The sequence below is a fragment of the Melozone crissalis genome, unplaced genomic scaffold, assembly GCF_028551555.1.
Source record: "Melozone crissalis strain CALT ecotype California unplaced genomic scaffold, PUWL_Pcris_2 ptg000019l_1, whole genome shotgun sequence".
Lineage (NCBI taxonomy): Eukaryota > Metazoa > Chordata > Aves > Passeriformes > Passerellidae > Melozone > Melozone crissalis.
In genome coordinates, this window is record NW_026535797.1 from 26,880,313 (window position 1) to 28,033,745 (window position 1,153,433).

Consider the following 1,153,433-nt stretch of genomic DNA (forward strand, 5'->3'; position numbering starts at 1 on the left):
TAAATTATTAACCTTCAAATCTGTGCCTGCTGCACCCACAGGGCAGCACCATTACAAAGATACAGAGAACAGGTCCTTGCACCTGGAGGGGTAGCAGATGTTCTGAGCCAGGAGGATGGCAGAGAACCACTGCCCCATCACTTGGGAGCGATCACACCCATGAAGGATGACCTCAATTCCTGCACACCAAGTCACTTCTCTGCAAGCCAGGATCTCACTGCAGGTCAGGCTATAACCCTGTTGCTTGTTTTGTCTCATGTTTGCTTCAGTTCCTTCCTGATAATGGTCTTAATATGTAAACAAATATAATGCTTAGGTCACATCCAGTTACTTGTGAGAAAAGCACATTTCTATGTGAAACATGGCACATGAAATATTCACACATTGACATGTGTTACAGCAGGATGCACACAATTTGGAAATAAAAGCAGCAGGAAGGAACAGAGGGAAGTTGCTAAGTTTTTTTCAGTCTTCAGTCCAGACCTTGTGATTTCATCTTCCTGGAGAAGTGACTGCTACAGCAAGGACAGGTTTTCCCTTAGAATTAGCAAAATCTCTCCCTGCCTGGCCCCATACATTGCTGTCACTGCTCTCAGGCAGCAGTGTCTACCACAGGTCAGGAAGGGCACTTCTGTGCTTCTCTATGTTCTTCCATTAAGCATAAAATAGGGGCATCAGGAGAGGGGTGCAAATCCAGCCAGTGATAAAGAGATGCAAATTCACAGCCTCGAATAACAAGGCCTTCTAAAATCCTGGAGAGATTTTTCCTCTATTTTTAGGTGGTATTGGAACAAATCCATAAAAGCTTTACATTTAATGCTCTGCAAGACACACTGAACTTTGGGCTGATCATCTCATCATTCACACTGCAAGATGATCTAGCAGTCCTGCATTCCCACTTCTTTTTTCAGTTGGAGCATCATTCTACTTCACTTTATTCTTTAAAATGCCAGAGCACATCGCCCTGCAAGACAGAAAGAAGAAACAAAGTTAATGAAAGCAACAAAACTAAAAGCAGCACCACCAGCAAAGCAAAATCAGTAAGAAAACTACATGCAACCTCCACAGCCTTTTTAAAAAAAAATATTATTAGAATGTGGTGACAGAGGTAGCTCTTGACAGCAGCTCTTGGCTAGTGGCTTTTCTTTTAATGCTAATTCAAAATACAAAAAAAAAAAAAATTAGGCCTGACACCCAGTGATGACAACCCAAACAGAAATTCTTAAAAATTAACCTGATCTCTCTGAAGGACAAGTTCATGAAAATATTCCATTTTGATGGGAACAGACTATGATTCACAGAGCTATTTTGCAAAGGTTGAAGAGGAATGGATGATTGTAGGCTCTTTTTTACTGTACATTTGCGCTGTGTCCCCCAGTACCCACCATTTGTTCTACATACCACAAATACCCTGCTGCTAAAGCCAAGGTATTTCAGCCTTTAAACTGTAGGAAAAACTTCCATGTGCAGCACTGGACCAGGAAGGTCTGTGACATTTTCTGGCAGTGTAATGAGAGTCTGTTAGAGCACTCAGTATTTTCTTTCCTTTCTTTTCTCTTCCTTTCCTTTAAGCTAACATCCTTTTCCTGTGCCTGAGGGAGAAGGCAGTTGATAAAAGCCGAGTTCCTGTTCACAGATAAGTTTAGAAGGCAGGCAAGCTCAGAAGTTCCTTGAATAAGCTATATTCCTACCACCTCATTTTCCCCCCTGTCAGAGACGTGTGAGCCCCACACAGGAACCAGGCTCACATTGTTCAACAGCCACGGACGTTTCCACAGTGGCTGGGAGGGCCGAGAGCTCTTTCCGCTCTTTGTTACGATTTTTTTTTTAATTTTTCCTTCTTTCTTCCAACTTTCCAGTTAAAGAATATTGCCGGGGCATTTCTGAAGTAATTCAGGCTGAGCTTCAGAGGAAAGAACAAGAGACAGGTGTAACTGAGGGGGGGGGGGAAGAAGGCCAGGATGCTGGTGAAGCTTTTGCTGGTTTGTAGCACGGCAGGACTGGCAAGGCTGGTGGAACACTCAGGCCGTCATGGAGATCGTGATGGTTCCGTGCACAGCTTCAAGCCACGAGTGCATGAGAGCTCTGCACACCCCCAGAGAGCTCCTCTGCCACGCCAAGAAGGTTACTGGGAGGCAGAAGGGCTCAGGGAGGACACTCGAGATTACCCTTCAAGTGTGATCTCCTCACATCAGGAAGAGAGAGAGGATTTGGAAGCTGCGAGCCCACGGCCCCAAAACGGGTAAGTACCCAGCATGTCTATCTTACACATACCAGGAGTGCAATCCTCTCTGATACTTTTATAATCTGTTTTCATCAGAAGCTTCTCATCAAAATACATTAGATTTTGGGAACCAATATATATCCAAACAAGAGTGGTTGAAATGCTTTAACCACACAAACAGAAAGCTGAATTGCCTGGGGAGGATGAACCCATAGATGGGACCAGCTCTTTGCTTAATCTGAGACAGCAGAATGGGGTTAGGGGTGTGCATACACCTGGCAGAGGTGAAGCTTCCCAGTTCTGCCAGAAACCAAAACACTACCTCTGGCAAAGCAGAACTGGAGGAAGTTAATTTACTGACTGTTTCTTATCATGAACCGATGCTGATTATTTCTGCTGAGCGTGGCAAACTTTGCCCATTAGCAGAATGTGCCTGCCTGCAGACTTGGGCCTTGGAAATGGAGAGAGAAAGGTAATGGCAGGATGTTAGCAAAATAAAAATAGTGAGGAGTAAATATAACAAAGTAAGGAATAATGAATAAGCATTAAAATTACTACAAATTTCACACCCCCACCCCCTTCCAAAGATTTCCATGCCAGCAAAATTATTTTCATGGTAATCTGCAGCAGAAGAGCAGCCATTCTGAGAGTAAAAGGCATGTACTTCACTAGAAATATTCCCAAACCCTATGATTTGTGTAAGTTTTACAGGGCACGTAAGTAGGTCTCTAAATGTTTAAAATAGATGAAAACCAAGCAGGACAGTGAATGAATCTTTTATAGCCTTGATGGATGGGTACAGCAGAGCCCTGTTCAGGAGAGCTGAAACAGCAGCACACTTAGTGCTGTTCACAGCTCAGTGCTTTAGGATGCCCTGGTATTTTTCCCTTTAAATGCTCTTGAGGAAAGGTAAAAAGTGAGATGGAAAGAGACTATAGAACCTTGCTCATGTCATGCTTCCCTTTCATGCAAACTGAAGTATGCAATCTTGTTTCTAATCTCATCTACATGTAAAATTAAGGCCTCCCTTCTGCATGTAACATGGTGAGTGTATGAAAACCTTGCTGTCTTTCACAATACACCTTCCCAAAAATCTGTACCTCCCCCCAATAGCCCCAAGGCACTTCCTAAAGCCTGCAAGGCTTCCTGATGGGTTGTGTCTGATAATGATGTGCTCTGTTAACTAACCAACTCCTGGTTAATGCAGCTCATGGTCAAAGGAAGGAAACAAGGCCCAAGGGGCACTCTGGGCTTCCAAATTACTCCGCAAGGTGATAATCATCTGACTGTGGTTGAAATGCTGAAAACATTCTGAAAACTCCCAGTACTATGAAAATTCAGTGCTGTGAAAAGGTCAGCATTACAGGTCAGCAAGATGCTGCAATATACTGTCCTAATCAGGATTTCTTCCTTGGCTCTGTAGCTCTGTTCAGCACCAGCTTGTCTAATTCAGCTCAATACCAGCTATGACTCATCCTGATTTCCTCCCAAGGAGAGAAATACTTCCTTCTTTTATGGAGATAGTTGGATAATGAGTCAAATCATAACATTCTTCCCAATTATAAAGCTATGGGGATGACTACAGACAACTCAAATCCAGCCTGGCAGTAGCTTTAAGGTATTTGCTGTTTTGTAGAGCTGTCACGCTTACAGCACACACAAGGCCAGGCAGCTGCTAGGTCTTAGGAAAGAAATTGAAGACTTTGAGAGGAATTATATCTAAAGTAAAAGGAGAGAGGGTGAATAAGAAGGGACAACACAATTCCTCTTCTAACCACACAACAAATTCTAAAATGGTTGAAACAACACATCTTCAGAGCACGAAGTCCTTTCGTGCCTGTCAGCTGCTGTGGCTGTAGTACCATGCTAGGCACAGACAAGATGCTGTCATGAATCTGGTATTTCCTCCCTACAAGTGTGACACATTCCCTGGAAAAAAACCATCATCAAAAAATTTGGTTTATATCTCTCAGGAGGAGAACAATAAGAAAAGCATCAGGAGTTAAATAGGAATTGAGAGATAGAGGGAAAGAAAGACATGCCATAAAAAGGTGTGACAGACATGCCAAAAAAAGGGTCCAGGATGGTGGAGAATAGTTTTCTACCAAAATGATGTCTTACATCTAGTTTGCTTTTGAAATAAGAAAATACCTTTTTTGCAGAACTAGGAAACAAACAGTCTATAGTAACTTGGTCTTTGTGACAATGCTTTGACTCTCATTATTTAAAAAAATAAAAGCAATATGCATTTTGTTCAACCATTTCTTATTTTCCCTTTGTATTAGGAATAGTGGTAGTTACAAAATATTCTTACATTTCAAAGAAATGTAGAGCATCACTTTACATACTGCAGTTATTTGAATAATTGAGACCATCATGACTAAGTAGTGCAAGGTATTAATCAGAATCCTCTGGTTTCTGTTTCAACATGTGAGATGAAATGACTCATTAGATCCCAGTCAAATACTTGGATATGTTATTTTGCTAATTCCTCTAAGAACAATAAGATTTCTCATGAAAGAGCTTTAAAATATAAACCAGTAAGAAGTATCTCAGCTGTTGCTTCTATCTGAACAAACAGAAGAAGCTCTGCATGTTCAACTGGACAGGTGTCTGTATGTGTACAAAATCAAAACTACCAAAGTTTCCAAAGGAAATCAAGTTTTATATTGCCTTTCTCCCCAGCAGCTGTGTGGTTTGACTTCAGCTATTTTATTCTATTGCTGAGGTAAATGGATCCACATGTACCCAAAACTTTCAGCAGAATTAAAAAGGGAAATTAAGGGACCTGTACATCAGGAACAGTCAGGCTCACAACTCAGATTTCATGCACTTAGTGCCGTATTTCATTAAAGAAACCAAGACAAATGAAGCATGTAAAAGGCACATGCAGCTCCAGCAGCAAAGCCCAAAGCTGCCTGTACCCTCAGTTAGCCTGACCTGTCTGTCAAGCAACACTGTAAATCAGATCCCTTAAGCATTCCAGGCTAAAAATAATCTTAGGAAAAAGCAGAGGTTATTTTTAACCTTCCCCCTCAGTAACAACACTGACAGAGCCAGTTCCCAGGTGGATGGCTCACCCTGTAAGGGAGAAATGGACGGTGGTGCTGGAATGGGAAGGAGCACAGAACTACTTTGGCTTTCCCATCTATCCAAAGTCTCACAGAACTTCTGCTTCCAGAAGTGTAATCATTGCCAAGTGGACCCTGCTCTGGTTTTGCCCTGCAGCTGGGCAGGTTCATTTTTCCTTCTTTCTTTTTAATCCACAAACACACAGTGTCCTCTCCTGGGATTTTTTTTACAACATACCCACAAAAAAATGGAAAAACAAAAGTAAAGTGTCTCCAAACTCTACCACCTGACCTATTAAACAGGAAATGCAGAAATCTTCAGCTTAAGTATATCCTTAATTTCACTAATATATTTTGAGTTTTGGACACACAGTTCTGTGCAGTCACCCTTGATTAGAGGAAGGTTTCCTGATGTCAGCCAGGTGTGTTATCGCTCTCATCTCTTACTCTCATTCCACATCAAGGAGCCACAAAGAATCAGGTCTGTTCTCGTGACTACCCAGTGTGTCAAAACATGTAACTATCCTCCCAAGTGTACACAAGCAGAGAAAACCCAAATAATTTATTCTAAGGAAAGGCAGTGTTCAATCTTAATAGCTTATTATTTTTTGTCTGCTTTTACAGGAAGAATCCATTAATTTAATTAAGACTGGTTCCACACTGACTCATTTATTTCTTCAAAACAAGGCAGGGACTTTTGTAGGAAGCTTATAGGCTACTGAAATTTCCCACCAAAGGGGCACAGAGTATACACTTGAAATAAAACAGTTTGGATGAAGTGCAGCTACAAGTGATCTTTAGCCCCTGACATCCTGAAAGCAGTGGAACAGCCATTGAGTGCTCAACAATAGCTTTGGCAGTGCCAAGTGCATCAACAGAAGCAAAGCTTTCCTATCAAAGTTTGGCACTTGGCTCCTTTCAGGACGTCAGGAAATTCTCCAATATTTGGCTGTCATTGAATGGCTCAGCTGCAGGTGGAACAATCCCCATTGGCCTGCTTGATGCAAATGACACTGCTCCATTCCACACAGTGCAGGAGTTACTGAACCCTCTGTGCCCACGGGATTGATTTGTTTCATAGCTCATTACTGCAAGCTGCAGCAATTAATTTATTCAGTAGATAGCAAGGGAGTTCCTGTTTCAGCATCATAACCACAGAATCACTGTCAGTGCTATCACCACCTGGAGTCAACACCTTCCTGCTTGTGCAGCGATCAGTGGGCAGCCCTGAACAAACCTCCCCTGGTGCCCCACACACAGTGAGCACACTGCCTGCACCCTGAGCATGTGCCAGTGGGAAGCTTGGCTTCCCAAGCAGTTCTGACTCCCTGGCATCAGCACAGGTGTGCCAAAAGGTGGCCACTGGCTGCAATTCCTGCTTCCACATGAGGTCTGACAAAGGAGTGATCAGGCTGTACTAGGGGTGAACTTAAGTCTGCAGGAATCAAAGGATAAAATCCAAGTGTAAGCTACCCTCTCAATGGGCTGTAGAGCTTCCACTGAGGAGGGATAATAGAAATGAGGTAATGGCTCATCTGTGGATGCTCTTGAAGAGGAAAATCCTCTTGCATTTACTCCTCTGGAATTGTTTGTACAACAGTTGGATTTGGCTCAAAATCAGTTCCCAGTCAAGCCTACTGTTCCTGGAACTCTTGCTCCCAGTTCAGGATTGCATTTGCTCTGAAAGTCCTCACTGCTCTGTGGTTTTAGGATGTTCTGCAGGACAGCACTACCCCAACTGATAACAGTCTAACTGCTGGAATACACACTGCATTCAGCCTGGGTTACTCAGGACTCTGGAAGATTTCCAGCACTGCATGGAAACCACATGTTTGAAACTACCATTGCCACTCTTTTCAGTCCAGTTTGTTAAGATGAACTGCAAAGCAATCTGCTCTCACCCCAGTGAAAACGAGGGTGTTTCATGGGATGAGAGATATGGGGAGATACCAGACCCTGCCTGAGGGGAAGTTCTACTCCCTTTGGGAGTTTTCCTGAAGGAAAGGAGAAATATGAGAGTTTCTGCAGCCTGATTCTAACACAGGGCTGCTGGCTGCCTGGGAAGAGCTAGAGAATTCACTGACAGACCACCAGGCATCAGTGGCACACCATGCTGCTTTGGAAACCCAGTGCCTTCTCCAACAGCTGAACATTTTCTGGATTCCATAAAATAGAAAAAGATACATCTGTCTCAATACTGACATGCACAGTCTTAGTTTAGATTAATTTAAATGTGGTACTTTGTTTATTAAGGCTGCTTTTTCTTGTCAGTGAGAAATTTGCACTGAGGGAAAACCCAACGACAGCTAAAGCCTAATTCTTTTGGCTTCAATTGGTATAAATCAGAAGTAATTCTGTACAACTCAGTGGAAAATCACTTGTTTAAAGAGAAATAAAGCCTTCTACTACCTTCCTATAGCACAGTAAGCAGGAATTACTGCTTATCTGGTGCCTTTTTGCTGTATAGGAAAATGTTATGGTCTTGAAAAGTTTTGCACACTGTGAGTAGTAGGTGCAGGCATGGCTAGGCAGGAGTTTTCAAAGTAATTATAGACACTGGCTTCCTTGAGAATGGAAACCTGAGGAAACTGACGGTGAAGGACAACTCAGTTGGACCAGTACAGCCAAAGGAACAACAAAACTTATGAAAAACATCCCAACATCCTGAATTCCTGAAGCTTTTATTCAGGCAAAAATTCCACTGACCTAGGAAACATCTAAAATTAAGCACTGCAGTGCCAATCAAGAGAACATGTAGCAAAGAGAACTAAAGTGTGTCAGTGCCTCACTGAGCTGGGGAGCATTACTCACACTCACTGACACACTGCAATTGTCTGTATGAAGGAAAGGCTACCCCGCATTCATCTGAGCAGAGTCAATTACTGCAGAGCAGCCATCTAAGCTTTTCTCCTGGATCTGTGGGTTTTATTTTGTTTCCTATGATGTAAGGTGGCCCAGCCAAACCCTAGAATCAGAGAAAGAACTGCCCCCATTTTGCTATGTTTCAATAGATCCCATGTAAGAAAAAAATAATTTTCGTATCAGTTTCTAAATACCTGAAAGATTCAAATTAAAAGAGCCTGAGCTAACCTACATTTGTTGAATCTTATTTAAATACAGAATGCTTTGTCATCAGATATATTTAACCTCAGACATAAGAATACAGTTGCCTCAGAATTAGGCAGAAGTGAATAGATGCATGTGAAGACTCTATTTAGTAAGATTCATAATTAGAATGAAGTCTAGGGAAAAAAAAACCCAACACACAACACCACAGGCTAGCAAAGAAAACTATTAAAACACTTTTTCCTGGTTTAAAAAAATCAGGGATTAATTTCTTTGCAATGTGGACCAGGAAAAGCCATTGAACAAATGAAACATTTGCAGCCCTGAATTTGCTAGGGTTCCCTCAAGAGCTGCTCTAACTTTTAGCATTGTGATAAATGTTAATGTTCACCAAATTACAGGGAAGGCTTTTCTGCTCTCCTCACATGAGCAGCTTCTCTCTGTCCCTCTCTCTTCCTGGCAGCAGAAGTTTGCACCAAAGGAAACTGCATTAAAGAGAATAAAAGCAGAGGGTGTTAAGTTGGTTACATATTCAGTGAATGAAGCGACATAGTTAAAAACAGGAGAATAAATGCAGCAGCAGAACACAAAGCTGCTGTGTTCCAGAAACCAGCTCAAGAAAGAAAGTGCTATTTGTGAAGGAGCAGCTCTTTGAAATTTCACAGCTTGATTCAGAGCCTTTGGAGCCAGAGAAGTCCTGCATGCCTCACTGAACTTTAGATCAAGCCCTTCTCAGTCTTTTACATTGCTGCACTTAACATTAAAGAATGACGTGGTTTCCCTCAAGGTTAATCCTGTTAAGGAGTATTTTTAGTTACAGATAGCAAGGTTTCCCTAAAGGAAGCATTTGACAAGTTGTGCAAAAAAATACTGCAATAGAGGTTTCATCTTTGGGCACATGCATCTATTTGGCAGCTCATTACAGGCCTTATCTACTTACCTGAGGAAAGAATAAACTCTGATAAGTTTTATGGAGCTCAAAACCTCTGAAAGTTTGTGTGATTAAAACCACAACATGGTATTACATAGCCCTTCAGCTCCACAAATAAACCTTTAAGATCAAGTGAGAGAGAACCAGTGAATATATAGTCAAGAGAACTGGACATGAAGAACTGTGGCAAGCATTAAAGGATGTTTTGATTGAGAGTCCATCATATTCCCCTCTTTTTCCCCCTCATCTTATTCATTCTGCAGAACACTAGCCCAAAGCAGGCATCAAGTTGGGATCAACCACTGATTCAATTTCTGATAAAACATAACAGCTTTCTACAATTGGGAAGATCACCAAGTACCTCCAACACTTTAACATGTTTTGAAAAGCAATCCTTGTGTTTTCTGTCCTGTTTGTGCAAATCCACCTGTGCAATACAGCAAAAGCACTCACAGTCCCACAGTGCCTCATTGTTGCTCACACAGATTGGTGCATGTGCACATTTGGCTTTGCTCTATGTGGCTGACATGATTCCAAGGACTTTGTAGGAAGGACTTGGATATGGTGGGAAAAAAAGAAAACAGTCCAGATGATGATTCACTGGGTGTGGATTGTTTTCATTAGGAAAGAACAAAACCCTGAAGCCAAAGAATCCTGTTTTAAAAGGAGGTTTCCACACTGAATGCAGACTCCTGCCTGGATCTGGCAGGCATCCTGCTGGCAGGGGCAGGGATCCTGCACCTAGCAACGACACCAGAGAGCTCCAGCACCAGTGCCTGGGCACTTCACTTCCCCAGGAAAAAGTGGAGAGGATTTGAGGGGGGAGAGCTTCTTCCAGCTATGCCTTGCCAAGTGCATGAGACAGGACAGCCCAAAAACAACCACAAACCCTGTTCTAGAGTTATTTGACACCAAATACCAGAAAAGTGCCACAGCTGTTAAAGCCTGGAAACAGTAAACCTGGTAAACTTAGGCATACGTTGGAGGCAGATGTCACCAGAGCACATGTGCTGGTCTGCTGGATTTTACTGAGTGGTTTTATACTCTGACACAAGCAGTGTTTGACTCTGGAAGAGTAATCACTAAAAATTTGAGGATTTGTCTTTCAGTTCAGTCCTGTAAGAATCAAAACACCCATTGATCATGGGTCCAAAATTTCCCCCAGTCACTTGTAAAGGCCTCAAAGCTACAACTCAGGCAAGTTGTTTTGGCTGCAAATCACAACAAAGGCAGCAGCCTCCTTTCCTGTCCTGCTTTCCCAGCACTGCAGCCTTTGCCAGATTCCTGCCCTTGCTTCTAACAGATGAAGAGTTTTGCTTGCATGAGTGCTTGCTGAAATCTTAATCACATTTTCCTTAAGAAACAGGGGAACAAAACAGGCTATGGCCCAGCAAGCCTGGTGAACTGTTCCCAGCTAGCCCAGGCTGTTTGCCCTTCCATCCTGATGTTTTCAGCTTCCTTCCCTTCTCCTGGCTGCTACAGTGCCAGCTTCTGCTTTCGTGCAGGACTCGGTTCCCCATTGTTACACCAACTCCCTGAGAGAGGCAAACCTTTTCCATATATGCTGATAGTTGGAGATTTGGTTCCTGTATTCCCATTTAAATATACACTGCCTAAAGTTCAGCTGTTTCCATTAGAGTTATTACTCGTCACTTCCTGCCCCTTCTGGTCTTGGATTTAACCATCAAACTTCAGCCAACATTCCACTGCCAAGTCTTGACTTTAAAGGAAGAAGCTCACCTACACTCTGGGATTAATAAGTGCCTATGTAATTCTGACTTGGAAAATTAATCAGACTATTAAAACTCACTTGGTCCTTGCTAGAAACATAAAACTAAAACAACCCTTTTCCCTCCCAAAATTATTTTCCTGCAGGTGATGGGAGAAATTATTTTGAAGTTAGCCTACTTCATAAAATCCAATCAATTACTATATTATGTTGAAGAAGTAATACTTAGGAAGATATTATTAAAGGAGTTAATGGTTTTTCAGAAGCAGTCTGCCTCAACCTGATGAGTCAGTCATATGGCATCTGAAATGGCAACATGCCTAGAAAGGCCATTTGACATTTAAAGTGACATTAACCCACAGGTTATCATGGGCTGGAAATTTCTCCTGCAAAATGAAAGGACTGGAAATGGAACTAATGCATCAAAGTTCAGACAATCAGCCCAGATGCAGATGCAGATAAACATCTCAAATGAAAACAAATGACCGACCTGGGAGTGGAGGGACAAGGTAGAGAGTATTTTCCACTTTCCTCATCATACAGCTGGGAAAAAATACAAAAGTAAAAATAAAGGCCTTTCTGCATTTCACTTTTTCTTGGCACTGTTACAGCCAGAGAGACTTAGAGACCTACTTCAAACTCTTTTCCCACGTTTTTCCTCCTCTAGGAACTGGTGCTCCTTCACGCAGTCCCGCCTGGTCACATACATAGAAGCCTGCATGAAGGAGAAGTACATTGTCAACTCCCAACAGCCCTGCCCCAACGGAGCCCCCGACTGCCAGAAGATCATGTGAGTGTCCTAAATAAAACCAGTGAGGAAAACAGTATTTTCTCTGGAGTATCTAAAAGATGTTTTCAACAGTACTGAAGCCTCATCATTATTTCTAGGGGAGTTTAAAACAAATTTCTATCTTCCTTGGTAACTGTTTTGGAATAATGTGTTTAATAATAAAATGGTCTCCACACCTCATCAGAATACTACAGCATTCAGGATCAGTCCAAACTTGATTGCAAAGGACTCTATTACAATAAATCTAATGCCCAGACCCTTCCTCTCCAGGTACAGGACAGCTCTGAAGCCAGTCTACCAAGTGAAACAGAAGACTTTGAAGTCTTTGCAGTGGAAATGCTGCCCTGGATTTATTGGCAAGGACTGTGAACAGCGTGGTAAGCAAAGCTGGAGAGCAAGTATAGGAATGGATGACTAAATGCCAGGCACAATGGCAAGAAATGAATCTGCCTAATTTTTCTCCTTTTTTTAGAATTGATGCCTTGTGTTTTCAGTCTGCGATGTCCCAAATCACTGATACTTTGAGACAAGAGCAGTCATAATTAGCTGTAATTAATAGTTAAATAGCATTAGCTACTTATTCTTCTCTTAATAGCACCTTCGTATGGAGAAAGGTATTAATTTGCTGGAAAGCCTGTCAGATGTCCATCTTAGACAAGTCCATCTAGGAATGCCTAATTCCAGGTAGAAACAGGTGACATCAGAAAGCAACACCAGTATGTGAAATGCTCCTATGGTCAGTTCACAGGATGAAATCATCTGAGCTGGAAATCACAAGATGTCCAGGTTCAGAGGAGAGAGCAGCCTTCACTCTGCAGTCTGCATTGCTCCTCCCTCTGCTTACCCTGGCTCCTCTACAGGGAGCAGCTCCACAGCACAGGCAGGAGCAGTGCCCAGACTGTAACCTCCAGGAAAGCTCCAGGAACAGCCTTTAGAGTGAACTACTGTAACCCATTGCACTGCTGAATAAAGCAGTGGGGGCAGCAGGTTGAGGGAGGGGACTTTGCCCCTCTACTCTGTCCTCCTGAGACTCCACCACGAGTCCTGCATCCAGCTCTGGGGTCCCCACCTTAAGGACATGGACCTGTTGGAGTGAGTCCAGGAGCACCTCTGCTATGGACACAGGCTGAGAGAGCTGGGGCTGCTCAGCCTGGGGGAGAAAAGGCTCCAATGAGACCTCAGAGCACCCTCCAGTACCTAATGGGGCTACAAGAGAGATGGAGAGGGACTTTTCACAAGGGCATGTAGTGGTAAGACCAGGGGAAAATCGCTCCAAACTGAAATAGGGCAGGTTTAGTTTAGGTATTAGGAATAAATACTTTGCTGTGAGGGTGGTGAGGCACTGGAACAGGTCTCCCAGAGAAGCTGTGGGTGCCCCATCTTTGGAAGTGCTCAAAGCCAGGTTGGATGGGTCTCTGAGAAGCATGGTCTAGTGGGAGGTTCCCTGCCACGGTGAGGAGGTGGGAACTAGATGGTTTTTAAGGCCCCTTCCAACACAAACCATGCTATGATCTGTGCAGCTGCTAATAGAGAGAGGGGAGACAGTGTGGTTTAAAAACTGAATGGGGGTTAAAAATGGCATTGGCAAGATTTAGCAAATAATACTCAAAAAGCAGAATTTGAACAGATTTAAGAATTCAAATAGATTTAAGAATTTAAATAGAATTAAGGAAATTTAAATGGATAAAAGGTAATTCCCTCTAGCAATTAAGTCAACCATAAAAATAAAGGCAAACATATGTCTGAAAATTTTTCCACAATCTACATCTAACTCACCTAGAGATTCCACTGATAAAAATCTCTGGAGGTTTAGCTTTACTTCACAGATAGCTTTCATTTGTGGTTTGATCTCTTGGTGAATCTCACACATAATGTTGGAAAGATATTTCCAAATGCAGTGCAACTATTTTAGCCTCTCTGTTGTGACACTCATAGACCAAAACCAGCTCCTCCATCAATATCTTCTCATTTGTACAGCATCATTCACTGCTGCTGCCACCAGAATGCTCAGGTAACTGTGGAACAAGGAAGAGGAATTTGCAGATCTTTAGATGGGGCCCCCAGAAAAGAAAAAAGCCCTATTTATTTGCAATAGACTAATTTCTTATGAGCAAAGCTTGGCATGAGTTAAAAATCCCTACACTACACTGCATAGCATTGCCATGTATGCAATGTTGCTTGCCAGTGCAAGGAAAGGAAGTTTTCCAGAGAAGGTGTTCTTTCCTCATGAAACTTGTCTCCATACCTTTTACACAACACATGAAACTCCTGTGTGGCCTGCTAAACTGCAGTAGTTTCTGCATCTAAAACATTTTCACAGCTGTATCATATCTCAATTGCAGATCCTAATTTTATTCTGCTGCCAGGAACTGAAACTGAAGGACAAGAAGAGGAGTTCTCAAACCAGAGTATGTGCTTGAAGTTATTTTGTTTGTTATCCTTTTACCTCTCAGTCACTGATCAGGAGAGAAAGAAAGATTTGAAGCTGTAATTTTAAAGTGATAAGCTATGGACAAACTTTCTAGTGAAAGCATTCTCTGGAAAAGCTTTGAAACAATACATTAATTGACATAAATGAGGGCTTTTGCTATAACACTCTGAATGTTCACAACAAAGCATCCCAAAGTTTCAAAGCTGTCTGGTGAACAGTGGATGCCAGCTGGTGCAGAGCCTTACCCCTTTCAGTGGCATGGATGTTAACCTCTTGCTCTGCAGTGGGTTCACAGGACAGCCCACCATGCTCACAAAAATCTACCAGAAAAACAATCCACTGAAAATGCTATTTTAGAACAGCCCCTCAGTGGCTCTGAGATTACAATTACAAGGTACTGTAGATTTTTATCTCAGGCACTTCACCCTACCAGTGTAAACAGCACGAAGGACCCTCCCTTACCACCTGGGAAGTGGTGTGGCCTGCAGTGTTATTAAGTGCCTTTCAGAAATTAGCTTCAGGGAAGTATTGCACACTTTGAAATCTACAGCTGAAATTCACAAGTATTTATTTAGAAAAACATCCAGTTAAAGGGCCCCTCCATGAGTCAGCTCTGACACACACTGTGCTCCTGAATCCTCAGTGGAATGTCTCAATTGCTCTTTCATCCCATCCCCTCCTTTTATTCTAGGCTGTTAAACCTTGCCATCCTTTCAGTCAGTGGCTTGAAAAGAATTAGTATTCCAAAACATTTTTATGGCATAGGGAGATTTCTAATTAAGAACATTTTATTGTCATCATGGCTGTTGTAGCTGAAGTTCTCTGCAAATATTTGAATATATTAGGTTTCCAACACTGCTGGAAAAAATCCTTGCAGATAAACTGCAATTTAAGGTGCCAGAAATCTAACAGACTCCCTAAATGTCAGTGCAAAATTTTCAGAATGAAAACCAGACAGGTGCTCTCAGAGGTCTTGCATGAATACCTGTCACCTGGTCGCTGCACCCTGTTGCATGACTTTGTTTTTCTAATCTTGTGACTAGTGTCAACATCAGTGGATTCAAGAGAAATGTTCGAAGTCATTCAAAATCATGAGGCTTTACTGGATGATCTTCAAAGTGATATTCATCAAGCAGCCAGCACCTTAGGTGACTTACAGAGACTATTTGAGAACAACGGTACAAGCATGGTGTTAGAAGTGAACGAGAGCAATTCAGGTGAGAGGTCTGATGCAGAACTATCAGCCCATGACAGGCCCTATGAAACCACACAAATCAGAAAGAAAATGCAAAAGCAAAAATACCCTGATATTCCTTGGTCTGCTGGTTGCTTCTACAGAGAGAAAAAATGGGTGCAATCCCAATAAAAATGAATGAACCAAAGAGTAACTCAAAATGGGAAATTAAGGAAAGGCACTGTTCAGAATATGCCTTAATCACAGAATAAAGAGGCTGCTTATATTTAAAATTTGTTAACCTTACTGTTTTGCTTCTATGGCTTCTTCTCTTCTCTGGGGATGCAGAGTTTGGATCTGTTCTTTTTCCATACTCATGCTATATACTCTGATGTATGGAATAACACACTGGTGTTTCATGAAAAAATGAAATATTCCATCTCTGGAACACTGTTTCTGCCATATAAAGGAGAAGGGAAAAAGGAGCTGCTGAATTTAACCTACTATAGGGAGCCACTGGCTTGCAGAAACATTTTCTAATGATTCAGACTATACAGTACTCAGTGAACTTCAAGGCACTCAAGTTTGAACATTAAAGTTAGAAACTGAGCCTTAGTATAATTCTCATACAGTCCAGATACCTCAAGTTATTTACTCCTCACCTGGAATATTCAGCTGTTAAGATGCTGTATAACCTTGTGGGGTTGAAAGCATGAGAAAAAGAACATTATGACAACAGTCAAAAAAGGAAGAGCCCACTAAGAACTGTTGAGAAAATGGACAGTTATGGCCACTGGAAAAACCACCTGTCCACAGGTTTCAAAAAACATAATTTTTAATATATAAATGGGGAAGTCAATACAAATCTAAGTTATTTTCTGCACACTCTTAGACACCATGTGCTTCATACTAATTTTGATTTAACAATAGGCTATTTTTGCAATTGTTGAAATTTATCATTAGGTCAGATTCTGGGGAGTAAGACAGCAGCTACTATAGAAAAATGAACACTTGAGTTAACCTGTCTAGACTGTGTTTTAAAAGCAGAATTTAAATTTAATTTTTTTTTCAACTGTATTAACAGATCACCAGGAAAGGCTTCTGCAGCAAATTTTGTTTCCTCATGTGGAGAATTTTCTAAGGAAACATTTTAACCCAATGTGGGCAAGCTTCAACAAAAGTTTACAGAACCTCTCCAACATAGTAAGAAATCTGTCCTATGATGTGGAAGCCAACAAGAAAAGCATAGAAAGATTCCAAGAAAGCACTGTGCCCAAGAAGGAATTCCAGGAGCTGGGAACTAAATTTGAGTCAAAAGTCCAAGAGAACATAGTGAAAGTTGATGAGGCGAAAAGAGATGTAGAGAACAAAGTGCACATGCAGCAGGCTGATATTCACCATAATCTCAGCATGCTCAAGGCAGATACTGACACAAGACTCAAGAAGCTTCATAAGATACAGCAGTCCCATTTCTTAGCAATGAACAACAGCATAGCAAACATGAAACAAGAGCAAAACCTTCTGGAAAATAAACTGGAAGCTTTGAAAAAAAATTTAACAGAACTGTCTTTACATCATAGTCCCAAAGATGAAAACAGCCAGTTAACCATCAGACATATGAATGAAATGCTGTCAGGACATGCCAAGCAGCTTAAAGAACTTTACATGGAGTCAGATGTGGCCTTTCAGAATATTGCAGTTTTAGAGAGGTGGTTTAAGGAGTTAAAGAAGAACATCTCAAAGTATAGGCCAGAAGATCTTACAATAACTTTGGCTGAGAAATCAGTTATTATGGAAGAAAACAATGCAGCAATGGAAAGGCAGATAGCAGAGCTCAACTACACTCTGTCAAACCTTCAGGAAAACTATTCAGATCTGCTGCGCTACATGGAGGAATGCAATTGCCAGAGAGTATCTGCTGACACTGATGTGCTGGAGGAAGATCCAAGGAATAGCACTTATTCCCTTGAAGATACCCAGCCAAAGGATATGAAGCACCTGGAGTCAGTTTTCAGAGATTTCTTCAAGAGTGAAATTGAAGAGCTCTCCTCAGCTATTCCGTCCATCCATCTGTCTCTTAACCTCTGTCAAGAAGAGAACAGACAGCTTCAGTCACAGGTTATGGCTTTTTCAGAAGACATGGGCTTGCTGAAGAAGAAAGATGAAGCAATTCATCGACAAATCAAGTATCTCAACAGCTCTTTTAGCTCTCTTTTGAAAGATGCAATGCGGCACGAAGAAGCACTGGAGGCTCTACTGAGACACGAATTTCTGGATGTCTTTTTTGAAGATGATTTCAGTAGCCTAATACCATCAGTATTTCAGCTGCAAGAATCTCTCAGACACTTTTCAGATAAACTACAAGAACAAAATGTGACTTTAGAATCTCTTAAGAAGAGATTTCATCCCTTGGAGAGAGGTCACCAGAATCATCATGATGCTCACATGTCCCCTAAGCACCCTGAGGAGGAAACACAAACCTCCTCTACTCTACACGAAGCCAGCAGCCAACACAGCATCAGAGAACACATGGAACCTAACTATGAGGCTGCCAAAGATGACTCCTTGGAGAGCTCAGCTTACAATGACATCATGACTCTGAAGAATGATATCAAACATCTGAGCCTGGCAGTCAAGAGGCACGAATCCAGAGGTGACATAAGTCTCTGCTGCAATCATACAATAGCAAATGCAATTGAGCCACTCAACGTTTCTGTAGAAAGTCTCTCTGCAGATTTAGCAACCATCAAGCAGAATCTGGAGGAACATCTGGTGACTTTCAAAAAACTATTTGGAAGTAATGAAGAATTAGGTGCCTCAAATATAAGTCTGGATGTTACAAAGATTCAGTCAATGTTGCAGAAAAAAGGGAGAAGGCAACAGAAAGGTCAAGACAAGCAAAGAGACAAGAAAAGGTCTGAGAAGCACAGAGAAAATACACAAGCAATAAGTGGAAGAAATACAGTGCAGACAGAATTTGTGGAAAAAGGTGTGTTCTTTTCTTTGACTTGCTCATGTACAGGTCTAGCTTCTTTCTAGGCTCTGATGCAAGTTCCACACACAAAGCATATTAGTATTAGTTATAAGAGCTATCAGGTACCTTTTGGGATGCTGGAGGGAGAAATTCTGACATTACTTACATCCACTCCCTCCACCAGTTTAAGTAGAGAAAAAAAAAGCAGTTTGCATGAGAACCAAGCTGATATTCTGCTACATTTTGGTTAAGGCAAATAAAATTACACCCCCCACAGCTGCTAGGAAATTGGTCTTGAACTAATTCACCTTCAGGTGCTTAGAAGACAAATTTTGTTTGTAGATGCTCATGTAAATGCAGTAGCAGTCTTCTCTTTGGAAGCTGATGTGGAATGCTTCTTTTTCCCTGTTACTTTGTTACTTGGCTCTGGAAGGAGTGTACTCAACGCACCAAATCCTTCTCATGACAGACAGACGCATTAAATGAGCTGCTATAATTTGCACAAGTGGAACAGGCAGGACTGACCAGAGAGCACATACTCCCTCTTTTACAACCAAGCTTCAGAGACAAGTTTTCAGCTTATACTTCACTGGGACTGGCCAGTTCCCTTTCCCTGTAAGCATGTGACCATAAGCACCTGGTAATTACAACCACCACAGCTTTAACATTGGCTTTTATGATTGCAGGCCTCGCTATGGACAAATAACAGAGCAAAAATCAGCCCCTTTAGGCAGCTGTGCTGCAAAACTGTAGTTAAGACTGAATAAGCAGAGAACATATTCTTAACCGATTTATTTTTGGGACAGTAAAAGAGTGCTATATTTTTCCCCCTGTGTGGTCCCAGTGTTATACTTTTCTAAGAGTTCCAGGGAGTCGTTTGATCTACTCCAGTGCACATAACCATTTCCAGTGCCTAGCTTTGCAAAGCATACAAAAATCAGGCCTGATAGGGATTCACCTTATCTCCCATCCTGATGATCCTGGGGAGAGAAGAGCGCTCACTCACTGCTAAATCCTGTTCCTCTTTCTTTTTCAGACTCATTGGTGGCATTCCACGTGGGATTCTCAGAAAGAAAGGACAAAGAAAAAACTGTGAGGTTTAACGAAACATACCTCAATTATGGAAACAGCTATTTCTCTGAACATGGCCACTTTAAAGCACCACACAAAGGCGTCTACCTGTTGTTCATCTCTGTGGAGTTCAGCTCAGGACCAGCACTAGGACAACTCTCCTTCAGCCGTGGGTACAAAAGAACTCTCTCAAGCAGTCAGAGGAAAACCCCACATGGAAACACCGTGACTACTTTTGCTATAGCAGAAATGGAGAAGGGGGAGACAGTGTGCTTTGAATTGCTGCACGGCTCTGTAGTGAAGCGAAGCCCACCTGGGACAACTATGGGTGGATTCCTAATATCTAAAACTTGAATAGTGACATTTACGTTCTATTAATCTCCTTCCATAGATGCAATGGATGCATTCACTATTGCTTCATCTGTGATGTATTCAATGCTACTGCATGTGTTTAAACATAGCACTACCCTAGTTTTGTCTTCATGCTTCTTTTCTGGAAGTGTTTGGCTTTTGATTAGTTGCTTATGAGCAGCAATGGGATTTTCTTTCAAGTAAAAAGCTAATGGTTTGGACTCCAGATGTATCAGCACACACACTCCCAAATCCTTCCAATGTGAAGACTGCACATAAATGTTTTGTGGGACTTTCTTCACTTTTAACACAAACTTCTCCGTTCCCTGGGCAAAAGAATATCCTCCCATGACAAATAACCAAAATCAGTGACAAGGAAAAGATTTTAGGTAGAATTGCACATTCTCATGTTATGTGGATGGTACCTTACAACCCATAAGCCAGGGCAATTTTACCTTCTAGTTCTCTGTGGACCAGAGACTATCTTGGAAACTTCACTCCAGTGTTTCAGTCTGTGCACAACAGGAACACTAGAAGAGAGCCATCAAACCCAGTAAAATTCACTCTATTGCCAGTATTTGCAAGCAAGATCTCCTAAATGGTCCACTCTTTGTTTCTCGGCCTGTGATATATGTCAGCAACACTGCAAAAATTTAAAGCATTGTTAAGATGAGTTACATTTACATTTAGAGACTAGGAAAATGTCAACAATATTTTAGAAGCATTGTTGCTTCTAAATAAAATGCAGTTTATTTCTAAAGTTAATCCTGGAGATTTATTTAATGAATTCAGCCCAGAGTTCAGTATTTAGTAAATATTTTAAAAGCAAGCAAGCAAAACCAAATTTAAAAGGCAAGCTCATTGGTCTGTTGTCACTGCTGAATATAAATTTGTAATTAGAGTAAATCAAAAAGTAGGACTTCTGAAATGTAGAGGGCTTTTTATTTCCAAAACTTTAAAATCACCATGCCTGGTCATGTCTTAAACTTTTTTCTGTCAAATAAAACTTCCCAAAAACTTTCACTCTAAAGATGTTCAAGTATTGTGGTATTTTTATCTATCCTAATATCTTACATAGCAATATTAAAACAATTAAATTTGCCAAAATGAAATGCACTTTGAAATTTTCAGTATTTTTGATGAACATACAAATTCTTATTATGTAAATTGCACCCTTTTAAGGTAGCATTTTTTAACAAATCTATTTTGCTGTTAAGAATTTCCCCACCTACCTGTATTCTAAGCAATACTAACCTCTCATTCATTGTTAAAAACCCCCAACACATCGGTACCAACACACAATGCACTTAAAGCAACAGTTTGACAAGCAGACAATACCTATCTTCTGAAATAAAGCTACAAAGCAGTTTCAGCTGACTTTCTGAGAAGATTGTTTTCTCTATCCTGAAAAATCTAAGAAAACTATCAAGAAGAAATGCTCCTTAACTCCTCCTGGCCAATGCTGATTTCCACAGGAGATGCACAGGCCAGGTGTTCCTGTTTTTCTAGCAGGGAGCCATGGCTCACACTGCTCTGCTGCAGTGAGCACAAAGTGCCTGCAAACTCAGTGTCATTTTCTGTCCCACTTTTGCTCAAAATATCTGAGGGACGAAAGAAGAATAAAACTGAAGGGGTGAAATGAAGGAAACCATCAAATTGTAAGGTTAGGTTCTGTCAGTACAAAGCTCCCATCCAGGGGTGACCTGGCTGGGTTTTTACCAGTGTTCCTCCAATTCCTGATTTTGTGGTGGCACCATTCTGCAGAGCCAGGCCAAGCGTGCTGCCTAGGTCAGGGTGGTTCAAGGAACACCTCCTCTTCTGCACACCAATTCTGTACCTACAGCAAAGTTCCACAAACACGCACCACTAGGGAATATGTGTATATTACATAGGGGGGATAGGATATACATATATGTATTTCAGAACACTTTGTTTTCAAAGCTCTGACAGAAAGCTTCAACTGGAATGAAAACCACTTGGAAGTGGACACAAGAGGTAGCAGAGAGCATTGCAGTTCATCCAGTCAGGTTTTGTGTCCTTCCTTGAGCTTACCAGAGTACTTTTGTTGAAAAATATTCCAGATGAGTTCAGAGAACATTGACTCCAGAGTGAACAAAATGTTAAATTAAAGATGTTTTTGTATTCTAAAATATGTGCTTAACTTAGCTACTTGCACATACAAAGAAGACAAACTGCACTGGAAGACTAATTTTTATGGGGCAAAAAATTAACGAAAGACAATGGGATAGATCACTCTGTGGGCAGCATAAGCCAGGAAGACCAACTTCCTTCTCAAGCAACAACAGAACAATGATTATAATCTACTGGGCTGTGGTTTTGTTTGTTCAAAGCAATAAACCAGCTTTTAAATAAGCCTCCATCTAAACCACTCCTGCATTTTTCTGGTGGGATGGTTGTTTGGGCTTTTTTGTTAGATCAACATAGCCACACCACTATGACCTGTATTTTTAGGCAAGCAAGAAAAATCTATTTAATGAAGATAATTTAAAATACAGCTATTGGTTGGCTCAGTGGATTTAGCAGAATTTCCAAACATGAAAAACAACCTGAAGCTGACCATAGGCCCTGGGAAGAGCTGTCTGTAAGAGGCTCAGTTTCCCTCACAGCACACTGACTACAGTAATGTGCCTGATGGCCAGGCAGCAATAGGCACAGAAACATATGCTCACTCCAGGATACAGATATATGTAATGTTAATCTGACACTCATATTCAAAAATAAAAGCTTCCAACAGATTTTAGTACTTCCTAGAAACCTGCCAGAAAACATTGCCACTGCTTCAAGTTTCTGTATTTCCAGATCAAACCACTAAGCTTTGTAATAAGGTAGAAAGCTGTGCATCTTAGTGCCTTCATGGAATTATTTTGTTACTGATCTGCTGCTTTATGAATGTCAGTATCTTACAGTACATTTTGAAATTAAAGTCTCCTAATGTTTTTTTTCCTTTTCCATTATTAAGACAATCTCCTTACTGTACTCCAAATTCAAGTACTGACTGTATCAAAAATAAGCAATTTTGCTTTCTGTAGATCCAGCAATGCCTGAATTCTTCAGGTAATACCCACATCAAGCCAGAGTCTGAGGCCCATGGTGGTCTCCTCATGAAGCAGACTCAGGAGGTGGTCAGCCCACAGCAGTGGTCCTTTCCCAGCTCAGATTCATACTGACATACTTTCCCAGCTGATACTCATCTACTGCATTACCATCAGTGAGAAACACCAAAGTGGTGTTCTGGGGAAAGGTGAAGATGAAATGCAGAAGGAATTACGGAAATTAATAGAATTATATCTGATCCTTTCTGAATTTAGTGATACTTCTGCTATTTCTATAAAAGCTTGTGGTTCAGTTTGCTAATTACTCAGAGGGCTTTTTGGTATGCCTACAAAACATCCATGTGCAGTGTTTACACATTTCACTGAAATGTTTCACATTTCACACATTACTGCTGTTTCACCTCTTAGATATTGATGCCAACTCATCAGTAACATTTTGCATAGTGGTCAAACCCATCCATTTATAATGGAGACCATTTTGGTATTTATTGCTAGCAGGCAGTAGAACTTCTTTTCAAGTCTCAAAACTCCCCAATTTATTTTCCAAATCCTTTCTTTAGGACACAGCCCCACCGTGTGGCCGTTCCATGGACAGAAAAGCTGCTCATTAGAGCACGGACAGGTGCAAACACTTACCCACAATTTTCCTTATGTTCTCCTGCAACTCTAACATGAAATCCCAGTTTTAAATCCAACCATGACCACTGCAACCAGTGAAGACATTCCATTCCAAAACAGCCACAACCATAGGAAAAAAGGTTTGCTTTGCCAAGATACTAATTTAAGGAGACCAAATCTTTGTGCAGTCTAATTTCCTGGTATTATGTGTTAAGGACAGGAAAGTTGAAACTACATTGCTGATCTTTCCACAGCACTTTCCAGAACTATACTGCAAGAATTTAACACTTGATTGTAGGGGGAAAACAAACCAAGGCTTATAATTATAATATATTGGTAACAGTTTTTATGATGTTCAGATATAAAACCTTTCTAGCTACTGTAAAAAATATTTATTTAAATCTAAGATCGCTCCTGATTAAATGCAAAAAGAACAGAAACCAATCTTACTTCTTTCTCCTTGTAAACTAAAGGTAGACTCTATGGAGAGTAGAAGCCAATACATTTCTGCAATGAGAAAACAAATTCTGACACTCTCTTCATGGTTCTCACAGGTGAGATATCCTGTTGACTGGTCTTCATTTGCTTGAATCATAAAAACCAGAGCAAATTTAGCAGGATATACAGAAGCATCTGCATATTTTTGCAATAAGCAGTACATACACATATTAAACTCAAATATCTTAATTTGGATACTATTACACAAAAAGAAGGTTGTACATGAAGGGAACAAAAAGCAGCGACAAAATTCGCCATCCCTTTACTTTTCCTGTTTTTACCTGGGAAGCTTGAGGCAAATTTATATGGATGAAACCAACATGTAGGGAACCTGCATGTGTTCAAATAAAAGTATTATTTGATTTTGACCTGTATTTGGCTTTGATGTAACACAGGGATAAAAATCAGGAGAAGGAAACACTGTTTTTTACTGTTGCACCCAAATTTAAATATTGTGCAAGGAATAAAGAGCGTGAACTTAGCACCAAATAATTTTCAGTATCACTGAACAATAAAAGTAATAATTACCAACTTATTCAGAGACTGTGGGGGAAAAAGCCATAAACGAGGTATGAAAAAGTAGGGAATTATTTAGTTACAGTATTAGGATTTCCAAGTCATTACATTTTTAAGGCAAAATCTTATAGTAACAAAACACATTACTAATGTGTACTAAAATAAGGTTATTTACTTAAAAATGATACATTGGACATAATCTGTGTACAGAACAAGCAATTCATGGTAAACTCAATAAGGCACCTTCTAAAGCAGATGCTGTACAAAATACATTAGTGTGTTACATTTTTAAAGTAGTATTCTACACTTCTGGCATATAACACACACAAGAGTGTGACCATTTGTCTTGTTCCACTCTTCTTTCATATTTTATTTACATCTTCTCCAGGTTAACTACAATGTTATTTATTTTTCTTGTATACAATATAGTACATTTCATTTTGGGCATGTCATGTCGGAGCACAAATGTCACTACATGATGTGGGCTTCTATAATTGCATTAAACAGTAAAACATCACAAAGCAACAATTACATTAGATTTGTCAAAAAACCAGAAGTAATGTGCCCTCTACTTCTGCTGTACAACCAAGGCTGAGCACCATGGTTCCATAAGGACTGGGCTGTGCAACACTGCCAGCTGCTTTTAGACATCACCCCTACTTGGAATAAAGGATAAAGATTTAACTCAGAGGCACTGTCAGGAGAGGGAGCAAAGGCTAAATCATTCTAACATTTCACAGAAGATGAGCATGTAACTTCCCTTTAAAAATATCTGCAATAGCAAAAGAATGTTTATTAACTTTATATCTCTGCTCTTCAAACACTTTTAGACCATTAAAATACAGTCTGTTAAGACAGAGTAGTTGAATTGTATCCAAATTATTTGTTTTTTAAACACATTCAAATGGTCATTTAGATCAAGATCTAAAATTTGAGTCTAGACTATTATGGAGGTAAGTTAAAATATTAATTTTACATTTCATTCAAGACCTCAAAAAAGGCTAATAAAGAAAACAATTCATAAGAAATTATGGATATTGGGAAAACTGTTTCTTGAGGAAAAATTATATTAAGTAAAATTGAGAATAAACTCAGAATGTAAGCCAAATTTTCTCTATAGGAATACCACATTTCTGGTGGAATTTACAAGTTAACCAGGAACATAAAAACGTTCCTTTTAGGTGCTGTAACAAATGAAGTGACTCCAATTATCTCCATATAAAATCACATGGAACAGGTTCAATAAACATAAAAATCCCTCCATTTGAGTGTTTAAGAACTTCCAAGGCACAGTCTTGGTATTCTCAAGATATTTTCCACACAGTTGATTTTTGTATTTAAAGAAAAACAACCCAAAATCAACCAAACAAAAAAACCAACCACATTTGCCAGTTTTGGAGGGTATTTTTTCAAATGACAAATGCTTAAAATTTTGACCTCCAAAAATGAGATTAATCATAGTCCAACAGAAGAATCTCATTACCCTCTCTGAACTTAAAGGCTTCCTCTGAACACTACAGGATTGCATAAAGCAACTGCTTACCTTTGGAGTCTGCATTACTTATACTTAGTTAAGTAAAAATTAATGGGCTGGCTTAGAGCACATTTTTCCCCCCAAATGATTAAGTATCAGTATAGACATTCTTTAGTGTTAATGTTTTGTTGAGCATCAGAATCAAGGCAGCTGCTGTTCAGCACAGCAAGAACTACACATGCATGATACACTTGAGTATGAACAGAGTAATTGAAGTGCTGATAAATTAGGTTTAAGGCAAAAAAGATTTTTTCCCTCTCAAAAAATCATCTTTGCAGCAGTAGGCTCCCTCTATGTTAAAGTAAACTTGAAAATCAATTTAGGTCCTAAGGTGTCTAACCATCCTATTGCTGCCTCACAATACTTAACAATGGAAAAGAAAATAAGTGAAAATTTACAAATTATTGAAATTCATATTTCCAAAAGGGGCTTCCTGAAGAGCTAGAAAAAATTAACTAAAAAAATTCACAAAAATATGTTTACGGCAAATGATGATGTGGCAAATTCTAAAAGAAATGACACAATATTCTACACAGAATGGGGTTAATTTAGACAGATCTTCATGCTCTGAAAGTTTAAGCTAGCAGGGTACCTACATAAACATTTTTTTCCTTCTTATTGATAAAAATTCTAGGGAAGGAAAAACAAAAGCTTATCCCTTACTTTTTTTGGCTTACACCAAAAATTTTCCAGCTACCTGTGCAAAAATTATGTGCGAAGACATGATTAACAATTTCAAAATCATCATAAATTTCTTGGCAATGGACGGAGAAACTTTTTTTTAAGAGCCCTTTATCATGAGGATTGTGGCACAATATCATAAATCTCTTGCTGTTTTCAAATAAGTTAAAGTTGACATACCTATGAACTTCTCAGCCAGAATACATATTAATACTTAAAGGCATTACTAAACAAAAGTAATGACTTTATTTAAAAAAAAAAAAGTCCCTTGAAATAGCTAGCTTTCTATAAAATATGTAGAACTGTTAAATAAAGTCTGTACATCACAATAGAAAATAAAAATACTGCAATCTTTTGCCTGACCATTTACATTATGGGAACTACAGGATTAAAACAAAAAGGTAACATGCTAAAAGGTTGTAATTGTACACAAATCACATTACTTCTGTGTTACATTGCTTTGCATCAGTTGTAATTTCAAGGGAAATTTAAACACATCAAAACATTCTCTATGTAAATATTTTAAGACAACAAATAATCTGGCATAAATCAATCTGAAGTTTTAACACTTTCATCAATTCTGGTATTCTGAACTTTTTTCTTCAAATCTCAACTATGGCGTGTGTGTGTGCATATATCTAATTGTACAGATGCACCTAGGACTAGGTATTTATTGTTTTTTTTTACTAAAGCACAAAACACACTGTATAAATAATTTCCCTTTTTAAAGTTATCTAGAACAAGATTTACAGTACAAAATTATAGGCACTTAAATTATCAAATAGACTCAATGGTTCCAATACTGTGTGTTCAATCTTCAGACGATTCATGCTTTGAAGCTTCAACTTGAGTTATGGTACTATTTTCTAACTTCCAAGTAGAAGTGCCAAAGGAGTTATAAATCAATAATTCTACTTTACAGTAACCTCATGGAGGGTTCTGGCTTCTATACACCTTGTGTGGGTCAATGGTGAAAAGGGGGGAACTTCAGTTTCTCATGCAGGTTTAACAGTTGGCACAATAAAAACAAGTTTTACAATTGTGCTAACTTATTGTATCTTCATGATTTAATTTCAATGCTATTCCTCCCAAACTCAACTAGAACTTGCAACACCCACTGATCTACCTTGTCTCAAATCTTGACTTCCACTAAGTGGCCCACAGATGTGGCCTCCTGTGTCTACATCAGAGCAACCCAGCTCCAAATCTTCTGCACGCTGTGGATCTGATCTTCAACAGTTCACGTACTCACTTCTCCTGGTCTTGACCCTTTACTGCTTTCTCTGATCTTCAGAGTACCCAGAGCTTCCTGCCTTCCCTCGTTTGTGTCTGTAGACCAGACTTGCTCTCAAGCCTTTAAAAACTCACCTTCTGCCTAGTTTTGTCAAATGATGAAAGAGCACATGGTAGAGCTGACAAATCCCTTCCTTCATGGGAAGACATTCAGAGCCTGACAGACACCTATCAGAGTCCCAATACAGCAGGAAAGCAAAACACATCACCATCAGTCTTTCTGCTAAGATGTAAAGTATTCTATGGCAAAAATGCTGGTTGCATGTGGCACTGTGAAAAAAATATGACATATATCAGGGATCCAATTATGAAGCTCTCTCTAGACTGCAAGTGAGATGACCAAAGCAGCCTACATCTCTAGAAGAGATTGTTTTAAGCTCCTTACAGATTCAGGTAGCCATTTCTTAATTACTTAATGGTTCACATTTTTGCAGTTCTCCTTGAGACCAAATAAAAAACAGAAAAAAAATTAAAACTGAGATTTCTGAAGATAACTTAATGGCAAAAGATTCAGTAGCTCTGAATTGTGGAGCCACAAAATGCATGGAGCCCTGACCATAAAACTTCGTTCATTTAAATGGTTTCTTATATATTCCAAATGACAGCAAAATAATCCTGGCACACACATAAAGGCATAAAGAACTGTTAAATTGAGTAGTATCACAAACAGATTAATAACCTACAGGCTGTTTCACCAGAACTTGGTATGGATTGACTAGATTTTATCAGGTAGAAGGCAAAAAAAAAAGCTTATATTCTCCATCTCTGTTGAATCCATATAGCTTGTTAGGCTTTCACAGAAAGCACTGTAATCTGAACATTCAATTCAGTACCCAGAGTTTTACTGGAGACTCACTAAGTATGACTGAAGTCTCAATGCAGCTCAAACCAAAACAAAACGTGTATTTTCTCAAGGCTGTCCATATATGTAGCACGTAGTGTATAGAGGCTCTCAGCATCATGGTCTATGAAGTACTGAAAGATTTCATTAGCAGCCTGTAGAAGTGTGCTGAGAAAATATACTGAATCTCAGTTATTTCCTCTTCTCTGTTTCTATCTTCCTCACCCACGTTTGAGTGAAAAGATCTAGGGAGTCCAGCTTTGCTCTCCAAAGTCAATTTCCTATGTCAAATCTTTACATCTTGTGATTCCACCATCTTGGCAAGTGTCTTCTTGATCCTCAAGGCAGTGAGCCTTGAGGCAGGATTATGAGCCCAGCACTCAGACATCAACTTCAATATTGCTCTTAAACACTGCAGAAAAAACAAAGAAAAAACAAAGGCATGCTATTGAAATAACTGTTACATCCAAAGTTATAATTCTGCTTCGCTGTCAAGCTCAAATTATAGAACTTTCAAGTTCAAAAACATGCAACTTCCAAATTTGCTGCAAAATTGTTGGTAGAAAACTATTATAAAGAGATCTACTGAAGGAAAAAACCCCAAAACACCCCAAACCCAACATCCACATGCCAATCTTTCTTATCCCACCCCCTCACTGCCTAGTATTATGGTAGCTGGGACTAGTGGAAATGTTGATTTTCCCAATGATGCATTACCAGAACTTCAAGAATAGTCATACAAATATGGCAGCAATAAACAGAAATATCTCTACATATATGGCTGCAAAACCACAGAGAATTCTTTCAGGGAAAATGAAGGTGGGACAAAAGTTCTTTCAGCAGTCAAAAAAAAAAAAAAAGGTTAAAACTGGGAATTCATAGTCAGGGACTTGGGGAAGAATGGATATGACATATTTAATTTGCTATGTGAAATAGTTATGTCTTTTTTACTGTGTTCAAGCTGTGGCCCTTTAAAAACATATAAATGAGAGTATTTTAGTTTTATCCCTAACTGTCCTGGGATGTAACAGTAAAAAAGGAAAAAAGGGAAGAGGAATTCCACGAAGGAACTGCTTTACCTTTCATGAAATATCTTATGCCGCAAACCAATAAGCTATATCTATTAAGACTAATAAAATGAATTAAAAAATGATTTAAGTTTTAGCTCCAATTAAACTCTGAATATATCCCACTAGCTAAAATACATGATCTCAAGTAGAGCAGCATTCATATACTTGCATGCTGCTTAAGGTTATCTTCCCCTCAGACTACTGAAAAGATACATTTAAAAGTACAGTATTTTGAATTGATCTCAAGCATGTCTTTCTCCTATTACTGCTATGAGGTTTTCAAAGTACCAGAATATGGGAATGCAGTCCTACTTTACAACATTTTAGTATTTATTAAACTAAAATGCCAGCCCATATTAATGAACAATTTTTCTCTGAGCACACTCACTTCATCGCTGTTCCACCTGTTCGATACCACTGGGCGCAGGCGTTTGACACACACCACTTCTCTCATGTCCTCATAGGATGGATCATTTGGCACCATGTCATAATATGGCAACTGGTACTCTTCAACAATACCTGGAGATCATTGTGAAAGATGAAGAACAATTAAAATAAATAAATATATATCTCTACTCTTGGATTTCTTTAGCTAGGAACAAAAACTAACTTTCTGCCATGCTGTTTTACTGCGGTAAAAATCTGAAAATTTCACTACAACAATAATTTAGCATAAAAGCTCCAATATTATGATTATTAACTTTAGTAGCTGTGATAATTCCCTGTAATGCCTTTGATTTGATACCAAATGTTAGCTTTAGCTTTTTCTAATTTACTTCATGCTACAAAGAAGCACATAGATATATATATAAGATGGAAGAATACAGGTGAAGATGCATAAGGATACAAAACAAGAGTAAAAGAGAAGCCAGGATGAGTCACAAAAATATTTGTCAGACTATTACTACTGCTTTTAAAGAATACAGGCCTAATGACACAGCAAGCTAATTATATTATTTCCTGGTGAAGCATTGCTAAAGTGAGGGAAGGGCCTGGTAGATTTTACACAGAATATTAAAAAGTTTACCTCCTGTGACACAGCGCCGAGCCATTTCCCAGATGATCAGCCCAAAACTGTAGATGTCAGCCATGATGTATGGCTGGAAATGGTTTTTATTCAGGCTTTCATCCAGGACTTCTGGAGCCATGTAACGTTTTGTTCCCACTCTGGTGTTCAAGGGAACATCAACTTCATTGGTGTCACTAGATGAAAACATTAGCAAGTTACTGAACTGTGGACTGTTACAAGGTATGAAATCCTGTATGGCACAGCCACTAAAAAGACAATTCTCTATCTCCATAGAACTTAAACTAATAAAAGTATTTAATATTATTAAAGCATGACATCTTCAATTAAGTTTCAACAACCTATATGCTGTTCAAATTTTCTATGAAGAATTTACATTATTGCAATTACTATGAAAGGCTAGTTTTGAATAAAAAAGTTAGTGTCCATTTCCTCTACAAAACTTTTATTTTCCATAAGGGTATTTTCATTGTTTCTTAACAACCTATTTTTATTGTTATGTTTACCAGCTTTCAAGAACTACATTTTACCCTCAAAACTGGAAAAAAAACCCTGAAAGCAAACAACCAAATTATTCCATGTGCCTTTTCAAACTGGGTATCTGACACATTAAATAAAAAAATGGCATTAAAGTTTTCCCATGACAGAGGATTTGTTACCTGTTAAACTTGACTGCAAGACCCAAGTCCGCAATGCAGCAGGTTCCATTTTTCTTTATCAAGATGTTTTTACTCTTCAGGTCCCTGTGTGCAATTGCAGGCTTGCCTTGTGTCCCATAGATTTCTGTGTGCAGGTGGCACAGGCCACATGCAGCAGAATAGGCCAGTTTGAGCAGAGCCCTGTTGTCCAGAGTAGTGCACTTCAGAAAATCATACAATGATCCATTTTCATGGTAATCCGTGATCAAGTAAAGCTGTGTCCAGGAGCCAGTGCCTTTAATATCTGCTGCTATGAAACCTATGAAATGTATAAACAAAGTTACTATTTATTTGTACATAAAATTTTTGTGTAGTAGATTTAGTGCTAATTCCTAAAGCTGTATTTTCTTGTACTGTAGCAGAAAATACATGTTGTCCTTATGAAAACTAATCATGTAGAACCTCTGATTCTAACTGTATGTGAGGTTACCAGTCCAGCCTTCCAGCAAAGAGACTGCAGACATATTTCCAACCAAAAGCAGCAAAATTCTACACTTTGAGTAACATTTCATTAGAGCATAATAAGGGAATAATCCATCTGGTGATTCCACAGAAGACCCCTCAAGCCACCCAGTAAGAGCTCCTCCTGCACCCTGCAGCGGCCGAGCAATGTTCTGATGCCTTACCGAGGATGTTTTCGTGTCTCATGAGAACAGTTTGGTAAATCTCTGTTTCTCTGAACCAGCTGGCTTCTTCTGTGGTGAAAAACACTTTGACTGCCACTTTTTCACCCCTCCATTTGCCCATCCACACTTCACCATATCGTCCTTTTCCAACTTGCCTCACCATCTGAATTTGTTTGGCAATAGTGCGCTGAACCTAAGAAGAAAAAAAAGAAATTTGGACTCATTATTGCTGCCTCCAAGGTATTAAAAAAACCCAAAATAATTTAAGTAATTTCAACTTCTAACTGAAGGGGTATGTTCTCTTGCACTTTATTTCTGATTTATAAATAGTCATCTGTCTCACTGGCTGATTGTTATGCCAGTATTATATAGAATGGTGAATGAACAAAATTATGAATAATTATCACAAAACGTTTGAGTTGGAAAGGACCCTAAAGGTCATCTACTTCCAACTCCTCTGTCATGGGTGGGGACACCTTCCACTAGAACAGGTTGCTTAAATCCCCATCCAGACTGGACTTGAACACTGCCAGGGATGGAGCATTCACAGCTTCTGTTCCAGTGCCTCAACATTCTCAGTGAAGAATTTCTTCCTAATATCCCATCTAAACCTACTCTCAGTTTAAAGCCATTTCCCCTTGTCCTGTGTCTACAAGTCCCTCTCTGGATTTTCTATTTTAATGGTCAGTTGATACTAAGAAAGAAAATCTCTGAGTTCACTCAATTTGATACCTATATTAGCCATTTCTTGTATTTTTATCCTAATAGCTGTAGGCTCTAAGGTTTCTTTGAATTCTGCTGATGCCAAAAGATTTTTTTAACATATCTGACACTTAATTTTAATTAACTATGTGAAGATGGGCATTAGACACGTTCAGTTTGTACTTCACTGTCATCATAATGGCATATAAAATAATTAGCATTTTGTATGAACAAACAGCTTTGTTCTAGGCATTAGATCCAAACCAAACTTTGTATGTGACGGAGAGAAATTCAGTGAAGAAAAATCTCAAGTGTATGACTAACCAACAGTGGTAGTCCTGATCCACTCCCAGAACTCTGTGACTGGTCAATAAGGTCTTTTAATGACTCCCCAGCTGGAATAAATGCTTCATCTTGTTCCAGGTCACGATTATAACAGTGCCTCTTTGCCATCGACTTACAGTAATGTCTGCAAAAGTAACACAAGTTAAGCTGAACTCCAAAGCACTCAAAATATGTAACAAACTGATCTAGGAAAGGAGTTATTTAAATATCCACACTTTCTCAAAAGAAAGAACAGAGAAGCAGATGTTACTGTATTTTTTCTTTTCCTGAAATGTAACTTATATAGCTTTCTAATGTTAAGAAGCTTTTGTAATGCATGTACAGGTTTGTCCGCTGATTATCAGTGAGGGGGAAACCCACCATTTTTAATACTCAACTCTCAGCCACAGTTACCAGCACAACATTGCTGATTTTGGGTTAAATGAACAGACAGAACCTTGAACCACAGCAGCTGAGGCTGACACAAGCCTTGGAAACTTCTAGAACAGTGACCACTTCCAGCACAGGGCTGGTGCTAACAGAAGCACTGAATGAACTGCCTTAGCTCAGCTAGACAATTACTTAGTTTTGAAACTCAGCAGAACATCTCAGAAGCAGATGAAATTTAGCTATTGAAAGTGACTGAAGACCCAAAAGCATAATGGCCACGATGATACTCCTGTTTACCAGCTGCTTTAGCATTGAAGTTGTGTAGCTTGCAAAACTGTAAATACTTTGTACCCAGAGGAAAGGATCAAACTCACTTAAATTCTCTGCTGTGAACATTTCATTTTACCTAGTGATGGAAACTGCTACCCACAGAAATGTGAAATTAGGTTATAACTGTTTCCAATCTACATATGATTATAACTGAGTACATTAGCAAAATAACTGTTCTGTTTACGCTGATTTGCAAAACTAAAAATGTTTCCAGTAAAAGAAAGTGCTTTCTTACTTGTAACAAAAGCAGCTAAGTAAGATGACCATGACAATTATGCAGACTGCCATAGAAATCAACACTGCCATCCAACGAATGCTGCCATCAAAAAGTCCATCTATTTGACAAAAAAAGAAAAAAAAGGAAGAAAAAATAGAAAGAAAAAAAAGAGAGTTTCCAAAGTCTATTAATTAAACATATATTGTAAACAGTTTATTTAGGTATGGTTTCATATATTGTATATCAAAGTAAGTATTTATACCACAAAAGCAAAGATAAATTCATTTGGATGACAAAAAAAAATTCAGCTTGAGATTTTGGAGTTGTTGGTTTTGGTTGAGTCTTGCTAGCTTGTTAGAAAAGAAATAAAGGATTTAGAGCAGTAAGATTCTAAGAAGATATAAACCAACAGTTAGACCAGTACAACTTGCCTAGCAATGAATGAGTAAGCACATGAAAACAAACTATTTTCACTGGGAACAACAGAAAGAAGAGAATGAATTTGCAATGAAGAGATGTTAATAAGGTCTGAATAGGTTTTTTTATGATGGCATTCATAATGGTAAAAGCACAGCAGAGATTAAGAAAAACATTTTAAAAAGAGATCAGATGTGGAAACAATAAAAACAGAAGATCACATGCAGTCAAGAAATGAACGCACTAAGAACAAGAACAAAAATGCCATGAGTGACTGATTGAGGAAAAGATTAACTTGAAAGTGGCAAAAAAGGAAAACTGAAAACAGAAAATCAAGAGAAGCACAGATCTTCATATAAAAATTACTGAGTAAGGCAAAATCCAGATTTGTGCAATACTGTAATTACATTTTCCCTTATTTGTATTGTTGATCAAGAACAGAACCTCCACAGCACTCCTTGGCAGTGTGAACATAAGGAGGTGTTTACCTGTACTATCAAGAGGGGGCAATGTTGGTTGCAAATCCTGATTGCAGAAATCAGTGCGGCAGCACTCAATCGTTCGGCGCAGCTGTGCTTTAGGTGAGTCCTGTTGAAGGAGAATTTAATGAACACTCAGATTTTAAAGCTAAAACAGGGACAGGAGATACTACAGCTACAACACAGCACAGACCAAAAGTGTAAGCTATTTTATTTAAAAGGACATCAACCACACCATTTAATGTGTGAGATCACTCTGCAGTGGCAGACAGACAGCATCTAATCTCTGAGCCTACATTTCATCTTGCATTTTTTTATATTTCATGAGATGTTTTTCAATTGTTGCACAGAAATAGATGGCTTCTACTTAAGTTGCTATTTCATACATGGGAAAAGTCTTACACTTAGTCAAAACCAGTTAACCATGTACCAGTTAACCAATACCAGTTAACGATATTTATTTAACCAGTTACATAAATACTGCTCTTAGACCAAAAAAAAGGAGTGGCATAAAAATGAAATAAAAGTATGGCACTGGTATAAATCTCATTTTTTCACCTTGCACTGGAAGTCTGAACCTTCATATTTCATGCAGCCAGAAGCAAGTGTGGGTTCTCCATGTTCATCCTCCTCAATGATAGCAAAGCAATGCCCATTAGTTCTGCAAGAAACACATCACGTGTGCTTTACCAGCATGTTTGTCAATTAATATTCAGCATTAGTTGACCACGAACCCATTAAGAATTCCAGAATGAAAACTTCTAGAAAAATTCTTTAATACAGGGGTTACCATCTAATTTGAGAATAAAAGACCTCCACAATATTCTCAAATAGAACACTACATGAATGCCTTCTCCCAAATATTCATTAATTCTCTCAACACAGATACTAAGGAAAACAAATTTAGAATTAATTTTGTTTGCCAAAAATCTATTTACACTCATTCAAAGAAATGCAGATGTGGAAAGCATTATGCCATAAGGTACCCTGCACGTAGACACTGTGTGTTTTTAACTAATAGCTTTATTATCAGCATAATGGCCTATCAGTTGCTAGGTCAGACAAAAATTAGTAAGGCATATACAGACTCCACACACTAGAGGGCAATAAAAACCAATAAAAAATACCAAGAGGCTTGAAAGACAAAACACTGGAACATTTTCTCAGTTTAAAACTGTTTGTAAGTTACTGCCTGTGTTTATATTTAAAAAGACAGCAGTGTTTATTCTACCTCCTTGGGTTCCACAGAAACTGCCAAGTGACACCTTAGAGAAACTGAAACCTATGTTAAAGTGAAGACTCAAAGTACAGGAGCAAGTAATATGTTTTCAACTGTGTATATTAATTCCTAAGGTAGAAAACAGAAGAGCCTTGAACATGGAATTGCAAATGGAGAGGGAAAAAAAAAAGAAAAACAAGGACGTTCCAGAACATGAAAAAACCCACGTTAAGCAAGCACATAACCTATGCATGAGTCTGTCAGGATTCTTATACCTATCAAAGATAAAACTTCCTTCCTGTCTCTCATGTCCACAGGTTTTTCTTTCTTTTCTCCTGCCTTTCTTTCATAGTCTGTAACTACTGAACATGTAACAAGAAGAATTCTCAGTAAATGTTGTTTACACTATCTTTTTGACTACTAGGTGAAGAAATAAGCAAACAGGTGGTCATGTCAGAAGGCTTAAATTTGGGTCACTTAATACTCCCCCAGCTATAAAATACCACAGGGTTACTTAAAACCTCTGTCCTTCAAAGCAGTTGCTAGGCTTAAAATGACCAGTTGTAAATTGTTCTAAGGTGTGGTGAAAACAGAGATGACCACGGCTTTTAGCACTCACAGAACGTAATCAATTATGGTCAGATCACCTCAGAGAACCTTGGTCAGCCTCCAGAAGTAGTTTGCTCTCTCAAAATCCAAAATTATATTCTTCAAAGACACTCTCTATGCTGAATGCAACACTTACATGCATGTGTTGTTAATAGCATCATCTGGACAATGTCCTGAGCAGTAGCATTTAAGAAAAGGTAAGGTGTCCTCTGGAGCAAGTGTTACTCCATTTGCTTGTTTCTTTTGGTCAGAATTTGTCTTCATTCCTGTACCATGAAGCATGCTGTCTGGCTTTTGACCTGGACAGAAAAAATACAACAAAAAAAAGTTTGCATTTCTTTGACAACTGCTCAAGAGTTTTATAGACAAAACATGACAACAACAGTTTTATTTATAACTCAAGTATACAAGGCAATCTCCTCCCCCAAGATTATAGTAGAAATCTGAGTTAATAATTTTATTTAGAAATACCCAGCTGACATATTTTGTACCTTAACAGCAGATCTTCTAACCATATATAATCAATATAAACAGAAATATATTTTCTATTTTCAAGGTAGGGCAGGAAAGCAGTGGTGTAACTGGTTAGAATTTTCTGAAGAAAGTTTCTCTCATTCATGTGTTCAGAAAACCAAAATGCTGACGGCTTGATAACCACAACAAGAATAATTTTATGCATGACTGAACATACTTAATATGCAATTTTCTAATTTTCTGAAGTAATTTTTTATAGATTCACAGTCTCATGGAAGAGCAGTAATAACTCCAAAATCTCTTGGTTTTTTTGATCTCTGTATGCATTAGTACTTCAAAACACAGCTAAAGTAAATCTTGTTTGCAAATTAAATTTCAGTAAATGACACTAACATCCATCCAAACGAGCTTTCACAGAATAGAAACAGAGCTGCATCATGTTCCAAGTAGCCCTCAGTTTCTCAGCAGTAGCAGAGTTAAACATCATTCTTTCTTGATCATATTATTCAAGGGGTTTTGTGAATCTAGGCATCCAGAAGAAAACATCCGTTTTCTTCTTAGTGAAGAACATCCAGAACAAAAATTATGAACACTGTCTGCCTCATTGGGAATATGCTATGTGACTACTGTATCAGATGAGAACATCTTTACCCATCTCCTTCAGCTTTATCATACAGAATTTTAATATCTTTCTGTCCACCACCTTGGCTCTAAATCCTCAAGGTATGAATCAAATACAGAGAGAAGAGCTGTGAGCAAATTATCACTTGCACAAATTACAGCAAGGTTCTGTGTGAGAACCCTGTTCTCAGTGTTGGCAAGATAAGCCAGCAGCCAGTCAGGGCCAGCAGAAGCTTTTACAAATTCAGTTATTCATAAATAAGTCACAATAGGTCACAATAAAAATTTCAGTTTTTCTAAGGAAAAGAAATCTGACCAGGAAACTCAAAGTGTCTTCAAACAGATTCTTTGGCTTCCTGTCAAACCTAGCAAACATGAATTGCAGAGTGATGAGAACATTAGTGTCCTCTTGTACCTTGCTTGAAATATGTGCAGAAAAACTTGATTAAAACCTCGTGCAGACAGAGCCCTCTGCACCACTCTGCTGTAACATCCATTGTGCCATTCAGATAAGTGCCAATTAAACACTTGTGAAATTTGATCCTACTGCACTGAAAATAGCAGACTTGCAGATTTCCTCATCTGGTTAATAAAGTACACCTAGTGCACTGTCCAATGCAGCAAAGTAATGCAACTGTGCTTCTTCTGGATACAACTAAGAGACTATCCTGAGAAATACACCATTTACCCAAACACTGATGTCACAGAGCAGTGCTTTTTTTAATATGTAGTCTTCAAAGAGTATTTCAGTAATGCCCAAGTTAAATAGTCCTGATCTATTCACAAGAATACAGACTGTTCACAAGAAACAAGATCCAGTGCTAGAGTAACAGTAGGTTACCTAGTTGTTTCTGATTTAACCAAGAGGAATCCTGCACAACTGAAACAGCTCCTCCATCCACCCCCCTCTCTTCCTACATATTTCTTCCCAGCATAAATTGAAAGGTAATTTTAATATTTTGCTAGAGACATTACAAAACATTCAGTATTCACATTTAAGAGATCCTTACCTGCTCAGAGAACAGGTAATTCTACTTAATATTTAAAGCAAAAGCCACTGTACAAAAGCATATGTACAAATACTGTCTTTCTGATTTTGTTGAATGAATACAATATCTTTCACAATTGGTGTTATAAATCTCTCTTATCTTCAGGAACACTCCACATGTTAAAAATCTTTATGGTACTTTATGATCAGTGTCTTACAGTCACTCATCCATTTTCCTACCCTCATCATTCATCAAAAACATTGCACTGAAGGCAATGTTTTTTCAGTTTATTAGATGAGCAATTCAAGGAACCCTTAAAGCATGGCTTCTCCTAGCTCAGAACAGAAAGAACAACATTTTTGTGCATGTCTGACATCTTTTAAAGCAGTATAATTCTCTGTAAACTAACACTGAAGCATGACTACAGGTATACCAACCTTTTATACTAAAAGTGACATGAAATACATTTTCCCTCTTCATTTATTAAGATGGACTGCATTACAAGATTTATGAAAAGCACATCCCACATAAAATCCAAAACAGATAACTGTGTTCTCAAAGAAATAGCATCTTTGTATTTTGTTCAGTTTCTATAGGCAAAGATTTTTTATTCAAAGCAAGAACAGACTACAATTTCATTATTTTTGTAATGTAAAACTCCGCATTAGCCTGCTTTCATCTTACAGGTAATACCTGAACTGCACAAAGAAAGGAGGGGGGAAAAAATCATTTCACTCTTGCATTTTTACTTCCTAAGACTGTAAGCAGAACTCTTCTTAGACAGAAGTTTGAGTACCCAGGGAAGAGAACAGGAAAATTCTGAGGAAGTTTGGGATTACTTCACGAAAGAGTTTTTAATTGCCTCCACCCAGGATACCTAACTGTATCCTTTACTGCAGTACTGCAATTCATCCTCAGCACTTCAAGACTCATTAGTGCCCATCTGAAAGCTGCCAGGTATGGGGATGAGAGCCAAGCATGGAAAGACTTGGCTTCCATCCATCTGGGATGTTAAGAGGGCAAAGGAAGGCCCTGAACTCACAGGATGCTTCATTGCTGTTCTTCCTGGTCAATAAATACTGAGTAAATGAACAAAAGAGAACTAAGGATAGGCCTAAAGAACATCTTGCTCCAAGGTTTATGTCCCCACCCCCAGAGGTCCGCTCTCAGACATTCACACCACTGCATCTTCCCCTGGGAACAGGACAGGCAAAGGGAGGATCATGTTTTAGGATCTTGTGACACTACACTACTTGATGATGCAATTAATCTCTTCTTTTCCATGACACTTGCAGTTGTCACTCTGCAGTACAGCTAACAAACATACATACACAAATCTCACATAACCTTCAAAGGTGAAGGTGCAGTGTATTGTGCACTGAAACACAGCACCCAGAGACCTCAGGCACAGCAAAGCCTCCTTTCCACTATTTCCTAACCTCCACCTGCAAACTGAACAGAGCTCATGAGGCAAAACATTACACATGATCAATAAATGAGCTATGACACACTGGTGAGATTGTTCAAGATCCTAGATCACTTCCAGCCTGTTTATCCAGCCTTGAGAACGACAGTATCTTAGACTTCTAAACATACAAACTGCTCTGTAATGTGCATTTTACTGCATTACAAAGTTACAACATTCAACAAAACATCAGAGTAAGGGTGGAACATTCTCCTGACTTCACTGCAGTGTAAGACACGAATGAGAAGAAAGCTGATGGGACTTCAAGTTCTGATTTTGTCTTCTACTCTGCCCCATGATACACTGCATGCATTGTAGATTTCTACAAGTGTGAACAACTGTTACAGACAGGACAACACTTAAATGGTTTTCTGTTTAAAATTAAACTTCATATTAATAAAATAAATAAAAATTTCAAAAGCTAATAATAAAACAAATTGTTAAAACAGAACAACACCTTACAATGTATCATATCCAGCCTTTGATCAAAAATATAAATTATTCAAAGTACTGCTTCTTCCAGTCACAGAAAATAACTTAAGACTATAAAATGTATTTCAAAGAAGCACAGGATATTAAAAATCTCACCAGGTTAGAAATTTAAGTCTACTTGAAAGCACGCTTCAAATATTAATATTAACATGGATAAATCTTAAAAATGTACAGTGCGTGACACTGCAGTGTTACTAATCACTAAAACCCGAGTTAACCTGCTTGCAACTCAATGCCAGGATACAGATATCATTTCATTAAGTCTTCTGATCTAAGAAAAGATTTGTGTGACCCATAAAAACCAGCTCTATGAAATGCAGAGACAGCAGTTAGTGTAAGAAGACAAATACAAAAGCCAAATGATGCCTACAATTTTTTACTTACTTGTATGCTCTCTTTCTCCACAAAGGAAGGTCCAATATGGCCTACAGCAGTCAGGTTGTTTGATAGCTTTCTGAGTTCATAATACAGGTGGTGCACATAAAAACATTTCTATTGCAGACTACATTATCCTTTAAAGGGATTTGTCCTAGCAGAAGTACAGTGCTAGAGGCATTTCTTTCTAGCTACTCTGATCCATGCTTGTAAACTCCAAGAAATTCAATATACAAGTAAGAAGAATCTTAGTCAGAAGAGCCCCTTCACCTGCCTCCCTGCTGGTGCTGATGCCACTGGGCTCTTTCCATCAAAGATGAAAGTTGTACCAGAGCTCTTTATGTTAGACATGTCTTCCTTATGAAAAAGGCATACCTTGACATTTTTATGTGGTAGCTCTAAATTACTTTTTCTTGCTTTAAAATGCAGATACAGCAAAATCCCCCACTCTAGTAAGCACATTTCAACTTCCTGCCTATCACAAACTTTCATAATGATTTAACATGTTCTGTTATGTGAATTAAACCTCAGTACAACTGACACAGCTTGAATACAATACTGGCACTTGCTCTTCAAAGACAAAATATTTTTTTTTAAATCAGAAAAATTGTATGAGTGCAAAAAAAGTATCTTCAATGCTTCTCCAAACTCTGTGTCTGGCATTGTAACCATAGTTCTCCCTATAGTGCTTTCTTATATATCAAGGCTGTGATCTCCAAAGACCAGGCATGTTAGAGGTAGCTCCATCTAGCAGAACTGGTTCCTAAAAATCACAGCATGTTCCCAGACTACAGAGGTTTAAAACCTTTCTCCTGTCCTTCCAGCTCTCCCAGGAGCTACATCAGTGCTCAACATAGGCAGGCAGCCCCTGCCTGCTCTGCTTCCCAGCCTGCAGTCCTCAGCCGCTGCTCCCACTTCCCTTCCCCAGAAGTCACTTCTGAAGACTGCTCTGTTCTTACACACTCAATATAAAAGCCAGAGACTTGAAAATTTGTGCATTTTTCTTAAAAAGCACACTGCATCCTAACTTAAATTAAAAGGGTTTTTAAAGAATAAAGTTACTTAAAACTAAATGCAAAATTTTAATAAAGAAATAGATCAACTTTAAATAATTCCTTGAAGAATTTTAATCAGACAAATTTATAAGAAAATGGTGCCTGCCCATATTTTAAAGACAGATGCAGCCATTAATTGGGAAAATCACCAATAAACAGAACTAGTGTTTTCAAATAATGGATCAGCTACTGACAACTGCAATTTCCTTTGATAGATTTTAGAATTTTGTTTCAGATTAGTTTATACATTCAAATTCAGTTAACTACTTCACCTGAAATTGAGAAAGTGCATAAAGTTTTTAAAATATATCTTAATATATACCTTATCTATATAAAGTATTTGAATAAAAGTAATTAGAGCAGTGAACTAAAATCAACAGGTTTTTTTTAGTTCACTAACAGTGGCAACTTTAAATCCACTTTAATATTTAACATTTAATATTAATTCTAATTATTTTTAAATTTGACTTTTAATATATCTTTATGCATATCAAGTGGCATTAATACATTTTTAGTCAACTAATTTACAAGGATTAAAATACTGGTCTTCTGTGGTGTCTCTGAAGAATGCATAAATGTGTGATGAACCACATGGGAAGTAAATTGCCAGCAATGAAGAACCAAATTTATGAGAACATGTTTAAGTAGATGTTAAGCACTTTATTACTGTTACATATATTGATCAGGCATGCTCATCAATGCACTACAACAACAAAGAAATACTCTACTTGGAAGTAAAAGTGGTTCTCTGCATGAAAACCCTGCACTTCTGGGAAGACAAAACCTGTTTAGTGCAGCCACAACACAGTGGCTGAAGCCCAAGACCTCTTGTCTTAGATCAGGAAAAGGAGGTGGATGAAGATGCAGAGCAAGTCATAGACTTAAAGCTACTGCAAAAGTCTTCCACAGCAAGAAAGGAAATACAAAATGTTTTAATTGAAGAGGTTGCTATTAAATCAGGCCATCTGCAACCCAGGCTTATTTCTGACTACTTCTCAAAGTAAGTGAAGAAGTCCCAAAGCTATCAAGATACAACCCAAAGGGTAACCACTGGGTCCCTGTGCTGCATAGTACCAACCTGAGACACTGCAGCTATTCAGCAGTAATGTCATGGAACTGCCTCTGGTTTCTGCTGTTACTGTAAGAATATTTTCACAGTAATCAACACATGCAGACACTTGCTTTTTCAAGTTACCTGTTAAGGAATCTGGTATGTATGTATACATGTAGCTATACAGACACATTTGCTTTTATCATTCTCTCAGGTCTTGGTAAGCTCTGAAATTCCTAACATTCTGAAGAAGCCTCCAAAAACACCCCAAGAGAGCAAACCATTAACCTGGATGCCAGACACTGAAAGTACACACACTGGTTTCTACTTTATCTGCTTTTTTCTTCCTTTTTCTGTAAATCACACAAATTCTCTTCAATTCTTCCTAATGAATCTTTTTCTCTGTTGATTGCTTTATGATGCATTTTTCTAACACCCTGCATATATTTTCCTTGTTGAAACTACTTTTTCAATGGTTTAAGCTTTTCACTTTAGATAGTCTCTTTCCTATAAAAATTTCAAAAGCTTTATGACTATGATCTTAATTCTTTCCTCCCCCATGAATCTAGGGAAAAGCAGAGAGACTTGACTGTTTTTTTCCTCACCACCCCTGGAAACCAAGCATATTTTGTACATTTGAAGAAAAGCCCTTAGGCAACTTGCAAAGAACTAACAACATTTCAATAAGCTCAACTTTTCCATGGCTTTCAGAACTCCCTCAGTATTGATTTGAAAGTCAGGAAAATTTCTAAGATAAAGAAATTTCTTCTTTTGAAGCTGAAAAATAATTTTCAGTCTTTAAACTTAATTTATCTATATTACTTACTGTAAGTTATGAACTGTTATTAATCACTATGATCATGGAAGGAATTAACGTAATGTAATTTTAAGCCACTAGAAGACTTGAATATTTGTATTATTATTTCTATTTGAATCTAGAGAGGAAAAAAACTTCTTCAGTTGCTATTGCTTATTATTAAAATGCTAAATATTGGCAAACGCAGAGGAGTAACCATGACTTCAGCAAAAAGAACAAAGCATATTACTCCCAGCCTCCTCAGGGGAACAAGGGAAGAAGCTGGTCTCCACCAGAAGCAGCAAGACTGCTTGAATACAAATAGAAGAAGCTCCACAGCAAAACATTATGTCTTAGTATTTTAGAGCAGAAGAGATCTCTGGAAGTCACCTGGTATCACTACCTGGTCAAAGCAGGACCAACTTCTCCAGCAGACCAGGTTGTTCAGTCATTGCAGTAAAGTTCCGACTACCTCTAAGGATGAATATTGCACTACTTCCCCAGGCAGCCTGTTGTAATACTTAACCACATTCAGTCAAAATTTCTTTCCTAATTTCTCAATGAAATTTCCTTCAGTTTATTCCCATAACCTAATCTAAGCACCTTACAGCTACCTGCAAATATTTGTAAATCTATTACAGACTGCAAGTATACCCCAAACTGGGCTATTTCTGTCCAGGCAGATGTATCAAGCTCAGGCTTTGAAGAGACAGCTCTGCCATATCCTTTAATCTAATACTGCAGATTCACACCAGAAACAAAACAAAAAGATCAGCATTTGGGTACTTACCAGGCTTCCTCCTCTCTCCATTTTAATGGGTTCATTGAATTGTTATTCTTGAAAGTAAATAACTCACACAATATCTCAAAATCAAGCGCTAAGCAGTAATTGATCTAAGTATGGAATGAGAATATAAACCCTTTTATACTCGAGTATTTAAATGGCAGTACCAAATTAGTTTTCTCTATTTTCTGAAAATATCTGGAAAGCTCTGTGTACTTAAACACAGGAGGAGTGCACAGCTGGGACAGCAAACACTCTTACACAGACATCCAACCAGGGATGTATATTTTCAATTCAACCCAATTTGACAGAGGAGTTAAAGTTCTAATGATAACTGGATCTCCAGTTTTTTGATAACCGGTGTATGGAAAGACAACAGACATACAAGTATCTTCACTAACTGAAAACAAGGGTATCTGTGAGTAGTCCATGGCCTCACCTTGGCCCATCAAGTGGGCACAACAAGTTAATTTAGATTAGTTAAGACACACTACCTCTAGGCTGCTGGGGGCATCAAAAAGCATGGGGAAATGCACACTGCAAGTTCTTCAGTGGGTCAAGTTAAAGGGAATCAAATATTCACACACAGAGGGAACTGAAATTCACAAAGTCAAGCCTTCACTTCTGCTGCTCATCCAACTTGCTCTGTCACGTACTAGGCATTTCTGGTATTGTTTCTTTTTAAGTATTTGCTAAAATAGACCTAATCTATACTACAATGAATGACCACTAGAATGTCCTCCTTTTTAGGGAAGCATCCACATGGCACATCAGGCCAGTCAAGTCACCTGTCTGCAAAACAAACTCCAAAAGAAAAAAATCCAACTTCAACCACTGTAAAACGCACAACTCTGCTACAAATCAGAAAGATAAACTTATTTCAACTAGCTGATATTTACCTTGAACATGGAGAATGATAAGCAGATAGGCTCCAAGCAATTGCTCATGAACTCTCAATCGAGTCATTGTTCACTTTTAATCCTTCCTGTGCAGGGCTACTGGCCCCTCTGCGTGACAAATGCTAAGCTCAGTGAAGCCTAATACAGGATTCAGCGCTTGACTGCAAGGATGCTCCTGGGGCTTTTCCACCTTTGTTTCCTGGAAAATACAATAAAACAAAATGTTTTAAAACTTCATGTATTTGTGAAACAAGAAAAAACCCTCAAGATGGTCATCATGCTGAGCATAACCAACAAACCCAACCAAAAAACTCCATGTGTTTATTAACATTAGTATCTGAAAACATTAGCTATGTTTACTATCTAACTGAATAACAGGGTTCTTCTGAAATATAAACTTTTGGTAACAACCCACAGGGATGTTTTCATATTCCTATTAAAAATATTAGATATGTCAACTCACTGGTCACAGAGGTATAATTTTAGACTTGCATATAGTTGTTAGAGGCAGTATTCAACAGATTTAACATGTAAATCTGTTTGAAAACTATTTTCTTTACAGAAATGAAATATTCTTTAAATTATTTCCCATAAAAATGAAATGCAAGTGGTGACTTCCCATAATACTGGGGGGGAAGCAATAACACCATGTTAGGCCACTTGTTGAAAACTGCTGGTAGAGAAGCTTTATTGCAAAAAATCCCCAGCCTCTCTGCTGGATGAAAACCAAACTTGCATTAAATTTAACAGTTAGTTTGGTTACCTAATATACTTATCTTGTTACTTTTTTCTCCTAGAAGAGTACTGCAGAAAAAAGACAACACTAACTGCAATTCAAAATCATGACATCCTGGATTCCCAAGCTGTGTGCAAATTACACTACCGTATGTACATGCCACATGCCATTTGCTCCACAAATAAAACATAATTCTGCTCTTGTGCAGTGGGTGAACATTCAGCTAGGACAGCCAAACTGAGTAAGAAGTCACTTTTTTCAGATTGCAGTAGTTGCGGTCACGTTCTGCTCACAGAACTTTTCAATGGCGGTGCATGAGGGGAACGTAATTGGGCCTCAAAGGACTAAAAAGCAGCTTGAACACCTCAATAGTTCCTTGCAACAAAAGCGAAGCTGCACAAAGGGGAACAGAGCCCTGATTTTGCCTCTCCTCGGCCTCGTTTCAGTGGGGTTGACCCCCCTGACCCCTGTCAGCCTGGCGCTGCTCATGAATGCCAGGACGGGCGTTCGCTCGGGGATGGGCAGCAATTACTGTTGGTGGCCGCTTCCAGCATCAATAACTCAATCTGTGTGTCGGCGAGACCCAAGAACTTTTCATTTTAATGAGTCTGCGGAGGCATTTAACATGGAGGCAAATTAGCGGCTGAGCCGGGAGGTGTCCGTCACTTCCAATTTCAGCGGGCGCGGTGCCGCCCCGACCCCTGGCCTACTTTTCACACGTCTCTGACTTCTCCCTAATGCAGCCACAAAGAGGGAGCCAGGCACCCCCAGCCCCACGGCAGCCATGGGCCTGGGCAGGATTATTGCCAGGCTGCGGTGGGACGGACTCAGAATCGCGCACTGCGCAAACCAACGGAGCACCAGGAACTTCAGAGTAAACTTCCTGGCCGGGCAGGGGGAAAAGCAGTGTAACAGCAAAAATATTCACTCTTTAGTGTCCCTATGCCACAACACCAATTCTGACAGTTACTTGGTATGTCCTTCTAGCTATAAAACATCAGGCCAGCGACCTAAGTGCATAAGTATTAATGCTCGATTCTGTGTTTCAACGGCAATGAACTTCCAATCCTCAATAAAACATGTGGAATTTGAAAACTGCCAACAGCTTTATGCAGCAATAACAACAAAGGCTTTATTTATGGTATTCTATCAAGAAAAACCAAATAAATCTTAGTAATAGTCTGTTTAACGTATTTTAAAAATAATTTCTGTTTTGTCCAGTTTCAGAAAAAACATATATTTGCAGTGCTGTACATAGCAAGAGTGTAAGTGTTTAAAATTTGGTGATCTTCCCCCCCCAGTTCACCAGAGGGCACACCGGCACAGGAACATGCATTTGCCCCTGTACCACACAGCCTGCTACAAAACAAAAAAAAAAGAAAAAAATTGAAGAAATTAACCATTTCAATGCAACTCACTCCAATTTCATGGTAATTTTTGTTCAGTGACACACTCTAAGATAGTTTCCAGAAATGCTGTCCAAGTCTATTTAAGAAAAGAATGTTCTCCACCGGTATTTTGTACTTGAATCTTCCTTCCCTTTTCACATATACACATACATAAAATATAATATTGTCTATAAAACCATGCAATAAAAATCAAAGAGAACAAATTCTAATTCCCCATTTTAAAACAAAAAATACCCTTCCAGACTCCTATTAAAGAGGAAGACTAAGAACCCTGGCTAAGGCACAAAACTGAAAGAGCAACAGCTGCAATTTCTCCAAAACCTGCCTGATATAACAGTTTAGAATGACACAACCAAATAACCCCTTCAAATATATTAAAGCTGCAATTAACACTTGGAATGCTACTCTGCCAACAGAATGATGCTGAAGAAATTAAAATCCATAAGCCAATCAAGTGATTTTAAAGCTCTCAATCTCTTTTCTACTGTAGCCACGAAGTGTTCAACTACAATCCACTAAAAAGTAATTTATTCATCAATGGTAACACCTGATTTTCCTGCACTGTATTTTATTATCCTTCTTAGTAATCGTTTATTGAAGAAAATGCTTTTATTATTAAACTGTGGGTTTTTTCTGAACTGGAACTCAGCAGTGAATTCACAGCACTATCACAGCAGTCCAGCCCAATGTTCTGTATGACTCCAAATATATAAAGCTGAAGTGTGCAAGATCTCTCACATGGCCCAAACCAACTCTGAAAGCATGGAGTTCAGTGGTAACTGTTCTTTAGATGTGGCTATGTAATATTTTTAACAACATGATCCCCAAACCAAACGAGCTGTGCTCTTCCAAATTTCAATAAAGAATGATAGTGGTGAATGTAACAACAAAGATAGTATTGTATAAGGGGAACACATGAAAAAATGTCAATCTTAGACTTCACAAGAATTAGAACATACAATCCACTTCAACAGACAAAACATTTCAAACCATTTGCAGCAGTACATGTAACACCAAGTTAAAGAATTTAAACACAACAAAACTAAAACTTACTAAATAGTTCTCTGATGTGTAACTGGGGCAAGAAGCAACTTAGGTAACTGTAAGCATATTACCTCAATCACAGGGACTGTTTTGAACAGGACTTGGAGATGAACAGAATGCCAGAGATAAACTGAACTGTCATTCTAAATCAGTGTGCAACAACAGCTTCCCTGGAAGAATATGAAAAAACCTGATATGGTGCCACAAAGAAAATTACTCATTTGGATCAAGAAAAGAGGGATTATAAGAACAGTTAAGAATTCACTACAGGGCAGACAAGTAGTTTCAAGAACAGAGATTAGTAGCCTAGTTCAAATGGCATCTGAGGACCTTGATTCTTGATTCAGCTTGACTGAAGAATATTCACCCTTTTCATTAATGAAGTAGGCACAGAAAGCAAAAACTTAAAAAAAATTGCTGACAAACAAATTGTCAGTTCAGCTGAGTGCTGTCTTTATGCAGGAAGATCTGGATCATGTGAAGAACTAAAGTAACAAATGGAATGAAGTACAACAGCATGAAATTGGAAAAGTCACGCGTATTGGGAATTTCTGCTTCACACAGACTAGAAGCTCACACATAAGAGATAGCTATGTCCAAGGACACCAACTGATTACAGAACATCAGACACATCCATGTGATGTGGCTGGGAGAAAGACACAAACACAACTCTAGTTAGGAAAATTTCTCAGGGAAAACAGCAAGACATGAATATCACAAAGATAATATGATTGATAAATTCAACACCCATCTAAAAGGATACTATCTGAAGGAAAGAGAGACATTAGGAGATAAAAAGAAAAGAAAATAGTACAATTAAGACAGTTAAAATTGATGGGTAAACAACTACACTTTGACAACATAACAGGAATAAACACAATGAAAGACAGACAGCTGTTCAATCTTAAGAAAATTACTGGTTCAACAATGAGCCATGGATTAGCCATTAAAATTCATTTGGATCAGAAATTAGAAGACAATTCCTAACCACTGGTTAGAAGGGTGTAGGGCAGATTTTCAGACTAAATAAGAGTCCAAAAACTTAATTAGCCTTTATTTCTCAAAGGACACCATCTCATGTAGCTACAGGTGTCAGGACAGGAACAGACTGATCTGGGACTACATTTCATTATTAATACAAAAAGGGCTATAGTTGGCTTCAGTTTATCCAAAGTCAAACAGTCAAATTTAATCAAGCCCCATAACAAGAAGAAAGTTTCAGTCTGTGTACTGTGTAATTCTGTCAAATACTTGTACAAAACTTACTTTTTAAATGTGTTTTTATTATTCTATTGCAAGGCATGCTTACACAAACTGTTGAAAAGTGTCACAATGAAATACTCGAACTACCTATGCTTGAGTGCTGTCAAATATGTTAAATTAAACAGGCAAGGTAAATCCACCCTCAAAATCTGTCAAGAAATCGTATAGCTGATGGAGAAGCCTGCTGGTTATTGCAAGCCTGATGACTACATGGCCATCAACAAAAACAACTTCATGTAAGGCCCTATTTAGGCACTAATCTGTTCAAGCTCACAGAAATAATTCCCTTGAACTGTGGATTGTGTAAGAATTATTTAAAACTATTCCTGACTGCATAAATTTAAAAGCCAAGAGACTGTGTAAATTATACAAGTCCTTTCTCCTTCTAGAAACTAAAGTGAAATCTGAAATGCTAAACGAAGCTCAATTGTGTGTATTATATACTTCTCAAAGGAATGAAAAAAGAAATCTTGGTTCTCTCTGTAGTACATATAGAATCATGTGTTTACAACATGTGCACTGCAACACATTTGCTCATTCAAAAAACACAAGACCCTAACAACAGGTTTTTTGCAGTAGGGGAGCTCAGAGTCTTAGAAAAGAACTTCTTATTTCTAATCAGTGGGAAAAGCCACCAAAATCCATCTTGGACAGTCAAACAGATATCTCCTGAAACAAAGATTTCCCACTGCCAGTAAATATAAAATCATGACAGAATTTAGAAGGCAAAATACTAAATTATGATGTATCTGTCTGTTTCATAAACAAAATTGTTAACTGTGAAGAAATGCAACCTAGCAGCTTTCTACCATGCCCAGCAAAATTGGGTAATTGGGGATGCCACTCACTGCACTCCTGAATGCCCATCTTACTGTTACTCTGGGCTTCCAATTAACTTACTGCTATAAAGTTTCTTCAATTAAATTAACTGCAATGACATTCAGCAAAATTGTCTTCCCACTACAATCAGGTATTCAGACATATCCTAATGTGTTACAAACACGACACATTCTTTTATTTGAACATATTCAGAGAAAATGTCACTACAGAATTTTTATTGACCTTAACCCATTTCCCTCTTTTCTCAACTCCTTCACTTTGGAAGTGATTAGGTGGCTTAGAGCTTCTGCCCTTAGGACAATTAGCAAATGGACACCCATGTTCTTTCTACAGTGACATCAACAACTTCTATTCTACCCAGAAGCTATCCTTCTCACGTTTCTATAATCTATTTATCATTTTTGCTAGTTCCTTATTCTCATACCAGTCAATGTGAACACGGAGAAAAGTCTCCCCATGTAATGCATTCCATCTCTAAATTTAGTAACTACAAATAGGGAATCATAACTTAAACCTTTTAGATCTCATTCATAAGAAACATACTTTTGTTCACCAAACATAAGCGGCAAGGGAAAAGAAATCATCAAAACCGTTAGAAATTTTACATGTTACTAATAAAAATATTTTGGTCATACTATACTGCCTACAAGACTTATCACACATTTTCGTTCTGAGTTTTGATAATTTGACACAAATAATATACCTGGGCTGAGGAAAGGAAAAAGCTGGGCCTCAATCCTGAATATGTTAATATGTTTGCTCACATTTTTTAAAAGTGGACAAAAGACACTAAAATAAGTGTGCCAGTGCCTTCAAAATTACAAATGCCTTCATAGAAAGTTTATAATGTGTAACAAGACTTTTAGCACTATTAAGACTGATGAATGTTATTACAACCTTAAAATATTTCTCTTTTTTTTTGTAATTTAAGGACAGTTATTCATTAATCTAGGTTAAAAAGACCAAAAAACCCAGATCCAGAAATTGACAGGGTAACCATTTATTTTACTTAACTCCCACGATCATGCCTTGCTTCTGCTACAGCTATAATCTCTGCCCAACCTAGAAGAAGAAATTCACAACTTCTTTATGTCTCCAAAGTGAAAGTGATTATGCAACTCACGGAACTCACAAAGAAGAGTTCTGCAGAAACTGGGTTTTTGTTTGGTGCTCAAAGAGCACATTTTTCATTTCTCGATGCCTAAGGAAAACAGCCTGTATTTTTGGTCGCTGACTTTAATCAATCCGAAAGCACGCTGGACAAACCGCTGCTTTGCCGTGTGTCGGTGCCATCGGTGCGTCCCGGCAGAGGAGGGACGGGCCGGGGCCAGGGCACCTCCCTGTCCTTCCCTGCCGTGCCCTGCCCAGGCCGGCCCGCAGCCCCGGCTCCCGGCGCGCCTCACGGCCCGGCCCGGCCCGAGCGCTTCGCCCACAGGAGGGAGGTGTAAGCTCATTTCCCAGCAGGGCACCTTGCTAAAGCCGGCCTCTCTCACGCACAGCCTTTAGAAAATGTGGCTGCTATTAAAAAGACACATCACTTGAATTTCAATTTTTGGTACAAAGGAGAAGAAAACAGCAGCAACAAAGCGGAGACAACTCAACACGGAGTTTGGGAGTTAGCTTTTTTTAACGTGAAAAAAAGCAAGACTATAAACTACTTCTCTCCCTCCTGCCCTCGCCTCCTCCAGCCCCAACTCTGGTTTTCTAGGTAGTAAGGTTTTTCCAAGCGCGCTGGCCCGCCGCCAGCTCCATAAAGCGAGCGGGAGGCGCTCCCCCCGCGGCCCCTCCCGGCAGCCCAAGGCGCCCGGCCTGACATGCTTTTCAAGGCGTGCTAGACTGCAGCGCAGACTTTCTGGCTCCACTTCCATTGTTTGCACGGCTGCTTTGCTCCTTATCCAGAGCCTGGATTAGCATAAGAATACTGTCTTCCCCCTCTGCAAGCCAGCTCCCCTCTAGAAGACCTCCACCCCTTAAGAATAAACATAGGGTTGGGTTTCTTTTTTTTAGGGGGTTTCTCTTTAAATCCCTTTTTCCTATTCAGGACTTGTAGAAACCAATAAAATAAATAAAACGCTAAACAAGCGAGGCTGACAAGGCTCAGAAAGGCCCGATTGCATAGATTAGTAATTACCAAGGTCAAAGGAGTCAACACCTGATAATACACGGAGCCCTCACTCCCCACACTCACACTAGGGACATCAAAGTTATTAATGGATATGCTTTCCATATGGAGCTGAAAATAAATAAATTTAGGAAGGGGTAACAGAAAGGAGGTTTAAATCCCCCTTCCTTTTAATTTACACCTGGAAGACAGAGTTTCAAATTTCTGAAAACAGACAGGAAACATTACTTATGAAGACAACCCTCAGCCAAAAATACAAACCAACCCCTCTGAACTGCAAGTGGTGATGCCTTTACACAGGGGAATCTGCCTGCTTACACATCTGCAAACCCTTTTCCTCTGGTATGTGACAAAGGGACTGTGGTGTCCCTTTTAGAGCAAGTGACGTGATCTAGTATTAAAAAAGGCCGACAGAAGAGCGTTTCACAAGGATTGAACTGCTTGCCCTCACAACGCCTCAAACTGTCGACATGGACATATTTTTTTGTTCTGCTACTCAGCATCCAGGTGAATTCATGTGTCGTTTCATGAATAAGATAAAAACACACTTGTAAATATTACTTCATAAGCAAGCAATGTAATTTTTAAATCATCAAATTCTGCACTCCCCACTGCAGTGGGTGAGAGATGAGCTTTCTTTGACAGTATTTGCTCGACACATACAAACAGCAGACAAGACTAGCAAGTTCAACATCATCAAGATTTGCTAATACAAAACACTGCTATGCAAGGTAAGCCTTAATCCTCACTTTCCTCACCTGCTTGCCATGCCCATGGAGGCACTGTACTCAGCTGAGAGGAGAAACTCCCAAATTCCCTGTCTAGCTGTTCCCACAAATCACTGTCAATAACACACAGATATCCTCAAAGGAATGGTCTCCATCAGATTTCCAAAGAGGCATTTTAATAGCTGGATGGGGAAAATAAGTGAAATTGTAGGTGCTGCTTGTTTATCCTCCTCAAAACTGCTCTGGCAGGGAGAAGTTATTTTTTAGGTGTTCTTACTACAGAAACAAAATTTTAGATAAATGTAATTTGCAAATTACCTTTCTCTATTAAGTTTGTTCTTTGTGTTAGTTATATTACCCTTAAAATTGCAACCTTTCTGATTCTTTGGAATTTTAATGAATAGTTGACTAACTTTTGTCATCTGTGACCCTTCACTTCACCCTAGAAACTCATGTTGGGGATGTTTTTATGAGATTACAAACTCCAGGCACAGAACACGAGCAGGTTACCACCTTCACAGCGAGGGCAAAAGAAGTGAGCAAGTATTATCAGTGGCAAGTTTAGAATAGCCTAAACTAGAATCATTCATTATCTTACATAGAACCTGCAGTTTTCAGATAGTCTCAGTATCAGAGTGATAAATGCTTATGTGTAAAGTGTGACATGCTCACCTACAGAGTTACCTCACACATAGTGGATATATTAAACTACATTGCTATATTAGGAAAGTGCTTACACAGGACAGATAATGTATAATTAATTATATGCTGCATTCAGCATCATTTTCATCTGCAACATTTAATTTCAATGTGACATATGTAAGAAAGTATTATTGCTCTGGGAAAATTTTCCAGGACTCCAAATGTATGTGTCTGAGTGCTATCTCACCCTGTCAGTGCTCTGCAAGCCTTGCTGAGATAAAAACAGATTTTAATGCAAACTTTAAGTTAAACTCTAAGTGCACTGTAGATCCGCTTGGTTAAATAACAGAAACAACATAGCATGCACATGCACACAAATACTCCTCTTAAGTTCTTAAGTCTGAACAATGTACTTTCATCAAATATACCTTCAAAGATATTTCCAAACCCAAATACAGTAATCTCTCAATAGGTAGACAAAAACAGAGTTCAAAGGTAATGTTTACCTCAACAGTTTTAATCCTCTGTTTCCCTGCACTGAAGTGCTAAAGCAATACTGTTAATTTTTTTTCACACAAAATTCAAAAGCAAACAAGAGCTTTCTGATCATGAGATTAATAAGATTAAAAATCATCCATTTGTAATCTACCAACTACAGCAGTTCATTTCTCAGTGCAAAAAGGTTATTTTAAATGCACTGTGAAACATTTTTCATCAACTGTTATGCAGTAGAGCTCAGGACTGCAAGAAATCAACATATAGGGTAGAAATTTGGTTTGGTTTTAGACTAAGTGAAGTTCACATTCAACTAATAAAATCTGTGATTTTTTTTCATTCAATCTTTGCTTTTCTTTCCATATTGTAAGAAAGCACCTGGACTAAGACACAAAGAAACTAAAAAGGCACAGAGATTATATTCCTTCTATGAATTTCACTTGATTTCCTGCTTTTCTCTTTGACCATCACAGCATACGACTCAAACTGCCCATACTCAGTATTACAGGGATGACTTGGACACTAATTTTTATTGCAAACATTTCCCCCACTCTCCCATAATCCTTAAACTGGAAGGTATCTCCTCTGATGTCTCAACAGCTCCTTAAGCTAAAAATCTTCAAAGCAAAGCCATGTTCCTCCTAAGTCATGTCTTTGGCAATTCAATTATTTCCCAGTGTTAAGATCACATTCTTAAAACTGTCTCATTCTGCCTTTTCTTATGTTACTTCTGTCAATATTGTTATTCCATCTAAGGGTGATTTATTCCTTCCACATCTTCACTATCAAAAACTTCTTTCTTTCAGGATTCTTTAGCTTACATGAATCACCTCTAATGGGACGGAATTAAGGCTGATTCAAATTAAATCTGTGAAGGAAAAATTGAGGTTACAGGAAAACCACAGATTCCATAACGGGAAACAATTTTTGTTGCTAGTTGAAGAGAATACAGAATTATTTTTGGCAGAGAGAAAGGGGACAGAAAAGCCATCACTACTGAACCTTCTCTATTAAGCACTATATAGTATCTTGTAATCCTCTACCACATCCTAAGTATTTTTCCATTTCCCTTTTTTCTTTTGAGATTTTTCACACATTTGAGTTAAGCACCATACTGAAACCAAACCAGCAGATGAAAGACTGCAGTAATTTATTGGGTCAGTGTGACCAGGTTTTGGTAGCAGGGGGCTAAAGGGGTGGCTTCTGTGAGAAGCTGCCAGAGGCTTGTCCAGCCAATGCCAGCTGGCTCCAGGATGGACCCACTGCTGACCAAGGCTGAGCCCATCAGGAATGATAATAATGCTGCTAAGATAACATATTCGAGAATGAAAAACAGTTATTGCACAGATGTGCCTGCAGCCAGAGAAGAGAGGAGGGAGAATATGTGAGAAAAACAACTGTGCAGACACCAAGGTCAGTGCAGAAGGAGGGGCAGGAGGTGCTCCAGGTGCCAGAGAAGATTCCCCTGCAGCCTGTGGTACACTGTGGTGAGGCAGCTGTGCCCCTGCAGCCCACAGAGGCACCATGGGGATGCAGAGATCCACCTGCAGCCCGTGGAGGAGCCCACACCAGAGCAGGTGGACGTCTCTGAACCCACGGGAAACCTGGGCTGGAGAGGGTCCTGGCAGGGACCTGCACACTGCAGGTTTACTGGCAGGACTTGTGACCCCATGGAGGACTCCCATCAGAGTGTGCCTGAAGGGCTGCACCCCAGGGAACTGACCCAACTGCAGCAGTCTGTGCAGCAGGGAATATCCAGAGTCATGCATATCCAACAGCTGCACTAAGCAGCAGCAGCAGGAACGTGGGATGAACTGACCACAAGCCCCATTTCCCCACTTCCCTTCACTGCTGGAGAGGGGAGGGAGGGCCCAGGAAGGAGGGAGGAGTAGGAAGAAGGTGCTTTTAAGATTTCTACTTGTTGCTCACCTCTGATTTTGTTAGTAAGACATTCAATTAATATCCCCAAATTGAGTATGTTTTGCCTGTGATGGTAATCAGTGAGTGACCTCTCCTGGTCTTTATCTCCACCCATGGAGAGGGGAGTGATAGAGTGGCTTTGGTAGATGCCTGTGCAAATTTTAAACACTAATAAAGCAAACTTTTTTCCCCCTTGCCCATTAGAAAAGTCTTATTAATTCAGAGATTGGTAGTATCAGCAAACATGAAATTTACTGAGGGGGAGGGGAAACCGAGTAGATTGCAAGTGTACATTTGCAAATTCCAAAACAACTCAAAGGGCACGGAACTTCAAGACACCTGTATAAATATCCCTTTTCTCATACAAAGACTTCAGGGACTCTCCTCTGCACAGGCAGACGCCTTATCACTTCACTTTCATCCCACTGAAAGCCTGGGACTGAACTGTTTCTGTAAAAAACGTTCATATGCTTTACCTGCCAACTGAAACAAATAATTGTTTTTCAAACACCAGCAACTTGAATGAGCATGTTTGAACGAGAACAGGAATTTCAGATCTTAGAACAACAAAATGTGTTTGAAGTCTGGTGAAGTGTAGCCATTTGGGAACCCCTCTGCACATCTACATCGTGGAAATTCTCCTAACAGATGTGACTACTGACCCCTCTACCATTACTCTAAACAGATTCAGATTTTTACTCAAGATACCCTGAAATTCCTATACTGTGCTGTAAACTCAAAACATACATATTATAAGGACACGATAAAAATATCCTTTCTTGACATAGACTTGGCTATGGCACACCAAGTAATTTTTTTAAAGGAGGGTACATACATCTGGTTTAGAAATAAGAAAATTACAATGTTTCTATCACAGTGTCTTTATAGGCATTAAAGATATTATAAAAAGACTTATCTAAATCAGTCTTAGATTTTGATAAACTAATAAGTTAAGCTGCTATTTTAAAATATATTTGAAATTGATCCCTAGAATTATTTAAATTAAATTCTGTATCAACTGAAACATTTTAGAAACACTTCACCTAACATTTCATGAAACTTACTGTACCTTTACAACCTTGGAACCTCTGGAGAAGGACATTCTTGACTTTTCAACCTAGTTTAGAGGAACCTACTCCACAACTAACTACTTAGGACTGCTTCAAAATACTGCCATCAGAAAGAGTCATTTATCTGCTTTGTTTTGGCTCAAAGGGAAAAAAGGAAAGAAAACAATTCTTGAAAGCAAAATTAATCCCTCCCTGTATTAATGTCCAGTTGAAAACGACATTTTACTATTCCTAATCTAAACACTAAATAGAATTTAAGCAAAAAAAGGCAATCTGGTATGTTTCTAATTACATATCCCAGTTACAATCATCTGGTTGCAAAATATATTCCTATCAACATAAACATCTTCAGACTGCATTGCAAATGCATTCCTTGTATGCTTTTCTCACTGTAAGATCTTAAATTGTTCTCTATCCTACCCCATAAAATTCCCATCCTCAGATACAGAAATAAAATAGACAATTTAGTTTCCTTTTACTGCACAGGAACTTGTCTAGATTTATTTGAATTCTGTTGTCCTTGACACTTTTGAGAGGAGCTCCTGAGCCAAAGAGAGCCAACATAAAAATGCAGGGATTCTCAGCAGTTTAATCTGACCTTGCTGAGCCCGATAGTCTTGACCTAGCAATAGGAAGGCTCTTGTTTTGTGTGGTCTGAGGTCAGGATGATGAGACTACTGGAACAAGCTGGGATAAGCCAGGGGCAATGGCAGTAAGGAAAGCCCTGTTAGGAGGACACTGCAGAACAGAGCAGCCCCAGAGTGGAACCACTGGCACTTCCTGTTTTGATCAACTGATTCACAAGATGACACGGATGTCTGGTTCCTCCACTCCTGGAAAATGCTTTGAGCACACTGACCTGTATTTCCCACTTGTGGTTTGAGCCTCAAGTGGCTCAGCCTGTTTGTTATGGAATTAACTCCTAGCAAATAGTTTGCCACCAAGGAAATTCAATGGCAGCTAACCCAACCTTATAAAATAATTGTTTCCTAACAGAACAGAGAGGATCTTAGGTAGCCTTGATGATTAATAAGAAAATCATTGCAGGAATACCATTTCACCACTGGCATCCTTCATTCTGAAGCACCTGGAATGTGTTTCTGGCTATTGAATGAACAAGCTCCATCACATTAAGATGTTCCTACCACTACTGGTTTGGAGGACACAGGAACAACTCTAGGGACAGAAGAAGCTGAAAAGTAGGAAGTTATTACTAAACTGTCAACTAAAGTTGAGGTTAGAGGTCTTTAACGTCCTTCTAACTCGTGCCTTGCTGCAGGCAAGGCAAAGTAAGGGAGTATTTGACATTTTAATGGGAGGTGCTGGAAGTCATCCAAGTCCAGTTTTCAACATCCCAAAGAAAATAAAGTAATCATGCAACCAAAACCTTTCTATTAACTGAAGAGACAATACCATATGGGACATCAGTTGCAGAAGGGAATTGAGCACACATAACCCTACTGATTACATGTAATACACTAATCAGAATTTCTCCAGCTGCATTGCACTAGAAATGCACAAATTCACAGGTGTAATTAAAACAGAGCTATTTACTCTACTGAGTCAGAGGAAAGAAAATTTTACACTGAATCAAAAAATAAAGTAGAATTAGCAAAAGTACAATGAAAGGTTTTATTACAGAGATCCTGTATTAAAGAAAGATAAAATAAACTATCTTGAGAACTGCCAGACATTTGATACTCTCCACTGAACCCTAAAATGGAAGAGACAACCAAATAAATTTAATCCCAGTTTCTCTCTGTAAACCAATCAGGAGCTACCAAATAAACTATCAGGCAGCAGTTTTAAATGCAAACAAAAGACACCTTTTATATATAACAAATATTTAAAACTAAACCACTCACCTTTACTGTTTTTTGTAGGTGTCTGAATTCATAAATGGGCTCAAAGACATACCTGAAAGCAGGTCAGGCAATGAAATACAATACTGCTGATCTGACTCAGGAAGCACATAAAATGTCTGATCAACACCTGGGCAGTGTACCCTGCTCACATCTGGTATTTATAGTATTTCCCTCTTTTGGCACTCATGATCAATGTTTTTCTTTTGTCTTTGTCCCTTTGCTATTGAAATTCAGCTGTAAAAGGTATGAAGACAAGAGGCAGGATATGGGAGCAGGAATAATTAGCACAAGGACTTGTTTTTATTTGGTTCTGATAAGCTCCCCTCTTCTTGCCATTTGTGTGCTTGTGGATCTAGAAGCCCATAATCTCTGGCAAAAAGAGAACCAACTGTGTGAAGATAGAGAAATTTTGTGGTGGAGTGGTGTTGTAATTTTATTTTTTCCCAGATCAGCTGTTTACATAAAGGGAAAGCAAAAAACAACCTCCCTCTTCAACTGCTTCTAGTACTACTTGTCTTTTTTAAAGACAGTGGACTAGAAAGCAGAAAAAGTAACTTGTGAAGGTGGTTGGGGGTGTGTGTTTTATGTTTCCCTTTTCAAAACAGTATTGTGCCCAGTTTTCAACCCAACTACTTATGCTTATGCCCTACCACTGGACACTGTGTAAAGCTTTTTCCCAGTCATATCAGCAAAATAAGAAACTAAACTAATAATCAACTAAAGCATTAGTAGTATTCACGACTAAGCAGATTCTACCAAACAAAATTTGCCTGATATCCTAACTCTTCTCCAATGTGCCTTTGCACAACAGATGTCTCTGTAGTTGAGGCTGAGTTGTCTTTTTTCATAACTGAGATACAGACAGAGATTAGATCAAACAGGTGTTTTAAGATGGTATTAAAGACTGTCACTAGCATAAAAAAGATGGCTCTGAAATGTTTTATAAGATATGGTGGCTGCTTATCATGCTTTTTATCCCTGAAATACTCAAAATAAAATTTTGCATGCGTTAACCTTACCTCCAAATTAGGAAACTGAATGAAACTGTATTGTACTTCAAGCTTCCTCCAGACTGTTTTCATCTGTACTTCCACTTCATTAGTTCAAAGGTGGTATTATGGAAATGCATATTTCTACTGATCTGCAAAATACAGAGAGGATTTGATCAAAGAGATGGCTGAAGAAACCGTGCTGACAGTTTATGGTCTAGAATGTGAACTGCACATTGCAGATACCTGTATCTGGAATTACAAAAACCATCTCATGTGATGAGCTACTCCCAGCTAGAAACTTCCTAAGAGTCATGCATATCCAATAGCTGCACAGTTACAGCAGCTTACACAAAAAATAATTTAAAAATAATTTTACTGTTATCAGTAATTGCTCATATTAAAAATGAGCCAACAAAAACATTTCTATCCTTTAGCTGGAAAATACCTTTGAGATCATTGAGTCCAACCTATGACCTAACACCACCTTGTCTACTGGACCTGGCACTGAGTGCCACTTCCAGTCCTTTCTTAAAACACCTCCAGGCACAGTGACTCCACCACCTCTATGGGCAGTGCCATCCCCCTTTCTGGGAAGAACTTCTCCCTAACGTCCAAAGAAAGGATACATTGTTGGTGACACCCATGGAAAAAACAAGCCATTTACAATTCAATCTTTATTAGAAACACCAGAGAATCTGTAAGACTGCAGTTCCACACCAAATATCCACTGGTGTCACACCATTAGTTCCAGTGCACCAGAAACTGCAAGATACAAAGAAATAATTGATTGGTTTTTGTAGCTGTGCACGGGCATGATTTCTCCTGGGAACTGAAAAGCAAGCCAAGAATTTAGACAAAGGTACTGGCAGTCGGGTGGGTTTGATTTTTGGTTTAAGATTTTAAACTGCTGTACATCCCAGCATCAGAGGAAAGCCTGGCACAGGTTCTTACCCAGTTCTCTTAAGGATTGTGAGCCAGGCTGACTTGTGTCAAGTCCCAGCATTTTCAGATGCATTGCTGGTAGCTAAGATGGGCTTACCAGCTTTGTTACTTCGATTCCACAGTGAGCAGATGCCACCTATTGCCAACTCTTCCCATTTTATCAGTGTCACAATTTCTGAATGTTTTCATCATCTGAAGCTTTTGAGAAGATCCTACAAAAATTTTACCATTTAGAAGTTCCAGTCTTATGACTGTGATCATAACCTTGAAAATCACACAAAGGCTTGAACACCATCATTCCAGCTATACTGTTAAACAACATACAGCCACTCACACAGTGTAGAGATTGAATGACTTTTGAATATCAAGGCTAACAGGAGAGGTGCAAACAGAAAAACCATGTGTATGATTTCCAGCAGAGAGTTTCAGCATCCACTCTCCTCCTCTTTTCCTTCCTAAGCACCATAAAGACCTTTACATTATAAGAAGGTCAGAATACTTCTGTCTCCACATCCATTTATAAGCTCTGCTCCTCACACGCTGAGGTTTAATAGTCTTGGTAATAAATAATAAATTTGTGCTAAATGGTAACCCAAAACCATCCAGAATATCAGACAGCACCAATTCTTAAAGACAACTGTCTCCTCTGAGCAGACAAGCTGACACTTGACTTATTTCTTCCATGGTGAAATTGAAAGAACATTCCAGCCATGCAATTGTGTTTGTAGAGATTGTTTTTGCTTTTTAAAGTCAAGAATCTGTAAAATATACCTATCTCTTCTCCTCCCTCTAACAAAGGACCTCAAGTTCATCTTCTGATGGACTCCAAACGAACAACAAAAAAAGCAGTTGGTGTGCTTTCTGTTTTTACAACACCTCCAATCTCCCTGTATCTAGTACCTGATTAATATAAAGTCCACTTTGTATTATTTAATGAGTTTGCTTTGCAAGAGTAAAGACATTTCTGAACAATGCAGTTCAGGGTTTTTTTGTTTTGTTTTTAAAACCATGTCCTCCTTATATTTTTCCAAACTCCCAAACTGATGAAGTAACTGTTCAATTCTCTAAGTATTCATTGCCTTTCCTGATTCCAACCCCATGGATCAGATATCTAAGCTCTCTTACTAAACAATTTTATTTTGGTGAACTTCCTGCTCTGCACCACTCTAGGTATGTCTGTATTAGCATTTAATTCAAATGAGGACTGCACTTTTGAAGTCCATCTCCCAAACAAGCCTCTTTTCCTTGCTTTGCTTTACATTGCAAAGCAGTCATCAAGTACATGAACCAGATTTCTTTTGAATAAAATCAGATCAGAGAATGAGCTTCAGGTGTACATTGTACATGCTCCAACCACCAAGAGGAATTCAGCCACAGAATCAGACCAGGACCAGCTTGAAACAAAACTCCCACCACCTGTATAGCACTTATGCCAGGTTCTCAGCACCTGACAGGTCTGATCTTATTACACCACTCTGCTTGGTAATGTGGACACAGATTCTTTTATGACTTACTGTATTTTTGTGTCAGTTCCAGATTCATCTCTCCCCTTTTTAAAAGGAAAACTACAAAACCTCTGTCAGATATGGGACAGAAGTTAATGATAATTATTAAATTACAGGAGTGACCTCACAGTGTTACTATTTCTTCCACTTCTTCATCAGCATGAAATGCTACTTGAGAACATACTCAATTTTACAAAAATCAATTTACTTAAATATTTATTTTTATACACTTATCCAAACTGCTTAATTATTAATATAAAAGTTCTTCAAAATGTTTAGTACCATTCTTGATGGCATCTTCCAGAGAAGTGCCATCAAGTGCAAAATAAAACAAGTGAATATTTGCACAACTATACCTTCACTGTATTAGAATTTGCAAACCTACAGCAACTATAAGAGGCACAACTTCAAAAGTACAGAGCCTCCCAGTGCTTGTAACTAGTTACATATTAAATCCAGATTTATCTACAAATTGTTCTTAATGCCAAGATTAAATTTAAGATCTTTATATATTATCAACTGAAAAATATCAGCACTCAATTGGGAAAAGTAAAATCAGAATAACATGAACACACTAGCTACCTAGATAACCCAGAACACTGCAGATTTTCTGCCACTGGCAGGCCCCAGGGAACAGTGAGAATATCTGAAGTGAGTTGATTTAAAGCTCATTGAGGAGTGGGGGTGGTTCCCCTGCTAGCAGAGTGCAGGAAGCAGCAGCTCTGAGCAGGACAGACAGACCGCAGGGACTCGCAGCGGCAAAGCTCGAGTCAGTCTGACTCGCCTTGAGGAGCCAACTTACTCAGCCCGTGGATTCCTTTTTTCTTGTCTTACCACGTATCTCCAGTTACTGCTTCCCTTCTCAGCAGCTCCAGCTTCTTCAGTTCCAGGGCCACATCCAGCTCATTCCCTCACCTGTCTCTTTTGATGCCAAAAACTTTCCTGGCACTTGATTTCTCCTGCACTCTGTTCATTCCCACTCTGCTCCAACTGCCTCACCAGTTTCCAGGTGGATTACTTTATTCATCTTAAATTATCTTTCTTCCTGAAGGAGCCTGCTACTTGTTAAATGCAGTGTGTATTTAAGGAACAGAAGTTTGTAAGGTAACTTAAAGTAACATAAGAGTTAAACTATTTCAAGTGCAATTAAGTACATGATCATACAAGGACTGATTGGTACAGACAGGGTTAAATACTTGACCATTCACTCCAGCTTCCAGTTCCTTCTTTCCTGCTCTTTCACCTCCTCCAGCCATCCTCAGAGCACTTCTGCAGGGTGCCCACTCAGGTAAGCATACCTTTATTTCAATTTATCAAATAGAACTTGTTTTGGAGTTTCTGTAAATTCAAATCATGGCACAGACACATGCTTAGGTGATAGCAGACTCACAGATATCAGGAAAAAAAAAAGGTCAAAAGCATTCAGCATCTGAGACTTGGGGTGGGAGCAAAGGGGAAAAGGAGAAAACTGTGTGGTGCTTGCAACACATTTCTGTGAGCAGTGTCAGAGTTCATGGCCAGCTGACAGCTCTGGTAACCAGAGATGGGAGAGGTTTCAGAAACAGAATTATTCGTCCTCAGGTAAACCATAGCCCTAGACAATAGGCTTCTTGTTAGGAATCTATGCACAATGAAAATATGCTGCAGACCCATATGGTAGCCTGGAAGATGCTTCAGTTAACAATCTCATGACTGCCACTAGAAAATACAGCCACAATTCTTGCCATCTATTGCTTTTACAGGACTACTACTGCTCTGAAATATAAATTGAATTGCAAAGGGAAAGAAGCCATACCAAAGTTCCAAATTTTACTTCACAGTTCATGTCCAAATAGAAGAATTTATTAAGGAAACCCTTTCCAACAAGTTTACATGTGAGCTAAACCCCCACAGCATGCTGGGAAAAGCAAACATCATAGTGTATGGCAAATTTGGGGCTTGCTGGTTTTGTCTGTCAAACACTGAAGGTACATGAGCAAGAACATCTCCCTGAACAAACAGCCCTTCCAAATACAATGAGACCAATTAATGAAATGGAATAAACTGGCTGAACAAACACTTTGCAGTCCCTGGACACCATGTCTTCCAGGTAGCAAGAGGGGAAAATGAGAGCTTGAGACATGGCTCAAGCACATTTATTTGATCTTTGTGGAAAGGTAGTTCAAAATTGTTCAAAATCATGCTAGTAAAAATATACCTCCATGAAAGCTAATTTTAAAAATTACTTTTATACCTACCTTCCCTTAAGCTTTAATTAACAATCATTAAGTTATTCTTGCAAGGTATTAAAAATGCAAGGGATTATAAAACATTCAAGCACTTCATGTCTTACAGTTCTTCACATCTGTATTACACTGGTTTGGCCTTCCTATATATCTGGTCAAAACACTTCAATTAGTTCAGAATACCACTGATCTTTCCAGCACTTCCAGGTTGTTCTTGGAAAGCCTCGATTTTGTTGTTTTTATTGATTACTGCATGGATCCTTGACAGCAAAAAGCATTCTTAATCATTTGTGAGAATTTCAGAAATTCTACCAAGAAGCAATTTGAAGGAAATGAGATATCACACAAGACAGAAATAATACAGATTGAAACATCAACTGGGCCATTCCAGTACTAATCTAACCTGGCTGGTTGGTTGTGTAGGCAGGTGGAGTAATTAATGTGGGCTGCTGCCACTAATGGAATCAACTCCTGATTGACCTTGCAGTCTGACAGAAAATATAGGACCAATCTGTACAATTTAAAAAACCCCCAGAAACCTACAACTGTTTTTCCTTAAGTCAGATCACCCTCTTTTTTGAGGGAGAAGTTGTTCTCTATCTGAGCCATACAACCTTTTCCTTCCTGACTCTGTTTTTTATTTAATACATGTCTAGCTGGAAGTTCAATGGACCAGGCTTAGTACAGCAAAGGATTTTTTTGCAGAGCAGACAGCTCCTCTTGCCTACTCAAGAGGTATCAGAAGACTCCTCACATGATTTGTCCCCTTTTCATAGGAGGGGAGAATCTGTGCCCTAGAACAACCTGAGCTTTTCCTTCTGAGGCCTTACAACCATGCAAGCACACACAGACACAAGATACCCTGAAGAGGAAGCATCTGAAGGACCAACACACCATGTAGCAGCTAAGCAAGCACTCTCCCTGCCCTTGTTGCACATTTTTTTGTTTTCATCATCTTCAGTGCCTGTTGAGATAGAAGACAAAATGGTCTACACAACGAAGCTCCTGAAATATCATTGCCCCGGGCATAACCAGAAGTATGAGAGCACAAAAATTCCTGAGTAAGGTGGGACTGTGCAGTACCTGACAGAAAAAAAAGAATTTTCCAGAATGACACCAATGTGCATAAATTACAATACACCATATGTGGATGTGACAGCCTGGTCAGAGAGCAGGAAAATGGGATTTGTTTTCTCACAGTGGACTTGTGAGACTTTTTAGGGAGTTGTAGAGAAATAATGATAACTTGTTCGTATAAACAACCTGCAAGTGGTGTTTTCCTGTTCTGTTCTTCTGTTCTTCCCAAGGACTGTTTGTGAGAAATATGTTTTTGTTAATTATCTTATCAAGTAGAATGTGTGGAACCTATCTATAAAAAAAGAGAATTTTTGTATTTAAGCTGCTGTTGTGTAAACCATCCTGGTGAATTTGTGTGATTTCTTGCTCAGTGGTGACAACCATACTCTCCACAGCATCCAGTGGCACAAATAATTCATTATAGGGGCCATGAGAATCCAGGCACAAGGCTCATTCTGCCTCATCAGCAGGGCTAGGTAACTCCACCAGGTCTTTATTTTGCCCTGGCAGATGTAATTTTCCGTATCAGAAGGAGTCTAAGCCTCCTGATTTCTTAGAGGACATCTTCAGTGTTTTATTTTGGCATGCCTAGCTACATCATGTGTAGTCATCTGAAAGACTCCACAAGCTCCTGTGCTCCCAGGAACACTGCAGAATTCCACTCAGTCTTCTTAAATATTATTCACCGGTGAGCCAGCAGAAGCTGAAAAATCAGCTCACTCTCCAAACTTCAGAGGTAAAAGGAATCTGACAACAGCTTGCTGTTAAAAGTAAAGCAGCTACCCTCAATAGGAAACCCATCAGCCTGCAGCAGTGGTGACAAATCAAAGCCACCAGTTCATTCTGTGCTGAGAGGTGAAGTCAGAATTTGACTTGTCAAACTTTGTCAAGTAACAACTGGGCAAAGGCCTTTGCTGAGCAACTCCTTCTTTCATCACACCCCACAGCTCTCCAAGTATCCAAAACAACTGCTCTAACAAATATACTTGGTTTTCAAGAGGGATGTAAAACTCAACTGCTTTAGCACAAGTTTGGAGGTACCTGGCCCAAAGCTCCTCCACCCACAATCTCAGCCTCCTCTTGGGATACGGATGACAGAGTGGCCCCACAATTACAATTAACAGTCTTCTGCTGTGCCTGACATCCCTGAAAACATAAGGCTGCTTGTGACACCACTGACTTCATAAGTCTTCCTGAGTTGCAAAAAATTTTACCAAAAAACCCCTACCCCAGGCTCCATGCTGTGTTAAACCATGCCCACATTTCCCAAGCTGCAGAAGTCACTGGGGCACACCTGCCACCTGCCTGGTGGGGTGCCTGTGTGGAGGGAAGCACCAATTCACTTGGATCACCTGGCACAGACTGCAGGATGCACACAGACTGCAAGATGCACACTCTTATCCCAATGCTGATGCTGGGAATGCTGCCCAGAGTGCCATTTCTCCCTGACAAAAGAGCCAATGAAATTTAGCTTCTGCCTGTCCTGCAGGATATATTAGACCACACTCTGATAGGTGATCCTCTTCTCCCTCCCCCTAAGATTCCTGCGAAAGGTCAAGTATTTCTTCTGTTTGTGTGTTTTACAGAGTAATTCAAATGGGGAGAAACATTTTCAGGAACACTTCCATTAAAAAGATAAATAAATTCTGTTACAACTTTAGAATTCCATGGTTTTGCACACTGAGCAAACCACCTGAAAACTACACTACTGTTCTACCACACTGCCTTATACCTCTGTGTGTGTAGGATTGATATTTTCTTTCTTAAATTTAAATTTTACATCACAAATGTTTAAATTTTTAAGTAGTGTGGTGGGTTGACTCAGACTGGATGGCAGGTGCCCAAAGGCACTGTCACTGTCCTCCTCAACTAAACAGGGAGAAGAAATATAACAAAAGGCTTGTGGGCTGAGATAAAGACAGGGAGAGATCACTCACTGATTAATGTCATAGACAAAACAATTTCAACTTGGGAAATTAATCAAATTCAATCAAATTGAAATAGGATAACAAAAAATAAAACCAAACCTTAAAAACATGTTCCCTCCATCCTCCCCCTCTCTTTGGACTCAACTTTACTCCCAAAATCTTTACCTCCTCCCTGCATGAGGAACAGGGGGACAGGGAACGGGGACAGCGATCAGCTCATCAGGCACTGTCTCAACTGATCCTTCCTCCTCGGGGGAGTACTCCTCACACACTTCCACTGCTCCAGCATGAGCTTCCTGCCCTAGGAAACAGTTCCCCCTTGGCTAAACCAATGAGACTCCTTCCCACAGGCTGCAGTTCTGCATGAATTGCTGCAGTGTAGATTCCTTCCATGAGCTGCAGTCCCTTAGGAGAAGGCTGCTCCAGCACAGGTTCCTTCCACAGCATCACAAGGGCTGCCAGCAAACCTGCTCCAGCATGAGCTCCTCTGTCCATGGGGTCACAGCCTCCTTTGGGCATAAACCTGCTCCAGCATGGGGTTCTCCGTGGGCTGCAGGTGCAACTGTGCTCCGTCATGGACCTCCATGGGCTGCAGGGGCACAGCTGCCTCACCATGGGCTGCATGGCAATCTGCTCTGGCACTTGGAACACCTCCCATCCCTCCTTCTCCACTGAGCCTGGTGTCTGCAGAGTTCTTTTTCTTTCTCTGACATATTCTCCCTCCTCTCTGCAGGTCCACTTGCTATGCACAGGAACTCCTTCCCTTGCTCACAGAGGCACTGCCACCATCAGTGATGGGCTGAGGCCTGGCCAGTAGTGGGTCCCTCCTAGATCTGGCCAGCACTGTGTTCATTTAACATGGGGGAAGTTCCTGGCAGCTTCTCACAAGCGTCACCCCTGGAGCTGCAACAAAAACCTTGCCATGCAAACCAAATCCACACACACAAAACCATACTAAACACGGGTTGCAGGCTGGCTAACTTCTGACCAGAAACACAGGTCACAGGAACACGTAGATGGGAATGACAAAACCTTTCCAACAAGATCACTGCCTTCAGCAAAGCACTAGGAGCTATCAGCTCAACAGCTCTGAACACATGGAAGTGTGACAGATTCTATAAGGAATCAGGAGACACCTCAGACACCACTCCCACCACAGTAAGGTTAAAGGCCTTCACCATGAGCAGACCTATCAAGTATTTAAGTTTTTCTATAGGAAAGTACATGGATTACTCACTGACATTTAAGAGAACAATAACTCCCATGGAGGAACCTTTGGAGTCCACATTATATCCAGTCTCCTGCTTTCTTTAAATCACTAACTACAAAACACCACACAGGCATATAAAAATATTTCAAATTATTCTAGATAACTTGAGAATTCATTTGGACCACATGTAGTATCTAAAACTTCGATATTTGAGTATTTTCATAGATTCCTTTGGACAAAACTTCAGAAAGTCATAACCCCATAGTCTTTTAATGCACAATGTTACACATGGTTGTCTGCAGGAACGTTTGGCTTTCCACGATTAACTGAAGCTCCTGAAACAACAAGTCTTTGGCAGAGAAGATACACAACTAAATGCTTTACCCTTTTTTGTAATTCAGTGGTAAAACATCCCCACCTTTCTGTACATAAAGTGAAAGAATGCTTTATAATCCACATGACCATGTGAAATTACCTTGGTAACCTTTACTGTATTTCGTCTCAAGCAAACTGAACTTTCCTTCATCCGTTTACAGGTACTGTAAACTTCTGATACAATGAGACCAATTCATTATTCAGACAACTGAATATTATCCCCTGAAAACAAAAGTCCTCTTTTTTTGCAAAAGTGGTTACACACAAGAAAGCTATAATTATGGAATCAACTCTTTTAGTAAAATGTTTGTACTAGGGACTTGTTGAAGCATACTTGGTCTCTGAAATTTCTTTAAACATTGTTATTTCAGAAGAAAAAAAGCCAAATGGAAATTAGAATTGTGGAATATCCTGAGTTAGAAAGGACCCACAAGAAATCATAGAAGTCCAACTCCTGCACAGGACCACCCCAAGAGTCACACCATGTGCCCAAGGGCATTGTCCAAACGCTTCTTGAACTCAGCCAGCCTTGGAGCTATGACCCTGCCCTGGGAGCCTGTTCCCTGTCCCAACCACACTCTCTGGATGAAGAGCCTTTTCTAATATGCAACCTCAACCTGCCCTGGCACAACTCCAGGCCCCTCCCTTGGCTCCTGTCAGTGTCACACAGAGCAGAGATCAGTGCCTGCCCCTCCTCTGCCCCTCGGGTGGAAGCTGTGACTGCACTGAGGTCTGTCCTCAGCCTCCTCCTCTCCAGGCTGAACTGACCAAGGCACCTCAGCCTCTCCTCCCCTCAAGGCCCTTCCCCATCCTCATGGCCTCCCCTGGACACTCTCTAACAGCTTTCTATCTTTCTTGTATTGTGGACCCCAGAACTGCACACAGGACTTGAGACAAGGCTGCAGCAGGGCACAGGGACAATCCCATCCTCGACCAGTCAGTGATGGTGTGCCTGATGCACAATTAGAAGAAATTTCTCAAGTAATAAAACCAGCTGTATACTTGCTGAAGTATTCTTTACTCACCAGAATTTTAGAAGACATAAGCATAAAATAATTTCCATCCTTACCATTTGCATGATGATACAGCCCTTGATTTGCAAGTCTAAACTCAGGCCACCACGGCCTCAACATCTGCCCCAGCTGAGGTGAACAGGTTGGAGTAATAATACACAGCAAATAATTCACAAGAGTAATTCAGTGTAGACACTAAGGTGCTCAAAAGTCCTCAGCCATTTCAGCTATTAAGTCTAACAACTATTCATTCTGAATGCTAGAATGTTATACTGCCTCTAGTTCTTTGAATTATGAATGCTTTCAACTTGACCTAAGATTTCTAATGACAGATTTCTGAAATACTACATCCAGAATAGACCTGAAGGGCACAAACAAACACCAGGCAGCAAAACCCATGACCAGGTTCCTGGACATGCTGTACAGTTATGTAATATCTAATCTGGCCTCTTGCATTTCCTATTGATTTATGTATTTGGAAGCAATGGTGAAGAATTCATCACATCTCAAATTCTCTTAAAATGCACAGGAGTCCTGGTGCCCTCAACAAGGATTTGAAAGAAAACTAAGCTGCCTTTTTTCTCCCCCTTAGCAAAGCCACGATAAAAACTCATTGTGGTAAAAGGTGGTGACAGGCCACTTGCAGAGAACAATGCAGATCTCTTCTGGTTAACTGCCTGGGAACAGGTTCATTTTGTACAGCAACACCACCTTCCAAGAACAAACACTAAAGCAGAAGGGCTGTATCCTGAAAAAAAAAAAAAAAAGACTTGAAAAAGAATGGCTAAATTAAATCCACAGCTTCTTCAGCGTGGGAGAGATTTTTGTCAACCAAGCTCTAAAGGCACCAGAGGTGTCCCTGCTGAGAACTGTGCCACACCTGGTACCCTGCACACTCCTCCACCTGCTCTGACAAGGCTGACATGAGCTAACAAACCTGACAGCTGCTCTCCTTCAGACACATCTCCATTCTTTATTTTGGAAGTCAAGGCACCATCCCCCCAAGAGGGACCTGATGAGCACAGGTGATCCTTCACTGCTGTGCCTGTTAAAGACATCCCTTTTTACAGAGGTGAGCACAAAGCCTATGGAAGAAAGGGGAAAAGGGAGAAAAGAGGCATCATTTGATTTTTAGCCAATTAAGCACTCTTGGGCTTGGAGAAGACCCCTGAGATACAGCCACAGTTTTAATACATGCTTTATACCATGTATACACACCAAGTGAGAAGTTATTTTAGTCTTGGTATGTAGGGAAAGTAATTTAGACTTCAGTGTGTTCCAGAGTGGCTTGAAAAATAATATGAAAGCTTTTCCATCAACATTGAAAGACAGCATCAGAAAAACATGAGCAAGCATTCGTGGTAGTTATTGTTCAATCATGGTTTTGAAAAACTCATGCTTATTTTAGCTCTGGAAAGCTTGTCCTGCTGCAAGAAACTTAAGATACTTGACATTGTTGCTTTAATATGACTTCTAACAAAAAACCCCAACCAGCCAAAAAAACCCCAAACCCACAAAAAACAAAACCCTCTGACTCTAGCAGCTTTTTCTATTTACTGAAGACACAAGAGCCAGCAGCTGACATTTGAATCTCATCTAAATTCAAACAGGAAATACACTTTAAGGAGTTATCATCTGCAGACTGATGCACCCTTGATGCAGTGGATTCTCCCTTCTGAGAAGACTTCTAAATGCACAGGTAAGAGCATTTATGGCACACTGGGCTGGGAATTTGTGTTGCCTCCTTTTGCCCACGAACAGAGAACGTCCCAAGCACAATTACTCAAAGCTGAATACAACATCCACACTGCTCAGCCCAGCCAAGCAGAGCTCCCCATGTACAGGACCAGTTTGAGAACAGTGGAGACAAAGTTCCACTGCACAGAGCATGGACCAGCACAAGAAGGATTTTTTTATCTTTCCATCTTTGTCCCATTTGTAGCTAATTAATAATATTTTAACTCTTTTAAAAACCAAACTTTGAAAAAATATGAAAGCAGAACTATTTCAGCTGTTTAAATTAGTACACCATGTGATGTATATTTTTCAACAAAAAGCTAAAACAATTTTAACAGATACACTTTAAATTATTAATTACCCTAAGTATTTTTTTTTCTCCATTTTTCCTTTGGTGGGGAAAAAGGAAAATAGAGCATCTTTTTATGTTCCCTTAACTTTCCTACTCAAATAAGTGAATAAAATTCTTGTTTTAATCAAGGAATAATAAGAAAAGGAGTTTGAATAGAGCGGTAACCTCTGTCCCTCTCTACACTGAGAATCATCTGCATTCTATTAAACCATCAGGCCATTTATATGTTATCCAGGGTTAACATAGAAATAAAAGACCAGCAAAATATTTCACACTGGTAGCTTCTTTACTGGCTATGCTGAGGCTCTACATGAGTCTCAGCTCATTTAACCCTTCAGATGCATGATATCTATTTTATAAAAGTATACAGGCAACATTGCAGCAAAGTGTTTTTCCCTGCAGAGCAGCTGCCTCCTCCTCCTAAGCAATGTGGAGAACTGTTTATAAAATAGCAATCAATACTGTGAAATTGAGGGGAAGGCAGCAAAGATTTCCAAATAAGATTGCTGGGTTATCTTTTCTTAGAGATTTCTTTGTTTTTACCTTCTGTAACACAGACTACAGACACCACTGCTCAAAGACTGCAAGACAAGGGCCCAGCTGCAGAGAAACATCTTTTGGGCTCAAAAGGAATCCAGCCACATGTGGGTATATGCTCAAAAGAAATTTTTGAAAAAAAGTTCTTTTGAAAAAAGAAAGTTTTGTATATGACTTACAGACTTCACTAACAGGAGCCCTCCTTGAATATTTTCATCCTTTAAACAGGTAACAACAATGCAGCTGAAGTGTCACTCCTCAGGTAGGTCCTTTCAGCATAACATAATTTCCACTGAACCACAAAGCTACTGAGCTTCCCCACTCCTTGAAGACAGAAATTTCAGCCCACTAATGAACTGGAACTTCAGCATTCTCTGTTTGACAAGAATGCAAGACACTTGGAAGTGATGATAGATTTCAACACTAGATACTTTCCAAAAGTATTTACTGGAAATAGAAAAGAATCCCAGTTCAGGGCAGCAGCTTCCTTATTCAGGTAAAGAAAGGTGAAAAGCTGCCCAAGAGCAAACTGGAAGCAAACAACAAAAAAAGTCAGTTTTTCCTGAAGGGTTTTATAAAGGATGGATTAGTTATTTACATTTTATTTCTGTTTTTTTCTTTACAACAAGATGCATAAATTAAAACTACTATATATATAACATATAATTAAACAAGACTGCAAAAAGAAGATACATATATATGTACACATACACACTAGCATGACAACTTCTGCTTGTTCAAATCCAAAATGCAGTTGTTGGAACAAAATTGCAGGAAAAATGTACAGACTGGGGATTCAAAATGTGAAAGATTACATGCCTTACAAAGCCAAGGAGGAACAAGTTCAGTATTCCTATTTTTTAAAAATGTAAAAGAACATTAAAAAACGTATGTATGGAGTCTCTTTCTTATAAACCACAGAAACTTTGGAATGATGAAATGACCTTCCACCTTATTATAAGTAGCTTTGAAAATGACTAAAATTGAGACAGAATTACACAATCTGCAGCAGCAGGCTCTATTGATAGGAGCATCTTTCACAGAAACACACAGCTTTCCTTACTATCAGCCCTGAGCCAACAATGGGTCACTTCCTTGGCATTGCTTTAACAGAAAAGATTCTCTAAAATAAAGAATGTACCCCAGGTATGCCCCTGATTTATTCAAGTAGATGTGAGTGCAAGTCAGGAAACGCTTTCCAGCACACAAGGAAGACTGGAAAGTCTGACTTGGTTCTGCTGTCTCTAAAAGAGTTACAAGATAAAACAATAAAAGTTACTTAAGTAAGCAGAAATAAATGAGATTGTTTAAAAAGAAGCTCTGCTGAATAGAAGCAGTACTCTTGCACATTCCTTCTACCATTAGTATATTCTCAGAACGAAAATAGAACAAATATTTAAATATATTTAAACAGAACCACACAACAACTCAATAACAAGCTTACAGCTCAAAAACAGAACTTGAAAGATCTAAGCAGTGTAACTAAAGCTTAATCAGAGCAGCATGCAATCATATTCTGGCAGTCACTAGAGCAGATGCCTGCCACCACTGTAATGTAAGCATCTCCATAACCCAACTCCTCCTTATTTAGAAAGAATATCTGGGGTAAGGACAAAAAGAAAAGTTTGGAGTTGCAGGAAACACAGGAAAGGGTGAGTTTAAGATGCTGTCATGTATTTTGCTTGAGTATGTATATCTGGAAATCAGGTGAGACCCAGAAATTCTGAAGTTCTTTAAAATACAGGATGTGTCTCTAATAAACCAGAATATTGTATGATAATTCAGTGACCTGATTAAGCCAGTTCTGACTGTCAGACTTGCAAAACCCTGTGTAGATCAGACTATATGGGTCTTGACCTTTGCTAAAACCAGAGAAGGGAGTGGGGAAGTAGGGAGGAAACAATGATGTCAGGGGACATAGATATGTATGACCTAAGACAAAAACTCCTAACAGTGTCCTTGGACACTGCTAACTCCTGCCAAGGCTTGCAAAGGCATCCAATGGCCTTGGGATATTTTGTGTTTCCTGAGATAACTAGGGAGTGAGAAAAGGCAACCACACAACACGCATTCTTCAAAATACTGCTCAAAAAGCTTCAAAATTCAAGTGTTCAGAAATTCTCCTGATGAATTAAGAGCTTGCAGGCTTTCCTTGTCTGCATGCCCCCTCAGGGGGAAGGTTTGTCTCTCTGTCAACAGACCCTAATGCTTTGCAATTTGTACAATGACAGTATCAGTTCTATGCACAGAGTCCAGCAAACAGGTTTGGCAGAGGTGGGGGCTTCCTGGCTGGCCATAGGGGGTGTTTCCTTCTGCTAAATAAGCTGAAAGCTGCTCACAGTTCCTCTTTGTTAAAAGATGTGAAATATTTATAAGCTATCTTAAGAGGAACATTCTTAGATACTGCAAAATAGCAGCAGTTTGGATTTGTAATTCTTATCACACTACTTGTAACCCGAGCCCAGAACTGACAAACTGAAAACAGCCTCAGAATCCTGGATCCGCCTCCGGGAGGGAGAGGTCATGGAAAAAAAAATAAAAAAGGCATCTGATAATTTGAAAGCTGCATGATCAAGATGCTTTCAAAGATCCAGAATCTGTTGCACCAAATCCAGTGAGAACATGAGCAGGATGAGGCAATACCCTTCTGCTGACAGATGAGTTGACAGATGAGACTTTCAAAGGTGTATCAAGAAGAGCAGGAAGAACAAGAATTCACCCTCCATCAGCTTCAAAGGTCACAACAAAAAACCGTTTATCAGCAACGTACAGAGGAAGGTGTCTCGCAAAAATTAAATAGCTACCAATACTTATACATTCTATGCTTTGACTGGGATAAAGAGGAGGGAGATTGTTTAGAATAATCAAACAGGTAAGGAAAAGATGTGGACAAAGAACAGCTTTTTTTTTTAGCTACCGTTCATCTCCAGATGGAAGTTAAAATACCTCAGAACTCAGCCCACCTAAAACCCAAACAGCAAGGGAAGGACTCGGCCCAAAGCTCCTCAGCCTCACTGTGCTGCTTCAGGCACACACAAGAGAAAACCAAAGTGTCCACTGCATGTGAAGTGATGACAAACAATCTTTCCATCACTGCACAGAGTACATTTTTTTTACAGGTTTTCCAGCACCTGGATTATTTAAAAAATATTTTCTACATTAAAAAAATCCCTTAGATTTCACAATTTTTAAACTCCTTCGTCAACTGTAAATATTAGAAGTTTTCACATAGGCTATAATTGTGTATCTAAAGTTCAGTGTAGTTTGATGGGCTGCAAGCTCAGACTGTTCTCATGTTATGTTTTTATGAGAAATAATTGTGTCAAACACCAATCATACAGCAGCAGGATACACAACTACCATTGAAAAAGAGATAAAAAGCTCTCCAAGTCACTGTCAGCAAGTGAAACTGAAATAGTTTATGAAGAACCTAGGAAGTGCTAGATCTCTGCTACTGCAGTACTGCAAAACAGTGCACAATTATAACGGGAAGCTCCTTATAATCTATTCTTATCTTTATTACATTTATCTTACTTTATTTTATTCTTCTTAAAAAGGTTTCCTAAGATGCTACTATAATCAAATAAAATATCAAAACAGCCACTTTTAACATGAGAAATTTTTCCAGTACAGCTGTTACAAAGAATATATCCGTGGAGGAACCATTTTCACTTTTTTCTTTAGCTGAGTCTCTCCAAGATCACTGCTATTTTCTGATATTTATATTGTTATATTTTATAACGATATTAAAAGTGATCAAACCTACGGACATATGCAAAATCAAAGAAAAATACATGGAAGAAAGCCCAAAATTCCAAGAAAACTGGCTACTTTTTAAAAGACTGAGTTATTGCAATAGAGCACACAACAACACAAAAACACCTAGTGAAAAAAACACAGTTGTATTCCCTTGATAGTTTCTTGAGTTTTTGATGAAACTACAGCCATATTTGAGAAAGCTTTTCCAGTTCACAGATAACTTCTATTTCTCATTGATGCTGCAATAAATCCTAATTAAAAACAGTAACAAAAAGGAAAACATGAAATATGCAGTTTTAAATAATAGCCAAGAAAGACACCAAATGCTTGTATTTCCACCTTCTAGTGATGTTTGGAGGGGAAAAAGGCCTCAGAAGAGAAGTAAGAGGTGCAGAAGTGCTGCCAATACACAAAGTAAACAAATAAAGGAACGTGGGGACAAATGTTTCTGCAGGGCCTTTGTGACTGGGCAAGGGTGTTGGTTTTAAATGCGTGGTAGGTTCAGATAGATACCAAGAGGTTTTGTTTACCACCAGGCTGTGAAACACTGGCACAGGTGGCCGGGGAGGTGGTGGATGCCTCCTCATTCCTGGAAACATTCAGGGTCTGCATGGACACAGCTCTGAGCAGCCTGAGCTACTTGGACACGTCCCTGTTCACTGCAGGGATTTGGACAAGATGTTTTAGAGATCCCTTCCAACACAAACCATTCTGTGACTCCATGAATGTTCTCGTTTGGGCTTAATTTACAGTCACCATGTTAAAAGTAAACACAACTTGCCAGCTGCCACTAGTCCTTTGGAGCTATCTCCATACATTTATGTATGCACAGCACAGAAACTGTCATTTTCAAGCAATCAAAATTGAAGGAAGCAGCAAAAAGAAGACAGGATAAGAGATCTTAATGCCAGTACACAATTAATACATGAAAAAAATACAAAGAACCAGGGGAAAAGATTCTTGCCTTTAGTATTTGGGGAATTTTCTCTTGTTTAGTAATTTGCCTTAAGGCTTCTCATCCTCTACCAAGTTCCAGCATGGTTTATTTAACAATAAGGATTCTGTGGAGTTGAGTGGTAACATTCACATTTGATAACACTGCCAAGAAAAATCCAGTTGGAAAAATAACACAATTATTTGCTTGTAGAAGACTTGCAGAAGGCCAGAACACCAATACAAAACCAGTCACAGTTTATTACACATTATAACAGAAATGATACCATTGTCTTCTCTTGAGTTTGAAAACTTGACATGCATAAATTCATGCTGAAAAAAATTACTGTCAGTTTTCAATTATATCTATATAAAACCAGCTCCCTACCAGGGGACAACAAGCAATAGTTGCCCAGGCAACAGGGACTAGGTAACAGTTCTACCCAGAGCCATTTCCTACCCTGCATCACAAAAATAAGGAAGAGAACTACCCACAGGTCCCTTTGAAATAAACTCCCTCATTCTAAGCCAGACAATAGGATTGTAACACTTGCAGAAAATCAGGGGACTCACGAGAGGTACATTAAGAGTTACTCCTTTTCTGGCAAATTATTTGTGCAAACCACTGCCAAATCTAACACTGACAGAAAAAACACTTCAGAACTTCAACATTTTTTAAAGTCTTTCCATTGTTTCAAATATGCTCTTCAAACAAATAGCATTTAACATCCATTGCATTATGTTATCTTCCCCAGGTCACAAGCACCCATAATTTAAAAAAAAACATAGGTAGTAATTGCTTTAGCACAAGACTATGTACAGTTATTTCTGCTAATACAAATGCTAAGATTGAAAATAAAATAGGAGTCCAAATCTATTTGGACAATCAAGATGTCAGACTAAAAAAAAATTTGAAAATTAAAATGCTAGGCATCCACCCAATAGCTCCCACTGACAAAATATTCAGATTGAGATTTTCAGATAGCCTGTAGCACCAAACTATTTGGCAGCTCTGTTGGCTCAGCTCTCTGTCTAAAGTCAGATTTAAATCAGGGAATAGAAGACTACCACAAATGAGGGATAAACAGAAAGAACAGTCTACACATTTTTTCATTCCCCAACCTAGATCTTCAGAAAGCTAGAATGCAGGCCATCTGAAATAAACAAACCTTAGTTACAAGTAACTAATTTTAGAAGTGAATTTAAAAAAATTGCTAAATTTCCTTCTAAAGAAAGATCTACAGAAAAACCCCACAAATCTGACCCTAAAAAAAGAGCCAGCACTCAGTGCCACATCTGTCAGCTGAGTTCTTACCTCCTGTGACACAGAAGGGTGAATGCACACTGAAGTTCCAGTTTTCATTTTTGCCTTGATACACAATACAAATGAAAATTGAACCACTGAATCCAGATAAACCAACATGGCTGGTGTTACACAAGGTCAAGGAATTTTCACCCCAATCCTCCATTCACTAACTTTGACCCTATTAAGCTGGGTTAGAAATCAGGTGTGTTACAATCTACAAGAGCTCTGGAGAAAAACATGACCTCTTCATAGGAACTGTCGGCCCCACAGATCCCAGTTGCTGTCAGACAGAACCATCAACTCTCACAGGTTGGAAGAGAGCTCCCGAAGTTGCTCAGTCCAGCCCCATGGCCAATAAAAAGCCAAATTCAATTTTCAGTTGAGCTGCTCAGGGCTTGGACAAGGAATGTCCTGCACGTGTCCAGGAAAGGCCGTTCTGCAGCCTCTCACAGAGGTGTCCCAAGTACCTCACCATTCTAATTATTTTTTTTTTAATCCAGTAAGAAATTACCTTGCTGTAACTTGCAACTACTAATTTACCACCCTTACAACATGCACTCCTGGGAAGACTGTAGCTCCACCTTCTCTGAAGATAACAAACATCATTCCTCAGCCTTCTGCAGGCTGAGCAAACACAGCTGGTGCGTGGCAGCCCCTCTCCTGCAGGCCACACCATTGCATCAGTCTCCCTGTTGTACTGAGAACCCAGACCTGCACAACACTGAGCCAAACCCAAAAGGCTTTCAGCTTGATCCCACTGCTGTCCCACCAACTGCAGACTGTGTAACCTAAGCATGAAAGCCTTCAAACACCTGATAGGAGGGGTTTCATGCTGTTGATTGGGGGGTTTTTTGTTTATTTGGGGTTTTGATAGGTTGGATTTCTGAGATCAGGACAATGACTTAACCTGCTACATGGAATATCATAAAAATGGAAGGCACAGACCCACCCATTATCCCAGTGCCCTTTCAGACAGGTGAACAAATATCAGCTTCACAGCAAAACCAACAGCAGCCACAGAGCACATCCTGCATTCCCCAGGCCCTCACCTCCAACACCGTGTTCATTTAGTGCCAAAATCATTTTGTTGCTTGCCACGGCAGATTAAGGGAAGTGTTTTTATGAAGATCTATGCAAACATTCTGCAAGGTCAGCATGTGTGGGTGGAAGCAGGATAACTCAGATATGTGAGTTAACTTACAGTGACTCCAGCAGCTGTGCTCTTCTTCAGCTAAGGCAAGAAATTGGGTGCTGGTGATAGATTTTACCCAGAGCTGTGCATTGATTTGCCCTGGATCTCAACACAGGGCCTTTACCATCACAGACTACTGGCAGTTCCCAAATTGACAGAAATACCTAAGTAAAATACATTATATGTGCATTTATAGTTCTTTTCTCATTTCTAGACAATATACACACTGATCTCAGTATGAAAATGATGAAACTATTTGAACTGCACTGAAACCCATTACAGAGGCACAGACTGGAACAGAAACAAAAATGTGTGGTGGTTTTTTACATCAATTACCTTTATATATTCACAACAGCAGCTGCATCCACTGCATACTGCTTTGTGTGAATCAACTTTTTCTTTAAACCAACAACACATGCATTTTAAATTATAGAATGAGGAGCAGTAAATTGAGAAAACACTGAGAAGAATTTGGCAAAAGAGTACCTGAGGTGATGAAGTAATCTTTTTTTCCTATATGTAGTCTTAATAAGAAAAAGAGATTCAATGTCAATGCTTCATTTTTACTATTATTGTCAGATTTCATTGATCTTAGGGTAAACTGAATTTTAGCAGTAAGTTTATGTACAGATTTTAACCAGACAGGACTAGATTTCACATGTTGAGGCTGAAGCGAAGCAAAGTTCTCCAGCCTGTACCAGGGGCACTTCAGCTGAAAGAGACACAAAAGACTCCCTGCAGTGAAACAGAAAAAATCAGCTGGATCCCTTCAGTTTTGGGGAGCTCAGGGATGCAGCAGCAGCAACTCTCAGAAAGAATTTTCAAGAACAAGGTACTCTCCTCGAGTGTTTCATTTTAACTAAAACAACTGCAGAGGACTCTTCAATTCAGCGTGTGATGGCTTTTATTTGTGGGAGGAGGGAGGGGAATAAAAGGAATTCCTTTGACAAGAGAGCTGCACTGCAAACCACAACCAGGATCATTTTACTACTTTAGCTACAAAGAGATTACATGCCATGAAGAAAAATCCCATGATCTAACAGCTTTTACAAATAATACCACTCTGACCAGTTGCCAGAGAAGATATTTTTGCAGCTGATTTGCTTTGTGTATTTCACAGCATTTGATACACAGTATTCATCATTTAAGCTCTGATGAATGTGGTATGTCCTCATGTCCTTGCTGAGCCTTCCCACAGACAAAGCTTTACTCAGCTCTTGAACTAAATCTAAAGTCATTATTTATCTCATGTTTGTGATAATGTACTGCAGGTAGGGGAAAAAATTTCAACACTTATGGACTCCTGATTGGCAGAATGATTTACAACCTGAATTAAAAGTGGGGGGAAGAACACAACACCCCAAACAGCACAACAAAACATGCTCAGAGTTTCAAATTGAGATGTCCTGCTTAGTTTCTTTTACCTGAAAAGATTAATGCAGCCCCAAAGAAGAACACAAGACATGCTAATGACTCTGCAGGAACAGTGGGTACCAGCTGATGTTGCTGTAACAGCTACAATAAATATCCTACAAAACAATCTGTTCCGAAGTCAACTTGAAACTTTAAATACAAACTCAGCGCTATTATAACAAACCTTAATGATATTCTCCTGCAGGTTGTTTTTTTTAAATGGTGCAAACTTGAAGAAGTGTACACGAAGTACCTCACTATTGTTCTGCCGAGGAACAACTGAGTACTGCTGCATTGCAAACATGAAATGGAAATTGCACGATCTTTAAAACACATTACTTCAAATCGCTATTTTGTATCCATGGGAAGAGAAGGGAAAACAAGCAAAACACAAAAATCTACACCTCCACGAAAAAAAGCAAATATTTTACCTAGAATTTACATAATATTGTAAATACAGGTAACAACTTGAAAAATGAGACGGCAATAAGCGCATCAGATAATTAACCTTCTAGCTCTCAAGGAAATACATGAAGCACAATAGTCCGCTTCCAGAAAGTCCTTAAAACCACTGTTACAGCTAAGCAAAATTAAACAGCGCCACGAGGATTTCTGATCTCTAAAAATAGCTCAAAAGCCAGTTCTTTCCTAGTGAGTTGTTACGCTCACTGGGAGGCGAGGCAAAGCAAGGCCCGGCCGCTGCCGCGGTGGGAGCGCGGGCCGGGCGGTGCCGTGAGGGGCGGCGGGGCCGTGAGGGGCGGCGGGCGCGGGCCCCTCCCGGCGCTGGAATGCGGAGCCCGTAACCCGAGCCGCGCCGCCCCTCCTCCCGCACACACGGAGCCTCAAAATGGCATCCCGGCACGGCCTGCCCGAGAGCCGGGCTGCGCCAGCCTCTCCTGAAATGGGCAGGAAAAGGAAAAGGCTTTTCTCGGGGTCCGGCCGCGGCCCCTCGCTCCGGCAGCCGGGGAGAAGCAGCGCTGCCCGGCCATGCAGGTCTCCCTCCTTCGGGCACCTCTGCCGGGACTCAGAACTCACCCCAGCTGCACTACCCTTAGACACGAACCCGTCCCCGAAACACGAACCGGTTCCTTAGACACGAACCCGTCTCACTCAGAAACAAGGAACTCGTTAGAACAGCTCGTCCATTGCAAAGGCCTCGCACCTCAAAACCAATGCATTCATGTAGATGCAACGAGACAGATTTCTGGAATGATGTGAAATGTCCTTTTCTCAAATGAAAGGGACAATTTTGTTATGAATTAACTTAACTTTCCAAACTATAGGCATGTAGTTTATTTCAGATACAAAAACACTACAATGTCTTCAGTTTCACGTCAATTACGTACAAGCACAGAAATGCGTAAATTACCGCTCAAAAGAAGTGCGAGATAATCTTACAGATTAACCATCTCCATCTATTTTCTCTAGAAGCAAGTAGTTCTGTACCATGAAAAAAGGTTGTTGCAATTTGGAGTAAGTATTTTGCTGTAAACAAAACAGACAAGAATTTTACCATTGTGAAGATGCTGAATAAGATGCCATTATGCTACCAGATAGCAGAGACTTGGGAAAAAAAAAATAATTCCAGTGACAGCACACGTAAGGAGAGAAACAATACCCTGAAAAACATATTTCTAGTAACAGTGATTTTACTCATTAAGTACACTACCAAATGTTCTATCAGGAGCTGAGGAAAAAGCCCTCCACCTATCTCAGTCTTTCACCATCAGTGTGGAACCAGGGGCTCACACTGATCCCATGGGAGGTGCTTTGTACTTTCCTTGGCTGAGCTAAATCTGACACTGCAGAGGATGGGAATTCTGCAGCTCTACCAAGAACAGACCTTTGGTCACTGTACACTGGATGGAGTCCCTCTGTTCATGTAAAAAAATATCTCACCAGAGACAGGGTGCCAGAAACTCTTTGCTGTTACCAAGTTTTAGGCCTGGATCTTAAGTCAAAACCAGAAATTCAGAGCTCAATGACTTTTACACAGGATTCCTTCTCTCACATGGTTTCCCTCTATTGGTTCACAGCTACAAAATAGGAAAGAGTTCAAAATGCTAAGAGACATTGACCTAAAGCACTGTCTACATGGTAAAACCCTAAAATCTAGTGAGGAATGCCAAATACCACTACGATGAGAACTTCCAAAAGACTTCAAATCTGAAAAAAAAAATAACTAGAGTAGGGAGGTTGATGAAAATAATCACTCTTATTGATATACTAATACACCTATCAAAAATCCTCACTATCAATAAATGTTATTGCAGATCAAGGATCAGGAGCACTAACAACTAGCTACCTCTATAATTCTAGGCAAAGTAAGCATAGAATTGATTATTTTTTGTTATGTATGAGAACAAAAACCCTACTCAGGTGCCTTTGTTACAGAATATGAGCACTTTAAACAATTTTTTTGTTTACTGCAAACAGACTTATATTTGCAGGACCTCTTTTTACAGAAGGCAAAATACAGTCAATTTTGCTTCTGTGTATCATACGTGATAGCATTTTGTCTCTCAGATTATGTAAAACTCAGACTTTTAAATTTTTCCCCAAATGAATCTCTTCTATCTGTTAGCATTTTATTTCCAATTTGTAATTTCTATCAGATAATCAAAATTAGAAGCATTTTCTATTTTAACAAGAATTTCTCTATTTACCTAAGGTAACAGAAAATGTCATATATATAACAAATAAACAGCTATTTTTCTTTTAAAATATATTTAATAAAGCTTACACATTGGAATAAAATTTATTCAAATTGTTGGTTAGTAGTGGAAGAGCAAGTATGTTTACATATTAGAATTGAAGCTCAAAACACCATAACATGATTACCTGACAGCTATTAAATGCCCTGCAAGAAGTTATTAGTGTTGATTCTCTTTCAGAAGGCCAATATAACAGTTCCACCCTTAGCATCCTCCCTGTAGTTTTACTTTGTTGTGTCTTTTTTAACATAAACTTTCCCGTCACTCCCACAGGTCGTGTTTTGGTCTCAAGACCTATTATTGGGATATTTCACACAACAACTAAGTAGAAAGAAAATTAAGCCAGTGCTAAAACTACAAAGTAATCCTAAAGGTTTCAACAGGGGTTAAAGCCACTGTGCTAAAAATAAAAAGGTGTGTACATATGTTAGCAAGGATTCTGTTTTCCAAAAGAGCAGATAGAAAACACCACTGTGATGTTTTACAAGGACATTCACAAATACCTTCAAGTAATTCAGTTTCATGCCAGCAAAGATTACAAGCAGTCACTGTGGGAGGGAGAGGGAACCAAGCAGAAAAACAAAAACAAAACCAACCAAAAATCCAAACTCAAACTGCCATTGCAAATTAATTTTAGCAAATGAAAATTAGTGTCAGGAAATATATCTGCTTGTAACAGTTTTAATATTTCCACAGTGACGACAATCTTTGAAAACTACAGACCACATGTCACAGAAACATACAGACATGGTGAAACGGTGGTGAAGAGCAGACACAAAGATTACAGAAAGTATTGTTAGAAAGCACTTTGGAAGTGGAAAATGTCCTTTAACTTCTTTTTCTACTTCTCTTGGGTGCATGAGTAACACAGAGCCTGACAGGTGTCATTCAAAACAACATGTCCTTTTGAACACACTTGCCTGCCCTTGAGAAATGTGACCGTGAACATCACGAGCTTCTCTAGCAAGTGCCACTGTATTCACTGATCTCCAGCATACCATGGACAAGCGGTGCCACTGAGCTGTAGCTGAGTGCTGTGTGCCTGGCCAAAGGAAGCTGTGCCAGTCACTGCTTCCAGAAGAGAATCTTCTGAAAGATGTATCTAAATTAATGGTTTAAAGAAAGTTATTTTTAAAGTGTACTTTTAGAAACTTGCATTCTAAATGAAAATTAAAAACTCGACAGTATTGGCAAATTTCTTTGCACAAGACTAAAATATTTCCTAGTATATCTTCTAAAAGCACAAATTATGGATTATACTACTTCCTGATGAAGAGAAAACTCAGTGAGAAGAATAGCATTTGTCAAATCCAGTATTTTCAAAAAACAAGTGAATTTGCAACAAGCAGTTTAAGCAGAATCTGTTTTTCATTACAATGCAATGGGTTCTGTAGGTGGAGGAGTGTGGACTGCAGACACACTAATATATAAACATGTGGCTGCATCAGAACTCCTATGAGCTTGTCAGACATTTCAACGCTGTATTTTTAGATTATTCTCTCATACCAACTGCACTGCTGCAGTGCAGTGGCATTTAATTCCATTATGTTCATTGTCAAAAAGGTAATCCTCTGCTTCAACTACAGCAGTTCTTTGAAAAAACACATTTTTAGAGGCTGTATTTAGTTCTCAAATATCTTTTCCCAGTCATAGCCATGAGCCAGTTTAGTGTAATATAGAAAAGAGCACCCACATTTCACTTTCTAGATGCTATGTCACTTCATGCTCCTTTTGACCAACTCTGTAAAAATCTTTGGATTTGGGAATAGCACACCTGTTGTTATATCTGAGCCTGCTATATAAAGATTTTATTGTGCTTTCTCTCTGTTCTAATAAAGCCTAGGTTAATGAGGAGAACAGAAGAAAAAACTTGGCTCAATTGATCTACTCTGCCCTGGCAGTGATGCCAAACACACATCTATGGTATTTCTAGTTCTTAAAACTCAGGTGATTCTTTCATCTCAATTTTTTCTCTTCATTCAGGGGGGAAAAAAAAAATCATCACACATCAAACAAATGGCATTATGAGCAACAGACATAGGAAAGCCTGGTTTTCTACAGATTTGTTCTGTTTTGGTCTATATCTTTTTTCCCAGTGTAATTGCTCCAGCTCACCATGTATCCTGTATGATTTCACTCTCCCTGTCCCTCAGCAATAGATCCATTTCTCCACTCACACACATATTCCTCTAACCACAGTTCTCTCTCCCTTCCCTCCCACATCCTCTGGTGCCAAACAACATCTTGCTGGCTGGACAGTAATGTGCATATTGACCTCCCTCTTGCCAGGCAGAACAAGTTTACTGAACACTCCTGATCGTAACATCCTTCACCTCTGGGGACATCAGCACAGCTCAAGACCTTTGAAACAGAAACAGTGTGACTCCACTCCATAATCTGACTGGATATCTAATCTTCAAACCTGCTGATACATGAAGCTTGTCTTTGAAGTTTTAGGTATTAGCAGTTTGCCAAACTCCAAAACTTTACAGACTACATCAGAGGCAGAAATTTAACAGAACTACAAAACAAAGGAGTCAACTGCAAAAGAGCGAAGAGGAACGTGAGGATGGAAAGCAAAGATTCTGAACAACTCATTCTTGCTTTGTGAAGATATAGTCAATATACACTAAGAAGTTACACAGGATCACCAAAATTCAAGCTAATTAAAAGGGAAAAAACAAAAAAAAAGCACTCCAAACTGGGTAACACTCCCAAACAGACTTACCAACAAGCACGTTACACTACAACTAAACTGGGCCTGGAAGGGGCACTCTCGTTCTCTGTGCTAACAGTAACACTTGGTCTGCCCCTACAACCACAGCCAGACTGGCAAGAAGTGAAGCCTACATAAAAAAAATGTAAAAAGAAAGCAAAAAAGGGTAATGGGCTCTCAGCCAGTTTAGATTCCTGCAGCATCAGAGCAGTGCCAGCCAGTGCTGCTGCAAAGGAAAAGGGAAGGACGCAGCAGGGTGGTGTGAACAAGGAGTAGAACTGGCCCTTCGAGTGTACCCGGCTGCTTAGGCTGCTTATCTGCAGCACAGAACTGCCCTCTCCATCTGGCTGTTAATTATTCATCCAGCAGACATCAATGGAAGCCTACCTGGCTGCACTGCTCCAGTCCTTAGGAAATTATATGATCAATCTTTCCACACTAAGCAAAACAAACTACCTGAACAGAAAAGGTTTAAGATAAGGCAGATAGAAAAAAACATGTTACTTCACGTTTGATGGCAGTTTCGTTAAAGCAAACCTAACAAATGTGTCAGATGGGTGCCAGTGCAACATTTCAAAAAGCTGTAGGCGTTGCAGGCACTATGGAGTGCAGCAGCGAGAGCTGCCGTGCCTGCCTGTGTGTGGGGGTGATAAAGGCCTCCGAATCCCCGCCTGCTCTGCGGCAGATGTCTGCCCAGCACTCTGCCTGTCACACCGCCTGCTAGCAGCCAGCTGGGAGCTAAGGGAGAACAGAGTCCTCCCTGGCTCCATCCAGAAACCTGGGCAGCTCCTGACCTGAACTAGGCACATGTGACTGCACTACCGCCATTGGTGCACACATCCGTCAACAAATCCGTGCGATGGCAAATCTGCACAGCACTTTCATCCCCAGCCACGTATTCTGGCAGCAACTTCTCAACTGAAATATTTGCTGTGAGGAAGGAAAGAAACGCCCCATTTTGCCATCCTTGTAAACCTGCCATTCCCTTACACCATGGAGGAAAAAAAAGTAGTGGTGAAACACTATTCATCAGTTTCTTAATTTCATTTCAGGTTTGATAGATTACCATCACCATCTCTCTCTCCCACTGTTTCTCTTTCCTTAACTGAAAGGGCCCAAGTCTATTGAGTAGTTCATCCTTCCAGTACTGCTGGAAGAAGGCAAAATCAAACAGAACAAAAAATATTACCTTGTCATTTTAATGGGACTGTTGAAATTGTATTACCAAAAGAACATAACCTGTATGACCATATATAATGAACTTGTACAGCTGTATAATCACATTTTTAAAATACTTAACTGTATAGAATGCTGCTTCAAAATTGGCCTAAATTCATTTAAGCCTGTACTGATTGTAAGAAGGGAAGTGCTGGCCCTCCTCTCCTCTTACTCCACATAAGGTACCACAGTGAGCTGGAAATACTGAAAACCTAGGGGGTTTTATGTGGTTAGTTTTCAGTTAAATTAGCAAACAAATCTAACCTTTTACTTGGCCACAAGTACAAAAGTGACAGTGGAAACACAAAAAAGAGAAGAGAGGAAAAAAAAATTGAACACCATATGCAGATAGGTTCAATCTAAAGTAGGAGCTTCAAAACAAAGATCTCACCAAGTGTTAATACCTCATTTAGAGCCTGTTACTGCTTTTGCCTCTGTCTGAATTAAATTACATTGCACTTACTGTACCTCATCCAGTATTTTATCATCCAGGCATTCAATACTGCTCAGGCCAGTTTACAGTACCTGTATCAGCTACAAATTTCACCACACCATCCACTCCCCCCTCCACACTATTTCCAAGTCCACAGAATAAAACAGCCTTCATTGCTTGCTCCCAGTGAGGCTGTTACCACCTCTCTGCCCCAGGGGCACCTGCCCAGCTCTTCCTGGGAGCCCAGAACCAAGCAGGGCCTTCCAGATGTGTCTCACCAGTGCTGAAGTGTCTCACCAGATGAGCTGTGTGATGAGCAGACCAGCTGTGTCTCACCAGTGCTGAGCTGAAGGGCATCATCACCTCCCTGAGCCTGCCCACAACACTCCCCCTTGGACAGCCCAGGAGGCACCTCCCCAGGTGCAGAGCTTTGCACTTCCCTTTGTAGAGCTCCATGAGGTTCCCCTCTGCTCACTTCTCCAGTCCATCCAGGTCCCTGTGAGGGGCTGCACAACCACCTGGCCCACCAAAAACTCCTCCCAGTTCTGTATTGCCTACAAACTTCTGAGGGTGTGCTCTGTCCCATCATCCATGAGTGCTCACGTGGCTGCATGGTACTAGAAACCCAGCTTGGCCCCTGGGTCACACACTATGATTGGTCCCCAGCTGGACTCTGTGCTGCTGATCACAACTCTTTGAAACTGGTAGCTCTTCCAATTTTCAGTCTATCTCACTGTCCATTTGTACAGTTGTTTGTTGATGAGGATGTTATAAGTGACACTGCCACTGTCCTAATGAATTCAAGTTAAACAATATCCACTGCTTCCCACTCATTCCCTGAGAGAGCCTCCTGCAGGCACCTACCACCATCACCCATGCTGCCCTTGGTAGGCCTGACCCACACCTCTCAAGTGACTCCTCATTCACCCAAAAGGAAGAACTTCAGCAATCTCCATGGCAGTCTCACAACAAAAATCCCCACAAATGTGCATCCCTCACCACCTCAGCCATGTCAGCTGTCCCACCCCATCTCTGATCAAAACAAGATGTGATGCCATGGCACACAGACCTCCAGTTTCTCCTGTTTGTGCCCAGTCTTTTCCACAACATATGGAAAATAGTGAAATCCAAATAAAAGAATCAACTTAGGTTAAGTTTTAGAAACTTCTTACTGGCTACACTTTGAATAGCCTGAAACCTCATTTCAAACTATGACAAAGATGCTAGAGAGAAAAATCAACAGTGACAGTGGAGTAATAATGCATGGATGGAGAGATCTGGGAAGAGGTGCTTTGCAGTTATATACAGAGCAAGGAGATTGAGAGTTCTGTCACTCCTGTCCCAGGCTAGAAGAGAGCTCTGGGCTCCTCTCCAGGGCTCAAACCCAGCAAGCCTTTCTCACCATGCCCCTGCTCCTCTGCCCACACTCCCTGATCCCTGAACACAAAGCCCCACACCTGCTCTTTCAAATGCTCAGGAGACCCTGGGATCTGCATTGACAGCACACCCACAGCTTCTCTTCTCAATCAAAGTAACCCAAAGGAGATTTATTTTACCTTCAGTTGGTCTAAGTACACACAGTAAAAAATATCTTCCAGTAAACAATTACTTCTTCCAAAATTAGAAAGTTTGAAATCAAGATTCAAAATTGCTGAAAACTCTGACATATTTCTCTTACACAACCTCACACTTTTAAATTTTGGTAAAAATTCTTGGAAGCAAGAGTCCCTTTGCACAAAGCAAAGAAACCTTCTTAGGGTCTTTTATTAACTAATTCACCCTTCACATCAGCACTCAAACCAATGCTTGCTCAAAGACCAACTCTACCATGTATAATCTTAGCACTAACAGGTAACTCTGATGAATACCAACATTGCCAAAAAGTACAAAGACAAAAAAGAACACAAAAGAAAATGTAGAATTCCACATTTTTATAACCTGCTTAGTAGCTTAGAGAGACCTTTTCTAACAACAAATGTTTCATGTGCTATGGATCTGTACTGACATGGATTGAATGTGCCTTGAAGCCTCAGCTGGCTCCTGGCTGTTGGGATGTAGGAAGAAGCTTCCACAGAGTGGTTTAATTCCACAGTTGTCTGCTAGACTGTCCTATGTGCTGCTCTGGAGCACTGCTGCTGGCCACTGATGGGAGCAAAACACTTGAAGCATTTGGAACATTCTTTTCTCACTAGTGCACACTCCTTCCATACAGTTTTTAGTTGGCTACTTTTGCTGCAACCAACTTCTCCTCTGAAATTAAGTCAGCAGAAATTAAAAGATATTTATAAAGAACAACGAAGCAAAATCATAGAATTTCGTTGCAGCAAAAAACTACACACACTGCAGATGCTTTAGGACAAAGAAGGAAATTGTTACATCAACTCTTCCCTCCACCTCTATTCTCCAGGCTCCTAAGACTATTACTGACAGCATTAGAGAGATGTAAATATTATACAACAGCATTTGAAGCTTTGAGAAAAACTTGAGTAATGCCATTTCAGCAACGGAACCTCTGGCTAAGGAATGCACAGCTGCTGAGCAGATGTATAATTTCAGCATTTAGATTCCATTATTTCAAGGGGGATTTTTTTTCTTTACTCCATGTTTTCAGATTTTCTATTTCCATCTGGTTTTTGACCTCCTTCAGCTTAGTCCACTCTTCTCTGTTTTAGTTCATTACACCAAAATAATTTTCTAAATTAGAAACATCTCTACATTTAAAAACTTGTGAATTTAAAGAGAGGTGGGGGAGTGAAACAGGGCCAGGGACAGAACAAAACCAGACAGTTCAACAGAGGCTTGGGTTTGAATAAAAACTGTCCTGTCTGGATCAGGATTGATTTTGCAGTTCCTGGTCTAACCCAAATTGGCGAGCCTCTAGCTGCATTCCTTCCATGAAATTTTAAGAGCAGGAAACTGAAGAATATCAGCTATATGGGAATGTTTCTGGACTTTGCCAGAGCCCTCTGCCATAAACTTCTGAGTATAACAACACTCCAGGTTTTGATTCTTTTCAGAGTTAAGATTAATTATAGTTTTAAGTGTAAAAAAAGATTAATTCACCATGTACTAAAAGAGTTTTACAAAACATACAAAGATTAGTGCAAACCAGTAAGTGGTTGTCAAATCAATTCAGTAAAGTATTTATTATTATAATATTTTACTATATATAATTATATAATTATTTTTATACTATTATGCAAGAGTAGTAAAATATTTTAGAAATATATACTGAGACAGCATTGTTTCGAAAAATTTCTAATCATCTAAGTCAAGTAGAGGACTAGGGCATAGAGTATTGTCTGTCTTAAACTTCAGTCCACACTGCAAGATTTAAAGGTGAATTATCCCTGGTAGAACCACTGATCCAAATGTGACAGATTGGCCATAAAACCTATCCAGTTTTCCATTTAATTTTAGGCTTAGAATAATAATTTGCCTGGGTGGGGAAGGGCACAATCTTCAATCCTAACAAATGGCATACAAATAAAGTTATAAAAACACATCTATACTTTAAAACAAAGCCCCACATTTTTATTTGGTGGGATTTATTGTTTGCTTTGAGAGGAGACATTCAAACCAAGTTTAAAAAAAAAAACCTTTAAAGTGAAACTTCCCATATCTTCTATCATCAGGGACATTTCTGCTTAATACTTGGTACCACTACTGAATTTTTCATTACTGCTAAAATCCCTTCAACAGCCTGAACAGAAGACAGATTCAGTGCCCAAAACAGGGAGTGAGAAGAATGGCTGCACCTCGTTAGCTGGCAGCTCATCCCTGTGCTGTAATTAACTCTCAGTTGTCCAGAGCTGACAACTGCAAGGCCTGCTGCACAAACACTGAGAGGGAAACAGGAGGATTTCCAAAATCTTCTCCAAGCCATTCTGTTAAAGATAATTTTCTCTTCCACAAAGGACATGCAGCCAGGAAAAGCACATTTTACCCAGCTTTGTGGTCTCCTCACTCACATTTCCAGTCACTGAGGTTCTTCTGATAAATCCCTCTTTTTCTCGTGCTACTGCCCAAGCTCTTTCATTCCCAAATATAAAGGGACAAGTAGATGATACATTTTTCATATTCTCAGTATTTCATATATTCCATTATTCCTGCTGAACAGTTCCTCCTTCCTCCTGACCCTTCTGTTTAAGCTTCCTTTCCAAGCCCTCTATACCCCTGCAAAAACACATGGAACAGTTCCTCTGCCTGACTGCTACACTGTGAATTTCCAGCTGAACACAGGACAGGAAAAAGAATGATTAGTTTAGAAAATGTTATCTGAGCTTATTCACCACTTTCATATCCCTGATGTTCTGACTCTGAGCACACAATGTGCTCATTTGCACAAATCTCATGAGCAGAGTATCGATTCTCTGCATAAGTGAAATCTCTGATGACTTCAGTCCTCCAAAGTCATTTGAGCTCTGCCCACTGATTTCCAGTCAAATTTGGGATCCGGCTCTCACAGAGGAAGTACAAAGGCCTACAAATGGTTCTAGGTGGGATTTTTTTTTTTAATAACAAGAAAAGAAAGGCAAATTTAAATCATTTCAATGGCTGCAGCAGTGAAAAGGAAATCGCTTCCACAAACCAGATCTATTTCCTGGTATGTATCTTGTGAGACTTTGATATTTCTCTAACTTATCCCTGCTACATCTGCTTGTATTTATCAACCAAAGCATGGCAGTACTGACAGTTTTCTCCTTAAGATGGTGAACTCAGGGAATATAGACACAAAGAATTGCTAGTTGCTTCCACATTTTAATCTAATAAAGTTGACTGAAAGCACACTGCAAAAATTTACGTGCTATCAAATTTTTGTAACAAGCATTGCTGCTGTTATGATACATGGTGCAAATTAAGCTGCAATACTGCAGAGCTGAGTTAATAACACTAATATTTTCCCCTTTTAATGCAAACCAACTCATGACACATGAATTACATTTAAATGCACTACATTTTCCTCTGTATTTTGGGAAATCCTATTTTGAGGAAAAAACAAGAATAAGAGTGTTGTATTCATATTTCTCAAGTCCCATACTGTACCAAGCTGTTCTTCTCTGCAGCACAGTCCTTCATGCCTTCCCAAGAGCTCCTCCTGGGCTCTCGACCCACCCTATTTATTCCAGTTACCTTCACGAGCTACAGCTGCTGCCCAACCAAGGACTTTGCAGCTGTAGCTCGTTTGGAGCAACTTGGACCCACACAGATCTTACAGGGACTCTCTCCATAAGGACCCACTTATCTAATACATAGATCTTACAATACATAGATCTTAACAGGGACTCCCTCCATGTAAGAGCATTTAGCTGCATGTTGCAGGTACACATTCTGTGAATTGTTACTACACAGATTTTTGTCTAATCAAAATATTTTAAAACATTCAAAGTTCACACCTTCATGATACTCAGAGCACTTCCCCCTCCCCCACGAAGAGGCGCTGGTGACAGCTTGGTGGTGGCAGGGACAGCTCTATCAGGGCAATCACCTTCACTGTAACTACAGGTGTCACACTGGTGACACACCTGACCTTCAATAAGGCTTTCCTGTGGCTTTTCCTTTCCTCCTGCTTATACAGCCTATGCATATTATCACAGTTGTGAACCAGAGTTTATTTTCCTACCCTAACTCTTGTTTTGAATTTTGCTAACCAGACCGTCATTAAACAGTACTGAACCTAACCGTAGCAGCCAGAATTCAAATGAAATGGGATGGCAGCTACAAGGCACCCTTTAGAAAAATGGCAAGAAAAAACCTCTCTGGATTATAAATCTCAAACAGAGTGACTGTATTTCTCACACTGTTTGTGTACAGCTGAAACAATGGGGTCATAACCAGAAACCCATGCAAGGGTTTTGCACTACCACAAGATGAATGAAGTTCTTGGTCTTCTCAATATATCAAAAATATGTCATCCTAAAATGCTTCAGTGTCCAACCTGCTACAGTGAATTTCAAAATATATATTGCAGACTAGTGGCATAATTGCTTTGTTTTACTTTGGAGGGAAATGAACGTGAAATACACCTAATATGCTCTGTAAATACACCCAGCACAGTCCTGGGAAGCCAGTTCTTAACAAAGTCCATCCTGGCAAGTTGGCAGCTTGTCCCCTGATTTCCTGGTCAGTGGTAGGCTAGCTGTGTGTTTTATCAAGCTAAAGCTCCTGGGATTTACACACTGCAAATCAAATGTACTACATAGATGTTTCTGGACTAAATCCCTCACAGAACAGCTATTCCATAGATCTTCTCAATAAGAGCACCGAGATTGCTAAAATTATATTTTCTGTACTTAAGAAAAATGAGGCGACTGTTTCAAACTTTTACCCAGTTCCAAGTATCACCCAGCATGGTCTCCTTGTTATTCTTAAAGGACACTATGTAGCAGGTCAAGTTTTACATTCATTGTCAGTTTTAAACACTTTAAAGAGTAACTACTTGCTGCCAGAGAGCAGTGAACCCTCAACACTTTCACAGGAACCTTAAGCAGATTGCAAGAAAACAAGGCAGAAAGAAATCAGGCTTCCCCTTAAAGCACTGACCATCCTGGAGGGCACAAAAGCGACCACAGCAACTGGGGACCATCAGCACGGCTGTGGTGGGACAGCTACAGAGGGTTCTGCAGGTCCTGTCCAAGAAAGGAAAAACTGGAACCACTAAAGCAGCAGTGAAAGGAAAAACGTCTTGTGAGGCACACTCTGTGCCTGCCTCCAAGTCCTGCATTTTGGGAATACTAGCAAAGGAAACAAGGCTTCAAGTACTCCATCTGTACCCACATATGACTCTGATGAGATATACTTTTAAATTGCTGAGTTCCTTCTGTCATTTATTTACAGATGACAGAAATCCCAGGCACTGAAAATATGCCCTCACTTTAGTGAGGAAGCAAGAAATACTTTCCCAGGTATCCAGACAGGACAAATCTCCAACTGATGCTTGAAATAAACAAGGACAAACAAAATTTGTAAGTTTCTCTGTCACACACTGATTGGTCTCTTTCATTCATCTGTGTTTTCCAGCAATTGACCAAAGAAGCTACTGCAGCTCTGCATGTCAGACCTGGTATCCCGAAAAACTCACATATCATTTATACACTCCACCATACTCAGTATTTTTGATATGCATAACAATTCTCACGATCTTGCAGAGCAGTGTCCAAAACATTAGGATTTGGGGTCCCACACACTGGCTTTAAGAAAGTCTATGCTCTAGCTACAAACTGTTTTAGTAAACATGTCTTTCAATCAGTGAATTCCAAGTAACATGCTATTTCAGGCTTGCAGTTTCTGCTCTAACTTGAACAAAGGCTCAAACAGATAACATCCAGAGGTCCCTTTCAAAACGAAATTACTTCACAATTAGGGGAAGAAAATAATTCAGATCCAGCCACATAAACTCTCTGTTGCTGGAAGAGATCAGCCAGCAGGACATACTAAGGACTGGCAGCTGAATCTTGCAGGTGCATGAGAAGACCCTTCATAACATTTCAAACCACATCTCAGTGACTATCAGATTATACTTGTCTACATAAATACATATAAAATACACAGCCCCTCGCACACACCCCGTAGAAAATGTGGTGAACAACTTAAGAAAAGCTATAAAATAACGAGACCGAAGGCAAATACATTGTCAGCAAGAGTTTTATCCAGGCTGCTACAAATGCCACAACATGGAGTATTTCTAACTGTAGACTGGGTAAATTATCTGACTATGAATTGCTCTTATGTTTGTTAACTTTTTTATTCCAGGATTAGGTTCTACTAAAAATCAAACAAACCTTTCAATTTGGGAGTCTTCCTTATCTACAAAAGCAGCTTCTCTATCCCTGCAGGTAACAGGCCTGAACAATCCCTAGCATGCTAACTTGATAAAAGAATTTAAAGATAATTACTTCTAAGCAGAGAACAAAATACGTAAATTCGGAGGGCAATCAATTTACACTGGGAAAAATCGTCATACAACTTGACACAAAGTAACAGGCAACTGCTGAAAGGAAATGCCACAGCTTACTACCATTCCCTGCTGCTGAATTCACTCTTAATTTTACCAAAACAACATCGGAGTGTGGTTGATTGAAAGGTGGTAAAAAGCCATTTGTGCTTTTGAACCCTGTTCAATAGATTTTGTAATCAGTTATGAAAACCGCGTACATAATCGGCCCTCAACAGCACAATCATTCGCTACTAAGGTACGAGCGATTATTTGGGGTTACTATTTCTTCAATTTTGTTTTGTCTGACGTCGCTGAACGGCAAAAACCGATTTGGAAAGCCGGCGTCCAGCTTTGTTCTAAGCTCGCACAAAAGGAAGGCGAAGCACCTTATTCCTCGTACCCTTCCCACGACGACGGGCGCTGCCGCTCGCTCGGGCTGGGGCCGCTCGGCACCGGGCCCGGCATTACAACACTGGGGAGGGAGGGCAGGAGGGAGGGAGGGAGCGCACGGCCGGCCCTGCCCACGCAGGGACCCGCGGGCCCCGCGCAGCCCCCGCGGCGCCCACCCGGCCCGGCCCGGCCCGGCCCGGCGGGCAGCGCCCCCAGCGCCGCGGCGGGGCAGGGCTGCCGGCCCGGGGGCGCTCCCGGGGCCCCGAGCAGCCAGGCCGGGCCGGGCGGGCCGCCGCCGGAGCCCACCTTCGACGGCGCTGCCCGGGGCCGCCGCGGACCCCGCCGGACACCGCCCAGGCCGGGCCGCCCGACGGCGGGGAAGGGGCACGGCCGCGGCGGGAGCGCCCCGCGTCCCCCCGGCCGCAGAGGGAGCGGTGCAGGAGCGGCGCTGCCCGGGGCGCCCCGGCTGTCCCCGCCCGGCCGAGGCCTCCGCGGCGCGTCCCTCACTCACCGGCGGTGGGGGCTCCTCATCCTCGGCGCGGCGACGGCAGGCGAAGGGGGAGGGGGCCCGCTCCCCGCCGCGCTCCGCGGGCCGTTCCCGGGGCCCCGACGGCTCCGCTGAGACGGGGGCGAAGGCGGGTGCGTGTCGGGCGGGGGAGGGCGGGACGGCGCGGCGCGGGCTCGGCGCAGGCTCCGTGTCCCGGCAGGCGCTCCCGGCGCGTCCCTGCGGGGCGGGGCGGGAACGAGCCGGATTCCAATCACTGCAGCCGGGCGCGCGCGCGGCGGGGGCCCGCGGGGAGGCGGGAGCGCGCCCGCCGCCCCCGCCCGTCCGTCAGCACGTGCCGTGGGCGGGAGGGCTGGCGGGGCTCCCCGGCGAGAAAAGTTGGCCGGGAGGAACCAGCCGGGCCTGCTTTGCCTCCCCGGGAGCCCCTCCGCGGGCCGCAGCCTGGGCCGGCTTGTCGCTGGGCGCCCGGGCCCCGGCGTTATCCAGCCCCGCCGGCCCAGCAGCGCTTTCCCCGGGAAGAAGCTCCTGTAGGAAAGGGCAGGAAGCTGTGAGGGGAAAAGTTACCAAGCTGGTGTCATGGAAGCACCGCCGGCCTTGAAGAGGGTCGAGACACGAGAAAAGCAGCTGGGGCTGGATTTGGCTGCGGGGCCGGGAGGCTCCGTGCCGATGCTGGCGGGGTTGGGGCGGTGCAGAGCGGCCGAGCCGCCGGGATTCACGGGGGGTGTGGGTGCAGGGTCACGGTGACACCCCTGATGGGGGGTGTGGGTGCAGGGTCACAGTGACACCCCTGATGGGGGGTGTGGGTGCAGGGTCACGGTGACACCCCTGATGGGGGGTGTGGGTGCAGGGTCACGGTGACACCCCTGATGGGGGGTGTGGGTGCAGGGTCACGGTGACACCCCTGATGGGGGGTGTGGGTGCAGGGTCACAGTGACACCCCTGATGGGGGGTGTGGGTGCAGGGTCACGGTGACACCCCTGATGGGGGGTGTGGGTGCAGGGTGGCAGACACCCCTGATGGGGGGTGTGGGTGCAGGGTCACGGTGACACCCCTGATGGGGGGTGTGGGTGCAGGGTCACAGTGACACCCCTGATGGGGGGTGTGGGTGCAGGGTCACGGTGACACCCCTGATGGGGGGTGTGGGTGCAGGGTCACAGTGACACCCCTGATGGGGGGTGTGGGTGCAGGGTCACGGTGACACCCCTGATGGGGGTGTGGGTGCAGGGTCACGGTGACAGCCCTGATGGGGGTGTGGGTGCAGGGTGGCAGTGACACCCCTGATGGGGGTGTGGGTGCAGGGTCACGGTGACACCCCTGATGGGGGCTCAGCAGGGCTGCCTGGGGCTGGGCAGGGCAGCGGGCAGCCAGCGGTGGCAGCGGCGCAGAGGAAGATGAGGGACTCGTCTGGGCCTTTCAGCTCCGAGGAAGAATAGTTGTGAGAAGGCTGACGCTGCAGTGCCGCAGGAGGGATAGAGTTCTATTGCAAAGGACAGCATTGTTTGCTTTTTCCATTTACTGTATCTAAATACATATGCCCAGTTAGTTAGATTGGAATACATTATAACTTCTACAATGAGCTGCTCTGCTTGCCGATAAGGATGCTGAAGGCCATGATTTGCATTGTATTTCAAAGCTCCTTATCATTAGGACAAATTGGAAAAGCAATAATTTGTCTGTCTGCCTTCAAGTGAGCTCTCCAGAGCTGCAGTGACAGAGCTGCAGGGGAGGCAGCACAGCTCCCACCTGGGCTGCTGGTTTTAATCCTTCACTCCACAGTGTGACAGCAGTTGTGCTGCTGATGTCCCCTTGTTCTCACCTGTCCTGTCACTTGGTTACTCTGCACCAAGAACTTTGCACTCAAAGCCAGCTACAGGGGAAATGAAGATCACATGGATCGTACAGACCTATTCAGCAGTTTCCCTTTGCTGCACACCAAAACACTCTTTAGGCCTTCAGGACACACCAGTAATTGCTGGTGTGGAGATGGCTGCCCAGATAAACTGGATGCAGAGAATAACCAGCTGGGAAGCAATCTGGCTTATTGGTGCCAAATAGCCACATGTGCATATATTGTGGGAAACATGGGCTTGCTTATTTTGTTGACCTCTCCACAGTGCAGCTCCGTTTTTGCATGCTAATATCAGATAAGACTTGTAAATGTTGTGTACTCCAGAGCTGTCACCTCTGAATGTAAGATGAGAGCACTGGCTTTGCATTCTGGCTCACATGTGTTCTACCTACAGATTGTTAGATGAGTGCTTCACTTCTGTATTATCCTACACAGCAAAGCAAAAGAGGAAGTATAACTTCAAACCTGTCACCTTCACAGATTCCTTTAAAATGTAGGCAGGTAAAGGCACACCTAATAATTTTATGTGGCCAGATACCATGGTGATAGGCATTTAAAAGTGCAGATCTTGTCTTACTAGACTTTTAGAAAATTTTTTCCAATCAACATCATGCAGAAAAATCTGTCAGTGTCCAAAACAAAGCCAGCCTGCAAGAAAGACAAAATCACAGCTTCCATGCCAAGCAATACAGAACTCCTATGCTTATGTTTATAATTTCAAAGGAAAATATGAGTCTGCTGTTCTTCCACTCTGTGTACAATGAAATTATAGCAGCAGAAGAGACACTCAATATGGAAGAAGAATGCAACATGCGTGTGTGTGCTCCCAAACAGATCCAAAGCTGTTAGTGCTAGCATCCCTTCAGTAATCATGTGTGCTAATACAGCCCAGTGCTTGTCAGATGTTAGATATTGATTCCAATCCAGGATGCATGAACTTAGCAACAGCCACTAGCCTTGAAATGGATTTAACCCTTCTTGTGAAATGGATCAACTCTTTTCATCCAGTTCCTGGTGTGTAAATTTGTGCATTGCAGAAATTGCTGTCTCAGCCAGTACTTTTCAAGGCACTTGGGCATTGAAGAAACCCACAAGTCCCTGTCAGGTCAGGAACAGTGTTGCTGAGGATGAAGTTTGTATTGCTACGGCAAGTAGTGCCCATCTCTGCATAACTGAGTGCTATTAGCTCCTTGTCTTAGTCACAAAATATAGTTGGCAAAAATAACCTACATTATAATGATATTAGGACCGCAGGAGACCAGACTGCACCTTAATTTAAAGTGATGAATCATGATGACCTTAGAAAGTATTTAGATTGTGATGGATGTCTGATTAAACATCACATAGAAAATACTGATGTCTTTCAAAACAGTGCAGTACTTAGGTTTCAAATATCTCTACCAGGATAGGTAGAGAGACCTTTTTAAACCAGAAAGTGAACACTTTAGTTGATGAGTTCTCAGAAAGACACAGGGCTCCAGCAAGCTAGTTAGCAGCAGCAGTCTTACCTGGTAAGGATTTTAGGAATCTGCAAAAACTCAGACACACCAGGTTCAGTAACACAAAGTGTTTATTTTGTTAATTGAGTCACACTCAAAAAACACTGAAGTCTGAAAACCTGGAAATAAACATAAGTTTATTTGACATTTGGCCAAGATGAGATATGGAAGTCGAACATGTGATATAAAAGAAGCAGTTCAAAACTGACTGTCATGATGAAGACAGCTGTATTTTAAAAAAAAATAATAAAAGGATTGTCTTCCAGCTGCTTTCTTTGTTATTTCCTCTCCAGGAATTTCTTATTAGTTCTTGGAATCACTAGGGAACTGCAAACGTGAATATCAAAAGAACAAAGAGGTATATATAGGGAGAAGGTCAGCCATGTGATAGGACTTGATCTTTGCAGATCCTTCTTCCCTTCAGTCTCTGGAATTCAGATGTCTTAAATCTGTGGTCCAAATATACATTTGAGAACTGTTTGCAATTAGATGAGTATTTCTCTGTAACTGCTACAAAAATAAATATTCATGTTGCATATTAAAAGAATATTTTCCTTCAGCCAGGGACACAATTATTTCACTTAATATGACATGAATTTGGCTTTGTCTCTTTTGCAGAACTATTTTACTTGAAAGCATATTCTTTTGATTATAAATTTATTCAGCTGTTTGTTACTTACAAAAGTAATGGATTTTATTCATTTTTTTAAATGTAAGCAAAAATAATTCAATAAGGCAGAGTCAAATCTGTGAAGAAAGGTGTTTTTTAAAAATTTTTTGCTAGTAGATCACTGGTAGTAAAGAGGCAAGCCATGCCCAACCAGTCTGGTGTGGAACTGAGTCTGGGCCAGCATTGGAGAGCACTGTGGCAATAATGCAAGGAGTAACAGCTCAGAGTGCAGAGCATGGGCACAGGGAACAGGAGTGCTCCCACAGCTCAAGCACTTGGTGTGTTTGGGGTTACTTGGGTTCTGCAGGGGATTCTTCCTCAGCCTTGAGCAGGTGGCCGTGGGGGAGGGAGGACACAAAGGCTGTGCCTGTCCCCAGCAGGGGAGGGTGGGAGCTGATTCCTCACTGAACTGGGCTGTGGGGAGCTGATGCCCCTGCTGGGGCAAAGGGTGGCAGTAATGGGAGCACTCTGCTCTGGGAGACATCTTCCCAGCCAAGAACCAAACTTCCTGCTGCTTTTTCTGTTTCTTCTTCCTGTGCCTAGTTGAGCGGTACGATTTTGTTTTTCTATGGATTCACATTTACAAAGCCCTTGTTGCAGTCTTCTCACCAGGTTGTGTAATACACCCTGAGATAACTCTCCTTTTAAATACAAATTACTTTGTTTTCCTTAGAACCAGAGCATTAAATGTTGTATCACAGAAAAAGAAAATATTTGTAGGCTCAGCAGAGGCTTCACCAGGGTGCTTCACTCACATCAGTTTGTTTGGAGAATTAGTAATATGTTTTCCCCTAGATGCATGCACATAAAATCCCAAAAGTCTTCAGCTGCTCAGAGAAGATTAAATATTTCAATTGAAGTGCTGGTTTTAAAATTTATGTTCTGAATTATCAGTCAGTAGTGCCAAATGATCTACAAAGAAGTTTGAATTATACTCAGAGAGAAGCTGAATGTTTGTGTTCCTCCACCTTTTGTTACAAGAGGTATTTGTTTCTTTTACAAGTTGGAATAATCCTTAGATCCAAACCCACACTCTATTAACAGTTCCTCTGTTAAGCCTGATGCTCAGGCTTTGTCCAGAAACTGGAGCACTGCTGAAAGCAGAAATGTTTTTAAAACCTGCTGTCAAAAAAGGCAAATTCTTATCAATACAGAACATTTCTGTCTTGCTGTGTATAACAGCTTTGTGCTCAGGAGGCAAGGATTCAAGTGGATGTGTCTCTGGCAGCTGTAGGAGTGGGTACTGTAGAGATTTACAAAGATGGATATTTATGAGACTGAAAATGCTCTGTTTCTCCAAGCTTGTTAAAATGAAACAGATCTGATCCTCTACAAAAGAAATGAATGAAATTATTTCATCACTTCCTTATTTTTTCTCAGTCTAAACATATCTTTAAACATGAATAAATTGCTGTTAAATAAGAGCGAGTGCAGCAAAATAGTCTCATTCACTTCTTTTTTCATATTATAGTAAAATCAATATGGGACTACAAAATAATAAAAGGATATCCTTGTATTTCAGCTAAAATGTCTGAAAATATATGATGAAGTTAAAGGCATAGCAATGAAGCTTTTCTCTCTTAGTCTGTAAAGCACTTGAATATTAACTGGAACTTGAACAAGTTAAACTCATACAGCTAAAAGCAAATCCCAAAAAATAGTCTATGACTCCCTTTGCTTCCAATGAGAAATTGGCCTGTGTCTGCAAATCTCCTCATTTGGCAGCCACACCTAATACAATTTTAACTCTCACTGGCATCAGCAAAAAATTACCTGATTAGGGATGCAGGATTGGATCTGAGATAATAGCATATTAAAAATCCACCATGGATTCAAAAGCTACTAATGGAAATGAAATCCCTGAGAATATCAAACATTGCAAGCAGTGGGACAGTTTCCACTGCACATACTGAAATGCTAAACAATAGCAGCTCTTGCATGTGTGACCATCAGGAAACACAGCTGTGCTTCTTTGTGCTACAATGAATTACTTCCGTTGTATATAAAATTGAAAGTATTGGTACTCGGGGGCGGAAAAAGGATATCCTGATACACTGCTCCTATTTCCTTACCAAGGCCTATTACTGAATGCTGCACCATTAATTCACTCTCAATGAATTACCCAGCACAGAACAGATTGGGTGCTTAATTGTTATTCTAAAAGCTGCTTTTTCTTTGGATTTTCACTCTCCGACATTTTAATCTCATTTTACTACTTTTGCATCTGCCCTCTTTGATAGTAATTGTTCACTTGTAATTAGTTGCACTTAATAATGAAGGTCTAAAATAAACATTTACTTAACTATCTTTTGACTTAAAAATTGTTCTATTAATATTTTTTTAAGTTACAAGATCAGAGAAAGTACAATCTTTCTCACTGTCCTTTAAAGAAATGAACAAAATCATCTCAACTGAAGTATTTGTGGCCAGGTTCTCTGAAGCTGGCACACAGAGATTAATTTATACCTTTCTGTGCCAGTGAATATTCCTAAGCTGGAGGGGAATGAGGAGGATTGTTACCCAGAGTTAGGGAGGAGTAGCAACAACCCTCTGTTATGTGTTCTTTTTTTTTTTTTTTTTTTTTTTTTTTTTGAGAATTGCATAGAAGCAAGAACTGTTTGAGGTTGTACTAAATAGGCAAATATGGACCCTAAGGAAATACACTACCCTCAAAATTTAATATCTACTTTTTAATAACACTGACTCTTTCTTTTCAGAGAACTTCTAAACAGAGAGCAGCTTCTGGCACTCCTTAGGAAGTCAATGAAGTCTCCAACAGCCACCAGCTGTGTAAGTCCATAGAATGTGGATAATGTATTCTGTATTTGTCTATGAGAATTTAATTTCTCAGGTTTATCTCCTCTCCTAGAAGTCTGACAGTCCATCACCACCAGATTGTTTCCAATCCATTCTAGGATATCTAATACAAAGCTGAATAAGTTACATGTGGAAAACATGGAGTCCTTCAATGGGAGAATAAGTAAATTTCCCAAATGAGCTGAAAACTTGCAAGCTTGAATTCAGACTGGTGTCATGATGCAGTAACAGGAGAATAACAGCTCAGAAAAACTCCCATTCCAGAAACTGCTTTACATTCAAAAATGGCAGAAAATTGCCATCCACAAAACAGCCCTGTTGTCCTTTTGCTGCAGCAGCTGGCACTGGGAATACAATTTCAAGGCAAACTGTGCTCTGCCAAAATTTTATACCCACGCAGCTCAGATTCAGGTGTGCTCTGAGGCCACAGCTAGAACCAGAATCCCTGGCTGGCACGTTGGATTTCTTGCAAGGACTTTTTGGCCACAAGTAGATGCCGTGTAGTGTACATGCAATAAAGCAGAAAGTTTCAATTAGTGTCATCTGTGTTGTGCATCCACAGTAAATCTCAGGAAGTCTGGTGTTTGCAGGATGCAGTGGGCTGACTGCACTCACGTGAGCAGCAGAGCCCACTCTGTCACCTTTTACCCCACAGCTCACAGGCCTGGGAAAGGAACAGGAACTCTGCTCAGGCTTCTGCATGTGCATCAATCACAGGGACATTGACAATATCCTTGCCATCAGTAAGGGAAAAATTTGCAGGAAGAAAATCTGTCAAGGACTGTGCAGGGGACAGCTGAAGAATATTTTGTTGTGAAAATAATACCTGGTCTTTGTTTATAATGCACAAATAAAAGTTTTATTCCTGAAATCCTATTTTTTATATCAAGCCAGATTTTTGGAAAGTGTGCCCTTTTTTCTGCTCCCACATCTCCTGTGCTCCTGTTACTTCATAACGCAAAAATACCTAACAGATAACAAGGTCTCAAGGTGCACTCAGATTTGTGCATCATTCTTAAGCTACATATAAATAAATGACAACAATTTATGCTCAAATAATGCAGGTATGAAACACATCCACTTAAAGGAAATCAGAATCTCAGTTCTGAGTGTTTTAGTTCACATATATGTCCTATATATGCATATAGGAATGCTTGCATTAGTCAACATGAAGATTTCTTTAAATGAAACTAAACCTTGATCCCAGCATTATTCTCCTGTCTACATATGATTAAATCTTAAAATAATTTAAACACTGTAAATAATTATTTTGTTTTGAAATGAGATCTTTAATTAAGGCTCTAGATATTTGTTAAACCTCCTAAAAATCCAAAACATCCTCTTTAATGCACCATGAAAATAAAACAATCTAGAACAGCAAGTTTTCTGGCTTTAGTGTAGCAAGCAGCATTCATCCCACAAGCACTGGAAAAATCACCTTCACTCAATTCAAGATTGTATTTTTATCTATATCTTCTGATTAAAAGAAAAATAAGTACCTACTCTTTCAGTAACACTATGCACAGTAAAACTAAGTAGAAGCAGAAGAATTTCCATAACATCTTTGTCATAAATGAAAATAATCCAATTTCTTAAGTAGTAAGATTAGAAAATACTTTTGTAGTAGAGACAGATTTATTAATGATACCTTGTGCATACTAATTTATTAATCCCTAACAGTTATAATCTGGAAACTTTTAAAGGAAAAATGTTTTGTTCAAAAGTTTAGCTTTGTTAAAAAAATCCTTCTTGTCTTTATTACAGAAAAAATTCTTGTGACTCAGCCTGACAGTCCTTATTAGTACAACACACATTTGTTACTGTTTTCTTTTGATGTAATCTTCTTAAGAGGAGGAACAAATGTATTTTAACAGCTATCCAAGGGCATATTTCAGAGGCTCACAGCACAGAATTTATGCCTGAATATAGTCTGAATCTCATCCATAACTCCGATTTGCCTGGGAGAACAAAGCGTTTCATTGTGTATTCAATAATGGTTTCAGCAACCTTATTCACACATTCCTTCCTTTCTTAATCAGCACAAACTGTTTGAATTCAAGATGCATGATTGGGGTGGGAGGGGAAACAATGCCAAAGCCTATACTTTTCAAATCTCCATTTTCTTCAGAGCAATAATCTCTCTTAAAGAATGTCTGTTAAGAATCCCTTAATGCAACATTTGTCACACATTTTGCACCATGTCCTTTGCTAATGAACTTTGCTCTATTCCCCTTTTCCACCCTGTCAGCTGGCATGGTGCTCTGCTTATGCCTCTATTGCTTCCAGTTCCAACAACTGGGATCACAGTGCACAGTTTAGGAAGCACTGTCTTGTGCAAAGGTTAAAGATCAGAACAGACAATCTGAAAAACAGCAATTTTGATCTGATAAAATACTGCATACATTCTGGGCATTCATTTCAATTGCATTTCTTATGCACATTGTAAACAGAAATTGGGGCTGGGAAATAAAATCAAAAATGCACAAAGGTGTAATTCCTGACGCTGTACTTGGTAATGGCATCTAAATCCAAGTCTGTTCATTTATCATCTAACTTCTTAATTATGTTTAATATACTTAGTTGTATATCTAAAATGCCTGCATTTCTGAGGGGTGTGCAACTGGAATGCACAAAATGACTGTTTTTGTAAAAGACATTGTTATATGAAGTCATCCTTTTATTTGTACGTATTTCTTGGCACTAGAGCTCAATGAGGGTGTTCAAAACACCTTGTTTATTTTAAGTAACTTTTGCTAAGAAACAGTAGAACACCTACCTGAATTTATGCAGCCAAACTTTGTTTGCAGATGCATCAATGTAACTGAAGAGAGAATTTACCCACCCCTTACAAAGCTACTATAAACAGTATTTGTTGACACAATAAGGTCTGGAACTATACAGGTCTTGCTGAGTTACAACATGTACTGTTAGCAGACTGCATCTTTTAAGCATACTAATATTTGTTTAAAACAGCATTATTTTGTCAATAAAATATTCAAGACTGATATACAATAAAGTTGAAACCAATGGTTTTAATTTTTATTTTCAGGTCTGAAGTAGAGAGTACAAGCTTAGGTATGCCTTCTTAATGATAGTACATGGCTGAAAGCTGTCAGCTGCTCACATGGCATATTAATAAATGTACCCAAATCATAAAGCTTTAACTGGTTTTGCACATTGCTTTTATTACTAGACTGTTTTATTCATGTTGGCACAGATAATCCATGCAAGGTAATTACTCACATCTCATAAACCACCAGACATTCTGTTCTGAAATAACTAGGAACTCAGGAAAAAATATCTATCTAAAAGCAAGGGCACTTGTGGCATCAAGTCAACATGTCAAAATCTTATAAAACCTAGACTTCTAATATATGATCACTGCAGGCAATAAATCACTCAGTTTCAAATTCTGATATGTATAAATACTAAACAAATTAATATCCACTACCAGGAGATGAGTATTGCAAAAAAACCATTAGTGTGCCCAGCATTAGACACTAACGAACGTGTTCAGTGCTGTGGACATTCACATTATTAAACGTAAATACAAGTAATCTTCAGCCAAACATTTCACCCAAAGTACTGACCGCTGAAGGAGCAATGGAAAAATATTTTTCCTTGTTTTGAATTGGTTTTAGTGTTGAGAATTGTATAATGTGTGAATCCAATATAGTGAAAACTAATGAAAAAAAGTTCTAAGACTTGGTTTTTTTGTGCAGATAATAAAAGTAGCTTCATTTGGAAACATTTACTTTGCCCTGTTCTGCAAAAAGAACATCAAAAGAGAGAAAAGCATTAAAAAAAACTTTTGAATCTTTTGACTGCAAAGTTATTGAACACTTTTTAGTTAGACAAAAGACTGATATTTTTAATTGATCATTCAGAGGTACAGTATCTTTGTTTTATTGAGTAAAATCTCACATTAATTAGAATGAAAAGAAATATTCAGAAGAACTTAGGACTTATCTCAGACATCTCTTACAAGACATAAAAACATAATCAAGTACACATTATTCATCTTGCATATTTTTGTACATTATTTTCTATGATCATTAAAAGGCTGTATTTTGAATTTTAGAGATATATATTATTATATATATATGCATTTTTTCTTCTTCATATCACAAAGTGATGTAGCAGAAGAGTATCAGCAGTTATGTGGTATTCTACCCCTGTGAAAGTTAAAATGCTACATTATTATTCACAAATTCCTTGTTCAGATATGTGCAAAAATTATATCTTAATATAGATATCAAGGGCAGGTACGTGGATTCCCTATTTTTGGACCACATTATGAAGCAGCACAAGTCATAACAGGAAAGTTTTATAATATGATAATCCTCAGGGTATCTCTGTTCTACCCTCAGAGATATCGCTGTACCTCATATGTAAACTAGCTTTAATCTCACTTGCTCAGACACCAGCTGGAGTCAGGGCATGTGCTACAGTGCAGGTTCTCTGCCCAAGGAATTCTTCAGCACTCTCTCAAGCCAGTGCAGCTCCCACTGAAGTCTGTGCTGCTGCACTTTCACTGCTGCCACCCTGCAAGCCAGCTCAGCTCTGCTCACATTCACTGCATTCCCTCTCCTGCAGTCCAGACTTCAGTTGAACCAGATTGGATCCTTGCTCACCCCTCTGTACACATCCAAACCATCTCTCTGGGCTATGGGAGCTCCTTGTACCCTAATTTCATACTTGAAGCCCTCTCCCTGACCGCAGTGATCCTGCTGCCCCTACCCAGCCTCCCTGCCCACCCAACTCTGACATGCAGTGTGGAAGCTCACAGGGACATTGAGGGGAGGTGGAGGGGAGAATGCGACACACACAAATAAACACATGCAGATCAGAGGGGAAGGACCTCATGAAATTCTCCTGAAGTGTCCATCACAAGCCCTTCCCATGGAGCCTGACTCCCTATTCTGATGTTGCAGTCAGAGATTAGTCCCAGTCAGTGGCCAACACTGACACAAATCTGCCTAAAGAATCATTTCAATGCAGTCTCAGTATAGAGTATGCTGATGTGAATTCTCTCAAAGAAGAGATAACAATAAAAAGCATTTTGTTGAATGGCACTGAAAAATGAAAAGGAAATGTAGAATTTTCTCACTGTTGTGAATATGTATTTAATGAAGTCAAATAGAAGTGGAAAAAAATATTTAACTTCCATAATTACGATTTATTCCTCTGGAGAACATTATGAGCCAGATCATTGGATTTTGTAATCTATGGGACCATATTCACACCAGCCCAGCACCAACTGAAAACAGAAAATTTGCTTGCTGACAGAAAAAACCCCAAAACAAACAAACAAACAAGAAACAGGCTTTGCATATAATGTACTAGTGTTCTAGAATAATTCATGCATACAAAAATCTGACCCTTTAGCAACTCAGATCAGATCACTGCTAAGATCAGTGAAAACTAAGATACCTACTGAATAAATACAGGTCATACATGTCAAAACTGCCACAGGCAGTTCAGGTTGTTATTTTTGTCCAAGATGCAGACTGCCTGCAGCTAACTTAACACTTATTTTAGAGCTCCAAATTTCATTTATTCCTCCCCAAGCTTTAGATAGTTTTTCATCCCTTAAAAGACACACAAATGAAATGGCCATAACCCATGGGAGGGACAAGACAGACAATATTATGTAATTTTTTGCTACTCAGAACACAAGGTAAAATAGGTGCAGATGGCACCCGCATGTGGCCCACAGAAAGCATCCTCAGCCTCAGAAGTACTAATTCAAAACTGTCAGTACTGCAAGCTGTCAACACACACATCATAATTCTCACTTAAATGAGTTAATAAAGCTTGAATGGTGATCAGACTTTCCATCTTAACTCCATCAGACAGAACTGCTGTCTCCCATATAAAAGTCACTGATATTAGAAAATTCAAAAGTATTATCAGTACTATAAGTATTGCTTATTTGAAAAAAGAGTTTTATAAATAACTGTCTGAACAACTTGAAAGTTGTTCTCAAGCTATTAGGATAGATGACTGTATGGTTTTTAGAAAAGATGACTGTATGATAATCCTAATTGTTGGAACATAGCTACTGTTTTCCAATGGCAAATACTGCTACAATTCACGATGCACTGCATTTAAGGTAAGGAAAGGAATAAGGAGAATGTGCCTGCTGCCTTATGGATTTTTGATACACATTCATTTACTATAGGAAAAAAAAAAGCCTTTTTCCTATTTATGTGGGATAGAGGAGGGAATTTTTGCAAGCTATCTCCCACAACCTAGATGTGCTAGATGGATGTGTTTCTTTTGTGTTTACTATTGTGAAGGTCCAGATGTAGGTTCCTATCTCCCTCTGGTATCAGTGGGAATTAGAAACCAAAGCAAGATTGAATCTCTTTTTTTTTCCACAGGAGGAAAGGAAAACTGGTTTTGAATTAAAAGCTGGCCTTTCCAGTCAGCTGTATTCCATTCAATGTATGAGCAATTTGGAGAAAGCCAGTTGTTCTTTTCCATTACCATTTGAAAGTGAATTATCTTCTGTGCACCTAGAAGCCAAGTGCACCAACAAGGCTGACCCAACCATTTTATTTTCAAACTGTTATGGATGGTCACCTAGGCTTCCCAGCTACATATGGATTCAAGGCAGACTTGTTATTTGGAAAGAATCTAAAATATCTGATGCTAAGAGGTAGCAACAGATAGCGGAACAGCACTCACTTTTCCTAGAGGAAGCCCTAATCTATTTATTTCCCTTTGAAAGCTACGGCCTTTGGTTCTACAGATGACTGTACATATGGCACTTACTCATTCTTGCTGTGAAAGAAAATGACTTAATACAGAAGTATTTTTCCAGTTGTTTTTAAACACCAGTGTGTAGTCTAAGCAGTAAAACTGCTGTGGGTAGTTAACTTGAAACTATATTTGCACATTTCTTTTTATAATAATGTTTTTAGTTAATTTCAATATTTCCCCCAACTGTTGCTATAATAATGGACTAGTTCATGGTTTGACTGCTCATAGTTTTTGGTATGAACTTCACAAAAAGCACGTTCTGCATTTATGAAAGAGGATAAAGTTAAACTTGAGAAGTACCAATGTCTAGCTTTTACCAAGAGAAGTGCTAGCCATGGTTATCAACTTTATGATTGCCCAGTTAGTCATCTGTTTTACCCCAGCATTACTGACTACCAACTCTTCTTCTAAACATTGATGGCATGGGCATGCTTCTTGCACAGGGGCTTGTCCTTCTTGGAGTAGAATGGCTGACCTTCCAAATTCACATGGCACACCTAAAATTAATAATAAATGCAATCAGGAATAATTAAGGAAAAATAAAAGGGAGAAAGATGTGACTATCAGTTGTAAATGTATTGCTCTTCTGCCCATGGATTTTTTTGGTAGTCTTTAGGAGTCATGTATTGATTTGCTATTGATTTAACCCACTGAAAGAAATCAAGTTAGATCCTTAAAAAGATCCCCACTGTGAGAATTGCATATTAACAACACATAATAAAACTATCATTTCCACAGAAAATGTGGCAGCTAATATAAATGAACAAGCAAAAAAATAACATTAAATATTCAGAGAAAGTGTCTTTGTAGTAATCAATATTTATAAGTGATTAAGAGCTGTTAGCTCGTGAAGGAAACTTGTTTAGTATTCCTTTCTATGTTAAAATTTCCAAAATACTTCAGTTTTCACAAAACACTTTTTTATAAAGCTAGTTTAGCTTCAGATATTTATAAACATTTCTATACTTTCAACTAGTCTACCTAAATTTTAGACTTAAACAAACATTAGAAATTGTCGCTGTCAGTTTGGTGTGGCCCACATACTATTTTTAGCTAATTAGAGATTTTAGATATTATTACTTTAGGAATAATATGCTGCAGAGCTGCTCAGTGGTATTAGAACCAGATGAAAGTACTGTTTATCATATGGATTTTTCTGCTTTGTGTGCAGAGTGTGGGAATATGGCCACTCTCCAGAGCTATGTGCACACCACAGATTGATGAGTTTGACCAACTCCTATGCTAATTACTATTCATGCTCTCTAAACAGACTTCTTTTTGCAAGTTTCAACAAGCATTCAGCATGGAAATACAAACTTCACTGCTTTGTAAGTAAGATTATGGTTATACTGTTCAGTATGGTGTTAATTTATTTTCAGTCTTGCTCTATCTCTATTTGGCAAACACTGGAAAGAATAACAGCAATAGTGGTTTGTACTGGTGTATGTACTATCTAAAACTGGATGTTTTATTAGAAAACACTCACTTATGATGGTCAAATTCCATAATTCTAGTAAAAGTTATGGAGGAGAAGGAAAATTACTTCGATCCTTCTCCAAATGGAAGTAAAGAATGAAATTTCATCCCTCTGCATCCTTAAGCATATGTTAGCTATTACTGCTTTCAGGTTTTCTGATGTTACTGCACAATTTAGGAGTATAAAGGAATGAGATAGTACTTGATTTAGAACCTACAGCACAAATGAAGCAGGTGTCATGCCAAGTGTGTCCAAGAGCTTCAATGAATTTATCTCCAGCTTCAACAGGATAATCACAGCCATGACATTTTGTGCTGAACAAAGCAATGTAATCTAAAATAAAACAAAAAGCAAACTTAGAACAAACTCTTAACATAATCATATTAAGTCCAAAAGAAATAGAACTTTTCCAGACAATGAATGTTTTGATTGTTTTTGCTAAGTTTCCTACTACATTTACTGAAATACTCCCACTTATGCTTATTTTCTTTCATTATTTAAATACAAACTCAGTCCAGAACCCCCCATTATTATGACATTAATAATCAAAAATGTAGAAGAAGACATACAAAAAATCCATAGAATTTGAAGTTGTGTTGCTCACAATACTTTCAAATCAGCTTTAATATATGTGGAATGTATTCTTAGGACAAATATGGTTGTACAAGAGTCTAATGACAAGGGAATGTTATAAGTTTCCATGCCTGTATTAATGTTCTTTTTGCATAAAGACAGAACATTATGGAAACCCCATAGTGGCTGATTAATACATCTTAACTTTATCAAGTGTGATTTGGAAAGGTTTGACATTGAGAAATATTAGTGGAAATTCCGAAGGAATATGGAATCCATGAGAGGTATTTGATGTTCTGACAAAACCTCCAGTTTTAAAGGGTAGGAACCCAGTCAGTCATGCTGCATGGTTTTTTTCTTCACTAAGAGCTACTCGGACTTGTAAAATTTGAATTGCATAACCATAAGAAAGGAATCTCCAGAGAGAAGTAGGCCAGGACCTCACTGAATGCACAAGGGGAATACAGAGGGAATATACCACTTAAACCTTAACCTCCTTCCTGACTGTGTCAGGCAACTCATTTGCATGGCAAGTACCATTTTGGGAAAACATGGCCTTTCCCTTTCTTAGCTGGCAAGAAGCAGTTTGTTTGTTGCAGCAGCCAGGAAGCAAAATCTGCACCACCATGTGCTGCACATCTGTGCAGATCTATCCCTTCATAAGTGATGGCTGAACAATTCTAGGGTGAGGCAACAGCATCAGAGGTCACAGCTCCAGCAACTCAGAAGGATTGTGGGCAGCCCTAGAAGACTAATTTTTTATTTCTGGTGAGCAGCATCTACCAAGGAGGGGAGTGGAACAGGGGAAAATGTGTAGGGAAGGAAGTGCAAAGTATGATAATACATAAGGGAGAGAAGTGAGGGAAGGCATTGTGGACATTGAGGCAAAGACCAGTGCTCTGCCATTCTCTCATATAAACTGCAGAAAAATACAGACCCAAACACTTGTATATGTGGAAACAAAATCCATGCTGGATGGGGAACTGATATAATTTTGTTCCCCAGCTGCTATATTCTTACATGCTTCCATGAACATGAAGCACACAATTTCTGTGCAGAACTGTCCAGACTGCCATACCTTTCTCACAGTAGGGCTCCCCATCCTCCATGTGGAACAGGCTATTCCCAAATGGCTTTTTACAAGCAGCACAGACAAAGCAACTTGTGTGCCAAGTCTGTCTTAGGGCATGCATCACTTCCTGTAAAACAAACAAACAAACAAAAATCTCCAGCAGAATAGCCAGCCTTGCAACTTCCTCCTGGAGAACAAACACAGGGCAGAGATGCTCTAAATTCTTCCTTTCTATATCGGCCATTTCCCCTCCTCAAAAGAAAGAATTATGACAGAAATTTGGCTCCTTCTGGAAAGAGGAAATAGGACTGCAAGCTTTCTAGAACAATGTACTTGCCAAAGTGAAACAACATGGTTCAGCCAGCAGTTTGTATCAACATGCCCAGTCCCTGTTGCAGAAGGGATTCTGCACAAAGATTCTGATTATTTTCTCCATGACCAGTATGAACTCTTCAATGCAAGAGTATGAATTGTTAAATAAATTTCAAAGAGTAATTTTCTAAGACCAGGAATAAGTGGTCTAAGTCTGTTGTTTCAAAATAATCCAGATTCTGTAGTAATTTCTTTATGCTTCTTACAAGAGCAATTCACTAACTAATGTAAAAATCTAAAAGAAAAAAATAAAATAGGAAAGATTCTTTTAACTTACATGATTAGTAAAAATGAGTCTGCATGTCTGTTTCTAAGCCACATGTTTATCACAAAAAACCCCCAATTCTGTGCAACTGATGTTCTCCTCAACTGAGTACATCTAGGTTTTATCAGCTTCTTACTTCTGTGCAGTATGGAGAAATCTCTATTACTACTTCCTTCTTTTGTCATACAGAAGTCTTCCAAGTCCTGGAAGCTGCTGTACTGGGCTCTGGTGCACAGTTACCTGCTAATTTGTCAGTCTTATGTGTGGCCAGGATGATGTTGGACAGTGTATCTCTGTCCAACAGCCCAGATTTCAAAGGACCAGCTGCATAACTGCTGTGAATTAACTTTGTTAACTTCAGTGAAACAGCATTGATTTATACCAGCTGAGAATCTAGATCCTATTTTATGTTGTTTCCAATTATACACATAGACTCTGATTGTCTTTTAAAGATTGTTTTTAATGTCCACTGATTATGAGAAAATGGATTGAAGTCCTCTTCCATGCTTTCAATCCAGTGAATAGACAAAACAGTCTAATTTAGATTTGCCATATATCTCATTAGAGAATCACCATTTGAGATTCATTAACTTCTGTTACTGTTTGCAAAACAACTATTGCTGATAAATAGGTTTGGATCCATTTAGGAATCTCAGTGAGGTAAGACACAAAAATAACTTGAGAAATCTTATTAATATGAATAGAGGCAGCTGGCATCTTTGCTATTTTCCTGATGAAAATCCATAATGGGAAACTGATTTGTGCCAGCATTCATTAGGTAGGTTAAGTCAGCACTCTGCTATAAATTACTCCTTCTGCTGCAGTAGCAAACAAGACTTGGTTGGAGCCAGAGCTTCACCATCAATGTCTGATGCTACCACTCCTAATTGACAGTTGCAGAGAAGAGCATCTGTAATGCCAACATTTAGACAGATGTCAAAAGGTGACAGCTAAGCAGTGAAAAACCAGTGGGGGACTCCTTGCTTCTTCATTTGAGCCATACATTCACTACAACTGCATGCATAAACACACTGATAAAATTACTGATGGTACTCCAACCACACCACCATCTGAGGTATGTGGAGAGCAAATTAAATTGTACATTTACTTGTACATTAGTCCTTTAAGACAAAAGTGGCATGTATTTTTGGCTTTGTGGAATTCAGATCTTTGCAATTATTCTGTATTTTCTTAACTATAAGACACCAGCAGAATTCGTCCACAGCTGTGCTGCCAACTAACAGTGAGGTGAAACAAGAGCAATGGACCTCTTCCCATCATCGCTGATTTCTCTACTGAAATTTTGACTAAATCCTGTGTAAGAAACAAAAACCCAGTTCAAGTGTCTTACTATAAAGAAGAGAGAGATAAAACTAACATAGTGTGTATCAGAAAGTAAAAACCTATCCAAAAAGTATTACTAATTTTACACTCAGAGAGATGGTACCTGGATTACATATTCCATCCATGAGCTCAATAAGGTACAGAAATATCCAAGACTTCTGATGGAAAAAAATTATTATAAAAGAATATGTTTCTCATTATGAAATAATCAACAAGCTGGGGAATAAGTCTTAAAAGGATGAAATAATAAAACATCTGCATTCACTGCTTACAGTCTAAACTATTTCACTATTTCCAGGACCCAGGCAGTTGCAGGAAGGGTTACTGTTGTTCTCTTACCCCCATAATCTTAGTGTGGCATCTGGCACAGGTTGGTGCAAAGAACTGTTCGTAGCAGCGCTCACAGTACACACTGTTCTGCTCCTCCACAAAGCACATGTCAGCCAAGGATGTCTTGCAGTAAGCACAATTGAATTCTTCTGGGTGCCAAGAGCGACCCATGGCTACCAGGAAAGGACCTCTGGAAACAATCATAACTTATTTGTAATCTTGTTTAATCTTACTTGTATTGTGAAAAAAAAGTTGAATGGCTGACCCTGATTGCAAACCCACTTTCTCAGACACCATGAACACACGTAAAGAGCTACTTGAACCATGAAGTGCATATTAAAATAATCTGAATAGAAGTGGTCTTTTTCAAGACCATTACTCAAAACACGTTGGTTAAAACATTTCATTATTGTTTGATCTCATACACTGCATTTACGAACAACTGTTGGAAAAATCAATTGTTTTCATATCTGCATAGGTGTAAGTGGTCTTTGTAAGCAGAAGCAAAGACAAAAGGAAAAGGCCAAAGGCAACAGAAGACAATGCTACTATGTGAAAGCATGAAATAACAGGCAAATTTCCATCCTTACACACCCACACCTCACAACAACTCCTAAAGTCTCCTACCTTCTTTCTGTCTGACAGCACTGCATGCAGCATGTTCTAGAAATGTCAGACTATCAGGTGACAACTTGCTGTTTTGTTATGTGGAAGACATGTTAAATTCATTTTGGTGATTGACTCTGGTGATTGTAGTTAGATATAGTGATTATTACTGGAATATTTCCATTCCAGAATACATGAAGGGCAATAATCAACAGTTCCACATCACCAAACTAGCTCCTTTTAGCGGGGAAGACTGTCATTAAACATGGATTACTTAAAGTTGGAGAGCAGTGCACAGGCTAACAGTAGGCACTGGTCCAGCAGAATGAATTGGGAGAGAAGGGAGAGGCATGCTATGAATCACTGGTAATACAGTGTAGGCACTATCTTTCTCCAGACACAAAAGCAGCAATTACATTTGGCTGCTGTTCCAAAATGATGCCTTGTTCCGTTTCTCTCCACAATCCCCCCTCTGCTCCCAGGCCGCTGACTCTCCCAATGAAGTTGCACGAACCTCCTTCAAAGGGTTACCTTAGCACCAGCAACCTGTTTAAAATCAAGCAGGGATTTGTTGCAGCATCCAAGAGCCAAACAATTAGCATGTATAACGCTGCAGTGATAAAAAGTGAACCACACAACAACAAAATGAGCTCTGGAAATGTTAAATTAATGAGGCAGACAACAGACATCCCTGCTGGATAATTTAGCAGAGTCTTAGGCTCTGGAACTGTATATTAATGTACAATAACCAGTCTCTCTGATACTTTATTTTCTGCTTCATCCCTCTTCAAAGGCCCATGCCCTTACCGAATGATGCTGTTGCAGTGCCCGCAGAGAGGAGTTCGGCTGCTGGCTGGAAAACGCTCCGCCCTCTGCACTGTTCCCCGGGCTAAGGCAGGGGGCTGGGAAGGAGTTGAAACTGGAGACGGGTAAGCAGGAATTGTGGTAGGAGACAGCACCGGGGCACCCCTTGGAAGGATGTGCTTTGTGATGGTGGTGGTGGATTTTCCAGGTGCAAATTTCTGGGAAAAGGAGTCATCTGTTACCCAGGGGGGGCGACTCGCAGGCTCCGTGTTGGCAGGGGTGTAGGAATGAGCTGGTGCTGGTGCTGTTTGAAGTATTCCAAAAGAAACCAAGAAAGATTTTAAAGGCTTTTTCTTCTACTGTCAATACAGCAACACTTACCAAAGGGCACTCCATGACACAGATACAATAAAAGCTTTAGGTGATAGTAATTATGGCCTATCTCATTGTTGCTCATTTATTCTGGGTTGAAGTCAAGGATATCAGCACAATCACTGACTTCTCATACACATGCATTACAGAAATCATTGCCTCCTGGCTTTTACAGATTTTATGGAGACCACTGTCAAGATCATCTCTTCATTTTCTTGAAGGAATGGATATGACAATTGTGTGATAATGTCAAAGACTGCCATATACTCTGTTTAAGACAGGTTAAAAATATAAAAGCCAGATAATATAGTAAAGTTTTAGATAGAATTCCCCAGAATTTCAGTAAGTTATGCTTAACTTTTGATCTCATTATATTAATTAAAATAGTATGTTCTACAGATGTCACCGTTACGTATCATTTGGAGGTTTATTCCTAGGTTTTTGAAGAAAAACAAGCTCCCACAGGGAAAACAGAGAGCACTGGAAGCAATAGTGAGGGAGCCAGTTCAGCTCACATGAACAGCAAGATAAAGCCAACAGCACTTAGAGGAAGGCCAGACTTGTGGTTATGACTGATCTCAGTTCAGTTCTTGGCTCTGCCACAAACTTCCTGTATAACTCTGAGCAAAGCAGAGAGTGTTTGCGCCTCAGTTCCTGTGTGTAAACCAGAATATTATCCTTTCTCTCTTCCACCCTTTGACTAGCCCATAAAACCCTCAGTGCAGTCTGTCTCTGTTTGTGTGCACCAGACTCTAATCTTGGGTGGAGTTTTATCACATTAAAAGAAGCAGGAGCCAGGGCCTGCACATACTGACAAGTTTTCCCATTATCCTGCTCCTTTCAAAATGCCAGATCTTGCATTATGTAGAACTGAAGTTACTGCCCAAGAAGCAGCCTCACTTTGCCAAGTACAGGAGCACTAAAAGCAGTTTCCCTTTGCAAGGAAAACAAAGCAAATGATTGAAAAGAAGCTTGGAGAGCTGAAGTGTTTTGCCCAAATGAGAGAGCACAGGCTTGGGAACAGAAGCCAGTTCTCCAGAAGTCTGGGCAAACATTCCACACAGTATCCCAGCACCAAGAAAATCACAGCCAAATACAACTTGTACAGGTTTAAGGGGCTTGCAGGAAGAAATGTATTTCAGCCAAGAGGGTTCTGAAAGTAACATGGATCTTTCTGAATAATTAAGTGGTGAGAAGTTTGTGTTCGACTTAACACCGCTTCTTCAGCCCACACCCTGCCACATAATAATTTCCACTGATTATTGGCAATTTGCAAGTGCTTAAATTGCATATATATCAACGCACTGTGATCACCCTGGGATCTTTTTATTGAGGTCAGAGTTGAATCTAGTGCATTTTCTTGATAAAAATTTCTTATGGTACGACATCAGCAATGTTTCTGCTTCGTAAAACTGTATCCCACCTTAGCTTGAGGCTTCTTCTTTTTTTTTTAACTTGGAAATGGTAAACAGTATTTAAAGATTTCAGAACAGAGTTTATATGCAATCTCTTTAGATCCTGAGGCTCTTGCCATTTATGCATTATGGTATTAAGATAGGCAAAATTAGAAGTTAATATTTAATCTCTAATTGATGAGTTCATAAGGCTTCCACCTATGAGGCTAATTAAACAAGGTGACTTTCAGCTCACATAATTACATTCTCTCTACCTTCTACTTCTTTTCACTCCTCCTTTTCTATTTGCTGCAGTAAAATAAAGAAACAGAAAAAAGAGAAGCAAAATAAAACAACAAAATAGGATTTTTTTCCCAGCTACTAAAATAAAGTACCAGAGCAATTACTGCTAAATGACAATTGCTGGATGTTTGCATCTGCTCCAAGTTTTCTTTTCAGCTGTTAAAATTTAATTTTACAGGCCTGATTTATTACAATACATTTTCATCCTGTGAACAAGCTGCAATTACTATTGCTTCAAAATAGTATCACTGCAACATATTAGAAAGATTTCACTAACTCTGAGATTTTAGCAATTGTTATTAAAAGGGAATTATCTTATTTTCTTAGAAGTACATCCCTCCCTAAGCTTATATGAACAATTCTTTTGTCCTAGTAGCTACTGTCATACATATTCATTTTGAATGTTTATGTATTTCAAAAAGTCTTCCAACACTAGAGAAGAAGGAGAAAAAAGGGGTTGTTTGCTGCTAAAAAAGTATTAAGATTCAGTATATCAGAAAATATATTCTCAAAATACCAGTATTCTATGAGTTGAACATTAACTGTTAAAAAATGAATACTTCAAATCATTCAGCAAGTTAGCCTCTATCACCTTGTTTCTCTCAGCCCTCATGTTCTCTTAGAATAGGAGAGAATGAATGGCATTATTGTTGTCCTGAGAGAATGGCAGAAGAGATCTCTCTAACAGGAATAGGAACAAGCCAATTCCTTGCTTCTGGGAAAGCTGGAATTCTCCCTCTCAGCTCTTCATTTATGGCCTGTGGCTATTTTCTCTCCAGACAAAGGCACATTACCAAGACTGATGTAGTAAAGCAAAGATTTATAGAGTCTCAAATGCTTTGGTCACACAGACTTGCACTGTGAGAACATTTTTTCTTTTTTTTTCCCCTTTGTTAGTAGATGACATAAGTGTTACTCTTTATTATTATCAGTAACAAAATAAATTAATAACCACAACTGATATGGTTTGTTCTACACTTAGCGGCCACATCCTTGAATCTCAAAGTTTTCCCATATACTGTTACAGTACAGAGTAGATGGCAGAGCAGATGATGTTTTATAGGGAGACACTACTCTTATTTATGGGAACTAAAAATGAAATAATGGTGTGGAAGCTGCTGTTTTAGTATTGAAGGTGCTTAGGATTCGATATAAAGTTAATTCAGAACTGTGGGAATCTCTCTAGCAATTCCTCAAAGAGCAGGTCAGGCCTTTACACTTGACCGATTTTGCATACACAAGTAGGCCAGTTGGACGTAGGGATTTAAAAGGAAAGATCTGCTTTCTTGCATTTAGGCATCGTCTTACTTCGTGGTACAGAAGTGGAGCAGGAGCTGCTTGGGATACTGAAAGGCTATGCTGGGAATGCCTGCGGGAAAGGAATACCCAGGCATGTTCTGCCATCTAGTGGGCCTTGCTCAGAAGAGAAGCCTTTAAAACAGGGGTTAGCAAATCTAGGGAGAAGATTTCAGAGTTCCCAGCTTTCTCTACTGGAAAAAACAAAAGATCTTTAGCAGCAGAAAATTTCCTGAATTAGGTTAGGGAAAGTGCAGACTGCCTGATAAATCCCATCTGAGCCAGATACTCAACAAAGCAGTTTCATTTTGAGACTTGTTTCAGTTTGTTTGGGTTTTATTTTCAATCGGACATTAAAATAGCCTTGTAAACCCTCTCAGTGACTGATCAGGAGTCTCTGTATTGAATATATGAGCCTGTTGGTTGTTGTTTTAATCTGGAAGTTGCTGCCTCACATTTCCAAGGGAAGCCAGTCATTGGCAAAGTTGGATGAGGAAGTTTTCTAACTGTCCTAGTGGTTTGTTTCCAAGTACTATTGATTTTCCCATCTATGACAGCAAATGCTATTTCCTCCATTTCTTCCCAAGTGGCAATTGCCCATTTGCTCTGAAACTGTCTCTGAGGACAGCTCATGCTCCAAAACCACTCTGAAGTGCTACTACATCAAATATATAACACTTACATAGTACCAACACAAGAACCAAACATCTTCCCTGAAATCTCTGCCTGGAACCTCTCTTGTACCAGAGTCACTTCAGGATTCAATTATGAAGGCATTATAGAATCCTTTATTGGATAATTACAAACTCCTAAACAGTACAGGAGGACTTTTTCTTTCTCTGCCAACTATTTAAGCCTTTATTGAGAGGCAATGAGGCTCAAAAGCAGCAACATAAGGAATTGCAAAGGAACATCAGCAATGTAAGGAAGTGAAAAGAAGATGCCCAAACCAGGAGAAAACAAAAGCCTTTCCTCAATTCCAAGTAGAATTCAACAGCCAGCTTTGACTTTACCAGATCCAGCCAATAATTGGAAATAGCTGCAGATATATTTCTGTGGCAGGTTTGTATATTGAACTGGAGCTTATACTTCCCCAAATGAGCACAGGGCTTAACATCAGTCAGTGTATTTAGGAGATAATTTGACTTGCCAGAGTTTGCTTTCTTGTGCATGATAGAAATAAATCTGCTGTCATCATCTTTTTAAGTCAAAACCAATAGCATTTGCCTTGAGTGAGAACATGGTATACACTGGTGCACTTAACCAAAAGCAAGTGAGGAGGAGCTGAAGGTTTATTTACTTTGAGACCCTTAAATAGCTCATGAGAGCTCTGACTTGATTTTTTCTACCTTTATGTCTCAAATATAAGGATCAATTGATTTGTCTGTCTGCTTTATGTCTAACTAAAATTCCTACATTTGTTTAATTTCAGTAGATCCAGAAATAGAACATTACAGAAGACAGAGCTTAAGACTGTTAGAGTTGTTGGCCATTTCATGTTTACTTGACTGCAAAGATATAAATCAACTTTTAATTCTCTTACTAAGATCAGAAAAACCTTAATTTGAAACAGAACTGCCTTTAGACTTATATTGCTGTCTCATTTAATTCATTCAGTTTGAAGGTTCACATTTTGGTCATCAATGGTTTTAGAGGCTCAGTCCATTTGTAACACATTAATACCAAGGGAATTTAGATAATATCAAGGAGCATATTTTCCACATGAATGAATAACCAAATATATTCCTTAAGTTACTGCCTCTGGGAAATAGAATAGCATCATGAGGTGCTTAAATACTTCATTCTTTATTTCAAATATAAGCCTAAGTTTGAGAAATTAAATATATGGTCTTACCTATTTTGCAAATATAACCTACTCAAGCAAACTCCACTTATTTTACCACCTTCCTGAACTGTGCATTCTTTTTTTTTAGCCATTTTCTCAATTCTGTAGTGTCACTTGGCTCCTAATTGGATGCACTGTGTTATTTTTCAAATTTATTTCTTCTGAAAAATCAGGCTACATATTTTTTATTAGACTTTTCCCTTGCTTTTATTTTACCCTCTGTTTGTTTCACATTTTTATTCTGAAGTAGAATACAAATATAACTAATCCTCCATCTTTAGATAATCTGAGGCAAAACTAGCAGCATTTAGACCCACATGAATAAATACATTCTGGTATATCTGTGTACAAAATATGTGCTTTCTACATTTTCTTTTTCCAAAAGAAATGTGTGAGCATTTTTTTTTCCTGAATCTTTTCAGTACTTTGAGGGCTCCTTACCTGGCTGGTAGACAGAGGGCTTTATGCTGGCAGTAGTAACAACTCTCGTTTTTGAAGCAGCAGAAAGAGCAGGACTTTCACTGTAGCCTCCAGAAATTGGCATTGGTGTATATGACTGGGTTGTGTTTCTAAAAGCAAAATGGAGGTGTGAACAGCTTTATAAACAGCAAAAGTTACTGATCATGAAATAACAGAACTGGCAGCATCCAGAGCACTCCAAGAGAGAATGCTGGGAGATTCATCAGTCTTTGTCACTGCTAAGGAAGGCTGGGACAATTATTTGGAAAGAAAATTAGTCAAATAAGGATTTTAAGTAATGGCAAGTTTGAATGTAATGGCATCACAGAAAATAGCTTGCTGAGGGAATATGATAAATTTGAAACTCTCAGTAACAAGGGATCAGACTTCACAAAGCTGCATAAAAAGTTTGTGTTTTCAGCTCCTCTGCAAACAAAAAGGCCTGGTCTTGTCTAAGATAAATCAATGAGTTACATGTGGACTTAAAAATATACTTGTTCAGCATAATTACTGCTATTACAAATGCTAATTAGTGTTTACATACTGTTATAGTATTTTCAAAAATATTGAAGTAATATTTAAAAATTTTTCTGAAACTAACCCTTTTCCCTATTTAGACTGAAAACTTTACATTAATTTTCCTATTGTTCAGATTCATCCTTCAGAAGAAAACCATACAATATGCAATATTATGATGCATTTTCTTGCACTCCTAGAATAAAAACGTTTGCTCAGGATTCCAAACATCAGTAAGAAAGAGTTTCTCCTCTATCTTATGGCTTAGATGGTGATTTTCAGTTTGATTACAGTAACAGATTAAAAAATATGCCTCTTCTATCTGCCAGTTACTTGGGATGATTGTTTGTAGTGCCTGTGCTTCAGTAGCCTGACTGCTAAAAGAGCATCAGAGTCAAAGCAAGCAAGAGAGAATAAAGAAGTAAAAGGAAGGGAAGCAACAGATAATGAGATGTGTGCAGAAGGAAAAACCTACTCAACTACAGAACATCCTTCTCACTCACCCTGGAAAAAGTTTTGCTTGTTTTTTCCCTTCAGTGTGACTCCCCCTATGAAGTAGATCCCTATCTATTTGTGCTGACAGCTAATGAGTTATTTCCAAAGTGGGTTTGTCCAGAGGAAAACATTTGTCAGCATATGAAAAGAAGCATCCATCTTTCCCGGACTATTGGTCCATCTTTACTTTACTTTATTTAACAGTGGAAACAGATGCCATCTGGAGAAAAAACATTATAATCTCACATGGCAAACCTAGCAGATTTCATCCAGTACAGGTAAGAAACATTCTAAGGAATGGAAACTTTCAATTTTTAATTTTGAACAAAATAAACCTGTCCTCAATGTAGCTTTTTGCTGCTCTGACAGTGTTTCTACTATAGATTTAGTTTGCATAGCATTTCTGCCTCAGGCTAACTTATTTTGTCTATGTAGCAAGACCTAGTAACTTAGCTATTGCTACAGTGGCTGTAGCTAATTATTTCTGTACCTAGTCTAGGGCTTAGGCCTGCATTTGGGTCCACTGTACCACGAGTGAACACAACTCTCCAAGACAAACTATTTTACTGGGTTTGTATTCACTGTAAATTCTGTTGTGAACTTTGCTGTGCTTTGTAACTGCCAAAGCTGTCCTAAGCACTCTCAAACTTTCTGGGTTCCATTCCTACCATCTATTTCCTGATGAGACCTCCTGTGAGGTGCCTCAGAAGGCATTGTGCTCAGGGTCACTGGACAGAGGCCATTGCTGCTGCCATAGCACAGGGACACTTTGGCTTCACCCACAGCTTTCAAAATGCCATCAGCTAAACACCAGCTAAAGAATTGTCCTTGTTTTAAAATCTGATACTCAGGCTAAACTACACAGCTCATTGCCCAGTATTTACAATGTGGGTTAAAAGATTTTAAAATTATGTGTTGCACTGCCTGAATCTGAAAATGTCATCCAGTCAGGAAACTCTACTCCCAGATGCACAGATCCAATGGTTAGAAAGACTTATTTAAATCTCTCTTAGTGCAGAAAATAAACAAAGAAGTTCTGAACCAGATTAGTAATACTTAAACTGTCATGAAGAAAAATGGTAATTCAAAATTCAAGTGTTTCCCAAATATAATAGCATAGTAAAACCATACCACAGATTTCCTTGTGTTCAGGGAAATGAAGCTGAAAAAAAACCCAAAACAACACCCCCCTTCCCCCCACATTTATAGTACCACCAAAATCAAAGCAAAATTAAAAGAAGCACTGAATCCTTTTAACCCTTTTACATTATTATGATGCATATTAAATACAGTAAGAAAGATAAGAAAGCTTATCAAAGAGAAATAAAGTGTTATACTACATCATTAAGGGTTTAGTGAAAGAAAAGATTTATCAAAATTTCTGCTGAAGAAAAGGAAATGGCATGTGATTAAAAGAATCAAAATAAAAAAAGAAACAAGAAAGAAGGAAGTTAAGAAAGAATAAAAAGATGTTGTAAGCACCAAAGATGCTTTAATGGATCAAGAAGCACTGGCATCTCAAAAAGCAGTGAATGCAACCTCATTGAATTTATCTGTAGTAGTCAATGGCAGGTGACAGGCAGCAAATTAAATACTGGTTCTGAAAACTATTAGTTGTCAGAAAAAGAAAGAGTAAATATTTCTAAGCAGATCATTTTTATGTTAACGTTTCACTAGATGCCTACTAGTAGCAATAAACTGGTTTGTTAAGTGCTTTTAAGGTAGAATAGCTGCACAAAACAGTTTGATACCTCTGCTTTGACTGGTAGGTGATGGAGGTGGAAGAATGCCGGTTGAAACTAAAATGAGACAAAAGTGGTATTTGAAAAAACATACACAAAAAATTGGGATATCTTTCCCTACCATGAATTTCCTATGAGTAAGAAGAGCTCTTAAATGCTGAAGTAAACAACATGTGCATATTTATAATTACATGAGTATTACATTACATTTTGTTTTCTTATTTAAGCTGGGAATCACAGTGACACCTGACGAGTGATAACATAAGTCAATGAGCTGAGAGCTCCATAAATCACTCTTATCTGATCTTGCTATTTGATTGTGGAACTCCAATTATTTTTATGAGCAGAAAAAAATACAAGGGATTTTTCTCAGTGTCATGTTTACATTGCATCAAATCTGAAAAGCAAATCTTGAATGAACCAAAGGCCAAAGATCAGGGAAGTACCCCAGCCTGTGAGCAGCTTGGACAACCCCATGGAAAGGACAGGCTGGCATAGTTGAAGCAGAAACATCCACCCACCGTGTTCAACTTTTGTCTTGAAGAACCTTTCCATTGCTACAGTCTTAGGCAAACAGGTAGATTTTTTTTTTCCCCTTGGGGAAGCAGTGTAATTTCAGAACATAAATGAGTCATTTATGCAAATACAGGGAGTACTTGAAAGCCTGCACAATGTATGATCTGAGAAACGAGAGGATTCAGAATGAACAGAGCTCCTGCAGGGCTACAGAGCATCCATCCCACCCCACAGGGGCACAGCCCACATTTCCCAGAACCACCAGGAGTCTGCCTTATGCCAGTTATTTTCCTAACTTCTGGAGAAGATTTCTTCTTCCCTTTACCATGGACACAGTGCTTGGATAAAATCTCTGGATCGGAAGCTACACTTGGCTTTTAGAACCATAATTCTAACTCTTTCCATTGTTTCTCCTGGTTTTGTATTCCCAGAGTGCTGTTGCATGGAGCACCCTGCTTTAATTCTCTAGATGGAATAACCCATCCCTGAAGAGCTTCAAGCTTATTCAAAACTCTCCTGCTGTGCTTGCTTCTTTTGAGTAAGATTGTAAGTGGAACAGATAACAGTAAGTCAGATTTCACTGCAGATGTAAAAGAGTAACACAATCTGTTAAAGGTTAGTGATTTACTTCAAACATTCCTCTTCAGGAACATGATGAAGATTTCACTCATGTTAAGTGTTATGCATATGCTCACAAAAGCTAAGTCACTATAGAACAGGATCTTCTAAAATGTAAAATCAGATTTAAATAGTTAAGGATATTGATCAAGAAAGCCTCCCGCCTTTTCTTGGTGGATGTTTTTAAAGAATCTAAAAGGGAAAAAACCATCAAACACTGGAATAATGGTGATAAAATCTCAGCCTCATCTACCTGAGGACATCCCCATCCTGTAAAACAGTGGTGTAATTATTTTTTTTAAATAAAATTATATTAAATGCTCAATAATCTTCTGGTATATGTCAAGCTAAAACTGGATTTTTAAGTCTGTATTTTGGCATGCTAAAGCATTACTTGATTTCTAAATGAAAACTACCAGATGCCCAAAAATTTGATTTATAAATCAATTTAGAAGCCATTTTTAGTCCCTTACCTTTGAATACACAAGCTATAATACACAACACTTTTAAAAACATACATGGAAGAAATGCACCAAGATAAAGAAGCTACTCCAGATGCAAGACAGCCATCCAAAACCAACCAACCAACCAACCAGAGTTCACTTCTTGTACTTGATTATCAAGGAACCAAATTTCTATGGGTCCTACAAGTCTTTGATTTGCCCTCATGTGCCAGGACCTGCTGAAGCCAAGACAGTAACATTTGCCTGTTGGTAACGGGGAAGCAGATGACAGACCACACTTGTGTCATCCACTGACAAAGCAGCAGTGTATAAAGTTGATATGCTGTAGATCTTTTAAATGTGGCCAGGTGCCAGCAAGAGGTTTTAGGAATGTGATTAGAGCGTTTCTTTTGGAAATGGACAGATGTTTTTCATAGATTCACAGACTCTTTGATGTTGGAAGAGGCCTCAGGAAGAATCTGATCTAACCTGCTGAAAGCAAGGCCAGCTCTGAGGTCAGACCAGGTTGCTCCATGTTTTAGCCAGTGATGTTCTGAAAACTTTCAAGAGTGGAGACACAGCCTCCCCAGACAAGTCACTTCCTTTCAAAGGGGCAGGAAAAGTAGCAATGGTCCATGGCAATCTAATTCACTAATTTACTTTCTATTCAAATGCCTCAATATCTCAATGTCATCTTTCTTTTTATATTCTTTGAAATTTTGTTTCACACTGATTAGTCCATGTTGGTACATAACTAAAAATGAATTCATATGGTTTCAAGGCCTCACACTGCTTCCCTTCTCTCATTAAATGTATATAAAATTTAAGGGAAATGGAAGAAAGCTCAATCAAAAAACAGGATTACATTAGCACTAAGAAAGACATGCAAGTAGTGTCAGCAAGTACTGGTTATCTTTATACTAATTTATTAGCAGTTTATATGTAAATTATGCATAATTGTTGCTTAACTTGTCCCTGCTCATGAAAGTAGATAATCTTTAAGATCCCTCCCAGCCCAATCCGTTCTATGATTCCATGATTTCCAAGGCAGGAATGAAAACAAACTCTTAGGAAAGATTTCCATGGGTTCTAAGACGTAGATGGTGAAACATGAATAGATGTACTCTGTCTGGACAGAGTAGTCACCAAAGCTTCCATTTAGTTTCATCTTCTGACTGATTTCAATCTTCAGCTGAAAGAAACCCTAAAATCAAGTATTTTCTGTAGCTCAGGAAAAATAATAGGTTTTGCATGCCAGTGTTTAATCAAACTCAAATATGCACAGTTATTATTGCTTGGAAAGCAAGGAACCTTACCTGAGTAGAAGGGGCTTCTTGAAACTAAAGTTACAATTGGTGTACTCCACTCATCAGCAGTCAGTTTTATTTCTCATATTTTATCAGTTCCATACTGGGATTACTTCTCCTATGGAAGTCCCATGGCTGGAAACAGACATGTTCACATCCTAAAACTGAAAACTCTTCTGATGTTTTGTTCTGTAGCTATTTCATTTTTGCTTTGGTTTCAGTGATGTGAAGCCAATCAAACTGCTATTAAATAATTCCTGTGCCAAGCACTTAACTGTTCTGTGATTCTCTTGAGAAAGACCATTGTATTTCTTGCCTTTATTATACTCAAGCCCTCAAACTTGTGCCCTTTGTCAATTTTAAACATCACCTTTGGATAATTCCTAACTATTTTTTAATATAAAGATAAGACACACATGGATAATTACAATCTCAAATGTATTGCTGATTTAGTTTTTTATTATTTCTTAAGACTGTTCAAATTGTGTTCAAATGAGTCTTAAAATCACCTGCCTTTCTCTGTTAGTTGTCAAAGTGTTACAAAAGCAGTGAAAAGGCTTGGAAGTGAGGCAGTACAGCAGCATTCTCTAGTGATAAAAGATTCCTGCGATCCTGTGTTTTCACCAAGAAAAAAAAGGTCCATCATTCTCACCCAGTGTTTCTAGGCAAGTATTTTCATTTCAGGTTGGCAAAAGCAGCACAAACCAACCAAGTGAAATACCTCTGTTCCAAGAGGACCCCGTGGTCACATACCCTACATCTAAAATGTTGCTGTTTCCTAGCTGGGTTGTCATGCAGAAGATAAGGAAGATAAGGAATTTCTTTTAAACACATTGTGCTTTTTCTCTCCCAATTCAATCCCTTCAGAAACTGAAAACCTCATGTCAGAAAGCATAATACAAAATCAAAACAAATTAGGTGAAAAGAAGAGAGCTTTACAGATGTACCTAGACTGAGAAGAGATAGCAGATGAAATAGCGGAGGCTGCTAATGACATGTTCTTGGGCCCATGGAAAGGCTTAGGCTGGGAAAGAGAGCTGGGGGCTGCAAGAACTCTGCAGAAGACACATCAAAGCATGAAAGCATGAACAAAATGATTTAACAGGGACACAAATCATGGCATCAGAACCAAGCTCTGGCAAGATTCAGATACAGGAAAAGTGCTGCATGGTTACCAGGGACAGATTTTCTGTAGCACACATCTGCAGACTTACAGAATAGCACAACCAAGCACATTCCTGCAGAACTCAAGGCAAAATGCACACATTGTGGAAACATTTTAAAACCAGACTATCAATAATTAAAAAAGGCAGTATTACAGGACAGGACTTTTGTCAATGATACATGCTTTTATCTGAAAGATCTGAAGATGTTTGAGTCTAAATACAAGAGAAACATTTTACTGTGCCCAGTCCCAGACAGAAGATTGTCCTGTCAAAACCAGAAGTAATTGGAATGATTAGTTTAGTAGAGGCTTTTTTTTTTTTTTTTGGTCTGAAGCAGATACTAGGTACATTTTCTTCATGCTATGGTTTCAACTGAGGGATAAAAATTATTTAAACCTTATCATGATTTTATGTGGAAGTGCCTCTCAGGCCAGTTCTGAATTTGAGCATAAGACCTTTTTCAAACCTCCTTTGCTGTCTGGAATAAAACCACTGCATTCTGGTAGGTCATGGCTAGGTAAAAACTGACTAAAGTGAAAAACTAATTAGTTGGTATATACACATAATGCAAGTCAACTAGGAAAAATTAATTAACAAGTAGAGTCAAGAGAACATTTTCAATTCCATTTATACATACCTAAAACATGAAACCTCTGAGGTCTCAATTATAAGTGTTTTATATTACTGGACGTGCGTTTTTCCTTGGATTTTAAAAGCATGCTAAAATAGACATCTTTTCAGAATATTCATGTAGCAAACCCCAAAGATAAAAGAATATTATGTACCAAAAAACTCACTCTTACTATCTCCAAAATGACTGCAATGTGACAGCTGTAGAAATCCCACACATTTCCTCACAAGCTGTCTGACAGTTTTTCATATACAACTGTAACTCCCACTGTGCTACAAGTGTTAGGAATGCATCTCCTTGAAACTTACTTCAGCTCAAAGGCTAATTCTCATTAGGAAAAAAGATCAGATAAATCTAATAGAAATGAATGATTTAACTTACAGAGCAAGTCAATCATCAAGTGTCCACCATGTTTTACTGATATCTGCTGAGACACAGTAAGCTCAATCATGTGAGTAAATGACATCTTGTAATTTTCCATTTCTTGTCCTACTGCAGAAACACTATTAAAAGAATCTTCATTCACTGCAACTAAGATGAGGAGTTGTTTTGGTTTTATTATAAGTAGTATAAAAACATTTCCAATTTTAAGCCCAGACTCGCTTTCTGAAAATGAAGTTATTTTTAGGGCGGTTTTATTTTGCAAATTCTGTGCAAACATGAACAACATATCACAAAATTGGAAAAAAAACCACATCAAGAAAAAAACCTCACATTAAAAAAAAAACCACTAAAATACCCACCCCCCCAAAATATATAAAAGCATATAAACCAGGTTACAGCTTTTCATACTACATTCTTAAGCTAAGCATGTGTATGCAGCATTTCCAAAGCCAGAGGGGTACAACAATGGAGCATTACCTTTGGAAGGAGGATGAGAAAGCCTCTTGCACTACTGAGGTGGTGGCTGGTGCTGCCATCAGGCTGGCTGTGCTTGGAGCAGCAGGAGCAGGCTGAGGTGCTGAAGCATGTGGTGCAGGAGCAGCAGAACTGGGAGCCACCGGGGCATGCTCAACAGGGGTACTAATTAGAGTTCAATTAAATAAAACAAGAAGCGTCTTAAGAAGGCGTGCATTTACATGGAGAGCATAAAACCTACTATGTTTGAACCTGCAGCTGCAAACATAGTAGCTGGCTGGGTTACTGAGGGAAAAGCACAATTATGCAAAGAAAAAAAAAGACATTTGTTCAGCCTTTTCCATTGTGCAGTTCAGACTGCAATGCAGCGTTGTTCCTGCTTAACTGAAGTTTACCCCAGGTGTTAAAGAGCACTTCAGTCCTGCTCCCACTGATGCCAGTGGTAGGAAATGTGGCACCCAGGACTGAAATGGCTATGAAGAGCTGTCACAGTCTTGTGAGCTCATATAAATTCCATCAGATATATTGAAATGAATGATAATAATCTACTCTTTTATCCTGTGACCATTTAAGTAACCTGTTGAACTATTAATGTCTTCTATCACCGCCCTCAGATTTGAGAATTACTCATCTCTTAAAGACAGAAAAATGGAGCAAAATAAGCAGGTTTTTTTTTTTAAATCAGGGCATCACTGTACATAGCTGTCTTGTCCATGAGCAGTGGCCTAGAAACATAATGGATATATGTCTACTCGTTCAGACCTATGTCATAAGCATATTGTCACATCTCTGTGCTCTTACAAATTACTCCTATCAGGGTGATGGAATTCAGTGATTCTCTTGCTCAAGTTACAAAGATCCAAAATGCTCCTTCCTGAGCACACCAAGTATCAAATAACAAAAGAAATCTTACAGCTCCACAGCTGTTTCTTCAGCCAACCTTTGCCCTCTAACTCTCTCTCAGCTTTCTCTTCTAAGCAGAATTACCATCCATTGTGCAAATTATCTCATATTTTCTTTTGCTTCTCTCAGAAGCACTGATTTGCCAAATTATATTCCTCAGGACATAGAACAAGTGTTTAGTATTTCTGAATCTGGGATACCCCTTGTTCTCCAAGGGACTGTCCCATCTCCCCTGTCCTTCACCTCCTCTTCTAGAGTTCAACAGTCTACAGGATGGTGTCTTAATTCAGCTGAATATCTTGTTTGATTAGCTGAAACAGATTCTGGTTGTTATACCCACAAACCTCAAAGTTGAATGCAGCCCTCAACAAAAGCAGGAAATTGGTATTTTCTGCCTTATGGAGATTCAGCTACAATTATGCACATAATAAGGAAGTTCCTGAAAATAATCATCCAGTTTGCAGTTCTGACTTTTAAATCCTTACACCAGTTTCGCAAAAGTTCTTCCATAGTAATATGCATTTGAGAGTCAGATGATTTCTTCCATCCCGAAGCATTTAATGAATTAAATTCTTCCAATTAACTAGCAGACTACCAATTTCACAGCCTGTGTAACAGAGTAGCTGTGTATTATCCATCACAGCTAATCTGGTACTGAATTTCAACACTGTGAAATTTTCCCTGTGCACAGTGGGTACCAGAATTACCCAATTAAAAGCTGTGGAGTCACAGTTTTCATCTTACATACTTACATATCTTTGATTTGGCAAAGACGCAAGGATTGAAACTATGCTGCACATAAAAATGGAACTTAATGTATGTGTTGAAAACAAACACAAATTAGGATTTCACCCATTTTGTCTATCTGCACTGATGTGAAAGGGAATTTACTACAGATTTCAGAGGATTCAAGACTTCATACTCTGAAGAGAACAGTGAACTTAATTAATTGCAATTTAACTGTAACAATCTACAAAATAATCAAAATACATATTCAGTGATAAATACTGAAAAGAAAGTTAAAAAAAACTAATCCACATGTGTGGACATGGACCTGTGTGGAAACAGATTTGAGCAGAATGAACCCATATAAATAAGATAAAACCAAATATACTGGAGTACCTTTTAAGTTTAAAAGAAATACAAACAAATTTTATTTCTAACAAATGTTAGAGACTTGCTTACCTTCCTTCATGGTAGAATATGTTAATTATATTACATAATACATATTACATATATTACAAGGAATTGGAATAAATATAAATGAAGTGGATATAAACATAAAAATCAGAGTGGTTTGGTTATATAAATTATATGCAGTTGATAATATTCCCAAAACAGGATTATAGAAAGAGCTCAAGACTGACTTGACTGGTCATAATTTAGCAACTATAAATTTTATATAATTTTATCTAAATTGTCAAATACAAACTGTTTTTTCCCCTCCTCCTTTCCAGTTCTTCAGTCTGATTTTTTAATTTTAGTTATTCAAGAACAGAAGAATTTCAAGATTTGATAAATGTGAGTGCTGCTTTATAAAAAAGATAATCTAATGCAACAGCTTCATTATGATATATTATAGAGTATTTTTTGGTTGGTTGGTCGGTTTTTAAATACAATAATTTCATAGACATCAAATCTTTACAGTACTTTATATTTTAAAAGACATTGAAAAAATCAAACATCTTCATATTTGCGGTAACAAACATAAAAGTAAGTTAGGTGGATGAAAACAAACACACATCTCTTCTCAGCTGATTTTCACTCATGAAAAGGAACACAGATCAGTAGAGGTTAAGAAGATAATAATGGTTAACAACCATAATGAGAACACAGCAAGAAATGCACTCTAACATTTAAAATATAAGTATAATCTATACTTTTTTCTCTTGGTGAAGTCCTAAGTTCTGAGATTTTCTACCCCGATAACAAGGAGTGGATGATTAAAACAGCACTTAGTCTCCTTTATGTAATGCATGAAGGTTTTTGTGTTTCTAATCCTCCAACAGATCACTTGCAAAGAATCAAAAATATAGAAAACCAAAACTAAAACGGATATGAAAAAATATCTGTTATTGCATCATTTGTAGGAAAAAAGTGCCAGAGAAAATATTTAGAGAAAGCTGTAATGCATAAGGATTTAATATTTGAATATGGAAATGTTTGTGGAAACCACTGAAAACAGAAATATCAGCTGCTGCTTCTCTGCTGAAGATGCTTAATGGCTTGTCTCTGTTTTGTAGGTGTGATCCTATGAGAGCCACTGAAAATGTAACATCCACATGGAACCAGAAGCTGCCGGAATTGGAAGAACTGGAACCTTGGCCTTTGAGGCAATGGGCATTTCCATCTGAAGGAGTTAGAGGTTGTTATTCCAAACCATTGCAAAGCTCCAAACCGGGTCAGTGATGCAGTTACACGGCACAGTGTACCTTTGGTTACCGGATGAAGCAAGAGGGGCTTTCTGGCCAACACCGGCCTCCCCCTGGCTTGTACCTGCTCCAAGCCTCACAGAGCCCTTGGAGGCCACTGGCTGAGCATTGGCAGGGTTGGCATCCCTGCTGGATGACTTAGGAGGGTGCCAAATACTCGAGGTCACATACTGGGGTGCATGCGCGGTACCTGTAGGCCTGGGTGACAGAGATTACAAGGGTGTTTGTAAACGAGGCATTTCCTAGGTAATAGCAGGGGTTTGAGGAACACACAGAATTCCAGCCACAGATGGAGCTGGAGATCATAATTACAATGCAGATGAAGTAATCTTGATAGTTCATTGGTTAATTACTGCTTAAGACCAGGAAAGGCTTGACAAATTAAAAAAGGTACCTTGTGTTAAATCTGGAAATCATATTGCTATGAATATCAAAATAAGCAGAGCTGTGATGGTAATGGAGGTGGAGAAAGGCTGTGGTATGACAGATCACACAAGATTAAGGCAACATAGGAGGACAATAACACCAGTCATATATCAGAATTGTTCCTGGCAAAATAAAATAGTAATTAAAAGAAAAGGAGATTTCAGTGAAGCAGCTGCATAGTCCTATAAATAGTTTTAAACAAATGAAACTGCTGGTGAAATACTAACATGTGTTGCTTGTTCTTTACAATTTAATTTATATTCAGGATTCAAGGGGTTTATTTCCTTCTTTTCTAAATTATTAATTTAAAAATAAAAATAAAATTTCCCAACTGTTCAACTGACAGTTGTCATTACTTGTGTCATTATTAACAAATAATCTTGTACTCAGATATTAACTAGGCAACCTTCATTCAAATATAAGAAGTCTTAAAAAAACCCCAGAAATAAAAAGTGGTTGCATATCACTGAGGCAGGCATCAAAAACAAAGAGAAAAGCAGTAGCAAAAAATTCTTTTCATGACTAACTACTAAGAAGTCTTTCTTTGCTCCATTTAACAACTGGTCGGATTCACTCAAGAAATACCTGTGTATCAGTACTTGGGGGTTTAAAAAATTAGCTAATTGAAAACAACACATTTCTATACTCAACTGCAAAATGTTCTGAGATCCTTTGTGAGAAAACAACTTGACATGAAAGAACTTACAGAGGGACTGTTTTGAACCTCATAACTCCTTGAGTATCAATCAAGATCTGACATATAAATGTTCTTAAAAGATAATCTTATTTAGATTTTAAAAATGCCTTGAATAGTCTAGACAAAGTTTAAAATGGAAATTGTTCTTAAAACTATATCATAAACTGACAGTACTCCATTTTCAAGAATATTTGATTTAAAACTTCTTATTTTTCAGGTTTATAAGTTTTGAGAAACACAACCCCCACCTGTTCCACATCACAGTGCATGAGAAAGAAATGCCCAATGAACCCACTTAACTGATGCCTCTACTTTCATCATCTTCTCAAACAGTGTATAAATTTCATGTTTTTGAAGTAAGAACAATATGAAGGAAGTGGAGATACATTCTTAACAGGAAGTAAATCAAACACAGCAAACATTACCTGTTTTCTGATGCTGCTGCAAGGTTTTCCTTGTCTCTGTGAAAGGAGGGGATACAGTATGAAATAAATGCAATTGCCAGCGATGGCAAAAAAGCCCCACCCAAAACAACCAGGGAAGAAGAACATGGGTTGGGGAGAAATGTTTGGTTGCAAAAAGCATCCTAGAGTGGTTGCTCATAAATACAGCTGTGAGAAGCCTCTTCCGCTTTCCAGGTAAAACCACCAGATATACAAGTTTGCTGTATATCTCTTTTCACTTGCAAACAACTTTGTTGCAATAATAAAATAAAAGGAAAATTATAGGTTAAAAATGAGACATTGTATGTGTGTATACAATTTCAGGAAGAGTTTTGTCTTTAATAAGTTTCCTTTTAAAAAAGAATTCATTAATATTTCAGCAGAACATACTTGGATGCCAAATCCAGGCAGTAAAAACAATCAGAGCTGGGCAGTCTTCATGGACCTGATATTTTGAAGTGATAAGCAGTTAAATGGTTACCAAAGACTTACACAAAAAGGATTTCATATGCCTGGCATCATTTAAAAATTCTCTTCCCTACCCAAATACTACTTTTCTCAATCTAAATTGGATTAGAAACAATTCCTTCAACTGGAAATCATTCCTTCGTTGAGGTGAGGATTAAGTTAGCCTCAGTTTCACTGATGGAGAACTGGGCTGTTATTCTGTAAACACACATACACGCTTAAAAAATAACTGATCTGTTCAAATGCAAGCAATTGTTTATCTGTAAGAAGTTAAGACACAAGTAATTTCATAAAGAATAGAATTCATTAGCCTTAAACACCTAAGTTTGAAATCCAGTTAATTAAGTAATTGAGATAGTCTCACTAGTTAGCAATTTAATGGGTGATTGCATCCCTTCCTATTTAAGGAATTGTGCTGAAATTTCAACAGGTTTAAAGCTGAAATATGCCAAATGAGAACACTTTTCTTAAGTGGCATGTAAAATTACAAACCACAAAGTGAATGTCCTCATTTACGCAACTGAACCTTCTTTGTGAAGCATCCTTGGAAAACAAAAAAGGAATACATGCACTTCTTTACATGGATTTGCTGGGGTCCAATCATTAACTTACATTATCTTTGGAAGGCTGTTCTTAATATTTTCCACATTATTATCAGTATTGTGTTTATGTACTTATACATTTACATATAAATGTACAGTCACATATTCTTTCTTTAGTTCAGTTCCAAGAAAGCTATAAAAACCAAACCAGTTAAGATCAGCAAAGGCTTCGGCACAGGCATTCTCTACGAACTTTTAAAGCCTCTAACTAAATTGTAGCCCTAAAATATATTAATTGAAGCCAGATTTTGAAACCCAGAAGTTGGGAAATGCCCCTCAGATGTGTCTGTCTGAATAAGATGTTCCTGTGGTCAGAAGAGCCTGCCTTGAACAGAAATCCCCAACGAGGTCAATGGCTCACCACTCTGAAGCAATGAGAAACCAAACACTGTCCTTATGGTAACCAAGCTGTGAGTTCACTGCAATGCCAGCTATGAAACAAGGTGCAGGAGGATGGATTAGAGACTGTGCAGGTGTGGGAACTGTTAATTTACCAAGAGCCATAATCATGCAACAATGTTAGAGAACACAGTCAGGGCCTGGAAACAAAATACAGCACTATTTATCTCCAGTGTTGCCAAATGCTCTATGAGAAATTACAGCCAAGACCAAAAGGCAGGCAGCTGGGGTCAGGCTGAAGCAGTGCTAAGCCTCTGTTGTTACAATTAATCTGATCCTAACATTTCTGCTCCAATAGCTGTGGCTACACTGAACAAGGCAAAAAAAAAAGTCACTTGACTCAAGGTCACTTTGAGGTTGGTATTTCACAAAAGCTTTTTCCCCAAGTATACAATATTGGATAATGTTGAGTGACGATGGCAAGGGAGTTGTGAAGGTTAAAACAGAGAGAGAAGTATAGTAAAAATATTTCCACAGAATAAAACAAAGGAAAAGGCACAGAGTAAAGGGAAAAATGAGTTCAAAGGCATATAACGCTTATTCATGGTTTTGCTTCCAGGACCTATTTCTCTTCCCAGTCAATAGGAGTAATTCCCATTTGGCTACCAAGAAGAAAGGCTCAAGATCAGATGTGCCTCTGACTGGCAATACTTGCATTCTAAGGAACCAATGACTGGATTTCTGGCCTTTACAATCAAAACATTTTCTGCTAACTAAATGCAGAAATAACTTTACTTTTGAGCCAAATACATCCCTCAGGCAGGCTCAGTAAAGTCAATACCTTCACAACATGAAAGAATTTGGCTCAGAAAACTATGAGCTGTTTGTATCTCTGCCTACACAGGCTGCTGCACTAACTGACAGTAGTGGATAATAGTTTTGAGCTATCTGGGAGAGATTTAAAATTACTGTGGGAGATTTTTTTTTGTCTGCAGTTGTTTTTAGTCCCCACTGAAATAGCTTTTGATAGAAGGGCCTCAGTCAATGACTGTTCTGAGACAACAGTGCAACTCCCACAGGTTTCATTCAATTTTGGACCTGTATTTCAAACAAGATCTATTTAAGCACTATACTCTCTTCCCAATTCCACAGGTCATTATACAGTAGAAATTATGAAATGTTTTCTTCTCATAAAATATGCTACATGATATGGTGCTAAAGGCAGAGTGAAATGATAGAAATGGAGTCTTTTCCTCACACATCAACAAGAATTAGAATAGTTTGAGTAACAGAAATCAAAATTCATTTGCAAGCCAAACTTGTGTGTGCTATTGGACCTTAAAAGTAGCCTGGAGAATCTTCAGAATTTTCAGTAAATGAGTAGGTTAAATCTGAACTGTATGTATGGGACACTGGAATGCTTTCCCATTCTACTTTATTTTTGGGAACCAAATGCAAAAGATCCCCAAACACGTACATGTAGCAGGCAAGCTGAAATGTGGAGTTGGTGCACCTTCCATCTACCTTCTTCTTAGATAGTACAGATCTAGACTCTCTCTCTCTGGAAAAGCTCTGCTCTATTCCCCTAAAATATGGAGACAGAATCCTATGATGTGCAATGAAGACCTGGTGACATAAAAACATGAAGTGTCCTGAGGGTCCACATGGTCCTTCAACTACTCTTTCAGTACTGAAGCAGAAAGCAAATATTCTAATTGAGCTTTTTCTCTATACTCTCGTGGAGCAAGACTACTTCTAATTTTACAAATGAGAGACTAAAACTTAATAGATTTGTTCATGGTCTAAAAGAAAGTCCACAGCAGTGTAAAGAACTCAAATAAGCTCTCCCAAACCCCAGCTGATTATTTAAATTATCAGTTCACCCTCTTTAATCAGTTCACCCTCCTTTATTTTTAAAATAAATATATCTGTTCATTTAATCAGTATTTTACTGTATTGAGAACCTAATACAGTCTTCTACCAAGTCTGACAGATATACAATCTTTTTTCAAAGGGGATATAAACATACAGATTATTAGGGTCTATATTTATTGAAATCAAATGTTCTGTTTTTCTACTAGTGTAGTGTGGACTTGCAGGACTAATGAGACTTGTAACTTTCATCCTAGCATGTACTTATATTTATATAAGCATTTTTGCCTACAAATAAAATTTCTTTTTATGAAGTAAAACTAACAAAGTAATTTTAAAGACATTCTGATAGGGTGTCTAGGAGTAAAGTTGTGTGAAAGCTATTTTATAATTGCCTTCCAAACATTTTTTGTCTTGAAGGCATGAGACACTTACACTGTTGGAAACTGGACACTGAGCTAGGTTAACTGCTGCTCTGATCCACTGAGGCTATTTCTACCTTTCTGTATTTGCAGCTGAGAATTTTTCCATGGTCAGACGACTATTGAGGCTGCTTGCCTTTTCCCCCCATGCTATATTTCTGGTTTTTTAACAAAGACACCAGAAGACAAACAAAGAAATGACAGGCAGTTAGCTGGAGAGGACAGAAGATTACTATCATGCTGGTTTAGTTAACACTTCAGCTTGGGATCACAAAAAGGGGCAGAAGAGTGAGTCTCTCTTTTTCAGCCACTGTAGTTAAGAATGTGAGCAGCCCACGCCAAAACAATTGCAATATATCCTACTATGTTTGTTTTCCAAAACAGGGAAATTCTTTTCTTACAGGGGTTTCCTGGTTTGTGCAGATAGTGCCACAGAAGAGAAGAAGCATTGTCATAGATTCAGTGGAAAACAACCAGCAGCTCGTTCTCAACATAGTATGGAAGTCAATCAAAGCAGCTCACTAAAATCCAAGCCAATCCCTCCTATGAATGTATTTTAGTGGCATCTACAGGTTTGCTGTTAAGTCTAACAGTTACAGAATAAATGCAGCTGGACATACAGCAGCCTTAGTGTTGGGGAAAGGTACAGTAACTCTTGCCCAAGGTTTTCGGCATGTGAACTCCAATTTTAAATTTTACCTTATTGGTAAATACATCACTTTAGTAAGAACAAAGACTGCAAAATTCTGAGCATGTGTAGTAATTGGAGCTGGGATTTAATTCAGATAATTATTCCCTATCTTGGCCTTAAGTGTGCAATTCGATTTAATTAAATGTTTTCCTGTAGCTTTCTACAGCCCCACAGTATAAAGTGCAGGGATCTGCCACCAGGCACCTGAGCACAGGATCCAAACTCTCAGTCTGTGTTCCTGACCACTACAGACAAAACCAATGCACAACAAGTTTGGGTTTTGAATGCCAGGAAATTATTCCTCTCTCACTGAAAGTTCTTTCTTATCATGACTTCACTTTCCTCCAGGGAAGCTGAGGAAAGAACAAGAACTCAGAGGTTTCACTTTCAGGGGCTTGTTTTTTAGACCTACTTTTTAATTTGTGCACATTGACGATAAGAAAATTCATATTTCCTCTACATGGCATTAAACTAAGTTTGAAGCTGCCCCTGAAACCCCACAATGTGTCTGGGCTGTTCAGTTCCTGAATCAAACATCTAATTGATATGAATTAGAATGGCTGTCATTTTTTCAGAATATGGATTAAATTTTATTTCATAAACTCTCTCAAGGATTTTCTTACCTTCCCTCTCTCTCATTTGTAATCATATAAAATTCTGGGTCAGCTACAACAAAAATGCTTACATGGAAATGAGCTATTAGGAAGTTATTAGTATTTAGGGTAATTTTCCTGACATTAATGCAATTTAGAAGCAGAATAAAAGGAAGCAGTGCCAGTACTGGGCTCCAGCTCACCCTAAGCAAAGCTGTGAGCCAGGCTGATGATCCACAGACCCCAGCTGAGTGCCTCTGAGTTACTATTCTTGTTGGAAAATCTGCTGCATGTTAGAACTGCTTTTCCCTTTTTGGACTGAGCAGTCAGAGAGAAAGGCAGCACTGGTGTCTTGTTTAGCCACCTGCATCAGCTGAAGGATGCAAGTGAAAATTTTAAAGGTTGCACAGTAGAAATGAAAGTTAATGTTAATTTCTGATCATGCAAAAGTTACATGGTGGACAGGAACGTGCAGGAGACTGAAGTAGTAAAGATAAGATTTTACATATAGGTCAGTACATCCACACCCAAAGTTTAATTTCAGTTTTAACAGGCTCTGTTAGCTTATGCATTACTTTCTTTATGAACTGTTTTGAGAAAAGTTTAATGGTATTTTCTAATTGCATTTGGAGGCTTCACTCATTTATTTTTAAGTGGGTACATTGAAGTGGATACACTGTACCTTACACTGTCTTTGACCAATTTATTCTGCAGGGAACTGACTTGGAAGCAAGGGATTTACGATGCCCGAAAAAAATTTTTTCCCTGTAGAACTTCCAGGAATATTTAGAGGAAGAAAGACTTTATATTTGATCAATTTTGTCTCCTGATTTCACTCAAGATTCCATGAAGACAACTGAGTTATTTCACTGTTCCTATACTTTTGTCACTCTTCAGGTGTTAAAAGGTAAGTGGGGATTAGAAGATATTAAATTGATGTGCTTATTATTTTTTTATTATGTTCCTTAAGTGGGAAATGTACCTAGAGAAGTCTGCTTAATTCCACAAGCTGTTGTGGAAAGATGGGCCATGTCTTTCAAAAGTAGCAATTCTGGTAATTTGAGCAGCAGATAGGAGGTTTTTGGCAATTATCAGCAATGTTAATCATTGGAAATTTTGGCCAACCAAGGAAGGAAGTCAAGATGCCTTGGCGTGTCTTAATGGTGTCAGGTGGCTTTGATTAGCAGCCATAGAACACGGATGCTATTGTGCTTGAGAGCAAGTCTTAGTCAATCAATTTTCATGGATCCTGCAGAAATCTGTCAACTAAAGGCAAACTGGTTAAAGAAAGTAATTATCTGGTGATATCATGCACAATACCAAAATTCTGACTTTTTAACTTTGCAAACTCAAATTTGTGTAAGGATCCATTTAAGTTTCTGATAGATATAATGATAATCCCAGTCACTGAAGCTCATGGTAAACACAGTTAAAGAACCTACAACATCAACTCATCTCCTGTGGGAACCAGAGTGCACAAGTGAAAAATTGGTGTCACTTCTGCCCTGAGGAAGGCTTCAGAAAGCTCTGTGATGTGCAAGAGTTGGACCTTTCAAAAGTGATAAAGTGCTCCCAGAAATACTTGTTCCTTGCTCTGGAAGATATACTCCACCCAGTTGTGCATAATGAGAGAGAAACTGCAATAAAGTGACCTCTGTATTGCCTAGCAAAAACACACTGTCCTTCCTGTGCAGGCAGGCATGAGGAGAGGGAGGCAAGGGAAGGAGCCACAGAACCTTCCTCCTTTTGTCCTTCTGTCATGCATGAGAGGATCAGAGGTCAAGCTGTCACACCCAGTGTCCTAAAGCCACACTGCAGCCACGTCCCATCAGCACACACTGCATGCAGTCAGTGCCTCTGCTGCAAATTGGGCACTGCAGGAGCTCAGGGGGCTGCTGGAGCAGGAGGCAGGCAGCAGGATTCAGGAGACAGGTTAGTTTAGACCAAACAGCCTTGGAGCACAGCAGAAAAGGAGCATGTCCCTGTGCCATAACCAGACAAGCAGATTTACCTGGAAGGCCTTTTGGATTTGATTTCCTACTGGCATCAGCTTTGCTGAGTCTTCATTAAATGCTTATAACACTATGCTTTACTGGCAATATTGGGAAGGGCAGGGGACTATCCACATCCTGTGTTTTACTTTATTTTTGGCATGGAGGTTATTTAGAAGACTGTATTGTCACCAACCATTGTCCTCTGCTCAGCAGAGCCGTCACAGGTCAAAATGTATTCAGCATGGGACAGATACACCTGCCTATCATCAGTGCCAGTTTAAAGAATTACATGACTCATTGAGTCTTCAATCAGGAACCTATTTTAAGCCTCAGTGCCATTAATTGTGACTGATTTTCCTGTGTGGGACAGCAGACTTCTGCAAGTGCTCAGGAAACACTGGAAGATTGGATTGGTCACTCAGAAGCCACACAGAATGAGATAAGCCTGAACATACTAAAATATAATAGGCTAGGCTTGCCCTTTCACTAGAACAAAGCTACTGGGTTTTTTTTTCAAAGCTTTAATGCTTTTTTATCAGGCCCAGGTTTGTTCCTGTCACTAGCAATGATATACAGTACGTAGAGTGAGAAACCCAGGCCAATTTCTCTGCCTTACAGACAAAGTCTGCCTCCTCCTCAGGAAGCAAAAACAAGGCCTCTTCAGAGCTATACAAACAAAGACCCATAACATGAATTTTCTGGACTTGAAGATCACCATGACAACATAAAAGAAGATTTTTGAGGAGTAAGAGTTGAGGGATTACTAGTCTAAATACAAAAAAGAAATGACATAGAAATACTTGATTGATAGTTTTAACACAAAAAGTCCATCACTTGTGAGATTTTTTAAAAGGGATTGGACTAAGCAGTTGAAATATAGTGTAGTAAAAATCTTGCTGTAAGGATTAATGAAGGCACCTTCACAAAAGATCTTTAACATTGCAGCAGTTCTAAAAGCTGCCAGATATTCAAGATTTTTTTCCTTTTGCTTTTTTCCCTCATGTAACTGCATAAAGAATTGACATTCTGCAAGCTTGGAGAATGTTAGATTCCAATCCCATGATTACATGGTTTATATGCACTGAATTTATATCATTAAAATACCTTTCAAAATAACATTAAGTGTAAACATTGAGATATAATCTAGACATTTTCATTCTAAAACATGCACTAGAACTCTTGGAAATGACTAGTATCTGTATTATATTCATAAAACATTAAGGATGCACAATTGTTATTACCACAAAGAGACTATATTACTAATTCATGAAAACATTTAATTTGAAAATTAGAACTGGAAATTAGAACTGGAAGATAATTTTGCTTAGGTACATTTTATGTTTATGAAAAAAATCTTAATTGCCTATTGATATTTTAAATTCTATCAAAATTTCCCATATATAAGTAAAGTTCACACCAAAGGTTGCTCCTGGCAACAATCAGGAAAAGGTAAAATGTTGCTCTTATTTCATGCAGTAATACTGATTTACCATAGGTACTAATAAGATAGTGTGATCAGAATCTGTTTGTGTTTCCATAAAGAAAATATAAATGAATGTTGTGAATTAAGTAGCATGTCCTGAAGTGCTCTGGTATTCAGCTAGGAAAAGTGAAATGCATTTTAAAAGGAATTAGTGCTTATGTACTCTTAAGTAATACTGAAGAATAAGGTTTTTTTATATATGTATGATAATCCTTTAAACACATCAGTATTTGGCTGATTCATGCAAAATTCTCCACAAACAGTAGCGTTTCCTTATTTCTATAACACAGAAAAAAAATGGGAGTTTGAATGAACTTGGTTCTTGTACAAACTGCTGAGACAAATTTGGAAGCAGCAAAAAGTGTAATGGTTTCAATCTGATCTCATGCACTAATCCCTTTGATAGGAATTACTGCTACCAGATAAAGGTACCCAACTCAACTGCTTTGTCAGGTTTATTCCAATTCAGACAACTCACAAGTCAATAATAATTACAGCTAATAATGGAAAGCTTTTGGACCAAATTTTATATTTGGGAAAGAAAAGTTCTCCTTCTTTCAATAATCACTTTAAGCAGTTAAGTTTTAAAACAGAATAAAGTACTGTGTAAAATAGGCACAGAATTATTTTAGTTTTAAAACCTTTTATTTCAGATAAAGCATGCTGCTATATACAGAAAAAAATGTGAGTCAAAGCAAGAGCAATACAGAATGGGCAACATATTCCTTAAAACTTACAAGATGCTTTTAAAAGCTTCAGTGCACCAGCAGTATGATATATTCTTCTCACTCCTAAATCACCTCTAGCAAAATGTCATTTCCTTGCAGATCCTGAGCAACCTCAGCTACCTCTCTTCCATATAATGATAAATTAAAGTTTCCAACACAAAACTTACAGCAATGGTTTCAGTAAATGACTTTTGCCAGTATAATATCTTGAAATATAACTTCACATTGCTAATATCTTATTTCAAACAGCATCATTCAGCTATGCAAACTAAGTGTGTTATACATTTAGCAAAGTCTAGGCCAATCAGTTTTCCTTTTCAACTTTCTTTCTCCTACTTCATTATCTTTACATCAGTAAAACTCTGAAAATTTCATTATTTTCCTTCTAAAGAAATACTGTCAATAACTTCCCTCTCATTTTCTTCAAGAATTAAAGTCAAGAGACTACAATAGTGACATTTTGCTGTATACTGAAGTTTGAGATAATAAAGGAAAAAAAGCGAAGCTACTTTATCGTGAAGAACGTGTCCTGGGTCGTGCCATGATTTCACCCTTGGTGAGAGTGAATGGCTAACAGGCTAACAGCAGAAACCAAGTGCCTAGCAGCACACCTTTGCACGAGCGGCAGGCTCAGGCTCTAAGTCAGGCCAGCAGTTAATGTGTTACTGGGACTCTGTGTTTGCCCTCGGCCGGGGCAGTTTAGCTTTTAACATTAAGGAGCTGCGCGGACAGGCCGTGATGCCAGTTGCGCAATTTGGCAAAGCGTGGGCTGTTACGTTCCGTTTCAAACCTCTCCCTGTGGCATGAGGAAAGAGAGAGACAGAGACAGAGAGAGACACACATACACAGAAGAAAGAAAGGAGGGAGAAAGAAAGGGGTTAGGGACCATGGCTACCACTCCCCTGCCTTACAACTAGGGCAGTGGCAATTTATTTGGATTTTTTCCTCAGCTTTCAAATCAGCAAAGTGAAGGCTGGGTGATGCTTTTTGGACCATGTGTGAAAGGTTTTGCAGTGATTTATTTCTGAGAAGTAACTTGATATAACTTATTCTTTGACTTGTGCTTGGTATTACAGGGCTGCTTTTGCTACAAATGCAGTGTAATCCCATTGTTTTCCTCCCAGTAGTTTCTCTTGGCTTCTCCCTCCCTCTCACACAACTGAGGAGTCAGTGAAATTAACTCATACAAGTGCAAAATAAATGCAAATTATCTTCCATTCTCTAACACTTAGGTCAGCCCATATATAACCTGCTGTCCTTCCTGCAAGGACCACCAACCCCAGGTTTCAGCAGTACTTTTGTATAGCTTCCTCAGAATTAGTGAGTATTAGTGTAGACATTTTGCATAGATATTTCTGGTCATTTGTGTCACAAAGCAGAACAACAGGGGATTTTCAAAGCAGAGTCCTGTGAAGTATTGGCCACCTCCTGCAACCCCTGACTGCAGACTGGAGTGCTCGAGCCATGCTCAGCACCTCTCAGGATTTAATCTTTTCTAGATGCCTGGTAGCTTAAATTCAGCTTTTGTACTTAAAAAGGGGAAGAAGGAAGATGTGAGATGACAGCACAGTCAAGGAGAAGTATATCAAACAGAATGAAAATGTTCTCGTTATTTGCAAAACTTTTTGCAGTCATTGCAAACAAGGTCATTTTTTCCTCATTATTTACACTCAAAACACAAGACAATTAATTGTGTTAATGGAGTAGAACTTGAGAGTGAAACCAGCCAAACAGAAAGGAGCAGACTGGGCTGGTTTTACTCCTCAGGCTGAGGAAAGCACAAAACAATAAACAGAGTAAATGCCAACAAATTCACTGATATTTCTAAATCTTTTGAGCTTAGTAACACAGTGCCATGCAAGTAACAGTCCTAAAGGAGTCTTGATGTATGACTTCTCAATCTATTTTTTATGCTTTTAGGTAATTAAGAGATATAAAGTATTTCTAGCTGAAACTTTCTGATGGCATTTTTTTCAGCTAAACCAGAATATACTAGCTCCAGTGGGTCTGACATATAATTTAAGAACTCCCTTACTTTGGATATATTACCCCTCCATTCAAGGAAAAGGTATTCAGAAACATCTGTTTGGCTTGAAATGGATCCCACCTCTCCAGAAAATATTCCACAACAATCATCACACCAGCAATGAAAAGTTTTCATAGCAAGTTATGCTTTTATGTGTGCCTTCAAAATAGCAGCAGCATGAGCAAAGGACAGTCATACAACACACTCATTAATATTAACTGACAGGAATATTCTGCCACCCAAATTCCCAAGTTTATGGCTTTTTTGAATATATGTCATGAAGTTGGAAGCAGCAATCTAAAAGTGACTACTTTAATGTAAAACAGTTCTGCCAAAAATAAGCTACATCTTTCTTCCCTCCACTCCTAAGTGTTTGAAAGAAACCTGATCGCCATTCCATGCAATTCCTGCTGGCTACACTGAGGAGTTGACACAAAGAGACAAGAGAAAGCACTAGAGAGAGATTGCTCTCAGCCTGTCTGAGGCCACAGCAATGGATGGATGCCTGCACAGTCTGGGCCCTGCTGCCAAGTCCCCAGTGGAGTTTGTCCAATGTTTGAGGTGGGCATCAAGCAGCCAGAGGGTGCCAGCGCTGTCAGTGGGGTATGAAGGAGACCCCAGCTCATTCCTTGCACCAGAGCTTACACCAGTTGCACCGTCCCTGTGTAACTTCCTACACACGCTCCCTTTATGCCTCTACTACCAATGCACACCTTAAACCTGTTCAGCTGTGCCTAAACATTACCAGAAGCATCCTTGGGCAAGAAAAGAACAACCCAGTGATACCTAAAGACTGCAGAAAATGTGCAAAGCAGAGTGGATGTACTCATGTACTTGGAATTACACTGGACAGAATGTGCAATTTACATGTGTTGAAGTACTATCAGATAATTATTGCAACATATCTCATACCATGTAAAGTTTCCACTATTTTATATTTTCCAAAGCCACAGATTGGACCTAGAGAGATTATTTCTTTAAAACCACATATTACTCTCAGATATGAATGGGGCAATGTTAAGTTCAGCACAATGCTTTAAATCCCATCATAATAAGGATTTGGACGTGTGCTTTTACATCAAAACAGATAATACACAATACATGTAATGAGAATTAGGCTTGCATATTTGAGGGAAGAAATAAATCCCTGAGGGCTATAATGTCAAGCCTGATGTTCAGGCACCCAGCCATGAACTTGGATGAACTGCAGTGGAGGGCTTACAGCAAACACCAACAGAAAGCACTCTTGTATTCTCACAGGGAAGACAGCAGATTCTTTTTCACTGATTCAACATTTATAACCTGCGCTGTGATCAAAAGCTCAGAACCTTTAAAGAACCCACAGGGCAGTAAAATATAAAATAGAAAAAGAAGTGCACTGAGTACCAAACACATCACAAACCCAGCCGGTGGCTTAGAGCACCTAAAGTGAAACAGGGATTTGAAGTATGCAAACAGAAACTAAGGATTGCATGCAGAACGCTTCTGATTCAGCTGCAGTTTTTAAGCTCAACATAATAATATTTAATACATCTATTTCCTGGCTATGCAGGATAGTAATAAATCTTTAATTCCATATTATATCTCTGAACATATCCTCTTTTTCAGTGTTTTTGATACAGCATATGAAACAAATACATTTATCCATTAGCAAAAGCAGTCCTGTGCTTCCATACTCTACAAATTTAGCTCATACTTATTCCAAACAAAACATAAACCAATGATTATGGGTATGAATGGAAACAACTCCTTTACTGTATCTTTTAAGGAGAATCAAATGTCAATCAGAGGGTCATCCAAATAAATTGCTCACAGATTTCAGTGCTATCACATCATTACACATTTTTATCCACTTACATATTCAAGTAGTTACACAGGCCTTAGAACTCATCACATTCACACACCCAGTAAAGTACAGGAAAGTTGCATGAACAGAGAGCTTTCAGATTTGAACATACACTTCAAAAATTTTACACTGATTTTCCTAAAAACATGCTGATTTGTTATTCTTCTCATTCAAATGCCTCTCAATGACAGCATTGTAATTTTAGTGATTTTTAAGTAAATGTGTTAGAATATTTTGGGACAAAAATATAATAAAGGAAGTTCATATTAATGCCATTTTAAAACATTATTGGGTTATCAGGAAGGAGAAAGCTGTATTTTTCACAGGGATTTGCCTACCTTGACCTCCTCAGAGCTTCTTCGTCTGGATCTTGCACTGCAGGAAAAAATGTTTCAGTTAAAAAATAGAAACAAAGGAATTGGCTTTATAGTATTTAAAATTCTTTAGAAACTTATCAAAAGACTATCTAAAGGTGATTCACACTGACTTTGCAGCAGTGGATTTGTAAGAACATCATGAAGATAGCAGTTCCCTAGGGACAGGAAGGAGGATGTTAGGAGGAAGGTAGTGATTACAACTACTTTCCCATTCATTATTAGCAATGTTTCACAGCTGTAGGCAATGATTCTACAGAGAGGTCCTGCTGTTTTGTACAAAGCAGGAGAGACAGCAGCAGCACATTAATGGGGAAAGGGAATGCTAAATATTTCCTCCTGATGTGGGAAAAGGCCCTGACCTTCCTTCTCTCTACAACAGGAGCCACCTGTGAGCTTAGTACCAGGTAGCCACAAAACCATTTCCATAGACAACAAGGTTAAAGCTCTGTGATACTCATATCAGATCTAGGTTTAGATACCAGGGCTGATAGAGACATAGATTCCATACAAATGGTGATTAATTTTTTTTTTTTACCTCCAGAAGTCACTTCTATAAAAGACTGTTACAGAAGACATGACATGCTGTCCATTTTGTCTAAGAATGGACAGCTCTGTATGTCTAGGCTGCAGGAAACACAAAGATTGCACTGCAGAGAGTTGATTTCTAAGTAGAAATAACTGTGGGGTCCCAAATGCTTCTTTACTGTACAATCTGTTATACTTTTATGCTGAGGCCCCTGGCAAAAGAATTTTCTTCATAAAGCATAAGGTGAGATTGTTCACTATGATTTCTGAGTTCCCTCAAGTTACATGGAGGATCTTCACCTTCACTGACAACTACATGAACCTGGACATGAGTATTCCCTGAGTATCAGTGGCCAATACCAGGGCAGTGAGGAAAGACATCAATCTAAAATCAGGATGAGATGTTTTGTTATTCAACTTACTGTACTCAGTTCCAGTCATCTGGGCAAGGATACGGAAGGACTTGGACTGCAGGTTGGCAGAGCGACGGCTCCAGTCCTCACTGTCATCCTCAGGCTTGTTCTGGGTTTTAAGCACAGCCTGATACACTGGAGAGGCACTGTCTACGTGAGGATCCTTTATAGGGAGGGCACTGCAATTCAGAAAGGGAAATGTTGGAAGCAGCTCTCTGGTCACAGTATCTCACCCAGCCATCCCCTACATGGCTTTGAAACTATCACTTCTTAAAAAAATACATAGATAAATTTTTATGTTATGGCTCATTCTATCTCTGAAAGGGCCTGTTATCATTCAAATCCATTTGGAAATACCTGTTCATAATTCCTCAGCCAATGCTGAGGAATTATGAACAGGTACACAAGTGTGCAGTGGTTAGAATAATATGTGGAGAGTAGGCCAGGCAAAGCCATTTATTTCTCTGACCATTTTTGTTACATATTATTTCTTATATAAGCAACTTCACGTTGGTACTGTTTTATGTTTTCTTTAAATTACAGTGCTGGGCCAATGTACCTTAAGGTTGCAATTAGAAATAAACCCATATTTCAGTATAAAAATAATGAGGTAGACTTTTATAGCTTTTTCTAGAGATGATTCTTTTTCAAACTGAATTAAATTTCCATCCGCCATAGTGTGGATTCATTGTCTACTAAACATGTGAAGCACAGGAAGTCTAGACTTGCACTCAAGACTTGCATATATAAGTAGTATCTGAAATCTTTAATGACAGAATGTATCTCAGGATATTACAACATGCTTAATCATCTTGCAAAGTGATATATCCAGTTGTGCACACCTAAAATCAAAGCTACACAGGTCTGTAGCACAAGTGAGGTAACCTTGCTTTGATTTATGATGCAGGCTAGAAACAGGCTTAGTAACTTAATAGGTTTTGGTGGTATTTTTCCCCAGTGAAAATAACTTCTGCATAGCAGAATTAAATTTAACTATTAACAGAGCTGCAGAAATATACACTGAGGGAATGATGTGTGCTTGGAGTAACTTGGCTCCATGACTGCTCTAAATACAAGGTCTATTTTTGAAGCAAGTGATTTATTGTAACAGCTTTATGCTATTCCATAAAGAGCTTTGCAAGCAGCAAGCTCAACTTCATGAAAACTGAGAAACAGTTCTGTTTAAAGTTAAGGGCCATTTGGTCCAACAGTTGCTTCCTTGGTTCAGGCTCCAAGTTAGTGCTAAGATATCACTTTGCAGAGAAAATCTACAGAAAATCTGGGTCTGTGATTTGAAAGCCTGAGAGGACTCATGAAAAGCCAGGATGTCTGACATCCTACATAGACTGGGATGCAAATGTTACCAGGTAGTGCTTTAAATATCAGTACTTCCCAGCTGATACATTCCTCTTCTTCAGCACTGGGTAATATACACTGGTTTGATGGATTTACACGTAATACCATGCATTTATAACCCCCATATATGCAAACTTCTCACTTTCCTGAGGAGCCATCAAAGTACAAATCCCAGTTAAGTTTTTTTTGTGTGTTTCCACACACCAGTGGGGTGGAACACAGCTTAGGTTTAGAATTTAGAGAAAAACCTGAGTCTTCAGTTTAAGCTTTGCTACAAACCATACAAGTTATGTAAAAAAGTTCCTCAGTGTGAAAGATGGCCTGTAGGAGGAAGAAACATTTTTGAGCTCCTTTTTTAGCACGTGTTTCCTAGACCACAATCTTTACAATATCCAAACACTAGCAGATACAGAAGGCAGAATAAAGGGTTTTTTAATTTTGGGAAGGCTCTGCCATCAGTGACTTCCATCAGTGCTGCTGCTGTGTGCAGCAATAGAAAAAGTGGTACCATACCCTTCTTTAGGCGGAAGAGGGGTGAACAGTAGTTTTCCTCTTGTGGCCCATCACACATAGCTAAAGGGCTTGCTGAGGCAGGCAGGAAAGCACAGCAGTGAGTTCTGCCTTCTCCTGCCTTCTGCAGAAATAGTCTTTGCACGGCAAAGAGATTCTCTCTAATGCCAACAGTAAGTCACAGCAACGCCCTCGGGACTGTTCTGCTGCTTCTGACACTTGGCTATGCTGCAAGTTCTGTCACAGCAATGCTTCCCAAAAGGTGACCCTATTTTCAAGTCCCCAGAGCACTTCAGGGTGCTTCACACCCAGAACCTGGCTTGTAAGAATACCAGAAGTGACTGCCTGATGTGGGCCAACAGTTAACTTTATACCCCCACACTGATGACTTAATCTTGTAGAAGCTTAAAAACCTGCTGTATGGAACAGCAAATTTCCCAGCTGAACATCATTCTAGAGTGGATAATAAACCACTGGATAGACAGTGCTGCTGATTTCAACCACGGACCACTGTGGCAGCAATGGTGTGACAGCCACAGACAGTTCAAATTCCTCTCTTTATATGCTCTGGCTCAAATACTTTCTTCTTATATTATGACCTATGTACAAAAAAGTAGTTCAAAGGTTTATGTACAGATATGCCATTAACTCAAGCATTGTTAAAAACTAGATCTGGAGGCTGGACCACAAATTTCACAGTAGCAATGTGTGGCATTAATATGACATATTAATATCCTTATGGTAGATGATTAAGGCAGGAAATGGAGCTTGGTGAATTAACCTCCCCAGCAGAGTGAAACATGCTCATATAAATTGAACTAAATTAATGCAATACATTGGAGTATTTCCAACTCTGTCTTTAATTCAGCAGGCCTTTTTCTTTTTTTAAAAACATAATTATATTGTGGATGAATAACTAGGACATATAAGCCTCTCAGCATGGAAGTGTAAAATAGAGCACATCGCTGATTATGAGCATTTCATAAACCTAAATGTGACAGTTTATTCTTACAGACAGCCTAAAGATGCACATAACCATGTTAATACCACTGTTATACATCTTTGTAATTTAATTTCTTTCCATCTGGGTGTGGATGTGCAGAAATATCATGCATCTTTAAGCATATTACTTTAAATTGATGCTACTGGAAAAAAAAAACCTCATCCCAAATGGGTTAGAGCTGTTGGAGGTTTTTCATCTAGAGCCTAAGGTATTCTAGTAGGAGTCAATAAAAATTATTTTCCTTTTTCTTATCATCATTTAAGTCACACATTTTTACCATTAAAAAAACTTTAAAGACAGTTCAAGCTTCTCTGAAAAAGTAGCAATGGAGGAATTTTATTTTTTGGAGTTCATTATAAACTATGGTTTACTATGTGAATCACTCCCTGGAGTCATTATGCAGATTTAATTTCAGTAGATATTAAGTAAAAACTTAGGAACACTGCAGTGTTCTACCCCTGATGTAGACATACAACAAAATATTGTGACATCAGGTATTACACTGATTCCAGCTATTTTTAAAAAAGCCCTAAGTGGTAAAAACCCCACAACCCAACAAACAAAAGTTCACATAGACTGGTAAATAGCCAGCCAAGTTGACTTATTGCAGAGGACACACAGGATCTTAATTTGTACAGTCACATTATTGATTCTTCTACTTCAACTTTCAGATCTTATTCCCAATAAAGGTGCTGGATATATGCCTTTATACAACTTGTGAATTTGGCTAAAACTGCATAATGGAATTTAGAAGTGGTTTGACAGAAATGTACTCAAAACACACTGTCCACAAGGTTTTACTTCAGCCACCTAGCTCCTGGTTCTTGGTTTAGCAAGATCAATTAAAACAGAAAAACAAAGAGAAGAAAAATATATAAAGTCAGGGCATTTGAAATTTTCTACCTTTAAGTTTCAGCATGGAGTCTGAGTATCAATAACTCTGTCCTTCCCTTTATGTTTTCCATGGTGATCCAGTAAGTGTGGCTTATTTCTAAGTGACAAGAGTCTGAGTCTGATTTCATGAAGATAAAACATCACTGATTTCAAATGGTCAAACTAGAAAATGAGTTCCTATCTTAGGCCTGTCTGTCCGTCATCACTGATAAAATAAGTCAACTGTTTACAGCTGCTGTCTGCCCTTCAGATGTGCAGTCTGAGTGTGCTTATCGCCCTACAGACACTTGTGGACAAATGAAAAGGACTAAGGCTACTAATTAAGAACCAAGACCAAATTATAGGCTGATAACTGAGACAAAATGAATCAGCACACAATTTGGTCTGCTTTTATATTAAAAACTCCTCATACAAATACTTCCTCATTAAGCATAATCTTAACTCAGACTTGATTGACTAAGCAAGCTAAAGAACATTATGGTTTCTACTGCAAATTAAAGTTCAGAATATCACAGAGGAAACTAAAAGAAACTTACAAAATGAAAAGGATCCACATATGCAGCATTAACTTTATAATCACCTGATCATTTAAATAGGTAATTTTTTTAAACATTACTATTTGCATCATATAATGCTACAGCATGTAATAGAAAGTGCCAATGTATCATAAAATGTCTCCTATAATCCATGCCTACGAAGGATATGAACTCTTATAGAGAACACAAACGAACTTCTTTGTACTTCACTAATTGGAAACATGAGTCCACTCAACACCTGTGAGATTCACTGAGTCAAAGCCAGCTAAAGGCATTGCTTGTGATCCATCACGAGGGAGAGCTGTGATGAACAACAATATTGGTGCAAAAAGTTAACAGAAAAGAAAAATAATTATAAAAAAGAGAGAAAAATGGCCAGCAAAAGGGAGCACAAGCAAATACATAAACCATCCTCATTTTGAGTAAGTCTGCAACTAACATATGGAAAAGAAACTATGTTAAAGTGTGTTGCTATACCTGTATTTTGGTGTCATATCAAAGGAAGGCAATTTCTATTTTGGGCAGAAGTGCACTTGGTAGGAGAGAAACCTGGCTACATTCATGGCATATGTAATTTCAGTAAAGTTATTACAACTCTGGATAAGTTAATCAGGTAAGATTACCAGAAACATGCATTGGAAAAGCAAAGTTATTAAAGATCAGGGGATTTTGCCATAGTCCAAAGGATCTGTGTAAAACACATGTACTGTATGTAAACTGGGGATAGGGAAAATACAGCAAAACATTCCATTCTGAAGAATAAAACAGTAGCCAGTGCTAAATAAATATTTTGCATTCTTCACATCTCAATAAAAATTCCACCCCCCTTTTTTTTGTCCTTTCTGCGCTATGCATACAATAGTGACTATTATAAATCATGGCTGTCAGGAATGAATAGCCATCCAATATCATATACAGAGCATTAGATGTATTTTTGTGGGGTTTACCAGTTCTAGGAGGAATACCAAAACACTGGGTTAAATTAACGTACCCCTGACCACGGGAGGGGCTAGGAACTTTAAGGTCTCTTCCAACAACAAAGCATGCTATGATTTTCTAGTGATCCATCCTTTTAAATTCAAAACATGGAAGTGCTTTTGGACACTGTCTAGGATTGATACACATTTGTGTAATATACCTCAGGAAAAAAGAAAGAGTCCAGGAAGAGCAAATGTGTCATGCAGGTAGGGATGTTACAAGTACCATGCAGAGAAAGAGCATTCCACAGAAGGAAATAACCTTACCCAGCAAATTCTCCACCCTGGGCTTGTGCCTGGCCTGCAATTGCATCCATGATAGCATCCTGGGAATACATGCTGATCGGGGTGTTATACTGCGCGTGAATTATGGTAGCCTTGCCGCCAAGGCCCTTCACCTCAATGGGTTTGTGGGTAGACAGGGCAGAGTCCTTCAGGACATTGGGGTTGAAACGCTCCGTGAAGTCCGTGCTGGGTTATGCAAGAGTGAGGTTCCACAGGGAAGGAAGGGAGGGGAAGAAAGGAGAGAGGCGTGAAGTTAAGTGAGGGAAGCACCACCAAGACAGGAGTGTGCACGTCTGTTCATGGCATCTCACCACCAAAGCTTCTCATCAGGGAAGCACAGACAATGTAAGTACCAAGCCATAGCAAAAAGATGGCTGTGCTAATGGATGTCATTTTTGGATTGGCTTATGATGTATAAAAAGGAAAAAAAAAAGGTAAAATAGCTGTCACTGTATTAAAATATCACAAAAAATCTGTAAGCACTTGTGTGATACTTACATACACTAAAATTCTGTTGTTATATGCATATATACATTTAAGTGTATACAAACATGCTCATGTATATATGCATGTCCATGGGAAGTACATGCACAGAGCAGAGAATTCCCACTTTTTTTGTCATCCATTTGTGTTTTCAGAAGGGTCTTATAAAGGTCTAGAAAGTACAGGGAAGTGAAGGGATATCAGGTTTTCTATTATTTAGAAGGTTTCCATACTTCCTCTGTGTGTCATTAATCACAGTGAAATTTAGTACTTGTGCCTTTTGATCTTCAAGGCTTTCCTTACAGAGACTAAATCTTCCCAAAATCTCTCTACACCAGCCTGAAGTGCTGCTATAGCATGATAAAGGCTCAGTCCCAGATCAAAATATGCAACATTGCAACCAAGTGCAGTTGGAAGAGTTGCTGCCTTAGTTTCCAGTGACTCCATTTACAAGGCAAGATTTTATATTTGATGGACTGAGCCTCTAAAGCAAGCTAACTGAAGCTTCCATGACACCAGAATGAGTCAGTTTGCAGTCAGACTGCAGCCAAGGAGCAGCTGGTTTTCTTGTAGGGTTGAGCTATGCATAGTTCTAGTTCTGGAGCTAGAACTGAGCACTGCCCAGAGTTCCAATGACCAACATCATCCACTATGGTGGCTGCTCTTCAACCCTGTCCTGCCAGCAGCAGGAGGACACCAGCAGGAGAGACTTCATACACTCACCAAACTGGACAAAACTGGGAACTCCATCCTTTGTGAAATAACAGATATTTCATAAATGTTTCATTCAGAACTGAATCCAAAAGCTGGAAATAGATATTTTTCTCCCTGCAGAAGAACTGCTGAAGAATTCAGTTTGATTAGAACAATTTTCCTTTTCAGTTTAAGACATTAGACTGTAAGTTTATTGGCTAATATTGTTTTTCTCTTTACACACACAACAGTGTGTCTGTTTATCATGAGTAGGCCCAGAGGGTGAGAGTTAAAACTGAACCCTCAACCCAGCATGATGAAAAAAGGTAAACTCAAGTAAGGCTGGCAGCCATCTGACTTAATTATCTGAAGACTATTATAGGTGATAGGGGATTCCACTCTGTTTTCAGCCTTTTGTTTGGTGGGATGCCCTGACTGAGGATGGACAGAGAGAGATACAGTCACATATCACTGCAAATCCTTCATTGAACATCGACAGCCACATGCACAAGGACCAGAGACACACAGGAGCACATGCTGCATTACAGCCACAGCCTTCACTTGCACATGCCAACATCTTAAGGTAGGGAACTGAGAAGTGGCATTATGCATTCAAAAAAAGTGAAAATTATCCTTTTACCAAGACATTCTCACATTTAAAACACATCTCCCTTAACTATTCATCAACTCTGACAATTCTATAATTACAGTGACATCATCTCTGGAGGGGTGGTGGGCTGAGACATGCAGGTTGAGGTACTGAGCATGCACATGCCTGACTTCAACAGCATCTCTTTTCTGTGTAATACCCTAAACAATCGCATGATAATTACAGAAACACAGGTCCTCAAGATCTTGAATTTAGTGTTCTCTTTCTTTCACACTGTTGGAAGTACTAAAGAGATTCTAAACCCAAGATCTGAGAAGACTCTGCGAAGGAAAGGACAGAGATTAAATAAGGCACCTTTAAAGAATAATGTTCTAAGCAATTTGTTTCCACAGTCAGATACAGAAATCAAAGCTACTAATGTCAGAACAGCCTAAACTTCCCTCATGGTGGCAGCAGGAGTAATTTGGGCTTTCACTTGGGGTCTTTAAACAATTTTAGTGATGTCTTTCAAGAGGTTTTAGTCACACTACATACACCAAGGCAAAACTTCCAGTGAAGTTAACAGGATTCAAATAAAAAAATAACAGAAAAAAATACAGCTTGCCAACTGCTGAGTTCTTTTTCTAATTCTGGAAGCAAACAGAAGATATTTGTGCTTGTAAGGAGTGCTGGGCTCTGGGACAAAGTGGCAGAGGCAAGGCTGCAGAGACAGCACCTCTGCAAAATGAAAGGGATCTTTCTCCTAAGCTACAAAAGGATCAGAAAAGTAAATCCCAAAGCAAGTAAGATTACAAATACCCCTATAAAGTGACTTCTGCTTTCTAAGACAATCCTGTCAGAATAATTATTAATGTAAACTGGCTAGGATTTTTCACTCCAAAGGACTTACATCATCACACTCACACTTCACTGAAATCAACAGAGAATACAAGATCAATGTAAATTATATGCACTAAATATTATTTCAACTTTATGTATTCTACTACTCCTAACTTTGTACTGTCAGTTTAAAGTTGACATTTAACTATTGGAATTATTTATTGTATACTCAGTTTGACCCAGTCTCCAGCAATTTATAGACAACACTCAGGTCAGAGGCAAAAAGCAAGAGTTTAGAGACAATCCTCTGCCCCTAGAAAACTAAAGGTCAAAACTGAGCACTCTCTGAAGTCTCCTAAATAAAGCAGATCAATCACATTTTCAAGTCAATAGTTATTTCTTTTTTGGGCAATAGATTTATCAAGATAAATAATTTCATAGATTTTTTTTCCCATATCAGTATCTTACTCCAACCTAAATTTGAATTTCAGCAGACTTTAGAAATTAATTTAACACTGAAGCTAAAAGTACTTTACTAATAACACACCAAAAAAGGCTCAGATAATGCTCTCCAAACTCTGAGGGCATGAAGATCACTTAAAGATTCAAGAGAAGTTAAACCTGCCTGTAGAAGCACAACCACCTGAAAGCTTTTAGAAGAACTGGGCGGGCTCAGGTGGCAGCTCCATCACAGCATTAGAGCATCACCAAGAAATGCCAAGCGGGAGCACTGCTGGACAGCAGGGGCAGCGCAGGGCGCCTGCCACACCAAGCAGATGTTTACAAAAATACTTGCACTTGCAAGCAGACACAGCAGGAACACAGGGGATCATGCTACCCCAGAAAACACATCTTCACACACACAGCATCACACAAATATCTGGCACTACACAGAGGTGATACTAACTTGGCAGCGGTGTTGGTTATGACCTAGAAGAAGAGAAAGAGAACAAACAACATCAAAACCAGCCACACAGAAAACAGTCAATAGTTTGTAGAGTGTAAAGGGGAAAAGATATTTACAAAGGATTACTACAGCTCTTCTCAGACCATCTACAGATAAGAATAAAAAGAATAAAAAGTAAATGTATGCCTAAAAACCCCAACATGATTAAGAAAGGAAAAAATGCAGGGATTATAGTTGATCCACCAGGACTTAGTAGGGTACCATGGCATTTTGGCTGACTGGTGAACATGGTCTTATTGCTGTGCATCCTTAAAAGTACTACTACCAAAGTGAAGGGAGGAGGGAGCAGAGGGAAGAATGGAGGATTTTCAGAGTATATTCTCATCTGAAAATAGCAAATGAGTGGTAGAGACTATATTTTAATCTTAGATACTGAATATTCAGGGATAAAGTCTCTTCTCAGGCCACCCTCAGAGTTGGTTTTGGAAGACTGATTTTTAAGTCTTTTACATTTTGGAGAAGATCCAAAGAATATATTGGTAAATGTTTTAAAGCTAAAACTAAGGAAAATGCCTTTGTATATAACAAAGCATTTCCCTAGATATGACTGCACCTACATTATGCCAAGAGGCGTGTAAGCCATTTAACTTTGGAATAGTCATTCCTAATTTATTCCACATGAAACAAAGCAAGCCACACTTGCTGTATGTTTTTTGGGATATCCATATCAGTAGATTTTATTCCAACTGGTTCCATATAAGTGGAAAAAGGCATGAAAAAAAGGCATGTTCACACTCCATTCCTGCATCTCTGCATAAACCAGCGATGGTGCTTGCACAGTAATTCCAAAGCACCGTAACACAGGATAAAGCTGGGAGTGCAGAACAGAGTGTGCTCGCTCTGAACTACAGTGCTCTTCCAAATAACTCTCTGTGGTGGTTGCACAAATAGCAGTAATGAGCTGTGATATTTATTTTAACTGTTTTTCCCAAAGCTTAGAATATGCACATTCTGCTTCTTGGTTGAAGACTAGTTAATCCTATTTTGTGCAAAATAAAGAGGAAGAGATCCATGGTCAGTTAATAAACTTTTCTTTTTACTTGGCTGTATGGAATGCTGTTGACAGAACTGGGGACTGAGGGTTCCAACTTGCTGCTGTGACATTTCTGTGTCTGGGACTGATAGAAAATACTGGGCAGCAAAGCTACACTGTTAAAGAGTGACATTCCAAGCAGATTTGGCCCTTCCTGCTTTTTCCTTGCAGAACCTTTGATATCCTACCTATAATCCTTTTGCCTTGGCTCATCAAACAGCACTTTTCATGATCAAAAGCACTCTAATGGGCCAAAACTGCAGTAAAGGCTTTGCACTTCTGCATTTCCATGGTAAAGCAACCACAGATCACCCTCTGCAGCTACTGGTCAGATTCTCAGATTTGAAAATCTTCTTCTAGCTTTATAAACCCTACATTATGCCAAATGTTCTTACAGGAACTGCTAGAGATATATTAGGAACAAGCTGCAGCCTGTAAGCACATCAGTGATCGTATATCCATTTTAGGTGTATGTGAGACAGCTGGGCACTCATTTACAATGAAACCAAGTGTAATGGTATCATTTTCTGACTCATCCACACATCTACCATACATATAAAATAACATTTTCAAGGCAGAACTACCAAACCCCTAAAACACACCTTAATTAAAGGAACATAAAACTATGTCCAAAGAAAAGAAACATTATGTGCAAACACGAAGAACAGCTCAATAGTCACATCTCAGCAAAGATTTTTGAGATGTGAAGAGGCTGCTATAGCTTCCTTCAAAAACAGTAAAGCTTTGCTTCTCCTTATGTTTAAGATGTGATGAGAAAATTCCTCCCAGTTCAGAGTCACACACAATTTTAGTTTGGCTCTATATAGGGACATGTCTGGAACACCCAGCTTGCTGCTCACAGAGGTCACTCAGTAAGAGGCCAGTAACCCAAGCCACCTGGCACGTACTTGTGGGACAGGTATTTACTGCCCTTGACCTACAGTGTGAAAAATAACTTACACTGGAATGAAAAAGATGCACGTTACAAACTATGACTCACTGTTCATATTTATTCATACACTCCAGAGCTTTCAGCACATCATGTTCCACACTCCTATCAGGCTATCTTATTTTTCACCTTGGGTCAGAGTGATAAAGCTTTAATGTAAAGTGTATCAGAGAAACAGTTGCTTTGTTATTCTTCACAGATCAAGGAAGTAATCTCAAAATTAATTTCAGCTCCTTGATAGGATTTTCCAAAGGGTTTAGCTAAACCTGTAACAGCAATTCACACAATTAAGTTTAAATCATCTGGTGAAAAGGGCACAGAACTGAAACATACCTTAAGATCACTCCTCATGCTTGAGCTTTTTCGCAGCTTTTACCATACAGCTAAGTGCATGTTTGTGAAAGCACAATGAATTTCATTTTGGAGCACCACAATATCACAGCATTGTGATACTATGATGCTCCAAAACTGTTCCCAGTAAAGAGCAGAGCTGATTATTTAGTGCTCACAGTGCTTCCTTATTCCCATATATGCACCGTGAGATTGAGATTATCATGGATGCCACCAAGTCCCAAGATAGTTACAGGTTCCATGTTTTTTTCCACAGAGCAGGAGGCAAGATACTTCTTACTTCATGGATAACAGTCAAGTGGGAGTGGGAATGATAGCACTATTGAGCTCTGAATTTTCCCTGCATGTCAACAGAGATGTAGAGTTCTCTAAATCTCAGAGAAGTCACCAGACAAGACACATTTATTTAGTGCTTCTGGACTCTTTGATCTTTTCAGAATGTTCCTACACAGCAGGATAAGGGTTTTTTATTTTTTTATTTGTTCATCAGTGCTCCAGCTGGTAAAGGTATATAGCAGCTCCCTAAAATTTCATTCAAACTGAATAGAAAGGCTCTCACTGATTTTAGTGAGTGATGGATACAGCTGTATTGCAATTCTGATAACAAAACAGTCACAATGCTGAGCCATCCAAAATTCAGCCCCTTCACCCTCACCCCTGCACGTATTAAGGAGGATTATGAACATAGCAGAGAAAAAGACAGCAAGATATATACCCAGGAAACTCTGTATATTGAAATAAGACAATAATTGGTATTCTTCAGAAAACTGTAAATTAAGAGACAAGTATTCTGAGGTTTATTTTCCTGATCTTGCTTACTAACTGAAATTTTTTTTTAAAGGTAATTGCTTTACTTAATTATCAAGTATGAGAAGGGAGGATAGAATTTTCCCAGATAAGGTAATTAGGATTGTTAATGTTGAGTGCTCAAGAGAGTGGCAGTGAATCATCTAGAATTGCTTGAATCATTTAGAACAGGAGTATATGCTCTTTTAATAGGATGAAATATCCCTACTTTTCTACAACTTAAAACCTCTTGGTTTTATTTTCACAAAGAGCTGCTGCAAATGGATATAAAGTACTTGAAGATATGTAGTTGCTATCAGTGGATTGTCAGAATTTTCTGGTTTTCCTTATATAGTCAAGTCCCTAATGTCAAAATGTCAAAAAACCACTTTTCCCATATTCCTAACAAGAAATTTATCTTCATTAAAAAAAAACCCAAAAAACAACAACCTCAAAACCACAAATAAAGTAAAAAATTAGATTTGTTTGATGATTTATACATGAAGGCAAAAAAATTAGGAAAACCTGTTTCTCCCTACTTTTTCTCATGTACTGCAGTCCAAGCTCGTCACTTCACAAACCTACTAATAAAATAGATGACCTGCAATATAGGAACATGGAAAACCTTGACAGCATGGGATCAAACTACCTGGGCAGTACCTGGAGATCATTCCTTGTCATAGCAAAGTTAACATTAAAGCTAACAGATGCAAGACATTCTTCAAACCAGAGGATTCAAAATATTGCAGTTCTGACTCATTTTGCATAGGAAAGCCAACACCCAACGCAGGAATTACAGCAGGACACCCCAGTAGCTGGGTATGTCAGATTTGCTGGTCAAAGCCATTTCTCTCTAGCAAAGTACCAAAGATCAGGTGTGGTTTAGAGCAGCTGCTCTGATGTCTGACAGCAATACTTGGTTCCCTGAGACTCCATGCATTAGTTAGAACTGCTGAGTACCACAACCCTGAGATGATTACAGTCACTTCAGTCCTACTGTTCCCCCTCATGCTCTGCTGGCAATTGCCAATCCATGCTGCACATCACATACCAACAACCATTATTCTGTAATGGCCACGTGGGTATGTTTTGGGGCTACTGGAAAACTGAATTATTGATCCAGGCTTTAATAATGACTGCTAGACAAATGCACAATAGGGTAAGCACCATTACATTCACTGCTGAGCAAGTTCATTACTTATTGAAATAATTAAAGATGTTACCACGTTACCTACCCTCTAGGAAGTCCACCTTCCGAAGCCCTTCGGTTGAGACTCAATTTATGCATCTCAGCCATTTCCCTCAGGGTCTCTGCCGAGTAAAGGCCAATGGGGTTGTTATACTGCCTTGCAGGGCTCAGCTGGTGAGCGGGGCTACTGCCACCAGCCAAAGCAGGGCTTGCTTTGGAACCTAACGAGCCCTTGGCAGGTGAAATGTCAGGAGTCACAGACTGAGAGGACATGGAAGATCTAACTGTGGTAGTCTTTTGGTAGGAAGAGCTATTTGAAAGGCTGATCTCTTGCTGGTTGAGGTAGCCTGAAAAGGTTCCATTGGTTGCTAAAACACTACCCACAGGCCCAGTCGCCGTGTTAGTTAGAGGGCTGAAGGTTGGTCTGTTGCCATTGATTTCCCAAGCAGGTTCCTGTAGTAGCAAACATGCAGGCCAAGAAAAGAAAAAAAGAAAAGAGCAATCATAGAACACATGCAAAAATAACATATCTGCAATTAATGCTGTAAACATAGTCATAAACTAGCAATAAACAGATTGGGGCCAAAGCATTCAAACTTTCAGGGAAGATTTTCAACAAAGAAATGCATTGTTTCAAAATAAGGGAAGCAAAACCAACTCAGGCATTTTTTTACTAGGTTTTAGTTGAAATAAACAAATAAAGCTTAACATTAAGAGAGCATTTGCTACTAGTCAACCTCACAGCAATAATTTTATATTAAGGCAACACTGTCCATTAATTTCTAGGATAATTAAGAAATCTTAAAAAAACATATTGAGGTAAGAATAATTTTAGATCATGTATAACCATAGAAGCCAATGCCATTATTATAAAAACACAATGATTCTAAACCACACCATTCTGTTGTCTGTGAGTGCACTTGAGGTTATGGTAATGATGCACTGGTATCCTGGGCTCTGGTTCATGCTGATCAGGCCATGCAGCAGGGTTAGCAGAGACACCAACAGGACTCGAGAACTGCTCCACGGAGAGGCTGCTCCTATGCTGGTCATTCCTGCTTCATTTCCACTTGAGGGAATGTGTGCTTGAGAATGTAGATGTGTGCGTGATCCTACAATCCTGTCCCAGATAATATTCCTAACAGGGACAGCAGCAGGTATTGCCTTATCCAAAGGAATCTCCCCTACAATACCTATACCCATAGAAGTCTGTGCTGCTGCTCAGACTCAAAACGATCTACCAAAAACTCATCCTGGAAAAACACAGTCCAACACTTGAGTTTCATAAATGATTTCCTATAAATGCACCTTAGTGAAACCAAAATAAGAGGTGATATCAAAAAAAGAAAAATGCTCACAGTTAAGAGGCCCAGTAATGCTGGCTACTTGCTGCAGTCCAGCTCAGGGGACAGGGACAGGCAGGGGACATCAGCCTGAAGCAAGAATGGAGCCCACAATCTGGTCTCAGTGATAGCCAGTTCAAGAGCAGGTAGTGGCCTGAAGTGATGTTTTGCCTCATTCATTGGCAATGCAACCATCTTCTTTAACACCTTGCATGAAATACCGGTCTGAGAACAATTTGACCTCTGATTCTATGCTTTTGCTAGTATTGGTTATCAGTAATGAAATGTAATGTATCATCACTACATAAATGTAGTGTAATTTTGATACTATGGTTGACAAGAAAAATATTTTCATTGCCCTTTCAGATTTTTCTATATTGCATGTATAAATTTAGGGAGCATATATTTGAAAATAAAAATCAAGACAATATGCCTTGATTAATTAAAATTTATTGGGAAAAAACCCTAAAAGGTCTAAGGATATAAGTAATCATAACATTAAACACATTTAAGACATGTTGAATCAAAAATGTAAGGCAGATAAAATTAACTAAGATAATTTTTCTTAGTGATAAACAGGAAGAGATTTTAGCTGGCATTAATAGCTGCCTGAGGCTGTTGAAACAGATAATCCTAAAAGCATTTTCAGACCATGCCTTTTTAAATAAATACATTTGCAATACATACTTTGGTTATTATACCCTGACACTGAAAACAGCAAACAACAATCCCTTCCAGTGGTCTATTGAAAGCTTCTGGATATCATTAAATAAACAGGAAAAGGGGCTTCTCTCTAAAAATGTGTTCAAGAAGAGGCACAAATATGTTCAAAAATTAAGTAATCACTTGTGCAAACCATTTTTACATGCCAGCACAGAGGGACAAAACAATTATTAAATAAAAAATAAACACAGATGTAATAGAGAAGAAAAAGGATATGCTGGAGTTATATTAATTTGTTACCCTGAAAACTCTGTGGCTTTTAGTTAACTGTGGGTTTCTTCCTACACCCCAAAATAAAAGGACATGTAAGGAGAGCTGATTGTAAGAGCAGTTTGCACTGCTAATGAGAGAAATGCCACATATTTCCTTAGCTCTAATGCATTTTCATAGTCTTGGTGTTACTGGACAGTAACAATAGGCAAAAGGGAAATCGTAGGGCAGCCGTCAAACATTATGGCCGATGATTTTGCTCCGTTTTGGCACAAATGGAGTTCTGGTTTTACTCCTTAAACGATCTCTAGCTGGAATACCAGCATACTGGCAAATCAGTATTAGAATTCTTTAGAGCCCAGCAGTGCCAGGTTAGCAATCTCCATCTTGAGTTCATATTTTGGACAGTTTTAGGGCAGTTGTTTTCCTGTGTTGTGGGGGAAAAAATGGATGAAACAGGAAGTGTCTAAGGGTGAGGCTGTACTTCTAAATAATTACTGCCCCATCATCAGGATATTTAGCTCTTCCCTTTTGTGACTAACCAAAAAATCTCTGATTCAGTTTATTCCTGGGAGAATATTGTAGAATTATTTCTTGTCTCCAGTTCAGTGTCAAAATCAGATCTATGCAGAATTTCAGACTGAAGGGCAAATGTCTAGTACTGAGCAGCAACACTGAGCTTTCAGCATTGCATCACATGAAATGCAGCCAACAATAACAAACGCTCCCCTGTTCCCCATCTCTCATCCCATTCTGTTTCAGCGGCTGGAAAAGCAAGCTGACATTTCCAGCTCTGGGAGCCTGATGCTACCCTCGAGCCGACCAGGAGAGGAGGCTCTGACACTGAGCAATGGGCTTCCCTTCAGGAAGATGCGGGATCGTGCAGCAGTCCCTTACTGTGGGAGGAAAACTGCGTAACTCAGGGAATGAGCTGCAAACTGAGAAATGTAGAGGAGTCTCAAACCTTTTGAAATAGAAGGAAGCTAGGAATCAGCTCAATTTCCATTCTGAAATATTATTATTTGTTTATAAAAATCCAATTTCTATGAAAGGCAAATGTTCCTTCTTATGTATCAGGGAAGTGAGAAATAAATTTAGATTGGGAGATACAATACCAGGTTTTGCAGGTCCTCTTCCTTTGACAAATCATTCTCTATTTATCTATTGCTGTGACCCTACAGTCATTACTCACCTCTTGCACTTTGGGGAGAACAATTTTAACAGTATACCAGTGATTTTGACCACCCAACATGCTCAAGAAGCAATTGTTGCTTTAAATTTTTTAGAGGATAAAGGGAATGGAGGCACTATGGCACTGAATGACTCTCAACGACATGATCAAACTGCTTTTGGCTAAGCCAGCTTCTCCATCCTATACTCTACTTAAAAAGTCAGTCATCTCCATCTACTTTCTCTTAGACACATAGTCTCCCAAATTTGGCAGGAAACAAATCGTAAGTATGACAAGATGCTCACTGGGACTCCAAATAAATGTTGTCAGTAGTGTTTCACAGAAAGCACAACACACAGCCACATCATTAGAATCAACAAGGCTGTCAATACCTTCATGCAAATGAACAAATGTTAAAGCCATGCTTAGCCCTAAAACACCAGCTTGAATGTTTTCAACTGCACTGATCTGAATCTTCACTTGTGTTATGTCCCCTCTGAAGAGCTGCAGTCAATGAATTCATTGACTGGTTGATGGCTTAGTTTAAATCCTTAGACTCAAGCTTACTCTTACTGTTATCTGAATGCTTTCAACATTAACTACGCCCTTTCTTCCAGCTATGCCCCACCTGTGCAAAAGACTTCACTAAATCAAAAATATTTGACTAAAGTAAATGAAAATTGTTTCTAGTTTGAGATTTATGTCAGATATAGTGAAACTGGAAAGCAATCAAATAGTATTTCCAATAACAGCCCTACATACTGATGGTTGCAGAACCTGTATCATCTATAACATTGATCAGGTTTGTGAAAGAATGACTGATCTTTGTGAAAAAAGTATGCTTGTTTCCCTAAAAAAAAAATAAAACAAACAAACAAACAAAAAAGTGAACAGTGAAAGAAGTGCATGCTTGAAAATTAGTGGAAGCTGCAATCAGATCAGCAATAATGTACAAGAGGATTTATGGTTTTAACTAGACACTGAAGTTGCACATGCAGATTGTTTAGCTAATGTTGCCACACCTTAACCTTAACCAGAGAAGGGTGAGGAAAGCTTCTCATGATGTATGAGGATGACATTGTCACGACTGTCTTGTAATGCAGTCTTTTGCTGATTTTTAAAAATACCATCAAAATCATTTCATGTAAACCATCAGTCTAAACACTGTCAAGCAGAGGTGTGGAGGTGACTTCTGCCTGTGTGTCAGAGAATTCTTAATTTCTACAGTGATACTTGTTACTAGAAATAATAAAGGGACAAGCAAAGAAACCTTGGTTTTAAAGTGTATTTAGTGTAACACAGCTTACTGCCAAATCAGCATTACATTGCCTCTATCAGTAAAGTATCTTTATTCTGGATTTTGAGACTTCTCTGAGAGCTCAATGCCTTTTTTCCTTCCAAACAACTCCCAGAGAAGAATTCTTCTTCACTTAAAACTTGCTATTAGTGTACATAAGTGACACAAGTGTCACTCCTCTTGACCTGCAAAGGGTCCAGCAGTCTGATGTTACCTCTTCCCCTGGGTGAAAGATCTTCCTGAATACTGCAAGATAACCTGTTTCCCCCATACCTTCCCCTGGATGTCACCCTTTTCTCTAGAAAGGTTCCACTAATTCTCTTTTCCAGCCACTGGTACTGCCTGCAGCTGGCTCAGGAAAGGCTGCCTCCAGCAGCTCCTACAAACTTTTCCTGAGCACCTTGCACAGAATTCTCAAACTTAAGGCAGCAAGCTTCTGAAAATGGGTTGAGTCTTTTGATCCTCATCTCTCTCTGAAGGGCTAGAATAGGAAATGTAAAGTGTCTTTATGGCTTTCATGCCAAGGGGTCTTCTAGGACCTTCAAAAAATCCCTGCTGTGTGTAAAGTCAACTTTTCTATACAGTAGATAATTAAGGGAGAAAAGTATTTTCTGTGGTAAACGGCTTTGAAAACTTGTGTCAGCAATTTTAAAACTGACAATTGGCAAGGAATAAATGCACCTAAAATGCATCTAAAAGAGCAATGAAAGTCCAATATATAAGAGCTTTATGTGCCTATGAAGGAAGGAGACAAAATTTTCATACCTGTGCAGGTCTATAGAGCCCCAAAAGGCAGGTGTCCATCTCATGTTGGTGAATAACTCTGATGAGACACATCTACTCACTGCCTTGAACACTGACAGCATTCTGGGTGCACCTTCTGGGAAAATGAGAACTCCTTTCCCTTCCTGTCCCTGTTACTTTGCTGGTGCAGTCAAACACCAGTTTAACCAAAAGAATGATTCATGGCTTTTGGTCTAGGAATTTCACAGTACTGTTCAGTGACTATTCCAATCAGTTCCTCCACAATAACTTTTTATAACATCATGACATAAACAGAAACAACTCTGAGTAAGATTAATTCTTAATTTCATCTTCCCTTGCCAAAAAAGTTTACAAGATCCAATCTAAAAAAACAATTTCTGCCTCAACTAATAAATAGCCAGTCAGGTTAATTTAAAATTTCACAAAACAAAATTGAAGCAAATTATTCCCCCCAGGTGCATTCTCTTCTGCTGTTCTGAACCTATTTGCAGCAGCTTCAGGGATGATGTTACCATCTGTGCTCTGAATTTGGAAAGCACAGAGTTTATAAAAATTACTTAAAATTGATCTATGGATGTTGGAACTGTCAAAACCAGTAGAAAATCATCTAATTCCCCATGTATTTTGATCTTCAGTGTTTTTTATTTATATGCATGCTAGGGATGAAACTGGCACAGACAGCAGGGATAAGTTGCAGCAATGGAAACTTTAGCTCCTGTCCATTTATCTAATGAAATGCATCAGCAATACAAATGTCCTGCCCAGAGCCTGAGCCTAAGGATATATGCACCACCTTTCAGGTACCCCTGCTCCTCGGTGTCTCCAAAGATACAGAAGATGAGTTGCCAGGTACAGTCAGTGTTTATTCTAAAATGAACATTTATTTTATGAAACATGATGTGCTTTGACAATGGAAACCAAGCCATTAATTTCCTCTGCCACTTGCTGTTATTCATTAAATTGATTTATCCTCTTCATTTTTTATTCTCAAGTCTTCTGAATACTATGATAAGAACACTATAGGATGAAAGCTTTCAAATGCCCTCATGTCCTGTCTCCAAATCAGTGTCATTTCAGTTGCAGCCAGGATTTGGATAGATTGAGGCACAGTCTAGTGGTTCTCCCCAACAATCTACGAAAGCAAATCTGGATTTTTCAGAAGCTTTAGCAGCTTCCCGTTGCTAAGATGAAAACAGTTGCTCAGAATTGGCTAGACCAAATCACATCAGAGGATAGCTGGATGCTTTGGTCCTTCTAATCAGAAATTAGAAGAATACAGATCACTAATACATTGCCTTGCAGCAGTTTTGCTGCCTGTGCATTCATTCAACCTTTAATTATTTGGGGCAGGCAGAAGCTATTTCCTGCAATAGATGTTTACCTTCACCACAGCAGATAGAAAGGGCATTCACTCTGGCTGAGGAGAAATGTGTCACTTACCTTCTGATGGGGAATTACAGCCCTGGGAGAGTCAATTCTGGGAGCTGTGGTTGAAACTGGCACTGGACGTTTAGATCTGGGGATTAAAAAAAAAAAGAGAAAATAAAAGATATGTGCAATCTGCACTCCTATTTTTCACCTCTTATTTCAAGCCAAAAAGCTGCCACATCAGGACTGAAAGTTAAGCATAGTCTAGACTTTTTTCTGTGCTACATCCTCATTTACAAAGGTATTAAATGAGAGAAAAAGTTTGAGAAAGTTTCTCTGAATGATGAAAATTCACCAGTTATGGAAGCAACCTCTGACTTGGGAGATCATCTGTTTTCCAATACTTGTGACAAACTGCATTTTCATGGGAAAGTCAGATAAATTCAACTAGATAAATTCAAGTTTGGGCAGCACTCCGGAAAAAGAGACTTAGAGGTGTTTTAAAATGCAGAGGCTAAACTTTGGTGCTGAGGCATCTCAAGATAACTCCTCAAAATACTATTATTTAATAGCTTAAACTGTACAACTACAACTGCAATTACTTAAACCTCTCTTCAGGAAGAAACACGGCTTCATTCAGACAACTGAGTTTCACAACGAGCAGAACACTACTGAATTAGCCACTCCAGGTGCCTGTGTTTCACCTGTATTTCACAAACATGTGTCCTTGATAATTTAAAAAGCCCAAAAAATGCTTTGAAAACAAACAGTGTGCCCTTTCATTGGAATAACAAAGAAAGCACAGTGTCATCTGAAGCACTTCTACTGTCCCAGGTAAGTGAAGATGTAGTTGTGGGAGGTGTTGAGAATCTGCCTAGTGGTGGAAGTTCCCCTGAAAATATTCCAGTACATATGGGATCCCCAGAGAAAAGGAAACTAAAAACAGAAAGAGTCAAAAGAATCAGAGTTACACAAATAATATCCCATTTCCAATCTACAGATCAGGCTTATGCCTCAAATTCTAATATTTTAAAAGTACATTATAAAATTAGGACAGGTACAAAAATGAAATAAAAATACTTAAAAACTTACAAATCAAGTAGAATCAGCTAAGACATTTGAAATTGTTTGCTTTAGACAGGAGATGAAGAAGGGAAGACATTACAGAGGCTTAGAAAATAATGAATGGTAGAAAAAGGGAAATAAAAACTACTCTTGTGGACATTGAATGAAATTGAAAAGACAACACATATAAAATTGATAAAGGAAAACATCTTTTTCTGGAGAACTTGATTAACCTGAGGTGAAACTCATTGTTACAAGACATCATTGAGACTATGAGAAGAGCAGAGTATCAGAAAGGATCAAACAGTTACACTTAACAAGAAAAAGCCCCAAGAGCTGCTTTAGACTGGGCATAATAAGTAAATATACAGACTCTCATTTTTCACAGCACAGCTCAAAAGACCTTCTGTGTTAGGTTCATTATTTCCTTACTGAGGGCTGTGCTCACTTTCCTCTGAAATACTTACCAGGGGCATCTGTGAGAGAGGGAAAGCTGAGCTCCACAGGAACAGGGCTCATCCCCAGTGGCAATCCCTGCATTAGTACCCAGCCTCACACTGAGCTCTGGGTTTGACTTTAGCTGTTACACTTAACATTTTTTCCATAGCAGTAGTGAACATACAAAAAAAGACCACCTAGGAGAAAGGAGTAATCCTTACAAGAAGTGGAAGATTTCCACTTAGAACATAAGGAAATTTTGCTACTTTGAGAGCTGAAAACAAAGCTGATGTAACAGATCCCTACCTTACAAGCAGGTACTACAAAAATGAATGCAGTCTGAGGAAACAATGAAAAGTAGCATTTTGTTGAACAATGTGTAATTAACCTGTGAAATTCACTGACAAAGTATTCCTGAAACAATGGGCTAGAAAACTGTAATTCATACTCACAGCTGAAATATATCACAATATACTCCCAAGATATAATTATCTGAGAAACAGATACCTTCAGGTTCTAAGAATAAGAGCTACTCACTAACTGCCTAAACCAAACTTTCCTCAGGCAAGTTATCTTCCCTCAGGAATGAATGCCATACTCTTCCTCCAACCACTTCAGCTCAAAAAGAGAAATGATAAATCATATTTATGAGACATGCACATGTATCATGAAAGACAGCAAAAAAGAGAAAAAAATCAACTGCAGCTCATAACACAGGGTAGCTGAAAATTGACAGTGACAGTTTATGAACACACAAAGATTTAGGGGATGATTCTGCTCCTCTTTCCATTGCTGTAATTTCTGAGTACACCCAGTTATCTCTGTGAGGTGACATTGGTGGCCCTGGGCATACCATATAAAGTGTCCCCCTGCTCTGCTCACTGATGATGAATTTTAGTGCCAGATTTGCTCAGCACTGTAAATGTGGTTTGCCACGTACAGAGGTTGAGCAAACAACCACAGAGCATGTTTCATGCTTAACTGGAAAACAGTTGTATTGCAGCAAAAGAATTTATTTCCCAGACTATTCCATCACTTCTGATGTTTATAGTATGTTTAGTTTTTCCTCTCTCATTACCTGCCCACAGAAGATGATGCTAAAAAGGCGCATTTTTTTCCACATTAGTGATAAAATACATCCACAGTGTTAGCCAAGATTTGTATTTGACACCAACTTGGAGATTTCAAGATGTTACTTGAAAACGATGTTCCTACACAGCTCTGGCTTGGATGTTTATAGCTTTGATATTTAAAAAGAGAATAATGAGGCTTGCTAGATCTAGCAGAGGCTTGCACCAGAGAAAAGGGCAGAAGAGGTGAAATCAATTTGTGGAATGAAATTGTATGCACTTGCAGAATAAAGTGATTATTTACATAAGAGTCATTACTCCTCCAGGAAAAACATCTGCAAGTTCAGAACATTCATTTTTTCCTCCCTCTCTTGCAAGATGGATCAAATCCTGCAGCAACAGAAATTTGCTTCTCAAGTGATGATGGTGCTGTAGGGAACATATGTGTCCAGGTTTACATTTTAATCCACTGATTGCAAAATTATTTTATTCCAAACACTTGAGGGTGTACCTGCTCAGTAAGGCTATGAGAAGGGTGAAAGCCCAAATTTCACAATGATTGTGGTAATTTTAGATTTGATGTTGAAACTTTTTATCAAGTTTTTTTTCTTAGGCATTTAATTTGATTTCAACTTTTAGACATTTTCTTCTACATTTTCCAAGTTAAAGGTGGAAACAAAAATCTTATTTAAAAATGAAAACTTAAAATAGCTCCAAGATGATCAAATACATAATTCTGGTATTTTTCTAAACTCTTTTTATTTCCACAGATACATCTCTTTTCTCCCTCAGTGCTGGTTTTGTTTTTTAGTGAAGTTCAAAACCAAGATGGATGTAGCTTTGCAAAGCAGTTCAATTTTGATAGCACTGCTCAGATGACTGCCAGAATTTCTACTTGTTCCCACCTAAATGGGTCTTTAATTGAAGAGCACTTGACTTCAATCCTGGTATTTTTATACTCACAACAAAGGTTTATTATAAATCAACTGCACTGAGGAGTGCAACTGCTACCTAAGTCAACTGCCTGCCTAAGAAAAGGCTGCAAAGGAGTTCTGTGATGCACTATCAGTTTAAATTGCATCCTCAGGGGAGCACAACATTGTACTTGAAAAGAGGTGACAGGATCTAAGAGATAATAGCTCTTTTTCATCTTCATGGGGCTTTTCTTCTATTTCATATCTTCACCAGTCAATGTCTATCTTTACTAATTCTCAGGACAACTAAAATCAACATTTCTCTTTTACAGTATGCTTTTTCATTTGTCATTTTATGACACATGAGCACTTATTTACCACTTCTTGAATATCTTCATAATTGTATCCTAGTATTTCAACTTCTAGAAAATGAAAAGGCATCAAGTGCATGGAAAGGTAATAAAACTGATTAAATTAGAGTTAGAACTTTTCCATACTTCAGCTATCACCTAACTGAAATGGAGGTATTCTGGAGTGCAGCAGGTAAGCACAGAACAGGATGCAAAACAAAACATGTGGAACAGGGCTTCTGATATGTATATATATATATATATATATTCATACATATTCCCGAAAATTTGCTGGGAATGATGATGGGAGTGTCAGGAAGAGACAGAAAAAGATAAACTATTACTCATGATTTTCAAGTTGAGGTGTCCATTTTCTAAGTGCTAAGATATGAATGTGCCAGTTAAATTTTCAGCTAACCAGTGAATTAGGCAGCCAAACAAAAGCAGCTGCTTGTTTCTAAGTCTTGCACAGAAAATCTTGAATCCCATGATACCGTGGTGTAATTCCCTATGCCCTGCCTGGGACATCAGCAAGCACTCTTAGTGACTTCTCATTGTCACTCTTAGTGACTGCAATGAGAATCACAAAGACAAAGCCCTGAACATTTCACAGTACTTCAAATACAACTGTGATCACTCTGGGTCTAGGATCAGACCTACTTTCCCTCTCTCAGGGTATCATCTCAGCCTGCAATAAAATTGAAAAATACTTCTACCAGCACTTTTGCTCTTTATATATCAATGGCAAATGCAAATATTAGCATTTGGTTGGATGACTGATTCATTATTTCCCTGCATTACGCTGCACTCAGATGGCAAGCTGGGCAATTACACTTTCCAGACCTAATGTTCACACCCACAGTGCCCTAAGGGCAAAAGCTTGTTAGGCATAGAGGGCATCAGCCCAAAAGGGAGCAGCTGACCAATAAAAAAGCTGTTTGGAAGTATCTAATACCTATTTTCCCTTAGAAGGAATCTGAGTCAGAGGCAACTACAAACATTAAGGGATAGAAAGGGAAAGTGAAAAGGAAGAGGCTTTGGAGATTTTTGTAAAAGGGAGGAAAGAATGCGAACTGAAGCCAGTGTGTGAGAAGATAAGATTTTTCCAAGGCTCTCCTGATCTCTCTTTGACCCTCTCTACTTCTCTGGCATCTGCACAGTCCCTGTTGTATCCTCCTAACTCCTTCCCTGCTGTGGAAAATCCCTCCTTTCCTGAACCGCTCCACATTCTGCCCTCCAGCTTGTTCCCTCCTGAATGGAGCCACTGGCTGCCAATGCCTCCATCTGCTCTTAATTGACTTGGTACTGACCCTAAAATTCCTGCATCCCAGCAGCTTCTATGGCAAACAGGGAGGCTATCCAGTATCCCTGCAGCTCTGCCCTGGGGGTGACAGCTACCCACAGTGTACCAAGTAGGAATGCTGAGCACATGCCTGGCACTCATCCAATGCACACAGCAAGCTCCAAGGAGTGTGGACACCTTTAACCTCCAAGGAGTGCAGACACCTTTACTCAGGCAGGTTATTTCTCTGTCTCCTTCTTCCTGTCTTTGCACTGTTTTTAAACAATTTCCAAAAATTTCCTCTACATATCACTATTGAAAACTTGTGTAAGCCATAAAAAAATGTGGATTCCGACCAAGGAAATTTAAATTCATTACAAAACTTGTTTATGCTGTCATGGGTTGAATTTGTATGTAGATGTATATTGCCATTAACACTGTTGAAGACATACATTAATTTATATCAAATTTATGTGCAGCCCAGGGCAGACAAACCCACAATACTCTTGAAATATTCAGAAATACCTAAATTGTTAAGTATCATAACTAGGAAGCCACTACTCTCACATAAATTGGTTAATAGTAGAATTTGCATTGAGTAGTTATTGACAATGTCAGTTCAGAATCAAAAACAAGAGGCTGAAATGAGGTCAGATTTACCAGAGGGCTCAAGGCTTAATAGCATAAAAACTTCAGATACAGCAGTTCACTTGGAACTTAAAATTTGGCATATTTATTTATTATTAATGATTTAATTATTACACTGATAACTTATAATTATTGAGAGATGCTAAAAATATACTGAATGTAAACATATAAATAATAAAAAGATTTGTTCATTTAAGATCATCAGAAAAAATGTTCCCAGTGCTCAGCAGCAATGTGCTCTAGCAGCCACCAGCCAGGGACAGCACAGACACCAAGAGCTGTCCAACAGCCAGGCTAAACAGACCTTGGTTATCACTGCAAGAAACAATGGGTTGCCAATAATTAAGAGTTTGTTGGAGAAACAAAAAATTAGGGCAGGCAGCGTTTATAGGGCTTGATGGGCAAGAAACACCATGGTGAAAAGGATCCAAAGGAAACCAAAAAACTCACAGACACAAATAATGTTTACAAGACTTATCTAGTAAAGCTTCAGTATTTTACCTAATTAAAAAATTCCTCATTCCACTTCTAAAAAATACTTTTTCATCCATTCCAATTAGCTTTAAGTGTGTAATTTACATTTTTCCATGACTGTGCTCAAGCTAATCAGCATTAACAGGAAAAGGTCCCAGCCTGAACAGACTGTGACCTTGCTGGCTATTGTAACATTTGGGCTATCGTGTCTACTTGCTCCTTGCAGAGAGCAGGCAGGAACTGTTTGTCTGAAAGAATACAACTGCCATGTTTATTTACTAAGCTGGGTCAGCCCACTGACTTTGGTGAGATGGGTCCATGGTACCCATCTTAACCTTTCCATGGTGAGTGAAATATAATACGTGAAAGAATTCACATGGAGATTATCTTTAGGGAACCAGAAAATATTTCTCACATAAAACAATGAATTTTAAACTCACCTCTAAGCTGGTATTGGGGGAGGGGGGGGAAGTGATGTGCACTCTGAGAACAGTTCTAATCCCTAAGCAGAATCTTGCTGCGATGAAATCTTCACTGCCCTTTAAAGCCTTGGCATATATCCACAGTTTCCAGGCTCTTTTCTAAAACTAACAAGGACACTTTATGCAGTGAGTGTAAATAGCAATACACTAAATTAAACTGCTCATGTAAGGAATATATTTGTATTTATTCCAGTGACTGACATTGATACTTTATTTCATTTTCCACGGAAATAGCAGCACTAAATGTTACTACTCAGAGAGAGTAGCTCACAATCCTGTCCAAATGATAGCCTGACATCTGTAAACAAATCCTACTGTCCTCTCATATCTGCATATAGAGACAACTGTGCACACAATGGGAGTCACCTCTATTTCACACAGAGGGAGGGAGGACCAATTTCCTCAGTAATACAGCATGTCTTCCTTTACCCATTAGTGGGATGTTTTTTTAATACTTGAAGCACACAGAACCACCAGAAGGAAGGAAAAAACCTTGGCTATTGGTGGCAGATGACTTAGAAGTTCTACAGTCACAGGTGTAAGCAAAATAAGCTAACTAGTATGGCATGTCATATCCACCATTAGTGTTCTTTTTTCTACTGATCTGCTTAATATTTTGAATAGTCCAACTAGTTCAGACCATTCTTTCATCTATATTGTATATATAGTTCCAATTTACCCTGAGCTGGAACAAATATCATCTTTTAATTCTTCTGAGCATAAATACAGCCCTATTCTGGTTCTGATTTAAATGTGCCCATCAGCAGACCTAAAACATGCACAGAATTGGTTACTACACCCAGCATCAGACAAAAGAAAGCAGTTTACAATAACCACTGAGCTCCCCTTGCTTGCAGTTTGCTGTCACCACATGCTTTATTTATAGTAGGCCTGAAATAAATACTGCAGGATCAGCCATCTTTTGGTGCTGCACAAAAAAGGAAAGCTATTAAATATTTACCATAAGTCTCTCATAGCCTCGCCTCTGACACTTTCCCTTTCAGTAGAGAAAAGAATTATTTAGCTCACGATTTTCCAGCAAAAGACAGCCAATTGTGACTGTCTGAAAGCAAAGGGTAGCATCACTGGCATGCCCTGGGAGGGGGAAGTTTTGTCAATGTGCACCCTGCACAGAAGTCTCCACCTCCCCTGCTCCTCTCCAGCAGCACAGAGTGACGCCAAAGCGGAGCCTTAGAGTGACACAGGAATGTTTGTGCCAGCAGAATGAGGCACACTCATGTTACAGCACTTTCCAAAACTAAGCCAGTACATTTGGTGAATCCTTTCCAAGGAGGCTGATCACATTACTTGAGTTATGTTGTGGATGCTCCAGTGAAACATGTTGACAAATAAAGCTGCTCTCTTGTATTTACTGTGCATTTAAGAAAGAAACCCATTTGTATGAAAAAAATAGGCTTTGCATGCATTTTGTTTTTCACTGTGAACTGAATACTGCACAATCCAATGTTTATGGCCTAATATCTGTGGGACAGACAGACAATTAAAGATGAACTTTGACTGGCCTAGAAATAAAATGCCTGAGGGCAGCTGTGTAGCTCAAGTAACTGATTAGAAACTGATACTGAAAAATGACTGAGAACTGAACTCCAGGAGGTCACAAACAGACTAAAAGCAAAGCAATGTCTTTTTTCCACCCCAACCCAGGCCAATACAGAGTACGATCATAGCTTTCCACAGCATAGTCCAGCACAACCAGCACCAATCCTCCCAGTACACCTAGAGCAATGCAGGTTTCTAAGGAATAAGCTGTATCTATAGAGGTATGTAACACTTTAGAATATCAGTCTGGTTTCCCTGAGTGCCTCGTGGGAGTCTGCTGAGTAATAACGCACAGTGCCAAAGACACTTCTTTTCTTCTCCTCTCACTCCTGCTCTTGTCTTCAGCAAAAAAGAATTCACTTCCTAGCTGTATTTTGTCTTCTAAACTTAATGAAGCAGTGCTAGTCTGGAGGGTCCCAGACATGGCCACAGCACTGGATCACAGGTTCCTTTCTCCAGGCATGGTCCAAATACTTCAACTTCCCAGCACTTGCCTGTCTGCATCTTTTTGATTCTCAGAAGCAGCAAAGGGAGGCAGACTGCAGGATGCAGAGAAATCAGCAGCCAGACAATACAGCTCAAGCCACTAAGAAGTTCTGGCTGCCTGATCGAACCTCTGGCATAAATGGTGAGACTTCTAGTCTAATTTTGTGGGTTTATGTGAAAACATAGCATGATTGAGGTGATAAGAACAAATTAAAGAGGGAGTTTAGGGAAGGGAGTTGTCAGAAAACACTTGACATGCACAAATTCCTGAAGCCATGGCTGAATCATGGAGAACTCCACTCAGGCCAGCACTGAACATTCATGGAAGGTCTAGGTTAGTGTGCCTTGAACAGTGCAGGTGTTACTTGAATTAAAACTAAGTTCATAAAGGAAATCACAGAATCCCATTGTTTAGGCAGGCGAGTATGAATGGGGGCTCTTACCACTTCCTTTTTTTCTATGATTGATGCCTTGCAGTTGGATGTCCTGCACAAGTGCTGACACCATGTGCAGCTTTTTTTGACAGCCAAATTAAAACAAGAAGCAGTTCCCCACCCTGAAAAAAGCCTGCAGAGAACGAAGCGCTGTAATAAAAGTGAGAAGCAGCAAACACTGCCAGGTTATAAACAATGCTCATGAAACCTTCACGGCCACGACCGATAAAGGAAAAGGCCATTGCTCTAGAGAGCCAAGAAACATTAGGGAAAAAAAAAAAAGCTTTCTATCTTGCAGGATTTTCATCAAGATTTCACATTCCACTGCTTCTTCCATGGCCTTACAGATAAAACAAGCAAGATCAGTTCAACTTCCAGTGCTGCTACAGCGAAACCAAGCCACAGATTGCCTGCTAAGGCATTCCATGACCTTGAAACATTCTGTAGAGCCCTGTGACTACTTCACATACATGTCCAGTATCATCCCAATTTCGAGCTTAAGTTTTCCTATCACAACAGTCAATCTTGTAATGCACAGATGTGCCTTTTCCATTGGAAAGGATTTCCAAACTTTTATACAAATAGGATAAGTGAGCACTTCCAGCTCTGTGCTCTTTATGGCAACTAGGGCTGTTTTTCCATAGTAGTAGAACACTGCTCCAGTTTCATCGCTGCAAGCCATGTCTAAAAAAAGTCAAAGTGATCTCTTAGCTCAGTCATTTTCCTGGTAACCACGTCCCGGGAGATTTTGCCTCTCTTCTGTCTTGTTCTTATTTGGTTGAAAGTTACTGTCCCTTATCATTGCTACCTTCTTTTCATGCTATTCTTTTCACCAACCCAATATTTGTAAAATGCTTTGCTGAAAAAAGGATATTGCATTGTACATTTTGGGCAGGTGACTAAATCGATAATCTTTTTGCCCTTGGGTAAATGAACCCATTTGTGTCCAAGGAAAAGATTATTTTTTAAGGCAAGATTTATATAACTTCCTGAATATAGTGGAGATGCCTTTTGTTCAAGACATTGGATCCTTAATAAGGTTCTATGTGTACCTCAGTTGGTCAGTATCACTTGCTGCTAGGATTTAGCTTCTATAAATTCTGAACTGTGCAAAGTAAAGTAAGCTTAATACCTCTGAGCACAACTTTTTTGAACATCCTCATGTCATTTAAGAAAAAAAAAATGATTTAAAAAAAATACTTTTCAGTTTTTTTCACTGGGTTTTCCTAATGAGGCTGAACGGGTCACAAAGGCAAACTAATAGCTCACATCATAAAATAGCTGAAAAGAAGAGCCCATTAATTGTATAATTTCAGAGCAAAAACATCATCTGAAAAAAATTTCATTTGATAAAAAAAGCTGTTTTATCACCTATTTATTTTTACTAGTATTTCATTTTACTTTACGCCATTTTCCTTCTTTTCAAAATATCTACATCTATTACCTATGCAAACATATCTCAGTCTCTGGAACACTCCATTACTGCTTTCTTTGGTTGTTCTTTATCCATGTAACTCGAGTATTTGAATTATATATTATTGTTTTGGAACCAAGAGACAGGAACAGAGCCTTAAAAAAAACCAGAAGAAACAATATATAGAGATGAAAGCAATTAATAAAGGTACTTCCACTAGTTTCCTTTTTTTTTAATGATGTGGCCACTAGAATTGCTGGTGTTGTAATTTAGAGGTCAGCAAATAAAAAAAGCACAATGATTACTCAAATGAAATATCCCTAGCAGCACTTGATCAAAATTACTCTTTTAAGTAACTTGTCTCTGTGATATGTATTGGGATAATCTGGATTTGTTAGTCATGAATTTGGCAATCCTTCTGTGAATAAGAAAAGCTGTTGGTTTGTAGTTTTAAACCATTTAAACCTCTATGGCCAGGCCATAGCGGCTGACACTGCACAACTTTTTGGGTTCAATATTCAGGAAAATTAATACCAAATGTGGAACAGCCCAAAGCAAAATAAGAAATGTTTTCTCTCAATGTAAAAACACAAAGGTTCAACAGAAAATCAGACAGACATTCTGACAATCAGAAAGGATTTTTCCTAGCTTTTAAATAAAAAAAAAACCAGAACAATTTAAATCTTTGCCAAAAAAAAATCATAAATATATTTATAATAACACTCTAACTCCAAGTGAAGAAAAAAGAAGTTGGAGTGGGTGATAGGATGAGAATTCAACCACATGCATCAAGTTAGTGATTTTCTACTCTATCTGGAACACTCAAAGACAAACTTAAAGCCATGGGGGAAAATCAACCACATATTTTGCTTTATAGTACCCTGTCCTGTCTTTGAAACTACATCTAAACTCCTTATTCTTTAGCTATTAGTATGTTCCTGATATTGATTATATTTACTGCACATTCATATATGAGATTCTTTTCTCAGAAATTGTACTTCCACATTACAGTGTGCTTTCTGTACTTGTCTTTGCCTGCCCTGTACAAAAAATTATCTTCTTCACAATGCAATAAAATTAGCAGCTACTTTGCTTTCTATAATTATGGAGCTTTAAATATTAATGCATTTATTACAGAAACCCTCTGTGCAAGGTTATCTAACTTGAGAACAAATTTCCTTGAAAGTAACATTAACCAGCAGAAGTTAAAAAACCCATTAACTGCTTTCTTACTGGCAAGACAACTTTTATCACATCTCTGTGGTAAAACCTGCCCTCTCCACATTCTACTGCCTCCCTTCCCTGCACTTGGGCTACATCTTCCTTATTGGGTCAGATACTGAGCAGACTTTCAAACTCACAGGTGCCAGACCATTAGCACAAATTCTCATGAGGTCCCTCCCATGCACTTGTAACACTTGTTGTGTTTGTTGTCATTAGAACAGTTGTTCATAAATTAGCCAAACTAAACTGTGTTGCCCACATGAGAATAATCAAATAAACATCACTGTTGGATTCATTTAACAGAAGCTTGAATGGATATGGGACTACACCTGTATTCAATAGGCTAAATCCACACAGATACACTCAACCCAACCATTTGATTTCTGTATGAATCCATGCTGACTTCTACAAGAATCAGAGCAGATTTTGGCTTTTCATCTCATATCTGTGCCATGAGCACTTCAATTAAATCTAATAGACAGGGATAAAACACTTGCAACCTTCAGTCATAAGCTTCATAGGTTGTCCTTAGGAACACAACAAGTTTAAATTATTCCAACATACTTCTGCAGAGTGAGGCTCAGGTTGTGGCTGGCTGATTTGATCTTGTTCTGGGCCTCCAGGTGGGTCATGCTGTCAGTGTTGACTCCATCAATGGCCACGACAAGGTCCCCTGGGTTCATCTGTGACTGTGCTGCCTTGCTGCCAGGGGTGATCTGCGTGGAAAAAGACAAAAGTCTTAGTCTGACAAGTCATTCTGTATACAGAACAGTTGAAGAACTTGCCCAGAATTATAGTACAGAATAGATACAGCAAAAAATACACTAATAGATACAACAATATTTGTATCCATTATTGTATGGGTGAAAAATCAAAACTTATGGGAATTAAACAAATCAAAGTTAACTCACACTTCTGCAAAGGTCCAGGAGACCATCTACTTGTTGAGAGGTTAAGTCCAACGTAGTGGTTCCCTTACCACCTATTATCACTATCTCAAGGGGATAATTATCTCCATACAGCAGCAGTATATAGAAACATTACTCAGAAGCAGAAAATGTATGAACTACTATCCACTGCATGATTTTATTGTATTTTTCCTCCTAAAAGCCATTTTCCCCAAATTAATTTATTTTATTGAGGAGATGGAAAATGAATGCGTGTGAGCGGCCTTGGGCACACTTTGTTTCTTTAATAGCAGGCTTTAGAGGAAATTATTCTACTTAACCTTACCCATATACAACTGCAGCTCCATTACCAACACAAATTGCTACGTGCCTGTCTCACCAACCTGTTGGACCTGACACTCGAAAGACCAGCGTTCTCAGAAATAAGAAAACACAGTGCTGCAACCACAAACCTAACAACTGACACAACAGTCCAGAAGTTCTGTTTGTTCACTGTGGCAACACATTTTGTTGGCTCCACTCAGCTTGTGAACTGCACCTTCTCTGAATGGACAGCATCCTGACGTCAATTTTACACAGCCCTCTCAGCTTCTTTATGGATAACACCAGTACAGCACTAAACCAGGAAAGCCTTCACATACCTTCAGCCAGACAAATTTTAATGAACACACCAGAGGTGTCCTCTGCTTTCAGCATCCAGTACAGAAAGAGCATGGATATAAGCTATAGGTCTTTTTCCTTAGAAACTCACTTCCTTACATTCCTCACTAAAAATCACAAGGATAACCTAAAGTACTACAACAAAGGCTGCATTCAAAAATTCTGTTCCTTCAGTACAGCGAACATAAAATAAAGATGTGTTTGATTATGAGCCAAAAGTCCCCTGTGAATTCTGCAAGTCTGAAACCATAAAGTCAAATTCCTCGTCACTTAAAAATATATACATAGCAAAAAAAAAACCCTCCTTCCGAAACAATTCCCCAGACTGTTAGCTCATGTGCTTTACTGGCAAAGATGAATAAGCAAAAAAAGGAAAAAGCCCTTTCTTAACACGCTGTTAAAGGTGCTATTGAGGCCAGAAGTCCAACTGACAGTGTAGTCTGACAATGAGAGGTGTCAGTTTACCAGAACACTGGTTCTACTGTCAGAGTGCTCAAGCACACAGCACCCTGCATACTCAGACTATGCAAAAGTAAAGATTACTTTGGAATTAGGCACTCTAAGTAATTCCCAGAAATTATTTGACTGAAAGAGACAAGTTTTAATACCTTTTCATTTGAGATAGAAGCAAAGAGTTCTGTGTTTTCTGAGGGAAGGAAACAGATAAAATGCTCTTATGCAAGTAGAGTTGACTGATAATAGCAGTATTATTTCCCAAAGTATTTTCCTGGTGTTAAGGAATCGAGGGATGGGGAAAACATTTTGTGGTAGTTTCAAAGATAGAGCTCTATTCTGCAGTCTAATGCACCCTCACAAGAAAAAACAAAACAAAGCAAAACAAAACAACAAAAAAACCCAATACAACAAACCAAAACCAAAAGATTTGTGTTACAAGCATAGCTTTTCTAACCTGTTATACAAACATTAGTTTCTATGCATTTTATTGACTTGCATTGTGCCAAGTACACAGAATCCAGAAGCCCATAAAGAATATGGATTATTTGTACACCCACATGTACTTGTGCAGTTACTCAAAGATTCTTCCCTGCTCAGTCCCACAAATATGTTGAGAAACAGACTCTGCAATAGAATAAAAGGTAAAGAAAGGGCAGAAAGCAAACTAAAGCCGAACACAGACAAATGAGTCAGTAAGAGTTGAATTCACCAAGCAGGACACTTCTGCCTTTTTCAAATTATCCTTTTTAAAATAAATAATCTTCACACATTGCTTTTCTAAGACATTACTTTTAACCTCCTCATGAAACATACAAGTTCTTGCCACAGAATATTAACTGTGTGATGCTGGTTCCAAATCCTGGGACACACTCCCCCCCACATGTTTTTCTTGTTAACAACAAAGACTGTTTTTTTAATATCACCCCAGTTCCTGAAAGTCAAAGGTCTGCCCTAACTTGGGTATTCTTACTCAACACATCTACCTCTCCTTCCACTCCTCAGTGATGCCTCAAACAAAATAAACCCAGGGAAGCACACCTTCCAGAGGCAGGATAACACTCTACATCTGGGGCTAGTTTAAACACAGCTCTAACACAGTAGTTTCCCTCTCACTTGCTTTGACTTTTGCTTTTAGTAGCCTCACAGGTAAATGTTATACCTTGAAATAATGACACAGAAACTACAACCCTCCTAGAATTCGAGTCAATTCAGAGGGAGGTGATGGTTGTAATGAAAGACCGAATTTCACTTCTTCTAATGGGATATTTTCTCACTAATATTTTAGAAAATACACCCTAAATGAAAAAACATTCATCACAAGACTATTTCAAACATAAAAGTCCTCAGTAACTCTGAATTTGTGATTTACATGACTTGCTAACTTAGCAACACTTGTTTCTGAGGCAAGGAGCTCCAGGAGCACCATACTGTGAAAGAGAAGGAAAGTCTCAATCACAGCTCCATCAGTTGCTACTTAAAAAGGAAATTACAGGGTTTCAACTTCTTCAACTAAGTATAAGGGTAGCAAATTCTGTGTGGAATTCTTTCATACAATTCTATTTTTTTCAATTCCCATTTCAGGAGACAGCACTCTATTGATGTCACTTTACCTCTAAAAATCAGCTTATCCTTCCTTCACAGACAGCAAGAATCAAAAATTAGATCTAATTTATTGTATCTGCAATTCACACAAGAAGTAGGTATCAGGAAAGAATTACTTCTTCTCATGGTCTTCCCACCCGTTAAAAGCACACTAGATTCTTTGGTGCTGTAAACTTTTATATAGAAGGCATTATTAAAGACTGGATGCATAGTCTGAATGAAACATGAAAACCAAAGTACAAAATGACATGTATTTTAGTTAGAACCTGAGAGACATCTCTGTGAGTGCTCCAAGTGAAGGCACAGCATGCATTTCCAGCAGACATGAAGAGCAGCCAGTAATTGTTGTGAACAAAATACCAGTGTGCAGATGGAGATACAGGGCACACAGATCTGAAGTGTCAAGGCACATTCAAGACTATCTTGTTCCCATTTCTAAAGATCCAGCTGATAGGAATGGAATGCAAAGAGTTTATCTTTTATCTGTTGGTATTTTCCTTTGAAAACCCATCTCTGATCTGCTAAAACATTTACTACCATAAATCACAAACAGAGAAGAGGTCACTGTGTGAGCTTTCTAAAATCTTCAGCAAATATTTTCTATTTAAAAATATTTTTGAAAATATTTTTGAAGGACTAATGCTAATTAAACCTTAGAATTAGACTAGAAACCCAGATCTGTCTCCATAGCAAATTTTACTTTGCTCTTATCTCAGCCTCTCTTCTATTAACAGAAGTAACAAATTTAGAGAAATATACTACTGTCAAGGACAAATATGCATTTTCCAACTTGACTACCAATCTTTTTTTCCTAAAACAAATCTCTGGGCAAGTTCTAGACAGAATGATTTCAGAAAACCTTTGTAATAGTCTTAACTCACTTGCTCAGGATTACAATATAGCTCTCAGTTGCTGGGTGCTGCAAATGCTTTTATTTAATGCTACAGCAAAACATTCATCAGAGTTTCAGGGTACAGCTATTTCTGTCAATTGATTTACAAAATCCAATCCAGGGTAACACCAACAGATCAAATGTTAATAGTAGTTCTTTAGTGCCTCAAGCCCAAGCACAGATTTTATCTTGAAAAACCAAACATCTCATTGCTCTGGAAAAGCAGAGGAGTATGTGCTGCTTCAGAGACGTGAATTTTCAGCCCTCACAAGTTTCCTACAAGACAGACATCTGACTTCCAACATCCCCAGCTTAAAGCAAGTTGGCAGGCTGGAAGTATCACATGTTCCTTCCAGCACACGAGAGAGAATTCTTACTACGCTGTGTTGTGAGGGGATGGGTACACTGGGTGAATATATAGCACCACAGTGACAGCTGTGCCCTAAAAAACCCGTCTGCACTGGGCTCACAGTAAATACTGCTTAGCAGGAGCTCTGGGGGGCAGCCTACAAAGAGCAGCTGCTGCACCACCTTGAGAACTGCACATGCTGCCAGCCAAGCCCCCTCAACTCCACTCCAACGGGGAGAGATAGGGATCAGGCAGCATTTCAGTGGATGAGTGTTCAAATACTAATGAGAGTGCTTGTACAAACAGATGGACGGACACAGTTTTCCTACCCCCAAGGAACTCCTAATTTACAAGGCAGACAAAAATACATTGGAAGGCCTACACAAATGAGAAACTCTTAATATAGCCTGCAGCAGTAGCCAGGGCCTCTTCTTCCAGTACTTCAGCTATGCCTGACTCCATCCTGACATCAACCCCAAAACCAACAATTTATTTTTTCTGCTTCTCATTTAAGAACAACATACAACATTTCAGATAATGAGATATTCACCAGCATTGGAAATGTGCAAAAGCACAGAGAAAGAATATGCTCTCCTCTGAAATAGAAGAAATAATTAAAAGAAAATGTTCTGTTCCATAATCAGAAAATCAGAGACTACAATGTCTCAAGAAAATCTCAAAAAAAGGAAAAAAAGGATTGGCCAGAGACTAAGGAACAACATGTTTCCTCTATAGAGAAAAGAGCATTTAAATCTCTCACCATTACATTTATGCAAGCATTTTTTTGCACAGAAGATTCCAACAAACTCTCAGAGTCATTCTAAGTTCTGAGGCTCTAAGTGCCTGCAAAACTTCCTCTCTTTATACAGAGGAGCATAACCTGGTGAAAGGAGAGACATGCTTTGAGACCCCACTGCAGAACAGGTGCTGAATGCCCACACTGAATCCAGGTAGTTAAGAAGACATCTCTTCCTCACCCACCCAGTAAGAAAGTTAATTGAGGAAATTAATTTTATTCTTTCCTAAATGAGTCATTTGCCATCCCTCTCCCCGTAATAAAAGTGTAAGAGCAACAACGGGAAAATAGTGTTTTTCTTAGAAAACAGAAGGCAATTTTGGACAAGAAAAAATGCAAAGAAAATTAGTTAGACCCACTGGGATAAGTCATGAGGCAGGCAGAAATTCACCATTTCATTTGACATGTTGCCAGAAGGCACAAAACATAAACAAGGAAAGAAACTGCCTAGATAACCTTTACCATAGTGCAAGCTTCCTACAGCTTTTACACCTTTCTGTGCCAGATAGAAAAGCTGAGAAAGACCAATTAAATGTAAAGAAAGGACTTGAGAAACCTGAAACTAACTACCCTTGCACATATCACTAACCAAACCTAAGGAAAACTTTCATTTTGCAGCTACCATTTGCCTGAATGATATGCCTCATTGTTTTCAATTCACTATTGGGCTTTAATGGCTTTTTTTTGTTGTTGTTGTTGCTCTGCTTTCTGTGGAATTTCTTCTATTGCTTTGGTTTGGCTTTTTATTTTCGTTTTCCATAAGACAAGAAGAACTGCCTTAAATGAACACTCATAGCATGAGCAAAATATGCCACTGATACCCTGAAGAGATTCCATTTACACTAAACAGAGCTGCACTGGCAAGCTGCAAAGACATTCTGAAGTGGCCTCTCAGGCTCTGCTTCATCTGTAGCTAGGAAGAGAGATTACAATACATGTGAGAACACCCAAAATAGCTCTAATCTACCTCTCTCTGGTACCAGGAATCACAGCAGCACAGAGATTTTGTGGGATGAACAGTAAAGCACTTCCAACTCAGGACACCCTGTGCTGAAATGCGTACTCCCACAGCAGAAGGGCTGGGGGCACTCCAAGCAGCCAGCTTACCGCATTCTCAGGAGTGCCAAGCCAGGATGGACCAATGCCACCTTGAATAACACCAAAAACTTCCCTTACCCATAACATCACTCACAAGCCTGCTTTCCATGCACAATATATAATCTCTTCAAGGAAGAAGACAGACAGATGATAGCCCTTCCTGCCAAGCTAACTAGACTCAGGTGATGAAAATAAGCCAAATGTAAAAGACTTTCAGCTGTGAAATGAAAGGAAGCATATAAGCATGCTTAGGGAATTGCCCTAGGCAAGGCTTTGGGGGATGTTTTGAGAGGCAGTGTGAATACACCTGTTCCTATTTGCAAGATCATTTCATTCCCTGCCCCACCTCCACATTGTCTGATGGAAAAATTTCAAATCCTTTGTAAAACATAAAGAAAAAAAATTCCAGTATTGTGGACTTTGGAGATTAGCTTGTTAGAAGCATGACTGCTCTGTTACACCAACTATACAGATGACAGTAAAAGAGTGGATGTGGCTTTTTAATAGGATGTGTTGGTGTAACTAGAAGGTTACACAGCTCTTCATATCATGGGAAGTCATATGACTAACAATGATATCTCTTCTCCCAATCTTTATCCAAATGTATCTGTTGGGTGTATTCAGCCTGTTCTCAGCTAGCATCACACACTGTGCCAAGGTAGTGAGTGCTGTGTATCTCACAGGAATTACATGGAAGCAAAGAGGTGAGTCATATAATGACAAATGTTGATTGTTTTGTTACAACAGCTTTTGAGAACCAAGTGACTGAGTTCTTATTTGGTATCAAGGAGTTCAATAACCTGAATGCAAATCAAAACCAGGAATAAAGCTGAGGTACTGATTCTTAGTATTCTGGCAGCCCCCATGTGTGAGCTGATCTGTCAGCTTCCACAGGAGACGCCCTGCAGCAAATATACACACAGCTTCCAAGTGCCTGCAGGATCAGAAAAAGCCAAGTTTCTTTAAAGGTTCCCCATCCTCTTCCCTTATTCTCCTTTTCAAATTTGAATTCATTTTAAGGCAGTTGTATAAGGTGGGATGTTTTTCTGTGTTTCAAGCAGACAGATATCAGTCTTCAATATTGCCTGCTTCATTTCCAGCTTCTTGAATTCTACATTCTGTGCAGCTTTTTAACAAACTGAGGGATTTATGTCTTGCTATTGGCCACTATGGTAAGATCTTCTTTTTTCCAAGTTCATTCTGCTTAATGTATCTCATTGTATGTAACTAAGATCATGATGCTTTATAACTTTGAAGGGCTTTTGATTGGTTCTGCAACAATAAGGCCTGACTAAAAGGGCATTTGAGACAATACTGAGAGGCTTAGTTTGGCAGTTAGTGCCTTCAGCCACTTCTGATATTAAGCAACTTACAATAGCTTTGAGCAAGTCCTGAGGTTCTGGCACAGATATGACTGATGTATGTGTGGGTCTTCTGCTCCTGCATGCTTGTAAATTAGAGTACTTATTAAATAGATACAAGCTTACATTTAATTGTTCTTTGAATGCATTTCTTTGAGTTCTCTTTGTTTCTGGCCACCAGATTACCAGGGGAGTTCTTCTTCCCCTGCTCACTAAAATGCAAGCTGCCAGTTTGACACAGCAAACAGCAGTCCTGTCTCTAGCCCAGAAGTGTTTAGTACTGAGCTCTGTGCTTCACCTACAGAGGGTAGACCAGCATAGCACACACCAGCTGGCAGCTGTATGAAGGAAAATGAGATGTAACACATGTCCACAGTGACAGAGGTGCTGAGGCAGAACTAAATTTGCAGGAACCTCACTTGGTATCCTGCCCTTACTTTTGCATCTAAGGCTTTAGGAGGCCACAGTGCCCAACGTGAATCTGTTCCAAGTGGAGGGCCCAGCATTAAGCTGCCAGCATACAGCATCAATGCCTCCCTAAACACCTCCTTTATTCACAGGAATAACTGTTTTGTACCTGGAGCAGTCATCCAAGCTCTGTGAGAGAATAAACAAAAGCACAGGCTTCAAACTTCAGAGAATGAGGAATTCTTTTTAAGATCAAAGTGAATAAAACAGAGTAGAAGCAAAGTTCCCCTGAGAAAGTACAATGCCAATTTCTTCTGTAATAGGCTGTTTCACATTTAGTGCATAACATGACATCCCACCAGGCATCCCAGCAGGATCCCTGGAAATTTAAAGATGTAGCAAGTAAAACAAAATTTTAACACATTTAACAGGTACATAAACTTTTGGATGTTTCAGGAAGCTAGGAAATTGTAGAGATTGAAGATGTTTGTTGTACCTGTTAAAATGTAATTACTTAAACTGTTTTCCTAGTAGTGTTCAGTTGAACACAGAGAGGCCACTTCCCTTGGTAAGCCACAGGAACCATGTTTGTTTAAGAGGAAATAATCTGAACATATCGATATAATCTCAAATCTAAAAGGGAAATCATTTTATGTTGAAGATTGTTATGTTAAAGTAACATAACCTGAACACTTAAAAAGGAAGGATTTTGATTTTCCTTATTTTCGAAAATGAAAGCATCCCTGAGGAGGAATGTGGTTATTGCTGAGGACAAGGATTGAACTTCATTGATAGTATGATGATGTCAATGCTGGTTTTGAGCATTTTAACCTATTGAAGTATTGGGTACAGCAATTTACAAAGATTTCCCACTGAGAGCTTGCCTAGTATAAGAACACATATATCCACATGCTTTTATTTGATAAAGAACAAACCAGTGACATGGATGGTTCTGGAAAGTAAAAGCATCTCTCTAGGTGAATTTTACATCTATTAGTTTTAGAATCCTGTCTTCCATAAGTGCAGTATCTTCCTACACATTTTTCAGTGCCTTCAGAACACACAGCAGTATTATGTTGACAAGTTTTCAAAAAGAGATTTTCTGCGGGTTTTTTGCAAGTAGTATTTTTCATAATGCTTCAATAAAAAAATTTATGTCACTTTAGAAAGCCTTCCTGTTTACAGACAAAATAAAATAATAGAAATGAATTGTCGTAACATACTGTCTGCACTGTCTGTAGTTAAAGGTTATTTAAGGATGCAAAATATTAAAAAAAAAGTCAAATTACTAAGATGGAAGAAGTATCATTTGCTGCAAAAGACACACTAGTTTTTGGTTCAACTAATAATGTTTGTTTAATTTCTGGTCAAAAAGAAGTCAGATCAGTTGGCTGTGCTGTACACAAAAGCAACCTCAGCTGAGAGTCTTCTTTCTCCATAGAGTACTGCTTCATCAGCTCCCCTTCCCAGCCTGCACCATCTTCTAGGGAGAATTGGGAGTAAATATCTTTTACAAAACATTACACACACACAAAAAGACATTATGTTATGAAAACTTACCAAAAGTCTTCATTAAACACAATTACTGTTTATGAGCCAAATGTTTATGTACTAAAATATGGTTTAACAGCAATGTCCAATAAAGTTCAGAAGCCATAAGCAGTTTTAGAAGAAAGTCATTAAAGACATTAAAGACTTCAGCTGGTAAATATTTGCCTGTGGTGAATGGCTCTTCATTTAAAGTGATCTTGAATTGGAAGATCCAAACAATGCCATTCACCTCTATTGCACCATGTCTTCTATGTTTATGCCCAAGTTTCAGACTGAAACTTGATTCAAAAATTCCCAACTAGAAGAAGAGCTGTTCTTGGGGACATTTCATTCTAGAGAAGGGCAGGAGTCTCATCTCACAATTCTTAATTCAGCAGAATGCATGGAGCCTCAATTATCTTCGGATAAGGTACTGGCTTTGTATTTGTATTTTCTGCAGCCTTGTTTGTGCTGACCTGTTTTGAATTCCTCGTGGAGTTACCCAGCACAGGTGTGTGTGGAAGGGGATTCCAGCTAGCAAAGCCTATGACCATAAGTGGCACTTGAAAGAAGGTATTAAGGCAGGAAGAGAAGCCTGATCAGAGTTTCCTCTCCAGCTGGCATCCTGTTGTGGACAGCCCTTGCCCTTCTGTGCTGCTCACCCTCCTGATAGACAAGTGAGGCTTAGAAAGCTTTCAGTCTCATTGGGAATGCTAAGACATATCCCATCTTAAAACATTCTTCAACTTGATTTTGTGCTACATTCCAGAGACTCAATTGAAAACATCCATCATTTCAATTACAGAGAGCAAAGTGTCCACCCCATCAATTGTGAATGAGCTTTCTGCCAAACCAAAAGGCTCCTGCAAAAACCATCCTGCAGATCTGCCTGTGCTACTGATATTGCTCGTTAGTAACGCTTTCACCTGTTAACTTGGGGACCAACATTTCTGCCAATTCCTTTTTGGGTATTCTGCTTCTTTCCTGTTTTATCTCATCTAGATTTGGTGTTCATCACTTACTGGTGTAAGCAGCAACAAGACAGGGCAGTGTTTTTCTTCCAGAGCACATGTTTAAATGGAGTGTTTCAAGAAAGGCCTCGAAGATGCTGACCCCCAACTCTCACTCCTCTGTACATTCCTATTTCTTTCAGGTGACTACCTGTACTTGGAAACATCAAGTATTTCTACCAGTCTGGTAGCATGATCAATGCTTTAGGAAGTTAGTGTGAGTATTCCAAAATGGGTTAAACATTTGTATCTAATAAATCTTCTTAGGTAACAACAGTTAGGAGCATAAATTGAGTGAAAACCATCATTAGACTGCTTGGGATACTTAAGTAAGCTTCAGAGAGAAGAATATGCTTCTGATTCTTAGTTTAAGATATGCCTTCATGCTCAGTTCAGAGCATAGCTCCTTAAGGATCATTAGGCTGTGTAACTTATGCAGAAGTAACAGAATTAATCTGCAGGGTGCCTCACTTCCATTACAAAGTTGTACTTTTATCTTTCATTTCTTTAATGATAAGTGCAGACATTTTTCTCTGCAAGCAGAGGCTGTAATGAGCTCCATACCTAGTCACAATGAGTTTCTAAACTCTGCTTGTCCAAATTAGAAATTTTCCTCTCTTGTTCCAGAGTAAACATGGTAATTATGATAATCTGGTTGTGTATTTTGTTAAGGAATAAATGTTCACAGGACATCTATTTAAATCCATGGAAGGAATGCAATCAAGTTCAGAATTTGCCTTAACAGTATTTTCCTTGGCTACATTAGATACTGTCTTCTGCAATGGAGCATGTCAAAATAATTGGTTTGGAAGAGGCAGCAAGAAAGTTGTCATTTGACCAAGAAAGAATTTCAGAAGGTCTAAGGTACTATGCCTTTCTGTGTCCAGTTTGTCTTTTTCCCTTCATTTGGCACCAAACAAACTGCTGAACAATGAATTGTATAGATGAGAAAATATGACAGTTACTTTAATAGGGATTCCTGCTGCTAGTGAAACCATTATTTGCCTGATACAAATGAGGAATGAAAGGAACACAGAAAAAAATTTAACCCCTCCACTTTGATGTCAAATGAGGACTTAGTTAAACGGCAGGACAATGAGCTACATCACTGTATTTTGCCATCAAGCAAACATGTTTATGACTAAACTAAAGTGACATTTTGAACCGCATAAAGGAAAAACTTACTATAAAGCAGATTTCTGTATTCCCTAACACCAGCATGCAAATCTCAGATTCAGCCAGTACTATGACTGATGGAATTATGAAAGTTCTCTGTTCTAGGCAGTTACATTTACAGTGATATTTTTCAGAGCTGTACACCCACATGGAAACAAAGTCTGTAGGCATTTTTGAGTTTTAATATGTTGTCAGAGTTTGATCTTGGTCACCCTCTCTAGTTTCATTTTTTACCTGTTTTCTTTTTTTTTTATATTCTTCTTCCTCTTACAACATCTTGTTCAGTAACCTTGCTTAGTTTCATTAATCATGTTTGCAGAGAAAATATTTAAAAACTGTCAGTGCTGGAACTTTGATGGGATCAACATCAATGCTGTAACAACTGCAATGGCAGCAGAAAACATTTCTCCAAGTGAATATGCAGCTATTTAACAAACAGGAGGCTTTTACTTCAGACACCAGGAAGCGGAAATAAATGAAAATAAGGAATGCTTGGATGGTTATTGGACAGCTGGGAAGATTCCAGGGCAGACAAAAGTGCCAAATGGAGCCATATTAGTAATCTCTCTTTATCCTGGGATGGGTCTTCTATTTATAGAATTATAAAGCCCTTGAAGAAACTATAAGATTGCATATGTAAATGATACAGGAGCAACACATGCATTTTACATGAAACTGCCTAATAAAATCCAAAGATGCTCCCAAAATTTTAGCAGACGTGTTTTAAATAGTACCACATATTATGTCCATCTGGTTGTCTCAGCTGGTGACAGGCATTTTCTTCTGAATGGCCTTCCCCCCTGCATTTTTGTATCATTTTCAGGATTGAAAGAAATTCACCCTCTACCTTCTGCTCACACTTTTCATGTATCTCCTATATAAAATCCTCAGAAAAGACCTCCTTAATTTCAGATCATACCAGTCAATCTTCTGGGTCATATTCAGTCCAACAATTCATATGAAAGGAATTTCACACAGTTACCTCCTATTCTATGTCAAGAGAGGAAATATTTCATGTCATTATTCTTCAACAGCTATCCCAAGTAATAACTAGAAAAAGACTCATACTATTCTGTCTTGCATTAAGACTGAACTAATTTCATGAGGAATACTATGATGTTCATGCCTGAACATTCACTACTAGAAATAGCATTTTAAATGCAAAATTTTAATCAAACTGGAGAGACTCACAAGGCTGCAGAGGAAAATACAAGGCATAGACAGCAGCTGATATCAAAGCTATATGCATCAACCACTCAGGGAAAACATAAAAGCCTAGATTCACCTAGTGGTCTTTGACATGGGACACACCAGGAATTGGAGGAAATTCTCTGGTTTTAAACAGTGAGGTATCAAAGGTTCTTCCACATACTTGGAGTAACGGGGCCCAGACCTTCCCCGGCTCTGTACTTCAGGGTAATACAAGTATGGAAAATAAAGAGTCAGCATCTTTTACAGTGACAAAACAAGATGTCAAACAAGATTTTGGGCAAATGACACAGGAGACTGGTATAAACAAATCACCCAGGCATTTAAATAAGTTCCTTATAAAAATACAAACAGGAAAAGAAAAAAGAGAAGCTGAGACATAAGAGAAAGAGAAAACTTATTTTACAAGTTTCTTGCTATGTCAGAGAAGAACAAGATATTATCCACTTCAAAACATCTAAGATTATCTCATCTGCTGCTCTCTGTGAATACCACAGACAAACAGAATTGATATGAAAGCATGGATTTCAAGCTCCATGCTACTTTGCTCTGCAGTTAGGTAATACTTCTAGCATCTCTTGCAGCCTCTGTGAACAGATTTGCACTGATAGTGCAGAGGTAAAAGCTCCACAGACAATAAGGTGTTGGTCGAGTCTCTCTGAAGGCCCCTTATCCTTTTTTATCATGCATGACCCTGTAAGAATGTGCAATGCAATCATCCAGAAGGAGGAAAAGCACTAGGCTGTCAAGCTAAGCCTTTGCTGGCTGCAACTCAGATATGACACAAAGTCATGCCCATCTTATGTAAAAATTGATAAGAAGGCTGTGTGCTGTTTATGGTATATCAGTGTGTAATTAAAAAGCCTTGTGCCTATATCAGTGGGTACATTGATAATCAACTCTCAGGGGAAAAAACAAAACAAACCAAAGCAAAAAACCAGAATCGAGAACTGAAAGTGTGACTATCCATAGTGGTTAAATCCTTCTAAAGATGGAAGGACAAAGAACAGAATTACTCTAAGATTAGCAGCTTTTGAAACTGCTATATACAAGTACTTTCCCCAAGTAAGATGTGAATAAAGCTGCTGTAAAAGTTAGTGAGTCAAGGAGTCTCATGCAGGAAATTAATTCTATTGTGCACATTCTTCTTGTGACCTCAGCCTATTTGTTTTGCAGAACCAGAGAACTTTTTCTGTCCTGACACCACACTAGAAATTATACTTCAGTAGAGCAAAAATATTACGGTCCCAACTCCCCATTACTTTGCACAAATTTATTCTCTTCAGTGCAAATGCAAATATTTCAATTCCTCTGTTAATTGCTTTGCACTACAAATGCCTTCATAACTGTCAGGCAATGGTAAATCAGTGTGTTCATTTTCACCTCAGGCATGACATCAATGATTTTTTTTAAGTCACATTCAGAAAATATAACTTGAATTTACAATAACTTTTAAAAGCTCTTCTATTCCCTCTGTAGTTTTATGTTCATGTTGGTTTTATGAGTATGGAAGTAAAATTAAGACCAGCAGGCAGCCTGATGCTCCTGTCCCAAAAAGCAACCTCCCTGCTTTTCTTATCAAAGTAAGAACTTGTGAGTCCATTTCACCCTTACATCTGGGAACCCTCTCTAATGACTATGGCTAGGGCCAGAGCAAATACTTCACAAAAGAGACTCACATATAACTTGCCATTCTGCAAATCAATGTGTAACACTCCTTCCTCTTTGTATCACAGTCATCTTCTGCTCAGGTGTAGACACTCAAAGCACCTTTCACTGCTTTGCATCTTTGCAACTTTTGAATGACATATAAGCTTAAATCATAGAAATTAAAGTTTGAAGTTGCCTTTGATGGCAGAATGCAGCCAACCAGCCCATGTTAGTGGCAAAAAGTCAGAAAAATCCTCCACAGGATCAAAAGGATCTGTGTACATTTGTCTGTAGCTCAGTTAAGCATCTCTTTATAATGACAAACCTATGGAGCATAGAGATCCATCAGAAAAAAACCCAAAACAACATATAATGGATGTAGGAGAGACTGGATTTCAGAGCTGTACACTTATCTCAGTGGGAAGAAAGGATGACTACAGAATATTCTGAAGTAAACAGGAATCAATATTAAGAAATTTTTTTCCTTTCAAAACCTTTAACTCCCTTTTAGCTTTCCGTAATAAACAGAACAATCAACTGGAAAACATCATCCATGTGTAGATAGCACAGATGCTCAAATACAGTTACAATATGTTAATGTGCCAAAAACCTGATGAATCTGTATGTTTTTGCATAAGCTATAGACAAAGTATTTAGGAATGCATAGTGCATATATTTCCATAGTGGACAGTAATATTACAACACACCATTTTGCTAACCCGCCATCTAAACTCTGTTGGTGTTGATATTGGAAAAAGTTTATTTTTAATATAAATGTGTATCTTAAGCTATGATAGTATTTTGATAGATTGATGTTGCTGAAGCCTGACTTAAAAGTATATAGTACAACAGCACTTCACAATACATTGACTGTCCTAAGTATATTTTTAGAAGTGGAGTTTGCCACATAAATTGTTTTGCCTTGTTTAAAAGTAGTCCTCTAGGTGGCCTGTGCTCTTATAAACAGCCCTGTTCATGAAGGGCACTAATCCATATTATTACATGTACTAAATGCCAATTAATTCTCCCTTATGAGTTATGATAAATGATTATTTCAGGGTGGAGCTATACATTTTCCAAAGGGTCTTTATCACAGCTATGTTGACAGGACTTTAAGTATGGTGGTATGCTTAGTACTCCCCTGAAGTAGCTGAAGTATGTGCCACAGCAGGTGCCACAAGTAGAACATAGATTTGCTTTGACATTAAAACATAGGGTATAGAAAGAGTGTAGGCTTGTTTGATGGATTTATAAAAGCATATGTTGTGAATGGTTTGGAAAAGTGGAGCCTTCAGGGTACAGCATTAGAGTCAAAGCTAACTCAATTTGAAGAAATCCTGCCTTGTCATGGCAACAGTTCTCTGCACTTCATGATTGTCTGGGTATCTGTCATTAAAAAAACATTTTGCCACCTCTAAGGAAAAGCTCACTGAAATGTAACATTTTGGGGACATTAGGACCAAACTATTAAAACATGCTCTTTGAGCTTTAAGGGATACATTTCCACCAAAGAACTGTAAAAAGTATACTTGAATGTGTTTCACAAAATAGAAAACATGGTTTACATTTCTTTCCCATTTTTGACCATGCCCTCTTTGCAAAAATTTAAATCTTGAATTTTTGCACCAACTCCCAGTGTCACAGGATGTTGATAATCAAGGAAGTCCTAGCCCCTCAGGGACAACATGGCATAGAAGGTGACAGCTTTCACCAAAGGATCTCTCTGATCTATGACTTTATGTCTCCAGCCTAGAGTGACCATTTCAGTCCCACAAAGTAGGAGATGGGAAGCTCCTCCTCATTAGCCACAGCTAAACCTCTCTGCCAACACTCACTTCTTGCATCCATGAGAAGACATTTGCTCCTCTGCTTTCCACAATCAATGTGTAAGTGTCACTGTGGTTGTGACCTCGCCAATTTTTTCCCACAAAAATTTTTTCACGTTGCCTTGTACTTTTGGCCTTTGCAATGTCATTCTACAAAGACATTGATTATTCCTTTACTAATACTCCAATGATAGTATAGTAGTTAGCTTTCATTTTCTTCATCCATCTGCAAAATCAGTTTTTGCTTTCTGTACGAATTAAGGGCTCAGACAATTTGCAAAAATTAAGTAAAATATCTAACCAGTCTGCTTGATAGTCAGTTGATGGACTTGAGTGCCAAAACTGCAACTAAAATTAAAAATTTGCAAAAAATAATGGAATCATCCCAACCATAACTAGGAAAGCAGCCTAGGCAGTGCATACATTTCCTAGATTAGTCCTAAAATATTTACACAGCCATAAAACCTCATTCTCACTAGTAATTAAAAAAGCCAGAGCCAGATTCACAGATATTGAAAAAAAATTGCATTCTACAGTGGTCAGTCTCCTTAATAGAGTTATATTAGTTTATTCCAGCTAAAAAATTGCCCCTATCTTAGTGACTGTAGAATTTCTCTTACAGAGGAATTTTAACATTATGGTAAATAGTATGTTTTCCAAGTTATTTTTATACACAAATGATTGAGAATAGTGGAATTATCCTCCAACTCAGAAGGCTCTCTTGACGAACATTCCCCTGTAACTTCATAGAACCAGTGGAATTATACCAGGAATAAATCTGTTCCGGTATCTTCAGTTACTCTATTTGGAAACCAGTCATTTGCCTGACCTTCAGTGCAATGCTAAAAACAGAGTTTGTCTGTCATCAAGAGCCAGTGAGATTTCAGATAAAACAGAAGTCATGGCTCCTGCAATGAAATTCCAGGAGTGTCCATCAAAGGCTTGCCAACAATAGCATCTCACTCCATCAGGACTCTCATACTTTGATAAAACTAGGGCAGAGGGGGAAGAGGGGATTTGACATTGGGAGTTGGCCATGTCACAGCAGCTTAGGGCTCACTCTCAACTACACAAATTCAAAATAATTCTTTAATTCTAATTAATAATAATTCTATAATTATTAAAACTTTTATGAGGTGAATAGCTTAGGTTCTTTAAAGGTCCAGTAATTTCTCACTCGATTGACAATTTGCTTTTTGGGGTTTTTTAGTCAGCTGTGAGGTTTTTTTACTCCTCTGGGGGGACATTCCTTTCAGCTACCAGCACCACAATGTATTTGAAATAACATACAAAGCAACAAAAATTAATCAGTTCTGCTCTAAACATCAGAGTAAATATTGTGAGTAAGCAGTGAAGTGGAAGCAGAACTTCCTTGTTTAAATTACAGTAGATCAATCTTGTGTTCACTAGACTAAAAGGACTGTTATAGAAGGACAATTGCCAGGCAAGATTTCAAACTTCTTCCTTATGGTCCCATGCCAGTATATAGGCTTAAAGGGCTCTCTCTTCTGTCAAACTGGCACTTGTCTTGACATTACTTAACCCAAACTTAGACCTCAAAATACCATCCCAGTCCTAGAGAATATTGCCCAATGCTTTGATAGTGGGAGATGGCAATAGAAAAAATTACCAGTCATTTCCACATGCAGCTTAGCTATCCATCAGTACATACAATGCTTGCTAACCTCACTATCTTGGAATATATGCTTACATTTCTTCTATTTGCACAGTTTGTTCAGTCTTGTAGCTCCTCTGGTTTCTACTTAGAGGATATAAACAGTTATGTATATGTTGAGTCTATGGATAACAGTGGATTGGAATGAAGCCAACAAAAAGGATATCATATAACAGTCTTCTCCTCTCCCAAAATGGACAATGTATGTTTTAATCAAAAAAAAAAAAAAAAAAGTCCTGTCCTGGTCTCTCTCACTGGTCTTTGTAATGAAAATGAACCATACGAAAAACAGATCAGGGAAGCCCCAGAGGTAAAAATGGAAAGGAAAAAGAAAAAAGACTTCAAAACAATATCAAGGACCACAGAAGTGAAAGATATATTTTTAAATTAAGAGGATGTTAAAATTCATATTATCAATTTTTAAATGCAATTTATAGGCAGCTCTCCTTGAACATGAGGCCATGGCACTCTCTCTGTTACATTATCTGATTGAATTGAGCACTATCACAGTGCAACCTACTTGCACTACAAAGTGACACAAGTCACCCGAGGAAGGGAGAAAAGTGTTAAGAGGCACAACCAACCAATGGCTATTTGTCCTTGGAATGAAGCTGCACAAAAAGTAAAAAGATACCATCAAAACAGCCTGGATTTTACTTGTTCTGGTATCAAAGCAAGGTAAACTGGGCAAAAAATTAAGTAATGGTGTGACAAATGGCAGAGAAAAGATATGTATATAGATATATGTATATGTAATCAGGAATATCTGTTCATCCTGGGTGTCAAAGAAAAGCAAAAAAAGAAAAAGAGAGGGGTTTACTTAGGCCCTTAGCATCCAAAGATAAATACACAGGTTCCAGGCAGTAGACACTCAGTAGGGAAAATAGGGAGAACACCTTTTGTGTTCCAACTAAAAAAGAGCTCAAATAAAAATGAACTAAGGACATTTCAAATCACTGCCTTTTTCATCTGTTCTCAGTATTTGATATCTTTCTCCTAAAATATGCTTTTACTTGATTATTTGTTGTTGTTAACAGATAAACCTAGGAATCTGGAGATGTTAATTATTATGACTTTTCTCAATAAATAGATGAAAATATTCAAATAAATACTAAGAAACACTTAGATGTTTCAAATTCAACTCTTCAAGGAGGTCACCATCATCTCTTTTAAGGTGTTACAAGTTAGCCAGAAATAAGCTTCTCTCCCAACATACTGAGAAAATTAGTTTTTACTGAGTATCCCATTATTGTCATTGCTGCAATGGTGAGAAGGTATGAACAGCTTCAAAAGATGGCATGTACCCTTTATTAAAACAAACAAACAAACAAACAAACAAACAAAAACCCCACAAAAAACAACTTGGGCAATTTGGGGGCTTTTCTCAATAGCTCCTGATCCTTATTTTGCTATGGCAAAATTGTGTTGTCTGCAGTGGAAAAAGATAATATTTTAGAAAGTTTTTCTAAACATTTCACAGTATTAGTGTATCCAAGGGCAGTAGCACACTGGTGTGGCTGTATGGCACAAATAGTCTCAGACAGTAGCCAAGATGCCTTATGGGAAGACTGAAACTAAAGACTTGTGGCATCCAGGCCAGAACATTCACTGTGGATGTTCTAAAATTAAACCCCAGTGAGGAGAGTTTATTCCTACCTAAACCCTCTATCCATGCATTGAACCAAGAGGCTTAACAACCAGCTACATGGGGAGAGCTCTTCCCTGGCCTCCTAAGCTTGGAGATGGCTTTTAATATTGGAACCCAATCCAATCTCTGCAAAACCAGTGGAGGAGAATCAAGACTTAATGACTTAATATTGTTTACCAGCCCTCTTAACAAGACTTTCCTCAGATAAAACTAAAGGTCCAGCTAATAAGGCAAATAAGGGCTAAATTATAATAAAACTGCCTTGTACTGCTTTCTAGTCTATAAAGAGCTTTATTAAAACAAAATTTAGAGACCAAATTAAACATTTGAGCTAAATACTCAGAGTAGCAAGAAACAAAGACATCTACCCATATCATCAAATGGCATGAAACTCAAATCCAGCCTGGAATTCTTTCCCTATGAGAAAGATCAAGATTTCACACTGTACTTATAAAATGTAATACTGTACAAGAGAGTGTCCTGCCTCCTTTCCAGGTTGTCTTTAGGGCACACGAACTCCAGGGAATCGTGGGTGGAATGTATAAAAGATCTTACAGCAGCTGCTGGTACTGCATCTGTTCAAGGGATAAATAAAGCAGCTAGGTTCTAGTTTTGGTTTCATACACTGCCAGTCCCTTGACATGCATAGAAATTATATACCACCTCCTCATCTTGTCAATCACACTGCAAATATGTCTTCAATATTGTGGAAGGGATGATCACTTCTTTTTGCTGGGAAGGTTCCCACAAGCTGGGATAACCTCCATGATAAGTCACACACACTGGCAAAAACCTAAAGCACTTCATTTTCTTCCAGAGAGTAACCTGTGCATGTAAATTATCAATATTTAGACTTTTTCTCATTCTTCCTAGGAAAGAATTGGGTCTAGATAAAACCGATGTGAAATTAAAGCTGAACTAATTCTCTAATTATCTAGACCTTCAAAAAAGTTTATTCTGTTTTGTTTCCCTTCACCACCTCTTAATCCCCATGTTTTGGCATGTGGAATTTATGGAAATGTTCTCAGTTAGCAATTTTTATATGCATTTTAAAGAATATTAATGTGTTTTACTATCTATGCTCAGCATATTTTCTTCAAAGAAAAAGTTGGAGATTACTATCTAAGATGCCACTTTGCAGAGTGAGGAACCACTGCTATGAAGAAAATTAAGCACAGACATGTAGGGAAAGGGAATTGCTGCTGAGCAGGATAAATCCATCTTTTTGTGGAACATGGGATGTGTGGCTGTAAAAGGAGCAAAGTCTCTCCCAGGAATGTCAGTGAAGATGCACTCTACTGTCAACACAGAAGTGATATTGGTATTATTTGCGGCTTGGGCTCCTTCACAGAGGCTACAGAAGACTATTTAATGCAGCAACACATGCAATCAGAGAAACAGGAAACCCCCCAGCTTCACACAGAGCAGTCATGAACTTCCATGTGGCACCATATTTAGCCAGCTCCTTCCTGCACATTCCTGCTCTTCCCTTCATGGCTCTACAGGACATGATAACACCTTTTGGAGGGCCCAAGTCTTTCACTTCCCAAATGCAGTCTTCATCTTTTTGCTCCTCCACTCCAAGTGCACTTCATCTGAACAGCATTGAAAGCTGGAGCAAAGAAAGGATAGCACATGCTGGTGAGGCAGGACGTGGGAATAGAGCAAGGAAAGGAGGCAAGGGGAAGAGGCCACATAGGCATCCAAGGCATATGGAAGGAGGAGACAGCGGAGAACAATCTCACATGGAGTCAGGATTAATGCCAAGAGCCATCAGTACTTGCCCTTGCAGCTGGCTGCTACAGCTGAGGCACACAGCCCTTAAGGGTGGGACAAAGCCTCCCACAAAAGAGAGGGGAGTTTTGCCATTCCTCAGGGGTGAAACGGCCAAACAATTCAGGTACCTCAATAATCCGTTCACCCTTCCCATGAGGTGCCAACAGTCTGATACCTACAACTCTGTGCACTCAGCCTGAGCCACTGAGAACTACATGGCAAACCAGCACGTGTTTCAATTTTAGAAGTGTTGCCCTGAAAAGAAGCAGCATCAAGCTGTGGGCAACAAAACAGGGAAGAGATTGCTGTTCAGGTAGATGTGGTTTGCTGCTGTCCACACAGCTGATGATGCTTGTAGACTGCTGATCACTTCTTGTCATGAAGAAAGCACACATGTAATAGAGAGATCCTCATTCACCCACCCCATACAGTTGGCAGAAGGATTAAAGGATTTCATCTTGCAGAATTTGTTACTTAATTTAAGCAAAACAGTGAGATAAGAATCTTTTAGACAGGAAAGGACTTCAATGGTAGGTTAGGTTACAATTCTTGTAAAAAAAAAATCAGCATAAAGACTAGTAATTTTTTCCTTCAGTAATTAACCTTAGCAATTGCTCATGAAAAAAGCCATCTTACTTTGACTTTTTATTTTTTAAACACCTGCCACAGTACTAACTGCCCTTAGCCATTTTCAAACCCACTACGATTAGGTAAGGAGAGAATGCTGACATTCTCAAATAGAACAGGAAGGTCCCAGTGACCCCCAGGATCAAGGAAAGGCAGCCCAAATTCACCCTACTACCAGGGCACTCAAATTTGGCACTATGTACCAGAATCTGGGGTTACATGTAGTATTTTTGGAGTTTTGGATAAGATGTCCCATTCCAGAAGCTTGAGGTAAACGTAGCATTGGTTCCAATTCAAAATAGCTTCCTAAGTTACTGGATGCTTTAAATATAGCATGAGAGTCCCACAGAGGCTTCTCAAGAGTGTGCACGGCACCCCATCCAGGTATAGTAAGTACTACAATGCACTGCAAATATTTTTATTCATGTCACAAAGACTAATTGTCACTAATTCTGACTTCAAACTGAGAACTCATAAATTGTTTAAAGTAAGCATGTGCCCTTAAGCCTGTTACTTATAATAAGAATAAGGGTTTATGTCTGTATTAGGTATGGCTAAGCAAGAGTGGCATGGAGCCAAAATAGCCCAGGAGCTGGAATTTGGACTCTGAGTAAGGGAAAGGTGGGAATAGGGTGAGACCATGTGAAAGGCTGTGTTCCTCCTAATCCTCAGCTGCCATTGCTACAAATCAAGTGTATTTGGAAGGATTTTGGAGAAAGGTTAAAACCTATTTATGCACTGTGTCCAGGCACTGAACACCTGTGGCATGGATGATCACAACACCAGCTACGCACGTGGGAAGTGCAGAAAGTAACTCTACCCTTGTCAGGGGATTTGCATGCCTTTAAGACATTTGGCCCATTTCATCTTCCTAAAAGAAGAGCAAGATCTCATTGACGTTTTGGAAAATGGCTGCTAACCACCACTACCAAAGAGTCACCTTGTGGGAAGCCCATTCAAGATATTGTCTGGAGCCATTTGTAAGCTGAAAATTAATTTTTTGAGGTTACCTAATTACAGGTACTTTCTTCCCTCTATTTATTGTGTGCTTTTCTCCTGTAAATCTCTAAAAAGAACAGAAACAGCTTTACATTTAGGGAAATATTATATTCTTCATGGATCTGAAAACCAGAAGATTTTAGAACTGTCCCCAAAAGATACCCAACAGTAAGGTTGACCTAAACTTCAGGGCCAGCTTTATGTGATGAAGCTTTTATTTCTTTTAAGACCTGAGTTTTATGATAGTAGATAAATAAAATACTTTAAAAAAATGCAACATATTTTGACAGGTGATACCTGTCAGCTTTTAAATACACAATGTGACTTCTGGGTCAACACAATGTGACTAAACAGCACATTTATTGAAGTCCTTGTCCTCACTCTGTATCAGCAAAACCAAAATTCTTTATGAATTATTGAATGTCATTTATTAAATATCATAGCGTCCTTCTACCAAATTAGTATTTAGGAATTTAGACAACTGTAACAGAAAGCCAATTTGTCTATTTTGTTCTCAGGTAACCTTTTTATTAAGGCTTTAATTACACTAGTGCAAAAGAAACAGCCCTTTAACATGCTGTGCATAGAAACCATTCTTTTCCAATTAGCATTATTCATTTCTACCAGCACAGTACTGCTGACATTACCAGACAAGGTTTTAAATTAATTTATATCCTCAAAACTAGCAGTTGCAATTGTCAGCAGAAATTTGCCTCTTTCCTTTCCCTTTCTCAAGATCTTTTAACAGGGACTAATAATTTACCTAGCTAATCTTGCAACAAAAGTCAGTGGAAAGGAAGAGCATTATCTCAGGTTACACTGGACACTATTTAATGCTATATTATGCATTAAAATGGTGGCACCTCAGGCACCCACATGCAGACACTTCTAGTTACACACGAACTGGCTACATGAAATTGTCCTCTCAGTTAGCTGCAGCCCAAGATGAAAGCTAGAATATAGTGAAAACTCTTGCATTTTGTACACCATTTTCATACTTCCACATTGCTACTCAAGGTTGGTGTTAATTTGTATTTAAATACCCACGTTTTTGATAGTTATAGTATAACATACACTTTATGCTACTAATTAGATGACAAGATGGGAACTGCTGTTGCTAGTATAGAAAGTTAATGATAGCATATATGCAGAGCTAATTTCTCTTTGTATTCCAGTGACTGGAGAATATTTTGCAATAATGTATTCAGAATGGAGATAATGACAGAGTTATCTGCAGTGCTATTAAGACAGTCATTTACAGAGTTCAGACATCAGACACTAATAAAAAGTTTTATCTGAAAAAAGCTTATTGTGCATTTTAATTGTAAAGCACTAATAGTTCAGCAGCTTTAAATTCATAATTTAATGGTTACCTCCTGATGTTTAGTCATTCTAAAGGATCTGCAAGATTATTAACTTCAATAATAATTATGTAAATCTGAGGACTTCCTGAAATGCTACATCAACTATATTCTCATACAAGTAAACTCTAGGTCAAAGACTGAACAATGTGTCAGACCACTTTATCCAGCGGCCAGGGCACACTGTCAAATTTAAAACAAGTGAAAAAGGAGTATAACTAACTTGAGCTGTGAATCTGTTTCCTTATGTAAAGAAAATCCTTTCCTCCCTCCTCCATAAAACCACAAGAGCTGCTGTTATCCCCAGTTGTGAACTCAGTTTTTTACAAGTCTTGAGCCCTTGTTTCCCACAGCTAACACTATATGCCTCCTGTTCAAGGGAAGAGCTGCATTTCTCTTTCTTTTGCAGGAAAGAAAGCTGCAAAGTTACTTTATTAACTGAGCTGGCAATTGCACAGATGTTATTCAGCCCAGTTATTTCTTAGAATGAGCTCTTTTCACAGATAGTGCCACACAAGTATTGATGATTCAGCTACAATCCTACTCCAAATTAAAAAGCATTTAGGAGGTGAAATGAAGAAAGGGTTTCAAAACCATGGGATATGTATCTTGTATCTGAACAGTCAGAATACCAGGTTTAATGATTTAACACCATTTAAACCAGAACCTCAGCTATTACAGGCCATTACTCACATTTATCTGGCCTATATTCTACCAGGGTGTTATGTTTCTCCTGAAAGACAAAACAGATGGAATTGAAGAACACAGCCTTAAATAGATGATTTCTGCACAGCATCTGTGCAGAGCACATAATGCTCCTTATATACCCCTGACCTTCAGCAGTGGACTTAGTATTTAGTGATTACTTTAATCACACAAACAGATAAGAGGGGCTGCCTTGTGCTCTGAGTATCTACTTGATTTAAAGGAGAAATCATTTGACCAAGAGCTGCAGCTACCTACATGCTGTTCCTGAAAGTTATTTTGTCAAGTACAATACGTGCACTCAAATCCCATTGCGCTATCCTGCTACAGTTTAAATAAAATTATAATAAAAGCACTCTTCAACAAATAAACCTGAGTTTAAAGTTACAACAACAAACTTCATGGATTTTTCAGAATATTTTCTGCAAGGAAAGAAAACAAAAGCTTCTTACATCTAGCATGTAGTTTACCCAGAAGGGAAAAATAACCATCTTGCTCTGGAATGGCTTTGGATACAAAATTGGGTATTTGCTGAAATCAAACCTTCTCTTAAGTGTTAGTGGTTCTGGTGAAACATACATTGGGATTACTTCTCAGACCTGACACAGTATTTTTGATCAAGACAGAAAATGTTGTCTACCTCAGAATAATTAAGACCTTACCTCTTAGAGCACCTGCACAGCCATGTTTAAATCTCTGTTTTACTCAGAGCAGAGACCTGAACTGCCTCCTTGGTAAACTGGGATTTTTTGATCCCCAAGTTCCAGGACCCATTTCTCTGGTCTAACAGGTATCATTTAAATGGAAAGCAAATATAGAATTTGCTCCCTCTTTCCTTGTCTCAATAGACATGACACTTTTGTCTGATGAGACATGCAACCTTATCATACAAATGCCCTGTACACTGAACTGCCATTTATAGTACAGATGCTGTCTACTGGAACATCTCAAATAAACAATACCAAATCAGGAGGCTGAGGAGTTACTTGTAGGGCTCAGGCTCACAGAAACACAATCATTTCTGATGGAGCTGTAAATATAGCAGAGCTGGTTTGCAAATTAGTTTGAAAGCAAACATACCACATCAGATAACCAAGACTCTCCTAGGATACTGACATTGTTTGTATATATAATAAATAATTGCAGGTAATAAAACTCACAATGCTTTAACTTCAGATGAGGTGACTGTTACTCAAGAAGTAATCAACCAATTAAACAGATTATCATAAAGAAATGCTAATGCCCACAGAATAGTTGTTCTATCAAAAAAATAAATAGTAAAATTTCAGAGTGTTCTGAAAATCTAGTCTGGAAGTATTTAACCTTCCACTGACAAGAACTATTTTGAGTTAGACTGTAAGAAGGTTGGAAAAGTGTGAAACTGCTAAGGCATAAGAAATTACTACAGTGTGTCTAGGCATAATACATTCATTATATTAAAAGGTTCACTTCCTTAGAAGCTGACTCAGTCATTTGAACTTTAAAGAAAAAAGGAAACATCTCTACTGAGTAATGGTTAAAAAGGAAGACTCCTAGACTTCTGGAGCACATCAGACTTATCTGTTAGTTTTGTAGAATATCAACTATTATAAATACTAATCTATAGCTTTTGGCATAGTGAAGGACTTCTTATTTGGAGATAAGAAAAAGCAGTTGCAGCTTTATGACAGCTACTCAGCAGTCTGATTCACCAAAGGTGGATGCTTAGCAGGTGATGTGGTACCAGCACTTCAAGAGAACTTCCTAAATTGTTTCAGTTCACTCAATACAGGTGAACTGCATTTTTCTGATTACAGTTTATGTACAGCACCACGTGGCCATTCAAAGGACAGCTGCAGAATGCACAGAGCCTGACCTAGATCATCTGAGGCTTCCCCTCATTCAAGAATAGAAGAAAAAAAGTGAAGAGGGACTGCCTTCCCTCCTCAGCTGCCTGTTGTAAGGCACTGATAGGCAACAGCCCACAGGAAATGAATACTCTCACACAGCTCCTCTAAAGCAAAGGCAGCGACAGCCAGAGGTTGGCATATGTATGCTAGGGAGGGGAGGAGGGACAGGAAGCAATCAGCAAGAGATGCTGATAAAGGGAAAGAGCCTAACAACTCTGAGAAAAAAACCTTCCTGCTCCTGCAGAGACAAACTGAAAAATGCTAGACCAGGGTTTTCCCCCAGACTCAAAAAGCTGTTACAGGTTGCTTGTAGCAGAGTCAGTATACAGATCAGCTAATTTAATTCTTTTTGTAGCAGTGTGTGCTGTTTTCCCTCCCTGGACTTACATGTTCATCAGATTTCAACCTTTTCATCACTTAATCAAATAAAGTATTTATTGAATGTTTTTGTTTTGTTTAACCACTATCTCCTGTTTCAGGCTCTGGCTTTTGATTTGGAACCCAAGCAGCTAAAAAACCTCTCTATTAGGAAATACAAAACTGTATAGATTACCACAGTGATTTAGATAATATTTCCACTACCTCAGATAACAGCTGCTCCTTCACATCTTTCAGCTCATTGCATCAACTGCAAGCCAGCCTGTCTCACTAGAAAAGTTTATTGTTCAGAAACAAAGACTCAGAACTATATGAAGATGTTCTGTTATAGCATCCAACCATGTACAGTTGTATCATCTTAGGTAACATGGCAACTGAGCACTTAGATAATTAACTATGTCCAAAAGCCTTCTTACAGAGGATTAGGTCTACAAAATTAATGAATTCTCCTTGCTTCAAGCAGTAGGAGAAAATAAACAGCTTTGCTGCCCACATCAATTTGGAAAGACCAGATTTATGTATGTGATCATGCCACTGGTGACAGTGCTTAGCACTGCCAACAACCTGCAAGTCTCATTCATTTCAGCAGGGCTGACAGATGCTTAGCTTTATTAAGTCTGTCAATACTGTTTTCCTATGTCTGCTACCTGCTCATGACATCTCATGACAGAATTTGACATCTCATAACAGAATTTTTCTAGTGGGTAGGATGGTCTGCAGGGTGGGGACTGGAAAAATAGTTTACAGATGATTTCCCAATGCTATTGTTAAAGGAGTGTGAAAGCTGCAGAGCTTCACACTCTTCCCTATTTGTTTTTGTCTGCTGCTTTCTTGTTTCCATCCCCTATGTTAGTCAGGCATTTATTTTTAGATAAAGAACAGATAAGCAGAACAATCCATTTCAGGGGAACACATCTTCACCTGTCACCCAGCTGACTGACTGTGACTCCTGTGCGTTATGCTGCTAACTATTCAGCAATGAGCTGATCACCTGGGCCTACTTGAATGGAAGAAAATGCAGTGTCTGAGACACCATTTTAAAGATTTCTGTAGGAGTGAACTGTTATGCCAAACAGCACTGTGCAATTCCCTTCCTCATCCACTGTGTTAAGAATATTTTTCCTGAACAAAAGCATTAGCAATCCCACAATCCTGTATTGTGCTTTTCTCAGCAGGTTTCAAAGACCTTCAGGATTTCTCCCCTGCTCTCCAGGTAAAGTGTGAGGTGGGTGGGAATTGTATAGGGCTGGCTGACAGAGTGCAGCTCAACAGGCACCCACTTTATGTCTGTGCATGGGCACAATGGCACAATACTGGTGTCCTCTTCTGGGAGGGTGCTTGGAAATTCCTGGTCTAATACTACAGATGGGATGAACAACCCTGCTGTGTTTTTCTCAGGAGCTTAGAGGCAGTGCTCTTGCAGCATGACAGAAGAGCACAGAGCCTTCATGAAAAAGGAGGAATTCTTGTGTTCTCTGTGGCGCACCCACAGACAGTCTAATTAACTGGGGGCACTCAGAGCACAGTGAACATGTCTGCATGCAAACCCAGTCTGCAGGCTTAGAAGGACACTGTGCACATGCAGCCAAAAGGGCCATGGCACATCTGATACTAAAAGCAACTATAATACTCTTTAAGTTGAAGTTTTTGGAGTTTAGGACTCATCTTACACATAGAAACTCTAATCTCATCTCAGGGCAGCTGTGGATCAAAACCAGTCCATAAATAGGTGTACAGCATTCACTAGCAACATTTAGAGCTGTGTGCCCTCTCCAAGAAGGAGATTCTCCTCACAGTTATCTTCTCTCCTCTCCTCCCCACCAGGAATATCTTAAAATGTAAGTACATCTTCCCACCTCAATAAGACTGCAATTATGGCTGAGTTCATAGGTCAACTCACGACCGAAATTTCTGATCTGTTTAGAGATATATTTATGTGATAGATGACAAAGAAAAAAACCAGATTATCATCAAAAGTAATGTATTACACTATGTTGCAATCAAAAACATCACAAACAGCAGGCATAACTATCCCATCTCCCCCTGAAAGAGGCTATTGTAATTCCTGTATGTCTGCTTGTGCCCTCATAAGGCAGGCTCTAAATTCCAATCCCATCCCAAAGCTGTAGTCCCAGCTAAAAACTGGGCCTCGCTGGGAGGAGTTTAAAGACACTTAGCAGTGTTTTCTGACACTGCTACGGCTGAAAAAGCAGTCAGCTCAGTGAAGAGCTAATTCCTCCACACCTCTGGGAATTCAGCTGTTGCAGTTTCACTTCTGCTCCTCCCATGCTCTCAAAAGCCTCCTGAGAATCATACAGCCTTTGGGCATAGTGTTTACACTTCCACAGATTACAATCTGAGACAATGAGCTCTTTGGGAAACAATTGGCTTTTCATTGCTGATTGTGTCACATACACTGCAAGTGCTACAGCCCTGGCCCATGGCTGACAGACCCTAGGATGACTGAATGACTTATAAGAAAATAATCAACACCATTCAGTGCAGGCTGCAAAGTGTAATGAAAACACCTAAAAAGTAGGATGACACCTCTCTGCACTTACCTTGGGTGGGATAAGTAAAGAAATACCAACACTATTTGCAGGAGCAAAATTATTCTGAGTTTATGAAGGGAGTTTATTTTTGTAGATGGGGTGGTATTTTAGGTTGCCTTTTGCTTGTTTGCTTTTGATAAAACTGCCAGAGCAGCCTTCTTTGCAATTACTCTGCTACAAAAGGAGTTATGAAAAGTATGTCTTACCATCATAGTATTAGGGTAAACGTGGCTCTGTCTTCCAAGAAAGAGAATGTGCATAAGAACAAGGGAGATCAGATGATACAGTTTCACAGCATGAATATGAAACAGCATAGCTAAGATTTCAAAAGCTCACCAACTGACTTTGAATCACATTTGTGGCAGAGACATACATTTTGTGCCCACAACTTAACACACTGTATTTTTTCATTGTGAAAAAAACAACATAGTTTTAAAAGCAGTGTAGGTGGCTTTTTTATTACTATTTTTGAGTGGAGCGGACCTTTTATTTGCATTTTACTTGTTTGTCTGATTAAATCATTCTGGTATTTCTCTTACTGTTATGTAAGTAACCCCTCTTGTCACTGTACTGCAAAATAAGCCTTGTGCAGGTGATTTGTGGAGGAGCCAAGACCTCTCTAGAAAGATCTGAGCATTCTGGAGCACATTTGAGACTGTCAGAAACAAGAAAAGAAGAAGGGAGCTACCAGAAATCACACAGAACTGTCTTACAAAAGAAAAGTAGGTAAGGGAAGCACAAATTTCCTGAAAATTATTCAGTGTTAAAAATATTTAAGAACCGGAGCTAATTCAGGTAGTAGGAGTACTGAACTGCAACACCTTAAAATAATGCTTCAAAGAGAAGAGAAAAGAAAAAGGCAGCTAGAAGATACATGGCTGTAATTGACAGATACACCAAGTAATTAATTATTAAATTCATGCTGTTTGTCAGCTGCAAATGGAAGGCTTCTGCATAATTTAAGACAGTATTTTAAGTACTACAGAGCCTTCTGCTTGACATGTCTAATTTTTATCCAACTATTGCACCCCATCACAAGAGGGGACACATCCCTGTCTTTGTTCAGTTTTAACACCTGACTTCTCATACTTACAAGCAGTTACATGTTTATTTTATAGAAATATAATTCTATTTCCCATTCAGAATTGTTCTATTCCCTTCCCCCCAAATTGCACCAGTGAGGCCCCTACCAGCAGAAAGAGAGACAACACTGTACAGAATAGAACTGGAAGATTACTTAAAAGAGGCAGTATCACCATCCATACAAATATACCAACCAGAACTATCTTCCTGAAGCATTAGCAATGCCAGGTTGTACTTCAAACCGGCACATTTCTAGTTCACATTATATTGTCTTTATTCACACCTAGGTGCAAAGATCTTCAATTCTCCTAGGCCAGGTCAAAGTGTACACATGACTGCTATTTTCCAACCCAAACCAGCTCAACAAGGTTTTCTTGCACACTTACTCTGGAGATGGTCAAGGGCATGTTGAAGTCCTTGCCCCCTTGCAGTCGGAAGCCCCAGGGTCCAGGTCCGTTCAGAGTCACACTGTAAGCCATGTTGTACCACTTCCACAGGCAGCAACAGGGCACTGCAGGACAGAAGGATGGGCAGACAGAAAAAAGTGTGAAACAACAGACTGAGAACAGGGAAGGGTTTTACATAAATGAAAGCAATTCTCTCTCCGCCTTGCCTGCTCAGTCGTGCTCTGATAGCACCTAAGAATAGATGGGAGCTATAATGCAGATGCTGATATCCCAGCTGAGGAGGGCCCATAAAAGGTTTGTAACCAGACACCTACTATGCAAAGACTTCATGACTCACAGGTCTAATATAGTCCCCACGGAAGGGGACAGATCTTTCTAGGCTCCTCAAGCCCCTCATGCTGCTCAGTCACTTTATGGACAAAACACATGTTTTAATAAAACAAGCAAACAAAATCCCACTCTAAAATCTCAAACACCCAAGTCTTCACTAACCTGTTAACAACTACAAAGCCATTTTTAAATTCTGCTTCAGCAGAAAGCTATCTTGCACTGTGACATATAATACAAGCTCTTTCTATATAGATAGTCCCACATGTAACAGAAAAGGCACCAACCTTAACCTTCTGCAATGCTTTGTTAAACTGAAAAATGTACATACTACATGTATTTAGCATCACTGACAAAAAATCCCACAACTTCATGTTTGGCTCTTGGTTCCACAGCCCTTGCTTTCCCTAGGAAAAATTAACATTTATTTTTTCTGAACACAGAAAGATCATGGGACACCTCTAATCAGTATATAATTTCTGTGATAAAAGCACAGTTTCACTACATACTTGTTCCATCATTTTAATACAAGTCTTCTAAAGGTGTGACGCTTGAATTAAAGGCTAAGAATACAAATAGTCAGCTAATTGCTGCCTTGATTAATTCCTTGATTTTTTCATAGTGTACATTCCAGTTCTTAGGAGTTCCATAAAACTATAACCCTTGTTCAGTAATGCTGGATAGCATTTCTGCCCTGGATTGGAAATTGCTAAAATACAGAGGGCACGAGGATAGTGAAGAAGCTGTTGGCAGAACTACAGATACAAACAAAAAGTTTCTGCTCTCAGGGTAACGCTACAAACAGTAATTAACACTCACCCCTTTCAAGTCATCAATTTGTGCAGGACCTCCAGAACCCCTCTTCTGTATCTTTGCAGCATTTATCCTCCTCTATCCTCTGGTTAGAAAGAAATTGCCATTGTATTAAAAAGGGGGGGGGGGGGGGGGGAAATGTCCCTCAAACACGGGTTCTACTTTGATAATCAAAAAGACAAGCAAGCCCACACAATGCACTAGAGTGAGGCAGCTCAGCTTGAACATTGATCACCCTGCCAATACACCTACCTTAAACCATGACAAATATTTGATTACAAAACAGCAGAGAGCAAACACTACCAGGAACTCAGTCTTTGTCTAAAGAGATGGTCAATAATTTTTCAAAACCATGAAGCAATAGAAGTTCTTGTCTAGCATTCACAGTGCCAGAAAAGCCATTTGTACAAGGGAATAATTAATCTCTGCATAGGCACTAGACTAAACCATATGAACCTCTGTTTTAGCCAGAGGTCCACATTAAACCACAGCAATCCACACAGATTTAAATAAAAGTTGCACTAAGCCAGTGGAACTGGCCCCAACCAAAACGAAAGCAAATAGCAAGATAGAGCTTGAGAATAAAGCAGGGTTTTGATGTCTCACTATTACCTCAAAGATACATTTACATTCAGAGTATATATAACCTGTGCTCTGTGAGTCCAGAATCACTGATGTTTGGATAATTACTTTGAAGGGAGGCAAAATGGACTTGTTGGACTTAAAATGGCAGTTTCCTAGCCTGCCAGTTTATCTAGTTCTGATAATTTTTTTTGAGAGCCGCATGTACACACAAAGGTTTGAAGTCATATTTTCATTGTACTTTTACTTTTCCCAGGAATTCTTTCCTGTTTTTAGTGCCCTTTCTTGGCTCCATTTCAAGAGTTCAGGAGAACAGAATAAAAGCAGGAGTAAGATAAACATAGCAAGTCATTGCTTCACTACTAAAGACAGTATCACATAAATAAGTATTAGAATAAAGACCACAGTTTTACAGACTTAAAATTCTGTGCATGTTACCTTCCCATACCTAAATCTTCAGTTATTTGTGTCGATAACAGAAAAGGGGGGGGAAGCAAAACTCAGAACAGAATAAAACCACACAATAAACTGAAGAGAGCTAAGCACTGAGAAACAGAGAAGCTGTTTAATCAAACACTGTGTGCTTCTGTCCTACTTTCACATCTCTAACATGCCATTTTCTTATCAGGACATCTGAAAGGATGTGAGAGATCCTCCAGGCTGAGTGGTGAGCTAAGAAACGAGAGTGGGCATCGCATTCGGGTCTCTGTCATTTGAATGAAATGTTAAACTGAGGTCACTTGTTCCTACTCCTTTGGTTTCTGTCCATGTCTGCACGGATGTTCAGCATAGCTTGGCATTTTTAAAAGGAAAGTGTAGAGGATCTGCCAGTGTCTTGGCCAACATTCCCCTTCAACACACCAGGACCACAGCTCTTGCATGCAACTGCACTATCCCTATCAGGTGCGATTCAGAGAAAGAATATTCCAGAGTTTTCTCACTCTAAGCCTCTCTTAGTGTCTGTGTCCCCTCTGCCTGTCTGAAGAAAACTCTGCTCCTAATAAAGAAGCTCATGCTGTAGTCACAGGTCCATTTCGTAGGGATGCCCTTAGCACAGGTTTCACCTTCCACAGACTTTCAGTACAATCAGCCTCTGAATAACAAAGCTGGTGATTCACCCAGGTGGCTGTTTCAGCCCTGCCCTGTTTTCAAAGGTGAGACATCAGTGTAGCAGGTACAGTGTCGCCACAGCTACCAGCACAAACCTCGGCAAAACCTCCTGGGAAACCAGAGGCTGAAATCAACTGTGTGTTCAGAACTGTCAATTTCCTTCTTTTTCAGAGGAGTCTGATGTTTAGATTAGGTTTTAAGTTGCTTTACATAATTGCCTGCTAGTCTCTTTCAAAAATAATTTTTGTTTGCTCAGATTTTGTTTCTCATGGTGCGCCTTCTTCCCTACGTTCTCTGGCTACGTCAAAATCCATGACTTGCTTAAAGCTCCCTCCCTTCAGAGAGAAGCTATGCTGAGTGCTGAGTCAGATGAGGTCACTGATGTAAGGGGTGACATTTAAACAAAAAAACATATTCCAGGTGCAGGATGACATTTTCTCCACACATATCAAACCAGAGGATTTTCCAGAGCTCCCCAGGCAGCCCCCCTCCCGCCCCAGGCTATTCCCAGCTGACTGATGGGAACAGTTGTGAGGAAGCTGGATGGGCACCAGGCACAGGAGAGTGCCACCACCTCCAGCAAACGCCTCTGAGCCCGAGCAGAGCTGTCCTTGCCCGAGCCCAGCAGAGATGTTACAGCAGGGAAACAATTCACACGTGCTAGGAGACCGTGCCGTGCGTATTCCAGCGAGCAGGCTTCGGGACAGCCGCAGCTGCGGGCTCGGGAGCGCACACACGTGAAGTGAATGAAACAAAAGCCACTAGTGGCAAGGCTAAATTAAGGTGGAAGGAAACAAGTAATGGAAATTCCAATTGTGCAAGTTGCTACTACTTCACAAAGCTGGCCACATTAGTCAGGGGTTATATTTTAGCTCCTGTGGCACAGGGGAGACTTGAATTACTGTTACTGCAGCAGCAAGGTTGTATCATTTGGATCATCAAGGATTTCAGAAGCGCATTGCTTGAGAGCTTGACTTCTGAGCTGCAACAGACTATGAATCTCTGGCAAATAAAAAGATGCTTACAAGGTCATGGTTTCAACGTTTTATGTTTAGGCAAGTGGAAGATTTGTGCCGTGCATGAATAAACTATCATCTCCTCTTTAATAGAAAGATGTTCAACAAGATGGAGAGACTTTTCCTTAGGGAAAAAACCCAGTCGAACAAACCCAAACAAAAACCAATCAACAAAAAAACCCCCAAACAACAACAACAAAAAAAGCCAAAAAAAAAAAAACCCCAGGCAAAAAGATTGTCTTGCTTTCAGTCTCCCTCACCTGAGGGAGTGGCAGTACAAGAAGGCAGCATTAGGATTTATGACAAACACACCCTTTTTGTCCCATGGATTCCTGCACTGTCCCCAGGACAATCACTTATAATCCTTCAGATAAGTGGAAAAGTGAAGTAAATGGAGCCTTTGAAGAAACTACTCACTAAACACATGCATGAGGAAAACCCAAGCTTTGAACCAGCTGTTCAATACATGTAATCCTACAGTTTTCCAAAGTTTTGAATCAACCCAATGATAAGTACATTTCACATTAAATCAACAGCTGTACTTGGGGACTGATCTTCATTGCCATCCACAAGAGGAAATAGTACACACTTAGTATGTATTAGCCAAGCAATGCTAAGGAATTTGAAACTGACATATTAGAGATGAAAAAAAAAAAAATAGCTCTGAATTCCTACCTTGCCAGTGGCAAACTGCATATAAAATTAATTATCAAGAGCGAAGATATTTTTACCCACAAGTTCAATATTGCTTCCAAATTAAGACTATGCTGCAAAAGAGCTCATTGTGATCTCCTTCCCTTCACTGCTGAACTCTGAACTAAGTTGACCTAATCCTACTTGTACTTCATATACAGCTTTGTTTCACTTGTTGATTTAAAATCCTTCAATTCTCACAGACCTTAGGATTTCTGAGATCATTTTAGCCCCCTTACCAAGTTGTCCTAAGTCTTGATCTTTCTGAAGCCACTAAATTTTCTATCACACTTGGCTTCACCACATTCTGTATTGTCAATACCTTACTAAGACTGTGCTTTGTGGGTTCCAGAAAAAGCTGATAATGCTGGGGAGATATGCTAGAGCAATATAAAAAAATATTATCTTCTGTCTCTATAATATAATGCCTTCAGAAATGCAGCTCAAATGTTTCCTGTTTGGCTGTTTGCTGCTGCCAATATCTCTTTACCAATTAACCAACTTTGCTATCTACCCCTCCCTCTAGATCCTTCACCACGACTATTTCCATCTTTACAAAAAATAAAACCACCTGTATATCACACTTATTTTCCCCTGCTGCATGGCCTTTTTCTCCCTACACCAACCTCCTTTCACTACCATAAAAGATTTGGTATACAACACAGTTTAGTCAGAAATAAACTTTTAAAGATATTAAGATTTTTTTTGGTAAGTGTATTAAACTGGAAACCTGTGGAGAGACAGATTCACCATGAAAGGGAAGGGGAAGACACCTCTCTGGACTGTGAAGACTTAGGTGTATGTTAGGAAGTTCTTATCTTACCAGCTTTTCAGTCATTGTTTTTAAAGACACTTACTATACCATTAAATACTTAGGACTTCTATGGTATTTACCTTCCCATAATAAAAAAATTATTATATTAAGGTAAAGAACGCCTAAACATCCATTGTTTTAACCGTATTCTGTTTATAAACAAAACCACAGCACTTAGGTTACCCACTTTAGGTGAGAAAATGAGTCAACAGCAGCAAACTGGATTAAAACACAGTGCTCAATCTACAATTCATGTACTTGAGGCAGAAAAAGAAGTCTGCAAAATGTGATGCTTTCATTGTTGTTCTCCAGCTCTGTGGTGAAACCAGGAAAGTTTACAGTAATCCCATGACTAATGTAATCTGTGCCTTGATGGAGGTGAACGTAATTGACTATTTGGCCTCGGGAAAGAGAAAACAGCGAGGCTTTGCCTGCTGACGGCCCGAGGTCTGGCACAGCTGGGGGAGCGCACAACGAGCCTTACGAGAGGGATCCTGCGCCGTCAGTGTAATTTGGCCATCGCAGATTCCTCAGGGATCACCACAGCACGCTGATGTAGCGGCGCGCCTATAACCACACGGGTGCAAGATAACTAAGCAGCCTCCCAAAAGTTACTCTTCAGCCTCGCCTACTCCTGCCTTCCCAGTGAGGGCTCTGCGGGGTTTAATTTTCCACTACAGACACGCTGTAGTCGCGGCGCGACCCACCTTGCACCGCAGCGTCTCGCTCACCGGCACCTCCGGGCCGAGCGGCCGCCCCCCGCCGCCTCCGGCCGCGCAGCGCTGCCCGGGCCGCGCCGGGTGAGTCCCGGTCCCGGTTCCGCCCCCGCGGGAGCCGCGGCCGCCGCACCCACGGACATCGGCCCCGCAGCCAGGGGGCGGCCGCGACCGGGGCCGGGGCCGAGGGAAGCGCCGCGGCACCCGCCCGCCCCCGAGGCGAGGGAAGAGCCGCTGCCCCGCAGGTGGAGCCTTTAAAGCGCCCGGGCCGCCGGGAGCGCCGCGCCGAGGGAGGCGGCCGCTCCCCGTCCCGCCGTGAGGGGGCGCTGGGCGGGCCAGGCGCCGCGGGAGGGGATTTGCCTCAAGCGGTGGCGCAGGGAGCGATCCGCGAGAAGCCGCTGCCGGCGGTGTGTAAATATCCGAGTTTGGGCCGAGATCACCTCGGGGCCGCGGTGGCAGAGCGGGAAGGTTACACAGAGCTGTGGGGAGCGGTTCGGCCGAGCTGCGGGGCAGCAGGTATCCCGGGGGGCGGGCGTTCCGCGTCTGAGCCCTCAGGGAAGGATGCGAGGGATGAAATGGCGGCGGGAGCGGGGGGGCTGCGCCCGCGGGTGGGACCAGGAACGCTCTGGAAGGCGGCGAGGGCGGCCGGGAGGGGCTGCTGTCCTGCCCAAGTTCAGCAAAAGCTCCTGAGCCTTGTGCGTTAATGAATTGCGGGCTCGGAGCTCGCAGCCTTCAGCCCCCTTGCTCGCCGCCGGAACACGAGTGAGAACGGTGGTTTCGTTCACTGACCCCTAGGAAAAGTGCGGGCGAGGTTGTTTTCCCCCGCTGATTCACTGCTGCTGATCAGCAATGGTCGTTTTAGTTAAATGGAAAAGTTAAAACGATGTCCCGACAGAAGACAAAGGGTTTGGAAGACAAAAAATGCAGAAGGAACAATTTAATTGCCCACCGGGATAGTGATGTTGGTATGATTTCAGAGATTGAGCCTTGTGGTGCCTCCACATGGTCCTGCCGAGTGCTGTCAAGGACCAGGCAGCCCGCTCCATACGTCCCTCTATTCAGCAGTTCTGTTTGGTTTGCTTTTTTAGCTTTTTATATTATGCTCCCCAAAGTAGCCTGCAGAAAGTCAATGGTTTTCTCAGTGCAATGGCAGCGCCACTGCTTTATGAGTTTGTTCAAAATTTAAAAAAAAGAAAAGCCTGTTCCCCGCGCTGGCTCCGCAGAGGAGCGGCCGTGCCCGGTCAGCACCAGGGACAGGGCGGCGGCGCGGGCGGCACCGGGGCCGAGGCCCGCACTGAGGGGCCGAGAAGGCCGCGATAAACTCGGCATGGAATCGCTGAAATACACAGCCCGTTCGAGAAACTTCTCAGCTCCTGCCCGCTTAAAGGGTCGCAGTTCAGGTTTAGTGTTTCTTGTCGTATGGAACCTCAAGTCTCCTTACGCTTCAAGTCCAATGTACAGGATGCGTAGACAAGGCCAGGAAAAATTGATCTAAATTATTTCTATATTTATCTTTGGCCAAAATTCATATTTATATGGATTATGACTTAATAGCAGTTGCAAAAATATTCCACTGACAAGTTGGCTTAAATCCCCAATGGAAACATTTTTCATCTTGTGATGAGGTGAGCAACCTCATAAAGTACCATATTTGCTGATTTAGGCTGGAAAACATGATCCAGATGGTGGGAAATTATGTTTATTTCTTGATGTGCTGTTAGATTACCCCATTCTATGTGTGATAGAAAAAATCAGATTTAATGACTTTCTTGAAGGCCTGAGTCTTTCCCAGGCCTTCAAGAACCTGATTTTCTGTTCCCTGGTAAAAGTACCAGCAAGGATGACTGGGAAATGTCCAATAACCCAGTTCTGATGACTGGTGGATCAGTTTTGCTTCAGACTTTTGTTTTTGTTTGAAACAGAATGAAACACACAAGCTTGTATATTTCTCCATGTGTCACTCAGGACTGGGGATCTTGAAAGTATGGGAGCTCTGCCCGCTCAGCACTCTGAAAGAGGCTGCAGGCTTGTTCCCAGAAACTTGTGCCTGCCATTTGGAGGGACAAAATCCTCTATCTCATTTTTCTAGAAAGCACTAGTGGCAGTATTAATCTCATATTTTAAATGAAGTTTCAGAAATATGGCCTTGGAATAAGTTCCCTGAAATACCATTGGGGTCACCACTTATGAAAAGCTGAGCACTGAGACTGCACTGGCTGGGCCATCTTGTGCAAACAATCCTATTTGCTTTCTGGAAAGTAGCTTACTGATAGATTTAGCTGTCTGTTTTCCTCAGTGACTCACTCTGTGTGATTTGCTTTTGACCCATGAGTTTCCTTCCAGCCTGGTCAATTTCCTTCACTGGAGAATTCAGATAGTTCTGTCAAGGGCTAATTTTCTGCAAGTCTTTCTCCTGGTCTTTTATCCTTTCTTCTAATCACAATCTGATCTTCCAAACTGTTTTGTCAGCTGTTCAGCCTCAGATCAGTCTCAGAAACATTGTTTTTCTTGTAAATAGGCCCCTCATTTTCCATAAATTTCTGCAGTAGGGTTTCATAAGGTTTATCAGGTAAGCTGTCTGCAGAGTTTATTTGCAGTAATTTCAAACTGAAGGTGCAACCACCAGGGATGGAAATTTAAAAGAATGACTGCTACCCAACAAGGCTGGCCTCCTCAGGTACTGAGTGGCTCCTCACCAATGATGATGATTAGGGAAGTTATCAAGTAAAGTACAGACATTGCAGCACAAAGTATGGATGAGCTTTGTCTTGCAATAATGCTTTTGGCATCTCATCTCACTCCCTGCCCAGCTGAAGGGGTTCTGAGTTCAGAAATAAACTAGTGTTGAGTGTGCCTTTCTGAGAGCCCCTGCTGAGGAACAAGTATGGAAGAAGGTACTGCCTTTGGTTTGGATCGGCTGTGTAGGTGTTAATTCTGTGTGGCAACACTGATGTGACTGTTCAGACAGAAGTGCTGGCATTCAGAGGAGTGCAGATCTGGCCTGCACTTGCACTGTCATTTACCCAAGCTGTAACAGCTCCAATAAATGAGGCTGTTCCATTTGGGATTGCTTGGCAGTTCTGTTTTCCCAGTTCTTTGCACATGCTGTGTAAGGGGGCAGGAGACTCAGTGGTTTGTTCCTTCTGTCACTGGAAAATAAATGGGCAATTTTCAAAACAACTCACAGTTTTCAATTCCCTTCTGCCTAAAGACTAGGAGGAATTTCTTTAAAATTAGGACTTTAGATATGTCCAGTTAACAGTCTGATTTGTTTGGGATTGTGTTTTGGCATTGGCATAAAAAGCTGCCAAAGGAATCTAATACTTTGGATCTCCAAAATTATTTTCTTTTGCAGAAAATCTTAGGAACGTGTAGCAAACACAGCTCAGATGAGGATCATATTTTTAGTGACTTTAGTAATTTTATCCTTGTAAGATAGAGATTCATCATTCCTGTTTTCAGTCTTACCTTAGCAATATTGCAGGCTTCCTAATGTTGCCCACATATAAGAGCAAACAAAACAAACAAAATAATCAACATGTGAAGCTGTTGCATGCAGTTTAATAGAGTTGAGTTGCAATTCTAGTGTTGCTCAGACGTGAAAAAGAAGGCTCTCCACATGATAACCTCCTTGGACTGTTCCTATCATTTCCCTGGGCTATATTATTAGCATAACATTCCTGGTACAGGATTAAAACAGAGTTATGACAGTAGATAATTCAAGAGCAGTAGATAATTCAAGAGGGATTGTCAGCAGGATGATCCCCAGAAATGCTGCTTGACTTATAACCCTCACCACTTTCATGGTAAATTTGAGCTAATCTGGCCCCAAAATGTCAGCACAAATGTCTAGTGCACTGATTTTAGACAGAAGAAAAGCTGGAATTCTCTTAAAAATTAGTATTTTCAGTTAGTTTGGCTAAATAAATGTTGTCCTCTTAATTCTAACTCATTGTTAACTGTAAATACTCAGCTGTAAATGCAGGCTCTTTGTGTAAAGGGAAAGGTGAATCTCTTCCCACTTTTTTCCTTTGGTATTTCTCTGCATCTCTCCATTGAAGATTCATTAATCCATCATTGCATCTTTCTTAGAACAGGCACTTTTAATTTTCTGTTTGAGTATGCAGAAACTTCCTGAACTTGCCTTGCAGCACTCCAAGAGTAAATGATTTGACCTTTTACAGGGTAATCTTGGGTACTGTGCTAAATCAAATTGCCCAATGCACAGAAGGAGTTAAGGCCCTACTGTGACTCAGAACTATCTCTGATACTTACCACAAAGCAGGGTCAGCTGAGTAGCAGTCTTGTTCACTTTGATTACTTGGTGTCTTGAGCTGATGATTTTTTCAGTTGAGCCCATTGATTTATTGAAGCAGTTTTCAGTGGGATGTCTGAAAACTGGGATAAATTTTGCTGAGGAAACTGTGAGCTAAGTTTAACTTAGCTGCTGCTGGAGCCTGAGTGCTGGTATATGTTTTTCTTCTTTCTGGCATCTCAGTGCCCAGCCTTGAAGAAAGATCAAGACTATCTTGATGGCCAGGTGCTAAATATACAACTCACTAGACAGTAACTGAGCAATCAGCTCTGTCCTTGCACAGTGTTTTCAGACAGTAAGCAGAGCAAAGGACTAATAGAGAAAGGCACACCATCTCAACAAAACGTTCTAGACTGTATCTGTACAATCCCAATAAGTAAAATAAATTATTTTGTAGCTTTATTGGCAGTTTCAGTAATTCAAAGTTTGTTTAGGGCCAGCCAAGCTTTCCAGCTGAGTTTCAGTGAGCTCTGGGAGGACAAATGTAATACAAATTCAGGATCCTATTGTATAAGTAACCTGCTTCAATTCCCCCATTATTTAAAACAGTGCATGACTTAACAAGAATAGAACTCCCAGACAAGCCAACAGGGATGTCTTATTCTTTATTCCATTTCTATTATTTTGTTTTTCAGCCCTTTCCTTTTCATGCTGGATATAAGTTGTAGAGGGAAGAGAATGTAAGTTTCAGTGATGAGCTTTTTTCCTCTTATGAGCTCTTTCAAGTTTAGATCAAGTAAACTAGTAACAGTCAAATTTTACTGAAGTCAAATAATTCTGCTGGAACCAAGCCACTAGATCTTGGAAGGAGGAAGCAGAGAAAGACAAGTGCCTGCAAGTTAGTGACATGTTGAAACAGAAACGTTACAGGGTCCTCTTGACTTGTCAAATCAACCAACATTTTGAGTGTCCTGTGGTGTAACTCACTGTATATGTAATAGCTGTGAGTGTTGCATTTGGGACTTCCAAAGATTGTCAGTTGTTGAAGTTCAATTGAATGTCCCTTGGACCACCAGAATCCTTTTTCAAATTTCTGTATTCAGTCCTGAGATACAAAACTGGAGAATAAATACTAATATTGTGAAAATCTTAAGCAAGTTGTCACAAAGACACAAAGTCCTTAGTAGAGGATGTTGCTTTATTGCCACTGGACTTTTTGGTTTTTAACTGAAAGATTCAGAATTGATTTATGATCCTCATGAAGTTGTTTAATTACCATGATTTTCTGTTCAGAGAATTCCCCTTAAGTAGTGGATGAGAAACCAGTTCCCATCAGGATCCACCCTGTAAGGCTGAATTCTGGAAATCCTTCTGCTATTAGTCTTTACTGGTATCATGCCATCCCTGCTTGTATGGCTGTTCTGGTGACATCTGGCCTTGATCATCTTTTGGATAAAGAAATGCCCTGATCCTAAACCCCAAATCCTGGGTTTCCCAGAAATGGCTTCCAGTGACATTGGACAGTCAGCTGTGTTATTTTGAAAACTCCTGCAGTAATTTTATTTTTACAAGCTGGAATTCAGGCAGCTCACACTGCTGCTATGCTCATGAACTGCTCTGAGAATCTGTTGTCTTTGTACTGTGCCCCAGTGAAAATGGAGCAGGTTCAGCTGTGATGGGACTCTTTCAGGAAACAGCACAATGAAGGGAAACTGCAAAGTGCAGTTTGTAAAACATGCTGTGGCCTCCTTAGCCCTGACTCTGGAATCACAATGGTTTGGCTCCTGCATGTGAGGAAAATGAAGGATTCATTGAAAGCAGCAAGGAGAAATCTGACACAAGATGGTAACTCTGAGTCCCTTTTCTGGCCCACAAACAGAAAGAGAAGATGCCTGTTTGATATTACTGTTTTTCAACATTTTTGGATTCCCTGATTTATTTGCAGTTAATTTATTTTGATGCAGTGCTAATGGGTATTCTGAGTTGTGTTTTCTTATTTTCCTTCTTTTGCCTTTGGTCATAGTCTACCATCACAGTTTGGGGTAGAACAAGAATTTAAGTGGGTGTGATTTATTGAAATGGGGTTTCACATCATGTTTCATGAAATTTACATGGTTCTAATTTCTTCAGGTGAAAAAAACCTGATATCTACAGTGCCTAAAGAGAGCAGCTCTTTCTGTGTGAAACTTACTTCTCATCTCACTGAACATAATGATCCTGAACCTGAAAGGCTGGTGTGGCTTTTTCTTTTTCAGAGGAATGATTGTCAAAAGGAATCCATGCAGTGAACGTGATGAACCACCAATCTGCCTGATGCTACTACCCCAACTCTGTCCTTCATCAGATTAAGTTCTCTTCTTACTTCACTGAGCAGCAGCAGAAAGTGAGTTTTAACAAGTGCATCTGGAAAATAGCACTTTGAATAAGATCTATCAATACACATTAAGGGTTCTGCCATGTGCTTCTTTACTCAGAGGCTTCAGCTGAGGACAGCAGCATCAAAAGGATTTATATTTTTAAATCACAGTTGGAGGGTTATTATAAGCCCAGACTCCATCTGTTTACATGTTAAGGTAGAACCATAAATAGTTCCTTTAAAAGCCAGGAGGGAGGTGTGTTAATTAATGCTGGTTTTGCCACCTGAGGGCATTGGTGCTGCTTGGAAGGGGGTACTAGAAGTGTGAACTACTAAAAATGAGAAGAAGATGGTGATACTGCTGGGAGGGCTTGAGAGCAGGACTGCCCATGGAATGAGTGTCAAGGAATGCTCAACTGCAGAACCTGGCAGGTAGAGGAGCTGAATACTGACCAAGAGATCAGGGTTTGAAAGGAAAGTGGGGGGACAAACAGCTATTTCTTAGCAGCTTCATGGAAAGTGTAAGCAAGGGCCTTCCCTCTGGCCCTGTGGGTTAACTAGAGAACAGTTCACCTGTCCTTCATGAAAATGAGAAGAATCTCTAAGAGATATGGGCTGAGCTAAGCAGGATTTCTACAGTCTGCACAAGAGGGTGAAGGTGAGCAGTCACACTGGGAAAGAAATTGTAAGTTTAGATCTGAAACATTTTGTCAAAAAGAAAACCAATTTTTCTTTGTTTGTTTTTAAACCTCTCTTTCTTCTTCTCTTGTTTCTTTAAAGGTAAACTTGCATAACATATCTCATATAGACAAATAAGGGAAGAGGTATTACTGAAAACATTGTCATATGTTTTATTCTATGGTTATGTGTTTGTAACCATGACCAGTCTGGTGTATGTTAATACTGCTGGGACTCTGATGAGAACTGATTTCCTTGAAGCCACAGGTCAGCACTGGACAGTTACCCTAGAGATTCTGGCATGCTGTGATAGCAGCCGCATGCTCCAGCCATTAGAAATGCTTCTATAAGCTTTTAAGAGTATCGTCTTATTCTTGCCTTCTTTCCTTCCTTTCATGGTGAGCCTCACTTAATTCTTAACAGTTCTTGGAGTTCAATCTTTGATGAATTGTCCTATTTTAAATCCTTTTATATTAATGGAGCTCTTTTGTGCATGAAAGTAGAAATTGGTCCTGAAAGTGTAATTCATGTCTGGACAGGGCAGAAACAACTATCTGATGTTCAGAGCCAGCTAAACCATACAGTGTTCACTGATTTCCATTCTAGGCAACATTCAGGGAAGTTTGTGGAAATCTTGTTGATTTTGTAGTACTTCACCCAGTTTATGTTACCCTTGTTTCCTGGATGATGCTGCTGGTCAAAGATCTCCTTCTTCTGTGAACAATTTCTGCCCCATTAATAGAGAAGAAAACCCAAAAAATGGTCCTACCATCTTGACTTTGCTCACTTCAAGGGACAAACCTTTATATTTCATATAGGGCTTTTGATCAAAAACATGCACACAATTGCATGCTACATATTTTTCTTAGTTAGAACTTAACAATAAAATGCCTGATTCTATTTCACTCACGTTACCTGTAAATAACAACTGAAGTCTGTGTGGTAAGCATCTGTAAATTATTTCTGTTGAGAAAAAGAATGCCTATGCATCCTTTATTCCCTTCAGTAACAATCTGTGTCTTTCATATGTGATAGTGTAGTTTAGATGTTTTGATAACTGTACAGTAGAGGAAGAAAATGTGAATAAAATAAATGGGAAAAAATTCTGTTTCCAGTTGTGAATCTTGGAACAAACTGTAAAAGCTAGTTGAGAGTAGCCACGTGATGATGAAGAGCATATTTTCTCTATTTCAGGCAGAAATACTTAGATACGAGAAGATTAGGTAATTTTCCCAAGGTCACACAGGAAACATGGAAAAAAGAAAAAAATACAATCTTGAACTTCTGGTTCAAACTTGTATTTATTTTTTCAGGACTGTCATTCCTCCTCTTGGTAAGGGTTTGCTATATCAAAGTGTTTGCTGCTTTCTACATCAAATCAAATTCAAAACTCAGCTCACCTATCAGTATTAGCCTTGGCTTTAAAAAATCTGAAACTTAGAAAAAATATTTATGTAAAGTTCCATGGCATTAGCAGCAAATACTAGTCTGGAATAAATTTTTTAAAATTCACTAACTTTTAGTACTGACCTAACATACCCTTAACTCCTTCATTTTACTTGTGTGTCCTGAGGGGTTGTGTGTGTATTTATGCATATGACTAACTTTAGGCATCTGAAAAACGTAATAAGAAGCAGTTTCACCAGTTACACAGCAAAGGGTGCATCTGGGTGTGTTTAATACATTTTTGAAGTACTGAAGTTCTTGAGGGAAATGCTGTTACATTAGAGGTACAGTCACTTTCTTTGCAACCTTTCAGGCATGACACTGTGTGGAAGGGTGTAGATTTTCCTTTTTATTTTTCCAGTCAGTGGAAAACATTGCAGCAATTGTAACTATGCCCATACGTGTCCCACAGCCTTCAGGAAATGTTGCTCTACAGAACTTTACATTGGAGACTGTGTGCTATACAATGACATAGTCTCAGATTTTTGTGTCTGTTTCCAAACTATCTTCTTGTACACTTGTGGAAGTGTAAATGCTGAGGGAAATGAGCAATGGCTTTGCTTTTACATTGTGGGTAAAATCTGCCCCACAAAAATTCCCATTAGCAAGTTATTTACATAGGTATCATGTTTATTTTTGATGTGCATGATGAGCTTTACTCTCAGGTTATGTCTGGCACAGCTTAACCAGAGCTGCAGCTCTCTCTGCTCTACATCATACCTGAGGCTTGACTCAAGCCTGACCAAGTTACACATTCTACCTATCCTCCAAGTTACAGTCACCATCAGAAGACCTACTTAGGCCATTTTTGCTGTGCTTCTGAGTCATAGATCTGGTGGATTATGACTGAGTATGGACTGCAGTAAGCCAAATCAAAGTGGCTCTTTTTCCTACACTGATGTGACTCTTGCAGCATTTTCTTTGCTCTACAAGCTGGGTATACAGAATTCCAGTGTTATGTGTCCAGCAGAGCTTCCAGAACTGCTGTAACTAAAAAAAAGTGTTTTCCTACAAAACACAAATAAAATTTTATAATTGGTTTGTATCAGACTGTTAAGCTGGATTTGCTGTGGAGAAACTTTTCTGCCTTTATCAAGCTTACACTCATGATATGCTCATCAGTCTGTTCTCCTTAGAAGGGAAGTAAACAGGACAGCTCGTAAATCTTGTCAACTCTGAAGTTTGCATAAGTTTGAAAATGAGCATTTAGGTTATAAATTCGAGGGGGTAAAGGAGGCACAGTAATCATTTAGTGTACAGGATTGTGGCTCATGTCTAAAGTTGCTCAGAATGACACTAATAAGAATTTATTTACTTGTTTTAAGACTGCTTTTATATAAACCTCTTTATAAGCATTCCTATGACATTAGCAACTCCAAGGCTACAAACACAGGTGATTGAACAGAGATACTTGTTACCAGCCCCTGAAATACCATTGTGTGATACTAACACTGCATTGCAGATAAGGGCTCTCTTTCAGCAGTGTTTTCAGCAGCAGAGACAGATGGGTGCCCTCTCCGAGTTACTGGGACAGCAGTGCCTTTCACTGAGGGATCAGAGGATAAGGGGACTTCTTGGGATGGCCTGAGGAAAAAATGGCACCAAGAACCCTGAGGAAAATGGGCACAAGTGGGAATGGTGACTTACTCATGTTAGACCCTAAAGCTCTAGAAACACCCAAAAAAGCATTGGAGGTGTCTTGGTTTACTTCTGAATGTGAAGCTTGCTGTGGGTTTTGCACATGACTTCAGGGAAAATACTGTTTGCTATCCTGTCTTACTTGAGAATGTGTGAAATGTCAATGCTCAATGTCATATTCTATGATGACACTTTTTAGTTCAGCGGTGGGTGTAAAAAAAGTTTCCAAAAGCACGGAATGTAATCATAAGCTGGAAAACATGGGGAGTAAGACCCTGGTCGTATGTGAAAATTGGAAAGATTGGCAACGTGTGGCTGCTGCCCTATGCAGTCCTTCAGTCTTGGCTTGCAGCAGCCATTCATTACAGTGGCTCTTGGCACATCCTTCACAGGTCCAGCAGTAGTGACCCATTGCTCAGCAGTTTTGCAGAACTGCTTGAATGATCAGACCAAACAGTTTCTCTGGTGACCCAAGGCTGAGTTTGTGCCCCCATGAAGGGGCAGAGCCTGTGTGTTAGCTCCCAGCACCACTTGCCATTGCTTTTGCCAGCAGCCTGTTCAGTGAACAGCTGCTGGAGTACAAAAGGCCACAGGGAAGTGTCTCAGATTTGCCCTAGTCCTGTCACACTCCAAGTCACTGGAACATGTCCAAGTGCATGGTAAACTACAGGCGGTCTCTGCAGAACAGCTTGTACAGTTGACTTTAAGTGAAACGTGAATCATCTCAGTCCTAAATTATTTTAATCCAATCAGTCATCTGTGTTGAAGGGTGTAAAGAGACAGCAAAACCAAGAGAATGGCTGCCAAGTGGAGGATACAGGACACAAATAAATCTGCTAGGATGAGATGAAATATGAACTAATAATGATTTATTCCAAATGCCGCAGGGGTTACAGTGTGGAACCACTTGTAGAGATATTCAGATGAGATGAATTTTGTAGGCTTTCCCCTGGATGATTTTTATAGACATAGCAGAGGTGAAGGAAGGCAAAGCTGTTAGCTACACAGAGAGTACACACAAGGGTTTTGAAGTGCTCACAAACAATTTCTCCCTAATTAATATATGCTTTACAAGTGTCTTGTAAGTAGATGAGCATGAACAGCTGTAGTTCTTTTTATAGATACAAACTAATCTCTAATACATGTTGGAGTTGAAGGATACAGAGAACAACATGCTGGGGATTCGTAAAGCTCTTCTAGCCATGGAAGTATTCTTTTTATACCCTCTAAAAGTGGAAGGGAATGCAGAAGAGTGCAGAGTGCAGTCTTGAAGAGTACTGCTTGGAACAAAATCATGACTGGAGCAAAGGATCTAGCTATTAGTGACATGTATCATACACTCCTTGTTAACACATCAAACAGCACGTGTGAGTTAGACCTACTTTATTGACAGATTCAGTCTTTTGTGACCCATATGAAACAGGCAGCATTTGCTAATGTTTCTTCCCATCTTTCAGTAGTGTCAATGGCCTTCATGACCAAGAAAGAATTACATGTTTCGTGCTTTTAAATATTTTTTAAAAGCCTCAGCAATAAGTTGTAATAGAACCCCTTAGACCTGAGGAATATCTTTGAACATGTTTCCTGTTTGAAGATGTTTTCTATCTTCTTTCTCTTATTGCTAGCTGTATATATTATCAGTTTAATATTGTCCTCTGCTGGGTGACAATATCCTGTTGTGGTAGGTGAAGGGAGAGACTGTAACAGCTCCTTTCCATCTCTGATGACTATGATTTCATTTACATAAAAACACTGTGGATTTTGGACAGTGTGTTTCTTTTAGCAGTTTATTACCAGCCTGAATGCCTCACTTTTTTTCATGATTAACATTTTGTCTGCTGCAGAAGTCATATCACATTCATTTTTAGTTTTAATAACCTTCCTTTTAATAAACCACAGTTTGACCCAAGTTTCCAGTGGTTTACTTCAAAACAATGCTCTAGACCTTCTGGAACTCACTGATTTTTCCCCTCAAAATAATAAGTTAATTACATTTTTATTGATTTTATGGCTTTTTCTGATGTGATATAGGGAAGAATTGATTTACTTAGGACAAAAAATGCCTTGCTGGGTTCCCTCCATTATTGCAACCAAAGGAAAAACTGCTGGAGGGCCTATGGGGCAGAACTGTTTCAATAGTGCTTTGTGCCCTGTTCTTTCTGGCTCAGCCCCACTTTGGACTGAGTGCTATGAATTGCAAATGAATTTTGTTCACTTCTTCTTATGCACTAGGAGAGACACTAGGGAAAAGCAGAAAGTCACTAGTGATAGAACTCTTTCCCTTTCCTTTCAGAAGAAAGAAGTACAATCTCGTGGATTTAGTCACTGCGGAAGAAAACCCTCAGCTATACAAACACTGCTGTTTAGAGAAGGAGAAATGAAAATGCCAAAGTGGGAATGATGTGGATTGCATACATCTCTAGAACAACTATTTTTGGGGAACTAAACCTTCTCCTCCCTATATTTACTTTAGAAAAGCACATCAAAGAGTAAACCACTTTGAAGTATCAAAAAGCAGATGTATTGACTTACCCATAAGACATTTCAGTACAAACATTGCTTTGTATTCTGGATTCTTTTCATGAAACCTGCTAAAGGAAAGTCAGAAGGAATTTCATAATAATCTCCTATAGCTTTGTGGAAGTTAGCTGAGAATGGGTTAAAATCATCTCTTAAGCCACTGTTGGAAAAGAAGCTAATTATGGAAAGGGCCATAGTCTTTTCCTCAAGTGTTACTCCTTTCTCTTTCCCTGTCCCAGAAATTAAAGACATGAGACTTGAAATTACTGCTAAAGTGCATTGCCTTTCATTGGATTGTAGAAGAAAATGGGGGAAAATGTGTCATTAATGAGAGAAGGGGGCACTGACTGTGTAATTAAGTTTACATTTGGTTGAGAAACTTCACAATAATGAAGAAACCATCATCAGGAAGTAATGTACATTTCCCCCCAAATTTCTCAGCTTTAGCTCTGTAATAGCTTTGAAGTTAATACACCAAGTGAACAAAGCTCGTTTTGAATATTATACTTCCCTCTCAGGTTAATCCTAGGAGATTTCTAGGTGAGGTCTGTGCAGTGGTGGGAACGTATGTGAGCAGAGTACAATCCAAATGAAATTTGTTTTTTGTGAGCTGCATAAAGAAGAAATATTAAAATTACATTGTGTCTCAGATCAAGATCTGATCCACTGGAGAGAGTTCTGATGCTGAAAAGATCAGTCCTCATATTTTTATCCTTGCTTGTCTTGTGCTGTGTCTTTGTAGGAGCATTTCAGCCATTCTAGGAAGGTATTCTGGATTCAGCCAGTCCACAGCTGTTCCAGAGCTGTTGGCTAAGGTGATATTCTTGCACCATTCACTTAACTGCTGGACTTCTTGTTCTGCTTGTGACTGCTGGATTTAGGGTACAGGAAACCAGAGTTGTATCTAGAAGGCAGCTCTGCTCCTTGGACACTGCTGCATGTTATTGTAATACTGGGTATCTTGGCTGAAGATGGTCCCTGGTGAGACTCTCCTTTTCTTTGTCCAATACTGTTCAGGCTCTCTCTTTTCTAAAGGATGCAAAGATTTACAAGAAATGGACAACACAAGCATCTACAAAGAGATCCCATTGAATGATCTATTAAAAATGGCATATATTTAGCACTTTGCTACTCCCCATGGCTGACTGAAAATCAAACTTAAATGATGGAGGGAAAAGTAGATCTGAACATTATTTTAATATTTCATTAATAACTTATGAAAAAAATCCCACCTGTTAAACAAGCTAATGCACTAAAGGATTAAAGACTTTGCATCTGCTACTTAATGCTGGTCTACTTTGAAGAAGGACCAGGCTAATGACAGCACATTCAACTATGAACAGAAAGACTGTGAATATGCTCAGACAGCCTATGAATTCAATCAGGTAAAGAGTCTCTCTATACAGAGGAACTACTTAGGGTCATTGGGCAAGAGGTAATGTAAAATATAGTGTTAACAGCATGGATAATTTGAAGGGGGAAGCAAACTACATAATGAGTTAAAAATTGAGGGAAAGATTAACTAGCATTTTTTTTACAGTAAGCAGCATTAGCTGTCACTTGCACAGTACCAAAAATCAGTTAGGATGAGGCTCACAATAGCTCATATGTATCATTGCTAATAATAAAGAGACAATTTAAGCTGATTGTATTACACTGGGGTTAGTGCTGCCTTGTTTTCATCTGTCAGCTCTTTGCTTTTATTTCCATGTCTGCTGAGAATTAAGGCAAGTTGATTCACTTGTGAGAGATGTCAGATATTTTTACCCATATGCTGTAGCTGTGTTAGATGAAGAAGAAACAGACACTAATACAACAAACAACATCCTACTGAATAGTTGACATGGCATATTTCAAAAACTGACCTTGATTTCCTCCAACCTGCATGTTTTAGATGTTTGCTGCAATCCAAAACAGAGAACAATAAATAGTTAACTACATCACTTTGTACAGCAGTTCTTGCCACAGGACTAAGGCTGTCTCAGAGGTATGAGCCATCAGAATGGCTGTCTCAGCTTAGCATATACACCATTAATGTAAAGATGGCACAGAGTTAATGCTTCCATGTTCCACAAAGGAAATCACAGACCTTATTATAGGACTTACTAAATTCAAGAAAATATTCAGATTCCTTGAAGAAGCTGAACTTCAGAAGAATCCTGTAATACCTATGTTCAACTTCTGCTCAGTTTCAGCAGTGGTCTACCCTTTGTGGTTATGTTTTCTGCGTTGTTCTGGGAATATTGTGTAATTTTTGCATCTCAAAAACAACCTAATTTGTGCTCAGGGAGTGGGATTGTCATTAGTTTTTGTTGCCAAATATTAAAATAGCAGTTCTTACAGTAGGTGTAGCCATGTACTCTGTGGCATTCAGTTCCACCATCAATATGTCATCAGCATCTACAGCTGTCTGAAAAATGAACACAGATAAAACAGATGTAAATGGCATAAAGGTATGTCACAATGTAAGACATATGCAAAATGCATAGTGGAAAAAAGAGGACAGCAAAGGACTGACTGAAAAGCAGTGATATATTAAAGATAGCCTTGTTTTTTACATCTTACCATATTTGTTCATTTGCTAACAAATGGTGGGACAACCAAGATCAATCAAGTAATTTGGACAGCAAAAGACAAATATTACTAAATACACACTTAAAACCAAACACGAGACAACTCCCCATTCAGATTTTAAGTTCTCTAAAACAGCAGCAGAAATGCAATGAAGACAGCTGAATAATGAACCAGGGTGGGAATAAAAAGCTGATGACCTTTTACAGCCTGTAAGTCATTACTCATTGTGTTAACTCATAGGTTATCCGCATCTTCTTGGCAGGAACCTTCATGATTAATTATGGTACAAGGTGCAGATTTTTTAACTTGTCAGTTGTTAGAGAATTTAGGTATTACACAGTCTATTACCTTCCCACAGTTCCCAGAATCCTGGCTTGTCAGTTTGGCTCTTATGTCACTATTCTGAGTTGTGTCTTTATCTGTTTCGTAGGAAATTTGTCTTCTGGCAAGTCTGGAGAACATACTGGGAGTATCAGTTTCTGTTTCAGTACAGCCCTAAAATTAATACAGCAAAAACATTCACTCTAGGTCCTTTAGACTTTCATCCAGTTTGCCCCAGACAAACCTAGACAGAAATCATAAAAGAGACAGGCATTGTATAAAAGACATTTCACAAAAATTCTGCCATATATAATTTCATAAAATGTCTGCTTATAAGAAGTACAAATAAAACTATCAACTGTTTTGCATCTAAAATTTAGCTTACTTTTTTTTTCCTCCACAGGGTGCACTGCAAAATTTGAAAGAAAATAGTGTTTTGTTACAATCTATTGTTGAAACTTCTCTGATGCATCTTGTAGCTCCAAGGAGACAGTGTTGCCGCAGTACTGCCCACTTAGGAAGCACAGGTGTTTGGAGGAATTAGGGCCAAAGTTTCCAAAGTGGCTTGAGTAGAAGCAGAAACAAATAGAAGGAGATGTCTCAGGACTGCAGAATCAGTGCTTTATAAATATTTTTTTCAGTAAGGAGTCCTGGGTTTATAAACTTTGTTCCAATTAATGGGAAAACAAAGCCATGTTACTGAGGGAGTCTGTTGTTTTTTTAACAATCAAGATTTACAGTGTAAGCGATTCAATATAAAGACGTTCCTTTTCTATTAGCCAGTTTTAAAACCATCCACCTGACTTGGGGCTACCAGCCAGAAGTATTTCATTTTGATTGGACTGAGAAGTCAAAAGAACAGAGAGGGCAAAGAAATTGAAATGTCACTGTTAGAAACAACTGTCAGAATTCAGCGCTTGGCTGGACTAGATACAATTATTATCCTGACTGTGAAAAAAAATTGACAAGAAATTTTTTTCTTTTCAGTTATTTGGAAGCTTAGTTTGAAATTACTGCAATGAACAAACTAATATGCCTATTTAGTTAGCAATATAACTTTGAGTTACAGAGGGGAGCCTGGATGCCAAATACTTGCCCTGTTTTCAGCTGCTGTGTAAAACATTTGGTTCCACTTAGATTGGCAGCAGCAAGCTGTTGAGGTCTTCTGTGAGAAAGATTCTGTAATGGATTTACTGATTTGTCTAAATCTGATGATTAATATGTTTCCAAATACATCTCATTTTCAGAAAGCATTATCTATTTCATTACAACCTTGCTTTCACTAGAGAACTATTTTCTGACTAGCAGTTTCTTTTTTCTGCATCCAGATTGCAAATCTGTGGTGAGACAAGCACAACTTAAAAGTTGAGCTCTATGCTGCCTTTATTGTTACTTATAGGTAAGGCTTTATAAAGCCTTACCTATCAGTAACGCTTTACTTTCTAAAATTCCTGTTGTTCCATCTTTCCACTCTTCCTGCAGTGTCACCAACCATCAAGAAGAAAATTATCTACATTCTGCTTTTACACTTAGCCTTCTCTCTTTAATTTTGCTTTGTCCCTCCACTTTCTCTAGAGTTTTTATAACAAGCACCATAATTCATTTCATCTAAAGAATCTACCACTTGGAAGGACTCTATAGGAAGATGAATTGCTTTGCAATTAAAAATGGGTGTATGGGAAGTGTCTCCCTTACTGATTCACTGTCAGAGAGAGAAGACAGTCTCCTTTCTCCTTTCTGCAGCCCGCTTGTCTCAGAAGACTGGCTGGTTACGGTCGCTCGTCTGGAGGAGTGGTAACTGCTGGAGGATCGTGAGTCTTTAGGAGAAACCCTCAGTAGGGGTCCAAGGCAAGGAACATATGTTGCAATGGCTCTTCTAATGGATAAGAGGTAGAATCAGTCAGATTTTTTTCCTGTCAGCACAAAAATTCAATCATCGTAAACAATGCATTTATTCAGAGAGATGAACTAGTGCTGCATGGACTGCAAAATTACTGGGTACAAAAAGAGTTTTCCAGATATCAGATATCTCATATACAATCACCCTGCAAGATCACTTATTCACAGTGTTCTGCAGAACTCAAATTTATTGCTTGGCAGGGATAAGGGCATTAAAATATAACTTTGGAACTGAAGGGAGCTATTAAAACAAGGTTTTATCTGCTTTCAGCTTAATCAGGGCAAAAATAAAATTGTGTTCCTTTAAACTGAACCTCGCAGAAGTACTACATAATGAATTATTTTAATCTTCCCCTAAGCAGCTATTCTAGCTCCTCTTACACATCTGTTTGCTGGCTATCTGTAGAGTTGTACAGAATGTGCATTTATATTACTGTATTACTTTGCTCATATGAAGTGTTGGAAAACTCTGGCCTAGCTTTCCTGTTCCTTCCCCACAAAGATGTTCCTGCCCACCTGTTCTCTGTTCAATTCCTCAGTAGGTCTTTGTAGGTGGTGAAACAACAGCCTGTGACATTGCTGCCATCTGTCAAATCTCACTGTCTGCATCTGAACTTGGAGTGGCAATGACCCTTCATTTTACCTGTCGGAATTAATACTACCTGAAATATGAAAGCCTTGAGAAACATGAGGGGGATTCACAAAACAGGGAAGAAGTGGTTTGGCTCACTGTATTGCCTCTCTCACTGGCCTGGTCAATGTAACAAAGTGCTATTTGCAACTCTGCCCAATGTCTGCCTCTCATGAAGACAGTTAAAAATGTGTGGTGCTTTCCTTTGAGATGGAAAGGTTTCCATCTTTTATCATGCAATAGGTAAATACAGATCAGTATCCATAAACATCTTTAGCTACCATCTGCTCAGGAGTTTGTTCCAAGTGCAAATTCCACTGACATTTCTATGGCATTGAGGAGTGTTCCTGGGGAGGGCAAGGCTGAATTACAGAGTTAAAATGAGCAGGTGAAGGAGAGTTCAGGTACTAGACCTAAAAGTGACAAGTTTACTCTCAGATTTTCTTTGCTATATTAAACATAGCTTGTAAGAGTGAACTTACCTGTATTTGGGATGAGTGATGGCATAAATGATGGGGTTATGGATGACAGAAGCTTTGGCAATCACAGCTGGTATGGAGTTCATGAAAGGTGTTAGGACGTGGGAATACCTAGAGTAATGCAAACACATCATATATTTACTACTGAGTTCTGCATTGTATATGCAGTTATACAGTGGCAAGACAGACTTTAAGGCTCTAAAGAGAGTTAAAGAGGAGTTCTGTACCAAAACAGTGAGAGAACAAATTCTACATCACTTGCCTGTAAAGATCAACATCAGTCTAATTGGATTTCTGAGAAATATGATTTTCTTGGTGTTTCTCTGGCAGTACTTCACTATTATGACTCAGGATTGTGGTAATTCCCATGCTGTTTAACCTAGGGACAATGTCAGCCTTTTAAAAGGCCTTACCATCCTGGTCAGGATGTTTCTTATCATATTATGGGAATATATATGCTCTGTGATGAGGTGGAAATGGTTTGCCAATTGCAGTATAAGAACCATTTTGTCAGCTGCCTGTTGAGATGCCATTTCACCTCCTAAGGCTTTTCCCTGATAAAGATAAGGATGTTCTCTATGTGCAATATTTAACATGGTTTCTCCCGATCATTCTTTAAAAACATTGATTAGAGGTATAAATTGTCATATATTCTGGATAACACAGTGTGACCTTACTAGAATGGAGATTTTGACCCTGAGCTGAGACAATTCTTTGGTAAGGCTGATGGGGAGTTCGGCCAACAGAAACAAATAGTGGCAAAACCTTCTGTTTAAGCTAATAATTCCTGTGTTTAAACTAATAATTCCCAGAAAATGCAACCTGTAGACCGAAAATATTAGTGAGCATGACCGTGTGCTAGCTCACTATTCCACATTCAAAATATTTTCTAAAGGAATTAAGGTTCTTCCTTCCTTTTTCATATGTTGTTCCTCTGTCAGATGAATTGTCTTTAGTCCACGACTATAGCCCCAGACTCCACGTCTTCCTCCCATATGTAGCATGCTGAAAGATTTTATCTGAGTCCCTTGCAATAAAATTTCACAGAAGACATCCAGGCTTGCTTATTAGCCTGAAAAATCCCAGTAGGATTGCCTAAAAGACATAGCACAGAAATGGAAAAATCTGTGTGAAGCTATGTTGCTCCCAAGCTACCTTTATAAGGAAACTTCAAAAGTGCTAATTTCTAACATACTGCAGAATTACAGAATTGTTCATTTGTTCAGATTTTTGAGAATGTGAGACATGGAGCAGAAGTCAAGTTCAGCAGGTATTTGATCCTCCTAAGGCAGATGCTGAATTGTATGCAACAGCGCAACAGTTCTACATAGGCGTTTGCTGTAACACAAAAAAATAAATATACTTTTGTAGATTAAAGAAGTAGAGGGGGGGGGGGGGGGGAAGAGAATCAGCCCCTGGGAGGATCTTTTTGGAGTGCTTTACTTAGCATTTTGGTGCTAAATAAAGTTCAGATACTTCAAATATCCCAGCATAGAGAATGCATTCAGAAATCTTCAGCATGGCAGTTTGTTGCTAGTAATAATATTCTTGTTTTCTTTCTCTCTTGTTTTAAAAATTTTTAAAATCAAACTAAGAGAAAAATCAGTCAGCATGTGCCCCATTGGTTAAATATCAGTCCTAAATATTTGAATGTTTTGGACATGCTTCAGAGGTCAAACGTGACAAGTAGTTTTGACTTTCATCTTGTCTTTTACAGTTTCACATCTTTTGCTTTCACGGAATATTGCTTTGCTGATACATTTATAATTACCCAGCAAAAGCTATCAGAGCAACAACAGAGTATGGTGACCAGGAAATGACAAAAAACAAGATGACAATCAGTGCAATTTTGGCCATCTTCCACTCATTTTTCATCCTCTGATACTGTTTCTGGAACTCTCTATTCCCACGTTTGCATCCAAATGTCTGAATAGACCTAGGGAAAATAAACATACAACAGCAAAGGTAGGGAAGTGAGCAAATAGCTTCATGAAGTGGGACAACAATTACTCTTCTGCTACTTTAGGCTAAAACTCATGCACTTTTATTGCACATGAATGCAAGTACACGACCCATGCTTCCCAATGTGATGCACTTCAGTTGCACTCATCAATGGCAAAAGCCACATGTGCTTCAATGAAAAAAAAAAATAGCAGAGAAGTACCAAAAGACTTTCCACGTAAAGCAGCTATTCAAGCCAATTGAATGATGCTGAGTTAAAGACACTTAGAGGAGTCTTTGCTTCCCTGGGTCTGTTTTGCTACCTTGCTGTCACTTTGAACTTCTGAGCTAAGTGATCAGATCTATGACATGGGATCTATGGGACTGGTACCCACAGATCACACATGGAGTGGCAGGCTGCCCTTTACGTTTAAAGCAATAGCTTTTTGTTTCAGAGTCCTGCTATTAAATCTTTAATCGCCTTTTTAATTTAAATTTATAGTTCACTTCCATGTGTTTTTCTGTGAAATAGTTATTGATACACTGTCATTAGGTGTTTCTGAGAGCCCTTTTGTTTTTATTCTGGTTGGTTAATTTCTGTACTCTTTCCCATGTCATCAGATAATACACTGATAAGCTCAGGCCTCAATTCAAGAATAGCCCTTCTAAGAATCATGTCTTACCCTGTTGTCTATTAACAAAATTCTTGTTTGGTTTTCTGTTTCAGTTGTGCTTACAAAATAAATGTGAGGAACTAGTCCAAATTTTCTTCTGTTCTTTTTTCCTTTGTTTTAAGAAAACAAACAGTCACTTCAGCACAAGGATAAAAATTTAGGACTGTTGGCTACTTACTTGTTGGCCTTCTTGATAGCCTCAAAGATAGAGACATAGCTGTATATGATAGCAATCAAAGGAATGAAAAAGACAAAGCAGAAAAGCAGCATCGTGTAGGCACGGACTGATGGTGTGAAAGTCATGTAGTCCCAGGAGCAGGAAGTCAGCAAACCCTCAGGAACATAAGCACCTAGAAGGGAAGATGGGAGAAGTTGTAAACCATGAAGTGAATGTTATTCTGGGTGCAGAAGCTGGAGAAGATACTCAGAATAACATGGGATTTAGTCCTAGTCTCTGAAAGGGAAGAAGGGTTTACAGGGATAAACAATTCTTAATGTAAAGAACTTTTATATTTTCTTTTATTTTGTTTCCCTATTGTATTTATGCTTAACAGTCTAAGGCTTCAGAAAACTGAGTAATTTTGCTTCAGTCTTGAATATTGTTTGAAACTCATCATAGTAAAATGGAATCTCTTCCAATACTTATTTGGGTCTGGGACCAGACCTGCATTGTTTTTAAATATCTCCATTTCCTATCAAATTGCTTTCTTTCTAAGGAGTCAAACCAATTGCTCTAGGTATCACTTTTCTAAGCATGTGCAGATATGAGAAATTTACTGAGCAAAAGAGAAAGATTTATTGTGTAGACCAAATAATTTTGTCATGAAGTAAAGCTGAGGAGAAGTAAAAAAACCCCAAAAAACCCCAAACAAACAAACAAAAAAGACTCCCAAAAACAAACAAAAAACCCACCCAAAAACATACCTAATGTTTTGCCTGAAATAAATTGTATTATCTTTAAAGGAACTGTTTCAAACTGTTAAGTAAATAAATTGGCAACAGCAATGTTTTTTCACATTGGAATTTTAATTTTAACTATTTACGCTTATATTTTTCTGTTCCGCTCTTAAAAATATTGCACCAGATGTTCTCAAATGCATCTAATTACAGTGTGAAAGTTCATACTGTGGGCACTATTACAATCTAATTACAAGACAATAACACCCTTCAAGCAATTATTCCACCTTCTTCAACTGAACATCTATAATCTAAGGCTATATTATAATTTTGTTATTCTAACAGCTTCTCACTCAACTAAAGACTGCTTCTGTCAGTATTGCAGTTTGCCTGCTTAAGCATGCTTCATGTTTAGGGGGATCAGAATCACAATAATATGACAATAACAAAACTCTGCTGAAAGTCTGCTCAGTACCTGAGTTGGTTGTTGCATCTTTTACTAGTCAAACATGTCTATGTTCTCACCTCAGTTGGCAGACGCATTCTGGAATTAAGGAGCATAATGGTAGGTTGAGGTTTTGAGTGATGAGTTCATGCTAACTTAGTGACTGCAACTGGTGACTCTCAGGAAATAAACTAAATAGTAGTGAGGCAGATTCCAGTGAGGAAGAATAACAGAAACTTGCTTTGTCACAAATTCCAATGATCAAGATATGTATGAATGCTGTATTCCCATGTGTAACAAGCTGTATGAATGTTCCAATTCCCATGTGTAACATCCACATTTACAAAAGCATTTTACTTACTATTAAATGCCATGCTTATTGGAAGCCAGTGACAACACCAATGAGTGAATGGAGGATGTGGGCAACACCAAGAGCAATTTGTCCATCAAGAACAGAGTCAGGATTTACTGAAAATCTCCTGGCACAAATGCTCAGACTCTTATGTGAATGAAAATAATTAGATTGACACTGCTGTCTTAGACAGCACTGTTGGGGAGGAAAACTCATCAGAAATAACACAAATACATCTATTTAACTTATATATTGTTCAATTTGATTCAATAGAAGTAGACATGGGGTAACGAGCAGGCACATTCCTCATAAATTTTGGACATGAATTTATCTGCTGTCCTTTATGGAGCAAGTCATGTGCTTAAGGGAAAGTGCCACTGTCATATAATATACTGTAATGCCCACTGCATTCTTTTCTTTTGATTAGAGACCTTCAGTTTCAACATGTATTTCATCTCTTTTTTTTCAAATTGGTCTATTCAAGCCTACTCAATGAATTAATATGTGAGCTATTAATTCAACCCTCTTCTATACCTTTAACTGGTCTTTAATCCAAGACTATGAGGGCAAAAAAGTTTTATTCCAATTCACTTACTCCATCCAAAGAAGGGTGGGAGACTCCAAGCCAAAGAGTACAGCCAGACTCCTACCAGGATTATTAGGGCCTTCTTCTTTGACGTCACTCCAACAGAAGCCAGAGGTTTAGTGATGACAAAATATCTGTCCAAGGCAATCACCATCAAAGTGATCATAGATGTAATGCCAAAAAGAGCTCCGCAGAAGGCATACAGCTCACAGCCTTGCAATGAAGATGACAGAAGTAGCAGTGAAATTAATCTACCCATGCTAATTATTTCTAGGAGAGTTCAAGTCGGTGTTTCTAATGAACTAATGTCTTCTGGAATTTGTAAAGCAGTGAAAGTTGAGTTTTCCTGCAGTTATAATGCTACTTCAAAGCTGCTGTCTTGCTAATTACATTATCCATGGAGATAAACTTCACAGATTTTGTTTGCTTCAATTGCCGGAGACAGTGATACTTAACATATTTTCACTCATTGATTTCTGGTGTTTCTAGTGGGATAATTTCAGCAGTCCATTAATATCTCATTTAACTCCAGTTTTACTGCAGGTCCCATAGAGCAGCTGTTTTGCTTCACAATGGGACATAGTTACTTTGGTACTGTTCATATCTCAAGGGCAGCAAAGCTGAAGTAAATATGAATACATTAATGACTAATTTGGTTGAAGTAAATATTCAGTAAATATTCATTCATGTATGAATACATGAATGAGTGATTTTAATTGTTCAAACAACCTAATGATTAAAAGCAGTGGTTTGGATTAGTTTTAGCCTGTATGCAAATGAGCACTTAATGGAAGTAAAATAAAAATATGCTTTTGGTCATCAGAGATCAAAATAGCAATTTTTCTTCTGTGAGTTTCATTTCTGTCAGTACCTGTTCAAGAGGCAAAGACTAGTCTTCCTCTTACAACAGTTATATTGGAAGAATGAAAGCACCTTCATTCCACATTTTCTTACTACACAGAAAGTGTAAAACTTCTGTTGTGAAAAATCAGATTTTCCAGGCTTTCTTGCCTCAGCATGCCAGGTGCAAGTCCCAGAGCAGGTTATTTAAAAGGGCTTTTAAGCTGGTGTGCTGAGGGGGAGTGCTACTTTGTCAGAGGACTCTGACAGGAACTAAGTCATGAGGTGATTGGGGAAGAACACTGGCTGTGCCTCATGTTGCCAAGTGATGCCTTTGCATCTGTCTCATTAATGTAATTTTCCTCTCATGATAGCAGTGTATTTATTACACACAGACACAAGTATTCAAAGAAATGTTTGTGACAACACTGAAGCAATGTTGGGAAATGTTCTCAATATTGCAAGAGTACCTGAGGGTAGATAGATGAACTGCCACTAGGGTAAGAACAAACAGTGAGATCTTAGAAAGAATATATACAAACCTTTCTCACCAAAAATCCAGTGTTTGTAGAGGCTGCTGGTGAAAAAAACTGGAGACTGTGTAATGGACATCAGGAAGTCACTAATAGCTAGATTGATGATGAGTATGTTGGCTGGAGTCTGAAGGCTCCTACTCCTACAGAGATCAGAAGAAATGTTGCTAAACACTGCTGCACTGTTAATTATGCTGTTACTCCTTCCTGTGAGCTCCCAAATCCCAAGAAACACTCCATGGTAAGCTAAAGCAGAGTGCTTCTTGTTTCCCTCATGAGGGAACACAAGCAAGGCCCAGTTTTACACCCTTATGCTCCTGTGCATTTTACAGGATTGCTTTGATAAGCAGCTCAGTGATGGGGATAAATCACACTCTTCTTTCAATATTCTAACCAGTGTCCTGCATGTCCATGATTAGCAGGAAGTTGGAGTTGGTGTACAATATGGATGTCTGGATCTGGGCTGTGTTAAGCAGGAGAAGGGGCATGCATTTTCCACTGTTGGTAAGATCAACAGTGGCTTCCTAATAGAGGGATTAAGCAAACTCACTATGAACCACATCAAGCCCTTTGCTTTACATCAGTTCTTCTCTTTGACACTCATTTCACTTGCCCAGACTCTGTCTTTAAAGGAGCAATAAGCAGCCTTCAGTGTGTTCTGCCTGCTTTTGTTATTCATAATATTAAAGTACTATGCTTTAAAAGGTGCACATAACTCAACCAAGAGCTCTTCACTTTGGGGCTCAGTGTAACTACTTAGCTCCTTTTTCAATTTCGGTCTTAGGCATAATAGAAAAATAGGTGAATAAACTATGTTTTTTTGCACTGGTCCAGAACCAGTCACTAGGACCACCATCCCCTTTCTGTCAACTTAGGAGCAAGGAGGTATTATTAGTAGGTGCTTATGGGTTGTGTGTATTTGTTTGTAGTCTGCAAAGTCACTGAACACATTTCTGTTTCAGGCAGCTGGTCTCTTATGGTTTGTCATTACCTGAGGCTGCTTTGTAAGCACCTAAATGTTTTCTGAATTTTTGATGTAGTAATTACTTTGTTATCAGTATCCCTTTCTGTCTTCATATCACCTTCAAATGGAGACAAGCTGTGTCCTGAAGTGGAAGTGCCATAACTGGATTTCCTGTATGGGACCATCCAAAGAGCTAAGCTGGCTCATGTACTTCATCCTCACACATCTGATCTGCATGCCCACACCTTTTCTCTTCTTAAGGCCACGGCCATGCTCACTTAAGTATGCCATTCTACTCTGAATGAATGTGCTGAAACCTACCAGCAATAAATACAGGCTTGAGACCAAGACAGCTTCCATCTACACTCCAGTGATCTAAGTTAACACAGCCAAATGATCCTATAATTCGTTGCTGTTATTTTGGTTTATTACATTTGTGCCTAAAGACCAATCGTACATAGTAGTGCTCCAGTGTGATAAATCAGACACAGAATGAGGGGTGAACAGGAATGGTGAGCATATGACATTGTTGTCAGAGATCCAATTTCCCTCAGACAGAAAAGTTGGAATGTGGCTTTAGTTAAAAGGAAACAAGCCAAATGTTGGAAAATGTGAAAAAAAAGAGACATGGCCACTAATGAACAGCAGGGGGAGAAAGAAATGGATTAATAAGAAACAGGAGGAAAGAAACATCTAAAATAGAACAGATTTGTGAGGTACAGAGGTGCAAACCAGTACATCAGTTCAATGCAGACACAGTTAGCCAGTAGAAAAAAATTCACTGTAACATTTCTGCTTTGGCTGCATTTCTATAGCTTGGAATATCTGGGTGGCTCTTTGCAATCTTGCTAACAATTTTGCTATGGCTGTGGTTAACGGGAAGAAGTCAGAGGGAAATGGCAAGTTGCCACTCTTTTCCTACAGCATTGTCTCTGGTGCATTTTACACTGCCAGTCAAGAAGTCTGACAATATTCCTGGACTGTGTTTGCAGCACACAGGATACAGCTCAAGTTCATACATTTGAATATTTAAAAAGACATTCAAAAGAAATGTACCTGCAGAAAGCATAGAAGACCAGGAAATTACCCAGAGTTCCTGTAATCCCCACCATAAGGATGACAACTCCAATTGTATAATGGGCATGATCTGGGACATCCACTGTGGGAAAGGCACGAGGAACATCTTGCACGGTCATCTTCTGTGGAGCAAATAAGAGGGCATAGGTATATTGCCAAACTTTTCTGAACAAGCTGGCATGTGCTTCTCTAGAAGGGAAAATGGTCAAGAATGCAAAAAGGCAACAAGCAAAAAAAAGTCAGAATAAATTCAAATTCCATCTACTGTTGAATATTTTTGGGGCATAAATATGCCATCAGCACTGCAAAGGGCAAAGGTTGTATACTTACTGTTGATTTAGAATTTTGGGGAAGAAAAGCAACATATTCTCTCCCAAAAGAAAAATAAGGACATGAAGGAGAAAAAGAGACGGGAAGGGACTTGTCTCTTTTTGCATCTGATATCAGGTAATGCAGTATTTAACAAGAAGTAAGCTTCCTACAGATTTAATTTCAGGAAAGTTTCTGTGCTTGTGAAGAACAATTTCAGTTGTCCTCTGAAATCATGGACTAGACTTCTCCAACTAAGTAGAACTTTCTATGGATAAATAGGCATTTACTCCTTTAGCAGTATGGCCACTTCATTTTTCCCACTGAATAGCAGTGCAATTTGAGCTGCCCTCAAGAGCTGATTACCAAAAGCCTGGCAGCTTGAACAAGAGTCTTTTGGAAACTAAATTAAGGATCAGAAAAACTAAACCACAAATCCTTTCTACCTTATGCCTGGTTTCCACACCAGTTTTGTTTTTGGTCTGCCTGAATCAAGGTATTTTGCTCTCTGGGAAGTATTTAATAAACCACTTGATTGAAACATTTGTGTCTTAATCAGTTAATAATTCACAGCAGAATTCAGCAGCCAAATCTGAATATTGCAGTATTGGAAATGGGTATTTTTGGGCAATAGAGGTGGACATTACTTCTGAGTACATCTGTGAGGTCAGGCTGAGGTTCTTACAGGCAGTGTGGATTTAAAACCAGTGTGCCAGTAGCAAGAGGTGAACCCCAGGAGTGCCTGGAATTTTGGATGAGATTGCTTTGTGTGCTGAAGATCTGCTCACAGCAACCCTCAACCACCAGAGCACACTCCCTGGGTTTCTACATTAGCAGCAATGAAATGCTGGACAAATACTCTGATCTTAGAGAAAGGAAATGTAGTTCTGGCTGTTACTGTAATTGGAGCAAAATGTTAAGTTTGATACACTAACTGAATGACAGTGTCACAGCATTTATGGTTCAGGTTGCTGCAGCAAAGTGGAAGCTGGCATAACATCATTAACATCAATGGGCATTTTGCCCAGCTAGAAATTGCTGTGCTCAACATGCTGCCAGTAAACTGGCTAACAAAAATAATCCCATACTAATAGCAAGTGGATAGGGGGAGTCTGAGATAAAACTCTTTCAAGTAAATAAGATCAGGTGTTCTTTGGTTTGGGTTGGTTTTATTTCTCCTTAGTCTTGTGGCTAGAACATTTTAAACAGCTGTTCTGCAGAAAGTTAATTATGATTATTAGTGAAATGGAGATTTCTGAATGGAGATTTCTCATGCTTTTTTCCCTGTAGCTATCCATTTAATCAGAACTAGATCAATGTAATAGAAATGAAGCAACTAAAGGAGCTTGTTTTGGCTACGAAGAATAGATTAAAGTGGCTTTAATGTGAATTAAATTTGTGGGGCACTAAGGACAAGGAAAAATTTGAAAGATAAATATAAATACACAGAGAAATCGTAAGAGAGGCAAAATTAGTTAAGGGAAAATAGAAGACTTTAAAATCACTTATTCATTAATGAATCAAGTTCAGAGTCAATACAAGTGTCAAGTCTGAGAAAAAATAAAAGAATAATATTTATACTAGAGCAGTGCTAGGGCATAAATTATAAAACTACATATATGATCAGGAAAAGGTGTGTGGCAAAAGGAATAAATTCACATTTTAGTGTGGACTTCATATAGGCCTTGGATTTTTACCAGAGGATACAACTCTGCTGTTCTCTAAGAGATAAAAATAAATTATTTTTAAAAAAAGTAGTTTGACTATTTTCACTGAAAATACAATTATTATTTTTTACATCAAAGAAAGGTACTAGTTGATTGAGAAGGCATTAGATCAGGCCTAAGCACTTCAAATACATCACTAAGTTGCATACATACACACAGCTTCCACAGCAGAAGACAAAAAGATGTGCCTGTATCAAGTTCAGCCCTGTGTCTTCTGCAGGAATCAAAGACAAAGGGAGAAAAAGACAGTGCTTGGGAAAATCAGGTCAGCAGGATAATCAAGAAATCAGATAATTCCCAAAGCCTTTCTCTATTTAGTTTCTCCAGTGCATTAGCCCTGTTTATTCTGTCTTCTATTGTCATCACACAGTACAAGTACTTGGTTGTCAGGGGAGAATAAAAATCCCCCTGTTGCAATCCATATTGTAGCACTTGTCCTTTGAGAATACTCTGAACAGCTACCTCAGTTGCAGTGATAATACACAGCACTGTTACCTTGCATGTTTTCTGTTCAGCCTTCTTTCTATAAATACCTCATAATGAAGATATTTGGACTGGGACTGGCACTATTTAACATTTTGTTGGCAATATGGACAGTGGGATTGAGCGCACTCTCAGCAGCTTTGCTGATGACACCCAGCTGTGTGGCACAGTCAGAATGCTGGAGGGAAGAGATTCCATCCTGGAGAGGGACCTGGACAGGCTTGGGAGGTCACACCATGCAGAACTCATGACCTTCAACAAGGCCATGTGCAAGGTCCTCCGTGTGGGTCAGGACAATTCCAAGCACAAATACAGGCTGGGTGAAAAAGGGATTGGGAGCAGCCCTGGGGAGAGGGTCTTGGGGGTGTTCATAGGATCACAGAATGTTTTAGGTCAGAAAGGACCTTATAGATCCTCTAGTTCCAACACCCCTGCCATGGGCAGGGACACCTTCCACTATCCCAGGTCACTCAGAGCCCCATCCAGCCTGGCCTTGAACACTCCCGGGGATGGGGCATCCACAGCTTCTCTGGGCAATGTGTTCCAGAGCCTCACATCCTCACAGTAAGCAATTTCTTCCTGATATCTAATCCAAACCTGCACTCTTTCAGTTTGAGCACATTACCCCTTGTTCTACCACTATGTCCCTGTAAAATTTCCCCACTGAAATCTCTTGTAGTCTCTTCAGGTACTGGAAGGCTGTTCTAAGGTCTCCTTAAAGCTGTCTCTTCCCCAGGCTCAACAAATCTAACTATGTCAACCTTTAGTCAAGATTAAAAGCAGGTTTTATAACTATGTTTGGGTGTGTATGAAAACAGGCTTTTTGCTAGAGCTGTGAAAGAATTCATGTTTTGAATCTCTGAAGGCATATAATTTATTATTTATATACACTATAGTTTTGCAGAATCAATTTGAGAAGTGCCACACTGGTTCAAACAAGCATCCCTGACAAAACACCAGCCTTCCTTTAGCCAGGGCTGGGCATTTCCTAGCTACCAAACATGCATAATAAACAGTGATGTGGGAATTTAATTTTTAGAAGAGTCTTAATAATTGCTTGTACCCTAAAACAGTGTTATTGTCCATTGGAAAGGAAAATCTTAGTCCTCCATAAATTTTAATCCTCCATATATAGTTGTAATCCTTTGCTAAATCCTACTCTGTCATTTGCCTCAATAGATGCAGAGTCAAGCTATGGAGTTGCTCTGTGTCAGTGTGTTTCTTTCTGGCAGGTTTAAGTGTGTCCTTGTGGAAGCACTATAGGGAAGCAGCTAGGTTTAATGAAGTTTGCCTTCTTAAAATGCTCACTGTTTTCCCTAAAGAAATATTTGTCTAACACCTCCAACAAAACAGAATTATATTTTCAGTTGCCTTGCAATAAACTTGCCTGAGACTTACAAACTTGGGATGCTTTCTAGGAGTTTGGAGAAAAGCAAATGTTTTATAGATAAGTATGTCTAAATCCTTGCTGCAGCTCAACATGGAGCCTCACTATTCTATATTTATGACCTGCTGCCACAGCTGCTTGCAAAGGAGGCAGAATTCTTCCTTGAGGGACAATCTGAGGAACCAGCTTGCTTCTTTAGGAACAGACAGACTAAGGCTTGGTGCAAGCAGAGGAGGATTAAAAATTAATCAGCCATGGGGCAGATTCATTAAGGCACATAGGGCAGAACTTGTATTTCACTATAAAGTTTGTCAAAATGTTCCAAGACACTCATCTGAGGACAGTTGAAAGGATAAAGGAACTCCTTTGCAATCCAAACTAAAACCTTGATTCCTAAGTGATTTGTCTAGGTTACAAGGAAGTCTAGATCAGATATTAAACTCAGGAATATTTGATGCCTGTATCTGTTTTGTCTTGGGAATCCATTTATCGTACAGTTTCCTAAAAAGAATGTTTTCTAAATAGTTATTTCATAATTGATTAAATAAAAAACCCAAATGAACCAAACCAGTTAACTTCTGAATAGCTTCTAATTGAAGACACACCATTTTTGAAAGTCCAACACACATCCCCATAGCATGAGAAAAGTATTATACATATTTCTGTATAAGTGATAAAAGGACAACATTCCAAGAATAGAATTCAACTATTACTGAGAAAAAACATCTGGTCTTTTTCAGAGTGAGGAAATAAAATCATATCACTTAAGTGCTGTCCACTTGGAGATGTTTATTTCTGAAGTCCTACTGAGCTAACAATGATGATGGCAGGAGCAAGGCCATGCCAGCAAATATTCATAGTAAATAAAATCTGATATAGCCCACTCCTCACAGACGCACAATGGCAAGAGTATAAGATCAGGTTTAGTTATAACTACAGGGAAAAAAAAATCAGTCCTCATAAGGTCATTTGGACATTTGAGCATATTTCAGTTTCTGATTGATTGATTTGTATGACATCAGTTCTACAGCCAGGAGTAGAAAACACTATGTCAGACATTTTTTGCAGCTACTTCTGCCTGAATATGGCAGAAGGATTGTATCTAATTTGGTGTAAAACAAGACAACAAAAGGGGGAAGAAAAAAATAGGAGTGTTACGTGGTTGCTTTTATGAATTTGTCTAACTTCAAACTGTAGGCACTGGTTTTGTAGGAAGAATGTTACAATAGAAGAGAGCCCAGTTCCAAAACACTGCAAGTTTTGGCAGTCCAAAGTGAACTTTGGCAATGTAACAAGTTTCTTTGTTCCTAATTTTCCTACAAGTGCAGGTAAGGAAGCCACTCATTTACACAGTATGACTTACACAACCAGCGATAATGTTAGGCCTTTTACATTACAACAAATTACATAATTTAGCGAAACTATCTGACCAGAAACACTGTAATTTCCTGGGGTTCCTCATGTAGTGTTTGTACTGGCTACCTACAAGAGGCCTCAAACAACTGATAGCACTTCTTTTCCTTTCCAGGTCCTTTCTGTGATTTCTGAGCTTGCCTCTGTGGGCACTTGCCCTGTGATGACAGGCAGCACAGAGAGGAGTGTAATCCCCCTCAATTATGGTTTCAGCAGGGTGACGCTAACTGCTAAGCCCTCTTTCCAGTAGACAGCAGGGCTTTCCATAGATGATGCTTGCCCTGTTGAGCAATTTGGATAGCAGATTTTGTATCCTGTCTTCCGGATTTAATCTCAGCCACAAGCAGCACACGCTGCTTTCACTCCTGAAACTCTCTTAAGCCAGTCTTTGTGTCAAGTTAAAATGCAAAATTTTGGTGATACAGACACTTGACCTAGGGAAAGGGACAGCAAATGAGATTGTTCAGCAGAACATGGAAAAAATCAATTTTTAATTTTCCAGTGTAAATCACTGTATCCCCAGAATCCCTTTCCATTTTGCCATGCACTCTATAGTCCCTTTTCTCCCTCCCTGCTATGTTCTGCTATCCTTTCTCACATGTTATCCATTTCATTTAGTTTTTGAAGTGCCTTGGCTCAGGACACTTCCTTATTTATTTTTCTGTAATATACTTCAGATATCCAGGTTTTATTAAAAAATGGATTTTAAAAACCTGAAAAATTAGGTTGGTTTGTGTTTTCATTATAAAATTTTAAACAGACTTTAGCAAAAACAGCACATGAACAGAACCTGTAGTCCTACTAATATTCTAAGAGACAAAGCCACGAAGAGGACTTCTGAACTCCTTTGGTTCAGCCATGTGGGGTGGGATAGAAAAAATTTTTAGCAAACCCAAAAAATTCCATCCTGAAGTGTTATCACAACATATTCTCACTTTCACACTTGCAAGGAAAATGTCCTTCTCTTTAGTATATAAAAACTCAGAAAGAGCTTTGATAGGACTTACCTGAGAAAACCTTCCAAAAAACTTTCTTGGGTAATTGCACATAACTCTTTTAACATTTACATAAGCACTCCACTGCACTTACAGATTATTACAGAAATGATGGGGATTTCCGCCCTGAATAACAACACAAGAGAGCTTTGTGTTTGAACTGCTAAAAAGCACTTTAACGTACAAGAACATCTTGTTTTGATAGTTTGCAACATATTTGATGCACTTTGCCATTAGACATTCCTGCCTGTCTGTTGCCCATGCAACTCTGCTGAAAAACACTACTTATGCAGCCCTTTCTACATTAAATAAATAGTTAAGGAAAAAAAAAAAGTTTTAAAAGGTTTTGTTATGTCATTATTGCATTACAACATAAAACATGTACATGCTCCCTGTCTATATACAGTCCTATAAATGCCAGCCTTAGCAGAGATCTACATGCCACAGCTTTGAGTGACAGAAAACACTTACTGTTGGGGCTCTAGGAAGCAGATCCATCTGTGTGTAGGCATTGGCTTCTGAGTCATTCCATGCACTGAGGGACTCCACAGTTCTGGTGCTCTTGGTGTCCTCGGAGGGAAAACAGATCCCCTTCTGATTGGGCTGGTTATTCAGGTGAACAAAATCTAAGCAAAAACCAAGAAAGAAGAGCTGTTCTCTGAGTTTAAGTCAGCCACTTTACCTTTGTGTGTGTGAAGCAGGTTATTGGATTCTTTGGAATGGTGTGAGATCCAGTGCAGAGTTCCTCACTAGAGCTTCAGATTGCTTCAGTCCATCATCAGCTCGGCAAAGGGCAGCAGCAGCGGCTTCCATTTAAATACAGGAGAGGGCAGAGTCTGCACATGCCCAGTTTGCAGCTTGTTCCATCTGATTCCAGCTTCACTTCAATGACAGTATAGAACTGATGCTCACTTAAAAGTGCTGGTACCTGGTTTTTGCCTTTGACCAATTTATGTCTGAATTTTAATGCTATTCCCACACTATGTACAAAGACAAAGAAGTTAAAAGGTGGAGTTCAATCTGTCTTAAATATACAGCTCTTTTTCACCATATTGGTGAGTTAGTTTTTTTGCAGTCTGCTTTTAAAGACGATTCATGTGTACAGTTCTGCTGAAATTGTCAGAACTCAAATAGATTCTGATCTTCAACAATGTGCTTGTATGCACTTCTGTCTTGTAGAATTAAGGTCATGGTTGTTTGTTGGTCGACTTCTAAAAATAAACAAAACATAGGGATAAACCCTGACATCATCCTTTTCTGCTCTTTAGTTAAAAACCAAACCAAAACAAAAAAATCCTGTACAATACCTTAGGTAGAAAACATCCATCAGTTTCAAGAATTGCCTGCTTTCTTTTCAGTTGTGTTTAGGTCAAGTACACATAAATGGATTCTCATTCACAAAATCTGGCTTTACATTCCACTGGGCAAAGACATGAATTGCTGTATTCCCAGCTGAAGGCCCATTACTGTTGTAAAGTGAAGTTTAATTGCAACAGAGAATTAGGCACAGTGTGTGAAAAAGCTCTTCTAGCAGAGACTGCAGCCTAAGTATCACAGAGTTTAGGCCTTCCACCCACTGTCCAAATGACCCTTATGCAAGCTATTATCTTCACTGCAGCTGGTATTAAAAATAGATGGTGTGAACTGTTACTGGAAAGCCTTTGTGAGAAAGCTGTGTTAGTAATGGTGGGAACTGCATTCCCCAGCTCTGCACATGTACCTTTCCTTTAATGAACACCTGCAGTACCTAACCATAAACTGAAGGATTGCATTTCTTTGTGTGAATGGGAGCTGTGCCCCTAATGAAAGGCACTCACCTACAGTGTTGCAGTTTCCCTTGACAGTCATTTAAGGAGGGAAGCAATCCTTTTGTTAGCCATTTAAGGAGGGAAACAATCCTTGTTGCCACCAGGCCACTGAACATTAGCCAGCAGAGACACTTAGACTCTACAGGCTGTCAAACCATGACACCCTAAGAATAATTATTAGCAGGTCCATTGTGAAAGGCAGAGCGATTTCATTGAGTGTCCCTGCCCTCCAGTGTTGGTAGACACAATCAAGCCAGATTTAAACCAGCTGTAGCAGAACTGCACCCAGAGGTGGCTGATGCACTGACTAGTTTCACCTTTGCCAATGTCTGAGATTGTGTGGTCACTTTGTAGAGTGTGCTCTTCCCTTCTCTCTGGGTGACATCAGACACATGAATATCATGGCAATGTCGATGTGACATAAATGTACAAACTTCCAAAGACATCAATCTGAACTCCAAATCCACCCCTCTGTGCATGCACAGTGCTTGCACCCTGAGGATGCTGCAGCAAACAATGGTGTTGGACCCTTGGGGGACAGGACCTTTTTGGAAGATAATTTTGCATTTTACTACTAAATAGTCAGGAGATATCATTACAGAAAGCCACAATGTGAAACTGGCAAAGGCTTGTACTATCTTCAAAGGAAGCTTATTGAGGAGTAGAACAGAAAGTACAGAAGTGACTGATGTGCAGAGAAATGAGACAATGGTAGGTCTCCCATGTGTGAACTCTGTACTCAAAGGAGTTGCACAGTTACATCCTGATCTTGTCCAACTGATAAGACAAGTTTCAGATATGCAATCCTCAAGACAAGCATAAATACTGGATCACATGTGATCTTGGACTTGACATTCTCATTTTCATTGCTTAGATCCTCTTAGTTTTCTGCTTTATGTATTACTTCTGGACAATGCCAACACTCAATCTGTTTACATACAGCTTGTACATAAAGTTCTCCTTTTCCCTGGGTCACAAATGACATTTTTCTTCCTTCTTATTTCCTCTCATCTTAACAAGAAGTCACTGCACTGAAAATATTTCATTTCCAGTTAGTCTAGAAGCATTGACTTTTTTGGCATTTTTAGGGGACCCTGTAATATGTATAGCGGAGTAATCAAATAATAGAACAAATATATATTTTTTAAGTAAATTGGACATTATAGAAGCTGTCTTCCTGCTTCATTAGATTTGGTGTAATACATGCCTTTGCAGAAGGATTACTTTGATTAGTTCAGCAGCTCCTGAGAGCATATTATGAAAGAATATGCAGTATAAAGGAGAGAAAGAAAGTTTTCCCACTGGGAAGCAGATGCTAGTCCCAAAGAGGGCTGCTCATTTGGTACCCTTCCTTATCCACAGGACTCTGCTTCTCTGAATGCTAGGCTCTTGCAAGCTAGGGAAACTATTTCTGAAAATGGGATCTAACACTCAGATTTATGGCCAGTGGAGATGTTCTCATTTGATGGTAATTGTGTGATCCTTTATTATGGCAAATTGCTAGAGGCAATTCAGCTGCCCTGTTTTATGTGTGATGACTCTGCTTCCAGGGAAGGAGAGGAATCATCCTACAACTGTACAAGGTTTGAAGTATGAAATATCTCACTCTCTTGTCCCTAGGGCTCAGGAAGTTGGACAAAGACATGCAGCAATACACTCAGAAAACTTTTTTTCTCTCAGATTTTCTTTGCTTTATATGCAGCATTAAACCACAGAGAACAATTCTAAGTATTTTGTTGAGCAATAATTGTTTTTCTTTATAGTTAAGGCTACTTCACTTGAAGTTATTCAGAATATTAGACTTGTGGATCAGGAGGGAAATTTGACTTCTCTCTCTCCTTCCCTTGATTATTCTCTACCAAAAACTTACCTCTGTTGTATTTCTGGGAAGCCTAATGGAGAAAACATACCAGTTTATGACCCCAGGCACTTTCCAAAGGCATTAGTTCATTCTAAAGCTTTCCAACATTTCTGCCACAAGTTCTGTGTGTGAAACATGCAGAAAGTTCACCTGGCTTATGGCCCAGGTCTGAATTGCCCTCCAGTAACTTCTAGAGAAAGGAAAACCTTTCTAGCATTAATCTCTCAGAATTCTGTCACATTGAGCTATGGTGAGAACAGCCTTCCCACCTTGAGAGCCCTGCTTTCAGCTGGATGCCAGCTGCCTACCAAGCTACTCCATCCCTCCCCCTCTTCAGCAGGATGAGGAGGGAAGGAGAAAATTAGATAGAAAAAACCTGTGGCTCAAGATAATGGCAGTTTAATAAAACAAAAGCAAAGACTGTGTGTGGAAGCAGAGGAAAAGAAAATACTTATTGTCTGCTTCTCATCAGCCATCAGCAGGAGTTGGCCAGCCAATACCCAGGCAGCAGGGTCTTAGTAGGCACAGCAGTTATCACAGAAAACAAACCTTGTAATAACAAATGCCCCCTGCATCCTCCTTTCCTGGCTGAGCAGACATCATAATGACGTGGAATATCCCTTTGGTCAGCTGGATCTGCTCTCCTGGCCACAGCCCCTGCCAAGATCTTGCCCACCCCCAGCCCACAGGCAAGGGGGCAATGCTGGAGAGGCAGCATTGCTGCAGTGCCAGCACTGCTCAGGCAGAGCCAAAGCCCGGGCTGTGAGCAGCACCTTTCTGGGTACCAGCACAGCACAGGGAGGGCTGTGGTGCCAGAGTGAGCTCCAGCTCAGACAGACCCAGGGCAACCTCTTGCTGCTGATAATTTACTTCTGTTCACAGTTTTTTTATAAATTACAGGCAAAAATAGCAGAAAGACCACAGACTTGGGACCCTTCCAGGAAACTGAGAAAATTGTCTAACAGAAAAAGGGAAAGATAATGTCTGGATAAAATTTAATTAAAGTCCAAATGAGTATAAGATTTCTTTCTCAATGACGGGAAAAGAACTCATTTTCCTCTTCTTTGGCTGGGAGCTGTGGATGGAATTAGGTGCTAGCTCATCTCCAGGAATACAGAGTGCACTGCAAGAAGAGGTAATCTGCTGCCTGCAAGGTAAACAGACTGCTTTTGGGAAATGCTGGGAGACTTAAAAGACCAGGGGCATGGTCAGCTGGGCATTAATGACTTCGAGGCACCTTTACAAAAGCTCACCTGGGACTCTTTAAACTTTCTGAAAGATCACCTAAGTTTCCAAGGCTAGCATGTGGAAAGAGGAAGAGACTACTCAGAAATGGGAAAGGTAAAGTCACACTTTTCTTTGAGTGCAGACACAGGTCTGGGATTGGAGTTACTTTGTTTTATTCACAAAACAAAGTTGTTTGGTATTGTTAATAAGTTGAGTGATTGTATTTTTTTTACCCATTGTGCTGTGGGGAATGATAGCAACAATTCCTGAAAACATCTTGGGGAAGACAATTCTCAGTACTCAAAATATGCTCTGCTGGCCCTCTAGACATGCTAGGTAATCCTATAATGAGGATAAAGGGCAGAACTATCGATTTTTCATTTGAGTGTCCATTTATTTGCAGTATCTGCCTTTCAAAAGGCAAAATCACACTATAAAATCTGAGTCCAAAGCAGCCTTCCCCACACAGCTTCCCCTGGATAGTGTGAGCCCTGAGTATCTCCTTTGGCATTGCTTCTCAGTGGCTGCAACCTCTGAAAACATGTTTCTCTCAGAAAAAATTTTAGGGCCCTATTTTTGTACTGGTACCTGCAAGAAATATATCTGCTTAGATATGCAGGTGCAAACTGGTTGCTCGTTTTACACAGAACTCTGGTTTCAACCATCTGTGTTCTTTTTGCCTTTTAACAGCTAAGATCTGTCAGAGGGGAGCTCTCCCACTTCTTAGCTGTTCTCAGAGAGTGCACTGCAATTTTGGCACCCCAAACAAGACAGGGAGAGAACTGTGCAATATATATCTTCTGTGTGCTCTATTAATCATAAAAATTAAATTTAGTTCTTCGTGCCTGCAGCAACTTGGCAAGGGGACAGGCAGCAAGAAGACCCTTTGTAAATAAAATTGTTAAACTGAATACAAAGTTCTGTATGGCCTTTCATGGGAGCATACTCTTGGGACTCCTCAAAGATCAATAGATAAAATAGAAAACAGTAAATCAAATCAACATGGCTTCCATTGTGCTGAGAAGTGAATAATTCACCTCATGGGTAGTTCTGATTTTGTAGGGCAGCCAAGATCTATGGTGAACAGCAAAGGCACAAACTGTAGGGTGCAGCCAGCAAGCTCTAACTCTGGGCTGTTTAGCCCCACAGCAGGAGAGGAAGAGTCCCAGAGCTGGGCCAAGTACAGAAGGGCCAAACCAGAAAGGATGGTTTAGAAAAGTCCCTTCAAACACAAGATTTTTTCTAATACTTAGCAAAACCAAAATCTTTTCCACTGAGATGAAAAGATTCCATCAGTGATGTCTGCAACAGTCTGAATGTAGCCCTGTAAATGGCATTAGGCTGCAAGTCTATGGAAGGCACAATCCAGCAGCTTCCCTGCCTGAGTTCCCCCAGCTGTGTTTCCAGCTTCCTCTGGGGGTTCACGGCTTCAAGGGCAGCTGGCTTCAAAGGATCAGCCCACCTCCATCCCTCTTGTCCTTCCTCACAGAATCTGAACACAAAGGAGTTGCACAAAGAGTTCTCAAAACCAGCCAAGTTGGATTTGCAGTGCCTCCAAAAAAAGCCTCTTAACCCTGATTTGTGGAGGGAGCCCTCAGATTCATCCTTCCCTGTCTCCTATGGCTTAACCTCTTTGCAAACCCTTCTCCAAGGAACTCTGGTTAGCCAAACTCTTTTCAAACAGTTTCAGCTGGAAGCTTCCCTACTTCTAGTTCCCAAATAGGAGCTCTCACCTTCTCGCATGTGAATTAAAGCTGATTGTGCTGGTGCAGCTTAGTGCCTACTGTTGGCAGGGAAGAATCATATTTTAAAAACGATCGAACAGTTGCTGTATCATTGCAGAAAAAATGCCCCATCTTTTTGGCAAAAATTAGATACAAAACTTAAAGAAAGTTTCCCTTGTTACTCTGTTCCCCTTAATAAACCATGTCTCTGTCACATACAAGTCAGTCTGCAGTGGGCTGAAATGTGGGATCAGCATATGGTGGTGTCGAAGCTGCTTTGTAATTTTTACTGAAAAAAAATCTTTGCATTATGAAATATTTGCTCATGCAGAGATACAGCAGAATTGTGTGTTTCCCAGCTACTATACTATGCCAATAAGAGGAGGATTATTTACAGGGAAAGAGTGAGAAAGAAAATTGCAGAGAAATTGTATCAAGCATTTCCCCCCTACTGAAATGCTGGCTGCCACTAGAGGTGCACAGCAGTGCCAGGATTTGGTCAGCACTGGCAGAGAACTTGCACTGCTTACAGGGAGAACTACTGGTACTGTTTGGACTTTGATTGTTGGTTTTTTACTCCCATCTGCTTATGTGGCAGTTACTTATGAAATATACAGAATTCAGTGCCTTGAGCCTCTTGTGGGAGGGGCTGCAGAAATATCTTGCCAGGTAAGACAGTAATGGAGAGGACAGTAATGGAGAGAGATCTCTGATGAATAGACCAAGGAAAGATGAACACTATGAAGCAATTTTTATCCACACACAGCAATCAATATTTAAACCCTGGTATTTGAGAAATAATAGTTCATGATAACCAGAGGGTAAACAAAGTGGGATGTCACTTGGTATTAAAGAATTATCATTTTTCTCCTTAGATAATAGCACAATTATCCACAAATTACCTGCAGAGAATACATTTGCTGCCCTGATGGCTATACAATTACTTTTTCTGCCACACAAATCTTGTCTTACAACATCTCCGTGAAAGAAATCTTATCATTTCAAGAAATACCATCAGTGGTTATGTAGGTGAAAAAAGCAAACCACAATTGTCAAGTCACTGTTGGGAGGAAATTCTGTTGGTGCACTAATAAGCAGGCATCTCAAATCTCAGCAGCTCCTAGCCATTGCAATGCCCTGTTTTGCTGTTCTAGACTGCACTGTGCCCAGTGCTTTCAGAAACTGGAGCAGGATGAGAAGGAAGAAACAGACTATTCATTAACATCACTGAATTTTCAAAATCTTGTATTTGAATTGCTTCTGAAAAGAGTCTGTGAGCAAGTGAAAATTAAAATTGCTGGAGAATATTTCATCTGAGTCTGGAAGAAATTTCAGTGTTCTGAAAAGACAAAAGAGCCAGCAGTTGCCTGCACCAAATTCTGCTTCAGCTGCAAGTGTGTACAAGATTTGGGCAGGATTCTGTAATGGCCACTGAGAACAGAGACATTATGAGGAGTGTGTCCCTGCTGCAACTCAAAACTCTTCACACAAAGTCTGAAATCAAACAGAGCTAATGCTTAAGCTAGAGCAGAATGCAGTGCAGATGTACTATCAGAGGTTCTCAGTGTACAGAAGAACAAAGCCATATGTCTGTTTCTTTATAAACTCTTCTGCTAGGGCTGTCATTCAGCCTGTTATCACCGTGGACTCTGATTTCCCAAGTGTCCACACAGGGCCTCTAAATGAACACATTCTTCTTTGTTTAGCTCTGCAGTGTGGCCTTTATTAATACCTACTCTGCTAAATGCCTCCTCTGGATCTTCAGTGACTTCTCTTTCAGTTGCTATGACATCCAACCTTAATTAATGGAAAGTACAGGACAGTTATCACAAGTTTGCAGACAGGATGCAAGGTTGCAAGTGAGACTGTGTACAGCTGAGTCTAAGCCCTTTTCGTTTTGATCCTATCCTCTCCCAGCTCCCTTCTTTAACTGTTGCTGCCCTGTGTCCCCTTCTTTGACAACCCTCCATCCTTCTTTTCTCCCAAATCAGATAGATATTCAGGTTTTCACTTTAAAAAGCCTTGATAGATTCTCTATATCCAGCTAAGCTATCATCTTTCAGACAGCTCTGGCTTGCCAGCTCTCTCATCCTGTCAGCCAGTGATGCCCATTTCCATCATTCCTGAACAGTTTCCACCGTGCATGATTTGCTTGTCTCCATGCATTTCTGCGTGCTGGTGGCAGTAGCAAGAAGAGACATTGTCAATAGCTGGGCTGCAGGCACACACAGCCTGCTGGCCATGCTGACACCACTGATCTATAGTGTCTGATTATATCTGCCCCTCTCCTGCCTGTCCACCACCATTTCTGGTCTCTTTGTACTTTGATAACAAGTTCTTTGGAGCAGAGACTTGTTATTCCATGCTGGGATGGTGTTTTCACTTGCCAAACATTTCTAAGTATTAGAGCAATGCAAATGCAAATTACCATTTTCTGGTAATGCCATGAATTTGCTTAACAAATATACTCAGCTCAATTTTTTGGGTGAACTCATGAATAATTCAGTATGACTACAAGAAAATGTCAGTGTTCTGTTTTGGACAGCTAAAAATGGTTTTCAGAGTTTAAAAAGCAAAAGAGTAACCCTTCTGAATACATACAGACCTCAGAAGCAAACCTGTATGAAGTGATAAATACTGGCACCAGTCCTCACAAAGTCAAACTGCAGCTTCTTACTTTACTTTTATGATTCTGCCTACTCCCTTCAGAACTGGCATTCCTGCTCATGACTTGCAGATGATGTTGCAAACAAAAACATAATTGGGGGATAATTTTGCTGCACAGCAGACAAACATAGACAAGCATGTCACCTCTACTTACTGTAAGAAATTTTCACTGAAATAATATCCTGAAATTCATCTATGTGATAGGGAATGCTGGGCACTGCACTCTATCCGCTCTTTCCAGATGGCTAAAAACATGCTTGAAAAAAGAAAACACATGAACAACATCAAGCCTTGAGTATGGGTTTGAGTGCCCAGGATACTTGAGTGATTTTGCACACAACCTTCTTTACAAACTGAAAGGATGTCACCAGTAGGAAGTGACTGACCTCTCCCTGTGAAATAAACCAGTGGATTCATGATCATCAGATTTAGACAGGCCTTATCTCACTTCCAATGAATGACTCAGCCAGTTCATTTCCTAGGGAGAAAAATTAATGTGGTCTTTTCTAAGCAGAGTTTCAGTAATGAAACTTAAGACCACAGAACACCTCAACAAAAAAAAAATGGACGTTTAAGAGGCATTTCTCCCTGGTTACAAAAACATTTTTTATGTGTTTCTACCCCTTCTTGCAGCTTCAGTTACAAAATGTAATATAATTCTTATCCTCTCTTGTTCCCCCCACCAAAACAAAACTATCCAGCCAAAAAGTTAAGCCTTTGCCCTTAATGCACATACATTTTACTAAACAAATGCATTGCTGCTGCCTTTCACTCAAGAGGTGAAAATGCTACTTTCTAGTGTTCATTTATAATAACTAATAGTCAGAAAGAAGAGGCAAACAGAAATACAGTCACTTCTGTCTTCCTGAATTTAAATGAACTTGAAAATATCCTAACCATGCAATCAGGACAAACATTTGCTATTATATTCCTGACCATGGACATATTTAAAAGCCCACAAAGTCTTTGTTTTCAAATTCATTGACTGTGGTACGATTACTTTCTTGGATTTCTTTTTAGAGGGAGAGTGCAGGGCTGTTTATCTCTCAGTTCAGAGAGACACTTCCTTGGGCAGCAATCAGAACTTGTACTATTATTAGACAACTGCAGAGATCTGTCTGCTCTGGTATACTGCAAACAAGGCAACAGTGGTAATGGTTGCTTACTCCATGAACAAAAAAACCTCATAGCAGCACTCTTAAGTTCAATACCAAAGAAACTCAGACCTTTTTTCTGAGTATAATCAGCAGACCATTATGAGTCAGTCCAAAGGTGTGTCAAACCCCACATCCACTGACTGAAAGCAGCATGTCAGGAAAGAGTGCAAGAACACAGAGAGATTTCCCTAAAATACTCTTTCAGCCTCAAACAGCATGCAGCTCAGCACATCTGTGCTTCTCAATCCATATTTCAGTGATCTAACTCAAACATTGATGGGGCTTTTGTGGGTTTGTAAAAGGACTCAGGATATAGGTAGGAATGTAGTTTCAAGTTGTCAGTGCAAAAGTCTGGGAAAAGAAAGGCTGCAGTTGGAACCATGAAGTTATTTTGGTCCAAGCTAAATTGCTCTTTAGCTTGAGCACAAGCACAGAAATCTGAAAGCTAACACAGCCTCTCTTAGAAGGTTTTGTATAATTTAAACCACAGTCATAGTACAAAACCAGTTTTCAGCTCAGCTTAGCAACTCTCTTCATGACATGCAAGTGTCTTTCAAACGAGTTGCCAGAATGAACCAGCTGAGACCCAAGCTCTGTTTCCTTCCTTTCTTCTAATTATTGGGAGAGAAATTATTTCTCTTAAAATGAATTCTTGCTTCACCAGTTTTAACGAAACATGTTATTTTTTTTAATATCCCAGATAGTCTTATTAAAAGCTCAGCTTTTCAAGGTTTGATGATCAGAGCTGAGATTCACATTCCAGAGAAGTGCCTGCAACTGAAGCACCCAGACTACCTGAAGATTTAGGAACATGGTTTTTGTATAAGAATTAAGCCTAAGAATGGAGAGGTTGAATAGATCTAAAAATCTAACACAGTAATGCAATATAAACACGGGAATAGTTTCTAATCACTGCTGTTTCTCAGGCTTTTCTTGTACTTTTATGGTGCTTCTGTATTTCTTACCTCTACTTATTGAAATTACAGCAATAAAAGACTTCTTGTGATTCACAGACCATAGAAAAATAATGAAGGGGAGACTTCAGAGGGACTTCCCAACTACTCCACTGGGACCAGGCTCTTAATTTTTGGTAGCCAGTGGAGTTACGGATATATGAGAAACATTCACTCACAGGGAGATGAGTATTGTAGCCCTTTAATGATCATCTGTGCATGAGCATTTTGGAACCCTGGTTCTGGGACTTGGCCTATATACTGATTGTGAGGGCACTTGAGGTACTTTCTGAAAATACACATGTAGGAGTCAAAGATGCTGGTGATCTTTTGTGCAGGGTACTTACCTAACTAAACTCTGGGGAATAATTTGCAATTTGTTTTCTTATAATTAGAATTGCATGAGGCAGAAGGTTGACGCTGTTTAAATTCAGGATACAACTTATTTATATACCAAAAGATAGAAATTACTCAGCTTATTTAAATTAATTTAAATATTTTTCCTTCACAGGAAGGAAAACCTTTTTTAACCACCTGTCCCCAGCTGAGGAACTTTCTGCTCCATTTAAACATACTTCCCTCTGTCTCCTTGCAGAAAAATAATGGCTATTAGGTGACAGGTCTAACAGAAAAAAACCACCCAGACACATGCAACCAGGTACATTTGAAACTTCTGTAACTCTTACTTTACAATCACCTGCACTAACTTCTGTATGAAAGTCCTAAGTCTTAATTTACACAGGCATGTGATGTTTTTTGTTTGTGTCCCACAGGTGATGGAGGTGACACATTCTAAAAGATGAGAATTAACTTGAATGACTGAACCTCATGACATTTGATAACCTGATATTAAGTAGGATTTCCCCAAAATACTATTTAAGTACTTTAAAACCTCCTGACTTTGAAATATGGTGTAGATTATCAGTGCTAACAGCAAAATATGAAGTCAAATTATTATAGCTGTGCAACAGAAATAGTGAGGGACTTCAAAGGGCAGGTGATGAGCTATATAATCTATTAAAGAATAAGTCTCCAGGGACATAAGCCATCAGACAGCTGTAGAACAGTATGCAGAAAACAGCCAAAGATATATAGCTTGCACTGAACAGAGGTGCTGATGACTGAAGTTTAGGCATTTAACATATAAAGCAATTCAAAAGTGCAGACTAAATGATAGCTAGGAGAACAAATACAGTGTAATAAGTTACTAGTTAGAAAGATAAAAGGAGCCAAAGTTCATAGTCTTTGAATTCAAGAGATTGGAGAGCTGGATCTGGGTTTATGGGCCCTGATCACAAACCCAAAGTGCACTGTGTTGCCCTGGATGAATTGGGAGAAATCCAGCACCAAGTTATCCCATGGAGCTGGGAACTCCAGAGAATCTGGAACCTGGGAGTGGTGGGATAAGGAGCTGCTGCAATGGCTGAAGAGCCTGCACAGTGCCAGCAGCAGCCCTGGGGAGCACAGCAGCCATGGGCAGAGTCAGGCTCTGGAAGGAGCAGCACAAATGAAACATCACCCTGTTAACTTTGAAAACAACATTGCTGCACATGCATGAGTTTCTCATTTCTGTACTACTTCGTACTTTCCAAACTTAGTGCAAATTTCTCTTACAGAGAAGGTAGATAGAAAGCACTTAAGTAAGAAAAACCATAAGAAAGGGGACAGACAAGAGCAGAGGAAGGGAAGGAGTCAGCACAGAACTGACCAAAGCAAGCACTAAGATACCATTCATCAAACAGAGGTGCCAATCCTTTACTCTCTAGGAACAGAGATAAATCTACTTACAGCATTAATCAATAATGCCTGAAATCAATAATACATAGACTAATGGAACTGAAAAGTCATTAGTGGTGTGGGAGGCTGACTTACTAAAAGCAGCCTGCATGAACATTGACATTAGCTCTAGTCAGAGGGTGGACAATCTTGCCTGTGCAAAACCCAATATTATATCTTCAAGTGATAGGAAAAGCAGATTCTGATTTTTTTTTTTTTTTACAAGAAAAGAACTGTCAAAATAAGCCTCTTGATAGATCCCTTTCAATATTTTTTGCCTGGAGCTTCTAAACTAAAAATATCTTTGTTTCAAGAAGGTTATGAGAGGATATTCAGGGTTTTTTCAGGATACATCAGTAAAAAATAACTAATTGAACTATCTTTTGCTAAGGGGCAACAATTAAGAAACTTTTCATTAAAGCACTAACTAGCACGAGAAGCTAATATGGGAAGTAAGGAAATACATCTGTTATAAGTCTAATAAGTCAAGTCAAATGTATCTTGCATAAGGAATACTTATTGACATGAAATATTTTCATCTTACTAATGGTTCTGACATTTATGTGAGAGGATTACAAATTTGTACAGCAAGTCTGTCACAGGAATCATCCCTTCAAAAAAGAGACTCCTCTGAAGAGCAGTGGTACTTGGACAGGAATGGCCTTTGAATATCCAAAGCAGATGGAAAAATCTCTCGCAGGTTTTGCTCACCGAAAGACTGAAATTCCTGATAATGAATAGCACACAAAGAGAAACAGAAGAGGTATCTTTCTCATTGCCACCACCCACAAAGGAGGAAAACCAAAGCTAGTTTTATGGAGAAAATGAATTCTGAAATTCTGTATCAAATATTTTTTTAAAGCAACCAGCAGACCTTTAAGGCTTCCAAAATTTAATGCAAATGCTGATCATGTTACTGCCCTCCTCATTCTAAAGTTTTTTAGTAACTTCAGACCCCACTACTAGTTTTCTTCCCTTTGTTTTATGCCTCTGGTTCTTTCTTTTTGTGCCTTTTGTGTCACTTCCTTGAAAGGCAAGTTAAAAACTCAACTACCTGGAAATAGCAAATCAGGCTAAATCACAGGTAATGCTAATTCTATTAATAAAACTATTATCAGAAACTGGGCAAGTTTCCACATATAGATGAAAATGTATAAAATAAGATTGCAGAAGGTCTGTAAGAACCAGTGTGATAACATAACTGGGATTCCCTTAACCTCTATCAAACCTCATAATGCTATAAAGCTTATGGTAACTGAAACATGCTGAATCATGTTGATTTTAATTTTGTTTATGCATGTAGTAGATTAAGGCGTAACTAGTTTTAACAGCCCTTTTGTTGGCCATGAAAGTAAATATTAATATGCTCATTTCACTAATGAAACACATAACCTTGGCTAAACAAATGAAAAATTAGGAGCATTCCATCCCTGCAGGTCTGACCAGAGCCCACTGTGTTAGACTAAGGGACACTCTGGTAAAAGCAAAAATCTGATATGAGTTCTCAGTCACCCCAGACCATGTGGTAAATCCCATAATGGCAGACACTGGAGGGATTGAGATCTTTCAGGAGTTTGTACAGGAAGAGAAGAATAAATTTATATAGTATTGTACACACTGATCTACCAGTGCAGAAGATGTCATCCTAGGGGTTGGAGTCCGGCTGAGAAATGGAGTGTAACTGGAATAAATTAACAGTAAGATGGCCTCCTAACATTACACCCATTACTATTTAAATAGTGTTCTGTGAAAGCTTGATAGTTCAAGCAATAGCTCATTTTCCCACTTATGCTGTTCTTGTTCCACTAGAAATATTACCTCTGTGATCAGGTATTTCTTTTGTCACCTTGTTCACCTTACTCTGTCCTTCTCATCCCAATCTTTTTTCCTCCCACTCTTCATTCTTTCCATTTTCCCAAGCTGTAGCTCTCATTCATTCCATTCTCTTATTTACCTTTTTTTCATTTCACCATCTTTCAGTCTTTGAGGAAGAACAGGTAGTTTTGTAGGAAAATGGAAAAGCACAAAAGTAAGCCATTTTTCTTAACAGAGAACCATACCTGCAGTAAACTAATGTGGGATTGTTATTGCTTGGAACAACTCTGAGTTTCACATCAGCCAGTCCCACTCTGAGTCAAAGAGCTCTTTGCACACCCAGCAGGCTACCAAATACATAAACTTTTAAACAGACCTTTAAAAAGCTTTCACTCCAATATCTGGTGCAGACTTAGAGGCTTTTTTTTAGGTAATGAAGGAAGCCTCCTTTAAATAGAATGACATTACTTCATGATAAGATCAAAACATGAAAATGTTTTCACCCCCCCAGAGAAAATGCACACTACTGCATGTTGCTGCATATAATTCACTAGTTGAATTAATATAATTTGGAAAAGCCTATGCTTGTTCTAAAAAATAATCAACACATTAAAAGAAGTCCATTACCTGTACTACCAGAAATTCACTATATAGGAACTATTTTATACATACAGCTGTTTTGTGAAACAGATGTTCACCTGGTTATTTGTAAATTAGTTCAGGAACAGCATAATTCTGGTTTTAGAAGCTAGACAAGGAGGGTGGGAGTATTTTCTTTAAAACAATAGCATTAAGGTGAGCTTGGTGAACTACTTCAGGATCTGTTTTACAATCTAATTCATCTATTGAACAGTAAACAATGAAAGTAGGTTTTGTTCCTTCATTTGATTACATTGTTCCAGCAAACACAATCACAGAAAGATTAACTACCTTCTGAGATAAGACACAGGCCCCAGCCAGAGGCAGCTGTTAAAGTTTCATATCTGCTTCACGAGCAATTAACTGTGTCTAAGTAAGCAGAGTCTTATACAGAAGGGATGGGCAACAGGTCACTCTGCATGGAGGAAGAGAGCTAATTTTGATTTCTCTGGGTACAGTTTCATTTGAACAGCTATTGATTTTTAATTTAAAAGCATTGGCAAGGCACGATACTTTTACTTACAACCTATTTTATCACATGATAAAACTGCAGGGCCTTTTTTCCATCCCTTCTGCAGCAGGATACCCAGTGCATATTTGTTACATTATAAGAAACTTTTTTTTGGTAAGTGAAATGATAGCCCCAAGAAAGGCTTTCTGATATAATAGAGCAAAGTGTGTTTTAGCAAAGACCTCAAGTCTTTAGAAGGATCTCTTTCTTGGCTATCAGTTGTGATGAAAGACATAAAAGAGCCTTCTCTAAACACAGAAAAGTATTCTTCTCTGGCTGAACTTGTCTTGTACCTTAACAGAGCCTGTGGAGGTCCATGTTTCTCAAACTTCTCTCCCTTGTTTCTGCTTTGGTAGTAACATTTGATACAGTCTCAGTTGTACACCACTTGGTCTAAGCAATTCTCAGTGCTTGAAATGCAAGTTAAACCTTGACTTGTCTACTGTTTCTGAATATGATTAGTTTACGTTATCTATTATATTCTGATTAATCACTGAGTAAATCTCTAGTACATTCAATTTTAAGAGAAGCACTCTTTCTGTTACTTCAATCCACATGCTCTAGTGCAGCTGGAAATTGTTCAGATATTATAAAAAATATCGCATGATATTTATAGCCAGCTTATCAATTTGGTTATAGCAAGAGGAAAAAGCAGCACCAAAACAACTTAGTTATTGGAGAAAAGACTCAATATTCTGATAGCAATGATCAGGAGAGCTGGAACATAAAATATGTGGAAGATGAACCACCCAAAGGAACTCACTTTGTAAGGAAGTTCCTCAGTTGGGAGCTGCAGAACTGAACAGTCTGGGGCGCCAGAGAAGGACAGAGGACCATTGCTATAACCCACAGCAAATCAAATTTCTGCCCATAACATACTACAGTATTGTTCAATTTAATATGCAAATTTTAATTTGCAAAGACAGCAGCAGTTAGTCTGCAAAGGGTCCTGGGGCACTGCCACAAGACTGGAGCTATACAAGAGAGACCAATTAATCAAAAATTAAATTTGAACATGAACAGCCTTTCCTAAACAGGGCTTTGTTGCAATGGTGACTTTAGCTTAAACAGTAGAAAGAATTCTCAGTTGCATTTGCCAGAAGTAATTTTTACATGTAGTAAACATACAGAAGGCAACATAGATGAGTGGTTCCCACTTGGTATTTGTCACTTAGTATTATAAATTAAAAAGACTACTACACACTTCACGAACCCTGTTACCTTCATCTCAACCCTGAAATTCAGAGTTGTTGACTAACTCAGTGAAACCTTACTTCTGCCACTCTTGGGAAGTTGAAGGATCACAGGAAATGCTGAGAATTTTGGTTTGGTGCATACCAGCAGGGATGATAGTGTTTATTTACTTATCACTTAATATCAAATACTCATGCTTTAAGCTATTACAGAATTAATATTTTATCTCTAGAAAAAGGATTAACACCAATTTGTGCTGCATATAAGAATCACTGCAGTTTATACAACAGTAATTTCTAATGTGAATGAGAGCTTCATGGATATAAATAGAAGAATACTCTGCTAATACATTATTAAAAGAATTGAATATGAGGCTTTAAATGAAAATTGACTTAGTATGCCTAAAAAAAGCTGACTACAATAGCCTGAACTAGTTTTCAAAGTTCCCTAGGAGGAAGGATCACAGGATGAAGGTCTTTTCAAATAAAATGTTTTCAGACAGGGATCACCAGATGAAGTGTAATTGAATTAAGCCCATTCATAAAAGCCTTGTCAAGTTAGTACCACTCATTTACAAATATAAAAAACCAAAAGAAATACTCAAAGTGTGATTTTCAGTAAGCAAAGCCAGTGTAAAATGCTCTGTACCAGAAAACACTGAGGGCCAGCACTGAAAACCAGACAAAGCAGCACAACCAGGAGAACAGAGACCTCCACCAGCCAGGGTCCAGCCCCACTTTACCTGAAAAGTTACCAGGTCAGGAGAAAGCAGCTGGGAGTCAAAATCCTCAGACACACTCCCCAGGAGAACATTGGGAAATGACTTTGGGATAAGACTTGCTAAGGATAATGAGGACAAGACATCTCAGGGAGCAGCTCTATACTCAAGCTGAGAAGCCAGAACCAAAGAGCAAAAAGCCCCAGACACAGCAGGGCTAGAGCTGCAGCCCAGCAGCATTCCTGCAGAGGAAAAGGAAAGGGGCATCCAGGGCTGAGCTAAATAGAGCTCCTCATCAGGAGGGGTGGGTGGAGGCAACAGGTGAAGCTGGTCACGGCATTAGGGCCTGTCAGTTCCCACCAGGTTCTGAGAGTTTGAAAATACTCTTGCTCCCCTGAAAGCAGCTGGTTTACTAACATTTACAACTCTTCTTTTACCTTTTCTTGCCATACTGACCAAGGAAGAAAGTTAAAAAGAAAGCATCTCTTTCAAGATTAAAGTGTGATCGCACAAGCTTAAATTACATCCCCAAGTGTTTCTTGTGTTGCTTTGAAATTCACTATGGTTTCTCTTTAAGTTCCTGATGTGAATTATACTCAAGTGATTTTCAGCCTCTCTTTTGCTTTCTATAACTTTGGACTTTAACAAGCTGGCAGATCAGGTAGACATGAGGCTGTTCATGCTTCCCCTTCATTTTATCAACAGAGCAAATGAATGCTCTGAGTCAAGGAGAAAACAGAAGACATGTCAACCCTATTCAGTAAGCACCATGCAGAGGTGATAGTTTGGGCTGTGGAAGCAGAATGGAGATGTCACTACAACACTTCTTCTGGCAAGTTACTGCAGTTGAGCAGTACTTTTCAGTAATGTTGACTGCTCTAATTGTAGTGCTGCACTTTTTTCATGCCTTTTTTTACCACTTTTAGCTCCTCTGCATGGCAAAATAGCATATGGTAAAGGACACCAAAAATAATAATAACTAAGGAAAATATACAAGGATAATAGTCAAGAATCTGCAGCACCTTGTACTCTGGGATGTCCTGGTGTTAGGTACACAAAGATCCCTGGTATTGGGAAGGTACACATGTAGCATATTCTGCAAGACACTGTGGGATATTATTTAAAGGAGCAGCTGGAGGGAAGGAGAACTGGCCACATTGATTCAAAGCTGATAGTGTGGGGCTCCTACCATTTTCAGAACAGCACACCAAATTGATGCAAGTGAGCATAGGCAGAGAAAAATGTTTTGAGCTGTCACAGGGCTGTGAGGAATGTGATCACATGCTGTGTAGGCACAAGTTATGTGCAGAGCCAGCTGTGCCAATAATCACTTGAAAATTAAATTGTAAGAGCATTGGGGCCTGTGATATCTGTTTGAGACAGTATAATTCCTCAAATATATCCTAGGTCTGTGCAAATACAGTGTTTGCTTAGCTGTGAATTCTATGAAGGATTGTGTTGCATTTTTTTTCCTGCTTGAGATGAATGAAAACATGTCAGTCCTGAGTGACAAGGCTTTAATGACCCTAATTGACCTCATTTTACACTCCCACCCACACACTCTGCCTATTGGCCCAGGAGTGCTACTTAAACTCAGGTCTGAGCCTGTGGAGCTTTGGTGACTTATTTCTATGTGGTATAGCTTTTTTTTCTTAGTGCTGCTGCTGGTAATGCCTTATAGTTTACAGAACTCTGCTTCTTCTTATCTGCTGCTATTTAGGCTGTCCCTACGGTTTGGCATTTATATGATCTGTTGTCATACTGTATTTTAAGGTATGGTTTTTCCTTCCTGTGTAATGAGCCTGGTCAGAGAGCTGCGAATGAAGTGCAGCAAAAGTGAATACAGGGAGCTGATGGGGGCTGGGTATGAGTGATGATAATGCTCTCTTTTGGCTTCTTTAGATATCCCCATTAAATTGCTTGTAGTTTTCTTCCTAGTTGTTCTACAGAGAGGGTTTGGCTGCTTTTACTGCTTCAAAAGCAATTATAAGGCAATGTTTTAGTGAAGATTTCTACTGTATTTGGTGTTTGATGAATACCCTGTTGTTGAATCCCAGGAGTATAATACTGACAGGATAATCTGTGTGGCACAGGATTATTCTGTGAGCATTTTAACTTTATCTTATCTTACAAGTGTGAGAAGATAAATGTTTGTTGTGGTGCTCCATGGGTCAAACTGCAACTCAAATGTGACCACTCTGGTTGTATCAGCCAAGTCCTACTGTACTTTATGAGGAAGGCCTGCTATGCCAGATGCTCTTCCTATAAAGCAGGCAACTGAGAAAAGAGAAGCAATAGTATTCCCTTTCCCCCAGTGCCACATTCCTCACCACAGAGTGAGCTCTTTTTAGTGGGAAGCTGTAAAAGACTGCAAGGGGCAAGATGTTTCCATTCTAAGAGTGTCAAGAAAGGGGGTTTTCTCCCCTCTAAAACCCCACAGAAGAAAGGAAAAACAAAGGTAGGAAGGAAGTATCTCTTCCTTATAGCTCAGAAATTGGACATGAATTAAGAGTCATGTAAAGCTATTCAGAAAGTCCATACCAAAAAATAGAGACTGCCTGAGTCCTATGTTTGTCTAGAGGGCCTTACTGTCCTTGCTTGCACAGAAAACTATGTTATTCTGGAAAGAAGAAGGAAATTATTTCTGTATTATGGCTACTACTAAAGAGGAAGTCAGTAGTTGATTGTTTGTGGGTGTGAATTTGCTGAGGGGTGACCCAGCTGGAGGTAGGACTACATCTCTTGGTTACAGCTGCCTGGAGGGCTCTGATGCTGCAGCAGGCACAGCCTGGTCAGGTGGGAACTGTGGCAGCAGAAGCTGCCTCAGCAGCATTACTGTGCAGAACACCAGATGTTTATGGCATAGGGAACCTATTTTTTAACAATCAGAGATACTAATGATGGTCATCATAGGTGTTCTTATAGAAAATATTTAAAATTATTTGGTCAGCCCTGTCTGATTACCAGATACTCTAGAAAAGGCAAGGAAGGAAAAATATATCCTCTTAATGACAAATAAGAATCTGGTTTCAGTATAGGACTAATGTATCACTTATGTTTCTTTTCCATCAGTGTAGATGAGGACCCTGCCATTAGGCAGGAAAATCACTTTCCTTTTTCCCCCTAACTGCAGCAATTTTCACAGCCACCTTCTTACAAGTTGTCTGCAGTTTGTTGTTAAACCACTTTTGCCCCACAAGACACTGATTTTTTTAAAAACAATGTTCTGTATGCTTTTTATATGGTGTGTAATCTGTCATGGACATAGAAATTAATGTTCAACCTAAATCACCATTTTTTCCAGTATGTCTAGAGTACTTGACATGCTCTAGGCTAGTGTATCTCAAAGGATACTGCTTTGCACTCAGCCTCCATGCTGTTCTCTCCCTTCCACAGAGCCTTTCTTCAACCCTTTAAAGGCCTTGGTGTTTCCCTTGGGCCCCAATCTAGGAATGATCTCTTCGCCTGCTCTCAGAAAGATTTAAATTTTTCTGTGGTCCCTGGTGTAACACCAACAGCCCTTGGCAGAGCAGGACAAGGCTTCTCTTCTGATGCTTTCAGTCCCCAGTGCTCTCTGTGAATTAAAGTCTTGTGCTCTGTCATGACTGTTTCAGAGGGAACAGTCCTGCTCTCATGGGGAAAAAGATCATATGCAGGAGAGGTGCAGCTTCTTTCTCTGCTAGAACTTTAGGTTGCCATGTTGAAGTTTTATCCCAAGAAATAGAAAAGATAAACAATAAAATGCCTGGGAAGGAATAATAAGTTAGCTATGAACTTTGGCTAGGAGTTGTTTTTTTAAGTGTTTGGGGAAACTGAAGCTAAAAGTAAGCCTCCTGTTTTGATAGCTATTTTAATCTGAATGAAAAAGTTTTTGTGTGGAAAAAACCTTTAGATTCCTGCCTGAAATGCTCCCTAATTACTGATGCATTGTAAAATATCAAATAAATATTAAATATACATAGGCTTTTATATAAGGACAGACACTTGGAAACAGTGAGAGGGGTAATACTCTGGCACATCAAGGTTTGTTTACAGAGTAGCCCTTAGGTGCACTTGTACAACAAGCAGAGCCACTCAAACCTACTCAATAGAAATAGTTCTCACTGATATTTGGAGCTGTTATGGGTTTATGACAGGACCTACATGGACATTTTCCAAGCCACAAATTATATAACAGAAGAGGTTGGGAGCAAGCAGTGGATTTAGATATCCAAAGTCAGTATGACACAATGTACTGTTAATAAGTAATTGACTGTAAATGCAGCTCTCTACAAGAAGATTAACTGTGCTCTCTTTTGGAACATGATTACTTGAGTGAACTCCTCTCCTGAAAGAAAAATCAAATATTTGTGGGAGTCTTCTGGAGGTGAAAAAACCCCCTTTTTTTTGGATTAACATAGGAATGTGTTGTTATAAAATGTATATTTTTTTGTTAAGTATAAAGTAATGTTTGAGTAAGTTGCAGTTATCTGGTGATGAATACCTGAGGATTGTTGGCTGATGTGAAAGTGTAAGATTGACTTGAATTATTGGCTTGTATAAAGCAAAGAAATCTGATGGTGTGTGGTGCTGTGCATTGGGCCAGTCTTTTGCTGCTGGGGATTTGCCTGTGAGGACTAACAAAGCCTTTAGTCTAGTTTATTTATTCATTCACACTTGTGCTTGCTTCCCTTTAAAGGAACTGAACCCCAGTGCCTTAGAAAAACCTAAACTTTCTGCTGATTTAGCCAAATAGCACAGTTGTATCTAGCTGGATGAAAGCTAAGTACAGTGATGGAGACACAGCATGACTGCCTTTGTGTACCATCCTTTCTCCTCTCAAACATGTCAGAGAAGCCAAGGGGAAATGTAGAATTACGAAAGGAAGAGAACAAATGTGGTAAAGAGAGATGGATGTGGAATGCCAGAGGCACAGTGAGCAGGTGAAGCGGACTGAATGAAGAAAGGTGATGGGCAAGACTGCATGCTTTCTTTTTGTGTAAGAGTAATGCATTAGTGTGTGGTTTGCCAGTTTTCACTCCCTGTCTCCAGGATGGTTGCACCTATAACTGTGCAGGACTGACACTCAGCAAGATGCTCTGTGTCCTGTCTTCTGTAGCTGCTACCTGGCCAAGATAAATATGCTTGGCTGACCTGGAAGTCTGTAGAGCATGTCTGTAGTTGCTGTATTTGATAACTGGTGCTCTTGAACCTGTGCAAATGCAGATGGACTTTGTCATGCAGTCTGAGGAGTGTCTGTGCCAGCAGTGCTCTGAAGCCTCAAGTGAGACCACCTAATATCTGAGTGACAATCCTACCCCACACCAAGTCCCTGCAGTCCCTGCTTGCATCTTTTATAGCAAGTGACTGGCTGTTACACAGCCAGGTCTGACAGAAGGAACAGTAGATCTGTTGTTAAAGTACAGCAGGTGCCCAATTTCCTCAACCAGGCAAAATCAGGAGTATGCCTTACACAGTTCCTTGCAGGACTACATCACCTTTATGGTCAAATCATCAGAATTTTGAAAAGGCAAACCATTGCACATTGAAAGGTGAGCATGGATGGATAACCATCACGTGTTGCTCTGGACTTGCTGCTTTCACCAGTGTTTCTGTCTCTGGGAGTCTCTTTGCAGTATGTGAGAGCTTCTAGTTAACTAAATGTCACATTGTATTGTGCTGTGTGATGTGCTGGCCAACTCTGCAGTGGAGTGGGACCAGCCATGCCAATAGTGAAACTGTTCCCAGTGAAGTTCTATTTGCATTCCTTGTAAAGTGCTACTGCAGCCTCTGAAAGATTCAATTTCCTTTCTATTTTTGTATCATTTTCCAAGTCTGTAGTTAATATTGACTGACAGGGCCAGCTGAGAATCTTGGGATTTCCTATTACAGATAATTAAGGAAAATACTAATTCACGCACAGACAGATGCCTTGTTGTAAATTGCACTGCATGAATATCTTTGCCTTCACTGCTAATTCTGTTTCCTACTGATTACTGAATCTGACTCATTGTATAAGGTGCTAGGGGCATGCAGCAGGTTTCCAGCCAGGAGATGTGTAAAGAAAGCTTCAGAGAAGCTTGATCTTATGTCTTCTGAAGTGTTGTTTTTATGGGCCTGTTGTCTGAATAGTTCTGTACCTAAGATATATGACAGCTTATGTTTTATGCTTTCTTAATGGAGCTTGGAGAAGGACCTGGGAGAGGGAACTGCCTTCATCAAGGGCTTTTCCAGTTCACCTTATTTACTTCCAAGTTGGTGTTTGGTTTTATTTTAGGCTAAATTTAAGCTTCCTGTTTTGTTCAAAAGAGAGATTGCAGTCAGGGAGCAGTAATAATAGGCCGCTCTGCAACATAGGTGAGCTAGAAGCTGAGGATGACAGCAAGGCAGGTGTAGAAAGTGGCCTCACCAATGCCACAGGGAGTTGTACAGGAAGAGCAGAGAAGGCCCAGTGGCAGTCACAGCCATTGTGAGACAAGTCTAGCGCTGAGTTGTGTCAGGGTCTAATGAGAAAGATGAGTTGGGGTCCAGCAGGGCGCGTTAATAAACATGTAACCACGTATTTGAACAAGGGAGTAGATGGTGATAGAAGCACAAAGCTGTTCTCTTCAACATCTTGTGGAATAGATGTGTTTCCTGGGAGACTGGCTGCTTATATTGTTACTAAAAAGTTCTGATAGTAATCCCTGTTCTCTAGGAAGGAAGGTGCTGAAGTCTCCTGAGTCATAACTTGCCAACAAGCAGAATGGTAAATGTTGTTTGTAACATGTCGAAGTACAATGAAACATGAGTGGAGAGGAAGGAGATCTTTGCTTGTCTTGCACTTTTCTCAAGTGTCTCCTGCAGAGGGACATGAGATCCAGTTTGCTGGAGCCACACCAGTTTGCTCCCATCTGCCTACACTGGGTACCAGCAGGAGGGACCTTCTGGCAGTTCTGTCTTTTCCAGTCTTCAACCTGATGAAGAGGTACTTTCACTGTGCAGGCTCAGGCAACAAACACCTGCAGTACAGGTTTGGCCCCCAACTGAGTTAGCAGAGCTGCTACTTTCGTGAGGGGAAAGACTTTCCAGTTGGAAACAGACCAAACTTTGTCTGTCATCAAGGAACACACAAGTATGCCCTGGAGCAGGTCAGAACTTACTCTTCAGTGCTTCATCCAGATAAATTTTGAAGTTCTGTTTTTTCAATATCCAAGTTACTAATCTGAGGGTGCTTTAGACAAATCAATGTTGCTAGCAGGCATGGTTAACACTAACTTCCTTGTGCTGGGGAAAAAAATACATATTAGATTCCTGGAGTTCATCATGAAAGGTGGGAAATCAGTAGAAATAAACAGGACATAAGTTCAGTATTCTATGAATGTACTTGGTTGAGGTTGCTTTGTGTCCTAAAAGACAAGGATATTGCACAGCTCAGTAACTGGGTTTTGACAGACTCCATTGCAATACCTTCCTTTCTAGCTCTGTTGTGCCTCTGCTTTTATGTAATTTTATAAGTTCATGTCTCAGATAGTGAGCTCTGATTATGGTCATTGACATCTATTCAGTGAATAGTGAAAAATAGTGAAAGTGAACTGCTTTTTACTAAGTTTTGCTTCCAAGACTCTTAACCCCTAAGTGCTGGGACTTGCTATTAGCTAGTGGCAAAACAAAGGCAATCCACACACCTTCAAATTGCTACTAATTCCCTATATCCTTTCCCTTGGAATACTGCAAAAGCAATCTCTAGCCATGCACACTTATTCTACTGATCTGTGCTGAAACTTGTATTTTCTAGCCATGCACTGCCATCCTAACACACAGCATCAGTGCTACCCAGAATAGGGTATTCTGTGGGCTTTAGCTTAGGCTCTTAATATTAGAGAGCTGAAGTTAAAGTATTTTAATGTATAAGCATTAGTGTGTGTGTATATATGATGCCATTTTGAAAAAGCATATGACTCACTTGGCATTTACTAGCATATGGAGTTTATAATAGAATTATAAAATAGTCCTGCTGAGAAGGGGCCTCAGGAGTTCTCTCATTTAGCCTCCAGCTCAAGGCAGGGTCAGCTCAAAGGTCAGACCAACCTGTTCAGGGCTTTATCTAGGTAGGTTTGGAAACCTTTAAGAATGGGAACCGTGCACTCTCTGGGCACTTTGTTTCCCTGCCTGCAGAAGTTTTTCTGTACCTGCAGCTGGAATTTCTCTCAAGACCAGCACATGTTATTACAATTAAATTAATATTGCAAAACAAGGGTGTTGGATTGTAGTACAGGAGTAATGTCAGATGCAGAGCTGAAAATGAACATGGCCCACAAGGGGAATGCTGCTGATGGGGCCAGAGGCCAATGTCCGTCAGGTCTGTTCTAGTTGGGATCCAGGGGCCCTACTCGTGGCTCTTAATTGCACACGGAGCTCAATGTCTGTAAGTCAGCCAGAGTAGAGGCTGCTACAGAAAAAACAGTGCCATGCCACCAAAAGTACCCTGAAGTAAAAGAGGTGTTCATAAAAGTTAGATTTGATTAAATCTTCCATACCTTGTTTTCCTGAGGAGTTTGACACATTTTCCCCCCAGCAATCTAGGCATGATTCGTGTCTCTCTCTGCTGCTCATTTCTTTGTAGAGCAGCAAAACCAGCATGAAATTGATGTGATCTTCTTTCATTGCTGCCCAAAAGGTTCTGAATAGCAACCCTGGAACAGAGTGGGCTTGTTGACTTCATTCTGCAGCTGCATGAAAAATCTGCCTCTAAGCCTGCAGCTTCAAGAAGACAGCACAGCATCTGTTCACATAAAAGATAGCTTTGAGTTTGTCTTTCTTAAATAATGAGAAATTTAAACTACTGGGTTTGAATGGAAACTTGGAAACAGGTTACTTGGCTTCCCCCATTTGCCGAGGAAAGCTTTCCGCTTATCTTTGACAAAGGACTGGAAGAATTTTCTTCAATTTAATTTAAATATTTTTGCTCTGCATGTAGAGAAATTAACATCTAATTTATGAGAAACTTCAATTGTGTTATAATAATTATGTGAATCTTTGTTTAGTCAAGGTACAAAGTCTGATTTTTATGGGATGGTTCTTTCTGTATGTATCCTTTATATGCATTTGCTCATCACCATGATAGGTTCCTATCAGTTTGCCAACACTGTGCCCTTCACAGAAGTTATGGTTAACCCAGGGGCCAAATGCAGAGTGCGAGGGAGTAACATCTGGGCATCTGATTGTCATGGGATCATGCATAGTTCTGCTCTGATAAAGTTTAATGCATCATGTTTAAAACCAAAAAAAAAGGCATTCTCTGAGCAGATCTTGAATTTGCAAGATACTGCAATTTCTCTAATACCTTCCTATTGTAATTATATACACAGGTTTGTAAAGCCATTATTATGGACATGTTGTAAAATCAATATTGGACTATTGCTTAGCAGATTTATAGCTTGACTTCTAAAAATGTTTCTGCAGTTCCTTTATAAATTGTTGTCTTTATAGTCCAGCTTAGAAGTTTTGTTATTGAGTACTGGGAACAGCACTTAATTGGCAAGTATTCCACCATAAAACCAAGGTACCTTGCTCCTGTCTGTCTGCTTTCCAGTAAGCTATAACAATATTCCTGCCTGTGCAAATCTGGCTGATGTGTTCTATCAGAAGCAATTTTTCAGCTTACACTTTGGTACTAAAAACAAAAAAAAATTCAGTGAATTTTTTGTTCTGAGATGTCTGGGTTGATATCTTGAGATTGGATTTGTGTGGTGGATGTTCATTGCCAGGTGGCCTCACCATTCCATGATAGAGCATTTCTGTTGTCCTGGGACAGTTTCCACTGGAGGCTGTCAGACTTAACCAAAAGAGACTTTTGTACAGGAAGCTTCAGCTCCTCAAAGGAAGGATATGCAGGACAAAGAGGTAAAAAACTTCATGGCTTTGTTCAGCCATATCTGAAAGGACTTCATTGTTAGGAATGAAACCAAGACAATTCTAAGCCTGCCAGAGGTAGTAAGAGCAAATTTCCCTAATGCAGTGGGGATGGCTAGAGCTCCATCAGTGATGTTTATGGCCAGTTGTTTGGCAAGACTGTGGTTTGCAAACCTTGTACATGATATTTCCCTGTCACAGATTGTCTCAAGCAGAAATATTCACATCCATACACAGAGCTAGTTTACACAATGGAGCCCAGTGTAGAAGGGGAGATGAGTCTGGTGCCCAGAGCTGTAGCACTGCTTTTCCTTGCTGTGTTGTTTCTGCTTGTCCCAGCTGGCAGCTGAGGTGTCTCTGAGTGTACATCATGCATATTGCATCCATTTTCTGTGGGTAAAGCCTTGCATCATGTGAGGTTTTATTGAAATTCTGGTCCCACAACTCTCACTTAAGGAGTTTATTGGTTTTTATTCTCTTACAAATGCTGGCTAAAATGACATTCAGGAGTATCTGTATGACCTGCCAGACTAACACAGCTGTGACAAACCAGTTCAGCACTACAAACAGCAAGGAAGTGTCAGAAGCAAAGCCATGAGCTTCATCAGTTGATCTGCTCATGAGATCTTCATTTTTGGAATCTGTGCTAAAAGGAATGCACCTGAAAGTAAATTGAGAGGTATTGAATTATTTACTTGTTTACTATAGTTATATTAATGAAATCACTAAGAGTAAAATTGGAAATATGTCCAGTATAGTCCAGCAAGCCAAAAATCCACTGGCCTATCTTAATTACAGCTGCCAGTAGCAAAATGTAGGACTTGACAGTACCTTCAGAGTGTTAAAAATGCCGTTTCAAATAATTAAGAATCAGATGAAGTCAAAATCCAATTTTGAAAAATAAATACACTGTTTAATTAACACTAACACCTGATTGTGGTGTGGTTCATAGTCTGAGGTGCCAAAAAATTATTAGTGATCCTAAGGGCTGGTACATAAATTACTGCTGCTCCGTTTTCAAGAAATGTTTGGTAACTTCTTTGTTTACCAGTAGGTGTCACTGGAGTCCCGCAGAGAGCTGTTACTGCTTTAAAACATCCTCTCTGCTTAATCGAACCTTTATTTCATACAGGAACATTCAATATTTGTACATGATGACGTACATACACTAAAATGAAGAACTGTCAGCAATGCTCTCTCAACTGTTTTTTCCTGCCTTAGCTACTGATAACTGTTGGTGGATAATTCAATTATTTGAGAAAGATTCTGATTTTTTTTTTCCTCTACAGCATGACTGAATCTGGCCCAAGCTGATAATGACCAAAACCTTCTATTTTATACAAAGATGAAACCACTTAGCAGTGCTTGTGTGATTACTCAGCCCTTGCCCAATCTTGCATTTGGTGGTGGGAAGAAAATAGAAAATTAAGCCAAAAGACCTAAATACTTTGTTTCTTCCTTTTTTTGGGACCTGTGTTGAAAATTAGAGTCTGGGAACTGGTTGGGACAGGAAGGACCTGTCAGCCACAAAACAGCTCTCTGCAAGATTGAAAAAGCATTTAAGGAACAACATTTCTTACACTTTAAATTAAAGATTCAGCAGTGGTCTGATGAAGGCTTAGAATTGAGCTGAAGTAGAGCATGCAATGATTTTTTCCTTTTGAATGAACTGTCGTTCTTTTCTGTTGTGTGTTTGCTTGACAGCTGATCAGCAAAGGTATTTTGATTGTGATGAGCTTTCAAGTATGCTTAAGTATCTACCAGCTGAGAGGCACAAAAAGCACTAGGTAGACACTGGCATGCTGTTCAAGCCACTTGTTATCGTCACCAAAAGATAAAAGGAATTATGTTTTGTTTTCCCCAAGCCATGGTACAAGGCTTATTTTTTTATACGAACCGCTGGGGAGACATTTTGATTTAGTCAAAGCATCTTAGTTTGAGCCTAAACTCTTGCATCAGTAATTCCTCCAATTTCTTTCAAATGTTTACCAAAAAAACTGTGCCACACAATAAACATTTATCTCAGAATTTCAAGGTCACAGATCCAGCAGAGAAGTCTAGCATAAGGAGGCTGCCTGCAGGCTAGTGTATTATTAGAATAATAATGTGTTTTTGGACAGTAAATGCACTGCCTGCTCTGTTGCCCTTACATGTGGCTGATCCAGTAATGAGTCATTTCCGTGACACGTCTAAAGAAGCAGGCAATGCACAGATGTTTTCAGCCTTTTGTTATCATTAGCCACTTTCCTGAGTGTACTCTGCCACCACTCATTACCAGGCCCTCTACTCCATGCTGTGGTGTGGTCTTTGCTGTGCTGTGATTTCATGGGACATGGCTGCATTGCATGCAGGGAGCCTTTAGTGTGAACAGGTTTGCAAAACTGGCACAGTGTAAGGCCCTGGACACACCAGGGTCTTGTGCAACAGGCATTGCAGCTTTCTTGGTGGTGCTGCATTGTAGTCTGAGTAAAGGTGAAAGTAATTTGTTCAGAGCTCTATTCTGGGAGGAAGCTAATGAAATCACTAACTGATATTTTGTTGCCTCCTACATTCCCATGAGGAAATCTTAATTTGATTTTTTTTTCCAAGTTTCATTTTATCAGCTTAATTTGCTAGCTAGTCCATGAATTCTGTCATGATGTTCAGGGACATGTCCACTCAGACCTCATTAGTTACATCAGCTTTAATTCTCTGTGGATTTTCTTCTCCAGTTGTAGTTGATGTTGCCATCCTTTGTAGCATTGCTCACAATCCTCAATGGCCACATGTCCTGGTTCCAGTGCACTAACAAATTTGTTAATCTGATACTGCTGGCTTTAATGACTATAGAAGTGCTTACCTCTTTCTAAAAAGTAGAAGCAAGTACTTGGGCAATACAAAGGTGAAAGCAAAGCTCTTGTAAATTAAAACTCAAAAGGTAATGTTACAGGTTACAGCATCTCAATGTGACAGCCACATGCAAATCCAATAATCAAAACTAAGAGGACAAAGGAAGATAAAGTTTTGGTCACAAAGCTACTCTTTTTAAAAGATGAAGGAAGCAAAGCAGCAAAATAAGAAACAGAAATGGCTTCTCCCCTTTCGCTAGAGGAGGAATAGAGTAGGACAATGACAGCTGCACCAATGAGCTTGTTATAAGAACCAATTTCTTGATGGGTTCCCATGTTTTTCTTTCCCCAACAAGCACTATGTGGACACAGTTTGGTAGCTTTCCTTAAGGGCTGTTGCTATAAAGACAGACAGAAATTCAATAATAATGTGAAACAGAGAGATCTTAAAAGGAAGCCAAAAAAATTCAGGAAGAAGGAAAGATTGGTATTCAATCTGGTCATCCTACAGGGCTGTGAGAGATCTCAGGTATTTGAGAGAGACAGCACCCTTTTATTCCTTCTACAACAATGGGAACTTGCTTTGTTCAAAGCACGGAGGAACCTAGACTTTCCTTGTGGATTTTAAAGCAAGGCTGCGTCCTTACTGCAAATGCCTTTGTTTTTTTTTTTTCCTCCCAAAACATGTTGGCACATTGTAAAATTTTCGGTGGGAAACAGCACAGGTGGTTACTTTCTCAGCAGAGCTTGCTGGGAATATACTGCATAGCAGAATAAAGTTTTGACCTTGATGATCATAACAAGGTGAAAGCTACTTTGTGCTTTCCCACTAGTGTTTCACCACAGGTTTTTCCAGTAGACTTACAGGCTGATCACCTAGGGGAAAAAGCTGCACAGAAAACCACTGAGAATTTGGCTGTAGGTGAGTGACTGCTGTTGGTTCATCGAGTAAAACGAGTCTTTCCAGAGGCTCTGGCATTGCAGGGACCATGCTGCCTCTCACATGATTGCAACAGGTGGGTGTGCAGGCCAGAGAGGAGGTAGGAGGAGTAGCACAACTTTTTTGTCTGGGCCTGATTCAGTAATGCCATGATGCAGGGAACTTTTATTTTTTAAATCATGGACATCTCGCTCTTTGCTGCACTGATATAAGCATTCCTTTGGCCTGTCCAGCAGTGTTTGTTTTAACCTTTTGGTTATCAAACTTAATACCTTGGCATGACTTCTGCTATGAGGAGGCAGCTACTGAAAACTATGATCCAAAGCTATGTAAAGATCCCCTGTTTGAACACCTTTCAGTCCTTCTTCTAAGGGTTCAGTGTCAGAAATTAGCAGTTTTTCATTGGAAATAACTCACTAAGAAAAGCCAAATTCTTGACAGAAATTATACTTTGCTGTACACTGGGTTGCAGATCTCTCCTCTTTGCCTGCTGCTGTACTTTCTACTTTATGGTTTGCATGGCAAGGTTTTGGTAGCAGGAGTGGCTTCTGTGAGAGGCTGTCAGATGCTTCTCTTGTGTCCAATACAGCCCATCCAGCTGGCTCCAAGATGGACCCAGCACAAGCCCAGCAGTGATGGTGGTAGCACATCTGGGATAACAGAAATAAGAAAGGGAAGAAGAAAACTGCCCAACTGCAGCTGGAGAGGGGAATATCTGAGGGGGGAGGAGATAGAGAAAACTGGGAGCAAAGCTAAGCCCGGGAAGAGGGAGGATGTGGGGAAGGTCTTGCACAATTTTAGTTTTATTTCTCATTATCCTACTCTGACTTGGTTGGCAATAAATGTAACTAATCTTCCCAAGATGATTCTGTTTTGCCTGTGACAGCAACTGGTGAGTGATCTTTCCCTGCCCTTTTCTTGACCCATGAGCCTTTTGTTGTACTTTCTGTCCTCTACCTAGCTGAGGAGGGCAGTGACAGAGCAGCTTTGGTGGACACCTGGCATCCAGCTTGGGTCAGCCCACCACGTCTGCCCTGTGCAGCCACTGCAGCTCTCAATACAGCCCTGCCATTCCTGCTCAGCCTGTGCTGCTGCTGGGGCTGGGGCAGCTGCCCTTCCTCCAGCATGTTACTGGTGATACTAAAGCCTTAGTCACTATTTTAGGAGAAGTTGACTAAAGTATGGTAATTAGTTACTTCATGTGTCTCTTTACCCTCCTGTCACCTTTGCTGTGCAAATAGCAAGGGGGAAATTCTCACCCCAGTGAACTGAAATGGCAACGGCTGTGTGCTCTCACCCTGTGACATTTGAAGGACAGCGACAGGAGCACGGTGACTTTTGGCAAAGAAAAAACAAAAAGCACCAAAATGTTTAGCATTGTAAGTGGTGCTTGCTGGGACATGAAAGTACTGCAGCAGCTGTGAGTGCAGCAGGACATCCTCTTCACCCCCATCCCTTCCCACCTGGACAAGAGGCAAGGAAGGAAGCACTACAGGAAGTTGAGAGCTTGAAAGGCAAATGGTGACTAGGCTGAGAGGCTTTCAGTTGTGAGGAGGGCATTTTAGGCATGAGGAGCAATGGGGAGAGCTTTCCTATGAGCTACTGTTTGCTTCCTGGGTAGTGCTTCACAGAAAAAAGGGCAATAGATTATGAGCTTTTTCCCTTCTTGTGGGAAAAGGACTGGAGCAAGGGTGTATAATGGTGCCACTTCTTGTTCTTGATAGAAAGGATACCTACTGCTATGGTCCCTTTAAAACCTGTAGCCTCAGTCATGCTGCTGTTACTCTCAAATGCTGTTTTGTCCATGAGGCAGCACTGAGGAACCTTCCTGGCAGCTTTCTGGAAGGATGTGGCTGTCTTCATCTGCCCCAAGAATATCTGCTGCATGGGAAACCTTCTGTTTTCCTACTGCATTGCCTCCCTTTTATTTTGGGAGAAACTGATACAGTTTAAAATCTTTTAATGTTTTTGAAAAGCTCTGTACTAGGCTGCAGCTCATTTGGAAAATTCTGTGTTGCTCGCCCCACACAGGTCCTGGCACAGAACCTCAAGAGGAAAACTGACAGGGGTCCAGAGTGTATTAAGATATGATGTATCCAAATAACTGTTCTCTCCTGTTTATGTGCTCCTTCCTACTATGTTTTTATCTCTTTTATATCCATCTTTGATGCATTTGAACTGTGTTTTTTCAGGGCTAACTTTATAATAAGAAGCAAAGATGATAGTTTATTTGGGGGGATTTGGGGGGCAGGCAGTAATGGGAAGCTGTAGGATTCACTTTGGCTTTCTCAGAAAACTTTTAAGGTGGAAAAACTACTCTTTGAAAATGGCTGCATTATCTTCCACTGCTGTTCTCATGAAGACAAATGCCAAATGTTTCATGTACTGCTTTTTTGTGGAAGGATTTGTGTGGTTGGATTTGGGGATTTTTTGGTGTGAATGGAGATGGCAACCAACAGTAATATAATTTCACAAAAAGCATAAAATGCCTGTTAAATTCCACCCTCTGAGAATGAAACATATCTACTGCCAAACACAGATGAGATTTGGCTTTTATTTGCTCTGCCATGGTACTTGCATATTTGAGGTGAGCCAGATGCAAATGGAAATAGCAAAGCTTAATGTGTTAACTGCCAAGCTTAGTAAGATATAGGGTGTCAGATTTTCAAAGTACCACAGGTATGTTGGGGAAGTAAAACTAGCACATCTCTGCTCTTCTTGAACACAACAAGGTTTGTTTTGCCATCATCATCCTCGTAAAAGGCTTCACTTACAGGCTGGTACCCAGGGTAGGATAGACAGCACAAAAATGAGTTTAATTTATCCTCTGTTAGTCATGGGAAATTCCCTCCTGACCCTGAATCTGCAGTGGTTTGGATTACTCTGTGTGGGGTTTCTACAAAGACTGGAAATACAGCTGGAAATATGAAGCTAGCCCAGGGGTGTAAGGTGGGTAAGAACTTTCAAATACATCCAATTACTATCATTAGACTGCAAAATTCTCTCCATTACTGTATTAGTGACTTAGGTATCCCAGCTTTACATCAGAAATAGAGCTAATTTAATTTCAACTCTTCCAGCTTCATATCAAAATAGAAACTATTTCCTAATAGTGCCTTGGTGTTACTTCCTTACTCTGGCCACATTCTTCACTTTTTCTGGTTCTCAGGACAAACTTTTATGTTGTGAAGGACTTGTCAGAGCCCCAGTGTTTCAAGCTCTCACAGTTGTGTTTTCCTCTTTGTCTAACAGATCAGTCACCAAATAAGACTATGCAAACTCAAACAGGTTTAGCTATCCATTTTACTCTTAGAGTTTAAATGAGCTATTTAGTGGCTCTGATCAAGAATACTCTCAGGAGAACAATCTTCTCAGGTTTTGTAGTCAAATGACAGATTTTAAAGTCTGTAGCCTGTTTTTAATGGCTCTTCAGTAACTGAGTCAGGTGGTGAGATACAGGTGAGCTTGTATGGCTTGTCTGAAACACAACACAGACCTCAACCACATTCCAAATGGAACTTGAACTTCTCATTGCAAGGCCCTGTTGGTTTTATCTCCACTTTCTCCAGCAGTGCCAGTTGTATACTGGATTTAGAGAGCACATTCACAGCATGTTTGTGCTTCAGAAGTAATGCCTGAAAGCTCCAACACATCAGTAGAGATGAGGCAAAGACCAGATTTACTCAGAGGATCACTAAACAAAACCATAGTCTTGCATCTTATTTTGAGGCAGTGATTTTGCCTTTGGGTAAATATTAAATTAAGAAAAACCTAGAGGTATTGAGACAACTCTAACCTCTTCTGTGCTGTGAAATCAACCTCTTAATTAGTTCTGCATTTGGGACTTGTCTTGTAAAGCCTTGTAAAGCCTCAAACGATGGTTTGAGTGTAAGCATGTGATGTGAAACCATTTCAGACTCCAAGGTTGTAGAATTTCATTTTACTTTTCTGAGTTCCTCACTCCTCTGAAAAATTACCAAATTACATCTGTGTGATGTTGTTTAATGTTTTTATTGTCATGCATCCTTAGTTTTGTATCCCACAAGGATTTTATGAAATACTGCCTACAGAATATGAAACGTTGGATTTGGTGACTGTTTGATGTCCATATGTATTTGCTGCGTGACACAATCCTTGTGGAGCGTTTCTGCTCTCTGCACAGTGTGTATCATTAATTAAAGCCTCAAAGGTGTGCATAAATCTAAGGCGTGTGGGTGGCTGTAGCAGCTTGTGGAAGCGGCAGCATGTGAGAGCCGCAGTTTCAGACCTGCCCCGGTCGGTTCCGGGCGCTGTGTGCCGAGCATGTTTCCTGCCCGGAGCGGATGTGGCGGCCGGGCGCTCACTGTGAGTACAGCCAGGGCGGCACCGAGCGCAGGGGGCTCCGTGTCCTGCACGAGGCACCGCAAACTCCACATGGAGTGCCCGCAGGGCCGCTGCAGCGCTTGCTGCCTTGCCCAGCTCCCGGGCAGGGTTCTGACCCTCCCCGGCTCCAGCCGGGCTGGGCTGCCCGGGCCGCTCCCACACTCCTCGACGGGCGCCGGGACCCACCTGGGCCTGAGCGCCATCGGGGTGGGGCCGCTCGGGGCTGCCCGCGGCGGGCCCCGCTGGCCCCGCCTTCAGAGCCTCCGCGCGGGCCCGGGCAGAGGTGGCCGCGGGGAGGCGGCGGCTCCCGCCGGGTCGGGCCACCCCGTTCCGTCCCGGCTCGGGCCGTCCCGCCGCGGGGACCCGCCCGCCGGCTCCGGGGGCCGGACCCGGGCCCTGCGGGGCCCGCGCCCCGCCGCAAACTACAACTCCCGGCGGGCACCGCGCGGCAGGGCGCAGGCGCGGAGGCGGCGCGGGCGGCCGAGCGAGGCGCCCGGCGATTGGCCGCGGCGCCGGGGGGCGGGGCGAGCGCGGTGACGGCAGGAAGGAGCGGGGGCAAATGGCGGAGAGATGGTCCCGGGGCCCGTCCCGAGCGCGGCGATAATCCCGGCGCGGAGGAAGCGGCGCCGGAGGAGGCGGCGCCGGGGGCCCTGACGCCCGCGACACCCCGAGACGGTCCCGCTGCCGGAGGGGCGGAGGCGTCCCGCAGGCTGAGCGCCTTTCGCAGGCGGCGCTTCGGCGGCCCGAACCCGCGGCCGGAGCCACATCGGCCGGGCCCGCGCCCGGCACTCGCCGCCACCGCTGACGCCGAGGTGGGTGCCGGGTAAGGGGGCGGCGGGGGCCGCGGAGCGGGGCCGGGCCCGCACCCCGCGGGCAGCAGCCCCTCCGCGGCCCCCGGCGCTGTCCCGCCTGCAGGGGCGTGCGGGGCCGCCGCCCCCGGGCCCGCGCGAAGTTGCGGGGCGGGAGTTGGCCCGGGGGCGAAGCGCCGGCGGGGAGCGGCTCCGCGGGCCGGGCCGCGGCTGCCCCGGGCACTTGTGTAATGTGGGCCGGTGGTGCGGCGGGGCGGGGGAGGCGGCCGGGCGGGAGGGGAAATGACATCAGGGAGCGCTGGGGTGACCCGGTTCCGCTCGCACACCCCCCACCCCCCCCGCCGCAGGGGGAGGGAGGAAAAAAAGAAACTGTCACCGTGGGATTTCATCAGCTCCTTCTGCCTCCGTGCATTTAACCTATTTTTCTTTGCTTTGATTATGTAAGAGGAGCGGTGTAGAGAGGAGCGATGAGTAGGGGTGCCTGATGGGCTTCCTGGGGAATTACCGGGCTTTTTGTCTCCAGCTGCTCCGCCGAGTTAGCGCTGGGAAACGAGGGAGAACTGTGGTTTGGGGTTTTACGCCTCTTTACGTTGCTTGCCCCGCTCCAAATGGTGCGGCACAATGCAGGGAGGCATGGAGTGCAAACAGAAATTGAGCAAGTGTTTTATTTCCCTCTGAGTGAAAAATCAAGAGAAAATTGTAAGTAAAGAGTGAAAATCTTATTCTCTTGATGCTCTCGTGTAAGGAGGCACCTCTTGTTCTTAAATCTAAGATACAAGTTTATAGCATAAAGTATTTATATTTTCCAAATACTCATCTTTTAACCTATGCACATTTTATTGAGTATTAATTTGGGCTTTGATGTTTTTATTTAAAACTTCTTATGAGATGATCCTAATATTAAAATATACAAATATGAAAATGTGGTTTACTTTCTGAAAATTCAGTCCTCTTGACTACAGGAATCTTCTCTTTGGAACTGCAAGCCACAAGCCATAATTTAAATGTGTCATTATCTTTGCATAGGCTGGGAATGCAGTATCAAAAATACTTGAGTACTTCTTACAATGCTTATTATAACTAATACTTACTTGAGTCTGGAGGGTTTAGGGGAGAAAAATGTGCTAGTGGTGAGTGAAATGTTTTTTTTTCTTTCCTGTAAGTTGTTAGAAACTGAGATGTTAATAAATATTTTACTCTAGCTGCTACAGCTTAAAAACCTGGCTGTTCTGGTTTAAAATATTTTAGTTGCCATTACAAATATTAACTATCAGCAAAATAAAACTGGTAATTTAGATTTAGTTTGCTGTTTGCTTTCTAAACTATGTGTAGATAGAAACTAGAAAATTGGAGCTACCTGCAGGGGAGGAAAACAAGAAGTTTGGCAGTGATGTGAGTGGGGATTAGAGGAGATGGGGTTAAAGGGTGCTGTTTCCTAGGAGCAGGCAGGAGCCCTCTGAAGAGTGGGCTTTAGCAGCAGAGTTCTGCTCAGCAGATAAGCACCTGCCTTCACCTTCCCTCACCTGCGCCACAGGGAAAAAGCCTTTCCCAAAGTGGGTGTTCCTGTAGCTCTTCTGCATTGCATCACCATCCACCTGGTAAACTTCTGAGATTCAAATGTGATCATTTTAATTCATTTAATGTTTTCTCCATGGATTTTCTCCCCATGAATTGCTTGGTTCCTATGGTAAGTGAAGGTTGGCCTGGTCTAATAGAGGGAGACTATTATGGTGAGACAGTCTTGCTAGGATGAAGTGATAGAGGGACATTGCTGGAAAGCAGTCTGGCAGTTTTGGTACATGCAAAACTGACACTTCAGGTTGAGAAACTGAGTGTTGAGATGAAAACTAAAATAGGAAAGGCAGTATGTCACATATTTGGGGAATAATAATAAAAACAGTTGTATTTAACAAATAGATCATGGTAAGTCCCATAAAAATTATTTTAGCTGCTATTTTTCATATACTTTATATGAAGTTAGTTAACATTTCAGAAGTTAGATTTCTTTGATTCTGTAGCTTAAATAACTGTCTTTTTTAGCAGACTTTTTTCCAGTATGGAGAGGAGTTTCAGAGAGAAAGATGGACTTGATTAGATTCAAGCTGACTATAAAGATTTGCAATTTCCTATCCATGTTTGGGCCAAAAAGAGAGAAATAGTGGTTCACAAAACAGATATGAGGGTTTGGAGTTTGTGTTGTCATTTGTCCAGTAGTTGAAGTATTTGTTTTTGGGTAAAAATGTCCCAGGTGATCTGTCTTTGTTCTTGAGTTTAACAAAAGTAGAACAACACCACATGCAAGGACCTCTTAAATGTGTTCCTGTTTAATCTGTTACTTTTACCCTTCTGTTCTTCTGAGCAGGCAGTGGAGTGATTGTGCTTGTAAGAGCCAGTGAGCAGTAACAGTTCACAGGGGCTGCTAAAGGTGTCCTCCATGTTCTTAGAGGTGGATTGAGCAGTGTCTCTGTTCTGTCCCTCAGTGAATCAGATTTACTTGTGGGGATTGCTGTGCACCAGTCCTCACCACATCATGTTGCCAAGTAAAACACTTGTTAGATGAGTCTGAGTGTGAGAGATGAACATGGGATGGAGTTGTCATCATTGTGATTAATTATAGAACTTAAAATACATGTACAGCAATGTGAAATATTCTGACAGTTTTTGTGTTTAACTAGCAAGAGATTTTTTTATGCCATGCTGTGCTGTTGGACTCTAGGAGGGAGCTGCATGTTCAGATGTGGTGAAAATATTGCTGAGTTGTTTTATGAAAGTGCCTTCTATACTTGACATTATAAAATTAGAGCAAAGCAGTACCATTCTTAGAAGATTTTTCTTAAGGATTCATTGTGCCATTGGTTTATAAATGTGCAAGTAACTGAATTTCAATTTATTTTAGTGGGTGCTTAGTGCAGAAACTTTGCCCTAATGACAGTCACGTGTGAATGAGTGAGTGTAGAAAGCTGGTGATGGATCTGCTGCTTGTGTACCCTGTACATGCCTGGTGCTTGTAGGCCCAACAAAGGGTGGAAGTAACAATCATTTGTACTAGAGAGGTGATGAATTGATGTTTCTTCTTTCTTTCACAACAGAGAATATGAAACAGGAGCCAAAATGACATCCCGATTTGGCAAGACCTACAGCCGCAAAGGGGGAAATGGCAGTTCCAAGTTTGATGAAGTGTTTTCCAACAAACGGACCACCCTCAGTACAAAATGGGGAGAAACCACCTTCATGGCCAAATTAGGACAGAAGAGGCCCAGTGTCAAACCAGATATTTCTGAAGTTCCTAAGAAACCCAAAGTTGAAGATGAGGTAACAGAGGATCCATTTGGATTTGACAGTGATGAAGAATCTCTTCCTGTGTCTTCAAAGAATGTGTCACAGGCTAAAAGCTCCTCTCAGCTGGAACCTGGTGAAGCTGCTCAGTCTGAGGACTTCATTCCTCTACTTGAAGCAAACAGCAGAATTAATCAGCCAGACAGTGGAGAAAATATTGCCTCCAGCAAGTGCATACCTTTTGACAGTACTGTTCCTCTCTTGAAAGAAAAGAGCACAAGCAAAAGTGTGGAAGATGGAGAATGCAAGAGCAGCACTGCTAAACTTGTAACTGCAGGTTTGTTTGCTCAACTGTCCATATACCTCTGTTTTCCTCTGATTTTTGCTGACCTCCCTTTAGACTTTGTGTTTTCAAGGGATTTGTAAGTATTCTGATAAAGCTGTGGGGCAATTCTTAATTGTAAACAATTGTAGAGTATTCTCTATTTAACCAAAAGCACAAAGGAGCATTCTGCATTTTACATACTGCTCTGAGGTCTTGGATGCTTGTGTTGTCTGCAGATGGAGGTACAGTGCTTTAGCTTCAGGGCAGTATGTGAGTCCACTTAGTCCAGTTATTCCATAAAATGGAATAATAACATTCCACTTCTAAAATTGCTGAGTGCATTTGTGGTTTTTAAACACATATTTTGAGTAGTGATGGGTTAGTGGTAGTAGAATTTGGTGTGGGTACGTGTTCACAGCCATGAAGGTGCAGATACAGCTGAGGCCATGCTATGTTTTATTATTTGGGTGGAAGAGTAGTTTTCTGAACTTCAGCTGCACTAACATTTTCTGTTTGTAATTAGCACAACTATATCAGTGTGTACATAAAAAACTTCAGACCTGTGAGACTGCATTCTGTCAGATTTCCTTTTAGAGGTGTTCTTGGGCTTGGAGTGTTTGTAAGATAGCTTAATACTTTTCAGAGGGGAGTTTACAGGGCCCATGGAGCTGAACAGCACTGTAATTTTCTTCAAGTCACTCCTGGAAAATATTAGATGTTGTTACATCTCATGAGAGGTTTTTGTATAATGGGCTGATTAAACCACAGCTTCTGTAATTGGGTAGAAGATCACATTAGATGAACCTAGATGAAGATGACACCTACTGACTTGCTCTGGGTTATCAAAATCAATTTTAATGAGAAGAACTTATATAACTTTCATTTCTCAAATATAGTTAACCCAGAGATTAGAAATTTGAGTGAACTTGTTCAGTTGTTAATGCAGTAAACGAGAAGATACCGAACAGTAGAAGACAGCCACAGTTCAGTTATTTTTTATATATATGTTAGGGATCTAATTCAAGAAAACTCAGGAAATGCTGATTTGAGCTATAGTTTGAGTTACATTTGTAGGATGTTTAATTGTCTTTTGATCTTGATCTTTATTTTTGCTTCTAAAGCATTTCTTGCTTTCATATGATTTTCAGCAGCTGTCTTTAACTATGATTCATTCTCAGACTGGAAATAAAAATTAGGGGATTTTCAAGTTTGAATATTGTTTTCATAAGAAATTGAGTAAGTTCATCCCCCAGTATTTCTAAGGGGAAGAAACAGTGAGTTTGCTTGGTTTTAATGAGAGACTGTAGTAGAACAGGTTTTACAGTGAAATGGTTTCCTTGTAGACAGCCTCTGTCAGAACAGTATTTTTCAGGTTGAAAAAGAAAGTGAGAGAGCTATGGGGAGAAAATGTGATAGAGCTCTGAAAATTCATCATGTGTGAAAGGCCAGGAGGAACAGACTTGAGCAGTTTCATTGGTGCTTCCTGATTCCAGTCCTGTGGAAAATAATTAAATACAACATTTAGGACAGAAAAACTCACTTATTTAAATTCTAGAACTCCTTGCTAGACAATACTGTGTATATCATAAATATGCAGCTCTGACCAGGAGGAAGCTGATGAATCTTGGTGGGTAAGTCCTTCCAGCTTTTGAGTGTGGTGGTGGTCTGAATGCAGAGGGGGAGGTTACTGAAGGCACAGTTTACTGAAGGAGTTGTGTTCTGCAAGATTTTGTGAAGTATTTGTTACTGATTCTGGCAGTTCAGCCAGAAGTAGTGAAGGACAAGCTGTATCTTGATCTGATGGTTCTGTTCTTTCAGAGTCTCTTACATTCTGTTGACACCCAGTCAAATGAAGATAAAAACACTTTTCATATCTTTCTTCAGAAATGAAATTCAGCTGTGAATCAGCAGAGCATCCTCGGAGGGTCTTTGGTTTCCTTACCCTTATTTAAAGACTGCAGTCTTGGTGGTAGTGTTTCTTTTTGTCAGTTAGTGTAAGTAAAACTTGGCTTGTTTAAGCTGCTGTTATACTTGTGTGTAAACTGATCCAAAATAAATAAAAGTTGTCTCTGAGGACGTTGCTCAGCACACTGAGCAATTAGAGATAGTGGTGTATAGTCAGCCAGTGTAAATGTAGGAACTTCAAAGACTTCTTTGTTGTAGTGACTGTTCAGTAAAGTTTAATGGGGAGGCTCTTGCAAAACTACAGAGAGTTAATTTGATTGATTTGGGATAGGGTTCTGGAGGATGAAGGAGCTTGGCAGGAGTGTAATAGTGTATGTTCCTCAACTGCTTACATGTCCTTGTCCTCGCCATAATCATTTTCTCCTTCCTGGTGACTCTTGAACTCCACTAGATTCAACCAGATTTGTCCAAAGGGCTTAGAGATCCTTTGGACAACAAGCTTGGCTATTCCTGCTGAGCAAAGGAAGGGATGGGGGCTGGGAGGGAAAGCAGGCAGGTAGAAGAACATGAATATTCCCAGTGTAAGGAAGACTGCAATGTGAGCTCAGCCTTAACCCACACACAGCACTGTATCTCTGGGTGTGGGAAATGAGGCTGTGTTGGTACTGATGTTGAAGAAAGTGCTTGTTAATTTGTTTTAAAGTGCAGTTTGCTAGTCCTTCTCCTCATACTGCATAGACAGTGCATGAATAAAGGTTTCAGGACTCCCAGAGAGTATGAGCCATCATTGTGTCTTAGTTTTTAATATAGGTGAAGATAATGCTAGAAGTTAGACTGAGTTGAAAAATGTGACTTACCATGGCTATGCACAAACTGAGAGGTACAGTTAATTCTGCTCAGGTTGTATTATCCTGCCTCAGTGGCCATTTCTCTGGACATTAAAATAAAGGTGATGCAATTTTGTTAATTTTAGCTAATGTTTGGTATTAAAAAGCAGTTGATTGGGGGTTTGTTTTAGTAGTTGTGCAGCCATGTAACACAGTTGAGGATCTGTATCTTTTATTTAAAATGGTAGAACTTGCTGGTCTTTTTTTTTTTTTTTAATAGCCTTCAGCTAGTGCTTGTAACAATCTTATTTTAAAGGCTTTGAGGAGCTCTTAATGTGGAAAGCTTCTCATAATCTTACCCTAATGTTGCTTGATCAAGACTTAATACTGTCTGAAGAGTGTCTATGAGTAATCCTGTATGTAGCAGGTAATTTGCAGATAGGGGTTTAGGTGAATTTGAAACAATGAAAGACTGTTCAGTATTAATAGTTACTGTTAGGTCATCTTTGTGAAGGTAGGGAGAACTTGGTAGCTGGAAAGTAAGTTGTGTCTTTAGGAAAATATCACACTGGTAAGTCATATAGAGCAAAAATGCAGCTATTTAGAAAATGAAGCTTTTTGAAACAGTCTTACAATAAGGTGAGGTAAAAACCTTCAGAACAATATTTGGATTTTTGAAAGTCTGGTGGGATTTCTTTTTTTTTTTTTTAACTGTTAAGTTTATTCTGTAAGAAGTAAACCCAAATAGTATTTCATGCAAGCTTTGGTATAAAAACGTGGCCTTGCAGAGCAAAGTTTATAAGTTTGCTCTTTTAGAATATTTGTTAGCTTGTAGGTTGAATTAATGTAGTACAGTTTTTAATGAAAATGAATGTCAAAGTTTGATAAATTTTAGGAGTTGCTATGGCATTTCATAGTTATATTACTGTATCAGTATGTTTCACTTAGGACAGCTAGTTTGCCCACTCTGGCTATTTCAGCTTATGGAAATACTTCTGGCATTGTAGTGTGAGTTTGCATTTTGACTCTGGGTGCTGTGATGATCTGCTGGCTTTTGCTTTTGTGCGGTGCTGAGCTTTGTAACTCAGGCCTTCAGAGGGTCTGGCCAAGGGGTTGATACTCTCCATCAGAGAAGGCATTTGGGTTAAGAGATGTTTGTCATCTCTGCATACTTCATATTCTGGTTTATGGACTGAGAGTATATTCCTTTCCTGCATTAATTCTAAGGGAAAACAATTAGGTATTTAATCATGCATTAGGGGAGAAGTATTTTAATTGGGCATAGATTGTCTGGTTTGTTTTAGAGCCTGTGAATTTATTTCTTGAAAATGTGTTTTGCTTGCTGCGGAGAAATAGAATGGCTTAAAAATCTTTCCAGACTAGAGAATGGTGTAAGAATTGTGTCCCTTTCTCCTGTGTTGTAGTGTTAAGTATGGTTATTGTGTTGGCAGTGACCTTTGAGGAGGCTCTTTATGATTAAAAGAACAAATAATTTTCTTTCCCCTTAACATTTAGAGCAATAATGAAAACAGCAATTCCTCATCTTGTCATTTGCTCCTGTGTACTGGTACTCAAACAGGTTTTGCTCTGGCAGTAGTTTAGCTCTTGGTGCTATAAGACAGCATTTGTCTGTTGACTGCTGTCTCATTCTTTTGTTTTTCTAGATAGCTCTTAATGCCCTCCTTTGTCACTTGGGGCCAGTGCACTTACAGGTAGCAAATCAAAATGGCAAGTGTAGTTCCTAAGAACGTGTGCTCTGCAGGGCAGGAGCACAGGGATGTGCTCAGTGTGTCTTGGCCCAGGATGCACAATCTGGTTGTGGTTGGTGGCTGGAAAAGCACAGAGTGCAGAGAGTAAACTGCAGAAAATGGATGTCCTTGAGGAAGGAGATGGTTTAAGGCATCGAGTCTGTTCTGACATACTATCCTGGCAGTACCTTGGTGACTGTGCAAAGCCTCTGCATCCTGCTTGTGTGGGTGGGCAGCCCTATCTTTAGAGTGAAGTTTCGACTTCCCAAGTGCAGCTTTGTTACATAATTGCATTTGACCACCAGATTGTCAGGGTATTCCTTTCAAATTGTTTTTAAACTTCTGTTTTGTGTTTAACACTGACATGGACATGGAAAATAATAGTTAAGCCAGAGTAACATTTTACTTCCTCTGCAGAGTTTTTGAGAGTAATATTTACTTTGTGAGAAAGAATTTCAGTTTAGTCATTTTCCATCCAAAAATGGAGCAGAGCTGGGGGAACCTGAATGAGGCCTGAGCATTTGGCCGTCTTAGGAGACAGCTGGCAGCAGCCATGATTAAAAAGAACTGCAGCTGTGCTCTGGTTGGGTCAAAGCATTAAGAAACTGATAGCAGAGAGGGGGAAAGGTCTGTCAGAAAATATGTGTGCTCAGAGAATTTGTGTTTTGAGGTTTATTTGGGTGATAGTTGTGATGGGTATGTGGATAGCTGGGGTCCACAGATCCTCTCTTCTTTAGTTGCTTTTTGGTAAATTTTCCCCTTTTGAAGATACCCCCTTTCCCCTTAGACACAGAGTTTTGTTGCTGTATCAGTAGCCTGTGTTAAAACTGGTGTGATTATTGTTCTCTTTTCCCCCCCCCCTGCTACTTCTTTAGTGGTGGCCTGTTGGTTTCTCTCCTGGGATGTTTTTCAAAAGCCTGAAATGGTTGAAATTCTGTTTAAATCTCAGTGTTTGTACTTGTTTGCTAAAATAGTGATACAGAAAAATACCCCAGTGTTTAGGAGAGAATCTGATTTCTGCAGCATATTTTTCCTAATGACAGGGCAGTCATACTGTGTATGTCCATGCACAGAGTACATGGAACTGTCTTCCCTAAATCTATAATTCCCCTTTCCTATACAACACTTAAATTTTACAATCCATACTTTTAAATCATTCTTTCTTCATGGCCTTGTGCAATGAACAGTTTTTAAAAGACCATATTTTTAACTGCTTCTTAGTTTTCATGGTTAAAAAGTGGAAATGACTTTGCATTGAAAACAGTTGGTCAGTGCTTGTGGAAGAAGAAAATCCCTGTTAAGGTACATACCTCTCAAGTGGGCCAGAGCATGCAGGCAAGCAGAAACCAGTAGGTAAAGAAGCTATTTCAGACTCAAACTGCTGCAGTCTTATTAATTGGATGGAAAATGTTCTTCAGTTTCGAACTTAGTTCATCTTTTCATTTAAAAACTGCTGCTGTATTGATTAAATTTTTTCAGTATATTCATGAGTACTGTCTCAATTCAGACTGACTTAGCCTAAGTATGCATTTGTTTTGACAATTGTTAATGTTGCTGTGTTAGAGTATGCTTTCATTTTTTCCCATAGCAGCTCACCCTAGAAAAATTGATGAAGACAGGTATTTCTGGCATGTTTGAGCCCCTCATATTGCCCGTGACACACTTAGTAGTTTTTTATTTCTGGCCTTCTCTTGCTACTCTGAGCAACAGATGCCCTTCTGAGCTTGGGGTGAGGAGGAATTGTGTCTCTTTCTTTGGACTTCTCATGAGAGGTGAGCACATGTCAGGCTCTGACAACTCTTGTGCTACCGAGTGTAGCAGCTCTTCTGCCCATTGTGTTTTTCCCCCTGCAGGTTTGCTGGGGGGGCAGCTGTGCTGAGCTCACTGTGCCTGGTTTGGCCAGGTGTGCATGTACAGGTTGATTTGAAGGTGGTTTTGAGAGATGCACTGGTGTCAGGTGCAGTGAAAGATGAGGGGGAGCAGAATACCTGGAGATTGCTAGCCAAAGAACTAGACGAAGAGAGGGTAAGACAGTTGTTACTTCAAAACCATCTTGTCATAGCAGTAAAAATATTGCCTGAGCTAAAGGCAAGGGATTAGTTCAGTGAATATTTTCTGCACAAGAGGGAAGGTGGCCATGTCAGCCTGCACCCCTGTGAAAGGCTTCCACTTCCATTTAAAAGTATAAGGGCATTTTAGAAAGTTGTACACTGGCTGCCAAGTGTACCAGTCTGACACAACTTCTCAGAATGCCTCCTGGTAGCACATCTTCCCAGTGGAAAAAAGTATATGAGGAATGTATGGCTGAAACAGGGGTGCAGGGTTGTAAGCAATACCCTGTGGGTGGGTTCAGCTTTTCCCAGGCTGGAGCCAAGGCAGTGGGAGATGTTGTGCCAGCAGCATGTTCTGAAAACATGAAAATCTTGTTAGGCTCAGGGAATGAGAATAATGGTCTGTTGGACATGCTGAACAGTGTGTTACCAGACTGACAGATGCATCCAGGTGATTTGAGAGATGTCTGAGGTGTCTTCTGTCTCATGTTTAAAAGAATAGCTAACTGAAGTGAAGTCATAGTGCCATTAGTTAAGACTGTGTAAGAAACTAATTAATTTTTTATGTAAATTGTCTTAGAATTTTGATATTCAGGGTGCTGGAAAAGCAAACAAGATGAGCAAATGATTCTTAAGGAAAAGTCATGGCAGTAAATTAATTCTCACCACTTAAAGGTTTTCTGTGACTTTTTTCCTGCAAAGTAAGGTGCCACTTAAAACATCTGCAAAGAGTCAAACAGTGTGTGTCTCATCTGCATGCAGATTTGTTGGGAATTCAGTTACTTAAGAGTTTGTAATCACAGCTGTGGATGTGGTTCTATAATTTTAGGTCTTTTAGAGATTGTCAACCATGAAACTGATGTTGGGAGTCAAATCTTCCTGTCTTCTGTTCACACCTATTAACAGGCACTGCTTTTCAAGATCTCATAGGCATTAATGGATACTTAATTCAAATAAATTTTGGCCCTTTTGTAAATTCTGTATTTTGTTTTAATGGGCTTTTTTTTTCTGAGTTTTCCAGTTCTTCAGTCATAGACAGAAAATGGATCAAGGGAGTTTATTTCATTTCCAATGCATAATGAAATTTGTTCTCTAATTTGGAAAGAAGCATGACTTCTCTGCAGTTCCTGATTTTCTGACCAAACCAGAGATGACACTCTGTGTATCTCAGTTGGGCTCTCCCTGGAAATAAAGGGTGTGATGTAAGCACCTTTCGTTTAGCTGGTCAGCTGCAAGTTGCAGACTGAAGTGATGTAGCTGTATGCCTGAGAGCGTTGGTGATGGTGTAATGGAGCCATAATAAATGTTTCCAAGTGCTCAGGGACATCAGGCAGAGCAGGAGCTCATAATGAGCTTAACAAGCTGTTCCCTCCATCCTGTGTCAGGATCTGTTCCTGAGCTGCAGCCTGTTAATTGTATGTGCCCTCAGTGGCTGGAGGGCTCTGAGGGCCCTGCACACAATTCTTGATGTTTCATTTTCTTGCCACCATGTCTTTGTTTCTATTGGAAGAGAAATCAGGAATGTAATGTTGGCATTGTGCCACAAGATTTCATTGCTTTAATATTTGCAGTGAATTGTGGCTAATACTAAAAGGAAATAAACATAGTGTGTGTGTTGATTTGTTTGTTGTGAATAGCAATCATGTTTCTCTCATTAAAGTGAAGGCTTGTACAGCCACTTAGTTCTGAAGGAGAAGGAGGTTTCATGCTGCAAAGGCTGTAGAAGGCCATATGCCTTTTGTCTGTAGCATGGAGGATACTTTGCTTGGCTTTAATTGAGAGAAAACTAACCCAAAGTTTAAGTTAGTAGGGCTAGCATGTAACACTGGCAACTTGTCCATGAGTACATAGGAAAAAGTAAGCATTTAATTTGCATATGTGATTACCAAGAGTAATGCATATGTTATTACCAAGAGTAATATTGATTGTCCTTTTGTGTTCTTCAGTTTCGTCCTCACATTTTTGCTATTCAACTGATTTTGATCAAACTTGGTGTGGTGAAGAGAGCTCTCAAAGAGCCAGTGCTGTTTCAGGTGCCATCTGTGCTCTTGCCTCCCTGCTGCCTGCATGGTGGCAAGGCAGAGGAGGCTTTAGCTGGGTCCCTAATCCCTGGGAAGGCAGCGGCACATGGAGCTGGCACATGTCACCGTGCGTGAGCCACAGCAGCGCTGTCCCCTGCCCAGCCACGGGCTGCTGCTGGGGAGGCTGCAGGGGATCATGGCTGAGGTGTGGGGCAGCTTTGCCCTGGGAGCCCTGCTTTTGTTCAGGGTAGAAATTTACAGCAGGAGGCCTTGTTCTCACAGCCCAAGATCCTGCTCTGTGCTCTGAGTAACATGAAAATAGCAAATAAGGTTCTGCAGCTCTGCCACTGAATGGTTAGCTAAAACATGTAACGTTTGACTGTAGGCAATTACTGTTAGACTGTTCATGGTGATTTGGTTTTTACAGAGCTGGAAATGATGTTTGCAGACTTGAAGCCCCAGTCACTAAGCTTTGTAAGTTAAATAGAAATGAAAGAAAAGTGAAACAAGGACTAGGCTGGAGGATGGATGCTATGGTTGCTTCGTTTTCTTGTCCAGAAGAGTGTTTGATTTCTTAAAGGATTACTTTACTCTGTTTTGGATCCCATTTTGGTATATGCTATACTTGAAGGATCAGGATATGAATTCTTAACTCATAGCTTCACTATTTGATGGAGAGAGTTTTTAATCTTTTCTCCAAACTTCAGTGTTTCCTCTGTCAAACTTTTACTGTTATATGTACTTAAAGAACAAATGAAGTTGAAATGTGAGACATTTTCATGTCAGAATTGTCAAATGTTGAGCTGAAGGATGTAGGTTTCTTATCTCTAAAAAAATAAATTTATCTTAAAAAAAAAAGTGGAGTTTTTTAATTCTAGAGTTGCATTCTTCATTTTGTCCATGATCTTAAAAATGAAAAAGGAGGAGGTAGTACCACTGGCTACCTATGGCAGTCATGAGGCATTTATTGTTGAATCTATAGAGTAACATTTGTTCCATCTAACGAGTGCTTATAGTAAGTGATTTTTAAAAATAGGATTGGAACAGAAAGTTATCTTTATATCCATCTAGTCTGTCTTAGGTTTTCCATGTAGGTATAGATGTATATTTCTTACATGTTTTCAGGTTTGTAACTGAAAAAGCAGTGGGCTTTTGACAACTCTGTAGCATTCCTGCTGTTTGAGTGTTTGCATGTATCTATATATATTATGGAAGAGTGTAAACTTTATTGCCTTATGTAAATTTACTATCTTGCATTGTCTGAAATTGAAATTTTTTCTCTAGTGGTTACTTGGAACAACCTTACTAAGGTTACTTGGAACAATAATCATCATCACTTAAATATAGTTTTACAGATTTAGTAATATGCATCTGTGTGTGTGAAAACATGTCATTTTATGGGAAAGAGTGGAAGTTTTACTTTGGCTTTTTTTTAAATTTATCAGCAATGCTGAAGACATCTGTCTTGTTAAGTGACATAAACTAAAGCATGAAATAAAGCAACTTTTAGTGATTTAACAGAAAATAAATCATGATTACCACAGAACATTGGTATGGTTCCTAGGTGTACAGTGTTTGTACTTGGGGAGGGGGTTATGCTGTTGCTGATTTTAAATTCCTTGGGAGAGTTATTCTGGTATTTGAACCCCAAAAGAGCCTAATTGCAGTTAAAACTAGGAGAAATTCCATGTCTCTCATGGACTACAGAATATTTAATCATTCACAGTTTTCTCATATTTTTTTCCCTACAGTCATGCTAGCTTCTGGTGTAGTAGTTGCTGCCAATAAATACTGTAATTTTAAAAACCAGGATTATTGGAATTGCGGTTCCCTTACACCTTTGGGAATTAGCAAGTGATTAGCGGTACTTTGTGGTATTGAAGGTTCGGGCTGACAGCTATTGACCCACTGATGAGATGAGAACAGTGGCTTGACAAAGGCTCTTCAGAGGAAGTATTCCTCTAAATGTCACTGCTTAGTTTTCCAGTAATACATTGTGATGATCCAGTTTTAAAGCCAGACTTTCTACCCGGTGTACACTAAAGACTTCAGTGGTTCCATTTTCCATCAGCCTTGCTTATTATTGGAGATGGAAAAACCTCCCTGGTGCAGTTACTAAGACTTTTGAAGTACTGTGTGTTTTTATAATTTTGGTGCCCCAGAATGAAGGAGGAGGTTAAGTGCCACTTGTTTGCTGTTCAGGAGTACCTTGGTGTGCTGTATTAAATCAGGAGCTGAAAGGTAAAATTGAGATGCAACACTTTGTTGTCACTTACAGAATCTTCTCAGACAACTCAAGGTTCAAAGCTGCTGATGCACGTGTGCCACAAAGGCTGCACAAGTCCTGCTGTGACCATAAAGAGCTCTTAGTGCTCTTTGCCTTGTAACATTTCTTGGGAGTGTAGTAAACCAAGCATCAATAAAGCCATTTGATTGGGCTACAATGGATTTGTTATTTATTAGTCAGCCAGGCTGACTGGAGAAATTGATTTTGATCACATATACATGAGGAGAAACAAGAAGTTTCCTTAGATATGGAACAGCAGTGGTGAGGCTGCAAAACAGTGCATTTTAGCAAGGAAGTCTGAAAATGTTTTAAATTGGATTTGCTGTTTTTCATGCCTCAAGTGTTGTGGTAGTCTTCAGCTTCACAATAATATTAAACATATGGGAGAAAGGAACATACTGTACACTGTCAAACCAGCTCCTTGATTACAGAAAGATTCATTTTGGTTGTGTCTCTTGAATTATGGCAAGCATGAGATTGAAATGGAAATAACAATATTGCTTGTATAACATATTGATACTGAAAAATAATAACCAAGATTCCATCATGGAGATGGTAGGGTTCGGGTTCCTTGTTCTGTGAGGAATTTAGCTTTGAGTTTTGCATTTCATATATTCTGTGAAAAGCTTTTTTTTATTTCTAGCTGAGTATGTATAACTTCTGTGACAGGTCGCAGCAGGACTCCAGAAAACTTAGATGCAGTTTGTCAGATATTACTTGTCCTGCTTCCCTGAGGAATTTTAGCAGGAATTAAACCAATTTCCTGCAAAACTGGATTTGGTAGCCATTTCTTCTACTAGAATTTTCAGTATAAGAATTTTCAATTCTTCTACAAAACATATGTGCAAGGAAGGCATTTAGATGATGCCAAAGTCCCTGGAACAGTGCTGATGCTTGTTTCCCTCATCAGGAGGTTGAAATCTTCTGGTCAGTGCTGTGAAGCTTCTGTGCCACTTGCGTAAATGGAAGGTAATGAAATTTAATGAGGTCAGGACTAATGCTAAAGAGATGCTTTGGCCTTCATTTTACTGATGAGTTTAGGAAGCCTTTGCTGCCTTAAAAACTTGAACTTTTGGGGTTGCATTCTGCCAGTGGAACCCCTTTTATCACTGCAGTGTTGTGCACCTGTCTTCTAAGCACATTCTCTTCTGGCCTTTCTGTTGTCACTGGGCCCTGTCCCAGTTGCTTCTGTTTATTATTCAGTTTATCCCATCATGTGCTGCTCCTCTCTTTGTCAGACTCCTTATCTTGCTTCTCCTGGCCCAGGCAGCCATTTCAGGGCCAGTAGTAACGGCAAGCACCTGGCTTCCTCTGCTTGCTGATACTGTCTCAGAAATTTCCAGGAAATTCTTATTTCATGGAACTACCCCTATTATATGCTGGGTGTGTGTCTGTGTGATTTCAGCAGAGGATGGCAGATGCAATCATCATGAAACTGGTACCAAATCCACCATGCTTTTGTTGGTATTCAGGGAAAACAAAGGGAATGGTTTCCCCACCAGTTTAGAGAACAGCAGGTGGAAGACTTTAATACTTGCATTGCTTCCTGGCACTGCTGTTGTGTGGGTGCTGGTTGGCTGGAAACAAACCTTAAAAAACTGACTTCTTATAGTGGAGCTTGTTCTCCTGGACAGTGTAGGATGTGAGTGTGGCTATGGGTTGGAGAAGTGTGAGAATAACTTTTGGCAGCAGCTCTTCTTCAGAGATGCAGAAATTCATTGCATAAACCTGAATTTCAGAAGCAAAAAAATTAAAATTTTTGATGAGAACTGCATTTTAATATTTCTTTTGTAAGTCCAAATATTTTCATTTAGAGCAACAAAATGAAGTGACAGTTGAAGTTGTTTGCTGTTTTATTCAGGGTACAAGAAGGAAATTATTTCCTTACATAATAGACAATTTGTAGTTGTTCTTTGTGTCTAGTTATTCACTGTAAGTCACTTGTGTGTCAAACTTCAGAAATTGTCTTTTCTGAAAATTTTACCACAAAGTTTCTCCTTTTTTGTGTAATTTGCCTTGGTAAATAAGTGGTTGTATTTAGGGCTTACCACTGTCTTTTACATGATGCACATATTTTCAGAGTGACATTTCAAGGGGGTTTTTTTTGGTAGACATTACAAGAAGACTTTATTATAGCAAAACCTTTAAACTGGAGGGCTTAAAAAGTATAAACCAGGTGGATAAAGACCTTTTTTGTCGAATGTTCACTGAATGTGTTTTGTTATATTGTAACTTTCCAAAGTCGCCCGCATGGGTGGCTCTTTTTTTAATATTCCATTTTAGTAATAAATATCTTTTCTTATAGATAAAATCCAGAGCTTGAAAGATAATGGGAACAGTCATTTCATCTATGACAATGCTGGAGACAGTAATAAAACCAATGCTGAGACCACAGACATTTCTGGATGCAACACTGAAGCCAAGGACTTGCCTGATTCTTGGGACTCCCACGTGGGAAAACCAGCAAATTCTGCATCAGAAACATCTCAGACCAAGGGGCCACTAAGAACTCACTTGTATGAATGGGAGGATGAAACTGAAGACACCAGAACTGGAGAGTATATATTAGCTTTTGACAATGAACATCTCTCAGAGGTGAAGAGCAAGGATGAGGAGTGTGATAAAGAAGATAGTGAAAATCCAAAGGAAGCCATTAGCGAAGAACTTGTGCAAACTATTCCTAGGCCAAGCAACTGTAGGACATATTGTCGATCCAACAAAGCAAAACTGCAGGGGGCAACAAATTTTGACAAGCTCATGGATGGCACTAGTCAGTCTTTATCCAAAGCAAACAATGAGTCAAATACTGATGGGCTGAACGCAGGAAAAAAAGTTCCTGTAAGTAGTGGGACCAGTTTTAGAGGGACGGTTGGACGGACTAGAGACTACACCGTGCTGCACCCTTCGTGCTTGTCAGTGTGCAATGTCACCATCCAGGACACCATGGAGCGCATGGACGAGTTCACCTCCGCGGCCCCCACTGACCTGGGCGAGGCCGGGCGCCTGAGGAAAAAGGCAGACATGGCCACCGCCAAAACCACAACCAGGTTCCGACCGAGCAATACCAAATCCAAGAAGGATGTCAAATTGGAGTTTTTTGGGTTTGATGATCAAGACGAGGGAGGGGGAGATGAAGGCGCCTCTAGAAGTTCTGGGAGTTCCAATTACAAAATCAAGTACTTTGGGTTTGATGACTTAAGTGAGAGCGAGGACGAAGATGAAGAGTGGCAGGTAGCAGAAAGGAAGGCCAACAAAAAGCGAAGTAGAACTGTACCATCTGCTTCACTACAGTCAACCTCTGATGGCAATGAAAACTGTTCCCAGGATAGCCAGCTCAGCACTAATGCAGGTCAGTAGAACTCTTGTGGAATACATGGGTGACATTTAATTTTAATTGACTTCGGTGTTGTGTTCTTTTGCAGTGTACCTAGGAATTTGTGCAACAATACTGATTTGGAAACCTAACAGTTAACTCACTTGAAATCTTAACAGCCAAACTTACTTCTCCTGTGGTCCTGTGTGGTGTTTCATATCTCTCTTGAAGTATGCTTTATACCCCTTGATCTCTTGCCAGAGGTAGAGGGCTTTTTTCTTTTCCAACAGAAGATTCGTACCTTTTTGGTGTGTTGAGCATAAGCATCTATGCCTGGAAGGCAGGTATCCTCCCACAGAGCCTCCAGATCAGCCCACAATTGTAGAGCTCAATGCACACATTTAAGTATCTCTTAAGAAATGGGAAATATCTTTTTCAGGTTTTGAATGTGTCTGTAGGCAGTTTGGACCTTTCTCAGGCTCCATCTTATCTGAGGATGCATGACTCAAGGGAGAGGCTGTGGGGACCCACGGAGTGCCAGTTAGATAACTGGCTTTGGGAGAGCCTCTGCATATTTGTTTCTGCTCTTGTCTTCGGTGTTTAGGTATCTCCTTCTGTGCAGGCTGGGGAGTGGGGTGTGTGTACTCACACACGCATATATGAGTGAAACTGTGGACGTGGCAGCTGCTGAGCAAGTTCTGGTGATTCAAATCCTTTGCAAAATGAGACTTGCTTGGTGGTAGCTTGGGTCTGTGTGCTGGTGAAGAACAAAAGGAATACCTTGGGTGGAAGGTTGCTTTTAGCTCTTCTGTTTTGAAAAAGTCTAATGCCAGAGAATCACTTGTGTTGGAATAAATATTTCAAAACACTGTCACTCTTCCATGGAACATTGTGGTCCTCCATTTTGGAGCATGAAGCATGGGAAGTTTTATCAACTCACTGAAGTTGTTACATTTTAAGACTTTGGCCAGATGTATTTCATTGTGATAGGAAGAGAGGGTTTCAATCTAGCTTTGCAAATGTTGGAGAAGCTGGGGGTTTTTTCCTACAAATAGCTTCTGCTAATGTAATCCAGAAATAAAATTTCAGAGGAAAAAATGTTCATTTCTCTGTTCTAATTATAGCTGTTTCTAAAACCAGAATTTTCTGTTAGCCTTTTAATCAAACTAAATGTCACCACTAGGGGTTTTTTTGTAGATTTGAAAGGAACAAATGAATACTGATGTTGTACGAGAAGATGATGTTTTCAAACAAAAAAAAACATGATTTGATTTCATAAAATTTACTTATGATGAGACACTTGGGTTCCAGCCTCTTTGGAAAATGGGTTTATCTTACAGGGCTGCTTAAGAGTACTCTTAGTCCCTGTCTTTAATGACTTCTTGTTCAGCCATTTATTCCAAGGGAAAAATTTGCTTGTACAGTTAATGCAGCTGAGATGCTGACCCATCAAATAATCCTTTCAGCTGCTGTCCTCAGAAGTCTCAAAATATCTACACTTTGCATTTGGCAATGCATTCACCAAGCAGGCCTTTATACTCCCAGGTTCTCTGAAATATTTTCCTAATACATTTCCATGGCACAGGGGAATGTAAATTTATGTTTTGTTAGTTCTTAATGCACTTCTCCACTTCAGGTAAGAGCTGCCTCTCAGTCCCTCTGCTGGGAGATGCTTCCCCTTTATTTTGCATCTCCTTAGCTATTTTGATTCTTTTGTGCTGCTGTTTGCAGGTGAGATTTGACTTGCAGGATTTTTTTCTGAAATTTGAAAGGGTGATGCCCTATAATACAGATCATGAAAATAGGGAGTCTGATGGTGCCCTAAAGTTTGTAGGACTCCTTGCTGAAGTTCACACTATTTTTTCTCAGACCTTTGTAAATTTCGAGCATCATGATCTCTCAGAAAAACCATGATAAGAGTCCTTGAATGCAGTGATGCTGAGCCTGAGAATTTCTCCAGAACTTCTGAATCTAAGCCTGAAGTTGCAGTAAAATGTGACATTGCTCTGAGGTATTGTCTTTGCATACTGGAAAAATGTGACTTCTACATCCATGAAAAATGCCAGCTTTGACTCCAGGCCTGAGAAACAGCTTTCAGAACATCTTGCACAATAAAACTGTCCTGAAATGGTGAACAGTATTGAGAGGTGCTAAATGCTGCCTGAGTTCTGTGTGTGCTGTTCTTTCTTTGTTCTAATGAATAAAGGCCCAGATAAAAATCCAGTGTTCCTGTTCCAGGTTGACAGGTGAAATGCCAGACTGCCTCTCTGAATTTCAGCCCTGGAAAACCCCAAAACTGATTCTGGTGTTCTGTGTAGAGAAAATGTTACATGGCATAATCAGTTTTTCAACAAACTTGATGCTTTTGGTGCTTTCTGTCACAGCCTTACTTTGCCATAATACTGATTTGGTTACTTGCCATAATCTAGGTATGTTTTTATGAAACAGATTTTATAACCTTAATTTAAAACATCTCTTAAGATTTTGTAATTGAGCATTAGAAAGACTTCCTTCTAGTCTGGTAGTGCAGAAAGGGAAAATAAGTTTAACAATACATTTTTAAATGTTTTGACAAATGAAATTTAAGAAAGCGTAAAGACTACAGGAACAATATTTTTAGTGCAGGAAAAATTGCAAAATAGCTAAATTCAGTTTTGGTTAGATTGTCCTTCATTGAAAAACATCTTCTGCTGCTCACTTCTATGATAGTCTTTTCTGCAGAAGTAGTTCAAAACACAAAAAAACCCCCCTCAAACAAAAGCCAAGCAAATAAAACCCCTACCTCTAAAAAAAAGCTCCACCTTTTAAATTCCTAGATGCTATTGCCACACTTTTAAATGAAAATGCTTCCTAACTTTATTAGCCTTAGATTTTTGCTGATGTGTTGAGTTCCTGGTAAAAGTTTGCTTTTTATTTTGCCATTGCAATTTAAAATTCTCTCAGATTCCTCTGTAGCAGCTCAGTGAAGCAAAGGCCCCTTTGGCTTGTGGGCCTCCCAGCTGGATTCTGCCAGAATGCCAGGGGCTAAAAGTGCTGGTGAGACTTCCCTAGATTTGAAACACTGCTTTTGTCATTTCAGTAGCCAGAGTACAGGATGACTGCAGTGAGGAGAAGCTTGTAATACTGGAAGAAAGTGACTGACTTGAGTGTAGTAATCCATGGGGAGTTTATCCAAGAGAAATCTGTATTGCAGCTCAGTCTTTTGCTTTGTAAATCAGTTCTGATATGCAGCTTAACCTGTGTGTCATCGATTCATTTTTCCTTCCAGTGATCAAAATGAAGTTCCTATAATCTTTTCAGGTAATGTAGCTTTTGTATATCAGCATCTAGCACTCAGCTCAGTTCTGTTGAGCCAACTTGCCCTATTTTTTTCTTTAATTCCTTTGCATCTTCTCAAAAACTGAGTCACCTTCATTGGGTAAATATTTTAAGCCAGTTAAAACTACATCAAAGTCCTCAAAGGCAGAGTCCTGTTTGGGCTTCAGAACCTTCTGCAGAGTTGCCCTGAGACACTAAAACAAAACTCCGTTGTTTTTCCCCAGGAAATTTACTGTGGTTGTTGCCTTGGTTGCTCTTTGAACATCTTTCCAATTCTAGCCAAGACAGGCAAATGATCTTAAAGATTATAAATGCCTTAAAATTGGTTAGACAGGGGAAAAAAGGCCTTACATGCTCCCATACTGAGAAAAAAGGTAATGTGACCAATTTGTCTGTGAGGAGGCAAAAAGCCTCTCCAAAAAGCCGTACAGGAGAGAGCCAGTGGAAATCAGGCTCCAGTAGGGTCACTGCTTACCAAACTACTCCAGTGTTTTCCTCACTCAGTTAATGTTAACAGCAGACTTCTCCCCCAGACCCTCTTTAGTTTAGATTTAAAAGTCTGCTAAGATAATGTGTGCAGAATGCTTTGAGAAGGCCTTCAAAAGCACGGCTCAAATAGAAGCATTCCAGGTAATCTTACAAAGCTACTAAGTGTTTGATGTGCTAGCAACATCAGAAAAGGCAGAATTAATCCTGTTGCAAGTAGGAGTAGAATTTTTTTTATCAAGAAGTTTCTTTGAATTTAAAATCAACTAATTTAAGTGAGATAGTTCAGAATCACATAGGAGTAGAATTCAAACAAGAAAATTTAAGGTGTAGAAATTGTGACTTAGTTGATCCCAGAGCATTGTTAATCATTATTGAAGGCAATGCCAGGTCCAAGTCTTAGCACAGGGCACAAGTTGCTGTTCTCATTTGGTGGGTGAAATATTTTGTATTTCTAGAATGACTTGCATCTTTGTACTGGCTGTGGTCAAGTAAATTACTTGTTGCTTTTAATCTGCAATAGGAGGGTCCATATTGCAGATTAAAAGGGTCCAGTTCTTTCGGTTTGGCTTTCTTTGAGAACTGCATTCAGGGTCTGACTTCTTCAGAAATATTTCAGAATATATAAGGATATATATCAAAGCAATTTGACTTTACTCCTTAAATTGGCTTCAGCAAGAACTAAGTTGTGTTTTACACAGATTTGGAAGTAGTTTTGTGTTATTTAAGTTAATGGAAATTGGTCTGTAGTACTTCCCCTCAGTTACACTAATTTTATCAAACATCTTTTAAAGTCAGTTGTTTTCAGAGGGCTGTTGATGCTGTGTTTGTAGGCTCTTGTGCTCACCTGACACAGCCCCATTGAAAACCAGTGGGATAAAGGGAACCAGTGAGAGGCTGCTTCCAAGAGATGCCTTGCAGCAGGCATCCTGCCAGTCCTGGTGCTGCCAAGCCTGTTGAAATTTACTGCAATTTGGGAAACTTTGGAGCTTTATTTTAGGAATAGTTCTATTGCTCAGACAAGTTGTGTATCCTTGAGAATGCCATTAGAAATTTGGTTGCCTTCTTTGCCTTTGCTTGCCTTCTTAACCAGCTTGGCTGGTCCTATGTACTTGGGATTAGAGTAACCCCTCCTACCTGCTTGTGTTCTTGCAGTGCACTTTTCAAACAGCAGCAGCTTTTCAGAAATAGAGTGGTTTTCTAAACAGATTGTCAGATGAAACAGTGCCTCTCTGTGCCTGTCTTTATTTCCATCTTGAAATTTGTGGTAACTTCTGGTTTGTGCCAAGTAAACCTCTTCCCTTGTCTCCAAGGGATAGCGCTTCAAATAAAGCAACACAAGTTTAAAAAAAATACTAAGGACAAAAATGGAATTTGATGAGTGAATTGCAGATTTACAGTCCAGGATGGGGTACTGGAGTCAGTGGTAATGCAAGTATCAAATCCATTGCAAGGCCATGTCAGCAGTTCCTTCTGGCTGACTCTTTCCTGAGCTGATCACAGCAGAATAAGCAAATACAAACAGCCTGCCTTCACGAGAAGTGAAGCAAGATCAATTCTTCTCTTCTGTAATTGAAGTGTGTTCTTATAAATCTCTCAATCTCATGGTTTTGAAGAGCCCAATCTCCTGCTTTATTCATCTGCTGCTCAGGGTTGTAGCAGTAAGCCAGCCATTAGTAAGCTCATGTAAAAGGTGCCCTGGGATTTGAGGAGTATGGGATGGGAAGCAGTAGCCTGCAGCTTACCAGTGGGCAAGAGATGCTGTAATATTTTTGATTGTGCACCTTGTCATGCTTCTGTGTATTACTGCAATCCAGTCAGCAAGCCTGAACTGCACCCAGGATTTGCTTGGCATTAAGGCTGATTTTTCTGATGAATATTGATGGTTCATTATGTAATGTCAGAAGCTGTCCATGTGGAATTGTCAGATGCAAGAAATGCTCTAGCAGTTCAACAGCTTTTAAAATGGTTGTTTCATGTCTATATTTACCTTTAACAGATCTGGAGTTTTCAGAGGATGCATCTGGTGTGCATGAAGGCAATAAGAAATCCACAAATAAACAAGGTGATAAATCTAAGGAAAACACCAGGAAGATTTTTAGTGGGCCAAAGCGGGTGAGTAATAATGCTGACCAATACAAAGTTTATTTTACCGAACTCCTCAGTATTGATGTTTCTTCTTAGATATGCAACAGGGCTTTTGAGATCCTATGTTGGCCTTTAATATTATTTCTGGAAAAGTAAAACATTTAAGTGCAATACTTTTGTATTTATTACTGGAAGGTTCACTTTTCAGGTTCACATTACTGCTATGGAGAACCAGACTTGTAATGTAGATGCATTCCTTGGAGATATTTTTAAAACAAAGCATCGGTAAATTCTGTGTGTTTTGTTGGTGTTTGGGGGGGGATTCTTTTGATCTCTTTTGTTTGCTCTGCCAATAAATATGTCATTATAAGATAGAACTTTTCTTAAAGCTTCAAATTGGGCATTGGAATAGTCTTTATAAGGATAAGTGCATTTATAGCATTAGGTATAGTGAGATTTTCTTTTAGTTGGAAAAAAAAATAGTCTCCAGTCCCATGCCAGTCTTGCCCAACTGTGTAATATTCAGTATGAATTTGCCCTTTCATAGCATGAAAAGAGCTTATTCATTTTCTTGATCTTACAGAAATGTGGTTTATCTGTCACTGTGGGTACTCAGTATTTCGAGGTTTTTAAAAATGTGCATACAGCAAAAACGGAGTGTAGCCACCAGTAAAAGGTTTCAATAGGGGGATCCATGTAATCTCCACTAAATGAAGCTTTTTATGACCTTGATGCCCAGGACAGCCATTTCCAATGCTTAAGGACTTTTCATGAGCTTTTTGCATAACTTGTTTGTGTTACCTGGTGATAGCAGTCCCTGTCTCACCATTATTGCAACCCACAACTGCTCTAGGAGAAAGAGGGAAATGAGCTTGTGTTTCTGCTTTCCCTTGGAGTTCCATAGGTTTTGCAAGACCTGGCAGTTGCATGGTATTGTAGAAACTGTCTTTTATGTGTGTTCAGCATGTGCTCATGAATCCAACAGTTCAAAGAAGTTTTTAAAATTATTTTTTCTAAGGAACCCTAATAATTCCTCATGAAGGTAACTAATTACTTGTGTTATATGATAGTTTCACTTGAAGTAATTTTTAAAGGTGCCTTGTTGTTTTTTGGTCTTCCAGAACCAGAAGATTTATTATCTCCCCAGTTGTGTTGTTATATATCAATTTTTCATTAAAAAAAGGATTGATGGGTGGAAAAAGTATGACAGATTTGGTTTAGCTCTCCAAACATGCCTGGGAATATTTTCATGTGGGAGGATACGTGACCAGTAGGTGCTGTCAGTTGTGATGCCCTTTGAAAAGCAGAGTCACTTGTTGCTTTGACTTTGGACAGAATGAGGAGCTCCTCCCTCCACAGTTTGAAGTCAGATAAGTGAGGAGGGTGTTTCCGCAACTGAAATAGTATTTCTTGGAGATGGACGTTCCTCAGCTTCTGCTGATTAAATAATCATTTTTTAAAATTCAGCTTTTTATCAGTGAACATGTTACAGTACACTGAGAAACAGAAGTACAGGAAGTGCAAATTTGACTGTAACTTTTTCAGTTATACATTTTAACAGCATAAAACAACTGTGGGTGTTCTGCTAATTACAGAAAGTTTTTAAAATTTAAATATTTAAATGCCACAAATATTATTCTGTAATTGCTTTACATGTGCTTCTTGTTTAATTTTTATTCTTTAAATCCCTGAGATTTTATGTGAAAATGGTTCTAATTAATTTTGAATGTATATATCATGAAATTATGGGGTAAGGAATAACCCTTACAGCAATATCATACTGTAAGAGAGAATGGTTTCAACTCTAGAAAATTCTCAGTTGGGGATACATTTTATTCAAGTGGGAAAGTTGAGAATGAAACAGCTCTTTTGACCCTGTAGTGATATAATGGACTTTGAAGTAGAAATTGTGTAATTGAGATTCAGATTTTAAACTTCAGTGTTCTCTAATCATATGGCTGTTACATGGAGTTACTAAAAAAGCTTGTAAAGCTTGTTCTGATGGTAATTAGAGCTCTATAATTATCTTCCTAAAATATAGATACAGACTCTTTATCTTAGTTGTATCTTAAGGGAATTCTCATTCTGGGAATGGAAAAAATAACTGAAAGTATTAACCTGATGATAATAACTAAGGATCTTAAAAAAAAAAATCTCTGGAACTATTTCACTGTCTCAGCACCATTTATTTTTTCTTGTAAGACCCAGCAGATAAAGTATGAAATATTTTCTGTTAGGTGATTTTCAGAGCTGTGGTATCACACTGAGCTGCCAAGAAAAAAGCTCTGTTACTCAGGAAGCAGCAGGTGCTATCATTAAATTTCAGCAGATCCAGAAAGCTCAAGTATTTTTTCCAGTCTGTATTCAGCAGATCTGTCACCCATGGTTGTAGTTTTGAAAACTTGATCATTGTCTCCTAATGCTAAACTCCATTTCTTGAAACTTTGATATAATAAAATATTACTGGCATCATTGACTTTGTGAATAACAGTGGTTCTAAACACTGCTTTTACTGTAAGGACTGAAATCAATGCCTGGTTGCAGTAGCCAAGGACATTGATAGGTGAGTAAAGTCTCAACCAGAGCCATGCTTTTAAGGGAATTAAACCTCTTTATCCTGAGCCTGAATTATAGGGGGAGTGTTACATTCCATAGCAACATAATTAAGTACTTAGAGTACATAAATATTGGCATTGCTTGAGTTGCAAATTATGGGTGTGAAGCATACATGAGTAACATCTGCAGAAGTTTGTTTGCAACTGTTTACAATTTTAATTCAACTGGTTGGGTAACTCATGCTCTAGCATGTCAGTTTGGGAGCTCTGGATACACCCACCTGCTGCCCCTTTGAGCTTAGTTCCCTTCTGCAGATGAAACTAATTCTCCATTAGCAGGCAAACCCAATAGAGGAGACAAGAAATTTTTTATTGCTATGGCCCAAATCTACTGAGACTAAAGACTTGAAAACAGGCAGCATAAAAATTATTTCCTGACATTTCTTGCTCCTGCTGCTTTCACAACAGATTTTAGCTAGAGTCAGCAAATGAAGAGAAACAGTTTTTGTAGGAATACTCTGGAACAGTTTCCTGTGGTCTTATGCAAAATATCTGTCTCTAAATAGGAATCTGAAAAAAGCCAACTTAAAAGTGTAAGATAAGGGCTAGTCTATCCCCAAACTTAACCTTTTGATCTATCAGCCTTAAAAATTAATATTAATTAAAATATTATTAAATTAATATTAATTATTTAATTATTTAATTATTATTATTATAATATAATAATAATATTATTATTATATTATAATAATAATATTATTATATATTATAATAATAATATTATTAATATTATTTAATATTTAATTATTAAATTAAAATATTATTAAATTAATATTATTAAAAATTAATACTTAGTGTTTTGTGTCAGTTCAGTGTTTGTGTTGTCCAGCATGTCACTAGAGACCACCAGGTCCTCTGAACAGCACATTTTCTGGGATGGCCCCTCTGATCTTAAACTCAAAATGTATAATGAGTGATCTGCAGCTCAGTGCTGATCCTAGTTCTGCCTGTGGCCATGGGAAGCCAAGCTAGACATGGTGAATACTATTACCTTTGAATATTTCAAGGTAAGAATTTAGATAGAGTTGCAAATCATAGTTAAAAGGTATGGGAGCCTTTCAGCTTGAGGGGCCTGGGAGGGGGGCAGAAACTATAATCTCTGTTACTGCTCTTCAGGGCTGCTGAGGCATGTGGGAAGACTTAAGAAGCTGCATGAAGGAGACAGAGGGGGTATAACAGGAAAAAAATCTCTGACTCTCAAATTGCCACAACTGGAAGCAGATTCAGTCTTATGTTTTCTCAAAGTAGCATAAAATTTCAATTAGATGAGTGCTTTATCAGGATTTTTTCCCTATGCCTTAGAGTAGGTCAGTTTTAGAAACAAGTCCTTTGGAATTAGTTTCTTAGATGTTAATATCTTTTGCATTGGATATATTTCATGAAGCTTCTGTGCTGCTATAGAATGCAATTTTAGCACCTACAAAATACTGGCATTTTCTTGAGAGTTGGAAATGTGTTTTTTAGGATTGGTAAGATGAGGAACAAAGTACTCAGTGCATGGTCAGTCTGCATTGGTGATTCATGGACTACTGATCAAGCTAAAAACTAACCTGAAGGCTAATTCATTGCTTAATGACTTGTGACTCCAGTTAAAATTGGCTTATTTCAATTAAATATTCGCTTTTGCCATGAAAATTTATTGTTTTTTAAATTACTTAAAGCTAGCTTAATTTTTTTTTCTTATTCTCTTACATTGCTGTAGGAGAAATGTCTTTAACTTTCACTAAGTTGAAATCTTAGCCCTAGAAAACCTGCCTGGCTTGCAACTGTGTGCACATTCCCACATGTACCCAGTGAATGGGGATGCATCAGTGGCTTTTTCTTTTCCTCTTGTTGGGCACACATTGACTTGTACAGGAAAAGGTGTGGAAAAACCTCTTTGCCACTAACTTGGTGTTCATGGTGTTTGCTTTGGCCCATTCCAATACTGGACCACAGAGTTTTCTGTTTGTGCTGGTTTTGGCTGGAATACAGTTAATTTTCTTCAGAGGAGCTCTTACAGGGCTGTTTTGGGTTTGTGCTGAGAACACTATTGGTAGTGCTAGGATGATTTTGTTATTGCTGAGCAGCACTTAGACAGAGCCAAGGCCTTGTCTGCTCCCCATCCCACCCTGCCAGCCGGGAGGCTGAGGTTGCACAAGGAGGTTTGGAGGGGACAGCTGGTCACAGTGACCTAAGGGATATTCCACACCATATGACAGTGTGCTCAGCAATATAAAAGTCTGGTGGAGGAGGAAGGGGGGACACACCTTTGGAGTGATGGCCTTTGTCCTCCCAAGTAGCTGTGACACCAGATGGAGCCTTGCTTTCCTGGGAATGGCTGAAAAACTGCATGCCCACACAAAATGATGGATGAATTCCTTGTTCTGTTTTGCTTGCATTCATGGCTTTTGCTTTCCCTGTGTTACTGTCTTTATTTCTTAATGTTTTCTCACTTCTACCCTTTGGATTCTCCCCCATCCCACTGGGGGTGAGTAAGCAAGGAGCTGGGTGGGGCTTAGTTGCCAGCTGGGATAAAATCACAGCAGTCCTTTTTGGCAGCTGACATGAGGCTCAGTGGGTTTGAGATAGTGACAGATTTGATTGGGATGTGCTAGATCAAGCTGATAGCTGTTAGTGCATTTTAGCTGGTAATTGACAGGTGTCTGCCTGCCATGGGGCCCCTTGCCTTTCTGTGTGGCATGGCATTTGGCTTTCACTGCTTGCTGTGCTTGGGAGCATTTTGGTAACAGCACTTTTTTGAAGTAATGTAAAAGTTTAGTACACTAAAGTAGCATTGCGTGAAAGTTCCTCCACTAGTGTGGCCTGCATTTGCCAGGAAAAGCTGAGATCTTGGATTAACCAAAAAAACCCCAGTTCCAAACCCAGCTACTGGGTTCCAAAGCCCCATCTACTGTAAGAACTGGAGGAGGCAAAAAAATACTTAGAGAAGCACGTGGTTATGCTGCTCTTCCTTTTGCTTGACCAGCCCCCTCACGCTTCCCTGTGCCTTCAGTTTCCCAACATTGTGTATTACTATAAAAATAACTCACTAAAAAGGAAACATTTAACATAAATCTTAGTCCATTTCACTGGGAAACTAAACTATTCTATCTACTCAGTTGAGGGACCCAAGAAGTGAGATGAAATCCTCTTAACCAGATTAAGTCAACACTGCTACTGAGAAATGCTCACTAAACACAGCAGCATTAGCAGGATTCTGTGCAGCACTTTGATCAAGTGATGTTGGTGGGGTTAGTCATGACAGAAGTGTTGAATATGTGAATGAAAGCATGGCTGAATTCAGACATGGCTGAGCCAACAGACTGCTGCTGAACTTGGTATCCAAGAAAAAAACTTGAAGCAGCCATAACCCTGTAACTACTGCTTTTCACGTTTTAGTCAAGTTTTAGGAGTAACTTCTGTACCCAGCAAGGTACAGAAATGTGTGCAAGATTTCCAAGCGTGGTCTTTGGACAGGTAAGTTGGAAGGACATGTTAAATCAATACTGTGTAAAGAGCACTTATTTCCAGTTACCAAGTGCTGAACCAGGAAGAAATATTCTTTCTGCGGTGTGATTTCAGACTGATCTGCAACTAGACCTTAGTTCATTATTGAAATGCATCTTTCTTATCCTACAGGCGGGTTTTTTTTTCCATGAGAAGGTCGATTTCATAATGGAAAATAAAATACTCCTGTTATAAGGTTAGGCACTCTCAGAAACTGTCAATACCTGAAAAAAAACCTTAGGTGTGAGCCTTTGTTTCTGCTAGCATTTGTTGTAATACATGTTTTAAGGGTATAAGAGATCTTTTGCAGTTTGATGGGTGCTTTCTCCACTGGTGTTTCATGCTGACTGGAAGGAGCTATAAATACCAGTTAGAAACAAAAGCTGGGTCTAAGTAAACTAGAAGTTCAAAATGAAAAGCTTATACCTCATCTTTGAAAGTATTTTGAAATTGGAGAAGTACGAAGCCGTGCCCGCTCTGGGCTGGCTGTGTAAGCTTAGGGCTAATGTGACAATGACGTGTGTGTGGGAGGGGACAGAAACTAGGCTGCACTGTGGTCTGTAGTTTTCCACTTAGCTTGTGTTGAACTGTGCAGCAGATGTTTATCAAAGGCATCCTGCGAGTAACGTTTCTTTTTGCTGGCCTGCAAACGAATCAGCATTTCCCCAAATCAGATTTTTAAAGATTTTTCTTTGTTCTTTCATTTTTAAGTTTTAGAGTATGCAAACATTAGTCTGCCTTAAGTGCATAAACCTATATGATTTTGCTTAATTACTTTTCCATAGCTTGTTTCAAATAAAAAGTTCTTAAAAAGCAGCAGAGGAATCATAATTCAAAAGTTTTGCTATCAGTCATAGCCCTTTCTGCACATATAATGGTAGGGTCAGAGTAGACTGGCCAGGGCTCATTTTAAAAAGAACTGTTTGTCTTCATCTTGCACAACCTTTAGTTAAAGTGTGTCCTGCCCTAAGCATGAACACTTGTAATAAAGCTGTTTTTTTAAGTGATAATAAACTGCTGGTAACTATGCACATTGAGCTGTTCTTTGCATCCTAGTTAAGAAGGTCGAAATTGCTTGTATTTAAAAGGAAATATTATTACTTCGTCTAAGCTGTTTTGACTCCATTGAGGAGCCAAGCTGAATTTGGGCAGTTTAAATATTCTGTGACCTCTCAGTTCAGTGCTAGGCCCAGTCTGACAAACAGTGCTGGTCAGAGTTGACAACCTGTGACTGCCTGTTGCTGCTCCTGCAGTGCATTCCTTTCATTTGCTGGTTGGTGCTTCTGGCAGATTGGCTCCCCAGTCCTGAACTAAAGTGGTTTTTGTGGGGATTTTTTTGTCCAAATATGTTTTGTTGGAATGATAAACAAGAGATGAGCTGTTGTAAGTGCCAGCCGGTTATAATCAGCTTGTCCATTGTAAGGAATTTTGATATATTCATATTGGAATAAAAATAAATTTTAAAAATATTATAAAAGGTGAGAATAAATCTGTTCAATAGCTGATTTGTTAGAAACCAAAGCTTCATATTGACACTATTATTTCACCTAACATTTGCAAAACCAAATTCTTCTGTAAGCATATTTATTCAATACTGGCTTCCAAGTGCTTACCATTTAGGGACTTTTTTATTATTATGAATGTAAATAGACCAAAACCAATTCTTAATTTGTAAGCCAGTAAGCAGGATACTAGTCAGGACCGGCAGGTTTTTAGATTAGTCACCTAAATTGAAGAGTGAGGTAGCTGCTGTAATTTTACTGAATTGAGTTGGGATTTAGCACCTCAAAGCCATTCTGGACTGAAAGCAAATGTCAGGATTTGGTCTTCTCACTTAAAGATAATCATTTGATGCTGCTAAAAATTATTTTCTTCTTTCTTACTTACTTTCACCTGGTAAAAGTGCTTCCTCAAGTGTCATCCATAGGCAGCTGTTGGGTAGAACGGGGGAGCAGCATTCTTGGAAATGCCTCCTTTCTGGGTGGTGTCAACAGAAATATTAGCAGCTTTGTCTGGGGAGGGTAGGGATGCAATGTGAACCGAACATGCTAAGTTCTCATAGAGGCAAGAGGAACAAATGAAAAATAAGCATGGAAATCCTTCTCCCCCTGTGCATGCTTAGGCTTTTCAGGAAGTAGAAAAATCAAGTTGAATGGAAAATGTTTAATGTCATGGTGGAAACGTGGCATTTTATACTTCCAGTTCCTACTGGCATTAGCTCTAAGGCTAGAAGCAAGTATTGATTAAAGTATTTTTCAAACTAGATTCTCTCTTGCATTCTCATATTCCCTGCAAAAAGCCACACCCACATCAGTTTTGTAGTTCCAGTAATTAACTTAATGTTTGAGTAAATTGGCAATGCAGGATAGCTGTGTAGGATAAATGTTACATTGCACAAGGTCTCCTGTAGGAAGTCCTAAAATGGGAAAAGTTCTCAAAGGAATTAAAATACACCAGTTTCATTTGCTAGTGGGAGCTTGATTTATATGCAGATGAATATGCAAAATTGTCTTCACATCTCCTGTGTACTGTGTGAGCATGGCTGGTTCACTCAGCTCTGTCTGAGACTCGATGTGCATTCCATAATTGCACCATGAGATGCAAGCATGTCCTGATGGGAAAATCTGTGGTGTTGAGGGCCCAGTGTCCTTGTTAGACCCATTGCAAAGCTTTTATTTGAATTGGCTTTGTTTAGAGCTGATGTAGGCAGTGCCTGGGAATAGGTGGCATGAGGTAGGTGCGCTCTGGAGGTGCAGCCGAAGTCTGATGGCACTGAAAGGTGGTCAGGTCAGCATCCTCAGACCCAGTGATGCAAACCCAGAGCTGGAACTGAGCACATCTGGGAGATTTACTTGAACAGTGTTTTTTACTGATCCACATGGAAACGTTTTTGGGGGTGTATGCACACCTCAGCTGTATCACCTCTGGAACTTCATTGCAGTCACTATTTTGTAAGGTTTTCCTCTTGGTAGATTGATACACTTTGGGTAGATTGGGATTAACAGGAGGAGGGGCAGGGGGATGTGTGTCTGGGTTAGCCTGCTTCTCTCTCTGCCTTTCACAACCAAGAGAGCAGGAAATTTTTGTGAGCAGTTTGTGCTGGGAAGTGCTTGTGCCAGGCTGTTCCTTGAACTGCAGGTTTTTCTTTTCTCTTGAGCAAAGCATTTTGTTTCCAGTATTGTGGTGATAGGTCTAAACTATTGTACCCTGTCCCTTTTAATTAGACTTATTAAAGGTTTCAGGGCAAAATAGTGACCAAAACCATATGGCTTCTGCTTCTGAGCTGACCTTTGAATACATTCAGCATAAGCAGCATACAGAACATCATTGGCTATTTCTGTTAATGAATCTCATTTATTAGATTGTACTGTTTCTAAAGTTCTGTTTTCATCCTTTACTTGGGTGTTGGACCCATCATCTTGCTGTGCCCTGTGGGTCTCCTCCTGAGCTTTTAGGAAGAAAAAGCATTTTGCAGATCTTCAGAAGTTTGATGCAAAAAAGCTTCAGTGACATTTTTCCCTTGCTCCTTGTGTTGTCTAATACTCTTAAACTTTGCCTAACAGCTTGCAGTTGTCTGGCTGCATGTGTGCATAATGTGTTTTGTGTTTAAATGGAATAGCAGCTCACAATTAAGTGATCCATGGCAGTGGTTTATTGGCACTAATCTGCTACTTTGATCCAAGTAATGGAGTTGTAGTTCAGATTCTGAACACTGCAAAAACAGCTTGGTGCTGGTTTTATACTGCTGTTGGAAACTGCTGTATTCTCTGAAGTCCAAATTAACTTTTTTCTGTTCTCTAACATGGTTCAGCTTGTGCTGAATTGATACTCCATCTTCCTGTTTTGAGGTGTGATTCCTTTCTCGTTGCTCTGAGTGATGTTCATTCCTTTCCCTTTTCAAAAGGTACAGTCCATTATGAATATTTCTGTGCTTCATAACATGCTTGTTACCTTTTTCCTGTTCCAAGTGAGACATGCAGGACAGGATAGTACTTTTAATGATGAGGAATACTGAATGGTAACTCATATATTTTGTTTATTGGGGTTGTTTTTGGAACTTCTAGTTTTGACAAGCATCTGGCATACAGTGTTACTGAATGCATTTTGGATATAAATAATTCATTTATCAGGATATCTGCTGAAAATGTTCTTGAGTTTTCTTTTGACATTGTCTTCTACCTTGGAAAGCATTCTTGCCTGCAAATAGATGCTCTTCCTTGTTTTGCTAGTATTTTCTGTGTGACTCATGTCCCTGGCTCTTATTTTCTGCAATTCTGACACCTATGAATGGCAGGCAGTGCTGCATCAGTATGTGCATAGTGCCAGCTCTTGAAAATTTCAGCTTTGAGGCTTTCAGGAATGGGAGGTTAAGCATGACCCATAGATAATGCCATTTGGAGATGATCTTACAGAAGAGACAGCTCTGTGCATTTTGTAAAATCTCTGGCATTAGTCCTGGTTTTGTATCTGCACTCACCCCGCCAGAGCCACATGCAGAGTCCCACAGTACCATATGCCTTATGCCCACCCTGGAATATTTGCAGTCTTTCAGACATGTGTCTCTGTGAGCAGCTGTCAGTTCTAGATGTACGGAAAAAGGAAACTCCTCTGCTATTCAGCAGAAGCTCTTACAGCTGATTAATATTGCAGAACTTATTTGCCTTAAGAACACAGAATTCAAAGGAATTATGTACTTCCACTTGCATCTATTCCAGGTTAGTTTTGAGAGAAGGAATTATTAAAGAAAAGTCTGTGTTATTTGAATAATTGCAAGGTTTTCTTGTCTTTAAGGGAAAGTTTCTTAAATTATTGCTGCTTAAATATCAGTGCTGCTTGTTCAGGGAAGCTTGTTATCACAAGCATTTGAGTTGCCTTTTAAAAAAAACACCCCAAAACCAAACAAACCAACCTCTTTGCTTTTGTGATCAAGCCCTTCTGAAAAGTCTTTCTTCACTAGCATTCATTTGATCATTGGTACTTTTCCTGGCTTCAGTTCTGTCACACAGCAATCCAGAGCAAGTCCACACTGTGCTTGCTGCTTGATCAGTATTGGTGCAGTTTCTTTGCACTTGATCTGGAAATTCACCCCAACTCTGTGCTGCAAGGGAAAATGGGAAGGTTGCTTTAAGAGGTTCAGTTGGAAAGGATGTGTTTGCTGTGTTGAAGTCCACCTGAGTTGTAAGAGAGGCTCCAGAGTCTCTGCCTAATGTGTTACAGCTGATTAGAACATATTTCTTTGGAAAGTGGTGTTGGATATTTGCAGGTGTGTTCTGGTGGACCAGCTCTCTGCAGGCAGTGTGAGACTGACCAGATAGCAAGTGGCAGGGTATCTAAGGAAATACTGCTGGGAAGGTATGGAATCACAGGCCAATCACTTGTTTAGATCTTTTCTGATTTGAAGTGGAAGATCCTACAAGGAATGGTCACTAAAAGGAAGGCTAACCTTCCAGAGGTATTTGAGATTTTAAGGATTACTATTTCCAGCTGCACTTCAGGCACCAGGCACTGTTACAAAAGAGCTATTAAATGCAGATGTCCTCGTTTCTGAGAACAGGCATTTATTGGTGGCATTGCTTGTTTTCTTATGTAAAATGTAGCTTTTTTTCCTCTATTGCACTAGCAATGGTTAAGTTGTAAAGTGCCATGTCACAAAACACTTTGGGATGCCCTAGCTTTTGATTTAGTATGGAATTAAAGGAGATGGGAGAAGAAAAGCCCCTTTTTGACTGTTAAACAAAAAGCATACCATCTTTGGAAGCCTGTGAGCCCTGGGTATTTAGAAGGAATTTGCTTTTATCTGTTTGCCCTGCTGAACCCTTTCCTACGCATCAGCTGTTGCTCTCTGCTGAGGAGCACACACTAATGCTGTGTGGCCCTTCTGCTTGCACTGCCACAGCTGCCTGTGTACTTTGTTTGACTCCCTCCCAAGCACTGAATGTGCTTCCTGTGGGCTGGGCCTCCCTGCCCTGCGTGTGTGTGCCCAGCAGAGGTGCTGGATTTGGAAAAGCCAAGGAGCTGTGGGTGCTTCTGTGGTGTGGTCAGCAAGGGACTGTCCCAGCCACTGCCTTGCCAGGACAGGCTCAAACCCAGCCTGGCTCGGCTCCCCCTGTGCCTGCCAGGGCTGTGTTTGGCTCCTGCTGGAGCACAAGGCCTGAAGGAAAAGGAGCACACAGGTGGGGCACAGGCAGAGAATTTCACCCCAAACCAGTCTGGTTCTATAAAATGCTGTACCATGTGTGTTACTTAGCAGAGTTTGTTACTTCCTTGAATTACCCTGTCTACCATGATAGGGCACGCTCTCTTGCCAGTCTTAAATATGCTCTAAAATGAAGTGTGGAGCAATTGTGAGCAATTCAAGAAACAAAAACACTCAGTGGTTCTTTTCCATTGCAGACATCTGTGAAACTTGCCTCTTCCTTAATTTAAAAAAAAAACAACTTTGTAAATTGCCCTTCCTTTGTTCATTGCAGACCCTGAGTCAAATTCCAGATAAATATTTGCTGCTCAGAAAGATAGAAGATAAAAGAGAGTTGACATCTGAACCATTTTCTAACCTTTTTTCAAATAGTGATCCATATGACACTTTGTTCCTGTTTGTGGGCCCAGATAATAACTGAAGTATCTTGAACATGAAACTGGTTTCTCAGTTAAACTTTTTGAGCTGAACCAGATACTGTCTAAAAAAGCTTCCTTGCAAAACTGATGAAACTTCAGATAATAACCAATGTATACATGTTGATGAATGATACATGAGCACTGCTTTAGGAACATCATTTAACAATCCAAATTTCTCATGACCACACAAAAGCACGCTCAAGGGGGGAAAGGGGCTTTTCTCTTGTCTGGAGACTGGAATGGTATAGTGCTTTGGGGCTCTGAAAACCCTTAGCTGAGGCTTTAATCCTGCTAATATTCCTTGAAATTTTGTTCAGTAGGGCTTTGTCTTGTGAAGAACAGAAGGATGCAGCACAGTAGGGTTTTACTCTGCAATAGTACAGAAACCCTTGACTTAGAGAATTGCCTTTCTAGCTTTTGGCATGCTAGAGCCTTGTTGCACTGTGTGGAGTGGTGCTCAGTCCCTGGCTGGTCCTAAGGCTTGCCGCGTGTAGCCGCTCTGGGCTTGAGCTGTATTTTGGCTAAATAGTTACTACATCATATTTTGACAGAAAATGTTTATTTGAAATTCTTTTTTCACATTCAAAATGCTGTGTAACTGCTGTGAGGAAGCAGGTACTTACTCAGTTTACTTCATGCATGGCATGGGTGGGAAATGGTGAAAATTGTAATGCTGTATTAATCTAGAACAATATCGTGCAAGTAGGTTGGTAAATGTGAATGCTAGAAATAGAATTCTGTCTTTGTTTCCTCTAAAGAGTATGTTATGTTTACCAAAAATTGAAGGACAGTAAATTTTGATGCATTTTGATTTGCCTTGACACATTTTTGAGCAAGACTAAAAAAAAGACTTCTTAATTTATTAATATAGATTAAGGCATTTCGTTTGAGTGTTTTTCTTCCTCCTAGCATCAAAGTCTGTATGAGTTCTGCATTTTTGTTTCTAAACCAGTCATATTTCTACTGACATGGTGTTTGCTAACACGTTTTTTTCCCCTGAGCTGTCAGTTTTTGTCTACAGGAAGGTTTCAGACCTTTTGCCTTTGAATAAGTTTAAGAGATGAGACAACTGAAAAAATTGTTTAAATACACACATATCATGTCTTGTGCCATTTGAGTGGGTCCATATGTCTTTAAAACCATCAGAGGCTTCAAAGTCCCTCTGATTTTCCAGTACATGTGATATTGACAACTTGTGCTGCTGGGAATTCAGCAGGGAAAAAATGAGGCTTGTTTTCCTTGGTTGGCTACATTATTGCTACAGTAATTTTGAAGTGTATAGTGGCTACTGGTAATTTACTTAAGAAATAACTTTTATTTTTATCTTTTAGTCTCCCACAAAGGCAGTGTATAATGCTAGACACTGGAACCAGCCAGAATCAGAGGCTCTGCCAGCACCACCAGCTTTGAAAACTCCCAGTGTCCCAGTAAGTAGACTGTTGGTTTTTTCTCAAAAAAAAATCTAAATCTCTCCAGATTCGCTGATTTTTAATTCTTTTTATTTTTTTAAACCCAAGTTCTTGCTATCTGGTAATGTCACAGTAATTCAGAATGAGGTCCACTTTGTGATTTGAGCCACTGGAATTTGATGGAAAGGCAACTGTTAGTGGAAGTTCTGTAGAATAGGATCTTTCATATAGCTTCAACATAGTTACAAAAAATACTTCAAGTTATGTTCCTCAGTGCTGAAGTTAAGCTTTCTAATAATGGACTCCATGCCATTTTCTGAGAGAACTCCCAGGATTAATTTACTAATGAACACAGAAGTCAGCAAATTGCTGATGAAAAAGAAAAAACTTAAAAGAGCCTCATCATTTATCTTTCCTTTCTAATGGAGTAGTGCTGATGGCTGACTTGAGTCTTTAGAAACTATGAAAGAAACACCATTTTCTGTGTACAGTCAGAAATGCTAATACCAACATTTTGGATATCAAAAATACACCAGGGGTGAAAACAGCTCTTGAAGTTGTTTGTCCAAAAGTAAGTGGTTGTTTTGAGACTCAAAGTAATTGTTTTTTAACTCTTTTGAGACCCTGGGAATCCAGGGTCTTCAGCTTATATTGCAGAAATTGTTACTGATTATTCTAAGAGAGCACTGTACAATGTTAATAAATGTAATTTCATTTGGTGTCTTGCTGATACTACTGGTCTGAGAAGAGAAAATAAGAAAGTAGATATTTTTGCAGTAGTAGGTCTTCAGCTTTTGTTGTTGTCACCAGTTTGTAGTTGTTTATTTTTGTTTCTTTCTTTTGATTTTGTTTGTTGTTTTGTTTTGGTTTTTTGTTTGTTTGTTTTTGTTGTTGTTGTTGCTTTTTCCTTCCTTTTTTTTTAATTCTACCCCTGTTTGTGGTGTTCTGGTACTTCTTCCTCTTTGATTTGTGCTTGTTTCTGGTTGCCTCCTCACAGTATTCTGAACAGCCTTCTTTGGGTATTAACTGCACTGCCTGGAAAATGCAGATAACTGAGTTGAAAACAGCCATTTCCACTAGAGTCTGAGGAGAAAGCAGAAATTTCAGCCCTGGGTTTTTACTAAACCCCTTTCTCAATTTAAATTATGCACCTTTGAAGTGAAGGTTTTGTTGCTTGCTGAATCTCTTGGTGCTATTTTTTGTGAAGTACTCTGCTAGCTGACTTAAGGGCAGATTTTGTGTGAGTCTTGTCAGACAGACTTTGAATATGGCTTTTTCAAGCTAAGGAAATGTCTGTTTCATTCATTCAGACAGTCACTTTCTATTCTGTCAGACTTCCACTTTGTATCTGGAACCATCAGAATATTAATGCAGGAATGTAGTAGAGGTTTGGCTGAGCAAACCACTGAGGGGAATTTGTATGTGCTGCTCATGTTATGATGTACATCTGAAGTTGCTTCAGACATGGTTTTTAACCATGATTTACATGTGTGTAATACTTCAAAGTGACAAGGTAAATGAGCCTTGAGCCAAATGTTCAGTGATAGTTCCTGCACATATATCCTGCCTCTTTAATTTCTGTAGAAATTTCTCACCTGAAGGTTGGGAGAAGTCTGTCTCAGGTTTATGGTGAGAAACTCCCATCATGCAATCTGCTTATGCCAAGTACTCTCTTAGGGCCTCTCCAAGTGCCCTTGGAGTTTGCTTTGAAGGGGCAGCCATTAACCAAGACTTGGATGAGATCCTTCAGTGGCTCTCCTGTGTTCACAGACTGATAAGATCAGTGCTCCAGTATGTGCTCTAAACCGGTTTTTCAGGGTGGTTTATTTACCATTTCACCACTGGTGATTGAGTGAACACTGAAATGCCACCCTGATAGAGGCAGAATGTAAAGAATACTTCAGTAATATAGCAGCTTCTTCTGGCTTTTATTTTAATTTTGTCTCTCAATGTACAGTGCACAAGAAGGCTTTCTCTCCAGCTCTCCCCTGGAGTAACAGGTCATGCATCTTCTATGCCTGCATGTTAATTTTATTTTTTCAGCCACACTTCTAAAATATTCTCATTTTTCTGTGTAAGGAAGCTAAGTACATGATGTTACTGAGAGATTGAGGGTGAGTAAATGGCCATTGGAATTGGCACTTGTACATTTAGAATTTGGCACTTGGATGTCTTTTTCCATACAGCCTTGTTTGCTGTAGTTTGTGTTCATAATAGATTTTGTGCCAGAGAAGTAAATCTGAAGATAAGCTGCACTTCAGCTTGTAGTGGCCTCAAACTAATACAGCAAAGTTGAGGAGAAAGCTGTAATATTTGCTGGAGTTGTCTGGAAACCTGTCAGTAGTTATTCTAGACCTAACATCAAGTTCTCTCCTCCCTGTCGAACAGGTTCTGCTGTATTTTATGCCATGATATGCTCCTAAAATATTTAGCAGCACAAATAAGAGAATACTAAGAGTGTGCTCTACCTGGTTTGAAGCCTCTCAAGACTCTGTGTGGCTTTGATTGTGCTGCTACACAGTGGGTACTGGTATTCTCCTGCTCCAGGCCAGGTGGAGTTTGCAGTGTGAGGCTGGAGGGTTGGACAGCAGTGCAGTGTCCTGGGGCAGGCAGGGCCAGAGCAGCTGGCACAGAGCTCTGCAGGCCAGGCTGGGCTGGGGCAGGGCTGGCTCAGGGCTCTGCTCCCATCCAGAGCCAGCTGCTTCCTCAGGGCTTCATAGTGCAACCAGCCTGGGAATCCCTGGGAGTGCACAGGGGTAAGAGACTTCAAGGAGTAACAAATAAACACTGAATTTGGTTGGTTTTCTTACCCTGAAGCTTAAGAAATCAATATAAAGGACATTTTATTCTTCCACTGGTTTTAGTTTCAGAATTCCACTGGAGCTTTCCTGATACTTGGAAATGTTTTTGTTTTTTTGTTTTTTTTTTTTTTTTTTTTGCATTTAAGAGTAGACACATTGTCACACAGCTTAAGTACGTACATCTTGGTAGTGCAAGGCAAGGACTAAATGGTCCCAAAATGTGAATTTGACAATTGCACACCTGTACTGTTTCCTGATGTATTTAGTGTATGTTTTCATGCTCAAAACATCTGCCCATTTTAGCACTTTCTTATTAATAGGTAAGGCTATCTTCAAAGGAGGCAATTCATAAAGATGATGGAGTTTTTAAGGCTCCTGCACCACCTCCCAAAGTGATAAAAACTGTGACAATACCTACTCAGCCCTATCAAGAGATAGTAACTGCATTGAAATGTAGGAAAGAAGACAAAGAAGTAAGTATTCTTAACAAATTTTTAAGATAAAGAATTACTAGTAATCCTAACTACTGAAGGAACAGTGTCAAAACACAATTTGGCTTTCCGATTAAAAATAATATTTTGAATGGCCTTTATTAACATCTTAATGTTTCCTTGCACTTAAAACTGAATAGATTTTTAAACTGTACTTGTCAAGTTTATTATAAATCCCAAGAGCAACTTACTTAGGTCAAAATATTTGTCTTTTCCAGTTATACACTGTTGTTCAGCATGTAAAGCACTTCAATGATGTAGTGGAATTTGGTGAAAATCAAGAGTTCACAGATGATATTGAGTACTTGCTAAGTGGATTGAAGAGCAATCAGCCCCTAAACACACGTTGCCTTAGGTAAGACATCTAATACAAAACATGGAACCTGTCTTTGAAGGAGATACTGAATTAAATATGCATTAGAGAAGTGTCCATGCTTTAAAATTTCATGGACATTTACCTGGCACTTCTGCGATGAAGAGTAAAATTTGAACATAATAATTAAGATTGTGTATTTTGAATAATCATGAACAGTATGGCTATGAAGATGAAATGGTAAATTGTGCAGTAAGAGACATCTTTGACACACTTGTTATCCTTGCTGTAAATTAAAAAAATACTTTCTAATAACTTGTTCATGTAGTACCTCTTATGTGTGAAATCTGTTCTGTTTTCAATGCAAATTCAATTCTGAAATAAAATCCCTAGGACTGCAGAGTTTGATGAAAATCTAGAACAGAGGTAATAGTGAGATGTTGTTTAACTTCAGCTGCCTCTTCTTTATCTTCTATTAAGAAATAACATAACTGGCAGCCACTAAAAGGACTGAAGCCTGAATATTAATTGGCAAGTTCCTTAACTGGTCTTGGACTACTCTTCATATTCAAGTTACAAATTATTGTGAAGTTGGCATCAAAAATGTTAACCTTACTTTGAAGAATTTTGTGACTTGATACCGGTATCAATTGGCTGGACATGAAAGTAATTGTAATAACGTTAAATAAAATAACCATGCAATAATATTTTTATATACCTAAATTTTCCTTTCCGTTCAGTTAAACTAAAATAGTAGAGAAAGAAAAGCTTGAATCATAGAGAGAGGTGATGGCAGTGCTTTGTGATTTGACTGTGGCTGAGAAGAAGCTTTCTATGCCTCTAAGAGAGCTACTTTAAAATTTATTTGTTCCTCAGAAATTAGCAATTAATATTGTTGCTGGAGTATAAGAATGAGAACTCTATCACCAGTTTGTTTATACACTATAATAAGAATAAATTAATATAATGACAGTTTAGGAATAATTTTCATACGAGTGCTCCTTATTTGCTCATGTGGCAAAATTAATCAGAATTTTAACTAATTTGTCACAAATTTTTATAATGGAATGTAACTTACATAAGCACAACAAAAAAATCTTTTTTTTTCAGTTAACACATTAAAAGAAAAGTGTTTTTGCAAAGGAAATCAATGTGTAAGGATAGGAGTAGACATAAGAGACTCAAGCAGGTCGGTAAGCTCTAACTGGTGCTGTTGTGGTTGGAGACAGAAAGCCCCCTTGTTCTTTTAAACACCTTACTGTGTGAATTTCTCAGAGGCAGGTTCCTCAGCAGTCCTGGAAGACTTCATTGCAGAATCACTCCCACATTAGTGCACATTTAAAAGCAATGTATTTTTAGCAGTTGTTATGTTGCACTCTGCTAGAAATGGCAGGCAGCTTACTGAGAAAGCTCAGGGAAAAATGCCATTTTTAAAATAAACTGTTATACTGGTCAGTGATTACTGATACATTTGTCAGATCTTCTCTGAAATCTATAGTGTTTCCATCAATTATAAATGCAGCAATAAACATAAAAAGAAGTTTTATGGAGGCATAAGTGAGACTAGTCAGTTAATAAGATAAGCACTAGATAGCCACGGAAGCTCACATTTACAATTTCTCATAATGTCTTGGTCCATAAAGAGCTCTCCCATGTCTCTAAATCAGAGCTTCATGCTTAATCCATGGCATTTTACTTTCAATTTAACTATTGGAAATTTTCAGCTTTTTTTTTTAAGAAGCAAATTGAGGCTGCCCTTTAAAATCCTGATGTTAGCCAAGCTTAAACTAAAGCAGGCATAGTTTGGTGCTGATAAGCAACTTGAATAAAACACTGCTCACCAGTCACTGTTCACGAATTGCAAACCTGCCTTAGACAAATTTTAGAAGAAACATTCCAGCAGTTTACCAAGGTCTGAGGCACGTGGTCAGTCCTGTGTTGAAGACTTATCTGCTGTTCTTGTTGGGTGTGTTCATTTCAGTGGTTCTAACCCAGTTCATTCTCTCCAGTGTAATCAGCTTGGCGACCAAGTGTGCCATGCCCAGCTTCCGAATGCATCTGCGGGCACACGGGATGGTGGCCATGGTGTTCAAAACACTGGATGATTCCCAGCACCATCAGGTATGGATCCACTGTGCATTTCATTGGAGTTTGGTGATACCTGTTCTGCTGGATGGGGATTTTGTTCAAGGTCAAGCATCCAGTATATTGTGTACTGGTTTGTGTATGTATATATATTTATAGATATAGTATAGTCTATCTAATGGTGCCTCTGGGATCAGTGGCTCCATTTTAGGGAGCACTCATTAGTGGCATAAAAAATTAGAGCATCTGTGTTCCACTGACAAACTCCTTATTCCACTGTTCATGGGCTTCTGGGTTTGGAAATTATTTTTTTTTAAAAATAGGGATTTTGTAAAAATGGACTGTGATTTGGATTGCTGTTTTACTTATTCTCTTAAGCTTTTACAGAGTTTTACTGTTGTATTTTAAATTCTTTCAAATACATTTTAAAGGAATCCTTCCTCCTTATATTTAGAGGTGGCTCTCAGTGCTCATCTCCAGACTTGCTTGTATGGGAATTACCACCTCTTCTGTAGCTGTTGTAGGGATTTTTTCATGTCTTGTGCTTGTCTCCTTGAGCACTGCTGTAATTGCAGGTTTAGGATTCCCTGAGCATATATAATGTTCTGTTGGATTCTAGGAAAGGTAAGTTTCATCTGTGTATGGTAACATGACCTGAGAGTTAAACTGAAGCAGTTTGGTTTTCCTTCTTATCGATGTTACCTCTGTGGGGTATCCCTTGAGATATTTTTACAAAAGCTGGAAAGATGAGATTTTACTTGAAATGGGTAGTAACTATGTATATCAGTCAGGTTTATAATTTTCTGTAATAGCTCTAGAAGAATGGCACACAATGCAGAATGCAACTTTGCACCCCCAGAAATAGACATTTCAGAGATGGTATTTGACATCTTACCGTGGGTGGGGGGAAAAAGCTGTAGTTTAAGTAACTGTTTTAGAACAATAGCTTATTTTCCATTTCCCTCAAAAATTAGCAATGGCTAATTGTAAAACATAGGCACCAGGTTCAATGAGTTCATTATTTTGTGAGCTGTCAAAATAGTGCCAAGTGATACTAGAAATAAATGAAGTACAGTCACTCTATTTAGGACAGTTGCCACCACTGAGTTGCAGGAGATCAGCAGAGGACAGCTACAGTTCCCTGGAAAATGTACAAGCTTGCTTGGGTGTATTTTTGGCTGTCTTTTAACAGTTACCATTATTCCTTCATTTTCAAAAGAACTAGCACATGCAGTTGAAAAGGAAATTGCATGCTATTATTAGTCTGCAGTAACAAAAAGCATTGATTATATTCACTATTTTCAGTATATTTGATGAAATGCTCCCTTTTGTCAAAGAAAAAAATTGATAGTTAATGTTTGAATATCGTTACAGTACATCCTTGCTACAGGTTTTACATTATTGTGAAATTACTGATTTTTCAAACTACTCTTGATAAATGGTAATGGGTATGCCCTAACTACTGACAGTATGTGCTTCAAGACTAACATATCTGGATAAGCTCACTGTCTATACTACCCTTTCATTCACTAATTATTTCACTGATACTTTATTTTTTTCCAAATTAATAGAAATTTTTCCACTAAATCTCAGTTCAGAGTAACTGAAGAACAATAAATCACACTGAGCTTTGCATGCATGGCTCAAATCCCTGTAAGATAAATAAGAACTGAGCTAAAAATGCACAGTTATTTGGTTAGTATTTTCTTAAAGTATTTTGAAGATGGGAAAACTGCCACAATGACACTGTTAATGGAAACAAATATGAACTTATACTGCATTCATTGTTCTAATGCAATAGAATAGACTGAGTGTACAGGGGACTTCTAACATTTCCATAAGGAGTATAAAGTAGCAGTTGCATACTGGCAGTTGGCATTTCTTGAACCAGCAGGGAAAACAAAATGCCATCTATCTTACAGAGCTTTGTCCAAAAATAACAACGTGAAAATTACTTGTTCCACCAAATTTTTCTTGTGGACTTGTGTTTAAGCATAAGTTTTTAATTGGCTTGTCTCTTCAGTGGTACTCTGTAAAGATTTTGAAGCATTATTAATTTTTAAAATAAAAACTATATTTCCATTATAGCTGTCAGTAGTTAAGCACATAAATGTGGTTTTATAATGTCTTCAGCATGAGAATAACTTAAAAAAAGATAAAAGTGCATTATATGTAGTGCTGAACCCTAGAAAATAACCATCTGTTCCCACAAGCTGGAGTATAAATAGAACAAGCAAGAGAAGACAAGGATGAGAGTGGGTGTAAGTGGTCTGCCATTTCTGGAGTGTATGTTCAAACTAGGATGTTTTCCTGAATTCTGAAGAGGTATGGAGTGCAAATCCATAGTTAGATACTCCATGAAATTTGTCTAGAGCAAATTGTATTTATTTTACTTTTTTTCTCTTCTCTGCATTTATTTGGAAGCAGAATGTGTTTTATGCATCTTGAGGAGTAGAGTGGGATGGGGGAGGCTCACCTGAAAATATCACTCTTCTACTGCAGTCTGTAAGGGTGGCATTTGGAAGGATTGATTTGGTTCTTTGGTTGGGTTTTTTTGTTCTTTTAGAATACTGATCAAATATGGGTTGTAAGAACAATTTTCCCCTCATTCCAAACTCAGAATTGTCTGTATGGTAGGGCATGAGATAGCTTTCAATCAGTGTGGTTAATTAAGCTGTTACAAAAGATCAGAGCAAAATGTAGAATTGTTTTATTTGAGATGAAGACTATAGGGACTAGGAAAAATCAGCTTTCCAAAACCCTTATCACTGGTATGAAGCTAAAGCAGGTTTGTTCCATGCTGTAAGCACCATTCACATTTGAAATCCTTACTTTTATATCATCAGTATTTTCCTGCTGCACATCAGTATTTGGAGGCTTACTGGCCAGAATCTCTGCTGTGTGTGTGCTGTGGCAGGAACCTGGTTCTTTGTGCTTTCCCAGCTGCCCTCCTGCAGCCTTAAAACTCCTGCATCTTGTCTTGGTGATCTGATCCCATTAAGTGTCTTGAAACCTGGGTAGCTAGCCTGAAGGGGAATGTTGGCAGAGCTGATGCAGAGGGAAAAAGAGCCATTACTCCTTTCATAGTGGAAAGCTGGTATGATGGAAAAGAAGGGAACCTGGAACAGGCAAGGGCTTGATACACATACTTAGAGTGAGTGTGATTGCCCTTACCAGGCTTTGGAGTATCTGTAAAGCATTTCTGAGTAAGGATCTAAGAACAGTCTCTGAGTGTTTGAAATAAATAATAATGGCAGCCCAGATTGTAAATCCAGCACCTTCCCTCTGTGAACTGCTGCATACTTTGTAGTTGATAGAAACTCTCTTGGGAACTTCAGCATTTTTTTAAACCAGGAAACTCACCTAGATAGTGCTGGTCATTAAAATATAGTTCTTTATAGATGTTGAAGTCCCACATTGGCTGAACAATAATTAGCTAACCTTTGTTTCCTCTGGAATGTGTGCATTCCTGTGTCCTGTTTTACCACTGCCATTCTGGAAGAACCCAGTTCTTTAAGGAACCTGACATGTACAGTTTAAGCCAGCTGCAAGTAAATGAAGAGTAAACAATTTCTGTGATTAAAACAATGAAATTGCAAGGCTGATGGGAGAAAGTTATTGAAAATGAAAGGTAAACAATGTATACCTTCTGCAGACAGGTCACATAGATGCTTTCTGCCTTACATCTGGCAAGGCTGAAGTAGTGATAAAAGGCTGGGGTAGCCTTTGGAAACTCTTCCTTCCTTCAGTAGTTCAAATGCATCTTTGGTAGTTGGTCAGATTGAAGTCCTTATTCACCTGAGGATTTCCTAACTCAGACAGGAAGGAGTTTTGACATAGCTTTTGATAGACTGTCAGCTGCCTAATCCTGCCTTGGAAATGCTGATACTGCTTAGTATGACCAGGTATGATTATTACTTCTAAAATAAACAGAGTAGATGTTGATTGCTTTGATGGTTGGCTGAACTCTAAACAAGATGTTAATCTGCTGTGACACAGAGTTCTGCTCTTTCCTGTTGAGCTGTACAACATTTATACTCCAGAATTAGTTTGTTTCCATATTTATCTTATACAGAAACAATTGTTTCTGTAACTCCTCCAGTTATTGACAGAGGTTTCTGACAGTTTTGTGCCCAGCACACCTCTGTTCCCAGTGAGCATTTCTCCTCTTTCCTGTAACTTGGAGCTCAGTGCTCTCAGTCCAAGTGCAGTACTTAGACACCAGGGATGGATGGCTTTGCTTCACTGCTGTCTGTCCCTTCCTGGCAGTCATTTTCTGCCTTGGCTTTTCTGGAACCTCATAAAAGTAGAATTTAATTCTTTCTTCAAGAAGAATCAAGTATTCTTTAGCCAGTTAGATGTGCCTGTATACCAATTCTGTATAAGATATGGGTGGTCAAGTTAATAATGTTTATGTGTTAAGGACTGATGGGGATGGACAGTGAAGCTGGTTTACACTCTGACTACTTCTGAAAAGCAGAATTCCCCTGGGAAGAAAATGTGTTTATGCTGGAAAAGTTTGGATAAACTATTAACTGACAGACCCATTTGGCAGAATCAGAATTTATGTCCCGAGGCACTCCCTCTCTGCAGACAGTGTCCCCATCATCTCTGGATTTTCTGGTGCTGTCACCAGTTCATCCCCTCAAACCAGAATGTTCACCTACCTTGCCATGTACCCTGAGCTGGAGTTACTGTTTCTTGCTCTGTCTGCAGCATTGAGTCTCTAAAAAGTAGAAATCCCTGCTTTTCTATGAGGGCTTTGTAAATATATTGAGTGTTTTATGTCTCAGTTTTATTTGTCAGGAGAATGCATTAGTAACTTGCTAGAAGGAACCTCCATTCAACAGTGGGTGCTCATGCAAGTGCTAAGACTGGGGCTCTGTCAGGCATTTTCTTTTATGAATCTTCAGCTTGTTTATTAAAAATAATGAAAGGTCTGCCTCTGAGATGTTAGTAAAAGCTAACTGTTTTTTGGTTTTTTTTATTTCTCCCAACCCAAGAATTTGTCCCTTTGTACAGCAGCACTAATGTACATCCTTAGTAGAGATCGCTTGAACATGGATTTAGACAGAGCTAGTCTAGACCTGATGATACGGCTTCTAGAATTGGAACAAGATGCTTCCTCTGCCAAGCTGCTGAATGAAAAGGACATGAATAAAATTAAGGAGAAAATTCGGAGACTGTGTGAGACTGTTCACAACAAACATCTTGATCTCGAAAACATCACGGTGGGTAACATGCTTTTATTGGAAAGCCTTCACAGTTGTGGAATGCCTAATAAAATGGAATTTGCAAGCATCATCCTTCATTTCACATCCCCAGCAAAGGATTCCTGCTGTTTCATCTGCCTTTTATGTATACCTGACTTCACTGCAAGTGTTTTCTTCAAATTTGAAATTTCCTTTTTCAAAAGTTATTAGTAGGATAAAGTTAGGATGTTCTTCACCTGAGTTTGTGTTTGCCCTTGCTAAGGGTAGCTACAGGGAGCAGTTGCAAACAAGTAACAATAACTGTGTTTGAAACCCACACTTAGATGTACTCCATTTCTTTGCCTAAGTTTTATAAGTACTTTCACAAACGGGGGTTTGTGCATGGGAGTAAGAGTATTGTGTACTAAATTAAAACTGTGGTGCAGGTTTTGACATTTAAAAAAAACCTATCCTGCACAAGCTGATTTTTCCCTACCCAAAGTGTGGTGGCAGTTCTGTTGCTTACCATGAATGTGGATGAATTTCTTCCTTCCTTTCTCAAACATACTTGTTCTTTATGAAAATACCTTCATCTGTAGCAGAATGAGCTGGCTGTATTTAGGTTCTGTTTAAAAAGAAATTGGATGCAATCATCAAGCTAGCTTAGAAAATAAAAAGGCTAAGTTGCAAGGTTTTTTAGAAGAGTGTATTTTAAGAATTGATTGACAGATTGATTAGATGAGTGGCCATAAATGACAAAAACAGTTAATGTGTCTTTGCTTTTGCCATATTCCAGTATAGTTGATGTTAGTATAATCTTAATTTTTTGACATGCTGTAATACATTCTTTTCAAGATTCTTATTAGGGTTTTTGCCATTTTTTCTGTAATGCTTGTACCCTTTTTTCTGTAACGCTTATACTCAACGGGAGAAGCTTCTGATTTATTGCTTATGAAGTGAGCTTTTCAGAGCTTTGTCTGTGCAAGTAATGTTCCAGCTCCTGGCAGTAATCTGCAGTCAGGATTGTGTTCCATATTCAGTTGGACTAAAAGATGTGCCTTGTTGAGCTGGCACTTTGTTCTGTAGCTTTTGGGACTTCTGTGTCACTTTAGGAAGAGTTTCTTTGGGGTGTTTTCTCTTGAAATTCTGGGTATTGAACAGAGAGCTGAATTGATATGAAGAGGCACTGTTCTGTAGCTTTAGCAAGAGCTGAATTTTGGGTGAGGAAGACAATATACATGACATCATTGTTAACTTTGGTAATCAGGTTGTGGTGACAATGGAATACAAATTGCAATTTTTAGGCTTGTTTCATACAAAGACATGAAAGGTGCTGGTAGGGAGCTTGAATTAACTTTCTGGCCTTGGAAATCTGCAGAGAAAGAAAGAGATGAGATTATATTCTGCACTTCAGTTTACAGTCTGAAAATACCACCACAGAAGGAAATCTATTCTCTAGGTGGTGATTAGCTAGGATTTGGTATAATCAGAGTCTTCTTTCAGTGCTGTTTTGGCACTGAAGGCAGCTCACATAGCAGAGTTTGTCAGTGCCAGGATATCTCTTGCACTATAAAATGTAAGACAGCTCCCTTTATTAAGCATGGAACAGCTGGTGCAGGTTCCTCATCGCTAAAGCATCCAGCCACAAAGACCACTGTCTCCTGCTTGAGCTTTTCTCATATTCATAATCTGATCTAGCCTGTTGCTTTTTTATGAACTGCAATTCTGTTCTTGTTTTTTCTTAGACATGGATTTTAAAAGGAGAGGATATATCAAAAGGGTCTCTGTCTTGTGAGGAAGTTGTTCATGAGTAAAGAGCATTAATATCCTTGGCCATCAGTTTCAGCTGCCTTATTTGAGGGTTTTTCCCTGAGGCAGCTCTATTTCTTAAATTTATTTCGAGCTGTTGCTGTAAATGCATTGAATATTGTAGTACCTCACAGATGGAAACTGGTTTCCTCCCAGCTGCACCATCTAGAAGCAGAGACTGTATAGTATTTAGAGAATATTTGCAAGCCAAATGAGATGATTAGGTTCTCTTCCAGTTTAAAATAGTAGCAATGGTAAGTTGAGACCATAATGAACTTCATATGTTGAAGATCAAGCTGCTTTCATGTAGGTCCCTGTCATAAGATACAATACGTAATCTCTGTTTTGTACTAAATGACAGGCAGAAAATGTAAAAAAAAATGCAAATCTTCTGGGGGTGAAGAAAAGCTCTGTGCTTTTTCAGACTCAGACATACCCAGTGAGAAACAAGAGGATTGCAGCAGATGTTTTTATACCTCCAGTTTGTGCCTAACCAGTCACACCTTGGCTTGTTTGAATCTTACACAGATCAGGCAGAGGTGATCAATTTGCCTCCCTCGTTCCACAGACAATGTTGTTTGTGTGTCTGTCTAGAAATGAGGCTGGACTGATTTTTAAATATTCAAAGGTTCTGGTTTTTTGATGGCTATTTATGTTAAAAACATAAGCCCAGAAACCAGGGAGGTGTGCAGGTTGAGTTTGTTCCAGGCTGGCTGTGCTGCATTAGAAGAAGATAAACCTGAAGAACCTGACCTTCACCTCAGCAAATGGCCCTCACCTTCAGTGAGCACAGCCCTCTGCAGCTCCTGCTTTTGCAGCTGCCTCCTCGCTGTTGCATCAGAACAAAAGCCTTCAGGGGTGACTTCTGTTTTCAGATGGTGAAAGAACTTATTCTGGTTTTCACTCAGCATAAGGCTGGAATGTTAAGGCAACCATGTGTTGGGCCTTTGGTGTTAAAATTTTGTAGTAATTGACAAAAATTTGAATGTAATGGATTATTTTAGTCAAAAGCAAAAGGGTTACGAGGTTTCATTGCTTTTATTTAAAAAAAGGAGAAAATTGGTTTCCTTATTAAGTGTGTACAAATATCAGATTATATTCTTTTAGGGTTATCTGAAGTCCTGTTGCCCTATGACAGAAAACTAATCACTGTGTTTTAAATATTGTGTGGCCTTTGAGCTTTTGTGGTGTAGGTATTTAGGAAATTAACTGCCCTGCTGTAAATTTGCTGCTGCTTGTGTTCTCTTGATCCTCACAACCCTTTGCTGACCCAAGGATTCTTCCATTTGCCCTGGAGGAATGCTGTTACTATTATGTTCATAGTGACAATGTGCTGCAGGGCTTGCTCCTACAACCCAGAAACAACTTTGGGTGTTAACTCTTCTTTATCTGATCTTCAGCTTTCTTTTCCTCCTTGGAAATCAAGTATTTTGAAAGTGAGGAAAGCAGCTGGAGATGCTGGGGAGTGGCGGGAGGGCTCATACTGACACAATGGAGTGTTTGCTCAAGCCTGTTGAGTACTGTTCTGCTTCCATTTGCAGGGAGTGAACTTACCTTTACTGTTGCTGAATTTATATATGTGTTCCTCCTTTTTCCAAAAAAGTATATCAGTAAATAGAATAAGGTGTCCTGCAGTTGTTCAGTTTAATTGCTTTATTCTGTAGGTTTAAAATTAAAACCACAAGATAGCTGCATTGGAAGCAAATGTGATCTTTGAGCAGCACTGCCCGTGTATCTGAGATTGAGAAGCTGTGTTCACTGGGGATTTTCTTGATTTTTTTTTTTTTACTGCCTGGCTGATTTGTCCATTTACTTCTGCCACTTGTTTATTTTGGTAAAAAGAGAAACAGATGACAGGAGTCTGCTTGGGTTTTCTGAGCTATTAATAAAATAAAGAAATTTTGAAAATGCCAAGTATCTTTTTTATCAGTATTGTCATTTTTTTAAAGATATGCATATTTTCCAGTCTCTTCTTGCTCCCTCTGGTGGTGCTTCTCAGAGCCTGTACTTTCGTTTTTGTGGTTTTCCTGTGACGTGTGTTTGTGTGGCTTGGTGTATTGGCTGCAGCTGCATTTGATGATTTCACTAACTCCAGAAGCTCTCTCTTTCAGACTGGGCATTTGGCAATGGAGACATTACTGTCTCTCACCTCAAAGCGAGCTGGGGACTGGTTTAAAGAAGAGCTGCGACTTCTGGGTGGTCTGGATCATATTGTAGATAAAGGTATAGTGGTGATACTGCTTTGACAGCATGACAAAATAGTGAATTGCAATAAAATATTTGCTTTTTGTGATGTTCATTTCCTGTGGTTTAAAATAGAAATATTACATATTTTTCTTAGCAGTGTTAAAAATAAAATACACAATTCAGTATGAAGTAACTGAGAAATATTAGTGATTTTAATCTATTTTAGATGAGATTGAAAGTAGTTTTCATGTTAAACAGAATGTGTGGAGTGTTGCATTACAATGTATGAGAATAAAAATGGCTTAAGCTTGGACAGAATGCTGTTACATATCTCTGTACAGCACACTTATTCTAGAGTAGAATCTCCTTCATAGTGTCCTAGAATTATTTTCAGACCAGACATTTTTAAACTAAATATACCAAAGGAAGTAAACCCTTCAAGAAGAAATTGGGAGTGGGAGGAAGGTTCAAAGATTTGCCTCTGTTAGTGTGTTTTTGATCACAATCTGCTAGCTAGGAAAAGGGACATTTCTGAATGAGTTCATGACCTGAGTAAAGCTTGGTCTTGAATAAGCAGTGGGAGAACAAAGAAAGAACTGGAGAGGTGGAAGTATTCAATTTGAACACAGTTTCAAGTTATTGTTTCAGAGTTGTAAAGTCTGGGAAATGTGTGATTGTCCCGTCTCATTCCTCTTCTAAAAGACTCCCTTAGAGTTAAGGAACATAGTCATGTGCTGAACACAGTTATTAGCAGGAGAAAATAATATATATGGTCAGGTAATTTGTAACAGCAATCTAAAACTTGTCAAGACAATGTTGTAAGGGTTTTTTTTTTTTCATTTACTTGGAGAAATGAAAAGTTTTGGAGTGCTGATCATGTCTTCACGGTTATTTCCTGCCATTAGAGGTGTGCAGAGTATAAAACGAGGTTGATAACAACTCTTGAGTAGCTGGTTAGCTTGTACACCTGGCTTTTGGAGACCTTTTACTCATGGAGGAAAAAAACTTCTTTTTGTGTTTAGTTAAAGAATGTGTGGATCACCTAAGCAGTGATGAAAATGAAGAGAAGTTGGTTGCTTCCTTATGGGGTGCAGAGAGATGTTTACGGGTCTTGGAAAGTGTGAGTATGAACAGATCCTTTGCATTTCTGAGAGCTGCTTTTTAAGCAGGTCTGGTTCACCTTCTTTCAGTGTATAGTCACATTATAGCTCTATAAGGTTGATTTTTAATTTTTCATAGACTGTACTAACTTTCTGATGCTTATCAGTGTTTCTGTAATGTTTGAAAATTTAATTTGCTATTCTGTGTGTACCGCATTCCAAGATTATTTGTGTTAAAAATAACTAAATATAACATGATGCTTTTTCTTAAGTTCCTACAAAAAGCTGCTGTTTATGGGTGTTGTTTCCTTGGCATGAGTTTTGACTCACCAATGTGTGTCTAGTAATAACTGATCATTAGAGAAGTGGGATTTTCTTAGAAGCAATAAATCAATGCTAGGAGTTGCTACTTTGAGCCATCAGCTGGGGAAGTGCTGAAAGAGAAAATTGTCCTGAAGGGCAAACGAGTCCTGTCATCAGTTGAGTGGGTATATGTGGATGGTAAATATTTCTTTGAGAACTTGTAAGAAAATCAAAATATGTGATACTTTTGTAGAGTTTACTTGACAGGAATGGTGTGTATGTGTGTTCCTCTGCAATGCCTTCACCGAGTTTGATGTTCGTTACTGGTGTTACTCTGTTTCTGTTGTGATACCCTAAGGAAGCAGAGGAGCCTTGTTATATTCTAGCAACACATCTCCACACATCAGCAAACATTTGGGATCAGAGTACAGGTCAATGAATCTTGCTCAATACCTTAAACCCAAATTAGAGGGCAAATAGTTACAGTGGTTGCTTGTTTTCTTCACTAAAGTAGAAGGACAGACTTAAAGATGGTGTCAATGCAAGCTAAAAACTGAGAAACATGAACAATTGTTGAAGGGTGTCTTAAAAATTCTCTTTACCTTTCTTCTCAGCATTGAGAAAAAAAAATCAGAGTCATTTTCTGCTTTTATATTCAATAGATGGAATTGCCAAGCAAGAGTAGAAGAGCCTTGTCTAGTGTTAGAAAATTCACATTTGGACTTAGGGGTGTTTGTGGTGTAGTAAGATCCCTAGAAACCTGGGAGAGATGACAAAATTCAAAACACGCCAAATCATGCAAGTCCAAGAAAAGAACTTCTGTTGCTTCTGAAAATTGACTCCAAATTTCAGTCAAGGGAATCAAGGAAAACCTTGTGTGTTATGGTTGGATGCATAATAAGCTCTCAGAAGTGGATTTGATGTCAAGTCCTTAAAATGCCACATATATATGATTGTGTTCTCTATACACACTTGGGTGCTGTAGTCCCAGAGTGCGGATTCAGGGTTCTGCTGTGGCAAAACATTCTCCTGCATGTTTCTGTACTTTATCAGGGGAGATGGTTTTATCTTCAGTGCCACAGTTATTTAGAGATGAAAACTTGAAGGAAATATTGAAAAATGAGAAGTGAAAGTTTACACTGGATAATAGCCAAAAAATGTGGAACTGAATAAAGTATGGTAGTAGTAAAAGGGAATGCTTCTCTTTCAGGGGAAAAAACTCTTTTATTTTTAATACTACTTTCTCCTTCTCTCTTTAGGTAACTGTGCATAATCCAGAAAATCAGAGCTATCTGATAGCATATAAAGACTCTCAGCTCATAGTCTCCTCAGCTAAGTAAGTTGAAGAAAAAAATTCCCCAAAAACCCCAGTTTTGCAAAATGATAGGGTTAAAAAGGAAATGCTTTATACCAGAAGATTCTAGGGGTGAATAACCCCAGAATTTCCACTGTTGCTTTTTCAATGAGTAAAGTTCATGTAGATGGGGGTTTGGGCAACTACCTGAGTACTGCCAGTACTGAGCACTATGTGCAGAGCCGCTACTGTTGGGTCTGTAGAAGCTGCAGACTGTGGATTCGGCTCCTGCTCCACTAAGAAGGAACAGGGTGAAGTGACATTTATTCATTGTGCTTTTGTTATGCTTAAGTGTTTACTGGAATGGAGCATAGCAGAATTGACAGTGTAACTAAGAATTAAAATAGTGAAATCTTGTTCTTGGCATTTCTCCCTGGCAGAGGTTCTTGTACAAACACCTCTAACCCATTTATCAATCTGGGTGAGGTCTCAGTTGGCTGGCAGAGCCTGTCTGCCCCTTGCATTGCTCTTCATAACAGAACAAATGAAGCTTTAAGTTTGACTCTGCAGACCTCATTGGAAACATGATTTCATGGTTATAAGTTAGATATTTGGAGTATTTCTTTAAATTAAAATTAAGCAAACCCCAGTTTAATATGTTACTTAAACCAGCATATATTTTTGACATTTCTGGTTTTGTTCATGACTGAAATCAGTGTGGTGGTTTAACATGAAACTGATGTTATGCAGTAAAGTCATGCCTGTAGTCCATTAGTGTTACAAGATTAGGATATTACTGCTGGGAAGTCATGTGTCATTTCTTACTGAATGGAAGTAGTTCTGAGAAGAGAACAGGAGAACATTCTGGTAACACTGTCAGAATCATGTTGTGCCAGAGGATATGAGAGGCTGGGTTTGTAGGAACAGGAGATATCTTTTGTAAGATCATGTGATGAAGCTGGGAAGGAAAATTAACTTGCTCTTGAAATACCAAGCTGATAACGCCCTAAGATTTCCAGGTTTTTGTTTACACAATTTTCTGTTGAGCTTATAAAAGATTCTACAGGTGATAAGTTTATTATCTGTCCCTACAGACTAGGTATCAGAAAAATTCTGCATAAAGCTCTGTTTCAGGACTTTTTCCCTGTGAAACAAGTCTACAGGTGTAATGCTGTGTATGTTGTGAAGATAATTTTGTTCTGCCCCTTCTCCCTGCAGAGCACTGCAGCATTGTGAGGAGTTAATCCAGCGATATAATCGTGCTGAAGACAGTATCTGTTTACCAGACAATAAGTCTGTGCCTCACCAGAATGTAACTAACCACGTGGGTAAAGCAGTGGAAGACTGTATGAGGGCCATCATTGGGGTCTTGCTCAACCTGACAAATGATAATGGTAAGACAACAAATTTTGGGCATGTTCTGTGCTGAGGTGTCAAATAAACCATTAGTGTAAATGTATTTTGTATATAAAATACATATATATAAAAACCATACATACAATAAAAACCAACAATACATAATATAAAAACCATTGATGATGGTTTTTCAAGTCCAGTGCTATAAAGCAGTTATCCATGGTAGATGTTTGCTTACAGCCCTCAGTAACTTGTCTTTGCAAGCTGGCTGAGGAGTTGCAAGTGTGAAATGTTCAGATGAGGGCTTGGGCTGAGAGGGGCTGGTTTGTCATTAGAGCCAAAAGGTTTTTATTAGGCTGCTTACCTTTATAATTGTGAATAGTTTTCACTATTGTGAATAGTTTTCACTATTGAGCCTCTGAACTCTTTGTTTGCAGAATGGGGTAGTACAAAAACAGGTGAACAAGATGGTCTGATAGGCACAGCGATGAATTGTGTGCTTCAGGTTCCCAAGTTCCTACCTCAAGAACAGAGATTTGATATTCGTGTGCTGGTAAGTTCTTGTGCTTCTCATATCAACAGAAAATTATTTGCCTCCTTCTTGTGCATTGAGCTGCTCTGGCTCCTCATTGAGGAATACTTTCCCCTACAGTTTTCAGTGTATATATACCTTAAGTGAGGTACTTAAAGTTTTGGTAAGGATTTGGTGGGTTTAAGGGTTTTTTCCCTTTGTCTGGTGGGGAAAAATGCACTGCTTGATGAACAAAGATATTTTGCTAAATAAGTATGTGAATTAATAATTTTCAGACATCTTTTCAGTTGTGGAAATGTGGTTGATATCATTGTTTGAGTTAAAAGCTTTCTCAGATTTACCTCAGCTTATCTAAAATGGGTCAGAATGGCCTAATAGTAGCAGTGAAATTGTGTATATGAAGGATCTCTTATGAACATAAGCTCAGGGTTGGACACCTGAATCCTTAACCTCTGTAAAGGAATTCTCAGCTCCAAAAATGTTCTCATGTTCAGAATTGGAAAAAACAGCTATTCCTGCATAAAACTTCTCCTGTACAGGGATCTCTGTTCTAGCTTGTATTTCTTTAAATCCTGATCCCCCTGTCTGTTAGACTGTTTCATGAGTTGCATATTCTCAGAAAGATAAGGACAAAGATGTTTATCTAAATATAGATGCTTTTTTGCTAAATTGTCTTTTTTGCAATGTGTGTAATCCTTTTTGACTCTCCCATTTTGCAGGGATTGGGTCTGTTGATCAATCTCGTGGAGTACAGTGCCCGGAACAGGCACTGCCTTGTCAATATGGAGACATCGTGTTCTTTTGACTCCTTGTGTGCGGGCGAAGGAGACGAAAGCCTGAAGATAACTGGACAGATTGATGCTGTTCAGGCTTTAGTGCAGGTGAGAAGTGTTTGTCCTGCAGTAGTTCCCACTGCTCATTATCAGACTGTCAGGAGGAAGGGAGAGCTCAGCAATGAAAATGTGTCAGTTTTCCGTTTGGCATTTTGAGGAGTGGAGCAAGGTGGGGGAAGATTGCTACTCACAACCCTGGTTCTGCAGTGCTGTCCATTACAGAAACAGCTTCCTGTAAAAGACAGTGCTTTACAGACATCCAGTAAAACTCTTTTGTTCCTATATAATTTATTTATAGTTTTATTGTTCCTAGATTATTTACTTTGACTTCTGTTTTAAACCAACTGTAAGCTACTTTTCTTTTATTTGCTTCCATAATTCTCTTCTTTGCTTCTATAATTTTTTTTAAAGTGCCACGTGTTTAAGACTTTGCAGCTTTAAATTAAAAAACAAGATAATCCTTTTTAAAAAGCAGTAAAATACAGATGTAATGATTATGGATGTGAAACAGCATTCTTAAATTGACTGTAAGAAAAAAGAAATCCACCAATAAAATGAAGAAATTTTTTTAAATTATTAAAAAAGAAATCTACCAAAAATTTTGGTAAATTAGTTTCACCATGCAAACTAAAATGAAAAAATTCAAAGGAAATTACACATGTCTTGTTTCAGTGGAGTTAATTTTATGGAAGCTTTTAGCAGTTATATTTAACTTTGTGAAATAACTGTCCAGTAGCAGACAAAAAAATCAGTAAAAAGAATAATAGTAAATATCTTAATATATGGAGCTTGGCAAAGCAATGGTTAAAAGTGGTTGTATGGTATAGGAAATAATTAATGAGAAATAAGTGTCTAATATGGGATTCCTGGTTCGTCCACATCCTTTGCCTAAGTCATTTTAAATGACTCCCTCATGTTTTTGCTCTAAGAAAGCCAAGAGGGAATAGTTAGCATGAAAAGAAAAGGAAAATTGGTAGAGAACAAAAATGGACAGGAAATTATGGCAGCTTTTAGTCTTGCTGCCATGTCTGAAGGAAAGTGATTAAACTTTTAGGATGCCCAAGAGGAGCCTGTCAGGCAGTTCAGCACCAGGCAGGGAGACCCTGCTGTGGAGCACAGCGCTGGTGTTGGGCCAGATTGTATTTTCCTTTGAGGAAGAAAAGCCTATCGTTAAAAAAAGTATTGAAGGCTAATTGTATGAAGGGGTAAGTTGTGAACAGGAAATAAAAGTATGAAGTCAATGTGTTTAGGGTTTAGTTTCTAATGGAAATTCTCCTGGAATTCCCCACATCAGCTGTTCCTGGAGTGTGAGCGAGCGGCGCAGCTGGCTGAGAGCCAGACGGACGAGCTGATTAAAGAAGCTCCCACAGCTCAGCATGATAAAAGTGGGGAATGGCAGGAGACAAGTGGGGAGATCCAGTGGGTCTCCACAGAGAAGTCAGATAGTACTGAGGAGAAGGATAAGAAGGAGGAAGATGATGAAGAACTTGATCTCAATAAAGGTATGTTGTCTGGCTGTGATGAGACATTGTGATCACATAAAATCCCTCCTTGTCCTCTCCTTCCTCTCTACACCCAGTCTCCAGAGCTGAGATTTCCTCAGTGTATCCCAGGTGAAACTGCTGCATAAGTAGGAGCCATTCACATCTGAAGCACGAGAAGCAGAAGCTGTTATGCTTCTTTTAACTATTATCTGTTTCTTAAAAAAAAGTGCAAAAGAAACAGAAAAAAAATCCAGACTGTTTTGGGACACTCTATGTACAAGATATTCTGGAAAGGATGACTTTTAGGCTGTTACCTCATTCTTCTGGAACAGTCCTTGAAAGCTACCTGCCTTAATTTTGTTTTCCAGGGTTCTTGTTTCAAGCTACTTTAGGAGTTGGATTTTTTCCCCCTCCTCTCCCTGTTTGCTTCTTCAATCCCTATCTGCTTTGTGTCTGTCTTTTCCCTTCATCAGTGGTGTCTGAAGTGCCTGTGTAGTGCATTGATGTACTGCATCTTTGGTAGTTTGTTCCAGGAGTTTGAGTATCTCTGACCTGTTAGATAGTTTGTCTCTGGAAAATGGATTTGAAACATCATTCCTTCTGTTTAATCTTCTAATAGTAGATGCAGTGTATGACTTTTAATAGTGTTTTCATCTTATGTTAATAGGTGTGGTATATTACCTTCTCCAAACTTTTTTATATCCTTTCTCCTTTTGGTATCTCCATCAACTAATGTCTGCAGTTATTTGTAGTTTTTCCCAAAATGCTGAGTCATCAGCAGAAAATGTAATAAACTACTTTGGGGGAAGTTTTAGAGGCATATAGTACCACATGAAACATTTGGATTGGTAGTTAGGGGTGTTCAGCATACAGTTTGCACATTGAAATGGCAAATGACAAAATACTGTGCAGCAGAATGAGTTGAAACTAAATGAAGACCATTTTTCTTGTCAAGAATGTGCTGCTGAGTCAGTAAGTGTGGTGTTTCCTGATCTCTGAAATCTCAATCCAAAAGCTCATTTTGTTTGAGGAAAAAGCATTCTGGAAAGTGATAATGAGGGATTGTATTTGCAGCAGTAAAAGATACCAGCTGCTTGGAGAATACAATAGACTGTTGTCTCTTTTACAGCTCTTCAGCATGCTGGGAAGCACATGGAAGACTGCATTGTGGCCTCATACACAGCATTGCTTCTAGGCTGTCTCTGCCAGGAGAGTCCAGTAAGGGAATAAGTTGATTTTAAGTCCAGTGTAACGTTTAATGAAGTGATAATTTGCTGTATGGAAAGGGGTTTTTTAAATTGGGCTTCAGTGTGAGCAATGTGTTGGTGAAGCTACGCTGGTGTATGCAGCTTTGGGAAGGGTTGCCAGAGTTATTCCAGCCAAAAATAATTTTTTAAACATCACTGTGTTTATCAAAAACAGTTGGAATTGAATATTTGACCTCTTGTACCTCTCTCCCCTTCCTTTTAGCCAGCAAAAGAATTTGCTTTGGAAAGGCAGAGGAAAATTGGCTAAGCCTGTTCCTTCTCAGTAGTTTTAGTTAGCAAATTACCATCAGACTTATTTATTCTTTATCAGTCTGCTTTAGTTTTTTCTTCCATTGAAATCAGATGAACTTGTGTATGTCCCTATTATAAAAATAATTGTCTCAGATTGGAAATATAGAATAAAAAGCTGAAGTTAAAAATATGGAACTCCAATGGCTGAGAACTCAGTAAATTCCCCTATCAAAAATGTGCTCACATGCAAATGAGTTCTGCCTTCAGGCTTGTCTGAATTTACCAAGGTGCAGAAATGGCCTTTAAGGTGCTGTTCTGTGTCCTTGCACTGATCAGTGTCCATAACAGTTTCAGTGTTCAGAGTGAGACTGACAGTGAGATCAGTAATTCTCAGCCCTTCACAGTTGTAAGGGGAGAGCCTCCCCCTATCAGGGAGTGATCTGGTGGCTTGATAATCTTGTAGGTCCTAGGAACGTCTGATAGTCTGGGTTTTTTTCTTTTTAAATTTTTTTTAAACTTCAACAAACCAATAATAAAAAATTCTTTAAGCTATTGTTTTCTAAAAACAGAAACACAGTGAATATATGAGTGTTGCTTAAAGGAAACTTAATTCATAAAGATGGCAGCAGAAGCCATCTTTATGCTGTGAATATACTTGTCTTAGTGCATCTCACATGCAGCTCATTATATTTCTGAGTCAGAAAAATGTTTCCCAAATAAGACAAGATTGTTTTATTTCTTAGATCAATGTGACTACTGTGAGGGAGTACTTACCTGAAGGGGACTTCTCGATAATGACTGAAATGCTCAAAAAATTTCTCAGTTTTATGAACCTTACTGTAAGTAATGCATATTTCAAGTTTATATTTGTAGATATTTTTGTAGTTTTGTTTTCTGTTAATATTTTGTGCCTTTTTAGAAGCATCATTAACATTTTTCAGTTTGTGTCTTCATAAGAGCACAGGATGATAATTCTGTTTTTTAATACTGAAAGGCCATTTGTCTGTCATAATTTTGTCTGTCATTATATTGTGATTGGCCAGGAAGATATTTCTGAATTAACTGCCTAAACCTAGTTGCTTTTACTGATGCATAATTGTAAATAGTAAAATTCTGAGACTAGAATAGCTCTCAGATATTTGAAGGAGGTGCTACAAATGCTTATTTGTTACTTGTGTTTTCTATTGCATTTCCAGTGTGCTGTTGGAACAACAGGCCAGAAATCTATCTCTAGGGTGATTGAATACTTGGAACACTGCTAGATACTTAACTTCCGCTGCAGGCACTCTAATGCTGGAGCTACCCTTAGACAAAAGAAGAAGTCATGAAAGAAGTCCTTGAAGGATATACCAAGAGCATTCATCTGTGTCATTCGTGTTCGGATTTTTAAGGCTACCTGGTCTCTTAACCATGCATTCAGCATTTTCTAAAAGACAGTTACTACATCAATCTGCAACTATCAAAAATGAGGGGAAAAAGGTTCTGAGGAAAGTAAATAAAGAAACCTTGCTGTTTATGATGCAGTGCAGTATTTAAATATTTTTGGCAGGGTTTACCCTCCCTATCTTTTTTCTTGCTTTGTTCGTGACCAGTTTCAAGGGGAAAAACTTGCTGCTGATAGTGCAACTGCTGTTTACTGTTGAGCCACTGTTTCATGCCAGCCAGGTGCAAAGGCAGCTTAGCTACTGAGGTATCAAACAAATGTTCTAATAAAGAAGTTCTGGACAGCAGCACCGCTCCTATTTGAGTTTAATTTGCTCCTGCTTTTTTTATTACTAGATGATTCCAAAATCATAAAATATAAATTTTTAAATACTTTTGTGATTTTAACTACTGTCTATATTTAAAATTTGTTGGAATCCAAAGAGGCGAGGATTGGATAGTTTATTTTTTATACTGTTTTGATTGAAATTAGGTTGTTGAACTATTTCTCAGTTCTAAAACTCCCATGGCCCACGTACTGTAACCCGCTAGACCATAACGCTTTGTAGTTCCAAGAGCATGCAGACCCATAAACACATAAAGCCATTGAGGGTATGTTATCCACTAAAGAAATAGTGACTGTAAAAAGTTGTGCCCTTTTAAAGCTGTTAAAATGCAAATGAAATAAAGAAAGAAAAAAAAAGATTTAAAAAACACTCACTCGCAGGGTAGTTTACACTTCCGATAAGCAAAAACTTTGAAATGCTGTTTTAATTTGTTTCAAGGAAGAACTCAAGGTGTGTTTTATAATGTTGAATACAATGAATTTGGATGCTTTAGGGGGAATAATTTTAAAGAAGCTAAAACACCAATGGGGATTATTGTTTCCAGCTGACATAATCTTTCTATTTCATCCTTCTGTAGTATGACAGAGTTGAGATGCATACAACACAAAGCCTTAAATTGCTGATATAGCTAAGATTTTGTTCAGTCTGAGGTTTAGTTCACAGCAAAGCATTGTGTTTGAGGACTTAAGTGGAACAAAGAATCCCAGAAAATACATGACTTTTTAAATAATTTTTTTCTTGCACTCACTATTCAGACCAACAGAATTGATTATTAAGTATTTTTATTAAGGTGGTCTTGAATATTTGCAGACTGTTCTGCGATCTGCTTCGTTGACATTTTTAAATACCTGTATAGGTAGTTACATCATGTTACTCCATTGAATTTGTAAAACTTGAAGCCATAAAAATATTAGTTCTATGTATAATGAGGGGGAAATAACAGGAAATCTAACCTGCTTTTAGATCTTGTGTTATCTCCGTGTATAAAGTTAAGAACTTGTGCTTTTGTATCAGTGCCAGCTGTAAATTTTTTACATACAGTGGCTGCCTTCTATGTCTTCCTATTTTTGATAATGCAGATTGTTGGGAATTCTGTAAGGAAGTAACTGATTAACGGCAAAAATCTTACGTTGGTCATTTTTTTTTGCATTTTCTCTCATCACCTTCTAAAACGTAGTGTATCAGTGTAACTTAGAAAAGTTTTTGAGGTTGTGTTCCCCTTCTTCAAAAAAAACCAAAACAGTATTGAGAGAGAGGGAAAAGGTATATATAAATGATCTGCATCAGGAGAAAATCATTAAATATTTGGCCCATCTAGTTTTTGAATTTAAGAGATTTTCACATCTATAATGAGATTTCAAATTGATTATGTAGTTTCATGTGGGGAGATGGCAAGAGAAAAGAAGATGCAAATATGATGATAGGGGAAAGCAGGGACAACTACCTTTCTTTGTTACACTGGTAATTGTTTGGGAATTGATTTACCTCAGTGTTTAACAGTTTTTTTTTTAATGTAACTAATTGTCAAGCACTGACAAATGCAGATTTTTTTTTTGAGGGTGGGGGGAGAAATCACCCTGTGAACTGCAGTGCATTTTTATGTGTTAGACCCTCAAATAACTCTGCATTAAAGGGTACTTGAGGTCAACTTGCAAATTAAAGTTTTAAAGTAACATTTTTTCCATTGTAAATATTTGTGTAAATACTCTCAATTGGAAATTAGAACAGTAGAGTACTTTTCTGAATCCAATCCTATTTTTATTTTATACAGTATTTCTCAGCTGTGATCTTTGGAGCAAAAGCCAACGGCAGGAAAAATAGTTTGTACCAGTTTCATGAAGTATGTCTTTGGGTTTTTGTAAATAATTTTAACTCAAATAAAATTGCTACTTTCAATACATATCTTGTCTTTTAACATGCAGTAAAACACTCCTCTGAGTGATTGCAGAAAGAAGGCAGTGTCAGGTAAAATGCTAAAAGAAAAAAATGGAAAAAAAAAAGGATGAAAAAATGATAAAGGAGCATCCTGAACATAGTGCTTTGCTTTTCACCTCTGTGTTGGGACAAAAAAATTCAGTGCCTGGACCTGAGGCTATGGTCAGTCAAGCCTGGAAATTTTCTGGAGATGATGTATGGTGTCTCTTGATGCATTTTGGAGTTCTCTGCACAAGTTGATCTTTCAGTAACAACTCTGGAGAGCTGTAGTCAGAATAACATAAATGTGATGGAGCACAGGGAAAATGGCACAGTTCTTATGGTGAGACTTTTCACATCATGGGGAGTGTTAAGTGAAAAGGGAGGAAATTGCCATGAATGTTGCTCTGTTTCTTGATTAACATGAATGATGCTTTAACTTCAGGATGGATTTTTTCCCATGGATTTTTCCTTAATTGGTACAAGTAGCTACGGGTACAATATGCAATAATTCATGAACTGTAACACGAGTTGAATGTGATGTGTCATCTCATTGCCACTTGGAACAAGCAGCAGCATAATGTAACCTTTTCTGTGCTGTAAGGGAGTGGTACTGGAGCTTGAAACATGGAACAGTGTGTTATTAGTGTGTGGTGCTGTTAAGAGCCAAATGCAGCTTTATGTAAGCAAATGTTTTTAAAAAATCTGGTAAGAGTATTTCCTCTTCTTTTATCAGTAGTTATGTAATGGAAGCATTGTGTGGAATGCTTAGGGGTGACATCAGCATTTTCAGATTAACGGGATAATTGTGAAGCTTCTACAGAAGATTTGGGAGTCAAATCCTTTCTCATAAATTATTTCCCTTTCAATCTGTTTTGAAGTGCTTGATTTGCATAGGAGAAAGTGATGTGGTCTGATGCCTGTGACACTTATTTATCTCATATTTCCTTTCTGGGCATCACTAAGCAGAAGCCAGAGTATACTTGGTTAGCTGGGGCTATAACCAGGCAACCCCACATATCTTTTCCAGTTAAGTTTCTTTTCATGAATGTGATACTTTTCTAGTTTAAAAGGCATGGAAAACTAAAAATGTGGATTTGACTTCAAAAGATAAATAGGATTTAGGTAACTGCCGTTCTTCTGCATCAAGCCTGCCCTTATTGGATGGCCTGTTAATTGGGTTTTTGAAGATAATGAGATTGGAATTTACCCTGAATTCCACTAGTCAAGTGTTTTCAAAACCAGGCCACTGTAATTTTTGATACTGCTCCTTCTCTTCCTCTGTGTAATATGTTAATTTGTCTTTGGAAAAAGGACACTACTGGGTTCTTTCATCTGTGTGGAACAGAAGCCTTTCATACTTACTCTTTTTTACTTGCCCTAAAGATCCCCTATCTAAGGGATTGTAATTTATTAAGATGTTTGCAGCATCAGTAGATTCAGATAGTCTTCCTGTAAATAAAAATGAAACCATTATAAATAATGCAACTGCTAGAAGTCCTTACCCAAGGTCGATTTGTTTGCTAATGCCACAAGATCTTTATTCCAGTTGTGCAAACGGAACTGAATGTGCAGCTGCAGGTTGTGCCCCAGGTAGCCACGCTCAGTAGGATACATCTGTGTGAGACAGCAGCACTCTGGTGATGCACAGGGGGCTGCAGGGAGCCCTGAGGACAGCAGCCTTGCTGGGAGGAAAGGGAGCTGCTCTGGACAGAGCCTGACACTTGAGAGGCAGACATGTCACATCCATCACCTACTGCCTTCAGACTATCTCCACATCTCCTGACCCGCTACTTGAACTTCAGCTCATCGCTTTGGAGAGGTAAAAGCCAAAGACTTTCTCTCTCTGCAAAGCCACATTGGTAAATAATGAAGAGTAGTGCAGGCAGTAGTACCTATTTCCAGAATTCTGGCCTGTCTTAGGTGGACCAAAGTTACTTAAAGGAAGGTTCATTGAACTTCTGCAGAGTAAACTCAGGTGGTATCTAAAAGGGGACTCTGCTTAGAATATAACAGGAATTGTATCAGATAATACTGCTTAGTGTAGGAATCCTTTATATCTCCTGTATTATAACAGAAGATGTAGTTGTGTCTCTGCATTTAGTTTTTTAAAGGCTGGGAGGAAGATTGCTAACCTGGGGTGTGAAGTGGATGAAGTTATGTCATTCCAGCTGTAAAGCTGACCCTGTGACTATGTCCTAGAACAACAGTTTGTTTCTCACTGTTTCCAGTACATACGGCATGCAAACCAAGGTGGAAGGAATCGCTGCAGAAGTTTGAAGTGAGAAAGGGAAGGAGTGAGTTGATTTTGTCAAATGATACCATTCAGGAGCCTTGCAAACACCTTACCTCTAGGAATGATGTTGAAGTTGTGGAACTGTGGGGTTTTGTTCATGGGTGCATTGTTGGCCTCTTACCCCAGACGTGTCTCTTGAAAGCATTTCTGGGGAAAAAGTTTTAAAATAGCCAGGCCGAGTTTTCTGATCTATTGTTAAATTTATAGTAAATTTCAATTCAATTAATAAATTAACAAATTTATTAATTGAATTGAAGTACAAACCGTAAGGAAGTCTTGGAGTAAGATCACTTTGTGTCACAGCTCTGTGCAAAGGCATGAATTTGGGTTCAAAAGCTTGATGTTCAGGTTACTGAGCCTTAAAAGGCAGTTCAGTAATGTGTTACATAAAACTGCTGTGTAACATCTGGTGTCATTTTGCTGGCTCATATATTAAATGTTTGTCTTCATTTGACAAAGAATTTTAAAGCGAAGCTATCTTACCCAAATTAAAAATATCTAGGTTGAAGTGCTATAATGAAATTATACTTTAGCAGCAGAAATTGAACATGGTAAATTAAATAGAAGTGATACCATTATTGTTTGTAGTCTCCTTTGCCCTAACTCTTTTTAAAACCTGGCTATAAATTTTTAATAAGGAAATTCTTCTTCTTAGTAGAAAAATCTGATTGCAATTTGTGTGCTGAGTATATTCATGCATCTGAAATATCCAGTTTCAGAATAGAGCTTCATATTGCAAAACAATGGGTTTTCTGTGATACCTTAGATTACAGTGAGAGCCTTACTGAGGCTTTTGTGAAAACAAATTTGTAGCTATTTTAGCCCAGATAATCATGTAAGTTCCTTCTTATTTAATGTAGGTTCTAATGGTTATTCAAGTATAATTTCAAATGTAAGACAAAAGCAAACATACAGGAATTTAAGTTATTTAGGTATCCGTGTTGAATATAAATTGGAGTTACTGGGGAAAAGCAGTAATCTAGAATGATTTGTTAGTTTATTATACATCCAGTCTAGTATTGTAAAAAAAACAACCCCAAAACCTAAAATCATTCTGTTGAGAGAACTAAATTTTGATGCTCATCACAAGAAGAGACAAATATACATCTATACAGGTGTTATTATACAATGTTAAGAGGTTTATACAAAGATGAACTGTATGTTAATTTTATGCAATACTTGTGATTAGCCTTCAGAGGTTTTCAGGATAACTGGTTTGTGCTCTTTGATACATGATACAGCTTCAGCTTTTTTTAAATCTGAAAATGCCACAGGATCTATGTGCTTTGGTTTCTGAACTTTGCTGCCTGGGATCAAGTGAAGCAGCTCTTGAACCACAGGTGTCTGTTGGAACCTTGGGTACAGGGAATATTTCTCTGTCAGGGAGGTTTCCACGGGTGTCTACACAATCCCATCCTTCTCTGCAGATTTTACCTGGTCACCATTTTCAAAATGCTCAATTCAAAGCCTGCTAAGCTCAGTCAGTCCTGCATTGTGGTGATGGTCTTTAAAGCTGAGCTCAGTACCTTTTTCTGTGAGAAAACCTCAGCAAATGCTGAGTTCTCAGCAGGACCCAGAGTGCTCTTGTGTCAGTGAGACCCAGGGAGCAGGGGCACAGTGCCAAACCCATGGCTGGGGCTGGCCTGTGCACAAGGCTTTGCTCAGGTCACTGGGAGCGGCCGTCTCAGCTCAGGCTGTTCACAAAGGAGTCCGAACTGGGATGGGGGAGAGCACCTGCTGAGGCTGTTTCTGCACCAGATCTTGCTGATACCGGAGCTCCCCCATGTTTCCCAGGCTGATTTCAAACCCACCAGGGTGCTGAGCCATTGTATCTCATCCAATGAGAGCAGCACATGGCACTGTTGCAACGCACTTTCTCTCCTGGGTCTAAGGAAGGAAACATCCGCATTAAGATTCCAGAAATGACAGAGTCAAAGGCCAGAAGGAGTTTCTATGAGCCCAGATTTCACTAACTACTGTCATATGTGAGATTCTACTCAGTCAGTGTGTGGTTTAACTTCTCAAACCTCTTCAAGCAGTAGAGGTCATCTTCCTTTCAAACAGAATTTTAGGCAGATGCAAGACAAAGATATCTGAAGGAGCAGGACTCTCCAGTACATTGTAGTAAGTTTCCACAACACCAGTAAATGTCTAATTATTTCAGGAGCTTATGGAATTTTTGATGTCCTGGAGATAAATTAAGAATTGTAAAGATTCAGACTTGTAAAAGACAGTGATGTTTCAGTGATAGCATCCTAAAAAGTGGTCATCTGCCTGTAACCAGCAGTGAGGAAGGAAAATAAATTCCCTTGGTTGACAGACTTTCCCTGGAGATGAAGTCAGACACACAAAGGTCTGATGGGATGAAGAACAACCATCATGCAAGTTAGGATATCTGAAGCTGGATCAACAGCTGGGCCTGGTGTGTGGCTGCACAGCACTCCCTGTTCTGAAGCCTCAAGTATTTCTTGGAAGAGCCAGGTGCTGCTGAAGGCTGTGAGGGTCTCCAGATGGGTGAGCAATTAGTCCATGAGCGTTGTGCTGCCCAAGTTATACTCCAGGAGCACTGCATGCTGTCTAGGGTTAGGTGGCAGAGCATATCACCTACAAGCAGGTGCCTTGGAGATTCCATACACTGTTGAACCAGAAGCAACTTCTTGCAGCATTGAGAACTTGGCAGGATAAGCTGAGGTCAGTGTTCTGCTCAAGGTTTGGCAGTGCACAGTGTAACATCTGCAAACTTTATCTCTCATAAAATTGTCCAAAAAACTCTAGCACTCAGCTGCCAGGTGCCTTCCTTGGAAGCTGCTTTACTTTCTTGATTGAATGCAATTGGAAATTGTGGTATGTGCCTATGAAATTTCTCTACATCATTGCACAGCCTCTCTTGGTAATCCACACCAGAGCTAGGCTTCTCCCCTAAAGAAAAAAAAGTAAGATGTACTTGTCAAGTAGAGAAAAGATGAAAGGAAAACGAAAAGAAAAGCCTACAAACAAACAAAAAAAGCCAACAAAAGAGCCAGAGTTTTCACTAAAGCTTCCTCAAGCCCCTAAGTTGTGGAGAGAGAAAGAAGTCTTCTATTGGACTGATACCTTTCACTCCAAGGGTTTAAAAGAGAAGGGCTGAGCAGTCTCATCCCTGCAGGAAAGGAGGGCTCTGCTGGGTTACCACGGGCTGCTGGTTGGGTTCAGGACTGCCCTGACAGGAGGAGGGGCTGGCCGGGAGGGGTGGGAAATGCGGGCACTCTGCGGTTTTGGCTGTCTGTGCTCAGGTACAAATCGGAGTGCCCAGAGCTGCACGGGCTGCAGCCCAGTGAACTTGTCACTGGTAAGTAATGCACGGGAGGAAAAATAGCTCTGTACCACAGCAGGTTAAACTGCACATTAACTGTTGCCTGCGGGGGTGAGTCTGACAATTCAACTCCAACAGAGGGCAGAACGACATTTGTAACATTAGGAGTAATTAGGAAACAAATAGAAGAAAACAAGAACCATCTTTGTATTACAGGATGCATCCCTCATGTTGCCTTGTTCAGAACTCAGTACGGATTTTAGGAAATAGCAAGAGGCAGATGCTATTTTTTTTTTCTGCTTTATACCCTGATTCATCAGCAATGTGGAATAGCCAGAAGAGGTTAAATAGTCCACAATTCTTCAGCTTGAACAAGAAATAATGACTGGAGATACATGACTGGCAACAATAACAACAAAAAAACAACTATGATGTAGAAAACATGAATAGAAAATGACTGCTTGTCCCAGTGCTCTCCTTTGTTCTTGTAACAAGGAGCCCAGTGCAATTACCAAGTAACAGAATTTGAAATAAGGAAAAATAAGTACACTTTAACACAGCACAGAGTTAAACCGTGGGACTTGCCCCACAATCCTGGGAACAGTTTGCTTAGAGTGCTTTGCTGCTCAACAGTAGCCTTTGCATGCCAGGCAGCTCAAGTGCACAGCAATGCATGAGGGAGCAGTGTCAGCTCTCTCTGCTTTCTGCAAGAGCTCCTCTCTCCTTTCAAATTTTGCCCCAGGCTCCCCTGGCTGTGCCACTCCTTGGTGGCAGTGCCATGTGTGTTCTGCAGTGTGCACATGCAGCACAAGCTGCTTTATTGCAGCCTAATTCCTCAGTTACCCAGCAGTGTCCCAGACACTGCTTCAGGATTAGCTGGGCTTAAAGAGTCATGTCCCTGGCTGGCAATCCTGGAGGCAGACTGGCCAGGCACTGGCTCCCTCCGTGGAGCAGGGAGAAGGTTTCCACCCCTCTGCTTGGGTGGTAGCATGGGTCTCTTCCCATTTCTTCCGTACTTTAGGCATGTATTTTCCAGAGGTCACCATATGCCTGTTTATCCCCTTCTTGCTTCTTTTCTAGCTCTAATTTCCCTTCACCTGTCTGCTTTCTCCCAGCCTCCACATGCCTATTACCTTGTAATAGGTAATTTGTATTCTTTTCAAAAATAATCCAAGTCCCACTCAGATTGTGTTTCCAAAGATACTAAACAAATGCCACAGACAGACAGACATGGCTTGGCAGCACACCTTGTTCCCACTTTGACCCTGGCTGGAGCTGGCCTCCCTGCAGTGGTCGGTATCCCCTAGAGCAGTGCAGGTGTCACAAATCCAGGCAGGTGAGGACCCTCCCTGGCCAGCCGTTCTGCTGCTCCCCCTGGGTGCACCCAGCGTGCCTTGGGGAGCTCAGCTCTTTGCTCGGTGCCGCTCTCCCTGCGGCAGCCCCGGGGGCAGGCAGGGATGTGAGATGGATGTGCAGCCCCGGGGCTCAGCGAGGGGCAGCCGGAGCAGCCGCCAGGAGCCGGGCTCGGCCACTCCCAATGCTGACAACAGCAGTTCGCGTTCCCAAATGTGTCACCTCTGAGCTCAACCCCTGCGCTGCCACACGCCGCTTGTTCCGAGTCCATCCAGGGATGTGGGAGGGCTCCGGCACGGTTAGGAAGGTCAGGCTTCTTAATTGCACATGAAAGTGACCCAAATTCCAGGAGCTGCTGACAGAAGTGTGTGCTGCTGTGCCCCACGGCCAGCTCTGGGTTAATTATTAAGGAGTGCTATTTTTAGTAGGCGTTTGCAATAGATTCTGTGTGTCTGTAACCTTGTTCCCGTGGCAGTTCATCACAATGTCACGTATTTCATTAATTTTAACCTTTATTCTATGTAATTAGTAGAAATGTTTCTAAAAACCTCTTTGATTTTTTTCCTGCCCCCTTCCCACTGGGAAGGCTAAACAATGGTGTGAGTTCTAGGCATGCACATCACAGAATAGCAGGTTTGGCCAGGATATAAATACAAATCCTTAGAAGGCGGGAGGCAGGGACAGTTGGTTTACAACAAGATGGAGACTCTCTCAAAGAAATGTATAAATGTCTAAAGTTAAATTCAACAAATAATCTGCTATTCTGCCAATAAGAAACATACACTTCTAAAAACAAATTGAGAAAATAATTGTAATGCTTGCAGTCTTTCCTACAAAGGAGAGAAAAATCCTTAAGCAGTGGCAGCTCTTAGTATAATTTGCCTAAATTCATACACTGATCTACATGTAAGAGTACATTGCCATGACAACTTTTAAATCTTGCTGAATTCTGTCCTTACTGCTACTATTTTTTTTCTTGCTATACTTTCTAAAGTGACCTGTAGTCTGGGATCTCCTACACACATACACACACGGACCTTAAATCCTGCATCTGTAACTCTGGGTAATTCTAAAGCTTGTTGCCCTCAAAATCTTGTTAATCAAGAAACATATTTTATATACATATATAAAAAAGCCAAGAATTTGTTATTATGGTGGAAACCTTTACTTTGAGAATCATAATTAGTCCAGACCTAATTATTACAGAAAAAAATGCTTCTATACAGAAAGAGTTGCAATAATAATAATAGTAATAGTAGTAATAGTAATAATAAACAATACAGCTATGTCTCTTATACTCACAGTTCCAGCTCCTTGCCCCGTTCCTGGTGTTGCACTCACCCTTTCAGGGTCCTCATGTTGCTGCCTTCAGTGTGGTGGTAGGGATGCTAAGGCTGGTCACCAGCACACAAGTTCTTTTGGCTGGGAGGGATGTGATGATGGCTGCATCTTTCTCACTCCAGGATCCACTTGGGGTCTTTTTGTGTTTGCCAACGAACCTTCACACCTTGCTGCTTCATCACTGGTTTGCAACCCACATGATATCCAAATTTGCTAATGCATCTTGCATATGGTGGAAACATGTTCTTTGCTCTCTTGTGCATGAAAAGGTGGTTTTGTTTCACTCTAGGTCTGTGTTTTTAATGGAAAACAATGGTTGGTTTGTTTGTAGCTATGGGGCTTCCAGTGGCAAGTGCATGCCTCGTCTTTTGTCATCTTATTCCTGTACTACTCCCCACTGCATCCTGTGCCTCCTCCTCTCAAGGCCTCTGCCACCACTCCAGGTCTGTGTTTTCTCCACATGACAATTTATGTTGGTTGTATCTTCTTCTGCACAGAACAATGACCTGTCAGTCCTGCCTGGGCATAAATACACTGGTACCATACAAGGGTAAGCAGAAGTAAAACCAAGTCATCCATGACTGTGTGGTCAGAAGAAAAAATGCTGTTACAGCCAAGCCCGAAGAAAACTTGCAGGTAGGTCAGCAAATGTTCTGCCAAAGCAGGCAGGGCGTGACTCTGTGCTGAGGCCTCAGAGCAAGGCACATGGGCTGTCCCCAGCAGTGACAGAACTGACACAGGGCTACAGGCCACCAGCAGGCCACTGTCTCATCAGCAGCATGCATCAAGGGCTGCTGCCATTCTGCTGTGTCACATTCCAGCTCCAGTTGCAGCAGTGCCTGACAAAAATAAGGTACAGGTGTTGAGCAGCAACATCTGGGATCTCAATTACTGCTCCTACAATAAAAGAACCCAGCCTGGCATTTTGGTCTTGCTCCAAGCTGTCTGGGCAGATGCTTGAGTGGAAAAATAGCTTGCTGGTGAGATCAGCCTGTTCAATCCAGGCAAGCGAGAATAGCACATGTTATTAAAATAGAAGGCAAAATGAGGCAATTCCTCTGCCTGTCAAATAACTGGGTAAATCTTCTCAAAGTCTTTTCTTCATGTGCTTTTTTAGATTTGGCTATCTCTGTCCTATGAGAGTCAAATATTCTTGGCAGTGGAAATGCTGCTCTCACAAGTAACAAGTGCCAAGCTTTTAAAAATTAGTACAATGTAAAGAACATGCTTTGTTTTTATAAAAAAGTTGTTAAGACACCCCAAGTTTCAGACAAGCTTTTAAAAAAAAAATACTTTGTCTTTTTTCAGGAGCTATGCCTGGTTTTCCCTGGAAGCACTGTGAGGCTGGGAATCTCTGTGCAGCTAGAGCTGTACTTTCTCTGTATCCAGGGGTGGGAAGCAGTATTCCTGGCGTGCCTCCAGCCAGGAGGGGCTGAGGCACAGCTTGGCAGGCAGAACATGGTGGTTTGTGCTTGGCCAGAGGCCTCTCGAACGATTTGGACCAAATGTCCTTTCACGTTCCCCACCCTGGGGCACTCCAGAAAGTCTGTCCAAGTTAATGAAAGGCAGGCTGCACAAGCTGAAGCTTCATTAAACCTGCAGCATGGCTGCTAAGCCCATGCTTTAGTTTAATTCACAAATGGGATTGAGTCAAGTGTTTACCAGCTCTCCCTGACCCCAATCCCCAAAGGCTCGCTGTGTTTGAGCTCTGAGCTTAAACGTCTCTGCAATCCTGCTTCTAGGCCAGGCTGGAAAATGAGGACACTCATGTTTCCCTGAGGCAATGGCCAGACCCTTACATGAGGTGAGAGCTCACAGCTGGCCTGTGCCCTGCTTCAGCTTGGTTGGAGTTAATTTCCTCTTTCTGGCTGTCACAGTCCTGTGTTTTGGATTTGGAATGAGAACGGTGTTGATAATACATCAATGTTTTGGGTTTTGCTAAGTTGTGTTTATCACAAGTCAATGAATTTTTACTCTTTTTCTTATTTATTTGTTTTTTCTTTTGTTTTGTTTTTATGGGGTTTTTTTGTCATGCCCTACCAGTAAGAAGGTGCACAAAATGCACTGGGAGGGAGTGTAGCTGGGATGGATGACCTGAACTGGCCAAAGGGATATTCTGCACTGGAGAATATCACTCCTAGGGGAGTTACCCAGCAGTGGGGCCAGTCTGGGTTTGGGAAGGGGGGTTCTAGCATTGGTCAGTGGGTGGTGAGCAGCTGAAATGTGCATTACTTCTTTGTTTCCTTTTTATTACCATAATTACAATAATTTCTTGTCATTTCTGTATTTTACTTTCTTCTTGATGATTAAACTGTTCTTATCACAACCTAGTTTTACTCTGATTCTCCTCCCCATCCCCACCCAGGCATGAGGCGGAGTGAGCAGCTGTCTGGTGCTTTATTTCCAGCCGGGTTTAACCCAGGGCAGCGCATCCCGGGCACCCTGGCACCTCTCTGGCTTCCTGCGGCAGAGGGCAGGAGGAGCCCACCCTTGGGCCTCCCTTCCCCTCGCACAGTGAGCAGCTCCTCGGGGAGGGATGGTGCCCAGTAACCCATCAGGAGAGATGGACTGAATGTGTCAAACGTAGAATTGAGGTTGGTTTGTGGCTGTCTCTCCCCTGGGTACAACTCTGGGAGTTGGGGGCTGTTACCCCATAGCTTGGGCTGCTACCCAAGCCCTGGGGGACCTTACATGGTGGTGGCACCTGTGCTCACAAAGCCCATCCTGGATGGCTCCCCTTGCAGTTTCTCTGGGATTCCGGGCTGTGAGTGCAGACATGGGGCTGTGGAGCGCTCAGGTGTGCCCCTGAGGGGAGCGCCAAGCCCCCGGCCCGGCCTGAGGGAGGGGCTGTGCCCGGGCAGAGGGAGCCGGCCCAGCGCCAGGTGCTGCCCTCAGGGCTCGGGCTCGCTGCGACCCTGCGGAGGCTGGGGGCTTCCGGAAGGTTCCTCTGCCAGGTGAGCAGGGACTGGGGCTTCTGGAAGGTTCCTCAGGCTGGTGAGCGGGGGTCAGGGGCTTCTGGAAGGTTCCTCAGGCAGGTGAGCAGGGACTGGGGCTTCTGGAAGGTTCCTCAGACAGGTGAGCAGGGGTCAGGGGCTTCTGGAAGGTTCCTCAGGCAGGTGAGCAGGGACTGGGGCTTCTGGAAGGTTCCTCAGGCAGGTGTGCAGTGACTGGGGACTTCCGGACAGTTCCGCAGGCAGGTGAGCAGGGGCTGGGGGCTTCCAGAAAGTTCCTCAGGCTGGTGAGCGGGGGCTGGGGGCTTCTGGAAGGTTCCCCAGGCAGGTGAGCAGGGGCTGGGGGCTTCCGGAAGGTTCCTCAGGCAGGTGAGCTGAGCCCAGTGCCTCAGGCAGGTAAGCGGGCTGGGCTCTCGCGGCCTCGTGGCGCTTGTGGGTCCGGGCCATTGTCTTTCCCTGTGTTTTGGGGACAGGTGCAGCCCCACGCCCGTACAGGGGCAGGAGGGCTCAGCCTGCCTGACCCCGAAAGGCTCAGCCGCGCCCAGGTGTTTCGCTGCTTATATTCGCTCTCGGCTACCAGCAGGGGGTGACATGCTGAGATTTTAATTTCCGAATTGCAGAAATGAGGCATCGCGTTCTTTAAAGGTCAGAACTCAGGATAAAACTCTGCAGGTAAAGAAGACATTTTCTTTTGTGAGCTGGCCATGAGCTAACTGCTCATCTGCTGCTCTTTTGGGCTGTGTTTGGGGCATACTAGGCAAACCTAGTTGTGAATTTCCTGTGGAAAATTTCCTTCAATGAAAAAAACAGTGATCTGTTACAGCTGAAACTGTGGAAAAATAATTGTGAATTCTGGGTTTCCTGATGTGAAGGAAAAAAAAATCATTTGTATATAGTTGAAGTATCCGGTTTCACTAATATTTACAGGAATATGTTTATTTCACTCTTCTGTTTGGAAATTTACATTCTCCTGGACAAAAGTAGTAAAACATGTTTCTGCATGGTGACTTTCACAGTGTGAAGGTGATGTGCTGCCTGTGCCCCAGGACTGTGACCCTCCATATTTCTGTGGAGATTAGAAGAGATTATTTGGGGCATTATTGGATACCCCTACCAGACAGCTAGGGAAGTTACTCGGTGTCACTCGTTCCTTGGGAACTTGCCAACAAGTGAATCCATGCCTAATTACATGGTCCATTCAGCTGCAGCTACTGCAATATCCAACACTGTTGTTCCAGTAAATGTGAATTTCATGTGAAGGGACATAAACATCAAACTGCAAACTACACATGATGTAGACCCTGGGCCCCAGAGATGCACCAGGGCTGAGGAAGGCACACTCCTCACTTCAATGAAAAAAACAAAAAAAAATGAAGGCTGGAGTGTTACTGTTTGGGCCTCTAAAAAGGTTCTTCATTGCACATGTGCAAATAAAATTATAGGGTACTCACAAAATCCCCAGTTACTTGCTTTGGATAGTGATCAGCATGCTCACATCATTAAAGATCTTTGCATAAAACAGAAAATAGCCTAATTTAACACAGCAGGAACTAAGGAGGGGGTGATGGTTGGAGCTTAAGCAATTAATAATTAAGAAGTAGGAGACAGAAGATACTACCTGAGAAGAAAACAGGCTGTGTAATGTAGAAGTGACTGCTGTGGTGCATCCACAGAGAAGATGGGGCTCAGACACTGACTCTGGGCAGCACTTTGTAAAAACCCAGTTGCACTGCCGATGTAAGACTCCAGTGGAAATATGTAAATTGATAGAAAGGATCGATCTTTAAACTGTTTTCTTTACTCAGTTTTGGAAGCTTAGGAGGTTTTTGACTCTTAAGGAGTTTCACTGCTGAAAGCTCTTTCTAATTTCTGTGGTTAGGCAACAACTTAGATGGAATACACACCTGGTTTTGTGGGGGTTTTATTCCTGTCCATGTCCATTACACAAGGAAAGAAAAGGGCTCCCTGCTAAAATCCAGGCATGCAGTTTCTATTTTAAATCTCAAGTGTTTGTTTTTTGTGCTACAATATTGCTGACTTTGCTATAGTTATACATAGTTCCTTGCCCTCTGTCCAAGACATTTTTAACTCCCCTTTTCTGTTTTAAAGAGAACTGAATTGGACTGAATGCTTCTAATTCAGTCTTCTTTTTAATTTCAGTGGAGATGGAAATTCAAGTTGCTCTTGAGGGGAGAGTAGTAGATGGACCAGAACTACTTAATATCAGAGTCATAATTCATAGTGCTCCCATCTCATCTTAGAAGTACAAACTGTACTGTTCTTGAAATGTCAATGCTTTTATTCCCTATTTAAAATAGGGATTCGATCTCTTCATCTTGGAAAAAGAACTTGGTGTCTTCATTGATTTCACAGTACAAAATATTCATGCAAAGCCTGACTTCTCAAAGGACTGTGAGGCAAATGTTAGCACCATAGCAATAATTTAAATCAGAGGTTTTATCTCTGCTGAGCCACTTCTTTTTTTATCCTGTATGCTTCTAGATAATAAAGCACTTTGTTACTAACTTTTTATATGCACTTACAAGCATAGAAAACATTGTGAGTGGGCTGCATTTGGGATATTTAGTTGCAGCTGTGCCAGGTTCCTAATAATAACAATTTAATTGTTACAATCATGGACTCATCTCAGTTGCTGTGTGAACTTTAGATAAACCCTCAATAGCCTACTGAATTCAGTAGGAGCTTCTCTTCTAGTGAAAATTACAAAGGTTTTACAAAGGAGTTCATCCTCTTGTGGATCCATGAGTGCTAATTGTACTTCTTCCAATCGCTCGTCGTTGCTCCCTGGCTGTAATTTCTTGCCTTCACAGCTGAGCAGTCCCTGTACAGCTCCAGTTCTGCTTCAGAAGAAAATATATCAGATTCAGTGTGAACTCAGCAAGGAGGGATTTCGTCAGCTCTGTCATAGCTAAGATGCTGTAGCTGTGCTCTTCCCTGTTTTTAACTGACATAATTGTGCTGTCAAAATGTTGTTGTGTAAATCAAGCTGCAGTGTGTTTGCAACATCAGTGCTAATGTGGCTGGTCTGACACTTCCTTCTAATTACAATTTGCTTATTTGCAACAGTTGGCTGAGCTGCAGGAGGTGCTGAGATGGGATGTCATGTCAGGGAGGCTGGAAGGAGCTGGAGAGCTGCCTCCAAGCACAGTGTGCAGTGGCCCCACAGCCAGACAGATCCAAACTTTCCTGCTGGCACCCACAGGAAGGAGGGAGAGAGGGAGGAAGAGAGGCCAGTGATGCAGGAGAATGAAAGCTTGCACCAGCAAGGACAAGGCCTGGTTCAGCTACCTGGAACATGGGATTCTGCTTGGAATCCTGGTCTGCTGGGGGCAGATGGGCTCCATCTGTCAGACAAGGGCAAGAGCATCATCAGTCACAGGCTTGCCAAGCTGGCAGGCAGGGCTTTAAAGTTTCTGTGGGAAGGGACATTCAGCCCATCCCACCCCTGCCAGCTGAATGCCAGGCCAGCAGGAGGTGCCCAGAGCCTGGAGAGAGGTCACATGTCAGCAGGAGAGCCCCTGAAGGGCAGCACAAAGCAAATCCAGCCAGTCCAAAGTTTCACTGGGGCCTAGACTTAAATGCAGAATGCTAGATTTAGATGTAAATGTGTGTAGCATTGGGAGTAATTAAGAGGAGCTAGAAATGTGTACAGATCTGCAGGGCTGTGGAATCATGGACATGTGTGGGACAGATCCTATGACCAGAGTACTGGAATGAAAGGAGTCAGGTACTTCAGGAAGGACAAGGAAGAGCTGTAACCATCTATGTTAATGTCCAGCTGGAGTGCATGGAGCTGTGCCTGGGGCTGCATGAGGAGCTGACTGAGGGCTTATGGGTCAGGACGAAAGGAGGGCAGGACGGTGGCATTATAGTGCTAACCAGGAAGAATGAGTGGAAGAGGCAGCCTGGTCTTCATGTATTCTTTCAGCCACCCCAGTATCTGTTGGAGGGCAGAGCATAGGTGATCCAGGGGGATCCTGGAATACATTGATGGTCACTTCTTTCTCCAAGTGACAGAGGAGCCAATGAGGAGAGGGGCCATGCTGGACCTTGTTCTCACAAGAAAGGAGGGGCTGGTGGGGGATGTGAAGCTCCAGGGCAGCCTTGGCTGGAGTGACCAGGACATGGTGGAATGTTAGAGTGTTAGGGCAGTGAAAAGGGTGCACAGCAAAGCCCATGCCCCAGACTCGAGGAGAGCAGACTTTGGCCTCTTCAGGGATCTGCTTGGCACAGAGCCATGGGATAAGGTCCTGGGGGGGAGAGGGTTCCAAGAAAGATGGTCAATATTCAAGGATCACCTCTCCCAGCTGAGCTGACCCTATGTGGAATCCTGTGACAGAGGCAGTACAGATTCTTAGCTGCTCTCTTACTTGGCTGCAGAGATCCTGTAGAGTACTAAAAAGGTCTCTAGGACAGATTACATTAATGAGGGATTCTGAGATCTGTACTACAATGCTTCCCGAAAATTTGATGTGGTACATATCAATATATGAGGCAAACACTTTATCAGGATTATAGCAGTCCTCAAAGAGACTCATTGGGAGTGGTAGGAATGGGAAGAAGTAAATACTTGCCCAGACAGGCTTTACAGTGTCTTTTGTCACATGTGGTACAGAGCAGAAAGAGGAACCAGACATTTTTCTGTGATAACCATAGATTCTGAAATGAGAAACAGCAAGCATGGAAATTCAGCCAATAAAAGATGGGTATATCTGGCTGCTGTGGAGAGCTTTTAAGCCTTTCAGATCTGTGTCTTCATAACTGAAGTGTTATCATGCAAGGTGTTGTTTAGCAAAATTGTAACTCAAAGAATTTTTATTTCAATGACTGAGACTGAAGTTTTGCTGCAGAGAATGCTGGAGTAGGGAGCACAGACTGATTCCTTTCTGCTTAGCTCAAAAATTCTCCAAAAACTATACTTTTTAAAGTGACTCTCTAAATAGCAAACATCTATTACTATTAGGCTCAACAACAAAATCTTTTCCCCTTTGCTAAGCCCCTCTGAATCTCCAGCATACATTTTTTATAAATTCTAGGCTGAGGTCTTTATCAAAGCTTAGTTGAGGAGCATGGTACATGACCATTGACTGCACCTCTCAATGCAGTTGTTCTGTTGAAATGAAATGCCTCAATTCCTTCACTCTGCACACCTCTCAACCCAAAAGGCAGTACCCAAAAGGTTTTTAGGGTTAATGTAAATTACCATGTCCTTCAGAGTGAAGTTGTTGAGAAGTAGCTGTGAACACACATTTCTTTTAGCATTACATACTATGCGGCCTACAGGTCACAGATCAGTGGCAGCTGCCTTTGGACAGCTCCTCTTGGCTCATTTTGCTTCTCCCTTTCCTTGTACACACCTGCTCCTGGGGCATTCAGGCAGATGTTCCCTAAGGAGATCTTCTGGAATAAGAATGGGTGCAGATTCTTGTGTGTCTGCCCCTCTCCTACCTTTCACCTCTTGTGTCTGAATGGCCAGCTCCAGAGCATAAAAACAAGTGGAAAGGGGATACAGAAATGCTAAATGAGCATTTAGCTGTTCATTTATCGTTGGTAACCTGTTTGTTTGGGGCAGATGTTGCAAGATTAATTGGCAAAGAAGCATGAAGCAGAACTGGCTGGCAGGGAGCCCCTTAATGCCCAGCACTAGGGCCCTTTCTGCCTTGCTTGGAAGAAAACATGGTAACTCACATGCACAGCCTTGAAATTAATCCTATTAGACACTTTTGAAAAAAATCCAAGAGGCATGCAGCTTTCCACTTGGATTAATCCAGAGTGAATCTATTGTAGAGACAGCCCCTCCCATCGTGCCTTGTATTTCCACATGCTCTTGAATGAAAATGAGCTTGAGCCTGTTGCAAGTTACAACTGTTCCAAAAACCTAGGAGGATAGGGAGAGGATGTGACAGCTTGATCTGTTTTGCTTATTCAATTAACAGACCATCCAGGGAAGAGAAGATTTCTGAGGAGCTCTCACTGTCCTTGATGATCCCTGATGGGGGCAGAACAAACCATCCACCCTTTTCCATAACTGAAGCACCCCACCAACACTTTGTCCAGGCCTGTCCTCTTCCTCAGACCCATTTTAAGGCAGGTGGATATTCATGGGGATCTCTTCTCAGGTACAGATGTGTTAACACCACCCTTCAGGATGGACACCACTCTTGCAGTGATTTACTTTTCTTCTCTGCAATAAAACAGAAAAGCAAAGGGTTAAGAAAAAACTTTGGTGCCACTCAGTGGACTGGGAAGGAGAATAAAATGAGACACTCCTAAGTTAGAGTAAGCCCTGCAACAGAAGAAAATACTAAAGAGAAAATAATGAGATTGGGGGGGGAAATGTTGCTTTGGTATTACTGCACTGAATATCAGTAGTGAGGCTTGCAGAGGCTAATTGCAGCAAACTCATACACAAACCCTACATTTGCAAGCAAGTGAAAAGAAATTATTTCAGGCCAAGGAAAAGGATCCCAGACCTTGCTATATCTGGCAGGTTTATTGGCAGCAGTAAGATGGTGATTCTTTTACCTTATGTATGCACAGAAGTGTTAAGAAGTGGGTGTATCTGCTGGATTTCACTCCATCCTCATTAGCTCTGCTGCCATTACAGTCCCAGAAATGAAGGCCTTGGGAAGAGGCAGCGTTTGTGTTTCATAATGCCCTCTACAGGGTCTCAGAAGCAAAACACCTGCTTCAAACACTGAAATGTGTTGTATTAAACATTCTGTAACAGTGGTTTGCACACTCTAAGGAAGAAAGTTGAAATATGTCAATAAGCAATAGTCTGCTACCTTTCTATGGCTAAGGTGGAAAATTGCACATCTAAGTAACTTATTGATTAAAAGAGCATTTAAATAACAACAAAACTGCACAATGATCTCTTCTACTTTCTGTTATCAGTGGATGTGTTGCAAGCCCAGCAATAGTCTTCATTTTGTGAGGCTGGAACAGGCTCAGATTGCTATTCCACTCTTTCTCCTGGCCTGAAAACAGAATTCTGTTTTTTTTAACATTGCCATTTGATACTGCACAGTTTTTGGGAAACCAACATATTCCTATCTGTTAAACAGTGCTTTTTAGTGTGAATTTGGCTCCACTTCTGGAGAGCCAATAACATTTGAATGCATTCCAATTTCCATTGTAACTCATGCTTGGAAGTTTGGCCAGGCTGGAAACTTGCAGAATAGCTTGGGTTGCATGAAAACAAACATTGCAGAGCTGAACACAAGGCCCTTAAAATCAATGGGAGACTTTTTCTATTGACTGCCCTGGGTCTTGAGGCCAACCATGGCTCTCTGCTTGGCCTAAAGGTTTCAGGCAAGTGCTTGCACATTGCTGTTGTGTCTGCTCACTGAGTCTGTGCTGGGCAGCCACAGGGACAGGGCATGACTCAGCTCTGCCTCAGCACTCTCACAGGCTGGATCCTTTCCCCCCACTATGGGTAGGGCTGCTATTGCTCACTGTTACACCAATTTCTGCTGAAATGAAACATTTGGTCTGAAATTTTTCACACTGATTTTTTTCCCTGAACTAAAAGTATATATAGGTTTTTAAAATTATTGTGTGTTTGGGTAGTATTCCCTTATTTTGGAACAGGGATTTATTATATAGTAAGAATGATGCTTCATATCAGGGAAAACTTTTTTATCCTGTAGCCAAACTCGAATGAATTTTCAGTTATGAAAAAATAAACAAATGGGAAGCTCCAAGCAGTATGATGAAATGCAATCTGTCTGTGGGCTAGATCGTGCTATAACATCAGAAGGGTGCTGAAAATCTACATTGGATCTGATGCCTACCTGTATGTTCTCTTATGTTTTGGGCTCGAATAATGTCTGACCATTTTCAAAAGGAAAATTGGTTGGTTGGTGGTTTTCTTAAGGCAGATGTTTCCTTTCTCACATAGATGAGTAATTAACTTGTTTTTAAATCTCTCATAGCAACTTTGTAATACTTCTCATGTTTTTGGCATAAGCTGCTCCTGGCATATGGGCAAAAAGGAATAATACCCTTCCAAGTAACTGTATCTATCATGTTGGATCATTAAGAGAACAGGCTGAAAAAATGTGATGCTCTTAGAGTTATGTACATTGCTTTTTACACATCACTTCCAGTATTCCATCCTTCCTTTAGGAAAATGGGTAGGTACAATTTCTCTCTCAAGAAAGATTTAATGCCACAGGAGGCAGGGAAAATATGAACTAGTCTGTTGCCCTTTATTCCCTGGCCAGTTTCAATCCTCAGCCCACTCTGTATTGGCTTCATTATGCTTTTACTGCCAGATATTTATCATAGGATTTATTTTTCCATTGTACTTGTCATGAATCTGTGATAAAGAGCTTATTTTACTATTTTAAAATCTTTAGAACACACAAGATTAGAGCTTGCAAGCATTTAATTCAGGATAATTTCAGAAGAACAATTAAATTTGCAACTGTACTTTGGAAGACAGGATCATTGTGTATATTTTTATTGTAGTGTAATAAGTAAATGTGCCACAAACCTTCATTTCCATAACATAACTCTCTTGTGAATGGTGTTGGGGATGGCATTTAAATCAAAGTAGGCTGTAATGCTCCAGTTCAAAGCTTAGATGTCAGCTATGATGTCAAACTCCTACTGACTTTGAGGAAGCTGTAGATAAATTAACCTGTAGCTTGAATTCCTAAATCTACCCCAGTTTGAGTATTTTGTTGGGTTTTATATACTTTTTTTGCCTATAATGGTGAAACTAGCTTCTAAACAATTTTCTGTGGAATAAGGGGCTCTGTAAGTTCTGTTAGCTCCTTTTATTGAAGATAGCATGTAGTGAGAGCCAGATTCAGCTCCTGCCCTCATCAGCAATCAGGAAGATAATAAGATGCCTTTAAATGCTTTTCTTTCTTTACCCCTCTTCAAGATAAAAGTGTATCAACAGAGAATTCTATAGCAAGCTGAGCTGGTTTTGTAATTATAATGGCTGCCGGTTGAATCAGGTAAAATTAATTCACTCCAATTGCTTCTCTATTGTGGTTATTTTTAAAGGATTTTGCCTCACAAAATGTGCCTTCACATGAATACATTTTAAAGGAAGTATCACAAAGCATTTTGTAGTGTAAAATGGGTTTCTTTGGTGTGTGGGTGACAGCTGAATGCCACAGTGGACCATTGACTAATTGCTCACAACTGGGGGAGCCCTGGTGGTCCCATTGGGGTCAATTACAGAGCTCAGGTCATTTGCAGATGAGTGGCTGAGTAAGTGACTAATCAGGCATGGCCACTGATAATGGGGGACCTCTGTGTCTTAAAGGAGACTGAGGGCATGCAGTGGGCCCTGCCCCACTTGAGTAGTTCTTCATTGAACTGCCTGGACTAACAATTACACTTCCCTAAGCTTGTTTCCCCTTACATCAATATCAGTTGTGTTTCCCTTGTCTTTCAGTGACCTTGCAATCCATCTATTCTCTGTTAGATCATGACTGGCTGGCCAGGGCCAGGGGCCAGCTCACTGCACTCCCATACTTGTTGGTTTTGCTTGATAATAATTTCCTTAGATTCATTGTTACTAATGTCATGGAAACAATGGATTGTTTCCATTCAATATTTTAAGTTGGGAGATCAGAAGAAAAGTTGAATGCCAGATTTTTATCAGTAATTAGGAAAAGAGATGGAAAAAAAGAAAATTCCAGTTGATCTCATATAAGTTGTGGGATGTAAGATAGAAATTGTGCCCACAAAGTAAGAAGTGTTTGTTTTTATTAAACAAACAAACAAACTTACCTGCACAAGTTGCTGTTTCAGACTTTGTATTATTTTTGGTACTACCAGATGATTTTTTTTCCCAGACTACTCAAAGATGCTGAGTTCTATTTAGCCTACAGAAAATCTGGATTTTAAGAGAAAGTTACTAATCTGATCACTCAGTCATTCACTCCAGAAGACAGGTAATGATGGAAGTATTCAGTGTGTATTTGTGGTGATTCACTTTGTGACTATAATCTCCTTAGACTGAAATAATTTTTTACCTGCAGCCTTTTCTCACCTGTGCTTCTTTCACCTACTCTGTATGCAATTTGAACTGACATAGGACATAATTCTTGAATAAAAACCTTTTTAAAATCTTTCTCTTGAAAACCAGCTTACTCTAGGTTTGCATATTTTTCTATTGCCTAAAATATTATGGGCAAGGGTCAATGGGAGTCATTTGCAATTGCTGTGCAGCTTTCTGAGCCATGACTTTCTAAGCTCAAATAACTGTTCCTTCAGCAGATCTGTTTCTGTAATGCATTTTTCTAGATTTTAACCCTGTTGAGTTAAATTTGTGATTTCAACAGTTCATTCTATGTTTTTTCTAATAGGGGACTTCCAAATATTCACACATATATAGACTGTGCTACAAGGTGTTACTTTTGGAGAAAACCACAGCTATGTCTCAGGAGGGGAAAATTTTAATGTTTATAGACCTAGTCATGAACCTGGATATGGCAGTCAGGCTGAGTTCAGTGGGTCTGGGCTGAGCTCTGCCAATCAGTTTTTAAAACTGACATACAAAGAAATGAAAGGCATCTTCATGTTCTACACTGGGCCTGCTGTGTGGCTGATTCCATGTGAGATCTTCCAGGTTTTCCAGCCCCCCCCACATGGCCACCATTTCACCAAATTGGTGACACTAATTGTGGTGCACTGCCACCACAGCTGCTCTTGGTGAGCTCTGCCATGCACGGAGCCTGAATGGGGAATGGTTTGGCCTTTTCTCATCTCTTATGATTCACCTCACCTGCCTTCTCTGTGTTGTTGATCTGAAATGCTCAGCAGAGGGGAGGAATTCAGTATGTTCAGCAGGATGAATATGATCCACAATGCTCTGCTGTGTGATGGGGAATACATTGAAGGGGGCTAATATTCCATTCCAGAGAGTTCCCTCTGATTTATGTGTGGAGATTTAAAACTATTCAATGAAACATTTCTCCCACTCACTCTTGGCTTCTGCTGATCTTTCAGTCAGTTTCCTGAATTCTGCTGTCCTTACTTACGTCTGAGCTGGGCAGAATAAACACATAAACATTCTGGGTTTGGTGCTTATGATTACCTTACAGGAGACAGAGAATTTTATGTGTATTCTCCAGGATTCCTTCAAATGTGCTGATCAGCAGATATGCATGCCTGTAAGCCAGCTCAGTAGAACAATTGTGAAATAAAAACACAGTAGTACACAAAGCAGACTTACTGTAGGTCCGGGGTTTTAGAGTTTTCAGAAGCCTTTAGAGAATTTTGGAAAACAAATCCTACTGAGAGTCAAAAATATTTGTATGGTTAAATCCTTCAGCCATTATGGAAAAACTCATAAATTAATAAATATAGAGAAAATCAGTGTATCCACTCCTAAAGAAAGAAAACAATCCCAGGAAATACACATATTTCAAATGACAACAGACAAAACAACCTGAAAAACCTATAGTTTATATAAGAAAATAAAAATTACTCCAAAGTTAATTTTAAATTTATTTTACAATGTTTACTTTTGGTGTATGGATGTTTTTAAAGCGTACTTATCCTAACCAATGCCTAAATCTAGATTGAACCTAAGCGTAACTGCTGTGAACTATGTGTGTACGTTCTTGGATAATTTTTAAAAGAAAACATATGTTTGTACTGTTTGTATGCTAAGGAAAACCCAAGATTTACATATGTATCTTAGCTTCTCTTCCCGTACTTTCTGAACACATGCAAGGAAGTTGCTTTGTATGTTTAAATTTTGTTTCAAATACAAGGGGTTTAATTTAATTTTAAACAAAGGTCAAGGTTTGTTCTAATGGATAAGGATGTAAGAGAAGCAAACCAGAGAACAGGGTTACCTTGGTACCTTCCCAATCCTTTACTGTTGAGAAAGCTATTCACTCCCTCTTTTGAATTTTAAGACAGGATACCTGGCTGTAAAATGTCAAATAAAGTAGAATAACTGCTGTCAGAATCCAACTGTTATAACTGAAAGAAAGGAAATCTTAGAAGAAAAAAAAATATTAAAGGAAAAGAGAAAGGCACTTTTGACTCTTAAAACAGGAATTATAATAATGCAGTGAAGTTCTTTAAGGCAAGTTGTAGTTACATCAGCCTGGAGCTGAGATGTTCTGAGGCCTGGAGTTTGTAGAAAGTCTGTAGGAATTGCAGGCAGCAAGAAGAATGGAGAAAAAAAGTAAAGATGTAAATGCATCACATTGCCTATCAGAGGGCTAAAGCTGAGAAAAGAATGGTTTGAATGAGATTTCTCTCGGACTGCAGAAGGATGTTTCAGTCTCTAGCTGAAGGGCTAATTTCACTCTGAGTAAGGGAGTGAAGGACCAGAGGGAGGTCATGGTGTTTGAGAGATTGGTAATGAACTTTCAGAAAGTCAGGGAACAACAGGAACAGAAATAGTCAGCTGGGAAATGATAGCATCTGTTTTGGAGGTCTACAAGCTTCCCTTGTGACTAGGAAAAAGAATATAGTAGTTTCTGTGCTAAGTCAGAATAGATGGAGTTGGCAGTTTGGGAAAAATGAGAACTGGTCAGTGATTAAAGCCACAAGACTGAGCCGCTTGAGTGCCACAGAAGTGCCTCTGTGTGTGTTCCACAATCTTCATTCTATCTGAATGTTCACTATGAACACAAAGGTTTCTTTGGGACCTGCACAGGTATAAGTCTGTAAGGTCCCACTTTCCTGTACTGAGACACTTGCCACAAGCAAAGAGATCAAGGGAAATCACTGATTTTTACATTGCTGGGTACAGGCATAGTTACAGAGCAAAAGTCTACATGTGGCTGCCTGACTCCATTGTAGGACAAATTCAGACTACAACTTTACACTGAGGAGATGGAAAACTTTGAATTTGTGAGAGGAAGAGGCTTAAAAATTTGTTCTGGACTATTAATGTGGTGTCTCTGTACCCTGAAAGGAGCTGTTTATCTATATGATAGAGACAGCAGAAGCATTATCAGTACAAAGTACCCTGCCTGCATACACCAGTGCGCCCTGGCATGGCTGTAGGAAGGGAGAGCCTCTCTGGAGGCATGACAGCTGAGAGTTTCCAGTTCCCTCTGCCACTGGCAGCCTCGGAGGCTGACAGAATGTTGCCAGCTCATGCCAGCTGACAGTCCAGAGAGGCTCTTCAGATCAGGCACCCCACAGCCAGCAGAGGGGACTGCTTTATTTTCACAGTAGAACCTCTCAATGTATTTTCATTCATGCAGAGGGGGTAAAACTACATTAGTTATGCTAGGAAAAAAAGAGGCAAGGAGTTATTTATCTAAAATTCAAATGGAGGATTAGCTGCATTACCATCTGATAATGGAAGCACACAGAATTAAAGACAAAGGTACATGCCTGCGTATGTCAGACCTTTGACTGTCTAATCCTGCCCAATTGCTGCAGTCAGGATCATAGAGATTACTTTTGTGAGCTATTGCTCAGCAAAAGCAAAACAGATCAACCATAGTTTAAAGAATTAGATCAGCCCTGACCTGAGGCATCAGCACAAAATAAAAAGGTTCTGGAAAAAATAGAGAGAAATATAACCAGCTTGTCCTCCTTAAATCCAAGTGAGGAAAATGCATCTGGTGTTGCCATAAAATCAGAGGTGACTTGTTTTAGAAGGAAGGAAAGCATCAATTTGTCATTCTATAGCTGTTTTTTGGCTGAGCAGAGCTGCTGTAGGGATCAGAGCAGTCAGTGGTAGAGAAAGACTATTAAATGAGTCCACTCCCCTGCACTCATGGACGTAATCCCTTGATGCAAATGCATGCTTTATTAAGGTTGCAGTGTACTGGCTGGGGGAGTCAGACCTCTAATAACATCATCCCTGGAGCTCTGGGGGAATAATGCTGCTTCTCTTTAGAGGTGAGCTGTGGGTGGTTGTGCCCCACTGCTGTACACTGGGAAAAGGGAACTCTCCTTGCTGCTAAGAAAGGCCATTTGAAAGGAACTATGAATGTTCAGGTTAGCTGTAAGCATTGAGTGTTTTTCAGATATGTTCACTTGAGCCAAGCTAAAATTCTCACAGAAAAATGTTGAGTTTCAGATCCCATTCTAGTAAAATTCAATGTCTAACTAGCATCACAAGAGTGAGCTTGCACTACACACCTCATTTTCAACTGAGCTGATGTTTTTGTTATCACAAGAGACTCAGTTCATCACAATAAAAGTAATTCATCCTTCACTTGCCTGTCAGATCCTTGGGCCCATTTCATCTTTTTTCTATTGTAGGAGATGATGTCTTTGCAAAGGCAAATGAAATGCAGCTGAGAATGTAATTTTGTTCACTGCCTGTTACTTTGCAAGCTCAGTGTAGCACAGGACAATACAGAAGAGAGGCCCTGAAATTGGGACTATTGGTTTTCCCTGCAGTTTTATTGAGCTTTCTGAAAGTTGTACTTCAAATTTCAGTTTGACTTGCTGCCAGGAACCATAAACCTGAGAAGAAAGCCCCAACCCTCAGAAAACAGCTCCTGGCAAGGATGTTGAATTGGTTATTCAAAAATCAAGACAATTGCTAACTATTTTTTAAAAATATCAGTCTTACTATAAAGCCTCTTACTAAATGTTCACTCATGTACATATATACAATGTCAGAAATTTTGGCTCTGAGATAGCATCACTTAAAAGCTTTGATGTTCACCTTTTAGAAAATTAGTTACCGTCATTTTTCCCCTTCCTAAAATAAATGTGAGAGGAAACATCAAATTAATCATAGGTACAAAGACTGCCTGTAGTGAGGTAACTCATTAAGCTTCCTTTTCCTGAGCTCTACGTTTCTTTCAGAATTTTAATCTCCATAGATTTTTTTGTGTTGGAGTGTGTGTAGTATTCTGCAACAATGAAATGCTTTGCTGGGTCATTTATCATGCTTTGCCTTGAGGAAGGTCTATACAATTACCTTTGTGTTTGTGTTACACTCTAAAGTTTTATAATCCAGGCTTTCAAAATTTGCGCAGTGGAAGATGCACATTAGAGAAGGTGCATCCTTGCTTCTGAAAGCCCTTCCTTGGAAGTTATGTAACTACATCCCTTTACACAAATTAAGCTGTTTATTTTTATGTTGTTGTTCTCAGGCTTACAGCCCCACCTACAAGTTACTTCCAAGCTGCAGATGCAGGCTGGTGTCCTCCCGTGTTTGTGCACCCCTGCCATGAAGTGGCTGCAGGTGCTCACCCTTCTGCAGCCCCGTGACAGCTCCAGGACTTCAGCCCTTGCAGCTGGCAGCAGGGCTTACAGCAGGTGAGGGTGCTGTGCTTCAGTGACTTTGTCTTGGGAGCTGCTGAACTTTGCTCAGTCCTGGAGGTTCCCACATCTCATGTATTCCTCAGCTCTGGATTTTAATTAATGAGGGAGGAGGAGCTGTGGAAGGAAGCCTTTGTTAGAACTAGGGGTTGACCATATGCCAAAATTTGGTAAACCAGTCTGAAAGGCAGTGATCAAGTCCAAAGAGAGTCACTATGGCAAACAAAAGCAGCTTTATTGTTTCATCAGGTGGGGATTCACACCAAATCATTTGGGTTTTTTGGTTAATTTTAGAATTGTTCTATCTTGCTTTTACAAGTTTAATTACTTAGGTTTTGTGAGAGTGAAATTAGTCACACTCTGGCAGTGGGATAATTGAACTGCACACACCAGATACTACTGAATCATTGCAATAGCTATAATGGCTTTGGTGGAGTTTTTTCTTCCCTATCTCAGAGTACAGTATTACTCGCATACTTTCTTGGCACTATGTGCAGTTCAGAAGATGTTTATCTGTAACTCTCCTGCCAGTTAATCCCTTTCCCTAGTCCAGCTGATAAATTTTACTCTGGTGGAAATTGTTATGATACACTTTATTCTTCTATTTCTTCTAAAAATGTATGTTACTTATAGTCACAAAAAGAAAAGGCACTTACCAGTATGGATACAGCTCTTGGAACAGTTCACACACTGGTATTGCCATTCCAAATGAAGTCTGCATTCACACAGGGTTCTTCTTGCTGTTGTTAAGCAGAAGAGGGAGATTATTATGTTCTATTCGAGGAAAATTTTTTTTAATTGAAAAACTTTCAGTATGGGTCCAATGCAAAATCAGCACATTCCTTTTGTTAAACTTATGTAAGGAATTTATCCAGTCTGAATTTTAGCTATGGTTTTTTTGATGTACCTTCATCTAAGTCTTCTTCCACAGTAGCTGTGAGGCAATCCCATTCAACATCTCAAGATGGCAACTTCCTGACAGAGTGACTGACTCTTCCTGGTAAACTTTGGAAAGTATATTGTTGAGCTGCAATTCTCCAGATGCTGTTATTTTATTGTTCCTCCCCTCCCTTCGTTTTTTTTTAGTTGTCAAATAGATTTGTATGGGAATGAGATTCAGTATTTCAGAATTCAGAGGCTATGAATATGGCACAAGAATGTGATTTCAGGTGAGGAGAATAAGCAGCAGGAAGAGAAGAAATGTCAAGTAATTATACAGGTTGCATATTAGCTACCATAATAATACAATAAAAACTCAAACCTCTGAGTCTCAGCAGAGAGTCAAAATTGTTTCTAAACTGAGAATAGTTCAAGTTTTGCATAGCAAGTCAGGGGCTCTCTTGGATTCTGTTAATTTGACAACCAGGTTATGAACTTGTAGAAAAGAAAGATTTGTTTTAGTAGTGTGTATTGCAGGCTTTTACTGAGCTTTTTTATTATATGTTGCTTGTAAGGGAGACATGGATTTTTTGCAATATAGCAGCAGATGACAACTCCAGTCCAATAATTTTAACAAAATCTGTTACCTGAGCTAAGTGCTTTAGATGTCTGTGGGAACAGCTGTAATAATTACTTAGTTGTTTACCTTGATGTCATGCAGAAAAGAGGGAAGGCCAAATGATAGCAGATGTGGAAGCTTTAATTACAAGGAAATCAAACGAGGGTGTCAATTTTGGGTTTAAGATGCTGGCAAAGCTTTCTGCAGAGGCTTGGCTGAGTCTATCACATTTCAGAGGAAGTCTTATGCTGTCCTTGCACACATTACAGTTTGTTTGAACAAAACATGATTTTCTGGCAATACTCTCCTTCCCCCTGTCCTTAACTATTTCAAGAAGAGCAATGGAAGCACTGCTCTGAGCTTCATTTAGCTCAGCACCTTCTCTTCCCAATTAGCAAATATCCTGTGTCACTGATTTCAAGAATTAGTGTGACAATGGTTCTCTAGCTAATTACAGCCTACTGACTCCATCTTGAAGAGTATTAATTTCCAGTTATCAGGGTATAATATATGGAAATGCTGACAAGAGGGATTTGCTTGCATTCTGATACAAATGCTCTTTAAACGAGGACCAAGTGTTGCAGGTCTTGTCCCACTGTTCCCATCTTATCGCTGACATTGATATATTCGTGTTGCTTAAACTGAATCACTGCATGTGCACCTTGAATGGACATTGTGCTCCCTCAGGGTTCTTGAGTGGGTTCCCTAGTGTGGGTTTGGGTACGCAGACATAATTAGAGCAGCTGGAAGCTTTTGTTTGCAGGTTAAGGAATTAACCTGGATCCCAACTCAAGCCACCAAGCACCTCTGTTCCCTTCAGGGACTGATTTACTCTGCTTGCTGTCTCAGTTTTCCCTCTGAGGGCTGAGGGTAGAATAAATCCACCTGTAAGATGTGAGAAGTGCAAAGGTAATAAATGCTTCAGCAGACAGGAGCAGTGATCCCAATTTCACAGGCCCCCTAAGAACACTGGGAGGACTCAGCCTTTTGTTTGATGCAGCAGCATGTGATGGTGAATGGCACTGATTCAGTGATCCCACCTGTAGTACACGCTGTTCAGTTCTGGTGCTTTCATCCCTACCATTGCACTGACATGGGATGGTGATCTGTGTTTAACTGTAGCAGTATGAGTCTCACAGGCTTGCAGTTAAGATAAAGAATTATTATCTTTCTGGAACAGATGAAATGTCTTGGGTATTGGGGGCAAGAAAAGTTGTATCATAACTTAATTTTGTTCCCTAATAAGGAGAAAGTGAAATAGAATTATCTCAGGGCTGAACTCCCTGGGACTACTGCATTTGGAACAGACATTTTATTTCTGTTAATTCTTGCTTTCCAATTTTATTAAAGCATTTGAAAAACTAGGGAGAATTTTTAGGTGTTCAGTATCTTCACTTTGCGTTTCAGGAAATATGTCTTCCTGTTTATGGTTTTTTAGGTTTTTTCTCTGGTTTACCCAGGTCATCTGCAAAAACTGGGATTAAAATATCCATCTGAGAGTCATCCTCCTTCATGTATTGGTGCCTTTTCTTTCCCTGGGATTATGGACTTCTTCATTTATTTGTATTACCTTTTTCTTGCATACCCACAGCTGCTTTAATTTCTTAACATTGCTTTATAGTCAGACCTCTAGTCATACCTGAGTGTATTTACCCCTCCAATGGTAAAATCACCCACTGAATGAACTCCATACAAAAACTTCAAAGCTACAGATGAAAATTTCTAGTTTCAAATTCATTTAAACAAATAAATAAACCAACCTACCTATTGAGAACCTATGAGAATTCTTGAACTGCTTGTTTTCCTGCAGAGAGCAATGTGGCTTGAAAAGTAATGTGTGTTTTACTATTGCTACTCTGCAGAGCACATGTGGGATACAGGCAGAGTCTGAGAATCACTGAACATATTCACAGCCCTCTGTGCACAGGAAATTTGCAATCAGACTGTCCATCATCATGTCATCAGGTTCTCCTCTATGCTCACAGCTGACTCCAATGGATAGCGAGTGCTGGCTTCGCAGCTGACTTCTCAGTCACAAAAATACTGCTGTCCTTGCATCTAACTGTTCTCACATAAGGCAGGCTCCCTCCTCCCAGAACTCCATTTCACTGCCACTGAACCAGTGATAAAACCTGAGCACTGACAGACGAACAATTGGCATTCTTGAAGGTAAACAAGGGACCTTATCACTTGGCTGCTGCAGATTGTGATAGAGACATGAGTGCTGGGTAGTGACAATTCAAGATGAGGGACTGCAACAAAGGGAGGAACAAAAATCTCTGTACTGATAATGAAACTACTTAATAGTTCTGATTTATACAGGACTTTGAATGAGTAATCTCCCAAACAAATTGTCACAATTATTCACATTTCCTAACTGCTCAAGCAACACAAGAACTAACAGTATTTTTCATTTTTACCTTATATTAGCTTGGATACTTTTACCTAAGGTATATAAATGCAGTAAATTTGACAATGTAGGCCAGAATTCTAAATTATACCATATGAAGGGCTTGTATTTAACTGTTCCAGCTGTTTCTTTGCTCAGCAGGTCACAGGTGTTAAAACTCAAGCATTTGAGTGCAAGTTACCTTGCTTTCTAATGAGGTTGGCCTATATTTGTCCCTTGGTTTTTGTTCATAATTTCTCCAGTCCTAGAGAATATATAATATTGTTGGTCAGATCTGAGGCACACTGGCATTGATATTAGGTATTTTCTTCTCTTTACCAATATGCCATGGTTTAGCCCATCCAGGTACTTAGGTTTGTGCTCTCCACAGAGTTAATTTTGTCAAGAGCAAATTCACTCCTGTGCAACTCAGTTTGTAGTTTCACATTTGCCTAATAGGACTCATTTCCCTCAACTACAAAAATCTGTGCTCAGCTGCTGCCTAATCCTGTTCCTGTTTGTGTTTTGGTGCCATTTGCAGCTCTGAGGAAAAAAGATAAGAGTAGGTGTGAATCCCTCCTGAGTTCACTGGGAGCTCAAAATCTATTTAGTTGGCAAAGTCCCCTGAAATACTCAGTGGTACAGGATTAATATCCTGCCCAGTGACAGGGAATAGAGATCACAGCTGTCTCCTGGTAGGGCTGCACTCCCTAGGGGACCTGCAGTGAGTAACTCCATTAAAGAAGGCTTCAGAATTGCACCGTGTCTACTAGAATTTACATTATGAAGCTATTTATGATGAAGAGCACTATTTTTTGACCAAGGAAGGATCAGGTGGATGAATTATACGATGCATATCCAGAGCTTAAAAATTTCTCAGTGAAATTGAAAAAAGATATTTCCCATGAGGGAAGGGAAAGAGTGTTAATCACATTTACAGCTATCACTTTGGGAATGTGTGTTTTTGGTGATGATAGGTAGATAACATGATACTGATAGGTAAGATAACAAACTGCATCCCCATGTTGCATTCTGATGCCTCTTATTGCATGTCTACAGCCTGTCCCTGAAGCAGGGTTTCTTTTCTGACCTGCTGTTTGTATGAAAAAAGGTAAGGGAGAGTACAGCATTAAAGCTGTGTCCTCTTTTTTAATAAAATGCCAACCTCTCGTCGAGGACAGTTGTGTCATTAGCATGGGCTGTTTCCTAAACTTGCTTTGCCATTGCTTGAGTCTTCTGGTGCCAGGATGAGCTGCATGTGGGGCCCTTTGGAGCAGAATTGGTGTAGTTGAGCTCATCACTGGATACACCCAAAGACTTCAGCGTTCCTTTGAAACGGCTCAGTATTGTCCTCACTGTGAGCAGCTGCTGCTAATTAACGTGATTTAAACCCCCTTGTCTGGCAAACACAGCAGTGTGAGGAGGGCTGGTAGCAGGAATTGGTGGGTAGTGCACTTTTGGGTTGTTGTTGCTGCTGCTGTTAGAGGGCAAAGGGACTTCTGACCTGTTCCCTTGAGAAAGGAACTAGCTTGCTAAGCCTGGAGTTATGGAGGCTTATTTAGTGTTTGCCTTAAAACTATGCCAGCCTCTGGCACAGAGGGGCCTGAATGTTACTTAGTGAAATATTTTACCTTGCAAAGAAAGTCCAGCATTAACTTCAGGTGGGTTGCACCTAAAAACTTTTGTTCATTGTACTCAGTCTGTAAGGATGGGACAGTTGGCATTGCTAGTCAGCATTGAAAATTTCTTTAGTGTTTTGAGGGAAATCTCATCCTTGAATATGACCCAGTACTTGTAGAAGCTGTGTGCCACTTTAATTAAATTCTTAAAAAGCTTGTTTACATTGGTAAAGGCATTTCTGAGGTAATAGCTGGCCAATTCATGTCAGGAATACCGGGGTCTCTCTTGTTCTGTTCTTTATGTCTCCTGTGTGAAAAAGGCACTATGTAATACTAATGTGAAATGAGCTTTGTGCTGCATGGATTACAAGGTGCTAAAGGGCAAGTGCATTGTCTAATTCTGCCCTTTTGAATGTTCTTTAGGGTAGTCCTCAGGTTCATAATTATGTTCTATTAAATAACTTTTAGTTTGCTTGTTTAAAAGAATTATGCTTTTATGTAGAGAGTGGGTCATCACACCAGACAATGAAAAAGAATGGACTGTTTTTGTGTTCAGCTCTCTTTCTCATGGAGTGTTTCTGAGCCTATCTGTACAAGCTTAATAATGCCTTAACCTAGTTTTTTGCATTCCCTATGAAATAAGGTTTACAGAGGCTTATGATTGTAACCTTTATTTTCAATCAAGGCGGAGGGGTAAACACACCTTGAAAATATTGTTTTGAGATAGTCAGATGTTACTTTCTCTTAAGTTATATGGTCAAACCCTGTCTAGCTCTTGGCAGTGTGTATGACTATTCCAGCATATTAAAGGATACAAAATCATCACTGTTTCAGATGCCTGACCAGATCAAGATGCATTGTCACATTGTGAGCCGGTTGAAACGTTGCCTGTGTGCAGTAAGGAAAAGAGACCTGGATTACAAGCAGAATTCAAAATTCTCAGGTTGGTGTTCATTCCTGTGTTGGGGTTCTCTCAGAGATTACTGCAGCACTGACTGATGGTGAGTTCTGTCCCATTGAGGATATGCACGTGGGTCCTGGGATGGTACCAGATTTTGAAGTCTTATCTCCTAGGGCAGTAATTCCTATGTCTTCTTTCACCTAGGATGTATCTTTTTCTGGGTTGTTTCAGTGCAAGAAATAAAAGGCAGCTGTGAGAACTAAGTGTTTATGTGGACCCTAAATGAGATTACCTGGGATTGACCTGTCATCATGGAGAATATTCCCCACGATAGACAAGCAATGTTGTCCCAGGTAGCTCAGCACAATCCTACTTCACTTGGCTGCTTAGAGACCATCTTTTTTGCCTTCATTCCTCCCTTTTTGATTTGCAAATGAGATAGGGATGAGGGTCAAAAGGGCTTTTCTCAGTTTGTTATGGGCTTCTTTTCCTTCTTCTCTAACTGCATTCTTAAACTTGTTCTGCATCCGTACTCTGAATGACAGTGAAAATTAAGTCAAAATAGCCACTTGATCTTCTGCTGTTATGAACAGAAATGTTTGAAAAAATTTCTTTTGTATGCATGGGACTTTTTTCCACTTTAATTTCTTTCTGCCTCTCCAAGAAGGGGTAAATAAATTTGAAGTTTGAAATTAATCTTTTCTGTTTTGCTAAATGGAAATTCCGCTTATACATTCACTCTCCAGTTAGTTAACACTTCAGGAAATGATTCCATTCTCACTAATTGATTGTTTATTTTGAATCATTCTGAAAGACACTCTGTCATTCTTGGATAGAACTGTTCTGCATGGCAGTACATTTAGTGTGAAGTACTTGACATTTTAAAATTTGTTTGAAAAGGGAAATGGATTAAAAAGTTAATTTGTTACAGTGTATTTCCGTGACGAAAAATTGAGAAGGTCTTGGGTTCCCATTTTCAGGTCAGGAGAGATTTCAACTTTTACAAATCAAAATAAAAGGGATTTCTACATAATACATGAATGATGTATAACTTCAAATGAAACTTTCCCAGAGGAAAGTTTTGGTTGTCCTTTCCTAACTTCTCTTTACTGCAGGGGATGGGAGGTAAAGAAATAGGCACCATGGGGATGATTGAAGGATTAATAAAGTAGTAGAGAGACTTTCACAGTACATCATGAGTTTGAATCCAGCAGAACCTGTCATTTCTGAGCAGCTGTTTGGTCCTCTTTTGGTCATCACCAGCTCACTTTACCAAGAGGATGATGACACTGCAGTAAACATTAACTTGAGCTTGAGACAAATTGAAAAAAGGGGTCAGTTTATGAAAATTCTTTGTCTGAAGGCCTAGCGAGTTTGAGATATAATCTGGGGAGAGAAATATCTCTTTGGACTGAAAGGGCTGCTGCATTTCAGCCGCTGTGGAATATAATCCTTGCAATAAACTGGGACTATTTTAGGTTGAGTTAGGCTGGGACTTTGCCCCCTTTGCTCCTTGGAAGGCCGCTCCAGATTTCTCTAATGGCCTTTTTTTCCCATCTGCTCTGGGCTGACTTTCCTGCTCTAGACCCAGGAGCATCTCTCTCTGTTGGGATACATCACAACAGTTTGCACACTGTTTTAATAGAGCAGTCCTGTGTCAGTAGCAAATCTCTTGTCACTGAAAAACATTGAACAGATGCCTGACCCTCTGTGATTAAAAATAATCTGTAAGTGGCTCCAATACTTTGAGTTCCCTTCTGCTTTAGAAAAGCAGAGAAAAAAATGCATGTTTTTTTTTCTTTTGAAAAAAACCCCCCTTTTGTAATAGGTGTAACTTAGGAATTTGTTTTGATTTGTTTGACCTCTGTTTAAATTTGAAATTAGTCTGGACATCTCTCAAAACAAAACCACCCAACAAAGAAAACCTTTAAGAAATCAGGAACCATTTAGGAAATAATTTGATGGATTTTAAATTTTATTTTCCTGCTTTGACAACTATTGTGTTAGGGATCATTTCAACTCTGTTTAGAAGAAATTCAGTTCTAAAGGATAGTTGTAAGATAGCATTGTTTCCCAGGGGTTGGGAATCATGCATGTAATTTTTCAAATTAATGACAAGACTTGGATGGAGTGTGTACTCTTGGAACAAGACTGTCTTGTTAAAAAGCACTGTGTTTAGACAGCTTGCAGCAACAGGAGATTAAATTGCTGGATTTGCCTTTTATATAGCTTGATTGATGAGAAAACTCTGCTGCAGTATTCATTGTTTATCAAATGCCACTCGGCTAGCGGCACTAACAAAAACAAATATTTATTGGCTGCAAGATTAAAAAATGATATTGCAGAAATATGTGACCAGTTTCTGTAAAGATTTCTCTATCTCTGTAGGGGCAAAAAGTTAAGATGTGCTGAAACAATAATGAGAGAAACTGTACAGTGTAACCAGGGAGACATCAGGCACTGCCTCTGTCACAGAAAAGAGGTTCTTCTTGGTGATCTCTTACTGAAGGACATTGCAGGAATAACCAGCATGTGTTTATAAAATCAAACGCTTTCCCTAAATGCCTTCTCTTCTCCTCCTACTCCTTTCAAAAATAAAACAACCCTGCCTTTGATGGATGTTCTGTTACTGTCACTCTTCACATGTAGCTTGCTCTGTGAGGGATTACACCTGTGCATTACAATTGATCCCCACCCAGCTGCAGCACTTTAATCCACAAGAGGCAACGGAAGCTTATCCATACAATTATCTGGTTGAGGCACTTGAATATGTTGTTTTGGTTAGGGCGGTGCTATGGACTGTGGTGTTGGAATGAGTGGGAGCCTAAAGGTGGATTATCACAGTGGAAACCATTTGGGGAAAAACCAAGTTCTCATGGTGACCAGCAAATTGTGGACATATTTGATATGCCCTCTATGTGTAGAAGAGGATTGGGTTTTAGAGTTTTGTATATGTGCATAAGAACAGATTTGGGATTCCATTTCCTCTCTAATTCAATGCCATGAATAATTAACAGCTATTACCTACTTACTTGCAGGGGATCCTCTGCATGTTTGTAGTCTGGGTTTTCTTTTTAACTTGCTTCTCTAAATATAGTGTTTGTGAAAATGAGTTTTGCATTAGCTGTAGGTTAATGTAATGTGAAAGACATGCTGGGGCAAACATCCTCTAGCTAGTCTGGAAACAGCTCTGATCTATGAAGTGCTGTCTTGGCTAGGTCGCATCGTTTCCCAGGGAGTCAGTTTGAACTGTTCTTTTATTGGTTTATTATTTTGTGGAATGTAATTCTCAATATATTTGTATTCATGGCAGTGGACAGTAAGTAATTCAACACCCACTGTCTACAATCTCTGTCAGCAAATGGCCTTCTCCCAGCAGGATTTATAGTTACTTCATGGTTTCAAAGGCGGAGAATTCAAATTCTGTTTGCTGTGCTGTGAGCAGAGGTATGTTATTTATTTTCTTTCCCTCTGCTTTTCAGTCTGGCCTTAAGCTAGCACTGCTTCTTTTATTCCAAAACAGAGAGAAAACCTGAACCTTGGAGGGGGTTGCAATTATTTTATCCTGTCAAGGTGTTTTTCCTCTGTAAAATAGGAAAAGGTGGGAGTGTGGGGAAGAAAACTAAGCAAAAATTGACCCTAGTTCCACCTTACTTACAGTGAATATTTTGTAGGCTTATTGTCTTAGTCTCTGCATTGTGTTCTCCTATTGATTTTTGAGGAAGAATTTGTCTGGGGCAAAACTGAGGTGTGAAGATGTAATCCCCAGAGGTAAGGTCTGTATATATGTGTCTGCACAGCTCCTGTTGGGAGAACTGACTTAAGGTCTTTCTTTTGCATTGCATTTCTGTTCTGTTACAACTTCCACTTCTAGATTCATTTAAAAAGTGTAAAGAAAGTGTAAAATGAGAGGGGAGTAGGAGTTGTTTTCTTGGTTTGGAGTTTTTCTTGTTTGTTTTTGGAGTGTTTTTTTTTTTTTTCCTTTTTAAGAGATGAAGGCAGTTCTCTTATAGCTTTCGTTTTAAATAAGTGGATGAAGCATTTGTGACTGATTTGTTTGGGGTTTTATTTCCTATTTTTGTAGTACCTACTCGGTAGAAAGAGAGTGTATGTTATGAGAGGCTCTCAAGTTGCCTAAGGGGGAGCAGTTGTGCACAGTGCCTGAGTGTAACACTGACCATACAGGAGGATTGCAGCAGGTGGGATGTTTCACATAGGAGCTGTGGATAACTTGGAGCCTGTGGAGGTTAGCTGCTTCTGCAGGAGACAGCCTGCAGCCCCACAGGAGCAGGCGAATGGAGCAGCTGAGGTGACGGGACTGAGCTGGGCAGTCAGGTCACGCATTGTTGTCAGGTCAAGAGGAAAAGAAGAGTTTGAAAGACCTCAGAGAGCTGCATCTCAGAGACATCATGCATTCCATAAGTACACTAGAAAAGCTTGGTTTGGATGCTGGAGTCCCCCATCCCTTTTAGCTGTGATGCTTTGGCAAGGTAGGCCATGTCAGGGAGTTAAGTGTTAGCTGTGTCCAGAGAAAGGCTGTCCCACAAACAGGAAAGGGCACTGATTTGGGAGCATGTCAGTCTGGCACTGCAGTGCACTAAAGCACACCTCTGAAAGATTAAACCAAACCAACTTCAAACAAACAAGTTATTGGGTGGTGTATAAAATAAAGCCCCAGCTCTGCTTTACCTTTGCAGAAGCAAATACAGTTTATGGTTGCTTAAGTAGGGGCTTTCTGTTAACATATGTTGTATCTTGCAGTTTCTCAGCCTTCCTGCTCAGCATCTGTGAGTCTCAGTTAGCAGAATCGTTGCTTGGAAACTCAATTGTCTTTTTGCATTTACTGCTAGAAAAGTGTTTTCAATTCCAGTAACTTGATTATCATGACTTGTACATAGATCTAAAACTCCTTAGCAAAGGCAGTTTCTTTACTGGCAGGATAAATACTGCAGATATACAAGAGGTGCTTAACAGTGTTTTCAGCAGGGGTGAAGTTTTTCCAATGTATTTGTATTGCTATTGAGATATAAAATAAGTTGCATGAAAATTAACATATTGTATATGTGCCAGTATCAATGTGCCATTTCGACTTCTTTTTTTTCTTGGAGTAGAAAAGCACCTCTTAGAGTACAGGTTCCCATCACCTGACTACAGGCTTCCTTGAGATGTGTATTGTGTACAGTTATTCACAGCTTGGCAACAAGATTTTTGTGGGGATTTTTGATGTGAATGGAACACTTAATGAGTTGGGTTTCTTAGGGATTCTTAATTCTGAGGGTTTGAAGGGAGTAAGAAGGAAATGGCGATCATTGCCTTGTTTTCTGCATTGCTGTTCCCGCCCTCCTCTGTTGCCTGAAGTAACATGAATTTCACAAACCTTGCAGGATCAATACTTACACTGCATACTAATGTGTTTTCGAGAACTACAGAGAAGATGGGGAACATGGAAGGACTTTCTTTGTTCATGGTGTGGTTTGGGAGAAAAATAACAGCTGCAGTTGCCACTTTCAGTTGGGTTCAGGAGCAGCAGCATCTGAAGGTGGCTCTACCAAAATGAAGAGAGCTTGCAAGGGCTTTTGGTCTTATTGCCATGTGAATTTAAATATTGGATCTTAGGCTGTGTGCTCTAAAGCCGTAGCAGAGTTATTTTTCACTCAGTCTCCAGGAGTTATTGCAAGGACTGAAAATTGAGGTAAATGCCAGAGTAGGCTGCATGAAGTGTTAGATCAATACATGAAATTGGCACATGGAATGGCAGCTTTGAAACTGATGTGCATGTGAGAGTGATTGAGCGCATTGAGATCCTTTTAAGAGACGCTTGGGGATTCATTTTGTTCAAAATGGAAGGAAAACAGTATTGATACAACACTGTGTACTACACTTCACGGTAAGTGGTACAAATGAAGACTTCAAAGAGTATTTAAGTGCTTTATGCTATTTTTTTATCCTCAAGAGTAATATTAAAATCAGCATTCTAGGTTACAGAGCTTATGGGACATGTTTTCCCTTAGGACAAAGAGGGATGGTACTTTGTGGTTTGGCTGGGACTTGGATTCTTTTTTTTCCTCCATCTGTGGGGATTTTCATCAGAAATTAAATGTATCTGAACTTAAGAAACATCTGTTTAACATGATATGAACATGGGATTTCTTACATTTGTAACTTTTAAAGTCTGGGCATGCACTAGAAAGTTGCCATTTAGTCCCCATCACATCTCTTGTAAAGTTTAGTGACTTTGACTTTATTCTGTGGACCATGGAGTGTTCTGAAAGTATGGGATGATATCAAGTATTTAATTATCCCAGGTGTGCCAGTACAGTCAGCAGCCAGGCTGTTTGCACCCCTGAGGAAGTGATCTGGCAGTGAACCGGGATTGTAAACAGTAAAAGGAGAACAATGTCCTGCTTCAGTACTTTGCCATAAAGGGCTGCTCTTTCCTTGAAGAATGTAACCACTGGAAAAGAATTACAACTCCCCAGCTAGAGTCAGCCCCTAGCTGAGGGATAGGTTTTTGTGTTCTGTTTGTGGCTTGGCTGTTTCCAGGCAAGATGGGAGAAGACAGCAACATCCTTTCCTCCTTTTTAAATGTTTTTTTTTTTTCTATTTTGAAGATCTGAGATCTTCAATATTGGACCCTTAGGCTCTTTTACTACCATCTGAAGTTATTTATTATCAGGTAGGAGGTAGGACAACAGTTCTTGCAGAATTTTCTTGCTTGGCTTTTTTTCTTAAAATTGACCTGCTGGAGAAGATTTCTTAAGGGCATGTGTTCCCAAGCTCTTTTCTATATTAAAACTTCTCACTGGACACTTGGAAATTAATTTTTATTACCCAGTGTTGTGTATTTTGCTCTTTTAAAAATCATTTACGTAGTGGGCTGAAATTTTGCTTTGGCATAATACAAAATGAAGATGACCTACCTTTTCTGGTGCAGTTACTGCTGGAGTCATTAATCCAGGTGTGGTTGTAATGGCCCCTGTTGTTTGGATCTGCTGAGCAGGCTGACCTAATGTCTGAGCATGGAGCTATGTTTAAATTTGCCTTAATGAGGTTAACTGGAAAGAAGGGAGCTGTTGTTGGCATGAAAGGTAGTCGACAGAGAGGCTGAAAGTAAAGCTGCAACTTGCTGAGAAGTTCAAGCAGCAAACTGTGAAATACATTAATTAAATGCTAGTAGTGAGCAGGTGGGGAGCCTATGTTTAAAAAGACTGTGATTTGTATGGCATTTTAAAGAAAAGCTAAATAAGATTTTAGGAAATAAAAATTACTTGGGTTTTTTACCTTTTTTAAAAATTCTTGTTCCTTTGACCTGTTGTAATAAAATTTAAAAAAAAAATTAAAATAATATTAAAATATCTCCTCCAACCCACAGAGCTTTTATGTTCACCTAGAGTTTCCTAAATCTGAAGCAGTCCCAGATTCCTGTTGTTATCATAAGATGGGGAATGACAGTGCCACTGGCCACAGCAGAAGGGACATGCTTGGAGTGCTGGCTGAGGCAGTGTAAGCGCAGCTGTAACTCTGTACTAGTATCTGTAATGACACAAAAAGAGGCTACTTGCAAACTTGATGATTTTTAGGATCTGTAACTGTTTCCAGTTGGGGCTCACAGATACTGATCTTGAAACATTGTGACATTAAAGATTAACAAAATCTTTGGATGCCAGTTGGGGAGGATTGTGTATTTTTTCTGCCTTTATTATAATGCACCTTTATGTCTAGAAAATGTGCAGTTAAATCCTTGACCTTTCATATAAAGCCTGGAAAGATCCTGTGGCACTTTACATGAGAATAATGTGACTGCTGTGAGGGGGCTGGTGTTTGGTAATTGAATCTAGATTGACTTATTCTGTGATGCAGTTTTAAATATTCTGGCAACTTCCTGGTAGCGGAGAGTAGGATTTTTTTTTTAATTAAAAAAAAATTGAATTTTTTCATTTTCTTAATCCTTTCAGTAAATTCTGCAGTAAGAACTCCCTATTTCCTGGAGAAGAATCTGTCACTGCTAGCATGATACAAGTATTTTAAAGATGAAACAGAGAGGCACATGCCATACTCACAGGATATTTTTCTCTTCCATCATACTGGCTTTATCTTGACATCTTTTGAAGGTGAAGGTCTCTGCCAGCAAGATTGCTTTAGCTTTGAAGGAAATCTCAGTCTGTGAGAAGTGGCTTGAAGTAGACCTTGTTCTACCCAGTGCAAAAATAACAGTATCCTACCTAGAACCAAGAGAATGTGAAAATGAATTGCCTATATAAAATTCATATGAATGGTTCCTTAAGAAATACTTTTCTTCACTTTTCAAATAGCAGCAATCAATATATAGCAAGGAATCTGCTGGAAGATGTTCTGCTTTTTATCTTTTCTCTTGGAAGATGTTCTGCATTTTACTTTCTCTTCTGAAACATTTCTCCAGTTTGCTAAGGTGGTGTTCTTTAGAATATTTTTTTTTGTGGTGTCACATATATCAATTTTACCACAGAAGACACCAAAGAAGAATTTTCAGGATCATGGTTCCAAATGTCACACTTGTACCACTGCAGTGGTTTGGGGCTCTATTCCTATGGAGTAGAAAGAAAATAAGCTGCTTTGGAAAGAGTTGATTTTAAGAATGTTAATTGGACAGCAATAAAGTCCTTCCATGCTTTGCCAGGATAATTGTTTTAGGCACACCATAACTCACAATACTGAGCTAAGAAAGGTTGCATCTCCATGCAGGTCTTAGTTTTATGTTGTCTTCAGTGAGAATGGTGCTTAGGCTGCTTGTGGTCAGAACTCAAAAAGACTTATTCATTGTAAAGTGTAAAAATTTTTATGTCATATCTTAAGTAATGGTGTCCCCCCCTGTTTAATAACCACTAAGTAGGCATATTCTCACACAAAGAGGAAAGTTTTAGAACTAACCAGGTAATTCTGTTCACTGGGTGGAAATTTGCTGTCTCTTAGATCCAGGACATAATTTGGGTTTAATCTTGTTCTTTGGTTTTATCCTGCATAAGTCAATTTTCCCTATGTTAGTGGCAAAATCTGTCTATTTTCTTAGTATAAATTAAACAAGGCTTCCTATAATTTCAGTGTAGGAGTAGAGGATCTCAGGAGCGTGGCATGAGGAACTGTCTCTTGGGAGATTTTGTCAAACAGTCAAATACTAATTATTTCTTCCTAGCATAACTCTGCTCCAAGATTACACCTAAACAGACAGAGAGCTTAATAGCACACTATCTCTTTCAAGATAGAACATAATTTCTCCAAAGAATAGACATAATTTCTCTAGTAAAATGTGCATTTTTAACAGCACCACCTGGTGACTCCCATAGCAATATTTCCTCATTAAGTTATAACTGATGAACTTGTTTCTTTGGGATAGGTCATGTAGCTAATTGTCAGGCATATCAGCTTGTCTGTAGCTGGGGTTTTTTGCTTATGTGATACTGGTCATTGATTTCTCTTTATTTGAGTAGGTTGGTCTTATCTTGCTATCTGCAGCTTTCCACTAAGCCACTTGCTGCTGTGAGCTTTTAAAAGAGTTAAAACCAGTTGTTAGCCACACACAGTTAAATCAAGGTAATTGCAAAATACTTGAGGAAGAGATCACATCGATCTTAAAAACCCATACAGGTGTCCAGATATGTCTAAGATGAAGTTAACTGCTTTGTGCTAACTAACAATCTATTAACTTCAGAGGTTAGATTTTATTTTGTTTTCTGTGTTGTGTCCTGTGCCCCCTGATTTATTTTGTGAAAAGTCTCTTGCAAGTTAGTTTTTATTATAATAACCTGTTCACAACAAAGTTGAAGCTGACTTGCTTAGTGGAAGCTCAGATATTAGATAGCTATCAGACTCTGTTTCTAATATAGATAGGATTCTAATAAAATATTTCAGGCTTATGAAAATAAGAAATAAAATATTTCAGGCAACGTGTCTGTCATTTTTATCATATCCCCCATGGAGTAACTTCATGAGCTTTGTGCTAACAACAGCTGCAGATTGGAACAGGAACATTATTAGTGAGCTGAACCTGTCATGCAGGGTGATTATCTAGAAGATAATTTTAATACAAGACCCTATGGCCACCAAGAAGAAAGCTGAGGGTTCTTGAAGTGTTCTTGGGACAGCAGTGAAGAAAGGGCAAGGCTTCTTTTCTGCTTTTCCTAGTAGGCTTTTCTTCTGTTGCCCTGAAAAGGCCATATGTGACCTGGTTTGGCTGGGATGACCAGGTCCCAGTGAAGTCCCATCACTGGTCCTCAGAAGGAGGCACAATGTGGATGTAGAAAAAACAAGATAGAAGGTCACTGAATTTATTTATCACAATGAAGCAAAGGGATCACAGGGCAGCTGCATGTGAACTGCAAAATCTGCAGTTAGGTTGCAGTAGCTGTTTCCCAAAGGACCAATTGTAAGAGGCAATACTTTGGACTTCAGTGGTTTAAAAGACTCTAACTCTCTAGACCTATTCAGTCAAAGACACCATCATAAAGTTGATATGAGAAAATACAATGAATCAGGCTACAGCTGTTTTAAAGATGGGTTTGAACTGTGATTGAAACAGGGTAATCAGGGGAAACCTCTGACAATTGTGATTTAACTTTTCTTACAAGTAATCTTATTGTAGCCTGTCGGAGAGGATCGATAGCAGGTGAGAGATAAAGGCTTCCCCCTGGTTAGAAGGAAGGCCTGCTCTTGGTCTGCAGGACTGATTTAGCTCTATTCTGTAAAAAGAAGAGATTGGAGTAGATTGAACAAATAGCTCTGGCTTTACTTGCACTTAACTGAGAGATGTTAAGAAATTAACACTAATGGTGCAATACATCAGTTGTGTTGCTTGGGGGTTTTTTGTTGGTTGGGAATTTTTTCTTAAGCCTTCAGAGAAGATGATACTTGTAGACAGGAACTAAAGTTGTTCCTAATGCTAGCAAAGAATTATTAGCTTGAATTTTTCCTGCCAAATGTAGGAATTTGCTGACTGTAACTATTGACATGGTCAGCTTGTTGCTTAATTTCAATTTCTTCTTCTTGTTCTGATACTGTGGACATGGTGAAAATTAGCATCTAGAAGAGACAGAAAAAAGAAGGGTTCAGAGTAAATGCGTGTTGTACATGCTCTTAGTCCATGCAAGCCCCCACAGCCGTCCTGTAAATGAAAAATGCTAATTTGATACAAAACAGCATCCAAAATTCTGTGGAGAAATACCTTTGGACATACCTCTGCCCACTTACTCCCAAATGTCTTTGGAAATTTTTGGGTTGCAATATTTCATTCAAATGTGAGTTTTAAACTCTGAATGTTGAGCTGTGGGGTGCTAGAGCTGGTGAAGTGTTTCAGTGGACATTTGGTGCTCCTTGCTTCCAGTAGAAACAGAAGTGGACATGCAAAGCAGTGGAATAGATGAACAGATTTTCTTCAGGGATGTCTAGAAGTGTGTGGGAATTTCCTCCTTTCTGCTTACTACAAAAAGATGCAAAATGCTAAAATGCTTTCCCTCCCCCAGACTGCATGCTGGATAATATGAAAACTGACTTTCAATGTATAATTTCTGGAATGCTTTGCAATTTATTTTGACATAAAGTCGATGGCACTAGCTCGAAAGAAACCTAGCTTGTAGGGAGGAATTCCCACGAAGCACGTGGCACTCGTGCTGCTGCTGTCGGGTTCCCTTCCATGTCGGTACAGCAGGCACAGGTGGAGCCTTTCCGAGAGAGAGACAATGACTTTTGCAGACAGGCGATGGCACTGTTGTACTGCAGCTTCTCAGCCTTCCATCCAAAATGTCTCTATTTATAAAAAGGGCTTGGTATTTACCAGGAAGGGAGTAGAAAAACCAGATGCATTGCTGCAAGATTTTCTTGAAATAATTCTGTATAAAAGAACAGATTTGAGTTTCTGAGAAGTTTATATGTTGCTAAAACTCCCAGAAGAATGTGTTAACATGCATCTAAATTGGATGTTAGCAGTGGACACAGTTTAAGGCATTCTAATTTATTTTAGATTTAAAATGCAACCAGCAAGCACTTAAGCACTTAAACTCCTTTGTACCTTTCTTTTATTCTGGAAAAAGTAAATTATATTTTTCAGAAGTCTTAATGCATTGTTGTTTTCTGCGATTCACCCAGAAATCCTTAGGGCAAAAGGCCAGTTCTGAAGGATGCCTGGTCCACATGGGCAAACACCTGTGGTGGTTGTGGAAGCAGCATTCAACCTCCTTGTCTTGGCTCACCATGGTTGTACGAACATGGCAGATGGACTAAAATAATTTCTTTGGAGGGATGGGCTTTTGCCATGTAAGGCAGTGCAGGTCTTGATCAGTGCCTTCAACTTGAGCTGCTAGATGAGTTCAGTCAGAGCTGTCGCTTGTGCACTGACATCAGCACATGGCAGTGAGGTATTTATCCCTGCTCCAGTCATGCCACACTCCTCAGATGGAGTTCCATCTGGGATGTGTTGGTAACAACCTCAGCCTCGAGGTGATGAAAGTGTAGGTAACAACGGGAAAGTCTGCCTTCAAAATACAGATGGTAGGAAAAGCTGAGCAGGCTGTTGCTGAAATTAACTCAACAACTTGGTCCCTTTTCTTGGAAGAGCACAGCCACCTCTCTCTTCTAGCAGTGCTCTGTGACTCCCTTAGTTTTACCTGAAAGGTGCCTGTCTCCTGTTCCCCTGCACCTTTGTTCCAGCACAGCCTGGGCTGTACTCTGAAGGTAAACCATGCAGTTGGGATGAGGTATAGCTGTAGAGCTGATATGTATCAATACACAACAAACATTGGCATCTGTGTTTCCTCCCCAGGCCTCCTGTCACTGACCAACCACTTCAAACTGGTGGTACAAAATCTCTAGTAGGAAAAAAATGGCCAACTCCATGACAACGGGCAGGAATATAATCTAAAGTGAAAATACGTTTGAAACCTTTGAAAAGATAAACTGCATCAAAGTCTTTATTTTTCACTCTGTTTTTACATTTTGCTTTTAATTCTCACCCTGAAAATGTATGACTGATTTAACTGAATCTGTGTGATGAGACATCAAGGAGTATTTTTGGGAGGGGATAGGGAAAAGATACAGATAAATATGGCCAGATCATTTCGCTGGCACTGCATTAAAAAAAAATTTCAACATGACATTTGGTTTCAAAAGTAAATATAATAGGTTTACTATGCTTAGTTTTGGACAATAAAAATTTATTCAGCTTGTACCCACTTCTCTTCAACCTTCCTGCCAGTTGTGGGAAGAACTGAGAGAGTGAAATGCTTTACTGGAGCTTGATTTCTCACCTGAAGGATAAGCCCTATTGCTGACTGATGAGGTGTGTAGGTGACTCAACTCTGAGGCCTTCCTACTCTAAGGAAGTCAATTTATTTTCTGGACAAGATAAATCAGATTAGAGATAACCTGCATGCTTTTGTGAGAATATCAAAGGCAGCCAATCAAGCTAATAATAGCAGCATTATTACAGGACATCTGATTCTCATCCATCACTAGAAAGAGATAATTAGCTAAAATGTCCCTTGGATTATTCTAAATCCATACCTAGAATACAAGGGTCAGGTGCAGGGAAGGCATATATATGCTAAGAGCAGTTTCACCATCTGCCTTGAGAGAGGAGATGAAATGTTGGTTGGTTATTTTGCTGTTCTCTGGTGGCGGCTTGTGAAGTTGCTCTTTTCAAAACTGTGTTCAGCCGCTCTTTCCCGAGGTGCTGATGGCCACTGCTGCCCAGGAGTTTGATAGTTGTCCTCAGGACTCCTTTAGAAAGATACTACATAGATTCAAATGGAAAGGTGCTAAACTTGTGGGTTTTCCCCCTAGGTCTCCCTGAATTTTAGTGAGTCAGTAAGTAACTGGAACAGGCTCAGGGCCAGCAGAGCAGCCAGGGCACTGGCTCAGATTTCTCATCTACCTGCTGGCCATGCAGTGCCACTACAATCATGTTCATCCTGTGCTAGCCTAGTAATAGCATGAACAGAAATGCACTAAAAGATTTCTGACTTGGTTTCAGTAATATTCTTTCAGGTGCTGTTTTGGACAGAGCCCTCTTTGTTCTGTTTGTTGGTTTGGTTTGGTTTGGTTTGGTTTGGTTTTTGAACTTTGAAGAATGTTTCTCAAAAAATATGTTGGAACAAAGTGGATTTTTTTGCCTTTAAACATCAGCTGATCATGCAATATGTGTCTGTGTGTGTAGTTAGGTGATGACTTCTTGGGAATGGGGAATAGGAAAAACAGACCTTTAAAGATAGAAACACTACTGGAAAATTATTTCCTCAATTGAGGTAAATGGATAGTCACCAATGATGGTGATTTAACTTGAAACAGGTGAAGCTAGCCTGGAAAACCATTAAAATGATATTGTAAACCTAGTAACCATGAATTAATATAGGAGTAAAGAGAAAGAACTTAAAGCAAAAATTGTTATCTGTATTTTCAATGCCAGGCACTTTTGAAATAGGAATTAACATGATTAGAACTAGAGGTACCATCATTTCCATTTCAGAAAGGGGGAAAGAATGCACAGATGCTGAAAGACTTCAAGTTCACTCACTACTGCATTACTGTCAATGCCAGACCTCCTAAAAATACTAGAACACAATATTACCTAGGAGTTAAAGAAGAACTAAACTTTATCACTTTAAAAAAGTATTACTAATTCTAGTTAGGTACTAACCTAGGATTTCAAACTCACCATGTGTGTTAGGAAGTGTCCTATGGAATGTCAGGAAAAACTCCAAGTGTTCTGCATCAGGAGCAGGCCAAGGTACATGACCATGGTGTTCCTTTTGCACCTCACTTTTTTCTCTCTCCTGACAGCACTGACATCTCTCTGGAACATCCTGTCTGAGCCCCAGGTGTCTCCAGTGAGGTTCTGCCTGTCATTCCTGATGAGGAATCTCCATGTGAAACTAATCTGGGATATGTGGCACTTATGCATTAAGTGCTGCTGAAATTGGGCTGAGTCAAAATGTTGATGACCTACCCTGCACTGAAATGAGGCTGATGATGCGTAGTGGTGAAATGCTTATTTCAATACTTAGCTGATGATGCACTATTTATTTTAAGGCTATTGAACTGTGGGGTTCTGATAAGGTTTTCAAAGGCAGCTATGAAATGTCCTGATTGTATATCTGCCACCACTAGAGATGAATCAGAAATCTGGTGGCAAACACTGCTGGATTCCAGGTGCTTAACATCTAAGGTTGGTTCTGATTTGCTGTACCTTAGATATGTGTGTCTCTACATGGAAACATCTGATTATATAGAATATTCCATTTCAAAGAATACTAGTTTGGACTTCAAGGTGTAAACTCTGTCAAAGCTCTGTTTGGATAGAGATTTTGGACATAAACCTCATAAAGATACCATTAAAAAATTAATTTGCATAATTTATTCCTTTACAGAGGGAGTACTCACACCAACAAGATTAGGTTGACGATTTATGGATAAATGCTCAGAATTTTCCTTCCAAACATCCTTGTATTGGTGTTGTCTCTAAATGTTGCATTTAAGCGACAAGCCTGAAAAATTTTTTTCTCTGGAGGTAAAGTCCTTTAAATTACATAGTATTTTTATGCAAGAAAACCAAATAAGGGACAATTTCTTGGAAGACACTGGGTTTCTAATATCTGGGTCTGTGACTATAAAACCTTTTTGTTTAATAGGACTCCACAGATTTCCTAGTACAGAATCAATGTTTCCCTGGGGAATGTAGGGCTTTGCTGCTGGGCCTCCCTGAACAAGTCCATTCTAACTTTCTGCCTAGAAGGTAGTCCAGCACATGGCACACGTGGGTAGAGTCATGCCTTTTTTTTTAAAGCATGTGTTTGCCACACATGCCAGAAGCCTGAAGATTTTTTTAAAAAATTATGTTCATTGAATAACAGAGTTTAAACTGAACTTGCTAAAGAGTTTAAAAAAGGCAAATGAAAATCTGCTGGAACTAAGTACATAAGGAACTGACCCATTTTTGGGTAGGTTTCACGACTAGCAATGGTTATTTGAGAATATTATATACTTTTACCTTACTATTGGGAAACTCAGTTGCCTTTTTTTTAATTAGGTGAGTTTTTTTGCATTTCCTTCTGAAAGTTTTTTTGCACCAGCTCTGTAATATGAAATTAGGGAACTAATTTCATATTACTCTGATATGCTTTGTGAACTGTAGCTCAGTAAAGCCTGGTGTGGCAATAAGCCTACTTATGGTGTCTAGATCCAAGAGCTATATAAAAGGTTCTTTCTGCTTTGTAGTATCTGTGTGACCACTGTTATGGAAATTGTACTTCATAACCTGTTGAACAATTTGTGTTGATACCCAAAGGAACTAACAGCACAATATATTTTGGGTGTTAAACTGTGTATTACAAATAAAAGATCTGTTTCAAAGAACTGGTTGAGTGATCCAGCTTCCCCCTCACATTTGGTGACTTGGGCTGCCGTGCTGTCTGAAGGTATCAGCAGAAACAAACAAATGTCTCCCAATGCAACTGTGATTTAAACTTGTGAAAATAAAGTGTGAGTGATGGCCACGTTAGGACTAGTTTTCAGGATGACTTTTTTCTGCAAAACTCTTACACCTTTCAAATAAATAAGGGATTTCTTTAAGCCACTTTACCATGATCACTCATAATTTGAAAATAAAATATGCATTTTTCACTTCTTAGGATTGGAAATAAGTGCTTCAATTATCTTTTCATACACCTGAGAGTGTTTGATCAGCAATTAATACTGCTTGCCTGAAAAGAAGGACTTGAGTTGTGTATTAAAGGTCATTGAGTTGTGGATACCCATAATGAAACTGTCTTTTGGAATGACTGAAGATGCTAAACAATAGTGGCTGTCAGCACTGCTTGGGCTGTTGGATCCCTGCATCCTTTCTCTTTAGAGCAACTGATCAAAAAGGCAGAATTGACAGCAAAGTCACGTTTTTCGAGACGAGAGGTCTAAGGGATGGCAGGTTCGAAAGTGTAATGTGCAGGGGCTGAGGGAGAAGGATGTGTGGGAAGGAAGTGTGTTAACCAGATGGCTCCACTTTGCTGTTTTTGGGAGCCCTTGAAGAGAGTGAGGGGGAGATCAAGGCAGCAAGTTTCTGCCTGAGCAGGGTTTTCAGCCAAAGGGAGTTCTGTGTGTGCTCTTCGCCTCACTGGTTCAACTTGACAAGGCTCAAGGTACACCCTGTAAATAAACTCCTTGGTACTTCACTTTTCATCTTTGGAGCATGCTACTCTTGAGTTGGACACTGTATGATGATAATGTGGATCCTCTTTCTTTGTGGAAATGTACGAGCTCCTATTTGCCTTTTCCTTCAGATCAATTAACAAAAAATCCAGCTTTCCTAACTGTTTAATTTCAGGGCCTCTGAAAGTGGATTAGATCTCCCAGTTCCATGGGAACCACTCAGTATTGGCTAATTGATATCTTGGTGCACCTTGGTGACCTTTAGAACAATCTAATTAAAGGGATGCAGAATTCCTCTGGAGACCCGTCTCTGCAGGCTCACAGTGGATATTATCATCCTCTAGGGCTCGTTTTAGGGGGGATCCTGTGACTTCTTAAAGACAAAGCAAATAAGGATTCTAGGCTACTGCAAAAGAACAAAATGATATGTAGGGATGAAGAAATGTTGCATATCCTGTAACATTGCTCTAACAACCTTACCAGTAATCACTACTAAAATACTCTATTGTAAATGATATGCGAGCAGCCTTTAACCTAACAAATGAGAGGAGGGGGGAAAAAAAGATATTATTAGCAAGCATAAGATGAATCATGACTATATATTCTCCAAAGTGGTGAAAACAATATCTATTTGTGTTCTACTCAAAAGAGATTTCAGCACATGGGTACAATGGTTATTTATTTGCTGCAACTTGAGATAACCACTGATAATTTATATGAGTGCGAACAAACTTTGAGTAGTGCCCTTTGAGTTAATTGCAGGGAATATTTTTAAATTTTCATTTTAGAATTATTTGTGCCATTTTAGTTTCTCATCTCAGCTGTTCTTGATATTATTCATTATTCCTCGTCTTGTTACTGAATTACATTTCGTGAAGTAAGTGAGATTGCTGTGATTTGTGATGACATATGGTTTACTGAATTGCCATGATCTCCTGCTAAACTTGGCTGCTGTTAGTTTAAGACTCTTGGACTTTTATAAGAATACTTCACTGACAGTGGATTGACTAGAAAAACTGTATATTTCCTTTATATGACACAAATAGGAACTTCTCCATGCCCAGCCCAAAACCCACAGTCCATTTGCATTTAGTCTTAATCTTCTGGCCAAATTCCAATACTTACTGTATGCTGTGTCTCTGAAAGAAAGGAGAACACCAGTTTACTTTTTGGGTGCATCACTGAAAAGAAAGGCATTGACAGTTGTTTGAGTGCCCTTTCATGAAACAGCTTTTTTATCTGTTTTTTCTATTTTTTGTTTGTTTGTTTGGTTGCTGTTCTTGATGGACTTTCTTAGACTGAATGAGTCCAGGCTATAAACAGCTCATGTTGCTCTTGGTGTATAAAAAAATCACATGCAAAATTTTTGTCAAAATTTTTCAATTTTCTTCAAATATTTACATCAACCTGTCTTAAGCTTAACACAGTAACCTCATTTTTGGTAGCAAGGCAGGGATTTCTACCATTTCTCTGGCCTCTGAGGGAGAAGCAAATCCTGTGTTCTGGGGTGGAAGGCATTATAATCCTGTTGGTTCAGACATCAAATTTCTTTGTCAAAGTGCTGTAGAGAAATACAAAGATGACAGTTCCTGTCCTGGGCAGCTGTTGCTTCCAGTTATCTGACAGACTCTGATGGAGAAACACAATGAGGAGCTGTGGCAAGGCAGGGGTGAAGGCTGAGGCAACAGCAGAGACTGCAGAGGTGAAAGCAATTGAAAGTGGGAACAGAAATTGTACGTTGATCTTCCTAAGAGACTGCCAAAGTATAAATTGTCCCTGACAGTGCTTAGCTATTTCTTCTTGTGTTTGCTTGCCCTCTGAACAGCTGAGTGTTTATGGGTTCTGTTGGAGGCAGAAGTCCTAATTAAACCAGTGATATAAACCCCTCCAACTTTATGCTGATATGAATATACAGTGACCCACTTCAAAAAAATCAATTCCTATTTCATTAATTGCATTAAAACCAGAAGATTATGTTCTAAGGGTACCTAAGATCTGGATATTAGGCCATTTGATGACTTAATTAGGAATAGAAGTCAATGACAGTCAAACTTACTAGAGCTGATACACTCTAGTATTGACCTTTATTATGAATGCTTCATTTTCATGGTTAATAAGTAAGAAAAATTCATCCTGTAGGTACTGACACATTTAATGCAGATGTATCTGATTCTAACTCTCTCTGTTCTAAGAAAAACTTTTTTTTTGCCTTTTTGCCTGTGGATTTGTTTAATTTTTTAGATAAAAAAGTAGTTGCTATTTTTCCTGAAGTTGTTGCAGATCTCTCGGAGCTTCTCTCATGGGACACCTTCTCTCATGGAGATCAAAGAACAAAATCACTTCTGTCACATTTGAGGATCATTGCAATATATAATTTTGTGCGTGTTGTGCTATTTAAATGACTGATCGAAATCAATTACATGAAAGTATAAATTGCTTTTTAAGTAGATTAGAATAATAAGATAGGAATTACATTATTCAGGATGTATACCCAACCTACTTCTTGATATTTAATGGCTCAAATTCTCATAACCAAAGGCATTAGTATTACATGTTGTAGCACTATCAACACTGCTGAACTGCAGCTCCTGGAGTCAGAAATCCTATACATTAAAAAGAAACCAACAGATGGCATTTTATAAGCCTCATGCTTCATTGTCCTATAAATAGAGATTATCAAATGCATAACGAGCATTCAGCAAAAATAATATTCCTTCTCTTTTAACTACTTTATTAATCATAAGCAAGCAACTAATACCTTTTTTGCCTCTTGCTGGTAGTTCTGTACATAATATATCTGATGTTATTATCATCAGACTGCACTCATCTGTGAGTTAACATTTCAAGTGGGACAGAGAACACAAGTGGCACTCACTTTTTTTCATCGTTTGCTGTCCATATTGTAATATGCATATACTGATATTATGATTTTATTGTCATTTTCATTAAGGATGGATTTCAAATGGTTAGAAACTAGAATTTTTTTTTTTTTTTACGAGAAAGGAGGGTGGTAACTGGCAATTAGGTATAGCATAAGTCTTAGTTGAAATGAAGAGAAAGAAATTGCTTTTAAAATAATAATAATGCCTGGTAGACAGAGATTGCTTATGGATGGTGTAACCAGCTGTGCAGGAGAAATGTCAAGAGATGGTTATGGGAGCATTTGGAATGTAGAAAAATCAATCTAAAAAGGTGTTACATAAAAACTGTGCCTTTTATCATGATGGCGCCTTAAGACTGTTATCTTGTATCCTGTGATTATGAGCTTCTTTCTGTTGTAAAATTGCTCTACCTTCTCTCATATAACTCCCTTAATGTTATTTACTGTCTTCTGTAGAAGGAAAGCAATGTGCTGCTTTTAGTCATGTAAGAAGTAATGAACTAAACCATCTTGTTAAAAGAAAATAGATCAGCAAATCACAAGTGTGCTTTGGAGCAGAGAAGGTATTACACAGGAAAGAACCCTCTTTATTTTGTACATCTCCTTTCATTGCACATTCTGAGCCCTGTCAGCTTATTTAAAGGCCTTGTTGGTGCTATATCCATGAAGAGGTTTTGGTTTTGCATCAGCAGTTCCTAGTGATTCCTTGGCAAAGGTTAATCTCTCCCCAGATTACAGGTCATCTGAGACTTCCTCAACTCTCAAGAAGGGACATGGTCCTTACCAGCATTTATTTTGATTTATGGCATTCTGGGGTTGATATGTACACACAGAGAGTCATATTTATTTTGAATATTTCTTTATTTTATTCTAGAAAATAAATGTTTTTGTGAGGAAAATTTCTTGCAAACATACAAACAGAAGATTTTCTTTAAATTAATTGTTTTGCAGTTTTTGTCAGCAGATAATGTCATGAAAGGAACAAAACTGCCTCTTTGTCTTGTGATTTGGACCTGTGGCCATGAGTGGCTTTTTCTGGGTAGAACTTGAGCTTACACTACAGTGTTTTTGGTGCAGCCACTCCACCGCCCTGAGAGCTGAGTTGGCTCCTCCAGGTCCCTCCTTTGAGCCAGAGGCTGTGCTGTGGCCATAGAGGACTGTGTAAATCCAGCTGGGGCCCTGGGGTTGGAAGAGGAGTCCAAAGCCTGGGCTATCCCTGGAATGAGCCCACACACTCAGTTCTTGTGCAGTCAACCAGTTTGCAGCCCTTGTCTATGAGTGTCATTACTAAATCATAAACAAAGGATTGATTTTTATATTCCTGGTGTCTTTTTAGAACAAGGAAATATAGAAAGCTGGATTCCATTTTAACTTACATATTCTTATCAAAGCACTAGAGGCAGCCATACTTTTTGCAAGGGTAATCTTGATAAACTTTTCACTGGTGAGAAAAATGAAAAGGAGCTGGAGAGGTGAAAATCTGAGCTACTTAGATTGAGGTCAGACCTATTCTTGGCCATTTGACTTTGTTTCCCCACCTTTGCTTTATTGTCTCTTGAAATCTGAAACAGCATTCTGACCTGGTGCTGCTTGCCAGGATGGTTTGTGAACTGCAGACAAGCTAGTGCTGGCTGTGGCCTTGTGCTGAAAGGGAGTTCTCTCCCTTTAAACCCTCTCTCTCTAGCATAAATCCAAGGCAATTAATTATTTTTTCCTGTGAGCTAGAAAGCTTATTTTTCTTGTGAGCTGATTTGGTTATCAGTAGCTGTATTAATTTAGTGATCTGATTCCTTGAACCTATTGCTTTAATTGTAACTGTTCACTCAATTTTTTTCATGGCATTATTCCATCTTTAGTTTAGTAAAACTGTACAGTGAATAAGCTTAGAACAACTATAGTTATTTAAATGGTTTTTTCTTGTTCAGCCTTGAAATCAAATTCATAATTGCACAGTTCAGATTCATTCCACTACATTGCAGCAAGATGAGCTCAAGGTTACAGAAACCAACAGATGAGAAATTTGCTTGTGTCTTGTTTTCGCTTCGCCACCAGTGTTCAAGAGTCCCTTTTAGACTCTGTCAGTATTCTGAATTTGTTTCTCCTCTATAAGCAATATAAAGTCTGATTGTGTGCTAATGGAAAATCGTTTGAGCTGCTGTGTTGCCACCTTCATCAACAGAAGGGTGTTTTCATCCTGTGCACACAAATTCAAATGATTCACTCCTAAGCGCCCAGAGTGAGAACTTCCGCTCCAGCATTTAGAAGTCTAAATAGAAGAAATCGTTCACCCTTCTTTTAAAGTGCATCCTCTGAGGCCATATTAGTTAAAGCACATTCAAATATGGAGCCCAAGACTGATGGAATTGAATGAGCTGCTGCCACTGAGGGACAGAGATGCTGCCAACCTGTGCCTGGGTACCTGGCTAGCAGGTGGCATGCAGGAACCACTCTCTAAACGCAGCAGGGAACAGGGTGGGTTGTAGTTTATGCCTACTTAACACCATTAGACAAACCAGGGATTGTTCTCCATCTAGTGGCAGTTGGCCCTGTGGTTGGCCTACAGAGCCAGGGTCTGGAGCCTGGAAACTTTTGAACTTGTTGAACTTGTGGTTTTTGTTAGTAACTATCTAGGTAAATATGACTGTGGGATTGGTTAATTACCTGTGACTCTGAAGGATTTTTATCGCTGCTCCTGTGGTTTTGTAATCAGGCAACGATGTGGCTGGGTGGGCAAAAAGAAAACCTGATGGCGGGCTTTGGCTTCTGGGGCCAGAAATGCTTCTGCTGAAAACAATACTGAGCCCAGATAATAATACAAAATTAATCTCAGATTATGAGACAAAATCCATGCATCCATATCTACTTTCACTTTGAACAGAGAAAAGGAAAATTCTACATTATTAACATGTATCAGGCATGACCAAAATTTTGTTCAATTGAGTGTCTTGAGCATGCTGGACTGAAGAGAAAAACATGAGTAGGAAAAGGTATCTTTGGAGTCAAGTATTGCACCTAGCAATTACATATGCTTGTCAGGTTAGGAAAACAAAGTTATGAGGTTTGTATTCCTAAATGGAGGAGAGGACGAATAACTGTGAATGGATAAAGTGCACAAAGAAACAGGTTTTTGCAGGGATATGTCTTGTTATAATTGTTCCTTTCTTTAATAGCTCTTCAGTGTGGTATTAGAGGGAGGTAAAGTTCACTAAGAGGTGCCTGTAATGTATCTATTAAGGCACTTCTTTTATGTGTGTAAGGCAAAGGTGATCAGTAGCTAGTTTGCAGCTAGTCCAAGCTTTCAAAAGAAATCCAAGTAGATGCAAAGACTGGCAGGAGGAGAGGAGAGACTGAAGCAAAACTGTCCAGTTGCTCTCCATGGTGTAGCAGTGCTGAGAGCTGCTGCGTTCTGCTGGCAGTGAAACAAGGAACCTGTGCGGAAGTCACAATTTCACTGTAGTGATGCCAGGCCATTCTGTTTTCTTTTGTTGCATTGAAGTTTTGACTTTGCCCAATGCTGGGGGGGGGAGGTGGGGGGGAGGGTTTGGAAGCAATTCTGTTGTGTGGACTGTCCTAAATCAAAAGCAAAAGGTTTTTTGGGTTCATGAGAACTACTGTATTGCGTGCTGATTCTCCTGAGCCCCTTTCTGTAAGCCTGGTTAATTCAGTTGACAAAGAAAAAGGTGGTAGAGCAGTTATGGTTTTTATTAGTTTATTTTGATTGGTTTGCACTTAATTAAGAGACCTCCATGAATGCAAGCTGGAAAGAGGCTTTGAGTAAACAATAGGATGGCAAGTCCTGCTATGCCACCTGTTTTCTCCTAAAGGCATTTTACTTGGTGAATTACGGGAACTGTGTGAAATCATTGAATAATGGATGCATCTTCACTTAGTGTTTCTACTGGATTTCTTTAGATCCTTACTGTAAATCTGCTGCTTGAGAAGGAAACTTATGTCTTAAGCCCAAGTAGGTGGTGAGGTCAAACATCTCTGATCAAAACAGGGAGAAGGGTAAAATATAATTTATCCATAATAAGTCAATCAAAAGCTTAAATCCCTAACAACAATTTAGAGATACTATTCCAAACAGAATCTTGCTTTATTGTAACACATAACACAAAGATCACTCTGTACTTCTGATTTTTGTATTTTGGTGCTTGTAAGTCCTGAGTGAAACAAGGAGCTTGTGATACAAAGGGGAAAGATGGGCTAACCTTGTGTTTTCACCATGTACTGTGTGAGGAAAATTATGTTTAGCTACTTGGGCAACAGGTTTTGTGGATCTGCAGGTAGACCAGCACAGGTGATGGCACTGATGCACTTCCCTGTATTCCTGCAGGAGAAAGGCAGAAGTGGAAAAGCATGTGCATTGTTCCAAACAACTCACTTTGCAAACTGGGATTAAACTGGGAAACCAGTAAGATAACGAGGAGGTTTTTACCAGCTTGAGAAAACAAAAGCACAATCTGCAAAGAAATCTTGGAGAGGTATTTCAAGGTTAGGTGTGGAATAGGGCAGGAACTATCCCATGGAAACTGGTCGAGCAATGATACGATGTTGATAAATCTGGAGGGCTGCTTGAGAGCATGAAAATTCTGTAATGGTTGCATACTCTCAAGTATGTAATTTAAAATGTAGGTGTAAGGATATATTTTGGGTTTGAGGTTGGTTGGTTGTGGTTTTTTTTTTTTTCTTGCCCCCTCACCCTGCATAATTTTTTTAATGTTAAATGTTCTTCCAAGAGTACTTTGCTTGCTTGCTTGTGGACTCTTGCATAACTTAGACCAGTACATGAAGAATCTTCCTTTATTTCCAGGGAACAGAAATCCCTACCTTACTATGCTCTGAAAGGTCAAATTCAATTTAATAATTTTATCTCTCTGGAAAACAAGCATCTTTTTTTAGCTAGTGAAGAGAAAAGAGAAGATTTTACATTTTAAAAGCAACAATCTAAAGCATATTATAGTTGTGTAAGTGTGAAGTACTAAAAGGTTCTACTACTGAAACCATACTGGTGTAAATCCTCAGTACATGTTGAAGTCAGTAGCATTATTTGTAATTCTATTATATAGTCTCTGTAAAAAAAGGAGAGCTGCTGGGAAATGCAATTCAAATTTGGTCTTAAAGTGCTTATCCAAGGGCTGTATCCTGCCAGCGTTTTAAAAATAAGACTTGTAATCAATGGCATTGCTTAAGAATCAATGTTGCCTGGTCTAGTCATGTGTGATAATACAGCACTGCAGCAAACAAAGCTATTTCCACTATTTCCAGGTTTGCATTCAGCTGGAGAGCATGTAGCTGTAGTAAAATATATTGCAGTATAATGCAGCACAGTTTGGACTGGGAGCAAGGTAAAGGTGTCTTTAGTGGTATTATGAAGACATGGGAGAATGTGGGAACTTTAGAAACTGTTGGTCAGTTGTTGGAGAGTTTAGTTCAAGCATGGTTAAAAGAAAAAGGCCATGAAGGTATACAGCTGAGAGAAAAATAAAAAAGGTAGCTGTAAAGCATTTCCCAGACTTGATTCTATAAACTATTAGGCTCTCTCAAAGCATCACTTTATAAACAATAAGATTCTCAGACAGTCTTCCCATAACAAGCAAAAACTCTGTCCCTGGGTTCTTTGGGAAAAGATAACTCCCTGGGAACAGATATGGAAGTTTTGGGAACCTTTCATATCACAGTGGGAACGTTGGTTCTGTTTTTAATAAACAATCATAGGTATTGTAAAACAAAAGGAGTGGTTAGAGCTTTCTCTGTTAACCTATCGTGAGCTTGGATTTTGCAATATGCATGAAGTTAATTAACACTGTTATATAAAGTGGCTGATTGATCAATAAAGGGGAGTTCGATGCATCATCGGATGGTCGCTTCTCCCCTTCACTTCAACAGTCAGTGAAGTTTCATTAGGGTGCAGTGACAGGGACTGTGACTCACACAGTGCTGGATGCTTAAAGTGGCGCCTGTTTTTTATCCTCCCTGCCCTTTTCATAAACCCTTTACTGCAAAATCTCCACATTTTCAGAAGACTGGAAAAAATGTTTGGGCTTTTTTATACCCTTTCTCAGAACTCTTGAATCAAGTATATGGAGTAATAGCTTTAAGTTCACTTTGAATAAGAATCAGTAAAGAGAGGCCATTGTTGTCAGGTGTTGTGTACCTGCAACCAAAGTATTCTGGACGTTTTAAATGATTTTATTTTTTCTGTAGCTTAAACTCCTACACTGTGGCAACACCATCCCAATGGTGCTATGTGGAATGCTGCAAAGTCAGGTGGTCCTGGGTTTCCTGTTCCCCCTGGCCACACTATAGACTACTGCACACAGATCTGCACACTTACGTTTTCAGCTGAGGCTGTGTGAACGGCAAGGGAGAGGTGTTGAAGGGATGAGGCACCACCAAGATGTGGCTTACGTGACTCAAACCATTGCAAGGGTTGCGAATGCCTGGGTGTGCTCAGAGAAACAGTTTCTTTTCAGGGAGCAGCATAAAATGTCAACAGAAAATCAACCTGACATAAACAAACTTCTTGACACGGGAAACCTGGGTTAGAAAGCTGTTCTTGCACACACACACCTTCTACAGCCAAAAGTAGAAAGGAAGCAGTGTGCTTTTCTTTTTTTCTTTTCTTCTCTCCCTCTTTCTCACCAGGCCATATGGAAATATTTCAAGGTGGTTTTTACTTTTTTTTTTTTCTTTCTCAAAAGAGGTGTATGTTCTTCTCCTGCTCCTTTTCCAACACCTAGTCATCAGGACACCCCTTTCTCATGTGGGAGACCTAGTTCAAGTGCTTACTCTAGCAGAACAGAAGAGATTACTTGAATCTAACTTAGAGAGGAGTCTAACCAGCTTGTAGCTCTGGGTGGGTTCATCTCTAGAGCTTTACTTATCCATCTCAATATAAGGTATTGTCCCCTATTTCACATAACCCTCCCCACCATGGTTAAAAAATTGAAAGGAAAAGAAACCATTAGACATCTGAAGTCCTGTCACTCATGTCAGCAATGGAGCTTGGATACTGAAAATTTGCATCCAGGTGCAGTTGAGTGGAATGGGTTAGTCTCAAATACCAAAAAAATTTCTGTTTGAAATTATTTAAAATAAGACAGATTTTCTCAAATCTCTAGGATCTACAAACTTGAAATTGAAATTACTTGTTTGACCTGACAAAAATTAACCTTCTGTGTTTCCCCTATACCTCCTAGAGAAGTAGGACAGCTGACTGAGTGCCGGAACTGAGGAAAGGAACTTGATGTTCTTGTTCACCCTTAAATTAAGAACTGAATACAATGTTCATGCAACAGTCCACTCAATTAGTCATGAAATGAATCGGGGACTGTGGTGGGAATGGAGCCCAGGAATCATGGCCCCTCTGCTCCAATGGCCGGACTGCACTGCCTTTAAAAAAGTATCCCCTTCTCTGAGCAGGAAATTTTAAGATATGCCATGACACTTTGCCCTACTCTTTGGCTTGATTTTTTTCTTTCCTCTAAGGGACAAAAAATACAACAAGCAAAGGCTTTGGTAGAATAATGTTTTAGGTCAAGCATACAATAAGAAGCTCGTGTTTCTGCAAAAGAAAAATCTTCATTTTGACCCTTCTTGGAAACATGACTATGAATTATGAAGTCCATTACAGGGAATCTTTTCGTGAAGAGCACACAGATCCCTGGGAAAATACATGTGACTGTGTGTGACTGCCATTAATGCTAATGGGGTCACTGAGAAGACAATTCTGCACCTCGTTTGTACTAATGATTGCAGGAACACACTGGGAAACAAACAAGTAAACAAACCCCACCCCAAACAAGAAAACCCAAGCCACCAACTCCATGACACAGCATTGCAAGAAAAAAGAGAGGCCTTACCTACTGATAGAAATGGCCCATTGTGAGACAGTCACTAAACATAATATGGTTTAGAATGGACTGCTGAGAAAGATCAGGGATTTTTTTAAGGTAAAATTACTTTTCCCTTAGAGTACTTTCCATTGTGAGGCTTTCAGAGGACTCTGCACGCACAAACTGCATCAGCATTTAGTGACGGCAAAGGATTGAATTAGTGCAGTTGAAAAGGTCCCTATTCTTTGCCTGTGATGCAGAAAGGGCAGCGTTCAAGTTTCTAGCTTGTAGCAAAATATTTCTGCTTACATCACTTCTTGGTGGAGTTTGCAGTGAAGCAGGAACAAACACGAGATCAGTTACTGGGTCGTGGCTGGAGGGCAGAACTTTTTAAATGTACGTTTCCAGACTTCTCTGGTTTTCTGCTTCGCCATGCAGCAGCCTCGACTTGGCTGGTTTTTTTACTGTCTAGATGGGTAAAGTGCAAAGTAGCAGGATTGTGACTTCACCACAGTCTTCACCCAGCTGAGGTGAACTGCAGGTTAAATTCTAGTGGCTTTCTTTTTCCTTTGTCTGGCATAACCACCCTGCAGCTTCAATTGGCTCTAAAAAGCAAGGATGTAATTTTATGGTCAGGTGTTGGGAAGTTTTATAATAGCGGAAGTACTGGGATATGTATTCACAGTGAAGTATCTGTAAAACATAGGTGTCATTCTCTGCCTGTTACTACCTGTGAGATTGGTCAGTGTGTATTTATGGAGGCTGCACAAGAAATGACATCTGGGGCTTTTCCTGTTGTGATTTTCCCTTTGGGATGTGCCTGTCTCTTTGGATTGCTGTGATGGCAGAGGACAGCTGTCCTAGCAATGTCTCATTATCTGTAATAGGCAGCTCATTGAACAGCTCATGAGACTGGACTGTGTGTACTATGTGGATGGATCAGTGAGGCATGCAAGATGTTTTTGAATGGAGTTCCCCTGGAGATGGTTTTATATTGGAGAATCTTGTAAATTGTTTTTTTTCCCTTAGATGAATACCAGTGAAGTTAGTTCAGAGATTATCTTGATACGGTTGCTATTAAATTAGGAACAATTGACAAACACTTTTACTTGGAGTGCCTGCATTCTCATGCCAGTGTACTGTAACAAAAGATGGCAACTATACCTACCTTGCTTACTTTTTATTTTAGAAAAAAAAAAAAAAGGGTGGATCTCTGCTCAAGAAAACAAACTTAAAGAGTTTAGCCTTTTTCAGTTAGTGTGCAGTGGGTATAATGACAAGGAGCTTGCTTAGAAATGAAAGAAAAAGGTGTTTTCTTGTAACTATGTACATTCCCATTCCTTACAGTAATAACAAAGAATTCTTTGGTCATCTGAATGTTAGAGCTCTAGTGAAACATATATCAGTGTGAATAAAGAGATTCCTTTTCTTCTGAATCCAAGTATTAACTAAATACAAATACCAAGATAGAGATTACATTTAACAACACTGATACAATTTGCCTTGTGCCGCATTAGAAGAGCATTTATGCAACTACAAAAATGTGGGAGGCTGCAAAGGCCTATTGAGACCCTTGTCTATTGTAGAAAAGATAGACCAAATAGACCTTTTGTCTATTGTAGAAAAAATTCCCATTAAGGAAAAATAAGGTGTGAAAAGTCACAGTTGAAAGAGAGAAGTAGGGAAGTATATATGAATCTTATCAAGATGCAACAGATTTAGCAGTGATGAAATTAGCCAAACATAAGTACAAATTAAATCACACCTAGGCTGAATTAAGTCAGGTGAAAAATAAGGAAATAACAGTGCTTTGGCTTCTTTATGGCATCTTAAAAGGCATGTCAATCCAGATCAAGTGTTGACTGTAGCAAAGTTTCAGCTTGTTAGTAGGCACACAACAAATTAATCAAGAATGTCAACTGTCCTGCAAAGAACTCTATAATTCAGCAGCCTCTTCTAGTAGACTCTAGTCCATTTACTCTTGCAAGATATCATACTATGCTATCAACCATGAAAAGAGAAAAGGTGGTTTCAATAAGCTAAAAGACGGTTCAATAAAGCAGCTGAAACCTCAGGCTGTCACCACAGGAGAATGACAAAATGAGTTTTTAAACACAAGCATCCACAAACTTTGGAATTAAGTTAGGCTTGAGGTTTTGCATTACTGTTTCTGAAGAGAAGCACAGCTGTTGAATTTCATGTCATTTTAGAATAAGAAATGTTACTTTTTTGTGGGTGTGTTAACAGTAGAGATCTTGGCTATTGCGTAAGGAAGGGAGATTGTTACCACGTGTATTAGGATATTTTGGGTTTTTTTTGTTTTCATTCTTCTAGCTTCATAGACTGAGCAGCTAACAGCTGGAGCATTAGCTGCATCTTTACACCTGTTTAACTGATACAGAGGAGGAGCTCCATTTGCTTTCAGAAGGAATAAATCATTGCTACATGTACACAGATATATACATGATTTTATGTGGGGAAGCCTCAGATTAGCTATAGTAAGTGGGTGAAACTTGGGAGAAGACTCAAGAAATGCTGAATCTTAAAGACCTCCATTTTTTTTCTGAACATAGGCTATGATAAGTCTCAATGTTATGGTCTTGCAGAGCTCCTGCTTATGAAGCAGTTTTGTAAATGTGAGGTTCTTTCCAGATCCAGGCATACCCTGCAGCTATGGTTGTGATGATGTCTTTCAAAATGTGCCTCATTCTTGTTATGGCAGCACAGAAGGACAGAGCCCTGGGCACAAGGCTCTGAGTGTGGCACTGCACAAGCCTTTCAGTTTACCCTTCTAGGATGTTCTATGTTTCTAATTGCAGTGCAGTTTTTGAAGCGTTACTCCAGCCGCCCTCTTGTCATAGCAGAACCCATTTGTACAGGTTTGATCCTATGTTCATTCAGACAACAGAAATAAGTCCAGCCATAACTTGTGATAGGTCAGCTCAAAATCACCTCAGTGGTTTGCAAAGGTGGTAAGAGCTGTCTGAGATGTGCACAGAGTTGCATTTGTTGCCACAGAGTAGAACTGTGACTATGTGGCTGTTGCTTGAGTTGGGTTTATCTCTCACATACTTCTGCTGAGATGGCATTCTTCTGTAAATCCAGTGGCACCAGGTGGAATAATGTGTCGTGAGTTATCCCCTACACAATAATGATGGAATATGACAGTAGCTTGGAATACTCTTAATATGCAAAATGTTGGCAAAGGGATTGGCCTTTTAGTGCTGACTGCTGCACCTAAACAAGGTTCACCCACTGTAAAGTGTCAGCGGTCCCCCAGTTGCAAACGAGGAATGGCAGGGTTAAAAGGAGTGCTCTCATTTGTACTGGGCTTAGAAATGTAGCATTGATAGCTTGTTTGAAGGAGGGGAAAACATAGAAGAAGTAATTGTTATGAAAAACATAATCCAAGCCAAAGTTGTTGGGATTTTTTTTTTTTGTTTAGGAAAAAAACCCCCAAACTTGAAGGAGAGGAGAAAAAAAAATGCAGATAATATGAGAGAAAAGGTAATAAAGGTAATGCAACCTGAGTTAAAACCAGACACAATGAAGTTTTGATGTGGCAACTTTTCATCTTGCAGGGATGCTATTGAAGCTGCAATTCTCGTTGCTGTGGTGGATCCATTTAGGTCTCATTGTACTTTGCATGTTACATATCAGATTTTATAGTATTGGAGACTTATTCTGTGCATTTTTCTGGTTTGTTTTTGTCTTCTGACTGTAGTCCTTGTTCTTTTTTTGGGGCCTATTTCATTTGGTATGTTTTACAGTATTCTGGTCTCTTGTCTTTTCCCCTCTCCCCCTCCTTGGCTGGGACTGGATTCTTTTCTGCATTCAGAGCATTTGCTCTTGGATTTCACAGGAAGTTTTTTAACTTGTCCAATTCACTGGGTTTAGAGTTTTAATATTTTATATGACTATTTTTCTATCACTAAAATAGCAGCTAGAGGCATCCCAGCTGAGGTCAAGACCTTGCTGTACAAACTAAAGTAGGAGACAAGCTTGCTCCCAGGTGCTTGGAGGGCAACTGGTGTTTGGGTGCCTGCATAAATCGTGGGATTAATAGCTGCATATTTCTACAGGTTTTAGGCTAGGATGCCAAAGCACTTCTCACACACAAATAAATTTAGCCTCCTTTCCTCTATGAAAGTCAGAGACTTGGTTCTGCAGTAACACTTTCCCCCTCTCTAATTCCCACACATGTACTTGTTACTGACATATATATGACTCTGGTCAATATAGGTGCTTAACTTTTTAAAGAGCCTGTGTAAGTCACTAAGTGCATATTGATTTGAAGCAAATGTAAATTAGAATTAATTTTGACTTGCTAACGTAGTCAAATAAGGAACGTTTCTATTGATCTCTGTCCCAGAAGCCAATTATCTGGATTAAGTGTTTTTATTACGTGAAATGCAGAGCATAGTATATATCATTCTGCATTGATCAGTGTGAAATTGCATATTTAAGACAAGGACTGTAAGTAAGAGTAGTTAACAAGAGATTTATTTTTAAAAACCATATCTTGTTTTATTTACCCTCTGCTCTTCCCTGTGCGAATGCTGTGTTTGTAACTACCGCTGAATAGGAGGCTGTTGATGCATGTGGATCAACAGGGATTCCTGTTCATATCATTTCCATTTCAGCTTCCTTCCCTTTCACTCTGCTCCATCTATACTGTGTGTTCCCCCTCCCTTCTGTCTTCCCAGCCCCCTTATCCATATTTTCTACTCCTTAGTGTTGAGCAGTTCTTGCCGTACTGTGCTGTGCATGAAAAAAATGCTTTCTACATTGAATAAATACATTGCAGCGATCGCTCCTGCAAGCAGGCGCTGCTCAGCATCAGGAGCATTTATTAGTACAGGTGATGGCTAGAAAAAGTGTGCTGAATACACACGACAGGGATGCTGTAGCCAGTGCCGGGGGTACGGGCGCCGCCGGCCCCTTTGCGGCCGCTCTGCCGGGGCCCAGCAGGCGGCGGGGGCCGCTCCTTCCCCGCCGAGCCCCCGGCTCGCCGCTGCCATCTCGGGAGCAGGATGCGGCCACGGCGCGCTGGTACCAGGCTAGCGCTTGCAAGACGGCGACCTCCAGGAATCGCTCTTCCTCCCGTTATCCAAAGACTGACATTCTCTGTATGTATCACTATAGCGGTCCGTGCCTCAGCCCCGCAGCAACTTAATAATCTTGGTAACATCCTGCTCTCAACTCATTTTCTTGGCAGTAGTTTTAATTACGTTTCGGGCTCCTGAATGAATTTGTTTTCTCTGGATCCTCGGTATATTGAGACGCTTGTCACGTTTGGGTGCCTGCAATCACTGATGCGTTTGTTTTAGGGGATGAATTAGTCTTCTGAGCCTGAGCATGTCCAATTTATGAATTAGATTTCATTGAAAGCTAGAACAAAACAAAACAAGAAAAGGTTCTGCTGTACCACTTTTCCTCCCCACCACCTCGTCCCCAGCGCGGAGATAAAAACCTCGCATTTCCATTTCTCTCCTCACACACGGATCGTGTCCCGGGCTCGAGCGTGTGGAAGGAGGAAGGGGCATTCCCTCCACCTCCCGCTTCGGCGCGGTGCCCCCGCGCCGCCCCTCGTCGCTGAAGTTGGAGGAGCGGCAGCGGGCGCAGCCCCGCGCCCTTACCTGCGGGGGCGTCCCGCGGTGCCGGGCCGGGCGGGGGCTGCGGGAGGCCACGCAGCGCTGGCCACTCTCCGGGCAGCGGCTGCGGCCCCGCGGAACAGCCTGCGCCCGGCAACCGGGAGCTGCCCACCCGCCTCGCATCCCTGCGCTTGGAGCATCCTTTCCCTACCCCTTTCCTCGGGTGACATACATTATAGATAAAGATATATATATATAGTAAATCTCCTCGATCGCGGGCAGCTGCCCGGCTGGGCGCTCCCCGCAGCGCTGCGCGCTCGCCCGGCGCGGCCCGTGCGCCCCGCTGCCCGCCCGCCGCGCCGTGCCCCGGCGGCACCGAGCGCCGAGGCTCCGCAGTCACGTGGCGCGGGGGGCGGGCGGCGGCGGCGGGGGGGCCGCTCCGCAGTTCGCGGTCTGCCGGCGCCCCGGCACACACCGAGCGCTGGAGGCTCCGCCGCGCCGCCTGCCAACCCGGGATCTACCTCCGTGATTTTCTAGCCCCGGTTTTTTTTTTTTTTTGGCTTTTTTTTCCCCCCCTCCCCATCACCCGTTTTCCTCAATCTTGGACAATTTTTGGGGTGCTGGGAGATTTTGGGATTTTTTTCTAAGAGGGGGGTGCCTGGGCATCTCCCCCCCCGCGCCCGCTGCCTTGGTCCACTGCCCTTGCGCCTTTTTTTTTCCTTTCCCCCTGTCTCTCCACCAAACCCGGGCTGATGTGCTGTGCGAGAGGCTGGAAATGGAAGTGTTGATGCTCTGGCTTTTCCCCTGGATATTTCAGTGCGTTTCGGTGCGGGCGGACTCCATCATCCACATTGGTAAGAGAGGGAGCGGGGGGGGGGTTGGAAAGGGACGCGGTAGATAAATAAATATATAAAGGAAGCGTCTCGTTAGCTGCGATAATGTCACGGGCAGCGGTGGAACCCAACTCCGCGGAGAGACAGGAGGACGGATGCGAGGAAGGCAGCTGTATTCTGCCCGCGGTTGTAAAGTTAGGGCCGAAATGCCGCCTGTGCGCCGGGCAGGGGACCCGCCGGGGCCGCCGCTGCGGTCTCCCATGTGGCTGGGGAGTCTGTGCTTGGACCTGTTTGCGTGGAAGGGCTTTCTTCCCCCCCACCCCCCGCCTCCTCGCCACCGAAAACAAACAACCGCCCCCATCACCCGAGCAGGAGAGAGGCATAATCTGAACGTGCTCGCAGGGAAAACTTTCGGGGAGATAATCCCCTGGTTTCCATCCCCTGCCGTAGCAGGTGTCAGCCAAGGCGGAATGCGGGGGGCGGAGGGGGGAACTTGGCTGGGAAAGGGTTAGAAATGCGAGCTTTGCAGCGGCTCTGTGTGAGTGTGTGCGTGTGTGTGTGTGTGTCTGTGTCTATGCGCGCAACTGTTGTGGTTTGAATAAGATCTCATTAAAACCCCTGGGCAGCAAGAAGGCTGGATCAGTGGGAGGAAGAGAGGGATGAATAAGAGGCAAAGGAAAGGCTGATGTGAACTTTTATGGCTTCTGGGAGCAAGGCACGGTGATGTCCGCGGGAAGCCTGGCAAGCAAAAGCGAGGCTCTGCAGTCACCTTTTGGCTGGTGTTGAAAGGTACCAGCAGGAACGAAAATGAGGATGTTTAGGGGCGGAGAGGGGGAAGAGAATCACTTGTAGAGGATGATAGAGGAGGAAACGGGAGTATGTCCGGGAAATGAAAAGCCGTAATTCCCACCAGCCTTTCGGGGAGGATGGGAGATCAGAAAAAGGAGGGGGCCGGGGTAGGAGCCATCCTGGCGAGGAGAGGCTCCACGGATACGGGAAGCAAGTCCCGTGTGGACCCGAGGCAAGGAAGGGGAGAAGGGGACCAGCCCTGTAACAAGTTTCCCGGCACAGACGGTTCCCGGGCCGGTGGGAAGGAGGCTCCGGTCGTCGCCGCTCGCCTCCGGAGCCTGGGGGCGCAGCCAAAGCAGACAGCATTGCGGAGCCATTAAGGAGACGGGGTCAGCCCTGACCGCAGCGGGGGACTCCGGCCCAGGGGCAGGACCCCCACGGCACCGGGGCCAGCGCCGCGGGGAGGAAGGGAGGCGGCAGGGCCGGGGTAATAGGGTGGGTGAAGGAACCTCCACGGGTCTCTCTCTCAGCACCGCTTCTCTTGCGCGTGGACCGTGTCACTTCGGCTTCTCCCCGCACGAACTTCAGCCGGAGTGCTGTTTGCTAACTAAGTGCTGGGCAGGAGCGGGGAGCTGCTGTGTGCAGAGCTGGGATGCACACGGGCAGTGCACGGAGGCTCAAGCCACAGGCACGCACGGTGTGAATCAGCAGGACTTTTCCAGGCTGGGGAATAATGTTTTTGCTTGTTTTGTTGCCAGCTCTCAAGATCTCCCAGCGCCGCGTAGAGCAGGGCAGTAAGCCTGGCGTGGGCACACTCGCTCCGGGGAGAGGGATTTTATGTAACACACATCGCCAGATGTTTTCACGTTAACTGCATAAACAGGACAGTGAAATTAAAGCTTCCAGGTTACTGGACACAAATCCCGGCTTCACGTTCGTGTGTGCTCCTAAGCCTCAATAAAACCGCGGCCGGAAAGGCAGCATCCCAGGGACAGGCGAGCAGCGAGCAAAAAGTTGGTGGAGTTTCCAAGCCTGCTCCCTTTCCCGGCACTGGTGGAGAAAGTCCATCACCCCGCCGTGCCTGGTTCAGGGCTCCGTAATTTGCCGTGGAGCAGAAGTGACCGGGAGGAACGCTGCGCTGCCCCGTGCCCGGGACGAGGCCGCTCACGTGTGTGGCCCGGCCCCACCCGGTGCCGTGCGAGCCGGCTGGAGCCCTGCACTGCCCAGAGGGGAGTGGGGGTCCTGGGCAAGCCCTCCTCACCCTCTGCCGCCTTCCTCCCCTCAGGTGCCATTTTCGAAGGCAATGCTGCCAAGGACGATGAAGTGTTCAAGCAGGCGGTGTCGGATCTGAACCTCAACGACGACATCCTCCAGAGCGAGAAAATCACTTACTCCATCAAGCTCATAGAGGCCAACAACCCCTTCCATGCGGTGCAGGAAGGTGAGCGCCTCGGGCGGCACCCACGGCGCGGGGGGCTTGGGTACGCGGACGGGACGGGGCTGAGGGAGGATCGTCCCGTCCCATCGGCGGGGAGGGGCCGCCGGTGACAGCCCGGACCTGCCCTGGCGCTCGGCTGGAAACTTTTCTTCGGTCGGGGGTTGGCGCTGTCTTACAAGGAAAGGGGAGGGACGGCGCGGCGGCGGCGCCGTGCCCAGCCCAGCCCGGGCGGGCCCGGCCGTGCGCGCAGGGTGCCCGGGCCGGGGCGGCAGCCGCGCTGCGCAGGGACGGCAGGGCAAGGCATGGGGGGCTGCACAGCGATCCTGGCTCCCCCACTGCCGAGGGCAGGCAGGGCCACGTCGCACCGCTGTCCCCGTGCTGCCAGCACGGCCACGCGTTGGGACAGGGCACGGGAAGGGTCCCGCCCGCAGGGAGGGAGGCGGTGATGCGGCACCGAGGGGCCGGGCAAGGGGTCTGACTCCGGCCGGAGCGGCCGCGGAAGGTGCGGGCACACACCGGCATCTCTCCCCGAGCATCCAGGGAGGCAGGGCCGGGGCGGCAGCGTGAGCGTGGAGCTCCCTCGGGAGGCCGGGCAGGGAGTGAGGGAGCCGGCTGAAAGCCTTCCCACAGTTTGCAAGAGCTGAAAAGTAGCTCCGTTGGTAAATCATTCCAATTAGATTTTAAATTTTAATTTTTTTTTTTTTTTTGCGAAAGGGAAACGTTTAAATTAATCAGCTTGCCTTTACAAATAAGACTTTAAAAAGATATTATTTGTGATTTAATGAAGAGAAGGTTAATTATGGCCTAGGTTATTTAAGAAGCTGTATTTTTCAGTAGTAATTATTCTAGAAACAGAAAGCTATTTATATACCCAGACTAGAATATTTAAAAAATGATTCATCACCAGCCTTACCCTTAGTTTTACAGAGCACAGCGAATCTTTCCCGGTATGAAGATTTGCATTAATCCATATGTATTTATGTCTAAGTTGTGTACATGTAAATTATGGCTACAAAATTATACCAAATGTTAATTTTCATGAACTCTGAGCAATTTCTTCTGCTCGCTCTTTTCCTTAGAGTAGGTGCTAGTTAATATTATCTGGAGAAACAGCAATATATCTATTTCCAAGGGCCTCATCCCACTAACAGTAAGATTCCTTTAGCTGCTCTGAAAACTTAGCAAGGTGCTACGAAAAAAATCTTTATTAAAATGGGAAGAAGAGGACTTGAAAGCAAAACTCCACCCACATATTCCAACACCAGAGGAAACCAAAAATCTCTAAATACTGGTGGGTTGATTTATTGGCAAAGAATAACTGAACAATTGGATCTTCTTACATTTGCAAAAACTCAGTGTCCTATATTGGAGCTTATTCATATTCATGGAAGTGACAGTAGTTGGCTGGCTGAACAATAGCTTTCAACAGTGTCTCTTCTCAGAAGTAAAACTGTATGAAACCATTTTGAATGCCCAGCGATCTGAGCTGGCAGTCTGGTGGATGGGGTCCCTTTGCTCAGTTTTGTTAAAAGCAGGAAAGCATGACCTCGTGGAGGATTCTTCTTGGTCTAGTAATACTTTTTAAAAATTGAGTTATTTGCTAACCTCGAAGATTGGGATTGCATTTATGAAGACTACAATAATAACAAATTATCGTTGTTGAGTTTCCATGCTGCATCCATAGAAAAGGGCCTGGTCAGATTTTCAGCCATTTTGTTACAGGTGCTTTGTGCTACCTGAATATATGTAAATAAAGATATTTTCTACTGTCCCTTCCAAGATGCTCTTTCACTGCCCATTGATTTGCTCTTTGATGAGCTGATAGCATGCTGGAGAATTAAGTGGTTGATGATTCTTCACTATTCCAAAAAGAACTTGTTCTCTATCGCTGCTTCATTAAGGCACACCATGGTGTTTTCTTTTGGGAGTATTGTGGAATGATCCTTTATGCAAGTAAAAGCTTGCCACAGTGGGAGGCCTAAGAAAACTGTCTGACTCTGCTCAATTTCCTGGCTTGCTTTGTTGGTTCAGGTCAGGTCTTTTTTTTTTTTTTTTTTTTTTTTCAGATTTAATTTCCTACCTTTGAAATTGTCATCCATGTGGGCAGAGTAATCCATGGGACGTACAAGTTGCTGGTCTGTTCTTACTGAGCAGTGTCTCATTGACCAGTGTTACTTGATGTTGTTCTGATTATTCAAAATCTCATTGTATCTCACTGTTTGGATGTCCTGCTCATTTTGGCAAAATACTGCATGTAGTAGTCAGAACAACCTGGAGCAAATCTGCTGCCCAGACTGCTCACAGAATCTTGCTGCCACTACATAAAACGCCCTGACATCCACATTATTCTTCTGCAGCATCTTCCCAAGCAGTGGCATGGAAATCAATGTTGCAAGCCTTAGCTTCACAGGGGTGGAACTTTTTTTACAAGTGAAAACCAATTTGGAATAAAAATAGACCATTGTCTGTCACCACCAGAATAGTTCACGTAAGGAAACCAATCAAATATTGTTTTTATTTGAAGTGTCTTTTGCACAGTCCTGTAAGATGACATTGTAAATTATCCTTAAGTCCTTTTAAAAGAGAACTTTAAAGAGAGACCTTCATTTCAATGCTATTGTGCTGGTAGAATTACAGAAAGTCATCATTCCACATAACAATGTCTATTACACAATGATGAAACTTTAATTACTGACATAGTTCTAGCATGTGTTTGTCCTGGCATTTACGGTGCAGTTAGAGAACATCTGCATGAGTAGGAAGCACAGAAGAGTAGTACCAGCAGGGTTTTCTTAGAGGAGCAATGCATTCACAGAACTAAAGGCCAAACAAAAGAGTAGTTTTCAGTGCTGGATGTGCTGAGATGTATTGCTAGATTTTGGGGAAAAATAAAAAAAACTCTAGGGACTTTGCTATAGTGAGATAAGGGAGCTATAGTGATAGTCTCTGGTGACTGAAATCGGTAAATAAAATTCAGAGATACTTTTTCTTCAAAGACTTGGTGGACACTCATGTTAACAGTTGTGTCAGGTACCAGAGAACTGCAATTAACAAAAAGTATAAATTTTGTTTCCTTCTTTGTCTTTCATTTCAATGTATATTGCATAAACAAGATCCTATTGTGCTGATGAGTAATGAGATTGTTTTGGTCCCATCAAGCTCATTCTATAAACAAAGTGCAGCACATGGGTGCAAGGAACTCCAGTGGCAAGGGATGGAACAGTAAAGAATGAACAGACCCTGGTGTATGCATAAAATAAGCCTTGTTTTGTCTGCCCTTGCAAGCAGTCGTTGCATTTGGTAGAATATTGCTTTTATGTATGTGGCAATTACTTGAGGGAAAAATTGTTTTTCACTGACTGTTATGGGAGGAAATATACGTGGGGAATCATTGTTCTTTTCATGTGATTTAGAGAAATAAGCTCAACCACAAACGTAAAGTTAAACTAGATTCTTGCTTCCAAAAGAGTTATGTGCTTAGTTTCAGTTAAGTGATTGCAGTGTGAGCTGGTTTTTGTGTGGCCTCTATTTAAACTAGTGCTGTAGTAACCTTTTTGTGATTCAAGGATTCAAATAGGCTCAAAGCTACTTTTTAAGCTTTCTATTCAAATTGAGATTTCTGAGCCTGTCATTGGTGCTCAGAAGGGACTGATGTACAGATGGCAAACAGGTTTTTGGATGGGCTTGAAAATGTGATGGCATATTTAAACTAAAAAAAACCCAAACAAAACTGACCTGTAAGTTTTTAAAATGGTGTTTTCAAAGCATTGCTGCTTTCATTGTTAGCTGTAGGTCAAAACTGGGACATGAGAAAGCTAATACTTGCGATTCGTAGCACCCTTAGGAGAAAGAATCCAAAGGAGCTTGTTAGTCAGAAACTGCAAAACTTTAAACCCCTTTTTCTCAGTGGATGATGCTTACACATCTATGGAGCTTTCCTGGAGCTGAAACTTGCTGTTCTCTCTGCATAGCAATTTCAAATGAATTGTTTCTAATTTGAGAGGCCTTGTATGTGTGCTTGTTGTTGTTAAAATGCTGTCAGTTCTGGAAACCAGAACAAATTTGGAAAATCAGAATGTGATTTGAGAGCAAGAATGGTGTTCCATAAATGGATTTATTGTCAGTCTCATAGACACTGCTGTGGTTTCAGAGCAACTCAGAGCTGCTGAGTTTTTGGGTGTCTGTGCTGTATACCATTGAGTGAACGTGATCTGTTATCATAGTCTGTAGCACTTGGTAATGGTATATACTTGACATAAAATAGAATAGACAGAATAGACTATTGGAAGTGACCTACAACAATATCTAGTCTAGCTGCCTGAATAATTCAAGGCAGACCAAAAGTTCAAGCGTGTTGTTAAGAGCAATGTCCAAATGCCTCAACCACTGACAGGCTTGTGGCATTGAGCACCTCTCTGGAAAGGCTGTTCCAGTGTCTGGCCACCCTTGCAGTAAGGAAATGTTTCCTCATGTCCAGCTGAAAGCTCCCATGACACAGCTTTGAGCCATTCCCACACATCACGTCACTGGATCTGAGGGAGAATAGATCAGCACATGGCTTTTGATCTCTCTTGTCTCAGCACATATATTTAATGTTACAACCACAGTTGCTTTCTACAGTTTTATTTGTTAAGAAGGTGTAAGCTGATCAAATAAGATGAAATACAGATCTGGAGAACCAGATTCAGCAGCTCCATTGCTGTTTACATTTATTTGTGAAATACTGCACGTACAAATTAATAGGGTTTTTATAATCATCATTATTTAATTTTTTTTAATTAAAAAGAAAAAAAAAACCAAACCCCAAAACTTAATTGATTTGACTGCTCTGGCTTGGGGAATTGGGTGCATAGGTAGGACCTATAGGCTGTACCTAGATTTTAAAGTAAAGCATTAGAAAAAAAATCTCATCTGCCAGAATTGCAAAGGATTGGTTTATATCGATGTACTGTCAGTTTTTCTCCAGTGTTTTCTCTTGAGTCTTTCACTGTCAAATAACTTTACCTTTATCTACTCTTCTTCCAAGCTTGAACACAGATTTCAGACTCTTTTCATTGGGGTGCAAGCTCTTGTTTGGAAGTTTTGACAGGTGCTCTCCTAACTCTCTGGAAAGCAAATACTGTTACATACCTTTTTCCTCAGTTTAATACCAACTTTCAACAGTTCTAAAAGCCAACCAGAAAGTGTAGGTAGGGGTTCCCACCTGTGGTCAGAGAGGCCTTGCTGTGCAACGACACCTTTTTTTATGCTGTTTCTCTGCATTTAAAAGCTGTTGCTCAGTGGGGTGAATGGGTTTAACAGTTTTACCTCCTTGGGCCCTCTGAGGTCAGACCTCGACTTGTTAAGGACTGCCACAGTGAAGACATCTGTGACACTGTCATCTCATTGTGCTTGTGTTTTTATGCTCTACAGTTGTATTTCTTGGTGTAATATAGGCCAGAGTGTTTTCAGAGCTAATGAAAAGAGCAAATTAAAATGTCCATCTCCTGATATTCTTGTGCTGTGGATATGTTGAAAGCAGGGATGTGCAGTAGGAAGGAAAGGAGCTGATTGCCCATGAGGGAGTCCCTTAGCTGCTGAGGATGAAGGCAGGCTACAGTCTATGGGCCAATATCTATATCCCCTTTTGTTTTGTTGGTTCATCCCTCGTGCTGTTTGTTACTTGGTAGCCAACAGCTGTTCTGTTCTGGTCACAGTTCAACTGTGGGTGCAGAATATTTGGTACTTCTGGGAGGAGTCCCACTCCAGCACGCCCCTGGTGCAGTTTGGGTGTTTTTACAGGCTGTACCAGGGTTAGTTCCACCCCAGCCACGTGCTTTCCTTTGCAGAGCCTCCTGTCAGTCCAGGCTGGGGCTGGGCTGCCCAGAGCTTGGTGTGACACAGTGTCACACACTGGTGCTGCAGGCACTCGGGGAACAAGGGTGTGTCACAGCTGAGCATCCCCAGGGAGCAAGAGGCTCTCTGTGGAAAAGAAAGTGTGCCTGCAGTGTAGATGGGACCTGATTGGAGCACCAGTCCTGCCCCAGCTTGGTGGAGTCTGGGGGTGGAGAGGAGGCCACAAGAGGCATCTCAGTCCCTGCCTGCTGTAGGATGGTAGGGTATGCCTTATTATTTTCATGCTTTGCAGTTAAAAGACTTACTTAGTTTGAAAGAGGTTTTTTTTTCCTCCATCTTCAGAGAAGGTTAAGTGCATTTCTTCTTTCTTATAATTGCAGACTTGCTAATACTTTTATTTCCATGTAAGGTGTGGGTGACCCATATATTTTGAAGGTCTCATATAGAAAATTAGCTGCAGGTTAGGCTACAGTGCCTTTTTCAGTATGTAATGGTCTTTCCCACTGATCCTGCTGCTGATCCTGCTCATTTACCAAGGAGCTGCAGTTGGGTTTCTTATTCTGAGATTTCATTATGGAAAATAGGCTACCCATTAACTGGTATACTAGAAATTATCCCAAAAGATCAGAAATAAGCAGTGTTCATAAAAATGTTAGGGAACGTGTTTCAGGGTTAAAGATTTTCTTTGTGCTTTGCTTATTTATTATTTTTAGAGAAAATAATTTTCTGAGCAATTTGTTTGTCTGTGGCAGCTGTTCTCAGTCATTAATGTGGAGGAGGATCTGTAAAAGGGAAATGAGTACACAAAACCTCCTCAGCCTGATCTAGTTAAAATAATGGCTCAAGAACAGGATCCTGAACTGTGAAATACAATCTGGATATATGCATATACATGCTTGCCCATATACTCTGTACAAATAATTTAATTGCTAGACTTACTGTAGTGTGTCCAGCAGGGAATATGCCTTGAGCCTTTCTGTGTTCAGAGTCTTCCAGCTACAGATGATGAGGGGATTGACTATCTAAGTATTACATTTTAAATTACATCTTTATACTTGCTGAATGAGATGAATTTAATATTTTTATGTGATTTATCATGCTGAGGTTGAGCCATACAGTGACAGTACTTAAAGCTGCACGTTTTTTGAATAGAGGGGATGTCATGTTTATTAAAACTGTTTGTGGCTTATCACAGTTGTTTACTGGAAGGAAAACAAAACAAAGCCTCAAAGCCAAGTTGTACAGCTATAATAGTGCCCAGCTGTAAGACTACAGCACACCAAGACTGTAGCTGAAACAGTTACTTCAGATTTCACTTTTTGTCATTTCAGAGCAGCCAGTCTTTTTTAGGCAAAAATCAAAATGTTCTTCATACTTTTATTCATAATAAATTTCCTCTGAGGGGAATTCCTGCTGTGTCTTTATTTGTTGCTGTCATCTTGTGCTTTTGTGCTTAGAGGTGTTTTTTCAACTTGCCCCTTAGAGAAAAAAATATTACTTAGATTGTTGGCATCATGCTGCTGCAAGAGTCTTGTAATTGTAGGAAATATACCTTTTTATTTTTTTAACCAACAAATGTGTTTGTTTTTCTGGAAGTGACCTGCTAGAATAAAATTGATTCACAGACCTTTTTTTTTTTTTCTTGGCAAGAGATTTTTCCATAATTTTCAGGTATTTGAGTTGAAGATTTTGAAAAATAGTTTACATGTTCAATTTTACATTTTGACACTTCTTTTATTTTGATGTCATAGTACTTGCAGTGATTTTTCTTACACACGGAAATGCTGTGGGTCTTTTCCATTTGCAAACCTGTTGAAAGTGGTCAGGTTTCAGGGTGAGGAATGGCATGTTTTATGCACAGGGCACATATGAGACTTCCTTACACAGAACTGTGTTGGCCTTGAGGTCGAAATCATTGGTGTCATCCTGAGAATCCTTTCCACTTCCCTCTTCACTGAGGAACAGGAGCAGCTGATGCTCATCCTTAGTGCAGCTCTTTTCATATTGGGAATCTTGTCAAGGAAATGGAAGTGAGATTGTTAAGCAGTATAGAACATTTTGAGATACTCATTTTATGTCATATGTAGATCTGTAATAATTTCAAAGGCAGTTAATAATGATATGCTAATATGCCAGGTTTTCTTTCATTTACACAACTTTCAGGCAATAAATATCTGAAATGAGAACGATGTTGAAAGGCTTTCTTTTATGTTTTTCCTAATAGCTTGCATTTAATTAAAATTTGGAGACTTGATTGCTGTGTTTGAAAAAGGGTTCGGGTTTGTGGGTTTGGAGTGCTTTTTAAAATCTGAAAATTTTGCCTTATCAGGAAGAAGCTGTCTGCACTAGCACAGCTTTTGTGAAGTTCCTTCATTCTGACCCTGCTGTGCCTGTCCATTTTCTCTCTTCTGCCTATTACATATTCATGTATGCAGTAAGAATACTGGAAAGCACTAACAGCCAGTCCTTAAAGGTAGAAAGAACCAAGAGGCATTAATTTCAAGTGTTGTTTGGCTGCATTAAAACACACAGCAGGGTTTCTGCTGCTTGACCTTACTGAGAACTATTCCCTTAGCAACTTTTCATAGAGGGAGTAAAAGGACAGTAAGAAAACAATTTCTCCCCCATATAGTCAACAGAATAATATCTAAGAAATTAATTTCTCTCATATAAACACATGAATCTCAAGCCAAAAACTCCCAGTGGGGCCAGGCACTCATGAAGTATCCTATTCCTCAGTCTAGTCATTTTATCCTCTGCTTTTTAATTTACTTATCTGAGTCTTAGAGATTTTAACTAGTAACATTGCTGATGGAATGCTTTCCATGTCCTCAAAATCTCATTGACAGTCTGGTTTGTTCTTATTTAGAAATTGAATGGAAGGATTTTCATAGAACTGAATGTTTGTAAAGTTAATGAGAATTGTCTTTGTCGGTGGGTAAATGACCCTATTTATGCCATTACATGATACTTAGGAAACACCAATTATTTGCTGCTTGATAATACTTCCAATATAAAAACTGTGTAATGATCTAGAGCATTTCCATAGCCCTTTGTCTTCTTAACCTCTCTGCTCCTAAAGGTAAAACTTGGGATGGTGGAAGGAGGAGTTCACTTACAGGAGACAGAGACTCTCAGTGTCTTAGTGTATTTGCAAATCCTTTATTTAAAAAAAAAAAAAAAAAGTTTAAATTAAATTTTTCATTGATTTAAAAAATGCTTCATAACTTCCAAGTAAACTCTGATGTAAATTGAACATTGTCTTGTGTAAAATATTAGCTGCACTCTAATGGAAATGACTGATGATTTGCCCATTTTCTATCCTACTTGAAAATATTTTTGGAATGAGGAAAGTTTTCTGAGAAGTTTAGAGAAAAAGAACTTAGGATGTGATGTCTGCAAGGGTCAAACCAGAGAGGGCTAGGATGTTGAAGTGCACAAAAAAAATAAAAGGGAGCAACCCAATTATCTGCTTTAAGTTTTGATTTTTTTTTTTAGTGAAACTTTCTCCTTTTTTTTTCTTTCCCTTCAGCTTGCTTTCGTGCTGCGGTTCATCAGTTATTGTGGAAATAAAAGTGTGTTTGATATAGGTAGGACTTAGTGACCCAAACAGAAATAGAGAAAGCTTGTTCCTCCCCTGGTCTGAGCAAGCTGTTTGCACAGTATGGGTCTGGTTTTTAAAGAAACTGGAGAAGGGCAAGGGTGCCACATCTTAGACCAGTAATCATTTTGCAAATAATCAGCCTGTGCAAGGCATTTGACTTTCCAACAGGAGAAAAGGAATTTTTGGGGAAAGCTACAGTGTAGCAGAAGTTGAGGTGGACAAACCTCAGCTTGTAGAAAGCCACTTGCCCAGGACAGCTGGACAGGAGCATGCCCATATCTGCCCATTGTGCAGTCCACATGAAAAGTAATCTCATGTTGCAGCACTACCTAACTTTTTTTTTTTTTTTCCTTTAAAAAGCCCTCTTTCTAAAGGCTTAATGCTTTGTTATGTGTTGAGGGCAGTTTACATTTTTGTGACCATGGTGTATCCTCTTTGCTTTTACATTGCTGTTTTGAAATATAATGTAACATCAGATGAAACTGAGAGTCATCGGGGCAATGTAATTAGTGATACCTGATTCTTTTAGAATCAAATCTGCAAGCCTAGTTCTCAAAAGTGTCTTTGAGTAGACTTACTACTGTCTTTACTGTCTTTGAGTAGACTGTTTTTCAGTAACCCAGCATTTTTCTCAGGAGGTGTTTCTCTCTGTTGTCCATTTGGTTTGTTCTTAGTGTTTTATTGCCAAGTCAGGGACTGTAGAGTTGCAGCTGGTATCTTTATGCCTGGAGTTTTAACTAAAACTCCAGTTTCTCAAAAGCATGTAGCTGAGGAGACTTTCCTATCTGTGATTGCACTTTCCAGAGCCACTTCATCACTTCTAGCCATGTCCCATTTTGTATGAACAGCAGGTCCATCATTCTACCTGCTGGTGAGGTCTGTAAATGTAAATTTTCTCTTCAAATTCTGATGTCTTTTTTACCTGTCTTCTCTTGTTTGGTAGCATGGTGCTCCCCCCATACTTCCCTCTTCCCTGCCACTGCTCAATGCAATAGAATTTATGAACACGCTTTTCCTGATTTACTGGATTATTTTATTTCCACTGCATTTTAATCATCGTGATGACATCTGTTGGCAGCAGTACACAGATGCTTTGTCAGGGTATATTCTAAGGTTTGTAAATGCTTACTGTATCTGCATGACAAAACTAAGGTTTTGTCTTTTTCACTTACATTACAAGAAGTGGGAATGCATTATGGAAATGAAAAGTAGCTCTGGAAGACTTAGTGCCTTTCAGTGACCAACAGGTGAAACCTCTAAGTTTCATGTAGCTTCCTCTGTGTTACCTGCTGCAGTGAGCCTTGCATTACAGAATTAAGCCTCTCATCCTGCTTTCACTGATATGAAGGGTAATCTTCCTCTCTTTTAAAATATTTTTATTTTAGATTTTAACTTTTAACCTTTCCATTATAAGGAAATGGAGAACACACAGGGACAAGAAGCCAGAGCTGCTAGCTCAAGGCATCTCTATAGCTCTACAGAATGGCATTATATCAGGAATGTAAAAAAGAAATTATAGCAGTGGTCAGTTGTATTTGCTATAGGGCATTCTGGCAATGCTAGTACCTAAATGGAGTCAGACTAAAATGGTAGTTTGTCAAAAAGCACTTCCTAAAACTTTGTGAACTTGAGGCAGATTATGCATTGTCATAATTTCAAGGTGTTTGTGTTTTCTTTCTTGTGTTAATTGTATTCAAAGAGGTGTTGCACTTTGTGCAGCTCAACATGAAGAAAATACTTGGTGGGTATGCAAGAAATATCTTGTTGATCAAAGATGGGAGTTCATGTCCTGCATTCGTGGTGGCACTGAGGCTCTAAACTGGATTTTAGTAATGCTGATAACTGGTCTTTGTTGTTGCTGGCCTGCAGGGAGACTGTTTGTAATCTGGAGTCTTGTCTCCTGCCTTGAGAAGTTGTGGGTGGTTGTGTTGAGTCAGTAGAAGTGGCACATCTAAAGGATGCTGTAAGAGGAAGGCTTGGAGCAGGATGTGTGTCATGTTTTCATGTTTTGGTTCTGAAATGTATTTTCTCAGAAGAATAAATGAATAAGCTGGAGAAAATGTGCTTTAAAATGATGCATTCTTTTGGGCTTGCAGGGGAGAAAAACTTACAGTCGTTAACTTGTGACAGACTTACAATGTAGAAAGTTGTGGGTTTTTTGTTCTTGTTTCTGATTTTTTTCTTTCCTTCCAGAAATAGCGTTGCTAAATTGCCCAGGGGTGTAGTTTACCTCTGTATAAAACCTGTGCATGGAGTGTGAGTTAACTGTAAAATTCATACACTGTGAAATGCAGCAGAGGAGCCCAGAAAACTACTGAACAAGGCCCTGGAGAAAAATATGTATCTTACATACACACAACACTTTACCTGGCAAAATTCAACTTAAACTCAGTCACGAGGGGATCAAGGGACAGGCAGGAAAAGGTGTTAGCCTGGATTGCTCAGTTCACTTTCTGGGACAATTAGGGGAACTAATAAGGTAAAATTGCTCTGTCTGAGGTTGGAGAAGAAATAGAAGGAATTTCTCTGACTGCCAAACAGCACAGCAACAGTTGGAAAGGCTCTGCTGGCCCCAGTGCCCCTGAGAAGTCCCTTAAGGCAAATTGAAGGCTCTAATCTGTTTGCCATTTAAATCTGTACCCAGCTACTTTGTTGGTGAGGTAAACCAGACTTAGGGAATACAAATAAATATATAGATTTAAAAAGTTCTGTCATATCTCCATCTCTTCAGGCCTACTTTGAATGTATAATTTGAAAATATCTTGTCAGATTATCACATTAACTGGGAAATAGTCATATATCCTAGGGCCTTTGGCAAATGCACTTTGAAACCGAGAATTTTAAGAGGTGTGTTTTCAAGATTTAGTTTGTTATTGCAATGTTAATAAGTAGCTTGAGAACTGAGGAAAAACTTATGATAGTGTTGATAAGATGGAAGCTATCTGAGGAAGCTGGGCTACAGCTCAGATAGACATGCATGAGGGAAAATGAAATTGCTCCTCAAAAAAGGTCTGTAGATATGTAAACTTGGCAATTAAAAAAATATTTCTGGTGATGTTACATATATGAAAAGAAAAAGATTGGTTTTTTTAGCTTTTGGTCAGGAAGTTTTCTACCAGGTATTACAAAATCCTTATGAAACCATACAGAGAGACAAATGAAGATGTAGTTTGATCTTGGTCTCATAAATTCCAATTTTACAAAGTTCTGTGAGTTTCTTCATGAGAGGTTGTTAATATGAAGTGCGCCTGTGAACTTTCCAAAAGATTACTAATTACTTTGTATCCATATTTGCAAATAATGGTTCATGTGGGAAAAGTTTGGCCATCAATGTAGTAGAGTGTTCACATGGCTTTAGAAAATTGTGCCTACAATTCAGTCATCTGAAATAATACTGAGATTGAAGTAAATGGTGGGAAATATTTGCTGACAGGGCTGGCCTCAAGGCATTCTTTTTCCTTCCTAAATGCTGATAAAATTCATTGAAATGTTCTGAAGTATATTGATGGGTGTCTCAAGATGGCTTAAAAAAGTATTATGCCATTCTCCTCATAATTATAGTCTCTTTTTGATGAGATTTTACAGGAAACTAATTTTATCTCTTTTTCTATAGGAAAGTATTTGTATAGAAAGTAAACTTGTTGAGACTATTAGTTATCTCAATACAGGGAAAGGTCAAATGATTTTCTGGATGCTGATCCTGGATTAAGTTTTAAATTGTGGAATTTTTACCTCTAACTCTGGTTGCTGGTGTATGAAAGTAGTCAGGTGAGGAGAAATGGGAGTCCCAGTAATTTTTCCAAGCTCTGATCTGTACAACACAGTTAGGAAGACAGAACTTTGTGACCTCTGTGTGTCTCCTTGGGATTGGAGCTCCTCTTGCCAGTGCTCACAAAGCATTATCAGATACTTCATGCCTGCTCCTGACACAAGAGGAGCCCGAAAAGAGACCTTCCTCCTGAAAGATAGCTTAAGGTGCTTGGTGGTCTTTAGCTTCAGTCCTTATTTATTTTTCCTACCTTTTCACTGCTGGCACCCTTTGATCACTGAAGTACCAGAGGAAGGGATGAAATATTTGGTAAATTAGTCTGGTGCACCTCTTGCTTAATTCTATTATTACTCTGCAGCACTTGTTTAAATCAGAAGTGGGTTAAACAAGGTGTGGACTTCTGAAGAAATTTTTCTTCTTGGTGAGATAAGTAGGGAACAGCTGCTTAGTTCATTTTCACTCTCTGTGCTCTGTTGGATGTGATCCATCTCTCAGAGTTTTCTGAACTGTTTGACATAGAACAGTTGATATTGTTGGGGGTCAGTACAGCAGCCTGAATTTCATCTGCTCTGCTCTTGAGTTGTGTTGTGGTTCTGGCCTTTGGCCTCTTACTGTAGACTTTGGCCTGGCTGTAGGCCAGTTATTTTCAAGCTTTTCCCATTTCTGTACCTCTGGAAAACTTTCTGAGGGTATTGATCATTTCAGTCTACTGAAACTTGGTGATGTTGTTAGTTGTCAGTTTCTTTTTTTTTTTTTTTTTTTCTTCTTAATTGCCTGGTTTGTTCTGTGACCCACAGTTTGAAACCAGTTGCAGAAGATTTAGGAAATAGTCCTTGGTGTTCTCAGGACCCATGTGTTACTGACTTGTTTATTATATTTTCCTGGGATTGCAGAGAATTGCTCTCGGTGATCCCAGTGGTCTTCCCAGCTTTGTCCTCCTGGCATGGAACATAAATACAAAATTGTAGAAGGATTTATGTTGGAAAAGACCTCTTAAGATTATTGAGTCCAACCATAAAATGACAGTCTGCTCAATGTCACTAACTTCATGCTGATTTTTCCTTAAAATAAATAATAATCTGTTAATTTTTTTTTTTTTTTTGTGGTACTGAGGGTTTCTCTTATCATTAGCTGACTACAAAGACTAGAAAAATTGACTGGTGTTCTTGAATGATAAGCCTTTATCTGGGAGTTGATAAGCAGAGCAACAAGCCCCTTGAGTTTGGCAGTCTTGTTTTCTGTTGGGAAATACGATGTGAAGGAGGAGAACCCTGTCTTTGGAGGTATAAGCCTCAGAAATATAGAATGAAGATAAGAATTCAGGATGTCTGACAACCATAAGCTCAGAAATTGGCCTGTTTGCCAAGCATGACTGTTCCACTGTCATAATGCAGACTAGAATTCTTTAATAGCTGCACTTCAGTGCTTGTAAACTAGTGAGTGATTATTTCATCTTCTGTTTATACCATTCATCAAAGCAGTCTGGGCTGACAAGGCCTGGAAAACTCTCAAGGATTTGCTGCTGTTAATGCAGCGTGCTACAATGGGACCTTTCTTGTACAACAATGTTGCTGAGTACTTTTAATACCACAGTCGTCTCTATTGTCACTGACTCACTAAATCGTAGGAGCTGCATGTTCCTCCCCCTCTGCCTCATCTGAACTGATTGCAGCAAATTCCCTCTGTATCTTGCAGGTGAACATTTGAAGTTGATTATATTTGTTGCCATTGATAGCAAACAGTAGTTTGCTGCTTTTGTAAAAACTCAGACCATTTTCTTAAAATAGAAAATAGAATTAGCTCTGTGAATATTTTGATGAATTTAACTGTTTTCAGAAGTATAAATAAATCATTGTATTTGATAATGTTTTACTGCTCTAATTTATTGAATTTATTAGATGTTTCTTCAGCTTTCTTCAGTTCATAGAAGTTTAGTTTGAGAACCACAACTTCCTTTTTGTTCACAGAGATTTGAAAGCAAAACTTTATAACCTTCAATAACCATGTGAACTTTTGCCTGGCTTGATTCTCAGCCATATTAGAGCTTAGGTTTTAGACCACACATAACCTCATGGCAACTCTTTGTTTCTAAATAGTGCAAATCACTGTTACTTTTTACAAGCAGGCTCAGAGTTTGTGCACAAAAGGGCTTTCCAGGCCCATGTGTGTTTAGACTGATCTGTGACTGAGGCAGTGTGAGTGCAGTGAGCATGAACCACGTCCAGTCCTGGGGTTAATTCTGCCCTGTCTATAGCAGAGCTTGACTCAGTCATGGGAGTCTCCTTTGGGGATGCATTTCTTCTTTCTTTCTTTCCAGGTTAGCTTGGCTCTTCAGCCTCAGTGAGTGTGTGTCTTATACAAGAGAACAACTCAACTGGTTTGTTGCTTATGCTTACTGCAGTCACTTGGAGTCTTTTGCAAGTATTTCTGAAAAGTTACACCCCTTTAACTCAGATACAAGTGCTCATCTCACAGGTGACAGTGTGCCCAGCTGTGCTGGCTGGAGATCACCATGGCTCTGTCACTGCTTCCAGCTGAGTCATGAGCCTCAGCAGGCTTGACTGACCTGTAAAGACTTGAAGTGGTTCATTCTCAGAGGAAGAACTGCAGTCTGATACATGCTGTTCAATATAGGCACAAAATAAAGACTATAGTGGGGGAAGTAATTTGTTGAAAATTGCTCTGTCAGCTCTACAAGAAATAGGCAATAAATTCACTTGACTGTCTTCATTAAACCCCAAAACATCTGTTGCAACACTTTTTATGGTAACTGAAGTAGGTATTATGTCTGACTGTAAAAGTTATAGATAACATAGCTTTAAAAATTTATTGCCTGTTTTACTAGTCATTGACAAATAATTTCTAAAAGGAGGCTTTACAGGGTCTGATCTGTGGAGTTCAGAGATTTGGGGTTGATAGTATCTAGGCCTTTCAAGGAGAGTCTGATTGAAGATTTGATGTCAGATGATTTTCCAAGCTTGTAGCCAACTATTGCTAAGAAATGAGGAAGAGCTAGTGAAGTATGGACAATGGGAGAAGGAAAACAGAAAAGTCCCTGCAGGGGTCTCCCAGGCCCTAATGTCAGTCATGCAGGTGAAACTTGGTATCCATCTTAAAAATGTCTTTGAACTGTAACAAGAGAAAGGCTCTACTTAACCCAAATCGCCACACTGCATTTAATAATTTACTGTAGCTTCAGGAAGTGAATCTGGAAACAAATATGTCAGGAGATAGGGCAGAGCTGGAGCTGCTGTTACTGGATAGTGCAAGTTATACAGAAGAGTTCTGAGCCTACTTTTTTTAATACACAAAAAATGTTACATGTAGCACAGAACATATTCCATGGTGGATTAGAGATCCATCATTAGTTTTTGAGCACTTTCAGCGGCAAAATGTCAAAACAGTTCTTTGAAAAGGCATGTAAGCAACTTTGCTCCTTTATCATACTTCTGAGAAAAATGTAAAACAGGAAATGCAAACAAAATTAACCCCTCTGTTTATAAATAATTGATTCAATGAGATTTGTGAAAGAGGAGTTGGAAAAGTCCCTGATTTCATCTTTGGTATTTTGAAAGCTGAATAGAGTGAAGCTTTTCTGTTACAGACTTCTTATTTAAAAAATATTCCTGCCTCAGAATGTATACTTTTTGGTGACAGTGATGTTTTTTGTTACCTCTGCTTATTCTCCTAAGCAAAATCCAAGGAAGCCCTTGCTGTCAGTACTGATTCTTCTTGTGGTAAGGAATATTTTTGGTCTGAAAACTAGGTAGCTAATCAGTCTTGGTCAGTGTCAGTAGACACACAGAACCACTGCCTTCTAGAATTTCTTTTGTTTCATACAATGAGAATATTTTGGAGAAACCCCTAAATTTCCAGGGAACTGTTAATTCTTTAAGTGTACTTGGATATCTGACAACAAAGCCTTGTTGTAATTTACAAGACTTTGAAGCAAATGGAATGACTTTGACCTGAGAGCTGTGGTGGGCTTTGCTGTCCCTGTCGTTGATGATCGCTGGTGCCAGGGCTCACTGAGGCACAGCTGGAGCTGTCCCAGTGCTCACTGAGGCACACCTGGAGCTGTCCCAGGGCTGCTGATGTGGCTTCTGTGCAGGCATCCTGGCAGGGAGAAGGGAAGGGAGGCACTAGAGGAGTGGTGTGGCTGGATCTGCTGCCCTCGCAGCTGGCAGGGGCTGCTGAGCCTTGCACACAGACAGCCATGGGCGATACCCACTCTGACTCTGGGCCAGCTGCAGAAAGAACCTCACAAACTGTGCTAGGGACTCCTTGGTCTAATGAGGGAGCAGGATGTGTTGGATTGCTCATGACTGATTATCTGGTCTCTCTGTCAAAACTTCTTACTGAAGTCTGTGTATGTGAGCAAAATTCCCTTTTAACTTCAGTGAGAAAGCTGCAAACTGAGGCAAGCAAGTCCCTAAATCTGGCATTTGAACCAATTAGTTGGCCTGTGCTTTTCCCACTTTTCATATATATAAGTACGTGTGTGTGTGTCTGCACATATATATATAAATATATGTATGTGTATATATATGTGTGTATGTATATATATGTGTGTGTGTATATATATGTGTGTGTGTGTGTATATATATACACACACACTATATACGGCTCAACATTAGGAAGATGATGTACATATTTCCTATAAGATACTTGTTTTATGCCAAACCCAGTCAGTCATTATAGGAGTGAAATCCTTGCATTTAGGCTGACTGCAGCCCCCCCAGGACCTTGACCAGTACTTTCTTGAGAACTCTGGTATCTCCCTTGTAGGTCAGGCCTCTGCCAGGCTGGTTTTTGATGAGGTGACCCAGCCATCAGCTGCTGAGGCACAAGGTCCCTGCAGCTCTTGCTGCACTTATCCTTGTGTTTGCATTGCACTGGAACTCTTCAGTCAGGTACCTACATGACCGTCTCAGCATCCCCATTTCCCACAGAACACTGAACCCTCCACTTAATATCTCCTTTCCCTCTACCCAAGCTTTAACACTACTTGAATCCCAGTAAGAAGTTCTGTCATGCCTGACAATGTATGTCTGGTAACTGGCTGTAAACTTGCGGTAAAGCTCCTGATGATTTGGTGCAACAGAAAGAAGGCATATTTCCATTGGAAGTACTTTTGTTCTTTCCATTCGTTCAGCCAAATGCTTCAGAAATAGCTCTGGTGGTTGGGTTTACCTCTGCAAACCTGGGGTTTTTTGATACTGAACAATTTCTGTTCAAAAATGACTAATTAGCTGGAGGCTCAGGATAAAACAAGGAAGTGTCAAATATGGTAAGAATCTCTAGGGAGGTTGCTGTGTACCTGCCCTGTGTGTTTGATTAGGGAACTCTTCTAAAGCACAGGAAAGAGAGAAGCTGTCATTCTTGCCTCTAATGGGAAGCTTTAGAGATGGAGCTGTTAACTGCTCTAGAGACAGCACTGTGGATTTCCCTTTTGAAAGTGCCTTGAGAGATAATTTTCCTTCCCCAGATCCCTGGTGACATGAAGGGCTCAACAGCATGTGTCTGACTTACAGCCCCTCAAAGTCTTCTTATCCAGAGGAAATCTTCCCTGGAGTCTCCATAAAGACACTTGAAAAGAAAAGGAGATCACTGCTTGCACAGGGCCATAAGATCTCGTAAAAAGGAAAAGCTTTGCACAGGAGAGGATTTTTCTTTTTTTCATATACCCCCTAATGACTGAAATCAGTTAAAAAAAACCCAACTATAGCCTATGGCACAGCAATGGAGAGGACTTGGGTTAGACTAAGTTTTTAGCTTTACATAAACCTTCTTTGTGCTTTATATAATAGCTGCGTGTCACTGTGAAGGACTCAAAAATGGCTTTCATCAAGAGGGATTTACATGAACACTGACAGACAAGGTGATACTAGTACTGACTTGTTTCACATGTAGTTTTTGTCATTTGAGCAATGTCAAAATTTCTTATAGCCTAGACGTTTTAAAAAGGCAGATAGGTACATGTAAATGGTTCTTCAGAATGTTTATACATTTTGGGCTTATAAATCGGAGTTTAAAAGTCTCAGTCTTTATCTGAAAACAAAATTTAGTCACTTTCCAGTAAAGTGACTAAATTCAGCAATATTTTATTGCCTATCACTGTATGGATTCTGATATGGCTGCTCTCTAATAATATAATCTTTCTGCTCTACCTACTTGTAACAAGCATTGTGAGAATTAATTAACAAGTCCTGATTAGAATATTCAGCACACTCTTAAGCATTTTATTCCAAGAGATCTTGCCGTGAAGTGCTTTTCTTTTCCCCATATGTATTAGGAAGAAAGATCAGGAAACACAGTTGCAGTGTGTGACACCAGGGATGTGTGTTCAGATGGTGGGGTGAGGGTTGGCTGCCACACCACTTGCAAGTCTCTGAAATTGCTGTTTTTATTGCCTTTTGATGGTTTTGCACTGAAAGTTCTCTAAGCATCGCTGTCCCTTCTATACTGGTGTCAGACTTTGAAGCTGAAAGAGAAGTTAATAGCATGATTTGTGAGAAAACTGGCAAGGTCCTGTCAAATCTGCAGCCACCTGGCTGAGTAGTACTACCTGTTTAGAGAATATTTTCATCTTTGTGTTTTTCTGCAGAGCAACCACTAATACTTAATTAGTTGGTTAATCACAAAAAATAGCAGGACATCAATTCATATGGATTATGTTTATTTTAAATAACTCTTGGCTTTCATAGTAACCATCCTTCATCTTACCATTTTTTTTTCTGGCTTTTCTTCAGTTTCCAGGGATCAGCTACAGGCCCTTCTTTGGTAAACTTATAAAATGACCTAGGTGGCAGACTCTTGCATGGAAGGAATTGATATGATATTGATAAAAGGCTGTTATTTTGTTTGTCTTGAGAGTGTCTGTAATTTGATGAAAACTCCCTGGCCAAGTCCATCAAGCCTTTCAATTCTTTTCTGTGACCTTTCCCAGTCCTTGCACTTGTCCCTTTGGTTTACATTTGTTCTCAGAGTGCTATGCCAAAGTAGAGTTTGGCCTTGGTATCTGTAATTTTCTAAAGGAAAATAAATGACTGCACCATTTCTGTTTACCTTTTAGACTGATCTTCATTTGCTACATATCTTTGATAGCTGCCAGAATGCATTTCCAGCTTCCCCGATGGTTGAGTTTATCTCCCATCAGATCTCATTATGTTCTGCAGCTTTACTGCCCTAGGAAGGAAGTATATGTATTTCTTCATCATGTTATTGTTTTTTGCTCCTTTACAAATATAATATCTTCTATTTTTGTCCATTTCTGAACATGTGGGTAACAGCAGTTTCCCAGAACACTTGCTTTGTATTCTGTAAATCACTGCATCACAAACAAATTCCCTTTTTAGCTGTACTGATGTCTCTTTTCCCCCTCGTATTCTTGTCATCACACATTCCTGCATCATGAAGTGCTTTCTTTTTAGGCTCATCTCTTTCCTTCCATACCACACCAGGCTTTACTGATGTTTTTTCTCACCTATCCCTTTCTTTTTTTCCTGTCTGCCTTTACTTTTGGACCTCTAATCTCTTCTGTTTCTCCTACCAGGGACAGCCACAGTCATCAGATGTGTGTGATGTAGGATGTCTGTTGCCTTAGTACTTTCAGAAAGCTTATGTGAAAAGGAAAAGGACACAAACCCTCACATTCCTTAGTAATGAGGGGAGTCAATGTGCAAGGGATCCTTGCACCAGTAGAAAATCCTTGTTCCTCACTCAGAAGAAATCTGAGGACTTCACCAGGAGGAAGACACATTCCCCACACCTTTGTTTTTTCTTTGTGCCCATTTTCATCTCAAACTGGATGCATATAAATGTGCTTATGTGGCAAGTCAAAGCAGGAGCCATATAAACTGTCTCAGACCACCCAGATCTCAAAGTCCCTGCATGTGCATCTTTATTACAGCAATCATGCTTTCAGATGTTATGTACCTGCTATCCACATTTTCTCTCTCTCTATCTAGGCTGTATTTCCTATTTAAAGTGAAAGAAATAATGCATCTCATCTTTAAGATATATTTTTTTCCCATCTGTGCATTAGCACAGCTGTAGCTCTAAAGGCTACGCTTCAAATGAGTGCTGAATTCTGACATTGTTTGCAGCAACAAGCACTACAGTGATAAAAACACTTCCATCATGGGCTGTAGCTTGGCTCTTGCCTCCCACTGGGCATCCCTTTCATTTCCACTGTTCATCTTTAAACAGCATATCTTGTCTGCAGACACAATGGAGAGACAAGCTCTTCAGAAATGTATGCAATAATAATCATCCTTTCTGCAGGCTATTCACAGTGGTGAGTACTTTGGGATCTGTCCTTCTGTAGCAAAATAGTGCCATTTCAAATGAACTTTATTTTAGGGAAGTAAGGTAATGCAGTGCCCAGGCAGTGAGGGAAGTATTTCATATTAACTTGGCTATGTGAATCTCATAGGTAAACACTGAAATGCTCAATTTTTCTCCTGGATTGAGGTGACAAGACTCTACGATATTGAATCAGAAAGAGTGATGAGGTTTAGTTTTTACCCTGAATCCACAGTGGTGAGTAGCAAAGCAGCAGAGTGTCAGTCTCCAGTTTGCTCATGAACATGGCACTTGAGCAGGGTAGAGAAAGATGGACTTTTGAGTCTTCCTGATGTGAGGTTCCTTCTCTTAGGGAGGGTGAGGGTCTCATGCACATTTTCAGTACATTCATCAATAAGTGAAACAAACTTCTGTTGTAGGGAAAGGAAGTAAGCTTTAGTTTACTTTTTGTTTGCTACCTTTCTCTGTGATTATTTTGTTAAGTAGGATGAGTTTCCTTTGATGGGAAGCCAAAGGAGGCAGAAATGCTCTGTTCTTAATTGTGTACTTGGTAGTTGCTTGTTGATGAATTAACTCAGCAGTTTGGACATTCAGAGTTGCCTATGGTTCAACTTACCTAACCCAAATGCTTTGGTTTTCTGCATGTGCGTGATAAATGTCAAGCTTTATGTATGCCAGTGGCTTGAAGACAGCTAATTTTGAGTCTCTGTTAGTCAAAATACATATTTGAAAGCATTGTGCATCTGCAGAGTAATGTTTTTAGCTTAGTTGTGGTTCTGGAGTGAGTTTGTCGCCATTAAATGAGGGTTGTTTTCAAGGTCTGAAAAATAACAACTCCAGATCCATGCAGCCATTGTCATGTAGCTGCATTATGTGAAATTTATTCTGTCTTCCAGTTCTCTGAAGATTTGTGTTGTTTCTGCAGGGAACAGCTTATTGAATCCAGTAGCTATAAAAGATCTATGGGAAAATAAAGTTACTGGGAAAGTATTTTCTCCTCTTCCTCTGGTTTGATTCTCCCTAGTTTTTTGTCTGTGATGGAAAAATGTGTACCACATTGCCATTACTCTAAAATAATTCCTGCTGCTAAGCAGTGCAAGTTTGATGTGACACAGTCAGTGCTGGGAGCATTATGATCTGTATCATACTGTCCCTGAGCATGCTTCTTTGTATGTCTGTCTTGTTTGGGTTTGTTTTATAAACTTTTAGTGTCTTCTGTTTCTAGTTTTTGTATTAAAAAAAATAATTAAAGTTCTTATGCTTTTTTATGAAGACAGAGACAGGGATATAATGAAAGTTTGTTTTCAAATACTTTTACTAAGCAATGATGTCTATACTTTTTTTAATAATTTATTTGAAATTTAGGATTTTTGAAGCTATATTAAAAAAAAAAATCTTCATGACAGTAGTAGTAAGAAGGATAATCAAGCAGGCATCTCCCATAATCCAGGCTATTGAGTACCTCCTTTAGGGTTCCATCAGAGGCTGAGGATTTGGGTTTTGAAGACCAAAACACAGCGACAGCTTCTGGCATTATAACTTTTGGAAATATGTGCCTTACATGTGCTTTCACTGTTTTTGTTTTGTAGGGTATGTAGAAGATCCAAAGTCTTGAACTTATCTGCTAAATTTAATTTTCTCCATTGTTATAATTAGAAATATGGAAATGCATACAAACTTCACATAATGTACAGGGATATCAAAAACCATCTTGTGCTATTGATGTGAACCCTTAGTTAGATACTGGCAGATTTTACACTTGCCAAAAGCTGAGGTTTTGGGGTGGGAGGAGAAAATAGATAAATTTAGAGTGAAATGCAAGAAATTTTTCACAGAAAGAAATGGAATTAAAAATGTATTGCTGCACTTCTGGCAGCATCTTCACATAAAATATTTTGACTTTTTGCTTTTGGAAACGATGTAGTTCAGGGATGAACCCTAACAGTTGTTTATGGGAAACTGTTGTTGGGAAGTTTTTGTACCTTTGCAAACTTTCCCATATCTCCAGCAATAACCAACCATTCTATCCTAGTTTTTGGCTTGAAGAATTCTGTAAACTAAAAGGAAATATTGTTGAGAAAATAAAAATGTAAAATATAATTTGATACTTGCAATAAATATTTGGTATTTTAGAAAAAAAATGCTTTAAAGAAACATTCCTTTTTTCCTCAGTATTTTGCTCCTCTAATGGATTTTAGTTTTTTCTTAGTGTTTTGCTAAGCCTAGCTCCAGCTATAATTCTTGGAGCTGTAACTGGTAAATAATCACAGGTAAATGAAATATCTCTGCATATTTCTGTACGTGCAGACAGCCTGGCATTGTGATATTCCCTTCAGGGAAGGAATACATTGTGAGAAATCGGGTCTGCAAATTATCTGTCATAAAAATGCTTTATTTCTGGCAAAGTTACAAATGGGGTGTCTGTGTTGATGCATGCCCATAGTGTCATTAACCATGTTCCTTAATAACTATTAATTAGCTTCACTGGAGCTCTGGTAGTCCAGATTAATTACAGTGGGAGGGCCAAGGAGAACTAAGAAGCTCCTTTATTTCACTGCTGCTGAGAGCTGAGGGCACTTAGGGAGTGGAGGCTGCCTTTGGTCATTCTGTAACTCTGAGTGATGTTGGTTTCCTTGCATCTTTTTACCTCTCATGCCTGAAATATCACCTATTAACAGCATCCAAATAATGACTGGGAAGAAGGGCACACTCCTCTTCCTTTGCATTGCCAGTCTGCAGCTGCCAGGACTGCACACAGATGCAGTGCAGATACTGTTATGAGATTTGCCTCCATCTCTATTTTCACATCCTGTACCTTTTGTTGCAAACCTTGTAAATAAAATGAGGGCAGAAAAAGCAATGAGCTGTCGGGGAATGCCCCAGTGGACACAAACAGAATTGTAACAGGACAAGTGAGAAGAATCTCTTCACAAAGTTTGTTTTCCCATGAATCACAGGAGCTCCCATTGCACATCAATCTGCTCAAGGATGACTGTTTTAGTCATATTCTGTGGTGGAATGCTCTTTATCAGTTTTAAGAAGTATAAACTTGTGCGTTTTTTTTAATAGTTCTTCAATAACTATCACAGGATCAGTTCTGTTGACCTTACCCAAAGAAATGCACCATATGGATTAGCCATAATTACTGTTCATATGCAGCTTTGCTTGGAAAATTAGAGTATTTTCTCAACCTTTTTCTGTTTCCAGTTATTATCAAACAGTTTCTCCATAAGGAATTGGCCATGTTGAAAGTTAAGTTATATTTTGAAGTTACTACTAAAGAGCAGTAGTTTTTCTCTCATTTTGGAGTATTTAAATATTTTATCTCTTTCTGAATGGGTATTACTGGTATCTTTGTTCTCCAAATTCCTCCAAGTAGTAGTAGTAGTAGAGAAGGCTTGCCTGTTGTTTTGGAGTCACTGATGTCTCCAATATAAATGGTGTGAGTGGCTTGAAGAGGATATTGCAGCATCTCCCAGGAGAAAAAAACTTGCCTGTGACCCCTTACTTGTCTTAATGTATTTTCCAAATACATTTTTTGATACTTATATTGCAGTTGGACTTTGGATGAAATACAATTTTACTTTTTGGATAAAAGACAGTTTTTCTTTTGCTTTTAGTCCCTGTGAAGCTCTTGCATCCTTACTCTGAATAAGCATTTCCATGAGTGTTGGCTCTTCATCAGACATTCCATTGTTGATACACTGATGTGTTTTAAACAGACATTTACTGTTTAAATACAAACTGTAATTACTACTTGTTTTCCTAATTCTAGTTCTGTTTTTCTCTGATTTGTCAAGAAGACAAGGGTCATAGCTTGTTTTATTAAATTTGCAATGTTAGCGTTCTTGTACTATTTTTAATCCTAAATTCCACATCAACATCACTTTATTAGAAATGTATTCTAAAGCCTGATGGTCTGTGTTGCTTATACCCAAAATCTTAGCTTTGGTGTTTTTTTTTTTTGGTTTTTTTTTTTTTTTTTAAAGGGAAGGGATAGAGCAGAACTATTTGATGTGATTGTCTCGTAATTTATGCATAATAGTGGAACTCGGTTACTAATGTGAGCCTAAAGCTGGCAGGTACATTGGTTTAGATAAACAAAGCTGTTGCCATTTGATCTTGGGCTACTGTAGGTAGGAAGGAAACACTGTCTCATTCAGATTGCTTTCTGATTAGGAGGGAAGATGGTAGGACCTGGAGAGAATTCTGCAATTCTCACTTTATAATGTAAGACTTAGGCTTCAACATTCGTTTGTATGTGACTTACTGTTCCTGGACTTCAGTGATGCAGAATAGAACAGTCTTTGACATTTTGCTTTTATTATAACAAATTTGTTCTTGCTCTTATTTTAAATTTTTATGTATTTTTTTTTCTTAAGACCTGAAAGAGTGGCACATTAATTCTTTTAATATCAATCTAAATATGTAATAAATGCAGGGTTGATCCAGTCTTCCAGCTGGATTTTGTAAACCAGTAAGGAGCAAATGGTCTTTGTTGTCACTCCATTCTCTCTGTCTGTATGGACGTGAACCCAACTTAAAATTTGTCTTACATCTGAATAGTTACTCTTAGTGATTTAAAAGTCAGCATTGAAAACAACATTTTTTGTGAAAAAATATAAAGATATCTGTTTAATCAATATATTCAGAGTGCCTAATCCTTGTGTGAAGTTAAATAAAGCAAAAAGAAAAACTTGAACTTTAATTTTTCATTATTTACAAGAAAGAGAGATCGCAGTGTCTTAGTAGGAGATTGTCTTTACATTGTAGATTCAGAGCCGTTCCACTGTACCTTTTAGCTCAGATAGGAAAAGACCTATTTTGTTCTCATTAGATTTATAATCCCAGAATTACTTTCAGCACAGATTGCTTAATGGAACAAAATTATGCCAACATCAGATAATAGTTGATTTTTTATAAAATTGAAGATGTGAATATAACCAAACTTGAATATATATCACTCAGAGCTTTTGAATTATCTATTAATTCTTGGCTTCAGTGACATAAAATGGATATTAAAATGCAGTTTAGTGATTAATCCTTGAGCTTTTCCATGTTTTATACAAGGTTTTTTAGTAAAGTTGCAGTCCTAATTCTTTGTACAAAGACATTGTACATCTGTTGCTCAGAGTAGGCATGATATTGAAATACTAAACAGATAAATTTCTCCAGCCTTCTGATAGACATATAAATGTTTTTGTTCATAAAGTGTAGGTATTATTTACTATCTTATTTTAAGAGGTATTCCCTAAATGCAATGCAATTTCATTAAATACTGATAGAAAATTGGTAACTGAAAAGGGAAACTCAGTCTTGGATGACATTTCCAGCTACAATGATATTTTAGAGGACAGTTTTCTGCATACGGGTTTGTGCTTTTGAGCCTATGTCTCTGTCATTATTTTTACTGTGGCAGATCAGTGTTAAAAAGGAGAAAGAGGCAAAGGTGAAGATTCTTTTCTGCTATGGCAATACAATTTCATGGTGGCCTTGTCTTGTTCTCTGCGTTATTCTGTGCAACTATTATAAAGGCAGGTTAGAATGCGAATATGAAAAAAATATAAATTTTGCTCCAGTAGCACATACTGTCTCTAGGATGTCATTTAATCCCAACTGTTCCCAGTCTGTAAGTCAGTTGTAGCCATGACTGGTGCAGAAAAAGCTACTTGGCATACTGTGGTCTCACTGGGCAGCAAAAATATTCAACCAATTGAAAGAACAGCTTGCAGATGTATTGCTGTAAGAAAACAGAATTGCTTCATGACAGAAAAAAAGCAGAAAAAATATATGTCTATTTGGGTTGTGCTTCAGTGTGGTGCATGAAACCGTGTTACTTTGTCACTTGGAGGCTGATTCTCAGTGAGAGAACAGATGAAATTCAATATGTGCTGGCTTTTAACCAAATTTTAAAATATGATAGGAGGTTGTAATTTTAACATTTCATTATACTTAATGTTGGAGGAAAACTGAGTCTTTGAAGTCTTGCTGGTTCACTGATGAGTATTGTGTAGCTGCTGTTGATTTGAACATGAGGTGTGCCAATGAAATCTACAGAGGTCTTAAAACATCTAATCTGGACCTCAAAGCCATGTGTAACCTAACACTTAACACTGGTGGTGAGGTAATGGGTTTTATTTATGGTGATGGACTTGATACAGATTTTCTTATCCTTGCATATGAGTTTTTTATCTCATCTAGGGTACTACTGCAAGATACAGTGTGAATTTTGTGATGAGATTCATTAATAAGCTGCTATTTACTATTAGATTTAGGGTTGCTTATATGTTATAAGACCACTGATAGGACACCTGGGTTTAGTAATTTTGTAAATGTGTGCAAGCCCACAGGTGTAATTTCACAAACAGATTCCTCTACACTGGGACCATTTGTGCTGTGTTCAAACTTCACATGTTCTTGTTGAACCTAAGTGGTATTCAAAGTGTTTTTTTTTTTTTCCCCCACCAAAATTATTTGGGTGTAGAGATTTTTAAAATGGGAAACAACATTCTGGGATCTTTCTTATTTTGCATTCTTTGTGTGAAATATTTGACATCTTCCTTGAATTATTTTCATTGGTGAAAACTTCTGTCACAACCTGAAGGAAGCAGCCAGATAAGGATTGAGAGTGAGAGTTGCTGGCACTGTTCAGATTCTTGGAGGTCTGTGGTATTTCTCTTTTTAGACTTGTCATAGGCCAAACTGTTTTGTCTGGCACTGTTTAGATATGTCCAGATTCCTCTGCAGAATGCAATATCTGAAAAATATTTAACCTTTGTTCTTTCATACTCCTCATAGGAGTCAGCCTCCTGGAAGACCTCACATGAATGTAATGAAAGGCTTTATGACTGTAGTTCTACTGTGATGATTTTATAAAAGAGGAATTATAAGCCTCTAAGTTCTGCTGAATTCCCTTGTTAACAGCCCCCATATAGTAGAAAGCTTATTATTTCCTAAGGGAAAAACTAATATAAATGATATTGAAATGTGCCATTAACAAGAAGGTGACAGTTTTACTTGCACTATTAGTTTCAGATTACTAATCACAGAGAGCAAAATATTTCATGTGCACTTGACTATAATTAACCCCTTATGCCTTTCCCCAGTAGTCATGTCATTTAACAAAGCTTCATTTGCAGCAGCTCAGTAACACAGCATGTGCTCCTACACATGCAAAGACCACCTCAGTGACTCCCTTCTGCTAAAGGCTGCTCATGCTGCAGGGCAACTTGCAGGATTAATTAGTCCCTCTTTGAGTTTCTTACTGCTGTTGCAAATTTTAAACACTAGACAGCAGGCAATTCTGCATTCCATGAGTCTGTTACTACCTTGCTCTTTTAATTCTATTTATATGTTAATTGCTAGATGCTTGCTTTGATCATATAACATGGGCACACATAGGACATTAAATGCTGTTTCTCAGGAGAGAAGAGAATGCAGGTAAAATGGGATGAAACTGAGCATTAATCATGTTGCAGTTGGTATAGTTGCATGTTGCTTGTATTTTACATCTGTAGCACTTGACTGTATCATCAAACTGTGTCCTGTGTTGTCCAAAGCTCAGAAGGAGGAGATGCCCCTTAGTCCTTTACTCAGGGGCACTCATGCTGCTGATGGGCTACACAAAGGTGACCCTGCAAGGTGGTCCTGACAACACCAAGGTGTAAAAGAGCCTGTGGCTGGGTGCTTTGCTGAGTTCCACAAGGATGAGGATGAGTTTTTTGATGATGTAGAACAAAGATCGAGGCAGGATCTAACATGTCATTCACTTGCTCCTCTTACCCAGAAGAGCCTGAAGTCTAGAATTGTAACTATTCTAGAGAAAGGGAGAAGAAAGGTGCATGACTCAGCCCCCTGCAGCTCATGTTGCTGGAAGTGAAATTGCTTGAATAATCTTTTAACTGCAGATCAGTTGCGCAGCTCAAGTGATGCCTACCTGTCTGGGGTCTGTTTGGTATTGTCATGTGCAGTGGTAAAGTACTTCCCTGAATGCTTCCTTTGCATGTTTTCCTTGTGTGTGGGGTACCATCCTGTAGGTTAAATATGTAAATAGTTTTTACTTTATGATTAGTATTTGCTGTAAACTTATACATCCATATTTGCTGAATTGGATCTGTAGTAGAGATTGATTAATGAAACAGTCAGCTTCAAGAGCAACACAGAAACCACAATGATGTTTTGAGAAATGTATGTCTATTTTTTCCAGTGTTGGAAGCTTGCATTTACACTGGAAAGTTTAACTATTACTGCATAGTTGAATTTAAAGAAGTAACTGAATACTTAAAATTACTTCTATTTATGATTTTTTTGATTAATTCTGTTTAAGAAACTATATGCAGCATGAAAACTAGTTTCATCTACATGTGTTTTTTCCTATTGATTTTTATATTAGTTTATAGAAAACTGTGGTCAATTTTTAAATTACAGGAAATTACCAAAATAAACAACTGTTCACAAATTGGAGGATAACAGAGAGTTGGTCAAGTATATCTGTGCACTGGAACTGTGTTCTCTTGTTAGCTGTTCAGATTCTTCTGGTCAGCAGGGTCCAGACAAAAAATCTAAAACTATGCTGTGACTGGTTTGTCTAGACCAAATGAGATAGTAACCCTCCCTTCTGCAGCAGCAGGAGTATGATAAACGTGTGTGGGATATGCCAAGACTTGCAATCTTTGTTCAGTCTAAAAGATTAAATCTTGTGTGGGGAGTAGAGTACTTTATTTAAGGAGCAATTACTTCAGCTTCTTCCATCTACTTTAGTCAAAAGGAATAATTGATTCCTTTTCTCTTGGTGTGAATCTTGCTATTCAGAATGACATTTTCAAAATTTTCATAATGCAAATTCTGTATTTCTTCATCGTTAAGCTGAAAGGATAACTGCACCTTAGCTCTCTGAGAAAGGTCACAGAGAGCTTGATCACAGATTTCTTTTTGTCTCTCTTCCCCAGTCATTTTGCAAACCCATATCCTGCCCAACACCGAGTAAGGCAGCAGCAGGTGCCCTTGCTGCAGTGAGAGGAATTCAGGCTTTCGGTCATCTCCACCCCAGAGGGTGATTACATCCCATAAACACTGAAGACTTGTAAACACTATGCACCAATGACTTACTCAGGCCTTGTATGCCTTCTTGCTGTGCAGTATTTATTCATGAGAGTAGATTTGCCTTTTAAGAAACAATTGCTAATGCTGCGTGACCTCTGAATTGGAGTAAACATTGAACAGTGCATTAAAAATCAGGGCAAAACCAACTTGTGAAATAGAGGTTCTTTCTGCATGTACTGAAATAGTGGTTGATGATGTTGTAAGAAGATAGTGATGTGAGATGGATGTTCCTTGTTTTGCTGGTGATGTGACCTTATGCATTACATAGCTTTTTATTGTGTTCATGCCCCTATTTTACTTTAAGAAATATGATGGTCACTTTTCTCAAGTTCTATGAAAAAAAAATAGGCAGATGGTCTTAGAATAAATTTTAAAGATAGATACTATGAAATGTAAATTAGAATTAATATCTTGCAAGTTTGTGCTGGAAAGGAGTGATGAAAATATAATTCACCCTTGATGGTCACGTTAAATATGTAACAAAACAAAACCAAATTTCTGTTAAATTCAAATTAACATTTCTGCACAGTTTCAATGACACAAGGATTTTGTAAAAGTTATTACAGATCTATTTACCTTCAGAAAGGTACACAGTGGGCATCACAACATCAGTAGAAAGCCATAAATTCTACTGCATGGTCAAAACTACTGACTTTGCTGAAGTGTCTTGAGCAAAGAAGAAAACAAGCTTTTTTTTCAAAATAAAGGATCCCTATCTTATTGGGAGATGTCGTTCTAAATTTACCTGGAAATTTACAATGCCAATTTCTGGCTGCCCGCTGTTGACAAAGCAGGTTAACCCTGTCCATGGGCAAACCTCAATGAAGATTAAGATCTGAAAGATTATAGTAGGGAAATGCCTCTGTTTATCATAAATGAACTAGAATACAATGGAATTTTGCAAGATAAGATTAAGGGTATAATTTATTCAGATGATGAAAGTATGAAACTGAAGGATTAGTTTGGTCACCCTCCAAGATCCTCAGTACGCTGGAAGAATCCAAGAAGTCTGGTATGTTCATGAAACATGTAACAGGATTTTTGTACTCTCTGGCTAGCGAGTGCGACAGGTGCAGTATGTTCTAATTGCTCAGAATTACACTGTTTGAGTTTCTCTTTCTTGTTTTATTACTATCAGATGCCAAGCCTCTAAATGCGTTCACACTTCTAGTGACAATAAAACATGAAATTGTCAGTGTTTGTTTTTTCTGTGTATCCATGCATGCCAATGTGAATATGTAGTATGTGCATCATATTAACTTTGACTGCAGTATAACTTCAGTCTTCTTATTGAGAATTGGCTGCATTGTGCAATGTAACAGCATTACATATGGGCAAAACATTTACTTTTGCTGACTTCATGTTTACTGTGGAAGTTTGAAACATTTATTCCTTTCTCTTTCTTTTCCAACTTTTTTCTTTTTTTTTTGGAATAATCTAAAATTAAATCACTGCAGGGCTTATTTTAGATTTTACAGATACTGAAACATTATTAATTACATTTAAATAACTGATCCAGCTTTAATTTCTGCTAAGCTAATAGTTTTTCATTAGTGCATTTTCTTCTGCACAGAGGGGTATCTGGATTACAGATGAATTATCAAGCAGTGTTATAAGAAGCGGGAAGGGCTGCCTGTAACAACATTAGGTGCTCTAAGGAAAAGCAGACAGTATTTTACTGACATTTTATTGTTCAGTTACAATAATAGCTTTCATGTCTGCAGCAGTGTAGTGCCAAGTCTTGTAGAACATATGCATTGAAAGTGGTTTTATGAGAGATGAAGTAAACTCTCAGAATCCGTACTCTGTAAGTCTGGATTCCCTAAATGAAATGTGAAGTTTATTCAAGACTAGCAACTTTCTTTATGCTTTGGGGAGGCTGAAAACAAGAAAAAAATCTGGTAAGATTGCCAGTGTTCACTGACATGAGGGTTGAGTGAGTCCCTCCAAATGAACTCAAAGTTCTTTGGAACAGCATGTTGTTAATGATCAAAATTATATAAGATTAGGCCTGCAAAAGATTGGCTTTATGTAATAAAAAGGTGTCAAGCCACTTAGCTGATGCTAAGAGAATTAAATTAATGAAAGGCAGTGAAATCAGGTCTCCAGTGAGTACGGCATCCACTGATCAATAGAGCGCGTTAGCAAGTGCAGGGGAGGGATCTGTTTGGAATGCTGATGGCGAGCAGCCCGCTGCAAAGAGCCACCACCAGCTGGGGAGCTGCTCCTGTGTCCTCATGTGCCCCTGCAGCCCAGGGCCACCGAGCCAAGAGGGCTGGCTGAGCTCTCCTGCTGCTGCTGCACTGTGTGCAGGCAATGGCACAGAGGTGCTGATGAGAAGTGCATTGTTGGCTCTGAGTTTGTGATTTCAGTAAGGCCCTTTTCCAAGTGGGGAATGCCTCTGACTCAATGAGACATGGAGAATATTATCTCAATGGTCTCAGCCAGATGTAAGGGGCAATTGCCTTGAGTGGTCAGCAATTGCTGCTGGCCCAAGGAACCAAGGCTTTTACTGTGACTTCTATAGTTTCACATTTAATTTGCAAAACCTTTCAGGTACAATTTACTAGAAAAAAAAAAAAAAGACTTTCTGAAGCCTTACAGCCTGTGTGCCGTAGGGAAGTAAGTGTGACAGTTGAATTTTGCAGCTCGAGATTTTCTCCTGTTTTCAGTCAGTGAAGTAGTATCTGGTTATTAAACTGCTTATGCAAAAGACTGCTGTAACTGAGCAGTCCCTTGCAGTGACAATTGTGAAAGGATTTCCCAGTTTGTGAAGAGAATCAGAACTCTTGAAAGGGTCATGGAGTAAACTAAGGGAATGATCTTTTAGAAGGTTCATGCCTTAAAAACTGTCATAGCCATGTGTCTTGCACCAAGTTTGTCAGCCATATTACACAAGTCCAAAATTAGAGACAGCAGTGTTAATAGTGAAAGTTATAGACAGCAAGAGTTAGATAGTTTTTTACTCTCTATGTAAAAAAAAGGCTTAGAGGCTTAAGTATCATCACAAAGCTTTAATTAGCTGCTCAATTATATTTATTTTAAGTAAATAAAGAAATAAGATGACAATGGAAGTGATGATACACCTGAAAGTTCCAGCAGAGATAAGCAGAAGGAAGATTTTGTATTTGTGGAGATTTTTGGTGTTGGAGTAACTGGCAGGTTATTTTTCGTTTTTGCCCAAGGTAGGTTGGGAGGAGGAATACATTTTTTTTTTGCCTGGGTGCTGACAACTCTGGTTTGTAAAGAACCTGAGGTTCACATGGGAGCTTGTCATTTCAATTGTTCTGAAAAATATGAGTAAAAGAATTATCTTCACTGTATTTTTATTGCTGTTGTAGCTAGAGATCAGTACAATAGTCTCTCTTACTTTTTGATCAGTCATCTGTAGAAAATGCTGCGTGTTTTAAATTGTTCAAGTTCAGGAACTCTTCAGAAGTGTGTAGATACTTGTTCTCTAAATATTTCAACATTTTTCATTTTGTACTTTCATGTGAAGCTATTTTTAAAGAAATTGCCAGTGTCTTTGCAGGGAGCAATGATAAAAATAATAGTGAAGAATTATAAGATGAACCATTCAAACGCAGGTCTGGGAGGCAGAAACTTGTGACATTTAATCTCAGTACTAAAACTAATCCTTCTATGGCATTTGCTTCTCCTAGGATTCTCCTAATTTATTAATACAAGAATTATTTCTATTGCTGACACTCAGGCAGCAATCCTTAGGTTTTAGCAGTTGATCCTTGTGCTCACTGGAGCCATTCGACAGGGAGTGTGTGAGTTTTCTTCGCTCAATCAAGAACATGCTGTGATTGCTGGGGCTTGGATTCTGGAAAAATTCTAAAGTATTTGGTCCATTATACTTATAACTTGAGCTATACGTGTGCACACACTACTTCTATCTGTGTGCATGTGTTTTGGTAGGGATTATTTGGGAACAGAATGGAAAAAGCTAAATCCAGCTTCGATGTCAGTGTCAACCAAATGCTAGTTCCAACGAGTATCTTCAACAAATACTAATCAACAATGGGTTATCCCAGATTTATTATTTTAAAACTATCTGTGAGTTGAAATGACCAATTGGTTCAAGAGACTGATTGCCTTTATCAGACTATTCCTTCGGAATGGACTGTTGAGATAAATGCTGTTAATTAAATACAAATCCTTTTCTCCGTTGTGCAGAAACAGCCTTGCCACTGGTCCCTCTCCTAATCTTGTTATAAAAGTCCCCTGATAGGTCTCATTAGATTGTCTTGTTAGCTGATACAGAGTATTTTTTACAGCAGAAAAGACATAAAAGTTAATGAGTTCTAATGTGTCTCAAACACTAATGTTTTATTTTATTTATTCACTTTTGTTCACTGTCATCATCTACTTCCTTTTGTTCTGTTGCCCAAACAAAAGCCATGTGTAAAAACAGTAATTTATTTACTTTGATTAGTTTTTATTTAATCTGTCATGGTTTATTGGATTTAATTACTTTTAAATCATTAACTTAAACTGAATGATGTGATGGGGAGAGAAAAGCCCTGAGTGTCTTGTACAGTGGGAATGGGACATGCCATGAGCTAGTTCCTGGTTTGCTTTGATGGAGAATACCATCTATTTTGTCAGGAGAAATGTATGGAAATGTTGTTGGAATGTATGTATGGAAATATTGTTACCTTTAATTGCATGTGGGGCATCTTTGCAGTTTCTCTCTGTGACTTTCTCAGAAAACCAGCTGCAGAGCAGCCTTTGTTACTTGAGAGGCTCAGAAGGCAAAGGCCTCTTGAAAAATGATCATTTGTAAAAAGGAACACTTGTATTAAGTAATTCCGGTATTTGGAGTTGTGCATGATGGTGCTAATTGAGTTCACTAGATGGCCTGTGGAAGGTGAGTTTAAGTAAAACTAGCATGATTGGTATGGTGGTCTTGTTAACAAGATATTTATGAATTGCTAACCATCCATAAGTAATTTAATCACTCTGGTACCTATCAAACTCTTTTGTTGCTGAACTGTTGCTTAGATAGTGGTGTTCGTGTGTGATGTTTCTTTAAAAACTTCTGGCTGGCCTCTGAGACTTTAAATTAGCGCACAAGATGAGGTGCATGATTGTTGTAATTTAATCCTTACTGCAAATGTTTACCTTCACTTTTTCTGTAGGACATCTGGTATATTGTCTGCTTAACTGAAGACCAAGAGTTTTTTGACTTTGCAGAATGAATCCAACACCCTTCAGAAGATAAGGACCTCATATTTTCCCGTTTCTCAGAAATCACAGTAGCAGAGGTGCCTGCCACTGCTGAGCTCTTTTTTGTCTGGTACTCACTCTCTGCTTTTCCTTCTTCCAAGGTATCCTTTTGCTTTTGAGCCTTGGTTAAAAATTCTGAGGTGTCAGAGTCTGGGGATTTTCTTCTTTCTTCTTTGAAATCTTTTGATGAAATGAATGTATCCTAAGAAGGTGATGTCAGCTAAATTGGTACTTTCCACGAAAGGCAGATAGCACTGTTAGGTGTAGCATCAGGTGCACTATTCATTTGTCCTGGCTTCCAAATCATCTGGTTTTTTCAAGTGTAATTTTATTCTCCTTTCTTGCTCCACGTTATGCACATGATAAATCCCCAGCTAGAGTTGGCTCTCTGAGGAGGAATATGGGTAGAAAAAATGATGGCACTCTTTAGGCAGCACTGCATGTTCCCATTTATTTTTCACTTTTGCGTGGACATGGGTTTGCTCCATTTGGAGCTGCTGCTCTGAGCTTTCTACTACAGCATTTGTAAATACGTCCGTGACAGTGGCTCAGTGTTCAAAGAGGGAAGGATGAGCGTGTCCTTGGAGAACAGTGCTGGGAGGCTCTGCCAAGGAGCTGTAAGATGTAAGAAGCGGTGGCTGATTGCTTGGCAGATGAAAAGTGGGTGGGCTGATTCAAGTGTGGGTGCTGGCACGAAAGAAGAAATAAAGCTGAGAATAAGTACAGGAAACAAGTGTGCAGGTAGGAGGAACAGGGGAACTGTTTACTCAGCAACCAAATAGCTCTTTCAGCTCAGGCAGAGCAGAATCATGGTGATCTTGGTGGGTTTTTCTTAACTGGTCAAGCACCATAGGTTAATGCCCGAGCCTTTTAAAAATATAAAATGTGTGTGCGTTTGATTGGGTGGATTTTAGCATGAATTATTATGTATAGTTTAATTTGAATTAAGAGCGTTCATACAAGCTTTTTATGGGTATGGCTAAGTGGTCAACTGTTCTTATTTCTATTAAATCTGAGTTCAGACCAGGCCTCAAGTATCAACTGGCTTCTAGAATGTGTGGTTTGGCTTTTATCTTCTAACAATTTTGGTGTGTTGGTTTTTTTTTTTTTTTTTTTTTTTTTTCTCTGAAAAAAGTTTTATTTTTAATTTGTTCAGACTTTGTGCATGGCTACAAGGAATGGTGAAGTCTTCATTGAGGCAAGTACATTGTCTCTTTAGTATAGACAGTTGTCAGAGATCCAAGTTCAGTACTATACTGTGCAAAAAGGCACTTGATGAAACGTGCTTGAAACACAAAGAGCTGGTAAAGCTGCTTCTTTTATGTAGTGTAATAAAAACAAAAGGCATGACTGGTAACTTATATTTTGTCCTGAAAGACAAAAAGTCCGTCAAAGACATCAAGATACACTTGAGCAACAGCCATTCGGCCTTCTATGATGTGTGTAGTAGGGGCCTGCAGTATGAAAATGGTTCCCATTTCCTTGGTAAGGAGAGCCCTGTGGATATTCTGTCTATGAACATATGATGAATTATTCTATGGGAAATAACAAATGTTTTCTTTCAGCCCATATTGGATTTTTAACAGCATCTGCTACTTTACCAACAGCCTCCCATATGCTGCCACAAAATCATAACTTGCACATTTTGGTCCTGGAAGCAAATGTTACCTATAGGTCTTGGCTTCTGTCTCAGAGTCCCCAAGAACAGTTATAAAATGTTTGTGTAAATAATTTTTTATGGGATACAGCTTTTGTTTATTTAGAAGATACGGAATGTAATAATATCCAGGTGTCTGAAACTTCTACCAATGCTAACCGCAGAGAATTCACAAGTATTATAGGCTGAGTCTTCCAGGAAAGACTGCAGGAACATAGTGAGCAGCCCCTGCTGCTACTGAAGCTACTGCATGAAGACTGAGTATCTGACCACCTGTAATTCCTGTGGGCTGGAGAGTGTTTGGCATCTCCTGTGGATGCAGACAGGAAAAAAACCCTTCATCTCACCTTGCATAAGTTCAGCCATTAAATCAGATGGTACTTTCACAGTTAGCTAAGCCCCCATAAAATGTGAATGGCTAAGTTTTTAAAAAACAGTTCTCGCAGTTTTTAGGACCTGTAGGTTAGAAGCAGAATAGAGCCATAGGTTTAGGAACTGAGTTACCCAAATTTTAAATGAGTAACACTTGAGGATCTATGCCCCCTTTGCGTGTTTGATTAAGTACCAGGTTCTGTACCTCACCCTGTCGGTAGAACTGCCAGTGTCAGCAATGAGAGGTAGAACCTGTTCATGCTTTCCAGTGACTTCCAAGAAGAGACATTGAAGAGCAAAGCCAAATTTCTTTTGCAAGCCTATGATCACAGCGGTAAAGCACTAAATGACCCAGTGCAGAGCCAGCACATTCCTGTGGCTTCTAGACCAGATTCTCTGAGCCTGACCAAACTCCATCTGGGTACACTGGAGTGTCTCCTAATGCCCCCCTAATTTTTTTTCCATATGATTTACCTCACAAGTATTATTCCCACTTAGAGAGGGACTAGCTTTAGCTCTTGGTGCCTGTTGTGTGAAGCCAGATAACTACATTTGCTTCCACAGTCAAGCAGAAGCTGAATGATTATAGCAAATATAGGAGACTGGGTGTACAAACTGCAGTGCATTAAAAGAGGATAAAGTGTAATGGCTAGAGGAGAAGTGTGTTGGTTCTTCAGACATCAGTGATGAACAAGTTCAGGGATTTTACTGCCTGGTTAATAAAAGTGTTTCCATTTGGAAAAGGAGAGGGATTTGTGTTCTAAGTGCTTTTAATCTCAGGGTTACTAAGATGTTTGATCTGGTCCTATTCTTGCAAGCATTTTAAGAAGTAAAGTAAAAACTGATACTAAATAAAATGTAATTAGAAACAGGGGTAAAAAGAGATATTTTTGTTAGCGGACAGATTTTTTTTACTTTTTCACTTTCCTTTTTGAGTTTATTATCATGGATTTGTTCAATTTCTTTTTTCCTTTGTGATTTTATTTTTTCTTTGTTAGTTTTCCGTATATTTAATTTATAGTGTTTACATAATAAGCATAATTACACCTAATTATGTCATCTTTCCATTGAAACCTGTAATTACAGTTATGATGTGTAATGACATCCATATTAAATTTAGTGGGGGAAAATATAAAGGAAGACCATACCAAATTAATCTAAAAAGGAAATTATATAATAATACAATAATACAATCCTCCTCCCCCAAACAGGGGTAATCAAATGAAACCAATTGAATTGTTACTAATCAGACAAGTCTTGTTTCAATAGTATTCACTTCCTTTTTTAATTTTTTTTTAAGATGAAGAAATCTCATTCCATTTCTTTCTCAGATCACATTTTTGCTTTCTCAGATTCAGAGACTAAATTTTAGGATTTTTCCCTGGCCAATAGTTATGCAATGTTTTGTCTAAGGATTTCACTTACAATGTGCAATTAGGTTAAACCAGAGAATTAAAAATCTGCATGCTATGTGAGAAGTACAGAAATAAATACAGATTAGAGGAGATCTTTTGTATCTTAAAATCTTCTCCATTTTAAGAAGAAGCACGGCTTTAGCGGTAGTAAATATTTAATCAACAACCCCAAACTTCACTTACAACCCAGAAATCTCTGCTTTATTATCCAGATGGAAGAAAGCTGTAACCAAAGGCACAGACTGTAATTGGTAGAAGTTGATTTTTAATGTTGCAAATGCATTATTCATTTTATAACTGAGAGCCCACGTAAAGGTTAAAAATTTTCTAGTCCTGCTAAAGATGGAATGGTAGATAGATAGAGGTGTAGCAGCTGTGGGCCTTGACAGATTTTTGAATTTAATTCTTTGTTTCTGGGCCCTGTGTGATTCCCCTCTCAAGAAGGTGAGGCCAGAACTGAGTCACTGAGTTTGAGCGAAGGCTGAATGTCTCACTGAAATGAGCATCCCTGAGCAAGTTCACAGACTCTTGGGCATCACATGGGCTACTGAAGTACTTGTGGAGCTACTACTTGTGTAGGACCCTCCTCCTTCAGGAGGCCAGAGTGCAAAACTTTTCACCCCTCTGTCTGTGGAGACTCCAGAATATACATTGCTTCAGGTCATGGTGCAAGACTTGAAATTTACTTGGGAAAGGAGCTCTGGAAATTCTGGTTAGCAGCCTGTGAAGAGGAATGAACTAGTGTTTCCAATTCATCTTGGGCATGCTCTGAATACTGAAAGGGTGACCCCTTAATTATTCTGGTGACTCATATTTAAATTGTTCTAAGTGATTTATTCTTGGTATGAGATGTAGACCTTTTCCTGATAGAAAAAATTTGGGTTGGCTTTCTTGAGGTCTTGAGCAGAAAGTAGATAGGCAAGAGATGGGAAAATCCTGACTTTTGGCACATCAGGGTGAGACTCCCAAAAGGTTCTAACTGTCCTGTGTTGGTAGTTAATCCTTTTAGAAAGCAGCAGCAGTTGCTTGCAGTATTCTAAAGGAAGCTGATCTGGCCCAGTGCCACCTTTAAACAACTTCTCTTCTATTGCCTACCTAGAGCCTCTTTTGCCTCATCGGTGCAAGGTCAAAGTTTGACTTTGCAGTGAGTTATCTTGGGACAGATAATTCTGTTCACCGTCCATTCTTTTTTCAATACAGCCTTGTCAATAGCCTCCTCTCTGAAAAAATGCTTCCAGGGATTCATTTTGCAATCACCACTCCATTTATAAATGGGCTTTTTCAGGCAGATGATAGCTGAGCTGAATTCTACCACAGTGAAGGCACATCACTTGTAACATAAAAGGGACTTTCCTTGATAGGCTGGATTTCTGGACTTGTTTATTAAAACACAAGAATTAAAATGCTGTACTACAGTTCCTCTCAGAAGTTCCTTATGCCCTGCCCCTCCTCTCCATTTCAGTCATTCACTGTAGCAGACTCTTTTGCATAACTGCCAGCAGCACACGTTTTCCAGCTGTACAGATGAAATGGAAACCACTGAGCACAGCTGAATCAGAGGCATGATTAAATACATTACAAACTATCAGGAATAGGAGGAACATGCCATGATGGCATCATATATCAGACAGTGATTTGGGGGAAAAGAATCTGTCAGCTTATTCTGTGTTAGTGCCATGGTAAATTGGTGCTTATTTACATGTGTACACATGTAGAGCTTTGTAAATACATGGAAGAAAAGTTAAATGCCTGTGAAGACCTCTCGAGCTATTGCTCTGAAGTTAGCAAATTAATTGGCTCAAAGTATCTTTCTTGTAAATGAAGTCTGAAAGCTGTTTATGTTTGACTGAAATACCATAATGGAGAACAAATGAATGACACACTTAATTACATCTGTGGAATTCAATAAAACACACTGCTAGAACATATGCATAAGGGTTGTAGCAGAGTTTTATTTTCTGAGAAATTAATTGCTTTATTTTTCATTCATAAAAACACACAAAATGGTATTTGGTGTTTCAGTTATTTTTTGTCTATAGCATATTTTTATTTTCTCTGAAACAAGATTTGTTGAAAGGACTTTTGTCCATTGATGTTTTCAGGACATACTTTCTGAGTAGCCCCCAGGTATTTGATATGACGCTTAGTTTGCTACATTTCTTAAGATCTGCCACTGAGTACATGTATGTACAGTTAAAACATCTGCTTTGGAGTACCTCTGAACTTGTCCATTATATACATGGGCCCTGGGATTGATTTCCTTACCTCCACCTGAAAACACTGAGCAGGAGTATGACAGGAAAGCCAAAATAGGAAGACAGCAATTTATTATTTGTTTTTTTTTTTCTCTGCAGTGAATGTGCAGCAACCCTGAGCCTAAGCAGCTGAAATATTTGGGTCTGTCTAGGTTCTCTGGGATCAAGTGAGTGAGGAGTGGAAGGGACATTTGGGATTTCCTCTTGCCAGCTGTTCCTTTCTGTACTCCATGTGTTGATAGACTGTTTTCCAGAAGAGTCTCCATACTGTTTCCTTGCAGAGGACTTGACTCATCCCAATGTAGGCAACAATATAAAGCTGCGTTGTTTACAGTCAGTGTAGGATGAGTAGGTGGGCACCAGGCTATGCTGTTGATACACATTACATAAATTTAGGTGGGCTGTTAATTGGCAAACTGTAAATTGAACATGGTGAGGTTCTAGCCAGAAAGGAGTTAAAGGTAAATCTCAGAAAAAAGCAGGAGGAAGGACCACATCATGGCCTCAGTGAATTCCTGGAAAGGAAGCAGTCAAGTCCCTCTGGAAGAATAGAAAGAAGGATGAGGTTGCAGCAAGTTGTACTTGATGAATAGAGCTGTGTGAAGAACTCAAGTGATGGCTGAGAGCCCCAGAGACCCAAGCAGACTTGGAGAGGGCTGTGAGGGATGTAGCAGAGTAGAGGAAAAGCCTTAAAGCTTTGTAACTTTGGCCTTAAGGCTTTTGCTGTCATTCTTGCTGAGCCCTGGGCTCCCCAAGAGGGTGCAATGTAGACCTTCTGCTTCCCTCTCTCAGCAGGAGCTATCATAGGGAACTGTGGTCTTGGAAAGTCCCAAGGAAGGATTTGTGTTGACTGTGAGGTTACAAATAATGTTTTCTGTTCTTTTACTTCCAAAGCTGCAAATCTGAGGAAGGAGGAAAGCGCCAGGGCTGATTCCTTTCTCCTGTCTTCTTCTCTTCCCCTCTCTTCCTGTTATTCACTGTATCCTAGCAGCCAGACTGCAGGTAGATGGGCTCCAGAGGGAGCAGATAGATGTGGCTATTTGAACCCCAGGGATGTGTTCTGGTTAGGAATGCTTAACTCAGTGGTAGAAACACTATCAGAAGGTAAGTTCTGGGAGATTTGGTGTTATCCATCACTGCCAGTTGTTTAATTTATCCATATTGTCTGTTTTAGGATAATGCATCTCAGCCCTTGTCTACAAGAGCGAAAACCAAAAAAAATATTTCAACCTGTGTTGTCAGTTCCATTATGACTTTCCCAAATAATAAGTTTTCCTTTTATACTAGAAAATAATAAGGTTAATAAAGTTTTTCTTTTAGACTTCTTAGTAATAAAGCTGAATTTTCCATGTAATATTTTTTTATTTTATAGTAAAACAAGGCTTTTTTTACAAACTCTTATAATGATGAAGCTTTCTCAGATGGCTACAAAAATATTTGACATGTTAAGCTCAAAATGGTGTTGATACTATCTAGGAGAAAATCCAAAATGCTTTGAAGCTGATGATGGAATTTTCAATATGTTCACTGACTGCTAGGACCCTGGCAGATATATTTTCTTTGTGTGAGTTTCAGAAATAGTTAATTAACGTCATTAATACAATTTGATGGTACTTGTGCTGTCTTTGAATGAAAGCTCATCTGAAATTTGACAGAAATGAAATTCCATGAGATAGCTACAAAAAGACCAGGAACCAGTACAAATGGAATGTCAAGTACATAGTTCAGGTGTTGATTAAAAGGCAATTACCAAATCTATACACAACCAGGAAATTGGAAATGCAAGTTGAAATAGGAGTAATGGACAGAAAAACCAGTGAAACCACGTGGAAATTTTTCATGCTTCTTTGTGTATTTAAAATAGGTACTAATGCTTTTGCAATAAAATCTCACGATTTCTGCAAGACTTGCACAAAAAAGTGACAATTTAAATGTTAAGTCTAGAGCAAGGGAATGTCTTTGTCCACTATATGATCACACTACCTGTTGCATTTTTAATGACAACTTTGTGCAAAAATGGTAATTTATTCCCATGGTTATTTTGTCAGAGAATTTTTGTTTATTTATCTGGAAGCAAACTAGGGAACATTTTCGATTCTTGAAGTAAAAGTCACTAAGTACATATGATCCATTTAAAAAATCAATTTTATATCGTTCCAGGTTTCTTGCACTCTAGACAATTGCTTTTTTTTGTCATGATGGCTCAGGGTGACTTCAGGCTGACAAATCTTTCAACATGACAGGGTGCACTTAGTGCTCTGAGGCCATAAAATAGGCTCTGTTTATCAGAGTCTTAAGAGAATTATATATATGGTGGAAGGCATGTCAGAATTTATCTCAGTCAAAGCTAATATTGAAATCACTGTCAATTTCCAGGTACCTCTCCTCTCTTGGAAAGTATTGCAATTGGTTAACAGTCACGTTTATTGATGTCAACTTTTGATGGATTGTGTGAATAAAAGAAGGGAGAATAATATTTAGTATCCATTGTACCAAACATCCACATTTCAGTGAACTATGGAAAAGTATCTATGGGCAAAGTGTGTTATCTTACAGTGTTGCTTGTTACAGCACTGTATATGAAATATAAATGTTCTTTTTTGCATCATAATTCTTGAGGTGAATTTCCCTGGAGGAAACAATAACTGTTTAGCCATAAACTAGAAAATAGTTTTCTTGATAGATGTACCGAGTTCCATTTGGTAACAAAGAGAAGAGCAGATGTGAGTAGCAAACTTTCCTTATCCACACATATTCCAGCATAAATTTGCTGTAGCCACACGTCAGAGAAGTCACCTCATGTGTTGACTCATTTAACCTTTGTGGAATGAGGCCCCCTGCTCAGGACTGACTGGTATGCTGATGGGGTTAGAGCCTAAGAAGGGAGGAAGAACTTGGGTTTGGAGGAAGTTTTATAAGGGACACAATGAAAATCAGAGGTCTGTTTCATGGAAACACGAAGCTGCTTCTCAGCTTGTTAGAGGGAATGAACAAATTCCCCTTTCCAGTGTGCACGAAAAAGCAGTTTCAACATGGGAATATCTTACACAAGCACAAGCATTACTCTGGGAGCTCATGCATCAATGTGATTATGGGTGTAATACGTGGATTTACATTTCTTTGTTTATGCAATTCTTGCCTATGTCAACAGGCTAAGTCTGGTACATGCAGGTGAGGAAGAAACTTATTTCTATTATCATAAATAGTGTATTGTTTTGAAGAGGTCCCTTTTTTGCGTACATTAAAATTAATTCAACTCATCTAGAAGTTACAATTCATAGCAACTAAATTCTCAATGTCAATTACTTCTGTCAACACTAAAGTAGGTTCAGCTGGGGAAGAAATATATTTCCAGCAATACCCAAAACCCATTTTAGGAAATACATATTGGAGAAGCATGTTGCATTTGGAAGGTGTGATTTGATTTCATCATAGAAGACAACTAAAGGGGCATTAAGTCAGTAAGGATGTGTTTTTACTGAGAAAAGGTTTGACTGCATTCATGCACAGTGACTTTATAGGGATGCCCATACAGCACTGGTAGAAGGAATGTCTCAGGTTTTCTTGACTGTTGGAGGATAAACTGTTTGCTTTTCAACAAGTGGGAGTCTTTGAAATTCAGTAGCTATCAGAGCTGGGAATGGCACAGCAAATCTCCAGCATCCTCATAAAAAAACCAACATTCACTCTGGTGAAGGGAGCAAGGGAGCTGTACCAATGAGATGCTCCAAAATATGCCTGGTCACCACACAGGAGCACAGGCCCACACCTAGGTACAGTCATACTTCAGAAAGATTTTGAGAAATAGCAAACAATACACAGATGAAGAATTTTTTCTGCGTTGAGAGGAATTTTGGGAGACAGCAGTATTGCATTTTGTGGAAAGGATACATAAGCTTTCTGAGAGTTACTTTCTGTGCTGAAGTTAAGTGCAATTGAACATGTCTGCTATAAAAAGCCATCATAATCCAATTTGTATAATGAGGTCATTGTTAAATGCTAATAATTATTAGTATGTTAAGGAAAATAGTCTGACAATTACCCTGTAGTAAGAACTCTGTACATAGAGCAGAATTCCAATTCTGGTTTATCTCCATCATTCATTTGTTCAACTTGGAAAGAATGGCCCTGCCTTTCAAGGGAGAAGTGTCCTCTCTTTTTCTTGGGAAGGTACGTCAGCATAGTCTGTCATAAAGAGAGACACCTTCAGGAAACCATGTGTAGTTTTGCTGCTTTATAAATATAGGTTCTCAAATATTGAAACATTTATTGCCTTAAATTGGAGTGAAATTGATCCAGTCTTAAAATGGGTAAGGAAGAAAAAACATGAGCCCAGAAATATATCACCAGTGAACTCTGCAGTCTTAATTGGTAAACAATAGAGCTGTAACTATTTTGTTTTGATTATATTCACTAACGGAGTAATTATCATTTTAATTGATATGTATGAACAGGTGCTTACACTGAAAGCAGTTTCAAACTGGGATGCGTTATGCTTGAAAAGTAGCTTGGGTGATTGTTCTCATTAGCCAAACAGATGGCTGGACGTTTGCTTGCCATTTTATGGAGAGAGAATTATAATCTGACAATATTTTACATAGTATGAAATATTTATAAATCAATAAAAGATGAAATTTATGCTCAGTATTAGTGTAGAGTAAACGCAACTCACATGCTGGGGAATGGCATCTCCATGATAAATACCAAGCTACTGTTCTAATTACCTCTTCTGGAGGGTTTACTTTCAAGTGCAATGAAGCTGGAGCATTGGCATGCTCAGGAGTACATGGAAGCAGATCTTATTTTAAATGATGGATTTTACTGCCCTTCTCTGGACACCCTACATCTGTCTGCTTTGTTCTCATCTATTGGCTGGTTTAAAAAACCCTAGGGCTTCTTAGGAGAAGTCTTGTTTTGAATCTCTGAATGTTAATTTGGTACACTCTGCATGCTGGCTTCTATATTTTAGCCTTGTTGTGTGGGGATTTAAAAATATTTAATCTGAATTTACTTTTGTATTTGAGAATCCTCTTCAATAACACTCTGTACACTTTAAAATAGTGCTCTGCTATGTGGAATAGTTGTGATGGATATATTGTGCTCTCTTGTCTGGATAGCAGTGTGGTTTTGATAGTGTTCATAATTTGAACTCCAGCATAATTTGAATTTCCTCTCAATTTGTTACTGTTCTTGGCAAAAAATTTTGGTTTTGAAAACTTCTCTTTTATGTCAAAATGAATGCTTGTGGGATTTTTACTCCCAAAAAACTGAGAGAGAAGATGTAATCTGTAAAAAAAGTGAAGGCAATCACTTCCAGTTTTGGAGTGACAGAACAGAAACATTAGTGTTGTTTTCCCATATTGCCCTGAGATCCATAGACACTGGACTAATAATTGTTCTTTGGTGTACATGTTTTCTAGTCTTGGTTCTGAATCCAAAAATTATTTTCCAGTGAGGCTTACTGAAGACTTTGTAAAGTCTTCTGAGAAGTCTGGCTTTCAACCAAAACGAATCAACGCCTAAAATAATAAATCTCAGAAATCTGCATGTTAATATGCACAGTTTGCTTGCTACTTTATAGTTTTAACGAGGTATTTTAGCTACAGCTGGTTGGTGGTGGCCAAGCACCTGTTGAGTCATTCAGGTATGATCTTCCGCTATGCAATACTGCACCAGAATGAATCTGTATTTGGCACTGTAATACTTTCCAGAATGTTGATTGCAGTATCTGAAAGAGAAACAGATGACCAGCTTGAGGGATCAGCAATAGCACTTCACAAACTTCAGAGTTCTTGATGATTACATTGCTTTAACATAATGTTCGCATTAATAAATGTCAAAGAAAACAGAATTATGATACTGTGGCATAAATAGAAAACTAAGAAAAAGTTATTCATATTGCACAAAATCATTGGAAATCCTGGTAGCAATTTCTTTTAACATTCAAATGCCATAAAAGCTCACATATTAAATATTGCAATTATGGCTGCAAACCTAGAAACACCTTTGGGGGAGGTAGGAGGGCTTTTGCTTAGCACTGGCACCAAAACAAATCTGTAACCACCTCTCCTTTTTAGCTCCTCCCCCTTTACATACCTCCATGGCCACATGATGAGCTGTTTTTGCTTTAGACTTTATTTCAGCTGTGGGATCTAGATGAAACTGCAGCCACGCAAAAAGCCGTGCTGGCATAAAAGCTCACGGTGTCATGGGCTAGGTGGAATGTTTGGGACTAGAGGAAAGCAGAACTTCTCTTGGTAACAGCAATTGCTTTTGCTGCCTTGAAATATTTAAACTCCTGCTGTTCCTGGAGTCCTTTGAGTACCAGGCTTGTTACTGCCCCAGCTGGGGAGCCCTTCTCGGCAGCACACAGTACCCAGTCAGCTGTACTGCAGTGTGCTGTCCCTGGGCACCAGGTGTTACTCTGTTAAGGAAGCAGCTGTAAATTTCAGATGCTGCTTAGTTGAATAAAAATGATTTTTAGCCTTCCTTGTTTTCTCTCCTGCATGGGATAATGTCCTGAGCACAGAGCTTCCAGTTATTATCTGTAGATGAACTTGTGCACTCTACATTCTGGCTGAGCATTGAAGCTAAGATGCAGATTCTGCAGACAGACTGTAATGCACAATGCATCTAAAACTGCCTCCCCCTTGGTCCTGTGGGGCCAAGTGATAAGGCATTTCATGCTAACCAGTGAAGACATTTTTGGTGCTGAACAGCATTCCTCTTTGTTTGCTAGTGTCAGATGCTTCAGAACTCAAAGTAACATCAACAGATTTTCTCATGTTTTAGCCATATTTTTCTGTAAGCCAAAGACAAGGCAAAAGGCAAAACTGAAAATGAGTTGTTTCAGTCAAAATATGATGAACAGCACACTTCTCTGAAACTAAGTTACAAATCATTCTGTCAACAAACTGAAATCAGTTGGCCTTCCAAAGGGGGTGGTCACCATGGTAACAAAGGATCCCAGATACTTCATTTTCCCCAAACCTTTATTTATGTCATAAATGGAGTGGGAGCCCATCCTTCTTTTACTGAGGGAACAGGAGAAGTATTTTCATTGGTGCTTGTTATCTGCCAAAAAATCCTCACAAAGTTGCACATCACTGGATGATGTTTGCTGGAACAGGTGCTCCTGCAGATCCACAATGCAGAGACTTCACTTGACTATGAGTGGAGACCCAACTTTGTAAAGCATTGAAATGCTCCATAAAGGCTGATGAATTGCCAGGGGAAGTGAGAGGAGGAGACAGGGAGAAGGGAAGGTTTGGTACTGCTGGCATATAAGTGCTGGAAGATAAAAGCAAACTTTCTCTAAAGCTAGTTTTCTTTATTTCCCATGGTGAATTTATCATATTTCAAGGGCCCAGTGCTCATAAACACACACCTGGCTCTTGAGTTGCAATTTGTGTATTGAAGCCTCTTGTTGTGAGAATCCTGTGCTGGAATAGGCAAAGTTGTTTTACTATTATTGTACACACAGTCAGTTCGTTTTTAATTTAATTTTATAAGCATCACCACAAATTTTGTCTGCAGCTCTGGTAGGCCATCTGGAGCAGTCCTTTTCCTTCTTTTACCTTTATTAATTTCACACGCAATAGTAGCCCTTCCCTTCGTAGTTCAGTTAGGAGCTCGAGAATGCAATGAACCAGAATGAGTCAGTTCACACTCATTCTCAGGGATCTTGAGCAAAGTTCCACACTCAAGACTGTACCTCAAGAAAAAGAACAGGTCTGAGCACTGATTTTGATTGAACTACTTCAGCAGAGTCTTTCATTGCAGTAGGGCACAAAGTGGAGTAAAAAATAGATTAAAAAATCAGTTGCTTCTTTTTTTCCTTTGCATTTCTCCCTCATTATTGTTTGCTCTTACTGCTTTATGAAGAAGATCCTTGTCTCAGGTCTATTTTGCAAAGTTGTTCTCTGCTTGGCCCCAAGCAATGCCTGGAGACAGTTCCTGATGGCCTTCCTTTATTATGCCATGTGTATGTATTTTTGGGAACTATTGTGATGCTAAAAGACTTTGCTTAAGAAAACAAGATTTCTCAAAGCACCCAGCTGAATTTCACTCTTGGCTTTTCCTTTCACTACCTGTTGCCTTTATGGTGAGAGTCTATTGGTTAGGCTCAGAAATGGGTATAAACAACTAATTTTAACTCCTAGATTCAGAAATAGTTTTGGAAACCAGCATATTTCAAAGTTAATTTTAGAGCCTTTTTTCCTAAATCCATTCTATATGCAATATTTTTACTAAACCCAATTGATTTATTATAAAAATAAACTCAAGTTCCATTATTATAATGTGCTCTTCATTATAGATCCTGTCTTTATTTTTCATAGTGTGATGCTGTGGGATTTTCTTTCTTTCTGTTCTTTTTGCTCTTTTTTACATGATTCTGTGATGAAACATTGATCTTGAGGTTTCTTGTTTGCTGTCCTTAATTACAATGTAGATTTTAAATTGAGAGTATGGTACTTCAGCTTAAAAAGAAAAATTGAAGTGTAGGTGGATAATAACCTGTAAATTGTCACCCATTTTAAGAAGAGAAACTAAACATTAACCAGGGGAACTGTCCATCCACCTGAAGGACAACAATGGCCTAAGAAAGTTGATCACTTAAAAAAGAAGGTTGTGTAATTCCATTCCAATATCTGTCTGAGCCACAAAACTCAAAAGTTTGGAATGTATTAGGAGGGGAAGTGTCACAACTCTTGACTATCATTCCTGGGCTTTGCCATCCCTACTGATTGCTCCTTTCACTTTGGAAGGTGCTCGTTTGTGCTGCTGCTCAGGGCATTTGGGATGCTTTCAGCTCTGTGCTTTAGTCCTGAAGTCTCTTTTGCACATGCAACAAGTAGGCCTGGTGGCAATATTCAGAATTGTAAAAAAGACTCATTGTTGGTCACATATGTCAGTGATAATGAGAACAGCTCTCATATCTTTAATTTTTAAACTTCTCAGAGTGCACTGGAATAGATCCTGCATGCATGTAAATATCCACATCTAGTGAGGACATCCTTTAGGACTCTCTACTGGATTAATTTCACTCTTAATTTTCTGTTTCTAGGTAGTATAAATTCAGATACAGCATCCTCAAATTTGTTAATTATTTGAATAATCTAGTAAACTTCCTGGTGAATGTTGTTTCCTGTCTGTTTTCTTAAATGGTTCTGTCATGATTATTTTCACTTGAGAAAGAGTTTTCTGCTAATGACATAACATTTCTAGTGGGATTGCTGTTTTAATTTATTAAGATCCCAACTAATTGCTTTCTTTCGTATGCTATTCTAGTAGACTGCATTTTGTGGGAAATATACAATGAAATTTGGATATGTTTAAACAAGTTCTTTTTTTCTAATATGCATAAAATTACTGGCTAAGTAGGCTGGGTAGGTCTATGGGTGAGAAATAGTGGCACATGATATGGAGCATTTGAATAAAGAGGCTTCAGTTTTTAATACATGCTGACTGGCTTAGGGTAAAAGCTTTAAATGGAGGTTAAACGAGAACATGAGCAAAATGCCCACAACCTGAACCTGAAGAACTGTATAAATGTCAAAAACCATACTGAGAAAGCCACAAGGGGAAAATTTTTGCATTTTGGTAATTTACAAAAGATAATGAAACCAAGAGTCTGATGAGATGTATTTATTAAACAGATTTATATTGATGCAGAATTTAAGGTCAGGTAGATTGTGAAGTTTAAATAAGGAGGCAAAAATTTGTGGATGCTCAGGAAAGTCTTAAAATTAATCAGGTTTGTTAACTGACAAGTACTTGTTTATTGATAGGGACAGTGCAAAAATGGAAATCATTCAAACAGCCTTCAATCTGATCCAGAAAAATGCAATGCTGAGGAAGTTAGGTTGGGTGAGAACTGCTAGAGGAACAGAGAAACAAGGGCTTTTAAGAAGGCAGACATATAAAACTTCAAATTCTCTTGGGGGACAGTTTAGGGAAAGCAGAAAGTAAGGTGACCTGCTTTCAAACCCCTGACATTAACAGCATAATTCAAACTTATCCATGTGTGGAAGAAGGATAGCAAAGGAAGATTATTAAAGACTAACTTGACTGAATCATGAAGTCCCCACTGGTTTTATGTAGAAAAGAAAATTAGTTAGTTTGCTAAGAACAGCTATAAAAAAGTAACATAGATTTATGGAGAGGTACTTAGAAAACCGAGGCACAAAATTAGATGTGTTTAGCAAGAAACATTAGGATGTCAAGAACTACTTCTATGATCGCATTAGCAGCAAAAGGAAAAGCTCTGGTCTTCTGTATCAACAGAAAAGACATTTCTCAGGAGATGGTGTTCAAAAGGCCATTATCCTTAAGGTCCTTTGAAAGAGATCAAATATAAGGAAGAACAAAATTACTGCTTACAATAAAAGGAAACGATAAGTTCCAGCTTGGGAAAGAACTTTGAATTTAGCACTTTGATTGTTAAAAATGTTTTCACATCAGCCCATGTTCAAGATAGAGTGTTTAAAACCTCTTTGAGTGAACCTCAGGGCCAGGAGTAGCTGTCCTGTAGAAGCCTGTGGAGGGTGGGTAGCACTGGAAGAACACACAGGTTTCTTCATCTTTAAAAGAGGCCATGGAGGACAAGGGGAACAGTATTGTTAATCTGGGCCATTCAATTCCTACATACATTTCTGAACCACAAAAGTAAATTGGATGTACTGACTTCACAGGTTGGGGCAGGACTGCCTACTGGGATGTATTCTCTTAGAGTGTGAGTAATTGAGGTACAGGGGGTGCTTTCATTGTGGTACCACTCCTCAAAAATGTGTAACTTGATAGGAAGCCTTGTCTTTTGTATCACACTTCAGATAAACTTGTTCCTCTTTCATCTGTCAAGGGTCTGTCTTTATCCTTTGGTCTATTGCTGGAAATAGTTGTCAACAACAAAGCAATAAAAAACTCTATTTATAAAGAAGACCCAGAAAGCTTTTTGTTCTGTTTATGTCCTTGTTTGCCATATAACGTAGGACCAGTAAAAAAATTTGTCAGCAGCCTTAAGGAATACTTCAGCTCAAAAAAAGAGGTAAAAAGTACTAACTCTGGGTCTGTGAGGTTTTGGGGGTTTCTGTTTGTGTTGGTTGGTTGGTTGGTTTTTTTAAACACTGTAGCACAGAGTCCTTAAAATAGAGGTTAGTTTTCTTCTAACAGCCAGAAGAAATCATTGGTTTGATAGAATCAGAAGAACTGCTGACTGAAGTAAAGGTCATTGTTTTACGTTGAGAAGTTATCAAGGGTAAACCAGCAAGAAATAGAGGTCTCAAAATGGGCCTTGCAAAATCTGATGACAACTGAGAACTTGATAAGGTAAGATACTTGTGGATGATTGATTTATAATGTTTTTGGTTTTTTTTTCCCTCTCCATTTCCTGCGAAAATGTGGAGAAATTATCTTGAAACCCTTAAAAATTACTTTTCTGTGAAATAAGTGCAAAGTTATGTTATGACTGTGCTTCACGTGCAAATGAGGAAGGACACTAGTGAATTTTTGATTGTCAAAGTGGGTATAACAGCTGCAATTGATAGCAAATGCCTGTTGACTGGTACTATAGGCTAGAAAAAGCCCAGGTCAGAGATCCTGTCTGGGAAAATGAGGAAGCAGTTTTCCAGAATAAAACCTTCTGTCTTGGTAGATGTTATTTTTAATGGCAATTTATGTGAAATTCAGCAGTTGGAACTAAAACGCTGCCAGATTTATGGTTTGTTGACATGCATTTAGATGCTTGTGCCAAGTAATTTTCTTAAATTTTTTAATTTCATGGTTGCACCCTAATTTTTCCATAGAACGCATATTCCCTTTTGTGCTCAATGGGATATGTGGAAGGTTGATTGACAGCAACATTTGAACATAGATAATTCTGTTTTAGAAAACTGAAAAGTCAAGTAGAAATATTTTAAACATGAGAAAAGTGCTAGTCAATGTTAACTTCTTAATAATGACAATACCTGGAGTAAAGACCACTAAACTCTACTGTATAATCGTGTAGAACTAGGTATTTAATATGAGTTTAATAGTAACTTGCAAAAGAAATCAATTAAAACCCAAATATATTCTTGATATATATGAACCATTGCATGAGGACTAAATGCTTTTTAGCTGTTTCATGTGTTTAATATTTATCTGCCATTAACATACTGTGATTAACATACTGTTAAATCCTGAAGGATAACAAATTGAACTAGTTAAGCTGCACTTCCTTTCTTCATCTTCATTACTGCAGTTCTCCACTGTAACTGCTTAGCATTCATTATTTATGCAATAGATGTTTTTCGCCTTTTTTCTCATATAGTATTTCTGCTTTTTCCTCTCTGTGGCCTTGTTTTTCACTCCAGATACATGGTTAGGGCACAAAGAGCAGTTTTGCAAATGCCTGTTAAATGTTGTTCCCTTGTGCAAACTCTTACTGCTGATTAGCGATTGTATGCATTGCACATTTGCAGTTTTGTGTTGGCCTTTCCAGTAAATCAGGCATGGTGACTTCCCAGGTTGGAGCAGAATTACCAATTGGGGTATAACTTCTTAGAGGATGTGCAACTGAATGTATGGTGGGGAAAAAGGGAAAAAAAAGGGGGGATTAACCAATAAGGCTGTATTTGTGAGATCAATGGGATCTCAGAATCTTCTATTCAAGAGGTAAGAGCCCTGTGACAGAAGCTAATTGACTCTGATTGCCGTAAAAGGTAACATTCCCTGTTCTTGTTAGCTGAGGAGCTCAGGGGAGGTTGGGAGTCCAATGTGGCTCTCTCAGCCAGCTCTGTCAGGGTGAGGCACAGCTACATGAGCGCTGTGACCCTGCTGATGTGACAGGTAGAGCAGGAGACGTGTCAGCTGTGTCTTCTCTGACACCTCCAGGTCAGCATGGGGCTCTGCTGCCTTGTGCTTCTCACTAATACCCTGGCAGGGCAGTGGCAGTGGCAGGTGAGGGGGTGCCCTGAGAGCAGCAGTGACAGCCACAGGGCCCTGAGGAGCAGCCCATGTGCTGTGCTGGGGGGCTGCAGGCCCAGCTGCCTGCAGGGGCTGTGTCACTCACCGGTGACAGCCACTCCGGCAGGGACTGCCTTACATTGTTCCAAATGTGAGAACACAGAGCCTCAGGGAGGGCTGGGAGCATCTCCTGTGCTGTGTGGCCACTTGGAGACAGGGGCTTGTTTGTGGGCAGAGCCCAGGTTAGGAAGAGAAGTAATGAGGAGCATGGCAAGACAGTGATGACTGATGCCAGGAGAAATTGCCTGCTCCAGATGAGCAGAGCAGAATGGAGAGCTCCAGGGAGCTGAGCAGAATGGAGAGGTGAAGCCTTCAGTTACTGGAAGGAAGGAAATGAGAGCATGAGGAGGAGGTTGGTGAGACTTTCATCCCAAGGAGGTGAGCAGAGCAGAGCCTGGTTGCTCCTGGGTGCCCATGGCTGCTCTGTGTCCCAGGGATGGGCCCTGCATATTGCCCCACCTGGGACTGCTTAGGGCCTGTGTTGCAATGCGTAACATACCTGGGGGACATGGGGTCTTGTCCCTTCCATCATCACCAGCTTTGCAGAGTTTGGATATTTGGTGTCTTTTTCCTGCCTCCTGCAACATGAATATATAATTTTGTTTCTCTAACTACTGTCAGCTGTGTGTGATAGACAGTTTCATTTCCTCTCTGCCTTTCCTTCTGTCATATCCAGCTACAAGGAATTTATATCCTTTTCCTATTTTTTATCTTTTTATTCTTTCATGAAAATAAATAGATTTTAGCAGATTTGCAAAATGATATTGTGCACATAGCTTTTCTGTGTTTGAGATCACCAGCCAATAAAACAGGCTAATGACGATATTCTCTAGTAATCATATTACTGTTGGGAGTGTGATTGAGTTCATGATTACATTTGTAATTTTAGATCACCACATTTGTCACATGACTGAAGAAGGTATTTACCTCTTCATGTGTTATAGTAACATTAATAATAATTGCTGTACTTTGCATTAGGTTGAACAGAAAAGGTTCTTTCTATTCTTCTGTCACAGCCAGATAGCTTCTGGCCTGCTGGCTTGTCACATTACCTTAGTTTTCACCATCTGCAGTAGCATTGCATTTTCCTGTTTTGTGGGGTACCCAAAAATGGTTATTCTAAAGGGGTGAGAAAGTAATTTTTATTGTAGTGCAAGAGATACAACAAGCATTTAACTTCCCATTATCCATTTGGCTGGTAAATCTGTTGTTGTTGTTAAGCTGTTTTTCTAACTGGTTTTGTCTAACTGAAGAAAGGGTAATTTCATGGCAATTCGTTTTTAAAAATTGATAAAACAAGGCATGATTCTTTAGAGTAAAATGTAAAGTTTGAGCTGTGGCTAAAGGAAAATCAAGTGCCTTGTTTTTTAGTTTCATTTTACCAACAACCATGTTTTTATGTTCTTTTAAAATACAGAACTCTTGACATGAAAAAACTGCACAAACAGGCTTTTATTAACTCAGGGTTGGCTTTGCTCTTTTATCTTTGATTTCTGAAAGTGTTGGCTGTCAGTCTTTCTTATCCTAGGACATTTTTCTGTTTAACGGGAGTGAATGTTTTTGTTGTCTCAGAATCAGAGACTTGTGTATGCTGGACTAGTACTGCCAACAGAATGAATATGTTTAAGACATGGAACTTGTAATTTCTTTGGAGAGAAAGACAGAGCTCCAGAATGTTTTATAGTATATTGCAAGTTTGATAGTAAAACAGTAGCAGAAGACCTGTAGCCAGGAATGGTGTATGGCACAGTGACTGAAGTTGACTCAAATCTGGCTTAGCTCTTGCCAGAATCTTAGGTAATTCCTCTTTGCAGATAGGTGAGAGCTGTATTTGCAGAGGCAGAGGAATGACATCTGTTTTAGAGATGCTGGAATAAACACGCCACAGAGGATTAAAACAGTCTTTGCCCAAGGTCATGAAATAATTTAGTGAAACAAGTTGTGTGTAAATATGATATCTACTACTCATGTGTTGAAATGTGACAAACCATTCCCTATTTTCTTACATTCATTATTATTAGGCCTTTCTCCTGTCACTTCAAATTCCTTCTCTATTCTTGTGCTTTTTTTCCTTTAGGCGATTTCTCTTATGACAATTTTATGTCCACTTTTTTCCATATACATTTGTTGCCATGGTGTCAACAGACATCAAAAATACAGATAAATAGAGCTAAAATAAATTCAGAAAAACACAAAGAGAAAGCCCAATATTTTTTAAATGCTAAGAGTTTAATTAAGATTAATTTTGAAAAGAAAAAGTATTAATATTCTTTAAGAAAAGTGTAATACAGTCACCAGAATTCTTCGTTGTCACTTAAAAGCATTTATGATAAGCTGTCAGTAAAATTATTAAAATTAACCTTCCCATTTAGGCACTAGAAACTGGTTCCTTCTTAAAGACTTTGGGTTTTAAGAGCTTGGCAATCTCAGATGAAAAATTAGTGTGGAATTTGCAGAACATGAGCTGTGCTTCTCTTTGCCCCTTCCTTGGGGCTGTGTTGCTGTGCTCATTCACACAAAAGTGCCAAAGCAGGGAAGGAGAGGCCTGTCCTTCAGGGGTAAAGGTTGTTGGACCTTTGGTGTGGAACAGATAGTAAAAGGTCCCTGTAAAGGGAGCCTCTGTTCCTGCTCTTTCCACTTTATTTTTACTTTTTTTGATAAACTATGATGTTTGAGAGCATGAGAGAAATAAATTTCTCTTCTTTTGTACCCTTTTATACAGAGTTTTGTTGTATCACTTTTTCCTTCATTGCGCTCTTTGCTCCAACGATCCTATTTTTGCTCTGTGGCTTGTCTACCTGCAGTTTTTTGTTGTTGACTGGGTATTTTTGGGATATCTGTTGAAATCTTTGCATTTGTCCTTGTACTGGGATAGTTTTCTGGGACAAGATCACTGTTTGCATATGACATACAGTTTGTTCTTGGCAGCATCTTTTGATGACGTGGCCATCCAGAGACTGTGTTGACGTCTATGCTTTGCAAAGGCTGTAGGTTGTTTTATTTCCAAGTTAGATTTGCAATGTAGAAAATAAAATCTTTGTTAATGCACTGTCTGATGTGTCCTTAGTTATGCAGGTTTTTTGATTTAAGTTTTTTTTTGTTTCTTTGTTTGTTTTTTTAATTTTTTTTCAGGAGTGTGGTAATCAAGTGTTATGTTAGTTTGTAATGAAATGTTAAGGATTTATTTTTCTAATTTTGATGTTAGTTTTCTCAGTTTTCTCCTTTTTTATCCATGTGGAAGAAATCTTTCAGACTTAGCAATTTTTATTTATTTATTGGTCAATCTGCAAATTAGATAAGTAATTCTCTTGGGTATGACCTCAAAATTTAAGTTCATGCATTTGCCTTTAAAACAACATAAGAAATGGAGTTTTCAGTTTATACCTCATGGCTGAACTATATTCTGTTATGTTTCAAGTTTCTATAGCATTTTTCAGATGAGATGATCCTTTTACACCTTCAGCACTGAGATTTACTAAGTTTGGGATTTTTTTTGTTGGTTTGTTTTTCTGCATTTGTTCAGAGGCTCTTTGGAAAGTATGTGGGCTGGGCCAGCATCTTAACGTTGTGAGTTTTTGTTCTGCAGTAATGAATTCCAAATTAATGTAACAAGATGCTCTAGAGCTACCTAAGGCTGCCAGGGAAGGCACTCCAGGTGAGCTTCATATGAGGCTGGGTGTTCCTGAGCAGGTCAGAACATTCCTCATACTCTGAGCAGAGCTCCACTTACCAGTGCTTTCCTTTGGAGATGTACCAGGTGACACAAATTGCTCAGAAGGGGTGGATGTTACTGAAAGGTAGCAATAAGTAGTTAGTCCCTCAAGCAAATGCAATATGATGCCTACATGGGGCTGGTTTCCCCTTTGTGCTCAGAATAAACTCACACTTCCATTAATGAGGTTTACCTGCAGGTGTCAAGGGAAGGGCAAACCCCTCTGTAAACCACTGGAATGAGCATCCTTGTTTCTACAGAGGAGGGGAGAGGATAAGATTCACTCTCTCTGTTTTACTGGGGACTCTTGCACTAAACTGCAGTTCCACATTGGCAATACATAAGTCGGTTTTATAGCAGAACATCACATGTACTTATATAGGTTTAGACATCTCCTTGCCATTAAATTCCTGATGAAATATAAAGGACCAGGCTGTCTCCCAGATCCTGGAAGAAGGTGAGTACTTGTCTTTGCAGCTTTCCTTTGTGTCCCCTTGGTCAGAGTCGTGGTGGCTCGCTGCAGTCATTGCCTCCTGTCTCATCCTGTGTGGGCAGTAAGGTCTGTGCCACTGCTATGCTGAAGTGCCAGCATCCACAACAGCTCTGCTCTCTGTTGGAACAGCTATGTGACAGTGACAAAATCATGGCATTGTGCTCTAAACCCATATAACCATCCTCAAAGTTGGGAGGTTTGACACAAACCCAAATATTTTAAGCCTTTCCCAGCAAAATACACTTTCTTTATGCACTGTAGGGAGACCTCCCAGTGATGTTACAGTGCTAAAACACCTGTGAGCTTGTAGGTGATAGTGGGAATGCAGCAAGACCAGCAAGGATGTAGTGCTGCTGAATGTGCTGGCTTCTTGTGACACTGAATGGCCTCTCACAGCTTAATAACCACAAAGCAGCATTTTGGCAAGGGGTGCCTCTCTGTCATGGTATTCTTTTTGAAAGTAGATGAGAGAAAATGTATTGGAGAAAATATATTTTGGTTTTATTTGCTGATAAAGCCAAGTGGATGGCAACCAAATGATGTTGATCTCTGGGTTGGAGCTCCAGTGGATAGAAAAAATGTGTGGGAGGTGAACTTATGGTCACAGACATCAGCCAAAAGGCCTCTTTGCTGCTTTATTAGTTAGAAGGACATTTCAGTAGTACTTCTGCATTACAGCTGGGTAAGTTGCATTCTGGTGGGCTGATTTTGGTGAAGTCAAAGAACATTTTTATGCTCTGAAAAGTAATTTAATATTTATGACACATGCAGGGATTATGTAGTAGCTTACTTTATAAGTCCTTTAGAGAAGGTCCTTTAGAGGAGACTTCTTTTCAGAGGTGATTACTCCTTCCACCTTCTCCTAAGTTTCTTTGTAGTCAGAAGTTCTCAAAGATGTGTTTGGGGCACAAAACCTCAGACATCAGAGTAGAATATTGAATAAACATGTCTATAACTACTGATTTGAAAAGCATTTGTAGTGAAGCCGCAAAATTGATTCCTTTTATTTCCTTGTGCACTTAAAATCCTGCTTGGCAGTAATTGTCTCCAAAAAGAATAAAAGTATTTTTTTATAAAATACCTGAAGAGCTAAACAGTTGCAAGGATAGTCCACCTCCTTCCACCTTCTCAGCTGCTTGCCTTTGGCTTAAATTACAAGGATTAGTTTAACACTGTATTTAAAGCTACATTTGAAGAGAACATGAGAGTCCTGTAAAAAATTGTGAAATATGCTTTCAGTTTTCTCTCTATATACCTCTCCTGCCATGTTGAGTAGCCTTAAGCTTTGAACTGTGCCATTGGAAAAAGGTAACAAAGACATTTTGTGCCATGATATACTGCCTGTCTTTGCAGTAAATGTGAAAGCTCCCCATGGCATGACATGAAAATTTTTATGTTGACTGATTGCTCTTTGTAGTATTGTGTACTTCTGTAACCTGGAAAATAATGATCTGGGGATGACAGCTGTGAAGATAGGCAGGACTGCTTGTGTTGCCCACTCATGAGGGATGCATTACTAAAAGATGGTTTTGATAGAATTGTGTTGTGTGGTATCTGCCACAACTGCAGAATCACTGTTTATCAAAGAAATGAGACGTTTAGTTCCAGCCAATCAATAAATGCTCAGGCAAATGTAGCAGGTGATGTGCCCTTGACAGACCATTGGTATTCAGGTAGTAGTTTCTGGCTGTCTTGCTCTCTGTCTTGGTCATTATGCACAGTAGCTTTGCCCAGTGCTGCTGTGCTGGTTCAGTTCTGCTCTGAGATGGGAGCCCTTTAGGAACAGCCTTTGTGCTGGAGAGGAGTCTAATGATTGTGCATCATTACTTGGACTTGTGTTGTTCCAGTTCTTCAACCCCTCTCTGAGGTGCTCTTTTATGGGTTGTAAAGAAAATAGTTATGACACTTACTTTACAGTATTAAAAACCTCATAGCACATAGTGAGAACTCCAGTCGTTGCACTAGTTTTAGTGCAGTTTCCCCATTTGCAAGGCAATTCCATTGTCTTTCAGCATTTTCATTATAAGGAATGAGTTAGAATACAATTATCTGAGGGGTTTTTTTAATGGTTATGATAGGTGTCCTCATTTCCTGTCCTAAAATTGCAGTAATTAAATAGCTTATCTTCATCTCAGAACTGGCTGAAAATCAGAGTAGGGATGTGCTTGCCAGTCTTTACATGTCAGTGTAAAGTGACAGCACTTTGAGGTGCCAGTGACCTTGGACTGTCCACAGTTAAGTATAGACACTGCCTAATTCTTCTGCTCTAAAGCAGGACATTACATTCAACTAACAAAACTGAACCTATTAAATACTCTGCTGTTATGATTTTCTCACTGGCCTGAGAGACAAGAGTTTTGAAGGTCACAAAACTACTGCTCAGTTATTTTGCAACATCAGTTCATATGCAGGTGGTTGTACTTCAGTGTTCCTTCTTTCTAAAAATGCACAGAGAAAGGAGAAGTAGAATAAAGGGATTGTTCTGTCAAGGCTAACAATCTTCATTAAAATCTAATGGTTGTAGTGGCTATTTTCCATTTTTTAAAGAAAGCTCTTAGGCATTGGATTATCAACAATATGTTATGCAAGTTTTTCATTAATGCTGTTAACTTGACTATTTGATTAATCTTCTGACTGACTAGTGCTGTTTTTCAGTGGAAAGCCAAATAGTTTGCAGAAACTCCAGTTCCATGCATTGCCTTGGAATCACTGTTTTTAGGTTGATCAATTCAATTTCTTTATTTGGTCTGATTAATATGTGGTTCGATGGTGAGAGTTTGGAATTCCTGTGTTCTAATTTTGATTTATTTATTCTGAATTAATAAACCATGCAGTCAACCTTGAGACAATGTAACATAAAATGCAATCCATATTATGATAATCCCAACCAAACTAATATTTTGAAACATTCGATTCCTTTTGTCACACTCGACCTTCCTTGATAGGGTTGATACACAGAAGGTCCCAGAGAGAAAAATCTTAGTGAAGCAACAGAAGCAGATGAGTTTGCAGTGTGAAAAGAACGATTAGAATGTCAAATTCTGAATGAATTCCTTGATTCCTTCAAAGCTATTGAAGAACACCACTCACAGTAGTTGAACAGTCCTAGTGTTGGCTTTATAACACACCTGATTTTAAATAAATTGCATGTGCTTTATCTACTAAAAAAATGAATCAACAAAATACTAGTGCAAAAATAATTGCTGTAAGATCTCTTTGTTGTTGCATAGTTATCACTGTTGAGAAAGACTCCCCAGTTCTTCAGCTGTTCTGCTGTTCATCCTTTTTAGCTTTCTCCTGAAGATGAAGTGGGTAATTTCTGCAGTTTCATGTAGGTCATCTGTTGCAGTAGAGAGATAAAACAGTTTTTGGAAGTTAAAGAAAAACTGAGCAAAGCAAGCCTGACTCTTTTCTAAGCTGTATTTCTACTTAAGAATTATCAATCCTGGCTCCAGGTGGTTTTTGTTCTAAGCCTCCTGGAAGTACAGAGGTGGTCAGGATATCAGGGTCTTTCACTTCCAACTTCTCATTTTGGTGCATGGATGCTCTAAGTCCACCATCTCTTTTGTTGCCCCCATCTCTTTATAAAACCAAAACAATATAGAAATAATATACAGCACTTTTTACAGGAACTTTCAGGGAAAGTTCCTATTCCAGTTTATTGCTTCTTCAGTTAATAAAAGTTGAAAAATGAAGTTTGTTTTAGAGAATGAAGAGATGTTTTATTTGAACATGAATTCCCTCCTTTAAATTCAAATAAAAATGGAATTTCAGTCTTGATCAAGTTTAGAACATCCACTAGTTTTTAACATGTTATTCTACTTTCTAAATATAGAACTCAGATAATATATTTTGGTCAAATAGATGCTTATGCTCTGCAGAGATCCTTTTACAATGCAAGTGCGAGGCTGTACAGATGCTTGATTAACATTTAGCATCCTTTGTGCTAAGTGTGGGTTTGGTTTTTCTTCAGTAATTGAGGGTTTTATCACCATGTCTGCAGCTCTCTGTGTTTTTCAGACTCTCAGATTCCTTCTCAGACCCATTGCTGCCCTCTCCCATCCTCTTCCAGCTCTGGGCTCTTTCCTGACCCCTCTCTGCCTTTCTCAGTGTGCTGCAGTCCAAAGCACATGGCTGTACCTATTTCCTCAAGTGTGCAGCTCCCTCTGTCCAGGGCAATCCCATCTGAGGTGTCTGTCCTGTGCCATCTGGATAATTGCACTCAGCAATAGTATGACATCTTGCCTCCAATGAGAATTTTCTACACCTGGAAAATATAAGTGAATGTGACCTTATCTCCTAGTGCGAGAACCTGAAGTGTTAAGATATATTTACTGGTTTGTGGCCACCTGTAAATTATTTCTGTTCATTTAGGTATAATTAATGTACTTTTGACCTATTAGGGCATCCATAGCTGCAGAGCTAATTAACTAGGAAATTATTTTTGTATGCATACAGGTGCACTCATTTAAATGTCACTGATTTAATTTAATAACATGCTGTGAGTTTGGACACGCTGCCAATTTGATGGAGTTGTTTGTTTCTTCTTTAATTTATTCTTAGTAAGTTTCTTTGTCTTCTTTTTGGAGTCTCTGAAGAGTTTGGATGATAATTTTCTTTATGAATAAAGTGATGCTTTGTTTTGGTTTTCTTGTTTTTAGATAGTGATTAGATGTTTTAAAATAGTAACTATTGTTTAGGGAAAAATTAGTTTCAGTATTTGGACAAGGAGAGAAAGAGAACTGCATCTTTCTCAGGACCAGTACTTAACAGACAAAATGTTTGCTTTTCAGAATTCTTAATAAAGACTGAATAGGTAATGGTGAATTAACATTTATTGGAAACATCTATATGATTACTTATATATTGGAGGAATATTTTTTCCTATTTTTTTTTTTGTGAGAGACATCGATTGTACTGATGGGGAAATGACACTGCAGCATATTACATATGTAGACATGTAATCTAGAACCTGATCTTGAGGCAAAATATTCCCTGCCAATTTTTCCTTGTCCCAGCACAGTTCCCCAGGTCAGGCATAGTCAGAAAAATTGCCTGGCAAGCTGTGTAAAATAATGATTGCTGGAATGAATCCCACTGGCTGTGCTGCAGGGCTCAAGGACCCAGAGGTTGTGTTTCATTCCTGTGTTAAAGAAATCAAACCTCACTCATTGGAAGGAAAGGAAAATGATGTTTTATGTGTATAAGACTGAGATTAAAAAATATCAACCAGGCTAAAATTTCAAGTCAAAAATACAGCCAGTGTCCTTCATGTATGTATATAGTTATTTATCAGTATTGTTGGTAGCTTTCTTAGAAGTCAGTTCTGGAGGGTTTAGGGCTTTTAAATTGTTCAGAGGATTAATGCAATGCTCTTAACATCTGAACTAAACACAGTTCAGCTAAGCCAGTAATTTGTACAGAAAGATAAAGTGCTTCTCCTTCCAATCAAATTGCACTGAGCTGAATTTCCAGTTGTCTTTCTTAGCAAAAGATTTTATTGCCTCCTCTCTTCACAAGAGAGCACAATCTCTGTTTGAGGGTGATCTTTGCTGTCCTAAGTTCCAAAGCTTTCACACTGTAAGACCTATCAGCCAGTGCAATGGCACTTATTCATATGAGGGAAGAGTCCTTGACATTATCAGGGAAGAAAATCTAGGATGTGGAGGGAAGAAAGTCTTGCCAAAGACCTTTCTCACATTGACAGAAAACTGAGCTTTTTTAAAAAACACTTTTACAATGCTCTACAAAATCAAAGCACCTTTTTATTTCCCCATGTTGAGAGGTATTTAAAGTGCAAAGCAGAATAAAACGTGTTCGGTTTTGTTGTTCAAATACACTGTCTTTGCAATGTTGTCCTGAAAGAAGTCTCTCAGTTTTTCAGTATCTGCTCGGTCAAATCTGTATCTGAAGAATCTACTGAAAGCAGGCAGGAGTTATTCAGCTAAGGCACAATTCTTGTCTCTTGTACAGAGCCTGGGTGCCCAAGAGGTGCTAATGGAACTTAAATGGGCCTGGCAGGAGGAGGGCTCCAAGTGGAAATTCCTGCCTTGCTCTGGACTGCCAATGACATTACAGCTCTTCCCTCAGTATTGACTCAGGGCTCAAATATCTGAACAGCACCAGCTCTCATCAGTCTCACCAGTAGGGAACAACCAGCTGATGAAGTCACCAATCCAAAACTATTCCCAGATGGATGGTTTATTCCAAATTCCATTGACATTTTCTACTATCATAGTGCTTGTCAAGCTCAGAACTGCTTTGTTTCTTCCCAGTGCTCCTTATGCTCTCTCTAAGCTTTTTTTTATCCAGTCATATAAAATCTTAAGTGACAAGATCTAAAACAAGTTCTTTTATTATACCAATGCTTTTCTCCCTACTGCTTATTTCTTGGCATATTTTGAATTTTTTTCATCAATGTCTTTCATTAATTTTTAACAGAAATAAGAAAAGTTCCGCTCGCTACGAAGGTATTTATGTAAATGTGCAACTAAGATCAGAGTCAGGATTCTTCCTGAACAACATCTTTTACTAAAAAGCCAAACTGTAGGAGAGAATTTATTGAGTTATGGCTGTCAAATGATGCATATTTTATGTTCTTTTTATCCTAGCATGTATGAGATATTGCATGATTCTACTTTATGACCACCTGCTAGTCATCAATTTCAGTCTCGTAATCTCAGCTGAAACTTTTCATTGGTACTTGTTCTATTCTTTTAACTATAATGACAATATAGATTACCTTAATTTCATATTCTGAACTCAACATTTTTCCTGCTTTTAAAATTTATATAATATTTTTGTCATTACTTAGAATACTAGCAGGAGTCCCAAAATAATGAACTTTCTTTTCTACATGCTGTAAACCCCATAAGGTATATCCATTCAATTTATAAACACTAATACTTTCAAAGAACTTCTTAGAAGCTGTTCATCAATGACTATTGTAAGACTATTTCTCATAAAGCTAAATTGTCATTTTTTCATTATCTCAGGGATGTGGAAGGTTATAAAATTATATGTGTAGATATTTACTATGAATTTTCACATAATTTAGTATTATTAAGTTCTGATGAGCTTAAGAAATGAAAAATGAGCTTGCAGAATATTTTACTAAATTATTTCATACCTTATGATTTCTATAATTCAATATTCATAGTAATTGTAAATACTATCCATGAAATTTTTCTTTCTCACTTTTCTGCATTTTAGATTTATACATACCATGTTTATTTTTGAAATATCTCAACTAATTTAATAAATGAAAGTCTCTGTTGCTGAGCTCTGGAGGTGGGGTTACATATTTGCCCATAGCTCTACTGGGTTAAGGCTTTGGAGGAGGGTGCATCAGTTCTTATTGATGGAAACAATCTCCCAGGAAAATAGAGTGAAATTTACCTTCACATGAGTAATATGTGAAAGCTCAAAATCAGCTCTTGTTACACTTAAACATATGCTGCCCTATCAAAAATGTTCATTGCTGAGTTTTTTGACAACTCTAAGGCAATTCTCAACTGATGTTCTCTGGAGTCCTCAGAATTCCTTTACCCTTTTCAGACTGGCTAAGGCCTCCCTCCGTATGTGAAATGCTATTTAAGATCTCATGTTCTCACTGATTCCTTCTGGTTAATGAACTGTGACAGGTGCCTGTATTGATTATTTAAACCTGTTAGCAGTCTGCAATATTATTGACCATTCAGGAATATTTGGGGTAGTTTTAGGACCTCATGAATATTTGGGCTCATGCTTGAGTAGCTCCATCTCTTTTTTCTTTCATTGAGGAAGAATTCCTAAGTGTGGTGCTAGGCAGATGTATTACTGATGGGGAGCTTTGTGGTCTCAAGTCCCACAGGCATATGCCATCACTGTTCTTGCTCAGATCCATTTGTGTTTGTGATCACCAGAGACATCCATTTGGGGAGCATTGACGTAAGGAGTAGATTATGTGCTCTTCCCCACTCTCTCCATGTCATGAGACCTGAAACAGTCTGTTTGTCATCCAATGTGCACTAAAATGTGTGCCTAATCACAGAGAGTTTTACAGAGGAGAAATAATTGTAATTGGTGCTATGTGCTTCAAGAGCTTTAAAGGGTTTGGAACGAAACGTGCTGTAGTGATAGTTCTAAGGTGGTGGGCTCTGGCATGTTGTTCTTTATGTAAGAAAATGTGTTCAGATGTAAGCTGTATAAATAGCTTTTTAAAATGAGACATTACTTGAATAAAATATTTTCTCTAAACGTTGGGTTGCTGACTTCAGTATTTGAAAGCAAAGGTCTTTCTCCCAATAACTGTGCTTTGCTGATGGTTATCCTTAAACAATTACAGTGGAACAGTATTTTTTCCTTTATGTCAGGAATTCAGCACCACAGGAAAGTAATTGAGCTGTTTCAAAAGAAGTCAATGTCTGAGCTTACTTTCTATAATGCTAGTGTCCAAATTCCCCCTGGTTCAAAGTGGGCCACTTGAGCCATTGCTGATGACAGGTACTGAAAGACACCATGGTACATTTTAATCATGTTGGGGCTATTAAAGCTTGTTCTGTGATTTCTGAAAGCCTCCAAGACTGTGGTTGGATTTCTGCCTTGTTGTTCTTCTTGTTACACACCTTCATTATGATGCATCCTTGAAGAAAAGTTTGTGACCCTCTAACCATTAGGTAGTCTGGAAGCCACTCGCTTTTCTACAAAAATCCATCATTGCATTTTTTGCTGAGGAGTCATCAACATTGGCTCAGTTGCTGGGCACATTTCACACGATACTCTGTGTAACCTCCTCCAAGTTTTGCTCACACATCTCAGGCTCGTGTTCAGTGCTGGCAGCTATTCTGCATGAGACCAAGGCTACAGCAGAAACTGTGTGGTGTCACATCAGGCTGTGGGATTGTGAAAGGCCATTCAGTCGTTTCAGAGGCTGGATTTGTTCCCCAGGGAATGAAAATCCCTCAGCATCTCACTGCACCAACTCAGATACTGAATGAGTCCATGCAGTTGATACTAGTTGTTACCAAACTGCTAGTCTGCTTTAGAAGCCATGTAGTTTATTGAAAGCCTCATCTCTGGCTAGTTGAACATGCTTTCCCTTGGAGTACTCAAAACAAATTAGAAATAACTTCAAAAGGGTAAATGCTAATAATGAGTCATTTTAATTCAATAGCCTCTGCTGTCAGAAAATTACAAAAGCGTTTTAATTCTTTGCGTAGTCAGGGTGCTTTAGTGGAGTCATGAGTTTGTATCCAAGGGCAAACTCTGGGAACATTTTTAGAAAGATTTCTTAGGCATTTCATGCCCACCACAACTAATTTTAATTATCTTGTTTTAAAGAAATAGTTTAGCTTGCAATAAATGCTGTGCACATGTGAATACTAAGGGTTTATAATTCAGGTCATAAAATGTAGTACAGAATACAGATAAGACGCACAGGCTGAGGGCTTGAGAAGGCCAGTTCTTGTTCTAAAATTACTTAGTCTTCTTTTCTGTCTTCCTCTTTTTCTTGTACCCTTCTCCTGCCTCAAAAATTGAACTAAAGAAACCACCTTTATTTGAAAGTGGACAACTGAGTTCACATGCCATAAAAAGTAAAGCTACTCCTCTTAAAGCCTGGGGGAGATACCTGTCCTTGTTCTATCCATGGATACACCTGTTCTGCTGTATTCTGAACATTACTGATGTGCTGTTCTGAAAAGCCATGTGCCAATAAACCAGGTTAGCATGCAATAAACTCTTGTAGAACTGACCACATTCTATGGTGTGTTTGATTTATTGAAATTTATTCACATTATATGGTGCACTTTTATTTTATTTATTTAAAAGAAATCCTAACCACTAATTATTGTGAGCCATTTAATATATACACCATGTGGTTAACACAAGCTGTGACTCTCCCCTTGCTTTTATGAGCTCGGTGCTAATGCAGTGCTATTTCTGACTCCGGGTGACATGCAGTTCTATAAATGGAGATAATTTGTTGTGCCTATTGAGACACTGAGTTGTCTGAGCCAGAACTGTTCCCTACTATAAACAGTACTTAAAATGAGGTGATTGTAACATCAGCTAGTGTTTCTGGAGACTGTTGCATATTAATGCATGCAATACACATCAACTGCCAAAAATGAAGGATTTTCTTATGCTTTAAGGTCCCTTGCTGTCTAATTTTCTCTACTCTGCCTTTGTATATTCCCAGGACATTTGTGATTTCACCTCCTTTCTTCAAATGATTTTGAAAGTTCAGACCTAATATATTCAGTAGTAAAAAACCCAAGGCACCAGTGTTGCTTAGGCAATCTAATATTCATACTCTTTTCAAATATTTATTTGTATAGTGCTAATAAATTAGAAGACAGGAATGTGACCTTTCCCTTCTCCTCCTACCTGTGAGTGAGGACAGCTCTCTGACATAGCAACACCTAATACAAGTCTTAAAAGTGTAATTTCATGAATCTAACACTGTTACTAATTTCTTTCTTGGTGGTCATTCTAGTAGAAGGTTCAGGCAAACCAGACTCATGTATCAAGGTTTAGGTGTGAGGATTGTGAGAATTTGAGTTTTAGGTGAGCTTCAAACTTTAATGGACAATGCATTATGAGTTTTAAAATTCAGGAATTATATTTTTTATTTGCACATGAATTTTAATCTTGGATCTTGTCAAAAGATACTTTTTCATGTCTAAATCTCTGCTGTTACAAATGCTGTTATTGCTTTCTTGATTTGTGAAGGCAATGACTGATGTGATAATTTAGGGTTGCTTGTAGTCATGGGCATATCAGCTGTGAAGTAAAGTTTGGATATGTAAAATATCTTGGCTCAAAGAGAAAAAGGAGAATTTTCTTTTGAAATCTTTAAAGTAAGTATTGCCAGCTGGAGCTGTTAAGGTGACTACAGACCTCAGGGACTTTAGATGGAGATTCATTCATGAGGCAAAGGCAGGATGCTGGGGTTGAAATCTATCATGGTCACAGAGATTTAATAAATGTATGCTTTGTGCTGAATATAAAGCACAACAAGGTTACCTCTTGTTCTCCGTGGAGTATTTGTGTGCTATCATAGTTCTTGCAAACAGATTATTCCGAACAGTATTGAAGTTGATGGAAAGACACTGTATTTCAAATGATTTTTCCAAGGAACTTCAGTAAGGTAAAAATACCTACGAACAAAATCAAGTTAGTGTAATGAGGGAAAGCAAACATTCTCCTCTCCAAAAAACCAAAACAATTGAGCCTTCCTTGTTACCCAAAGAGCTCATTACAGCCGTAATTTCTGTTACTTGGAAGTTTAATGAAATGTGGCTGTAGAAATAGACTCAATTCCTGGATTCAGATGATTCAGGTTGTTTGCTTATTTCTTAAGCTTATTATGCTCAGTTGTTTCTTGCATTTATGTTCCACTTCCAAATAAGAAAAGTGGGAATTTGAATTTGATTCTCCTAGGAAGTGTGGGTGTATACAAAAGGACCTTAATTTCTTTTTGAGTTATTATTTTTTATTTCACTGAGGACTTGGGTTTAATGAGGCCTTATTGGATATTGCAGAAATTACAGAATTATGCAAGAATGGATCAAGTATTCAGTGATCTTTCAGGGCTTTTTCTAAAAATAGTAAGTTTATAAAGCCACAGATAGTAATCATTCTAACAATGTGTTCATTATTTAGAAGCTGAGTCTGAAAACCTGTATTAATGCAAAAAGAATATTTGGAGTTTTGTGAGTTTTTGGAAACACAGATTTAAAGCTAATCAGGGATTAAGTTCTGCTCTCTCTTCCTTGATAAACCCTTTTTCTCTGTAAAATTTAAACAGGTATATATGGGGCAGATAATGGGGTATACAAGCAATAAATCTTTCCTTCTTCCTCTGCCAAATTAATTTAGGGCAGAATTTTACGAGATGTCAAGGTTCTGGAGAATGCTGTCAGATTTTGCAGAGGTGGCTTATATGCACCAGCCCAGTGAGATAGGTGGGCACTGATAGGTGAGTTTTGGTGTTACTGCTATTTTCCTGTAAACGGTTCTGATTCAGTTAAAGTAACTTCCCAGCAAAGAGTTTTTAGTTTTGGTCACTTGCCTCTCCTCCTCCCCTTGTTTGCCTGGTTTGTTTTCTGAGCACCAGTGTATCAGGCAGGCGTGTTTCCAGAGCACCTTTTCACAACTGACTTACGCTTCTGTTTTTCATTCCAATGCCCCTTACTGTGGCTGAAACTTCAGGGTTCTGTCAAGGCTGGTCCAGAAGCTCAGCAGTGTTGGTGAACAAACCTTGAGGCAACCCTGCCAAATACAATTTGCGTTGCTGCAGTCCCTGTACGTTTACAAAGTGTTATTGTTTTGACAGTGTCTTAGAGGATATGTTTTTGTTCTAAGGATTATGACCAGGTAGCCCCAATTTACCTCCAGATGGTCATATGTCTGCCCTCCATATGACATTTCTATTTCCATATGCATTTTTCTGTGTGTCTTCAGGTAAAGGATAAATGTCTCTGCGATGGAAGCACAGCCTAACTTGTCAAAGGCACTATTTGTAGAGCAATATGCAACTCACAGTAAGGTCATTAAAGTACCTCTAAATACTATTTGAGTTATGTTCAGCTCTTTAAATTTTTATCAAATGCATCTAACAAATAATTTGCCTTTAGAATGTGGATAGTATATTCATGCTGTTTGAACATGAACAAAAATATTTGGATGTCATTTTTCCAGGCCTCCTTGAAAAGGGTTTAGTGTAACTTGATCAGAAATATTCTTGTGCATGTGGTGTTGTTACTTGGTTTTTGTATGTGTGTTTTTTAGAAGCATATTTTATTGTTTCATAACAATACCTTGATTTTTTTTCCCCTTTCTCTCAAGTGTGTCATTGGTATCTTACAAAACAAAGCACTGTATGCACACTAGAAAAATGCAAGTAGTCTCAATGCTTTAAAAACTCAAAGTAACAACAGCTTTTTTTTTTTTTTAATAGAGACAATTCCACATTTCTTCAGGGTTACTCAGGGGTGCAATATTCCTATGTTGATGGTAAAAAAACAGACTTTCTCGTTGAATGGTGAAATCTTCCTAAAAAAACATGTATTCATGTATTTTGTATATAGCAGTGAAGGTCTCCTTTCTGTTTGCCAGCTACCAGCAGTTTCATGGGTTGTTGCTCTTCATCTGTTCCTCATTCCATTCCATGAACATTGCCTTTTTTACCTTTTTTTTTTCCTTAATAAAGAAGAGACAAATGTTGTGTATCCAATCAAAGATGGGTTTTAAGGTGCTGCGGTGTATATTTCTTCTCCAGATTGGAGCAGCCAAGGCTCTGTGTGTGCGCTCTGAGAGCAGCCAGGGTGGCGGTGCTGCCGTTGTGCTCTGCCCCAGCAGCACGCTGTCCCTGGGGGCAGTGACCAGCACTGCCCCTGCAGAGAGCCCTGGCTCACATGGACAGAGCCTGCTCTGGGAGCACAGTGCTGCAGCTCCTGTCATTTCCCATACTTTCATACCTAAAGTCGTAACTGACCTACTTTGTGGCTTTGATTTAAATTTATTCCTTTCCCCAACAACTCTTTTTCTTTTATCAGTGGTTACTATAAATTCATCTGGCAAATCACAGCAGATGTAATCCCAGCTCTTTATCTTTCTTTGGATTGCATCTGCGTTTTACTGAATCTGGTAATTTGCACTGAACTCTAAGCTTTATTTGCAGTTATTATGATATTTTACTTCCTTCGTTCTGCAGGAGTGTTGGCAAAGAAAAAACAACAACAAAAAAACTAAAATTGGTATAATGTGTCAGAAAACAAACTTTTAGAAAGAGTAAGTATAATAAGAGTAAGTATAGTTGTATTGTTAATGTCTTGGGTACATCCTCTAAAATAATATCCTTGGTTTTGTCTAGAATGTGCTAAGTCTAAAAATATTTTTTAGAGAAAATGTAAGATTCTGCAGAAAATTTCACATTCCCCTTTCAAGATGATTGTACAAACCCTTATTTCCTTTTGCCTTGGTGAAGTTTTTAAGACACAAACTCACCCCTGATCATGCTGGCTGTCAGTAATCAGACAGCACCCTTGCAAATGGGACTCAGATCAAAAGGTGGGCCTGATTTGTGTGTGTGTGTGTGTGTGTGTGTGTGAATGTGCCCTGAGAAAATGGAGGAGGTCGCAGAGCTTCCTATGACCCAGCAAATGCTCTAATCATTAGGAGAAACAACATCTGTTTCTAGGCATCTCAAAAACCTTCTCAGTCACCAAAATATTTTTCAAGACAAAGATATTAAATGACTTTCCCAACTTCATTTATGATTTTTGTTAATTTCTTGGTTTTTTTTTTCCTCCCAAAAGGTTATTCCAACAAATCCACGGGAAACAGCTTTTCCAACCTCCTAAATTTAATGTCTGTCATTCACAGACATGTACATACACAAAATTGTAGTTTCAGCAAAAAAAGTAGTTTCTGGTGAACAATTTATATCCACAGCATTGCAAGTGTGTTATTTCCTAGTATTTCTGATTTTGAGTCAGGAAAGGTTTGTCATTGTTATATTTGTTACTAAATTTTATAAGCAAGATATACAAACTTAACATGGTCAAAATGCTGTTCTGTCATAAAAAGAAAACACTGTGTCTCTGTTTATATTTACTTAATTCAAATGCTGAGTCAGTTTATGCTTGAGAATCTTATATTTAAAGTTAGTTTTTATGCTAATATATAAATTTTTCTATGTATTTTAATATACAGCAATGAAAATAATTCAGTATCTTGTCACCACTGATCAAGTTGGTCTTAGGAATTTAATAGGCATTTCTAGAAATAATTTACCTAAGCCATAGTAGCAGAAGCTTTGCTTCACTGAGTCCATGCTAATTTAGTTTTGAAAAAGCAGATTGTGTGATGATGATGGTAAGGAAAGAAACAGATACAAGTTTGACAGCTCAGCCTGGGCTGTGTTTCAGATGTTAAGAATGGGGGACAGTCTCTCCCAGTTTGGCCTAGTCCACATCCAGTGCAAGGAGGGATGTGCCTTCCTTCCCACAGGGCTCCTCTGGCCTGAGCACGTTCCCAGTGCTCCCCAGAGCCGCACTGCAGTGATCCTGCTCTGGGCAGGGCCTCAGTATCACATCCTTACAGGCAATGAGACTACTGAGATGTTGCAAATTGCAGACACAGTCAAGAGACTTTGATTTATAGGCTTGTTGTTCTTGCAGAAGAGACACGAATGCTTAATTCTGAGTTCTGTTTCACATTATGCAAATTGGGAGGGAGATAGGTGGTTTAAGAGATGAGGCATTGAGGTTTTTAATCTCCAGGCTTCCATTTCAGCTTCTGCATGAGTCAGAGCAGTTGTGAAACCTTGTTGTTTGGCCAGCAGTCCAGTCTCCCCTGGGTTTTTTATCCATGTTACTGGCTTGTCTCTATTAATTAATATGCACCTTAGGAATTTCAGCAATGACAAAAGTCAGTGTCAATATGAAATCTACTTTTTCAAAAATAAGGATACCTTTCTAAGCTGACAGCAGTGCTGACTGGCACTGCAGGATGCTTGTGCTTCTGCTGCCTTTTGAGGATAAGAGTTTGTTATCCAGAGCTACTAGGCTGGAATCTTCTGTTGGTTTCTTGCAATAAATAATTAGTGAAATCTGGAATATGGCAAACTGGATGTATTTATGTTAAAGTCTCTAGGTTTCTATTTACTTCAATACTTTAAAACCATTTGTCTTGATCCACTATATTTCTCAAAGGGATATATCACTGTATTCTACTTCTCAGAGCAGAAGAACGTTTGAATTGACTTACAGCAAAGCCCATGTAAAAAAGCCCTTTCATGGTGGGAACGGGCCAACTCTGAATGCTCTGGCTTCCTGTAAAGTGACCATGTTTGGTTTTGTGTGTAGAAAAGATTAAAAGAAAGGTGTTTCAGAGTGTGAGATGCTTTCTTGCTAAAGATGTCCCTTTAGAAGTTTCTGTCATGGTAACATGAGGTGTGCAGACACAGCAAGTCCAGGCTGTACCAGATGGAGCACTTTGCTAATTGGTTAATTCTGCTTTAGTGCCTGGCCACCACTTGGCACTGTGGCACAGAGAATTTTACATAGATCCAGCAGGGAAGCTTCTCCTTTTTGTTATTCTGAAATATGGAATTGGCTTTGATGAAACAAACTGTTTTAGTGAGATTTTCTTAAATTTTAGCATGTTCTGAGATCCCCCTCTTTAACCCTGCATATGTATCGCCTTTTTGAAATTGAAATTAAAACTGGGTCTTATTTTCTTCAGAAGGCTTTAGTGTCCTTTTAGGAGTTTTAAGATCATGGCTACTGATTCTGCAAGTGAAAAACTGCATTTTCAGTAAATGTGCTAATAATAGATTTTGCTTATGGCCTGTCATAACTACTGACTAATGGATCTGTGGACAGGATGAGTGCACTCAATTCTCCTAATTCAAAAGCAAGCACCCTTCTGGATAGTGGGACAAATTTGTTCTTGGAATTATTCCATACACTTAAATGCACTTACAGCTGAGCTGAATTTGCGCCCTAAGGTCCTATTTGAAGAAAAATATTCATAATTTCTTCAGTTAGATTCACAAAGTACAGAGGCATCTTTTAGTTTTTATTACCGTATTTAATGACACAGCGAAGTCCATGGTAACACTGTAATTTCAAGCCCTGCTGATCCTGCAATGGGAACTGGGTAGTGGGAAAGAAGGGGGCATCCTCTTTCTGCAGATGTTAATTTGCAGCACACAGATTTTGATGGAGATGAGAGATGCTTAACTAGTTATTTCCTTAATGTGTTCATTCCTTCTGAGCTTTGGGAACGTATATTTTCATTATTTAAAATGTAGACACACTTCCCAAAGGCTGTATTAGTCAACATTTGGTATTGGGAATGAACAACTTTATAAGACAAACTTCCTGTAAGAGCAGTGTATTTGTCAGCTACTCAGCATACCTATGATATGTCTTCTGTGTTATACTTCAATGAGTATTGCTAGAAAATAAAAATAATTAGGGAATGGTAAATGTAAGAGTACAGGAAGACAGGCCAGATTAGCTTTTTCTGGAACATGGACATTGTTATTTGGATTGCATAAATTCTCTATTTTAGTGCCATTGACAACACTGCATTCAACAGTTACAGAACCAGAAACCAGTTTTGGTTGAGAGGGGCCTCTGAACTCCTCTAGCCCAACCTCCCTGCAGTGGACAGGGGCAATGAAGGAGATGACAGATATTTCTGTCCTGTAAGTTTTACTGTGAGGAGGTCTCATGAGGGCTTGAAAAAGGATCTCAGAGAAATTTTAGCATGCCCAAGTAAATTGTGTATTGGAGGTAATTTAAAAAGGAATAGATTCAAGCATCAAATATTCATATGCTTTTTCTAGACAAACATTTATTATGTTTTGCATTAGGTGCTTGTTTTCCCTCTCAGATATGTAATTTCCATGCTAGTAGATGATTCCACTTACAGTGTATTTATATTTTCTGAAGGAACTTACATTCTTGATTTCTTGCAAATATTTTTCTGTTTTAATGATGGGGGAAGGAAGCAAAGAACCTCTAGCCCTATGGTGAAGTCAGTTTAAAGATGTAAATAGCAAATTCAGAACAGAAATGAGACACTTTAGAGCAACCTTTCACCAAGAATTCCTTTCTGCAGGAAGATGTGTTTGTTTTTGTGTAGCCATATAGATGCACACATCTACACCTTATTTATATTAGGTACATAAAGAAGGAAAACATGCATCAACTCTTAAGAGCTGACCTAGGCTTGTCTTTCCAGAAATTTTGAAGTGCTCCATACCACCATGCTAGCCGAGCCAAGTTTTCTCTCTGCTTATTGTTGCCCGATCACTGGCTGAGAGCCTTATTTGTTCTCTGGCATTTGGGAGTCCTCTTTGAGAATCTTCTAGCCAAAGTGGGAACCATAATGCTCTCTGGAAAAAAAACATCAAGCAGGTTATTAAGATAACATGCCTAATGCTTTTTGCCTAATACAAACCTGGTTCTAATCAGGAAGTAAACAAAATTCATTTTCCCACCTCAGTGTGCCAATTTATCTAGTGGACAGTTATGCTTATGTTATGTAGAAACATTTAAATTTTTTTTTCAGTTTGGTTTTTTCAGACGGTGAAATAAAATGGCATGTTGTCTTCTCTCCATGACACCAGCACTTTTTGTTACAAATAATTTGAAGGAGTTTCTTCAGAAAAGAGACAGCTGTAGAAGAATATGATAGAAATCTCCAAAACCTTGACTGAGATGGAGGTGGATTATCTGCTCACTGTTTCTTCTAATGCAGGCACATTGACCAGGTGAAAGTAGTAGGTGATAAATTTGAAGCACATGAGAGAATGTGGCTGTTCTTGCTCCAGATTGCTGTAGAGGTAAGGTTTTACATCAATACAGGGATGTCTTGAAAAGTTAATGAGAGGGAGAAGTACTGAGAGTAATTAAATGCACAGAAACCATATCCAGGTCCTAGTCTGAAAACTGGGGCTTCCTGAGCTGAGAGTGGGAGGTTGAAGCAGGGAATAAGTTCACCTGGTTCTGACTCTCTTCTGTAGCAATCCTTTCATGACCCCTGGTGTGGAGAGAAGCAGACAGGTGAGATAGTGAGTATGGGTAGCAGAAAATAATTTCTGCCTGGAAGAATGATCTGCTTGTTCATGAACAAATTGGTGATAAAAAAAGCAGATTTATTCCCAACGTGATTTGGAAGATATTTTTAGCAGGTTAAGAACTTAAAATATTTCTCAGATAATGGTGAAGTCAAAAGAAAAAAAAAATCAGTTGTCTGTAATTTGTTAGCTCTTAATTTATTTTTTTTTTTTTAGTTCAGCTCTTGGGCATAATATACTCACATTTTTGTTCATTTTTATTCATCCAAGATACAAAGCATGCTTTTGCCAAGCAGTTACTTAATGCTTTGCTATGTGTACCTTCTATAACTGTTGTCGTGGGAAAAAGCAATGGTAGGTTGAATTAGCTGAAAAATGCCAGAAAGCAAATGGTGTTCTAAACTCTAAGGCCAAAGTATTGCCAGACTGGAGGAGGATTTTGGTTTAGTGTTGCTGAGATGGTGAACATCTGAGTGGTTCAGAAAAGAGCTTTAGAATGGATTGAGTATTGGAGTATGAGTGAGAATGCAGATTTGGCTCATCTTTTGGACTTCCAAGCATATATTTCAACAGTTGAAATATATAGCAATGCTTAGGAAAAGTGCAGTAAAGAACATAGTTCTGTCTATTTTTATTTTATATCTTGGTTTCAAGTATCTCAATGTGAAGGAGAGCAGGAATACTAGCAGACAATTTACACTTGTGTTTCACCCAGCTGTAGCACTGCAGCCTCTTGGATTGATGTCCTAAGCCTGCCTATACAGCTGCTTCTTATGTTGTCACCAAATTTGCAGAAATGTGTTATCCCATTCACATATCTTTTTAAGTTGTCCTTCCTTTTGCAACTGAAGGAATCTTAAGAGACATCTGGAGGGCTCTACCGTGCTCAAGAAAGAATGAGGAAAGGCTTTGCTGCAAGAAATTCACTTGTTGGTGCAGATAATCAAACACCACAAGGTGCTGTGCAGAGCCTGAAGAAGGAATATAAACCAAACATGCCCTGAATAGGACCATGTCAAAGTGCTTGTCTGCTGTGAGGTTGTGAAAGGATTGAAATACCAGAGGGAAGAAAGCTGTGAGGAGTAGCTGTTTATCACACATGCTTCTGCTTGCTCCTATTTAGAGCTGCTTGCAGCTACTCTCCTCCGTTGGAGCCATCCAAGACACACAGAGAAGCAGATTGCTTACAGGCTGGGGGAATAAGGCTTTTTTTAGCACAGAGAGCACTGTATTATCTCCCTTTTAATGCTGTGCATGTCAGTACCTTGCCCAGCTAATACTGCCAACATGTTTTCCCTGGAAAGCTTTAAACAATATGAAAAAGCACTTTGGGAAAGCTTGTAAAATTCAGTCAATTTGTCACGATGTTTTATAGTTTTATCACCTTAGTCAGTGGAGACTGCGTGCTGCATTGCAAACCAAAAAGAAACAAGCTGGAACCATCCCTGCTTTTCCATGTTCTGTATAGTCACTGACATTCAAACACCATGTTAAAGGGCTGCCTGGTACTGGCTGTGGTAGTAGACTCATCAAAGACTACACAGCAGATAGGCCACTTGGGCAGCAAAATAATCTCTGGAGGTGATTATTCTTATTTTCCCTTGTTTTTCTCATCTGACAAAAACAATAATTATTGCTTTGGTGAATCTCTCTAACTTCTTTTAACAGTGAGCAAAACAAGCTCAGTAGAAAAAAAACTTGTTATGAATTCCTTTAAATGCATGCAAAACAAATAAGGGTTTGCAATGTTACAATAGCAAATTATTTGGATAACATTAAAATTGTGTAAGATTGGTGCTTTTTGTTTTAATAGTAGCTGTTTGGCAGACAGGCTCTTATAGATAAGAAGAATGTGGAATATGGAATTGCAGAGCTTCTAGGGTATTTTTTAAAACATGAGTGTGATATATATAGGTATTTATATAAAATCACTGTAACTTTGATAGCCTGACAAAGCTACAGAAATGAACCAAGTGCCAGAGCAATTCTTATCTAGAAGAAACACTTTTGAGGGATATTTTTTCCTATTTTGAAACCTCATTTTCAAGAAGTGTTTGGTTTTATCTGAGTCTCAAGTGGGCTCCTCCTTGTGCTCCAGAGTCCCATAAGACCCAAGTGGGAAGTGACTTACTGAATGTCAAGAAGAGAAAAAAGGTGTTGTTTTGTGACTTGATTTGGATGAAGCAGCAATGCCGAGGGGAACCTTGGGTGTGTAGCAGACTGATCTAAGGATAGGTTTCACAATTCAGTATCTTTTTTTTGAAACTGTCATGCTTCCTCTGTCTTAGCTGTTCAGAAAACACCCCAAACAACTTTTCCATTATTTTTCCCCAAGAGTGCTAATTTTAAATTACTGTATTGCATCAGATGGTCACAGGATGTTGCACTCTGATTTTTCTGCAGCTGTGAAGCAGCCAATCTCCTACAGCTTTCTTCCTGTGTTCTGACATCCTCTTGGTGCACGTGTTCCAGCAGATCTGGGGCTTCATATCTTTCTTTCTTTGTTTTCATGCAGCCACCTGTTGCAAGATACTCTGCAAGAGTGGAATGTGCAGACCTTCCCTGGCCCTGCCACGGTGCTGTGGCAGTGCTGGTGTTGTTGCCTTGCTGTGCCATGGGTGCAGCTCCACTTGCTGCTGCTGCACTTGGTCCCCTCCCCTGTGGCTTTTCAGAGAGAAAGCCACACCTCTCTAATTTCAGCATCCTCTAATCCTTTTGTTTCCACACAGAAACTCAAATTCTATTCCAAGGCATGAAATGTGTGCAAAAATGGTAGGGCAGAGTCCAGGGAAGGTCGTGGCCCTAGAGCAGCCAGCCCTGATCAGGTGCAGGGCCACAGGAGCTGTATGAGATACAGCTGTCAGTCAGTCATGGATTTCCTGATTAATGCTGTTACAAGTGACAGGACACGTGCTTTTGTTATTTTTGTTACAGTTTAGTTGCTAACCTTATCTAGAAGTCAGAGTAGGATTCAGCACAGAAATGAGAAATCCTGAGGGTGGGGAAGGATGAAGCAGCTACAGAAATGTAACATGAATTGCAGAGGCGGAAGGGCTTCACTTCAAACGTTGCTTGTACTTTGTGCTGAATTTATTGTCTATGTAGCAAATGTGATGGAAAGAAGAAAACAGAATGGAGAGATAATGGTTATCAGGGTTTTCATAGTTTTTTTTCCTATGTGATTATTGATGATGTTTACAGCACAAAAATTAACAGCTCTAAAAAGAAATAATTGATAGGACCTGTCAGTATAATGATATTATTGCTGGAAGCTTGGTGTGGAATAAATATGACTTGAAATGAATCAGGGATTGAATATGTCAGTGGAAGAAAAAATTATAACTGAAGGCAATTCACCAAGTTAAATATTTGTTAGCACTTTATTCCACGTTTAGAATAAAAATGCAAGGGTACCAAATCTGAGCACTTGCCACATTTCAGCATGTTCAAAGTATAATGATTACTGTAGTTATTTAGCATAATGATTAAAATAGTTGCCCAAAGTACTTTATTTATAGCAACATTTGTAATTAGGTGCTTGAACATTTGTTATTTCAAACAGGAATGTCCTGTAGAGCTAAACCATGTGGAATGAATTCTCCAATTAGTGAATTTACATATCATCCTTTTTCTATGAAAAGTAAAATAATTTTCTTCTTGGCAATTTTTGTTACTATTATTTTGGGTTTTTTTAAAGGACACAATATAACATAACTCCTTGTCATATTTAATTCTTAAACTCAGCTATTGTATCCTTAGTGAACAAATACCAAAATTATTTTCCAGCTGAAACTCCCCAGATGTTATTATTTCATGGGGGATTCTTGACATAGCTATGATTGTGAAGATTCTTTTTATTCTTGTAGCTTTCTCCTTCCTCCCTCCCCCCAAAAGAGGAAAATTCCTACAATACCTAACATAAAAAACTGAGTGTGAAATATTTCTTGAGTTGAATTAAATTCATTCTTTGCAAATTAAATATGATCAAGTGCTTTAGTAAGTTTCCTCTTTCTTTTAAACTTCTCTTGAAATTAATTTCAATCAGAGATTAAAATTAAAGATGACTGTGCCTGGTGCACAAGACACATTATGATGGTTATTCAAATGCAGCAGTCTAGAGGCTGGTAAAGGTGTTCAGAGAACATAAAGGCTGTGCCTAAAACCTTAATTTAAAGTTGAGCAAAATTCCTTTGCCACGATTTTGAGTACCAAGAACAAGTGAGTTAAATATTCAGGTAACAAGAAGATTCTCATGACCTCTACTGAAATAGTTTCTAACTCCATGGAGGGGTGAAGTTTTTGTATACAAAGTTCCTCTCAATCCAGATTTTTGCCCCTGTGCATGCACAGGACACTGAGATGATGTGAGACCTGATCAGATGGTGGTTCTTCTGCCTGCTTTGGATCAGAGTGCTGAACTCAGGGCCCTTGCTTTCTAAGGCCTTTGTGATCACTGATCCATTCAGTTACAAGGGAACATTTCTGGCCTCCTTTCTTTGCTGTGTGACCCAGTTGAGATGCTTTGTAGGCTCAGTTTGTACCTGGACACTCTAGAAGGTTCTTGGCTCTTGTGTTTTGTATTTGTGGGTACTCAAGCTCCTCTTGCCCACTCTGAGGAGTCTGGGTGTTGGTCAGGGGGCTCTGGGTTGGTGAGGGGACAAGTTTGACACTCTGGCTGTGTCCCTGGGAGAAGATTTCTCCATTCTGGTAGGAAGGCTTGGTTCATCCTTGACACAACAGGATATCTGATTAAAAAACTGTATACTGTAATATGTGATAAATGTCTTGCTGATTTGAATTTAGTTTACTACTTTTTTCAGATGAGGCTAACTGCCAAGGAGGAACACCACTATTTCTGGCTTTCCTTTCAAGCTCCCAATATACCTCAGGAGAAATAGGGATGTTTGAAACCAACTTCTGCCAAAAGTGAAGCAATACAGAATTTGTCATGTGGGGCATGAAGAGCAATTGTGATTCTGGGATGTGATCTTTTGGACTGGCTGCTGCTGTAAGCTAGTGGGACTTGGTAGTGTTCTACTTTTAATAGATTAGGTTTAATAGATTAGTAGATTCTTAGTAATAATGGTAACAATGCTCAGCATCTTCATGTCAGTGTTTATGCCTTTATTGAAGGGTGGTATGAACTCAAGTCAAATTAGGAAAGAAGATATTATCTGGACAAGCTCAGGTATTAAGTATTCACTACTCTGAAAACTGATCATCCATACCCCTTAGCACTGATCCTTCAGTACAAAGAGGTGGGTTTGGCCATCTGTTTTCTTAACTGTCAAATACTGTTAGGTATTAATTTATGTTCCTGCTTCCAAAGATGCTTTATTCCTTTTAAAGAAATTCTTGTTGCTCTTATTTTTTTCTGAAAAAGCAGAAGAGATGGTTTCCTACAGAACTTGACACTTTGCTGGGAAGCAGGGTATGTATGTATGTTTTCTGTTCAAGCAGCTCAAGTGTTTCTATAGCCCCCTAAAAACATGAGTAAAAGAATTCCTTTTGATCTGAAAAAGCCAATTTGTTGAAATAGAAATAGATACCCAGGCCCATAACAGAATTTCTTTAGAAGGAGACTGATATTTAGCCTGCTACTTCTGTGTAACCATCAGTGGCACTTAGGATTGCTTTGCTGTTTTACTGAACAGGGGATTTGAGGTCAGGCTATTTCAGGCTGCATATTTAACTGTTCTTTGGCCAGGGCACTTGCTGGGGTAGGAGACCCTGGTATTCTAAATTGATCAAAATAAAGCTGCTGTGTAGGTAGGATTGGAATCCTGTGGTCAGCAGGCTACTGGCTGATCTCTGCATGCCTCTCTCTGCCTTGGAGCTGGTGAAGACTTTCCTCCTAAAGAACGATATTGCAGAAGTGCTTGGGATGGTGGGTATAGGTCTCCTCTCCTAACTTATCAATGTGTGAAAGGCTAAAGGCCTATGGCTGTGTCTTCATGATCTCTCACTTCTGGGTCTGTTGGTGGCACAAAGGCAGAGTCATGCTAAGGGGAAGAGGAGAAGAATTTCTGCTTGGCCTATGTGTCCTGATTGTCCATTTAGAAGAATTTAAAGCCCTCATTTTTGAAATCTTTTTTAAAGCTATGTGTTAGAAAGTTATTTTAAAGGCTGTATCTCACAGAAGCAACACTATATCCATAATGGAATGTTTTAGTAGGCATTTAAAATGTAAAGTGTGAATTCTGTGAAGTATTCCTATACATTACAGAATGATTTTTTAAGGGAATATTTAAATTCAATTTCTTTTTATTTTCCATGCTTTTCCTGTGTGTTTCTAATGTACCTGAAAGTTAATTTAGAACAATGTCATATTTCTAAGAAAATAGTTTTTATTAAAAATTATTTCACATTTCTCAGAAATGTCACTTTGTTTTAGAGTACAGCTTAACACAGCATGATCACTTTTGAAACATTATAACACAACACAAATGTGGTTCCAGCCACATGAGTAATTCAACACAGCCTGATGTGTAATTAATGCAGTACTTCACAATGTGAATGCTTTTTAGAAGGAATAAAAATGCAAGTGCAATTTTGCAAGATAATTGACAAGTAAAATGACCTGAAAGGGATGTGATTTGACTTACTCTGGAGCAAACACTGGCTGTTCAATGGTCGGTAATGTGTACCTCACATACTTGCAGACTATACAGGGGTTACTGTGGGCAAAAGTAGTGAAGGAATTGATGGCAAAACTGAAAAAAAGGGATGATAAATTTCTTTAGTTTGGAAAAGACAATTGGGCATTGTTTGAAGATAACAAAAAAAAAAAAGGTTTGCAGGAGTTGGTTATTTATAGCTAAGTGGCTCCAGTATGTTGAGATTTATTTGGAATGTCAGGTAAATAAAAACCCGTTTATGCTTTTACCCTATCCTTAGCACGTGATTTTGAGAATTATTTTGTAAAAAGATAAAAGAAACTTTTGAGTTTTTTACAGGGAGAAGAAGAGATCCATCTTCAGAATACAATGTCCTGTTAGCTGTTGTTAATTGGTCAGTCTTTGATAAAAGGGATTATTATATCAGTTCTCAACAATATCACAGTGCACTTTAAAAAATCCCAAACCAAAAAAAAGTCATCTGAAATTCAACTTCCCTGAAAGGGATGAAGGTCAGAACAGCGCAGGAGAAAAGCTGAGTTGTGAGTAGAGGCTGGGGAGAGGAGTCATGGATGGTTCTTGGACATGGCAAAACTTCTGCTCAGATTGCATATTCTTGGCTTTTACCTCATAGAGTTATATATAATGTGAAACATGGATGAGACTTGGAGGGACCTCTGGAAGGGACGATGCTCACAGTCTTTCTCAAGCCTTGCAAGCCTTGTCTGGAAGGGGCTGCCCAGCTCCTTGCAGAATTGCTGATTGGTGGAATCTGTATGAGCCTGCTATGGGAAGAAAAGAATCAGGGCTGAGCACCACACTAATATGGGAATAACACTGTACACTTTAGATCAGGTTCAAGGACTGTTTTTATCCTAAACCTTGAAACACAAATGTTCTTCTCAGTCGTTTGCTAGTACCAGAAAGCAGCTACTCTCAGGGCAGGCTTTTGTTCTCATGGATTGCTTCTTCAAATACTGGTAAACACAAGTGTCATGTGCAGGTTTGAAAAGCTGGTATGTCACAGAATACATCAAACAGTGTGTTTAGAAGCGGAATACCTACCAAGTAAAGGTGTCTTTTGTACATCTAGCAGCCTAAAAATATACTTAAATAAGACTTACCTTGTAAGAGTGCCAGGAGGGTGCTTTTAAATGCTCAAGGGAATTCTAAGGAAAGGTTATCTTCTCTATTTGAAACTCAAACATCCCAAGTGTGAGAGAACATTGGGTAATCCCTAGAACTGCACAAATAGTAGCAAATTTGAAAATGGAGAGTACACAGCAGGTACTTGTGCTAATATAGCAAAGCAAGGCTTGTGATGGGAGGGCTGTTTTCACCATGGCTGACTCAAAGCCCATGACCAGCTAATTAGTATTTATTAATTTATTCACATCAAAAATGCTGGATTCCAGAGCCAACACAGGATTATAGTGGCTCTACAAATTCATCAAAAGACATATAAACTGGTCAAGAAATTAATGCAAATATATTTCTATATTTCTGGTTTGTGATCCCCTAAATGCATGCTGGGAAGCAGGGGTTCTGCTCCCTTTCCCAAGGAGTCTTGTTTCTGTTTGGTAGTCAAGCAGCTACAGTCACTAGCAAACAAATTTCTCCTCTGCTGCAGGGCTGAGGTCAACAAAGTCCAGATTTCAGCCCATTAGGAAAGCTTAAAGATACAGAGAAGTGAAATGTTCCCCTGACCGTGATGCAGTTTAATCCTTTGCATTTTTTGTCTCCCACTTTCCTGGTTTGTGCTCTCCACACCAGTGTGTTCTTTTCCGTGTTTCTCTGAGTGCACCTGTGCCCCTGCAAGGGCCCTGCTATGCTCATCTCACTCCTGTTGCCCTGCTGCAAGGGAGAATGGACTGGGAATATGGTGGGCTCTGTTTCCAGGTGCCAAAGCTGCTTATTGTACTCTGCAGCTAGCCGAATGCACATGTGTAATGGGAAGCCAGGAGTGCATGGCCATGTAATAGCACTTGGCTGGACAGCAGCTGCATAAATAGGAACATAAAAGAAGGATTCATAGGCTGAGACTCCTTAAGGCTGTGTGGTCCTGCAGCTCACCAAGGGTTCTCCTTGCCATCCAGCCCCAGGTGCTTTCCAGCTGAGGAAGTGCATATGATTGTTGTCTGCTCTTTGTTGTGTGAATAAATTAATAACCACAGTTACTTACATGCTTATTCTGGCATCTTTGATACATGAACAGGCTGAGATATTGTGTGTGCATATGTAGTCAGAAGAAAAATAGCTCTAAAGTGAGAAACGTGTTATTCTGATGAAACATCTGCACTACTATATTAGCATTTACTGACTAGCAAACCTTAGAAAACCATATAACTAACTTTAACTCTCTATTTTCATAGTTAACAAAGGGTAAGACATTTGAATTTTGCTTTATACTGTTCATCCCTCCTGTGTCTTGTGTAGAATTGAAATGCACCTCACTCTCGGTTATTTTCTGGAATGTCTTAATTTAATTCCCATTCGTTCTCCCCCGTGGCCTTCAAAGAAAAGAAAATAGGTGTGGCAGACAAATTGGAAGGTAGGAAAATACTCTGTGTCAGCTTTTTGATTGTGTCAGGTGCACTGCAGAAAAAATAATCTACTTCATTATCTCCTCCTTCAAGTGGAATACTAATCAATATCAAGGACTGAAAGAACAGTGTTTGACAAATATGGATGCTACTGAGAGTTCACTTTTTAAAGTGATCATTCTTTTTTAACAGCAACTTGCAATTAACTGTTCTAAATATTTTTTAAAATGTGTAAGTCCTATAGAGCACTTTGTTACTACTTATGCCCTTGAAAAGGAGATGTCGTTGAACTGTCCTTTAACTGCCTTCTACTCCACCTCAAAAAATAAGGTGTTATATCATCTTTTCAGGATGGACAGAGCAAACTGAGAAAGTTTATCATGTAATTTGTTAATTTAGAGAGCAGTCATAAGTTGCCTTATTCTAATGACTCCTTTTCCTTATGCTGCATTTTCCTTTCTGTGTCAGGTTTTTCCTCTGATTATATTCATTAGTACATGGAATGTAGAGAATGCATTAGTATTAAAACAATTGACTTCGGATGGTTAGGGCAACTTCAAAACCAAAGGAGTGCAGATATTTATAGGAGTGTCATCTGCCTAAGTGTCTTACCCTGTGAAGAGCATTTACTGCTCATTCAGGCTAGAATCAGTAGAAATCCCCATCTCTAGAAAAAACAACATAGAAGTAACCACCTTCATCTAGTTTTAATATATTCTGAGCTAAATGTCAGCTTGAGAGTTCTGTCCTTCCCATTTATCTCTTCTGTTTTTAGCCGCAAGGTGATAATTGGAGTAGCCTTAGCTGGATCAGGAGATTTAGGCAGGTGGCAATCCACATCCTTATACATATTCTGATTGTAGATTTGCTCTCTTACTTGCAGTACACAAAGATGAGGATTCGTGGCAGCTCACGTTCTCCTTTAGGGCACATTACTGAGAATCAGCATTTTCAGAGAGCTTAGTATCCCAGCCTCTGATACTGTGACAAGTGAGGTCAGATAATTAGTGTTGAAATTCTCTGTTGTTTTGTGTCCTTTTTTTTCTATTTTTTTTTTAGCTGAAAAATGGCCTTCTTTAGTACAGTATTAGGAAAGAAGACTTGAATCCAATTTTAAAAATGCTGATCACATTGTTTCTGTAGCTCCTCCTGTGGAGGTTGAATGGAGCACCTGTAAATTCTCTGTGAGCCAGTGGCACGTAATTGAAATTTGTAGGTTAATATGCTTTCTGTGATGGACAGAGACTGTCTCTGAAGAATTTCTCTGGCCAGCAAACAGACCAAAAGACATGCAGCTGTAGACACAGAATATCAGATGTCATCTTGCTGCTCAGAGTGAAAACATTTGTCTTTTGGCTTGGAGGTTTGCATCTCTCCCTAGCTGGCACACCTGCAAAGGCCATCAGGAGGTAGCTGTGGGCTTTGCTCTTGCCCTCCCTTTATGGATCATTGCTTGGCTGTAGGTGATGTGTGCTCCAGGATAACCTTAGACATGGAAAATGAGGTTTGAGTGGTGCCCTTGCTGTGTCTGTGTGTCTGTCTGTGCCTGCTCAGCATTTAACAGAGTGGGCAGGCAGCTGCTGATGCCCAGCCCATGATGCTCTGCTGGGGACCCTCTGGGGACAGGCAGCCTTGGCTCCAGAGCCCACCTGCTCTCAGTAGTGCCCCAGGGACCAGGCTGCAGTGCTCATTGCTCTACAGATGATGATGATAAGGAAGTTACTTTAATTCATAATGTCCCTGTTTTTGGGCCGAGATCCCGTTCTGCCCATTCTTTAAAAATGGCCTAAAATGTAAACTTTGCATCTTGTTTAGTACAAGCTTGCAGCTGTGAAGGGAAAACTCTCTGGGTTTCCTCCTAAGCATTTGAAGATCTTTTTTCACAAGATCACTCTTGAAGAAACAAATATTTCTTTCTTAGGAAATATTGTTCCTTGTATCTCCCTAGAAGAAAATGTCGACATCCTTGTTCTCAAAGTATACTTTGCCACAGTAAGAGGTGTTTATTTTCTCTGCTTTCTCTGCTTTAATACAGCTTCACATAGCTTAATCCTCCCTTAATGACTGCAGCTTGGCCCTGTGCCATAAATCCACCTATGTTTGTAGACTTCAACCCTCTCCCCACTCCCCAAAAAAAACCCCAAACAAAACAAAAAACTGTGAAGAATATTGGAAATCTAGCCAGAAAGACCCTCTTTAACTTCCTTGGCAGACAGCCTGGAAAGGAAGAGAGAACACAGAATCAAAATAAATTACAGGATTCAGAAGTGCATTAAATTAGCCCTAAGAAATTGCTTTCTCTTGGTATTAGTGAGTAGTGGTAATTTGAAACACTTCAGCCCTGGTCACTTTGTTATTTTAAAAGAAATGGAAATAGAGATGTAGGAAAAGAAACCTTGAATAATAAGGCCTGTGGTTGCATTTTCAAGTGGTAACTTAAAGTGAAATGCTTTGGTTAAGATGAGACAACCATGTGAAGAGTTAATTCTAAGAGATGTAAAAGAAATCAGAAGATAATTTAGTCTTGATGGAATTTCTGGCGATTCTGTTGTCAATCCCTTACTCAGAGCAGGGCCAGTGAAGATAAGGTTGCTCAAGACCTTGTCAAATTAAATTTTGAGTATTTTAAAGGCTGCAGATTTCACAGTCCATGTGAGTTTTAGAGGGTGATGTGCTTATTTCTCAGCATAGATCAGAGAGGAGAGATTCAAATCACAGAGTTGAATCACTCTTTATATTTGCTTTCCTCACAGGGTTTTAGGACAGGAGTGCATTTTGGTTTTGCTTTGGTTATGTGTTGCCCAAGTTAATAAATAATCTAACCTGTCTCTATGAAAACAGAGAAGTTCACATTGCAGATGTTCATTGGTTAAATCAGTATTGTCTGGCCATTTTTCAAATGGTCCTACCATGCTATTTGTCTTCTCTGAGGATTAGGAATCCCACAAAGATGCTGTGTAGGTTCAGTGTAATGCAATCACTAGTAGTCAGTGCATGTGGACTGACTCAGCCAGGCAAAGCTGATCAGGTTATTTGGCTCCTGTGCTCCTCAACTTCAAAAATAATTCCTGCCAGGAGTTTGAAGCTCCCCCAGTACAAGCATGAGAGATGTTACAGAGCTCTTCTGGCTGCAGAGATCTTTCCACCACCTTAGGCTGCAACTTCATTTGTTTTTTCCAAAATTTGACCATAACTAGGAAAAAAAAGTTCAGAAAGGACAGTAATTGCTATCGTTGTCTCCATGCCTCAGTGGGAAAAAAGACTGTATTAACAATAAGATGTCATTTGTGGAGTGTGCAGAACAAAGATTATCTCCTCATTTCCTGTAGGTGAAGATAATCCTATATTTATTGTGCAAATATGTAATCCCAAGGGTGAGGATTTGCTGCAGAATGGGAACTACTCACCTCAATGCAGTAATAATGAATGAAAGAATATAAAAAAATTAAATAATGAAAAATGACAGAAGCTTCAGTCCTTACAGTTTTTATACAATCCTTAATCATACATTCATTTAATAATACCAGAATCAAATTCTTCCTGCTTGTGCCTTTCTTATAATTAAATGCATAAATGAAGAGCATTTCTAAGGATGCACCATAAAGGCTTTATGAATATTTATAAATATTAAGACTTTTATCCCCCTGGAACCTGGTACAGTCCAGGGGGTACAAATTTGGAAAGGACATTCTTTGATTCTTGTCTGCCATATTGAGCTTCTGAGTTACTCTTCATTTACTTGTTCATTTATTGATTGATTTATTGAATGTGCCCTATATATATTTCAATGGCTGTGATAACAGAGGCACCTTTCAGGATTTGTTTTCCAATCTCTATCTCCTTGTCCTCATTGATGATTTATTATAAGGGCTAGAAGAGACAGTCCATTTTCCAAAAGTTGTCTGGATCAGCACCCTGTTGTCTTGGAATTTGGAGATGTGCTGCATAATGAATGCAGTGACACAGTGGAAGAGACACATCAGTGGAAGTTATCATTTTTTTGAGCAGAGAATAGTGTAGACATTTCTGTGAGTACTGGGGGAGAGAAATGAATCTCCAGAGGGTAATGCAAAGGAAGTCTTTGGAAGGGAAGGGTGGCACGTTCCCCTGTAGTTCATAGAAAGCAAAGAGAGCTGATCAGTGCTCTGTCACATCAGGCAGGGCAAGTAAATGTCAAGGGCTTACTTGAGGAATGCCAAGGCTGAGGGATCTCTCGTTATTTATCAAGGGTATCACTTCAGTGCAACTATGAATTAGAATTGTACTTATTACAGGACAGTTCTACCCTTTTTTTTTCCTATTAGACATCCTATAGTTTCTTTTGGTTTGCTTTTTGAGATTTGTTTTGTGCAGAATGTTGCTGGCAATTTTGTCAGCATGGCTAAGTTTGTAACTAGGAAGTAGCATCGTATGCCAGTGTAGCCTACAAATAAGTAACTTGAGGGAAAGAAGAAATTCAAGTTTGTTTATATGAAAAATAAATGAGAGATTATTCGCAAAGAGAGATCCAACCTAAGTTTAATTGAATATATTTACATTTAGAATGCAGAATATTAATAACAGTAAATATAAAGATTTAATGTGCAGTGGTAAGTTGTCTTTCACTGAGGATAATGAGCTGGAGAAATTTGTGGAAAAAACAAAGTAGTATTTCTCTGGGATGCTCACAATGCTCCCTGAACTTTTATGAAGTATTTCAATTTGGCTCTGAGGCAGAAAAATCCTATCCTTAGCTAATGTATCTTTATTTTAAAGCTGGGGAACTGAAACACAAGGTAGACTCTGGCTTTCCTAAGGTGCAGGAAGATGTGTGATACAGAGCAGAAAGTAGCAACTTGGTTTTCCATATCCCAGGCTGGAAGGCTATCCCCAAGTTTATTTGAGATTGCAGTAGTTTATTTGAGATTGCTTGGTTAGGTTTAAACAAATTGTCTGAGGCACTGAGAGCAATTTCCATGGCAGAATGAATTTCAGTGCAGTCCAGACTGCTCTGCCTCTCATCTCTGTAGGTTATATCCAAGAGTACAGAGCTGTATGGGGAGTAGTTTCATATTCCCATTCTAACTAATGTAAGGGTGGTTTTAGGGTTCCTGCTGCACTGCAATGTGTTGTATAAACATCCCCTATTGTGTAAACCTACCACATTTTATGGAGTCAGAAAACATTTTGCATTCTGTCTCCTTAATTTATTAAATTTGTGAACTTGATGGTTCAACCAGAATCTCCCAGTTTTGCCCCAGATACCTGGATGTGTAACATTGGTCAGGATACTTATTCTCTGGGCCCTGCAGTTCTCCAGCTCTAAACTGGAGGCAATATTTCCTTGCCCTGGACAGCACCACAATTCATGTCTGTTCAGTGCCCAGAGCCAGGGAGAAGACAGTCATAAAAATACACCTCTAAGTACCCTAGACCATTAAGGCTTTGCAGCCTTGAAGCAGCTCTGACTGCTTTATTGCTATTAAATAGGGAATGAATATTTTGCAGTGCCTACATCCTGTCAGATATAGAAACGCAGCTCTGGGAGAGAGCAGGGAAGGATGAAATCTTCATACTTCCCTTATTTGTTGTTTTGAAACAGAAAAATAAGTTTGCTGTTATTACTTTAAAAACAATCTCAAATACTGATTTCTAGAGAAAGTGTGCCTTGTTTATTTTTTTGAAACAGAAAAATAAGTTTGGTATTATTACTTTAAAACCAGTCTCAGTTACTGATTTCTAGAGAAAGTGTGCATTACGCCTGCCACTGATGTGATTTTGCTGAGGTCAAGAATAGTACTGTCAAATAAATGTATTGATGAGTTTTCAAACCTTTCATTAAATCCTGATTGGTGAACTTTGTGGCCTAAAATTATCTGTTCCTTCGGCCACCATAACAGAAACCATAAAAGTTTTGAGAGAGTGTGATTAATAACCTTCATGTAACCCAGCTGGCCAGAAGGGTCCATGTGTGTGCTCAGACACACACACAAACAGATACACAAATTCCAAGGAGCAAAGTGTTAATAAAGGGATACTCTGGAGCCAGGAATTAAAGTTATGTAACATTTAGTGCCTCTCTGACTTGTAATAACTTAAAATTGGAACTTATTTTGAACGCCCCTCTCCTAAACTCACTTTGCTAAAGGCTCCAGGAAACAGGATTTGCAGACCATCTTGTTTTAGAACAGGGTAAACAATTATTTTAAAGGATTGGAGAATGGACAAATTTTCTTCCCTTACATGTTGTTATGGATAATCTTTTTGGAGTCCAAAACCCTATATAAGTGATATAAAAATGATCTGTGGCTGTATGGCTGATATGATTGATGAGAATATAGGATATTTCATGTTCCTGTCATTTTTTAGTCCAGACCATGTAAAAGGGTTAAGCTGTGGCTTTTGCTCAGCAGTCTGTGCAAAAAAAGCAGGGCATGTTTTACAAAACATAAAACCTTTGGGAAAGGTTTACTAATGTTTTAGAGCTATTTAGCAATTTAAATACTTATTTACTAGGTAACACCAATGAATGAGGGAGCTTCTTAAAACCAGACTTATTGAATTAAAAAATATTAGTCTGAAATTGGAGGGGAACCACTAGTGGATACTTTATGAAAAAAAAAGTCTTACACAATCTCTAGCAACTAAAACTTAATAAAATAAAGAACTTGGAGAAGAGTTAAAAATAAGACAGACCCTCTGATGTTGTATGAAGAAATATTTTCTTGCTCTCCCAAGAGACTGAGTTAATTCATTCAGGAAGCTTTTTCATGCTTCATCAACAGATCTGTGACATTCATTTTGTTATCAGCTTTCTGTTTTTCTGAGTTCCAGTGACAATGTTACATCTGAAAGCTCCTCATCTTATATTAGAATTTTTGTGCATTATCCTATGTAAGACACTCATTAACATGTAATGCAACATGCAAATTAAGAAATTAGCCCATCACAGAGCACAGAAATAACAGATCTGTCTCATGAGCCTGTTTGTCAAGTCTGCCAGCACAGGCACTTAGATCAGACTTCTGTGCTGAGAGTTGCCATGAATTTCCAAGTAGGTGTGTAATTAAGCAGAGTCAGCAGTAAAGTTTTGATCATGCTTTGTTTGCTTTTTTATTTTTAATAACTAAAGTCAGACTAGAAACAAAAAGCTGGTGAGTGAATGCAATATGCTTTGCCCTATAGCTATTCTTTAAAGTTACATATTGTTTGCCTTTTTCGTATGTTTTCTTCCCAAGCAAGAGTATCATGGAGTTATAGTTAAGGATGCTTCCTCAGAAACTCACCCTGAAGTGATCTTGATTTTTCTTCTCCCTTGACTGGTATTGGGGAACTTAAAATCTTGGACTCTTATTAATTGATAAAAAGCATATTTTGCATTTCTGCATCTCTTGCCTTGATGTCAACATTTAAAAGGAAGAAGAACTCTTTTAGCTGAATAGTTTTGAGAATAAAAAATGCCCCAAACCAGATCTCTGAACTGGAGTTGAAAGCCTTCTAATTACCCAGGCAAGAGCAGAAATTATGTTTCATGAATCATTCAGAACAAGCATGCTTTTAATCCTCTTCCTGATTATACTTTTTAGTTGGTATGCTGGAAACACCCTCCTTCCTCAGTTCATTTTCTTGGTGATGAGTTTCTGTCTGCTAGAACCAAAGCTGAGCTGCTCCTTCCTCCCTGGCTCTGAAATGTTCATATTTTTTCATTTGATTCTTATCATGGCAAATCTGCAGTTTTTTAATGGAAAGGAAACATGCCATCTTCAATGTTAAAGAGATGCATGATTATATCACTATTGATTTTCAGTGAGAAAACCCTTTAATTTAGCATATTTATATTTGTATGAAGTGCAGTTGAACTTTTGCTGTACTTAATTTGGTGGTAGCCTAATTATACAGTTCAATACAATCTAATAATCCAGGCTGAAGTACAGGACAGTAGAAGATTTTTCTTTGTGATTTAGCTGGCAGCAAACACTAATCTTTGTGGTTGTTATCAGAGAAAGACATCTGAATCTATAGCAGTATTTGTCTTTTCCTGGCACTCGATTCCTGCCTTCTCTGTGTGTCAGGGCTTTCTTTATCGTTTCCGGTTCTTCTGGGTTCCAGACATTCATCTTCATTTCTGTGGTTTTGCCTTCTCTCTGTGACTCATGGCAATAACTTATTTTCCTTTTAGGTTGGTAAACAACATACTGATGTGTATTCTGAATGTGATGTGGGATGTTGCTGTTAGATCAGAAGCAGTGACTCAGCTTTCTTTAGCCAGCGAGTGGCCAGTTGCTGATTCACTTTGACAAATGTCTGGTTTAAAACGAACAGGGACAAATTTGACAGTATTTAAGGAACTCCTGAATAAAATCACTTTTCCTTTTATATTCTTTGAAGTCTGATACAAGCACAACTAGAGGGAGAAAAAGTCTGTTTAAAGAGTGACCTTGATCATTTAAAAGAATACATTCTATGATACAAAAGAAATTTGGATGCTACTCCAGTGTGAGAAGTTACCTAATAAACTGACTTCATTCTTGGCATAGCTACTGAGTAGTTAAATCAGTAATACAATTATCTCTCCTTGCTTTATTACTGTACTTCATGTATTTATATATAAAGTTATGGAAAAATTTCTGGCTTGTTTTGCATGTGTGCATATTTTCTTGATTTGTGGTGCAGAGTGCTCTTTTAGACTGCATAAAACCAGCCTTTACTAATGAACCTGGATCTCTAATTACTGTACCATTTCCCCCCATTCCTCCTCCTTTCTTTGTCTAGTGACTAAAAGGTGATGAATCCAAGTCATCAGTCATCACTAGCATCAGCCTGTTCCAATAGCAATTTATATTTCTACTCTGCTCTTTCTGCTGATACACTTTAGATGAAAGCCTTAATAACAACAGGAACTAAAACAAGAGGAGAGGAGTCACAGTGACTTGTAGAGACAGACAATGTTAATTTATTTCACGATTCCCACTCACTTGCTTTCTGAAACAGGAAGACAATAATCCTTCCTTAGCAGGATAGAATCTTGCCTGTCACTGATATCTAGAGAGGCTGGTCCTAAAGCCCTGTATGTTTGAAGATTACAAATAGGATAATGCTGTGAGTATACAACCTTAATACATGAAGATGGGCAGGACTAATCAGATAAGAAAGAATGGGGTTTTATGCTTTTAAAATTGCCACTCACTATTCGGATTTTGTTTTTTTCCTCTGCCGGTAAATGCTACCATCAGCTTAGTGTGGTTATAGTTACATTTTTTTTGTAAAGGAAATGTGCTGCTGCTGCTGACAAACAAATGTAAATGGAAGAAGGACTATCTTTTAATTAAAAATAGGGTTTTCATTAAATAAGAATTGTTTGTTATGCATGGATTCAGGATATGAGACCTGGTAGAATCAATGCAACTGAAGTAGGCCAGAGTTGTGCCATGAGCCTGGCTTTTTCCTAGTCCTTTTTTTCTTCTCTATTAAATAAAGTAACATTTCCTAAAGGCAAAATGTAAATTTGTAGTTGGATATGTTTCTAAATCTCTGGCTAGATTACTTGGTTTGCTGTATCAATTCTTGGTCTTTCTTTGCAAATGGATACTGGAAAGGAAGTTTCATCATCCAATGTTGGATATGCAGCAGTCTTTATCGATGCCTGCTCCTCTTGGAGAAGCTTTTTGTTCATAGGGAAGAAGATTATCTGATCCCATCCTTTCAAGACTGTGTTGAAAAGCACCTTGGGAAAACTTTGGTAACTCACACAATTTCTCAAGCCTTGTAGCCTTTCTGAATTCCTGTTCATTCCTGTTCATTCCTGAAAAGTTTTTCATAGTTTTGCCATTTGTTCTTCACAGACGTTTACCATGCTGGCTTAATAACTGTTTTCTTCATTTTCATGCCTCTACACTGACACCACTACTGGGCAAAATTGAAAAGAAATTGAAAACTGGAAAAAAATATGTAATAGAAAAGGTGAAGTGATGAAGCACATCTGTTTGAGAGAGTAAGTACAGCAAAGCATCACCTAGTAAACTACAGAGTACCTTCAGAACAGGTGAACTGTCAAGGAGCAACTTGAGGATGTCCTTTTGTGAAGTATTTATCTATGGAATCCCAACAACAGAAAACTATCACAGGGTATAAGAAGTATTCTGTTGCAATGAGATTCTACTCATTGCACCACTATAAACAGCAGTGTCCTGCTGAATTGCAGAAGTCTTAAATTTTTATATTTGGATTTTCAGAACTACCTGTAACTTTTCTGACTACTCATTTTATTTATTCTTAATCCCCTAAAATTAATTAATATATAAATTAATTTCATCATTATATCAGCATTCCATGACTGAAGTTGGTGGATATATATATTTTGAGGAGTTTAAAAGCAGTGAGCAATTTTGTTTAAAATAGTTTCATGGTTTGTCATTTACCCAGGGGTTTCCTTCTGGCTTCTTATTTGTTTGTCTCAAACAGTTGTTTCATCTTGTGTTTCTTGTATTTCATTGGCTCTTACACTTGGTGAATTATCTTTACTGGGAAATGCCATTTGTTTTATGTCTGTACAGGGCCTAGCACAAATAGGGCCTAACCTTGTCAAATCTCTGTTTGCAAACAGCAATATTAATAATTAAAAATGGCACAGGAAAATTGGATTGAGACTGGAGTTTGTATGAAAGGTAATAGTCAATGTAATAAAAGACAGTCTTTAACATATAAATGGGTTTGAGAAGATACAGTGTAATCAAATTCAACTGCATTTTTTAGTACTTTTCATGTCACGTCTCCCAAGGTGCTTTACAGCACAATAATCATAATTAACTCTGGATTTAATCAGTGAACTAGTGCAGTAACCCTCAAAGTGGGACAGTGAGTTACAAGAGCTTGACGTTGGTGAGGACCCCAGCGACCGTGCTGTAATTCATGAGGAGATGTCCGTGAAACCCATCAAGGCTGGGCGTGGCAGAGTGCATGGGAAGGCAGTTCCATGTTCCAGGGAAGCAGATGGAACAAAGTCCATTTCTTTGAGAACATAGTAATCTGAAAATGGGAGGGTTGGGATGTGTGCTTTGTTTTAGGGTGATACTGAGAAATCATAAGGGGAATTTATATCACATTTTCTGGTTTGCTTCAGTTTTGTTTTTGTAAATGTTTGTGAGTGCAAATATCTCTCAAACGTGAACTCTGTGAATTGCAAGTACTGGTTTCTTGGCAACCACATCAGGACTTTGCTATTTGCAGCTAGAAAGGAGGGTGCATTTTAAAACAGTCTGCAAATTTAGAGGTTTTGATGGCATTCATGGTAACCAAGCTCTTAGGTTTGTTCTTAGTCCTCAGACCCCTAAGGGCATTACACCTTGTAGTCCATGTAGCGAGTGCCAAAGTAAACTTGAATTACCTAAGGTTCTCCTGTTTATTAGAGGACAATCTTTAAAATGCAAACTTTGCTATTAGGGATGTTTCAGACTAGGTGTGTTCACTAAATTACTTGCACTAAGTGTTTCAGATGGATAATGATGTGCACTCTCCATGTCACCTGGAGATGATGATAGGACCTGAGGAGTGTTCCTGTGAACACCCCCTTGGAGAGGAGGAAGTGGTTGTTCAGGTATAGAAAGAATCAGTGTGGGAGGGGTAAAGGGCATTTGATGCAGTGATATGACCCATACAATTTCAAGTGTAGTTTTCCTCTTCTTTCTACCTCCCTCCTTCATCTTACTGCCTCAAATCTAGGGAGTGTATTCTCTGTCTTGGGTCTCTGTGGAGCACCGATACTGATGAATATCAGGCAGAGTAGGCAATATTCCAGTTGCTAGGGTCCAGATGCCTGATATGCAAGCAATACAATTTCAAGTCTTAAATATGTTTTTCTTTGCCATTGTATACGATTCACATAAATTGTTTTTTAAAAGTATCAGTGTCTGTGAAGAATTCATTTTAAGTATTTATTATTGAGAACAACTAGAATGATTTATGTTAAGATGTTATTGCTGTCTGAGCAATGAAATCTGTGGTTATGAGAACTGGCTCTGAATTTACAAGATACTAATTCTGCTGAAGTTCAGGTGAAAAAAAGAGAAAGGTCAGTGAAAGGAGGAAAGTGAGATATTTTCATTCTCCTTTTGTGGATGTTGGTGCAGGCTCTGGAGTGCATGTTCTAAATGTGTGTTGGATCAAGGTTTTAGATTGTGAGCTTTTAGGATCTAAGAGAGTTTTAAAATTATACCATGAGGGATTTATACCCTACTTTGAATAAATGTTGAATAGTAGTAATAAAACAGTATAATTGTTGTGACTGCATCAAAGATTCTTATAAAGGTTTTTGTTTTGTCGCACTGCAATATAAATGCCCCAGCACATTTTACAAATGTGAATGAATTTACCTTCTTGTACCTTCAGAAACTGGATAATTTTCCTACAGATAAGGAACCCCCAACAGACATTTCTAAAGGAATCAGTCCAGTCACTTACAGTGGTGTCACAGCTGGGAACCAGGTTTCATTCTTCATTGCCATGACATCTTTCCTCACTCTACCCCTCTTTGCTCCTCTTTAACGCGTTTTTTATAGTTGGGCCCCTTTGAAGCCGTGTGTATTTTTAAAATTTTTTTTTCTTAGTCTTAATACCATTTTCCTTCTATATAAGCAGTGTTATATAACTCTTGAGGGGTTTAGTAGTGTTGTCTGGTTCAAAGATGCAGAACTTCTTCAGCCAGAGAATTGTGACTACATACATATCTACACAGTGAAGAAGAAATTACACTCCTTTCATACCTGGAACTTCTAATGTCTCCCTAGGCTGCTGATGGATGCAGCCACTGCATCATTTCTTTCTCAAGCTCCCTGTGCATGAAGCAAACTTTTACCCATATATTTATTATTTATTAAATAAAACATTTATTATTTTTTCTTAGTATTTTCAGAATCTCTGGACACAATTACTAAATTATGTATGCTTATGGGTATGTTAGTTTGTGCAGATAAGAAGACAGAACAATACAGGTTTCAATTTTCAGACAGAATAAAATCTAGCTACAAATCTCAAACAGATGAAGTATCTATTGTGCTAAAGCAAATAGTGTTACTTTTTACTACTCCCTCCTGGAAAAGGGCCATGTTTTTGAGATGAAACCCAGCATCTCAAATGAATTTTTTATATAACTTGATGTAGCAGGATTCATTTTCTCCATCATCTAATGGATCATGTTTATTGAATCAGACAAACTCGAGAATCTGAGTTTTCAGATGTGGAGGGCAAAAAATTGCCTCTGTTTGTTTGGCATCATCAATTGATCAAGACTTTAATCTTGTGCAGATACTTATAGATTGAGTTTCCATCCCTTTGTGAAAGTTCCATTATTTTAAATCTTTAAAACCTAGTATTGAGGAAAAAATGATGTTTAGGAAAACCACCAGAAATATTTTACAGAATTTTTATAGGACTGCTATAAAGTAAATGAGTGGTTATTGTGTTTCTGTACATTATTTTGATTTAGTGACTAAGGAGAATATGACTTCTTGAAGGAAAAAATAGCTTTGATCAAGCTTTAGCAAGGTGAGTAACAAAACTTCTGCAGTTCTGCCTCTCTTAAAGATGTGGATGCTCAGCTCTTTGGGCTAAAAAGATCTTTTCTTCTGTTGAGAGATTTTTGCATTGACAGCAGTTCTGGCTTAACTGTCTGTCTAGTAGTGTAAAGACTGATTGCTCCCATCACCATAGGACAGAACCCTGCCTATTTTCTCCTGACACTCTCCTTTGTGAACACTATGGAATATTGCAGCTCCCCAGCAGGAAAATTGACCTTGTTGCGCTGAAATCAACTGGGAGAGTTACCAGTGACTGCAGCAGCAGCTGGGTCAAGCCCAGGGTTAAATTCTTTTTGCCTGCACGTTGAATCAGCAGTGTTCTGTTCCAGGATTTCTGGCAGCTTTGCCCATGCCATAGACAGTCCTGGAATGGGGAGGTCATTTGGGGGCTGGCAGAGAACTCCACGTGCAGAGCAGGTGTGGGCTCATCAAGCAGCAACCAGAGGCAGCTGTGAGTAAGCCAGGGAATGGACAACACCTGGGGCAGGGCAGGAATTGGCAACACCTGGGGCAGGGCAGGAATTGGCAACACCTGGGGCAGGGAATTGGAAACACCTGGGGCTGGGCATTAATTGGGAACACCTGGGGTGTGGAATTGACAACACCTGGGGCAGGGCATTAATATGTGACACCTGGGGTAGAGGTGGCCTTGCTGCAGCAGAACAGTGAGGGTGCTCCAGAGAGGTGGTTGTTTGCTGAGGGACTGCCTGCTTTTCTTCCTTCAAACAATAGCTCTCAGGTCAGATTTCTGTGTTTTAGGAGTTGATGGCATAGCTTGTCTCTGTGGGTAACAAATAAGCCTTATTTTTTTGCTCTGTTTTGGGTCACTTTTGCTTATCGTGAGTGTATGGTTTTTATAGATGTTATGAGACTTGGTTTGTGTTTGTGGGCTAGGTAAGGCATAAATCCTTTCCAGGACTGTCTCAGAGTGACAAGATTGATGTGTAGAAAGTACCTGAGCTGGAAAGAGTTAAGCCTGAGCTAGAAGACTGACAAAAACTTCTCCATGTTTCAGACCTAGCTCCCTTTGGGCAGGGGATTGTGACTTAGGTGGTATTTAAATGTGTTGGCTGTCTGTCTGGAAACTGTTGTTCTTTCAAGAAGGCAATTCTATTGTATGTCCAATAATTACATGTAATGTTTTAAAGTAAAATCTGCTAGTTTTCATATTGATTGATTTAATGCAGTCTGGCTTTTGCCTTGGCTCTTAAGTGTTAGTAAACTAGACTGAGATCAAGGTTTTTGTGTGTTTCATGGAATAGCAGTGGATGAGACAGATTTTGAATGATGTGTACTAGAAATCACTTTGGATTTATCTGTTTTTATGCTGATATTGCACCCAGTACTCTATGGATTCATTTTCTCTTGCTTGTTTAATGAAACCCTTTGCACCTGTGAGAAGTGTATGTAAAAGGTAGGGAGCAAAGCCTAACTCTTAATTGTGCTATGAGTGTAAGAAACAAATTGGAGGTGAGTACATTGATTTTCATGGCTCTCCTTCTATAACAATATCCCCTTTAGAAAACTAGAGCATGTATAGCTAGGAGGTTGGTTGGAAAAGCTTGGCTGGGCATCTGCTAAGCTCTAATATTAGGAAACTAAGACCAAACATTTTTAAAGCACCAGCTCAATCTTACTGTGGTGTGTAATTAGGTACAGCTCTCTCACATTTTAACAAATCCTTCATTTTTATTCTGCCTTTCCTAGAGACTTTTTTTGTACAAATTACAAGGGTTTGAAATGAAACAAGGTGAATGCTCTGGGGCTTTAATTGCTAGCTGTTAGTAAACAGAAGTTTCTTTGCATTAAGTTATTGCAGAAGCTTCTGAATAACTGTTCAGGGGTATAGTTTGCTTTTGTTTGGGGGGACTGTTTCACCTTTTGTGAATGCTAGTGGCATACTTTGAATTACAAGGATTTATTTCAGAGGCTGTAAAACTGTGAGATATCTATCAGCTGAAAGGCAGCTCAGCGTTCCTAAACTAGCAGTGTGTAAATGAGCTCTTAGGCTGTATTTTTTGAGCTCTGTGAAGTGCTGTAGGGTGCACACATCCAGCTGTGAAGGATTACTGTTGATCCCACTAGCTCATCTAGAGAGAGGTTTTTATTTTAGCTCCCACTTTGAATGACTGATTCCTGTCCTGATGGGGTATGTACATAATTGTAATCCATTGATTAATTTACTTCTTACTATTCATATGCAGTATTGATTTATCAACCATAAACTTTCATCACTGTCATCTCTGAAAGCTCTTATCTGGAGTGCCACTCATAATGAGAGAGTTCATACTGCTGTTACCTGTCTCTGGTGTGGTAGAATGGGTTGCTTTGCCTCCAAAAACACATCTCTCCTGAAGGGTGGAAGGAGTGATGTGTGCAATTGTTGGAGGGGGGCGTTACTGTAGCTGCCTGTTAGGAAGTATTTTTTTTCATATTAGACAAGTTTGCTGCCATTGAACTCTAACCTTAAGTAGCTCTGGGAGGGGAAAAAATGAGAATAATTAAATCAATGATAAGTGGTCTGCAGACTGCCCTTGGGAACTCCAGCCAAGCCTTCAGCTCCTAATAAAAAACCCATTTCCACTTTGCACCCAGAGCAGAAATTGAGGTATCTCCTTTAGCCCTAAAATAACGAGAAACAAACTCAGCTAATTGAAATCCAGTCTGAGCTAGGGATTTCTTCTTACTGCCCTCAAGTAAGGATGTGGAGAAGATGCAATTGTTCAAATGTTATAAGGTGTGTTAGAGATTTCTGCTTTCTCTCTTCACTTCTCCACTTTTCATTTCCATGACATAACATCTTCCCTGGTGGATTTATGCAAAAATTCAGGTATCAGGTGTCACCCAGGCATTCCACAGTATAGGGCAGTATATTAACAATGGAGTTTTGGGTACCCTTCAGCACAAGAGGTTTAAGCCACCAGAAGCTGAGGCGTAACACACTTGAATAAACAAGTATTTTGTTTTTCCTACATGCTGTGCCAAATAAATTTAAAAATTATCATTTTAATTAAAATTCAAGGTTAAATCTTACTTTTTTAAGTAATTTAATCAGACTTTTTCTTACACTTGAGTCAGCCAGCTATGTTGATAGTGAAGCTCTTGCTAATTTTTTTTAGATTTACCCATAACAGTCTTAGTACTTTTAAGATTATGTGCTGTAGTTTTAGTCCTAGGTGAAGGTGTAAGCATATTGTTTGGGCCTTCCAGGAAAAAAAAAATCTCAAATTAAGTTGAGGTTTGTTATGACTTTTTATAGAGATCTTAAAAGCTGAGACCTGCATGGAAACTGCTGCTTATGATTCAAAGACTGATACCAATATACCTCCAGAGAAGTTTGAGTTCTTGACAAAATAGCTTTTTGCAAGTTCATCCTGGACTGATTTTATGCTTTAGGAGGTGAAAAATGGATAGTGCAGTGGAGAGCCAGGTGAAATGTGTGAGGGGCTGTGATTGAGAGCCAGGTGAAGTGTGTGAGGGGCTGTGAAAGCAGCACCTGTGTTGTAACTGCCTTTGGACCAGCCTCTCCTTTGTACTTCTCAGCACAGGTGAAAGCTGTGAGGTTGTTTAATTTCTTGTACTAGTGCAGGTGGACATTCTCTCCACATTTTCTTGGGGAACCTTCAACAAAAAATAATATCACAGCAGGGACTTAAGTGTGTGAGTGTATAGATATGAGTTTAAATCACTAGGTTAATTTTTAAATTAGTCTCTGCTCCAGTTAGTACCTTTTGGTTTGTGTCATGAAGCAATTTCAGACTTCACAAACCAGGCTTTTTCAAATTAAATTCAACAGGAAGATGCTCTCCAGGAGCTCTCCTGCAGCTGATAAGGGGCAGTTAGCCCACAGCACTGGATCAGTGCTAGTCCCAAGTAAAGCCCTTGTAATCCTATTGTGGGAGCACTTGGTGATCAGCACCAGCTGGCTCAGTGCTCGGAGTGCAAGATCTCCTCACACTGTCTTAAGTTATTTGCTAGTATAGATAAAGCATGGGAATTAATTAATAGTTTTTTTAAAGGAGGGTGGTTTTTTGGACTGAAGTTGAGGGATGAAGAATAAGTGTGAAGTATGTATTGAGATGAATTTAAAGGAGTAGAAAAGCTTCTAATTTGAATAAACTATTTATACTTGGATTTTTATTATTTTAATAAAAATAGATGAAAATCTTGCCTTCCTCACTGTTCACAAAGGACAAGGGATGATTATGGCAGCACTACTCCATCAGACAGTAGTCAGTGAAACATGTAGGGCACTTCTGTGAGATGGGGGATATTTAAATCTTTTTTTGATAAAACTTAAACATCTTTCAACTCTTTCAGGAAGAAGGTAAATGCCAGCTGTGTAAGTGATGGGAGGGGAGGTGGAGGTGATTATTTTGCATTTGTCATTTCCCACAGAGGGCTTCCACTTTGCACACAAATATTTGTGTGTTTTGTGGACTAAGAAAGTGAAGGAGAATGACTCCACCCCCTGATAATCAGGTCCCAGTCTGCACTCCAGTCTCTGGGGCAAAATGGGGCAGCTTTAGCAATTTGCATTGCACACATCTTGTTCTTAATAATGACAGTTAATCTGAGTGCCACTTCTAGGGCTATATTTAAAGGAATGTTTAAAGAAAGTGATAGTTTGAATTCCACAAGATTAAGCAAATGCAGATGGGGAGTGGGGGGAGGGTGAGGCAAGCCCCAAACTCAGTAATCAAGGGTATCTGAATGTATCACTTTCATCTTCCCTTCTACTGCTCCAATTTTACTCTTCATCACATTCTATGGGTTCTTTTTAATCTGTCTCCTGGGTGATATATTTTTTCCCTCAGAGCTTGTTGTGCCATTGTGACTGTAAGGGATAGTGTGCCATTTTTCCTTTCCTGCCACTATTTATTCAGAAAGATGAATTGTGATTTTTGTGTGCTGTTTCTAGTCTGAGAGTGTGCCAAAGCTTTTTAGGGTTCGACATGCCTGGTGTCCTTTTGCTGTGGGGCTGGACTATACCCTTTGCAGTGATGAAGAGCTGTTTGCTGTAGGGGGAACAGGAATCCAGCATATCCATGATATTAGCAGTTTTTGTAGGTCTTTTGTACCTTTAAATGGCATGAAAGCTGTGAAGGGAGCACTAGATGACAGTACTGTCAATGGAAATACAAAGCTATGTATTCTCACCAGAAGTTAGAATAAAGTCTTGTCATAAATGTTGCAAGTTTTATTCGGAACTATTTTTTTTTTTTTGTCTCATAACATAGGATGCTACCAATTATTAGGGAAGTAAACCAGAGAATAGTGATTCCTGGACACCTTTATTCAATCTGAATTAACTTCTTTAAAAGAGTTATTTTTGTGTTTTATTTTATTTTTTCTAAATGAAAATGTGTTTTTTTGTGAGACAACTGGATAACTCAGTGTTTTCAGGCTTATAATTTTTCAGAGGTTAAATAATGCTGAGCAGCCGAAAAGGGGGAATAATAGAACTCCTTCTGGTTTTTATGTATGCGTATAATCAAGGATCTTTATGTTTAAGCATACATACAGTTACTTACAAAAAATGTGACGTTTATAATGACTTTGAGAACTTGTAGGATTCACAATATAGCATAATTATAAAACAGAAACACATACTGTGATTTATGCTAATTTTATCTAGCAAAAACTTTTCATATTACTTTTAAAATTACATCTTGTTTTCCAAGAGAAATTTGTTTGTGCTTACAGGTGTATTTCCTCTTCTCTTGTAGTCTGGTTTAATTTCAGCTGAACTTGACAGGAGAGCAAAATCAAAGAAGAGAGGGCTGTTTTGGGGAGATCCCATTAGGATTCCCTGCTGTGAAGGAGGCCCTGTGCTTGGAGCAGGGGCTTCCCTGTTTTTACTACAGCAGAATTTCAACAGCAGGTGAACAGTCTTGTTCACTTCTTGGCCATGGAATCCCTTGTATTTCCTGAAATGATTTATGCTTTAGATTCCAGAATTGGCTCCTCTTAGGACATAAATTCATTGGAAATTGCTCTGACTAGTTTTCCTACTTGCAGAACTACTTGTTTTACTCCACCCTCATTTATTCCCCCTTACCTTGCCTGTTGAAGCCACCAGAGCAGCGAGGATCTACTCTTGCTTCAGAAAAATAAATTTTAGAAAGTGTGTTTTGTTAAAGTTGTAGGTGGATCACAATGTGTAGAATAACTATAGAGAGAATACATTGAGTTAATTAAGGGTTTTGTTTGATCATCTTGCTAAATTTATCTCAGAACAACTGAGCAATATTTGAAGAAATAAAAGCTTTGCTTCAAAAGTTTCTTGAAAGTTTGGTGGTGTTGGTACCAACTTTTTACAGCTTTTCTCTATTTAACATGTGTGTCAGTTTTCATGGAACTAGATGGAGGGAGGGAGAATCCTTTTGTGGCATTTGGTGTTGAATGACATGGGGAAGGAACTTTATGTGAAGGGTGGCAGAGCACTGGAACAGCTGCCCAGGGAGGCGTGGAGTTCTATGATTCTGTGGTATTTGTTAAACCATCAGGAAAACAATTTTGTTCTTTGGAAGGGAGATGTAGCTGAGAAAATAGTCTGCATTTATAATAAAGATGATCTACTACTTATTTTGTAGTGGACTGGTTTGAGGAGAAGGAGGTTTTTAACTTTTTTTGAAGCAACTTGAGGACCACACATTTACTAGTAGTGATGTATTATTCAAGGGAGAGAAAGGTTAACCTCATAAAACAGTGGGAGAGATATTGAGCTCTTTATTGTTTCATGGAACAATACATGAGGCAGATTACAAATGTTTTGGAGGGCTGGAATCTTGGATGCTGGATGGTTTGATAAAGTACTCATGAGTTGAACAGAGCTGAATGTAAAACACCCAGCTGTTCCATGCTGTGAACTGACGTGTCTAAAGTGCTTACAACTGTTCTTAGAGTTGGTGCTTTATGTGCAAGGCTTTCAGTCTTGGACAGAGCTTTGAAAGCTGTGCACTGCATAAATACTGTGCTCTCAGGGAGTGAATGCTGAGGAACTGATATTTACAGATTTTCTGCTATGACAGATCTCTGACAGGAGATTGGTTGGAAGCCAACCCAATACTAAAGTTTGCTGATTGATCTGGTCCAAGGGGTTTCTCAGTACCAGCAGAATTATGTTTATATTTATGTGGTCCCTCAGCAGTTGCTGTGGAAAACCCTGGCTTTGCAAAACATATTCGCTTAGTCTAAAGTTCTGAAAAATGTTTATCATGCTTGAAACAGAACATGCTGATATCTACTATGTGATTATTGCAATTGTATTAATGCCTTTTGATAAGGCAGGGAATAACCTGTGAAATGTGATTGTCATCTGTGTTCAAAGAATGTAAACAATAGCAGTTGGGCCTTTTGGTAATGAGTTTACAGGTTTATGTGCTACTAGAACCGACTTCACTTCTTTAAACTGAACGAGACATGGTTTGGTACATTGAAGTCTTCAAGCACAGTGCCTTCCAGAACAGTCCATATGATATTTGTCCCCCTGCTGAGCAGGCATGCAAGTCATGACCTTGTGTGAAATCAAGAGGAGGCACATGTCTCTGAGCTTAATGATTGTCTCTTTGTCTAAGCATCCTTGTGAAGCTTTAGAGAATAGGCAGGTAGAAAGGGGGATGGGGAAATGAGCAAGTAGTACTGGGCTTTTGCAGCCAGAACTGAAATTTTGAGTTTTGCCTCAAATTCAACTCAAAAGTACTCTCTATCTTTTCCCCCCTTTTCTCTCTTGGATTTGCTGGAAATACAAACTGAAGAGGGAAGAGGTAGCTCTTCTTTTTGTTGAGCCAAAAGGTGTGGAGATTGGCTTGGGCTACCTTTGCCAGGCTACTTTGGTTGACCTATGGATTAATGAAACTGAGACACAGACTTGTTTGGAAAACAACCCTTGAATTTCCAAATGAAATTGTCACTGTCATCTGTTCTATATCTGCTCTTTACTGCCCAATTTCTGTGTGAGTGGAAAGCTGTGTTTCACTACCTTGTAAATATTTGTGCTTTGCTAATTATTCTTTTCAGCATACTTGTTGCTTACCCCTGGGTCTGTCAGGACTTTTGTACGCTTGCTTTTTTTCTGTGGGGTTTTTATTTTTTTTTTTTGGTTTTCTTTGTTTGGATTTTTTGTAAACATTGTTTATCAGACATTTGGCTTATGTTCTACCTTTTTTTGGTTTTTTTGCTTAAAAATATCATTCCAGATTGAAAACGTTTTCTTCCAAATCTTATGTTATAGGAAGTGATTGCTCTTCTAGCAACACGTTTGCTTGTATGAGAAAGATGGCTCAGCTTTCTGCTGTTGCATTTACCACAAAATTCCATGTATGTGAATGTTAATGACCTATCTTTGAAATTAGGAATGAAATGACATTTATAATTTAAATGTAGGATTTTTTTTCAAATGCTGAGTACTTTCTCTTGTTGGGAAAACATATCCTTTAATAAGCAATACTGTGCTTGTTTGGGGTTATATGATGTGGGTTAAGCTATTCAATTTAACTTGAATAGACACCTTCTGACAATTGTCTACATCTTGCTGAAAAATGGTTCTTCAGTTCTTTTTTCTTGAAAGATAAATATAATACTACAGCTTTTTTTTTTAGATAATAACTACGCTAAGTGCTATTTCACCTATTTAAAAACAAGGTATTTTTAGTTTTCTTACACTTGTTCAGCTGATCTTTTAAAAGATAGAGATGAACACTGTACAAAACAGAAGTGAATACCTTAGTGAAAAAAGATAGATGAGATTTTAAAAAACAAGGAAGTTAATATGATAAAAGCATAATTTTGAACTACAAAGATTTGTTCTTCAAGATGTGTATCTTAAAATGATCTGGAGAATACATCTTATTAATAGCAAAATATTTATTTATAAAATTCTAAAGCCCTCTGAGGAGAATGTATGATTAAGTCGAAGATCCTAATCTATCTGTGTAGCTTAGAGCTTGTTTGATCAGAGCTGAATCTCTGTAGTTGCACTTTATTCTCATGAAGCAGTATGAAATCTATTTATTTGAAGTTCTACATTGGTATTTATCCTCTCTTCGCTGTAAATAACCATAATCACTTAGTTCAAGTATTTTAAATACAAAAGAAAGAGGAGAATTAGAGAGAAACCATTCTAGATATTGGAAGACAGGTATTCTAGGTTTGTGTAGGGAGTTTTTATTGCTAAGTTAAAATTTTCTTCTTCGTGATAGCAGAAATGAGTAGTAATCTATGGCATTAAAATTTATGATGCTCTAGATTTGACATTTTTGTGAAATTTCTAATTCTCCCTAAGTTTTTGCTTACCAATTAAACCCCATTTTTTAAATAAAATGTTTGTTCTAAAGTTGTTCTTTTTGTACTATGTACTTAGAATAAATTATAATGTTGATGTTATATTCTGTAACATGGCTATAAATGGATTCAGAAGTGTCCAAATGTATCTTAAATGATTAAGCACTGTCCTACCAAGCTAGTTTATTCTTCATTCTTTTATAGAATGGAGGAGTTGAAATATTCTATGGATTTTTTTCTGTTTGTTTTTAATCTGATAATTTCCTTCTTCCCTGCTACCTATAAAGCTTCTCTTCACTAATAACTGGACTCCAAGGGAGGGGAAAATGAAAACGTATAAATTTTACAAGATCTCATAAAAGAGATGTAAACCAGCCTTATGATCTATAAAAATGTTACAGATTGTAAATCATCTACCTGGAGACCTTCCAGAGTGAGATGCAAGTGTTGCTGCTTATTGGGCAGTTCCCATCTCTAATTGCATGGGGGTTTAGGATGCTAAAGCTATAACCTGTAAATGGAACAATACTTAATGTGGTCTGTTCTTTGTTGTTTTTTTTTTTTTTTTCTTGGAGCTAAGAATAGTATTTATGATTTTAAAATCTGGGGTTGGAATAGTGGACTGGAATGAAACATTGTGGTAAAGAAACCTTGTAAAAATCTGTGGGTCTTTCAGGGATTTAGGGTTGTTGGAGATGTTAGGGTGAATATAGCTTCTATAGGATGTCGTATATTCAAAACTATTAGCAGTATATTAACAGAAGATGAAATGTTTCAGCTCCATCAGACTCAGGATTCTTGCCTTTTGCACACTTCTGTTGGTTTAATAGAAACTCCTGTTGTCACTTGGAACAACAAAATCAGATGTGTTCTTCACAATTTTTAGGTCCACTGCCCCTATTTTGAGGTCCACTAGCCCTATTTCCTTTTACTTAGAAGGTGTTACTTGTTAATTTTTTGCTTTGTTAGTTTTTATTGCCTTGTGTAAAAAGGTGTTGATTAACCAAAGGGAAAATTGTAACCTGTGAATCCAGATACAGGTTGTAATCTCCAAGTTTTGTCCATGAGCTGCCTCAGTCCTTGGGGAATTGCTGCAGGAGAGATGAGGTCACTTGCTTGCTGAGGTCTTTAGCTTCTCTGTGGAGAGGTATAAAGGTGACAGTTCTAATGAGGGTGTTTTTCTGTGGGCTTGTGCTCAAAGCAGCTAAATGCAATCACCCCTTCCCGACATGTCAGAGCAGACCCCAGAGAGCAAAGCTGGTGAGATTCTGCTGTCAGCGTTGAGACCATTTAGCGCCTCAAGATCAGGCATCCGATACCAACCTTTGTGTGGTGTTGACTTGGACAGAATTCAAACTACTGACCTATAGAAAACAAACGAGCACCTTTTTTTAGTAGAATTTTTACTGGCAAGGTTCTCTTTAGAGCTTGGCAGTCTTGCTGTCACTAGCTGTCTTTGCACTGCAGGCACAGCTCTGATGTTCCCCTTGTGTGTGTGATGCAGGAAGGGAACAAGGCATGCAAGATGAGTGGCTGTGCTCTCCAGGAGAGCATCACTGTCTCGTTTTGTACTGGAAAACTAAAGCTCCAGATGACTAGAGATTATGTGCAACTCAAATCAGTCAAGTCTTTGTTAGTTTGAAAAGCTTTTGTATTTTTCTGAAGTCTTTATCTGTGTAAATTGGTAGAGATTCCAGATCATTCATCAGTGGAGATTATATGGTGATGGAGAAAAAATTTTCTTTTGACAGACTTTCATATGACAAATTGAAAAAGATTGTCACTCTAGGGTGTGGTGGGGGAAGTGGGTGGGAGTAAAAGAGGAAGGAGTCTGAACGTGTGTGAAATTCTATGGTCTTCATCACTGCATGCACTTCACAATGTCATTGTTATCTAAGATAAAAAGGATACTAAGGAAAAAAGGATTCTTCTCTGTTGTGAACTCTGAAAACACCCATGGGAGGTTCTACTTCCCTCCCAGTATAATAGAAGTAGAGTTTAAAATAATTTAGACAAGTGAGTTTCAGTTCTGATGTTAGAAAATTTTTAGTCCTTGCTTGTTAGGGGACTGGAGGATTGTTCACAGGTGTCTCTTTGACTTTCTTTTTCAACAACACTGCTTCTGTGCTAGGAATTGCTGGATCTTAACCTACAACTGCTAATTATCCCAACCAACTCTGCTGTGCTATTCCTTAGGCTGGATGTCCAAGACGACACTTGTCCAGCTGTGGTTGTGCCTCCCCAGTCCATGTACTGAAGACATCAGTAACCGAGGCTGAGAAATTCTTTGGCTGTTGGTGTGGAGCAGGGGGGTTGTGCAGTGAATTTTATTCTCAGCACAGCAGTGTGGCAGGACAAATTTGTTGCTGTTCTTTCTTTCTTGTATTTTTAGTTCGAACAAGCTTTGGCCATATGTAAGTAATTTCTATTGAACTGAGTTTTCTGTTGGCATAATGGATAAACAAAATGCAAGGTTAGTAGACCAGAGGATTATACAGTAGGACTGCATCTTCATATTACGCAGAGAAAAATGCAGAGTCTTCCTCATTTTTGTGTTTTGTTTGGTTTTTCTTTCTTCTCTGATTTAATGAAAACTTAGTTTTCATTGCAAGCCTGTTCCTGAATAAGTCTTTATCACATTTCCACCCAAAACTCTTTTGGTGATCTAACCTACTCCTGCAGTGAATCAGCCAGTTATGACTGATGTCGAGTTAAAGAATCAGGTGATTGGTGGTATAAGAAGCTGAGTTCCCCACTCCCAAACACACTGTTACCTCATATAGCAGGTATTGATTCAAAAATGGCTTTCACAGAACACTTTTCAATGATACACACCTGTTCCAGATACTTAAATATGGCCAAAAAGCTTTTCCTGTAATGAAGATTTCATTTTTTAATGGTTTTTGCCTTTTGGAAATAGTCTCTATTCTCACCTCCATGCTGGTGATGGTTCAGATGGAGGAATATGCTTTATTTTCATCTCAGAGAGAGCACTGAAGAGTGCTGGGCTGTTGAAAGTACCAGTATCTGGATCAGATATTTTCTTATTGATGTGACAAAACTGCATGCCAGGCTGCAAGCACAGGGAGACAGATGAGCCAGAAAGGTTAATTACTTCTCATTTTCTTACCCTTATGTTTATTTCAAATGCTCATCTCTTTCAGTGCCTGAAGGTGGCCAATTAATCTTCCACGCTTTTGTTTCTACCCAAAAGCATGGTTGTGGTGTGTCTGGCTGTTCCTGACAAAGGTGTGAAGAGTTCTGTAGTGAGGAAGAATACCAAAAAGCACAGAAAACCATTTGGTTTTCAGAAGCCTTTTTGAGGGTTTGTTTAAAGCTAAAACATGTAGCGATCTTAGCATGAAAGTTCTTCCACCAGGAAGATTGTGGGTTATGCTTGAAGAGAACCATGGTATCTACCTTTCTTCAGAACAGAGTAATTTCATTCCCTGCAAGTTGTATTCAGAAGGAAGGCTTTCAAATAGAGACCCAGCCCCAGGGAGCCAAGTCCCCTCCCTGAGTCCATTGTCTGTACTTCTCAGCTGCTCTGCTGTTAAATGATTTGCATTGCAGTGCTTTTGTCACTGCAAGCTCTGACTCTCCCTAGCTGTATGGAACAGGTGATGGAGCTCTGCCTGTTCTTTCACTATTTTTCTTTATAGCTCCATGAAAACAGGGTAAATCATTGTGACTTTCTCCTGTGGTGCCCTTCAATCTAAAATAAGATATGTTTGTATGTGGGTTTTTTTAATGCTTGTTGCCCTCTATTGCATTTTCTGTCATCTGGAAATACTTTGAGAACCTGTGCAGAGAATGAAATTGTCTAACAGCAGAGTTTCCTGACTTCTGCAGTCACAACTAACTGGTTTTTCCCTGTCCGCTACACCAGAAACAAAAATAACTTATTAAAACTAATGTAAGAAAAAACTTTCATTTTTATTATTTTTTAATTTCTTGTCCTTTTTTTTAAAAGAAATTCCATACTGCAGAGTGGTGTTCATGTTGCTCATGTTCAGTTTCACTGTGAGAAAGTTGCTTCTTAGCTGGCAAAGAATCAGTAATTTGTCAGAAAATGTATGTCAAAACGACGTCAGCATGAAGTCACCATGCAGAATGAGAAGTTCAGGAAGCTTAATTATTAGAAATGGTGTCAGGCAAATAAAGGTGAAGTACTTTACAGGAGGCCCTCACAACTTATGGAAAGGGATCTTTCTGTGATCTTCATCATAAAATAATTAGATTTTAAAATATTTTAATAATTTTTTTTAAATAGCTGACCTCTTTATTCCTGTTCCATCTTTTCCTTTGCACTTAAGAAGTATTATTTAGAACAATCAATGATAGGCCCTTTAGGACAGATCCATGTCCTGAAAAGTATAGTTGTAACAATACTTCACAATGCTGTGCCAGTGGTGTGATGTTGACAAGAAAAAAGGAAGAGAAACAAAATAGTAAAACGTGCTTTTGATACAGATACATTGTTCTTAATGGGAATTCTAAGCAGTCCTCTCAATGTAGCTCACAGTTTATCTTAAAATCATTGAACGAAGCTCTTTAACATTTTGGTTACTTAGGAAAAGTGTTTTTGGTCAACCAATATGATGAAATTCTGTGAAAATGGATGTTCTGTGAAGCCCTGAATGATTCTTCAGAGAAGAATCTGTGAAGCTCTGAATGATTCTTCACTTCCAGGGAAGTGAAGCTCCCCTGGATTGACAGACCTGTTCCTAAAACTGACAATTTACATTGTGTTGTTTACTTTTGTACAGGACAGAAGTGATTTCAGGTGAGGCAATGCTGAATTGCTAACATGCAAGTACCTGGAAAACTTGGCTTAGTCTTCTTTGGGTAAGATGGAAGGCTAGATTTCCAAAATTGAGAAACTTTACTGTATGGCTACTCACCTCAAGATGAGGATATGCTTTGTAGCCTTTGTTGTATTTGTCCTGGGGGAAGGATGTGGTGATGGAATGACTGCATTGAGCACAGGTGGTTTCAGTAGTACTCTAATAAGACACGTGCTGATTGTTGTGAGATATGTGTAGTCTAAAAGGCTATTTATTTTCAAGATATGATCTGCAAAAATGTGGAATTATCTCCAAATACATTTTTGGCTGCCTTTGCTTCTTGCCTCACTTTTGGAAGGCATTAATTGATGTCATGCTGTGATGCAGAATATCATGCAACAAGAGAGCTGGGAAAGAAGCTGTCCTCTATAGGATTTGGTTTCATATGTATTTGTTCTTTGTTGTTGCACTCTGAAAGTTTAATCTGTTGAGGCCTTGCATTAATAAATACCATTTTATCAGAGCTACAATATTGAGGTACCGAGAAATGGTTGTTTAGCAGGTAGAATGATGGGCATGGACCTGGGAAATTTCTTCAGCTTTGTCTCTCCTTCTTTGACTCTTTGGGGCATGAAATGTCCAGTTTACTTTGTCTGTAATTAAGTCTCTTCCTCTTCAGAACGGGGTTGTTATTACTGTTTTAACTGTTTCAAGATCTGTTTGAATGTCTCATACAAGAAAGTACTGTTTTCTCCCTCTTCAAGTTACAATTTAATGGGCCTTTCTATTGTTGCTTTATAAAAAGGAGAGACCTCAATGTTCAGTGCTTTTTTTGATAACTTTTCCATTCCAGCCAGGAAATTTCTCTGGACTTGAATTTGATTCATAGCTGTGAAGAAACCTGAATTTTCTTACTTATTCTCATTCTGCAGTAGAAGCTAAGATTTGAAAAGCAAGACTTCTCATACCCTTTTTCCTGCAGGCCTTTGATTGTTGAATACAGGGCTGGTCTTTACTGGACAGGTTTTAGAATGGATGTAATGAAGCTGGTGGGGAATGGTGAAAGATTTCTGTACAGAGTAGGAGAAAGGAGTGGCAAGAGCACTGATGTGGTTTAGGATATCATCAGCCTCACTGGTAAAGGAGACTGCTAGTCAAATGAATGAAGAATGGGAGCTACTTCAGGTCTTGCAAATGAATAAAAGAGGAATGATAGTTTATTAAAGGCCTCTGAGGCTGAAAATGGACACATTTTCATTTTCAGCGTGTTACAATCTTGCAGTTAATCGAGTTAGCGTGCAGAAGTCAGTACTTATTTATTGTAATGTTCTTCAACTTCAGTGCTTTTTAGATTGCTGTTTTACACACAATAACTGTTGCATTTAATTTTAATTAATCATACAGTCATGCACACTAGAAATATGATTTACACATTTTTCATTGTAATGTTTCCAAAGTTATTTTTCTGGGCATTTCAATTGTTGGTTGAAAGTAACATTCAGAGTAGTTGTTTGGCTTTTCATAAGAACTGCTTCTAAGCCAGCTGTATTGACCCATCACTCTTCTCTGTCTTCCCTACCTCACACTAAGATTTTTAATCTGGAAAACCAGGATTGAGTTGTTACGATCTACTACTTTGAAACCCTGCCAGCCCGAACTCAGTAATCTCAGAAGAATTAAGAAAAGAGTGGATGGACTCTGTCACATTCATTCACATCATCTTAGCTTGTCATCAGGTCACAGGCTAAAGGAATGATTGCATAACTGCTACAGCAGAGACACAGGCATTGTCATTAAGGAACTGTGAACCAAACAGGCTGCTCAAATATGCTTGTGTGCAGCCCTTGGGATGATGCTAATCACCAACATCTCTGCATGCTGGAGGTCTGAAGTCACCATTAAGCCACTTTTTTCCCCAAATTCTACTTAAATGAAGTCAGAAGGAAAATCCTTAGATATAAAAATAGATGTGAAACTCTTCAGTGGGACTATGTAAGTGAAAAAATTGCTTTGCAATAAGGAGGCAATGCTGTACTCCTGCTGGAGACACTCTTGTCATATCTGTATGTATTGTACACCTCTAAGTACACTGACCAAGATCTGAGCCTCCATCCTCATCTGGGAGAGCTCAGCAAGGTATATGTGGTTGCTTTTGATGGTGAGTTTGGTTTCCTGTACCTTCTATCCATGCAGATAATGAGCAGACAAGAAGTCACTCAGAGCAGTGTTGTGGGCTGTGTGCTCCTAATGGGATGGCTGAGCTGGAAGTTCTAAAGGAAAAAAAATGCCCCAAAAGCTTTGGACTGCTTGTTGTCAGGGGTGACTTTGCTTGTTGCATTTGTTCACAAGTTTTCATGTGTCTGGCTGAATTAGAAGAAACAAAATTGTGGAGATCTGTTGGGAGAAAGGGGAAGGATTCTCTTTGCAACTCTGAACTCTAATTATTTGCATCTACGCTACTGTGAACTTCCAGATGGCATGATGCTCTGTTATTTTCCAGTGCAGTGCGCCCTTTGGGGAGTTTTCCTGAGGAACAATGAAACATATTTGAATTTGCATTCTATCCTAGTACCCTGCAAATGCCTTGTAAGCAAGACTCCCTTGTCTGGCAAAAAGAGTCTGTAAATTAAGAGCAACTTAGGTTAGGAGTCCACCTGCCAAATTAACTTAGTTTCATTCAGCAGCCCCAACAGATTTTATTTAGCAGGCCGTCTGTTCCACATTTGGATGATCTGCTGACATCATGTGCTTTCTTCGTCTAAATCATCATGGATGAAAACTGGGGTTTTATGATGCATTGAACACATATGCATTCTCTCTGTCTGTCTGTGTCTCTCTCTAACCTGCTAATGCAAGATGGCTCTTGCTTATTTTAGGTAAACCAGCTCTTATTATATGTACACACAAGTGCTCATTGTAAATACTTTATTTGAAGAGTCTAAGACAGAACACACACCAGCATTCATATTTACAAATTTTCAGGCTCTTACTGCAAAATGTTATGTTGTGAAACAAGTATCTAGCTATTTTGAATATTTGCACCTGTGGTTTCTTAGTTTAAAGTTCCATTCCCTCACCTTTCTTCTTGCATAATTTTTCTTTCTTCCATTAAGCTTTCCATATGCTTTTTGTGCTTATTTTCCCCTATAAAGGCATACACTGCCCTGAGTGATATTACAGGTGGTAGGGAAAATGTAGCTAACAGTGATCTTATAAATAGGATTTTATTTTCTTTAATATAAAAATTAGAAACTAGAATTTTAGTAACAAATTGAATGGTCTGCCCAGAGATGGGGGAGTCACCATCCCTAGAGCTGTTTAAAGAAAGACTGGATGTGGTACTTAATGCTGTGGTCTAGTTGACATGGTGGTGTTTGGTCATAGGTTGGACTTGATAATCTCAGAGGTCTTTTCCAACCTAATTGCTTTTGTGATTCTGTGAAATAGCCTGTTTTCATCTGTCATGTATTAAAAGTAAGGAGGGAAGTAGTGGGAGGATTTACCAACAGGCATATCTTCATCTTTCTTTTAGGTTTATGATTTGAAGTTGGAGTCTATAAGAATTTCCATCCCAAGAAAGCTACACATACAAATCTACACTCTTCTTTATCTCCAGGTGCAGCTGGTTGCTCTACTGAGGTAGAGCTGATTCCTCAGTATTGTTTTCCCATTTGAACAAAGGCAGCTCATTCTCCAACTTTCTCTGATGCAGTCTCCTCTCTGCTTGCATACTTGATTGAAAAATTGGGGGAATAATGTATTGCATGTCAGCATAGCTTTGAGTTTCCTTTCCTGGAGCTGGTTCCCAGCTTCAAAAGGTCTTGGAGATCAATATGTTTATTTCATAACAATACTTGAAGAAGAGAATTCAGCTCTTTGTGAGAGAGGATTTACAACTCATGTAGTGCCTGGGCAGTGGAATTGCAAAATTGAAACTATTGTCTGACTAGCAAAGGGATAAGCCCAATTTAAAATAGGGGATTTATGCTTGTCCAGCTGTGCATCTACTTTAGGGCTACCAGTACCCTGTCAAGTAGCTGGCTTCTTAATGATTTGAAAGATGTCTTCATGGTAGGAATTGCACTGTAACTGTCCTACTTTTCCATATGTACAAACAGCTTATACAATTTTTATTTCCAAAATAAGATAAGTTCCTTCAAAACAAACAAATGCTCCATTACTTTTCAAAGTGAAGTCTTGTCATGACAATGAAAATCCCTCTGTTTGTGTGAAGTTACCTTGAATGATGATGGAATGGAATTGTAATAATACAAGAATTGTTACTTTTACTGCCAATACCCTTGAGTTTTAGCAGCCTTACAATATCCTCAAAAATCAGCCCAGCCCCAAGTGGTTCAGGACCTCATCTTGGGCGATAGAACTTAGTAAGCCAGAATCTGATGCTTGTATATTGTTTGAATAATGTATGCTGTAAGTTAGGAACTGTAGGCAAGAGGTTGAAGATCAGGTCTATTTACAAATAAAAATTCAAGAGCTTTTTCTTCTTTCCTGTGATGGTAAGGAGCAGAAAAAGTGTTCTGTATGGGCTGCAGGTAAGAGTGTGGAACATCCTCACTTACTGTTGAGGTGGACTTAGTCTGCCAGTGGGGATGTGTAATTAAATTCCTGCATGCAGGATGCAGTACAGAAAGACTGATTTATTTTTTTTTTTCTGGTAGTGTCTGCACAGAAATGTACTTGGAAGTAGAAAAAAGATCAAATGCTGTTGTGTCTCATCTTCCTCTTTTTGCAGAATGTCTGTACAGCCATGCATTTGAGGAAGGGCTACTGTTTCAAGACTTCTACTCAGTTACTGGGCCAGCCTGTGGTATATTTGGGATGTGGCTTTATTTATTTATCATACTGTGGTTCTGATCTCTGTTAGGGCAGGAATAATTAAGTCCTCAGTCCACTTCAGGTCAGAAGTTAAAGCTGTGTGGTAGCTCTAGCTTTATACAAGAAGTAGCCTGTAAAAGAATGGACAAGTGTTTTCTATACCTGTTTCCATCACCTATAAACTCCTCTCTCCTTTGTCCACCCCTTGCCACCTTCCCTGTTTTTTTTGCTGCCAGAGGCAGTTTACCTGTGGCTTGATGCCAGTGAGTAATGAATAAAATGAAAACCTTCAAATGTGTTTGCAATTAAACACGAAGGCTGGCTAATGTGCTCTCTGTGGTTTATACTGGTGCCCGTGAGATTTGATCGGGTTAGTTGCCTATTTTTATTTTATGTGATTTTGTCTGTGGGTTTTGTTACCAACTCCAGAACATTAATTTAAAGGAAACTTTATAACTGGCAATGTGAAATAGGACTGTTTTTCAAAGGTGTGGTTGAAATAGAGAGAATTAATGAGTAGAATTAATATCTTCTGCCAAAAGGATTGTCTTACTGGATTCTTAAGCACTAAATTTAGGGAAAGACTCTCTTGCCCAGCCTCACTGGATCAATGCATTGAGTTGCCATGGGTGTGGCCAGGTGTTTCCTTCAGACCTGGGCAGACACAGCAGCAGCTTGTATCCTCACTGGGGGAATCAGGAGCAGTGACAGCTTCCCCTGGTTTTCCGCAGTCCCAGCAGAACCCTGTAAAAAAGCATTTTGTTTCTGATCCCTTGATACCTGACATCTGTGTGTTTTTCCCCGTGCAACTTTTGTGCGGGGTTATGTGCCAGTGTTGAGGATAAACATTTCTTTTTGAGATGCTTTGTGGGCATGAGTAAATTGTGCAGTTTTCATTTGCTGTAGATGATAGAAACCAGACTTGCAGGTGTGTTTCCAGACTTGAGGAACAATGCAGCAGGTACTTCCAGTGTCTGCATTCTACAGACTCGCTGCTCTGTCTGCAAAGCACCAAGGGCACCTGTGGCACTGCATGCAGAGCAACTGCGGCGTAGAAACCACTTTGTAAATGAAATTCCAAGCCTCACACAGTTGCTTGTACTGAGGAAGAATTAGGGATAGCTAACTAGGACAGAAAAATTGTTCATTGTTATATTTGTATGCCCTGCCAAGCAGGGTTCTGCATATAAACAAGCATTACTGCATAATTACAAGATGTGTGGAAACGTTGAAAATATATAATGCTGTTCTTTATTGCATCAAAGTATTAGTGATTTTTTTTTTCTGTTGCAATCTTTCACATAGAACATTTCAATTAATTTTTTTTAAAGTTTTATGCATAGTCCAGGGAAGAAGACTGCTTGAGAACTGCCTGCAGTTATCAATACTCACCTATTTTATTGTGCCTGTGGTGACTAATGCTTTTGCTTACTTGCCTATATAGTGCTTGAGTAAAGGCCAGGGTTTAATTAAGATTCTAAGTCTTATCTTAATATGCATAATTCAGTAATTATTAAAATGATTTCCTTCCTGCCTCATCTATTTGTTATTGTAATTCACACTTAATAATTTGAGAGGATGAGAGCTATTGGCAGAAATTCAGTGTTTACATGGGTTAATTTACTGATTTAATACTGGCCTGTGAATTGCAGCTGTCAGTTCTGCCCCTTCTATCATGAAGTCATAATCAAAATATAAAAATTAATACCAAATTATAGCCATAGATATTTTAAAAATCAATGAGATGATACAACATAAATAGTAGTATTAGGTTACTGAGTGACTGGATAAGCCAACCAGAATGAAATAAAAGTATTGTGGGAGAGGATGTTGAAGTAGTAAGCAAAGTCCTTACAAAACACACTATTTTGTGTAGAAAAAGGTGGATATTTTTGAAGCCTCATTTATTGTTTGAGCCTATACCTTCTGCTTTTGTTGGTCATGGGAGTGAGAGGATGTAGTGGCTCAAACCTCTCAAACACTACACAATCGTTCCTCCCCCCTTTTAATTTCCAGCTGCAGCATCCTTGTTGAGCTGTGTGGATGAGGTGGTCTTTGGGTCTTTGCTCTAGGAGGCAGGGTGGTGAAATGCCTGTGTGCTGCATGCCTGGATCATAAAGTATGAACAGACTGTCCCTTTGAAAATTGGGAGCAGCCTTCAGTGATCTGTGGAGCTCATGTGATGTTTTTCCATTACTGTTGCTATGCTCCACTGTACCTGCAACAAAAAACATAATTGAGACCAGCAGAAAAAATAGCTCTGTGTACAATTAAAAAAGGCAAAACACCCCCCTGACATCTTCCCTCCCACTCTAAACCACAGGCCAACTCCCTCAGGTTTGACTTGGAAGTAATATAGCTCCATCTGGCAGTGGAGGTCATGTGAAGTAGCTGGTGTCAGAACAAGTTGAATCCTTTAATTTGGAAACTGCTGCCTAAAAGTACCTAAAAATCAAATACAAATGATGCACTGTGGTTGTCATCCTGGGTTATAAATGACCCTACAAACTTTTTGGACATTGCATACTCTACCCAGAATCTGTTACTGTTATTTTGGAGGCTTTTTAAAAAACTCTGGAAGGTCAACAGAAATCTTAGGATCCTGCTTGTGAGTCCAGAATGTTAAACTTTCAGTAGCTGTGTGGCCCCAAAGCAGGATGCAACTCTGGGGTAGAAAAAGAGACTTGTATTAAGCAAGTGGTGGGAGGAGGTAAATTTTTCAAACTGTTTAGATTAGAATGATTTGAAGTTAAAATCCATATGCTATATGTATTCCCCAGTCACAAGTTCCCCAGTCATTCTGATTGAGGTACAAATAATTTGAACAGTACCTTGTGAAAATTGTTCTGGCTTTTTTTCCCTTTTTTTTTTTTTCAATTTTGGGTCTCATTAAATACTTGGGCTTGTAGTTTCTAATGTACATAGTGCAAATAGGAATTCAAATAATTTAAAAACCCACAAGTTTAGTTAGAAATTTTTGCAGAGACAAAAAAAAAAATAAAGGTGGTGTTTGTAGCTTACTTTAACTAAACTTCTACTTATTTTATGTAGTACAACGCAGCAATGCTGATGTATATATGTGATCAGGTGCTACATTAAAGAATTTGAAAACTTCCATGGTATTACTCTAAGCAAGGTGGTCGATCCATTATAATTCAAGAGAAGAAAATGCACAAAACCCACAAAATATCTCAAAACTTTTGGATTAAAATGAAATTAGGAGAAACTGGAGTAGGACTATTATGGTTTATGCTTTCCAAATGTCTCAAGAAATGTTAATGAATTGGTGAGATTATTGTAGTAGAGCAGGACATGGAACAATGTTCACTTAAAAGTAGTTGAGGGTTATGTAATTTTTCCAAGGGATATGGCTGCAGTGTAGAGATGACTTGCAGGAAGTCTGTGTGGTGACAACCTTCAATGAACTACATATTTCCTCAAACTATGAAACTTGTATTTGTTTCTGATAATAGAAGCCTGAAAATACTACCTGCCAGTCTTAAAATTTGTTAGAATTTCAGTTGCCTTCTCTGAAGCTAACCTAAAGGTTAGAGAGAAGAAACCTATTTATGTCCTGTTAAAGAGAAGCTCGAGACTGGTAGTCAGTATTTCTTTGAGGTCTGAATTTTAGCATTATTTATAAAAGCTACAGAGAATTAGTCAAGCCTCAAGACGGTTTTCTTCCAGGCATAATATTCCCCTAGGATTGCTGTAAAATACATGACTTTGGGTTAGTTTTTCAGATTGTTGTGACTTGTTAACATTTGATTGTTGGGCTATTTTTGGAGAGTGGGCAAGGGACAAGTCGTCGTGCTTTTGCTGTAAGGACTTTTTTGTTGTTATTTAAGTAGTGCTAAGTAAAGCTCTTCTATTTCCATCCACGTTTCCAAAACCAGACTGTGAAATGTGCTTTAAGCATCTATATTTTAAAAGGAGTCTCCTGGGTAAAAAAAAAAGAATGAAAGCAGTTTGGTTGCCATAGAGATTGTCGTGCTCAGTTTGCTCCATACCCTGAGGTGTGTGGAACTTAGGACTGAGCTACTCTTGCAAAGCAACAGGTCTTGGTTCCTTTTGTGCTTGCTGTCCTCAGAATGCAGCAGTAATCCAATTGTTCTGAGAGGGACCTTTTCTATTCCTTCCGTCCATCCCTAGTGCTTATCCATTATGGCCAGGGCCTATTGCTTCAGGCTAGAGAACTAAGGTGAAGTGCTGCTGTGGCAATAGGGAAGGCAGTTAGAATGCAGAGAAGGGACTTGACGCTGAAATGGGAGTCAGCACGGTTAAGTGGAAGCTTTGGTTCCTGCAAACAGGACATGGGAAGGGAAGAGTCATTGTGATAGAAGGAAAAGTCACGGCATCATCTTGCCTTCTCTGCCTTTGTCACGCTCTTAAACAACCAGTGTGATGCCAGTGCCTTTACTAATGGCAGTTTTAAGATCAGCTCTGGGAAGGAAGTTTCCCTGAAGACGACCTTGTGTGTTTCTTGTTTGGTGTAGAGAACAATAATTTGCTGCTGTAATGGCTGTGACTCACTGAGAACATTATTGAGTGCTTTGTGGGGATGGAATGGGAAACAGGTTTCCATGAAATTCGTAATTATATGAGTCTGATCTTTGAATTCTGCTGCTCTGTAGGAGTTAATCCAAAACATAGTGAGGTAAATGCCAAGACCCCAGTGCCTTGCTCAGGACTTTTCATCAAGCTGTTGAGCTGAGAAGCCTGTAAGCTTTGCTACTGACAGTCCTCTTCCAGACAGTGCACGGTGACTTGTTCTGGTCTTGGCTCCTTAATTGCTTTCTGCCTTCTTTAAATCTGGAATGATGATGAAAACCACCTTGCCAAGCAAACCCCAGAGAATGCACTGTCTGGTTGTGTCCATTCTTACATTAGGCAAGAAGAATGTGGTTTCATCCAGTTCAGGTGTTGATGATAGATACTGAAGAGAACATCAGAGAAAAACTTGAGCAAAATCTGTCATGTCAGGACAAATTTACCTGGCAAGCTTTTAGAGTGACAGATTTACACCCTACTGTGTGGTATGTCTTGGACCTCTCTTGAATAGACCTGTTGCAAGCCCATCTGTGTTTGTTCCAAAAAATGTTTGCTGAAGAGTTACCAATTTTTCATTTCTTTGATAGTTTACTTTAATTGCTTTTCTGTAGTTCATTCCAATTTCAGGTTAATTGTGTACAATTTGATGACAGTGTGCTGTGTCTACTAAATGCAAATTCTCCAAAGACTTCAAGAAGCATTTCATTTTAATGAAAATGCCATTTGGAAGGGAGATATGTGGTTTTAAAGCAGAGGTCAATTTTGGCAGCTAATGAGTTGGTGTAAATGAAAAGAAATATCTTCCTGAAGGACTGTTTTTTTTTTTTTTTTTTTTTTTTAAGATTAGGAAAACCATGGGGGTTTTTTTCAGTCAGGCCTTGCAGTGACTTAGACAGGATTTTTTTCTTATAGCAGGAGAGCCTGGCAAAGCTTCATGAACCTGCCCTCTTTTTGCTGCAGATGACAAGGGTGCTTTCCTTATGGCCATGTAACTGATTGGTCAGAGCCATGTATAGAGGGGAGGGGGCATGGAAGGAGCAGAGTAAGCAGAAAGCAAGCTTATGTGAGTACTTTGAATAATCCATGGAGACTGAGTAATTATGTATGGCTTTTAATGAGATGAAGATGTTGATGGTAGGTAATGGGATTTTTCTGAAGCAAGAAGAAAATTGATGGTCAAAAAACTAAGAAAATGTAATGTGTGTTTGCAGTTCTGTGCTGGCTTTTTAAAATAATATACAGTGTCAAGTTGAAAACATTTAAGACTTATTCACTTGTCAAGGAAAAATAGTATCAACTGAAAGGGTGATGATTTCCAATTTGTCTGTGGGCAAATGAGAAATGGGAAATGACCTTGCTGCATGCTTTCCCCTCTTTAGAGGGAAGATAAATCCCTTTTATTCTACATGGTCCTTTTATCCTGTCCTGTTCATTTGTTATTTGCCAAGAAGCAGATAGGATTTGAACATTGCCTCAGCCTGGACATAGGGAAAAGTGGTTTTTAATTACCCAAATGGAGTGGAAAAGTTTGTATCCCATTAGCAATCCTCAAAGACTAAAGCACCATAAAGTGTAATCACTTAAGAATGTATGTCTATAGTATTAAGCACATTTGAATGAATGCCAATGAATGAGTTCTAAGTAGACCCAGTTATAAAAGTCCTTGGGTGTATCTAAAGTGTTTGGTTTAAGTTTCAGAAACAAACATCAAAAAAAACCAGTAAAAAATGGATTTTTATAGCTAGTCTGTTTTCTCAGATGGAAAATAATTTCCTCCTTTGAAGGAAGTCTTGTACCATAAGCAGTATATTTGGTGATTATCAATGACATTTAACTGGTGGGCTTGTTCCGGAAGATTTTTTTTCTTTTTGGTGAAAAATTGTTCTCTAACAATGTTTGGTGTCGTGACTTTTTTTTTTTTTTCCTCTTTTTAAGTAGAAACTGTGGAATGTGAGCAACAGAACACAGATTTTTTTTTTTTTTTTAAAGAAAACTTCTGGCAAATGATTGAGCTGTGACAGGGAGGTGCCAAATGGGAATTAGGTGCCCAGTTCTCACTGCCTTTGAGTATCTTAACTGCCGTTTGTTCTTTTGCTAATCTCTCTTTTTGATCCGAAGTAATTGGCTTCTGCCTGTGTGTCTTTATCTCCTTCTATGAGGCATGTGTGAATGTGTGGTAGGGAGATTCGGACTGCTATGGAAAAGAGCATCAGCTGTGTGCTGGCAGCATGCTGAATGTGGCCTGTGGACCTGCAGAGTGGGACAGCACAGAGCAGGGGTCACCTTCTGGTGACCCTGCTATGCCAGCAACCAAAAGGAGTTGCTGAAATATGTAATAGTCAGGAAAGGACTGGATTCCATGGATTCAGTGTAAGCTCTGTGTTGGCTGCCAAGGCATGGTTGCTCTGGCTGATAACCTTGGGCGCTATCACTCTCCTGGTATCTACAAGCTTCTTGACTTAGGTCCAAGATAAGAGATCTCAATTTTGTTGCTCTTTCAAAGCTTAAAAGAGCTCTCAACTGCTTCAGAATGGAGAAAAAAAACCCCTGCAAAATCAACTCTTCCCCTCCAAAGAGGAAAAACCCAGAAAGAGAACAGAGAAAAACCTTAACAAAATGACAACTAGAAAATGAACAAACTAAAAAACACCCACAAACAAGCAAGTAAGAAAAACCCAACCTCAAACATGGAACATAAAATATCTCTGAGGAGCCCTTGAATTTGAATGGGGGAATGATTTATATTGCAGTTCCAAAAGGACAAAACTGTTTGTGAAGGCTTTTTCATGCATTTTTTAGGGAAACTACAGCGAAATGCTAAGCAAATTCCCTAACCCCGACTTTCTATGGGTTGGTAATTTCATCTGACTTGTCATGATGCCTTAGTTTGCTTTGCAATACTTGTGGCCATCAATAGATTTGAGAAATATGGCTGGGAGCTAAGCTATGCCATAGGTAATTCTGAGGATCCATATCTGGGCTGATTTCACTAGTTTTGAATGTTTTTTCAATGTTTTGTATGTTTGTATACTCACCATCCCACGTGCAGAACTGGTGCAATGAGTGACATAATTTTATTAAGCATCAAAACACTAAAAAAAAACTGAAAAGCACAGAAAAATTCTGGTAAACATCTGTTTTGGAAGGTAAAACTGGAAAAGAAAAAATAGACATAGGAAATATTTTTCTTTGTTTTTCTGTCTGGTTAGTGAGCTCCATTTCTCCTCAGTGCCTTGGATGGCGTGGGAAGGCTTGTGGGGGGGGGATGTGGAATATAGAATTAACAATTATATATCATAGAATTAACAATTATATAACAATGGAAGCAAGACTGAACCAAGCCTGGTTAGGCAATCTGTGCTCTGTAAGTAACTTTTTTTTTGCAGAGGTGTTTGGGGAGATGTGTGCAAAGCAAAAACAGTGGGTAGCTTATAAACATTAATTAAACCATGTGGTGGTTTTATAAGTGAGTATTGTTCAATATCTAAGAGTCATTTACACATTTCTTCCAAAGGGCATTTAGTGACACAAGGTAAGCTACTGCATGGAGAAATTCCCTCAGCTCTTGACTCATAGCCGTAACTCCAAATAGTTACCAAGTGGTTTTCTGCTGTTTTAGGCCATGATCTTTGCAAGTGATTTTCCTGCAATTTCTAGGTAATGTGGTTTGAGTGCTGTATTTTAGTTTTCTAGAATATATTTGTACAGTTAATTTAAAGCACATATTTCAATATCTATTATTAAACTATACAAGATATATAATACTTTATATACTTTTAAATTTTGTATTATTATATATAAAATGTTAAGCTCAAAATGCTTTGTTTTAGAAGTTTAAATTTAATTTCTTGATGTCATTGATGATAAAAAGCAGGATAGGGTGCTCACAGACCTGTAGGGACATCTCAGTATGTAAATGAATCCATTTACCAGCCTGTTTTGTCACATGTGATTCTGGCTTCTCTCAAGCACAGTTAAAGACTGGGAGGTATTTATGTACAAACAAAAACTCCAACCACGCATTGCTTTAGAAGGCTGGACAGTCTCTCATTTTCAAAAGTTTATTGGTATACAGAATATATTAACATTGTACTTCTTTTAAAATTATTATTTGCTAACTTCAGCAATTCTTTAAATGGGGGAAGAAAACATGCATTGACAAAACATGAGATATTTCTTTAATGATTTTAAACAGCAGAGAAAAGTCTTTAGGGTTGAGTGAAACCTTTACTTGTCCAAGTAATAGTTTCATGATATTGATGTATTAAATCTATATCAATAGACGTAATGCATTGTAAATGGAACTTTTATAGCATTAAAATCAGTGAAGTTTAGGACTTGAAATCAATAAAAGGGTTAAAAAAACAATGTAGAGGACTAAAAACCAATTAAAAATTGAAATGCTTTGCTAGAAGCATCAGCAATATTTTGCCCTAAAAAATGCGCAGGCTGTTTGATTTTTATGAAGGCAAATCTTAAAAACTTAATTTATCACCATGTTACAAATCCTGCTGTTACTCCTACATTATTTTTGTTTTCTGAGTTGAGACGAAGGCCTGAGCTGAAAGATCTCACCCAGCTGAAAGATCTCACCCAGCCTTAACTTCGTATCCTCTTGAAGTAGTCAGCTCTTGTGGAAAAAAAAAAAAGCTGTTCTGAGTCTTAAAAGTGGTGGAGAATCTACTTTTGCCTTTGTTAAAAGAGTCTGAGGGTTGATAGGCCCTTGGCAGCTACGTAAGTGTGCACAGCAGCCCTTCCCCTTTAGCTGCTGGTGCTTGATTTCACTCCGTGGAAGTGGAAGTTGTTTTCAGGTTGTGCCTTACCCTACTTCACAGCTCAACCCTGTTTGGCTGCCCCAGGTCTGGAGAGGCTGAGAGTGAGATAACAGAGGGATAAGCAGGTTAGGGCTGACCTGAGGCACAGGGAAGGCAGCTGGGAGCCTGTCCAGGAGCTTGGCACAAAGCACCCGGCCGCTCGTTCAGGGTTTGGAGCTGTCATTTCACCATCTCCTTCTGCAAATCAGAAAATCCTATAGCTGCTGCTCTCCCAAGGTGCTGTATGCTCTAACCAGTTATGTGCCATGCCCAAGAAATAAGTGGCCCATAAAGTGTATCTCTGTTTTTGGAAGCTCTGAAAAACTGATGGTGGATAGCGTGTCCTGTATTGCCAAGAGGATAGTTGTGATTTAGGAAGGAAGTAAAACATGCACTAGAATGAGGTACCCGACTCCGTGGCACAAATGAGACTTTGGAGCTTCTGAGTTTCTTGTCCAAGGGCTCTATTTGGTATCTGAAATGCTGCAATGGCTGAAAGTCAACTCCTACCAAGTGGCATAGACCCTGTCAGAATGCAGCTCCCTCTGCCAAGATCTAGGACAGGAAGCTCCTGCTGCTCAAAGGCACAATGAGCAGAGTGTGTTGCTGGTGATGAGAAAGGAACCCACTTAACTCAGATTGAGGAATTACCGCTCTGCTGAACTGGATCCAGGCAGCAGGCTTTGTACCTATGAATTACTTACAGGCTTTCAAATTTCTGAGGGGACAACCCCTTTGGTGTGGGCTTGGTATTGGGAATTGGATGTGCTTCTATGATGCTACAGAAATAGCCTGCAAGTCTCAGTCTAACGTATTCTGATGATTTTTGTTGGGAGTTAATGTCTTTCTTGCTCCAGAGTTGTCTAGCATTCCCTCTAGGGACCCTTACATCTGAGACAAATGCAACAGAATAGTACTGACTTGTGAAGGGCTTTAGGCATTATGGAAGATTAGTGAGAAAAAAATGGGATAAAAAACTGCTTTTAGGTTCTATTACTTGATGGCTTATCTTCAGCTTCAAACCTTTGGTTAATAAGTACTTGAGGGAGGGGAGGAGACAGGGAAGGAGAAATTATCTTGTAATGGGAAATAATTTAGGACTGCTGTAAAAACTCAGTAACTGTGTTCTCTTGACCACTTGTAAATCAGGCCCCTGATCCTATTTCCACTAAAACTAGTGAGTAAATTTACTCTAATTATTTCATGAGTGCATAGATAAAGTTTATGCAAGTAAAGGTTTTTAAAGTCTAGACCCATACTGTGTGGCTCATACCTGCTCAACATTTGAAACCTTTAAAACTACTTGCATGTTTTATGAGAACTAAAATTGGTGAAGTAGAAATCTTATATAGGAATTCAGTGAACTTTATATTAATTTTTCCTCTAACCTCCAAAAAGTAGTTGGAGAATGGGACAGTGTATAAAACATCCCTGCATCTCCCATCATATCCCATGGGATTCTGCTGGCAGAACAGGAATGGTCTGAGTGCTCTGAGACCTGCCACAACTCTGCTCCTGGGCTCCTGAAGGCAGCTCAGTCAGCTGTGCGTGTCATTGTTGATGGGTTATTGGCTTATGGCAAAGAGTGACTCTGTGGCCAGTTTCCCAGTGTCCCTGTCCTAATCTGAGCCTTATAATATCATATTAACAGATAAATATGACTCCTGACCTATTTATTTTCAGAACTATTTGGAAAGTGCTGTGGGTTGCGTGATGTACAAATCTAAGATTTAGAGGATTACTGGGGAATATTAAATTGTTGTGGCTGGATCACATTCAGTCTATGAATAAAGATTTTTTTTTCTGAAAGTTGATACATAATGTAATTTTATTCTTAGTCATCACAAGCTTCTCTTTTTTGTATTTTTTTTAATATTTGGCGTTTTTGTAGAAGCCAATAAGCTACTGACAATTTTAGCCTCCAAATCAAAAGTCCAAAGGTTCATGGAAATCTAATTTCTACTAGAGGCCAAGACTTTTGTTCCTGATCTGGTGAGCACTATTGGGTTGTGCATCACTCAAATGGAGACAGGTGCATAGGAATTGCTTCTTAACATGGCTATTTTTTCCACTGTGTTTTTATTAGCCCACAGGAGAAGGGGGCAAGTACCCATTATTTTAATGCAAGTAGCAGCTGGAGGCCTAGTTATGCAGGGAACTTACCTCTGACTAACTACTACTGAGCTTAATCATGTTAGTAAAGTAAATATTTCCCCAGCATAGAGGGCATCTGAGTCTTTTAAGTGAGTAAGGTTTGCTACATAGTGGATAACAAAGCCATCCAAATAATTCCTCCCTTTCTAGGTCAGTGCTTTCTTCGGTGTGCGCTTGTGTTTTGAGAGGCAGTGGCTGTGAAGTCTGTTGGGCTCTGCATTACGTTAGTGTCACGTTTTCACTTATTCTGTATGTTAGAGTGTTGTGGATGATGTTGTATCTGCAAAAGCTGTGCTACCAAAGTTGTCAAGCTTCAGTTAACAAAGTGTGTACTCTTCCCTCAGGAGATATCACTCCAATTTTAGACATTTGAAAACAGGGTATAACAGAAGTGGAGATGGGGAAAGAAGGTGAGAACTGGATGTATTAGATCAGTAAACATTCTGAATTTACTCAGTAAAAGTGGAGCACATAGAAGGAGAAGTACATCAAGGAAGGAATGACCTTTGTTAGCTCATCATTACAGCTGTCAGCATGAAAGCAGGTTTGGAGATGTGAATCAGGAGAGCAGAGCAGATGGGTATGTTGAGGGTAGCCGAAGAGTGAAACTGAGGACGAGAAGTGGAGGGCTTTTTATGGGAGAAGCGGGTGCTCTGTGGAGTCTGATGTGCCAGATCCCAAGTCCCTGAATATTTGATCATGTTTAACTATGGATCTGGATGAAAGAGTGAAAATGTACTGAAATATAGAGTGAAGTCAAGAAGGTTAAGGCTAAAAAGCTGAACTTTCTCATGTGTGAGGGAAAGAGAATTAGTGCAGAGACCTAGATTTATTTAAGAATAGAGTAATATAATTAGTGCAACTCTTGGTAGTTGTGTTTTTTAATTTTTTTCTTTCTGGGGGGAGTGTGTCCTTCTGTCTTGAGTGCACAAAATGATGCATAAAATGAGAAGGTTTTGCTAGTCAAATATCTTTTTGATGGATGAGAGTTTCAACTGTCAGAGCTGAGAGAAAAGGTCACTCCCCAGACACTGTGGTCTTTGTCCTTTTAGTTTGCTCTTAGGGAAAGTTCTAAATGAGGTAGTACAGGATGAATATGTGGCCCATGAAGGGTTTACAGTGAAGAACAAACTGTATTAAATTAAAATATGCATAAAAACTAAATTAGACTAGCTTATAAAGTGAAGTTGAAGCCAATTATGGAAATTAAGCATGATGTAATAGTTAATGAAACCAGTGTAGCAAGCACAGTGAAGCTCTGCTGATTGCCAAGAACATCTTGCTTTTACAGTACTTATGTAACCATCAGGAAAGGCCTCTGAGTGTTTTTAATAACAATAAGCCTTTTTAATAACACTTTTGTGCTTCTGTTCTCCACTTTTTTCCCTGTGATATACTGTGCTGCAGGTAGGAGTGTACATGTTTAAAAAAAAAATATTGTGATTTTCCCAAGTGGTATTCCAGGTTGTGTATGTATTTTTACTGTCATTGTGCACTTCTGTGAATGCATGTGTCTACTTCATTAACAAGGAAATTCCTGGCTCCTGAGGATTTTTACTGCCCTTCGTAGCTGAATGGAAGATTTGTGTGGTTGTTTGTCTTGATTTGCTTCCGTAGTCAGCAGTCCAAATTTAATTTAATTAGAGGAAAGAAATACCCAACAAAAAAACAGAGCAATGTAAAATTGTGTTGGTTCTGTGATAGTCGCTGTTTCCAAAACCTTTGTATTTTTCAAAAAAGCCATAATGCGAATTTGAACATTACAGAACTTGATTTGTCACTTTTCAGAACATCTCAGCCTTATTGCTTCAACAGAAAAACTAGATTTCTCTTCACAAATACTTGTCTGACTGAAGCAACAATCAAGTCTAATGAACAAGAATCTTCATTTTAAAATAGAGATCTATTTTAGTATGGGCTGATAATGAAGTTTGCCCACTACAGATGGCCTTTTCTTCAGGTACCAAATTTCTTCTGTGCTTTACAGATAAAAAGTAAACATATGAAAAACTAGATGAATTGTAAGTTGAGAGATCATTTCTACATAGGCTGCTTATAAGATCTTGGGTAATCTCGGTTACATGTACCAGATAAACATTAAAATCAGAAATTAGAAGATTTAAAAATGTTTCTGAATTATCAAAGCCAGCTCCTTGTAGAAATACCAGGATTTGCCAAAATTTTACCTGAGCAATACTGAAGTAGGATATAGTCACGCACAGGAAAGAGAAGTGATGGGCTTTGCTGTGCCTTTTGCTCATTACTGGCATCAGCAGGGGGCTTTACTTGAGATATGCTCTCTTCTGTGAATTAAAGAAACTGGCTGAGAGCCTTAACCTGAGAAGTTTGATTCAAAGCTGCTATCAGTGATTTTTCAGTGACTTTCTGAGAAATACATGATGGATTAAATAAAATTTTTTTTCTCTAAGCCCCACTTGTTAATTTGCAGAATATAATTTCTTAGTTGGAAGTTAATGTGAAATGTTGGAACACTAATATTTTAGGAGAGCATGATCCTTGGAGTTGGTTATCCTGGCAACTCCAACAGTCTCCAAGTACAGATTCATTTGGGCATCAATACTTGCTCAGACATGTATTACTTCATGTTGTGGAGAAGAATGTCTAAAGAGGCCTGTGAACAGTTTTGCATCGTTAACAAGGCTGTAATCTAAATTTGTGTTAATATCATGCAATAAGGAGAAACTGTTACTAAGTCCTTAGAAATTCTTGTCTCTGAATTATTATGCACATGATAGTTACATACACCAACTAACTTGTATTTCTGTCATACCCAGCTAAAAATATCTTGAACTAGAATCAAAGCCTGGTTTTGGGTTACTAGAGTTTAAATGAAGCAGTGTAAGTGGAAAATAACCAAAAGCAGAATGGATAAGGCTATGCTCTAAAGATGCTCACTTAGAAAATGAATTCATACTCAGTTAATTCTCAATCAGAACTAGAATTCTATGGTAGATTTTTGAAAATGGTATTACTGTGTCTGTGATCCTAGGCTAACTTCAATGAATTTCTAAAAATGAATTACGTTATTTCCTTTGTTTTACCCCCCCTCAGCTTAGGTTGTTGCCAAACTATTTTTTTTGCAAATAATTTGTGAGAGCACTGACTCTATTACACATGAAATAGTGGAAACAATGCAACAGTTCATTGCATTGCATGTGTCTTTTCTCTTGTCATCTATTCTGCCTCATAAAGCAAACATCTCAAACAAAGGATTAAATTAAAAAGTAGAAGAAGAGAGAGGAGTGGGAAGAATAGGAGAGGAAGCATAAAGCAGATTCATATTTTTCTTTTATTTCAGAGAAAAATTGGATATAAGTGAGACACAAACAGGTTTGTAAAACACTGAATATTACTGTCTTTCCTATATTGGCTAAACACAATAGTATTTTGTATCTACACAGAATTATCAGATACAAAGAACTTGATGTTGGTTGTTTTTATAGGTGAGGTAAGTATAATTACTAAGGAATATAATTTCCAGATTTCATTGTAACTTTAAGTAATGACTTTTTTGGGGGGGGGGGGCTGGCTGGGAGAAAATGCTCATTTTGGTTTCAACACAAGTTATACTGTTTTCCATCTTAGTTAAATACTTTGTTGTAAGACTTCTAAGTTTAGAGTTCTGTTTGTGAGTGTATTACAGATGTTATTGCCATTTGTTTTATGGAAGGAAGATAAGATATTGTGTGTGTCTGTCCATTTTTTTTCCTGCTTGCTACATACCACTGCAAATTCAGTGTGAAATCACTGCAGAGATAATTCATACCATTCTCCAATAACTTGCATTAAACCAGAGACACCCCAGAGACCATAACATTATCTAAGGGATTACAAATGATGCAAATACAGACTTGCCATGCAGGGTTAAGCTAGACCATGTAATTTCTTAAACAACAAAAAAGAAAACAGGTAAAGTATGTTTATTTCTTGTTTGTCCATTGCAGCCAGGTTTTCAGCTACTGTCTCTTAATTATTCTGTGGGAAGAAGGAGACTTTTCTCTTTTAGGAAAGGTTCTTGAGGAAAAGTGGTAAAATGTAAAGCACAATTCAGGCTGAACAAACTTTTCAGTTGTGGAAAATGAAGCATGTAAGGGGTATGCATAAAGGACTTTTTTCTGAACTGATGAAAGACATGGTAGCAGAACATAAATAACTGGATTTCTCATAGAAAAGTGAAAATTATCTAGAAAATTGTACAGCCTTGGTTGTTTGCTCAAAAGACCTCTGGTATGTTTTGACTGTACTAAAATCAAGAAAGTAACTTTTGCCCTTTGTGACTACACACAGGCTCAAATTATCACCATGTCAGAGATTTCAATATAATGGGTAAATTAACATTTTAGCTTTTTGGACTGAAGTAAACACTAAGATCAGAAATGACCTGCTTTAAGGATGCCCTTTCCAATTGTCTTTACTTCATGTCTTTGATTATACACTGTATGTCACTTACAATTTGAATAGATCCAAAAAGTAGTAAAAACTCATTTGCTAGACTATGGAAGGTTTTCTGGAAGACCAAACACTCAGAGAGGAGGAGAGACAACAGAGTAAAAAGTTTATACAAGCTGCCTCTTTGTCCCTCCAGAAGAACCAGCTGACCTTGGTGATTGTGTTTCTTGTGTCCATGAAATGCATCTCCAAATACTTTTTTTATAGGTATGTGTACACATATATATTAAAAATCCCCTTGATACATGGCTAGATGTGCATGTGGTTTTGGATGTGCGTATGTTTGATTTTTCATACAGTAAATCAAAACAAAATGGGTTTTAATCTAACATAGATTTATCATTGGTGACTGTCTTGAATGCATTTTCTGGTTCTGTGTATCACTTACAATTTGAATAGATCCAAAAAGCAATAAAAATCATTGCTAGTCTGTGGAAAGATTTCTGAATGAATTTTCTGGTTCTGGTGAGTTGGTTTGAGGATGACTTTCTCTTGTGAATTAAACTGCTTACAAAGACACATGTTTAGCAGTTTGGTAGTTGAAATTTTAGTCTGTTATCTTTGTCCATGTCAGTACTTATACTTGTCAGATACTTGTCATTTTTGTTCTAGTTGTCATTTGACAGATTTGGGAACATCATGTGTGAAATTACTGGGGCAGTATGGAGCATGGTCTGCACTATTTGAAATGAGTACGGGGATAGTGTCAATGAATTGCACGGACTGACCACGGCCAGCTTTCTTTGCCATGTGCTGAATTGTACTGTGGCCAATAGTCACTGCATCCTATACATTATAAAGCTGGAAGACAGGACATTTTGACATTCCAGGATAGTTTGACATGCAGAACATGAATGTGTTCATGTGAATGTGGCTTAGCAGATCCCTGTCAATTTAGTTTTTTTCTATAGCTGGCAGCTAGCTAACATGAGAGCTGCTATGCCAGGAAAGGTTCCGATGCTGACTTTGTGGTTTGCCCTCGCATAAATAAGAGCTGGTACATGACCATCTCATTCATGGTGGGGAAGAGCAAGAAAATTAAAGGGTTGAAGCAATCAATGGGCAGTGGTTGCTTGAGTTTTGTTTGCAGTTCTTTGAGCATCAAAAGGCGTAGAAGCAAGTTGACAGATTGTTTTCCTTTTCTTACACATAGCACCCATTATAAATATAGAAAAGGAAGAAGGAGGTTTGGGCTTATTCCAGGCAGGATCCCAGTTCCCTCCATTTGGTACATGGGTGGTGTTTCCTCTTCTGGCACTTAGGGATTTGATTGTTTACACAGGTTTGCTTAGCGAGTGCACAATTTAAAAAGTGATTTGACAGGAAAACAGACTTGCATGCATGTGTGCGCACGAACATGGGAATTTATACTTTCTGTATGGATGCAGGGCATGGACAAGAAACCCAGCTGCTGCACTGCAGGGGAATGTGTCTGTGATGGGAACCTCTTGCCTCACGCTCAGCCTTTCTCCTGCAGCTCCCCAGTGTGGGGCTCCCTCCCTGCCAGCTGCTGTTTGCTGGGTTGAGCAGGGAGGGGGATGTGGCTGAGAGATGGAGTTATTCTTCAGGGATAAGAATATTCTTCAGGAATTCTGGCCAGAATTATTAATTCTTGCTGTAGGTACTTGGTGTTTGGGGCACTGAAGGCATGCTGGGGGGTGAAAAAGCAAGACAAAGCTGACTGGACTCCAGTGTCTTACTGCAGCTCACTCAGCTGTATTATATATGTGAAATAAATAATGTATTTATTTTACATGGTAGCAGTAGTGATTTGTCTCTGTGTGGCATCTGTATTGCACAGGATGCAGCAGCTTTACTAGCTGTGGTTTTATTGCTGATGGCTATGTAGATTGTTTAGAAAACACAGAAAATGCACAACACAGAGCTAAAATATAATCAGTTGTGTGCTTAGGAGGTTATTTAATTAAGTTCATCAGGAAACTCAATATTACCCTTACACATTGATGAAGATCTGTCATCTCTTCAGGTTTTGTTGAATACTTAAACTATACTATTTGCCTCTTTTGCATTGTTTTAATGACAGGTCTTCTAAGTAAAATGTGAAAAGAGAGAGAGAAGCTGAATTTGTCTTATATTCATGTAGTTAATCTTATGGTTGCTTAGCTTGTGCTTGTTTCGTCACAATTAATCACTTTAAAAGCTGGTTCAAATTTTCCATTTCAATATTAAGGCAGTGTAGGAAGAGAAGTGAGTACAGCATAAGATTTGTAAATGGGACAAGTCTTTTTAAAGGCTATACAAAGCCTAATGTCATTAACAATACCACTCTAAACCAGATTTTAAAATCTTTGGGTGTCACCTGTGCTGCTTTTTAAACTCTGTTGTTGTCCTGTGCAGTCCTCCTGTTGCATTATGTTAGTTGTAGACTGAGTGAAAGAAAAGAAAGATATTTTAGTGTTTTGTGACAGCTGCTTCAGTGATTTCAAATCAATCAGGTGAGCATTTCATTTGTCTTTTTCTCAATTCTCATTACTCCTTGGCAACACCAATAAAGAAGAACATAAATGACAAATTAAAGACAAAATGACAACAGTACAAAAAATGAGAACAACTTTTTCTTTTGGCTCCTGTGGGAGCCAATATTGTGCTCATATCATTTTGTATTAGATGGATGTGGTAACCAGATGAAGTAAATGTAGAAGAGGATTTATCAGCGCTAGGGAAGCAGGGATGTCTTCCAGGGGTGAACACAGCACCTTTTGCCATTTGAATTCTGTTTCAGAAAAGCTGGGCCAGACACTTGTTCCTTCTCATACCCTCTGCTTTGCCAGCCATGCATTTCCTGCAGGGGTGGTTTCCATACTTTTCTCATATCTTCTGGGTTTCTTTCCTTATCTGTGCTGTTCTGTCCCTCACTTACTGCTAATAATTAGCACTCTTCTGGAAGTTAGAGTGTTAGAGATCCCTGAAATTGATCTGTGTTCATTGTGCAGCCAACAAACAGTGGCAGAGCCAGGGCTGTTCCCAAGCCCCAGTGTCAGCATTGCCTGGCAATGTTGTAGCAGCCAAGACCTGGCTGGTTATAGTGGAATGTTTTTCTCTTCTTTTTTTTTTTTTTTTAGAACTGCAAGGTACTTCTATGTAACTCGAAGACATCTGTGCCTTTTTTGTGTTTTTTTTTTTCCTTGTTTTGTTGTGTTTTTTGATAAAGTTGAATCAGTAGAACTTTCTTTAAGAATGATAAGAGCAATATAATTAGATTGCAATTACATGATCTGATGTAACTTCTGCAAAATAACCTTTCAACTGACAAAAAAACTTTGAAATAATTCTGTTTCAGTGCATCAAATAAAAGGATAAATCTTGGGCAAAGTTCTTTCAGATTTCTGAGACAGGCAAAAGACTGTTTTATACAAGGGTGTCATTTTTGTGTTGTAGGAATGACAAATGACAACCAGTGATTAGGAAATACTTTAGAAGAGTTGGTAGAGAGGCATTTAATAAGTAAGGAAAATAGTTTAAAAAATGCCAGGATACACTGAGGGTATGGTTTTAGGAGGAATGATTGCTTTTTCTGTGACCAGTAAGCAGTTGAGAATTGATTTGAAATGCAAAGCATTGGACAGGCCAAATAACCTGGACATAGAGTATCTGTAAAAATGTGTTGCTTATTACAAAATGAAAAAATTATGATAATTGATGATAAAAGAAAAATTATATCTTGCTATTAAACTACCTCATGCATTTGTTTTTCTGGAATACGTGTTGGTCTGTGTCGTGGAGGCAGTTTGGTCCAGCTGAGTAAGACTGGATCCAAATCCTAGCCATTTCCTGAGCTGGCAGCTCAATGATGCTTTCACCAAGCTGTGCTCCCTGTTATTGCTGGCCCTTCTCCTGGGAGCTATGCTTCCTGTACTTAATTAGATGAGAAAAAGATGAGCTGTTCCACTCTCCTTCACTTGAGGTTCCTGTCTGGATGGTCCCAGTTCCAGTGCTCTGTACAGCTCACTGAGCTGGCTGCTAACCTGAGGAGCCCCCCTTCAGTGAGAGGATCTATTTTTCCTTCTCAGCTTGAGAAGAGAGTGAATTCCAGCTAAAATAGCTCCTTTGCTAGCATCAAACCCAGTGTGACTGTGGTTTGGGGAAAGAGGAAGTGTGGTGCTCCCAGTGCCTTGGTCATTGGATATTTTCATAGCTTGGATTTAAAATCTTCCTTTCCTGCTCTGAGTTACATCAATAGGCAGAAAAAGATATCATGTTCTGTAATTAACGGTGAAATGAGTCCTGGCAAGTACAGTCCTCCATGTACCAGGCAGCCAGAAATGGTTTAAAGGTTCCAATATCAGGCAATGTCAAGCTTGCACGGAAAAGCCAGCTCTAATAGGAGCTAAGCTGGATTGGCTGAGTGCTTGGCTTTTCTAAAATGATCTGCAAAGAGCATTAATTAGTAGCATATCAGCAGGCTGACATTTGAGAATCTTCAGTAAAACTGCAGTGATGATATTGATCAGTAACAGTAACACCATCTTGTCACTGAGGATTTAGCCAAGTAAGGTTCAGAGGACAGAGGTTGTAAGTAGGTGATGTTAAATGGGTCAGTTGCATTTGGTGCCTTCCATCCCACACAGCTGGGAGATGGCCTGAGAAGGTAAAAACAGCTGCTGTGGCCACTGCCTTTTTTTTTTGTTGTTGTTGTTTTCTTTAGGTGTAGTTTTTCCTTTTACATTGTAACACAATGATTAAAAGGGTATCAAAATATACACACATGAACAATTTGCAGCAGTAAATAATTATTCAATTTTATTTAGAAAAATAGGTATGTCAGGGTTCCTCACCTTTCTAAGGCAGCTGCATGGAACAGCTCATTGCAGGCAGCAAGAACAGGACCATATTTTTTTACACATTGCTTTTGAATCTAGCAAAATACTGAGGGAGAGTGGGAGGGAATCATCCTCATTTGTTACAGTATTTGCAACCTTTAGCTGTTCCCAGGTGGCTACAGTCAGTCCTCAGTAGGAGGACTGGGACAAAGTTCCCTCCTTCCAGTGTTGGAAAGGTCACACGGTAGAATCCAGAAACATTCACCTCGTGTTCCAAATGCAGATTTTCTGAAAATAGCCATATGCCAGTTTGTTATGGTGATGTGCACATGCTTGAGCTAGTATGTTGCTTCTGATGCCAAGTGTCTGTCTCAATGAGCTGAGTAAAGCAGAGTGTCAGTGCAGCGAGTATAATCCATGCTAATATTAGAACGTGGGGCCGGATCCTGCCCCGGCAACTGCAGCTCGGGCTGCTCAGACCTCTGTGCTCTCTGCAAACAGCTCTCCCTGCTCCTCAACACTTTATTTCTTTTTCTAGGAAGTATGAGTAAAGAGCAGCTAATCCCCTCATAAAATACAGCTGCAGTATGGTCTGGTGGACAAGTACTCTGTTGAGTTTTTGTTTATCTCAATTAATGCACTTCTAGCTTGACAGACAACCCTATTCATTATCATCCTGTGTGGAAAGGAAGTTTGCAAGTGATGAAGGTAATACCATTAACAAACAAAGAAAACCCCACCCCTCCAACCTCCCAGACTTAACTTAGCTGTCTGAATTTGAATAGCAAGGTTAAGGACTTGTGAAGATGAAGTTGTACAAGGACGTGACAGCATGAAATGTTGGGGGATAGGTGGGTAGGTGAGAAGTGTTACTTCTCAGGCTCTAGCTTGCTTTGTTTTATTAAGGGAGTTTGCCTGCATAATTGGCAGTCATATATCCCTATCCCACACAAAACTTTAGGAAAACCCAGCTCAGAGCACTTTGACTTTGAAATGGTAAACTGGGTAGGACTGACAGGAGAAGTGTTCAGAGCTGATGCTGCCACCTTTGGGCCATCTGGAAATATCTCCCCATGGTGTCACATATGTCTTTCAAACCACCAGTTGCAAATAGAATTGCAAATTTCCCTAACCTCTAGAAATTTTGAGAACCAATTGAGTCCAAAACGTCTCTTCAGTACCAGCCTGCCTGTTGGACTTGAACTTGAAACCACAATTGCACCTATGCCATAATAAGTATTAGTGATAAAATTTAGAGCGTGTGATTGTAAAGGGTATGAGTGCTCATTTTAGTCAATATTAAAATCTCTCTCTTGTTTCAGTTCAGTTGATACTTATTTGTAATAAATAGATCAGTGTTGATGCCTAATTCAGTAATGTATTTGCTTAATATTCACTTGTTAAAACATTAGAATAATGAAAAATATTTTTTCTTTACAACCCCTTTCTACTCAGCACTTTGCACCTGTCAAATCTGTCTTTTTAAGTGCTTTTTATCCTTTGGTCAGTTATAAAAGCATTAGGGCAGGACAAAGATATTTCTAAACATAATGGGAAAATAAAGACATAGTGTCAAAAATGTTTGGTACTGTCTGACTGGTACTTATAGGAAACTCATCACCATAGTAACTAAGCCTCTGCTAAATAATTACCAACAGATTTGTTCTTTTTTGTCTTCTAAGTATGTCTAGCCTTGGCTATAGTTTCAAATATAAGAATGGTATATACGTACATGTTAGCACACTGCATTTGGATGATAAGCCAAAGAACTCACCATATAGGATCCTTATTCTTGCAGAAGTGATTTCTGATTTCTAGGTGCTCATGGCTGCTGTTTCGTCACAAATGAAAGAATAGTGCAGAACAGTTTTAATAAAGGCTATCTTAGTGCAACAGCTATCATGGAAAGCCAGACCTCAGGAAAAAAACCCAAGCTTTTTCTACAAAGCTAAAGCAATTTCTTGTAAGACATTAGATTTGTGTTTAATAAGCAGCTATTTGAAATAGCAGAGGAAAATTCCCTGCCTTGGCTGTTCCTCACACTCCTTCAGCAGCACTTGGGCATTGCCTTGCTCTCAGTAGATGAGTGGTGTTGCATTTCATTTTTTTTTTTTCTTTTCTTTTTCCCTGCAGTATTGTGCAAAGCAAATGTTCTAATTTGGTTTGGAGGATTTGCTGCCCTGCAGGCTGTGTAACCTGGGTGAACAATGAACAGAGGAGCCAGCTGCAGACTAGGGGCTTTCAGCATCTTCATTTACTTTTCTGAGCTGCTGCTGATCCTTTCTCTGAACTCTTCTCATGCGGAGTGACCTCACGTTTGCTTCAGGAGCATTTTGGAGAACACTGAAGTCTTTTACAAAATCTGTTGCTGCTTATGGGGGGAGTGGCCTGCTTCTCCTTTGTTTTATTGCCTAGAAATGCTGTTTCATGGGCATATTCCATTTTTAACCCCATTCATTTGGGAGGAATTTGCTAGCTTTTCATGCTACTCTTAGCTGTGAGATAAACTTCTCAAAATGTGCTTGGCTTGAATAGTCTGAAGAGCTCTAGTGAAGTGGCCATGACTTGAACAGGTTCTTGCAAAGCAGTGCAGCATTTGGGTTGAATATTGGTATATGAAGTCCTTGTGCTTCTGGCTGAGCTCCGTTTCATCTTGTTTGTTGGGAGATCAAATGGGTTTGTTTTCTGTAGTGGCTAATGCAGCTTGGTACTTCAAAGAGCTGACAGCCAAATGAACTCTGACATGTAGGTGTTTTTTTTCCTTTTTTCTTTATTGTCTAAGAGCTGTTGCCTGTGTTAAACAGGCCATGAACCATTTAGGACCAGACTTCTGAAGCATGTGTTGCCTGTGCTCACAGCAACTAGCTGAGGTGAGGCACAGATAAATTGAAGCTTATAAATTGATTTTTTGCCTTAATTTATTTGAAACAGATGTCATTCTCTCCTGGTGTGGTGCAGCGTCCAGATGTCTGACAGAGATAAACATACACATTTTAAAAATTTTATTTATTTATATTATTTTTAAATTTTTTAAAATTCATTTTTGGTGTGGGGGAAGCTGAGGAAGGGGGAAGAGGGAAAAATATGGTAGAGATTGTTCTTGACTTTTCTTGTGAAATTCTGACATGAATCCTACACGTTGTAGAGGTTGGTGTTTTTTGTTGTGTTTAGGTTTTTGATTTTTTTTTCCACAAAAACCCCATTAACTGTCAATTGTAGCTAGTCTTTAGCACACTGAATATTCATCTGTTTGAGGTACAGCCATGAGGTCTCCCACGGCAGTAGCTGCACTGTATGGTCCTGAGCAATTGTGGGTTACCCTAGAAACAGTGACAGGAGCAGGACTGTACCACAGAGGAGCCTGTCGAAGTGTTGTGAGATCACCACATGTAACAGCAGTAACTTGGGACCTGTACTGTGAGAGTACTTTGTTGCCATGAAATGTGTATTTAAAATTGGATTCTTGTAAATATACCCTGTAATTGTTGAAATAGATGTGTGGACTGTGTTAGGAGATGCAGAAGAATTCAGAGCAGTTTCTGTCAATATCCTATGGGAGCCATGTATAGATGTACAGTCTTCAAGTTGAGCTGAATCAATGAGATGAACATTATGAATCAAATTCAGACTGTTCCTTAAGGAATCAAACTTGCAATTTTCAGCCCTACCTCTGAAATCTAGAAACTTAAATATGTTCTTCAACTGGATGATGGAACATCTCTGCAAATAAGAAGGTAGAGCCACTCAATGTGTTATGAAATTTGTGAAAATTTGGTTCAGCAGGACATAAAACGTACATGCACAGATTTCATTAGCTCAAGCCATGTTACTTAAAATGGTGATAAGCACTATCTCACTACGTTATCTAACAATAATCTTCTAAATGGCAGTATGTTTAAATTCCAAATATCTTCGCTAGTGCAATAAGTGAAAAGAACTTCTCCTCTCTGAAGATGATTCATTTGGGAGAATGTCCTTGAAAAAATCTCCTTGTATCCTAGCTAAGGATATGCATATTAAGTCTAATCTGAAGTTTTAAATTCTGCCAAAGATGAAGATTTATGATCGAGTTTAGATTAAACCATGGCAATATGGTCTTGGTTAGTATAACAGCAAAGTATGAAAGTGAATTTTAGACTACAGAAAGTACAATTTCTTGTTCATAGTATCTATCTCATTTAATCTGTATTGGAGAAGTCATGGATATAACGTCTCAATCATTATTACTCTTAACAGACAATTACTTTTCTACTGACTCATGTCCTCTGACGTATGGTTTGCTGCTTCTCAAGCCACTTTGAGACTATTAAATAGCCACATGACCCTTTTGAGCTAAGCCTGTGGACCTTCAATTGTAGCTTGTGTTTATGCAGTTGACTTTTTGTCCGTGTCTCTCATTCCTTAATTTGGCTTGCATATTCTAGTTGCCTTTCTTTTAAAATGTGAATGGATTTCTAATTTTTAATTTTAATTTATTTGAACGACCTGATTATTAAAATAAATCATTTTGTTATTGCCTGCTGGGAAATATTGAGCTGTATTTCCAAGAGTTAAACCTTGCCCAGCCAGAGTTCTGCATGTGAATATTCGCCATATAGCAGTAAGCAGCTTCATAAATTTTTTTCCAGTTTCATCTTAAATGTTTTGTTTTACTGTGTTTAGTTGGTCATTTGATTCTATATAACATGATTTGGGTAGTAGGGAACATGGATAAAATCACTGGTTAGAATCCTGTCTGTGATAAGAGAGAGATTTTTCATCTAATTGTGCTTCAGTTTCCATATCAACACCATCCTTTCCATGTATGCTCCATCAAGAGAGAAAACAGTGCACGGTGTTACAGCTGACTCTTTGACCTCTGCACAGTGTAAAACATGAGGTACATAAGGATTAACGGGGTCTAGTGTGCTTTGAAAATGGAATTATGTTAAATGATTAAGAAAACCTAATCTCTCTGGCTTTTATCAATATATTGTGTAACAATCTGTGGAAGTGAACAGCTACTGAGAAATGTGCTTTTTAAGAAAAATGTTGTGTTGGTTTTGTATAATCTCTAACAAGGGGAGTCTAAGAATTTAGTGGGAATGAAAGCAGCAACACAGTACGGAATTTCCTCTGTAAAGTCTCTAGAGTTAAATCAAGTGGTTTTTTGGGGTTTTTTTTTCCCCCAAATAACTTTGGGTCCTATATCCCGAGGAGTGATTCTCACAGATTTTCTACTCTAATGGTCCTGAGCAACCTGCGCTGGCTGATCCTCTTGAGTGTGTGTGTGGGTGGATTTCCAGCCTCAGCTGCTGTGTTGCTCTCAGGAATTAACTGGAATTTGCCCTAAAGGATAACTTTAGAGGATTGGATTTTGCCCATAATCTCTTTCTTTCACAGTTCAAAGAGGTGAATTTATGTGCCTTCTCTTTAGGGTGGCCATGAAATTTTGTGGAGTCAAATTTGTCTTTTGGTTAACAACATGAATTTAACAGAGGCGGCTGTTGTCTGCTTCTGTGCCTTAAATTAGCATTAGAGGAGTCTGTTCTTGAGAGTAGGTATTAGGGAACTCTGAAATGAATGACATCTCTTCTTTAATGCTGGATTTCATAATGGTTAAAAAATAAAACTCTACATGAAAACAAAAATCTAGTTCAGCTAACTGTAGTTAGCTGAATTCAGTAATCTTTTTGCACGGTTTAAAGTTTCTAGAAAATGCTTTTTGAAGTGTTTCAATCAGTCTGCATGATGTGAAGATTTCTAGTAGATTTTTATAGAGAAGATTGTAGAGAAATAGGTAATTTTTTTTCTCCATAATTATTAGTACTAAATTTTAAAAATGGAGGTGGGTTTGCCATTGAACACTGACTGTCTTAAGGAACCTTTACTTGATGCTTTCAGAGTAACAGCCCTTTATTGTAACAGCCTTTATCATCATAATGAACTGATCAAAAGTTCTTAAAACCATTTTTTGTTTGTGAGCTTGTAGTGAATTCTAAAACTTCCCCTTATTTACATGAAAACAATAGGATTCATCATTATGTCTCAAATTTTGTTTCTTACTGCCTGACTAAAGTAATGTGTCTCCATCAAGGTGATCTATGTGCTTATTCTCTATCAGCTATTCACTACAAAACCGCTGAAATGTTATCTTGGTTTAAATTATGGGAGAGGTAAATTGCATGGCAGGACACAACACCCCTTTGTTGCTAGTTGAGACTCATTCAGCATCTAGATCTAAATCTGAATTCTGACTTCCATTATATGCGGATTAGAACCATGAAGTTCAGCCATTTATCTGAAGCTCTTATTCTAAGTGTTCAGTTTTTCCTTCTCCCCTTTACCTTGTTTTGTATAAATACTTTTTCCTGTATCTGTATTATTGTATTTTCAAGAGGTACAGGAAAAACAATGTGTTTTCTTGTTGAAATAGATAACAAGAAAAAAGATTCAGCAACTAATGCCATGGGTATTTCCAAGGGCAGAACAGTGCTAATGTAACAATGAACAAATAATAAAATCCACCACAGAGGGATTTCAAGTATATAAAACAAATAACTTGTATGAATATGATAATAGACTGAATGGGTTCAGAAGTGATTTGCATTGGTAGAGCTAGAGGTCTGGTTTGAAAAATGTAGCTGGTTGTGAATTTGAATATTTTTATGATCTGAAAACATCACTGTCAACTTTTTTCTTTATTCAGAAATTCTTATGCAGGAACTGCGAGAAAGCTGTGCTCATACAGATAGATTAAAAATAAAGACAGTGTAAACCAGGCTATGTAGCTGAATATAAACATCTGGAAGGTAGAAAGTAAATTATCATTTTTTATTTCAATATTCAAAAGTTTTAGTAGGAGAATTTTATGCACAACATCAAGATATGCCACAGGATGGCCTTTCCCTCAAGACTTTTATTGAGCCTTGTATAACTTTAGTAAAAGACAGATGGGTGTAAGGCTTGAACCCTCAGAATTGTGAGGTTTAACCGGGCTCTCATGTCAAGTGGGTTTTAAAACACGAGTGAAATTCTTCTTAGCCCTGTGAGGTTGTTACTGATTTTTGTTTGAGATGACAGCCTCCTCTCTCCCTCTGTGGCTAGATTAGCTTACCTGCCTGCAGAGTTTCTCCTTAGAACTGGGTGCTTTTTCTGCATGTGTAGTCACCAGTAAAGGCATGTGATGTGTGAATATATTGCATTAAACTTATTATATGATTTTTCAACTTGGTTAAAGTGGGTACAAAATAATTAAACTTCTTTTTCAGGAATGAATTCAGTCTATACTAGAACAAATCCAACAAAAGCAATGGGGTAATATTAATAAGAGTAATCGTCCAAAAGGGGGGAAAAACCAATTCAGGCTTTGAAGTCAGCCTGCTTTAAAACAAATGCTTGAAACAAACAAAGTAATTATTCTTCAATTTTAATTATTTTTCAGCTTGAAAACAAGCTAAAGATAAGCAAGCTATCCTAAAGATACAGGTTCACTTTTTGGTTGCATACTTTTTTCTGTAGAGTCCTAAGGTAGTTTCCTAATCTATAATTTACAGCTTTTATTCAGTAAAATACCTTGATAATATACTTTGCATTTAATTTGTGTGTCATGCTTGGTTTTAGGTACAGCTGCTTTGAAATCTAGTAATTCATACATATTTCAGGTTAACTGAGTTCTTACTCCCCAAGAATTTGCCCATTATGAAATTCAATTACTTCAAAAAAATATATTTCTATCATATGGAGCAGTTCAGCAATGGCCTTAACACCTCATTCACACCTTGAAGAATTTAATTGCTGATTTAAGGGAATTAAGTGCTGAATTTAAATGCAATCTTCTAGCACCATGTGTTTGGAAACTTGTAGATAAAAGATCAGTGTAGTAGAATTGTGGCGCCTCTTGTCTCATATCTGGCAGAGCACAGATGCAGATCACAGTATCTGTTGCATGTGATGCAGCTGTGCAGAACCACAAAGGACAAACACAGTGGAAAAAACACCTTTGAGGGACTGGAGCAGCAGCATATACAAAATCATGAGCAAAATCAGATTGGAAAGGTATCTGAGAAGGTCACTTAGTGCACCACTCCAGGAGTATGATACCCATGAAAAGCAGCTGGAAGGTGCCCTAATCATGAGTGTCATGTGTGTGCCTGATCTGACTTTCATGTTGTTTTCTGTGTGGAGTCAGGTAGCTTCTGGCAAAAAAAAAAAAAAAAAGATAAGAGAAGTTTTAAAACATACTAGCAAGTATCTTATTGACTTTGTATTGCAATGTCACTTTACTCTGACACAAGTGACTTTTACAGCACTTTTGCTTCTGATGCTAAAACTGTATTTGATGTCCAAAGTTTTACAAGTCTTCTGGGGGAAAAATAGTATGGTAAACTTAAGCCTCTGAATTTAGAAGGCAGTAGTTTACAAATTGCTAGTGACCCTAATCCCACATTTGGGGGATTACACACTTGAGGTTAGTCTGCCTGGCCTGATCTAAACATGGGACAAATCTGCAGGGTGTGTTGTGGTATTGTTTGCTTTTAATGAGGTATTTGACACAGAATCTGGTCACAACTGCTGGTATGTAGCAGACTACAAATCTAAACCCTCTTTGCCTTGTTAAGAGTCATAGTTGGCTGCAGACCAGTGATCAAATCCCTGAGCAGACAAGGAGCACAGGCTGCTCATGAAGAAAGATGATGTTGCTGTCTCTGGCTGTGCAAGCCTAACAGAGCAGCTAAAGAGAGCTCGGAGCTGCAGCTGATGAAAATAAAGACAAAGTAAACCTGGCTATCCCAAGGCATTTCTGGCAATGGAGTACAGGTTAGGAATGATAAGTTGGGAAAGCAGCTCCTCTTTTAAGAATATTGGTTGAGGAGCTGAACATTTTGAGACCGTTGTTGGCAATTCAGATACTTAGAGGTCTGAGGAAATTTGATTTACTTTCATTACAATTTATGTTGGCAAGGGAAAAAGTTGAAATAACTTCTTTTCCAAGCTATCCTAGAGAAAATCCTTGAAGATTGCCTCCATGAATGTAATCATCTGATCAGGCTTATATCAGGAGAATTCCATAATTGCCTTGTTTTTGTGAGAAGTATGTGGACTGAGATTACTTTTTGGCAAATTATTTAACTCTAGCTCCAGGGTAGTCTGGCAGAGCAAATGACACAAGACAGTGTCTGTCCTGGATATATTAATTGTGCCTTACCATAAACCATGGGTGAATTCTGGCATGTTCCCAGGACTTGCTCAGAAGCATCTGAAAAAATGTCATCTCCCACATGGTGAGTTTGTTTACTTCTAGGTGTAAAGAACACAGGGTGCCAGTGTTACCTGTGTGCTGGGCAGCAGAGAAAAGTGAACTGCCCCATGGAAAGCAGCATTGAGGACAGGGAAGCTGTTAGGAGGAGTGCAGATATCACAGCTAGCAGCCAGGGCTGCCAGACTCAGCATTTTCCCTTTCTAGTTTACAGGTGCTAACCTAGTGAGCACTACATGAGGCACTGGTGGGGTTGGTTGTCTGATTTTTGAGGTCCCCAAAGTGTCCTAAAGCTCTGTCCAAAATGAAAAGCATTACACTGCTCATGACAAATCCCAGCAGCTATTAGAGGGTTAGCAATAGCTAAAGTTATGGCTAATGGTATAATTTTATGGAAGGAGGCTGTGTTGGCTGGTACATAATGATTAATTCCTGCTACACATTTTTAAGAGTCCTAGAGTCCTTAATTTCTCTTGGAAAGTCTCTAGAGTTAAGCAAAAGAGAACTTGGAAGTACTTAGCTGAAAGGCAGCACTTCTAAGCTGTGCAACTTCCCCCTGCTGTGTAGTGCACCAGCAGGAGTACTTTAAGTGCAGGTTTTTGTGAAGATTTCCACATATGATTCCCTTCTAGTTCAGCCAGACTTCTGAATCCTCTGAGCTGGTGTTGTTGATTAAGTGCTTAATACATTCTGTACCCACACTGCTGATGCTGCTGGGTTCCTAAACTTGAAGAAGTGTGGGTAAAAGGCAACTGGTTTGAAAGACACTCCTCCTCTGATAAACCTCTTTGTATCACACACATATCTTTTGGATAATGGTACTTGTAGGTGTGGTTTACAGTCCACTCTGCCAACTCAGTGTTCAGAATATGGCACTGAAAGGATGTTCAGTCTGCGTTAGAAACAGCGAACCACCAAAATCTTTGTATAAGAGAAATGACAGTGTACTGGTAGGGTTTAAACCCTGTTGGTTTGGCACAAAGACAGTATAAGGCAGAGATGTGTGCTCAGAACACAAAGGGTTGAGTATGGAATGGCCAAACTTTGCTTTTAAAAACGCCTTATTGGGGTGTAGTAGGTACTTTGTTAGGTATTTGCTTTGTGGAGTAGATTCAAGCACCTAAATCAGTAAAGTTGCACTGCTTTGAATGGAGATATGTTTTATATTATAGATACTTTGCATGGGCCTGATAACAACTTGGTTACTTCTGAAAGCAAAGACTGAAAACAATTGGGCTCAGTGCTTTTGAATATCACTTTATTAATGGTTTGATGCTGTTATTGTTTTCTGGCTTCCTAGGCCCTTCAAGGTGAAAAAATTCTCACTATTAACTCTTCTCAGTGTGTCACTAAATCTCCTTGAAAACTGGTTGAATGGGTGGTATTGAAAGAAATTGGCTCGTGGTCAGTAATTACTGATTACTTTATCAATTTCTTTAGTGGTTGCATGTTGGACATGTTAGTTTCATTCTACATTGATAATTTGCACCTTAAAGAGACCCTGGAGCCTTGTGTTGGTGTTAATATTAGAAAGTATTTTTCTTCTGGCAACAGTGCATGTTAGACTCTGATTCTAGGTGTAAATACTGTAAGGAAGATGTATCACTGAAGGCGATTTTGTGCTCAAATATTAGAGGCTTATGTTCTGAAAAGATGTGTTAGGATTCTGCAGCTCTGGCCTGTTTAGGACTTGTGCTTTGCTGGATCAATGTGTACTGAGAAATAGTACCTAAGTGATTTTTCTTTTTACAAGAAAAAAATCTTTTAATGAAAATCCTTTTAGTAGCAACTCCAGCAAATAAAAGCTGTTCACATTTACTGTTAAACTGTCTATAAAAGAGAACTTGCAAACCAGCAGTAAGCACTAACAACAGAGCTCCTATGCTTGAACAGGAAAATCAAACTTGTGACCTACTAATGTGCTCTTTGCCCTGCTCAGTGGGTCCTTGTTATCTCAGTGGTGCCTGAAATTTATGGTAAAGATAGCCTGCTTTTCTTTATTGTAAGCCATGCAGCTTGGGAGCTCTCCTGAATGCTTTGCTGCCTTTCATGCTGCAGAAGCCAAAGGGTAAAATGGTACCCCACTATGGCATGCTGGGCAGCTGGTAGTGGGCTTGGGAGGGTTGTGTACAACACAGCCTAAACAGGAAACAGCTGTGTAAAGTGAGAGAAAGCCGTAATTCTTAAGAGTTTAGGGATTCATCATCTTGCTAGTAACTACAGTCCTATCTCATATATTGCAGAAACTTGCTAACTCAATTTGGAGGAGTTAGAAAGTGAATTTGAAGATTTTTATGCCTTTTCTTAAGCTGTAAACAAATATACTCTGTTGTTGAGAAGAGCAATGTGCAGAGGGGTGTGACTTTGTCAAGCCAAGGCACTTTTGAGTCTTCTAGCACTGGCCAGACATGAGCTCAATACAAATGTTGTTTGCCAAGTAATTTCCACATATGCAAATGCTTCTTAATGTGATGTGAAGAAAATAGTTTCGTTTTACTTGCTGATTAAGTGTTTGACTTGTTGCTTCGCCATTGCTCATACAGCCAGTTTTCAGTCCAGGGAAAAAGTAAATGGAGGATTTTGGAGGACCTGCATTAACATAGTTTGCTCCAGTGACCCTTAAAGGCAAATGTTGGACTCTGCTCCCCTTGAGCTATTGTGTAAGGCAGAGCCTAAATCCTGGCTTCATTTAGCTTTAGGATTATGAAAAAAGAAATGGTGAGGTTTCACTGGCACTGAATTCCAGTGGCTGTCACAGACAGGCCAGTCCTTGGAACTTGATTCATCACTCTGGATGTCCCTCTGGAAAGAAGCAGAGCATAAAAAAGGAGAGTTTAAGGAGCAAGGTCTGCATGCACAAAAAATACAAGGACAGCATTTAAAACTTAGGAGGGTAGTTTTTACTTTCAAGAGGAAGAGGTAAGTGCTTTCCAGAGCAAGTAGAGCTGTGCTGCAATGTTCTCAATCCCCTTCTGCAGTTCTGAAAGCATAGCAATGTAACAAGGTAATTTTTAAGGCAATTTCAGTAGTGGAGACAAGAAGGAATTAAAGCCTAGAAGAGGCTTCTGGCAGAAGCTGGGAAAAGGTAGAGATGAATTTTGGCAACTTTTCCACGGCTGCTCTTTCAGCAGTAATGGTTACTTATGCTCAGCACCCTCTTTTTGCTGGGAATGGCAAATGATTGCTTCTACATCTGGTGTCTCTGAGGGATCTGCCAGCTGGCAGGGAAGTGCCTCCTGACGGACTGAATGACCCTGTCCCCTCAGAGACTGAACATGGGTGCTGCATCTGCTGACTGGGGGGTTTCTGTGGCTCTGGTTTGCATTTCTCCTGGCTGGAGCAGGGGGAAGGCTCACCTCATTATTGCACACCAATAGTGCAGTGCTTTGCCAACAGTGGTCTTGTCAAACCCTTTCTTTGAAGTTTAATAAGCTTGGGGTGTTGTGGAATGGGGGAGTATGGCTGGTAGAAGGTCATGTCCCTGGGCCTTGACTGTACTTATATCAAAGGATACTTTTAAAGTTGTTGATCATCTGTCAGGCAGCATGATGAGATGCAGAGTAAACCAGAATCTCTTTGATTTCTTCACTGCTAAGGTTATCTGTATGAATGTTGGTCTTGTTTTTCTGTTCTTAGCCTTGGGCTTTATACAGCTATTGATTTTATTTTTTTTTCTTCTGGTTGTTACAACATTAATGCTTATTCAGGTAAAGATATTTGTTATTTTCCCGAGACAGCCTCACCATTCATTAAGAATGTGATGGGCTTCTGTGTGCTGGTAATGACTGTTTTAATTCCAGCAGACAGAATGCCTTACAAAGAGCAGGTTAGATATTCACAGCTAGTTCTGTGGTCCATTACAGCAATTCCTTTTCTTCTTCACTGCAGCTAGCATTAGTATTCAAAAGCTGAAAGCATGTTGGTTGAAAGCTACCTAAATATTTATGGACTATTGCTAGGGTCAGAGTAACAAGGGCAGCAAATGAAATTAAAGATTTACACCATGAAACAAAGCGACTTATCAATCACTCTTTGCCAAGTTGCTCCTACTTTTTAAAGGAGTTATTTTCTAAGGAGATTGTTTCCAAAAATGAACTTCAGCATGAAATTTTGATCTGTAGTTTCATTTTAATTTCTGCATTATTTCTTTCAACAAGATGAGCCAGTGGAGAAAACCTTGCATGACCATCAGTGCTGGCTGGTGCATAGCTTGATTCCATGAGAACAGTACTCAACCTCTTTTATCTCGGTATATCAAAGCCTCTGTCCAACTTCTGCTTATAAATACCCCTGAGTGAGTGAGGAAATAAATGAGAGGAGAAACTGAGATGCAGAAACTTTAAAAAATTCCTATGCTAAGTCAGACTTTAGAATAGAAACCAGGATTTGTGAAGGCTTTACATTTAAACTTTGCAGTCAAACCTCAGGCTGGACATGGAATCTGGCTGTGCTGAGCAGTGGGCAAGCTGAGATGGTTTTATGTTTTTCTGGAAGGATGGAAGCACCTCAACAACCTGGCATGTGCTTTAAATGAGAAATGACACTTTATTGTTTTGTGAAAGCATGGCAGAACATATATTTGAAATGGAAATTGCCTTGCTTATTCAAATGAAAACCTCTGAGCACAGAAACCCTGCTTTCATTATTTTGATTAGAAGCTAAGTATTTTGCAATAGCAAGCAAGCAGGAAAAAAGCCAAATTTGAGAGAAGAAAATGTTTTCTATTCCTTCAATTTTTAATATTTTTTTGTGCTTTGAGATGTGTATATTCATAAAAACAAAGTAAACTATTAATTTTTATTTTTATTACATTTTGAGATAAATTTAAGTGATTATCTACCAAGGGCTCCATAATGTGACAGCAGAATGTGAACAAATAAAGAGAAAATGAACTGAACAGTAAATGGCTTTAATAAACAGCATGGCATCTTTTTCTTTTGGATTTTAGCTGGGGATTGCATAAAGCGGAGCTCCAGGACCTGACTTAACATTAATTCATTTTCTAGTTTTCTTTCAAAGTTCTGTCCAATGCTTGAAGAGAATAAGTCTGGGTATTTTTTTGCAATATAATAATTATAAACTAAAAAAAAATAAAATTGCATTCATGTAAAAAGTACATGCACATGTTTGGAATATATTTTTTTTTGCTAGGACAAATCTAAAGTAGATCAATAACCTGTAAAGAGCAATTTTCCAGTTAAATATTGAAATAGCATTTATTTGTCCAAAGTAGGCAACATGTGCAGTAGTGGCAGTTTGGAATCAGCATTTGTGTTTTGCAAATGAAACTGGTCTCTTTGGATGACTCACTCCAGAGAAGTTGTGTTGCTAATCACCCAAAAGGGATTTTGGATGCACTTGGAGAAGATTCATCCTTGTTTGTTCTGGTGGAGTGCCTGAACGTTAGCACTTGCAAATATTTTGGTTTGCAGTGATGGGTGGTTCTTTTGCCTTCTCGGGAAATAAGACCTTAATGAAGGTGAAAGAAAAAAGCAACATAAGAAATAAATAAAGTAATGTTCACTCTTAGTATATAAAGCCAAAGATTCATGGAGAGGATCTGAAATTTATTGTCGCTAGATGAGGTTGTTGTGTTATCTCCTACCCTGAGGAGCAAACTATCTGTAACTTCACTGAAATCTTCAACAGTGTTTTAGGCTCAGCATCTCCCAAAAAATCACATGCAGAAAGGTGAATTTGTGTATTTTCCAGTATTGCTAATGGCACTGTGATTTAAACAGTAATATTTTGCTTAGAATCACAGCAGTTGAGATCCTGAATGTACCAATGTATGTCCTTTGGATCACCAGAAAAACCCACAAATACAATAAAGAACTTTATATCTTTAGAAATTCAGGTTTTGCTGGTTCTTAGCCTGAAAGGATCCTGGGCCTGAAGACCAGTTCTATGCTGAGTCATTAAAGAAAGCTCTGACACATGGGCACTCCAGTCTTCTTCTGCCTCATTAATATTGGGCTGATGTTCTGCTCTAGGGCCAGTGTGGAAATTCCAAGAACTTCACCAGCTTCAGAGCATCCCCGTGTTTAGCATTCACAGACATGCCTGTCCAAACACAGAGTCTTTCTTTGGTGTTTTAACTGTTTAATCTTTTCCCCAGTGAGGAGGAAGGTGCACACAGCCACAGATGCTTGAGTGAAATTCCTCTTGCTGCCCTGTGAAAAAAATTCTGAGAAGTCCCTATCAGTTAGGAATTTTAGATGAAGATATTTACCACTAAGGATCATCAATAATAAATGTTCATGATTTTTTTATTAAAGATTGAACTTGTGGCATTTTCTCAACTTTTGAACCTTGTGCAATACCTAATTGAAAATGTCTTTTTCTCCCACTCAGGATGAAAGGCATCTAACATTTCACATCTTTTTATCTCTGTTGGAGGAATCAGTTTATTTTTCCTGTGAAATTGATGCTTCCTCTAGCACTTGTCTTTCCTTCACTCTTCATTTACTGGCTGTGGTACTGCATGTCTCTCTCAGCCAAGGTGGTGCTGACAGCATCAGTGAAAATATTTCAGTGAAAAGACCAAGTTAACCAATAGCTTTCACTAGCTCTGAATGGCTGCAGGGAGTCAGACACTGAATTACCCCATGGCTCTGCTCACCCTGAGAGTTCTAAAGGCACATTACAGAAAGTTGAGGGTTTATGCATTCAGGTACTTCATGCAGGACCCTAATTACAGAATATTGGCTTGAAAATAATTTCTGATGATGATGGGGGAGTTAGGCATGTTGTAGCTCTAGAGCAGAGGATACTGACTCTGAGAATCAATCGTTCTAGAAAGACATGGGTGTGGAGTGTATTTTCCTTGCTTCATTTTTTAATTCAAAGTAAGTGCATATTAGAACATAGTGCTTTGTGTATTTTCAAGTGTACGTACACCCTGTGTTTGGCTCTTTCCTGTGATGTGGGCTGTACTTTCTCACTTTGGTCACTCTGCTTGGACAAACTTGGAGAAAGACTCTTGAGCATTCTCTGCTACAGTACTGTGTTCCTAAGTGTTTTATATCATGTTTGAAGTCAAAGAGAAGTCCTTAACAGTGGATTCCCAGTATTGGGAATAATGTTATATACTTACACACTGATAATTGAATTAGCTGTTTTAGATAGTTCCCTAAGATGTGCATAACAAATCTTGTCTCTGTGGAAGCTGTATTTATTTATAATTTAGTTTTAAAAGCTGCTTTGGAAGAATTGTGGTTCATTCCATGTGTGATAAGCTAAACACAATTTGGTTCTGTTCCCATCCCCAGGTTTCATTTATTATGAAAACATGTCTGACTTTTAAGCTGGTAGATTTGAGGGGGAGGGAAAATGAACATATATGAAATGTTCTGGTATGGTACTTGGAAACACACAATATTTCTCTGCCAGTGTAATCCCAGTTTCCATACTGTGTCTGTATTTTTCTTGGTTACCCAACAGAGAGGCAGTGACTGGACAAAAGGGGTTTTGATGGGAGTCCCATTCTGGCATGGTGCTGTCTCCAGAGGGTAGTTTTAAATAGCAGGTGCATCAAGAGTTGTCTGCTCTTTGCTGTGTGTAAGACAGCTCTCCTAACTTCCCAGCACTGGTGGGAACTGCAGTGTGGACAAGGCCTTGGAGCAGAGACTTTTTTCCTTGCAGCAGAAGGCAGCGAAACGCGTGTGAGATCAGCCTGGCTCGGTGTGGTGCTTGCCAGCAACGCAGCCTGTCAGGAGGGCAGCAGCAGAGATGGACAGCTTGCTGCTTGCCAACAGGGAGCCTGTCTGCAAGCAGTGTTTCCAGGAACTCTTCAGGAGCTGCCCCTCGGAGTGGCATTGGGGCAGCTCAGCCCCAGGGGCTGCACAGTTGCCCTGCTCTCAGTGCTCTTTTACTGCTGTCGTTTATTTTCACACTGACTTAAAGAGAAGCAGCTAGAAGCCTTATCTCCTGGGGATGTGATTTGCATTCTGTGTTTAATTAAAGCATGACGGTTTATGCCAGAGGATTTTAAAATGGGAAATGGAATGCTTTTTTTTGCCAAATATTCGGATTTTCTAGAGACTTGGAAACTCCTTAGTGGAGAATTTTATTTATAAGTTACAGCCTATTTTGCAGGACCCATTGAGTCTGGCTTTGTTTTCTTCTGGCTTTCTCCCTCACTGAGTTATTTCAGCATCACAATAATATTGATGCAAATACCCTACTCAGTGACAAAACTGTTTGAGAAACAGGGCACTGACCGAATTGTTTTTCTAGTAAGGAGCTGTGCCTGAGGACTGTTAATGAGAGTGAGAACCTCCACTGCACTAGGTCAGAGGTTTCAATTTGATCACATCAGGCAAATTTTAACCTTCCCGTAAAGCTGTTAGGTGGCTTGTAAAACAGTGGTTGATGTTTCATTCTACTTGTTAGTTTTTACAGGACATCTGTAAAAACCTTGTGACCCTGACAGCTTCAGTGGTAGTCTCAGAAGAGAAGTCAAGTATTAAATAGGAATAATCATGTGGATAACTGTGAGAAAATACTGTGTACAGTAGGTCAGCAATTCATAACAAGGCACAAATATTTATCACCTCACTTTGTGAATGAGGTCACAGACATATAATTTTGAATTCAGCTGTTTGCAAATGACTTCACCCAAAATTTCTTAGTTTTGATTAAGCATATAAAGAATATTATATTTACCAATGCATAGGATTTCAGGCCATCTGAAATTTAATTTTACCGTGTTTTTTTACAAAGGTTTACTGTGAGTAAGCCTGATAGAATTCACCCTTCTCTTAATTATCAGACAAGGTCTCAGATCTGAGGGTCACTTTGTCCTTTGTGCTGGTTGTGCTGTAAGATATGGCTACCCACACTTTAGCAGGGTACTGCAGAGCTGCTCTTTGGAGACAGGCCCATGAGTTATTCACATGTAGATTTAGAGTGATTAGAATTATTCAAAATCCTGTTCTTCCATCAAAAACTGAGCTGTAAACCATGGAAAGAAGAGACATTTTCATATGCATGAATTCAACCATCTTTACAAGTTGGTTATTTGATGTTGTCAAATAATGTGCACAAAGCCAGACAAAGCAACAGATTCCCTCTTGGGGGTGAGGAAGCTGGTGATAAGGGTCAGAGATTGGGAAACTATTGGTGAAATGTTTGTGTGATGGACTTTTCTCAAGATGACTCACATATATCTAAAACTTTACTTGATTTGCAAAGGTTTGGGTTTTTTGCGGATAACTCTAGATAGAGTGTGTAATTAATACTGCTCTCTTCTGCCTACCCCATGATGTTGAAGGGCTTACTCTGGATCCAGAGAAGGGAGGGAAGACCCCATTCTGCAGAGCAATTTATACTAGAGTCCATGCAATCATAACAAGACATGGAATATTGGAAGTTAGAGCAGCCTGGACCCTATTGAGCTGCTGTTTGGTTTCAGGTAATTAGCAGTGGATTCATTGTCAGATTCATCATTTTGAGCTGTAGAACCAAGGAAGTGTGAGTGAGCAATCCCTAGTGTCCATCGTGATCTTGTTTTACTATGTGTACTTAGAATTTGCAGTTTTCAATATTTTTGAGTTTAATGTTACATTGTGCCTGTGAGGTTTGTTTTGCTGCACCAGAATTAAGGCCTTCTAAAGATGCCCTTCAGGGTGGCATTTCTCTGGAGTGCTGGGAGAAGCTGAATTGGCCCTGCTCACAGAGCAAAGGGCAAGGCCAGAGTGGGGAAGGCTGCTGATGGTAACTTGTTCCCTTGTAGCTTTTTCATAGCTATAAGTATAGAGGAATGGTAAAGTAAGTGATGCATTTTGAGTGGATGTTTTCAGTGCTGTCTGCCGCATCTCCCTGATGCTCCAGCAGCACGTAGGTTCAGGTCTAAGTGTTGGCTGGGGTATTCATCTTCCTCTGGAGCAGGGCACTGGTTCTGCACTTCAGGAGGATTTGTAACTCTGTGCTTTGGCAACTCTTCCCTACATATGTAGCTCCTGTTGGAGATTGTGATTTCAGGTGGCCTTGGGAAATAGTAGATACAGCAAAGGGTAGGGTTTTTCTTTGTTATCACTCCTTGTTGCAAGGGCTCATTCCTTGTCATAGTCTCCTACAAATCTCAGCAGAGCCCAGGAGAAGCCCCTTTCCACTCCCTCTGGCTGTGCTCCTGCCTGTGCTATTCCCATTCTGCAACCCCAATGGGAGTTTGCTCAACTGAGGCAAGGACTGCAAAGCATGTAGTTAAAACCTAATTTCTAATTATGGATTTCATGCAAAAGGGCCAAAATAGAATTTGCAGATGCTTTAACAGAAAGCTGAGATGGCCCATCATGGGGAACTTTATTCTACTCTTAAATACAGATTATTAGTATTAAATTTATTATGGAATTGTCAATTTTTTGACCCTAAGGGGTGAAATGGGGGAAATTATGGCTTTACCTACCACAAGCAGCAAATACTCATGCTTTTAAATGAATTTCAGATCGTACCAAAGTAATTTCCTTTGTAATTAATAACACCAATATAGTTGATTTCTTATTTCTTTCCCATACTAGAATTGTCATCCAGTAAATTATGTACGTGTGATTTCCTGTTGATGCTGAAATATTGTCATTTAATGGCCTACTATGCTCATTCATGGATATACAGAAATAAATAAATCAAAGGAAACAGTCTGTTAAAGGGAACTTTCAGTATAATTACTAACACTGGATATGAACTACTCTTTGTGCTATTTCTTGTGTTCAGAAGATATGAAAGATGTGGATTTTAATCAGTTTCTGTGGGAGAGGCTTATTAAAAAAGATCTTCAGGGATTAAAGAAGCAGAGCAGAAGAGATTATAGTTGTGTTAGTGAAACATCTTTAAAGCTATTTCTGTGTATTTTTATCAAATGTATTGTAACCTATGTAACATGGTGAGAGAACAAACATCATCCAGAGAATATCCTTTGCACCACTGGAAACTGAAAAGAGCTCTTTTTTTCTTTTGTATCTGGTTATATTTCATATTACTGTGTTATATCACAGCCTATTACATAACCTAATGCCCCAACAGTGAGAAAGGGAGTGGGGGACTGAGCACAAGTGTCAGTAATGTAGCAGAAATATAACTGAAAGAATTGAGCAGCACACAAATGGTCAGAAAGCCAGGCAGATATAGCAGCCTTTGCAGCTGCAGTACTAGAAATTTTCAATGAGAGAGAAGAATTGCAAATGAGATATATAGAAAACTGTTATATGGGCTTTTTAATAGACAATACTCATAGCATCTATTCATCCAAATTTGAATATAGAAAATAAAATTAGAATCAGATTGTAGTTAGTATTTTTCTGAAATTACATTTTGAAACCGTGGATATTCTATACTGCAGCTGGTTTTTTTCCAGAAATTCCAGAATCAGTGGAATTTCTAATAATAATAGAAGTTGTTCTAAATTGCCTTTTAAAAATAATGTAGTCTTGTACTTGGGGTTCACCATTAAAACTTGGCTGCCTTATTTAAATTATTAGGTAAGGATGGGTTATTTCTGCTCACAGAATAAAGTCCTGGGTAGTCTGATCCTGTAGACTGCCAGCACATGTACTCTGTATCTCCAGTGGAAAAGCAGATTGCTGGAATCAGAGCTCTGACCTGACCAAGGACACTTGCCATCCCAAAGATTGGTCTCTGTGGCTACAGGATGTGGGCTTGCTGCTTTGTTGGGTCATACAGCTGACAGTAGTTCAGAGTGAACTAATACTAAACAAATGGCACTTAGTATTAATTGCTGTGTTAAAAAATGATGCTTGAGTGTGGGTTGGGCACTGCCAAGATGTTCTTGTTTATATGGCTACTGCTGTCACTGGAAAAGTTTCCATTATTGATACAGATAACTTAAAATTCAGTTAATTCAAATACAGAACATCAGTGTTGGGACATGCAGAGCCCTGCTGGTGGGGTGTGAAAGGTCTGATTTTTTTCTGGAGTGAAGGACACTCATCTTCCATGTGCAGTGACTATAATGCTATAGGTGTATTAGAGCACCCTGAAAGCTGGATAAACCCACAAAGCTTTTCAAAATGGTGCAGTGCCTTTTGGCCTGCAAAACTGGACTGGAAAATAACTGCAGTTTTAGTAAAAATCCATAGTGGGAATGATTGTATTGTGATGAAAAGAATCTTTACGTTTTGGTTCTGATAATAACATTATTATGATTTATGTTACATTGTTTTGCTTATTTTTATTATGACATGTGGTTTTGAAAGTAATGTAGCTAATATTTCATCTTTGAGATTTTGATTTACTATTTTACTCTACTATTGTGTAATGCTGTGATATGAATATAATTTAGCAGTCTAAGACCTTTAGTCTTTTGTACTGATTAAGAAAAAATGATCTGAAATGTCAGGATTTCATATAGAATGAAAAATATATTTTCAGTCTTGTTATTTCCAATTTACTTGTACCTGCAAAATAGAGGAGACCCTTTTAACATAAAGTGAAGGAGAAATGGAATTCCAGTGAAAGACAATCTGTCCTGAATTTTTTTAAAAAGTTAAGTTGAGCTTTTGAGTGATTGCTAATTGCTTTGAGCTGTGTATCTCTGAGAAAAAGGAACATTTCAGATTATTCCAGGGGAAGGTGGAGCAAAATAACCTTTTTGAAGAGAGGGAAAAGTGAAAATCTGGCCAAGAGGAATGAGTTAGTGAGCAAATACTGAAGGAGAGAGTGGGTGACAAAAAGGTGACCAAAACTCCAGGCTGCAGAGGTGATGACAGAAGACAGTGATGGGGAACGGGAGTGAGAATGTTTTTGATGGAAGGATTAACCATTGTGCTCTGGAAGAACCTGTTGCTTGGTTTTTAACTCCCTTCCCAGGTGGGCTGGTACCAGCCTCCCATGGTGTATGCCCAGTCCTGGGCAGGGCTCAGGTGTGGGTAAATCTGTGCATGAGCTGTGCAGAGCTCTCTGCAAAGGGAAATGCCCTCGTATTCCCCAAGGAGATGGGCAGGGCCTTCCCTGGTGCTGTGAGTGGTGAGTGTGTCCCCGTGCTGTGTGACGGTGGCAGTGGTGAGTGTGTCACTGTGCTGTGGGACGGTGGCAGTGGTGAGTGTGTCCCCGTGCTGTGTGACGGTGGCAGTGGTGAGTGTGTCACCGTGCTGTGGGACGGTGGCAGTGGTGAGTGTGTCACCGTGCTGTGGGGCGGTGGCAGTGGTGAGTGTGTCACTAAGCTGTGGGACGGTGGCAGTGGTGAGTGTGTCACTAAGCTGCGGGACGGTGGCAGTGGTGAGTGTGTCACCGTGCTGTGTGACGGTGGCAGTGGTGAGTGTGTCACCGTGCTGTGGGGCGGTGGCAGTGGTGAGTGTGTCACCGTGCTGTGGGACGGTGGCAGTGGTGAGTGTGTCCCCGTGCTGTGTGACGGTGGCAGTGGTGAGTGTGTCACTAAGCTGTGGGACGGTGGCAGTGGTGAGTGTGTCACCGTGCTGTGGGGCGGTGGCAGTGGTGAGTGTGTCACTAAGCTGTGGGACGGTGGCAGTGGTGAGTGTGTCCCCGTGCTGTGTGACGGTGGCAGTGGTGAGTGTGTCACCGTGCTGTGTGACGGTGGCAGTGGTGAGTGTGTCACCGTGCTGTGGGGCGGTGGCAGTGGTGAGTGTGTCACTAAGCTGTGGGACGGTGGCAGTGGTGAGTGTGTCACTAAGCTGTGTGACGGTGGCAGTGGTGAGTGTGTCACTAAGCTGCGGGACGGTGGCAGTGGTGAGTGTGTCACTAAGCTGCGGGACGGTGGCAGTGGTGAGTGTGTCCCCGTGCTGTGTGACGGTGGCAGTGGTGAGTGTGTCACTAAGCTGTGTGACGGTGGCAGTGGTGAGTGTGTCACTAAGCTGCGGGACGGTGGCAGTGGTGAGTGTGTCACTAAGCTGCGGGACGGTGGCAGTGGTGAGTGTGTCCCCGTGCTGCGGGACGGTGGCAGTGGTGAGTGTGTCACTAAGCTGCGGGACGGTGGCAGTGGTGAGTGTGTCCCCGTGCTGTGGGACGGTGGCAGTGGTGAGTGTGTCCCCGTGCTGTGTGACGGTGGCAGTGGTGAGTGTGTCCCCGTGCTGTGTGACGGTGGCAGTGGTGAGTGTGTCACTAAGCTGTGGGACGGTGGCAGTGGTGAGTGTGTCACTAAGCTGTGTGACGGTGGCAGTGGTGAGTGTGTCACTAAGCTGCGGGACGGTGGCAGTGGTGAGTGTGTCACTAAGCTGTGTGACGGTGGCAGTGGTGAGTGTGTCACTAAGCTGCGGGACGGTGGCAGTGGTGAGTGTGTCACTAAGCTGCGGGACGGTGGCAGTGGTGAGTGTGTCACCGTGCTGAGGGACGGTGGCAGTGGTGAGTGTGTCACTAAGCTGCGGGACGGTGGCAGTGGTGAGTGTGTCCCCGTGCTGCGGGACGGTGGCAGTGGTGAGTGTGTCCCCGTGCTGCGGGACGGTGGCAGTGGTGAGTGTGTCACTAAGCTGTGGGACGGTGGCACTCGTGAGTGTGTCCTTGGGGTTGTAGGGAAGCTGCTGGAGGCACGAGGGGCTGTGTTGGGTGTGGAGAGCTGCCTGTGGAAGAACTCAGTGTTGTTGGGCTGTGCTGGAGAGGGCCATGGAATGGGCACTGAGCAGCTGTACTGTGGGAAGCCAGGTGTGATAATTCAGATGTCTGAACAAGGTATGGAACATTACAGTCAGTATGAAAGCTAGTGTTCAGAGAGAACTGATTGTGTCATTTCTGCTTCTGGAACAGAATACATGCCAGCTTCTTAATTTTTTGCTGTTTATTGTCTCATTAACTTTTGTCTCAAGGCTGTGTGATATTTTATTACCTGCTTTTCCAATACTTGTTATAAACACCTACTGAAGCCTCATGTTAAAGTAATCTCACTTCTGGCATTCCAGGCTGGAGTTCTCAATTCAGATTTGCCATAAAATGCAGCCTGTGAGATTATTATGTTAGAGAGAACTGTAGTCTGCAAAATGCTTTAAAAGCTGGAGTATAATTAATTATAAAATGACCTCTTAAAGAGAGTAGATTTATTTCTTTAGCATGAATTAATTTCCTGATAGAGATTTTGGATTGCCATCAAAACAGAATTGAATCTGTCAGTGTCTCTCACTATTACCCCATCTAGCAGTATTTACCAACTCTGATGTGATGGCAACTCTTCTGGGGGAAAAAGGGCTGCTTGGGGGCCAGAGCTTTCCAACCCTTAACTTCCTTTCAGAATGTCACAGTAGTGCTGATAGCTATTGATGTGTCTACTATAATTTACTAGAAACTGTAATGAGATCAACAGCTCCATTCACAGATGTGGCCGCGTGCCAGTGAGGAGGTGGAAGGCTGGCTCAGTCCAACTCGTACCAAACTGTGATTAAGAGTGAAAGGATGGAGGTTTGTACTTTGCTGCTGCTCTGCTGGGCACCACAGCATTGATCAGCCTCCCGTTGTTTTTGTCTTTTTAACTATCTGTGCTGTATCTCTGCAGGAAATGAGAACTTTTCAATGGATAAACCTTGTTTTTCCTTGTTTTGTTTTTTAAAACACAGCTTTTGTATATAAGTTAGCTAGACAACAGTTCATTTTGGATATAGGCTGTTTTTCTCTGTAGCCACTGATGGTTCTGACTTTAGCTACGTTCAACTTGTCCTTGCTTGAATACTGAACCTTTCAAAAGTGCTTGGTGATAGCCAGCTGATGTGGATTGCCATGTGCAGCCACTGATGCTAAAGCTTTTGAAAATAATTGTTTATTAAATGAGTATACATTTAATAGGGGTCCTCATTGTTATTTAAACTGTATTAGTGGTAAGTCCTTTAATTGTAATATTACTAATCTGGCTGAATACAGCCAGTGCATAATTTTAAAATGTTTTCGTTTTCATGACTAGCAGTATGTTTACCAAGACTTTCTTGCTGCTAGATCAACCTCTCTAGTCGATCTGCATGCCAATGCCAAGTATATGAAATACATGTTATTTTCTTCCATAATCATCTGCACTTTGAAAACATAAAGGTAGTGTTGAGGAGTCTGCTTTTAAAAGCAGAGAAATGGAATTGTATCCTTGAGACAGATCTGCGCATTTTCTAGTTTGAAAAGAGCTTTGGATATTTAATTTGAAGCAGCCAATGAAAGGCCCTTCTGAGTGCCAGAACCCTGGTGCTGCACCCTGGTGCATGAGCATTGCAGAGCTCATGTGCTGTGTTGGAGCTGTCAGAGAAAAAGGCTGGTGGTGATGTAAATGTTAGCCTGTTGCTGATGAGGATAAAAGGAAGCCAAACATCCTGATTTGGATCCTCTGCTCAAGTGGAATATTTGCGGCAGTGAGTGGAGTGTGCTGCCCAGGAGGCCTCAATCAGGTGGGGTGGTGGCACTTCCACCAGGCTCTGGCCCAGCCACCCAGCCCAGGTACCCCAAGGAGTGGCTCACCTCTCCCTGTGGCAGTGCAGCAGTGGCTCTTCAGAGGACAAGTGACTCCCACCAAGCCGTGTGCCTGGGGACATCTCCAAAGGATTTATAGCAGTAAAGGCCAAAAGAAAATCCTGTAGCAGGTTATTATCTTGGTCTGGTTGTCTTGTGGCTGGGCAAGGCTTGTTGTCTGTGGCTTAGGAGGAACCTGTTTTAAAGGCCAGTGAAAATGTTGTTTTTATTCTTGTGCAGATCTGACTGTGCTGCAGGGGGGAGCTGGCACATCACAATGTGCTTTGCATTTCTTTGAGCATGAACCTCTCACAAGGGAGTGATGTCCCACTGGTGGATCTGATTGTTTCTCTAAGGCATCTGAATATAAAGATCAAAAAGAAGCAGCTAGGGTGGAATGGGACAGAGAACCCAGATGCTTTGGACAAGGGCTACTGTATTCTCATAGAACATTTTGCTTTTTTATTTTTATTGGCACAAGGAGCCAGGAATGTGTACCTTGTAATCTACCTGTCTAGGGATCCACTTCACTTAGTGGGACTTGGAGCCCAGTTTGGTTTTCTTATATGGAAAACTGGTTGCTTTCCATATAAGAGGAAACAATTATCTTTGGCTTGTGTTCTTTATGCAGGTACTCTTTAATTTTGTAAAATAAGGCGGTCCCAACTAGTGGGATTGAGAAGGAATGTGGGGGATATATTGATGAAAGTCCTGATAGCAGCAGCCATCCTGTGCCTCTGCCCAGTTGCTGTAGCCTGTTGCTTTTACAGTGCAAAATACATGCTGAAAAGTAATTGTATATACTTCTATATTTGAATGGATGCAGGAGCCTCCATGTGCAAGTTGATTGAGGGGGATTCCCTCGCCATTATAACATGCATTTCAGAGCCAAGAACGAGGGAAGGGAGCAGATGAGAGCAGCCATCCATAATTTGTCTTGCTTCCACAGTTTTCAAAGCTTGACCTCAGAAGCAGCCATCATGCCTGGCTTTGGAAGGAAAAAACCCAAAATTCTGCATGTTTGTTGATTTAAGGATGCATTTGTTGTCTAGAATTAACAGGATGCAGAGCCAAGTGGGTATTGATGCTGATTGCATAGAACTCTGATTTGGATTTTGGAGCTATATACAATTGCACAAATTGTATCAATGGCAACTTAATTGCCCTAGATTTATTTGTGTTTGTGCTGAATCATAATGAGAGGTCAGTTTTCGTACATGGGATATGAGATTTAAACAAATTCAGCCTCTGCTTACGTGGGAAAGTTTGCTCCACCTCAAAACCCACAAAACTATTTTCTTCAGCTTTGCATGTATGGTGATTGTGTATTTTGCAAATTTAGTGTAATGAATGTGCTTTGGCTAGGAAATGGGAAAGGTGAAAGTATGGTGTGAAAGGCCTATCAAACTTGATTATCTTTCTGAGAGTTGCAAATCTGGTGGATGATAGGAATTCAAGAAATGTAATGGATTTGGACTTAAGTAAAGCATTAATAATGCCTCATGATGATCTGCTTCATGAAATCTTACTTGAAAATATTGATTCAAATTTACTGTGATGGAGATACTGCCATATGATATAAGAGTTGGCAGGGCAAGTGTAAATGAAGAATAATCTTAAATGGATGAGGCTGGAGCCTTTGAAAAAGCCTGGGGAATAATGCTGTATGTGTTCTAATGTTTAATATCTTTGTTAGTAGCACACAAAATGAAGTATATAAAGTAAATTCTATGGTGGTACTGAACCATGAATATCTCAAATATAGAGGAAAATAGTTAGATAATGCAAAAGACTATTGAGAGTTATTAGAAATGAGGATGAAAAATAGGAAGATGACTGTTGAAAAACATAATCTGAGTCATAGCTGAAGGGAAGAATAATGCATAACAAAATTCAGAACAAAACCATGAACCTCAGGAAATAGATTTTTCCTTTTCTAGTTAACTCAGATTAATTGAAGGTTGAAAGAGCTTTTGTTTTGGGCTTCTCTTTGTTAGGTAAAAAGGCAATCAACTCCCACAAAAAAACCACACCCAGCATCACTAAAATACACTGCCTAAGAGAGGTATAGTTATGCTCTCCAAAGAGTCTACTCAAGAGTTCTTGCAGGATTTATCACCTAGCAGATTGCTGTTTGGGAGAAAGTAATGGTATCCATGAAAGTGTGACCTCAAAGATTAAAATGCTGTTTGTAAAACTTATTTTTTTAAAAATCCTCTTAACCAGTTTGTCACTATGAAGCATGTGAGTGGGAAAAAAATCAAAACTGTTAATAAAACAAAACATAACCTCTGTTATCAATAACTCAAGTTAATTTTGAAGTTTTTTTGTCTGAGCAGATGCATCTTGAGTTTAAAGCTTCTTTTACAAGAGCTGTTTGACAAAAGTGGATATGAATAAAATGCAACCCATGAAGTCTTCTCTGGCAGTGTGCATGTAATCACATCAGAGGAAATGGCAAGGTCACTGTGTATTAATTCTCTGGGTATTTTATGAAGTTGACCTTTTCTGGTGTTGTATCCTAATTAGTGTAGGCAGACCTGCTGAGCAGTGATTCAAGGAACATGTAACTTCACCTCTGAGGTTTTGGAGGTCTTTGATCATCCTGTGGATTAGAATTTCTATTCACGTCCCTTCTGAACTATGGGCAAGCTGAGCTTGGCATTTCTTTCCCTTACATGATTCCCTCCACCTGATGGATGCTGCTGTTTCTGTAAGATGAAGGGAATCAGTATTTGAAGGCTGGATATGCATAAATGCAGGCACAGAGTGGGAAAATGGTGACTTATGCTTTCAATAATTCAGATGCCTACCTGTACCTAACATCCTGCTTAGGCTTTTTGCCATCTGAGGGTATCAACCTACTATAGATTCTGTGAACATTAATAATTTTTAATATCTCAGTAAAGAGGAGGAGGAGGAATCTTCAGGAGTAACCATGTCAGTTTTCAGGTAAATTACATGGAAAATGTCTACAAATATGCTAACTAAATATTTGTAATTTGATCTGATATTTAACTATTTACTGTTATTGCAAAGAGCATTTCTGTCTTGTAGTCTTACTAAGTGCTATGAACTAATGTTTCTAAGAATGCAGGGTATGTATCATACTTACATAACACAGAAGTGTATTTTGACTTAGTAAACAATATGAGTCATTATCTTCTGTGACTTCTGAACACAAGCTTTTAAGGATTTGTGGCAGATATGAGTGCAGAATATTGATTAATAGCAGTAGTACCACTGTTACAGTAAGCAGTCTTAAAATACAGCTTTTCTCAGTTGTGTGGGCTTTATGGAGGATATGAGAAAGTCACTCTGCTGAGAACTGCAAGGCTGATCTGACATCTGTGTCTGGTGCTCTGAGAACTTAAAAAAGGTTTGCCTGGTTCAGAAAAAGAAAGTTTGACAATCTTTCTTTAATGACTTAGAGACAATATTTCTGTTAGTGAGTTGCTCCATACATGTAGAAAAAGCTTTTACAAAATAGAGAAACTGAAATTGGGAAAAACTGAAGCTGGAACAAACCACACATTCTGAAACAGTTATGATGATAAAATGTTGGATCACTGAAGCTGAGCATGTGGTGAATTGAAGAAGCTCTAGACTTCATGTGAGGGTCGTTTGATAAAATTTCATAGCAATATGGTACAGAACCTCAGAATTAATGGCGATAATACAATCTACTGGCCTTAAAAATATGAAACTTTATTGTTGTAATTTCTAGCTAGTGAAATGAAGATGTCAGGTATTTAGAGGGTGAAGTATTATTATCATTATCATTCTTTTTATATTATTCTTGTCTCTGTTAGGTTTTTCCAAGTGATCAGTGACACCTGCCATATTGACATGGTGGTAAATTTAATGTAGCTTATTTTGGCATATATAGATATTACTGAGATCAAGATTACTGTTGTGAAGTCTGGAAGGGCATATTATGATTATCTTTTAATAATATCAACAGTGTCTCACTGGCCATCTCCTCTGACCTGCCGCCTACAACAGCTGGACATTCACACCCTCCACCCAAGGGTAATTTTAAAAATTCCTCTGCCAGGTGTTTTCAGGCCTGAGACCAATATCATGTGGCCTTTCCCCAGATCTGCTCCAATTGGTGCCTGTTATCACAGCTAAACCTTGCATTTTTGGTTGGACAAGAGGTGGGCTGAAGCATGCAGTCACTGTGGAGAGCACAGGCGGTGGGGCTGTGCTTGTGCCAGCTCTGCTCTGCTAACAGTCTAACCCTGGGGTGGCACCTGGGGCTCTGGGACAGCTCCTGCTGTCCCCTCTGGGGACGTCTGGGAACTGGGAATATCTCCAGAGGCTTTTAGTGCACCTGCTCCTTAGACTGCTGCTTTAAGATGTAGCGTGCGAAAATCTCATTTTAAAAATATGCAGATGACCTCTGCTTTTTATGGTGGATCTAATTGCACACCTAAAGCTACAAATTTTGGGAAATGTTGCTGTAAATTTTTATTTGCACAGGTATACATTTATGGATTTGATCATAAGATGATTTCTGCTCTGCAGTAGGCAGTGGAGTCTTGCAATTGGAATGACTGAGGATCAAGAAGAGTGATTCCTCAAGATATATTGCGTCCTCATTTTAGTCTTTTTTGATCTTAAGTATGCCCAGTAGCAGAAGGATAATGGATTTTCTTGGGGTGAAAAGCCTAACACCCCCAACTTTATTATATATATTTTAAACCAGTAATTTAAAGTATGCAATATGTAACCATCATCAAATATTGTTCATTATGTGTAATCATAAAATATGATTAAGATATATTTTAAATATTATTCATGCAAGACTTATTCTAGATATTAAAAACTTTCAAAGAATGAAATGCAAGATTTTTCAGGCCAAACTAATTTAATCTGGTTTTAAAAGTGTTTCTTGTAATATCATTCTAATTTATTCCATGATTCCACTCCTGTTCACTGTAGACCACTTAACAGTGCATTCATCTGGTAATTGTTGCTGTCACTTCCATACCATTTCTGTGAATTAGGAAAAAAATCTTGCAGGAATTATTTTTAGTCAACTGTCCTCAGGCCCTTGCTGGGCCCTCAAGGACTGCTCAGCCTTTTAGAGAAGGTGGAGAAAGGAAGTGGGGGCCTTGCTGTGCTGCCATCTGTGGAATTTCCATCTCCCATCCCTCCGCTGAAAAGCCTTCTTGCAAAGATGGAAAGCCACTGACTAGGGTTATCATAATCAGGATTTAAAAATGAATGATTTGGTGAATAAATTTTGTAAATATTGATATGAGACACATTGCTACATGTGTCCAAAGACAGTCAGTCAGTTAAAACGTAGCTGTGTGGTTTCTTGAGTGAGGCCCTGCACAGCTGTGCGTGTGGGTGTTTTATTGCTCAGCATCTGGGATCTCTGTGACCCCTGTGTCCTTTGGGCATCACCAGAGCAGCCTTCATCCCTCCTTGCACAGGCAGGAGCCATAATTCATCCTGTCTCTGTTACCTGCTGCTCCTCCAGGCCCTGCTGTCCTGCTTTTTCTTGCATTTCCTTCTGTTGTAACCCTCTGGGCAGGTGTCTCCTGTGAGCAGTAGAGCAATAAAGCCTCAGCCTGTCCTTGATCAGATATATCTGACAAAGGAAGCCCCCTGAAAGACAAGGGCTGCTCTCATTCTGCTTGCCATCTTAACCTGTTTGAAAGAGCATTGAAGTAAGTACAGGGATATCATCAGTTTGTGATACAAATCGGGCTGACCCTCACGGGCAACAAGTGGGTTGAGCCAAGCACTCTGGAAGTGTTATTTCAATAGGGAAAAATAAGCATAAATACAGATGATGGTGCTCAGAGGGAGAGTTTAGCTTGCCTTAACTTTTTAATGTGGAGCAATTCAGGCTTCTTAAACAAATGAAGCAGGATTTAAATAAGTAAAGTATTTTAAACTCCTCCAAACAAGGGTGATATGTGGCAAAGGTTAAAATATTGGCTGAGGATGCTTTTCATCTGCCAGGCTTCCAGCTGTGTTAGAGTATGAATTTTTGCGCTGCTTGGAAATTGGGAAAGATGTGCCAAAGAGGTATAGGCAAGTGTAGGAAGTTAATTTTATGGAAAAACCTAGAAATTTTCTGTTTGTGAATTGAAGGTGCTTTTTCTATTATCTGTTTACAGCACCAGACACAGATCTGATAGTATCTGCTTTGAGGATTAAATTAACTTCTTGGCATTTTTTGAATTAGGGAGCATATAAAGGCCATTTAATAGGAGTGCTTCATTTGATGAGCAGAAATTGAAGACCGCGAGATTACATACAGACCGTTCTGCAGATCCTGTTAGGATTGCGCATCTTTGTGAAATTAAGAACAGACTCTTTTCTTATTTGCTGCTGCAGTTTAATTTTTCACTTATTTGAAACAACATGAAGTGCTTCACTATTCTTTCCTCTCCTTTAAATTAACTGTGGATAATGGAGGATTTATGCTTCATGTACAGATCATAAAATAGTTTAAGGAAATACTTTTCCAAGAGGAGTAGAATGAAAATAAGCGATCTTGGTTTCCTGTGCCTTGTAAAATGAATATTACTTTTGCCACTGGGTGGTACTCCTTGAGCACTTGAGTTCAGTTGTTCTGGTTTGTGGTTGTGCCATTCTTTTCCACCATTTACTCCAGCATGGCCAAATGCTTTGCTGGAGCAAATCTGGAGCGAGAAAGAGCTGATGTTAAAAAGAAATAGCTCTCCATTTGTGCAAATAATTTGCAGTGGCAACTTCATAAAATTGAATAAGGTATCCAAACAGGATGGTATATGCTAGAAGATGGAATTACCAACTGGAAAACAAAAAAGTTATTGCAGCAGATGAGCAGGCCAGAACAAAGGAACTGGTGATGCAGCAGTGCTCGGTTGGGTGCAAATGAAAAAAACACACAGACAATCAGAAAACACAAATAGAAAACCTGGCAAGAAAATACCTTCTGGTGCTTCAAAATATGCTCTTTGATTTCACTGAGGCAGGTAAAGATGTTCTCAATATTTTCTGAAAAATATGAATTTACATGTAGCACAGAAAGACTTTTCTGTGTCATATTTATTTGCAGTCAGAGATTGAATTTGACTGTTCTGTGTTTCTACAGGATATATGTTTTTCTTTCCTAACAAATGCAGTATTTATTCCTGCTCTCTGTGGTGTATCTGTCTAGTGGTTGTTATTGGATATGTTCATTCCTGATGTCCTGTGTGCTGCAGTTTTCTTCCTGGTACAGGTGGATGTATTAAAGGTGCATGGGAAGATGGCAGAAGAGAATCCTGCACACAGTGGGAGTGTGGATGTGGGCACACCCACCCAGTGCCCTGCAGGGCCCTGGCCAGCAGGTCTGTGTGACAGCCCACGCCCAGCTGCTCCCCCAGCTGCCCTGGAGTGGCCTCAAGGTCAAAACCTCTTGTGCGGCACAGCTACTTCAGTGGGCTTGGGGTACCCTGGGTCAGGCTGGGCATTATTCCTGCAGCCCCTGTGCTGGGCAAGCTTCTGCAGCTGACAGAGCAACTTGCTTGCCCCTGAGCTGAGGGGCTGCTTCTGTTTGAGCAGTCTGAGAGCACTGACAGATTCCTGGCTGTGTGACAACGCATGCTGTGTGGTGGGAAGAGCATGTGATGGTGATGTGTGATAGCTGGTGAGGACATACCTGTGCTTGACTTCAGTTTGGACACTGGCCAAATGTATGTCCTCCTGTTTTTCAGGCTGTCTGCTTTTATAAATAATAATAAATTTTGGGGAAGCGGACATAGGGGTGGGAAGATGCATATAATTTAATAATTATTTTGATCTGGTAGGACAGACTGTTTGTTGTTTTTTGTTTTCTTTTTTTCCTGGGTATTTTGTCTTCTTAGCATTGTGGGGCTGTCAAGAAACATTTTCTGCTGCAATATGCTATGTGTGTGTTTCCACACAGAATATATATGTGTTCACGTACACAGTAGTAAATTTGAAAACTGTTATTACCATTCAGGAAAGAGATCTTGTATCTATTGTGGATATTTCTCAAAAAACACTACTTGAATTTCTGGTGATGGTAAGAAACAACAAATAAATCTCAAAGATTTTTAGGAAAGGAATGGTGAACAAATCAACCTCATTTTTCAAGTGTACGTTCTGTATCTCAGTTTCTGTGTGCAGATCTGATGATCCTGTCTCTTAAAGGTCACAGTAAAACTGATAAAATCTAAAAGAAGGAAAAGAAGGATGCTTAAAAGTGTGGAGCTGCCTGTACAGGAAGAGAAACACAATAGATTAGGATTGCTGCATGAAAAGATACGATAATAGTATAACGGCAGAATGTACAAATGTGGATGGGAGAGAAATAGGAGTAGGGAGTGAGAATTATCTGCATGTTGTAATATGGGATCTAATGGGTGTCCAACAAAAATAGACGTTTTAAAATAAGTTGTCTTTCACGGAAAGCACAATTAAATTGCAGAGTTTGCTACCACACAGTATGAATGACAACAAATTATATAGGACTTAAAAATCAAGAATTTTCATAAAAATAATTCTTTTGTAGGCTACATGTAATCCAAAGAGTGGATTGGAAGCCAGCTCTAACTCAGGTTAGTTCTGTTAAGCTGCTGGAACTGCTGTCAGTCTGCAGGCAAGTGTGTGACACAATACATGCTCGGCTTCATGTTGTTAATTCACTAAGGGAAGGAAAAGGGAAAGTAGTATTGGGATTGGTGGTTTCTTATACCCTTTTTGCTTAGTGATTTCTGTAGTCAGTGAATGTGACTCTTTGGTAGTGCAGGTCTTTTTGGTTTTATCTGTAAGACCTAAGAGACAGATGATTTTATTTTCCTAATTAAAACAGAAGTATAAGTGGCATTATTTAGCCATGGTATTTTCTTTGTGATTAGCAGGGCTTGTTTGAATTTGTTTAGTTTCTTTGTGATTGTTCACAGTGCCATTGTTTCTCTTGGATATTCATAGCTGGATTGAGGCTGAGTGCACAGCCCACAAGGTGTAAGCCAATTATTAGGGGTCACAGAAGAGCATTATGCAAGTCAGTTGCCTTAAAAATGTACATGTACATGCAAACATACATATATATGTATGTTAATACCAAGTTCTGTTTGTATTCCTGTCTGGTGTCTCTTATTCCAGCTCTGAATAGAAGACCTGTCTCCACTGCTGTAAGATAGATTGATTCTGAATTTGTGCTCTGTGTTCTCAGAGGTTCCTAAGTGAGGAGGGCATTTATGACAGTCCAGCCAAGATAATGCGAACAGAAGAGTATGTTGTCAGGGGTAAGCGAACACTTTTGTGCAAGCTAGTGTGTGGTAGATCAGAGAGGAATCGGCAATGCAAACTCTGAGGCTCCTCTTCAAAGCAACACTTGATGCTGTAGCAAGGCTCTCTATCCATTATTTGCTTGTTATTTTATCCGATGGTGTACACCAACCCAGTGATTTTAATTGGTGCTTGTGGAGGCAGTAAATGAAAACTCTGACCATGATTCTGCTTTCTGCTCCTTGGTTCAGAAAAAGCTTTTTCTTTTTTGGTTTTTCATCTCCTTGAAGTTTATTCTTAAAAGTGCAGTTTAAGGAGTTTGTGTTCTTCAGTAGTGTATTGGGGTAGAATACTAAGGTGTGTCACATGCATGCGTGTGCACGTGTTTAACTGAACTACAACAAATACTCCAATTGAAAATTGGGTACAGTCATGATCCAAGTGAGATATAGGATAAAGTTTCCTCTAAAACCAGTAACAGCACTTTAAGTATTCATGGTGATGTAATAAATAATTCACCTTGTTAAAAGAGTTATCTGTATATCCTGAAATTTTGTTTCCATTCAGATATCTTAAAGGACAAAGAAATGAGTCATAAGGATTCTGCTGCTGACAATAAGCAGCACATGGGAGTTTCTTGCACCTCAGACATGAGAAGGAATCTTCATTTCCATTGCTAAGTAGTAAATCCTGGGTGATTTCCATAAAGGAAATTTGTACTGGAGTGAATAACAGTGCCTTTCTTCTTAGCCATATAATGGGGTGAAAACCCTATTGAAAAGTTCTGTACAGGATTTTGAAATTTTTAGAGGAATTTTTAGCTCATGTGTTTAGCCTATGAATTCTAGAGCAAGGATAACCTCAAACTAGATCCAATTCAGCACTGAATTGTTCCTTTTTTCGTGGTATTATTTCCTTAGGAAATGGCATAGGTTTCTAGGGTGGGTTCTGCATCCCTGTGAATCTTGAATTCAATCATAGTTTGCAAGATTTTTTTTGATGGAGAAAACCGTTGTAGTATAACAACTGCACTGAGTGCGTCAGTAACACGTGGGGCTGAGCCTGAACATCAGACCTTCTGCCCTACTTTGCATTTGTGAGTTGTGCCACTTATGAGTTTGTCTGCCCTGCTCAGTGCACTGTAGCACAGAAAAGCCTTCTGTGTGACTTCAAAATGACCTAGCTCATGCACCAGTAGCTCATGCAGCTGTGAACTGCACAGTGTAGGCAAAATGTAAAGTCCATTTGTAGGCTGTGTTGGTTTGGCTTTTCATGTCTTTCCAGAGACAGTAAGATTTGGTACAACTTAATCTTAAAAAAAGCAGGGGTATCTTTGTAATCAGCTCACTGTTCTTTTGGTTTTGTTTATTATCTCTTCAAAGGACTGGAATGAGGTGTATGAGATATTTTGCTGCAACACTGCAAGTGCAATTTCATTAAAATAGGACAGTTACAATACCTTTGAGATCCTATGAGACAGCTTGTGGCTTTTGCTGAAGCTGCAACAAGATTTCCCAAAGCAATACCCAATTAAACGTGGGGTTATAAGACAATGTGATCTTCTCCAAAGATGGAAACACTTGCTCTGAGGTATACTTTTTTTTTCCCCAAAAATGTTCAGACAAAACTATCATAGGTCAATGTGTTACCGTATGGAAAAATCATGCTCTGGCAAATGCTCGCAGAAGCCAGCAGAATATCTAAGCAGTTCTGGAGAGAGTGGAGGTGGGAAGCTGTTGTAGTTAAGAGCTCTATGAAGGTAGGCAAACACAAATGGTTAGAACAGGAAAAATGTACAAGTTCTATCCTAGAAATAGTGTTTAATGTTCTCCTCCCTAATCTGGATTTGGGAAGAACAATTACGTGTGGGTGACACCTATCCAGGCTGGGGAAGGCCCTAACTCAGTGACTCCAGCAGGAGTAGGTCAGTGGGCACTGTGGTGGCAGCTGAAACTCCCTGTGAGCCTGGCTAAGGTGTGCTCATGGGAAAACAAGGAATTTCACAGCTGTATTGGGCTTTATGGAGGAAAGGGCCAAAGTGCCACTGGGGAGAGATCAATGGGAATGTGCTAGGAATGCCATGGTTTTCCTTTTCCTTTCTGGTGACTGTTTTTTGTGAAGATATATGTGACACGTGCTTAAGTATTCACAGGGAAGCAAAAGCTAATTAAAGATGTGGAAAAGAGCAGAGACTTGGAGCTATTAAAAAAATCATAATTGGAGGAGGGGAAATGCAAAGAGAGAGCAAGAGAGACTTGATTTCAGCTCCATAGGAGGCAGAGTCAAGGCTTGAAACCAGCAAGAACTTTGTGAACTCAGAGTTAATGTATTGAGTGCTTAGAATCTTTGTAGGATTTTTTTTTGGTAAGGATTAGACTCTTTACAGATAATTAGAAAATGCACAAGTATACTTGATAGGATTAAGAAATCATAAAGAATTTAAATCCTCATGCTCCAGCACAAAAGCTAAAGAATATGACAATATTCTGAAGAATATTCCCTTATAGGACTTTGGTTTTGTGTATGTCTGCAAAAGATTTAAAAAGCTTTAGAGAGATTGGTGTGGTGTCAGTGACAGATATGGAAAAGACACTGGCCTAGCCATGCCAAGCTAGCTAATGTGGTAGATCCAATATTGTATTTACCTTCAGTGAAGGTGTTGCTTGCACAAGTACAACACTGATCTCTGACAGAGGAACAATTGGGAGATAACAAGTCTTCACAAAAATGGGTCCAAAATTTTGTCTCAAAAAACCTTCACCCTTAGCCTTTGAGTGGAACTGTGACAGATGGCTGCAAATCCAAATTGTACCATACTTTGTAACAGGAGAGAGATGATCCTGGACTGCACAAGGGATACACAGAGAGTTATCTGCATTAAAAATAGTTTATAGGAATTCAGATTTCTGGCCATTTACTTTATATAGCACCTGCCCTGTTTTGATTTTAGTAGCCAGAAATAATTTAACTTTTGATTCTGCTGTGCAGGGCCTGAAATGACACAACAAGTATGTATTTCTCTTGATGCTGTGTTAGCCACTCCAACAAAATGCAACTGCATGCTCCATGCAAGTACTTCAGGAAAAACACAAATAAAAGAAATAAGCAAATGACTACACAAATGAAATTAGACCTTGCTATCATTAATTTATCTGTATGAATTATCCATCTGACTCCTTGCCTTCTGTCAAATGTGCAGAGATCATAAATGGAGTTTCCCAGCCTAATCCAATTGATCTGGAATGTAAAAGTTTAGTCTCTTCTGATTTGTCTAAGTGGCATAAAGCTTTGTGCTTATTATGGAATTCACTCCACTCTAAACGAACACTGGCGTTCCTGGTGAAGGAGAAAGCCTATCACTCTTGGTTAGGGTCTCTGAGGGATGGAAATTGGAGATTATGTTCGACAGATTCAGTCTCCATCTCAGCTGGCATGCACCCAAGGTGTCCAGGAGAGCTTTATGCTGGAGGCTTTGTATTATTTGCCCTTGAGAGCTCAGACTTCTCAAAGCAAAGAGCTGAAGCAAGAAGTTGCCAGCTGGTGCTCACCCCAAGTAGAGCTTATAGAGACCAATCAGTAGACGAATTCTTTTGGCTTTCACACCCTTGGAAAATGTGACTGTCTTGTGGGGTGAAGTTGCACATGGGCATAGGAAGTGTCAGATGAGGGCACTGGTTATTTAACTGCAGCCGAGAGCTGGCATCTCCTGCTCAGGGTGATGGTTAGTGTGGGTCAGAACCTGAGGGCTCAGCCTGAGTCCTGTCATGAGGGAACTGGGGAGGCAAGAATGGGAGATGGTGATGATGACAGGAATGGCTGATGTGTTGAACTTCAGCTGGTTTTCAATTTTTGTATTAAAAAGATGTGGTTTTGTTTCTTTCCCCCCGCTCCCCCAAGTGTTTAGATTGTAAAATTAAAAAAAAACAAGGCATTAGCAGAATTGAAATGTCAAGGTTTAAATGTTTAACCTTTGTTTAAAAAACGTTTCATATGTTCTTCATATGAAGCTTCTTATGGTTGATTTTTTGCTTTATACTTAAATGACTTCAGCAAGGGTCAGTGGGCAAGAAACTTGTCACTTCAAAATACCTGCCCTGTTTGGATCACATTTGCTTTCTAGTACATCAGCACATTGTGGGGTACAAAGAGATGCTTTAGCTGTTTGTCTCATGGGACTCTGTGTGCACCCAGGTCCCTGATTAGGAGTCTGTGTCAGCTCCTGGGCCTTGCTGCAGTTCAGCTGGTTGGATTCTGAATGCCTTGTGCTGAATATTAGAAAGGGTGCATTCACAAAATGTGGAAGTTGTCTTCCAGTTAATGGAAAATAAAGATAAGTGTCTTGAAAGCATTGGTAGAAAACACTGCCTTTCTTTTTGTTATGCATTTCTGTGTGTTCTAAAATTAGTCTACAAATTGAACATTACTTACCTTTCTGTTTTTTGGTCTTTCTGACAGTTTAGCTGATGTATTTCGTCATTGCTCACGAAAACCTCGTCCTTCAGTTTTGGTGTTCAAAGACACTGAAGTCCTGTGAGTTACCTGACTAGCTGTGGTCAGTGCAGTTAATCAAATGTGTCATTAAACTGGGGAAAATATTATAAGCACTTCTGCCATTTAGAACCCCCTTTTCCTAACATGAGCAAGTGTACAGTGCAGTCTCCTGCATGCACAGAGGACCAAGGAAATTGGGAAAGTCTTAAGTGAGATGTTACGTAGTACAGAAATGTATTTTAGACTGGAAAGGGACTTGGAGTGGAAGTGAGAGAAAATGTTTTTCTCTGACTGCCCAGGTTCTGTGTGGTGGAGGCCTAAATGTACAGAGCAATGTCTGTCCTGCCCAGCAGGGTCTGATCCTGCAGCTCTCTTAACTCCTTGCTGTGCTTGGCTGTGGCTCAGGGAACAGAGGATGCAATTTGTCCCTGTGGTGGATGCTGGCCTCGGTCTCCAGGGTATCCAGTCTTGTCTGGGATGTGCAGCCACCCTGCTCCAGGAGAGGGCTGTGAGGAAGGAGCATCTGATAAATGCCTTTGTTACACCTAGATGTAGTTGTGTAAAGTGTACAAGAAGGAGCCAGACTTCCCCCAAACTTTAAACCTGCTTCAGTCTTGGGCTTCATTAACACCTTCTGTTGGTACTGTGGCCAAGGATAACGTATTGTGCCTTGGGCTGTACACTAAGGAAACCTGTTATTGTAAAAAAAACCAACCACCCAGCACTTTTCTTGTAGAACTGAGAAATGGTTGTCAGTCTAAATATATATATATATGAGTGGTCTCCATGGAGTTTCTGAGACTAGTAAATGTGCAAGGTCGTTGTCTGCCAGACAGACAACCTCAAGATGTAGATTTGGACTACATCAAAATTTTCTTACCACATGAAAATGGAGAGCCTCTGTGACAAAAGCCCCCCTGAGAAATCAGCTGTCATGTCTATCCAGGAGGTAGTTCTCCTGGTTGCACAAAATACTTTCAGCCTGTGAGGAAATAGATTAATTGGATTTCATAGTAGTTAGTTACTGAGATGAATTGGGTCCAAAATACAAGTGGTTCATAGTACTGCATGTATGATTAATGGTACAGAAAATGCTCAAGAGCTGTGTAGAACATGGGTGGGGAGGGGTGTAGGGGGATAGAATATAAGTAAATAAAGGTAGTATAGAAAGTAATCTTACCCTCTAAAGAGTTGCAGCTGGGTTAATTATTAAAGCTTAGGAGCAGGCCTGATTTTAACGGGCCACAGCTGTAGCCAATAAGAAGTGTTATAAAAGAGTGGGTTGGTTGGTTGAGGGGATCTGGAGTCAATTGGCTGCTGTGAGGACAAGGAAGAGTCAGTGCCTGGAGGAGCTGCCTACGAGAAACATCAAGGAGGTATGAAACTCTGGCAATATGGAACTCTTGCACTGTAATGACAATAGAACTCTTGCACTGTAATGACAATAGAGGGGCAAGGTGTTTTCTACATCTGTGGTATGTATTTAGACAGAGATCCTTGAATGAACAAATGTGTTCTGGCCTAATGCTCATGAAATGGGATCTTTAGGAAATGGTTGTTTCAAGTAAATCGGGAAGGTTGGGTAGCTAACAGTAACCACTGGGTCTGCAGAACCAGGCTGCACTGTTAGAGCTCTCAGGGGATGTACTTTCATGATGTGTCTAGGGATTTAACTTCAGAAGGCAATGCCTCAGTTTTGGAGAGATTTGGGCAACTTTAAAAGCCCACAGTGTCAATTGTGCAGGTTATTATTAGTCAGACAAGAGGGTAATGTCATGCCAAGCCTGGGTAGTGATTCCCTGCAGCCCTGTACCTTATAGTCAGGTTGCTTTAAGAAAACAATTCAGTGATTATGAGAAAAGAATAGATGCTGTGAAGAATGTGGCAATTTAGCTAGTGAATATAGCATATTTTCTGGATGAGACAGTGATTTTATAAAGATGTTGTGCAGTAAAAAGAGAAGAAATCAGAGTGTAACAGTCACAGAATGATGACTGAAGAAAGCCAAGCTCAGCCCTGCAGGGAATACTGTGGTTCTTGTCAGGATGTCCAGGCTCTCAAGCTGACATTGTGCTGTCTGTGGCATCCTGCTGTAACTTGAATTTTATCAGTCTAGGATTTGAGTGTTTCTCATAGTAAAATTCCCTAATGCTTGGGCCAGTGTGAGGATTGCAAGAAGGCTCTTGGTGTTGTGGCTTTTTAACATTTGAATTTTTTGTACTTGGCTTATGCCTTGAACATGCAATCATATCTTCTCAGAAAATCTGTATAATCCAATAATGAATGCCTTTAGTGAGAAGCTGGTGACCTATGAACAAACAAACAAAAATTGCTAATTTGTACTGGTTTCTCTCATTAGAAATTCATTTTTTCTAGCAAGTCACATTTTTTTTTTTAGCTGGAATAAAAAAAGATATTTGAAAACAGGAACCTTCTCTAACCTGCTTTTTCTGTTTCAAGATTTGAGGTACATCTTTTCCTTTTCTTAAACCAATCTCTGTGTGCCCAGCTTGAAATGAGGCACTAGCTTCTTCTTTATGAGGTTTATCTTGTTAATTGAAGCATTTTTCTTCCATTTGTGTTTAACTTCCTGCATGAGCACTGGTGTTACATTGGTGTTACAAAGCCCTGTAGAAACAGATTCAGGAAGGTGCAATATTGAATTCCTTACTTGTCCCCACATGGTAATGCTTTAGTAACTATATGTTCTGACCAGGAATCAGTAGTAGGGCAGTAATAACTCTCTTGTTCTTCTGTAGAATACATTCAAATGCAGTGGTAAGAGGACAGGGAGAAAATTGTTTTAGGCTGTGAGTAAAGAAAGCTACCTGAAGATGTTATATAATGAGATTATATGAAGACAAACATAAAACATAACAGTCAGTTAAGCATTCTTAGTAATAAAGCCTAAGTAGCACCTGATAAGAGGTGTAATATGATAGTTTTGTATAGATCATGCCACAGGGCTTGAGTTATCCTGCATTATCTATTCCCTCTGACAATAAATATATTGTGTATATATAACATGGTTACTAGTAATTGAAATCAGGCGCAGTTGAAGGAATTGTACAACAGCTGAAAGTAGAGCCTTTAAGTGAAGCAATATCTTCCTGTGGAATGTGAGGTGTTTTAAAAGCAGGTATTTTCTATGTGGCTGCCTCTAGATGAGTCTGAATTAGTATGATTTTCATGTAGCAAGAAACCTTAGGTGCAAGTTGTAATTAGACTGATTTCTAAACAATTTTTAATAATATAATATATAAAGTATTCTGCATTTCTGTTGGTATGAGATAAGCCTGGTTATCCCCAGTGTAATACCTGTTTATCCCCAGAGACAGAGGGGTGACATAGTTAAAAAAAAAAAGCTTCTGGTTTAAAATGCTAACAAACTTTCAAGAGGTCAGGTCTCATGTAAACATTAAAATAAGAGGCCTGGTCTTGCAGCAGCCTCTGGTAAGGAAATGTGTAAATGTTGAGACTTTGTGTAAATGTGTTGAAAATCTGCCTTCAGGTTCACAGTGGGAATACCAGGTGTTAAATACATTTGAACAACTGGCTAATTTCATGTGTTCAGCTGAGAGCTCCTGACAATTTGTGAATTCTGTCAGGATTCCTGATTTATCTCGTTGCAGAGCTGAAGGGGAGAGAGAAATTCAGAGTAATACTCCACTAATTTAAAGTAACTTTAGTAGGTGTTAATAAAGTTGTGTGGTATCTCAAGTATTCGGTGGCTACTGCTGAAAGAAAAACTGGAGAATGCAGATTTGCAGTGTTTTAATGCTACCGAGTTTATAGCACTGGATGGCCATGGGGGATTTGAGATCTGCAAGCCAAGTGGTTTTTATATCACGAATACTAGTGCTGAGTGAGGACAGGAGCCTTTCCTTAGTAATGAGCAAAAATAATTTTGGCATTTGTTATGTCTTTCATGAGTGAGGAAAGGAGAAAGTGTTCCTTTTCAAGTTGATTTTAGAAAATGACATAGCAGCTTTAGACTGTTGCTAGGCTTGGTATATTTGCATAATCTTTGAATGCAGTTGTAAGTATGCGATACATTGCAGAGATCTTTCAATAGATCAACCCCTAAAGCTTGTCGATAAATAGATGCTATAAATACATCCTGAGTCACAACCAGATTCATAAACACTACAAGTCTTTCAGCAGTTGGCATAAATAAATGAATGCTGTTCAGATAAGTGGGCTCCTCCACCACGGCTGTGCTTCCCTGGATGTGTGAAGCTTTCTGGTGTCTCCTCTGCCTTATGTAATATTGCTGTCCCCTTTACTGGTAGAAGTAACAGCTGTGGGAGGGGGAAGATCATAGATGGGACCATAAGGATGAGTTTTAGGGCTGTGCATTTCTGGAGCTGCTTGTTGGAGTATGGAACTTGCTGTCTGTGCATGAGACAAGGGCGTTTGTGAACTTAGCTTAAACCTTCTATCATTCTGCTTCTGGTGACACAGCAGCCCCAATAGCATTATGTGTGCCCCAGAGTCTCCCATAAAGTCTGAGGATGTGAAGCACTGCTTTGGAGAGATGTTTGGGGTTATTTGACTTTGTTATTTTCAAGTAGGCACTTTAGTGAGCACAACGGCAGATTGGGAAGGAGATCATGCGTCAGTGTTTTGGTTTGCTTAAAATGTCTGTGTGAGTGGGAGTGTGCAGTGAGTGCACGTGCTCCTAATGTGCTGGGGAAACAACAGGGATGTTTTGTAGGTAGTGCAGAAGCAGTGTTGAGGAGGCTTGGGCTGATGCTCATCCCTCTTGCTTTCGGTTTAAGGTGTGACACAAAAGGGAAGAGTTTAAGCCTCTCCCCCAAGGGAAGCTTCTCTATTTGTGCATGGATATCTTTAGACAGGGAGGGCTGATGTGTTCCTTGGTTTTCAGTGCTGCTCTGGATCCAAATGTGCTCCTCGGTACCAAAGAATGGGAGGTTTTACCAGCTTATCTGGAATTGTTGTGTTTGACTGCTTTTGCAGATGGCAGAGGAGTGTTTTCCTTTGGTGCATGCTCCATCTGAGCCTGAGCCACACTGACATTGAAATAATACTCAGCATGTACAAGTAAAATAGTCCCAAAGGAGGCAAAAAAGTCAGGCATCCTGGCAGAATGCTAACAAGGGTGTAAAAAATACTTGTGTGTCATTGATTTGTCATGAAAGGCAGGTGAAAAAAGCAGAGGGTGAGAGAGTGCGGCTCATTCTGTGTTGAAGGGCAAAAGAAAACATAATTATTGAAGAACTTACAAAGAATAGAGATCAAATATGCAGTATTCAGAAAAGCAGTTATGTTCTGTGAATAATTGAGATGGTTTGCAGTTAATTCTACCTCAGAACTAGTGTTGAAGGGGAAAAAGAAAAAAAGTCAAAGCTGATTCAGTTCCACCTAGTGCCTTAAAATAGTTTTTTGATGCCATTGTGATTAATGTGTAATTCTGTAGAACCATGCACTATTCAAAATTACCAGAAATGCTTAATCACATTTTTAATCATGCCAAACTACAATTCCAAGAGCAAGTCTTCACTAATGGAGTTACATTTTGTTGAGAAAACAGAAGCATAGTTATTCTGCAGAATTTCTGTACCATTGAATTTCTATTTTAGTGGCTTATGACTCTTTTTATTATTAATTAAGAAAACAAGAAAAAGTTTAAATTCTGGGATGTTGTACATCCTTAACCATTCACAATGCTAAATAATTTTTTAAAAAAAGTAAATACTTTTAATGCCTACATTATGCAGTCTTTTCTGGTGTGGTCGTCTAGATCCACTCAACTGCAAAACAAATAGCAAAAATCAGTTCTAAAGCAGAAGGCTGTTTGTGCTCTCAGAGACTCTTACCTTCTTAGGAGGGGCTAGAGAGCAGTGTCAGAGCTGTCTTTTGGAAAAACAAGGCCATCTCTTACCTGTCACTAGTGCTCTCAATTGATGCACTTTTATCAGTGGAGTGTGCTTTTTTTGCTGGTTTTGTGGCAGTAGCTTCTCCACACAACATACAGCATGTTCAATGAAGATGAACCCAAAAACCTTATTTGGAAAACAACTGGTGTATTTGTTGACCACTTGATGGCATCACTCAGTTGTGCAGAAATGAAACTGTGTTGTCAGTAGAGCAGTGTTACTTGTGCTTGGTGTCTTATTTTGACCATCAAAGAGTGAGGGGAGTTATTAATACACTCCCATAAATTAAATGAAAGCCACAACTCTAGTTTTGATCATTGTTTTTATCTCTGTTGTATATTACTTACCATTTTGGAATAATTTATTTGCATAAATGCAAACGGAAGAGTGGTATAGACTGCTCCTCTTCCTGCTCCTGGTTAATTTTTCAATTAGTGGGTTAGTGCTGACTCAAAGAATGTTGTCCTGCACAGAAATGGCTTTTTGGTTTGTCTTGCCAGTGATAGTTCTTTACATCTCCAGTTGCTGCAGTTAATGTGAATGCTAGGGAAGGGATTTTGGTTTGGGTGTTCATCACAGGTCCTATGAAATGACAGCATTTTGCAGCCTTTGCACCAAAAGCTGTCTGTGTGTGTGCCAGCCACCAATGAGAGTGCACTGCAAATGCTGAGCCAAGGGGGTAATGGAGCAAACAAGGCACAGTGGCAATTATTTAGATGTAAAGGACACTTCTGGTAGTGCCAGGGGAGCTCTGAGAGTTTATACATGCTGAGAATTGGCCCCCAAGACAGCAGATTGTAAAACACAGAGTTGGAAGGAAGCTGAAGATCTAAAAACCCTTTCCTGGAGCAGTTGATGCCACTGAGCAGTGACAAGGCCCCTGTTAGTGTCCTGAGCCCGGAGGGATGGAGCCAGCTGCTGACCCCAGCACCTTTATTCCCTTATTCCTCCTCCTTGAATCATGGGAAAACAAAGTACAAAGACTGCCCAAAAATTGGGGGATGACCTTTAGAAGCAATTTTCCCAAGTTTTTTGGGTTAACATTTAAAAATCTTCATGGTTTCCTTGCTTTTGAGATGTTTTTCAGATGCTGCTTTGTCAGAGGAATTATGACATAGTGTTTATTTGAATTTTCATGTGCACACACTAATGTATGAATTTGCTGGTACACCTGTCCTGCCCTTTCTCAGAGAAGAGGAAGGAGGGAATATTTATTGTTCTCAAATATTTTATCCTAAAAATGGACACGTCTAAGTTGAGGTACTTTGGGGTTTTGGTCCTCTTGAATTTACTTTATTTTAATCAAACCACTGAGGAAAAATTGTGAGTTTTCTTTCTACTTCTAAGATACATTTTGTTTTAATAATGGAGTAGTAAATATCCATCTTCACTACATATAAGGTGATACAGCAATAAAAGTGCTACATAAAAGGTTTTTGCTGTCTACCTTTGTTATCATTTCTCCATATTATCAGTCACTATGTGACAAGTAACTATAGCTACATGTAGATTTCCCAATAAAAATAATAAATTCTTTGTTATTTGAAGAACCATAGTGTAAGTATAGAACATAAAGGTAAGTAAAAGCCTACAGAAATGAAACAAAGAAAAATAAGTTTATTGCTGAGGAGCCAAAGGGAGAACAATTAAATAGCATGTCTTTAAGTGCAAATTATGCAAATTCATTATTGATTGCCTTCCTCAGTTAAGGAAAGAAGCTGAAGAGTAAGAAACATCCTAAAATGTGAAGCAAGAATAAATTACTCTTCAGAAAACTCCATTTAGTGAAGCATGAGGTTCAGTGAGTGCTTAGATAACCAATTTTAATGTTGTTTTTAATATAACAATAATAGGAGTGAATCTTTGTATAAATCAATATTTTTAATAGAAGTGTTCTCAGTGATATAGATGAGATTATTCTATACTTTTTTCTGCCTGATCAGCTGGTTTTGCACAAACCCAATAAATTTTAAAGGCTTTTTGAGCCCTAAAGTGGAATAAAATGTAGATAGCTAATAGTCTTTTGCCATTTTTCTGGGTTACTGCATTGGCTGTGGGCCTGTGCCCTAATTTCATGGTAGTTTCTTATGTACTACAGCAGAAACAGTCAAGTTTTCCTTAGATATGTGCAAAACCCTTCTGTGGTTTGTGTTACTTTGGCTTTACCTGGAAGAATTGTATCCTTATCCTTTTGAGTGGGAAGTATTGCTTGGTAGATGCAGTCTTTCTCCTTGCATCATTTTCTCTGTCTCATTTCAGTACTCCAACAAACCTCCCAGAAGGACTTTTTCCATTTAATTTGAGAATATCTCTGTGGGCGTGTTTCCTGCAGACCCTACATCTTGATCTAAGACACAATTTTTCCAACTGATACATTTTTATCTCCTAACTCTTGGTTGTTCTAGTGTTTTACCCCAAAATTTTGTCTATCTGTGTTTATCTTGAAATTGGCTAATTAACTAAAACGCTAATCAAATTTTATACCCATAAATAATACAATAGTTCATTTGTATATAACACATGACATTCTGCATCTGCTTGCTAGTTCAGTTGGGATCTGCTAATGATGCATTTTCAGCAGATACTACAGGCCTTGATAATCTCATGGAATGTTAGAATTTAGGTTCCCAAGACCAGGGGTTTTCCCCTAGAATCTGCTGTGTTCTTCAGACTTTTAAAGATGAATAATGTGAAAAATTAGTTTTCTGTCAGATTGACTGAGGCAGTAGTATGGAGGCAAGCATGAGGTCCCTTGTCTCAGCAGGAAGGTGGCTTTCAAACCTAATCACAGACACTTAAGTGGCAACTTAGCTAATCACTTCATTGCAGAGTGATATAGCATGTCTGAAGATATCTTCCTTCCTTTCAAAACCTTTCCAAGCAGAAAGGCAGCAGCCTCTCCATTTTCAAACAGTGATTTTTTTTTTTTTTTTTAATGCAAGTTATTTGTGATTTGGATGATTCTTCATTTGCAGTCAGTAAAGAGTTCCTAAGGATTAGTCAAAATGAAAAAGAAAGAAAAATATTCAACTAAAGACTTGAAGAGGATTTATTTAATATGAGAGGGTGTCCAGAGTGGGCAGGATGGTGATGCCCAGAAGTGAGAGACAGAAAGACATGGAAGTTTGAAGAGGCAGTGTGAATGCCAGTAGGTGGATATATTGTTAGAGCTGAAATTACACTGGCAGCTGCTCTCTTTATAATGGAGGAAACAAAGGATCAAGTTTCTACTCTTTTCTGATACTAGGAAGTCACTGAAAGGGAGACTGGGAGATGGTCATGTTGTCACATTGCCAGGAGCAAGATAACAGTTTCTCTTGGAGTATTTTAATCCCCAGTGGTTTGGAGAGAGAGGGATTTAATTACAGACATCTGAGATAAAGCTCTTAATGCAAATATCCCCATGAAAATTGTGCCAAATCAGGATTTTTCCATCTGCCTCTGTCTTCACAATTGGGAAGTACAGGAAGCAGTGGTAGGAATGCAAGACCTGAAGGATGATTGCAGCAAAGTAGAGGTCTTGCATTGTCTCACGTTTCATGAGGAGTGATGAGAACGGTCGTGTGGATAAGGCCAAGTCTGAAAATTATTAGTTTCTTTTTCAGGCTCAAGTGTGGTCTTAATGGAGTTAGAGTTGGGGTCTGGAGTTAGAGAAGTGGGTCACAAAATGAGAGAGTTTTGTATATATTGATATGATGTGAGAAGAAAATGAGAGGCAATAGATGGAGAGAAAGCAGTGTCTTGTGAAATACTGTGATGAAAATAACAGTTCAAGATTGAAAGTCAGTCAAGCAGATCTGTAAAAGGAAGTCTGCAAACAGATTTCAAAAGAATAGTTTAGGAGAGATACTTCACCAAAACAGTGACAAACAGGATTAATCAATAGTTTGGGAAACTTCAATGCAATCCAAGAATAAGCTTGAGAGATGGTCTGTTAATGGAGACCAACACTGAACAAACACCATGACATGATTTAATTGGCTTAAATACATTAATGAAGATCCTTCAGGCATGATGATGTTCATGTTTTCATTGTGTTAGACTACACATTTCTTACGTGTGGTTTGTATGATGTTAGTGGCTTCCTAAAATGAAGTTTGATGGTGATAAAGTAATTCTCAGTACAGTAAACTAATATCTGTATCTGTTTAAATAGCAGTCAAATCTGGGGCAGGATTACCAGAACATTTCTGTCCTTTCATCTGTGGAACAAATACTTTCAAGGCCTTATTTCTTAAAACCTATCTAAGTAAAGATATCTGCAACATAAATAAATACTGAGGGTATTTTAGTCAGAAGACTATTAAATGTATATTACCATAACTATAGTAGTTGAAGATCACTGAAGTTCTCAAGGTGTTTTGATTCCCCTTTCCCTTATGTTGGTAGTTTGATATGGACCAAAGCTTTTCAAATAAAATGTATTCAGCTTGTCAGAATGTCAAGATCAGGGTTATGAAATTTTTATGCAAAAATTGCAGGTTCTTTTGAATGCTAATGAAGCTGCAGCTGATAGACAGAATTAGCCATTTACTCAGTCACAGAGTCAAGGATATTTGATTGTTGCTGCAAATCCATAGCGATTGTGAAGCTAAACAGAAAATTGCATCACTTTTCTGTGCAAGAAATTGTAGGAATGTGGGGGAAATACTAAAAAAAAAAGTGGTCCACCAGAGTTTTCTCCCAAGATTGTGTAATCCTTGAATGTTCCCTTGCGAAGGAATTTTGAGATGCTTTAAGATCTAATGAGTTTTTTAATGGAGTCTGTTATGTTGTTGTTCCCCATTGTGTTACTCATGTAAAAAGTAATACTTTCCTTCTTTATGTCCTCAAAGCTTATTCTCACCCTTCAGTGCAGTAATTGTGGAGAGGTTGAACTTCTTGGAATCCATTGTATTTTTGTATAACAAAAAAGATTCCTCTATTAGGAATGACATGTTCTGTTTCACATTCTGTAATTTGACTAAAGAAAGCAATTCAGAAAACATGAAACTTTTTTTTCTTCTTTAGTCATTCCAGTTTTTATTGCCTGCTATCTCAAAACAAAGGCAAGAGGAGCACACACGTACTAAGTAGCATATGCTTTCAGGCAGAACGTAATCAATTGACAAAAGTATCAGAATGTGGAAGCATACTGACTAATTCTTCAATTTAACCCGTGTACACAAGCTACAAAACACTGGGAAAATGCCTCAGCTGTAATGGTCTTTGCTGAGCTATTTCAGCTGTGTTTGGTGGGCTGTGCTAGGAGATAAGGGGGCCCATTTGCTGTGATCTGTTGTCTCTCTGGTCTCTCTGCTTTAATAAGCAGCAGCTTTTGGTTAGTGTCAGCCACTGAATGAAGGTTTTTCTTGTTATATAACTGGTGATCAGCTCTGAATTTTGCAAATAAGTGACTCTCCAATGCAGCCTCCCATCAGAAGGGGCTTTGTTTTTTGTCTCCTTCTGTCTGGTTTGCAAGTAAATTGTTCCTGCTACAGCCCCGTGTGGCTTGCTGCTCTCACCCTTGGTGACAGCAACGCTTGCTGGTTGGTGATCTCTGCAGGGGTTTATGGCTCAGCTCTGCTGTTCTCTCCCTCTGTTCTCACTTCTCTGTTCCCTCCCCTACTGTGACTAAATAAATTACCTGTATGACATGTTCGGTTTTCTCTGGCAAGAAGCCTGGGAAATCAAATCTGTTCCCAAACCTGGGTCTCCCATTTGGCAAATATAATGCCTCCCTGCTGTTAAATCAGGTCAGCTCTCAGGAAAAACAAAGAACAGTTTCATATAGCTATAATCAACACAGAGTAAATTTAGATAATGCAGCTGACATATGTTTATGGTAAAGACCATCAAGGAAATAATTTTAAAAGCTCTTCATCTTTGTTGCATCAGGATACATGGTGAACATTCTGTGCACAGAGAAGATCAAACAGTTTTTTTCTGTTATCCCATATCAAAGTGAAATGTATCTATTTTCTGTCTGGTCTGAGAAGATTTTTGGTGGAGTGTTTCATTGGTTGTGTGAGAAACAGTTGTGTATTTAATTATGCAGATTGATGTAATTAATATTAATTAATACTTAACTATTAATTATTCATAGTCTACTTCTTTTGACTTTCTGGCCTCTGAAAGTGGAGATATAAGTGTTTTGAGGAGGATAAATAAATGCCTTTAATAGACTGTATTATTTTTTCTGCTTTTCCACTGGAGATGAGGCTGCAGGTCACCTGTGGCTGTGTGGCTGCAGTCCCACAGGCTGTGCAGTCTCCTTGCAGGGGGAAGCACCAACATGGGCAGCCTCCCTTCTCCAGCTGGAAGCTGAATTTCCTGCTCAGCTCTCTGGGTGTCCCATGGGGCTCTGAATTGCACCCCAGAGGTTCTTTGTTCATGCACTGTTAAGGAGCTCCTGCAGACTGCCCAGGGCTGTGGAGTGTCTCTAGTCTCCCCCTGTCCGGCTTGACTGTGCTGGGCAAGCAGAGCAAGGGTTTGCTGTGGGCAGGCTGTGCTTGTGCTTGTTGGGGTCTGAAACAGTGCTGAACCCCTGAGCTCGCCCCCAGCCCTCTTCAAAGGTGGAGCAGGCAGTTCCTAGTGCCCCGGGGGCACCCTCAGGGCTAGTGCTAGCCTAAACTATGAGGGTCTCCTGTGCTGAACTCCCAGGGCTGACTGTGCTGCCATTTATTCACTAGAGTTAGTAAAAACCACCATTCCTGGCTGTCTTACACTCTTACACAGTCTTCTCACCACTACTGACTGAATTGCTGCTGAGGGCCCTGGCTGGAAATGTTTTCTAACTGCAGCTGAATATCAGGTTGCCTGATCTGGAGAGGTCCAGCAAGAACATGACATGTATGGTGGCCTGAGTAGCAGAGCAGACTGTCCAGGCCTCTCTGTGGTCTGTTTTTCAAACTCAGCATGAGAATAATGGTTCATTCCCAAAAACAGATGGGGTCAAATGTATATGCTGTGTTTTCAAATGATATGTGCTTTTCCAGATCTTTTTAAGGACAGCTACAGTGTTGCTAGTGATTGTTTAGTCATTCATGGGTTGTCTTGGTTCTAAAGAATGCTTTTGTTATTTCTTCAGTGCTTTGAGATGCACAGTGAATGTTTTTTATCAATTTAAATTATCAATTTAAAAATTCCCTCAAAGCTCTGCTGTATGAGGCAAGTCCTTGGAATGGAAATTGCTCTTTATTGTCCAAAATCTTCATCCAGTGTATCCAACGAGGATTAAGGGGTTAAAGCAGTGAAATGAGTTTTAAAAAATGGGAATTCAGTTCCTGCATGCACCAGGACTGACCTGAAGCAAGGACCATCATCTCCATCCACATCAGGTGTGTCTCAGGGACTGGCAGTAGTTACGTTATCTGTCCTCAACTTTGGTATACCAGGACAGATTGCAGATACTGTGTCCTACTCTGAAAGTACAGGCCCTAACTCCGAAAGGCTTCAGCTGATAGCGCGATAGAAATAATTTCAGCTCTGCGTTGATGGCAAGGGCAAAACCTTCCTCATTCCCTTCTTAGCATCGAGGTTGGCCAAAGGAATTGCTGAGCTCGTTCAAACGCTGCTTTGCATCTTCTCTTCTCCAGCCTGCGACCTGATGACCCTGGGCATCTTGGCGCTGGTGACGTCGACGGGCTGCGCGTCGGCCAACGCGCTGCAGTCGCTGACGGACGCCATGCACATCCCGCACCTGTTTGTGCAGCGCAGCACGGGCGGCTCCCCGCGCACGGCCTGCCAGCTCAACCCCAGCCTGGAGGACGAGGAGTACACGCTGGCCGCGCGCCCGCCCGTGCGCCTCAACGACGTCATGCTCAAGCTGGTCACCGAGCTGCGCTGGCAGAAGTTCATCGTCTTCTACGACAGCGACTACGGTAAGGACAGCGCTCCAGGCACCGGCACGCTGGGCTCTTCTCAGCTGGGGGGTGGGGAGTGAATGGAAAGGGAAGGGTGGAATAGATGCTGGGTTTTTCACTGACAAAGTGTTTCGAGTGGATGCCGGTCTTTGTCTTGAAGGAAAGGTTGCTGTGAAGACTAGTTCCTAGAGAAGGAGCAAAGTTGCTTAGCAACACCTACCCAGACAGACAAAGTTTGAATCTTCTCACACTTTTTCAGTAAAATATTAATCAAGTGTTGACATTGATCAGCAGGGGTCACATAGATGTGCAAGGAAGTTCAGCATGGTCTCTACTTGTTCCAGAAAATGCTTTCTATCAAAACTGAGTACTGTTCTCTTTACAAATAAATTTTCACTATAACTATTACTTTTTCTACATGCTTCCACACACTATCCTGTATCTGGACTAAGTTTAGCAGTGATATTCCTGGCTTTAAACTGAAAAGTAGAGTTAGCATTTTCTCTAAATCTCATACATTTCCTTCAGCAAAATTCTTCCTTTGAGCTGAAACTCGAGGAAAAGGAATCTCTGCCCTGGTACCTTATGATAGGCATAAAGAATAATAAAACCCCAAATCTCTCATTGTGCCAGCCTCTCAGAGGGAAAAGGAACTGTGTATACTTTTTTTTTTTATCCCCTCCCACCCCTGCTCAACTGATATGAACGCTGTTCCTTATGTTTAGCTTGTGGTATAGTCAGCAATCCTGTCTTAGGATACAGGATCTGTAATGGGGAAAATAAATCTTGTATGGTGTTTTTTAAAACCATACTAACATTTTTGCTTTAAAATGTGATGCAAAATCTCTTGACATGGTGATTTAACATAAACAGAATATAGAAAAAGCAAACTTTAGGTTAAATTGCAGAAGGAAAAAACAATCTTATGTATGTCTGTGCAAATATAATTTAGCTTTTATACATCTTCCACCATTGCAAAATAAATCTTTATTTGCATTCTCCCTTTATGCTATCAGATTTTCAGTGGCAAGTGAGAGAGAAATAGCATCTTTGGTTTTGAAGTTTGGTTAGTTAGTTTTGGGTGCTAGTTTTGGTAATCCTGAGTCTTGGGTGCAGATTTCTCTTCTCAGTTGCTACACAGTTATTTGCTGTTTCTTTAGCAGGAACATTGAGGATGATGAGGATGGGTTTAAGTAGGAAATCAACTGAGACTGTAACATCCTTTTAACAACATAGAATTGTTTTAAGCATGAGAAGACTTCCATGATGCTTGTAGAGCTAATCTGTAGGCTCAAAAAATCTAGTAACCCAGCAAATCAACTGTTCTATAATTACTGTCCTCTGTAATGCTTGACCAGTGAATGCTTTGAAAGCAGAAGTCACAAGGTTTGTGGTAGGTGTTCTTTTGGTGGCCTTGTGGTAGCGATAAGAATGTTGCTCTTTAGCAGAGGATTGGATTTAAAGAGCTGAAATTATTCTAAAAGTTAATTTCAAGAATGAAAGGGGAAGTAATAATCGTATTAGGATGTCTTGGAAATACCGCAGGTGCTCAATGTGCAAACTGCTATTTTCCCTACTAGCCTCTCTGCTTACTGAACTAGTCCACTAACTGCACCCTTATTTCAGTGATGCATCTGTGTTTCTTTGTCTTTTTCTTCTTTTTTTTTGTTGCAAAGCCTTAACATCTCAGTAGCAAATCCTGAAACCCTTAATTCACGTACCTCTAAATTCAGTTATGATCAAATTGATCTTTTCTATTTGGCACAGGCTGTATCAGTAAGACATTAAGGTTATGGAAGACTGCCACAGGCATTCTTCTCCTTCCAGTGGGGAGTGTGGTGTGCATTGCAGCTGCTCTTTGCTCTCCTTCTCCTCATGGCTGTGACATCCATCTTAGGCTAATTCCAGTAGAATGATTTTATTTGTAAGAATTTGGTGGGAGGGGTTTCCATAAAGTTCCAGGTGAACCTTGCCAGATCTGGGCATGGATTGGTGAACAGAGGATAAATAACCAATCCACCTCCCAGGGTATTGCATGCTGAGCTCCAAAACAGATGCCTGGCTCCAGGGGCATGGCCCTTTCCTCAGCACTGAGCTTCCACAGAGCCCCGCTCCGGTGTCTCCAGCAGCACCTCCCTGCCCATTGGGCAGGAGCTCCCTGATGGCCATGATGAGGGAGATCACATATTTGTGACTACAGAGAGTTTCCAGCACTGAGCTTTGGTTGGGTTTTCTATAATAAGTGGTCCTTCTCTACCTGGCCTCTGAAAGTTGTACCGTTCCTTTGATTAGTGTTTTAATTTGTTCATTTGCTGGTCTCTAAAGGCCCTTGGTGTCCTCCTTGTGGAAACTGTCAGGTTTTCTGAAGACTAAATAGCATTGCACAATTTAAAGAATGTCCCACACTGTATTATGTTGAAGCTGAAAATTATTTATTAAAGTTATTACTTGTCCCTTTTTTGACATACATTTGGAATTATAATTTCTGTGGAAAAGTAATGGACTTGGCTGTTAGAAACACAGAGTAGTTTCTGAACAGCCTAACAAGCCCCTAGTATTCTTGTGGTTACAATGAAATATGCATTTTTTCACACTTAAATGACAGATACAATGTATGCACATCTTCAGTGAAAGCATATAGTTCTTTACAGTAAAATGCTTCAAAGTCTACAACTAGAAATTGAGAGATTCCTGCGGAGCTGTACCAATAGGGGAAAGATTGGTTTATAATTGTCCATTCAGTTTTCCTGTATTTATACAAGAAAAGATAGAAGCTAATAGAGATATTGCATCTTCATGATTAGCCCTTCTTTTTGCATTTCTCTCATTTATGGCTTGTGCATGGTTTCAGAAGATGCACAGAATCCTGCTCCCCATTGATCACACTGGGAGGCTGCTGTTGCTGAGGCTGACGTTCAGTTTTTGGTGAGAAAAACAGCTGCCCTTAAGTTTGCCAACGTCTCTCAGATGGTGCTCTGTGGAACCAGGTCCACCCAGCTGTAAAAGAATTTGCAACAGAATTCAGATCTGTTGTGTCATCCCGAGGAGGTTCAGTTGTGCTGATGTGTTTTGAATTATGTTTTCCTCTACAAGAGCATCTTTTGTGCCTCCATATATATTGCAACAATGTGCACAGGCCTGCTGGGAAGTTTAATATTTTATTTTGCTGACCTTCTGGATGTAAAAGTATCAGTAATCAAACTTTCCTGACAGAAAAATTGGTAGTGGGGCAAGTTTCATAAAGAATCATACCAAGCTGTAAAATGACTATCAGTTAAAAGCAGTGGGTGCCACCCACCAGAAAATGAGGTTGGGAAATAAACAGTTGAAACTGTGCTTCTAGGGTGAGCAAATAAACAGATGTGTGGTGAGAGGACGGATTTGAGAAGGCTTTTGGAGGCTGGTTGTGAAATGAAAACAATGAGGCATATTAAATCATATTTCTGAAGAGAAATGTGAGTAATAGCGATGTTTTCACTAGATTAACCTTACTACTGAAAAACTCTTTTTATCTCTATAGTTAGATTAGGTCTCTGCTTTCCTTCATACATGTCTGCATATCTGCATTACAAAATGTAAGTTAAAATAGGGGCTTTTTATGATTTCGCTTTGTCAATGAAAGTGGTATTAGACCTGTGAAAAGTAGCTGCAATAGTTTATTCTTAAGTTTTGGTGTCAGTAAGTGAGTGTTGTTTGCTGAAGTGTTGTATAAAAGTTTTACAGAAGAAACTTTTGAGGATCATTTGACCTCCCAAACCAAGCTATGAAGCTTGGTTCCTACAGGAGAAAAACGCCAAGGCCACAGTTTATTGATTTTAAATTTTTTTTCCCCCAAGATTAGAGGTCTGTTCTTTTTCATTGACACTGCATTAACTTTGAATGCTACTTGATTCATCTTGCTATGTGGAGGGAACTTAATTTTTGATATGACTGGTTTTGTAGGAAGTTGTGTTTCCCACAGTGATTATGTGGCAGTTTCATTTTTGAGTCCTGCCTGTCAAGGGCCTCATCCATGATTGTAATTTACAGGAATTGTTCTGTTAATAGTTTTACAGCAAGATATATTGGTCCTGGAACGGTCTGTCTTTTGTCAAGATTCCTTTGTGCAGGCTGCTAGCTTGCATTTATTTAATTTGCAGAGGAATGTAATGAAAATTGAGGAATGCATGCATTTGCACAGTCCACGTGGGGCACTGCAAATCCCTTGTGATGTGAAACATTGACTGTCACAACAAAGAAGAAGCAATACAGGGCATTTGCATATGAGCTACTTTCACCTTACCTGCTTTAAGTTTTCTTTTATCCTTGTTTATAACTTCTGCTTTCTGTGTCATGATTTCAGCTGCCAGACAACCAGTTTTGCATCACTGGGGCTGCCATATTTCCAGTGAGCATGCCTTGCTTGACATAAATACAGGCAATGTGACACTTGAGGCGTTGAGCCACCTGTACCTGTGTTGGTCGTGCCTCTTCAGCAAATCTGACACTGCCAGGAAGTGTCTGACTTGTCCTGCATGAGCTGTGCTGATAAGAGTGTGCATGTGTTATTAAAAATACCTGGTTTTCTTCCAAATGGTTGATGCATCCCAGCTGGAACTGTTGTGGAGAAGCTTGAATTGAGATTGCTGTTTAACAGTAAGATATATGGATTTTAGGCAGCCAGCTGCAGAGAAATTTAACTTTTTTATGCTCATCAGTCTGCAACAGCAATCACTTAGGGAGGGAATCCTCAGCCACCTCTACATTGATGCTGCTGTATGAGGTAATAAAGGGCAGGGATGGACTGGGGCTAAGCACCTTTTCACCCAGCAAGGAACAGAATTGCCTGAGTATTTATTCTGCACAATTTCTGCAGTACCTAGTTACTCAGGCATAACTGCACACTGGATGTCTAGTTTCCAGAGTTGTATAAAATCTACCTGGAAAAATGAAGGCCTTCCTGTAAGAAGTTTTTGTCTTTTAGTGTATGATCATCATTGCAGCTGCAGAGAATGCCAGGAAAGAAAGAATTCAGCCAAGTTCTCCAGGTCCAACAGGGAGTTTGTAATACCATGGGGTAGATAAAAAAAATTGACCTTTTGACTTTTACATTGAATTTGATCTGGAAGCTATTGAAGAAATGGAATTGTGTTATCCTTGAATCACTTTTCTGACTGTAGCAGCACTTAAAGTAATTGGTCTGCTTAAATTAAGCATGGATTTTTGTCATTTGTGATGGTATTTCTTTTTATTTAGTAATGCATCACAGTATATAACACCAAATGTAATTAAAGAAAGTCAATTTCACTTCCAATTATTACTTATACATTACTTTTAATACTTTGATTTTTAAGGTGTGTGAGTGTGTGTGCTAATAGCAGCAGTGAGATTTCCCCCTCTCTAATCCCCAGAATTCCTAGCAAGGTATGGGAGCATGAGCAGTGGTTGTTTCCCATAAAACATATGAAATGCTTCCAGGACAGTGCCTGATGTGATATACAAATGATCCTGAAGTTATGGTACAGCCTTTATTCTCAATGTGTAATATCACAGCTTTCCTGTAAACTTCAGTGGTAGCAAAGACCAGTCAGAGATCTCTAGACCAAGAGTTTGGGCAGTTTCAGGCATCTTGTGTCACACAGAAATTCTAGGCAAGTTCAGGAAATAATTCTGAACTTTCAAATAGTTTGAAAAATGTTTTGCAAAGAGATGATGCACGTTCTTTTAAAAAATTCCAAACCCCCTGGACCAACACTTTCTGAACAGAAAGTTTGCACTCTGTATTCAAAATAGATATTTTAAAAATCACTTAATCTTAAAAGGCTTGAGAAATCTCTATCTGGGTGGATGCTCATGAGAAATGGTAATGAAAGATGTTAGTAGAAGCAGTTTTCAACCAGTTTTCAGCTCAGTCCAAAAGTGATTATTAATCTAGTCCTGAAAGCTCTTGTTGTTCATTCTTTAATGTCTCTTTTTAAACTCATTTCATTTTAGTGACCAGCCTTCAGGCTCAGCTTTGTAGAAACTGGGGGCTATTGGTGATTATGTTTTCCTCTCTTTATATTCTGAAACAGAATAATACAGCACACACTATCTAAACAAAGGGCAACTTCAGCAGCCTGGAACCAGAGGGTGCAAATTAATTCGTTTTGGACAGAGAGATCTTTGGGAAGTGTAGATGTCATCTGTGGAAAGCCTAAGTTCTTGACTTTCTTTCCCTGACTGAAGGTAGATAGAATCTCTTGAGTTAGACCAATGGCATGAAGCTCAGCAGTTGGTTCAGGTGTGTGAAAAAGACTAGGAGAAATGTAAGGATGATTTGGTGTACTTGAGCGGGGAATGTGAGGACCCCATTCCACAAAGGGAGTCTCTTTAATTGAGATTTGTTAGGGACTGAATGCTTACACATCCACTTGGAAATTGTTGAATGAAAGCATAGCTGGACATTGAACAGAAAGGTTGAAGTTTGTCCTGGAGTACGTACGCAGGGCTTCAGGCAGTGACATAATTCTGAGAAAATATATTCAGATATCTCAATTTGCAATGAGCTTTGAATAAGTTCCCAATCCCCACTGGCTTTCATGCAAACAGTAGGGGAGAGGATTCATCTGTGTGTATACATATACATGCAAACACACACATATGTATGGGTAGATTTAGATATAGAAATATTTATATAGAGAGATATTTATGTGTGAATTTCAAGAAAAATAGTAAAGGAGTGCGTCTATTTATATACATGCATGTGTATACACTTGTGTGTGTATACACATGCATGTATATAAATGTGTATGTGAGTCCATATGCAGAATCAAGGAAACATTTCCTCTGCTCCTTTTGTGCCTTTGCCCAGTCCCCCAGTAATCCTTCTGATGCCACTCTGTGCAGAACTTCTTTGGGTTCTTCCCTGTTTGGAGACTGTTTCTGGTTTGTTTTACCCAGTTAAGAGTTGATGTGGCTTCCTACCACTTCTTTTTGTTTTCCTTATTGAGACAGAAATTCCCATTCCTTCTCCTTCTCACATTTATGTGTTTTATTTATTTATTTTTCTTATGGCTGAACCTTTGTGTGGGTTTTCTGGCTTTCTTCAGCACCCTGTCCAAACTGTTTTCAATGTCTAGCTAGCTGTGCACAGCAGCACAAATTGCACCTCCCAGCCAGACATGTGCAATTGGATTGAGCTGTGTGGGCCTTTTATACCTTCTGCATTTACTTTCTCATGTATTTAATGTTTGAATCTGGTGCTCTGGGTGTTAAGAATAAGTTCAATCATTTGAGGAGAAAATGCATCATTAGACTGTAAAAAGTAAATAAAAGGCAGAGGAAAAAATGTTTCAAAGTTTTGATTTTTCAGAGTCAGAGCCCATTTCCAATGTAATCTGAATGTCTGAGTTCTATTGGATAGTGATTTAATATTCATCATCTTATAATAGCATTTGTTTAAGTGGAAATAATGCGTTCTTTTTTGTGTACAAATTGAATAAATAGCATTAGTCTCACTACTGGGGAACATTGAGTCCTACAGAGATAGTTTTTAAATACTGGGTATTTTGTTTTAGTGTCTCTTGCTTTAGTAGCCAAGACTCAAATAGACTGTTTCTTACAAAGCCATATGGGAGAATTATAGAGGCCTTCAAGAAAGATACAAAAATTGAGCTGGGACATCCCTTGCAATAATTTAATTGATTTTTCCGTGTTATGAGAGAGCACTAAATGGCAACAGCTACTGTCACACTATTTGGAGACAGTAGTTGAATTCATCAATTTGAAATGTCTTATGGGGGTCAGGAACTATTGGCAGTCCCCACTTCATTGAATAATTTAGATTGGAAAAAGACCTCTAAGATCATAAAGTCCAAATATCAACCATGTCCCTAAGTGCCATGTCTACAGGTTTTTTAAATGCCTTCAGGGATGGTGACTCCACCAACCGCACTGCTTCTCTGGGCAGCCTGTTCTGGGGCTTGGTGACCCTTCCAGTGAAGAGGTTTTTCCTGATATCCAATCTAAACCTCTCCTCATGCAGCTTGAGGCCATTTTTCATTGACCTCTCACTTGTTACATGGTAGAAGAGATGGACCCCCACCTGGTGACAACCTCTTTTCAGGTATTTGCAGGGAGAGGAGAGGTCTCCTGTGAGACTGCTTTTCTCCAGGCTAGACTCTCACAGCTCGCTGAGCTGCTCCTATGGCACTTGGCTCCAGACTCTTCACCAGCTGTGTAATCCTGTAAGCACTGCATGATGTCACCAAAGTCATCTGCTCCATGGCCTTCCACCTTCCCCGCACCCTACCTCATCCATCAGCAAGAATCAAACCTTGGGGTGGATAAATCTTCAGCTGTTGCATAGCAGATGAGGAAGAGAGCTCAGGAGAGTGATTTAGTGCCGGTGTGTGGTGTTGGCTTGAATTTCATTTCCAAAGTTAGAGTGATTTCCTCTGCTCTGCTTCTGGCCACTTTTGCTTACATCAACAGCAAAGCATCTTCTAGCAAAGTATGCATGGGGAGTCAGGCAAATACAGAAACTGTGCAACAGAAGTATTGTTATGTTTATACCAAAAAACCAAACAACATCCAGTGTCTGAAGAACAAAATGCCTTCCTTGCATAACAGGCCATAACCCAGTGATCTCACTTGTCCTAATGCAGTTCCTCAGTAATTCTCAAAGTCAATTTGCTTTGGCCCACTTGCATGAATATTTGACATTGCCATTAACAGGAATTAAGACATATCTCATCTCCCAAAAGCCATATAATAATGTCAAAGGAACTTTGTTAAGAAAGGAATAATCCATTAAGTAGGACCAGCATTTCTCTGTAATCACCTTTCTCCTTCAAATGACAGAATCTTTACAGGAAGGAACTGTCATTTATTTTTGTCATTGGAATAATAATCCTTCCTGCTGTGGAAGAATAATTAAAGGTCAAATTCTGGCATTGTATTCATGAGTCAGCACAGCCTGAGCACCAACACCTAACTGGACACCCCACCAGGCCCTTGTGGTGCAATAGAAATCTTGACTGAAGGAACAGCAGTGTGCTTTTCTTTTCAGTGAAGATTTTCTCTGTTGTTTTGCATTAAGGATGCTTTGTAATGATTGCCTTATGTATGGAAGCATATATGAGTGCATCACATTATTTAAAAGTAGTTTGGACCACCCAAAGTGTGCTCTCTCTATTTAGCAAGGAGCATTTGGTGACATTCTGTGGCTTTGCTGTATAAAGAAGTATCTGTGGGAGTCTTTGTGGTGCTGTATATCTCTTATTCTCTCCCATCCTGTGCAGCCATATAAGTGTGGACAAGCTGTAATTAAGTGAAACAATATATTAGAGTACTAAAATAGGAATAACAAGGGCAGCCTTGCAATGGGAAGGGTGGGAGGCGAGCAAAGAGGAACATTTAAAATGCTGGGTTAGTGGCCAATTAGTGGGTTTGACTGAGTACTCATGACAGGCGTATTTAAGTTTTCTTTCCCTCAAATCCTAATTAAATCATTGGAAAGAGAAAATTCCAAATTATGGTAGAAGGAGAGCCTGCAAGCCCAGAGACAAGTGAGTTTGGCAAGTTCAGCAGCTCCCAGTAACCACATACTGGCTTCAGGGAGATGTCACAGTGGTGTAATGGCAGTGATGGCACTAGGGGTTGGAAGTGCTTTTGAGTAGAATCTCAGGCCATCCTCTTCCTGTTCAGATTCCTGTTATTTAGCCAGTTCCCTTTGGGTCTGGTTTAGACAGAAAAATAACTAATTGGGAGTAAGAGAAGTCTTGAATATTTTTTTGGTTATGCCAAAGAACAGTAAGACATTTATGGTCTCTTCAGATAGATGCCTCCGAAAGGTGTTTGATGGTTTATAATGTGCTGTGCTTGAATAAAAAAACAACCAACCAGTTAGTAAAGTGGCAAGATAGGAAACGACAAAGTTAGCAATGAGATTTGTCTGTTTCCCTTTCTGTGCTTAGCTATGGTTAAGATGGCAGAGGAGCTTAATTTCACTAACTCAGCAACACCACTGCACTTCATTAAAAAAAAATCACCAGGGTAAAAATTAGCTAAAAGCTTCACTTTTGGGGGGAAGGAGAGAAGGAACTTTGTTTTTAAGGCTGAGGTCTATTTTATTGCTTAGGTTAAAGAATCTAGACTGAGTTGATTTAAAGAATAAATTTGAAAAATGTATTACTGGTTCTCAAATTATGTAAGAGCTGATGTGCACTACTCTGAAAAATGAGTGAAAAGTCTCCTCGAAATTCAGCTGTTTTTCTAAATTCAATATGTTTAGGAAATACAGGTGATCAAGGCAAGAGAGAGCTCTGAAGTTCTGCTGTGCACAAGGTTGCACTGTGAACTTGTTTGCAGACTCTTAGACAGCAAAGAATCAACCCAGCAGCAGCAGGTGCTTGCTCAGGTTTGACATCAGGGCTTTCCAGAAGAAAAGGGTCTTGCAGAGTACCAAGGCTACTAAAAGCTTTAATCAGATGTTGTTAAACATGAGGTATTCCAAACATTGCACACAAAGTCACAGGACTAGTGAGTGCTGCTGCTCAGGAAAGGAGTTTGTTCCCAATGTTTCACTGTTTAATCCCTTTTGTGTGCTAATTAACCTTCTGTGTTTCCTCTTCCTCAGCTGATGTCAGGAAGATTCGTTGTTATTCTTATATTGCATCATGGATTGGAATGGAGTAAACCATCTCTATGAGTTCTAAAAACCTGAGTCTGCAGTAGTTATTGTGAAGGTTTAGGATGGGCTAAAAATATTTGAATTTAATCATGGTTAATGCAAGATTTAACTTTCTCTTGGTCACATTTTTAAATTCCTCTACAGATGGACTTCTCCTTTGCTTGAGACTTAATGAAATTTATTCATCACTTTATAATAAAACCAAACAAATTTGAGATCCTTCTGCTGCAGAGGGGCTGGCAATACCACCTGAGGGAAAAGGACATCCTTACAGAACTAATAATCACCTCAGGCAGGGGGGAGTATTTGAGGAGCTCTGACCCTTTACAGGAGACAATTGCATTTTCATACCAGGTTTATAATATTAATATATGAAGAAGGATTACCCTTGTTGTCTAGTAAAACAATAGCTAATTAGATATTTGGTTTTTAATAATGATGAAAGTTAGTGTTAGACAATCATTTGGGGATTCTGAATGGTTGTTTGGAAAACAAAAAGCCTTGCTGAATTTCTTCCTAGTTGTGCTCACTGCTGCTCTTCAAGTATTGCTTCAGTAGAAATCTGTAGAGACATGTTTTTTTATCATGGATTGATTAGAAAATGAGGAGGTAAGAAAACCTATGGGTTTTGCATGTGACTGAAAGTGATTTTGGACATGTTTAGATCAACATGCTCCTGAATGTTCTTATTTGTGTTACTAATCTAACTGGAAAAAAAAGATAAAAAGTAATGATTTGAATATTCTCTTTAGCAGAACACACTAACCAAAATAAGCAGCAAAATGTTTTTTCCTTAATAATGGTTTAAAGACTGGAAATTGGCAAGCAAAAGGAGACCTGTGGGGATATATGCAAATAGCTTTGTTTTCCCATATGTCTTGGGTGGGAGGATGGCTGCTTTCTCTTTAGCTAATTCTTTATGTGTTAAAGAGATGTGGTGTTAGGGGAAAAAAATCTTTATTTATGTAAAGGATAAATGAAGGACTATGATAATGATCTGAAAGAAGTATTTTCAACATTTAATGTTTATTGCTGTTAATTACTGTGGTAATTGTATAGAAGTGGTAATGTGTGATGGTAATTGCTAGTTTATTTTTTTGAAACATATTAATGCATCCACAAGTGAGTTTTTCATTAGAAAATCTTGTGTAGGATGTAGCCATGTTGTCAGACACCAGACTCTGCCCACAGCCTGTCTCATGGTGGGGAGTCTCTTATAGAACTTGACTGACTTATATGAAACATCATATGTTTACAAGAAAATTAAGGCCAAATAGTCATTAAACTTAAAGACCACAAAAGCTGGCAAGATGCTTCATCTCTGTGCTTTCAGCTTCAATTGCCAGTGAGAAGTAATTGGACTTTCAGTGTCAGTCAAACCAAAACCAGACCGATTTTCATTGACTTTTAGAGCAATCTCTTGGTCTACAGATTGTTTTGCCTTTTGAATACATTTTTACCAAGACCTTTTTAAAAAATGTGACAAGTTTTAATTTTACTGAAATTTAAGGAAATCTTCCATACACCAGTTTAACCTGTCAGTCAGATTTACTCTCGTGGCCCTTAACCTCCTGGTTACCACATGGTTTGCAGCAGCAAGCAGTGCTTGCATCCCTGTGGCTTTTCCACAGCTTTTCTGTTCCAAATGTTCAGGTCATAGGTTGTGTGTGTGGTTTAGATTAGCTTGCTTTTTAAAGAGTGGCTAACATTTATCACAAATGAGGTTAATTCCTCTGGTGAGGGTTGAGCTGAAGTCCCGCCCCTTAATGTTTCTTACAAAAATGTCAGTAACAGAAGCCAAGCCAAAATCTAGTTGTTCACACTTTTCATGTGAATCCTTTCAAAGAAAAGGTGGTGTGCCCTACTTTGTCATCAGTTTTGAAAAGAAGCGCTGAGTATTGATTCATAATAGGGGTTGTATTTGTTGGCATTCCTGTTGGAGAAGGCACTTCCTCCTCTTTTTGACACCTTGACCCAAAGGGCTTAATTCAGCAAGAGATTATTGAACCAATTGGGTTCTTCAGGAGGGGCCTTACTGTACTCACAGGCAGTTTTGTTCTCCTTGTATTGAGGGTGAGGAAGTGAGATCAGTATGTATTAAGTCTGAAGTGACTTCTGTGTTCATTTGTGGTTCATCTGACAGCCATGCACTTTGCAGTTAGTGTTTCTATTTAAGGTACAGGCTTTGTCTCTCTCCTTGCTTCACACAGCAATGGGGAAATGGAACCATCTCTATTAGAGGTAATTGGTAAAAAGCCATAACAACTGCCACACTATGCACTGGGGTTTATATCTCACTTTACTTGCTGAGGCTGCAAGTCAGAGCTTGGAAATGATTTGCCTTTCTCCCTTTGTAATAATGTGCTGCTTCTGAGGCTTCACTGGAATGCAAGTCATGAGGACTGGGTTATTACTCTGTCCTTTGCTTGTGAGCTTTCCCTCACAATGGGAAGAGCTGTGGAGTCATTTGGGCAGCATTAACTGGAGGCTAATCAGGAGCTGGTTGTCTTCCTTCCCTGCAGTCTACACAACAGCTGCCTGTACAGTGGCACAGCAGCTAACAAATCAGAGCCAGCTTTTTGGGAGAGCTCTGTTGATTTGGCATGTCTGTCCTTACAGCTGCCCACCCACTGCTGAGACTGACTGGTGATGTAAAGGGTAGGAGAAAAAGACACATGAACATATTTGCTGAGACTATTTCAGGGGGCAATTTTTATGTTTTTACTCATGTCCTCGTGCTGACATCAAGTGTTGTCACTTATTGCTCTACATATGTGTGCATATATGTGTAAAAATGTGTACATCTATGTGTAAATGAAGACAAAAGACAGTTCATACTTGTCTTGATGAATGTCACTTGGAAGCTGTAATTAGAAATTGAGCTTAAAATACAGAGGTAGCATAAATACAAAAAGACCCCCAAACTTGTGGAAATAGGAGTTTGGTTTGGTACCATTTAGACACATGGATAAAGGTGGTATTTCTGGGAAAAAAATAAAAGTTTCTTGGGATTTTTGGTCGTGGGTTTGTTTTTTTTTTTTTTTTTTTTTTTTTGTTTTTTTTTCCAAAACAGCATCTAGCTTTTCAGGCTCCCAAGCAAGTCAGTTTTACGAAGTTGGAGGGTAGGAACTAATACATAGCACTCGGTCTTTGTAGGAACATATCTTCATTGAAACTGCACAATTCCTTGTGCTATTTCCTTTGTGCACACACAGCACAAATGTGAGGTGTTTGTATCACGTTTGCAAGTGCACATGCTAAAAAGCCAACACAGAACCTACGGGTAATGAGCCCTGCCTGTAGCTGTTAGAGCTATAAAGGTTTTCAGTTACAACTTTGTTTCAAGGTAACCCTGTTACTTCTGTTTACCATTTTACTTTTCAGATTTAATTTGTTGTGTTTGGTCTGTCCTGAAGAGTGAATGTTTTTGGCAAGGTCAGGTTTTGTAGGTAATGTGATTTGTGTTGATTTGTGAACACCAAGGATGTGGCAAACCCATTGGAGTTTGTGTGAGTGCTGGGAGCTGACTACCTCTTAGTGTTTTCTTCTCTTCTTGCTTTTCCTTCCCTTTCTCTGATATTTCAGATGGAAAGTGTGAGATTTCCATCACACCACACAGTGTGTGCCAGGCAGTCTGTTGTCAGGGGCTTCCTGAGGTAATGCTGTCTTCACCATGTGTTGGAGGTATGCAGTGTCTTGTCCCTGCCATCTCCCTGTTCAGTCAACTCTCTGTTATTAATGGATGATCAGACTGGGGGGTGCAAGGAAATCCACGTTACCTGAGGTAGCATTCGTGCGTAGGCTTTGCTGAGAGCTTCTGAAAGCTGAGTCTGATAGATGTGGTGTTGGAAGTTAGCTCCATCAGCTCCATGCATATTATAATTAAAGTCAGGCAAGCTGATAAATATTGGAGATGGTTGGCTGTAAATCCTGATGATAGTCAAGGTAAAATATGTTCTAACTTAGACGATACTGAAGTAAAATTACCTGAAGGACTTGTCTCAAGGACAAAATCAACATCTTTTTAAGGACTAAAGTATTTCCTAAATTAAATTAAAAGATAAGAATTAGATGTGATGTTAAGATGTTTGAAATTGTGAGAGCATAGAAAATTTTACTGTGAATTTAATCACGTTTTGAAGGACTTCAACCTGAATGTCCATATGTTAGAGAAATGAGAGCTTGGTAGACCATGGAGGGACATTTGCTTTGCTGCACTGGTCTTCCTGCTTGAACACTCTTGTTTACTGTTGGAAGCTTAAAGTGATTGATAATAAAGCTCTCCACAATTTTATTTCTGTCATCTGTAGTGTTTGATATTGCCATTAAGGCAAATGACAAAAGGTATGCAGGCCTGAAGAGATGTAATTGTAATACAGCAGTGAGGCTTTCTATGTTAGTTCCCACTCCCTGAGACATTTTGATAATTGAGAGCTTGTTTCTGCTTTCCAGTGTGTATTAAAATGGTAATAATTACATAATCTCAGTCCTATCCTGCCATATTAATTTTGAGTTCCCATTGTGTTGGCCTCTGTTTCATTGTACCCAGATGCTTATATGGCAAACATTATGACTGGGAGGTAATTCTGCCTTAGGTAATGCTCTTTTTCTCTAATGCCCTTGTATACTGATGATTGAAAGTTTAATATGTTTACACCTAGAGGATTCCTGCATCAAAATCGTTGTCGTCTTTTGAGAGTGGGATATGCATAGATAGCAAGTGTTTAATTCATCTTCCTATTTTCCTATTTTTGATTAAAGATTTTTTTTTTTAATGAAGATGTCTCTTAGTGAGAGGGGGGAAGAAGGGACAACAGGAGAGTAAGGTTGTTATTTTTGTCTGTTGATTTTACGAGTGTGTTGGGGTTGGAATTGTTTCACAGCACTATGGATGATGGTTTGTTAGGATGTTTTTAACAGCATCATCCCTGGACAGTGGGGGATGCTTTGGCTCCCTGGAAATGAAAGGTGGATGCCACTGCTGACAGCACTCTGCTTCACCCTGCAGAGCTGGGGAAAGGGTTTGGCACCAGCACCGGTTTGGCTTTGGGCAGTGTTGGAAGGCTTCAGGAGTGCTGGGAGACCCAAATGGCCGGGACCAGCTTGTGGAAAAATGGCTTTAGGTTTTGGATAAAAACATGGTCCCTTTCCCATAGCTCTTCTCTCCTCTGTCACAGATTGAGTTAAAATTGTTTGAGTTTGATAGTTGAGTTGTTATTCAATGCAAATGGGCAGCACAAATGGGTATGCTCTGCTTTCCAGTTTCACAGTGGCTGGGGTTGGGGATTTGTGCAGCACAGGTCTCTACATCCCGCAATATTTTTTGCCAGTCAGGGCTGGTGAGAAAACACCAAGAATTCATTGCAGAATGATTGAGGTATAGGTCATTTCTATGCTGCAAATGTCTTGAAAATTGTTAATATTTTTCCTTCACAAAAGTGAGAAATAGTTTTTCATAGTAATTCTTGTCCACGAGAAATGCAGGGACACTGGTATCTTCAGACATTAGCAAGGAGATGAAACTCCTTGAAGAAATGCTGGTTTTATTGGCACAATATCAACCTACTGCTGACTTGGGGTAGTTGGGCCTATTTGGTCTATGAAGTCAAACTTTTAATACCTTAATCATGAGTTGGAAATATAAAAATGCTTGTATTTTACTTAATTTTTGATTTATTTGGGGACATTTTGAGTCGATGTATGCAACATAGTGTTTCAATAGATGCAGTTTTCATCTTTAGAGGCAAACATTATTTCTCATGCATGCTCTCTTTCTGAAAATGCTTGGGAAAAAAGGCCAAATAAATTAAATATGCAGATGCTTTTTTCTATATTTTTTGGATGTTGACCTTCCCAGAACAGCAGTAATGATTAGTGGTGTTTTGAAGGCAGACATCTCGCTTTATCTCTAGAGTTTTTCTGTATTTTTGAAATGTTAAATTGAAACATAAATGGAAAATGTTTACTTTTATCTCTGTAACTATTTCTATGTAGTTTTCTGTTTGTTGACAGGCAGCACTTTGTGTTTCAGCACTGCGCAGCTCCAATCAGCACACTGATCTTGATAATCACTTTGTGCACACTTTACCAACACTTTGACATAATTTTCCTTCCTTTTTTCCTTTTAACCCTTGTATTTATTGAAAAGCCCTTTCCATTTATCAAGCTCTTATTATCTTTACTAATAAAATTGTGATGATCTCCAGCCTTAGAAAAACATCACTGTTTGGGGACCTGGTTCAGCTAGAGTTCTACATCAGGAGCTCTTTTTTTACTCTATTTTTAATGAGAAAATTGCTCTTCAGATTGCTATACAGGAGTTGAACATGAGGCATTTATGAAAGATGAGACGTTAAACCTTCGAAGGCACACTTCCCTTATTGCAGGCTTGTCAATGTATTTCTGCCCAGTTTGGAATATTTACTAGTTTAAAAAAGTAAAAAAACCCAGAAGAAAATGTATTTTCCTCGTATGAGTTCAAGTTTTTGTTTCCAGTTTGGACATTTCAGTTTAAATTCTTGTAATTACTAATTAGTATTGACTGAACATTAACAGAAAGCATTGACTACAGAGGATTATTTATGCCTTTTGTTTTCCAATTTTTAAAAAGCACTTAAAAATTGTTTTTGTTCAGGAATATTCCTAGTTTTTCCATACCTTTAGAGAACCAATTCCTTTGAATTTAAGTTTTTCAGTTATTTTGAATTCTGTTGAAGTTAGGTTGCCACATAGGTATTTTCTAAAAGCGTGTTTGAGGAATTTTTGATAATTTATGTAAACCTGCATATACACGTGAATGTATTTATAAGCAATATGATTTGATGTGTTTGTTAAACTCTTTCTCATACTTTTATGTTTTTCAGAAACTATAAATCTGTATTAAGAAAAGGTAGGGCGGTACCTGATTTTTTTGTAGGCGTTAAGTTTGTTTGGTCTGTGGAAACCAACAATTACTGTGGATAAAAGCAGATTCAAAGGTATCTTGATGAGCTGGGAGATATTTGTTTATTCTCAATAGAGAATCCAAAGTTTTGGTCTGAGTCTGACTCCAGTGCTTCTGCCTGTAGCAGAGCACCTTCCTGAGGCTGTGTCACACCTGCCATCAGTCTTTGCTGTTAACCTGCTGTCAGTGAGATCCTTCAGCGGGGGATTCCTTGACAGTTCTCAAGTTACAGTGTAAGGAGACAAAATGTATTGCCAGAGGATGAAAGACCACCTAATGTTTTCTCTCTCAAGGGGGTCACTTCCAGAAGGCTGGAGTGCTCTGCCTTTCTTGAGAAACCTCTGTGTTTTGTGCTGTAACTGGTGTGCCATGACAGCTCACATCAGATTTGTGTGACTGTTTTTCACCTGCTGGATTTGAGAACTGTTGAAAACTTTTTCCTCATAACTCTGTGAAGCTGCTCAAGTATTGGTTACTTGATTATTAATATATTAAGACTGTTAGACTTGATTAAGACTAATAGACTTGATTATTAAGAGTATAAAGATATGAAGCTGCAATAGTGCCCAATGCCTTTAATGTGATGGCCTGTCTTAAAAAAAAAACAAAACAAAACCCCCAAACAGGGTAAGCATAAAGTAGTAGGGTAAGTATGTGTTTAAAAGGGTGTCCCAAAGGCCTGCCTGTGGATGTTGCCTGCACTATGAGATGAAATTATTATTGCCAAATCAATAGGGCTGTGTCCTTTAAAGAATTTAATTCCTTAAAACTGTATGGAACTGAGTTCTCTGCTAATTACTAGTTAGCAGAGGGAAGCCTTTGATAAAAAATGAAAATAACATAAAAGAGAGAACTTAGTTTGTAGAATATAATATTAGAAAAATCCTTGTAAGTTGATTGGGTTTTGCCTCCACCACCTCTTGTGTTGTCTTCTACAGTTTGCTTATATTACCTATCTGCTTCTGAGTATTGGCATTCACAGTCAAAACTAGTCTGCTGGTACTGTAAAAAATGAGTCAAATCAGTGTTGAGAATTCTAGCAATAATGCAGTACAAATACTTTTAATAAATCTGTGGATCCTCTGTGTGTGTTGTGATTTCTGCACTGAAGCAGTGAGGTGCTTTGTGAGTCACACTGAGAGAAGCCTCAGGAAATCCCAAGATCCCACTCTATGTGTATAAATATATTTGTTTTCAGATGAGACTCTGGACTTGAATACTGAGGTACAATGCTGTTTTGTTTTTGGGGGGTGTTTTTTTTGTTTTGGTTTTCTGTTTGTTTGTTTGTTTGTTTTTCTTGGAGTGATATGACCGCGGTAGCATCTTTAAATTTCGTGCCTACACATCAGTAGATTCTGAGAGAAGACATGGAGCAGAATGGTTTGGGTTGGAAGGGCACCTCAAAGAACATCTGGTTCCAACCCACCTGCCATGGGTGGAACCTTCCCCTCAGAACCCCATCCAGCCTGGCCTTGAACACTGCCTGGGAGGGGGGGCACCCGTAAATTCTCTGGGGAGTTTGTTCCAGAGTCTCACATCCTCACAGTAAACAATTATTTCCTAAAATCTTCTCTAAACCTGCTCTCAGTTAGAAGCCATTTCCCCTTGTCTTGTCACTATGTGGTCTTGTGAATACTCTATATGCAGAAGAACTTGCAGCTAGGAAACCAATAGCAATCATTTTTTGTGAAGAATATTTTCACTGATTTTATTTTAGGAAAGATGTCATTTCTTATTTACAGTCTGAGGGAACTTGACATCACTGAAACACCTTGGCCTTCCAGACCAGAGCCCAGAGAGGGAGGGGTAGAAAGGGGGAAAGTTCCTCTAATTAGGGTAAAGATAAAGCGAAAGAAAAAATAAAAATAAGTTTGTCCCTCTTTTCCACTCAGAGAACAGAAGGAAATAGAGTAAGCTTGGGGTTTTATGCAAAGTTAGTTTTTGGACAGCCTATACTCAAAAATTATTTCATTGGAAAAAGTGTGTTTTAACAAGGTAATTACTAGGCATTTGCTGAGACTGATTATACTGTAAAAGAGCAGTTTAAAGGCCCAAGAAGAAATAAATGACTCAGAAGGAAAAAGTTGTCATCCACCCATGCAATCACCAGAAATAGAGAAAACTTTTACACAATAACAGGTACAATTGTGGGTTAAGGAGCCAGGAGCCAAGGAACTGTCAGCCTGGAAGGCAGCAGGAGGAGAGCCTGCTGTGAGGAGCTACTCCTGACAAATCCCTCGCTGCCTCCATTCCAGAAATGGGACAGCATTAAAATCAGTTAATGCTCAGGTGATTCTCATTATTAGATATATAATTTAAGACCCACTAGATGAACTTGTTTGATGTGGTAAGTTAGTTGTAATGCATTTTTTTTTGAATGGCTGGGAAAGGCACTATGTTTCTAGAAATGCTCTTTGAACTAGGATTTTTGGTACCACAGCTTTTGAAGGCACATCCAATTTTTTATGTGATTATCTCAGATACCAATAGCAACACAAGCCTTTTGAGGTCTCAGTGCCCTGCTTCTTTTAGCATGGTTTTCTCCAGCTGGTCTGTCTTGGTCACAGAATAATTGGTATTTGAGTTTTTCACTTGAAAGCTGGTTCACGTATGACTGAGAGCTACAGCCACACCTTTAACTGCAGTGCAAGCAAACTAAATATGATCACTACAGATCCAGCTGCTATCACACAGCATTCCTGTAGGGGTAAATCAGACCTGCCAGGTTTGTTCTCACCACTTTGCAGCTCCCTGAATTGCTCTCTGTCGCTTGCTTTACTTGTGTGAGAAAGAAGCTTCCCAACAGTGCTCTCACTGACTCACTTTAGGAGTTCCAGCCAACACCCAGAAAATGCTTGAAATTTTAAAGAGATAAAGGTCCCATGCATGGCTTGTGAATATTTATTTGTTTGTGAGAGCAAAGTTCAAGGCACAGAAGTTTCTCATGCTAGGATGTATTTCTCAGAATATAACTTGAAATCTCAAAGCTGCTTCGTAAGATGGTCTCTAATGGAGAAGTTTGGGGAGAGATAGATAAGCAGTACCATGATCATCTCCTCAATGAATGAACTTCCTCTTTCCATGATTTATTAAATGGGTGGAGCCTCAAAGGTTTCAGTGGGAAATATTATTCCTGAAGTTAACGTGTAAGTTTTTCTTAATGCTCGATAGATGAATTTTGTTTCAGTTGGCAACATTAGGTTGAGTAAAAGAAGCCATTTATTTCAATTCTCAACCTGCCTTCCTCCACCCCCAGTTCAGAACTACAATTCAAGTTGTTGTGTTTGTGAGACTTAATCCCACTCTATGTGAGGAAAGCAGCTCTTTACCTAAGTTACTTCAAGAAATGATAGAAAAAAACCCCAGTATATACAATGATATGTACATATAGTTCTCAAGAGTTGGTTTGAGGTTGACTATGGCAGTTTTGAGTAGCCATCAGCTACTCAAGACTAGTGATACAACTAATTAAATTCTGCTTTCATAGATTAGTGTCAGGATAGAATGGAACTACTTTCTCTTTTTCCAGGCTATCATTGTTCATTTTTAAAATTTTAGTTCCTAAATTTGGCTAGTTGAGGAGAATGGCTTTTGCTGCAGGAAGCTTCAGGTATTATCAAAACAGTCAAGAAGGTACAGATCCTGTGACTGGAGTTGGTAAGGGGAAATGTCATGCACTTACTGTGTCTGCAGGGGTTAGATATGCTTCAGGAAAACAACAGTCCGGACTTGGAACCTCTGCTCTTGGCTCTGTGGATTGTGTGCATTAATAGTCATTAAAAATGCTTTCACAGACAAAGAAGGGAGGGCGTCAAATAATCAAATGTTAAAAGGAAAACTTTTGGTGATCCAAGGATGGTGTTCTACCAGTGTAGAAATTAATGCTCAAGAATGAATATTGGAACCTTTTTTAAAAAAATTAAGATTTTCTCTCTCTGTTGAGCTGGAGGAGGAGATGCTGTCTTTCCTTTTGCTCTCTGTAAGAAACCAGAAGAACAGGAGAACAGCAATATGCCTTGCTCAGCAGCCTAAATTTGAGTATGTCTGGGCTTTGGTTCTTTGTTTCATCTTGGTTGTCCATTCAGTTTCCAGCTGGGTGCTCCCTCATGTTTTAATGTGCAGAAGTGTGAATTATTCTTTTTGGAAGCAGAAAGTACTGGAGCACTTCTTAGCAGAAGAAAAAACAAGATGATGATCCTGGACCAGTCTTTGTCACAATGGTTTGAAGGTTGAAAGTCTGGATCAGACTTCTTTGTTTTATTTTGTTTTTGGTTGCTTGCACAAGGCAGGAATGAGAACCCCTTTTAATGTAACATGTCTGTTTGTCTTGCAAGAAGTAGTCCTGTAATGTTTTCTGGTTTTACTTTTCTGAAGAACTGTGAATAAAATGTATGTTTGGCCATGCCCTCTTAAGCAGAACCTTGTAATGCCATAGGCCTAGTGAACCTTCAGTTGTGAAGGTTACAAAGTCTGAATTTCTACATCAACTATGTTCTGTGTTTTCATATTAACTGTCACATTAAGAAAAAAGATGATTAGATACATTTATTGCACACTTTAATCTGCAGATATTTAGATCTGTATTTTCAACTTCAAAGGTTAGGTGTCAGGTTTTACAGTTGGGATAAGTTGGACAGAATGCTAATCAGCAGCTCTGGAAGCTCTCTGAAGAGTTTATAATAGTCCACTGGAGGAGTAGTGGACCTTAGGATGTCATATTTCCCTCTGTGTTCTTTTCTCATGCAGTTCTTCTTCTTTGTTTTCCAAAACATATTTAGATGAAGTTGCCCTTACTGCCTGTTTTGGTTCATGTTGTGTGTGAATCTAAATGTGATAGCTAAATATCCATGAAACATGTTATTTTATCTGCCCGCTCTGTTCATGCAGTGGGAAAGAAAACTTTGTTTTCAGCCAGCCAGAGCTGCTTTACAAGTGAATACAGAAATGTAACTTTAGTGTGGATATTGCTGGCCTGAAATATCTCTAGCTAGAGAGTGGTTAAAAAAAATATATTTTTTTCTGATCAATCCTTTGATAATCCCTATCATTCTTTCAATGGATGACTATTCTTATTTTCCTTTAAAAATGTAGGATGCACAACAAGAGTAATTCTGATTTTAATTATTGATAACTTCTGGAGCCATTGGCAATCTAATTAAAGCACAATAAGAGAGTCAAATTGTGGAGAAACTAGATGAAGTAACTTTCAGTGCGTTGCATGAAAAAATAATGTTAGCTTTGATACCTACACTAAAAGCTGTGGAGACTCCTTAATACGATTAGGATAGACAGACCCACACGCCTCATCCCAAAAGCCTGGATGTTTCATTGTCTTCAAAATTCTCTGGGACTGTTAACCAGTTCAAGAAGAAGCTGCAAAGACTGAGTTTTCTGTTTTATTTATGTATTTCTTAAGTGACTGGTGATTATCACAGATAGTCCTTGAAGTGTCCTTGGCAAGATTAACATTGACTTCTCACTGAATGGATAATTATCCTACAGTAACACCTCTGAATTCATATAGAGTGGGTGGGCTTTTGGGAGTCTGTGACAAAGAGCCAATGTAATAACTTCAGGCAGGATGCTTTGTGATTGAATGCAAGAGTTCAAATGTACTGAGGACCATTAATATGTGTCAAACTTCTCTGCTACCTCTCCTGGTTAATGAGGTGGAAATGAAGAGAGATCATTCTGAACAGCCAATTGCTAAACCGTCTTTGTTTATTGAAGATGTTTTTTCAACTGTTGCTTGTTTTCTTTTCTCTTTTGTTTGTTTAGTTTGATTTGTTTTGTATGATGGAGGATGTAATCTTCTAAGAGTGACTTCTCTCTTTCCCCATCTGTTCTTCCTTTCTTTATTTGTTGGTGACATTTGCATTTGGTTGGTTCTTTATTTGTAGGGAGATGCTTTTGATATCAAGGGGTTTTTAGGAGTCTTCTCTGATAGAAAGACTTAGGAGAAACTATGCAGGTAGAAGGTCAAATCCCAATTAGATTGCTGTAAAATGCAGATGTCCTGCACAGGTAGACACACACAGCTGACTTCACACTGCTGTTGTGCTTCTGCCCACAAGGAGACAGACAGTGTTTTGGTCCAAGTGTACTGAGAGAAAGGGGCAGGCTGAGTGAGGCAGGACAGAATGTGCAGAGCAGCTGGCTCAATGAATTCCAAAGGTGGTGGGGAAGTTTTTCAGTGTCTTCCTTCATACTATTCTGCAAATTGATAGGAATGTTTTTGTGCTGTGACTTTTATAACAAAGCAAGTTTTAACACTCTTTGGCTTCCCAGGAGTGCTAGAGCAGATACTCAGGTGCCTGGGAACATTCTGGTGCTTTTAATTCCAACTGGGAATATTGCAATGGGATTTGCCATCTCTGACCCTCCTCCTACAAATGATAGCTTATGAAAAGGAGCAGTGCTGGACTTGTGGGCAAAGAAAACCTCCACTGATTTGACATGTAAAGAATCCCATGCTGAAAGCAAGAAGAGATTTTTCTGGACAGTGTTGTCAGGTGCCTGTCTTGTGGTTTGTTTCTCTCACAGCTTATTAGTCTTCTCTTCTAAGCACAGCTCCAGCAAAGAGTCAGGTCTGTTCTCTCCTGGTGGGAGGGCATACAGAAAACTAACAAACTGATTCTGCTCTGCTGCTGTCAGGAAGCAAAACTCCTACTGACTTCATTTAAAACAAAAACAAGCTGCAAGCGCAGAACACCAGAACAGCCACAAATGGTTGGTGTCTCACAGTGCTCCTTTGCTTCTTTGTCTCTTCAGACCCCATGGCACTGTGTTACTGTTTTTCTTCTGAAGAAAGCAACTCCATCTCAGCTTTTGTAGTTACTTTCCTTTAGAAACAAAAGGGAGACAGGCAGTAAATAGCCTGCTTGCTGGTGATAACCTGATCTGCTCACGTTCTGCCATAAATGTGCTGAAAGATGCCATACTGATGAACCCAGCATCTTGGTCTCTTCACCATTCAGGGGTTTTTGTCACAAGGGTTTAGGTAAAATTTCTCACTGTTTATAATAGTATCAAAGGGCTTCATTTTTATTATAATTTTTTTTTATCTTTAGCTCTGCTAGTTTTTAGTCCATATACAAAGCAACTATCTTCCATTGACTGATGGAGATAAAGCAATATGTGCATATTTTTAGAGCTTATTAAGATAGTCTTAATCTAGGATTAAAAATTTTTAGTTTAGGGACTCTTGATCCTCAGGAGAGAATAGAACTGCTGTCTTCCAAACCCCATAGAGCGCTCTGAAAGTAAGTCTGTAGCCCTGGAAAATTTGGAAATAAATTAAAAAATATGTTTTCCTTTGCTGTTGTTTAAATATAAAGACCAAATTGAAGGAGTGCTATTGGAAGACAAATTAAGCAGCACAGCAGAGGTGTTGTGCAAAGAAAGAAAGGTCTTGTCAATAAAAGACTGTGCAGTGAATAAGTCTTTGGCTCCTTTTTGGTGCATACCTTGGAAAGTCCTAAAAGAGCATGATAGAGAAGTTTGCAAATATATACTGAGATGAGCTTTCATGGAAGTGGGATTAACCTTTAAGGATTCTTTATATCTAAATGCCTTAAAAAAAAAAAAGTTTTATTTTTATCATAAAATGAAGTAGTACTTCAATCTTACCAGAATAAGACCTATTTATTTCTTAAGTCTTTGGGGTGTTTACCTAGAAATGAACTTTGAATTTAGGATGCTCTTTCAGTGGTTAAAACATTATGCCTTTTTTTTTTAGGGACATGGATGATAAATATCTATTGTCCATGAGATTAAGGTGATGGAAAAGAGCCAATAATTATCTTTCTTTTATAAGATTTGCCCTCGGGTCTTGGTGCCTAAACCAGTTATAATGCCAGTTTTACTGTTTTTTGCAGTGCTTAACTATCTGTATTTTACTTTATTTGCAGGCTTTAATGATGGGGTTGATGGAGAAGACAGACTCTTGGACTGCATAAAATGACAGTTTACAGACTAATTATTTCTATGGGTTTTTTTTAAGCCAGTGATTAATCTAAATGCTGTCCCAAGTTGAGGAAATGGTGGCCCAAACAATCAGAAAACAAAGGCAAATAACTGGAGCAGGAAGGCATATCCAAGGCTGTCAGGGTCTGGTTAAAAGAATTATTTGACAATCAGAACTTTGGAGCCAAAAGATGGAAGTTTGCATTCTGTCTTGCAAGATATATTGACACAAATAGAAAAGCAGGCTTGAATGTCATTGGCATAACTGTGATACGATTACAATGATATATTACAGACATGCAAAATCACTGAGAAATGCCAAGGAGTTTTAGTTTTCTTCTCTTAGTGCCTGTAATTTTTTTACAGCCTCAGTGATTACTAACATAAGATTACAATATAATATAATTTGAAGGATTTTGCACTTTTGTAAAATGTGTTACCATTGAAATCAGTGTTTATTGAAGTTAGGAACTCGTTCCTGAGTGGGGTTTTTGTATATTAGAACCAGCTTATCTCATATTTTAACATTAGGATTCTTTGAAGATAAGAAGCAGAGTATCTAGATGGAAACAGAGAACAGGTGAAAGCCACCCTGTTCCTTTCTTCTGATATAAGTAAGAGTTTGCATCAGTTCCTTTGGGGATGGGATGGCTGCAGTCTGGAGCTGCCTAAGGGATCTGGAATGTTGCTTCTGGGCAGGGCTCAGCCCCCAAGTCACTGAGCTGTCCATAGCAGCAGAGTCTTTCAGTCTACAGGTATTTAAGGAACTGTAAATCATCACTTTGTAATCCCATGTGTTGATTATTTGAGTAGGGTGGATAGTGCCATGGGCCAGGAAACAGAAATACCAATCCTGGCAAACCTGCATTCTCTGTTTTTTCCTGCATCCAGGAGTGAGCACAGCTGCTGCTGCTGCCGCTGCTCCTTCACCTCCACAGGCAGAGCTGTCACTAAGGCTTCCTCCTTCACCCTCTTCAACACCTTCCTCCTCTTTCATAACTCCTTAGAAATGGCACTTTAAGACAAACCTTGAAGGGCAGTGAATATAATGTCCTTTCATGCCTGGATTTGCAAATGTGCTGCTGAAAATATTTGTGGGACTTTTTTCCCTCTCCTCTTCCACTGTGATTAACTACAGTTTAAGAAAAATCCTGCGTGTCAGGCATATTTTCTCTTTGATTAGAAAAGAAACTAGAACGAATGCTTTGTAGTACTGTATTGATACAAGACACCAGGTTAAAAATATTTTGCTGGAAGTAAAAGTAATTTAATAAATGGTTTGGGGTTTATTCTTGGGTCCTCTGTTGACCTGTTGTTAACCTCTGTCTTGTCATGCTTTGAGTTTGCTGCATGAAAGGTGAGACTTTATTTTTCTTTCAGATATTCTGAGGTCTGTTGAGTAGGAGCTTTATGTCAGTGTTTGAGAAATAACAATCTTTTTTAATCAGTTAATTTGCATTTAATGTTTGAGATCTGTGTTGCTTTCATATTGTTTATTTAAAAAGAAAATAAATACACAAATTGAAAGCAGATCAAATACTTCAGTATCCAGCTCCTGCCTTTTTTTGTCTGGCTTCTTCAAGTGAAAAAATTTCTGATTTTCAGTATGGATGTCTTGCTTAAGTGTGGAAATAATAGCTTTTTTTTGGTGTTTAATTTGTTTGAATGCACATGATTGAGATACCTGGGCTTTAGTGACAGTAGCAGCTTGAAATCCAGATAATTTGCCACCTATATTGAGATTGACTACAACAAAGTCTGTTGCTCCAGCAAGACTGAATTCTGATCCAGATTGCAAAATTGCTTTGTGAATATAGCACTGCAAATGAATCACTTTTAAATTAAACAAAAGCAAAACCAAAAGCAGGCAAATAAAATCAACCTTTCCTCCAAATCTCACTGGTATTTTTATTGTTGTCAGGAAAGAGGTTGAGTAAATATAATCAGCATTTCTTCACACTGAACTGCCATCATCAGATGGTGTAGATAAAGTAGAAGTTCATTTTCTAAGGCATCATACTTCTCTCAGATGTTTATAACTTCCTTAGATAAGATTTCAAAGAGCATATTACTCATAATGATAATATGAAACTATATAAATTTGAACAAAGTGTGGTTTTTTTTCCTACATAAACATGAAAATAGTTCTGAAGTGCTTCAGTAACCCTCTACCCCTCTCATTATTAAATTAAGGATAAAACAATTATGTGTGCTTAAGATATAAATATGCTCTTATGCATGCAGATATATTGCGGAAAGGATATGTCCTTGTGGGTTCATTTTTTCAATAAACTAGGATGACAATATCAAGCCTTGCTCAGCTCAGCACAGAAAGTGTGAAGCTGGAAATTAGAGATGATTTTCAGCATACACAAATTTCAGTGTCTTCCATTGTGCCCTTAAAGCTGTTGCATGTATTAAGTGTACCATGTTAGCGTTTCATATTTTCAGCTTGATCTTGCAATTTCTGAAGGGCACTCAACGTTTTGCTGACTGCATATAATATCTTTAGTATCTGCTATGTGTATTGGGTGGACTTTTGAATATTATTCTGTTTATTTCTGAGCCTTTGAGCTGGGTGTTGAAGAGTCTTAGAAAAGCCATACTCCTAGGGTTTTTTTCTGTCTTTTTTTACTGTATGTCAAAGCAGCACAACTCATTCAAGGACTGAGACTAAAATCTTAGGATGAAGTTGCTATCTTACTCATAGTACTTGTTGGGCTTTTAATCATTTTATCAGCATTCATTTTTTATGAGTCTATTTTGCTCCATTTCCCAGAATTCATTTGTGCATGTTTGCTTAACCTTTTTTTCTATGTCTTCAAGTAAATGATTTTTCTCTGGCAATATGAGAGGAATAATAGGTACTGATAGATTGAAAAGAGTATATTGGCAGTGAAAAGAGGAGAAAAAAAGATTAGGATGCTCAGGTAGCTGTGTCTGAACACTGTAAGGAGGAATTGTAAAGATAATATGTTGGCATCAAATTCCCCATCAGATTTGTTGGTAGTTTACTTTGATGATGCAAATTAAATTAGTGGCTTTTTCCAGTTTGGTCGATGCAGCAGAGAGCTGAGCTACCCAAGCAAAAAGCAAAGTGCCCTAGGTTTGAGGCTGTTGCCTCCAAGTGAATATTTCTCAGTGAAATCTGACAAGGGGATTTTTTGGCGTTCTCAGATGGGGGCTGATCTAGTGAGCTTTTCACCAAAGATGTTTCAGCTCCTGGTTTTAACTTGTGCTGCTGCTGCAACGACATGACCTTATTCAGAGCACTCACTTGCACAGTCAGTCTCTTCAATAATGAGGCCTTCAATAAAGTGGGGAGAACATTATTAGGTAATAATTTAGGTGTTCTGTGGGGGAACACAAGGTAGTTAGAAAACCTTAGAAGTTCTTTCCCTCATTGCTGCTTTCTCTGGCAATCTGCTCCCCCTAACCCTTAGAGCAGCCTGACTTCTTCCTTCCTGGTATTTGGAACTGTGGGCAGGCAGATTTTGGGCAGCTGTTGAGACCCGGCAGGTGCAGAAGTTGGCTGGATACAGCCTGCCTTGAGGCAGTCACCATCTTCCCAGTGCTCAGTATCTAAATTCCAATTCCAAGCTGCTTTCTCAGCAATTCTCACCTTTGGGATGGGACTGAGAAAAGGTCTCTGGTACAGAGCAGTGCTGTGAGAACACAGGCAGGGCTTCTGCAAGGGGCTTTGAATCTGCTGCTGAGGCAGGTTCTAAACGTGTTTCATGTCATTTCAAATGTGTTATTTATTGAGCTAATGCTTTTCTTGTATGTTGCTTTTGTCTTTATGGTAAATTATTTAGAAAATTAATATGTTTCAGTTTGATGCTACTTGCTTCACCATAATTTGTTCTGGGCTAACATAATGACTTTAGGAAGGAAATGCATTTATGCTGGGGTTTTGCTTTATTGGACATGCTTTCCTAGACTCCAGGTAACATTTTCCTTTAACTCTTTGCTAAGCCTTTCAACAATTTAAGTAATGCATTTAAAGAATTTCTATCACAATGTGGCCATGATATTTAACAAAGAAAAGTCCTTTTTGGCAATAAGGCGATTTGAACATTAAAATGTTGTTTCATTGCTTAGTGCCTAATTTTCAACATGCCAGTATTGGGCTGAGAAATTCAAATATAAGCTGCAGTGGTAACATGTGGAATAACCCATGGCTATCTTGAGTGTTGTGTGTTGAAATGAACTCAAATGATGCAGTTGTGCCTCTAAAATGGAAGAATATTATTGTGTGCCAACTACTTTATTCTAATGTTTTGATTTTTTCTTATGTTTGCATAAGAGGCTGTTGCACATCTAACTAAATGTGCAGTTCTTCAAATCTCAGATGCATGTTCAGTGTTTCTATATTTCTACCAGTGCATCTTTTTTCCAGCTTTTTGTTGCTTTACTTTGTTAGACAAAACATCACACAAGGAAATTCAGTGTAAAGAATGGTAGATAAATGAACATTGACTCATACGGTTACTGTAGTGTAACTTTACAAGAAATAGATATTCAAGCATAAATTTAAACTCACATTAACTGTGAAACATGAAATGTTCTGAGGCAACTTTCAGTGCTAGTAATAGCTACTTTATTGCTATTTTGTGTGCTTGAAGTCTCTGCCATTGGGTTATGTCTTTTTATATTAAATATAAATTTTCTTTCATGAAAATTGTAATTGTGTGTGCAATGGATTCTCGGGTAGAATAGCTGTGTAATTGCAGACTTGCACTGGAAGAATCCCCTGCCATAAAAATACCTGCTAATTTTCAAAATACAAAGACCTAAATGTCTTTTCTGAGAACTTGTGTTTGTTCAGAGTTGTTTGTCCTCCTATAGAAGAATAATTTTGGGCTTTAGGAAGTGATTAATTGTAAATAGGAAATATTTGAAAACTTTGAAATCTTTCAGATACTATTTGATATCTTCCTTGAAAGGTGCAGAGTGTCATATAAACCTGCAATTTTAGATTTGATTTTTTAAGCTAAAATAATGGGGCTATTTGTATTTATTTGAGGTCTTGGGAAGAGAATAATATTGGAGAGTACAGATATATATATGAAAACAGGAATTAGGCACTTCAAATTCTGGTATAGTGGCACATTTGTTTTGAAGCTTGAAAACAGTGTGAATTTATTTCTTACCCTTTTTGAAATTTATTACATCATTCTATAAGTTTTGCCCTTCTTGTAACCTCTGCTCACTTCCTTCCTTATCTGAGCCTTTTATAAATTCACCTACTTTAAGGCCAGAGAGGATTATCTGCTTTGATCTATCTTGAAAATCACTTAGGTAGCAGACTGATTGAGTTTTAGCAGATTACTTGGAGAGTTACCTTAAACAAAGGGTCTCAGATGAAGGGGAAGCTGCCATTTGCCTCAGGGAGATGGTTCTCATGGTGTCACTTGCCTGATTTTTCACTTCCTTTTCCTGCTTTTTTGTCTTGCCTTTTTAGGCCTTGCACTTGGTTCTCTCACCAAACCAAACCAATGATGTCTTTTTTTCTCACCTATTTAATTTCTTTCTTTCTGCTTTTTTCTGTTCACCCCTCTACACAACTGTCTTCTTTACTTGAATGCATCTTTTTTCTTCCTTGCTCCAATACAGAAGAGAAATTGACAGATATTCTTGATTTTTGGACCTTTCCTTTCTGCTCTGCTCTTGCTCTTTGATGTTTGGGTCCACATGTTGGCCAAGGCAAGGCAGCTGCACTCTCCTTTTAAAGTTCCCTGGAAGGCATTGTTAAAAATGGTGTTTTCATTGAATTGTTTCTGTGTTCATCTGTTTTCATCTGAATCTGGGAGCATGGCACAAGGAGAAACAGGGTGCTGTGTGGCAGGATCTTGTAGCTTTAATGAAATGAAAGGGGCACTGGCAGAAACCTTTTCATAAAGTTCATCACAATGTGAGAGGCTTCAAAGAGAGAGTTTGGAAATCTCTTACAGGATTGAGGTTCTTTTACTGCATGTAAAAGCAAATGAATCATGCAAAGGCCACAAAAGAGCAATTTTGGTTCTTAAGTTTATTGCCAACATTATTGCTGAAAGTCTGCAGAGTTGTCTTCATCCTGGTCTTTGGAATTTTATCCTATCATGAACCATTCTGCTCAGGTGGCTTTCCTGTGTTCCTTTCATGGCCCTTTTACAATGACAGAAGTTCTTCTATAAAACAAAGGAAATATCCTTCCTGGGTTGCACAGACTATACTGAGAAGTGATCTTGTGTACGAAGATTTATTAGCAGAGTCTCTTAATTTGTCATACCTTGGTTGTAGTCAAGACAATTACTTTTGTGGAAAAAGAACAAAAGTAACATGTCAGGAAAGGGTGTAGGGTGGCTGAATTACTATTTGTAAATATTTAACAAACTTCCAATAAAAGTGCACTAGAGGAGATCCAAGATTAAAATGTGTAAAATACACAATTTGTACATGTAAAAATGAGTTAGTGTAGGACCTATCAGGCTAAAATTAAGAGACTTCATGGGAAAAAAATTGGTGAGCTATTTCTCCTGTTCGTTTTTATATGTTAACATTTTTATTTTTCTTTCTGCTACCTGTTTGGTTTTTGTTTTTTGATTGTCCTGATTTCACTTTTCTGTTTACCTGCATCAGGTCAGATACAGCAGCTGCTAAGGAATTGCAGAAGTGACAGTTGTGTACACAAGTGCTGTACTGTAGGACTTGCTCCAGCTCATCTGCAGCTGGCTTCTTAGAGACATTTCTTCTATCTCTCAGTGTTGCTGCTTCTCCTGCTCTACACCCTTGCTGGTCTTTCAAAGCATTGTGTGTGCAAGGCTGTCATCAGGAGATCTGGTGCTTTTATCTGTGTGATCTTTTGAGAAAATGCTACTGCATTGCTGGTTGAGAACAAAACTGCAATCAGGACACCAGAAGCTGCTTTTTCACTAAACACATCCTTTTTTCAAGGTGTCTTGGCCTAGACAGATCTGTAAAATGCACACTGCAGTGCCACAGTGGACTCTCATCCCAGCTGATTGGTGCATCAGATCTGCTGTGATGGAGTTTTCCTGTGGCAGCATTTCACTTTGTAGCAGTAATGTTCCTAGAATTTGGCAAATGGTATTTTATGTTCTAGAACTGCCTTCACATTATTTGATTTCGGCTTTGAAAGTCTTCCTAGCTTGCTAAGAGCAGTACAGGTAGAGAAATGAGGCTATTTCTGTCTGCATGCTGGAAAATGCAAGTGGAGTTGAGAATGTGTGGGATAAATTGTGAGCACCTCTGTGAAATATGATCATCATGTAGATGCCTGATAACTGTCAGTGTTGATCTCCTGGGCTGCTGATGTACTGATCTGGCTGAGATCAAGGTAAGCGTTGTACCTGTGAGTTATGTTGCTGTGCACTGAACTGCACAGAATGAAGGAACTGTGCTTTTGAAAGAATAAATGGCTATTACTTTTTTCCCAAGTATCTTATCACTTATATCTGCACCCAGTAAAGCACTAGTCAAGAATAGTTTGGTTGGATATTAAACATTCTCCTGCCATGTCCATATACTGCTTTTTCAGAAAGTGTTTGCTTCAATTTTTAAAAATGGTGAATATGGATTAGATTATTGTTTTCACTTGTAGCTTTAAATACAGATTTATGCAGGTATGATGATTTTCTTGCTGCTTACTAAATTATTTCAGAGTAATTTCATGCAGATTTCATAACTCAGGGCAGTAGAAAAACTAAAACATTTGTTTAGAAGTAAATACAATTGCAGTTACAGTGGAAGCACTGAGTTTATTCCGATGGCAGGAGGGAGAGCTTTTTCTTCCTCATGTTTGAAAATCATCTGACTTGTCAGGTGACACTTTCACTGAACACACTAACAACCCTCTAATATGTTTTCTTAAGAGTTATTTTGTAAAATACTAGAATACCTCCTGTAATGTGTTTCTTTAAAGCCTAATTTAATAAGCAGCATTAATAGAAAGTGCAGATTTCTTTTGAAAGTGTTTTGCTACACAGCCTGATAGAAAGAGGTAACTGAATTTTTCTCAAGGAGAGCAAAGAGAAAACACTAAGTCCTGTATTTCAATCTCTCTTAATACATGATTGCATATAATCAAAGTATCAAAGAAGGAAACAAACTGGATTGGACTGCGTGTTGATTCAGCACAAAACTTTTTTGAAGTAATGCCGGAAGTGTCACTGTCTGAGGTTTACTGGAAGGCAGTTGGAGCCTGAGGTTTCCCATTCAAGTGCATGAGCTGAGGTGCTCCTTGTGCTGAGCATCCTTGCCCAGCCTCTTGTGCTAATTGTGTTGGTCCCTTTATGCAATCTGCTGGTGACCAGAGCCACAGAGAGGCAGCCAGCTGCACCTTCCCGAGAATAGCATCCCTATTTCTGGCCTGGCCAACTGAGGCCCAGGGCGCAGATTTAACTGGTGATTGGCCCTGAGCCCAGAGCTTACACAATGTGTTACAATCACCAATCTCCTCCCCAAGCTTTCTCTGATCTTCATATTTTCTTAGTTTAAAGAAAGACACGGTCTCGTTCTCCTGTCTGTTCATATTTTTCACTTGGCCGTATCAAGATCAAGCAGGTAGAAAGTTTGGATCTCTGAGGTCCCTCCAAACTAAAACACAGTGGTCACAACCATATGGTGTGTTTTATTCCAGGAAAGATGATAATTACTTGCACGTGCACTGGGACAACAAAATACCTCAGATTTTCTTCTGGCAATAGTAAATGTATTACAAAGGATTTAGGCAAAGAAAGATGCTTGGACACCAAATGAAAATAAAAATAATAACTGAAGGTGTAATTCTGAGAAAGTAAAGGGAGGTAATTCTCAAATGCTGCTGAAGTAAATAGCTCAAGAACTTAAACATGACAGAAGCATGAGAATTCTTTTAAGAAACAATACACACACACATTAACCTATATGAATAATTGCTTTAGAAGTTCCTGTGGTCGAGGGGCAGAGGGGAGAGAGAAATAGTAATCCAGAGAAGGACAGAATTTACAAGTCTACAAAAAAAAAAGAGAATTAGAATTTGGAGGAGGTGGAACATGTTTTAAAATGGTTTTACATACATTTTTATGTATGTAAAAAAAAATTGTGAAGACATCACATATCTGAAGGCAATGTGTGCTAAAGTTACTTGAGATCTTTCCTTGGTAAGCCCACTAATTGCTTAGGTACAAGAAATGCAGTGGTTCTTACATGTCTGTGTTTTGGCCAAGTTCTTTGTGCAGTGCCATTTGGAAAACTGTTGGTTTCAAAGGAGGCTGATGTAGGAGTGGCATCAATGGCTCAAGAGCAAGGGGTAGCCTGTTGTGCTGGAAGGGATGTATAGGTCAGAGAGCTGAGGGTTCTTCCTGGAACCAGACAAATTCTCTTTGCTGACTCTGTCACGAGGGGTAGCATGGTGTGTTTTTATAATGCAGAATTACATGAGTTAGTGGGTATCTGAACAGGCCCTCACTGTGTGCAGCACCTATTCCTGCCTCAAAAACCAGGCTGAAGCACCTGCCCAGCCCTTGAAACAGGCAGCTGGCCTCCTTCTAGGGCCTCCTGAGCTTCCTCCTGCTCTGAGTCACTTGTAATTTACTGTGACCTTTGCCACTACAGAAGAGCTGAGTGGGAGCCAGGATGGAAAATGTGGAACTGACATATTTCTCACTGGGAAGATCCTGATGAACTTTTTCTATCACCTGTTTTGTGAGGAAAATAGCCCTAGAAATAGCCCTTCCACTTTTTACTGTGTTAGGATATATGTATTATAGAGTAAGGAAGTAAGTACTCCACTATATTTTGAAAACAGGACTATTAATCTCTAATCTTCCTTAAAGGGATGTGTAACAGCTGGTATGCTGATGACAATGGAAAGATAAAAATAAACCCAGCTTCATAACAAAAAAATAATGCTGACTGATTTTCTTTTGTGGGGTTGAATGTAACAACTTTTTCTTCTCCACGTGGGAGAGTTGTTGCAGGTGCTGCTTGCACAAAACCTGATAGCTATTATTAGAGTAAAAGAGCACTTTGATGTGGTAGAGTTCATAAAGAATGTAGATTGATGACATCTTTCTCTCAGGAAATTTATAATCAAAAGTGTAATCCCAACCCACGGGATTTTTCCTTCTCTGTACTGCTGATAAGCTCCTGTCTTGAAGATGTTATCATGGGAGATTTAGATGACTGCTCTGTGCTTTATAAGTACAGGAATGGGCAGTAAGGCATTACTGCAATAAATTTTAATGCATTTTAAAAGCCACCATTTGAGATGAAGTGTGGAGGATTCAGTAAAATTCAGGTTGTTATCATCAGAGGAATTGTTTTGGTCTTTTCAAAGTCCCCTGTCTTGTCAGCAGTGTATTGTCAAGCTCTGAATTCATCAACGGTATTGTGCTATTTGGTTCCTTCTCTTCCCATTCCAACTCCAGGATTTATAACAGAATGTGATTGCTGTAGCTCTTATTTGCTTGTTTATTTATCATGGGTATCTCCTGTGAGAGATGATTTTTAGGGAAGAGAAAAACTTCAATGCTAAGAAATCCATCTGTGAGATAAGCTAGAAATAATTTTGCATGTCTCCCACAACTATATGTATTTTTCCAGTAAGCATTATGGGTTTTGGAATCCTTTTTCTGGTTGAGACTAGAGATACAGACTGCACAAAGTCATAAAGCTAAAAAGGGAAATATTGATATTAGGAAAGACAAAAAGAAAAAATACCTCAGGGGTCTTCCCTGCTGGTGAGTGACCAGAGGATGGTGTGACATCATTGGTGTTTGTTGGATCCATGGTTAAAAACAGTGAAGCAGGGCCATGCAGTCTTTCTGTAGGTCTCTACATTTTTATTAGGTGTATGCTTGGAATGTACCTCAAAGTGAATATTGACCACAGCATTTCTGCCAGTCAGCACCCAGTGTACTCCTCTGGTTCTGTAAAACCCACTGGGCAGCTCTGCAGCCGCTTTCTTTGGAGAAGCTTTGAAACAGAGGTGGTGGTGCAGGCCACCTCAGAAATGCATTCACAGTGTGTGGGAAGGATGACAAAACTCACACAGGCTTCACTCAGGCCATCATTCAGCCTGTTGTTATCAGCTCCTGCTTTCCTGATGAATTTAAAAACCTCCCTGTGCTTCCTTGGGGTTAGTGGTGCTCCTCTTTGTTTATGGCTCACGGTAGCCCAGCCTGTAGACAGCACTCTGCAGGTAAAGCCACACTGTTCTAGGCAGGTGTTCAAAACTTGGTTGGGGAAGTGCACATCAGAGCCCAGGCTCCTTTCAGCAGCGTCCAGATGAGCTGGAGCTGAGATGCTGGCTGGGGGTGAGGGCCAGCAAAGTACTGAGACCCCTGTATACCTTTGCAGATTCCTTCAAGAAAGTCAGCTGCTCAAGAAGCTGCTGCTAGCTAAGGCTGGCAGGTATTTTGTCTGTAATTCTCAGTGGAATTTCACGTGATTAAGCCATCCCTCCCTGCCCAGCTCCTGTGGAGAGCTTCAGCAATGGTTACTCACCATTATATCCAAGTGATTTTGTCAGTTCCATGGATTCTCAGCTGTTGATTTTACAGTTTTGTTCATAATCTGAACAATTGAAGCCATTGATTGGCACTGAAACTGAGTCATCTCTGAGATGACTGTGAGATGTGGAATAGAGTTAGAAATACCTGAAATTATTCAGGAGCAGTCAGCTCTGAGAGCTGAATATGAGCTGATTATGTGGAGACAATTTTGAAGGTGTAAACTTGGGATAAATTGTTGTCAAAACAGTCTGGACCATGACTACCTCGCTGGTGATTTTGAAGCAGATATTAAAAACTTGAAACAAGTGATGTATCTATTCTCCTGGAGGTTTATTTTTTCCTTCCAGTTTTTACAGTAGAGAAATTGTACCAACTGTGCCTTAGTGAATGATGGTAATACAGGCAGGGGCAGTCCAGATATTAGTCTAGAAACGACTGTAATATGGTTTAAGTCTATGATGTATAAAAGTTTTTAAAAAGCCACAGCATTTTATGTCAGCTCTGTAGAAAGGACGATAGTCTACTTTAAAAGGTCTTTTTATGTTGCAGATACAGAAAGGTCATGATAATAATGGTGTGGTATTTTTAAAAATATTTTCTTACATCAGTTTACTTATAGACTCACCCTTTTCTTTAATAGGAAAAGAGGCATAACCAAGCAAAGAGCTTGCTTATGCCTCTTTTCCTGTATGGGAGACTAATGCTACAGGAGTTGCTCCTTTATTTCTTTTTGTGGAATGGTTGCAATGTAGGTTACAGCATAGCTGGAGTTGTTTCTTTAGCTTTAGGGGACTCAGGTACTAAAATGTGAGTGGAGTGGAGCTGAGCACCCCATCAGTATGAACAAGCCTGAGCAGTTTGTGGGGACGAGCTGTAATCGCCACCTGTGTTTTCAGTTCACATGTCACAGCCCATGCTAATGTCCCAAAAAGCACACCTAAGCCACCATGACAGAGGAGGAACTGCATGCCATGTGCGAGCCCAGATTAGGTGAGTTTGTGATGAAAATGCAGGATTTAACTCTACTCTGGTGCAACCTCAAGCAGGCATTTCCAGTGATAAGAGGCTTGTGAGTGCCCGGAGGCAGATGAGAGCCTGCTGCACCTACTGCGATCATTTGATTTCTTGCTTGCCTGGGCTCTGGGAGTCTGTAGGCATTTCATCAGTAATGGTAAAACTGCTGAATTCATTAAGAATCAGATGAGAGTTCTCCTCATGTGTCAATGAAATTAAATGTAGAAAAGTGCTTAAGAAGTGATAATAAATTTAAACAGACCCATAATTTGGTAGAAGGCACAGAGCATGACACTATCACACAGCAAGATCACTCACTTTTGTTGTATGTTTAGATCATTCCTGTGCTTAGTGCAATTGGGTTTCCTTCATGCTTCATTTGCTTTAAACAGCTGTATGTTTGTGGAAGTGAACATTAATTGTTCTGAAATTTCATGGAGCAGGCATTCCTGATCACAGTGCACTATAGACTGCTTTTCCCAGAAGTGTCCTTCCTTATTTCTTGGCTTGTGCTTCTAATATGCTTCACAGCACTCACAGGTTTCCTTTAGAAGCCAGCTTAAAACAAAAGATTGGTGGCTATATTTTTCTTCCAAGCTCACTTTTTTTTTTTTCCTCATGCCTGGCTTAAACCCTTAGCTAACCTGTTTCTGCACATTATGTATTTTTCATTTTTCTTCTCTGCTTAATTAAGTATCTCTTGATTGAAAAAGCAGCTGCTCCAACTGAACAACCTGTACAACCTTTCTGCCTTCTTCAGGAAGGATTGACATCATTCATAAAGCTCCAGTTAAGCTCATAACCGAGCCAATGAAGCAGATAAATAAGGTTCCAGCCTTAGCTTGCAGGGCTTTTTGAATATTTTTAAAGCCTGAGTAGAAATGTCTGGATTGGATGGAGTCAACATGGGAGAATAGCTGCTGTATCAGGAATACGCACTGAAAACTCCCGATGTTTGCCGGGCACAAAATGTTCCCTTCTAGCACATGCCCAGGAAGTCCCTGTCTTGACAGAACTGGGCATTTGTGCCCATGTCAGCCTAGGGTTGTTTTGTGATCCCAAAGTAGTGATTTCTGAGAGGCACTGCCTCGCTGCTGCCTTGCTGGCAGTGCCAGCCAGTGCTGTGACTTTGGGCACTGGGTTGGTCCCCATTGCCCACAGGAACAGGGCACACCTGTGGCTGCAGGCCTGGGGCTGGTGTCACACCCTGGGAAAAAGGAAACTGAGCAGGCTTTGTGCTCGTAATCACTTGTCCCTTTTTCAAACCAGAGCTTTGCCTCCTGATGGGTTAAAATGACTGTTTGTGCTTTGTCTCTTTGGATCGATGTACCCTGCCTACTTTTCACTGCAGTGACACAGCCTTGGCAGAGGGGATGGGGAGGGGTGGACCCAAAGCAATAAAAATGAAGCTTGACAGGGGTACAAGCAGGCTGAGAAGTTGCTTCCCCCCTGCTGAGATGTGTAGATGTTTCAGTGACTGTACGGTGAATAGACAAATGTATTATTTCTGTAAAGCCCTTTGCAGAAAGCATACCAAAAATAGGGCTTGTGCTCAAGAATCTAATTACTTAAAAGCCTAATCTGAGAGTTATTGAGGGAAATAGGAAGTTTCCAGGTAAATATGTGGCAGGAGAGAGATCTCATGGCTTCATCCATGTTATGCACTAATGATGTGGGTTAAAGGAATGGAATTGCACAGGTATTAAATTTACATGCATACAGAAAATAACAGCTTTTGGCTTGTCTGACTGCTGGCAGTGTGGGATTCAGTTTCTTTTAGTGTTTGTCTTAGGAAAAATTAAATGCTGGTGCCTTCCCTTGCTGCTGCATCCTGGTGGGAATGGTGTGTTGCATGCAGTTACCTGTGCACTGAAGAGAGGGCACCATCTACCATGTTCATAATTTATTATTTCCATGGCAACTAGCATCCAGTGTCAGTCTCAGAATATTTCCCCAGTATAAACTTTGTGTTTCATATACCACCTGAATCAGACTAAGGGAAAGGAACTCGTCTGTAAAAGAAATGTAGTTAGGTTCTTATTACACTGTGATATATCATGTTGAAATCAGTCAAAGGTTTTCTCCAGACTGTGCATGGATTACTGGGTTCAATTATTTTATCTGACAGTGACATTTATACTGCAAAGGTCAGCAAAAAAAAGAAATCAATACATTTTAAAGGATAAAAATCAGTGATAAAAAACCCCACCAACCTGAACCTCATGCTTTAAGAAGCAGATATTACTATTTGTGCGTTTGCTGGAAGGCAGCTGCCGGTTTTTCAGGGTAGAGGTTTTTTTCATTAGAATGAAAGGAATTTCTCTATTGAAGTATATGGAGAGAAAATTCAGTTATGTTGACTTTGGAGGCAAACAAGTGGAGGAACAGGGCTGTGAATTTTAAACATCACTAGCAAATATGCTGCCATTAGTAATAATGCTTTAGTCTGTGTGATTTGATTTGTGATAATATGTTTTTATACACTCACAATATATACATTTTGAATTGCAAATTGGCGAGGGGTTTTCTTTATGTACTCATTTTTGTTCATGCTGAAATGCAGTCATAGTAATTAACTTGTTACTGGAAAAGTGCAAGATGTGTGGATGGAAAGGTAACTTTCTGCTGGACAGCTGTCTGTCCAGCCCTTATCACGAAAACTCTGAGTTAGGTTGTCTAGGATTTGGAAGAGGCAGGTTAGTGTTAATTACTCTCACTTTGCCTTTTTCAGTGTAGGTAGGGCAGTGTGTCTTCTACATCCACTAACATGTTGAGTTAAAATCTGCTGGGCTATTTACATAGTGGCTAATACCTCCCAAATCCTGGTTTAGAGAAACCCAGTATGGGGCATTAGAGGGAACTAATCTTTTGTCCCAGAAATAAGCTTATCTGAGCAAACGAGACAGTCTTCATGCTGTTTCAGTTTCAGCTGCCCTGCCAGTGTCCCCTGCAGGTCTGCTGTAAAACATTGACATCATTGTCAATCAAACAACTTTCATCTATCCCAAACTGGCTTAAAAGTCATCACAAATTTGCATGAAAGTCAACCCAAGGGAATTAGGAGCCTGGCATGGCAGAATTTTTGAGCTCAGAACTAGAGTGTATTGGCAATATTAATGTTATAGAATCCCTTGTGCTGTAGAAGACCCTTTAGATCAGCAGCCCAGCTGTGAGAGGTCCTCCCTTCCCTGTGCTGCCCTTTAGACCGTTCTGACACCGCTGCACAGGGCAGCTCCGCCCTCAGCCTGGCAGCAATCTATCCCCATTATCCACAGATCCTCTGGGCTGACACATGCCTTGTCTTGTGGAATGAATATGGAGAATTGTGTAATTCTTATTCTGAAAGCGATTTCAGAAGACAAAGTTTAGCTGATTAGATTATAGAAGTGACCCGGCTGAAAATAGTAAAACATGAATAATGGCAAATTCTTGGTGTATTTGAATTACTTTCAAGTGTCTGCTCAGACTATCAAAAAGCTTGGTGGGGAGAGTACTTTTTTGTGTCTGTGATTATTTTGCCCTCTGACCAGCAGGTTTAACCCTCCAGACTCAGGGCTAGACGTTTCTGCCCTCATGCTGTGCATATGTGTAGATGAAGGGGTTATAGTTACCTTTCTGTCAGAAGTGAGTGTTATAGGGGTACCAGAAAAAAGTAAACAGAACAACAATTGTTCTTTTTAAGTCAGATTTGATTCATTAAGCAGGTAGTCATCAAAGTATACAAATAAAAGATGACTCTGCTGGAGGGAAAACCCCAAATTTTTGGTCCCAAGAGGCTTTTTTAGTGAAATGAAATGATTAGCAAAGGACTCTGCAGATGACCATGGGTTAGGTCCTGAATGTTCAGAATCTGGGGATTCAGAAGGTGTGCATAGCTTCAAGACAGTCTGGCATCTTGTTTTCTTTCTGTTAGCTGGGTTATCAGCCAATGTAGAATGTGCTCCTTTCCTCTTCTTCACTGAACAAGAGCATGCTCCTTCTTTAATAAGAAATCGTTCTTATGGTCTGCATTATATAGGGAAAAAATGAGAAGGGACGTGCATCTGTAGAGGTGGAAACCATGTAGTTAGTGTATTTGGACTTGTTTTCCAACTTTTCTTCTTCACCTTCCAGTACTACTTCTGCTGTTAAAGAGCAATGAATCATAGAATGGCAACTTTGCTGCACATCTCTTTGTCATGTGAGAATTTTTTCTGCTTCAGAATCTGGTGAAACCCAGAAAGTTTGAACATTTGATAAACTTGGTCCTTCCCAGTGAGGCAGCAAGTGGTGATTGACTCTTTGTAACTTAAAAATTTTGCATAAAGTTGGTTCATTCTGAGACCAAAATAAGTAAATTCATACATTCCCAGTAATTTATTTTCTAAGTATAGAAAAATATTATGTTATTCTGAATGTAACTGGAGAGCATTAATTATCCTTTGCTTTACATTATTAAGGACAATGTTTTTTCCATCACCATCTTAATTTGGATTTCCATGGACCTTTAAATTAGGAGTGCTTTGAGTGCATGATTAATGCCACTGTTTAATCAAGCTGTGACATGTAGACTAGAGTTTTGTCATGTATGGCTCTGTGAACTGAGGTTCTCTTGAGTTGGTTTTGTACAACCTATGAAAATATGGGAATAGTAACTCAATATATTTAAAAATAGCTGGTTTTAGATGTCTAGAGTGTCTACAGTGACCACCTGCACCATCTTCCCTTAGGCCCCACTAAACAGGCAGGGGTCACTTGCAGACCCTGTGTTTTATCTCAAATGTCATGAGACACCTATTTGTAGATGTTTGAATTGCTCCTAAAGGGTCTGACAATCAAAAGCTTCAGTTAAAGATGGGCAACAGATGGGGATAGTTAATTAGCTTTTATCTTACTGTTGGCATTTTTGTTTTGTTATTTTGATTTTTCTTTTATGTAGAAATTAACTTTGGAGACTACAGAAAATACTGAATGAGTTCCATAAGTAACATTTCCAAGTAACAACACAATTTGGTTCTTAGATGCAATGACTGCGTAATTTCTTTGTTCTTTGATGTGCTCTGGATTGTTCCATAATATTTGAATGAATGTCCAAGTATCTTCAGAACATGGTTTGAATTTAATACTCTGAGCAACTCCAGGCTTTTTTGTCATTACTCCTGATAAAGTTGGTAGTAATGTTTCAAAGAAGGTGCAAGCCATGAGTTTTTCTGTGCCTCTTGTGGTGATGGCTGTGCAAATGGAAATGTGGCAATCCTAAATAAAAAGTCCTGACATTGTATGCAATAGAACTACTATATTTACCTTGGGCAGCATAATATGGTGCTGACCTCTCTCCACAGAAGTTTTTGTGTCTCTCTACACCTTTGGTAGGCAGGGAAGGGCATGGAGTTTGTGTAGGTCCTACCACTGCACTGGGGCTTGTAGAGCAGCTGGAGGGCCATAAGGAAAAGCAAATTCTTCCAGTTCTCAAAGTAACTTCCACTGGAAATTTAATTGCATGGATCATAGAGAGCAACAGCAGAATATAAGAGGATTCTTTCAAACAACAAGGGACAAATGTCAAATATTTCCAGCTGTAGAACGTTAAATAGCAAATGGTTTATTATAGCCACTCAAATTAGAAAATGGCAAATGTGTCCAACCGAACATTAGTTGTTTTCTTTCCTTCTTTTGTCTTGCTCTCCTGTTTTTCAGGGGAATGTTCCTTCCTTGCTCTGGTGTGTGTTCTGTCCAGAACACACCATGCACAGGGATGCTGGCTGGCTCACTTACTTGTTCAGTCTTAGGGAAAGAAATACAAAGAAAACATCCTTCCAAATCTGACTAACTCATTACGGTAAAAAGGAAGGATGCATTTGGAAATAAGTTCAAACTAGGAAGGAATACTAAAGAGGGCATTGGCATTTGAAACTTCTCCAACTTAATAAAACTGCTACAAAGTAATTTTATAGATCACTTGCACACCACAACCCATTTAAATCAAAGTGTTGTCCAGCTACTAGAAACAAAGGGAATTAATCTTGATCATCAGCTGTTGTGCATTCACTGGTGTGATTTTGATGGAGGCTGAATAGGTATCTTGTAAAAATCTGGAGGGGAATAAAAGCCAGGGTAAATGCTTAGCCTCAGGCAAGGACACTTTATTGGAAGATTTCTATGATACAGTTCAATAAAATTTTATTTTTATTTGGAATTCTTATTGTAAACAATGTTGTAAGGTATTAAGTGAAGAAAAAAGAGATAACCTACCCAAACACTAGTTTTGTAATAACCACAATAGAAGGAGAACCTGGGGAGATAAGAAAGTATGCCGCTAGAGGCACATTGAAAAAAATAAAACAACAAACAAAAGAACCCCCAACCCAATGATATTTTTTTGATCATCTGTTAAATTAAAAGGAGGATGAGATGTTTGGTTTTGTTTAGAAATATATGGTTGATGTTATTCTGTGCATCACTTAATAGTGAGGGTAGACTTTCTGCTGTCATCTTTACGTTAGTGGTAATGTGGACATGAATATAAATAATTGCATTGAAAAGTGGCACATGCTGGCCTACTTGGCAAAATGAGGGGCTGTTTTGTTCTTTGCAAGGTGTTCGTTTTTTGAAGTGAAGAAGTACTGGAGGCAGAGGCCTTTGGAGAGGTGTTTCCTGCATGTGTCCCAGGAGGGCTGGGAGCCGTGCTGCCCCTGGTGAGGCAGGCGGGTGTGTGAGTGCAGTGAGCATTTCCTGCACTGCAGCTCAGCCTTCACTCCAACCTCTTGCTCTTGACTGCTTGGCGTGGGGAAGAGCCATAAGCCAAACCACACCCACTGTTTTTCTGAGTTCTGGGGTGTCTTCAGGGAGTTTGGCAGTTTCTAGAAAAAGGAGTGTTGGTGCTAGGCTGAGATCTGTGTCTGTTCTCTGCCTTGAAAACTGAATGGATTGGAGGAGAAGATACAAATTTCTCTTATAGGCCACCCATGGATGCTTCCAAACTCAGGTATCATGTGAAGACAGTCCTGCCAGGCCCTGATCATGATTAAAAGATGTTTTAAAACTCTTATTGCACCTGTTAATGCAGATGTTTAATTTTGATGCCTGTAAAGGTCAGAGAATTGGATATTCCTCTAGTTTTTGAATCTTATCACAGTTTGCATGGCTCCATCACAGTTATATTGCTAGGAACTTTTGTGGTTGAAAAACTGTAATTCTGAGTTAAGGGTGGGGGTGTTGAAAGTGGAAGTCCTGCCTCAATGAGTCACCACAACCTGTTCCCTTGGGATCACTGCAAGTATTTGCTGTAGTAACTGAACAGGTGAAGTGTGCTGTGGGAGAGGGTTAGTTTGTTAAAATTGCGTTTAGTTTTATGTACATGTCTCACTAAAGAGATCCTCACACTGTCAGTCCTGTCACTGTCTCAGTGCTTGCTGTTTCCTCAGCAGTAGGAAGGCTGGAGCAGGCAGCTGTCTAGCTCTGACATCTGTCTTGTTTGCCTGTGAGGCACCGTGCACACCTGGGGTATGAGCTGAGTAATAAATAATGGTAATAACTGTGATTAGAAGCAGTTGTCATGAAATCACAAACCCACTGAATATTGCACAAACTTCCATTTAGGCATTTGCGTATACATGTGCAGAGATGTGTGTGAGCAAACACAAACAATCTGGATTAATTGGTAGGATGTGGAGAGGAGCACATTGGCTTGAATAAAGCAAACCAAAATTTATGACCATTATTGCTTGTTAAAGCTCTCTAAACACATTTCACAAAATTTGAATTGTGTGTTTTTCAAATGTGCTAAATATTTATGTACTTCTTTCCTAAGTACTGAAACATGGAATTGGACTGTGTAGAGATCTAATTTGATGTGAAATGTATGCATCTACCAAGGAAGGTGTTGTTTTATTTTGTGAGATAGTTCCAAACACAGAAGGTGATTTTATTTGGTTTTGTTCACTCCTCTGCTTTTTTAGCTGTGGATTTAGTCCACAGAGGGAAATTGAAATTCTCACCACTGGTTTCACTTTGAAGCAATTAAACTAAAAAAAGCAGTAATGTGTAGGTATCTACTCCATGAGACAGTCCTGTGTAAGTAATGCAATAAGGGTCTTATTATATTTTGCTGGTGTCTAAGAAGTTGGGATCTTTTCAATTTATTTTCAACTCTGTTTTGGTTTTAGTATTAAAAACACCTGAGGATCTGTAAATACATACAGTTGCCTTTGAGTTTTTCTTGCTGATGATTTTTAAGTGGTTTTTTGTTTTTTTTTTTTTCTTCCTTTTCCTGTTTTCTTTGGGGTCATTCACATTCAAGTTGTTGATAAATAGTGGTTTACTACCTTATGAAAACCTTGGGCTAAGCATTTACCTATCTTTGATTCATCCAAATACCATACAGGAATCTTCTGATAATTAGGCCAGTTTGTAACAGCTCATAAAGATTTTTATAGCTGTTTTTACTACTGAGGTGGATTGCTGGCTGTGCTAACTGACTGCTTTAAACAACTGGTGAGAATTAGAAAATTTCACATTCTTCAAATGCCTATGTGTCTGGTCTGAATACTTCTGTCATTTTAGAAATATGGTGCAAACTCTTTGATGTATGTATGCTTTTAAATTTTCATTTGCAGCACTGAACATTCTCTAATGAACTGGATATCTTCTTGTCCTTACTAAGCAGTGGTAAACACTAATATTTGAAGTGTGTGACACAGGTTTAATCATCCATGTGAGTTTTGCTCACACAGTAGAAATTACCCTGGAACTAAATGTGTGTTGGACCCTTAACTGAGCTGAACTTTGTACAAAATTATGCTTGTGGATCAAAACTGAGGCATGGAGAAGAGTACAGGAGTAGCTTGCATTGGAGCATTTCATTGTGTTTTTATTCAGGGAGAAGTGGAAATCTTTAATCTTTGAATGCTGTTGTTTTGGATTTTCCTAGCTGAGATTTGAGGAGCACTGATAGAAGTCATGACTTTTCAAAGAGTCACTTGAAACTCAGTGGTTTCCTCTAATCTTGTGCTGCAGCCTGGCACAATGTAAGAGTTGCACTTTGACACGGTGGGTTAATGTGAAACTCAGCATCAAGATCGAGAGTAAGTGGGTTGAAGCATTAAAATAGCTTGAAATGTGGGGAAAAAATCCTCTCACCCTTTTCCAAAGTTTTGTGCTGCTGTAATGAGTGGCTGCTGTTATAAATTCCTCACCTGAAGTCGTAGCTGTCACTTAGTGGCATCATTGGCTAGAGCTAAAATAATGACTGTGTCACAATACAGGAGTGTAACTACAGGGGAGGGAATCAGCAGCAGCAGATTGCAGCTTGCCTCTTAAATCAGATACAATTGTTTTGCAAATGTCCTTTGCAATATTAATAATTTAAGAGCCAAACTGTGATTAAATGTTTGGGGAATACTAGAACCCTTAAATGTCCTTTTAGGTGAAATTGTTTTCTATTTATGTTTCCCTTGAACTGTCAGTAGTCTCTAATATATGTGTGCTGGTTTGTATCCCAACCTGCCAAGCAGAAGAGGCATTTTGATAAACACAGTGAGGCATTGTTCTTTTGGAGGAGAATGCTGTGAAACGAAATTAATGAGTTTTGTCTTTGGAGGGAAGAGTTTTGGCTGCTTCATGCTGCAGCCTTGAGTGGACAGGGTAGACAGTCAAATGCCATTTCTTGTTAGACATCTGCTCAGTCATGGCCCACCCAGGCTCGGAGCTGGAGAACTGCTCCTGATAACAGAGCCTCCCATTTTGTGCAGTGCAAAACAGACTTTGCAATTTTTGTTTTAATCCAATGCACACTGAAACATACTTGGTGTGCTCAGGAAGGTGGGTGCCTTATAGGCAAAGTGATTTGAATCCAGCTGTGAAGATGTTTTACAAAAGACAACACAGAGACACAGTTTTGTCAAAACAGAGGAACTTCTCTGACTGCCTCAGGTGTATTCTCCTTCTTATGGGAGGCTGCCTGCTAACTGCAAAGGAGAGTTAGCACACATGCATGAAAACAGATCAGGGCAGAGCTTACAAAACTGTGTCTACCATTTAGCTGTCAAATGGTATGTGTGTCTTCTCCTTGTTTGAAGTCAGCATTGTCCTTGCATCTGCCCTGCCCAAAATCTGAATGCTGTCGGAGAATCATAGAATATGATCTACCATGCTAACACAAGCAGTTTCTTTCCTTGAAAAGCATGTTTATCTTACACAGAGATAATGGCACCAATTTTAGTTCTGTATTTGGCTTGAGAGCCTCAGTGGGCTGTGAGCAGAGGTGGTTGGGGGCCTGAATGAGAGTTAAAATGCAGATGGAGCAGGACCAGGAGGCAAGGAGGCTCTGGATGGACAGGGATCATGGTAAGGATGGGATTCAGTAAAGAGAGAGGGGACTGTGCTGATGGGGGCTGGAGAAGGCTCCAGAAACTGAAATCCACAAGGTGAGATGGTGTTTGTCTCCATTGCTCAGTCTTTATCCTCACATTTCTGTGCTGGTTCACCACTGAAAAGGAAAGACTTAACCCTTACTTTTGTAGCCAACCCCCGTGCCCCAAGGCAGGAAGATATGAGCACCTATGAGCCAACTGCAAAATTGCAAGTATGCTTTTGGTGCTTTGGTGCATCTATTCTCTGGCTCCCTCTCAGAGGTCATCCTCACGGTTCTCTGTTGATGTTTTGATCTGTCCCAGTTTGTTCAGAAGCTGACCCCTAAGTCTCTGACCTAAACTGCTCTGTGTGTAGGGCTTGCTGCAAGACACTTCTTCCCCCTGGCACCTTCCCAGCCTGGCAAGATCCACCACAAGGTGTTTCTTCTAGCCCTGAGGAAATCAGAAAATAATGCTAGGGATTTTTTTGTCCCTTTCCCAGCACATTTTGATAGTTTTTCTTCTGTGAGTTCTTTGTGCTACAAGACCTATTGGATGCCATTGAAGCTAGTGCTTAACCAAAGGAATAATTAGTTTGGGTACTGGAGACCACAGTAAACTCTATTTAAGCAAGCTAGGAAGCTGGAAAGATTGTTTTGTATCTGGAGACAAGCTCCTCAAATCAAGTTTATTTCCAACAGCAAATATTATGCAAATATCATCTGTAATTTCTTTTTTAAAAATTCACAGCTCCTCTCTTACCTGGAGTGTCTGGGTGTCAGCTGTAAAGTTGCATTCTGCACTTGTATGTGCATTCTCTGCCATTGCATTTGGAAGAGAATGATCTGTAAGCAAGTGTTAGGCAGACTTTAGAAGCAGAGGTCAGACTGACCTTTCCCTGTGTCTGAGCTATCCTTGCTCCAATGTACTGTTAGAGCAGTAATTGAATGGATCTCACAGTGAATAATAGGAAGTGAATCATGCTTTTTAAATTTCTTTTTTAAACTCTCCACCAGCCTGAAAAAAAATTAATCTGGCAGGAGTTGCATGTATTGCCTTTTTCTCTTTCGCCTTCCATGATTACCATGACAGGGCATAAAAATATGAAAGAGGGAGGAATCTTTCTGAGCTCCTGTTGTGCATGCTGCACAGTGGGAGCATGGCAGTCCCACATGGGGAGGGGAGTGGGTGTGAGCAGTTCTGTGCACAGGTCTGGGACAGGTGAGTGCACAGCCCTGCTTCCCTGCTCCTGAAATGGTCCTGTCCTGTCTGAGGCACTGCACAGCTCAGTGCTGTACAGAAAAACGGGTATTTTTCTGCTAAGTCTGACCTCATTTTGGGGAAAGAGACAGGGAGAAAAGGGAGATTGATTTAGTCTCTGTATGTGCCATATGTTGGGGGAGCATTAGTCTGCACCTGTGAGGTGGCAGAGGTTGAAGGATGTGAAGCCTGAGTTGGTGGAGTGATGGGGGAAGGGATGGAGGCTGTAAAACAATTTGTTCAGGAAGCCCATACAACATGTTGCGCTGAGGGTTAATCTAATTTTATCTGTGTAACTTGTTTACTGAATCATTTGGTGTGGTCCTATTTATCTTCAGGACAACGTACTATAGAGGGTGTTTTTCTAGCACTACTGAAAAGTGGTTACGTGCTCAGAAGCTGTGTCACAGCCAGCAATAAGACCTGATGTGGTCAGACAGGTGATATTAGCCTCACATTTTCCAACCTCTGCCTTCACTTATAAATGTACAAATCAGTGGAAACTGTAGAGCTAAGTGCTTGCAAGCTAGTGTTGAAATCTTCAGGATTATATGTTTAAGCTAGGAAAGGAATTTTCTTCATGAATGCTGGCCCAGCATGCTTGAAATAAGTAAACAGGAAAGAATCATCAAATAAATGGCTGGGATGTGCTGGGTGCCATGGTGACAAGGACAGCATAAATGTTTCACTTCAAATCACTACTTAGTTGCAGAATTCCTGGAGTGTGCAAGGCTTTTGCAAATAAATAAAACTTTTAAGGAGAAACAGTTTTAAAAGCAACTGTTCAGGGGCCTTATTAAAAAGGCTATGATCAGTGGTGAGCTCTGTATATTAACTCATAGATTTGTTCTTAAATGATGCCATGCATAAATGGAACATGGAGCAGGGTGTCTCAGCAGAGACCTTCCTGGGCCAGGGTTGCTGATAGATTCATACCTGATGCTGAAGGAGAGGAGTTGGTTACTTGGAGAGATTGAGCTTGTGATGGGCTGTGGCCGCCTGCCGAGTAACCCAAGAAACAGAGCAGCTCAGGGTAAGTTATGTCTCGCTGATGCTGCCACTGGGAGTAATATTTCCTTCCAGGAGTTTGTCAGTGCAGGGCTATTTTCAGGAACAATCCACTAGAAATTGCACACTGAGCCAAAGTCAGTAAGGTAATAAGCAGATAATAGGTCTTTCAAGTGGTCCAGTTTACCCTTTACTTTTCCTGTTCCATCTAAAATGGAAGAAACAGTGAAAGAATCATGGTATCTGATTGAGGAGAGATTAAAGGCCTTGAGAGTTTTTCTTCTTAGAAGAGAGATAACTTTTTGAATCTGTACAGTGTAGTTTTCAAAATGAGGACTTTATTGCTCCTATTGCTATGTTATTTTTCAAAGTGGGTGCATATAACTTTTGAAAAGCTGGGATCTTACAAAATCCCTTCGTTTGGTGAATTTATTACAACTTTTATTAGTCAAATAAGCTTTGTGCTACCTTTATACAAACTTCTCATAGTTGTAGAATTGGATGCTCTCCTAGGGGCATCTTTACTGAGTTTCCACCTTGCTGAGGAGAGGTCTAAACATCGTGGTGCAAAACTCTTGTGAGCTTTGCACTGTGAGAATGGCAAAAACTGAAGAGTGTGCACTGGGCCATGTCCCAGACAGTTCAGGTGCTTTTCTGCTCAGTGCTGCAGGTGGGCCATAAGGTGGTACCCACTGAAATCTCACTCATTCTGCATTGGGGATGACAGAAGCTTTTGTTCATCTCAAATCGCTGCTGAGTTCCCAGCCATTAAATAGCTGTTGCCAGACTTTGTTATGAACTTTTTAAAGTGACACAAAAACATGGTAAGAGAATGCCTGTGTGTGTATAAACATGTATAAATGAAATACATGGGAGTGTATTAATTTTGTTTCATATGCATCTGTAATTAATGATGAAATTTCTCAGAGATTTCTGGCTTTTCTGTAAGCAAGACTCATGTCCAGAAAGTGTTGTAGTCTGAGAGGATAAAATTCTAGTTTTAGAAATTTGTAATTGTAGAAGTTCCTGAAAATGCAACAAAAGGTACAGGTGGGTAGATATCAGGAACTTGCACGCTTGGCAGATGAAATTGATGGTTTTGGGGTAGCACTGCAAAAGAGCAGAGTGGAAAATGGAGAGGGAACAGCATGAGGAAGGACAGTGCTCCAAGCTTGAGCTGACAGACTGTCACTTGTGCTGCTGAAAGTTTTCCTCACAGGGGTGATACAGTCTAGCAGGAAAATAACCAGCATTTTTTGTGGACTGGGACAAGTGCAGTGGCTGCTAGAAAAGCTCCAAAGGGTACATGTTTGACATCAAAAATAGGAGAATAAATCACGGTGTTGGCAGGGAACAGTAAAAATATTATGAAGAAAGGAGCAGCTACTTTTTGGCTGACCCAATGTACAGCCATTAAGTCTCCAGGAAAGGATGGAGAAACTGCTTCTGCAGTTCAGCTAGAGAGAAAGGGATGAAAGAAATGCCACATGGGAAGGATACTGGAAGATGAGTTAGCATTTGAGCAGGTCAGAAATGTTAAGGCTTGTCTGCAGAAAAATGTCTTCTTAGAACATGCCAATTTGCTAAAATTTATGAGCTTGTATCACTTTGGATAGTAAATTCTCTTACACTCTTATTCTTGTCAAAATGACAAGCAGAATTTTCCAAGCCAGCCCTTCCAAAGCTGATGGGAGTTTTGTGCTCAGGTTGTTTGGTTGGATTCCCTAAACCCCCATTAATATTAATGCTTGTTGTGTGCACTAATTGGAGACAGAGTTGAAATGACATTTAACCCTCTTACTTTGTTTGAACTGTGTATTTTGTCTGTTCTCAAATGTCTCATTTTGAATTAGAAAAGGAAGAGGTAACATGACCTTTATGCAGGCAGAGAGTTTGCAGTTTCTTCCTACCTTAAAATATAGTGGTACTCCTCACTGATATTTATACTTGGAATCTGAAGAAAGAAAATGTAGGTTGGCACTATAATTATCACTGATCTATAGTTTATGAGGGAAAGCAGCAAAGCTGAAATTAGAATTTTAGAACTCTGTTAAGGACTTTGGTGCCTTACTCTGTTGAGCTACTGCCAAGTAAATACATAATGGAATATTTTTTTTTTTTTTTTTATTCTAGATTACAAGATTTGAAGTGAAATAATCATATTTCACTCCTAACTGAATTTTAGTGCTACTTCTGAAGGGAAGGATTAATTGTAAATGCTTTCTTGGATATTCATTTCCTTTAAACTGGAAATTGCTTAAATTAAAATGAAAAGTCTTGACATTGAATTTAAATGTTTGTCTTCTTTATCCCATCATAACTTTGTTTAACAGACATATACAGTTTACTGGAGAAAAGCCATTCTAATTCCTCACAGGAAATGATAGCAATTCCTCTATTAAAAGTTCAGCCTCTGTGGTGAATGGAGGATAGACTACTTGGAAACAGTGCTTCATGATTTGCCTCTCACAATTTATTGCATGGAAGTGGAAGGCTTCAGATAGATTGCCTGAATTGTTTGAGCAAATCCTGAAGATGATTTATTCCAATTATTGAATTTAGATTTACTTTTTGGAAGTGCAAGTATAAAATAATTTATCCTAATAAAGTCTTTGTATCAGGTATTTGTTTTAAGTACCTTGTCTGTGGTGGTTCTTCAACACAGCAACTGAGACTGTCAAAATGCTTTCTAGTAGCAAGATACAGTAGACATAAAGATGATGGTTGAAAAGTCTCTGGAATAGCTTGGTAGATTATTTAACCTGATGTTACTTGTGGATTTTTGGACATACATAGTGAGATTTTTTTAGCTATAGGCTTACATTAGACTTAAAATGTATTATAGGTCTAACTGGGTCAGATTTTTAAAATTGAGTTCTTGTTTGTAAGTATGAGTACTCTGAAATGGACCTTTCTCAAGCTGAAAAATGGGCAAATAACTTTGTTCCTGTATAAAATCCATTCCTAGGACCTTCACTTTCTGACGCTCCTGCAAAACAGCCACCAATTATATTCTGGTAATTGGTCATTTTTTCTACCTGAATAACTCTTTCACAGCTAGAACTTCTTGCAAGGTCATTTGCTTTCTCTGATAGAGTGGTATATAACATCTCTTTTGAGCAAGCTTTTTAAATTCCTGATGTCTAAACCATCACACTCTCACATACAGCTTAGGCCTTACAGCTTTGCTTCAGCTGCACCTCTGCGCTGCTTTTCTGTCTTTTTCAGTTTCTTTGCTTTAATTAGTTGTTGTGGAAGGTTTTATTAGTCCTGTGTGTTCTCTCTCAGCTTTTTGCTTGCCGTTTACTAGCACAGCCTTCATCATGAATAATCTGAAATGCATGTACTGGACATGGCAGCACCGTTTGCTCTCAAAAGATTGATTGTAACCATTGAATCATAGCTTTGATTTATTGTAGGGCTGGGCAGTGACTGTGGGTGATGGATCATGATGGTCATGGTATTTCAGAAGTAAAGTTCAAATTATATTTTAAAAGAATTTTCCCCTCCTCTGAAGCATCACGTTTGTAATCTTCTCATAGGGTTTATGGCAGCAGATGATTATAGTGATTGATTCTTCCAGGATCCTATTAGGCCAGCTTTATTTTGCCAATATAGCTTTTTAATTAGTGGGATTTTTTATATTTTCAGCAGGAATTGATTTTTGAATACAATCACTGGTAATATTTCTAATAAGTCACTCTAAAGACTAAGTTCCTTCATGCTGGCAGTAAACAATATAAGGAAATAGATTTTGTCATGGGGTTCAAATGGTTTTATTCTATCAGTCTGTGGATGTTAAAGATTTTTATATTCCTTAATTTTGTCTTAATAACTGAAACCTTGCTGTTGTTTAATTTTAAAATTGAGTTGATGGTGCCGTTTTGATTTTCTCTTTATACTGTGGGGTTGAAAATTCATTATTTTTGTTAAATTCTGGGGCTGTTCTAAGGCAGGGCAAGGCATGGAACAGCAACAAATATTGCTAAAAGGGAAATGCAGTGGATGACTTGTGTAGAAGTCTGGCTGGGATGGAGTCAGCTTTCTTCAGTTCACACACTGATTTATAGTGGCTTATGGCAACAGTTACTGATGTTCAGGGCAGATCTGAAATAGGGAAATTGTGGTAAGAGAAAAATCCTTGTTTCACTTAATTTTGAAATATCTGAGTACAGCAGAGCACATTGCCCTGGTCCAGGACTAGCTGCTGAAATAATTTTGTAAAATGCATTGTAGTAAAAAAGGAGAAGGCATATTCAGCTTTTTACTGGGCTGTGCAGAGATGCAGTTGGTGGACAAGGCAGAGAAGACAAAACTGGTGATGTGGGAGTGCTTTTCCTTTAATGTGGTTCGCTTTGAATGGGATCATTAAGGTTGGAAAAGACCTCTAAGATCATCAAGTGCAGCCATTAACCAAACACTGCCAGGTCCACAGATGCTTGGATGTTAATGAAGATAAAATGCAAGGGATTTCTGAGCCTGTGGATGTGTTTCTTAATGATCTATTTAAATTAAGTGAATATCACTGCTGTTAATGTAGAATTTGGGTAATTTACTCACTTTAAAGCATTTTGTCCTTGCAATAACCATCTAAAATAATGCTCTAAATGATTTAGATGGGGAGTGGAGGCAGAGACATCCAGAATTAAATTTTTGTGTTTTCTTTTAGAATAGTGTTAAAAGCATCTAGGAGCTTAACAGTTTTATTGGGGAATAGACTGGAAAGTTCTGAAATTGTCACAAGTGTCACCTCTTTACAACATCAGACCTCTATGTCAATGAAAATGATCCTGAGGGACTTGCCAGACGCCAGAGATGAATAGTTTAAGTGTAGGAAGCCTCTAAGATCTCCTCCGGTTTATTTCTAATACAATTCTAAAGATTAAATAATTTTGCTCTAATTTTTTCTTTCCTCGCTTTCCCACTTTGCTGGGATATGTAATTCCTCTGAGAATTAATCTTCTCTCATGAAGAGCTAACAGGGCCTATCACTGGTGGTTGACATGCAAGTTAGGCTGCCATAAAGAAGTAAATTCATGATAACTTGATAATGAAATAAAGCTCCATGAAGAGCATTGGCAAGTTATTTATTCAAATGTGCGTTTGATATTATGTTTTTTTTTCCAAGATAAAAATAAATGCTAGAATGTTGAAAATACTTACTTTTCTTCCAGTTGTAGTTGGAAATAACATATCTAAAATCACAATTACAGATGCCTTTGCATCATTTAGGCATTTTTAAGAGTAAAAATGGAGTCTGGAAGTATTACCTCTTGTTTTCTGGCTTCATTACCTTCAAGATTTTTTATAAAATAATAATCATGTAATAAACATACAGAATTTAGCTTTGTAATGTTCAAGTTATTAAAACGGATGAAGACTCATCACAGTTAGTGGTATAATCACATTTTAATCACAAGGTAACTTTTTGCATTTCCAGGCACGCTGTTGGTGGTCAGAATACTCAGCTCTCTCTAAGTGTACCCTATCTGATGTGATGAAAAGACTGAGTGTTCTTATCACTTAAGTCATGGCTCTATTCACTTGACAGCTTTTTCAAAGTTTTTCCCTATGTCTGTTTTACTTCTTTCACCATAGCCCAAGCACTTGGTTAATATCAGAATGTGACCATCTATGTGCATTATAATACAATTCCTTAGCTGAATAATAAAACTGGGTGTATTCATCCAGAGTATCAGATTTAATAAGCATTATCATGATCAAAGTCTGCTAGTACCAAAAGGTTCCCTGCCATTGCTTCCCTAATATTATTGCCTGTGCAGAGTAGTTGGATGATGGTTCCTGGGATGGCCACCTGCAGGGAAGGGCATGTCAGCCTGACGAGCACAGGCTGATGAACACAGTTAGCTACAGATTATTCAGGATCAAAGCAGCAGGGAGCCATGAAAAAAATTCATCTGCTCCTCTATGGAGAGCTGGCATTTTCTCTCTGCGAGCTGGCCATCCCACCTCTATCCAAATGGACTGGCTTTGCCTGCTTCTTTCTCCATCTGGAAATGTCAGAGCAAGCTGTCTTTTCTGATCTTAGCCTCTGTCAGGCAAACAGAGAGGTGGCAGAGGGGGACACTGAGCTAACAGCTTGTGTACACTGAGCCTCAGAGTCCATGTGAAAGGCAGGGTACCATGCCACCCAAACTGATGGGGGATTTTGATGTGCTGTGGAATCTTGCCTTCCTAATTCTGCAGCAGTCTATATGTATGAAAAAAAAGTACTACTAAACCTGGAAGAACATCTTTTCTGAATGTATTTGTTCTTGTAGGGAATAATCCTGGCCTGATTATCATGAGTTATTAACCCCTTGCATGACTTTGGTGCTGCTGAAGTGGAACACTGGACCCTCAGGAGCTGGTTGTTTGTGTTCCAAGTCACAGCTGGGTCCCATCCTGCAAGGCAGTGGTTCTCCAGTCCAGGGGATGCCTTTGCAGAATAAACCCCCTGCTTCCTCTCCTTCCCTGCTCTCACAGCCTCTTTCCCTCTCGTCCCCCTGCCATCCCCTGCTGCAGCAGCCCTGGGAGGTGTGGGAACAGCAAAGCTCATGTGCAGCTGGCAGGGACTGCAGAGACCTTCAGGGACACAGGGTGGGATCCTGGAACACTGGTGATGGTGCTCTAGAGTCACCTGTAGCAGTCTTTTTCTACTTACATTGTCACACTAAAATTGTAAATACAGTTAGAAATTGAAAAAAACCCAAATTCAAACCCTTGTCTTAAGTAATGTACCTTATGAAATATGAACTTTCATTTTGTTTTTATCAATTGTTGGGCTGAGAGGACCTGCAGCAGTGAGACCCTGTGAGTCAGGAAGGGCTTTAGGGCTCTCCAGCTCCCTGCCCCTGCCTGGCCACGTTCCTCACAGGGCAGTGGCCAGCCTGGCTGGCCTGAAGTGCTCAGGACAGTCTACCTGCTGTTCCACTGAGCCCCTGTTACAGAGACACTTTAAAGGGTGGAGCAGAGTGTTTTTTGGGGGGCAAGGGGATAAGTTTGTAGACCATTAATGATTCCATGGAAGGGAATGACTGAGATGTGAGTGGGGAACAAGAGTGAGATTGCTCTGGGAGTAGAAGTGAATAGATGGAGGCAGTTGAATCCAGAGAACTGCACCAAAAAAATGACATTAAAATTTGATAACTATGGCTGTGAAGAAAAATAAACTCTAATTTTATTAGGTTGCCATTAGTTATATGTGCCTATTGAAAACAAAATTATGAAATTACTGCTTTCCCTGTTGCATAATAAAAAAACCAAACTTTGATTTTAACATCACTTTCAGCTACTTTCTGTAGAGCCTAAAAGAAACCAGGCAACTTTAAGAGGAGCTTGACCCTTATGTTTGTAACAGTAATCAGATTATATGAAATCTATAATTAGAGCACTAATATGAGACATTCAAATTAGTTGAAGTGCAGGCTGTAACAAAAATAGACATCAGACAGCTGATGAGTCTGAGACATCAGATATTTGAGTGTCTATGCAGACCTTTGGAAAGTCTTTAACAAGGAGAAAGTAGTAGTTTCTGAAAACAGAATGATATTCAACCTTGAGTTTTAAGTCTCTTTAGTGTAGCCTGTTCTTTTGGCTCTCCACTTATTTATGTAGAAAATGCAAGAAACATCTGCTTGTATCTTTAAAGGCTATATTTGTAGCTTATTTTAATTTTTCCACTGACAGTGTCACACTCAAATTGTAAACGCCATTAGAAACCAAAAAAAAGAAAGTTCAAACCCTTGTCTTAAATAACGTACCTTATGAAATAAGAACTTTCATTCTGTTTTTATTAATTTTTTTAATGTGTATGTATATAAAACTATATATAATGGCTGAAGGGAATTGTAAATCAAAGTGACTCTTTATTGCAGTGGGAATAAGGGAGAGGTTGGATAAAAAAATGATGAATAGAAATTAAGTATCATAGCATCATATAAAGCATCAAAGGCTGTGTTTAATAAAGGCCACCAAAAAAAATTTGCAGGAGTGAATTATAAAATCAGAAAAAAAAAGTTTTTGAGCAGTTAATTTTGATTATTCTCAACTCCTTTTTGGTTTGTAGGTGGTTTTGGATTTTGTTTGTTCATTTGTTTGTTTTCTTTCTTCAGAACCAGGTCAAAAATGTAAATGAAGTAGCAGGCTTGAGGATACACTTCACTTTGTGTTGGTTCTTTCCTTTCTGTTCTTTAGTTGTTGCTGGAAGAATTTTCCTCAATATTCCCATGGCACTCTTCAGTGTCCAGTTCTTTCATTTTCACAGTCAACCTTGCTATCTCTCTTCACATCTCTTTAGCCCATGGGACTATGCACTTCACTAAATCCACTGGGAATTTTGCATGATTCAGTTTCTTCTTTTCTAAGTAGGTTTTTTTACTCACTGTCTCTTCAAATTGTCATCAGCATACTGCAAAGTTCAAAAAGGCTCTTTTTTTTTTTTCCCCTGGTATGTTTATCCTCAATTAACTAGTCTATATTCATCCTAATATTTTTCTTTAGCATCTGCACTTACACATTACCATGGCTGCTCAAGGGAAATGCTTTTATTGCTTGCTGTTTATTGCTATAGCAATGGAAACCCCTCCTGCCTCTTGTGCTACAGAGATTTAAGCAGATTTTATGGTTTTGCTCAAATTTATCATCATGGGACTGGGAAAGAGTCCTTGGATAGATATACACACACACACAGACATTACATGTATATGTATGTATATATACATTAAGTGTGTGTGCATATATATACACACCCATTATTATAATATATACTTATATATGTATATAATATACATATATGTATTATATATATAATATATGTATTATATATATAATATACATACTTATATGTGTTCTTAGTAAATCTCTCATCATTGTGGAATCAATAAATCAGTCATGGATCACTTCATCTAAGGATGAGTGGGGTCTCTGTAAGAGGAGAAGAGGGGTTTATTTCACTCATTAAAGGCCAATTAAAGCAGTATATTTCAATAATTGAAGTATAAATCAGAAAAATTATTATTTAAATTTGGAAAGTACAGGAAAAATGTCTGTTTGTTCGTTTACTTATAAAACTTAGTGATAGTGGATGACAGAAAGCAGAAATCAGGATGCTATTGTAATATATCCAGAGACCTGGATATATTAAAACTGATAGTTTTATTAGACTCTTTCTACATTAAAAAAAAAAAGAAAAAAAAAGGGAAAGAAAAAAAAAAAGGTCCTGCTCTGTAAAGAATACAGTCAGTGACCTTCTAAATCTCAAGAGCTCAACTTCCAGCTCTCTCTTTTTCCGGTGTTAAAGCACATTTTGCTGATCATTCATTCCACTCTTTTGAGCAGAAGACCTCTGTTCATACAAACACTGAGCACTTGTTTCCAGGGGGAAAAAAATGTTTCTTTTTCATGGAAACAGTAGCTAGTGTATGAAAGCCTCGGAGGTGGCTGGGGCGTGTGGTTTACTGTCACTGGATACGCACAGCGGTGTTTCTGGGGACATGTCAGGAGAAATGAAGTGTGAAACTGTATCTGCAGCCTCTTGCTAGAAGGCTTTGAAATCAGGGTGTTTCCAGCAGCTTACATGGCTGTCTCGTTCCCTGAAGTTTACAGCTATATTGTCTCTGCTGCTGTGGAAGTCAGTGTAGGGCTGTGTCAGGAAATGCATCCAAATAAACCACAGAATATTCAGAGCTGGAAGGGACCCACAAGCATCTTAAGTGAATGGGGATACAGGAATGTTTAGGGTGAGGAGGAAGATGGTGCAGTTGAAGTCTGTTCATGCACTGTCTGACCAAGAGCACCTCTTGACAGTGAGAAAAATGATTATATGAGTGAGTGAAGAGATCTAAAGAAATACCTGAACTGAAATGAACCTCATTTTTGCTCAAAGGAGGAAATTGCAAGGATGAAATTACAAGGAAATCTAAGAAAAAAAAAAAAACCAAAACCAAAAAGAAACCATACCAAAAAAAAAAAAAAAACCCACTCCAAAACAGTCAACCGAAAAGCCCATTATTCAGTGTTATTTTGCCTTCCAAAGATTTCCAGCTGGCATTCTTAAGTTGCCCTTCAGAGATTTGGGTCACATTCTCCTGATAAGAAGCCTCTAACACTGCTTCCCTCTGCCTCAAGTTATTAATTATAGCAACCAAATATGTTTCAGATGCAGAAGTGCTTGAACATATTATTTAGGAACGTACATAATGTGATGATTGTCATGATCAATAAACTCAAACCCTGAGACAGCTGCAAGAGGCCTTACCTATAGTTGGTGCATAAAAAAATTTAGTAGAATGAGAACTGTTAGTTCTCATCTGCTCCTTTTATGATTAATTAAACTATGTGGAAGTTATCTTAAAGCTATGTGCTGTGTTGATGTGTTGTATCCCCAGAATAAAAACCTGAAATTGATTCTGCCTGGAGTGAAGAGCAGAATAAAAGATAAAAATATTGTGTGGTTCATCCGGAGTTCAAATAGACTTTCCATGTCTTTATAAAACATCACATAGTTGAATTGTTCCTGTGAACTCAGCAGATTTAGATTTTTCTTTCCCTCAGAAAATAGAATATGTGAAAGTAATGTGGATTTATTAGCTATAGTTTTAATATTTTTTGTTTTCCTTTCAGTGCATTATAGCAATTGTCATATTTTCTTAAGGAGGGATTTCTGTTTTCCCCTTTCCAGCTTCTCCACAAGACTAGAAAAAAGAAGAGTCAGTAATTACATTAGTCTTGTCTGTACCTGATTGATGGACTTTGAGATGTCTGGCAGTAAAATATCGTCCTATCCTTTCTGGCACAACATCTTGTCCTTTTCCAAGCCATTGCTTTATTTAAAGTAACTGAAATTAGCCCAGTGTCTGCTCCTGTGAGCTATGTTCAGATGTGTGGATTTGCCAGCACCCACCAAAGATAGCAGCACCTGCTTGCTATTGCTCAGCCAGAGATGTCCTTCACATCCTTTTCTAATGGTGACATTTCCTCTGGTGACTTTTGGAGTTGCCTGACTCCTTTCCAGTAAATTAGAAGACATTAGCTAAGGAATGAAGTTAATTAGGGGGGATAAAAGTAAGACCTCTTGAAATATTAACCTTAGGGTGTATTGGACTTCCTAAATGGCCTTCAGATTAATGGCTGGGATAAGTGGATAAAAGCTTGTCAGATTTGGGGGGAGTTGAGTTGCTTCATCTGAGTGTTACAATCAAATTTAAATTTACTGAGGCAGATAGATCTCTCAATTAATTTACTTGTAAGTACATATAAAGGAGATGCTATAGGAAGCCCCAGTTTCATAAACAGGCAAATAGAGCTCCCCTGCTGCCACTGAAGTAGACTGAGAACCCCAACAGGTCTTGCTTTTGGATGTGTAGAGTTGACTCCTCAGGTATCTATTTACCATTATCCTTTTCTACAGCTGAGTATTTAATGAAGAGACACTATTGTACTAAGCCTGTAAATATTTCTCTTTGCTGTTGCTCTGTAGAAATAAAGTTTAAAAAAAAAAAAAAGTCTACAGGGCCTTCACAAAGGCCAGATATTCCATCATGAACATCAGCTGTTAAACTATCAGGATTGTAGCTTGGAGGGAAGAGTAGCACAGGAGCAGGGATTAAAAAGCTGAGAAGCTTTTTTTGCTTGTGTGTTTTATTGCTGTTTTTGGGAAAGAATGGCTTCACATCCAGAAAGGTGTGAGTGTCTCCTGTGCATTTTAAGTGTTTGTCCTGATAATCATCATCAAAGGAATAAATTGCAGTGTGTAGTAACTATGCGCTATATTCATATGTTGAGAGATCTTGTACGTGGGAGGGGACTTGGCATTGAGATTCCTCACACAGTGCAAAATACAGACTTGAATGTTTGTGAGGGTAAGGCCTGCAACATCTCATTTTTCAGTTTGTAAAAGTGTTTGCAATCTGATGAGTGGAGAGCCTCCTGACAGTGGTCCTGCTGCAGTGTTCCACCTCAGAGTGACCAGTTGTCTTTTCAGTAACCATTACCCATGGAGCTAAGAGAGGGAAGCCTGAGAAGGTTTTAGCTGATGAACAAAACCAAGATGATCTATTTTTGTTCTCTAGCATGTTGGTTATGTGGTTTTTTTCCTCCCACTGTGGGTTCAGAGTTCTTTTGTTAGAGAATGGAGTACTTGTGTTTGCCGTTGTACTACAGTAGTTGTCATGATGCAAATGAATAATTGGCAATTGATTTTTTTTCTTTCTTTGTTATTGGCAGAGTCCTACAAGAGGGAGTAATTGGTGGTCATTAGATGTGACATGAACTTCGTTTTTATTTTCAATTCCCTTTTTCTTCTGCCAAGAGATTTGTTATCTCAGTAGGGATCCTTCTCATCTCGCTTTTGTCAGAAAACACTGGAGAAAAGAGGAGTCTACAATTGATTTTTTTTATCCCTTTGCATTTTTCTGCAGAGGTTTATGGAAACTATATTGCAAAAATGGGCTTTAAAAATAAGGAATTTAAAGGAGGATGCATTTTTTTCCTCTTTTTCCAAATTCAGTGTCTGTATAAAAATGCTCTTTGTGAGTCAAACAGCTATCCATGGAAATCAAACTGCCAATACTACCATACTGATTACAGCCTGATGGACGTAATGTAAATAAAATATTGTCTATAGGGTCCTTCTTCCCTGTTTCTGAGCTAAAAATATGCCCACGGTTGTCCTTGCCTTGCCAGCACGTGAGCAAACGTTGTCCAGGCTCAGGATGGGCTTGGCAGGGCAGTGAGCTCTGTGCATCTCAGGCTCCTGGTGAGCTGTGTCCATCTGGTGCCTGTGCTCTGGTGACAGAGCCTTGGGCAGAGCTGCAGCCAGCTGCCCACCTGGTCAGGGAGGGCTCCTGGGGACCAGGCTCAGTGCCCCTGAGCCACCTGGTGCTGAATGCTCTGCAAAGTGAGCATTGCAGTGAAACCTGCCCAAGTGGCAGCGCAGGAGATGGGAGGTAGTACAAAATGAACATCATTAAGGACTTGGTTATGAAAAATATGAGACTGGTAGAGAAACAGTAACCTTACAGAGAATGTTAGCTCAGTGAAGACTCCATCCCTGGAGGGTGCCAACAGCATTAGAGCTTACTCTGATGGCCTCTCTGCTGTTTGTGTGCCTAGACACATAACTTTTACTTGAACATGCAGAAATGAGAGAAACTTTCTCCAATCACAGAATTACAGAATAACCTGAGTTGAAAGAGACCCACAAAGATCCTTGGGTCCAACTCCTGGCCCTGCACAGCACCATGCCCAAGAGTCCCATCAGTGCCTGAGAGGATTGTCCACATGCTCCTTGAGCTCTGTCAGCCTTGGGGCTGTGACCCCTGCCCTGGGGAGCCTGTTCAGTGCCCAACCACCCTTTGGGTAAAGAACCTTTTCTTGATATCCAGCCTTGACCTGCCCTGGCACATCTCCAGGCCCCTCCCTTGGCTCCTGTCAGTGTCACACAGAGCAGAGATCAGTGCCTGCCCCTCCTCTGCCCCTCGGGTGGAAGCTGTGACTGCACTGAGGTCTGTCCTCAGCCTCCTCCTCTCCAGGCTGAACTGACCAAGGCACCTCAGCCTCTCCTCCCCTCAAGGCCCTTCCCCATCCTCATGGCCTCCCCTGGACACTCTCTTATAGCTTTATATCTCATATTTTGGTGCCCCAAAACTTCACACAATGTTCAAAGGGAGGCTGTACCTATAAAGTGTTGAATTATTATTTGCTGACTTGGAGTTAAGTAGACAAGAGCAACAAGCTCCTGTGTCATGCATTTATACTTTTTTACACTGTCCAGGTGTTTATGAAGTACATTGGGATCCTTAGCTGAAAGGTTTTGTATGAACACACACAATAATTACTGTCACGCGTGTGAAAGGACAAGGTCTCCCTGCCAGTAGCCTTTCCTCAAGGTCTGATTTAATTTCTTTATCTGCAGTAATTCCATTGCCACCTCTCTTGAGATCAGAATGTGCAGTATTTAAAGGTGACTTAAACAAGAGAGAGACTCTCTCTGCCATCCATTAAATCCAAAGGGATGAGCTTCTGACTTATCTGGTGGACACTTGTCTATGCACACACAGAATGAATCTCTCAGATCCTCAGGTGACTTCTGATTTTCTCTGAATGAGAAGAGAGAACCTTTGCTTCTCTATTTCAGGTATTCCCTTGGCACATTTAGTTTGTTTTGGGATGCTTTTGCTTGCATTTGCTCATCCCTAGTTTAGGGTTACTGGTCTTATTTCTGAAGGGTGTTCTTCAAATGTCAAAGTACAATAACCAAAGTTTCCATACAGTAACAGCTACATTTCTGTGAAAGCTGACAGGCTTAATGTCCCAACATCTTAAATGGGTACTATTTATTCCGTTATTCATGTAAAATAGTATGACTTCAGAAAGCTGCATCTCAGCCCTTCAAGAGAAAAAAGATGTGCTTTCTTAAGGTACTGGTGGATTGATGTTTAGATTTCTGGTAGTCAGTCATAGCAAATATTAAACTCAGCAATTTAGTGCAATGATTGAAATTAGTTAATGTGAAAAATATTTCATTTCAATTGAGGCTACACACCAGCAAAGCATATTTTCTGCTAATAGAGCTATTTTTGGCCTTACAGGAGGATACAGCGGTTGCACTTTGCAGTGTCTTGAAAGGTATTTTAATATATAAACAGTAGTAGTGGGTGAGAAGCTATTACAGCTCATTTCAGTGGTTTACCATTGGGCAAGCAGTTGGCAATTATTGCACTTGGAAGAATCACATGGATGATTTGAATAGAAATGCTGGTTCTTCAGTGAATTCCCTTTTTACATCAGTTGTAGCATATGTACATATTTTTTCCAACTGTAATGAATTTCCTGAGGTGCTTTCCCTTGTGCTTTTGAATGCTAAGTGTTAAAATCCAGCAGGAGAGACCTGTAGCTGACCTTTCATGCTAAATGTGAAAGGGCTGTTGTAGCCTTTAAAAGGCTTTTGTGCTTCTGGGCCTCCTGAGAAGCTCCAGTTACCTTCACATTGGATCAGCTGTTTCAGGTGTGAAACATCAGTTGTGCACAGTAACTTAAATATTTTTAACCTTTTATGATGAGTCTGAAAGCATCTGTTTACGCATGCAACGCATCTGGCTTCATGGTGCATTCTGTCCCTTTTCCATCTGTTTGGGAGTGAAAATAACCTGTGATTTGACTCTATTCAAAGTAGTTTTTATCTTTGCAAGTCTGAAAATAATATTGATGTGGGCAGTATGGAAAATTTCCGCAGCCATAATAGAAACTTCAACCTTTGGTGTTACAAGGAGTTCAGAGTAGAAGTTTGCATCTGGTTAACCCTGATGCTTGGATTGAAACACACATGATAGGACTTTGTTTCTGTGCACAGATGGTCAAAGGTCAGTCTGTGATCCCAACTTAAATGGTGAATCAATATTCTATGCATTTTTCAAAGTTTAAATTTCTGATAGCCATCTGCTTTTTTTTTTTCCCCTGAAATATCTCATTTTTTGCTTTTCTCTCATGTCTTTGAGAAGGGACTATGCAGCTGCTAGGCTTGTTTGGTCAGGCAATGTTGCTTTGTGCTTGATCCTGATAGTAGGACTGTTCAGGAGAAAAAGGTAAAATTAGGAAATGGGAGATCCAGTGGGATTCTGAAAATTCCCAAGTTTTTATGCTGGTTTTCAACTGATTTGGATGCTTAAAGTTTACATTTGCTTAAAGAAAGCTGAGCTGTTGTGTAGAGGAGAAAGCTTTGTAAGGTTTCATGGATCATTAGTGCATAGAAATACAGAGAAACCACACCTACCTGAGGAATTGCTTGCACTGCAAACTGAATTGTTGGGACAATATTCAAGGGAAGCACCCACAGTTTCTCCTGGTTGACCCTCTGTGAATCAGAGGCAGGTCACAGATTGCAGCAGAACTTCCTGTCTGGTCTCATTTGGTCCAACTTTTCTTAGCTAAGCTGAATAGTAAAAAGTATCCAATTTAATTAATGGATTTATTGTACTTGATATTCTCTCTACTTGCTATAATAATTACTACTTTGTTACTGACTTAATTTCTTTATAAAAAAAAGGCAAGGAAATTGGGATATAATTGCAGAGGTGTTACTGTGAACTCTGGCATATCTAAAAGCATACGAGAAGTGAAGGGTGTTTTTTTAGTAGAAAGTTCTTGAACTAAAACCTAATTAGGAGTGAGGTAACTAAATTAGACACAGTTTGAAAATGTGAGTTCTAATGTTTGTTGAAAAAAATTATATTAGCACTGATTGTGGGAATGTGGCAGGCAAAGACACCTGAGGAAGTGATGTAGGTGAAGTGAGAAATACAAGCTTGGGGAGATATTGTAGGAGCAGAGAAAAAAAGTAGAAAGTATATTTTATTAATATCATTTCACATTTTAGTTGGCTTGACTAAGTATTTATGTTCTAATATTAATGCAGTCATGTCTATTGTAACAGACTACATTGTTACACTTTCTGGTCCCATCACTCTATTTGAGCAGTTAAATCATTCTGTGAGTATTTTAGATTGAAAGTTTCAGTGCTTGTTCAAAATCTGGTTCTTCTAGATGATTTGGACAAAATAATTTCCTTTCAGAAACATTTATAGTAGTCTTTCTGGCATTTGGAGAAAAAAAAGTTGTTATTTATTGACGGAATAATAAGAGCTTCTTCTGAAGTATGTCCACTTTCAGTTTTCTAAAATTCTAGAATATGTTCGAATCCTTCAAGTGGGTTATTATCTGCATCAAGGACACAAAGATGGTATTGAAAATAATTTATTCAGAAAGCTGACAATGCAGCAGGAGACTAATCATCAGGATATGTGTCTCTGTTTCTAACACCAGGCATATTATCCCTTATTTTTGCAATGCAAACAATTGGCAGCTGTGAGAATTAGGGAGAACAGCCAATGTAAAATAAAAAGAATGAAACCCACGAAACTGAAGTGGTTTTGGAAACATGTTTCAGAGTGCTTATCTGTTATCTTTCAAATCAATGAATCCTGGAGATGTGTGTTTTATTCTGTGCCAAGAAATGAAATAATTGTCCAATTTGAAGAGAATCAAAATGACAATAAAATATATCTTTGAATGAGAGATGAAACTTCTTTTTTCTTCTCTCTTGAAATTTAAGTATAAAGAACAATGCCTTGAATACCCATCCTCAGTTCTTGGAAAAGGTAAACTTATTTTTGCAAGTGTATAAACGCTAAAATAATGAAACTATCCAAGCCTCCCTGATACTCTTCTCGCTGCTTTAAAATCATCAAAACAACACTCAAATAAAACTGACACTGGGGAAAAAGAAGTGTGAAGTGTAGAGCCTGCAATCTGCAAATGAGAACTCCAAACCTCACCATCTCCTGCCTGATCTCATTGTTTTTCACACTTATTTATTTTTCCCTTTTACAAATGTACCAGTGAAGGGATTTGCGTAGGTTATTTGAAAACAGAACTCGGTGACGACATTTATTCCTCCCAGAATCTGCTTGGATGAGGATGACAGGGTGTGAAATTATATCCTGCTGCTCCTTCAGCTGTGCCTTCAGCTCCAGCTTGGGACTTCAGTTTGCTTCCAGCTGTTTTCCACCCAAAGTAAAATGTTTCCTGGCCATGTGCTGCCTCCATTTCTGTCAAGTGGGGTTAGGAACTGGTGTTGAAAAGACGATATAGTACTCTTTACCTCCTGGAAATTCTTTTCTGCAATGAGCCATCCTAAAAGGCCAGCTGTGCCCAGCCACACAGCTATTTCACACAGAAATAATAGCTTCAAGCTCTTTTGTCAAGGCCAAGAATCAGATCCTGTAAATTCATGAAAGATGAATGCTACAGTAAACTCTAGGAACTTTTTTGTATAAAAAAGGTTATAAATAATGTAATAAAAATGAAGTGCTTTGTAGGTGACAATGAGCTTTATAGGTAGGTAATGCCGCATTTAGTACTATTCTTTTACGTTTGTGTTCCAATCAGCCAGCACAGTACCCAACCTAACCTCCAGCAGGAAATTATACATTCCATTATTCCTTATAGCACAATAAAGCCCTTTATTTATGGCAAGCATTAGTTTTGTTGTCACAGTGACAGAATTCATATCTTAGCAGTGTATCAAAGCTTTCCTTCCCTCCTTGTAATTGTTATCCCTAAAATTGTCCTGTCCTCCTGTTGTCAGAGCTGCACATGTGGTTTATCTGTCAGCATTAGGATGAAGGCTCTCAGACACAGATTCTATTCTCTCTCTGGTCAAATGTAACAGAAGAGGCACAAAGTTCATAAGAAATTCACCTTACCTTTTTTTTAAACTTGTCTCACTTTTTTCTAGTTCCAGTTCCAGCCTGCTGATTCCATGGTTGTGTTTGACACTAGATTGTTGTAAACTTACCCAATTATTGTGTGGTGTCATGGATCCCTTTTAGAAGAAGTGTATTTTCTCTAGCGCAGTTTTTCTTCTAAAGTGTTTCATCCTCTTCGAGAAACTGATGTTATCTAACAGGAAATGTTCAAATATTGCCTCTGAAAGTCCTGATGCTAAGCATGCTAAAATCAGAAGGGCAATTAGTAGGATTATGTGATTTCAAAGGCCAAGTGTAGGTTACAACCTGAGAGAAGCAAGTAATTGTAAGACTGAAGGCAGAGGTAGCTGTAGGTTGTGTACCCACATCAAACTGGTCTGTCCTTTGTTCTAGACTGAAGTGAGAATTTGGATTGCTATACTTGGCCTACAAAGTGTGAAATGAAATGGGCACAAGGATTATTTCATTAGCAGTGGTCCTTGACAACTCTCTAATATTAGAATCCAAACTTTTTAATAAAAATCTCTGTTAAGACTACAAGAAACAGGAAACAATTGTATTTTAACGGATAAAACTGTTTACAGAACCCTTTATTTTAATAAAATTCTATGTGAACTGTATCAAACTCCTTTTAGTGTTGAAGAAAATGAAGGGTTAGCAGTCCTAGATTATGAGAAGTAGAAAGAAATTCATAACTGTACCTGTGAATATTTCAATTTCAGTTGCTGTGGAGCAAAGCTCGGTTTTTTCTTTAGTGTTGCATGGACTTGTGATCTTCTAAATGGAGGAGAAAAAATGAGGGCACTCACTTCCTTGTGTGATGTCAGATAAAATAAGACTGAGCCTAATTTATTATGTCTTATAAACAGATGCTCCTGCATATGAGCATGTGTTTGTGTATTTGTGTACTGATACATTTTAAGAAATGATTGCCCTCTTGGTAATTGTTGTGAATAATTATTTGCGAAAAAAGATTCCATTATGTAGGCACCTAAAGTTGTTATTCACCTCTTCAAACAATTCTCTTCAGTTCCCACTTCCACCTTTGAATTCCCACCAAGCCTTCTTCTTTTTCCTTGTGTCAAGTAGGAGCAGGCATATCAGCATTCAGGAAGGTATCATCACACAGTTCTTTCTAATTGCCAACACTGAATAAATTCACATTCACTTCTATCTGTGAAAAACTCACAGATTGTGCTTGCACAGTTGAGCTTGGACAATCTCATCCACCTCAGATTTTGCTTTCTCACCTAGCTGGAAAAACTCAGAATCCTTTCCATTTCTCAAACTGGAAAATAGTCAGTTTTCCTTGGGGGAAGGGTTTGAAAGGGAATATACAATGCCCTTCCAAGTCCAGATAGTCTGACCAAGTGCATCAAGTATTTTGCACTTGTCTTCGAGAACATTTCTAACCAGCAGTTCACCAGGTCAGCTGAAAACATGAGGCAAAAACCCCCCAGAGCAATATCAGCACAGTTAATCTTCTGTAAACAGCTTTCCTTTGGAGGCTTGCACAGAAAGACAAGTGGTTACTAAACCATGAGAAAGGGAATTTTCTTACTGCTTGTTAAGCACTGCAGTAATTTTGAAGGACTAAACATCATTGAAAGTAAAATCTTTTTGTTTTATGTCACACATATCCACAAAGTTTGCACAGGTATAGTAATGAATGCTGTCTAATGAATGTAAATTCACGAAATCCAAACTGACTTTGACAACTTTTGTGAAATGCTTTAACCAGTAAATTATAGTTGTTTGTCACTGTCATTATTTTAGCACATCTGCAATATTTAGCAGTTATACATGTGCTGAAGTCCTCTTGCTTTCCAGAAATGCTTGCATAACAATAAACACCTTCCTTTCCCCCTGACTGGGGATTTAGGATGGTGAGCAAGTCTAAGGTTTGTGACAGTGGGACAAAGCTGCTCTAGACTTGCCTGAGTTGAGCAGCAGAAGATCAGCACAGCCCTCATGAGTGCACCTTTCCTGATGGTGTGCCTGGCTGGCTGCATGATCACGTCAAAAAACCCCAAAATTAAAAGCTCAGTACAGAGACTGCTGTTGTTGGCACAACCCAAATTTTGTTTCTACTATTTCTGATGTTTCTCTGTAATTCAGCTGATTTTTGAAGCCAAATTAATCGCATGAACACGCATTTTCATGTTTGGATAGAGGTATGAAGCTACTCAGTGCAGCTTGTTTTTGTTTTTGATCTGACATTTGGTAGTTGGCCCCAATACATTGCACTTGCACATGAGCTAAACTGGTGTATCCTCACAAGGTGTTACTTATGTTGGGTTTCATATGTCATTTTTTAAGGAGGATGACAAGGGCTTCAGCTGTGTGTTCTGTGGCCATGAAAGACCATGTTCGGGGGTGGTGTGAGAGCCCTCTCAGGTGTGGCAGCAGGGAGTGCTCCTGCCTTCAGCTGCACTGGGCTCCATCCTCTGACCTGAGCAGAGTCACAACGTGGTTACTTCAGGACTTAAAACCCCTCAAACTATCCACCAGCTGGTACAATGTAGTTTGAAGAGATTGTTAGGTACAGTGACATTTTCTGAAGAGAAGGTTTCACTATGGGACCAGTAAACCTGCTCTAACTTCCTCCATTTGGCTTCACCCATGAGCTGAAATTTAATGACAAAAGTGTGAGAAATGAATGTGAGAGGCTTCAATATTTTGTTATTCATGACAAGTTAGACGTTTTTCCCATAAAATTAAGGATTTCTAAGGACATGGTACAGCTGTGATTGAGCCATTGCTAATTTTGAGAGCAACCTGGTTCAATATAAGGTTTGATTTTTTTTCTTGTTCCAAATTTCACTACAAAATAAAACCTCAGACATTTATTAGAGACAAATGCTGAGAGTATAAATGAAGATTGAACACAGTTTGAGCAAGCAGATTTCAGCATGAACATATGAAATGTATTCCTTCATGTTAATGGCCAAAATTGTGGTTAAGGAAAATATATTTTTTCAAGTAATCCTGAAGTTGAGGCACAGAGCTCAAAGGAACATGTTTTGAAGGGACTTGTTTGCATGATTTATCTTCTTTGAACCACTTTGTTTTGTTCTTAAACACTAAAATATATTGTCATTACACTGGGGCTTTGTGTATTCTTATATGAGTTTATGGATAAATGGAAAATCTGTGATTAGGCAGGTTATTTCCAGGACAGGGAAAAAAGGGTAAGTCAAAAGGAAGGCAGTGTATGTTCTGGATCTTGTATTTGTTCCTTGGGAAAGCAACTGTGTGAGGTTATAGGAAGTGAGAAGTTTAGGTATGAGTAATTTATCCCCTGCTTATTTATCTGCTCCCAAATTTCTGCATTTGACCCGTGATGCTGTTGGGGTGGGACTTTGTTTGTTCAGTGTTAAATCCCATAGCCTTGAGCCTCAGGGGAGGCTTGCAGAGCCACCCAAATGCATGAGCTGGCTAAGAGTTGTTCTCAGACCTCAGGGGAAGGCAATTCATGGAGTTTCCCTGTTGGCAGGGGAAGGCAATTCATGGAGTTTCCCTGTTGGCACTAACTATGGAGAATGGCTGCGTGGAATACTCTTCTTGAGAAAGCACTGCAGGAAACAAAATGAAAAAAAGTCTTTTATACCTAATTAGTGCTGCTTGCCTAACTGGAGGAGGTTCATGCAAGTGGCTTTTTTATAGTCTCTTTTTAATTAATTAATTAATTACCTTTTTTCCCCTCCTCCTTCTGTGTTGCAGATATACGTGGACTGCAGGGATTTCTGGACCAGGCCTCCAGGCTGGGACTTGATGTATCATTACAAAAAGTGGACAGGAACATCAGCAGAGTGTTTTCCAACCTTTTCACCACCATGAAAACGGAGGAGCTGAACCGCTACCGGGACACCTTGCGCAGGGCCATCCTCCTCCTGAGCCCACGGGGAGCCCAGACTTTCATTAATGAGGTCAGTGCACAGGTTTTTATTATCATCAGCATTTCAGAAACGTGATTGTGACCCATGTTTTGCCCTTTTGACAGTGCTGGTTGTTTAATGTCAAATAAGATCGTCAGACTCTATTGCCAGGGAATTGAAATGTCACATGCTCCATGGAATTCTTGCTTTGTGGTTAATGCAAATGGGGCAACATGGGCCAGATATTATATAATAAAATACACAGCTCTCTAGAGGGTAATCATTTTTGTCTGGTTGTCTTCTGTAGCAATACTTTTGCCCTGGATTTCAACCACTGTTAATGAGTGACCAGAAAATCTGCAATAATCTATTAGAAATGGAACACAATGTGCCTGAGAGAGCTGTCTTTGCTGTGGTAGTCTCCAAATTTGTATCAAAGGGGCACATTACTGATGGTTGCAAGTTGAATCAAAGAGATTTTTTATGAAATATAAAGTTGGAATTATATGTTTGTCTTCTTTTCTTAGTGCTTTCTTGAAATCAGTGATGCTAATTAGGACAGGGAGGTAGCTGTTGGGCAAACTTTTAATTAATGTGCTGTGGGCTAAGTTTTGGCATCAATTAGTTTTATCCAGCTTTCTTAATATTAAATAATGAATTATTTTACAGTGCTTTCTATGTCAGAGTTGAGAATGAGAATTTGAGCCTCAGTTTAAGTTTATGTATTCATTAGCTAAAATTTTGGCAATAAAGTAGGGATTTGAATTTTTTTTAACTAACCAGGGATATGACTGAACCAAGAAATTAAAATGTGGATGGGATGTGTTTCCAATTATCAGTTTTGCTCCATCAAAGCCTGTTAAATTAAAAAAAATCAACTCAAATTAGCTCATTAGGGTTTTTTTTTAACCATAACAGCCTTAGCCGTAGTAAATTATCCACATTTGTGTTCATTAGTGATTTTTTTAAATAACAAGGTAAATTTTACCTTAAATAACTGAGGCAAATAGGTAATTTGGAAAAGACTAAGCAGAGGGATAAATTCTCCTCAGGTTTGTGCACACACAGGCATTTCCAGTAGAAGAATGAGGGAGTTACGTGCTCTCCAAGTGTGTGCAGCTCTCCACAGCTCAGTCAGCTCTTTCCATAGGAAAGCTCCAGCAGAAATGCACATTGCCAGGGACTCCTAACAGACTCTCCAAAGCAGGTTAAAGGGAAATGTTTTATCCAGACCCCAGCTGGGTGGAAGCTGTGTCCCCTTGGGCACACAGGGCTCTGGGGTTGTTGGGTGAGCCAGGTGAGTGCCCTGCCAGAGCCCTGAGGTGTCTCCAGGGTAGGGGCCAGTATTAAACTGTATTCAACTCTTTTACTGCTCACTTCACCTTAAAGCACTGTGCATTATAGGCATTAAGACTAATGACCCTGATGTATTTCCAGCTCCCTGCAGGAGTTTAACAGTGGGCAGAAATGAAAAGTAATTTATTTGGCAATTTTCCTATATTGAATCTTGATTGATTCAGAAAAGCTTTTGAAGAGAAAATTTAAATCTTAGAAAGGAATTCTCCAAAGGCTTGAAGATACAAGGTGCAGAGTAGGGGAGAATCCTTCCCAGACTGAACTTATATTTTGTGGAGAGTTACAATGACTGCAGTTCTTCAGTCAATAAGTGCAACTAATTATCTACAGCACATTTTCAGGGAGTCTAGAATAACAACCTGCAGCTTAAATGAAATACACATTTTTATGTATTTTACTGAAATGCATCACTCACAATGTGTGGCAGTAAGTTCCTTTGATGGCTTTACTCAATTCCACAGTTGGTATGTTTTACTATGGGTACCATACTGCTCTATACTTACTGCTGTTGTTTTTAATCTCACTCTACACCTTGGGAATTGTTTGAGATTTTTTTTCAGTTTTTGGGGAAAAAAAACCCCTCTGAAAAAAATCTAAGTAGCAATGCTAGAAGAAAATATAAGGATATTATTTTTTGATTTTGCACATATTTATTTTCCCTTTTCATTAACTCCAGTTAGAAAAAGAAGTTGAAGAAAAAAGAAATTTTAAATTTGGAAATGGAAAATTTCATGTGTAAAAGAGATTTCTTATTAAGATTTTCAGTTTTGCTGAGTTGATATTTTGTGGTAGGGAAAACTATCTGACAAATTTCAACCAGATTTTTGTTAGAATGTGTTGGCTAATAGCATATCCTCATGAAAACCAGGTGCTGAACACCAACCCTCTGGTGAAATGCAAAACAAAAATAAGAACAGTGTTTGGATTATGAAAGCTGAAATACACAGATTTAACAGATTTTTCTTAGCTGAAGTCATAGATACCAGCCATTGGAAGCTGATACAAGATCTATTTTGCCTTGTTTGATACTGTAAGTGATATATTGTTCTTCCTAGAAATACCGGTCTGGGTTTCAGTCTCATCATCTCTTTGGTGGGCCAGAGAGATCTCATCTGATTTTGGATGTACAAAGTTAGGGGACTTTGCAATCTCATGTGTGAAAAACTTTTGAATTGTGGAAGAATTTAATTTCTCTAATTTTTATGTAGATGTGGTTCTCATTTAACTGTCTTAACATCTCAGTGCCTGGTTCTCTCATGTGCCAAAGTTACTGCAGTAGAAATTATTGACCTTTTCTAAGTTTTCAAGATTTAGTGTTTTGTTATGAAACTGCTTTGATGGTAAGAATGGAGAGGAGAAGGAAAAAAAGTATTTTAATGGTATTGCTGTAAACCTGGAATCAGCCTTTATTCAGAATAGGGATGGTAAATGCATTTATGGAATGTTAACTATCTTAGGCTATGCATTAAAAGGACATTTCGGGACTGAAGCAAATCTGAAGACTGTCTCTCTTTAAACAGTTGAGAAAAATCTTCCTTTCTCCATCTGTAGAAATCCCAGATATATTTGTCTCAATTGTAACAGGTGTATGTGTGCCAGGAAAACAATTTTGTATTTTGAAAAATATGTGATCCTCTTGCAAGGCGATAAGAAAAACTAATAATTCAGAAACGGGAAGATTTAGCACTTTTACCTTCTCTGTTAATTTCTTTGGCCCGGACATAGGAATCTGAGACTCTTAAAGGCTGATTCCTTGAGACAGTGAGGATTCACCTGCTTCTTTCATTTAGCAATGGATGTGTTTTTTCCATTTGCAAGTAGAGGTATTATTTGTATGGATTGCTTTTATCATTAGGGCTGTACAGTGAAATAAATGAATGGAAAGAAGTTCAAAGAGGTGACAAAAATGATGAAAGGATGGGAGAGCACGATCTCTGAGGAGAGGCCTCAGGAACATGCTATATACAGCCTGCCTGGGGGAACGGAGCTGCCAGGCACTTGAGAGAAACATGAGCAGAGGAGGAGGAGGAATTATTTCAGGTGATCATGGCATGTCGAACAGGAAGCAATGACCCAAAGCTAAAGAGGGAACAGGGAGGTCAGTCGGACAATGGGAGTGCTGGGCGGGAGAGTTCAGGGAGGCACCATCCTGCAGGGTGTTCAGGAGTTCACTAGGTAAAACACTCTGGTAAATCAGGCTGGCAGTTTGTCCTGAGCTGGTGTGCAGGATGTTCTGGGTGACCCAGGAGCCCTTCTGAAGACCTGCCAGGAAACATGTGTTGTGTGAATAACTTTAGACTTTTTATATACAACCTGTCTGAAGAGGAGGAAAAGATCTTGTAGTTCAGCCCTTCTCAAGTTTCCTGTGGCAGATGTGCAGTTCCTGACCTCTGTGGAGGATTTGATTTCTTAATTCTTCAAGAACACATGGTTTATTTGGGACATGCATTTTAATAGTATTTGCCTGAATAAATGTAGGTGATATCAATTGCTCCATAGACTTTACTCTTCCTTCTTTGCAGTATTTATATACACACTTTGCTTTTGAACACCAGTAAAATGGAGGCTGTAACCCAGTTGCATGTAGTTATTGACTTGAATATAGAAGGCATTATCAGCTTTACAAAACCTTTAACTCAGCATTACTTGTATTTTTGGCAGCTTCACTGAAGTGAAAAATGTTTTTGTTGAGGTGGATCTCTGAAGGTGCTCTAGTTCCTTATGAGCCTGCATTGGCTGTAAGCTGGTGAGCTGACTGCAGGAAGGTTGTATGCATATCCCTGCAGCACAGCAGCCTAAAGCAGAACTCTGTGCATGCTGAGGATAGTAAGCAAGTTTAAAAAAAGAAGACTGTAATAAAAGAGAGCAGATTAATTCCTTTAAAAATTAATACCAAATTGCTTTATCAATGTGGCAGGGTTATGTGGATCACAGCAATTCCAATTTGAGCTGAAGCTAAAAATTTCCAGTATAACACTGTGTTAAACAGCTGTAATTTATCTCTGCCCTGTTTATATAATCACCTCGGTGTCCTCATTGGAAAGCAAAGCCTTCTCTGTTTCCCTTTCACCCTAGTTCCTGCTAAGTGTTCTGGGAGATTCTTTATAGATATCCTGCTTTTGGTTTGGGCATTTGGGGTCATTTCACAGTGATTTGTGGCCTTCCTTCCATCCTGACCACTGAAGATGCTGAGCTCCTTCCTCTCAGAGCACTCTCAGTTGGCACCTGTTAGAGAACCATCCTCTAGCCTTCTCTTCCCTTCTGCAGTTGGTGACATGCTATTACTTGACTGGAGCTGAATGAAGTATTTATGGCATCTGAAACAATTTGCACCCACAAGCAATTGTATGAAACAGTGTTCCAGGGACATTCACTTCTCAGAATTTAACAGGAAAAAAGTTCAATATTAATTTTCTGGCACTTAGCACTTCATCTCTCCCTCTCTCTCTTTCTCTTTTTTATTTATGTTACAAACATTCAACATATTAGTCCATATCTCTGTTTTATATGCAGTATACAAACATCTCAAAATATTGTTGAATAATTTGGGGAAAAAATAATATGCCTCTTCTGATTTTAGAAGGCAATTTCTATGTTTAAAGAGCTGCTAGTGATTTGTGAGTGCTGCTAACAGAACTGTAGAAATAATCCATTCTTCTTTCAATAGTTCAAGTTAAATTATACCCGCCTTATTTCATCTAAATCCTCCTCTGGTATTCTATTTCCTCCTTAGAGCTAAAATCTTGTCTGCTATTGTTGACATTTTCAATATGCTAAGACTCTTTGTGCTTAAAGAGAATAATAATTATAATTAAAGCCCAAGCAAGCCTCATTGAATTGCTAAAACTTAAGTGTAAACAAAGCCCTCCCATTCTGGGATAAATTGGCTTTGAAGCAAGTTTCTTTCCACTGGGCCAAAAAACCTCCCAAAACACAAACCCTCCTATATTTTTCTTCACAATGACTAATCCAAGGGATGGGGTTATTCTCACAGGGATCCCAATCAAATGTGTTTGGAACACTCAATTACATGGGTTTGTAGACACTGTGAAGAGGGGGGAAAATTGTTATTGTTGAACAAATGATTTTATGAATTGCTTACACAGCTTCATTTAAATGGAATTCCTTTTACTACTGCAGGTAGAAGTGACAATAATTTTTTTCGTTTTTACTCCACTAAAATGTTGAGATTTGGAACCTGAATGTTGAAATTATGAGAGGCAGGAGGCTTGCATTTAGTTTTGTATATCTAGAAATAACTGATAGCAGTTTTGTGAGGCTTTATGGGTCAATTGAGCAAAAAAAAAAAAAAAAAGGAAATTGGATGTACTGGCCGGAGGTGCACAAAGCCCTTTTGAGTCTAAATACTGCTTTACTGGCAGTTTTACCAAGTCTCTCAGTGTCAGCAATGATGTCTGGTGTGAAAGAACCTGATTTCTCTGCTCATGTTCTGAGTCTGATGACTGGGTGCATATACATAGAGGATCATGCATTTTTAAATGTCATTAAATCTGTATGTACAGGAACCAGGCTTTCCTCCCGCTCCAAATGCTTCATCCTCAGTGCACTTTTGGGTCCTCATTTCATTGCAGGTGTTCAGCTGCTAAAACATGAGTCATTTCAAAATTTTTCTGCTGTCCACACATAAGGATATCAAGTCTAAAGGAAACTGTGCCAAGCATCTAGCTGAAAAGATTGTTAAAAAATCTTGAATTAACATTCATTTGTGTTGTGAGCTTCACTAATTTTTTTTTAACAAACTATTTTTTCCAACATTTTTTGTTATTTTTCATTTGCTGATGTAGAACTCCGAAGAGATTTAGCCTTAAAATAGGGAAGATTCTATCTGTCAGCAGAGGCTGCATTTATTTTTGGGGTTTTTGGAAGGAACAGGATCTATTAATGATTTGGAAACAGACATGTGGGACTGGGACACAGACAATCCACTTTCTTTAGGACTGCCTTTAAAGCACTCAGTGCTGGCTTTTGCAAGAGATGGGACAGGACAAATCTAATGGGCACTAAAATAACAAGGCTATCAAAAACTAACCCTCTCTCCACCTACTCCTTCATGGATCTGTTTTCCAAATTATTTCACTTCAGGTTGTTTGGGTGACCCCTTGAATACTGTGCAATTTAAAGATAAAGTTCCTATGCATTTGTATTTTTAGTATAGTGGCAAAGTGCAATTAAATACTCTGACATATCTGTCGTCATTATAATACATAAATATATGAAAATGTTTCTCTGAAATGCTGCAAAGCTGTAGATGACTTTATCATTCTCAGCGAGGATAATTTTCTGCAATATAGGTATAATTTACCAGAAAGGAGATATTACTAATTAATTATGGATGATTAATTTTAAAATAGGCTCCTGCAGTTGTATTTCATCATTATACCAGTGTTTGCCTATTGTAAGGCTCTGGCAGAAGCAGCACAGGTACATGAGAAAAATATGTTTGCCTTACAAAAATCAGAAAAGTAGTAGCCATAAAAAAGCTATTTACCATCTTCCAGCTTTTAGTTTTTCATATAAATTTAGTGAATTGTTTAGCTGACTGTTCTGGGGAAGCTTGGCTTTGAGGATTAGAATATACATACTGTAATTATTCAATATTAGATTTTTGAAATTACAACATCAGTGTGTACACATCAGAGGTACAGGTTTGCTTTTTCTAAGTTTCTAAGCACAGGGACTGACTTGGGAGTACAGGACTCAGCACAATCATCTCACCCCTAAAATGCACTTCTAGATCTGTTGTGCTGGATTGAGAAAATCACTCATCCATTTTGTTTGCTGTCCCAGAGGTCACAGAAGGCCATTATCCTTGGAAGGGATGAGTAATAATTGCTGATAATAATTTACACCTGCTTGGCATCTTGTCACGGGAGGTTTTTAGCAGCTTTTAGCCCGTGAAATAAAATTATATTTACCCAAGACTTATTTTTAGTTTGAAACTAATTAAAAAATCAATGTAAGCCTTTACTAATTGCTGGCAGCACACAGTTTAGTGCTCTGTAGGAGAGAAGAGCTCAGGTGAGATTTACGTGGGTTTAAGATTAATCCCAAGGAAGGCATCCTAGGATTGGTGCTGTGTTCCTCTTCCAGCTCTGTGCACCCACTGTAGGTGTGAGGGTGAGCCTTTTTGGGGCTCTGCCCCCTGTGTAGGAAACAGCTCTGAGTGTTTGTCTGTTCCTTCACACTTCAAAGGGTTCCTGGAAAATCCAAAATAGAGGGTCGAGGGAGCACTCTGCAAATGCAAGGGGAGAAATGTTTGGGAGCCTTGTTCATCAAGGACAAGCAGATAGATCTGATTAAATAACGGTTATAAATTGAGACAGAGTGGTAACTTGCAAGGAGATTGCCTTTTCCTGAGGCAAGGAGTGTTCTGTGTCAGAGGAACAGCATGGAGTGTCGCCAGCTCCAAGTACCAGGTGTCACTTCATTTACCTTGGGACCTTGGAGGGTGGCAAATGCCACAAAACTAGCAAGGGTTTAAGAGCTGTTTTGGGAAGGGAGTGGAGTCCTATGCTAATAATTACTTTTCTTGGTGCTATTGTAACTGGTGTGCTTGTGCTTGCTGTTCTTGAGTGGCTTGTTATGAACTGGAATGTTGTTTTGCTGGTGCTGTATGAATTTGTGAGCCTAAAGAATCTGCAGTGTGCAAGAAATGACTGATAAAGATACCTCTAGAGTTAAAGGGATTGATAATCAATGTTGTTACGTGACACAAAGTGTCATCATTCCATGATCTTAGAAATTAGCATTTTGAAAATGAAAGAAATTAAACTGAACTAAATTAAATGAAAGATTTTAAAATCCTTGTGAAAATGTTTTTATAAATAGGGGTAGGTGAAGGACATTGACACTAAGGCCAGAATCTTCATGATGAGTTAGAGATAACCTGAAAGATTGGAATAAAAAGTGTGGTATTGGAAGTGAAGATTGTTAGCATATCTTTGATGTGACAGGTAACAGGGGAGCTGTTGAAGCATTATGAAGAGTTGGGTGAAATGATCAAAGAAAGGAGTTAGAGATCCTCTTTGCAGCAGAAGTTTCACTGAGATATGAGAGGAGCTTGTGATTCTTAAGGTCAGAAAGATGAACTTGGAAGTAATCAATATGTAATATCATCAGAGCTGGGAAAGGAATTTCTGCATTACAGATGGGTTAAAAAACCTGTTTATTAGAAAGATTATGTCTAGAGAATCTCTGAGATTTTGGGTTTATCCTGGATGAAAAGTAAGAGTCAACGATGACAATTGTGCTGTAGTCCAAATTGGCAGGTCTGATATTCTGGCTGTCCATTTTGACTGAAAAAAAGGATTTTCTTTGCCTTTTGAAGGGAGAGTGTTGAGAAATCTCCTTATCCCCACGAAGCTTGTAGGGATATCCTGAAAGCAGTCAGTTTAGACTGACCAGAATATGGAAAAATGTCTCACAGAGAAGTAGATAAAGACTCATCAGCATATGAATGACAAGGGATTTTTTTTGCTAGTTTTCTTGCTGGATGGAGTTAATGTAAAGAAAGAAGATTACAAGAGTGAATGGGTGTGGGACCCTCCTTGGGAAATTGGAGAATTTAACAGAAAGTATTCCCTGGAGAGACTGTGCTGGAGTGTCATGAGAGGAAAACCAGTAGAGAGGTGCTGGGAAGAGGAGGTTTATCAAGAAGAAATGCCATCAGCTCTATTAAAAGCATGTGGCAAGTCCAGCAGGAGACAGTAGCAATTTTAGAGTGTGCCTAAAAAAGTGAATGTCAGTAGGAACAGTTTCAGTCAAGTGAACCCTGTGTTAGAGGGTCTGCAGGTGGAAGGCAGAGGAGGAATGGGGTGATAGGTACAGGGATTAAAGAGAGTGAGAAAATAAAGGTCTGAAACAGTTTCTGGTCTCAGGGGAGAAAAACAGGGCAAGAAGAAACTACTTAAAGGTCTGTGGTGAGATCTTCTAATTGTTCTGAGGGCAGCCATGTGGAAGATGTCTTCAAGGGTTCCAAAGGCTGCTTTGGGCATGTGGAAGGAAGGGACAGGCTGGCAGTGGGAGCACTTTGTGTGGGCTGGGGTTTCCATCACCTTTTTGGATGGTCACTGTGTGAGCCCCAGGGTGACAAATTAGGAGTGGGCTCTGTTTGTCTTTGCAGCTCTTATCCGATGTGCAGCTGGTCTGTGTGTTGTCCTCCAATCAAAGCTGTATATTGATAGACAGTAGAAATGACATGTTTTTGTTGCTGGTTTTTCTGCTGTGTGTAAAATTTTCTGAGAGAGAAGAGAGTTTTTCAGGTCTTGGAGCATTTCCTTTCCAGTGTGAGGGCTAAGGGAATAAAAGCAGCTCTGACAGTATCCTTTGTGGGGAAGGACTTTGTGTCCTAAGGATAATTTCTGATAGTTTTCATTTTTAGTAATACCTTTTTACTGAATAAGTCTTCTTGCTGAAATTTGCAGAGAAAAAAGTATAATCAGGTTTCTGTACAGACATTTGCTGTTTTTACCATTGTTTTTGTTCGCTGCTTGTTTGGGGTTTTAAGATATGTTTTCATAGCTTTTATTCAAAGATCAATTTCCAAGGTTGATCTCTTTCTGTTGAGACAGGTACCCAATGATTATTGTTACAGAACATTAAATGTGGAGGTAGAGGGTCATTAGTCCCATTTTTGCCAGCTGGGGCATGGGGTTACAGAGAAAGTAGGCAATTTACTGAGTTCGCCTGAAACAGGGATTGAAGTTCTAAATGTCAAACCAAGAACTTGCCCAAAAGGTCATCCTTTCATTTGATACTGCCAGGTATGTCTTTGCCACCATTGACCCCTGGATGTTTCATTTGAGAGAACTGATTGTTCTGTCAGTCCAGGGATCCTTTTTTCACTCATGTGCCCTTTAACCCCTACATGCTGTGTCAAATATTAAAACTCTCTTTAAATAGTGTGTGTTGGCTTTAGTTTCAGATAAATAATGCAGCTTGCACATATCGTGATAAAGACCATTTAAAGGGGTGCTCATGTGACTTTAAAAGTCTATTTTATTTATTGAATGGAGTTCTTTCATTGTTATGGAGTTATAGTTTGCTACAGACCATGCACTCTGAAAGAGATCAATTTGTTTGGCACTGACCCATCCACTTAACTTGAAGCAATCAGATTTAAAGCTTTGCACTTTATTAATGTGTGTGCAAATAGCAACTGGATTCCAAGGACACTCTTTAGGAAAGCACCTTGAGTGATTGGTCTTGATATATAATTCATGTTTTGCTTCCAGCTTTCCAAAGGAAAAAATCACATTAAAATTATTTTTAGATAATACTGTAAAGAAAAAAAAAATCCTGAAGCATTGGCATATGAAAATGACTTTGTGTGTTTAATGGAAGTATATTGACTTGAAAATGTTACAAGTTCCCTAACAAGTTTTTTCCATAATTTTATTAAAGAGTATAGAGATTATTTTGAGGTGTACATCAGCACATTTAAAAGTACTCCAAACAAAACTCATTGCACCACAGTTTTAATTTTCTAAACTGTACTGGCATTCAAGGTATTTTAAAAATCAATGTCAGTTCTGAATGCATCTTGATTGAGAGTTAGAACCAGCTAGACAATAGAGCATTTCAGCCAGGATACAGTTATGAATTCTTCATAAAAGTGTGCAGTTCAAGACAGACTCATCCCTGATGGCTCCCATAAACCGGAGGCACCCTAGCACTGGAAATGCCCCTGTGTAAATAAGGTGGTTACAGCATCCAGGGCAAATAAGCAGTGGAACTGTCCAATTGAAAAAATCTGTGGCATGCAGAAGTGCTAAAAGTAATACCAAGGAGACAAAATAGTAATAAAAGGAGGACTATAAAACCCCATAAAATTAATTAATAATTACTTAATAGAGATAATTTATAGCTATTGTGTTTAGTACTGGGCATGTCTGAGTAAAATATATGCGCTTCTGTAATATAAATATATACAAAAATATAAAAATGTGTATGTAAAGTATGTATTTTATATCTATATATACATGTACAACTTGCAGATTATACCATGCCAGTCACTTAGGAAGGAATTTGTATGTCTGGAAATACAGAAGTACAGAGAGTAAATGTTTGTATTTTGTGCAGCTGAAAAGGAGAATAAAGATATTGGAGCAGAAATGAACCAAAGAGTGCAAGGTCTTCAGGGTTTTTCTGTTTCAGCTCATTAAGATTGTTCCCATTTCTGATGTGCTCTACTGATATTTGCAAATAGTGTTGATGCCTTTCAGCATAAACTGGGTGAAGAACTGTGTCTTTAAAAGCCTTTTGGAATTGGGCATTATTCATGCAGGGGTCTTGCAATGCTGACCAAATGGAACAGGAACAGCATAGAAAAGCTACCTCACCGAAGCTCATCAGCCCTGAGTTTTCTGTGAATGATGAAGACACAAAAAGGTAAAGAAGGTCAGACCCTTACTGTGAGTGAGCAGGGGAAAGCTGTGTCCTGGCAAAGCACAGAGATCTCTTAGGAAGCATGAGGAATGCTTTAGTGTGAGTGATAACATCAGCCACGCTTGGGTCCCAGAACTCTCTGCACCTCAATGGTGACTTGAGCAGAAACTGCTATTTGTGGTTTCCAAATGAAATTTTTGGAATGCTGCAGTCCCAGATGATAAGGAAAGCAATCCTGAATGAAATGACTCAGTGGCAGTGTCAGAACATCAACAAATTTGTGAATAACCTGAGGCTGAATAGTCAATTTTGGCATTTCAGGGCTGGTCCTCCTGGCATCTGAAGAGGAAAGGCCTGGCTGGCTACATGGAATTAGAAGTTACTGAGACAGTAAAAGGGAATGTTGAGCTCTATAGTCTTTGAAATAGGAAGTCTATGGATGTGTTTAAATTAACGTGGCTGTACTGGTGCTCCTGTTGCTGATAGCAGCTGCCTCATATGTCAGGGGTATAGCAGCCACACTGATGTGGCCACAGTGTAGTGTGCATAATTCTTATCTCAGTTCTGGTTTTTCTTACTTCGAAAAATGAAATTCAACTTTGCTAGCCAGAGAATTAATGTCTTTCTCTTGTCCTTTTATTTCACTCCCCTTTCTAGAGTTTCCCTTGGTGATAGATTTGACTTGTTATTCGTGGTAAATAAGTAGTGCTGCTGATGTTAAAATGATCTACATAGGCACTTAATAAGATACATTTGCACTGTTATAATTGGTAATCTAAATTTAGAATTAAGAGTATATATAAATCTTTACAGAGAGGTAATGACCCAGTTATGCTGTGTCTGGGAGCTTATGTATAAAGCACAAGTAAATTCTTGTCACTTTGACCAAAAATTTATTAAAAAGAAACCTCTCCAAAACCACAAAACCCCACAAGATCTCACTAAACCACTGAAGCTTTTATGCTGGCTGCTGTAATTAAGAGTGAACACAGTGAACTGTGTTTTACCACAGCACTGGAGCTGTGAACACCCTCAGCAGCTGTGGGCAAATTGGTCAAGAGACCAATGGTTCTAATGGTTCTAGAGGATAATGGCACCTCTCAATTTCGCACTCTGGTATTGATTTGCAAATGAGTATGCCTGTTTGTTTATTAGAATCACTATTACTTCAGCAAAGTGTTCCAGCCAAGATGCAGCAACTTTCCAAGGGCTCTGGATTTCATTGTTATCACTGTCAGTTGTGTGTAGAAGGATCAGGAGACCAAGCAATGGAGACTTGGAGTAAGAAAAAAACAACCCACTGCACAAATAACAAAAATTTGTGAGCTAGAAAAGTACTTTGGTACTTGAGTCCTTAAAAAGACTAAATTTTAAAGAATAAGAATACAACAATGTTTCAATTGCTTTAATAAGGACAAAGTAATATGAAAAATCAGAACATGTGTGCCACTGCTTTTGCTAATGCTCATTATTTACTTGTTAATATAAGCAGTCCTAAAACAGGTGCTAATCTTCTAGAACAAGACTTGGGATATGGAGAATCTGTTTGCCATGGATATATAATTATGTGAATATTTCAGGAATAACTTCTTCCTATCACAGCAAAAGTTTGAGGACAAAATCCAGTGATGTTCTTACGAAACATGAGAGCAAAGTAATGAGTACAAGGGGCGCTTTATGGGGATGGGGTAGTTTAGATGACTGGGCAAGTCAGATGTTTGTGTCAGTGGCTTGTGTTTGAATTATCTATATAATGAGTGTTTGAGAAAACTTTGACAAGCCCTTTTTCTTAAGCTTCCTTCACCTGGAATGACCAGTTTCCATACAGTATGTTAATGTTAGGAAGAAAATTAGTGATTCTGACGCACTGCCCTTCTCCTGAACCTGCCTGTTGGTTGTTGTGCACCTTGTCCCTCAGTCTTTTGCTGTTCTCCCTTGGTCCTGCACAAGAATGAAGGCAAGGGAATGGGGTTTGTCTTTTAAAAACCTGGGTAAGCTAACATCGTCAGCATGTGAGGCAAGAGAGAATGGAATAGCAGAGTGCTGCATGTGTCTTGCCCTAATTCAAGCAGGGAATTTCCACTCATCAGCTCAATCTCCTAAAGAATGTCATAATGTTATTGAAGAAAATCCCACACAGACTCACTCCAGCTCTTTGTTGCCCTTGACAGAGTACATGAAGTTCTCTAATGTGCAAGGGAACTGTATCAAAATGGCTGGTTTGTGCATCTCCTGCTGCTGTTTGTTGGCAGTATGGCTTCTGGAAAGGTTAAAGTAGGGCCTATTCATCCAGAATTCTGGCAGCAGAGGTAGCCAGAGCTTTGGTGCCAGTCCCTTCCATTTGAGTTTGACCTTGCTTTCCTCTTGGTGCTTGCTATATAATTTCTGTGTTCTGACACTCGAAATGTTCTTGGTTTGAGAGGTTTCCAAACCTTGTGATAAAATACTTTCCTTCTGCCCTGTGTCCCTGCTCAGTCACTTAAGCTCCACCAGGGCATGTCACCAGGCTCCTGGTGTCAAGGACCACAGTTAGGCTGAACAAGGTGCAGAATGGCAGCGAATTTCTCAGCGGATCTGTGGAAAGTGCAAATTGCCACTTTTGCACCTGGTCTGTGCTGGGCTTTTGAAGAGCTCTCCATTGCTCTCTCTTCTGAGGGCAGCCCTTTCATTTGATGCTAAAACAAGAGTTCTGCCCACACAGGTGAGAACCATCTGTCTTTTACTTCTCAAATTTGGAGTGTCTAGTCAAAGGACACTCAGACATCTATGTGAATAGCCTTCTGCTTGTGTATTTATTGCAGTGTTCTTCAAAACAAGAGCAGATTTTTTTTTTTTTCTGAGAGCAAGAAAGGCACTGTTTTTTCTCTTGTTCCCTTGAAAGTCTTGTGAAACATTTGGGAGAAAATAATTGGAAAAATTGACTGTGCATCAAAGACAAAACTAGACCTCATGGGACAGTAGCAAAAGAGAAAGTATAAAGATGAGATTTCAGAAGGCGATGCTAAGGGCTCTTGATGGTGCTTAAAAATTAAGTTCCTAACAGGTTTAAGAGCATCAAGAGGGGCTGCGGAGTCACAGAATTTTGATAGAATTAGGGGAAATGCCATCTGCAGATTCATAATGTTAATATTACCATGATATCTCATTTCTTGAGTAGGTCAGCAGGATTAAGTGGAGGCTGTCTAAACAAGGATGAATTTTACCCTTAAGCCTTCAGGGATCAATAGAAATCTGAAACTGCAAAGACTGAAAATTGAGGGCTACTTGTTTTGTGTAGAAGACATTAACACTAATGGACTGACATGAATATTTGGAGACATCCATTGATGTCTAAGGACCAAGTGTGTTATGGAGGGAAGGAGTTCAGCAAACATCTTGAATCTTCTGCTTCTCATAATTTGAATATTGCTGGAACTGTTGTTATGATATTTAATCTATATTTCTATTATATAACTCTACAGCATTGAGAAGACAAACTTATAATGGAAAACAGATGATAAATTTGGGGAGAGCATGCAGAGACTTGTATTTGTATTTTGGGAGTGTTTTTGGTTTGCCTTCCAAGAATCCTGTTTGTATTTAATTTAAATATTTATAAGCAAATAGTGAATTTTAAATGTAATTCAATGAGAAGGGTTTGAGTTAGCTGCTATTGCTGCCCATAAATAGTAAATTCCCTTCAAGATTAACAAATGAAGTATGATATAAGCTATTAAAAATACTACCAATAGAAATCTGGTTCATTAGCTATGTTGCTAGGGTTACAAATGAGTTTCTTCAAATTGGCAAGCAAGTTTTATATACATGTTTATGTAGAATGAAACTTCTGGTTTTGTGTATTTGCTATCCCTAGATATAATAAAAGTAATGCATACTGACTTTGATTGTAGTTAAATAGTATGAGTATGAATTTATATGCATAGACTATAAGAAAGACTGTAAGAAAATCTTTTAATTTAGGGATTTGATAGAGAAATCAAATGCAGCCAGTAAAGTCCTCTGTCCAACAAAATGTATGAGTTTTGGTAAGGGCAATATTCTGTTTTCCTCTGAAATTTGGGTTCTGCTTTACCTTGTTTGGTCTACAATTATTCCCTCTCTGAAGTGATCCTAGTGTTCATCCTTGTTTCCCAGGCTCTCCAGTTCTCAATAGCTGGTTTGGAATAATACATTAACAAAGTATAACAGAGACTTCCACACTTTGTCTGACTGGATCTCAAAATTGAATGGATGATCCCTATTTATAGAATCAAAACCAGTTTTAGCCATGCTACTTTTGAGAAAATTAGGTGATTGAAAAATGCCAGGAGTTCTACTTAATGGCATGCCTCTTTCAGTGAAAATTGATAATAAGAATTTTTATATTAATTTATGAATGATTTAAGTCATACTTAGGATTAGATCACACTTTCTGCCTTTAGATGTCAAAGAAACCGAGCAGCCAACACAAACCTTATCAGATCTGTACTGAGCTACCTACAGAGTGTGGGCAGAGAGTGCCAAAGTCATTGGACAGATTTTATTTTAGCCTCTTACTTCACTGTTTCACCACAGTGATTTTTCCTAATGAGAAAGTTGACATCTAGGTTATACTAAACTGAACTAATCTCTGATTTAACCTCATGGCTTTTAATTTCAACTAGCTCCATGACCCACTAGTAGTCTTGCCTGCCCACAGTAGCTGGGCTGGGTGGCAGGAGCAGCAGATCAATAGGAAATACTGGGTGCAGGGTCATTTACAGATGCAGCTGTCTCACCCAAGTGCAGTTTGGAACATTCTTTCAGGCCTTTGTATCACTTCATTTGTAGTAGGGCTATCATTATTTCATGTTCTTTCAACAATAAAGTGCAATTCAGATGCTTTATCTCTTTGTCAGTGAATGTCACAGACTTTGCACTGTTTTTTTTTTTTGTTGATTCTAAGAAATCAAGGAGCTGGACTGTTGGCTTAAGGCAGCTTAGCAGTGGGTTTGTTTTGTGATGCTGAGCCATGTGGTTATTGTGTAAGAGAAATTAGGTGAATGGAGCCCTCTATTAATAAAGCAGAACACTATAATTCCATTGCTGCAGTTTACTTTGTTGTGATGACTTGGTTTTCAGTACATTATAGCAAAAGCTTAGGTCATATATCGATTGGAAAATTGGCTAAATCTGACTCCCTGACACTTAAAATCAACTCAGTTTGTCAATCAGAGATTATTGTCATTGGAAAAAAACCTCAAAGTAATCTTAGAGGAGGGAAAATTTAGATGAGATGATGACTCTAGGGCCTTACATAGCAGAGCCACATCACAAAAACCTTTCTGTCTTGTGTAGGAGAAAAGAAATGATTATGAGGGTGTGAATGGATGAACTCCTAGAACTTGGTGTGGAGCAGAACACGTCCCTGAGTAACACTCCTAATTTCTGTGATCAAATTTTTCCTGTGCTGATAGCAATGCATCCAGGGCTGTAGGTTCTAAAAATGCATATTCAGAAAGGGCCCAGGGGAATTCCCAGTGCCACCTTACTCTTCTGTGCTGACTGCAGGCTCGGGAGGTGCTGTAGACCTCTTACCTGTGTGTCACATACTGAAAGATTGAGGGTTTTGTCACAGCTGGTAGAAATAAAAATTTACAGTAACACGGGGTTGGATTCCCTTTGTCCCTCAGACCCTGGACATTTAAAGACTTAGGAGTTTCTGCTTTTATCAGGCCATAAGAAATTTTGCTCCTTCAGGCTTAGGTCTGTGTGTTGACATCTGCATTAGCTGAAATCTGAGACAGACTCTATACCTTTTGCTAGGCCAGACTGCATTCATTTTCCAGGGCCAAGTTTTCATTCCTAAAAATGGAGTTCAAATTAGAGGCCTTGAAAAGCCTCCTCTTAACTCTTTTCTTCTCGTGACTGCTCCCAGGCTTCCTTGCTGGTGCTCTCAGTTCCCTCAGAAGGTGAATTCCCAGCAGTGCTGTAGAGGGAACAGTGGGCCTTCCCCAACAATGGGCAAATAAGGTAATCACTTTTTATCAGTGTCCTGTTTTTAGGCAAACACTTGCCAGACTGCAGCAAATAAGTTGCTATTGACCAAAAGTAATTACCTCCCGAGAGCTGGTCAGTGTGGCAGGCTGCTCATCCGTCTGAAATTACCCCTGCATTCCCTGGAGTGCATAGAGCAATTGATGAGACATGAGAAATGAATCATTGTGATCTCAGCTCTCCTTTCCTGATGTCCTGGGATGGGTGAATTGATGCTTGGTGCTCTGAAATCCTTGCACTGTAGCCATGGCCTGGCCACAGCAGATCCCAGGGATGTACCAGCTGGGAAATGAAATGAAATCGAGCTTTGCTGATGCCCAGCACCACATGGGCCAAAGGAAACCAGGAGAACTCTGGAGGTAAACCCATGTCCTAAAGTTGCTGTTACTCTTTGAGAGAGGACCTGCAACATTAGATTTGCAATCACTTCCAAAATATTTATTACAATTATTTTTTTAAATTCTGCATATATTTTATCTGAGTTGGTGTCAGTTCTTTTTCTTTTAAAGCTCGCCAAATTCTTGATCTTAATGATTTTTGTAATTGTTGGAGAATGAAGGGAGAATCGACCATAGTTATGCATCGAAACTCAACTTTATTGATCAATCAATCACCTTATATAACAATACTAACGAACTTCATGAATATTCTGTAATCCAACTCCATGATAGGCTAACAGAGAAAACTGTAACCACACCTTTTGTTTTAGAATACCTACAATTGTTTATCATAAGCAGAAACCAAAACAGAAACCCGAAACTACAACAGAAACTAGTGTTCCCAAAACCTCTGCATCTGTTCCCAGGATAACAGGCCTTCCCAAGGACGGTGTTCTGCTTGCCATGGGAAGACAAGCTGAGAACTCCATTGTTTATAGAATGATGCCTGAGAGAGTCTAATTGTTTACACAAATCAGAAGGCTGAGAGCTGTTAGAAACTGCTTTTACTTTTACCTCTTACTTTTCTCTCAATTGTATGTTTCATGGCCTTTTTCTTTAAGCCATTCTTGAACTAACCTCTCCACATGTAATAAGATTTTACCTAATGTCATGTGAGAAAAATGTTCTATTATTGTGCTATGAGGCAAAAAACCCACCAGTTTAAAGGCTGCTGTCTCTAGATTCTTTGTTGCTCAGAGTATTTCTTGCTGAATACAATTCCATAATTTAAGTTCTTCTTTCTACTAGTTTTCCTTGGCTTTTGAGAATTCCTCTGACTTGGAGTTCAAGTTCTTTTACTTACTGTAGAAGTACTATGGCTTTGTCTGTGTTGTTCTGCAAACTGACCCCATTGGTGACCTCTAGAAATGACATTTCTTTTTTAAATATACCAAGAAATTGAATAAAGGGAGGATGAAGTATGTCTGCAACTTATCTAATCATAAGGTGATGAAGCAAAGTGGGCAACAACACAAAAGAGTATTACTGGATGGAAATGACCAGAAGGAAAGTGATGTAGCACAGAAATGACCTCAGATAACTTTCTTAAACTCTCTGATTTGAACTGGGAACAGCATGCATTAACCAGCCAAAGACAAATTCAACCTTTCATTAAATACTGTGACTCTGTTTTAAATAACTCTGTAAAGACTGATGGACTCATTCAGATGTACTATTTGTCTTTTGGGCTTCTATCAATGAATCAATGTCCTTTATTTGACTGGCTGACACGTATTTAATTTGGTGTAATAGATGATACATGGAAAATGCCTTTCAGTTTGAAACATTAATGACTGATCGTTGCCATCACTCAAGTTCTGCCTGTTGCAATTTAGTTTTTTTCTATACTCATCAAGTTTACTAATAATGATTAAAGATTTTCTTAGTTACATTGTCTTTGACAACAGTGATGATTAAAGACACAGGCAACTTGTGGTATGGAACAGTTCACTTCTGTCCATCATTGATCTTCCTTTCCATATTATCTGCCAGTTAGACCTAAACAGAAGCATGGAAGAGCAAGGTTATTCAGCACATTTGAATGAGTAATTGATGAGTAGACATCAGTTAACCCAATAAAATATATATTTTAAAATCTGTAATCAAGGGAAGGATATTTCATGCTTATGGGAATATTGGCATTACATTGGAAATGAGATACTTGCAATTAAGATGAATAATGTATTACATTGCAATAGATAGTGCAATGGTAGTGCATGGGTTTCAAATATTTAAAACTGACAGTTTGCAGTTTAGGGCTTTTTTTGTGAATTTAATATCTGCTTACATAGAAAATCCCTCCTTTTTGTATATTTTTGAGGGAGGGTGGGAAGAAATACTTCTGTTTCTTAAATATAAAGACTTGAAAAATAAATGAGTACAAAAGAAATAATCCTTTGCATTTTGAGCAGGGCATACCGATCATAACTGATCTGGAGTTGTATTTCAGCACTCTGTGTCTTTGGTAAGTGTTCCTGAGCTAAGATGTTTGACACTTGGCTGCACTGAGCTGCCTTGTTTTCAGTTCCCAGCTCTGTGGCTTGCCTGCTGGCTGACCCTGGACATGGGCAGGCCATCACCGTGCCCTGTGCCTTAGTTTCCCCCTTGTAAGAATCACCTGATGATACTGAACCACTCCTTAATATGTATTGAAATCAAACATGTTCCTATGGACAACCACAAGCAATGGCTGCTCTTTGCACCTCTGTTTGAAAGGAGACCATACAATTCATCTTCACACCAGTTTTCTGGTCTGCCGCTGACACAGAAACAACTTTCTGTCCCAGGCCGTGGCAGGAGCTCAAACTTCAGGAAATTACTTTATCTTGATTCTGTTTCTTCTGTTCCCATCTGCCAAATAGGGATCATCACCGTCTTTTTCAAGTGGTTTTGAACCTATAAGAAAAAAAATGCTGTACAAGAGATACAACTTACTTGTGCTCTGTTTTCAACTTTAAATGGCCTAAATGGCCTAGAGTTGCCAATATTTGGGGAGGCTTCATTGAGGGTTTCAGCTGTAGCAAAGTAATGTAGAAATATTAAATCTTGGTGTGTAAATGAGCTTCTATACCACATTCCTCTATTTCTTTTGCTACTTTGTAATACTAAGTTTCAAAATTCACCATTAATTATACTTGTAAGCCTACATTAAAACCTCTGGTTCAGTAGTTTCAGAGTGAGAAAAGGACAGCTGTCTGGTTAATGATTTATATCCAGTTTCATGGCTTAAAACCTGATCTTATTTCTGTAAATATGCTTTCTAGAAAAATTGAAAAATAAATCGGAATAATTTAAGGGTTGTTTATCTGAAGTACTAATGTACTTAATGCATTTGGATATCATTCATCATTTTCTACAGATATTTGAGCACTACTTTTGATATATGCATGAACTGTGATGTATGGATAAAAGAATACTTTAAAATGTATTCTATTCTTAGATGTACTGTTTTCATAATAAATAGACTTCATGCGTGTATTAAATATTCTATAGGCTACATGTACTTAAATAATGTGTATTTTTCCATATATTTTTACTGAATTAAATAAAAAAAGGTATTTAGAAGAGCCTTAACCACACAGACTTTAGGTTCTTGAGAAGAAAATAGGTAAAGATTAGCCAATACACCTGTATATTACTATTTTACGCATACACAGGTGGTAATTATTCTGCAGTCTTTGTTCCTTCTGTTTAAATTGACTGAGAGTGAGCTCTTAAGTCATAATACAAGGGTCCATTGTGTGCATGAATATATTTATTAGACAAGAGTTCTAGTTGAGGATGTAGACATACTCTATTTGTCTTGAGTAGATGTTTAGGCTTGAATTTAGAAATACACTCTGGCCTCTTCCCAGAAGTTCACTAGACCTTACTATATAGTCAGGTAGAGAAAAGAATGATAGTTTCATTTGCTGTCATTGTTACCTGGTTCCTTGATGTTGTATATGTGTGTGGGTCTGTCACAAAAGGCTGAATTCAAACCAGTCTGTTTACAGAACATTCATCTCTTGAACAGTGGAGGGCTAGGCTGCTTCTTGCACTTGCATACTTCAGCTGCAGTTCTGACCTTCACTTTGTAGTACTTTGTATAATATCTGTTTTTTAAACCCATGGAATCATGCCTGGTTTAAAGCTTACTTCTTGTCATATGTTTGCAATGCAGTGGCTCCAAATACTAAATTATTATTCTTTAGTTTTCTTTTAGCTTCAGTCCTGCACAGAGTTTGTCACAGGCTGAACACTCAGGTAGAAAAGTGCTGCTTTAGCAGCAAACTCGATCTTTACATGGAAGAGGTAAAATGGCTTATATCAGGAAAAGACAGAACAGCAAAATTAATCTGAACTGTTTGGTGTTAAAAAAGGAAGGTATTTTGGAGACTACAAGTGAGAAGGAAAGCTACAGCTAGTGATCAAATTGGAATAAAATAGATGACCAAGCTCAAAAATGTGTTTTTGGAGAAATAACAATAATTGTAACCTAAATTCCCTACTGAGTTATGCCAACATCTCCAGCATTCTGTCTGTGATAGTGGCAGGAGGAGATGTTAGGGTGCAATAGGCAAGCCTCCCACCTTCTGCTGCTCCTCATCTCCTCAGCATAGCCTTTTATTTGAGCCGGTTGGAAAGGTTTGCCTCCACATACTCCCATAGCAACAAATTCTAGTTTGTGACCCAAGGGGTAAAGCCCCTAAGAGTAAGAAGGGATATGTTTAAAGTGTATGAGTGTGTGATCTTAGCTGTCTGATGGGCCAGAAGAACCCTGCCAAAGGACCTCATTCAGTGCTTTTGGACACAAACTAAACAGAAATATTAAAGTTGGTGTCAGCCTGTAGGGTCAAAGTTGTCTGGGTTTTGGAGAATAAGTGGATTCAGAAAGTGAAGAGTAAAACCCCAGCACAACTTAATGATGTGGACACAGAATGGATTTTAGCAGTTTTCTGCCAAATATTGAATAAGAGCATGTTCAGCAGTGAAAATTAAAAAGAATTTGGAATAAATGTCACTAATTTCTATGATTTGGAATAAATTTCACTACATGCTTTGTGAAGATTACATCATGTGCTCTGGGTCATTTGTGCTCAGCTACCACTTTTAAAAGTTTGTGACTAACTCAAGATGAGGAAAGGTGAAGAGGCTGATGGGTAAAGAAAGGGTTTGGCCTTGGCGATACTGGTATCTGTGGGAAGAGTTTGAAATGCCAACTTTTCTTGATGAATGGAGCTGCAAGTTGTTATCCCCATCTAGAACAATTAACAAAACTCTTTTAGAAAATTGTGTCCCACCTTGATCTTTGGTTATCTGGCCAACCTCAAAACAACTTTTTCATTGATTTATAGGATGCAAGTGCATTTCCCAGAATTAGTCTAAGCCTTCATTCAGCTTTGTATATTTTTTTAAAAGACAGTTCTTGAACTGTAATGTTGCAAAGGTAAATATCCTTATGTCAGAGCTCAGCCTCCTGCCATGAGTAAACTGTAGGGCATTCCTGCTTTAATCCTTGATTTGTCTTTCCTGACCTTTCATGGTAGTCCTTCTGTGTGGTTTAGTTCTTTGTGGTTCTAATTTTTTTTGGTTGCTGATGCTCTTGAGGCCTGTCATTCTTGTAAAATGGGATGATGCACGTGAGTTAATTATGCTAGCAAAACCCTAGTGAAGAAAAAAAGGAGAACAAAGGGAGTACACCTGGAGACTCCTTCAATTGCTCTTAGTAGGCTTTGAGGAAAACAGATGTTCATTTGAAGATTTTAGAAGAAAACCACAAATGTTTTTAATTCAGTTTTTAATTGGAAGTAATACTTGACCAAATTAATGTGAAGTGATAAACAACAAATTTATCTTTTGAAATTATTGCAATAATTTGATTATATTAAAATGCACCTCCCTGCACTAGTGAGAGATTTTGATAATTTGTTCTAATTGCCATTTCTTCTTATACCCAATGCCTAAAATTAAGAAATGTGGTTGTTTTGTTTTTTGGGTTTTCTTTTCCAAATCTACTATCTAATATAATGCTCTCTCCCTCCAAATTTGGAAATGAGAACAATAAAGCCAGCAGTGGGTGATAACTTTCTTACTTTTTGCAGATAAACACATTGCAGGATTGGGATCTGGCTGCTCCCAGCCGTACTTCAGCTGTAGCTGCTTGTCTGCCAGTGTTTAACTCGTTGGACTGTAAAGAGTTTTTACATAACTAAAGTAGGACTGGCTGCAAGGAAAAGAAAAACTTCTATATATGTCTATCCTCTGTCTAAGTAATGGACAAAATATTTATTCTATTTGGACTATTTCTAAGTGCTGTGGGGTAATAAAGATGAGGTAGAGAGGTATGATTATATCCTGTAGCAGTTAAGTGGAATTAAGTGCTTTCTTCTATTCCCCTGCTTATTCTGTGAGAAATTCTTCTGAAAATATATCACACTGATGGTATCCAGTGTCTAGAGCCCTTCCAAATGTGCAAGCTTATTCCTTATTTTAGCTCGTTGTAGAATAAATGTGGTTGTAAAGGGACTGATCATTCACTGAAGTACTGCAGTGGGTTAATTTATTGTAGGGACACAACACTGGGGTGCTCTGTCAATAAGGGGCATTGTTTAGGAGTTCATCCACAGCAGCAATGAAACAAAAGAACACATTATTTTTCAGGCCACAAACCTCCTTATTGGTACTTCTGTATTTCAGTTGCAGGCTCTGCAGTGAACAGTGTGAAAAAGGAGCCCTTGGGCTTCTGTTGCATCCCAAGTCTGATGAAAAACTGTAAACTGCTCTGCACAGAGATAGGGGAGAATGCAGTACACAAAATGCAGTTGTTGTATTTTGAGATTTCAAATCTGGGTTTGTAGCACTGACATAACACAGCTGAGGTTCAGTTCAGCTGCTTATAAATGGGCTGTCTGGGGTGCAGCTGCTGGCCAAGTTGCCAGCACTGATTTTAACTGGGCCTGCAAAATGCTCAGCCAAGTTTGCTTTTTTTGAGGGTTCGGGGGGATAAAATATTTTGTTTACAGAATTATAGAATGACATGTATACAGATAAAAATACATATATATAATACATATATATCTGTGTGGTGATTTTTAGGCAATCATGACCAATGCTTCCTTCTTGCTTATGCCTTCTTTTGAAGAGTGTTTGATGTCAACAGCCTCACAATGACCATGTTCTAGTTTCCTAAGCTTTTTGTTCTCTTGGTGATGTGTTTCTGCTCCAGAATGGAAGTTTTACTTTGTCTGGAAGGATGTGAGGATAAAAGCTGTTCAAAAACTACAGAAACTCATGGGCAGACACAGGCATGCTTCTCAGACTGTCACAATTGGCTTTATTCCCTTGATCCCAGCAAAATGAGAGGAGAGCACATGGAGTTGCCCAGGACTGTTCACTAGACCAGTGGCAGTCACAGAATCGGCTCTCAACTGTTTCATCTCAGCCCAAAGCAGTAACTCCTAGATTGCCTTGCCTTCTGAAAGAAACCTTTGCTAATTATATTAGAGATCTTGGCAGACTTCAAGGGCTCGACAAAAAGGATTTGTTGACTCTTTCCTAGAACTGGTTTCCATGGCTTTTAGTGGGTATGTTTCTTTTCCTGACAGATCATGAAAGCTGCTACTGAGATAGTATTCTGCAGGCACCAATGTGTATTCTTTTAAGTCCTGTTTTTGATGCTGATAACTGAATAATCATCTCTGTTATAACCATCCTCTGAAAAACTATCTGGTTCCCACGGCATTCTTGTCAATGGAATTCTACATTTTCCTGTTGTGAGGGAAATAAAACATGCATGCAGGAGTTACAGATATGGAAACCTAAAAAAATGTTAAATACCTCAGTAATTTCAGATCATTTAAGACTGAAGTTTGTGGGCTAGAGAAGCACTGTAGTAGTTTAATACCATCCTCTCCTACAGGCATAGGGGCTTCTGTGATATTTGACTGTGACAGGGCACTGTCTTAGCATGCAATGGATGTGTGGGTGTCCTCATTATAGAAACTCACTCAGTTGTTTATGTTCTCTTTTGGCTTTATTGAAAAGCTTTAACTGTCTTGGAGTTGGTTGAAAGACTGAACTGAGTAAATGGGGAGAATAATGAATATAGTTCAGGTTTTGCAGTGTAAAATTTCTCCAGGGATTCAGCTGAATGCCTTTTACCCCAACAAAATATGATGAGTTGGTCCTTGTTTTTTGCATCAATTATTTGTTTGATGCACACTGAGCTATTGAGAGACTGCCTTTGATGTTCAGCAGTAACTGTGTCTGATGTGACCCTTGACGCTCCTTCATGGGTGGAAAAAATCAGTTGTTAAAAGATGGACAAAATCCCATTTAAGGTTATTATGTTTCTATTGAATTCTGTGTTGTACTTCTGCATGTGGTCATTAGTCTTATAAAAACAACCCCACAAGAAAGCTGAGCATATTTGCATTTCTTTCTTCCTTCCGTGAACTCTTGACTCTTCCACCTTGGTTTAGTCTCTTCTTTACAAGAAGCAGCAGCTTTATAGGGCTCCATCAACCAACATTAATAAACTGACTTGAAAGGTTTGGGGACATCACAGATTTTAAGAATTGATTTTTGTATCATTGAAGTGAATTTGCATTTTGTATTGACCTCAGTAGACCAATATTCCTAACTGAAGACAGCCGTGTTTGCAACATGGCATAAAGCCCTGCAAGAGGAAATGGAAACTAGTTTCCATCCATCTGCCTTGCTAATAGGTTAATATTTTTAAATGAAACCATAAATGAAACATTTACCCCTATTAAAGTTTTCTGGGTAATAAATCTGTGTCCAGGAACGTTGAGCAATGTTGACACTGGTGCTGTGTGTTGTACAAAGACAGCATTACAAATAGTTGCAATTTCAGCCATGTAATGAGGTAGCCACAAGCAGCAAAAATCCTCCCTCCTCTCCCCCCAGATACTCATTCATTTCAATGTGTCCTCGTAAAAATTATTTTCCCATAATAAAGACCAAACTGCCAACTTTCAAAGCTCAGGATGAGTGTAATTGAAAAGGATACCTAGTTTAATAAATGTACCTGTAATTGCCTCCCTCCTTTCAGACAATACTGGGGAAAATAAAATTAGCTCCAAATAACACATCCAGAGAATTTGAATGGAAAACAAAAAGATAATAAGCAGTTTCATGGCATTTAATTTATACCATGAATTTGTAAGCAGAAAAGCAGAAACCAGTGGACAACAGGGTATGAATCCCCTGTTATATTTAGAGATTGACAGCCCTATCTTGCAGCACTCATGAGTTGTATTTTAGGAAGTAGAAAATAGAGATAAACAACATAGCTTCAGATCTGGACATCTTTAGGAGCTCAGACAGTACCTGATTGAGTCTGTCAGGAACAAGACATTGGACGAGCAGCTGTCGAGTTCACTTAGAGCCTCCCTGCAGTTTCAGCGAGCTGGCTGCACTCGAGTCTGCTGCTATTTGCAAGCTTCTATGTGTAGTGCCCATCATTGCAAAGCTTAGTTTACAGCAAAGTTTAGGTCAAGAGAAATTTTTTTGCAGTGGCCAATTTGTTATTCTCAGTTTTTAAATTATATATTTTTTTAAAGTGCACCTTTCATCTTTACAGATTATTTTCTTCTTTTTATGTTCAATTGAGGTTATGGTGATGCATTTAAATTGTTTTGATGCCACAGCCACATCACTCACAAGCAGTGATGTGGAAATTGACTGGCTGTACTTTACTGCTCAGGTTGTACTTTAATGAGGAATTAGTCTGTAGACAACCCTTACATACTGAATTTGGATATTTATTTGGATGGAACTTCACTGGGGAGAACTCAGATACTGTCAGGTAGCTGCATTCAGCTGGGACTGAAAGGAGACCTGCTGCACAGGCATGTCTGGTAGATTATATGAGATTTCCTAAGTAGCATTGCCTACAAATGTTAAGACTTAAGACGTAGATACATTGGCTAAATTCCAGTCAGAAACCCTTCAGCCTCAGCACTAACACTTTTACAGCATTAATTCAAATTTGTTTTTCTCAGGGTTCTCTCTTCAGTAATTATGCAGTTCTGTGAAGATATCCTGGAATACAAAAGCTCCAGGGAATATGAATTCCTCTGTCAGAGGAATGATTTGTTAATCTGATCTTTGTAAATGCTCCTGCCCCAGAGAGGAGCTGTCATGTTGTCCTGGGCTGGCCCCTGTGTGCACCAGAGAGGGGCAGGGGATGAAGCCTCAATATTGCATGGCCTGGCACAGCTGAGGTGCCCAAAAGGGCTAACGTCTTCAGAGAGAAAGATTCACATCCAAGGTAAAGCTCTCTGCTCCTGTGTCTTCAATTTTTTGGGGGTTTTTTGGTCAATTTCAAAGTTGACTCTTGAAAAATAATCAGCTTGGGGTAGTAGTCCTGTTGCTGGGCAAGCTCAGGGGGTGATACCCAGTGAATATCCAGGGGATGGTAGAACAAACAGTGTACCTGTTAGGAAATAGGTAGGACCCCCAAAGAAACACTAATTTCCTTGATTGTCTGGAATTGTTTTTGTCTTCCCTTGTGGGATACAGTTGGTGTACCACTAAGTTTTTTATAAAGTCACAAAGTGCATGTGGTCTCAATAGATGACATTTTTATCTTGTGAAACAGCAGTAGAAATACATGAGTGGTGGCAGGAAGCAATTTTAAACACAGTCTGAACAATGAGCTGAAGCAAACACCCCACCACCCCCACAAAACAAAAAGTAAATGAATGGTGGATGCATCTTCAACTGGGAAAAAAATGTAGAGGAAGGAGAAGCCACCTGTAAAATACTGTTCCAAGAGACAAAGAAGGGGCTCATTGCATTTGTGGACTGTCAAGAGAAATTAGGCTAAACTACCTGCTCAGTCCATGTAGTTGTAAGGTGAACATGAGATATTAATCTCAACAAAGGATCTGAAAATCTGAAGGATTGAAAGACATCTTTGCTTCTTTTGCTCAGCTGGCTCAGTTAGTTTAGGTACCTTTACTCAGGTGCAGGGAGTATCTGCTCTGAGGATATGCCTGAATTTGATCCCCTCCAGCACATGCACAGCTAGTTCTGGGACAGAATTATTTCTGTGTATAGTAAATATCCCCATAGGCATTTTAAGGTTTTCCATCTTCATTTTGGGAACCAGGAGTGGAGTAAGAGCTCTACCAGAAGACTGAAATTAGTGAGGAGAAAAAGAAAGGCAAAAAGTGAGATGCATTGAAAAGGTAATAAATGCTTCCAGAGCAATGCCCTGGCATGCAGGGAGGTCCTCAGGTAGAGGGAAGTGCAGGGTTTAGTACCTGTTGGCTTTTATTAAACAGAAGTCTCTCTGAAGAATGTGTCCCTGCTGCTCTTTCTGAAGAGCTCATGCCATGTTTATAATAATCATAGAAGGGAGAAAAGATTACACATCCTCTGTTATGCAACTGATTTTGCATTCACTGGACTGGATTTGAGTGCATGAAAAAGTGTGTGTGTTTATATTTGTACTTGAAGCTTACCTAGGACATAACCTTTATGGAAAACAAAACATCCCTAAAATGACATTTGTTTCCTCACATTAATTGGAGAGAAAGTTGTGTATAACACAATGCCAGATGCTCACTACCATCACAAATCACTCCAGAAATAAAAAATGCAGGCAAAATTATCTAAGGAAATAATGAAGCTAGAAGTTTGGGGGGGTAATTTGTCAGGTAAATGAATCTCAACCTGAACTGTATGAGGATGGGCTGATACCTTATTTGTCAGAAAGCTTTTACCTATTGAGGAGGACAACTGCTTCATTGCTGTTTTTCTTTGCTTCTCTTCCTGGCTCTCCCTTATGTTCTTCCTAACCCAAAACACCCATCTTGAAGTAGACAGCAAAACTGAATATCCAAAGTGGCAAGTGTGAAAACTGGATGCCATTGAAATAAACACTGATGGAGAAGGAAACTCAGACCCTTCCAGCAGTAAAAAGCCTTTGCTTATAACTGTTGAAGAGGATAACACAGCTAAAGCATGCTGCTTCTATTTTCTTATTTTGCTGAAATGTTATTCATTAGTAGATTTGTAAAAATGCCAAACTTCACCTAAAACGCAGCTGTTTACAGCTTTATTTCAAATTCAATACACAGTTGACCTTCTGACAGGGGAATTCTTGATCTGTAGCCAGAAAATCAAATACAAAATCACTTCAAATTGAATCAAAGACTCTTTTTTTTTAAATTTCCTTAAAAAAGAAAGTAAAAAAAAAAAAAAGGCAGTCCAAATAAATAATTGTATTTTGCCCAAAATAAAATGTTTTAATCTAACATAATTCCACACTTCTACTTATCCTTTTAATCAGTATCTCCTTCCTGCCCACGCAAACACACACACTTTTTAAGATGCTAAACAATCAGAAGGAAACAAGACTATGTAATTAAAGCATGTGGGACTTGTCAGTTTAGAAATTTGAACTTCTTGACCTATTTTAGCCAGACGTGAGGGAGAAGCACTAACATCAGAGTTGCTACTTTCCAACATGCCTTCTGGGAGGGAGCAGGGGCACAGCAGTGATTCTAGGCCTGGCCCTTCACTTCCTAAGTTAAAGTCAGAACAAATGTATCACTTAAAAAGATAATATTTGCCTTTTGGAATAAATGAACAAATCAATCCAGAGCTGAGGCTACAGTAACATTATGCACTTCCTCTAAGTAGAGATGAATACAATTAATCAAAAATCTTTATCTCGGACAAATCCAATTACATTGGCTTAAAAATGTAAATTGTTCATTTGTGTCAGCCTCCTGGTTTCCAGGAATTCAGACTCTGGGAATAGCAACAACATGTCAGTTAAGCTGCTCAGAAACAGACATATTTGAGTTTTAAGTGACTTCCTGACATTTGCCTCTTATGTAAGTTATTATGTAAATAGAAAAAGGTTATTTTAAAGTACTCATGGAGCGCACTGTGCGTGTCCCTGTGTGAAGAGCCACATCGCTCAGTCCAGCTTTCTTCAATACTTGTTTTGGCACTTGTTGTGGAAGGGTGCTGCTGCTTCTAGGATCTTGCTGGGCTTTTCACACTCGTGTCCTGTAGTCTCTTAGTGTATAATTACATGCTGTGGTATCCCAATTAATTCCTTTCAACCAAAGCAAAGGTTGCCCGTGTTGGGTTCCTAATTGTGGATGCTGCTGCTGCTCTGCTTGTTAACAGCAGTTGGATTTTCCCCTGATTTCCCTAATAATAGAACAAATGTGTGTCTGTGGACATAGTTTTGCAAGGAGAAAATGTGAATCTCAGATAAAAATGAATATTTAGATCTGTGGGTCCAAATATTTTTTAATTAAAAAGGGTAAATACACCATTTCTCACTTTCACCAAACCTCAGAAATCAATGGAGCGAGTCTTAGGAAGTAGATGTAGCAGATGTGAACACAAATGCAACAGAAATTATGTGTGCAGAGGCGAGTACAGCACCAATTCTTCTGGAGATTGCAATAAATAGAAGATTTTTGCTGAACAGAAAGATGTAATTTTGAGAAATTAGAGTATAATGGAAGGTATTTTGTATTGTGGTACCCATTTCTGGAAGCAAAGTTTCCAGTTTTCCATAGGCTTGTTTGTTAAGATCAAGTGACAGTATTAAACAACAACTAGAGCAAAATGATGCATGCAGTTGTATTTATAGGGCAGTATTAATTGCCTGTTGAATACAATACTGCTGGTAAGTTATTCTTAGTTCCTGATGTCATGAGACATAATGTTAGGGGTAACTTCTTTTGATGGTGTGCAGACATCATTGAGGAAAAAAAAAATGAGTCAGGGAAGAATCATAATTGGGAAAGGAGAACAAAAGTTTTTGGAATGATTTTGATAATTAACTCTAGTGGAATGAGGATGGGAAGGAGGACATAATCCACTTTAACAAAAAAGGGATGAAGCTGTTGCAAAAGAAGAAAAGTTGTGATGAACTCACCTGGGATCCAAATATTTTGAAACTTAAAAGGATTTCTTTTCTTTTGAGGTTCACTCAAAACAGTCTCTGGTGCATTTTAAAACCACGTTGCTAATTGTTTCTCCCACAATGCCTGACAGTCAGTCAGACTTTTAAATACTTTTTCCAATTACTGCCACAAACTCCTTTGTATTCTGTCAGTAAAATAAAGCAGTTTTCCTGCAGCTTGCTGTGATGTAGCAAATGAGTTTTTCTGCATTTCTCCTGCTGTGTGTCCTCAGCCAGTCACTGAAGGGATGTTTCAGAGAGCCTGCCTTCAGGTCAGTGCAGACACAGCCCTGCAGGGGCTCTGGGATGTTTCCACTGAAGCCAATATTTGGGATCACCTGGGAATAAGGGGGAAAAGGATTGACACATCTGTATGCACTCTCCTGCTGCTCTCCCCTTCTGTGGAGGCATGGGTATTTCAGGCACAATGTAGCTCTGCCTGTAATCCATCACAGCTGCTGTCATCACACTGGCTCTCTTCAAAGTGAAGCTTCCCTGTTAAAATGTTTTGGGAAATGTCTGCCCTGGCATTCCTGGGGGAGCTCCCCATGATGTGGTGGGTGAATCCTGCAGGGAGCAATGAGGGAGCAAGGGCCCACCAGGGCAAGCACTGTTAAAAAGCATAAACCAATCCCTGTTTCACATTTTTCTTAATTTGGTGTTTTTACAATGTGATCAAGACCTGAAAATTGAAGAAAAAAATTATGATGGTATAGTAAAATAATTAAGATTATTTCTTTGTGTATTCCCAGGAGGGGATCATGAAGCTTCTGGTCAACGATTAGTGAAATCTAATCATTGCTCTGTTCAAAAGTTAAGAAGTCTAATATGTTCTTCATCCTCTGATGTGTTCAGAGAAGTTTAGGAATAAGTGTTCATGGAGAATGTTGATTATATTTGGATTCAGCTTTCTCTTTTCAGTAAAGGTTAAGGAGGGCAAGAGCAGCTCTCAGTTCAAACTTCTTATCTGATTTTAACGTCAGTTTGTTGCAAAGGCATCTGAAAATTGGCTCTGAGTATAATTTTTTTTTGTGTGTGTGTGTTCATTGGGAGAAATGATTCAAATACAGGATTAAATGGGTTACAGGACACTTTGGAGTGGAGGCTTTGGGTTTAGAGGCTCTTGTGAGTTGGTGTAAAAAAGCAATTGGAGTCTATTTTGTGCTTACCAAGAAAGGTGTGAGGGGAAAAATGACCATTCTGAGCCTAAAAGTGCATGTGAGCACGAAAAATATGAAATGTCCAAGATGATACAGTCTGCTCTGAGTAGTTCTAAAAATAATCAGAAGCTGGTTGCTTGAACGTATAGACCCTCTTGCCTCACATTATATTAGAGGTACTATTTTTATCTGATAAAAATATAATCCAATCAAATAATGTGCAAGATGTCAGGCAAGGGGTATCTGTTGTTGCCTAGTATGTGCTAACATCTGTTTACCCCATATGGGAAGTTTTACAGCAGTCTATGTAGAAATGATTTTGGTAACTGAACATATTTTGTTTCTCCTGACTCATTATTTATTTTAAGAACTCCTGCTTGATATAGCAGCTCTTTCTTTCACCAGAGCTTCTTCCCTTATTATAATTAATATTTATCTATATTTTGGTTTCATTTGTGAGCTATTCTCGTTCCTACAAAAGTTTAACTGTGATGTGCTGCAGAATGGCAGCTTCACGTGAGGAGCAGGCAGTGAGGGAAGAGTTGAAGGTGGGATGGTGTGAATGGCATGGGGCCATTCCAAGGTGGGGATTGGAGGCAGACCGTGCAAGGGATGTAGAGGAAGTAAGCTTTGTTTACTCTGTGTCACCTGTCTCAGCACCTTGCCTGTGATGGCGATGAGGACATTCTAAAACTTGTCCTAAAAAATTGTTCTAAAATTGTTCTAAAAACTTGTTCTATAAAACAGTGCTGGTGGACCTTGCGCAGAAGGAACTTTCACCTAACCAGGACTTACAGTTCAAGCAGAGTAGTGGCAGAAGGATTGTAGCACAGAACAGATTTAATTCCAAGCCTGACCATGTTTTGTGTTAGGCATTTGTCTGAGTCAAGAGTAAACAGAAAAAGCCTAATGAAACAGGAGGGACAGGACTGCCAGGAGACAGGAGGGAATCCCCTGCAGGGCCCTGACCCATGGCACTTGGCTCAGGGGGTGCCCCCAGGTTTGCTGTGTCTCAGGCACCTGCCCAGGTGTGCTCAATGCCCAGGTGTGCTCACCACCTGCCCTGGGGCCACAGCAGTGGGCACACGGGGCTCCTTGCAGAGCTGCCCCAGCTGGGACCCTGCTTGTGCCACCCCTGCTTGTGCTGCTGAGAAGGTGGCTTGTAAGTAACATCTCCTCCTCTGCTTTTTCTGGCGTGTTTCTCTGCCTGCATGGGCACACGAAGCCCATCAGCCCTCTGTAGTCATGTTCCATGCACTCATCCAGCTGAAGGCTCATGTTTATCATGCATACAGGCTTTTGCAAGAGCTTTTTATCTGTACATTTTCACTCAGGAGCAAGCTCTGTGACAAGAAATTCTATGACTGTTGAATGTCTGATTGATTTATTTAAAGAAAAATGACAAAATATATCTTTCTTTGAAAAGCCAACTTTTATCCCCTGTTGCCTCTCCATTATAATGTAGAGATTCAACTTATGTACAGATGATTCCCTTGTAAGCTCTGATCATTTTGCATAAGTATTAGAAAACTGAAGCTGACCTTGAAGTGGTGAGTGCTGTATTTATAAATGGAAAAAGGACTGCTTTTATAAAAGATTTGAAAAGATTTTTTTGTAGTGTTAGTCTTAAAAAAATACAACAAAATTACCCTACCAATACTCCATAAAAATGCAAATAATATTCTTTCAAGCCTTCTTAAAGGAATAAATTAATTTGTGTTATTAAAAGGCATAACTGGAACAAAACATATAAAACATACCAGGTAAAAAGTAGGTGCTCTATAATGAATGCTTTATTACCCTTTTAGTTTATTGTTTATATTTTAATTATATTGCTTCCTAACAGACTATCCCTTTTGTAAGAACAATTTAATATATAAACAATCATATCTCAAACCTTTAGCTGAGTAATTATATACATTTTAATTTTAGCTCTGGGGAAGTTTTAGGCCTGCTCTTTGGCAAAGACTTTCTTTGCTAATTGCTGACTGGAAATGTTATTATGTCAACCCCAAAACAATAGAAGACTAAAGAAAAAAGGAAATACCAGCTCTTTGGGAAAAGAACTTTTTAATTGAGGTGAGCCTTTATCAATTCTATGTAATATAAATGGTAATAACTTCTGTGTGAGTGGGAAGATACTGCAAAGGATGAATAGGAGAGTTGGATTTTGTATAACTTGGAATGAACTTCAGGAGAACATCTGTAGCAGAGGTGTACACTAGAGAGTGCTAGTATTTAGCATCACTTTTATTATTTTGCTTTTAGCAAATAATCAGGAGGCTCTAAAGACTTCTCTACACAGTGTGGGCACAAACTTTGCAATTTCCACCCAGTGCTTTCTCTGTTACACTCACAGTGTATGTAGTTTACCTTTTGGACTTCGATGAAGTTTTTCAAGTCTTGTTTATCAAATGTTTGTGGCATGATTTCTTGAAGACCCTTCTCTTTACTGGAGTGGTAGATTTTGGTAGGATTTTAGTAAAATTTAGATCAGCCTCAATAATTTTAGTAGATCACTTTTTAAATTCTAATATTCATCTCCCAACTTCTCAGCTAAGCTTCAATTCTAGTAAGGATTGTGCTATCTAGCTTATATTACCTCTCTTAATTAAAAGCATCATTTAGAAAATGTGAGGGTTAAAATGCACTTGCCTCAGTGTTATGAGTATGGAGGTAAAGGCTCACTGCCCTTCTCTGCAATCTTTTCTTCCATAATTCATCAGTGAGCTTGCTCCCCTAGTCTGAAAACTCCCTGCAGGACCTAATTTACCTGTCTATAACTGCTGTCCTTGAAGGCTGCACTGATCTCTTCTATAAAACCAGAGGATGTTAGCACCTCTAACAGAGTGTTTTGCTTTGGGAAAACATCAGAACATCAGCCTAGGGAAAACAGGTATCCCACCTTATAGCAGAGTTTGAACATACTGACATTTGTTAGGGCTTTTTTGTGGCAGCAGGTAATGTCTTTCACTACTTCTGCTTTAGTTCCTGCCATGAGGGGAAGCCAGAAGTGGAACAAATGTGCAGTGCAGGTCTGCCGTCAGGGGAGATGCCTGGGGCAGGTCTGGCCTGGGGGATGGGGCCCTTTGTGGGGCAGCACAGTGAAGGGCACAGCTCCTGCATGGCCCATGGTGCACGGGGGGGCTGAAGGGTGGGAGAGAGTGCACAGAAGAGAAAGGAAGAAGGGAGGTGATCATAGAATATTCTGGGTTGGACAGGACCCTCAAGGATCATTGAGTCCAACTCCTGACCCCACACAGGACTACCCCAAGGCTCACTCCATGTACCTGTGAGCATTGTCCAACACTTCTAGCACTCTGGCAGCTTTGGTGCTGAGACCCCTACCCTGGGGAGCCTGTTCCACTGCCCAACTCCTCCCTGGGTGAAGAACCTTTTCCTAATGCCCAGCCTAAACCTGCCCTGACACATCTGCAGGCTGTTTCCTTGGCTCCTGTCAGTGTCACACAGAGCAGAGATCAGTGCCTGCCCCTCCTCTGACCCTCAGGAGGAAGCTGTGACTGCACTGAGGTCTGTCCTCAGCCTCCTCCTCTCCAGGCTGAACTGACCAAGGCACCTCAGCCTCTCCTCATATAGTCTTCCCTCTAGACCCTTCATCATTTTGTTGCCCTCCTTTGGATACCCTCTAAAATTTTGTTCTCTTTTATATTTTGGTGCCCCAAACTTGCCCCAGGGCTGGAGGTGAGGCCACCCCAGTGCACAGCAGAACAGGACAATCCCTCCCTTTCCCAGCTGGCAATGCTGGGCCTGATGCTCCCCAGGGAGCAGGGTTGGCCCTCCAGGCTGCCAGGGCACACTTGGACATGATTTTCATCAACAAGGTTTGGGAGGGAAAGGGTGGCACAAGAAAGATGTGCACACATGTGAAAACCCCTTTGGAGGGAGGGTTCAGCATCATTAGATAATTAAGGAGGGAGTGTCTCAAGTTCACTTAGGATCCTGTACAATTGAGAGAAAGGGGCACAGTAGGTCCTGCTCAGAGATGTTTAAAGAAATATGAGAGAGGGTTGGCTGATAGCAGTGGGAAGTGAAGCATCAGTGCAGAACCAGTGATTAAAGGGAGAATGAGAAATTGAGATCACATAACAGTCTGAACATTCTCTCTACAGGATGTTGAGGGGGCATCCCTGTCAGAAAAAGGGCAGGGAGATGTTGCAGGGGACAGTGGTGTGGGATCTCTGATGTGTGACAGATCTGGTCTGTGATACAGCATGTGGCTTCCTGTTTCTTTGTTGTGTTTCCCCTGTTATCTTGTTTCATGCCTCTCTCCATATTTTCCAATAATTCCTCTGTCCTGCAGGGCTCACCTTGAGCATTTGGCAGCTCATGGTTCACTTGTCCCCATCCCCAGAAGATCCCTTGCTCTTGTGCCTTTTTGTAAATTGTGCACACCTGTCACAGCGCAGCACAGCAGAGACTGGCCCAGAAGGTCAGTGTTAAACAGTGTCTCTGAAAAAACCATTGCTGGGTGAGGTAGCTGCACTTTTTTCCTCTTTCTGTTTGGCTTCAGACACTTGCTACCTAATTACTGAGCACCTTGTGCACCGAACCATACAACTGGCCTTTGCAGTGAGCTTGTAATTCACTCACTGAGTCATACTGACCTTCCTTTTTATCCTCTTTCTGATGTATTTATAAACTTGCTACCTGTGCCTGAGACAGCAAAAATTATTCTATAATCTGGACTTCAAAGATAGTGAGAAAATTCAATTCTAAGTGATTTTTTTGTGTTCTCTGCAAAAGTAAAGCTCATCTACAACTCTGCTTTGTTCTGCTGCATCACAATAATATTGCATAAGAACTGGTAACCAAACCTGCTTAACAGCCTGATTTAAAACAGAGCTGAACTTTAAAATTCACTTTTTATGTGGAGATATGAGAAAATGTATAATGCAGGGAAGTGGTCCAGCAGAGCAGCACTGTCAGCATTTAGCTTGCAGGGGTGTGTGCCAGCTCTCCCTGTCACTGCTGTGTGTGCGAGATCTGTGAGCTCAGCACTGTAGGTAATAAACCCCATCAAATGCTTGGTTGGTTTCAGAGCACTGCTTTCAGTCTAAACACCTGACATCCCATCATTGTGGGGGCAACATGGAAGTGGTTTTCCCCTGTGTGTTAAACCTTGGGAGTGTTCATTACTGATTTCCCTTTTCTGGCTCTTTGCTGGCCACTGATGAGCTTTATGGGCAATTGGAAAATTCTGTGCATTTGGAAGTCTTTTCCACCCCCTTAGAAGCACAATAATGCATAATACACAATAATACATATATAGATACATTTGTGCTTCTAATGTGCTTAGAAGCACGAATGTATCTATATGTATGTATTATAAAAACCCCCAGTATTGTCAGCCTCACACAGGTTTTTAGTTGCAGAGAAACAGGTTAAAATAAAGACTTGGAAGTTTTCTGGCCAATTGTGGAACATACTCTAAGTATTCCTTCTATTTCAAAAAATCTCACATAATATCCTTAGGGTGAGGGAGGAATCCTCTTAAATGAAAATACTGCTTCTATTAACAGATATTTTGTAAATGCAAAATTATATCTTTGGAAAAATGTTAACAAATGTGTAGAAGTGTGAGTCCAAAATACTCCCAATTCATTAATTTATGATTATTATTTTCCTTCTAGTAGTGGCTTTCCCCATCATTTGTATGTCCTTCTCCAGTCCCACTATTAGCCTGTGATTAGGTTGATTGTATTTTTCTTTCCTGAGCTCTGACAAAAAAAAATTATCTCCACAAGTATTCAGCAGTGCAAATCTGGGCACTTCATTATATTGTCTGTAGCAGCTGATCAGAAAGTATTGTTTGCCTTTTTTTTTTTTTTTGAAGAAAAATTAAGAACTTCAAAGATTTAAAAGTGCAGGTACTCACTCAAACATGAAATGCATAACGATATTGTGCTAATTGCATCTGCTGTGGTTTGGACCCTTCAGGAGAAAAATGAGAGGAAGTCAGTGGCAATCCCACATCAGCTGATGCTCTCTATCCTTTTGACAGCAGGATGGATGCTTTTGACAGCATCCATCCTTTCTCCTGTAGGCATCTGCTGCTCTCCTGGGCAGTTTTCCCTCGTGGGGAACAGGCCCAGCAGTCTGTTCTGGCCTGGCAGATGCACCCAGTGCTGTCTGCTCCTGCTTCAGGTGTCAGGAGCTGCCTGTGCTTAGAGCTCCTATGGAAAACCTTGGGTTTGGCTGTCTTGAGCATGGCACCTTTCTGTGTACAAATACATCCTCTAAAGATGGTGCTGAGCAGTGGTCCCTCTCCCATCCTCGTGTTAATGGAATCTCATTTGTCTCCTGGAGACCTGAGAGCTTTCTGTGATACATTTTCAGACTTTTGGGATAAATGTGTGCCTCAGTCCATGCTGCCCGCACTGCTGTTTGTCATGGGCTGGAGGCTGTCTGTCATGGCATACAGGAAAAGGGTTTGTTGGTGTCAGCTGTAAACTGTAAGGCCTCTGATGGTGCTTTTTGTAGCTTTCAATGATAATTTGAGAATCTCTCTGGGGCAGGGAGTCAGAATATCCCCCACTGTCATTAGGGACACCTTTTCCAGGAGCTGAGATGTGTGATGGTGGTGTCTATTTGCTCTTCTGATTTCTGGATATAAAGTCAAGACCCAAGATGTTACCAACTTTTTTTCTAGGCTGCTGGGGCTTCAAAGGGTTGGCATGACTGGCAAGGGGAGCTGCAGAGTGCACAGGGGGAACACACGCTGGGTTGGGCACTTGCTGCAGTAGCCACTGCCTGTGCTGGGGTTTGCAGGCTGCAAAAAGGGGCTTGCAAGGAAACAGAGATGCATCTATATAAAGCAACATCTTCATGGCCTTCTTTGGCTTTTGGATTTTCAATTTCCTTCATTTTTGTTGTCAACTTTTCTCCTTTGACAACTTTTTATGGCAGAATTGAGGAGTTTTCTGTCCCAGGTTCTACCATTTTCCTGTGCAATATATTGACCCCAATACAAACATCTGGAGGCAGCTGTTTGGTAGTCAGGTGCAGTAGCAATAGCCAAAAAGCAGAGGGAGGTGAGCTCCTGGCTCACATGGGGACACACCAGAGGCTGTGCTGGAGCACACCAGAGCCTCACAGGGATGAGCTGCTCACCAGCTGCAGCAAACGGGAGGAGTTGCCCAACAGCAGGTGAGGTGCTGGGCTCTGAACACATCCACACAAGTTTGGGGTTGTGTGAAGATGTTGGTGAGCATTTAATAATCCAGAGTAATCATTCCTGGTGGTGTCAGCAGTTCCCTCTCTGGGTCTGATGGGTTGTAGCAAAAGGAATGAAGTGTTTTAGTATTATCATGAAGAATGAGTGATGCTGGATGTGACCTGCTCTCCCTACAGTAATTTTGCTGACAAAGATAGATCAAAACTTTTCTTTATAAAATATTCTGTAAAATATAAGGGAAGTAAGTAGAATGTCATGAAGGCAAAAAATAGTTTTTTATTTCCAAGGTTTATGCTATGAGTCACTCCCTTGATTTGCATCCCAATAATCTGATTTATACCCATTTGTTGTTTACTTCTGTTTATGTATAATCTGTTGTCTGATCCTGGTTATCTTCTTTTAGGGCTAAGAGAGGATAATAAAGTTGGGATGCAAAACAACAAAAATGCTTAATTCTTCAAAGTCACCATTTTTCATGCATTGCAATGGGTATTATAGATTAAAATAATGCACTAAATTATGGCAGCCAAAATTTTTGTATTTCTTCGCTTTTCATTTAGCCATTAAAATAAAAATATTCTTAGTTTATTTAATAGTCTTTGTTAAAATAGAGATTTTTCCCCATGAAGCAGAACTGGACTCTTTAGAAAGGAACCACTAATAATCCTTTTTAAGTGATCAATTAATAATAGTCACACTCTAAGACTTTTAAAATCACTTATTCCTCACACTTCTGGGTGCAGTGTGTCTAGATATATTAAGTTTATATAATTACTATAAGAGGCCATTAACTGGAGCTGAATAAGTGGAAAAAGAAAAGGTCTGATTTTTCATAATTGTTTTAGCTTATATAAAATGACATTTTAAAACATACTTTGTGTAAGGGAATTTTAAAAAATAATACATTCAAAAAAACATATCCTTCAGTTCCAACCATGGTTTTCAAACTACATTTTTAGCAATTTTTTCAGTTTGTTTCATGCAGTCAGACCTGGTACAAGGTGCTGAGGACCATTTGCTTGAGAAATTACAATATCATGACTTTGACTTCTGAAAAAACAGTCAAATTAATCTAATCATTATAATCCAATACATTTTTTTTTTTTTGAACACTGATATAGTCTAATGGCCTACATGTGATTCTTGGCACAGGAATGTCTGGCTTCTTGCACAATATTACTGTCAGGGTGTGGGTTTTTTAATGTTTTTCTGTTTTCAGTTTTTTTTTTTTTTTTTTGAGATGAAACAGTTGAGAAAAGCTTGTGACAGGATGTAGAGGGGAGCTAAACCGTGTAAGCAGTAATTAATGTATTACAGGACATAAGAAAGAGCCTTTGAGAACCCTTTTTAGTTACAGTTACTTTGGTTCTTGCAGCAGAAGGCTTTCCCCTGTAAAATCAGAGCAGTGGATTCAGCCCCTAAGAGACTTCACATAGGGGAGCTGCTGCTCCTCCCTCTGCTCCTGTGGCTGAGTCCCTTTGGGATGGAGAAGGAAGGATCCTTCCTCAGTGACAGGTTCAGCAGAAAGCCTGAGTGATGAGCTGCCCATCATCCTGGATTGCCTTCCCAATGGGAAGAGGTTGTGCTTCACCACTGGGGGAGAAAACTGAGAGGGAAAGAGGAGGGGAAAAGAGAGAGGAGACATTTTGAATTGTTGTTATCATTTGAACTATAAAATTACTGAAGGTATTGTGGGTTCTTTCATTTACAGTGCCTTTACAAATACTAAATTCACTTTAAATGCTGTGAGTATTCCCTCACTGAGCCTTTATATGCTGAGTTTCTGCCCAGAGTAGATTTTTACGATTGTTATAAGTCCTTAATAAAAAAAGCTTCTGCAAGAAATGTCAGAGATTTAACTAGAACATCATGAATAAAGTTGAGGGGGAAAGTGTGTTGAATAGAAAGCTAATGGTATGAAGCTTAGGTTACATGGAGTAATTTTCCCTGTATTCCTACAGTAATAAAAGCAATTAAAAATGAGTGCCTCATAAAAAAGGGATGGGGCGGGGCATGGTGTCCACTGGACAGCTGTGTTTGTGCTACTGATGTTCTGCTCAGCACCCACATTGTTCATAAGCTTTAACAACAGCTTTGTCCTGCTTAGGATTCAGTTCACATTCCTCTGCCCCATTCTGCAGCCATCATATCACCTGCAGGGGCGGGAGCCTCCAGTAGCACCAGGATGGAGCAGCCCGGTGGCTGAGTAACATCTGCTTGCTGAAATAATTAAAAGATGCTTACAGCCCCCCAAGCATCTCCCCAAGAAGTATTGGCAGGTCTCTGTCCCCTTCTACAGGAAATTGTCATTGCAAATCAAGAAGAGATTAAAGTGTGAGAAGTTGGTGTGTTTCTGCACTCTTTGGAACAAAGGATAAGTGAATGTGCTCCTTGTGTTCCAGAGGAGTAAAAAGCAGCAATTTTCTGTATAGAGATGGCATAAAAGGTCTTCCTCACATTCACTGACATAGTTGACGATTGCTAACTCTTTTTCATTTTTAACACAGGATGACTACTGTTGCAATTATTAATGCCGTACCTGATTTGCTAAGTTCCACTTTATTGATTTTATTTTGATTGGAGTAAGACTGATTGCTACCTTGGAAAACAAAGTTGTCCTTGAATGACACTATGTAAGTATTACATTCCCCTAAACATTCATTAAGCTTCATGCTTTAATTAAACCTAAGTATTACCAGTAAGTGTTGGAGGTGCTAAAATTGGGGCAGCAGTAACTGGACATACCTAAGGACCTTCTCACTAGAAAATGTCTAAATGGCTGGGGAAGTAAACAAAAGCACCCAGGGAGAGTTTTGAGGGTTTTTTGTTTGTTGGTTTTGGTTTTTTGCTTTGTTTTATTTTTTGGTTTTTTTTAGAGATCAGGTATAATAAAATATTGCTTTTTTTACCTGTCTTTGTTCATGGTGGCTCATGAGACACTTTTTACTACTTAAAGCAAAAATCTGTTTTATATATGTGTACATGGCTTTTGATTTTGTGTCCTTTTAATGGCTCTGTGAAAGCTAATGAGCTTTTGGGCAAAGGAGAAATCCAATCTGGTACGGTCTTGTTCTGGATCCATAAGATCTAGGCTCTGTTTCTCAGCTGTTACATGATTTGGAAATATAATCTTTTCTTTCTTATATTTCCTCTCCAGCCCATTTTGCTGCAGCCTTAGGGCTTTTGTTTAATGGGAACCTAGCTAAGTTTATTTATTATTGTTTTCTTCCTTGCTGCTTTGCAGACCACTGCATTTGTTTTGCATGATATCTGTGTAAACTTTTCTCATAGTTTTGGCATGTCGCACATACCTCTGTCAGTCACTGCAATGCCACTTCTCACTCATCAGTTGGCTCTGCCACACTGCTGTCAAGCGGCATTCCACTCATGTGCAGAAAGAGCTAAAAATACCTTTTTTTTCTATATAGAACTTTTTAATCTGTAGATCTGGAGTCATTTAACAGTTCCCATCTCTGTCTCTCAGTGTCATTATAGCAGTGCAGAGAACAGAGGCTGACTTCCCAGGGTCACACAGCCAAATTACCAGCAGAATAAAATGCTGGAAACAATCACATGGCTTAGCCTGCTTATGAAATTGTCTGTGTACAGGCAGGTGCCTTAATGTTTGACACAGCTTGTGTTCCCTAGAATGAGTAAAACTACTTAATAAGAATGCATTTCCTTCTATCTTTTCACCTATATCATAATAGTAAAGTATTTTGCTAATATTTTCTGCATGACACATCTGTGCCTACTTAAGAATTTGTCCATTCTGAAGCAAAATAGCTGCTGTTGAATCAGCAGTTTCCTAATACGATGTAATAATAAAGAATGTAAGAGATTTTGGCAAAAGAATTTGCTTAGTGTATGCTGTTTTATGATTAGAGGTGGCACTTGGGCTTTCAGATGAAGTGCTTGAAGAATTTAGATAATAAAATGCTGTGTTTTGTGCACTTTTGCCTCCTAAAAAGTGACATGTACTTGTTAGAAACAAATAGAGAACTTAAACATCTACAAATTTGCTTTGGTCCAGTGAACACTGGAAAAATGAGGAGATTTTGTCTGTTGCCTTTTGTTACTTATCATTGCTCACTCAGGTGAGCAGACTCAAACATTGCAGTTCTGGCATTTAATTTACTAGTGGTGCTATCTGTAGAAAGTGTAACAATATCCATAATGAGACAGCCATAATCAGAATTTGATAAAGTTTATTAATGCCTTATCAGGACTTTGGAAGGCTCAGGACACGTGTTCTCTTCCTGTGCTTTATCTCACCTGATGAAATTTGAGAAAAGCCCAAGCTGAGGTGCTCCTTAGCTCCTCAGGGCTCTGTCAGGGAGACATTGGTCAGATAAATCAACAACATGTAATATTCAAAACCCATGAGATTTCCTTTTAATTGTATGACTGCAGCATGGATGGGTGTAGAATCAGTGCCATGGCTGCAGAGGGAATCCATGTTTATTGCCCTGGGTAATGGCAATTACTGTGGATAAACTAAGGGACTGTATTTTTTCCATGAATTCAAGCTATTAAAAAAAAAATTCCATGTATTATTTTGCAGTAAAAATTGAGACTCTATGATATCCACTGTTTAAATCTGGTTCTTAAAAGACCTCAGCAGACATAGCCTAGTGTAACTGAAAACAGTTATGGTGGTAACAGGTAAAATCTCATAGAATTTATGACAGTTTCTATTGGTAGAAGAATTCCAGTACCTATAGGAAAGATTAGATTAATTAAGGCTATGGGGCAATATTGTCTTGTGTTACCTTTTTGAGCTCTGCTGGATGAGTGTGTTTCTAATGGGAATACCCACTTCCCAGAAAATGAGCATGGCCTTTGAATGGCACAGGCTGTGAAATTTCTGGGAGAGTGAGTGGATGTTGGTTTGGATCATGTGGACCTTATAATTTCTAATGTTTTTTTTACAGATTAAATCCCAGTGCAGACTGGGCCTGCTCTTTGATACTGACACACCTACATTGCTGGGAAATTTATTTCTTTAGTGTATTTGAGTCATTTTGAACACATCATATAGTCTCTCCACCTTGACCTGGGAGCAAGCTGTGCTCCTACTCTTACTGTGGAGTGGAAAGCACTGCAGATGGTCCTTGCAAGGGATGCTGCAATTGCACCCTTCAAGTGCAATTATTCTCATGTTACTGAGCTTGTGTTTCCACCTGCATTAGCCTGGATCTCCCTGCTCTGCCATGCACCGTGCAGCAGGGTCCCACCTCAGATTCCCTGTTTGCAGGGCAGGGCTCTCAGTATTAAAATACATCACAGAACCTTCCCTGTGGTTTTCATCTACTACAAAAAATTGATTCTGTCAATTTGCCCTAATGCAAGGTTCCTTATTTTAATTGTTTCCTCGAATGCCTGTCCCTCCTGAGCAGTCACTGGCCAGAGCTGTGGGCAGTTTAACATTACAGTGTGCCCCTGCTCCCCCAGGCACTGCTGGCTGCTTTGCAATGTAAATTCATCCTTCTTGGGAAACTGGATTAGGCAATAGTGCCCAGAGAGCAGGATCAGTCCAGTGCTGGCTTTGTCAGGGAAGGCTCATTCCTCAGGGCAGTGGGATTCCACTGTGGTGCTATGCCTGTCTGGTACCCAGTGCTGCCCAGCACACAGATACCCAAGTCCCAGGCAACCAACTTGTGCCCTCTTTAAAACACCACTCATGGCATCATTCAATATAATCTGTAGATATGGCCCCACCTGTACATCTTTTTCTCCACAAGTATTTTTTCAGATAGTCTTTTATGGATTGCTCCTCCCCTTCCTTCTCCACCAAGACTGGTGTCTCAGTTGTTTTCTCACATATTCCCAACTCTGTCTCCAGCTGCAATTGTGCAGTTTTTCTTCCCTTCCTAAATGAGTTACACCAGTGGTGCCACCACCACTGCTGGTGGGCTCAGTCTTGGCCAGTGGTGGTTCTGTGCATTAAAGCTGAAGCTGAGAACAGATATCAACCTGATCTGAGTGCTCCACTGACAGCATATCTGCAGCCAGTTGAGAGGAATTTCAAGACATTGTTTTGATTATTAAACCAGTAGGAAGAGGTTAAATCAGTAATTTTGATGTATTATTATTAGCTACAGCAATCGATAATGAAATCAAAATTGCTCTTTGCCTTCCAGTCTTCTACCATTTTATTTCAAAGTACTATACTTTTCTAAAATCAGATTGTGAAACTTGACATTAATTTTGATCAATTATATTGACTTAAAGTATTATAATGAAGTAGAATACAAAAAGCATCTCTTCCTTTTTAGGTAGATAGTCCTAACATATGATAAAGTGTGGGCAAGGGAACTTAATGACTTTTAACTCAGCATTAAAGTTGGAACATTTCATTACAGTACCATCTTCTCATGGAAAATATTTTTTAGTGAGTAATGACTAGTTTAACACTTGTATAACCCAGCACAATGGAATATTAAAATTTTCCTATGTGAGTTAATACTTTCTAGAGTAAATAAAGCTTAAATTTTATTTAAAGGATTGCACAGTTTCATGGTTTTAAAATGTTTTTTAACTATCTTTTCAAAATACTCTGACAATCATAAAATGTTGTCTGTTGAAAACATTCTCGAAGAAAAATCTACATTACTTCTCCAGAAGTAGAAGAATTGGAACTAAGGAAATGAAATTACATTGTTTTGATTGAATTTCATTAATCAGAACTCAAGTCCTACATACACACTTTGAATAGTCCCTCCTAGTTAGGTACCGTTTGGAGAAGGTTTATAGAATATTGGACAAGCTTGACTGAACAAGAGTAAATCAAATCAACTTAATCACTGGAATTTTCTTGGGATGGATTGGCTTCCAGTTGTTAACCTCAATGTGTATTTCTTTGGGGTAGCTGGAGTAGCTGCCTCTCTCTTTGAGCTCTTGATGAGCTCTCATCAGATTGGACATGCAACTTGAGCAGTGTCAGAGGGAAGAGACAGATCTGCCACCAAATTCCCCAAAGCCGTGTCCACTCCATCACACTCGTGCAGTGTAATGAAACTGATGTCAGCTGGACTGTGCAGTTGGGCATGTGCTGCCTCTCACTGATGGCTTTCAACCTGGCTTCTGCATTGTTCTATAATCTTTTGGGAATTGCTGGGATGGGGTGTTTGGGGGATTTTTTCCCTCCATTACTGTTAAGTTAATGATCAATCATTCCAGCAAGAATGGAAGAAAATATGTCTTCTCTTCTCCATTCTCATTTCATCTGAAATTAAAACCAAAATTTTACATGCTTTGGTGATTGTGACAGAACAGATTTTCTGCACACTTATAAATAAAATTTTACCTATAAACAACCTAAATAATGAAGCAAAAAGATATACAGCATAAATACTGCCTGAGTACTCCAATGGTATAAGTTTTAAGACATAGGGTTTTTTATGATGAAAATTTCTTTCCAAGAGTTAGATTAATGCTTTGATTAACTTTGAGGAGTTCAGTAAAATTACAAGGGTTTAGAGGTGGGGTTGGGAGTTTTCCTTTAAAATGGTTACTAAATGCTTTTGTCTTTAATGTAGCCTTTTGCATATTACCGCTTTAAACATTTGTATGTATACTTACAGAAAAACCAAGGTAAAGAACATTTAACTTGTTAATAATACAAATTCAGGTGCTCATCATGAGTATTTAACACCACTCAGAGAACATAAAAAGGCTGGTGTCCTGTGGAGATAGTTCTGAAACAAAGACAGGGAGGAGAGAGTCTGTGATGTTGTCAGCTTTGAGTGCTTTCCTCTCCTTCTCCCACGCTGAGCCTGAGTGCTTTCCTAGACACGCTTTGCTGTGGTGCCTTCATCCACCCCTGTGCTGTCTTGAAAGGCCCTGAGGCAGTGGTTGAATGTAGTGATGCTGTTCACAAATAACAATTGACCCAACCTTCCCCCTTATGGGTCTGATTGGTAAAAATACATAATATTTAACTTACTACTTATAGAAATGCTTGGTGCACAGAGCGAAGCTACAACAAGCTTGATGGTTAATGGGACTGTCTGTATAGATCACCAGTGGTTATTGAAAAAGTAAATATTTTATATGTGAGATGATTTTATGCTAGTTTAGGAGACATCTCTTTTCCTTACTAGGCTGGGCTTTTGGAATTATTGTCTTCACTTACATAAACTGCAGACTGTTGAATTTGAAATACAATTTAGTTTTTTGGCCTGAGACTTTCTGCAGCTTTGTGCTTGGTAGATAGAAGGAAAGTTCATAGGGAAAGGCTTTGAAGAGTGAGAGGCGGGGGTGTAAAATAAAGAGTTAAGACTATTAGGCTGAAAAATAAATTATGATGGTCCTGCCAGGAATGGTGGAAAAAAATGTAATGACTGTCAAAGGGAGAATTAAAAAAACTCCACGGTCTTTCCTATCTAATTTTCATAATGGTTTTAAGTTTTGGGTGTTTGAAGATTCAGAGGGTTGGTTTGAGGTGGTTAAAAGGCTTTACATGACAACCATCTTTAATTAATGTGGTTTACTCAATTTATTAATTGTAATTTACTCTGTAACAATGGAAACATTGGAAAATTAGCAGGACTAAGGATGGTGTTTAGAAAGGTAATGAAAACGCTCACCAAGAGTCTTAATTAAGCACTAGACTGTGTGCACTGCCATTTAGGAGCAAGTCTTTTCAACTCCATTCTTCAAAAGAGGTAATTGCATCTTTCTCAGGGCTGCTGCAATACTGTAGCAAAGGGCCAAAATCATTAATCACAATAATGCAGCATAAGTGATTCCAGGCTTGTGTTTTTATGATCTGTGCTCAGCTCCCTGGATATGAACCTTCCACTCCACTTGGTCCTGTAGGTTTGGACATTAACTTATCTGCATGTTAATTTAGATTTTGTAACTTCCACGTGCCCAGGTCTGTGTGTGCCAGGGGTGGCACTGAGCTGTTCTGCAGAGCTCTCTCCAGATCAGCCTCTTTATCTGCACCCAGGAAATTATTTAGCTGTTAAAGGCTTTTTGCATGATTCTGCTCCGGTAGAAAATGTTCCTGTGTATTCCACAAAGTGAAGCTGATGCTGAGAATAAATAGCTGCAGTCAATCACTTGTTCTGAAGATTTGGCTTTGAAATCTCAGTTAATGTTATGTTGTCTGAAGAGTGGCTGGTCAAACACACAATGCATTACTCATAGCTCCAATATTCAGTCCAGACATTTTGGAACATTTGTGGCTAATTTGTTTTCAGACAAATATTTGTGCTGTTTTTCCAGAAACAGAAAATAAAGTTCTAAACACCCAAAGAGAAGCTTGTAGACTTTTTTTACAATAACTTGTTTATGATTATCCATATCTAAAAATATATTAAAAATGTTAATTAAACAGCCTGTTGAATCTAAGCACATGAGCAAATGCAATTTGAGTGTTGTAAAGATTGCCTCCCTGCAATGTGTTTATGAAAGTCTGAAATGAAGGTTTTACTGTTATGGCTTCCTCTAATGTCATCTTTTCTTCGTTCACATCTGCTGCTCAACTTTCAATACTGATTAAATGGCAACACTCTCTTTGCTGTAATCAAATTATTTAGCAAGTCCTGCTAAAATGCAAGAAAATAATTAAAATTAAAGGCTAGACCAATTTTTTAATAAAAATGAATAAATGAATACTCAAATAGCTAATGGCATGCTTTTGTGTGAATACTATTTATCTGTGCATAAGTGTGGAACAGAATTGCAAAGTTGCAGTCTTGTATTTTGTATGCATTTATAAATAATTGTGAATAAGAATATTCTATGCAATTCCTCAAAGAAATGCAGATATATTATTTCTTTGTATAATTTTTATCCTCATCGATAGCTACTGAATCTAAGCAGATAGCAATCTCTCTGGTTCAGGAAGCATTGTCTCCCTTTTACAAAGCAAACTAGAGCAGAAGTTAAATCATTTTTCCTGATGTTCTATATGAATTTGCTTGTACTGGTGGAATTAAGTAAATTCATTACTGTTGTTAGATGTAAAAAATGGATTTCTCTGTTCAAGACTAAGTAGAGCAGCTTTTTTCTCTTTATATACTTGAACTTTATTGTGTTGGTGAATTACTCTTTAATAATGCAATCTTTTTTATTCCCTTTCCCAGCCAGCTTTGTCACATTATCTTTTTTTGTTGTGTATATGAAGGTTTTTTCTGCCAGCATCTTAATGTAATTTTTAAATATAAGCACATGCAGATCTATGATCAGGTCAGAGAACTATTCCTATAGGAAAAAAGCAAGCAAGGGAGAAATTTAACTGTATGGCAGAGATATATTAGGTTGTGAAAGAGTCATCTTAGGGAAATATTATAAACTGATTCACCTGAGACTTTTATAACTGGAATTGACAAAACACTAGAAAATGGTCTGTGGAGTGAAACTTGTGCAGAGCACTAGCTGAAATGGGAAAATAGAGCTTTTCAATCTTGAAATTCAATGATTTTGGGGTAGTGAGATGAATCACATCTGTGGTATATATACAGCTCTGATTTCATGTGGTATCAGCACTATCTGGAAATTGACCCATTTAGACACTGCATATCTGACTTGCTTTTCCTGCTCTCCCTCAATAGCTGGCTGGAAAGAAATAGTTTGGGCCATGGTATCCTACTCCATTTGCAACATGTGGTGGTGCATTAAGGAAAGTATCCTGGAAACAGTCCTGGCATTGATAGACTGCCAGGTTTATTGGGGGTTTTTTTGTTTGCTTGGTTTTTACTTTTTACAGTACCATTAAACTGCCTGCTGCAGTTCTCTTTCTTCAACTCTGCTTTTATGTCCAAGTATGAAAAAACTTGTTCATTTTTGATAGCTGCAATGACTCAGTCTTAATGAACTACAGTTTTTTGTAGTATTTCCCTTACAATTCCAAGTTACACCCTGAGCATGTTGATATTCCCTAGCAAACTTTGCCCAGCAGAATTTTCTATATTTGTTTCATTTGCAGGAAAAAAAAAAGAACCCAGGTATTGACAAAAAAGATTTTTTTTTCTTAAAGAGCTTTAAAAATTACTCAGATTGTTTCTGTGATGTTAGGTGTTGGCTTTTGTTTGGTTGGGTTTTTCCAGAAAAGGAAGAAATTGGGATTGCTCAGAAACTCCCATTTTCAACTCTCCAGAGTCACTGCAGCAGTGATCAAAAGTCATTGCTATCGGCAGGAATTTGACAGGCTTGTTGCTAAATTTGCACAAAAATTTTAGGAAGCTGTTGTAGAAGTTGCAAAGTTTCCTTAATCTGAGGTTTGTGATATAAATCCTGTTAAGGCATTTGAGGCAAACTGGATGTGTAAGATAATCATAATTTTGTTTAAAAGCCTTTAAAATAAGTGTCCTGAAAGGTGCTCTGGTAAGTTGTGCTTTAGTCTTTAATGAAAATCTAATTTTGAACATTTTTGTGCTTGTGCTATTTTAGTACAAAAGCCATGGAATTTTGCCTTAAGTTAAAAATTACTAAAAACAGACTCATTTGAGTATTTGCTCTACTTATATTTTCTTTTGATCCCTATGGAGTTTTCTTGTGCAGAACTTTCATTTGCTGCACTTGGTTTTATCTGATTGAGATATGGGGTCAAGTTCTGATACTACAAATCCAGAAATAGTACTAAAGCCCAAGATAATTTTATTCTGCTGATGCTCAGATAACTTAGTATACTTCCAACCTGAAAGTGCTTCTCAATTAAAAGTCAGTGGGATTTCAACTGGTGGAGGTGCTGGTTGAATCAAAACTGAATGGATGGTGGATAAATTTCCAGTATGTTACTCTGAGATGTACAATTTCATCTTGGAAAAGCAGATGTTCTCAGAATCAGATATATTTTATTTATTGGATTAGAAATTAAACCAGGGCTGAAAGCTGCATTTGCATTTCTACACGGCAATGGAAATCTCCAATGATGCTGGGAAATTTTCTTCTTAAGATCATGGAAATTGCATGTGAGTGCAGCCTGGTTGTGCGGTGAAGCAGGCTTGAATCTAATATTTAGGAATGCTTTTCAAAACCTGGAGACATTTTGAGGAGAGCTCACTTTGGCATGTTAGCATGTCTTTGCTGAAACTTCCCAAGAGGATGTAGCCAGGAATAGTCTGTTAGGTCAAGGTGGTTTTTCTTCTCCCAGACATGCTTTGGAAAATTTTCAGTTTTTGTTAGCTAATAGAATTTAAATGAGGACTTGAAGTTTACTGTAAAAGATCAGTAATTTGTACAAACAAAAATTCCCAAGAAGACCAGGAGGTTCAGTCAAAGGTTTCCAGAGTACCTCAATGCTGATAATTTTTAATGCTGGAAAGACAAAACAGTGTTTTGGTAACTGAATTGTGATTTGGTGTTTTCTGAAACTGCCACGTCTGTGCTTCATAGGAATGACTGGGAGCTCTTGCTACCACTGTACCAACTTTTGTATGCTCAGATCTCACCTTAATATTTTGCAGTAATTTTCATTCTTTATGTTCTTCATTACTTTTGTCTGAGGTGATTTTGGTCTCACAGTAGCAAAGTCATTAATTGTGTTGTACACCACTTGTTTTGTTTACTTTTTGGGTGCTTGTCCCAGGAAAACCTACCAAACCACTATGTTGTAGATAGTGTTTCTCAAATGTCACTGCATAACACTGTGAATTACCTCACCAATTAGGGACTAATTATAACATGTAATTTGGTACATGCTTTCAGGTAGAAAAGAGTATGTCTAAAAATATTATTTCCTTTCCTGAGTGCTGCACTGAACTAATTGTGCCTTGTGTTTAATGGGAAATGATTTTGAAAGAACTGTGCTCCTGTTGTCAGATCAGTGGTTTCCATGGAGGGGGGTGTGCACACATGCAAGTGGTGACAATTTGTAATTTCATATTGATCTTTTCACCATCAGGGACTCTAAATCTTAGTTATAATGCAGAATTGATGGCTTTGAACATTTGGCTGTCAGATACAAATGTTTCAAATATTGCCCTTGCCTCAATCACACCAGAACATTTGTCCAGAAGATTTTGAAACTGCAAGATGTTTCTCCTGTTAAAATGCTTATACAGCTCCACAGAAGTTAAAACTACCAAAGTAGTGAAACAAAGAAGTACTTTTTAGATTTCTTTGCAGTTTATTATCACTATTTGTCTTAAAGCACATTGATGAATAATGTAATTTATATTAAACTTGTGGAAGTTGAAATCTTTTAGACTTATTTATTTAGTTACGTAATGCTCTGTCAGATACCAATAACTTTTGAGAATGAGAATCCTGTTGATAAAAATGAGAATATTTGTAGATTTGGACAGCAGAACTAATACTGCACTGGCAGTCCTCTGCATCTGTTCCCAGCTTCTGAAAGCAGCAGTTTAAAATGTTCCATCTGTAATCACCAACTGCTTAAAAAGAGGACAGTGACTGTTTGCTATCAGCTGTTAACGTGGATCAAGACATTTAAAAGATCCTGTGAGCCAAACTGGTGACATTTCCTCAAGTAATACTCTATTTATTGGGAATGTGCTGTAGGTACCAACTGCATCCTGCTCTGTGTCCTGTCTCTCCTGCAGCATAAATTCAGTAACATAGAATATTTTCTTTTTGATGGCCTGAGACTCTGCTGAAATAATTAATGCTTGTTTTCAGAGTTCTTTTTCTGTTTTCAGTCACCTTTGCCTGCTTTTCTTGCTGGTCAGTTTATTTCCTGATGGAGAGAATCCTACCTGGGGCATTTCTGCCACCCATGCTTGTTTAACCTCTTTTATTGTTGAGTAGCAATCTTGTTTTTGAACAGATCTGCTGCTGATGGTGTTAAATTGCTGTGGTTCCTATATGGTTGGGAAACAAGCTAAAACCATTTTTCATAATAAAAAATAAGGCTAATAATGTGTAAACGGTGGTGTTTAGCTGGAAGTTTCTCTAGAGGCCTAAATTTCTATCTTCTGTAATCAAAGAAGGTCTCCTGAGCTTTTTGGTGACAGAGGTTTGTGAGCATCAGTTTTATGAGACATTACAGCTCAGTAGCTAAAGGAATTTTTAGGTGTCCAAGCCACCTTCGTGATTTCAGCACTAATGTTTTAATTTCTGCAGAATAAACAAATGGGAAAAATCTGCAGCTTCCCACCGGGGTATACAATAGCTTTCTTCAATAAACTGTTTTAATTTCCTGCATTTTAATGAAAGTACATTCTGTGATGGGGATTTTAAAAATTAGCAGACTGTTAAATGATTGGTGCAGTTGCAGCAGTGGTAGGAAAAATGCCATTTTGGCTTCACAGAGGCAGGATACCTTTTAAATTCCACTACCATGTATCTTCAAAAATGTCATTTATGTGCAAGTATTTTGGAAAGTGATGCATGCCTGGGCTGTGTCAAAATGTATGTGGATCTTGTGGCCAATGGTTTGGTTTTGTTCTTTTCCCTTTTCATAATTTTAATTGCTGAAGGACTTCATAATAGCTTAGAGAAGAAATAAGTTGAAAGCTGAACAAGTACATGACAGGGAGGGTAAAGTAGAAGGAATTTATTGGGAAAGACTTTAAAGAGATCAATATTTACATAGTTTCTATTATAAATCTACAAAAAATGTCTTACATGCAGGAAAATTTGACTCACACCTGAAGATTTATATCATAGAAATAGTAAGGTTTAAAAATAAATGCATAAATATTGTTTATGTTCAAAGGCAATGTCTACCGGTGTTCGGCTGATGCACGATAGCGCAGTGTATCTCTGGGAAATACCTTTTCCCATAGATTAATTCCAATTATAGAGAACACAATTGTGTACCTAAATGGATTGCCATGATTGACTTTTAAAGTGCAGCACAGTAATGCCTGCAGCATGGCAGCCAGTAATAGGTGCAGTATATATATGTAAATAAAGTTGGATTTATACACCAAGAGATAAACAAAGAGAAAGAGTTATGCTGTAAGGAAATAAAAGAAATTATAAAAATAATTTTGGAAGTAACTCCAGAGTAATATATGAAGCTTTTAAATGACTGGAAGCCTGGAAAAACAATTTTGATAGTAAATTTCCTGGACTTTTCATTGGGAGCCTGAGCAGCATAATGCAGTGCTGTGATTGCCTGTCTCTTCATTTTGTAACTCTTCGTTTGGTTTAGGGTTTCTTAGGGGGAGTGAGGATTATTAATAACAGAAAAGTCCTGGAGAAATTCAACATTGTTGTAAATATCTAGTGGAGGGTGACTTGCAGTGACTGCCAAGGGAACATGCATCTGATGAGAAATTATGCATTAAAAATCTGGCATGTTCTACCTGGCTATTTTTAACAGACTGCAGAAAATGTGGCTGATTCCCATATCTGCTCACACTTTTCTCTTTGGGCACTGGCTGTCATGGTCCTGTCGCAGGCACCACATTTTTAATAGGTTGCCTCTTTTTCACTCATGCCTCCTCTTATTAGTCCATTATGGAGATTATAAATTTTTGGAATTGATCTCAAAATAGAATTACCCAGTCCTATTAACTTGCTGACTAAGAGATGTGTGTAAGGCTTCTTATTTTCATGTTGATCCCATATTGATAAGTGTGGGGATTTTTTAGTTTGGATTATTTGAGGTTGATTGGCTGATTGTTTTGGGTCTGGTAATTTTGGGGATTTGTTTTGCTTTTTGATTTGGTTTTTTTTTTTTTTTTTTTGCTGTTGTTTCATATGAGACTAGCTCTGACTGGGAACTCTTTCTGGTGGAAAATACTGACAAGCACAGAAATAAAATAGTTTGACTTGTCTTTGCCTTTTAATTTTGAAGAAATACTTCCAGTGTTCCAGACTCATTTGGAGACCTAGTTTTAGCTGAGGGACAGTGTTTGGCTTTGTTTCTGGTACCTGTTTAGTGGGGTTTTTTTCCACATAAGTGTTTTGGCAAATAATTTATGCAAAAATTTGCAAAAGTAGCAACCATAATTACAAGGAAAAGTAATGTGGATTCTGTTTATTATGGATTGTGGAAAAGAGAAATTATTTGCTTCTGTTTTGAGAAATAAGTTCAAATGCCATTGCTTAGCTGCTTGTATTTAGACAAAAACATCTCTGATAGCTTCATTCATTATCATATGTGGAATAAAAGTAATATCTGTGCTTTTTCAATTCCATCTCAATATTTATAAAGCTCAAAGCAGTTGTTTTTATCCAGGCTGACTTTTGAAATAAATGGTAGCACAAGAACTGTTTCTCCTTAGGTAGACTTGGTTCTTTTCATTTTACTAATTAGCTGCTATTGATTAGTGCAGCATTCTGAAAATATATAAAGTCTCAGTATCTGAGCAAGCCTCATTTATCTAGACAAATGTTGCTATTTCTTTAATTTTCATCAGAACTCTGTTTCACTTGAGAAACATTATTATCTGGCTTTTGTCATGATAGGCTGTATCTGCAGAAGTTTCAAAGCATGTGATACAAACTCATTAATGGCAACTGAATCGATTTTCTGCTGGCTTTACCAAGATTCAATTCAGGTACAGAATATACTGAAACTACAGAAGAAGATTTGTTTTACCAAGGCGCTGGCTGGGCTGTGACCTGGTTGTGTTTTGAGGCTGTGGCAGGGCTGCTGTGCCTGGGACAGCAGCTCTGCAGCAGGGAGGCTGATCCCTTGTCTGTCCCCTGATTTCCTTGTCCCAGGGCTGGGGCAGGGGCTCCATGCCAGCCTGCAGCAGGCAGAGTAGCCCCTTTATGTCTATTAGTATGTGGGCCACTTAGGGCTACTCTTAGAACAGAGTTTTAAAGTTAGATTTTATCTTTAAATGACCAATAGTAGAATGACAATAGTAACAAAACCTCTGCAGTGTTTCTTTTGCCCTCTTTTTTTCTCCATTATTCACCAGTAGAGAAGTTAAAAGCTTTGCTCAGTAAAAAGAGCACTTGGTAACTTCTTTGTATGGGATGAATTTTTTACAGTCAAAAAGAATTTACGGTAGCAGTGCTCTGAGTTGATTATTGACCACTGCTCTTCACTGGGGAAGGCAGGATCCATAGAAAAGAACCTCTATAATGCTTGTGATGTTATGAAATACTTTTTAAATGAGCATAATCTATAAAAAAGTACAGAGCATGAGAATTATTGTGTGTGTCAGCAATTCTTTAAAGTTATTTGAAGGAAAAAATTATACAGCCACCAGCTGAAGTAAGCAGGGGCACCTATTAGTTTAATGTGTATCAGCAATTCAAATATTTGATTATTTTAGAAGATCTGACTTGAAGTCAACCATATTCTGGCAGGTAATTCTTCTTGAAACAGAGTCAGGTATTTTGTGCTTTTATTTCCTTTTAATTCAAATTTAATTAGACAATGAAATTTTAAAGCAGTGAAGATTGAAGTAAGCATGCAGTGGAATTAGTATGGTTATGTTTAAGTGAAATCACAGTGCTGATTTCAGATCTGTGTTAGGCTGCACATGACAAAACTGTAAGTTCAGAACCAGTTACGTGGAAGTCAAAGAAAAGGGGGAATTGTGTCAATAATAGGATCTCTGAGACAGGAAGTGTGAGTGGGGAGTGTGGTGGCCTTCACTCACAGGATTTAAAAATGATTGGGGAAAGGAGAATTTTCCTTTCATGGCCTCATGTGTTTCCAGGTCAGTAGAGCTGTGATTGCAGTACTTGTGTTCAGGGAACAGTGACCTAAACAAGCAAGAAAACCCACATGAAAACAATCATAGGAGGTGTGTCACCATCCCCTCCCACATGTGTAACCCCTTTTGTAGGTGTAATTCCCACCTACACGCAGATTCCATTGGAAGGATCCTCTTTGTGTGGGTGCTCTCCAGGAACACACCTGTGGGCAGTGACTTGTGAGTTGTCCTGTGTGGAACCACATTCTCCAGGCATGGTGGAGCTGAAGGCTGAGGATGAAGATAACTGCAGCGTTTTAACATCACTTGAACAGCCTGATGGGGTTTCCATATCTCTGTCTTTTGCTAAAGGTTTAAGGATAAGAAACAATCTGTAAGATAACAGATTCTGATGATAGTCTGGAGATTCTTAGGATAACAGTGGCTCTTAAAACACATTATTTTTCCTACAACTGCATATTTTCTAGCAGTCCACCTGCTGATTGGAGTGACATACCTATCGTCACATATTTGTGTCAGAAGCTGAAAGAGAAGTATCTTTTGGCAAAGTTATAAATGAAAAATGATTATGAAATCCTTGTTTTCCAGGGATGTAAAACCAGGGAGTTATCTTTCAGTATGTGTGGCAGGCAGATTAAAAATATTCATATCTTGAATTCAAGTACTCATTAGGAAGAAAAATCTTTTTAGTTGCTCAGTTAGTTCTTGTTGTAAATGACTCAGAATATTGATATGTTCCAACAAATGCTTTAGTTATATCTATGTTTCCCCATTGTGTTGTATGTGTTATTGTTAATTGAATATTGTCTCAACATCTTGATTGATTCTTCTTACTCTTAAATCCCATTTTAACAAGTCTTTGATAACATTTTGAATTTTCTGGAAATAGCTAAGTTCAACATAACTCCATTATGCAGCAGGGTGAAAAAAATATTTATTGCATGGTAGAAAAAAGTGAAATGTTGTCTGGGACTATAGGAAGACACAAATCTAGGGTGCATTTCTCTTGTAGGAAGTAGAAAATCCTGAGGCCACTTGGTTTCTGTGGAGAAAAGAAATCCACATGCTCAAGTCCATTTGTTGATTAAATTCCCTTGGGAGCTCTGTATTGGGCAACTTGTGTTAGGGATTATCAAGTAAGGTTCAGGTTTTAGGACAGACTCTGATTTATCCCTTTTCTTTTAGAAATCCTATAGTTTAACGGCAATGTTAACTTTGCATTTTGTGTGTTGTTTTCTGGTACATCTTTGTTCTTAGCTCTGGGAGAATGAATGCATAAATAAAATTCCACTGTTCCTCTGCTGCTCTGCTGCCATTTTAATCCCTATTTATCTTACTCTAAGATGCCAGAGAGGAAATTTAATGTTGAGTATTGGTTCAATAAATGTCAGGGAGGGTAGGCAGTTTATATCCTCTTTTGCAATAAACATTTAGTTCCCCTGACAAAGACAGTATTAGAATATCAGGAGGGGAAACTGGTCTAGTGGGCTCTGCTGCTTTCAGCAGCTGAAAGTGTGGGGTGGTACTGGTGACCAAGCACACAAATCTGAGTCTCCAAAGTGATAGATATGCTGGGATTCTGGAGCTTTCCTGGTAAAAGCAAATACTTCTTGCTTAAGAAGTTGAACTACGTGAGACTTGGACTTGGTCTGCAGTTTTCTTCTCATCTGTAACTATTTTTCAGGCATAAACTTCTCATGGACATGATCTCTTTGCACGTGCTATTTTTTGTATGTTTTATTTGCATTAAAATAAAAGACAATTTACTCTCTTACCACTCAGTTAATGAATAGCATGAGACTTATTAAGCTAAACTTGCCTTTATTAAAATGCAAGATGGGTGTTATTTAGGAAAAGGCAGAAATACACAATTAGAATATAACATCATGCAAATTTTCTAAGCATTGTTACCATGTCAGGTGAGTTAAGGTGACAGGCTGAAGAACTTACTATGCAATTATTTGTTTTATGCATTGTTAATATGTGTCATGTGGATTTTACAGTGAGAAAAAGAAGGCAAAATGGAAATGAAGGAAATTTTTCTAAAATTAAATGTTTATCAGTTAGAAGTAGTGGAGTTAAATCTCTTGGGTATGAGATAATTACCATACCTATTGTATTAGTCCTTCTGCATCCACCAGGAGGCTTTGGAGTAACCAAGCCAAATTTCTGAGGGAGCTTTGTTAAGGTGATGAAGTGGCATCAGAGCAACATTGATAGTTTGAAAAATGTAAGAATAATAGGTTTACAACATTTTTAGAATCAACTATTTTATCACATACATAATAAATATAAAATGGGTGATGTATATCATAGGTCTTTCATAGTCATGGTTTGTATGTAGTTTCCTATACATGTGTATCATATATGTTGGTTTGTGTTCTTTGCCAATACCTGAGATTCTTACTAGTGAGCTTTTGAAACACAAGTATTTAAAATTCTCAGTCTTAAAACCTAAGATTTTTCATCCTCATACATCCCCATGACTGATATACTTAAAAGGCTTTCAGAACTTTTCTTATTACATTTCTGCTTCTGCTTTAAGCTTACGTTTAAAAGTAGGAGAAAAACTCAAATGAGGCCTGCAATTTGAATTAAGGATAGAAGTAGAAGCACACACCTAGAGAGAGACTTTGAGACAGAATTTCATTGCTAAGTGTGGTGAGTCTTTCATGCTGAAGTTGTTCAGAGCACCTGAATGCCTCCTGCAGGGAAAAGGTGCGAGAGAAGAGGAGAGGAATGGTGTGACCAGGCACTGACACGCAGTCAGGTGTGGTCATGGCACTGGCTGGAGATTGCTTCTTGGGCTCTGTTGAGCAGGGTCTCACAGATTTATGCAGCCAAATTGGTGCCAGAACCCGGATTGAGCTGGGGCAGGAATGGTGTATCAGAATTGTCCTGAGCAGATGCAAAATTTCAGAGTGAGGAGAAGCATGAAGGCTGTGGAGTGTGGCTGCTGAGTGGGCTGCCCCATGGCCAGAGTCAGGCTGCACTGGGATCTCTCTCCTGTCTCTGGGCTGCTCTGTCTTCAGGGGGTGTTCTTGGATCCTTCCCCAAGCTTCCAGCCTCCAGCAGCCCCATCCTGGAAGCAATGATCCTGTTAAACAGCTATCATGTATGCCTGTCATTCAGGCTGTCAAGAACACAGAGGCCAAGCGCCATCATTTCTTTTCCCCTTCCTCTCTCCCAATTAAAGAGCTTGTTGCATCTCTCTGATAGTTTAATCATTGAAAATTGTGTCCATGAATGCTGACGAGATGCAAATGAGGGCTGCCATCTGTTGATGGAGATGCGTTCCCTGCGCTCAGCGCTGAGTGGGGAGCTGGTGCTGGGTGTGCTTGCTCTGTTTCCCCTGCACATGGGAGCTGTCACAGGGAATCTGAGTCCGAGCCTTCTTCACCTCTCTCCTGTCTTCTAGGAGTTTATTCAAGTAGCAGCAGGACAGGGCAAACAGTCACAACAGGGCAAACAGAGGATGGGACCCAGCCAGAAGGAGCTTAGCAAAGGCAGGTCCTGCCTGGCCAACCTCACCTCCTTCCATGAAGCTTTGTTAATGAGGGACAGGCTGTGATGTTGTCTACCTGGATGTTAATAAAGTCATTGAGACTGTTTCCTGCAACATTCTCCTGGAGAAACTGGCTGCTCTTGGCTTAAACAGGTGACTGCTGGGTAGAGAGCTCTCTGGATGATGGTGGAGGTATCACTGTTGTGAATATGCCTCCTCCAGACTTGCAGGCAGATCTTTTGATCTCATTCTTTGGAGGTGAGTTACCTACTTGAACGTGCTTTGTGTGGAGAAGTGGTTTGGGTTTTTTTTAAACTGCAGGCTGGTAACATCATTTGGGTCTGTCTGGTTCTTGAATTGTGAATAATCATTTCCTATCACCTTCTCTAGGCTGTTTAAAATTTTAGAGCGTTTATCCTACATTGCCTCAGTCATATATTTTCCAGCTGAAAAGCTACATTCTATTTAGCCTCTTCTCATGTGGAGGAGTCAATTGACTGACATGGCTGACTACTTTCAGCTCTCTTCACTGAGAAGTTATCATACTGGAACTATTTTAGGTCATTAGAAATTTAGAAAGTATCATGTTGTATTTGAAATTACTTAAAATATTGTACTCTGTCAATAAAAAGGCTGCATAAATGGTGTACAATCCTAAACTGCTGCTTTCCTCCTCTCTCTCTCCCCCCTCAAGAGATCCCCAAATCCAAAGACACCTCCATGTACAGTAATTCAGAAGGGAGTCTTATGTACAACAATTCAATGTGAGAATATCTATTCTATCAGGTGTGCTCCTTCCTTCTGACAGATTTATCTAACACTTACTGACATTTAGCAGAAGTTCTTGCTGCAGGTTGAAGCAGAATAGAACCCCCAATTTCACAGTAAGTTGTTTATGGATGAAGCCAACTGTAATACAGTTTAAATTGCTCATTAGAAAAACCCTGCATTGAACATGGTTTCTGGTTAATAATTTTTATGGTCTGGTCTCACATAGCTCCTAAGTGTATTTCTTCTAAAACAGGATTTCTATACAGAATGGCTATTATTGGTGTTCATTTGGAAGTTGAAATTCTACTAATACTAAATGCACATGGTTAATAATGGTTTATAAAGATGCCAGAAGCCTGGTATCAAAAGGACCAGCTGTATTTGAAACACTTGGACTAAATGCTACTTAGGAGTTTATATAACCTACTTTTTCTCCTATTTTGATAAATTGGCTTTGCTGTCAGTTAAGCAGTGAAAACTTGGACAAGGGAGTTTCTTGAATTCATTAACTTAAAAAATGGTATTTTAAGAGAATGGAGTTTAGTTTATAGAACAGAAGTCCCCTGCAAAACAACAGATGTAAATGACAAAGCATCAGAGATTTTAGTGTTGGGTTTTTTTCCCCATATGTACTGAGGTAGTGAATCTCTCTAATTTGTGTCTGAACTGATGAGACAGACATTACAGCTATTTTGCCCTGAAGTTTGATACTGGAGAGATTATTTCCCCCTCAGCATACAATAAATAAACAGTAAATTTATGATAGTGGACTTAAGGTGATGTAAAAGTTGAACTTAATAAACACATTGGTGTTTGGCTGTTTATCTAGATCTCCATGGTTTGTTTTCCTTGGAGGAATATCAATATTTTCCTTTGACTAAAATATAGTTCATGTCCATCATTCTGGCATTGTTCCTCTTTTAGCCTTGTACCTGAACTTAGCTGTTTACCTAAAAATATTGTATTGCTTTACCTATGGTAGTTTTGTTCTGCATGCATCACATCTAATCTTTCATCAATTGACTTTTTCACTCCTAATTTGTGCCATGAATGGTAATGGGCTGGCAATTTTCTGATACTGCAGAGACAGTTGGTTGTTCAGTACTTAAATCTGTGGAGCACAAAATTGACAAAGTCCAGAGATTTTGATTGTGCAACATTTACACAAATATTCAGCCAAGCATGCTGGCAGTTGTTTGAATATTATTTTTAATGACACAGAGGTAGGATATGTCCTGCCACCACTGCAGTGCTGTAGAATAAGCAGGCTTCTTTTCATTCAATGTGATGTTATTCTCTAGGCACTGGTTTTCTGTAAATGCAGGATGTACTTTTTTGACTAATAAAACTGGAGACAGTCATAAAAATTAATAATGTGTCAACATGTAGCTGACAGTGTATGCTTTCGATAGATCAAACTTTTTGAAAAAAAAAACAAAAAACCCCACAATGAATAGAAATGTTTTGTGCTCCTTTTTTTTTCTTTTTTCTTTTTTTTAATTTTAAATTGAACAATTTGTTTTAAAACAAATCAATATCTCTGAATTCTTTGCCATCTAGCATAGCATTAGAGAAAACCAAACAGAACATAAACATGCCTAACATGATTCATTTTCTTTGCCGGATACAAGAACAAGATACAAGTTAAGCTAACAGTAGTTCATAGAATTGCATTTATTTCTTTACAGTGTGACTTTTAAATGTCACCATTCTTTTAAATTCAGTTGAAATCAAAGAATCAAATTTACTTTTTCATTATTATTTTTGCATTAGGCTGTGAGAATTTATGGCTTGTTTATTCTCTTGTTCCCTTGAATTCTTCAGTCTCTGAATTACATTAGAGCTCTTGAGATTGTGTAATGTTCCAGGCAGACACATTTTCTTTGCATGCCACAAACAATGCATTTTCTGTATTTCTCCTTGTTTTAGCTTTAATTACCAGGAAAATTTCCATGAAATGGGATTTTATTTCATAAGAATTTAACCCACTTGTGCTGCTAAATCCCATTATAGTAAGAGCACAAATATCAAGGGGATAAGTAGCAGTAGGAGATGAAATCTTATGGAAAAAGCATTCCATTTAAAATAAACCTAAATGTAAGTCCCAGAGATTTGTAAATTATCTGCATAGGTGAAATATTGAACTCTCATTTAAAAAGTTTTCACTTCCCTTCAGGAGTGTTCACAACATGGAGTTTTTTGTTCTCTTTTATTAACACGCTTTATGAGAAAACAGAATGTTCAGAAAATAGTTCTTGCAATATTAGAAAGAACCCATTAATTCTTATCTTTATTTGTTCAGGATGTAATTTCCACAGAAAATTATTTTTATTAAAATTGATATGAGCTCTGAGCATATTTATACCTCCCATTGCTTCCAAGGTTGCAAGTCATCATTGTATTTTGACTCTTGGATAAAAATGGCAAAAAAGGAAATTCTCAGGCTATGAACATGTGAAAATGTGAGAACCTTTTAGGTCCCTTTGGGATTTGCATCTTTGTTTTTTAGCATAGTCCATGAGAAACTTTAAATTCTGTCTGCCATGTGTTTTTTACACTGGGCTCCCAGTGTGAGGATATTCTTGCTCCAGTTTAATGCTGGCAGTTTTGGCTGATGGGCAGATATCTTGTGGTTGACTTGCAACCACATTTCTGGATAATGGCTGTCGAGTCAGTGGATAAGAACTGTTTATGCAAAGTCTCAGAAAGCCTTTACATGGTTTTTTAGAAAACTCATTGTCAGGAGGTGAGAGAAAAATTATATAAAATTCATATAACATGAGCACCTGCTTAGGTTTTGGGCATAATACAGAATTATAAAAGACTTAAGTAGTAGTGATGGGAATATGCTTCTCTTCACAATTAGAATATTTTACTGAGCCAGAGTGTTGTTCTTTGGGTTTTTTAGTTTGGATTGTTGTTGCTTGTTTTTTAATGATATTTTTTACTATATTCTGCTTTTCTGTTTCTCGTTTTTCCCTTTGTAAATCCGACTTGTAAGAATACTCAAGTGTTTGGAAGTTTTTCCCAGAAAACTCTAAAGCAGGAGATAGAAGCAAATGCTAAGGTCAGAGATTTTCCTCTTTGAAGTGTTGTCTGTGTTACAATTAGGGCTGGCAATCACAAGGGTTCAGTGTTCCAGCCAAGATCTCTGGTTGCCATGGCTCTCCCAAGGCCCTGATCCACTACCATCCCCTCTGTTGCTTGTGGGAGACTCTCAGCTCCCTGGTGAGATCTAACTTCCCATTGCTCTGAGTGACTTAAAAGCTGGCCTGGTGTTTTGCAAGAATCAAAGTTGCTTAAACAGCACAGAGAAACTGTCATTTATCCCTTTAAAACAGGAGATTTTGCACAGTGGAAGAGGCTTAGAAACAAGCTGCACAGAATGGAGAACTGCTAAAGAATTCTGTTTGCTCAAATCATCTGCCCATTGAGATAATTCGGTGCACACACTCCTCATACCCCACCTCCTCTTAAAGATCCAAATTAGTCTTAATGTCCTAAAGTTCACTGCTGACAGAGATTCCTGCCTCTTTAGTGGGGGACAGAGACAGCAAAAGACTCAGGTGAAATGAATCATATAGAGCACAGCTGTAGTTTATGGATTCAGGCTGCCTTTTCAATCCCAAACCAGCATTTGTTTCCAGCACAGAGAGGCTTGTGGTCACTATAAACAGGATTTTTACAGACTGCCATATGCTGTGGAGGTCTTCCTGCACTGAAGTGCTCAGCATCTTCAGCACTGAGGACATTTATAAAATCATTAATGTGTGCAGAGACTCTTGTGCTACTTATGTTCCCTCTGCAAAGTGGTAGACAGAAATATTGCTGTTTCTATTTTTAGAGTACTTTGGGTGAGCTTACACTAAAAAGGTCACCTACATATTCGTGTGATGCCTTGTGCCAGGGAATTGGGTCTCTTGGCACTACCATGAAAACAAATAGTATTTCCTAATTATAATAGAAACCAAGGCTTGTTGGAGGAGGAGTATGAGTCACAAGTCTCCAAAGTACAGTAGGTGTTATTTAACATTTCCTTTGCAAAAGTACTTAGAAACATTTATAAGATTGTGCTCTTCACTAGAATAGATGTTTTGCAGAATTTGAGTGAATGACTGTCCTATTTCACTTTAATAACATTTAATGAAAAAAAAGAAAGAAATCAGTCTACACCCTCTGCACAATAAAGGTCCATTATATTTCTATTTATCAAGGACTTATTTACATCCCATTTGTAGCCATTTTCTTTCCTGAGTGTGTTCTAACAGTATTAGAACTGTTTTTCTGTGGTAGCTGTGAGGATGTGGTGCAGATGGCAGGTTGGTCCGTGTTTCAGATCTGTGTTAGCAGGGGCATCAGCCAAGCAGCTTTTTAGTGAAAAGATTTCATCTGTAGCTGCAATACTAGCAAATAGTGTTGAAGAATGATTTCCACTCTAGCAGGAACTAACTTTTTCAATTTACTCCTAAAACTGCTAGATCTCTGCCTTGCCATTTTATTTTCTCTGTGTTTTTTAACTTGCTACACTTATGTTCATTGTGTTTATAACATGATGGTGCTCAATCTCAACTTGTTTTACTACTCTGAAATGACTCTGAGTTGTTTGATCATAAAAGAATCTCAAATTAGCGTGGGTCAGGGTAAGCAAAGAATAAATAGGTGGTGGTGGTGGTGATTTTTATTCTTTGGACATCCAATTCATGCCAGTTTTTTGCATGATACTATTCCTGACAGTGTGGATTTCTCCATTTCAAATGTTCCCAAGAATGAAGTGAAAACATGTGTTCTCAGACCTGCATTTAATTGTTGCCTTACTCCTCTTGCAGTCCATGAAGGTGTGTGTAACGAGAAACATCCCAGACTATAGATGCACATATAGGTGATGTGCAGACTAAATAATATCCCTTCCAAAAAAGCTGCTTTTAATTTTTTTTCCTATTTTCAGAAATCACTGTACTGTGAACTGTACCTGTTGTTAGGGTGAGCTTAGGAGATGATCATCTTTTTATTTGGGGATGTGTAGTAGTATTTCATAGTGATGAGCAAGAAATGAAAGATCCTCTGACAGTACAGGAAATGCCTCTTCACCAGAAGCTTTATCACTACTGATAATGCAGTGCTTTAATCTCTCCAGATTTAATAAGAATATATATCCTATACTTTTGTTATTCTGTTCTTATGGGAGTTGGTGGTTATGACTTTTGTGATCTGTTCAATCATGCCCTCACTGTGGTTCAGTTGAATTATATCCACTGAGAGCAGCAGTGCGGTGAAATGACCCCCCCATCTAATAGTGCCTGCCTTTGTTCCCAAAGCCTTATCTAATTTGGACTGTGACTGGACAAACATTTGGATGGCTGGATTTAAAAGTCTTCTGAGGAAGTGCAAATTCTGGTACTTCAGGTTTTTCTTACCAGAGGATTGGCTTCTGGCTGCTGAGAACTCACAGAAGTGCTTGTCACAACCTGAGTGTCTGTCTGTCCGTGTCACAAATAAGGCCTCAGAGATCTGGATGGAATCTCTGCCTGGGACAGAACTCTCCTGGTGTGTGTGCCCTGGGGACAGGGGGCATTGCAGTTGTGTGTCTGTGTGTGTGATTGCTGAGTGCATCACACACTTCCTTCAAAAGAATGCGCTTGGCACTTACACTGAGGTTTGCAACAAAACATCTCAAGGCAGTAAAAAAATTTAAAGAGCAAATTATTACAGTGTGCAGCACTAGAGATATAGGGCAATATTCTGATGTTAACTTTTCCATCAAGCTGTGTCATTAAGTTGAAGCTTTAAATCTTTGTCAGGGTATTTTTTTTAAGAATGTCATGCTGGAAAAACAATTGAGTTGTTTTAACATTTGCTAAATCAAGCCTCTTTTTTAAAATTAATTGTTATATTTTTAGAAAAATAATATTTTTACAAACTTCAGAAAGGAGGTAGGGGAAGGCTGAAATGAAATTTTCATGTGAGATAATAAAGTAACTTAATCAAGGCTCTAGGATATGCACAGCACCAAGAAAGTTAATTAAGGCTATATGGGGTAGGAATACAATGTAATCCCAACAAAAGCTTTGCTCCCAACATCTGTAACTTCTGTTTATTACTTTAATCTTTCAGTAGCCCTCTCATAACTAAAATTATTATTCATTTGTACATATCATTCAGAAATTTGGAAAAGAGCTAATTCATGTGATTTCAAAGTAATGTCTGGAATATGTATTTTGCAAACAGATATGCTTTATTTATTGTTTTATAGTAAAAAAATATAAAGTATTCTTCTGATCTCCTGGTTAAGCAGAAAGAAACTGCAAATTCAAGCCTAGATGCAGTTTGATGCATGTGATGAACAGTAAAAGTCCTCTTAAAAATTACTCAATGAATAATGTTGAATCCCTTCACTTATTTCATATTTGCTGCAGTAAAGTAGTAAAGCATTAAGATCTATCATTCGGCTATATGAAGGATAATTTTAGATAAATATAACTTTTTGAACATTTGGTGGGAAATGTGGGTAGTAAAATTTTGCTGGCAGTTATATATCAGTAGCAATCTTTGCTTGCAAGGATTTGCTCAATATCTTGACTGCTAATAGAGACCCTTCAGTAGTAAAAGCTGTAAATTTGAACTTCCAGCATAGGTAGGAAAGCTTAGCTTGAAGCTAAAAAGCACCTCTCCTATCTCTGCTGGTTCCCTATGTAACCTCTATAGGACAAGTTAGGCTTTTTTAATATACCTATTTTCATAAGTGTGGAAGCATCCTAAGACTCAATAAAGTGGAAAGAATCTTTGCCTTTCTCTTTTGTTGTATCCTCATGCTTTTATTCTGCTTGCTTTCTCTTACTTTTCCCAGCTCTTGTTTTGGTTATTATATCTTTGAGCAAAGAAATCTGAAATACATTCAGAATCTCCTAAATACTAGTGACCTTTTTTTTTTTTTAATGTGGATGCTTTTGGTCCACAGATATAAAATGTATCTCTGCCTGTTCTGGAATTAGCAAAGCCTTGTCCATCACAGGAAGAAAAAGATGATTTCAAAGTCAGTAATTTTTGTTGCATACATTAAAAAGTCATAGCTTCCACTTTAGTCATGAAGCTGTGTAAATTTTTCTGAGTTTCACATTTCAGGTGTAATAAAAGTGCTAAATATTAATTCTAAATCTGTATATGCTAATAGATACAACAAAATCTTTCTTCCTGTCACTGACAGACAAGGGATTTTGTTTATTGCTTGGCAAAATGTGGCATTTTCTCTTTAGAAGATTTACATTTTGAAAGGTTTGGTTTCATTTCCTTCATGCTTGAGGCAGAATTTGTGCTAGCCCTTGGGAAGGAAATGTTTTACAGCAGTTTAAAGCCTCATTTGAAGAACCAAATGAAGAGGTCTGGTCATTTTTGTAGTGTGAGGCTTCTTAAAGTTCTCCGTTTACAAAGTGGAATTGGATGGTGAAATTTTATCCCTGGAAATTATTGAAGTGTGAACACTAACAAAATAAAAGGTAAAACTGTCAAGAACAAACACTTACTGCCTATCTACAGTTACTCAAGGCTTCATAATTGAAACCCAGCAGGTGAGAACACCTTATGAGGAGTTTAAAAATTGTGCATTATGTTATGCTTTCATTAAGGAGTCATACAGGAGTAATGATCTACAGAGTAATACAGAGGAAAATTCTGGTAAACTTTTCCCCAAAAGAAACATTGACATTTACTACTGAGCCAAAAGAGGTGAAACCTATTTTTTCCTCTATCCAGAATCATGGATGATATGTTATTGCCATATTGTAAATATGAGTTAAAAAACTGTAATTTCTTCATCTTGCAATTTTTTTTTCTCCTTGAAGTCCTTCCAGCCTAATGAGGTATCAGCATTGAAAATTCAAAACTGGCAAGAGGTGCTAAATAAACAAATACACAAGTGACAATGAAAAAGAGAAAGAGAAAATGAAAAAGAGGACATTTAAAATAGCTAAATTTTGGCTTAACTCTTTTGAGGCCTTTAGTAATTTTTTTTTAATAAAGAAAGGAAAATTAATAGCAATTTGTGTCAAAGTGAATGACTGGAATACCACTTCAAAAAGAACAAGGCTACAGGGGTGAAATACTGACCTGTTTCAAGTTTTCTATGGAGGTTTTACTGCCACTCTTTAAAATGCTGTGGCCTGACCCAGTCTTACCATTGGGTTGTGATGTTTTTAGTTACCAAATTTTTATTTTTTGCCTTTTGAATTAATATTGATATGATTTTGCAATTTATATCAAGTCCAAAAGTTTGTCATAGAGGGCTTCTGTTGATTTGTTGTTACATCAATTCATCAATAGATGAAACTCAGTACAAGGTATTTTTTAAAAGCTCTTCTCACAGTGTCTAATGGATACTGGCAGCCAGGAGGGCCAACCCTGTCCTGGGGGGCATCAGGCACTGCCAGCCAGGCAAGGGAGGGATTGTCCTGCTCTGCTGTGCACTGGGGTGGCCTCTCCTCGAGTGCTGGGGACAGTTTTGGGCACCACAACTTCAGAAGGATATAAAACTGTTGGAGAGTGTCCAAAGGAGGCCATGAGGGGAAGCCATGTGAGGAGAGGCTGAGGTGCCTTGGTCAGTTCAGCCTGGAGAGGAGGAGGCTGAGGGGAGACCTCACTGCAGTCACAGTTTCCTCCTGAGGGCTAGAGGATGGGCAGATATAGGGGGATACAGTATGGGTAAATGAAGGTGGTATAGAATGTAATCTTATCCCCTAAAGAGTTGCAGCTGCGTTAATTATTAAAGATTAGGAGCAGGCCTGATGTTAACAGGCCACAGCTGTAGCCAGTAAGAAGAGTGGGTTGGTTGGTTGGTTGGGGGGAACTGGAGTCAGTTGGGTGCTGTGAGGACAAGGAAGAATCAGTGCCTGGAGGAGCTGCCTACGAGAAATCTTGAGGAGGTATGAAATTCTAGTAATATGGAACCCTTGCAATGTAATGTAATACAACTCTTGCACTGTAATGACAACAGGCAGGCGCTGATCTCTGCTCTGTGTGACACTGACAGGAGCCAAGGGAGGGGCCTGGAGATGAGCCAGGGCAGGTTGAGGTTGCATATTAGAAAAGGCTCTTTATCCAGAGAGTGTGGTTGGGACAGGCTCCTCAGGGCAGGATTTTTACTACCCACATTTCCCACCAAGTGTTCAAGAAGCGTTTGGACAATGCCCTTGGGCACAGGGTGCCACTCTTGGGGTGGTCCTGTGCAGGAGTTGGACTTCTGTGATTTCTTGTGGGTCCTTTCTAACTCAGGATACTCCATGATTCTCTGATAATTACTCTGATGCCTCTCCTCTTGCCTGGTGCAGTACAAATGCCAGTATTACACTATGGCTAATCTCAGCACAAATAGAGATGGGAAAGGAACAGAAGGGATTTATTTCACTTTCCAAAGCCCTGTTGTAAGCTGCTTGGTGGACTTGTATTGTTATTTGAATTTATGCATTTTTGTGGCTAAGTCAAAGTAAGAACTGTGCTGAAGCACCACCTCCAACCATTTCATAGTCAATTCCTCTGCATAAAATGCAGGCATTATTGGTCATTTCAGAATAAAAGAGTATTTCAGATAAAAGAAAATGCTTTGATGTTTATAAAATGCAGTGTTTTGACTTCTCTTTCATTTCAATAGGACATTTTGTCAAAAGGAGAAAAGCAGCAACATTTTAGGACACAAACAAATCTCTTCATTCGAATGACTTTTGTCAGTTGACCTAAAATTGAATTTCTCGTTGTTTTTAGAAAGTTTTTTTCAGAAAAACTTTTTAAGAACATATTATTGCAATTAAGTTGAAACTGTTTTATGCATTTTAAAATTGTCTGCCAGGAAACTAAACAAAGCTCCTGTCATTATTAACTGAGCTCTAAGCTAAGGTACTTAAGCATAGAAATTATAGCAGCATATAACTTTCCTTGCAGTTAAGGCGTATCTGTTCATCTACAATCTGTATAAAAACCCGATTTTGCATCAATCACAAAAAAGTGTATTTTCATGAAAGAACAAAGCATTTTCAAGTGTCATATAAGTAAAGTATTTGATGTCCCTAGTCAAATATAAGATAACCCCCTCTCTATCTTCCTCAGCAATATCTTTTCTGAAAAGTCGTCTTTGATTAATTTGAAGGGAGAATCCTTCTGTTAAATTATACAAGAGATAAATGGGGGTGCTTTTCTTTCTTTTGCGATTACTCTTGAAATAAAAGAGTTCTGAATAAAAACAAAGAAACAAAACCTGAGTTTTTGTATATGTGATTCATTACTCATTAAAATTTCTACTGTAACAGTTTCCTGGAGTGGAAGCAATATATTTAATTGTTGTATTAGACAATTATTTTGTGGATCTATTGCATGAGAAAACTATTGTATTAAAGATATGTCACTTGGTCCAAGTTGCTCTCAAAATTTTAGCATAAATGTTATGAAATCCTCAAATATTTGCTTTCTTGCTGGCAGGAAGAGATACTGCACAAGATGTTAATGGTATTACAGAAATTGTGCTGTCATAGAGCATTTCAAATCCAGTTTTGCAAGATGATGTTTTCTTTTGAGGCTTACAGGGCATTGTATTACCTGGTTGACTTTAAATGTTAATAGCACCATTATCTATGTATATGATTCACTTTTATTTGTTCTGTAATAGGATTTTTAAAAAATAGCACTCTAATCCGAATGGAGCTTTGTGGAGGCATCTGTTTGGGAATCCTTCTGCCTTTACAGAGATGGTCAAGAAAAGGAGAGAAATTGCAGAAAGGCTACAAAGTGGAAGGGAGGGACATGTCTTGAGGGACACAAAAAGAAAGTTCACAGCTTTCTCCATAAATCTTCTTGTGTTGCTGTTTTTGGTGGAATTTTAATGTTTGAAGCCTTTTTATTAAAGGTCTCCTTAGTTTTAGCCTTTTAACTCTAAAACTTTTGTTCCTTAGTTTGGATTAGTATATATTTTGCATGATTTACAACATGTTTGTTTATTTTCCATTAGACTGTTGCATTTTTAGTACCCATTCATTGCTACATTAAGTGGAAGTATTTTAAGTTAGCAAATATGGAGCCGTTGAATTATACCATCTGCAATTTTTCAATTTAAATCAGTATTTAATATGGAGTTTATATTTTTAAATGTTTATGATTCAGGTTTTAATATTATATGCATTTCTGCATTTTCTGCTGTACTAATACATAAAAATGTAAACCTAGGAATCTCAGTTAAAAAGGAGATTCTTGTTCAGGAAAGTACCAAAGTCTGCATTTAGCTGAGAATAAATAAAGAGGTATCTTCAGAAAGAGGACTGAGAGATAGCTAACTCAGAATCAATGATTATTAATTTCTGGATCAAGGGCATGGCTGGCAGTTCTGGTGAGGTTCAGGCAGGAATACATTTCTTCTGTATCCTTTGTAGTGCAGGCGGTCACAAGAAATGAGTTACAGTGAGATTTCCATTGTGTGACTCATACCACAGTTGTTCCTAAACAGTGTGATTCACACCCATGAAAACATTGTGTAATGAAAAGCTGTCCACTTTGTGAAATCACAAATTGGACAGCTTTTTTCCTTTGGTTTATTTTTTTCCTTTATAAATTGTATCTTAACTTCAACATGCAGCTCAGTGTTTGAAGATTGCTCACAGATTTCTTTCCTGTGCATTGCATAAATATGCAAATATCTGTTCTAAATGGTTTTCACTTTTTGTGCTAATTTTGAGAGACCTTTTGGCCCCTGTATTACAAGTCCCTCTAGAAGTGTCTGGGTGGTGGTTGGTTTCTTCTTGCCTTCTGTTAGCACTGCTCCCTTGGTCTTCACTGGGTCTGCACCTTAGGGGCTGTAATGCAGAGCCAGAGGTCGTGTCATTAAAAGTGGAAAAAGAGAAGAGCCATAATGGAATACAGTTTGGAAGAACTATACTGACTGTTTCTGCTGGTCATGCTGTGCTGACTTGACAGTCTTTGTTGGAGCTATAAAAATCAAGGGATGGACAAACTAGGGAAATGTAAAGTAGTCTGATCTTCTCTAAACTCATCAGCAAGGTTTATTCCGTAATCACCAGAGAGATGTCTTCAAAGGATGATTCGTTAGGCCTGTCTTTAATAGGATAAGTCACTCTGGAGCTATTGACTAGTGAGCTGCTTGGGTGAGGAACCTAACTTTTAATACCTGGACTTAGCAGAGATAAGTCTCTCAGTTTTTCCTTCCTGTGCACTTCTAACATTTGTAATGCCAGGAAAAATTGTTGCTGGAAATAAAATGTTGCTCATTACCCCACGTAGCTTTCTTCCCTAAATGAAAGTTGTTACGTGGTGGTGGGTGCTGTACGGATCTCTGTGAGGGACTGGGGCTTAGACACCTAGTGATATGGGATATTCAGGGTCACAGTAATGAGCACTTCTTGAAAATTGCTTACAAAAAGCAAATAGTGGAGTTATAGTATCTTAGACACTAAGTAGGACTGAATGAAACATATAAAAAACCTAATTGTGCATCAAGGAAATATCCTTGGCTTAGAAAGGGGTTTAGTATTATGAGTCATTAGTGATATTTTTCCTGAGCAGTCTTGTCCCCCCTTTCTGTTCAAGTGAAAGGACATTATTTTCCTGTGAACTAAAGAACTGGGCAGTTAAGACCGAAAGGCATTTACAGTGTCACTCAAACTGAATGTCATTTGTTATTTGAAACCACTGTTTATGGGTCAGAAATTGGCACTTTAGTGTAACTAGTTTTAGGGCCTTTTGGATGGACTGGTGAAACTATAAAGAAAAAGAAATTGCCCAAAAAACCAAACCAAAACTAAACAAATGGAAAAGAAGCTATAGAAAACATAAACCACTCCATTAGTAGATAGAACTATCATTCTTCATATGTCCAACACTGACTATCTCTTACCTTGGAAAAACACTCCATCTTCCTGTCTTTGGCCATGTCTTTGGCTCCACTGTTACTCCTTTGAATTTCCACAGGGCACTGTGGAAGTGTGGAGCCATTCCAGGATGCCCACAAAACTCTGTAAATATGGTCTACCAGGGAACTGGTGGCGTTCCCTTATAAAGGGACAGCACAGGAGTTTGGAGGCTGTGCTGCCCAACAGCAGAAATGTCTGTCCTGTCTCAAAGACTTCAACTTGTTTCCCAAAACCCTGTGCCAACAGCCGTAGAGGTTGGTGCTCCCAAGTATGATGGCATTAGTAGGAGAGGGCCTTCAGCAGCACCATGGCAATGGAAACAGAGGCTTACTCAGTTTTGGACATGGTCTCTACAGCCTCAGCAGCAACTGAGCAGAGTGGAATAATTGGGATAGTGTTTGAGTGATTTTAAATATACCTGTGCCTTTTGGAATCAATGAACTTGCTCCAGCTCTATTTGTGTTGTAAATATCCCACCCAGTGACATACAGTGCCAGAGGGTCACAGTAAATACAAAGGTGATTATTGAATGAATTTCATTTTTGTGTGTAAGACAATCCACAGGTCCTACCAAGAAACCATCATACCCAAACTCCACTTTGTTTCTCCTTGTATTATTTAAAATATGTTAAAATCTAGATACTTATTTGCAGCAACTTATTTGATATAACTTCAGCTGGCAGAGATCTTAATATTACTGGGCATGTGTTCAGTGATCAATATTGACCAAGACTGATTCTGATCAGTCAGATGTGAAGATGTCAATGCTGTTTTTCTGTTCACAAGTGGAATGAAGTCATGTTTTGTTTAAATATTGAAGTCATAAGGATGATTTTTTTAGTTAATTATTAACACAGATTTGAAGAAAGGCAAGAACTCACACTTAGAGGAATATTTTAATATAAAAAAATCAATAATACATATATATGTAATTTCTATATTCACTTACACTTCTGAGTAATCAAGCTCCAAATTTTCCATGGTTTTGCAGTTGCTGTAATGCATCAGTTTCAGAGGAGGAAGCATACAGGTGGTAAATCTTCACCATCTCAGAATGTATCAACATTCATAGACCTATTCAAAAGCTGTAGGCCAAAAATTCTGAGTGGTTACTTTATCCAAGAAAATGTCATGCAGTTTTTTCCACTTTCAGATGATTAATTAAAACAATAACAACAAAAAAATTTCAGGTTGTTTTTTTTCTTTTTCATCTTTTCCAGATTAAGCTGTTAGTGATCCTACTAAGTTCTGCCATTACATTCTGTATCAACAGGTCCTGCTCATCCTGTCACTTTTATATATCAGACATTACCTTTGTTGTATTTACTTAATTATGGGATACTGAGCTTTTCTTTAGAGCACATGGGAAGTGCTGCAGGGACTGCGAGCTTCGGATCAGCTCTGGAGTCATTCAAGTGTGAATTGGCTGTGAGTCTCTGCTGCCAAGTCTGCAGGGGAACACAAAAGGTCTGTTTTCATTTCCTGCCATGAGTAAATTCTCAGGGAATTTGTGCATTCCTTCTGGCAAAGAAAGACTTGTTCAGACTGTGTTTAAATATGTAAAAGTCCACTTCCAGACGATTTTCAGGTCTTTTTGATTTTTCTCTGAAGCCTTTCTTTTCAGTAATCCTTATGAGCAACATTTTCAGGAGAATAATATGCTAGCTCTGGATTTGTGTACACATATATTGAATGTGTTGTTTTTATGAAATATCCTTTATTACATATTCTTCTGCTTATCTCTTTGCACATATACAGCTTTAGATTAATGCTCTTGAGGGACCTGCTATTGGAACACCTAGAGCAGAAAACACCCAAACCCCTCTGAAAAAGAGACTGCAAATTCATATCTGAATACAGCTACAAACATTGTAGCTGAAGAAACTTGCAAGAATTGCTCTTTCCAAAAATCTGCTCCATAATTTATCCTTTTTAAAAATGAAGTATTTGGACTAGATGATCTTAAAAGCCTTTTCCAGCCTTAACCTTTCTATAGCAGCTGGGTAAATGCTGAGGAGAGGGAGGAGATAGGGAGAGGGTAAAGAAACAATAATTCCACCCCTTAATAGTTTTTTGCCTGTTACCAATTGTTGCACATGTCATGGTTTGAGTTACTTACCTGTTAAAAGCAAGATATTACATTAAAACATATTAACTCCCAGTGTGTGTGTGTCCAAGGCAGTAGACTTCAAGGGCAGACCTTACTACCTGCTGCTTAGATATTCAGACCCTGGCATACTCACTTTCCCTGTGCAGGATCTGAGTTAGCATTTCAGGGTAATGAAAGACTAAGTCAGTCTCAGGGTAGTACTAAGGTCCAGACTCACTGCTATTCAGGCAGTGCCTGAATTTTGCAGGAAAATTTAAACCTTTAAACCCCTCCAAACTACAGATGGATTTCTAAATACATTACACTCTACCCATTAGAAATCATGTGCAACTCCTGCAGGGAAGCTGTGTCTACAAGCAGTTGAGTTTCATGTATTTTCATTATCTGGGATCCTCTTTTCTTCAGTCCAGTCTTGGTTTTTGCATGCTGCTCGGAAAAGACCTTGGCTTTTTTTTCTGAGGCTTCCCAGTCTTGTGTGTCTCACAATTCTTCTGATCAGCCTTCAGATGGTGAGATACAATTATATGGGGAACTTATAAGGCAAATCATAACAGGAGTTAGATATTTTTAACTTTTACGAGTACAAATTTCCAGACTGCTTCTGTTGCTAGAACTGAATTTTTTTTCTATAAGTGTTGAGTTTAAGGTTTCTATATTTACATTTGAAATGAGAACTTTGTGGCATGCATCTATGTCTTGTGTACTTTCTCAGGTTTTGCACTTAAAGGTTCTGGGCCCTTAGAAAAACTAAATTTTACTCCCACAGCACCTTGCGATCTAAGCATTTCTGTGCTCTTTTGCTCTGGCCAACAAAGTATTTAGCCATTTAATCATCTGTTCAAGGTTGCAAATGAAATCTGTCAAGGTCAAGGGTTTTAAAGTAATCTGTATTAATCTCAGAACAGTTACTTATTTTATATGGTTATATTTTGCTTAAATAGACAAACATTTACAGTAAAACTACTCCAAGCTGCTGCCTCTAAAGTAATTTTTTTGTGAGTTGTTTTTTTTTGTTTGCTTTGCAGAAGAGATAGATGCTTTCTGATACACTAAATGTAGGAAATAAATTCAAGACTATCAGTTTAGATTTAATTTTTTTCCCTGATGAATGCACTGTGCTTTGGAATGGAGCTTCAATTTGCAATTAGTATTTTAGGCACATTTATGAAGGTGCAAACTTACTTTTTCTCCAAAGTGTAATAATTCACTGAATTTCCTGCCTGTAACCTGTAGTTGCATGAACACATGAAGATGGGTCAGAAACAGGTTGTTTTTTGAACAAACCCCATATTTTTTCTAAGTAAAAGTGTCAAGAAGTACCTTTGCAAATGCTGCTTTAAGTATTTACTGAAGCTACTGTAAATCTAGTAACACCTTGATGCTAGACAGGCAAATGGTGAGGGATGTGTGGATTTAAGCATTTTTAACAATCTTTTGCCTCAATACTTTATAACTTCACAACATATAATGCTAAAGGGTAGAAAAAGGTAATCTAGCCTTTGTGGTTATTGCAGGGTGTCTCAATTATTCCACAATTTTAATCAGAATTAGCACAGTGGTAGGGCAAGGGGAGTTAACCAGTTGCTAATCCTTCCATTGTTTGTTCTCCTAAATCCATATAAAATCTCTCATAAAGGAATAAATATTGTATGTATTTGAAGAACTTGTATCAGTAATTTATTTTTATGATTCTTTCCAGTAATCCTGTTAAAGGTAAAACAAAACCAAAAAAAAAAAAAAAGCCTCCATATAGGTACTCTTATATAGCTAATTATTGGTTGATCACTCACTGATAAATTATTTTGCTGCCTGACATGAACATCAGGATTGATGCATGGTACATTATTCTCTACACCCCTTAATTGTTTTATATTTGCTTATTTTCGAACTGTTAATACTTTGGGCTTTTCTGAGCTTTTTGAGATTTGTTAAAAATTGAAATTACTGGTTTAAGTGGCCCAGCAGTTAACTCCTTTAAGATTCTGGTTTGTCTTTGTTTTATTTATTTGTAATACTGAAATATTTTTCATTGCATATATTTTCTGGACTTCCATTGTCTAGCAGTTGAAGATTCTTCATTTTTATCTATTAAGATTCGTGAGGAAAGATTGCTTTGAACACATTGCCAAACTAACACTTCCCATTCAGCTTTAGTGAGGTAACGTGTGTATGCTGTGTTTGGGTTACAGAAGATTTAGATGCACTGCCAGAAAAGAAATTAAATAGCAGTTTTGAAAAGCAGCTTTTGAAAGGATGAATTTGTAATACCAAGGAGACGGAGGAGCTTTTCAGTTTATTTGAACAAGTAAATGAATAGAGGGAGAGAAAGAGAAATCTTTGAATTATCATTAGATATGAATCGTTTTCTATCTTGTAAAGCCTTTTCTTCATTTATCTCTCTCTCTCTGTGGCTGCCTGTCAATCAGAGTCAGTTTGCTTAAGGACCTGGAAGAGGCTGGAGTTTGCATTGTGCTTGCCAAGGAGAGTGATTGCCCTTCCACTTATCAGTGTAGGCTGGATACTTCCCTTAACAGAAGGATGTTCCCAAGGATGAATGCAGGAGAAAGCTTGGACCTGTTACATCTGCTGATAACACCTTGGGTAGCGGCCCACACCTTGCATAAAGACTTCAGGTCTGGTAGGAAGCAAGCCTGGTTTCCATGAGATAGCTCTATAAATTAACAGTCTCTTGGGGCAAAAAGAGATCCATCCAGGATTAGCAATTGGCACAGATTTTTGCTAGCAGTGGTAAACAGCTTGTTTTCCAACCTTGGTAATTGTAAAGCCAAGAGTTGTGCAGCGATAAATTAATTTCAGCTGGAGATAATCTGAAAATAGAAAACTAATGGAGCTGAAGCAGAGGTGTCACCACAGCATCTGGTTGCCACTTCAGGTTTTTTGAAAAGAAGAGATTTATCCTGTTCTCCCAAGCTCTGGGACGAGAGAAAAGCAAAAGAGAAAGGGGAGGAGCTGGAGCTTGTGAGAGCGCACCAGAAATCAGATGGTCTCAGTCAGGCTGGGGAAGAGGGTGATGAGAAATGTCAAAGGATGTTGTCAGTGTGCTGCTCGAGCATCCCCACCATATGTGTGCAGTGAGAGCATGGGAACACAGAGCCCCCAGCCACGCCAAAGCATCAGTGTGCTAACTGCTGCATTGAAAACCATTCTTTCCCACAGGGCACCTAAGAAGGCTTGACAAATTAGTATAAGAATACAGAGTATATGAAGGGTAACAAAACAAATATTAGAGCTAGTTAGCAAATGATCCGAAATGTTTAATGCCTCAAATAAAGAAATTTATTTTGGGGAAAAAAAGCCACAGCGCCAGCTGCTGTGGCTCTTGCACACTTCTTCCTCTCTGCTTCCACACCCTCCTGTTTTCTCAGGGCAGAGGTGGGGGAAGAATGTTAAAGCAAAATTTAGAAAAGTGATACTTTCCTACATGAAAAGAAATAAAACAATGTGAGAGATTTGAGTTACAGTTTCAGACTTTTGTAGAATTCTGTAGATAAACAATATCTTTGGACAAAAATGGGAGCTTTACTTTGCCATTTGAGATAAACCCATATTTATTTCACCAATACATAAGTTTGTAAAGGACGAGTAAGCAAAATAAATGTCAGCCTCCCTGTTACTGCTTTGCTGTTGGGAGTTTGTCATTGGTATTATGATAGAAGAGTTAAATGGGATTTGAAGGATGATAAGATCTTGGTTTTACCTTTATAAAATATATGTGTGTCATACATTTATATGCAAATGAGAAAATTCTGCTGTGTGACAAAAGGAGAAAATTGTGTTGGTGCTTTCTGATTTGAAGAGGCATTTGATTTATCATATTTACTGCAGTATATTGTTCCAGCTAATACCATACCTATTTAAAAAGGTATAAAGTCCTTTCAAATTTCTTTACAATGCTTGTGGCCAGCCTTGCATGAAATAGCCATTTGTTCTTCTCATATTAAAGCTTGTGCTTTCATGTAGTTCTGAGAATTTCCTATTACTGTAAATTAATTTCACTTCATTAAGTGGCTGGGTCACAGGCAAGGGAATAATAGCAGCCAGAGACACAGGAGATTACTGGTTTGAATAACCATAAATTGGCACCCACCACTTTCTCTCTAATATTGGAAAGAAGCTTCTGGCTGTCAGAGCCATTTGATTAATCAAAAAAGCCTATGAATGTGAACTTTAAAGTTAGACAAGACAAAATTATTATCTGCACAAACAATATTTTGCAGTGTGGAACAATGGATCCTAGTCCCTGTGGGAGACCATGGTAAAGATTCAGTTCTCTGTGTTACTTTGCTGTTATTTCAGGTCACTTGTGATTATTCAAAGTCATCGACTCAGCAGTCTTACATTATGCATAGAGGGCTCAGTTGTGAAGAGATGACTCCAGAGCATGGAGAGTTTATTATTTAGATATTAATTTGTCCTCTCATGTAAATGATTATTTCTTCTGCCAAGATGATTATGATAGGGTCTAATAAAAAAAGATAACTCTTGCTTTTTTCATATTCTTTTTCCCAAGTCTGGCCTCATGTTTGTTGAAAACAACTGAAGAGAAACCCACTAATTTCAGTAGATTTCTGATGAAAGCACTAATTCTAAAGAAACGTGAGGGAAGTAATTTTTCCACTATCTAAATCCCCTTATACTGAATAGAAAGAACAAAGATGCATTGAAAAGCATCCTCAGTGCAGGTGTTTCAGAGAGGGCTGTAAAACTGGAAACTGTGTGGTCAGAGAGGCTGAATTCAGGGTGCAGGGAGCTGCAAACAAGCTAGCAGGCCTCCAGAGCTGCTGGAAGTGTGGTGGATATTCCTGCAGCATTTCCTCTGAAACCTTACACAGGGCATGGAAGGGAATTCCTGCTGCTCTCTTTGCAGCCATCCCCACTGCTCTCTGTTTAAACAAGGGTGAAAATTTCAATTATTGCTCTTTCTGCATCAAACACAGCTCCTGATATCGAGTCTGTCTCCTCAGCCTGGAGTTGTATGTGGCACAAAGGCTTTCAGTGTTGCAGTCCTGTCTGGGAGAGAGAGGGAAGATGATGGCTCTTCTGAAAGCACTTTGGTGGTGGCAACACATTGTCAGCTCTGTCAGAGGGTGGAGGTTGAGGAAAAGCTGACAGGTCTTGCCTTGCTCTGAAAATACCACATGGTATTTATTCACTCTCTGCCTTTGACACACTCAGATGGAAGGAGTGGTGGTGATTTTTTCAGATTTTTGTCCTTGTACTCATGCTTGTCATAGGATTACTCGAAAAGGAAATCTTGTTCTAAAGATTGATCACTAATTTATCAATGTTTCTATCTTATCCAGACTGTATATGATGGATATCATGTAGCTAAGGGTGGCATAATTACTTGTGTAATTCTGCAAACATTTACATATGCAAATTCAAAAGGGGAATTTGTATCAGCCCAATTAGTCATGCATTTTAAATCCTATTGATTTTAAAAGTATGGTACTGAAAATTCATAGCCATTTTTGAGTTGCTGTCACTTTACTTAAAACATTGAAGGAACTTTGATTTTTTGCATCAGACAGATGCTTCTAACATCTTTTTTTTTCCCAAGGCTCCTAATTTTCTGTGGTAGTAATTCAAGCAGTGATAAAAACAAGACATTTCAGTTTATTTCAGTTATTACTACAGTTATTCATCTGAGACAGGTTTTGAGCCTTGCTTGGCAAATAGGATGGAATAAGAAAGCTCAAGATTTTATGTAGTGGTTTCCCAAGCTGCACAGTCATGGAGTTCAAATGCAGAACTTGAGAAGCATTGGTATATTGAGCAATTCATAATCAGTTACTAAATGGAAGTTCAAGATTTGTTAATTAATAACGCTGAGTAGTCAGAGGAAAGGATTCAGGCCAATGCTGAAGGTTGTGAAAGCCCTGTGATGTCCTAGTCATCTATAAATTCTAGGAATAAAACAGTTAAAAATGTATCATAGGATTGTTTTTTGGTTACTCTTAGTCTACCACAGGCTCCAGCAGTGGAATTTCAAATGAGGATTGTGTAAAAGTGCCATGCAGTAGTTTTGGTTGCTGTTTCTGCTGTGGGATTTTTTTAACAAGTAGTGTTTTTCTGGCAAATTTCTGGTACTTGGCTTGTCTGAAAGGTGGACCCTGTTGTAGTGGGTATCTGTAGGGGAAGAGAATATAGGTAAATAAAGGTAGTATAGAAAGTAATCTTACCCCTAAAGAGTTGCAGCTGGGTTAATTATTAAAGCTTAGGAGCAGGCCTGATTTTAACGGGCCACAGCTGTAGCCAGTCAGAAGAGTGTTATAAAAGAGTGGGTTGGTTGGTTGGTTGGTTGGTTGAGGGGATCTGGAGTCAGTTGGCTGCTGTGAGGACAAGGAAGAGTCAGTGCCTGGAGGAGCTGCCTACGAGAAACATCAAGGAGGTACGAAACTCTGGCAATATGGAACTCTTGCACTGTAATGACAACAAGTATTTGATAGAGTATATACCCATATTGGCATACCTTTTCCTCAACTACTTCCAAGTATCTGTAGTTATGCTAAATGAGACTTGCAAACTGAAGTGGGCTATTTGCTGTTTAGTGAGCTCAAGGAAAGAATGTCCTACCCATTTTTTTTAAACTGGATAGGTAGTTGGAGTAGAAAATAATTTTGTTTGGTTTTTGGAAGCTGGTGAAGACTTGTTCTGCTTGTTCATTTCCCACAGTGCAGTTTCAGGTGGTGTAAGGTCACATCTCTGAACAAAAGTGTGAGGACTGAGGAATCCTTTCATTGACTCCATCCCAAGAACAGAGGCAGAAGTCTCTGGGCAAGAAGGCTTGAGTACAAGGAGAGCAGATGTTGGAGTAACCAAAACTACCGAGTAAATGAATGTTTGTTACAAATTCGTTTTTTGGGTACACCATACTGAGCCTAGTACACCTTATTTAGGCAAGACCCAGAAAACAAGAGATGTATGGCTCAAAATTCCAGGTGGCCTTTCATTTCTAAAAGAGCAGGAGAACCTAGAGTCTAGAGTTTTAACACAGCTGCAGCAGACTCTTCAATCTGTCTGGGGACACATGGGGCCAGGGATGCTGTAGAGGGGAAGGAAGAGTTTTATGTTTGTAGAGGTTTATCTACAGCTGGGGGCAAACAGCTCCATCTGTCTCTGGATTTGGAATGGAATAAATAGCTGGTGAGAGTTTCAGAAGGAAGACAGGCTGTGTACTTTTAATTAATTTGGGAAATAAATCTTCCTGTGGAATAGGAGTACAGAGTAGCTAAGGGAAAGCAAAATAATGGTATAGGAGTGGGCTGCAGTCTTCTCACTTGACTGATAGTTTTTCTGTTTCAGCTGTGCAGCACAGACAGGTGAGTAATGTCTTGTGCTTGTTGAGAGGGACAGGAAGGAATCAGCTGACAGAGAGACAGCCAAGACACAGATTTTAGAGAGAATTGCTGAATAGACTTAATGAAAAGAAACAGGGAACAATGGGAGGTGAGGGAGGGTGATGTTTGAGCATGGTATGAGGCTGCTGTGAGAGGCAATTTGCACAGAGCTCAGCCATGTGCTATCTCATCTGACACAGCCAAGTGGAGTGCTGAAATGTGCTCTCAAAGGCAAGGCACGAGCAAATCTAGTGGGAGGAAGGGCTCCTTGCCACGTGTCCCAGAAGCGTCGCTCTGGATGGCAGAGGCATCTCTCTCCCAGGGGCCAACAAACGGAGACATAAAAATGTGCTTATTCAAACCATTCCAAAAGGACTGCCCTCCTCTGTTTGCAGTTTCCTTAAGCCACAGAAGGGAGTGAATGAATGACACATAAGTAGAACAGAAACAAACAGTGTGCTGTAATAATTTACATTGGAGTTCCATGTAAGTGCATACTTTGACCAATAAATCCTACTTAGATGTAGCAAAAAATCAGTGGCCAAGATATGTGCAAACATTCTTCACTTGTTAACATAGCTATTAATACAATCCTGCTGTTCTGTATGATCCCTGAAAAGTTGCAACAGTGGTTTTCCTACCCGTGTCAGTCCTAGATTTGCAACATTATATGCATGAGTGTATGGGTATGCATCTATCAAAATGCACGTGTATACTATCAAGTTAAATCAAACTTGAGAAAATTTGCTCATATTTTCCCAGTAATTTTATGATAAATCCAGGAGTAAATTATTGAGACTCCCTTCAGTGTGGTGAGAACATGACTTTGTTTAAAATACCCTTTATGCTTTGGACGTCACTGCTGACCTGATTTTCTCCTTCCATTTTCCTTTTTTCTGTTTTAAGTGCCTGTCCTCAGACAGATATGTGGGTATGTATATATATTTGTGGAACCATAGCCACACAAATGTGGACCAACATAAATGTGCATATTTACCCAGGGAAGGGGCAGATACGGATTAGGGATTGACAGCTCTGCCTATGAGCTTCAGATTCAGGAAGGAACAATCTTTCTGCTGCCTTCCAGTGTTCAATTAACAGTCAAGCCCCAGACTTAGGAGCAGCTGCAGGAGTGATGCAGAAGGGCAGAAATTGCAAGTGCAAACTTGCAGTGATATAAGCTAAGCTTTAGTTTTGAGTTTGAATGCTATAATGGAGAGAGTGGTAAAAGGCACAGATAAATGCACATAGTCAGGAGAACACATCTCTAAAGCACTTTTCAAGCAGATGCAAAGTGAGCCAGCAGTAAGGATGTGTTCCTCGTCAGGGCCTTTGGAACACTTACAGTATCTCCAGGAGTGTGCTCTCTTTTGCTGCTTCTGGGGCAGAAAGCAGCAGGTTCAGCACATCCTTTGCTGTGACAAACTCTTCCGCTGAAGGCAAGAAAGATTTCCAGGGTTTAAAGCAAGGATGCTGTTGGTCTTAAAAGAGGATGAGTGACTTGAGCTCCTTGTTCTGTCACATGTGGGTGATGTTTATCATGCACTTTATCTCTCTGCCCTCATTTCCAATTGCAAGAAAAGGTCTCATCATACTGTATTTATGGGAGGTTTCCTACTCTTTTCTATTGAAAACTCTGTATCGTCTTGGTTTTCTTCAGGTGGGAGTGGTATCAGCCTGAAGTGAACATCATGGTGGTGGGTTTTCCCCCTCCCCTGAACTCTGCCATGCCTACTTTCATCAAGAAAGCAGAGTCCCAGATTTCTTTACTTAGCTTTGGTGTGGGGTTTTTTGGTTGTTTTTTTTTTAATAGATAGTCTTTTATAAGGACTTGTTAATTGATTTACTTTAACAACACATATGGGCAAACTGGATCTTAATAGTCTTCTCTAAACCATTAGTTCTCTAGGATTTGAAGCAATATTTGATAGACAAAAGACTCCTGAGGATGAAATCTTGTACCCCTTGACTTGAATGAAGTTAATATTCATCCCATAATATTTTATTAATTCTTGCTTGAATCATATTTATTTCTGTGCAAGTTTTTCAGAACTGAAGTAATCATTCTTCTTTTCTCAGCCCGAAATTCAGAATATAGCAATTCAGCTACATTAAAAAATGGACTTTGAAAAATGAGTTCCTTTTCTTTGGCAGTCAAGCTTTAGTAAATAATAGACATTATAGTAGACAATCCTTATCGCAATGGTAAAGGATTACTGCTTTTGTACTTAATGCTTTAAAAAATTAGAACACCTTAATCTTTTAAAAACAATTTGGGTTTGGAAAAACAAATTACATTGAAGCTGACAAGATGCTTGCCAAGTTCCAGGAGATGCAATTTACAATATCTGAGATGTTAAACCTTGAATGCCTGAGTTCCTAATAGAAACAGGGCCTCAGTTATTAACCCTTTCAGCTCTGCGGTAGTCTATAACACATGAAGTCCATATTTTTATGTCTTCCTCATGAAACCTAGGAGGCTGCTGCTGGGTTTCTGTACTATCTCAGTGGTACAAGATAAGAGGTGAACTCCTGGCTTGCATGCTTCTGTCTGCTGAGAAGAGAGGCCATAAATACATAAATGTGTGTTCTGTAATCACTTTCATAAACTGATCATGCTCCTGAAATGAAACTGTGTGTTTTGGCCTGCGACTGCCATTGTGAGGTGAATATAGAATCTCCACATAAGACTTACAAGAAATCTTTTTGTTCTTGACCAGAATATATCTCTGATAATGCTTGCATCCATATATATTTGTATCCATATGTTTTTCATATCATATTTCATGGCTAGCATGGCCATGTGGGTTTAGCAGGTGGGATGCTTTCTTTTTATTCTCTTGGGGTCCTTAATAAAGGTTTTGAAATACAGGAAACATACTGTGTTATGATTATGCTACTCAACTGTCCAAACTTAAACTCTACTCTCAACCTACCAGTGACTTCAGGAATCTTTGTTTCTTACTCTGTTGATGACATTCCATCTGTTTTATGAATATAGCAATTTATACCTATCTATCTAGCTATATTTATATATAATCTTAACATCTGATTGTTCATGGGTGTACAGATTGCTACACCACAGATAATGAACCTGTAATAACACCCCTGATGTTTTTCAAATTAAATTGATGAAGTTTCAAATAATAGACTTTTCTTTGTTATCTTGAGTGCATGACCTTTTTTTTTCATAGTAGTGAATTTCAGCATAATTATATTACCTGGCTCAGAAATCATAGCTTTTAAAATGCTCTCTAAATACCTATTTTTCATTCTTCCTAGTTTTCTATTGTAGCTAATTCCTTTGATAGTATTTGTCAGATTCACTGCTGATAATATTAAATAAGCAACTAAAGCTCTCAAGTTCCAAAGGACTGCCTGCTGAGTAAATTGGACAGGTGAAAACTTCAAAATCTAAGGATGGCAGAGGAAACTTGGAATTTCTTAAGGTCTCTGTTGTGAAGCTAGGAACCTTGACTGTACTTAGTTTCATTTAACTAATGATTGCATTTTTTTACAAGATTTATTATTATGCTCTGACTTCAAGAATATAAATTTTATTAAATGTGCACCACCCCTGCAGAACATTTTAATGGATAAGGATTATTCTTCTGTGTTCAGCTTTGACTTTAGGGCTGCTATCCCAAGACGTCTTTCTTTACTTCTCTTCCATGATATCCCTGTTTATTTTTTGTCTGTTATCTTACTAGGTAAGTATCACTCCCTTTCTGAATGTCACCACACTTGTATTCTTCTTATTGCTGTTTTTACATCTTGCACTGCCCTTTTTGGAAATGACTGTGTAGTATATCCTCATTAAAAACTTTATAGCCTTCCAAATTAAAAGTAGTTTTAGAGACTGCAAGCCCTGTATGCTTTTTAATATTTAATTTTCTTCTATTAGTTTCAGACTTAGTCCCTCAAGCCCAGCACTGAAGTATTATCTAAAAGAATCAGCTAAGAAATGTTCACTTAATGAAAATAGTTTTCAGTTGTTGCACTTGCTGACCATTTCTTTCTATCACAAGTCTTATCTGTCTGTTCCTCTTCATTAGCTGCATCCTGCTTCAATTTGCACTGTACATCTATCTCACCTATATATAACTCCTACTTTATCCAGAAGTAACTTTACAGTGACACCTGACCTAAGTAAAGAAAGACTTGTTTTTTTTTCTCTTTCTTTATTATTTCTTTTCTGTCTCCAGGCCGTATTTCTTGTCCTAGCTAGCTGACCTCTTCCCTCTGTGCTCTCTGATGGCAGGCCAGTCAATTTGTCCCTCATGCAATTCAACAGTTCCTGGGATTGTGTGAATCTCCAATCTTCTCAACTTTATTTTTCCTTCATGTGGTTTGTGGTTACTTCCTACCTCCCTGTCCTCTTTTCCTTCTTCTTCATTTATGTTTTTTATTCTTCTTTGTGTTGTCCTCACCACCCATAGGTCTCAGCCCTTGGATTTTATCTTTCTCTGTGCTTGCTGGGTTCTTCTAGGTCTCTTTATTTGCTTGTCTGTTTGCTCCCTGCAGCATCTCAGTTTCTCTTTGCAGAGTATCAGCTCAAGGTACCTGTGATGTGTGGTCAAATGCATGGCCTTGCTCAAAGGCTTGGTGTGCCTAAGTAGTTCTACAAACAGAGAAAAAGTGACCACAGCACAAACCATATGAATAGAGCTGGTAGGCTTGGTTCTTACTTCCATCTCCCATGGATTTTCCCTCAAGGAGGATGGATTTCATGTCAAATTCCTTGCTCAGCACTGTTTTTTGTATTGTTACACAACAGGCTGCTGTCACTTTACCTTCAGAAAAAGAAATTAATACTTGATGGATACTTCCATACAATAGCCTGAAATTTGAGTCCATTTTAGTGGGATATACACTGAAACAATTTTGTGTTTTCTAATCAGAATTTGTCACAAACATAATTGTTCAATTAAAACTCTGTACATTCTGTAAAATTTAGGGACTGGTTTTCTTCTCTCTAAGCAGGTTATTAGAGGTCTAAAACATCAACTGATAGTCCTCTACATAAATTATCCTGCATAAATGATGTACCAGACTGTGGGCATTATTTTTTTGTCAGTGAGGTGTAGGCTACTTTAATTAAACTTTATAGAAATTTCCCTTGTGTATCCTTTTCACCTGAATGGATGGAATGATAGAAATCAGTGCTAAGGGTACTATATCACAAGTCAAACCAGCTCATATTTTAAAATTGGAAATTTATTAGTTTCCCTTTTTTCCTCCTCTGGATATGTAGAGAAACTCGGGTACATGAATTCTGCCTCAGAAACAATGGGGGGAAAATTACCCTACTAAAAATGTTAAAAATAACTTCATTTCAGGAGCAGAATCAAGGCATAGTCTGTAATGTATGTAGGTGTCTCTTGAGTCAGAAGATAAGCTGTTGCCCCAGACAGTGTGGAAAGGTTCAATCTCAAAATTCCATTTGTCTATAACTTTACAAACACTGTGTGAGCTTGTGTTAGTTAGATGAAGCAGAAGTTTGTTCCAAGGATGAAATATGTTGGTTTTTTTTTTAAATTAGTAACTTTGCCATATGCTTCTGAATAACTGTGTGCAAGCCTTTAGGAAAAGTAATTATGTTTTCCAGTCAAATCTGCTCATGCCCCATTACTGTAATGTATATTTTTAATACCATTCTTGCTGCCAAAGATAAAGCTGATGCAGACTGGCAGTAATGAGATCACCGTGGGGCTTCCAGTGTATCTCTGCAAGCTTTGGGAAAGTATAGGTGCAAAACATCACAGGATTGGACCCAAGTGGTGAATATTTGAACATCTGCTTGAAGGAAAAATCTGTGAACAAAAAAAAGTGAATATATTTGTGTCTGCTTGCCGTTGGCATGAGCTGTACATGCACACCATGCTGGCTGACTGCTGCCTCTGTGTGCCCTTCATAGGCTCATAAGGCTTTGCATGAAGTATTTGAGACTGTGGGCATACTGAGGGAGAGGGAGCCCTTCCACACCACCATTGCTGCTGCTCCCCAAGGGTTTCCCTCCTCCTCCAGCATCCTGAGAGCCCTCACTTGGAAAATGCACAGCAGGCTGGTGTCCTCAGGCAGTGCAAAGAACAGCAAATATTCATTTCTCTTGGCAGGGCTGGCCAGCAAAAGTCTTGTGGTTTGAGATGGTTATGGTGATCTTTCAGGTGTTTTTTAATGCTCACACAGCCTGTGGCACTGTGTGTGCGTGTAAAGTACCCTGTGACTTGCAAGAAGGTCCTCAGACCTGTAAGGACTTGGCTTTATTTATGTATTTATTTTGCAATTTAAAGCAGAAGTGCCCTGTAGGCAGAAAAGGATTGTTTGGAGAGCGATTATGTTTTAGTCTGACTATTGCCATCTTTCCTTTAAAACCAGACTTGATTTTTAAGAATTTTAAGGGAAGACATAGAATGTATGTGGATGGATGAAAATGTGGATATTGGACAGGGTAACCTTTGATATTGATAAATCTTTCCAAGTTCCTACAGTTTAAAACCCCATAACCTACATTAAATAACAGCTTTGCAGTGTGGTTGGCAACTTTGTAGTAGAGGCAGTAAATCAGTATTAAACTGTAAGCTCCTGAAAATCAATGTGGTCTCTTCAAGCAACAGTAGCTGGTGCTTTCATTTCAAAGTTCGTGGTACATGACCCTCAGAGCTTCAGCTATCATGCTATCAGAACAAGGTGTGAATCCTTTGAAGGGGGGAATTAGGAATGTGTAAGCTGTGTTTTCAGTCTTTGGTGTTGGGTGCATGTCAGGTAGGAAGTTTGCATCTTTAATGGAATAGTTACCATCTGCTGTTTATACCTGCAAAAAGATCAAGCTCTGGAAACCTCTGTGCAAACTCAATGTAGTTGAACTTGCAGTGCAGGCTGGAGCTGGAGTTTAAGCTGTTGCTCTGAGCAGAGCTGAGAAATCACAGAGAATGGGAGTGGTGGTATGCACTGAAAGTGTTGTACCCTGACTGTGAAACGGTGCCTATTACAAGGACCCAGAGCAATCCTCAAGCTAAAAAAAGGTTTCTTTGCCCAGGATCTGTGCCTGAAAAAGCATTCTCAACTTTCAGACCAATGTCCAGTCAATCCCCTGAAGGCATTCCACACAGAAGATTTAAACTGCTATATTGTTTCAATGGAAATTTCTTCTGTTCTTGAAGATAACAGAAGAAAGATGGGAAGATAGATGAGAATCAAATGAATAAAAAAAAAAAAAGCCAACCTTCACGTGCTAGGAAGTTCTGATGAATTTTGGTTTATTCTTTGGAGTGTGACTCACGTGTACAGTTCTCAGCAAAACATTACAAAATTCTTTGTAAATGTCTCTAAAAAGTAGAAGGCTTTTTAATCAAATATAGATGTACAAACCTATTATTTAAAAAAAAAAAGGCGGTGTCAAAGTGAGCAAAATTTAGTTATTCTTTTAAAAGGATTTATTGGGTCTTCAAATTCAACTTGGCATATGGCTGTGGTAAAATTTTAAGTACCATATTTCTGGGAGTTTTTGTTCCTTAGTTACCATTAGATTCATGTCTTTACAGAAATGTTGCTTTCTGACAGCTGTGCAATTATCCAGTGTGACTTCTGTGCCATGTAGTTAAATGGCCAGCAGTTACCATGTTTATAAACACTGTGTGACATTTGAGCTTTGAAGAGTACATTCTTACTGAATGCTTTTGGAAGAGTTCCATGTGCAGTGTTTTCATGCATCGTTCAGGAGAATGTGCACTAAATGGAATGGCAGTGGAGATTGACTGTAATAAGCATTACGTATGAAATGGCAATCAGATTAAACGGAAATCCCAGTGCATTACATCCAAATGATTAAGGCTAAAACGAGAGGCAGTGCCATATCTATTACAGTAGTTACTCAGGAACAATACAACTGTGTATCTCAAGGAAGTTTCAGCAGTCTTCTCACAATTTTCCTAAAGTTTTCTTCATCTCCAGTATTTCTCTTGATTAACATTTACCTTTTATGTAGGTTTCCTTCAGTGTATTTTTTTTCAATCAACTATGACCTAAGTAACAGGCAACTAGTGCAGTGCAAACTTTAAATTATATATTGTGGTTTGAGTTGTTATCAAATTGTATTGATAAATGCAAACTGTCAGGTACATCTTCTAATTAGCATTCATCAACTCCAGGGGTCTGTGCTAAAAGCAGGTTAATTGTTTGGATTGTTTGGGTGAAATTTACTCCTCTTTGTGTGAAATCCCTTGTTAGCAACCAAAAATGAGATTCAGTTATGAATGGTATTTTGGAGTTTGCTCAGGGATGTTTTTTTTGTTCTTTTTTTTTTTCTTTTTTTTTTTTTTTTTTGTTCTTCCTTCTTCCCACCCTTCTTTTTTATCTTTCTTCCCCACCCCATTAGGCTGAGTTGTTTATCTTGTGCAGGAACTGAGACAGAGGTCAAGACAGGACCGTTGCATATAGTTTGAACAGAACATAAATGAAATATTACAGAGTTTATGGGGAGCAAGAACCCTGGAGAGCTGACTCAGACTAATGAGAGTATACAGATCTCCATGACCAATTTGGCCTCTCTTTTTGTGGGAGATTCTGGCTGCAGATGCCTGGTTTATAGGCTTGTATTAATGGAGGAGCCTGGAATGGTTAAAATGCCACCAGATCTCATGACAGCCTTTCGGTTATTACTTGGGCTTCATCAGGACCATGGAGGAAAGAACAGCTTTTCTCAGCAGTGCAGTTCTGCAGAAGTATCAGGCTTTATGTTTTGATGTAACAGTGCATAACTGAAAAAAGGTCCCTGCTGAGAGAGGGCCATCAGTAATGTGTTTATAGAGTGTAGCCCAAGAATGAAGTCATACACATAGAGAAATATTAAAAAATGTGGATGGTAAAGGCACACTATGCTTGTGGTTCATTAATGGATTGTAGGAAGTTCCTGTGTGCCAGGAGTCAGAACTGGCAGCTTCTGGTGTAAGTGTGGTAAAAGGAATTCCATCATTCCATCAGTGTGGTGATCAGGGAAACACAGGTGAGCCTGCTTGGTGCTTTGGAAAAAATATGTACATACACAGTTCTGGGAATAACTTCAGAAAGAAGGAATAATACGGAATTTCTGGATTTTTTTTTTAGTAAAAGTTCAAATTGTTGGAAAATGAGATTCAGTTAGAAAGGGACAGTTTCAGTAAATTTTCTATCTGCAAAAATACATCATGGAAACTCTTTAAATTCCTATTTTGCTGTTTAGAGAAGAAAAAATTTCATATTCCACTTTGAAATAATATTTAGAAATTTTAGTTAGCCTGTATTAAGTAATAAAAATGAACCTACATGCTTGATCCAGTTTACTGCAACTGAATTTTTATCATCAAGATTCTTAGTCTGAATTATCTTAGTTTTATAAAGTTTTATCTTGAGCTGGGATGTTGTACTGGAAATTTTTGTTTTAAATTCTCTTCTAATGGTACTGTTAACAATTAAACTATAGAAATAGTATCAGTTTGAAGTGCTCTTTAGTATGCTATAAAAATTTTAATATTTATATAAATTATTTATTGTGGCTAGTAATGTTTTCTTTATTTTTGATCTAATAATGCTTCTCTGGAGATAGTGAGCCAAGAGTTATTTATTTAAAATACAAAGGAAAGAAGGTTCTAGGGAAGTACAAAAATCCCACTCACTGGTACAGAGAAACTGTTTTTCTGTGAAGTGCTATTACCTATGCAAGTCACACCTGGACAAGAAGTGCACTATTTTAATTGAACAGCTTTCTAAATATAAGTTGGGTATCTAGGGGCTATAGAATGAACCCATCTGTTCTACCAAAATTGACTTTTTTATATCTGTTATCTTAACTTATTTGTATCCAAGACATACACAAAGCTTCTCAGATAAACAGGTGCACTTTGATATTGTCCAATTAATTACTGTCAGTTGTATTGCAGTGGAAACTTGGTCTGTAGCTCTTCTTTGGGCTCAAAATCAGTTTCCTGAGTCTCAGGATGTTTTCCTGGACATTTAAATCAAGAACAAAGCTATTTTAAAAAATCCAAATCTATCTCCTGCACGAAACCAAGCAGCTGGACCTAAGTTGGATTAGGTTACAAAATTATATACAGAAGAGAGTGACTTTTTTTTCTGCTGTACTGCAGTGTTGCTACAGCAGATTTCAAAGTGGTTCTAATTTTTTTTTTCTTATTCTTGGTGGATGGGGGAAAGAAAACACAGTAGAGAAATAATTTATCCAAAGATGGGAAGGAAAAAGGGAAAAAAAGAAAAGCTCCTTTTGGAAGCAAACTTAGTTGGGACAAGAGCTGGAAACGATTTTCTTTTGAAACCTATTTAGGGGCAGGTAATGAATTAATGAGACTGATCCCGTATGAAAGATTTGCAGAGAGCTGAGATTTAGACATGACTACTTCTCCAAGCCCTCCTTTGCTCACCTTCTTTATGAATAATAATTAAAAATAAGTCTAAAAAGTAAAGAATGGGTTTATCTGTCATTGCCATGCTGTTCTCTCGGAGGAGCTCAGCTGTTCTGCAGGCTGTTTGCTCAGATGCTCCATGGGCAGCAGTTCTGTGCCTGGGTTTTGCTCTCAGTGCTGAGGGAGACATTTGGTGCAGGAGCTCTGGGTGGGAGCCAGAGACCAGAGGGCCTGAACTGACAACCCTTGGCATGACAAGGGGCCCAGGGGCTTGGGGCTGGCCAGCTGAGGGACACTGAGGGACGTGGCAGAAGCTAATGACCCCCAGACTTCCTCTTCTTTACACCGAGGGGATAAAACTCAGGGATTCCTTTGTTTGTGGTCTCTCCTCAGATGCACAAGCTCAAGCTGTTGTTTTTGGGGTTTTTTTGTACCAAGATTAAATTATTTTAAGGTTTGGTATGTCTGAGGCACTACCATGGGGCACCTGGGATTGAGGCAGTAAGGAAACCTGCTCTGTGTGTGGGGGTGCAGGTGGGAAGGGGCCTCTGTCCCCCAGCTGGTCACTGAGGTGCTGTGAGTGTGACAGCCACAGGGTCCTGGATGCTCAGACAGGGAACTTTCCTTCACACAGGCACCCTGGGGCTGGCCACGATCTGACTGCATGGCAGGGGTCTGCAGTGGGAATGCAGCTGTGGAGGAGGAGCTTTGTCACAGAGACTGGGGTGACACAGAGCACTCGTTGCAATGCAGGGCATCTGCTCCCTGATGACAGCTGTAATTAGTCATCACTTTGTGCTGAGCCCTGCTTTCAGCTGGGATAGAGTTAATTTTTCTTCCTAGTAGCTGTTCAGTGCTGTGTTTTGTATTCACTGTGAGAGCAACACTGCTAACACCCTGATGTTGTAGTTGTTGCTAAGGGGCGCTCACTCCAAATCCAAGTTTACAGTTTCCATGCTCTGCCCATGAGGAGGTGCATGAGGAGCCAGGCCAGGACATGGACCCAAAGTAGTCAAAGGCACATTCCACAGCATGTATATAAACTGGGGAGGGTTGGCTGGGAGCACTGGTGGCTGCTCAGGAATGGGTTGGGCATTGGTCAGCAGGTGGGGAGGAGCTGTATTGTGCACCATTGTCATCCTGGGGCTTATTTTTCTGTCTTTTTGTTCTGTCCTTTTTCATTACAGTTATTTTTCAAAGTTTTTTTTTTTTTTGCTGTTGTTATTAAACTGTTCTTATCTCAACCCACAGGTTTTACCTTTTGTTTTTTTCCTGACTCTTTTCCCTATTCCACAGGGAGAGGGGAGGGAGGTGAGCAAGTTGCTGTGCCTGGTACTTAGCTGCTCACGGGAGTTAAACCATTGCAGTTTGCAAGAGATTTGGTTTTGAGTTCTTCCAATGTCTCTTAGGATACCCTTTTCAAATTATTTTCTATGAACTCCCCAGTTTGCCCTCTGCTTTGTTTTTTCATTGTGGAAAGCTATGATGCTCTTTATCCTCACCATTAAGTTACAGGATGTGCAAATAATAACTTTTGCTACTTTGGTATCCCCCCTAGCAAAACAGTCTGGTGGTTCTTTTATATCATGGATTTCAGGATGGGAACCTTTGTTTCCAAAAGTTGAGACACAACAGGAACATCTGTGTTTGCCATCTGCAAGATATTTCCTTCTAGGATCCCTGGGCTGGTTACAGGGCTTTCAGACATCCCTACTGCTTGTTCCCCTGGGTGCACAGGGAGGAGACAACAGGTGTGTAACTATAACACTGCTGCATGTCATTCTGAACTCTTCAGCACATCCTGCTGTCACTGGAGCACAGCCTGCCCAGGTCTGTTTGAACACCCAGCATCTCCTCTCAGTTGTGTGCAGCTGCTCATGCCTGCATCCCTTTTTATGCAGCTTTTGCTGTTAACAGCAAGGTGCTGGCCCTGGCAAAGCAGCCAGGTATCGTGGGAAAGAGCCTTCCCTAGTATTGGCCAGCCATTATAAGCTTGGAGAGGTTTTCAGTTTTAGATTTTTTGAGAAGGTCAAGAAAGAATTGTTTCTGTTTCTTTTTTTTTTTTCCCTCTGCAAAATTGTTTCTGAATATAGCAGTATTTATTGCTTACTTTCCTAACTTATTTAATCCTGCAACTGCCATTAGATAAAATAATGAACCGGGTTACTTTTTCATAAAGGCAATGTAAATACTTGTTTTCCACTGGATTCCATGAAAAAATGTTTTCATGGATTATTTGCAGTAAATTATTTTAAGTTATACATTTAAAAGTGAACAAAACTACATGTGTGAAAGTATATTTGATTATTTTTCATGAAGCTTCTTACCCTTTTATCCATGTTGCTATGAGATCTGAAATTTTAATGCTCATACTTTGATTTTCAGTTTCTTCCTTTTTCATTTATATTGCAAATGCTTACTATTGAGAAATTAAACAGTTTCCTGCATTCACTGCTTCCCTTCCCATCTTCTAGTTCCGGCCTGATTCTGATAGTATAGTTTATATGTTGTCATTTGTAGTGGTCCACTGGGTGAATTACAATTCTCTTGTGTGGGTTCTGCATTTTACATTTGGCTCTTGAAAGGTAGCTGGGGAGGAAGAAGGGCACAGTCTCAAACCTCTTTTTTTCCCAGATTTTTAGAATTTATTTACTACTCTGAGATGAAACAAATGAAAGATGGATGCTCTTTAATTTCCGTTGTGCTTTTTATCTCAAAAGCAGATTTTCTATTTAATAGAAGTGTTTCAAAACATTACTCCCAAGTGTCACCTAGACCCCCATCTACATAGAAAGTATTAAAAGAACTAGGGCATTTTACACCTATATTAATAATTTTTCCATACAGAACTATAGCATACTTTAACCTGTCAATCCTTCTCCAATAGTTGGCAATGCTTTTGCTCAGGCACAGTAATCTCACAAATTCATAGCCTGCTTTCTTTATATAGGGTACAATTATCAAGTAGGATGGAATAGGTCCTTCAAGGATGTTTCATAGACAATTTCTTTTTGAATGGATGGACACAATCTCAAGCAATTTGCAAGATCCTGAACAGATTGAATAATTAAAAATGGGTGACCATAATTTCCCAAGTATCTTTTTCCTCTTTAAAGTAAAAAAAAACCCTCACTAAGTTATGAACATTAACTTCTTCCTTACTTTGAGAATTCTCAATAACTTTCCTTATGATAACACAGGTCTCCAGGACCTTGCTTTTCACACTGCTTAAATTTCATGAGCCTCTGGCAATAGAGTGGTGATATGAGAAAGTTGAAACCTGAGAGCTGTTTTTCGGTAGGGTTTTTTAAAAGATTTCTTTGGATTGCAAGTCTGTAAATATGGTACAAAATGCAGGAAGTTTCAGCTCCCTCCCAGCACATTTTCATTTTCGAGTAGCTGTTCAGGCTATGTGTTGTAGTTTTGAACAGAAGATATTTAGAGCCATTCAGACTTGACTACCTACAGTGATGTTTCTAAATACATTTCAGGCTATTAGAATGCAGAGCCATTGGCTCTGTAGGAGGAGCGCTGAGTGGTCTGGCACTCTGATGACTAAAGATAAACTCTTTAACAGCCTAAATTTAGGCACCTCCTTTTAAAAACTTTGGCCCAGATATGTGAACCCAGAAGAATGAGATACGATAATTCATTTCAAATTCCCTGGCTCTTGCGTCTCCCCAGACTGAGCATTTATTCATACAAATTGCTCACTGTTGCAGATGAATCACTCAATGTAGCCAGTGCAATAACTCTGCACCTGAGCATTATTTAATTCTGCTTTGCTAATGCGAGCAGCACTTTGCTCTTTCTCTGTATGTTACAGCACCTGGCTACTTTGGCTTTGTCTGGATATATTTGGGAGGTGAATAGGGAGAAAATGTACACATTTTTGCCCTCCTGTTCATCACTGCTATCTTTTCTAAGAGCTGCTGTTCCTCAGGTGGTCAGTTTAATGTTCCTCCCAGCTAAAAGAAATGTAGGGGAGGCAATTACTAAGGGGATGATGCTCTTCATGATAAAGATAATTACCGTGTTCTGTCTGTGTTGATTTTCCTCTTTCAATGAGTTTGTGTTTTCTCTTGGGATTTTTGTCTCTTTTAAAGGAGTATTTCAGCTTGAGAACATGAGAAATAGATGGAGATATGTATGTGCCCACAATTTTCTCTTGTGGTTGTGTGGACTACACAAATGAGTAAAATTTTAAAACAGTTACTTTGGCAAGTAATTTATACCTTTTTTAAGGACACAGTGTAAGCTAAGATTAATGTTAAAGATGCTGGTGTTGGCTACTTTGTGAAGTTTTACCTCGTATTTTTGAAGGAATGAGATACCCCTTAGCCTACATAAAGGATGGATCTCTTGTCATTCCAGTGCAGCCTTAGAAGTCGTGGGCGTTTATTCTAAGCCACTCATCTGTAGTCAGTGTCATAAGAGAAGGTGATTCATCCCATCTGACACTAAATATCTGAGAGGCTTATTATACAGATGTGTTCTGAAGAGGAAGGTGGTTGATGATGTTCCTGCTCAGCCCAGTGCTACAGTCTACAGAGCCTCTGAGTACCACTGCAGTCTTTTTTTTTAACATACTGTGGAAATTATCCAGGTTAAAAACCAGTAACTGGAAGTATTTTGTTCATTTGTATTTGTTTGCAGAGTTTCTTTTATACTGGGTTCATTTCAGTGATTCATAGGGCCATTTATAACAGAGAAGTAAGAATATCTGTTCAATAAATGGGGTCATACTAGCACAGAAGAAAGAAGTGGTGGAAGGCAGGAACATTCAAAACCGTGTAATGATCTGCCTCCTGAAATACATGTGTGCACTGTTTTATTAGCAGAGATGAACACACTGCAGTAATTGTTTAACCATGTATTAAGCAGGACATTAACAATATCACTGGCAGTGTAGTGTACATCTCTCCATGCTTGCTATCACTTTATTAGACTATTAAGTGTCTTGAAGTGAGCTTATCCATGTCAAACAAAGGGGACACTTAGGAACTTGTGTGTTTATTGTGAGATCCTTCAACTGAGGTTCTCTCTCAGTACTAGCAGTGCAATCTTCTCCAGTTTTAGCTTCCCAGTGGGTTATACATGTATGGATAAATATGCAAACTGCTGAGGTGGGATGTTTCTTTATAATATTTAGTGATTATCCAAGTTCATACCAGGAACACAGTAATGTGACCATGCAAATAATAACTTTGTCTTGAGCCTTATGTAAATGTGAGGAGAGGGTGAACTCTCATATAAAGGTGTGAACTTCACTTGAGCATCTCACTGTCATGTTTTTAATTAACTAGGTGAGTTAACAGATAAACTATCAGAGGTGTAATGAGCCAGAGACAATATATTTTGGGAGGCATATTGAAAAGAAACCCAGCTGAGGAGGATCATTAGATATATCATAGAGAAGGTAGATCTCCTGAACTGCATGTTCTGTGCAGTTATTCATCACAGGATCCCTTATGCTCATGTACCACCCTGTCCCAGTGTACTTTTGTGGTACATGGACATAGTCAGGTACTTTGGTTTAGAAACTGAAGTCAGAGAAAAGTGGCTGCCACCAATTAGTTACTGTTCCATGAAGCAGCAGAGGAAGAGATGAAAAGAACTATACTGAAACAATATCAGTAGCAATGAAAACAATCAAAATTAGCTTTATATTACATTTTTATATAAGTTCTTTCTGGAATATATTTTCCATGTTTTATTTATTTTTATTATTATGTTTCTTTTTATTTTTGTAGGCTGTGGAAACCAACCTTGCATCAAAGGATAGTCACTGGGTCTATGTAAATGAGGTAAGAAAGTCAAAAGAGAAAACACAGCTCGCTACATCCACTCATCACCATCTTTTGTTTCATATGTTTTGACACACCAAACTGAGCATATGTGTAGCATTTTTGCTTTTTGAATGGCACAAGGTTCAAACTCTGTGGTGTCATTGCTTGTCTGTCTTAGTTGAATTGGCATAGGTTGGACACCAGGGGTCAAGATAAAGCTTCCAATGTACCTCAGAGCAGCTGGGAGACTTGCTTTCACCTTCCTGCTGACACTATTTCATTAGCTATTTAGGAAGCAGAGGATATCTCAAAAGAAATCTCAAACACAGGAATCTCTCTGGCAGAAGCTCACCCTCCACTGCTGTGAAAGCCTGCACACAGATGCCAGGAGAGGAAAGAGCCTTTGCAAGTTTAGTCCATTCAAATATGTATTTACATGACACAGAGGCTTTCTCTAGTGCAGAACTCTGTTGGTGTATTGGCCAACATCCAGGATAACTTAAATTCAAAGTGTAATGTTTCTCTCTGCAGCAAATGGGATCCTGTCCTACTACAAAGATTATTTATTTTACCTTAGTGCCATGATGCCCTAATGAGAAGCTGTTCAGATTCTTATTTCAAAAACAATGAAATGTTGTACCATATATAGTAACTTATAAATCACTGATAAATGGCAGTATTTTATAAATTCCTTGTTTTAATCATAATTTATTTAAAGATAGCAAAATATATAATTTAAAAAGAACAGTATTCAATGTATTATTTTTATATTACAAATTCACAGCCTCTAATTTAATAGCCAATTCCTTTGTTAATTTCTCCCTCCTTTCTTTGCACCTAGCTAATAATTTTGGATAGGCAACTTTTAATAGTAACTATAAATTGTATTGTATGGCATTAGACAGGCTCTGTAATTAAATAGGGGTTAGGGAAAGTGACTGAAATCCCTGCTTGTAAAGGCTTTATAAATTCTTTCTAGTCCTTTTTATATTTAAGTACCTCCTGGTTTGTCAGCTGCTGTAATGACCCACTACAAAACATCAGCAAAATGCCCAGAGTGTCCGTGTTTATATTCACATAAAGATAATGCAGTGCATATTTCCCTAAACATTTATAGAGAGGGAGTGTTTGTGAATTTTTTACTGCTTCTGTTATTGTTTAGATGTTAAAATTCAGTTCACGAAGTCTGAATCTGTAACATTGTGATAAAAGCCTTCAGCATTTGTGCACTAATGTGTGCACACTTGTACACACACAAACAAATCACACAGGGTGCCAGTTCTGCCTCTCTTTTGGATGCTTTTGGTTTTTTTCTCCTTTGTGGCTAAAGACTGGGTAGGGAAGCTATGAGAGCAGCATGCAAGTTTAAATTTCTAGTGAAAAATATCAGTGAAAATAATTAATAAATATCTACAAGTGCAATTCAGTCCAAACAGACAATTAGAGAAGCTTTTCAGACTCAAAAAACTTTGGAAAAAATCTTTGCAGGCAAAAGGAAGAAGAAATGTCTTGGCTATCCTTTCTTTTACAGAAGTGTTGGAATTTGTGTGTGATTAAAGCTGCTGTGAGAAGAAGGTGCATTGAGCATCTCCATGGATGCATCTATAGAAATTTGGAGGTTCCTTAGGGCTTGCTTCTTATTTAAGTGTGCATCCCCCCTTGCTAGCAAGAGGAGAGACTGATTAAGCTTTCCCTGTACATGTTTCCAATTAGTGGTAGTGGGAAGTGCATGAATATTTGATGGAAAAGATGATGCTGATTCTTACTGTGATTTGTGGAATGGAATTAACTTTTAATTCCCAACAGTCAAATAATCTCTTTTTGATGTGTTTGAACGTGAAAATCATTTCTCAGAATGGGTTGGGGAATGTGGGGCAAGGTTGTCCACACTGGGTCAGCTCCAAGGTACAACTTTTCTGATCTGGCCAGACCTCCTTAGGAGAGACGCTGGATCAGTATCAATCACAGAATGCTGCAATCGCCTCTTGTATAATAAGAAAAGCAATAAAAGAGACCCTTTATGATAGGAATACATATTTCTTAGAAGCTCTTTAAAATATTTCTCCACAACTGTAAAAGGAAATCCGCCTAATGAATTGCATGAGAGTAGAAGTCCATTATGCAAATGGACCAAAACCTTAGCCAGTCTTTTTTTGATCCTGTGCAGATTGAGGACCCTACACCCTGTTCACCCGGTGACCCAGTGATCCCATTGCAAGGAAAGAGGGATGTAGGGCTGACTGATTGAAGGGGCAGTGGCAGGAAGAGAGCACAGGGACCATTTTTTTCCATGGAGGTTCCTTGTATGAAGAGCACTGGATTGTAAGCAGGTTTTTTGGGCCTTTTGCACTCCAGGGAACCCATGAAGGGCTTTGGACAGCTCAGGCTACTGAGATCTGCTGACCCAGAGCACCTCACAGTGTACTCTGTCTCCCACTTCTCCTCAAGCCAATGTGGACCTGAAACTTAGACTTATCTTGCTCTAGGAAGCATGAGTATATAGCATGGTATTATTTCAATAAGAATTTTATTAATAAATTTTATTATTAAATTAAATCTACTTTACTCTCTTTGCACTGACAATCTGATAAAAATTTGTGTTTGATTATTTTTCCCTTGTGTGCTTTCCCATATGGTAGAATATTAAGTTAAGTTTTGGAGGTAGAACAAATTTTATCACTTAAATTTTGTTAGATAAGCATGACCACCAAGCTTTGGATGAGCTAACTGTAAATCTATATGACTGGTAATTATGCAGCAAATGAAAAAACAGCTGTACTGATAGAATCCTGTTTGCTAGTTTTCAATAACCCAGGTCTGTGCTGAAGTCTCTGTTCAGTTTAGATGCCATTGCTGGTGAGAAAGGACTTGGTCATCTTTAGAAAAAGGCTGGTTTATTGGGAGTTAAATTTATTGTATGGAGTTGGAAGGCTGAACCATTACCTGGCAGGTTTTCTAGGGTAAAAGAATACACAGGGATGGATCTTTTCAGGCAGTATCATGTCTTCATATGTCCTCTTTGCAGCCAAAGTGATAAAAAAACTTACTGCTTCAAAATATATATATTTGTTGTCCACTTTTCTGGTTTCAAACAGGTTATGTTTCAATATTGCAATAGCTGTCAAAAGTAGTGGAGATTAGAAGGGAAAAAAAAGAAAAGTATTTCTTACTACCCATCCCCATTTTGATTTATATTTCATCATTTGCACTTTTTGTTTTTATTAATCTAGAAATGCTAAATCATTTCTTTCTTTCATTTAGGTAGTGATTCTACCTAAATTATGGGTTAAATATGCCAGGTAGCTTTTTATGATGACTACTACATGCTTAGCTGTGTCTCCAGAATAGTCCAAACCACTTCATTATCATTGCCTGTGTGGGGAGCTGTCAATGACTTGCAGTTTTGAGAGATCTGTTAGAACATATCTGGTGTTCTTCTTGGACCTTTGCTGTTTATTCCTTTGGTGGTTGGAGTGACCCACCAGCTTTGATAGACGTGTGCTGCTGCTTCTTTTGAAAAGACTGGCACAGTTAGAGATGGCCCCTGTGTTTTGCATGTTTATTTCCTGTTTTTTTCCCTAGTTTTCTTTATTATTTTTATTTTTTCTCTTACTTTTCTTTCTCTTTCGTACCTGGCATTAAGCATCTCTGTTGGCTCCTCATGACATTTTTCATTCTACCCTTCTCTTTTTCTGCCTTTTCTGATAAAATGCTGTGCCTTGCCCAGGGCATGTGTCTGTGGGAGAGGTACAAGAGCAGTACTTGAAACTGAATTTGGATGTTGTTGTACCAGGAGCAGTGCTCCAGGAGCTTGTGTCTGCTTCTTTATTAGCAGCAGCAGTAGGTCTGGCAGTATAAAAAGAGTTAGAAACCATATTTCCCTGTTTGTGGGACTTTTCTTGGTTTTAAAATTGTCTCCATTCCAAGGGTAAAGAAGAGATAAATTATTCTGGAAAACTGGAATTTTGAACAAAATTATAATAAAATTAAACACAGTATTTTATTCCCTCATCTCAATATATTTAATTCTAATTCCAAGTTTCTAAACATTCACTATTTTTACATGTAAATCAGTACAAAAAGCAATGAACTACTCTTCCTGGAAGTGGAATGGTACAGAATTTGGCAGATAATTCAAGTTAGTTGTTTTGCTGTTAGGACATAATTTCTTTAATTTCCTTTTCACCTTCTTTTTTATTCCGCAGTTTAATCAAAAACTGTTAGACATGATCAGGCAAAGCACAGCACTACTCACTGGTATAGGAGAACACTTTTTGTGAAGGGCAGGTAGGGATGAAATAAAGATAATGCAGTGTTACATGTCAAAAAACATCTGTACCCATTCTGAAGCTGAGAAGAGGTGAGAGACAAACTTTTGCCTGGAAATATGCAGAAGACACTGAGGAAGACTGTTTTCAAATGTAACTTTTTTTTTTTTTTTAACAGAAATGCCCCAAAGACAAGAAATTAAAATAAAGGATAATTTTAATTTCCTTGCAGTGGAGAAAATTGGGTTGGGACACAGACAGAGCTTCACAAATTTCCTTTGATTGACCTTATCTCTACATGTTCAAAATGTTAAGGCAGCCATCAGTACAGATTTCATTATGGCTGAGGAAGAATGGGCTAAGAAAGCCAGAAGGTAATTCGTGTGAAAGTGATCATGCCATGGTAACATGAACTTTTTGGAAAAGAGGGAGAGGTGGGAAAAGGACCATGAGGATAATGGACATCAAAAGATTGTCCAACTTCACAGCTTTGGGAAACTAGTAATGCTTTTGGAAAGATAACACAGTAAGTAAAGGGTGGCTAAAGAACTGGGATTCTCTGAAGATGAAGGCATAACAAGGTATCCTTATGGTGACAGTGGGTTATCTTCACAGAACTTGAAATCAGAGATGAATTCTGAAGAAAAAGCAATTTAAGAAAAGGGCTAGGGAAGAGTGTAAAGGAGTAACGAAGTAAGGAATTATAAAATAAGCCCGTGTTGCAAAATGACTCATACCAGGGATCATGAAAAGCAATAAAAAGTTTATATATAGCAGAAGATAAAATGAGAGGTGATTACTTGAAAAATGGGGGTGTAATGTTTTTACTTAGTTCCCTGATCCTGACTTTATAGAAACTATTAATTATTACCAGACTGTTAAAAACACATTGTTGTAGTTCCAGTTCTTTTAGATGAATTTGAAGCACTCCACCAGGTGAGATTTAATAGAGAGAAGTGCTCTTGCTTGTGGCTACAAAATGAGGTATAGGTGGTGAGCATCTTCAGGAGCAGCTTAGAATCCTTGTGGATAAAAGCCAGAATGAGAATCAGTGCTGTTGTTATCCTGCTGAGTTAGCAAATGTAGTCCTCAGATATGATACCAGAAACATCCATTGTAAGGTAAGGGAGGCAATTATTTTGCTCTGTTTGACATCAGCTTGGCTTTGTTGGAACAGTATTGCAAGTTTTGGGCAAAATACTTTAAAACAGAACAAGGCATGCAGAACAATGTTGAAAATATGGAGGAAAACATTTAGTGTGATGAAAGCTTGGTAAAATATGACCCATGTGTAAAGGCTGAAAACCTTGGTACAAACATAACAAGAATATGATCACATCTTCAATGTGGAAATATGAGGGAAATACAATTTAATCTTCTGCAGTGGAAATTAGATCTAGTATTGGAAAATGGTTTATGATCCAAGTCTGAGAGTGTATAGGAACAACTTCCTAGGTTGCCTTCTTCCAACCCATCATCTGTCTCTTCTCTCACCTGGTTCTGCTCTTGTTTTTTATTCTTCATTTTTCATCATCCTACTCACATTATATGAGTCAGCTAAATAATTTCAGTGTCAGTATGGAAAGACAAATAAAACTGTGTTTTGAATGCCATTGGCTATTTTCTGATCTGCACCTTCTGCTCTAGGTCTGTCCATACATTTTTTTTTTCAATGTGGTTATGACAGTTTATGCAAAGAGTCGCTGCATATACTTCTTACTGAACCATTTATTCAGTACTTTTGGTGGTAACCATGAATGTAGGAGATCTGTGAGTCATGGTTGATTTCCAGCCATCATGGAGCTGTCTCCTTCTCTGTCTAGTGAATAAGCTGGAATGACTGTGTTTAGATTCTGTCAGCCAAATCCACCCTTGGGGCCACCTCAGTGATTTGACTTAGCCAGGGATGAACTGAGCATCGTGATTCCTGGTATCAGGCATTTGTAATGGAGGATTATGTTGTAATTGTGTGTGGTTAGAAGAATGGATAGATTCTTCTATTGGATAGAAGAATGCCTAGTAATGAATTACTTGCACTTTTAATGTTTTTAAAATAGATTTAATTGTAAGGTGTAAAAAGTAAGTCTGAAAGCTAAAGATCAGGGTTCCCTCTTGACTACAGTTTCCATTTGTTGCTTTTACATTACATTGATTTTCATTGATTCCGATCAATCCACATCAAAGCAGATACAAAGGAACATTTGTGATTAACACAAAGTAACTTCTTTTTTAGTTTTAGAATCACCACATTCTGTGCCATATGGACTAACAAATGCTGAAATCCAATATTCACTTCTAAGTTCTCAAACTGCAAGCACGGCAATAGTGGGGAGAACTAGCAGAAATTCCATTACATTATTTTTTTACTGTCTAAAAGATCAGGCAGTCTCTAGAAAGGAATGTACTATGGGGTAAAGAAGTCCTTTTAGGTTAAGTGTCAACCCCCTGTGGGTATTTCATAGGGCACAATGATTTAAGAAGTGAGGAGGTTAGCAGGTGACTCTAACCTCTGTTTCAACATACAGTTTAATGCTGTGCAGGGTAACTTGAATCTAAGGCTTCAAATGAGCTAATTTCTTTATCTCTTAGAAGAAGTTGTGCTGTTATTTGTCCCATTTAAAAGCAAACAAAGAAAAATCAAACAGCTTACACTGCAACATTGTGGGGTGGATAGCAGAAAGGTAAATTGTATTTGTAATGGCCTCTGCAAAAAGATACTTTTTTTTTGTAGGTAGAATGTGGGAAACCAGTTGATCCTTGTGTACTAATCTGAACCTAATAACTGGGGCTTTGAAAAAATCATCAGTAGCTTTTACAGTGCTAAGGAAAGCCATGCTTAAAAAAAAATCAGGGTCCAGTTTCTTATTGGTGGAAATCTGTTTTCAATAAGAAATCTGAAACAAATAGTTGTAGAAATAGAATACTATACAAATTCCAAGTCCATAGGAAGGAAAGTATTCAGTAGTAAAAAACCCAGAAATTCTTGTAAACTTTTAATTAAAAAATAAAACTAAACTCTGATTAACACTGAGAAAAAGTTGCTTTTTAATATTTTCTATTTTCAATCTTTCCCTTTCAATAAAGATCCTGATTTGAATCAGTAAGCACAGAGAAACTACTAAAGCAAATGCAGGTCTAATGTATTTGGCTGAATTCTTCCCAACTATTTTGATATTTATCAAAAAAGCCCTCTTAGCTGAGAAAGAGAAGGGAAAAGTGATGTGAGAAGAGACGTTCTTGGAATTTTTTTTTGCAGGAAAAGCAATAAAACATTTTGGAAGTATAGCAAGAGTAGACAATTCATCAGAGAAGCCTTAGACAGGAAGTTAGAGTGCTAAGGGGCTTGGGGAACTCTGGGCCATGTGGGGATGACATTGTCCTCATCACTTGAATACCAGTCAAAAATTTTAGACAGCAGTTGACCTTATTCTTCCTTTTTGGACAGATGATGCTTTCCAAATGATGCTGGTGGTGCTGCCAGCAGATTAATTTATAGACCTTCAGTGGACAGATATAACTTTCCCAAGCTCAACCCAGGTGATCAGTCAGAGCAGAGTGCAGAAAAATGGCTATTGATGCTTTTCCTTTCCCCTCTCAGGACATTCACTCAGAACATCTTTCTGCTAATCCTGCTCTGGACTCAAGCTCAATTATTTTTTCTGCAGTTTTCATAGATCTCTCTTCACCACTGTTTCATTGTCTATAGGGGGCAGTTTTCTATATGAGGGACAAGAAGGTGTCTCATCTACCTCCTGATGTGACTACTTCTTACTTTCCATTGCCATCCTCCACTTCTGTTGCTTCTGCCAATATTTGTTTTCTTTCCTTTCACCACATCAGATGTGCCCAGTATGTCTGTAGGTACTACTGGTCCTCTTGATTTGAGAATCAAATGGCTTCTCAGCTGTCAACGGGGCACCTCTTTATTATTTTCCTTTATAAGATATTTTTTGAAAATTGAGAAAAATGAGCAGAAAATAGAATAGTAATTATCAGATAAAGTCTATCTCAGCAAGATAGTTTTTTCCCCAGGGGTAGCATGTAGGCAGGTGTAAGATAATTAATGATGAGCAGAGTTTACTTAGCACATGACTGTAGAGCAATATTGGGAAAACTCACTTTGGGAGAAAAAAACTTATGACTGCAGTGGTTTTTTTCTTCATTCTTTTGGAGAATATTTGTCCAGAAATTTCCATGTTAGGTGCATTTTGAATGATCAACAATCCCCGTGCAAATTGCTGTGGCCTAATTTTTGCTTGGGTAGAGCCACGACTGGGGTCCTGCTCGCTTGTCCTCTTCATATGGAAGTGCCTAATCTTATTTTCTTTGCTTCATTTCATTTTCTTTGCTGTGTAATGATATCTGTGTTTACTTTGATAACCAGAAGTTGGTAAATTTTTACACTTCCCTATATCTTACTTTTTCTTGGAAAAGTTCAGACCTTTTAATAATCATTTACGAATGCAAGTGGGGCAAACGTTCTAAGATATTCTCAAATTGTACAAAAATACAGAGTAAAAAAGTTTAAAAATAGAATAGAAATACTAGGAACACAGTGTAGAAATTTCAGAAGATTTAGCAAATGACACATTTCAATGCAAAATGTAGCAATTTGCAATTACAATTTATTCTAATTGTGTTCCAGGTACTCTATATTTATTACTTGCCTAAGGAAATCTCACTTCTCTCCTTTTGACTGCAATCTTCAACACTGCAGCATTTATATTTATTTATTTATTCCCACAAAAATCTGTGGGTTTTCTTTTCCTGATGACTGCTTGAAAGTTATACATAAACTTGAAACAGTCCTGGATATGTACTTGCATCATGCCCCAAAGAATTTGTGGGGTTTAGAACTGGCCTGATTCTAATGCTGTGGAATTACACAGAAAGAGAATCAGTCATTCAGGAGCAAGGTCATAGATGAGCTTTGATGAGTTGTTTTATCAGTGAATAATTTTTTCCACAGTAATATCAATGGTGGGTTTTTTGTTTGTGTTGTCCAGCTTTTACTATCATTTTGTGTGCTTTCCACCCTGGCCCCCAAGAGAATTTTTAGTTTGGAATAACATTTTTTTAAATCAGCACATCTTTTACTGTATAGGCTCTCACTATGATCTGAGAAAGACATCTGGACACCCAGTGCAGAGTCCTTATCTCTAGAAATGGAGCTAATTAAATTAGGACTGCATCCCTGTAGAGACTTTTAGGAGCATTGGGTAAAAAGAAGTGAGGTGTAATACTGGGTGTGTGGGAGGGCAGTGAGGATGGGAGTTGGACAGGTGATTGTGCACAGATCATTCATTGTATTAGAACAAATGTTCATTGTATTAGAAAATTTTCTGTGGTAAGAAAAGTGGACAGTGATCTTTCTTTAAAGGATCAATCTTTTTATTTACATATATATGTGTGTGTGTGTCTCTTCATGTGGGATGCAGAGAAGCCAGCAATATGTAAATGTTGAACAAATCTACCTGCAGGGTAAGCTGTGGTGAACCTTCTAGAAAAATAGCTAATTGAATGATGTTTTCTGGATTTTCAACAAGTGTTCATTTATAGATGTAATTAGGGCATTGAGGGGAGTTAGAATAACCCATCAAACAATATTGATACTACTGAAAAAATCCAAATAAATCTCTAGCTCGTCTCCATGAGCATCCTTGTTCTCACTGCTGTTCTGTTTAATCCTCCAGTTTTCTCAGGGATATATTTTCTGGAAATATGTTTCAGTTCTTTAAATTATTAATGTCATTAAAATTTATAATTTTCTGTCATTACCTCTAGGAAAATAGAGATTGTAATATGAAACATAATTGTCTCATTTTGTGATTTGTGTTATGATAGTTGAGCACAACTAAAGCAGATTTAAGTATTCCCCTGAGCACTATGACGTGGTTTTGCCAACTAACTGAAGTTCTGTGTGTGCAGATAAACAGACAGATAAACTAATTCCACAAGCAACCAATATTTGAGTTTCTGAGACATCTTTGACAGGATGTGTATCACTTAGAGGGGACACAAAATGTGTATGGTGGGAGCTGAACTGAAGGTTTGGATGATGTGTGGTTCTTTTTTTCTCTGTTTTCAGCCAGTTTGTTTGAGTGTGCCTGCCAAGGGATTCAGCCTAGGAGGTTATGAGTTAAAGCTATGCCATTAAATTGTCTCTCCCTCAGACTTCAGCTTAGAGGTGTCTTTTAACACCCCTCAGATCCACAGATGGGAAATCTTGAGGGGTCTGTAGAGCCTGGGGGTCTGCTACATTGTCTCCTTGCACGGCTAGAAAATGCTACCCAGCATTTTCTATTTCTATTTCTCAAAATCTTTGTCTTCTATATGGATGTATTTGTTTTCTGATTTACTGTTTTCATGCCACACCAGTTGGTCTGTCATTAATGCAATGAATTTCACCTTCTTCAAAGTTAAAAATTCATGTTCCTAACAAAAAAGGGGAAATTGGCAAAGAACTGAATTGAGCCAAGGTACAGTACTAGTCAACCATAACAAGTAATTATTATAACCCTATGGTCATTTCCCTCACAGCTTGACAGAGAAAATTGCAAGAAAACAAAGTAATTTTTTCTTGAATGTTAAATGTCCAGAGCCAGGCTCACTTTTGCTGATGATGCATCACAAGATGTGAGCCCTGTTGACCAAGCACCTGCAGCAACATGAGTGTGATTTGCAGCCCCCTGAGCTGCAGGGGCCTGAGAGAGCCCTGTGCAGACTAGGCACTGGGCTGGCCCAGCTGTGCAGCCAGGGCAGTCCAGCTGTGCTGGGGATGGGCTGATGTGACTTGCAGATGCTGCTGGTGGCCCTGGTGAGGAGCTGGGATGTACAGCAGGTGCCTGGGGCATGAGGGCAGGCAGCAGTGCCTGCCTTTCCTCACAGTGAGCTCCTGCTAGGACAAAAACATCACAAGCTGCACCTTTGTTATGATTCCAGGATCAGCTAAGCCTGTGATTTTCAAACTGGGGTAAAAAAATGAGGTTTTGGTTTTGTGTCTTTCTTTAAACACAAAATGTGTAAAGCATGGAGTGGAGCTGGCTTCAGCCGCCTTATAAGAGCAGTAGATGCAGGCTCTGTCCCAGGATGGATTAGCACATTGGGGTGTGTGAAGGTCTGCAACAAAGCTTTACAAATTGTGAAGCCTGGAAAGAAAAGCAGCCTGTCCTTGAGGTCTCCTTATGTCTTCTCCCAAATTATTCTCTGTGCACAAACTGATGTTCCTAAATGTGTCAGACCCCTCCATAAAGTTTCTTCTATTTTTTATTTCCTAATACAGACAACCTCAAAAGACTTCCTTGAGTCATTATCAGGATTAGTCTGCAGAAATGATCTACTGTACTTATGGGAAAAGTGCTTTCTTGTAATGTTGTTCACAGGTGAAAGAGCCATATTTCCTGAAGACTGTTATGTTTTTCGATTGTTATTTTGACCTGAGGATATAGTGAGGTTCTAGTCTGTCAAACAAAAGGTCTTTCTATATAAATTTCATTTCAAGGTGCTTTTTTTTTTCTTTTTAAAGAACTCTATTGAGACCATTTTGGTGCTTTCCTTTGAGGAACTACATCTGCAAAATTGTAGTATTGCCAAGATGGATAGTACTGTTTTAGGATCTTTTCTTTTGTTTCAGATGATGTATAAAAAAATAGCATTGTTGTTATTAAATGCAAAATTACATTTGGTGTAGACTCAGCATGTGCATCTGTAAAATAATTCCCCTACTGTATTTAAAAAACAAACATTTAACCAATAATGAAAGAAATACATAAAATGTCTGGACAAACATATGTTTTTAAATGGCTGTGTCTCCCTTCACAGGAAATCACTGATAATGAAATATTAGAGTTGGTGCATAGTGCTCTGGGGAGGATGACAGTGATCCGGCAGATTTTCCCTCTGGCAAGGGACAACAACCAGAGGTGCATGAGGAACAACCACCGAATATCCTCGCTGCTGTGTGATCCACAGGAAGGCTACCTTCAGATGCTGCAGGTCAGTAGCTGTACACAGCAGAAAAAAAGTCCACCTTAAGAATTTGCCATGGGGCAGTTTGCTGTGGCTGTATGAACTCAGAGGAGGAAGGAAATGAGTACAGATAAATCTGATCTGGTCAATGTTTCTTGACTTTATTAATTTTTTTTATTTCCCAGTACTGAGTGCTTTAGATGTGATATTACATCCATGAAGTATCAGCAAGTGGTTGCACTAAGTCAGAACTGATTTTGCATATTTGAGTCTCTTAAGAATCTTTTTATATTTGGAAAATGTTGTGCAATCATAGTCCTGTGATATTACAGCTTGCTTATTGTATTTATGCTTATTCAACATGTGTTGTGAAAGAGTTAACCTGGGAGGATAATAGAACTCTGAGAGGTAGTGGGCTGCAGAGCATTTCATATTTAGATAATGGACTGAATCAAGCTGATGTATTCAGTCTGTCCCTTTCAACAGCCTCAGAAGTCCCCAGCAGCTGCTAATTGTCTGAGCGTGTAAAATATGCACTGCTAGTTCAAGTTTCAGGTTTTGGTAGCACATCTGACTTTGGTGTCAGCAACATCTTGACATGTCTTGGCAAATTGTCCCAGATATCAGAATTTTTCTCGCAATAATTTAAATATTATTTAACAGGTGCTCTTTCCAAGGATAGTGCAATAATTCAGAAACAAAGGCCTTGGACTTTCAGTAGGACTTGTGTGTTTTGGTTTACTTTAGACATAGTTAAAAATCTTATTTGTATCAGTGTTGCATATAGGTATAAACTTTAGTGGGACTTATATTATAAACTCACTTAAAGCCCTTTAATTGCAAACTTAGTCTTTGACTGAGATGGGTTGAATGAGGACACAGTGGTTGAGCCTGTGGGCTGTCCAGTGTGGGTGTGCATGGTGAGGTGATGGAGAAGGGGCTTGGTTAGGCTTGAGGAGGGGCTGTCACCAACCTGGGCTGCTGCAGCCTACTCAGGAAGGTGTGTGGGGTCAGGGCTCCTGCAAGATGGAATCCTGTCCTGGCTGGGAAGACTTTCAGACCAGGAGAGACAGAGAGAATGTCAGGAAGGAAAGTGGGTTAAGATTTCCCAAGGGAAATTTGCACCCTACTAAAAAGTTGTAGCTGCAGAGACTGAAATCCTTTAAGGGGCAGATATGAACAGTTCTTCCTTGAAGAGAAGCTCTGCTGGCTCAGGTTCTGTCCTAGCCATGGCAAAGTTTGGGAAAAGCCAAACACACCCCCTGTAGTTCTGATCGTGGCTGTATTCTTTCAGCACAGGGGAAAGGCTATGTCTGCCTTGGCTCAGAAAGAAAAGACACTTTTGATCTTTGTTAGTAACTCTGAGGTATGCTGTAATGAGAACAACAGCCGCTCATTTCAGAGGATCAAAGCAATTTCCAGTGTGATGAAAAATTATCTATGCTGCACCAACAAATCACTCATTGGGGAATAATCTTCCATTACAGCAGGATTTTGAGTACAGCTGCCTGTGCTGGTATATCCATAATCTAATTCAGAGACTCATCTGAAGGGCTCTGACAGGCCACTGAGCAAGTTCTAATTTGCAAATTTGCAAACTGGTAACTGGGAGGTGGTTTGCTAACACCATCAGCCTCATGTCCTATTACTGAATTTAATTGATAAGGATCTTTAGATAAGGACCCTCATCCTGCTGATTTCCAGATGTGGATTTTTGGAAACAAAACCCTCTCAGCTTCTGTCTTCCAGAAATTTTATACCACCTTAGAAACTGTCTTTGAGAGAATGGAATGGTAATGTTGTGCTTTGCCAACTGGTTCCTTCTCTATGAACTCAAAAACAAGAGAGATAAAGAAGTGCAGAGGTAAAATGTTTTTGGCAGCTGATTCGGTAACTTTCATGTTCAATTGCATTGGCATGAAAGACGGAGGGCATGTGTGAGAGCTGTCCAAATTAGCTGTCCCCAGTATATTTTTAAGTGTCTATAGATTGAATACAGGATGCTTTTGTCATGTGCAGTTATACCTGAAGTGTTCTGTAGCTACATTTATTTTTCATAGGTTTTGCCAAAATATCTTATGTAACACGTTGTGAACATACAGCTCATATTAATTTGAGTGTGATTGACATGTTATTAATGGTCCTGTAATTCAGCTACTTGCAATTTTCTGTTTCCCTTTTCCTGCTTAAAAAATTAGTGGTGACCTTTTGCTGTTCAGAAGTACATCACTGAATTACCCCTGTTGCCAGAGGCTGCAGGAGCTCCAAGCTCCATGTCAGGCTGCATGAATCCACCAGAGGCAGTGACCGCCTGCCAGCATCGAGTCTTTGTGTTGCTTTGAAGTACTTTGATTAACCCCACAGTTTGGAAATCCCTGCCTTATTCTCCCTTGGGCAGTCTCATATTAATAATTGTTTGTTGTCAAGGTAACTTACCAGCTATTGTTGGTTAATTATTTATTTAATGACTTTGAAGAAGAATAAGCTAATCTCTGTCAACCTCTAGCTGTAGTGTTTTCTAGGGGAGAATTTAACACTTTTAACAAGCTAGTGAAGAAAGAAACATTTACGTCATGGATTATTAACTTTGTTCTGGCTAAATTAATGAAAATCTTTTTGGAACGATTTTGTTCTCTGCGTCTTTAGTACCATATCCTGGAAGGTTGTTTTTCAGTGGGTGATCATCCCGGTTTGGCTTTCTGACAAGCCTTTTAAAGATCAGGCTGTTCTGCAAGCTCATCCAAAAACTCATCTGTTCTGAATGCTTTGTGGAAATCCAATCTTATTCCATCAACCCACTTGTCAAAATTTTGCTCATGCCCTTATTTCTTGCACATTTAATATACTCATCTGGGTTTCTGCTTCAAGTGGAGAAAAAGCTTTATAAAGTTTCCTGTCTTGATTTTTTCATTTGACTTCAAGTGGAGAAAAAGCTTTATAAAGTTTCCTGTCTTGATTTTTTCATTTGACTTCAGAGGACTGCATTTCTCACTGTCTTATTCTTCAGGTAGGATTTTTTGTGTCCATCTCTTTTACTTTTGCTAAACAGAAAAGACATAGTTTAGGACTTGCTTTCTTCCATTGGCCATTGGTGTCCTGTGGTTTGAGCCAACAGTGTTGTCAGTATTGCCTCATCTGGAGAGAAAGCACTGAAACACTTCAGAATTTATAGTTCCAGCCAGGCCTAATATGTATCCTCACATGGCATTTGAATAGTACATAGTGGTCTAGTTGCTATTAAGCTTTATAGATTATTTCAGGAATGTTCTTACAGACTCAATTTGAAAATCTTTTGCTGTCTGATTTGCTTCTTTCCAAAATATTTTTCTTGAAGTATTAGTTTTGATGGCACTCTACAAACTCGATTTTTGGTGAAGGTATTTTTTTCTTTCATCAGGTTAGTCACAATGCATTCATAAATTCAAAATCACATTTTTTTTTTTAAGAAAGATTTCTTTTTAGAAATGTAATTCATATTAGGTTTTTTTTGCCCTTACTTACTATTTATGTAGTTGATGAGTTCAATCCACGTAAGATTCTAAAGCTTTTAAAATATATTACAGGGACACAGTGTATCTGAAATCATTTAGCATGATCCAAAGTACAAAGTACAATTGAAAAGGCAAAAAGAAAACTACAGTATACTGTGTCACAAAATTAATGAGGTTATTCCTGACTGAGAGTTCAGCCTCTCTACTGAACAACTATTCCTGGCATTGCTTGGACATATTTGAGGAGACATTGAGAAGTGTGGGAGGATATTCATTGAAAGATCTGATCTTCTCCTTGAATAAAAATTTCATTCTTCAGTGATGTGTCCATCAGATATCTACGTAGGCATCTCTTAGCAGTTGCTCCTTCAAAGCTGGGTTTTTATTTCTGATCTATTTTCTGTCCAAGAGTCACTGCAATATAACTACTGTAAGTAAAGTTATTTTTTAGGATGTGTTTGAGTGCCTAAACTTAAGGACCTGATCCTGCAGTTTTGTCCAACTAAATGACTTTATTCTCATTTGGCTTGTTAACATTGCTATTATTACACAACTGTGGTGCGCTACTGAGGGGCAGTACATATTGATTAAACCCTATTAAAGCATTCAGTTTCTCTCATAAAGGATTGATGAGCCACATTTTTCCTTTTCTTTCAATGCAAACCTTCATTTGCTAGTCTCTTTAGCAAAGTTTAATTTGGATTTTTGGCCAGGTGTTCAGTCACAGTGAAATTGTTTCTGAGTACAATGTGAATGTAAAGTATCCTTAAACTGACTTTACTGCCCATTGCCCAGCACAAGTCTCTCCCTGAAGCCCAATGACGTGTGTTTTCTGGAAGGTGTGTTAGCAGAGGAGTTCATTAAAATCCCCAAAGCACTGTGGGTGTCCTGTGGCCATGGGGGATTTTGTGATCACACTGGAGGTTAAAACCCCAGGTCAACTCTGCAATGATATTTTCCTGTCTGCCTCTTTTGACTACTGGATTTCTCAATTTACATAATTATTTCATTGAATTTTTGTTCACTGCTCAATCAGGAAGCAGACAATAGTGGCTCAAAGAAAGCATCAGTACCTCAATTTTTCATGTGTTATCATCTCTGAAACCTAATTTGTACCTATATTTATTTATAAATGAGGTAGGATAAAATTATAATCTTTTATGCTGTTTTGCAATTCCAGCATTTACCTCTTGTCCTTCTGTTTGACTCTTGGTTATGTTCAGTTCTCTTTATCAAGGCACTCCTACTAGACTTTCCTTGCATAGTTAGTGTTAGCTGTGCCAAATTCCTGAGATGTTTAGTGAGTGAAGCCAATGCCTTCAGCTAACAAACTTGAGCATTACAGGGTAATCCAGGCCTTGTATTATTGCTGACACATTGTTACAAAACATACTGGCAAAGAAAACACTCATAATGATAAACGCCCACAATAAATAGCTGAAGGACAGTGAGCATTCAGAGACTAGAACCTGTAAGAAGGAAAGAGTATTGGGATATGTGTAACTGTGTAAAAATAGGAGAAAATTTAAAAGGAAAGAAGAGCTGCTTATCAATTAAAAAATTAAAAAGAGATTCTGAGAGTGCAGTCTTTCAAAGAACGCTTTGGAAAGCTCATTGAGATACTTAAAAGTAGAATGGACAAAACACTAAGTAACACAGTAGTTAGATGCCTTACTGACAGAAAGCTTGAATAAATATACAGTGGAGGCCTGATTTTTTTGGTGGTTGTAGGAGAATTTTAGTCATTTTATTTCATTTGCCTTAAGGATAATAAATAAATAGCCCTTTGGAAATTGGAAGCTGACATTTGAGACTTTAATGAACGTTTGTTTTTTGACTGTGTTTCCATGAATGCCAGAGTGCTGGCTGTGATCCCGCTCTCCCTGAGCAGCAAGTGTGCATTTATTACCTAGGCACTAGTGTGCTGTCTCACAGCAGGCTCTGCCCACGAGAGATGATGGCTGTGGGCAGGACCAGGACAAACAGCTCCCAAGGCAGCTCTGGGGACAGTGGTGGCCAGGACAGGGCTGTGGTGTGGCACTTTGTGTGCCTCCACCAGCTGGGGCTGCTGAGGGAGAGGCTGCAGTGCAGGCCTCAGTCTCCAGGGATGGCCGGGCCCCGTCCCCTGGTGCTGCTGCCTGTAAAAGGCGTGTCCAGGCACAGAACCTCCACACACACCTGCCTGAGCTGCAGGAGTCCATGGACGCACCTGCCTGAGCTGCAGGAGCCCAGGGACGCACCTGCCTGAGCTGCAGGAACACATGAAAAGGGGAAGAAAAGGCCCATGGAAAGGGAAGAGGAACATCAGGGAGGCTGGGAAGAAGGTGGAGAGCTGGCTCCAATGCAGTCTGCAGTGGACCCACAGGTAAACAGATCCAAACTGTCCTGCTGGCACACCCAGAAGGGAGGGAGGATGGTGAAGAGAGTGAGAACCTGCGGGGGAAAGAGACTTTCCCCAAAGCCTGATGTGCCCTTGCAGAGCCACTTGGCCACTTGCAGGCTGAAAAGACCCTTCAGATCAGGGGAGAGGCTGGAGCTGAGTAAGGCAGCCTCATCTGAGCCTTGTGTAGGAACCAGCTCAACTCGGACAACACAGCAGGTGACAGCAGTGGGTGACTTTCTTCTGAGAGACATGGAGCCACCTGGTTCCTGATATGACATTGTAGCAGGGATGGGACTGAGTGACTAGCAGGCCTCACACAGCCACTGACCATGATCTGCTGCTGTTGATCTGTGTGGGCCACAGCGATACAGCCTGGAGTGGTCTGAGGGAGATGCAGAAGGAAGAGAAGTCAGTCAGAAATGCCAGGAGGCCTGCAGGGGTAAACAAGTGGTGTTCATCCTAGAAAAAGTACAAAACACGAAGTCTCTCTGCAGAGACTGGAATCTGGGACAGGTGGTGAGAAACACAGAAATTGTCTGAGCAGTCAGGGATCAGGTTTGGAAAACTAAAGCCCGGACCACAAATGTCAAGGGAAAACCCAAAATCTTCTATATGTACTGTTGGTGATAAAAGGAAAATGAGCAAAAATATGAACCCTCTGAATGGAAATAGGAGACTTGGTTACACAGGATAAGGAGGAGGCTGAAGTACTCAATTATTTATTTGCTTCAGTCCTCACTGGGAAGTCCTCCATCACAAGTTGTGAAGGCCCCATCCCTGGCAGTGTCCAAGGCCAGGATGGATAGGACTTTGAGCAGCCTGGTCTAGTGAATGGCATTCCTGCCCACAGCAGAGGGGGTTGGAATTAAATGATCTTAAAGATCCCTTCCAACCCAAGAAATTCTGCCATTCTTTGAAACATATTGAAGAAAACGAAACAAGTCAAATTTTCAGTCCCTCTGCTCTAACAATATTCTTGTTAGCACACAATTATAGCATGAATAAAGCATCAATCTGTGCTGCTCCTGCTAAGATGCACTCTGTCGTTAGAGACACAAATGTGCAACTGCACCGGGCAGTACTTGAGCTGTGGAAGTTGACACACAGGTTTAGGGCATGCTGGGGTGTGCATAGCAGTCACCATGATCTCCCTCCTCAGGCAGCAGGCATTTCTGGCAGGCTGCACTTGCTCTGAACTCCTCTTCCACCTGCTTCATCCTTGGAACTGACTGCTGTGGCCACTCACAGAGCAGTTTTGGCAGCAGCAGGGTACAGATGCCCAGCTTGGGAATGAGTTTTTGAAGTAGTGGCATCTCAGTGTCAGCTTGCCTTCCAGCTCATCTCTGGCTGGATTCCTGGCTCTGCTGGCCACTCAGGAGTTGGGGTCAGCCTTTGTGGCTTGCTGGCCTTCTCAGAAGAGCACTTGTCTGTGATTAGTCCCTCTGAAGGAGCTAAGAGCTTTCTTCATACATAACTTTGAAAGTAAAATAATTCTGGAAACTCTCATGAAATTCACATAGAAACTTCTATGAAATGACATTTAATACTGTGATAGATTTCCATTCTTGAAAATTTCTGCTTGCTCTACTAGTGTATGGTGGATTTATTTCTTCAGTGCAAAAAAGAGCTTCATAAAGTATGGAATCATTTCCAGAAGATAAAACAGAACATTCCTAAAATTATTCATGTACAGGATATATTCTTTAACATATTGGTGAAGCAGTCACCATCATTCTTATAGCAGATGGATCAAAAACCATTTCAGTACCTCCAGCTCTTACAGTGTCAGCAATGGAGAGAAAGAAGAACTAAAAATTACTGTCATTTCCTCCAAACATGACCAAAATCAAGTACTTTGTTCTAATCTAGGATTTTTTATTCTATTAAGGGAAATCGCTTCAGAAAGATATGTCCTTTCTTCCTCTGTTGCCCTATGAATATCCTAATAGGGGAATTAAAAAATGCTCCTGAGCTTTGAAAACCCAAAGTAGCCAAGTATGTTGCCTTGCTTCACTTCTCTCTTGCTTTGCTACCAATTCTGAATGCTACCCGAAGATTAATTTTTAAAATTAACTATTTTCTCATGCCTCTGACAGTACTGGTGGAATCAGAGTACAGCTGAACCCTTGGGTATCTCAAAAATTCCCTTTCAGTGGTCAAATCCATACTCGCAGGGAACTTGAAAGTTCACTGAAAATTAAAGTATGTCTGCAGGTGCAGTAACAAGGGCATACAGGCCATGTCTGCTGAATCCTTTTTTCTTTTTGCAGCATATTCTGGAGGTTACAGGAAACTCATATTGCAAATATGATTTATGACATATGCAGATATTTGACTGTATTTGAATGTAATAAAGAAAATTATTAGAGCCCTGAATTTACTGGGAGATCAGGCCAGAATGCTTGTGGTTTTGGTGGTTTTTTTTACTATTAGAGATCCAGCCTTAATTGTGGAAATTTTGATGCTGTTTTTTTCCTAGCTTGCATATTTTCTGTTCTAAAATAGAAGTGTTGATTGTGTGAGTAAGATGCAACTTACTCTTCCATAGATATTGCCTCTTCAGTGAGTAATGAGTAAAATGTAGTTATGCATGCATGTCATTTTCACTGGAGTAAATAGAGTATGATTATATGATGGAAGGAATTTTGCTGATTAAAAAGCCTAATTTACTCATATTTGGGATGAGGCTTTCAGCAGAAGACAACCAGAGTGACAAAATACCACTGGATAATACTACAGAACATGCAGAATTCTTTCCATGGCAAAAAAAGTACTCTGGTGTATTCTCTGCAGCATTTTCTTCTGCCTTGGTACAGATCTCCTGATGTAGAATAAGGATAAATGTAGTGGAGACTCCTCTTGTGCAGACCCCAGCTTGCTATCTCTCAGTTCATAGCATTCTTTCAAAAGAAGTTAATGGAACAGTAGTGATGCAAAGTCCATTAAAGGTCTAGCTGAACAATGGGGATTGGGTTGGTAAACACAGAATTGTTTTGTTTTGCTCTGCTGCAGGAGGTAATTTGAGTTGAGTGCCAGGTTGTGCAGGCTGAGATCCTCAGTACAACTCTCCCAAGCTTTGTCAGTCACATGTGCAGAACTGTGGTGTCTTCTCCAAGCACATGAAAAGCAGAAAGCAGTGTACACAAGTGTGTCTTGTATTTTGCCTTAGAGCTCTCTGCTAGCAAACCAAGCACTGTTTTTGGGAATGAGGCTGCAGTTTTCCAGAACTGCAAAAGAACAGTGCCAAACGGAGAATATACAAGGCATTTCTGATCTGTGGGTGTTCCAAGGCAGCAGACAATTTGTTGTCAGTTAAAAGTGAGTCTGCAAAACCAAATTCACTTGGGAGCAAAGAGGATTGTGAAGGCTTATAATAAATGGCATTTTTCCTTATGTATTTAAAACTTATTTCTAAGAAATTGGATTTTGTGGTTTGGGGTGGTGTATCTTGTGGGATTTGAGGTTTGTTTGGATTTTTTTTTTTTCTGTGAAGAGTTGCTTAACCCAGAAGAAAAGTGCCCTCCTGAATAATAGGGATTTGCTTGGTTGCTTTATTTGAAAGTTGTTTGGAAATACCTACAGAATAGGGAAACAGATGCAATTGAACAGAAGAAACTTGGTTGCTGGGACTCCTATCAACTCCTTAATTACTTTTCTTAAAACCAGAGGAAGTATGACATATAGCTACTTCAGGAAATATTCTAAAAAGAAAAGATTTATGTGGATAAAATTGCAAATAAAGGCAATGTGGAGTGCTTGTTCAGCAAGGCTGGAAAGAAAAGAAGGGGGAAAAAATGGCAATGCCAGATGAGAGAGATTCTCCTTGATAGTATCTCATAGGCTTTGCATTGTTTTCATGTTAAGATCTGTTTTTATGCTCAGTCACTTAAATAAGTGTGCATTGCAATATCTTTTTTTTCTTTGTATTTTAATTCTTTCAAAATTAATTTTTGCTTAGATATCTTCTGTTCAGATTTACTTATACTGGAAGATATTTCAAAGTGCCTAGGTTCTCAATTTACCTCAAACTCCAGGTATGGAACATGAAACATTTTGTTTCTGAAAATTATCGTCTTACAGACATCAGAAGTTTACTTGTACCCAGTGATTCAACAGTAATAAATGTTTAAGCTTTCATAGTGTCACTTTTATTGGGACACCTAAAGTGTCATATTTATAAGAAGTATGCAGCTGAATTAACTTCCACCTGCAACTCTTTACTGGTCTCTAGGCATTACTTTCTAAGGTGGACTAGAAAATGCAGTACATAAATGGCAAAGTAAGGGATGATCATGATTAAAGCCTATAGGTAGAAGAAATATTATTATTAGTATTAGTGTTGTCTTAGCCAACTTCCTCTACTAAAGTTTTACCATCTGAGCTGGATACCACTGTCTGTCAAAAGATCTAATAATGTATTGCTAGACATGTCTTGGTTTGAAAAATTAAATACATAGCTCAGCGTTACTGGTGTGGTATTCTGTTCTTTCTGGAGTCTTTGTCATCAATTGTTTATTTCTGTTTCTCTCATGTGAATTGAAGACTAAGAAGGCTAAATTCAGTAGCTCCAGAGAAAGTAGCACATAACCAATCTCATGCATATTTGGTGGAAAGAGATGCTAAGACCAAAATAATTCTGTCATTTCTCTTCCTTCTATTCTAAAGAGTTATATGTGTATTGGATTTTGCTGTTCCAGAAATTACTAGTTACTCAAATGAATAAAACCCCCAAGAACTTAATTCCATCCTGTCTTTCCCTCCTTGCTGAAAGGGCTGAAAAAGTAGCAATACTTGTCTCTCGTTGATAGATAGCTGTACTCCCTCTGTAGTTTGAGTTTATATGTAGAGTGTGATCTCTCTTTACAGCACTGCATTGCAGTAACGCTCAGGGAGTGCCCGTGTGCCAGAATCCCTTGGACAGAGGGACTCAGGAGCACAGACATTTTGTCTCAAATGCTTTGGCTGTTGAACATGTCAAACATACCCAGCTTTTAGTTCTTACTTATGCCTCCTTTTGTTTTCTCTGCTGGTTTTTATCATTTTTTTGGAAGGTGCTCACATAAAAAAAAGAGGCTCATTCTTATTATTGTTTGCAGGTTTCCAACCTGTACCTGTATGACAGTGTGCTCATGCTGGCCAATGCTTTCCACAGAAAACTGGAGGACAGGAAATGGCACAGCATGGCAAGTCTGAACTGCATGAGGAAATCCACCAAACCTTGGAATGGAGGAAGATCCATGCTAGAGACTATTAAGAAGGTGAGAAAAGGCAAACCACCATTTTGTGAGCAATTGAATGAGTTGCTTCATGTCTATTTGAGCATTTGAAGGGTCTAACTTGTATTCAACTTTTCTTTGATGTATTACAAGCAAGTGATCTACAACAACCAAGGACAATCTGCAGCTCTTAAACAAGCAAATGATTTATGATTAACAAGTTACACACAGTGCTGTGTGGGTCCAGAGGTGTGTGTTCTACTTCTGTTCTCTAGCTGCCTTCTGTGCAGGAAGTAGGATCGGAAGTAGTCATGGGCATTGATTCATGCATTTTTGCAAAAGGATAACTTAAGGGGCTTGAAGTGGTCAGGAGGGGACACCAATGGTGAGGTTTAAGAATTATGTTCCATTTTTGACAGCTTAGATAGCTTTGTAAGTTAGCTGAGCATTAGTAAGGATCTACTTGTGTACTGTATCCAGAGCAGAGCAAGAAGGATCTGATTTGGCTAAGCTGTCACTAACAGTTGCACTGTCTTGCACCATGCTGAAATACTCAAATGTGGACAGACCTGTGGCTTTACAGACACATGGCAACTTCTTGTATAAAAGTTACTTGATCACAAGTAATAGTAGAAAAAAGCATAATTTTTTACTATTGTAACTTTTGCAGTTGTTCAGAAGAAACTCCCCATTCCCAAATATATATTGATGAAATAATTTTTCTTCAGTAAAATAATGCAATTTGATTATTCTGACAAGTAATTATGATGCCATCCATTGTTGCTAAATTAATTTGAACTTTGATGTCACTTCAAGCTTCATTGCTACAAAGCCAGAATCAAACTGTGATAGTTTCAGAGTTGCAATTTTGTCTTTCCTTCATGCCTCTCTTGTGAGCACAGCAGGTATCCTCTTTGTTTTGAGCTGGGAGTTCATGCCTTGGCACTCAAGCCAAGAACTGAGCCTGCTGCCCTCAGTTACACTGGGAGGGCTGTTGTCTCACAGTCCACTAAGGCCCTTCTCTCTTTCTCTGGGGTCTGTTTCTGTGGACAGTAATGACCTGATGGCCATAAACACTGGGTGTGTCAGTGCTAAAGTATTTTTCTGAAAAAAATTGAAAAACTGAAATCTTTTGTCTAGTGCTGAGTTTGAGCTACTAAAGAACATGCAAGGGCCACATTTAAGTTCACTGTAAACATGATTTAAACATATTTGGCACACATTTTATGCAGAGGAGTGTTTATGAAGGAAAATGTCTTCTGTTCTGAAATTTCTCAAACTTCCTTAGGGCCATATAACTGGGCTGACTGGTGTTATGGAGTTCAGAGAAGATGGAGCCAACCCCTATGTCCAATTTGAAATACTGGGCACCAGCTACAGCGAAACATTCGGCAAAGACGTGCGAAGGGTAAAGATATGCTGCTTGCTTCTCTCTTTTGTTTTCCTCTGAATAATATACATCCTGCCTCACAGGAGAAAATGTTATTCTTCAAGAATGAATTAGTGCTATGCTGCAGAAGACATTTACTCTTATGAGAAATATTTTCTAATTTATTACACACTTAAATCTTGAAAACTGATTTGATATTGGTAGGCAGGAATCCTGCAAGATATTTCTTGTGTGCAGTAACGATGCAATGCCATGAGCATCCTGTGAATATAATAGTGAAGACTGCACAATTTAGCTTATGTATTTTATTGTTAATTAAGGTAGAATTGCTGTAATAGAAGTATGAAAGATACAACACAATTGGCACTTGTCTTACTAAGGAAGACATCTGAGTTTATAAATTACCTAAACACACTAGGATGTTTTAAGTGTAGCTGCTGCAAGAATTTGAAATAAATAAAAAATTCTGGAGAAGAAAATTCCAAAATGAAAGATGCTCTGTCATGAAAAGTAAAGATTGACCTATTGGTGGTAGCTGGTGGAACAAGGACTGCCAAGGACTAGAAGTCAGTTAAAGTGGTTCCATGGCATTGAAATAAATTGTTGTGTTCTGTGAAGGCTACCTTTAACACACTCAGGCAGAGGGGATGCTCCAAAAATATATGAAACTCTCAGTTGAACAGTTAGGTTCTGATTGGAACCCATGCTGTAAGTAGTTTCTAAACTGCTCAGATGGTTGAAATAAAGGCAATACCATGGTATGATTAATGGGTCCTACATTAAACAGAGCTGACCAAAGAGGATTTCACAAATAATTAAAATATATGTGATTTCTTATTTTCATTTGGCCATTGGTTTCTGTGATTTGCTTTGATTTGTCTGAATTACAGAAGTGTAAGTGGAAAAACAAGCAATTTTTGTATATAATCATCTTTATCAGCTAAACATGAGATTCCTTCAGAGTCTAATTTGGCACAAGGATTCTGGACATGGAGCCAAAGTTGAGCAATATCTATTAGAAATTCAACAGAAGGGAGACAAGTATTTGAAATGCATAAAGTTCCAGGAGATATAATTGAAAATTTTCTGATGCCAAAAATACGCCTCTGAACACTTCAGTTTGGCTCTTATATTGTGGTGACCAGAAAAGGCTATTTCTCAGTCCACTTTCATTTCTAGAGGATTGAAAACAAGGAAGTCTTAAGTTTCAATCACTGTGGGAATTATAAAAGATTATCTTATTGTCTTAATTTTGGAAAAAGTGTTGCCTATTTAATAAAAAAAGGTTGGTTTACGAGGTGTAGGAATCAATCCTGGCTCTTAGACAGAAGTATTTTCCTCACTTTATGCACAGGTCTGCAAAACAAAAGTATCTGGTGCTGTGTGAGATGCTGTGGATTATCCCACTGTTTGCAGCTGCCGGTCCAGAAAACCTGAGTGTCCTGTCAGTGCTGTGTTATCCCTAGCACATGGATGCCATGGGGCATTTAAGTTTGTTCCCATTTTGTTACAGAACTCCCAAGTGGCTTTGCTTAAGTCACATAATTGCTTGATGCTTCAATATTTACCTTCCAGTAAAATTGGCGTGAACACCACAGAGCACAGGTTTGAGCCTTACAGGCAAACTGGGATGTGTGAGTATACACTATTAGGTGTTTCCTAATGTGCATTTCAAATATGCTACCACAGATACAAATGCTCTCACTTTGGTGTGTGCAGCACACTGACCAAATTGACACATAATCCAAAGGTGTGAGGTGGAAATAACTAAGATATCATTCAAAAGCAACCACAGGGCAAAGAAAAAGGTAAAATGACTAAATAGGAAAATTACTAAAATGGCTGACCTCGTATAGTGCTGATTACTTTTGATCCCTAGTGTGCTACTTTGAGGGTGTGCTGCTAGGTGGTTAATATAGGCAGGCTTAACTCTTTGGGTGTTAAATTCAAAACACTATTGAGTTCCCAAAAATTGAAAGGGAGGATAATTCTAAATGGGTAAAAAGCTAATGGCTGTGGAATACTGCTCTGAGCTAAAATAAAGTTCTGGAAATTATCCTTTCAGTCTAATATATAGTGAGAGTAAAAGTCAGCAATATGCTATGGAGGTTTGGAGAAGTACTTGGAAGAGATGATCCCTCTTAGAGCAAAATTACCATGGAACTACTGGAGTTCAATTATTTGGGCAGCTTGACTTTTTATTATTGCAGCAAAAATACGTTACAGCTTAGAAGTACTTTAAAAGGCTCAGAAAGTCATACTTGTCTTATTTACATTACTTGGGTGGGAGACCAGTTCTGATCTATTGTCAGCTGCTTCCATTTTAGCCTTTGGTCAGGTTTAGCTGTGGAGGCATGTATTCTGGGGAGAAAACAGAGGGTTCTTTCTGCATGGTTTTATTTGTGTATGGAAAGCATCTGTAGTTATTCATCCCTGTCCAGACCCTACAAGAAATCTTTGCACTTAGGATCAGTGAGAGGATAGGGCAAGAGACCGTAACGTTGAGTGTTGAACCTTAGAGGGAATCCAGTCAAAAGCTTTAGATTGGACTTTTAATGCTCAGCATCCCTTACAAAGTTTCTTGGGGATCATTTCCACCAGAAAGATTCCTGGGAGGATGTCCAAGTCAGTTACTCAAATCTGCAGGAATTTTCAGAGCTATTTTGCCAGAGGCATCTTGATTCTCCTGTTGTCCTGAGATCTGGTCTTTCTGCAGACCATTTTTCCTTCTGCTAGCTGTGATTTAGTTATGATTGCACCTAAATATATATATTTCATTGCTCAATGTAGCTTCTTTACTCCACAAGTCACTTTGCCTTCTATCTTACTCAAGTCTAAAACCATGTGGTTTTGGTAAAGGCTGACAGAGGCTTTTGTGTATTTTGTGTGTTACCATTTCCTTTGGGTATACTTAGGTGAAAGGGAAACTTCAGAAAATGCTCTAATTTCTTTGGTTTAAACATAAAAGAACAGGGTATGTCCTTTAAGGTATATCACCTTGTTTTACAAAAGGCTCAGGCAATTGCTTTCTATTCACTGTGTGCATGTGGAAGTTTAGGAAGTGTTGTGTATTCAGGCTTAAAATAGAGATTTGTGAGGTGGCTTCTTGGGGCATTTGAAAGTTGAAGATTGCTAGAGAAACTGAAAAGGCTTAAATGCCTACTGCTTGATGATTCCCACTATGATTTACATTCCTGATATCTATAAACACCTTCAGAAATAGCAACCAGAATATCTGTATATTTTAAAAAAGGAAGAAAAATAAGTGGATGCAAAGTGATAAGGGAACAGAATAGATCAAAAAGGAAAAAGCAAAAATAAAGCTCATGTCCTACTTTCACAGTCCATTGGTCATAGAAGGAGAAAGAAAGGCAGGCCTACATTAATTCACTCCTTAGAGACTATCTGTATCATTAGCTCTTATTAATAAAAGCCTTGATGGAATTTTCAGAACATCTGGGCTGCTTCATACTTCTGATGTTCCTGCACTTGGGTAGATTCTACACAATATAAGAGCTGGATGATCCAGCTGTGCAGGCAGAGCTAAGGGAGTTGGAACTCCAGGGTGGCTTTCCAACAAGTCACCACATCACTGGGAGCTCTTGAGGTGTAAACCTATTTATTCTCGTTGGACCATGTGTGCAGAGAGCAGCATAACAGCTCATACACCTTGCAGGGATGTGATTAGGCCAGGTTAGATGATGCCTGTAAGGAGCTTTATGATAATCTTCATCTTCCTCTTTGGCAGGAAGATTTTCTGTAAGTGTGAAATGATGTGAGTATTCCGTTTACGACAGGGAACATATTTTTTCTAAAGCACTCTGCATTTCTTCCCCAAGCTGGCTGTAATGAAAGCAGAATTAATGGTTTGCACACATTTTGTATTTCATACGAAGCATTCTGTTCAAAATTATAATGTTTATGATTTGTTAATTATAATGTTTATGATTTGTTATTCATTTCTGTCAGTTGGTATGTTTTATTTTTTTAAAAAATTAGGTTTTCTTGAAATATCATCAGCTTTGTAAACAGTTACAGTTGTTTCCTACAGCACTTCTGAGGCAGACTGCAGAAGTCACTGTAAGTAGTTTTTGTGATATGTTTCACAGCTGTTGAAACCACATTTTTGAATTCTGATACCATGGTTTAGTTGGGATTGTTACTTTTAGACAAAATCTCATTATTATCATGATGACAAATCCTATGCTTGTTATTCATTGCAAAAGCAAATGGTATTTTCAGACATCTGCAGTATCAAGTACTTTCACCTACAAGAATATTTCCAAATCCCATCATATGCTGCTAAAAGTTATATTTACACCAAAAGAATTATGTGGTTCCTACTGTAGTTGAATCAATTTTACTTACATGGAAAAATACATAACTTAATCATCTGGGTTTAGCTGTAAAACAGATTCCTGCCTCCTGTTTGAGCACTTCATAAACAGACACTTGGGTGCAGTATTTCAGTTTTACTGTCTGGCCAAGGTATCTTTCAGCAGAAGTGTAAGACTGAACTTATGGCTACTTTTGATCACTAAAATCCCTCTGTTACTTTGCAAAGGGCAGAGTCCATAGTCCTCTCCCTCTTCACAGAATGCAATTTCCACATATTTGAATTTGGTTAAACTTTCTCTTTCTGCTTGAGTTGGTTAAGTGTTGTGGTGCAATAATTTGGAAAAAGAGCATTGTGATTCATCCTATTGATGAATTGTGCATTGTGTCAAACTGAAGAAACAGCTGAAGTATTTTACTCAATATAATAAACCCCTTCAACTTTTATTTCTGGTTTCCTGTGCATATGTGAGGAATAAAAATAAATGCATTCCTTGCATATTCTGTAAGTTGAATTATTAATGGTGAAAAATACAGCTAAATGTATAGGAAATGGCTGTGATCAATTTTTAACTAATAGAAGAAAAGTAAAAAAGAAACATAATAACCTTGAGCATTTTGGTTTGTTTTTTCCCTGAAATAAAATGGGGTCACTGCTTGCCCAAGTTCTGCAAATTGGGCTTTTTTTTCTAGATGAAATATACTTAATGTTGTGTATGCATTCATTGTAAAACTTGAGCTCAATTATTTCACTGAAGAGCGGGTAAGAAATTTTGAAAATGTATTTTTTGTTGCAGCTATGTGATACTTAGTTATTTTAAAGTTTTTTTAAATTCTAAACTATGTTTTTTTTGGAAAGCATTGCCAATGGGACCTATGCTTGTGCATAAACTGTTACTTGTATTTGCAAATTGTGCCAGTGTCAACACTGAGTAAAAGGGATGTCTTGAAAATATGAGTTGGAATTTCTCCAAGCAGGAGATCGTGCTGGTCTTCCTCTTTGGAAGGCTGTTGATATGACATTTTCACAGTGTGAAGCTCGAAGGTAGATTTTAAAAAGCAGCCATATCTGAGGCAAGAGTGGGGCCAGCAATTGGTGCTGCAGAAGTTTCCACAGCCACCTGCACCACTACCTGTATGTTTAGAAATTCTGTTTCATTTCTAAGTCACATATTATATCATACTTACCAGGTTATAATGAATTGTGGGTATAACATTCTCCTTTTTTCACACATATGCAGTAGTGCATAAAATTGGGATAATAGGAGTGCTAAAATCAGCCTTGTAAAAGCAGTTGTATCTTTAATTATGGAGTTTTCACCAAAGCTCCTGTAATTTATGGATGAATCCTAGGGGGGTATTCAGAGTGGGATGACAAGAAAAGCCCCTTTCTGTACCTCAGCTGCTGAAGAATCTGTGCTGAAGTGTGGACACTATGAAAAAACATGTGTTTCCATACAACAACAGGTCAGGATTTACTTAGCTTGACAAAGAAAAGAAGTCTTTGAAAAAGAAATACACAAATTCTTTTTACCTTTTTGGAAATCGAAAAATGGAGATTATTTACAATTTTTCTTTTTCACAATATCAATCTTGAACAAAAACAATAAGCTCACTACTCCAGAAATGAGGAATAATATGTCTTTTTTAATTTCATGCCCTGAGAAATATATTTGATCCATGGTTGTTTAAAATTCACACCTATTCCAGAACTTTCTGTTGAATGTCAGAATAACTTTTTTTAATATGTCTGTTTAGCAAAACTGCTTTGGAACAAAAAAATAATATTGATAATGATAATAATAATGCTGAAATACTGATATCTTCGCTGTCAGATGGAATAGATGTCATCTTGGCTTTTATAAGGACATAAATTAAGGAGATCGAACACCTCTTCATTTACAGCATGATCTCAGTGTCAGGGACAGTTGTAAGGACTGTATATTGAGGGAGACCATGCACAGTGTCTTCTCTGCAGTATTTGAAAAATGTTTTTAATTCTTCTAATGGTTGCTGCCTTGTATCATTTGATAAACTGCAAATACATGTAGGCCAAGCATAATTTATGAAGTAATTTATTTCAGCAGTTTAAAATCCAGGGTGACTCTGGTGCCTGCCTGTGTATATTGCTCTGATATATTCAATATGTCCAAAAGTGGATCTTTAAATATAGGTAGTTAATCTATTTGGTCATACTTCCATTGTAGTTAAGAAAAATGAAAGAACTTTATGGTTTCTCTTTAGTCTTATTAAAATAAACAGCACAAATAGAAGTTAATGAAATTATCTAAATTTCCCCTTCTATTTGTATTTTTATTTCTGCCATTTCATGCCAGAATACATTACTGTATATGAGTAAATACTTTCTCATGGAGATTTTCAAAAGACAGGTTTAATGACAAGATTTCTTTGTGAACTATGCAAATGTGGGACACGAGGAACTTCTGTGGCAAGAACTATCTGTCAAGTGGCAAGAACTATCTGACTTGCTTTGACCTGGTTCCTTAATTTCATTATGCTTAAAAAAAGAATAATCCTAATTCCTGAATTTACCTTTATGGAAAGATACTTTCAAAAGGTCATCAGAGTCCTGATTAAGCTTCTTTCTCTTTATTGGCTAATTCACTGCAATTACAATATTTGGCAGAAATTGCCTGCTGCTGTTCCAGTTCCTCACAGAACTGCCTTTGAAGTGAGGACTTCCTGTTTCCAAACTACACAGGAAACACTGAGTCTTACCTTAAAATGGTACAATCTATAATCAATGTGAGCCTCTGTTTGGGAAAGAATTCCAAAATATGCCTGGTCTAGCACCACCATATGTCTTGCAGTGGGAGTGGATGAGTTTATGTATTTGGGTAAAGTACACAGATGACATGTAATAAAACTTGTAAAAAAAATTATTTGAAAAATCATTTTACTTGAATGAAGATAGGCTTATGTAACAACTGAAATAGAATATTCTTTCTGAACATGGCACAGTCTGTCTGTACTTTTAATATGTTAATGAGTGTGATGAACAAACATCTACTTAACTGAAAACAGTATCTTTCCTATGAAAAGGCAAATTGCAGTCTCAAACAGACTTTACTAATGAGGCCTGAAGAACTTGAGAATATTGGGCTTTGTTGGAAAGCAGATGAAATGAGAAATAAAGGAAAAACAACAAATAATCCAGGGATTCTCTGTTACAGTGAATGAGTTAGGGAAATATCCTGCTGGTCAGTATTGACCAAAGCAGGTAGACAGATAAAGGTTTTCATTTAGGAAAAATTAAATCTGACACCAGTTATTTGCTTTTAATTTACTTGCCAAGAACAGTTTCCCTGAGTATGAGTAGAATGAGAAGAAAGAGAACTTGCCTGCCTATGACAGTAAATTCCTCAGTTGGAGTACCACTAAAAGGTCCTAAAAGGGTGTGCTTTACTTAGGACAACATTTGGACTTGTTCTCACTGTGTCTGAAATTCTTGTGCTGTCTTCTGGCCCTGTCCTTTCTCTCACCACCACAGGACTTTGGGAAAACAAATAAAAGGGAAGTCAGATTCTTTCTCCTGGATGCCCTGTGTTCTGGGCTACTGTGTCAGGGGTGAAAGTGGCAGTGACATTTTGTGTTAGGTGGCTAAGGGACTGGTGATTCCACATTTCAGCTTGTTGAGGGAATTTCTGGTTTCAGCAGGTTAACCTCAATATCTCCCTGCACTGTTCATTTTAAAGTCTTACATTTTTCAAGCTTTGTGCATCAGTAATATTTTGTTACAATGCTCTGACAGAAGTGGGAATGTTTTAAAGTAGGTGAAACAGCAAAATCTAGGGATGATATCTGGCTGATACCAGTTATTGGGCATTTGTCTGGGTTGGTTTTAAGTAAGAATTGTTATCTAAATATACATGAGGTTGGTAAAATTCAAAAGCAGTTGTGCTTTTACATAGCAGTCTAAAACTTTCCAAATATTGTGGCTGGCCAGAGAGGTGACTAAAGGTACTGATGCTTTTAGTTCCTGGAGCCTTACCAGAAAGTAGTCCTAGACAAGTAAAAAAAAAAAAAAAAAAAAAAAAAAAAGTTAATATTTACCAACTAGGAGCGTGGGTGATATTTAATTATATGAGAACATTTCAGTTTGAGTAGTTCTGGCATCATCTATAATTTTCTTAAAGCTTCATGTGCAATTTATTCTGCCATAAGATACATTAAGGCACAAGTTTGCTTTACAAGATTGCTGTCTGAGCTGTATTGAATCTAAACTGAGCTCATGCTCTCAAGCTGCTCTTCAGTACCAAGATACAACTGTAGCTATTTGCATTTCAGTAGCACCTGGAGGCTGTGGTTTTGTTATACTGAGAGCTGTCCAGGTAATTAAATGTGTAATATGTAAACCATGTGTTTGTGTGTTCAGAAATCTACTACTGCTGTTTTGCCATTCTGACAGGAAATGCTGTCATAATCTAAGTTTGGACAACATTCAGTGTTGGGACTTCTCCAGGGTGTGTGCCAAGATAGGGATGAATATTCCTCTGGATCAGGTGTAAGGTGTGACTTTCAGGGTAGGTATAGCAAAGAGTGCTGCTCACAGCTCAAACTTGCAGAGAAAGCAGCTCCCTTCTGGAACAGAGTCTGAAGCTGTGTCTGCTTTTTTCCTTTCTTTTCTCCTACATTTCAAAATAATAGAGAGTGGAGTATTTCATAATAGGCTTTCCAAACTTCTCAGTAATATTACATGATGATTGCACTGGAGAAACAAGTGTTATCACTCCATGGCTTTTGGGTTTTCTTTCTAGGGCAAGAGAGGGCAAAAAGATAACACAAAACATTTCCTTTATGAGCATGGGGGAAGTGCACTGAGGTTTTGTTGTTATTTTTCATTAACTCTGATTGGTTTCTGAGTGTTCAGTAGAGGACTGTTCCTCGATAGACTCACTGAAAGACCATTCAGCATTCAGGGCTTTCTTCCTTTTTTGAATACATGTAGGAGCACAGTGACCAGTGAAGCAAAAAAACCCAGATTTGCTGGCTGAGCTGGCTTAAAATGAAAAAAGAAATCTGAATCTAGGGTACAGCCCACAGACTCTGCTACTCTAGTGTGGTTCTCAGTACAGCACATTTCAGTTCCTTTCTTAATTAAAACAAAATGTCTAGTCTTGTCAGGATCTTGAGAAGAATCTCTTACATCAGAGGCTTGTTCTCTGGGTTTGCTTCTCTTCCTCTCATGTATCCCTCACTTTCAGACCCAGCTGATGGACCTCACTTGTGTGTTGTGTTCTGTGCCCCATAAATTTCTCTCTGTTCAGGAGAGAAGCCACAATTTCCCCCATTTTGGCAAGAAATCCAGGGTGAGACTGTGTGTAGACTGGCTCTGAAAGACTGGTACCTTCCTCTGCTGCCCAGTCACAATTTTTTAATAGAACTCAAGACATTGTCATACTTGAGTGGAGAGATTAAATAGATTCTATCCATTCTGCAAAACTATATTTATTTCCTTCCTGTTTCTATTTTGACTAACAGATGTATTTTGACTAACAGATGAATTGTTCAAAGATCTATAGCTAACTGTGGTTTGATTTATTAGAAAAGTAAGGAAGAAAATGTAAAGTGCCTAGTGTTAAATCTCAGAAGAAGAGAAATTTTCACATATGTTTTCATTCTTTATGTAGTGTGCTTCTGTATATTTTTCCTATGGGTGGTATTACAGGACTTTATTATCAATTCTAGTGTGTCAGACAGGACTTAACACCATCATAACCCTTTATTCGTGATGAATTCTGTTTAATCTTTTTAATTGTCCACATACCATGCTCCTTTTCTGTTTCTTCCACTCCTGAGCTGCTGTGCAAAACAGTCATTTTTTGTGGCCAGTAGAGAAAACCAAATGGGAAATATGGACTGGATGGCCTTTTGTTATTTTATTCTTTTCTTTTTCGGTGAGATTTCATAAGGAAAGGAGCTCAGATTACACTAGAAGGTCATTTTTCAGAACTAATGGAAATTATAAGGTACTAAGTTGTTTTGGCTTTAGAACAATTATTACAATTACATTAGTTTTTTTTAGCATAAATGATTATGATTTTTCAAGTTCACAGGAGAGAGTTATGACTTTTAACAAGCACACTACAGGCAAAACACAGAATAGCTTGGGCTGGAAGGGTCCATTCCTCTTTGACCTGTCGCTCCATGAGGGTAAAAAGTCCCTCTTCAGCTTTCTTGTAGCCACCTTCAGGTAGTGGAAGGTGCTATAAGGTCTCCCTTCTTGGGAGGAGTCTTCTCTTGCCCAGGCTGGATAACCTCAGCTCTCTCTGCCTGTCTTCCTAGCAGAAGTGCTCCAGCCCTCTGACCATCTCCTTAGCCTCCTCAGGACTTGCAGCAGCAGGTCCACATCTTTTTTTTCAGTTGGAGACCTGAGAGCTGGATCCTGATATTATCAGGAAATGAATTTTCTTGCTTAAAATGCACCAGTTGCCAAGAACAGGTACACTACAGCCGGTTTCTTCACAATAAACAGCACTTCAGAGAGGATCTTCACCTGCCCTCTGCTCCTGCTGCCTGCCAGGTTATCTTTCTCTATTCTCACAGATTTTGAGCAAAATATTCCTTAAGAACCTTTGCTCATTTTGCCTGTGTCTCTGTACAGGAGGATTTATGGTAGGTATTTTGTGTATTGATACTGGATTTTGAAGATAAGCTGCCCTTTTTTTGGCAAAGAAATAGAATTATCCAGATCCCCTAGAAGGATGAGAAGAATTGGAGCAGCAAGGATCTCTGCAGCTTCCTTCCCTCCTGTGTCTCCCAAGTTAGCCTGCCCACATTAATAATCTCCATTGCTCCATGGCAGTTAGGCTGCAGCAAAGATTAAATATCCTTTCCTGTAGCTGAATTAACTTTCTAGATGTAGGTGGTATAAAATAGGTACATCAGTGTACCTACTGCCTCTCTGACTTTAATTATTTCAGAAATGCTGTCTGTTCTGAATTCATAATAACTGTGGGTATTTCCTGGCTTAAAAGTTTATCATCAGACTAGCAGCAAGGCTCTGTAGGGCCTGACTTTCTAGTTGAAGTGAGCTGTTTTAATTCTGATTTTGAAACACCGCTCTAGGATATTCCCCTTCTGTAGCTCTGGCTTTCTTCAGTAGGTGTTTCACAGTCCAGCCCAGACAGACAGTGTGTGGATTAATACTGTTCCAGATCAGGAGCAAAGGAAGGGATTTTTTTCTCCTCCTTTTCCAGTAGAAGTAAATGCACCTCAAACCCAAAGCATTTGTGTACAGCCACGATCTGCCCCATCATTGCTTCAAATCCTTCCCTGTTCACCATGCTTCCTGTCACCAAAAATAAGGATTAACAGAATCTTCCAGCACAGAAATTGGGATGGCTGCTAGTTTGATCTATCTTAGTTGCAGAATTTCTTTACCTTTCTGTTGGCATCTCAAAATCACAGAATCTCAGAATGAGCTGAGTTGGAAGGGACTTACAAGGATCATGAATTCCAGCTTCTGGCCCTGCACAAGATCACACCATGGGCCTGAGAGCACTGTCCAAACACTTGGTGTGTGACCACTGCCCTGGGGAGCCTTTCAGTGCCCAGCCACTCTCTGGGTGAAGAGCCTTTTTCTAGTATTCAACCTAAGGCTTCCCCAGCACAACTTCTGTTCATTCCCTTGGCTCCTGTCACTGTCAGCACAGAGGCCAGCGGGGCAGCACACAGTGCTCTGTGCACCAGGAGCACAGGCTGTTAATCTGAGCAATCCCAGAAACCTGGGAATGCAGTAATTCATCAGGAAGGGACCTCCAGCTGCCCTGCATCTTAAGCAAGCTGACAGAGTCTCTTGATTTAAATACTGGCTTGATTGACAACATCTCTGCTGAAATCCACTTCAGGACTAGTTCTTTTGCCTTCCTGATGTATTTGTACTGAAGGATATCTGGTCTCAGCTGTCTCAGATTTCTTTTATGTCACAGTGTGCTCAATTGTATATCCAAATGGTGTCCCCATTTTTGTTGCTGTTAACCATTTGCATAAACATGCTGCATCTTTAAATTTTGGGCAAGACTATAAGGCATGCAGACTCTTATAGATGTATACTGCATCTATAGATTTTACTGTCTCCTAATTTTCTCTGTGGCATATGAGAATCTGATTTTCGTGTCGGTTGCTTAAAAAAAAACAAAACAAATAAACAAAAAGCAATTCTTCTGGGAGCATTTTGAAGGCTTTATATGGACACTTTTAGGATGGAAAAAGCACAGCAGTAGGATTCATTACTTTGCTTTGGTGTGCTGACTAATGCTGTCAAAAATTCAATGTTGAGAAACAAGACATGCCCAGTGGAAATGCAAGGATATGAGAAAACCAGAAAGAATTTATGGATACTAGTCATCAATACACCTGACAGACAATATCAGTGCTTCCTTTAGCTGATTACAAGCTAGAAATACAGCTATGCTTTGCCGACTGTACATTATATTACAGAACTTAATATTGCTGTGAGGAAGACATTTTCTGCATTATCTCTGCATGGTGTTTTGCAGACAATCCTGCAGTGTCCCTCACAGTTCTGTGGGCTGGCCCAGCTGCAGCACAGACAGGGCTCAGCTCTCTCCCTTTCCCTCAGCAGAGGATCTGAGCTCCCATCAGGATAACACACCTGGGGCACTCCTGCTCTGGTTACTGCACAGGGAGAGCAGCCTCATGTCTGCTCAGGGAGTGCAGAAAACTGGGGTATTTGGGGTGCTTCAGTTGCCCCCAGTACAGGAAATTGTAATGTTCCTGTGTCACCTATTAGCTGATGAGGATTTGATTGATGTTTTTGGACAATCCCAAAAAAAAGGCAACAGGTTGTCTAGTAATAGTTTAGAAAAAAAAGTAGGGCAAATTTGGGTATAAAGAAAATGCAGGCTAGTTTAGCACATGTGCAAATATTTAATTAAATCAGGTGGCATTTTTTAAAAGAATAGATTTTTTCATAGACTTAATAAATAGTTCATCTTCTAGGTCAACTTTTTTGTTGATTTTCAGAAAGCTAAGAAATGTTTTGGCCATCATTTTTATCTATGTGATTTTCAGTTTCAGGAACTAATTCCATATAGGGAATTTTTTTCACTGTGTATATATACATACATTAGCTTCTTTCATGTAAAGGTAAGGCTTTTTGGTAAAAAACTAAATATATTTTACCCCAGTTTCACCAATAAAAGCAATAATTCCTTGCACTGTAACTGGCAAGCAGTAAGTTCAATCAGTGCAGGTGGAGGTCCTGTTTTCAGAAAGGCAGCACATCTAAGGTCATCCAGCTAAACACACCAAACATACAGCAGCCCTTTAGCTGTTTTTTCTCTGCCTGTTGCTTCTCTTTGCAGCCACTCCAGACACCTTTGATTGGCTGTGCATCATTAGCAGGCACCTATAGACCTCAGTTGAGAGTTTATTAAAACCAGGTATTTTCTAATCATGAGTGTGTCTCTGATTCTAATTTAAAATTTATAAAGTCTCCTTTATTAAAGCTTACTCTCACTTGGCATTTCTTTTAATTATCTGAGAGAAAAATGCACAAACTTTTTTTTTCCTTTTAATTTTTCTTTTGCAAAGACTGAAATATTGAATTCTAGCTAGCTGGAATTCTAGCTAGCTGAACTTTGATGTCTTGCTTCTACTGCTGCCTTTTGTCTTCATAGAAATTTGGTCTCCCTAACGTTACCTTCATATGAAGACCTTTACACTTCTGCAGATCTTTATTTTTCCTTAGTAGAAAATGAGGCTGCCTCAGAAATGGGTTTTGAATGGGTTTTAAAATTTCCTCGTCCTTCAACTGTGGATTTGCTTCATTCTGTATCATGAAACAGCTTTTTATAAATAATTTCTCTTACTGTTTTGTAGTAATTTGCTTAAAAGGACCCAAGGCTGTTTATTTGCCATGACAAATAATGTGCTCTACCTGGTCATCTCCCAGCTAGATAATTTCTAATTCTCTTAATAGATGTGTTTGGAAGATAGTGATTTATATTGAATCATAGGCTATCTTGAGTTGTGAGGGACCCACTTATATAATCTAAATGATTAATTTAATATAGGGGCTAGGATACAAGTATATAGAAACCACCTTGTTTACAAAAATTCTTCAGTAGTATAGGGTGTTTTTTAATGCATGTTTTAAGGGATTTATCTGGAGAATGTGGGGTGGGGGAGAAAGGACATCTGGGAAGAGCAGCTGCCTGGCTTCTTGTGAAAATTAGGTGCCTTTAAGGTGGCCAAAGTCCAGTAATGAAGTGCAAATTGATTTGAATCTGATCAGTCTGGCTCTGTCCCTTTCCCAGCCTAGCTTGTGTTTCCTTTAGGTGTATAATGTTGGCCATAATCTCTTGTTTAACTTTCTTGCTTGTATTACAGTGCAAATTAGCCCATTTGTGCCTAGCAAGTTTCTTCTTGAAGTTTATTCTCAGTTGTGTTGTTTCTGAGTTTGAAGCAGATTTTTAGCTCTATTAGTTAATTTGTGATGCAAATTGACTTCCATTGAGATAATTCTAAGCTGCTAGTTCTCATCCTCCTGAAAACTCCCTTGACTTTCCCCTTCTCCAACTATTGTGTACTTTGAAATGATTTACCTGTCATGTCTCTAACTGTTGACATTGTGACTTTCCACTGCAAAAATTACTGAATACATGTGCAAAAAGATGAAGGGCCCTTAGGATGAAAGTATCTATACTACAGTGATTATGCCAACTGATGAAACTCTCAACTGCATGTGGTTCTTTTTTCTTCAAAACAAGAAAAAAAAACCATTAAAATTTCAGATGTATTATAAACCTTTGATATTGTTTTTTGAAAAAAAAAAATGGTAGACATCTACCTCAATAAGGTTTTAAACAATCTTTCAACTTCAGTACTTTGTTAGATTATGCCCTCAGGAATCTATTCTTTTTATAATTATGACCCAGACGAAATATTCTTGAACAGTAAGATTTTTCCATGCTAATAGCACGGTAGATGTAATACTGAATTCATGATTGTTTAAAAGCTTTCTGCCAGTATGAGGTAAAATGAACCAGCATCTTTGAAACAAGATACTTCTTTGGGTTGAATCAAGAACTGTAATAAAGGCAAAATAAATTCTAGGAAACATATTGAAAATTAGTAGGTTGAAGATGAAAAGAGTGAAATTATTAATAAGAGAGTTTCTTTCATTACACAACAATAGGTGCCATTTGTGTTGTTGGGAGATTTGTGGTTAAAATCAAAGGATCTGTGTTCTCTCACCGCTGTTCTCTTGTCACCTTTTACTTCAATGGCAGTGAAAAGATGTCATGGGGTCAGTTTAATTTTCAACCAGAAAATGCAGTGTTTTGTTAATGCTCAGGGTAGTTTGATCAGTGTTATCAACACCACAGTCATCATAATTATTCCGTATTCTAGAATTCATATTGGACAAAGACTGCAGAGCAGTGGCACTTCCAAATTTGTGTGTGTCTTTTTCTCTATTTTGAATATGGAGAAAAGTGCATAAATTTCCTCTTCAGTACTGCTACATGAGAAAAAATAAATGGTAGAATAACCTATTTACAGACATGAAATTGTCATGAGTTCATTTATCAGCTCAAAGTTTTCATAGAGACTACAGGCCTAAGTGTTTATCTTCAGACCTTGTAGTAGAGGAATCCAAAATGGAGTCATTATAGTGACTTCTTCTGGTTTTAAAATCAAGTTTAACCTCTCCAAAATCTGGTAATGGGACGGTCTTTCACAGCTGGTCTCCATCGTGGGGAAAAAAAGCCCAATGCTTTGGGTTTCAGCTGCCTCTGATATACCATTTTTGGGATTTCTATTTTTCATCTCAGAATCAGGTTCAAACCTTGATGTACATGGAAATACCCCTTAATATCTAAATCTATTTACTTTTCTGATATTTTTTGTCTTACTAAATTTTTGTTTCAAAAATAGGTATTCTTTATCCTAGTGTGAGACTGGTGTTTGCTTTTAGTAGAAATGTGCTTACATTTTTGCTTTTAATTCCTGATTTTAGAATCTATTCAGTTCACTTTTCCCATTTTCATTGTGACAGAAAAATCTGAAGCACAGTAGTGACAGTGCCTAATATCTGTACATAAATAGTGGAAACAAAATATGTACTTGCTGACTTATTCCCTCAGACTTGATCTATGTGTTATAATTTCATGTTGCAGAACACATATTTAATATCAAAATGCAGGAAGTGAAAGGCTGGTGCATTATCTTGGTGGTGTATTGATTGTTTTAAAATTTTGATTGTTTTATGTATTTTGAGCTATGGTTATTTTTCTGTGTGTTCTATATGCCTGAATATCTTGTTTTGTAATGCATGTAAAAGTCAGGTGGTGATATACCATTTATACTGTTTATGTTATGACTGTTGTTTCAGAAACTCAGAAATAACTTATTTCACTACAGCAGTACAGCAGAAGTTGATGTCCCTGATGAGAGTCAATTCTGTCAGGGCTTCAGCTATTCTAGCCCAATCCTGGCTGTTCAGACAATTTCTCTGTATCCTTCCCAGGCTTGCTGTCCTTGCTTCCACCCCTCTGTGGGCTTCCTTTTAGTCTTTGAGTTTGTCCAGGAGCTCATCCATGCAGGCCTGCTGGTCTTGTTGCCTGGCTTTGTTTTCCGGATGCATCACTCCTTGTGGGAACTCAGCACATCACTCCTGATGTCCAGAGTTGCTGAGACACCCCTTGGGGGGCTCAGAAATCCTGGAATGTTGCCAGAAGTGCTTGGTGGTTGGATTTTGACTCTGCACGGGATGTGCCACCTGTATGAGGGCAAGAGAATCACTTGGGGATAATTGGTGAAGGAATTAATTATTCACAGGGTGAAAATACAGGTTTTGGGATTCTGGTACAGGGGGGTTTTTAGGAGACAAGAGGGAGGAATTAGGGCATGTCTTGTCCTTCTTCTCTCTTCTTCTTGTCATCCATCTTTGGTGGTGATGCTGGCACTTTGGGATTGGTTCACATTAATTGTGCACTTGTTAATAAGGGTAAAAGGTATTGGAAGGTAAAGGTAAATATCTTATACGTAGTTTTTAGTATAAAAATAGATGACCGCCCAGTGGGAGGTCAGTGTGCCTATGGCTGCCTTGCTGGTCTGACCTCTGTCAGGCTGGGAGACAACTTTGTAGATAAGAAATAATAAACAATATTGAAGACAGAAAAATCTGAAGAGTGCACTCATCCTTTGGAGCACGGGTTGTCCCAAGGCCATTCTACGCCTGACTGGGCAGAGACAAAAGGCCGAGAACGGAGAACTCCTGAGCCTGGAGGAGGTGATCCTTGAATATTGACCATCTTTCTTGGAACCCTCTCCCCCCCAGGACCTTATCCCTTGGCTCTGTGCCAAACAGATCGCTGAAGAGGCCAAAGTCTGCTCTCCTTGAGTCTGGGGCATGGGCTTTGCTGTGCACCCTTTTCACTGCCCTAACACTCCAACATTCCACCATGTCCTGGTCACTCCAGCCAAGGCTGCCCTGGAGCTTCACATCCCCCACCAGCCCCTCCTTTCTTGTGAGAACAAGGTCCCCATAAATTGAGGAATAAGTAGAGAGGAGTGTAGGGGAAGATACAGAAGTGATTGAAAAGAGGAGAACAGACCTGAAAAAAATTAAAGTTAGAAAAGAGAGTATAAGAGAAAAATAATTGTATTTCTAACCAAAATGTAATTTAATCTCATTGTTTGTAACCATAATGACAGTTAATTGAAGCAGTATCTAAAAAAAATAAATCTGGAAAAGCAAAAAAAAGATGCCAAGCATAGCGGTAATAATTACAGGAATAGCCCTTTGATAGACAGGTCTAAAATTAAAGTTTGTCTTATTTATTTAGGTTGTAATAGAATGTTTGTCCTGTGTCTGTTATTAGAGATTAGAAGGCATTATTGACTGTTCTTCCCCAAGAAAACTGATAGCAGCAATCTCGTGCAAGGGGAAGTCAGACTCCTTTAAACCACATGATTAACCTTGTCATATTTCTGCTGCTGTAGTGGGTAACACTGTCAGATGTTTGGATGCTTTTTCTACATTTAACATCTTTTAATGAATTGAGAGGAGCAGTGAGGAGATCAGTGTAGAATAGAAAAGAAAAAAAGACCACTAATATTCTTATTTTCCTGTGAGCTTATGGTATATACTGAAATATACTGAGCTGGGTAAACACTACATGTAAGACTATATTTGTAAAATTTCTCTTTCCTTTCATATAGAAACCTTTGGAAAAGTCTCTAGATTTGCAAAGTTAAATGCAGTTTTATTTTGTGCCATAGTTCCAAGCTGTCCTTTTCCTATAAATGGAATGTCATATTGACAACTTGCATTCCATTAAAACAATTTAAGGCTCCTACTGTACTTTAGGAAGTGTAGAGAGATTGGTTTGTGGTTCACTTGAATTAGTGCTAATTTAAAAATGACCAAATGAGGCCAATAAAATGCTTTCAAAAAAAAAGAAAGCTGTAAATAAGAGAATTAATCTCTAAGACACCCGTTTCACAAAGATCTCAGTATGATACTTTGGTAATGTAGTCTATGACATGAATGTTCAGAGTATTGTAGCAATAATTTAAAAACCAGTTCCTGAAATGTTCCTGTTAACACATAGAGAAATTCACTGGGAACACTTAGCAAAGATATCACTGCTAAAGAGTGAGCTGGAACCTCAGTTTTCCTACAATTGTGGAAGAGCAGTCCAGTCAAGGGATGTTGATCAAATTTTGCCAATTAAGGATCTTTCCTGGAATATTTTCCCAGTAGAATTACAGCTTCTATTCGCTCTGCAGGCTGTGTAATAGCAGTTCACCTAACCATATCTAATCTAGCTTTAAATTAGCTTAGGCGTTGCTAGTTTTATTTCCACAGCACCATGAAATTCATACAAAGACTGCAAAACCCACTTATGTTCCTGCTAGAAACTTAGCAAGTACAGTTATGTGGATGCAGTAAATACAATGCAATTATTGTAAACAGGACTGCTATATTAACTGCTCATGTTCATGAAATTTTATGTTCCTTTTGGCATTATGCTAATAAATGGAGGTTAAGTAGGAGAATATCAGTGTTCTACTAAAATATTTCACTGTCTTAAGCACATTATGTTCCCTCTGAAAAACCTGGAGCTGTGGGATTTGTCTGTCTTACACCTCTTGTGGTGAATTCAAGACTTTGGGGGAGTTTGAAGACTAGAATTCTCATCCGGCTTTCTTTTATGCCTCTTGTGTTCACATTTTACCTCAGTCATGCTCACAGTCAGTAAGCATAGAAACCAGTAGCATACCAAATTCAAAGCGGGGGCTGGGGTTTTTAAATTTTTATATTGCTCATAAGATTCTGACTACCCAAACCAAGGTTTATTTTGTGGGTTTTTTCCTTGTCAGATTTATCTGAGCACCAGAGGACATATCTAGGCAGCTTATGATAAATACTAATAATGATATTTATTTGTTATGATGTTTGACACTGAAGGAAGAGATTCTGGTTCAGCAAAGCCTTTAACCCAAGTCTAAACTAAGAATTCAGTGTGACTGTTGAAATGTTTAATTTCTTTGTTGAGTTGGGACTGAAATTTTGCCCATTGTTAATACCCTCAGTTCTTGCTGACTCCAGTGAGAGCTTCGTGCTTGACTCCTAGGGCAGATGGTAATGCCTAAATTCCAACCCACAGAGAAAATCTGGAGTGAGTGTGATGATTGTGTCAATCTGCAATGTAATCACCTTGCAAGCTCTGTTCACCAGGTATTAGCATTTCTTGATATCAAAAGATAATTCTGTTGGTCTATGAACATGGGAGAATTTACTGAACTTGTTTATTGTACTATGGATGAAATGATAATGTCAGTGCTACTGTTATAGTTCATAAGTTAGACGTTTTCAAAACTGTCTATATCTCCAATTTCAAAGAAAAAAAGAGAGAAAAAATGAACAGAAGTAGTGTAATTGTGACCTGCCTGCAGTTTTCCTTTGAATATTTATTCTGCAATAGTAATATTGCAGAATATTGATATTGTCTAATACAAATCAGAGCCATACTTGCTGATGTTAATGCTTGATATTTTATATTTTGGAGTTCTGCTTACTCTGCCGTAGAGAAATTTTACTGTTAGAATACAGCATCTTTACCAAGTAATTTGAAGTTTGTGGCATAATGGTGGAAGGAAGAACGTTGAAGATATCTTTATTAGATAGCTCATCAGAGACACAACTAATAGTATTTTGCCATGACATCCAGAGGGTGTTCTGGGAGGAACAAACAAATAATCCTCTCTTTCTAAAGGATGCTGTTTGGTTACTAAGGTGGTCAGCCTGTCAGGTGCAGCAGCAGTAAGTGATGCTTCTGCTGGCTGCCATCAAGGAAAATAAGCTGCATGTCCCTGCTTGCCTGCACCTCTCCTGTGCTGTGGTATTCTATTTGGCCCTTAGTGCCTCTCCTTTTGTCTCCCTCTCTGCATCCTCCTTCCACCTCCTGGCCTTCTTGCTTAGTTTTTCCTGGGCATTCCCTCCTCTTCTTCCCAACCTTCTGTGGCAGTGCTCTGTGGGATTTAAACCATCTACATACAAACATACATGTTTTCTCTTTTATGTCCATCCCCTACACAGTATCATCAGTTGTATCAGGTTCTCACAAACCTCCTGTCCCCTTTTCTTCTCTAGCTGCTTTTCTTTTAAAAGCTGTGTTATTTTCAGTATCATTTCTATAGTAAATTAGTATTAAGTTTGTCAGTGTACTTTTCAAAGGAAGTGGTGTGTTTGTGGTTTTGTTTGGGATTTTTTGAAATATGTATTTACTTTCTTCTACTCCCCACTTCGAAACTTGTCTTACAGCTCAATTTTCTTGATGAAGAAGGCTTGATCCCCAATTTTGGGATGTAACCCAAGTCTAGTGATCTGTACTGTCTTAGAAGAATGCCTCTGGTGTTATTTCATATATGAAAATGTACTTGAAATTTTACACAGTGAGTGAATTGATTGTGAAGAACATTTGAAATTAATATTTTAATATGAAACTTTAAAATTATCATGGAGAGTTGACAGGGAACCTGCAGGAGGAAGGATCATAATGTGCAACTGACATTTAACCTGCAGAGTTGATGGCTTTTGTTCCAGCTGAAGGTTCCACATTTTTTCATTCTCTGCATTTATTCTTGTGTATTAGAGCTTTTTCTGATGTATGGATAGCAGTGGCCAGATCTTTATGGAGGGAAAAATTGATGAATGTGATTATGTTACTGTTGATGTTCAGCAAGAAGTCAGATAGGAGCTGCAGATGTTGCCACTAAGTCAGCTACCACTGGCACTTCTGTTTCCTCCTTTATCTTTGCTTATGTCCCTCTCTTCATTATCAAATACTTGGCCATAGGGAAGAAGGTAAGCTGAACTCTAAACAGCTGTGTTTTAAGTTTCAGTACCTAAAACCTTCTATTTCTCCCAGAAAATGCATTTGATACCTCTTATGTTTTCCAACAAATATTTCCCTTCGTAGCTCCCTGCAGAAAGAAAGACAGGAAGATAATTTCATGAGATTTTTGATTTGTATCTTCAAAATCAGAGATATGGTGTAATCATAGTACTATGGCATCTGAAGACTCCAAAGTTTTTACTCTCACTTGCTGGTGACATTGCAGATGGGGCTCACAAACTAACTCATTAGCTAGCTAACCTCATGCACGATGCAGGAGCAGAACAACTGCCAGTGATTGTCTCTTACCTTGCTAAATTACTTCAGCCAATAAAAAAAAGAATTTATATGCTTTCTGACAACATTTTTTGTTGTATCTGTTAAGGGCAGAAGTGTGAAATTCACAGATTTTCTCAGGTTTTGCCCAAAATATGTTCTACCATGTTTGTTGATGCAGTTTCAATACCACATATTATTAAGTGCCAATCATCCTAACAGTGACATTTTCCTGGGATGTCGCCTTGAGAAGATCTGTGGCCAGCATCATTGATTGCACAAATAAACCTTGCTGGCAGTAAAAAGGACTGAGCCTTAATAGCTGAGAAATCCTAATTAGTCAAGTGGACTGAAAGAGAGCTTTTTAACATGGTATTTAGAAAAAAACACATCACATCAAGAAATTCAGCTGTAGTGATAGCTACAGTTGGCAGTTTTTCATTGCAATGATGTTCTGGTGGATAAAATTGCACAAGAAAAGCTTTTATTTTGGCAAAAAGATATTAAACTGAAATTTAGAATTTCTTAACTGGCCTGAAGGGTTTAATTTTGACAAGATAATTAAAAACCCACCACAATATTGAACTGTTTAAATACCTTCTGCCTTGTACTGGGGGTCAGGTTCTCTCATATATTTCCTGTGCATGGTAGTCCTGAGAGACTGGAGTGCAACTGGAGGAATTTATTCAGTGGGATATGCAATATGCTTTACAACTGGTCCACAGAAAGAAATTGAGAACTAGGATTGCAATGGATACAGGGACATAGGTTTCAGTACTGGAATAGATGAAATCTGCAAAGTATTTTTCCAAGGATTCCACTTTGTCAAAACATTTTACTTGAATTAAAAATGTCTAAACAAAATGTTTTGACACTGCCCAACTTAGATTCCTCTCCTTGGAAAAGCATCTCATTTCAGAAGGAAATCAAACTTCCTGGAGTCTCGTATGGTAGCAGTTCCAGCTTTTTCTCAAGTCCAGTCATCACATCTCATCACACCTCCTTTAAATATATTCATGAATTAGTGGTTTTTCAGATGGGAGGATTTCTTGGGCTGCTTGTGGAAAGGCAAGCATTCTCCTAGGGGAAGGCTTCTATTTTAGTAGTGGAATTGGTTCTGAAAGGGTTCTAGAGCACCCGTGGTTTGGGAAGGAGGAAGGAAGAGAAGGCATCAAGGTGATCAGTGAAGCATTCCTGCTTGTTTCCCTCCCCGTTTGATCCTGTGCAGCCAAGGTAAACCAGTACACCAGGAGTGCTCTAACTCAGAAGCATTTTACTAGTGTGCTGCTGTAACAAAGGAAGGCTGTATTAAAGTATGCATTGGGGATTTTGGTTATTATAAATTACATTCTTTGAAATCTCATTTAGAACCAGGAACTAAAATGATGTTGGAAGGCTCAAAGGATTAATTCTTCCTGAACAATAGACTGTCACTGATCACTCTGTAAAGTAATTATACTAAATTTAATTATAATACAAGTGCATTGTATGATAGTCATAGTGTGCCCAAAAGTGGGTTTGAAAAGGTGCCTCACAAGCATATGGACTAGCTCTGGGAGCACAGTGGCAAATTACACATGTTGTAATTGAGTACAACTTAATATCAGGCTTTCTTAATTAAAGGTTTGGGATTGTGTGAGGTGGGTTCTGTCTGGTACACTTTCCTTTTCAACATCCTCAGCAAAATGGAACATGTGATCTCTTCCCATTGTATAGGTTCTGCCAAAAGCCCTTATGACTTCCAGTAGCATTAATGCGCTTAAATCAATTCCAGTATCACTGTCATGTTGAAACCAGGAGAAATAAAATTGTTACAGCAGTGGAAGAACTGTTGCTCATTCTGATAGGAATGCAGGAACTGCACATATCTTATCAATATATCATATGCTGATAATATTTCATCGTAATCCTCTCATGAAAAATTAAGGCTCCAACTTCCTCTCCTCACTTTTACATCCATCTTCATGTTGGATTTGGACTAGTTATGAAATATTGTTGCCCCTTGAACTATAACATGAAGCACTGCTCCTGTTTCCAATTCCACCCTAGTGGCAGGCAAGGTGGAATTGGAATCAGGAGCCTAAGGCACTCCCTAAACTGAGGGAGCCACTTGGATCACAGCCTTAACAGAACTGATCCAAATTTAGTGATGTTCAGATGCTTAGCCAGAATTTTTTCTTGGCCATGACAAAACTTGTGTAGGTCATACATAAACAAATTAAATGAGTGCCAATTCTTGAGGAGCAGTTCCACAGCTGGAATTGTGCAGTGTGAAGTAAGCCTGAGAAGTTTCCTGCTTTTTTTATATTAGGGCAAGTGTCCTGGGAAAAAAGTAACAAGATCTAGAGCATGGATATCAGGAATTATGACTCAGGAATGGTGGCAGTGAGAGGTAGATGCCTTTGGTTTGTGTTGCAACATATAAGGTGTTTATTATAAAGCAACAAAAAGCATTAGGACTACAGGTCAGCACAAACAAAATGAGTGCAGATCTGTTGACGTTCCTGAATGTATTCATGGCAGGCTTCAATTCAGTTTTGCACTTCAGTGGAAAAAGTTAAAAATACAAAATCTGTGAAGAGCAAGTAAGCCAGTATAATACACCTTCTTTTCGTTTTTACCTTATTTTTTTCATCTACAACTACTTTGTTACATAGAAAATCTGATCAGAGCATGAGTTTGATGTTAGTCTTTTTACATCTCTTTGGTTTAGTGTGATAGCCTGGAACACAGTAATAGCCAGTCTGCTGTGGTAATTTACGCCATCATTGAAATGATTATCAGATCCTAAGCTGTATCTGCCAGGGATGGGAAGAGTGTCAGTTTATTTTATTGAGGAATATTGAATGTGAAATCTTGCATGAGCTGTAGTGTCAGCACTTTGTCCAGCATCCAGGAGGTGACCTTTAACGCGCCTATGAAGAAATCTGTGTTGATATGGTGGGCTGTTAGGGGCTAGGGGTGATGTGCTGGTGGCTGTCATTGCTTGATGGGATTGCTGGTCTCTTAGCCTTGTGAGACTCCTTAACCAAGAGGTTCTGACATGTTGTTATGCAGCCCATTATACAATTAAGCCTTGGTTCTCTTTGATTTTCTGTGTGCACATGCAGCCTCTGTAATGTTGCCAGCTTAACACAGACTGAAGCCCTGATGAAAGTCATTAACATGAGATTTATTCACATTAACAGCCAACTCCTGCTTTTCAGAGATCTGATATTCTTTCTCCTAACTTATGCAGTACCAATTCAAGACCAGGAAAACTGGCATAAGGAGATAAAAGCATCTCAAAAGAACAAGTAACTAGGTTAAAAAAACTATGAAAACTAGTTAGGAGTATTGAGAAAAATATTTTCAGTCCTAGAAGTGTTTTGAAATTGTAGCTCTCTATAGTGACTGTGACATTTAGTACTGAAAGGCAATTTAAACTCAGACAGATTCTTATGAGGGATAACTGCACAGGCTTCTTTATGCATACATATATACATATATATCTGTCTACATGTATCATGTAGATCATATATATATATTTAGTGACAGCTGGGTGCTTCCTAAAGGAGACATGAAGAAATGCCATTTTTATGACAGCCCTAGGTGAATGTGGGAAGGGGTATATTTTTACAGGAGTAAATTTTAGCTAATTCATTTATGATCTTAGATTTAGCCTGTGTTACTCAGCAGGGTGAAGGAAAAGTCATCCACTGGGGGAGCTGTCTCTAATCTGCCTTTTGAAGGACCTCCTGAAGAGTTGCATCTTGTCACTCTTGGGATGCAGGGTCTGTGATCTGGTACCGATCTTCCTAGCCTTCAGGATTTTCAATATATTTTGGATGAGAAACAGTCAAATCTTTTTCCCCTCCTGAAATTCTAAAAATGATTGTGTACTTGTGCTGGTACAAGGCTGACAGCCCTTAGTGTAGGAGGCTTTCTTCTGCTTCTGAGCAATGAGAAGATGTAGTTTTGTATGGTCTGAGCTGCCAGTTCTGTAAGGATCTCAGTTATTGGAGTTTCTTCCCAATTTTGGACTGTGTCAATTTTGTAGGTCCAACAGAGCACAGATTCTCAGCTGTCACCTTGGCAATGCTAATAAGCAGCATTTGAGTAGCATCTCCTGGGCTGATGTGGTGATTGTATTTGTCACCCATTCATTCATCCCTCCCTGCAGCTGCTGCAGTTTGAAGTCTGCAGTGAAACTCGTTGTCAGTCTCTAATGCAGGCCCTGAGAGTTCAGTAATGGCCAAGTTTTCACTCAAGTATCCCAAGCTGCTAAGTTGATGGGCAGCCAGCAGATTGTAGGGCCTTTCAGCCACCAGGGCTTGTCCCAGGCCTGCTCCAAAGCAGCTGGGAATGTTTTACCATGGAGATGTGGACAAACCCACATAATTATTAACACACTGTTAATTTCCCTTAATTAATTTGATTTGTGAACAAAGTCTGTAGCCTTCAGACATTCTGGGATCTATAGCAATTCTGTGAGTTACAAAAAAACCCACATTAGCTGGACCACTTGTAGAGGCCTGATGTACTTCATGGAAAAGAAATACTGGAAATTCAGCAGTTGCTGCAAATTCCCCTTAACTTTATGAAGAGCTGTGGGCAGTAGTAACTAACAAATTATTTTACTGTAGACCTACTGAGAGGAGGGGGATCACTGCAGCTCATAGCTTTCTACTTTGTATGTACCACCTTCTGCTTATGCCAGGGAAGGGATTTAGGAAGAGTTCCCAACAAATACAATGGATGGTGTTATAATTTTTTTATAATAAATGAAAGTGTTTTTTTCCAGGAAACATTAAATAATTCTGCATTTTACTGTGCATGTAGTAGGTAAGAATTTCTTTTCCATTTCCTAAGTATATATTATCTAAATATATACAATTTCTATTGGTGACATTTGCTTTCTGCTTTCATTGTTCAGCTGTTTCTGCATTTTAATGCTGAAATGCAGTGTTAAGACTTCTAAGGCAACTCTTCTAAGGTATCTTTAAAATATAGGCTTATTAATGCACTCAAAAGTTGCCTTTCCTAAGTCAGTCTTCCAATTTTCCATTGGCTGATTTTTGACCAGTCTTTATAATTTGGATTGAGTTGGGGGGTTTTTTTTGGTGATTTTTATTTCTTTTCCCCTTTCAAAAAATATATGGAAGAACTAGAATATATATAAGAGGGAGAAGGGGGACTAGAGACATCAGATTGCTTCTATATGAAGAGACAGGCCACAATTTTTCGGCTGAGTAAGCAGACAAAAGGAGGAAGTGTGTCTAGGTGCTTAGGAAATAAAGAGATTAAAAGATGAAATGGGAGGAATTATTCATTTTTTCTTGTAATGAAAACCCAGATGATACTTAATAAAGTGAACTGGTAGGCAGCTTACAACTATAAGAGGAAGTACATTTTCAGAGACTGCCTGCTTATATTTTGAAATTCATTGCCACAAAATGTGTGGAACAGAGAAGTTTAAATGGACTCAGAAGACCTTAGGAAAATGAATGCCTGATGGGTCCACTGAGGAAATAGTCTTTATATTGCATTAAGGAGATATTTCTCACACTTTGAATTTCATAAGAGGGAATACTGATTTTTTTCTTTAAATGTATAAATGGCTGGATAACAATCACCATAGCAACAGAAAGAATATCAGGTTAAGGCAGGAAAAAAGGGATTTAATGAATGTAATATGTGTGGTTTTCCCTCCTCAGATATGTTTGTGGTAATTCTTTGCCATATTTCTGTATCTGCATTTCTCTAAGGGCATTGCCCATTTTAGCCCTAATTCTGTGTACAAATGCTCTGCTGTTCATTGTTGAAAAACCACCTGCCCTGCAGTGACCACGAGCCATTTAGAGTGTGGAAATAAATCTTGTAATGTTTTAAGGTAGGCTGATCTTCAAATGAGGTCTGACCGCTGGGTCATTCCCAGAGAGCTGCTGCCTTTCCCTCAGCAGAGATTCTGCTGCTTGTCTGTGGCCCTCCATGGGCCCAAATTGTTTCTCTCCCTCCTCTGAGAAGTTCGGACCGCACATAAATCATGTCTTGTTTTCTAATTTGATCAGCTTTGACCTTTCTAGAACTTTTCTCAAGACTTGGAAAACAACAGCGCATCAGGTGCAATATTAAATAAGCTCTGTAGTAATTACATAAACCTACTAAATTATTGAATCCTCCTAAACAAATGATGTAGGGAACTCTAATAAAGCTTCCTGGAGATCAGTGTTTATTTTTAAAGCTGCAGTAAGGAATCTGAAAGGGCAGCCTTTAAGCATTACACATAGTACAAGCTTTATTTCTTACCTGCTTTTATTTCTTACCTTTGACTACTTTGCTGAAATTACCACATCCTTTCTAGTGATAGAGTTTTGCTGCTCTGTGGCAGTTTGTGGAGCTGGGAGAAAGTATTTATTACTGTAATCTTTCTTATATACCTTGTGTGCACTGTCTGTCAGTGTGCAAAATTGCTAAGAAGTTCTCATTGTCCAGTATTTATTTTAAAAGTTAAAAATTCTCCTGAATGTTGATTTGAAGCAGGGAAAAAATGAAGCAGGGCAATAGGCTGTAAACAAAAGGTTTGTAAACAGTAACATGGAAAAGTATTTTTCATGCTCACCGCAGTTTCTATAAGAACACTGCAAAGATTAGCTAAGTGTATTGTTATGTTCCTTGTGAATACTTAGCAACTGGTACATCATTTATATAAACTATAATATCTGTGGATCTGGTGTTTGTATATTCTTGGCTAATTGGTTTTGTGAGCAAGCTGATTTTATTTGCCTTACAAAACCTGTTCTATGTATGTAAGAAAGCCCAAGGGATAAATATATTTTTGAAAGCTGTCTCAATATAGCTTGTTGTTAATTAAAACCATTAAATGCCTATCATTACAGAGAAGAAAATTCATGTTTTGCTTAATACTATCTACAGTTCTTCTGTTTTTGGAGAGGCAATTATCCATTACCAAATACCAAGTTATGATTTTTTTACTCAGTGGCTTTTGTTGTAGAGGAAAAAAATACCTACAAATCATTTAAGCCATTTTGTGTCGTTTTCTGCGAGTAGTGAGGATAAAGATGAAATCATATTGTAAAGATCAAAATAAGGGAGAGTTTGGTAAAAATGGAACTTTCAAATTTATTACAATAATTTTCTGTGTTCCATAGATGTGGATATAGATTCCAGTGCCAATAACCAGATCTGGTCAAAATTCACTTAAACTCTTTAGCAGGGAAGCTTTGGCACTTAAGGTTTTTACTGATGTCAAGGCAGAGTGGAGTTTTTTAATTGTAATTTTTAAGTATCAAAATTCCATCTAAGACTTTGACCTCTTTGTAGTTAAGTTTTCTATTTGGTTTATAAATTGCATTTATGAATCCACACTCTTTGAACTAAAATGCAAAGTGGCTTTTTCTCTAGAACATTGTCCTTGTTATATCAAGGCCAACAAGATATCATGTGGTAATTAGATAATGCCAATACTTATTTTTTAAATAAGTTCCTACAAAAAATTACTCTTGATGTTGTGGAGCTTTTCATAAGTGTCTGGAGTTTGAGAGAGGAGCAGTTTTCCATATAGGATTGAGAACAGGCTTGATAGGTGATACCAGAGAGTGGACTGAACTTTGCTTTCATTCTGAGATAACTCAGTGCCTTTAACCAGAATCAGAAAGTGATTCATGGTGGCCAGGCTTTTTCAGAAGGTAAAAATCACAGCTGGTGAAATAACATGATGGTCTGTACCTTAAGGGCCAGGCTATAAAAAGTTCTGTTGTTAGAGCTGCAGAAATATGGGTGGGTTTCCTAAATGTGAGACATCAAAAGCATTCAGCTCAGACACTAGCCAAGAAACACAGTAAAGAATGGCAAAAAAAGAGCAGGTTTGATATAGCCCATGGTAGCATGCTTGTTAATTCCTACATGCAGAGCTCTCGTGTAGAAGGACTGAAAAACAGGTCCTGACAACTGTCCAGCTGTGCAAGCCTCCCTTGCTTTCCCTTCCCAGTAAAATTCTTATAACAGCACAACAGGACATTATTTGGCATTACTACACTCCATAGAGCAGGACAAGAACCTATAGGAAATCAGCATGAGTTTGTATTTATTGTTAGATCCAACTTTTCCATGATGAGGGTTTTTTGTTTACAAACAGTCTGCTGAGGTCACTATTGCATAAATAACAAAGGTAGTTCTGCTCTCAAAAGCTAGTAATTTGCTACCAAAAAGCATTTCAGAGCTTTGAAAACAATCTGTTCTCTGTGTGAAATGGATTTGTTTCCACTTTACCTCCACATAATGAGTTGTGGCAAAGTGAATTGGTTCAGTTTTGTCCACAAGCAGCTGAGCTAGCTGATGTTCAGCAATTGGCTGTAGCATTCAAAGTATCCTTGGAGTCCAGGACATGTTGGATTTCACTGGACAATGACTTTGTCTTTTAAACTGCAGGGAAAAGGAAGAGGGGCTTGTTTGCCTTTCAAATAGGTAACCCAGTGGCAATGTGTTTTCAGCCAGTAACTTGTGACAGCTGTTGAGGACTTTATACCTGGATGGGTCTCACTTTTATGATTACTTATCAGTTTTAATTTTATGCTTAGAGACCTGGTTGTTCATATCAAAGGATAATTTACAATGCCCCTGGGGAGTGCCTGATTCAGCAGTATCTTGGGTCCTCACAGTTAATTTGTTTGACCTTTGAAAGAGTTGTGGTGCTGTACACACACCTTTTGCTATGGCAATGCTGCCATCTGATTCAACAACAGTGAAAAACAGTGAAAAAACAGTGTTTCTACACAATGGCACATTGTTTGTATCTTAAAACCTTGAAAAGTGGTAAAACTGCAGGAGGACAGGGGTGGAAGTTTCTTTCCTGCTTTTCAAGAGAGAAGCCTGTGAGAGTCTCATAGAAAATACATCCAATTTATTTTCAACACCTTCTTTGCCACATGTTGATTTTATGTCAGGGAAATTAAATGCAAAAATTTTGGGATAGAGTAATACTTCCCTGCACTTCATAAAGAAGCCATCAGAGGATAAGATTCTTGTTCATATTGTTTTCATCACTCTCATGATTGCTTCATTTAGTACTACATCTTTCTCAGTGCCTGTGTTGCTGCACTAATAACATCAGCATGTTGCAGTCACTGCTCCTTCAAAGACCAGTATTAATTGAAGCAATTTATTCTAGCAGAGCTGAAGATGGCCTATTTATACTTTTATATAATGAATTACAGAATACATTTATCTTGTGTCCTTTCAACTCCTTTTTCTGCCAAGTATGGATTTGCTGCCCCAGACAAGCATTGCCCAGGTTCAGCACAGTAGAACACAGGTGTTTTTCTGTGTTGTGTAGGAGGTCAGAGATGTTCACCAGCTATCACAATATGGAAAGAGGAGAAACCCTGATTTGGTATCAATGCTGCTTCATTACCTGCTAGCAAAATAATATCTCAATCTGATACATACTGGAGCAGTATCTTATTTCAGATAATTCTGATAATTGATGCCCTTCAACATAATATTAAATGTGATGTATGTGCAATATAAAGTATATGGTGCTGATCTATTCCCAAGAAGTCTGACACTGTGTTAATAAAACCTTTAGGGTTAAAAAACCCCATTCCTTCAATTCTGCATGGAACTCCTCAGTCACAGTTCTGCAGAAAGTAGTAGAATATCTTGTCTTCCTTAGTGTTAGTAGTATAAGGCATCATGTGTCTAATCTTCATTTATGTTGTAGAGCTCTATTATATGTAAAGTAGTTGGCTTTTAATAGTATGGTCGTTACATTTAATTGAATTGAGCTTTGGCTAATGAAAAATGTAAGGGAAAACATTTCATCTCATGTCAAAATATTTGATATTCTCTGCAATGGAGGACCACAAAAAATGGAGCAAGATACTGCTGAGTTAGGATAGGTAGGGTTGAAATTGTTAGCTGCAGTGAATGTCAGAATTTGAAGAGCAGGACTGAATAAATACACAGGCTTCTAGAGAGTAAGAATATTATGCTGAAATACCTCTACCAAAGCCTCTGCTGGTAGTCCTCTGTCCTAAACTAGGCTTACAGTTTTGGCTTAACTAATGTCATTTTTCCCCTCTAGGTTTTCCCTACCTATTCCTATTAGGTAGGAATTATTGTAAATGACATGGAGAGAGACTCCATGTCCATATACTATCTAGTTACTCTCTAGATAATAGCCATTAAGTACTGCCATTGATCTTATAAGGCAAAAATACACTTCTGATACTAATTTGCACTTTGTTTCAATGCAATGTAATTTTTAGCATTTTGCATTGGTTTTGAGCTGTTTGAATTAATTTGAAATTTTTATTCCATTTTGTGTAATTTCTCCGCTTGTTACTATGCAGCTTCTTGCCAAAGTACATTTTGTTGGCACAATGGGAGATCTGTTTTCTTAAATTCTAAATCAGAGTTTTGTGGGACTATCTACATGGTAGTAACTCTGTTATTGCTGCTTTTCTCTGTTAATTGTGACCCCATTCCCTCACATATTTGAAGGGCATTGTGCTGCTTCAAGGGCAGACTTCATGTGGTATCTCAGTCCTAGACATTTGCCATTTGTCTTGCTGGCTGCTCAGGCAAGCAGTGGTGTATATCTGTTTCCTCAGATATGTCAGTTCAGGTCAATTGCTCTTTCCTACTCAAATCCCTCCTTCAGCGTTCTTGAACTTTCTCTATTTTCTATTCTAGGTCTATGCTCAATTAACTTTATATAAGTGTGGCTCTCGGGACTCGGTGGTGTTACGTAGGCTTGCCGAGTTAACGGTTGTAGGCTGGAACCTCAAATTGCTCCTCTGCACTGCTGACAGAATTTCTCCCTGGCTGAGTTCTAGGAATGGCTTTGTTTCAGCACTAGGGTATGTTTTTTTCTTTTGGAGATGAAGGTAGCTGAGGTTTTCAAGTATTCTGAATGATGACATTCTTTGAAAAAACTACACCAGTATATTTTAACTTCATGGATAGTATGTTCCTATACCAGCCTTAAAGATAGCAATCAATCCACTCACTTGGGAAATGGCAAACTGAGGGGATCACAGGTTAAACCTTGCACTTTGGGACTTTAAGGAAATTGTTCCATGTGGGAAAAAAAACATCTTAATCACCTTTGGCTGGGATCCAGAATTATGTGAAACAAGTGTTTGGATTTGGGATCTCTGGTGAATTCAAAAACCACCAGAGGGTTCTTTGATTTCCTTTATCTATGTACCTCATATCCTGGATGTGCCAAACTCTTCCCATGAAAAATTGTTTTGCTTAGAAATAGTAAAAAAAACCCCTGGCCTTTTATCTATCTCTCATTTAACAGTCTTCACTGAGAATGAATAAATGTTTCTAGGAAACAATTTATATTTCATGTGAAAGGGTCTCTGTAGATTACAATATGTTTGTAGCAGTCGTTCTGTTGCCTTACATCTAGTTTTGTTTCTAATTTTCCCTTTTCATGGTTATCATTATCTTCAATATTCACAGTTGCATCTTTCATCCTTTTTGTATGAACTGTATCCTCCATCACAGTAGCAGTTATCTTGTTCTCCCTTGATATTCTTCCAGCATGCCTAACTCTTGTTCAGACAGATGCTAACCACAGTGTTAAGACCATACATTCTTCTCAGCCGTGTTGAGGCTGCTCTGTCCAGTCCGTGCCATGAGATGTGGGGTCCAGGACCACACTGGCTCTTGTGCAGCAGTACTGTTTTACAAGCTCATCATCATTTGCATCTCATTGTCACCCTGCACACCTTGTTCATTGATTTCTGTCTTTGTTTCTTCAGTTGAAATATGACTATTTCCCACTTTTCTGTTCCATAAGTGTTCACTTCTACTTATGCAAGATGTACATTATTGTTTCATGTTGGAGTTCTTACCACTCCTATTTATTTTTCTCACTGTTTGATATAGTTTGATATATTTTCAGCACTCCCCAGTTTTGAGATATCTTTGCATCTTAGACATTTTAAAATTAGTAATTCCCTATTTCCTGTTCCAAAACAGTAAAAAAAGCTATTAGTCAAGAAGATCTTAATATTTACTTGCTGTGAGCTATTCAGAACTTTTCTTCTCATCTTGATACATTATTCTCCATTGATCCATAGAAGCTAATCTGTAAATCATTTGGTATTATCATTTTTCAGGAGACAAATATCCCTAGGTGAGGGTTCATGAGACCTTGTATGAAATAAACCTAAAATTCAGATGCAAGCATACTGTCCTCTTCATTTCAGCTACCTATTAATTCTGCAGTACTATTGAAAAAGCAGTCAAGTTTCTCCATAACGACTTGGTAATTTTTAGGTCTTGCTGCCTCATGCTCATCTTCCTGTGATTCTCTGGAGAAATTTTATTATCATCCATATAGCACCATAAATTTGCAAAAAAATTGCACAAAAATTGGAATACATTGAATTCTTCTCCCTGAAGGTGTTGCATTCCTAAAGACTCATTAAAGCATCAACAGAAACATCTGTGTCCTTTGCTGTCCTGGAAACAAGACCAGGTTCCCCTTGCAGTGGCAGTGGCAAAGCAACCCCAGGGGAGGCAACCTTTTCCTCTGCCTTTTTTCTAACTTTATGCAGTTTTCCATGGTCTCCCTGCCCCTCTTTGATCTTTTATCAAGTAAATGCAGCCCCTGAATGGCAAACTGAGCCTCTTGAGCATTGAGCAGGATGACATAAAATTTTCACCCAAAGACTGGGAGTTTGTGTACCGTTTGAGACAGGCTTCTCAATCCTCTGCTTTGTAATGTTAACGTGTTTGGAGTTCTCTATGGCTGTGGCTGCGCAGGTATTCCAGTCACACTGCAAATGTTTGGAAGCAAGATATGTTTTTAATACAAAAAAATGCAAAATATCAGACTAGAATGTCTGGATGTAGGTGGTATTTCACTGCAAGCAGGGATGAGTTGTGCTGGATCACAGAATGATCTTAAATCAGTTCATCTGGTGATCTTACCCAGTATCTCATCCCCATATTGGTGATAAGCTTATGTTTTAGAGTAGAAATGTTAGAATATTCCTGATATGTAGTTCAGTATTTGGATTTGCTTGCAAGTAAGAGATTTGATACCTTTTCTTTTTCTGAATCCTCTTTTATTATGGATTACACAAATACGAAAGAGTTTCTAACTACTACTACTACTACTACTAATTCAAATTGTGAGTCCTACTACTACCTTGTTGTGAATGGCAGAAAATTCTGTAGATACTGCTATACTTAATTTGAAAAGGAATTGTGGACTTAAATGTTTTAAATTAAATTTAAATTTGTTTCAGGATTAAAGTGAAACTCCTTTTATTCCTTAGAATTTTAACAGAGAAGTGACCAATTTACTCCATTTATTTAATGGCCCACTGCCTTATTTCATATTTGTCTCCTGTAAACATTAATTTTCTTCTTTATGTGTTGTTACCAGATTCACTTAAAATCTGTATTTTAGCTGTATTGCTAGGCTTGCAAAGGGAATGAGGCGCCAATGTGTAAAATACACATACATGGTAGAAGGACATCTTACTTGACATAAACTCTATTGACTTCAAGGTTAAGAAACAAGTTGTCATTGAAGTGAAATCTGAGTCTAACTTTAATCTAAAAGCATTTTTAGATTGTGAGTGCCATAGATTAATTTATTTAACTCCGTGGATAGAACAGCTTTTGTGTTCACAGAAGGTATGCTCTGGTTGATATGGAGGTGTCTGTCTTGTGGTGTGAGAACTGCCTGCCTTGCACTCTTTTCACTTTCCTGTTTCTTAGAAGTTTTTTGGATTTCAAGTAAGTGGTCCCCAAATTTACTTTCTTTGAATTGTGTAACCTTAACTCCAACAAAGTTACCCAAGTTTTTGGGTTGTGGTAAAATAGAAGATGTATACTCTGGATAAACTGTAACCATTTCAAACATTAATATGCATCTGCTGAGAATTATCTTTTTTATTTCTTATGTGAATCATGTTTGGTCTTCCTAAGCAAAACAATTTTTCATGGCAAGGGTTTGGCACATCCAGCATATGGGGTACACAGATAAAGGAAATCAAAGAACCCTCGGATGGTGTCATACTTAAAATTATGTTAGATAGCAGTGACATGCATTATTTGGACATTATTGTTATTGTAAACTAAAATAGTGTAGATAATCACGTTCAGTACTGTGATAGACACACTGAACACTTTATTTGCTAATGTCTGTTTTCAACCGTATTTACTAGGAGTTTGTGATAATTTGCATCTCCATTTGGTTGGGCCTGTGACAGACATTTGTTTTGCTTGTGTTTTGAGTAAGTGTCTTTGTTTCATCCTGCGTTTCTTGTGGAGGGTGAAAACAATGTAAAAATTGTTCTTTTCTCTCTCCAAACCCTTCCTCACAGTTCTAGTTGAAAATGCAGTAAATATTGACTAAAATTGGAAGCATGTTTTGAGTCAGAATTTTCCAATAAATTACCTTTTTGTCTGAATTCTACATTTGTTTCCTCTGGATAGCTTTTACTGTATGGTTTAGCTTCTGCTGTATGGCTAGAACAAGAGGATTCCAGCAACAGGACTGTTTCAGAAGGAAAAGCTAGGAAGCTTTAAGTTGATAATCTTTCATAAAGTAGCTGATTTCAAAGCTTGAACTCACATAACCAGGTAACTTGAGAATCAAAAAATCCCACCCAGACTGCCATTAAATACATGTTTCAGAGACCATTGATTTTTTTTTTAAACACATCCTGCAAGTGCTGATTCTGCAAGCAGTTGTTTCTCATAATCAGATATAAAAGCTCTTTATCTCCTATCAGCTGATGGCTGTGGTATAACCTTTGGCTTCAGACTTCTGGTAGGAAATTTGTACATATTTCTACAAAGAATGAAACTCTAATGGCCTTAACAGCAGTACTCATGGTGTGTAACCATGCTGGAAATTAGCTTCTCAGGCACTGATCTTGACAGGTCAGCTGTCACAAATTGATATGCATATCTGTAAATACATCACTCCTATAAACAACATTCTGTCTGCAAGAAGTGGAAGATAAAATTGGCACAGTTCTTAACAAATTAAGTGTTCCAAAGCACAAGGATACACAGGGAAAATCCCTTCTGGAAATGATTTTCCATATGTTCCATTTATGATTTTTATCTCTATAGTTTGCTTTTAAGAGGCTGAAAAGTTTGTACTCTGGAGTACTGTTCTGAAACAAAATATGCTCTTTCTCCTTGCACTTACCCCTGCTGCATAGGATAAGGATCTTTGTCTTCTTCTTTTGAAAAAAAAAAAAAAATCCATGGGTTTACATTGTCTTATCTCCAGTATTTTTTGGAACTCTTTGAGGTAGTGCAGAATATGAAACAGAGTATTTGCGAAGTCTAGGGCCCTTTTATGAAATCAGATTTTGAAAGGTGCATATGTAGGAGAAAAAATTGATGTGTCAGTCCACCAGTGATGAAGTTATAACTTGAATGTGTTACATTTCCCATATTTAATGAATATTAAATCATCACCTGTAGATTTTTCAAGATGTTTTGTCAAAAATCTTGATCATATGCCAAGGACAAACGAAGGAGATTTAAACAGTAAGCTTTCTTTACAGATTTGAGACACAAGAGATGCTATACACACCTACACTCATCTTTGAAGTCTGTTGAGCCATCTTGAGTTATGTCAAAGCAAAGATATGTCCATTTGGTTTGGCAGTAGCAAGGGCTGAAGAACATCTGGAAATATTTCAGAGCAAGCATCTAAATTCAAATTCAAAAGATACCATGGCTACAGTTATTTATCTGCCTGTGTTGCTGCAGACTCTTGATGTGCAGACACTCCTCTGTCACTCCAAACTGCCATCACAGGAGGAGAGTGTTCAATCTGAGATGTTTTAGCTTCCAGGAGTGTCATTAGAAAGCTGAAAATTATTCATACATTCTCCTCCTCCACCCTCCAGGTAATCTGGATAAAAGGAGGTTTACCTTAAGTCTTTCCTCTCCTGCATCTCAGCTTTCCTGATACAGCGACTGGAATAATTTTCATCAGTTGTGATAGCTGCTGAATATTCACTGAATGTCTTGTTCTTTTCTAGTTCCCTGTTTATCAGTTTAATGCAACAAACCAGAAATAAAACTGCACAGATCTCTTCCATCACATGTTATTTGTTGATTTGATTTGTGAGGCTTTAGGATAAAACTGAAGTCATAGAAATAAATCATGTAAGACATCTAGCCATAGGCATTTTCAGCGAAATAAGTTCTTTCCAAGAAGATTTTGACTTGTTACATGAAAATTAGCTTCTGGCAGGAGGAATCCATATTTCACAGATCTTGGACTGTGTTTAATTTCTACAGGGCATGCCTTCAGCTAACAACACTGCTTCCAAATATGTGAGCATAGTATTGGTGTTTAAGAGTACAGCTAGAAAAAAAAAGAAAACAGTTTCTACTTGATACTATTTATGTCTCTTTTGAACAAAATGACACTGCGGATTCTGTTTGAAGGCAAAAGGAGTCTGACTGCTGCTGCTGCTCAGGAGCATATTTAGTTTGAATAATCCAAAGGTCACTAAAAATTGACTTTTCTATTTAATCTGTTCTATTGAATTGGACTGTATTTCTCTTCAGAAAATGCATTAAAATTAATTTTTAAAATTATACATTTAATTGAAAAATAAAATATTTAGATGTAATGTTCCAGGGAGATATCCTGAAAACATGCATGTGGTTCATCTGGTAGATATGAGATACTTGTTCACCAGGAGCCTGGGAGCTCCAGAGGCTGTAATTGTTTTAGAGATCAGGTAGAAGTAGGACCAGAACAGAGAAAACAGGACTTGAGACAGGAGCTGAAGAAAATGTGAGTTCAGACAGTTTGACACCGTAGAACCTGTGTCAAGAATTTATGACTGTAGGTGAGCTAAAACACTATGGAAAAAAAGGTTGGTCTTTGATAAACATAGGATATTAGAAAATAGGGATCTGAGCAGAGAGGGAAATCTGGGACAGTGCAAGCAGAGGTAATCCTGAGGACCCTCAAACAATATAAACTTACTGAGGAGAAATGTAATGTCAGAGTGAACTAAGTGAAATGATATGATAAATACTACAGATAATAGAGCATTTATATTGCACCCATCAATGAACATACATTCAGGCAAGGCACGTGTTGATGTCTGTTCTCTGAATCACGCTCATTCTGATTGAGAAAGGCACACACCTCTCAGCCTCCCTCTATCAGTTGTGGATTTGGTCAAGCTGCTGTTGAACAGTTTGTAAATGCTGAAGGATCCGTGCCTGGCAGTGCCTCAGACTCTTGGTGCTTTCTGTTCCAGCTGGCGACGTGGGACTCTGAGAAGGGCCTGAACGGCAGCCTCCAAGAGCGGCGGCTGGGCAACGACCTGCAGGGAGTGACACTCAAAGTGGTGACTGTCTTGGTATGATCCTTTCTGAGCTCAGGAAAATAATGCTCAAAATAAAAAGGATCTGACTGAATATTTTGGGCACTTCCCGCAGTGTTTTCCCCTATCATTTTCAGTTCTGTATTTCTGGATGATTTGTTACATAACAAGGAAGACAGATGATGGCCCTTTATTATTTTTTGTGAAGCTGTGCACTGTCAGTGATACAGAGCATTTGTTTGTTTGCTTATGCTGTTTTTCTGCATTGTAATTCCTGCCAGGCATAGAACCAGCATAGGGCCTGAGTGCACAGTGGTACATTCCAGATACCATCCTTGAGCTTGGATAAGCAGTTTTCAGCATTTCATGGATTTTAAGATCAGATGGGCCAATTATGATAATCTAATCTTGGCTCTTGTACACTGCAGGCTGTAAAATTTAATCAAGTGTTTCCTGCATCAAGCTCATAAATTCCCATTGAGATAAACTATATCTTTTAGAAAGGTGTCATCTTTTCAAAAAAATCATTATGCTTTTGGGACTACTGTCTGTTAAACTCTGGAGTGGTAGAGAGCTCCTGTCAGCCAAGTGCTACATTAGGGGCAAATTAGGACTTGAATGCATTCCTGGCTAAGATATTGTAGTCTACAGATTGCAGGATATGATGGCTTTTTTTGTTGTTTTCAATTCGTTTTTTCTGAAATGTGGTAGAAATAGGCAGTACCTCAGAGTACATATGTACATGAAGGCACTCCCTGTAGCCCCCAATTTGCTTTCCTCAATTTATGCTGTAGTTGGTGTGAGAGGTGAGCAGATCCCTTCTGTGACAGTGCCGGGCTACCAAGGCAGCCAACTGCAGTGGCTGTGCCAACGAAATCCCTGGGGTCTGCAGGAGAGCAGGACACCTGTCCCCAGCAGAAACCATACCACAAAATGCTGCATTTCCTTGGTCCCAAAATAGACTTTGTAAATTAAAATACTCCAGAAACCAGTACCCACGAAGGTTATTCTTTGAGTTCTCAAAATGTTAAACGTTCGGAAAATTGCAGCGGTTTTAGTTTGTGTTTTAGTATGTGCCCTGGATAAAAGATGAGGCTTTGTCTATAAAAGATGGCTTTCTGAATCTGGGGTTGATTTTATTCTGGAGTCTCTGCTTCTTCTCATGAGCTATGGAGAAACCAAGGCTAGGGATAGGACTCAAGTGCTGAGGCAGTGGTGTCTGATTGGGAAGGTTCACAGTATCCCAATTTTTGCTTCAGAATGTTATGGGTGTCTCAAAATCTGTGCCAAGTTTTCCAGAATTAACTCAGAAAACACCCTTTTGCTTAGAGAAGTAAACAAAAAATCTTGTTTCAAGTGTCAGTTAAAATATTGTTTTGTTCTCAGGAAGAGCCTTTTGTGATGGTGGCAGAGAACATCCTTGGGCAGCCAAAACGATATAAAGGATTTTCCATCGATGTCCTGGATGCACTGGCCAAGAATCTGGGATTCAAGTATGAGATATATCAAGCTCCTGATGGAAAGTATGGACACCAGCTCCAAAACAGCTCCTGGAATGGCATGATTGGAGAACTCATTAACAAGGTACACAGAGAAGAAGCTGCATTTAAAAAAATTGCAGGAGAATGAATTAGGATGAAGGCAGCAGTGCAGAATGCTTCTGAGCTATGGATGGTTTGAGTGTGACATAAACTACAATTTAAGACTCTGTATGCAGGATAGGAACTAGAGAGTCTCTTGTTTTATTTGCTTCCAGCTGCTCTCAACATAAATTCTATTGGTGTAAATATGCGTGTTTACATTACTATAAGAATAGAGGTCATTTGTGTGTGTGTGAGGGAATGACTATAGAAAATAAAGAAAAAAGTAAGGTATTCTCCTTAAAATATTAACTACTAGTGTTTTATTTTTTGTCATTTTGTCTTTGAAAGTTGTTTGTAGATGGGACTTTCTGTCATTTTGTGATGATATGTTTAATAAAGACCAATGAGTAATGACAATGAATTTGACTCCCAAACAGGAAAAGTAGCCCCAGGATAGGGGATCAGAATTTAAACTGGTCTCAAGAGTATTCAGTCATTTAAAACTGACAGGACCAAATTTCTTAATTACAGTATTGCAAATCAAGGAGTAAGTTAATTGAAATCTATTTAAGTAAATGGGTAGAGTTTGTAGGTTGGAATCTCCCAGAGAATAAAAGGAGTGTATTTTGTTCATGTTCTTGCAACCTCGTGTGGGACAAGCATTAATCAAGAAGAAGAATCAAAGGAATTAATATTCCATGTTGCTGCTTTTTGTAGAAAAGGTTACTCTCTTTCAGTGGAGCTTATTACTGAAAGTGAAAGCTTTCTCATTATCTTGTAAATAGGTGGCTCAGTATCTGTAAGGAGATGTTTAGGAAGAAATAGAAGCAATTAAAGCTATGCAAACATGTGTGTGATAATGGGATGTTCTTGGTTGGTGCTAGGGAGCAAAAAGAATGTTCAACTTATTTTGCATTGACATAAACTGTTTGAATTTAATGGATTTAAAAATAAGGTAAGAACTCCTGTTAAATTTCTTTGGAAATTGCTTTCTTTGAAGCAATAAAATATCTATTATGCTATTTTTAAATGGTATTTCTGCTACCATTTGTTCCACAGACTCCAAAGGGTTTTAAAACAAACCTCCCTCTTCTAATATTTGCTTTACATTCCCAACACAATTAGAGATAGAAAACTGAATGTATATTCTGAGGGTTTTTTTGAAGAGGCCTCTTTTTATTAAGACAGAAAATATTGAAAATCTAATTGGAGCTCCTCAGAAGCTTTGGGAATCTTATTTATTAATTCCTATCTTACCCTTCATCAAGTGTGCATACTCTTTAAGGATTACCTGCATGCAAAACCAGCTTGTTTTAAATATTGAAGCCAAAGGAGTTTCAGGAGTAAAGTTGCCTTTGTGCATTTTTCCTGTTATGAGCTTTTTCCATCACTTTATTCATTTTAAAAAACAAACAAAATCTTCTCCTCAGTTTTCCTATGAAATCTCTTCATGAATATGGAAAGTTGGCAATTCTGCAGGGAGAAAAACAAACATTAGCTCTTCCTACCCTGCTAACAAATACACAAGCTAAATAAATGGTGTTTCTTTCTTTATTGCTTACATTGCTCTGGGTTAGTATGGTTAGGAGTTTTAGGCCTTCTTTGGGAAACAAATGAGGGATAAAGGTTAAATAAGCTACCCTTCCTCCAGAGAGGAGTCAGGATCATGCTTCTCGTTCAAGAGAACCTTGATGGGTTATGTTTCATTACTCTTCTTTGGGCCAGTGCAATTAACTAATGTTTAAATGGTGAAAGTTATTCTAGTTTTATTTTTAGGGAATTTATATGAGTGCATCTAAATGTTTTAAGTTACAGAAGGAGGAGCATGGAGTCACTTGGCTCTTAGAAAGTTTCTCCTTAAGGCTCCTGCTGACCAAACTCCAGGTGGCAGGGAGCGATGTGACGTGCTGCGTTTGTCTTGCAGAGAGCAGACCTGGCCATCTCAGCCATCACCATAACGCCCGAGCGGGAGAGCGTGGTGGACTTCAGCAAGCGCTACATGGACTATTCCGTGGGCATCTTAATCAAGAAGCCCGAGGAGAAGATCAACATCTTCTCCCTCTTCGCTCCTTTCGACTTCGCGGTGTGGGCCTGCATTGCAGCGGCCATCCCCATCGTGGGTGTGCTGATCTTCGTGCTGAACCGCATCCAGGCAGTGCGGGCGCAGGGCGCGGCGCAGCCCAGCCCCTCCGTGTCCTCCACCCTGCACAGCGCCATCTGGGTCGTGTACGGAGCCTTCGTGCAGCAAGGTACTCACCGGCAGCCACGGGCAGCTCAGCCCTGCCCATAGTGCGCTAAAGGTGCAGCAGAATGGGCAGGTATTATGTTTTATTAGCCCGGATGAGCAAAAGAGGGAAAAGTAGGCAAGTTTGGGGTTTTATGTCTTTTTTTATGTCTTTTCTGTCTCTCAGTATGTCCAGAAAAACCACTAACAGGGTTTTCTTCTTTGGGAAAATTGTTACGCTGGAAGTGAACTGCAGAGCTGCTTGGTGCAGAATTGCAGCACTTCTTCAGCCCTGAAACTAGCACCTTTTTAATTGTTTAATGTATAAATGAAAATAGAAATGTGTCAGTTCATGCAACCTGCTGTATCCACCAGAGCAGTGAAGTGCATTTTGATGAAAAAAGGGCATTTTGATGAAAAAATGTATGACTTAAAAATACATTTTATTTTGACTTTGAAATACATTTTGTATGACTTAGAAATACATTTTTGTTCAAAAACATATGTTTTTGAACTCACGTGAGATAGTTCGTCTCTTGGTTCATTGAACTGAGTGTGTAACTAACTTTTCACTCAGGAATGTCTAGGCATAGCACAAATCCTACTGTATTCAGTAGGACTGCTGCCATTAAAAAAGTCATTTTGTAACTAATTGTTTACAAAATCTGCCCACACAGTTTTTATGCCATATCTGGAATGTTAGTTGTATTCTTGGAAGGCAAGTGTTATTGAATGCTGAAATATGGGTAAAGTTAACTTTTTTCCTACATTTTTTTCATTGTGGTTGCAAGCTTTAAAGCTTCAGCTGGAAAATCCATCCTATTGCAATGAAACTTGGTCCCTCATCTCATTAAGGTGGCAGCCTTGATGGGTTTAAGTGCAGTAAAATATAATCAGCACAAACATGTGCTGAAGTAAGTAGAACCAGCTCTATGGTGAGGTTTAGTCTCCAATGATACTCAAGCATAACTGTGCTTGAAGACTGCTGGAAAGAAATCTTATGATTTGAAGTCTTGTAAAGGGTAACAAGTAATGACACTAATGCTTCAGTCTTTGCAGATTTAAATACAGCAAAGATAGCACACAAACCATTAGGCAGTTCTGTGGGGCTTTTGTTCCATTTCTGAAAGGGTAATTGAAAACAGAATATTACTGTAATCTGAACACTGTAATGATTTAATTCCTGCATATTAGTTGTGCTTCACCATTCAACTCTATTTAGAACATTTTTCATGTTCTTTAGATTTGATCCTCAATAATTCTCAAGGGAAATATTTTGAAAGATGATTTTCTAGAACACTGTCTCGGGCAAGAGGTAGACTGGAAAAAATACTTGTGAATTATCAGCCTTAACAGAAGCAGTGCTTTTCCCACAGTGAAAGGGCAGACTGGAGGGGAAGCAGAGAGGAACTCAAGGAAGTTCAACATACGTGGCCACACAGAGGGTGATTGCAAATGGAAGCTGCTGAGAGACCCTCATTTCTCTGTTTATTTGTAGGGGGCGAGTCCACTGTCAATTCTGTGGCGATGCGCATTGTCATGGGAAGCTGGTGGCTCTTCACCCTTATTGTGTGCTCTTCCTACACAGCGAATTTAGCAGCATTTCTCACAGTATCAAGGATGGATAATCCCATAAGGTAAGAGCCTCTTCTTAACACGAAGCTGGAAACCTGGATTTCACAGGAAGGTATTATCCATTTCAGTGCTCATTCTTGCAAGAAAGAGATAACTCTAATAAAATACTCTGCTTATTTGCAGTGAATGTTTTTCTCTCCTCTCCCCCTCTTCACCTTCACTCCAACAGCCTTCAAGCAGTTCTGATGGAGGGGACAAGGGCACTTTAGTTCTGTATTTTTCCAGAAGAGAGGTCTCTCATGTCCTGTTGGTTGTTTGGTTGCAATTTGTGTGTGTGTAACTTGGGGGTTTTTTCTGCAAATTTAAAGGTCAAAGCTTTTCAATTTTTTTCTCACAAAATGTGGACAAAATTTCCACCTTCACACTGATGTGAAGTACTGGGAGGGCCGTTGAAATTTCACACTCAGTGCTGACAAGGTTAGAGCCTGATATCTCATGTTTGATGCGGTAGTGATGGAGTGGAGCAGTAGCAGGGCTCTTCTTCCAGAAAGTGCTGAGCCAAGGATTTCGAGTGTTAGAGGGTGGCACAGTTAAGCTGCTACTCTTATTTGGGATTGCATTGGGAAGACAGACACTGAATGTTTGTGTTCTCTTCCTGAAACAAAAGAATTGTCACTGAGGTGAGGCTGGCTCTTGTGGTTTCTGCACAGAAGAACATAAGTCCATTTCTTCTAAACATGAGTTCAACAGAATTTCCAATTTTTAGCTTGCCAGTGTTCATTTGCAGATAATGTAATGCTTTGTTTGGATATATCATCAACATCATCATCACCTTAACAGGCTTTGGTTTTAAATTCACTTTCTGTTAGTTTGGCCATAATAAATGGGTCTTAACAGTAACACAAATAAGTACTCCAAGTAATTTCTGGAAATACCATGAGAAACTATGTAGAATAAAACTATCCATGTATGATGACTGGATGTACTGGAAAGAAGGTTAAGCTCAGTGAATAAATTGCTCTTGAAAAGCAAGACACAAATGGCTATCCAGAAAGCTTGACTAATGATACTCTTAAAAATGTCTGAAGGTTCTATTTCTTTCACTGCAGAAGAAATTTTCTGTTTGGTCTAATCAGTACTTTCTAAAACTCAGCAAAGTTCAGAGGAGGACAAAATTTGCAGTGTAATTACATGAGGAATCTCTGAAAAAAAAAAGAGGTTTAAGAGCCGAACTATGGATTTTTAGAGGAGGCCTTTGAGTATGAACTGTTACAACATTTACAAGGGATTTTAAATCCCCTTCTTATTAAAATGAAAGGACATTTCTAAGAACCTTGAGGAGATAAGTTTTTTGGGTAAAGGACCTGCTCAGAATTGTTTCACAAGTATTGAACTCAGGAACCCTTCTACTGCTAGAGATGGCAGCTGGAGAATAGTAATTAAATGCCTTTCTGTACTGAATGGTAGCTGCCAGGTCCCTTTATCACATCCCCTAATACAAGTTGAGGATGTAGAAGTAAGAAAACATCAGCAGTGTATTTCAGGTGCCAGAACGTAAATGCCAAAAGAAATTGAAGTTTCCAGAAGCTTCACTGCCGGTGTTCCACCTACTTGGCTGTAGGGGCAGGGATCTCTAGTGGATGTTGTCAGCCCCAATGTGGATACTTTATATTGCCTGATGTTAAAAGTGGTCCTGGATGCTGTGGTTTAGGTTCCCAAATCATTCCTGAAGTGCCTTGGCCAGAGGAGGTGGGGTAAAGAAATAGTTTTTCTGTTGAACCTTCATCCATCTCTGAGCTATGATTTTCATGTCCCCACTCTTTAGGCAAAAGAGCTTATAAAATAATTTGTCAGATTTAGAACAAGTATTTTTTTTCTGAGAAAGTGAATTACTGCCTTTCATTAATTAATCGTGGCCTTGGGCCTCAGCTCCCCATTCTAGCTGGCTTCACATCATATGATGTGCAGTGAATGTTTCTGCCTAACTCTGCCACTCAGCTTGCCTGCATTCTGTCTTTCATGAATCCAGAAAGGAATACTTATGTGAAATCAATTTTTCCCACCCAAAGAGCCACAATGAGCTAGAGCTGAATATTTGCTCACCAGCTGAGAACTACCAAATCTATCTGTGTACACTTCCATTGTTAAGAGAAAACAGCCCCCATCCTTTTAGTAAATGTCTGCTGTTATCTCTCCCTCCATAGAGGAGTCCTCTGGTGTTCAGTGCTGCTGCCTCCAAATTGTCAGCAGGTGAGAAATAAGTATTATGATGCTGCAGTAGCTGCAGCATAGTTAAGATTTTCATTACAAGACTGATTTTTCTTCCCAAGCCCTCTCTAAAATGCCTAATGGAAATTGTTTCAGTATCAAATTTGGCATGTGTGGTCTATGACTAGTGAAATAGAAGTATGTTTGATTGAATAACTAGGTGTCAATCAACCCAGTGATCACTGCCTCCACAATTTCACTGCAAAACAAGTGTGTCATAGAAATCATAAACAATATTTATTAGAAGGGGCTTGGTGAGACGTTCACTGAAGCGAAGTTGAACTGTTGGAAGGCAGACTTTTAGAATTATCGTGTCAGATGAAAGCCTGCTGATAAGGGAATACTGTTTTTTGGTTTTTATATCTGTCATCGTCAAGTCTCACAAGGCTATTCCACCCTGCTGTGAGTTTCAGAGGCTTCCTGTGGCTCACAGAAAGGTGAAATATCCAGTGTAGGAGAATGGCAGAAAGCAGCTTTGATCTGCCACCTGTATTTGTTTCTGACAGTTACTTTGTAAATCCCAAACAGGATTTTTTTTCCAGGTGTCTAGATCCCAAGTAAGAGACGTGCTTAACTTGGAAAGAAAAACTATTCTTCTCCTTGGGTTTTCTCAGAATGTCAAGGGCCTCATCTCAAGTGTGCTGACAAGAAGAAGCACTGCCTTTCTGGTCTGGAGTGACAGCACATGCTTCCTTGCTCCTTATGTGTCCTGTGTGCCCATCATTCATCCTGGTGTCATGTGGTGGTGGGGTGGGTCCAAACATGGAGTTTGAGACCCACATGACAACCTCCATCCCCTCAGGAGCTCAAAGCTGACAAGAAATTTGGTGTACCTTCCTTGGCTGCTCTCAATTTTTCAGTTGCTAGTGGTTGGTGCTTCTGCTCCCCATTGATCTTTTAATGCTGCTTCTCAATCCCTTTGTCTAAATTGCCTCCTGCACTTCTCATCTTCTCTGTGTCCCACCTCCCAGCCAGGGAACAAAGGCAATGTCATGGTTATCTCAGGATTTCTGTGTGTATAGACATCCATAGGCAGGGCAGTGACACATCAAGCAGATTTCCTGACCCCTTAGGGGCAGAGGAGAGAGATGTTATTTACTTCAATATGAAAAAGGGAAGGCAACTACTGATCGCAACTATTTTGGCGCTCCGGTTAGGAAAATCTGATTCACGTTCTAACTTTGTAAATAATCAATTCTCAATTTTTGTTTTTAATAAGAAATCTAGGCAATGTTTAGAACCTGTGCTAATCCTTGACAAACTTGTTTAAGTTTAAACCCAAATGATTTGCATTTATTATTCTAATATTTGCCTGCAGTACTGTGTGCAGCTGAGGAATCTTCTAATGGGTCAGTCTACCAAGTAAGGCAGAATTATTACATGCGAGTTTGTTCTTTCTTTTGTCTTATTACATTTTCAAACAGCTCTTGGATCTGCTGTCTGACCTTCCATTTGTAATTATGAGTTTAATTAGCAGTGACTTACATTCCAGCTTCATTTCTTGTTAACAAGCAGACTACATGCAGTTCAATAGCTGCACAGATATTCTGAAGTTCAGGTTTAGGAGAGCTTGTCTGACAAGAGGCTAAGAATCATGCAAGAAAAATAGGACATGGAAAAGGTACTCTATTTTCAAATGCAAAAGAGTTTAAATTTTTCATCAAATTGATCGTTAAATTTGTACATGCTATGGATGCCTTGAGAGTCATCCATACTCTATGCATTCATCAACTGCATACAAATGCATAATTTTTCTGTTTTAAGATCTCAGCTGTTGTTTCATGATTTCAGATTTACTTATTTGTATTTAATCCCCCTATTTCTTGTGTTTTGATGACAGCTGAAGATTTAGAGCAGCTTATTTGGGGTGATAGGCCAGCACTTGGAAGAGCTGGGTGCAAATTCTTTTTCTACCACAAGCTCTGTTTGATCTTGGCAAGCTTAGCTTCCTCTCTGTCTTGTTTGTCTTTCTGTATAACACAGTAGTAATATTTTCTTAAATGGCATATTGTCAGTTTAGCTGTTTTAAAGATGATGGCCATATTATAGTAGCACTGCAGGTATCAAAAAAAGATGTATTTTCTGGGTTGCATACAAAGCAGAAACAATCTCAAAATATTTTATAATAAAATGAGAAAAGTACTTGGAAGATGCCAGCCAGAGGGAAATGAACAAACATTTCATCCACTGTAGTTAAGTGGATTTGATAGGGTTGGTGGCAAGAACCTCACCAGAATCCCTCAGAATTCACAGCAATTTTGTCTTGAAATTCCTCATGTTTGAAAACAGCCTTTCTCTTGTTAATATCAGATGTGTCTTTTTAAATATTTCATTGGATTTTCTTTTGTTATGTTTAATTTGTACTGTGTTTTGCAATGTCTGTGCAGCACCTCAGGCATGTTGGCAGGAGGCATGTAGGAATAAGCATGATAAAAAATAATTATTGTGATTATCATTAAAGGCCTGTGAGGAAAAGCTTCAATCATTAAATAACTAGATTAAGTCCTTCCATAAAAATAAAGGCTAAGAAAGAATATAAGAAAGATGCAAGAACTCAGAACTTTTTTTTCTTTCCAGAACATTCCCTCTCTGGAGCACAGGGGTGAAATTTCCTGGGAAAAGCTCTGTGCAGCAGGGCTGCAGTGCTCAGGGGCAGAGCTCGCCAGCATTTGCCTTCAGGCTCTGTTGAGGACAAGGCTCTGGGCTGCTGCCAGTGCTCCAGCTCCCATTGTTTGTCTTTTCATTTCACTCCTATTGATGGTGCTGCCCAGTGGGTGCTGCCTGGAAAGCCACAGAGTCTGGAGCCTTTTGAAAAGCTTTCTGAATGTTGGCATATGCCACTCAAACATGGTTTAAAATGGATCCTAATTACTCCTCTAATTGAACAAGCAGGCAAGCATCTAAGTGCAAATATTTCCCAGGGACATTTTTCTGAGAAAAATGAGAATGCACAGCTGAAAATCAAGCTTGCATTCCATCTTTCCAGTTGCCATTAAAAAATGTGGTTTAGATTGGAGATCAATGGCAAACCAAGAGATTTGTGATTCCACACCTCTCCAACTTGACTTTTGAGAGACCTATATCATAGCATCTCTTCATTTGTTCTGGTTACTGAGAAGTTCTGTGGCTGAGGTGGGTTGAAGCATTAAAATTCAGATGCATGCACAGTTTAGAGAAGAAAATGATTTGGATATAACATTAGCAAAATCTACCATCTGTGCAGGTAATAAAATCTTTATTATTTTTTTTCTTTTGCTTTGAAAGGAGAAAAATCTCGCAAGAGTAGCAGCCCTCAGGACAGCCCATCAAAATGTACAAGGATTGGTTTAATCTGATATTTGGTACTCTTTGGCTCGGACAGAGTCACCTTTTGGGTCAGATTGTCTCACATTTATATAGGTTATTCCCCTGCTGTCCACAGAGGAGCTGTTTGCTTTCTGCATGCATTCAATCCCTCTGGCCCCTGACTTCACCTTCCTTGTTGTACGATGAGGTTTCTTTTTATTACATGGATAGCACCTATGACTTATTTTGTCAGGTTGTGTTTTCTGTGTTACTCCTAAGGGATAAACAATACATAACACAGTAATAGAAGATTTTTGCTCAATAGGATACTTAGATTTCTATTATTTTTTTCTCTAAAGAAGCTGATTTAATGTCTTATATGAACTGATAATAGCATCTAATATAGCAGGATATTAAAAAAGCAAAATAATTATTACTATAGCAAATCAAACAGAAAGGGCCTTAAAGCTTCAGACAACTCCTAACAGCTCAATCCATCATCTCTAAAGACAAAAACAGAGGAAGAAGAAAAACTCCATTGAGAATTCTCTTTTGGAAATAATTCTGTGTCTCAACCATTAAAGAGGTTGGCCAGTGGGGGGGGTTTTCCACATTTTCAGGCAGATATCTTAATGACATTGTGAAGTGAAGCAGCTGCCTGCAAACCAAGCCAAACCAAAACCCCTGTAAAATAATGTGTATTTTATATCATTTATCTGTTCTGGTCAGGGCCATCAGTGTAACAGTGGGCCCTATTATAAAAGCCTTGCAGGTTCTGTTAGAGGATAATATAGTGAATATTACTGCATAGCTTTCCAAATTGCCTGAAGGTCTCTCTGAGAGCATTCCTGAAGCCAGAACAAATAAATTGTATTCACAAAACTACCAATAGTTAGTAAACACTTAATCACAGTAAGCTCATTCCTGAAAAACCATGAGATTAAATTGAAGGTCACTATTCTCACTTATAAGAAGGAGAAGTTGTACCTGTTTTTGTAATTTTTGTCACTTCAGACAGGGCATGCATAGGCGTCCAACTCTGCTAATCTCATGAAATTTTTTGAGAACTGCTTCATTTGTTCATGTAAAAAACCTGTCTTCTCACCTTGCACAATTTCTCACCAACATTCCCATATGATCAGTGTTTCTGTCATGTTTGTACCATGATTGTTCAGTGTTACATTTTCTCACCCACCTAACAGCAAAGGCAGTTTTCCCATCTTCTGCTCTGGACACTGGAACTTCAGTCAAGGGCTGACGCAAATAGCTTTCTGCAGTGACAAATCATGCAAACTGAATTTATTGGTGTTGTGAGGAGGATTTATATTTGCTTCTTGATTCTTTTTATCTTGTGCATTTGCACAATTTCCATACATTTATAGTATGTATGGTTAGCTAGTCCAATGGCTGCACTACTCTTTAAAATTTAAATTATTTTGGTTTTCTAGGTCCTGGAAGAGCTCTTGCAGAAGCTCTTGCAGTTTCTTATAATTTCTTTAATAGTTCCTCATGTTGTGATAGTTTGTATCTGTCTTTGATATGGTATCTTTCAGGAATTGCCAGCCCTTCTGTATCCTTTATCCTTTAAAGCAACACCCCAAGAGATTTTCTTCTCTAGTTCATGATGTTTGTTGAGTCTCATCTTTTGAAATGTAGTATTTTTATATTGTTAATCTTGTTTGGGTTTTTCTTCTGCCTCAGGATATTAAACTCCAAAATCTTGCAAACACTTTTAATCTGGATGCTTTTCTCTTTGACATTTCCATTTAAATCTATCAGATCTAAAATAGCCACTCCCCTCATAAATGTCTCCATGACAGAAGGGCATTCATTCTCACACTGGACACTCTTAGCACCTTCACGGATGTATAGGATGATATTTCATCTACTGAAAAAAAAGTTGTTCCAATGCATTCTAAAATATTTATCGACCATCTTGCCATGAAGTGGAAATCTGCAAACTTGCCATTTAAAGAAAGGCTTTAAAAATTGAGTATCTTTATAAAGAAATTTAGAAACTATTCCTGATGATGTAAAAACAAACCCGCAAACCAAACCAAAAAAAACAACCCAGCAAAACATTTTTGATCAATGCAGATCATGGTTGTTTAGGGGAGAAAGGAACTTATTTTCCTTGGGAAGTAAGATACTACTGTTTATTACCATGAGGGCTATACTCTCAGTTCTTACTTTGCAAAATATTTTCTGGAAAGAAAAACAACTTTTCTGGAATAGTACTGTGTTGCTAAGAGAAGGGTTGTATATTTTCTTTCCATTTCCTGGACTCATCTGCCTTGCTGAGCAATGTTCTCTTCTTCTGCATGTGTGCTCCTTTACAGTATAATACAGGAGTGTTTCCAGACTCATCTGGAGATGAGGGAGAGAATGGCATTGCCTCAGAAAAGCTGTTTTGATACAGCTGACAAACTTTGTTGCTTTAAAAGAAACGTAATCACAGGCATTGAAGTTGTTTGCCTTCTAAACCATTAAAACCAGCCTGAGAGAATGTGCCACTGATTTAATTTAATTGATTTATGAATAGTCATGTCTATCTAGAAAATAGAAAACCATCAGTCAGAATGGGGTGGTTGTTAAATACTGTGTTTCTTACATATGGCAATAATGCAATTTCCAAGCTCATATTTCAAGGTATATAATTAGGCTGCCCAATAAACTAATTAATCTCAATATTAATGAGCAGCCAGTTGTTTTTGATGTGCTTTTTTGGTGCTTTCTAGTATGAGGTTCAGTATTCAAAGAAACTTGTGTTCAGGGTGAGGGGAAGGAGAGGGCAAAGGGTGAGGTCTCTCTTCCTGGTTGCCTTCCTGTACGTCATTATGAGATGGGAAGTGCACCAGACACTGTGTGCTCAGTCTGAGTCCTCTGAGAAACAGGCATGTGGGCCTGCAGACTTTGAAATATGCATATGTAGTGCATGCACTTTAGACATCAATAATAACTGATGAATGCTATATGTGCTTTCAGTATTAATGAAGAGCCCCATGTTTTGATTTCCCAGGAGTATGCAGCACATGCTCTAGCAATCAAGGTGCCTCTTCAGAGTCCCTCTGTTTTCTTCTCTGCCTTCTGTCAGTAGTGATAGCTTCTGCTGTGCTCCCTGTGGTAAGGGAAGGGTGTGAAGCTGTTTTCCAGACACATTGTACCTTTGGGAGATCTGAATTCATCCAGCCCCTCCACCCCAGCTGTGAGACTGCTGACATGCAGGACTTCTGATAAATCAAAGCTTAATAAAGAGTTGTGTAGGACCTTTCTCCACACTGGGATTTCATGGGCTTTAATGATATCCTAACAGTCATTGTACAAAGTATCACTAACCCCAAGTAAAGGCTTCATAAGCCAGCACCAAGAAGCCAAGCTTATCTGTTGCCCACTCAATTTAATTAAAAAGCTACTCTTTGTCATCTGAGCCCAAAACAGAACAGCAGCATTTTCAGTACTTAGAGCAGCAATGGAAAAGGAAGAAAGCAATTTCTTTCCTCTAGATCTTAATCATTAATCTTCATTAGGATTTTTAGCTTCTGAATGTGAGCTGTAGAAGACATCAGTGTAGCAAACAATTTAAAGTGCATCTGCATTTGTAATAGGTAGTTTGTTGTTTTCATTATAGGTAAAAGCATGTGTCAGTTGCCAGATGTGTTTGATTCAGACAATATGATTTTCATGCCAACTGTATGATATGTTTGATTTAGGTGAAGTGACTAAAACCTGCTCTTGGGACCGAGGTGCTGTTAAACACCAGCTGCATTTTTTATTTTAATTAATAATTTAAGGAGTGGAATAACTTGCTTTAATTAACATGTTAACCCTTTGAGCTACTCAGAGAAAGGCCACAGTGGCAAAGTGATTTAAAAGTAAAGCAAGGAAATACTCAAAGGAAGTCCAAACAGGAGTATTTTTTCCTCCAAACATGCTCTTGACATGTTTTCACCTTTTCTTTGCATTTTTATTTCCTTCTCACTGTTGGATGGAATATGGAGTATGGATCAAGGATCTAGGATTATCCAAATTTTTTAGTAGGACTGATTATTCTGGATTTGCAGGGTGAACAGCAACTGCTCATAGCTGCTCTGAATCCCCTTTCAGACTTTAAACTGAATCTGCCAATGTTGCACAGATGTGCTGTTGTGCCAATCTTTCCTTGATCTGTTCTGAAAATCTGCCCAGTCATGTAGCAGTTTAAATGTGGATCTGAGCATACAAATTAAAGCTCCACACTTTGAAATCCTGCGCCTGCATCTTAAAAGAAACTCTAATTTGTTAGATGCTCTGAGTGTCTCTTTGTCAGTCTGATACTTTTCATTGTTAAACTGCGAACATGGTGGGCAAACTGGGGAATACCTCAAGGTTATTAAGTTTTTAAAAATATGGAAAAATTATGTGGTGAAAAAGGTTCTGTAAACAGCCCTTGTAAATGTAAAGGAAAGACTGCCCTCTGACTTCACTCCCTTAGACATCAGATGCATTCATATGCAATTATAAATGCTCATAATGCAATCATAAATTATCTTTCACATCCAGGGATCACAAACTATGGGGTTCCAGTGGATTCAGCTTTGAGATGCAAATGCTCAGAAACTAATTTCCATTGTTATCACTATTAATGGAATAGTTTATTACACAGTTCTGTGGTTTGGAAAACATTTCAAGCAACACAATCGTAACTTCTACTGTAAGGACCATCATGGTTTTTTTACAATGTGCTAACAATTCAGAAAACATGGGACATCCAGAAAGAAAAAATAAATTACAAATAAGTTAATGAAAAAAATCAGCAATCTAAGTGGCATGCTTTTATTGCCTGGAGGAGGTTTGGAGAGGAGAAGGGTTGGAAGTATAGTTAGAAACACTGGACTGGCAATCAGGAGATGTTTAGCTTATTTCTATCTGTTTAACAGATTTCTTTATGTGCACTGCTGGAGCAGAGCCAACATCAGCTCTAGGCAAAATGGACTTTTAGGATCCAGTGACAAGTCAAGTCTCACTCACACAGATCACTGCAGATGATTGGAGTAGTTGAGGTGGTCCTGAGGGCATAATTTAGAAATAGCAATGGATAGGAATACCCAGAGGTTTAATTTTGTTTACAGAACAACCTGTTTTACTGATTATGATGAGAATCCAGTATGATTTTTGGATCCAAATTTGAGTCTTGTAGCCAGAAATAGTGTTGAAATTTTGAAAATGGGCATGTTTCCTAAATAAACTGCTGGGAGATACTAAGAACTTCTGTGAGCAATGAGACACAGCCTACTTTAGGGGTTTTGTCCTGCATCCTCCACACTTGACTTCAGTGAAAATGCTGCAGATTGTTCTGAGATTGGTAAAAAAAAAAGTGGAATTTCAAGTGCTGATAACAGAATGTATTTCTGCTGCATCTCGGACTCTGAGAAAGTACACATAGCCTCCAAATGTTTTGCCAATACAATGTGTGTAGCTAGTAATTAATTACTACTAAAATCATAAATATGACAGTGTATCATTTGTTAGTGGCTTGACTGTCTTTGCATTTCAATGGGTTTACATTCTGTTTGTTCCCTTCTTTTCAAACTTGAGCATGCAGTAGCTCTGCAGAATAGAGCCCCAGTGAAAACACTCAGTCTGCAGGGAAGTCAGTGCTATGTCAGGAGTTAAGAAAACAGTTTTGTTTATCTTTTCCCTTTACATGAAGGAACAGAGGCTTCTGAAAGTTGTTTGAAAGCAATTAAATCAGTTTGGAGGCTGTATAAGCTGAATGCTTCTGGTGCTTTGTGTAGGTATTATTTGGCCATTTTGTTTTTTTTCATTTTTCTTCCAGTTTGTATTTTTGTCTCCAATCCTGGAACCCTTGAGCATGTGCTTTTTTGTGCATGACTGGTTTCACTGATCTCAGCAGTACTGCTCTATCTATTGATTCTGCTAGGAAGCCTACAAAAGAACTTTCTTTAAGGGCAGTAGAAGGGCTCCTGTTGCTGCACTGGGTGGGTGACAGAAGTGTTGCCATCACACATGGCATGCAGGACGTGTAGCAAACCCCTTCCTCCTGGGGCAGAAATAAAGCTGGCTTTAGCATCCTCTCCCTAGAACTGAATGTTACATTTTACTTTGGTTGCACCTCATTTAGGACAGTAAGTCCCAATCCAATCAGAGTCTCAGAGATAGCACCACACTGGCAGCAGTGACCATTATAAGCACGAAAAAAGCTGCTGCAGTGCCATTACCTGCTGAAGAGTTCAATCACTATTTGTTTTAACTATAGGAAGAGTAGGGGGTTGACATGGCAACGTGTTCTGTGACACATGTCAATTGATTGGTTGTGCCACTGGAGCAAAGTCCCTGCTTCTTTGAAATGCTGTGTAGCAGCTGCTCCTGCCCCACTGGTGAGGACAAGAGCAGACACAGCCCTGACTGTCTGCACTTTGTCTCCTGCTGTGGTTTGGAAAGGTTCAGTCTTGGTGTGAAGGGCTGTAACTCCGCTGATTCTGTGTAGTTGAATGTGTCAATACTTACAACTCCACTTGTAGAGGCTTTTTCTGTTAAAGCTTTTGTTTAAAGTGGATGGTGTTTTTCCTGAAGATCAGATAAAATTAGTTTTATATGAATTATAAAGAAATATATATTTGCTGGTGAAGAACTTGACAAAAAAGTATAACCTAAGCATGCAAGTACTGCTGCTGATCTACTGGACTATCTCTGTTGCTAAAATTAAAATTTTGCTTAGAGTATTTGATGAAGAAACCTGTTGCTCTGCACATCATCACTGCATTGAGACAGAATTAAGAGCATTTAAAGTGACTTGCAGTGAAATGGAACAATGCAGAATTTGATCACGTGGCTATAGAGAAGCTTGCAATTTAAGGCTTGGTTTAAGAGCTCAGTTTTATTATTCATAATTTCAAAGAAAATCACAGATGCTCAAATGAAAATCATGGACCCAGTTGTTTTGAAGAAGTCTAAGGTTATATGAAGTGGAGATAAACTTGTTTTCATTTTAATTCTCTGTACTTAGTCTATGGCCATTCTAAGAATACCTTGAGCAGTTTTATTGGCCCCACTAAGAATAATCTTTAAAGTAGCCCATCTTTTAGTTTTTGTATGTCCAGTTTAACACACACTAATAACTTTCCAATGGAACAAACAAAGAAAATCTACTAAATTATGCATAATACTTTTTTTTTTTAACTTATATTTACTTTTTAGACTTGGAGGTGCTAAAGATAGGTCAATTCTAATGTTACCTCATTGTTCAGCCCTTTATTGTACAGCTGAAGGCTCATGAAATACCAGTTGCCATAGTGTTTATAGACACTAACTACTATTCTCTTCCATTTTAAGTGGGCTTGTGCTTTTTTATCTTGCATTTAGCAGCACAGTGAAGCTCTTCATACAAGTCTCTGAGTCAATGAGACTATCATCCCCTAGTGGTACTTTAGATCCATAGCAGAGGGAATTTTTGGTTTTGTTTTTTTTTTCAGCTCTTCAACCAGTTAAACTGTTCAACTTGGGTAGACCAGCTCTAGAGAATGTCTTTTTGTGAAAGTTTGAACTCAGTTTCTGATGTATGAAGACAAGCTTTACCCTACCCACTCATAAATTTTATTTAAAACTGGAGTTCCAAAGATTGTTCATTTGTGAACAATGGATGGAGGCTCAAATCCTTTGTCTTGTAGTTTCATAAATGGATATAAAAATTAATCAGGACTCAGATCAGGACTGAGGTTCTGAATGGTAAGATGTGCTCATGTAGAGCATCTGCTCATTGTCTGTACCACTGCAGTACCTCTTCAACCTTGATTCAGCTTTGCAGACTCTTTTCTCTTGGGGGACAGCTAGAAATGACAATCTGATCTGGCAAGGCTTGCTTGGCTTCCAAGTTCATCTCTCTGTGGGTGGATTGATGTGATAGCAACAAACACCATTTTCTTATTTGTCCTCATTGACACTGAAAGTTCTGCCTTGGAGGGATGAGTTCTCAGCAATTTTAGGTCTCAAAATTCTGCACTTTTCTGCAGTTCACAGTGGGCAGAATTCTCTTTCAACTCATTGCTTTCCACAGGGTATAACTTTATCCAATAAATCTCCTTTCAGATAGGATTTTATGTTCTAGGTTTCAGCTCATAGGTGTTTCTTAGGCTTACAGTGCTGGTATGAGCTTGTCAAATCAGTTCAGATACATCTGTTTTTACTTTGAAGTTTGCTGGGTTTACTGTTTTCCCACTGCATAAAACACATATTCCCTCTCACATAATTGTGTGGAGAAAACAGTTCTTGTTAAGAACTGCACTTATATTTAATTCTGCAGATGTAATGAATTCTTAACTTTTGGGGCAAAAAAAGTTTAAAAGAAAATAAATTAGCCTCAAGGCATTTAAAGATAGAAATTTAGGACTTGTACTATACATTTTATATATGCATTTTTAAGACTTCATTTAGGCAGAGCAGCTTAAAAAGTCTCATCATCTCTGGCGCACTTTATGGCAGCCATCACCTAGAATATTATGCTGACTTGAGCAAAAATCTCAGGGTCACTACAAAAAAAAATCCTAACTTTATTATTTTTTTTTTTTTAAATGACAGGAACATGTTTTTCTTTTGAAAAATACTTTGATCACATCTGATGATCCAGGTGCGTGCAGCTCAGTTAATTGATCAGCAGTTTCCTCAAAGCACCTGGTGTCAAGTTTAGTCTGTCACTTATTATTTATCCAGAAGTCTTGGACATAGAGCAGCAAGAGAGTAAAATAAACCAATACTGGCAGCATATTTTTAGTCTGTATATCTACAGCTCCACAAGGCTTTTACAAGTAACAAAACATCTCCAAAAAGTGTATTTTAACCAATATTTTTATTCTGGCAATTAGTTCTAGTGGTCTAATCATAAGTGCTAATACTGGTATTGCCTGTCTGTGTCTTCTGCAGCATTTCTTTTATGCCAATGAGTTTCTAACACATGAAACAAGCAGAGAGCCCAGCCTTCAGTTGCTTCTGCATGAAGTAAATGTAATTCCACTGGGAATACATATCAATTGTTGTGTTCATCTAGCGGGCATATATATGGGCATTACATATTTTGGCTAGTAACACAGGTTTTAAAGACAACATTTTTCTTTAGATTGACTGAAAATACATTTACATCCACACAGTGGATGTATTTATGTACAAATTGAAGTTGTGCTCCTGTAACAGTAAGTGAGGGACATTGGCTTTTTCTGCTTTACTGACTTTATCTTTAATCACACTTACAAAGAGCCTTTAATGGCTTGTGGGATCCAATAACTGAGGTGGTGAGGTTAATGGGGCATCTTGTTATGGTGCACATTTTTGTTGCAAATAATTTTGTATATTAAATGCATGAAATCTTTGCCATAGGAAAGTGAGACAAGAATTTGAGTAGCTAAAGGAGATGGGTCCAGCTGATAGCTGGTTGCACAAATAAAGCTTAAGAACAATGACAGCAGCTGCCTTTAGAGAATGACACAACTGTAAGGTACAGCCAGCATCCGAAAAGTAGCAGTGAGTGATTTTGTCTGGCAAAGGCAAATTTGAGGGATTTTAAATAATAGTTTTTAAAACCTACCCTTGTGATAATCTTACTTCACCCTGTAAAAAGTAGGAGATAATTCATCTCCATCCAGTATTGTTTATGCATGTGCCCATGCCCACCATGCTGAAATCTTTTGACCACTTCTCTAGCCATGGATGTGCCGAGCATCACCTCCACTTTCAATGCAGAAATACAGCAGAGATATTTTTTATACAGAGTAAGAACTGTGGCTGAAACCACTCCCTGTTAGGATAATTTCTGAGATAGATTTTTTTGGCTAAGTGGTCCAAAACATCAAACATTGCACTGCAAGAAATCCTTAGGACACACAGTACTCCACATTTTCTGTTCCAAAGAAATGCTGCCAGCTAAGGGGTTACCTTACTCTCACAGCCAGGCCAACTCTGTCCTTCCCTCCCTGCCACCTGTATGCTTGTCTGTTTATTGCAAGCACTTGATTTAAACCCCAGATCTGCTCTCTCTGCCCTTTGATGCTTAGAGAATTGAACAAACTGTGCTGCTCGTAAAGCAACATGTACTGTGCTTTTGTGCAGTACTGATTGTCAATAAAATGTAATTTAGCTAAAATAAAAATACCGATTGTCAATAAAGTGCAATTTAGTTAAAACAAAATGCACATTTCTCAGTAAAAGCTTCCATGGCAATAAATGAAAACAGAAAATACTGATAATATTAAAATTGCAAGTTTAATTTTTTTTAAACTATCCAAACCCTCATGTTCAAACTTTCAAACAGAATAGTGGTATCAGGAGCAGGCATTTGTAAAGTTGTTACCAGTTGACACCTGTGTTAAAGTATGTAAGTTAAACATATTTCTGTGTTTCTTGCTACTCTGCTTCTACCAAACATGCTTTCCTTCACACACCAAAATCTCTGCACTAAATCTGGTGGGAAAGGGTTGCCACAGAAGACCCTCCTGTGCATATTGAGTACCTTTTTTTGCCCTGTAGGCTGAAATGTGTCTTTCAATAGCCAAGTCATCCATTCCTGGAGCTTAAGCAATTCCCTGGGCGATTATGAAACTTACCTTAAAAAATAAAGGCAGAATTAAATGCAGCATGTAATCATGTGGGTCAAGACTGGAGGAAAAATGGTTCCATATGTACAGGAAACATTTAGGGGAGCAGAACAGACCTTTCAGGATCATTAAAAAAGGAAAGAAAATCTGATCAAATTCTCCTATTTTTCATTAGCATTTTGAATTTCCAACAACCTTCAGGGTGTTTGTTTTGTACTTTATCAGTTGCCATATACAGAGCTATGGAAATAACAGGAGGTTTGGGGTTTGGTGGAACTCCTAGAGTTAGCCCAAATCCACAAGTGTGCAATGTATATAGAGAGAAGCTGTTCACACAGTCTTAAAGCTGCTTAACAGCTTAAAATGATAAAAAGTCCTTAACACAATTTAAGAACTTAAACCACTTAAACTGTTTGAAGCAGCTTGTGAGCTCGAAGAGTTTGGGGCAGGGGCTGTGCTGAGAGGAGCCCTTGGAGCTGCAGCCTGGGGACAGGGCTCCCACAGCAGGAGTGCCAGAGAAGGGCACCTTGTGCACCTAAACCTGGGAGGCCTGGGGGTGATGTGGAGGAGAAGAAGGAAGATCTCTCTGTGTATTTTTATGGGGCATTGTGTGTATGCCCAGATTGCTTTGCTTTAAATAGTGTAGCAGGGAATCTTACAGGCATGTGAGGTGACAGCAGTGCCATCTCCCCAGTGAAACAGGGAAGAGGGTGGCAGAAAAATATTGTCCATGACAAGTCTTCAACTGTGGGAAACAGCTTTGGCTCATGGGCCAAGGGAAGGCTCCTCAGGAGCATTGTGAAGAAATCTGCGCAAGCTGCAAGCCAAAATGTTCTGCTTTTGTGGCTCCAGGAGCTGGAGGTTTGGGGAAGATGGCCTTTCAGATCTATTGATCAGGAAGTTTTTGTTTCTGGAAGATTGTTTTTGGGAAAAAGAAATGGGGTGAAGCAGGGAGGGTTGCTTTAGTTTAATTGATGTCAAGCAATGTTGGTTGGTTATATCAGAAGCATGCTATTAATGGGTGAAACCACACATTTATAAAGCATTTTAAAGAAGAGGAAACATTATATAAGAGCTTCAGTTTGGTCCCTGCTGGTGTGTGTAGTCATCAGTGGTCAAATGTGTGTTTGTATGCTCAGATGGTGGCGCAGCATAGAGGTGATACTTGAGGGTGGAGGAAGAAGGTACAGGAATGGGAATGAACCTCTGAGAGAGGGAAAAAATTCAGCCATGATCCTGCTTTTGATGGCAGTGATTTCACCTTAAATGTTTTGAAGCTTGGGCTGGTTTACCTTGATGCAGGCAGTGATTTACACCTTTCAGTGCAGAAAAGGCTGTAAAACAGGAGTGGATTACATTCTGTACAATTTGAAAATAAATTGTGCATTCACAGCCACTCGGGGTGAGGTCCATTTACACTTCCAGAGTTGTATATGATGAGTAAATGAAAGTTAGGCCTCTGTGTGAATGAAAAATGCCTGTTTTACTAGAGGCTGTGAAAAGAGAAAGTGAGAGAGACTTAGTGGAAATTGGAAGCAAGATTTTATTTGTTTGTTTAAAACACTCATATTGATTTGGAGTGAGATGGAACATTGGTATAACTGCAAACTAATTCCACTGAATTCTGCAAGGTATTTCTGTGAAGTTGATGGGGCTGGAAGTTTATACTTATAATCTGAGTTTTTTCTGTGTTCAGGTAAGTCTTTATCACATTATATTCTTGTGCAACCTTGGGGGCATATTTAACATGAATGTTATCAAAAAAAAAATAATCTTCACTGGGGTGAAAAAGAGCTTGGGTGCAGTTATAATCCTATGAGCTCAGTACAATTAAATAATTACTTGGCTTTCCTTTATGATGAGGAATGAAATATGGAAATGTTATTTGCTGAGAGTGCTTTCTGATGGTGACAGACATTGAAAGGAACCATTTAATTAATGAAATCTCGCTAATGTACAACACAGTACTAATTTCTCAATATCACTTCAATTTCAGAACATTTCAGGATCTGTCCAAACAAATGGATATATCTTATGGCACAGTCAGGGACTCAGCAGTGTATGAATACTTTAAAGCAAAAGGGACCAACCCTTTGGAGCAGGATAACACATTTGCTGAACTGTGGAGGACTATCAGTAAGAATAATGGGGCAGATAATTGTGTATCAAACCCTTCTGAAGGCATCAGGAAGGTAAGACTGGATCACAGGGGTTTTCATTTCATTTCTGTGTCAATGTTGTTTCCATGAAGTTAATGTTAAGTCAAAGGAAAGAAATTACAGTCATTTAACCCCCCCCTAAATACCTATATAAAGTTCCTTTTAGTACCTTGATGGCAGATAAGAATCATACTTTGGTGTCCCTCTTCTGAATTTAAGTACTTTAGCTCTGCAGAAGTTTTCAGTATGTAAGTCGTTTGGATCTAAAGTTTCTCAGTTTCAGGGAGCTGCTTTTTTGGATGTAATTCTTTATATTATGCAGTACTGACTCCTGTCCTTTGCTCATTTGAGTTTGTTTTCTTTTTTCTGAGTTCAAGATTGGAAACATGAGTAAGAATTAAGGGATCCACAGAATGAATACTCATTTCTTTTGAAACAGAAATTTAATGCAAGATTTTTCTTTGTTTATTCCAGACTTCGAAAAATGCATTCACATGACACTGTGTTTTACCAAAATGTTATTTCCCTCAGATAAAGCTACACATTTTCTGTGGAACAGAGAATTAATGTGGCATTCAAGGACTGATGTATAACAGCTTGGGATGCTGCATCTTTGTTCTATGTCCTGTGATAATGAGTATTGGCCATTGCAAATACCCACTCTCTCTCATAGCCTGCCTCTCCCCTCTGCTCCCCATCTTGAATCTCAACAGAATCAGGCAGCACCTTACATCAAACATGTCCACTACATTACACAGAGGGATGCATGCTGAAAGCCTTGATGTGCTGCTCCTTTAATGAAAAGTCTCCTCTTCATCTGTCTATTGATTTTTTTCCCTACAACAAGTTAACAGTTTTTATTACCATAGTGAATGTTTGATCAGAGATACTCTTGTCAGTGAAACAGCGATTTACTAGTTCTTTATGCTTTTGTACATGGGGCATGATAAAATGGTTTTATCTTGTATTTCCTTTTTATTTTTTGAAATTTTAAAATCTTTTCTGAACAGAGGGACAGTATCCAAATTCTACTGTTTTTACAGTGCCATGAAGGGGGTGAACACAAGTAATGCAAGCCATCCAATTTCCCAATTCAAACTCCTTTAGCAAAAGATTTCCAATTATTTGCTCGACTTTTGGACAAAATCTTTATGCAGACACTTCTTGTCTTAGCACACAAGTGTTCAGTCAAAATTTGGGTACACCTGCCCATCCCTCAGATGATTTTCTCCAAATCCCTCTGCCCTCAGCTCCAAAGTCCTCTCTTCCTTGGGGATGAGGTAGAGCTCTGGCAATAGCAAAGTCTGCAGTGGTTGTTGGCTTTTTTTCCCTAATCTTCTCAGCATTTTATGAAAATGAGCCCTCTTTTGATGTGTTTTGGTAGCATTTAGAGGAGAAATAGAGACATTAAATACTTTTCTATGTATCCTAGCATTTAAGCCAATAATAAAACAGTTTAACTTAGAAAAATATTCAGTATTTTACTTTTCTTTTTTCTAACATTCTTATGGCAGTGGATGCTCTTTATCCATGAAATTGTAAATACTCTTATGCTGTAAGCCTAGTGCATGCTGCCATTTATGATAGCTACATTTGCTAAGCCAGAAATGTAACTGTAGATTGGCAGGCAGTTGAGAATACCAATTATATTGTCTGTATGGAGCTGGCAGCTCCATCCTATCTATGTGATAATAACTTTTCATACTAAGTTTGATTTCAGTGTTGTAGGGTGATTTTTATATAACTAGATCAGCTCATTCAATTAATGTCAACAACAACTAAATTTTACTTCAGTCCCCAAAGATGACCGAGGCCGCTATTTGATTAGACACCTACATAAATTGGCTTTAATATTTAATAACATTGTCAACTAAACTATTGTGTTTATAGTTTAAGTGTCACTCTTCCTAGCTCATTGAACTCTCTGAATAAACAGACAAATTTTCTATGTCAAATATTATGGCTAGAAATTCTGGGTTTTTTTTTAAAGGAGAATTGATGTCAGTGAAGGAAATGAGAGTTTCCATCCATAAACACATACTGCTGTATGAAAGAGATGTAAATATGCCTTACAAATGTGTTTCATAGGAAATGGGAGCTCTAAATCTCTCTAGCATAAAAAGATTCATAAAACATTTTTCTGAATGAGGACTTGCCTGACACAATGCAAAAAAAAGAAAAAAAAAATCACTACTATTCTTTCTTCCTTCCTTCTCCTTTCCATTATCTTCAGACAGTATCACAGTTCAGCTGCAGTTACAAACAAAGCCATGCTACTTCAGTGCAAAACATGGAGTGCTGGTTATTTGTGCCACAGACAGGTATTTCAAGTGTTTGTTCCTGTCCCATTTATCTTTCTCCATTTCAGGGAGATTTTCCTACTCCCTTTGACTGTCTGAAAACAAAGGGATAGCAGTGGGGCAACGTCATGTGAGCTTTCATGGCATTTGGTTGCCATGGCAGAGATGTCTCTTCAGACACAGCAGTCTCCCTGCAGCCACGGTGACCATCTCCCGTGGGCAAGGCACAGCTTTTGCAGCACTGGGAGGGCCAAGAAAAGGCAGGAATGCACTTCACTGTCACATAAGTGACAGGAGGACTCCTGAGAGCCGAGGGTGGTGGGGAGAAGGTTGCTTTTGCTGTATTACCAAGATAGGTGAAAGTGATCATTGAAGATGGAAAGCCTCCTCCTATTTAGCAATGCCGCTGCAGAGCACAGGAGCAGAAACCACACAAACCACCAGTCCATACAAAATGCTGTTTTGCCACTTTGAGCTGTCTGGGAGTATCATAGATGAGGATTGACTAATGCTGTCACAGGAAAGTTTCTACAGCCAAAGTCTTAGTGATTGCTCTGCTTTACATCCACTGGCAATCAGGGTAATTACTGATTGTACTAACATAGTGTGGATTTTATTTCCTTTGGGAACACTCATTTTTGCTTTGAAAGAATGAAGTAATATCATCCCCATGTGATCCTGCTTCTGCAATATATACAGATAGGAGAATTAAGCTCATTATTACGTTTTATAACACCCTGCTTTGGTTGAGATTGTTCCCCAGTCCAATTAATTTAATGCCAAAACTTCTCTGAATTGTTTCTTTTTTTCCTGTGTATCACTTTTGATGAAAAGTGATCAAAACTAAGTAGAGCACAAAATGAAGATGCATCATTGATTTAGGCAATAGCACAGTAAGAGTTTTTTCCTTTTCTTTTTTGCTTCCTTAACGATCACTGAGCATTAAATCAGAGTGATCTCTCTTCATTCTAATTTTGAGAGTAGAAGTAGCTTAAAAGTTCATTTTGTATGATTTTTTAAAAACTACTTTGTTCCCAATGAATTTAATATTGTGAATTGTGATTGCTCTCATAGAGCTTCATAAATTTCTCCATTTCTTGACCCATCAGCCTTTGAAGCGAAAGCAAATGCTTCCTTAAACCTGAATCTATTGAATCCTGTAGTGGTTCCTTAATTATTTTAATGCTTGAAACATTTCAACAGGGTCAAATGGCATGCTTTTTTTTTTTTATTATGAATTATGTTGCTTCTCTTAAAGCACTTTTTTATAGATAATAAATGTTACCCAACCATCTTTTTGAACTACTCCAGTAATGCCAATGTAAAGGTCATTTTTTATATTTCTGTGGTATCAGCCATGTAATGGGATCAGCTACATTGACACTATGTTCTGGCAGTGAATTAATGATGAATTTTGCATTATTCTGGCACTTCTGTCTTAAATATGATAGCTTCTTCAAAAAATTCAGAAAAATTAGAGATATATCAGTGATTACTCTGGAATCAATCTTTTATCATGCTGTTGTTTCTTAGCATCTTTCTTTGAAACAACATTGTTTAACCATCAGTAAGCCAGGACCCTTTGAACAATATTCCTCTATCTCCATCCATCCTGAAGAGTGACATTATGGGGGTTTTTTCTGCTTTCCTGGAGTACTATTTTCTTTTTAGCCCTTGTCTTGTCTAGGAAGCCATCTTCTTTAGCCTTTTAACTTTTTAGGATTGTGAAGAATAAATATATTTTTTTAGTATAAGTTTTGCCCAGGGGGTTCTTTTTCTTAAATCTCTTAAACCAAGGATAAATCTGGTGTCCTTGGTGTAAGCCAAAGTAGTTGTTCTACCTGGATGGAATAAATGGGTGCTGCTTTGGCTGACTTTCTGATAAAGAGGTTTCTGAAAGTGTAACCAAGTGATTTTTAGTTTGTTGTGAGGCATGCCTGTATGCTGAGAGTCACAGTAAGGCCATAACAAAGGAGAAAAATAGGAAGCACAATGAGAAGACTGAAGTATAAATTTGAGCTCATTATTCTGTGTTTATTTCAGTCATTTTTTATTCAGCTAGCATTTGCACAGGCCCTTTTGCACTCTTCCTACATTCATGGCTTGGAAATTAAAGGACAGGCATGCCCCGTAAAGACTCCATGAAGACATGGAGTCTTTCATTAAAAATAAAGTTTAAACTACATTTAAAATTTGAGGTTGATTTTTCATTGAAAATAAATGTCAATTTGATTTTATTTGGCTTTTACTGCTTGCCTAGTGAAGGTATATAAAAAGTCAGCCTACTTCAGACACACGTATGTGTGCACTTATGTATCTTGTACATATGTTTTTCAAAGTTTGACAGCTTTTCCTTAAATTGAACAAATGATACTGCTTAGCTGTCACAACAGATATTAACAGGGAAGTGAAGGATGCCGAATTTAGACAGCAACTAAACATTTTGTTATAAGAAAACGTTCCACACAATGAACACACACTAATAGTATGAGGTCTTCACTCTTCAGGGAAGAAAATTTCACAAGTGGAAGAAGTTTGGAAAGAACTAAGTTTTCCCTTAGGAGAAAGGGATCTTTGGAGATTCTGGTTTTGGCAATCAGAGAGGGAGGGGACACAGCCTTGCACCCAGGATTTCTGGGAGTTGAGACATAAACACAACCAAGAGTTCAAAAGTTAGATTCTTGATTATGCTAAAATGATCAGGCTGTCAGAGAAATAATGCTCCACAGATGTGATGACATTGAATAGGCTGATTTATGTCGTTAAAAATATGTAAAATAGATGTGAAGAGTTCTGGCAGACTTGGTTTATTGACCATTTGCAGTTGCAGGATGTGATTTAGGATAGCAGCACTACAAACACAAGTAGACCTTTACAAAAATCTGCTGCACAGCATTGAAAGTCAGTGTACAAAGCCCTTGTATATAAGATAACATTCAGAAAGCTGAGGAGTGAAAAGTAGCCTCAATAATGTGGTTTTTTTTCTTTAGCCAGCACGTTGTAATACAAGTGGAAAATTTGAGGAATATTGCATTCTTCAAGTATTACTAAGAGATAGATAAGGAATGTATTGTGTTCAGTTCTCTTTTCCAAATTGTAAATGTGAAAAGATGATTTGCTTACCAGTTATGAGAGAACAGAAGATAAATACTCTTTAGCTCTTTAAACTGAACAAATCACCAAAAGAACCCCAGAAACAACATCAAAAAAACCTCAACCCCAAAACTCTAAAACAAAACAAAAAACCAAACCAAACAACAACAATAAAAGAAGACAAAAATTCAACCAACCAACTTAAAAGTACCCAGAGAAATGTAAAACACATTTTACCTAATTCACATAGTGAATTAGGCCAGATCTTTCTGGGGTGTCCGATTTCTGTATATCTATCATGCAGGACTTTTTTTTCTCTAATATAATGGATTTTGAATAAATTCTGTGTACAGTAACAAGTGCTGCTGCTTTTGATCCCCTGAGGACATATTTTTAATGCTGACAGTTTCCTATAATAGGTGGCAAAATCATATGAATTATGATTTACCTAGGAACACAATGTGGCCAAGTAATAAAAATATTTTCCAAGGGTTCAGTGTACAGACTCTTTCACATCTTACCAAAGAGAAAGGATATAACATTTCTACTCTGTTTTAACCTAGAAGCAAGTGAATTTGTGGATCTTTGATTCCCTCAATGCAGATAAAAGGGAATCAAGGAAAATAGGTGGATTGCAGCAAGTACCTTACAGAAAGTCTAGGCAACATAATTTTAATCTTTGCTTCCCTGAATTCTGCCTCCCAGAAGGTACCTCACCCATTTGATTTATTGTCCTGTGTAAGCAACTGTAGGGACTTCAGAAAGGTATGGTCAAACTATGATGAAGTAAATTATCTTATTTGCTCAACTGAGGAATCCAGTGTAATGAAATAACTGATGGAGTCTTACAAACTTAAGGTGAATTCAAAACTGTGCTTAGAAAATAATTGGAAGGATGAACTAATTCTGTGGCAGAGCTGCAGCCATTTGCTAGGGGAGCTTTGTGAATCAATTCCCATAAAGAAATATATACAGGACTTCAGCTACTTAAATATATTAGGCAACCAATGATTACTTTAACCAACAAAATTATATTTTAATTTACTCTACTGAACCCCTATCCAGATATCCTTCTTACATCTTGTGTTAATTACATTCATTATATACACTGTGTGCAGGCCTTGGTTTCAGTTCCAATTAAAGCTGATATTTAAGGATATCTGCATGGATATGTGTAAAAGCAATATTTATCCCAAACCTGAAATAATAGTACATGCATGTGAACCTTCTTACCTGTGAAGAAAAGAGGGAACTCTTTCAGCTCAGTGTGTGCCTTTTGTTACAGGACTAACACAGCTCTCAGAAGAGCTGTGTTTACTTGCAAGGCAAATTTGTTTATTTACATGTTTATATGAGCAAAGCTGAAAAATTACAATTTTGGTACCTGTGATGCTCATCACTTAATGCTTAAAATATGCCAATCTTGGCACTTCAATGTATAGAACATGTCTCCTACAAAACATGAATCCAATTTCATCATCTAAAGCAATAGCTTTCATTTATAATTAATAACCTGTTACATAAGCTTCACCTACACTTCTAGATGGCTGAGCTATCCTATGTGCCTACTAAAAAATGGAAGATATTTTAGCAAGGTTTGAAGTAGGTGAGGCCCTGCTGGGAGAGAAAACTGCTAGAAATGTATTATGTCAAAGGTCTACATATAAACTGTGACGTAATGAAATACCACCAAGGAACAGTGACAAGATTTGGATTTGTTTACTGGCTTAGGTTTTGTCCTACCTAGAAATGCAGTTTAGTTTAGACTGTGTTGTGTTCATGCTGTATTTACAGGCAAAAAAGGGAAATTATGCTTTCCTGTGGGATGTGACAGTGGTGGAATATGCTGCACTGACAGATGATGAGTGCTCTGTGACAGTCATTGGAAACAGCATCAGCAGCAAAGGATATGGGATAGCACTCCAGCATGGAAGTCCATACAGAGATCTTTTCTCCCAGAGGTAAACTGAAACAAAGCTCATTTTATAGCATTTCTGTCTATAGCCAGCGACTGTTCACATTAATTTTGGCATTTAATCAATAAAGAACAATGAACAGATGACAGCAGAGAGGTTATGAGTTCAGGCTCCCACAAAGCTGCTGCTCTTCCTGCGCTATGTGCATCTGGTTTGGGAGGAGGGGACTGGAGGTGATGTGTGGCCTCACCTCAGCCAGCACTGCCTCTGGCACAGAACTGATGTCCTCAGAGCTCGGTGAGAGGTAGAGGAGAGATTGAGGAGAGATCCTGAGCTCATGCCACGTTCTGCAGGCTCTGAAGAAATGTGTTGCTCCCTGCAGGAAGCAAGCTGCAATGCCCTGCCTTATCCTTTAGGGTGGAGGGACTGGTCCAGGACTCAGGATGGTGCAGGGCAACAAGAATTGCAGGGAATTGCATGGGACTGACAAGACCAGAAAACTATAAAATTATGCTGTTTAGTGATCTCTGAGCTACCAGCTGGGTGTCTCTTGTCCATGTGAATGTGTGCCCTGAACTGAAGACACACAGCTGTGCAGCGATGTGTGCCCTTAGCAGAAGGTGAGCCCATGCTCTGCTCCAGGCAGGGATCTGAAGCGAGATTGCCTCATCTTGCTTCTCCTTCATAAAAAGGAGCAAAACTCCAGCTGCACAACTGGAGACAAAGCTGCCTCAAGAGAAAAGATTGTTAGTAAACAGCTAAAACAGTTATCAAACCAAATCCAAAATGAATCATTCATGCAGAGACGGGACACTTCACAAGAGACAAAACAATGATTAATTAGCAACTGTTAACACAGTAATTCAGGCATTAAGTAACAGCATTGAAGTAAAATCCTTTTGAATAAACTACATTTACTAAAATAAATGAGTTGGTCGCTGCTTGAACAGATTTGTACTAAGTGGCGCACAAACAGTAGCATGTTTAGGCTCACATATTTTTGGAATTACTGTAGGAGAGCAGCAGTGGAGTGGGTTGAGCATTTCACTAGTGGGACCAGCTGCTGCAGCTGAATGTAGCCAGACCAGGCATAACTAACTGGAATGCGGTGATTTCCCCTGGAAATGCTGTTTGCATTGCAGTGGAATTTTTGACAGTCTCTTTTTTCCTTGAAGTACTCAGTGGAGTTTACCTGCTGCTGTGAGTAGAAAGAAATCTTGGTATAAGGGAGTTTCAGCACTCTGGTGGTGGAGGGGGTTGGAGTTTTGAATTATGGGATGGTAGATTTAAGAGCTTTGAAGCATAAGGAAAAGACAAAAAAAACCCTGTGAAAAAGTATAATTGCAAATAATACTTGTCTTTTAAAATTTCTGCAGGATCCTAGAGTTGCAAGAAAGTGGAGATTTGGATGTTCTTAAGCAGAAGTGGTGGCCACGGATGGGACGCTGTGACCTGAACAGCCATACCAATGCACAGACAGATGGGAAGGCACTCAAGCTGCACAGTTTTGCAGGAGTTTTCTGCATTTTAGCAATAGGCCTTCTTCTTGCTTGCTTGGTGGCAGCATTGGAGTTGTGGTGGAACAGCAACCGTTGTCATCAAGAAACACCGAAAGAGGTCCATAACTTTTATTCTTATCACAATTAAAAGTAGAGAACACAAAAGAAAGAGAGCAAGTGGAAGTTGTGGGATTTTAGGTGCTCTCACACAATATATTTGATTTATTTTGATTTGCCATACTAAGCTTTGCATATAACGTTTTGGGTGGTTGTTTCTAAGAAAATAAAAACAAACAAACAAAAGTGTCTTTTGTGCACATGGAAGGTGCCAAACTGACAGCCCTGGAGACTAAAGTCCTCTATTTATTTGTAGAGCAGATACAGCATGGGCAGCAGCAGTGCAAACTTCCCCTCATTGCCCCACCAATGTGCCTCAGCCCTGACCTGGAGAGACCACCTTTAGGGGTAAGAGAGTGGTTCAGAAACACGCCCTCGGCCACTCTGCTGTGAGTGACGGGGAGGCCAGTCACAGGCACCCAGCTGTGCCATCTGTGGTGATGTTTTCTCTGATCTGAGCCCCATCCATTGGCTGGGAGATCTGAGTCCATCCTGTGCAGGCTCTGCAGCTGCCAGACGTCTGGTAGCTGCTCTCCTTCATGGCTGACCTAGGCTGAGTTTGAAGAGGTACACAAGCAATTAAAAATAAATCAGTTAGTTAATAATTGAATAAGCCATATTGCCATGACACTGTTTAAATGCTTCCTTTCTTTTGAAGTCAGTTTTATTTCTAAAAGTAGGAGCCTCTGAGGAAGCTGACCTTCATATAACATGTTTTATCTAGGAAATTATACCTGAGAAGTTCTTGGGTTTGAAGTTTCCATGCACAGCAGCCAGAAGAAGTTAGCAATGCTAAGATAGAATAATCACTCTATTCTCAGATCTGTCTTGCATGAAGCCTGTATTTGTTTACCTAGTTTAAATGTTTAACAAACTAACCTCTTGCAATTTTGGAGACACTTGAGACGTTTGTAGGCGCTTTCATCTTGGAACAGATGTATTTTACAAGCTAATAATAGCAGTGAGCTACACTGCAGCTGGAAAGTAGTACATAGCCCACCAATTCTAATCTTTCTTTTTCAAGTTGCAGGAGCAGCAGACTAACTGACATACCTGTCACCTGTAAGCAATTTTGGCAAATTGGCAACCTGGTCTAGTGGATGGTGTCCCTGCCCTTGGCAGAGGGGTTGGAATTGGGTCCCTTCCAACCCAAGCAGTTCCATATGCTATGATTTTGCCCTGCTGCCTTGTAGAAGTTGCTCCTGCTGTAACTCCAAAGGTGCCCCCTTGCCATGTTGTAAAGGCCTAAAGCCCAGCAGTGTGTCACTGCACACTGTGCAATCCTGCAGGGCACGGGCAGGGATGCTTCCCAAAGTGTGTTCATGATGTGTGCACAAGCACTTATCTGGCCATCCTGTGTGTGTGTTCCCCTCTCTACGCTCAGGGAATTGCCTTTGTAGAGTGAGGTGAGAATATGATTTAAAGGCAGTTTCATATATCTAAGGTGAAAAAAAATCACTTTTTTATGGCAAGGAGTTTTGAATACTCAGTTTCCATTGCTGGAAAAGCATCTGTCTTCTCAAATTTAAATATATTATTTTTTTCACCCATCCCTTTCCTTTCTTTTTTAATACCTCTAAGAAGGATTATTGCATATCTATGCCTACCCCATCCCAGCTTTTCTCTCTTTCCCATCCTTCTCCTTCCCTTTCCCTCCAGTGTGTTCTTGATGAAGGTTGCTCTTGTACATGTGTATTGCTCTTTGGCAGTTTGTTTGTCAAACATAGAATACTTTTAACCTTCTCTGTTTTAAAGTAAACTGTAGTTACTTCTATGGTAGAGCTGTGCTTGGGGAGATTGCTGTCTGTGGGGCTGGGCTGCCCTTAGAGCACAACTAGGCTGGGTTAGAGGCGAATTAAACTTAAACAGAGCATGGACAGGTTCCAGCAAGATCAGTGATGAGGAGGCTGCCAGGAGAGGGGGAGCAGAGTCAGCAGAAGCCCTGGCACAGCAGGTGTGAAGGCTGAACGAGGAGGTGAGAGGGCACAGCTGGAGGATGGTGTATGCCAGGCAGGGTGGGCTGGAATGAGGGGTCCCATGAAAGGACAGTCAGCTGCAAGGACAGGCAGGCAGCTAGAGGCACCTTTGGGTCATCAGAGCAGCCAGAGGGAAGGGTGACAGCTGCCCAGAGCCAGGGACAGGCAGGATCCTCAGGGACCCTCTACCTAGGCCAATGGCCACATTGCTCCAGCCCTGCTGCACACCAGGGGTTGGGGCTCTTGTCACAGTGACCACAACATCCACTCAACTAAACTAGCAAACTAAATTAGCAAACAAATGTAGCCGTGTTTCCTGGCAGATTAGTGGCCTGACATATTTTATTTATGTACTACCAGTGAGGATGGATTGAGGTAGGACATCTGATGGCTACTGCAATTGAGGTAGGAAACCAAGTTTCAAAAGAGGTGGTGAATATAGGTTGAAGGTTTTTGATGTGTTTAAAAGAACCAGGTTTCAAAACTATGGTAAGGACAGGAACCAGGGCTGAGGGGGGTGTGGAGTCCTGGGCACTCCTCTGCTTGAGGCAGGAGCCTGGCATAGGGAACAAAAAGCACATGGAGAGTTTGATCTCCAGGAGGAGTGTGTTCAGCATAGCTCATTTCTAGCACTGTGTGTTGAGCAGCATTTCTACAGCAAGAGCTATAATGGCAGAGCTACAGCATGAGTAGCATACACAGAACATTAAAATCTGCCTCTTAGCTGCATCTGTACTCCAGCCAAGTCATTAGTTCAGTAAGAGCTGCAAACTCAAATCATGCTGCTGATTTTCTTCTGCTTTTGGGAAGGCTTTGGCAAAACACAAGTGTTGTGATATCACATAAAAATTGTGGGAACTGGGATGTGTCCCAGCTACTTTCTTCTGTGAAGCAGAACTTGTGGAGGGTCACAGAGAAGGCTGATTTTCTTGGCAGTCTGAGATTAGACTTGGATATTGCCAATGAGGCAAAGAGAAGGTGGCAGCATTTGGCGTTTGTGTCCCTCACCCTGTTGGGAGCTTTATAAATCCCTTGGAAAAAAATTATACTGGAACCAGAATTGAGCAAGGAGTTGTTTTGGCTTGTGAAGCCCTTGTGTAGCATTCTCACTTTCGCATGACCCACCTGGTTGGTTGTATCATGTCAATTGCCAACTCCACAAAAAAGAAATGTTGGGACGATGAATGTACAGCTACTATGGCAGATTTATGGCAGGGTTGTGTGCAGCTTGCTGGAGAGAGAGAAAAAGCATTTTTTAGAGACTCTTATTTTTTATGTTGGGGGTCAGTGAAGTCTGTGGCTAAAAAAATGAGCATTGCCTTCCTTGGCATTGGAGAAACATTTTCAGCTGACATTAAGGTGATGTTTTTTGCCAGTTTGTTGTCTTTTCTTTTTCCGCATTGTATTCTTTAGGCTTTTGTGGAGGTTAGGCTGAGCCAATACATTGATGTCCAAGGACTCAGATGTCTGCACGGTATAAATCACAGCTCTTAATTACACTGAGTGTGCAGGATGTAGTATTAACTATGAGACAAACAGAAGCCTGTCTTTTGAAACCTGACAACATAACTTGGATCTTGATATTAACCTGATCTACATTTGTGGGCTTCATAGGAAGAGTTGTGTCAAGGCCACACTGCTTCCAACTAGAATATTTTTTTACATTTTTCACATATGAAGAAACTCAACTTCACAAAAATGTAAAAATAGTAATGTCCCTATACACTATATCAATTCATTAAGACAGACCTCCAGGAAAGATAAATTACCTTTATTTTTCCATGTTGCCGCTGGTTCACAATTGTATCTTTCAAGGAATAGTGAAATTTCTTGCTAGAAGAGCAAAGACTGGGTTGATCTTTTTCAGGATGTTGCTACAAGATATTTTTAATCTATTTGAAGGAGATTTGTAAAAATGTTTCTAATGAGTTGTGCTGTAAAAATCTTAATGTTATCCCTATTTAATGCTTATCAGATCAGATTAACAAAAGAAAGATTAGCTCCAGCATCAGGAAAAAATGTACTGCTGCAACACCATGCCATGTTCTTTTATTAGGGCTCAAGTTTGCAATCTCTTCAAGCTGGAGAATATCTGGTAATGTTAAAATTGCCTTATTACTTTCTAACTCAGAAAAAAACTTGCACTAGATCATATTTTTCCAAAAAGATATTCTGGAATTTATAATCACCCTCTACTCATTGTTGGTACCCAGCCATCCAACACCCACAGTGAAATTTAGCCAGCTCAAACATCTATCTCTGTGTGTTAAAATCTTGAACTTACACAGCTGCTACTCAGCCTGAAATACTGATACCTAATCTTTTGACTTTGATAAACTTCAGAAAATTAGGGAGTTGTGAAAAATTAATATTTATTCTGGAGTCTTTGTTCAGTCACTTTACATCCCTTTTAAACGACTGGGCAATCAGATAAAGTTATTAAAACTGGTACCATATAAATGTTAACTTTTGACAATTGCCTCTGGATTTCTTTAACTTTTATGTCAGTCCTATGCATTTATTTCACAATATCAGTAAGCCAGAATGTAATTTGGATCATTTAACAGCCAAGGGCTTTGCCACATCATCAGATTTTTGGTATCTTTTATCCCCTTTGAAGGAATGAAAGGCAGTTTTCACATCTTTGTTGTCATTATGATCCAGCATGGCTGCTTCCTGCAATGGGCTCCCCAGCACCCTCTGTGCTTTATCAGCTATGTCTTTGTGTGATGTGCTGGTCTCTGAAGATTATTACTTCTCAGATCTCATCACAGCTATGAAGAAAGCATTCCTTGTTCATCCATACGCTACAAAACAATGGGAACTTATATGCAAAGACAAAATATCCTACTATTCATGGAAAGAAAGTTTAATTCCCATATTTTTCACTGTTCATGGGACTATTCACTAAAAAATTAACAGGCAAACCCATGTAAAACAAAATTAACCACTTGCGCAGAATGATTTTTTGTTTTCTGGGATCTGACACTTGTTGCATCTCTCATAAGAGGTGATAGTGATTCACTTATATTTGATACAGCTCTTGAAAGACAATGTTGGAATGACCCCAATAAATTCTTAGTTTGATTCTTTCTTTTCACAGATAATATATATGATTAATCACAAATCTGTTTTTCCTAACCAGCTGTGCTGTTCCTAGCAATGTGAATGTTTCAGAAACTGGACCCAGTGTGTTTGGGGATCTCTAGTGCAAGAAGATTTGGAGGTTTTATTGGTTAAGGCATAGCATAGTTTTCCACCTCCTGAGTTGCTTCTAGTCATTGTCTCATAACTTGTGTCAAATTTATAATTGATTAACAATCACAGCTTAGTTTGTGATTTCTTTCCTTTCTCATGCTTCTGCAAAATAATTTTATCGAGTAGACTCTTCACTTTTCTGTCCTTTTTATTTTTAAATTATTAAAAGGGAGCAGCATCTCAGGTACTGTTCAGAGTGGAAGCAGTCTTGTGTACTAGTAACAGCACCTTATAATTCCTATTTTCTGTTACTCCAAGCTTAATAATGTCTTGAATCTCAAAAAGTCTAGACTCTGCAAGCTCTATGAGATAGTGAGAGGTAGCAAAATTATTTTAAAAATTGTCACGAGTATTTTGGTAGTGCACAGGGTGAAAGGAAAAATCCCTGTATCTCTGGCCAGGGCAGCCTCTTGTGACCTGCCTTAAACTCCCTTTTTTCCATGTCCACTGATGTGCAAATCCCAGCCTACCTCAGAAATCCATTCTTCCAGGTTTAGCAGTCATGAAAGTTACCCACTAAGGCTCTCTTCTGGTTTTAGAAGAACAGGAATCCCAGTGTACCTTACAAATGGAAATAGGAGCTGGCAGCCACGAGTCCAATGGATTCAAATTTGTCACTGCTGAAAATTGTGATTTGTACTGTGTTCATCTCAGTTTAGTTCTCCAGCCAGATACTATTTCATGGCAATTGAGGCTTCTGTATCTTCAGCACGGTGTCAGCAGTGTTGGTTTTGATTATTAAAGTCTCTTGCTTTCACCATTATTTTCACTTTCCTTGTCTTTTTCCTTGTTGCTTCATTTACCTTGTCTCCTTTGTGGTGTTATCTTTTTATGTGATAATTTGATTTGTGCCAGGATGATTCCTTTTGAGAGTGAAAGGAAACACGAGATCATCAACCCAATGTTTTATTTTCCCTTCATTGCATGTTCTCTATATTTTATCTTGTTTTTATTTTAAATTATTTTTTTCTGTATTTTAATGACATGTCTGAAATCTTTGTACATTTTTTGCTCAGTTGCATATAAATTATCATTTGTTTGTACTGCTGTATTGTATTCTACTTTTCTAAGAATAAATAAAGGTTTGTTTGGGGAAAATAAATCATGCAAACATTGGCAAAATAATGCATTTTAATGCCATCTAGAAATTCAGTTTCAAACCAGCTTTGAATGTAATAAGCTGTGGAACTTCATTTAAGTCGCATTTTTAAATCAGCAAAGCGGTGTTAGGAGCCAGTCAACCCAGAATGCAAAGTTTACTGTTGCTTGATGTTAAAGTATAAGCTGGAAGAACCAGTCAAAAAAAAAAAAAAAAGAGACCTATATAATATATAAATTAGCTTGTACAGAGGCTGGTAATAGCTGGAAGGGCATCTTAACTAACTCCATGCTGGCTTTTTATGGGAGTGAAGAAACAAGATTTTCTCTTTGGAGGTGCCTGTAGTGAAGCAGATATTCTGTAATTCCAGGCAGGGTGCACATCCAGAATCCAATGAAATCACCCAACCCCTGCTATTGATCACCATAGATTTTGGTCAAGGCTGTAATGGGTTTAACAGTGACATATCATCCCTGTGATTTATGGCACTGGGCCCAGGCTTCTGCTACCCAAAGCAGTGGTGAAGCAATTGAGTTTTGTACCAGCATATTTCCCCACCTGCAAGGGAGGGATTTTTGTGTTTGGTTTAATTTTTCTCTGTCGTGTAAGAAAACCCTGCTAATGGGATCCTTAGGGATATAATCTGAATTTACCTGGCATGAACCTTAGGGGGGAAGAAAATTATTCAACAGAAATAAGCTTAAAAAATGAGTGTTGCCATGCAGGGGAATCAAAAAGAAATAACCTGTCTAAAGTTTCAGTTTGGTGATGAGTGTAAGTACTTGCTTAATTTGCATTACATTGCCTATCCCAGAGAACTTCTGTGGCTACTCATGAGCTTGGCATGAGCTTATGTATTTTACTGAATTGGAGCCTTAATGTGTCAGATTCTTTTAGATTCTTCACACAATGTTTACACAGCTAATTTTTGTATGTCTTATCTCAGCCTATGGCGGTATTTTAAAGTTGACTTTTTGAAGGGGGTGTAAAATAACAAAATCAGTAAAAGTTTAAAATAATAAAAAGCATAAAATGTGACTTTTTCTCAAATTTCTTTTGCATTTTTGTGGTTTGTAAAATGTCTTAGGTGTTGATCTGACTAAGCATTTAAGCATGTACATAAAATTAAATAAGAGGTGAATTCTAATCTCACTCAGAGCACCAAAACATTTCCATTCCTTTTAGTGGCATAGGGTCAAACTTCAGTTGCTTTGAAGCACAATGTATGGACCAGAGACTGGGAGTAACATGTGCATTGAGGTTATTTGGTGAAGGTTGACTTTACCATGCAATGATATTAGCATGCAATTTATAAACTTATTTATCAATTGAATTTAAATAATTTCATAGTACCTGAAATAATCTGGGACCAATATTACTGAAATATTAAGGTATCACAGATACCAACACTGTGGATTTTTTTTTAAATAATGAATGGCTTGGTTATGATTTTCCATAAGTCCAGACCCATATTTATAGGCACATGTATAAAAAAGAGCTACAAAAACTCACTCAACAAATACTATTTCTTCAGAATTATTAAGTATGCAAGTGTTATCTTTTGGGTAACTGGTGGCCAGATATTTTTTATGCTGAGCTATTTTAATAATTTGGCTAGTCATGTCTTGTCTTGTGTCAAAATAAAAGCTTGGGCAGTTTCCAAACTACAGCCCTGAATAGAGGCACAGAAGCCTTTTCAAAATTTGGTTTTTAATTGCAAAAATTGTGGCTAATAGTTAGGAGTAAGGATTTTGTAAGGCTTTCATATAGCTGGAGTGGAGATGAGAGGCTTTGTGAATCAGCTAACCCTGGGCATCAAACAGGTTGTAGAAGCAATTCTTTGCTTCCTGTGCCAACTCTCTCTTCTCCTCCTGGCATATTAGGAAAAAAATGGGAACTTTTGAGATTTGCATGTGACTAGACAGGAATGGTGAAGAAGGAGGGTGTGGAGCAATCTGTTACTCCTGATGCTCCAGCAGAGTAATTCAGACTGCTAAAGGATAGCATTGCTTTGATTTGGGCTCACTAGTGAGAAATTGCATTCCTTATGGACTAGATTATATTTTAGGATTAAAAATATGTGTAAAGTGATGTAAAGAAACCATTAAGATTTAGTGAATTTTTGGAATAGAATCTTCATTAATTTAATTTTTCCTTCGTAAAAGAGTAATCTGTCATCTCACAGTGTAATTTTAGATGATGTCAAATTCTGAAAACACCACCCTCTTGAGAGCCATCCTCTTTTGTTACAATGTTGTTTCAGACCAGAAGTATAAGAAATGATGAGTACATGCTTGCTGAAAAGAATGAAATATTAATTACATTATTAGCCTCACTATCTTGATCCTTCTTTTTTTCTCCCCACATCTTCCTTTCCCTTTCCATCTGGAGATGGCCAATGATGTGAGGCTGGGCCTCAGAAGCATGGTGAGAATTTCTAATGAACATACAGATGATTGGTTTCTTGTTGAAAATGCCTGCACAGATGAATCCCTGTTAGTTTTCTCCTCATCTTTACCTTCCCCTGGCACTCCCCTTGATCCCAACCTCTGTGTTGTTGGAAATGCCTGTAGCTGCAGTCTGTAGTGTGTACACAGTAGAGGTTTCTCCGGTTGCAAGTTCTCCTTTCTCCCAAGTTCCTTTGCAGAGACATTGGCATGCTCATCAACCAGCACTCATTCTGTACTGCATTTTTCTGCTTGTGTTGAGAAATGTTTCTTTGCATTCTCTTATTGTCCTGTTAATTTTTAACATCATGAAAACTGTGGAAACATCTGTACCATGCGAACCACTCACTCATTCTCGTTGTCGTTGCGTTACCAGCTGGTGAACCAAGGTTGGTAAGGATTTTAAACTTGAATATCTCAGCATGAGGCTGGATGTCCCCTTTCATATTGAGTAACAAGCTCATCACAGGCTCTTCCCTGGCAGGTTTGGGTCTGTTGTGAGGCCTGGACTGTTCTCTCTGTGATTTCCCTTAGTTAATGGATGGTGGTGAATGTGGGAGCAGATCACTGCAAGACACTGTGGGGCAGCCTGCTGTTCCCCATCAGGACTGTCCTGGGTATTTATTCACACAGGCAGGGATGCACTTCAAGAGGATAAATAAGACAAAGAGAGAGGTTTGGCTGGTTCAAAGTGGTGTGGATGGTCAGCTTCACTGGCCTGCTGGGGAGATTGCTGTCTGGGGTGTTCCTGGCAAGGCTCATAGGCAAGACCTGTGGGACACGTCAGAATTAGACCCCTGCTTAGATGTGATTTCAACTTAGATAAATCCAACCTGGGTAAGGTGTGCAACGGGACTGTGGGAAGATGTGAACTGCTTCCTAAAGGTTCTTGCTACCAGTTCTGTGGCCAGTCACTGTTACTTGTTTGGTGACTAGGCTTTTGGTTAATTTATTTACACCTATTTTCTGGATGAGGATAGCTGGAAATGTGTTTGAAACAATTTTCTATCACATTAACATCAACTTTTCAGGATTCTGTAATATCTCTCTTTTTTTCAGGTTTACTTAGAAGGAAAAAGAGTGCTACTGTCTCTTCATAAAGGAATTTCTGCTCTCTGGTGAAGGAGAGCATCACTTAGTGAATAAGGTGTCCTCTTGTACATAATTTTTATGAAGTTTTGTTTCTTTGCAGATGATTCCACATTAAATGAAATTAACATACTACAAAACTTTCATTTCTTTTATTCTTTCAATTAGGTAACAGCCAACTGGACCTCACCTGATGTCAGTCTCAGTGCCTTCTTCTAACAGCTGGTTTATGGATGATAATTTAGCTAATTGCTAATTTAGAATACATGGTAGAGCTTCCACTTGTAAGAGCAGAAGCTTGATTGCGGGATTGGGCCTATTTCTAAGAGCAGGTTTTCAAGTAGACTCTTGAGGTGCATCCCTGCGTATTTCCAATAAGATTCTGTTATGGTCAAACCAGCTTTGAGCAGAGCACACTCAGAAACACTCAGCAAATTTTATGTAGCATTAAGGGCTGTTTGACTGGGTGAGCTGCCTGTGTTAAATTAATGACAGCAGACATCCATCACCACTGCATCTGTGTGCACATCTCCCTGCATTTCACTGCATTGTCGGCTGCGGAATCTCCGGAATAATGAGTGTCACACAGTGAGTCTTGCTCAAAAGGGGCTGTTGGTATTAATGTAACACCATACTGTATTGCCATTGTTTTGCAGCACATCTAGTCCATATATCATCGCTGCTTTTTCTTCTTGAGCAAGCCAATTATGCCTGGTTTTGCCAATCTGTCAGAGCCTCCTGGAATAAATTAAAATTACAGCTTTGTATATGCAGGAGCTGTAACTGAAAGTAATGATAATGACCCTGGGTGAATACAGGATTTCAAAATAATTGTAACCAATTGTACACATGCAGAGCTGCTGCTGCTTTATTTCTCTTTAACAGGGTAAATATTTGAGTCCATGATGTCTGAAACCCCACAGACTGGAGCTGGTTGCTGGGTGGAGCTGTGGGGTTTGATGCTGAGTAAGAAGAAAATAGTCTGTGGTTACCTGAGCATGAAAACTTTGCTATTTCAGTTTGTTTTTTTCTCTGCCTCCCTTTTCAGTTTTACAGTATGGCTGGCTGTGCCTGGAAGTGCCTCACAGTGTTCCTTTCTAACTGGGTACAGGTGTGCCTTCCAGCACCTGTGTCTCATGACCTCTGACAGACACCTGCCATTATGAACACACATGTATGAGTCAGGAGGACTTTTATATGGGTGGGAGAGAGACCAGCATGTTTCCTGGTCAAGGACAGAAGAGGAAGTGTCTGTCTGACACTGGAGTTTGTCTCAAATTTGGAAACCCAGCCCTACTCACAAAATTACCTAATTTTTTAAAAATAGGTCTTGCACAGAATGAAAAGCTAATATTAGCATTTGTGTCTTGGTTTCTTTCTCTCATCAAAAGGTAATCCTTCATGTTGTCACCTAGGACTGGAAGCAAAAAACCAAAGCAGAAACGTGCCCTGATTGATGATTAAGGCTATATTACCTTAAAAGCTTTGTTTTCTGCATATCTCCTGAGTCTTATTAACTGCTTTAACAGGCTTTTAATTCTTGGCACAGTTACCAGCACCTGACTGGGAGGTATTGACATATGCAAGTTATTCCCTCCCTGTATGAGCCTGTCTGCCCATATTGGCTATGTTTCTGAAATTTTAGTCCTTCTGGGGTCAGGGCCATCAATCTTTTTCTTCTCCAGTCTAGTGTGCTTTTATTTGCATGTGTTGGATGTTGATGGAACTTATCACAGTTTTGGCATAGTTTTAGCATCACATTTCTGCAGGTATTAGACTTTCCTGTTGGGGCATTTGTCTTCCTTTTTTTGCCTTGATGGAACTGCTTCATCATCGTGTAGCATTTTTATGTCTTGAAGTGGCTTTTCTAGAACTCTGTGATAAGCGCACAGAAATCACAAGTAAAAAACCAGACAGCACAATGGTGTCTTTAATTAAAATATTTTTCTCAAAAAATTTTCCCTTGAAAGATCCCAAGTGTTGCAAGCCAGTAAGCTAAGCAGTATTAACTTTTAATTAATTGTATTTAGAGGGATGTAGGCAGTTTCTCAAAAACATCAGCCAGTAGCTCCCTTCCAACACCCTTGAATTTGATCACGTTAACTGACTCCAAACCTCCCAATTGGTACCATATTCTTTCAGTATGACTGCTCACAGGCTTTATTAGAACCAACTGTCAAGAGTCACTGAAAATAAGCTAGGAAGAAAAACTGATTACTCTGTAAATGATGGTGTCTGCATTATCTTGTCATAATTCCACTCTGTGTGAAAAGGGCAGACCTGGTTAGTCCTGAAAGGGAGTCATAGTTTCTTGCAGGTGTGACCATGCAGGTTTAGTCATTCCCAGGCAATTCTGGTGAGCATCCTCCAGATCGCTCCAAGCCAGGGTGTGCTCCTGCTGTCAGTCACAGGCCATTGAACCTGTTGCTCCTGATCAAGGGCTTGGGACATATCAGAAACCTGCCCTTCTAAGGCCCTTCCAGAACTCAAACTCACTGGGGGACGTTGACATTTCGCTTGGTATTTATGCATAAGAGAATTTCCTGACCAGGAGCAATGGTTGTTTTGCTGTTTTCCTTAAGCTGCAGAGGATAAGTCTGGGTGCATAATTAATTTTCCTTACATGTTTCTTTCCTTCACTGATTAATTTCTTCAACTGATCTATTTGGAGTACAACATTAATATTAAAAATAGAATTATGAAGACAGCAAAGGAAAACTATTTTATCTTTTCCTGACAACACAAGCATATACTTGTGTCCAACACAGCCATAGATGAGAAGTGAAATTGAATTGGCATGAAATGTCTGAGATGTGACATATTTATAATATTAACTAAATTTTATATATTAAGTGCAAAAAATATTTTTTTTTTTTTTTACAAATTACTGATATTTAATGAGAAGCACAGAACTACAAATAAAGGAGAACATGGAGCTGACAATGGATAAAACATAATAACTTAAGATTTCTTTTTCTGGCTTTATTGCCATTTAAACCTTTTTTCATTTAGCCTGTTAGTTTTCAGTAACATATGCCATGTTCTGAATTTCCCAGAAGAAAAATAAAAGGAAAAAAAAGATTAGTTTTACAGAATTTACAGAGTCTGAAAGGTTGACTTGTCACATAATGCTATCCTGAAACCTCTGCTTCTGGAAATCTTGGATTCAAAGCAGTTTTATGGTGTGCAATGACAAACTAATCTTTTCAAGGGTTTCTGAATTTAATCTTGGGTTTTTTAAAAGGATTTGAAGAATCATTCATTCACCATTAAGATAGTCTCATACAAACCTTGACATTTAGTTATTTAGCTGCTCTTTTCTAATAAGACAAAGAAAAAGGAAAGAACCTTTAAAAATGTGATTTTATAATTCCTCAGAGACAAGTTGTTTTCCATAACCTTTGCAAACATTTTATTTTGACAAGGAAAAGAGGGAATAATGTGAATTCCTGTTCTGTAGAAAGCCTTTAAAAACTTTTCTTTGATCTTTATAAGGCCAGCAAGTTGTCCTTAATGCTGAAGAAAGAGAAGTAGGCAAGTGAAATCAGCACCCCTGCCTCTTAAAGAGATCCCAAGTGTTTACTTCTCTATGCACTTCAAAAAGTGTTCTGGTGTGGATGGAATGGGGTGTCTGTGTGCAGGAACTGGTTTTAATCTTTATTGAGAATGAAAATTTTAGCACAGTGAAACATAAGCAACTGCAAATCCACCATTTACTGAGGAATGCTGGGGACGAAAAGGCCTGTCAGGCCAGGAGAGGGGAACATCCCAAAGGATGTGGTCCTTAACAATCCCTATGATCTGGACCCAGGGATATGTATTAAGAGCATCCCAGCTGTGGCTCTTCATGTTTACATCTAAAAGGGCTCAGCTAAATATTAATTCAATTAATCAAGATTAATTCATGCTTTGAATTTTATGACCTTCTGTGCCCAGATGCTCCAAATGAAGATCCTGCTTCATTCACGAATTTATTTTCTCTCTGCAAACAATTAATGACTGCTTGTTGCAATTATTGAAACCTTACCTTTCCCTCTGGATTGGCTTTATCCAAGTCTCATTTTACTTGTTCCACTAGCAAAGCAGGATGAATACACTTAGGATATACTTGCAATTAAAAAAAAAAAATAAAATATAAATAAAACATTGGTGTATATTTTCACTTGAAATGATCTGAAGAAGGCATTAGTATTTGGCAAAACCTCAGAAAAATTTAAATGAGTCATGAGCATTTCGCCAAAGTCTCATTTAGGAAAATTTGCTCTAATATTTGCTCAGTTCTAACCCGAGTTCTCTTTTGTTTTCTTATTTTGTAGTGGAGGCTTGACAAGAATATGAGTCCCAGATACCCAGAATGCCAGCTAGGAGTCAACATCTCTGCTAGCAGCAGCATTTAGAAAATAAACAGTACAGGGTACCTAAGGAGGCATTGCATAATGGGAGTTAGCTCCTTAGACACAGCATCATCATAGGTGATGCTAGATGCAGTTTGTGCACAAGCAGAACTTTGCAGCAAGCTTTTGTTGGCAAACAGGTGAGGAAAATAAAGCAGTGAGTAATTGGACATCTGTTCCAAAGGAACCCAGCCAGAGAGGTTGAGCTTACTCCCATTGGGAATAATGGAAGAACTTATCTCATGTTTGCCCCAGGTCTACAATTTTAGTTCAAGAAAAAGGTACTGGGGAAATGATGAATTAAATCTATGTAATCCTCTGGCCACTGCACCATAAATCCTTAAGTTTCCTGGCTACAGAGTTTAGGGAAGAGTATCTGAGTTATCATCAGCTTAGTGCATTGTCTAATGTATTGAATGAAGGGCCTGACAGGTCAGGCGTGTTTGTTGTCAGGAAGGACTTAATAGAGCTGCAGGGGTTATCTGATCACGTGTTGTGTGATCCCTTCATGTCAAAAAAGTTTATTTTTTATTTTATTATCCATTGATTTGTCTCTAACTCAAAATTATCCGATTAGAGGATTTGGCTGAAAAAGCAGGATTTTTAAAAAGTTATTTGTTTCTTTGGTGAGGAAGATTATACCCCCAGGTTTCTGGAAGCTTCATGGGGATTTTGGTGAGTTTATGACATAAATTAAATAGGAATTCATTTTCCACTGATTAGCAAAGAATTTGTAACACGCAGCTCAGCCCTGTAATTGTGGCACAATTGTGTTCCACTTGAAATCAATATGGATTTAGCCTAAGCTAAGGACACAGGTTTGAACTGTACATCATGGAACACTAATTCATTTCCAAACCCATGCAGGGATCAGCAAATTCAATGGTTCTTGAGTAATGTAGAAGGGGTGTTAAATCACAGGGTTACAACTGAATCTGTAGTTGACATTGACTGGAATCAAGGACTTTGGAGTTGGCTTGTCAATTTACAGGGGAAAGCAAAGTTGCATAGCAGAGGATACCACTGGAATAAGATTGTAATTCTCTGTGCTCCACCTGAACACCAGTGATGAAATATTAAAAGCAGTGAGTGGCAGTGACACTTTGTACTTCATTCCCTGAGCCTGGATCTTGGTATAAATCAGTAAGACTGGTGTTAAACCAACATTTAAGCCCAGGTTTACCTTGGGGAGTCAGGGATTACTGGAACACAAAAGTTTTGGGTAGTCCTGCTCCCTAGGTTAGAGCCTTGCTGTGTGAGTAATGTAATTACAGGTTTGTGTTGGACCAGGGAATTTCTCCAGTTCCAGGGTTGTTGGGCTGTTACACTTTGCTGCTATTCTGCTGTGTGTTACACTTGCATCAAATAACTACAACTGCAATCATAGCTGTGCTTTATGAAATGTAGAGAAATTATATAATGTAATACCTTTTTATTGGTAGTACAATGCAAGCTGTTAAAATTCAGTCAGACAGCATCCCAGGTGGTTGACTTCACCCTGCCAATTTTGTTGCTTCTCAGTTTGAGCATCTTGAATGCCGTACTGAGGTGATAAACAGCCCACTGTAGGTCTTTGCTACTTCAGGATTTTAAGACAACTCCTTTTGCTGTGTTTCCTCATAAGAGCTAAAGTGTGTTGAGTGAGTGGTTCTGACAGATGAGGAGACCACTCTATGAACCTTAGGAAACACATTTTCAGAAGATGGTGATGCATTTCCTAAAGACCAACAGTGTTTTCCTGAGCTCTGACCACAGATAGACTTTTCCAGATGATATGTCAAGATGACAGAGAGCTTATGGTCTGTCATGCAACTGTTCCAAACACAAATGCAAGGTTCCCTCCCCTGGGCTCCCAGAGTAGGCCTCTCTCAGTGCTGCTCCAGGGGGTTTTATTCTGTGCCACACAGGTGACCCAGGGCCTCCTGATGGGAGGAATTCATCATCACCACAACCCCTGACTAGCAGATTTCAATGAAGCAACTACCCTGAAGTCAGGGTTGTTTTTACTGACGTATTCTTTAGAAAATGCTCTGCAGACACATGAGCTGTCATGTGGTGACAAGGGACTAAGCTGCCCAGTGGAATGTGCAGTCCCAGGTCATCTGTTTGCCTGCTATAGGCTTTTATCTGAGCTTCTGCAAGGTGAGCCAAGGATGTGAAGGGTGTGCTGGTCCTTGGTGCCAGCCATTACTTTACCTCCCAGGAGGATGGGATTGACAACATCAGGAGCTCCAGCAGGCTGAGATTGAGCCCGTGTTTTCTTCAGCAGGTTTTTCATCTGGAGATGTCACCAGACCTTGAGGTTTTGCACAGGCACAGCTGAAATCCAAGTGATGTAATGAGTGATCAGCAGCTCTAGTCACACAGAGGAAAGGAAGGGGGCTGATGGGGTTGGAGATTGTGTTTGGACTGATTGCTCTGGTTTCTTCCCCACCAGGACAAAGAAGTGAACCTGGAGCAGGTGCACAGACGCATGAACAGTTTAATTGATGAAGACATAGCCCACAAGCAGATCTCCCCAGCGTCCATCGAGATCTCGGCGCTGGAGATCGGGGGCATGCAGCCAGCCCAGACCCTGGAGCCGGTGCGCGAGTACCAGAACACGCAACTTTCTGTCAGCACCTTTTTACCAGAACAGACAACTCATGGTGCCAGCAGGACACTGACAGCTGCCTCGGGCAGCAACCTGCCGCTGCCCCTGAGCAGCTCAGCCACCATGCCCTCCATACAGTGCAAACACAGGTCACCCAACGGAGGACTATTCCGGCAGAGCCCCGTGAAAACCCCGATCCCAATGTCATTCCAGTCTGTGCCGGGGGGAGTCATCCCAGAAGCGATGGAGCCCTCGCACGGAACATCCATATGATGAAAACAAACAGTACAAACAACCAGCAGAGATTTTTAATACAAAATTTAAAAGAAACAAAAAAAAAAAAAAAGAAAAAGAAAATGAACTCTTACGTTTTTCTTGTATATACTTGTAAATAATGAAAGAATGAAGTGGGGTAAAAGTGTATTTTGAATATTCCCAATTTTCGAAGTAAGTAAAAAAACAAAACAAAAAACAAACAAAAATGTATGAATGACTTTGTAAATTTTGTTCTATATGAATAAAAAGGCAAACTACTTGTGGTCGTTCTCAAGTGCCAAAGAAGACCTGTTACTGGGACTGAGGGCCATACTTTTCTTTTTTTCCCATGGATTTCAACACTTATTCCCTTACAGGTATGGTTTTTTTTAAGAGCAAAAAAATTATCTCTTTCTTGCTAGAAAAATTCACCATGCTCAGATTTCTCCTTTCCCCAGAACCCTGTTTTATAGCCAAGATGACAATTCACTCAGAGAACTTAGCAGCTGGTATTAGCATAGCAGTAAAAAATGCTTTAAAGGTGAATTATAACTCAAATCCAGCAAACAATAAACAGAGAGTATTTTCCTTCTAACAAGGATTTAAACTTCCACACAGTTTCTAAATTTAAGCACAGGATTATTGGATTGTGGTTTTACTGTCTGCTGTCCTGTGTGGTTCTTTTTATTTAACTTTCTGTGTTTTGTTATACATATATATATAATATATATTATATATATTATGACATATATATTATATATATAAATGCTTTGATGAACAACAAGTTTTAGGTTAAGGGGAAAGCTTTTAAGAAAAACTGCTCAGCTCTTTTGTTTCTTGTGTACATGACTGAAAATGGGGAGGAACCAATGGAGTGAGGCAGGAGATAATGGCACTGCAGTGCCTGTGCCCTCTGGTGCCATCTCTTTCTTTAAGATTTCACTGAATTTGTTGCATAATGGACGCAATGCTCCCTGTTGAAATCATATCCCTGAATGACAAGACTATAAGCACAGCTCTGCTTTTTTTCCATTGATTTTGTAAAGAGAAACATTTTAATGGCCATGTCTATAATCGTGGTAGAAATGGCTGTACAAAGCCATTTTTTTTGCCTGTAAAACACAGAGGACAAAGATAGAGTAAGACATATAGCTTATTTAATGTCTTGTCATGCAAATATTACCAGTGCAATGTCGTATGACAAGAAAAAACCAAACCAAAAATCTAACACATTGTTTCCTTCCCAAACTGAAGTTTAAATGCCAAACATAAGGGAACCCTGTTCCCCCTCCTACTCTTCCTGGACCATCACTCTCTTTCAAAATTGGGATAATTTAATGTCTTCTCAAATTTTTCCCTAATACTAGATTGTAATTTCCCTTTGCAGTTGGATTTCTTCCTTCACTTTATTAGAGCACTGCTATTTGGAAAAGGCTGTAGATCCTGGTGCGGCAAAATCACTGTCTACATTAGGGTGAAAAATTCTGTTTGAACAGAGGTAAAAATGCATTCACATCCCAGGAAAGTCAGCAGTCAATCTGGGTCAGGTTTTTGGGTAAATAAACATTCCATTCACTGCTCCTAATTTGATTTGCATAATTACACAACACGTATATTTATGGGGTGATTAAAGTCCCCATATTTTTACATTTCTACTTGAAGCAGTAGGGAGGAAATTCAAACTGTGACATACACCCAGCCTTATGGAAGAGTATACTCAGCCTAACACTTTTTAAATGAGGAATATTGATGATGCGCTTACAGGAGGAGTACTCTTAGAGGAATTCATTTTTCTATTGTCAAGATGGTTTCTCATGAAGATGGTGCAATTTTGTAGCTTGGCACAAATTGCACTATTTGCTGACTGGATTTATGCTATTTGGAGGTTTAGTCCACAAAAACTTTGGAATTTTTTTCTTATTTTGTCATATTGTTTTTCTTTTTGTTGTCTTAACAAACCTATGGCCACAGGAAAAAAATATCTTCTATAAATACACCAATTAGTTATGGCAGAAATAGCTGCACTAAAAGACTATGTACACACAGGAATCTGTAAAGATGCTTTGGAGAAAGAGTGCAAGGATTTGTGTTGGAAAAATCTCTCATTTTGTGACCAATTTAAGATTCTAGCTGCAGCAGAGGTGCAAGGAGGTGCTTGAGTGGCCACAAGGGTGTGATCTGTTGTGGCACACAAACCTGCTGGAGGTGTCCTGAGCTGCTGCTGCTGTGCTGTTACTCACAAAACATGCTGCTGACTTGCTACAGCAAAGCCCAGAGCAGGAGCTTGAAACCCTCTTTTACTGAGGCATCTTTGCTTTCATGTTAGATCTTTTTCATATTATAGACTAAAGCACTGTAATTTTAACTGACCTGCATTTGTGGAAAAAAATTGTGAATACAATATATTTTGGGGATAAACTTTAGCATTCTTCGTATTCAGTGTTCTCCTCCTGGCTTACTCTTACTGTGTGCTGTAAAGTTTGGAAGTGTGGTCTAACTTATCAGTGATGTCAGAGCTCCTTTATTCTCATGCACAGGATGTGACTCACCTGTTTGAGTGCTTTGCAGGACTACATTTATGATGAGCAGCATCTTGAAGAATCAAACCACACAGCCCTCTTTCAGAAAAGCATTTAAGCATGTGTGAGCCCTGTGGGGTGCACCTGCATTATGCACAGGTGAAGTGCATTGCTGATTGATGGTGGAGTTAAAACACAGGTCTCAAATTAAATATGTGCCTAATTTTAAGCAGGTGAGTGAGCTGGCCAAACTCCTTTGGAGTACCCAGCTGCTTTAAGTTAACCTTAAGTTTTGAGTGCTTTGCTGTACCAGGGTCTACACTGCAAAACTAGGAATCTGCAATGGATCTCTCACTGTCTAGTAATTATTTGTTTATATAAAAGTTAGCAAGTCATAGCTTGAGCCTGTCAGCCCTGACAGGAAGCTGTTAAATCCTTCATGTGCTAGTGGTTTGGTTTTAGATTATTTAAGCAAATCACCAGGTTCTCCTTGAACATAAATGTTTCTTTCCCCATAACTTTCAGTTTTGAAAGTAAATGCAGAATGTATGATTTTCATATCCTGTCTCCTGTTTTATATTTGTATCTTCCTTTTGACAGATCAAAGCATTCACTTTCTATATAATATGTATTCACCACACACATGCATATATATATATATATATATATATATATATATATATATATATATATATATATACATGTGCAATTACTCACAGAAGAAGTGAGAAATGTAATTTCCATGTGATGTAAATGAGCATAAGGTGAAAGCTCTCACAGAGCTGTGCTTTTTTACACCACCTGCAGGTTTGACCCTTCACCTTTAATATCTGGCAAGTTGAAGTAGAAAAACTGCAGAAGTTTCTGAAAACTTTGAAGACCAAACTGTGCTCTGGTTTTTCAACTGGAACTTCCCTGAGTGTACTTAAAATAGGGAATAATGTGTGACCCCAAATATTCCAACTCCTCTGGAATGTTTACGCTGCAAAGGTGATTGAACATGAAATGCACCTTCCTTTTATTGTGCTCTTTTGGTGATAAGCTTTCACAAAAGTGACATCTGTGGCACAGCACTTCTAGCCTGTCTTGTTCTACCAACCCATTAGTTTAGAAATTACTTTCTTATAAAAATGTGACTCAGTTTCTTCTATTTGCTTGCAATTCATGGGCAATCTGCTTTCAGTCTGAAGAATGCATTGCTCTTATTTCTTAGTATGTTCTGTTTTCCTATTGCAATGGAAAAAAAAAAAGAGTAATTGTGCTTTTTAATTTCAGAGTTGAAACTTGATAGAATGTTTTTCTGCTGAGTTACAGCTACATGTGTGCAATACTTGTCTTGCAAAGTGAAGTTCCCAATATCTGCCTTGCTTTGATAACCATTGCTGCATTGTAGGTGAAGTCTCAGCAAAACAACTCACTTTTCCTTAGTCTCATAGAATAAACCACTTAAAGCTGGGTTCTCACCTGTGTAAATCAGCTTCCCTCCAGGGAATGGGTCAAGCATGCTGAGTTTCAGCAGGTGAAGGTTTAGCTCTTAATATTGGGCTCAAGAGCACTCCTTTCTATAAACTGGGGTAGCTCTGAAAAGGAAAATGTCTCAAAAATTAACCTGAAAGAGGAACTTTATTACAATTTTGAGCATGTAACATGGATTACAGTTTAAACTTTATGCTGGGATTGCTTAAAGAAAGAAAATCCTTCCTAAAATCTGCTTAAATTTCGGAATAGCTCTCTTCTGAGCTTAAAGCTGTTGGGTTGGTGACAAGTGGATCATTCAGAGGAAATCATGTTAGTGGGGTGGTACAGAAACCACAGTGTTCAGACCTTGTTCTTTTATTTTATTTTGCTTTACTGACTTGAACTTACATTGTGAGCAGCTAAAGAGGGACATAAATCTAAACACAACACATTTGGGGGACCCTGTTGGAAATTTCTCAGAGAAACCACATCCTTTGGCATCATCCTGGGAAAGGCAAGGAGAAAGTCAGAAGAAAACTCTGAAGAAAGGCAAAATTAAAGGTAAAATCTGACATGCGGTGAAGGGGGAGGGAGAAAAGGATGGTTACAACTCATGTTTAGTAAAGCTGTATTACTTGTATGAGAAGCCTCAATTCCATCATACAAGCAGTTGCCTCAGCTAATTATTATTTTTCTTAATTTTTAGGAAACAAATAAAAACAGCATTTGTTCTACCAGAAACAGTTGTTATATTATTTAAGAGTTGAAATTATTTGTTTGGCCGTGCCTGTTTTTTGGCTTGATTGTTGCTCAGCTGGGGAGAATCAGCAGTAATCAGTGATTTCACCCAAAACAGCTGTGGCCTGTTTGCTGGGAGCCACTCCCGGGGCTGTTTAGGGCTGCAGCTGGGGCAAATCACCTCAATCAGCGCCAATCAGCTCCCCATAAAGCTCTCACTTGTCGGGCTGTGGGGAAGAGTTTGGGCTTTGTGCTCTGAGCTGCACAAGTCTCTGCATTCCTGGATATGGATGGTGCTTTCTGCTGGTGTTGGAGGGAAGCAGAACAAAATGTGGGTTCTCCATGTTTGCAAGGTAATCTATAGGAGAAGCAAGTAATGTATGTAGCTGTAGCTTTTTACTGAGTTTTGTTTTGTCCTAACTTTTTTTTCACTGTGCACTTTCAGGCATACTACTTAAATTATTTTCTTTTGTCTTTACTGAAATTGATGGCTTTCTTTGAAATCAATTAACGCTGGTAGAAACTTCACATCATGTTGTAGTAGAGCACAACTATGGGAGAGTTGCTTTGTCTTTTTTGAATTTATTTTTGATAGTTTTCTTTGAAAGATGTGTTATCTTTCAATTACTAGCTCTGTTGTTGCAGTTATAAAGCTCTGTAGTTTTGAGGGGGTCTGTTTGGCCTCTATATCACATAAGGAGGAGGAGAAGTCCTCAGAATCATAAATACACACAGCAAGGTAAGTAAAAAGTTTGAACAAAAAACTAAAAAACGAAATCTAAATCTCTGCCCCTTTTGCTGAAGTTTCAAATACTTGGATGAGTTACTGGGACAGAATCTGATTTCTGAATAATGTGCTACGTGTGACTGTAATGTAGATACCCCCGAAACATTTCTAGGTGAAAACTCCACAGCACAGCTCATTGTGCCTCTAAGTTTTTTCAAGATAAAGAATTTTGTTTCCATTTTTAACTGTTTTGTTACAGTGCTATAATGGAAACTGTATGGGTGGGTAGATGGAGCCTGAGGGTTAATTGCTTACAGCTGTAGGTAATTATCAGTCTGCTTTTTGATTCTGGTTCTAAAAAGTCACTCAGCCATGAAAGGAAGCATCTTGGAAGTTTTTCTATGTTTCAGTATTTTTCTAAAATTCTTTTCATCGTGTGAAATGTGTGTATCTGTTTTCTGATGGAATTATTTCCAAAGTGGTTGAGTAGAATACAGCAGAACCCTACCGTTCAGGTGAGAATTGCTGCTAAAAGAACAAAAGGGATTGACGGTGGAGTTAAAGTGCACGGTTCAAGTTAATTATGTGCCTAATTTCAACCAGGTGAGTGAGCTCCTTGAACTCCCAGGGACTACTCAGCTGTTTTAAGTTAACCTTGAGTGCTCTGCTGCACTGGGCTCTACACTGAGCTACACGTCTACACACCATGACAACCGTGCAGAGAGATTCCAGATTTATATAGCCCTTTCTATATATCAGCAGAAAACAAATTGACTTTTGTTTAATGTGTTTTTATATGATTTATATTGAAGCAATTCTGTCAAATTAAATACTTACCAGCAGCAAAATATGCCAGCCCACCGAAGTGCTGAAATGTGTAATTGCAAGTAAATCTAAGCAGACACTGAGCTGTTTGCGTGTTCAGTCGGCTGTAGTTACAGGTTACAGTGTATTGTGGCTGTAGTTATAGTTATAGTGCCCCTTTTTCATCTTAGGGCACTGCTGGGGATTCCAGTGGCCTTGGTCCTGCTTGCTGCCCACTGCCCCCAGAGGAAGGGCCAGGGTGTCCTGCTGGGGATGTGGGATGTGTCCATGTGTGGGCTTTGTCTATGCATGAGGATGCTGCTCTGCAGTGTTGGTTCTGTTTGCTGCTGCCGGGCACATAATGGGACAGGAGAAACTCCTGACAAGTGCTGGGTGTGGGCAGGTAGAGCATTTATAGGCTGTTGAAATTTAGTAGTTCTGCATTTCAGCTGCCATTTAAGAGCCAGCCAGGAAAATATATTGAGATGTTTTACTTGCTTCTAAAGCCAGCTTGGATAATGGTGAGAATTTTTTGGGAGAGTGCTTTGGTCAGAAAAGCTTTCAGCCTCCAGTTTGGCATACAGTGAGGTGTCAGTAGAGCCCCCAGCTCTATTCTCAGCGCGGTGAGGTGGCTGCAGTTATCCCAGAGAGCCCCTTCCTGCTGTTGTGGGAGCAGGGAGCCCCAGAGCAGCACTGGCATGGGGAGCTGCTGGGGAAAGGGAATTGGAGGCAAACCTGGGGACGAGCTGGGGGGCTGCAGATCTCCAGAGAGGAGTGCTGAGGGTGCAGGCCCATCAACAAGGGTTGGTGAGGCCTGAAAATTAAATGGTAAAAATGCTGTATTTGGACCATGAACATGACCTGGCTACCCTGGCCTGGGGAGCACTTGAGTTGCTGGATGCTGGTGTCATTCTTTACATAAAGGTCTCCTGAAATTAATTGATTCTGCATGGTGGAACTTGCTGTTAGGCTGCTCCTGGCACAGGGAGAGAACAAGCAGTGGTTGTATTGGGCTCTGCAGATCCTGTCAGGCTGTTGTAAGTCCATGCTGTTGGATTTCCCCTCCTGTTCTGTGCCTGTAGATCAGCTCACACATCTTTCTGGGCTGTGATTAGTTGCGCAACATTTACCAACTCTTTGGCAGGGGGAGTGTGCTTTTACAACACAAGAACAGTTTCTTCTTGTGTATTTGCATTCCTGGGTTTTGTCTTGTCATTCATGTCAAAATGTCGAGCAGAGAAACATATGCTTTCAAATGGAGTTTCTGCAAACCATTTAGATCAATAAGGACTGTCTGTCTGCATATTTGTAACATCTGCCACAGAGGAATATGAAGTTCTATGAATTCAGTGGTTTAGTAAACCATATTTTACTCCAGACTGTAGCTTGTTGACGTTCAGTGACAGAAAAATATCGCTGCTCTGGGCAATGCAGAGGTCTGTTGTAAAGCAAATCCTGTTCTTTGGAAAGTAGATGTTTCATCTTCTGCACACAGCAAATACATGCCACCCTGACAGGCTGGGCCATTAATCCACAGACATGTCATTTTTGGCTCCTGACAGCTCAATGCAGCTGCTGATCATCCCTGGGCAGCTCTGATGGCTGGTGCAGTCAGTAACTTCAGTTTTTGTGAGACAATACCCAAACAACTTACAGAGTCAGTAACTTCAGTTATTGTGAGACAATGCCTGAGTAACTTCCAGGGTTTTGGAGAAAAACCACCTGCCTGAGGACACAAAGATGGGTTGGATTGCAGGGAAAGTCTGGCCACATTCTGTAGGAGCACAGAAGGTGAAGGCTCCTCTGTGCCCTGCCTGGTAAAATTTGGATGCTGAGGTACACCCCTAAGGGCTGGAATTTCACATCCAGAAAATGGTGGTGGAAGGCAGGACCGGAGAAACCAGCTCTCCCTAGTTGTGAGAGCTACCAGACCGTGGGACAGGTGAACAGCTTGCTTGGCTTCAAAGCAGAACTTCCACCAAGGCATAGGTATTTTGCCATGAGGCTGCAAAAGAAGAATCCTAGGTATGCTAGCCTGCATATTAAGCAGCTGGGCAAGTCCCAGACCTTTAGTTGTAAAGCTGCTTAGTTCCACAGTATTAAGTGCCATGAAAAGTGTATTAAACCTTTTATTAAGAACTCAAACAGCACACAGTAAAAGCACGCAAAATGCAAAGTGTTAAATTAGACTGTCAATTTAATTACTCTTTATCACCTAATCCCTTTACCTGTGTGGATTGTCAAAGGCAAACCCTGCTCTGCCTTTCAGGTAAGAATTGCAGAGGTCCTGTGGGGGAGAGGGAAGGAGGGGAGTTGGAGAATGCTGTCACACAGGCATGGAGGCAGATCCGAGCAGGGGCTGAGATGTGGCTGTGGTGGAGCAGGTGAGCCTGGATTTCTCTTCCCATTTTGGGGAGCAAAGTGTGAGGTACAGTGCCAGCAGCTGGGAATTACACTTCTCAGGGACTGAGATCTTGGAGTTTTGGTTTGGCTGAGGGTAGGGATAGGAATTGGTTCTACTCTGGCACTCTGAGTCAGCAGTGCCTTGGGCAGGAGCAGGCTCAGCACCAGGTGCTGGCAGTGGGTTCACTTCAGTGCCTGGGAGTTAAGGTTTTTTTGCCTTGACCTCAAACTGTTGCAAAAACAAGCATTAAAACATATTTTAAAAAAAATAAGTTTAAGGGAGAATTATTTTCCTCACCAATGAAGTGCTTATTTTTTCAAAGACAAAAGCCTCTGTATATGTGGGATTTGATGATAAGATAACAATGTATTAAAAAGAAAAAAATTTCCTCCTCTGCAACTCCTGTGCTTCTGTGGGGTTTTTTTTTATTGGAGTATATTATTTGAAATTTTCTAAATTTTAGATTTGATCAAAGCTGACAATGGAACTGAGGGCCTGTAATTCATCTAGTTGGGAGTTGTATAGGATTTTGGTTTTAAATTAGCTGGAGTTGAAAGTCAAAATGATTACTTTGTGAGTTGCAAATTAGAAATGTTCACAGTTGATAAAGAAACATTAAAATTTCACTTTGCTTTTGTTTTTAAAAGAAGCAGTTAATTGGAAATAATTAGCATTAAATTACTCACCTGGCTTTAGTTATGATGGGTTTATTAAGGCATTATTGAGAGATTGAATGCTGGCACATGTTGATTATATTTAGATGTCACTTGCCTTTGTTTTTTCAAGCACTGGAAAGAAATAGCTCAAGTCTTTTGACAGCCAAGAAAAAAAGGTAAAAGTTAGTGCTATGATGGAGTTCAAAGACATTTAAAATCTCCCAACTATTAAATTTCGATGGGAGTTTTATAAGCCAAATTCTACAAGGCCCCTTTGATTGTCCCTGATCAAAGAAGTCAGTTCAACATTATCTTGTGCTTGTCATGTCAGATGCTTGGATTGAGATTTTCAAGCTGTGTTTCACTCTTTTGGATGAGTAATTAAAAACCCCCACCCTAATATTTCTGGAAGGTACGGTCTTTCATTTTGTTTTGGCTTTTTGTGGTGCTTTGTTTTGGGTTTTTTGGTTGGTGTTTGGGTTTTTTTTGGGTTTGTTTTTTTTTTTTTACATTGATTAGTTTCATTATTTTGAATATGTTTTCATCTTAATAATTGGAAAATTTCAGACAAGTTTTGCATCCACCTGCAAGGAGAGAATATGGAAAAGAGGGCTTTAAATCACAATTATAACCCAAAAGAGTCTAAATTCTTTCAGCCTTATTCTGCCTCTGGGCAGAGGCTCATACCACGGGGCCTTTGGTCTCTGTTGAGGTACAATGCATAACATAGAAAGAGGTGTGTATTTGTGAATTCTGATAATGTAAAATATTTCAAATTGATTCAATCTTCAAATCTTCAAATGCTGAATGTTTACTTATGTCTTCTATTAGCTATCCTTTGTGAGCCATAGAGACCTTGAATCCTGGGGGGGAAAAACCCAACTGTTCAAAAATAAAAGCAGTAGAGAAGCTTTTCAGCACTGTAAACAGCTATTACTTCACTCCTAATTCTGTCTATATAGAGAAAAAGGACTATTAATGCAGAGGCCATTAAATAAACAGTAAATATGGCTTATATTCTATTAATGCTAATGTTGTTTGTACATTTCAGTCCTCTTTAGTAAATTTAGTTCAATAATTTCTGCAGCTTCTGATGAGATGGTGAGGTTACCTCTTTTAATGGGTGTCGTGGTTTGACCGGAAATGGGACATCTGGGATATGTTGTTTTGCTGTGATTACCAATGGGTAATTGGAATTTAAGATGGGCACTTAGTTTGACCAGTGGGACATTTGGATCCGCCTCTTGAGACTACGAACTCAAGGGGTTAAAAGCAGGGCTCTTGGCCTTCGGAGCCCTCTTGGGATTTCCGGCGTGAAGAAGTCTCTCCCCCGGCCCAGTTTCTGGCTGGGCTGGGGGAGGGGAGAGCCACGTGGCCGATCTACGGTAGGCCCGGGTTCGGAGGAAGGGTGGCAGACCCTTGAGCGACCAGTTTATTCCCCCCCCCCAGAGAATGCAGCCCGTGCTCGAACTGTATATCTTGAAACTTGATATCATGTGCCGGCAGGCAGCACGGCTGGGAGGAGAAAGGGGGGGGCAGCGGGCAGTCCGGCCGCCTGGGAGACCTTTTAACCCTTTGGGGAATGAAGGCTTCGCAGAACATTGCCTTTCCTGGGAAAGGGACAGGAGTGGAAGATGAAGGAAGAAAATTAGGCCAGTAAGGAGGGTCTGGCAAAGGGAGAAGAGAGATGTTGAAGGAATGGAGGAAGATGGAGTGGCAGTTTTTGCTGGACTCTTTTTTGTTGTATTTCCATGGACTGTTTCCTGGTGAGGCAGAGGCTGTATTGCAGGGGGAAGCGGAGGCTCGGCGTCAAGAGAGTTTGGTTTTGAGACCCCTCGGCCCCAGGGGGTATAGAAGACATGGGGGGGACAGAGGTCCCAGGATTGTGACTGTACTCTGCTTGGAACGAGACGAGGCATTCTTAAAAGGCCCTGAAGGCAGGCCCCTGCCCCATCCCATGCCAGGTGGTGAGAGCACCTCGGCATGGAAAGGAGATGTCACGAGGTAGCAAGATACCGGGCGGATTGCTGATTGTGACAAGAAGTCCGTGGCACAAGGAAGGACTCCGTCTATCCCTTATGAGCTGAAGATTTGATTTTTTTTTCCAAAGGGTGGTGCCAGACCGAGTGTGGATAATTTTTTGGGAAATGTAAATGTGTTTGGGAATTTGGTGGGAGGAGGATAAGGAAGTGTTTCTGTGTAGTTCTCATTCTCCTTGTTTTTTCCCTGTGTGTGTGTAGGTTAGTAATTGTGTGTGTAGTTTAGTAATTGTGTGTGTGTAGTTTAGTTAATAAACTTCTCTTTATGTTTAAGTTGGAGCCTGCTTTGCTTATTTCCTGGCCACATCTCACAGCAGATATCAGGTAAAAGGTATATTTATGGGGGCCTTGGCTTTGCCAGGCCTAAACCATAACAATGGGATAAGGAAGGAGGATTTATTTTTACCTGTTTGCTCTATTGTGGCCATTGTTCCAAGTGCACTAATTTTAAGAGCACAAAGAATTGTCTTGTTGAAGTTGAACAATCTGGCTGGAAAAAGCAGAAGCACTTTTGATTAATGGGACACATAATAGGGTCCTTCTGCCTTTCAGAAAACCTTGAATTAAAATGTTTTGTTATTAAGGTAGATTTTTAGTTTTCCTGTCAAGTGTTTTTTGTTGTTTTGTTTTAATCCTGGGTGAGATGAAAGCAAATGTTCAGTGTTTCTCTGGCTTTCCTTTGCATGTTTGTTTTCAAGGTTCTGCCATATGTTTGGCAAATGAAGATTTTGGGGGATTATAAGGTTGGAAGTTTTATTGTTTGATTGTGGGTTGTGTAAGTGAAGAAAATGGCCACCAGGTTTCAGCCTTAGGAGCAGGGAATTATTTTCTGTCTAGCAGGATCTGTCCTCTCTGTGACTCAGTCATAATCAGCTCCTACTCAGCTTCCCAGAGAACAAGAGGCTTTGATGTATTGCCGTGGCTGATGTAAATGAGGATAATTTTCTGTGGACTGTGATGTATCACACAGTGCTAATTATGTCACCTTCAGGCTTGACCCCTCTGCACTGTCACAGGCACAGTTGGCAATTTCCTCAGATGTTCCAAGCAGGATAAAGCCCATCTGGTTATAATGGAAGGAGAAGCAAAGCAGTGGGAAACAGAAGCATTCCACTCCTCCCAGTGCTGCTGTTGTGTGCCTGCTCCTCACTGGGGCTGGACCATGGCTGATTTGCCAGCAAGATTGTCTGGGGGACTGCCTTGATACCCCAGGAAAATGATATTTCTAACTGGGCGTTACCTGTTGTCCTTCCCAACCCCAGCTGTGGTTATCCAGCAGAGCATATCCGTGCTTTCCAGCTGCTCCTTGCTTCTCTTTTTGGCATTTGCCTGCATGAAAATCCTTTTCCTTCTGGAAGGAGTGATCTGCTGTACATTTGACAAGGCTCCCACGAACAATATTTCTTCCACTGGAGTCACTTATTTTTTTTCACAGAGTAATTTTTTGATTTAGGAATATTCTTGTTGCCTGATATACTTGTGCAGCTGATGGAGTGGAAAAATGATGAGGGATGTGTGGGGGGAAATTCAGCAGGAAATGAATAGCAAAATAATTTCAAAAGACCAGATCATTGAAAGCCTAAATTTCAGAGTCTGGGGAGAATTCTGTTTAGGCAGTAAAGATTTGCAACTTTGTGCCTCGAGTATGGTATATTAGCATTAAAATAATTGTCACTGTAAGCAAGAGGATCTCTCAGCCTGGCCTGTGCTTCTCCTTGAGGTTGGTTTTGTACAAAGCAGCTGTGCCAGAGCATGGCCTCACCCATGGAGTCAGTGCTGGGTGAAGTGGTGAACTAAGAAAGTTGGCATGCTCTGCCCATGGCAATTGCTGCTTTCTCCTCTTTTTTCTTTTTCCCATCCCAGTGAGTTGCCTTCCCAGCCATCACACAGAGCCCTTTGTTCTGCCCATCACCCCTGGCTGCGGAGTTGGGGTGCCTGCGCAGGGCTTGGCCCTCACTGGGGCTCTGCAGGGCTGGCAGGGACCTGGGTGCTGCTCCCCCTGCTCAGAGCAGAACTCTGCTCCCCACCCTGGGCCAGAAGCATCTGGGGGCTGATTTCCACCCAGACTTTGTGTCTTGTGCTCCTTGGAGCGTCTCTGGGCACTCTGGAGCTGTGTCCCTGCAGACCCAGGGGGGCTCAGCTGAGCTGGGGCACCAGGACTGACCCCAGCCTCAGTGGTCAGCCTGATCCACAGCACAGACAATCAGAGAAGGGGCTGGAATCTTCATCCACCATTCATAACCCTTGTGATGTGATGGTGTTCACAGGGGTCCCAGGATGAGGGAAGAGATGAGGATCTGACTCCATGTTTCAGAAGGCTTGATTTATTATTTTATGATATATATTATGTTAACACTATACTAAAAGAATAGAAGAAAGGATTTCATCAGAAGGCTGACTAAGAATAGAATAGGAAGGAATGATAACAAGGGTTTGTGGCTCAGCTCTCTGTCTGAGCCAGCTGGCTGTGATTGGCCATTAATTAGAAACAACCCCATGAGACCAGTCACAGATGCACCTGTTGCATTCCACAGCAGCAGATAATCAATGTTTACATTTTGTTCCTGAGGCCTCCCAGCTTCTCAGGAGAAAAAATCCTAAGGAAAGGATTTTCCATAAAAGATGTCTGCGACAAACCCTGATCTCATAATTTAGTTTTTTTCTTTTTAGATTTTGCTACAGCCAGTTATCAGACATTGATGAAACCACAGGCTGGGTGTATGTCTCTGTGGCTCTTTTCTGAGCTTACACGTGCAGTGTAACTCATTGCTGTTTGCCTGTGAGGATTTGTTTTCTGCGGTGTGGTTCAATTTGCATGTGTGAAATGCCGAAGTTTTAGTTGTGTGACCTTTTTAATTGTTTGGCTTTTACATGTAAATTGGTTCTATGTCAGCCAAATACTACCTTAATTAGAAAACAAAATATGCAGCCTGACACCTAATGTTTCCATTAGCTTGGTTAAATAGTCTGGAGGTTTGGATTTGGGCCAGACTGTTTATTCAGAGAGCATTTTTAATTGGATTATTGGTACGTAATAATTGATATCTCACTGATACATTATTAAAATACGGATGTGTTTGGAATTGTTCTGACACATCCCAATGGAATTTAATTGAAATACTTACTCTTATACAGCAGGCCTTTCTTTTCTCCATGTTAAATAATAAAGAAAAAATAGTTTTGTGGTATATTAAAAAAAACATGTATATACATATTTATATATATATTATATATATATCTAAAAGGTACACCTCCCTTTGCCAAAAATTGATTAATCTTTTACTGCTATTTTAGATGTATCTTTGAGCTTTTTTATGTATAAAGAATGCTATTGCTTCCTTCTAAACCTTCAGAACAGATATTCATGTTTTTGAAATATGAAGCTGGAGTGAAGACTATTTTTGGCCAGAAACCTAGGAAATATCTCTTCTTGGAATGTGCTTCCTTTGCAAACTGACCACTTCCTTATCCTTATTTATTTTTTAGTCGTGTAAAGAGATAAGTTGCTAAAAGATTAATCCATTCTTAATCCAGGAAAAGATCTTTTGCTGTCCCTTAACAACTGAGTTTGACACTAAGAAGCACTTTCAAGAAACAGCTTCAAATGCTTTTTTGAAAATGCACCTTTCTTATGTCAACTGGCTCACCCTGTGTGACCCTTCCAAAAGGACAGGAGCCTTAAGAAGTTTAAGAACTGTGGCTTTTTCCTCCTGAAAAGCCGGTGTGGGGTGTACAGGGTTTTTGTCTGCCTCACACACTTGTTCTGCATAGCCCCTGCTGCGTGGGCTGTGCTGGTGATTCCAGAGGATGGGACTAGAAAAAGAGCCAGCCCTGGGTGTTCCCTGCCTGGGGATGGGTTCCCTGCCAGCTGCAGTGGGGCTGAGCTGTGCAGATGCTCTGGCCCTGCCCAGCTCCTGTTCCCCTCTGGCATGGTGCCCTGCTCCCCTGGGCTGCCTCTGTCTGGGTCAGGAAAACACAATTGCTGAGCCTGAAGTTGATGCAGAAATTTTCTGGTGAGGGGTAAATGTGTAGCAAACAGTGCTGGATGGGATCCTCATTACATGATCCTGCTGTACATCTTTAACTTCTGCTTTTCCTGGCTGTAGTCACCTCCCACCCCATAAAGCTCCTGCCCACAGTGAGTTCCCATCCTCTGAACCTATTTAGTGTTTCCTTTAGAGATTTCTGGTCCAAAATACTTCTTGGCTTGGAGCTGAGCCAGTTCCTCTGTGAGAAGAGATTTCATAAAGAAACTGCCTGTCTTTGTGTTCTTGTCTGGAAGGATGTAATAATTCCCTGTCACTCAGAGCCGCTCTGTATTTTGGAGCGAGTAATGATATTTCACCACCCTTCCTGAGTGATGCACAGAATATTATTTTTTAAAGTAAAGTTTATGATAAAGCTAAAATTCTTTTAAGCAGACATTGGTTTCCAGTGACTGTTATTTGTCCAGCCAGAATCAGATGGGTTTTGCTGGCACTATTACATGGGTGTTTGAAATAAAGACACTGACACACACCAGTGATGGTGTCTGTGGTTTTTATTTCAAACCACCATATAATAGTGCCAGCAAAACCCCTTCAGGCAGGCTTTGGAAGCTCTTCCTCCCAGGGGAATAATGTGTGCTAAGATAGAGCCCAGGGTATCATCAGAGCTGTGTGCTGTCTGTGTGCCCTGTTTAAAGCCCAAAGCCTGGGCTGCACAATTTTCAGCTATGACCAGCCTCTACAGATGGGGAAAAATTGGATTTGTTTCACCTGACTTCAGTGCCTGCTCTGTTGATGGTTATCTGTGTGCTTTCAAAAAGAGATTGGGGTGCAGTGGGGAGGAACTGGCTGTCTGACTGCTGGGTGGAGGTTCCCCCAGGAGTGTGCAGGGGTAATGATCCCGTGTTTCCAGCTGGAGGCTGACCACAGCTCACTTTGTGCTCCTGAGTCAAGAGTGACCAAGGGCACAGAAAATGGCAGGAAGCTCATCTGTCCCTCGCTGGTCATCTCGTAGAAAGCTTCTGTGCCAGATGCTGCTTAAAATCTGAGCAAGCTACAAGGTGGTATTGTTGTCCTTTTAGTCTGTTTGGATTTGAAGCTTCTTCCCCTTCCCACCTTGCTATCTTTTTAGCTATTGTCACCAACTGTATGTCTACATCCTTTCGGTATTTTCTATGGTAAACTGAAATCTTATGATTTGTGGGCTTAGGAACTGGAAACCCTCTGTTTTCCAGTTCCTAGGTAATATATTTTTATTTGTACCAGTAGCTAATTAGGGGAAATGAAACCTCTTTAATGACATGTATTGCTGAGGACTCACTGCCCCTGCCTGAGAAACAGTGACTCTGATGGATGAAAGATGAAACATTTTTAGTCCAATGTAATGACAAATCCATTCTAGAGTATCAGTTTATCCTCTGCAGTGTTGCCTTTCTGGCTTACCAAATTCACAGATTGTTTTAGGCATGAGGCATGTCTAAAAGGCCTGCCCTGCTGTAAAGGTTAATTATGGAGGCGTTGGGAATGGGGACCACCTACTGCTCAGGATGAAAAACCAAAATGCCATTTCTGTATCTTGTTAACTGCTGTAATCTGCCTGTTCTGGCCAGGATAAAGAATCATTGCCTCATCTGTCACTTGGTTTGGCTCAGGTTTCCTTCAGCTAGAAAGAGTTTATTGCTGTTGCCTTCTCCATCCCAGGGCAGCTGAGGCTGTGTGTGTGTGTATGCTGAGCATTCATGGGTACAACCACTTGGATGCATCTCAAAGCAGGAAACCCTTTCCCTTTTTGAGAGGTCAGTTGCTGTCATTGTGGTTTCTGCCATCCCAATAATCATTATGGGTGTCACAATTAGAGGACAGCAGAGGTGACCCTCCTGGTCACTGCCAAGTCACTGTGGGAGCTGATTGTCCATGGACAGAGATGTATGTTAATAGAAACATTATCTCAGAGTGATTTTGCTGAAAGGATTTCCATGCTGCCTATGAATACTATAAAAACTCAGATTTCAGAGCCCCAGCCAGGGTATTCTACAGGCTAGGAATGGTAAGAAAGTACAGCCATTCCTAGCGCACAGAGAGCCAGTATTGGGTGTTATCATGGTTCTTAAACCATGAAAAAACCCAACAATTTCTGTGTAGAATGAGGAAAGATGCCCTGGAGGATTACACAAATAGAGGTTTCAGCCCTTGCCTCAGAAGGTGAAAGAGTGAAAATATATCAGAGGCACCTTCTGTTCACATGTGGCATGGATTCACTTATTCTTCTCTCTGTAGTAAGGCCAATGGTCGACTGAATCCAAGGTCTTTTAAGGGTAGAGAAAGCTTTGGCACCACCATCTCTAATTCAGCCTGGTATTTCTGGAAGGCACAATCTCTTTGCAAGAAACTTTTTCCTGGAGAAAGGAGCAATTAATGCCTGGTACTCTGCCTATAGTTCCAGATCCTATTGTTATTATTACAATATTGCCTGAGCAATTTGGGGTTGAGAAAGCTGGGGTTGAGCTGGTGAGGGAAGCTGGCCTGGCTGTGAGTGTGGGATGTGCAGGAGTCAAGCAGGACCCGTTGGGTCACTGGAGCTGCCTGAGGTGAGGGAGCTTCAGCCCCAGCAGGGAAAATCCTGGACTTGGTATGGGACTGCCAGGGAGTCCTGGGAATGGTCACTGTGGGAAGTTCCCTGAGATTTTGGTGGCCAGGTGGGACATGAGGCCACCACGTAAGGGGCCTCTCTCCTCTGAACAACCAACTGCTGGTGCTGTGTGAGTTCACCCAGCATCTTTGGGTTAAAATTCCCTGAGCAAATTCTGCATTGGAGTCTGTTGGTGTAAAGTTTTCTGTCTGCATTTGTCAGTCACTTACTGCCTCTGGAAGGCTCCCAAGGATCTCTCTGCAAGTCCCTGTGCCTGTTCTTCAGCCAGGATTTACAATCCTTGCTAGGTTCCCAGCACCAGTGTGCTGTTCCTTAAATGAATCTTAAAGGGCTCATTTCCTTAGTTATATTCCCAATTTTATTTAATTACACTTCCTGAAGAGAAGCCATTCTATTTTATGTTTAATACTGCTGTCTGTATGGGAAGTTGAGAGGTAGATGGAGCTGGGAAAAGTCTATAGCAATTAAGCTTTTTTGACAGTAATGAAGCTGTGACCATGCCACCATGATCCCTGGAAAATAAATTTCTCTAGTGTTGTTTTATTTGGTTTTGTTCTTTGAAAGCTTTCTATATAAAGTATTTATTTAAATCTTTTTAGAAAGCAATTTTTGTTTTTTTTATTTTTCCCAGGGTTTTACTTGCTGCAAAATTTCCTCTGGTCATAACTCCTTTGTCTGAAAAGCTTGAAATTGCTTAGTTGAAATAAGCCTTTCTGAGAAGCCAAACGGGAATTTAGTGTTTGCTCTAAAAGAGGCTGTGTTTAACCCTTTACTGAGAGTAAGAAGGCAGGTAAAAGGAAAGAGAACTGATCTTTGAGCTGCATCAGCTGCAGATTTCTCAGATCCAGTCTGTGAGTGGGCGATGCAAACAGTGGTATCTGAGATGCCCATCATGGTTTTTGTAGCCTCCCCACCAGCATGCAGGTTTCCTTGAGTTGGTTTGTTTGTTTCTGCTCTACGTGAACACCTTGATATTTCAATTAATGGTCAAAAATTTCTCTATTTGAAGTTTTACAAGTTCATTGGAGAATTTTTAAAATAAATGGTGCTTCTGTGGAGTTTGTCTGGGGATAAGCTGAGTGAGTTTTATCACTACTGGAAGACTTCCCTGCTACCTGCAGTTAAAATGGAGAGCAAGTCCAATTTTCTTAGAATGAAAATTATTGGAAAAATTTTACAAAGGATATTGGTTCATTCCTGTGCTGAGAGTTAACAATAGAACTGAAATAAAAGAAACTTTGCTGGAATATTTTCTGCAGCAGAATCTTTGCTTTCAATGAATCTTCCTTCTGGAATGCAAGAACTTTTCATCACTGAGGGCAGCTGAACTACATGGCAAAAGACAATGGCCATTTTTGCATTTTTGCCTGCAGTAGATTCAATAGCTGCTTCCTAGGAAATGGAACAGATGCTTGAAAAATGATAGAAAATACCTCAGAATTTAGTGACTACAGCTTATGGTTTGGGAATCACCTGAGCATTTGGGATGCTGCAAAACTTGGAGCCTAAGCTTTTTTCTGGTTACCCTGGAAACCCACAGTGATGTCACCAACCTTTGCACAGAAAAGCTTCTGAAGTGAGTTCAAGCTTCTTTAGGTTCTCCTCTGTTGGATGAGATGAATGCTTAATGAACATCTCAGGTTAATTATTAAAAAGGAAAAGAACTAGAGAGTCACCTGATGGACAGCATTTGTTGTAAACTCTGACTGCTTCTTTTTGCAGTGAGAGACCAAGTGCCCCAAAATCAGGTCAGGAGGTACCTCAGTGTTAACCCTGCGATGTTTGCTGGAAAAGGATGCCAAAAAGTGAAGTTGTACCAAACTTAGACTCATTTAGAAACCTATTAGGCCTTAATGCAAAAATAGCACATTAGAACAGTTGTCAGCCCTAACTCTGGACAGTAATCTGGTTGGTGCAGCTCCAATGATGCTGTAATTTGTATTCACCTGTGCTGGGTATTAGCATCTGCAGTAGCAAATGGAGTTCTTGTGGCCTCCTTGGCATCCTCAAACCAACTTATCTTCCCTCTGAATGCCTGCCCTGAACATCAGGGCTAGAGCTGGCAGGCTGGAGTAGTTTTTTGAGCACACCTCTACTTGGGTGTGACGGAAAATCAGCTGACGCGTAATCAATTTATTTCTCTGGTGCAAAGAAATAATAGGCTGCAACTGGTTACCATTGCCTAATGATCTCTGTGCACTGAAAGAGTCATCAGCTTTGTTCCGTGTAATTGCATTCTCTAAATGTGGCTATTTGTGGTACATTACAGCTTGCAACTACAAGCACATTTGAGTAGGGAGCTGATGAAGTCCATTGGTTCTCCTTTTAGCCTTACTCAAGCAGCTTTCTTGGTTTTAGTGTGGTGCCTGCTGGCTTAAGTCCATGAGAGAGGTAAACAGTGTCTGAGGTGCTCTTGAATTCCACAAAATAGATCCCATTGTCTTGGCCTGGTCTTTCTGCTCCTGGAGTTATATAACTACAACAATTTCAGTTTCCACTACTGTGAAACACTCCTTAGAGAACTGCAGAATTAGCAAGGAACTCCATGCAAAAATCTCCTAACACCCTTTCATTATGCACTGCATATTTTATGCAACACTTAAAATACAGGGGAAAAAAAAGTCAGAGCTCCTGTATTAGTCTAGTTGGGAAAGGTCTTCTGTGTCTTTGCTGTAGGCTGTATCATGTTAAAGTCAACACTGATCCCGTTTTCAGTGCATCAAGTAACTTACGCACCCAAAGAGCAGAATTTGCCACTTTTAACCTTTAGTGCTTATGCAGTAATATAGGTTAGTTAGTTATTTTTTCCAATTTATTATAAGACTTGAGTGGTAATTCAGTCTTCATGCTAGCTTAATCTTCAGCTCAGTGACTGCCAATTACCAACAGAAACACGGTGATGCTGCTTTAGCAACTATGGACTCAAGGTTAAATGAGAAGGAGAAGAACTGCTCTTGTTTCAAGGTGCCCAGGCCTGAGATCTGTGCATGTCCCTACCAAACCCTGGTTTTATTTCACTGGCAAAGAACTCTACCCTTCAGACTTTCCCAAAATCTTAAAGGCTATCTACCTCTTCTGCTCTGCTTTTCAGTGCTTAATAATATTATGTGGGTGTCTCTGGATGGAAAACATGGGAGTGTTTCATATTGAGTTCATGGGGGACCTCTTCCCCTCAGTACCCAGCAAGCAGGGTCTGTGTTTCCCTGTGCATGAGCCTGCTGTGTGCACACACACACAGCTTGTTTGTTTGTTTAAAACAAGGGGGAAACACAGCGTAAGTGCTGCCTTGCTGCCTCTTGCTTTCTTAATCCACCCTAAACCCCAGTGTGCTGAAATGCCTGGGTTTTGTGTTTGAAGTTTGCTCAGAGAGACTTGGGTGCTTTTGCAAACTTTAGCCTGTTGTTAGCAAGCATTCAGTGACAAGTGACACCGTGAGAGCTCTGTCTGTGCCCTGTCCACTGGCCAGCCCCTAACCACCATGGGTGCTGCTGTTTTTCTCTAGTTATTTTGGTTTCTCTTGGGCATTCCTCCTTTAGTTTAAGGTGGTTTGTCTGGCCAGGAACAAAGTGGTATCAGAGTGGATGGCACCAGTTGCACGGCTGGTGTACTAGAAATTATTGCAAATGTAGGTTTACTGACAAGGGGAGAAAATGATGTATTTGATTCCATCTTATTAGAAGGTTAATTTATTACTTGATTATACTATATCATATTAAAGAATACTATTCTAAAGAATACAGATAGGATGCATATTGAATGCTAAAAAGATAATAATGAAAACTTGTGACTCACAACACAGCCTGGTTCTAATTGGTTAATGAGTCAAAACCAACTCACACTGAAGTCCAATCAGGCAATCACCTTTGGGTAAAAAATTTTTAAACACATTCCAGATGGACACAACACAGGAGAAGCAAATGAGATAAGAATTGTTTTCTTTTTTTCCTGAGGTTTCTCTTGCTGCCTTTCTGCTTCCCAGGAGAAAAAACCTGGGCAAGGAATTTTCCAGAGAATGTGAATACCACAAGAAATCACCCATTAGAAGGATTATCTACTCCAGAAGCTTCCCAAAACACCATGTCACCTGCTGGTTTTGAATGGGGCGCTGTGTCAGGACCTCTGTGTATGTGACTACACAGGTAGCCCTTGTGGATTATTTTTGGCTATAGGCTTGCAACAGGGAAGTATGATAGAGATTTGTTGCTTTAGAGTAATGTAGAGCCTTTTTGTAATTTTCATAGAAAAAAGTTTTTTATCATTTCCTTGAGAAAACAAAACCTATATGGGCAGCCAACGCCTTGGAAAATGCACAGCAAACCCCACCGAGGGAATCTCATTAAGTCTTTTCTTTGAAAATATCCTTGGTGAATCATGTTACATGTCTATAAAATTAGTTGCTATTCATTTATAGTAAGATGGATGGAGACATAAAATTAACCTAGATTAAAAAATCCAAAATCATCAGTAGAAAAAAAAAAATCAAAAATTTGACCCCAAGAGGTACCTACAGCAGAAATAAACTTCAAAAACTAAGCCATATGTTTCCATGCAAGTTACCCTGTGATTTCACAGTAGTAAATCCTTGGTGAAAACCTTGTACTCATCCTTAGTGTAGGAAACAGGCTGGCAATGTTTCTAGTTCATGTGAAGCATTGCTATTTCTTTATGTAGTGTTAAATGTTGACCATAAGTACTTAATTTTAGTTCTAATTATTCATATTTCACATCAGTTCAAAATCAGGGAAACTGTTCTCATATATAATTAAGGAAGAAGGGCCTCAGTGTCCTAGGAAGGTACCTCCCAGTGCCTGCTTGTCAAGCGGAAGCATGATTGAGGCAGCAGTCCCTGACAGACAGGAGTGTATCAAGATAGATTACCAAACATTTACCAAATAGATCAAGCAGAACAAGAACTTTGTTTGAGAAGTGTTAAATTAATGCTCCACTAGACAGGCCTAACTACTGCAGAGTATTAATAAATGAGGTATTACTTGTTAAATATATGGTGGGTGGGTGTGGATGTGTGTCCATGCCTATATATTATAGAAAAGCTTATTTTTTATGGACAATAAACCCCTCTAGTTCTAAAGAACAGGGGCCTCTTTGTAATTGACCACAGCCACTCAAAGTCCCCCCAAATACTATGGGATGCTTACCTGAGTTATGTGTTCGCATTGTAATGGATTGAATCAAAACTTGGGAAGTTCTCAAAGTCAAAAAACCCCAAACAAAACAACACACACCCCCCACCAAAAACCAAGGCAAAAAAATCCCAAACAAAAACAAAACAAACCCTCAAAATCTGTTTGAAGCTAACCCCCAGTGCTGGTGGCAGCCTCTGGTGTTTGCTCTCCATGCTAGAGAGGGATGCTCCTGTGGTTTGGGGTGCGCAGCATCACTGCCAAGTGGTGGCACAGGGCCCTCCAGCCCTCAGTGTCCTCCACTGCAGAAATTAAATGTAATAACTAGGTGCTTCTGGTGTTAGACAGCAGAAATTAGATGTAATAACTAGATGCTTCTGGTGTTCTGGAGACCCCACAGGAATGGCTTAACATGTTCAAGGCTTCACTTGACAGAGATTCACATGCTGGAATTGGTTTGTCAGCTCCAGCACAGAGCTGAGTCCAGCAGTGGCTGACCTGGTCATGCTGTTCATAACTCTGCACTGTTTCCAATATTTCCCTTTTGGTAAGGAGCAGATATCAAAAGCTTTTTTGCATATATCTTTGACATTTCACAGTGAGGGCATTGGTCCATTAAGTGGATGTGGTTTATGGGTTCTGTGCATTTGTGATGTGCTGCCCTCCCTGTATACGAGGGACTGCCTGAAACGTTGGCAGCAGCAGAGGACACTGAGGCTAATCCTGGTAATCCCTCTGAATGTTTGTGCTGCCCATATTTATCCATTGTAAATGTATGTTTGATGGGCCAGGGGTTCAGTGAAAGAGAATTTGTGTCTGACCTTGTAATGCCACAGCTGCTGCCAAATCAGTTCTTGGGTGCAGAGGTCTGCAATGCTGCTCCCCAGCCCTGCTGACATCCAAATGAGCCTTTTCTTTGCAAACAGCATCTCTGTGCTGAGCTCAGGGGGAATTCTTTGTGGTTGCATGTTGACAGTAAAGTTCAGGGGATGGTGTGTGCCTTGGGATGGGCTTGTGTCATGTCCAGCCTCAGCTCAGCCTGTCCCCCAGGCTGCCAGCAAACTCTGTCATCTGAGTTGGCTCAGGACGCCTTTATGGCTGTTTGAGAGATTTACAGCAGACCTGTGCCTCAGAGGATGAAGCAGGGTTTAACAGGGGCCTTGTGAGCTCCTGCTCCCCACAGTAAGGGAGCTGTTGCTGCCTGTCCCGCTATCACCCAATGGATTCCTAAGCTGTCCTTCCCCAGGCTGCTGGAGGAGCCTGAGAACCTCTGAGGAAAGCAGGGAAATGTCAGATTATAGAGCTGGGCTTGGCTTGGAAACAAACTTCCACTGAACCAAAAGAAACACATGGACTTTTCACCTCTTGTTTGTTTGAATTCTCTGGGATCGAGATAAGGCACATGAACGTTCGAAGTTCTGAGGATGGTCTCTGGAAATAGTGCTGGAGTTTAGAGCATCCCAGATGCCTCAGGTGCCTTTTTGGCAAACATGCTGGGGTTTAAGTCATGTTCTACTCAGCTGTATGCTCCTACTTTTTTTGGGGAGGGTAAGCATTGGTTTCCATGTAGAATGTTGGCCTGAGAAATACATTGTTCTCCAGCTGATGTTTCTCACAGAAAGCTTCTACTTTAATAAATCCTCAGATTGAAAAGGGAAAGAACAGCAACTCCTTTTTGGGTTTTGGTGGTTTTTTTGGTTTGTTTGTTTTTTTTTTTTTTTTTGGTGGAATGTTTTTGACCTGCTGTATTTCAGAGGATGTTCTACTACGAAGGCTTGGATGTCACAGAAGTAAAGCACCTGCTATTACTTCTCAGTGGAGATCCTAAATCCTTTAACACTTGAGAGGTGAATCATAGCTCAGTTGAAGTAGAAGTCTGAGGGTTTTCCTTCTGGGAGGTGAGATGTTTCCAAGGTGCCTCTCTGGATGTAGGGAAGTCACATGTAAGCTGTGATGGTTGGAGCTAAAGGCCTTCTCCAAAGCCCAGTGACTTCAATAGCCCTTATGTCCTGCTTTTCTCTCAGTGGGCGTTGGAGAGAGGGTCATAAATAACTTGGCTTGGCCTTAGGAAGCTGCTTTGGATTTGGCTCATGTGTGGATGAGTGCTCTTGCTCCTGCAGAATGCTTCCTCCTCTCACAATGCACTGAGGATGATGGAAATCCAGGTGCCACGTGTACGAGAGGGTGGTGACGAAGGTCTCCTGATCTGATGGGGAATGAGCTCATTTTGGTAGGTCAATGCAGAAAGATGATGAGCATCTAAAATCTCCTCTTGGCCTGGAGCTGCTCAGCACCTCCAGGGTTTGATTGCAACACATGCTTGGTTTATCTGTATGATCAGCACCAGTCTAACTGCTTTTTTTTTGTTATTACCTGTGAAGTGTAGTAATGCAGCATGAACTTTAAGGTCCCCTAAATTCCCCGTGCTCCCAATGGAGGTACAACAATTGTAAAGGTGCAATTTTTCTGCATACAGAATTGCTAGCTGGAATAAAACCCACCGGCAGAAATAAGTGCCACAAAGATATTTGGGTTTCTTGGCTTCTTTTTGGGCTAGTGCTTCTTTAGTGTTCTGAAATAATAGAAAAATGGTACTTTGGGGCTGGAGGAGGGAAAATAAAAATAAAATCCCCATGCATTGGTAGCTGTTTCAGGTGAGTAAATAGTCAACATGGCACTAATTTGCCCCAGAGCAGAAATGTCAGGGAAGATTGTGAAAAAGCACTGATGGTAGTAATTATATTGATAACCCACGATTCTCAGAAGTACAGAAATCAATCTTGCACTGCCAGGATTCTGACAAATTCCTATGAAAATCAGAAAGTAATCAATATTAATTGTGGGATAGAAATAGTACTGAGGACTTTCTTGTTTTGCATGGCTTCCCCCTATCTTTATTCTTTTTCATCTTTCTCTAGCTAGCATGGTAGAAAACACTATAAATGAGAGAAGTAAGAGAGATACCAAAAGACAAGTGTCATTAGATTCATGGAGTGGCCACCTGACTGACTTGGCTTTCTTTATGCTTAGCTTTATACAATGTTTTGATAGCTTTGACATTTAGAGTGCTCTCTGTGAGTCCCTTGTTCTGTGCTGAGGAGTGTGGGGGGCCACGTTACCAACATCGAGTTTTACACCTTCTCCCCTTCTGACAGCTCTACATGAGAGGATTAGAAACAACTCACCTTTTGTCCTGCCATTAGTTAATGAGGTGAGTTCAATGCTCTGTTAAAGGAATGCCTTCCTACAACTTCACCTGATCCTTTACTCACAGCTGTGTGCCAGGTCATAATTTTATTTGGTAGTAAATGAAAAGTTTTGATGCTCCACAAACTTTCCTCCTCTTTTCATCACTGCTGAAAAACTTTTCAAATGCTGGTTTCCAGCCCTTTGGTGTGTCACCAGCCATACACTTTGCACTGCATTTCATTTTCCTTTTCACACTGTAGTGGATTCTATTTTAGTTCTAACACATATGGAAAGGAAGCTTTTGGACCTCAAGTGAGCTTTCCAGTTTGAAATATAAGTGAATTTGTGATTGGGAAGCTGAAATAAAAACAAATTGTTGTGAACACACAGAATGTGTGGGGTTTTTTCTTCAGATTTTCAGTTGTCTCTGAGAGTTTTCTTTTTTAACCCAGTTTGTAGTGGCAAGAACTGCAGGATTGTTCTGTAGCTCTGTGAGGTGAAGTGGGTCATGCAGGCTCACAGTGATGGAAATAAGGGAATGAAGCTCCCTGTCCTGTCTGCATTCTGCTGCTCACTGTGCTGAGAACCAGGCATATTTGGCAAAAATGAAGTGAACAGGAAACCATCTGAATTCTGCCAGATTAGAAATTATTGCAAAAAATATGAAGGAGTTGGCTAAAAGCCCATGAGCTGAAAGCAAATCACATGCTATTAACTAAGAACCTGCCACTTTTCAGCACTGTGGGCAAGAAAACCAGAAACTTCGGAATGTATTAGATCAGGAGTATTAAGTTTAGCTAGAAATTGCAAAATTAAATGTTGTTAAAAAGTCTCAGAAAAGAAAGAATGCTTTGTTCCTCAAAGCTGTACATGCACCCAGCTGCCTGGGCAGAGCACTGACTCTGTATTGCAAATTTTTGTGATGGAGATATGTGACTTTGAATTGCTGGAGAGGTCCAGGAAAGACCAATTTATTCTTGCCATGAGTAATAACCCAAGGACCAGGAGGAATTCTGTGGCTGGGTCTAGAGCAGGAGGATGTAGGTGGGAGAAAAATATTTTGTCATCCCAGGAGCATCTGGGGTTCAGGGGTGTAAACGAGTACAGTAGCCTGATGCATAGCTACAAGAATGCTTTTTCCAGGATCAGGGTTAGTTAAAATAACCCTGATGCTGCCCTCTTCAATTCACCCTCCTTTGTCTGTCTAATGGTTGGAATTTTAAAATAATCCTGCCATGGGGAAGCAGTAGCATAGTGCTGTGAGCGTGGTGCCAAGAAACACAGATCGCAAACCCCACTTTGTTCTACAGTAAATGGATTTAAAGGATGTGTAGCTGCTGTAATTAGAATATTGCAGCAGTCTTTGGAAGCCTTAATTAGCATCACCAGATTAGCAACTCAAAGAAAACTGTAATGCTAGCACCTAACAAGCTTCTTGAGTCAAATAGAGTTAATCCCGAGTCACTCACAAGTGACTGCATCATGAACACAGAGCAGGGGAAGTGGCTCCTAAAACATCCAAGTGATTGTTCCAGTGGAGAGGAGATGAAATGAGTTTAGCTTGCCATGCAGAATCTCGTGCATGAGAATTGCTCCTCAGGTCAACAAACTGGCCTGGTTCTGTTTTCAATAGAACTGGTTGCTGAAATGAATCTGTAATGCAAAATAATGTTTCAAATGAGAAGGTTTTAGTTCTGAATCTCAGATTAGCATGTACAGCCTGTCTTGGAAACTTTCAGGAGTTCAATATGCCCAACAGATGCATAAATCAAATTCATTTACAGGACTTAGTTTCTAGTTTCTTTAATTTAACCTATCTTCTGAGGAAAAAAATAAACAAGATGTTCTCCTTCATCAAAAGGAGCTGGCTTTAGCAGGGTCATCATATTCCACTCTTTCAACTTAAATATTTTAAAAAACCTTGCAAACAAAACTTGATGTAAGTGTAACTTGCACTCTTTCCACAAGTAGCTGAGCTTTAACAAAGTGTTATTATCTGGTGAAGAAATGTCTCTGTGAAAGCAGCAAATGATGCTCCACAGGAACTGGTACATTTTGTTTTGGCATCCCAGTGCATTTTTAATACTCCCAGTGAAGCAAAATGTGTGTTGAACCGGTCATGCCTGGAATATTCCATGTCATGTGAATGTTTCTGCTGTGTACATCCATAATGCTTGTGTTTTTCTTCTTGTAGTATTTTAACATGCTTTGGCACTCTCTCTCTTGTTGAGTGCATGACAAGACATGATTCCTTGTAGCTTGAAGCTCTGAAGTGGAGGATTTTCTGCCTTCCAAGGCAGGTCAATGTTGGTGTCTATAGCTGTGAGGGTTATCTGGGGCTGATGGTGACTGGGTGTAGCACTGGAAACACAAGAGCAGCACAGTTTGTTAGAAAAGACATCAGCAGCTGGGCTCTGAACTTAAGGACTGCTGACTGGCCAAGCAGGTTGCAAACCCACTTTAGAGGAGCTTTGTATGTGGCAAAATAAAAAAGACAAATGTGCTTTCAGTGTCCCCATGAAATGTGTGATGTAAGCACATGGAATACCTTTATGAGGAGAAATGGGGCTCTGATTTTCCCTTAACAGAAGGATTCTTTGCGTTGTTTCATGCTTTGTTCTTCTGTGCACTTCTCTCATCTGTATTATTGCCCCTCTTTATTTAACCAGGCTGTTCAAATTCTGGGACAGTCACCCTTATATTTGGCAGCACCAACTCCTGCCACAGGCAGTCAGCTGAGTGTAGTATAGCTGAAGAACATCTATTATTCTGTGTCTCTGTGAAAACCTAGCACTGGGGTTTTTTTGAGACCAATGACTTATTCTACTAATTAAAAATCACTGATGCCCATTCTCATGAAATTAAGGGAGTTTGTCTATTCAATATACTGAGTTTTATTTTCAAACACAGATGTTGCATCTGACTTTATAAGTCTATCACACTCTCTCTTTAAGCCAAGTTTGGCCTTCCTTGACTTCCAAAGCAGAAATAAGTAATCAAAATAGTGCTGAAAAAAACAAAAGAATTTTTCTTATTTTTTTTCCCTAAACTTGGCTTAGTTACCTTGTTGTTGTGCACAGAAGCTCCAACATTCTTGACTAAGGCTAGAAGTTGTCAATACCAATAGAGGTATTGCTCAGGTTTGAGGCTGAGGATCTGGATGGAATCTTTTATCTTCCTTTGCTAACTCTTTTGTGATTTGGTAGAAAATGATGCTTGGCTTCAGTTAAATTTCTGTCAATGGTATTTTTTTGGTTTGTGTTTTTGCCAAAGCACTGTCCTAGCATTTTATAGACAGCATTTGATCTCTGGTAAAAAAAAAAAGTGAAAATTCAGAACCCACCATCTAATCCAATCTCCTACAGATTCAAATCTGAGTTACGAATTTCCCTCAGTTCAAACTGAAATTTCTCCCAGCTTTTGTGTTAGACCTTAGGCCCCTCTTAAATAAAGAACCTTCTCTATTTCTGCTAGACCATCTCTATTTAACTTTTGGAGCAGAGGTAGGAAATCCACTTGACAAACACTTGCCCATCTGTTGACACTGACCTTTCAGTACTTTAGCAGTGTGTGTGGAGTGGTAGCATCCTCTGAGAAACACAGCATGGGTCTCTCAAGTGTTAATTTTCCACATTTTGTGCATTTTTGCATAGCCTCATGATCAAGTCTTCCTGCCCAGATCTGGACTAAAGGTTCTTAAATATCTCTTGTTTCCATTTCAAGGAATGGTCATTTACTTTTCTTTCTGAAATGGCCTTTGGAAAAGTCAACCATATGCCTCATTGCTTATAAGAATAATAAATACCTTTGGGCTTTGGCAAATCCTTAGCTAAATGACTCCAAGGTTAATTTTCTCTAATAGACTTGGTCACTTGGTGCATGCTAATTTCTGAGGGAAAAAGAACAAAGGAAATTTCTGAAGGAAAAACCACGTTGTAGTGGTTTTCATGAGTGTGAAATATTTCAGTGTAAATCCAGAGAAGGGCTCTGGGCCCTGTTTGACCTGCCTTGACCTGGCCCTTCTCTGAACCAATTCCTGGGCACAGCAGAGGATGGTGAATTAAATGTATCGCCAGCCAGGGGCAATGTACAAATCATGAATGGGATGGGACTGCCGTGGAATGTGCCCCGAGCTGTTTTATTTTTCAGCATCAGTCTCATGACATGGTTATGACAATGGAAAGATGCCACCAGCTCACATCCCAGGTAGCAGACCAAGAACTTAATGTTACACCTTACTTTATAAACTTCTTGACCAATCACACAAAGCAAAAGCACATTGACAGTAGTTCTAGCCAACCACAACAAGAACACGTACCTTTGGTTAAAACAATGCCTGCTTATTTAGAATACAATACCTACTTGTAAGCCTTAAAACACAATGCACAGAGCTCCATTATTAAGCTTTCACCTTCCTAATATCTTGCTAGATAAACTTTTCTGTAGCTTAGGGAGTCATTCTAGACAAGCGTTAATACACACACCATTGTTCTATTTGTCCTTGCTTTTCTACAGTTTAAATTCTTTTTCTGCTGACCTATCTCATGGCTGCTGCTTAGCTCTAATCACAGTTCTGCTGTCTCTGAGGCCTGCTTTTTACAGCTTTCCCAAAACCCTCTGATTTTGTGGATTCCTACAAAATGGAAGTGGGCACTGGCTGTATTTCTCCCTTTGGGTGCACAGGAGCTCAGCAGAGGCTGTCACTGATTCTGTCAGGTTTTAAACCTGGCCATGGAGGCAAATCAGCCCAAGCTCGCCGCAGGTGCCTCACCTGTACCTGAGAGCAGGGTTGGAGCTCAGTGTTACCCTTCCCTGTGCCTTAGGGGGGTCACTGAGCCTTGCTCTTTCCTCTTGGCCCATAAATGTGCCATTTCTGCTCTGTCATGGTTGTTCCTGCTTTTCTTGACCTGTTCTACCCAGTTAAGCCTCACATTTTAACTTTTGCTCACAACTTCTCTTTGAAGGGGAAGAACAAAAGCAAAATGCTTGCTGCTGTGGCTGATTGCAGGGAGAGCAGTGACAAATGGCTCTGTTTACTGGGAGAGCTTTCCTACGTCACATTTGATGGTGCTGTTGGGTTTTGCCAAGAACAGCTGGGAGTTTCAAAGGTGCTTCTGGCAGTGATGGTCAGTGGTTGTCAAATGGAATGGGATGGCAGTGAGGGAGGCAGAGCTTCCAAGGGCTCTGTCCTGGGCATGGAGAAATGAGGCTCCAGATGAGGTGCTTCCACTCTGACCTCATGAGATTATTAGTGAGAAAGATTCAGGAGCTTTCCTCTGTGTTCAAAGTTTTCTTTCTCTATCCACAGTGATCCTGATAGTGAAACCTAAACCAAGCACAAGCATTGGCACTGGAAGGAAGGTTTTTGAATGCCTATGCAGGGACTGGAAATATTTCCTTGATGTGTTTCTGTTTGAAGAAGCACTCTGGAGGCAGCAGCTTCTGCAGAAGTCAGTGGCAGTGGGTCAGTGCTTTTGATACCTGAATGTCTTTGACCCAGTACAAAATCCCCCTGTGCAGCAGAGGTTTGTCAGTGCATGCAGATTATCTGGGATATAATTGTCCCTGGGGCCTGTTTTGATTGTTGAGAGGCTGTACAAGTTCTCTCCGACCCTGTGGCGGAGTGTATGCGGCCAACAGGGCAATGTCCGGCTAGCAGGGGGTCAATGGCCGACACCCAGCTGCATAAACCGTCAGCCCCCCTCGGCGTCTGTTGGCCTAGGGCTGAGCTGGCTTGCGGACAGAACTCGCTGCCGATGGGACGAGGAAAGGAGTCGCACACTCACTGGGGGTGAAGGTCGGTTTATTGATGAACCGGAGTAGCCAACCGAAGAGCACCAACCAAAGAATGGTCCCAAGGGGAGGGAGAAGTGAGGTTTTAAAGGAAAGGGGGTGTATCTAGGAGGGATTTACAGGGAACCAATGGGGAAGGGTGAAGGGATGAACTTAACGTAACTGACATAAAGGGGAACCCAATAAATACAAAGTAAAGGAGGGGCCCCGGGACCACAGCCAACCACAACCCCCAGAGGGAAGAAGATTCTGGAAAGCTAGGAGGAGTGGGGGGTGATTGACTGGGCCCAGTGAGGAGGAAAAGTTTACTTATAAGGAGATAAGGGGGAGGAGAAATTATATAACTTAGGTAACAGACATAACCAAGGGCAGGGGTAACCATAGTAACATAACGGAGGGTAGAGCTATGGCGGGAAAACTGGGGAGGGCAGAACCATTTACATTAAACAGGGGGAAACAATACATAAAATGGGGGGAGTAATACAATAAACTTAACAACACACTACAGCATGACCCCTTACCAGTTTACTTTGCTGTGTAAGAGCCTAGGATTATCATCTCCTCGAAGACAGCATCTTCAAGACTTTGAGGTCAGCTGCCTGTCTGGGTCCTCTCACTCCATCAGTGTGTTGAAGGGGAGACAGAAATCCAAAAACTCTTAAAAAGTGTGTCTGGTGCTCTGGGGTCCTGAAGCACTGAAAGTTCCCAGTATTTCCAAACTGGAATAAAGCAAAATACTAAAATCCCCAGCTCTCTGGGAATTACTATTCTCTGCATAGCTCCCAGATATATTTAGAAAATTAATTTCAGGCTCTTTTGGTTTCAGTTTTTCCTCTGTCTTCTTTAGAAGCCCCCAGAGCTGAATTAACTTCCAGCATCTTCAGTGTGAGTTCAGCTTCTGGTGCTGCTGTAGCCAGGAGCTGGGCCCTGAGCACGGTGTGAAACGAGCCCCTGGTCTCACAAGGGTCCTCTCCTGGCAGCAGGCACTGCCTCAGCTGATGCACATTGGCTGTTTCAGCTGGAGTCTCATTAGAGATCTGTGAATAATGGCTGAGCCCAGAAGATGAATTGTCCTCTCCTCTCTGTTACAGGACAAGGCCAGGTAGGAACTGAATGTTTTCAACAGGGCACAAAGAGCTGCTCTCTAGATAAATAAATTATTTCAGCTTGGAGAGTTGTCAAACCAGAGCTTTGGACCTGTGCAGAATTGAAAAAGCTCCTTGGCAGGTGCAAGTGTAAAATAAAATAAACTGAGGGGGAATGGTGCCTGCAGAAGGTACCCAGGACCTGCCCAGTCCTCATGCCATGGTCTGTGCTGGGCAGGGCACAGCCTTCTCTTCCTCCCATCCCTGACCCAGGGCCCACAGTGCTGCATCTTATGGTGCTATTGTACCGAGGGATTGGCTCAGTCATGGAATTACATGAGAGAATTCCATGCATAAGAAATTTTAACACCAGTTTAACTCCACTGGGAACTCCTGTGTTTTAATAAAGAACAGTCTCTTACTTCCATGGTGCTCCTGGCAGGAGCAGCTGCTTTAGAAGCAGGAGGTGTACTCCATTACATATCCCATGTAAGTGAAGAGCATTCTCTTGAGGGCTTCTTAGAGGGCAGGCGCTGACATGACAGCTTCAGATAGCATAAAAAAATGTGTGGATTTATTTTGTTGGCATTGAGCTGTGGTGCCCTGAGTAGTCTCTGTGTTTCCTATGAACCTCCCCTGGCTACACAGGAAATTTAGGTACTTGCTGTTGAAACTATGCAATGGATGTTGGCTCTGGCAGAGTGAAGAAACTCTGAGCTACACTTCAGCACTATTGGTGTGATACTTGATGGACTGATTTTGGTCATTCTCTTTTCTATTAGGGTCCTGCTTTCAAAGTAAAGTGGAGTAGGGTTGTGGTTATTTCCTGTTATTAATGATGGATCACATGTCAATTTATTCGTATCTCCGCTGTCCTTAATGGGAGAAGCAAAGAATTGCAGTGCCTGGGGAGAGAGCACAGATTACAGACTTTTTCCTCTCTCTATTTCCTTTTTTGTTTGTTTGTTTTATGATACTGTTGTGGAGTCTGTTTGAGGGTTGAGTTATAAGTCCTTCACTGATCTTAAAATTATGGAAATGCTTAGGAGATAAGGAAAATGTTCAAACAGTGGTTTGAACTGCAAGTGAAAATTTTAGTGGGGATGGGTTAAAGAAAAATGGAGGAAAAAACCCAGCAGCAGTTACAGTCTGTATGGAAATATCCCAAATCTAAATAAAAGTATAGAAATGATAATACACTTCTTCAACTATTTTAACAGATGTAGAGAAACCAGTAAAATTCAAAGATAAAAGCTAAACCACAAAGATTTCTCAAATTAAAGGCCGAGTCTTTTATAGTCAAGAAGATCACTGAATACTCAAGACATGCTCATAAAAGGATGCAAAATAAACACTAAAGCATCACTGACTGTAGCAATAATTGGAACAGTGTGGTTCAAAGGAAGCAAAAATCCGGGGAAGTCAAAGCTTAGCTGGAACTGCTAAAATAAAGCAGGGAAATCAATGTACAGTAAAGGCAAGGCAAAACAAGGACAATTACATTTGCTGAACTTGTCCAAGTGCCTAAAAGTCCTGGTGGCCATGTGATGCCATGGCAGAGCTCCTGATGAACCTGAAACCTGGCCCTGAGCTGGGCAGTGGTGCCAGGGCAAATCAGAGTGCCTCTGCAAGGGCTGCATCCAGCACAGACATGACTCAATAGATTAAAAATTACCTAAGCAGGTAATATAAACAGGAATATATCCATGAGAATGGCAGCTGGCAAGTTTCATCCCAATGTAGATGGGATTTTGTGACTGTGAGATGTGTGGAAAATCCATCAATTGGCCCAGGAAGCTGCTTGCATTCATTGGGTGTGACCCAATTCTTCCACCCTTGACTGAGGTGGGATTGGTTTAAGTTACCAACCATTCAGGATCTAGGCAAATAAATAAATATTTACCTTGAGAGTTGGAAAATCTGCTCTTTCTTCCTGACTCTGCTCCAAAATTAATGGTTGCAAATGGCTCCAGATGTTGTCTGCACTGGAAGGAGCTTTGATGTTCCTCCATCTATTTTGGGAAGCAAAGCCTCACACTGGCACAGCAATATCAACAATAAAGCTTCTCAGCCTCTTAGGCTGCATCTTGTGCATGTTCCTCATGTCTTGGCTGATAGATGAGTGTTTCTCAGGCAGCATAATGCTGGGGGGCACCTGCAGCAGAAGAGCAAAACTTTTCCTCTTTATTGTGCAGATGGCAAGGCACAGGCAGGGTGGCCTGTGCCGAGGTGTAAAGGGAGATTTCTCTTTCTTGTTCGAACAGACTGATATTTCCTTGTTGCGTTTAATTTTTATAAGGTGTTCAGACTCATTGTAGGCTGTATTTCCTTCTCTTTGACAAGGAGCCTGAGGCTGTGTTATTCCTTGTGATAAGCACATTCTCACCAGGGCTGGAATGGTTTTGTTCTCACTGTTCTGCCCTGCACAAGTGCCAGGGTGAGCCATGGCATGGGGGGCTTCTGCTCACCACAGGCATCCAGGGATCTTCTACACCTGCATGGAGGGAGAAAAGTCCATGGGGATGTGAGGATTATGGTGCAGAGCTGGTTGGTTTCACTTTTGCTGGAGATCCTTTCAGTGGGGAGGAGAGGGCAGCAGGACATTGGCTTCAGAGGCGACAGCAGAGCTTTAGCAGGGACCTAAGTGCTCTGCACTGTGCCCAGTGATTCAGAATGTTATTGAGCAAATAAAACCATGTAATCAATCTGACTAGAAAGACAAATCAGGTGGGAGGACAGCTGGTCAAGGTTTTAGTAGATTTTTTTCTCTCTTCTATGATCTACCTTACTCTGAGTTGTATGTGTGTCAGAAGTTTATAATTTTAGCTTCTCTTTTTTTTTTTTTTTTTTTTTTTGTTTTGCAAAGCTCAACAAAAATGCTTATAATCCTATACATTTGATATTTTCAGCCAAGTCAGGCTTGTGGTAAATAACATGCATTACTAAAAGCAGTCACTCTTTCCAGATGCACCAAAAGTTTATTTGGAGCTAAATGTGATTATGTAGCTATGACAATGCTCAGTAGTGCCCGACTACTGGAAATACAGAGTACAGTGGGGATGAGAGATGAAAGCAGGAACATGCCAAGCAGTAATACCAAGCAGAACAATATGCAGAGAAATCAATATTTCCCACTTGTGCAGCTCCCACAAAGGGAATGAATGGCAGTGATTTTCTCAGTTATTGTGAAAAGCATAAAAAATAATTGTTGCTATAGTAAGGAATGTGTTTAAAAGAAGTCATGGGGAAATTTGCCATGATGAAAAAAAAAAAAATAAAATCCAAACCAGGCTTCAGATTGCCATTTCAGCCCTGTAGGTGTTCTGTAGCTGGAATATATTGGAAAAGAGGTTGCCATGCTACTTGTTTGTCTTGCAGGTCCCCAGCTTGGTCCCCAGCTGAGTCCAAGCTCATTTCTTTCTTATGATCAAAGCACAAACCCCTTCAGAAAGTTTACTGTAGTGATAAGAGAACATTTACCACAACACAGAGTTGCTATGCTGCATTCCCTGCCAATGTCAGAGGTATTGGTTGGTGTTGGGGTCAAGGACCATACAGAAGTTACAAATCAAGGGAGTTTGGAGCTTTATGAAGTTACATGTTTCCTCCTGGATTTCAGTCATAAACTAGTAGAATATGGAATCTGTGTAGTTAAGAAATTACAAGAAAGCATCCAGCAGACAAAGTATTCCTGTAAAAGGACAGATAAAGCAGCCTTGCAGGAATCACTACAAGGGCTTCAGTGAGTGGCCAAAGACAGCAGATAAGCAGCAGCCAGAAGATGGCAAATAATCCAGTGATCCTGGCAAGCAAGTACAGCTCAGAACATGCACGAAGGACAGATGGTAATATGCATTTCCATGATGTCTGGCTTAGATCCTTTCCATGACGGAAAGCTGAAAGCAGTGCCGGCATTTAGCACTGTGGGTTGCCTCTGCAAATCTCTGCTTTTGTTAAAATACAGCAGGGGAGTAAGCAGGCAGAGCAAGTCACTTCATTCATAGCTTGTTGATCACACAGTGAAAATATTTGATGATAGATGTGTGAGTGCAACAGGGGGCAGAGGAAGAATTGCCTAGAGAAATGCTGCAAGAGCAAGTATTAAACTTCCATAGCTTGTTCTCTTTTGCATTTCTGCCTGAGACACGTGTTCAAACAGTCTGAAACTTGTCTAGTCAGACTTTCTTTAATTCCATGAGTTCTGGAAGATGCTTACTGAGTCACACAAATTATGAGGGAAAAAAGATGCCCAGGTGAAGATTTCCTGAAGTTTGCTCAGAGAATGAAGGAAAGGGGGACGTGAGAGTTGCAGAAAGCATTTGCTGCTTCTGTATTTTTCAGATTTCAGAGAATACAGGGACTATCTCCAAGGACTGCAATAAGTCATTTTTGCTGTATATGATGTTTCTTGTTGGATTATAAATAAGTTATCCAGCATCCTGCCTTGGTAACATTGGCAGCATGAGAGGCATTGCTAACGTGTTTACCCTCTCAGAAGAACAGCATGAACAGGCTGCATTCTGAGTTAAAAAAAATAATTAAAAATGGATTGTAATGGAAATTAGTTTATTTTCTTTCCCTCTGGTTCAGGAAGGACTATTTGAAGGCACAGATATCTTATACCTGTGTTCTTAGCAGAGACAAATGTGGTTAAAGAGATGTTGCTCATGTGTCCCTATTACTGAAGTAGAACTTTGTCCAAATTAATGGTTCTTCTAAAAGTCCTATTAACAAAAAAGAGTAATAAATTTCTTAACTGTGTTTACATAAGACCTCATTGCTTTTATGTCTAATGGGAGTGTGGGGTGCTCAGGGCAGGACAAGGAGAGCAGAGATCCCACTTCACTCGAGGACTGCTGTCTGCCTTACCCTTGCAGGCATCCCTTGCCACATGCTTCCAAAGGCCCTGGCTGGGAGCAGAGCTGCTGCTGCACACAGCCCTGCCATCCGCTCTTCAAACAGCCACAGAACTGGTGCTGGGGATAAAAGGTGCCATTAATTTTCCTTTAAATAGGGCTATGTCTTTCTGTGTGTGCCTTCTGCAAGGAAGAGAAGGATGTGCTCCCACTGCCTTTGTCAAGTGCACAAGTGCATGGTAAGTCTCAGCCTCTTGCCCAGGGCTGTTTATGCACAGTGACAGGCTTCAGCATTCCCAGCATTGGGCTAATTTCTGCCAAAATTAAGGCAGCCTGATCATGCACAAAATTAAGCCAAATTAGGTCCACTGTGCTTTTCTGCATCCAGTGTTGGATGTAACTCAGACTCAGAGCAATAGTTTTGACTTTGTCATTGGGTTTTGGTGATTTTTTTTGGGGGGGTGTTGTCAGCCCTGCACAAATTTCTGAAGAAGAGCTATTAGTATACAACCAACCACGTTCATGTAATTGCAGAAGAGGCACAGGTTACTAGTGTACCCTCCACAGAAATAAATGGGATAATTAACAAGCGCAGCCATGGGAGGCTGAAGGGGAGGACTTATCTCTGGGAATGTGTCTCTGAGGTGCTTTGCAAGCTTGGAGGGCTTTGGCTGGCAGCCATTTCCTCTCTTCTGCTGCTTGGTTCAGTGCTGACACCCCCCAAGAGTGTGTTTGCTCTGTGTCTTCAGGCATGGGAAGGGCTCGTGCTGAGAGCTGGCCCCAGCCAGAGCACTGGAGCTGCTGCTGGGGAGAGTTCCTGGCAGATCCAGACTTGCCTGGGTCTTTGCAGTGTCACAGTTGTGTTATTTGACATCCTCTAGAGATTCAAGATGAGTTGTGCCAAGACTTGTGAAAATATGTGGTGAGAAGGAGCCTCCTGAAGAACTTGTTCCTAAATAAGAAAAACTTGTGAAGAGTCAGGGAGGACACAGGGAAACAAAGCCTTGCAGAAGGTCTCTCAGCAGGGTCGGTGGCGGAGCTGGCAGTACGAGCTGGGCAGGAAAGTCAATCTCTTTCCCACTGAATGTTCTCCTTGAAAGCAAATGAAATTTCAAGAGCTTTCAAGGAGCTTGTTGGAAGCTAAACAGCCTGACCCTTTGCTTTCTCAGCTCTCTGCGGCCTCTCAGCTGTTGGAGAGGTATCCAAGCTTTGGGAGAAAAACATACCAGTCTGTTGCTTAAAATTGTATTGAAAATAACAGAAACTCTTAGTGCATCACTGTTTATCAGCAAATCTCTTCACAGGTGTGAGGTGTGCTCACATCACTCGATGTACTGGCTGCTGTGTTTAGGAAATCATCTATGATAGCTGCTAAATATATATTGTATTAATAGCTGACGAAGCATCCATTGTCTGTCAGCTTGCTGTAACATGACTAAGATCCCATTTTCAGGGATTTCTGTTGAAAACAGTGAACACAACTGCAATTTAGCACTAGCCATAAATACAAGTGAGGTAGCAGCATACAGGACTTCTCTACTCCACATTGATTAATTGAAGGGTTAGAGGAAGAAAAGCAGAGAGGCAAAGAAAGAAATGCACTAAAATCCAGGAAATCTGCCTCCATTCACTCCTTTTGTGCCTCCTTTTCTCCTGCCTAGAGGGGACCTTAGTGGGACCTCATTGCTCTCTGGAACTACCGGAGGATGAGGTCAGTGTCAGTAACAAGGGGCAGGAGGAGAGGAAATGGACTCAAGTGGTGCTAGGGGATGTTTAGATTGGAAATTAGGGAAAATTTATTTCTGTAAAAGGGGTCAAGCATTGGAACAGGATGCTTAGGGAAGTGCATGAAGTGACCTAGCCAGGCTAGCCTTGGCTAAGGCCTCTGTTAAACATTGATTTAACTTCATATTTTTCTCAGGCATACAAAAGCATAACCCTGTAAAAAAACCTACAGTACTTCTATCACAGGCGTATTTTAGCTTTTTGTCTTCTCCTTTCATCTTTTTGTCTTTTGTGAAGACGATTCAAAATCAATAGCTCTCCTTTGAGTTTAATCTTGTAAATGTATCTAGTTTTGTTGATACAATGTTTGATAAAAGATATTTCTGCTAGGGAAGTCAGTGAAAATATTCTTCAGGGTGATGTTTCAGGCACATCTTTCAAGGTTTATGTCACTTTGTGCTGGACTATAAGGCAGTTTGGAATTGCAATCATATTCTGAGTGGAATAAGGTGGTGGTTTTAAATTACCTTTTATTTGTGGTTTGCACTTTCTCTTGAACACAATTTGTATAAATGGTGAACAGGCTTTGCAGCTTTGTACCACTGACCACTTCTCCAGGAGTTTCTGTGGGAGAGCAGAGGAGCTTGGCTCTTGGAAGATCAGGCACTAACTCACCCCTTGGCTGAGGAACAAGTCCCTGGGAATCTCTGCTTCCCTTCTGGTGCTCGTTCATGTTCCTCAGAGTGTTTCACAGCCAGCTGTTCCCAGCCATCTGTTGCACAGGCTGGGATGCTCCTTGAGCACATATGGAGCAGGATATGGTGCCTGGATCCAGGGCTCTGAGTGCCTGAGCTGGGCAGTGCTGCCTTTGCAGGGTCAGGGCACACATGGATCAGGATATGGTGCCTGGGATTCAGGGCTCTGGGTGCCAGCCCAGGGTCAGGGCATGCATGGATCAGGGTATGGTGCCTGGATTCAGGGCTCTGGGTGCCACCCCAGGGTCAGGGCACACATGGATCAGGATATGGTGCCTGGGATTCAGGGCTCTGAGTGCCAGCCCAGGGTCAGGGCAGAGCTGGGTGAGGGATCATGGATGCAGTTGGGATGCAGCAGGCCTGTGTCTGCTCTCCATAAGCTATCACTGATAACGTGCCTTATCTGGAATAACTCCTCGGCCTTTCCAGACTTGAGGCAAACCCTTGACTTAACTGAGATTAGATTGTGCTGTGTGTGTATGTGCTCTGTCACAAATGCACTGCCTTGGGGGGCTGAGTGTGGCTCGGTCTGGTTTTCTGGGGAGAGATGTGCAGTCGCTTGGGAGGGATGAACAAAGTGCCCCAGATTTGGAGCTGAGCAAGCACGGGCTGGTTGCTTGTCTGAAGAGACGTCAGGCAGAGCTGCTGCCTACCATGCCTGCCTCAGCCCCAGGGGCTGGAGAAACCTTTGTGGAGTCTAAAGCTGCTGCCCTACATAGGGAGCGTATCATGGGTATTTTCAGTACTGTCTCCTGGGAGAATATTTGTGTTTTTCTGAGATCTCTGAAGGATTGTTCTCAAAAAACATTGCTTAAGACTGACCACAGATTATGATCAAAAGCTGGATCGGGTTCATCTGTCCGATATTGATTCTCCTTATTGTTGCAACTTTTCCTTTTGTTACTTAAATCCTGGTCCCTCAGCATCTTTTCCTTTCAAGCAAAGTAGTGGCTACCCCTGCTGTGACTGGCAGGACTTCCTTGGATTTTAGAAATGTTCAGGAAATTGTTAAACATATGAATAATTACCTTAAAAAAATCGGTGAGTCAGTCAGAATAATTGGCATAAATATAGCCAGTGTTTACAGCCACATCTATATGTGGAAGTTATTTTGGGTCACCATGGTGTAAATAAAAATGGCATAAGTAAAATGTTAACATTCTTTCTGCATCCTCCAACTAATTTTTCATCTTTATGGCTGCATGTCAGATCAGTGCAAGTAAAACTGGGAAGGAAAACCAGAAAACAGCATTTTGGGACTGCAAAACACAATGGCAATTCATGGGGCACAGGTTATGGTGTAGCTTGGCTTTGAACTTTGAGTCCAGGGAGGGTTAATTGGTGCTGAAGTTTCTGCTTTGGTGTCTGGGTTAAAGCTCAGCTTTGCACTGGATCTGCTGGGCCAAGCTGGGCTTTGCTACACCAGGTACAACCACACCTGAACAGAGCAAAACAAACAGCAGGTATGGGTGAGACTGCAGAACAAAGCACATAAAAGAGGAGAGTTGTCTGCATGTCTTTTTTAATTGCTATTGAAGTGAGTGGGTTCAGGACTTAGAGAGCAGGACATCATCCCAAATATCAGTCAGGTTTTGGAGAAAATGCCTAATATTGAGGATGTCCAGGTATTCTTAAGTCCCATCATATAGTTCTAAACATTATTTTCTCAAGTGTAGCTTGTTGTTTTGTTGCTTTTGGGGGAGTGCTTTGTTTTGTGGTTTGTTTTTTTTTTTTTTTTTGAGAGTTTTTATTGCTGTTGTTTTTGGTTTGTTTGAGGTTTGCTTTATTTTTTTTTTAATTTTGGCACATTTTAGAAACAAGCTTTTTTGTTTCCCAGCTAGTGTAAACGTTCTTTTCACCAGTTCTCTAATTCCCTACTGTTCTTTCTTTCCCACCAACAATTTTTGTACCTCCTCCTTTAACTCCTGCTAAAGCTCTGTAATTCAGATGTTTCATGTTGCTTTCCTTCCCCTCCTTTGCCAAGTTTAGATGCAAGTACCTGAGTTGTGATGATAAGAGCTTGCTGTGACAGATGCTTGAAGGAGCCCTCTTCCCAAGTGCTTCCAGCTTTTTCAGTTCAGCACCATCAGTGCTCTGCTCTGCTCCCTTGATGTGCAGTTCCCTGTCATCTCACTGTAACTGGAAACAAAAGGAAATTCCTGAAGCAGTCAACCTGCTTGCTTGTGGGGTGAAGTGAGGCCATCTCCTCTGACACATGGTGGAGATCAAGAGGCAAAGCACAGGCTACGAGGTGGCAGGTTGGGGAAAAAACAGGTCACGATTAGAGATCACATTTTCAGTAGAGTCTGGTGGGAACAGCCATTATGAAAAATAATATTAAGTGCTCCATGTGGCCATGGCTTAGATTCTGTGTTTCCCTGGCCTGTGAATCCCAAACTGGCTCCTGTTGCAAACATAAAGGACATAACACTGAATTTACATGAGGGCGAGTCAAGGTTCATCCAGGTGTACTCATGACTGCCCAGCATGTTTCAGTCCATGACAGTAAAACACAGAGTACAGCCTGATTAGTTCTTCATAGCAGGCTAAATCCTACTGTAAAATCCTCTCCCTACATGTCCCTGCTGTCCTGTGCTGTGAATTGGGCAATTCCCATCAGTTTGGGAGGATGCCACTGCTGGCTTTTTAGGCAGCAGCCCAGTTTTCCTAGGGTTGAGTTGCCCGGGCACAGGGTGTGACAGACACATTTTCTGAAAAATCCTTTCCTTAGGATTTTTCCTCCTGAGAAGCTGAGAGGCCTCAGGAACAAAATGTAAACAATGGTATCTGCTGCTGTGGAATGCAACAGGTGCATCTGTGATTGGGCTCATGTGGTTGTTTCTAATTAATGGCCAATCACAGTCAGCTGGCTCGGGCTCTCTGTCTGAGACAGAAGCTTTTGCTATCATTCCTTTCCTTTTCTATTTTTAGCTACCCTTCTGATGAAATCTTTTCTTCTATTCTTTTAGTATAGTTTTAAAATAATATATATCATAAAATAATAAATCAAGCCTCCTGAAATGTGGAGCCAGATCCTCATCTCTTCCCTCATCCTGGGACCCCTGCGAACACTGTCACACAGGGAGTGCTTTACCAGGACTTTAATTCATTTAGCTGTTGATACATTGTTTGTATCCTTTATTCCCTGTCACATCTCCCTGTTGTGCTTCACAAGGAGCCCCTCCTGCAGCAGCACCCTGGGATCTCTGGAGGAGGATGGAGGTTTTGCCCCATGCAGCAGGAGCAGGGCACGTGTCTGGCACTTTGCTTTCCCCCACTGGCTGTGTACAATGCATTTGGAAAGTCCCTAGGCCAAGAGCACAAGAGTCCAGCTGACATCTCAGAGTCTGGAAGGTAGTAAGACAAAAGATGAGTGCTAATAGCTTAAGTAAATTGTGCCTGTAAACTTGGGAGTGATTACACTGGGGACACAGAACCAGCAATCATCAAGGACTGCTGATGTCGACACTCCTGCTCTTTGATATGTTGGTGTTTTGACAGCAGTGGCAAATCACTTCAGAAATCAACACAGGCGAGCAAAGGGTATTACAGTGCTGCAGCTGATAACTGGAAAAAAGTCACCAGGAATATCTTTACATAACTAGCAAACATGTCAAAATGTGCTCCATGTTGCAGATCCAGCAGCAGCAGAAGCCCTGGCATTGACTGAGTGCTGGAAAGAAAATCCCAGGCAAATTAAGTGCTGATGTGAGCTCTGCAGGCACAGACCTGGCAGGATCTGAGTTAATGATGCTGCTGAGCTTAGGAAGTCTTTGATGCCTGATTTTCCACGTGTGTGAATGGCGGTGTGTGGGGCAGACTGGTGGAGAAGCTGGCAGCCAGGATTGGGGTCTGTGGGCTGGATTCACCCCTGTGTGCCTGCAAATGCCAAAAAGGTCATGCAGCACTGTGGATGGAGAGAGCCCCTGCTGCTGGGGGAAAGAAAACACTTTCAGAGCTCACATTGTTTACTTCAGACTGGTCTGTCTTGGGCGCCGATGAATTCTTAATTGTATTCCTTACTGATGGGGAAAAAAAAAAGTAGATAACCCATTCAGATGGAAAAACCTCAATTTGTCTATATTTATATTTAATTGTACCTGTGTGCCTGCAGCTTCCCTGAGAACAGTGCCAATTACCAACTCCTGGGGATTTGAGCCTTTGTGTGACATTTCAGCAAGGAAAAAAATACCTGCAAGCCTTTAACTCTGAGAGGAATGCTGAACAGGTTCATGTATCAAGAAGCATCTTTTCTATCACAACTTTGTTGACTAAAAGTAGACTGGTTTGTAAGTCTTGGGGGGAAAAAAGAAGTACCTATACACACTCATCCTTCTTGCCCTTCTTCCCCTCTTGTAGCTGTGGGGTAAATGAAAATGGAGCACTATAGATATCCTCATTAACACTCTCCTGACTCATCTTCTCAGGATTTGATTACTTTCTTTTTAAGTGTGAAAGTTGGTACTTTTCTGTTAAAACTAGTTTAACCTAACATATCTCTCTCTTCTTTTTGGAATTTCTCCTCCATTAGAAAACTGTAATGATTAATGTTCAGAATATACCATATTTGATCCTGGATTTTTGATAAACATAAGGTTTCTAACTATATGACCATCCAGAATGGTATCCAGAAGTTTTTCACCTATAGAAAAATGAAAGTTGTGATTTTCCAGAGTGACAGACTTCCTTCAGATTCCGTTGGCTGTGAGTTCTGAGAAAGTAAAAGCTGACAGCATAAGTTTGAGAGATGTTTTAAATTTTCTGTACCTCTGAGCACAGTACAGCATGGCTTATTTTAATTAAAGCCTGTTTTGCAGTTGCAAGGATAGAAGAAATGGTCCCCATAAAAATTTTTAAGACTCTCTAAAAAGTGTCTTATACAGAGTTTTGCCTGTCCTGTAAAATAAGTTGCATATGTAGAATATACGGCAATCCCACATAAAAAAAGGTTTTATTGGCACTTGTAGTAATGACTTTCATAACTTATTCATGAGTTCACTGCTCATGAGTAATTTGGTCAGCCAAAATACAGGCCAATAAAACTTTTATACCCCACTGTCATGTCTTCTGCTCTTGGAGTGGAGAGATAAACAGAGCATGGCAGATCTTTGTAGGTCCTGTAAGGGAAGGATTAAAATAGAGACTGAATTCAGCTGTGATTGAAAGAAAAGTGATTAGCTGAAGGGGAGGTGATAAAAAATCACCAAGACCAAAGCAAGTGTGTTCTGGTTTTGACCTGATTGATATCACTTTTTGACATGTCTGGGGTCATGTGTAGTGTTAGATCAGAATGTGGTGCTTGTGACATTTGCTGCATGTTCCTGCAGATTGACCCTTGTTCTCCCTTTAGGTTTTGTATTTAGGATATTGTTTTGGTTTTTTGGGTTTTTTTTTTTAGGTGGTTTCTTTCTTTTTTTCCCTTTTTTAATCCTAGTGGGTGGCAGTGGGGACAGTTCTATCACTACAGTTGTATTACACTGAGCTTGCTTATGGCCTCTGAAGGTGCTCAGGAGGGAACACTTCTATGCAGTTGGAGCAACTAAATAGATCCAAAATCGGGCTGTCTGCACTCAGAGAAAGTGATCTCTCATAAATCTAGTTTGACACAATTCCCTATTTTTAGCTCAGTGGAACATCTCACATGACAAAGTGCCCCGAGGGCATCTGCTGCTCCCTCCAAAGAGGAGGGCTGCCACCCCCAGAAGGCAGGCTCATGTTTGCTATGCTGCTCAAGAAACAAAATTAACTCCTGACTACCCTCATATTTGCAACCTAAAAGGCTTTTTTGAGCTTGGAAGTAACAAATTGATTACCATTATTTCATTTCTCTACCACTTTAAACCAGATATTTATCATGACTAAATTGCTTCTCTAACTTCTTTTTTGAAAAGCGTCTCCTGTGCATATTCTCCAAGCTAGAGCAGGGTGGGTGTCTCTCCTGCCTGCCTCTCCCAGACATTTCTTAGGCAGAGGCTCTTCCTGTGGCATGGAGAGGACAATCACAAGCCAGGTGCATTTGTAAAGAGAAGGTTGCTCCTTTAGCACCGCGGTACTGTGGTACTGCTGACTCCTTACATAAAACTGGAAAAGGGAGTGAAGGGGAAGGGACCCTTTGGCAGAACTGGCTGCACATGTATAAAATGTCCTCCTTGCCCAGTAAACAAAGGAAACTTTTCAGCCTGGGTAAGGGGACGAGGGTTTTTGCTAAAGGAGCTGAATGGCACTGCCTCTTTTTATTTGTTACTGAGCAAAGCCTGACCTTGAGGCTGCTCTCTTGGGGTGCCTGGTGTTCACCATCCTGGGATGCTGCATGCAGGGCCAGGCTGGAGAGGAGATCAGAAGGAGCGGGGTAAGGGGATGGAAATGTGCAGCTGTAAGGAATTTGCTGTTTGTAGAATTCCTGGCAGTTGTGTGGGCTCACCTGACAAGACTGCAGGTTCTGATTGAAGACAAACCTCCTGGAGGTGAATATGCCCTCAATTAACAAAAATCCCTAAGGCTATTTGCTAACTGGAATGCTGTAATGCTGCTTCAGTAACCCAGGGGGATCACCAAAAATGCCTGGCTCAATAAAACAGAAGCCTAAGCCTTTCCCACTCTTCAGCCTGGCAGTTCTGACTCAGAAGTGTTGTCCATAGAGCCCTGAGTGCACTTGTGATGAGAGTTGGAGAGGTTTCTAAGTTTAAGGCTGTTTTCTGGGTATTCTAGGTGCTGAAAATGGTGCCTGGTATTTACAATCTTGTTAAAGTGGGCTCATTTTATTCGAACAATTTTTCAGCAAAGGAGACCTTGTCCCCTGTGGTTCCTTGAATTATTATACAAATATACACACCACACACATCTACTGTTCCTAGTCTTTTTTTTTTCCCTTCACAGAACTATCATTAACCTTTGTAATTTACAGTGTTTCTAGCAGAAACTGTGTACGTCATGTCCCAGTTTTACTGCAATCTGAAGCAGATAAAATTGGGCCCCAGACAATTTGTGTATGTCCACAGCACCACATCCGATGAGTAAAAACCCAGAGATGCAAGCATTATGTTAAATCTTCCCGAAGGCAGTATTTTAAAGGACTGCTTAATTTATTTTCTTTTGATACTCTCTGCCAAGGAAATATGTGTATCCCTCATACCTTGTGTGCAGTTATAGCTACTGCACTTAACAAGGTAGGAGGTCCCATCAATTATATTTTTCAATGCAGCCACATGAATGCTGCAACACTCAGACTTGTGCACCCTGCTGCCAGCCTGGGAAGTTGATTGTCAGTCCTCCAACTGCACAAGTGTCATTTGCAGGTTAAAAAGACTGTAAATTAATTATGTCTTTCTGGAAGACGGGCGGAGTGGATAAAAATTCCTGGGTTGCATAACTCGTGACATATCTCTACTGTCTGCAAGAAGGGTTATTAATTTTCACCTCCTTGCCTTTTCTCCCCACCTCCTCTGAAGGTCAGTAATAAGGGTTCTACTTGAAGCAGCAAAGTGGTTCTCCTGTTAATTTTGTTAATTTTGTGTGGATTTTTTAAAATTTGCTCCCCTGAATATTTAATTTTTTTTTTATAAGTGGTTGAGGGAAATATAATTTGAATGATAGCTTTGTAATTTGTGGCTCTCTGGGATTGAAGGATGGGGGAGATGAGTTTTCCTGGAATCTTCTGCTGGTGTCCTGGGCAGAGATCATGCACAGGTTTACCTCCAAGCAAACCTCATCCTTCATTTTCCACTGCTTTTGCAACAAAACACTCCTCTAAATATTGCAAAGATTGAATCCAGAGGGATAAAAAGTCTTGTCTCTAATGGATTTCTATGTGACAGAGCCCAAGACACAAAGGAGCCATGGACTACTTTTAATTATGTTACTGATCGCGGTTCTCTTAGCAAAATTCCCTTATTATAAAATTCCCAGTTTTTCTTCAAAGTACACCTAGAAAAACCCTATAGGTTAGGCAGCTGGAGCCTAAGGACTATCAGGACCTGCAAACCCCACTAAAGTCCTTACTTCTCCTTCAGTTCCAGCTCTGAGAAACGCCAAGCTGTGTTTACAGGGCCAGGTCCTGTACGGAATGAGGGATTTTGTGCAGTGAGAGTTCTCCCTCCTCTCTTGGGGCAATCTGGGCAGCTGCCCCTGGGTGAACTCTCCTACTGACCAGCTCTGTAAAAACCTGTGCTGGGACCTGCCCAAATGTGTCTGCTGAAGCTGCTCTGTTCTGTGTGATGGCAGTGGGCATCATGTGGGTGGGTGAGTGCATTCACTGAGTATTCATCTGCTGGCAGGAAATACAGGCTAAGACATTTCCACATCCACAAACAATAATGCTCAGTGAAATTTGGTATTATTAAATTATTTAAAAAACAGTCCCAGTTCACTAAAGAAGGTCTGGTCCTTTCCTAAAATCAGGCCTGGCTCACTAAGTCATTGCTGACAAGGAGTACTTGCTTTTAAAACACAACCTCATGAAAGAAATGCCCTGAGGTGAGCATCAAGGTACTGGAAAAAATAACAAGATCATCTTTATTGTCACTCTCAGTCAGTTATTAAGGATAGTTCAGTGGTGCAAGGAGACCAGTTCTTTCAGTGTTTGATATAAACCATGTTTATTTATTAGCAATCACCTCTGTGATAGAAACTGTCCTCTCCCCTTACCTACACAGCTCTGTTTGGGTGTAGTCTGCATACCATAAATCATGGATGGAGTAATAATACAGTTTTTTATTAATGACTTCTTCTGAAATTAAAGTTTCTCTTCCAGAAATACTGCAAGTTTGTGCATATCCTTCAGCTGTTACAAATACTTCTCAGTTGGTGTTTTTATCATCAATAGAAGTGACTACTGGAAAATGTGTAACTTTCAGTAAAACCTTCAGCCAAAAATATTTTTTGTTTTCAGCTGCAAATCAAAACCTGATATATTCCAGTAGCAAATGGAAAAAAAAAAGTTTTAATTCTGAATTACCACTGTGTATCCTCTGGGGAGATGATTTAAGTACCTTGCATTTTTCTGCACCATCCTCAGATTCTATATTCAATAATGCATCATGATTTTTCTCTTGTGATGGGACTTAGTGGAGTGTGGTGCCAGAAGTGTGAATGTAATTTAATGGCAGATAAAGAAGAGAAAGGAGGGAAAGACACATTCATTTTCTGTGAAGTATTGGTGATTTTTTTTAACATGGAGATACTTTGCTGTTTGTAATTTTGATAAGAAAGTGAACTTTACAAAGCAAATGATACTTTTATTTTTTTTTTTTGTTAAAGAAAAAAAGTGCTCAGTTTCTCAATATGAAATCATATTGACCTATCACAGGACCCAAGAACACCAAGCTGTGGAAAGCTGTCAGTATTCAGAACACATCTTTTGGTCTTAATGCATATGCATGAGAAAATTATCCTGTGAGAAGCATGCAGTGAAGAAATCTTGATTGCTTTCTGGTGTTATTTATATATTTAAATCAGAATTTTAAAGTGAGTATATGCAGAAAACAAAGGGGTTACTTAGGACTTACCAAAACGTTATGGTGATAGTTATTACTAATAATTAGTGCGCTGCAAATCTGATACAACTTGATAAAAGTCACTTAATTTAAACCAGTATGAAAAAAGCAGAGTAACAGATATTTAAATGAATTTTTTTAGCACTTTTGGTATAATGAAGGGGATGCCTTTTGAGTTACATTGGCTTGGACAGAAATGCTGTTACAGTGGGCTGAACAAAAGGTGTTTGATCCAGTGTCAGTCTGGATCTGTTTCTGATGTGTTGTACAGGAGAAGTTGTTCCATGCTCACAACCTTTGCAATTAATGGCAAGAAAGCCTCTGAGTGCCATGGGGTTTAGGTGGGGATCCAAAACATGTCCTGAGTCCCCAGGCCAAGGGTCCTGCTCTGAAAATCAAGTTGTGCAAAGGTGGGTGTGGATGGAGGAACATCTGCTCTGTCCCACTCCAGCAGGAAACCCTTGAGTGTCCCTATTTATTACAGAGCAGTAGCTGTCCTGATGGGAACTTTTTGCTGCCACTTTAACTCTTTCTTCTGCTGCCCTTTCTCCTCTCACTTATGGAATGGCTTAGTCACTTCAGAAGGCTTTCTTTCAAAACCTTTAATCATAATTAGGGGAATTGATTTGTACGTAGCACTTGTAATCATACTCAAGTGGATGCAAGAAGGGCTTGGAAAGGACATTGAGAAGTGCCAGATAACTGCAGGCTGCAGCACTGGGGGATGACTTGTGCACTGCTGAATAAATCAGTCTCTGACACTGTAAAATCAATTCTGCTTCATGTTGTTCATCAAACAATTATTATAAAGAATCTGATTTCAAAACTCTAAAATCAGTTTTAGATCATGTTGCTTCGTAAGGCAATTGAGAAAAATTATGTGACTTCAAATGTCACACGAGCCACTGCATCCTCAGCCTTAAAAACACCAGCAAGCCTCTGGTGGCCTGAGCCCAGCTGCCAGGTGAGGTGGCACAAGAGATAGGGGGTGTTTGAGCTATTGGTGAGGCTGAAAAAAGGATTCAGCAAAAATGAAAATGGTGATCCAGGTGAGCTTCATTGCTTCTGCTCCCTTTTGAGAAGAAGTTTTGCCCAACAGGCTCTGCCGTGGGCTCTGTAGCTCCCGGCCCTCCTTGGAGACTGAGCTTGTAATTCCTTTTTTCTGTACAACCTAGACACTGTTCAAATAGTTTCTTTAGGATGTGTTAGCAGAGGTAATATTTGAGGAAAGACAGTATCCTTGCTGTAGGAGAGTGAAATGGATACAAATCAGGAGAAGGAATTCAGAAGAGTTTGTGGATGCAGAATAGAAATGCTTACGTAAGGCTGATGGAGTTAAACAAAAAGAATGAAATATTGAATTTTGAGACAGATCTAATTTTGTCTTCCTCATCTGTAGCAGTGACCCATTAACAGACACTTTCTGTGGGAGGGTAACATGAAGGATATACATCTAACAGACTGCAAAGGGAAAATTCATGAAGGCAGAGGGCTGAGTGAAGCTTTTTACACAAAACTTTTCCACAAAATATGCAACCTTGACAACAATATAATGTTTTGCTAGTACCTTCTGACATCAGTAATTTTGTTTTTCTATTTTTGAAAGATTCAAAACTCTAGTCTCAGCATTTAAAATAATGTATTGACTTGCTGGGTTTATATAACTTTAAATTAAAAATGTTTTTAGTAATATTTTAAAATATATGAAGTAAAAGATTAAAACAACAGAAAAAATTTAGTATGATATGATGTTTTATTTTTTTCAATGATAAAATTGGCATGGATACAAAGAACATTTTCCTTTGTGTGGTAGAGTTGGTTTCAGGTTTTATAGGAGCCTACAGACTCTGCCAAATTATTTTTGTTGCTCTAGGAACCAATAAAATAATAATAAGTAAAATGAAAATGGAGAAATGAAGTCTCCGTGGAAAATGCTGAAAGGAGAGCACTGCCATGCCCAAGGCTGTGTAATACATGTGGATAACACATCACAAAATCCTCAGCAGATGCGGGAGCTGTTGGCGGGCAGGTGTGTGTCCCGATTGTGTCCTGGAGTGCTGCAGGTGCCACGGCTGGCTGTGAGTGCAGCAGGGAGGGCACTGGGGATGGCACAGGGTGGCAGCAGCAATTAGAGCTGCTTGGGCTGCTGACTTTGCCCACAGCAATCCCATTCATGTTGGTTTTCTGAGCACTTTGCATGGTGTCTGTGCTCCCTGCCTCACAGCTGACTGGGGGTACCCAGGAGCTGCTGTCCTTCTGAAGATTCCTCATCCCTCTATTTCCCCTAGGGAGGAAGAAAAACTAAAAATGATAAAGCAGATCTGCCACTGAAAGCATAGAGCACGCTCCCAGGCTTTTTAGGCATGACGACAGATGTGGCAATGTGTTCTCACTGCCCATGGAAAATCCTTGGATGCTGCTGTGGGCTCAGACTCCTTTCATGGCTCTCAAGGAGGGTGTGGGGAGGACAACAGCTGGAAAGCTGGGAATAATGAGAAAGGGAAGAAGGCTCCCCAAATGAGAGAATGCTGAGCCAGGTGGAGCTGACACAATGGGCAGGTCAGAACTGATCTTGCCAAAGGACTGGACTTCAAAGCAGAATTTTAGTGCAACCTGTCCTGAGAGGCATCAGGTGCAGCATCTCCAGCAGGGCAGGGAGGGATTGTCCTGCTCCGCTCTGAGCTGGGGCAGCCTCTCCTCTAGAGCTGGGGGCAGTTTTGGGGTGCCACAATTTGAGAAGGGTATAAAGCTGTTAGAAAGTGCCCAAAGGAGGGCAATGAATATGGTGAGGGAAAGCCATGTGAGGAGAGGCTGAGGTGCCTTGGTCAGTTCAGCCTGGAGAGGAGGAGGCTGAGGACAGACCTCAGTGCAGTCACAGCTTCCACCCGAGGGGCAGAGGAGGGGCAGGCACTGATCTCTGCTCTGTGTGACACTGACAGGAGCCAAGGGAGGGGCCTGGAGTTGTGCCAGGGCAGGTTTGGGCTGGATATCAAGAAAAGGTTCTTCACCCAGGGGGTGGTTGGGCACTGAACAGGCTCCCCAGGGCAGGGGTCACAGCCCCAAGGCTGAGAGAGCTCAAGAAATGTTTGGACAATGCCCTTGGGTGTGACTCTTGGGAATGGTCCTGTGCAGGGCCAAGAGTTGGACTCGATCGTCCTGGTGGGTTCCTTCCAACTCAGCTGATTCTGCGTTTCTCCAGCAGCTTTTGGGAACCCGTGCCCTGTGCAGATGCAGGTGTAAGATGTGATTTCAGCCAGCTCAGCAGGGCTGCTGGCCCTGGCTGGGTGTGGATCCTGAGAGTGGGGAGCTCTGTCCTGCACAGCCCCATTCCCAGTGCCCTGGAATGCACACACAGCTCCATGCTCTGGGGATGCAGGCCTGTGCTGGCTGAGCAAAACTACAGGCAAGGCAGGTTTGCTGCTTTGTTGTAATTAGAAATGCATGTGCTTCTGCTTACATTAGCTGGTTTGGGGATTCATAGCATGATCTCCCATTGACTGCTGTTCTGGATATATTTATAGTAAAAAATTCCCAGTAAAATATAAATTAATTATCATTTATATTGCAGTATTATCCTTGATCCCCCAAGGCTGCTAGCTCTGCACAAACTTAGACTGTAAAAAGTGCTTCATTCTCAAAGAGGTTACTCTTATTTTATGTAATTCTGTTAGACAAAGAATGTCTAAAGAGGCATTATCTCCATTATTTTCTCACTCTTGTTTCAGATGGGAAACCTGAAATAGAATAATTATTTTTTTTCCACTGGTCTCAACGAATTTCATAGAGGAGACTGGGAATTCAGCCAAAAATACCTCAGATTGCAGACCATATCCATAAACAATCAGTTATTTTAACAGTCCACATAGGTATTGATACTGAGTATCTGTAAATATATACATAAATAGCAATAAAACACTGCAGTAGCTGGAGTAAAGAGATTACAGTGTTTTAATCTGCAAGTCTAGAATCCAAAATGCGCTTTCTGGCATTTCACAATTATTTAAGTTCAAGCTGAAAGTTGAAGTTATCTTTCCTATGAGGAGATCTATCATGAATATATCCCACCTGAAGCTAAAACCTGAGCCCTGCAGAAATAGATTACATTTCTTAATTTAGCAGTCTTTCAAACTCTTGGGGTATATGCATAGTGCAGAGACTATCCTGAATGCACTTGAAAGGGTAACACTGGTGGTATGGAAAATTCTGTTTTGAGATGCTGCTGTTGTTTGTACCAATTACCATTAAATGCATTGGGGATCCTGACTTCAGGAGAGCATCCTGCTTTGGTGAGGGGCTGAGGGGAGTCCCTGTCCTGAGCATTCCACCCCATTCAGCTCTGAGAGGGGTCCCAGGGGGTTCATTCCACCCCACTCAGCTCTGAGAGGGGTCCAGGGGCTTCATTCAACCCCATTCAGCTCTGAGAGGGGTCCAGGGTGTTCATTCCACCCCATTCAGCTCTGAGAGGGGTCCAGGGTGTTCATTCCACCCCATTCAGCTCTGAGAGGGGTCCAGGGTGTTCATTCCACCCCATTCAGCTCTGAGAGGGGTCCAGGGTGTTCATTCCACCCCATTCAGCTCTGAGAGGGGTCCAGGGTGTTCATTCCACCCCATTCAGCTCTGAGAGGGGTCCAGGGGGTTCATTTCACCCCATTCAGCTCTGAGAGGGGTCCAGGGTGTTCATTCCACCCCATTCAGCTCTGAGAGGGGTCCCAGGGTGTTGTTCTCTGCTTCCAGCAGCCTCTGGGCTCTGGCATCCCTGCACCACCTGGGTCATGGCTGGTCCAGAAAGCTGCCCAGGACAGGGATGGGAATCTCTGCTTATCTGAGGTTTTAGTTAAAGACAAATACTACTTTTCCTACCTACTTCCAGCACCCACAGGGAAGCCTGAAGCCCTGGGTTTCAGCCTAATGAGAGCAACATCGGTAATGAAGAGTGGGGACAGCCTGTGCTGTGGCAAACTTGGCTCTGTTTTGCACAGCACAGCTCAGTGTCTTGCTTGTAGCTGAGCTGGTTAAACAATTCCCATCCATTTTAAGAGATCCTCAGTAAGAGTTTCAGTGCAATCAGTGTGAGTAATAAATTCCAGGTATGACTCAGGTGGAGATGTGCTGTTTCTGTGGGAAGAAGCAAGGCAACTTCTGGCTGGAAAATTTTCTTCAAGGGATTTCAAATGTGGACTGTTTATTCTGTTGGCAGGGCAAGGCTGTTAAAGACCTGCTCCAGGTTTCAGTTAATGAATTTTTAATTGAAGAGAATCTTGGCATGATGCAAAATGCGTGTTTCAGTAAAGCCCTCTGCTGAAGTTTCTAGCATCCTAGCAGTCCCTAAATTCAAATAATACAACCTATTTCATGCTTATACAGTAGTTATCTTTTTACTTTGGGGTTTTCCCCAAGTAACAGATGAAGGAAATTATTATTACAATTGAGCTATCTGCCAAGAGAAATTAGAATATGCAGGGAAATAAGTTGTATCAATTATCACATTTCTACAGTCTGAAAGAAAACTCTCAAGTCCCTTAAACCAGGTAGAAAATAGCTGAGGTCATATCTCTTACAGACCTGAAGAACAGAAATTCTTGTTTCAGCTAATTTTCCCAAATAAAGCTCTAAATCTGGAGGGCTTTAACATAATCCATCAGAGTAGTGAGTTGGTTTCTAGCTTGGAAAAAGTGTTAATGAGAAAAAAGGGGAACCACCATGAATGCAATTGATGATGTTTAAAGTTACAGGTACTGAAAGCTAAGTACCTGGAGGCTTCAGAGCCAGGGAATCCGTGCAGGAAGGTGCAGGAATTCAGGCTCAGCCTCTCCCTGTGCTGGGCTGCAGCCAGCCAGCAGCTGCTGGACAGGAGGGCTCTTGTTCCTTCCAGCTTTCAGTTAGAGACTTGGTTAGGGCTAATTTTAGGAGTTTGATGAACCATGGTTTTCCTTTCATTTGCTCGTAGGAGTTGTAAATTGCTAATGATCTGCAGCAGAAATTAATTATTTCTAATTATTCCCTTTCAGCCAGAGCTCAAATCTTCTTTTAGCACAGTGTGTGGATGCAGGTTAAATGAAGTCCAAATCCCATTCCCTTTTCTGTCCTTGAAATGAAGCAGCAATTCCTGCCTGTTCTTCACAACCAGACTGGCTCATGCAGGACTGCACAGGAAGGATGTTCCTCATGTTTTCAGAGGCAGAGAGGATGCCTAAAAAAAAAAAAAAAAAAAAAAATATCCCATTTTAAAGCCCAAAATGGGACTAAGGCCTTTCTTTTATCACAAGTTCACTGTTTCTTCTAGGGCTTTGAGCAGATCAGGGTGACACTGATATCTCTTCCAAATATATATTTTGATGGAGATTCTATTTCTGAGGAGAACAGTGCACCTGACTTGATGTCAGTGAAGGTGATAATAATGCTGCATGTGTCCTGTGCACAATGATGATATTGTCTATGCATTTTTTGTGGAAACAGTTGAAAAATACAACTTTCAAAATTTAAAAGATGGAAATTGTTTATGTGAAGTGACTCCAGGATTGCTGGTGTTGAAGAGTAAGGCCAGCTCAATGAAATGTCAGCCAGCCCATGGTAACCTTGCCTAAAAGTGTGGCTGGAACCAGCACAGAGTGTTCACTGCAGCCCTGGATTGCCCCTGCCTCTCTCATCTGGAGATGGGTTGGGAGGCACAAAAACAACCCCCAGCAAACCCCAGAACTCTCAGGAGACCCAGAGCAGTCTATGGGAGGTTTTTCTGCCCCCTGTCCCAAAGCTGCTGCCCCTGGGTGCTGCGGTGACCCCTCCATGGCACACTCTGCTCTCCTGTGCCTCATGCTGAAACAGGTCTGCTCTGAAGGCACCTGGGGACTTTGCTGGCAGAAAAGTGCCCCAATCTCTGTTTCATCACACACACAATTGCCTGAGCACTGAGCTTCCCTGTGGCAGGGCTGGCTCAGCAGTGAGTGTGGCATTTTCTGGGGCAGGCCAGCACAGTGTGCTCTGTCACACACAGCAGCCCTGAGCTGCTCTCCTTTCACTGAATAGTCCAGAGCTTCAAGGGATCTGCAAAGGAGATTTGAATCTCATCTCATCTCTGACTCAGAGCTGTTATTTCAGCTAAAATAAGGCAATGATCTTTGAGGCAGGAAGAGTTCAGGTGGTTTACTTAGTTTATGGTAGAAGCAGCCTGTGAATCAGTGAGTATTTCTGCAGAGGAAAGCCAGGGACACCAAAAGCCCCAGTTTTTAGGTGCTGTTATTTTAAAACAGTCTCCCCCTGTTGAATGTAGCCTTCTGTTGACTTTAAACCATCAGATCAGAAGCTGCTTCTGCTTCTTTCACCTGTGCCTGACCTGCCCTCACACAACTCCTGTGGTGTCATTCATTCACCGGTGGGAATTGTGATAATTTTGTCTGCATTGCATTTGAAGCTGCAGGTTAAAAATCATTTCTCCAGCAAGTCTCATCCTTTTGACACAAACCACATAGCTAGAATATTCATTTAGAGAAAGGGCCAGCATTATTATCTGAACAGTGACAGTGAGTGCTGTTAATTCCCACATGCTGCTTGATGACACAAATCAGTTCCAAAGAATGGTTGTTTCTGAGGAGCCAACTTTTCTTTGCCTCACCATAGATCTCTAATATAAACCACACAGAAAATGGAGCATGCACACTGGTCCTCAGCTTCATCTGAGGGATGTGGGAGGTACAAGAACAAATCTCTTCCTCAGAGGGTTGGTGGGGAGAGTAGTGGGCTTGGTATCACAGGAGGGAGGATGGCTTAGGCTGGTGACAATGCTGGACATCTCCAACCCCTACAGCACCTGCCACCCCTCTGGAAGGACCCTGAGGGATGTCCCTCCTCTGAGCTGAGCTGAGCAGAGATACTGTACCAGGTACCTTGAGAGCTCATCTGCTTTATCACAACAATTACCAAGGATCATTTGACTGTAAACGCTGGTTCCCTCTTGCTATGAATCAATGTCATTAACCTTAGCAGTATTGACGTGTTCTCCCTGTGCATTTAAAGCAGTTTAATAAACAAGTGAGGAGTTCAGAGCCTGTTCTGTATGCTGTGATATATTCCTGCTTTACTTGTTCTGGATAAACACAGTGACACTTCATTGTATGACGAGATTTATGATGGAGCTACAGTGTGGGAGAGAAGGGGAAAGAGAGGCTTTTGCTGAGATGTGAGGATAAAAACGCCAGGCTTGACAGAGAAATGGGAGTAACACGTGCTCAGCTGAAGATCAGGTAGCAGACAATGACCTGACACGTGCTAGGTAGGAATAATTTTCAATTCTTTCTGTCACGTCTCTGGGATTCTCAATGACTTTGAATAATTCTGAGAACAGACATCAGAATATTCAAGGGAAAAGAAGAAAACAAAGAAGGAAAAAAGAAGAAAGCAAAGAAGGAAAAAAGAAAAGCAGATTCATGAAAGTTGTTCTTTTTGATGTGTATTTTTATATAATCATAGTTAAGAGCACAGGCTTGAATCATGCCAGAGTATAGTTCTGTGTGTTATGAGGTCCTTGACTATGCTATGACACTCTTTAATGATTAAAAGACCCAAAACAAATGAAAGAAAAGCACCTGAGGAAAAAATGGAGTCTTCCAGAAATCCAATATCTGACAGTGTATAAAATGACTTAGAGGTCTCCTTTCCTTCCCTTTCCAGGATCTTGAATATCCTATGTTTTAATTATTTCTTGGCCAGCAGCCCCCATCCAGGTTCAGGCCAAAGGGATTCCCATGGGGCTCTTAGGGCATTTCCTGGAACAGCATCCCTGTGAGCAGCCCAGGCTGAGGAAATGATGCTCCAAGCAGAGCTGTCACTGCCCAGGGTTGGTGCTTGGAACAGGCAGGGTTGTTCATCCCTGCCTGAGGCGCTGCAGCCCAGCTGGCGGCTGTGGGGAGGTGACACAGAGCCCCTGGCAGCAGGGACACTGTGGGTCAGTGCCACTCGCCAGCTGACTGTCACAGCAATGCCAGGACCTCTGCAGGCAGCACAGCGCTGTGATGGCAGCCAGGAATCTGTGAGGGGAGACAACAACCTGCTCTCCATTACCTGGGCACATGAGGAAACAGATGTGACAGGCACGGCACAGGACGTGGGCTCCCCAGCCTGCAGCAGGCCAGAGGGGCAGCCAGACACCCCAGCTCTGAGCAGTGAGAGCAGGCAGCAGCTCTGAAGCTGTCTAAAACATGTGTGGGGAAAAATATCCTTCCCAGGAAACGTGAAGCACTGCCCTGATTCTCTGTGTGAGCGGCAGGAGCTGAGGCTGCAGTGCCCAGGGGAGCAGCCTCTGTGGATGGAGTCCCTGCACTGAGCACAAGGAGGGTGCCCAGCTGCCATGTGGCACCCCTGCCTGTGCCAGGGCCTGTGCACCAACCCTCCTGGAGCCTGACAAGCCACCAAAGGGCCTGGCAGCCCTGTGTTGCCCGATTCCTAGCATATGTACGACTTCAGCCATGACACAATCAGTTTAAGCCATCGGTGAGAGCTGGATCTGGGCCTCTGCAGGCTGAATGGAGAAATATATTTTGTGTTTTTAGGAATGCAGAGTGTTCTCCTGCTTCTGAACAGAAGCTGCAAGGGTGCCTTTGGTGCTTTCCTCAGCCAGCTCTAAGCAAACCTGTTGCTGGGGGAAGCACCCCACATTGTCATGACCCTAAATGTGTGTGGGAACACTCAGGAGTCACAACTGTGCAGGCACAAGCCTCCTGAAACATTTCACATAGGGAGGGATTTCCAAGCATTCCTTGGTGTCCTTCATCTTTTTTCCCCTTTTTAATGCATGTTCACTCAGGTCCCACGCATAGACCTTTTAAATGACCTCCTGTTAACTTGTCTGTCATGAGTGTGAATATATATATATATTTGCACCAAGTTTTCCACATGCATCTTCAGAAAATCATGGCTGTTAAAATCAGCAATTGGAGCTTTAAGCAATCCTCATTTATGCTAAAGAATTTCAGTTCAATTTATGATTTTGAATAATATTTTATATTCTAAATTAAAAGATATAAATAATTTTTGAAGTATATCCTCCTGAGTTTTAGACCTTTTAGCTGGTTTTATTTTATTATCTTAGTCTATAGAAATGTATATAGATATTAGATGTATTTATAGAATAAGTAGATCTTACACCTGAGTAATTTATAGATTTTCTACTTTAGGCCTCATTAGAAAATCATAATTTTCTTAACCAGGTCAGTGTCTTATACTGCTTTTATGTAACTCTATAGATTGAACTGGAGGAAAAAAGAGACAAGAAAAACAAAACCCCTCTGTGTGTATCTCACTTTTTATTCAATCTATACTGATTAGCTGTGTTTGGTCAGATGTGTAATATGACATTGTTCTTCTGCTGTGATTGGATGAATGCACAGATAATCATGATATGAATCATTACATTTGCAAAGCAAAACCCATTTTCTACCAGAATGCTCCCTTGAGCATATTTTATAGAGATGAATTGCTGAAAGATACTATTTTTGAGTATGCTGGCCATTTTTAGGTGTCTCCCTTGAACAGCTTTAGAAATTATTTGCACTTGGTTCCCAGCGGAGCAAAGGAGCTGGGGCTGGGAATAGGAGTTGTTTGTCTGAGTTGAAGGAATGGGAGGCGGGAGGAGAGGCCCCACCTGCCCCATCCCATCCCCTCCTACAGCCTGGGCACTGACCCACTCCCGAGGGGCTGCTTTTGTAACAGTGCTTGTTCTTCTGTAAGTGGAAACACAGCATAGGCAGAGATTTCCTACTGACTTCCCCAGGGAGGGGCATGCTGGGACTGAATATTCCTATCTCATCAGTGCTTTCTGCCTGAATTAGAGTTTAGAGGCTTTCTGCCATAATTTTGGGGATAAGTTTCCTCTGAGCAGGTGAGCTGATGGCCTGAGCACACTGAACTTGGACAGCTTTGCACATGGGTGAGGAGCTGCAGGAGTCGGAGGGGTAGATGGACTTGTGGCTGCTGGAGCTCACAAGGATCAGTCCTGCTTCAGATGCTGTCTCTGGCTTCTTGTGTTCCACCAAGCATGCTGGGGATTAGAGCTTTCCTCCTCTCAGCCTGCCTTGTCTGTCTGTCTGTCCGTCTGCACGGTTACAGGTGCACTGTAACAGAAATTACTGAGGCAGAGCATTGGGACCCAATATCACAAGGTGTCATTAGTCCCCAGAGCTGTGCATGAATGTCCAAAATAAAGCATGAATTGATACAGGGACACACACAAAATTATAGTGCTGGTGGGGATTAATATCTCATAGACCTCCTTAAAAGCAGAGAAATTCTAGCTCTCATAAATGATTTGTAATTACAATAGCATCTTAGTGCTGTATTTAAAGAAAAAAAAGAGAGATGATAATTGGTTGCTATATAATGTCATCTATAATAGATGATAAGTTGGAGGTTTTATGGTGCCTGGAGGGAAGAGATGTGAAAAAGTTTGTCTGTGATTACACACAGTGGTGAAGTCATCACCGCACGGTTCACCCAAAGAACAGCATCAGGGAACCAAGCACTTGAATTAATACCACAGAAGTGGATTAAGGCTTTTGGAGATCTCAAAGAGAGTCAGATGCCTTAACCATCTTTGCATTTAATGCCAAATGAAGAACTTGTGGGTTTAAAAAAGAATCCTTCTCTGACTGGGGAACTGGAGAGAGAGTGCACAGTGGGAATTCTCAGCACCCCAAGCCCTGCACAGCAGGAGAGTTTCTCTGGGAGGAGAATGTCCTGGCTGAGAGCAGACCAGCACAAAGGAGTTCAAGGCACTGATTAGAAGGCTCTTCCTCTGCCTTTTATGAAGAACAGCAAAAGGAAAAAAATAATTTAAAAACCTCTAGTTCTTGAGGTAGCAAATCGAATTACTTTTGGAAAAGAATAGTCGCTGGTAGAAGTGTGAAAGTGTTGATCTTATGTATTTTTTACACATTGTAGAGATCCTTAAAGGCTGTCAGCATTTTAATTAAATATGACAGCTTGACAAAAGGAGCAGCTAGGTGTGAAATGCATATACTGCTGGAGGGAGCTTTCTGTGCAACAGTGACCTGGAATCGGGGAGTCGCTGCCTGTGACCTTCACCGTGCTTCGAGGAGCAGCCAGAGCTGCAGGCAGGGTTGTCAGCTGTGCAGTGCCCAAAAGTGACACCCACATTCATTACTGCATGAGCCAGACGTGGTGAGAGCACTGCCACTGCTGCTTGCTGCTGCTCCTGCTTGCTGGCTCAAGCAGAGACAGGAGCTGACCCTTCCCCTTGGCGTGCAAGCTTGGTTTCCTCCTGGTGTAATGGACCGGCCTGGAAAAGTGATGAGATACTGCATTTTTCCACCTTCTTTCTGTTGGGGGGAAAGAAAAAAAAAATCAATCTTAGTTGTAGGATTCTGACACTTAATCTTATTATTATCATCAGAGAGCAGCCACGACTGCAGCCTGTAACTAAGTTCTTTCTACCATTACATGGCTTTTCCATTAACTGCTCCCTCCAGTGAAAGGCTCTCCATCTCAGTAACACTTTGCTGCATTTCAGGCATCTCTATTATTAAGTAATTTAATATTTGCTGTAATAAATCCCATCACAATTAATTTTTTTAAACACAATATGGTATTTCATTTCTTCCGATCATATGTGCTTGATCGTCTTAAGGATTTCCCTGCTGTTAGGACACAGCACCTTCTGACATCCTGATGCAGCAGATCCTGACCTGTAGCTGCTGAGCTTTAAAGGCCCCTTCCAATGTAACTTATTCAATAATGTTTTGTGGCTTTTCCAGCTTCCCAGCTGCAAAAACCACAGCCGGGCCGAGCTTGTTAGAGCTGAGCATTCTCTGCCTCATGAAACTCCTGTGCTCCAGTGTGCGGCCACTGCTGAAACTTTCTTGAACAGTACATTAAACCTACTTTCATGATTTGTTACACCATAGAAGTGTTATCTTTCATGGAGCTTATGAAGTAAAATTGGTTTTAAATTGAGAGAAAAATCTGGATTTTTCAAGAATAGTCGGTTGTACATTGACTTGTAGCTCAGCTTGGTCACTACTATGAAAACTATTTCAGATAAGAACTTCTATTCAGACAGGAGTGCACACCCTTCCTGAAAAGGAAGGAGAGGGAGATTCTGTACAGGACAATTCATTAGTCATTGTGAATGTAAATTGAGGTCTACAACAGGGTGCATGCCTTGGAGTATTGAAAAGTTCAACACATTCCTCACAACCACAAAGTAATAGATCATTTATTATTACCCCAGTGGATTTCTAGCACTCATTCTGCCATAATTTGTCACTTTCATATCCTTAAGCATAAACAGTCATTGATGCACAAAGACTTAAACAAACAGCCTTTGAAAGGAGCGAATTAAACATTAGGTATCAGTAACATTGTGATTCAGTGATGCTTATTACTGAGCAATAAGTATGTTGTTTTGTTCCCCTACATCAACATATAAACAGGGTGATTAATGACAAAATCAAACGTTTCCATTCTGTTCATGCACTAATAGTCATACCTACAGCAGCTCATGATTTGTTGCTAAAACTCCAAAACCTCTGCAGCAGGGACAACTCCTGCTCTGATGCTGTGGAGATGGGGTGGAAGGGGATGGGAAATGCACTGGGAGCTTTGCCAGGGCAGTTCAAGGTAAGCTGTGAACTCCACTGGTTGTGGAGAGCCTGGGGAGGCTGGGCCAGTGCCACTGAAATCAGCATGAAATGTCGATTTGGCCGTAAAACCCCACAGCTTCTCAGAAACTTGTACAGGAGTGAGTAACACTGCAAACCCAGCATGGGCAGAATCAAAACAAAATGTGTGTGCAGCAGGGTGATCAATAAATGTGCTGCAACAGGGCTTGACAGCTTTGCTCATTTTCTGCCTTCCTACTTTTGAGAATTTTTTGGGGAAAAAAACCAGAAATGCCTCATTTCCCAAACTGAAAGTAGATTCAACCTTCTAGAAAAAAAAAAAAAAAAGTGCTGTTTCAACCATGTCAGCTCTCAAACAGCTTCAGGGTATGGATTTACCAGGTTCATTGCATTGAATTGCAAAATCACCTATGGGTGGTTTTGTTGTGCAAAGCATTTATTTAATGTGGCTGTGCAATTGAACAGCCAACCATTATCTAAGGTATGTAAAATAAATGCTATTTATTGCCAGCTGTTGTCATGAGCCCAGGTATGGTGTGAGTTACAATTGCTGTCCCCAGAAACCAATCACAGGCTGTCATTAGCCTGACATGAGCTCCAAAAGCCATAAACCAGCCCCCATTTGTGTTTTACTCTCTTGCATCCTCTCTTTACCAGGGTTAAATGCACTTCACCACCCTTTGTGGGGTGGGACTTCCTCTCAGTGGGGAGAGAGGAGAAATGAGAATGGTTATGTCCTCAGACTGAAACTTGACACATTCCCTTCAACTTTCAACTTCTAAAGGTCATTTCTGTTCATTCCTGCTGAGAAAGCACAATTGACCCTTTTAGAAACACTGTTGGTTTTTTTTTTAAAGCATTGATATTGGAACAGTAATACTTGAAAATAAAATCTGTCTACTTAATCAGAAATCAAAAGAATTTCTGAAATGTTGACATGTGCATGTAGACATCTGAAAATACTGTGTTTCTCTTTTCTGCTGTCTTAGATAAAACTAAAAGGGTGGAAAGGAACCCAATATGCTGTTTACAAAAGGAGAAGAATTCAATTTTTTCTGTTATAAGTCAAAGCTACTGTGATGATGGGGTTTTTTTACTGCTGCTTTTGATCCAGAAATCAGCATATAAAACACATGGGAGGGCTTTAACACCTGCCAGTCTTTATCCCAGGATTATTTGCAATAACCCCTCCTTCACCTCCCAAATTTCCCCCATACAGGTTTTCATTTAACCAGAAATACTGAAGTATGTATTTCTAGATGAAGTCAAGCAGTAAAGGTTACATTGGAAAGAATCCAAATCACTTTTTGCAGTTTAGAAAGGTATTTTAAAGCAATGAATTAACATTGCTTTAATTTGCATAACTTGCAAACTTTTTCATAACTGCTCAAGATGGTATTTTTTAATAAATTTTTGGTTTCTGTCAATTATTTTTTTTTTCCAAAAAGTTCAGTGAGGGGAGTGCAATGAATTCAGGCAACTTTGATTTTTTTTGTTTGGTTGTTTTTTCTTTGTGATTTCCCATTTCATTAAGTGTAAACTGGTTCGAACCATGCATTTATTGATCTGATAAATTCACATGTTTGCTTCCTTTCCTATGTCTTTCTGAGCCACAGTTTACCTTCCCAAGCCACCCATCTTCCGTTCCTCTGAAGTTAAATCATTAAATAAAGATCATAAAGAATAAAAGTAACTCCCCTGATTCCCTCATTAAGGGTGTCCTCTGTCTTCCCCAAATAACTTGGGGAGGCAGGAGGGAGCCAGCCCTGGAGCTCAGCCTTTCCCCAAGCCCTGGGGAAGGACATGGGGAAGGAATCCCATTCCTGCCTGGAATCCCATTCCATACAAGCTGTGGTTTGAGCCTTCACCTCAGCTCAGCAGAAAGGATGGACACACATGTAAAAAATCCAAAATGTGCTTAGCAGCAGCCCAAGAGTGATTATTGTAAATGCTCGTGCACCCCTGATGAAGGCCGGAATGATGCATCTGACTCCATGTTCTCAGAAGGCTGATTTATTACTTTATTATATTATATTCTATTAAAGAATACTACACTTAAGAATACAGAAAGGATATTTGCTCAATGCTAAAGAGATAACAATGAAACCTTGTGACTCTTTCCAGGGTCCTGACACATCTTGGCTCCAATTGGCTGAAGAGTGAAAACAACCCACAGCAGAATCCAATGAAACAATCACCTGTGGATAAACAATCTCCAAACACATTCCACATGTGAGCACAATACAGGAGAAGCCAATGAGATAAGAATTGTTTTCCTTTTCTTTGAAGCCTCTCAGCTTCCCAGGAGAAAAATCCTGGGCGAAGGGATTTTTCCAGAGAATGTGAATGCCACAGGTGATGATCACTGTCCCCTGCATGGTGAGTCCTTAGTGAGTGTGGTGGTTTGACTACTATTGCTGCTGTTGTGGGCCCTGAGATTCAACAGGAAAACATCCTCTGGAAGAGATTAGCAAAGCCTGGTGAGGTGCTGCTTAGAGAGGAACAGCTGGCTTCAATCCTGATCCTGCATGAAGCCTCTGTGTGCAGCATGGTGTGAGCAAGGCATTTTCAGGAGGCTGAGCAGAGAGCAGAGTCAGATTAATTTTCAAGGCCAAGGAGGGGGAAAATTTCAGATCTGTATGCCCTTGATGGGTGGACTCAACTCTGTGTGGTTTGAATTTGAGTTCTCTCTTGGTGAGGCCAGAAATAATTTTCTTTTAGAGTACCACATGAAAATGGGAATGCTGGGTTAGAGCCCACCTCCATCCTCGGCCCCTGAGCTCTGAGGAGCGCACCTGTGGTGGAACACATCTTGAGCTCCTGACCTGGAACTGCAAGCCCTGAGCACCTTTCCTTAGAGAAATTCCTTAGGAAACAACTTCTGCTTTTTCCCTTGGTGATAATCTTCCAGGACAACTGGGGTGATGAACTTGTGCACCCCTGCAAATGTGCTCCCCAGCCCAGCCTGGCTGCAGCAGCTCCTCCCTGCACAGAGGAGAGTGTAAGAGAATTTATCTGTGTGGTTTCTCTGTGTCCCATTGTTCTTCCCACGTACAACAGAATAATTACAACCTCCCACAAAGATTGAACAGACCAGAGCTTTTGTCCTTATCTCTTCCTTGCCTCCCTGTTGTTTTTCTTCCTATTCAGTTTGTTTGAAAAAGGGTCTTTCTTTAAACATTTTAAAAGTCTCCCCATCTTCTCCCCTAATTTTTAATCTATTTTTTGTTAAACAACAAAATTTTATGAGAATTTATGATTTTATAAGAATCATCACAAAATAATGGGGTTTTTTGGTTGATTGTGTTTTTGTTTTTGTTTTTTTTTTACCCACAGAAAGATATTCAGATTCAAAAAGAGAGGTCCATTCTGAAAAATGGAAAAAAGAAACCCTCTAGTGTTTGAAGTTTCTGTTCAGATCTGATTTTGGTGCCTGCAGTTCTCTCCCAAGTCAGGACAACATTTACCCCTGAGGTAGCAATTAAGGATGGAAACCTTAAGTGGAATTAAACTTAGTTCCCAGGGAAAGTCTGACTCTCTGAGTAATTCCCCATGCTATGGGACAAGTGATTTCACAAACACCGTTATTCTGGGTTGTTTTTCACAGTGATTGTGTGGCTTTTTGCTAAAGTCACCACAGTGTTCCTCATTTAACATTCATTAGGATGGGGTTTTTTTCTCTCTAAGAATCACTTCTCTCTATCAAACACCCAGTCATTGCAGTGAAGGGTTGGGGAATGTTTTACTGAGTTCTGTGCAAAGCAGGATGGAAACCCATCTCCAAAAAGCACCTTTTTAGTAGATGATCTGAAAACACTTCTGGTGTCTCAGTCACTTCATAAACAGAAAAATAAGAGTCCACTATTATTTTGGTTTAACCCCAGGCAGCAACCAAGTACCAAGTAGCTTTTCTCTCACATCTCCCACCAAAAAGTGTCATCAGGTGTTGGGCACTGCCCACTGCAGGGCAGAGGCATTCTGCACACCAATGTGCACTTGTTTGTTTGGCTCCCAAAAAAGCCCAAGGTGTTTGAGATTTAATGTCCACAGCTGTCAGAGAGAAGCAAAAAAAGGAAAAGAAAATCCCCCTCCCGCAGATGGTGGGATCTTGCCAAGGATTTGTGGCAGCACTAACTCAGGGTGTGTATTCCCACTCAGCCAGGCAGGGATGGGATGCAGAGCTCAGCATCTGCACACTGCTTTGCACATGGATCCAGCAGCTCCCTTTTCATTTATTTCAGCCTCTGTCGAGGCAATGACACTAATTTCCTTCCCCTAAACTTCAGAATAATTTATGGTTCATCATTCCTCCTCAGCCCTTAATGTATTCCTTCTTAAATCTTAGCCTAAAATTATAAGGACAGAGTTTTTACAAAGAACACTGCAGTTCTGTTTTGTTCCTTTTCTGCACTTCTTTAAATTGTGTATGCACTAAATAGAAATGTCATCTTCTAGGCTTCAAGCAGAGACAAAGCTTAGTGCAGAATATTTGGGCTTGTTTTCAGTTGAGTGGGCTAAATGAAAAGCAATCAGCATCTATATCTGACTACTGCTCCTAACGAAAAGCAAACCTTTCAGGGCTTCAGAGTTGTTAGGTAAAAGTCAGGAGGTGTTCTGTCTTCTATGGTTCTGCACACATCTAAGTTTTCTGAAATAGAAATATCAAAACTCCTTCCATGAATTCTCACCTGTGTAAAATCAGCAGCCTGAGGTTCATCTGCTGGACAGACTGTGACACAATTTGTCTGTACACACACAGCTCTCTGCTTTCCAGAGACAAGGAGCCTGTGTGAGCTCAATAACTACCCAGAGTTTTGGATGTTTATTCAGAGAGAACCCTTTGAAATTTATCAGCTGCTGTTTGGGACATGAGAGAGACTCCTGCTCTGTAAATTATGGTGCCACACAGCCAGACTTAAAAGCTTTCTTAAAAATCAAATGCCAGAAACTTAGAAACTCCATAAGGGGAAAAGGAAACCTAGGTGGAAGTATTTTTTACATCTTTAATTGCATCCCCTGCAAGAATTTGTTCCCATAATTAAAGGGCACATGGTAATTAGCATGAAGAGGCAAACTACAAATGAGAAGTCAATGGAGTTGTGTTAGAGGGGCATATAAGGTTTTTTCAGATGCAGTTAGAAAGTCCTTTTTTGAAGCACTTATTACAGAGTTGTAAAAAAATTATCCATAAAAGAAAGCACTTTTTCCAGGAGAATTATGTCTTAAAAAACTGTTTTCCAGTTTACAGTCCAAAGCTTTTCTTTTGTCATGATAAAAATGCTCAGCATCTTTTGGGGTCCATTCTTATTTATCCCTTCCAATAGTTAGGAAATTTCAGCAGTGCCATTCTCAGCACTGATTGCACATTTGAGTAAGTAATAATTTTTGATACCTCATCATATGGACAAACTGGTATGTAAGTCCCTGCAAATAACGTGGGGGAGATTTTTACAGTCACCAACACCAAATTCACACACAAATAAAATGTTTCAATTTTTGACCACTAAATATAATTGAAGTAAGCCTTTTCCTTTTTTCCAAACAGATGGGAAAATTACAAAATATTTAGTACTTTCATCTTCACCACAGGGTTCTGTCAAAGGCATTAAACTTTTGGATGGCAGCCAGATTTTCCATTGGGTTTTTCTCCCTGTGTTCAGGCCTTGCAGCTCTGAAGGCAGAGAGAGGAGTTTCATGCAGCTCCCTTTAGCTTGCCTTGCCTTCTACCTCTGCTGCTTGCTTAGCAAACTTTGCCCAAAGTAGGTTAATGTTCTGAGGCACAGCAGGCTCAAAAACCAAAGCTTGATTTTGACTTTTTTTTTTTTTTTGAAGGCTGTCAGCACTCATTCATCCAAGGACCTATTCCATCTCTCTGTTTACCCACCACAGGACATTTCAAAATCAAAGTCCCAGACACTGTTTTTAGAATTCAGAGGAGTCACTTCAATCAACCATTTTGTTCTCCTGCAGTGACAATTGGGATTTATCTAATTGCTAAATAAGGCTTTGCTCGTGCGAATTTGCATGGGGAGGCATCCAAGAAGAACAGGAGGCAGTGGGACTTGCATCAGAAGGCAGGTGTATTTTTGGGTAGCTCTCCTTTAGCATCTCGCCCTCACCATTACACTTGTCTGAACTCCTCAGGCTCTGGGGGCTTTGGGCTGGGCCCTGGATCAAGCCTTTTGTGATGGAAGGGGAGGAAGGCAGGGGTCTGCTTGTGGCAAGGAGAGAGGGGAGCACGGTGTGGAGGAGGCTGCTGGTGTGTGCATATAGGATGGAGATATATATATATATATATATGTGTGTGTGTGTGTGTGTATATAAGGGTGTGTATACACCCTTCCCTTCTTGCCTCTGAAGTCAGAGATACTTAATGTGCCCTTTCCATGTGTAAACGTGATTCAATGCAGACAGGTTCCCTGGCATCCTGGTGGAATCACAGAATGAAATCCTGGAATCATAAAATACCTTGGATTGGAAGGGACCTTATAGATCACCCAGTCCCAACCCCCAGCTCTGTGTAGGTTTTGTTGCATGTGCTTTCTGTTACTTGCCCAAGCCACCTGTGTCCCCAGTAAGTATTTGTGATGTTTATTCCCTTCTGTGGTGATAGGGGAGGAAGGCAGGGGTCTGCTTCTGCAAGGAGAGAGAGGACCACAGTGTGGAGGAGGTTGTTGTTGTGTGCATATAGGATGGATATATATATATATATATGTGTGTGTGTGTGTGTATGTGTATATATAAGGGTGTGTATACACCCTTCCCTTCTTACCTCCAAAGTCAGAAATGTTTAATGTCCCCTTTCCATATGTAAATGTGACTCAATGCAGGCAGGTTCCCTGGCATCCTGGTGGAATCACAGAATGGAGTCCTGGAATCATAGAATATCCTTGGTTGCAAGGGATCTTAAAGATCACCCAGTCCCACCCTCAAATCTGTGTAGGTTTTGTTGCATGTGCTTTCTGTCACTTGCCCAAGCCACCTGTGTCCCCAGGTCCCCAGTAAGTATTTGTGATGTTTAGTGGCCTCTGAGAAGAATGTATAGAAGCTAATAACTGGATTTTGGGAAGACAGGACCGTGTCTCAAACTTATCTTTGAGGGGTGGGCTCATTTGTCAGGAAAGGGAGGAAATAACCAGTGCAAAGTGCTCTCCACAGTGTGTCAGGAGTTAGAAATGGAAAACTATTAACACAAGTGTGTGGCCTGGAGGAATAAATATATTATATGAGCTCCTAAAGTATGATTTAAACTTTAACTTCTAACTTGGAAGGGGAAGAAGGGAGTTTATATTGCTTATGTTGCTTCAAGGTATTCGTCTGATAATGATAAGTATTTCTCTTTCTGTGTCATTGTAGTGAAAAATCACAGGAAGTTTCTTCATCTGGGATAAGAAGGGACTTGATACTTCACATTTTAATATCTCTGCACTTATGAAATATGTTACAACTTGGAATGCTTCTCCTGAGAAGCTCTGGAAAGCAGCAGGATTGGTTTCAAAGGCAGGATGAGAGTCAAAAGCACCAGTGTTAAAACAGCAACAGTGTAAGCTGTTTTACAGCCTCAGAGTTATGCAAAGCTGTAACTTTCCCTGGCATCCTGCCCCAGACTGCCTGTCCATAAAGCACTGCAGCCATGCCTTGACACATTTTATGGGACCCTTCAGCGTGCAGGGGAATCACTGAGTTGTTAAAATGCTCCTGCCATCCAGTGGTGTGTGCCTGTGGACAGACAGAGGGATGGGCTGTCCTGGGAGGGCACAGTGAGAGGTCCTGGGGGCTGCTGTGCTCAGTGGGGCTGTTCCATCAGTGAGGGGCACCCAGTATGAGACTGGATAGTAGGAAAAGGTTTTTCGTGTAAAGAGTGATAAAATTCTGGAGTGGTCTGCCCGGGGAGGTGGTGGAGTCACCATCCTGGATGTGTTTAAAAAAAGCCTGGATGTGGCACTGGGTGCCAGGGTTTAGTTGAGGTATTGGGGCTGGGCTGGACTCAATGATCTCAGAGGTCTCTTCCAACCCAGTGATTGTGTGAGTTCAGTTGTGGTGATGTGTAGGGTACAGTGACCATGTGTTCTGTCTGCCCAGGTCACTGCATGGCATTCCACATCCTTCTGGAACTGCTGCACTGCCTGGCACCTTTTCTAATCATAAGTAGCAATAGTTGCATCATAACAATGGCACCTTCAGCTTGGAATGGATGCTTGTTTAACATGAGATAATCAGTTTTAGAAGGCAAAAATGGGATCTAAACCCTAACTCTTGTTAGGATCTTGTTCCAACAATGAATAGCTGATGCTCCACATGCTGTGCAGTTTGCAGTATCTTAATTTTGAGCCTAAACCAGGAGTCATTCACACATCTGTAATTTGATGTGTACAAAAGCCTCTCAGGAGAACCCACAGGTGCAGAACCCTGAAGCTGTGCAGGAGGCAGGCAGCAAACCCTGCTGAGTGTGATCATGTGCAGGCACTTCCCTGGGGACACCTTGTCCTGCCCACCATCCCCAGCGCTCTGCAGGTGGGAGCCTCCCACAGCCCCTCTGAGCTTTCATGTCTGATCCCAGGTGGATCCCACATTACACGAGGAGGAGGGAAGATGGGAAGCTGATGAGCAGAGGATCTCAAAAGCAAACTGCTTTTTGTCTCTAAAGGGCTTGATCCACGTTGCACTGACAAGTTTCTTGCAATGCAAAGGAGGAGCTGATGTGTGAATTAGAGCAATTTATGCACATTTAAAGAACTTTATGATGCTGTAATTAGATGGGCATCTCTACAGAAAGTACGTGTCAGCAGCCTAAATAGAAGAGATGAGAAAACTGTTGTATTTTCTGTTGTTCTCTCTGTGTGCCTTTTAGGTCCAGTGCACTGTCCAGATAAATGTTTCTTTAGATTTTGTCCCTGTAAGAGATTCTTCATCCCAGAAAGATAGCCTTTTTATTTTTATTTTGAGGTGTTTGTGTGCACTGGAATAATGCCACTCTATATATATAGAATGCTTTCTACTTTGATTTAAAAATAATTTTATGCTTTTAATGAAATAGTTTTAAAATAGTTTCTTGCTTTCAAAAGAGCAAAATACAGCTGCTACTAGAATCTGATTAATGCTTGTTATTTCATGATAACTGTAATTAAATTCAGCTAATTACTGCAATATTTATGGAAAACAAGGAACAAAAGCTGTAGTTCAACACTTATGCAGCAGAGTATTGGGGCACAGGAGTGATCTAAGAAAAGCTGTAGGGCAGAGTGGGGACTCTGGGGAGCCCTCAGGGAGCCCAGACCTTCCCTTTGTGTCCCACTGGGTGATGTGGAGCCAGCACCCTCCCTCAAAACATCTCCTCCTTCCATTTCTCTTCTTTGCTGTGAAGGATGTGCCAGCAGAGCAAACCAGACTGGGGCACAGGAGGGATTGCTCTGAGCTGTGCCTCAGCCTGTGCAGCTGGAGATGGAGATGTCCCTCTGATGGGACTGCACCAGGGGGATTTACAGCCACCTTTGTCTGCCTCCAGCTGAAGATTTAAGGGAAGAGCAGAGAAACGTCATTTCCCTGGGAACTCCTCCCTGGTGACAGCTTCTGAAACGCCGAGCTCTGACAGATGGATGTGGTGCCAGTTCATGGGTGTCTGAGTGGCTACAGCAGGGCCATTGCTCTCAGCTCATCACACACACCTAAAGCAGTGACAAAAGTGTCTTCAAAACTGATTGAGGGTTTTTCTTTTTGGTTGTTTTGTTGTTTTTTTTTTTTTTTCCCAATATAGCTGTGCCTGTCCAAAATGATCACAGGAATTGCTGCAACCAGCCTTCCAAATCATTGCCCAAACCCACCTACCTGTCCTCATGGACAACTGCTCTGCTAAAACCAAGTTTTATATGGTGGCATGGCCTGCACAATGGCAGGCAGGGAGCCCACAGCTGATGTGGCTGGGGAGCACCGCCTGGGGGAGGCTGACTGCAGGCAGAGGGACAAAAGGGCTTGGACATCACAACCCACTCACCCTGATTCTGCTGACAGTGCTTGTTGGACTGAACACCAAGCAAAAAGCTGCCAATCTTGAGCAGAAAGTCTGTTGCTCAGAGAACTAATATATGGCAGCTATTAGGGCAGGAAAACAGAGCACTAACTTTGCAATTTGGATAAATTTGAACAGTGCCCCCTGCCTCACTGTGAGCAGCTGTGCTCAAACACTACTGATGCATTTCCCAAGCTCAGAACTCCAGGCTGTGATTTGTGAGCAAACCTTTGGCCCATTCTCACCCAAAATACAGTTTTTGTCTGTTCTGTGAATGGTGGATGCATGCTTGTGTTTGAAGTGGGGAAGAACATGCAGCTTGGGGCACAAGCCAGAGAGCTGCTTATCCTAAGATCAAGGGTGTCCATGAGCACACCGAGGAACAGCACACCCTGCTGGGTACCTGCTAGGGAAATATCTTGTCCTGCAGCAGCAGAGGTGCCAGGGACAGTGGTACTTGTGTTTCAGTGAGAGGGGACAGAGGACACACAGTGTGAAGAGATGCTGAAGGAGCCTGGATGGTCTCAGGGGTTCAGTGGAGATGGCTCAGTGGTTCAGATGCAGCTTCAGCCTTGGAACATCTTGGATAACTTTCAGTCCTGTAGTAGATATGTGGTACCAGCTGTCCTGGTTGGTGTAGCAGTTGGTGTAGTGTGGGGATTAAATATTAAGAACATTTCACTAGGCTATTTCCTCATTGACAGAAACATCCTTTCTGGAGGAGAGAAAAATAACCCTACCACCAAATATTTTTGATAAATGTGACAGGATTAGAATAGAATATTTCAATTTTTAGTTTCAGTGCAAGATGCTTTTTTTCAGTGCCCTACTTTCTTAGCCTTTTTTTCTAATGTTATTTTGTGTGGCTAAGAGACAAGAGCTTTCTTGTCTTCCTCAAGTTATTTAGAGCTTTTAATTGACTAATGCCTTTTGTCACAAGTGACACTGAAGGACCTGTTTGGTAATAGAGATCAATGGAGATGAAGGTGACATTTCTGAGCAGAGTTTTGAAACTAATGCATTGCTATTTATCTGACCAGGGCACCCAGGAACACTGGCTCTCAGTCTAAGAGCACTCACTGCAACTTCTGTCCCTGCCCTCCTCCTAAAAATGCATATTTCCTGTATCTGTCACTCTTCTCCAACCCAGTGCTTTTCATATTTCTTGCCTGTTTTAGAAAACTCTTAGTCAGTCTGTGGTCCCATGAAATTTTCATCAGGAGGTTTCTCACTCTCTCAGTGCATGTTGGCTGGATGGGGTTTGTCAGCCAGGGATGGGTGACCTGTTTGTCCTGGGGAAGTGCACCCTGTGCATTCTGCAGGGTCAGAGCCTTCAGTGCTGGGGAGCTCCAAGGGCATGAGGAGTGCTACTTCCTCCCTATTCCCCACTGAGAAAAGTGTGGTGTTGGCACTGAGCAAGTTAAGGAAGTGTGATTTCATGCTTCAGCTCCTTCTCCAGTTCCAAATGCACTGAAGATACTTGTGAGAAGTGCTAAAGTGAGAGACAGTGAGGAACTTAAAGCCCCTCTGTGCTTGCAGAAGAGGCACAGTAGGAGCTAATGGTCATCCCGCATTATCTACTGGAGCTATCAGCTTTGTGTGTCCAGTTCAATTCCCAAACACATTTAGGATTTAATCCACACTTTCTTTGCTAAGAAATCCAGGAAGGTGGTGGCAGCTTTCAATCCTGCAGTGATCTGAGACCACCATACACTCAAAGTTTCAAAGCAGTGGTGACATTAAAGCCCTACCTATGTTGACTGGCTTTGAGTGAATAATTACTGCTTTGATTCCAGCTTTGAGCTTTGCCATCTGTAGCCAGAAATACTGGCTTTGTTTGGTGGCCTGTTTGCTCGGCATCCTCCCCACTTAAGTCTAGAATAAGAAGGTCAATTTAGATAAAGCCTAATGCAATTAGGTCTCAAACACAATCTCAGTAACTTCTGTACATAAATGAAATGAAAACACATTAATAACCTCACATACAACCTGCCTGGCTGTCTCACCCAGTGTCATGGCAATGCATTTAGTACAGACCAAGCAAGAGAAAGACAGATTGCTTTCCCAGAATTCTCTTAGTTAATGGAGAAAAATCCACCCTGATCTAAGCTGGCTCCAGCAGTTTCTCAGAAATATTAATGTCTCAAGCTCTCATGACCTTAATAAAGCAAAATATAATGTATTTCAATGGAAAACAAATCCCCTATTTCTTTTCTCCTGGCACTAGGCGCAGCTGATAGCTACAGTGTTGGTTTCAAGCAGAGCATGCTGAGCTAATTATATTTCTTCTAAACATTGTTGATTTCTTGATTGCTAATGTGGTATTTGAGAGTCAGTGATTCTTAAATGTCAGCTTAAGAATCCATCTTTACCAGCCTGAAACCCCTAAATGCAGATCTTGTTTTACCAATATTCCCAGTAAAGAATTACTCAACTGCTTGTCTGGCAAGTGAGACAAATAAAAATTTCCAAAGGCTGTATGTTTGGGGTTTTTTTTCTGCACCACATTTAATTGGTGGGAGCATGGAGACACAGGAACATTTTCATTAATGCTTCGTTATTAATCTGTAAAAGATGGATGCAACACTTGAGGGAAGCACTGAATGGTGAATTCCCTAATCAATTTACTGTAGCTTCCTTTGCCCTATTAGTGTGAATGTTACAACAGCACACTGTGAATGTGCTCCTCCTTTAATGTGCTCCTTATGAAAAAGGAAAAAATCCCTGTAACTGGAAAAATCTAAACTGTTTGGTAAACAAACACTAATGATATTATTTTTCTTGATTTTTCCAGGGTTCTGGTGGGCACAGCATTCACACAGTTTTGGGATGACGAGTCACATAAATATTGCCTCCATATTTTTGGTAAGTTTCTCTTTTTCCTTATTTTGCTTGTATAATATTTTCTATATTATTTCCTTTCACATGAATTGCAACATAACAGTAACTAAGCCTGGGGTACAGATATATCCAGTTGTCCTGCAGTGAGCGTTTCCCATTGTGAATCCTCCTGGGAGGGGAGATTTCCTCACTGCTGTTCTGCCAAGCAGTGCCTCTGTTCCCAAACTTGCACCAGGCAGGCAGTTGAGCACAGTGCAAGGTCTCCAGCTTGGAGCTGGGACTGTGAGGTGCAAAGCCACATTTCTGTGGGAAAAGGGGAGGCAGTGGGAACCAGTCCCTAATGGCTGGCATCAAAGTACTTAAGAAATGTTTTGAAATCTGGCTATGCAAATTCTTATCCAGTCCTTGCTAGAAATCTGCCTAAATGGGAGGCTGTAAAAATTGGCCATGGGAGCAATATGTGAGTTCAGTTGCTCTCGTGTGCAGAACTCTTGATTTTTTGGGAGCTTTTCAGAAAATACCCTATTTATGTAAAGAAATTCTTTCCTATCAACAGTAATGCAAAGACTAAGGAACCATGGCTTTCTTCTATACTGCCTTTATTGAAAGGCAATAACAGGCTGATGGGATGTGATGGATGGAGCTGTCTCCAGACAGCAAACCATGGGGGTGTTTCTCTTTGGGATCCTGCTGTGTCCCAAATCCTGCTGCTCCTCCCTCAGCTGCCCAGGGAGAGCTCAGCATATGCTTGTCAGGAGGCCTTGGCAGGGCTGGGGCTCTCCTGGACTCACCAGTGACCAGAGCAGCTCTCCAGCATCTGGCACGCATTACTGGATGCTGAACACAGAACAATCTACTCTTCAGTCTCTATTTATCACCATCCAGTGTCCTGGAACCTTTAACTTGTCAGTTGCTTGAGCTGAACCTCTCAGACACAGCTGTCCTCCTGATGTGCTTGGTGCTGCACCTGATGTCTGGGTGCTGTCCAGCTTGCTCTATTTTTCCTCAGCTGATGCTTGTAAGCTGATTGGTTTCCTTGTTCATTCCAAGACATGGGGGAAGCATCCCATTATCCTGTTGCTCAGTCAAGTAATATTCAGGCATGACATTGCAGACTTTTAGGACCTTGGATGAAAATATCTGGGAGCAGAGAAACTGAAAAAGGCAGTTAAATAGAAGATATGGCACAGTATGTTCTCATCCAACATGGAATAACATTGACTGAACAAAAATAAAGCAGCACATCTTTTTTGCTTAGCTTTCTCTCTCATAGGAATTACTTTCTCAGCAATGCAAATCAAATCAGATACATCCATGAGACTATTTACTGCTTCCAACCAAAACTGGAAGGGCAGCAGGGAAGAACTGGAATATTTATTTTCTGTTTAACCCTTAGGAGCACATTACAAACCTGGGACTTATCATGATTGAAAAAGCAAGTCATTAGATAATGACTCAGAAACCCATTGTAAAACATCTGTGATAAAATGCGCATTAACTAACCACCATTCTAATAGACCATGAGTCTAACTCCCTACCCTTTAATTTGGTCACAGGGAAACCTCAAGCATTATTTCAAAAATACTTTAAACAAACCCCATTACAAAGCAAGAGCTTTTGGAGAGAGATGATATTTTGCTTTGGCATGAAAGGAAATGTTTAATAAAACACTTACTGTGATCCAAAGCATAAGCACACTTTCAAGCTACAATGTCTGAGTCCTTTTTGGTTTCAGCCTTCCCCTCCCTCTCCCTTTTCACCGTTGTGCCAGGCCACCAGCTCTTTTCTTTCACTCCAGTTCCTCTACTACATTTTATCCTTTCCCACTGCCTGAAGAGGCATCAAGCCTTTGTGTTGTTATTTTGATGCTTCACCAGACATTACCCTCCCAGGTTTCTGAGTCAGCAAAGTCCCAGACTGTTGACCTTGAGCACCCTCCCATTCCTGTATCCCAAGGAGTCTCTGGGACTGTGCTGATGTTAGCAGAGAGTGCAGCCCAAAGCTCTGAGCATGACAGGAGCTGGCATGCAGCTGGTGGTTGGAATCCACCCTGGGCACATTTTGGGAGATTGTGCTTTGTGCAGCTGCTGGGCTGATCCTGTGGGGAGCAAGCAGAGCACACCTTTCATTTTAACTTCACCTGAAAGGGGCCCAGTTTGTGTGCCCTGCTCTCTGCTGGGAACCAAAACACAGGGATTTGCAGTGCTACAGGGGCAGTATGAGCTGGAGTGCCAACACAGGTTTCCTCTTTCCTGTCTTTGCTTTTCACTCTCTGTACTTTCCATCACCCCTTTGTCTGTTCAAGGAACACTTTCTGCATCTCCCAGGATCCATTTGAGCTTAATGAGTGCCTCCCTTCCAGACATGAACTTTCCTCTCTTGCCCTTCCTTCTCCTCACTGCTCACATTCCAGCAGGAGGACGAGAAGAGAAGAGAAGGTGCTCACCCAGCCTGGCACCAGCCAGGGAACTCCCACACACCCAGCTCTGGAGCACTTGCCAGCATATAGGTAATTGTGGTATTTTTGGGCAGGAATGATGAATCTGACTCCATGTTCTTAGAAGGCGAACTTATTATGTTATGTACTTATATTATATTAAAGAATGCTATACTAAAACTATACTGAAGAATAGAAAAGATAAAGACAGAAGGTTACAGTGAATGATAATAAAAACTCGTGACTGCTTCAAGTCCTGACACAGCTGATGGTGATTGGCCATTAAGTCAAAACAATTCACATGAAACCAATCAAACAACCCCCTGTTGGAAAAACAGTCTCCAACCACATTCCAAAGCAACCAAACACAGGAGAAGTAATCAGATAATTATTAATAATTTTCCTTTTTCTCTGAGGCTTCTCAGCTTCCCAGGAGAAGAAATCCTGGGCAAGGGGATTTTTCAGAAAATATGATAGTGACAGGTAATATTTTCCTAGGCACAGGTCTAGGGAATGACTGTATTGCTATTCCTTCTTCAAAATAATGAAGTGTATTATCTTGATAAAGCAGTTGTTAAAAAAAAAACCAAAAACCAACCAGTTACAAGGAATAAATTTATTTCCTTGATCTTAAATTTAGCCTGATTTTTAAATATCTTTTTTTTTTCAATTTAGCCTAGATAAAGGAAAGTTCATCTTTGTCTCTAGGAGTTCAGCCATAGAATCAGCCCTGGATCTACAATCTTGTGATTGGAAATAACAAATGTCCCCACAATTAAGTATTATGTCCCCACAATTAAGTACTCTTTTCCTTGTGCTATTGCACCCTAGGGATTCTCCAAGTGTCATAGCTTTAGAGTTGAACATATTTTTATTAATATTTATTCAGCAATATAAATACAGGGGGTTTTTGGGGGTTTTTTTCCCCACCAAATCAACACATAGAACTTTTCTCAGTTGTAAATCTGGCAGAAGAGCTCAGGAGACCTGGAATCTGGAGGCTCTGAATCAAAGGTGCTTGCAGTGAAACTTCTTCATGAACACAACTTGAGTGACCTGCTCTGCTGATGTCTGTGAAATTACGTGTACAAAGGGGAATACTGGAATGGTTTCACACACTGGTAATCATTGTGGGCCTCTGTATGAAGCACCTTTTCTGTGAGCTTCCTTTTATTGCTGTGAGGGCATTCTTCTAGCAGCAATCCAAAAAGATCTTTTACATTTATAAAATATCAGGTACCCATTTGAGATGTAAACAGCAAGAGATGAAGGGTGTCATTGCTACATGAAAATACAGAAAAAGGCATAAAACATTTACATGGGACTAAAAGAGTAAAGGATTTTTGGGAATTACATCTTATGTGGAAGATGCAGCATCATCATCCTTTGTGGGTGATAGTCATATTCAGTTATTTTCTTTTTGGAGCAGCTGTTGACATCTTTTGATGTATGCCATGTAACAATTCTCTTTTATATTCCTTTTCTAGTCTCATATTTTGACTTTTGTTTCCTGGCCACATACTGTACATGTGTACTGTACTGTGAAACAAAGCTCTCAAACCTTGAAAAGAAATTTCCTTTTCTTTCAATTCTTTCTTTCTTTCAATTGTGTGAATAGAAGATTTGTATGCATTGCACTTTGTCTGAACAGCCATTGAATAAAATTCACCAAGTGGCACCACTGTATAAAACCTGTAAGTATTCTATTCAATTGGCTTGCCCATATCCAAAGAAAATGAAAGGACAAATAAAAGGCAAAAACTTGAGCTGGGATCTCCAATCTAAACAATGACTTTGTCATGAAAAAGAATTTTCTGAATCATCACTTTCCAACAGAGATGCAGCCATGAGACAGGAGTGCAAACCTCCAAGTTAAATAGCCTCTAACTCTCTGTGTAATCCAGAAACCAATTAGAAATATTACAATAATCAAACAAAGTATCAATACCATTTGTTGCTCTGTATACTTCTCCATTACAAATGCTGTCCCTTAGCAATTCTCCAGGACAAAACCTGCGCCTCTATCCTTTAGTGAGAAACTCTTAGGAATATGTGAAATGAATATGGAAAGTTACAGGTGTCCAAAATGCCCATTCCCTTGGTATCCCTGTTGGGCCCAGGCTCTCTGCCTCTCCACTAATATTTTTCTCTGCACACTCATATAGAAAATCAAGCAGAACTTGGGTCTAAAGTACCTTTATTAGTGTTAAATTGGATTATTTAAACTGTTAGCCTAACATACTTAATTTGGCATTTGTGTTTTCCTAAGAGCATGAGTTTGGTTTAATTTGTTTCATTTCCTCCTGTACCCAGCTGTCTGTAATTTTACTATCCATTTCTATACTTTTATGGTGACTTAGATAAATATTGCTAAATTATGGAGGTTTTATAAAAGCCAAACAGGTAATATCATTAACCTCAACAGTCAAAAATAATCCTATTAAATTTCCAGCCAAATTGCCTCGTAATGAATGTGCAGTGAAACTCACAAAAATTAACCATTTCACTGCAGATCAGTAAACCATGTACTGAATATTTTTCTTCAGCCATTGCTGTAACAGCCTGTCACCAGAGTTGTCAGCAGCCAGTGGATATTAATACAAGGGATCTCCTGATCTGAGGGCCACACTGGTGTTTTTTAACACCAGAACCTGTGTGAATACACAGCCACATTCTCATTGCTTGTCTCCGGCCACAGGAATGGCTTTTCCAAAAGCCTTGAAGACCAACAAAGTACTAATTTTTTTTTTTTGTCTCTTTTATTAGCCTCAATGGAAAAAAGTCTTCCTACATTTTGCATCTTTCCTGTTCTGAAAAATGCAAGATTTTTATCAAGATACACCTGCTTTTCTCAAGACTGTAAAACTATAGGATTAGGAAATGGAATCAGCACAAATAATTTCCATGTGGAGATTTCTGCTAATAGCTTTGCATTTTTATTACAACGGGATAGCTCTTTAAGCCTCAGGGATATTGATGGGCTGAAGGAGAAGTTGGTTGGCAATTTCTGCTTTGCAGGGGTTTTCTGGGGGCTGAGCTCTGGCTGATTAATCCTGCCTGATGGCTGATCCAACAGATGCCTGTCAGAGCCTCTCAGTGATACAATCCCCTAAAATCTGGCTAATTTTGCTCTTCAGGTCTCTCTTAGGGCTTAACATCTCTTTGCATAATTGGGAAGAACCACAGCTGATGTTCATAATGGGCAATTGTCACTCCAAAGCCCCCAGGCCCCTGGTGATAGCTCAATGCATCCAATGACCTTCATCTCTGGATGAAAAATGTGAAATAATTAGCCTGAAGAGCAGCATGCTCCAAATTCCCAAACCTGGCAATGACTGCCTGCATTTACCAGGAGACCACTCCTGGATAGTTCACAGTTTATGTCAGTGAAAAGCTTTTGGACCTGGTCTGGGCCTCAGTGTGAGCTAATCACATCCATTCTCCCTTGCTTGAATTTGGAGTAAATTCTTCACTCCTCACCCCAGGGCACTCTGCTGCAGGAACAGCTGGCCAGGAGCAGGTGAGAGCTCACAATGCAGGCAGCTGCTCCTGCTGTCTTTATTTCACCCTCTTTCTAGCAAGGAGCAGCACAGCCTAGTCATTTTCAGCACTGTCTGCATCTCCAGCGTCTCTGAAAAAAACCAGGAGAGATGAAAATACCTGGAAAAATAAATATAATGGGAATGGGAGTAAGGGAGCTGCCAACAAGAAAATAAATGCACAAGGGAGGAGATGGAGAAAGAGGACTGAAAGCATGAGAGAAGATGCAAACAGATATAAAGAATAAAGGAAAAATTAGAGGGGGGAAAAACCCACAAGTCAAGACAAACAAAAAATAAAGGAGAAGTGGAAACGCATGCTGAGAAGAGGCGTGAGCCACCCAGGAATTTTCTATTACTCCACTAAGGGAATTCAGCAGAGACATAAACATGGGAAATCCTGACTCAGGACTCTCTCCTCCTCTAAGCTGTTTGTGCCACAGATAATCAATGCCCAGATTGTTTCTTACAATCTTTACTAGCCAATACACTTTTCTTTTGCCTGAATGATACCTCCATTTAACATACCTTTTATTATTATTCTTGTGGTAAGTACTGTTAGTTGAAGACAGTGCTGTGCTTGCCTGGAGTGTGGTTTTTGTCTCTGATCCCTATTCAATATTCCAAACTGTAGCTGCTGTTACTGGTGGAGAAATGTGGCTTTGGGTTAACTGTTGGAAGTAAAAGCAGCAAAACCTGCCTGACAGTTGTGCAGGACACACAAGGCCTGTAAAACATCTCTCTGGATGGCAACTACAAAGGACAGAGCATAGTTTCAATCTATTTAAGTAGATAGAACTTTCAAGGTACAATGCTATCCATTTAAAGAATACCCACCTATTAAATAAATCCTTTCTTTTAGTACGCAGGAAAAAATGTACAAAACTCCACAAAACTCTCTTTTCATAACCTGTAAATCATGTGCAGTATCTCTGCGTTCTACAGCTTCCATCATGCCCACAACACATACACAGCCCCTGTGTAATCATTATCCAGCATCCACCTTATCTTCACCATGCTGGAAAAACATAAATCCAGAATTTATTTTATCCATATAGGAATGAGCAGCTCCATGAAATGTCACCCTTCCTAGAAATCTTCATGTACTTAACATGCACCGTTATTGAGTTTTTTGAGGGATATATATATATATATATATATATATATATATATATATATGTACATGACTGAGTAAGGATTTGATGAACCTCTGCACCTAAGAAATACATTTGCTCATAACATGCAAATACAATGGAGAGGAGACACAAAATGCTAAATGGTCAGCTGGCAAAAATCCCCATCTTTTCACTGCCTTCTGGTTTTCATAAAAGTTCATATTAAGTTTCATAAAGGTTCATATGGTTCCATAAAAGAGTCTTACCTTTGGGTTTAGACAGCATTTTGGTTTAATGATTTTTCTGTTTCAGTTTATTTGGCGTTAACAAACTCATTGGCCATTGCATTCCGCATTGCATGCACAGAATATGTGTGCTTACTTCTCACAGATTTATATTTTGAAACTCACACATTTAAACAAGAAAATCAAATCTGTCTGTTATCTAATGCCCTAGGAACTGTCAGTGCCTTCATTAAACCTTAGTTCTGATACAACTCTGAAATAATGTAAGGTCCTGGTTTCTTGTAGGACCTCTCTGCAGCTGAGATCTCACCCAGAGCAGTGCCCAGCACCAGAAAGGGACAGCTCAACCCAGTGTTCACTGGAGCTGGCTCAGCTCAGGTTCTGCCTGCTCTTTGTGCTGTTGGTTTTTGTTTCAGTACAGCTGCCAGGGCCCTGCCTGACTGGAGGCTTCCCCTTGCTCCAAGCCCCAAGCAAAGTTCCAGGCGTTCGTGCCTAAGCTGAAGAGACAGGCCTGGGAAGAATTGCTACGGCACACTTGAAAATACAAGGCAGGGGAAAGTAAATCTGCTGTTTAAGGTATTACTTGACTCCTAGTTTTACCTGAGGTGATGTATGAAGTCTAGGGCAGAGGAGAGAGATGAACCTTAACCTTCCATTCAAGTGCATTTAACCATAAAACTGTCATTTGTCATGGCATGCGTGATGAATGCACAAACACAACTGCTTTCCACATTGTTCCTCGTGGAGGATTTTACAGCCATGACACTGCACAGGAATCAACTGGCTTGATTTAGTTCCCTACATCTGCTGTAGAGCCTCCTCAGTGCTGTGAGGAACCAGCCCTGAAGGCTGACATGACTCTTCTGAGACACCATAAAAATGCACACATTTGTGTTTGGAAAGCTTTGTGGTGGGAGGATGCCAGCTCTACTGAGATAGATAAAGACCTTTAAACAGCTTTTGAAAGCTGCTTCTGCAAAGTCTTTCTTTGCAGTATTCAAAAGCTCTCTTAAGAGAGCATCAACACTGGTGTCGGATTTTGGGGCTATTTAGATGGTCTGGAAAAAGCCCAAAGATGGCCTTGGGCCGCCCGGGTTCGAAAGGACGAGAAGAAACTTCAGATCTGTTCTCGGTCTCGGTGTTTATTAATTGCTTATCTAAAAGATTTTCTCTTGGCCTGACAGAGTTCTGCTCAGCAGTCAGCCATGGGCACACACTGAGAGCCCCTGGGGCGGCCACCTATCTTTATACTTGGAGTTATGTATACAATATTTATCATTTTTCTCCAATACGCTCTACCCTTATTAACCAGTGTTCCCCTAGTAAGGTCCAATCCCAGAGTGCCAACATCACCACAGAAGATGGAGGCCTAGAAGAAGAAGAAGAAGGAGAAGGGCACGCCCCAATTCCTCCATCTTACTTCTCTAGACCCCCCTGTACAGAAATCTTAAACCCTGTATCTCACACTCCAATTAACTTATCCCTTTACCATTCACCCCGGTGAAATCCTCCTATCCTCATACTGATGTCATCTCCCATGTGGGATCAAAGTCCAGCCACCAGACATTTCTGGCAACATTCCAGGACTCCCGAGCCCCCCCAGGGGTGGTCTTGTTCACCCTGCACCCCAATTCTGAGAGGCTGAGATCCCACACACTGGCTGAAATTAAGGAATTAAATTAAAGTGTGTGCAACAGTAAAAAGGAAAACCCCAAAACAAAACAGATGTCCCATAAGGGAGCTGTGCCTCTAAGCTGTGTGAGTTTTAGACAGACTGGATATAACTCGTACCAAAGATCTCAAAATACTTGCTGCCTCAAGGGATTAGTAGTCTTTTGTCAGTAACTATGTCACATAACTCCTGTGACGCCTACAACCTTCCTGCCTTTATCCCAAAACCAATGTGAACTTCTGAACTTCCTGGAGACAAAAATCTTTCACTCCCTTCACTGGGCCAGTAGCTGGTTCCTGATGCCTATCCTCACTTGTCTTCCATGTCTGCTGTGTAGAGGGAGGATGCTGCAGCCTGGGTTCCCTGAAGGATGCTGCCCACGCTGTGCAGCTGAACCCCTGCAGCATCCCTGCTGGCTGCACCTGAGGAAGGAGGGAGATGTGTCACTGTCCAGCCTGCCCTTGGGCTGGGCCAGCACGGAGGGAAGAGCCCTGGTGGCTCAGGAATATGGCCAGGAGAAAGCAGGTCTTGTTTTAGTGTCACCGTCATGTTTTCTGAAAAATCCCCTTGCCCAGGATTCTCCTCCTCCTGGGAAGCTGAGAAGCCTCAGAGAAAAAGGAAAACAGTGTTATCTCATTTGCTTCTCCTGTGTTTTGCTGCTTTGGAATGTGGTTTGGAGATTGTTTATCCAACTGGTCATTGTTTGATTCGTTTCATGTGAATTGTTTTGACTTAATGACCAATCATAGCCCGCTGTGTTGAGGCTCTGGAAAAGAATCACAAGTTTTCATTATTATCTTGTTAAGCCTTTTGTAAGTATCCTTTCTCTATTCCTTAGTATATTTTTAGTATGGTATTATTTATTATAATTATAGTAACATAAAATAATAAATTAGCTTTTTAAGAACATGGAGTCAGATTCATCTTTCCTCCTCACGATGGGGGACCCCGAAAATACCACAGTTTAGCAGCTCTGGAAGGGTTTCCTTTTTCTTTTTTTCCTAGCACATAGATAGGAACCAGGAGCACTGTATTAAAATGTTTGAACTTTCCAAGAAACCATAATTAAAGGAGAAAACATCAGTCTACTCTTCCCTTTAGACTGGTAACACATGGTCATTTTGGATTTAATTCTGCTGGTCTATTATTCTCTAGTGTCCTATCTCATTTACACCCAACAGTATTTTCTTTCAGATGCTGTAGTTTAACACCTTACCACTTCACATTATAAGGTATTCAAAGCTTTTCACATTATCTTATTGTAACTTCAAAAAAGGCAAGTTATTCAGTATGTCAAAGGAAATAGCATCCATCCACTGCTGGGGCTGAAGGCAAAGGTTTGTAATCTGTCCTCAACTTTATTAAAAAACATAAGGCATCAGCCTTCATGTAGCTGAAATACATTTCCTTGCGTGGTGACAAAGCATGTCTGATACCGCAGAATGAACTCGATATGAATTTCTATTCAGTGCACTCAGCCTCCTGAATACCATTTAACTCTCCAGTGCTGTGTGATTGAACACACTGATCATGGACTCAGAGTGCTGGCTCAGCCTTGCACTGCTTTGCTTTGCTCTCTCTTGGGGTGTTTTGTTGTGGTGTTTGTCCTTTCCTGTGTCTGGGGGTTTAACCTCACCTTCCATGAGTGGGAAAGATTTAACTCTCAGACCTGCCCTTGGTCCCAGGATTGCACAGCCCTGCCTTGGCAATAGCTCAGCAAAAGTCTCAGCAGCCATGCCATGCTCTCATAAATAAAAATGTGGAAAAGCTGGAAGTCTCAAAGCAGCTGAGATCTCTGTTTTGGGCTGTCTCCAGGGGCCTTCTGTGGCAGTGGCATGAGGGCTCTGGTGTCACTGCTTAGTCCAGGCTCTCGGTGACACCTGGGGCTCAGTGACACCCAGGTTCCATCCCCTGGCTCTCAGGGGTATTTGACTTGCTGGTCTTGGTATCATTAAGTTTTGACTTGGAACATGTGCCTCAAGATTTAGAGCAGATACTAAAAAAAAAAGAAAATCAGACAATTTTATGTAATTGGGGCAGAAGCTGGAGAAGTATGGAGGTTAATAAGGGAAAGAGGTTTGCTGTTCAGGCACAAGGCTCTTATTCCCAAGTGAACCCAAGCTATCAGCTTTTCTGCAGCAAATCTCCAGCTTTGTACGTCTATTTCTGAGCTACCTGTGCCTGGTGGGTTTGGTTTTAGCAGCTACAGCTGGCCTAGGGGAATGTGGGACATGGGCAATTTACAGGGTATCAGTGCCTCTTTCAGGTTCTGGGATTGGGGGAGCATTTTATGTTACAGAGGACACAATTCCTGCATTCTCTGCCATGCCTTGTGCAGATTAAAGGGAAGATAACCTGCCCAATCATCATTATGTGCTCGAAAGCATAACTGGAAAAATCCGTGTGTATCGCTTCCGTCAGGCTCAAGGAGCTCTGCAGAGGGAACAAATGACCCACAGTAAAAATGGATAATACTTCACAAAATTGGTACCTGGGAGCCATGTGGCTAAACTAGCAGTAAAAATGACCCATTCTTTTCAACATGAAATTACTTCTCTCTGGAAGTATAGAAAAGAGATTTTTATGCTGTTTTACCACCTGCTCCTCATCCCTGGGATCTGTGTATTCACTTTTGATTTATGAGGGAAAGGGGGGGGAATCAGATGAATTTTAACTGGCATATATCAAGATCAGAGTGGTTTGTTTTGGTTTTTTTTCCTCCCAGGCTATATATTTTTTAATCTATTTTTTGTAAAATATCACCATTTTTACTTCTTGTAAATCCATAGAATTTTTGGTTTCTTCTCTTCTAATATTTTATCCAGTGCTCCTCTGTCAAGCATCACTTTTACTAAGAAATAAAAACAAGGTTTTTGATATATGGAGGGACTTGCCAGCAAATAATTCAATCATAGGTCAGCTCAACTATTACAATCATTTCTTTCTTATTTATGTTAATAACTTGTATGAATGTGCACAACTGTACCCATGGGCGTATTTAATATTTCCAAAAAATGTTAATTTAACTGCTCTGGCATCAGACATGCTGGGCAGCAGTGGAGTCATTTTGCCATTGCTCTTCAACATGTGAAACAGAGTATGCTGAACCCATTATAAGGTCATTAAAAACTAGAAATAATATTTTGGCTGGTTTTAAAAAAAAGTAAAATAAAATCGGTCTTGCCCTCATGGAAAGCCAGGAGCCTCAGTGTGCAATTTGCTCTCAAAAATTAACAATTAATTAACTTAGGTGAATGAACTACACACTTCAGTCACTGTGGAACAATGACATCAAAGTCTATTTGTTAATGACTACCAGGAGGAAAATTCAGGAGGGTTTTGGAGTCAAAGTGTTGGAAATGGGGTCCAAACTCTCCATACAGGGTAGAAAAATTCAGTTATGTGTACTGTGAGTATATTTTCCTGTTTAAAGCTGAGAAATTACATGTAGAGTTTTTAGAGAGAGTCCTTACACTTTCTGGACCCAAACTCCTGGTTAAGAGGGATAAAAATGGAGATGGAAAAGGCAGAAGATATAGAAAATAGAAATAGAAAACCCTGTTTCTGTGGATGTAATCAGATTAGCTGACATCAAGTTTAATGACTGATTTTTTAGGCAATCTGGGAAATTTGGATATAATTGATATAAAGGCTCAATCAGTGGTCTTTCGAGATAAAATTTGGTGCAGGTTCTTTACAGAAAACTTTGTGAAAAAATACTATTGAAAATTCTTCTGAAATGTTTTATTTCTTCTTTAACTTTTATTGTAAAGTAATTTTTTATAAACTCTCTGTTTATTATTGGACCTTTCCTGTATTGTAGTCTTAATTTAAAGCTTATGTTTTCAATTATCAACACAAATTGTGTGAGGGGTAATTATAATTTTTTAGGTCTTGTGAATAGAGATGTCTAATGAATTAGAAGAACAGAGCCTTTATAAAGACTTAGTTTTAAATGCAATATCACTATGTGTTTTTCCAAAAACCCCAATTTTTCTCACAGTAATGGTGTTTTTAATGTTTCTTATGAAAAACATCCTGATGGGAAGAAATTGCTCTCCCAATCAAGAGGTCAGGAAACAGACAGAAAGAATGAAGAGCTCCTGCCCTGGAGATGCCTCTGTAGAAATTAAGAATATAGCAGTCTCTGGGGTATTTTGTGATGAATATCTGCTCTTGAACCTTCTTGTTGAAAGTCTTGTCTAACTCCAAACTAAATTTGTTTTGAAACTGTAACAAAGAAAGTATTTTTAAGAAATGTTGTTTTTCCTGCTGTTTTTCCATATCAAGAGAATGTGGACTGCATGACAGAACTGAAAGTCCAGGGTGGAAAATATATAAAATTTTTAAAAGTGTCTTTTCAAGAGAATCATGCCTTTTATGTCACTCTTTTTTTTTTTTTTTGTTTATTAGTTTGTTTGTGAAAGTTTTGATATAGACAAAGTATTTAAACAAGCACCTCAGATGGAAAGTATTAATATAATGGATTTTTGTCTTTAAAAAGACAAAAGCTTTAAAATTATCCAATTTCAAAATTCTGTCTTTGAACAAGCTTAGAATTTTACCCTAGTCTTCTCTCTTTTACTTTTTAATATATATGATGCCTACATATATATATGCTATTCTTTGAAACTCTCTACAGTAAATATATAATATTTTTGACATTAATCATAAGTCATAATCATCATAGACACGGAACTTTGCACTGTTCCTCATATACACCTGAAATTACTGTTATTTAATTATTGTAGAGAGAGATATTTTACTTGAAAAATGGCTAAATACAAGAGTATTAAACTGTACTAAAAAATAATAAATTCCATTTAGCCTGTTTGTTTAGACAGTGTGGTTTCTTAGCATGGGTAGGAGACTTCCCAAGGCATGATTTACTGCTCAGGAGGTGTGGATTTTGATCCACAGTTCTGGATGTGCTCCAAGTGGTGCTGTTTGATCAGAGGAACAAGCTATTATTTATAAAGGTAGCTGAGTGTAGAGAACTTTCAGGATGAATGAAATATATTAATCTATTTCAGGGGTGCACAGTTCCTGAATAACATCTGAAAGAAAAGAAAAAAAAAAAAGATTTTATAAAATAAAGCAGAGCAGTTTGGGTTTTCACGGTTATAGCAAAGGATTCTTCCATGGTCTTTGAACAAGCAGTGGGGTTCAGCCCTGGTTGTTGGCTTGCAAAGATCTTGGGGAGATCATTCCACTCCTGAGCATCTCCTCCAGCTGGTTCTGGTCCCACAGCCCCTGTGTCCATCTGGATTTCTGCTGTCCCAGAGGATCCAGTGCACACTTTTTCCTGTGTGCTGGTTTTGTGGCTGAGGAACAGGGCAGGACGTGCAGCTGGTGTCCTTGGTTTGACTTGCACATCCTTGTTCACACAAACCCTGTCCTGACTTCCTCAGGCTACCTGGAATTAGCTAAATAACACCAAAGTCCCACAGATTCATTGCAGGACCTAATTCAAGTCTAATTTTCTCCTTTATTGATCTGTATTTGGTGTCGTTATCTTTAGAAGTCAGGTCCCTATTTTGGATATAAAAATCTCATCTTTCATAGTTCTTCTATCTTTGCTCCTGCTTCTTTGCCACCATTTATCTTTATCAGTTTCTGCAGCATTATGGCCAGAACAGAGCACAACAGAGGAACAAATCCAGTCTGTGATGAGAGAGTGAATTTCACCACACACGGATGCAAAAATTTACAAAATCATTTGTCCACTCTCATTTCTCACTTTTAATGTTTTATTTTTTAAGGTATTTTGTTAAATATTTATTCTGGCTTTCACAAACAGCGTTTTCTCTACTTTTTCTTATATCCTTATAGATATATATATTATATATAGTTCTTGTTTTCTCTATTTTTTCTCTTGTTTTTTGTTTATACAAGATGCAATGTATAAGATTCATACTGTACTTAAGGGAAGAATTGTAATGCACACAGAAGGGGTTATCAATCTAAAAGCAGGATTTTTTTGTTTGCTCTGTCCAATCAGCATTAACATGATGCTGTTTTAAGTGCTAATGAATGAGATTTGAAATTTCTAATTGTGATGAGACTTTCCGTAGGAGAATAGGTAAATAGTGAATATTAAAGGGAAATACAACTGAGAAGCAATGTTATGTTGCACCTGAAGTCTCCTAAAGGGAATGGTTATGGTTATAATTGGGCATGTTATTAGACATCATCATTTATCCGGCCACATATTCTCTTTCTCTCAAATGGAAGTAAACTACCTCCTTCAAAATATGAAGAAAAGACCTGTAGGGCACCTGCTCCTCTCCTAAAGCTCTTGTTATGGGTTAAAACCAGCTCAGTGTAGCTCCTGGGCTTCAGGGCCTCAACCAGCTGTGGCTGGTGACAAGGGTAGAGTAAAACCCCAACAACAGCTACAAGGCTGGAGGTGAATTGCAGCCCTTCAAGGAAATTCCTGTTTCCAGCACTGGAGTTCTGTGAAAGATCCTTCAAGACTTCTCACTTTTAACTCCCTCTTCTGCTTTTCTTTATCTCCAGAGATTATTTGGTAGTTTTGATTTGGTGGAGTGATATTTTCCTCAATCCTTTTGGATCTTGCATCAGTCATGAGGACAGTCTGCTGCAGAATCCAGATTATCCATTGAACAAATAAGCACCAAACTTGATAACATCAGGATAAAGAAACACAGTTTAGCAGGAATTTATGCATGATAATTTCCCATAGAAATCCAGGACAGTCAAACAGACTTGAAATTGAATTTTAGAGTACCCAGAAATTAGGTGCCTTGACTCTTTCCTATTAATAGATCTATCAGACTTTGAGACATTCAGATGAAGCACCAGTTCTAATTGATAGCTATGTGCTGAAAGAGCAAGTATTTATTCCAGCTTCTCCACTGGAGACATTGTCAGCCTTTGAGAGGAAAAGGAAAATTCTGTTTTTAAGGGCAGGATTGTGATGGAAGGTGGTGCATGCGCAGCACAGAGGGACCAGGGCTGTGTATGGATATTGGCAAGCTGGGACAAAGGTTCAAGCAAGAAGCCTGGGGACAGCTCAGGCTGCATTTTGGGGATTAGGACAGGAGCTGGTGTTGTGGATTAGGCAGCAAACAGCCAGGTTAGCTACCAGGGCAAGCAAATAGGGGGGAGATGATCACAGAGCCCAGGGCACAGCAGCAGCACCCTTCACATCATGTGTGGTGCCAGATCTGAGCTCAGGAGCACAGGGACAAGCCCAGGGCACAGCGGTGCCAGCCCTTCTGCAGCCGCCCTCCCTCGTTATGCTTGCAACTTCTAATCAACAGCCAAAGGTCCCAAAAGGCAAATAACATCACTGTAATGTTCATCAGCTGGCAGAGTCCCCAATAACCTCCTTCACCACAGCTGAGAGGACAGAAGAATGGATTTCAAGGGTGTGGGCATATCTGTGCCTTGTTCTCCTAGGTTAGTCAATACATTTAGAAAAAAATCAGTATTTATACACTGCAAAGGGTTTTTGATGCAAAGCAGCTGTGGTAGTATGAACTAAGCATTCACCTTTTTTTTTTCCCTGGCAGTTTAAGCTAAAACTCAAATATTTAAGGCACAGAATGTTGTGTTTGTAATTGTGCAGCCCAGCTGGGTGTTTCTACCAGCATAGTACACTGGCTACCCAAACCTCGTGTGAAGAGACATCCAGACATCAGAATGAATTACCACCTGTGCTCACTGAGCTGATACCTGCCAGAAATGCTGCTGTCTGTAGAGACATTCCTTGTCATTTTGGGGAAATTAAGTCTCAAGAGCAAGAGCTCAAAGCTCCTCTGGTGTCAGTATCTCTCTTTTGAAGGGCATTAAAAAAATTAAAAAGGGAAAAATCTTCTCTTTTTCATGAGAGATCCAAGAAATTGAAAGAGTTAATGGCTGGATCTGCTGTCCTTGAAATTGTTGGAACATCTCATTGTTGGTCCCACTGAGCAGGAGCCAGGTCCTGTGTGACTCATACAAGATAATGAATGGGCCCAGTATTGCCTAAAATTGATTCTTGCACTGCTTCTTCCCTTTGTGGCTGGGGTAGAGGGATGGTTCATTTCTGTTGAAATTGCCCTACTTCACAGCCTGCTCCCAACCATCCCTGGAAGCCCTGCTTCCCTCAGTGTGCTGCCATGAGCTGCACATCTGATGATTTGCAGCTCTAAAAATTACAGCCTCCATGATTCACACTGCTGGTGCTCTTATATTAGTCTAATCACCGATACACATTTTACAAAAAGTTGACAAATATGTCAGGTTATTGAGGTTCGTTTTAGCTTTGGCTCTGGATGATTTAATACAGAAGGAAATCAGGTTAGGGAAAGCTCTGAATATGTATTTTCCAGAGGGAACAAAATAAAAAAGTTTTTCTCGCCTCCTCTCACTGCTTCTCAGTCATCGAGAGAGAAAGAAATGATGAAAATGACACATGAGCTGCTGCAAAGCCTAAAAATAAGAGAGCTTTTATTTTATATTTGGAAAGGGAGATTAGTTTGTTCTGTGGCTATTTTTCTTTCTTTTTTTTTTTTATAATCTTTAAACAAGGTGGCATTTAAAGTAGACACTCACCGCATCAAAAGAGGCAAACAAATTGATTGCATTTTATTGCTGGTGAGGTGGATAATGGGAAAAGATGTGAAAAGTGAGGGAGAGTGTGGGAAGTGGGGGCACTTACAGGGAAATGCATTTGTGTGGGTTGGGTTTAGCAGTTTGAGACAGAGAAGTACTTAGACAAATTGCTTTGCATTTACACTCAGAAATGAAGAATAGCCTTTCTCTTAAAAGGAATTACATATGAGCCATTCTTGAGGCCGGTATTAGGTAGGCAGGACTGAGGATGCTGCTGGCAGGAGACTTAATGTGCAAGTGCTAATTAAGGCCAGACCAAATGGGTAACCTTCCAGGTCAGTCATAGTAAAGGTCCTGATGTTAAAAAAAGAAGACAACTGACTTCCAGAATAATTTATTTTTTTTTTCTAAACTAAAAAAAATAAGTCGTGGTCCTTACAAAGAGTTTTGACATTGGCCCCAGACACAAACTGCAAAAATAAAAAAATAAAAGCCACCGAGTTCATGCTTTGAAGTTCACTAGGATTAGCCACACAAGAGCAAATTCCAGGAAGAGAAGGTAATCAAAATGCAGGCAAGCAATTAGATCTGCATATTAAGTATGAAAATACACAGTGCTGGGTTGCATATTAAGTAAGTGCAGTAACCTTGTGCTTCTGGAGCTGCTCAATGAGGTTACTGTGCAGAGGAGCTCAGAGGACTCACCTCCTGAGGGGAAAATTGCTTTTCTTTGGCTATAACCGTGGCTATGGTGCTGAAAATGCATTTTGTGTTAGATCTCATCATAGGAGGGGCTGGGGACAGTGGGCAGCAGTGAGGAAAGCCAGCCAGGTGTGGTGGGCACCTGTGGGCTTTGGGCAGGCTGTGAGAGGCACAGGGCTCTCACAGCCAGCCAGGGTGTAGGAGAGGTTGCTGGGCTTGGAGGGGTTTGCAGGGCAGAGGCTCACACCCTGCTTGGCTCACACTGCTCTGAGCAGCAGGCAAGGAATTGTCAAATTCCTATTATTGCAGTGGGCTTTTGATGGACTAGAGGAGCCTATTCTAATTGTGGAAACCAGCCCTTCCTGAACAAACCTTATTTTATCTGTAATTATTATTAGGTTTTTTCCCTTCTCTCTGAAATGGAGCACTGAGATTTCCAAGAGCCTGTGAGTTGCACTGGGCCCTCCCTGCTGCTCCTCACTGCAGTGACCACAGGGCTGGGAAGAGATCTGACCCTCCAGGCACCCACCCAGCACTGCCAGCACAATTCCTGGCTGTGCAAGGTCACAGTTACCTCAGACACAAGGTTTCAGCATGGAACTGCTGCTCTGTGCCCATCTGCTGTCCCTGAAATCTGTCTGTGCCCACCCAGTGAAAGCCAGATGGGGATAACCTTAGACAATATGAGATTGTCTAAGGTTTCTAAACGCCTCTGTTGGTGAGGACCCAAAGGCAAGCCATGGACTCCTGGCTTGTTGGCTCAGAAATTGCTTTCTGAAATCCTGTGGACTTCCGAGGGAGATTTTTCCTCCCCTTCTCAAGGAAGATCATTGGTCCGTAGTGAGAAACACGAGCACAACACAAGTCTGGGGTCACCTGACAGTTTATGTGACATGGCACACATAGAATAAAATAAACGCCTGTCTTCCTCTTCTTCCTGTCCTTCATTTCCCTGTGCACCTCTAATCCTTCCTTTTACAAAAGTCTCTTGAAGATGAAGTAACTCATTCAAGTAACTCATTCAAGTAACTCATTCATGGTGAGTTTTGCTGTTTATTTCTTCAAGGAGCTTCATATTGTGGGAGGGAAAGAAAGTAATAAGCAGAGGATGGGGAGAATGATCACCTCCAAGGCAAGCAGGTTAATATTTCAGGGGCCAGGCAAAATCATTTTGGATGAGCATCAAACATACAACACAGCCAAGATGTTTTATTGTTCTCTTCCCTCCTCTAAAAAAGCATTTTGGAGGAACTGTCCCTTTAAATCTACTCTTGAGTGTCCCACTTCACCAAGCTGGAATTTGCAGTGTTTATCAGCCCTGTGTGTTGGCGTGGGTGGCAGAAATAAGCAGGTGATGTCATTTTTCATTCCCTCACCCAGGGTTTAATTGACAATATCATTCCACACCCCTCCTCCCACCCTTCTTCCACCTCTTCAGTTTAAACCTTGTTCTCCCAGGACTTTTGGGCCAACACTCTTCAAAAATGTGTTACCTTCATCATCTTAAGTTTCTCTAAGGCAGGGAATTTTCATGACTTCATTTTTACATTGTTCTTGGTATGGAGATGCAAGAAATGTCCAATTTGAATTTACTCTAGTAATCCTATCTAGCAATAATTTATTTGGCACACAAAATGAAGAGAGAGCTCACTATTGATCATAGAATCTGGCCATTAGTATGCTTTGAATGATGAAGATTTGTTGCCTTCATTTTATCTTTTTAAGAAACAAAATATAAGCCTTCTGGATTATCTCTTCTGCATAGAATTTGGTGATGGAGTATCTACTTCTATACAGCCATATTAAATAAATCATAGCAATAAACAGGTCCTTGGGTAAAGTATTTTATGATACCTGTAATCAATTCAGCAAAGATTCCAAGTAAACAGTGAGGGTTTTCCCTTTTCTCCCCCCAGTGGGATACATCATTACTAGAAGTGCAAGTTTGGAAAAGAAGTGGTTGGAAGATATAGGAAAAAAACCCAACAAAAAGGCAGGAACTTAATTGCATTGAGGAAAGGTCTCAGTGGCCTGGCTGCTCTCTTTTCAAAGGATCCTCCTGTTCCTCACATCCGAAGAGCTCTTTGGGACAAAATCCCCAAGAGCAGCAATGATCCATGGGTTCCACATGGACAAATGTCCTTGGGACTGTCCTGGCAACCAAAAGTCAAGCTGTGAGGCAAAGCTCTTCCTCTGCCTTCCCCTCACCCACGTGAATGGGAACATTGATTGGGAACATTGATGCATTCAGCTCTTGTTTCTTGTGCCCAGCTTCCTCTGACTCATAAATGGGGATGCAAACAAAACCACCCCCACATTCCAGTGGAGCTGAGGCTGGGAGGGAACAGGCAACACCTAAGGCATTGCTGCAATTCAGGACCATGAGCCTGCCCTTCCAAAAGCCAGGCTTCCAGGCTCCTGAGGCTGCCAGGCAAAGCCACAGCCCTGCCTGTAATCCTACATCTTAGCACCTCCCTCATTACAGGTATTTGTCTGGGATTACTTACTGAGTCAATTAATGAGCTAAAGTAAAAGTGCGAGTGAGAGCATATTGGGTAATTCAGAGGGTGAAAGGCTATATTGGAACACATCTGGTGATAATTAAGTTTAACTGTACAATTTTATCTGGCCAAACATAATTACTTACAACTAAATGTGTGTTAGTGCAGCTGATTGACACATCCACTGTATAACCATGGCATGCAGAGGACAAGGCTTAGGTCAATTGCAGGAAAAAGTAAAAAAAACATCCTTACAGGGATGGAGAAGGACAAAAACCCTACATATATATTATTGGCAATTAACTTCACACAGAGTTTAAGACCCATTTCTTAGAAAAAGGTATGTCCCAACCTAGAGCTAGATTTTCTTTTATTTTCTTTTGGATTGTCTCTTCCATCAGGTTAAATGCAGGTGTAATACATAGTTGTAGTGGTTACAGTATAGTCCTTTATTGTGGTTAATGCTATGAGTGGAAAGAGTTACTGAAGGGAGGCAGGGAAATGGTGGGTTTAGTGTGGGCATGACAGGAATCAATACAAGTGTCTGATGGAATCCCCAGGAGCTGGTGATTTGCCATGATGAAGCTTGCTAGATTTTGTCTAGAAGTGCTACCTATATGTCCTGCTTTACAAGTGTCCAAACAACCAAAAAAAAATCTCCTTGAAATGTGGTTTGAATTGACACTGAAGTAAGCTCAGTTGGTTTGAGCCTGGTGTTAATAATGCCAAGGTTGTGGATTCAATCCTTCTGTGGGCCACTCACTTTAGAGCTGGGCTTGAAGGTCCTCATTGGACCCTTGCACTCAGAATATTCTGTGATTCTGTGAATAATGTTTGAAACCATTGCTACTTTCATCATCTTATCTCTCCCTAGATGTACTGCTGTACTGACCTCTCACTCCAGGATGGTTGGCAGCTGTGCAGCCCTGTGTTTGTGGGTGTCTGGCACAAAGGAACTTGAAGACTTGCTCCAGAATTCATCAGGTATTGAAGAAATGAAATTCTTAACTGAAAATTGCTTTCCACTTCATTTTTCCTTGCCAGGATAGGCTGACTTCCCACAGGTGCTGTAATTCACCACAGGCCCTCCAAGGATGCCAGTTTTACTGAAAATTCAATCTCTTTACTACAATAGAAGGCCAGCTGAGCTGCCATCCACAGCAGCACTCAACTAACCCAGTGCCAATAGTGTGTGATTCATTGATTATCATCAAATGAACTTTCACTTCTAACTTCAGAAAAGAATTAGACAGAGATGGAACTCACTGTAAGGGCAGCTGAGCAGACTTAGTTGAAATGATGAAAAGGAATGATTACACCTCTCAGCTGTACCAAGAAACACTTGGGCCTATGCTGCTTTTACTTACATATTATTTAGACTTCTGCAATTTTGTTTACAGCATATCTCAGCATGAGGTGCCATATGGCAGTAGAGGAGTGGGTGCTAATAAGAGCACATGTGAGACAACTGTGTCTCTGTGTCCCCCCTTCCCAGCCATCCCAGGAGCACTCTGAGTTGAGACTTTAGCCTGCAGGCAAGTGAAGTTTGCTCAAGATTTTGCCTGGCTTCCACTCAGGTGTTTGCATGGCCATCTGACACATTAATAAATTAATGAGTATTAAGATGATTCCCAGCCTGTGTTTTCCAGGCAGATGCATCACCAGGATGCTTTGTGGCACTGTTGATCACTGCAGAGCACCTGGAGGCTTTGGAGCTGGGATTGTTCCTGCAGGTAGGGAGGTCTGCCTGCACCCAGCCCTGCTTAGGTGACACAGCCATGGGATGGGCTGCTGGAACTGCACCCTGGCAAGGCACCTGGGCATGGGGAAGGCTGGGACACCCTGTCCTGTCCCTCCTGCAGCACAGCAACAGCTCTGGCCTTTGCTGCTGTTGGATTTCCCATTTCAGCCAGCTTAGTGGCTGTGCCCAGGCTTTGCTTTCTGCTCCTCAGAGCCTGCCAGGTATTGCACACGTGTGTGTGTACCTGAGATACTCCACACACCGGCCTAAGGTGAGCTCTGTTAAAAGATAGTGCTGAGACCAGAAAAATACAGCTTAGCATTACTGGAAACAAACATGACATTATCTTTTTTTTACCATTAGTACTTGGGCTAAGTTTTTAATGAAAAATTACTTAAATGTGCAACAAAATTCTCATTTTAATAGCAAAACTGTATTCATATTCTTCCATTTGTTCTATTTAACCAGGGGAGCTCCACATTAGTCTCACTGAATACCTGACTTTGACCTATGGCAGCCCCAGAAGTCAGAGAGTGCTTTAAGAACTTCCAGCAGAGTATCTCTGGTCCAAGCAGTCTGGCAGGGCTGTAAAGCACAAAGTGCTGAACTATGGGCACTTGTTCTGCTGAACACCAAGGCCTGTCTCAGGTGCTTGGTGCTCAGGGAATGTGTCAGTAACTCCCGGATTTGGGCCTCTAGCTCATGCTGGACATATTTCCTCTGAATATTTCATACAGCCCTTTTAAAATGTATTCATTTTGCACGAATTCCTCTTGTATTTGCTTCCCATGAATATTTATGGAGGTGGCAGTGCTGCTGTGCAAAATCTGCATGGAAGGTATTTTAAATTCCTCCTTGGGCCAGTCACACTGCCCTGCAGTGTCCTCCCTCCCCATCAGGCCAGGGCAGGAGGGGCTTTGTGGGAGCAGCACAGCTCATGGGGGAGCTGGGAGCCTCCTTGGGCAGCAGAAGTTTCTTGTCAAATGCACAAAAATGTTCTTAACAAGTCCACGTGCCCTGGCAGACAGCGCCAAGGCTGCCCCTCTGGCTGCAGCACCAGCATGCAGTGGCGAAGGAGTGACATTCAGAACATTGCCCTCAGACATGAACTGGGACTGGGTGTGTTGGGAGCTGCCCCAAAAAGAGCCTTAGAAGCTTGCTTTCTTCTGTAACTGCTTTATGACAGTGGCAATGTAAAACTATCTCAAGTGTGTCTCAGACACACAGAAAAAGTTTTGTTCAACCCAGTAATTATTGCTGCTACTCTATCCTTGTTATTCAGGAAACTCCTTCCTAATGGGCAGTCATGGAATGACCTGTGTGGGAAAAATTGCTTTTTATATCAAGTCAAATATCTGTAGAGCATGATGGCATCTCTTCTTCCATATATGTCATATATGGAAATATCTGTGTGTGTAGGATTTTTATATTTTATAAATACAAAGATAACATGCTTTATTTGTGCATCTATTTTTGAAATATGCATTATTAGACACAGTTCAACATCTGCACTCTATAAAAATATACCTACATAATCTAAAGTCATATCAAGATTACATAATTTTATCTAATATACCTATGGAGTTTCTTCTCATTCACCTCAAATTCCTTTCTTTTACTTCTCTCCTATATCTTTGCTACCTGTGACCAGAAATAAATTTGGTGTTAATTTATTAAGTCTGCATTTGATTACATTTAAAATTTTGTTTTCTCCATACATGTACCTATAGCATTATATGTGCATTCATTGCAGATATTATACATAATGTACTGTAATGTGGATATATATACATATGTATCACAATGTAATATTGTGATAAATTAATGTGGTCCAATATGATATATCAGAATATTCTATGCCACATGTCACATCACATATATTTTAGGTAGCATTCTGTAAATTGTTATGTTACAGTGTGTAACATGTGACCTGCAACATACATCATGTAATATGGTGTTTCTCATGTATGATCAGTGCAAGCCTCACAACTGCTGTTACCTTCCATAATTAAATCATGTTTTATTTTTTAAAATCTTGTTAAAGAAGACCTTTCTGAGAACAAGTATGCTGTTAATTACTTTGTCTATCAGGAGCTTGTTCTGTCTGATTTATCTCATCCATGATAAACAGGTAGGATCATTTCACATTCTCTCCTTATGAAAGTTTTCCTACAGAACCAATAATTTTATTTCTGTGGACCTGTTTCTGCTCTTCATATTTTTGAGATGCAGCCAGCAGAACACACTATTGAGGGTGAAGGACCACTGATTTCTGAAATGACATTCCGTACTTTTTCTGTTAATCCATATTCCCTTTTTAGCTGCATTATTGCTCTGGTTGCCATCCCACCGCCCTTGTGCACTGAGTAAAATTGTTTATGACTCCAGGTCCACTTCCTCAGCGATCACAGTTAATGGAGATACAAACAGGAGATGGCCACAGAAGTGTTTCCTGCCTGGTGTTGCTCAGGATGAGGCACTGAATTAATATCTGATTGTCCAACACACTGAGGTCATAATTTTTATTGCTCATTTCAGTCTGCTTAAGTGGCGATTGATTTGAAATTTGAAAGCCCATATTTCATGGGCTTTTGTGGGATATGCTGTTTTCAAATTTGATCAAGTATCATTAGCCTCACTAAGATTCTCCTGTCCCTCTCTCTGTGGCTTCCATCAAGGTTTAGATGAAATTCTCCCCTACAGTGTTTCTCCCCTACAGTGAGGTGCCAAGACCAGCGACAGCTCCCAGGCAGAGGCCAAGGGACCCCACAGCCCTTGAATTTCCTATTACTGGCACACAGAGGGCAAAGGAAGCAATGGCAACAGCTCCAAAGCTGCATTTCCTGACCATAGCGGCAAAATCAAACCACTGATTCTTAGTGAGGTTACTGCTGCAGTAACAATATTCAAGAAATGGACCTCAGTGTTTACCTTCCCTGCAACTGATGCCAAAAACACCCCCTATATTTTTAGAAGTGCCAGAAACAGGCTTTACCCATTCTAATGGACTTACAGAGTGTTTTCATTAAAGAAATCTGCTCATTTGGTTTAGTTGCCCACTTCAGTCTCACAGCACCTCACTTTGGCTGCATGACTTAAGGATCCATCCCTCTGTGTTGTGGGGGTTATTCTGGTTATTCTCTGCAAATTGGGTGTTGTGTATATCTAAATCTATATGATGCAAAGAGAGGAAAAAATCAAGTATATGGTTAAAAGGCAAAAAACAAGGAAAAAGACCCCTCCATCAAGCAAGTTCTAGACTCATTTACATTCCTCAGTGATGCATAGCAGGGAAGTTGTCTGTGGTTTGAAGCTAAAGATCTTTCAAAAAGTCACAGGCACATTGTAAGGCCTTGGAATCCAACCCCTTATTAGTTTCCATGATTTTAGGCACAGCAAATGTTTTGGTATTCAGTGCTGAAGAGGAGCTGAGGTACCCCTTCCAGTCAGGGTAAATATTCTAAATGACCCATTGCTTCTTTACACAGCTCCATCCTGCTGGTCACCTGCTGGGGGGACACAGGTGGCAAAAAACAAACTTCCATTTTCTGCACATCAGGCTGGCAGACTTTCTGTTATTGTTGATTTTAGAGAGGCCTTTTTTATTGTGGGTGTGGGGTTTTTTGGCTGGTTTTGTTTTTTTGGGTTATTCTTTGAGCTTACATTACTGTCACTTGGAATACTAACGGACATCAACATAAACATCATCTCCAGGGCAGTGCAACGAAACTAAGGCAGATTGTCTTGAAATTAGCTTGAGTCATATCTGAAAATTGCCAGTGATTAGCTGATTATGGTTTGAATTGAAGTCAGATTGCTACAAAAAGCCACAAAAAGTCATCTGCAGATATATTCTAGTAAATGATGCCTTGGATGCCTCAGTTGTTGCCAGTGCTTGCATTAGGGATGAAGGTCTATTACTACATCACATTTATGGTAGTCATTTTAAAATATGGATTCTGCCTGAGGAGAATCAGTCTCCTGGGGAAAATTCTGTCTTTTTACTTTTTAAGCTACTCACTAAGAGTAATAAAAAAAAAAAAAACAAAAAGAAAAATGGAAAAAAAAGGAGACGTCACAAACAACAGAACAAATTAAAATATTCTCCCTATGAGAGAAGCTTGTTCCTCTGTAAATACAATTATTATAATTACAGAGTGATTCAATCTTGGTGTCTTACTAGAAATCATTCCTTCTGTACTAAGAGTATGTGACATTTAAAATAATTTTCAATAAATCAAAGGCCTAGTGTTAACAATGCTGATAGATGCCAGGTTTATAAGGAACAAAAGAAGGTATTATTCTACCATAATTATAAAGTTTGGTGAGAACTTCTGGTTTGATTAAATTCTCCAGATTTTAGGACTTTGATGTAAAAAAGATAGGACCTTGTCAGTTTCCCTGCCCAAAACTACTAAGACATTCATTTGTCACATGTGTGTCCCTATTCCTCAGATTTGAAATAAATACAAAACCATTTCATGAAAATAAGCAAGGCCTTTATTTCAAAACTGGTCACTTTTGAGCTGTGTCTCTGCATGGTTTACAGGCCGCTCTGCTCTTCAGCACCTCATATTTTTTAGTTCCCAGAGAAAATTCCCTTACAATCTTTACCTGTGAAAATGTATTTGAGCTCCAGTCCTTGTTGCATTGCCAAGCACATTGCACAGGGAAATACTCAAATAGTACCTACAAGTCAGGAGTCATATTTAATTCCTATAAAAGTGGGCAACAGGATACTGCTGTCCCATTTCCAGCAGGTTTTTTGATTTAAAATACTCACAACTGGTTCTCATCTCTTTTTAGTGCATATTTGACTTCCCACCAGAAAAATAAATTCTTACTTGGTATCTCTGATGATGTGGGAGAATGTTAATGAGGTTCTGTGCTGGAAGCACTAACCTGGGGTGGGGATTGGGGAAATAACAAAGACACTGACACAGCTGTTGGAGGTGGGACCAAGAGCTGGACACCAATTACTCAGACCCAGAGGAAAAGGGAAAGGGCTCAGCAGCCAGCCCTGTCCCAACCCCTGCAGCTCTAACACTGCCCGGGGAACAGAAACTGGAAAATCCCAAACTGGAAAAATCCAAAACTGGAAAATGCCAGGCTCTGTCATTCTGATTTTTTACCAGTTCCAGGCCAGATCTTGGAGAACAGGCTCAAGGGGCTTAACAGGGAGGGGATGACAACTGCTCACACCAGTAAATGCTGTTCTCAAAGGAGAGGAGCACATGTTCAGGACCACAGAAAGAACCACAGACTTGGTGACTCCTAAATGATTAAAAGACAATTATTTTTCAGATATAGAAAAGAATGGCTGAGGAAATTCAGTGACAGAAATGAACATGGGAAACCTTTACCCTCAGCCCCCAGACAGCTTTTCATATGGAAAGGCTGCCTCTGTAACCTCTGTAATGACCAGGAAAAGCCATCTTTAGGGCAGCTTCAGCACAGTGAAACAGCAACAGAATAAAGGAAAACTGACACAAGCAATCCTGTGCTGGGCACAGAGCACAGAGACAAGCCATCATTAGGCAACACATAAATCTCTGCTTCACTTACATCAAGTGAAGGAGAGATTTGCTGCTTGCTTTGCTGCTTTCCTCCCTCTTTACCATCTCATAAAAGGGTGTAGAGAAACAAAAGGTGGCTAAAAGGATGATCAGAAATCCACCTTGATGGACTGAGTTAACAAGACCACTTGTGTGGCTGAACAAGACTGGGAAGAGGATGGTAAAATCTGGGCCTTGGGCAAGGTGTGTGTCAGGATCAGTCATCCCTATCTCTAAAGCAGTGGTTAAGAACAATAGAAGAATATAAGCAGATGGTTGCTAGTTTCAAAACAAACAAAAATATTTCTTTTCCAGAGAAACAGCTCTGCTTTTCAAGGGGCTGCAGTTGAAAGGCCGCAGAGAGTCAAAAGCAAACAAGACACAGCCAGGGAGGAAAACAAAAAACACAGAGGACACAGAAGCCAAAAAATGGCAGGTGTGGCTCAGATATTAGCTGCCATAAATCCCTCATGGATGGTAGAGTACTCTGGGACATCAGTCTGTCCTTGCCTTGTTCCTAAGCTCATACTCAGGTGTCTGCTGGAGATCTGATGAGAGACATGGGCTAATGCAGCCTGGCCAGAAAATGAAAGGGCTTAAAAATATTCAGTTTGCTCTTACTATTAAATGCTGCTAGCATGGAAACTGTGCTTGATGATGCAAGATTTGAGAAGAAATATGTGATGTCTGTCCTGTTAAAAGCACAAGGTGGACTTCTTAAAAAACCATTTTATAAATTTGTTCATGCTACTTAATACCTAAAACAGAATTCTAACCTTAGTTATGCAGTATGTGTTGCCTCTCTGTCTGCTTGCAAACAAGAGTGACTAATTATTTAGGCTTTATGAATAACTAAAATGATTCATAAAGCCTAAATAATTTCTATATTTTTTCATGCTATTTACTAGAATTTTTCATGCTGTACTCAAGAAAATGTGACTGTCTTCATTTTTAAGAAATTATATTTAAAATAATTGCTTTTTTTTTTTTTCTACATGCTCTAAAAAGTTTTAAGGTGCATGCAAGACCTTAAGGTGCATGCAAAAACCCCAAATCAGAAAACCTGATTTATCTAGAATGTAAGCATCTGTCTTTTAAAAAGCTAAAGGCTTGCAACAAAGATGCTTCTGACATTCCTGGCCCTTTCTGTTCAGGACTATGATGGCAATAAATTGGTACTCAATTTTATTAGTTCCTCATTTAAAATTTAAGTTCTTGCATGCAGGGTACCCTTAGTGCCTCAGGACTCTGAAATTACCTACACAACCCCCCTGTAATTAGAAGAACAGATGCATAAAATTCACACCTAGCTCCATGCAAATCAAAGAAAGAATGCATTATTTTGGTTGCCTCTCTTCCCCTAGTGAGTTTCCTTCATTATCTCATTAAACATTAGAGAAGCAAAAGACACAGACTGAGAAATCTCAGGTAATGTAGAAAACATATTCATTTTTGTGGTGCCTCCAGAGGTGGTAGATGGCCCCAGAAACTCTTCTGCCCAGCCAGGACACCGCAAACCAATGTCCATGGAAATGCCTGTGCAGTACTGGGGTGCTGAGCTGCTGATGGCAGCACTAAGAAAACAGTGAGATTGAGAAAATCTCAAAAAACCAGGAGTTGAGAGCCCCCCAACACCAGCATCCAACTCAGCTCTTCTGTCAGTGCCAATCACCTTTACCTCAGCAATTAAACCAGGATGGCAGCCATTTAGAAAGCTTAAATATTTAATTTAGGGACAATAGTAGGTCATTTAAATAATTAAATTTAAAAGAACACTGAGACAAGCCCACAATACCAGAAGGGTTTCATTCTGTCTGACATCACTGTGCATGTTCACTACAGGAGCACCTGCAGTTGTTAGCTCCAGTCACTTCTCCCCACACCTACACACACAAAAATAGACTCAAATAATTAGCAGTCAAAAATGGGCTTGATATGAACATTGTTGATGTCAGTTTAAAAGTACTACATTAACTACTTATATATCTTAACTATTTCAATGTGCCTAATTATCATTTCTTAAACAACTACTCCCAAGTAGGTAAATAATATCCAGGATCATGATCCCTTAGCTTTTGTGAAGCAAAACACCCCAGGTTACATTGGCTGCGCAGAAATTTGAACCTCTGCTGTGACATGGGCACAGTGCTGTCACTTCAGCTACCTGCAGGCCTGAAGGAGAGCTTTTGTGCCCCCATTTGAAATATTGGCTTTTGGATCAAATGTCACAACAACAGCACAGCAGTGAGGCTAAGCCCTGACCTCCACAGCTAAGTTATCTAATGCATTGAGATACTGCACTTTTGATAAAAATCCTATTTTATTTTAAAATTTGATTTTATATGCTAAACATAATGACTTTCAATAGTCAAAACAGTGTTGTTGGCAGTCTCAATCTCATTTACTTCATTTACAGCTGTTTGATTAGGGGAATAGACCTCTAGCACCTATGCTGGTTCTTGTATTCCTCACCTTGCTGTGAAGCTGTCAGGATTCCCAGGAGGCTCTCTGGGGCTCAGATGTGCACCAAGGCTGGCACTTTCCCTGCCTGTTGGGGCTCTCTGCTCCAGCACTGCAATCCATGTCCTGCCCTGGGAAAGTGCAGACTGCAATCATTGAAAGGGGATAGAGGCTGATTCTCCCCCTGCTGCTGCTATGGACAGCTCATGAACACTGTACCCCAGGCAGCACTGCTGTCCCCAGGCACTTGGCAAAGCTGCCTCAAGAATTATTTCTGTGCTCTTTCCCCTAGGAGATAACCCTTTGTCCTATCAGCTTATTAACAATTGGATATTTGACTTTACATTCAGTTAAGTTCTCAGAGAAAGAACAAGTGATGAAAGTGCCTTTTGGAGGAACATCAAATGCATTTCTTGATGAATTGCAAACTGGTAAACTACTTGGAAGCTTTTGAAATATGAAATCTATTATGTCTTTCAATAAAATCATTCTGTAACATACTGTACTTTTTTCCCCTCCAAAGACAGCAAATATAAAAGATCACCTGTTACTGACTGGAGCTTGTGTTTCTCACCGGGTGTTTGTGTTTTCAATTATATTTTATACAAAATCTCAAGCCACCAATTAAACAAAGCCCACCAAACTCTTCAGTGCACATCCAAGTAACTGTCAATAAACTGTTTTCTCTCTGAAATGAGTACATGGACACATTTTCCTGGGATCCTTCTACAAAGGGATCACTCATCCTGCAGTCCATTCCTTAATGCAGGTGAGCTCACACCTTCCAGGAATCAGCCACAGCCCTGGAGGCAACTGCAGTGCAGACCCAGGACTATGAATACTTGTAAAAATTAAAATATTTTTTGTTATCACTCTTAAATACAAATAAATAAATATGCCTAAGTCTAGTTTAGCTGGAAGATGTGACCTTATCAAGACTAAAAGGCTGTGAAAAAATCATGAGCAATTTTCTGCAGTAGATGGAGAAATTATCCTTTGTCACTTCTCAGCTTCTGTTGTGAATAAAATTCAGTCTGATATAGAGACAAACTAGGTAAGAAATTAGAGCCTCAGCTCTAACAACTTCTCCCTAAAGGATAATGACAAATGTTCTTAACCTTACACTCAACAAGGTCTTTACACACAATTAGAAGATTTTTTCCAAAGCACCTACAAAATTAACCACATCCTAATGTTGGCTTCTCAAGCATGAAGTCAAAAAAACCCCCAAACAATTTCTGCGATCCCCTGCAGTGCCTGTGACTTTACTGAAGAATGGGAAAAGATGTCCAATCCTTGAAACATATATCTGAAACTGCTTTCCTAAAAGACATTTTTTTTTTTTTTTAATCATGCAAGGAGCACGCTTGAAATGTATTTTTTCATTTACTGTGCTCTGACATGGCTTGGGAAGGGGTGTTCTAAAACTTCTTTTTATTTCTTTTTAAAGGTCATTGGTTTAAAACTGAACAAACACAGGAAGTGATAAACTGTTCCTGCTAGGGGCATTACCCATGGAGTTGTGGAGCTCTGCTGTGTTCTCCATGCTTTACTGAGGGTTAGAGGAACTTGAATCAAGACAAATTTCAGTCACAATCCCTCCCAGATTTGGCTGCTTTCAGGGCTGTGTGCCAAGGATTAATCTTCCCAGGTAGCATTCCCATTTTCCCCAAGCATATGGCTGGACTGCACACCAGCAGGAAAGAACACTTCAGGTGTGTCCCTAAAATTGCTGTTTTTGAAGAAGGTGACGTTTCCATGTGCATTGGCACCAATATCAATAATCATCCTTGTGCACAGGAAACTGTATGAGGAATTTGCTGTACAGTCAGTCAAAACTTTCTTTTGACCAGGTCAATCACTTTCAATTCACATTTGAAGTCCCCTGTTCAGAGGTTCCAAATTGCAATGGCCATAGGTTACAAAAAAAAAAATGTATAATGCAGGCAAGGCTTATAGGTCTCTGGATAAGTTCCCCAACACATTATGGCACAAAGGAAAAAAAAAAATTATATACATTTGGGTAGGCCTCAAACAATAAAAGAGAAAAGGCCATAACAAAATCAGACCATTTTGCAAATAATTATGTGAAAATATTGCCAAGAAGAATGGTGTTCTGAAAGCAGTTGCTTTGTGGTCAATGTTAATGTCATCTAACAGCATTTTAATTTTATTCTGCTTGTATACCCAAGCAGTTAAGTAAAAATGGTAGAAAAATCAAAGCACCTGTAATATTTTTAGGGGTTTTTTGTGTGTGTGTGTAGATTTATATATTTTTCTCCTCAAAATACTTTAAATTATTTGCCATGAGCCAGAGAAGACACACATCCATCTGTAGACCCTAAGCAGAATCCATCTATAGACCCAAAGCAGAAATTAAACCATTACAAGATCTCTTAGAAGTGGCTGGGTTGTGATCCCCTGGAGACCCCAGGCAGAAGGTTTTTATCTCAAACAAAGAGGCACAGAATGTCACAATGCCATTTTTGCAACACTTGATCTAAAGCGTCCCAGATCAACCAGACAGTTATGGGAGGATTGGGCAAACAACCAAACTAAGCCTGCAAAAATACCACAAGTCATGTGCTAAGGCAGGACAGACGAATTGAAACCTTTTGAAAGCAACTTCAGTTTACACCAATAAAACTTGCAGAGTCCACAAAATTACAGAGCACAAGGAACATTTAGAAGAAGACTCAGTTCTCACTTTTTTTGATGACCAGGGAGAAAAAGGGGAAGAATATTGTGCCAAGATGCACTAGAAAAGAGATGAAAATACGTGTTCATTGACATAAACTTTCTACTCAGTCTTACTCTGAATTTTCTCCAGAGCTCCAAGTCTAAAGTCATATTAATAAAAAGTAGGAAGCTCCATGAAAACATGCAACTGCAAAGCAATAGACACCTTTTCACCTGTTTGCTGTTTATTCAGTTTCTTCAAAAGGAATATTTTTACTAAGAATAAACTTAGTGAACTGTTGCTATTTACTGAAACCTCAAAGTAACAAAGAGCCAGTACAAATAAACTCTGGAGAGAATTTCCTACTTCAGATGTAGAAAGCAGAGATCAATACACTGGGCTAGGCAACAGAGCCTCTGAATCTCTCTGTCAAATGGGAAGGAAAAGCCTTTCTGACTGCATTTCTTGTATTACTGGCTTTTTGGGTCCATTAATAAAATGCTGTGTATAACCCCACATATGGTGTGGGAGATGGCAAAGAGGGAAAATGCAGTTAAAAAACCTTCTCAGAAGTTTATAGAAGTGGATAGAGAACTGGCATTAAAGGCAATTCCATTGCTGCAGTACCTTCTATTATTTATAATTATTGATGTTTTTGTTTCTGTATATACTGATGCTCTGTTTTCTCATGTGCTGTTTTCTCCTGCTTTCGCTAAGAAGAAATGCACCCAGATGAGCACATCCTGATTAAGTTTTGCTAAACATCTAAAACAGCTCAGCTGAGTTCATTTGAAATTAAGTAGAGCCACAGCCACCAGGACATGCTTGTGCTTTCAGCTTTTGCATAAAGGCTTGTTCATGAGGTCTCTATTTATTATGTTCAAGCTCAAGACATAATAACTCAGAGTTAAAATAATAATACACCCAAGAACACAATCACATCTGTGACTCTGTATGATGGAAACAGTTATTTATATATTACATAATATTAATTTATGGTTATTTAGCCATTAATGGAATAATATAGATGATACTGACTAGAGAGGCATAAACTCATATGCACGATGTGTGCAATAAAATATCTTGAAAAGTGACACAAAGCGACAGTTTTCTTCCCGAACAAAGAGGAAAGCAACCAGAATGAAAATCCAGCAGACTCTCCCCCCATCTCCTGTATGGCATCATGACACACAAATACATTTTTTCATGAAAATCTATTTCCAGCTTAAAGCTATTTTGGAATATTGCATTATTTTAAAGATTCTGATTACTTTGTGTAAAAAAAAAGTTGAATTAGATGTTTTGTAGGAGCACCCAGCATATCCCCCAAGTTAACAACTTCTGTAAGCATACTTGAAAAACAATGTTTTAAATCAAGCATCACATTTTTTGGACGCAAACTCAGATTGTCAATGTTGAGGCTTAAATCAATATGAGTAATAATCATTATTATCATAAGACTGAAGGAGTGATGTGGAAGTTTTGTGCAAGAATTTTACATCAGCTCTTAATTACCAGTTTTGTCAACATAGACATGAACTTGTCTTACAGTCAAGTGTTTTTGAGAAGTGCGTGTGAAATACTAAAAAAATACAAAATAGCTGTTGCCAGCTAGCTCTAGGTGTACTGTAAGAGTACTTCACAGAATAGTTTAAAGGATTTTATAGAAAGATAAATTGAAAAAAAAAATAGAAAAAAAAGAGTATGTTCTCCTTGTTTTATCTGCTGTCTTGACAAACAAATTTGGAAAGAGCAGGAGGAAGAAACATTGGCCTCTGGAGTCACAGGACACACCAGGCTCAGGGAGCCTCCTCCACTGTAGTGATTCCACCTGAAAAACACTTACAAGGAGGAGAGGAGCTTGACAGCATTGGGATCACAAAGCTTCAGAGGCATGGTGGAAAAGCAGAAACTTTTCAAAAGGCTTTTGAATAGGTGTGTGCTGGAAAGTCCTTCAACGTGCTCTTGACTCGGCAGTGTGAATTCCCCACATGGTGCTCAGAAGAGAACTGGTTTCCAGGCATTCTATTTAGTTCATCTCAATCAGGAATCTAATTTAGAGAGTGGTGTTACTTTAATTTGTTCTCTGATCTTACCAAAACCATAGCTCTAAAGACAAGAAAGTGTTCGATAAAGGGCCCATTGCAGTCCTACTCTTCCAATGAGCTTGAATTTCTGTAGTGTGGAGCTCTGACAATTATAAATTATTTTATAGGAACTGATCATTAAAAGAGAACACTTAAAAAAGCTCAATTTATTTTAGAGGTTAAAGTGTGACTGGTTGTTTTAATTTGATAGGTAATCTTCAAAGAGGCAACATTTTAATTTAAGGGTCAACTTACTCTGAGAGGCTAACCAATCATGTAATCTAGATAAGTCTCAGTCTAAAGAGGGTAAAGATGGCTATGCATGATTAAAGTATTCAAAGGCACCTTTGTCAGTTCACTGCAAGCTTTTGGAATGCCTTGAACCATACTAAAGGAACACTCATTGAGGCAAACAGTTTGAGAGATCTATCATATTAGCATGGGTAGTGAATCCTGCTTTATACCAAGAAGTAATTTTAATATAATCATCCCTACGTGATGAGAATTTGTAAAACAGATTAGCAAGGTCTGATTATCTCTACTTCAGGAAACTTGAAATGTTCCATATTAAATTTGCAAGTAACTATTAGCTCCTTACAACTTTTTTGCTTGTACTTCCCATAGTTCCTTTCCTACTAATGTCACTTAATAAAGCATAACCATTCACATAGTTCTGCCTTTAAACACCACAAAATCTCATATGCTGCTGAAGAACACTTTATGAGTTATCTTTCATTTACTTTTCATTACAAAGTCTTCTTAGGTACTTTGCACATAAGTACCCTACTGTAATGTACTGTAATCCTCTCTCCTTGTTATTTTTTAGTCAGAAAGCAAGAATTGTCTTGCAACAACAACAAAAAATAATAGAAATTACAGGCTGCCAGAAATAGAACTTGATTTACATCTTCACACCCATAAGCCATCACTGGCAGCACAAGTATCAGCCAATACCTAAGTGAGCACATTCTTTGTCCTTCATCTATTAGCAGCTTTTGTGCCCTGTGCCCTGTTTCATATGCAGTGTGCCTCACTTCTGTGGGAAGTGATTGAACAACAGTTTCTTCCTATTTTCAGAAACTAATTAAGAACCTTGATCTCAGCCCTCTGGCTGAAAGTGGGAAAGAATAAACACATGTGGTGGACACTTGCTGGCTTGCACAATTACAGCAGTTTGAATCAGACCTCTTGACCAATTAATCTAAGTCCTGGAGCCTCAAAAACTAATTCCAAATCTTCCTCTCTCTCACAAGCACAGCAGCAGAAGTGTTTGCCAGCCCTGGAACAAACACCTGCTGTGACACTCAGAGCAGGATCTGTCTGATGCCATGAACCAGGCTGGGGACCAAAGAGGGAAGGCAGGTTTATCTCTGAACAGAAAACACAAGTGAAATACCAGAACAAGGTCATGGCTAGCAAGGCAATAACCTGGAGATTACCTAAAATCTTCCCTGTAATTCCCAGGTTTTTGTTTCCAGGAAAAGATATGGATAATTTTTGCAGGAAACATGCTTTATATTTGTGGTTAGCTCCCCAGCAAGCTCATTTTGGAGGCCAGCTAAGACAAAATACCAACACTCAACCCCTGATCCCCCAGTGTGGTTCTCAGTTTCCCTCTGTGAAAGCAGAAAATTTCCAGCTCCTTCACAAGACAGTGTAGATATAAAGCAAGCTCTCCATAAATCAGAATATCATTCTGTATCTGCGCATTATGCTGACAAACAACACAGCACCAGAGCCACTTTAATTCAAACTAAACATAGATCACCTCATCTCTTTGCTACCCTGTTCCTCAGAGTCTGGTTCTATGGTTCAGAGAGAGAGAAGGTCATGTTTGACATGAAAACTCCAGTATTGCAGGCAGGATAAACATGACCCCTTATGAAGGGTTGACCAGAGATATGCTCAAGTCTAATTTTATGCTTAACTAATAAATTTAACTTGAATGAGTGTGATATATGCAAGACAAGTTTACAATGGGAGGTGGTACCTCTTATTAGGCCAATTTGTATCATCTGAAAGCACAGAAAAACCTACAGAGGTCCTTTTTCATGTCCAAAACCTCCTTTTGAGGTCAGCTGAAGTCCAAATCAGGCTGTGACTCCAAACTGATTGTGCTTTATAAGGCTCCTTGCCAATGTTGTGTTTGATGCTGAACCTAATTACTGATCCATCTGATATGGTTCACTGTAAATTAAAGGAGCACAGATTATAAGGTACCAGATTCAAATTAAATACTGCAGTAATACAGATTCCTTTCCCTAGTGGTCATTTTGGGGACCTCCATGCTCACTTGATAGAGCAAAATCCGGTACAGTGAACAGTTCATATTAATTAATTCACATTACATTCATTGATGTAAAAATAACTACAGTTGTATAACTGAGCTCTTTATGTTAGCAAGATTTATTGTGAGGATTATTAACTCGAACAGGTATTTTATCTAAAGCAATGTCCATGAAATAGGATGACCTTTTATCTATTACTTGTTGGGTTTGCAGCACATATGAGTTCCAGATTGATGAGTTTCCTACTCAGACTGATTTCATTACATGTTCTATTTATATCACCTTTTTATTTTTCCCCCTGGACTGACAGGAGAGGAAAAAAAAAATAAAACCAAAAATAAAAAACACGCACACACCAATAAAATGCCACCCAAACCTGACATGTCCATGGCATGCAAATTTGATTAGCTAACTACAGTGATTATAAATGAACAGAACCTCTGGGCCCTTGGACAGACGAGACAAAGTTCTGAACCTCCCAACCCAAGAGGTTCTCAGTGTTAAATATTGACTTAGTTGGCATAAAACATTCATTTAATGCATGAGGAGATAAGGCTGCAGTGGTCAAGACATCACAGGGATGCCTGTAGCTTGAAAACACTGCCAGTAATATAAAACTTGAATTTATAAGACAACAGCCAGGGGAAATGGCCTATGCAAGCACTGAAACTTTCAAAATGCTTGCAAGGATGTCATAGCCCAGGAGTGGCATATGGCAGTGTCTCTTCATCAAAACAAAGACCACCTCTTATTTTGGGCCCTCAAAAAAACAGCTGGACTTTCAAAATGCTCAGCACAAGGTAGATCCAAAGGGTACCACTGATCCATGGTAATCAGACTGAGCCAGAAAAAAGGCAAATAACAAGAAAGGGTTACTCTAAATTACATGATGACTGCTAAATTACCAGTGGGTTGCTAGAGCAGAGACAGAAACTGTATCCACTTTGCCATGTTCTCCCCTCAGAGTATTGCTCAGGGGCTTTCAAACCTGGTCTCACAACACCTCTCAAAGTCCACATAAATTATAGAATACAGCAGTCATATTGTGGTGGAATTATTTTAAATAAAATCAACCATTAAAATTATCCAATCTCATAGAATGTCTTTATTTCCCCTCTGAGCTTTACAAATCACACCTCTCTCTGCTTTCCTCTCAGGCTTTCTAATGAAGTACAAAAATCTTTAACTGGATTATTATTTGATCCTTTATAACCCCAAAATTAACTTTTGTTGACTGGCCTCTTAAAAGGCTTCAAATCACAGAAACATTTCTAAACATCTCTATGAAATAATTAATAGTGCTGAAATTTGCATCATCCCAGGGTTAACAGCTGGCTGAGATAACTGAGCATTTTTTTATCATTTCTGTAGATTAATGATTTAAGACTTTTGATAGGGGAAGACATATCAGGCTGAATCCCTCTGCAGATGGAGAAGCAGCTTCATGATAAACACAACCAGAATTTCTTTTCCTTCTTTATAATGTTTTGCTAAACAGTGAAAAATTATGAAAAAAGCCCACCCAACTAAACATCAAAAAAAAATTGAAGAAAAACCAAAAAGGTCAAGTATTTGCAGAGAATTTGGGCAGCACACACAGAGTGCCATAGAGAGAGCTGAGGCACTCAATGACTTTTCTGCTGAGTCTTCACCAGAAGATGCTCCAGCCACAGATAAGTGATGGATGCCGCATCCTAGGAAGTGTTGGAGGCCAAATGGAGCTCTGAGCATCCCAGCCTAGAGAAAGGTGACCCTCCCCATGGCTGGGGGTGGGATCTTGATGTTCTTTAAGGAACCTTCCAACCCCAACCTCTCTAAGACTCTCTGAAGCAACTTGGGAATTTCTAGATCACCCCTGTTTGGTCACTGGCTCTGAAAAAAACACCTTCTGACACAGTTTCTATTCTATGTTATAAGACTGCTGTCAGGGAAAGCGTTTCTTGTATAATCTGCAACAAAACCATCTGGCAATTCTAACCCCAACAACTGGCATTATTCTCAGTATTATTTTCAGGTACAACACCCCAGTGTGGATAGAGCCTGTTATTTCACACACACCCCCCTGTATTTAGTCTGCTTGTGTCTTTATTTAAATGCTTAAATTAATGGCTTCATATTCAGAAGTTCTGATTAGCTAGCAGTAGCTCATGATGGCTTTTAACTCACTTCTAACTTTGTGAAGGTCTTTATTTCTACACGATTTCTTTTCTTTCTAAGCAGCAAATACTAATTTTTACCATTCACACTAGTAGTTATAAATTTATGCATTGATGAGAGCCTGCTTTGTTTTAAACCATACCACTGCTCTGTGAGTACAAAACCACCACAGAACTTTTGGGAAAACTGATTACTTCTCCTGAAGGGCATCACAGCTTCAGAGATTTCTCTCTTCCTGCATAATTTGTACTTCATGACAAAACAACAGCTCACACTCTGAATTAGTAGTGTTATACTCTGATGCATGTCAGCAATAGCAGTGAAGTGCTGGCTGGTTATTTTACAAAGATAAATTAATTTGTAGCTGTCAGTCATGTTTTCCAGATTTGCTTAGATTCTGAAATTTATTGACAAGCTATAATAACTGACATTTAAATTGTCTGTTCTCATAGAAGCAAACATGAGGCATGGACCTAAAATATGACATTTAGTTCTAATCCCTGCTGCATATAGAGAAGAGAGATCATTTGCTGCTTCTGTAATTCTTCTATTTAAAATGAGTATTCTCAAATGGTCCAGCATCCTTTTAAAGCAGCATTTGAAGATCTTAAATTTACTTCTTCCTGAAATATTTATATCTTTCTCAAATTCCTTGAATGCAGTCGATTTTATTCTGTCAGACAAGTGCAAAAGGGTACATTCATCCCTCTCTGTTGCTATACCATGGCTCCTTCAATCGTAGTGTGATGGTGGTGGAGGGGACCTGGCTGCAGCCTGTTTGTTGCTGCTTCATGGGAATGGGATTTCCAGCTCCCTGTGTGTCCCCTTCCCTCTCTGCACGCCTGTCCTGGTGCTCACACACTCACAGAGATGGGCAGAAAGGGACAAACCTCCAGCAAGGTGCTCCAGGGCAGGGAGGGACAGTTTTATTCCTCACAACTCAGCCCTGAGGAGACATCAGGGGCACCTGCACTGCTAACAGCTGCAAGGATGCTGTAAGGATATTCTACCACAAATCTTTACCAGGGGAAAAATCCCAAAAAAACCCAAGCAAGCACCAGACCAAACCCCACAAATTACAAACCCCTTTTCATCCTCTTGATGCCAATCACTCCCCTTAAGAGGAACAGCTTGATGAGCTGTCCACTGTCTTGTGTGCCCACTTCAGGCCATTGCCTGCTTTCAGAAATGACACAGCCAAAAGGGAAAAGTAGGTTTCTTTGCTATTTTAGAGGAAATTATTCACTAAGTGAAGCAATAATCTCCATCAGAAGTCCATCCTTCCATACTGATTCAGCTACAAATCATCAGACTCAAACATATCCAGGCAGTCTGAAGGGTTTGGCACTGAGTTTGGCCTGGACAGGCTCAGAAGCTCCTTTGCACAACAGGATTGAACCCCTGAACAAAGCACTCTGACAAAGCTGTGAAGGCAAATGAAAACAACCACAGGAATGGAATGTTCTTCCTGGATTTTGAACACTATGATTCTACCGCAACCTCAGACTGTACACACAAAACAAAGAGGGAAAAGTCAAACTAAATTGCTCAGGAGAAAGAAAAAAACAGCCCTGAAATTAGAACTGGGAGATGGGGGAAGGCTGATGCCTGACCTGCACAATGCCTCCTCTCCACCTGCCTGAAAAGCCTTTTTGATGGCTCACCCCTTCAATCACTCTGATTGCAACTGCCAGCACATAAAATCAGCCACTTGTCTAAATCACTTCTAGCTGATTATTTTAAAGAGGCTCCACTTCAAATAAGGGGTTAAATCCTCTTTCTGTTACATGATAATGTTTTTCTTCAAGGGGTTTGATTGGCCTGGTGCTCACACATTCACTCTGTGGAGAAGGACTAGGGCAGTGATTGCAAAAATGACACCCAGCACAGCCCCAGTAAATCTGCTATTGTGTGAGAACACAAAGAACAAAACTAGCTCCTGGTTGCCTTAAAACCTAGAATTAATATTTTCTTTTTTTTATTAGTGGACACATTTCTGAAAAGCAAAAACAGTTGATGTTTTAAGTCCTTCACTGGTCCCCTAATGATGACCAACCAGAAAAGCAGAGCATCCTTGGCTTCCCTTCAGGCCCTTTAACCACTCCAGCTGGCCACTAAGTGCTCTCTGAAAAGGCCTCTGTGTGACACATTTGTACACAATATGGATCCTGCAGGGTTCCCAGCCCCATGGTTCCAGTTAGGCAAGAGTTCCCTTCATGTACTGGCTGTGTCCTGCCTTACAGGCATGTATCTAGATATTTTTCCTTTTCTGCCAGCTCCTCCGAATTCTATTTTTAATATTCAGTTAACTTTGTAGAAAGTAATTATATTCTGCTCATTCTACACCAGCTGGTATTTACTTCATCCTCCATCAGGCATCAACAGAGCATGGGGCTGCAAGACAGAAACATTACTCTGGCAAGCATAAATATTTCATTTTTCACACCACAAATGCGTTGATGATTTATTAATTAGCCTAAAGGCCTGCTGCTTCTGCATAGCTGAGTAGCAAAATAACTCAGCTATGACGACTGAGAAAGTCTGTGGCTCACATCCCATTGGAAAGCTTTGACCAGCAGCATGCCTGAAGGCTAAAAAACACTTCCAATGGGCTGAGAGTAAAATTACCAAGATAAATCTTGGCCATCAGAACCTTTGGAGAGATGCCTTGCCCAATTCCAAGCAGTGGCAGCGCCGGCCTCGTGCCGCTCCTGCAGAGGGAACCTGTCTGGCTGCTGTCAAACACATTCTCAGCAGAACTGATACCCTACAGTAGCCATAACACTCAAGCAAGCCAGTAAAAAGCAGGAAACTGAGCAACAGTGTATTATCCTTCGGTGTTCATAATTTCAGATCCAAGCTGGCAACTATATCTGTCTTTTTCTTGAATTAAAAAGAAATAATATATATATCTGTATGTTGAAATTCTCCTTTAAAAATTCAAATAATCATTCTTATGTCTTAATTTTACTTTCAGAACAGCCAAGACAGTGCCTACTTAATTTTGTTTAAAAATACAATAATTCAGAAGTTGATTCTAGCAATCTCTGAATTTTAAATGAAAAGCAGAGAAAGGAAAGATGACTATATCAAAATAAGTTACACCAGGTTTAAAGCACGCTGAAACACCATTTCAGTTCTGGAAAACATGCCAGTGCTCCCATTTCCATTCTGTTTGCCTCCACTTTTAATTAAATTAGAAAGAATAATTCTTATAATCACTGTAATGATTACTTGTCTCCAGGCATGATTAAAAGTCTGGATGGGGCTGAAGTGTTTTGGTGGGCAGTGGTTCAAAACAGTGACATCCTAAGGAATCAATACAGGGGGCACCTCCACCAGGGACCAAATAACTGGGAAAATACTCCAGGGGAGCCACAAGGAGCTGAGCAAAGGCAAATGCAAGCCCTGCACCCTCATCCTGGGCAGCTTTAGCAAAGGAGAAGTAAGCAGAAGCAAATTTATAATTTCCAACCACTGGGCATCAGGAAGGTTCAATCACATGTGCAGTGCCCAAAACGCTGTCCCTCCCCAGGAGAGGGGGCAGGAATTGATCCCCCCATGGAGGAGGATGGAGCCCAGGAGGGCCCCAGGGAGCTGGGCTTGCTCAGCCTCCAGGAGAGGAGAAAGGGGGACCTGCCACAGCCCTCAGCACCTGGAGAGCCAGCCAGGGAAGATGGAGCCTGACCTTTCTCAGCAGTGGTCAGCAAAAGATTGAAGAAATGTTCATAAATCACAGCTGGGTATAAGGTGAGAGGGGAAAAAAGCCAAAGAGAACAGCATGAAAAGGTTAAGCACTGCAGAGGTTGTCCAAAATATCTGTGGAGCCTCCATCACAAAGGTGGGCAGGGCTGTGTGAGCCCCTCAGACTGTTCAACGCCCCCGTGGCCCCTTCTAACCTAAATTATTCAATGATTTAATGAGTGAAAGAACTTAGTGGTAATTGTTATTTATACAGCCTGCTTAATACTGGATGTTATTTGATGTTTATATCATAGAGCCTTGACCCTATTCCAAAAAGATTTCTGTTTTGATTCCCTGCAAGGAATTATCTTGTGTACTCTGAAAAATTATCTAACATATGAAAAACTAGAAACATTTCAGTTCTAAGGTTCTCAAAATGAAGCCTTTTTCCATTTTGGGTTGAAAACACATTTAAAAGATCAGAAATTTCCATGAAGTCAAGTTCTGCCTGCAACTCCTGTGCATGCACACACATCACTTTGACTCTTGCTAAAATGAAGCCTGTGCTTTTCACTGTCTACCCCTTTTGCCTTTTATTAATGCTTTTCAGTAGGATATTTTGAAAAAAAAAAAAAAAAAAAGAGATTAGTCCAATTAGCAATTTCCCTTTAGTTCTGTTATTTATCTTTTCCATGCAACCACAAGACCCCAGCAGAGACTTGGCAGGTGGTGCAAAATTGTGCAGCAAAGAGCAGAGAATTGATGCCCAAGAGGGGTGGTGTATGACAAGCCAGATACACGGTGGAAGGTTTGGAAAGGGATAAAGAGAGGCACCAAAAACATCAGAGCTGGGAATACACTCTGCGTCTCTGGCTCTCAGTACAGTGCTATCTGTTAGAGAAAAGCTGGTGTGAGGGGAAAAAAAACATTTCAAAGTCTCTTGCTGACACAGTCTGCCTGAGGTTAAAGACAGAACAAAGGCAGAGTTAGACTTGTTCCCCAGGGTTATTTTTAAGGTTACTCCTGCTCACCAGCTGAACATCACGAGCTGACACAAGGGAAAAAGCAGGGGAGACACTGATGCCTGTTCTGAGCTGGCAGCAGGGGACAGCTCCTGGCCGGGACAGTGGCAGCAGCAGCATTGCCACCCTGGGGTGTTGTGGTGCCACCACCTGCGTGCCCTCCCTGCCAGGCAGGGGTGCCAGCCACAGCAGCACCTGCCTGGCACAGCTGGGAGCCAGCACAAGCACCTGAGAAGGGCTGGGAAATTCAACCTCGAATACAGGGATGAGAGGACTTGGCAAGGTGACACAAACCCCTCCTTCAGGAGGACACCCTCAGTGGGTTATGCCCTGCAGGGGAGTCACCACTGCCAGAAAAGTACATGTCCACCAAGTCTGGACACCCAACACTTGCTCTAAAGTGTGTCTACGGCACCTCAAGCCCAGTGCTCCCATTCAGGCTGCCAGCAGCATGGGCAGCCCATCACAGAGCCTGCCCAGATGAGCATCAGAGCTGCTGGGCTGTGCTCCAGTTCCATTAATTTGTGAGAACTGGATCTTTAGGACAGTGCTTATTTCCCAATTTTATAGTATATATTTTAAAGTTAAAAAAAAGTAAATTGGGCAATATATTTTGCTTCAGCATGGTGTTAGCATTAATACTCAACTAGAGAGACCCCTCACAGCTGTGTTTTAACATAGCAAGAATTGATTTACACCTGGACCCATTTCTTTTGGACACCTTCTAGAAGTTCCTGTCAAATTCTGCTTTAAGTTTATATTTTTTCACTTTATTCTGCATTAATAATGCATACTTTGTTATTAACAGCCTTTGTATTCACTGAATAAATGTGGCTTAATTAAATTTTTCATTAGCACTACACTGAATGTACATGTTCCTATAATTGCAATTTTTTAGATGGACAGCTGTCCTAATGGACAGCAGCCTGTGCTTCTGAAACAAGGATAGCACCATCTCAAAAACTTACCCAGAACAACACTAAAGATCCAATTCCCAAGACAGAAATTTTCCATTTTGCTTTCCTTTTATTTTTTTTCTTATTTTTAAAATAATCCTGGGTGTTCTGTGCAAAATAAGGTGCAGAATATAAGTTGTTATGGTAAGGAGAGAGGGAATGAGAAATTTGTTGGAGTTTTATCCTATTTGAAAAATTCCAGGTTTTTTCATTTCAAATTGCTACACAAAAACATCTGAGATCTCACACACATTAAAGACATCATCACTCTTCCTGCCAATATTTACTCAGAAGACAGAAGGAAACCAGCATAGGAAACAGGTTTGTTTATTTGCTTTTAACTAAAAACGTCAATAAAATATGATGGTCTCTATATCTGAGAAAATTGTGTTTTTACTCACTTCTAGGCAAATCCCTCATCCTATAATGAATTTTCAAGAAGAAGGTAGCATAGGAATAATTATCTCCTGAGAACTTTTTCCAGTAGTGTCAACACTTTGGTTGCCCTACACCCTCAATTTTTTTTTTTTTTTTTTTTTTTTTTGCTTGAGTAAAGAATACAAAGTTATGGATTGCCAGTGTGCTGACTTTTTTGGGCTGCATATGTCACTTATTACAATGTATAAGGCACTGCAGCTGTGCAATGGAGCACCATAGCAACAAGGGCATGTAGGAGAGGGCTGTGAAACCAGAGGAGTAGGTGTGACTGAAGGCCTGGGGTTTGTCAATAATTCACACTTTATGGCAAGAGGAAATTGATAAAAGGCATTTAAAAAGAGTTAAATCTGTTCTATTTCTGTGATAACATAATGCATCCTTCATAGAGATGTGAACTAACACCTCTAATGAAAGGTAAAGGACACACAATTCAGTAGCTGGTCCCTTCAATCCCATTTCCATGCTGCTCCACACAAATCAAAATTAAATGCTCTCCTTGAAGGAAAGACACTGTAAGTATCTTCCCAGGAAAAGAAGGGACAACAGCCAGCACGAAAGGGACAATAACGTTCAGCAGCCTGGTCTGACCCTGCCCGGTTGTCTCAATGCCACCCTCACAATTCACGCAAGTGTTTGGTCCCCAGAGCTGAGGGTGAGGGGCTGGGAGGGCAGCAGCCGTGTCAGCAGTGACTAAATCCTGAAAACCTTTGCTCTGACATGGCAGCACCTCAGGTGACCTTAGGTCACACTGCTCTGCAGTTGGATGAGGGAGAATTTAGAAAAAAAACCTTGTGGAGGAAGGAAAGGTCACTTATCCAAATACAAGACTTGCAACATAAAACCAAGGATATGAACAACTGGTGCAAAACAAAGGACTTTTACTCAAATGTAGTACTATCAGCTAGATCTCCCTTTTGGCTTTGGTATTTGTTCTGTTTTAAAGTCTTTGGTGCATCCTCTGAATATTTTTACAAGTAATAGAAGTATTGTATTTTCAGGGTGCCCCGTGGCAGAGAGGAATGATGAATCTGACTCCATGTTCTAAGAAGGCTAATTTATTGTATTATGATACTATATTATATTAAAGAATACTAAACTAAACTATACTAAAGAATACAGAAAGGATACTTACAGAAGGCTAAAAGACAATAATGAAAACTTGTGACTCTTTCCAGAGCCCCAACACAACTTGACCCTGATTGGCCAATAAGTCAAAACAACTCACATGAAACCAATGAAACAATCACCTGTGGGTAAACAATCTCCAAACACATTCCACATGTGAGCACAACACAGGAGAAGCAAATGAGGGTAAGAATTTGTTTTCTTCTGGTAAGAATTTGTTTTCTTTTTTCTCTGAGGCCTCTCAGCTTCCCACGAGAGAATCCTGGGCAAAGGGATTTTTCAGAAAATATCAATACCACAATAAAAGCCAATTATTTATAATAAATTCCTATTAAAACCTTGTTCCAATCTGCTATTCCAATCTAGAAGAAAAATAATTTATGTCTTTATTATAACCTGCATTTCAAACAGCTCAGAACTTTTAAATCTGAGCACTATCTCCTAACATACATTGGAGCAGCACAACTACCACAATGTGCTAAGGACCAAAACCCACTCTGAAATGCAAACAGATAGGCTAAGTACTTCTTTATCCTCAGATTAGATTGTGAGAACTTTCACCCTCCAAAATTAACACTACTGTATGTAAAACCCCTTGAATCAAGCCTGGTTTGCCCCCTTACACAGGGGTTAAATACAGAGGTGCATTTCCAGGTGTCATGAAAGCTTCTAGAAAGCAGCTCTATAACTCCGAGTTACTAATGATTTCAAAGTTGAAAAATAGTCACTTTAAGGTCCATAAGAGACAAAGGCTGTGCTTTTGCAAAAAGTGCTGGCCTGGGACTGACAAGGTACAGGGGCTTGCTCAGGTTCCCTGAGTTTATTTCTGAGATGCAGCTCACCTGGGACACAGGACACTCAGATACACCCAAACTGCAAATCCTCAAATTACTGCTGAGCCCACCTGCTATCCATGCAGGAGCAGGAAAAAGGCAAGGGATTTTATTGGTACAGGAGCCACACAAAAATGCTACATGAACCATGTCCATATTTCCTGCCTCTCAAAGGTCAGGAATTCGCTTTTTACAGAAATAGGGAGTTAAAGAACAAAGGCTGGCACTTTAAAAAACCCAGATAATGGAAACAGCCACAGCTGTTTTATGCAGGTGAATCCTGCCAAACACTCAGTGGGGAAAAGGGGAAAGGCTGCAAGGGGAAAAAAGCTTAGAAATCATTTTGGTGCGTGCAGAATCAGCAAAACACTCCATCCAGAACCGAGTTTAAAAATGCATTGACCCAAGTGACACAAGTCAAGAAGAAAGCAGTTTCATCAGTTGTGCTTGCTCAGGAGTTCCCCCTGGGAGCAGGGGAGACCCATTCCTCTGGAATACCCTGGGTCTCTGCCCATGCAGCAGAGCAGACACCTGCATCACCATCCAGCCTGCATCAGCACAGCAGAGACACAGCTTTAACACAGAGGTTTCATGGGCTCCTTTTTGAAGTTTCAATGAATTTATATGTAGGTAAGTTCTGGTCTGCACACCAGCCATGCAGAGTTTTAGAAGCAGCATGCTGGAACACACTCTATGCTGCTGAAAAGCCACCTTTCCTTTCAAGTATCTTCTTAGTGCCTTGCTTTGCTCTTCTATCTTAACGGAAAATACATTTTTTGTTCCTAACATAATGGCCAAGAAGTTCTTCTGACAAAGGTTTTGAGAAAGTCTTAAGTTGCAGGCACTCCTGAGAGGAGCAATCCATGTTTCATTCTTAGTTTTTTATTTTTAACTGTTTTAAAAGCAACAGAAAATTACCTTGAAAGTCTTCCCTGAAGAATCAAGAGAGCTCATTATAATGTGTTCTGACAGAATGGAGTACAATTGTCTCCCTCTTGCAATTTTTTTTTCCAAAATAAATGTATTTTCTTCCATTTCTTCTTCTATATGCATTTACGATATTTTTCCATACTATTTCATGTTCAGCAAGACTGATAACTTTCTTGCTATTTTTTGTGGCCTACTTTTATTCACTGACAAATTTACATTTAGATTATGCATTTTTACCTTTTTATTGGAACAAATGGCAATAAAAGCACGTTTGATATAGTGTTTACATCCAAATATAAATAAGCATCAGTACCTGGTCATGAATTTCTCAAGCCCTACAGCACAAAATGAAAATGCTGCATTGTTTCACCTAGCTGGCTCAGTCTGTAGGGGGGGAGCAGATGGAGACACAGGTACAAAGCAGTATTCTGGGGTGCTGGGATGTGAAAATCTTCACAAAAAAATCCTTGTTATGAGCTTGATTTCATCCCATGAAACTGCCCTGCCTTTGGAGGAGCAAACCATTCCTTAGCAAGCTCATCAGTTCCTCCAAAGCCAAACATCACCAGTTTCAGCAGGAAAATAAACCTTCCTTGCTACAGAGCTGAAATCCTCTTTTCCTCCATGGGTAGTGTGTGGTGGACACATTTGGCTCAGACCTTCAGCTGCTGAATGACTCAGGAAACAATAAAATGTCTCCTATCCAACAACATGAGAAATTAATGCCTGCCCAAGGTAAAAAGCCACTCTGGAAAGCAAGAATCCCAGAGTGCTGATTGTTCCTGATCCTTGGTAACCTCTGACCCCAAACTAAGTGCTGTTAGTTTGCAATCTGTGCAATAGGAATAGAGTTTATTAACTTGCAGAAGCTTCTATAAGCCAAATTCTGCATGATCACCTCTATGGTGTTCACAAGAATACTCAAACTGTTTCCTTGCTGATCATCCAAATGCTGGTGCTGGGGAATACTGAGTTCTCAGTTATATCTTTAACAGAAAATTTCTTTAACAGCTCATTTCTTCAATAGTTTTTTTTTTTAATACACTCCCACTCCCCTACCAGAAAATACCACAGCAGAGAGCTTAAAAACCTACACTTTCAAGTTTTCACTGCATGTAATAGAATCATTCATGCTTTTTTCTTCTTTTTTTACCTTTACTAATCTCACTTTTGAAAAGGATAACCAAAAAATGTAAATTTTCCAAAAGCAGAAAAAGATCTCTTCATCTGAATGTCCTTTTTTGCTACAGAAAGGGAGAAGGGTTAAGAAAGCTGCAATGTAGCAACAGAGGATGAAAATGGGTAAGTGGATAAAAATAAGCAATGAGGAAGCATAGATATCACTTACTGCACACAACATCAAAATAGAAAAAGTTTATATTTGTGCCTATGCCTTGCCAAGGTTTCCTGCAAGGAAAGCATTCAATATTGAGGCACCTCAAGATATAATTTCAAATATCATGTTGAGAAACCCACGCAAAAAAAAAAAAAAAACCAAAAAAAAAAAACCCAAAAAAAAAAAAAAAAAAAAAAAGAGGAGAAAGCACCCAAAAGAATAAACACAAGAATTGTCTAATTCAAATACCTCAAGATGGTAACAGCCTCAAGCTCCTGGGAGGAAGGTGGAAGGTGAGCAGGGCAGAGAAGTGTCACCACTTGTGGAAGGAGTTTGGGGTGGGTCCCTGCTGTTGTTTCCAGCAGCCAAACCAAGGTGCCTGGTTTGCCTTCTCCTCCAAAGCCAGGGCAGGAGATGGGCACAGCTCTGCTGGCCCCCAAATCCATTCCAGCACTCCCACACACTCTGCCCCATGTGCCACCTGGAAATAACCACACACTCTGCTCCATATCCACCTGACAATAACCACACACTCTGCTCCATGTCCACCTGACAATAACCACACACTCTGCTCCATGTCCACCTGACAATAACCACACACTCTGCTCCATGTGCCACCTGACAATAACCACACACTCTGCTCCATGGAAACCTGGAAATAACCACACACTCTGCTCCATGAACACCTGACAATAACCACACACTCTGCTCCATGGAAACCTGGAAATAACCACACACTCTGCTCCATGGAAACCTGGAAATAACCACACACTCTGCTCCATGAACACCTGACAAATAACCACACACTCTGCTCCATGGAAACCTGGAAATAACCACACACTCTGCTCCATGGAAACCTGGAAATAACCACACACTCTGCTCCATGAACACCTGACAAATAACCACACACTCTGCTCCATGGAAACCTGGAAATAACCACACACTCTGCTCCATGAACACCTGACAATAACCACACACTCTGCTCCATGTGCCACCTGACAATAACCACACACTCTGCTCCATGGACACCTGACAAATAACCACACACTCTGCTCCATGGAAACCTGGAAATAACCACACACTCTGCTCCATGAACACCTGACAAATAACCACACACTCTGCTCCATGGAAACCTGGAAATAACCACACACTCTGCTCCATGGAAACCTGGAAATAACCACACACTCTGCTCCATGAACACCTGACAAATAACCACACACTCTGCTCCATGGAAACCTGGAAATAACCACACACTCTGCCCATACAGGCACCTTGATGGCAGCAGCTTGTTTTGAGGTTCAGCTCTTGCTGTTGAGTGCAGAGCTACCATAAAGAGCAAATGCTACTGAATCATCTAAGTTCTGGAGTTGAAGGAACTCAACTCATGCCCTGCATGGGCTGTGAGGGTTCTGCCAACAGCTGGATGGAGCACAGCCCACTGCCACTGAGTGTTCAGCACTGAGAGGTGAGCAAATCCTAATTCTGACAACCTTCAAGGTGCACTGTTCTCCACTTCCCCAGCTCTCACTGCTCTGGGAGGAAAGGATTTAAAGCTATTAATTCAAAAAGAGAAAATAATATTTTTCTAGCAATAATAGAGTGAAGAAAACACCTCTTCACTGAAGTTGGTCCTGCACAAGCCTATTAACTTTAGTAAAGAGAAGACACAGCTGTTTAAAATAACAACACAGCTGCTTTTCTATCTGTTGTACTACAACAGCAGTGGGAATTCCCCTCCATGCCTCACCTTGCAGAGCTCTGGCTGTGAGGTGCTCCTAGGGTAAGGTGTCGTAGCTTGGGAATTTGGAAATTCTATTCTACTCTTTGAAGGTTGGGAAAAAAAAGGGATACCATAAGGAGAGAGAAAAATGAGGGCAGGGAATGGGCCATTTTCACAAAGTTTATCTGCAGCAGATAATTTTCAAATGTAAACCCAATTCAGTGAGAGAAGAAATCAAACAGAAATACACAGTAGAACATATTCCCTGGTCTCCCTTCAAAACAAGGAGAGAAAGTAGATATGGTTGAAAAATCTGTAAAAAATCCCATGGTTCACATACCATACCTGTGCCCTGTGTGTGTGGCCAAGGTACACAGGGTCTGTCAACTGCTCGTTCATTATTCAGAACACATTTGCCAAACCACTTGTGTGCATATCCAGCTCTCAAACAGGAAATATGCTCTCAGTATGGCTGCATGTTTACAATTTAGGAAAAACACTAGAGCAATGCCAGGTATTTTTTGTGGCATGCACAGGGTGCTCAAAGCAAAGCTCATGGAGAAAATTGCCATGGTTTGTCCCAAGCTGTCATTAGTGAATAAGGTGTCTGGGACCTGCCTGCTGTGAAGGGAAAATGAAGCAGGACAGTTTGGAGGGAGCCTGGCATGCCCTGAGCTCCCAGGCCTCAAGCCACTGCTCTTGAGTGCAGGGTGATTTCACACAGCTTTGCAGTTAACCTCACAGTTTAGAAAAAAAATCAAAAAATGACTGGCTTGAACTCAGCATACCCACAGCTCTGCAGGGCTTTTCTCTAAGAGTACCAGATAAAGTGCCTCCTACAGCCACCACTCTGCTATTTTTCACTATTTGCTCCCCCTTTCTGACCTTCAGTGGGTAAATTAGAGTTATTTTTCTCCCCATTATTGCATTTCAAGTGCAAGCATGCTACAGAGCTAGCACATTTATGGACGTTTTTTGAGCTGGAATCTCTCCATTCCTATATTGAGTTCAGGGGGGCTGTGGATAAGTCACACACACACCACAGCAGAGCCCAGAGCCCAATGGGCTGGGCATCACGCCCAGTGCTGCAGGCAAGGCAGATGGAATGGGGTTAGCTGCAAGGGGATCCACCTCAAGGACTCTGGGATGTGGCTGCAGTGTATGAGAATAAATACAGCCCAAGCAGGCTGGATTTCCCAACATGAAGAACTCCCTACTCCAAGAAACTGCAATTTGGTCTCTGACCACCAGAATTTTGTCATTTTGTTTGGTTATTTGCCATTCACTTGATCAGGTTGTTCTAAGCCCCATCCAGCCTGGCCCTGAACACTTCCAGGGATGGGAGATCCACAGTTTTTGTGGGTAGCACAAAGGTGCCACAACAGCAGAGGAGGGCTTCATTCTGCTCCCTATCCAAGCCTGCATCATGGGATGTACAATAAGCTGCTTTTTTAATAGACCAGCTGGATTTGCTAGAGAAAAATCTTGATGTAGAGTGATTTATTCATTTTGTTAAAAAAAAAATAAAGGTAGAAGGCAAAGCTTTGTTGGATGAAAGAGATAGATGCCAAACTGTTTTAGTAAAGCTGCTGGGATGCACAGGAAAATTGGCTCAAATGCACATTTCGTTCAGTCCCTGATTTATTGCTGTTTGTTTACATTTCTTCAGCAACTCAAAATGTACTTAAATAGGAAAAATGTTTAAGCAGATTTGCTCTACTCTTTACAGCAGGCTTTCACAGGACATGGGCATTACTCTAAGTCAATTATTTTTTACTTCATTGTCTTTGACTGGGTTGGACTTCTCTGCTCAGTCAATGAAAGCTGTTACAGAGCTGACAAGAAAATTCCCAGCTGAAAAACACCATGAGTGCCAGTGGAAACTCGCTGAGGGAGTTTATTCCATCAGGGAGCCACTGTGCCTCTTCACAGTGGAGATGAGAGACTGAGCCACAAGGTCTCCAACAGGCCCACGTTTGCCTTGGCCTCCAACCACATTTGCCTGCTTTTAAGACACCTTGCCCTAAGAACCAACCATAATTCAGGAGGATTTTCAAATGATCAGTCTTTTCTGGGTTGGTGAAATGTGCTCTCATTTTATTGTGTGTGTGGAATGAGAGCACCTGGCTTGCTTACTACAGGAAGGAAGCAGAAGTCATCTCCAGCAGTGCTCCTGCAAACTGTGAGGTTTGAAGCAGGGAGCACACAAAGGTGACCCATTCAAGGCACACATAGAGGAACAGTAGAGTTGGACAACAAGGCAGGCTCTCAAAACCCACGCCAAGGAAATTAAATACATCAGACCTCCTTGCTTTCCAAAATTTTTCTTGGGGATATAACCTGTCAAGCAATTTCCAGAGTAGAGCCACCCCTATGAGTCTTAATGATTCAGACATTATTAACATTAAATATACACAACTGCCCACTGAAGGTTCCAGGCATCCCAACAGATCAAAGCTGGATTTGAATCAGGATTGTTAGCAGTTGTGAGTCCCCTTCTCTGTCTGTTCATCCCTGTGGCTTCAATCCTTGACATGTAAATGCCACCTGTGCCCTGCTGATTGAAATGAATATATCCATAAATTCCTTCCAGCTTTATGGCTGATCTGTAGACTTTACTGAACTATGCCACTTGAACATCTGATGGGTTTTGCCTACGCATCTCCCAGTCTCCATTTGTCCAAATTTGGCTTGGACAGAACCACTTCTCTGTACAAGTTAAAAAAGTGGAGTTCCTATGCCCTAAGGTCAGAGTTTTGTCAAAGCACAGATTTTTGACATAACTTTTTAAGGCTATAAAACATTCAAGAGACTGACAGCTCCAGACTGTCATTTGTTTCAGGAGAATAACTCCCAGAAAAGTTACTAAGGTTGCTTTTAGGCATCTAATTTATATTCTGAACTTGATTTACCCCTGAATGGTCCTTTGTAAGCCATTTATGTTTCCCATTTAAAATAGAGCAGCTACAAATTCTTCTGTTATCTAAGCATGTCAGAAATGAAAATTAGATTGTTTTTTGCATTCCTTTTATCACAGCGGCTCGATTGCACACCACACATGAAAGCTTGGTCTCTGCTTTCTTCTAGCCAGAAGAATTTAATCCTCTTAATGGGTGACTCACCCAGCTTACTTAGTCTGGTCAGATAGGAAATCATCTGCACAGCCAAAGAATTACAAGTATGGAACAACACTGCATGAAATTACCTCAAGGATTTCCATATGGATCTTGCTGTCTACAAGCCTATCCTACCTAATAAGCCCAGGGGATTCAGATAATATATTTACAAACTCTACTTTCATTGATTTTTTTTTTTTTTTTTTTACTCTTTCCTCTCCTCATTAAACAAGACAGATACCCAATTTGAAGTCTCTGGTTAACAGCTAAAAGCAACTTTTGTAGGCTTTGTAGCAAGTAGGAGTGACAAAAACACCTCTTCTCTCACTTCCTGTACGTCAATAAAATATAACATGATGAACCATCTGCTGCTTGTATAATGGGTAAAGGCTGGAATAACACATCAGAACTAATCTAGTCTTTTCAGGGTTATCTCCATGAGTTTTAAATGTAACCTCCCACTGGCTAGATGAAAGAGCTGACTTAGCTGTGGAATAGCTGAAGTCACTCTCTGTGCTAGCAATCTTATCTGCCTCCATTCTCACCATAACCAACCCATGAGGCAGTGAAAATATCAATTAAATTACCAAAATTACCTTTAGGCATTTCTCACAAACCTCTAAAATAGGCAAGCATTTTAACAACACAGCCAAAGAGGTAAAACCAGGGAAGATGCAGCACTAAGGATCCCACTTTGCCTTTGGGATTGCTCACAACTTGGAGAAGCTCTGAGGAGAGCAGCTCAGGGGATGTACCTGCTGCACAGAGGCAGAGGAGGGTGGATTTTGGGCTGCTGGGAGAGCAAGGATGGGCTGGAGGGCCCTAGGCTGTGCTGTGGGGAGCTGCAGGGCCTTGGAGCTCATAAGGGGCATCTCAACCTCCCACCCCAGCTCCTGGAGGGACACAGGGGTAACACAGATGCTCACACCCACCCCAGACATCACCTAACCTGGCAACTCTGGGAGCAGCCCAGCAGCCTGCGGTGGAAACAACCACCTTTGGACAGCCTGTCCCTGCCCAGCTCGGGGAAGCTCCCACCAGCTGCTGGATATGATTGCTCCTTGCCTCTCCTCGCTCCATGAGGCTCTGCAGAGAATGCAAAGTCTGTGGGGAGGACTGATGGGATTTTCCATGAGGCTCTGTGACACTGGTGCCTTTCAGCTGGTGCAGAAGCACAAACACAGGAGATTAAACTATTCAAATCTTATGAAGGATAAGGGAGAGGGTTTAAAAAACAGAGATGTGAAGCAAAGGATGCATTCAGAGGTTCTAGCTTACTCAGTAGCAGAAATTAAATTTAATTAACAATAACCATATTCAAATAGCATTAACTTTAAACCAACTAAATCCATGAAATATCTTCAGCCTAATTTGCAAATACTATTATTTAATTACTCTATCTTTCTGATATCAATTTAAGCAGAAAATTTAGTCTCTTGAGGCATGCTGAACAAAGGCTCAAATATTAGCATCAGTATCTCCTTGTTGTTTCCACAATTATCTTTCTTAATACTAATCACAAAATACAATTTTGAAGTGGTATTTTCTTTAGGTCCTAACTTGCTTTGACTTTTTTAATTCAACTGAAACAAAATGAAAAAAAAAAATCCAAACCACAAGGAGCATTAGTCCAACAAAACAAAACTAACACAATTTGCAATCTCCCATCTATTTGCCAACTAAAAAAACAACTGTGCTGAAAAGAAAGTGAAAACCCTGCACATGTAAATGTTGTAAGTCACAGGATTTCTTGTTGTGGGTCTTTTCCTTTTTTTTCCCCCTATATTTCATTCCTGTACAACAGCAGTGGCACACTTCAGCTGGAGGCAGCCTGGTAAACACTTAAAGTGTGGCTTGCTAAAAGCAGAAATTCTCAGACTGCTCTTTCAGGGACATTTCTTCATCTGCTTCCCCATATTGGTAGTTAAATCTACAGTAAGACTACTCTAAATATTACATGCATTTGTGGTTTTAGCATAAAATAAAGGGATAGTAAATTTGTCAGTGTTTTCTTTAAAAGCTATTGTCTGAGGTCTTCTAGGGTTGCTTGGAACTGAAACTGAGGACAACTTAGATATTTCAGAGCTTTATAAACTGTTAAAATGCTAAGTGATAAATGCAGCTTTTTTAACTCTTCATTTTTCAGAGCTCACACATCCCAGAAAACAGACATTAACAGGAAAGGTTGTGCAATAAATCATGGCTGAGATTGATAAATACAAAATCATTCAAAACCCATCAGTGAGCTCTTCAGAGCACTGGTGCCAACATAATGCAGTTCAGTTGCTGAATGAAATTTGCCTAAGATCAGATGGGGTTATCTCATGTGCATCTAGATTAACAAACTCATGGCAGTGACATTAGAACTTTGCAGCTCTAAATGTAAAGAGCCACACACATCTGGCAGCAGTCCCACTGCAGGAAAAAATTAATAAAGTTTTCCATTTTAACAGCAGATTATGGCCCTTAAGAGAAACAGATCCATCAAAAAGAATCCAGACAATACAAAAATCAAAAGCACTGGCAAGCTGGTGTCCCTGCACCATGGCGGTGGACTAAATTCTGCATGCCAAGGGGAGGATGTCTTCTTCCTCACTGCCACTTTCACCTTAGACCCTGTCCTTAAGATATTTAATCCACCCAGCTAAGGGGCATTGATCTGGTGTCTTATGCTGACCCCCACATTTTCTCAGTATCCCCTGTGCTTGCCTGCAACTGGGGATTTCCCATCCCATTGCAATCCAGAGCATCCTTCTGCCTTATGTGGGAGTGTCACACCTTTCTCATGAGCCTGCTGTGTCCTTAGACATGTCCCACCTTCCCATCCCAGGGAGCTGGAGGGTGCCAGAAGGTTCTACCCTCAAAGCATGGACAAATATTTCAGCAAGAGTAGTCCCTCACTATTTCTGCCACTAAAAACATTTAAATCTTCTTCAAGAGAGTGATTTGTCGTCCATAGATCATCTAATGTTTTCCCTTGGAGAATACAGAAAGAGTGGTTCAAAGAACACTGAAGTGCAGTTGTGTACTAAGGCTTAAAATACCCAAATCCCCAGAATTTTCCTAACTGCCCACACTGACATCCGAATCTTCTCCCCAGCTCACAGTTGGGGTTTTAGATAAGTGTTCTAACCCTTTATTATTGGTGAATATTATGTACGCTCACAATGGAGGTACGTGGCTATAAATCAGGAGCAGTGTGTAACCCACAGGTTTCTGATACTGAAGTGAAATGTCACAAAAATTGGCATCTCAGGGCCTCCCAGGCTTAGCACATGGATCATTCTCAGCAGAGTCTGAAGTTTGCTACAGCTCCATCATCCACACACATGGAAATGTGCACCTGCCTCATCTGCAAAACTGGGCTGAGATTACAGGCACAGCATCCCACCTTCACCCAGACACTGCAGGGAATAAAGATATTTGTTTAAAACTGAAGGAAACAGGAAGACCACCATCACATGGTATTTCTTTCCATGTATATGCTCTTTCTTTTACCAGTTGGTTTTGCAGAATCCTCTTCTGCTCTCATGTTTGTTCCCAAAACTGCCTTACCCCACTTAGCAAACACATCCTCTCCCTGTACAACCTGCTGCTTCTCCTGGGCAGTTTAGACTGGCTTAGCTTTCCTCCTCTCCCTCAGCTGCAACATTACTCATGTATATCCATGCCTAAGCCACATAATTCAGGATTAATCATTCCACTCTGATAAATGTCACTGACTTTTGCTCATCTCTTCAACACATTTTTACTCAAGGGCCAAGTAAATGGTAAAAGCCAAGGATAGCTTTATCTGGTAGATAAAGGGCAATCTGGAACTCCAAGGATATTATACAAAAGCTCCAATGGAATTGAAGAAAACTGGGGCTTAGCCCTAGGGGGAGTTGTGTCATAGTCTTCATTTAAAGTAAATTAAAAAGGGGTTTTCTCCTTCTCTTTCATTTCTTTCTATTCAAAGTTTGAATAACCACATCTCAAAAGATAGATAAATTTTCCCAGCAAAGCTTGGATGAGGACAGCACATCACCACTCACAAAGGGCCAGGTTTCTGACTGAGAGGGACCCCTTCACAGCATCTTTAAGAAATAAAGCTTAAATATTCTAAATATTCTCACCATTTTCCTTGAGCTACTCGCCCCTAACCCCAACTACAAAGCTATCTACTAGAAAAAAAAAAAAAAGAGCCCTGCCCACAGATATTGCCATGTAAAACCAGGGAATTTGCTCACACCCATGGAAGCAGCACACACTAGAGTGGGACAGACATTTCAGAGCCACACTGTTATGGGAACAGCTAAAACATACAAGGGTTTCGGCAGGAGCTGGGAAATGCTACATGCCCTCAGAATATTGAGCATGTCTGCAATGGAAACTGGACACTCAGACCTCTTCAGAGCCCCTTATCCAGTCAAAGATCAAATTGAGAATCTTTCATATGTGCTTTGAAGAAGAAACAGGAAAATATTACAGGAGACTACTTTCTTTGCATTAAAAAGACCTCTCACACACATTTGCCTGATTTAATATGTGACTCTACAATAACTGGTCAAGAAATTTCAACAGATCAAAACAGCAAGGAAACAAGGCAATTGCTTAAAAATAAAGTCTCTGTTTTTCTCTTAGGGGAGTAACAATTTTTATTATGGAATTCATGCAAGCTTATTTTTTAACACAACATCCTGCCCCCCACAGAAAATGAAAGGCTTATTTGGGGATTATATTAAACTGGCTAGTTATTTACAGTGGTTGTCTTTCTCCTTTCTCTCCATCTCCCCCAAAAATAAAACAAAGAGAAATTTCACTTTTATTTAACCTGAACTGTATATCTATTCTGAGCAAACTCTGACAAAAACAACCCAACCCCACCATCCTCAAATGCCTACTTACAGCCATATATTTCACAAACCAAATGAGACAATACCTTTTCTGGCTCGCTCTGAGGAGAAATTATGTTCCTTGCAGCAAGGAGAGGAGTCCCAGCACAGCAAAGCAGAGCAGCTGGAGGCTCAGGCATTCCTGTCCCTGCTGCCCTCACACCCTGTTCCCTCGTTAGGGTTGATTGGTGCTCTGAGCTGAGCCCAATTAGGGCTCACAAGGCCCAGGTGTGGGGCAGCCCCGGTGCCCTGGCAGGTGTTGCCATGCCAGGAGTGAGTGCTCCCATGCTGGGTTATGGTTGGGTTATGGATGCTGCAAATTTTAAGCCTTCTCTTACACACAGACAGGAGTGGCCTCCTGAAAATGAGGCAGAAGATCATAAAAATGTAGATCTGATTTACAGCAATATGGAATTATACTCAGGCCTTAGGTTTGAAAAGCATTTCAATTGCTTTTCCTTGGGTAGTAGAAAACCTGGAGACGATCAGGTCTCTTAAAAAATTCATGTTGTTTTTCATGCCTTTTTCCTTTCTCCATAATTAGTAATTATCTTAACATGTGGTTCTGTTTAGAGTTTGACAGTCCTGTAAAGTTGATGGGTGTGCATTGAGAACACCAAAAGAAAAGCAACAAGAAAGGAAAATGAATAAACCTCATATTACTTGGCTTCCCCACCTACAGTGCAGTGTGCCTGTGAGTCCACCACTATTTTACTTGTTTCTATTCAATATGCAAATTCTACATTTTAGATAAAACACCAAAAAAAAAAAAGTAATTTATTTTGTTTGGAGTTCTTTTGTTTGGAGTTCTTTTTTATAAATGCTTCTGATTTTTTTCACTGGAGAATGTGACTTATAATTCTGAGTAGAAATGCCTCAGCATTAAAAACACAAAGAGAATGATTTTAAAGCTTATAATTTCCATAAAACATTTAGATACATTTCAAATGAGCTGCTGATGAGAGCTGTTTTTTGTGTCATGTGACAGCAGAATCCCAAGATCCTTGTTCAACCATGACTCTCACTGAAATTTAGGAAAAGATCATCTGAGCCAAGACAGCAGGATTCAGTCCCAGAGATTTCTCTGCAAGGCCCTAGGGCCAAATTCATTTTTGATTTAAATCAGACCAGCAGAACTGGAGTCGATAAAATGCCACTGATTTATATCAGCTCCTATTTATTGCTATAGCACCCATGCTTCCTTCCATGCCCCCACTGTAATCATTTTCCACCCTTCATTAGGTGCACATATAAAAGCTGACAGAGAGCACAAGCCCACTGACTGCTCTTTGCACAGCTCCAAATGTCAGATTCCCCTCATTTGCATACAAGGTCTGGGTCTTACTAATGCTGGTGGAAATAAGGATTCCTACAACTCAGGCCCATGCTGATCCATTGGGATAAATGAGATAAAAATCAAGAACTGGAACACAGAGCTACGGTGAGCAATACTGTTGGCTTTGCTTTGAGGTGTGACATGCAGGGAATTTTAGGGCTGGCTCTTTTCTGTGATATCTCACTGGTAACTCCAGTTCTATTTGATAATGTGAAGCCTCTTAGTGACATTTCTAGACAGATTCTCTGTTATTTCCCACTCAGTTGCTTTATTACTTTCCCTTTTATCATTGTTCTGCAGAGATGCTCAAAACTAATTTGCATCAAAATGCCCTATTATGCCATTATTTATGGAAAATTACAAATCCCTGCAGTGTCCAAAGACAGACTGGGGATGCCTGGCTGTGTTCAAACAAGAGGTTTGCTGAAAACCAGGGGGCAGCTGTGAAGGGAAACCCCTGACAGGCCCTTGGTTCTGTTCTTGGGATGCCTTGATGCTCCCAGGGTGGATTCCTTGTGGAAGGAGCCCATGTGGTGGCTCTGTGTCACAAGTCACACAGCCCAGGTGGCCCTGTCCCCTCACCAAGGCTCTCTCAATGCATCCCTAATGCTTCTTTCTTGCACAAAGCTTCAAAACACAAACCCTACAGGACCAGATTATCTCTCAATTTCCCCCAAGAAATGCAAAATACCAGGAGATAGCAGTTCTGCATAACCCTCTCCTCTGAAACTGACTTCCTGCTGGTATAGTTGTAACCACAACCTCTTCAAGGTTCCTTCTCCACAATCTCCTCTGAAACTCTGATTATTTCATTATGTCCCTGGTAATGTCATAAAAATCAGCAAAAAAATCACTTTCAATCAGCAAAGCCAGTGTGGGAATGTCTACCCAAATAAGCTGCTTTCTTTCATTATCTTAGTGAGTTGTTACAGTTCAAAGATATAATTGTAACATGATCATTTATCTTTACTCTGGCTTCTGCTAATTTCAAAGGAACAAGAAATTGTACAAGTACAGTGTTATGATTCTAATCTTTCTTCACTCTTTTTTTGTTTTCTTTGGTTTTCTTTCAGAGATACTGCTGGAGCTTCAATTGTAACAGGCAGATATCTTGTCTTGTATCCCACTGCTGCACAAAGGACTGCTCTCAACTATGCACTATACACTGTGCTGTTTTTATTTCTTAGGCATGTGCTACCTAAAATTAATGGAACAAGATTCCAAAACTAAATCTGCAACACTTTCAAACTGATAGGAGTCTTACTTACCTGATGGGTTATCTTTCACACAGACTGAAGCACAAAACCTTTGGATGAAATTCATGAAGTATAATTAATCTTCTGAAAATGTCTTTTGCTCCACGCTAGCTGGTTTTTACATGAGCATACCCCATTGAAAGAGGGACAGATTGTTTGTAAATGAGTGAGTCAGTGAGAGAGATGATTATTCTGATGACTAAGTGTGGTCAAGGGATGCATGAGTTTCGAAAAGTCTTCCCCCCTTTTCAGTCCAAGTAGTTTAGATTGAATTAAAACTACAGCCCACTAGGTGCATTTCAGTATGTGTTTACTTTATGAAGTAGATCAGAATAAGGATGACACAATCCAGCAGTTTGTGCAGGAGAAATACCTGCCAGGATTTTGAACCTGACTGAATATTCACTGGAGTTACATTGACTTTATCATTGATTTCAACTTGACTTGAATCAAGGCATTCATTACTGCCTTGAGATATCATTAAGTTGCTGTGTAAGTTTCTTAAAAGTTGAGAAACTTACAGAATATCATCTGAGCACAACAGAGCCAGGCTGCTCTTTTTCCTTATTCAGATACATATCTAGTGTTTTTAAAAAAACTTCACTGCCTGCCTTATTAATGTCTTGAGGCAAGGAATATAATGCAGTAAAATGGCTTGAGTTTAATTTCTTGATTTGTTTGAATGTCCATATCAGTACTGCACTGGAGTACAAACCCCATACATACAGCTGTGTGCTCCAACATCTATATTAAATCACAGTTTCTTATTATTAGTCAGTGCTTCTTGTAAATGTACCTCTCAAATCTTTACAGCTGTCACAGTCAACTTGCATGCAGAAACTTCTGGCTGAAATTTTGTAGTTCAGTATTGTTTGAAATAGAAAGAAACATATGTAATCTAAATTTAAAGATCTAAATATATGTAATCTTAATTTAAGGATCAAATGCCTGGATACCCTCTGTTTTGTGGGTTGTGAGACAGCTTCTATTAATGTTTTTCACCCATAAGTGTTCTTGATAAAGACAGTAAGATTAAAATGCAGAAGCTTAAATGAGAATGCTCATCCAGCTGTCCAAACATGCATCATCTTTTCAATAGTAATAAATCCATGTTTACCAACATATACAACTGTTTTCTAAAACACTTCACATGCATAGTTCTCACTAAAGCAAACAGAACTTGTTTAGAGACAACATCAAATGAATTTGTCTCTACAAGTTCCTGTACTGATCCAGTAATCATTCCTCAAGGCTTCCTAGCTCTGCTGCCATATGGTTTTCTGTGGGGAGAACATTAGAGTCGAATTTGTTTTGTTCACAGGAGCATCCTTCACTGGAACAGAGGAGCATATATTGTCAATAATGATGGTTCTGCTCCATCAGTGCACAGAGCTGACACCTTTGCTGAGTCACTCCCTGTGGCAGGGCTTCCTTCACATGACTCATTGCTTTGCAGTTCCTGTTGCATTTTCATTCTCCCCAATTGACATCTGCATCATCACCTCCTCTAATCACCTCAGCTCTCTGAGGTCCCCCTTGGATTCCTTAAAACCCTCCTTAGCATTCATAAAGCAAATCAATGTGTGTGACTGGGAGATGACTCTGCCACCCTCACCCTGCAGCACATGGCAGCAATTATGTCATTCTAACAGCCAGTGTAATCTTGAATGCTTAATGCACAAAGTCCTGAAAAGGCACATGGACAAGGGCTTGCCTTTGAACAGAAGGAATTAAAAGGAGCAAAGCTACTGCAGAAGGGAGGGAGTCCACAGGAGAGGGGACAGATGTATCAAAGCAAGGGACACATCAATGTATTTATGAGCATTTGTCTGGGATGAGGAAATTCAGCTGAGGAAGAAGGGGCTGCTCCTGAAAAGCAGAAACAGGTGGGCTGCCTGCACGGATCCAGCTCACAGAAAGTCACTGGATGTCATTTCTGCTCTGCAGAAACCCAGCTGGGGGAGATCAGGGCTCCATCTGGCACAGAAGGAGTCAGAGCTGCAGAGGGAAATCTTAACTGTGGCCCAGGCATACATCTAAACATAAAAAGCCTTTCATGAGAAAGATGAAATTTAATTTCTCCTTTCTCTTTCCCATTTATTTTTTGCCTTATTTTTTCTCATGGGAGTGATTTTCCTCATCATTACTGGCTGGTCAGAAAACAGTGAAATATCTAGAGCATTTCAATTTTATCCCTAAGGGTCATGCCATTGTGAAAGGCATTTTACTACTATGATCTGTAACTTTATTTTGTCATTTGTTCAGCTCTAATTGTGATAAGGATCATATTTAATTTTTTTAATTTTCTCTTTCTAAATTTTTTTGTACATGCTTGAGGTGAACTAAATGCTCCCCATTTGTCGTCTCTTTATTTCTGCTCTGCAGTAGAATAAGAATTGGAGGACATCACATCCCTTCTAAGATGTCTTGATCATGCTTTTCTTTTCTTTGATATATTCTGAGTGTGCCCTTTCTTTTGTCATATGCACTGCTTTCTTGCAGCAACTTTTAACAATTGTGATTGATTTCTTGGCTTTCCTTTCAACCACAGTCTAAAACTTTAGTTTTCCAACTGCCACCATACTTCAGCTTCTGTATCTTGACATTTTCTCTCCAGATTTTTTAAATGATTCTCACGAATCCATTGTTTGTTAATTCTTCTCAATGTATCTTTATATACTGTGCTTTAGTGGTATGTAATAATAAAGCATTGAAAAGGAAAGCCAAAACTTATTTCAGACTTCTTCATAAATATTAATTTAAATACTTTTTGCCTTTTATATTGCCAGAGACAGCTGCAAAGCACAGAAAGCACATGCTTGGCTTCACCTGCAATAATACTGTCATGTTTCTCATGTCTTCATTCAGCTCCTTTTCCTTGAGGAAAACCTAGGGAAGGTGGAGGCTTTCCCCACAACCACAGGAAAGTTCATGATTTTTCCTTCTTTTTCTTTTTTTTTCTAAAGGGACTGTGACAAAAATAAGATGTTGTTATAACCTGAGGGTTTCTCTCATCTTAATTCTCCTCCTGAATCCTTTCCCTGCAGTTTATTTGCATTTTGTGATAGTTCCTGTGAAACAGGATATTGATTTATTTTAATGCACAACTTAAAAAGGCACAAGAAGGAGATGGTGACCAAGAGAAGAAATTAAATATGTGAGATAACCCAACCATGCTTTGCAGATGTATAATGTTAAGTTCAATGCACAAGTGCTGGTGATACACTGGATTACAAAACCCCAGAGTTCAATGCAGATTTTGGATAACAGAGGAGATATTGACAGTAGTAAGAAAGCACTTAGGGAGCAGAGCATCTTCAGTGAGAGGCATCAGTTCCAGGAGAGATAATGGAATTATTAGCTGGCTGAAGGAATACAGCTGGAACTTTGCCTGCTGCTCAGTTTGACTGAAATCCATAGAGGTGGGTGCACTTAACCAGGTGGGAACTGCCATGAATGAGGTTGAAGCTGTAAAAATAACTCTGTTTTTGTGAAGGAGTTAACTGCAGTTGGCAGGGGTGCCTGATGCATGTACAAATGGATCAATGTTCTTTCCTGTCTTTCTCCAATACCATATAAATCTCAATAGCTATTGAATCAGCAGAAGAGAAGAACTGAAAAATCAGTTTCTCATTGACTCTCCAGGACTTAGTTCTTCTTTTTGCCTTTAGTGTTATTCAATATAGACTATTTGAAAATTAACTGGCAGTAAAATTCAATCCTTTTGGAAGTCTGAGCTTGGTTTCAAAGAAAAAAAAAGCTCATTTAAAACAAATATTTTCACATTCACTTTTCAGCAATCAGTTGCATCTGAATGTCTGTCAACCCAACCCAAAATCTGATCTGAAACTTCCCTCAGGTGTACACATAGAAGGATGTTTCTCATTGAAGACATCACAATATGGAAAGTTAATATTAATTTCTTAACACATCTTTTTCTATAACATTTTCTTATCTGGGGTACCATTTCTGTTTATCAATGTGAAGATATCAAGACAACAAAAAGCTGACTGGGTAATGAAGGATCAGTCACACTAATGGTGATCCCAACATCATACAGGTATGAAAAGAGCCCTGGACAGCTTGCCAGCATTAAAAGAAACAGGTATAGCTATAAAACTTTTTATCATGCCATTCTTCTTGCATGATAAAAAGATCACTGAAACCACTGGTCATAATGTCGATGGTTCAGATAGAGAAAAAAGGCAAAGGTAAAAGTTTTTTCTTCAAGGAAATTCTTCAAGGACTGATTTGTCCTTGATATCCAGGTAGGGCAAACTCACTGGCAGACAGGTGAAAAAAAACTTTTTAAACATTCCTTCCCCACAGAAGTGTGAGCAATTAAAACATATGTGCCTGTTGAAGCCTATAGTTAGGTTTTCTAACTATGAAAAAGCTATTACTCATCAGCCTCCTCTATGTTATGAACATAGATGTGAATTTAAAATGTTTTTTTAGAATATTTTGGCTTTGAATACGCTTCATCTGATGAAACTGACACCCCTAAATTCTTTAAAGCTCTGTAGAAGCCCTTCCATGATTTATCTCTTTGTAATTTTCCAACAGAAGCAGTAAGATGGGGTTTTCTCTCTTCTTTTTGCCACCCAACATCTCTGAACTCTGAGCAGAGGCAGAATTGCAGCCCCTCACAATAAAAGGGTGACCACTGCATCCTTGTCCACCCTGCTCCAGCCCTGAGAAGAGGAAGGTGCTCTCTGCTGATGACCTGGCCTGATCCTTCCTCTCCTCAGATGGAAAAAGGACATGAGGTCTTTCTGGAGAGGAAAAACAAAACTGATGCTGCTGTGGAGGAGCTGCAAAAATGTGAGCCCTAAACATGAATCCTTAGAAAAAGGCTAGAATCCAGGTTTGCTTCTCTAATTGTAGGCACCATTGGACAAATCTGGATTTATGGGCTCTAGGTGACTCTGCCAACAGAGCTGTTAATAAATGATGACTTTGTGAGCCACGGGACACAGAGACAGGGAGCTGCCTGCTGCTCACCTGGGCTCTGCTGAGAGCAAAGAGTATTTGCACAGAGCTTCTCTGGCACTTATTGGAACGTAAGAAGGGGAAAATTTGGGTTTCTGCTGAAAAATGAAATGCTTTCTTTCCAGATCAGCTGCTGAGAGTACTCTGTTCCTAGCAATAAGAAAAGGGTTTAAATATTGACAGTATTTCTTATGTTCTGAATGAGGAGTAAGGAGAATTCTTTATTCTCCCTTTATCCTAAATTTTGCTTTTATTCACTATGCTTCTGTAAATTTAAGAAGCAAGGTAAATGAATATTTCCTCAGTTGAAGCAATATGCTGTCCCTGATTTAGTACACATTTGGAAATTGTCTATTTAGTTTTATCTCCTTGCTTTCCTAATTCTCCATTTTGTTTGATCTGCAGCACACAGGAGGCTGGCAGGATTACAGGGAGAAAATGAGCAGCATAAGGCAACCTGTGCAGGGTGTGGCAAAAGGAGACTTGCTGCAAATTGATCCTGAGGGATCATTTTAAAGTCATCTTTTCTAAAGCTCTGTTTTAATGGGATTAGAGAGATGTCTGATACATATTTGATTTCAGCAACCTTTTACAGACCCTTGCCTGCCTATGATAACTCTGTGCTCTAAAGGATGCTGCAGCTATGACATTTGTTTTATTTCAGGGTAAATTCCATGGGAAAGTAGGATATTTTAGAGCTGTGAAAAGATGTCAAGAAATCAGAAAATACTGATCATAAGGCTTTATAAATATCCCCTTTCTTTTTTTTTCTTTTTACTCATCATTGCAGCCTACAGTTGCAATATCTAAGGAAGTGCTGAACTTTCTCTTGTACATAAGACTCACATATTTTATCAGAATTTATGTTTCTTTTAAATCTACCGTGATCTCATTGGCATAATTTATGTTTTAATATAATTATTTTAATTCACTATAGACTTTAGTTATATTTAAATTGACTTAGATATCCTGGTTGAGATCTTGACTGTGGTGAAGACAGGTGGAAAATTACAATCCCTTAATTTCCTGTCTCTCTCAGTAATACTTTAATAGTCTCAGCACTGACCCAGGCACTTTTTCTCAGCTTTCCTCATGCTCTGCATACAGCTAAAAGAGGAAGTGTGGTGTCCCACTGGACAGCTCTCCATGAAGGGCTTGTCCTGCTGGGTGGGTCCCCGTGACTGCAGTTTGTGGGGACACACAAGGCAGAGCTTCTGACAAGGCCCTTGGCAAGGCCCTGGAGTGGTTTCCAGTGGTTTTGTTAACTTTGTCACTTCTTTGGATTCAGATTTTTGCTTCTGCAACATGAAAGTTTTCCTAGAGCTGCCATTGATTTCCATTAAGGTCTAAGGAAAGCTGTTTCAGGAGGATTTGAAGGCTGCCTGACTCCAGCCATTCCAACAGGAAGATAACACATCCATGCCAATCCAGCTGAGCCCAGTCTCGGTGCCTCTTTAGACAGCAGGCTAGTCCAGGTAAGGGATTTCCAAAGGATTTCCCACTAAGAATGCCTGTGGGAACACCAAACATGAACTCAAACTGACTGCAATTAGTTCTGTGTTAAAAGTTAATTGATGGATTTGCCAACCAGATAAGGGTCCTGCACCTATTTCACACAAAGAAAAGGATCCAGGTAACTCAGAGGAATACTTCTATTTCTCTCCTTTCTCTTCTCTTTATACTATTTGGCTAAATAATATGAGACTGTGGGGACAGGAGAATAAGTGTTCCACAGAGAATTACAATATTATTATGCAAAACCAGAGACAAAACAATCCCATTTATTTATTTAAATTTTAGTCTGCAGTGTTTTTACACAAGACTGAACTCAAGAGGTGAAACAAGTGGTCTCAGAACAATGGCCTTAATTTACTTCACAAATGAGACACAAGAGCCCCAGCAGCAGAGACAAAACAGGAGATGGGCTGAGGGGAGGTTTCAGTGTAATTAGTTATGCTTAATGTACTTCCAAATTTAGTGTGGGGTTCAGCTCTTCCAGCTCACCTTAAAAAGGTAATGGGGCCCTTCTAAGCTGCCAGAAAAGATTTGGCTCTGGCACTGAGGGGCCCCCGGTGCAGATTTACTCGTATCATTAAAAAAGCCATTTCCTTTTACGTGTGAGCCTAATGAAAGTACACTTAATTTGTAATTTTGTATAATTATAGATCTTGATGAGACAGATGAATGTGAATTCAGTATCAGCTTGTGAGTTCATCATTCCTTGTATCATCCATTTCTCAATTATCTCTAATGGTTGTCTCCAAGAGATTTATATCTTGTCATTTTCCTCCTAACTCACGTAGCATATCCTCGCAGATCTGTACCAGTGATTTGTCCTACGGAGACCAATTTGTGACCCACATCAAGTTTCTGAATGTTAGGCTTCTAAAATACTTCCAGACCATTTCAAATGGATTGAGGAGAGCCATCCTTCCAGCTCATGGTGTTCCCAATGTTTGCTTTCCACTTCCGGAACAACAGCCAGGTACTCCAAGACTTTCTCCTCCCCTCCCATTTCCATCCCCTTCCCTTCTCTGAAACCTTGCTCAAGATCAAATTAAACCTCAATAATACAGACAATTGTTTCTTCACATGTCTTTATAGATTTATACTAGTACAATTTCCTAAATGTCCTCTGGTATTTTCCAGGTCTTATCTTTCTCTTTTTAACATCCCTCTTTTGTCCTCACAGTTCAATGGCAAAGTGACCTCCACCCTGGGGTCTGGGCTGTATATCACAGCAGCCTTTTGGGTCTCTCCTTGCTCCTCTTATTCATAGTAACATTTTCCTCTTTCCTGATAATTTTTATTTATTTTTAAACCACCTGATCTACTCCCAGAGGTGATGTTATAAGAGAACTATAAGGCCTAGCAGTAAAAGCAAACATGAGACATCATGGGGAAGGGCTATGTGCATTTCAGAATTTGTTGCTGAATTTGTTGTTCAGGAAACTACATGTATCTGAGAAAAAACATGTTCTGGACAAAGACCTGCAGTTACTCTTCCACAACTCTCCTATTATGAAAGCAGCTATCTGAATAATTCATACATAAATAAAATTTTTGAAAATCCCACATTTCCAGCCTCTCTTTCACCATTTACATGGTCATCTCCCAATACTCAGGGCAGGGATTAATTTCCATTTCGCAGTATGGAAAAAGTAAGCCCACATATTAGGTGGTTTTTCTGTGCTCATTCATCTTGCTGACTTTCATCTTGAAAGACTTCAGGATTAACTGAGAACATTTCTTTTTATTTTTTTCCTACTGAGGTGATGGAAGCTGCAGCCTTAGTAGAAACAAATTCTTTTCCATCAGAAGGAGAAGGGTTCATAACATAGCTCTGTTTATCATCCTCCAAAATAAGAAATACTGCAGCTGCTTGGTCTGCCACTTTGGAATGTTCAGAACCAGTCATGCTTTGTCATTACAACACCCACCATTATCTGCCAGACCAGGAAAGTATTTCAGTGCTCTCATGATAAATATTTTGGTTATGAGTACTGTTCATTTTGTCCTGTACGATGTAATTGAGTTCCCTTAAACATCCATAAATTGTCAGGTACTACAGATATTTATCAGCATCCTAGCTGTTGATAGAAATGCTTGGGGAATTGTTTCTCTAAATTTTATAAACATAGTTTTATGAAACACCTGAATGAGCACTGTTTAGAGATGTGCAGATTTAAACAGGTGAAAAGGCAGAAAATAAATGTAAGGCAGATTCTATCTCACAGTGCAAGAAAAGATAGAGGTGACTTTCCATCTCCCACTGATCCATCCTTACTGTACTGCAAATGCTAATGTAGTTTTGTTCAGTTTTATGAGCAATGAGCTGGTTACTCAGCTCCACAAAAGGCTGAGCAAACCTAAGGAGGGAACAGGCAGAACTTTTCCACAGGACTGGCCTTGCCTTGTCTCAGAGAAACAGTGATTGATGCAACAATAGCCCCACACACAAAAAAAACCCCCACAGCATCACTCCACACTTCCAGCAGCTCCTCAGAAATAAGGCTTCCCATTCTACTCAAGAATGAGGCAGAAATGATGGTTCAGGCTCATAGGACAAAAGGGCTCTCCCAAGGGCTCCCATAACTTTAATTTATTGCTAAATGTGTTCATGTTTGGATGGTATTTGGAGGAAGCTCTCATGAGAAGAAATTGTGAGCCTTTCAGTGCTGGATTATCACACATTGCCCTTGACAATGAATGTAAACTCATCACACTCTCACCTGCCACAGAAGTCTGGTGTAGGTGATTTCTAGCTCCAGATGTCTTAATTGAAAAATGCTTGAACACAAATGAGGCATAGTTCAGAGAGATACAAGTATGATTATAAGTATGGCTACATAAATTAATAGTTACCAGAAAAAAAAAATTAAAGGTAAAGAATATTAATTTTGAATTAAGTTTTCATTATAAGGTAGAATATAAATATCAATATAGTTTTTGTAAAAAAGGTATTTACTGCAGTGTTCCTTAGCTGAGTAGTAATTCTTGGATATACCTGGCTGAACACTTGTCATGGAAAACATTTTGAAAGAGAAAAAACTTGAGGTTGGGTCCATCATTACTACATTTCCATGATTCTTCTTCAGGCAATCCAATCCAGCCCCCTCCTTCCAGCACATCATCTGCTCCTCTTCTCCACTACAACTCTGATGATTAAACAGAAGCAGATAAGGGAAAACAAAAATCTCAAATAATTGTGAAAAGAGGTGGTGTGGTTCTTGAGAGTTGCTCAGACACTAACAGCAGTACACAAATCTAGATTTGGGAGCTGGAAAAATTGCCAGTATCCAAGTGATGTCTCACTCCTACAATAAAATAGCTGCATACTTGAAGAAACAGAATGAGAAGTGATTTTTCCCCTGAACTGAGAGAAGAACTACTCAAGGAATAAGAAGATCAGCAGAACAAAGACATTCCATGAATCACAATTTCCTCTGCTTTATTTTCCTTTTTCCATTTATAGAGTGAAATTATCAAGCATGCAGATAGCTTACCTATGTAATGTTTCATTTCATAGGGTTTTTGAGAGAAGGCAATAGAGGAAAAATACAATAATCATACCTTGCCTGTCATATCTGTAACCTGGAAGATTTAGAAAGAAGAGCAAAAACTGAAATGTTTAGAAGATTGCAATGCATGGATGTGTGTGTACAAAAGAAACCCTTGGCTAAGAAATTATCTTGTTCACTTTTCTTTGTTAAAATGTGGCGCAGACAAGAGGATGTCTAAGTAAAGCAGCAGCAATAATCCTCACTCCCTCCAACTGCAACAAGTTTTTCCAGTCATTTTCACAGTAGGAATTTATTCTGGATTTTCTGACCTCCCCACAGAGCTCATCATATGTATTTCCCTCGATTTACATACATTTGTTTTAGCCTTACATGCTGTGTTCTGTTGGCACGCAGTAGCAGTTTAGACTATAATAAGGTGTTAGATTCTGCTCGTTTCCATCCCTGCTGTAGTCATTGGTGGGGATAATTACTGTGTTCCTTTCTCTGTCCCCCTTTCCTTTGGAAACCTGTTGTTCCAACATCTGGCAATGAAGGAAATGCTCAGCACTGCAAGCATCACTTCGACTTTCCTGTTGCACTGCTCTGACTCTGCTTCCAGGAGCTGCTTATTCCATCTCTCAGCTGCCCAGGGAAGATGTTGGAGAGCAGAGGGAGGGATTTGGGAACCACAGGCAGAACTTGTTGGGTCATTTGGCCTCATTTTGTCGGGAAGGCTCACTGCTTCCAGTGCCTTGGGTTTCATACTGTTCTGTAACTTTATACCTCGAATTTCACACCTCCCTCAGGAAAAGTCTGGGAAGATCATTTGAGTTGTCTTTAGTTAATTTTTTTAGTCAAGGCTTTAGGAAGGAAGAGAAAACCACCAAAGGTTATTTGCATCAGCTGACTCAGTTAATAAATCCTATTTTGACATGTTAACCCTCTTTGCTTCAAATCACACTCCTACTCCTTACTTTTCCCCTTCCTTACTTATATAGTGCTTGGGTTTTCTCTTTCAGTATAGTACCAGAAAGTGAAAAAACCCCAACTTTTAAAAGCACAGTATAAAAAGGATCAGATACAAAAGTCACATCTGACATGAGATATGACATCATCACTATCCCAAAGTCAGCTTAAACCTTTCTCTTGAAACAGTGGGCTCTGGAAAAAGCCCTCAAGCCCCATATTACTTTAAACTTTTTTAATCCCCACTTGCCTCAGCACTGATCTGACAAAATGTTCTGCTGGTGCTGAACACAGTATTATGGGATGATTGATTGGCAGATTTCTGCTGTCTGAGCTAGAGTGGCTGCTGCTCAGCCTGTGCACCTTCGACTGAAGAGGAACCAATGAATTTAAAGGTGCTTTGCTCTCCAAAGAGCCTCTGTATTACCCTGCAGCTCTTCTGACACTTCAGAAATACAAAGTCGAGTTTCCCCTCTGCCTTTTCACTCTTTGGGATGATTGTTTTGTTGCATTTTGGCTGCACAAAGGATTGCAGTTCAAAAGTGGCACCAACTCTGTCAAATGGCAGAGAGCTGTTAACCCACACCCTTGGGCACTGCGGCCCAGAGCACAAAAATAGGGAAGGCTGGGATGGCAGTGGGAGTGAAGCTGGGCTGAATATAGATCTTTTACACCTCAAACCCTCAATGATTTGCCAGCAGAACCAAAGGAATGTGTGATTTACCCCAACCTCAAAAAAAAAGGCTTCATTTATGACAATTGGATCTGAAGTGAACTCTGCCATGGGCTTGGGCTAAAATCTTGCTTTACTTTCATCTCTTTTCTTCCACATAAAGTATAATGACCCCAAAGACATGAGATTGGAAGATCACCTATGGCACTTGCACTTCAGAAGATCTACATCCTTTCCTCAGGAAGAGCCATGGAAATGGATGCTGAGAGCCGCAGAGACTTCCTTCAAGCCCATTTTACAAAGGACAGCTGCTGCATTTGTGCCAGAAGGTTTAATAGATTTAGTAGTGAAGCACATATGAAGAGGTGGCAACTGAGCTTTTCTGGATGCAATCTAATGCACGCCCTTTTTTAAGAATTAGACCATTCAGCTTCTGTGTACCCCCTCCAGAAGCAAAGTATGCTAAAAGAAGCCTTTCAGTGCTGAGATTATTAATTTATGACTAGCACCTCTCATTTCATAAACTATCAACTACTATTTAAATGTGCTTTAAGTAAATATATATTCCACTAATATGTATTCAAATTTTGCTAACACAGAGCTACTGTCACAGTGGTTAGTTCATCCATTATTTACATTAATAACAATAAAAAAAATTATTCTTCAGCTTCAGCATAGCCTGTATTTAAGTATTTTTAAAAGCTTGACAAATTTTAACCCTTACTCAGCTCCAAGTCTGGAAAATGTTATCATGCCTGTGAAGAATGTGAATGCCAAATATAATAATTTCTTCACAAGTTTCTCACTGAGATATCAGATATTTTCTAGCTTATTGTCCTTCCTGATAGCCATAATTTTTTCTTGACTTTCAGGAAGCAATGAAAACCTGGAGGTAGAAAATACAAACCAAAGTTGTTTATGTGTGACAGAATAAGAGGAAAATCTAAGTGAGGCAAGCTACTGCTGAACTGGAACTTGGCAAGCAACAGAGGATTGGTGCTCTTCTGTCCCATGACAATTCTTTTATTTTCAAATGTCTTTATCAGATACAGCACTGAGGAACAACAGTGTGTGCAGGCAGGCTAATTAGTTCATTAGTGAGATTCATCATTGCATCAGTACCGTACCCAAGCTTCTGCTGTTATCCACACAAGAAAACTAACTCAGTTACCTGGGGATTTTAATTTTTTTTTTTTATATTAAGATACAACTTTCACCTTTGACCTCATACTTGATAAGTCACATTTTGGAGACCATTGGTGAAGACAGAAAAGAATATAAAATGTTGATTCATGTATTTAGTAATGTTAATTGTCTTTTTGGGAATTGGGGAGAGAGATCAGAAACAAAAGAAAATTTTCAAATAATGATTTATGCTGACATGTTTTTCATCATTTTTCAATTAAATTTTTCCTTGATACAACATGGCTGGACACCTTGTCTTGCACCAACTCCAGCTGCAGTTTATTGCTCTCTGCTCACTGTCTGATAATATTTTTGGTTGCAGGCTGTCAAGTTAGGCCTTTTTTGCTTCTTTTCTCACATTTAATGGAAATACACAATTCTTTGCTGTTTTATTCTCCTCTGGCTTTAGTTCTGTGCCATCTTTGCACAGGTACTTCAACCCCTGACACCCCAAACAGATTTATGACAGGCTGGAAGAATTGCAGCACCCTGCAATGCAAACCATCAGTGGTATCAGACTTAAATCTATTTTTTCCTCTACTTTTTTATTTTCTTTTGTTAAAAAATCTTTTTCAAGAGAATGACTGTATTCCCACCTAGCCCATTTCAATGTTGAGCTCTGAGGCCCTACACTCCTTTACAGCCTGCTCAGAAAGAAGCACACAGGGCCAAGAAACATGATTAGAATGTTCAACCACACATAAGATTTTGATATAAATATTTGCAAGAGACCAGAGCTAGAAGACGGAAAGAGAACAGGATGTAAAAGAAGTGCCTTAACTTTGAAACTGTGTTCCAATAAAATAAAGCTCTGGTTGAAACCGTATTGCAATGCTGAGGTGCTGTGATAAATGGAGGAGTCAGTTCTGTTTCACCTGCAGGAGAGGGAAACAAATTCTTCCTAATGCACTTTATTAAAGTGCTGATTTTGACTTTTTGCCTGTGATAGGACAATCTGGAAGAGAGAGTAATAATGGAGCGAAGCTTTGAATTTTAATCTCTCTCTTCCTCTTCTTCTTTTCCCTTCCTGTTTTTCTCCCCTCCCTTGGCTAACCTAGAATTGGATGACTGTGACTCAGGCACATACAAAATTAAAAGGCTTGTGCAGAATTAAAAGGCTTAGCCTTGCCTGCTTCTTTATTTGCCCATGTAACTCTATCCATAAAAGCCTCACTAGTCCCAAGAACAGGTTGTCTGGGAGTACCAATGGTGTGGCTATGTGACTCCTCCAGAAAACTGACTTGAATTGATGATCTTCAGTCATTTTATAGGAAAACCAATTTGAAATAGATTTCAAATTAAAGTCATTACACTTGGTGTAATTTCCTGATGTCTTAGTGGCTCATGCTTTGTATTACAGGTATAATGTCCCACAGAAGTGGTCTCTATTGGATTCAGAGCAAAATGAAGTAAGAAATATTGTGTGTTCAGCAGGATATTCAAATTGAAGGAATTGATTTTTTCCATTCAAGTGTTGAGCTAAAAGCAAATCTAGGAAGACAATTTCTGTAAAACAACCAACCAAATAAACCAACAAAAAACCAACCCTGATGACTCTGGATAGAAAAAGACTTCATTGATATGAATAACATTCAATTCTTAGATCACTGTCTTGGGACTTCAGCACAGCAATAGAGTGTTGTGGCAGAAGTAAAGAAAACATACGTGTGAAAGGGAAGAATTCCAAGATCCCACAGTCTTGGCTTAGCCAATCAGTTGGTGTAAAACCTTGGATAAATCATTTGTCTGATTACACCTCAGGAAATCAGCTGGAAAACAAGCAAAAAGCCTGGCCTCTCTGACAAGCTGCTTGGAACAAACTGAGACGTGCTCTTGTGTCAGGACAAGTATTTCTTTAGATGGAGGATTTCCTAATGGGTACCTTGTGGGGGAAGGGGAAGAATAACCCAAAATGGTGTAAAACGCATCTGCAACATTTACTGCATAAAAGGTTGAAGTTCCTGCACATTTAAATTAAACTGTACAGAGGATAGGACAGCAAAAGATGATTTTCTAACTTTTTTTTTTCAAGCCCTACAAAAATAATAATTAGACATAAGTGGTTGGTAAAAAGTTCAAAGTTAATTTGAATTTATCCCAACATGTTCCTCCATGCTAAATGGCATAGTCTGTATGTGGATGCGATGGACAGAAGAAGTGAATATGAATCACCTGGCACACAAATCCTTGCCTCCTGTTTTACCCAATTCACACATCACTGATCCTGCAGGCCTGATCACCCTTCTTATGAATGAAATATTAGTTTTTGAAAAGAGCTGGGGAGATGAAAGTAGAGGAAAGGACAAATTGCTGCTGTGGCTGACTAGCTGCTAAGAGGTTTGGGATGTGGTGGTGTATTTTTATTTTTTTTTTTAATTTCAAGTTTTGGAAAGCTCAAAATGAAAGAATGCACCACCCATATAGGTGAGTATATAAGAGAGTTAAAAGCCCCACAATAAACACTGTGCTCCTGATGACTCCTTAAACACTGATACTTTAAGTTAAGTTCTGCTTCTCCAAGCAAGCTTGTGTATGCAACTTGGCAGTTGCTAAGGTAACAATCATTTGGGGGAAACAGGAGAGTTAAACAGACTTATAAAATCTACATAAAATTGACATGAAATGGCAATGGCTTCTCTAGGCTCACAGTAACTGCCTGTATGTTCATGAACACACATATCTAACACAAATGTTTCCATTTCCAAGGAATCACCTGGTTATATTTTTGTTTAAAAGATGAATAGCAGTGCCACTTGCACTTGTTTAAGAAAGAAAAATATGTGGGTGATGAAAGAAATGTACTTTTGACTCAGGCCAGCACCATTTAACACAGAGGATATTTACACCCATCCCTGCCACTGTTTCTCCTCCCAAGGGAGGTGGCCCAGGACAGCTCCAGGGGCTGCTGAGGGACCTGTCCCCTCCTCTGCCCACCCCTGAGCCTGCACAGGATGCACTGAGAGCCAGGGCAGGCTTCTCTTAACTCCTTTTTATTTAATTTTTTTCCCTAGCCCAAGACAATTTGAGTGTGGTGGATACCAAGGTCCATATCTGAGATAAGGTACATGAGCTCACACTGCACCCCTTACTGCCTTCCCATGAAAAAAATCCAGGCTGGTTTAGCTAATGAAGATATTCTGCAGCTGCTTCAATGGGTTATAAAGGGTGCTCCTTCTATTTTAAGTAAAATTGTAACTGGAGGATGCTGCCCTGATGTCAAGACATCATCCCTTCACCTCAGAAATATGTTCTTTATATAGGACACCTGCATCACTTTTTTGGTACATGTGAGACGTGGTGTTGTAGATGATGATAACTTGGAGCTGAGTGAAACATCAAAGGTTTCTTTAAAAAAAAAAAGAGAGGAAACTCCCCTGCAGGAGTTGCTAACACTTTCTAACAGGGAACAACTCATCCTAGTGAGAGCATTTGGGGTGAGTGTTCAGCACAGGCTTCTCAAAGGCTCAGTCATCATTTTCTGATAGGAAAGTAGAAAATAAGGGTGGTCACAGCCACATAAAAAACTCAAATCAGATAGAAGCACAGATGTTGGCAGCGTACAAACTAGAAAAACAACAAAACACTCCAAAACGGCACAAATCTCTGTCCACCATTTAAAAATAAACAAGTAAAAAGGCCTAGATTTCTCTAACAGTCACTTAAGCATTCAGTTCTGTGAAAAGAAAGAAGAAAAAGCTAGGAATAGAAACCAAGCATAGACCCTCCACCCAGAGAAGGAACCCAAGGTACTGAGACTGCTCAACAAGATGCCTCAAGATAGGCATGAAAAATTCCAGGAACAAGGTTCACTGAGTGCCTTCAGCAGCTCTCAGACTTTAAGTTGAAATGGAGTCAGAATTTTCACACTGGTGGAAGATAACTTGCATTGCTGTATGCGTTTCACTTTCAGGAATAGCAGAGGGAAAATGCAAGTCCTGTGGGCTAAACACTTCCCAGATGTAAGCCTGTGCTTGTCCATGATAATAAGCATTACATTAGTTCAGATCTATTTTGTAAATGTCTTTGAACCTGTGTCTAACTGCAGGGTAGGAAAAAAAAAAAAAAGAGAAAGTAAAAAGAACTAGGCAACTTTCAGCGCAGAAAGATGGTCATAGCTAAAAAAAGCCTCTGTGGATCCAACTTGTACCCTGAATATCCTAGGGGAATCAAGTTGTGTCTAGTATTGTCTGTCTTGATTGCCTGCCTGCCTGTCTCTGCTCTCAAATGGTGATTTCCAGGATGTCAGTGCCACTGGCAGGCTCTGGTTGGCTTGCAAGGAGGCAAGGGAGCAGCTCTGCTGTTTGCAGCAGGGATTGAGCCCTGTGGCTGTGCCCAGCACAGGGAGGAGATCATGGCAGAGGGGAGGGGAGGGAAGGGAAGGGTGCTGCCCACTCTGCCCTCTGGGGAGGGAGGAAGCAAACCCCCATTTTCTTTAGTGTTGCCTCCCTGTGGCACTCAGAGCAGCAGGGATGTGCTCTCTGGAGAGAGGGCTCAGCAGTGCCAGCCTTCAGGCACACAGCAGGCTGCAGAGGGAAGGGCTCTGGAGATGCAGCTGGAAACATCTGCCCTGCTCTTTTTGTCCAAGTTCATGTTTCTAACCTTACACACTAGAAAGGCTGGGCTTTTCCTTGTGTTTATGTGAATGTGAATGAGGCATCTGCCTCATGAAAACACAAGCACCATTGGCACAAAGAAACCTATCTTCTCCCATTGCCATTTCCTCTATGAGAGTTTTGTCTTCACTAGGTACCATGTTCAGTGTCTTCTGCAAGGTTTTTCCTATTTAGGAGACAGCCCAGGGTACTGCATTAAATATCTGATCTTATTCCTCACAGGGTCTCTGTCCTTGGGAACTTACAGCCCCTCCTCATGACAGGTACCAGGCAAAAAATAAAAAGTGAACGCGTGTGTGCACATGGGGCAAAATATTTGCTTGTGATACATTGATGAGTCTGGAACCACATGGTAAATATCAGAGCAGATAAAAGCTGTCATTCATTACTCCTGTTCTGTCAATCATTTTCTACATTATATTTTAATACCATTCCTGTCCACAAAAAGAAAAATTATGGGGATCATTCATACTTTCTTAACATCAGCAGAGGGGAAATTAACATCAGTGGAGGGGGAAGTCTAGGACACAATCCAGTGCTCCATAAGGATTTCACTATATGAATTTACAAAACAATAAAAAACACCTAGCTAAAAGACAGTGATATTAAATCAGCTGACTAAAATCTGCACGAAAAATCAGTGTTAGAAGACTGATTCAGCAGTACAAGAAACCTGACAGCAGCAGACAGACGTCACAACAAGCTGGGACACAGAGTCCTCATGATATCTCAGTTTTGGTCCAGGATATGGCCTGGCAGTTCCTCACCCTCTTAATGATCTCTGACTCACCATAATCAAATCCAAGTAACTCATTAAAACAGCACTTGGAGAGGGCCAGTGTGCCCCAAGCCACCTGCAAATAGGAATTTCTTTAGGCTAAATCAATGGGATTCAGTGAAATGTGTGCTGGCAGTCTGAGGAGGGACTTTCAAAACTTGCCTACATCAGAGAATTTTTTCAAACCTAGAGCTACTACTTTGGCATGAGTAATAAATAGTTGAGAGTGATTTAATTGTAATCTAAACATGTGCCAAATTTTATTTTTAGGACAAATGGATGGATGGCAAGAAGAAAGAGTCACATAGTACAAAAGTAATCTAGCACTTTTTACATAACTAACAAAGCTTTTTTTAGTTTTTGCAGTGGTACCTTACAAGAAAAGTCTATCAGCTGCATTCTGTGGTATTTGAAATCTCTCTGTTGACTTAAATGGAATTTCTCTTCCATGAGACAAGCAGAAATAGGTGTCCTGAAGAAAAAGATGAATTTGTCTCCTAGCCAGGAACAAGTAAATCAATACTCAACCACCCAGAGTGCCAGGGGAAACAAAGGGTTAGCTGGGCTGAAGGGCCTCAGGGTTGCTGGGCATCCTTTCAGCAGGACTGGTTTTTACACTGACATTTGGCACCTTGCACTCTATTTTATGGTGAAAAAATGGACCCCTATGATACCTCTGGTGGGAGCACAGTGCATGGAACAAAATGAATCCTGTGCTAAATTCAACCTGAGCCTCTGGCAAGCAAGCCTGACCCTCTTGAAATTATTGAATTCACTAATGGGAACCCTCTCTGAGAGGAAGGAGATAAATATCCAGACCATTTATCCCAATCAGATTATTAAACATTTAAAAATGACATCAAAGGGGACGATGCACAGACTAATGCCCACATCAGAGCTGGCAGCCCCAAAGGGTGTTAGCAGCCCAAACTGCAAAGCCTCAGTGTGGAGGTGCTAATCACAGAGCTGGGCTGGGTGTCTGGTGGAAATGAACATCCATTGCCTCGGGCCTTGGGGCTGCAGTTTGACTGCTCAACACCACAGCAAAGCACTCAAACAGAAAAAGCAAACCAATATTCAGGAGAGCTCTGCACAAAAGCTCAGATCCACGAGACAATCACTTTGTTGTGCTGCCACACTTATTTTTAGCATATTTTGATAGGATAGACTTTTCCTTTTTGTCTCAGCCTGGTGACAGTTAATTAAATAAACATTTCACTGGATCCGGATTCATATTTTATATGATGAAGTGATTCAAAGGAAAAACCTGTTTGAACTGCAGTGGGTAGATGGTTTTTGGGGGGTGAAAGCCCTTAGATAAATAATCACATCATTTTGTGTATCATCACTTAGTGTTTTTCATCATCTCTTCAGCTCCCTCTGATATTTCTACTCTAGCTGTCCATTCAGTTTGTTTTGTTAAGGTGACACATGAACAAATCAATCTGCCTGCTACTCGGAGCAGCTAAGCCCTATGCATCTGTGCTGCTGAAAGCTGTGGAAAAAAGAAGGGGACAGAGAATAAATTTCTCATAGAGTGCAGGAAGATTTGTTCCTTTCTTTTCTGGCAATTCAGTTAAACCCAGAAGGGCCATTCATTAGGTTCTGATATTGGATTTTGGACCAGAAAGGCTACTAATTGGAAGCACCAAATGCTGTATGATCACTTATGTGCCTTGACCTCAAAAGGGAAATCAAATATATCCTTAGGAACAAATAGAAGAAGACACATCCATTTCCCCTCTGAGGATAACACCTACCTATTCTGTGGAGCTCTGCTGAGTAACTTAAAGGACAATGGGAGGTGAGGGAGAACTGGAGCTTTTCTCAAGCCTTCATGACCCAAAGCCTAAAGAAGGGAGTGAATGTGACTCCTGTGTAGCAGGAGTGGGCAGGAAGGTGCTCTCACTAATTCTCTTCCCCTCTTCATGAGGAACCAGACCAGACCCTGTCTAATTGGCTGCCTGTAACCCTGTGGCCAGGAGGTAAAAAAAAGCAGGAAAGAAAATGTTGTTCCAAGTAATGACTCAGTTGCAGTTATGTGACTTTTATCCCGCACCCCAGAGAAACCTGAGTTTGACATTTGATGTGGCTGGAAATAGGGAATGCAGCAGGGAATCCCTGATGAAGACAGCAGCTAGTGAGCGTGGGTTAGCATTTCCTGGACACCAGGGGCTTTTTCTCCTGTTCTCAAAAAAATTTTGATTCTTGTTTGTCCTTATAAATAATTTTAATGTATATTAACTAGCAGTAATATGGTAGGCAGCAGAGAAAAATCTGTGTGTCAAAAATGGCAAAAATGTATTGTATTTCAATAATACAAATGATACTTCCAAAGACTCAAAGATTTCAAGCACAGGATAAACTTTAGTCAGTTTGTTCTAGAAAATTTAGGCCAGCAAACTTTATATAGTCGTTTCTGTAATGAGCTTAATAACTTAAAGATAAACTAAAGCATTTATTTCACAGAAAGGCCAAACTTACAGCTGAGAGAAAATTTACTGCATCACTTGGAAAGTTCTGCAATTACAATTATCCTCATTATAAAAATGTGTTCCTCCTCATTATTTAGGTGCTGTTGTTGAAAGCTTAATGGTTCACACTCATTTATGTGGGAAAAAAATAAACAGTTTATTATGAAGTATGGAACTACAGCATAATGTTCGCAAAAATTAGTTCAATTTTAATGAGGCTGCAGAAAAAGTAAGTTATGTGTTCATTTTTGTTCTGGCTAGGTGCTGAAACGCAGCTGCAAGGGCTGTTCCAACCCAAGCAGACAGGCTGAATTCTCACACAAAACCCTCCTCTCTCAGGAGACAATGATCAAATTTTCATTAAGACCTTTGAATCTTTCTGTTGAAATCCTTGGGCTATAGGCAGATCCAAAACAACCTACTTTTAAACCAAGTATTTTACCTTGGGGGACTTATTTGATCTGAAACACAGCTGCTTTTCAATTTCTAAGTTGACCAAAAGCTATGCATTTGAAATATACCTTGGGCTTTTGACTTCACATACAGAAACACTTGAAAATGCAAGTGTAGCTCCATATTATTTTCCTAGAGGATTGTGGCAGGAAAAGTTTATAAATTAAGGACAGCCCCTGAATTTTCACACAATTTCCATTCAGTTTCACGAGAAAGTTTTAAAATTGTCAATATTTACCTGGCAAGAGCAATTTTCCACAATGCCAAAAATGAAAATGGAAACATAACTTACAATTGCAGCAAAACAAAATGGTTTTCATGACACTGGACTGGAAAAAAAATTAAAAATATAAAACAGATTGAGGCTAAGCCAACATTTTGTTCCAGTGCCTCACTTCATATAAATAAATCTGTGCCAGAGGAATAAGATTGCTTAGCATCACTGGAAGCTGAACAGATGCTCATTTCTTTGTGATTCTCTGTCCATCTCTATGGAACCTAAATTTCAAGCTGATACTAAAACCTGCTACTGATAGCTCTTTCTTGACACTATCCACCTCCCAAAGCTGTTTTGCACTTGGAGTAAAGTTTCTCTGATTAATGCATGGAAATACAGTCATATAGTTCTCTCAGATTATTTTCTATTTCTGCTTTGTGACTTTACTCCCAGCTCAAGTTGTCACTGGGACAACTTCAGCATCATCCCCCTGGTTTTAGGTTGCTGAAATAACCTTATCTATTCAAGATTTGCAGTAAATGGAAAATGCCAAGAACACTTTTGAGCTCAGAGATGCACTTCTGTTCCCCTGGACATTTTTAAGCAGTTCCTTGTAGTCTGGGAGGAAAAGTGGGACATATGTTTGTGAACAGCAGAGAACCTGCAACTCCTGTGATTCATGCTTGTAAAAAAAATGTCTCATGGGCCAGGTTCAATCTGAATGAATTCTTGCAGCTGACCCTGGGTGTGTTTTCCTTAAACCCCCCTATAATAAAAGATACTGATCAAGGTGAGTCAATGGTCAACATTGAGTCAGATTCCAAACCAAAAAGGGCAAAGCAGCAAATTGCCATTGAACAGGCAGTGACTTGGGACACATGGCATGCTGCCCTGAGTATTGTAAGGACTAGAAAAACACCCCAAATCTAAAACCCTGGCACAATTGGATCAAATTTAGCTTTTCTTTCATTTCCACCAGTATTTTTTCCCATTTTCTTTTGCTGTATAAAATACAATCCAACAGCAAGCTTGCAAAAGCCATGGATGTCAGTTATAGATTTTCTCCTTTCCCTGTTCTAGGGCACACAGAGATACCTCTCAGCTTTCCTTTTCCTCCCAAAATAAAGTCAAGAAATAAGATCATACTCAAGATTAATTCTTCATAGACAGAGGTAAAAATTATATGCTTCAAAATCTAAAATCTACTGCATATTATATCAATCATATAAGATGAAAAAACAGGTTCACAGTTTGAAATTTTTTGTTACAGTGGAAATTGAGGCTCTATTTAAAGGTTGTTTCAGGATGCAAAGAAAATTATTAGGGTTTTTTGTGTTTTGTTTTGACAAAAGTTCTGTATATAACAAATAGTGTTCCTAATTTCAAGACAGCAGCTCACTCACAGAACCATCTGTAAGTTCTAAAGATTTCCTTAAAGCCTTAGACATAAGTTATACCTCAGCAAAGGTCAGCTCTCCCTTTTAGACTATTGAGAAGGTTAATTTGACCAGATGAATCCAGACTTCACCCTGAAAGTCAGCTGACATTTTTAGATGAAAAGTGAGTGATGGTAGTGAGGGAAAGAAATCAGCCTCAGCTGCTTCTGTTCAATCAGCAGGGAGAGCAGAGCTGCAAGCATGAAAACCCCAAACTCCTCAATTACTATGCCCATATGAGAGTTGGATCCTGGAGCTCAACAGCTTCAAAGGATTTGTTTTGCACTCTGTAGTAACAGCACAGTACAGATTTCAGGAGCCAGCTGAGAGAAAGAGGGAAGGGGGAGAGGTGCCTTTCCCAGTAAAGGTGTGGAATGGAACATTCCTCATTCTCTGCACTGAGGTACGTGCGAAGGGCAGAGAAATCTAAAATTTTAAGGACATAAATGTTGGATATATTCTCTCCTTGGAAGAAACAAGAGATACATATCTCTGTGTGCACACATGCACACACAAATATATGTGTAACATAAATATATACATCTGCACGCACATACAGACATGTAAAGGGATTCAGCCGAAAATTCCTGAGAAACACAAGACAAATAGGGATGTTTAAGTTGCCATTTTCACCTGCAGTGCACAGTGCACTTCTGCAGAGCTGAGTAATTTTTAAGCAGGCACTCTGCCACTCCAGCAGATGGGTAAGAGCACAGCCATGCCAGCCAACCAGCCTGTCCCTGAAGTTTGGGACTGCCTTGCCAGCTCCCCATCCCAAAATGCTTGAGCAGCATGTGCTGTTTCACCTCTGGCTAGTGGGGATGTGCTGCTGCCTGACTACAGAGCATGAGTAAACTTGAAATTCCTCAATCAGCAGAATAAAATATCTTTTCTGGGAGGTAAATCCACCAGGGTTTGGATTTTCTGGGAAAGCAAAACAAGAGAATAAGCTATGTGCAGTGTGATGTGCTACCTGTGATGTGCCAGAGGGTTCACACCATTGCTAGGAAGCAGAGGAGTTTTGGAGTCAGGGAAAGGGGCACAAAGTGACACAACTGCTCCTCCAGCCATGCTGGGAACTCAGCCAAGCTGTCCCAAAGCCTCTGGGGTCTCATCCAGCATTCAGCAACCTTGGGAGCAGCAGGGTGAGGACAGGATTTGCTATCCCTGCCCTGAGTGTGGCTCAGCCACCATGGCCCATCAGGGTGCCTCTGGCCACAGATTTTTATCCCTGGGAAACTCCTGAAGATTTCCTGGCTTTTTCTACAGAGAAGCAGTAGGAATTTTCACTCTATACATTTTTTTTCATCACTGCCTTACTATCAGTTCATTTATGTAAGTTCTGCTTCATGTAAAAAACAAGCCAGAAAACATGTCTTTAAATTCATTACTACTTAATGCTTTCCAAACAGCCACAAGCCACACCAAGAGCTGCAGGTGCAAAGACTGAAATCCTAGATTTCACACAACCACAAGAGAGGGGTTTGTTGTGTCTTTCTGATAATGCTGTATCAAAGCACAACAGTTAAAAGGATCTCTTATAAATTAGTCACACTGCTTTCACTTCTATTTAGGGCAGTTTTCTTTTGGGTAAATGCTTGCCTGTAAGGGGTAACCAAGCCACAGGTAACCTGTGGGAACTGAACACCAGAGGTGTTTGCAAAGTGCTGATGTAGATGACTTTGGAAGTGTTTACCTTAACAAGAAAATAGAACAGTTTTTCTCTGTCGAAGATGTGTGTGCTGCAAAACATTCAGATAAACCTGTATGCATGCACAGCTGGATATACCCAAAAATATACATATATTTTCATTATTGTATTAATATGCTAATAAATTTAGAAGAATGATCTGAAAATGTCATCATGGGCCCATAAGTGTGCGTGCTGTACAAGAGCAGCTGACAACTTTCCTTCAATCATGGCTGTAATTAAGGAGGAGGAAAACTGCATTGGCTGAAGGTTCATGCTAGAAGACTGACATGATGTCAGGTTTCATAAGTAGTAAGATGTGGAAAATGTCAAATTATTGTTGAGGGAGAAAATGTCAAGGATGCACTTAAAATTGGATTTCCCATGTAAGATTCCCAGTGAACAAGAGGATGGAGAGGATGATTATGACCAATGTCCAGGTGCTGGCCTTCAGGACAGTGATGTCTGGGACTCAAGAGCACAAATCTATTGCAGTTCTTCCTAACACCTGAAAATTGTCCTCACTGACAGCACAACAACGGGATATAACGTCCTCAAAATACTCTCCTGCAGCTTTTCATCTGTGTTGCTTTAGTCTGAATTAGCATAGGTCTAATTTCTCCCTTTTTTTTTTTTTTTTTAGCACTCTTGAATATGAAAGCGCATCATTTACTAAACCAACAGATCCTGAAATTACACATCATGCCAAGAAACACTTAATGGCTCACAGGACTGGCATGCCCCAGTTTAGGGAAGTCTTCAGTGAGGCAGGACACACTGCAGTCAACTCCCTCAATTCTCTGTGATCAAAGTACTTGAAAGTGAGTAGGCAGCTTTTATCAGTAAATGCCTGGTTTTAAATCATAACAGCTATTCAGGTTTTCCTTGTCCTTGTTTGTAAATTGCCTACTTTTGTTTTTTTCTTTTTCCCCACATGTTCCAGACATCTATCAATGGAAAAACTCTAAAACTTTATGGTGCATCTGAGAGATGATTAATCAATCTTTGAACTTCCAACTTGAGTGTTGCACAGCCACAGAAGGTGGCTGTTAGGCAGCATTAAAAGTGTGCAGCTTCCTGTCATTCAGTACGCATTTCTTCTCTCCCCCTTCCTCAGTCCCTTTTAGAACTTCTGTTGCCATATTGCTAGTAATAAAATAATGCTATTTTTATGGTTTAGAGCTATATAAACTATTGAAGAGTCTTTAAAAAAAAAACCCATAGCCACTTGTTTTCAAAACTACGTTTTTTCAAGTTTTTTACAATGCTGTAGCTAGATGAATTTCCAAAGGGGAAGCCACAATTTCCTGTCAAAAGACTGACATCAGTAATTAGAGAGCCAGGATTTCCCTGAACTGCAGTGGGACAGTCACTACACAAGGCAGAGTAAAATATAAATACCAAGTGTGTATTATGTTTGTGTCACTGTTACTGCACACTTTTGCAATAGAGTGAAGGGAGGACTTCAGTGATGTGCCAGAAACCCCACAAGAGGAGAGATACAGGTGTCTCACACCTGGAAACCTCTGCACATACACTGAATTTCACTAATCACAAACCAACTCTTTTAAAAGTTCTCCCTCCCTTTATTTTAATTTTGTGATGTTCCTTCTTTTTAAGACTGCAGGTTTTGCACTCCATCTGAACAGGAAGTGACACTGGTGTTATCACAGAATTATAGAAATGTTTGGGTTTTGGCTTGGAAGGGACATTAAAGATCCTTTATTTCCAACCCCCTGCCATGGGCAGGGACACCTTCCCCTGTCCCAGGTTGCTCAGAGCCCCATCCAGCCTGGCCTTGGACACTCCCAGGGATGGGGCAGCCACAGCTTCTCTGGGCAACCTTTAGGAATGCTATTTGAAGAATTTGGAATTACATTATAATAGAAGAGAAAGGATAGAAAGAATAACTGGGTTACAGAAATAGCTATATTATGAAAATCAAGGCATTCCTCATTATTTTGTTGCAAGTAAAATGTGTCTCTGTTACAGTTAAATCCTCAATGTCCCTAGAGAGAAGAAAAATACCTTAGATTCTGCTTGTGTAATCTCTGAATATTCCATTTTAGACAATATTAACACCAGTTGGGAATTAAATATTAATATTTTTGAATTGAAATTACTGGTATTTGCACTTAAAATCCAAGTTTTATTATGATTTCAATAGTCTATGATAATTTTCCTCATGTAGATTTCAGTGGTTCAAATTCCAGTGCAGTCTCATCTATTTTTCATTTGGGATAAGAGTTTATAACTACACCTTTCTCTTTCCTACCTATTAAAATTTGAAAAAGATAGTTATCAGAAGCTGAAAATATTCTTTCATTTTTTACCTCAAGTCAAGGTAGAATTATCTATATTAATGTAAATTTTCCCAGACAAAGCAGGTATATTTGTGTGATACTCAGTAGGAGATAATTTGATTTTTATTAGAAAATGTCTAGCTAATAGGGGGTCACTTTTACTTTTAAATACATTTTATTACTTAATTGACTTTCTAAAGATACAGTAAAGAAAAAGATACAGAAAAAAAACCTCAACTTGTTACAAGGTAAAAATTATATATATCATGTAATTATTTTTTCTCTAGCATGAAAAATAGAAGATTCTTCTGCTGCCTGGGGCATACACCTTCTCTATGTGTAGCTGAACTGTCTCTGACCTTTTTTTTAGGCCTTTAGGTAACAAGTTGAGCAAGCAATGCTTTGCAGCCTACGCTTTGACCTTCCAGTCAGATGATTCTGGTTAGAAAGTCATCTTAGTGCAGTCTCCAACTTGCATCATGTGAAGAATATCCTATCACCTGAAATATCCATTGCATTCCCAGAAAAGCTGGAGAAAATTCAGGTGCACCAGAGGAAGTGGTGATGTGTTTAGATGGACACCTTGGTGTCATGGGTGAAAGAGCACGTCATGGGCTGGAGGCTCTCTTTGTCTTGCTTTATCTTTAGTGCTTTTTTTTTTGTCTCATTTTATGAACCACAGAGTCAAAATAATGAGTTTTGTAAGACAAAGTGGGAAAGTTACTTTATATTTTATAAAATTCTGACTTTTTTCCCCAAAAAGTCAAAAAATGTACACATCCCAATCAACACACATGATTTGACTCCAGATATTTTTATCTTTAAACTGGGCGTTTACATTCTATTTATAACTTTTGACTTATTAATCTTAGATTGTCTCTTTGTCTTAGTGCAGTCAATTCTTTGCTGCTTTGGAGCATATGACTGATGTGTGTGGGATTGTTTTCCTGTCTCTGGAATTATTGGCTTCATTTATCCCTATCATGTCCACTGCTTCTCTTGTATGAGGTCTGACATTGGGAGATCAGAGTAGCTGAAAAAAAATAGCAGGAAGGCAAAGAGGAAAGGAAAGAAAGAAAGAAAGAGAAAGGAAATGAAAGGGAAGAAGAAAGGGGGGAAAGGGAGTTGGAAAGGAAAGGAGGCAGGATTCTGCCTTCACTGCAGTTTTACTCAGAATTTTCACTGTGGGGTAACACCTCACATATTTCTATGTGTAACCAGCAGCCCTTGTGCTACAAGTGTTACAGTGACAATCTATGGATGGTCAAGAGCTGCTGCTGTTTTCTCTCAGGTTTCTGTGGTTTTAATGGACCTAACCCACATTAAGATGATGAAACACTAATCCAAGTAGATAGAGCCACCAAGCGCCTTCTTACCACCCCGCAGACCACAAACTGCTTCTTCCTTATCACAGATTCTTTCTGATTAGCAGTCTCAGCTTTCCACACTTCACCTCCTTGTGCCATGGATTCTAAAGAAATCACAAGATCCCTCAATTTACTGCTGAAATTATTTACCTGCCAAGGATGCCAGCCAAACTGCTGGAGAGAGCACCACTCAATGTCTGCTCAATCCTGTTGAGAGGATGTGAGAAAAGTACAGGTTGTGAATAGAGGTTTGCTGGAGTTCTTCGTGGGGATTAATTTCACTAGGAAAAGATTACAGCAGCTGTTAGCTCTGCTTTCTAACACAAGTCCCTTCTGCTGTAGGATTTGAGGATGTTATGTCTCCCCTCACTTGGATAAAAATACTCAGGAGAGGTGCTCTTAGGCTGTGTGCCAGCCCTTGCATACCTGGAGAAGGGCTAATCTTACCTCTGGGAAAGCTAAATATCTGACTAAAGTCAGTGCCTGCTGTCACACTCACTCCCTGGGGGTATGAAACTCCCTTCTGGGCACCTCCCTCCTGCCACTGCCCACAGGAATAGCTGACACAAAGGGTAATCCTTGTTTTGGGTGAGATGACTTAGACTTCCATACAACTAAAGGTAGACATGTATTTCCCCACTTCTAACCACTATTGGTACATGTACAACCTGGCAATAGTGCCCAGAATTGGTATTTTTGGTGCTTATCCGCAAAATAAATAACTAATATTCAAAATTTAAAAAACATGGCCAAAGCACAACACTAGCGTTGAAAATAGACCACAAGATGTCCTTGGAAAAATTCAGCCTTGCTGATACGACCAACAGTTTGGATTATACTCTGATCCTTCTATTGTACTTTTTCTAGCCAGAACACTTTCCTAGGGTCTCTTTGGAAATTCATTGTCATGGATTTTTTTTTTTTTTTTTTTATTTCCTAAATGTTCCAGTTGGTGAGAGCAGAGTGCAGAAGATGAGCTGCAGCATTGCTGGTCAAAGTAAGCCACAATACCTTAGATCAGAATTTGATCCCCAGGTGGAGATATGCAAAACATAGAGTGATGTCACCAACTTGAATAATAATTAGAAAGTTAATTGAACTTTCAGGTAGCAATAAGAGGTGTTTAGTTATTTATTTTCAGTGTGGCACTTTTGTCTAACAAGAAGAGTTACAAGGCTCAACATCTGGAGAGAGAAATGGGTTGCAAGGTAAGAAAAGAAGAGTAGAAGGGATCTTTTGAAAACAGTGAATTAAAAAAAAACCACTTTGATTTCAACTTTTCATTGTGCTTCATAAATATCACAGAAATAGAACTCACTGAGATGTAAAGCTCTGAAATTATAAATCCATCTTTATCCAAGATGTTGACGGAGATTCACTCGGGCTTTTCCCAAGACATTGTTTTCATCTCCAGAGTTCCCTGATTGATGTGCATGTTAGAGTCCACCTCTACTCAAACAGCTTCCCAGTAATTGCACCCTTCTGATTTGCTACAGACTCTTCCCTGCCAGATGCTCCTGCTCCAGCCCTTCATGGAGCTGTTGCAGGGAGGTGGAATTGTTGCCTATGCTAATCTTACATTATTGTCAACAACAAATCCATCATGAGCTGAGCTGTTGGAACATTATTCAGGAAATATGTTTCCTGATTAATTTCTCTATTTTGCATTTCACTAATGCAAATTCTCTTCTGCTGTGCTTAAACAAAGAACTCTTACACAGGTCCAGGACTGGATCAACCCTTAGCATGTTCATCTGCTTCAGATTTCAATGCAGTTCCTTATTTTGAACTCACTCTGAATATACTTTACTGTTCACTAAATATTTATTAAATGGACTACTTGGATGCAGCAGTGAAATTCAGCAAGTAATAAAATACTTGTAAAAACTTTTTTCTCCTAAATGATTACCTCATATTTCCCAAATGTGCCATGCTGAAAAACAGCTACCTAGCGAATAGCAGAGATTTTTTTTCCTGTTCTCCATGAGCCATAAATGTTCTTCCACATCCTAGACCATGGAAAGAACACTGCATAATGATTTTTATGGATATGAAATGTCTAATAGTAGTGAAACATAAGCAGACCCCATTAAAATTTTCCAGACATTTTCTCCCACTATATGAAATTTACCTCATATAGTGAGAATTAAGTTTAATAGAAGCAAAAATCTTATTTAGATAGAACTCTTATTGTTAGGTTATGTGTACGGTTCCAGTTAGCTCTTAGCTCCTACTACCTTAAAATTCAGTGGAACCCCAATTTACAACAGTGCCTTAACCTGAATAACCATCATTTCCAGTGAGAAAGTGCTAAAGGGATTATTTTCATTTGTTCACAGAAAACTAGTTTTCATCCAGAAATAATTTAGTTTGGCTTGCCACCTTTCTGCTCAGCTTTCCTCCCTGTATTTCACAGGTCCAGCCATATTAAAAAAATAGATTCAGATATATTGATTTTCCTTCTGATGGCTGCCTGTCATCAAGCAGGTGTGAGAATCTCCTACAGAGGCAAATGAATGAGTTTGCACACAACTTCATGCTGTAGTTTTATTTTCTGCTTTTACTTTTCTTCTATTTTTTTACATATATACCATGCCAGCTTAACCTGAAGGTGAGCAGAAAAGCTGGTGAAACGTGAAATATGAAGGTAATTAATTTGGCCTCTGACCAGGCACATAACCTTTGCCATCTCTATGCTAATTCCTGCTGCACTACCTATTTGTGCCTTTCACTCCCAGAAATCCTCCTGAAACTGAAAGGGACACCAGTACAAAAAAGCCACTCTCCAGCATGAGGAAGAGAACAACTTGTCTTTACAGAAGAAAGGGCTTATTAACAGTGTTGGGTTGCTATTCTATCTGCATCCTTTTGGAAGAGGTAGAGAGGAAATTACACATTCAACACGCATCTAAGCCAGGGACACACTGCCAGTACCATTTCCAAAAAGTGTTACTGCTCAAATAAAGCTGATCTATGAGCCTTACAGCCCAGAGAGTTTTACAATGCAGTCAGCATTTTCTCCTTTGTTCCCTTGATTGAGCAGTCATAGATTTAAAACCGAGAGATTTACCAGGCAGCAAAAGAAGAGCACAAGCCATGTGATTTAGGCATCCAGAGCAGAGCCATCCATCCCACCACAAACCACGGGTGACAAAAGGCAAAGACTCTCAGGGTCACACCCCAGGTGACCCACAAGGACACAGGGGGGGCTGGCAATGGGTGTTTCCAGGGGAAGGGGCTGGGGAGCACCATCAAAGGCTGCCCAGAGCAGGATCAAACCCCACAGTCCAATCCTGCCCACAGCAGCAGCACAGAGACCCCAGGCAGATGCAGTGCTGCCTGTGCCATGGTCAGTACATGATAACCGGTCAAATATTGACACAGCCTCTAACCACAGAGCGAAATGCACTGACCCAACCCTGCTGTTAGTCAGATATGACCTGAGCTGGGGTAAATTTGTGGCACTGATGGTCAGTGTTGGCCCAGAGGTGTGAGAGTGGTAACTCCGTACCTGAGTGGTGCTCAGAAAGACAAGTTCTGACACGGATGCTAACATTAAACAGTAATTTCTTTTCTCCTTAGTATAAATTAACCTAATTTCAACTGTGTATGGTTGTAGTCTTTTCCAAAGACTGACAGATTAGAATGGATTGAAACCAGCCAAGGAGGTTCTTTGTAATTCATAAAGGCAGACACGGTGATGTGGATTTAAAAATAAAAATCAATCTGAACCCTTGCTTGGAAATTAAAGGGAAACCATTCTGAGTACTGAATCAATTACTGACAGCTTTGAACTGCAAGATTTTAAAGATTTAAATTGAATATTCCAACTCAAGTCACAAGTGAAAATGAGTGCAGATGCTTTAATCACTAAATGTACTCCTCACCAAAAGTATGATCAATGGAAAGGAGCACCCAGGATTTCAGTCCCTGGCATTTCATATCAGCACTGCACTGTTCTAGTGGAGACCTGGGGAGCCACCAAGGAGAAGTTCAAGGCAAGGTGATCAAATATGGACAGCACATCTCAAGTACTGTCCCTACACCTAGGCTGATATAAATCCTTCATATTTTCTTTTTTCTTTCTTTTTTTTTTTAAAGTCTGAACAATCAGTTTCATATTTGTCTTGTTTGATTGGTATTTGTTTTTTTGTTGTTGTTGTTTTGCACTTTTTTCACTTTAGCTGTCTTTTATTTTAATAAGAATCAATCCCCCAAACTAAAAGAAAAAAAAAGTGTCCTGTGAAGATATTTGAGAGACTCCTTCTGTGGCTCAGATCAATAGAGAAAGCTAACTTTGCTTTTTTTATCAGTTTCTGTTTATGCACTCACAAGCTGCCATGTGTGACACCCTGTGTGTGACTGACTGTGTGTGCCCTTTCCCTGCCACGCTGCTCATCCCTGCCCTCTCTGCTCCTCAATGTCCTCACATGCCAAGCACAGCAAGGGGAATTCACTGGAAATTTCCTCAAGAAACACAAATCAGAGAGCACCCAGTGCTTTAACAGCTTTGAGCCTGTGAATCCAACATTTGGGAATACACGACTGCCGGGGAAAATCTCCTGTCCATTGGAGCAATGTTGTTCCAGCCCAGGAGCTCCATGCTGGAGAGGATTGCTCTGTACCTTCCTGTAGAGCCATGGTTTTGGTGTCATCTTTGCCTCCACACAGTGCCTTCCTGAAGTGGAATCTGAATGAAGAGTTACAAAAATTTTGCTGTGTAGTGGCTGCCTAGAAAGCTGGTGCAGCCCTGTTGCTCCCAGTAGATGGAATCCCACACAGACCCGTGAGTTTGGGTTCAAACCCCACAATTATTGTCCCATGTTTATGGTGGGCTATGAGTGTGAGGAATGCTGTCATGTGTTAGTATCACAGATACTTGGAACAGATCAGAAACCCTCTGAAAGAGCAAAGTTTGCATTTTGGAAGGTGTGTAGACCTCATTTAAAGACACTGTGGCTCAAAAGGGCCAGATAAATTTCTGGAGACCTATGGAGACCTATGGAGAGGATTAACTTCATCTGAGAAGCTGCCCTGAGGAGACCAAGCACAGCTGAAGGATCTGCTGGCCTGGGAGGGTGGAAGGGAGGATGAAAGCCAGAAACCATGAATCAGATTTTGCTGCTCATGAGGCAGTTCCCTCTGCTGCTATGAAGAAACAGTGGGCTCTAATAATGAAGTAATTGATATTCTTGTCATTCAGCTAATTAGCTACAATGCTTCTTCCACATCCTCTGCCTTCCATGGAAGTCTCCTGCCTGAGGACTGTGATAGCTGATGAGATCTGTGGATTAATACAGAGAGCAATAGGCACTGAGCTATACCTTCAATCAGTTCAGGATCCTGGGGCTGACAAATATTTATGCAACAGCTGGAGACTAGGAGCACTACTTCCCCTCACCAAGAAAAAAAATTAAGAGGCATTGATTACTAAAAAAATCTTTCAAGACAAATATTTACTACAGAGCTGTTACCTCTTGTATAACTTTACAGCCAACATAGAAAAAAAATTTAAAATCTTTCAATGGTTTAGACTTATTGTAATTCCTATTTTTACATAACTAGCTAAGATGGTGATCTTACCTTACCAGGGTAAGGAACAGCTCTCCTATGTGAGGAAGGGCTAAGCAGATCAAGACTTTTCAATTTGGAGTACAGATAAGCGAGGAAGAAATGACACAGATCTATAAAATCAATGGAGCAATGGAAAAGTGCACAGAAGACAATTATTCACTTTTCTTCTAATGCAAGGATTAAGGGGAGTTAAATGAAGAGATCACAGATTTTAGAAAGCATATTAAAAAGTTCACAGAAAATGCAATTAAAACTGTGAAGCTCATTACCGCAGGATGCTGGAGATGCTAAAAGTTTATGTGAGTTCTGGGAGCAACACACTGGGAAAAAACCCACTGAGATTCTTCTCCATGCAGGCTCTCTACACACCTCAAGGTTTAAACTGCAACTCAGAGGAGTTTTGGAGAGCATACATTGGAAATAGGGCTCTTAGATATCTACTGCTCTGTTCTGGAGGAGGTAAAATTTCTTGCCTTGATATACTTTCAAGCTGGCCTGATGCAATCACCTCATGTCATTATTAACAGATTTGCAGCCACAGAGAGCTGCAAAGCTGACACACAGCTGTGGGGATTTTGCCGTGACAGAACCCACTGTGGCTGATGTTTGCTGTGGGATTAAAGCCACTCGACAAAACACACATTTCTAGAGAAGAGCCACACCAATGCTCTGGTCAGCAGTGCCTCTCATTTTCCATCTGCAAAGAACTAAAGGAATTAATTTTATTTTAGCTTTTATAATTATTCAACAAAGGGATTTGAAGGTACAAAACGAACCCCAGTGACCAGAATAGTAGAAAAGGAGGCAGAAAATGGCTCATGACTCTGACTTGGGTGAGACAGAAAGTTATGAAGGACTAATAAGAAATTTGCCTTATTAAAGCTGCTACACATCTCAGTGAAATCCACAGGTGCCAGGAAAGCTCTCATGGATGCCATGCAGAAACCTGATTTGTGTCACTTGTCCCCTCACATGACTGAATCAAAAGTTTCATGTCCCACACGCAATACATGTAATTTATGTATTTTACCAAGTAAAATTCTGACAACATGCCAATTTTTCAGTTATAAGTAATATTTCCCCCCTCATTGTTTTCTGACCTTTTTATTTTTCCTTCCTTTAACAGAGGAGGCAAAACTGCAGTAAGTCTGCAGAGACAGTGCTTATCCATGTGTTTGATGTGATCTCCAGAGTGGCTGTAGCAGCATGTACAGCAGCATGGCAATCTTCCTGCCACCTCTGTTAAACACAAACCTGGTGCTAGGCTTAACTAGATTGCCCAGTGTCTTTTGGTAAGCAGAAAAAGGTGTTCAGCTGCTCATTTTATTTTGATTGACAAAATATTCAGAAAGTTTACATCAAAAAATAATGGCAGCAATTTAAGCCATCAGTTTGGTATCCAATAATCAATTTAAAATGAAAAAAAAAAAAGTAAAGAAAATGAAGGGGTGGGGGTGGAAAAGTACCTGGATTATTAATGAGTACGTGAATGCAGATTAAAGATGTAGAAACCCAGAGTCCAGTCATGGGAATGTAACTGTCAGATGATGTGGAAGCTGGCTGTTTGGAGGGAATCTGATGAATGCAGGCTCATGGGAAGCTGTCACAATGATGAAACAAGCCCAGTCTGGGCTAATAGATTTATCTATTTCTACCTGGCAGATTATAATAGGATTTGGAGCCATCCCGCTGATCAGTGGGCATCTGCAGAAAGCTCATCACACAAGAAGTGTCATTTGAAGTGGATCGAAGGGGAATATGTTTTAGAGCTAGATATCTGGAGACATCATCACTTGAAGAAAAGCAGAGAAGGAAGGCTGCATTTTGGGGTATAACTTGCAACAGATTGTCAAAATGTCTGCAAAGAAGTAGCTAAAATAGCTGATTTGCTGCTGTTGTCTGCTCATGAAGAATTCCCACAGGAGATTCCTTCCCTTCCCATTTCTCTGGAGATCTGACTGTGTTGTAGATCCCAGTGCTGCATATTTTTGACTGAAGGTATAGACGTTTTGATAAAACTGAGGCTGAAATAATCAATACTTCCAAAATCTCAAAGCCTCCAGCTGAAATGTGGGAAGAGTCAGTCAGCTTTCCCAATTTGCTGAAGATTGGTACTAGAAGAACACTCTTGGAAAGCTGGATAAAGTATTATTAAGCAGATTTTGCATATATGAAAGGGAAAAGTAATGAAAAGATTTGTTCTTCTAAAAAAGAAAGATGTTTTGAGTCAATGCTTTAGTGTAGAAAATGAACAATACTATTCGGACAAAAAGACCAGAAAAAGCAATCCCCCTTCCCAAGAAATTTAAAACATGAAAAAGCAAAACATGAATTGTACAATGAAATAATATCAACTTTATTTTCAAACCAGAAAGGTCAAACTCAAGTACAGCTGAAGGGAAATTGTTATGTACACATAATACTGAAGAAATCCATGACAAAACAAATTTCATGCATAATCCCTAAACAAGGCTCACATTTCCTTCCTGTGGTACCCTTATGGTCATGCTGTCCCATCAAGAAATAAAATGTGCAAACAGTAAAAGGAAGACATTTGATTCAGATATCAACAGCACCAGGGGTCAAGGACAAGATTCTCAGAAGGTGCTGCAAACAGACCTGACATATCTAATGGCCAAAAGAATGTACAAGTAATTCATTAACTCCAGGTTACCTGCAGTGGCCACTGGATTTGCTTTAAGATTAAAAGGCAGAGTTGTGCCCTGTGAGCCTTTCACTCAGTGAAAAAGATAGGAGAGTTTAAAAGAAAAACCAAGCTGGAGCCCTGGGATTGTACACACCAATGGCACCAGATGTAAAGATGTGCAGCTGCTGCCCTCCTTGGGAAAAGGAGTTTGAAAAACAGAGAGGCAAAAAAAATGAAATTAATTGTGGTGTCAAGAACAACTCCTCATTCAACCCTTGATCTCTGTCAAGGGAGGGTCTGCAAAGACAGTGAGACTGCAGATACTCTGCAAGTACTTCAGACAACTACCTGGGTACATCAACTTCTTGTCCTCAAATTTGCTTCTCACTTGGAGTGCAGAGTGCCAGTGACAAACAATAAATCATTTTAGAAACAATACTCTGTTTTCCTCTTTCCCTTCTGAGCACATAATCTCACATGTTCTTCCTCATGACTTTCAGTACCTGCAACACACTTTCACTTACAAAAGTGGCTTGTAGTGGATGGGACATTTAATGAAATCTCCTTTGCTAGTGTCCTTCAGAGAAAAATTTAGGATCTTATTGCTCACACGGGACTTGAGCCAAAACCTCTTATTAAATTCTGTGGGTGTTGGATCACAAGGCTCTAAAAAGTAATAGGAATAAATGGGTTCTCCTGGATAACCATTCATTTTTCTTTAAAATAGCTCTTCATATGCTTGGCCATTTTATGTGCACACCTTTGGCTTTGGACCAAACCCTAACTAGTGTAAATCAGTCTCACACCACAGGTAGTGGAGCTACACAAGCTAAAAACAAGCCTGGAACCAGCTGACTGCAAATAAGTTATAGATTTACCTGCTTCTGTATCACACTACTAGTTCCTGTTATTGCTTTGTAAAGTGCTTTGGGAAATTAAGGGAGTAGTAGGAGCTACATTAAATTAGATCCCAATCTAATACAATCTGACCTGTATTTCACAAGGAAAGAACTTGCGCTTCTGAAATGCTGAGCAATGATTTTTAGAAAGTATTAAAAGTAAGGTAGTTCAGATGGCTCTGTGCTACCATGCTCAGAATCATGTGGGAAAATCTATTACTGGCAATTCTTTTTCTCTCCTCCTAATTACCATTAGTGCTAATTAGTAAGTATATGTTAGTTCAACCTCATTGTTGCTCCATAATGTTTAGCTGAAAACTGCAATAATGAATTCCAGCTTCTTCAGACAAATGTAATAAAATGGTGATTATTATTTCCCAGGGCTATGATAAAACAGAATTCAGGGTGATCTAACAAGCTGGAAAGTGAAAAGTTTGATATCCATCAGGTACTGAAGCTGGCATAGTAAATATAAGGAATAATTAGCAATGTGGTGAGACAAGGAGGTCACTGCCCTCTGCTCAAATCCAGGTGCTGTGGCCACCATGGCATGGTCAAAATTTCTTGGATGAGAATGGACTGATGATGTCCTTATCTTCCCCTGGTTCACTTCTTGTGCCTCTGTTACTCTTGAAAGCTGCCCACATATTGAAATCCACCCACATCTATTTCTCTGTGGAATGAAAAAAGCAAACTCCCACTTTGTTAAATAAAAAAAAATCCCATAAATTTATGTAGGCTGTGCATAGTTAACAAAATAGAATAAAAATTTAGCATAATTCAGAGACATCCACTGTCCTGTCAATGCACTTACAACCAAAAATTTCGGGTGCTGTCCCAGATGTGAGTGCCTGTCCAAAGTGCCATCCCTCTCTTGTGACAGTGTCACAGGAAAGGTTTCTTTGGAATGACACATGGAATGACCCTGGTGAGGAGCCAGAGGCAGGTGTCCACAAGAGGCTGTGACAGTCACTTATCCTCAGGAGCTGTGACAAATGGGCCAAGACCACACTGCTGAGCCCTCTTCCAGCAGCAGACTTTCCAGAACAAATCTGAAATAAATCTGTTTGCCAGGGCCATGCAACAGGCTGAACCCACAAGAATGTACAGAGCTTTTACATAAATATACATTTTCTGTTATCCTATATATCCAGAACTGCCAAAATTACACTTTCTATAAGAACACAGGGAGGTACAAGAGTGGGAGTTTTTGATCTCACTCTGGCAATAATCCATACAAATTCATGCCCCAGAATTCTTACTTTACATAATCCAATTTATACAAACATGTCTCTCTAGTCACATGCTGCCATGACTGCTGCCATCAAAGGGGTTTCATAGATGGAGAAAGGATATAAACCCAGAATGAATTCCACCCCGACCAGCTATCCTCTCACATTGCATTGCACAGTTCCACCTCCCTTCAGGTTCCATGAGAAACTAAATTTTAGACAGGATTAACGTAAGAGATGCACCAAAACCCACCTTTTATTGCAGAATTAGTTTGTCAGCTGCAGATAGATCTTTAAAGTGCAAATGTGCGTGGAGTTTTACCTCTCCATTTCAAGCTCTGAAAATTAAATTCCTTTCTATGATTTAAAAAAAATGCCAAACAAAGAAATCAACATTAACCTCCCCTTAAACCCAAGAAATTGCTGCTAAAAAAGTACATGAAAGGAGGGTAACAGGATTGCCTTAATACTATAGTGGATCTGTGGCCCTTAGTGTTTCCAGCCTCACTTCCCCAAGTGAATGAAAAAGCTCTTTAACAAGTTTACTGTAATAAAAATATATTTTATAGGTGCTCAGGTGATGCAGTGTTATGTCACATAGAAGAGTAAGGTATGTAATATCTTGTGCATGTGTATCTTGTGTGTGTGTGTGCAAATCTCACCAAGCTGAAAAACACTACCCTATGCATTTTTTTTTCCTTTGAAAACAAAACTTTCCTTTTCTCTCCATACCTGTATTTACAAAATGAAAAAAACCTTCCAGCTGTCTTTTGTTCAACAATTAAAAGGTGAATTTAGTGAGGCAGCAGCTCCAAAACTCACACTTTTGGTATTCTGCAGCACCCCCTGAACCAGCTGAACAAAGGCAGTGCAGATTTCACCCACCCTGTCCCATTGCAATCTGGGGGGAGACTGTGGGAGACAGACACAAGGCTCCATTCCAAAAGTGTTGCATGTATTCTCTTTTTTTTTGTTTTCAACCTTATCCACTGAACATTTACAGAACCTCTTCCTTTAGGAGTCACTTAGAGGCAACACACAGAAAGAGTTTGTGTGCTGCAGCACAGAAACATTCACTTTTTGGGGGGGAACTGCATTGCTGCCCAGCCAATGGGAGACTGAGCCCTCTTTCTATATGGATTTCACTCCATATAGATGTCACCTTACTCCAACCTCTTGGACTTCAACTAGAAAGGAACAAAAGGCACATTCCAACTTGCTGCCCAAACTTCATGTGCTCTGAGGCCAACCAAGTGGCAAACAAAACCTTGTCTTTGTGGCCACTGATGGAGCAGGGAAAGGGTGTCCCCACCTTTCTGACCTATTTCAGCATTTTCCACTTTCTGGAAGAAGCAAACAAATGCCAAATGAAAAGCAGGTTGTTGTTGTTGTAACTGGCAGGGTTATGCACAGGATATATACATAGAACTCTCAGCTTTATGTAAAAGCAAACAAACCAAGCCCCCTGTGCTCTCATTTTTGCAGTGGTGGGTACTTGCAGTGAACTGGAAAGCTGTCAGAGGAGAGGTGTTACTTATTTGAATTCTAGAGCACTGTATTTGCTAACTAAGTAAAAAAGTAGGAGAAGTTTCACATGTTATCTCAGAACATGTGAAAATAAATCGATGCAAATACAGGGGAGAGGGCTATCAACTTTGTGCAATCATAAGGCAAAATCCACAATGACAGCTGAAGGGACAAGTGCAGGAAAAAATTGTAGTATTCTAGCACAGAATTTATGATTTATTTATAATAAAAAACCGCAGAGCATAGAGGTTTGGGTTTCTTTCCTCTTTTTTTTCTAAAAAAAAACCAAAAAAAAATTGTTCTATTGTTTTGACAAATTCCCTTCTACTGATTTAAAAACTGTATAGAATGTATTTTTCCCCTTCACTTGAAGAAAAATTTCCTTCCTATTAATTGTGTCTGGTTTGTCAAAGGAGTGGAAAACTTACAAGGGTGAGAAGTGTTTATCCAAAGTACTTATTTCAGAAAGCAAACCATTGAGCCTTTAAATTGTATTAACAGAAAGCCTATAATGCTCTATAAAAATGTGCAACCACACAGAATGGGTGGCTTTCCCTTCCAGAAACTATAAAAACACTGAAGTCTCCTATGTGAGCAGTCTCCCCAGCTAAAATATGTGTATATACATACATATATATGTATATATATTTCTAAAAGAAAGGCAGAGGACTTTTGTTTGTTTTCAAAGCATTTCTCAGTAGAGTTTAACACAATGCAAGCTAAGAATGTGAAAGAAAACTAAAATGTGATTAGAAAGAAATCCCAGAAATAATATCCACGGTGTAGCCTGCAGGCAAGGGGAGTCTGCTTTATCACTCAAATTGCACAGGGACAATGGAGATTTTATCTGGGTTAGAATGATTGCAGAGAGTGATCAACAGAAGGTCAGGAGAAATTTCAACAGTAAATATTTGTAATCACTCACTATATCTTCCTAAGGTGTCCAGTAAGGCAATCTGTATTATTTTATCTGGTCATCTGGCTCAAACTTGGTTTCTTGAGCATAAGAACATGGGGAGGATGCAATACAGACATTTTGCAAGAAAAAGCTCCAGTTGTGCTAACACTGATCTTCTAGCACTAAAAATTGACCATGGAAGTTAACTACCATGTTAATGTTAATTATATTTAGGAGGCAATGATTAAGTAACCTACTCATATAATTTACCTCCTGCCTTCAAGGCTTAATTCTTCATAACATCAATAGAAAAAATCTGAGCTGCATTTTCACTTGAATATTTTGACTTGCACTTGGATGTGTGGGAAGATTTTAACCAAGCAGCTGCTAATGTTGTAAATAATGAAAACAGAACCAAAATGATAAATATGGCTTGGCAACTAAATAAATACAGTATTTAAAAATAAAAAAGGAATGGATAAATGGATAAGCAGGGAAAGGCTTTCAAGAGGAAATAATGATCTCAAAAACACAAAAAAGATACTAGAAGCCTGCATCACAATACAGATCCAAAGTCTTAAAGTTTGCCCAGGTCTGAAAGAAAGGACTGTGTACATGGGGACTGGGTGCTGCTAAAAAGAATATGCCTGTTTATCAGTTTTATACCAGACACATTTCTATGCCTTTTAGAACATGCACTTAATTAGCAAGTTACTGGTTAAAAATGAGAAATTAATGTACTATAACACATAATACAGTTGGATCTCTAATAAAGAATTTATAAAGCACAGAATTGGGGATGCTGAGGACAAAAAGAAAACCATTAGGAGCAGGAATGATCTAAAGTAATAAACTATATTGTTAACCTTTTGAAGGCCTTCACATCTAGTGGAAAGTATAGAAATATTAAACACTTTTCCCACAAAATAACATTCAGCAAAGCTTCAGTTCAATGTGATAAATAACTGAGAAGGGGGAAAAAAGGAAAAAATACAGAGCTGTGATAGAGTATGAGTTAAGTCCTACTCAACACAGCTTCAGCAGAAGGTAATGAAGGAAAGAACCAGCTTCAATAGAGGGTCTGCTATTACTTCAGATAGATTTCCCCTTATTGCATATCCTTGAGCTTTGCTTGTAGTGGAAGGAAGAGAAACACCAAGTTTCTTAAACAAAAGCGTTTTCGTGGGGTGAGGACAGAAGCTGATGACAGTGCTAAAATATCTGTGCGTTTCATGTACAGCTGTGTGCATAGGGGTAAGGCTGTCTAGGGAGAGCTCCCTCTGACTTTCTGACGTGTTCCAAGTCACAGCCAAGAGTTTTTACCCAATTTTCCAACAGAAGATGAGCAAACAGGCAGCATACACAAAAACACTGTTGACGGCCCAGGTACCCAAGCCACACTGCAATATTCCCCTCTTATTCCTCAAAAATATAAATCTGAGGGAAATCAGAGACAGTTCCTGTACTGATGCCTGCAGGAAGGTGGTGAAGAGGTCATTCAAATCCTCCTGAGAAGCAGGTGGGATGTAAGGCAGCACCACTGGGTAGGTAGCAATAGAGATCCATGCTCTGTGCCAGGCCAACAGAGCTTTGAATGAAAGTTTGGGCTGTGCCACAGGCTTGATGCTGCAGTTTGATGGCTTCAGCTGCAGCAAGGCAATCAGGGGAAGGTGCTTGGAGAAGCATTTTTAATGAATCTAGTTTGCAGGGGAATATTTAAACTAAATGCCTCCCTGTCTTGTTGGCTGTGCTCCCAGCCCAGCAGAGGCAAGGTGGCACAGGCTCTGCCCTCAGCTCCAGAGGAAGCACATTGCACTGTTTGGAGCTGTTTTCAAGCACTGTTGAAAAAAATCCTTCCTGAGGGAATTTGGACTCTGCTTAGTCAATGAAAGCCCACTTGACAAACGAGGGTTCCCTGGCCTACACACTTCAGCACTGGCTGGTCAATTCTTTGTGCATTCCTTATCTCCCTTTGCAGTGAAGCTTGTGGAATGTCCCCTGCCCATGACAGCAGGGCTGCAATCAGATGATCTCTAAGTTCCCTTCCAACCCAAACCACTCTATTTTTCTATGATTCAGCAGCAAGCATTCTGGAACAGATAAAAGGTTTGCAGACTTGAGATTGGACTGGGTCACCCTGTCCTTGCAACTAAACATCAGTCTGAGGCAGATTTTCCTCCCACAGTGAGAAGAACAGCCTCAAATCAGCTAAAGCATTTCTTCCTCTCTTGTTCAGAAACCTTTAAGAGAGAGTATTGCTGTCTCCTCCTTTGTGCAGGGACTCCCAAGAAAAACGCCCCTTTGATTGAAATTGCTTCTACTTTGAATTTCCTTTCAGCTTGCAGGCCCTGAAGTTTAACACACTGGTTTTACCACCTAACTTGCATTAGTAAATTTAAATGCAATTCCAATTCTTGGTAATAAAAACCTCTATATTGAGAGTTCATAATGTCAATTTAGTATGCCAACCATACTGAACTGTCATTGGACTTCTGGGATTTCCATTGCTGCAAACTAAGGCCTGAAGAAATTCCTGCAGAATGTACATAGGAGCCTTTAATCCACCTTCTCTATTTCTAACTCCCTTGTGTTGGCAGGGGGCTTGGAGCCCTATGGGAAAAGCAAGGAAACAAACACCTAATTGAAGCTTTCAAATCCTTTCCATACTAAAGGCAGCATCTGCTTCAAGGACAGACACACTGCACCTTCACTTCTGAGTTTTGCCAAAGTCTGCTGAACAGCAATGTATTTTTATTGCAGCTCTTAGTTGTGTCTTACAAAAGGCACTGAAGGTTTGGGAATGAGGGGGAGGGCTTAGGATAACAGCTTCAAGGCTGGAAAGTTACTCAGTAAACTGCACCATGTCTGTCTCCAGACCTTGGCAACAAAACAGAGATGGATATCAAGCTTCAGAATGTAAAAGATTTGAAGAGTGCCTTAAAGACAGCATCTCAAACTGCCCAGTGCTTTGGAGACTTGGCAAAACTTCCACAGAGCCTGATGATCCCCAGGCAATGCCCCAAGGAAACTTGTCCCCTTTTCCACTTGTGTGGAACTCAAGTGGAACTGTAATGTGCTTATCCTGACACACACACAGGCACACTGCCTCAGACTTGTTTGTTACTGATTTCATTTCCTGCCCACATGCAAAAATAATGTGATGAGCCATGGTGGATCAATCTTTTTCCAGCATTCAAAACTGATTTCCTTAAGAGCCTGGCCATCCCCATTCTGAAAAGCACACCAAGTAGCACCACAGGAGCCTGCTGTCAGCTTCTTTCTGTTTAATGGGATCATGGTGTGCAAACACTAAATGTTGGCCAACAGCAAGTGGAATGACTACAGGCCTGAAGTGTAATCACACCCAGTAATTTCCAGGGATGGCAAATTATTAATTTGTAACTAGGCATTCTTTTCAATTACAGGGTACTTCTCCTGGGAAGCTGTTTTCTCTCTGATCTTTCAGCTGCAATGTGCCCTCCATTGCCCTGACACATTCAGATACTCTAATAAACTGGACTTGGTGAAAATGGTAATTACTGTGTGTTGGGGCTGAAGAAAGCCTCAAAGATGAGAAGAGATGTGAGCTTCCAGAGCAGTAAACATTCACTTGATTTACTAGATCAGCTTCCATCTGCCTGTCATGTGACCTTTAAGGTTCATAATTTACAGAAATGTACTATGAAAGAAAGCTTCTAATTTGTATTATCATACTGCTGCTGAATTACTGCTTTCTTTCAATGATGCATGCATTTATGCCAGCTTGTTAGAAAAGACCTTTTTTAGAGTTTACTGAAGCTCAAAAAAATAAAAAAAGGTATTCCACTTCTGAAGAGTTTTGTGATTACTCCAACTGCATACACTTGTTCCTTGAATAATTCATGTCCTTTTCAGTACTAGGACCTGAAATGGAAATATTTTGATATAGAGAGCAGGATATGGGCAGAGTCTGAAGTCAAAAGACAACAAAGGGATACCAATCCTGAGATGAACATGTTGGATTTTGTGCTGTGTCTGAGGTGGGCACAGAGTGGATGGACAAACAGAAACAGCTCAGAGGACAAGCTCTGCCAGGCCAGGGCTCAACTGCAGCTGCACAGCACATCAAGTCAGGATTTCTTGCAGATAAATTTTAGACTGCTATCAAGCACAGTAATCATTTTAACTTTGTAACATCATTGTAACTTCATTCTGAGGGGAAGCAGATATGCTCTGAGCTGTGTTACTTCAAAAGGAACAATCATCAGGCCCTATTCTCTTCATGGGTTATTGTAGGACAGATAGACAGCACTTGAATATCAGGTAAATTTGGAAGTTCTACTCATTTTCCATAGCCCTCTATTTGCTAGAATACAACAGTGGAATAGGGGTAAGGAAACAAGGGTACAGTAAGAATATCTGAACCACTTGTGTAAATTAGAGAAAAAGGACCCTGGATTTTGAGATGGGCACCATAACCACATCAAAAAATGCAACTGCAACAGTGCTGAGAGAAATGTGCAAAACAGATTATCCTTCCTCAAAGCTACAAGAAAGGAAGGCCTAGGCAACCTCCTAGAATGCCTCTTGCAGCAGGTTGGACTGGATTATAAAATTGCCATGTGACTCCAAGAGATTTGATAAAGCTGAAACCCACTCTGCATTGACTGATGAGCAGTTCACTTCCCTTGCTGAGCTTGGACTGTGTTCACAAATCTCAGGGGCAAGGAGTTGCCACAGCACATGCATAAATTATGACTGAATCATGATATTATTAATCACTCTGCTGTGTGATAAATTCATTCTTTTTTTCTGCTCCCCCATGTCTACCATAGGAAGCTGTAAGCCTTTCCTAGTAATTTTAACATTTAGGGGGATTTAATTATTTTTTGCCAAGTCCCAAATGCCACAAACAAAACCAAAAGCCATCCTACAGTATTTGTTACATCTGAGAGTTGGTTATCAGTGGGCTAGGATACTTCAAGAAACTTTAGGTTTTAGGAATTGCCCAAGACAATATTTATCTTGTCATCAGGAAATGATGACTAAATCCTCTTAAGCAGTCTTATAAACTGTGCTCTCCTTCCTCCTCTCACTCTTATCCTCCCAGAGAGCCACAACTGGGCTCTTGGCAGAGCTGATGTACAGAAGGAAATTATGTGCCTGGATTTGTCCTGTGCAGTACAGATGCTGTCTCTTCAGCATGGAGAGCTTTCATAAAGGCTAGAAAAGAAGTTTTCATTACTCTTTTTCCTCTTATTTCTTTGATAAATATCACCACCATTCCAGATCTGGCCATTTTTGGATTGAGAACACGTTTCTTCCTGAGTGTTATTTAATCCTCACAACTCTGGATCAATTTTATGAGAGTCAGTTAGAAATCCCACAGGATCTAAAACCTGTTAAAGGTTATAGAGACATAGAAGGCTGGGCTGGACTGTGATCTCCAAGAACCTCTCCATTTTATTGCTTCCAAGGGGCTTGTCAGCTTCCTATTGAAACACAGTTCAGTAATTGCAGAGTGAATAAAAACCAGAAGATAGCTTTTTATTAGCACTAAATGATCAGGCTGATTGGCATTAGGGATCTCTATACAATTTCATTGACACAGGCATATGCTGAAAGGCATCTCTATTTTCCAATAACACATTACTACACATAGTAAAACAACTCACTACCCAATATTGAGCTATAACGTTACTGATCATTTGGAATATGCCTCTATTATATCTCATTTCTACTACTCCCACCAAAAAAGTAATTAACTTGTTTTTAAATTTTACTTAAACTCAGTAAGATGAAAAATTACATATAATTATTTAATCTATGGTTCTAAGATTCTCTGAAAGAAACATACAGTAGAGCAATACTGAGGGGAACTTCCATGGTATTTTAGACAAACTAATTTTGCTAATTCCCATTAGATCCTTTCCCACTGCTTATGGAGTCCACAGTAATCCCTTCCTCTCTCATAATGGTGAGTCTTATTTCACCACAACTCTGAGACCAAGCACAGCCCAGACACAGATGCAGCACCTGATGCAAGGACAAAAGAAAAGAAATTGCTGCAGTGGGATAAAGGGGTCCATAACAAACTGAATTGTAGGATTGTAATTTCAAAACCTTGTTAGTTGCTACTAACCCTCCCTAAAAGGATTTTCAGTGATGAAATTTCTACCATTTCCTTCAGACGATTCCCACAATATAACTCATCTCTCCATAGGCTTTTTTCTTCATATAGAGAAGCCTTTTATATATTTGTAATGTTCTGTCTTCCCCAGTCCTTCAGCCTTCTTCATGGTCCATTCTCACCCTTCACTACCTCATTTTCATTCTCTTCCCTTGTTTGATTATTGTTTTCTAAATCCTGACATTTTCCATTGGTGCCCTGATATCTCTGTGATGTTTATTTCCTCTGTATCAAGCATCAGTCACATATGACTGGAAGGACTGAGTCCAGAGACAATAGATGTTCTGCAATGCACTTATTTATGAGCTTTAACCAAGTTTGGACTTCTAGAAATATTTGTCTGAGGCTTCTTGGGACAATATTCAAAAAAGGAAAGCCAGGAGTCATCTGACCTCTCATTGAGAACTAAATAAGGAAAACATGCCTTCAAAGACTGGTCTGAATTTTCATAATCTTCATTATTCTCTCATGGCTCAAATTTCAGCTGTCTGGTCAGTCACACAGCCTGGCCAGTCAAAAGGAATGGCTGCAATTCCCAAGATCAGAATGAAACAAAAGGATAAATAGGAGCATCTTAAAAAACTCCAGAGGCAAGTACCACATCCTTCAAAGCAACCTCATTTACAGCAGACTGCAGTAGCTCAGTGTGGAACCACCTCCTTCCTTGCCTTTGGCCAGAGACTAACCACAAGAGAAACCAATACAAGTTATCCCACTGAAAGGAAAAATAATGTCCTGCTTTGCATAAAGTGACATTATTTCATGGGAACTACCAGAGAGTTAATAAGGGTTGCACAAAGGCAAAAGATTTATTTAAGCAAAAAGGGATGAAGTCAGAAATAGCCCAGAGGTCACAGAAATTTTCTCATGTTCCCCCACAGATTATCTACTTGGATTAGAAGCCCATAGTATCAATAGCTGAAATTGCACATCAATTGTACATCAATTGCAAATTCATTTCCAAGGTATGTCTTTTTAATTTACTAAGTTTAGTTTCCAGAATAATTTAAAAAAAAAAAAAAAAAAGATTGAGAAGTAGTTTTTCTTCTCACAATATACTAAAAAGAAAAAAATAGCACCACAACCCCCTCCAACAAAAAAAAGCCCCAACCAAAGCCAGTGCTAAGGAATGCCTGAAGAGTTATGGGATTTTGGGATTTTAAATCTCTGAAAACAGAGAGGTCATGTGAAGTGCAACTGAGATGCACTGTGTTTGGATTTTATGAAGAATGCAATAGATTTGCATGAAAATTACTCTAGAAACTATTACATATAATTTTTTATAAAATGTGTGGGAGTTGGAAATGAACAGTGCTATTGCATTTAAAAGCTCTCTTCGGGATTTCTTTGACTGCATCTCTTCCCTACACAACAGTCTGAAAAGATATGAGTAACTTGGAGTTGTAGGAATATTAGCACTCCTGGCAGGCAACCTTCCCAGAGCTGAATTGAGACCAAGGTTTTGATTCAAAAGGAAAACTGTCAGCCCTCCTGCTCACCTCGTGTTTAAATGCAGCACTGCTCACGGGGGATAGATTTGCATCTAAGGCTCTTTGCTGGTTTGCAAAGTGGACAAGTGAAATCATGTACAGCCTAAACCAAGACATTTTTTTTCATCCCAGAGTAGTAGTTCCATTCACTAAAGGGTCACCTCTTTGTGATTCCATCCTGTTCTTTGCTACTGAACCCTTCAGACCCCCAGAGCTGAAGATGCAACCTCTGTGCACCCTGTCAGCCAAGTGTCATGGCAAAGCCAGAAGGGAGCAAAATCTCCAACCTGCCACTCCTGGCTGTGCTATTGATCTGTTCTGAGTGGGTGATAATCCCTTCAGCAAGTTGCTGGGTGGAAAAAACCAAAGCAAACCAATATCCAGTAAACCAGCATACCCAATAATCCAAATATCCAATAATCAAAAAAACCCCAGCATATACATACACAAATACTGATTAGGAAACTGATTCTTTCTGGACAGAGAATTATCTAACAGGGCTCAAATTTCCATGAGAAAACAAAAGATTAGTTTTAGTGAAATGTTGCCTTTTTGTTTTAATTAATTCTATTAGATGTTTTTTATATCATCTAATTTTCTGTTTACACCAAAATCTGAGTTGCAATTGTATGTTCTTCAGAATTACAGAGTGACGCGTTTATGTGAGAACTCTAAAACTCAGAGAAATAATTGAAGTTAAAGACAAAACAAAACATAAAAATCTCAGAAATAGTTTTCCAATTGCTCAAACAGTGGCAGAATTACAGGAAAACATGTGAAATATGGAGACTGAGATACAAGCAACTCTTACACGATTCCTACCAGTTCTATAACGTGGTGGTATGATTGCTTCCCTTTTGACTTGGAAAAATCAAGAGGAGAAAAATGAAGACTAAAGCAGAAAAAAGAGGCAAAACCAAGAAAAATAAGAAAAAAATACAAGAGTGGAGAAAGCAAACATTGGTAGGGATAAAAGTGATGCCTAAGATTATTATTTGATACTCCTCTGGGGAAATAGGACTTAAACTTTATGAAAGCTTTTTTATCTGCTTTATAATTTCCCGTGTAGTACAACTATGGTAATCATAAGGGCCACAGTCAAAGATAAAAGACATTTATTGGAAGTCCCTTTGATTCCTAGTCACTCTTTTTCACTTCCAAGTAAATCACGAGTTGTTAATGGAAACATTTCTGGAGAAAAACATATTTTTGCCCTTTTTCCCAAAGGTCACTGTAAGAATTACCATAGGTTTATACAAAAGAGCCTCAGCCCACTGTCACTCACAGAAATAAAACCCCTCAGGACAAATAGGCAAGAAAGGACAGGCAAGGACAGCTGGACTCAAAATCAAAATTGTGAATTTTCTAACACACTGGAAAATCACCTCTTTTTGTTACTCCTCCTGTCCTGGCAAAGCCCAGGCTGATCCACAATTTCCATCCCTCACATAGCAAATGCATCATTCTCACTCATGCACTTATGAATATGTTATAAATTGTGACTAAATGTAATTATGTAAATGATAGTCATTTGTTTGCTGTACAGATTAATGTTCTGCTTCACTGGGGTCCCAATATGGAGCAGCAGAAGTTTGAGCTTTGCAGCTGTGCCTCTGTGTGGTGCTGCCTCTCATGTAAAAATTAAAATGAAGATGGAATTTATCTTTTGCTTAGGGGGAACAAAACAAACCGTCCCTGTGTTACTTAATACATTATCTATTACTTCCTCCAGGTAGCAGAATCAATCACCTTTCCCAGTGGTGGTAAAGTCCCAGGGAATAATTTCATACACCTCCAGCTCTATAACACAATGTCAACGTGTTAATTGGAATCCCAAAAAAATGGATTTGCTTTTTTAGTGAAGCTAAGCTTCCTTTGTCAAACTGGGAGCTGTCAAGAGACATGAAAAGTAAAGTTCTGCTACACTGAGGAGATATGGCTAATAAGGATTTATGTAAAATGAGTTTTCCATCCTGTGAAGGGTTTTGTTGATAATTAATAGGTTGTGCTGTTTTGCATCAGGATTAATCTGAGAGCTTTAAAGGGTGGGGAGAGTGTCTAACAAGAAAACCTCTTCCAGAAAGCAAATACCTGTGTGTTTCATAAACTTACACATGCTTTCTTTTAAGAAAATCATGGTAGCAATTCTGTGTATTTTGGCTTTTTCTCCTTCCTCTTTAGAGAGTTGCCTATAAATGCCTACCTGAAGCAGGCTGCAACACTGCTCTCAGGCTGATGCCATGGGAAGTCCCAGGTCTGACTGGTGTTTAAAGTTGGGGAGCCCATTTCTCTTGTTTAAACCACCAACATTGAAAAGCAAACTGAATGCAGCTTCATGTAGTTACAATAACAGTCACAGCATTCATAATACAGTTATCACAAAGTGTTTATGTTTGATTTTCTAATTATGTCTTTGGAATTATAGATGTCCCTATCTAATAAAGAGAATGCAACCAAAGCAACTTTAGGGAGGAAGGGTAAAAACATCTGCCAGACTTAAAAGACTAACAAAGGTAGCAGCTATTTTGTTAGAAGTGTGACCAAAAAAATCACAATTCTCTCACAACAGCTCCTTTCACCAACAACATCAGCCCTGGGACTTGCTGTATTTTCAGCACAGCATAACAATGGAGACAGGAATAGGCTGCCTACACACTCTAATGCTTTATTAGTAAAAAATCAGTGTTCAGGGAAGGAAAATTGTAAGTCAGGGCTCTTGCATCTAATAAAATGAAAGTCTCTGCTGTTCTGCATTTCAAGTTCATGATGTCATCCAAGCTCCTCTGCACAGAGCTTTAGCCCTTCATTACTCAATCAATCTTCTATTAATTACCCTTGTTCCCTGGAACTTGACACTGACTTCTTACACTGACTTTCCCAGGTCATCTCTCTCATTCCAAACCCCAAAATTTCTGTCTACACAATAAGAAACAACAACAACAACAAAAAACAGATAGTGACCAGTGTGCCTTGCTGGTTCCTCATGTAGTTGTAGGTGATGTAGTAACACTTTCACACCTTAGGAATAGGCTGCTTGTAAATTACTCAGAGCTTCTGAGGTGAAACGCACTGTTGAGTTCACAGCTATTACACTTTCAAGTCTTACTTGAAAGGAGCATGTCCAGGGTATTTGGAACCTTTACAAATGCCACCCACAAGAGGAAGAAATTAGCTAAACTTTTTTTTTTTTTACATATTTCTGGTTGATTAATGAGGATTAACATGCATATCTCATTACATACATACACAATGAAAACTACAGGAGAGCAATTCATAAAGCATGTTCTTTTATAATTTAACACAAAATACCCTTTATCCTCATTTTAATCTTCCCCTGCATCATGCTCAGATGTTAATCAGTGCACAGAGAGCCTGCTTCCAGTCAGCCTGGATCCATTCTCACAGTGCTTGCCACCACAGAGAAGCACATTTGTGCAGCCACAGCAGAGCTGACCCACCAGGATGCTCCAGGAGTGCAACCAACTCAAATATTCATAAAGCTGCTAATTCATGGCAAGTGCTTGTCCCCCATCAGGGTTTTCCCTCTGACTGCATGCAGATTCCAAGTGTAATGTGTCTTCTTGCAAAGCAGAACTGGAAGAGTTTAGTGTTTCAGGAAGTAAAAATAGGAAGAGGAAACAATACAGCTGCTTTCCATACTTTCCCTAAAGGAAATATTTTTCTATGTTATTATTAATCCTATGTGTATCCAATGATGCTTGAATGCTTATTTGGTTAAATCACTATATATTCCTGTTTGATTTTTCATCAAACATGCACAAGTAATTATGCTCTTCAAAAATATGCAGTTGATAATATTATTCTTTGTAAACATTGTTAAATGTCAAATATTTTAAGATGTTATACAACAATATAATTTTTAATGTTTGTCACTTCTCATTTCCTAACAAAGAAAACAGGCATTTCCTTTTTTCCCATTAGAGTAAAACAAAACAATGCAAAGAGACAGAAGAAAACTTTCAGCACTAGCTAAGGGATCCTTGTGGCAATGAAAGCATTTTTTGTCTGAAGAGTCCAGTTAAAACTCTATTGCAAAACAGTTTCACTCTAAGGGCTGGACTGAGGGCACTGGTTCCAATCCTTTCCAGGCTGTGAGTTAGGAAAGGCCCAATACATACCATCAACAAGAGGCAATCTGTAGTGTGATCAGCTGAGGTTCAGGATACAGATTGGAATATATAAACTGAGAGCAGCTTTAAGAGAAAAAAAATAAAGAAAAAAATCTAATAGTAGCATTTGGCAGATGAGAGAGTGTAAATGTGCAGTGGGCAAGCACTTCAAGCAGTGCACAAGCCAAGCTGGGAGACTGCAAGCCAGGTCTCTGCACACTCTCTTGCCAATGTGCCTCAGCCCTTCTCTGGAAGGCAAATCATATTGATGGTAATTCAATCCTTGGCTCTTTGGCTTAAGGTACTGATATTTTTTTACTCCCCATCATAAAACAAGCTGTTTTCAGTAGTTTGAGACCTGTACTTCAGATCAAAACACAAGGGTGCCTTTAGAGGAGGCACCTGAGAAGTTGTGGTTACCTGAGATATAATTGACTGCTTTGGCTGCATGCCAGCTTGGGATCCTAGTTCTCAGAAACTCAGGAGCCTCTTAGGAGAACAAGGCCTTCCTGGCAGGGTAGGAAAAGTGTCTTTTGAAATTCTGCTAGGCTGCAAGTACCAAGATATTTGTGACAGCGACACTGGCTAATTTTAGTTATCGAGCTAAATCACTGTCAGCCTAAATAGGCTGCAATGAAATGCTGAGCTGATAAATGACTTCAGGTCACCAAAGAAGTGATGAGTCTGTATGGCCACTAACTGCTGCAGGGCCCACAGGCTTCCCACAGAGTCCATCAGCTCCAGAGTTTTCCAAGAAAAATTGCTGCTTCTCTGTGCAAAAGCTCCCAGTTCCCCTAACTCCCTTAGGGCTTGGCTTTGCCTCTTTACCAAAACTCTCCGTGCCAGCTGCAGAGAGCTGTGCTTTAAACAGCCCTGGCAAAAAGCAGCTGGGAATGCTTTAAATTTAAACAGCCCTGGCAAAAGGCAGCTGGGAATGCTGGTGCTTTGAACAGCCCTGGCAAAAGGCAGCTGGGAATGCTGGTGTTTTACTTCAGAGACATTTGGGCATTGCTGAGCAGGCACTGGCTGAAGCAGACCCAGTGGGCACCTTGGGTCTATACTGGGAGTGTGACAGGGGAAAGCATTGCAAAATGGAAAAAAATCCCTCAGAACAGTCAACAGCTCAGGCAAAAATGGGAAAAAAAGGGGGGAGGAGGAGGTGGGCAGGGGAAGAAACACCAAAAAAAAGAAAAAATGAAAGACAGCAAGAGACGAGATTTTCATCAGTAAGAACCATAAGTAGAGAAGGTTAAAGCCCTCTGACAAAGCTGAAGTGCAGATTTCATGGCAGAGAAAAGGAACATCATGTACATTAAAGGATTTAACTTCTTAGAGTGTTTAGGGGTCTAACACATTGTACCATTGTACTACCACATCTGGGGACCACTGACTGTGCTTACAAGAGAGACAAGATGGAGGTGGTTTGATTTTGGGGGGAAGAGGGAAAATGTTTGCCTGTTTTGAGGTTTTTCAGACATATATCTGATTTAGAGTTCAGAAAACCATCTTACGAATTTGAGAACCTACACAAAACCCTAATAAGAAAATTGTCTGTACTGCTAGAATGAGACAAATTTCTTCTCAGCCATGAGCACAGGACTCAGTTAAGTCTTTCCAAAGAGATTGCCAGAAGTCACCTACAAAGCTCAAATTAAAGATGTGCACAAATGGCAGTAGACCATGCAGTGAATACCACCAGCCCAGAGACTCAATGAAAAGGATTCCATGGGGGATGCTAAGGGGAAACAATGGTTGAAAGCACTTGTAACATCAGATGAGAGCTCTGCTGTTCTACCTCACATTTCGAAAGGGAGCCACATGCAGGAAATGATCTGGAAAAGACTTAGCTAGGGAGGAAAACAAAACAAAATCAACAAAAAGGAGAAAGGAAAAACAAAAAAACAAACAACCACAAAACTAAGATAACTGAGCCCTGAGAAAAGACAGAACTGAAACCAAGACAATCACTTTCTAACAATAACGTTGTTGCCCAAAGGCTCCCCTGTCCTCATCTCAGAACAAATACCAGGACACTGCTAAAACTCTTCTTAATAGGGTGCTTATTTGAAACCACTGGTGTTATCTTCAGATTGATTGCCTCCAATATCATACTCAGTTTGTGTGTAAAGTATTAGAGCTTAAATAAAGTGACACAAAGAAGTCAACTCAGCTTCTGTGCAATTCACTAGCTCAGATACACAAAGTAGGCTGGATAGAAGCAGGCACTGAAGGAAGAAAACTTCCTTGGCTTTGAGGAATTACAGAACTGCAACTGAGACAACGAATTATTCTCTAGCAGAAAAATTGAGAGACTGAAATAAGCGTGAGCATGAAATAAGTGCATTAGGTACAGAGAAAAGACAAAATCAAGTTATAACAGTCGAAGTCAGAATTGCAATCCACTCCTGTGCGTGATAGAGATTCCTTAATTTCTATGCTCAAATCACCTTGCTGTTTACAGAGCACACAGTCTGGAGAATTTTGTAGGCACTAGCTTAAAAATAGGAGTTTTTCTATCTAGAGGTGTTTTAGTAGGTGATGAGGGCTCTGTTCAAAGGCAGGCAAGGAACAGGACAGAGCGAGTCTGACGTGTCTCAGCAGGGCAGCCCATCAGGAGCAGAGGGAAGCACTTGATCCCAGCACAGAGAGACCCAAACCTGCAGGAGATGCAGCTGGGGCTGATCTCTCTCACGTGGGTCCAGCTGTCACCCCTCAGCCACTCCAAGCCACTTCCCCAACAGCTTCTCAACATTTCCCTTCTCCTTTCAACCTGGTTTTGAACTTCTCAGCACAAGCTGGCCAAATACAAGGAAAAGAGCACTTGCAAATCCTCTCTCCCTGCAATCAGACTTGGGGAAGGTGGCTTTTGTCTCTAAAGTGTTAAAGTGTCCTTTCCCCTTTGCTCACAGTACCTCTGCCAGCACCACCCCCCCCCCCCCCCCCCCCCCCCCCGTTTATGTGGAAAGCCCTGTTATTTACTTGCTTATTTATGGGCTGGGAAGTTGATTTCAGTACAGGTAAATGAATGCCTGCAGGAAAGAAGGAAGAGAATCTTTCAAATTAAATTTCCCATAGCATAGCAGCTAAATGTTGATTTTATCTTTTAGGCTGTGAACAAATATTCATAAACCTATTAATTTAATCTCTGAGATCTTCAAAAATTCTAAATTTTCATAATTCAATATTTTTATCTGCTCTCCACCCAAGCTATCCCTACTGAAAAACTGTATTATATGTCCTGTGAAGTATCAGGCAAACACTAATATATGAAACCATCTTTTGAATGAAATTTCTTCAACTTTAAAAAAAAACCAACTCATCTTTTCTTATTCTTTTCAATAGTAGCATTTTCACTATTTGGATTACTATGCTCTCTTCATCATTATTTCCATTTTCTTCCCATTCTATCGCATTTGCCCTGCAATTTTTTACTGCCTTGAAAGCATTGCAGAAATGCTTTCCAGGAATTTCCAAGGGACTGGGAAGGACACTCAATGCACAGAGCCTGTCAGCAATGAGCTGCAGACGCTTTGATCTTTTCCTGAGCCATGGATTGCCTTCCTCGCACAGAATCAACCATTGCCATCTGCAGGTAAGGATTAGTTTTGATTAAAAAAAACAAACAAACAAAAAAAAAACCATCTGTGTGGGAGCTCACAGAATTCTTAAGCATTGTTAGTGAGCTGATGTCGGAGTAGTGAATGAAATAAGGCTGACCTAAAGCAGGGGCAGAAGAACAAGGACCTGATTACATTAATTTGGGCACTGTGGGCATAAGTACAGTATATAACTTCAGGCACCCAGGCAGGGAGGAGGTGCACCACTAACAAAGCTGCATGTTCATCTCATGCAGCAGCACCACGAGGCTTTCACTCCTTGAGCAGGGCTGTGCAGGCACCACATGGCCATCAGCAGCATGCAAGGACTGGTGGTGGCAGAGTAATTGCAGAGTGTCCTCTCTGCCCGCTGGGTGCTTGCTCATGGTTTCTCAGGAGCCCAGTACTCAGGTGTCTGACCTGTCACTTAGACAGATGCTTGTTCCCTAAATTCACATGGACTCAGTCACTTTGCTACTGAACTCCAGGTACATCAGCTTCCCATTCCTATGAAGTTTCTATTCAGAGCTTCCCAACCTATGGTATTTTATTATACCAGGATCTTCACTGCCTTCCTCCATACCAGCATCTTTCTTTTAACACATTATGCATCTTTCTTTTACCACTGGTAATGCTGGGGATCAGCAGAGATGCTTGCAGGGGTTGTTTACTACAGCACCATGCTCAGGATGTCAAATTGCAGGGTGAAACTCTGGCCACAAAGGTGATGTTTGAATGCTGTGCAAAATTAAGAAGTTTGGAGCCTCTCCTCCAGCCTTGCTCACTTGCTTTCCTGGGCCATGGGATTTTTTTTCTGCCTGCCCATAGAAGATGAAGTGAAAACCACTGAAATTTTTAAGTAGCACATGCAGATCCACTAATCACAGTGAAGATGGAACAGCATCAGGTGGATGTTACCTTGCCCTGAATTCATTACAGGAAATCTTGCCTGCATTGACGCTTTCAGGACAATTACATAAACATTCACCTTTTTTTTTTTTTTGTTATTTCTGACATCTTTATACAGAACAGTTATTGTATTTCATTCACTTGTTCCTTTGAGTCTTCCACATTTTATCTTTTGTTCTTGTTGGTTTTATTTCAATCTCTCTGAAACAGTGCAGGAACTGATTGGCCAGTGGAAATTCTTTCCAGGACAATATTGCACCTTATGCTTCACCTTTTTGGGCTCAAGATAAAACACAGCAACCTCAGCAATGTAAAAGCTGCAGCTATGTTGAGAACACCTTTTTTTGTATTTTGTTACATACTTTAACCACATAGCTCCACATGCGCACTCCTCCTGCAACACCCAACTTACTACAGCCAGTTGTTTATTGTTATTATTATTATTGTTATTATTATTATTGTTGTTGTTGTTGTTGCTTATTACAGCCAGTGAAAAGAGCTAAGGACAGCAGAACTCACCTCTCCACCCTAGAGCCTAACCCCACCAGAGAGGTTTTCTGCAACAATAACTTCTCCAGCTACAGCACCTAGCTGTTAGCATTCTGTTCTCTAAACTTAGTTATCTTCAGAAAATCTTCTCTATGTCTCAGTTGCTCCTTAGAGACACACCCAACAGGTCCCTCATGTGTTACACAAGTGTTTTGTTTTCTCCTTAGCTGGAGTGACATCGGCGGCATCTAATCACTCCTAGGCTGATTTCCAAAGGTCAGAAAGAAGAGGTAGAAAGAACTCTTGCTCCAATCACTTTCAACATTTCACTTCCCTTCCTTTGTAGCCATGCAAGCAGTTTTATCCTGTGCTTCTCTCAGACCCTGCCATATGCAAAATCTACATGGCATCATCTCTGGAATCTCTCTTTTACTGAACAGACAGCCCTTGAAATATCATCTACCAAATGGAGCTTTGAAACAATAAATTCTCTTTTTTTTTTTGCCCAGCTGAACCAAATGAAATGGTAGACTCCAAGTTGTCTAACCAAGTCTGGAATAAGCATATTTTTACAGTTTTGTACAAAAGTTGTGGTTTAAAAACTAAGCATGACCCAGCCACTTATTCACTCACCCCTGGATGGGATGGGGAAGGGAACCCAAAGGGTAAAAGGGAGAAAACACAAGGGTTATGTTAAAGGCAGTTTAACAGGCAAAAGGAAAGCAAAGCAAGCAAAGGAAAAGAAGGAACTGATTCCCCACTTCCCATGGGCAGCCAGGGCTTCAGCCACCCCCAGGAAATCTGGGCTTCATTGTGCACAATGGTCACTTGAAAAGACAAATACCATCACTCCAAACATCCTTTCTTTCTCCAGCTTTATGAGCTGAGCATGATGTAATATGGAATATGAGCAATCCTTTGGGTCACTTGGCATCAGCTGTCCTGGCTGTGTCCCCTCCCAGCCCCTTGTGCATGCCCAGACCCTCACTGGTGGGGTGAGGAGCAAAAAAGGCCCTGGCTGGAAGTGCTGACCAGGATTAATTAAAATATCTCTGTTTTATCAACACTATTTCCAGCACGAATCCAAAACACAGTTTTGTACTGGCTGCAATGAAGGAAAAACTCTATCCCATCCAAAGCCAGCACAAAAGAGTTTCCATTTGTTTGGATAAATTGGGTAATTTCTGTATCATCCTTTTGATGATTTTCACATGTCTTGGTCACATCTATCATTTCTTAAAATAGTCACATATCACCTGGCAAAAATTCCTTCATTTCATTATCATCCATCACTTTTGGCATTACTCCTAATGGGAGTCAGCTTTGTGCTTGAAGCTTTTGCAGTGGGCAAGCAGATTACCCTGAGTAAACACACATCTAGAAAAATCCCAGGGTTATTTTCCCCCCGTGCCTTTTTTTGTGATGTTTGTGCCACACAGCACCTAGATGGCAACATTTTCTCTTGTGCATATCAGTGCTGGTCCCTGCTGTGCAGAGGAAACAGCTTCTCTACCACATCTCAAACAGGTATTTGTGCTACAAGCTGGAGCTTTCACCTCTGCCATGCAGTTTACTTTTGCCTTGACATTAGCTGAGGATTTTATAGACCAGTAAGAAACTTATTTTTTATGTCTTTGAGCTTGTCTGAACAGCACACCTGGCTTTCCCTGCACCCAGAAGCAGTGGGGTGCGCTGAGGTTGGTTGGTTTCCTATTTGCAGGTTTTTGGGATTACCAACTATGTCCAAACTGCTTTTTATAGAACTTCTTTATATCTGCTTTCTTCACATATTTTCTTCAGCTATTCTGATGGGCTTTTTTTCTAATGTTAAATTTCCCATTAAGATCCCATCCCCCAGTGTACTAATTCTACCTGCAAAACACATTTTTTATGGCTGTACTAATTCTACCTGCAAAACACATTTTTTATTTGTTGTCTTGGATATCCCTTGGCTGCTTCCTTGGGAAAATTGATTTTCTGTGAAGCTATTATTCTTTAGAAAGAAAAAATAAGCTCAAGTAATCAACAACTTATGTGCTTTCCTCCTGTTCACATGGAAGTGCCACAAAGCACCCAGGTTCTGTATCCACTCTTTTCCTCCCTCCCAATTAGTTTAGAAACTGAGCAGATTTCTTCAGGAGCCTCAGGATGGGGTCCTTCTGCATAGCTCTGTTCTCTGCTTTTGGTTAAATACCCACAGCCTGCCCTCCTTTGCCCATTTATGTGAATGCTAGTCTCATTTTCCTCCTCACACCACACTTTTGATTGAGGTACCTGCCAGCACTAGAAATTAACAGAGGATGGGATGATCTAAGCTGACTTTTGTTACAACCTCCTTAAAGAATTCTATGTCATCCATACTGCCCACCTAGAGAGTGCCCAAGCTGTGAAACCTTTTTATCTGTTAAAGAAGCAAAATGCCAGTGCAGGGGCTGGCACACACCTGAGTAATGTTTGAATTTATTGTTTTTATTTTGAATTTCTTGAATTGAATTTATATTGAATGTTGAATTTATGACATTGAGATGGTTCATTGGATTGCCTGCAGCCCCCATCCTGGGGCACCTTGAGGTGGGAACTGCTGAACTGAAATCAGCCTGGGGACACAGAGATGGGATTTGCTGAGCTACAGATGGAGCACTGTTGCTCTGTTTGGAAGAGTAGGTGTGCCTACACATGCAGATGAAAGAGAGACACGAGCAATGATCCTGAACAAGTGCTTTACACTGCTCAGGGATCACAGGAGGTGAAGATTCCCACCTGCGATAATTGCTCTCAGCGGTTACTGGGGGCACAAGGTCAAAACACAATGTCTTGACAAAATATTCAAGGATTAAAAATGAAAAGGATGAGACATGCCATTTAGAAAAGGAATTTGAATTTATGGGGACAACCACACAAAATATTAATACAGTTAGAAATATCTCTTAAAATTGATGAGCACCTACTGGGATATTTCTGGGACAGAACAAGTCACTTTACCTAAAAAATATCCCACATAAAACCATCCAAATATTTTATTGCTGAAAAGACTCAAGAAGCAGTTTCTGAGCTGTTGCTGTTTGACTTATGCACCTAAACCATCAGCCTACACTCTGTGCTTTCAGGTATGTTTGCCAAGTGGTCATTCAGAACACCTCAGATTAAACCTGAGTCTTTGTCACCAACTAACCAGAAATTTTGAGTTTTACCCTGTAAAGTTCATCATTAATCACCTTCATGATGACTGATATTATTATTTTTCTGGTAGATTTCTCACCATTTTTCCCCTCCAAGGGGGCACAGCAGCTTGTAAAAACCAGTTACAGCTTTATCTTCTATATATACAGCCTATCTTCTTATATATGAAGATATTCTCTTTTCAACATCTTAATAAAAGTTCCAAACCAGAAATATTATCTCAGTTTAAGACTCTCAACTTATGATTTTTCTAGTTTTAATGGGATATTTTAAAGAGAGTGTGAAATCTCTTTGTTCCTCCTTCTTGATATTTGATAGATTATTTTAGAGCTCCCCTCCTACCTGGGCCAGCTAAGAATTTTCCTCATAAATGGTAGACCATGAATGAAAGTGAGGAGAAAGCAGCTAGATTTTTTGCTACCAAAGAAAATTCGTGTTCATTGGGAGGTAGATTGTTTTTTAAAGCTAAATCATCAAATGAAATATTAAACCTTCAATATCTACAAATCTGACCAGGAAAAATACAGTTCAACTGCCTAAAGTGTCATTGCCAGCACTCCAGGAATCATCTAAAACTTCAAATACAGCATGTTTCATCCAGTTCTGTTACTAGCTAAGACTGCTTTGTCTTGCTCCTTCCAAAGCTACTCCAGACTACTCCTTTATTCTCATAAAACCAAGCAAGTTTTAGTTCTACTAAATCAGACAGGGCACAGAAGATGTTGCAGCAATTCTATTTTGCTTAAAGGACAGCTTGGGCAAAATATTGGCCATGATGCTGCAGCCCAAATTTTCTCTGGTCATCTTGTTATGGCAGAGAGGAAAAAGATATAAAATAGTAGGAATCTATCCTAGAGTCATATCACCATTTAGATCTACACTCTCTTCATCTCATGGACCAATCTGCTGAGGGAGATGTTCCCAGGAGCCTTTTTGGAGCAGCAATGGGGGACACTGACTCCTCAGAGACAAAAAAGGAGACAGATCCAAAATTTAACTTTCCAGATCTGATCAGCTGCCCAGCAGTTTTTTATATCTGGCCATATTAACATCATAGCAACACAGAGACAGCTGAGAAGCAAAGTTTCTCATTACAGTTGACTTTTAAGCTTTTTTCAGTGAAATTAGAGATTTTGTGAAGCACAAGGTGGTATGGCATACTGAATTAAGACACTTGGGGCACAGCAGTGTTGCTGACTGTGGGCTGGCCCTGATGCTTGCAGAAGGAGAGGAGGCTGCAATGCTGTGCCCAGGGGGCCCTGGCGCACACTTGCCTCTCTTGCCAGTGTCATCTGCACCAGCCCAGCATACACAGCCCCAAGAGCAGGTGAGGGGAAAGCTCTTTGTGCTGTACAAGGGGTTTGACATGGAGCTGCCCTCTGGGTGGGCTGGGCTGCCATTAATCCCATCCTCCTGAGGTTAATGTCTGGGCTGCCATCAATCCCATCCTCTGGGAGCACAGCCTGGCCTCTTATTGCCGGCAAGGGGGGCTATTTACAGACCACAAATGGGACAGGGCTGCTGGGAACGCGCCTTGAGCTGTTTTATATTCCAGCATCAGTCTCATTACATGGTTATGACAATGGGAAGACGCCAGCAGCTCACATCCCAGGCAGCAGACACAGAACTTAATGTTACAACTTACTTTATAAACTTCTTGACCAATCACACAAAGCAAAAGCACATTGACAGTAGTTCTATCCAACCACAACAAGAACACGTACCTTTGGTTAAAACAATGCCTGCTTATTTCGAATACAATACCTACTTGTAAGCCTTAAAACACAATGCACAGAGCTCCATTATTAAGCTTTCACCTTCCTAATATCTTGCTAGATAAACTTTTCTGTACCTTAGAGAGTTATTCTAAACGAGCGTTAATACACAGACCATTGTTCTATATGTCCTTGCTTTTCTACGGTTTAAATTCTTTTTCTGCTGACCTATCTCATGGCTGCTGCATAGCTCTGCTATCTCTGATAATTCTGCTATCTCTGAGGCCATAATTTTTCAGCTTTCCCAAAACCCTCTAATTTTGTAGATTGTCACAGCCTCTCACTCACATGGCATCTCAGTCTGCCAGGAGAGCCTTCCAGCCAGCCAAAGGGAGCACAGGAAAAGCTGAAACAGCTCTTTAAATACTAAAGAGATGCTGCCTAACATGAAGGGGGATAGGTACTGCTAAATCCATCTCCCTGCCCCTCAAGCAGCCAGGTGTAAGGGAAACCAAGCCATCCATGCTATGCTAGGCACCAAAAGTGTCTAGGAAGAAGAAAGAGCAGGTATGCATTTAGTATTTTTAGCCTCACATCAAAACATGGCTCAATTAGTTTCTTTAAAACGAGATTGCTCGACAAAAACTCTGATTTTTCTACAAAATTTCCCTTTGACATCAATGGGTAATTGCATGCTTGCTTACCTGTATTTGCATATTGCCCCTCCCATCCCCAGCACAGCATCCAATTCTCTTAAAGCTTGGTAATTAGGCATTTCAGCAACCAACCCTTACACCAAAACACACAAACTCACCCATGCTTGTTGTTATTGCCATAGGAATCTTCATTTTTTAAAACAAAACATGGAGCAACAGGCCACATTCAGCTTTATAATGGACAAAACACCTCAAAATAGCAGGAGTACAGCCTAGCCAGTTAACCAACAGTGTGTTTCTTTCCAGGATTGTGCTTAAGGAGAGTCAAGCTCCCGAACAAGAGAACATTACAATTAAGAAAATGAAAGAACTTTCACTTGGAGTCAGTAATTTCATAGCTAGCAATATACAGCATGTAACTATTGCCATATGTAAAATACTGCATTAAACCTTTATTTATTTCTCTGTATATTGTGTGAAGAACCATTCTGTGTGCCTTGAAAGAGTGCACAAGAAAACACAGTTAATAATCTCATTTTTTAGAACTGGGTAAAAACTGGGAAAATACAGTCCCTATGAATTACTGCATCACTATCAGCCAGAAAAGCCAGGGGCAAAACCAGATGGAATTTGCTTAATTAGGTCCAGATCCAGTGAAGTATACACATATCTGTAAGCCAGCAAGAGAGCCTATGGACAGCAAACAAGTTAAATAACCGTGTTGAAAGAGAGCAGAAAGCTAAATATGGCATGGATTTCAGTTCTTACAAATGATATCTCATAGGTACAGGATTATCTGCAAGCTCAAGCATTTTGCACAATCAATGCTTTGCCTCTTGTCAGACAGTTGCCTGGTTGAAAGTTCTAGAAAACTGTCTTGAAGCTAACACCCTATTTGATTCCTCCTTATTTCTCGCTCACTTTTATAGAAAAAAAGTTTCCCTGTAAAGGAATAAAGCAGCTATTGGCAGTGCAGAGTTTAGGAAATGACTTATATGAAATTATAGATTTAGGAACATTCAGAAATCTGACTAAAGTATGATTCAAAGTATTCACATGATAGGTCAAAAACACTGGGCAAGGAAAAGAACTACTTGCCACTAGGCAAAGCAGAAACAAAGTTATCAAGTTGTGGATGACACATGGGGTTTAGAGATATTCCCTATCTGCACAGCAAGACATTCCTTTCTCCATCTTTTCTTGAGATAAGACACCCATCTGTCAGATCATTAAGGCAATGAGAGATAAGATCTCTGCCAGTGCCCATTATTTGACATATTGTGTATAAAAAGCAATTCTCTGCCAGAGGGAATTCCCCAGATGTGTAAGCCAGGATCCAGCTCAGCTCAGGGCCCAGGTGCCCTGGGCTTGAGGAACCTGGCCCAAGAAATGAGTCATGCACAGGGGCAGGGCCACAGGAGAGGGGGACAAAGGGGACAGCAGCCAGCTCACAGGCCAGGCACAGCGCCTGACTCAGACAGGGGACAGAAATAATGCCTGACCTGCCATAAAATAATCATTGACTTCCTACTTCCAGTCCAATCTAAAGACCACAATTTTACCTAAGCAAAAATGCTTCATCTTTATTGTCCAATAATGGGATGTAAAAATTAATTCTAGAGTAAAAGATTGATATAAGGTGAGCAGTATAAATAAAGAGCTAGGTAATGCCATGTATCTGCCATGGCCTAAGCCAAATTTCAAAGGTTAATGTTTTCAGATATGTCTAAACCTTGGGTACCTCCTGAGTTTAGAAATAAAAATCCTATTTTGTTCCTAGAAGCCAAAACCTTGAGGCCATAATAATATATTTAGATAACTTATGTTAGCAAGTGAGACCGAGGGGACAAAGCCATGCTGAATTTTGACCCTTTTGAAGTTTGCAACTGTTTTGCTCTACAGACTACTTTAATATTCATTGAACTATTTTCTGGCTTTGTGGCCTGAGGAACAAAGGGCTCCTATCTGATAAAGGCTGAATATCCCTGACCAAAATAATAAATCATGATAAAATTATGGTTGCACAAAGGACAACTTTGATTTTTTCTCTCCAGGTATTTGCTTAGTTACTTCAATTTTCTTTAAAAGGTGAACATGTCTTTAAAGAAAAAGTGAACAAACTAAGCCAGCCTTATGCTGCAGTAGCTATGACAACAGACTTTGAAACAAGTGTGGAAAAAGCTAGACCTGAATCTTAATTCCATTTAATTATTTTTTTCAGTCTACTCTTCACACTACTTTGCATTTTACTCTGAAATTGTACAGAAACTGTGATTTCTTACAAACACCAGATGCACAGTGTCTTACATAGCCAATTCTACAGATCTTATTTAGGTTAGAAATGAGATTACTCAGAGAATGAGTAGACAACTCCTAATGTCTTCAGAGGGAAGCCAGACTGCTTTCTGGGGAGTGCTTTTCCCAAAGTTGCTGTGTTCAGTGCAGGCTGGCATGTGTGAGAGATCTGACTCCATGAAGGAGAAATCCATTGGAGAAGCCATTAACAAATGGTATCATATCTTCTATTAAAGGTGAGGTTTTCAAAATAAAGACACAGTATAGAAGGTAAAGTTAAAAGTCAGATTTTCACTAACTGGGCTGAGGTGAGAAAGATGATACTTCAGTTCAACACCTCCACCTCTTCCTTTTTTCTTTCAGTCCTTCCCATCTTCCTTGAACAGTCTTTTATAGAGGATACCCACAATCATGGACACTACCACCTTCACTACACAGAAGATTTGGCTCCCTGCTCCTGACTCCTTTCCCATTCCTCTAATTCTTTCTAGCAGAAGGAGCAGAAAGAAAATTCTTCCCCTTCCTCCATCAAGCACAGCAATTTAGCAATCGAGAACACTTAAAAAAAAAAGGCGAGAAACTCAGACCATTACCACTAACATCTCTTCCTACTCTGTAAATGTTCCATTTCCCTCTCTGTTTTATTTTAACAAGTCCAGGGTTGCACAGGGAAGCCAAATGGCTTTACAGCTGTAACTACACAGAAGAGGAGTCACTTGAGCCCCTTTTGAAGGGAGCCACGTTCACCTGTGCTCCCAGAGCCAGCTCTTGAACTGCAGCCACCCACCAGCTCTCACACCTGACCAGGACAGGGACTTCATCAGCTCCTTCCCCCACTGACCCCACTTCTCCAGGGCCAGAAACCCCAATTCCACTGTTTTGGATTCTAGGGCACCACTGCAGAGGTTGGCACTGTGGCACACAGCCATCAAATACAGAAACAGATGGGCTTCATGCTACTAATTAATTATTAATTCCCTTAAGAACTGATTGTGAGTAATCGATCCTCATGATTCTCCCAGAAAGACAAAAATGCATAAAAAGTGTATAAAATATCAGCCATTCTTTCTCATCTTCATTCTTGAAGAAGAATATCATTATTTTGATACCCTCAAATTTTTTTCACTTAATTCTTTCAGCTTTTTCAGTAAGGTGCAATGAATGAAATAAGACTGGTGGAACAGGGACTGGATGAAAGCAGCCTTAGCCTCCATTATCCTTTTTACCAGTGCATTGATTTTGAGACTTTGAAATTTATACAGGGACCATCTCATTTGTGAGCAACTACAGATATATGTCCCACAGACAAGTACATTGCTCTTATCCCCTGATTTGTCCTCTTCTCAAGCTGCAGCACCCTCCCACTCTCTTGTAGATGTGCCCCACATTTCCAGTATCTGGGGTGTAAATGAGGTGTTGCCATCTATGGCTTGCAGAACTATGAACAGTTAGGAGGTACTTACAGAATTCACCTGCAGCTTCCAAGCAGCTGAAGAATGTCATTGCATGTGAGAAATGAAGCCCAGTCCTCAGCTGAATTTCTAAAAATGTAAGGACAATAGGGGACAAAGTCAATGAAGCAGAAGGCACAGCACTGGGTGTGTAGCTGTAGCCAGAGGTACCCCAGCTAATAACAGCAACCCTTCTTTCTATTGCACCAGTCAAAAACACATTCATAAATTAAAAAATGTTTGAATATGTATAATGATACATATTCAAACATTTTTTAAACTCATTTACCTGTTTCAGGAAGTTCTTAGCATGGCCCCTCCCCTGATCTGCCTTTTAAGATCCTGTGCAGCAATCTTGGTTGTGGTTTTGAAGGTCTGGTGTCACCTCCTCACAAGAGCCCCTGTTCCATGGTTTCAGCAGGTGACAGTCCAAGTGTCAGTGGCAGGGGTAACACCCATTCCTCAGATGTTACCTGACCATGCAGACACTTTAGTTATTTCAGTTATTGCAAGTTAACCTCAAGTACTCTAAATCAACATCACCTACTTCACATAGAAGTATAGACATACTTCATATGTCTATATATTTTCTATATATTTTCATATACTTTAAATGTCTGATATATTTTTAACTACTGCCATTTAGCTACAAAAATAAAAGCATTCATTATCATTTCATAACTATAGCTACTTCTGCAAAAGCTAACACTATATTCTAATGCACAACACATAGCATCCACTTTAATATTTGCAAAAGCCAAAGCTATAATATGTGTTTATCATGTCACAACAAGTCCTTAGTCAGGAGCAGAGATCTAGGTTTTACTGACTGCAACAAATATAAAAGATATTTGTGCAACCCCTAAGGACAAAGAGCTGTACAGGCACTAACCAAGCACAGCCCCAGCTTACAAAAAACACCATTTGCAGTTCATCCAGGACTGGAGATAGTTAAAAAGGGCCTACAGCTGCCACCTTTTATTCTAATTACCCACCTCGGGAGGGGAGAGGCAGCATTAACTCTTTAGTGGCTGTCTCAGGGAGAGTAGGGAAAGGTGTGATGCTCAGAGAATTCCTTGTTTCTGAAAACTTTTTACCATTACATTTGGAAATACTCCCAGAGTATTATTCAATATGCATTCTACTTGCAGCAATGGTTTTTCTCTTCCACCCTCAACAGAATCAGGATAAAAGAGTCCTGCCATACATTTTGGTCTTTATATATTCAAAAAAACCACTTCTTAACAACATGCTTGTTTCTGCATCCACTACATTCAATGCACAAAGAGTTCATTTGCTTCCTGATGGCAAACCTTGTGAAGTGCATGCACAGCTACTTCTAAATCCCTCCTCTTTAAATCAGATATAATTTTTTAAGCCTTTTTCCACTGGCTCCAGTGGGCATTGCATGCTAGGGAAGTAAAACAGAGCCATGTTTTGTACTAGAGTTGATATGGTCTTTCCATTTTTTCTCTCCCCAGCATGCAACAGCATTGAGGACCTTGTTTCAGCCTGTCATGTAGCAAATTTGAAAGTTATTCTGCTTTTTGTAATCATGGAATAAGTCATGGGCACTTGAAGTTCAATAAATCCCCAGAGGCAGCCGGCTTGGTTTATTTTCAGCTCCAATGACCCACAGAAGAAAATTTTTTTGCGACATGAGAATTGGATTTTTTTCCCTTATTATATATAAACAATTCTCTTAACATGAGAGGGAAAAAGTTCATATTAAAAGGCAATGTTTATTAAAATATCAGCTCCTGCCTGCTGCTGGAGGATTATTAGCATCACTGACTTCCTTCTCTGTTCCAACAACCTATTGCCAGATTTCTCAGGGAACGACTTGTGTGGCTGCTGCTCCTTGACAGTGACTGTCTGGGAAGTTTGTCCTTTGCAAACTTACACGTGTGCAGTGAAAGAACAGAGCTGCAAAGAGGAAAAAAAGAGGTGCTGGGTTTCCTGATGAGGTGGGTGATAGAAGAACCCCTTTTTCCACACTTGGCCACTGAGATCTTCACTAGAATCATGAGGTTAATTATTTCCTTTCCAAAAATCAGGCTGGTACAGCCTGGAGAAATATCTTCTCAGGAAGAAAGGCAAATTTACTGCTGCATTTCATACACTGTGCTGCTGTGTACAAACACACAGGAGCACAGCACTGTTAAAGGGGAAAAGTGAGGATGATGTGATGGTCATATACAGTGACATCTAGCAATGAAGTGACCCAGAAATGACACACTCAAATGATGCTGAATGAGTATAAATTGGCTCATATTATGTCTTAAGTATCACAAATGGCTCCATATAATGTATTGCTGGATAAAGTATTTAGTTTAAGTCTTAATGCACTACTTTTTTTCTTTACTCATTTCTTTAATTCATAAAACCCAAAACATATCTGGATTTTCAGTGCAGAGATTTAGAATTCAGGCTACAGAAGCCAATTTATCACTTAAGATGCAAAAATAGTTCTGTCTAAAAAGGGAGACTTTCTTATTTAAGAAGGAGAATCTGAAAAAGAATACCTAATTAAAGTGTTTTCTTTGGGTTTTATGAGAGAAAAGTATATGTGAGATGATATGCATTTGAATCTTTAAAAACCTAATCTCTTCCATGGGTTTCATTTGATTTCTGTAGTATGAAAACATATCCTCCTCCTGATTTTCCCAGTTTGTTCTTGGGCAGACAAATAAAAGTGTCTTTTTATAAAACTATCTCTCTTATTTGCTGTACCTATTTTTTAATCTGTGTTTCTTTGCAACATTTGATGAAAAACTACTGAGTGTTTTCCTAAGAGAAAATTGTTCAGTCAAAGTTCTGTTTTTAGTAGCTGAATATTAGCAGCACTTGTGTGCACTCTGGCCATTGAGGATGGCTGCCTTATTTTCAACTCCCAGTCTGCTTCTACCCATTATCCTTCTGGTTCTCATGCAAGTGTGATTTTAAACCTTCTGGTGTGACAAAAACAAAGACAATAAAAGGTCTGGTGACTGTCTAAGAGTCATTTAAGGATATACAGGTACTTTGAACAATCCCAGACTTCCTTTCTAGGAATGTCTGCTTTCCTTGGACACTCCCTTGCATGACCAGTTTGTGAATATAAGGTCCCACACACAGACCCACATTCCCTCCAGCAGCCATCAGATGAGTGCCATTTTAGTTTGGGGGGGATTTAGTTTTGTTTTGTTTGCCTTTTTTTTTTTTTTAATAGAATCCCTTGACTACTTCTAACATGCAATTTTGTTTCCCTGTTCCTTAGTCATTTAGGAGGAGTGTCAAAACCCCTTCTGTATAGAATACAGTTTATAGGGATATCTTTTTCTTTCCCTGAATGTTTATAAAACACATAGCATGAGGCTTTTTCGGTCTGATACTTTAAATTGTGTGGATTGTGGAAAAATTGTGAGGTTGTGAAGGAAATTTTGATTTATATAATTTTGGATTCAGACCCACCTGTGCTCTTCTGTGAAAAGCAGAAAACACCTAACATGGGATGGTCAAAGTTTTCTCATGTCAGAATTATTTTGTTTTTTGAAAACCAACACAGAAGCTGTTCTAAATGGCCCTAGAGACCCCCACCAGCCCTGACTTGCACCTTGCAGAGTGCTGTATACACAAGCCTCAGGTGATTTACAGCGAGTAAAGAAGCTACATACACAAGGGAGGGAAAGTGCTTGAGAGCACCCAGCTGCTCTGTGCTCCTTTCCCCTGCACTTTATACCCAACAGTGCTAAACACAACAGCAACATTTAAAGTCCTGGCACACAAACCTGCCGAGTCCTGCTCAGAGCAGTTGGGCCATTAGTGGCCATTCAGTCAGACAGAGCGCGGCTGTCTCAGGGCTGTTAGGGAGAGGGGAGAGGCTGGTACAGAGAAAATGTTGTGCTGGAGGATCACTCTGAGCAATTGCTTGGCTCAGCTGTGTGAGAATGGCAGCCCTTGCTGCAGGGCTGATGGACGGGTGGAAGCCACAAGGGAAATCAGCACTTCATAAAAGTTAATGACCAAGGATACACTTCTTATGAGTCCTGATCATAGCAGGATTCAAGTGGAAAGCACTGGACTATTTCCTCTTCCATTGCTCCCTCTTGTTTTGGACCAATCTCCCTCTCCCTTTTGGTTATTTTTAATATATGCCTTTGTGAGAAAGCCCTGAATAAAGACACCCTCCCTCCATTATTTTCTATATCAGATCTGACTCAGCTGGGCCATCTCTTTTCTTTTCTGCTTTCCCAAAGGTAATATCTCAAGTGAGATTAAACGTCCTCTTCCAGATAGCCCATTTTGGCTGGGTTTGTTCATGCATGAAGGCAAATATTGGCACACCTTTAATCATCACAGAGAGGGGCACTGGTGTTCTCAGTTCTAGGCATGAAGTATGTATAGATGTCTATGCTGGCCAAGACTAACTGTGACACAATAAATAACAATCTAACAATAACAAATGTAAATAAAACATCTAAATTGCTTTCCAAAAAGCAACCTTCTCCTAACCATTTAATTTTCTTTCCTTTTCACCCCCACATTTATCCCTCTATTTTACCTAGCATGTTTTAATGCTTGCCTATTCTGTAACCAGCTCTGCTAATATTATTCATAGTATAAACATTTTTTGTAAAATTCATGCTAGTGGGCAAGGCATGAGATATGAGTTAGAGTGTTTGTTATCCGATACTGGGTCAAATACAGGGATTGTGCATTAGAGAGGGAGTCTAGTGCTGATGAAAACCTGCCCTGCCCTGCCAGAAGTGCCCACTCCAGCACAGTGGTTATGTCTACACAACACAGCCCTGAACTCATTAAGTCTTCTTGCAGATTTGAAAAATTAGGGTTTTAGTCCAAACTCTGTTAGTCACTCTGTGACCACAGGCTTAATATTTCCTCTTTGTTTTCTGTTTTCTCAGTTGTAAACTACTCATAAAGATTATACTCATTTTTGAGTGATTTTAACCATATGGGATGGGGTGAGGGGATTCACAGTCATTCATGCTCAATTTTGATGACATGGTGAGTGGCATAAAGCAGAAAGAAACCCAAGGAAAAGGTCCCTTCTAAGCTTGGTGCCATAAAGAAGGCTGTGGGATACATGAGCAAGAGATGAATCTAAAACCAAAATAATTCCAATAGAGCTTGTAAGGTGTAGAATAAATATGAATACACTTTCAGTATTCTGCCTTACCAAAACTGCATTTATGATGGAATAAAAAATTATTGCATTGCTAAAGGAACAGTCATAACTGTGAAGAAAAATGTTGAATTATTATGGCAGACTACACAGCAACAGAGCATTTATGGCTCCACTCAGGGCAGATTGCTCAGTCAGGATTTTTCTCACATATATTACCATATAAACCTCCTGTGCCACTTGCAGTTTTGCAGAGTTCAGGTGATGAAAGACTAAGAGGGGGATAACTTTACTTATTGCTGTGGAAACCTGTTTATAATCCATGTCTAGAATTACTGTCTTTTGACTTGAATTGGAAAAGTGTTCATTAACTCCCTGACATCTTCCCTTCACCCCAAAGTTTCCTTCTTCATACACACATGCACACCATTATTATTGGAAGATGTGCTTTTACAAACTGTGCTACCAAGGTTGCTACTACCTCCTTGCCATCATTGTGTAGCACTGAATACACATAATTTATTTATAAAATAAATTATAACAGTGTAGGACTGTTCCAAAATTCAAACATATGAATAGTAACCTCTTTGTCCAACTATTTCTGGGATAATGAATGCAGTCTGTGGACTGCAAGTTAAATATTTCATGACAGTTATATGATTAACTCATGAGGTTTTTGAGATTTTATGGGCAGTATGATCAGGTCTGTCATTGTCCTTGTCAAAGAGATATCAAGGAGATACATTCTCTTGGTCTCCATCTAAGATTTCCTTTCCTACAGATTCAGCAGCAGGAGAACAAATTCCAATTCTTGACTGGGAAAAATAAGAAGGGGAAGGGAAAAGACTATCCAAGTTTGCTGAGATTCTGAGCTGCTACTCTGCCTTCAAACTTATCCATTTCCATGGTAATACCAAGGGAAAATACAGCATCTGTGCTGCAAAGCTTGCAGACAGCTTTTGAAATATCAGAAATTTTTGTGGGTACAGATGATATTGAACATATGGTGCTTGAAAGAGTGGCCAACATTGCAAAAGCCTTTGGAATCATCTGATGTTTTATTTTGTGTTTCCCCACCCTCAGCTTTTAAGTCTGTCATATTTTCCTGGTAGCAATATAGTGACCCATTTATGGCAACAGCTGCACATTCAACTTGTTACTAGTGGTGTTATTTATCACAGTGAAAAGGAAAGATTCAATAATACAACAATGACCCTAAATGTGAGGAAAAAAACAAAACAAAAAAAAAAAGGCAAAACCCCCCAATGCTTATACCTCAATGTATAGCTTGGATTATCTTTCCACAACAAATAAATGTTGCTTGGTAGGCACAAGTTGACTCTGCGTGCTCATGTTATGTGTGCAGCTGAAGCAAAAGTCCTTCCTCCTCTATGAGGACAGTTTTCTAGATTTTTCAAGTAGAGAGCACAGCAGTTTCTGTCCGTGATGTGAAATGCCATTCTGAGCTGGGAAATGCCATGAAGCATGAGGTGATGAATTGCCATCATTTTTGCCAGGTTTCATAATGCACAGTGACTCCATATTACACCGACTTTACTTGTGTCTGTATATTAATTTGGTTAGGAAATATGTAAAAATAAAGCCTTAAAAACAGCTTTGTCTTGTTTCATTATCTCTTAAATTTTGTGCAGTTTTTCTCAGCCTTACATTTAAGTAAAACTATTCTTTCTCAACTCATGCATTATGCAGTTCCCAACTCTCTCCATGCATCATCTGTCTCACACTGAGGGATTCTAGTTGAGACAATTGCATCATACCACAAATGTGATTTTCTGCTATTAATTCTATGGAAAATCTACTCTGGAATAGTTTAACTCTCTGGCATTTTCTGGGTATATCATTACCTGTGAATTCAGGCTTCCAAAGCCTGTCTTGTATAAAACAAACCTCCCAATCCCAAGACACCAAATTTTAGAGTTGAAAATTCTGTAAACTTCTGCCTTGGGCTGTATTGAAAACCTGAACATCAGTACTTTGGGGCTTCAGACTTTCAGATTTGACCTAACATGTCATGAGACACTAATCCAAAACTGCATCAAACCAATCATTTGGTTGAGTAACTAATAATTTATTCAGAAGTTGGCAAGGATACATCCTTCATATTTCATATGTGTCTGTCTGTGCTCTGCAAAGCAGGATGTTAAGCCTGTACATCTTTTTCTAATTGCTTGCATCTGCATTTCAGCCAGACCAGTTCACAGCAAATATGGGACAAGTCTCAGCTGCTACTCACATCTCTGCAGTTTCAAGTCGCCTAAATGAGTTTCCAGTTGGGATTGTCTGTAATAGGTGGCAGGAGAGTGAAAAAAACCTTCTGCACACTGACAGACTCCCACAGGGTGCACACAGACAGAATTAAAGGAAATCCCAGGAACAGATTAAGAGTATAGCATTCAGAATGCCATCTCTGGAAAAGGATATAAAGGCTAGTGAAGGGTGATGAGATCATTCATTGAAAGCTCTCTTGCAGTCAGCTCAAGGGAAGTCTATACATTTCTAAAGAGGAATTTATAGTCAGTCATAGCCTTCAAGTGCTTTTTGGTGCACAGTGCTTCTGAAGGGTTTCAGAAACAAAGGGGGGAAAAAAAAGCAAAAAAATGAAAAGCCAAACAAATATATGAAATAGGGAGCTTTCAAAACAAAATAAAAGTCTCTAAACCCTTAAAGAGAGAATAAACTTTCATGTTTGGAAGAGATGTACATGAAAACACCAAGAACTCAACCCCATGGCAAGGGCATTCAAATCTTTTCAAGGAAGAAACTCATCTCTTTGGTTCCCTGAAATCTGAAGAATGCTTTCTGTACTTCATGCAATCAGGTCAATAAGTGAAGATGAGAAGTCAGTAAGTGGGAACACAGGGCTGTTCCATATTTGGCCAACCTTTGCATCGTATTTAACTTATCATTGAGATAATTGATTAGTGAGGGATCTCTCAGGCTGGTTTGTGCTGCCTGTTTGACAGCAGCAAGTCCTGAGCATGAGCTGCACAGGGCAATGTGGAGAAATCTCCCCTGAAACCAAGAAAAGTTCCTGCAGAGGTAGCAGAGGTTGAAAACTTAGTTCAGAAATGTTGGAGAAACTAGTGAGTGCCTCAGTTCCACTGGAATGCTTCTGCCTTCTATATTCATTCCTTACCTTCTGGACTGAGGCTTCCAATAAGGGTGACAAGAACAAAAATGTTTTTTCTTTCTTGCATCATGAACATCTGCTTATTGGGAACTGTTTTGATGCCTTAAAGTCCTCTTTAACAAGAAGAAAAGGAACTATAAAAAATGAACTATATAAAAAGAACTATCGTTGTATTACATATCTCTGCTTGGTAATATGATAATATCAATTCATCATTTGTAGCCAGCAGTTCAAATAGTGTTTGTTTGGGTTTGGGTTTTTGGGGTTTTTTTTGGCAACATAGGAATCCACCACTAACAAGATTTAGATAAGTAATCACATGAGATTCCAGGGCTGAAATGCTCAGGATCACACCTCAAACTTGAAAATGGTCTCTATAATATTAATCTCTTAAATATGGGGCCTAGAGATGGGTGGAGCTGAACAACTTTTGATGTGTATTACAGCTCTGGTTGTAGAGATGGCCACAGAAAGAGATGTACTGAGTATGTCTGTGGAATAGAGCAATCAGATATACAGGATGAGCTTTACAACACTTTACATTATTGTTCTGTAATGTTTTGGTTTTTTTGCTAGAGAACTAATTTTTTAAAGTCAAAGGTGGAAAAAGAAAAAAAGAAGAACTAATAGGATTATTGCAGATTTCCCCTGCAACACTTTTGCAGCCAAAATGATATAAAGGGATTGAAGTAACCTTCACATTGCTCCATAGCAACACCAATCTTCGCTTCTCCTTTCTGCCAGCCAGGCACTGAGGCTGTCTTGGGCATTGTCTCACCTATTCAATGACACAGCTAGGGAATGAAAAGGGTGAGAAAAGGCCTCCAAAAGCAGAGCAGGAAAGATGAAAAGCACTGCCAGTGGAACAAAAGCATTTGGAGAAGGCTGGGAAGGGAGAAGAAACTGAGATTACAGCCTGCATACCTTTACCCATGACAGCCCCACAAGGCTGTGCAGCCCTTTCTTTCTGAGTTAGCCAGCTGGGGAACTTACACCTTAACATTTGTACATTTGGTGTCCAAGCCACCCTTTACAGAGACTGTGGGCTCTTCTCCAACCCATTCAATTTCCCATTTCCTGTTTTATTCAAGTTACAGTTTAATATGGCAATTAGCTGCAGTGTAATGGCTTTTGAGCTGAGAAAATTGGTGAGTAGAAGATGATACAGAGCTGGTCGATTTGAATAGAGGGGATATGGCTGCAAACAAGGCAGGGGATCATCACATCCTCTCTCCTGAACTCCCACAAAATGGAAGGCAGCGAGAAAAATTCTTCATAACTTCATAGCTACAACATGGAGGCAGTTGTTTGCTGTGCTGCTGGGAAGCAACAACAAAAGAAAATGAAAGAACATTTAATCTATTCACTTTAAGCATCCCTAACTATGCCTTTGTGGAAAGTGCAGCTTGGCTGCATTGTGCTACTGAAATGAGCCCAAGATCTTGTGCGACATTTCAAATAACCAGAACAATATATTTCTCCATTACTTTACTTACTTTAAGCACACGTGTTTTGTAGTTAATGTAGTTCCTGGTGTTGTGAGAGAGCAGTAAAAATGAAATCCATGCTTAATGCAGTGAACTTTGACAACAGCAGCTGCAACTCAAAATTAAAATCCACTGCTTTGCTTTGCTCTCAGGGTCTGAACCAGCTTTGAGGAATGCTGCAGCGCGCTGTGAATGAGGACATCTGAAATGAAAAAGTGCCTGAGTGGCTGCCCACAGGACAGATCAAATCACCAAAAGCAAACAGTGATGTGCCAAGCTGTTTGCTGAACACTCAGGTGAAATCAGACAAAACCCATAAGCCTTGGAAATTTCAAGACAAAAGAGAGAGACTGAATTTTTATCATCTGCTGCAAGGCACTAATCATGGAGATAAAAGACTCATTTAGACCGGCTGACTTGACCCAAAAGCCAGAGGAGGCATTGAAGGCAATGAAGTGTCTGCCATCGGTCTCAGAGCACTTTAGATCTGGCCAGAAGACATACACACTACAAATTTGGATTAAGTTCTCTTGAGGGGGAGGTAGTGTGTTTGGGTTTGGGCTTTTTTTTGGAGAGGTGGGGCGAGAGCTGTTGTGGTTTGGTTTTTGTCCAGATGGCAGCAGCAGTAAACTGCTGAACATTAGTTATTTTTCTTACTGATCTGATGATGTCCTTTAGGCATTTAACTGGATTTTATAATGACCCAATGTATCCAGGTTTTATTCATTTGCTTTCCCTTTATGTCATCAAGGACCTGCTTTGGGTTTGTGGCTGAATTTGCTGGATTATGCAGACCCCAGGCTGCCTCTAAAGGACAGTTCTCTAGGACAATCTCTGCTGAGTACCTGGCAGGCATCAGCCTCAGCTGTGCCCTGCCTGAGGCAGGTGGAATTCTCTCCAGTGATTTTCTATAAGTATCTTCTATAGTGACAGTGTGAGAAAAATCCAAGGCAGGAAGGGTATGCAGACACTGTGGTCTTAAAAAATTGTGAACGAGGACTGCCAGGAAGAGTCACTGGTGCCACACTTGCCTGCTCACAGGGGATGGTGCCTGTGTCAGCCAGAACTCACCACCTCAAACTGAAGTCTTCCTGCTGCCTGTCCTCCACAGAAGAAGCAGTTTGTAATCATACAAGGCTCATGGCAGAAAAGTCCCTCCTAGAGGGATAAGTGTCAGGTAGGAAAATAACATGGCCCTACCGAGCCTGAAATTTGACATGTAAAGTTAGTCATTCAGAATGAAAGAAAGTGACAAGTTTTACAGCTGAGTTAGGTTCCTATGATGTACAAGATTATTGATTCTGTTAAATAATAAAGTCACATTACTGAATGCGCTTCTTGTTATATGTTAATGGAAATAATGTAAATATCTTGCAGATCTCTGTGTGCCATTCACCACTCATTTTCAATGAGAAATAGAAGTAGCAGGAGTCAATAGGTCTGACTCTGCAAGCTTGCTTTCTTTTTGCAGTTAACTTTCCATGTATTGAAATGCTCTGAATACAGATTGAGTTGCTTTGTTCGATATTTATTATTGTTCCACCTGCGTTGAAATGGGAACAGCTCTGGCTTTGATAAATAGATTCAAAGGCAGTCAAAATTCATTGTGCCTCTTCTAAATGCTTTTGTGTCCTCTGCTGGAGCTCTTTTTTATTAACTCTTCCAGAAAGACTTCTCTTGAATCAAAATAGGTCTATTCCTTGCCTTCACAGAACACCAGTGCAAACCCTTTCTTTGAACCAGATTGTCCCGTGTCATGTATTTGTCCAATTTTTTTGAACAGCCAAAGTTTTTTTTCCTCTTTTCCATGTTGAGAGACTTGGTTCTCCTTCTTAAATCATGGAAGCCATGCACATGACAACTGCTAGATAATTAAAAAGAAAGGTGTCAGAATCTGGCAGTAGAACTTCATTAGCTTTCCAAAGCATACCAAAGAACATTCATTATCACAGTATGAAGTATCATAAATAATTAGTACTAAATCCAGACATGCCAAGGGAATGATCAGTATGTCTTCATACTGTGATCAGCTTGCCTGTTTATTTCATTACTGTGTTCATTTGAAAGCTCAATATTTTGCGAATTCTGCCATTCACACTCATTCTCCCAGCATTTGTGGGAAGAAAGAAAAGAATACTAGGATTATCTTGCTATTTTCTTAAGTCATGACACCAACTAATTATAAATATTTCACCAAACAATAATAGCACTATCTTGATTTAACTTATCCTCAAGATACTTTGTTTTTGAAGGTAGGATAATATTACAAATTGCAGCTGTAAATTAAGGCAATATTAAGCATAAGGCTGATGCAAACCTTCCAAAAATGAAAGAAGCTGAGCTTAAAGATGTACATTTTGTATATAAAGTTCTTCTTCAAGAATTCATGTTTGTGCCTGTTCCCTCTTCCTTTTCTTCATCTACTCACTGAATGAGGACTTATTTCTCCTAAGAGGAGAACCGAGTGCACAGAAGAGCACTGAAATGACTAACTTAAATACACACACACAGTGTGGATTTAATGTAAATATGCATTTAAACTTATTTTCAAGATCACCCTTGTCAGCAGCCCAGGATGTAACTCACTGAATAATGAAAGAGGGGCAGCATTAGTTTAAAGTGATTGCTGTGTTTGTTCCATTATTAAGTTTTGTTGCCTGGTGCTACAGGGCAAGGAAACACAGCAGGGCTAAGTGGGGAGAGGAGTACCATGAAAATTTAACTGGAGGCACGCACCAAAAACCTGCAAACAGCAGAACACAGAGACTCCAGGGCATCAAATAAATGAACAAAATAAATGAAATCCCATTGTGCTTACTGTCCTTTCTTCCTCTATAAATCTCCTGTGCCTGAAAGACACCTCCTGCTTTCACCTGGCTTCAGGTTCAATCCAGACCTCTGCCTTGAACTACCCTGTTTATTAAAACTTGCTGTTGAATATCCCATTTCTGACAGTTCAGCTACCTGGAGTGCCTTGATGTGGCCCCAGGACAGAGAGCAGAGCTGCAGCTGGTGTGCAGGGCACAGAAGTGGCTCTCTAGCCCCTGCCAGGACCCTGGCACCAAGGGCTCCTCTGCTGCTGCCAGTTTGGCTGAGTGGCTGAGAGCAGTCCACCCTCCTGTTGTGCTAGTTCCTAAATAATCCATAAGCATAATAGTAACAGGTTCACCTCAGGCATGATTATCACTAAGAAATAATCCCACTCATTTTGGTTTAAATTTTTTGAAAAAGACATGTGAATTCACCCAACACAAGTGGGAAATATAAATTCTAATAAAATTCCTGATACAGGAGGGAGAAAAAGAGTGAAAGCATTTTAAAAGTGTTGAAAGATTCTAATTAATTTTCCATTAAAGAATTGCTCATTGTTTGGAAATTGTACAGAATGAGAATAGAAGGTTACAAAATTATCACAGCAGCATAATTTAATTTACGAAGGTTTTAAATTTTTTTTTTAACCTCCCTAGAATTTGTGGATGGGGAAGAAACATACACAGTCTAAAATCTTTTCAGAGACTCCATTTGGCTCTGTAGCTGAGCAGCTGGCAAGAGGCTGCCTGGTTGTATTTCCCAAGAAAGCACTGAAGTGGCAGAACCACAGTGATCCCAAGTTTTCACTAGACTGAGTAAAAGACAAGGCTGTTAACAGCATGTGCTGAATCGAAGGGAAGAGGGGCACAAGCACATTTCTGCCACTGGGCAGCATTGCCCAGCTGAGGCCAACCTGGGCTACCCCTGCTAGAACAAAGTTCTGCCGGAGCCTGGCACGACTGCACGTGGAAGGCTGCAGCTTTCCTCCCTCAGGACAAGTAGGAATGTGGGGAAGGAGCTGGCTCCCAGTCCTGCTGTCTGGGTTTGGGCCACCCAGCCCTGGTCTGCCTGAGAGCACCATGAGCCTTGCAACCAGCTTGGGACTGAGACACTCACACTCAGAGGGGAGATGCTGCTCACACCCTGAAAGCCAGCTGCCTTGAAACAGACAGAAAGAGTCCTGATGGAGTTTCTGAGACAGCTAATATAACTCACCAGATTCCATAGAAAGATAATAACAGGTTTTTGTGTCGTAGAGACTGCAGGGAGCTCGGTTGTTGTCTGTGGAAATTCACGGGAGAGATTGTGTTCCTGCTCAGTAGTTCATTTTCAGAAGGTGATTTAGCCACTTGTTTTACTCAATTTAAAACCTTCAGCTTGTTATTCATAAGAGAAAATAGATTACAGTGCCTGAGAAGCTGTATTTTTTTTCTTCACAATGGCTTCAAGCAGGTCCTCCAATGCTTCACTGGCCTGGGCAGTTTCCCTCAGCTCTCCTTTGTCCCCCTCCATGGGGAGGTATATCATAGTGAGAATCAAATAAAAATTTACTGCAGGATTAAAGGCACTGGAGATCAGAGCAACTTGCAAGGAACCACTGTGCTCAGATTAATGCCCAGACCAATGCTGCTTTGAATTCCACTCCAGTTTCACAGATTATCAGGGAGCAATGGTCAAGTTAAAACAAGGCTCTTCCTTCTTTGCAGCAATCACTCTTGGCTGGAACTTGCTCTGTCACTGTCTGCACTAATCAGTCCCTTCAAAGTTTGCCTGGCCCCCTCTGGGGCTGCCCCCCACATGTAGCCTCTCCTTACCTTCTCATTTCAGCTTCTTCCCAGCTTCTGAGAGTGCTGGGACAGAGCTTAGAGGGACAACTCACCAGATGCAGAGCAGGCGCCTTGGGAGCATGAGGCTAAACCCAAGCACAAAGGGGGATTTACTTTGTGAACTTGGCTATTCCACTCTGTCTCCCAAGGTAGATTTCTCTCTGCCTTTGCATCAACAGAGGCAATAACCTGCAGCCTTTTTTTTCCTCTTGTTGTACAATGAAGAAAACTGATTTAAGGTTAGTGGTAAGAGAGAGCATAGTCTTTAACTATAGCAGTTCTCATGCAGCATTTTGATAACTCCTCTGCTAACAGAGCTGATGGAGAGGAGAATGACAGAGGGGAGGACATTCCCTTCTTGCTCCTTTTCTTTGCTACTTTCAAAATTTTGACTATTTTCCCATAACTACAGAGCTAACAAGAATGAGCAGTAAAATGGCTCTTGAAATGTGAAAATTCAATATTAGAAATGTGATGAGAAGACACAAATGTAGCTGTTTGAAAAGGTTTGCTGAACAGAGAACACAGGGCTGTTGTACAGCTCCTGCACAGGAAGAATGAAGAGAGCAAAAGGAGCAGGCTGTGGGGGGACAGAGCAGAGACAGACTGAGATTCTTTTAACTAAAAATTCAATACAGCTTCATTCATTATATATTTTTTATGAAACAGTGGAATTAAAAAGAAAAGGCTTCAATGAAACATGGGGCTTCTAGCTTGCTCAAGAATACTGCAAAAACCCTTATTCAGTTTCCCTTGAAGCCAAGAGAAACATGTCTTTTCTGGTCTAATTTTCAGCTCTTTGAAGCAGAAACTCAGTCTTTTATGTGTCCCTACAGTGCCCAGTGCAATAGGTCTCCTGTCTCAGCAGGGACTTCTAAGTGCTATTGTAATAAAATTGATTAATCATAATTTCTAATAACTCCTTAATATTTCCAGTATAATCCTTGACTAAAAAAATGTATGCAGGCTGAAAAGGCATGAAAGTTTAATTTAGAACACAGTAAAGATAAGTTTCTGCTAGGAGAAAATCTAACACAAAAGGTAGTAAAAATGTTGTTCATATTAAGCAGATGCAGAAATGATATAAACAGTGTAACAAACCATAAATCTGGGCTTTACATCTATTTATAAGCTAAAAATTAAGTGTAAGATGAGTGCGATATGCACTGGCAGGCAGGGATGCTATTTCTGGCTCCAAGAAGAGGGAGATGTGCTGTTACCCAGCTCCATCTGCATGGCAATGAAGGGCCACTCAGAGATAGATGTGTAAATCTTCCTGCTGTGATTCCTCCCCACTCTTTTGCAAAGCAGCACTTAATATTGACTCCTGTACTGCTGTCACATACCTCCCCCAATAAGTGAGGAAATGGAAGGGCCAGCTCACATCTCTCCCTGGCTCTGGCTCAGGTTGCAGATGTGGGCGGACACTGCTGCATCGCTCTGCACTTCAATAAATGTTTTTAAGGCTTATTTTTTACAGCAGGAGCAGGAATGAAAAATAAGATTCAATTGTACATGTTGACAGGCTTGGGAGAAGTGCCAGTATGCCATAACCCCAAGTACCAGCCCAGCCCTGCCACTCTGTAAAGTACAATTACTGTAAATTGGTTCAGAGCCTGGCAAACATCAGAGGCACACATGTGCCTCTCTGCAAATATGCAGACACAGGACTCATAAGTGATCCTGGGGTTTCCTTTTCTCCCTGGTGGAAGGAAGTTTATTAGCTTTAATGTGAACTATCCTTTTCCCTCAGCTGGGGCAGATTTGTACCTGAGGGAGTTCCGTAGGCTTCCCTCCAAGGCAGTGAAGAACACAAATATCACAGGAGGGGCTCATCTCCCCCTGTGGAAAACAGGGGATGCTTGGGCCATTCTCATCTCTCTCCCAGGCAGCTAACTGAGAGTTACACATCTTACATTTGGCTGGATTAAATTCTTGCTATTTGGATGCCTAATGTCATTTGAGTTGAAGTTTTGTATAACTTCACAGCAAAGAACCACAAATATACCTAAACATGCTAGTTTCATAGAGAGAAAACTGTCAATTTTAAAGTCTATTTTCTGTGGTCATTTGCAACCAAAAGAAGGTATTAGGTCCATTGAACTAAAAAAGATAAAAAGCCTTTTGTAATTTAGAGGTATAAAATAAAAGTTTAAGTGTAGAAATAGACAAGATTTTATCCCAGAATTTAATCTTCTGTATCCATGACACTAAGCAAAACATACTATGGAATTGTAGAATAGCAGGCTGGCTATTCATGTGGCTTTCCACCTCTGGAACACACCTCTCATGGTATTGAGCGCACTCAGAACCCCCCAGCTTAGCAATGTTGCTGAACAGAAAATCCCACATGTGGATGAACATGAGGAAACATTTTCCTGCAAATTATTTCTCAAAAATATCAGCTGTGTGATAAAGCTGTGGGATTAATTAATTTAGTATGCATCTCTAATTGCCTTATTGCAATCCTTCTCTCCCAAGACTAAAGCTAATGCTCCATATCTTGAAGTATCTTCAAATTTCAGGGGTTTTTTCCTTATCATGGCAGGCCATGAAATTATTCTCTTACCTTCAACACATAAGGAATTTTGGTATCTATATATACAGGTACTACATAGACATCCTGCAAGTCTGCATAGATATTGCCACTCCATCTTGTAGAAACCTTTTTAAAATGTAGCTGCTTTTTTCCCCTTAATGCTGAAGTACCATTGGGAAGTGCAGTGAAAGACACACCTCAGATATTCAGGTGTATATCATTCCTGTACCACAGCTATATCAAGATATTTTAAATAAAGAGACAGCACTGAATCAGCTAATGATCTGACCTAATTTAGCCAAGTTAATCTTTTAGAGAGCCCAGTACCTTGTATTTAGCTCAGCAATATCTCTTCCAAACCATCCAGTTCTTGACTTGACTATTTTAACAATAATTTACATCCTAATAGCTGCTGATGGCAGTCAGATTTTAGTTTATTTCTACTGTGTGTGTTTAGATCTCCTGTGTGAACTCATGTATTTTTTCTTAGTGAATTAAATTCATGATGAGCTCAAAGAGAGAGGTGTTTGAACTTTTTCCTGGACTTGCCAGAAGGATCATTCTGAAGATTTTAGCTGGACAGAGAACACAGTTGCCTGTTCTGTTTGAATTTCACAGAGGAAACAAACCCTAAGCCAAGAATTATTCATGGAAGCGACTCAACCTATAGTTAGAATAACTATATTACATTCACTTCAAAATGATTGGCAACAAAAAGGAGATAAATTATAAATTGGATTTTTTAAAATTATTCCTGAAAACATATATTTTTTTTCCTTGACGAAAAAATGTGTACCATGATTTTATTTAAAATATAGGCTTTGGAAGATGTCAGATCATCATGACAATATGAATAAGCATAACAGGTGATCACAAAGCTCTCACTGCAATCAGCCCCAGCTCAGCCTGCTCAAATCCCCAGCTCACACGAAAGCCCAGCGCTCCCAGCCATGTAGGCCAGGAAAAAACAGTGATCACATGTATTATTTAAGGAGAGGGACAGCAAAATGACGAGCACATCTGGCAGCAGGTACCTGCAGCCTTTTGGGAGGCAGCAGTGTGTCCTGCAGCCCCCTGGCACTGAGTCTGTGCCTGTCTCACCGAGCTGTGCGAGCGAAACCTGCGGGGAAACCTGCTGGGGAACCCGCTGCCAGCCCTGCTGGCCTGGTGCCTTGAATATTTCATCTCAGCCCCTAACTAGAACAGATATGTGATGAGCAAGATAAAGCAAACTCTTTAACAACCTGTCTCTCTTCCTTGGACAAGCAAGCCCTGACTCACAACACATGGGAAAAGACAGTCAGCAGCTCCTGAGATGACCCTTCTTTGAAGTGATATCTTTTTTGCTTCATTTGCATTCTGGTTTCCAGCTAAACCAGGACTTGCACTGTCGATATCTACGTGTGTCTGTTCCAGCCCATTCACTAACAATTTCTGGCAAGTGGGCAATTTCCAATTCAAATTCGACAGAGGTAACTTTCAAATATATCTAGTCGCTAAAAATATTAGTTAGCAACTGTGTCAAGCAGAAATAAAATTATTTACCTTCTGGAGGAAAGTCAGTGTAGATTTATCCTGTAGAAGTCAGGAACAAGCCGTGAAGCCTCACAATATCCCCTCAGTAGCCAATGGGGACATTAGCTAAAAAAGCAAAGGGAGAACACAAATTAGGATTAGAAGCACAACAGGTATGAGCACACATGAAAGTGTATCCGCTAGATTATAGAATATCTTCTATCAGCCAAAAACCAATGCTTGGGTAACTTTAGCCAATGCATCAGACTTAGATACCATAGGTTTAACTCATTTAAGCCCTTGAAATACTTTTCAACTTGTTTGGTTGGTTTGCCAGTAGACACTTGGCCAACACCAAAAACCATTTCTCCACATCTTTCACGATTCGTTATAAATGCCTCTGATATTTTTTTCCTGCTTAAGGAATTGTTGTTTAAAATTTTGTATACAAGTCTTCTTATAAATTCTTTTAAAACCATTTTTAAGTCTTACATAATTTCATTTTCCTCTACTCCTGGAGTGCTGTCTGCAGAAGCTCCCACTAAAACTTCTGCAGTACTGTAAACACATTGACTTATGATTTATGGCAGCCATATAGCAGCCTTCAATCTTCAACAATGAAACCATGGAAACTTCACCAGATGAAGGCAGATGGATGGAGGAAGAAAGAAAAGCACTGGTAGACAAATGGCTGGCCAGAATTTGGCTCTGACTGCATCTTTGGGAGCAGGAAACAGCAGGGGTGCTCCCATGTTCCAGCTCCTACAACAGACTGCTGCCTTGTCACCCACTGTCCAGACTTGCTGGAATCATGATCTGGGCTTCAACACCTTTCTATAACCTCAGGGTTAGTTTTCCTGTTATTCCTTTAACCACTAACATATTTTACCTCCAAAGAAGAACATATTTAATTAGAAAATGAAATTAAATTACTCAATCTCCCCTTCTTGCTTTAATTTTATCAATATCTTGACTTCACTTGGAGCTATTCCCCAGTCAGAGCTAGAGGGAAGCAAAAACCCCCAATCTGAATGCAAGTTTGTCTTACTTAGTCTTTCTTTTCCTAATTTAATTTTTATTTTTGTAATTCTCACATTTCCTCGGGCTATTTAAGATGACAGCAGCCTCTTGCCTTGTGTGATACAGGACTTGAACTATTTTCAGAAGCAGTAAACTCAAGGAATAAGAAATAACTATAAAACTTGTCCAGTGGTTTGGCTTAATCTAATACTTCCAGACACCTATTATTCCACATTTACTGGACTTCCTCTGCCCCTTCAACACTTGCTACCTCTTTTCTGGATAAGGAAGCCAACACAATGACCCTAACAGCAGTTTTCCTTTCACCCCTGAGATGTGTACCCTTGTGGATTGCATGCAGAGATCCACTTAATTCATAAATGTTCCCTGAGTAAATGCTATTGAGTCTGGCAGTTCCAGCAACACTCCCCTGCCATATGCATTTTCTGTACAGATCATGGCCCTTTGCCCACCTCTTGCTCAGAAGTGTGCTGAGAATGAATGTGTGGGAGCTCCAGGACACCTCTCTTGGTGTCTATTGTGCTCTTTTTTCTGTAGCCCATGAAAGGCCACAACAACCACAGCTGATAAAGGGCAGAGAGAAAATGTGTTACAGAACAAAGAGACAAGGCAACAAATACAACTCAAGGGAGAGAAAGGAAATTGTGGGAAGGCAAGAGCTTTGTGGGATGCCTGAGGTCAGGCTGCATGGTCAGAAAGGTGATTCCTGCTTTTCTGGCCATGCCAGAGACTCTGCAGAGGAGAGGAGAGAGCAGAGGAGCCTCATTGTGTCTGGTTTCAGCATATCAGCACCCTGGTGTGAGAAACTGAGTTTCAGGGCTACAGGAGGCCACCCATTCTAAATGCACACTCCTGTCCCATCAGAGACAGAATGCATATAAATCTCCTGAATTACTGAACAGAAAATAAATCAGAAAGCAAAAAGGTTCTATCTCAGTTCAGCATGCCCAAAACTAATTTGCTTGTATTAGTATTTTCATTCAAATAAGCCTCCTCTCAAGAAATAAAGCACGCTGCTAGGAAAAATCATGGGTCCTGCAGCTGTGATCAGGGAATGAATGAGACATGACAGTGCTCCTGTAGATGTTCAGACAGCCTGAGCTTGCCTCAGTCATCTTTTCCTGCGGTGGCAACATCCTGTGTGATGCAGTTTTGTGCAATTTCTGACATTGTCATTTCAGATGTTGTAAAATCCTGGAAGTGAGAGAAGGGACCAGGGTAAGAGGGGAGAAAATAGAACAGAAAATAGCATCTGACAACACATATCCAGCCCCTTCTGTCATTGCAAGGTTTGCATGACTTGCCAGGATAGCCACCAATCTGATCAAAATGTGCCCACAGCTGGCATGGCAAACGGGCCAAGCCTTGGAAACCTCTTGATGTCATAACCTAAACAGCAGAGGGGTCAGTTGATTTTGATTTTCCTTCTCCCTTTCTTAGCAAAACACCCAAGTCTGAGATGAATGCATTTCTGCTAATCAGTGACAGCAAAGTGGACAAGGAAAAGTCAGGTTAAGTACAATTAGCAGCATTTACAGAGGCTGCTCTTCCACAGGCTTCTCAAGAGATGGTTCTCTGGAATCTCCCAGCAGGGTTGAACTGACATTGCACTTCCCTCTACTAGACTGAGAAATTATTTGGGAAATTATTTTGGCACATATTTTTTGTACATTGATAGCAAAATAGTTTTCCGAGGTCTGTCCCACTGTCAGGCTGATCAGGTTAATAGAGAAATTGTCAGGCAGATGAATGGACCTCTAGTGTAACTAGAGATGGCAGATTTCTTTAGCAAATCATCATAAAACCAGTTAGCAATGGATATAAAATGTTTCTTTCTAAATTATATGTGTCACATGAATACATAGAGCTAACCTGCTAAATTGTTGTGACTTGCATATACAGTTTTTCTGCCACTATGTCACTCAGTCACCTTTTAATGCAAATCCTTCCCATTAGCACATTCCTCAACATTTGGTGACCTCTCCTTCTGCCCGGTTAGATGGTCAAAAAATATTGCCATTATTCTCTGTTCAATCAATCAAAATATTTTCATTAGAAACCAATACTCTTCCAGTAGTTCCAACAAATATAAAATGGGATTTTTAAATGGGAATCTGTATGGTTATTAAGAAAATTCCATCTCTCTTCCTGCCCTCCCTCTCTCATCTGGGTACTTGGTGCGCCTCAGGTCCTGGATTCAGAGTAGTTCAATATGGAGAGCAGCATTTCTATGACACAAATTCAGGAGAATGCTACAGAACCAAGAAAGAGATTCTAAACATTCCCTGATGTCCAAACTGCTCAGAGAGCCAAACTGGACCCTCCTATGAGGAGATTTCACTGCTTTCATCAGTAAAATCAGTTTTTATTTATGGTGACCCTGCAAGAGGCTCTCACATATGCCCTGTGTTTCTAAATTTGTGGACAAATTAAAGATGGACTTGCCAGGGCAAAACGTTTAAAGTAGCTGAGTGGATTCTGAGCTGTGGAAAAGGGACTCTTGATTTAGGTAGCCTTCAGTTTTGGGTTCCCATTCCTCAGAGGGTACCTATTTTCAGGTGTCAAGGTTTCAGATTCTTTGTAGGTGTTTTTCAGATCCCCAAAATATTGAGCTGCTGCAGAGTGAAAGACAAAACCCTCAGGAATCTCCAGGGCTCAGAAGCCCAAAGTGGAAGGAACCAGAAATCTTCTGCCACTCTGACGGCAGCTGGTTCTGCTTTGTGGTTCTAGCAGTAAGAGAATTTAAAGGGGTTCACTGCTCCTTGAGAGACTAAGAAAAGCAAATATAAATTCTCAGCACTCTCAGATAAAAAAAATAGGCCATTCAGTTCTGTTTTGGGTTTGTTTGGTTTTTTTATGATGCTCTCCTAAGAAAGGGGAGAGTAGCTTAGGGGGAAAATCAGAATGATTTCATTAAGCAGATGTTATGGTGTTTGATGTATGAATTAGGAGGTAATAGTAGTTACTAAAAAGATGCACTACATAAATAAGGAATTACTTACTATGCATACCACAGACAGAATAAAAACAAAGAGCCACATTATGATCTCATAAGAGCTAATAAAATTTTTGTTCTCTTGCTTTTAGACTAATTGTACCTGAATGGCTTTATTGCAACACCATTATTTGGTCCATTTTTGAAAGCATATCTATTTTTTTCTAAGATCGTTTTGGGTGCAAAACTGAAAAAGAATTCCAAGCAGAGAGATGGTCTACCACCAGTGGAAAAAGAAAAAATAGTCTAGCATTGCACTGAATGTGTTACACTGGAAATGTAAATAGCAACAATTCATGAAGAAGATTATTTGTAAAGCATGAGATCACAGTACTAAAAAGTTATTATAGTCTAAAGTATTTTCATTCTTTAGTTTACAACATGATGAATTATTAGAATTGGTTTACAAGTTCTTTGCTTTAGCAAGCTGAAAACTTGCGTGGAAAACAAAACAAAACAAAACAAAACAAAACACCGAAAACAAAACTCAAAATCAACCCAAAAAGAAAGCCAAACTGGGGTTCTGGATGAATTCTGAACTTACAAAGAAATAGCAGCATGGAAAACTCACAAGAAAATTGTACCATGTGCCATCATTACACCCTTGCACTCTCTCATAATACAGAGAAAAATTAAATTGGGCTGTGGATTTTATTTCAATAGCAATAAACTAGGATTTAAGTATTATTTAATAATGATTTCTGCCTTTCAGTTCTATGCTTGTCCAAAACTACATCACTTTCTTAAATATTTTTATGTTGTTGCAGTTCTTGTTTACAGCTTAGTATGGTTATTTCTACAGTACCGTGAAAGGCATCAAGGGAAAATTTTACATGTGTTGTTGAACACTATTGAATTTCTCCACAATGCCAGAAGTACAAATAAAGCCTAGTTCAGTGTGTTTAGGTGATCATTAGAGATCTCAAAGAGACTGACAGCATAAATACATTCTAGTCTCTTTTAAAGAGAAACTTTTCTTTTGACTTACAGTATTTTACACATCACAAAATTTTATATATGACAAAGAAGTAATTTCAAAGAGGTTTCAGCTGTTCAATAGTTCTGTTTGTAAGCATTTATTTAGCATGGAATGGAAAAGAATGAAATATGGTTTAATTAGCACTGTCAAACAGGTACCAAATTTAACTTGGCAGGAGGGATAAAGTTAACAAATCTTAGCCTTTTGTCTCTCTGCAGGATCAGCACTCGTATACCACAGTTATTTGACCTGCTAAGAGATGCATAAAACCACACTGCCAGGCCTTCTTTATTGCAGCTTATTGTCTTGGACACCATGGGCACAAAGACATAACAGCAGCAGCGTGGTTTAATTAGGCCAGAACTTGATTAACTCTGCACACCGGGGATGGCTCTCAGAACTCACTGCTGTAGTGGTGCCCTGCCCTCTGGGAGAGGCTGCCCTGTGCCCTGTCCTGTGCCCTGTGCCCTGCTGGCCCTGCCCTGAGCCCTGTCCTGTGCCCTGAGCCCTGCTGGCCCTGCCCTGAGCCCTGTCCTGTGCCCTGTGTCCTGCTGGCCCTGCCCTGTGCCCTCCTGGCCTTGCCTTGTGCCCTGTGTCCTGCTGGCCCTAGCCTGTGCCCTCCTGGCCCTGTGCCCTGCGCCCTCCTGGCCGTGCCCTGCTGGCCCTGTGCCCTGTGCCCTGCTGGCCCTGCCCTGTGCCCTGCTGGCCTTGCCCTGTGCCCTGCTGGCCCTAGCCTGTGCCCTGCTGGCCCTGTGCCCTGCTGGCCTTGCCCTGTGCCCTGCTGGCCCTAGCCTGTGCCCTGCTGGCCCTGTGCCCTGCTGGCCCTGCCCTGTGCCCTGCTGGCCTTGCCCTGTGCCCTGCTGGCCCTAGCCTGTGCCCTGCTGGCCCTGTGCCCTGCTGGCCCTGTGCCCTGCTGGCCCTAGCCTGTGCCCTGCTGGCCCTGTGCCCTGCTGGCCCTGCCCTGTGCCCTGCTGGCCTTGCCCTGTGCCCTGCTGGCCCTAGCCTGTGCCCTGCTGGCCCTGTGCCCTGCTGGCCCTGTGCCCTGCTGGCCCTAGCCTGTGCCCTGCTGGCCCTGCCCTGTGCCCTGCTGGCCCTAGCCTGTGCCCTGCTGGCCCTGTGCCCTGCTGGCCCTAGCCTGTGCCCTGCTGGCCCTGTGCCCTGCTGGCCCTGCCCTGTGCCCTGCTGGCCTTGCCCTGTGCCCTGCTGGCCCTAGCCTGTGCCCTGCTGGCCCTGTGCCCTGCTGGCCCTAGCCTGTGCCCTGCTGGCCCTGCCCTGTGCCCTGCTGGCCCTGTGCCCTGCTGGCCCTGCCCTGTGCCCTGCTGGCCCTAGCCTGTGCCCTGTGCCCTGCTGGCCTTGCCTTGTGCCCTGTGCCCTGCTGGCCCTAGCCTGTGCCCTGCTGGCCCTGTGCCCTGCTGGCCGTGCCCTGTGCCCTGCTGGCCCTAGCCTGTGCCCTGCTGGCCCTGTGCCCTGCTGGCCTTGCCCTGTGCCCTGCTGGCCCTAGCCTGTGCCCTGCTGGCCCTGTGCCCTGCTGGCCCTGCCCTGTGCCCTGCTGGCCCTAGCCTGTGCCCTGCTGGCCCTGCCCTGTGCCCTGCTGGCCCTGTGCCCTGTGCCCTGCTGGCCCTGTGCCCTGCTGGCCCTGCCCTGTGCCCTGCTGGCCCTAGCCTGTGCCCTGTGCCCTGCTGGCCCTGTGCCCTGCTGGCCTTGCCTTGTGCCCTGCTGACCCTAACCTGTGCCCTGTACCCTGCTGGCCCTGGCCAGTGCCCTGTGCCCTGCTGGCTCTGTGCCTTGCTGGCCCTGCCCTCAGTCCTGTGCCCTCCTGGCCCTGCCCTGAGCCCTCCTGGCCCTGCCCTGTGCCCTGGCCCTGTGCCCTGCTGGCCCTGTGCCCTCTGCCCAGGGGATTGTCCTTGGCCCTGTCCCAGCTGCTCCATGGCAGGACACCCATCCAGAGCCCTGCTGGGCAGGAGATCCAGCTCTCCATGGACAGCTGGCCTTGAACACCCAGCTGCAGTGACATGGCCTTGACCTGACCTACACTGCTTACCTTCACCTGTGAGGATGAGATTGGAAACCAGCACACCAAGTAATCCTGTTAGAGCTCTACGAACTATCTGCAGAGATTAGACTACTGACATCATTTTCAAAAACACTGAAAGCAATATCATCTGCTATTTAAAGTGTGTGCTTTTTTTCTGTTGGTTTTTTTTTTTTTTTTGGGGGGTGGAGGGGAGGGGAATTTTGATGGGGTTTTTTTGGCTTTTTTTTTTTTTATTTTTTATTTTGCTAGAAGATATAACTTCTCATTCTCTTCTAAAATCAGGTCAGATATGAGGATGCTTCTCAATGAAGGGAGCAAGGGCAGTGATGAGGGAATGTTTGCATCTCATCCAAACATCCCATTTTGCTTTTCCTTCTGATGTTGCCTCTTTTCCTCTTGTTGTAAATATTTCATTTTTATCCCATTTTAAATTATACTTGAAGTGGTTTGTTTTGCAATGCTAAAGTGTAATGTTTTGTCTTGCAGGAATGTTACCTTTTTTCTCAATGAAATTCTGAGGGAATCAACCTGTAGTCATGATATGTTTCATGTGGAAATCAACCTGTAGTCATGATATGTTTCATTTCTATCAAAATACCTTGGAACAGTAATGTTCAATATGTTCAAAAAATCCTTTTATTTAGCTGTTCCAATATGGCTATAAAAGATTTTCATTGGGATTTCTGTCTCATACAGTCCCACATTGGCATTATAACAACAGCAAATGTAATAATGATCATCCTCCTGTGGCCACAGTGCTCTGCCAAAGCCATGGTTTTGAAATGACCAGATGCATTCCAAACCAGCAGGTTTGTAAAACACAGAATAATAACTGCTGGGGGGTTTCTGACCGTGCTCAGCTGCCTCGGTGTGTTTACTAAAGGAACATGAGCTCTGCAAAACAAAATCCTGCTCTGCTGTGCTTCATTCAGAAAGTTCACTTTGCTCCTCTGTCACATTCACCTGCTGCACTGCTCACACTCCTCCATCAGGGCATTGCCTCTGTCTGCCTCTGGGGACATTTCCCCACAACTGCATTAGAAATGCCCCCTGCATTTACCATCAGGCTCCTGGCAGGCAGCATCAACACAAACAATGCAGCACAGCTGCCTCCCAAACATCCCTGCTGCACACAGCTTGTACTTGGGGTGCTGGGTGCCCTCTGAACACATCACACCAATATTCAACCACAAGCCCCCACAAGTTAATCAGAAGAGCTTTTCATTCCCTTGCACTCTCACACTTTCATTCCATGTGTAGATTTTCCTTTACAGTAATTTCTGTGGAATTTTAAAAGAAGCTGCAGAATCTCCTACAGAAAATGCTCCATACAATTACTCAACCCCAAACCGATTGTCTTTCTCACTTATTTTTCTTCAGGGCAAGAAAGATGCACTTAGCATACTACATATAATTCAGCCTGAGCCAAATATAGCATGTACTATGATGTGAGCATTGATTTATTTTTCTTTGCCCATCTATTACCTCAATGAACACATCTGGAGAAGATATACAAGCCTAAATCAAGTTGTGAAAATTATCTTTGAATTAAGCTGACAGATAAGAGAATTCACAGCACTGTCATCTGGGCACATGTAAGAAACTGAGTTATTATGCTCACCTTCTCTACTAAAACAATACATTCGAAAGGTCTGGCTTCTTATAAGTCATTTAATAAATACATGATTATTGACAGACCATAAAAAACCCAAAACATGACTATCCGCATTATCTACAGCTGGATTCTGGAGGGCAACAAGAATGGATAAGCTGAGAGACATCTTACACCCAAGGAATTAAAAGCAGCAGCTGATAGTGAATTTGTATTTTACAGCTACTTTCTGGTCTGATCCAGAGGGTGCTACTGCTTGAATTAACAGTGTGAGGAAAAACCCAGATTTTACAACCTACCTTGTGATGGGAATGTGATTGCTTTTATAGTCCATATCTGCCACCTATTACCTGTCAGCTACATCACTGCAGTTTTGTGCACTCCGTTCAGAACACCTACCAAAATAACCTACAAATAACTTCACTTTTTGAGGAGGAATAAAAAAACTGCCACTTTACCTTAGTATGGCTTGTCACTGAAGCCATTAAGACATAGGGTTGTTATGCTCTATCTCTGCTGGATACAATTTGAAACACTGATTTTTCCAGCCTGGTGCCTTATTTCATATATATGTTCGCAGGCACAGAGTTAAACTCAGGCTTAATGCAATTTGACTAGAAAATCCACTTAAATTGTCAACAGAATAAAAGATTATTTCAGAACAAGGGGTCTAGACAGCACTTCTATTTAATTTTCAGTGAGATTATTCTAAGTCCACTTCCAGCACTCATCCAGGGGATTTCCACCACAAACTTTTGCTGCTTTAAAGGCAGTGTCTGCACTGGGGTGCAATTCTGATTCTTGATGGCAGAGCCCAGTGTTGCCTCCCTGATCTGAGCCCTGCCATGTCCTGCTGGAGATTATTCCAGCTGGAAGCAGGTGGGTGGCACAGGAGCCCCATCACTGCCAGCCATGGGGTGACCAACAGAGAGGGGAAACAGCACCTGAATTATTGCATGTTATTGGTGACAAACACCTGGATGGTTTTTAACACACCAGAAGCCCCCACATGAGTTGCTCTTTGACAGAAATAACTCAGATGGTCAAGCTGACAGCTCATGGCTGCCAGGGGGCAGGCACTAGAGAGCTACCAGCCTCTGGCTCTGTGTTCCCAATCAGAAAGGAAACTGATAAACAGAGGATTGTTGTAGCCACTCTCACTCTGCCAAGGTCTCTGTCACCCCAAGGATGGTGTGTGTGTCTCCTTGGAAACCAGAGCACTGTGTCCTGTGCACATAATCCCCTGCACACTGCCTTTGCAGAACCATGTCCTGCATACAGGACAAATCTCAGGTTTTACTCTTGCAGGGCACTTAATTCAGGCAGAAGTCATTCACATATACACACGAGTGCATTTCCTAAATGAAACTTAAGAACACAGCAGAAGTAAGGGACCTAGGAAAGTTTTCTTCAATTTATGAATCTGTCAAGACACATCACAGAGTAATTGTGAGTATTGTTTTAGTGATTATCTGAGGGCAGTATAATTACAATACAAAACCATCTGCTCTTGGGGACTGCCTAATTACTCTGTGTCAAGATGAGATTAGGCTTGAATTTCCTTCTGTCTAGTTCTAACCTTAGTATGAATTGATCATTAAAGAGAAGCACTAGTCAAAATTATAAGAAATAGCTTTCTTCATTTGTACTCCTTGAAATGAAGGAATAAAATATTTCCTAGGAATCATCATTTCCTAGGAATCATCTCTGCTAAATCACTAATTCCCCTGTCCTTGTGTCCTTACCAAACATCTCCTGTGGGCAGTGAGCCCTGCACCAGCCTGGAGCCAGCAGCACTGCTGCCATTCCTCTCACTGCATGGGAAAGATTTATTTCACTGCTGAGGTGGATGCCTGAGCATTTCTCTGTGAAAATTATCATGAAAAGCAAAATTTTAAAAGCAATCCTGTCATTAAACCTCCAGTTGCCTAAATTTTTTCATGATCAGGTTTTAGGTAAACCTTGTCTTTTGACACACTCCCTATCAACCTTCCTGTAGATTCAGAAAATTTCTTTTTATCAGCCAATAAGAAATTAGTTTTATTAAATCTCCCCACATCCATAGGTGATGACTTTCAATACACTGCAAAATTTTATGCTGAAATGGACAACTACAACCGACAAATTACCGAGAGGAAAATAAGAAATTCAGTTCCATTCCTTTCACCTTCTACCCTTCCCTTTTGCCTCCACTGTCTGCTTTTCTTTAGTAGCTCTACACTTAATTTCTGCTTCCACTAGTACAATAAACAATTACTTAGCTATTTCTTTGCTACTTAACTGAATGGTTAAGAAAGGTTTTCTTGTTTTAAATAACATCTCTGGAAAAGTTTCTCTTTGCCTGAATGAGGATGTGAGTACCAGAGAATGCAATCATTTCTCCTCTCTCAGGCAAATTGGAATCATGACCTGACAAACTCTCCATGCTGCTTGCAATGTTGAGGGTGCTTAGGGTGGCAAATTCAGCCCGGCCTTCAGCAGTCTTAATCTTTCAAGGAAGCATGTGACAAGTACTCTTTTTAAATATGCAGTCTAACCTTGCATAAAAGCAAAGGTTAGAGAGGTAAAATGCAATAATTTGGGAGATTTTTCTTCTCAAGGGCTGTATGGTCTCTCATAAATCTTTATCTACTAATAAGACTTGTATATCACTCCCAGTGCAATGTACAGGACAGAATTAACTGTAATTCTTGGAGTTTTTTTCTTTTATAAAAGAAATATTTCTTTAAAAAGTGCCAGATTCACAGCAGTAGCCAGTGATAACCTCTGCTTATCCATACCTAAGAATTTACATAGCATATAGTGTGTTTTTCATCATAACATTTCAATAAAATCCTTTAGCTTTGACCTGTAAGAAACAGCTCTGAAGGTGGAAAAGTTTTATCTCCACATTGGTTCTTTGCAAAAGTGACCTAGCAGGGAGGCGCAACAAGGATGCCAACTGTGGGAGGAACACAGCTCCAAGGAAAGGGATTATTGTTGATATGCAACACTCATGAGCTGGATTAGCCTATCAAGGCATTTCAAAATCTTTATAAAAGTGTTTGCCCTCAAAATCACCTTGAAATATCATGGCCTTCACTACATTCACATAAGGAGCTTAAAACTTTCTTCTTCTAAATTACTGGCTCTGGCAGCTATAAACATGTAACTTTTTTTCTGTTGTTTGCTTTAGCTGCCACTGAGATGAATTTACAGGCCTAATAAAACAGCAAAATGTATTTGCAATGTAAAACCATCACACAAGTTTATTTCATCAAACTATTTTTTTCTAAAGTAAACCTTTCTAACTAATTAAAATATACTAATATGTAACATTCACATTGTGGTATAGGATGCATTTTGAACAAGAGACATTTGAACTAAACACAAATAGTTTTTCACAGATTATTCTATGGGTTATTCCATATTAAATAAATAATGTGCTGCTCCCCAGAGGTTTAGGAAAATATATCTTGTTTTTGCTGCTGTCCTTGCACACAGAATTCTGTATAAATTAGTGCATTCACACAATTATATTCTCCTCCTAAAGAAAACATCAAAATAGTGGTGTTTTTTTCTCTCACTCTGGCAATTTCCATCCTTGCTGTTAAATGGAAGACAAGATTATGCTTCCTACAAGAAACAAGATGAGCTATTAGCCAGCAGTGGTAGGACCAGCCTCTGCATCTGCTGAGGGGAACAAGCACATACTGAAACCTGACATTCCTGCCTGCCTTGCACAACGACCACTAACAGCTTTATCCAATTAACCTTTGCTTTGTCTGGCTTTGAGCTGGTTGTACATATGCAGCTCACACATTTCCAGAGCCCTGATAATGATAATGGCATTCTCAAAACAAGAGACCGGCTTGTACAGCGCTGCACCGCGACACCTGGCAGCTCAGGGTGTCAGACACACAGCCCATGGCTCACTGAGAAGGCAGCGGCTCTCCTTGGGTGGCCAGGCTTCCCTCCATCACAGGGGGGCTGCAAATGCCAGCAGGAGCCACCCTGTTCCCAGGTCAGCACACCCACTGCAGCCCCATCTGTTAACAGTGACAGAGGGGTGACTGTGCTGCCTGCAGCATCCCTTGGTTCTGTCCCTGGGTGCTCCCTGCCTGACCTCCATGCTCTGGTGGCCAAAGAGAAGGCATTAAAGCCATTTACATATTCACATCCCTGGGGTATTTTCTGGGTCGCCAGAAAAGAAGGCATTAAAACCATTTACATATTTCCATCCCTGGGGTATTTTCTGGGTCCCCGGGATGAAGGAGGAATTGAGAATCTGACTCCATGTTCTTAGAAGGCTGATTGATATGATATGATATGATATTATAGAATGCTATACTAAAGTTATACTAAAGTTATACTAAAGAATAGAGAAAGGAAACATCAGAAGGCTTAACAAGATACTAATGAAAAACTCATGACTGACTCCTCCTCCTTAAACTGGGAAGACTTTTTCGTTCAGTAAATGAAGCAGCACAGTTCTGTTTATTCAACCAGTTTGGTTAGATAAACTACCATAAATCGGAAATAAGACTTCAAAATTACCTTTTATAATGCCGCAAGCTAAAAGAAGAAATTAGCTCAGAATCCCGACACAGCTGGACTGTGATTGGTCATTAAGTAAAAACAATTCACATTCTTGGGATTGTTGAGATTGTTGGGAAAACAATCTCCAAACAAAGCACATTCCCAAGCAGCAGAACACAGGAGAAGCAAAGGAGCTTTGTTGAAAAATGTTGTTTTCATTTCTCTCTGAGGCTTCTCATCTTTCCAGGAGAAAAATCCTGGGTGAAGGGATTTTTCAGAAAGTATGACAGTGACACATCCCCACTGCCACAACTGCAGGCTGAGGGGAGAGTCTGTGACCATCTCCTTGGAATCAGAGCATTCGTGCCGTGCACTGGCAAAGTCAGAAGTGTGTGGAAATGTTAAGTGAATTTATGAGCTGTAAATGGAATGGGATCGATGTGAAATTCCTCTACAACATTTGCCTATTCACTGTGTCGAACTATTTTGTCATTTTATGATGTATCTGTGCTATACATAAAGGCTGTGCACGAAGTACATCAGAAACACATAGCAGCCCATAGATGGTTTGCAATCCAAGTGGCTTCTGACTTCATAGTGCTACTAAGTTAAAATAACGTGGCTGTTCTGAACTTTCAGACAGCAGCAACATCTATTTTTCTCTCTCTTCTCATTGCATTAAGGCTCTGAGCTGATGTTGTGGAATCACCGTGGCAGCCTGGAGTGAGGATGCACGAGGTAGGGAAAGCAGTGTCCCATGCTGACAGCGAGGGAGAGCACAGGGACAGAGCTGGGCTGCCCTGCCAGACAGAGCCCTGCCACTCTGTGTGCTCTGGGACACTCACACACAGCTTTGTCCCTGAGCGCTGCCACACCTGGAGGGGGGGGCATGAGGAAAATAATGCCAGCTAACATGGATTAGGTATTGGGTTTATGATTTTAATTGTGAGTGATTATTACTCACACCAATATGGAGGTGATCACCACTGTAAACTGGGAAGGCTTTTTAGTTCAGTAAGTAAAGCAGCACAGTTCTATTTATTCAACCAGTTTGGTTAGATTAACTGCCATAAATCGGAAATAAGACTTCAAAATAACCTTTTGTAATACCACAACCTAAAAGGAGAAATTAGCTCAGGATTGACTCTCTACCTGACCCAGAATATCCCTGTATCATCCCTGCTGGAGACAATAGCTCTCTTTTTTCTCATTCTTTTTATGCTGAGGATTTTTCTGCCTCTCTAGCTTTGTTTCTCTCACCTCTTCAGGTGCTTAATGTCAACTTCAGTCCCCTGAATCTCTCCCTAGACCTTCACAGTACAAATCTTTAGCTTTTGTCCAGGTAAAGCCTCTGGAGCTTTCCTCAGAGGCAAAGAGAAGCTGTAGCATGATGCAGTTCCACTGTTAAACACAATTCACAAACCATACAAAGGAAAAAAGACTGCAGAACATGAATGAAACAAGTGTATTTCTGCTGCTTGCTTTGCTGCCTTGTCAAAGCAGCTCCTGGACTCCGGTCAGAGCCTAGCTGACTTTTTGCACAGCAATTTATTTTAAACTGAGCATTGTGAGCTAATTCTGTGCCTTTATGGATGCACACAGCCATCACAGTGTGCCTGAGCAGCACAGGGTGAGTGGGAGGGTTTGCTGGGAGACATCCATGACACAGGAGGCTTCCCAAACACAGCTGAAGCTCACCCTGCCATGGAACATCCTTCTCCTCTTCAATGAAGTCATTATGAGTGTCAAGCTCTCAGTCACAAGGGTGTCTATCTGGAACCCCAACAAATTCAGATGAGTGCAAACTCCTGTTTGAAAACAGGTTGGAGTAGTGAATGGAGTCCCCAGGCTGCAAACTGAGGCCAGGCTAACATCAAGAGATGATGTTAAATGAAGGGAAGGTTCCTGAGAGTGCTGGTGGCTTTTCTTTGGTTCTCAGAACCCTTCACTTCCTCTGAAAGAAGCCTGAATTGGGAGTACTCAAAGCACACAGGACCTGACCTTTCCTCAAATAAAAGGATCTCCATACCTATATATCTTAAATCAGGTTTGGCTGTAGGAACTTTTCAAGATGCTTATTTTATTCCTTTTTAAAGTTAACTAATGGTCTGGATGGAACCTAGGACAAACAAAAGGTTGTTGTTGGAAGAAAATCTTAAAAAGTTCTGAAAGGTACATTTTTTCCACAGTTTTTTTCAAGATTAATTTTCCCTGAAAAATTCATCCTAATTTACTCTTAGATCTCTTCATAAATCTGATTTATTAGAAAGTCATCCTAAATTATTTTCAGTGGTTCATCATCCCTCTCCTGAACAATATAGTGAAACCATTTGGAAAAGAGAGAAAAGCCAGAATTCTGCAGTGGGAGTAGGAGAGAAGTTGGCCAGGTGCCCCTTTATTTCTTTTCCTATTCACGTTTGTCTTGCTACATACTGAAAATACTTCCCTGTCATATTTCTTTCTTTTTGATAGAAGGAAATGTTGAGAAAGAGGTAGAAGCCAGGACCCCTCATTACAAAAGGGTTCACTTTGAGAATAAAACACTGAGGAGACTTCAGGTTTCCTTTTTCCCCTGTGTAGCCACTGCCCAGACAGCTCCCAGCTCCCACACCCTCCTGGGAAATGCTGCTATCACCAACGTTAGCAGATGGCAGAGACTCATTCCATCCCAAACTCTGCTGTCCAACACGCCCTCCTGGAGCTCTCCCTGGCCTTCACCTAGGTAGGCTGATGAAGACAATAAGAATGTGGGCATAGCTAATGAGCTTTTGCAAGGATTTCATCAGAGAGAAGGAGAAATGAGAGAGTGAGATTTGTTAGCTCTTTTCTGCTTCACGTTACCCAGCTATCCTGTCACAGCTTTTTGACCTGAGGAGGAAGCCCTGCAGGCTTCTTTTATTTTCTCCAGTCATTGTATCAATCATGTCTCGGAAGATTAAAATTTAATAAAGATCAGTGCCTAAAAAAGAAAATCCTGAATAATAGAGCAAATAGAGCAAAAGACTGAGCTGCCTTTATTCAGGAATATCATAGAATATGATAGAGATTGCTGAAGGACAAGGCACACTGAAGGAACAGAGGCCAGAAACCAGATGTTCTGCCCGGGGGGGTAGCCAGCAGGCATGGGGAAGTCATTATGGTGAGCTGAGCTTTGCTGCCCAGCTCTGAGCATTCAAACAAGGACACCCTGCTCTTTTCAGCCAGTTGTGCATATCTACGACCCTGAAAGCCTTTGGGCAAGCTGCACTGAATCCATAAAAAACAAACATCCTCCTCCACTCCCAGCAAGCCAGATGTTCTTGGATATGTGAGCTTTATGCTGATATCCCTAAGCTGATGGCAGCACTGTACACCAACATAAGAGTTAACATGTGGAAGGTGAAAGGAATCACCTGAAATCTGGAGATAAAAAATGCATGCCTTGGAAGTCAGTAAAAGATTTCCAGGGGAAGAGTAAAAATATGGTAATGTCTATTTCTGTTGACATAATTTGCTCTTTTCCACATTTTAATTTCTTTCCCCCATTTGCAGTATCTCTCTCTGCTTCAAAGGCCACTCCTATGTTCTCTCTGGTAGATGATCAGTTAATCAATACACCTTCAACAATTTGTGAGGAATTCCCAAAGCAAAGGAAATTTTGTCATGGATTTGATGGTCATTTATCCCATTCATCTTTAGCTTAGCCTTGAGGAGCCGCTGGCTGCTGATTCATGAATGAAATCCTAAATCCATGTAAGCCACAACCAGCTGTGCACCGTCTCCTGGGTGGGTGGGTGGGGAAGAAGAGGGAAGCCCCTCCAGTCCCCTGTGCAGGCCCCAGGCATGCTGGAGTGTGGGATTTGATTGCCCTCATTATGGTGTAGCTGCCTCTGATTACAGCCACAACTCCACAAAGGCCTCTGTGAAACCCTGAGTTTGTTCCTAGGATCTCCTGTGGTGGTAAATTATAGTATGAATACACAATGTGGCAGAAAGTAATAATCTTGAGTAATGTAGCTGATCTTAGTGCTCTTTTATTCCAGTGAGTGTATTCCTGTCAGGAGAAGGATGGGCTCCCAGCTCCTGCTGCAGATGCTCACATCCTAAAGCTGGACCTGAAATACTTCTCAGTGAGACAGAGGGCATGTCCAGTCTGGGCACAAGTGAGGAGGGATGTTGGCATTTCTGATTCAGAATCATTTCTGCTCCAGAGCAGACCAGTGGTGGCTTATGGTCTGGGATTTTTGTTTTTTATTGAGGGTGACTCAAACAAATGCTCAATTATAAAACTATATAGATACATTTAGTGTGTATCTAGTTTTGTATTTTTTTTTCCTTTACCATGTTCAGAGACTTGAGGATATACTGGATAAATTATTAAATTTTGATCATCCATTCTTTACTTGAAAGGCTCCAGATTGAAAACTGCCATTACAGACAAGTATTATAGCATAATTTTTTTATTTCAGAAATTGAGTCACCTTGTACATTTTTATATACATATTTATAGATATATTTATATATGTGCATATATATATAACATGTATATTTATAGCATAAATATTACATCAGGGAAAAATTTGGACTGAATTTGATAAAGGAGATGGCAAAAACACGAGTTGAAGGAGATCTTGAAGTACTAATGTAATATGTACATGCATTGCAATTTTGTGACTCCTTTGTGGTAACTAATCCAAACTGAATTCTGAAAATAATATCAATTTATACAAAATAGAGAGCATATATAAATTCATCATAAAAGCAGAAAGCTTTATTCAACTAGATGATTAAAGGATTTTTTCTTTAATCTAATTTTTATGTGTTACATCCCATTAGTGGGTTCTTAGTGAATAAATCATTTCAAATATGTAATACCAAATAAGCCAGCTTCAGGTTTGACATGCCATTGACTACACACAAGATAAAAAGCAAGTATTGAGAAGAATGAAAAAATTAGCAAAGCTTAAACCCCTTTATGTATAGCTTAGTTATTACAGCAGTACCGAGAAGGAAAACAATAATTATAGTGGCTAATTCGCCCGAGACTAATACAGTTTAGTGAACTAATTTCTCATGTGTGTGCAATATTGCTCTCTACTGGCTGCTGGCTGGATAGGGAGAGGCAGAGTTTTAACCCAAGGAGACTTCAGGTGGCCCATCAAACCCTGACTGTGCCTGTGAGGTGAGAAACTCACTCCTGAGAGTGAGTCTGATCACAGCAGCAGCAGCTGACTTCCAGGGCAGGGCTGCATACCCAGCTCCTTTACTGAAAACCCAAGTAAAACCTTTTGGAATATGGTCTACACCAGCTGGGTTTTGTAGTACCTGGGGGTTCAATGCTCAGGGAATGCCCCAGAGCAAGGCAGGGTGACAGCAGTGTCCCTCCCTCATGGTGACCTCCTCTATTCAGCCAGTGTCCTGCTGAAGGGAGGACAAGGACACCCCTGGCTGATAGCCTGGAGTGGAAGGAAAAAACAAAAACTATAAATTCTTTTCTAGGGTTTTAAAAGACTACCAAATGCAGTATTTGCTACTGGTGAGAAGCGGTTTAAGGACCAGTCAAAATCTGACCCTCCAGGTTTACCTAACCTGCCCCAGAGGACTCTCAGAGTTCATCCATTGATACAACTTCAGATTTCTGCTGAGATGGGAGGGAAGGGAGTGAAAGGAGCTTGCAAGGTCACAGAAAATTTCATAACATTTTCTTGGTGTCTCCCAGATAATTTTCTTGGTCATTTTCAGCATTTTGATGTCAAAACCAAAATGAACTCTGATAGCAGTGAGGCTCAGCCAAGCTTCACACTTCTTTTTTCATTGTTATTTTCCTTGGCCAAAAATACCTGTTGACTAAAGCCATTCACTCCCTACTGACTGTGTGCTTCAGCAACATACAGCATTCTAAGCTGAACCTGCTACAAAACTAGGCTTCCTCAACCTAAAGCAGTCACAGAGCAGAAATTAAGGATTTGAAAATGTAGTGGGAGAAAAAACCCAACAATTCTCACTGAACATCTCAGAGGGCCGTGATCTTGACTGAGTTGGTGACTGAAGTGTCTCCTTTTGCTGTTTGCTATTTTACTGTGTAATTCTAGGTCAAGAGGGAAATCAGGTGGGCTCCTCCAAATGCCAGGTGGCTGAGATGGCCTTTCTGAAAACTCAAAGTTGTGTGTGAAGAAAGAAGACAGAGATGAGATCAAAGTGAACATCTTGTTTCGGGAGACAGAACGAAAACGTGGCTGGGGAAGTGAGGGAGCCAGCTCACAAGAGGACACAGAGGGTATCAGACAAACAGCTCCTGTGGCTGTCTCAGGAGCTTGCACTCACAGCCTTTAAATGCTGGGCTGATTTGAAAGATGATGTGGCTACGACTGATGTGGGAACTGAGTAAATGGTAGGGATGAAGGTAACCTTGCAAGATAAAAAATAGATAATTACAGATAAAGAAAGGCAGAAACTTCAGGTCTTGAAGTCTACAAGCTGTCCCAGATGAGCACAAACTTTGTTCACTTCTACTAAGAAAGTCAGCGGACAGTGAAGGGAAATTGAAAAACACGATACATTTTTAATGGTTTTCAAAATAATTTCATTCATTCTTGCAGAAAGCCAGTTCACTCACCTAAATGTTCATGAACTATTGACTAACAAAGTTGGGTTAGAAACTACTATTTAAAATTATTTACCAAATTTCAGACTTTTTCAGATGATTCTAAAGAAATTACAAAAAAGTCCAAACTTTCCTAAAACACATTTTACCTCTGGGGAATATTGCAATATATTCTGCATTTAGCTTAAAGCTGGACTGATTCTGTTAGGGTATCTTCCATCATGCTTGAAATGAATTATGAAAGAGTTCAAGATGTGCTCTGGAACCCAGAAATCCTGGCAAAGTCCACTCCTTTTTTTTTCTTATATCAGAAAAACCTCCCCCCAATGAACTAATCTCAAAATGCCATTCTAGTAATCTGAGGGTTTGATATCCTTTATGATCATTAAATTACAAAAGTTTTGTCAAATAAAGCTTTATCCATTACATATTCTCTTGGACAGGATCCACCCTCTCTTCAGACCATGGTTTCCCAACCCCTGGCAGAGTCCTCTGGTGCCAAAACTAAACAAGGGAGGTTAATATATCAGCATTTGTCTCTGCACTACCAGTCTCTGGTGAGCATAAGTTAAGACTTTTAACATCAATTTTTCCCACACAGGTTTTGCATTTAATTATAGAATAAGGCCACTGTGTGTTCCAAGAGCAATCATCTTACTGACATGTTATTCTGAAGCCAGACTTCATCCAGCGTGACACATGCTGGTTATGCACTGGGAAATGGAGCTTTAATGAAGTGAGGCGGGGGAAAAATACACTGGAATCTGAAGTAATGCCAGCTGAGAAAGAGCTTATGTCTACTCTATTATTATTATTATTATATTTAATAAGCAAACTTTTATGCCTGCAGAAGAAAGAAACAAATTAGAGCTTTATAGGATAGATATAAAAGCTTTGCATAAAAATGTGTTTACTGAGTTACAACTACCTTCCTTTTTGTGCTAAAATAATAAAAAAAAAACCAGGATGAAACAAATGGAGATGCTTACAATTATAATGTGAAGAGGAAGAAAACCCTCTTAAGGTAGAACACAAGGGCATATTCCAGGCAGGGGCTTATGACCAGCTTTGGTCAGAATTTTGTATAAAGTGCATCATGAGTTCTGGTTAAATGTAGGATCAGTTTAGAGATCCATTGAAAGACCTGGCAAAACTGCAAAATATTGCTGATAAACAGTTTTGGGCTTGGACTATTTCTGACATCATCTCATCAGCCTTCTTAAAAAGGTTTCTCAGTCATGACCTCTGAGGCTGAGGCTGCAGAGGGGGTGGTGAGGATCCCATCCTGCTGGGGCAGCCCTGGGCATGGCAGAGCTGGTGTTTGCTAAACAAGCTGTGAGCTGGGACTGAGCATCCCTCACTGAACTCTTCCTTTCACTCCTCCTGTGTCCTGGCAGCCTCTACCATATTCATTCCTCTTGCCTCACAACTACATCCTGACTTGAGATGGAGCTTTGTGGCACACCAGAGGGTGGAAATCACCACAATTTCTGAAGCAGTAATAGAGCCTTAAGCCCTATTACTGTCCAGGGCTATTTAACTTGTTTTCCTAAAGTATTATAATTGCTGCAAAAAGGGATCAAGGTTTTCACAGGTTGCAACAGGAGCACTGAAGATTTCAAAGCTGATTGCTGTGCTGGATATATTTTCAGGGTCCTTGCCACCCTGTTTCAAGACAAAACCTGTCACTGAGGAATGCACTGCTCTTTCAGGATAAACAAATAATCATAGTTTCATTTTTCAGTTTCCAAATTATAAAAAAATTATCTTGAAATAGAGAAGATCTCATTGCTATTTTTTAGGCTTTCACACCTCTCTCACTCACCATGGGCTAATGCCAAGCCAACACTACATCAAGAGCTTTTTTGTATCCAGGTCTGTCTTTCTTCATTTCTTGTGCCCACCTAGTAAGAATGCATGGATAGGTGAATCCATCCCTGAGTAATTTACACTGTTTTATAAGGAACTGATTCTGGGAAAAGTACCAGGGAAAATCCCTGTTCAAAATTTGGGCTGGGTCAAAGCTTTGTGAGACCTATATAATGTACATTTTTGGGTTTCAATGTGTGTTTCTATTTTATGTTTCTTGTTATAAAAAGACAATTGCATAGATTGCTTTGTACATTCTTGCTGCACTCATAGAGATGCATTCTTTAGTATTTTCCATAATGCACTTCACATCTGGAGGATATTATTTGCATAACAAGTTTCTGCCAAGACCAGCATCTTAAACTAAATCCCAAGAATATTAACTCCCAGCAGAATTTTATAGCAAGCTCCTTGTGACAACTACTCAAAAATAAAATCATTTCCTAAGCAAATATGCTGACTTCTGGGCTGTACCTGGAAACAAAGCCTCTAGGGGCAGAAGAAATCTGTTTGGAAGTTGACTGTGTTCCTGTGAGGATTCCAACTCAGTGCCAATCCGGTTAAACCATTAATTATTTGCAGACTCTATCAGCCAGCCCAGTGAAACAGCAGCATCCAAGAGGCTCCCTGGTTCCCTAGGTTCCTGTAACACAGACCCCCCAGCCAGATGTGGGAAATCTGTAAGATCCTGGCAGGCTGTGCATCACATGGCCTCTGATCCTTTTACCAACTCTGATTCTGACCTGGCCTTCAAA

At 39.7% G+C, this 1,153,433-nt stretch overlaps 6 protein-coding genes and 1 long non-coding RNA gene across 12 annotated transcripts; 4 read left to right on the forward strand and 3 right to left on the reverse strand.

Moving 5' to 3' along the window:
* Positions 1-1,961: 1,961 nt before the first annotated feature.
* On the forward strand, positions 1,962-21,189 carry MMRN2 (multimerin 2). 2 transcript variants are annotated; one of them, XM_054277170.1, is made up of 7 exons: positions 1,962-2,242; positions 11,689-11,811; positions 12,082-12,188; positions 14,154-14,219; positions 15,286-15,459; positions 16,501-18,405; positions 19,427-21,189. In XM_054277170.1, the coding sequence occupies exons 1-7, from the start codon at positions 1,962-1,964 to the stop codon at positions 19,813-19,815; spliced, it is 3,045 nt and encodes a 1,014-aa protein (XP_054133145.1). In that variant the 3' UTR covers positions 19,816-21,189. The 2 variants fall into 2 exon arrangements, with proteins under 2 accessions (XP_054133145.1, XP_054133146.1); XM_054277171.1 differs by lacking the exons at positions 1,962-2,242; positions 15,286-15,459 and having other exon boundaries at positions 11,707-11,811.
* Positions 21,190-25,846: 4,657 nt separating this feature from the next.
* Positions 25,847-98,638, reverse strand: BMPR1A (bone morphogenetic protein receptor type 1A). 2 transcript variants are annotated; one of them, XM_054276825.1, is made up of 14 exons: positions 98,525-98,638; positions 61,130-61,251; positions 60,111-60,162; positions 45,977-46,175; positions 37,112-37,274; positions 35,706-35,808; positions 35,157-35,256; positions 34,270-34,369; positions 33,315-33,459; positions 32,289-32,481; positions 31,624-31,921; positions 30,965-31,140; positions 30,326-30,456; positions 25,847-29,279 (listed from the first exon to the last, which is right to left on the reverse strand). In XM_054276825.1, exons 4-14 carry the CDS (start codon positions 46,041-46,043, stop codon positions 29,154-29,156), a joined length of 1,602 nt encoding a protein of 533 aa, XP_054132800.1. In that variant the 5' UTR covers positions 46,044-46,175; positions 60,111-60,162; positions 61,130-61,251; positions 98,525-98,638; the 3' UTR covers positions 25,847-29,153. The 2 variants fall into 2 exon arrangements, with proteins under 2 accessions (XP_054132800.1, XP_054132799.1); XM_054276824.1 differs by lacking the exon at positions 60,111-60,162.
* A 346-nt stretch (positions 98,639-98,984) lies between these two features.
* On the forward strand, positions 98,985-125,920 carry LOC128937312 (uncharacterized). The gene is made up of 3 exons (XR_008483044.1): positions 98,985-99,065; positions 105,256-105,326; positions 125,850-125,920. It is a non-coding gene; the product is annotated as an uncharacterized LOC128937312 (long non-coding RNA).
* Positions 110,112-222,504, reverse strand: LDB3 (LIM domain binding 3). Its single transcript, XM_054276882.1, has 18 exons — positions 222,459-222,504; positions 220,505-220,608; positions 217,543-217,621; positions 216,376-216,500; positions 184,930-185,081; positions 172,597-172,672; positions 165,694-166,100; positions 157,750-157,953; positions 152,216-152,385; positions 151,230-151,266; positions 137,810-137,845; positions 132,930-133,091; positions 124,617-124,744; positions 118,968-119,268; positions 117,564-117,744; positions 115,250-115,370; positions 113,816-113,931; positions 110,112-112,618 (listed from the first exon to the last, which is right to left on the reverse strand). The coding sequence occupies exons 4-18, from the start codon at positions 216,466-216,468 to the stop codon at positions 112,529-112,531; spliced, it is 2,274 nt and encodes a 757-aa protein (XP_054132857.1). The 5' UTR covers positions 216,469-216,500; positions 217,543-217,621; positions 220,505-220,608; positions 222,459-222,504; the 3' UTR covers positions 110,112-112,528.
* A 354-nt stretch (positions 222,505-222,858) lies between these two features.
* Positions 222,859-357,470, forward strand: WAPL (WAPL cohesin release factor). Of its 4 annotated transcripts, XM_054276851.1 has the most exons (20): positions 222,859-222,983; positions 228,978-229,105; positions 295,839-296,362; positions 309,495-310,538; positions 316,306-316,421; positions 330,445-330,540; positions 333,644-333,796; positions 334,033-334,169; positions 336,137-336,248; positions 341,216-341,443; positions 345,325-345,436; positions 346,423-346,520; positions 348,063-348,139; positions 349,316-349,491; positions 349,891-350,006; positions 350,705-350,866; positions 352,113-352,320; positions 353,432-353,520; positions 354,545-354,640; positions 354,998-357,470. In XM_054276851.1, exons 3-20 carry the CDS (start codon positions 295,861-295,863, stop codon positions 355,061-355,063), a joined length of 3,588 nt encoding a protein of 1,195 aa, XP_054132826.1. In that variant the 5' UTR covers positions 222,859-222,983; positions 228,978-229,105; positions 295,839-295,860; the 3' UTR covers positions 355,064-357,470. The 4 variants fall into 4 exon arrangements, with proteins under 4 accessions (XP_054132826.1, XP_054132825.1, XP_054132827.1 ...); XM_054276850.1 differs by lacking the exons at positions 222,859-222,983; positions 228,978-229,105 and adding an exon at positions 240,127-240,145; XM_054276852.1 differs by lacking the exons at positions 222,859-222,983; positions 228,978-229,105 and adding an exon at positions 292,502-292,752.
* OPN4 (opsin 4) lies at positions 236,198-256,385 on the reverse strand. Its single transcript, XM_054276854.1, has 12 exons — positions 256,359-256,385; positions 249,553-249,695; positions 247,542-247,675; positions 246,169-246,372; positions 244,058-244,229; positions 243,036-243,200; positions 241,268-241,375; positions 239,951-240,131; positions 238,283-238,429; positions 237,702-237,770; positions 237,226-237,261; positions 236,198-236,389 (listed from the first exon to the last, which is right to left on the reverse strand). The coding sequence occupies exons 1-12, from the start codon at positions 256,383-256,385 to the stop codon at positions 236,198-236,200; spliced, it is 1,578 nt and encodes a 525-aa protein (XP_054132829.1).
* Positions 357,471-424,438: 66,968 nt separating the features above from the next.
* On the forward strand, positions 424,439-907,603 carry GRID1 (glutamate ionotropic receptor delta type subunit 1). Its single transcript, XM_054277149.1, has 16 exons — positions 424,439-424,703; positions 426,757-426,912; positions 619,474-619,758; positions 692,400-692,605; positions 792,908-792,961; positions 805,033-805,206; positions 816,150-816,311; positions 817,558-817,677; positions 856,952-857,053; positions 858,404-858,601; positions 860,525-860,849; positions 862,323-862,461; positions 880,529-880,724; positions 887,879-888,045; positions 889,377-889,617; positions 906,317-907,603. The coding sequence occupies exons 1-16, from the start codon at positions 424,625-424,627 to the stop codon at positions 906,743-906,745; spliced, it is 3,033 nt and encodes a 1,010-aa protein (XP_054133124.1). The 5' UTR covers positions 424,439-424,624; the 3' UTR covers positions 906,746-907,603.
* The last annotated feature ends 245,830 nt before the right edge of the window (positions 907,604-1,153,433 follow it).

Coding starts and splice junctions, on each gene's coding strand:
- MMRN2 (XM_054277170.1), top strand. CDS start 1,962: ATGCTGGTGAAGCTTTTGCTGGTTTGTAGCACGGCAGGACTGGCAAGG. Junction 2,243..11,688: donor AGCCCACGGCCCCAAAACGG/GTAAGTACCCAG, acceptor TTCCTCCTCTAG/GAACTGGTGCTCCTTCACGC. Junction 14,220..15,285: donor AGAGGAGTTCTCAAACCAGA/GTATGTGCTTGA, acceptor TCTTGTGACTAG/TGTCAACATCAGTGGATTCA.
- BMPR1A (XM_054276824.1), bottom strand. CDS start 46,043: ATGACTCGATTGAGAGTTCATGAGCAATTGCTTGGAGCCTATCTGCTT. Junction 35,809..37,111: donor GCTATTAACAACACATGCAT/GTAAGTGTTGCA, acceptor TGTTTCTTGCAG/AACTAATGGGCATTGCTTTG. Junction 34,370..35,156: donor GCCCCCTCTTGATAGTACAG/GTAAACACCTCC, acceptor TTTGTCAAATAG/ATGGACTTTTTGATGGCAGC.
- LDB3 (XM_054276882.1), bottom strand. CDS start 216,468: ATGGCTTACAGTGTGACTCTGAACGGACCTGGACCCTGGGGCTTCCGA. Junction 172,673..184,929: donor CTGAGCCTCACTCTGCAGAA/GTATGTTGGAAT, acceptor TTTAATCCCCAG/ATCTAAACGTCCAGTGCCAG. Junction 166,101..172,596: donor CTGTAATTCCCCATCAGAAG/GTAAGTGACACA, acceptor TTGCTACTACAG/GAACCTGCTTGGGAAATCAA.
- WAPL (XM_054276850.1), top strand. Junction 334,170..336,136: donor CTAAACACACGTTGCCTTAG/GTAAGACATCTA, acceptor CATTCTCTCCAG/TGTAATCAGCTTGGCGACCA. Junction 349,492..349,890: donor CAACCTGACAAATGATAATG/GTAAGACAACAA, acceptor CTTTGTTTGCAG/AATGGGGTAGTACAAAAACA.
- OPN4 (XM_054276854.1), bottom strand. CDS start 256,385: ATGGATCTGCTTCCTAGAGCCCCAACA. Junction 238,430..239,950: donor CTCTCTCTGACAGTGAATCA/GTAAGGGAGACA, acceptor TATTAATTTTAG/GGCTGTACTGAAACAGAAAC. Junction 236,390..237,225: donor GCAGGTTGGAGGAAATCAAG/GTCAGTTTTTGA, acceptor TGCATCCTTTAG/AAAAGAGAGAGCCTGAACAG.
- GRID1 (XM_054277149.1), top strand. CDS start 424,625: ATGGAAGTGTTGATGCTCTGGCTTTTCCCCTGGATATTTCAGTGCGTT. Junction 426,913..619,473: donor CTTCCATGCGGTGCAGGAAG/GTGAGCGCCTCG, acceptor TCTCTTCTCCAG/CCTGCGACCTGATGACCCTG. Junction 619,759..692,399: donor CTTCTACGACAGCGACTACG/GTAAGGACAGCG, acceptor TCTGTGTTGCAG/ATATACGTGGACTGCAGGGA.